Raw genomic sequence first — 1,153,433 nt, forward strand, 5'->3', positions numbered from 1 at the left:
TCTGAAAAATATATATATATATTACCCAGAAATAAAGACTGCACTTACCTTGCTGCTGTGCGACAGCATGATAGTTCTCACAGGGTCCAGAGGTCTTCCCCCTCTCCCAGCCCTGTGGATACAAATAGGGCCTTAGTTGATATCTGCTAAGACCATCATAAAAAGGGCAGCACACAGTATGGGAGGCGCAGTGAGAGTTAAGTCCCACCAGTTCCCATTGCTTTAAAGCCACCCTGTAGCTCTACTCTAGAGGCTGACAAGGAATACGGCTACACCCTTGATAAAATAGCACTCACTGGTACCATTTTAAAATAACAAACTCTTGATTGAAGAATCTAAACTAACACCTCACTTTACCTCTTCCTATCACTAACACAGACAAAGAGAATGACTAGAGTGGGAGGGAAGGGAGGAGCTATATATACAACTCTGCTGTGGTGCTCTTTGCCTCCTCCTGCTGACCAAGAGGCGTAATCCCACAAGGATGAAATCTGTGGACTCATCGTGTCTTTAAAAATATATAATTGTGCAATACAAGTAAATAATAATAATGCACCGCATACAAATCTAGCTCGGCATAATAATTAATAAAAATATCTTACCCGTCAGTAATACGACATCTGTTGCACTCAGAAACAAAGAAGTAGTTGAGAAATTAAAAAAAAAAAAAAAAAAAAAGAGAGGGAAATAGCTCAGTTACTAACTGCAACAGCCATGCTAGGTCATGTGCACAAAAACAAAAAACACACAAAAAAACATAATTTATGAAAGAACTTACCTGATAAATTCATTTCTTTCATATTAGCAAGAGTCCATGAGCTAGTGACGTATGGGATATACATTCCTACCAGGAGGGGCAAAGTTTCCCAAACCTCAAAATGCCTATAAATACACCCCTCACCACACCCACAATTCAGTTTAACGAATAGCTAAGAAGTGGGGTGATAAAAAAGTGCGAAAGCATATAAAATAAGGAATTGGAATAATTGTGCTTTATACAAAAATCATAACCACCAAAAAAAAAAGGGTGGGCCTCATGGACTCTTGATAATATGAAAGAAATGAATTTATCAGGTAAGTTCTTACATAAATTATGTTTTCTTTCATGTAATTAGCAAGAGTCCATGAGCTAGTGACGTATGGGATAATGATTACCCAAGATGTGGATCTTTCCACGCAAGAGTCACTAGAGAGGGAGGGATAAAATAAAGACAGCCAATTCCTGCTGAAAATAATCCACACCCAAAATAAAGTTTAATGAAAAACATAAGCAGAAGATTCAAACTGAAACCGCTGCCTGAAGTACTTTTCTACCAAAAACTGCTTCAGAAGAAGAAAATACATCAAAATGGTAGAATTTAGTAAAAGTATGCAAAAAGGACCAAGTTGCTGCTTTGCAAATCTGATCAATCGAAGCTTCATTCCTAAATGCCCAGGAAGTAGAAACTGACCTAGTAGAATGAGCTGTAATCCTTTGAGGCGGAGTTTTAACCGACTCAACATAGGCAAGATGAATTAAAGATTTCAACCAAGATGCCAAAGAAATGGCAGAAGCTTTCTGGCCTTTTCTAGAACCGGAAAAGATAACAAATAAACTAGAAGTCTTTCGGAAAGACTTAGTAGCTTCAACATAATATTTCAAAGCTCTAACAACATCCAAAGAATGTAACGATTTCTCCTTAGAATTCTTAGGATTAGGACATAATGAAGGAACCACAATTTCTCTACTAATGTTGTTGGAATTCACAACTTTAGGAAAAAATTCAAAAGAAGTTCGCAACACTGCCTTATCCTGATGAAAAATCAGAAAAGGAGACGCACAAGAAAGAGCAGATAATTCAGAAACTCTTCTGGCAGAAGAGATTGCCAAAAGAAACAAAACTTTCCAAGAAAGTAATTTAATGTCCAATGAATGCATAGGTTCAAACGGAGGAGCTTGAAGAGCCCCTAGAACCAAATTCAAACTCCAAGGAGGAGAAATTGACTTAATGACAGGTTTTATACGAACCAAAGCTTGTACAAAACAATGAATATCAGGAAGATTAGCAATCTTTCTGTGAAAAAGAACAGAAAGAGCAGAGATTTGTCCTTTCAAGGAACTTGCGGACAAACCTTTATCTAAACCATCCTGAAGAAACTGTAAAATTCTTGGAATTCTAAAAGAATGCCAAGAAAAATGATGAGAAAGACACCAAGAAATATAAGTCTTCCAGACTCTATAATATATCTCTCTGGATACAGATTTACGAGCCTGTAACATAGTATTAATCACAGAGTCAGAGAAACCTCTGTGACTAAGAATCAAGCGTTCAATCTCCATACCTTTAAATTTAAGGATTTGAGATCCTGATGGAAAAAAGGACCTTGCGACAGAAGGTCTGGTAGTAGCGGAAGAGTCCACGGATGGCAAGAGGCCATCCGGACAAGATCCGCATACCAAAACCTGTGAGGCCATGCCGGAGCTACCAGCAGAACAAACGAGCATTCCTTCAGAATCTTGGAGATTACTCTTGGAAGAAGAACTAGAGGCGGAAAGATATAGGCAGGATGATACTTCCAAGGAAGTGACAATGCATCCACTGCTTCCGCTCGAGGATCCCTGGATCTGGACAGATACCTGGGAAGTTTCTTGTTTAGATGAGAGGCCATCAGATCTATTTCTGGAAGTCCCCACATTTGAACAATCTGAAGAAATACCTCTGGGTGAAGAGACCATTCGCCCGGATGTAACGTTTGGCGACTGAGATAATCCACTTCCCAATTGTCTATACCTGGGATATGAACCGCAGAGATTAGACAGGAGCTGGATTCCGCCCAAACCAGAATTCGAGATACTTCTTTCATAGCCAGAGGACTGTGAGTCCCTCCTTGATGATTGATGTATGCCACAGTTGTGACATTGTCTGTCTGAAAACAAATGAACGATTCTCTCTTCAGAAGAGGCCAAGACTGAAGAGCTCTGAAAATTGCACGGAGTTCCAAAATATTGATCGGTAATCTCACCTCCTGAGATTCCCAAACTCCTTGTGCCGTCAGAGATCCCCACACAGCTCCCCAACCTGTGAGACTTGCATCTGTTGAAATTACAGTCCAGGTTGGAAGCACAAAAGAAGCCCCCTGAATTAAACGATGGTGATCTGTCCACCACGTTAGAGAGTGTCGTACAATCGGTTTTAAAGATATTAATTGAGATATCTTTGTGTAATCCCTGCACCATTGATTCAGCATACAGAGCTGAAGAGGTCGCATGTGAAAACTAGCAAAGGGGATCGCGTCCGATGCAGCAGTCATAAGACCTAGAATTTCCATGCATAAGGCTACCGAAGGGAATGATTGTGACTGAAGGTTTCGACAAGCTGAAATCAATTTTAGACGTCTCTTGTCTGTTAAAGACAGAGTCATGGACACTGAATCTATCTGGAAACCCAGAAAAGTTACCCTTGACTGAGGAATCAATGAACTTTTTGGTAAATTGATCCTCCAACCATGATCTTGAAGAAACAACACAAGTCGATTCGTATGAGATTCTGCTAAATGTAAAGACTGAGCAAGTACCAAGATATCGTCCAAATAAGGAAATACCACAATACCCTGTTCTCTGATTACAGACAGAAGGGCACCGAGAACTTTTGTAAAAATTCTTGGAGCTGTAGCTAGGCCAAACGGCAGAGCCACAAACTGGTAATGCTTGTCCAGAAAAGAGAATCTCAGGAACTGATAATGATCTGGATGAATCGGAATATGCAGATAAGCATCCTGTAAATCTATTGTGGACATATAATGCCCTTGCTGAACAAAAGGCAAGATAGTCCTTACAGTTACCATTTTGAACGTTGGTATCCTTACATAACGATTCAATATTTTTAGATCCAGAACTGGTCTGAAGGAATTCTCCTTCTTTGGTACAATGAAGAGATTTGAATAAAAACCCATCCCCTGTTCCAGAACTGGAACTGGCATAATTACTCCAGCCAACTCTAGATCTGAAACACAATTCAGAAATGCTTGAGCTTTCACTGGATTTACTGGGACACGGGAAAGAAAAAATCTCTTTGCAGGAGGTCTCATCTTGAAACCAATTCTGTACCCTTCTGAAACAATGTTCTGAATCCAAAGATTGTGAACAGAATTGATCCAAATTTCTTTGAAAAAACGTAACCTGCCCCCTACCAGCTGAGCTGGAATGAGGGCCGCACCTTCATATGGACTTAGAAGCAGGCTTTGCCTTTCTAGAAGGCTTGGATTTATTCCAGACTGGAGATGGTTTCCAAACTGAAACTGCTCCTGAGGATGAAGGATCAGGCTTTTGTTCTTTGTTGAAACGAAAGGAACGAAAACGATTATTAGCCCTGTTTTTACCCTTAGATTTTTTATCCTGTGGTAAAAAAGTTCCTTTCCCACCAGTAACAGTTGAGATAATGGAATCCAACTGAGAACCAAATAATTTGTTACCCTGGAAAGAAATGGAAAGTAGAGTTGATTTAGAAGCCATATCAGCATTCCAAGTTTTAAGCCATAAAGCTCTTCTAGCTAAAATAGCTAGAGACATAAACCTGACATCAACTCTGATAATATCAAAAATGGCATCACAGATAAAATTATTAGCATGCTGAAGAAGAATAATAATATTATAAGAATCATGATCTGTTACTTGTTGCGCTAAAGTCTCCAACCAAAAAGTTGAAGCTGCAGCAACATCAGCCAAAGATATAGCAGGTCTAAGAAGATTACCTGAACACAGATAAGCTTTTCTTAGAAAGGATTCAATTTTCCTATCTAAAGGATCTTTAAACGAAGTACCATCTGACGTAGGAATAGTAGTACGTTTATCAAGGGTAGAAATAGCCCCATCAACTTTAGGGATTTTGTCCCAAAATTCTAATCTGTCAGACGGCACAGGATATAATTGCTTAAAACGTTTAGAAGGAGTAAATGAATTACCCAATTTATCCCATTCTCTGGAAATTACTTCAGAAATAGCATTAGGAACAGGAAAAACTTCTGGAATAACCACAGGAGATTTAAACACCTTATCTAAACGTTTAGAATTAGTATCAAGAGGACCAGAATCCTCTATTTCTAAAGCAATTAGTACTTCTTTAAGTAAAGAACGAATAAATTCCATTTTAAATAAATATGAAGATTTATCAGCATCAATCTCTGAGACAGAATCCTCTGAACCAGAAGAGTCATCAGAATGATGATGTTCATTTAAAAATTCATCTGTAGAGAGAGAAGTTTTAAAAGATTTTTTATGTTTACTAGAAGGAGAAATAACAGACATAGCCTTCTTGATGGATTCAGAAACAAAATCTCTTATGTTATCAGGAACATTCTGCACCTTAGATGTTGAGGGAACTGCAACAGGCAATGGTACATTACTAAAGGAAATATTATCTGCTTTAACAAGTTTGTCATGACAATTAATACAAACAACAGCCGGAGGAATAGCTACCAAAAGTTTACAGCAGATACACTTAGCTTTGGTAGTTCCAGCACTAGACAGCGATTTTCCTGAAGTATCTTCTGACTCAGATGCAACGTGAGACATCTTGCAATATGTAAGAGAAAAAACAACATATAAAGCAAAAATGATCAAATTCCTTAAATGACAGTTTCAGGAATGGGAAAAAATGCCAATAAACAAGCTTCTAGTAACCAGAAGCAAAGAAAAAATCAGACTGAAATAATGTGGAGACAAAAGCGACGCCCATATTTTTGGCGCCAAATAATACGCCCACATTGTTTGGCGCCTAAATGCTTTTTGGCGCCAAAAATGACGCCACATCCGGAACGCCCACATTTTTGGCGCAAAAGGACGTCAAAAAATGACGCAACTTCCGGCGACACGTATGACGCCGGAAACAGAAAAGATTTTTTGCGCCAAAAAAGTCCGCGCCAAGAATGACGCAATAAAATGAAGCATTTTCAGCCCCCGCGAGCCTAACAGCCCACAGGGAAAAAAAGTCAAATTTTTAAGGTAAGAAAAAAATGATTGATTCAAACGCATTATCCCAAATATGAAACTGACTGTCTGAAAATAAGGAATGTTGAACATTCTGAGTCAAGGCAAATAAATGTTTGAATACATATATTTAGAACTTTATAAATAAAGTGCACAACCATAGCTTAGAGTGTCACAGAAAATAAGATTTACTTACCCCAGGACACTCATCTACACGTTTGTAGAAAGCCAAACCAGTACTGAAACGAAAATCAGCAGAGGTAATGGTATATAAATAAGAGTATATCGTCGATCTGAAAAGGGAGGTAAGAGATGAATCTCTACGACCGATAACAGAGAACCTATGAAATAGACCCCGTAGAAGGAGATCACTGCATTCAAATAGGCAATACTCTCCTCACATCCCTGTGACATTCACTGCACGCTGAGAGGAAAACCGGGCTCCAACTTGCTGCGGAGCGCATATCAACGTAGAATCTAGCACAAACTTACTTCACCACCTCCATAGGAGGCAAAGTTTGTAAAACTGAATTGTGGGTGTGGTGAGGGGTGTATTTATAGGCATTTTGAGGTTTGGGAAACTTTGCCCCTCCTGGTAGGAATGTATATCCCATACGTCACTAGCTCATGGACTCTTGCTAATTACATGAAAGAAAACTCCCCCTCACATTGCCAAACCGTTAAATCACTTTTACTGTGTATATAACAGAGGGTATAAGGTTGCATTGAGAAGCAACTTCCAAGTGGATTAGCTGAATAGTAAATAGCAGCTATTACCCCATTATAAAGTTTCCATAATTGCTAGACTAAGTATGAAAAGTAGAAGTAATAAAGGTGGAATTGGTCTGTTACTTGGGTTTGTTCCCTGGCTATGATGTACCTCAAAATTGATGAACCTACTAATAGCATGTGTGCTATGTGAGAGCAAGAAATGGCTGCACTTACCTCAGATGCACCCACTCTACTGTATATACTGGCTGCAAAAAGCCCATCAAGTGCTGTGTACATCACAGTAGAGAATCCATGTGTGGAGTATATCAACGAACCAACAGGAAGATGCTAAGAGACGAGTCCCCACGACACCTGTGGCAGGCTTGTGAATAACTCCTTCACTGGGAGTAATTGTGTCACTATCCTATACTCCAATCTCCCCTCTGTCTCTCAGTAGCAGCTCTCTGAGGGGAAAATTGTCCTCAAATCAGTCTGAGGACCCCTCTCAACAAAGAGTTTGGAGCACCTTAATGCTTCACCTTCCTCCTGTGGAGACAAAGAAAAGTCTAGAATACCAGAGAGGTGGGCGGAATTTTGCAAATCTTTGCCTCCTCCTAGTGGCCAGGAGTGGAATCCTAGGAGTAATGGCTTGTGGACTCACACCACCTTTTGAAAGAAAAATAATATACAAGTAGCATATGAAAGTGACCCTTGGTGCAACATTATATATTTCAAGAAGAACTTCTGATGATGAGCAAAACATTTTTGTTGGGTATTATGCTAGTCTTAACAATATCTTTCAGACTGATTTCAATAACATTCCAAAGCTGTAGCTCCTCTGATGCAGACGGTGCAAACATTCTATGATTTCAATAACATTCCAAAGCTGTAGCTCCTCTGATGCAGACGGTGCAAACATACTATGATTTCAATAACATTCCAAAGCTGTAGCTCCTCTGATGCAGACGGTGCAAACATACTATGATTTCAATAACATTCCAAAGCTGTAGCAACTCTGATGCAGACGGTGCAAACATACTAGGTGCACCAGTCATTTCTTTGCACAAATTCATTAAACAAACAACATGTAAGCACGCATTCAGAAATAATTTAAGACAATGAATATTGTAAAAAATATTACATTTGTTTACTCACAGACTTGTTAAAACTTTTAATGTCATATATACATTATTTAATATTGTTAACATCATTAAGCAACAAGTAGTATATATTATGGCCATTTGATATAGCCTATATGCAAGAAAAGTCTTTAAACAGCAAATATGGCATATGTTTTATTCTATTTACAATACATTTGTTATAAATATAATACATCATTTATTGAAAAGTTTATGTTTAAATTGAGGCATTTGACTCAATTGTTAGCATGACATATTAAAGTGAAAAACTCAATTTGAACGATAATGTCAAGGTAGTGAAATAGTGCATTCAGTACTGAGATGAATTAAAACGGTTAACAAAAAGGACTGCCAAATATTCATTAAATTAAGCTTATATACCATACGCAATCTGCGTTTCAAACCTCACAATATAATGGCCAACACTTTCTATTTAGGTTTGAAAGAATTGTGAAAATCAAACTGTAAAATGACATGAACACACCTTACAGAAATTTGGGATACATTATAACATACTTTTTATAAACAAGGGAAACATCTGAACCACTTTGTATATGCCCAAATGAATGCACTCAACAAAGTTTTAATATTTTACCATACAGATGTTATTTTCCTGTGCAAAATTAAAATAGAGCTGTTTATACAGATGCCATAGAAACAAAAATAAAGGTAGGGAGCGTATATCAGCCCTGAATATTTTGCATAAAGAAATCTAAATAGTGAAACAGATTTAACTTCTATTAGATCAGAGAGAAGTGTAGGTTTCCCCCACGTCCTCCATAACATTGTTAATCTAATATTAAAATAGTTATGCTTGATCCATTAATGTTGACAGGAGAGCAGTCAAACACTATTAATGACAATAAGAGCTGGCATGGAGCTCTGCTGGTTTGCTTCATATAGTGTGACTTGGTTCGCCAGCTTTGCAAACACTCGAGGAGTTCCAAGGTTGTAAATTCCTGTATGCACAAAGCAAGCCTTAAGCTGCAGACTAAATATCTCGTGACTTTTTAGCTGGAGTTTGTACTGGGTCTGCCCAAGCCATGTGAAAGAGCCGTGGACATCCAGAGCTTCAGGACTGCACACAGAGAAAAGACAAAATAGAATTACTGATACATGCTTTAGTGATTACAGTAAAGTCATCAGGCTATGCACACTGGGCAAACCCATCAATTGCTTGAAAATTATGAAAACTTCAGCTCCAAGGCAGTTAAATAACATTAGTGTCTGATAAACTGATCGACACTTTAAAATCTTAGCAAAAAGGGGCTTTTGATATTTCTGTTAGAGTACCAAGGTCTAAATGAGAAATGCAATTAACTAATAACAATAGTGTGCCTGGAGTAAAAGCATAACTTGTGTTTAAAGGGACAGTCTACTCCAGATTTTTATGGTTTAAAAAGATAGATAATCCTTTATTACCTATTCCCCAGTTTTGCATAGCCAACACGGTTAGATTAAAGGGACACTCAGGTTAAATTAAATTGTCATGATTTAGATACAGCATGTAATTTTAAACAACTTTCCAATTTACTTCCATTAAAAAAAAATGCGCAGTCTTTTATATTTACACTTTTTGAGTCACCAGTTCCTACTGAGCATGTGCAAGAACTAACAGACTATACGTATATGCATTTGTGATTGGCTGTTTGCTATCACATGGTACAAGGGGAGTGGAAATATACATAACTTTGAAATTTGTTAGAAAAAAATCTACTACTCATTTGAAGTTCAGACTAAGTGCTATTGCATTGTCTTGTTATCTTGCATTTGTTGATTATGTAAATCTAATGTGTTGACTGGTCCTTTAATATACTTTTTACTTCTAAAATTACCTTGTATCCAAGCCTCCGCAGACTCCCACTTATTTCAGTTCTTTTAACAGACTTGCATTTTAGCCAATCAGTACCCTCTCATAAGTAACTCCACGGGCGTGAGCACAATGTAATCTATATGGCACACATGATCTAACGCCCTCTAGCTGTTAAAAACTGTCAAATGAATTCAGATAAGAGGCTGCCTTCTAGGACTTAGACATTACCATATGAGACTACCTAGGTTTAGCTTTCCACTTAGAATACCAAGAGAACAAAGCAAATTTGATGATACAAGTGAATTGGAAAGTGGTTTAAAATTGCATGTCCTATCTGAATCATGAAAGTTTAATTTTTACTAGACTGGCCCTTTAACTCTTTTGAGGTGATTAAATAATGAGTTACAAAGGGACATTTGTGAAATAATAAAAATGTTGTAATAATATAGAGCATTTATTATTGCACAAACACTTTAAAACAACAATTGTGCACATACTATCCCAACAAATATTGACAGGCTTTTATTATCTTAGTAATAATATATTTTATATCATTTTCATTTTAAACTTTAACATTATATCAATAAAAACTCTTCCTTTTCTGACAAGTGTTTACCACAACTAGGAGTACATTGTACTAGCATGCCCAGTTCAATATGCCCACTAATTTAACATTATTGAGTAAAAATTCAACTATTTAGGAAAATTAAATTTTGTAATCGGTCTTACCTTGTTGCCTTATGCCTGAGGTCTACTATAACATCAACAACAGCCTGAGAACTATTAGAGAGCACAAGGGTGACTGGTACCAAGCAAAGGCTATAAAAAACACAAAAATCACAGTTAGATATTACAGAAAACAAAAAAATAGAGTTTACATATAAATCAGGCTACATATTAACCACTATTTAATTGTGAGGATGTATTAATAAGAACCAAGACGCGTACAGCATCATTCTGTCATAAATAACTTGCAATAAAATGTAGGGCAAGCAAAAACAAAATGTATGCTTACCTGATAAATGTATTTCTTTCTTGACACAGTGAGTCCACGGAATCATCAATTATTGTTGGGAATATCACTCCTGGCCAGCAGGAGGCGGCAACGAGCACAGCAAAGCTGTTAAGTATCACTTCCCTTCCCACAAACCCCAGTCATTCGACAGAAGAAAAAGGAGAGAAAGGAAATAAAACAAGGTGCAGAGGTGCCTGAGGTTTATATAAAAAACAGTCTGCAAAAACAGGGAGGGCCGTGGATTCACCGTGTCAAGAAATAAATAAATTTACCAGGTAAGCATAAATTTTGATTTCTTTCATAAGACACGGTGAGTCCACCGAATCATCAATTACAGTTGGGAATCAATACCCAAGCTAGAGGACACAGATGATTAGGGAGGGAAAGACAGGTAACCTAAACAGAAGGCATCGCTGTCTGCAGAACCTTTTTCCCAAAAGAGAACTCAGCCAAAGCAAATGCATCAATTTTAGAGAATAAAAAGTGTGCAAAGAAGGCCAAGTCGCCTGCTTACAATCTGTCCTACAGAGGCCTCATTCTTGAAAGCGCAAGAAGAAGACACCACCCTAGTGGATTGAGCTGTACTTCTCTCAGGAGTCTTCTATCCAGCAGTCTCATAAGTCATACAAATAACACGTCTCAACCAGAGATAAAGATTAGTGGCAGAAGTTTCTGGTCTTTACTTTTTCCAGAAAAGCAAACAAACAAACAATGTAGAAGACTGTAGAAAGTCCTTCGTAGCCTGTAGATAGAATTTAAAAGCCCGCACAACGTATAAGTTGTGCAACAAACGTTCTTTATGAGAAGGATTAGGACAGAGAGAAGGAACAACAATTCCTGATTAATATATTTCTGTCCGAAACAACCTTAGGAAGAAAACCAAACTTGGTACGGAGAAAAACCTTATCTGCCTGAAATATGAGATAAGGAGAGACACACTGCAAAGCTTAGAGATCACAAACTCTCCGAGCAGGAGAAATGAAAACTTCCAAGATAATAAAATAATATCTATGGAATGCATAGGCTCAATCGGAACCTGTGGCAAAACTTAAGAACAAGATAAGAATCCAAGGTGGAACAACAGACTTAAACACAGGCCTGATTTTAACCAGGGCATGACAAAAGAATTTACATCCGGCACATCCGCCAGACGGTTGTGCAACAAAAAAGATAGAGCACAAATCTGACCCTGAAAGTACTGATGGACACCCCCTTCTCCAGGCCTTCCTGGAGAAAGGATAAGATTCTTGGAAACCGGAGTCTACTCCAAGAATATCCTTTATATTCACTCCAATAAAGATATTTATGCCATATCCCTTCGGTGACAGGCATAGGAGCCTGAACCATGGTCTCAATGACCGATTCGGAAATCCACGCTTAAAAAAAATCAAGCGTTCCATCTCTAAGAAGTCAGCTTTCAGAGAAACGAGATTTGGATGAAGAAAGGGCCCCTGAAGTAGAAGGGCCTTCCTCAGAAGAGGTCTCCTGGAGGTAGAGACGACATTTCTACTAGGTCTGCATACCAGATCATGCAAGGTCATGCAGGAGCTATTGGAATCACCAACGCTCTCTCCTGCTTGATCCAAGCAATGACTTGCGGAAGGAGAGCAAACGGAAGAGAGAGATATGCCAACCTGAAGTTCCAAGGAACTGCCAGAGCATGTATCAGAAAAGCCTGATGATCTCTCGACCTCTGACCGTACTTGAGAGCTTGGTGATCTGACGAGACGTCATCAGATACAATGCCGGTAACCCCCATTTCATTGTTAACATGGAGAACACTTCCGGAGGGAGTTACCAATTCCCGGGATGGAAAGTCTTTCTGCTCAGGAAATCCACTTCCCAACTGTCCACCCCTGGGATGTGGGGGGATAGACAGCAATTGTGGACCTCTGCCCACTGAATAATCCTTGCCACCTTCATGGCTAAGGAACTCCCCCTGGTGGTTGATGTATGTGTACTTGGGTTAAATGTGAGTATCCATTTGGCATTGGCTATTTGATTGACTCATCTTTACATACTGATGCACACATGCGGCACCCCTCCATTATCTCTTTTCTCTGTAGCTTCTACCGGACTAGTCTGTAAGGAGAGCAGCCTTCCATCTATGCCCCACTTACAGAAGCGGATTACCTGACCACATTGGATTTACTAAACCATCGAAAATCTGATACCCTAATTGGGACTTTCTGTTGGGACTGTTTTCAACCTGGACCATTGAATCATATGGTTTGACTAATATATCTGATCTATATACTATATTAATATATACCTGTATATGTATGTATTTTTCTAAAAGTGTTTTTTTTTTCTATAAGGTTGATTGTATTTAGTCAATATAGAATTGTTTTAATATATGTGGAGTGATAGAGTGCCCCCTTACCTCTTGCTATATATAATACCAGCACTTTCCCTGACAGATCAAAACCAAACAAGGGTTTACCCTTGAACAGAAGCACCAGAAACTTGGACACAGAGGAAAAATCCACTGTCCCCCATGCCCCTCGGGCTAATACAGCAAAGCTAGATATCATGGCCCCCTGCTGAAAACTTGCATGTTAGCGTCAGAATATAAAGGATTGGCTAGCTTAATAGCCTAAAATCTGTACAGGATCTCCAAATTGGATCAGACAGGGCATCGTGTCAATAGGATGCCGCACTTGACGCAATGGCAATGCAAACTACTATGTAAGCCTCCATTGATCCTGACAAGAACAGTAACCTCTCTAGGAATCTTAGTTCTCTAAGTCAGAGTAGACAAACCCTACTACTTAAGGCACCGTGCACACTGATATTTAATGAAGATAGCGACAAGAAACATCTTTTTAAAGACAGGAAACATCAAAAAGGAAACCTTGACTACTCCTAGTCCTGTAAAAAAAAAAACTCCTAGCACAGTCTGGAACAGGAAAAAACTTCCACAAAGGAAACCTAGTAATTATAAAATGTACTAGATTCTTTAGGATTGACAACAACCAAACGTATTGGAGTAGCACCAAAGTAGCTAAAACCTCTTTTAACATACACAAAGGTATTCAAGCTTAAATTTGAATGATATTACTTCAACATCAGATCAAGGAATTATACTGTCCAGGTCTGAGATTTCACCTTCAGAAACTACCGAGTTCACCTCACCAGGCTTAGGAGAGGGACACCCTGTGTAGCCAAACATTGAGCAGAATCCCTCTATCTGAAACTATAAATGTCCTCTTGCATTTTCCCTGAGGAAAGGAAAAACAGACCAAGCCGCAGATACCGCAGAGGATACCTGAGCTGCAATTCTGTATGCAAATACACTCCTCCTGGAGATTGAGAGGAACCGCAGGGCACTGCATGTGACGCCATTGAGGCTTGGGACATAAAAGGAAAAAACTGTGGCATAGCCAAAAACAGCATCATCCCAAGACATTAGCTCACCTATTACTCATGCAGCATGACTATGACAAACAAAGAGTGCTACAGGGCATAAACAGCCTAGAAATAAACACACATTACCCACATCCTGTTATTTAATACTTATATACCTGAGGAAAGGATATGAGACACACCATGAAAAATATATGCTAATGCATGAAAAAAGTGTCTACAAACATATATTTGAAAGGAAACAAATTAATAAATAAAAGAGTATTACCACCAACATCAGTGGACAAAACTTTGTGTGTGAGCATTATACTAGGTTTGAAGAAATTAAAACTTATAAATAAAAGAGTATTACCACCGACTTTAGTGGAAACTTTCAGCATGAGCACTATACTAGGGAAAAAGAATTAGTGATTGAACGCCATAAGGTATAATGCAAAAATATGTAGTGCCTTCTAAAGGTCACCAGATTATTGAAAACCACCAAGGACCATGTTACCAAGCACACAGCAGCTTTACAATAAAAAAGGCACTGCTCCGTAGCATGACAACTTCCAATTATCAGGCATACAGAGTGAAGAAGAAGGCAGGAACAAACATAGCCCATAGAAAGAGCGTGTAACTAAACTTAACTGCGCGTCTCATACTGCCTAAATAAAACTCAGCAAACACCAGCTGACAGAAGAAAACACCAAAGCGTTTCTTCACTTTACTGTCAGTACCTCTAGGACAAGTAAAAACAAATGTGCAGCTCTCTACAAAAAATATTAAAAAACGCACTCTTACATGTCTGATGCCTATGCTAGGAGCCTGACTGCCATAAAGGAATAATTTCCTTAGCTCACTGTGCTATTTCGGCTATTAAATTATTAGAGGAATAATTTACCTCTGTACTATATCAACTTTCACATATAAATTAATAAATGTTGAGATAAAGAAATCAATTAACCCTAATGATCCAACAAAACTATAACAAGTCAGGGATACTTTCCAAAATGTATTAACCCCTAGTCTCCTTAAGTCACAATAAGTGCCTGTGTCCTGCCTATGATATCCTTCCTCAGGATATATATGTGTACCAGAAAAAATGCAGCATAAACCTTTCAGAAGTGCATGTCCCCCAAACATAGAAAACCAAGCACTTACTTGTATCTAGCCGTCCGGCAGGAGGACAGCTCACCCAGCATGAGAGGATGCAGCTCCTCAGAGTTTGTGGGAAGGGAAGTGATACTTAACAGCTTTGCTGTGGTGCTCATTGCCTCCTCCTGCTGGCCAGAAGAGATATTCCCAACAGTAATTGATGATTCCGTGGACTCACCGTGTCTTAAGAAAGAAATACTGACTTACGTGTGCTTTTTAACGCATTTCTATGATCTCCAAATGGAAATAAGTATGAGCTGATAATATTTTTAATCTGTACTTTAGCAATGATGCATTCTGAGCTTGCAAAGCTGACAATAACACATTTATACTTTTCTTGGTAAACAGTCACTACCAGCAACTCTCTCTCAAACTGCATTCATTTCAACAAATCTAACACTTTTCAACCAAATAAATATTTGCATGTAGCTTTAAACATTAAGGGCCTGATTACATGTGGAGCGCTAAATATTGCTTTAATGAGAGCAATATTTGCGCTCCCCTGTGTAATACCAGTGCATGCTAATGTGCACTGGTATTACAAGTTGTCAGCAATGACAATTGCAAGCTCGCGCTCGCATTGCTGGGAAGCATTCTGCTCACGAGAGCGCTCTTCTATAGGCTCCAATGGGAGCCCCGTTCACATGCCGTCAGAGACTGCATCAGAACCTAAGCGCAGCGAAGGGGGTAAGTAGCGCAGGGATGGCAGCAAATATATACATATATATTACCGTATTAATATATGTATATACACATATTAAAACATTATATATATAAAAGCATATACATATATATTTAATGGGAACATACAGTGTAAAGGTACTTTTTTTTTTTTTTTTTTACACCCCACTCCAGCCAACTTTCCCCCCAAAATACTGCCTAGTGCAGTTATTTTTTAAAAAAAAACAAAGATGCTGCCATTTTTATTTTTTAATAAAATGCACTACACTGTATTTTGGGGGCATTGGGTCAATTTATAAACTTAACCAGAGATCTGATCTCTGGTTAATGTTATAAGCACTTGTAATCGCTGGTAATTACAACACCCACAAAATGGGCAAATTTGCCCATTTGGGGGCGTGCGATAATTTAGAGCTCCACTTGTAATCTAGCCCTAAATATGTCCAAAAATACAGGATCAGATGATAAATCAGTTTTTAAAACCATTTTTTCATTGATATACTATAAATAATACTTATTTTATGATAATGTCTCAAACTCCAATAAAGGAAGAGAAATTATTGAATGAAATGCTGCAAGCTATATAAATTTTCATTTACCAGGTATTATTCAAGTACAAAATCAAACCTTGCGTAATGGCTGGAATTAAAAATATTACAACATTAATGGATAATGGTCTTTGTAAAACTCACATTTATATTGCTGTTTTCCAGTTACAATATATTTTGTTGCACTGTACACTACTAAAAAAATATTGCAGGATGCAGTCACAAGTTCCTTCTTCTTTAAATGTCCCCATAGGTATCACTAATGAACTAACTGTACATTCAGTCTCTTTTTCACCAACTAACATCGTTTGTCACTTGGGAAAAGGTTTTGTTGTCAATGATCCTCCCCAGGCACACGCATGCTAAATCTTATTAACAAATGAAAAGGTAATAGATTCAAATGGCCTTTTCAAGTCTGCACTTCTATCATGGGAGAAATGTTAAATTAAATCCTGTCTTTTCTTGACTGGGTAACAACTTCTGTAACCACTAGAAAAAAATAAACTCACTCTCTATATATTTGTATTTTGTTCAGCTGTATCTGACCCTCATGGATGCATTATATAAAAGTGCTGACTCGAGTAACATTAAAAAGGGCCATTATAGTCTCTAAAAAAAAAAAAAAAAGGTTAAACACAAAGTTAAAGTACTGCAGATAACTGCTAGCCTAGAGCAGAAACAGCCACTGATCGAATCAGCAGCAGTAGTCACAACCCTAATGAATTAGAAAATGTCATTTATAAACCATAATGGCCTTTTATATTAGAATATTAAACAAAAATATAAATAATTATTTCATAGTCTATTACAATGATTCAGACTATATTCCATCCTATTTTATGCAGTATTTGCTCTTTTTTAATTTTAATATCTTTTGTTTGGGAACGTTAATTAAGATTAAGGTTAATTCATCTATGGATGACTATATTCTTTACAGATTAATGAGGCCTTCTACACTTCAGTATGTCTTATACTCTTCAATAAACAGTTTACGAAAAAAAAAAAAAGTCTTAGTGAATATAGACATTCTTTCGGAGGTTGTCTTGCTAGAAGTTTCAAAACTTTGGAAGTCCTACAAAAATTACTTTTTACAAAACCTTATTGAGAAAAAGAGTGAAACTAAAATCTTTACAGACATGAAAACATATAAAGGCACCAAACTTTCAGAAATGGAGCATGAAAATTGAAACGCCTACCTTTTTTGATGGAACGGGTGATTGAAAAATTCTGGGTATTGAAGGCTTGTTTTTATTAGATTGGAGAGCTGCTCTGCTGACGGCCTAGGAGGTGTACCGCTGTTTTCAGATCGGTTAAATTTTAATAGCACTATTTCTGGCTGTTCCTAAACAGGAAATAAATTAGATAAAATATTACACAAGATTATATACAGTGTTGGATAAATAAGTAATGTGTACCAAACAGAACATACAGTGAGGAGAGCTTACTTGCTTTTGAGGAAAAGAGACAGCTTCTGTTCCAATGGTGCTTAGAGACACATGATGCTGACCTTCCAAAATGAGCTGCTTATTATCTTCAATAACATATGCCTGTAACACAAGAAAACAGGCACCTTTTCAGACAGTATGCATTTTTTAAAGTACAAAAAAATAAAATAACGTTCCAATCTACTTCTATTATTAAATTTTCTCTTTAACAAAAACAAAATATGTGCTTAGTTGATAAAATTAATTTTTTTCATGGTGGTTAGAGTCCATAATCCATTACTCCAGGGAATTACTCTTCCATACCACTAAGAGGAAGCAAAGAATCCCAAACCCCAATAGCTCTATATAACCCCTCCCACCTTACTGGAATCTAGTCTGATGTAAAGCCAAGCAAAAAAAAGGTATGAAAGAAAAATAGGAGCAGGAAAAAAGATGTGCAAAAAGAAATACACCATCACCAGAAAAATAACAGGATGGGGTCACATGGACACTCATGAACATGAAAGAAATTAAATTGTGTTTTCTTTCATACAGGTGGTGAGAGTCCATGATCTATTACTCCTAGGAACCAATACCCAAGCTGTGGAGTACACTAGTAATAAGAAATAAAAGGCAGGATATAAAGAACATCTTTTTTTCAAAGAAAAACTAACTCCACAACCCAAACAGAACCCAAAGAAAAAAACACACCAGAGCAATCAGAATTACTGATACCTGCTCTTGCCTGATCTGGCAATCACTATGAGTAGAATAACCATAGGATGAAAAACATTGGCTAGTCGAAATGACCATGGAGCTACCAGTGCATTAAACTCGGCTTGAGTATCCCTGGACCTCTAGTTTGTGGTTGAACCAAGAGGCCATCAGATCTATTTCTGGGAGACCCCAAAGATCCACTAGCTGATTGAAAACATCCAGATGAAGAGACCACTCCCCTTGATGCAAGGACTGAGCACTGAGAAAACCCAGTTGTTTACTCTTGGAATATGAACTTCAGAAATCAGAAAACAATTGGCTTCTGAGCAGAAAAGAATTTAAAGCATTTCCTTCATGGCTAGGGAACTGCAAGTTCCCCCCTGATGACTGATGTAGGCCACTACTGTATCAGCTGTCTGAAAATGGAGCTAAGACTCCCTTTTAAACATAAGCCATCTCTGAAGGGCTCTGAAAATTGCACATAACATTTATTAGCAACACGCCTTCTGAGGAAAACAAACCCCTTGTGCCCTCTGAGACCCCCAACCTGAAAAAGACTTGCATCTGTAGTGATCACAGTCCAAGTAGGACAAGAAAAAAAAGACCCATGCATAATAAGCTAATGACTCGCCCATCAAGAAAGAGTGAAAGAGTGTGATCTAGCCAATTATGTTGAAGAGGCCTCATGTACAAACAAGTAAACGGAATAGCATCCAATGCAGCAATCATGTGACCTAACAACTCCATGCAAAGAGAGACTGAAGGTTTAGACATGCTGACACTATCTTCAACCTTCTTTGATCTGTCAAAGAAAGTTTCATGGAAACTGAAACTATCTAAACCCCCCCCCCCCCAAAAAAAAAAACGCTTGCTTGTGGAACCAGCAAACGCTTTGGAAAATTGCTCTTCCAACCATGTTGTTTAAGAAACAAAAGCAGTCTGCTGGTGTGAGATTTTGCTACAACTAAAGATTGAGCTTAAATCAAAATATCATCCAAGTAAAGAAACACTGCAATACCCTGAGTTCTGATCACAGCCAAATGGTACCCAGAACCGTTGAGAATATTCTGGGAGCTGTAGCCAGTTCAAAAGGTAGAGCAACAAACAAAGACAAAGGTCAAAACCGCCCCGAGAGAACTAAGAGAAGTATTTCTGAGAACAGGGAGATCTGAACGGAACACTGGGAATTGATTTCCCCCACCGGTATTCCATGTAAGACTGTTAAGACAAAATCACCAGCACCATGCCAAAGTCACGGCCTCAGCTGTGTCTATAACTCTCCACCCCGCGTCAACAAAGACCAGGAGGGGGGCTGGAGGGCATAACCCGATGGAAAATTTGCAAGATCTAAGGATTAAAAGAAAGCTGCTACAGCAGGATTCAACGCTAAGCCTTCAGCTTGCTAGGCAGAGTAGATAAAAATCCCTGTCCCTAAGATCAAACAGCATCAAGATCAACCCTTGCGTCGACCCAGCAATTTAGGTCTAGATCCAACTCTGAGGATTGAAAAGACACGAGAAATCCCTAAAAGTCTATTAGCAGGCGAAGGTAAGAAACCCAGAAAAGCAGAGACCCGGAAATTACTGTAAATTCTGGAATCAGGATACTGCCACCTTAAACCCCAGATCCCAAGAAGGATCAGAACGAGGTTTACTGAAACATACGGTTCCCTAAGAACCGAATTTGCACAAAAAGGATAAAACAGGAAATATATCCATATTCCGAACAAAGGAAGGGAGAACCTTACATTCTCCAGTGAAAAGAAGAACTGATAAGCTCTGCTTCAATATCATAGAACCCAATTAGGACGGAAAGAGCCTCCCCCTATTAGGGCATGCACCAACAGTGGGAGAAAATATCCTGCAGTGTGATAGATACCGGGACAATGACTCCAAAGGTCCCTTGACTTCTCTGACAAGACAATTGCCCAGAAAAGAAGTCTAGTTCCGGTCTCTAGGACCCTTAGATCCATATGATCCAGTATCAAGCACCCATCCCACATAATACCTAAACAGGTCCAACCTGTTAACTAGGATAGATGGGCCTAAATAAATGAAAAAACAAAAAGTAAAACAAGACAAGGAATATCACCATCCTCCACTCGTCTTAGTTAAGATCGTTATCTGATTTAGAGTACTGAGATTCAACTTACGGAGCAGTACTGGCAAGCCACATTACTTGCTCGTAAATGGGAGTTTATGGCATTGAATTCTTTCCTTCTCATAGGAGTGTGCGGTGCCAGATCTGCAAAAATGTGGATGGAGTGGTCATGGAATTTGATATTCTTGAGTTTGCGGGAATATTAAAGGATTTCTTTTTTTTGTTCATAGTCTTTGAAACGCATTATAACGTCTTTAAGGTTGGAATTCTCTGGAGTTTTGGGCCTAAGAGCTCTGTGGGTCCTATCTAGTGAGATTGGTGGGTCAAATTTGGATCCTTTTATATATGAAAATAGGTCAGATAACTAAGAGTGTAGCTCTGGAGCTAATATAGATTCAGGGATGCCCCGAATTCTTAAGTTGTTGCGACGTTCTCTATTTTCAATATATTCTAGTTTATCGTGTAGTCCCAAAATGGATGTTTCTTGACCATTTGCTGTAAAATGGTGATTTCGTTTTAATTTGATTCCACCTCCTCCTCTATAAATTCTACTTTTATTGCTGATTTCGGTAATTTCTTTCCTGAGCGGCGAGATTTCTACTTTTATGCAGAGTCTCACTTGGGCGAGTAGTGATGTAAGGTCCTGTTTGGATGGGATAGATTGCAACAGAGATTTGGATGGAGTCATCACCCTTCTCTGTCTCAGACGCAGTGTGGGGGGATTGTGGTCTGTTTGGGATGGATATTGTTTGATCTATTATTGTGAGTTTGGGATAATTAATTTTAAAGAAGGAATTGACTAACGCTGCAGGGCCCCCAGGAGTTTTTGAGAGCTTATCAGATTTTGTCCCTTTTTTGGAGACATGTTGAATCTTCAAGTTGTACTCTTTTTAATAGGATTAAGAGATAAGATATCTTGATTGTATCTTTTGATAGCTCTTTCAGTATTCCCTGCTGAATTAAGTATATATAGTATAAATTAAATGTATAGCAGGGTATCTAAAGCATAGATAATATCTCTCTGAGTGTTGAGGGAGAGATACTAAAGTTCCATCATTATAGATGCATGCATACAGCAATGGGTTATATTTCACATTGTATTATGGAATTAATTAGGATGCTTTATGAGATGCCAAATAAACTGAATATGACCATAGATAGCGCTTACAGTGATCCCTGCTGAATAAAGTATATATAATATAAATGTGGTTTAAGGTGAAACCTTCTTCACATAGAGAATAGGTGATATAGCAGGGTATGTGTATAAGATCTACAGCATGAATCAGATATCCCTGGTTATTGGGGAGATATGCTAAAGTTCCATCGCCATAGGAGCAAGTATACAGCTGTAGTATTTTTCTCACATTACGTGAGAGATTTAGTAGAAAGCCTTATTAGATAACAGACAAAGTTATAAGGATTGAAAACAAAGTGCTTCTTATATATATTGTCTGAAAATTACAATAAAGGCCACTTATCTAAATTTTTCCATGACTTTGAGTCTCCTGGCTGGACTGCCACGTGGCGACCGCAACATGATAAACTGCTGCTTTTAATTTTAGAACTCCTTAATGGCTCTGCTGATACGAGTGTTCTTTCTTAGTGCAGATGAGGCCGTTGATCAGTGATGACCTGTGGGCCTTGTGCCTGTCAGTTCGGATGGTTGGACATTTGATCCGTCATGAGGACTAGTCAGGAAGCAGCAGGTCTTAAATGCAGGTCTGTACTAGCTGTTCGGCTCATGTAGTGTCGGCCGTGGGCAATCGGAGTCCTCGCAGCTGGCTGCTGTGATCCGCTCCACCACAATTGCAGGGTTAATTGTAAGGGTAAAGGCTATTTAGCTGATATTAGAGACCGGGCTTACAGAGCACACTTAAAATGCAACCATCTCCGTCGCCGGCCGGCTCCGCCCCATATGTTAATGGTTTTGCCTTACAAAGTGCCTTATATTATTGTATTGTGTATATATGATGCTGTCTTTGTACTCCCGAAATGATTAAAGACAAAGAGGTGGTTCTAGACTACAGAAATATCAAGGGTAAAGGTTGTGGATCTCCTCTTCTATTTATTTGCCTTTATTTGTATTAATTCCCCTTTTCTAATTGTTTTTATTTTTGTATTTACATTGCTCTATACCCTGCATAACTAACTCTTGAGATTTGGGAATGTAAAAAATGAGTGTTCATTAGGCATGGGAAAAAAAAGTCTTGTTTACTAAACAAATGCCAAATATGGCCGCAGGCCGTGGCATTCCGCTCTGGACTTATTTCTGTAAACAGTGTATTTTTGTCTGTTGCACTGTTACACTATTAAGCACTTTATTTTCAATCCTTATAACTTTGTCTGTTATCTAATAAGGCTTTCTACTAAATCTCTCACGTAATGTGAGAAAAATACTACAGCTGTATACTTGCTCCTATGGCGATGGAACTTTAGCATATCTCCCCAATAACCAGGGATATCTGATTCATGCTGTAGATCTTATACACATACCCTGCTATATCACCTATTCTCTATGTGAAGAAGGTTTCACCTTAAACCACATTTATATTATATATACTTTATTCAGCAGGGATCACTGTAAGCGCTATCTATGGTCATATTCAGTTTATTTGGCATCTCATAAAGCATCCTAATTAATGTCCCATACAATTATTTGCCCATGCCTAGTGTTCACAGCGCCCACAGCACACCCGAGGACTGACATTGAATTAAAAAGTCTCTAAAAATATTGTTATAGTTTAATGAAATATGACATAATGATCACTATAACACATATAAAAGGTAGACAATGTGACATAATTAGAAATTATTTTTTAACTGTAAGAATTATGTTTTTGTGAACCCAGAAATGTGAAACCCCAACGGAATATATGGTTTAAGTAATACTTTTACACACCTTCCATAGTACAATTATATTAAGGTTCACTTCACTGCACTTCTGTATTAATCGGACAGTCCCATCAGGAGCAAATTTCCCCGCTGAATCTGTGTTCAGAGCCTGGGTTTTCTTAAGTTCTGAACATAAGCAGCTTCGGAAAAAAAAGTCTGCACATGGAGTTGTTGAACTAATTATCTACAAACAAAACAGTTTGAGAAAGGAATACATTACTACCATAACAAAACCATTACAAACACTTAGCATTTAATCAGCAACCCAAACATATTAAGGAAACCCATACACTAAATTTGCTATCTCCCTGTCTGCAAATGATGTATTTCTATTCGCTGAAAGGTATATTAATAATGCTTCCTTATGAGTCTTGTTTATATCTAATATTTTGTCCTTCAATATGTAAAATGGTGTAATTTGCTGGAACATGTCATGTGAGCTCAGAGGGATTTATAGATTACAGCATACAGGCGATTTGGCAGTATAAGGGAAAAGACTACGTCTACTCTGTTATAACATTTTACCACCAGATTACATTATGAGGAACAAAAGAATGTACAAACATTTTGCTATTTGTTTGCTTTGTGCTTATGCTCTAGTTGCTATAATTGTGTATAACTGAGTTGTCAATTTATTTTAAACTATAGTTATACCTAAAGGAACATGAAATTCAAATTTAAAGCGTCCATAATTCAGCTAGAGAGTGAAATTTAAAAAAACAGAATTTATGCTTACCTGATAAATTACTTTCTCCAACGGTGTGTCCGGTCCACGGCGTCATCCTTACTTGTGGGATATTCTCCTCCCCAACAGGAAATGGCAAAGAGCCCAGCAAAGCTGGTCACATGATCCCTCCTAGGCTCCGCCTACCCCAGTCATTCGACCTACGTACAGGAGGAAATATGCATAGGAGAAACCATATGATACCGTGGTGACTGTAGTTAGAGAAAATAATTCATCAGACCTGATTAAAAAAACCAGGGCGGGCCGTGGACCGGACACACCGTTGGAGAAAGTAATTTATCAGTTAAGCATAAATTCTGTTTTCTCCAACATAGGTGTGTCCGGTCCACGGCGTCATCCTTACTTGTGGGAACCAATACCAAAGCTTTAGGACACGGATGAAGGGAGGGAGCAAATCAGGTCACCTAAATGGAAGGCACCACGGCTTGCAAAACCTCTCTCCCAAAAATAGCCTCTGAAGAAGCAAAAGTATCAAATTTGTAAAATTTGGCAAAAGTGTGCAGTGAAGACCAAGTCGCTGCCTTACATATCTGGTCAACAGAAGCCTCGTTCTTGAAGGCCCATGTGGAAGCCACAGCCCTAGTGGAGTGAGCTGTGATTCTTTCAGGAGGCTGCCGTCCGGCAGTCTCATAAGCCAAACGGATAATGCTTTTAAGCCAAAAGGAAAGAGAGGTAGAAGTTGCTTTTTGACCTCTCCTTTTACCAGAATAAACAACAAAGAAGAAGTTTGTCTGAAATCTTTAGTGGCCTCTAAATAGAATTTTAGAGCACGGACTACGTCCAGATTGTGTAACAAACGTTCCTTCTTTGAAACTGGATTCGGGCACAAAGAAGGTACAACTATCTCCTGGTTAATATTCTTGTTGGAAACAACTTTCGGAAGAAAACCAGGCTTAGTACGCAAAACCACCTTATCTGCATGGAACACCAGATAGGGCGGAGAACACTGCAGAGCAGATAACTCAGAAACTCTTCTAGCAGAAGAAATTGCAACCAAAAACAAAACTTTCCAAGATAACTTAATATCTACGGAATGTAAGGGTTCAAACGGAACCCCTTGAAGAACTGAAAGAACTAGATTAAGACTCCAGGGAGGAGTCAAATGTCTGTAAACAGGCTTGATTCTAACCAGAGCCTGAACAAACGCTTGAACGTCTGGAACAGCTGCCAGCCTTTTGTGAAGTAAAACAGATAACGCAGAAATCTGTCCCTTCAGAGAACTTGCAGATAATCCCTTCTCCAAACCCTCTTGTAGAAAGGATAAAATCCTAGGAATTTTTATCTTGTTCCATGGGAATCCTTTAGATTCACACCAACAGATATATTTTTTCCATATCTTATGGTAAATTTTTCTAGTCACAGGCTTTCTAGCCTGAATCAGAGTATCAATTACAGAATCTGAAAACCCACGCTTTGATAAAATCAAGCGTTCAATCTCCAAGCAGTCAGTTGGAGAGAAACCAGATTCGGATGTTCGAATGGACCTTGAACAAGAAGGTCCTGTCTCAAAGGTAGCTTCCATGGTGGAGCCGATGACATATTCACCAGGTCTGCATACCAAGTCCTGCGTGGCCACGCAGGAGCTATCAAGATCACCGAAGCCCTCTCCTGGTTGATCCTGGCTACCAGCCTGGGAATGAGAGGAAACGGTGGGAAAACATAAGCTAGGTTGAAGGTCCAAGGTGCTACTAGTGCATCCACTAGAGTCGCCTTGGGATCCCTGGATCTGGACCCGTAACAAGGAACCTTGAAGTTCTGACGAGACGCCATCAGATCCATGTCTGGAATGCCCCATAATTGAGTTATTTGGGCAAAGATTTCCGGGTGGAGTTCCCACTCCTCCGGATGGAATGTCTGACGACTCAGAAAATCCGCTTCCCAATTTTCCACTCCTGGGATGTGGATTGCAGACAAGTGGCAGGAGTGATCCTCCGCCCATTGAATTATCTTGGTCACTTCCTCCATCGCCAGGGAACTCCTTGTTCCCCCCTGATGGTTGATATATGCAACTGTCGTCATGTTGTCTGATTGAAACCTTATGAATTTGGCCTTTGCTAGATGAGGCCAAGCTTTGAGAGCATTGAATATCGCTCTCAGTTCCAGAATGTTTATCGGGAGAAGAGATTCTTCCCGAGACCATAGACCCTGAGCTTTCAGGGGTTCCCAGCCCACCAGACTGGCGTCGGTCGTGACAATGACCCACTCTGGTCTGCGGAAGCTCATTCCCTGTGACAGGTTGTCCAGGATTAGCCACCAACGGAGTGAATCTCTGGTCCTTTGATCTACTTGAATCGTCGGAGACAAGTCTGTATAATCCCCATTCCACTGTCTGAGCATGCACAGTTGTAATGGTCTTAGATGAATTCGTGCAAAAGGAACTATGTCCATTGCTGCAACCATCAATCCTATTACTTCCATGCACTGCGCTATGGAAGGACGAAGAACAGAATGAAGAACTTGACAAGAGCTTAGAAGTTTTGATTTTCTGACCTCTGTCAGAAAAATCCTCATTTCTAAGGAGTCTATTATTGTTCCCAAGAAGGGAACTCTTGTTGACGGGGAAAGAGAACTTTTTTTCTATGTTTACTTTCCATCCGTGAGATCTGAGAAAGGCTAGGACGATGTCCGTATGAGCCTTTGCTTTTGACAGAGACGACGCTTGAATCAGGATGTCGTCCAAGTATCGTACTACTGCAATGCCCCCTGGTCTTAGAACCGCTAGAAGGGACCCTAGTACCTTTGTGAAAATTCTTGGAGCAGTGGCTAATCCGAAAGGAAGTGCCACAAACTGGTAATGCTTGTCCAGAAAAGCGAACCTTAGGAACTGATGATGTTCCTTGTGGATAGGAATATGGAGGTACGCATCCTTTAAATCCACCGTGGTCATAAATTGACCTTCCTGGATGGTAGGAAGGATCGTTCGAATGGTTTCCATTTTGAACGATGGAACCCTGAGAAATTTGTTTAGGATCTTGAGATCTAGAATTGGTCTGAATGTTCCCTCTTTTTTGGGAACTATAAACAGGTTGGAGTATAACCCCATCCCTTGTTCTCTTATTGGAACTGGATGAATTACTCCCATCTTTAACAGGTCTTCTACACAATGTAAGAATGCCTGTCTTTTTATTTGGTTTGAAGATAATTGAGACCTGTGGAACCTTCCCCTTGGGGGTAGTTCCTTGAATTCCAGGAGATAACCTTGAGAAACTATTTCTAGTGCCCAAGGATCCTGAACATCTCTTGCCCAGGCCTGAGCAAAGAGAGAAAGTCTGCCCCCCACCAGATCCGGTCCCGGATCGGGGGCCATCCCTTCATGCTGTTTTGGTAGCAGTGGCAGGCTTCTTGGCCTGCTTACCCTTGTTCCAGCCTTGCATCGGTCTCCAGGCTGGTTTGGGTTGAGAAGTATTACCCTCTTGCTTAGAGGATGTAGAAGTAGAGGCTGGTCCGTTTCTGCGAAAGGGACGAAAATTAGGCTTATTTCTAGCCTTAAAAGACCTATCATGAGGAAGGGCGTGGCCCTTTCCTCCGGTGATGTCTGAAATAATCTCTTTCAAATCAGGACCAAACAGTGTCTTGCCCTTGAAAGGGATGTTAAGCAATTTTGTCTTGGAAGACACATCCGCTGACCAAGACTTTAGCCAGAGCGCTCTGCGCGCCACAATAGCAAACCCTGAATTTTTCGCCGCTAATCTCGCTAATTGCAAAGCGGCATCTAGAATAAAAGAGTTAGCCAATTTAAGTGCATGAACTCTGTCCATAACCTCCTCATACGAAGATTCTTTATTGAGCGACTTTTCTAGTTCTTCGAACCAGAAACACGCTGCTGTAGTGACAGGAACAATGCATGAAATTGGTTGAAGAAGGTAACCTTGCTGAACAAACATTCTTTTAAGCAAACCCTCTAATTTTTTATCCATAGGATCTTTAAAAGCACAACTATCTTCTATGGGAATAGTAGTGCGTTTGTTTAGAGTAGAGACCGCCCCCTCGACCTTAGGGACTGTCTGCCATAAGTCCTTTCTGGGGTCGACTATAGGAAATAATTTCTTAAATATAGGGGGAGGCACAAAAGGTATGCCGGGCCTTTCCCATTCCTTGTTTACTATGTCCGCCACCCGCTTGGGTATAGGAAAAACATCGGGGGGCACCGGAACCTCTAGGAACTTGTCCATCTTACATAATTTCTCTGGAATGACCAAATTGTCACAATCATCCAGAGTAGATAAAACCTCCTTAAGCAGTGCGCGGAGATGTTCTAATTTAAATTTAAATGTTACAACATCAGGTTCAGCTTGTTGAGAAATTTTTCCTGAATCTGAAATTTCTCCCTCAGACAAAACCTCCCTCCTGGCCCCTTCAGATTGGTGTGAGGGTATGTCAGAAGCGTTATCATCAGCGTCCTCTTGCTCTTCAGTGTTTAAAACAGAGCAATCGCGCTTTCTTTGATAAGTAGGCATTTTAGATAAAATATTTGCAATAGAATTATCCATAACAGCCGTTAATTGTTGCATAGTAATAAGTATTGGCGCACTAGATGTACTAGGGGCCTCTTGTGTGGGCAAAACTGGTGTAGACACAGAAGGGGGTGATGCAGTACCATGCTTACTCCCCTCATCTGAAGAATCATCTTGGGCACTATTATTATCTGTGGCATCATTGTCCCTACTTTGTTTGGACACCATGTCACAATTATCACATATATTTAAATGGGGAGACACATTGGCTTTCATACATATAGAACATCGTTTATCTGATGGTTCAGACATGTTAAACAGGCTTAAACTTGTCAACAAAGCACAAAAAACGTTTTAAAATAAAACCGTTATTGTCACTTTAAATTTTAAACAGAACACACTTTATTACTGAATATGAGAAAAAGTATGAAGCAATTGTTCAAAATTCACCAAAATTTCACCACAGTGTCTTAAAGCCTTAAAAGTATTGCACACCAAATTTGAAAGCTTTAACCCTTAAAATAACGGAACCGGAGCCGTTTTTACATTTAACCCCTATAAAGTCCCAGAAATCTGCTTTGCTGAGACCCAACCAAGCCCAGAGGGGAATACGATACCAAATGACGCCTTCTATAAGCTTTTTCAGTGGATCTTAGCTCCTCACACATGCATCTGCATACCTTGCCTTCCAAAAACAACTGCGCATTAGTGGCGCGAAAATGAGGCTCTGCCTATGACTAGAGAAGGCCCCCATCTGAAAAAGGTGTCCATACAGTGCCTGCCGTTTTTTAACAACAATCCCCAAGATTATAATAACTATAAAGAGCTATAATCTGTCAAATATGCTTAGCAAAGTAATCGTTTTAGCCCAGAAAAATGTCTACCAGTTTTTTAAGCCCTTATAAAGCCTTTATTCTTTTACTTAATCTAAGAAAATGGCTTACCGGTCCCCATAGGGAAAATGACAGCCTTCCAGCATTACCAAGTCGTGTTAGAAATGTGGCCAGTCATACCTCAGGCAGAAAAGTCTGCCAACTGCTTCCCCCAACTGAAGTTACTTCATCTCAACAGTCCTGTGTGGAAACAGCAATCGATTTTAGTAACGTTTGCTAAAATCATCTTCCTCTTACAAACAGAAATCTTCTTCTCTTTTCTGTTTCAGAGTAAATAGTACATACCAGCACTATTTTAAAATAACAAACACTTGATTGAAGAATAAAAACTACATTTAAACACCAAAAAACTCTTAGCCATCTCCGTGGAGATGTTGCCTGTGCAACGGCAAAGAGAATGACTGTGGTAGGCGGAGCCTAGGAGGGATCATGTGACCAGCTTTGCTGGGCTCTTTGCCATTTCCTGTTGGGGAGGAGAATATCCCACAAGTAAGGATGACGCCGTGGACCGGACACACCTATGTTGGAGAAATAAACTTTCTAACTGATGTATTTGTATTATCAAATTTACCTCTCTCTCTCTTTGTATCCGTTTTTGAAAATTTGCTCCTGTTCATGATAAGCGTACGGGGCAAGCACAGGAATACATTGTTGCAAACACAGATTGTGCCCAAGAGAGGTGCATGCTACTGAGCTTACCAAGTTATTATGTCATGGAAAGGAACCAATTGTAAATAAAGAATACTAATGGTAAATTTGACAACAGAAGTAATCTTGAAAGTTTTTATAAAATTGCAGACTATCTCATGAAACTTTATTTTGACTTCCATATCCCTTTAATACAAAAAGTATTCTATGTAAAACACATTTACTCCTTAAAGAAATAATAAAAAAAAACAATATTCAGACAAATTTGCACACTGTGAACAATTGATAAAAAGCTGCTTCTTTTTTACTTACTTGTTCATCCCCCAAAACAATGTCACCAAATGTGTATCTTTCTAAAGATGTTATTTCATCTGATTTAAAAAAAAAAAAAAAAAAAAAGAAGAATGTAAATAAAGATACTGGTACATGCGTTGTGGGCTCTTTTAAAGGAAACTATAAATAGCCATTATTGTAGTTAGTTAACATAAAATCCCCAACAAATGATACAAAGTAAAGCAATCTTACCTTGGGAGGATTTGCATCTTACGGCTTTGAAGCACAGTTTAGCCCTTTCCCTGCTGGTTAATTTTGTATCTGTGAACACAGAAGAAACACTGTTTTAGATATATATATATATATATATATATATATATATATATATATATATATATATATATGGAAGAACAAATGATCAGGTAAAGTAACAAACATGTCTGAGAATATATGGCATATATAAATCAAACAATAATGATAATGATGTCCAGTGTCTTGATTTAAGTATAAAACGATTATTAAAGAGATGGTAAACTTTAGCTAATCAAATGCTATATATAATCTTAAAGTCTTAAATGTACCATCACTTTAAGACTGGGAAAGGACATGCATTTTTCTACATAATCAAAAAACACATATTCACTGTTCAGAACTCTTGGCTGATGGCTTTCAATTATATTTGTCTATTCCACGTCTGACACCTAAAATTCACATCAGAGGGGGCGGAGCTATAGATCAGTGTGAGCAGACGTGCCTGAACTAAGCTCCGTAAAATTACTAACTTTAAAAAAATATATCAGCACACTAAAATAACCGCAAAATAACCACAAACTGCCCTAAATAACTGGGACGATAGCCTGGGATTGCAGCTGGGGCCAAAGAGGCACAAATTTGGTGACCAGACAATTATATGGCTGGATAGAGGTGACAATTGATAGAGGCCTGCACGCTCATCCACGACTGGGAGTTCTTCCCTCACCCTATCCGTGTCCTACCATCCCTGTGAGTTGTGGGGGAATCCAAAGGCGGAAAAACACAGAAGGAGCCGACCGGGAACTACCGCAAACGGTGAAGTACCGTAGCATCTACAGACGCCATTACCGGTCCAACAAACATGACAACCCCCCAGGTGTGAGGACAATCCTAACAGACACTGGAGCCTTTGACCAATAAGTGGGGACATAGATCTACCTCGGAGGGATCCGTTGTCCTGTGATCCTCCCGGGAACGAGCCGCCATCTTGCCTCATTTGTAAGTGCGCCAGAGTAAACCACTACACAGACACTCTGCAGCGTTAGCCACATAACCCTTTAACAGGGGCCCAGACCTTGCTGCTACACAGGGGCTATAAAGAAAACACTGCCCCAAGATATAAGAGGGTGTTTTGTCCTATTTACTTAAAAATTAAGCCTCAGAAACACAATAGGAGGTAGAAGAGAGGGCTGGTCTGTTGGGATAACAGGGGAACTTTGTATACAAAACAGGCAGCAGACTGGCGTCTCCTCAGGGAATCATAATCAAAAGGAGATTGCCCACTCACCTTAGCACCCACAGAGTGGTATATACCAAAATTGCTGCAAATCAACACTGAGTGCAGGGCTGGAAGCTAGTTGTAACAGGCAGAGATAAGGAAGATTGAATGAACATTTTACTGGGTCCCTCCTTAGCACAGCAGTGATTTAGTTTCCAGAAGGAAAAGGGAAAGAAAAAAGTCAACATTACAGCTTAACATAACCCAAACAACACAGAAGAGACCACCCTTAATGCCCTCTCCCCTTCCTTTTCCTGCCAGCCTTTAGGGGCGACAGGTCATATCCCCTACACCTTTTCCCGTGATCGTCCTGTGAGGACAATTGCCCTGGGGAGAAGGGTATATTTAAAAAATTGGGCCTCAAAGCCACTGAAAGAGACTTAATTGGGAGTCATACAGTTTACAAAACCTACTAATATGATATTTTATACCCACAATTAAAGACATCTCCAAAACACCACTTCACCCATACCCCTGAACTGTGAGTGGTGGCATGTAGTCTGCACGACAGAGCCACATGGGGAAGCTCGTCTAACAAGCCAATAAGCAGAATAAACTGAACTCCTCCAGCCTATGGAATAATACTACCCTCCCGCATTCCACAAGATGAGACCACAATAGGGGAGATAAGAGATACTGTGATGCCATAATAACCAATGACTACTGTCCCTCCACATTTAACCAGCAGCAAAAGACCACCTGACCACGACACTTACTACGTTTTCTCATAGGTGGGAACCAATCAAGCACCACAAAGGGACAGTACATACTCCTTGACAGTAAAATGGCTACCAAGAGAGTAGTGAAGGCGGATAAGTCAGCTACTAAACCTACTACAGTGTCCTCCTTCTTTAAGTCTTCGCAACCTAACAAAAACATAATTTATGTAAGAACTTACCTGATAAATTCATTTCTTTCAGATTAGCAAGAGTCCATGAGCTAGTGACGTATGGGATATACATTCATACCAGGAGGGGCAAAGTTTCCCAAACCTTAAAATGCCTATAAATACACCCCTCACCACACCCACAAATCAGTTTAACGAATAGCCAAGAAGTGGGGTGATAAGAAAAAAGTGCGAAAGCATAAAAAATAAGGAATTGGAATAATTGTGCTTTATACAAAAAAATCATAACCACCACAAAAAAGGGTGGGCCTCATGGACTCTTGCTAATATGAAAGAAATTAATTTATCAGGTAAGTTCTTACATAAATTATGTTTTCTTTCATGTAATTAGCAAGAGTCCATGAGCTAGTGACGTATGGGATAATGACTACCCAAGATGTGGATCTTTCCACGCAAGAATCACTAGAGAGGGAGGGATAAAATAAAGACAGCCAATTCCTGCTGAAAATAATCCACACCCAAAATAAAGTTTAATGAAAACATAAGCAGAAGATTCAAACTGAAACCACTGCCTGTAGTACTTTTCTACCAAAAACTGCTTCAGAAGAAGAAAACACATCAAAATGGTAGAATTAGTAAAAGTATGCAAAGAGGACCAAGTTGCTGCTTTGCAAATCTGAACAACCGAAGCTTCATTCCTAAACGCCCAGGAAGTAAAAACTGACCTAGTAGAATGAGCTGTAATCCTTTGAGGTGGAGTTTTACCCGACTCGACATAGGCATGATGAAATAAAGATTTCAACCAAGATGCCAAAGAAATGGCAGAAGCTTTCTGGCCCTTTCTAGAACCAGAAAAGATGAAAAATAGACTAGAAGTCTTTCGGAAAGACTTAGTAGCTTCAACATAATATTTCAAAGCTCTAACAACATCCAAAGAATGCAATGATTTCTCCTTAGAATTCTTAGGATTAGGACATAATGAAGGAACCACAATTTCTCTACTAATGTTGTTAGAATACACAACCTTAGGTAAAAATTCAAAAGAAGTTCGCAACACCGCCTTATCCTGATGAAAAATCAGAAAAGGAGACTCACAAGAAAGAGCAGATAATTCAGAGACTCTTCTGGCAGAAGAGATGACCAAAAGAAACAAAACTTTCCAAGAAAGAAGTTTAATGTCCAATGAATGCATGGGTTCAAAAGGAGGAGCTAGAAGAGCCCCCAGAACCAAATTCAAACTCCAAGAAGGAGAAATTGACTTAATGACAGGTTTTATACGAACCAAGTCTTGTACAAAACAATGAATATCAGGAAGATTAGCAATCTTTCTGTGAAAAAGAACAGAAAGGGCAGAGATTTGTCCTGTCAAGGAACTTGCGGACAAACCTTTATCTAAACCATCCTGAAGAAACTGTAAAATTCTCGGAATTCTAAAAGAATGCCAGGAAAAAAGATGAGAAGACACCAAGAAATATAAGTCTTCCAGACTCTATAATATATCTCTCTAGATACAGATTTACGAGCCTGTAACATAGTATTAATCACAGAGTCAGAGAAACCTCTTTGACCAAGAATCAAGCGTTCAATCTCCATACCCTTAAATTTAAAGATTTGAGAACCTGATGGAAAAAAAGGACCTTGCGACAGAAGGTCTGGTCTGAACGGAAGAGCCCACGGTTGGCAAGAGGCCATTCGAACAAGATCCGTCCATGCTGGAGCTACCTGCAGAACAAACAAGCATTCCTTCAGAATCTTGGAGATTACTCTTGGAAGAAGAACTAGAGGTGGAGAGCTATAGGCAGGATGATACTTCCAAGGAAGTGATAATGCATTCACTGCCTCCGCCTGAGGATCCCGGGATCTGAACAGATACCTGGGAAGTTTCTTGTTTAGATGAGAAGCCATCAGATCTATTTCTGGAAGTTCCCACATTTGAACAATCTGAAGAAATACCTCTGGGTGAAGAGACCATTCGCCCGGATGCAACGTTTGGCGACTGAGATAATCCGCTTCCCAATTGTCTATACCTGGGAAATGAACCGCAGAGATTAGACAGGAGCTGGATTTCGCCCAAACCAGAATTCGAGATACTTCTTTCATAGCCAGAGGACTGTGAGTCCCTCCTTGATGATCGATGTATGCCACAGTTGTGACATTGTCTGAAAACAAATGAACGACTCTCTCTTCAGAAGAGGCCAAGACTGAAGAGCTCTGAAAATTGCACGGAGTTCCAAAATATTGATCGGTAATCTCACCCCCTGAGATTCCCAAACCCCTTGTGCCGTCAGAGACCCCCACACAGCTCCCCAACCTGTAAGACTTGCATCTGTGAAATTACAGTCCAGGTCAGAAGAACAAAAGAAGCCCCCTGAACTAAACGATGGTGATCTGTCCACCACGTCAGAGAGTGTCGTAAATCGGTTTTAAAGATATTAATTGAGATATCTTTGTGTAATCCCTGCACCATTGGTTCAGCATACAGAGCTGAAGAGGTCGCATGTGAAAACGAGCAAAGGAGATCGCGTCCGATGCAGCAGTCATAAGACCTAAAATTTCCATGCATAAGGCTACCAAAGGGAATGATTGTGACTGAAGGTTTTGACAAGCTGATATCAATGTTAGACTTCTCTTGTCTGATAAAGACAGAGTCATGGACACTGAATCTATCTGGAAACCTAAAAAGGTTACCCTTGTCTGAGGAATCAATGAACTTTTTGGTAAATTGATCCTCCAACCATGATCTTGAAGAAACAACACAAGTCGATTCGTATGAGATTCTGCTAAATGTGAAGACTGAGCAAGTACCAAGATATCGTCCAAATAAGGAAAAACCAATACCCTGTTCTCTGATTACAAACAGAAGGGCACCGAGAACCTTTGTAAAAATTCTTGGAGCTGATGCTAGGCCAAACGGAAGAGCCACAAACTGGTAATGCTTGTCTAGAAAAGAGAATCTCAGAAACTAAAAGTGATCTGGATGAATCGGAATATGCAGAAATGCATCCTGTAAATCTATTGTAGACATATAATGCCATTGCTGAACAAAAGGCAGGATAGTCCTTACAGTTACCATCTTGAATGTTGGTATCCTTACATAACGATTCAATATTGATAGATCCGGAACTGGTCTGAAGGAATAGACCTTCTTTGGTACAATGAAGAGATAGAATAAAACCCCAGCCCCTGTTCCAGAACTGGAACCGGCATAATTACTCCAGCCAACTCTAGATCTGAAACACATTTCAGAAATGCTTGAGCCTTTGCTGGGTTTACTGGGACACGGGAAAGAAAAAAATCTCTTTGCAGGAGGCCTTAACTTGAAGCCAATTCTGTACCCTTCTGAAACAATGTTCTGAAACCAGAGATTGTGAACGGAATTGATCCAAATTTCTTTGAAAAAAACGTAAACTGCCCCATACCAGCTGAGCTGGAATGAGGGCCGCACCTTCATGGGGACTTAGGAGCTGGCTTTGGGTTTCTATAAGGCTTGGATATATTCCAAACTGAAGATGGTTTCCAAACTGATACCGCTCCTGAGGATGAAGGATCAGGCTTTTGTTCCTTGTTGTGATAAAAGGAACGAAAACAATTATTAGACCTAAATTTACCTTAGATTATTTATCCTGTGGTAAAAAAGTTCCCTTCCTTCCAGTAACAGTTGAGATAAAAGAATCCAACTGAGAACCGAATAATTAATTACCCTGGAAAGAAAGGGATAGCAAAGTTGACTTAGAAGACATATCAGCATTCCAAGTTTTAAGCCATAAAGCTCTTCTAGCTAAAATAGTTAGAGACATATACCTGACATCAACTCTAATGATCAAAGATGGCATCACAAATAAAATAATTAGCATGTTATAGAAGAATAATAATGCTATGAGAATTATGATCTGTTACTTGTTGCGCTAAAACTTCTAACCAAAAAGTTGAAGCTGCAGCAACATCCGCTAAAAATATAGCAGGAGTAGAGACAGCCCCATTAACCTTAGGGATTTTGTCCCAAACTCTAATCTGTCAGATGGCACAGGATATAATTGCTTAAAACGTTTTAAAAGGAGTAAATGAATTACCCAAATTATTCCATTCCCTGGAAATTACTTCAGAAATAGCATCAGGGACAGGAAACACTTTTGGAATAACTACAGGAGATTTAAAAACCTTATTTAAACGTTTAGTTTTAGTATCAAGAGGACCAGAATCCTCTATTTCTAATGCAATTAATACTTCTTTAAATAAAGAACGAATAAATTCCATCTTGAACAAATACAAAGATTTATCAGCATCAACCTCTGAGACAGAAACCTCTGAACCAGAAGAACCATTATCAGTATCAGAATGATGATGTTCATTTTAAAAATTCATCTGAAAAAAGAGAAGTTTTAAAAGACTTTTATGTATACTAGAAGGAGAAATAACAGACATAGCCTTCTTAACGGATTTAGAAACAAAATCTCTTATGTTATCAGGAACACTCTGAGTATTAGATGTTGACGGAACAGCAACAGGTAATGTAACAGTACTAAAGGAAATTTTATCTGCATTAACAAGTTTGTCATGACATTTAATACAAACAACAGCTGAAGGAACAGATACCAAAAGTGATACACTTAGCTTTGGTAGCTCCAGCACCGGGCAGCGATTTTCCTGAAGTATCTTCTGACTCAGTTGCAACGTGGAACATCTATGACAAAAATGACGCCACATCCGGAACGCCGACACTTTTGACGCAAAAGAACGTAAAAAATGACGCAACTTCCGGCAACACATATGACGCCGGAAACAGAAAAAAAAAATTTGCGCCAAAAAAGTCCGCGCCAAGAATGACGCAATAAAATGAAGCATTTTCAGCCCCCGCGAGCCTAACAGCCCACAGGAAAAAAGTCAATTTTTTTAAGGTAAGAAAAAATGATTGATTCAAATGCATTATCCCAAATATGAAACTGACTGTCTGAAAATAAGGAATGTTGAACATCCTGAGTCAAGGCAAATAAATGTTTGAATACATATATTTAGAACTTTATAAAAAAGTGCCCAACCATAGCTTAGAGTGTCACAGAAAATAAGACTTACTTACCCCAGGACACTCATCTACATGTTGTAGAAAGCCAAACCAGTACTGAAACGAAAATCAGCAGAGGTAATGGTATATATATAAGAGTATATCGTCGATCTGAAAAGGGAGGTAAGAGATGAATCTCTACGACCGATAACAGAGAACCTATGAAATAGACCCCGTAGAAGGAGATCATTGCATTCATATAGGGAATACTCTCCTCACATCCCTCTGACATTCACTGCACGCTGAGAGGAAAACCGGGCTCCAACCTGCTGCGGAGCGCATATCAACGTAGAATCTAGCACAAACTTACTTCACCACCTCCATAGGAGGCAAAGTTTGTAAAACTGATTTGTGGGTGTAGTGAGGGGTGTATTTATAGGCATTTTAAGGTTTGGGAAACTTTGCCCCTCCTGGTAGGAATGTATATCCCATACGTCACTAGCTCATGGACTCTTGCTAATTACATGAAAGAAACTAACAAGGATATGGAGGCGGATTCGGATCACGACTCCACATCACAAATAGAAGATAACACCCCATTAACTAAAGCTGACCTGCGGACCATGGTTTCAAAAAAAGACATTGCCGACAACTTTGAGAAACTATGGGAGAAAATTGATTCCATTCATTCATCAGTTACCAGCAGCCTGTCTGAGATAAATCCGATTTGACAGACATGGGGAATAGGATAGATATACTTGAGGACCAGAAAGGTGCCATTGTGGAGAATGTGGATGAAATGTCGCAGGTGGTCTCAACACAACAACAACAACAACTGCTGGAATTCCAGGATAAACTAGATGACCTGGAGAATAGAAGCAGGAGGAATAATCTCAGGTTGAAATGAGTTCCAGAGGAGATAACCACTGCGTAGCTCCCGGCATACCTTGCGCAACTTTTCACCCAGATCACAAGCTCGCCTTCCGATTACACCTTCCACGTTGAGAGAGCTCATAGGGCACTAAAAGCTAAACCAAAGGCGGGCCTCCAACCAAGGGATATAGTTATTAAAATGACTTTCTATCCAGACAAAGAGAAGACCCTCCAGGCTGCTAGAAAACAACCCACTTTCAAATTTCAAGGCAACGTGATCCAATTCTACCAGGACCTGAGCCTCCGGACCCTGCAAAGGCGAAGTGCCCTGCGACCCCTTACCTCTTTGTTGAGGAAACAGCAGATACCATACAGGTGAGGTTTCCCTTTCGCACTAATTATAACAAAAGACACTAAAGTCATAACTATCAAGGAACCAGAAGATATCCCTGAAGTGTGTGAGATGTTGGGTTTGGAGACCCCTCCGCTACCCGAGAGAGAATCAACCTTGGCACATAGGCCGACCTTTACACGTACAGAAGACCAATCAAAGTGGCAAAAATCAAGACAAAAGAAGTTGAAGACAAAAGAACCCAGAGATAAAGAATTCTAACTAAAGATTTCTTCTTACCCCCCTGGAACTCAGGGGAAAGAGACTTTTCCAACTGGGCTCTAATGCCGGGACGATTAAAGTAGAAGAAGACGCTAGGAGGAGTGAGCCAGGCTATGTAGAATTCACAACTGACATTATTGAGACATAGGCAAACTAGTATATAGATAGTTATTCTAAATTCCATAGGCGGTGTTTACGTTTACGTTATTGTTATATGACCAATGGTTTTTTTCAATGCTTTTCTATTAAGATAATGTTGATATAGTTAGACGGGCTTTCCCAGCCCTCCCCTTTATAAAGGGACAAATGAGGAAAATGCAACATTTAATAAGTTATTTTTTTCAAATGTATTATCCCAATGTTAAGGATAAAGTTTTGGTTGTTTTCCCCACTAGGGGGATATGTTTACCATATCCAAATGTTTTTTTTTCTTTTCAGAGATACTTCCGTGGCGCACCCCCGTAAAACCCAAGCTCCGAAGACTAGCAACACAATGAGTAAGACTTCCCATCTTAAAGGGACAGTAAATCTTAAAAATAATGTTATATAATTCTGCACATAGTGCAGAATTATATAACATTATTTAAGTGCTATAGTTATAAATGCCTTTTTTACCTTTTAATATGTTAAAAATATGGCGCTTTTACAGACCCGCTCTCTGCTCAGCGGGTCTGTTATATTTAGTCAGCGCATCGGGCCAGTTGTATAGTCACAGCCCGGCCCGACCGCGCCATAGCACTAAGTGCAGCTCGCTCCTGTGACAAAATTAGGGAGAGATGTAAAGCTTCATCTATCCCCCTCATAGAAACAGAACAGGGGCATTGACGTCTGACCCACAAACCATAGTAGACACATTTGACACTTTTTATAGCAAACTATATGATGGACGAAAGGTCATACATAGTACAGAGACAGACAAATGCACTGAAGAGTTCCTAGCAAATTGCCCATTAAAAAGACTTACTAAAGACCAAACTGATAGCCTTAATGCCCCAGTTACCAACCAGGAGATATTGAGAGCAGTGATGGACCTTAAACCTGGTAAAGCAGCAGGCCCTGACAGCTTTTCGGGAGAATACTATAAATTGTTTTGTGGCACCTTAATCCCACATTTGACCAAATTTTGCAATTATATACTGGAAGGGAACCCTATCCCGAGAGAGTTGCTGTTAGCAAAAATAGTGGTGATCCCCAAACCCGAAAGAGATCATAAAAGATGTAAAAACTACTGACCAATTACATTAATAAACAAGGATTTGAAACTTTTTACGAAGGTATTGGCAAACCGACTTAAGGAAATTCTCCCTGCTTTGATACATCCAGATCAGGTGGGATTTATTAAAGACAGGGAAGCCCCAGATAATATACGTAGAATTACTAACCTTATTCACCATTTAAAGAGACAGGGGACGCCTTCTCTGTTATTGTCGCTTGATGCAGAGAAGGTGTTTGATAGAATTGACTGGAGATACATGACCCTAGTTCTGAAAAAGATGGGCTTTGATGGTTCCTTTATGACAGCTATAAGTGCAATCTACTCACTACCACAGGCTCAGGTGACTGCGGGAGACTATAGGTCGGCCACCTTCCCCATACTCAATGGCACGAGGCAGGGGTGCCCCCTGTCGCCGCTGTTATTTGCGCTCTGTATTGAGCCATTAGCAGCTAGAATAAGAACACACCCAGACATAGAGGGAGTTAAAGTAGGACATTCAGAATACAAACTGGCCCTATTCGCAGATGATATTCTATTGACAATTACAAAACCTCTCATATCCTTACCGAATTTATATGCGGTGTTAGCAGCTTTCTCAAACATCTCAGGCTACAAAATCAATTCGGATAAATGTGAAGTTCTTCCCATTGCCATTCCCCTTCATACTCAGAAACTGTTGGAGCTAAACTTTGATTTTAAGTGGGTCAAACATACACTTAAATATCTGGGGATTAACCTTCCACAACAGATACAACTCCTATACAAATACAATTATCCACCTCTATTCCGAAAAATTAGACAAGACATCACAAAGTGGTGTAAATACAACTTCTCTTGGTTGGGCAGGTTGGCAGCAGTCAAAATGACTATTTTACCCCGATTACTTTACCTATTCAGAGCATTGCCAATAAAGATTGTCAACGCAGATTTAGAAAAACTACAGACAGATCTCTCAGCACCTCTTAAGCTACATTGGTTTATTTACTTGCAGCTGAAGTCTTCTCTTCAGGAATTCCTTAAAAATGCACCTGGTAGAGTCGCTACAGTGTTAGAAATTTCCAGCATCAGTCCACATAGGACCAAACACTCTATATCCAGGCTATATGTGGCACTTCAATCCCCCCCAAATGCGCCTAAAACTCACATAATGTTGGCTTGGGAACGGGACCTAGGTATAGTAAAAGATAGACAGGAATGGGAAACAATATTCCAACTAGGAGATAAGGGCCTATTAAGCGTTGATTTGAAAGAAAATGCACTGAAAACAGCCTTCCGATGGTACTTAACCCCAATTAGGACTTCTCATATGAGTCCTCAGGGAAGCAACTTGTGCTACAGAGGTTGCGGACAGAGAGGCACATACAAACACATGTGGTGGGATTGTGAGATTGTCCAAGAGGTGTGGAGGAGACTCTCTTCATTTATAGGTCAGTTGGTGGATGAGGAGCTTACCCTTACCATACAACAAGCACTACTACACGAACCTATAGAAATTTACCATAGACACCTGAACACCTTCATTAGAATCCTATGTACAGTCACCAGAATATGTATAGCGAGACACAGGAAAGTAGGGGCTCCAACATGGACAGAGATATACAATAAAATACAACTCACATATGCTATGTATGAAGCAGCAGCGGGAATTCTAAACAATAGAGAGACAATGCAAAAGGTCTGGTTCTACTGGATAAGTAGACAGGAACAATCATCTAGGGTCTTAACTTAGTATGAGCTGATGTCGGGTTGGCGGGGGTGCGTCGTGGAACGAGGGACTCTACTCCTCAGGTAAAGTGCTATCTACAAAAAGAGTCACTGTTTTGTGTGAATGGAGAAGGGTTTACCCCCTTCCTTTTTTCCCCCTTTTTAATTTTTTTTTCTTTTCTTTTTCCTGTTGTTCTCTGTTGGTTTGTTAGTTTGTAGTTTTGTTAACAAAGATGGGGGACTGACAAACCTCTGTTCTTCTTAGTTTTTAATTTGTTTTGTTTAACCTGATTGCAACGTATCTCACAATTGTGTTGTTCTTTGGTGTGAGCAGTTTGATAAAAAATAAGCAGAAAATACACTAGGTTGTATCAACTTCACGCTGAAAACAATGGACATCTAAGAAGGTATGCAAGCAGAAGTATTATCTTCTAATATGACTTAAAGACCTGTACTTTAGTTGTAATGAGAATGTAATGATAATTTCACTTTGTATACACATGGTAAAAAATGTTTTCAATAAAAAAGTATTTAAACATAAAATTCACATCAAAGTAGCAAAGTATGCATCAGTTATTGGAAACAAAGTGGAATGAAAATCTATTACGCTTTGCATATCTGTCCTTTGTATCAATACCAAGGATGCAATAACTTGCCCATCTGCCTGAGTGACATACATACTTCAAATCACAACGTACTTTATTAACCCAAGCTGGGTGGATTTGATTTAAATCATTAGTCAGTACTCTATTTTAATCATGGTTTTCTACATTTCATTTTTACAATAATAACTTTTCAGATTACTTTTCCAGTTACATCAGTAAACAAAATTGATGCTTACCTGATAAATTCATTTATTTCATGACGTTGAGAGTCCACAAGCCATTACTCCTGGTGGCCAAGAGTGGAATTCCCAGGAGTAATGGTGGGTGGGGTGGACTCTCACCACATTATGAAAAAAGTTACTGATTTATTTATATACAAATATAAACACATAGATAATTATAAAATTATTGGGAGGTGAAATAGGTTAATCATTCATATTTGATCAGCTTTTCAGCCGTATTTTAGTAAAACGAGAAAAATAATTATTACCTTAAAGGGACAGTCAACACCAGAATTTTTGTTGTTTAAAAAGAAAGATAATCCCTTTATTACCCATTCCCCAGTTTTGCACAACCAATACAGTTATATTAATATACTTTTTACCTCTGTAATTACCTTGTATCTAAGCTTCTGCTGACTGCCCCCTTATTTCAGTTCTTTTGACAGACATGCAGTTTAACCAATCAGTGCTCAGTCCTAGGTCACTTTACGTGCATGAGCTCAATGTTATCTATACGAAACATGTGAACTAATGCCCTCTAGTGGTCAAAATGTATTCAGATTAGAGGCAGTCTTCAAGGTCTAAGAAATTAGCATATTAACCTCCTAGTTTTAGCTTTCAACTAAGAATACCAAGAGAACAAAGCAAAATTGGTGATAAAAGTAAATTGGGAAGTTGTTTAAAATTGCATGCCCTATTTAAATCATGAAAGTTTTTTTTGGACTTGACTGTCCCTTTAATAACAATTAAAATAGTTTTATTTAACTAAAGAAGAATAATCATTACCTTAAAGGGACAGTCTACACCAGAATTTTTATTGTTTTAAAAGATAGATAATCCCTTTATTACCCATTTCCCAGTTTTGCATAACTAACACAATTATAATAATATACTTTTAACCAGATAACTTCTCGTGCACGAGCACAGTGTTATCTATATGAAATACGTGAACTAACACCCTCTAGTGGTGAAAAACTGTTAAAATGCAATCTGAAAGAGGTGGGCTTCTATGACTAAGTACTAAGCGTTAAATTTCCATACCATCAAATTAATAATTTGAGTTCCTGATGGAAAAAAACAAATGTTAAGATATAAGGTCTGGCCTTAAATGGAAGTGACCAAGATTGGCAACTGGACATCCGAACAAGAACCATATACCAAAACCTGTGCGGCCATGCTGGAGCCACCAGCAACACAAAAGATTGCTCCCTGATGATTTTGAAAATCACTCTAAAAAGAAGAACCAGAGGCGAAAAAATATAGGCAGATTGATAACTCCAAGGAAGCCCTCACATCTGAACAATTTGAAAAAACACATCTGGGTAAAGAGACCATTCTCCCGGATGTAAAGCTTGATTGACAGAGATAATCCGCTTCCCAATTGTCTATACCTGGGAAAAGGACCACAGAAATTAGACAGGAGCTGGATTTAGCCCAAGCAAATATCCAAGATACTTCTTTCACAGCCTAAAGACAGAGTCCCACCCTGATGATTGACATACGCCACAGTTGTGACATTGTCTGTCTGAAAAACAATAAACGTCTCTTTCTTCAAAAAGAAGCCAAAACTGAAGAACTCTGAGAAATGCATGGAGTTCCAAAATATCAAATGGTAATCTCGCCTCCTGAGATTTCCAAACCCCTTGTGCTGACAGAGATCCCCAGACAGCCTCCCAACCTAAAAGACTCGCACCGAAGAGACCCGTAGAACTAAATGATGGTGATCTTAACCACCAAATCAAAGATAGTTAAACATTGGGATTCAAAGATATAAAAAGTGATATCCTAGAATCCCTGCACCATTAATTCAGCATAAAAAACTAGAAAGGTTTCCTATGAAAATGAGCAAAGGGAATCAAATCCAATGCTGCAGCCATGAGACCTAAAACTTCCATGCATATATAGCAACTGAAGGAAATAATAGAGACTGAAGGTTCCAACAAACGGAACCCAATAAAATTGTCACTTGTCTGTTAGAGACAAAGACATTGACACAATCTATCTGGAAACCTAAAAAAGGTGACCCTTGTGTGAGGAATCAAGGAGCTTTTGATAAAAAGATCCTCTAACCATGTCTTGAAGAAACAACAAAAGTTGAATCGTATGAGAATCCGCAGAACGAAAAGACTGAGCCAGTACCACGAGACCGTCCAAATAAGGAAACACTGAGAACCTTGAAAAGATTCTTAGAGCTGTCGCTAGACCAGAAGGAAAAGCAACAAATTGTTAATGCTTGTCAAAAAAAGAGAATCTCAGAAAATGAAAATAATCTGAATGAAAACAGAAAATGAAGATATGCATCTATTGTATCTATTGTAAACAAATAATGCCATTACTGACCAAAAAGGCAGAATAGACCATATAAACACCATTCTAAAAAGATGGTATACCTATATGATAATTCAAAAAGATTTTCTATCTTTGGGACAATGAATAGTTTTGAATAAAACCCCCAAAACCTGTTCCTAAAATGGAACTGGTATAAATACCCCAGAAAACTCCAGGTCTGAGCAGCGCCTTGAGCCCCAACGGGTGACCAGCCGCGCTTCACAAGTACCCAATACATACAGGTCTGAAACACACTTCAGGAAAGTGTTAGCCTTACTGGAATAGCTGGAATATGTTAGAGAAAAAAAGACTTCTCTGAATCCTATTCTGTACCCAAATCAAAGAAGTTTGGACCGAATTGAACCAAAATTTTAAAAAAGTCTTAACCTGCCCCTTACCAGCTAAGCTGGAATAAGAACCGCACCTACCTGCAAATTTGGGGAGCTGACTTTGATCTTTTAAATTGCTTAAATTGAATGAAGAAAACTTCCAATTATAAACATGTTACTTGGGGAAGAATTTAGGATTCCGTTCCTTAGTAAGAACAAAAACTAATATAAGCTTAAAATTTAGTCTTAGAACTCAATCTTGAAGCCCAGAGTAACAGTTGAAGAATTGAATCCAATTGTGAACCAAATAATTGACTACCTTGGAAAAAAAGAAATATGGAATTTAGAAATCAAATTAGCATTCCAAGATTAAAAATCACAAAGTTCTTCTAGCTAAAATAGCTAAAGACATAGATTAAACCTCATTTGCGAAAATATAAAAAAAATTACGACACAAATGAAATTATTAGCATGTTGATCAACTTAAGAATGCTAAACAAATCATAAACCGATACTTGTTGCACTTAAAGTATCCAACCAGAAAGTTGAAGCAGTTGCAACATCAGCCAAATAAATTACAGGTCTAAGAAAAGTATCTGAAAATAAATAATTTTCCTTAAATAAGATACAAGTTTCCCATCTGAAGGAAAAAACATAATTTATGTAAGAACTTACCTGATAAATTCATTTCTTTCATATTAGCAAGAGTCCATGAGCTAGTGACGTATGGGATATACATTCCTACCAGGAGGGGCAAAGTTTCCCAAACCTTAAAATGCCTATAAATACACCCCTCACCACACCCACAAATCAGTTTAACGAATAGCCAAGAAGTGGGGTGATAAGAAAAAAGTGCGAAAGCATAAAAAATAAGGAATTGGAATAATTGTGCTTTATACAAAAAAATCATAACCACCACAAAAAAGGGTGGGCCTCATGGACTCTTGCTAATATGAAAGAAATGAATTTATCAGGTAAGTTCTTACATAAATTATGTTTTCTTTCATGTAATTAGCAAGAGTCCATGAGCTAGTGACGTATGGGATAATGACTACCCAAGATGTGGATCTTTCCACGCAAGAGTCACTAGAGAGGGAGGGATAAAATAAAGACAGCCAATTCCTGCTGAAAATAATCCACACCCAAAATAAAGTTTAAAGAAAACATAAGCAGAAGATTCAAACTGAAACCGCTGCCTGAAGTACTTTTCTACCAAAAACTGCTTCAGAAGAAGAAAACACATCAAAATGGTAGAATTAAGTAAAAGTATGCAAAGAGGAACCAAGTTGCTGCTTTGCAAATCTGAACAACCGAAGCTTCATTCCTAAACGCCCAGGAAGTAAAAACTGACCTAGTAGAATGAGCTGTAATCCTTTGAGGCGGAGTTTTACCCGACTCGACATAGGCATGATGAATTAAAGATTTCAACCAAGATGCCAAAGAAATGGCAGAAGCTTTCTGGCGTTTTCTAGAACCAGAAAAGATGAAAAATAGACTAGAAGTCTTTCGGAAAGACTTAGTAGCTTCAACATAATATTTCAAAGCTCTAACAACATCCAAAGAATGCAATGATTTCTCCTTAGAATTCTTAGGATTAGGACATAATGAAGGAACCACAATTTCTCTACTAATGTTGTTAGAATACACAACCTTAGGTAAAAATTCAAAAGAAGTTCGCAACACCGCCTTATCCTGATGAAAAATCAGAAAAGGAGACTCACAAGAAGAGCAGATAATTCAGAGACTCTTCTGGCAGAAGAGATGGCCAAAAGAAACAAAACTTTCCAAGAAAAAAGTTTAATGTCCAATGAATGCATGGGTTCAAAAGGAGGAGCTAGAAGAGCCCCCAGAACCAAATTCAAACTCCAAGGAGGAGAAATTGACTGAATGACAGGTTTTATACGAACCAAGTCTTGTACAAAACAATGAATATCAGGAAGATTAGCAATCTTTCTGTGAAAAAGAACAGAAAGGGCAGAGATTTGTTCTGTCAAGGAACTTGCGGACAAACCTTTATCTAAACCATCCTGAAGAAACTGTAAAAATTCTCGGAATTCTAAAAGAATGCCAGGAAAAATGATGAGAAGACACCAAGAAATAGAAGTCTTCCAGACTCTATAATATATCTCTCTAGATACAGAATAATCACAGAGTCAGAGAAACCTCTTTGACCAAGAATCAAGCGTTCAATCTCCATACCCTTAAATTTAAAGATTTGAGATCCTGATGGAAAAAAAGGACCTTGCGACAGAAGGTCTGGTCTTAACGGAAGAGCCCACGGTTGGCAAGAGGCCATCCGAAAAAGATCCGTCCATGCTGGAGCTACCAGCAGAACAAACGAGCATTCCTTCAGAATCTTGGAGATTACTCTTGGAAGAAGAACTAGAGGCGGAGAGATATAGGCAGGATGATACTTCCAAGGAAGTAATAATGCATTCACTGCCTCCGCCTGAGGATCCCGGGATCTGAACAGATACCTGGGAAGTTTCTTGTTTAGATGAGAAGCCATCAGATCTATTTCTGGAAGTTCCCACATTTGAACAATCTGAAGAAATACCTCTGGGTGAAGAGACCATTCGCCCGGATACAACGTTTGACGACTGAGATAATCCGCTTCCCAATTGTCTATACCTGGGAAATGAACCGCAGAGATTAGACAGGAGCTGGATTCCGCCCAAACCAGAATTCGAGATACTTCTTTCATAGCCAGAGGACTGTGAGTCCCTCCTTGATGATTGATGTATGCCACAGTTGTGACATTGTCTGTCTGAAAACAAATGAACGACTCTCTCTTCAGAAGAGGCCAAGACTGAAGAGCTCTGAAAATTGCACGGAGTTCCAAAATATTGATCGGTAATCTCACCTCCTGAGATTCCCAAACCCCTTGTGCCGTCAGAGACCCCCACACAGCTCCCCAACCTGTAAGACTTGCATCTGTTGAAATTACAGTCCAGGTCGGAAGAACAAAAGAAGCCCCCTGAACTAAACGATGGTGATCTGTCCACCACGTCAGAGAGTGTCGTACAATCGGTTTTAAAGATATTAATTGAGATATCTTTGTGTAATCCCTGCACCATTGGTTCAGCATACAGAGCTGAAGAGGTTGCATGTTAAAATGAGCAAAGGAGATCGCGTCCGATGCAGCAGTCATAAGACATAAAATTTCCATGCATAAGGCTACCAAAGGGAATGATTGTGACTGAAGGTTTTGACAAGCTGATATCAATGTTAGACTTCTCTTGTCTGACAAAGACAGAGTCATAGACACTGAATCTATCTGGAAACCTAAAAAGGTTACCCTTTTCTGAGGAATCAATGAACTTTTTGGTAAATTGATCCTCCAACCATGATCTTGAAGAAACAACACAAGTCGATTCGTATGAGATTCTGCTAAATGTGAAGACTGAGCAAGTACCAAGATATCGTCCAAATAAGGAAATACCAATACCCTGTTCTCTGATTACAGACAGAAGGGCACCGAGAACCTTTGTAAAAATTCTTGGAGCTGATGCTAGGCCAAACGGTAGAGCCACAAAACTGGTAATGCTTGTCTAGAAAAGAGAATCTCAGAAAAAGTGATCTGGATGAATCGGAATATGCATCCTGTAAATCTATTGTAGACATATAATGCCCTTGCTGAACAAAAGGCAGGATAGTCCTTACAGTTACCATCTTGAATGTTGGTATCCTTACATAACGATTCAATATTGATAGATCCGGAACTGGTCTGAAGGAATTGACCTTCTTTGGTACAATGAAGAGATAGAATAAAACCCCAGCCCCTGTTCCAGAACTGGAACTGGCATAATTACTCCAGCCAACTCTAGATCTGAAACACATTTCAGAAATGCTTGAGCCTTTGCTGGGTTTACTGGGACACGGGAAAGAAAAAATCTCTTTGCAGGAGGCCTTAACTTGAAGCCAATTATGTACCCTTCTGAAACAATGTTCTGAAACCAGAGATTGTGAACGGAATTGATCCAAATTTCTTTGAAAAAAACTTAAACTGCCCCATACCAGCTGAGCTGGAATGAGGGCCGCACCTTCATGGGGACTTAGGAGCTGGCTTTGGGGATCTATAAGGCTTGGATATATTCCAAAGTGAAGATGGTTTCCAAACTGATACCGCTCCTGAGGATGAAGGATCAGGCTTTTGTTCCTTGTTGTGATGAAAGGAACGAAAACGATTATTAGACCTAAATTTACCTTAGATTTTTTATCCTGTGGTAAAAAAGTTCACTTCCTTCCAGTAACAGTTGAGATAAAAGAATCCAACTGAGAACCGAATAATTAATTACCCTGGAAAGAAAGGGATAGCAAAGTTGACTTAGAAGACATATCAGCATTCCAAGTTTTAAGCCATAAAGCTCTTCTAGCTAAAATAGTTAGAGACATATACCTGACATCAACTCTAATGATCAAAGATGGCATCACAAATAAAATAATTAGCATGTTATAGAAGAATAATAATGCTATGAGAATTATGATCTGTTACTTGTTGCGCTAAAGCTTCTAACCAAAAAGTTGAAGCTGCAGCAACATCCGCTAAAAATATAGCAGGAGTAGAGACAGCCCCATTAACCTTAGGGATTTTGTCCCAAACTCTAATCTGTCAGATGGCACAGGATATAATTGCTTAAAACGTTTTAAAAGGAGTAAATGAATTACCCAAATTATTCCATTCCCTGGAAATTACTTCAGAAATAGCATTAGGGACAGGAAACACTTCTGGAATAACTACAGGAGATTTAAAAAAACCTTATTTAAACGTTTAGTTTTAGTATCAAGAGGACCAGAATCCTCTATTTCTAATGCAATTAATACTTCTTTAAATAAAGAACGAATAAATTCCATCTTGAACAAATACAAAGATTTATCAGCATCAACCTCTGAGACCGAAACCTCTGAACCAGAAGAACCATTATCAGTATCAGAATGATGATGTTCATTTAAAAATTCATCTGAAAAAAGAGAAGTTTTAAAAGACTTTTATGTATACTAGAAGGAGAAATAACAGACATAGCCTTCTTAATGGATTTAGAAACAAAATCTCTTATGTTATCAGGAACACTCTGAGTATTAGATGTTGACGGAACAGCAACAGGTAATGTAACAGTACTAAAGGAAATTTTATCTGCATTAACAAGTTTGTCATGACATTTAATACAAACAACAGCTGAAGGAACAGATACCAAAAGTGATACACTTAGCTTTGGTAGCTCCAGCACCGGGCAGCGATTTTCCTGAAGTATCTTCTGACTCAGTTGCAACGTGGAACATCTTGCAATATGTAATAGAAAAAACAACATATAAAGCAAAATTGATCAAATTCCTTAAATGACAGTTTAAGGAATGGGAAAAAAATGCCAGTGAACAAGCTTCTAGCAACCAGAAGCAATAAATAATGAGACTTAAATAATGTGGAGACAAAAGTGACGCCCATATTTTTTTAGCGCCAAATAAGACGCCCACATTATTTGGCGCCTAAATGCTTTTGGCGCCAAAAATGACGCCACATCCGGAACGCCGACACTTTTGACGCAAAAGAACGTCAAAAAATGACGCAACTTCCGGCGACACGTATGACGCCGGAAACAGAAAAAAATTTTGCGCCAAAAAAAGTCTGCGCCAAGAATGACGCAATAAAATGAAGCATTTTCAGCCCCCGCGAGCCTAACAGCCCACAGGGAAAAAGCCAAATTTTTTAAGGTAAGAAAAAATGATTGATTCAAATGCATTATCCCAAATATGAAACTGTCTGAAAATAAGGAATGTTGAACATCCTGAGTAAAGGCAAATAAATGTTTGAATACATATATTTAGCACTTTATAAAAAAGTGCCCAACCATAGCTTAGAGTGTCACAGAAAATAAGACTTACTTACCCCAGGACACTCATCTACATGTTGTAGAAAGCCAAACCAGTACTGAAACGAAAATCAGCAGAGGTAATGGTATATATATAAGAGTATATCGTCGATCTGAGAAGGGAGGTAAGAGATGAATCTCTACGACCGATAACAGAGAACCTATGAAATAGACCCCGTAGAAGGAGATCATTGCATTCAAATAGGCAATACTCTCCTCACATCCCTCTGACATTCACTGCACGCTGAGAGGAAAACCGGGCTCCAACCTGCTGCGGAGCGCATATCAACGTAGAATCTAGCACAAACTTACTTCACCACCTCCATAGGAGGCAAAGTTTGTAAAACTGATTTGTGGGTGTGGTGAGGGGTGTATTTATAGGCATTTTAAGGTTTGGGAAACTTTGCCCCTCCTGGTAGGAATGTATATCCCATACGTCACTAGCTCATGGACTTGCTAATTACATGAAAGAAAAATAAATACTATTTGCTATAGGAATAATAGTATGTTTAACAAGAGTAGAGATAGCCCCATTAACTTGGGGAATCTTTCCTCAAAACTTAAAACTAACTGCCGGCAAAGAATACAATTTAAAAACCTTAAAGAAGGAATAAAAGAAATTCCCGGCCTATTCCCTTCCCTAGTATCAGGAACTGGAAAAAAACCTCTGAAGAAGCGACAGAAGGTTAATAAGCAGAATTTAAATGTTAGCTAGTCTTAAAATCAAAAAGAACTAGTTACTTCAATATCCAAAATAATCAACACCTTTTCAACAAAGAACGAATGTACTCTATTTAAAAATAAAAAAGTAGATTTGTTAGTGTCAATATCTGATGAAGAAAATTCTGAATGAGAAAAAACACCATCAGAGAAGGATAATTCAGTATGTTGTTGGTCATTTGAAACTTCATCAACTAAATGAGAAGTTTAAAAAAGAACTAAAAAATTTATTAGAAGGCGGGATGTCAGACAAAGCCTTTAGAATAGAATCAGAAAAATATTCTTATAAATTCCTAAGTATATCTTGTACATTAGATGTAAAAAGAATAGCAATATATAAAGCATAAATACTAATGGACTCTGCATGTAAAAGTTTATCATGATAAAATTATTACAAACCATAGCTAAAGATAAACATTCATAACATTAAAATAAATGAACTTAGCTTTGGTAGGACTGATATCAGTCATCAGGAATCCCTCAGCATTTTCTGATACAGGAACAGTTTTTGAAATATCTTGCAATATATAATAGAAAAAAACAACATATAAAGCAAAATTATCAAATTCCTTAAATGACAGTTTCAGGAATGGGAAAAAAAATGCAAACAGAACAGGCCTCTAGAAACCAGAAGAAACTAAAAAATGAGACTTAAATAATGTTAAAAATCTGGCGCCAAGAATGACGCCCACATATTTTTTGGCGCCAAAAACGTCTGCAACAAACACGAGAGCCAAAAATGACGCAACTACGTGAAAACTTCCGGTGTCAACTACGACGCTGGAAATGACGTCATTGACGTCAGACAAACGTCAATCTCGCGCCAAAAAAGTCTTGCGCCAAAAATGACGTAATAAATTCTAGCATTTTTTGCACCCGCGAGCCTAACAGCCCGCAATTTAAAGGAAAAAAGTCAATTGAAAATTTAGGTAAGAAAAATATTTAATTCATATGCATTTTCCCAAAAAAATGAAACTGACAGTCTGAATGAAGGAATACTGAATATCCTGAATCATGGCAAATATAAGTTTAAACACATATATTTAGAACTTTACATATAAAGTGCCCACCATAGCTTTGAGTGTCATAAATAAAAATAAGACTTACTTACCCTAAGACACTCATCTACATATAGTAGATAGCCAAACCAGTAATGAAACGAGAATCAGTAGAGGTAATGGTATATAAGAGTATATCGTCGATCTGAAAAGGGAGGTAGGAGAAGAAATTTTGTATATGTCTAGGGTGATTACATATGCCTGTGCACCCTTCCCTTGTTCACAGTTTGTTTGGATTTGAAAGCTTGCATTGTGTGGCTGTTTTAGGGTCCCAGGTATTGGAAAGGACCTTGACGAGGTACCTGGGCTTGTCCCATTTGGCCAGATGCGGTAACTAACCTTTCCATTTTTGCTTTTAAATCTTAGCTGAGAGCTTGTAAGTGAGTGCTGGGTTTTCTCTGTGTGTTATATACATTGGTAAGTACTATATATTTTTCATTATTTGGCACTCTATAAGCCTCCTAGTTTATTGTTATATATGTATGACCTTGGGACATTTATATATTTTTTTAAGATAACTCCTTTTTAAAAACTCTAATGTATTTATTATGCATCATAATTTGTCTGCATTCATTTTTTAAATCTTACCTGTGTTTTTTGTTCATTCATTTGTTTAAATGCACACCATGTATTTAATACCATGTATTTTATATGATGCCAAGCTGACGCGCGCTTCTTTTCATACGTACTCAATCTAGGTGCCAGATGTCCTGTGTGCTACTTGCATCTCTGCTTGAATGATTTTTTAATTTGTAAGTTTTTTTTTTAGAGTTTATTTCAAAAAAAAAGGGGGGGGGGTGTAAGAGCTCTTTTAATGGGGATGTTACGATTTATGCTTTTGTATATGTATATATCTCTCTCCCTCTCTGGGTCTGAACAACCCGTGGCACAGCATTTTGCACTGACTGGCCATACGGTAGCAGATTTGAGATATGTGATTATTGATCACATTCCACCCCTAGTTAGGGGTGGGGATAGGAATAGGCTTCTATTACAATGCGAATCCAGGTGGATTTTTAATTTGGGTACTCTTGTGCCAGGTGGACTGAATACCCACTTGGATTGGCATTGTTTTTTATAGTAAGAATTTCCAAAGTAAGAATTGTTCTGGGATAAAGGATTTTAGACTGTATATAATAATGTTTAGATTAATCATGTTGACAGCACCATATTGTGGTTAGTATTATAAATCTACAAAAGCATTATCATGTGGTAGATGAAAATAAGAAAACTAACACATTAGATTAACAGTCTTTGGTGTCTTGATCAATTAGGATCTGTATAACTTAGTATGAAATAGTGATAATTGTTGCTGTGTTACAAGTGAGCGTGATAACTGGTTCATGTATATTTAAAGTATAATGCCTCTGAATGCTAAATGAACACCCATGATTGCATTACTAATGTATATAACAATAACAATTGCAAGATACAGAATCAATGTTTATAGCACGCATTTTTAATAATGTTAAGAGCTAATGACATAAATGCAATGATACACATCCATGCTGTAACTTTTTGTATTCACTTTGGTGTTTTTTAGATAACGCCGCGGCCGGTTGCCATGCCGACGCTCTGTACATGCGCAGTTGTGCGTACAGGACGCCGGGTGACTTCCGGTATTTCAGCGACGATAGTCGGTGGAGGGTTTAAAAGGTGCAAGGTATGTACACTATTGTAAAGTCTGAGGACGGGGTTAAAATCCTTGAAACGTTACTTTGTGAAATAAAAGCTTTGGTTGCTTTGTGATATTAAGCCCTGGTGAGTGCTCTTTATTTTCGGGACTCTAGATTGGCAATTTGTGGCATTGGATGCACCCCAGGCAGTTGTCTATATGGAGTGAGTGCAGAGTTCATTTGGAATTTATATATATATAGTTTCAATTTCAAAGCTTTAAAAATAATGTATTAGGTGTTACTTATGTCAATTTTGAGAGGGGCCCGGAACCCAACTCCCTCTCTTCCCATTGACTTACATTATAAACTGGGTTTCTATTTTCAACCATTCCTTCTGGAACCTAACCCCATCGTAAACTGAGGGCTACCTGTATACATATATATATATAAACGAACCAACAGGAGGAGGCAAAGCACAGGTCCTTGAAACACCAGTGGAAAGGCTTGCGACTAGATTCCAATAGGGGAAAAATATGCCTATACTCCAAATACATCCCTCCAACAATCACTGTACTCAGAGGAAACAGGCTTCAACTTGGTCAAATGAAACCCTCACACTTGGGGTTTAGAAATATTTGCATCCTACTAGTGGCAGGGAGGAGTAATTCCCAAGAGTAATGGATTGTGGACTCTCGCCACCTGTATGAAAGAAATAATAATAATGTCCTAAGTAAAAAGTTGTGGCTGACAGCTGTGGACACTTTACAGTGAACACTGCCCGGTACTACTTTGCCGTCTGTGTCTTAGAAGCATACAAATTATTAGAAAAATAAATAATTGTTCTCCACTGACCCTTTATTTTCATAATACTAGGCTACCGTATTTTTACTTCTGACTGCTATACAAACACTGAACACTTATATGAAATACATACATGCATCAGAATACTGTCACTTTAGAACAGAAATATATTACCTTTATCTTCTGTAGGATTCACAGATTTCTGCAGCTTCCAGTTTTTACTGCTACTTGATACTTGCACTATATGGAATTCTTTTACGCCTGCTTCACTCTAAGAAAAGAAAAAATACTATAAAATGTGTATATTTTAACACACATCCACAGAACACATTCACTTCTAAACATTGAAGATAACACTCTCTTATGGTTTAAACTTTGAACAACTTCTGTAATCATACACATTACTGGCTTTTACACAAAATATGTCATATAGGAGCTGAAAATACACTAAAGTCATATTTGAGCATCATGTTCCTCAGCTACTGTATCACACTAACATTTTTTCAATGTAACAGATTAGACACTATTTTTGCATACATGTTTTTATGTATTCCAAAAGCATCAGCATGTTTAATACTAATCCAAAGGGCCATTATACACTCATTTTTTTCTTTGCATAAATGTTTTGTAGATGATCTATTTATAAAGCCCATAAAGTTTTTTTTTTAAAAAAATTTATAATTTTGCTTATTTTTAAATAACATTGCTCTGATTTCCAGACTCCTAACTAAGCCCCAAAGTTTTATTTGAATACCGTCAGCTACCTTCTACAGCTTGCTCCTGTTTGTGTAAAGGGTCTTTTCATATGCAAAAGAAGGGGGAGGGGGAGGGGGGGAGTGTCTTATTTCCCACTTGCAGTGGGCTTTCCAACTGCCTTTTCAACAGAGCTAAACTGAAAGCTTCTAAGTACGTTTTTAAACCATTTTATACTGGATTTTTATATCAGTATCTGTGCATCTTATTCTTTATAGTAGTGTCTATTACATGCAGTTATATGAAAATGAGTGTATACTGTCCCTTTAAATTTCCTTTTAAACATGGGCTTTAGTTTAACATATAGTTCAGCTGGGAATGTAGCGAAGAGGGATAAAGGGAGGGAGAGAGAAAGATTGACTCACAGTTAAACAGCAAACCTCTTTTTGGCATTCTTAAAAATGGATATGAAAAACAAAATATTTCTTTCATGATTAAAAACAAATTATGCTTACCCGATAATTTTCTTTTCTTCAGATGGAAAGAGTCCACAGCTGCATTCATTACTTTTGGGAAATAAGTACCTGGCCACCAGGAGGAGGCAGACACACCAGCCAAAGGCTTAAATACTACTCCCACTCCCCTCATCCCCCAGTCATTCTGCCGAGGAACAAGGAACAGTAGAAGAAACATCAGGGTGAAAAGGTGCCAGAAGAACAAAAATCACAGCCAACCCCATAAAAACACGGACGGGGAGCTGTGGACTCTTTCCATCTGAACAAAAGAAAATTATCAGGTAAGCATAATTTATGTTTTTCTTCATAAATGGAAAGAGTCCACAGGGTCCCCAAGGTTTCCCGAAACAAGGGAAGGCAACCCCCAGACCCCTACAGCACTGAACCACAAGGTTGGATCGAAAAACAGAACAGAGAAGCAAACTTTTCTGAAAATATCAGAGCAATTGCCCCGAACAACCGACTGAAACCAAAATCCCAAGGTGCCAGGAACTGAGAATATCAAAATATTCTCACCAACATGTGCGATAACCATAGAGAAGAAGCCTCTGAGCACCAAACGCAACAGTCATACCAAGATGACTGAAAAAAAAGGAAACACTTGCAGGCAAGTAAAAGGTAGCCGAAGATAGAGTAACATCCACCAACTAGTGGGTACACTCAGGATATCCAAGGCCATCACACGTAGCCGAGCAACATGGAGCCCAGAACCTCAACCAAAGGCTCTCCAGACCTCCACAAACCGAGGAGACACCGCTCCTCTCAGATCCTAGTCCACACTGGACCAGCCCAAGCAACAGGACTAAAATACAAGGGAACAGAAGGGCCCCAAACACCAGCCCCCATAGAAAGAAAGGGCGGAAAGGATGACCCCAGACACCCCAACAGAGCTTGGAAGCCTTCCAAAAGCACTTACAGATACATCCAAGGAAGATCCCCATAGAGATAGGTAGAAAAGACAGAAGTCTTATGAATCTAGTTTGAACTAAATTACACAAATAAATCTAAACGGCACCTTACACCCCCAATGGCTGGGGCACTCACCATCTCCTAGCACCAGAAACCAGTCAGGAATGCGGATCTGGAGAGGCAAAAACGTGACCATGCCTGGTCACAAGGTAGGCCGTACAGTCGAATAAAAAGTGCGCCCGACCTTAAAGGCTGCGTCACTACCAAGGCCGTTATGTTCCACAAGGCCTCAAGGCAAAGTAACACTACACATAAGCAGGTCGCATCACATAAAAATAATTAAACCCCCCCCCATTCAATAACCCTCCTTAGGAGATATTAAACCTTGATTCCAAGATACAAAAGGAGCCTCACTGAGACCATGATTATAGTTAGTCCCGCAAGGTGGTAGCCTCTCGGGAAAAACATAAGAAATACAATACATTCATGAGAAAGTAAAATGAAACAATCTTACCGGAATCTACGCCTTGGAACACGAACACAGCCCTTCAAGTGTGACAGATAGTAGCGTTGCCTCTGCCATGGACTTGAGAGAAGAAAGCAGGCAGCGAAACTCGTCAACGCTGATTGCTTGTGGAGCTGTTAATATGAGTCAGGATGGTTTCGCAGCAAGACTCTCCCTGCATTTCCGGACTCTAACTTTCATCAATGCTCTCACTGAGAGGCTGATAGGACTACTTAAAACTCCAGTCCCATGCCGAAGAGTACTACCCTCGATAAGAGACTATCGAAAACTTCTGACACTTCTCTGCCAACCTCCTGGAACAAAAGGCAAAGAATGACTGGGGGATGAGGGGAGTGGGAGGAGTATTTAAGCCTTTGGCTGGGGTGTCTTTGCCTCCACCTGGTGGCATGGTTATTATTTACCAGGAGTAATGAATGCAGCTGTGCAGTTATGAAAAAAATAGAGCATACAAATTCAAACAACTTCCCAATATAATTCCATTACCCAATTTACTTCATTCTCTTGGTATCCTTTCTTAAAGGTAGCAACAATAAACTAATAGATGCTAGCTGAACACATCAGGTGAGCCAAAATATAAAAAAGAGAATCCAGACCTAGTCTATGACTCCTAGCCAACTCAAAAAAACGCGATCTCTCTGACATGGTTTATTATAAATAGCTAGAGAACAACAGTAAACAACTGAAAGAGTGGCGCTATTAAAGCTAAGGAGTACAGCTGATATTTAATTATATATATATATATATATATATATATACACAAACATCTATAATCACTACATCAAAATAGACAATGTAATCTTACGCAGAAATAAAATTTAATAAAAATACAATAAAACAATCCAAGGTACTATATATATATATATATATATATATATATATATATATATATATATATATATATATATAAATATATATAATGGTTGTGGCTAGAACCTAAAATATCTAAAAGGCTGATATAAAAGCGTCAGTCTGTCTAACACTGTCCGCTATACATAAATAAAAGGTCTATATAACAACAAAAACATAATTTATGCTTACCTGATAAATTTATTTCTCTTGTAGTGTATCCAGTCCACGGATCATCCATTACTTGTGGGATATTCTCCTTCCCAACAGGAAGTTGCAAGAGGATCACCGACAGCAGAGCTGCTATATTGCTCCTCCCCTAACTGTCATATCCAGTCATTCGACCGAAAACAAACAGAGAAAGGAGAAACCATAGGGTGCAGTGGTGACTGTAGTTTAATTAAAATTTAGACCTGCCTTAAAAGGACAGGGCGGGCCGTGGACTGGATACACTACAAGAGAAATAAATTTATCAGGTAAGCATAAATTATGTTTTCTCTTGTTAAGTGTATCCAGTCCATGGATCATCCATTACTTGTGGGATACCAATACCAAAGCTAAAGTATACGGATGATGGGAGGGACAAGGCAGGATTAAGCGGAAGGAACCACTGCCCGAAGAACCTTTCTCCCAAAAACAGCCTCCGAAGAAGCAAAAGTATCAAATTTGTAAAATTTTGAAAAAGTGTGAAGTGAAGACCAAGTCGCAGCCTTGCAAATCTGTTCAACAGAGGCCTCATTTTTGAAGGCCCAGGTGGAAGCCACAGCTCTAGTAGAATGAGCTGTAATCCTTTCAGGGAGCTGCTGTCCAGCAGTCTCATAGGCTAGGCGTATTACGCTCTGAAGCCAAAAGGACAGAGAGGTTGCCAAAGCTTTTTGACCTCTCCTCTGTCCAGAGTAAACGACAAACAGGGAAGATGTTTGACGAAAATCCTTAGTAGCTTGTAAGTAAAACTTCAAGGCACGGACTACGTCCAGATTATGTAAAAGACGTTCCTTCTTTGAAGAAGGATTAGGACACAATGATGGAACAACAATCTCTTGATTGATATTCTTGTTAGAAACCACCTTAGGTAAAAACCCAGGTTTGGTACGCAGAACTGCCTTATCTGCATGAAAAATCAGATAAGGAGAATCACATTGTAAGGCAGATAGCTCAGAGACTCTCCAAGCCGAGGAAATAGCCATCAAAAACAGAACTTTCCAAGATAAAAGTTTAATATCAATGGAATGAAGGGGTTCAAACGGAACTCCTTGAAGAACTTTAAGAACCAAGTTTAAGCTCCACGGAGGAGCAACAGGTTTAAACACAGGCTTAATTCTAACCAAAGCCTGGCAAAATGCCTGAACGTCTGGAACCTCTGCCAGACGCTTGTGTAAAAGAATAGACAGAGCAGAAATCTGTCCCTTTAAGGAACTAGCTGATAATCCTTTGTCCAAGCCCTCTTGGAGAAAAGACAATATTCTAGGAATCCTAACCTTACTCCATGAGTAATTCTTGGATTCACACCAATAAGGATATTTACTCCATATCTTGTGGTAGATTTTCCTGGTAACAGGCTATCGTGCCTGTATTAAGGTATCAATGACTGACTCGGAGAAGCCACGCTTTGATAGAATCAAGCGTTCAATCTCCATGCAGTCAGTCTCAGAGAAATTAGATTTGGATGATTGAAAGGACCTTGTATCAGAAGGTCCTGTCTTAGAGGCAGAGTCCATGGTGGAAAGGATGACATGTCCACTAGGTCTGCATACCAAGTCCTGCGTGGCCACGCAGGTGCTATCAGAATCACCGATGCTCTCTTCTGTTTGATTTTGGCAGTCGAGGGAGCAGAGGAAACGGTGGAAACACATAAGCCAGGTTGAAGAACCAAGGCGCTGCTAGAGCATCTATCAGCGTCGCTTCTGGGTCCCTGGACCTGGATCCGTAACAAGGGAGCTTGGCGTTCTGGCGAGACGCCATGAGATCCAACTCTGGTTTGCCCCAACGATGAATCAATTGAGCAAACACCTCCGGATGGAGTTCCCACTCCCCCGGATGGAAAGTCTGACGACTTAGAAAATCCGCCTCCCAGTTCTCCACGCCTGGGATATGGATTGCTGACAGGTGGCAAGAGTGGCACTCTGCCCAGCGAATTATTTTTGAGACTTCTAACATCGCTAGGGAACTCCTGGTTCCCCCTTGATGGTTGATGTAAGCCACAGTCGTGATGTTGTCCGACTGAAATCTGATGAACCTCAGTGTTGCTAGCTGAGGCCAAGCCAGAAGAGCATTGAATATCGCTCTTAACTCCAGAATATTTATTGGAAGGAGTTTCTCCTCCTGAGTCCACGATCCCTGTGCCTTCAGGGAGTTCCAGACTGCACCCCAACCTAGAAGGCTGGCATCTGTTGTTACAATTGTCCAATCTGGCCTGCGAAAGGTCATACCCTTGGACAGGTGGACCCGAGACAACCACCAGAGAAGAGAATCTCTGGTCTCTTGATCCAGATTTAGCAGAGGGGACAAATCTGTGTAATCCCCATTCCACTGACTCAGCATGCATAATTGCAGTGGTCTGAGATGTAGGCGCGCAAATGGCACTATGTCCATTGCAGCTACCATTAAGCCAATTACCTCCATACACTGAGCCACTGAAGGGCGCGGAATGGAGTGAAGAACACGGAAAGCATTTAGAAGTTTTGATAACCTGGACTCCGTCAGGTAAATTTTCATTTCTACAGAATCTATAAGAGTCCCTAAGAAGGAGACTCTTGTGAGTGGGGATAGAGAACTCTTTTCCTCGTTCACTTTCCACCCGTGCGACCTCAGAAATGCCAGAACTATCTCTGTATGAGACTTGGCAACTTGAAAGTTTGACGCCTGTATCAGGATGTCGTCTAGATACGGAGCTACCGCTATGCCTCGCGGTCTTAGAACCACCAGAAGTGAGCCCAGAACCTTTGTAAAGATTCTCGGGGCTGTATCCAACCCGAAGGGAAGAGCTACAAATTGGTAATGCCTGTCTAGAAAGGCAAACCTTAGAAACCGATGATGGTCTTTGTGAATCGGTATGTGAAGGTAGGCATCCTTTAGGTCCACTGTGGTCATGTACTGACCCTCTTGGATCATGGGTAGGATGGTCCGAATAGTTTCCATTTTGAAAGATGGAACTCTGAGGAATTTGTTTAAGATCTTTAGATCCAAAATTGGTCTGAAGGTTCCCTCTTTTTTGGGAACCACAAACAGATTTGAATAAAAACCCTGTCCCCCGTCCCCGTCCGCGGAACTGGATGGATCACTCCCATAATTAGGAGGTCTTGCACACAGCGTAGGAATGCCTCTTTCTTTATCTGATTTGCAGATAGCCTTGAAAGATGAAATCTCCCTTGTGGAGGGGAAGCTTTGAAGTCCAGAAGATATCCCTGAGATATGATCTTGAACATCTCTTGCCCATGCCTGGGCGAAGAGAGAAAGTCTGCCCCCTACTAGATCTGTCGCCGGATAGGGGGCCGTTCCTTCATGCTGTCTTAGAGGCAGCAGCAGGCTTTCTGGCCTGCTTGCCTTTGTTCCAGGACTGGTTAGGTTTGCAGGCCTGCTTAGATTGAGCAAAAGTTCCCTCTTGCTTTGAAGCGGAGGAAGTTGATGCTGCACCTGCCTTGAAATTTCGAAAGGCACGAAAATTAGACTGTTTGGCCTTTTGTCCTGACGAAGGGTATGACCCTTACCTCCAGTAATGTCAGCAATAATTTCCTTCAAACCAGGCCCGAATAAGGTCTGCCCCTTGAAAGGAATGTTGAGTAATTTAGACTTCGAAGTCACGTCAGCTGACCAGGATTTAAGCCATAGTGCCCTACGCGCCTGGATGGCGAATCCGGAATTCTTAGCCGTTAGTTTAGTATTACAACAGTGGAAAGTCAGGAAACTGTTACTAGGCAGAATTCAAGCCAGCCATGTGGAAAAAAACTAGGCCCCAATAAGTTTTATCACCAAACATATATAAAAACGATTAAACATGCCAGCAAACGTTTTATATTACATTTTTATAAGAGTATGTATCTCTATTAATAAGCCTGATACCAGTAGCTATCACTGCATTTAAGGCTTTACTTACATTAGTTCAGTATCAGCAGCATTTTCTAGCAAATTCCATCCCTAGAAATATATTAACTGCACATACCTTATTGCAGGAAAACCTGCACGCCATTCCCTCTCTGAAGTTACCTCACTCCTCAGAATATGTGAGAACAGCCATGGATCTTAGTTACTTCTGCTAAGATCATAGAAAACGCAGGCAGATTCTTCTTCTAAATACTGCCTGAGATAAACAGTACACTCCGGTACCATTTAAAAATAACAAACTTTTGATTGAAGAATAAACTAAGTATAAAACACCACACTCCTCTTACGACCTCCATCTTGGTTGAGGCTTGCAAGAGAATGACTGGGTATGACAGTTAGGGGAGGAGCTATATAGCAGCTCTGCTGTGGGTGATCCTCTTGCAACTTCCTGTTGGGAAGGAGAATATCCCACAAGTAATGGATGATCCGTGGACTGGATACACTTAACAAGAGAAAACAGAATTTATGTTTACCTGATAAATTTCTTTCTCCAACGGTGTGTCCGGTCCACGGCGTCATCCTTACTTGTGGGATATTCTCTTCCCCAACAGGAAATGGCAAAGAGCCCAGCAAAGCTGGTCACATGATCCCTCCTAGGCTCCGCCTACCCCAGTCATTCGACCGACGTTAAGGAGGAATATTTGCATAGGAGAAACCATATGGTACCGTGGTGACTGTAGTTAAAGAAAATAAAATATCAGACCTGATTAAAAAAACCAGGGCGGGCCGTGGACCGGACACACCGTTGGAGAAAGAAATTTATCAGGTAAACATAAATTCTGTTTTCTCCAACATAGGTGTGTCCGGTCCACGGCGTCATCCTTACTTGTGGGAACCAATACCAAAGCTTTAGGACACGGATGAAGGGAGGGAGCAAATCAGGTCACCTAAATGGAAGGCACCACGGCTTGCAAAACCTTTCTCCCAAAAATAGCCTCAGAAGAAGCAAAAGTATCAAACTTGTAAAATTTGGTAAAAGTGTGCAGTGAAGACCAAGTCGCTGCCCTACATATCTGATCAACAGAAGCCTCGTTCTTGAAGGCCCATGTGGAAGCCACAGCCCTAGTGGAATGAGCTGTGATTCTTTCGGGAGGCTGCCGTCCGGCAGTCTCGTAAGCCAATCTGATGATGCTTTTAATCCAAAAAGAGAGAGAGGTAGAAGTTGCTTTTTGACCTCTCCTTTTACCTGAATAAACAACAAACAAGGAAGATGTTTGTCTAAAATCCTTTGTAGCATCTAAATAGAATTTTAGAGCGCGAACAACATCCAAATTGTGCAACAAACGTTCCTTCTTTGAAACTGGTTTTGGACACAGAGAAGGTACGATAATCTCCTGGTTAATGTTTTTGTTAGAAACAACTTTTGGAAGAAAACCAGGTTTAGTACGTAAAACCACCTTATCTGCATGGAACACCAGATAAGGAGGAGAACACTGCAGAGCAGATAATTCTGAGACTCTTCTAGCAGAAGAAATCGCAACTAAAAACAAAACTTTCCAAGATAATAACTTAATATCAACGGAATGTAAGGGTTCAAACGGAACCCCCTGAAGAACTGAAAGAACTAAATTGAGACTCCAAGGAGGAGTCAAAGGTTTGTAAACAGGCTTGATTCTAACCAGAGCCTGAACAAAGGCTTGAACATCTGGCACAGCTGCCAGCTTTTTGTGAAGTAATACCGACAAGGCAGAAATCTGTCCCTTCAGGGAACTTGCCGATAATCCTTTTTCCAATCCTTCTTGAAGGAAGGATAGAATCCTAGGAATCTTAACCTTGTCCCAAGGGAATCCTTTAGATTCACACCAACAGATATATTTTTTCCAAATTTTGTGGTAAATCTTTCTAGTCACAGGCTTTCTGGCCTGAACAAGAGTATCGATCACAGAATCTGAGAACCCTCGCTTCGATAAAATCAAGCGTTCAATCTCCACGCAGTCAGCTGGAGTGAAACCAGATTCGGATGTTCGAACGGACCCTGAACAAGAAGGTCTCGTCTCAAAGGTAGCTTCCAAGGTGGAGCCGATGACATATTCACCAGATCTGCATACCAAGTCCTGCGTGGCCACGCAGGAGCTATCAAAATCACCGACGCCCTCTCCTGCTTGATCCTGGCTATCAGCCTGGGGATGAGAGGAAATGGCGGGAACACATAAGCTAGTTTGAAGGTCCAAGGTGCTACTAGTGCATCCACTAGAGCCGCCTTCGGATCCCTGGATCTGGCCCCGTAGCAAGGAACTTTGAAGTTCTGACGAGAGGCCATCAGATCCATGTCTGGAATGCCCCACAGGTGAGTGACTTGGGCAAAGATTTCCGGATGGAGTTCCCACTCCCCCGGATGCAATGTCTGACGACTCAGAAAATCCGCTTCCCAATTTTCCACTCCTGGGATGTGGATAGCAGACAGGTGGCAGGAGTGAGACTCCGCCCAAAGAATAATTTTGGTTACTTCTTCCATCGCTAGGGAACTCCTTGTTCCCCCCTGATGGTTGATGTACGCAACAGTCGTCATGTTGTCTGATTGAAACCGAATGAACCTGGTCCTCGCAAGCTGGGGCCAGGCCTGGAGCGCATTGAATATCGCTCTCAGTTCCAGAATATTTATCGGTAGAAGAGATTCTTCCCGAGACCAAAGACCCTGAGCTTTCAGGGATCCCCAGACCGCGCCCCAGCCTATCAGACTGGCGTCGGTCGTGACAATGACCCACTCTGGTCTGTGGAACATCATCCCTTGAGACAGATTGTCCAGGGACAGCCACCAACGGAGTGAGTCTCTGGTCCTCTGATTTACTTGTATCTTCGGAGACAAGTCTGTATAGTCCCCATTCCACTGACTGAGCATGCACAGTTGTAATGGTCTTAGATGAATGCGCGCAAAATGAACTATGTCCATCGCCGCCACCATCAACCCGATCACTTCCATGCACTGAGCTATGGAAGGAAGAGGAACGGAATGAAGTATCCGACAAGAGTCCAGAAGCTTTGTTTTTCTGGCCTCTGTTAGAAAGATCCTCATTTCTAAGGAGTCTATAATTGTTCCCAAGAAGGGAACCCTTGTTGACGGGGATAGAGAACTCTTTTCCACGTTCACTTTCCAGCCGTGAGATCTGAGAAAGGCCAGGACAATGTCCGTGTGAGCCTTTGCTTGAGGAAGGGACGACGCTTGAATCAGAATGTCGTCCAGGTAAGGTACTACTGCAATGCCCCTTGGTCTTAGCACCGCTAGAAGGGACCCTAGTACCTTTGTGAAAATCCTTGGAGCAGTGGCTAATCCGAAAGGAAGCGCCACGAACTGGTAATGTTTGTCCAGGAATGCAAACCTTAGGAACCGATGATGTTCCTTGTGGATAGGAATATGTAGATACGCATCCTTTAAATCCACCGTGGTCATGAATTGACCTTCCTGGATGGAAGGAAGGATAGTTCGAATGGTTTCCATCTTGAACGATGGGACCTTGAGAAATTTGTTTAAGATCTTGAGATCTAGGATTGGTCTGAACGTTCCCTCTTTTTTGGGAACTATGAACAGATTGGAGTAGAACCCCATCCCTTGTTCTCTTAATGGAACAGGATGAATCACTCCCATTTTTAACAGGTCTTCTACACAATGTAAGAACGCCTGTCTTTTTATGTGGTCTGAAGACAACTGCGACCTGTGGAACCTCCCCCTTGGGGGAAGTCCCTTGAATTCCAGAAGATAACCCTGGGAGACTATTTCTAGCGCCCAAGGATCCAGAACATCTCTTGCCCAAGCCTGAGCGAAGAGAGAGAGTCTGCCCCCCACCAGATCCGGTCCCGGATCGGGGGCCAATATTTCATGCTGTCTTGGTAGCAGTGGCAGGTTTCTTGGCCTGCTTTCCCTTGTTCCAGCCTTGCATTGGTCTCCAAGCTGGCTTGGCCTGAGAAGAATTACCCTCTTGCTTAGAGGACGTAGCACCTTGGGCTGGTCCGTTTTTACGAAAGGGACGAAAATTAGGTCTATTTTTTGCCTTGAAAGGCCGATCCTGAGGAAGGGCGTGGCCCTTACCCCCAGTGATATCAGAGATAATCTCTTTCAAGTCAGGACCAAACAACGTTTTCCCCTTGAAAGGAATGTTTAGTAGCTTGTTCTTGGAAGACGCATCAGCCGACCAAGATTTCAACCAAAGCGCTCTGCGCGCCACAATAGCAAACCCAGAGTTCTTAGCCGCTAACTTAGCCAATTGCAAAGAGGCGTCTAGAGTGAAAGAATTAGCCAATTTGAGAGCATTGATTCTGTCCATAATCTCCTCATAAGGAGGAGAGTCACTATCGAGCACCTTAAGCAGTTCATCAAACCAGAAATATGCGGCAGTAGTGACAGGGACAATGCATGAAATGGGTTGTAGAAGGTAACCCTGCTGAACAAACATCTTTTTAAGCAAACCTTCTAATTTTTTATCCATAGGATCTTTGAAAGCACAACTATCCTCTATGGGAATAGTGGTGCGTTTGTTTAAAGTAGAAACCGCTCCCTCGACCTTGGGGACTGACTGCCATAAGTCCTTTCTAGGGTCGACCATAGGAAACAATTTTTTAAATATGGGGGGAGGGACGAAAGGAATACCGGGCCTTTCCCATTCTTTATTAACAATGTCCGCCACCCGCTTGGGTATAGGAAAAGCTTCTGGGAGCCCCGGCACCTCTAAGAACTTGTCCATTTTACATAGTTTCTCTGGGATGACTAAATTTTCACAATCATCCAGAGTGGATAATACCTCCTTAAGCAAAATGCGGAGATGTTCCAATTTAAATTTAAATGTAATCACATCAGATTCAGCCTGCTGAGAAATGTTCCCTAAATCAGTAATTTCTCCCTCAGACAAAACCTCCCTGGCCCCCTCAGATTGGGTTAGGGGCCCTTCAGAGATATTAATATCAGCGTCGTCATGCTCTTCAGTAACTAAAACAGAGCAGCCACGCTTACGCTGACAAGGGTTCATTTTGGCTAAAATGTTTTTGACAGAATTATCCATTACAGCCGTTAATTGTTGCATAGTAAGGAGTATTGGCGCGCTAGATGTACTAGGGGCCTCCTGAGTGGGCAAGACTCGTGTAGACGAAGGAGGGAATGATGCAGTACCATGCTTACTCCCCTCACTTGAGGAATCATCTTGGGCATCATTGTCATTATCACATAAATCACATTTATTTAAATGAATAGGAATTCTGGCTTCCCCACATTCAGAACACAGTCTATCTGGTAGCTCAGACATGTTAAACAGGCATAAACTTGATCAGAAAGTACAAAAAACGTTTTAAAATAAAACCGTTACTGTCACTTTAAATTTTAAACTGAACACACTTTATTACTGCAATTGCGAAAAAACATGAAGGAATTGTTCAAAATTCACCAAATTTTCACCACAGCGTCTTAAAGCTTTGAAAATATTGCACACCAATTTTGGAAGCTTTAACCCTTAAAATAACGGAACCGGAGCCGTTTTAAGCTTTAACCCCTTTACAGTCCCTGGTATCTGCTTTGCTGAGACCCAACCAAACCCAAAGGGGAATACGATACCAAATGACGCCTTCAGAAGTCCTTTATAAGTATCAGAGCTCCTCTCACATGCGACTGCATGCCATGCCTCTCAAAAACAAGTGCGCAACACCGGCGCGAAAATGAGACTCTGCCTATGCTTTGGGAAAGCCCCTAAAGAATAAGGTGTCTAAAACAGTGCCTGCCGATATTATTATATCAAAATACCCAGATAAAATGATTCCTCAAGGCTAAATATGTGTTAATAATCAATCGATTTAGCCCAGAAAAAGTCTACAGTTTAAATAAGCCCTTGTGAAGCCCTTATTTACAATCGTAATAAACATGGCTTACCGGATCCCATAGGGAAAATGACAGCTTCCAGCATTACATCGTCTTGTTAGAATGTGTCATACCTCAAGCAGTAAGAGACTGCACTCTGTTCCCCCAACTGAAGTTAATTGCTCTCAACAGTCCTGTGTGGAACAGCCATGGATTTTAGTTACGGTTGCTAAAATCATTTTCCTCATACAAACAGAATTCTTCATCTCTTTTCTGTTTCTGAGTAAATAGTACGTACCAGCACTATTTGAAAATAACAAACTCTTGATTGAATAATGAAAAACTACAGTTAAACACTAAAAAACTCTAAGCCATCTCCGTGGAGATGTTGCCTGTACAACGGCAAAGAGAATGACTGGGGTAGGCGGAGCCTAGGAGGGATCATGTGACCAGCTTTGCTGGGCTCTTTGCCATTTCCTGTTGGGGAAGAGAATATCCCACAAGTAAGGATGACGCCGTGGACCGGACACACCTATGTTGGAGAAATTATAACACTTTAAATGTATTGCTATATATGCTAAAAGTAACCAGTCCATGGTTAGTTTAATATAACAGCAAAATGTAACCACTTGGAGCTTTTTTAACCTTAAAATGGAGATAATTAGAATCCTTAGTTCCCAAAAAATATAGTGGGTGCTAATGTTCCAAATGTGAACTTTATTTTTTATAGAATTCCATTACTTCATTTGTAGGGAAAAAAAGTAATGGAATTCTATAAAAAATAAAGTTCACATTTGAAACCAGACAAAAGGTTGTTTTTTTCCCTACATATGAAGTAATGGAATTCTATAAAAAATAAAGTTCACATTTGGAACATTAGCACCCACTATATTTTTTGGGAATTAAGGATTCTAATTATCTCCATTTTAAGGTTAAACAAGCTCCAAGTGGTTACATCAGGTGAGCCAGTTGCAAAAGACATCTATGTGCAGCCACCAATCATCAGCTAGTTCCCAGTAGTGTATTGCTTCTCCTGAGACTACATAGATTTGCTATTCAACAAAAGATACCAATAGATGAAGCAAATTAGATAATAGAAATAAATTGGAAGTTTTTAAAATTGCATGCATTATTGGAACCATGAAAGTTTAATTTTTACCTTACTGTCCCTTTAATAGCCGTAGTAACGAATCTTAGTGACACCTCATCACCAACATATGTAAGTAAGATAAACATGGCACTAAACAAAATGAACAAACAGAAATGGTAAAAAAAAAATACTTACAGTGTTCATATTTTCCACATCCACAAATACTAACATATTGCCACCTTTGCTTTCCTCATCCTCAAGTGCATTGCTTCTGGAGATTGATGCTCGCACATTTAGTGATCTACTGGTGCATATAATGGCAGTGTGTCTCAGGACCCTATGTCTAATGAGAAACACAACAATTGTTGACTATACAGAATATATTTAGTACTTTTGTAACACTGAGCTATATTCCATCCTTTAAGGAAAGATTATTCTATAAAATGGTTAAAAGCCTGAAGGCATTTTTGTAAATAAATCATTCAATGACATTTCTTAAATGATTTAATAGCAAGGTTGCCTTAAGCTTTTTTTTATTTTTTTTTAAAACAGATGTTAATACCACATGCACACACTAGGTATGTTTCATGCACCTACCAATCAGTGCCCCAGTATACTCTGGAGTCACCACCCTAGTCCTATAATATACAGTGAATGCTTATATATAATAAATACATCTTAATATGGACAGGTAGTCCACAACAAATTCCTAGTGGGTTTTTTGGTTTAAGATTTTGAAATGAACAGGAGTTACATTATTATACTCGAAACAAAAACAGAAAATGATAATTTATTCTTACTTGATAAATTCCTTTCTTTCTTGGTGGCGAGAGTCCAAAATTCCTTAAAGGGATGGTAAACTCACTTTATAAACTATTTTAGATAAGCCATTATTTCAAATCAATATACTAGCGCTTCTATTTCTTTCTACCTTACCGTCAACTATTTTATTCTAGGAGTCGAATACCACTGACTGTCAATCTTCTAATACAACCTATTAACGCAATAGTTATTTTTTTCTGTCGGCTTTCTATTATCCAATCAGATATCTGTCCAACTGGCTCACTTTAGTCAATGTGATTTCTTAATGCGCATGCGTGTAGTTGCAAAATATTGGTTGAAAGCAGATCAGTTTCATTCTTCGTACCATTAGAGATGTGCATGCGTACTAGCTCTGACAAATAGAATGAGTGACATAAGTAAACATTGAAATGGATTTCAGGCAAGCAAACGGATTATACTATTCAGGTAATATAACCTTCTATGTTTCAATGATTCAATGTTTACTATTATTATTGCCCATTACAGATTTGAGCATGCGCATTGGTATGCTAATTATAGGGAGAGCGCAATTACGGTGACGTATGTAGTGGGCGGTATGGATATGGACGTCACTTATTGGAAGGGAACAATAACTAAGTGGGTGGAGTGAGAGTAGAAAAACAATCATCAGGTCAGTACTTTCTAATTATATTCTAAACTAATACTTGCAATTAAAACTTTTTTTTGGGCGGTTGGACTTTATAGAATGCTATTATAGTAAATCTATATACGCAATAGGCTATTATTTACCATCACTTTAATGTTGCGATTTCATGACCTGGTCACCAGGAGGGGGCAAAGACACCCTACATCAAAAGCTTTAATATTCTGCCTACTTCCCTGACCCTCCCAGTATTACGTATAGACTAGTACAGTAAGTGGAAGTTAGATGGATAGTAAGGTAATGAGGTGCAAATTAGAACTGCTGCAACTAAGAAACATTGGATGGGTTCGTGGACTCTCACCACTCAGAAAGTAAGGAATTTATCAGGTAAGAATAAATTATGTCTTTTTTTTTGTGGTGCTGAGAGTCCAAGATTCCTAACTGATTCAGATAGAGCATGCAATATTAAGCGACTATTTTTTCCGATTATCAAATTTTCTTCATTCTCTTGCAATCTTTACTTGAAAAAAACAAGAATCTAAGCTTAGGAGCCAGCCCATTTTTGGTTCTGCATTTTGGTCTGCATTTGAGGATAGCTCCTCAACTAACAGTTTCCTATCTGAAAGAGGGAAGAGTCCTTCTCTAAGTCAGCTATATGAACTGGCTTGGTAACCTTAGGTACTGCAAGAACCTCCCCCATAAAAGGGCAATAAGGTAAATAACATAAATTATGCTTACCTGATAATTTCATTTTCATCTGTGGGAGGAGAGTCCACTGCTTCATTCATTACTTGTGGGAACAAATACCCAAGCTCTAGATGACACTGAATGAACAAAAAACGGGAGGGTAAAAAGAGGCGGACCCTATACTGAGGGCACCACATCCTGCAGAACCTTTCTCCCAAAAACAGCTTCAGCTGAAGCAAAAACATAAAATTTGTAAAATTTTGCAAAAGTATGTAAGGAAGACCAAGTAGCCACTTACAAATCTGCTCCACAGAGGCCTCGTTCTCAAAGGCCCAGGTAGAGGCCACAGCCCTAGTTGAGTGAGCCATAATCCTCTGAGGAGGCTTAAGTCCCGCTGTCTCATAGGCCAAACGGATAATGCTCCTCAACCAAAAAGACAGAAGTGGAAGAGGCCCTTTGCCCCCTACGCTTCCCAGACTGCACCATAAATAAGGAAGAAGTCTGTCTGAAATCCTTTTATGGCCTGAAGATAAAACTTCAAGACTCGAACCACATCCAAGTTATGAAGTAATCTTTCCTTAGACGAAGAAGGGTTAGGACACAAGGAAGGAACTATCATCTCCTGATTGATATTACGATCTGACATCACCTTGGGAAGAAATCTCAAACCAATGCGAAGCACAGCCTTATCAGCGTAAAAAACCTGGTAAAGGGGCTTATCTAGCAAGCCTGCTGACTCAGAGACTCTGCGAGCCGACACAATAGCCAGAAGAAACAGAACCTCCCAGGAAAGAATCTTAATGTCAAGTGCATGCATAGGCTCAAACGGAGCCCTCTGCAAAACCTTAAGAACCAAGTTCAAGCTCCAAGGGGGAGCCGAACGAAGGTCTAAAAACCGGTCTGATTCTGGACAGAGCCTGAACAAAGGACTGAATATCAGGAAGCTCCGCTAGCTTCTTGTGTAACAGAACCGATAAGGCCGAAATCTGTCCCTTTACGGAACTAGCGGCAAGGCCCTTATCCAGAATCCTGGATACCCTAATCTTATGCCAGGGATATCCATGTTCCTCACACCAGGATAAATAGGTCTTCCACACCTTATGATAGATGCGACGAGTGACCGGTTTCTTGGCCTGAATGAGAGTATCAATCTCTCTCCAAAAGCCTCTCTTGGTCAAGACTAGGCGTTCAATCTCCACGCAGTCAGCCTCAGAGAATCGAGATTTTGGGGGATAAAAGGACCCTGCACCAGCAGATCCCTGCAACAGGGTAACCTCCATGGAGGAGAAGACAACATACCCACCAGATCCGCAAACCACGTCCTCTGTGGCCACAATGGAGCATTTAGAAATGTTGAAGTCTACTCCTGTTTGATGCGGGCCACCACTTGAGGGAGAAGTGGCAACTGGGGGAAATATTTAAATTAGATTGAACTCCCAAGGGACCGCCAAGGCATTTATCAGTTCCACCTGGGATCTCTGGACCGCGACCCGTATCTGGGCAGCTTGGCGTTGAGTCTGGACACCATAAGGTCTATCTCTGGCGTCCCCTATTTGTTGCAGATCTCCGTGAAAACACTTCGGAATGGAGAGACCATTTCTCCGGATGAAACTATTGGCTGCTGGGAAAATCCGCTTCCCAGTTGTCCACACCTGGAATGTGGATAGCTGAGAGCGAACAGTTGTGGGTCTCTGCCCATTCCAGAATCGGAGATACTTCCCTCATGGCAAAGGAGATTCTCGTTCCCCCCTGATGGTTTATGCAAGCTACCGAGGAAATGTTGTCCGACTGGAATCTGATGAATCGGGACAACCCCGGGGGGGGGGGGGGGGGGGGCAAGCGCTCAGAGCGTTGAAAATCACTTGAAGTTCCAGAATATTTATCAGTAGAGTTGACTCCTCTCGAGTCCACCTGCCCTGTGCCCTTCTGGCACTCCAAATAGCTCCCCATCCTGATAGACTTGCGTCTGTGGTCACAATCTCCCAGGATGGCCTCACAAAGCATGTCCCCTGGGACAGCTGTCCCGGATGGATCCACCAAGAGAGGGATTCCCTCACTCGGTTGTTCAGAAATATCTGTTGGGAGAGATCTGAGTGATCGCCGTTCCATTGTCTCAACACGCATAACTGAATAGGTCTGAGATGGAACCTGCCGAATGGAATGACATCTATGCTGGATACCATGAGCCCAAGCACCTCCATATACCTGGCCACAGATGGCCTTGAGGAGGACTGAAGGGCAAGACAGCTGGACGTGAACTTGGCATGTCTCTGGTCTGTCAAGAATATCTTCATGGATATGGAATCTATTATCGTACCCAGGAACTCCACCCGGTTGCTGGGGACCAGAGAATTCTTTCCCTTGTTTATCTTCCATCCGTTGGATCGAAGGAGAAGAAGAGCCCTCGAGTGGTCCTCCGCAGGACGGAGCTTGGACCAGAATATCATCCAGGTAAGGAGCTACCGCAATACCTCTGGCTCTCGCTACTGCGAGCAGCGCTCCCAGAACCTACGTAAAGACCCGTGGGGCAGTCGCTAGACCAAACGGTAGGGCCACAAACTGTTGGTCCAGAAAAGCAAATCTTAGGAATCTTAGGTGGTCCTTGTGGATTGGCACATGAAGGTATGCATTCTTCAAGTCAATTGTCGTCATAAATTGCCCCTGATCGTCTCCATTTTGAACAATGGTACTGACAGGAACTTGTTGAGGCACTTTAGGTCCAGAATTGGGCGAAACGTGCCCTCCTTCTTTGGAACCACGAAAAGGTTTGAATAGTACCCTAGACCACTTTCTGCTAGAGGTACTGGAATGATTACACCGAGAGATCCCTCACGCACTCTAGAAAGGCGTCTCTCTTTTCTGGTCTTGAGGATAGGTTTGATAGGAGGAATCTGCCCCTGGGCGGATGAGTCTAGAACCCTATCCTGTAACCCTGGGCGACATCCTCCAGAACCCAAGGATCCTGTACATCTCTTATCCAAGCCTCTGTGAAAAGAAAAAGTCTGCCCCCTACGAGATCCAGAGACGGATTGGGGGGCCGTCCTTTCATGCCGACTTTGTCTAGGTGGGCTTCTTGCTCTGCTTAGACTTCCAAGATTGAGCTGGCTCCCAAGATCCCTTGGACTGTTTGGCCTTCACAGCAGGCTGCTGGCGCTGGAAGGGATAGTAATCTCTACTTGGAAGTCATGTCAGCCGACCACAGCTCCCTATGGGCTAGAACAGAGAAACCTGATGTCTTGGCATTCAGGCGAATGACCTGCATATTTGCATCACAGATAAAAGAATTAGCTACCCTCAAGGCCTTAATCTTTTCCTGTATTTCCTCGAGGAGAGTCTCGACAAGAGCGGACAGTGTCTCACACCAGTAGGTAGCCGCTCCCGCCACTACAGCGATTGCAGCTGCAGGTTGGAAAAACCACTCCATAAGTTGAAACATCTTTCTCAACACTGACTTTTTATCCATGGGCTCCTTGAATGATGAACTATCCTTGAGTGGAATAGTCGTATGCTTAGCGAGCTTGGAGATAGCTACATCCACCATAGGAGAGTCCGGGACGTGGAACAACTTCTTAAAAGGAAGGAGAAAAAAAGGATGAGCCAAGTTTCTCCCACTCATTCTTAATAATAGTAGCCATCTGCACAGGAACTGGGAAGGTCTCAGGAACCACCCTGTCCTTGTAAATCCTATCTAGGTTCTTCCGGAAGTTTCGGTTCCGGGACCTCCAACATAGCAAGCACTTCTTTCAGTAAAAAGCGTAAATGCTCCATCTTAAACTTAAAATCTGGCTCCTCCATAGACGGAGGTTTCGAAGACGCCAATTCCGTCCCAGAGAGGGCACCCTCCGACAAGTCAAGGGCGTCGTCCTCATCGGATAATCTCTCAAGCTGAGAGACATCCAACTGACTAAATGACCCCTGGGACGGAAGGCTATGTCTTTCCCTTCGCAGGGCGTAGTAGGGCATAGAAAGCCACAGAAACCGCTTCTTGCAACTGGGCAGCGAAATTTGGCGGCCACGAGGCCCCTCCCACGGGAGGATCAGTAAAGCCTTGGGGAGCTACATGTGTAATCGAAGATGAATGTTGGGAACACACCTCGCGGGACGGAGAACCCTCAGAGGTGGATGGCTCAGTAATACTAAATATTTTATTCTTTTCAGATATTGCAATCCTAGCAAAACATGTGGAACACAGTTGAGCAGGCAGATCACCTGTACCTCTTTACAATAAACACAGGTATTAGATTTAATTAAATCTAACATTTCAGAGTCCTCCATAGTTTACGCCTTTAATACGGACTAGATAGATTTAATGGCACCTTTATACACCAATGGCCAGGGGCACTCACCACCTCCTATGACCCGGACCACAGAGAAACCATTACGTCTTCCGCAATTGCCGATCAGGAAAGAGGAAGTGGAAGAGGCCACACCTGGTCACATGGAGTGCCATGCAGAACCGCTCCTGCACTATAGAAAAAAACACGCCAAAAGAAGGCTGCACCGATCTTACGCCATGACATAGCATCAAACACAAAATGTTATGCATAAATACCCCCATGTTCAATAATCTCCTTTTCTGGGTGTGCGCGCCGAATCTCATTTTTTTTTAGTTCAAACAAATATGTGCTTACAACTACGGTGGGGATTTCAGGGCCATTGTGCAAGGGATCTGGGAGGGAGGATTTTAAATTGGGGCAGCTACACTACAGAAAATATGCTTTTTTTGGAAAAAAAAATTACACATTTTGGGCAAACTGGGTACTGGCAGACAGCTGGCGACAAATAGGTAGAGGGGGAGGTTTAGAGAGCTGTATGGGGGGGGGGCAGGGAGGTTGGGGGCTAAGAGGGGATCCAACACTGCAGAATCAATAGGGGAAAGAAAAAAAAAAGCTTTTTTTTTTTTTTTTTTAGTACTGGCAGACTTTCAGCCAGTACTTAAGATGGTGGTGACAATTGTGAGGTGGGGGAGGGAAGACAGCTGTTTGAGGGGGGTCAAGGAGGGTTCAGGGGGTGGGATGTGTCAAGTGGGAGGCTGATCTCTACACTAAAGCTAAAATTAACCCTACAAGCTACCTAATTAAACCCTTCAATGCTGGGCATAATACAAGTGTGGTGCGCAGCAGCATTTACCGGCCTTCTAATTACCAAAAAGCCACGGCAAAGCCTTATGTCTGCTATTTATGAACAGAGAAGCTTTTACAACCATGTGTGCTATAATTGCACAAGCTGTTTGTAAATAATTTCAGTGAGAAACCTAAAATTGTGAAACATTTTACAATTTTTTTTCTTTGATCACATTTGGCGGTGAAATGGTGGCATGAAATATACCAAAATGGGCATAGATCAATACTTTGGGTTGTCTACTACAATAAAGCTAAAATTAACCCTACAAGCTCCCTAATTAATCCCTTTACTGCTGGGCATAAAACACGTGTGAAGCGCAGCGGCATTTAGCAGACTTCTAATTACCAAAAAGCAAGGCAAAGCCATATAAGTCTGCTACTTCTGAACAAAGGGGATCCCAGAGAAGCATTTACAAACGTTTGTGCCATAATTGCACAAGATGTTTGTAAATAATTTCAGTGAGAAACCTAAAGTTTGTGAAAAAGTTTTTGAAAAAGAACGATTTTTTTATTTGAGCGCATTTGGCGGTGAAATGGTTGCATGAAATATACCAAAATGGGCCTAGATCAATACTTTGGGTTGTCTACTAAAAAAAAAAAAAAAATATAAATGTCAAGGGATATTCAGGGATTCCTGACAGATATCAGTGTTACAATGTAACTATCGCTAATTTTGAGGGGGGAAAAATGGTTTGAAAACCTGATAATTTCATTTCCATCTCTACGAGGAGAGTCCACGGCTTCATTCATTACTTGTGGGAAATACAGAACCTGGCCACCAGGAGGAGGCAAAGACACCCCAGCCAAAGGCTTAAATACCTCCCCCACTCCCCTCATCCCCCAGTCATTCTGCAGAGGGAACAAGGAGCAGTAGGATAAATATAAGGGTATAAATGATGCCAGAATAAAAACAAAGAAATTAAACTCCACCCAACCGAGAACCGGGCAGGAGCCGTGGACTCTCCTCGTACAGATGGAAATGAAATCATCAGGTAAGCATAATTTATGATCCCATCTTATTACGAGGAGAGTCCACGGCTTCAATCATCACTTGTGGGAAACAAACACCCAAGCTCTAGAAGACAGTGAATGAAAACGGGAGGGTAAAAAAGAGGAGGACCCTAGTCTGAGACACCACAGCCTATAAACCTTTCTCCCAAAAGCTGCTTCAGCCGAAGCAAAAACATCAAATTTATAAAACTTTGAAAAAGTATGTAAGGAGGACTAGGTAGCCGCCTTACAAATCTGCTCCATAGAGGCCTCATTCTTGAAGGCCCAAGAAGAAGTCACAGCTCTAGTTGAGTGAGCCGTAATCCTCTGAGGAGGCCTATGACCCGCTGTCTCGTAAGCCAAGCGAATTATACTCCTCAGCCAAAAAGATAGGGAAGTGGAAGAAGCCTTCTGCCCTTTGCGTTTCCCTGAATAGACCACAAACAATGCTGAAGTCTGTCTGAAATCCTTTGTAGCCTGAAGATAAAATTTCAAAGCTCGAACCACATCCAAGTTATGAAGTAATCGCTCCTTAGAAAAAGAAGGTTTAAGACACAAGGAAGGAACTACAATCTCTGATTAATGTTGCGATCAGACACAACCTTAGGGAGAAATTGCAACCCAGTGCAAAGGACAACCTTATCGGCATGAAAAACCACATTGCAAGGCCGCCAACTCAGAGACTCTGCATGCCGAAGCAATAGCCAGTAGAAAAAGAACCTTCCAAGACAGTATCTTAATGTCAAGAGAGTGCATAGGCTCAAACGCAGCCCTCTGCAAAACCCTAAGAACCAGATTCAAACTCCAAGGGTTAGGACAAAAAGAAGGAACAACAATTTCCTGATTAATATTGCGATCTGACACTACCTTAGGGAGAAACCCCAGCTTAGTACGAAGGACCGCCTTATCAGCATAAAAAAATAAGGTAAGTGGAAACATACTGCAGAGACGAAAGTTTGGAAACTCTGCGAGCAAAAGAAATAGCAAGAAACAACAAAACCTTCCAAGAAAGAACAAAAGACTGAATATCTGGAAGAACTGCCAAACGTTTATGCAGAAGAATAGACAGAGCAGAAATCTGACCCTTCAAAGTACTGACTGACAAGCCCATCTCCAGTTCCTCCTGAAGAAAAGCCAAAATTGGAGGAACCCTTACTTTGTTCCAAGAAAAAACATTTGAATCACACCAATGAAGGTATTTACACCATACCCTATGGTAAATTCTGCGAGTAACTGATTTACGAGCCTAAAGCATAGTATCTATGACTCTCTCAGGGAAGCCACGTCCAGTCAAACTTAGACTTTGAATCTTCAAGCAGTCAGCTTCAGAGAAACCAGATTTGGATGAAGAAAGGGACCCTGAATTAGAAGGTCCTTCCTGAAAGGTAATCTCCACAGCAAAAGAGATGAAAGTCACAAGATCCGCGAAGCAGATCCTGCAAGGCCATGCAGGAGCTATTAGAATTACAGAAGCTCTCTCCTGTTTGATGCCTGCAATTACTTTTGGAAGCAACACAAACGGAGGAAACAGGTATGCTAGATTGAAGCTCCAAGGAACCGCTAGATCATCTACCAGAACAGCTTGAGGATCTCTTGACCTTGAACCGTACATTGGAAATTTAGCGTTTTGACGAGATGCCATCAGATCCAACTCCAGAACCCCCCACCTGAGAGTTATCATTGTGAACACCTCTGGGTGGAGAGCCATTCTCCGGGATGAAAAGTCTGCCTACTTAGAAAATCTGCCTCCCAGTTGTCCACCCCTGGTATGTGGATGGCAGTGAGACTCCGCCCACTGGAGAATGCAAGACACTTTCATTGCCAAGGAACTCAGAGTTCCACCCTGGTGATTGATGTAGGCCACCAAGGTGATGTTGTCCAACTGAAATCTGATAAATCGGACCAAAGCTAGTTGGGGCCAAGCTATTAAAGCATAGAAAATTGCTCTCAACTCCAAGATATTTATTGGAAGAGACGACTCTGGAGTCCACAGACCCTGTGTCTTTAAGAAACCCCGAACTGCTCCCCAGCCTAATAGGCTGGCGTCCGTAGTCACAATAACCCAGGAAGGCCTCTGGAAGCATGTGCCGCGAGACAGATGGTCCTGTGAAACCCACCATGAGAGTGAGACTCTTGTTGGGGAATCCAAATTGATCTTCTGCGAGAGATCTGAGTGCAAAGGTCTCCGATGGAACCTAGCAAAAGGAATGATGTCCATGGTGGCAACCATCAGTCCATTCCCCTCCATGCATTGAGCCACAGATGGACGAATAGCCGGCTGGAGATACAGGCAAGAAACATGAAGCTTGGATTTTCTGAAGTCCATCAGAAAGATCTTCATGGACAGGGAATCTATGATTGTTCCCAAGAAACAAACCCTTGTATCTGGAACAAGGGAACTCTTTCCCAGATTCACTTTCAACCTGTGGGAATGTAGAATAGACAACAACATCTCGGGATGAGATCTTGCTAGATGAAAAGATGGGGCTTGAACTAGAATGACGTCTAAATAAGGTGCCACAGCAATACCCTGGGACCTCACCACTGCCTGAAGAGCCCCCAGAACCTTTGTAAAAATTCTGGAAGCTGTAGGAAGGCCAAAAGGAAGGGCAACAAACTGAAAATGTTTGTCCAGGAAGGCAAATCTTAGATACTGGTAATGATTACTGTGAATAGAAACATGAAGATAAGCGTCCTTCAGATCTATGGTCGTCATGAACTGACCCTTTTGGACCAAAGGAAGAATAGAACGGATGGTCTCCATCTTGGAGGACAGAACCCTGAGGAATTGATTGAAACACTTTAAGTCCAGAATGGGATGAAAAGTGCTTTCCTTCTTGGGAACTACAAATAGATTTAAATAGAATCCTAGACCCTGTTCCTCTAGTGCAGTGTTTCCCAACCGTGGTCCTCAAGTACTCCCAACAGGCCTGGTTTTCATTATAGCTGAACCAGTGCACAGGTGAAGTAATCAGATGATCAGTAACCAACCTGCTCTCATCCATCAGCTGATTATTTTCCATGTGCTCTAGTTCAGCTAGAATGAAAACCAGGACTGTTGGGGGTACTTGAGGACCGCGGTTGGGAAACACTGCTCTAGAGGAACTGGAACAATCACTCCCAGGGATGATAGGTCCTTTACGCAGTTTAAGAAGGCCTCTCTCTTTATCTTATTCACAGATAACCTTGACAGGTGGAACCTGCCCCTGGGAGGACAAGATTTGAATCCTATTCTGTAAACTGTGGGATACTATATCTATGGCCCAAGGATCTGGAACACTGCATATCTAAGCCTGCTGAAAAAAAGAAAGCCTGCCCCCCTCTTGATCCATTACAGGATCGGGGGTGATCCCTTCATGTTGATTTAGAATCAACAGAAGGCTTCTTAGCTTGCTTCCCCCTATTCCAAGGCTGACTGAACATCCAAAAAGACTTGGATTGATCCGACTTGGAAGAGGAAGACTTCTGTCCCTTAAAGTTACGAAAGGAACGAAAATTAGAGTTCTGGCGACCCTTAGGTCTATTCTTTTTATCCTCAGGTAGGAAAGAACTCTTTCCACCTGTAGTGTTAGACATAGTTTCTGCCAAACCTGGCCAAAAAAGATTTTACCCTTATAAGGCAGAAATAAAAGCTTCAACTTGGATGTAACATCTGCAGACCAAGATTTTTGTGAGTCAGACAGTAAAACTAGAAATCTTAGCACCCAACCTAAGAAATATCATGTTGGCAACACAAATAAAGGTATTGGCTAACTTGAGAGCCTTGATACTGTCTTGGATCTCCTCTATAGTAGTCTCTTCTAGGATAAGATTAGCTTAATCATTGCACCAATAAGATGCTGCCCCTGCAACTGTAGAAATACTAGCAACAGGATGCAACTGTAATCCCTGATGAATGTACATCTTCTTCAAAAAAGCCTCAAGCTTCTTATCCATGTGAACATTGAAAGAACAACTATCTCCAATAGTAGTAGTTTTTTAAGCCAGAGTAGAGATGGCTCCTTGAGCACCGCGCGCCACGAATAGAGTCAGCAACAGGAAACAACTTTTTAAAAACAGGGGGCGGGGAAAAAGGAATCACTGGTTTATCCCATTCCTGAGGTATAATATCTGTCATACAGTCTAGAACTACTTCTATAGGTGAGGGTACATCATATACCCTATTAAGCTTACTAGACTTCTTTGGATTCTCTGTAACAGATTTGGATTCTTCCAAAGTAGCAAGAACTTCCTTCAAAAGAACTCGGAGGTGTTCTAACTTAAATCTGAAATTAATGTCCTCTGAATCTGCAGAATTTGTCACTACAGTATCAGAAACTGACAATTCCCCTCAGAAGCCACTGAAGAATCATCCTCATCAGATAACTGAGACAAACTCACTAACGCAGCTTTAGCGGAGTCAGCCTTACTAACATCAATATGTTTAGATTTCCTCTTTTGTTTACCAGAAACCTTTGGAAAAGCTGCTAAAGCTGCAGAAACAGCAGAAGTAATCTGCGCAGCGAAATCCCCAGGAGGTAGAGGAACTGCAGGGCACTGCATGTGAAGCTTGAGGGGAAAGCTGAGGCGTAGCTAGGATAACACTATCCTGAGACACAGGAGGCTCAGGGATAGACATCTTATCTTTAAACTTTAATTTAAACATTCCAGGGTAATGGTCTCAGCCCAAAGCTAGTCAAAGACCGAAGACAAGAGTCCCAGAACTCTGGAAGAAAAAAGGATGGATCTACGAGGAGCAAAACCCCAGAGTAGAACTCTTGACCACTACTAAAAACAGCAGTTCAAAGTGGAAAATAGGAGCACCGGCACTGTGTAGAGTTAAAAATTCCAATTTTATTTGTAACACCTTAGTGTCTTTAAAATCTTGTTTCAAGATGGGCACAAACAGATAAATGACATAGGACTGTCTGATGACAACAGCCTTACATGTTTCGGCTTAGAAAGCCGTCCTCATAAGCTGCTGTCCAGTATGCTAAAACTGACACTTTTAAAAGCAACAGACTAATCCAATAGGTTGCAACCTAATTATCAAATATATAACACCACATTGCAGGTATTTTAACCCTTTATTTCCCCTGTCTTATAAACAATTTAGAAGCGCAGAGTTGTATACCTATTTTTTGGGACTTTAGCAACAATAGTAATATATTTAGTAAACATCTTATTCTATATCTAATCACTTCAGATGTACTATATCTACTTATTTCTCCTATCTAATGTCTAATGTCAGAAAAAAATTTTTGTTTAAGTTTTAGTCTAATTTTATTAGACATATACTTAGCGGTTTACCTAGTTTAAGTTGCTTCTGTTAAGAAATATTTCCCTGCTATTCAAAAATTGCATAAGGTAAATTTCTGTATAAATTTCAATTATTAAACAGAACCCTACAAGTACACATAATTTTCCCAATCTATAATAATTCTTTATAAAAACTTTTTCAATGTTATCCTAAGTGTATAAAGAAGAATTATTTTGTTAGACATTGTTGTTGGTATTGTAACTATTTCTATTTAAAGAAAGCCTTACATACATACCTAATCTATCATTGCCAAAAATTCATGAGGTCATAATCTGAGTTGAAACCATTTGGCACCCTGGTCTTTAACTTAAAAATCCAAAATACTTCCTGTCTACCTACAATTGTTTCTCTATCCCCACCATTCTTTTGTGGAAGGATTCTTTCTATGGCGGTCCATGTGAAACTACTGGTATCCTGATTGTGAACTGTAACAAAATGTTGTACTAATGGTGTACTAGCTAACCCAGTTTTTATGGATGAGAGATGTTCCCTTATCCTTGTTCTGACCTCTCTAATTGTGAGCCCTACATACTGTTTTTGACAATCTCTGCAGGTTATAAGGTAAATAATAAACGTGGACCTGCAGTTCATACACATATATTTCTGATACTCTTGTCCTGTGTGTGTGGAGATGAAGCTTGCCCCTGTGTCTACCTTTGCACAGGCCACACAATTAGTATAGTGGCATCTGTACATGCCTCTAGATGTCAACCAGGATGAGTCCTGTGTCAATTCCTTACTGGGTAGTTTCGTTGGTGAAACCATATTTCCTATGCTCATATTTCTTTTGTATGCAAACCTGCAATCTTTAATATTGATATCCGCTAAGCCATCATCCGCTCTTAAAAGAGGGAGATGTTTCCTTATTATATTGCAAATTTTAGAGTATTGACTACTGTATGTTGTTACAAACAATAAGTCATTAGATTGGGCTTTCCTTTCTTTACCCCTTCTCTCTTTTTCTAATAAGTCATTCCTGTTCAATTTTATTACAGATTTTTTCGCTGATTCTATGAGATTTCTCTGATACCCTCTCTGTTTTAACCTCTCTGTTAATAGAGTGGATTGTTCAAGGTAACTGTTATCATCAGAACAATTCCGTTTGAGTCGTGTATACTGTCCTTTTGCTATCCCTCTGAACGTGCTTACTGGATGACAACTTGATGCATGTAGCAAAGTGTTGCCAGCTATGGGCTTTCTATATACTGTTGATTTAACAAGTTTCCCTTTTGTTCCACTGAGTGTAACATCCAGATAGTTAATCTGTTTACAGTCGTGTTCTGAAGTAAATCTTAGACCTACATTATTTATGTTCAAGCCTTCTACAAACATTTTCATTTTTTCTTGGTCTCCTTGCCAAATGAAAAGCAGGTCATCTATGAAGCGTTTGTATATCACTATATTCTCCCTGTAAGGGTTTCCATCTCCAAATATGCTGCACCGCTCCCACCAACCCAAAAATAGGTTGGCATATGAGGGCGCAAACTTTGCGATAGATCCAAACACACACTTTCTGCATTATTTGAGGAAATGGAGTCTAATTTAATACGAGAAAATAAGTTAAAATGGGACATTTGGACATTGGAAAATTATACTAAACTCAATATTATACCTAGAGGTTTACGTTTAAACAAATATCCTACATTTTTGACAGATGATAGAGCTTTTATTAATCAGTGGAATGATGTTTTCTCTGATTGTTCGTTCAGGTTGATGCAACTATTGATACAGTATAAGACAAACCAACTGCTTAGTGTAAAAAATGTGATAACTCTTATACAAGATGAATTGAATATTAGAAGTGAACATGCTAATTATCCTGTATTTGACCAAACCTTGCATGATATTGTGGCTGAAGCCAAAAAGGTATTATTAGATAGGAAACATTCAAAATTCGTTAGAGATCAATTAGATTATACGAATAATATGGTCTATGTCTGGAACAGAAAAGAGAGATTTCAAACCAGACGGGACTTTAACCAAAGGAATAATTTTGGCAACAGAGGCAGGGGTAGAGGTCGTAGACACAGGGGAAGAGGTAGAAGTGGAAGACATATTCAATTCTCAGATAGTGAAACAGAAGGAACAGGAGATAGTTCATTCTCTGGGGGAGAAGAAGACACAAGGCATATTGTGCAGAGCAGCCAAAATGTGAGCAACCATCAGAATAGCCAGATTGTGAGTAACTATCACTATGATCAACAACAGATAGGGAAAGCAGGTTACATTCAACAAACAACCACACCAATAGAAAACATTCAATTACAGGTAGCTACACCTAAAGTGAATACAGAACAACCAGTGTCAATACTAAAAAATACCCAAAAAGGTGCTAAATCTAAGTACAGTACACCAGTACTAGAATCAGTTCCTAGTGGAGGTAATCTGATTAATAATCCAGATAACATTGAGAGAACTGAAATGAATCAGGTTTTTTGCATCACCCAGCCCAAACAAGACGGGGGGGGGGGAGATACCACAGGTTCAACAAGAGGGAGGTACCCTCGCAGGACACAACAGAGACGAACACATTACCAGGAGTAGTTGTTACAACTAGTTCTCCAAGTATCAATGTTATTAATCTATCAGATTATTCACTGAATGATGTGGAATTTAAGCTGCTAGGATTAGGTTTGGGCTTTGTTCCCACCAGCTCATTTAATCTATTTGACACATTATTGGATGTGAATAAGCTGATTAGAAAACTAACCTTAAAAAAGCATTTCTCTATGAATAAACATATTTCCAATGAATCCCAGCCACATGAGAGCATGGTTGTTCAGCCTAGCTCTATAATTGGAAGGGATCAAAGTGAATCAGATTTTCAGCACTTATGTGACTTGAATACATTGGAAACTCTAGCAGAAGAAAGTGTTGAAGATAGGTCTGTCCCTAGTCACTACCCTATTTCCATTCCAACTTTTGATATTGATTCTGATCCTCTCATATGCCCTAATTCCCTTTCCAACTCTTTCTCTAATTCTATGCCTAATTATGAAACACGACTGTGCACTCCTAAATTTAAGAAAAAGTCCACCTTTTACCCGATACAGAGCAGAGGGAATATAATAGAAAAGTTCCAGAATAGGGTGGAACAAGATCTGACGAAGTTATATTACACTCAGACTAACACCAAATATAACTTAACATATAATGAAAAAGAAGTATTAAAAAAATTGGCACAGAACAAAGATTTGGTGATACGTGCCGCAGATAAAGGAGGCACAGTAGTGGTTCAGAATAGGGATGATTTTGTTAAAGAAGCACAAAGACAACTGAATAATCCATTAAATTATAGGACACTAACTAACGATCCTACTAAAATCTTTAATAAAAAGCTGAGAGATTTAGTTGATGATGGTGTTGAAATGGGCTTCATTGACTCAGACACAAGTGCGTACTTACTGGTTACCAATCCAAAAATACCTACATTTAATCACCTGCCAAAAGTACATAAGAGTACAGAGAATGTGGTAGGAAGACCTATAGTAAGTGGAATAGGGTCATTTTCAGAACATCTGTCAGAATGGCTAGATAATATTCTACAACCAATGGTTTTAGATCTTTGGAGCCATGTAAAAGATACAAAACATATATTACAGATAATTTCAGATATAGAGTGGGATGACAAGTTCACTTGGCTTACAGTGGACGTCCAATCACTCTATTCCTCAATACCACATGAGTGTGGATTACAAGCAATAGCCTTTTTTATGAGAAAGTATTATGGTAACAACTCAGACTACTGTGAATTTGTTGTAAGGGTCACAGATTTCCTTTTGAAACACAACTATTTCTCTTTTGAGGGGGTTTTCTATCTTCAAGTATGCGGCACCGCCATGGGGGCAAAGTTTGCGCCCTCATATGCCAACCTATTTTTGGGTTGGTGGGAGCGGTGCAGCATATTTGGAGATGGAAACCCTTACAGGGAGAATATAGTGATATACAAACGCTTCATAGATGACCTGCTTTCATTTGGCAAGGAGACCAAGAAAAAATGAAAATGTTTGTAGAAGGCTTGAACATAAATAATGTAGGTCTAAGATTTACTTCAGAACACGACTGTAAACAGATTAACTATCTGGATGTTACACTCAGTGGAACAAAAGGGAAACTTGTTAAATCAACAGTATATAGAAAGCCCATAGCTGGCAACACTTTGCTACATGCATCAAGTTGTCATCCAGTAAGCACGTTCAGAGGGATAGCAAAAGGACAGTATACACGACTCAAACGGAATTGTTCTGATGATAACAGTTACCTTGAACAATCCACTCTATTAACAGAGAGGTTAAAACAGAGAGGGTATCAGAGAAATCTCATAGAATCAGCGAAAAAATCTGTAATAAAATTGAACAGGAATGACTTATTAGAAAAAGAGAGAAGGGGTAAAGAAAGGAAAGCCCAATCTAATGACTTATTGTTTGTAACAACATACAGTAGTCAATACTCTAAAATTTGCAATATAATAAGGAAACATCTCCCTCTTTTAAGAGCGGATGATGGCTTAGCGGATATCAATATTAAAGATTGCAGGTTTGCATACAAAAGAAATATGAGCATAGGAAATATGGTTTCACCAACGAAACTACCCAGTAAGGAATTGACACAGGACTCATCCTGGTTGACATCTAGAGGCATGTACAGATGCCACTATACTAATTGTGTGGCCTGTGCAAAGGTAGACACAGGGGCAAGCTTCATCTCCACACACACAGGACAAGAGTATCAGAAATATATGTGTATGAACTGCAGGTCCACGTTTATTATTTACCTTATAACCTGCAGAGATTGTCAAAAACAGTATGTAGGGCTCACAATTAGAGAGGTCAGAACAAGGATAAGGGAACATCTCTCATCCATAAAAACTGGGTTAGCTAGTACACCATTAGTACAACATTTTGTTACAGTTCACAATCAGGATATCAGTAGTTTCACATGGACCGCCATAGAAAGAATCCTTCCACAAAAGAATGGTGGGGATAGAGAAACAATTGTAGGTAGACAGGAAGTATTTTGGATTTTTAAGTTAAAGACCAGGGTGCCAAATGGTTTCAACTCAGATTATGACCTCATGAATTTTTGGCAATGATAGATTAGGTATGTATGTAAGGCTTTCTTTAAATAGAAATAGTTACATTACCAACAACAATGTCTAACAAAATAATTCTTCTTTATACACTTAGGATAACATTGAAAAAGTTTTTATAAAGAATTATTATAGATTGGGAAAATTATGTGTACTTGTAGGGTTCTGTTTAATAATTGAAATTTATACAGAAATTTACCTTATGCAATTTTTGAATAGCAGGGAAATATTTCTTAACAGAAGCAACTTAAACTAGGTAAACCGCTAAGTATATGTCTAATAAAATTAGACTAAAACAAAAATTTTTTTCTGACATTAGACATTAGATAGGAGAAATAAGTAGATATAGTACATCTGAAGTGATTAGATATAGAATAAGATGTTTACTAAATATATTACTATTGTTGCTAAAGTCCCAAAAAATAGGTATACAACTCTGCGCTTCTAAATTGTTTATAAGACAGGGGAAATAAAGGGTTAAAATACCTGCAATGTGGAAAAACCAACAGGTGTTATATATTTGATAATTAGGTTGCAACCTATTGGATTAGTCTGTTGCTTTTAAAAGTGTCAGTTTTAGCATACTGGACAGCAGCTTATGAGGACGGCTTTCTAAGCCGAAACATGTAAGGCTGTTGTCATCAGACAGTCCTATGTCATTTATCTGTTTGTGCCCATCTTGAAACAAGATTTTAAAGACACTAAGGTGTTACAAATAAACTTGGAATTTTTAACTCTACACAGTGCCGGTGCTCCTATTTTCCACTTTGAACTGCTATTGAACTTTACCCACAGTGAGCACGGCAGCTTTTGGAGTTTCAGAAGCAGTTACAGGACCATTTTTATCCGGTAAACGATTCCGGAACAAGCAAATGCAGAGGTGAGCAGAACGTCATCAGACGCATCAGAGGCGTAACCGCGCCCCCTATTGCAACGAGCAGCTGAGGAGGGTATGGTAGGCTGAATGGAGGACGCTGAGGAGTACAAGAAGGTACCGGCCAGGATCCGAGAGAGGATTGCTGCAGCGTAGGAACCATAGCCTCTACCCAAGGACCGGCAGGCTGTCACGGGGGGCACGGTAAGGAAAACTTTATCCATTGTATGGAACTCTTGTTACTAATAGGTTACAAACACGCTCATAATTCACCTCACCTTCACCTCTGCTTGGGCTATGAGCCACATTAGGTAACTGAATACACCAGCCACGGTTGTTGTTTTTTGCTGTTAATTTTGGCTGACCATTTGTTTTTTTTTCACTACTAAAAACGGAATGCTACCGTGAGACAGGACAGACTTCGTGCTCGGGTACGAAACCCCATACACTGCTGTCTTCCATAAAGAGGAACACTTTCCAAGAGAAGAGAGTTCTCAGACCCCCAGCATCTAAATATCAGAATCCAACAATTAAGAGGAGCCTTACCAGGATTCAAACCCCAAGCCTCCTGCTGCAGGAATAGTGGAACCAGTCACTACTCTACATCTCCCTTTCCAGTATTCTGAAAACGCAAGAAGGGAAAAAACCCTACAAGGCAAGAAAAACAAGGACCTACAGGTCGTCAGATACTGACGTAACTCAGAATCAGGAGAACACACAAGAACCCATCCCCCACTCTAGGAGAGAAGGGAACTAAAGCAACGGAAACCACCCTACCATAGAGGCGAGACCCCTCGGCCATATCGCCAACCCAGTTGAAAAGACACCTGGAGTCTACAGGAACATCAAATACGCCAGAAGACCAGTAGGGATCCGTCAGAGACCTAGAACCTAAGCCTCCGGTAGATAGGAATCTCCCATGAGAAACAGAACCCTGTCCCCTTCAAAGGGACACACAGGACCACAAAACCTAAGGTGAGACCGAACCATCCACACCCAATCCAGGGAGAGACATGGTCCTAGGCCAGAGTCCTCGAAAAACGGAAACGATCGAAGATCTAACTTCCTGAGGAACACTAAGTTGCCTCCTATGATTAGGAGCGCACCATCTAAAGTTCCGTAGACTTGGCGACCTAGCAACAGCCTCAAACCCAAGAGTCTGAAAAATTTCCTGACCAATTTAAGAATTTGGCAACTAGTGCTCCTGGATCGCAAGAAAAAATCTCAAGCTTAACTACGTGTTACACACGCTGGCAAGGTAAACACCAGCACCCGAAGGTGGATTTGAACCCTGGACCTTCTACTTGCCATTCCAGTGAGCTAGACATAAACCACCCTCCACAAAGCCCCAACAGAGCATTGAGGATAAATGGTCATCTACCTGACCCCAGAAGGGCGACCATCTGTAACAGACCTCGGCTCTACACTGCTAAGCCCCAAGGCTAGATTTGCAACGAGGTTGCAGAAACTACCCGAGCGTCGAAGACCATGGTCAAACCAAGGGTAGATCTTACATGGAAGAGTATTGCAACTCTGAGCAAAGGAAGAAGGACATGCCCACGCTTCCAGACCAGATGACCCACCCAAGGCGTGAAAGAAGTGTGAATGCACAAGGGTGACGTGAACCCACGTAACAGCAGAAAAGCGTCCGACCAGTACCTGGTATAAGGACACTCCAGAACTGTCCAAGGTCCAAGAAAATTCAACCGAAGGTTCGATAAATGAACTAGAAAACATAATTCTGTTATTCAAAAAGTGCACAACTTCCGTGCACACGCGACCACAAAATCACAAGTATCAGTTCCAGAGAAGAACGTTTCCAAAACGGAAATCTATCAGACATGAGCTTAATAAAAACAAATCAAACACATCCATCCAGATCAAAATAAAAGGAAGGCAGCACCCGCGGGTGAATGCCCAAGGTAAATGAGAATGCCAATGGAACCAGCCAATCAGAGGCCCCATTCACCCAAGCTCAGAACTGGAACTGAAACATACAGAAAATAAAATAAAACAGAGACGTTAAGGAGATTAGCTTCATCCCCAAACGTCATATCCAGTTTGCCATCCAGCATCTAAGGCCTCGGATCAATTGGCCCACTAGGACTGGGATCCTCTAACATCGCCAAAACATGTCTTAAAAGAACACAAAGACGTGCCAGCCTATAATGGAAGGCAAAATCATCCCTCGCCGGATGAACAAGACACCCTGGCCCTGAAGTTGGGGCCCTGAAGCCTCAGAGGCCAACGCTTACCCAGGAGGCCGAACTGAATCAGGCGATCCCACGCCCGATGGGCCCTGGTTAACAGAACACGGACAGTATCTTAGAAATATTTCACTTGGGAAATATAAATGAGTCAGTGCCATAGAAATGGCCATGCGGAACCGTGCCGTAATCTCTGGAGGAAACAAGCCACCCTGCGGAGAATGAGTAAAGGCCATAGGGACACCTGCTTGCATTGTCAAGAAAGGTTCTGGGACATGCGCCTCACGGGACATGGAAACCTCAGAGGCGGATGGCTCAATGCACTCTAAGCTCCCTGATTTGGGAGAAGAGAGAGTACTCTAGAACGGCAATCGGAACATAATTGATGGGCATAAATTACCCGGGCCATTTCATATTCTTCACAAGAAGCATTGTCCGTATCAGAGACATCCGTGTCTAAGATATCAGAATCCTCCATAATCTTGGAATTACAAAAATGACAAACACTAACTGGCACCCTTTTTACACCCCTAATGGCTGGGGCACTAACCACCTCCTGTGAACCAGGCAACCCACGAGCTAGACTCTCTCTGTCACCACACAGTCGGCATATGGAAGTGATAAACAACGTAACCGCACCGTCACAAGGTGCAGCTTGCCAGTCACAAAAGTATTAAGATAAGGCCGTTATGTTCCGTAAAAGCCATGAGCCTAAGTATTGCTACACATTAGCAGATAGAACCATATAACGAATATGATTAAATCCCCCCTGTTCAATAACCCCCCTCAGGAGATATTAACCCATGACCCTACCTTGTTTCCTTAACATTACATTCACATATCGAAATAAAATTAAACGAATAAACGATCTTACCGGTATCTACGCCGTGGAACAGGAACACGGTCCTTCAAGTGTGATAGATAGTAGCCTCGCTTCTGACATGGACTTGAGTGAATAAAGGCAGGCAGCAAAACTAGTCAACACTGATTGCAAACGAGCTGTTAATATGAGTCGGGATGATTTCACAAGAAAACTCTCCCTGCATCTCCAGACTCTAACTTTCATCCATGCACTCACTGAGAGGCTGACAGGATTATTTAAAACTCCAGTCCCATTTCGAAGAGTACTACCCTCCATAAGAGACTATTTTGAATCTTCTGACACTTCTCTGCCAATCTCCTGTGACAAAAGGCAAAGAATGACTGGGGGAATGAGGGAAGTTGGGGAGGTATTTAAGCCTTTGGCTGGGGTGTCTTTGCCTCCTCCTGGTGGCCAGGTTCTGTATTTCCCAAAAGCAATGAATGCAGCTGTGGACTCTACCCGTTTAAGAAGAAAATTGAAACGTTGTTTAAGATTGCAAGCTCTTTCTAAATCATGGGGGGATGGATTCCATGTCCCTTTAAATCCCTCCCACTTTCCCATGGCCAAGGATAAAATAAAAAAGTAGGAATGGAAAAAGCAGGGTAAAAGAAGTGCAAACTGGCACTGTTGCCAACTGTTATGAAAAATAAGGGTTGGTCTAGTACACTTTCACCATCATGAAAGAAATTCATTTATTAAGTAAGCATATTTTTTTTCTTTCCTAAGATCGTGATTGTACACAAGCCATCATATGCGAGATCCTATAACCAAGCTGTAAAATCCACAAGACTACCATGAAAAAAGGGCTGAAAAACAGTTAAGCCAGGTAGAGGTACTAAACAGGCACTACAGCCTGCAGAACGTTCCTACTAAAGCAGCATCAGAATACGCAAACGTGTAAAAATTGTAGAATTTGGTAAAGGTATGAAGGAATGAGCATTAATTTGTTCAGGGGAGACTTTCCAGCTATCAGGAATGCTATGCAATTCAAAACCTAAATTTTTTTCTTTCATGATTCAGAAAGAACATGCAATTTTAAGCAACTTTCTAAATTACTCCTATTATACATTTGTATAATAGCTCTCTTGCTATCTTTATTTAAAAATCAGGAATTTAAAACGTAGGAGCAGGCCCATTTTAGGTTCAGCACCATGGATAACACTTGCTTATTGGTGGTTGACATTTAGCCACCAATAAGCAAGCATAACTCAGGTTCTGAACCAAAAATGGGCCGGCTCCTATGCTTTATATTCCTGCTTTTGAAATAAAGAAAAATTGATAATATGAGTACATTAGAAAGTTACTTAAAATTGCATGCTCTGTCTGAATTATTAAAGAAAAAAAGCATAATTTATGTAAGTAACTTACCTGATAAATGAATTTCTTTTATGGTGGCAAGAGTCCATGAGCTAGTGACGTATGGAATATACATTCCTACCAGGAGGGAGCAAAGTTTCTCAAACCTCAAATGCCTATAAATACACCTCCCACCTCACTCATACCTCAGTTTAAGGTATAGCCAAGTTAGTGATGTGTAAAAAGGAGTAAAAGCATAAAAAAAGAGGAACATGATAAAGTGCTTTATATAAAAAAATCATAACCCCCAAAAAATTGGGTGAGTCTCATGGACTCTTTCCACCATGAAAGAAATTAATTTATCAGGTAAGTTCTTACATAAATTATGTTTTCTTTCATATAGGTGGCAAGAGTCCATGAGCTAGTGACGTATGGGATATAATACCCAAGATTTGGAAGTCCACGAGTCACTAGAGAGGGAGGGATAAAAAATAAAAACAGCTATTTCCACTGAGAAATTAAATCCAAAAAAATTAAATCATAGGCACTAGAATCAAACAGAAACAGCTGCCTGAAGAACCTTTCTACCAAAAGCTGCTTCCGAAGAAGCAAAAAACATCAAAATGGTAAAATTTAGTAAATGTATGCAAAGAAGACCAAGTGGCTGCTTTGCAGATTTAATCATCTGAAGTTTCATTCTTGAAAGCCCGAGATGTTGCAACTAATCTTGTAGAATGAGCTGTAATTCTCTGAGGCAGAGACTGCCCCGCCTCCAAATAAGCTTTGTGAATCAGAGGTTTCAAGCAAGATGCCAAAGAAATGGCAGAGGCTTTCTGACCTTTTCTGGAACCAGAAAAAATAACAAATAGACTAGAAGTCTTTCTTAAATCTTTAGTAGCCTCAACATAATATATCAAAGCTCTTACCACATCCAAAGAATGTAAAGACCTTTCAAGAGTATTCTTAGAATTAGGACACAAGGAAGGAACAATAATTTCCCTATTGAGGTCGTTAGAATTCACAACAGGTTTGATACAAGTCAAAGCCTGTAAGAAACAGTGAACATCAGGAAGATTAGGAATCTTTCTGTGAAATAAAACAGAAAGAGCAGAGATTTGTCCTTTCAAAGTATTGGCAGACAAACCTTTATCTAAACCATTCTGAAGAAACCGTAAAATCCTAGGAATTCTAAAAGAATTCCAAGCATAATCATGAGTGGAACACCATGAAAAATAGGTTTTCCAAACCTTGTGATATATTTCCTTGAAACAGGCTTACAAGCCTGTATCATAGTGTTAATCACAGAGTCAGAGAAACCTCTATGACCAAGGACTAAGCGTTCAATTTCCATGCCTTTAAATTTAGAGATTTGAGATCCGGATGGAATAACGGGCCTTGAGACAGAAGGTCTGGTCTAAGAGGAAGTGACCAAGGTTGGCAACTGGACATTTGGACAACGTCCATATACCAGAAACTGTGAGGCCATACTGGTGCTATCAGAAACACATAAGATTGTTCCATTATGATCTTTGAGATCATTTCCAGAGGTGAAAAAAATGTAAGCACGTTGGTAAAACCATGGAACTGCTAGAGCATTCATCAATTGTGCCTGAGGATCCCTGGACAAGGAGAGGTATCTGGAAAGTTTCTTGTTTAGACAAGGTGCCATCAGATCTATGTCTGGAAGACCACACATCTGCACAATCTGATAGAACACATCTGGATGGAGAAACCACTCCCCGGATGTAGAATCTGACTGGTGATATAATGCGCTTCCAAATTGTCTACACCTGGTATATGAATCGCAGTGATTAGACAAGAGTTGGACTCAGCTTAAGAAAGTATTAGACACTCTTCTTTCATGGTTAGGTGACTGAGAGTCCACCCCTTGATGATTGACATATGCCACTGTTGTGACATTGTCTGTTTGAAACCGAATATATGGTTCTCTCTTTAATAGAGACCAAGCCTGAAGAGCTCTGAAAATAGCACAGAGTTCTAATATTGATTGGTAACCTCACCTCTCGAGAATTCCAAACTCCTTGTGCTGTCAGAGAACCCCAGACAGGTCCCCAACCTGTGAGACTTGCATCTGTTGTGATCACAGTCCAGGTAGAACAAACAAAGGAGGCCACTTGAACAATAAGGTGATTGTTTCACCACCAAGTCAGAGAGAGTTAAGTGTTGGGATTTAAGTATATGAGTTATGATATCGGAGTATAATCCCTGCACCATTGGTGCAACATGCAAAGCTTTAGAGATCTCATATGAAAACAGGCAAAAGGGGTCGCGTCCGATGCTGCAAACATGAGACCTAAAACCTCCATGCACATAGCCACTTAAGGAAATGATAAGAGACTGAAGGTTTAGACTGAAAGCAATCTCAAACATCTCTTTTCTTTTAGGGATAGAGTCATGGACACAATCTATCTGGAAACCTAAAAAGGTGACCTTTGTGTGAGGAATCAAGAAACTCTTTAGTAAATTGATCCTCTAAGAATGTCTTTGTAGAAACAACAGAAATTGTTTTGTGTGAGATTCTGCTAAATGATAGATTGAGCTAGTACCAAGATATAGTTCAAATAAGGAAACACAGCAATACCCTGCTCTCTGATTACACATAGGAGGACACCTAGAACTATTGAGAATATTCTTGGTGTTGTTGCAAGGCCAAACGGAAGAGCGATAAATTGGTACTGCTTGTTAGAAAAGAGAAACTCAGAAATCGATAGTGATCTGGATGAATCTGATTGTGAAGTTAAGCATCCTGTAAGTCTATTGTGGACATGAAATGACCTTGCAGAATAGTCCTTATAGTCACCATCTTGAAAGTTGGGACTCTTACAAAGTGATTTGAAGTTTTCAGATCCAAAATTGGTCTGAAAGAATTTTCCTTCTTTGGTACAATAAATAGATTTGAATAAAAACATCAATCCTTGTTCCTACTGTGGAACTGGGATAATTACCCCTGAAAGTTCTAGATCTGAAACATATTTCAGAAAGGCTTGAGCTGTTACTGGGTTTTTTTGTACATAGTTAAGAAAGAATCTTCCCAAGGGAGCTCTTATTCTGAATCCTATTCAATACCCCTGAGAAATTATATTCTGAATCCGCTGATTTTGCACAGAGTCTTTCCAAACTCTTTGAAAAAACTTAAGTCTGCGCCCTACAGAAGAACTGGCTTAAGGGTTGCACCTTCATGTAGGTTTAGGGGCAGGATTTGCTTTTTATAAGGCTTGGATTTATTCCAATTAGGAAATGGTCTCCAATTAGAGCAAGAGGCCTTATTTATGTCAGGGTGCCAGGAATCAGACTGAGACGAGAAGTGCAAAAATAATCACACCTTTATTAATAGCAAAAAATAATAAAAAGTCCACAAGTCAAATAACAAGCCAGGAGTCAAAACCAGAGCTGGTAGTCAGACGAGCCGAGTCAGGAGCCAAAGCGAATAGTCAGACAAGCCGAAAACAGCAGAGTCAGGAACAAGCCAGGGATCAGGAACCAGGAAGGACGTCAGGCAGCCAGGTAATACACAGGAATTCTCACAAACAGGTCTGAGACAACGCAAAGGCAAAGCATACTGAACAGAGGCCCTTTAAATAATAAGTGATGACATCACAATTCTGAGACTGCATCCTGTCTCACATGGATGATGCACACCAGGTCTGGCCATAAAAGGAAGTGCAGGAACTGAGCAGCATCCCCCACAATGCACCATAGTCAGGAAGAGAGGTGAGTGAAATGGCTGCCAGCAGCACATGGCAAACACAACAGGGAGAAAACCCTGACAGTACCCTCCCCTCAACGACCCCTCCCCCGCGGGAGGACAAAAGGCTTATTGGGGAAACGGGCATGGAAGGCACGGAGGAGGGCGGGAGCATGAACTTCAGAGGAGGGAACCCAAGAACGCTCCTCCGGACCGTAGCCCCTCCAGTGAACCAAATACTGTACACGGCCCCTGGACATACGAGAGTCAATAAAGCTGCTGACCTCATACTCCTCATGGTTGTCAACAAAGATAGGACGGGGACGAGGCAACACAGTGGTAAGCCGATTACAAACCAATGGTTTCAAGAAGGAGACATGAAAATCATTGGAGATGCGCATAGCAGGAGGAAGGTCAAGAGCGTAGGCCAAAGGATTAACCCGTCGGAGTATTCGAAAAGGACCAACATAATGGGGAGCCAATTTATTGGAAGGCACACGAAAGTTCAAGTTGCGGGAGAACAGCCAAACTCTCTCAAAAACCTGGTAGGAAGGTGCGGGCAGACGCCTACGATCAGCCTGGAACTTTTGGCGCTGCATAGAACGATGAAGGCAATCCTGAATCTGCACCCACGTGGAACGGAGTTGCCGGAGATGCTCCTCTAAAGCCGTAATACCCTGAGACATGAATGAATCAGGCAACAAGGATGGTTGAAACCCATAATTCGCCATGAACGGGGATAACTTGGAGGAAGCATTAATAGCACTATTACGAGCAAACTTTGCCCAAGGTAACAGTTCAGACCAATTATTGTGGTGATCTGAGACATAGCAACGGAGGAAATGTTCCAGAGCTTGATTAGACCGTTCCGAAGCCCCATTGGATTGAGGGTGATATGCCGAGGAGAAGGAAAGCTGGATCCCCATTTGAGCACAAAAGGAACGCCAAAATCTGGAGACAAACTGACTACCCCAGTCTGACACTATCTCCTTGGGTAACCCATGTAAACGGAAGGCCTCCAGGGCATAAATTGAAGCAAACTCCTGAGCGGTAGGCAGCTTCATCAAGGGAATGCAATGTGACATTTTAGAAAAACGGTCAACCACCATAAGGATAACAGTATTGCCATTGGAAACAGGGAGCTCGACAATGAAGTCCATGGAAACATCTGTCCAAGGACGCTCACCATTAGCAATAGGTTGAAGAAGACCCACAGGAAGACGTCGAGGAGTCTTATTCTGTGCACAAACTGAGCAGGAGGCAACATAGGCAGCAACATCAGAACGAAGACCTGGCCACCAGAATTGTCGAGTGACAGACCAAATAATTTGGTTCTTCCCTGGGTGACTTGCGGCTTTAGGATAGTGGTAAGTGTGCAAAAGTTTAGTTCAAAGATTCTCAGGAACAAAACACTTACCACTAGGTTTCTCAGGAGGTGCATTGGTTTGTGCAGCCAGGATCTCCTCCCCCAAGGGAGAAGTCAAATTAGTACGTATGGTAGCCAAAATATGGTCAGGAGGTATAACAGGAGTAGGTACAGACTCCTCCTTGGACAGAGGCGAAAATTGTCGAGAGACGGCATCAGCCCTAACATTCTTACTACAAGGCAGGTAGGAGACCACATAATTAAACCGAGACAAAAATAGCTCCCATCTGGCCTGTCGGGGTGACAAACGTTTTGCTTCAGAAAGATAAATAAAATTCTTGTGGTCAGTAAGAATGAGCACTGGCACGCTAGTACCCTCGAAACGATGCCTCCATTCCTTAAGTGCCAAAATTATGGACAGTAATTCCCTGTCGCTAATTTCTTAGAGAAGAAACCACACGGATGCAAGGAACCGTCAGGCGTAGGACGTTGAGACAAGAGGGTACCTACTCCAGTCTCAGACGCATCAACCTCAAGAACAAAAGGCAGGACAGGGTTAGGATGAGCCAGAACTGGAGCGGCAGCAAAGGCATTCTTAAGACTATCAAAGGCCTTAATGGCAGTAGATGACCAATGGAGTGGATCGTTCTCTTTACAGGTCATGTATGTGATAGGTTTGACCAAGGAAGAAAAGTTTTTAATAAACTTTCTATAGTAATTGGCAAACCCCAAAAAACGAACAGACCGAAGACCAACTGGGCGAGGCCACTGCAGATAACTTGTCAGGATCCATGGAGAACCCTGCAACAGAGATAACAAACTAGGAAGGTTACTTGAGTCTGATGGAACACACATTTCTCGAGTTTACAAAATAGGCCGTTCTTGCTTAGTCTCTGAAGAACCCGTGTAACATCAGAACGATGAGCGTAAAGGGTGGATGAGTGTATGAGGTTGTCGTCTAAGTACACCACAACACACTGTTGCAACATATCTCGTAGGACATCATTAATAAATTCCTGAAAAACAGCAGGAGCATTACATAGGCCAAAGGGCATTACAAGATACTCATAATGCCCGCTCCTGGTGTTAAATGCTGTTTTCCATTCGTGGGACTCCTTAATCCTAACGAGATTGTACGCTCCTCTCAAATCAAGTTTAGTAAAGAGCGTAGCTCCCTTGAGGCGGTCAAAGAGATCCGTAATAAGCGGAATAGGGTAAGCATTCTTAATGGTAAGACGATTAAGACCCCTATAATCGATACATGGTCTTAACTCGCCACCCTTTTTCTTCACAAAGAAGAAGCCAGCCCCTGCAGGAGAGCAGGATTTACGGATGATCCCCCGCGACAGAGCATCGGCAACATACTCCTCCATAGCACAATTCTCTGCAACAGACAGAGGGTACACCCGGCCCCGAGGAGGAATGGCTCCGGGTTGCAGGTCTATGGCACAATCGTAAGACCGGTGAGGAGGCAACGTACCGGCATGCACCTTGTCAAACACGTCTAGGAACTCTCGGTACTCCTCTGGCAATTGAGATACCGAAGAAGTGCGCAAGACTTTAACTGGTTACCGAAGACAAGTGGAAATACATTGCGGGGAACACGACAAAATTTTGGACCTGCGCCAGTCGAGACTGGGATTGTGCTTTTGGAGCCAGAGATAACCCAGAACAACCGGAAAATGCGGAGAGTTTATCACCTGGAACTGGAGGGTTTCCAAATGGAGAGCCCCAACAGCCATGGACAACGGAGCAGTTTCGTGAGTAATGAGTGCGGGCTGAAGGGGCCTGCCATCAATGGCCTCAATAGAAAGGGGAATGGACCGAGGCAAAACAGGAATGGAGTGCTTCGATACAAAAGCACTGTCAATGAATTAGCCGGCAGCACCGGAGTCAACAAGAGCCTGAGTGACTATGGAGGAGTCCACCCAGGAAAGGACAACCGTGACCAAAGGTTTCTCCTTAAGCGGTTCCGGGGACGAGGATAAACCGCATCAGAGAGCCAATGAAAGAAGGCGGCAACAAGGGCTTCATTGTTCCAACCTACCTCTGTGGCAAGCGTACGGAACTCAATAGTATACTGAGCAACAGATCTTGTACCTTGCTGAATGGACATGAGTCGTTTAGCAGGAGAGGAGGAACGAGCCGGAACATCAAATACCCTTTGAAAGGAGGCCACAAATTCAGGGTAATTTGAAATCACAGGTTTATTAGTCTTCCACAAGGGATTAGCCCAGGCAAGAGCTGTGTCAGAGAGTAACAAGATGAGAAATCCCACCTTAGCTCTGTCAGAGGGAAACGCCTGAGGTAACATCTCAAAGTAAATGCCCACCTGGTTCAAAAACCCTCTGCACTGAATAGGATCGCCTCCAAATCGCTGAGGTAGAGGTGCAGAACCGGACATGCTCCTGGTAGGACTAGGTGCAGCAGCGGAAACAGGAGCAGCCATAACTTTTGGGACACTTTGGTCCAAATGTGCAGTGCGAGTCAGCAGGGTTTGCAGGGCTAGTGCAAATTGATCCAAGCGGTGATCCTGTTCATCCATCCTGGAAATTATGGCAGGTAAAGGTGGATTATTAGCACCATCAGGATTCATGGCCTTTGCGTAATGTCAGGGTGCCAGGAATCAGACTGAGACGAGAAGTGCAAAAATAATCACACCTTTATTAATAGCAAAAAATAATAAAAAGTCCACAAGTCAAATAACAAGCCAGGAGTCAAAACCAGAGCTGGTAGTCAGACGAGCCGAGTCAGGAGCCAAAGCGAATAGTCAGACGAGCTGGAATCAGGAACAAGGAAAACAGCAGAGTCAGGAACAAGCCAGGGATCAGGAACCAGGAAGGACGTCAGGAATAAGGAACTTTCACAAACAGGTCTGAGACAACGCAAAGGCAAAGCATACTGAACATAGGCCCTTTAAATAATAAGTGATGACATCATAATTCTGAGACTGCATCCTGTCTCACATGGATTATGCACACCAGTCTGGCCATAAAAGGAAGTGCAGGAACTGAGCAGCATCCCCCACAATGCACCATAGTCAGGAAGAGAGGTGAGTAAAATGGCTGCCAGCAGCACATGGCAAACACAACAGGGAGAAAACCCTGACACCTTAGGGGAAGGAGTGGTTTTCTGTTCTCTATTCTGACGAAAGGAACGAAAATGATTGGGAGCTTTAAATTTACCCTTAGATTTCCCTTGGGGCAGAAAAACTCTCTTACCCCCAGTATCAGTGGAGATAATAGAATCCAATTGTGAACCAAAACGATTTTTACCTTGAAAAGAGAGAGATAATAATCTAGTTTTAGATACCATGTCAGCATTCCAAGATTTAGGCCACAAAGCTCTTCTAGTTAGAATGGCTAAAGACGTGGATTTGACATTGATCTTCATAACATCAAATATAGCATCACAAATAAAATTATTTGTATGTTGAAGTAAAACAATGTTAGATAATTAAGAATCTGAAGACAACTGCTGTGCTAAACTGTCGAACCAAAAAGTAGAAGCCGCAGCAACATCAGCCATAGATATAACAGGTCTAAGAATATAGCCAGTATGTAAATATGCCCTTGTTAGATACGTTTCAAGCTTCCTATCTAAAGGATCCTTAAAAGAAGTACAGTCTTCCATAGGAATAATAGTACGTTTGGCAAGAGCGGAAATTGCCCCATCAACTTTAGGAACTGTTTCCCAAAGTTCTACATTGGCAACAGGCAAATGATACAATTTCTTAAACCTAGAAGAAGGGTTAAAAGAGGTACCAGGCTTAGACCATTCTTTAGTAATCACATTAGAGATAGCGTCAGCAATAGGAAATACTTCAGGAGTAATAACAGTAGTCTTAAATACAGAATTTAGATGATTATTAGCTTTTCATCAGGAGGAGGTTTAGACTCCTAAATACCAAAAGTAAACAAAACTTCCTTTAGGACAGAACAAATATATTCTATCTTTAAATAAAAAAGAAGATTTGTAAATATATCTGACTGACGTGGCATCCTCTGAATCCCCATCAGTAGAGGAAACATCAGTATGCTGAAGGTCAGAACTTAATTCACTAGGTTTAGGAAAACCCTTTTACGTTTATTTGAAGGCGAAATAGCAGTCATTGCCTTCTCTACAGCTGCAGCAATAAATCTTTAATGTCTGCAGTAATGCTATGTACATTAAACTAAGATGGAATAACAGTGGGTGTATTTGTACGTATAGATATATTATCAGCATTTAACAATTTGTCAAAACAAGAGACACATAATTGAGATGAAGAATTTAGATCAGCTTTATTACAACAAACTTAGCTTTGTTAGATGTGTGTTCAGGCAGCTCAAATCCAATGGTAACATCAGAGGCAGGTTCAGTTTGAGACATATTTGCAAAAAAACAAAATTTAAAAAAAATAAATTAATTCTGCAAATTTATATCCATGCTCCTATATATGATATATAACAAGCTTGAGAGAATGGAAAACAGCAAAAATGTATTAAAAAAAAAGAAAGAAAACTGATTCATAAAATGCTGCATGAAAGCTCTCTAAAGGCTGTGACACACTGCAAGCGGAGCAGTGCGAGGCAGCTGCTTCGCACCGCATCGCTTCTGAAGTTCAATTATTTCATCTCTGAGCGCTCAGCTATGCGACCTGACGCAGCAGAGTGCTCAGAGATAAAAAGGCAGGACACACTGAGCGCGCACAGCTGCATCTACACGCTGCGCACAGCTCCGCTTGCAGTGTGTCACAGCAGTAAGTCTTTTCTGAGAACACTGAATAAGCTGGGGGCGGAGCTTATAACTGCAATTTTGGCAGGAAAATGTATTTTTTTGGCTGGAATTTTTTGGCCATGACATAAATAGCATCATCACATGTGCAACATGCAAAGCTGTAGTGAATTTAAAATACACCTCTCACTCTAAAAAGCAGGTAAGAACTTTGATTGTAAATACAAAAAAACAAAATGTACCTAAATAAAGCCTAACAAATACTTCTATTATAGCAGCATAAAATGTGATTATCAACAGCCCAGCCCATGAGACTAACATAATACTTAGCATCCTAATTTATAAATAAATCACTAGCTCCAAAACAAAAAAACCTGTATGTTTCAGAGACTCTACCAACCTTGACAAATATTTAGCCACAAATAAAGTCATTTAAAAAAGAGCACTAGATTACTGACTCAAGGCATGTATACAAACAATATACAACAACTTAATTAAAAAGTGCCCAATCCATAGCTGTAAGTGTCTTATATAATAAAAGTATATACTTACCGTGTAAGACAACCATCCACATATAGCAGACAGCCAAATCAGTACTGAAGCATATCAGCAGAGGTAATGGTACAAGAGTATATTGTCGATCTATAAAGGGAGGCAGCGGATGAATCCCTGCAACCGATTTACAGAGAGCCTTATGAAAAGCTTTCCCATAGGAGAAAACATGGCGTCATCAGGCAATACTCCCTTCACATCCCTCAGACAAACACTGCACTTAGAGAGGAACTGGGCTTCAATATGTTTAGAAGCACCTTTCACTGAAGAAATCAAGTACATCATGCTTCACCACTTCTTAAGGAGGCAAAGTTTTTAAAACCGATGTATGAGTGAGGTGTATTTATAGGCATTTGAGGTTTGAGAAACTTTGCCCCTTCCTAGGAGGAATGTATATCCCATCAGTAACTAGCTAGTGGACTCTCGCCACCTATACAAAAGAAATCTCTCTCTCTCTCTATAGATATATATATGATTATATATAGGTATATACATAAATATATATATATATATATATATATATATATATAGGAATATCTATTTGCATTACATTGGAATGTTAAATATTTACAGTAAATACACAATATAGCACTTTATTGAGTATAAATATTGAATAACTATAGTTTTACATGTTTTCATCTACTTAACTGCAAAGGACTTCAATGCGCACACACACACATTATATATATATGTGTGTGTGTACATAGTGTAAGTGTATTTTGTAATGTATTTCTGATGTGTTTTGTGCAACTTTTTTGTTTTGCAAAACAGTATAAATAATAGCTTATTTGCATATCCTTACTCCTGCTCCATTGACAGCTGAAGTTTTCTTTGAAAGAATGTGGCACCGTGTGCCCATAGATGGTTGTAACTATAGATCTTGGCAAGCAAAATAATAGAGAAGTGTCCCATACTTATTTCAGCATTTTGTGCATCTCAGCAGCAGCATAAAGTACATTCAGCACTTTAGTGTATCAACTGATACACTATGCCACACATTACTCACTTTGATTGTAACTCCATCTCATTTGGGACTACATATATCTCATGAAGGCCTTCTAAACCTTGTTTTAATAAAATCGGCATAATATAGTTATTAAAGGGACTTTTCTCACAAGACATTTGTTTACATTCTTCGTAGATCTTTAATAAAAACTTGTGCGAAACATGGCTAGCAGTTTGTATTGTAGGACAGCTGGATATAGAGTACAGCAAAAACAACCAGCTAAGACACATATGGAGAAAATCTTTCTTCTGCCCAGCATGTCATTTGACTAACCTTCTCCAGAGAGAGTTCAAATAGCAGCATGAATAAATGTGCTATTATGCCCTGAATGCATGTTTTTTGCTAGGTACCAAGTGTCAGATCCTTGCAAACGTGGCTACAAATTGACTTTCCCAGATCTCCAACAAGGGTGAATGTCAGCACTTGCTCTAGTTCCTCTACAGCTGGGGAGCAGTAGCTTGTTCTCAGTAAGTACATCTTCTTCAGTGACAACCAATGCCGTAACAATGCAGTTACTGAGTAACAAACACAACTAATGTTAACAAGCACATCTCCAGGTCAACCAGGCAAACAAATGAAGTGGAGATAATTCTGCAAGACAAACATTAAGGCGCGACATAGCAAATGCTGTAATGCTGTAATCACCAGTATCAAGCCAGGCCTGCATTTTCCGGTAGTCTACTCACATTTTTGTCTACACCAAACCAATGATGTATGGGCACACTGGAAACTCAGACTCGCCCAGTTAACTCCCTACGGACTAGCAGACATTACAACTTGTATAATACACACATGACTTTATTTATTTAAAAAAGTATAAAACAAACGTACGCTTACCTGATTAATTGCCTTCTTGGCAGTGAGAGTCTACGAAAACATTCATAACCTATGGGAATAACTCGACCTGGCCACCAGGAGGAGACAAAGAAACCCCCAACAAGACTACAAATATCCCTCCAACCTCCACTACCCTCCAGTAGTTCAGCCAAGGATAAGGAAAAGTGACGAGAGATACAACTGCCATCATTACACCAAAGCCGAGAGTCACACCGCACCAGCACTCCTGTCCGCCCTGAACGCACAGGTGGATCAGTGGCTGACTCCGCACCAACTGGAGATTGGCAAGGTTGTTTCTGACAATGGAAGTAATTTGGTGGCGGCATCTGGGTGGGGTTGTGAAGTGATTTTATCAAATAAGCATACATTTTATTTTCTTTCTATTGGCAGCGAGAGTCCATGAAAGCTCAGATACACTGCAAGCAGAGGAAATAACCAAAAGGAAAACTACCTTCCAAGTGAGTAACTTAATATCAACAGAACCTCTTCTCTGCCTACCTCCATAATACGAGACAAAAAACTACTGTAGGGTAGGGGAAGTGGTAGGGATATTTGTAGTCTTGTTTGGGCTATCTTTGCCTCTTCCTGGTGGCCGGGTTGACTAATTACCATAGGTTATTAATGTTTTCGTAGACTCTCACTGCCAATGGAAAGAAACATGGTTTTATGCACAATCCAGTAACAAAATGTTCATTAAAAACTAAAATGCTCAAAATGTTGTGGAGAGCTGGCGAACAAATAGAGTGCTCCAAGGCAGCACATCACAGGGCACCAGGCAAGCTAATGCTGTGGAGACTCAGCAAATAAGAGTTTTATATGATAGAATATAAGTGGGTTCACAAGCAGACTGACATTACATTGACCTGTCAAGCAGAATGTGATAATATTAACATTTGTTGTTTTGTATAGGTTTAAAAAGCCTGTGCTTGTGGTTGAAAATACGCTGCTCATCCCAAAATCTGCAGCCCTAGGCAACAGCATTGTTGGCCTATATAGAGATCTGACCCTGGCAGAGTACAGGTTCAATGTGTTGCAACTAATTAAGCTTCACAGACCGCAAAACATTGCACCCTAGCAGAGGAATGCTTAGCCTTATAATTTGCAGTTTTAGCAGGCATAACAGGAATGTGATTCTTGAGACATTTTCAAAAACAAACAAAAAAACACTCCCAACCAAAAGGTAACATAAAGACTAAGCTTTCCTTAATTGAAGGAACAACAGGGGACAAGGCAGATAGAAAATAAGGGAAGTCCAAGGATATATTGCAGCCATATGCAAGTACACTCTGTTACTAATAAAAAGGCACATAATACTGGGAAAAAATAGCACCAATGGGAAAATCCAAGGTATAATGTGTAGCAGAATGGTCATCTTGATAAGTTTGGGGGAAAGAGAAAACTTACAGTGCACATATACAGCAAGCTGTAGAACCATATGAAGGCTAATGATACATTTGTGAGTGCAATTGGCAAGAGGTGCTTATTGAGAGTCAGCTACAGTCCTTAAAACTGATGGATAAAATGCCTGGGATAATAAGAAACTAAAAACTTATTTAATCAGGAAAGAAAAGGGTATAGGGCTAGCAGATTTTACTTTGCATGATATAAATATATTTGCTAACATTCTTAATTTAGAAAAAAAAAAGAAAAGAAAATCATTGTTGTTCCTTAGGAGAAAAGTGGGATACTCATTTAGAACACGAATAACAAAAAACTGACATATTACCTTTATTACTTAATATAACAAATGCAAATCTCATGAATTTAACATACCTACCTCATTCTAGAATGTTTTTCTGTGCTTTCGTAGTAAAACAAAAAGTTTATCTCATGAACACCTTCTTCATCTGGTCCCCGTAACCAAAGAGGAAGTTGGACTGAAGCACCAGGTGCGAGGACTGAGTCTGTGAGTGGAATATCTACAACATCAGGCTGGTTTCCATTACAATTGCCAAAGTCCGTTGGAGCAGCAGATGATGTAAGAACAGAGCATGCAGAGGTAGAGTCCGTCACTACAGTTTTATAGGCACTGCAGTTAACTGAGGCAGAGGGACTAAGTGGTGTTAATGCTGCTGTATTGCTGCCAAATGTGAAAAACTCTGGCCGTCTGGAAACAACTCTTAGTCCTGTGAGTGAACATTTGCTCACATTTACAAATTCAACATGTGCTTTCCTGATCTCTCCACAGAGCAAGCCAGTGGGAAAGTTTATGAAGAACACCTAAAAAAGATTAAAATAAAATACAATAGTCCAGAACAGGAAAAAAAAAAACAAAGAATTTTTATTAGCTACAAATGAATGTGTACATCATTGTAAAGAGAACTAAATATGTTGAGACTCATACATTTGACATGTAAAATCTTATTTTTTGAACATTGGGTTGGATGGCCACACAAATATCTGGAAATCTGCAAGTGACTGATATATATGAGCATATAAAGAATGTTACAATTATACAATTGGTATTGTTATCTCTCTGTTTTATTTTTATGTACTCTGGCCATGTGATAGAACATCAGAAGCAAACCACTAGGGAGCGCTAACAACCTCAAGGAGTTGTGGAGGGCAGAAGCAGATCATGAAGATAATATTGTTACTTTGTTTCTCTGTATTTAACTAACTCTATTACTCGACTGTTTTTTAAAGTGATGATAAATTCTAGCATTTCAAAAACGCTAGGATTTAGCATCACATCACTAAAAATAAATAGGACTTTCAGTGATTACTTTATAAAAAGTGTGATAAAAAACATACCCTTTCTGAGCTGTGGCCTTCTCACTAAAGTGAGCGGCTCCGGCAGCCTACGGCACATCACTCTGAGGTGACATTTCCACCTCTAAACCAATAGCTGAGTTTGCATACAAAACAGTGTCATATAACTAGCACGGCTATTGGTTTAGAGATGGAAATGTCACATTTAAAAAAAACAAAAAAACATAATTTATGTAAGAACTTACCTGATAAATTCATTTCTTTCATATTGGCAAGAGTCCATGAGCTAGTGACGTATGGGATATGCAATCCTACCAGGAGGGGCAAAGTTTCCCAAACCTCAAAATGCCTATAAATACACCCCTCACCACACCCACAATTCAGTTTAACGAATAGCCAAGTAGTGGGGTGATAAAGAAAGGAGTAAAAAGCATCAACAAAGGAATTTGGAAATAATTGTGCTTTATACAAAAAAATCATAACCACCATAAAAAAGGGGGGTGGGCCTCATGGACTCTTGCCAACATGAAAGAAATTAATTTATCAGGTAAGTTGTTACATAAATTCTGTTTTCTTTCATGTAATTGGCAAGAGTCCATGAGCTAGTGACCTATGGGATAGCAATACCCAAGATGTGGAACTCCACGCAAGAGTCACTAGAGAGGGATGGATAAAATAAAAACAGCCATTTGCTGCTGAAAAAATTAATCCACAACCCAAAATATAAGTTTATTCTCATAAATGAAAGGAAAAAACTTAAATCCAAAGCAGAATAATCAAACAAACAGCTGCCTGAAGAAGTTTCCTACCAAAAACTGCTTCCGAATAAGCAAATACATCAAAATAGTAGAATTTAGTAAATGTATGTAAAGAAGACCAAGTTGCTGCTTTGCAAATCTGATCAACCGAAGCTTCATTCTTAAAAGCCCACGAAGTAGAGACTGATCTAGTAGAATGAGCGGTAATTCTCTGAGGCGGGGCTTGACCCGACTCCAAATAAGCTAGAGGAATCAAAAACTTTAACCACGAAGCCAAGGAAACAGCAGAAGCCTTCTGAACTTTCCTAGAACCAGAAAATATCATTAGTAGCTTCAACATAATATTTCAAAGCTCTTACCACATCCAAAGAATGCAAGAATCTCTCCAAAGAATTCTTAGGATTAGGACACAAGGAAGGGACAACAATTTCTCTATTAATGTTGTTAGAATTCACAACCTTAGGTAAAAATTTAAATGAAGTCCGCAAAACCGCCTTATCCTGATGAAAAATCAGAAAAGGAGATTCACAAGAGAGAGCGGATAATTCAGAAACTCTTCTAGCAGAAGAGATGGCCAAAAGAAAACACTTTCCAAGAAAGTATTTTAATGCATAGGCTCAAACGGAGGAGCCTGTAAAGCCTTCAAAACTAAAGACTCCAAGGAGGAGAGATTGATTTAATAACAGGCTTGATACGAACCAAAGCCTGCACAAAACAATGAATATCAGGAAGTTTAGCGATCTTTCTATGAAATAAAACAGAAATAGCAGAGATTTGTCCTTTCAAGGAACTTGCAGACAAACCTTTATCCAAACCATCCTGAAGAAACTGTAAAATTCTAGGAATTCTAAAAGAATGCCAAGAGAATTTATGAGAACACCATGAAATGTAAGTCTTCCAAACTCGATTATAAATCTTTCTAGAAACAGATTTACGAGCCTGCAACATAGTATTAATCACTGAGTCAGAGAAACCTCTATGACTAAGTGTTAAATCTCCATACCATCAAATTTAATGATTTAACATCCGAACAAGATCTGCATACCAAAACCTGTGAGGCCATGCTGGAGCTACCAGAAGCACAAACGATTGCTCCATGATGATCTTGGAGATCACTCTTGGAAGAACTAGAGGCGGAAAAATATAAGCAGGTTGATAACACCAAGGAAGTGTCAATGCATCCACTGCTTCCGTCTGAGGATCCCGGGACCTGGACAGGTACATGGGAAGTTTTTTGTTTAGATGAGATGCCATCAGATCTATTTCTGAAAGCCTCACATCTGAACAATTTGAGAAAACACATCTAGGTGGAGAGACCATTCTCCCAGTCTCTGACAACTGAGGTAATCCGCTTCCCAATTGTCTATACCTGGGATATGAACCGCAGAAATTAGACAGGAGCTAGATTCCGCCCAAACAAGTATCCGAGATACTTCTTTCATAGCTTGAGGACTGTGAGTCCCACCCTGATGATTGACATATGCCACAGTTGTGACATTGTCTGAAAACAAGTGAACGGTTCTCTCTTCAACAGAGGCCAAAATTGAAGAGCCCTGAGAATCGCACGGAGTTCCAAAATATTGATTCGTAATCTTGCCTTTTGAGATTTCCAAACTCCTTGTGCTATCAGAGATCCCCAAACGGCTCCCCAACCTGAAAGACTCGCATCTGTTGTGATCACAGTCCAGGTTGGACGAGCGAAAGAGGCCCCTAGAATTATACGATGGTGATCTAACCACCAAGTCAGAGAAAGTCGAACATTGGGATTTAAGGATATTAATTGTGAAATCCTTGTATAATCCCTGCACCATTGGTTCAGCATACAAAGCTGGAGAGGTCTCATATGAAAATGAGCAAAGGGGATAGCGTACGATGCTGCAGTCATGAGACCTAAAACTTCCATGCACATAGCTACTGAAGGGAATGACAGACTGAAGGTTCCGACAGGCTGCAACCAATTTCAAACGTCTCTTGTCTGTTAGAGACAAAGTCATGGACACTGAATCTATCTGGAAACCTAAAAAGGTTACCCTTGTCTGAGGAATCAAAGAACTTTTTGGTAAATTGATCCTCCAACCATGTCTTCGAAGAAACAACACAAGTTGATTCGTGTGAGACTGAGCGAGTACCAAGATATAGTCAAAATAAGGAAATACTGCAATACCCCGCTCTCTGATTACAGAGAGTAGGACACCTGGAACCTTTGAAAAGATTCTTGGAGCTGTCGCTAGGCCAAAAGGAAGAGCAACAAATTGGTAATGCTTGTCTAGAAAAGAGAAGCTCAGGAACTGAAAGTGATCTGGATGAATCAAAATATGAAGATATGTGGACATATAATGCCCTTGCTGAACAAAAGGCAGAATAGTCCTTATAGTCACCATTTTGAAAGTTGGTACTCTTACATATCAATTCAAAATATTTAGATACAAAACTGGTCTGAATTAATTTTCTTTCTTTGGAACAATGAATAGATTTGAATAAAACCCCAGACCCTGTTCCTGAAAAGGAACTGGCATGATTACCCCTGACAACTCCAGATCTGAAACACACTTCAGAAAAGCCTGAGCCTTTACTGGGTTTACCGGAATGCGTGAGAGAAAAAAATCTTCTCACAGGCGGTCTTACTCTGAATTCTATTCTGTACCCCTGAGAGACAATACTCTGAATCCAATGATTTTGGACCAAATTAATCCAAACATCTTCGAAAAATTTTAATCTGCCCCCTAACCAGCTGAGCTGGAATGAGGGCCGCACCTTCATACAGACTTGGGGGCTGATTTTGATCTCTAAAATGGCTTGGATTTATTCCAATTTGAAGAAGGCTTCCAATTGGAAGCAGATTCCTTGGGGGAAGGATTAGGTTTCTGTTCCCTATTTTGTCGAAAGGAACGAAAACGGTTAAAAGCATTAGATTTACCCTTAGTTTTTTTTATCCTGAGGCAAAAAAAAACTCCCTTACCCCCAGTAACAGTTGAAATTATTGAATACAAGTGAGAACCAAATAATTTATTACCTTGGAACGAAAGAGATAGCAATCTGGACTTAGAAGTCATATCAGCATTCCAAGATTTGAGCCACAAAGCTCTTCTAGCTAGAATAGCTAAATACATAGATTTAATATCAATTTTAATAATATCAAAAATGGCATCACAAATTAAATTATTAGCATGTTGAATCAACTTAACAATGCTAGACATATCATGATCCGATACTTGTTGCGCTAAAGTATCCAACCAAAAAGTTGAAGCAGCTGTACCATCACCCAAAGAAATTGCAGGCCTAAGAAGATGACCTGAATATAAATAAGCTGTAATTAGATAAGATTCAAGTTTCCTATCTAAAGGATCTTTAAAAGAAGTACTATCTTCCGTAGGAATAGTAGTACGTTTAGCAAGAGTAGAGATAGCCCCATCAACTTTGGGGATCATTTCCCAAAACTCCAATCTAACTTCTGGCAAAGGATACCATTTTTTAAACCTTGAAGAAGGAATAAAAGAAGTACCAGGCTTATTCCATTCCTTAGAAATCATATCAGAAATAGCATCAGGAACTGGAAAAACCTCTGGAATAACCACAGGAGGTTTATAAAAACAGAATTTAAATATCAAGAGGAATAGTTTCCTCCATATCCAATGTAATCAACACTTATTTTAACAAAGAACGAATATACTCCAATTTAAATAAATAAGAAGATTTATCAGTGTCAATATCTGAGGCAGGATCTTCTTAATCAGATAGATCCTCATCAGAGAAGGATAATTCAGTATGTTGCTGGTCATTTGAAATTTCATCAACCTTATGAGAAGTTTTAAAAGACCTTTAACGTTTATTAGAAGGTGGAATGGCAGACAAAGCCTTCTGAATAGAATAGAAATAAATTCTTTAAAATTTGCAGGTATATCTTGTACATTAGCTGTTGAGGGAACAGCAACAGGTAATGAACTACTACTGATGGATACATTTTCTGCATGTAAAAGTTTATCATGACAACTATTACAAACCACAGCTGGAGGTATAATCACCACAAATTTACAACAAATACACTTAGCTTTGGTTGAACTGTTAGCAGGCAGCAGGGATCCAACAGTGAATTCTGAGACATGATCAGATTGAGACATCTTGCAAATGTAGGAGAAAAAAACAACATATAAAGCAAAATTATCAATTTCCTTATATGGCAGTTTCAGGAATGGGAAAAAATGCAAACAGCATAGCCCTCTGACATAGAAAAAGGAAAGAGGCAAATCGGAATGGCGTCTAAAATAATGAAAATATTTGGCGGCAAGTATGACACACAACAAACAGTAAAATATTTTTTGGCGCCAAAAACGTCCGGAAACGACACACTCGCGTCATAGATGACACAACCTTGTGAAAGGACCCGGCGTCAACTAAGACGCCGGAAATGACGAATTTGCGTCAATGAACGTAAATTCGCGCCAAACAATTTCGCGCCAAGAATGACACAATAAACTTTAGCATTTTGCGCACTTGCGAGCCTAATTCTGCCCGCGAATTTGAAAAAAATGACAGTCAACTGAAAAAAGACTACACCCCAGGTAAGAAATACATTTCTAAAAAATGCATTTCCCAGATATATATGAAACTGACAGTCTGCAAAAGGAAATATACTGAAACCTGAATCATGGCAAATATAAGTACAATACATATATTTAGAACTTTATATAAATACATAAAGTGCCAAACATACTTACCTGAAGACACCCATCCACATATAGCAGATAGCCAAACCAGTACTGAAACAGTTATCAGTAGAGGTAATGGAACATGAGAGTATATCGTCTATCTGAAAAGGGAGGTAGGAGATGAATCTCTACGACCGATAACAGAGAACCTATGAAATAGATACCCGTGAGGAAAACCATTGCATTCAATATGTGATACTCCCTTCACATCCCTCTGACATTCACTGTGCTCTGAGAGGAAACGGGCTTCAAAAAAGCTGAGAAGCGCATATCAACGTAGAAATCTTAGCACAAACTTACTTCACCACCTCCATAGGAGGCAAAGTTTGTAAAACTGAATTGTGGGTGTGGTGAGGGGTGTATTTATAGGCATTTTGAGGTTTGGGAAACTTTGCCCCTCCTGGTAGGACTGTATATCCCATACGTCACTAGCTCATGGACTCTTGCCAATTACATGAAATGAAAAAAAAAAAAAAAAGAGGTGTGAAAGGGTAAGTTTAGCACATTTTTTTTTTTTTAAGAAAGTGATGACTGCAAGTCCTATTTATTTTTAGTGATGGTAAATGCTAGGATTTACCATCAATTTAATGTATAAAAAAGGAAATGTATGCTTACCTGATGAATTTATTTATTTTACGATATGACGAGTCCACGGATTTCATCCTTACTTATGGGATATCGCCTCCTGGTCAGCAGGAGGAGGCAAAGAGCTCCACAGCAGAGCTGCATAAATAGCTCCTCCCTTCCCTCCCACTCCAGTCATTCCACCGAAGTTAGGAAGAGAAAGGAAAAGCCAAGGAGAAGAGGTGACTGAAGTTTAACAAAAAAAAAAAGACCTGTCTTACAAAATGACAGGGTGGGCTGTGGACTCGTCATATCGTAAAAGAAATACATTTATCAGGTAAGCATAAATTTCCTTTTCTTTTACAAGATATGACGAGTCCACGGATTTCATCCTTACTTATGGGATACAATACCAAAGCTATAGGACACGGATGAAAAGGGAGGGACAAGGCAGGAACCTAAACGGAAGGCACCACTTCTTGAAGAACCTTTCTCCCAAAACCAGCCTCGGATGAGGCAAAAGTATCACATTTGGAAAATTTGGAAAAAGTGTGAAGAGACGACCAAGTTGCAGCCTTGCAAATCTGTTCAACGGAAGCATCATTCTTAAATGCCCATGAGGAAGCCACAGCCCTAGTAGAATGAGCTGTAATTCGTTCTGGAGGCTGCTGTCCAGCAGTCTCATATGCAACAGGGATGATACTTTTCAGCCAAAAAGAAAGAGAGGTAGCCGTAGCCTTCTGACCCCTACGTTTCCCAGCAAAAACAACAAATAATGAAGATGTTTGATCCTTAGTCGCCTGCAAGTAGAACTTCAAGGCACGGACTACGTCCAAATTATGTAACAGACGCTCCTTCTTAGAGGAGGGGTTAGGACACAAGGAAGGAACAACTATTTCCTGATTAATATTTTTGTTAGAAACAACCTTAGGAAGAAAACCAGGTTTGGTACTTACCACCTTATCAGAATGGAAAATAAGATAAGGAGAATCACATTGTAATGCCGAAAGCTCAGAAACTCTGCGAGCAGAAGAAATAGCAACCAAAAATACAACTTTCCAAGATAATAACTTAATATCTATGGCATGCATGGGTTCAAACGGAACCCCTTGAAGAACATTAAGAACTAAACTCAAACTCCAAGGAGGAGCAATTGGTCTAAACAAGGCCTGACAAAAAGATTGAACATCTGGAACATCTGCCAGACGCTTGTGTAGCAAAATAGACAAAGCAGACATCTGTCCCTTTAAGGAACTTGCTGACAACGCTTTCTCCAATCCCTCTTGGAGAAAAGATAAAATCCTGGGAATCCTAACCCTACTCCATGAGTAGCCCTTGGATTCGCACCAATAAAGATATTTACGCCATATCTTATGGTAAATTTTTCTAGTAACAGGCTTACGTGCCTGAATCAAAGTATCAATGACTGCATCAGAGAACCCCCGCTTAGATAAAATCAAGCGTTCAATCTACAAGCAGTCAGCTGCAGAGAAATTAAATTCGGATGATGAAAGGGTCCCTGAATGAGAAGGTCCTGCCTCAATGGAAGCTTCCACGGCGGCAGAGAGGACATGTCCACCAGATCGGCATACCAAGTCCCGCGAGGCCACGCAGGAGCGATTAGAATCACCGAAGCACTCTCCTGTTTGATCCGTGCAATCACCGGGGAAGGAGAGTAAACGGTGGAAACACATAAGCTAGGCTGAACGACCAAGGCATCTATCAGTTCGACCTGAGGATACCTGGACCTGGATCCGTATCTTGGGAGCTTGGCATTCTGACGAGACGCCATCAGATCCAATTCCGGTCTGCCCCACCTGAGAATCAGGGTGGCAAAGACCTCCGGATGGAGTTCCCATTCCCCCGGATGAAACGTCTGTCTGCTCGAAAAATCCGCCTCCCAGTTGTCCACTCCTGGGATGTAGATTGCTGACAGATAACAAGAGTGAGCCTCCGCCCACCGAATTATCTTGGATACTTCTGTCATTGCTAAGGAACTCCTTGTTCCTCCCTGATGATTGATGTAAGCCACAGTCGTGATGTTGTCTGACTGAAAACAGATTAATTTGGCCGACGCCAACCGAGGCCAAGTCTGAAGCGCATTGAATATTGCTCTCAATTCCAAGATATTGATTGGAAGTAGAGACTCCGACCGAGTCCACACACCCTGAGCCTTCAGGGAATTCCAGACTGCACCCCATCCTAGTAGACTGGCGTCCGTTGTCACTATCACCCATGAAGGTCTGCGGAAACACGTCCCTTGGGACAGATGATCCAGTGACAACCACCAAAGAAGAGAGTCTCTTGTCTCCTGATCCAGATCTATCTGAGGAGACAAATTTGTATAATCTCCATTCCACTGTCTGAGCATGCTCAGCTGTAGAGGTCTGAGATGAAAACGAGCAAACGGAATGATGTTCATTGCCGCCACCATCAATCCAATTACCTCCATGCACTGAGCCACTGACGGCCGAGAATTGCACTGAAGGGCTCGGCATGTATTAAGAATCTTTAACTTTCTGACCTCCGTCAAGAAGATTTTCATGGATACAGAATCTATTAGAGTACCCAGGAAGGGGACCCTTGTCTGTGGAACTAGTGAACTCTTTTCTAGATTCACCTTCCACCCGTGAGTCCTTAGAAAGGACAGAAACATGTCGGTATGAGACTTTGTCAGTTGATAAGACGACGCCTGGATCAGAATATCGTCTAGATAAGGCACCACCGCAATGCCCCGCGGTCTGAGAACCGCCAGCAGAGACCCTAGAACCTTTGTGAAGATCCTGGGTGCCGTGGCCAACCCGAAAGGAAAGGCCACAAAATGAAAATGTTTGTCCAGGAAGGCAAACCTTAGGAACTGGTGATGATCTTTGTGGATAGGGATATGAAAATATGCATACTTTAAGTCCACGGTAGTCATATATTGACCCTCCTGGATCAATGGAAGAATTGTCCGAATAGTCTCCATCGTGAAGGATGGAACTCTGAGAAATTTGTTTAGACTCTTGAGGTCTAAAATGGGTCAGAATGTTCCCTCTTTTTTGGGAACCACAAAAAGATTTGAATAAAACCCCTGCCCCTGTTCCTGTATTGGAACGGGACAAATTACTCCCATAGTGGAAAGGTCTTCTACACAACGTAAGAACGCCTCTCTCTTTATCTGGTCTACAGACAATCGTGAAAGAAGAAATCTCCCTCTTGGGAGAAAATTTTTGAATTCCAGTCGATACCCTTGGGACATGATTTCCAGTGTCCAGGGATCCTGAACGTCTCTTATCCAAGCCTGGACAAAGAGAGAAAGTCTGCCCCCTACTAGATCCGGTCCCGAATTGGGGGCCGCCCCTTCATGCTGTCTTGAGAGCAGCAGCGGGCTTCTTGGGTTGTTTACCCTTGTTCCAAGCCTGGTTGGGTCTCCAGATGGACTTGGCTTGTGCAAAGTTCCCTTCCTGTTTAGCGGAAGAAGAAGAGGGGACTCCCTTAAAAATCCGAAAGGAACGAAAATTATTCAGTTTACCCCTTTGCTTAGTAGCTTTATCCTGAGGTAGGAGATGACCCTTACCTCCCATAATGTCAGAAATTATGTCTTTCAAGTCAGGCCCGAATAGGGTCTTTCCTTTGAAAGGAATAGTCAAAAGCTTTGATTTAGAGGATACATCGGCAGACCAAGATTTTAACCATAAAGCTCTACGCGCTAGAATGGCAAATCCTGCATTCTTAGCTGCCAACTTGGCGATCTGAAAAGCAGCATCTGTAATAAAAGAATTAGCCAGCTTAAGGGCCTTAATTCTGTCTAGAATTTCCTCTAAAGGAGTCTCAGTCTTAAGAGACTCCTCTAAGGCGTCAAACCAAAAAGCAGCCACAGTTGTAACTGGTACAATACAAGACGTCAGTTGTAATAGAAAACCCTGGTGAATAAAAAGCTTCTTTAGTAGACCCTCCAATTTTTTATTCATAGGATCTTTGAAAGCACAACTGTCCTCAATAGGAATAGTTGTACGCTTAGCCAGGGTAGATATAGCTCTCTCCACCTTAGGGACTGTTTGCCAAGAATCCCTAACAGTGTCAGCTTTCCCATTCCCGCAAAATAATTTCCGAAATTCTCTTAGGAACTGGAAACACATCCAAATAAGCAGGGACCTCTAAATATTTGTCCATCTTACACAGTTTCTCTGGTGGTACCACTATAGAGTCACAATCATCCAGAGTCGCTAAAACCTCCCGAAGTAACAGGCGGAGGTGTTCCAGTTTAAATCTAAAGGACATGATGTCCGAGCAGGGACGTGCACTCATAAGAGGCAGGGGAGGCAGTGCCTACCCTGCCATATGTGGCCAAAGCTTAATTAAATTTTAATTAAAACAAAAAAAAAAGTCCCAAAAAAATATTTTCCCCCCATGTAATGCTATGGAGAGGCAGGTACAGGAACGCTTCTCTCCATTGCAATACATGGGTCAAAGGAAAAGCTGTGCTGCAGCGCCACCTGTGTTCTGTCAATATATTAGCAGCAAAAATTGGGACCAATAGGAGGCACCCCTCTTGATGCCTCCTAGCAAGTGAAGTATATATAGAATAATCAGGAGGAGGATGCAGTAAGCAGGGTCATGTGACAAAACTGGAAGCTGAGGTAACCTAAGAACAGATGACACCAAGCAGAAGAGTAAAGTAGTATTCTACATCTCTTGTGATTCCCAAATTGTGTTCAGATACAGCTAAATAACAGGGGGGGACAGTGAGCATAACCCAATACTGACAGAAAGCCAAAGGGTCAATTCAAATTTAAATCCATAATTTAAAACCCAGAGTTTGAAGTTAAGTGTGCAGTGTCCACATTATTTAAATTAAAGTTTTTGACATTGAATATTGCTAAGCCTCCCTTTTTCATGGTTATTTGATTTAATTTGGTACAAACTCCATATATGTTATGTCTGTTCAGTCAGAGGATGCAGTATCTATTTTTATTTTTATCTGTGGCTCCATTTATTTAAAGACTGCTGTTCACTTGTAATTCACAAATCAATTGAAAGCTGTTGCATTGTGTTTTTAATATGTGCTGATTTTATACAAGTTTATATTAATAAAAAGGAGATAATGAGTCATTTAAAAACTATATGTAATTATTGCAGTTAAATGTTTTTAGAAATAATGCCACTGTAAAGTAACTAGTTAAACACATACACCTAGATTTAGAGTTTTGCGGCCAAAGGGGTGCGTTAGTTACGCTTGTTTCCCCCCCCCCCTCCCACCTACCTTTTAAATAACGCTGGTATTTAGAGTTCTCTGAAGGGCTGCGTTAGGCTCCAAAAAGGGAGCGTACAGGCATATTTACCCTCACTTCAACTCTCAATACTAGAGTTGCTTACGGTAGCGGCCAGCTTGAAAAACGTGCTCGTGCATGATTCCCCCATAGGAAACAATGGGGCAGTTTGAGCTGCAAAAAAACCTAACACCTGCAAAAAAGCAGCGTTCATCTCCTAACGCAGCCCCATTGTTTCCTATGGGGAAACACTTCCTAAGTCTGCACCTAACACCCTAACATGAACCCCAAGTCTAAACACCTCTAACCTTACACTTATTAACCCCTAATCTGCCGCCCCCGCTATCGCTGACCCCTGCATATTATTATTAACCCCTAATCTGCCGCTCCGTACACCGCCGCCACCTACATTATACCTATGTACCCCTAATCTGCTGCCCCTAACACCGCCGACCCCTATATTATATTTATTAACCCCTAATCTGCCCCCCCAACGTCGCCGCTACCTTACCTACACTTATTAACCCCTAATCTGCCGACCGGACCTCGCTGCCACTATAATAAATGTATTAACCCCTAAACCGCCTCCCTCCCGCCCCGCAAACCCTATAATAAATAGTATTAACCCCTAATCTGCCGACCGGACCTCGCCGCTACTCTAATAAATGTATTAACCCCTAAAGCGAAGTCTAACCCTAACACCCCCCTAAATTAAATATAATTTTAATTTAACTAAATAAATTATTTCTTATTAAATAAATTAATCCTATTTAAAGCTAAATACTTACCTGTAAAATAAACCCTGATATAGCTACAATATAAATAATAATTATATTGTAGCTATTTTAGAATTTATATTTATTTTACAGGCAACTTTGTATTTATTTTAACTAGGTACAATAGCTATTAAATAGTTATTAACTATTTAATAGCTACCTAGTTAAAATAATTACAAAATTACCTGTAAAATAAATCCTAACCTAAGTTACAATTAAACCTAACACTACACTATCAATAAATAAATTAAATCAATTAACTACAATTAAATCAACTAAAATAAATTACAAAAAAACAAAACACTAAATTACAAAAAAAAAAAAGATTACAAGAATTTTAAACTAATTACACCTACTCTAAGCCCCCTAAAAAAATAACAAAGCCCCCCAAAATAAAAAAATGCCCTACCCTATTCTAAAATAAAAAGTTAACAGCTCTATTACCTTTCCAGCCCTTAAAAGGGCCTTTTGCGGGGCATGCCCCAAAGAAATCAGCTCTTTTGCCTGTAAAAGAAAATATACAATACCCCCCCCAACATTACAACCCACCACCCACATACCCCTAATCTAACCCAAACCCCCCTTAAAAAACCTAACACTAAGCCCCTGAATATCTCCCTACCTTGTCTTCACCCAGCCGGGTATCACCGATCCATCCAGAAGAGGGTCCGAAGTCTTCTTCCTATCCGGCCAGAAGAGGTCCTCCAGAGGGTCCGAAGTCTTCATCCTATCCGGCCAGAAGAGGTCATCCAGAGGGTTGGAAGTCTTCATCCAGGCGGCATCTTCTATCTTCTTCCATCCGGAGCGGAGCGGGTCCATCTTGAAGCAGTCGACGCGGAGCCATCCTTCCTCACCGACTGACTAACGACGAATGAAGGTTCCTTTAAATGACGTTATCCAAGATGGCGTCCCTCGAATTCCGATTGGCTGATAGGATTCTATCAGCCAATCGGAATTAAGGTAGGAAAAATCTGATTGAATCAGCCAATCAGATTCAAGTTCAATCCAATTTGCTGATCCAATCAGCCAATCAGATTGAGCTCGCATTCTATTGGCTGTTCTGATCAGCCAATAGAATGCGAGCTCAATCCGATTGGCTGATTGGATCAGCCAATCCGATTGAACTTGAATCTGATTGGCTGATTCAATCAGCCAATTAGATATTTCCTACCTTAATTCCGATTGGCTGATAGAATCCTATCAGCCAATCAGAATTCGAGGGACGCCATCTTGGATGACATCATTTAAAGGAACCTTCATTCGTCAGTCCGTCGGTGAGGAAGGATGGCTCCGCGTCGGCTGCTTCAAGATGGACCCGCTCCGGATGGAAGAAGATAGAAGATGCCGTCTGGATGAAGACTTCCGAGCCTCTGAAGGACCTCTTCTCGCCGGATAGGATGAAGACTTCGGACCCTCTGGAGGACCTCTTCTGGACGGATCGGTGATACCCGGCTGGGTGAATACAAGGTAGGGAGATCTTCAGGGGCTTAGTGTTAGGTTTTTTAAGGGGGGTTTGGGTTAGATTAGGGGTATGTAGGTGGTGGGTTGTAATGTTGGGGGGGTATTGTATGTTTTTTTTTACAGGCAAAAGAGACGATTTCTTTGGGGCATTCCCCGCAAAAAGCCCTTTTAAGGGCTGGTAAGGTAATAGAGCTGTTAACTTTTTATTTTAGAATAGGGTAGGGCATTTTTTTATTTTGGGGGGCTTTGTTATTTTTTTAGGGGGCTTAGAGTAGGTGTAATTAGTTTAAAATTCTTGTAATCTTTTTTTTATTTTTTGTAATTTAGTGGGGTTTTTTTGTAATTTAGTTTAGTTGATTTAATTGTAGGTAATTGTAGATAGTTTAGTTAATTTATTTATTGATAGTGTAGTGTTAGGTTTAATTGTAACTTGGGTTAGGATTTATTTTACAGGTAATTTTGTTATTATTTTAACTAGGTCGCTATTAAATAGTTAATAACTATTTAATAGCTATTGTACCTAGTTAAAATAAATACAAAGTTGCTTGTAAAATAAATATAAATCCTAAAATAGCTACAATATAATTATTCGTTATATTGTAGCTATATTAGGATTTATTTTACAGGTAAGTATTTAGCTTTCAATCTTATTAAATAAATTATTCCTATTTAATTTATTTCATTAGATAAAAATTATATTTAACTTAGGGGGGTGTTAGTGTTAGGGTTAGACTTAGCTTTAGGGGTTAATACATTTATTAGAGTAGCGGCATGGTCCGGTCGGCAGATTAGGGGTTAATAAATATTATGTAGGTGTCGGCGATGTTAGGGGCAGCAGATTAGGGGTACATAGGGATAATGTATCTGACGGCGGTGTGTGGTCGGCAGATTAGGGGTTAAAAAAAATTATTAGAGTGGCGGCGATGTGGGGGGGCCTCGGTTTAGGGGTACATAGGTAGTTTATGGGTGTTAGTGTACTTTAGAGCACAGTAGTTAAGAGCTTTATAAACCGGCGTTAGCCCAGAAAGCTCTTAACTCCTGACTTTTTTCTGTGGCTGGAGTTTTGTCGTTAGAGTTCTAACGCTCACTTCAGCCAAGACTCTAAATACCGGCGCTAGGAAGATCCCATTGAAAAGATAGGATACGCAATTGGCGTAAGGGGATTTGCGGTATGGAAAAGTCGCGGCTGGAAAGTGAGCGTTAGACACTTTCCTGACTGACTCTAAATACCAGTGGGCGGCCAAAAGCAGCGTTAGGAGCCCTTAACGCTGGTTTTGACGGCTAACGCAGAACTCCAAATCTAGGCGTTAGTCAAAGGGAGACATTTAAAATTAAACTTTCATGATTGAGGTAGAGCATGCAATTTTAATAGACTTTTCTAGTTATTTATATTTTGAGAATTAGCATCAACTGTTACTGGCCCCATGTCAGCAAATCAAATTAGTTTTTGAAAGGAACATGAAAGTCATAATTACATTTCCATCATTCAGATAGAAATAGCACACAAAAAATAAACTTTCTATTTTACTTTTATTATTATGTACTTCATTCTTTTGGTATCCGCTGGTATCCTTTGTTGAAGAGTGTCCTTTGTTGAAGAGCAGGTTTTCATTATAGATGAATCAGTGAAGTAATCAGCTGATCAGTAACTCAGTGGTTACTAACTTGCTCTCACCCATCACCTGATTATGTCACCTGTGCACTGGTTCAGCTCTCATTTAAACCTGCCCTGTTGGGGGTACTTGCGGCCCTCTGTACATGTGTTTCTCCGTTGTATCATATCTAGTGCCTCACCAGTCTCTGACCTCACTGCACGTCACTGCGTCCGAGTCAGGCTGAGGTAATGCACTCCCAGAGTCGGAGTGTTCCCCCTCAGACAGAAGTTCCCTATCCCCCAACTCAGATCCCTGTGAGGGTACATCGGAGATGGCCATCAAGGCGTCAGAAGTTGCAGGAACCACATGGGTCTCAGTCCTGCTACGTTTGCCCTGTAACACTGGCAACTTAGACAAGACTTCTGTGAGGGTGGATGACATAACTGCAACCATATCCTGCAATGTGAACAAAGTAGACGCCGTTGAAGAACATGGCGTCGTTTGCGTGGGCGTTAAAGGCTGTGATGCTTGGGGAGAAATTAGCGGCATACTCATTGGTCGGAGAGCAATCTCCAGGCATATCTGTATTAGAAAATATTTTATCTTTACATTGTAAGGCCCTCTCTATACAAGTGTCACATAGAGTAACAGGGGGTTCCACAATGGCATTTAGACACATAGGACATGTGCTTTGTTCAATGTCCTCCATGATACACAGAAAACAAGCAACTTTGGTCGTTACAAAAACAGAATTTATGTTTACCTGATAAATTACTTTCTCCAACGGTGTGTCCGGTCCACGGCGTCATCCTTACTTGTGGGATATTCTCTTCCCCAACAGGAAATGGCAAAGAGCCCAGCAAAGCTGGTCACATGATCCCTCCTAGGCTCCGCCTACCCCAGTCATTCGACCGACGTTAAGGAGGAATATTTGCATAGGAGAAACCATATGATACCGTGGTGACTGTAGTTAAAGAAAATAAATTATCAGACCTGATTAAAAAACCAGGGCGGGCCGTGGACCGGACACACCGTTGGAGAAAGTAATTTATCAGGTAAACATAAATTCTGTTTTCTCCAACATAGGTGTGTCCGGTCCACGGCGTCATCCTTACTTGTGGGAACCAATACCAAAGCTTTAGGACACGGATGAAGGGAGGGAGCAAATCAGGTCACCTAAATGGAAGGCACCACGGCTTGCAAAACCTTTCTCCCAAAAATAGCCTCAGAAGAAGCAAAAGTATCAAACTTGTAAAATTTGGTAAAAGTGTGCAGTGAAGACCAAGTCGCTGCCCTACATATCTGATCAACAGAAGCCTCGTTCTTGAAGGCCCATGTGGAAGCCACAGCCCTAGTGGAATGAGCTGTGATTCTTTCAGGAGGCTGCCGTCCGGCAGTCACATAAGCCAATCTGATGATGCTTTTAATCCAAAAAGAGAGAGAGGTAGAAGTTGCTTTTTGACCTCTCCTTTTACCAGAATAAACAACAAACAAGGAAGATGTTTGTCTAAAATCCTTTGTAGCATCTAAATAGAATTTTAGAGCGCGAACAACATCCAAATTGTGCAACAAACGTTCCTTCTTCGAAACTGGTTTCGGACACAAAGAAGGTACGACTATCTCCTGGTTAATGTTTTTGTTAGAAACAACTTTTGGAAGAAAACCAGGTTTAGTACGTAAAACCACCTTATCTGCATGGAACACCAGATAAGGAGGAGAACACTGCAGAGCAGATAATTCTGAAACTCTTCTAGCAGAAGAAATTGCAACCAAAAACAAAACTTTCCAAGATAATAACTTAATATCAACGGAATGTAAGGGTTCAAACGGAACCCCCTGAAGAACTGAAAGAACTAAGTTGAGACTCCAAGGAGGAGTCAAAGGTTTGTAAACAGGCTTGATTCTAACCAGAGCCTGAACAAAGGCTTGAACATCTGGCACAGCTGCCAGCTTTATGTGAAGTAACACAGACAAGGCAGAAATCTGTCCCTTCAAGGAACTTGCAGATAATCCTTTCTCCAATCCTTCTTGAAGAAAGGATAGAATCTTAGGAATCTTTACCTTGTCCCAAGGGAATCCTTTAGATTCACACCAACAGATATATTTTTTCCATATTTTGTGGTAAATTTTTCTAGTTACAGGCTTTCTGGCCTGAACAAGAGTATCAATAACAGAATCTGAGAACCCTCGTTTTGATAAGATCAAGCGTTCAATCTCCAAGCAGTCAGCTGGAGTGAGACCAGATTCGGATGTTCGAACGGACCTTGAACAAGAAGGTCTCGTCTCAAAGGTAGCTTCCATGGTGGAGCCGATGACATATTCACCAGATCTGCATACCAAGTCCTGCGTGGCCACGCAGGAGCTATCAAGATCACCGACGCCCTCTCTTGATTGATCCTGGCTACCAGCCTGGGGATGAGAGGAAACGGCGGGAATACATAAGCTAGTTTGAAGGTCCAAGGTGCTACTAGTTGTAGTTAAACACTAAAAAACTCTAAGCCATCTCCGTGGAGATGTTGCCTGTACAACGGCAAAGAGAATGACTGGGGTAGGCGGAGCCTAGGAGGGATCATGTGACCAGCTTTGCTGGGCTCTTTGCCATTTCCTGTTGGGGAAGAGAATATCCCACAAGTAAGGATGACGCCGTGGACCGGACACACCTATGTTGGAGAAAATATCTTATACCAGAGTAGGTACTGTGTCTTTAAAAGAAAAACTGTTTCTGCAAAAAAACGTCCGTATAGGCAGAGGGACGAGAAACAAACTTCCTTAAATAATCTTATGTACTCCCTGTGTCATATAGCTTTAAGGGGAAAAATAACACATTGTTATAAGAAAAAAAACTCAAACTCAGTCACCCCGCCGCAGCTCTACTGCGGCTCCTACCTCCACCTGTATCGAGACCTCTCGCCCTATATTTCAACAAGCACAAGCCGTGAAGAAAATGCTGCTGTCGGAACCCAGTAGTAGAAACAACTGTGTGAAAGCGTGCCAATACCAAGCCCCGCCCATCGTGGGCGTAAACAAGTTGCGGAGAGCCACAAACAGAGCCATGTTTTGGAGCCATAATAAAGCAAAAACTGCATACTCCTCTACTAACCTCAGCCTCAGCCTATGTAACTCTGAATAAACTGGAATAAAGAGTTGCCCAAACATTGCATGTCACCCTGAATCCCCCAGCGCTTCTAGTCCTTAACCTATCTGAGTCGCACTAGAATGTCTGGGAAAACATAAGCAATATGACGGTTCTCAGTCCCTGTACTAGTGAGAATCTGCATAGTACCACAGATAAACAATATGACAGTTCTCAATCTCTTAGCATTAGCGAGAATTTGAATACTGCCCAAATGAAGCCTTTAAGCCTATGTTTCCTGATAGAAACAAGGTCAGAACACAGTCACTTCTGAGATAAGCTGCAGAGCCCCAGAAAGAAAAGACTGCACTTACCTTCATGTTGAGGAACAACATGAGAAATTCACAGTGTCAAGAGGTCCCTTCTCCCTCCTGAGGTCCTGTGAAGACAGATAGGCCTTAGTTAATTCTCTCTAAGACCAATACTGAAGAACAGTATAATGATGGGAGGCACAGTGCAGGGTAAAACCTCACCAGTTCCCATAATCATAACTTCCAGAAACTGCTCTTATAGAAAAATAGTACACATCGGCACCATTTAAAAATAAACTCTTGATTGAAGAATCTAAACTAACACCTCACTTTACCTCTCTCCTATCACTAACACAGGCAAAGAGAATGACTGGAGTGGGAGGGAAGGGAGGAGCTATTTATGCAGCTCTGCTGTGGAGCTCTTTGCCTCCTCCTGCTGACCAGGAGGCGATATCCCATAAGTAAGGATGAAATCTGTGGACTCGTCATATCTTGAAAAAGAAAATCTATTTGAAACCTTTAAAAATAATTATGTACAAAATAGACCTTACAACAATGCTTAGTATTAGTTAAGGTTTTATTTGTATCTTGCCTAAATATGTTAAAGAAACTGTTTTTTTTTTTTTTTTTTTTTACTACATTCTCATATAGACAAAGGCCTCTGTTCACTAAGACATGAATTGCAGGTGAATTGTAGGGGATTTGAAATATGTAATTAACTATGCATTATCAAGGGCCAAACACAGTGAGTATCTCCTGAATCAGAAGAGTAATAATAATATATAATAATAATATATATAATAATGCTGCATACAATTCACCTGCAATTCTCCTATTTTATGTAAATTGTACAAGGCTTTAACTATACAATGTGCAGGGCTAACTCAGCTCTTCTTGTAGGGGATACTCACTGGGTTTGACCCTTCATAATGCAAAGTTAATGGCGGGAATTTAAATGTTTTAATTCACCTCCCATTCACCTCTTAATGAATAGACCCAAAACTCTCAGTACTGTTGTAATTATTTATTTTTCAAATACATATGGCCAAATATCAGTTTGATCATATAAAGAAAAATATGAGGGTAAAATGAATGAAGGATGTGACATAGCAAAAGGTAAAACTTAAAGCATCACCTTTCCAAAGAAGAATGCAATCCTATATAATAAAAGACAAGTGTTTGTCTGAAGCCGTCATGCGCAGTACAGACAAACACTTGGCCTTAGACAGCAGCTGATCGCACGCGCACCCACCCGACCTCGCACGCGCACCCCTGCAGATGAGAGAGAGAGAGAGAGAGAGAGAGAGAGAGACGGCCCGTGTGAACGGGCTTTAGGACTAGTATATAATAAATGACGTAATACACTATTATAGAAAATTAGATATAACTAAAAAAAGGTAACATCCAATAAAAAAAATCTAAAAATAAATATATAAAAACTAATTTGGATATGATATACTCTGACAGTGTAAGCACATCATATTTATACTAAATACCCCTCTTCCTTACAAACGGTTCATCCCTGTGTTCACTATATTAACCTAATGTAAATGTTTCTGATTCTGCATATATATCTTTGGTAACTGACTTGCTAAATAATTCCGCCCATGAAGTATTATATTTTTGCTTGAATTAATAGAATTGTAAAATCTTCAAAACCTTTGCTTGTGTCTTAAAGGGACAGTCTACAATACAAATGTTATTGTTTTAAAAGATAGATATTCCATTTATTACCCATTCCCCAGTTTTGCACAACCAACACAGTTATATTAATATACTTTTTACCTCTGTGATTACCTTGTATCTAAGAACCTTCTTTCAGCCCCCTAATCACATGGGACTGTTTATTATCTATTGACTTGCATTTAGCATTGTGTTACAATAAGATTACAAACCAAAATAATTTATAAAAAAGAAACAACAGAAGAAAATGAAAACATAAAATATACCTCCAGCAAAGGCATTTGGGGTGTAATTATTGGATCTAGACGACGATCAGGTCCGTACTGAATAGATGTTTTTTCTTCCTTTGTAGAATTCAGTCGAGGACCTTGTATTTCTAAATCCTGACGCCCTCTCACTGACATTCCATTAGAAACAAATTTGCCTGAAACAAAAAAATATATAATTTTGGGAATCAAAAACATAATTTATGCTTACCTGATAAATGTATTTCTCTTGTGGTGTATCCAGTCCACGGATCATCCATTACTTGTGGGATATTCTCCTCCCCAACAGGGAGCTGCAAGAGGATCACCCACAGCAGAGCTGTCTATATAGCTCCTCCCCCAACTGCCACTCCCCAGTCATTCGACCGAAGACAAGCAAGAGAAAGGAAAAACTATAGGGTGCAGTGGTGACTGTAGTTTAAAAATAAAAAACACCTGCCTTGAAATGACAGGGCGGGCCGTGGACTGGATACACCACAAGAGAAATAAATTTATCAGGTAAGCATAAATTATGTTTTCTCTTGTAAGGTGTATCAAGTCCACAGATCATCCATTACTTGTGGGATACCAATACCAAAGCTATAGGACACGGATGAAGGGAGGGACAAGGCAGGCGCTTAAACGGAAGGCACCACTGCCAGTAAGACCTTTCTCCCAAAAATAGCCTCCGAGGAAGCAAAAGTATCAAATTTGTAGAATTTAGAAAAAGTATGAAGCGAAGACCAAGTCGCCGCCTTACAAATCTGTTCAACAGAGGCCTCATGTTTAAAAGCCCATGTGGAAGCTACCGCTCTAGTAGAATGAGCTGTAATTCTTTCAGGAGGCTGCTGGCCAGCAGTCTCATAGGCTAAACGAATTATGCTTCTTAGCCAAAAAGAAAGAGAAGTTGCCGAAGCCTTTTGGCCTCTCCTCTTTCCAGAGTAGACAACAAACAATGCAGATGTTTGACGAAAATCAGTAGCTGGCAAATAAAACTTTAAAACATGAACCACGTCAAGATTGTGTAACAGACGTTCCTTCTTTGAAGAAGGATTAGGACACAGTGACGGAACAACCATCTCCTGATTGATATTCTTATTAGATACCACCTTAGGTAGAAAACCAGGTTTGGTACGTAACACTACCTTATCTGCATGGAAAATGAGATAAGAGGAATCACATTGTAAAGCAGATAACTCCGAAACTCTTCGAGCCGAGGAGATAGCTACTAAAAACAGAACTTTCCAAGATAAGAGCTTAATATCTATGGAATGCAAAGGTTCAAACGAAACCCCTTGAAGAACTTTAAGACCTAAATTTAAACTCCATGGTTGAGCAACAGGTTTAAACACAGGCTTGATTCTAACCAGAGCCTGACAAAATGCCTGAACATCTGGAACCTCAGCCAGACGTTTGTGCAAAAGGATAGACAGAGCAGAAATCTGTCCCTTTAAGGAACTAGCTGATAAGCCCTTCTCCAATCCTTCTTGGAGAAAGGATAATATCCTAGGAATCCTGACTTTACTCCATGAGTAACCCTTGGATTCACACCAATGAAGATATTTACACCATAACTTATGATAGATTTTCCTGGTGACAGGCTTTCGCGCCTGTATTAAGGTATCAATGACCGACTCGGAGAAACCACGTTTTGATAAAATCAAGCGTTCAATCTCCAAGCAGTCAGACGCAGAGAAACTAGATTTGGATGTTTGAATGGACCTTGGCAGAGTCCATGGTGGAAAGGATGACATGTCCACCAGATCTGCATACCAAGTCCTGCGTGGCTACGCAGGTGCTATCAAAATCACCAAAGCTCTCTCCTGCTTGATCTTGGCAATCAGACGAGGGAGCAGAGGAAATGGTGGAAACACATAAGCCAGGCTGAAGGACCCGGGGCACTGCTAGAGCATCTATCAGCGTCGCCTGGGGATCCCTCGACCTGGACCCGTAACAAGGAAGCTTGGCGTTCTGACGAGACGCCATCAGATCCAGTTCTGGTTTGCCCCATCATTGAATCAGCTGGGCAAATACCTCCGGATGGAGCGCCCACTCCCCCGGATGAAAAGTCTGCCGACTTAGAAAGTCCGCCTCCCAGTTCTCTACTCCTGGGATATGGATAGCAGATAGATGGCAAGAGTGAACCTCCGCCCATAGAATTATCTTTGAAACTTCCATAATTGCCAGGGGACTCCTTGTTCCCCCCTGATGGTTGATATAGGCTACAGTCGTGATATTGTCCGACTGAAATCTGATGAACTTGACCGCAGCTAGCTGAGGCCAAGCCTGAAGAGCATTGAATATCGCTCTGAGTTCCAGAATGTTTATCGGAAGGAGGGCTTCCTCCTGAGTTCACGAACCCTGAGCCTTCAGGGAGTTCCAGACCGCACCCCAGCCCAGAAGGCTGGCATCTGTCGTCACTATAGTCCACTCTGGCCTGCGGAAACTCATTCTCCTGGACAGGTGAACCCGAGATAAACACCAGAGAAGGTCTTTTGATCCAGATTTAACAGAGGAGACAAATCTGTGTAGTCCCCATTCCACTGATTGAGCATGCAAAGTTGCAGTGGTCTGAGATGTAGGCAGGCAAACGGAACTATGTCCATTGCCGCTACCATTAGGCCGATCATTTCCATACACTGAGCCACTGACGGCCGAGAAGTGGAATGAAGAACACGGCAGGAAGTTAGAAGCTTTGATATCCTGACCTCCGTCAGAAAAATCTTCATTTCTACTGAAACTATCAGAGTTCCAAGGAAGGAAACTCTTGTGAAGGGAGAAAGAGAACTCTTTTCTCTGTTCACTTTCCACCCGTGAGACCTCAGAAAGGCCAGAACAATGTCCGTATGGGACTTGGCGATTTGAAAAGTCGACGCCTGAATCAGAATGGTGCCGTGGCTAACCCGAAGGGAAGAGCCACAAACTGGTAATGCCTGTCTAGGAAGGCGAACCTTAGGGACTGATGATGCTCTCTGTGAATCGGAATGTGTAGATAAGCATCCTTTAAGTCCACGGTAGTCATATATTTTAGGTCTTAAAGTTCTTCAAGGGGTTCCGTGGATCATAGGGAGGATGGTTCGAATTGTCTCCATTTTGAAGGATGGGACCCTGAGAAATTTGTTTAGGATTTTGAGATCCAAGATTGGTCTGAAATTTCCCTCTTTTTTGGGAACTATAAACAGGTTTGAATAGAAACCCTGCCCCTGTTCCTCTCTTGGAACTGGGTGGATCACTCCCATAACCAGTAGGTCTTGAACGCAACATAAGAATGCCTCTCTCTTTATCTGGTTTGCAGATAATTGTGAGAGATGAAATCTCCCCTTTGGAGATTAACCTTTGAATTCCAGAAGATAACCCTGGGAAACAATCTCTAGTGCCCAGGGATCCTAGACGTCTCTTGCCCAAGCCTGGGCGAAGAGAGAAAGTCTGCCCCCTACTAGATCCATTAGTAATAATTTCCGAAAACCTCTTAGGGACTGGAAAAACATCAGTGTAAACAGGCACTGCAAAGTACATGTCCATCTTACACAATTTCTCTGGAACTACAATGGGTTCACAGTCATCCAGAGTCGCTAAAACCTCCCTAAGCAATAAGCGGAGGTGTTCGAGCTTAAATTTAAACGCTGTCATTTCAGAATCAGACTGAAGCAACGCCTTCCGTGAATCTGAAATGTCACCCACAGATAGAAGCTCTCTTGCCTCAGCTTCTGAGTATTGTGAGGGTATATCAGACACAGGTATTAAAGCGTCAGAAAGCTCTGTATTAGTTCTGGCCCCAGAGCTGTCTCGCTTTCCTTGTAACCCTGGCAGTTTGGACAATACCTCTGTAAGGGTATTAGTCATAACTGCCGCCATGTCCTGTAAGGTAAAAGAATTAGACGCGCTAGATGTACTTGGCGTCACTTGAGCGGGAGTTATAGGTTCTGACACATGGGGAGAGCTAGATGGCATAATCTCCCTTTTTTCAGTCAGAGAATCCTCTGGAGATAAATCTTTAAGCACCATAATATGGTCTTTATAGTTTATAGAAATTTCAGTACATTTGGTACACATTCTAAGAGGGGGTTCCACCATGGCTTCCAAACATATTGAACAAGGAGTTTCCTCTATGTCAGACATGTTTAACAGACTAGTAATGAGACAAGCAAGCTTGGAAAACACTTTAATAAAGGTGAAACAGTAATTAAACAAAAACGTTACTGTGCCTTTAAGAGAAATAAAGTAGAACTTAAACTGCAAAACAGTGTAAAAATATAGTAAAGTCTTCAAAATTTTTACAGTGTGTGTAAGGGACTAAAGCAACATTGCACCCACTTGCAAATGGATGATTAACCCCTTAGCCCCCAAACCAGATTCAAAAAGGTCAACCACTGGTAAAAAACAGTTGAGCAACTGCCACAGTTCTGCTGAGGCTCCTACCTGCCCTCAAATACATTTGGTGAAGGAATAAACCCCTTATAATGGTCCTCAGATGCCAAAGGACTCCTCTAGGGAAGCTGGATGTCTCAGTCTGAATTAAAACTGCGCAGCAATAGCGCTAAAGTAGGCCCCTCCCACCATGTACTGGATCTCAGAGGGGCCTTAAGAAAATACTCCTAGGAGTATCTGACTAGCCATGTGGAAAACTAGGCCCCAAATAAAGATTTATCTCCCTCAGAGAAAAAAAATTCTATTTATGAAAACATGTAAACGTTTTGACACTGAATAATATTAACATGAGTATTACCCTGATATGTAAGCATGATCCCAGTCGCTGTTAAATCACTGCATCAGGCTTACCTCAAATACACAAGGCTCTGTCAGCATTTTCTAGAACTTATTTCATCTCTCTAGAAATAAAAATACTGAACATACCTCAAAGCAGGTAATCTGCAGACCGTTCCACCAACTGAAGCTTTCTTCCATACTCTTCAGTTATGTGTGAGAACAGCAATGGACCTTAGTTACAAACCGCTAAGATCATCAACCTCCAGGCAGAATTCTTCATCTAATTTCTGCCTGAGAGTAAAAACAGTACAACGCCGGTACTGTTTAAAAATAAACTTTTGATTGAAGTCACCACTTATCTCTTAATACTTCCCTTGTCGAGAGTTGCAAGAGAATGACTGGAGGTGGCAGTTAGGGGAGGAGCTATATAGACAGCTCTGCTGTGGGTGTCCTCTTGCAACTTCCTGTTGGGAAGGAGAAAATCCCACAAGTAATGGATGAACCCGTGGACTGGATACACCTTACAAGAGAAATAACCTAGTCCACAGGAGTCCTAGTATATATAAAGTTTACTAGAAAGTAGCCAAAAGCTCCCTAAACAATACACAAAGGTGTTCAAGCTTAAATCTGAAGATAACTACTTCAGCATCAGAAGAAGGAATTATACTGTCTGAATCAGAGATTTACGCCCAGAGGCTACCGACGTATTGTCCTCATCAGACTTATGAGGAAACCTTACTTTCTTTCATGTAATTAGCAAGAGTCCATGAGCTAGTGACGTATGGGATATACATTCCTACCAGGAGGGGCAAAGTTTCCCAAACCTCAAAATGCCTATAAATACACCCCTCACCACACCCACAAATCAGTTTTACAAACTTTGCCTCCGATGGAGGTGGTGAAGTAAGTTTGTGCTAGATTCTACGTTGATATGCGCTCCGCAGCAAGTTGGAGCCCGGTTTTCCTCTCAGCGTGCAGTGAATGTCAGAGGGATGTGAGGAGAGTATTGCCTATTTGAATGCAGTGATCTCCTTCTACGGGGTCTATTTCATAGGTTCTCTGTTATCGGTCGTAGAGATTCATCTCTTACCTCCCTTATCAGATCGACGATATACTCTTATATATACCATTACCTCTGCTGATTCTCGTTTCAGTACTGGTTTGGCTTTCTACAAACATGTAGATGAGTGTCCTGGGGTAAGTAAATCTTATTTTCTGTGACACTCTAAGCTATGGTTGGGCACTTTGTTTATAAAGTTCTAAATATATGTATTCAAACATTTATTTGCCTTGACTCAGAATGTTCAACTTTCCTTATTTTTCAGACAGTCCGTTTCATATTTGGGATAATGCATTTGATTTAATCATTTTTTCTTACCTTCAAAAATTTGACTTTTTTCCCTGTGGGCTGTTAGGCTCGCGGGGGCTGAAAATGCTTCATTTTATTGCGTCATTCTTGGCGCGGACTTTTTTGGCGCAAAAATTATTTTCCGTTTCCGGCGTCATACGTGTCGCCGGAAGTTGCGTCATTTTTTGACGTTATTTTGCGCCAAAAATGTCGGCGTTCCGGATGTGGCGTCATTTTTGGCGCCAAAAAGCGTTTAGGCGCCAAATAATGTGGGCGTCTTATTTGGCGCTAAAAAATATGGGCGTCGCTTTTGTCTCCACATTATTTAAGTCTCATTTTTCATTGCTTCTGGTTGCTAGAAGCTTGTTCTTTGGCATTTTTTCCCATACCTGAAACTGTCATTTAAGGAATTTGATCAATTTTGCTTTATATGTTGTTGTTTTTTCTCTTACATATTGCAAGATGTCTCACGTTGCATCTGAGTCAGAAGATACTACAGGAAAATCGCTGTCTAGTGCTGGATCTACCAAAGCTAAGTGTATCTGCTGTAAACTTTTGGTAGCTATTCCTCCAGCTGTTGTTTGTATTGATTGTCATGACAAACTTGTTAAAGCAGATAATATTTCCTTTAGTAAAGTACCATTGCCTGTTGCAGTTCCTTCAACATCTAAGGTGCAGAATGTTCCTGATAACATAAGAGATTTTGTTTCTGAATCCATAAAGAAGGCTATGTCTGTTATTTCTCCTTCTAGTAAACGTAAAAAATCTTTTAAAACTTCTCTCCCTACAGATGAATTTTTAAATGAACATCATCATTCTGATTCTGATGACTCTTCTGGTTCAGAGGATTCTGTCTCAGAGGTTGATGCTGATAAATCTTCATATTTATTTAAAATGGAATTTATTTGTTCTTTACTTAAAGAAGTTCTAATTGCTTTAGAAATAGAGGATTCTGGTCCTCTTGATACTAATTCTAAACGTTTGGATAAGGTATTTAAATCTTCTTAGACCTGCTATATCTTTGGCTGATGTTGCTGCAGCTTCAACTTTTTGGTTGGAAACCTTAGCGCAACAAGTAACACATCATGATTCTCATGATATTATTATTCTTCTTCAGCATGCTAATAATTTTATCTGTGATGCCATCTTTGATATTATCAGAGTTGATGTCAGGTTTATGTCTCTAGCTATTTTAGCTAGAAGAGCTTTATGGCTTAAGACTTGGAATGCTGATATGGCTTCTAAATCAACTCTACTTTCCATTTCTTTCCAGGGTAACAAATTATTTGGTTCTCAGTTGGATTCTATTATTTCAACTGTTACTGGTGGGAAAGGAACCTTTTTACCACAGGATAAAAAATCTAAGGGTAAAAACAGAGCTAATAATCGTTTTCGTTCCTTTCGTTTCAACAAAGAACAAAAACCTGATTCTTCATCCTCAGGAGCAGTTTCAGTTTGGAAACCATCTCCAATCTGGAATAAATCCAAGCCAGCCAGAAAGGCAAAGCCTGCTTCAAAGTCCACATGAAGGTGCGGCCCTCATTCCAGCTCAGCTGGTAGGGGGCAGGTTACGTTTTTTCAAAGAAATTTGGATCAATTCTGTTCACAATCTTTGGATTCAGAACATTGTTTCAGAAGGGTACAGAATTGGTTTCAAGATGAGACCTCCTGCAAAGAGATTTTTTCTTTCCCGTGTCCCAGTAAATCCAGTAAAAGCTCAAGCATTTCTGAATTGTGTTTCAGATCTAGAGTTGACTGGAGTAATTATGCCAGTTCCAGTTCAGGAACAGGGGATGGGGTTTTATTCAAATCTCTTCATTGTACCAAAGAAGGAGAATTCCTTCAGACCAGTTCTGGATCTAAAAATATTGAATCGTTATGTAAGGATACCAACGTTCAAGATGGTAACTGTAAGGACTATCTTGCCTTTTGTTCAGCAAGGGAATTATATGTCCACAATAGATTTACAGGATGCATATCTGCATATTCCGATTCATCCGGATCATTATCGGTTCCTGAGATTCTCTTTTCTGGACAAGCATTACCAGTTTGTGGCTCTGCCGTTTGGCCTTGCTACAGCTCCAAGAATTTTTACAAAGGTTCTCGGTGCCCTTCTGTCTGTAATCAGAGAACAGGGTATTGTGGTATTTCCTTATTTGGACGATATCTTGGTACTTGCTCAGTCTTTACATTTAGCAGAATTTCATACAAATCGACTTGTGTTGTTTCTTCAAGATCATGGTTGGAGGATCAATTTACCAAAAAGTTCATTGATTCCTCAGACAAGGGTAACCTTTCTGGGTTTCCAAATAGATTCAGTGTCCATGACTCTGTCTTTAACAGACAAGAGGCGTCTAAAACTGATGGCAGCTTGTCGAAACCTTCAGTCACAATCATTCCCTTCGGTAGCCTTATGCATGGAAATTCTAGGTCTTATGACTGCTGCATCGGACGCGATCCCCTTTGCTCGTTTTCACATGCGACCTCTTCAGCTTTGTATGCTGAATCAATGGTGCAAGGATTACACGAAGATATCTCAATTAATATCTTTAAAACCGATTGTTCGACACTCTCTAACGTGGTGGACAGATCACCATCGTTTAATTCAGGGGGCTTCTTTTGTGCTTCCGACCTGGACTGTAATTTCAACAGATGCAAGTCTCACAGGTTGGGGAGCTGTGTGGGGATCTCTGACGGCACAAGGAGTTTGGGAATCTCAGGAGGTGAGATTACCGATCAATATTTTGGAACTCCATGCAATTTTCAGAGCTCTTCAGTTTTGGCCTCTTCTGAAGAGAGAATCGTTCATTTGTTTTCAGACAGACAATGTCACAACTGTGGCATACATCAATCATCAAGGAGGAACTCACAGTCCTCTGGCTATGAAAGAAGTATCTCGAATTTTGGTTTGGGCGGAATCCAGCTCCTGTCTAATCTCTGCGGTTCATATCCCAGGTGTAGACAATTGGGAAGCGGATTATCTCAGTCGCCAAACGTTGCATCCGGGCGAATGGTCTCTTCACCCAGAGGTGTTTCTTCAGATCGTTCAAATGTGGGAAATTCCAGAAATAGATTTGATGGCGTCCCATCTAAACAAGAAACTTCCCAGGTATCTGTCCAGATCCCGGGATCCTCAGGCGGAGGCAGTGGATGCATTATCACTTCCTTGGAAGTATCATCCTGCCTATATCTTTCCGCCTCTAGTTCTTCTTCCAAGAGTAATCTCCAAGATTCTGAAGGAATGCTCGTTTGTTCTGCTGGTAGCTCCGGCATGGCCTCACAGGTTTTGGTATGCGGATCTTGTCCGGATGGCCTCTTGCCAACCGTGGACTCTTCCGTTAAGACCAGACCTTCTGTCACAAGGTCCTTTTTTCCATCAGGATCTGAAATCCTTAAATTTAAAGGTATGGAGATTGAACGCTTGATTCTTCGTCAAAGAGGTTTCTCTGACGCTGTGATTAATACTATGTTACAGGCTCGTAAATCTGTAACTAGAGAGATATATTATAGAGTCTGGAAGACTTATATTTCTTGGTGTATTTCTCATCATTTTTCTTGGCATTCTTTTAGAATTCCGAAAATTTTACAGTTTCTTCAGGATGGTTTAGATAAAGGTTTGTCCGCAAGTTCCTTGAAAGGACAAATCTCTGCTCTTTCTGTTCTTTTTCACAGAAAGATTGCTATTCTTCCTGATATTCATTGTTTTGTACAAGCTTTGGTTCGTATAAAACCTGTCATTAAGTCAATTTCTCCTCCTTGGAGTTTGAATTTGGTTCTGGGGGCTCTTCAAGCTCCTCCGTTTGAACCTATGCATTCATTGGACATTAAATTACTTTCTTGGAAAGTTTTGTTCCTTTTGGCCATCTCTTCTGCCAGAAGAGTTTCTGAATTATCTGCTCTTTCTTGTGAGTCTCCTTTTCTGATTTTTCATCAGGATAAGGCGGTGTTGCGAACTTCTTTTGAATTTTTACCTAAAGTTGTGAATTCCAACAACATTAGTAGAGAAATTGTGGTTCCTTCATTATGTCCTAATCCTAAGAATTCTAAGGAGAAATCGTTGCATTCTTTGGATGTTGTTAGAGCTTTGAAATATTATGTTGAAGCTACTAAATCTTTCAGAAAGACTTCTTTTCCGGTTCTAGAAAAGGCCAGAAAGCTTCTGCCATTTCTTTGGCATCTTGGTTGAAATCTTTAATTCATCTTGCCTATGTTGAGTCGGGTAAAACTCCGCCTCAGAGAATTACAGCTCATTCTACTAGGTCAGTTTCTGCTTCCTGGGCATTTAGGAATGAAGCTTCGGTTGATCAGATTTGCAAAGCAGCAACTTGGTCCTCTTTGCATACTTTTACTAAATTCTACCATTTTGATGTATTTTCTTCTTCTGAAGCAGTTTTTGGTAGAAAAGTACTTCAGGCAGCGGTTTCAGTTTGAATCTTCTGCTTATGTTTTTCGTTAAACTTTATTTTGGGTGTGGATTATTTTCAGCAGGAATTGGCTGTCTTTATTTTATCCCTCCCTCTCTAGTGACTCTTGTGTGGAAAGATCCACATCTTGGGTAATCATTATCCCATACGGCACTAGCTCATGGACTCTTGCTAATTACATGAAAGAAAACATAATTTATGTAAGAACTTACCTGATAAATTCATTTCTTTCATATTAGCAAGAGCCCATGAGGCCCGCCTTTTTTTTGTGGTGGTTATGATTTTGTATAAAGCACAATTATTCCAATTCCTTATTTTATATGCTTTCGCACTTTTTTATCACCCCACTTCTTGGCTATTCGTTAAACTGATTTGTGGGTGTGGTGAGGGGTGTATTTATAGGCATTTTGAGGTTTGGGAAACTTTGCCCCTCCTGGTAGGAATGTATATCCCATACGTCACTAGCTCATGGACTCTTGCTAATATGAAAGAAATGAATTTATCAGGTAAGTTCTTACATAAATTATGTTATCTGAATCTCTAAGTTTCCTCATGTGTGTTCACTTTAGCATAGGGAAGGCAGATAATGCTCCAGATACCACTGAAGATACCTGTGTAGCAACTTCTGCAAGCAAATAAACTCCTCCAGGAGATTGAGAAGAACCGCAGGGCACTGCATGTGACGTCATTGAGGTTTGGGACGCATAAGGCGAAAGCTGTATAAATGTTTAAACAGCATCATCCTGAGAGACATAGGGTTTAGGGGCAAAAAACTACCTCTACCAGAGAAAGTTGCAGCTAAGCAAACAGCACATAATTGAAAAAATGAACAATTTGCGCTTCAATACATAACCAACAGAAAAAAACAGAACACAGAATTTTCCATGTCTTAGATAAAAAAAAATAATAAGTCTTGGGGGCGGAGCCTGGCCACGCTAGCTGATGGCCGCAAACTGATCGAGCTCTGAAGCCCCAATACTCTCATAATAGGGTAGAAGTAACTCAGCGTGTTAGAAACTAATTTACAGCAAGCAAAGTAGCGCTGAACAGTTGTGGCATATAATTCTGCCACCCGGACCTCAATTACTGCACATGAACGGCAAACCTTAAAGAAGTGAGGCAGCTGCGCAATTGGGCCTACTACGGAGCACAGCACGTCATGCACTGATAGTGCCGGAGCACACACGGCGTGCGCAGAGCTGTATACCGATCACGGACAGTTCAGACATTAGCTCTGTTCAATCGGTTAGCAGACATATAGCTCCGATAGAGAAGTGGAGGAGACAGCGGGTTAAGCTCCCACAAGCAAGCAGCTGCGCTCCCGATTAGACCATCTTAGGCGCAACTTGATACCGGGGACACTCTCTGGCTGGCTGTACAGCAAATGGATGGGGAACAGAAGCGAGATAGCGTAACTTCCATGGATTGGGTGAGTGTTAACTGCCAGAAAAACACAGCACATATAGGAATGCCTTCACATAAAACTTTGTTGTGAAAAGAGGAAGCACCTTTATTTGGCGGCAGTGGAGAGTCAGGGCTAGCAAGTGTATTAATACAGTATACAGAGAGCACATTGGGCCTACACTGTTGGCAATAGAGGGTCCCTATGTTATAACTGATACCACTACTGTAGAAGGCGGAAAAGTGGAGCACCGCAGTGCTGATTAAGTTAACACGAGCATTTGAGAGGGATATTAAGCATAGAACCTCCTAGTCAACAACGATAATTCCCGTGAGATGTCTAACAGGAGAATGTCTAAACCAGCAAAGAGCTCCCAGTCCACAAACATGGAGAATTATTTAATACCATCTGAGCAAAACACAAGCACTAACAGAGATACCTCTGACTCTAGTGGACATCTAGGCGTTGCTCAGAGCTCAGACCTTGCACATTATGGCTTCCTTACCAAAAATGACATTAAACACCTGTCATCTAAAAATGACATAAAAGAAGCTATGATGGATGTAAAGCTCATGTTTGGTGAACTGAAAAAAGACATTGCTGCGGTGGACCACAGAGTCTCTCAGGTTGAGGAAGTACAGGAAAACTTGCGCTCTGATCTCCAACATCAAACAAGCTGTGTGCAGTCACAGGAAGCAGTAGTACAAAGCCTGACAGATAGAATAGAAGATTTAGAAAACAGGAGCCGGCGGAACAATCTGCGGCTCCGTGGAGTCCCGGAGACAGTAAGTCCGCCTGACATTGGACAGTATGTCCAAGAGCTATTTAAATTTCTTAAAAATGCTCCAAATGCAGCAGAGATTCAAGTAGAAAGAGCTCATCGTGCACTGCGGCCCAGACCACCAGCCAGAGCGCCGCTTAGAGACATTATCATTAAGCTTTTATCTTACAAAGATAAGGAGGAACTTCTCCGGCACTCCAGGAACAAGCATCCACTGATATTTGAGGTGACAGAAATACAGATCTTTACAGATTTATGTCCGGCAACCCTCCAGAAGCGACGGGAATTACGCTACATCACCTCTACGCTTAAGGAGCAGCAAATCCAGTATAGGTGGGGCTTTCCCACTTGTATAATAGCTAACAAAGATGGAACGACAGCTGTCTTTAAAACACCTGCAGATCTCCCTACTTTATACCAAGCCCTAGGCCTACAGATCAGACCACTAAACGCAGCAGTAGTGCCGGCACAAGCTGGCCCAGGGGAGTGCCAAGAGGAAATTAGGCCGAGACCCGTCTAAAAGTGCAGACCATAACTTCAAAGAACCCTTGAAGAGCATGCCGGATGGCATGGTGAACAATGGCTTCTTGAAATGACCCCTACTTGAGACTTCCTACCTGAGCTGTGTCCCTGGACAGATAAGTATAGTTTATTTTCTTCTAATGTTTGCCAAGCGACGTGTTTTGGCACCCACTGTTTGACGTATTTAGCATGAGGTGGCAGATACTGCCCACGCACCTCAATACAGAGCATTTCTGTTGGAACTCAAACTTACAACTTGGTCATCCTAGACTTTGATCGCTGCACAGTGGATTATCTGAAAACAGAGACTAGGTTGTAAATGTGGACTGCTATACACTGAATATAATGTTTATTATATGGTGTTGCGTGGTATACCAAATGCGAATGAGAAAACAGAGTTGAATTGTATTAACTATTATATATTTAAGTATATCTGTTATAGATTCAGGGATACTCAAACATAATCAGATAGAATAGACCCTCTCCTAAGATTACTATAGAGACCGCAGAGGTGCCTTCTGCGTATAATTAATGCTAATAATATAGTAAGGCTCTGTACAGCATGTGCGAGCGAGAAGGCAGTGAGAATAAGTAGAAGGAGCACAAACTAGACACATTAGAGGGTTAAATGCATATTATGAATCCCCCCCAGCCAGCGCAGTGTGTAGGAACTATTATTTAGAGATACTGTGGAAGTGACAGAATTGCCTAGTATAAAACAAAATTTATGCTTACCTGATAAATGTATTTATCTTGTGGTGTATCCAGTCCACGGATCATCCATTACTTGTGGGATATTCTCCTTCCCAACAGGAAGCTGCAAGAGGATCACCCACAGCAGAGCTGTCTATATAGCTCCTCCCCTAACTGCCACTACCAGTCATTCGACCGAAGACAAGCAAGAGAAAGGAGAAACTATAGGGTGCAGTGGTGACTGTAGTTTAAAAATAAAAAACACCTGCCTTAAAATGACAGGGCGGGCCGTGGACTGGATACACCACAAGAGAAATAAATTTATCAGGTAAGTATAAATTTTGTTTTCTCTTGCAAGGTGTATCCAGTCCACGGATCATCCATTACTTGTGGGATACCAATACCAAAGCTATAGGACACGGATGAAGGGAGGGACAAGGCAGGCGCTTAAACGGAAGGCACCACTGCCTGCAAGACCTTTCTCCCAAAAATAGCCTCCGAAGAAGCAAAAGTAACAAATTTATAGAATTTTGAAAAAGTATGAAGCGAAGACCAAGTCGCCGCCTTACAAATCTGTTCAACAGAAGCCTCATTTTTAAAAGCCCATGTGGAAGCTACCGCTCTAGTAGAATGAGCTGTAATCCTTTCAGGAGGCTGCTGGCCAGCAGTCTCATAAGCTAAGCGTATTATACTCCTTAGCCAAAAAGAAAGAAAGGTTGCCTAAGCCTTTTGGCCCCTCCTCTGTCCAGAGTAGACAACAAACAATGCAGATGTTTGACGAAAATCTTAGTAGCTTGTAAATAAAACTTTAAAGCACAAACCACGTCAAGATTGTGTAAAAGACGTTCCTTCTTTGAAGAAGGATTAGGACACAGTGACGGTACAACAATCTCCTGATTGATATTTTTATTAGATACCATCTTAGGTAAAAAAACAGGTTTGGTACGTAACACTACCTTATCTGCATGAAAAATGAGATAAGGGGAATCACATTGTAAAGCAGATAACTCCGAAACTCTTCGAGCCGAGGAAATAGCTACTAAAAACAGAACCTTCCAGGATAAGAGCTTAATATCTATGGAATGCAAAGGTTCAAACGGAACCCCTTGAAGAACCTTAAGAACTAAATTTAAACTCCAAGGCGGAGCAACGGGTTTAAACACAGGCTTGATTCTGACTAAAGCCTGAGAAAACGCCTGCACGTCTGGAACCACAGCCAGACGTTTGTGCAAAAGGATAGACAGAGCTGAAATCTGTCCCTTTAAGGAACTAGCTGACAAACCCTTCTCCAATCCTTCTTGGAGAAAAGATAATATCCTAGGAATCCTGACCTTACTCCATGAGTAACCCTTGGATTCACACCAATGAAGATATTTACACCATATCTTATGATAGATTTTCCTGGTGACAGGCTTTCGCGCCTGTATTAAGGAATCAATGATCGACTCAGAGAAACCACGCTTTGATAAAATCAAGCGTTCAATCTCCAAGCAGTCAGCCGCAGAGAAATTAGATTTGGATGGTTGAAAGGACCCTAAAGTAGAAGGTCCTGCCTCAGAGGCAGAGTCCATGGTGGAAAGGATGACATGTCCACCAGATCTGCATACCAAGTCCTGCGTGGCCACGCAGGTGCTATCAAAATTACAGATGCTCTCTCCTGTTTGATCTTGGCAATCAGACGAGGGAGCAGAGGAAACGGTGGAAACACATAAGCCAGGTTGAAGAACCAAGGCGCTGCTAGAGCATCTATCAGCGCTGCCTTGGGATCCCTGGACCCGGATCCGTAACAAGGAAGCTTGGCACCATGAGATCCAGTTCTGGTTTGCCCCAACGTTGAATCAACTGTGCAAACACCTTGGATGGAGCTCCCACTCCCCCGGATGAAAAGTCTGTCGACTTAGAAAATCTGCCTCCCAGTTCTCTACTCCTGGGATATGGATAGCTAATAGATGGCAAGAGTGAATCTCTGCCCATCGAATTATCTTTGAAACCTCCAACATCGCTAGGGAACTCCTTGTTCCCCCTTGATGGTTGATGTAAGCTACAGTCGCGATGTTGTCCGACTGAAATCTGATGAACCTCACAGCCGCTACCTGAGGCCAAGCCTGAAGAGCATTGAATATCGCTCTTAGTTCCAGAATGTTTATTGGAAGGAGTGCCTCCTCCTGAGTCCACGACCACTGAACCTTCAGAGAGTTCCAGACTGCACCCCAGCCCAGAAGGCTGGCATCTGTTGTTACTATTGTCCAATCTGGCCTGCGGAAGGTCATACCTTTGGACAGATGGACCCAAAATAGCCACCAGAGAAGAGAATCCCTGGTCTCTTGATCCAGATTTAGTAGAGGGGACAAATCTGTGTAATCCCCATTCCACTGACTGAGCATGCAGAGTTGCAGCGGTCTGAGATGTAGGCGGGCAAACGGAACTATGTCCATTGCCGCTACCATTGAGCCAATTACTTCCATACACTGAGCCACCGAAGGGCGAGAAGTATAATAAAGAACACGGCAGGAATTTAGAAGTTTTGACAACCTGTCCTCTGTCAGGTAAATCCTAATTTCTACAGAATCTATCAGAGTTCCCAGGAAGGAAACTCTTGTGAGAGGGGATAGAGAACTCTTCTTTTCGTTCACTTTCCACCAATGAGACCTCAGGAATGCCAGAACAATGTCCGTATGGGACTTGGCAATTTGGAAATTCGACGCCTGTATCAGAAAGTCGTCTAAGTAAGGGGCTACTGCTATGCCCCGCGGCCTTAGGACCGCCAGAAGTGACCCCAGAACCTTTGTAAAGATTATTGGTGCCGTAGCTAACCCAAAGGGAAGAGCCACAAACTGGTAATGCCTGTCTAGGAAGGCGAACCTGAGAAACCGATGATGATCTTTGTGTATCGGAATGTGAAGATAAGCATCCTTTAAGTCCACGGTAGTCATGTATTGACCCTCCTGGATCATAGGTAGGATGGTTCGAACAGTCTCCATCTTGAAAGATGGGACCCTGAGAAATTTGTTTAGATCTTGAGATCTAAGATTGGTCTGAAGGTTCCCTCTTTCTTGGGAACCACAAAGAGATTTGAATAGAAGCCTTGCCCCTGTTCCTCCTTTCGAACTGGGTGGATCACTCCCATAACTAGGAGGTCTTGAACACAATGTAAGAATGCCTCTCTCTTTATCTGGTCTGCCGATAATTGTGAGAGGTGAAATCTTCCTTTTGGGGAAGAAGCTTTGAAGTCCAGAAGATATCCCTGGGACACAATTTCCAATGCCCAGGGATCCTGGACATCTCTTGCCCAAGCCTGGGCGAAGAGAGAAAGTCTGCCCCCTACTAGATCCGTTACCGGATCGGCGGCTGATTTTTACAGTGTGTATAATAGACTAACAGAGCATTGCACCCACTTGCAAATGGATGATTAACCCCTTAGTTTCAAAACCGGATCAAAAAAACGATAAACGTTTTTTAACAGTCACAACAAACTGCCACAGCTCTGCTGTGGCCCTACCTACTCATACAACGACTTTGGAAGGCACAAAAACCCTTTGTAGAGGTCCTAAGTGTTCAGGGGACTCCTTCAGGGAAACTTGATGTCTCAAATTGCAAAATCTAATGCGCATTTCGGCGCGAAAATAGGCCCCTCCCAACCTGTATTCACAGTGAGAGGGCCTAACAAAACTAACCCTAGGCAAAATCTAGCCAGCCATGTGGAAAAACTGGGCCCCAATAAAGTTTTATCACCAATATGTAGAAAAAAAAACATTTAAACACTTCCAGCAAACGTTATCTTATTTTCAGTAATGTGAGAAAGTAATAAGAATATTACCTTTTACAGCAAGCATGATACTAGTCGTTATTAAATCACTGTAATCAGGCTTACCTTAAATAAATCCGGTATTAACAGCATTTTCTAGCATATTCAATTCTCTAGAAAAATTTAAACTGCACATACCTCATAGCAGGAGACCCTGCACGCCATTCCCCCAGCTGAAGTTACCTCATCTCTTCAGTTATGTGTGAGAACAGCAATGGATCTTAGTTACAACCTGTTAAGATCATCAAAAACCACAGGCAGACTCTTTTTCAACTTTCTGCCTGAGGCTAAAACAGTACAACTCCGGTACCATTTGAAAATAACAAACTTTTGATTGAAGATAAACTAAATAAATTCACCACATCTCTCTAGCTACTTCCTATCTTGTCAAGAGCTGCAAGAGAATGACTGGTAGTGGCAGTTAGGGGAGGAGCTATATAGACAGCTCTGCTGTGGGTGATCCTCTTGCAAGCTTCCATTTGGGAAGGAGAATATCCCACAAGTAATGGATGATCCGTGGACTGGATACACCTTACAAGAGAAACTACCATAAATTGCACAGCATTTGTTATAGCTCAGGTGTACTGTTGTGTACCTGGTTAAGCTGACCCTTTCAATAAGACTATCGGAGTATTAAACCAATATTCCGTCCAAATAGTTTTGTTTGGCATTCATATATTGTCTATTCTCTGTTACTCCAAATCACCCATATGCACTACAGAAGTTAGTATAACCTTTTAACACGAACTAAGGGGGGTCTTAGATTTAGATGTAGCCTCAGTTTTTATGTTTGAATCCTGGCGTAGGAATATATATTTTGTCATTTGCTTGGGGGAAATTATAGAGTATTATTTGGTTCTAAAACTTTATTACTGTTCATGTTTAAGTTCTAACAACAGTTTGATTAAAAATGTTACAGAGTTACAATCACCCACAAAGATAACCATTTATGTCAACATACCTATATATGGGAGTGTTGGGGTTACTACCCCCTGTTGTACAACTTTGTTGATCTTATTTTTCAGATTTCCTAACTGTATATTTACCCCCCAGAGTCGACTGTGACATTTGGAGGGTTCCATTCCACCTTCTATTCTGATATACATTCTACCACCTCACCTTCCCTCCCCCCTCCTTTATTAATCAGCTTTTTCGCCCAAATAAACCCAACTGTCCTACTTTGCTGATACTTTCTTCTACTAACCCTATACATCTTCTCACCCCCCCCTTTCTTTCTTTTTTTTTTTTTTTCCCTCCCGCATACCTCCTAGTGCAAATATGGCTCACTCAAGAGAGGAGACACCACATTGAACTTTTAACCATAAATACTAAGGGCCTTAATAGCCCGGAGAAGCGATCACTAATCATTAGAGACCTACATAGAATGGGTGGAGACATTATACTACTCCAGGAGATGCACTTCTCCAGACTCAGGGAACCCAAATGGTTTAATAGACATTTCCCAGTAGCTTAGTTTGCATCAGGGCCTTAAAAAAAAAAAATGGGGTGGGCATTTTATTTCGATCAACAGTACCCTTCCAATTAGAGCACGCAGTCAGAGACCCTAATGGCAGATATCTGATACTGACGGGTACACTATATGGTAGACCCATGACCCTGGCCAACCTTTACTTTCCAAATACAGCACAAGACCTATTCCTTAAAACGGTTATGCACAAAATCTTAGAAGTAGAGAAGGGAATTCTATACCTGGGTGGTGATTTTAATGCATCATTGAGCCCCGCACTGGATACATCTGATGGCCTCTCCAGCACTCCCCACAAGGTGATCAAACATCTCATTAAATCCTTGAGAGATCATGTATTGCATGATATTTGGCGCACTTATCACCCTTCAGGCAGGAATTATACCTTTTACTCGCATCCGCATAGGAAGTACACAAGGATAGACTACTTGTTTACAGACTCTGCGGGTCTTACTATCACCACAGGCAGTAGCATCAACACAATCACCTGGTCTGATCACGCTCCGGTCAGATGCACTATTGATTGGCCAAACACTCCGGTGATTCCCTTTGTTTGGAGAATGGATGAATTCCTCCTGGACAACCAACCCTTAAAACAAGAATTACGCAAAAATCTGGAGGAATACTTTCGGTTGAACACAGTAGAAGCCCTGAGTAATACAACAATCTGGGAAGCGCACAAATGTGTGCTCAGAGGGGTATTGATTAGGCACAACGCAACTCTGCGTAAAAATAGAAGAGACATGTATGGGAGGCTCCTGGCGCAGGTTGCCCAGAAGGAGCTAGCACACAAGGACTCGCCAGCCGATGGAGCAGTACAGGGGGAACTGGAGGTTGCCAGGTCCGCCTTGCTGCGCCATCTCCAGGAGGAACAGCATAGGAAGGCACTGATGCTGCGACAGCATTTCTTTGAACACGGTAATAAGGCGGGAAGACTACTGGCCCGAGCCCTGGCACGTAGGAGATTGAGCTCATACGGGTTTGAGATGACAAACGGCAATGGAGAGATCCATAGAGATGGACAATCCATTGCAAACACATTTGGAAGATTTTATGAATCTCTTTACAACTTACACCCCACGACTGGGGAGCAGGGAGAGGACCACAACAGACAGACTTCTGAACAAGCAATCCTGGACTACTTGGCGAGCGTTGAGCTGCCAAAACTGTCTACAGCAGAAGCGGACCACTTGGATTCTCCCTTTACTGCGGAAGAGATTCTTCGGGCTATAAAAGATCTGCCGAGTGGCAAAAGCCCGGGCCCTGATGGGATTGGCACTCGTTATTATAAATCCTTTGCAGACATTCTAATGCCCCATATGCTACACATGTTCAATAAGCTTTCAGAGGATCCCACATTGCCGAGCTCGATGCTTGAGGCCTTCATATCAGTCATCCACAAACCGGATAAACCGGGGAATCAGCCGAGTAGCTATAGGCCGATCTCACTACTTAACTCTGATGTTAAGATACTGGCTAAGGCCAATCGACTTAAAAAATATCTACCCCAACTGGTCTCGACCGACCAAGCAGGTTTTATCCCGGCAAGGGAGGCGCGGGATAACACGCTCAAGGTGATTCAATTAATATCTTTTGCCCATGCCAACTCCGCTCCGTTGATGCTGGTATCGACGGATGCGGAGAAGGCATTTGACCGGGTCAACTGGTCTTTTATGCGTCACACCCTGATAAAAATGGGATTTGGGCACGCTTTATTAGTTATGTATTCTCATTATACTCCAATCCCAACGCTAAAGTCCGAGTTAATGGCATGTTTTCCAGGGCCTTTCTAATCTCCAATGGAACTAGGCAGGGGTGTCCTCTGTCGCCCCTGCTCTTTGCGCTAGTCATGGAAGTTGTGGCAAGCAAAATACGAGCCAATCCTGTCATTCAGGGTATTGTGGTGGGGGGAATGGAACATAAGCTAGCAATGTATGCGGACGATGTCCTGCTAACACTTGCAGATAGTGCCTCCTCTCTGAAGGCCTCGTTGGAGGAATTTGCTGCCTTTGGACGAGTCTCAGACTTTCTGCTCAATCCTTCTAAGTCTGAGATCTTGAATATTACCATACCCCCAGCCACGTTCGAAAATCAGAGATATCACTGTCCCCTCAAAATAGCCTCGAAGCACTTAAAATATTTAGGCATTATGCTGGCCCCTTCGGTAAAAAAAATAGCAGATCTGTACTACAAATGCATTAGAGATGACATCACAAGAGATCTTGCAACATGGAAAAATAAGACCATCTCATGGATGGGAAGAATTCATGTTGCAAAAATGAATATTCTGCCTAGAGTGCTCTATGTTATGCAAACCATCCCTTTATCAGTAGCTGGACACATAATGCAACGGAGATTGAGTCTTATATTTGGAATGGAATGAGACCCAGAATTAGCAAAAAAACAATGTATCTTCCCAGAGATAGAGGCGGAGCTGGTGTACCGCTTCTGAGGGAATATTGTAAAGCAATAAGCCTTCAACGCATTGTAGAGTGGAGTCAAAACTCTGTGAATAAGGCTTGGATTGGACTTGACAGGGAGATACTCGGTAGGGGAAATGTTGGAGCACTCGCTTGGATGAAGCCTGAATATCGCCCCAACTGTATCTCACGTTACCCTTTGATAGAAGATGTCTTCACATGTTGGGATAGGTTAGTCAAAGTGGAGGGCCATCTTTCTACCTCCGCCTCGCCGGTTACCCCAGTGCGAGAAAATCCTGAAAATACTCACTAGCTGAGGCGGCTATATATAATACCAATAGTCAGGGTACGCTTAAAACGCAAGAAAGTCTGATTGAGTGGAATAGAGATCAGTTCTCCTCTTGGTTTCGAGTGGCGCAGTTAACTCATTATTTCAACAGCTCCCGGGATAGGGATTCTTTTACTAGACAGAGAACGACATTTGAGACGCTTTTTACTGCGACAAACACTCCTCAACATCTAATTTCACTCCTCTATCGATTGCTATTAGAGGGGAGTGGAGCGGCGGTTCCTTCCTATGCGGCTGCTTGGCAGAGAGAGCTCAACCTGGAGATTGATGTAAAGTCCTGGCTGACTATCTTTAGTAAAGCAAAAAAGGCAAGAAATGCATTACAAATTCCTGAGCAGGTGGTATCTGACCCCGCTGAGATTGAAGAAAATATACACGCATATGAATGGGGAGTGCTGGAGGGGCTGTGGAATGGAGGGTACGCTGCTACACATATGGTGGCATTGTCCACTGATACAGCCCTTTTGGGAAGTCATGCTCCGTGAGAGCAGCAGACTTTTGAATACCATATTGCCCCCTAATCCAAGCTATTTTATATATCATGACATGCCTAAAATTGCAATGGAGGCAAAACGCCATCTGTTCCTCCTGATGCTGAATTGTGCGAAAGGTCTTATCCCGAAACATTGGAAATCATTACACATACCAAATCTGGGAGAGTGGAAGGCCGGGGTGTGGGAACTGCTGGGACTTGAGAAATTTCATTACTTGAAAGCTGGGAAGATAGAGACTCATGAGTACATGACGCTAATTTGGGAAGGCAAAAATTTGTAAAGTTAGGTCACCCGCCGGAGAAGTCTAGGCATTATCAACGGTATATCTGAGACATGGAGTTTCCAAAGCTCACCCCCTTCCCCCTCCCTCTTTTTTTTCTCCTTCTTGGTTTCACTCTTCTTTTTCTTCTTTTCTCCCCCTATGTTTTCTTACTGTGATAAACTGTGGTAATAGAGCACTGAAAGAAAGACGCTTATCTGTTCGATACTTGGTGAAATAGATGATTATAAGTCAGAACCACTTATCTTAAGTACAAGCAAATGTTCCTACCTTGAAAATTTTTGATTGAATCAACATATATTTAGACAAGGTGTTAAATATGTAGGATATATCAAACAGTGAACAAACAAATTTTTAATGCAGAACATGTTAAACTGGAATATGTTGTAACATCTTTGACCTGTTATCTCATCACGTAAAGTGGTCATGTACATGCATACTGAATTGATTGTAATGTTCTATATATGTTCACTCAATAAAGCTTTTTTTTTAAATAAAAAAATAAAAACTAATAAGTCTTTATTTTGATATCTTATTAAAAATTGTTTCCTGGTTCTTGCACTTTAAATAGGAACACAAAGTCCTTTGGAAAAAGTTTAACCCTAGACTATTATATAATTGTACAGCTCAGAGATTAATGTGTTAAACATTATGTACACAACTTCAATCTGTGAAACAGAAAAGGAGGAGAGAACTTGCATGTAACTTCGAGGGACACATAGAGCCAACATGGCAGAGCTTCCTGACGATCGTGTGCAGAAATTAGACAAAGGACTCCACTCCGCTATGACAAGATGGAGACTAAGTCGGAAAAGAACGGATCACATGACCCGCCGACTAAGAACTGCGCCGCAACCTAAGTGTGCGCTGCTAAACAAAGCTGTAAGAAAAAACAGCAATGAGGTGTAAGAGAAATTTGGCCACAAAAAAAGGGACCAAATAAATCTTAGATCATAGGCGCTAATGAAAGCTTAAAATAGATAGTGAATGGTGTCAAAAACATAATTTATGCTTACCTGATAAATTTATTTCTCTTGTAGTGTAGTCAGTCCACGGGTCATCCATTACTTATGGGATATATTCTCCTTCCCAACAGGAAGTTGCAAGAGGATCACCCAAGCAGAGCTGCTATATAGCTCCTCCCCTCACATGTCATATCCAGTCATTCGACCGAAACAAGACGAGAAAGGAGAAACTATAGGGTGCAGTGGTGACTGGAGTTTTAATTAAAATTTAGAACTGCCTTAAAAAGACAGGGCGGGCCGTGGACTGACTACACTACAAGAGAAATAAATTTATCAGGTAAGCATAAATTATGTTTTCTCTTGTTAAGTGTAGTCAGTCCACGGGTCATCCATTACTTATGGGATACCAATACCAAAGCTAAAGTACACGGATGATGGGAGGGACAAGGCAGGAACACTTAAACAGAAGGAACCACTGCCTGTAGAACCTTTCTCCCAAAAACAGCCTCCGAAGAAGCAAAAGTGTCAAATTTGTAAAATTTTGAAAAAGTGTGAAGCGAAGACCAAGTTGCAGCCTTGCAAATCTGTTCAACAGAGGCCTCATTCTTAAAGGCCCAGGTGGAAGCCACAGCTCTAGTGGAATGGGCTGTAATTCTTTCAGGGGGCTGCTGTCCAGCAGTCTCATAGGCTAAACGTATTATGCTACGGAGCCAAAAAGAGAGAGAGGTGGCCGAAGCCTTTTGGCCTCTCCTCTGTCCAGAATAAACGACAAACAGAGAAGAAGTTTGCCGAAAATCTTTAGTTGCCTGTAAATAGAACTTCAGGGCACGGACTACGTCCAGATTATGCAAAAGACGTTCCTTCTTTGAAGAAGGATTAGGACATAATGATGGAACAACAATCTCTTGATTGATATTCCTGTTAGAAACTACCTTAGGTAAAAACCCAGGTTTAGTACGCAGAACTACCTTGTCTGAATGAAAAATCAGATAAGGAGAATCACAATGTAAGGCAGATAACTCAGAGACTCTTCGAGCTGAGGAAATAGCCATCAAAAACAGAACTTTCCAAGATAACAGCTTAATATCAATGGAATGAAGGGGTTCAAACGGAACACCTTGAAGAACTTTAAGAACTAAGTTTAAGCTCCACGACGGAGCAACAGTCTTAAACACAGGCTTAATCCTAGCTAAAGCCTGACAAAAAGCCTGAACGTCTGGAACTTCTGCCAGACGTTTGTGTAAAAGAATAGACAGAGCAGAAATCTGTCCCTTTAAGGAACTAGCAGATAAACCCTTTTCTAAACCCTCTTGTAGAAAAGACAATATCCTAGGAATCCTGACCTTACTCCATGAGTAACTCTTGGATTCACACCAATATAAATATTTACGCCATATCTTATGGTAAATTTTTCTGGTAACAGGTTTCCGAGCCTGTATTAATGTATCAATAACCGACTACGAGAAACCACGCTTTGATAGATTCAAGCGTTCAATCTCCATGCAGTCAGCCTCAGAGAAATTAGATTTGGATGGTTGAAAGGACCCTGAATTAGAAGGTCCTGCCTCAGAGGCAGAGACCATGGAGGACAGGACGACATGTCCACTAGGTCTGCATACCAGGTCCTGCGTGGCCACGCAGGCGGTATCAGAATCACAGATGCTCTCTCCTGTTTGATTCTGGCAATCAATCGAGGCAGCAACGGAAACGGAGGAAACACGTTAGCCATCTTGAAAACCCAAGGGGCTGCTAGAGCATCTACCAGCACCGTTCCCGGGTCCCTGGATCTGGATCCGTAACAAGGAAGCTTGGCGTTCTGGCGAGACGCCATGAGATCCATATCTGGTTTGCCCCAACGATGAATCAGTTGAGCAAAGACCTCCGGATGAAGTTCCCACTCCCCCAGATGAAAAGTCTGGCGACTAAGAAAGTCCGCCTCCCAGTTTTCCACGCCTGGGATGTGGATCGCTGACAGGTGGCAAGAGTGAGACTCTGCCCAGCGAATTATCTTGGAGACTTCTAACATCGCTAAGGAACTCCTGGTTCCCCCTTGATGGTTGATGTAAGCCACAGTCGTGATGTTGTCCGACTGAAATCTGATGAACCTCAGTGTTGCTAACTGAGGCCAAGCTAGAAGAGCATTCAATATTGCTCTTAATTCCAGAATATTTATTGGGAGGAGTTTCTCCTCCTGAGTCCACGATCCCTGAGCCTTCAGGGAGTTCCAGACTGCGCCCCAGCCTAGCAGGCTGGCATCTGTTGTTACAATCATCCAATCTGGCCTGCGAAAAGTCATTCCTTTGGACAGATGAACCCGAGACAACCACCAGAGAAGAGAATCTCTGGCCTCCTGGTCCAGAGTCAGTAGAGGGACAGATCTGAATAATCCCCATTCCACTGACTTAGCATGCATAATTGCAGCGGTCTGAGATGCAGGCGCGCAAATGGCACTATGTCCATAGCCGCGACCATTAAGCCGATCACTTCCATGCACTGAGCTACTGATGGCCTTGGAATGGAATGAAGGACACGGCAAGCATTTAGAATCTTTGATAACCTGGACTCCGTCAGGTAAATCTTCATCTCTACAGAATCTATCAGAGTCCCTAGAAAAGGAACCCTTGTGAGTGGTAACAGAGAACTCTTTTCCAAGTTCACTTTCCACCCATGCGACCTCAGAAATGCAAGAACTATCTCTGTATGAGACTTTGCATCTTGAAAACTCGACGCTTGTATCAGAATGTCGTCTAGGTACGGAGCCCAGAACTTTTGTAAAAATTTTCGGGGCCGTAGCTAACCCAAAGGGAAGAGCTACAAACTGGTAATGCCTGTCTAGAAAGGCAAACCTCAGGTACCGATAATGATCCTTGTAAATCGGTATGTGAAGGTAGGCATCCTTTAAGTCCACTGTGGTCATATACTGACCCTCTTGGATCATGGGTAGGATGGTTCGAAAAGTTTCCATTTTGAACGATGGAACTCTTAGGAACTTGTTTAAGATCTTTAAGTCCAAGATTGGTCTGAAGGTCCCCTCTTTTTTGGGAACCACGAACAGATTTGAGTAAAACCCTTGCCCTTGTTCCGTTCGCGGAACTGGGTGGATCACTCCCATTACTAAGAGGTCTTGCACACATTGTAGAAATGCCTCTTTCTTTATTAGGTTCGTTGATAACCTTGACAGATGAAATCTCCCTTGTGGAGGAGAAGCTTTTAAGTCCAGAAGGTATCCCTGAGATATGATCTCCAACGTCCAGGGATCCTGGACATCTCTTGCCCAAGCCTGGGCGAAGAGAGAGAGTCTGCCCCCCACTAGATCCGTTTCCGGATAGGGGGCCCTTCCTTCATGCTGTCTTAGGGGCAGAAGTAGGCTTTCTGGCCTGCTTGCCCTTGTTCCAGGATTGGTTGCTTTTCCAACCCTGTCTGTAACGAGCAGCAGTTCCTTCCTGTTTTGGAGCGGAGGAAGTTGATGCTGCTCCTGCCCTGAAATTACGAAAGGCACGAAAATTAGCCTATTTGGCCTTTGATTTGGCCCTATCCTGAGGAAGGGAGTGACCCTTACCTCCCGTAATGTCAGCAATAATTTCTTTCAAACCGGGCCCGAATAAGGTTTGCCCTTTGAAAGGAATATTAAGCAATTTAGATTTAGAAGTCACATCTGCTGACCAGGATTTAAGCCATAGCGCTCTGCGTGCCTGGATGGCAAAACCGGAGTTCTTAGCCGTTAGTTTGGTTAAGTGCACAACGGCGTCCGAAACAAATGCATTAGCTAGCTTAAGGGCTTTAAGCTTGTTCATGATCTCATCCAATGGTGCTGTGCGAATGGCCTCCTCTAGAGACTCAAACCAGAAAGCTGCCGCAGCAGTGACGGGCGCAATGCATGCAAGGGGCTGTAATATAAAACCTTGTTGAACAAACATTTTCTTAAGGTAACCTTCTAATTTTTTATCCATTGGATCTGAGAAAGCACAACTATCCTCCACCGGGATAGTGGTGCGTTTAGCTAAAGTAGAAACTGCTCCCTCCACCTTAGGGACCGTCTGCCATAAGTCTCGTGTGGTAGCGTCTATTGGGAACATTTTTCTAAATATTGGAGGAGGGGAAAAGGGCACACCGGGTCTATCCCACTCCTTGCTAATAATCTCTGTAAGCCTTTTAGGTATAGGAAAAACCTCAGTACACACCGGCACCGCATAGTATTTATCCAGCCTACATAACTTCTCTGGGATCGCGACCGTGTCACAATCATTCAGAGCCGCTAACACCTCCCCTAGCAATACGCGGAGGTTCTCAAGCTTAAATTTAAAATGTGAAATTTCTGAATCCGGTCTCCCTGGATCAGATCCGTCACCCACAGAATGAAGCTCTCCGTCCTCATGTTCTGCAAATTGTGACGCAGTATCGGACATGGCTCTCGTGTCATCAGCGCGCTCTGTCCTTAACCCAGAGCAATCGCGCTTGCCTCTTAACTCAGGCAAATTAGATAATACTTCTTTCATAACATTAGCCATATCTTGTAAAGTGATTTGTAAGGGCCTTGATGTACTTGGCGCCACAACATCACGCACCTCCTGAGCGGGAGGCGCAGGTACTGACACGTGAGGAGAGTTAGGCGGCATAACTTCCCCCTCGATGTCTGGTGATAATTTCTTTACCGGTAAAGACTGACCTTTATTTAAAGTAATATCAATACAATTGGTACACATATTTCTATTGGGCTCCACATTGGCTTTTAAAAATAATGAACAAGCAGATTCATCTGTATCAGACATGTTTAAACAGACTAGCAATGAGACTAGCAAGCTTGGAAATTACTTTCAGAAAATTTTCCAGCAATGTAAAAAACGCTGCTGCGCTTTTAAAACACAAAAAGACAATTATAGTTGAAATAACAATGAACAAATTCAGTTATAGCAACCAAATTTTACATTAAATGTATGAAATCAGCAGAGGATTGCACCCACTAGTAAAGGATGATTAACCCCTTAATACCCAAAAACGGATAAACAAATTAACAGTTAACGTTTTTATCACAGTCAACACACACTGTCACAGGTCTGCTGTGACTGATTACCTCCCTCAAATATAAGTTTTGAAGACCCCTGAGCTCTCCGGAGACGTCCTGGATCAAGAAGGAAGAAACAGGAAGACTATGATTGAATTTTAACTGCGCAACAAGGCGCCAACAAAAAGCCCCTCCCAGTCATATTACACAGTGGGAGACCAGCTATAACGGTTTCTATGCAGAAATATACGTTAGCCATGTGGAAAAAATCATGCCCAAAGATATTTATCACCAAGTACCTCACAAAACGATTAACATGCCAGTAAACGTTTTTAAAAAACAACATTTCATATGTTGTGTAAAGTTATCACTAAGCCTGCTACCAGTCGCTTCTACTGCAGTTAAGGCTCATACATTATTCAGTCAAATTCTATTCCCTAGAAAATAACTCTACTGTGTATACATTTACCAGCCTGATACCAGTCGCTACTTCTGCATTTTAGGCTGTACTTACATCATATGGGTATCGGCAGTGTTTTCTTAGTCAATTCCATTCCTAGAAAATATTTTACTGCACATACCTCATTTGCTGGGGACCCCGCATGCTATTCCCTTTTCTGAAGTTACCCCACTCCTCAGAATGTGCGAGAACAGCCAGTGGATCTTAGTTACGTCTGCTAAGATCATAGAACACGCAGGCAGATTCTTCTTCCAATACTGCCTGAGAGAAAAAACAGCACACTCCGGTGCCATTTAAAATAACAAACTTTTGATTGAAGAATAACTAAGTAAAAAACTCCTAACTCCTCTCACGACCTCCTTCTTTGTTGAGTGTTGCAAGAGAATGACTGGATATGACATGTGAGGGGAGGAGCTATATAGCAGCTCTGCTTGGGTGATCCTCTTGCAACTTCCTGTTGGGAAGGAGAATATATCCCATAAGTAATGGATGACCCGTGGACTGACTACACTTAAGAAGAGAAATAAAAAGTGAATATAAAAATATATAACTGTATAAGTGTAATGATAATAATAAACCTTACAATGTTAATAGCCAATCTTGACAAAAAAGTGGTCCAAAAAATGTGCAAAATTTGTATAAATTTAATATAAGTGAATAAAAAAATATATAAATTCAGATATACAAAGTATCATATGCATTGATCAGGCGCAATAGATAGTGTAGTATACATATAAAATTGTAACAATGAGGTTTACTTAAAAAATTGCAACAATGAGCTTTACTTAAAAAAACGACAATTATGCTACATAAAGGTTACAATACTTAAATAAAAAATAATAAAAACAAGATTGGAACAAAGGATTCCCAAGCGGTGACTCGATGTTAGCCGGGAAATTCGTGGATCAAAAGACCCATAACGGGTTGAAATGCGTTGCTCCTATTCCTAGAAGTGTTTTGTCCCTCTAAGGCTCCCGTAAGACTTGAGTTGAGCTACTCATAGGCAGTAGAAGCTATTCAAACGAATATCCCGTTCAAACTTCATCGCCATATTGGAACGCTCTGCTGAAGGGGTGTTACTGTTATCGAAGGAGCTGCCACAGAGAGGAGAATACACACGTCTCGACACCGACTACTCGTATACTTTTTTCTGGTATCTCTTCTGCTGTTTGATTCGGTTCTTTATTTATTCCAGCTTCTTCATGTGACATTTGATCCACAAATTTCCCGGCTAACATCATCGAGTCACCGCTTGGAAATCCTTTGTTCCAATCTTGTTTTTATTATTTTTTTATTTAAGTATTGTAACCTTCTTTATGTAGCATCATTGTAGTTTTTTAAGTAAACCTCACTGTTGCAATTTTTTAAGTAAACCTCATTGTTGCAATTTTATATGTACATGTATACTACACTATCTATTGCGCCTAATCAACGCATATGATACTTTGTATATCTGCATTTTATATATTTTTTTATTCACTTGTATTAAATTTATACAAAATTTTTTGGACTACTTTTTTGCCAAGATTGGCTATTAACATTGTAAGGTTTATTATCATCATTACACTTGTATACTTATATATTTTTATATTCACTTTTTATTTTGACACCATTCACTATCTATTTAAAGCTTTCATTAGCGCCTATGATCTAAGATTTATTTGGTCCCTTTTTTTGTGGCCAAATTTCTCTTACACCTCATCACATATTTATTTAGAGGCCGGGGAGTCCTCTTGTTTTCATAGGCTTAATAGCGTTTCACAGCGCAGTAATCAATATCACTTTTTGTACTCAAAGAAAAAACAGCTTCCTTCCTGCCGTACAATAAGAAAGGCGGAAGTTCACAAACACACAAGAATGAGGGCATGGTCCCAGACTAATCTGCCCGAATCTGACTGCAGCAGAGCGGTATCACAGTCACACTATGCACAATCTCCAATGTACAGTCACAAAGAAATGTTTCTAACACAAAACATCTTCAACGCAGTTATCATAAGTACAAATAGCATTTGCCTGGAGTACCCAAAAGCTTGCTTTGCATGACCCATAAACAGAAAAAGGAATATACTTTAATTAATTATAAGTAATAATCCCTGGTCTCGTCACATATAAGTGCCTGCTCTCTGCCTGTAAATATCCTTCTAAAGGATACACATATCCCATAATAATATTGCAACTCCAACTTATTAAGTGCACAGTCTCCCATACCTAAAAGACAATAGGCACTTACCTGCAGTCTGGCCGTCCGGCCGGAAGATGGCTTACGCAGCGTGGCAGGCTGCCACTCCTCACAGAGACCTGTAGCAAAAGAAAGGACAGAGTAAACCTACTCTGGCTTTCTGTAACATGGGCAGCAATTATGTCAGGAAAACGCAGCAAAGCCCATCTTAAAAGATCCTCACTTTTTTAAAGCCACCACTGCCCTACTGAAGAGACTAACCTGGAGTACGGCTAGACCCAATCTTGAGAGGAAAGATCAGAATAAACAGATTATGGCTTTCAAAATAATAAAATCTTGATAGAAGTGAAATAAATCCAATCTTCTCAGACACTAAATCTTCACCTCCTCCTTGCACCAAAGACAAAGAGAATGGACTGGGGTTTGTGGGAAGGGAAGTGATACTTAACAGTTTAACTGTGGTGATCTTTCCTCCTCCTGCTGGCCAGGAGTGATATTCCCAACGGTAATTGATGAAGCTGTGGACTCACCATATCTTAGGAAAGAAATAAAAACATGCCCCCCCCATAAAGTCTATGTGCAATAACGCCAATGAGCTCTTCAAATAAAATAATATGTCCAAAGGCTATATATATAAACATATATAATCTTGCCCATATATAAGGTTAACAGAGTATTTGAAAAAACAAATAGTGTTTCTAGCAGGAGAGTGTTATTGGTAAGTACTAACAGGAAACCAGTCCAGTACTGAAAACATATCAGCAGAGGACATAATATAGGAGTGATCTCTAGACCCAGTAGAAAGGGGAAAAAGACAAGTCCCTGCAAAATCTGTGGGAGGTCAGCAACTAAAATGCTCTCATGGGAAAGAAAAAAATGAGTCACAACCTGTACTCCTCTCACAAACACTGTATTCAGAGGAGAATGGGCCCCACAAATCTGAAAACCCTGATCAACAAAGAAGTCATTTGCACATCTTTACTCCTCAGCTTCCTCCAGCAGAGGCAAAGTTAAGACTAAACATAGTCTTGGTGTTTGGGAATCTTTGCCTCCCCCTAGTGGCAAGGTAATTCCCAGTAGTAATGGATCTGGACTCTTACCACGTATATGGGAGGGGAAAAAAAAGAGCTTGCATTTGTGTATACTGCGGTATTTACACATGTAAGATGTGAGCATAAAACATTTACAAAAAAATAATGACATTTTATTATTTTGTCTGATCGGAATGTTTTCTATAAAATTATTATTATATGTTCTTACTTGCTGGGACGCCACTGACAGGCGCTACGCCATCCAGGTTACTAGTATTCTGAACAGTGCTGAGATTATAGACGATACCAAGGATATGCAATTCTCCTGTTTCATAAGGAAATAACTTTAATCGTGCCTGAGTGGAAAAAAGGACAAATTAAATACAACTATATTAAAAACATTTTTGTAAAGAAGCTAAACATGAAAAAATAAGAAAAGAATACTAGATCGACTTAAAGAGAAAGATAAGTGCCCAAGAAAAAAATATGACCATTGTGGACTTTCAAGTAATGCCACTTAAATATGTTTCTCTCAAATTCCTTAAACAGTGCAATCTCTACTTTGGGTCTGTAACAGAGCATAATGGCATGAAGGTATAGGTGGGAAAAAACATAATTTATGCTTACCTGATAAATTTATTTCTCTTGTAGTGTATTCAGTCCACGGGTCATCCATTACCTATGGGATTATATCTCCTTCCCAACAGGAAGTTGCAAGAGGATCACCCAAGCAGAGCTGCTATATAGCTCCTCCCCTCACATGTCATATCCAGTCATTCGACCGAAACAAGACAAGAAAGGAGAAACCATAGGGTGCAGTGGTGACTGTAGTTTTAATTAAAATTTAGATCTGCCTTAAAAGACAGGGCGGGCCGTGGACTGAATACACTACAAGAGAAATAAATTTATCAGGTAAGCATAAATTATGTTTTCTCTTGTTAAGTGTATTCAGTCCACGGGTCATCCATTACCTATGGGATACCAATACCAAAGCTAAAGTACACGGATGATGGGAGGGACAAGGCAGGAACTTTAAACGGAAGGAACCACTGCCTGTAGAACCTTTCTCCCAAAAACAGCCTCCGAAGAAGCAAAAGTGTCAAATCTGTAAAATTTTGAAAAAGTGTGAAGTGAAGACCAAGTTGCAGCCTTGCAAATCTGTTCAACAGAGGCCTCATTCTTAAAGGCCCAGGTGGAAGCCACAGCTCTAGTGGAATGAGCTGTAATTCTTTCAGGAGGCTGCTGTCCAGCAGTCTCATAGGCTAAACGTATTATGCTACGAAGCCAAAAAGAGAGAGAGGTAGCCAAAGCTTTTTGACCTCTCCTCTGTCCAGAGTAAACGACAAACAGGGAAGAAGTTTGACGAAAATCTTTAGTTGCCTGCAAATAGAACTTCAGGGCACGGACTACGTCCAGATTATGCAAAAGTCGTTCCTTCTTTGAAGAAGGGTTAGGACACAATGATGGAACAACAATCTCTTGATTGATATTCCTGTTAGAAACTACCTTAGGTAAGAACCCAGGTTTAGTACGCAGAACTACCTTGTCTGAATGGAAAATCAGATAAGGAGAATCACAATGTAAGGCAGATAACTCAGAGACTCTTCGAGCCGAGGAAATAGCCATCAAAAACAGAACTTTCCAAGATAACAGTTTAATATCAATGGAATGAAGGGGTTCAAACGGAACACCTTGAAGAACTTTAAGAACCAAGTTTAAGCTCCACGGCGGAGCAACAGTCTTAAACACAGGCTTAATCCTAGCCAAAGCCTGACAAAAAGCCTGAACGTCTGAAACTTCTGCCAGACGTTTGTGTAGAATAGACAGAGCAGAAATATGTCCCTTTAACGAACTAGCAGATAAGCCCTTTTCTAAACCCTCTTGTAGAAAAGACAATATCCTAGGAATCCTAACCTTACTCCATGAGTAACTCTTGGATTCGCACCAATATAAATATTTACGCCATATCTTATGGTAAATTTTTCTGGTAACAGGTTTCCGAGCCTGTATTAAGGTATCAATAACCGACTCCGAGAAGCCACGCTTTGACAGAATCAAGCGTTCAATCTCCATGCAGTCAGCCTCAGAGAAATTAGATTTGGATGGTTGAAAGGACCCTGAATTAGAAGGTCCTGCTTCAGAGGCAGAGACCATGGTGGACAGGACGACATGTCCACTAGGTCTGCATACCAGGTCCTGCGTGGCCACGCAGGCGCTATCAGAATCACCGATACTCTCTCCTGTTTGATCTTGGCAATCAGTCGAGGAAGCATCGGAAATAGTGGAAACACATAAGCCATGTTGAAGACCCAAGGGCTGTCAGAGCATCTATCAGCACCGCTCCCGGGTCCCTGGACCTGGATCCGTAACAAGGAAGCTTGGCGTTCTGGCGAGACGCCATGAGATCCATATCTGGTTTGCCCCAACAATGAATCAGTTGAGCGAAAACCTCCGGATGAAGTTCCCACTCCCCCGGATGAAAAGTCTGACGACTTAGAAAATCCGCCTCCCAGTTCTCCACGCCTGGGATGTAGATCGCTGAAAGGTGGCAAGAGTGAGACTCTGCCCAGCGAATTATCTTTGAGACTTCCAACATTGCTAGGGAACTCCTGGTTCCCCCTTGATGGTTGATGTAAGCCACAGTCGTGATGTTGTCCGACTGAAATCTGATGAACCTCAGTGTTGCTAACTGAGGCCAAGCTAAAAGAGCATTGAGTATTGCTCTCAACTCCAGAATATTTATTAGGAGGAGTTTCTCCTCCTGAGTCCATAATCCCTGAGCCTTCAGGGAGTTCCAGACTGCGCCCCAACCTAGAAGGCTGGCATCTGTTGTTACAATCGTCCAATCTGGCCTGCGAAAGGTCATACCCTTGGACAGATGGACCCGAGAAAGCCACCAGAGAAGAGAATCTCTGGTCTCTTGGTCCAGACTTAGCAGAGGGGACAAATCTGAATAATCCCCATTCCACTGACTTAGCATGCATAATTGCAGCGGTCTGAGATGCAGGCGCGCAAATGGCACTATGTCCATTGCCGCTACCATTAAGCCGATTACTTCCATGCACTGAGCCACTGACGGGCGTGGAATGGAATGAAGGACACGGCAAGCATTTAGAAGCTTTGATAACCTGGACTCAGTCAGGTAAATTTTCATCTCTACAGAATCTATAAGAGTCCCTAGGAAAGAGACTCTTGTGAGTGGTGATAGAGAACTCTTTTCCACGTTCACTCTCCACCCATGCGACCTCAGAAATGCCAGAACTATCTCTGTATGAGACTTGGCCATTTGAAAGCTTTACGCCTGTATCAGGATGTCGTCTAGATACGGAGCCACCGCTATGCCTCGCGGTCTTAGAACCGCCAGAAGTGAGCCCAGAACCTTTGTAAAGATTCTCGGGGCCGTAGCCAACCCGAAGGGAAGAGCTACAAACTGGTAATGCCTGTTTAGAAAGGCAAATCTTAGGTACCGATAATGATCTTTGTGAATCGGTATATGAAGGTAGGCATCCTTTAAGTCTACCGTGGTTATGTATTGACCCTCTTGGATCATGGGTAGGATGGTTCGAATAGTTTCCATTTTGAATGATGGAACTCTGAGGAATTTGTTTAAGATTTTTAAATCCAAGATTGGCCTGAAGGTTCCCTCTTTCTTGGGAACCACAAACAGATTTGAGTAAAACCCTTGCCCTTGTTCCGTCCGCGGAACTGGGTGGATCACCCCCATTAACTAAGAGGTCTTGTACACAGCATAGAAACGCCTCTTTCTTTATTTGGTTTGCTGATAACCTTGAAAGATGAAATCTCCCTTGTGGAGGAGAAGCTTTGAAGTCCAGAAGATATCCCTGAGATATGATCTCCAACTCCCAGGGATCCTGGACATCTCTTGCCCAAGCCTGGGCGAAGAGAGAAAGTCTGCCCCCCACTAGATCCGTTTCCGGATAGGGGGCCCTCCCTTCATGTTGCCTTAGGGGCAGAAGCAGGTTTTCTGGCCTGCTTGCCCTAGTTCCAGGACTGGTTAGCTTTCCAGCCCTGTATGTAACGAGCAACAGTTCCTTCCTGTTTTGGAGTGGAGGAAGTTGATGCTGCTCCTGCCTTGAAGTTACGAAAGGCACGAAAATTAGACTGTTTGGCCTTTGATTTGGCCTTGTCCTGAGGAAGAGTATGACCCTTACCTCCAGTAATGTCAGCGATAATTTCTTTCAAGCCGGGCCCGAATAAGGTCTGCCCTTTGAAAGGAATATTAAACAATTTAGATTTAGAAGTCACGTCAGCTGACCAGGATTTAAGCCATAGCGCTCTGCGCGCTTGGATGGCGAATCCGGAGTTCTTAGCCGTAAGTTTGGTTAAATGTACAACGGCATCAGAAACAAATGCGTTAGCTAGCTTAAGTGCTTTAAGCTTGTCCATAATCTCATCCAATGGAGCTGTGCGAATGGCCTCTTCCAGAGACTCAAACCAGAATGTTGCAGCAGCAGTGACAGGCGCAATGCATGCAAGGGGCTGTAAGATAAAACCTTGTTGAACAAACATTTTCTTAAGGTAACCTTCTAATTTTTTATCCATTGGATCCGAAAAAGCACAACTATCCTCCACCGGGATAGTGGTACGCTTAGCCAAAGTAGAAAACATAATTTATGTAAGAACTTAACTGATAAATTCATTTCTTTCATATTAGCAAGAGTCCATGAGCTAGTGACGTATGGGATATACATTCGTACCAGGAGGGGCAAAGTTTCCCAAACCTCAAATGCCTATAAATACACCCCTCACCACACCCACAAATCAGTTTAACGAATAGCCAAGAAGTGGGGTGATAAGAAAAAAGTGCGAAAGCATAAAAAATAAGGAATTGGAATAATTGTGCTTTATACAAAAAAATCATAACCACCATAAAAAGGGTGGGCCTCATGGACTCTTGCTAATATGAAAGAAATGAATTTATCAGGTAAGTTCTTACATAAATTATGTTTTCTGTCATGTAATTAGCAAGAGTCCATGAGCTAATGACGTATGGGATAATGACTACCCAAGATGTGGATCTTCCACGCAAGAGTCACTAGAGAGGGAGGGATAAAATAAAGACAGCCAATTCCGCTGAAAATAATCCACACCCAAAACAAAGTTTAAATCTTATAATGAAAAAAACTGAAATTATAAGCAGAAGAATCAAACTGAAACAGCTGCCTGAAGTATTTTTCTACCAAAAACTGCTTCAGAAGAAGAAAACACATCAAATAGGTAGAATTTAGTAAAAATATGCAAAGAAGATCAAGTTGCTGCTTTGCAAATCTGATCAACCGAAGCTTCATTCCTAAACGCCCAGGAAGTAAAAACTGACCTAGTAGAATGAGCTGTAATCCTTTGAGGCAGAGTTTACCCGACTCGACATAAGCATGATGAATTAAAGATTTCAACCAAGATGCCAAAGAAATGGCTGAGGCCTTCTGACCTTTCCTAGAACTGGAAAAGATAACAAAAAGACTAGAAGTCTTTCGGAAAATCTTAGTAGCTTCAACATAATATTTCAAAGCTCTAACTACATCCAAAGAATGCAGTGATCTCTCCTTAGAATTCTTAGGATTAGGACAAAATGAAGGAACTACAATTTCTCTACTAATGTTGTTAGAATTCACAACCTTAGGTAAAAATTTAAAAGAAGTTCGCAACACCGCCTTATCCTGATGAAAAATCAGAAAAGGAGACTCACAAGAAAGAGCAGATAATTCAGAAACTCTTCTAGCAGAAGAGATTGCCAAAAGAACAAAACTTTCCAATAAAGTAATTTAATGTCCAGAGAATGCATAGGTTCAAACGGAGGAGCTTGAAGAGCCCCCAGAACCAAATTCAAACTCCAAGGAGGAGAAATTGACTTAATAACAAGTTTTATACGAACCAAAGCTTGTACAAAACAATAAAAATCAGGAAAACATAATTTATGCTTACCTGATAAATTTATTTCTCTTGTAGTGTATCCAGTCCACGGATCATCCATTACTTATGGAATATATTCTCCTTCCCAACAGGAAGCTGCAAGAGTCCACCCACAGCAAAGCTGCTACATAGCTCCTCCCCTAACTGCCATATTCAGTCATTCGACCGAAAACATGCAGAGAAAGGAAAAACCATAGGGTGCAGTGGTGACTGTAGTTCAAATGAAAAAATTACCTGCCTTAAAGTGACAGGGCGGGCCGTGGACTGGATACACTACAAGAGAAATAAATTTATCAGGTAAGCATAAATTATGTTTTCTCTTGTTAAGTGTATCCAGTCCACGGATCATCCATTACTTATGGAATACCAATACCAAAGCTAAAGTACACGGATGATGGGAGGGACAAGGCAGGTACTTAAACGGAAGTTACCACTGCCTGTAAAAAACCCTTTCTCCCAAAAATAGCCTCCGAAGAAGCAAGGTATCAAATTTGTTAAATTTGAAAAGTATGAAGCGCAGACCAAGACTCCGTCTTGTAAATCTGTTCAACAGAAGCCACATTTAAAAAAGGCCCAAGTGAAAACCACAGCTCTAGTAGAATGAGCTGTAATCCCTTCAGGAGGCTGCTGTCCAGCAGTCTCATAAGCTAAATGAATTATGTTTTTTAACCAAAAAGACAGAGAGGCTGCTGAAGTCTTTTGACCTCTCCTCTGTCCAGAATAGACAACAAACAAGGTGAACGTTTGATGAAAACTGTAGTAGCTTGTAAGTAAAACTTTAAAGCACAAACCACGTCCAATATTGTGTAATAGACGTTCCTTCTTTGAGGAAGGATTAGGATACAAGCATGGAACAACTATCTCTTGAGTGATGTACTTGTTAGAAACCACTTTAGGAAAAAACCCAGGTTGGTACGCAGGACTACCTTATCCGTACGAAGGACCAGATAAGGAGAATCACATTGTAACACAGATAACTTGGAGACTCTACGAGTCGAGGAATTAGCTAGCCAAAAGGAACTTTCCAAGATAAAGATTGATATCTATGGAACAAAAAAGGTTCAAATGGAACTTCTTGAAGAACCTTAAGAATCAGGTTTAAGCTCCATGGCGGAGCAACAGTTTTAAACACAGGCTTGGATCTAACCAAAGCCTGACCAAATGCCTGAACGTCTACAATACCTGCCAGACGCTTGTGCAAAAAAAAAAGACAGAGTAAAAATCTGTCCCCTTTTAAGGAATTAGCTGACAACCCTTTTCTCAAAAACATCTTGGAGAAAAGATAATATCCTGGGAATCCAGACTTTACACCATGAGTAACCCTTGGATTCATAACAATCAGATATTTACACCATATCTATGTTCAATTTTCCTAGAGACAGGCTTTCATGTCTGTATTAAGGTATCAATGACTGACTCGGAGAAGCCATGCTTTGATAACATCAAGCGTTCAGTCTCCAGGCAGTCCATCTCAGATTGATTCTATTTAGATGGTTGAAAGGACCCTGAGGTAGAGGGACCTGTCTCAGAAGCAGAGACCGTGATGGAAAGGATGACATGTCCACCAGATCTGCATACCAGGTCCTGCGTGGCTACGCAGGCGCTGTCAAAAACACCAAAGCCCTCTCCTGCTTGGTCTTGACCTCCGGAGGAAATCCCACTCCCCCGGAAGAAAAGTCTGACGACTTAGAAAATCCACCTCCCAGTTCTCAACACCTGGGATATGGATAGCTGATAGACAAGAGTGAGTCTCTGTCCAGTGAATTATTGTAAGACTTCTAACATCGCTAGGGAACTTCTGTTCCCCCTTGATGGCTGATGTAAGCCACAGTCGTGTATATTGTCCGACTGAGTATGATGTACCTCAGAGTTGCTAACTGAGGCCAAGTCTGAAGAGCATGGAATATCACTCCCAGTTCCAGAATATTTATTAGAAGGAGGGTCTCCTCCTAAGTCCACTATCCCTGAGCCTTCAGGGAGTTCCAGACTGCATCCCAACCTAAAAGGCTGGCATCTATTGTAACAATTGTCCCATCTGACCTGCGGAAGGTCATACCCTTGGACAGATGGACCCGACATAGTCACCAGAGAAGAGAATCTCTGGTCTCTTGGTCCAGGTTTAACAGGGGGACAAATCTGTGTAATCCCCGTTCCTCTGACTGAGCATGCATAGTTGCAGCGGTCTGAAATGTAGACGTGCAAACGGTACTATGTCCCTTGCCGCTACCATTAAGCCGATTTCATTCATGTACTGAGCCACCGAAGGGCGCGGATGGGATGAAAAAACACGGCAGAAATTTTGAAACTTTGACAACCTGGACTCCGTCAGGTAAATTTTCATTTCTACAGAATCTATCAGAGTCCCTAGGAGGGAAACCCTTGAGATTGGGGATAGAGAACTCTTTCCTTGTTCACTTTCCACCCATGTGATCTCAGAAATGCCAGTACTACGTCCGTATGAGACTGGGCAATTTGGATGTTTGACGCCTGTATCAGGATGTCGTCTAAATAAGGGGCCACTTCTATGCCCCGCAGTCTAAGGACCGCCAAAGCGACCCCAGAACCTCCATAAAGATTCTTGGGGCTGTAGATATCCCAAAGGAAAGAGCTACAAACTGGTAATGCCTGTCTAGAAAGGCAAACCTGAAAAACGATGGTGATCTTTATGCATCACAATGTGAGGATAAGCATCCTTCAAATCCATTGTAGTCCTCTATTGACTCTCCTGGATCATAGTTAAGATGGTACGAATAGTTTCCATCTTAAATGACGGAATTCTGAGGAATTTGTTTAAGATCTTTAGATCCAAAATAGGTCTGAAGGTTCCCTCTCCTTGGGAACCACAAACAGATTTGAGTAAAAACTCTGTCCCTGTTCCTCTCTTGGAACTGGATGGATCTCGTACACAATGTAAGAATGTCTCCTTCTTTATCTGGTTTGCAGATAATTGTGAAAGGCGAAATCTCCCCTTTTTTGGGGGGGGAATCTTTGAAATCCAGAAGATATCTCTGGGATATAAATTCCAATGCCTAGGGATCCTGGGCATCTCTTGCCCACGCCTGGGCGAAGAATGAAAGTCTGCCCCCTATAGGATCCGTTACCGGATAGGGGTCCGTTCCTTCATGCTGCCTTAGAGGCAGCAGCAGGCTCCTTGGCCTGCTTATCTTTGTTCCAGGTCCGATTGTCTCCAGACCGCCTTGGACTGAGCAAAAATTCCCTCTTGTTTTGCCTTAGAGGAAGAGGATGCCACACCTGCCCTGAAGTTTTTAAAAGGTACGAAAATTAGACTTTTTTTTTTTTTTTTTTTTTTTTTGCCCTTGATTTAGACCTATCCTGAGGAAGGGCATGGCCTTTTCCTCCAGTGATATAAGCAATAATCTCCTTCAAACCAGGCCCGAATAGGGTCTGCCCCTTGAAGGGAAGTTAAGTAGCTTATTTATTAAAGTCACGACAGCTGACCATGATATAAGCCATAGCGCTCTGCACGCCAGTATAGTAAAAAACAGAATTCTTAGCCGTTAGTCTAGTCAAATGAACAAGGCATCAGAAAACAAGGAATTGGCTAGCATAAGCTTGTCAAATATATTCATCCAATGGAGTCGCTTAACTGTAAAGCCTCATCAAGAGACTCAACCCAGAACGCCGCAGCAGCAGTGACAGAAGCAATGTATGCAAGGGGCTGCAGGATAAAACCCTGTTGAATAAACATTTTTTTATCCATTGGATCTAAAAAGCACAACTGTCCTCGTCAGAGGTAGTGGTACGCTTAGCTAGAGTAGAAACTCTTCTCTCCACCTTAGGAACTGTCTGCCAGAAGTCCCGTGTGGTGGTAACTATTAGAAAACATTCTTCTAAAAAATAGGAGGGGAAGAGAACGGCACACCTGGTCTATCCCATTCCTTATTAAAAAATTTTTAGTAAACCTCTTTAGGTATTGGAAAAAACATCAGTACACACCGGCACTGCATATTATTTATCCAGTCTACACAATTTCTCTGGCCCTGCGATTGTACACATTCATTCAGAGCAGCCAAAGCCTCCCTGAGCAACAAGTGGAAGTTCTCAAGCATAAATTTTAAATGTAGAAATATCAGAATCAGGTTAAATCATCTTCCCTGAGTCAAAAAAAAAAATCACCCACAGACTAAGCATATTGTGAGGTAGTATCATACATGGTTCTTAAAGCGTCTGTATGCTCTGTATCTACCCCCAGAGCTAACTGCTTTCCTTTAATTTCAGGTAGTCTGACTAATACTGCTGCCAGAATATTATTCACCACCTTTGCCATGTCTTGTAAAATAAACGCTATGGGCGCCCTTGATGTACTTGGCGCCATTTGAGCGTGAGTCCCTGAAGCGGGAGTCGAAGGGTCTGACACGTGGGGAGAGTTAGTCGGCATAACTTTCCCCTCGACAGAATCCCCTGGTAAAAGAAACGCTATGGGTGCCCTTGATGTACTTGGCGCCATTTGAGCGTGAGTCCCTAAAGCGGGAGTCAAAAGGTCTGACACGTGGGGAGAGTTAGTCGGCATAACTACCCCCACGACAGAATCCTCTGGTGATAATGTTTTTAAAGACAAAAAATGATCTTTATTGTTTAACATGAAATCAGTACATCTGGTACACATTCTAAGATGGGGTTCCACCATGGCTTTAAAACATAATGAACACAGAGCTTCCTCTATGTCAGACATGTTAGAACAGACTAATAATGATTAACCCCTTAATGCAAAAAACAGATAAAAAAAAAACAAAAAAAACGACATAGACGTTTTTAAAAACAGACACAACAAACTGCCACAGCCAACAGTGGGAAGCTTCAGTTAACTGTTTCTATGCAAAATTTAAGCCAGCCATGTGGAAAAAACTTAGGCCCCAATAAGTTTTATCACCAAACATATGTTAAAAAAACGATTAAACATGCCAGCAAACGTTTTAAAACACATTTTTACAAGAGTATGTATCTCTATTAATAAGCCTGATACCAGTCGCTTTTACTGCATTTAAGGCTATACCAACATTACAGTGTTATCACCAATGTACGTTAAAAAACGATTAAACATGCCAGCAAACGTTTTAAAACACATTTTTATAAGAGTATGTATCTCTATTAATAAGCCTGATACCAGTCGCTATCGCTGCATTTAAGGCTTTACTTACATTACTTCGGTATCAGCAGTATTTTCTTAGTCAATTCCATTCCTAGAAAAATATTTTACTGCACATACCTTATCGGCAGGAAAACCTGCACGCCATTCCCCCTCTGAAGTACCTCACTCCTCAGAATGTGTGAGAACAGCAAATGGATCTTAGTTACGTCTGCTAAGATCATAGAAAAACGCAGGCAGATTCTTCTTCCAAATATTCTTCTTCCAAATACTGCCTGAGATAAACAGCACACTCCGGTGCCATTTAAAAATAACAAACTTTTGATTGAAGAATAAACTAAGTAGAAAGCACCACAGACTCTCACAACCTCCTATCTATGTTGAGGCTTGCAAGAGAAAGACTGAATATGGCAGTTAGGGGAGGAGCTATGTAGCAGCTTTGCTGTGGGTGGACTCTTGCAGCTTCCTGTTGGGAAGGAGAATATATTCCATAAGTAATGGATGATCCGTGGACTGGATACACTTAACAAGAGAAAACTAGCAATCTTTCTGTGAAAAAGAACAGAAAGAGCAAAGATTTATCCTTTTAAGGAACTTGCAGACAAAACTTATCCAAACCATCCTGAAGAAACTGTAAAATTCTAGGAATTCTAAAAGAATGCCAAGAAAAATGATGAGAAAAACACCAAAAAATGCAAGTCTTCCAGACTCGATAATATATCATCCTAGATACAGATTTACGAGCCTGCAACATAGTATTAATTACGGAGTCAGAGAAAACCTCTATGACTGAGAATCAAGCGTTCAATCTCCATACTTTCAATTTAAGGATTTGAGATCCTGATGGAAAAAAAGGACCTTGTGATAGAAGGTCTGGTCTTAACGGAAGAGTCCACGGTTGGCAAGAGGCCATCCGGACAAGATCTGCATACCAAAACCTGTGAGGCCATGCTGGAGCCACCAGCAGAATAAACGAACGCTCCTTTAGAATTTTGGAAATCACTCTTGAAAGAAGAACTAGAGGCGGAAAGATATAGCAGGATGATATTTCCAAGGAAGTGACAATGCATCCACTGCTTCCGCCTGAGGGTCCCTGGATCTGGACAGATACCTGGGAAGCTTCTTGTTTAGATGAGAAGCCATCAGATCTATTTCTGGAAGTCCCCATATTTGAACAATCTGAAGAAATACCTCTGGGTGAAGAGACCATTCGCCCGGATGTAGCATTTGGCGACTGAGATAATCCGCTTCCCAATTGTCTATACCTGGGATATGAACCGCAGAAATTAGACAGGGGCTGGATTTCGCCCATACAAGTATTCAAGATACTTCCTTTATAGCCAGAGGACTGTGAGTCCCTCTTGATGATTGACATATGCCACATTTGTGACATTGTCCGTCTGTAAACAAATGAATGACTCTCTCTTTAGAAGAGGCCATGACTGAAGAGCTCTGAAAATTGCACGGAGTTCCAAAATGTTGATTGGAAATCTCACCTCCTGAGATTCCCAAACCCCTTGTGCTGTTAGAAACCCCCATACAGCTACCCAACCTGTCAGACTTGCATCTGTTGAGATCACAGTCCAGGTTGGAAGAACAAAAGAAGCCCCCTGAACTAAATGATGGTGGTCTGTACCACGTCAGAGGGTGTCGAACAATCGGTTTTAAAGACATTAAATGAGATATCTTTGTATAATCCTTGCACCACTGGTTCAGCATACAGAGCTGAAGAGGTTGCATGTGAAAATGAGCAAAGGGGAACACGTCTAATGCAGCAGTCATAAGAACCTAGAATTTCCATGCATAAGGCTACCGAAGGGAATGATTGAGACTGAAGGTTTCGATAAGCTGAAACCAAATTCAGACGTCTCTTGTCCGACAGAGTCATGGACACTGAATCTAACTGGAAACCTAAAAAAAGGTTACTCTTGTCTGAGGAATCAACAAACTGATTGGTTAATTGATCCTCCAACCATGTTCTTGAAGAAACAACACTCAGAAAAAGCTGGAAAGGATCTTTCCATTGAAAATGAGCAAAGGGAATTCAATCCAATGCTGTTAAAACTTCTATGCATATATAGCAACTGAAGGAAAAAATAGAGACTAAGACAGACGGAACCCAATACAAATTGTCCCTTGTCCGATAGAGACAAAGACAGTGACATAAACCATCTGGAAACCTAAAAAAGGTGACCCTTACGTGAGGAATCAAGAAATTTTGAAAAAAAAAAGATCCTCTAACTATGTCCTGAAGAGCAAGTGAATCATATGAGATTCCGCATCATCAGGAAATAATCTGAATGAAAACAGAAAAATGAAAAATATGCATTTATTGTATCTAATGAAAACAAATAATGCTATCAGTGACCATAAAAAGGCAGAATAGTTTGAATTAAACTCCAAAACCCAGTTCCTAAAAAGGGAACTGGAAGAAATACCCCAGAAGATTCCAGGTCTGAGCAGCGCTTGAACCCCATGGGTACCCAGCCATGCTACAACAGTATCCAAAATATATAGGACAGAAACACACTTAAAGAAAGTGTTAGCCTTACTGGAATAAAATCAAAGAAATGTGGACAAAATAGAACCAAATAAATTTCAAAGAAGACTTAACCTGCCCCTTACCAGCCAAGCTGGAATACGGCACGTACATTGCAATATTAGGGAGCTGATTTCGAACCCCAATTATAAACATGTTACTTGGGAAAGAACTCAGGAATTCATTCCTTAATAAGAACAACCAAACTAGTATAAGCTTAAAGTTTTAGTCTTAGAACTCAATCTTGAAGCCCATAGTAACAGTTAAGAATTGAATCCAATTATAAAACAAATAATTGATTTATCTTATTACAAAAGAAATATGGATTTTCTTTTTTTTTTTTTTTTTTTTTTTTTTTTTAAAAAACACAAAATTCTTCTAGCTAAAATAGCTAAAGACATAGATTAACCCTCATTTGCGAATATATTCAATAAAATGAAGACACAAATGAAATCATTAGCATGATAGTCCAGTTTAAAGGACCAGTCAAAACAGAGGACTTGCAAAATGCAAAACAACAAGACAAAATGCAACAGCACCTAGTCTAGTAAATGTTGTCCCTTTAACAATGCTAAAATAAATCATAATCTGATACTTGATCTTAAAGTAAACAGAAAAAAATGAAGCAATTGCAATATCACAGGACCAAGAAAAGTACCTGAAACTAAATAATTTTCCATAAATAAGATACAACTATATAAAGGAAAATAAATATTATTTTGCTATAGAAACAATAGCATAATTAGTAGGAGTAGAGATAGCCCCAATAAATTGGAGAACCCTCCAAATTGAATTTAACTGCTGGCAAAGAATATAGTTTAAAACCTTGAAGAAGGAATAAAAGAGAATTCTCAGCCTATTCCATTCCCTAGTATGGGGAATTGGAAAGAAAACCTCTGAAATCACAGAAGAAAAAAAGGCAGAAATAGTGTCAGCTAGTCTTAAAGAACTAGTTACCTTAATATCCAAAATAATCAACACCTCTTCAACAAAGAACAAATGTACTTTAATAAAAAAAATTATAAAAAAGTAGATTTGTTAGTGTCAATATCTGATGAAGAGAATTTCTGAAGAGAAAAAAAACATCATCAGAGAAGGATAAATCAGTATGTTGTTGGTCATTTGAAACTTCAATAATTAAAAAAGAAGTGAAAAAAGACCTAAAAATTGTATTAGAAGGCACGAAGTCAGACAAAGCCTTAATTAGAAAAAATATTTCTTATAAATCTTCTAAACATTTCTTGTACTTAAGAATGGAAATGTATAAAGCATAAATACTAATGGAATCTGCATGTAAAAGTATATCATAATAACTTATTACAAACCATAGCTAAAGATAAACATTTATAACATTTAAAATAAATTAACTTAGCTTTGGTAGAACTGAAACTCAGTTAAGCATTTTTCCAGAAGTGGCTTCCGACTCAGGGTTACTCGCAGACATCTTGCAATATGTAAAAGAAAAAACAACATATAAAGCAAAATTGATCAAATTCCTTAAATGACAGTTTCAGGAATGGGAAAAAATGCTAGTGAACAAGCTTCTAGCAACCAGAAGTAATAATTAATGAGACTTAAATAATGTGGAGACAATAGTGACGCCCATATTTTATGCATTATCCCAAATATGAAACTGACTGTCTGAAATAAGGAACGTTGAACATCCTGAGTCAAGGCAAATAAATGTTTGAACACATATATTTAGAACTTTATATAAAAGTGCCCAACCATAGCTTAGAGTGTCACAGAAAAACAGAATTTATGTTTACCTGATAAATTACTTTCTCCAACGGTGTGTCCGGTCCACGGCGTCATCCTTACTTGTGGGATATTCTCTTCCCCAACAGGAAATGGCAAAGAGCCCAGCAAAGCTGGTCACATGATCCCTCCTAGGCTCCGCCTACCCCAGTCATTCGACCGACGTTAAGGAGGAATATTTGCATAGGAGAAACCATATGATACCGTGGTGACTGTAGTTAAAGAAAATAAATTATCAGACCTGATTAAAAAACCAGGGGCGGGCCGTGGACCGGACACACCGTTGGAGAAAGTAATTTATCAGGTAAACATAAATTCTGTTTTCTCCAACATAGGTGTGTCCGGTCCACGGCGTCATCCTTACTTGTGGGAACCAATACCAAAGCTTTAGGACACGGATGATGGGAGGGAGCAAATCAGGTCACCTAGATGGAAGGCACCACGGCTTGCAAAACCTTTCTCCCAAAAATAGCCTCAGAAGAAGCAAAAGTATCAAACTTGTAAAATTTGGTAAAAGTGTGCAGTGAAGACCAAGTCGCTGCCCTACATATCTGATCAACAGAAGCCTCGTTCTTGAAGGCCCATGTGGAAGCCACAGCCCTAGTGGAATGAGCTGTGATTCTTTCGGGAGGCTGCCGTCCGGCAGTCTCGTAAGCCAATCTGATGATGCTTTTAATCCAAAAAGAGAGAGAGGTAGAAGTTGCTTTTTGACCTCTCCTTTTACCGGAATAAACAACAAACAAGGAAGATGTTTGTCTAAAATCCTTTGTAGCGTCTAAATAGAATTTTAGAGCGCGAACAACATCCAAATTGTGCAACAAACGTTCCTTCTTTGAAACTGGTTTCGGACACAGAGAAGGTACGATAATCTCCTGGTTAATGTTTTTGTTAGAAACAACCTTTGGAAGAAAACCAGGTTTAGTACGTAAAACCACCTTATCTGCATGGAACACCAGATAAGGAGGAGAACACTGCAGAGCAGATAATTCTGAAACTCTTCTAGCAGAAGAAATTGCAACCAAAAACAAAACTTTCCAAGATAATAACTTAATATCAACGGAATGTAAGGGTTCAAACGGAACCCCCTGAAGAACTGAAAGAACTAAGTTGAGACTCCAAGGAGGAGTCAAAGGTTTGTAAACAGGCTTGATTCTAACCAGAGCCTGAACAAAGGCTTGAACATCTGGCACAGCTGCCAGCTTTTTGTGAAGTAACACAGACAAGGCAGAAATCTGTCCCTTCAGGGAACTTGCAGATAATCCTTTTTCCAATCCTTCTTGAAGGAAGGATAGAATCTTAGGAATCTTAACCTTGTCCCAAGGGAATCCTTTAGATTCACACCAACAGATATATTTTTTCCAAATTTTGTGGTAAATCTTTCTAGTTACAGGCTTTCTGGCCTGAACAAGAGTATCGATAACAGAATCTGAGAACCCTCGCTTCGATAAGATCAAGCGTTCAATCTCCAAGCAGTCAGCTGGAGTGAGACCAGATTCGGATGTTCGAACGGACCTTGAACAAGAAGGTCTCGTCTCAAAGGTAGCTTCCATGGTGGAGCCGATGACATATTCACCAGATCTGCATACCAAGTCCTGCGTGGCCACGCAGGAGCTATCAAGATCACCGACGCCCTCTCCTGATTGATCCTGGCTACCAGCCTGGGGATGAGAGGAAACGGCGGGAATACATAAGCTAGTTTGAAGGTCCAAGGTGCTACTAGTGCATCCACTAGAGCCGCCTTGGGATCCCTGGATCTGGACCCGTAGCAAGGAACTTTGAAGTTCTGACGAGAGGCCATCAGATCCATGTCTGGAATGCCCCACAGTTGAGTGATTTGGGCAAAGATTTCCGGATGGAGTTCCCACTCCCCCGGATGCAATGTCTGACGACTCAGAAAATCCGCTTCCCAATTTTCCACTCCTGGGATGTGGATTGCAGACAGGTGGCAGGAGTGAGACTCCGCCCATTGAATGATTTTGGGCACTTCTTCCATCGCCAGGGAACTCCTTGTTCCCCCCTGATGGTTGATGTACGCAACAGTTGTCATGTTGTCTGATTGAAACCGTATGAACTTGGCCCTCGCTAGCTGAGGCCAAGCCTTGAGAGCATTGAATATCGCTCTCAGTTCCAGAATATTTATCGGTAGAAGAGATTCTTCCCGAGATCAAAGACCCTGAGCTTTCAGGGATCCCCAGACCGCGCCCCAGCCCATCAGACTGGCGTCGGTCGTGACAATGACCCACTCTGGTCTGCGGAAGGTCATCCCTTGTGACAGGTTGTCCAGGGACAGCCACCAACGGAGTGAGTCTCTGGTCCTCTGATTTACTTGTATCCTCGGAGACAAGTCTGTATAGTCCCCATTCCACTGACTGAGCATGCACAGTTGTAATGGTCTTAGATGAATGCGCGCAAAAGGAACTATGTCCATTGCCGCTACCATCAAACCTATCACTTCCATGCACTGCGCTATGGAAGGAAGAGGAACGGAATGAAGTATCCGACAAGAGTCTAGAAGTCTTGTTTTTCTGGCCTCTGTCAGAAAAATCCTCATTTCTAAGGAGTCTATTATTGTTCCCAAGAAGGGAACCCTTGTTGACGGAGATAGAGAACTCTTTTCCACGTTCACTTTCCATCCGTGAGATCTGAGAAAGGCCAGGACGATGTCCGTGTGAGCCCTTGCTTGAGGAAGGGACGACGCTTGAATCAGAATGTCGTCCAAGTAAGGTACTACAGCAATGCCCCTTGGTCTTAGCACAGCTAGAAGGGACCCTAGTACCTTTGTGAAAATCCTTGGAGCAGTGGCTAATCCGAAAGGAAGCGCCACGAACTGGTAATGCTTGTCCAGGAATGCGAACCTTAGGAACCGATGATGTTCCTTGTGGATAGGAATATGTAGATACGCATCCTTTAAATCCACCGTGGTCATGAATTGACCTTCCTGGATGGAAGGAAGAATTGTTCGAATGGTTTCCATCTTGAACGATGGAACCTTGAGAAACTTGTTTAAGATCTTGAGATCTAAGATTGGTCTGAACGTTCCCTCTTTTTTGGGAACTATGAACAGATTGGAGTAGAACCCCATCCCTTGTTCTCCTAATGGAACAGGATGAATCACTCCCATTGTTAACAGGTCTTCTACACAATGTAAGAATGCCTGTCTTTTTATGTGGTCTGAAGACAACTGAGACCTGTGGAACCTCCCCCTTGGGGGAAGCCCCTTGAATTCCAGAAGATAACCTTGGGAGACTATTTCTAGTGTCCAAGGATCCAGAACATCTCTTGCCCAAGCCTGAGCGAAGAGAGAGAGTCTGCCCCCCACCAGATCCGGTCCCGGATCGGGGGCCAACATTTCATGCTGTCTTGGTAGCAGTGGCAGGTTTCTTGGCCTGCTTTCCCTTGTTCCAGCCTTGCATTGGTCTCCAAGCTTGCTTGGCTTGAGAAGTATTACCCTCTTGCTTAGAGGACGTAGCACTTTGGGCTGGTCCGTTTCTACGAAAGGGACGAAAATTAGGTTTATTTTTGGCCTTGAAAGGCCGATCCTGAGGAAGGGCATGGCCCTTACCCCCAGTGATATCAGAGATAATTTCTTTCAAGTCAGGGCCAAACAGCGTTTTCCCCTTGAAAGGAATGTTAAGTAGCTTGTTCTTGGAAGACGCATCAGCTGACCAAGATTTCAACCAAAGCGCTCTGCGCGCCACAATAGCAAACCCAGAATTCTTAGCCGCTAACCTAGCCAATTGCAAAGTGGCGTCTAGGGTGAAAGAATTAGCCAATTTGAGAGCATTGATTCTGTCCATAATCTCCTCATAAGGAGGAGAATCACTATCGACCGCCTTTACCAGCTCATCGAACCAGAAACATGCGGCTGTAGCGACAGGGACAATGCATGAAATTGGTTGTAGAAGGTAACCCTGCTGAACAAACATCTTTTTAAGTAAACCTTCTAATTTTTTATCCATAGGATCTTTGAAAGCACAACTATCTTCTATGGGTATAGTGGTGCGTTTGTTTAAAGTGGAAACCGCTCCCTCGACCTTGGGGACTGTCTGCCATAAGTCCTTTCTGGGGTCGACCATAGGAAACAATTTTTTAAATATGGGGGGAGGGACGAAAGGAATACCGGGCCTTTCCCATTCTTTATTTACAATGTCCGCCACCCGCTTGGGTATAGGAAAAGCTTCTGGGAGCCCCGGGACCTCTAGGAACTTGTCCATTCTACATAGCTTCTCTGGGATGACCAAATTGTCACAATCATCCAGAGTGGATAATACCTCCTTAAGCAGAGCGCAGAGATGTTCCAACTTAAATTTAAACGTAATCACCTCAGGTTCAGCTTGTTGAGAAATGTTCCCTGAATCTGTAATTTCTCCCTCAGACAAAACCTCCCTGGCCCCATCAGACTGGTTTAGGGGCCCTTCAGAACCATTATTATCAGCGTCGTCATGCTCTTCAGTATCTAAAACAGAGCAGTCGCGCTTACGCTGATAAGTGTGCATTTTGGCTAAAATGTTTTTGACAGAATTATCCATTACAGCCGTTAATTGTTGCATAGTAAGGAGTATTGGCGCGCTAGATGTACTAGGGGCCTCCTGAGTGGGCAAGACTCGTGTAGACGAAGGAGGGAATGATGCAGTACCATGCTTACTCCCCTCACTTGAGGAATCATCTTGGGCATCATTGTCATTGTCACATAAATCACATTTATTTAAATGAGAAGGAACTCTGGCTTCCCCACATTCAGAACACAGTCTATCTGGTAGTTCAGACATGTTAAACAGGCATAAACTTGATAACAAAGTACAAAAAACGTTTTAAAATAAAACCGTTACTGTCACTTTAAATTTTAAACTGAACACACTTTATTACTGCAATTGCGAAAAAATATGAAGGAATTGTTCAAAATTCACCAAAATTTCACCACAGTGTCTTAAAGCCTTAAAAGTATTGCACACCAAATTTGGAAGCTTTAACCCTTAAAATAACGGAACCGGAGCCGTTTTTAACTTTAACCCCTTTACAGTCCCTGGTATCTGCTTTGCTGAGACCCAACCAAGCCCAAAGGGGAATACGATACCAAATGACGCCTTCAGAAAGTCTTTTCTATGTATCAGAGCTCCTCACACATGCGACTGCATGTCATGCCTCTCAAAAACAAGTGCGCAACACCGGCGCGAAAATGAGGCTCTGCCTATGATTTGGGAAAGCCCCTAAAGAATAAGGTGTCTAAAATAGTGCCTGCCGATATAATCTTATCAAAATACCCAGATTAAATGATTCCTCAAGGCTAAATATGTGTTAATAATGAATCGATTTAGCCCAGAAAAAGTCTACAGTCTTAATAAGCCCTTGTGAAGCCCTTATTTACGATCTTAATAAACATGGCTTACCGGATCCCATAGGGAAAATGACAGCTTCCAGCATTACATCGTCTTGTTAGAATGTGTCATACCTCAAGCAGCAAGAGACTGCTCACTGTTCCCCCAACTGAAGTTAATTCCTCTCAACAGTCCTGTGTGGAACAGCCATGGATTTTAGTAACGGTTGCTAAAATCATTTTCCTCATACAAACAGAAATCTTCATCTCTTTTCTGTTTCTGAGTAAATAGTACATACCAGCACTATTTTAAAATAACAAACTCTTGATTGAATAATAAAAACTACAGTTAAACACTAAAAAACTCTAAGCCATCTCCGTGGAGATGTTGCCTGTACAACGGCAAAGAGAATGACTGGGGTAGGCGGAGCCTAGGAGGGATCATGTGACCAGCTTTGCTGGGCTCTTTGCCATTTCCTGTTGGGGAAGAGAATATCCCACAAGTAAGGATGACGCCGTGGACCGGACACACCTATGTTGGAGAAATAAGACTTACTTACCCCAGGACACTCATCTACAAGTAGTAGAAAGCCAAACCAGTACTGAAACGAGAATCAGTAGAGGTAATGGTATATATAAGAGTATATCGTCGATCTGAAAAGGGAGGTAAGAGATGAATCTCTACGACCGATAACAGAGAACCTATGAAATAGACCCCGTAGAAGGAGATCATTGAATTCAAACAGGCAATACTCTCCTCACATCCCTCTGACATTCACTGCACGCTGAGAGGAAAACCGGGCTCCAACCTGCTGCGGAGCGCATATCAACGTAGAATCTAGCACAAACTTACTTTACCACCTCCATAGGAGGCAAAGTTTGTAAAACTGATTTGTGGGTGTGGTGAGGGGTGTATTTATAGGCATTTGAGGTTTGGGAAACTTTGCCCCTCCTGGTAGGAATGTATATCCCATACGTCACTAGCTCATGGACTCTTGCTAATTACATGAAAGAAACTGCTCCCTCCACTTTAGGGACCGTCTGCCATAAGTCTCGTGTGGTGGCGTCTATTGGAAACATTTTCCTAAATATAGGAGGAGGGGAAAAGGGCACACTGGGTCTATCCCACTCCTTGCTAATAATCTCTGTAAGCCTTTTAGGTATAGGAAAAACGTCAGTACACACCGGCACCGCATAGTATCTATCCAGCCTACATAATTTCTCTGGAATTGCAACCGTGTTACAATCATTCAGAGCCGCTAATACCTCCCCTAGCAACACACGGAGGTTCTCAAGCTTAAATTTAAAATTAGAAATCTCAGAATCCAGTCTCCCTGGATCAGATCCGTCACCCACAGAATGAAGCTCTCCGTCCTCATGTTATGCAAATTGTGACGCAGTATCGGACATGGCTCTCACCTCATCAGCGCGCTCTGTTCTTAACCCAGAGCAATCGCGCTTGCCTCTTAATTCTGGCAATTTAGATAATACTTCTGTCATAACAGTAGCCATGTCTTGCAAAATGATATGTATGGGCCTCTCTGATGTACTTGGCGCCACAATATCACGCGCCTCCTGAGCGGGAGGCGAAGGTACTGACACGTGAGGAGAGTTAGTCGGCATAACTTCCCCCCTCGTTGTCTGGTGATAATTTCTTTACATGTAAAGACTGACTTTTATTTAAAGTGACATCAATGCATTTAGTACACATATTTCTATGGGGCTCCACATTGGCCTTCAAACATAGTGAACAAACAGATTCATCTGTGTCAGACATGTTTAAACAGACTAGCAATGAGACTTGCAAGCTTGGAAAATACTTTCAAATAAATTTACAAGCAATATAAAAACACGCTACTGCGCCTTTAAGAAGCACAAAAAGCTGTCACAGTTGAAATAACAATGAACCAAATTAGTTATAGCAACCAAATTTTCACAGCAAATGTATTAAGTTAGCAAAGGATTGCACCCACCAGCAAATGGATGATTAACCCCTTAATACCCAAAAACGGATAATCAATTTAACAATTAACGTTTTTATCACAGTCAAACACACTGTCACAGGTCTGCTGTGACTGATTACCTCCCTTAAAATGAATTTTGAAGACCCCTGAGCTCTCTAGAGACATCCTGGATCATGGAGGAAGAAGTAGGAAGACTGTGACTGAATTTTTACTGCGCAAAAAAGCGCTAAAATAGGCCCCTTCCACTCATATTACAACAGTGGGAAACCTCAGTTAACTGTTTCTATGCAGAAATATACGTTAGCCATGTGGAAAAAATCATGCCCCAATAAGTCTTATCACCAAAGTACCTCACAAAAACGATTAACATGCCAGTAAACGTTTTAACATCCATTTTAAAGGTTATGTAGTGTCATTAATAAGCCTGCTATCAGTCGCTTCTACTGCAGTTAAGGCTCATACATTACTTCAGCATTCACAGTATTTTTCTTAGTCAAATTCCATTCATTAGAAAATTACTTCAGTGCACATACACTCATCAGCCTGATACCAGTCGCTACTACTGCATTTAAGGCTGTACTTACATTACATCGGTATCAGCAGTATTTTCTCAGTCAATTCCATTCCTTAGAAAAATAATTTACTGCACATACCTCGTTTGCAGGGGGGACCCGCATGCTATTCCCTTTTCTGAAGTTACCCCACTCCTCAGAATATGCGAGAACAGCCAGTGGATCTTAGTTACTTCTGCTAAGATCATAGAAAACGCAGGCAGATTCTTCTTCCAAATACTGCCTGAGAACAAACAGCACACTCCGGTGCCATTTAAAATAACAAACTTTGGATTGCAGAAATAAACTAAGTATAAAAAACACCACAGACCTCTCACAACGACCAATCTAGTTGAGTTGCAAGAGAATGACTGGATATGACATGTGAGGGGAGGAGCTATATAGCAGCTCTGCTTGGGTGATCCTCTTGCAACTTCCTGTTGGGAAGGAGATATAATCCCATAGGTAATGGATGACCCGTGGACTGAATACACTTAACAAGAGAAAAGGACATCAATATGAAACTTAAAATTTTTCTTTCATGATTTAGATAGAGCATAAGATTTTAAACAACTTTCAAATTTACTTCTACTATTATTGTTTCTTTGCTCTCTTGATATCTTTTGTTGAAAAGCAGGTGTATGCTTAGGTGTCGGGCCATTTCTGAAATGCAATATGGCAGCAGTTTTCCCAAGAATGTTATCCATTTGCAAGAGCACTAGATGGACGCACTATTTCCTGCCATGTAGTAATCCAGATACTTACCTAGGTATCTCTTCAACATGGAATATCATGAGAAAAAAGCCAATTTGATAAAATAAATAAATGAGAAACTTTTGTAAAATGGTATGCTTTGTCTGAATCACAACAGAAAATGTTTAAGCTTCATATCCCTTTAAAGGGGAAGGCAGATAGTAAAGTCCTTTCCAAGCCACTCAACCTGGGACCTATAATGACCCTTTCCAGCACATTTCATCTGGTTCCCTCTCTTCCCCCGATTATATAATTTATTAACCATGGAGATATTTAGCAGTACTTTCTACGCAAAATGCTAAACCAGACTGTTCACATTTAGCACATGGTTGCATGATATTATAATGATTTGTTTAATTGACTGTTATTCATTGGAGTTCCCAACCACTACTCAAATATACAGTCATCAGCTTATTGTACAGATAGTGCATCTCTTTGGAGGGTGACTAAAGTATATCTTTCAGGGTTAGTAATATGTATAGGTAGGTATGAGAAACTTTTGAAGACATACATGAATGCCATGCCTCTGGAAGAAAAAAAATCACATGGCACTCACAGAAAGCTGGGTATACATCATTTACTCAGGAAATTAATCCCAGATAAGCTTGGGTTGAAGGTCCAATAGGTGAAGATTGCATATGAATATATCACACACACAATATGCAGGATGGGCCTCACTCATCCAGGTGTATACAGTTAGGTTAAAAACAAAATGAAGTACTGGTTACAGCATTTGTCTGTACAGTGAAAGGCCAAGGTGTCAGGCCAATGCCTCTAAATACCTGGGGTCCCTAACCTACAGCCATTCATGCTAGCTTCAACCAGTAATTCTGAAATACAAATAAAGGGTATCAAAGCTATTTGTAATCTTTCCTAGATATATACAAAACATGGAGGCGGACTGCACTCACTAAATTGTATTCAAAATAATGGATTATTACATTTGTACAACATACTGTTTTACCAAAAGATGTTTAAAGAAAAAAATGTGTTATTTATGCATTTCATAAAAATAAACCAGATAAAAAGTTACTTACAATTTTAGTTTCTTCATTGCTGATCAAAAATTCACTTATCTCTTCAGTTCCTATAATATCATTACTGCATTTCCCCTATAAGAAGTATAATTTACAAAACTAAATTATATTTGCAATTTTGTGTAGCTTAACTAATTAGGATACAATTTAAATATAGAATAATCATCTGCTTGCTATACAGGCCAATCAAGGCATCATATGCTGTGTCACAAAATGAAAACGTGTGTGCTTTAAATTCTTTTCATTCTAGGTACAAAATCACAATTTAATTATCTGTGGCTTTTATTGCAGAAGGGCTGAAATCAAGTACACAGACTTTACATGATATAACACTTGCTGTAGGCAATGTATAAAAAAAATCCCAAAAGAAAACTTGGTAGTAAAGTGAGAATCTGAGAGTTATGCATCTTGTTAGATAGAACATGGTTTTGAAGAATGACGTCTATTACATTTAACAGGTTATAAAGCTGTGCTTGAGTCCCAGAATGTAAACACAGTAGAAAATATATACATACAGTATGTAATTATAAGTACAACCATTTATAAATAAGAAAAGTATAAAATTGTGTAAAATAACTATTTTAGGTTAACCATATTTGAAATATTTTGCAACATAGGTACACAAATTAAATAGCAATTAGTCTTCCATATTAGAAGAGACCAAAAGTATCAAAACGGTAGATATAGCACATATTTATATCAACGTTAACAAGAGTATGGCTCACCTTTGTGATCAAATCTCTTTCATTGCTGACTGGTTCTTTAACTTCTCCGTTGTGTTTTTCACTAAAGTCTTTTGGGTGGAATTTCCACAGCAAGGACAAATCAGTCAATAAAAGTGGAACTTTTAAAGGGTTCTTGAAAGACACCTCCACTGTTATTGGCTCTGTTAAAATATAAACATAAATAAATATTATTGTAACTTACGTGGAATCTAAATAATACTTAATCACCACACACAAAATTTATATTCATAATTAAAAAAAAATACAAACATAAATAAATTGAAACATCTATATCTAAAGTGAAAAAACTAAACAATTAATTTACCTTTTACCACAGCAAGGGGAAATTTAGAATTATCAGAATTGCTGCTTAAACAATACTGTGTTGGCTGGAAATTTAGAGGCAATGCACCTCTGTTAACAACAGATACAACTTGCTCTTCCAGTTCTTTCCATTGAGCTGAAGAATCACCATCATATTCTTGATCAAGGCTTACATGGGTAGCTGCTTGCTTTTCACCTACAAAATAGTAAAAGATTATTTTATTTCAAGGTCTGCTACTAAGGTTACTTGAACAATGTGTATACATGTAACATTCTGAAGGTTAAAACCCTTTAAACTTTTAGTTAATATACTGTAGTTTAAAATAGTTTAAACCATGAGTGCCCAAACTTTTTATGAGGGGAACAATGTTTTCAAACACAGGACCAGTAAAATTATACTTTATTTATTACAAATTCTAATATATACTACTTCTTAACAAAATAATATATTAATGTTAAACCATGCACAAGCACCCCAGTCTTACATCACAATCATATACAGTAGACCACTTAAAAAAGGAAAAATTATCCATAACCCTTAAACCGGAACAAGCTCTCTTGCACTTTCCAATAGAAGGCATTCTCCCACACCAAAACAAAGTAGTTGCCATTATATGTACTATTACTAGACTGAGTATTGCAAGGTTCTGTAAGTCAGACCCCCCCCCCCCCCATTTAGCTATGTTTTAAACAGGTTAGAGTATCACCATCATAGAAGCATCTTAAAAGCTAGTATGTTAAATCAACAAAACAAATTTGTTGTGGTTTGGGAACCATATATCATGTACTCTGAAGAAATGAGGAGGTTAGATAATAGAAGTAGGACTGTTAGTCTAGTCTAAAGAGGAGATCATAATCTGATAGATTGCTCAGATCATGCTACACCTAGGGTGAGACTTTAAATGCAGAACGGGTTTTGAGAAAAATTATCATAGGCTATAGCGTCTGCGCAGCAGAGCTATTCAAGAATCACTCATCTATGTAGAGGGAGATTTATTTGTCCCTGTTGGAAGTCTGTTCTCTATTCTTGTACCACTCATCAAAGAATGTGTATGTATTATATTGTATAACTGTGCATTATTTTAATAATGAAAAATTCATTCATCAAAAAAAAGGAAAAATTAGCCAATTGCACAAAACATACACTTTGGGAAATGTGGCAATTCTATAAGCATCTGTCGGAAGCTGCAGACTTGTAGCCATTACTCCTGAGATTCAACCCTTGGCCACTAGGAGGAGGCAAAGAGTACCAAAGTTCTAAAAAGTACTTAATCCCTCCCACCCCTCTGGTATTCTAGTCTGACGTATAGCCAAGAAAGGAGAGATAGAAAGGTAGTAAAGGACAAAATCGAGAAAATGAGGAGCAAACTAGACATGCCACCAGAAAAACATAATTTATGTAAGAACTTACCTGATAAATTCATTTTTTCATATTAGCAAGAGTCCATGAGCTAGTGACGTATGGGATATACATTCCTACCAGGAGGGGCAAAGTTTCCCAAACCTCAAAATGCCTACAAATACACCCCTCACCACACCCACAAATCAGTTTAACGAATAGCCAAGAAGTGGGGTGATAAGAAAAAAGTGCGAAAGCATAAAAAATAAGGAATTGGAATAATTGTGCTTTATACAAAAAAATCATAACCACCACAAAAAGGGTGGGCCTCATGGACTCTTGCTAATATGAAAGAAATGAATTTATCAGGTAAGTTCTTACATAAATTATGTTTTCTTTCATTTAATTAGCAAGAGTCCATGAGCTAGTGACGTATGGGATAATGACTACCCAAGATGTGGATCTTTCCACGCAAGAGTCACTAGAGAGGGAGGGATAAAATAAAGACAGCCAATTCCTCTGAAAAATAATGCACACCCAAAATAAAGTTTACATTTTATAATGAAAAAAACTGAAAACATAAGCAGAAGATTCAAACTGAAACAGCTGCCTGAAGTACTTTTCTACCAAAAACAGCTTCAGAAGAAGAAAACACATCAAAATGGTAGAATTTAGTAAAAGTATGCAAAGAAGACCAAATTGCTGCTTTGCAAATCTGATCAACCGAAGCTTCATTCCTAAACGCCCAGGAAGTAGAAACTGACCTAGTAGAATGAGCTGTAATCCTTTGAGGCGGAGTTTTACCCGAATTAAAGATTTCAACCAAGATGCCAAAGAAATGACAGAGGCCTTCTGACCTTTCCTAAAACCGGAAAAGATAATAAATAGACTAGAAGTCTTTCGGAAATTCTTAGTAGCTTCAACATAATATTTCAAAGCTCTAACTACATCCAAAGAATGCAATGATTTCTCCTTAGAATTCTTAGGATTAGGACATAATGAAGGAACCACAATTTCTCTACTAATGTTGTTGGAATTCACAACCTTAGGTAAAAATTCAAAAGAAGTTCGCAACACCGCCTTATCCTGATGAAAAAACATAATTTATGTAAGAACTTACCTGATAAATTAATTTCTTTCATATTAGCAAGAGTCCATGAGCTAGTGACGTATGGGATATACATTCCTACCAGGAGGGGCAAAGTTTCCCAAACCTCAAAATGCCTATAAATACACCCCTCACCACACCCACAATTCAGTTTAACGAATAGCCAAGAAGTGGGGTGATAAGAAAAAAGTGCGAAAGCATATAAAATAAGGAATTGGAATAATTGTGCTTTATACAAAAAAATCATAACCACCACAAAAAAGGGCGGGCCTCATGGACTCTTGCTAATATGAAAGAAATGAATTTATCAGGTAAGTTCTTACATAAATTATGTTTTCTTTCATGTAATTAGCAAGAGTCCATGAGCTAGTGACGTATGGGATAATGATTACCCAAGATGTGGATCTTTCCACGCAAGAGTCACTAGAGAGGGAGGGATAAAATAAAGACAGGCAATTCCTGCTGAAAATAATCCACACCCAAAATAAAGTTTATTGAAAAACATAAGCAGAAGATTCAAACTGAAACCGCTGCCTGAAGTACTTTTCTACCAAAAACTGCTTCAGAAGAAGAAAATACATCAAAATGGTAGAATTTAGTAAAAGTATGCAAAGAGGACCAAGTTGCTGCTTTGCAAATCTGATCAATCGAAGCTTCATTCCTAAACGCCCAGGAAGTAGAAACTGACCTAGTAGAATGAGCTGTAATCCTTTGAGGCGGAGTTTTACCCGACTCGACATAGGCAAGATGAATTAAAGATTTCAACCAAGATGCCAAAGAAATGGCAGAAGCTTTCTGGCCTTTTCTAGAACCGGAAAAGATAACAAATAGACTAGAAGTCTTTCGGAAAGACTTAGTAGCTTCAACATAATATTTCAAAGCTCTAACAACATCCAAAGAATGCAACGATTTCTCCTTAAAATTCTTAGGATTAGGACATAATGAAGGAACCACAATTTCTCTACTAATGTTGTTGGAATTCACAACTTTAGGTAAAAATTCAAAAGAAGTTCGCAACACCGCCTTATCCTGATGAAAAATCAGAAAAGGAGACTCACAAGAAAGAGCAGATAATTCAGAGACTCTTCTAGCAGAAGAGATTGCCAAAAGGAACAAAACTTTCCAAGAAAGTAATTTAATGTCCAATGAATGCATAGGTTCAAACGGAGGAGCTTGAAGAGCCCCCAGAACCAAATTCAAACTCCAAGGAGGAGAAATTGACTTAATGACAGGTTTTATACGAACCAAAGCTTGTACAAAACAATGAATATCAGGAAGATTAGCAATCTTTCTGTGAAAAAGAACAGAAAGAGCAGAGATTTGTCCTTTCAAAGAACTTGCGGATAAACCTTTATCTAAACCATCCTGAAGAAACTGTAAAACTCTCGGAATTCTAAAAGAATGCCAAGAAAAATGATGAGAAAGACACCAAGAAATATAAGTCTTCCAAACTCTATAATATATCTCTCTGGATACAGATTTACGAGCCTGTAACATAGTATTAATCACAGAGTCAGAGAAACCTCTTTGACCAAGAATCAAGTGTTCAATCTCCATACCTTTAAATTTAAGGATTTGAGATCCTGATGGAAAAAAGGACCTTGCGACAGAAGGTCTGGTCGTAGCGGAAGAGTCCACGGATGGCAAGAGGCCATCCGGACAAGATCCGCATACCAAAACCTGTGAGGCCATGCCGGAGCTACCAGCAGAACAAACGAGCATTCCTTCAGAATCTTGGAGATTACTCTTGGAAGAAGAACTAGAGGCGGAAAGATATAGGCAGGATGATACTTCCAAGGAAGTGATAATGCATCCACTGCTTCCGCCTGAGGATCCCGGGATCTGGACAGATACCTGGGAAGTTTCTTGTTTAGATGAGACGCCATCAGATCTATTTCTGGAAGCTCCCACATTTGAACAATCTGAAGAAATACCTCTGGGTGAAGAGACCATTCGCCCGGATGCAACGTTTGGCGACTGAGATAATCCGCTTCGAAATTGTCTATACCTGGGATATGAACCGCAGAGATTAGACAGGAGCTGGATTCCGCCCAAACCAAAATTCGAGATACTTCTTTCATAGCCAGAGGACTGTGAGTCCCTCCTTGATGATTGATGTATGCCACAGTTGTGACATTGTCTGTCTGAAAACAAATAAACGATTCTCTCTTCAGAAGAGGCCAAGACTGAAGAGCTCTGAAAATTGCACGGAGTTCCAAAATATTGATCGGTAATCTCACCTCCTGAGATTCCCAAACTCCTTGTGCCGTCAGAGATCCCCACACAGCTCCCCAACCTGTGAGACTTGCATCTGTTGAAATTACAGTCCAGGTCGGAAGCACAAAAGAAGCCCCCTGAATTAAACGATGGTGATCTGTCCACCACGTTAGAGAGTGTCGTACAATCGGTTTTAAAGATATTAATTGAGATATCTTTGTGTAATCCTTGCACCATTGATTCAGCATACAGAGCTGAAGAGGTCGCATGTGAAAACGAGCAAAGGGGATCGCGTCCGATGCAGCAGTCATAAGACCTAGAATTTCCATGCATAAGGCTACCGAAGGGAATGATTGTGACTGAAGGTTTCGACAAGCTGAAATCAATTTTAGACGTCTCTTGTCTGTTAAAGACAGAGTCATGGGCACTGAATCTCAGAAAGGTTACCCTTGTCTGAGGAATCAATGAACTTTTTGGTGAATTGATCCTCCAACCATGATCTTGAAGAAACAACACAAGTCGATTCGTATGAGATTCTGCTAAATGTAAAGACTGAGCAAGTACCAAGATATCGTCCAAATAAGGAAATACCACAATACGCTGTTCTCTGATTACAGACAGAAGGGCACCGAGAACCTTTGTAAAAATTCTTGGAGCTGTAGCTAGGCCAAACGGCAGAGCCACAAACTGGTAATGCTTGTCCAGAAAAGAGAATCTCAGGAACTGATAATGATCTGGATGAATCGGAATATGCAGATATGCATCCTGTAAATCTATTGTGGACATATAATGCCCTTGCTGAACAAAAGGCAAGATAGTCCTTACAGTTACCATTTTGAACGTTGGTATCCTTACATAACGATTCAATATTTTTAGATCCAGAACTGGTCTGAAGGAATTCTCCTTCTTGGGTACAATGAAGAGATTTGAATAAAACCCCATCCCCTGTTCCAGAACTGGAACTGGCATAATTACTCCAGCTAACTCTAGATCTGAAACACATTTCAGAAATGCTTGAGCCTTCTCTGGATTTACTGGGACACGGGAAAGAAAAAATCTCTTTGCAGGAGGTCTTATCTTGAAACCAATTCTGTACCCTTCTGAAATAATGTTCTGAATCCAAAGATAGGAGCTGGCTTTGATTTTCTAAAAGGCTTGGATTTATTCCAGACTGGAGATGGTTTCCAAACTGAAACCGCTCCTGAGGATGAAGGATCAGGCTTTTGTTCCTTGTTGTGACGAAAGGAACGAAAACGATTATTAGACCTGAATTTACCTTTAGATTTTTTATCCTGTGGTAAAAAAGTTCCTTTCCCTCTAGTAACAGTTGAGATAATAGAGTCCAACTGAGAACCAAATAATTTATTACCCTGGAAAGAAAGGGAAAGCAGAGTAGACTTAGAAGACATATCAGCATTCCAAGTTTTAAGCCATAAAGCTCTTCTAGCTAAAATAGCTAGAGACATATACCTGACATCAACTCTAATGATATCAAAGATGGCATCACAAATACAATTATTAGCATGTTGAAGAAGAATAATAATGCTATGAGAATTATGATCTGTTACTTGTTGCGCTAAAGTTTCCAACCAAAAAGTTGAAGCTGCAGCAACATCAGCCAATGATATAGCAGGTCTAAGAAGATTACCTGAACACAAATAAGCTTTTCTTAGAAAGGATTCAATTTTCCTATCTAAAGGATCCTTAAAGGAAGTACCATCTGCCGTAGGAATAGTAGTACGCTTAGCAAGAGTAGAGACAGCCCCATCAAACTTAGGGATTTTGTCCCAAAACTCTAATCTGTCAGATGGCACAGGATATAATTGCTTAAAACGTTTAGAAGGAGTAAATGAATTACCCAAATTATTCCACTCTCTGGAAATTACTTCAGAAATAGCACCAGGAACAGGAAAAACTTCTGGAATAACTACAGGAGATTTAAAAACCTTATCTAAACGTTTAGATTTAGTATCAAGAGGACCAGAATCCTCAATTTCTAAAGCAATTAGGACTTCTTTAAGTAAAGAACGAATAAATTCCATTTTAAATAAATATGAAGATTTATCAGCATCAACCTCTGAGACAGAATCCTCTGAACCAGAAGAACCATTATCAGAATCAGAATGATGATGTTCATTTAAAATTTCATCTGAACAATGAGAAGTTTTAAAAGACTTTTTATGCATACTAGAAGGAGGAATAACAGACATAGCCTTCTTAATGGATTTAGAAACAAAATCTCTTATGTTATCAGGAACACTCTGAGTATTAGATGTTGAAGGAACAGCAACAGGTAATGGAACTTTACTAAAGGAAATATTATCTGCATTAATAAGTTTGTCATGACATGCAATACAAACAACAGCTGGAGGAACAGCTACCAAAAGTTTACAGCAGATACACTTAGCTTTGGTAGCTCCAGCACCAGGCAGCGATTTTCCAGAAGTATCTTCTGACTCACTTGCAACGTGGGACATCTTGCAATATGTAAAAGAAAAAAACATAATTTATGTAAGAACTTACCTGATAAATTCATTTCTTTCATATTAGCAAGAGTCCATGAGCTAGTGACGTATGGGATATACATTCCTACCAGGAGGGGCAAAGTTTCCCAAACCTTAAAATGCCTATAAATACACCCCTCACCACACCCACAAATCAGTTTAACGAATAGCCAAGAAGTGGGGTGATAAGAAAAAAGTGCGAAAGCATAAAAAATAAGGAATTTGAATAATTGTGCTTTATACAAAAAAATCATAACCACCACAAAAAAGGGTGGGCCTCATGGACTCTTGCTAATATGAAAGAAATTAATTTATCAGGTAAGTTCTTACATAAATTATGTTTTCTTTCATGTAATTAGCAAGAGTCCATGAGCTAGTGACGTATGGGATAATGTCTACCCAAGATGTGGATCTTTCCACGCAAGAGTCACTAGAGAGGGAGGGATAAAATAAAGACAGCCAATTCCTGCTGAAAATAATGCACACCCAAAATAAAGTTTAAAGAAAACATAAGCAGAAGATTCAAACTGAAACCGCTGCCTGAAGTACTTTTCTAACAAAAACTGCTTCAGAAGAAGTAAACACATCAAAATGGTAGAATTTAGTAAAAGTATGCAAAGAGGAACCAAGTTGCTGCTTTGCAAATCTGAACAACCGAAGCTTCATTCCTAAACGCCCAGGAAGTAAAAACTGACCTAGTAGAATGAGCTGTAATCCTTTGAGGCGGAGTTTTACCCAACTCGACATAGGCATGATGAATTAAAGATTTCAACCAAGATGCCAAAGAAATGGCAGAAGCTTTCTGGCCTTTTCTAGAACCAGAAAAGATGAAAAATAGACTAGAAGTCTTTCGGAAAGACTTAGTAGCTTCAACATAATATTTCAAAGCTCTAACAACATCCAAAGAATGCAATGATTTCTCCTTAGAATTCTTAGGATTAGGACATAATGAAGGAACCACAATTTCTCTACTAATGTTGTTAGAATACACAACCTTAGGTAAAAATTCAAAAGAAGTTCGCAACACCGCCTTATCCTGATGAAAAATCAGAAAAGGAGACTCACAAGAAAGAGCAGATAATTCAGAGACTCTTCTGGCAGAAGAGATGGCCAAAAGAAACAAAACTTTCCAAGAAAGAAGTTTAATGTCCAATGAATGCATGGGTTCAAAAGGAGGAGCTAGAAGAGCCCCCAGAACCAAATTCAAACTCCAAGGAGGAGAAATTGACTGAATGACAGGTTTTATACGAACCAAGTCTTGTACAAAACAATGAATATCAGGAAGATTAGCAATCTTTTTGTGAAAAAGAACAGAAGGGGCAGAGATTTGTCCTGTCAAGGAACTTGCGGATAAACCGTTATCTAAACCATCCTGAAGAAACTGTAAAAATTCTCGGAATTCTAAAAGAATGCCAGGAAAAATGATGAGAAGACACCAAGAAATATAAGTCTTCCAGACTCTATAATATATCTCACTAGATACAGATTTACGAGCCTGTAACATAGTATTAATCACAGAGTCAGAGAAACCTCTTTGACTAAGAATCAAGCGTTCAATCTCCATACCTTTAAATTTAAGGATTTGAGATCCTGATGGAAAAAAGGACCTTGCGACAGAAGGTCTGGTCGTAGTGGAAGAGTCCACGGATGGCAAGAGGCCATCCGGACAAGATCCGCATACCAAAACCTGTGAGGCCATGCCGGAGCTACCAGCAGAACAAACGAGCATTCCTTCAGAATCTTGGAGATTACTTTTGGAAGAAGAACTAGAGGCGGAAAGATATAAGCAGGATGATACTTCCAAGGAAGTGATAATGCATCCACTGCTTCCGCCTGAGGATCCCGGGATCTGGACAGATACCTGGGAAGTTTCTTGTTTAGATGAGACGCCATCAGATCTATTTCTGGAAGCTCCCATATTTGAACAATCTGAAGAAATACCTCTGGGTAAAGAGACCATTCGCCCGGATGCAACGTTTGGCGACTGAGATAATCCGCTTCCCAATTGTCTATACCTGGGATATGAACCGCAGAGATTAGACAGGAGCTGGATTCCGCCCAAACCAGAATTCGAGATACTTCTTTCATAGCCAGAGGACTGTGAGTCCCTCCTTGATGATTGATGTATGCCACAGTTGTGACATTGTCTGTCTGAAAACAAATGAACGATTCTCTCTTCAGAAGAGGCCAAGACTGAAGAGCTCTGAAAATTGCACGGAGTTCCAAAATATTGATCGGTAATCTCACCTCCTGAGATTCCCAAACTCCTTGTGCCGTCAGAGATCCCCACACAGCTCCCCAACCTGTGAGACTTGCATCTGTTGAAATTACAGTCCAGGTCGGAAGCACAAAAGAAGCCCCCTGAATTAAACGATGGTGATCTGTCCACCACGTTAGAGAGTGTCGTACAATCGGTTTTAAAGATATTAATTGAGATATCTTTGTGTAATCCCTGCACCATTGATTCAGCATACAGAGCTGAAGAGGTTGCATGTGAAAACGAGCAAAGGGGATCGCGTCCGATGCAGCAGTCATAAGACCTAGAATTTCCATGCATAAGGCTACCGAAGGGAATGATTGTGACTGAAGGTTTCGACAAGCTGAAATCAATTTTAGACGTCTCTTGTCTGTTAAAGACAGAGTCATGGACACTGAATCTATCTGGAAACCCAGAAAAGTTACCCTTGTCTGAGGAATCAATGAACTTTTTGGTAAATTGATCCTCCAACCATGATCTTGAAGAAACAACACAAGTCGATTCGTATGAGATTCTGCTAAATGTAAAGACTGAGCAAGTACCAAGATATCGTCCAAATAAGGAAATACCACAATACCCTGTTCTCTGATTACAGACAGAAGGGCACCTAGAACCTTTGTAAAAATTCTTGGAGCTGTAGCTAGGCCAAACGGCAGAGCCACAAACTGGTAATGCTTGTCCAGAAAAGAGAATCTCAGGAACTGATAATGATCTGGATGAATCGGAATATGCAGATAAGCATCCTGTAAATCTATTGTGGACATATAATGCCCTTGCTGAACAAAAGGCAAGATAGTCCTTACAGTTACCATTTTGAACGTTGGTATCCTTACATAACGATTCAATATTTTTAGATCCAGAACTGGTCTGAAGGCATTCTCCTTCTTTGGTACAATGAAGAGATTTGAATAAAACCCCATCCCCTGTTCCAGAACTGGAACTGGCATAATTACTCCAGCCAACTCTAGATCTGAAACACAATTCAGAAATGCTTGAGCTTTCACTGGATTTACTGGGACACGGGAAAGAAAAAATCTCTTTGCAGGAGGTCTCATCTTGAAACCAATTCTGTACCCTTCTGAAACAATGTTCTGAATCCAAAGATTGTGAACAGAATTGATCCAAATTTCTTTGAAAAAACGTAACCTGCCCCTTACCAGCTGAGCTGGAATGAGGGCCGCACCTTCATGTGGACTTAGAAGCAGGCTTTGCCTTTCTAGAAGGCTTGGATTTATTCCAGACTGGAGATGGTTTCCAAACTGAAACTGCTCCTGAGGATGAAGGATCAGGGTTTTGTTTTTTGTTGAAACGAAAGGAACGAAAACGATTATTAGCCCTGTTTTTACCCTTAGATTTTTTATCCTGTGGTAAAAAAGTTCCTTTCCCACCAGTAACAGTTGAGATAATGGAATCCAACTGAGAACCAAATAATTTGTTACCCTGGAAAGAAATGGAAAGTAGAGTTGATTTAGAAGCCATATCAGCATTCCAAGTTTTAAGCCATAAAGCTCTTCTAGCTAAAATAGCTAGAGACATAAACCTGACATCAACTCTGATAATATAAAAAATGGCATCACAGATAAAATTATTAGCATGTTGAAGAAGAATAATAATATTATGAGAATCATGATCTGTTACTTGTTGTGCTAAAGTCTCCAACCAAAAAGTTGAAGCTGCAGCAACATCAGCCAAAGATATAGCAGGTCTAAGAAGATTACCTGAACACAGATAAGCTTTTCTTAGAAAGGATTCAATTTTCCTATCTAAAGGATCTTTAAACGAAGTACCATCTGACGTAGGAATAGTAGTACGTTTAGCAAGGGTAGAAATAGCCCCATCAACTTTAGGGATTTTGTCCCAAAATTCTAATCTGTCAGACGGCACAGGATATAATTGCTTAAAACGTTTAGAAGGAGTAAATGAATTACCCAATTTATCCCATTCTCTGGAAATTACTTCAGAAATAGCATTAGGAACAGGAAAAACTTCTGGAATAACCACAGGAGATTTAAACACCTTATCTAAACGTTTAGAATTAGTATCAAGAGGACCAGAATCCTCTATTTCTAAAGCAATTAGTACTTCTTTAAGTAAAAAACGAATAAATTCCATTTTAAATAAATATGAAGATTTATCAGCATCAATCTCTGAGACAGAATCCTCTGAACCAGAAGAGTCATCAGAATCAGAATGATGATGTTCATTTAAAAATTCATCTGTAGAGAGAGAAGTTTTAAAAGATTTTTTTATGTTTACTAGAAGGAGAAATAACAGACATAGCCTTCTTGATGGATTCAGAAACAAAATCTCTTATGTTATCAGGAACATTCTGCACCTTAGATGTTGAGGGAACTGCAACAGGCAATGGTACATTACTAAAGGAAATATTATCTGCATTAACAAGTTTGTCATGACAATTAATACAAACAACAGCCGGAGGAATAGCTACCAAAAGTTTACAGCAGATACACTTAGCTTTGGTAGTTCCAGCACTAGACAGCGATTTTCCTGAAGTATCTTCTGACTCAGATGCAACGTGAGACATCTTGCAATATGTAAGAGAAAAAACAACATATAAAGGAAAATTGATCAAATTCCTTAAATGACAGTTTCAGGAATGGGAAAAAATGCCAATAAACAAGCTTTTAGTAACCAGAAGCAAAGAAAAAACAGAATTTATGTTTACCTGATAAATTACTTTCTCCAACGGTGTGTCCGGTCCACGGCGTCATCCTTACTTGTGGGATATTCTCTTCCCCAACAGGAAATGGCAAAGAGCCCAGCAAAGCTGGTCACATGATCCCTCCTAGGCTCCGCCTACCCCAGTCATTCGACCGACGTTAAGGAGGAATATTTGCATAGGAGAAACCATATGGTACCGTGGTGACTGTAGTTAAAGAAAATAAATCATCAGACCTGATTAAAAAAACCAGGGCGGGCCGTGGACCGGACACACCGTTGGAGAAAGTAATTTATCAGGTAAACATAAATTCTGTTTTCTCCAACATAGGTGTGTCCGGTCCACGGCGTCATCCTTACTTGTGGGAACCAATACCAAAGCTTTAGGACACGGATGAAGGGAGGGAGCAAATCAGGTCACCTAAATGGAAGGCACCACGGCTTGCAAAACCTTTCTCCCAAAAATAGCCTCAGAAGAAGCAAAAGTATCAAACTTGTAAAATTTGGTAAAAGTGTGCAGTGAAGACCAAGTCGCTGCCCTACATATCTGATCAACAGAAGCCTCGTTCTTGAAGGCCCATGTGGAAGCCACAGCCCTAGTGGAATGAGCCGTGATTCTTTCGGGAGGCTGCCGTCCGGCAGTCTCGTAAGCCAATCTGATGATGCTTTTAATCCAAAAAGAGAGAGAGGTAGAAGTTGCTTTTTGACCTCTCCTTTTACCGGAATAAACAACAAACAAGGAAGATGTTTGTCTAAAATCCTTTGTAGCATCTAAATAGAATTTTAGAGCGCGAACAACATCCAAATTGTGCAACAAACGTTCCTTCTTTGAAACTGGTTTCGGACACAGAGAAGGTACGATAATCTCCTGGTTAATGTTTTTGTTAGAAACAACTTTTGGAAGAAAACCAGGTTTAGTACGTAAAACCACCTTATCTGCATGGAACACCAGATAAGGAGGAGAACACTGCAGAGCAGATAATTCTGAAACTCTTCTAGCAGAAGAGATTGCAACTAAAAACAAAACTTTCCAAGATAATAACTTAATATCAACGGAATGTAAGGGTTCAAACGGAACCCCCTGAAGAACTGAAAGAACTAAATTGAGACTCCAAGGAGGAGTCAAAGGTTTGTAAACAGGCTTAATTCTAACTAGAGCCTGAACAAAGGCTTGAACATCTGGCACAGCTGCCAGTTTCTTGTGAAGTAACACAGACAAGGCAGAAATCTGTCCCTTCAGGGAACTAGCAGATAATCCTTTTTCCAATCCTTCTTGAAGGAAGGATAGAATCTTAGGAATCTTAACCTTGTCCCAAGGGAATCCTTTAGATTCACACCAACAGATATATTTTTTCCAAATTTTGTGGTAAATCTTTCTAGTTACAGGCTTTCTGGCCTGAACAAGAGTATCGATAACAGAATCTGAGAACCCTCGCTTGGATAAGATCAAGCGTTCAATCTCCAAGCAGTCAGCTGGAGTGAAACCAGATTCGGATGTTCGAACGGACCCTGAACAAGAAGGTCTCGTCTCAAAGGTAGCTTCCAAGGTGGAGCCGATGACATATTCACCAGATCTGCATACCAAGTCCTGCGTGGCCACGCAGGAGCTATCAAGATCACCGACGCCCACTCCTGATTGATCCTGGCTACCAGCCTGGGGATGAGAGGAAACGGCGGGAACACATAAGCTAGTTTGAAGGTCCAAGGTGCTACTAGTGCATCCACTAGAGCCGCCTTGGGATCCCTGGATCTGGACCCGTAGCAAGGAACTTTGAAGTTCTGACGAGAGGCCATCAGATCCATGTCTGGAATGCCCCACAGCTGAGTGACTTGGGCAAAGATTTCCGGATGGAGTTCCCACTCCCCCGGATGCAATGTCTGACGACTCAGAAAATCCGCTTCCCAATTTTCCACTCCTGGGATGTGGATAGCAGACAGGTGGCAGGAGTGAGACTCCGCCCATAGAATGATTTTGGTCACTTCTTCCATCGCTAGGGAACTCCTTGTTCCCCCCTGATGGTTGATGTACGCAACAGTTGTCATGTTGTCTGATTGAAACCGTATGAACTTGGCCCTCGCTAGCTGAGGCCAAGCCTTGAGAGCATTGAATATCGCTCTCAGTTCCAGAATATTTATCGGTAGAAGAGATTCTTCCCGAGACCAAAGACCCTGAGCTTTCAGGGATCCCCAGACCGCGCCCCAGCCCATCAGACTGGCGTCGGTCGTGACGATGACCCACTCCGGTCTGCGGAATGTCATCCCTTGTGACAGGTTGTCCAGGGACAGCCACCAACGGAGTGAGTCTCTGGTCCTCTGATTTACTTGTATCTTCGGAGACAAGTCTGTATAGTCCCCATTCCACTGACTGAGCATGCACAGTTGTAATGGTCTTAGATGAATGCGCGCAAAAGGAACTATGTCCATTGCCGCTACCATCAAACCGATCACTTCCATGCACTGCGCTATGGAAGGAAGAGGAACTGAATGAAGTATCCGACAAGAGTCTAGAAGTTTTGTTTTTCTGGCCTCTGTCAGAAAAATTCTCATTTCTAAGGAGTCTATTATTGTTCCCAAGAAGGGAACCCTTGTTGACGGAGATAGAGAACTCTTTTCCACGTTCACTTTCCATCCGTGAGATCTGAGAAAGGCCAGGACAATGTCCGTGTGAGCCTTTGCTTGAGGAAGGGACGACGCTTGAATCAGAATGTCGTCCAAGTAAGGTACTACAGCAATGCCCCTTGGTCTTAGCACCGCTAGAAGGGACCCTAGTACCTTTGTGAAAATCCTTGGAGCAGTGGCTAATCCGAAAGGAAGCGCCACGAACTGGTAATGCTTGTCCAGGAATGCGAACCTTAGGAACCGATGATGTTCCTTGTGGATAGGAATATGTAGATACGCATCCTTTAAATCCACTGTGGTCATGAATTGACCTTCCTGGATGGAAGGAAGAATAGTTCGAATGGTTTCCATCTTGAACGATGGAACCTTGAGAAACTTGTTTAAGATCTTGAGATCTAAGATTGGTCTGAACGTTCCCTCTTTTTTGGGAACTATGAACAGATTGGAGTAGAACCCCATCCCTTGTTCTCTTAATGGAACAGGATGAATCACTCCCATTTTTAACAGGTCTTCTACACAATGTAAGAATGCCTGTCTTTTTATGTGGTCTGAAGACAACTGAGACCTGTGGAACCTCCCCCTTGGGGGAAGCCCCTTGAATTCCAGAAGATAACCTTGGGAGACTATTTCTAGCGCCCAAGGATCCAGAACATCTCTTGCCCAAGCCTGAGCGAAGAGAGAGAGTCTGCCCCCCACCAGATCCGGTCCCGGATCGGGGGCCAACATTTCATGCTGTCTTGGGAGCAGTGGCAGGTTTCTTGGCCTGCTTTCCCTTGTTCCAGCCTTGCATTGGTCTCCAAGCTGGCTTGGCTTGAGAAGTATTACCCTCTTGCTTAGAGGACGTAGCACTTTGGGCTGGTCCATTTCTACGAAAGGGACGAAAATTAGGTTTATTTTTTGCCTTGAAAGGCCGATCCTGAGGAAGGGCGTGGCCCTTACCCCCAGTGATATCAGAGATAATCTCTTTCAAGTCAGGGCCAAACAGCGTTTTCCCCTTGAAAGGAATGTTAAGTAGCTTGTTCTTGGAAGACGCATCAGCTGACCAAGATTTCAACCAAAGCGCTCTGCGCGCCACAATAGCAAACCCAGAATTCTTAGCCGCTAACCTAGCCAATTGCAAAGTGGCGTCTAGGGTGAAAGAATTAGCCAATTTGAGAGCATTGATTCTGTCCATAATCTCCTCATAAGGAGGAGAATCACTATCGACCGCCTTTATCAGCTCATCGAACCAGAAACATGCGGCTGTAGCTACAGGGACAATGCATGAAATTGGTTGTAGAAGGTAACCCTGCTGAACAAACATCTTTTTAAGTAAACCTTCTAATTTTTTATCCATAGGATCTTTGAAAGCACAACTATCCTCTATGGGAATAGTGGTGCGTTTGTTTAAAGTGGAAACCGCTCCCTCGACCTTGGGGACTGTCTGCCATAAGTCCTTTCTGGGGTCGACCATAGGAAACAATTTTTTAAATATGGGGGGAGGGACGAAAGGAATACCGGGCCTTTCCCATTCCTTATTAACAATGTCCGCCACCCGCTTGGGTATAGGAAAAGCTTCTGGGAGCCCCGGGACTTCTAGGAACTTGTCCATTTTACATAGTTTCTCTGGGATGACCAACTTGTCACAATCATCCAGAGTGGATAATACCTCCTTAAGCAGAATGCGGAGATGTTCCAACTTAAATTTAAACGTAATCACATCAGGTTCAGCTTGTTGAGAAATGTTCCCTGAATCAGTAATTTCTCCCTCAGACAAAACCTCCCTGGCCCCTTCAGACTGGGTTAGGGGCCCTTCAGAACCATTATTATCAGCGTCGTCATGCTCTTCAGTATCTAAAACAGAGCAGTCGCGCTTACGCTGATAAATGTTCATTTTGGCTAAAATGTTTTTGACAGAATTATCCATTACAGCCGTTAATTGTTGCATAGTAAGGAGTATTGGCGCGCTAGATGTACTAGGGGCCTCCTGAGTGGGCAAGACTCGTGTAGACGAAGGAGGGAATGATGCAGTACCATGCTTACTCCCCTCACTTGAGGAATCATCTTGGGCATCATTGTCACATAAATCACATTTATTTAAATGAATGGGAATTCTGGCTTCCCCACATTCAGAACACAGTCTATCTGGTAGTTCAGACATGTTAAACAGGCATAAACTTGATAACAAAGTACAAAAAACGTTTTAAAATAAAACCGTTACTGTCGCTTTAAATTTTAAACTGAACACACTTTATTACTGCAATTGCGAAAAAACATGAAGGAATTGTTCAAAATTCCCCAAATTTTCACCACAGTGTCTTAAAGCCTTAAAAGTATTGCACACCAAATTTGGAAGCTTTAACCCTTAAAATAACGGAACCGGAGCCGTTTTTAACTTTAACCCCTTTACAGTCCCTGGTATCTGCTTTGCTGAGACCCAACCAAGCCCAAAGGGGAATACGATACCAAATGACGCCTTCAGAAGTCTTTTCTAAGTATCAGAGCTCCTCTCACATGCGACTGCATGTCATGCCTCTCAAAAACAAGTGCGCAACACCGGCGCGAAAATGAGGCTCTGCCTATGATTTGGGAAAGCCCCTAAAGAATAAGGTGTCTAAAACAATGCCTGCCGATATTATTATATCAAAATACCCAGAATAAATGATTCCTCAAGGCTAAATATGTGTTAATAATGAATCGATTTAGCCCAGAAAAAGTCTACTGTCTTAATAAGCCCTTGTGAAGCCCTTATTTAAGATCGTAATAAACATGGCTTACCGGATCCCATAGGGAAAATGACAGCTTCCAGCATTACATCGTCTTGTTAGAATGTGTCATACCTCAAGCAGCAAGAGACTGCTCACTGTTCCCCCAACTGAAGTTAATTGCTCTCAACAGTCCTGTGTGGAACAGCCATGGATTTTAGTGACGGTTGCTAAAATCATTTTCCTCATACAAACAGAATTCTTCATCTCTTTTCTGTTTCAGAGTAAATAGTACATACCAGCACTATTTCAAAATAAACTCTTGATTGAATAATAAAAACTACAGTTAAACACTAAAAAACTCTAAGCCATCTCCGTGGAGATGTTGCCTGTACAACGGCAAAGAGAATGACTGGGGTAGGCGGAGCCTAGGAGGGATCATGTGACCAGCTTTGCTGGGCTCTTTGCCATTTCCTGTTGGGGAAGAGAATATCCCACAAGTAAGGATGACGCCGTGGACCGGACACACCTATGTTGGAGAAAATGAGACTGAAATAATGTGGAGACAAAAGCGACGCCCATATTTTTTGGCGCCAAATAATACGCCCACATTATTTGGCGCCTAAATGCTTTTTGGCGCCAAAAATGACGCCACATCCGGAACGCCGACATTTTTGGCGCAAAAGGACGTCAAAAAATGACGCAACTTCCGGCGACACGTATGACGCCGGAAACAGTAAAGATTTTTTGCGCCAAAAAAGTCAGCGCCAAGAATGACGCAATAAAATGAAGCATTTTCAGCCCCCGCGAGCCTAACAGTCCACAGGGAAAAAAAGTCAAATTTTTAAGGTAAGAAAAAATGATTGAATCAAATGCATTATCCCAAATATGAAACTGACTGTCTGAAAATAAGGAATGTTGAACATTCTGAGTCAAGGCAAATAAATGTTTGAATACATATATTTAGAACTTTATATAAAAGTGCCCAACCATAGCTTAGAGTGTCACAGAAAATAAGATTTACTTACCCCAGGACACTCATCTACATGTTTGTAGAAAGCCAAACCAGTACTGAAACGAAAATCAGCAGAGGTAATGGTATATAAATAAGAGTATATCGTCGATCTGAAAAGGGAGGTAAGAGATTAATCTCTACGACCGATAACAGAGAACCTATGAAATAGACCCCGTAGAAGGAGATCACTGCATTCAAATAGGCAATACTCTCCTCACATCCCTCTGACATTCACTGCACGCCGAGAGGAAAACCGGGCTCCAACTTGCTGCGGAGCGCATATCAACGTAGAATCTAGCAAAAACTTACTTCACCACCTCCATAGGAGGCAAAGTTTGTAAAACTGAATTGTGGGTGTGGTGAGGGGTGTATTTATAGGCATTTTGAGGTTTGGGAAACTTTGCCCCTCCTGGTAGGAATGTATATCCCATACGTCACTAGCTCATGGACTCTTGCTAATTACATGAAAGAAAAGAGACTGGTCATACCTGAAGCAGATAAGTCTGCAAACTGTTCCCCCCAACTGAAGTTCACTAGTTTCAACAGTCCTGCGTGGGAACAGCAATGGATTTTAGTTACTGGTGCTAAAATCATACTCCTCTTTTAACAGAAATCTTCATCACTTTCTGATGTAGAGTAAATAGTACAAACCGGCACTATTTTAAAATAACAAACTCTTGATAGAAGAAACTACAACTAACACCACATACTCTTTACCATCCCCGTGGAGATGCTACTTGTTCAGAGCGGCAAAGAGAATGACTGGGGGGCGGAGCCAGAGGGGGGGCTATATGGACAGCTTTTGCTGTGTGCTCTCTTTGCCATTTCCTGTAGGGAATGAGAATATCCCACAAGTAAGGATGAAGCCGTGGACCGGACACACCAATGTAGGAGAAAACAGAATTTATGTTTACCTGATAAATTACTTTCTCCAATGGTGTGTCCGGTCCACGGCGTCATCCTTACTTGTGGGATATTCTCTTCCCCAACAGGAAATGGCAAAGAGCCCAGCAAAGCTGGTCACATGATCCCTCCTAGGCTCCGCCTACCCCAGTCATTCGACCGACGTTAAGGAGGAATATTTGCATAGGAGAAACCATATGATACCGTGGTGACTGTAGTTAAAGAAAATAAAATATCAGACCTGATTAAAAAACCAGGGCGGGCCGTGGACCGGACACACCGTTGGAGAAAGTAATTTATCAGGTAAACATAAATTCTGTTTTCTCCAACATAGGTGTGTCCGGTCCACGGCGTCATCCTTACTTGTGGGAACCAATACCAAAGCTTTAGGACACGGATGAAGGGAGGGAGCAAATCAGGTCACCTAAATGGAAGGCACCACGGCTTGCAAAACCTTTCTCCCAAAAATAGCCTCAGAAGAAGCAAAAATATCAAACTTGTAAAATTTGGTAAAAGAGTGCAGTGAAGACCAAGTCGCTGCCCTACATATCTGATCAACAGAAGCCTCGTTCTTGAAGGCCCATGTGGAAGCCACAGCCCTAGTGGAATGAGCTGTGATTCTTTCAGGAGGCTGCCGTCCGGCAGTCTCGTAAGCCAATCTGATGATGCTTTGAATCCAAAAAGAGAGAGAGGTAGAAGTTGCTTTTTGACCTCTCCTTTTACCAGAATACACAACAAACAAGGAAGATGTTTGTCTAAAATCCTTTGTAGCATCTAAATAGAATTATAGAGCGCGAACAACATCCAAATTGTGCAACAAACGTTCCTTCTTCGAAACTGGTTTCGGACACAGAGAAGGCACGACTATCTCCTGGTTAATGTTTTTGTTAGAAACAACTTTTGGAAGAAAACCAGGTTTAGTACGTAAAACCACCTTATCTGCATGGAACACCAGATAAGGAGGAGAACACTGCAGAGCAGATAATTCTGAAACTCTTCTAGCAGAAGAAATTGCAACGGAATGTAGGGGTTCAAACGGAACCCCCTGAAGAACTGAAAGAACTAAGTTGAGACTCCAAGGAGGAGTCAAATGTTTGTAGACAGGCTTGATTCTAACCAGAGCCTGAACAAAGGCTTGAACATCTGGCACAGCTGCCAGCTTTTTGTGAAGTAACACAGACAAGGCAGAAATCTGTCCCATCAAGGAACTTGCAGATAATCCTTTTTTCAATCCTTCTCGAAGGAAGGATAGAATCTTAGGAATCTTAACCTTGTCCCAAGGGAATCCTTTAGATTCACACCAACAGATATATTTTTTCCAAATTTAGTGGTAAATGTTTCTAGTTACAGGCTTTCTGGCCTGAACAAGAGTATCAATAACAGAATCTGAGAACCCTCGCTTTGATAAGATCAAGCGTTCAATCTCCAAGCAGTCAGCTGGAGTGGGACCAGATTCGGATGTTCGAACGGACCTTGAACAAGAAGGTCTCGTCTCAAAGGTAGCTTCCATGGTGGAGCCGATGACATATTCACCAGATCTGCATACCAAGTCCTGCGTGGCCACGCAGGAGCTATCAAGATCACCGACGCCCTCTCCTGATTGATCCTGGCTACCAGCCTGGGGATGAGAGGAAACGGCGGGAATACATAAGCTAGTTTGAAGGTCCAAGGTGCTACTAGTGCATCTACTAGAGTCGCCTTGGGATCCCTGGATCTGGACCCGTAGCAAGGAACCTTGAAGTTCTGACGAGAGGCCATCAGATCCATGTCTGGAATGCCCCACAGTTGAGTGATTTGGGCAAAGATTTCCGGATGGAGTTCCCACTCCCCCGGATGCAATGTCTGACGACTCAGAAAATCCGCTTCCCAATTTTCCACTCCTGGGATGTGGATTGCAGACAGGTGGCAGGAGCGAGTCTCCGCCCATTGAATGATTTTGGCCACTACTTCCATCGCCAGGGAACTCCTTGTTCCCCCCTGATGGTTAATGTACGCAACAGTCGTCATGTTGTCTGATTGAAACCGTATGAACTTGGCCCTCGCTAGCTGAGGCCAAGCCTTGAGAGCATTGAATATCGCTCTCAGTTCCAGAATATTTATCGGTAGAAGAGATTCTTCCCGAGACCAAAGACCCTGAGCTTTCAGGGATCCCCAGACCGCGCCCCAGCCCATCAGACTGGCGTTGGTCGTGACAATGACCCACTCTGGTCTACGGGAGGTCACCCCTTGTGACATGTTGTCCAGGGACAGCCACCAACGGAGTGAGTCTCTGTATAGTCCCCATTCCACAGACTGAGCATACACAGTTGTAATGGTCTTAGATGAATGCGCGCAAAAGGAACTATGTCCATTGCCGCTACCATCAAACCTATCACTTCCATGCACTGCGCTATGGAAGGAAGAGGAACGGAATGAAGTATCCGACAAGAGTTTAGAAGTTTTGTTTTTCTGGTCTCTGCCAGAAAAATCCTCATTTCTAAGGAGTCTATTATTGTTCCCAAGAAGGGAACTCTTGTCGACGGAGATAGAGAACTCTTTTCCACGTTCACTTTCCTCCGTGAGATCTGAGAAAGGCCAGGACTATGTCCGTGTGAGCCTTTGCTTGAGGAAGGGACGACGCTTGAATCAGAATGTCGTCCAAGTAAGGTACTACAGCAATGCCCCTTGGTCTTAGCACCGCCAGAAGGGACCCTAGTACCTTTGTGAAAATCCTTGGAGCAGTGGCTAATCCGAAAGGAAGCGTCACGAACTGGTAATGCTTGTCCAGGAATGCGAACCTTAGGAACCGATGATGTTCCTTGTGGATAGGAATATGTAGATACGCATCCTTTAAATCCACCGTGGTCAAGAATTGACCTTCCTGGATGGAAGGATTGTTCGAATGGTTTCCATTTTGGACGATGGAACCTTGAGAAACTTGTTTAGGATCTTGAGATCTAAGATTGGTCTGAACGTTCCCTCTTTTTTGGGAACTACGAACAGATTGGGGTAGAACCCCATCCCTTGTTCTTTTAATGGAACAGGATGAATCACCTCCAGAAGATAACCTTGGGAGACTATTTCTAGCGCCCAAGGATCCAGAACATCTCTTGCCCAAGCCTGAGTGAAGAGAGAGAGTCTGCCCCCCACCAAATCCGGTCCCGGATCGGGGGCCCGCATCTCATGCTGTCTTGGGAGCAGTGGCAGGTTTCTTGGCCTGCTTTCCTTTGTTCCAGCCTTGCATTCTCCAGGCTGGATTGGCTTGAGAAGTATTACCCTCCTGCTTAGAGGACGTAGCACTTGGGGCTGGTCCGTTTCTGCGAAAGGGACGAAAATTAGGTTTATTTTTGGCCTTGAAAGACCTATCCTGAGGAAGGGCGTGGCCCTTGCCCCCAGTGATATCAGAGATAATCTCTTTCAAGTCAGGGCCAAACAGTGTTTTCCCCTTGAAAGGAATGCCAAGCAATTTGTTCTTGGAAGACGCATCCGCTGACCAAGATTTTAACCAAAGCGCTCTGCGCGCCACAATAGCAAACCCAGAATTTTTCGCCGCTAACCTAGCCAATTGCAAGGTGGCGTCTAGGGTGAAAGAATTAGCCAATTTAAGAGCACGAATTCTGTCCATAATCTCCTCATAAGAAGAAGAATTACTAATAATCGCCTTTTCTAGCTCATCGAGCCAGAAACACGCGGCTGTAGTGACAGGGACAATGCATGCAATTGGTTGTAGAAGGTAACCTTGCTGAACAAACATCTTTTTTAGCAAACCTTCTAATTTTTTATCCATAGGATCTTGGAAAGTACAACTATCTTCTATGGGTATAGTGGTGCGCTTGTTTAGAGTAGAAACCGCCCCCTCGACCTTGGGGACTGTCTGCCATAAGTCCTTTCTGGGGTCGACTATAGGAAACAATTTTCTTTAAATATGGGGGGAGGTACGAAAGGTATACCGGGCCTGTCCCATTCTTTATTAACAATGTACGCCACCCGCTTGGGTATAGGAAAAGCTTCGGGGGGCCCCGGGGCCTCTAGGAACTTGTCCATTTTACATAGTGTTTCTGGAATGACCAGATAATCACAATCATCCAAATTGGATAACACCTCCTTAAGCAGAGCGCGGAGATGTTCCAACTTAAATTTAAAAGTAATCACATCAGGTTCAGCTTGTTGAGAAATTTTTCCTGAATCTGAAATTTCTCCCTCAGACAAAACCTCCCTGGCTCCCTCAGACTGGTGTAGGGGCCCTTCAGAAACAAAATCATCAGCGTTCTCATGCTCTTCAGTATTTTCTAAAACAGAGCAGTCGCGCTTTCGCTGATAAGTGGGCATATTGGCTAAAATGTTTTTGATAGAATTATCCATTACAGCCGTTAATTGTTGCATAGTAAGGAGTATTGGCGCGCTAGATGTACTAGGGGCCTCCTGTATGGGCAAGACTGGTGTAGACGAAGGAGGGGATGATGCAGTACCATGCTTACTCCCCTCACTTGAGGAATCATCTTGGGCATCATTTTTTCTAAATTTTTTATGACATAAATCACATCTATTTAAATGAGAAGGAACCTTGGCTTCCCCACAGTCAGAACATAATCTATCTGGTAGTTCAGACATGTTAAACAGGCATAAACTTGATAACAAAGCACAAAAAACGTTTTAAAATAAAACCGTTACTGTCACTTTAAATTTTAAACTGAACACACTTTATTACTGCAATTGCGAAAAAGTATGAAGGAATTGTCCAAAATTCACCAAAATTTCACCACAGTGTCTTAAAGCCTTAAAAGTATTGCACACCAAATTTGGAAGCTTTAACCCTTAAAATAACGGAACCGGAGCCGTTTTTATATTTAACCCCTTTACAGTCCCTGGAATCTGCTTTGCTGAGACCCAACCAAGCCCAAAAGGGAATACGATACCAAATAATGCCTTCAGAAAGACTTTTCTATGTATCAGAGCTCCACACACATGCAGCTGCATGTCATGCTGTTCTCAAAAACAAGTGCGCCATACCGGCGCGAAAATGAGGCTCTGACTATGATTAGGGAAAGCCCCTATAGAATAAGGTGTCTAAAACAGTGCCTGCCGATATTATTTTACAAAAAATACCCAGATTAAATGATTCCTCAAGGCTAAATATGTGTAAATATGATCGATTTAGCCCAGAAAATGTCTACAGTCTTAATAAGCCCTTGTGAAGCCCTTATTTACTATCTGAATAAAAATGGCTTACCGGATCCCATAGGGAAAATGACAGCTTCCAGCATTACATCGTCTTGTTAGAATGTGTCATACCTCAAGCAGCAAAAGACTGCTCACTGTTCCCCCAACTGAAGTTAATTCCTCTCAACAGTCCTGTGTGGAACAGCCATGGATTTTAGTAACGGTTGCTAAAATCATTTTCCTCATACAAACAGAAATCTTCATCTCTTTTCTGTTTCAGAGTAAATAGTACATACCAGCACTATTTTAAAATAACAAACTCTTGATTGAATAATAAAAACTACACTTAAACAGTAAAAAACTCTAAGCCATCTCCGTGGAGATGTTGCCTGTACAACGGCAAAGAGAATGACTGGGGTAGGCGGAGCCTAGGAGGGATCATGTGACCAGCTTTGCTGGGCTCTTTGCCATTTCCTGTTGGGGAAGAGAATATCCCACAAGTAAGGATGACGCCGTGGACCGGACACACCTATGTTGGAGAAATTGTGTATACATTTTGTTCAGTACAATTTGTCTCTTTTGCATAATGATTATGGACTTTTGATTTATTCACATAGTCGCTTATGGTTAGATAGTTATATGTTTATTTTACTTTTGCTTAATCTCTTTCACAGATTTTTTCTCTTTAATATTGTTCTAAGTATTATTGTGATAATTTTTATGGACTTTGATTATATTGTCAATTAAGAAGCCATCAACGCATAAGCCATTCTAGGACTACACACCAGTATGTATGATGTGCTTTGAAGGTTTTGGATGTATCCCCTATTTGGTTTTAACCATTGACTACAATAAAGATTGAAGATTTTATCTTACGGATTGAATCATCCATTTTTGCGTCCTATAACTTTATATTTGTTTAGCAACATAAACATCTGAGACATGTGAACTGTATACAAGTGCTAACACCACATTGCTCTGGTGTAAGCATCTGACCCCCTCGTGTACAACAACTGCAATGTGAAAGAGAGCTGTGACACCCTTGCAACACTTCCCAGCAATGGCAAGACCAGAAGAGGACAGACCAACCTTCACTGCAGCCCTAAGTATCTATTCAGCTCAGCACTTGTTGCATCCAGCCATACTCTATCATATGGACTTGTTGCATTCAACTTCACTTTGTTACACAGAGCCGATATACTAAAAGCGCAACTACAGGATCGACACACCCATTACCTGTGACGTGAAACCAACCCTGGGTCGTCTAGGAGGAGCACACGCCCCCATAAGGTAGGAGACTGGAAAGTCGCAACACGGCTCCTAAGACGCCGGGCTTAACACCCGACTTCGGAGACCAGCTGGGAAATTCTGCTACAATGGCTCCTAGAGGTACATCAAAAGGACCCTGCTGTTTACTTATGGGAAACCCTCAATACCTTAAAACTTAGTTGACTTAGCAACAATATCGATACATATGATCTATGCACTGATAATAATAATACAATACTCTGCTGATGTAGCATTGAGCTGCTAATATACTTGAGTGGACACCATTTCACTTTTTACTCCTTTTGTACATTGAACATTAGAAGGACCAAACAAGCATAATAAGTGTTCAACAAAACAATTTTATGTGATTTCCACAGGGCTTTAGTGGTCATCTGCCTATATATTAATACGAGTGGATACTATATATAAATTTTGAACCACAGCTACACTTGTATTGGACTTTAAACAAGGAAGAAATATTTTTCTTCTTTTTTTCGTTATTGGAAAACTAGAAACCCCAGCACCTACTAAGTGCTTTGTTAGAGATGGTAATGGAGCCCAGGGAAGATACTCAACCCCATTCAGATCCACTCCACAGAGTATTATAGTCCTGCCCCAATCTATAACAAAAAGAGAAAAAGGGCAGACCTGAGAGGGAATGCATGCTGGCCCGACAGGAGTAGGCTAAGGTACTACCCTTGCCTACCTTGCAACACCCGTGGCTGACTTGTAACACAACTCCAACAAAGAGAAGTATAAAGTACAATAAAATACCCTTCTAAGTCTTCTCTTTCAGGAAACTGTCCTTTGAAGGAGAAACATTCTCGAGATTCTGCATATTTTTCAACAGCATCTTTTCCATCAACAAACTTTCTTTGTTTAATCAGTAAGAAACTGATATTATAGTACACCTTAACAGCACTCTCATTCCTGGAAGTTCAATATACAGGAGTAAGATAGTTCAAGACTCTTTTAGGTAGGAGCACTAAGCTAACCCAAATTAAAAATTAACCTTCAATAGATAAATTGAAAATACTCACACAATGACACACATTTAAAATATACGCCTGATTCCTATAAGGAAATATGTATATAGATAAAATACTGCAAAATAAGTGGACACGAGTGGATACGGAGATCTAAGGATAAAAATGCCACAATTGTGATTTAAGTATTTTGAAGCAGATTAGGCACAGGTAAGGTATATAAGTTTTTCGTAAAGGTTCTAGTGTCTACTAGGGAAATGGAGGTGGATAATATGTTGGCTAAAGTACCAGATGGTAACAATACTTTAGTATCCAAATCAAAACCTCTATTATAGTGCAATCTATTGACCCTTATTGTAACAGACCACTACCTTGCAATTTACATAAATTACTATTCTTGCTTTTATTTATATATATATATATATATATAGTTATACACACTGCATATTTGTATTACTGTAAATTATATATAGAGAGGTTAGAACATCATTATTTTTAGTTAGAAATATATGTCGTAACTGCTGATAGATTACCGGCCTATACCGTAGGTTCGATAAGATATTTGATCCAATTGGACACTTAGAAATTCTACATTCAATTAATTATTTATATAAACAGAGGTAAGCATAGTATATGCTAGGTTAAGCATCTATATCATAGCTATCAGTAATATACCGCCCTATACTTTCGGTTATATTGAGTGCTGAATCAGTATAGATCCTAAGATTCTCAGTTTCCTTATAGGTTAGTATACATAACAGCAAAAGCAATCAACACTAAATAGAAGATAAATATCATAACACCTAATATAGTACTGGCCTATATACATAACAGCAAAAGCAATCAACACTAAATAGAAGATAAATATCATAACACCTAATATAGTACTGGCCTATACCTTTAAGGTTGAATACGTAATATGAATGCTTTTAAATTGATATTATTATGATAGCTAGTACCTATACCGGCCTATACCTTTAAGGTTGAATACTTCTTATAGATGCATTTAAGCAGATATTGTTGTAATAGTTCGTACCTATACCGGCCTAAACCTTTAAGGTTAAATACTCATACCTACCGCTATCGCTTTTTACTAGAAATTAAAACTGTAAAATTGTGGACACGCTGTAGGATCAGCATGTGTATGAACTCAGCATATGCTAACGAACAACTCATAGTGTTAGTCTATATGAGATTGTGAACTAGTTACAAAATAGACCAACACAATAATATCTACTTCTTTGCATTTATAAAAAGTATCCAACCTTTAAGGTATGTGCCGGTATAAGCACAAGCTGTTATAATAATGTCTGCTTAAATGCATTCATAAAAAGTATCCAACTTTAAAGGTATAGGCCGGTATAGGTACAATCAATTACAACAATATCTGCTTAAATGCATCTATAAGAAATATACAACCTTAAAAGGTATAGGCCGGTATAGGTATAATTTATTATAATAATATCTGCATAAACGCAGTTATAATAAGTATTTAACCTTAAAGTTATAGGTACAAGCTATTATAATAATATCTGCTTAAATGCATTTATAATGAGTATTTAACCTTAAAGGTTTAGGCCGGTATAGGTACAAACTATTACAACAATATCTGCTTAAATGCATCTATAAGAATTATTCAACCTTAAAGGTAAAGGTATAGGCCGGTATAGGTACTAGCTATCATAATAATATCAATTCAAAAGCATTCATATTAAGCATTCAATCTTAAAGGGACAGTCTACACCAGAATTTTTATTGTTTTAAAAGATAGATAATCCCTTTATTACCCATTCCCCAGTTTTGCACAACCAACACAGTTATATTAATATATTTTTAACCTCTGTGATTATCTTGTATCTAAGCCTCTGCAAACTGCCCCTTTATTTCAGTTCTTTTGACAGACTTGCAGTTTAGCCAATCAGTGCCTGCTCCCAGATAACTTCACGTGCACAGTGTTATCTATATGAAACACATGAACTAACACCCTCTAGTGGTGAAAAACTGTTAAAATGCATTCTGAAAAGAGGTGGCCTTCAAGGTCTAAAAAATTAGCATATGAACCTCCTAGGTTAACCTTTCAACTAAGAATACCAAGAGAACAAAGCAAAATTGGTGATAAAACATAATTTATGTAAGAACTTACCTGATAAATTCATTTCTTTCATATTAGCAAGAGTCCATGAGCTAGTGACGTATGGGATATACATTCCTACCAGGAGGGGCAAAGTTTCCCAAACCTCAAAATGCCTATAAATACACCCCTCACCACACCCACAAATCAGTTTAACGAATAGCCAAGAAGTGGGGTGATAAGAAAAAGTGCGAAAGCATAAAAAATAAGGAATTGGAATAATTGTGCTTTATACAAAAAATCATAACCACCACAAAAAGGGCGGCCTCATGGACTCTTGCTAATATGAAAGAAATTAATTTATCAGGTAAGTTCTTACATAAATTATGTTTTCTTTCATGTAATTAGCAAGAGTCCATGAGCTAGTGACGTATGGGATAATGAATACCCAAGATGTGGATCTTTCCACGCAAGAGTCACTAGAGAGGGAGGGATAAAATAAAGACAGCCAATTCCGCTGAAAAAAATAATCCACACCCAAAATAAAGTTTAAATGAAAAAATAAGCAGAAGATTCAAACTGAAACAGCTGCCTGAAATACTTTTCTACCAAAAACAGCTTCAGAAGAAGAAAACACATAAAAATGGTAGAATTTAGTAAAAGTATGCAAAGAAGACCAAGTTGCTGCTTTGCAAATTTGATCAACCGAAGCTTCATTCCGAAACGCCCAGGAAGTAGAAACTGACCTAGTAGAATGAGCTGTAATCCTCTGAGGCGGAGTTTTACCCGACTCAACATAGGCATAATGAATTAAAGATTTCAACCAAGATGCCAAAGAAATGGCAGAAGCTTTCTGGCCTTTTCTAGAACCGGAAAAGATGACAAATAGACTAGAAGTCTTTCGGAAAGTCTTAGTAGCTTCAACATAATATTTCAAAGCTCTAACCACATCCAAAGAATGCAATGATTTCTCCTTAGAATTCTTAGGATTAGGACATAATGAAGGAACCACAATTTCTCTACTAATGTTGTTAGAATTCACAACCTTAGGTAAAAATTTAAAAGAAGTTCGCAACACCGCCTTATCCTGATGAAAAATCAGAAAAGGAGACTCACAAGAAAGAGCAGATAATTCAGAAACTCTTCTGGCAGAAGAGATGGCCAAAAGGAACAAAACTTTCCAAGAAAGTAATTTGATGTCCAATGAATGCATAGGTTCAAACGGAGGAGCTTGAAGAGCCCCCAGAACCAAATTCAAACTCCAAGGAGGAGAAATTGACTTAATAACAGGTTTTATACGAACCAAAGCTTGTACAAAACAATGAATATCAGGAAGATTAGCAATCTTTCTGTGAAAAAGAACAGAAAGAGCAGAGATTTGTCCTTTCAAGGAACTTGTAGACAAACCTTTATCCAAACCATCCTGAAGAAACTGTAAAATTCTAGGAATTCTAAAAGAATGCCAGGAAAAATGATGAGAAAGACACCAAGAAATATAAGTCTTCCAGACTCTATAATATATCTCTCTAGATACAGATTTACGAGCCTGTAACATAGTATTAATCACAGAGTCAGAGAAACCTCTTTGACTAAGAATCAAGCGTTCAATCTCCATACCTTTAAATTTAAGGATTTGAGATCCTGATGGAAAAAAAGGACCTTGCGACAGAAGGTCTGGTCTTAACGGAAGAGTCCACGGTTGGCAAGAGGCCATCCGGACAAGATCCGCATTCCAAGTTTTAAGCCATAAAGCTCTTCTAGCTAAAATAGCTAGAGACATAAACCTGACATCAACTCTAATAATATAAAAAATGGCATCACAGATAAAATTATTAGCATGTTGAAGAAGAATAATAATGCTATGAGAATCATGATCTGTTACTTGTTGCGCTAAAGTTTCCAACCAAAAAGTTGAAGCTGCAGCAACATCCGCCAAAGAAATAGCAGGTCTAAGAAGATTACCTGAACACAAATAAGCTTTTCTTAGAAAGGATTGAATTTTCCTATCTAAAGGATGCTTAAAGGAAGTACCATCTGCCGTAGGAATAGTAGTACGTTTAGAAAGGGTAGAGATAGCCCCATCAACTTTAGGGATTTTGTCCCAAAACTCTAATCTGTCAGACGGCACAGGATATAATTGCTTAAAACGTTTAGAATTAGTATCAAGAGGACTAGAATCCACAATTTCTAATGCAATTAGGACTTCTTTAAGTAAAGAACGGATAAATTCCATTTTAAATAAATATGACGATTTATCAGCATCAACCTCTGAGACAGAATCCTCTGAACCAGAAGAATCATTAGAATCAGAATGATGATGTTCATTTAAAAATTCATCTGGATAAAGAGAAGTTTTAAAAGACTTTTTATGTTTACCAGAAGGAGGAATAACAGACATAGCATTCTTAATGGATTCAGAAACAAAATCTCTTATGTTATCAGGAACACTCTGAACATTAGATGTTGATGGAACTGCAACAGGTAATGGTACTTTACTAAAGGAAATATTTTCTGCATTAACAAGTTTGTCATGACATTTAATACAAACAACAGCTGGAGGAACAACTACCAAAAGTTTACAGCAGATACACTTAGCTTTGGAAGTTCCAGCACTAGGCAGCGATTTTCCAGAAGTATCTTCTGACTCAGATGCAACGTGGGACATCTTGCAATATGTAATAGAAAAAACAACATATAAAGCAAAATTGATCAAATTCCTTAAATGACAGTTTCAGGAATGGGAAAAAATGCCAGTGAACAAGCTTCTAGCAACCAGAAGCAATAAATAACGAGACTTAAATAAAGTGGAGACAAAAATGACGCCCACATTATTTGGCGCCTAAATGCTATTGGCGGCAAAAATGATGCCACATCCGGAACGCCGACATTTTTGGCGCGAAAAACGTCAAAAAAATGACGCAACTTCCGGTGACACGTATGACGCCGGAAAGAGAAAAAAAAAAAAAATTCGCGCCAAGAAAGTCCGCGCCAAGAATGACGCAATAAAATGAAGCATTTTCAGCCCCCGCGAGCCTAACAGCCCACAGGGAAAAGTCAAATTTTAAGGTAAGATAAAAATTGATATATTCAAATGCATTATCCCAAATATGAAACTGACTGTCTGAAATAAGGAAATGTTGAACATCCTGAGTCAAGGCAAATAAATGTTTGAATACATATATTTAGAACTTTAGAAAAAAGTGCCCAACCATAGCTTTAGAGTGTCACAGAAAATAAGACTTACTTACCCCAGGACACTCATCTACATGTTGTAGAAAGCCAAACCAGTACTGAAACGAAAATCAGCAGAGGTAATGGTATATATATATAAGAGTATATCGTCGATCTGAAAAGGGAGGTAAGAGATGAATCTCTACGACCGATAACAGAGAACCTTTGAAATAGACCCCGTAGAAGGAGATCATTGAATTCAAATAGGCAATAATCTCCTCACATCCCTCTGACATTCACTGCACGCTGAGAGGAAAACCGGGCTCCAACTTGCTGCGGAGCGCATATCAACGTAGAATCTAGCACAAACTTACTTCACCACCTCCATAGGAGGCAAAGTTTGTAAAACTGATTTGTGGGTGTGGTGAGGGGTGTATTTATATGCATTTTGAGGTTTGGGAAACTTTGCCCCTCCTGGTAGGAATGTATATCCCATACGTCACTAGCTCATGGACTCTTGCTAATTACATGAAAGAAAATTAAATTGGAAAATTGTTTAAAATTACATGCCCTATCTGAATCATGAAAGTTTATTTTGGCCTAGACTGTCTCTTTAAAAGGTATAGGCCGGTATAGGTATATGCTATTATAATAATATCTGCTTAAATGCATTCATAATAAGTAATCTACCTTAAAAGGTATAGGCCGGTATAAGTACTAGCTATTATAATAATATCTGTTCAAATGCATTTATAAGAAGTATTCAACCTTAAAAGGTATAGGCCGGTACTTTATTAGGTGTTATGATATTTATCTTCTATTTAGTATTGATTGCTTTTGCTGTTATGTATACTAACCTATAAGGAAATGGAGAATCTTAGGATCTATACTGATTCAGCACTCAATATAACCGAAGGTATAGGCCGGTATATTACTGATAGCTATGATATAGATGCTTAACCTAGCATATACTATACTTACCTCTGTTTATATAAATAATTAATTGAACGTAGAATTTCTAAGTGTCCAATTGGATCAAATATCCTATCGAACCTACGGTATAGGCCGGTAATCTATCAGCAGTTACGACATATATTTCTAACTAAAAATAATGATGTTCTAACCTCTCTATATATAATTTACAGTAATACAAATATGCAGTGTGTATAACTATATATATGAGCAAGAATGGTAACTTATGTAAATTGCAAGGTAGTGGGCTGTTACAATAAGGGTCAATAGACTGCAATATAATAGAGGTTTTGATTTGGATACTAAAGTATTGTTACCATCTGGTACTTTAGCCAACATATTATCCACCTCCATTTCCCTAGTAGACACTAGAACCTTTAGGAAAAACTTATATACCTTACCTGTGCCTAATCTGCTTCAAAATACTTAAATCACAATTGTGGCAGTTTGTCCGTAGATCTCTGTATCCACTCGTGTCCACTTATTTTGCAGTATTTTATCTATATACATATTTCCTTATAGGAATCAGACCTATATTTTAAATGTGAGTATTTGTGAGAGTATTTTTAATTTATCTATTAAAGGATAATTTTTAATTTGGTTTAGCTTAGTGCTCCTACCTAAAAGGGTCTTGAACTATCTTACTCCTGTATAATGAACTTCCAGGAATGAGAGTGCTGTTAAGGTGTACTATAATATCAGTTTCTTACTGATTAAACAAAACAGAATTTATGTTTACCTGATAAATTACTTTCTCCAAAGGTGTGTCCGGTCCACGGCGTCATCCTTACTTGTGGGATATTCTCTTCCCCAACAGGAAATGGCAAAGAGCCCAGCAAAGCTGGTCACATGATCCCTCCTAGGCTCCGCCTTCCCCAGTCATTCGACCGACGTAAAGGAGGAATATTTGCATAGGAGAAATCATATGATACCGTGGTGACTGTAGTAAGAGAAAATAAATCATCAGACCTGATTAAAAAACCAGGGCGGGCCGTGGACCGGACACACCGTTGGAGAAAGTAATTTATCAGGTAAACATAAATTCTGTTTTCTCCAACATAGGTGTGTCCGGTCCACGGCGTCATCCTTACTTGTGGGAACCAATACCAAAGCTTTAGGACACGGATGATGGGAGGGAGCAAATCAGGTCACCTAGATGGAAGGCACCACGGCTTGCAAAACCTTTCTCCCAAAAATAGCCTCAGAAGAAGCAAAAGTATCAAATTTCTAAAATTTGGTAAAAGTGTGCAGTGAAGACCAAGTCGCTGCCTTACATATCTGATCAACAGAAGCCTCGTTCTTGAAGGCCCATGTGGAAGCCACGGCCCTAGTGGAATGAGCTGTGATTCTTTCAGGAGGCTGCCGTCCGGCAGTCTCATAAGCCAATCTGATGATGCTTTTAAGCCAAAAAGAGAGAGAGGTAGAAGTTGCTTTTTGACCTCTCCTTTTACCAGAATAAACAACAAACAAGGAAGATGTTTGTCTGAAATCCTTTGTAGCCTCTAAATAGAATTTTAGAGCACGAACTACATCCAAATTGTGCAACAAACGTTCCTTCTTTGAAACTGGATTCGGACACAAAGAAGGCACGACTATCTCCTGGTTAATATTTTTGTTAGAAACAACTTTCGGAAGAAAACCAGGTTTAGTACGCAAAACCACCTTATCTGCATGGAACACCAAATAAGGAGGAGAACACTGCAGAGCAGATAACTCTGAAACTCTTCTAGCAGAAGAAATTGCAACCAAAAACAAAACTTTCCAAGATAATAACTTGATATCAACGGAATGTAGGGGTTCAAACGGAACCCCCTGAAGAACTGAAAGAACTAAATTGAGACTCCAAGGAGGAGTCAAAGGTTTGTAAACAGGCTTGATTCTAACCAGAGCCTGAACAAAAGCTTGAACATCTGGCACAGCCGCCAGCTTTTTGTGAAGTAAAACAGATAAAGCAGAAATCTGTCCCTTCAAAGAACTTGCAGATAATCCTTTCTCCAAACCTTCTTGAAGAAAGGATAGAATCTTAGGAATTTTTATCTTGTTCCATGGGAATCCTTTAGATTCACACCAACAGATATATTTTTTCCATATTTTATGGTAGATTTTTCTAGTTACAGGCTTTCTAGCCTGAACAAGAGTATCAATGACAGAATCTGAGAACCCTCGCTTTGATAAAATCAAGCGTTCAATCTCCAAGCAGTCAGTTGGAGTGAGGCCAGATTCGGATGTTCGAACGGACCTTGAACAAGAAGGTCCTGTCTCAAAGGTAGCTTCCATGGTGGAGCCGATGACATATTCACCAGATCTGCATACCAAGTCCTGCGTGGCCACGCAGGAGCTATCAAGATCACCGATACCCTCTCCTGTTTGATCCTGGCTACCAGCCTGGGAATGAGAGGAAACGGTGGGAACACATAAGCTAGGTTGAAGCTCCAAGGTGCTACTAGTGCATCCACTAGAGTCGCCTTGGGATCCCTGGATCTGGACCCGTAGCAAGGAACCTTGAAGTTCTGACGAGACGCCATCAGATCCATGTCTGGAATGCCCCACAATTGAATTATTTAAACACCAAAAAACTCTGAGCCATCTCCGAGGAGATGTTGCCTGTGCAACGGCAAAGAGAATGACTGGGGAAGGCGGAGCCTAGGAGGGATCATGTGACCAGCTTTGCTGGGCTCTTTGCCATTTCCTGTTGGGGAAGAGAATATCCCACAAGTAAGGATGACGCCGTGGACCGGACACACCTATGTTGGAGAAAGAAAGTTTTTGAAACAATGGCACTATTAAGGCAATCCCCACTGTTGTTCAATATTGAGTGTAATTAATTATTTAATACACTTCTGAGTTAAATAATACTGTGTGTGGGTTGGTGCTTGTGCATAAATTGAAATTTCAACAAAAAGATAGTGGAAGTTATAGAAACTAACCACCAGTTAATATGCACTTCTAGCACTCTCTGCCCAGACTTAGGGATGGTACTAGTACGAGAAGTTAAAATATAACTTTTATTAATAAATGATTAAAATGTGTATACAAAACAAAACACACAGTGAATTAAAATTCTCAAAGCAAACTCTGTCTTATTAGTAATAATTCTATGAAGACACAAATAGTTCAATTGATGCCTGTAAAATTGTTATATTGTGTGTCACATTAATTAAATGGCAAAATATATAATATGGATAGCTGTAATGACAACAGAAACAGAGGCGCCACATGTGTAGATCAATAAGGACCAACAATATCCAAGTAAAACAAGCTACAGGATACTCACAAACGTGAAGGCACTCAATTGTGCCTATAGGAACAGGCTGGTATTCTCACAGCAAACCTCTGCTGTTACCGAATGAAATTACCTATATTCTGTCAGAAATGCTGCGCTGTCATTCCCGAGAGATCACAGAGCTTGTAACCAGTCTAAGTTTAAATAATATTGTGTGAAACACTTAGTATAATATCCAAATTAGAGGTAACGTTACTGTTAGATAAAAATATTCAGTCCCATTTTAATTCCTGCTGGCTGTTCCCGTGGAGGTGTTTTAGTAGTTAAACACATACATAAAGTAAGGCCATCTATACTGCTGTGTGCTTAAGCGGGCTGTATTGTGCCCGGGGTATATAAAAGATGTTATGTGAGCCCAGATATCCGTTAATAATTATCGGTCAGTATAGTATTTGGGTTTAATTGTGGTAACTATACAATTGTTCTCTAATAGATATGCTGATGTTCAGCCGTACAAACTGTTGTGAGTACTAGTATCCCTTAATATTGTTGTATCTATTACGAAGTGTTATCTATATTTTTAAAGTAACGCTGCTCAGGCTAAAGATATATTGTATCTCTTTCATGTTCCCGCTGGTTATAGCTGTAGATGTGTTCTTCGTGAATGAACACGTCAATGGAAAAATGTTATTTTTGATACCATGTACTTAAACGGGCTACGAGAGTCTCGGAGGCACGTTAATGGAGTTCTAAATGCCCGAATGTCCGTTCAATGTTAACGGTCCGTATTTAGATAGATTTAACTAGATTTTACTATGATAGCTGCGTTTGGTTAGACTGCGAAAGCTGTGCCATTAGTTCTCAAACATGCTGCTATTCAGCCAACACACTACTAAGAGTAATTATAACCATTTATGTTGAATATTGATACATAAGGTACCAGTCTATTGCCTGAATATCACCTCATTAGCTAGGTATGAAAGGAGACATTTTATATAAGATCAGAGTTATGCATTAAAACGGCATCTAACACTACTGACGCGTTTCGCCCATGAGGGCATTTTCAAAGGCAGCGAGCCGCCAGTATTGCACAAATTTGTATGTTCCGGTCCCGGAAGTACCATTCCTTCTGTATCCTGATTGGATTAAAGGATATTAGGTTTATTATCAGCTGAGTTTTTAAGGTAGTCTATACCAACTTTATCTGTTATATTGTACAGAGTTGTGGTAGTGTGTGTACATTTTTATTTATTAATATGATCAAGTTTAATATCGTACTTGAATTAATAATATATGTTTTTAAGCTCACATATTCTCTATCAATACTTGTGGTTTTCATCTATTGGTATTTTGTGTTTCTGAGTATATTTGAGTCCCTTAGCATTGGACTAATGCTTACATATCTTGTTAATATTATTATGTTATAAACTGATTCCATTGGATTTTGCTGTACTGGGTGTTAGTGCTTAAGCGACTATTATCAAGAGATGTGTTATCCATCTCTGGGGATTTTACTTATGCTCAAGTGTCACAGAAACTATTGTATTCTGATATCCCCAGGCTGATTGGTATGTGGCTGGTAGATCTTATTTATTTGATAAATAACATTATTAGTTATAATAGTTTATTCGTTATATTGTATCCCATTACTGTTGTTCTATCTTGGATTATTTTTCTATTGGTTAGACCAGCCTAGATGATAATAGTGTGAGTAGTGTCTATTCTACTTGGTAATGTTTTTGTGGCCATACTTTTCTCTTACACAAAACTATTTTTAATCGGTATAAGTTGAACACATATATATATATGTAACCAATCTTAGCAGAAAAAAACAAAATATATGCTTACCTGATAAATTTCTTTCTTTTGCGATGTACGGAGTCCACGGATTCTTCCTAACTTGTGGGATATTGTCCTTCCTGACAGGAAGTAGCAAAGAGAGCACCACAGCAGAGCTGTCTATATAGCTCCCCCCTTAACTCCACCCCCCAGTCATTTGACCGAAGGCCAAGGAAGAAAAGGAGAAACTATAAGGTGCAGAGGTGACTGAAGTTTACATAAAAAATACTATCTGTCTTTAATAGACAGGGCGGGCCACGGACTCGGTACATCGCAAAATAAAGAAATTTATCAGGTAAGCATAAATTTTGTTTTCTTTTGCAAGATGTACCGAGTCCACGGATTCATCCTAACTTGTGGGATACCAATACCAAAGCTTTAGGACACGGATGAAGGGACGGACAAGACAGGAACCTAAACGGAAAGGCACCACTGCCTGCAAAACCTTTCTCCCAAAAATAGCCTCCGAAGAGTCCAGCAGTCTCATAAGCCAAACGGATGATGCTTTTCAGCCAAAAGGAAAGAGAGGTAGCCGTAGCCTTTTGACCTCTACGCTTTCCAGCATAGACAACAAACAAAGAAGAAGATTGTCGAAAATCTTTGGTTGCCTGCAAATAAAACTTCAAGGCACAAACCACGTCCAAGTTGTTCAACAGACGTTCCTTCTTGGAAGAAGGATTAGGACACAGAGAAGGAACAACAATTTCCTGATTGATATTCCTGTTAGAAACAACCTTAGGGAGGAACCCAGGTTTGGTACGCAAAATCACCTTATCAGCATGGAAAACAAGATAAGGCGAGTCGCATTGTAAAGCAGATAGCTCAGAAACTCTTCGAGCTGAAGAGATAGCAACTAGAAACAGAACTTTCCAAGATAGAAGCTTAATATCTATGGAATGCATGGGTTCAAACTGAACCCCCTGAAGAACATTAAGAATTAAATTTAAACTCCATGGCGGAGCAACAGGTTTAAACACAGGCTTGATTCTAACTAAAGCCTGACAGAACGACTGAACGTCTGGAACATCTGCCAGACGCTTGTGCAATAGAATTGATAAAGCAGATATCTGTCCCTTTAGGGAACTAGCTGATAGCCCCTTCTCCAATCCTTCTTGAAAAATGGACAAAATCCGAGGAATCTTGATCTTACTCCATGAGTAGCCCTTGGATTCGCACCAAAAAAGATATTTACGCCATATCTTATGATAGATTTTCCTGGTGACAGGCTTTCGAGCCTGAATCAAGGTATCTATGACCAATCTCCAAGCAGTCAGTTGCAGAGAAATTAGATTTGGATGCTTGAACGGACCTTGAATCAGAAGGTCCTGTCGCAGTGGCAGAGTCCATGGTGGTAGAGATGACATGTCCACCAGATCTGCATACCAAGTCCTGCGTGGCCACGCAGGTGCTATAAAAATCAACAAAGCTCTCTCCTGTTTGATTCTTGCGATCAAACGGGGAAGGAGAGGAAACAGTGGAAACACATAAGCCAGGTTGAACGACCAGTGTATTGCTAGAGCATCTATCAGTACTGCCCGAGGATCTCTGGAACTGGATCCATAACAAGGAAGTTTGGCGTTCTGACGAGACACCATCAGATCCAATTCTGGTGTGCCCCATAGCTGAACCAGTTGAGCAAACACTTCCGGATGAAGCTCCCACTCCCCCGGATGAAAAGTCTGACGACTTAGAAAATCTGCCTCCCAGTTCTCTACCCCTGGGATATAGATCGCTGATAGATGGCAAGAATGAGTCTTTGCCCATCGGATTATCCTGGAAACTTCTATCACCGCCAAGGAACTCCTTGTTCCCCCCCTGATGATTGATATAAGCTACAGTCGTGATGTTGTCCGACTGAAACCTGATGAATCCGGCCGAAGCCAGCTGCCACGCCTGAAGAGCATTGAAAATCGCTCTTAATTCCAGAATATTTATCGGTAGGAGGACCTCCTCCTGAGTCCACAAACCCTGTGCTTTCAGGGAATTCCAGACTGCACCCCAGCCCCGTAGGCTGGCGTCCGTCGTCACTATAACCCACACTAGCCTGCGGAAACACATTCCCCTGGACAGGTGATCCTGTGACAACCACCAAAGAAGAGAGTCTCTGGTCTCTTGATCCAGATTTATCTGAGGAGATAAATCTGCATAATCCCCATTCCACTGTTTGAGCATGCATAGTTGCAGTGGTCTGAGATGCAAGCGAGCGAACGGAACTATGTCCATTGCCACTACCATAAGGCAGATTACCTCCATACACTGAGCCACTGACGGCAGAGGAATGGAATGAAAAGCTCGGCATGTGGTTAAAATATTTGATTTCCTGACCTCCGTCAGAAAATTTTTCATGTCCACCGAATCTATCAGAGTTCCCAGGAATGGAACCCTTGTGAGAGGAATAAGAGAACTCTTTTTCACGTTCACCTTCCACCCATCAGATCTTAGAAAAACCCCTACTAGATCCGGTCCCGGATCGGGGGCTACCCCTTCATGCTGTCTTAGTGGCAGCAGCAGGCTTTTTGGCCTGTTTACCCTTGTTCCAAGCCTGGTTAGGTCTCCAGGTTGACTTGGATTGAGCAAGTTCCCCTCTTGCTTTGCCGCAGGGGAAGAGGAAGCGGGACCACCCTTGAGATTTGAAAGGAACGAAAATTATTTTGTTTGGTCCTTGTCTTATTTGACTTATCTTGGGGAAGGGCATGACCCTTCCCTCCAGTGATGTCTGAAATCTCTTTCAGTACAGGCCCGAATAGGGTCTTACCCTTGAAAGGGATGCTCAAAAGCTCCGATTTAGATGACACATCAGCCGACCAGGACTTAAGCCATAACGCTCTACGAGCTAAAATGGCAAAACCTGAATTCTTTGGTAAAAGAATTAGCTAGCTTAAGAGCCTTAATTCTGTCCAGAATATCATCTAGTGGGGTCTCCACCTGAAGAGCCTCTTCTAGAGCCTCAAACCAAAAGACAGCTGCAGTTGTTACAGGAACAATGCATGCAATAGGTTGAAGAAGAAAACATTGATGAACAAAAATTTTCTTTAGGAGATCCTCTAATTTTTTATCCATAGGATCAACGAAAGCACAGCTGTCTTCAATAGGTATAGTTGTGCGCTTAGCCAGAGTAGAAATAGCTCCCTCCACCTTAGGGACCATCTGCCATGAGTCCCTCATGGTGTCAGATATGGGAAACATTTTCTTAAAAACAGGAGGGGGAGCGTACGGAATATCTGGTCTATCCCACTCCTTAGTAACAATGTCCGAAATCCTCTTAGGGACCGGAAAAACATCAGTGTAAACAGGAACCTCTAAATATTTGTCCATTTTACACAATTTCTCTGGAACTACAATAGGGTCACAATCATCCAGAGTCGCTAAAACCTCCCTGAGCAATAAACGGAGGTGTTCTAGCTTAAATTTAAATGCCGTCATGTCTGAATCTGTCTGAGGGAGTAACCTTCCTGAATCAGAAATCTCTCCCTCAGATAGCAAATCCCTCATCCCTACCTCAGAACATTGAGAGGGAGTATCGGATACAGCAACTAAAGCGTCAGAAGGCTCAGCATGTGTTCTTAACCCAGAGCGACTGCGCTTCCCTTGCAACCCTGACAGTTTAGATAAAACCTCTGTAAGGGTAGTATTCATAACTGAGGCCATATCTTGAAAGGTGAAAGAATTAGACGCACTAGAAGTACTTGGCGTAGCTTGTGCGGGCATTACTGTGACACTTGGGGAGAACTAGATGGCAAAACCTGATTTCCTTCTATCTGAGAATCATCCATTGCCAAACTCAAAATATGCTGTCTGCAAGTTATAGACATATCAATACAAGTGGGACACATTCTAAGAGGGGGTTCCACAATGGCTTCTAAACAAATTGAGCAATGAGTTTCCTCAATGTCAGACATGTTGAACAGGCTAGTAATGAGACAAGCAAGCTTGGAAAACACTTTATTTAATGAAAAAAACACAATTTTCAAAAAACGGTACTGTGCCTTTAAGAGAAAAAAAGGCATACACAAACTGCAAAACAGGTTAAAATAGCTTTTAACAGTGTACCTACTAAGCTTTAGGAGGATTGCACCCCAAGTAAATAAGCAATGCACCCCCAATTAACAAAACCGGATCACAAAATTTCTAAAACCGGTTTAAACCCCTATTAGCACCTTGCCACAGCTCTGCTGTGGCCCTACCTGCCCTTAGGGAACGATAAAATGATGTTAAAGCTTTGATTAGGCCCTCAGGATGAATGTCAGGACCTCAGGAGAAGTTGCTTACCAGTACAACTAAATGCGCAACAGAGGCGCGAAAATAGGCCCCGCCCATCACACTCGATGTGGCCATGTGGGTTATAACAACCCCAATATAAGCCAAATGAACCCTCATGCAAATGTCCCCAATAAAGAACGTTACTCCCAGAACACCCAAACGTTTGTCTTTCCAATCTCTCATACAAACTGAGTGCCCCAAATAAATAAACAAAATAAGCCCTTTATGCAAGCTAGTAAAACCTCTTAACCCTAGGATTACTGCTTACCCTTCCCCTAAAGGGGATACTGTCAGCCTTTCTGAGTTAACACAGTCTCTGCAGAAAAATGACTGAACATACCTCATTGCTGTATAGCAAGAACCGTTCCTCACACTGAAGTTTTCCTGTACTCCTCAGCTTCTATGGGAACAGCAGTGGACCTTAGTTACAAATGCTAAGATCATCATCCTCCAGGCAGAAATCTTCATCTATGTCCTGCCTGAGAGCAAATAGTACAAAACCTGTACCATTTAAAAATAACAAACTCTTGATTGAAGATAAAATAAAAACAGTTTAACACCTCTTCTCTTTACCCTTCCTGCTTAGAGCCAGCAAAAAGAATGACTGGGGGGTGGAGTTAAGGGGGAGCTATATAGACAGCTCTGCTGTGGTGCTCTCTTTGCTACTTCCTGTCAGGAAGGACAATATCCCACAAGTTAGGATGAATCTGTGGACTCGGTACATCTTGCAAAATAAATATATGGTAGTTATTACCGCATGTTAAAAGTATATCTGTTGGGGGGGCGGAGCTAACTAGCTTGCTGAACGGACGTGTCTAATCATAGCTCCTGCCATTAAAGTTAATAAAAGTGCTGAAAACCAATCTCATTGCACATAAAATCACCCCAGATCTCCCCTGAAGCTGAAATATCAGGCAGATTATGAACCGGGAGTATGCAGAGTATGAGATTCATGATGTCTGAAGGACTTTGGTAACACACCAGCATTGGGCCTTTAGGCCGCGATTGCCAGAACGGTCGTGATTTACTACCGCAATTGACCCTTCATTACCGGGAGGTAAGCGACATCAGCCTGGTGACATACGGGCCATAAAGACCTTCAACACCTAAGACACGGTCATATATGCTACCTGAGACTAAATAACCCCTGCACAGCATTGCGCAGCGCTGCCATCTGCGCTGTTTGGACCCGCATGGCCTTTAGGATGGAGGATTTTTACAGTGCAGTAAAAGCTATGTTTGCGGAGCATGAGTCTGAGATGCTGACCAGATTCGACCAGCTCATACTAAAACTGCAGTCTGCTGGTGTCCGGGACCATCCTGCTCCGGCTACAACAGTGGGGGAGATGGGCTCTGCTGAGCAACAAGAGAGTACGCTGTGCTTTGCTGGTCAGAAGTCAAGGGTGAGTGGGGACGTGACACTCTTGGAGACAAGCAGTCTTGACCACTCTCTGTATATTCCCCAGTCAGAAAGCTTAGTGGGCACCGCTTATGTGCTTGAAGAGGCGGAACTTAGGGAGCCCATCGCCAAATGTGGGGATTTGCACCCTGACATATATTTGATACCCAGGCAGATCAGACTTACTTACCCCATGCAAACAAGTATTGAGGAACCGTACCCCTTGGCCCTGGTTGCTGCGCGGACGAATGCTTGTTGGTCGAGTAGCCTTTTCACTAGCTTGCAGGCAAGGAGTGGGTTAAAAAGAGAAACACTGGACCTGGATTTATGCTTGCAGGACATTAAGGCTATGCTATTGTTGATGTCTAGGGACTTAAATCTCACAAAATACTTGTGCTATGATACTGAATGCTATGCAATGTTTTTATGATGCACTTAAGCTGATTCTGTATAGCATCCTCAGTTCTAGACAGCATGTCAAGGAAACACTATTTAATAATTACACTTATGTTTAAAGTCTCACCACACTTTAGTTGAATTTAATGAATCTGTATTTATGATGAATAGTATCTAAATATGCGCAGATTGTGTAACTGCCTCTTCTTTATATGCAATGAGTTGCATCAGTACTCATACAGACTAAATATTGTGCAGTAAAGCCCTATTTTATTATGTGTAGCTGAATTGGGGGCTTAATGTTACTGTTAATAGTTATGAATGTTAAGACTTTTTGGTACTTTTACTGACTTTATATATCACCTGCAATTATTGTATATTTTATCACTTGTTAAGTGGAAGATACGAATAGTGGGTTGAGGATTTAACTGGAGATGCGTATCTAACACTTTGGGAAATTTGTCCCTTACCTAGTTTATGCCACATTTAGCTAGCAACCCAGTCAACTTTCGCTTTGTATAAATATCCATATGCTAGCTTCAATGCCCCTAGAGTCTTTCTTATGTGACACTTTGAGGCTCCTGGCTACACGTGATACAAAAAAAGTGAATGTTCCCTAGCATTATTGCAATCCCCTTCAGAAACTGTGTATTCTCTTGTTTTGTGTGAGAGTGTATTTTTGATATGAGTATATTTAAATGTACAATTTCTTTAATGAAGGGAATGTCATTACCTGATCTCGATCCGCCCCCCCCCCCCGCACATTTGTGTGGTTAAGGATAAACAAGATATCCTTCATACTCCTTTTTAGCAGAGTTAAGCAGTCTCTGCTCTGTCCGTAGAGCCTTACCATAGATTGTACCTATAGTAGGGTAAAGATGGCTCATCGGATCTTATTAAAGATAGTCCATGTACGAATATTCTTATGTGTCTTAAAATACTTACTAGACAGGTCTGGATAACCTACATGAGCATAATATATAGCCCTAGAATTGTCTCTGTGTAGGGAATCACAGCATTTAATGATGGACCTAACTATGGGTTTGCCCCAGGATAGCATTGTCTAAATCCCACTTTAGAGGTGGGAGAGGTCCTGGTCTCTTGTATATATTTCCCTGTCAAAGTGCACTTGAACTTAAGCATGTGTGAGCCCTTATAAGCTATATTATAGATGATTCCTAGCAAATTTTCTGTGGGGTTATCTAATTTTCTATTATTGTATGATCCATCTAACTAAGTCCCATCATAAACTGAATATCTATAAGGGCTTAATATGATTCCAAGTATTGACCTTAGATGCCTACCTAATGTTACCTACTTTCCAGTTATGCCAGACTTGTATAATTGTTTCTGTGTATTCTAAGCGATAGATATCTATAGACCCAAAAGGGGTCTATATCTAACTAATCCCCTCAGTTAGTGTGAGGTGTAATCGAGGGTCCAAAAGCGGCCTGAGCAATTATGGAGGGGCAAAAATAGAGGGTGGTGGAGAGGTTGCTCCACAATCTGCCTACTATACTGTGAGATATTCATGCTAGTTGTTTTATGTGTATATGTTTCATTGAGTAACCTGTATGTTGTTTACTTTATTACCCTCAATAAAAAAATCTGTTGGAACAACCTAGCATGGTTGGTATTTAACCCAATATTTTCACTATATCTTCTTAATATCTGATTTAAATAATATTGTTAAATATACTCTATAAATTTGTATTAGCCAAATTGTCACTGTTCATAGGTGTATTTTAATTTCTTGTGTGTTTTGTGACATTAGTCAAATTTACATTGTGTATGTGTATATTATTGATTTGGGTGTGCCATCTGATAAAATTAAAATAACAAAAAATGAAATTCCATGTCTTGTGTTGACACATAGTATCTGTCCTTGGATATCAAAAGTGTGAAATAAAAAAAGAGTGCGGAGTTTGACTCATATGTACGTGTTATAAAATAAAATATCTATTGCTATCATGAATAGGTACTAAGAAGATTGTTATATCTTCACAGGTAGTTTTTACAATCTTAAATCTAGTGCTCATAACGTGAAGTGAAAATTATTATTTAAATCGTGTTTGAAGATTCTAATATTCCAGTGTTCTCAAAGGTGAGAAATGTGGGGAAAATGTGCGAGGGAAATGAGGAACTAGTAAGTTCAGAACCAGTAAATATATAACTTGATTGGATGTTAACTTTTGGCTCTGATTTAAGAGATGTTTTGGAAATTACTACATAAGCATGTTGACTGTATTAAAAAGATTATTTTTTTGTTTATTTATAAGAATATATAGTAGTTATTTTGCTTGTTCATTCCTTTGGGGTAAACAGTGTTTAACAAATAAATCCATTTGGTTTCAGCTTTGAGGAGTGCCGTTTCCAAATCTCCTCCTCTTATTCCCAAGCTTATTTTTTCTATTCCCCAACAGCATAGATCTTGCTTATTGGAACTATGATGGTTTAAAAAGTGGGTTGCTACACTTGTAAGTGTTTTGCCTTTCTCTTTATCTGACACAGCATTTTTTATGTTCCGGAGATGTTCCATTAATCTTCTATGAAGTTTTCGTGTCGTCATAAGTAGTGTTAGACGCCGTTTTAATGTTTACAAGCATAACTCTGATCTTATATAAAATGTCTCCTTTCATACCTAGCTAATGAGGTGATATTCAGGCAATAGACTGGTACCTTACGTATCAACATTCAACATAGATGGTTATAATTACTCTTAGTAGTGTGTTGGCTAAATAGCAGCATGTTTATTTGAGAACTAATAGCACAGCTTTCGCAGTCTAACCAAACGCAGCTATCATAGTAAAATCTAGTTAAATCTAACTAAATACGGACCGTTAACATTGAACCGACATCCGGGCATTTAGAACTCCATTAACATACCGCCGAGACTCACATAGCCCGCTTAAGTACATGGCATCAGAAATAACATTTTTCCATTGACATGTTCATTCACGAAGAACACATCTACAGCTATAACAAGCGGGAACGTGAAAGAGATACAATATATCTTTAGCCTGAGCAGCGTTACTTTAAAAATATAGATAACACTTTGTAATAGATACAACGATATTAAGGGATACTAGTACTCACAACAGTTTGTACGGCTGAACATCAGCATATCTATTAGAGAACAATTGTATAGTAATTAAACACAAATACTATACTGACCGATAATTATTAACAGATATCTGGGCTCAAATAACATCTTTTATATACCCCTGGCACAATACAGCCCGCTTAAGCACACTGCAATATAGATGGCCTTACTTTATGTATGTGTTTAACTACTAATAACACCTCCACGGGAACAGCCAGCGGGAATTAAAATGGGACTGAATATTTTTATCTAACAGCAACGTTACCTCTAATTTGGATATTATACCAAGTGTTTCACACAATATTATTTAAACTTAGACTGGTTACAAGCTCTGTGATCTCTCGGGAATGACAGCGCAGCATTTCTGACAGAATATAGGTCTTTTTATTCGGTAACAGCAGAGGTTAAATAACAGCACCACATAAATAATACCCGCTGACACACATATATTTGGCTAATGTTAGTGTTATTGTTCCAATCTACCATCAACTTTGAAAGGTATTGAGTTATAATACAAGTGACAATATACACACGCCCTATGAGATATATATGAGCAATTCCTAACAGGAGTCTAAAATTCTATCCCGTAGTTAGAGATATTGTCATAATACAGTATTGAATCATACATGTCCCTTAGGGACACTCCACTGCAATTATATTAACTGTAACTTATAGTAGACTCATTGCTATAGATACTTGAAACGCCAACACAGTCATTACTACTGCAGGGGGAACCTATATATTTACTTATAGGCTTTCTAAGTTATTCAACTTAAATCAATTACTCAGATGCACACTTAATAATATAATAATATATATCAGAGTACATGGTAATAGATTACATAACACGTATATATTACGTAGCGCGTAATTGAATCCATCCAGGTAAATGATGGATTCACTAGCACCTATCCCACAATAGCTGGCATATTTCAAACTAGATACTTTTATATTACACATAATATCTAGCAGCGGGAGACTGGGCAGATATACTTATAGCCTCAGTTTATTCCATATCCTATTAAATGGAGTACAATTGATAATACAGGTGGCACAAGCTAACTTACATGAAAGGAATAAACATACGATAGTAGGTTTTGAAATATTACATCATTTGTTAACATGCTTCCATTATTGGTATAATATACTATTGTTTTGACCTCATACACCAACAGGCAATTTTTATAAATGCCAATATCTATATCTTGCAGAGCATTGAACTATTTGCATATATAACTGAGGTCCACAGTTCTTCACATTAACTATTAAGCATAATATACTGACTTATTCTCCAAGGAGGCACTTAGAGAATATATAAGCACGCAAGTGCATTGTAATTTACCTCAATAGGCAGTACTTGAACAACCACTTTCACAAAGCTCATGTACATCCTACAACTGTAGGCCTTCACAGCCTTAGTTCACAGATTTGAAGGCTCATAAGTGGGGGTAATTTTCTAGACCAACAACATCGTGAAGGTATCTTACCTATAACCCATCTTATTATTATTTGAGGAAACCAGTACTGTCTGTATATTCTGGTCCAAAGACGACATATTATATATTTTGCCATTTAATTAATGTGACGCACAATATAACAATTTTACAGGCATCAATTGAACTATTTGTGTCTTCATAGAATTATTACTAATAAGACAGAGTTTGCTTTGAGAATTTTAATTCACTGTGTGTTTTGTTTTGTATACACATTTTAATCATTTATTAATAAAAACACAATTTATGCTTACCTGATAAATTTATTTCTCTTGTGGTGTATCCAGTCCACGGATCATCCATTACTTGTGGGATATTCTCATTCCCAACAGGAAGTTGCAAGAGGACACCCACAGCAGAGCTGTAATATAGCTCCTCCCCTAACTGTCATAGCCAGTCATTCGACCGAAAACAAGCCGAGAAAGGAGGAACCATAGGGTGCAGTGGTTACTGTAGTTTAAATTTAAAAATTACCTGCCTTAAAATGACAGGGCGGGCCGTGGACTGGATACACCACAAGAGAAATAAATTTATCAGGTAAGCATAAATTGTGTTTTCTCTTGTAAGGTGTATCCAGTCCACGGATCATCCATTACTTGTGGGATACCAATACCAAAGCTAAAGTACACGGATGAAGGGAGGGACAAGGCAGGAACTTAAATGGAAGGAACCACTGCCTGTAAAACCTCTCCCCCAAATATAGCCTCTGAAGAAGCAAAAGTATCAAATTTGTAAAATTTTGAAAAAATATGAAGCGAAGACCAAGTCGTCGCCTTGCAAATCTGATCAAAAGAAGCCTCATTTTTAAAGGCCCAAGTGGAAGCCACAGCTCTAGTGGAATGAGCTGTAATCCTTTCAGGAGGTTGCTATCCAGCAGTCTCATAGGCTAAGCGGATTAAGCTTCTTAGTCAAAAAGAAAAAGAGGTTGCCGAAGCCTTTTGACCTCTCCTCTGTCCAGAGTAGACAACAAACAAAGCAGATGTTTGACGAAAATCTTTAGTAGCTTGTAAGTAAAACTTTAAAAGCACGGACCACGTCCAAATTGAGTAACACAAGGATGGAACAACAATCTCTTGATTGATATTCTTGTTAGATACCACCTTAGGTAAGAACCCAGGTTTGGTACGCAGGACTACCTTATCCGTATGAAAAATCAGATAAGGAGAATCACATTGTAAGGCAGATAGCTCAGAGACTCTACGAGCCGAGGAAATAGCTACCAAAAAAAGAACTTTCCAAGATAAAAGCTTGATATCTATGGAATGAAGAGGTTCAAACGGAACTCCTTGAAGAACCTTAAGAACCAAGTTTAAGCTCCATGGTGGAGCAACAGGTTTAAACACAGGCTTGATTCTAACTAAAGCCTGACAAAATGCCTGAACGTCTGGAACATCTGCCAGACGCTTAACTAGCTGACAATCCTTTTTCCAAACCTTATTGGAGAAAAGATAATATCCTAGCAATCCTGACCTTACTCCATGAGTAACCCTTGGATTCACACCAATAAAGATATCTACGCCATACCTTATGGTAAATTTTCCTGGTGACAGGATTTCGTGCCTGTCTTAAGGTATCAATAACTGACTCGGAGAAGCCACACTTTGATAAAATCAAGCGTTCAATCTCCAGGCAGTCAGCCTCAGAGAAATTAGATTTGGATGGTTGAAAAGACCCTGAAGTAGAAGGTCCTGTTTCAGAGGCAGTGACCATGGTGGAAAGGATGACATGTCCATTAGATCTGCATACCAGGTCCTGCGTGGCCACGCAGGTGCTATCAGAATCACCAATGCTCTCTCCTGCTTGATCTTGGCAATCAGTCGAGGGAGCAGAGGAAACGGTGGAAACACATAAGCCAGGTTGAAAGACCAGGGCGCTGCTAGAGCATCTATCAGTGTCGCCTTGGGATCCCTGGACCTGGATCCGTAACACGGAAGCTTGGCGTTCTGGCGAGATGCCATGAGATCCAGTTCTGGTTTGCCCCAATGATGAATCAGTTGTGCAAATGCCTCCGGATGGAGTTCCCACTCTCCCGGATGAAAAGTCTGACGACTTAGAAAATCCGCCTCCCAGTGCTCTACACCTGGGATATGGATAGCTGATAGGTGGCAAGAGTGAATCTCTGCCCAGCGAATTATTTTTGAAACTTCTAACATCTCTAGGGAACTTCTCGTTCCCCCTTGATGGTTGATGTAAGCTACAGTCGTGATGTTGTCCGACTGAAATCTGATGTACCTCAGAGTTGCTAACTGAGGCCAAGCCTGAAGAGCCTTGAATATCGCTCTTAGTTCCAGAATATTTAATGGAAGGAGAGACTCCTCCTGAGTCCACGATCCCTGAGCCTTCAGGGAGTTCCAGACTGCACCCCAACCTAGAAGGCTGGCATCTGTCGTAACAATTGTCCAATCTGGCCTGCGACATACCTTTGGACAGATGGACCCGAGATAGCCACCAGAGAAGAGAATCCCTGGTCTCTTGGTCCAGATTCAGTTGAGGGGACAAATCTGTGTAATCCCCGCTCCACTGACTGAGCATGCATAGTTGCAGCGGTCTGAGATGTAAGCGTGCAAACGGCACTATGTCCATTGCCGCTACCATTAAGCCGATTACTTCCATACACTGAACCACCGAAGGGCGCGGAATGGAATGAAGAACCAGGCAGGAATTTAGAAGCTTTGATAACCTGGACTCCGTCAGGTGAATTTTCATTTCTACAGAATCTATCAGAGTCCCTAGAAAGGAAACTTGTGAGTGGGGATAGAGAACTCTTTTCCTCGTTCACTTTCCACCCATGCGACCACAGAAATGCCAGTACTACGTCCGTATGAGACTTGGCAATTTGGAAGTTTGACGCCTGTATCAGGATGTCGTCTAAATAAGGGGCTACTGCTATGCCCCGCGGCCTTAGGACTGCCATAAGTGACCCTAGAACCTTTGTAAAGATTCTTGGGGCTGTAGCTAATCCCAAAGGAAGAGCTACAACTGGTAATGCCTGTCTTAAAAGGCAAACCTGAGAAACCGATGATGATCTTTGTGTATCGGAATGTGAAGACAAGCATCCTTTAGATCCACTGTAGTCATATATTGACCCTCCTGGATCAGTGGTAGGATGGTACGAATAGTTTCCATCTTGAACGACGGAACTTTGAGGAATTTGTTTAAGATCTTTAGATCCAAAATTGGTCTGAAGGTTCCCTCTTTTTTGGGAACCACAAACAGATTTGAGTAAAAACCCTGTCCCTGTTCCTCCTCTGGAACTGGATGGATCACTCCCATAACTAGGAGGACTCGTACACAGTGTAAGAATGCCTCTCTCTTTATCTGGTGTGCAGATAATTGTTAAAGGTGAAATCTCCCTTTTGGGGGGGGAAGCTTTGAAGTCCAGAAGATATCCCTGGGATATAATTTCCAACGCCCAGGGATCCTGAACATCTCTTGCCCACGCCTGGGCAAAGAGTGAAAGTCTGCCCCCTACTAGATCCGTTCCCGGATAGGGGGCCGTTCCTTCATGCTGTCTTAGAGGCAGCAGTAGGCTTTTTTACCTGCTTACCTTTTTTCCAGGTCAGGTTTGGTCTCCAGACCGTCTTGGATTGAGCAAAAGTTCCCTCTTGTTTATTATTAGAGGAAGTTGATGCCGCACCTGCCTTGAAGTTTTGAAAGGTACGAAAATTAGACTGTTTGGCCCTAGATTTGGACCTGTCCTGAGGAAGGGCATGACCTTTTCCTCCAGTGATATCAGCAATAATCTCCTTCAACCAGGCCCGAATAGGGTCTGCCCCTTGAAGGGAATGTTAAGTAGGTTAGATTTTGAAGTCACGTCAGCTGACCACGATCTAAGCCATAGCGCTCTGCGCGCCTGTATAGCAAAACCAGAATTCTTAGCCGTTAGTTTAGTCAAATGAACAATGGCATCAGAATAAAAGAATTGGCTAGCTTAAGTGCTCTAAGTTTGCCAAGTATGTCATCCAATGGAGTCGCTACCTGTAAAGCCTCTTCCAGAGACTCAAACCAGTACGCCACAGCAGCAGTGACAGGGGCAATGCATGCAAGGGGCTGTAGGATAAAACCTTGTTGAATAAATATTTTCTTAAGGTAACCTCTAATTTTTTATCCATTGGATCTAAAAAAAAAAAAAAAAAAGCACAACTGTCCTCGACAGGGATAGTAGTACGCTTTACTAGAGTAGAAACTGCTCCCTCCACCTTAGGGACTGTCTGCCATAAGTCCCATGTGGTGGCGTCTATTGGAAACATTTTTCTAAAAATAGGAGGGGAAGAACGGCACACCTGGTCTATCCCATTCCTTATTAATAATTTCTGTAAACCTTTTAGGTATTTGGAAAAACATCAGTACACACCGGCACTGCAAAGTATTTATCCAGTCTACACAATTTCTCTGGCACTGCAATGGTATCACAGTCATTCAGAGCAGCTAAAACCTCCCTAAGCAACACACGGAGGTGTTCAAGCTTAAATTTAAATGTAGAAATATTAGAATCAGGTATCTTTCCTGAGTCATTAACATCACCCACTGACTGAAGCTCTCTTTCCTCAGCTTCTGCATATTGTGAGGCAGTATCAGACATGGTTCTTAAAGCGTCAGTATGCTCTGCATTTTGTCTCACCCCAGAGCTATCTCGCTTACCTCTAAGTTCAGGTAGTCTGGCTAATACCGCTGACAGTGTATTATCCATGACTGCCGCCATGTCTTGTAAAGTAAACGCTATGGGCGCCCTAGATGTACTTGGCGCCATTTGAGCGTGAGTCCCTTAAGCGGGAGTCAAAGGGTCTGACACGTGGGGAAAGTTAGTCGGCATAACTTCCCCCTCGTCAGATTCCTCTGGTGATACATTTTTTAAAGACAGAAAATGATCTTTATTGCATAAAATGAAATCAGTACATTTGGTACACATTCTAAGAGGGGGTTCCACCATGGCTTTTAAACATAATAAACAAGGAGTTTCTTCTATGTCAGACATGTTTATACAGAATAGCAATGAGACTAGCAAGCTTGGAAAACACTTTAAATCAAGTTAACAAGCAAATATAAAAAACGGTACTGTGCCTTTAAGAGAAACAAATTTTGTCAGAATTTGAAAAACAGTGAAAAAATGCAGTAAATCAAACGAAATTTTTACAGTGTGTATAATAGGCTAACAGAGCAGTGCACCCACTTGCAAATGGATGATTAACCCCTTAGTTAAAAAAACGGATTAAAAAAAACAAAACGAAATAGACGTTTTTTTAACAGTCACAACCAACTGCCACAGCAAGCTGTGGCCCTACCTTCCCCAATAAACGACTTTGGAAAGCCTTTGGGCCCTTTAGAGATGTCCTATAGCATTCAGAGGGCCTTTGAGGGAAGCTGGATGTCACAGTTTGTAATTTTAACTGCACCAACTGTAACTTTTATACTACAACAGTGGAAATTGTTTCTAGTCAAAATTTAAGCCAGCCATGTGGAAAAAACTAGGCCCCAATAAAGTTTTATCACCAAAGCATATATAAAAACGATTAAACATGCCAGCAAACATTTTATATTGTAAATATCATAAGGGTATTACCCCTGGGAGTAAGCATGATACCAGTCGTTATTAAATCACTGTATTCAGGCTTAACTTACATTAATCCGGTATCAGCAGCATTTTCTAGTGTTTTCCATCTCTAGAAAAAATTATAACTGCACATACCTGATAGCAGAATAAACTGCACGCCATTCTCTCGCTGAAGTTACCTCATCTGTGTAATCCCCTCAGAAATATGTGAGAATAGCAATGGATCTAAGTTACAACCTGCTAAGATCATAGAAACCTCAGGCAGATTCTTCTTCTATTTACTGCCTGAGATAAAATAGCACAACTCCGGTACTATTTAAAAATAACAAACTTTTGATTGAAGAAAATAAACTAGCTATATTTAACCACTCTCTCCTACAACGTCCTTGCTTGTTGAGAGTTGCAAGAGAATGACTGGCTATGACAGTTAGGGGAGGAGCTACATTACAGCTCTGCTGTGGGTGTCCTCTTGCAACTTCCTGTTGGGAATGAGAATATCCCACAAGTAATGGATGATCCGTGGACTGGATACACCTTACAAGAGAAAACAAAATTTATGCTTACCTGATAAATTTCTTTCTCTTGTGGTGTATCCAGTCCACGGGTTCATCCATTACTTGTGGGATATTCTCCTTCCCAACAGGAAGTTGCAAGAGGACACCCACAGCAGAGCTGTCTATATAGCTCCTCCCCTAACTGCAACTCCCAGTCATTCGACCGAAGACAAGCAAAAAAAAGGAGAAACTATAGGGTGCAGTGGTGACTGTAGTTTAAAAATAAAAAACACCTGCCTTAAAGTGACAGGGCGGGCCGTGGACTGGATACACCACAAGAGAAAGAAATTTATCAGGTAAAGCATAAATTTTGTTTTCTCTTGTAAGGTGTATCCAGTCCACGGGTTCATCCATTACTTGTGGGATACCAATACCAAAGCTTTAGGACACGGCAGGAACTTAAACGGAAGGCACCACTGCCTGCAAGACCTTTCTCCCAAAAATAGCCTCCGAGGAAGCAAAAGTATCAAATTTATAGAATTTAGAAAAAGTATGAAGCGAAGACCAAGTGGCCGCCTTACAAATCTGTTCAACAGAAGCCTCATTTTTAAAAGCCCATGTGGAAGCTACAGCTCTAGTGGAATGAGCTGTAATTCTTTCAGGAGGCTGCTGGCCAGCAGTCTCATAAACTAAACGGATTATGCTTCTCAGCCAAAAAGAAAGAGAAGATGCCGAAGCCTTTTGGCCTCTCCTCTGTCCAGAGTAGACAACAAACAATGCAGATGTTTGACGAAAATCCTTAGTAGCTTGTAAATAAAACTTTAAAGCACGAACCACGTCAAGATTGTGTAATAGACGTTCCTTCTTTGAAGAAAGATTAGGACACAGTGATGGAACAACAATCTCTTGATTGATATTCTTACCACCTTAGGAAGAAACCCAGGTTTGGTACGCAAAACTAACTTATCTGTATGGAAGATCAGATAAGGGGAATCACACTGTAAGGCAGATAACTCTGAAACTCTTCGAGCCGAAGAGATAGCTACCAAAAACAGAACTTTCCAAGATAGAAGTTTGATATCTATGGAATGCAGAGGTTCAAACAGAACCCCTTGAAGAACTTTAAGAACTAAATTTAAACTCCATGGCGGAGCAACAGGTTTAAACACAGGCTTGATTCTAACTAAAGCCTGACAAAACGCCTGAACATCTGGAACATCTGCCAGACACTTGTGCAGAAGAATAGACAGAGCAGAAATCTGTCCCTTTAGAAAACTAGCTGACAATCCCTTCTCCAATCCTTCTTGGAGAAAGGATAATATCCTAGGAATCCTGACTTTACTCCATGAGTAACCCTTGGATTCACACCAATGAAGATATTTACAACATATCTTAAGATAGATTTTCCTGGTGACAGGCTTTCGAGCCTGAATAAAGGTATCAATGACCGACTCGGAGAAACCACGCTTTGATAAAATCAAGCGTTCAATCTCCAAGCAGTCAGCCGCAGAGAAATTAGATTTGGATGTTTGAATGGACCTTGGAGTAGAAGGTCCTGCCTTAGCGGCAGAGTCCATGGTGGAAGGGATGACATGTCCACCAGATCTGCATACCAAGTCCTGCGTGGCCACGCAGGTGCTATCAAAATCACTGAAGCTCTCTCCTGCTTGATCTTGGCAATCAGACGAGGGAGGAGAGGAAATGGAGGGAACACATAAGCCAGGCTGAAGGACCAGGGCACTGCTAGAGCATCTATCAGTGCTGACTGGGGATCCCTTGACCTGGACCCTTAACAGGGAAGCTTGGCGTTCTGATGAGATGCCATCAGATCCACTTCTGGTTTGCCCCATAGTTGAATCAGCTGGGCAAATACCTCCGGATGGAGCTCCCACTCCCCCGGATGAAAAGTCTGCCGACTTAGAAAATTTGCCTCCCAGTTCTCTACTCCTGGGATATGGATAGCTGAGAGATGGCAAGAGTGAACCTCTGCCCATAGAATTATCTTTGAAACCTCCAACATTGCCAGGGGGCTTCTTGTTCCCCCCTGATGGTTGATATAGGCTACAGTCGTGATATTGTCCGACTGGAATCTGACCGCAGCTAATTGAGGCCAAGCCTGAAGAGCATTGAATATCGCTCTCAGTTCCAGAATGTTTATCGGAAGGAGGGCTTCCTCCTGAGTCCACAAACCCTGAGCCTTCAGGGAGTTCCAGACTGCGCCCCAGCCCAGAAGGCTGGCATCTGTCGTGACTATAGTCCACTCTGGCCTGCGGAAACACATTCCCCTGGACAGATGGACCCAAGAGAACCACCAGAGAAGAGAATCCCTGGTCTCTTGATCCAGATTTAGCAGAGGGGACAAATCTGTGTAATCCCCATTCCACTGATTGAGCATGCAAAGTTGCAGTGGTCTGAGATGTAGGCGGGCAAACGGAACTATGTCCATTGCCGCTACCATTAGGCCGATTACTTCCATACACTGAGCCACTGACTGCCGAGAAGTGGAATGAAGAGCACGGCAGGAAGTTAGAAGCTTTGATAACCTGACCTCTGTCAGAAAGATTTTCATTTCTACTGAATCTATCAGTGTTCCTAGGAAGGAAACTCTTGTGAGAGGGGAGAGAGAACTTTTCTTCGTTCACCTTCCACCCGTGAGACCTCAGAAAGGCCACAACAATGTCCGTATGGGACTTGGTGATTTGAAAAGTCGACGCCTGTATCAGAATGTCGTCTAGGTAAGGGGCTACCGCTATGCCCCGTGCCCTTAGAACCGCCAGTAGGGACCCTAGAACCTTCGTAAAGAAGGCGAACCTGAGGAACTGATGATGATCTCTGTGAATCGGAATGTGGAGATAAGCATCCTTTAAGTCCACGGTAGTCATATATTGACCCTCCTGGATCATAGGGAGGATGGTTCGGATAGTCTCCATCTTGAAGGATGGGACCCTGAGAACTTTGTTTAGGATCTTGAGATCCAAGATTGGTCTGAAAGTTCCCTCTTTTTTGGGAACTATAAACAGATTTGAATAGAAGCTCTGCCCCTGTTCCTCCCTTGGAACTGGGTGGATCACTCCCATAACCAGCAGGTCTTGAACACAACGTAAGAATGTCTCTCTCTTTATCTGGTTTACAGATAATTATGAGAGATGAAATCTCCCCTTTGGAGATGAAGCTTTGAAGTCCATAAGATATCCCTGGGAACAATCTCTAATGCCCAGGGATCCTGGACGTCTCTTGCCCAATCCTGGGTGAAGAGAGAGAGTCTGCCCCCCACTAGATCCAGTCCCGTATCGGGGGCTACTCCTTCATGCTGTCTTAGAGGCAGCCGCAGGTTTCTTGGCCTGCTTCCCCTTATTCCAAGCCTGGTTTGGTCTCCAGACTGGTATGGACTGGACGAAATTTCCCTCTTGTTTTGTATTAGAGGAAACTGAAGCTGCGCCACTCTTGAAGTTTCGAAAGGAACGAAAATTATTCTGTTTGGTCCTTAATTTATTGGACCTATCATGAGGAAGGGCGTGACCTTTTCCTCCAGTAATATCAGAAATGATCTCCTTCAGATAGGGCCCGAATAGGGTCTGTCCCTTGAAGGGGATGTTAAGAAGCTTAGACTTTGAAGTAACGTCTGCTGACCAGGACTTAAGCCATAGCGCCCTACGCGCCAAAATGGCAAAACCTGAATTCTTAGCCGTTAGCTTGGCTAAATGAAAAATGGCGTCAGAAATAAAGGAGTTAGCTAACTTAAGAGCTTTAATCCTGTCTAGAATATCGTCTAACGGGGTCTCCACCTGTAGAGCCTCCTCAAGAGACTCAAACCAAAAAGCCGCTGCAGCAGTAACTGGGGCAATGCATGCAAGAGGCTGGAGAATAAAACCTTGATGTATAAAAATTTTCTTAAGGAGACCCTCCAATTTTTTATCCATAGGATCTAGGAAAGCACAACTGTCCTCGACGGGGATAGTTGTACGCTTAGCTAGGGTGGAGACTGCTCCCTCCACCTTAGGAACCGTCTGCCACGAGTCCCGTATGGTGGCATCTATGGGAAACATCTTTTTAAAAGCAGGAGGGGAGAGAACGGCACACCTGGTCTATCCCATTCATTAGTAATAATTTCCGAAAACCTCTTAGGGACTGGAAAAACATTGGTGTAAACAGGTACTGCAAAGTATTTGTCCATTTTACACAATTTCTCTGGAACCACAATGGGATCACAGTAATCCAGAGTCGCTAAAACCTCCCTAAGCAATAAGCGGAGGTGTTCAAGCTTAAATTTAAACGCTGTCATTTCAGAATCAGACTGAAGCAACGCCTTCCCTGAGTCTGAAATGTCACCCACAGATAGAAGCTCACCTGCCTCAGCTTCTGAGCATTGTGAGGGTATATCGGACACAGGCAATACAGCGTCAGAAAACTCTGTATTAATTCTAGCCCCAGAGCTGTCTCACTTTCCTTGTAGCCCTGGCAGTTTGGAGAATACCTCTGTGAGGGTAGCATTCATAACTGCCGCCATGTCCTGTAAGGTAAAAGAATTAGATGCGCTAGATGTACTTGGCGTCACTTGAGCGGGAGTTATAGGTTCTGGCACATGGGGAGAGTTAGATGGCATAATCTCCCTCTTTTTAGTCAGAGAATCCCCTGGAGATAAATCTTTAAGCACCATAATATGGTCTTTATAGTTTATAGAAATGTCAGTACATTTGGTACACATTCTAAGAGGGGGTTCCACAATGACTTCCAAACATATTGAACAAGGAGTTTCCTCTATGTCAGACATGTTTAACAGACTAGTAATGAGACAAGCAAGCTTGGAAAACACTTTAATAAAGGTGAAACAGCAATTAAACAAAAACGTTACTGTGCGTTTAAGAGAAAAAAACTAGCACTTAAACTGCAAAACAGTGAAAAAATACAGTAAAATCTTTGAAATGTTTACAGTGTGAATAAGGGACTAAAGCAGCATTGCACCCACTTGCAAATGGATGATTAACCCCTTAGGCCCCAAGCCAGATTGAAAAATGTTAAAAAAACGTTAAAAATCAATTGAGCACCATGCCACAGCTCTGCTGAGGCTCCTACCTTCCCATAAAAACGATTTAGTGCAGAAATAACCCCTTTGAAGTGGTTCTCAGATGCCAGGGGACTCTTCTAAGGAAGCTGGATGTCTCAGTCTGAATTAAAACTGCACAGTTAAAATAGGCCCCTCCCACCATGTACTGGATGTCAGAGGGGCCTTAAGAAAATACTCCTGGGAGTATCTGACTAGCCATGTGGAAACTAGGCCCCAAATAAAGACTTATCTCCCTCAGAGAAAAAACGTCCTATTTTTGAAATCATGTAAACGTTTTGTCACTAAGCAATATGAATATTAACTTGAGTATTACCCTGTTATGTAAGCATGATCCCAGTCGCTGTTAAATCACTGCATCAGGCTTACCTCAAATACACAAGGCTCTGTCAGCATTTTCTAGAACTTATTCCTCTCTCTAGAAATAAAAATACTGAACATACCTCAAAGCAGGTAATCTGCAGGCCGTCCCCCCAACTGAAGTTTTCCCATATTCATCAGTTATGTGTGAGAACAGCAATGGACCTTAGTTACAAACCGCTAAGATCATCAAATTTCCAGGCAGAAATCTTCTTCTAATTTCTGCCTGAGAGAAAAACAGTACAACGCCGGTACCGTTTAAAAATAAACTCTTGATTGAAGGTAAAACTACACTAAGTCACCACATATCTCTTGATACTTCCTTTCTTGTCGAGAGTTGCAAGAGAATGACTGGGAATGGCAGTTAGGGGAGGAGCTATATAGACAGCTCTGCTGTGGGTGTCCTCTTGCAACTTCCTGTTGGGAAGGAGAATATCCCACAAGTAATGGATGAATCCGTGGACTGGATACACCTTACAAGAGAAAGTTATATTTTAACTTCTCGTACTAGTACCATCCCTAAGTCTGGGCATAGAGTGCTAGAAGTGCATACTAACTGGTGGTTAGTTTCTATAACTTCCCCTACCTTCTTACTGATTAAAGTTTATCAATGTATTGGTACACAGCACTCCCTGTAAAATAAAATATCTTTCAGCTGATACAACAAGCTGATCTATCAATCACTTAAATAATATTCCTGACGTCATTTCTTAGTAGTGCCTTAGTACCCCCTTTCTTCTTTGGTTAGCATCTTTTCCATGCCTACTCCTTGACGAGGCAAAGAAATACTGGGTGGGAAGGGGAAGTAAGAGGGATATTAAAACTTTGGTGTAGGGACATGAAAAAAAAGAAAGCAAGCTAAGTCCCCTGGCTTTACTGTACCTCTGTCAGAGTAGCTACAAGTAGCCTCTGGGCTGTGTGTGTGCTGTGGTAAGTCACCTATCATAAGTAATTAGCACACCTCCACTGGTTTACCAGACATGTAGCTGCAGCAGTATTCATCAGAAAACCAATACAGTGCAAGTATGGGTACTGCAGAGGATATTTTGTAGGAAATACCTCTATCCCACAGTGGGAGGCTAAGGACAAGTCCCCGCGACACCTGAGAAAAATTATGGCTGAAGTCCAATAGGAATACTCTGCTATGCACACATTATTTCCCTATGTCCTTGTATTATTCAGCTGCTGTGAAGTCTCTCTTCTGTCTTCTTTGTGAATGAAAATTCCTAGGGATTATGGGTCTCACAGTCTGAGCTCACAAATTTAAATCCATAAGCAAGTAGCTAGAAACACCTCTATTCTCAACATTATCCTATAAGGCCAAGAACAAAAAAAAGAGAGAGATGGGGGGGGGGGGATTTTAAGCTCTGATATAGTTTCTTGCCCTCCTCCTAGTGGTAGGAAATATATCCCATATATTATGGAGGACTGTGGACTATCATCAATTTACGAAATAAACAAACATCAGTTTTTATCATGGTGGAGATTTTATACTATATTTATGCAACCTGCAAGATGCTTTTTACATTTATTTTGCTACAAATTAAGCGCTGGAATTGGCACACATCAATATTAATTCACTTTGTCTTTGTACAAGATTTTATTGTGCAACTTCCATCTTCAGATGAACTACATAACAAACATCACATTCGGTTTCATTTAGTTTCTTGTACCATTTATGAATAATGAATTATGGTAAATAAAGGATATTTAACTTCTGTGATTTAAATTATTACCCTGTAAATGTTTGCTTGTGTACTATTGCAAGAAACTACTGTTCAGTGCATCTTTCTGTTTTTTTTATGATAACAGGAGTTGTAGCAACCTCATCAGATTTGTGCCTTATATTGTTGCAGACTGATCTCAAAAGAAGAGCATGTTATTTTCCCACAATCATTTCAGTACATTTCCTTAAAGAAAAAAAAATAGTCTGTACAGCTCCAGCATATTAACACAGAGTAGCCACATGAATATTTTATTATTTTTACAGGCTGAGATTCGCCCCATGTTGATGTGCGAGGTGTCACTCTCTGAGAGCTAACAAGGATGTTGATTGGTAAGTATGCCCTGTGCACGAGTATGCCTACTATTCAGTCCTACACTGCACATGTGCAGGCGATGCAGTTATATAAAAAAAAAAAAAGAATATACAGCATTGCCTTAGTATGTTTGGATATTTTAACCTATGTGCTTTTTCTTAATATGCAGCCTACTTGGATATGTTTGTTTGCTTAGGTGAACAGTAAGGAGGTATCTCAAAACCTGTGATAACTCCAACTAGAAAAATGTTTGCAATATGAAAGATATGAGAAAAAGTGTTTAAATTAACACTTTAGGTTAAGTGCATTATTAGTCATGTACACAACAGAGTAAAGGTAGTGGCTTGAGGATTTAGAAAACATAATTTATGTAAGAACTTACCTGATAAATTCATTTCTTTCATATTAGCAAGAGTCCATGAGCTAGTGACGTATGGGATATACATTCCTACCAGGAGGGGCAAAGTTTCCCAAACCTCAAAATGCCTATAAATACACCCCTCACCACACCCACAAATCAGTTTAACGCATAGCCAAGAAGTGGGGTGATAAGACAAAAAGTGTGAAAGCATAAAAAATAAGGAATTGGAATAATTGTGCTTTATACAAAAAAATTATAACCACCACAAAAAGGATGGGCCTCATGGACTCTTGCTAATATGAAAGAAAACAGAATTTATGCTTACCTGATAAATTACTTTCTCCAGCGGTGTGTCCGGTCCACGGCGTCATCCTTACTTGTGGGATATTCTCTTCCCCAACAGGAAATGGCAAAGAGTCCCAGCAAAGCTGGTCACATGATCCCTCCTAGGCTCCGCCCACCCCAGTCATTCGACCGACGGACAGGAGGAAATATATATAGGAGAAACCATATGATACCGTGGTGACTGTAGTTAGAGAAAATGATTCATCAGACCTGATTAAAAAACCAGGGCGGGCCGTGGACCGGACACACCGTTGGAGAAAGTAATTTATCAGGTAAGCATAAATTCTGTTTTCTCCAACATTGGTGTGTCCGGTCCACGGCGTCATCCTTACTTGTGGGAACCAATACCAAAGCTTTAGGACACGGATGAAGGGAGGGAGCAAATCAGGTCACCTAAATGGAAGGCACCACGGCTTGCAAAACCTTTCTCCCAAAAATAGCCTCCGAAGAAGCAAAAGTATCAAATTTGTAAAATTTGGCGAAAGAGTGCAGTGAAGACCAAGTCGCTGCCTTACATATCTGGTCAACAGAAGCCTCGTTCTTGAAGGCCCATGTGGAAGCCACAGCCCTAGTGGAGTGAGCTGTGATTCTTTCAGGAGGCTGCCGTCCGGCAGTCTCATAAGCCAATCGGATAATGCTTTTAAGCCAAAAGGAAAGAGAGGTAGAAGTCGCTTTTTGACCTCTCCTTTTACCAGAATAAACAACAAACAAGGAAGATGTTTACATAAATAAAAAGAGAGAAGCGCTCAACCTGGGAATGAACAATAGCATAATAGCTTGTTCTATGGCAAGTTAAGACCCTAGAAGCAGCCTCTTTTTGCTCAATATGTGCCTTTCACAGAGAAGAACTTTCCTGTAGCATATCCGTCTGATCCTGACTTCACAGTACAGTCCAGCCCCGAAATACCAGGCAATCCCTCTCTGAACAAGAGAAACAGCAAAACCCCAGACGTACGTTTCGGCCTATTGTGGGCCTCGTCAGTGAGGTGCAGCCATATCCCTCTAGGCACACTGAGCAACGGGTCCACGTCTGGATTCCCGCATCACACTTGGGGAGACTTCCCCAAGTGTCATAATTTACATAAATAAAAAGAGAGAAGCGCTCAACCTGGGAACGAACAATAGCATAATAGCTTGTTCTATGGCAAGTTACCACCCTAGAAGCAGCCTCTTTTTGCTCAATATGTGCCTTACACAGAGAAGAACTTTCCTGTAGCATATCAGTCTGATCCTGACTTCACAGTACAGTCCAGCCCCGAAATACCAGGCAATCCCTCTCTGAACAAGAGAAACAGCAAAACCCCAGACGTACGTTTCGGCCTATTGTGGGCCTCGTCAGTGAGGTGCAGCCATATCCCTCTAGGCACACTGAGCAACGGGTCCACGTCTGGATTCCCGCATCACACTTAGGGAGACTTCCCCAAGTGTCATAATTTACATAAATAAAAAGAGAGAAGCGCTCAACCTGGGAACGAACAATAGCATAATAGCTTGTTCTATGGCAAGTTACCACCCTAGAAGCAGCCTCTTTTTGCTCAATATGTGCCTTTCACAGAGAAGAACTTTCCTGTAGCATATCAGTCTGATCCTGACTTCACAGTACAGTCCAGCCCCGAAATACCAGGCAATCCCTCTCTGAACAAGAGAAACAGCAAAACCCCAGACGTACGTTTCGGCCTATTGTGGGCCTCGTCAGTGAGGTGCAGCCATATCCCTCTAGGCACACTGAGCAACGGGTCCACGTCTGGATTCCCGCATCACACTTAGGGAGACTTCCCCAAGTGTCATAATTTACATAAATAAAAAGAGAGAAGCGCTCAACCTGGGAACGAACAATAGCATAATAGCTTGTTCTATGGCAAGTTACCACCCTAGAAGCAGCCTCTTTTTGCTCAATATGTGCCTTTCACAGAGAAGAACTTTCCTGTAGCATATCAGTCTGATCCTGACTTCACAGTACAGTCCAGCCCCGAAATACCAGGCAATCCCTCTCTGAACAAGAGAAACAGCAAAACCCCAGACGTACGTTTCAGCCTATTGTGGGCCTCGTCAGTGAGGTGCAGCCATATCCCTCTAGGCACACTGAGCAACGGGTCCACGTCTGGATTCCCGCATCACACTTAGGGAGACTTCCCCAAGTGTCATAATTTACATAAATAAAAAGAGAGAAGCGCTCAACCTGGGAACGAACAATAGCATAATAGCTTGTTCTATGGCAAGTTACCACCCTAGAAGCAGCCTCTTTTTGCTCAATATGTGCCTTTCACAGAGAAGAACTTTCCTGTAGCATATCAGTCTGATCCTGACTTCACAGTACAGTCCAGCCCCGAAATACCAGGCAATCCCTCTCTGAACAAGAGAAACAGCAAAACCCCAGACGTACGTTTCGGCCTATTGTGGGCCTCGTCAGTGAGGTGCAGCCATATCCCTCTAGGCACACTGAGCAACGGGAAGATGTTTGTCTGAAATCTTTAGTAACCTCTAAATAGAATTTTAGAGCACGGACTACGTCCAAATTGTGTAACAAACGTTCCTTCTTTGAAACTGGATTCGGACACAAAGAAGGTACAACTATCTCCTGGTTAATATTTTTGTTAGAAACAACTTTCGGAAGAAAACCAGGCTTAGTACGCAAAACCACCTTATCTGCATGGAACACCAGATAGGGCGGAGAACACTGCAGAGCAGATAACTCTGAAACTCTTCTAGCAGAAGAAATTGCAACTAAAAACAAAACTTTCCAAGATAGTAACTTAATATCTATGGAATGTAAAGGTTCAAACGGAACCCCTTGAAGAACTGAAAGAACAAGATTTAGACTCCAGGGAGGAGTCAAAGGTCTGTAAACAGGCTTGATCCTAACCAGAGCCTGAACAAATGCTTGAACATCTGGCACGGCTGCCAGTCTTTTGTGAAGTAAAACAGATAAAGCAGAGATCTGTCCCTTTAGAGAACTTGCAGATAATCCTTTCTCCAAACCTTCTTGCAGAAAGGATAGAATCTTAGGAATTTTTATCTTGTTCCATGGGAATCCTTTAGATTCACACCAACAGATATATTTTTTCCATATTTTATGGTAAATTTTTCTAGTTACAGGCTTTCTAGCCTGAATCAGAGTATCTATTACAGAATCTGAAAACCCACGCTTTGATAAAATCAAGCGTTCAATCTCCAAGCCGTCAGTTGGAGGGAAACCAGATTCGGATGTTCCCATGGACCCTGAACAAGAAGGTCCTGTCTCAAAGGTAGCTTCCATGGTGGAGCCGATGACATATTCACCAGGTCTGCATACCAAGTCCTGCGTGGCCACGCAGGAGCTATCAAGATCACAGAGGCCCTCTCCTGATTGATCCTGGCTACCAGCCTGGGAATGAGAGGAAACGGTGGGAATACATAAGCTAGATTGAAGGTCCAAGGTGCTACTAGTGCATCTACTAGAGTCGCCCTGGGATCCCTGGATCTGGACCCGTAGCAAGGAACCTTGAAGTTCTGACGAGACGCCATCAGATCCATGTCTGGAATGCCCCATAATTGAGTTATTTGGGCAAAGATTTCCGGATGGAGTTCCCACTCCCCCGGATGGAATGTCTGACGACTCAGAAAATCCGCTTCCCAATTTTCCACTCCTGGGATGTGGATCGCAGACAAGTGGCAGGAGTGATCCTCCGCCCATTGAATTATCTTGGTCACTTCTTTCATCGCCAGGGAACTCCTTGTTCCCCCCTGATGATTGATATATGCAACGGTCGTCATGTTGTCTGACTGAAACCTTATGAATTTGGCCTTTGCTAGTTGAGGCCAAGCTCTGAGAGCATTGAATATCGCTCTCAGTTCCAGAATGTTTATCGGGAGAAGAGACTCTTCCCGAGACCATAGACCCTGAGCTTTCAGGGATTCCCAGACCGCGCCCCAGCCCACTAGGCCGGCGTCGGTCGTGACAATGACCCACTCTGGTCTGCGGAAGCTCATTCCCTGTGACAGATTGTCCAGGGTCAGCCACCAACGGAGTGAATCTCTGGTCTTTTGATCTACTTGAATCGTCGGAGACAAGTCTGTATAATCCCCATTCCACTGTCTGAGCATGCACAGTTGTAATGGTCTTAGATGAATTCGTGCAAAAGGAACTATGTCCATTGTTGCAACCATCAATTCTATTACTTCCATGCACTGCGCTATGGAAGGACGAGGAACAGAATGAAGTACTTGACAAGAGCTTAGAAGTTTTGATTTTCTGACCTCTGTCAGAAAAAACCTCATTTCTAAGGAATCTATTATTGTTCCCAAGAAGGGAACTCTTGTTGACGGGGACAGAGAACTTTTTTCTTTGTTCACCTTCCATCCGTGAGATCTGAGAAAGGCTAGGATGATGTCCGTATGAGCCTTTGCTTTTGACAGGGACGACGCTTGAATAAGGATGTCGTCCAAGTAAGGTACTACTGCAATGCCCCTTGGTCTTAGAACCGCTAGAAGGGACCCTAGTACCTTTGTGAAAATCCTTGGAGCAGTGGCTAATCCGAATGGAAGTGCCACAAACTGGTAATGCTTGTCCAGAAAAGCGAACCTTAGGAACTGATGATGTTCCTTGTGGATAGGAATATGTAGGTACGCATCCTTTAAATCCACGGTAGTCATAAATTGATTTTCCTGGATAGTAGGTAGGATCGTTCGAATAGTTTCCATTTTGAACGATGGTACCCTGAGAAATTTGTTTAGGATCTTTAGATCCAAAATTGGTCTGAATGTTCCCTCTTTTTTGGGAACTATGAACAGATTGGAATAAAATCCCATTCCTTGTTCTCTTATTGGAACTGGATGTATCACTCCCATCTTTAACAGGTCTTCTACGCAATGTAAGAATGCCTGTCTCTTTATTTGGTTTGAAGATAATTGAGACCTGTGGAACCTTCCCCTTGGGGGTAGTTCCTTGAATTCCAGGAGATAACCTTGAGAAACTATTTCTAGCGCCCAAGGATCCTGAACATCTCTTGCCCAAGCCTGAGCAAAGAGAGAAAGTCTGCCCCCCACTAGATCCGGTCCCGGATCGGGGGCTATCCCTTCATGCTGTTTTGGTAGCAGTGGTAGGCTTCTTGGCCTGCTTACCCTTGTTCCAGTCTTGCATTGGTTTCCAGGCTGGTTTGGATTGTGAAGCATAACCCTCTTGCTTAGAGGATGCAGAATTAGAGGCTGGTCCGTTTCTGCGAAAGGGACGAAAATTAGGCTTATTTTTAGCCTTAAAAGACCTATCCTGTGGGAGGGCGTGGCCCTTTCCCCCAGTGATGTCTGAAATAATCTCTTTCAAATCAGGTCCAAATAATGTTTTACCTTTGAAAGGAATGTTAAGCAATTTTGTCTTGGAAGACACATCCGCTGACCAAGACTTTAGCCAAAGCGCTCTGCGCGCCACGATAGCAAACCCTGAATTTTTCGCCGCTAATCTAGCTAATTGCAAAGCGGCATCTAAAACAAAAGAGTTAGCCAATTTAAGTGCTTGAACTCTGTCCATAACCTCCTCATACGAAGATTCTTTACTGAGCGACTTTTCTAGTTCCTCGAACCAGAAACATGCTGCCGTAGTGACAGGAACAATGCATGAAATTGGTTGTAGAAGGTAACCTTGCTGTACAAAAATCTTTTTAAGCAAACCCTCTAATTTCTTATCCATAGGATCTTTGAAAGCACAACTATCTTCGATAGGAATAGTAGTGCGTTTGTTTAGAGTAGAAACCGCCCCCTCGACCTTGGGGACTGTCTGCCATAAGTCCTTTCTGGGGTCGACTATAGGAAATAATTTCTTAAATATAGGGGGGGGAACAAAAGGTATGCCGGGCCTTTCCCACTCTTTATTTACTATGTCCGCCACCCGCTTGGGTATAGGAAAAGCGTCGGGGGGCACCGGAACCTCTAGGAACTTGTCCATCTTACATAATTTCTCTGGAATGACCAAATTGTCACAATCATCCAGAGTAGATAACACCTCCTTAAGCAGTGCGCGGAGATGTTCTAATTTAAATTTAAATGTCACAACATCAGGTTCAGCTTGATGAGAAATTTTTCCTGAATCTGAGATTTCTCCATCAGACAAAACCTCCCTCATGGCCCCTTGAGATTGGTGTGAGGGTATGTCAGAACAGTTATCATCAGCGTCCTCTTGCTCTTCAGTGTTTAAAACAGAGCAATCGCGCTTTCTCTGATAAGTAGGCATTTTGGATAAAAGATTTGCTATGGAGTTATCCATTACAGCCGTTAATTGTTGCATGGTAATAAGTATTGGCGCACTAGATGTACTAGGGGCCTCCTGTGTGGGCATAACTGGTGTAGACACAGTAGGGGATGATGTAGTATCATGTTTACTCCCCTCATTTGAGGAATCATCTTGGGCAATATCATTTTCTGTGGCATTACTGTCCTTACTTTGTTTGGGCACTATGGCACAATTATCACATAAATTTAAATGGGGAGACACATTGGCTTTCATACATATAGAACATAGCTTATCTGATGGTACAGACATGTTAAACAGGCTTAAACTTGTCAACAAAGCACAAAAAAACGTTTTAAAATAAAACCGTTACTGTCACTTTAAATTTCAAACTGAAAACACTTTATTACTGAATATGTGAAAAAGTATGAAGGAATTGTTCAAAATTCACCAAAATTTCACCACAGTGTCTTAAAGCATTAAAAGTATTGCACACCAAATTTCAGAGCTTTAACCCTTAAATTAACGGAACCGGAGCCGTTTTCAAATTTAACCCCTATACAGTCCCAGCTATATGCTTTGCTGAGACCCAACCAAGCCCAGAGGGGAATACGATACCAAATGACGCCTTCTAGAAGCTTTTTTAGTGATTCTTAGATCCTCACACATGCATCTGCATGCCTCGCTCTCCAAAAACAACTGCGCAGTAATGGCGCGAAAATGAGGCTCAGTCTATATCTAGAAAGGCCCCCAGACTAAAAAAGGTGTCCAACACAGTGCCTGCCGTTTTTTTAAACGTTCCCCAAGATTATAATGCCAATTATTAGCTAGAATCTGCATAATATGCCCAATAAAGCAATCGTTTTAGCCCATAAAAATGTCTACCAGTTTTTAAGCCCTTTTTTAAGCCCTTTATTCTTTTATATTTGACTAAGAAAATGGCTTACCGGTCCCCATGAGGGGAAATGACAGCCTTCCAGCATTACACAGTCTTGTTAGAAATATGGCTAGTCATACCTTAAGCAGAAAAGTCTGCTAACTGTTTCCCCCAACTGAAGTTACTTCATCTCAACAGTCCTGTGTGGAAACCGCAATCGATTTTAGTTACTGTCTGCTAAAATCATCTTCCTCTTACAAACAGAAATCTTCATCCTTTTCTGTTTCAGAGTAAATAGTACATACCAGCACTATTTTAAAATAACAAACACTTGGGGGGGGCGGAGCTAGCCAGCAGCCTAGACAGTCACAATTTATCAGAGCTCTAGTTAGAACCTGTCATTTATTAGCCCTAAAAAGCATGATTTAGGAGCTGATTCCAAGAAAAAAACTTTGGAGCAGTATTTACTCACTACAGGGGACCATTGGCTGAAATTTGGCTGAGTTTGAGACAAATTTCGATCTACCCAGAAAGGAGTTCCAGAGGATTTTCAGGAAAATCCCAGGCTTCGGCCTACCTCGGAAGTCTCTGGCTCATTAAAGAGCCTGAAATCTTCAGGAAAGAATAAGATTAAAGCAGGCAGAACTACCATCCCTGATAAATAACTGCACATCAGGATCTAAGCAGCCTAATGTATCCAGAATTCTCTGATAACCAGCTCAATATGGAAGTTCACTACAGGCAAATTAAAGCCCTACTGGACAAATTAGAGGAGAAAATGGATCACAACTTTTCTGATCTAACGCTCATACTCAGGGATCAGCAGGTTATGGAGAGCAGCCTTACGCCCAAGATGGCGACTACTTTAGACCCTGACGAATGTGGTAAGTCCTCCCTGATTGAAGCAAAAGGGTTATTATCAGAGCTGGATACTCACTATCAGAATCTGACACCGGTAAAACTCAAAGCACTATCCCTGCAACACTTCTTGCCAGATAAGACAGCTGATGAAACTATCCCTACAGAGCGGAAAATGACTGCATCACAGATCTGCATGACATCTCACCCACATGGTGCATCTAGATTTTTGGCGGCGAAGGCTGCAACTCGGCGGATCACTGTTTTCTCATATAAATATTATGCAAAACTGCTTCCCAGGAACATCTTCCAGCTTCTTCCTAAACAGTTACCACAGCTCAGCGATCCGCAACCGCCGGTGGAGAGATGGAACTTGGGCCCAGGTCTAGTGCCACATGATGAAGAGTCGGCTGTTCATGATACCGGAGCGGCGGATCCTGCAAGCTGCTATAAGAAATCTGACCTCCTAATGCTGGCCTACATTTACCATACTCGAATTAATAGCCTGATCCCTGGACGGAAAAACATTTTTATCTGGCTATGCAGTCCCTTTACCGCAGCGCAATCAGCAAGAAATGGAGTCATCATGGCTGCAGGCATTGGGTAAAAGACAGTCTTCACAAGTAACTATGAGTGTCCCTTCATCATAAACTGTTTTTTTTTTTTGGTTGCTCCTGATATATACTTGATGTCTTTGGAACTGGGGCTAATTAGTATTAATATTAATTTTATTATTATTTACAAATATAAGCCTCTATCTACTATTCCCAAGTTTTAGCCTGTATTCTGTGTGACTCTGGCATTACCTTACGTAAGGCAATCCTTCATGAAGGCGGTTGTTATGTGTTTAGATAAGATTGGAATTGCTCATACCCCCTCAAATACCGATGTATGGCTCACCCTGTTATGCTATTTATCAGTTTCTTTATTGCACATACTCTTTAATGTACTAAATACCAGAGTGCTTTCTATTACAATATATTTGCTCACTAATGTGAGCTTTAACTGCATGGTCTAGATAAGGAGTGCCACCTATATTAACTATCTTCCTTCTTAATGTGCTAAAAATGCTATTATATTCAGATATAGGAAGGTATGGTCTTATAGTTAACTATTATCTGATCTTGTTCCAGTTGTGTGTATTAACCCTAGAGTTTTTTTCCTTAGAGCCTCTCATGAAATAAGTTGCTGTAGCTTTGTAATTGTGACATAACAGCTATGGGGTATGTTTATTTAGCTCAGCTACAATGTGAAAGTCGAATGTCTATATATGAATGGCAGCCCCAATGTTTGGTAACATTAACATACTTACATATGTTTATAACTTGCATTTGGATGTTGTTTGTGCTTCTCATGTCAAAGCAGCGATAACTGATTATTTCTCATCTCCTTTCCTCACGTCATAAATACGTTTATCTGTAACCCCTGGTACCCCCTAGGTATATAAGTTAAGATTACTACAAGCTGCTGTACCAGAGTCTTTTGTTTATCCATTTGAATAATATAGCCATGAAACAGATTTCTATAGCCCCTATCATCTTTATAGTATATGTATAGCTCCTCGCCCTCATATGCACTTGCAAAATTATCAAACTGCTAAACCACTAGAATACTCATGGGGCTTTTCATATATTGCTAAACAAGAGCAGACTGTTTTTTCTTATACTGTCACACTACATGAAATGTCTTAATATAATATTATTATTAGTAATCTTAGTTAGTGAATATTATAGGTAAGCACTTCCTCTAATATATATATTTGCAAACACAGGTTTGATGCCCACTTATCCTACAATCTGAGACTGCCAAGTTTCAGCCGGGCACTTATAAGCCCATACATTGCTGCAATATCTTAAAAATAATTTTAATGTATACGCAAAGGTATCAGTGGCCACTACTCTTAAACTTCCTACGTATTGACATGACGTCTAAGCTATCTTTTATGGGTACTGCAACTACTTTAGTACCAGATTCTTTATTGTTTACGCCTCTTAATTTCCTTACTACGAGCTAAGGCTATAATAGCACTATCACACGAGCCCAGACAGGATCTCAGTCTTAACAAATAGGCTTGATATCTATGTTTGACATATAGCAACGCCCAATTGTTCACAGTAGAAGACTAAGCTATACACTTACCTCTACAGCCCTATAAGAAGGCTACATTTGCTCCATGTGAGTACACTTGAAGGGTTATGTGACAGGGTTTCTCTAACAGGTTAAGTTTAGATTTTAAGAAATGGTATTCAACTGATGGTTAAGAAATGGTATTCAACTGATATAGTTTTCATGTCCACGTGTGTGTTAGCTTGCCAAACTCCATATGATTAGTAGTGTTACTTTTTCATACAGGTAAAAAACTGGAGAGTTACCCCCCATGTCCCTTAGTTGACCTATATATGTTTATATGTATATGGCTCCGCCCTCCTCCCTTTCCCTCGTATGCAGAGCGGTGCTTACCCGCTGGATATCCCCCCCCCCCCTCTTACTATATACACATTGTCTCTTTTCTTGCAGCCCCTAAGGAGCTGCTTACTGGACCATCAGTTATTTATTCTACAATTCTGGTCCATTGGGCCTAAAACTATATCTCTAATTGGCCAGTCATCTTTGCTAGTTTATTGAAAAATCGAGGTTTCATTAGCCTACCATTAATGTTTTATATAACTGTTGAAATGTTATACTTAGTTTTGTCTGTATCTTTTTCTCTGATCAAAAAGGCGTATTATGTTTTATGTTTAATATGCAAAACCTCAATAAAAAATATATTTAAAAAAAAAAAAATAACAAACACTTGATAGAAGAATAAAAACTACATTTAAACACCAAAAAACTCTTAACCATCTCCGTGGAGATGTTGCCTGTGCAACGGCAAAGAGAATGACTGGGGTGGGCGGAGCCTAGGAGGGATCATGTGACCAGCTTTGCTGGGACTCTTTGCCATTTCCTGTTGGGGAAGAGAATATCCCACAAGTAAGGATGACGCCGTGGACCGGACACACCAATGTTGGAGAAATTAATTTATCTGGTAAGTTCTTACATAAATTATGTTTTCTTTCATGTAATTAGCAAGAGTCCATGAGCTAGTGACGTATGGGATAATGAATACCCAAGATGTGGATCTTCCACGCAAGAGTCACTAGAGAGGGAGGGATAAAATAAAGACAGCCAATTCCGCTGAAAATAATCCACACCCAAAATAAAGTTTAAATCTTATAAGCAGAAGAATCAAACTGAAACAGCTGCCTGAAGAACTTTTCTACCAAAAACTGCTTCAGAAGAAGAAAACACATCAAAATGGTAGAATTTAGTAAAAGTATGCAAAGAAGACCAAGTTGCTGCTTTGCAAATCTGATTTGTGGGTGTGGTGAGGGGTGTATTTATAGGCATTTTGAGGTTTGGGAAACTTTGCCCCTCCTGGTAGGAATGTATATCCCATACGTCACTAGCTCATGGACTCTTGCTAATTACATGAAAGAAACAAAAGATTACATAGAACACAAGTATTGCTAAGGCCATTATTCAGTTTGCTATTCTTCAGGATTTGGGGGAAATAGCTGAGCAGCCATGAGTGAGATAAAAAAAATGGGTGTGATAACAAAAAATATTCCAAGCAGGCTGGAAACTGGAAGGAAGGTTATGCAATAGTCAAACTTGTGTTTTGCTGGCATCAGTAATTACCAAAGGACAGATCCTTAAAAAGTTTAACAATTTCTACTAACCTTCTGATTGTTGCCTATCGTGTCCAAAGAAGACTCGAGTGCCTGAGCTATTGATGTATGGTAACGGAAGTTGAGGTAATGGGCTTTCAGGAGATTGCTGGCATACATTCTAGAAAAAAGATAAAATTAAAATAATAAAAAATGTTTGAGGATAGCAAAAACATATAAAGACATATTAACGGAAAACAAAATATATATATCCATCCGTCTATCTATATAGATATATAGAACACCATTCAAACAGACAAATAAAATAGAGAAATTGGTGATTAACTGAAGTGCTTGCTTTGTTTGTGTACCCAGTGCTATACAGTGAAATAGTGAGAGGATGTGCTACATTATCGCAATATATTGGTATTTAACATACCCATCTCCAAAAACATCTAAGGGCTAGTTTCCATTGAGCAATAAATGGTTTTGTGGGAGATAGCAAAATTAAAAAATTGCTGTTGAGAGACAATAAGCTTATCAACAGTTTCCACCACTATGGGTCCCATTTACAGCCAGGTTTCCATTAAATGCGCAAACAGATAAAACACTGCAAGCTTTTCTCTTTTTACATTTATTTTTATGTGTAATATTTAGTGATGCCCCAAGTTTAAAATGTGTTCTTAATTATATTTCAATATGTACTTTATATAGGGTTGCATCGATACTGATAATATTATCGGTACCGATACCAAGTATTTGCACGAGTACTTGTACTCGTGCAAAAGCACCAATACTTAAACTGATACCTCCACTTCCTACCCATATACTATCTTGTGGCGTTTTTTCAAACTACATATTCCCATTTAATTTTAAGCTGGAGTGGAGACTAAACTAAAAATTGTTTACTACTGTTCTGCCAATACAAATTGCTGTTATTTGTATTATTGTAGGAGAGATCACTGTACCTCGTTCAGACAAACTCCTGAAGTACTGGGCAGTTAATAAACAGATTTCCAGCTCTGGCTAAAATGCCCCAAAAATATCTTTCTGCCTCATGCAGTAGTGTGGAAAGTGAAAGACTGTTCAACTTAGAGTAAAACCTCCTTACTGAAAAAGTTAAGTTAATTCCAATGAACACTCATCCTGCAATTATAGGACTAGATTTAGATTACATTTAATTGGTAAGCTTTACCAATGATCTGTTCACATTTCCAACTCCATAGACTTTAATAGAGTAGGACATGTAATGAGAGCATTGGTAAAGCTCACCAGTCAAATGTAATCTAGCCCATAGTGTTATTCCCCATGATTAAACAGTGAACTGTTCTATTTTTTACTGGACTGCACTTTTGGTTGGTTGTGATTTTATATTTGTTATTTATTGTTGTTATTATTATTAATATATTTTATTGTAATATTTTTTATTTATAAACATGTTCGGTAAACTTTCATAATGTCTTTTGAGTTACAGTGCTTCATAATTATAAAGAAACAAATGTGTGCATCAGAAAGCACAGTGAGCGGACGAACTACAGATGGTCTATACACAGGGTACTCACAATAGTGCACAGCACACCAGTGTGCTTGTGGAAACAGGCTGGTAATCAGAGCTGACCAGCTGGCTCTCACCGGTGTACAGCTATACTGGATAGATTCGGCGTCTGGTAGTAGGACTGCTTGTAAAAACCAATAATGTATGTCCATATTAGGTCATCAAAATATCGTGATACATACTATCTTATTATATAGATCACAGCACAGATTATAATAATATTGTAGTGCATATGTAAAATCTGCCGTAATATTTTATGTCCAAAAAAGGATTTGTATAAAGTTATTATGATAGAATAGAGCAGTGTGCATATTCTTATATAGTGTATGCTGGGTTTAGCTAAAGAAAATAAGTATAAAGCATAAGTAAACTTTGTAGCGATCAAACCCTTGATGTCATTTAGATATTAGCATCCGCTGTATGTGGGTGTTGCACACTCCTCTAGATTCCCGTATTCTCATCGGTTAATGATCACACACCCTTTTTTAGAGGAGTTGTCTGTAGTCTGGTAGAGGCGGCTATAAAAGCCGGTTTTAAAACTTTGTGAAGTATGCCTGAAGAAACGGCCAGGAGAGCCGAGAAACGCGTTGCAATTGTTAAATGCTGAACTATTTGCTTGTTATGTTTTAATTCTTGCCAAGGCTCAATATGCAGAGCTTGCAATAAAATTTGTTTTTATTACAATTGATGCCTTCGATGTTTATATAACAAGCAGTCCTACTACCAGACGCCGAATCTATCCAGTATAGCTGTACACCGGTGAGAGCCAGCTTGTCAGCTCTGATTACCAGCCTGTTTCCACAAGCACACTGGTGTGCTGTGCACTATTGCGAGTACCCTGTGTATAGACCATCTGTAGTTCGTCCGCTCACTGTGCTTTCTGATACACACATTTGTGCGCCTCTTCTCATCCATGTTTTTAGAAGCGACTTGTTCCTGCTGAGCAAAGTTTGGAGGGTGCCGCCAAATGGAGTGCAATTCTTGAAAGGATCTTTTGGAACTTTGTGCCTTACATCGGAACGTCTTCTGTTTGGAGCCAAACGGACTTTCATTTCTGATGTATCCTAACATCCATCTTTAATGAGGTTCCATTTTCCATTATTATAAATAATACAAAGTGCTGTTGACTAGTATTAATCTGCTGATTTTATATTTGATTTATATATGTACACAATTTTGAGTCTATAATTGCAAGCATCTGTATAATAGCGCCCTCTGGTGACCTTGGTCAATTTGTTTTTTTATAATTATAAAGAAGGAATCTTAAATAATTAGTCTGTATTGTGCTTGGCAAACTGTCAGGTGAAAAAAAATGTATTGGTAATCGGTATCGGTGACTATTTGAAAATAAGTATCGTACTTGTACTCGGTCTTAAAATAAAATGGTATCGGTGCAACGCTATAAAAATATATTCAAGAACATAACTCCAATTATATCTACGCCTAGAGCAGCACTAAATATTACATATAAAAATAAATTTAGGAACAAATTAAAACCAAAAACAAATGGCTGATCTTAATTTAAAATAAATTATTTTAACTATTTGATTATTTATCAGATGACCAAATCACTTTACTTGGCTAAAAAAACACTATACTCCTAACACTGCAACAAACTACCGTGTCTTTTTCTTTGTTAATTAACCAGGTATGGAGTGCAAGAGGCAAGTGTAACTTTTATAATCTAAGGTCAGACTACCATAGCAACAAACTTTTTATGGTACGATTTTCAAGAAAACTGACATCAGATGCAAGCGTTAACACAACATTAACTTACACATACACAAAAAGACCGACTGAACGCACTGCGCTAAATGTTTCAATGGAAACCAGGTACTAAAACTACTTTTAGCTGTTGGCAACTTCGGTAGCTCTATTTTTTTATGACTCAACGGAAAAGAGCCCTGAGTCTGTAAAAATATGTGTCACTGCACCAAAAATGTTGACAGCACTGAACTTACAATTAATACAGGTGTAAGATTAGAATATGAAATAGTGATTGATAACTTATGCTATTTAACCTGCCAAGATTTCTTAAACCTATGATCTAATAATGTTTCATTAAATTAACCCCTTAACGTCCAAAGACATGCCAGGCACGTCGTACAAAAAACGGTTGTTAAAGACCAAGGACGTGCCTGCCACATCCTCTGGGGTTTCAAGTGCTGGAAGCGATCGTGATCTCTTCCAACCACTTTCAGGGTATTGCAGCGATGCCTCGATATTGAGGCATCATGCAATACCCTTTTTTAAGCAACCGATGCAGAGAGTGCATCATCCAGCGATGGTGCCGATCATTGGTGGCATGGGAGAGATACAAGGGAGGCGGGTGGGCTGCCCATCGCTGGAGGAGGACCGGTCATGTCTAATGAGAAGTCCAGAGCACGCGCGAGGGAGCAGGTGGGACTGTTACACTACAGAAAGGCTTTAGTGTAAGGGAAGGAGGGGTGAATAAGTGTTGGGCAAGGGATATGGGAGGGAGAGGGGTTAGGGTATTGAGGGAGGGGCAGCTACAATACAGAAAACATAATTTATGTAAGAACTTACCTGATAAATTAATTTCTTTCATATTGACAAGAGTCCATGAGCTAGTGACGTATGGGATATACAGTCCTACCAGGAGAGGCAAAGTTTCCCAAACCTTAAAATGCCTATAAATACACCCCTCACCACACCCACAATTCAGTTTAACGAATAGTCAAGTAGTGGGGGGAAAGAAAAAAAGAGTAAAAAGCATAAAAAAAGGAACTGGAAATATAATTGTGCTTTATATAAAAAAAAACATAACCACCATAAAAAGGGTGGGTCTCGTGGACTCTTGCCAATATGAAGAAATGAATTTATCAGGTAAGTTCTTACATAAATTATGTTTTCTTTCATGTAATTGGCAAGAGACCATGAGCTAGTGACGTATGGGATAGTAATACCCAATATGTGGTACTCTACAGAAGAGTCACTAGAGAGGGAGAGATAAAAATTAAAACAGCCATTTTCCAATGAAAAAATTAAATCCACATCCAAAAAAATAAGTTTTTCTCATAAGAAGAGGAATCAAACTGAAACAGCTGCCTGAAGAACTTTTCTACCAAAAACTGCTTCCGAAGAGGCAAATATATCAAAGCGGTAGAATTTATTAAATGTATGCAAAGAAGACCAAGTTGCTGCTTTGCAAATCTGATCAACTGAAGCTTCATTCTTAAAAGCCAACAAAGTGGAAACTGATCTAGTAGAATGACCCGACTCCAAATAAAGCTGATGAATCAAAAGCTTTAACCAGGATGCCAAGGAAATGGCAGAAGCTTTCTGACCTTTCCTAGGACCAGAAAAGACAAAAAATAGACTAGAAGTATTCCTGAAATCTTTAGTAGCTTCAACATATTTCAAAGCTCTTACAACATCCAGAGAATGTAAGGATCTCTCCAAAGAATTCTTAGGATTAGGACACAGAGAGGGAGCAACAATTTCCTAAATGTTGTTAGAATTCACAACTTTAGGTAAAAACTTAAATGAAGTCCGCAAAACTACCTTATCCTGATGGAAAATCAGAAAAGAAGACTCACAAGAAAGAGCAAATAACTCAGAAACTCTTCTAGCAGAAGAGATAGCCAAAAGGAACAACACTTTCCAAGAAAGTAGTTTAATATCCAAAGAGTGCATAGGCTCAAAAGGAGGAGCCTGTAAAGCCTTCAAAACCAAATTAAGACTCCAAGGAGGAGAGATTGATTTAATGACAGACTTGATACGGACCAAAGCCTGCACAAAACAGTGAATATTAGGAAGCTTAGCAATCTTTCTGTGAAATAAAACAGAAAGAGCAGAGATTTGTCCCTTCAAGGAACTTGCAGACAAACCTTTATCCAAACCATCCTGAAGAAACTGTAAAATTCAAGGAATTCTAAAAGAATGCCAGGAGAATTTATGAGAAGAACACCATGAAATATAAGTCTTCCAAACTCGATAATAAATCTTCCTAGAAACAGATTTACGAGCCTGTAACATAGTATCAATCACTGAGTCAGAGAAACCTCTATGACTAAGCACTAGGCGTGTAATTACCATACCTTCAAATTTAACGATTTGAGATCCTGATGGAAAAACGGTCCTTGAGACAGAAGGTCTGGTCTTAACGGAAGTTGCCAAGGATGGCAAATGGACATTCGTACAAGATCCGCATACCAAAACCTGTGAGACCATGCTGGTGCTACCAGAAACACAACAGTTGTTCCATGACGATCTTGGAGATCACTCTTGGAAGATGAACTAGAGGCAGACAGATATAAGCAGGTTGGTAAAACCAAGGAACTGTTAACGCATCCACCAACTCTGCTTGAGGATCCCTGGACAGGTACCTGAGAAGATTCTTGTTTAGATGGGAGGCCATCAGATCTATTTCTGGAAGACCCCACATCTGAACAATCTGAAAAAATACATCTGGATGAAGAGACCACTCCCCTGAATGTAAAGTCTGACGGCTGAGATAATCCGCTTCCCAGTTGTCTACACCTGGGATATGTACCGCAGAAATTAGACAAGAGCTGGATTCCACCAAAGAAAGTATCCAAGATACTTCTTTCATAGCTAGGGGACTGTGAGTCTCCCCCTGATGATTGACATATGCCACAGTTGTGATATTGTTTGTCTGAAAACAAATGAATGGTTCTCTCTTCAACAGAGGCCAAACCTGAAGAGCCCTGAAAATAGCACAGAGTTCTAAAATATTGATTAGTAACCTCGCCTCTTGAGATTTCCAAACCCCTTGTGCTGTCAGAGATCCCCAGACAGCTCCCCAACCTGAAAGACTTGCATCTGTTGTGATTACAGTCCAGGTTGGACGAACAAGAGAGGCCCCTTGAACTATACGATGGTGCCAAATGGAAGAGTGACAAATTGGTAATGCTTGTCTAGAAAAGAATCTCAGAAATCGATAGTGGTCTGGATGAATCGGAATAAGAAGATATGCATCCTGTAAGTCTATCGTGGACATATAATGCCCTTGCTGAACAAAAGGCAGAATAGTACTTATAGTCACCATTTTGAAAGTTGGCACTCTTACATAACAATTCAAAATTTCCAGATCCAGAACTGGCCTGAATGAATTTTCTTTCTTTGGGACAATGAATAAATATGAATAAAACCCTAGACCCTGTTCCTGAAACGGAACTGGTATGATTACCCCTAAAAGCTCTAGATCTGAAACACACTTCAGAAAAGCCCGAGCCTTCACTGGATTTGCTGGAAAGTGAGAAAGAAAAAAAATCTTCTCACAGGTCGTCTTATTTTGAATCCTATTCGATACCCTTGAGAGACAATACTATGAATCCACTGATTTTGGACAGAATCTTCCCAAATGACTTGGAAAAATTTTAATCTGCCCCCCACCAGCTGAACTGGAATGAGGGCCGCACCTTCATGCAGACTTCGGGGCTGGCTTTGGATTCTTAAAAGTCTTGGATTTATTCCAACTTAAAGGTTTTCAATTGGAACCAGATTCTTTGGGGGAAGGATTGGCTTTCTGTTCTTTATTCTGTCGAAAATGATAAGAAGCTTTAGATTTTCCCTTAAATCTTTTATCCTGAGGCAAAAAATCTCCCTTCCCCCCAGTGACAGTTGAAATAATAGAATCCAACTGAGAACCAAATAAATTGTTACCTTGGAAAGAAAGATAGTAATCTAGAGACTTAGATACCATATAAAAAAAATAAAAAAAAAGTTAACTTCCGTTACGGAAATTAACTTTTTTATATTTTTTATATGCTTGCTTAAAGGACGACAAGGCGTCCTTTCTCCTTTCATTTCCGTCTGTGAAATTATCTGCAGTTGCAACTGTTGTTCCCAGCAACCTCCGTTTACAGACCAGGCTAAGCTACGATTGGATAAGAAGTACCCCTGAGGATTGGCTCAACCACTACCCACGTGATAGTTCCTAGCTTCGGCATTGGAGGAAACACGCACCAGGAAGTGCATCAGAGGATTACAGCGCTGCAGAGCCTTGTTACACACGGATGTGTGTTTGTTTACAGGCTGCGGTAAGAAAAGTCTCTGGTCCACACTGCCAAGAAGACAAGGTGAGCAGGAGGAGTCCTATTGGCTCCGATCCGCTTCTGTGGATGTTCAACTAAAGAGGATCTTCGGACAAGGGTGAGTGGTTTACATATGTATGAGATTAATCTGTGATAGGACTGTTTCTGATACATTCTGTTGCATTGAGGAGGAAAATAGGGGTAACTAAATACAGGGAGTGCAGAATTATTAGACAAGTTGTATTTTTGAGGATTCATTTTATTATTGAACAACAACCATGTTCTCAATGAACCCAAAAAACTCATTAATATCAAAGCTGAATAGTTTTGGAAGTAGTTTTTAGTTATAGCTATTTTAGGGGGATATCTGTGTGTGCAGGTGACTATTACTGTGCATAATTATTAGGCAACTTAACAAAAAACAAATATATACCCATTTCAATTATTTATTTTTACCAGTGAAACCAATATAACATCTCAACATTCACAAATATACATTTCTGACATTCAAAAACAAAACAAAAACAAATCAGTGACCAATATAGCCACCTTTCTTTGCAAGGACACTCAAAAGCCTGCCATCCATGGATTCTGTCAGTGTTTTGATCTGTTCACCATCAACATTGCGTGCAGCAGCAACCACAGCCTCCCAGACACTGTTCAGAGAGGTGTACTGTTTTCCCTCCTTGTAAATCTCACATTTGATGATGGACCACAGGTTCTCAATGGGGTTCAGATCAGGTGAACAAGGAGGCCATGTCATTAGATTTTCTTCTTTTATACCCTTTCTTGCCAGCCACGCTGTGGAGTACTTGGACGCATGTGATGGAGCATTGTCCTGCATGAAAATCATGTTTTTCTTGAAGGATGGAGACTTCTTCCTGTACCACTGCTTGAAGAAGGTGTCTTCCAGAAACTGGCAGTAGGACTGGGAGTTGAGCTTGACTCCATCCTCAACCCGAAAAGGCCCCACAAGCTCATCTTTGATGATACCAGCCCAAACCAGTACTCCACCTCCACCTTGCTGGCGTCTGAGTCGGACTGGACCTCTCTGCCCTTTACCAATCCAGCCACGGGCCCATCCATCTGGCCCATCAAGACTCACTCTCATTTCATCAGTCCATAAAACCTTAGAAAAATCAGTCTTGAGATATTTCTTGGCCCAGTCTTGACGTTTCAGCTTGTGTGTCTTGTTCAGTGGTGGTCGTCTTTCAGCCTTTCTTACCTTGGCCATGTCTCTGAGTATTGCACACCTTGTGCTTTTGGGCACTCCAGTGATGTTGCAGCTCTGAAATATGGCCAAACTGGTGGCAAGTGGCATCTTGGCAGCTGCACGCTTGACTTTTCTCAGTTCATGGGCAGTTATTTTGCGCCTTGGTTTTTCCACACGCTTCTTGCGACCCTGTTGACTATTTTGAATGAAACGCTTGATTGTTCGATGATCACGCTTCAGAAGCTTTGCAATTTTAAGAGTGCTGCATCCCTCTGCAAGATATCTCACTATTTTTGACTTTTCTGAGCCTGTCAAGTCCTTCTTTTGACCCATTTTTCCAAAGGAAAGGAAGTTGCATAATAATTATGCACACCTGATATAGGGTGTTGATGTCATTAGACCACACCCCTTCTCATTACAGAGATGCACATCACCTAATATGCTTAATTGGTAGTAGGCTTTCGAGCCTATACAGCTTGGAGTAAGACAACATGCATAAAGAGGATGATGTGGTCAAAATACTCATTTGCCTAATAATTCTGCACTCCCTGTACAAGCCCCACATTCTATGCACTTTGCCTGCTGGAGGTTGCTGTTGGTATATATACATATATTTTTTATGGTTGGACCTTTTGTTGATGAACTCTCCTTATACTTAGATACCACCCATGTCAGCATTCCAATATTTAAGCCACAAAGCTCATAGATTTAACATCAATTGTGATATCAAAAATAGCATCACAGATAAAATGATTAGCATGTTGAAGCAAGCAAACAATGCTAGACAAATCAGAATCTGTTTCCTATTGCGCTAAGCTTTCCAACCAAAAAGTTGATGCAGCTGCAACATCAGCCATATATATAGCAGGCCTAAGGTCTAAAGGATCCTTAAAAGAACTACTATCTTCCAAAGGAATAATAGTACGTTTGGCAAAAGTAGAGATAGCCCCATCAACTTTGGGGATTTTTTCCCAAAACTCCAATCAAGCTGCTGGCAAAGGATACAACTTTTTAAACCTAGAAGAAGGAATAAAAAGAAGTACCCGGCCTATCCCATTCCTTTGAAATCATATTAGAAATCGCATCAGGAACTGGAAAAACCTCAGTAACCACAGGAGGTTTATAAACAGAATTTAAACGTTTATTAGTTTTAGTTTCAAGAGGACTAGATTCCTCAATATCCAAAGTAATCAACACCTCTTTTAACAAGGAACGTATATACTCCATCTTAAAGAGATAAGTAGATTTGTCAGTGTCAATATCTGAGGTAGGATCTTTTGAATCAGATAGATCCTCATCAAAGGAGGATAATTCAGTATGTTGTCGGTCATTTGAAATTTCATCAACTTTATGAGAAGTTTTAAAAACAGAAATTATGCTTACCTGATAAATTACTTTCTCCAACGGTGTGTCCGGTCCACGGCGTCATCCATTACTTGTGGGATATGTTCTCCCCCACAGGGAAGGGCAAGGAGAGCACACAGCAAGAGCTGTCCATATAGCTCCCCCTCTGGCTCCGCCCCCCAGTCATTCGACCGACGGTTAGGAGAAAAAGGAGAAACTATAGGGTGCCGTGGTGACTGTAGTGTATAAAGAAAAAATTTTTCAACCTGATTAAAAAAAAACAGGGCGGGCCGTGGACCGGACACACCGTTGGAGAAAGTAATTTATCAGGTAAGCATAAATTCTGTTTTCTCCAACATTGGTGTGTCCGGTCCATGGCGTCATCCATTACTTGTGGGAACCAATACCAAAGCTTTAGGACACGGATGAAGGGAGGGAGCAAATCAGGTTACCTAAACAGAAGGCACCACGGCTTGCAAAACCTTTCTCCCAAAAACAGCCTCCGAAGAAGCAAAAATATCAAATTTGTAGAATTTGGCAAAAGTGTGCAGAGAAGACCAAGTCGCTGCCTTACATATCTGGTCAACAGAAGCCTCGTTCTTATAGGCCCATGTGGAAGCCACAGCCCTAGTAGAGTGAGCTGTGATACGGTCAGGAGGCTGCCGTCCGGCAGTCTCATAAGCCAAGCGGATAATGCTTTTCAGCCAGAAAGAGAGAGAGGTAGCAGTAGCTTTTTGACCTCTCCTCTTACCAGAGTAATCGACAAACAAGGATGAGGTTTGTCTAAAATCTTTTGTTGCTTCTAAATAGAACTTTAAAGCACGAACAACATCTAAATTGTGTAATAAACGTTCCTTCTTTGAAACTGGATTCGGACACAAAGAAGGAACAACTATTTCCTGGTTGATGTTCTCGTTGGAAACAACTTTTGGAAGAAAACCAGGCTTAGTACGCAAAACAACCTTATCTGAATGGAACACCAGATAGGGTGGATCACACTGCAAAGCAGATAATTCAGAAACTCTTCTAGCAGAAGAAATAGCAACCAAAAACAGAACTTTCCAAGATAGTAACTTAATATCTTTGGAATGTAAAGGTTCAAACGGAACCCCTTGAAGAACTGAAAGAACTAAATTTAGACTCCAAGGAGGAGTCATGGGTCTGTAAACAGGCTTGATTCTAACCAAAGCCTGAACAAAAGCTTGTACATCTGGCAAAGCTGCCAGTCGTTTGTGCAACAAGACGGATAATGCAGAAATCTGTCCTTTTAGAGAACTTGCTGACAATCCTTTATCCAAACCTTCTTGGAGAAAGGAGAGAATCTTTGGAATTTTAATCTTACTCCAGGAGAATCCTTTGGATTCACACCAACAGAAATATTTTTTCCATATTTTATGGTAAATCCTTCTAGTCACAGGTTTTCTGGCTTGGACCAGAGTATCAATCACAGAATTTGAAAACCCACGCTTGGATAAAATCAAACGTTCAATTTCCAAGCAGTCAGCTTCAGAGAAACTAGATTGGGATGTTCGAATGGACCTTGTACTAGAAGGTCCTGTCTCAAAGGTAGCTTCCATGGTGGAGCCGATGACATATTCACCAGGTCTGCATACCAAGTCCTGCGTGGCCACGCAGGAGCTATCAGAATCACAGAGGCCTTCTCCTGTTTGATCCTGGCTATGAGCCTGGGGAGGAGAGGAAACGGTGGAAACACATATGCTAGGTTGAACGACCAAGGCGCTACTAATGCATCCACTAGAGTCGCCTTGGGATCCCTGGATCTGGACCCGTAGCAAGGAATCTTGAAGTTCTGACGGGACGCCATTAGATCCATGTCTGGAATGCCCCATAATTGGGTTAACTGAGCAAAGACCTCCGGATGGAGTTCCCACTCCCCCGGATGGAAAGTCTGACGACTCAAATAGTCCGCCTCCCAGTTGTCTACTCCTGGGATGTGAATAGCAGATAGATGGCAGGAGTGATTCTCTGCCCATTGGATTATCTTGGTTACTTCCTTCATCGCTAGGGAACTCTTTGTTCCCCCCTGATGATTGATGTACGCAACAGTCGTTATGTTGTCCGACTGAAATCTTATGAACCTGGCTTCCGCTAGCTGAGGCCAAGCCAGGAGCGCATTGAATATAGCTCTTAGTTCCAAAATGTTTATCGGGAGAAGCGACTCTTCCCGCGACCATAGGCCCTGAGCTTTCAGAGAGTCCCAGACCGCGCCCCACCCCAAGAGGCTGGCGTCGGTCGTGACGATGACCCACTCCGGTCTGCGGAAACTCATTCCCTGAGACAGGTGATCCTGGGTCAACCACCAGAAAAGTGAGTCCCTGGTTACCTGGTCTACTTGAATTTGGGGAGACAAGTCTGTATAGTCCCCATTCCACTGATTGAGCATGCACAGCTGTAATGGTCTTAGATGAATTTGAGCAAAAGGAACCACATCCATTGCTGCGACCATTAGTCCTATTACTTCCATGCATTGAGCTATGGAGGGTTGAGGAATAGAGTGAAGAACTCGACAAGCTTTTAGAAGCTTTGTCTTTCTGACGTCTGTGAGAAAGATCTTCATTTCCACAGAATCTATTATTGTTCCCAGAAAAGGAACCCTTGTGGACGGTGACAGTGAACTTTTTTCTATGTTCACTTTCTACCCATGAGATCTGAGAAAAGCCAACACAATGTCTGTATGAGCCCTCGCTTTGGAAAGAGACGACGCTTGGATTAGGATGTCGTCTAGATAATGTGCTACAGCGATGCCCCTCGGTCTTAGGACCGCTAGAAGGGACCCTAGCACCTTTGTGAAAATTCTGGGAGCGGTGGCTAAACCGAATGGAAGAGCCACAAACTGGTAATGTTTGTCCAGAAAGGCGAACCTCAGGAACTGATGATGAGATTTGTGGATTGGGATATGCAGATACGCATCCTTCAGATCCACGGTAGTCAAAAATTGACCCTGCTGGATTGTTGGTAAGATTGTCCGAATGGTTTCCATCTTGAAGGATGGAACTCTGAGGAACTTGTTTAATATCTTTAAATCCAGAATTGGCCTGAAAGTTCCCTCTTTTTTGGGAACCACAAACAGGTTTGAGTAAAACCCTAGACCTTGTTCCCCGGAGGGGACTGGGTTTATCACTCCCATCTTTGATAGGTCTCTTACACAAAGTAAGAATGCCTGTTTCTTTATCTGGTCTGAAGATAAGCGAGACAGGTGGAACCTTCCCTTTGGAGGAAGTCCCTTGAATTCTAACAGGTATCCCTTGGAAACTCTCTCTAGTGCCCAGGGATCCAGAACATCTCTTGCCCAAGCCTGAGCGAAGAGAGATAGTCTGCCCCCTACCAGATCCGGTCCCGGATCGGGGGCTACCCCTTCATGCTGTCTTGGTAGCAGCAGCAGGTTTCTTGGTTTGTTTACCCTTGTTCCAGCCTTGCATGGGCTTCCAAGCGGATTTAGGCTGGGCCGCGTTAACTCCACTGCCGCTAGACAAGAAGGTATTAGCCGGTCCGTTCCTGAAATTGCGAAAGGAACGAAAATTAGACTTGTTCTTAGCCTTAAAAGGCCTATCCTGTGGGAGGGCATGGCCCTTACCCCCAGTGATGTCTGAAATAATTTCCTTCAATTCCAGCCCAAAAAGGGTCTTACCCTTGAAAGGAATATTCAGTAACTTAGTCTTGGACGACACGTCTGCCGACCAGGATTTTAGCCAAAGCGCCCTCCACGCTACTATAGCAAAACCTGAGGGGTTTTTTTTCGCCGCCAATTTCGCTATTTGAAAGGCGGCATCCAATATAAAGGAATTAGCTAACTTTAATGCGTGAATTCTGTCCATGACTTCTTCATAGGAAGTCTCTTTCTGGAGCGACCTTTCTAGTTCTTCGAACCAAAAGGACGCCGCTGAAGTGACAGTAATAACACACGTAGCTGGTTGAAGGATGAACCCTTGCTGAACAAAAATCTTTTTAAGCAATCCTTCCAATTTTTTTATCCATAGGATCTTTGAAAGCGCAGCTGTCCTCTATAGGAATAGTTGTGCGCTTCGCTAGTGTTGAAACAGCTCCCTCAACCTTCGGGACCGTTTGCCATGCGTCCCTTCTAGGGTCTACTATGGGAAACATTTTCTTAAATATAGGAGGTGGGGCAAAGGGTACACCTGGCTTCTCCCACTCCTTTTCCACTATGTTCGCTACCCTCTTAGGTATTGGAAAAGCGTTGTCGTGCACTGGGACCTCTAAAAATTTGTCCAATTTGCACAACTTCTCTGGTACTACCATGGAATCACAGTCATCCAGAGTAGCTAATAGCTCCTTAAGCAAAGCGCGGAGATGTTCTAGCTTAAACTTAAATGCCACTAGATCAGGTTCTGCCTGTTGAGAAATTTTTCCTGAGTCTGAAATTTCACCCTCAGACAGCCCTTCCCTCACAGCCAATTCCGATTGATGTGAGGGTAAAATAGATAAGGCATCGTCAGCGTCTGATTGTTCATCCTTTTTATCTGTATTTAAAACTGAACAATCACGCTTTCTCTGAAAAACTGGCAGTTTGGATAAAAGATTTGCTATAGAATTATCCACTACTGCTGATAATTGTTGCATAGAAATAAGCACTGGCGCGCTAGGTGTCGCCTGCGCGGGCAAAGCTGGTGTAGACACAGAAGGAGAGGATGTAGAGCTATCCCCACTACCTTCATTAGATAAATCATCTTGGGCAACATTATGAAAAATAACAGAGCTGTCCTGATTTTGTTTGGACGCTATGGCGCAATTATCACAAACACTCGAAGGGGGAACCACATTTGTCTCTATATACACAGAACATAGGTTATCTGATGGAACAGACATGTTAAACAGATTTAGGCAGGCAAACAATGCAATAAAAACGATTTTAAACAAAAACGTTACTGTCTCTTTAAATAATAAAATGACACATTTATTTCTGAATGTTCAAAAAACTATGAAGGCAATATCCGATTTTTCTGAAATTTGGACCCCAGTGTCTTAATGCTTAGAAAGTATTGCACAGCAAATATGGAGACTCTAGCTCTTAAAACAAGCAAACCGGAGCTAATTGTTGGATTTAACCGTTTTTACATACCACAATCCCAGCTACAGCCTTGCTGCAGCTTTTTACCTTCCTTAGGGGTCACCATTCACAGAAAAAAAGCCTTTTGGAGTCACTTTCTGAACCAAAGGACCCTCTCACATGAATCTGCATGCACTGCCTTGAAATTCAACTGCACAGCTGAAGTGCCAAAATGAGGCTTCCTCCCTCAGCACACTAGAGTGAAGGGGCCTTCCTGACTAGATTTAGGTGTCTAAAACAAGCCAGATCAATAAAAAACGTTCCCAAGTGTATGTGAGCTTATAAAATATTTCAAATGGTATAATATTGTAATAAAAACCAATCGATTTAGCCCCTAACAGTGTCTACCAGCATAAAAAACAAAAAGGGGAAGCCTGTTATCTTTTTTGCTGAGGAGAAAGAAAAATGGCTTACCGTTTCCCCTGAGGGGAAAAATGACTGTCATCTAGCATTAGCCTGTGTTGTTAGAAGGAGACTAGTCATACCTGAAGCAGATGAGTCTGCAAGCTGTTACCCCCAACTGAAGTTCTCTTGTTTCAACAGTCCTGCGTGGTAACAGTAATGGATTTTAGTTACTTGTGCTAAAATCATAGCCCTCTTAAACAGAAATCTTCATCACTTTTCTGTTATAGAGTAAATAGTACAAGCCAGCACTATTTTAAAATAACAAACTCTTGATAGAAGAATAAAAAACTACAACTAACACCACAAACTCCTCGCCATCCCCGTGGTAGATGCTACTTGTTCAGAGCGGCAAGGAGAATGACTGGGGGCGGAGCCAGAGGGGGAGCTATATGGACAGCTCTTGCTGTGTGCTCTCCTTGCCTTTCCCTGTGGGGGAGAACATTTCCCACAAGTAATGGATGACGCCGTGGACCGGACACACCAATGTTGGAGAAAGACCTTTTACGTTTCTTAGAAGGCAGAATAGCAGACAAAGTCTTCTGAATCACATCAGCAATAAAATCTTTTATATTCACAGGGATATCATGTACATTAGATGTTGAAGGAACAACAGGCATTGTACTAGCACTGAAGGATACATTCTCTGCATGTAAAAGTGTATCATGACAACTGTTACGTACTACAGCTGGAGATATAATCTCCACTAACTTACAACAGATACACTTAGCTTTGGTAAGAATTGTTATCAGGCAGCAGGATTCCATCAGTTGTTTCTGACACAGGATCAGATTGAGACATCTTGCAAATAAATGTAAGAAAAAACAACAACATATAAAGCAAAATTATCAATTTGCCTATATGGCAGTTTCAGGAATGGGAAAAAAAGCAAACAGCATAGCCCTCTGAGCATAAAAAAAGGCAAGAGGCATATAGGAAGTGGGGTTTAAATCATTAAATTATTTGACGCAAAATGCAAAAAACATAATTTATGCTTACCTGATAAATTTATTTCTCTTGTGGTGTATCCAGTCCACGGATCATCCATTACTTGTGGGATATTCTCATTCCCAACAGGAAGTTGCAAGAGGACACCCACAGCAGAGCTGTCTATATAGCTCCTCCCCTCACTGCCATATCCAGTCATTCGACCGAAAACAAACAGAGAAAGGAGAAACCATAGGGTGCAGTGGTGACTGTAGTTTAAAATTAAAAAATACCTGCCTTAAAATGACAGGGTGGGCCGTGGACTGGATACACCACAATAGAAATAAATTTATCAGGTAAGCATAAATTATGTTTTCTCTTGTAAGGTGTATCCAGTCCATGGATCATCCATTACTTGTGGGATACCAATACCAAAGCTAATGTACACGGATGAAGGGAGGGACAAGGCAGGTACTTAAATGGAAGGTACCACTGCCTGTAAAACCTTTCTCCCAAAAATAGCCTCCGAAGAAGCAAAAGTATCAAATTTGTATAATTTTGAAAAAGTATGAAGCGAAGACCAAGTCGCCGCCTTGCAAATCTGTTCAACAGAAGCCTCATTTTTAAAGGCCCATGTGGAAGCCACAGCTCTAGTAGAATGAGCTGTAATCCTTTCTGGAGGCTGCTGGCTAGCAGTCTCATAGGCTAAGCGGATTATGCTTTTTAGCCAAAAAGAAAGAGAGGTTGGTTGCCGAAGCCTTTTGACCTCTCCTCTGTCCAGAGTAGACAACAAACAAAGCAGATGTTTGACGAAAATCTTTAGTAACTTGTAAGTAAAGCTTTAAAGCACGAACCATGTCCAGATTGTGTAATAGACGTTCCTTCTTTGAAGAAGGATTAGGACACAAAGACGGAACAACAATCTCTTGATTGATATTCTTATTAGATACCACCTTAGGTAGAAACCCAGGTTTGGTACGCAGAACTACCTTATCTGCATGGAAGATCAGATAAGGAGAATCACATTGTAAGGCAGATAACTCGGAAACTCTACAAGCCGAGGAAATAGCTACCAAAAAAAGAACTTTCCAAGATAAAAGTTTGATATCTATGGAATGAAGAGGTTCAAACGGAACCCCCTGAAGAACTTTAAGAACCAAATTTAAACTCCATGGTGGAGCAACAGGTTTAAACACAGGCTTGATTCTAACTAAAGCCTGACAAAATGCCTGAACGTCTGGGACATCCGCCAGACGCTTGTGCAAAAGAATAGATAGCGCAGAAATCTGTCCTTTTAAGGAACTAGCTGACAATCCTTTCTCCAATCCTTCTTGGAGAAAAGATAATATTCTGGGAATCCTGACCTTACTCCATGAGTAGCCCTTGGATTCACACCAATAAAGATATTTACGCCATATCTTATGATAGATTTTCCTGGTGACAGGCTTTCGTGCCTGAATTAAGGTATCAATGACTGACTCGGAGAAACCACGCTTTGATAAAATCAAGCGTTCAATCTCCAGGCAGTCAGCCTCAGAGAAATTAGATTTGGATTTCTGAAAGGACCTTGAAGTAGAAGGTCCTGTCTCAGCGGCAGAGTCTATGGTGGAAAGGATGACATGTCCACCAGATCTGCATACCAAGTCCTGCGTGGCCACGCAGGCACTATCAAGATCACTGATGCTCTCTCCTGCTTGATTTTGGCTATCAGATGAGGGAGCAGAGGAAACGGTGGAAACACATAAGCCAGGTTTAAGGACCAAGGCGCTGCTAGAGCATCTATCAGCGTTGCCTTGGGGTCCCTGGACCTGGATCCATAACAAGGAAGCTTGGCGTTCTGGCGAGACGCCATGAGATCCAGTTCTGGTTTGCCCCAACGATGAACCAATTGTGCAAACACCTCCGGATGGAGTTCCCACTCCCCCGGATGAAAAGTCTGTCGACTTAGAAAATCCGAACAAAGTATATTTTACTTTAAGGGTCATTAGTATTACCTTAATTTTTTTTATATATGTGATCTCCGAAATATATATTAAAATAGTAAATGGAACTTCATTTTTTAATGAAATAAAATAAATGTTAATAAAGGTGTTCTTTAGAAGTGAATTTAAACTTTGTGTCAGTGATATAGAAAAGTAACTAAAATTGTTGCTAACGAGGTGATGTGAAAAGTAACTAAATTTGTTGCTAATAAGACGATGTGAAAAAATGTGTCATTAACAGTGTTTGGAATTTGTTATTCATAAAGGAAATACTAAACACTTAAAATACTGGGCCATAAAGAAAGTACATAAACATTGGAGAGGTGGCAATTTAGAGAAGAAATTGTTGATAAAGGAAGCCGAAATGATCTATAAATACGATACTTTACACCCCAAAGGCCTGAACTCTGAACTAGATCTCTCACCTTTTCTTTTTGAATTATAATAGTATTAACATAAAATATGTCAAAAGAACTCCAATCCAGTACACAAACCTAAACTTATAACAATAGCAATCTGAGAACATGTAATTATACCTTTTGCAAAGCAGATGTAAATATTACAAGCAAAACATGCTTATAAACAGATGTTACGTCCTTATAGGAGGGACAATATTAATTACAACGGATTAAAATCTGTTTTTGTAATGTATAGTGTAAGCAAATATATGATATAGAACATGTAGTAAGAATAATAACCAGTATTTGCTGGCTTGCAAAACATCATTTGATATTTAAAATAATAGGAAACTAAATAAGAAAAATAACTCAAACATCAGAAAAAGAACTCAGAGTTAAAAAAGTTAAAAGGTCTTCTTTGGAGTTTAAATACTTCCACCTTAAGCCTTTGAACATGCACAAGGAATACGATACCCGTATGAAGAAAAAACCTGCAATTCCACCTTTACAAAAAAGTATCTGAAAGGGACCAATCAGAATTATCCACAGCCTACTTAAGAACACCTTTTGCCAGTCACCTGCATCTTGATAAAGCTCCCTGGTGAGTGAAACGCGTCGATCTAAGTGACTGTGCCTACTACAGACAAGGACATCTGAATCTCAAATGAACTTCTAACAAATTTCTGAGGTAACCCGGGTTATTCTGTTACGTCTTGAATCATCAATACCGGAGTCTAAATAATCCCTGCGTGCATTGGCACTAGGTGCAGGGTGTAATTTCAACTGACTCACAAAGAATTTATTTCCCAAATCCTATCTGGATAAAATACACACTCCAGCTGAGAATTTCTTCTTCTTTTTTGACAACCGGAAGACTTACCGGTGACGTCAGACGCCAAGATCCATGCGGCGCACTGACTCGGCTGAGAGATAGCCGGCGGACACAGGCTCCAGCAGCTCTTCCAGGACTTAAAAAGTAAGCTTTAAATTTGTCTTACCCACATCTGAAGGGAGAGTACAATCACCCCTAGAAAATATACCTCTGTGTGCTATCACAATCTATTACGGAACTTGCATAGAGACTTTTAGCATTATCCACATATAATTTGAAGGCGATACTAAAATAACTCAGTCTGGATAAACAAATCTATCACACCAAAAGTTATTACGAGAGTTAACCACACAAGATTCTACTGTGCTTATATGATATAGAGTTTCTGACTATTTGCTGTTCATCATATAGATTGTTTTATAGATTGTTTTATAGTAGTTTTTTTAGATTTTTATGGTTTTAGAGAAACTTTAGGCTGTGCAATTGGGGAGACGTCCCCTATCTAATTGTTATATTGTAATATTTTTAACTGAAAATAAATCTGTAAAATTATTTACATCTGTGTGCATTTACTACTAAGGGCTATCTGTTAGGTCCCTTGGATCCTGCTAATTTCTAGCCTGGACCAATAAATACTTATTCTCAAATATTGCTATTGGTACTACACCTATACTACCTAGTCTTCAAGTACTGTATTATCCTATATATAGGATATTTCCAAACATAACAAATTCCAAACACTGTTAATGACACATTTTTTCACATCATCTTATTAGCAACAAATTTAGTTACTTTTCACATCACCTCGTTAGCAACAATTTTAGTTACTTTTCTATATCACGGACACAAAGTTTAAATTCACTTCTAAAGAACACCTTTATTAACATTTATTTTATTTCATTAAAAAATGAAGTTCCATTTACTATTTTAATATATATTTCGGAGATCACATATATAAAAAAAAAATTAAGGTAATACTAATGACCCTTAAAGTAAAATATACTTTGTTCTGATACCTTTAGCTTTTTTAGCGCACTTACCCCACTCCCCCCTTTTTTCACTTAAAATTACTGAGGAGAACGAAGGATCTTCTCAATCTGTAAGTGTGTGGTATCTCCTTTGTACCAGCGCTCTACTGTCACCCCACAGACTTAGAAAATCCGCCTCCCATGTTTATTGGAAGGAGTGACTCCTCCTGTGTCCACGATCCCTGAGCCTTCAGGGAGTTCCATACTGCACCCCAACCTAGAAGGCTGGCATCTGTCGTTACAATTGTCCAATCTGGCCTGCGAAAGGTCATACCTTTGGAGAGATGGACCCGAGATAGCCACCAGAGAAGAGAATCCCTGGTCTCTTGATCCAGATTTAGTAGAGGGGACAAATCTGTGTAATCCCCATTCCACTGACTGAGCATGCAGAGTTGCAGCGGTCTAAGATGTAGGCGTGCAAACGGCACTATGTCCATTGCCGCTACCATTAAGCCGATTACTTCCATGCACTGAGCCACCGAAGGGCGAGGAATGGAATAAAGAACACGGCAGGAGTTTAGAAGTTTTGATAACCTGGACTCCGTCAGGTAAATTTTCATTTCTACAGAATCTATCAGAGTCCCTAGAAAGGAAACTCTTGTAAGGGGGGATAGAGAACTCTTTTCCTCGTTCACCTTCCACCCATGCGACCTCAGAAATGCCAACACTATGTCCGTATGAGACTTGGCAATTTGGAAGTTTGACGCCTGAATCAGGATGTCGTCTAAATAAGGGGCCACTGCTATGCCCCGCGGCCTTAGGACCGCCAGAAGCGACCCCAGAACCTTCATAAAAATTCTTGGGGCTGTAGCCAACCCGAAGGGAAGAGCTACAAACTGGTAATGCCTGTCTAGGAAGGCAAACCTGAGAAACCGATGATGATCTTTGTGTATCGGAATGTGAAGATAAGCATCCTTTAAATCCACTGTAGTCATGTATTGACCCTCCTGGATCATAGGTAGGATGGTACGAATAGTCTCTATCTTGAATGATGGAACTCTGAGGAATTTGTTTAAGATCTTTAGATCCAAAATTGGTCTGAAGGTTCCCTCTTTTTTGGGAACCACAAACAGATTTGAGTAAAATCCCTGTCCCTGTTCCTCCTTTGGAACTGGATGGATCACTCCCATAACTAGGAGGTCTTGTACACAGTGTAAGAATGCCTCTCTCTTTATCTGGTTTGCAGATAATTGTGAAAGGTGAAATCTCCCTTTTGGGGGGGAAGCCTTGAAGTCCAGAAGATATCCCTGGGATATAATTTCCAACGCCCAGGGATCCTGGATATCTCTTGCCCACGCCTGGGCGAAGAGCGAAAGTCTGCCCCCTACTAGATCCGTTATCGGATAGGGGGCCGTTCCTTCATGCTGTCTTAGAGGCAGCAGCAGGCTTTTTGGCCTGTTTACCCTTCTTCCAGGTCTGGTTAGGTCTCCAGACCGTCTTGGACTGAGCAAAAGTTCCCTCTTGTTTTGCATTAGAGGAAGTTGATGCCGCACTTGCCTTGAAGTTTCGAAAGGCACGAAAATTAGACTGTTTGGCCCTTGATTTGGACCTATCCTGAGGAAGGGCATGACCTTTTCCTCCAGTGATATCAGCAATAATCTCCTTCAAACCAGGCCCGAATAGGGTCTGCCCCTTGAAGGGAATGTTAAGCAGCTTAGACTTTGAAGTAACGTCAGCTGACCATGATTTAAGCCATAGCGCTCTGCGCGCCTGTATAGCAAAACCAGAATTCTTAGCCGTTAGTTTAGTCAAATGAACAATGGCATCAGAAACAAAAGAATTGGCTAGCTTAAGTGCTCTAAGCTTGTCAAGTATGTCATCCAATGGAGTCGCTATCTGTAAAGCCTCTTCCAGAGACTCAAACCAGAACGCTGCAGCAGCAGTGACAGGAGCAATGCATGCAAGGGGCTGTAGGATAAAACCTTGTTGAATAAACATTTTCTTAAGGTAACCCTCTAACTTTTTATCCACTGGATCTAAGAAAGCACAACTGTCCTTGACAGGGATAGTAGTACGCTTTGCTAGAGTAGAAACTGCTCCCTCCACCTTAGGAACTGTCTGCCATAAGTCCCGTGTGGTGGCGTCTATTGGAAACATTTTTCTAAAAATAGGAGGGGGAGAGAACGGCACACCTGGTCTATCCCATTCCTTAGTAATAATTTCTGTAAACCTTTTAGGTATTGGAAAAACATCAGTACACACCGTCACTGCATAGTATTTATCCAGTCTACATAATTTCTCTGGCACTGCAATTGTATCACAGTCATTCAGAGCAGCTAAAACCTCCCTGAGTGAGGTGTTCAAGCTTAAATTTAAATGTAGAAATATCAGAATCAGGTTGCATCATCTTCCCTGAGTCAGAAACATCACCCACAGAAAGAAGCTCTCCTTCAGCTTCTGCATATTGTGAGGCATTATCAGACATAGCTCTTAAAGCGTCAGTATGCTCTGTATTTCGTCTAACTCCAGAGCTATATCGCTTTCCTCTAAATTCAGGTAGTCTGGCTAATACCGCTGACAGTGTATTATCCATGACTGCCGCCATGTCTTGTAAAGTAATCGCTATGGGCGCCCTAGATGTACTTTGCGCCATTTGAGCGTGAGTCCCTTGAGCGGGAGTCAAAGGATCTGACACGTGGGGAGAGTTAGTCGGCATAACTTCCCCCTCGTCAGATTCCTCTGGTGATAAATTTTTTAAAGACAGAATATGATCTTTATTGCTTAAAGTGAAATCAGTACATTTGGTACACATTCTAAGAGGGGGCTCCACAATGGCTTTTAAACATAATGAACAAGGAGTTTCCTCTATGTCAGACATGTTTATACAGACTAGCAATGAGACTAGCAAGCTTGGAAAACACTTTAAATCAAGTTATCAAATATAATAAACGGTACTGTGCCTTTAAGAGAAACAAATTTTGTCAGAATTTGAAAAACAGTGAAAAAAGACAGTAAATCAAACAAAATTTTTACAGTGTGTATAATAAGCTAACAGAGCATTGCACCCACTTGAAAATGGATGATTAACCCCTTAGTTCAAAAACCGGATCAAAAAAACGATATAGACTTTTTTTTAACAGTCACACCAAACTGCCACAGCCTTGCTGTGGGCCTACCTTCCCCAACAAACGATTTTGGAAAGCCTAAGAGCCCTTTAGAGATGTCCTATAGCATTCAGGGGACCCTTGGAGGAAGCTGGATGTGTAAAAGTTACTGCGCAAAAAAACACTAAATTAGGCCCCTCCCACTCATAGTAACACAGTGGAAAGCCTCAGGAAACTGTTTCTAGGCAAATTTAAGCCAGCCATGTGGAAAAAACTAGGCCCCAATAAAGTTTTATCACCAAAGTATATATAAAAACGTTTAAACATGCCAGCAAACATTTTAAATTGTAAATATAAAAGAGTATTACCTCAGAAAGTAAGCATGATACCAGTCGCTATTAAATCACTGTATTCAGGCTTACCTTACATAAATTTGGCATCAGCATAATTTTCTAGCATTCACATCTTCTAGAAAAATCTTAACTGCACATACCTCATAGCAGGATAACATGCACGCCATTCCCCCGCTGAAGTTATCTCTCTCTTCAGTCATGTGTGAGAACAGCAATGGATCTTAGTTACAACCTGCTAAGATCATAGAAATCACAGGCAGATTCTTCTATTTTTCTGCCTGGAACAAAATAGTACAACTCCGGTACCATTTAAAAATAATAAACTTTTGATTGAAGTAAAATAACAGCTAAATTTCACCACTTCTCTCTTACTACCTCCATGTTTGTTGAGAGTTGCAAGAGAATGACTAGATATGGCAGTTAGGGGAGGAGCTATATAGACAGCTCTGCTGTGGGTGTCCTCTTGCAACTTCCTGTTGGGAATGAGAATATCCCACAAGTAATGGATGATCCGTGGACTGGATACACCTTACAAGAGAAAACTGAAATTATAGGCAGAAGAATCAAACAAACAGCTGCCTGAAGTACTTTTCTACCAAAAACTGCTTCAGAAGAAGAAAATACATCAAAATGGTAGAATTTAGTAAAATTATGCAAAGAAGACCAAGTTGCTGCTTTGCAAATCTGATCAACCGAAGCTTCATTCTTAAAAGCTCAGGAAGTAGAAACTGACCTAGTAGAATGAGCCGTAATCCTTTGAGGCAGGGCCACCTCCATGGGAGGCAAAGTTTGTAAAACTGAATTGTGGGTGTGGTGAGGGGTGTATTTATAGGCATTTTGAGGTTTGGGAAACTTTGCCCCTCCTGGTAGGAATGTATATCCCATACGTCACTAGCTCATGGACTCTTGCCAATTACATGAAAGAAAAGGGCCACATGTACTAAGCACTGATGTTAACTTTTGCGTGTAATTTAGCATCAAAAAATTTACATGTACAAAGCTATGATCGAGGATAAAATCCGCTATTTTTAGTTGCGAGCGTAGTTAACCAATATATAAACCATTCATCTTCAGAAAATTTGCTATAATCGAATATTATCAAATTTACAACAAATCCGTTGGCTCTAACTTTCGCATCAAATTTGTGTACTTTGCTTCGCGATTAAGGTAGAGAATACAATAGAAATCAATAGGGGGTATGAGACGGACGCCAGGCCGAGTATTATAAATAAGCAGCTGGACAATTCAACCTCATTCCGTTATTAACAAAATTATTTTTTTCTGCAACAATATGAACACAAACATCAGTTTATTAAAAATAGTTAAAGAGATATAAAACCCACATATTTTCCTTTCATGGTTCAAATGGAGCATGCAATTTTAAGCAACTTTCAAATTGAATTCTATTAATTTTTCTTCATTCGCTCTGTATCTTTTTTTGAAAAGCAGGAGTTTAAGCTTAGGAGCCGGTCCATTTTTGGTTCAGCACCTGGGTAGAGCCTTTTTTTTTTTATATACCTTTCAGGTTACATTTAGTACCAAATTGTCTAATAGGCCATAGACCGCTTTGTACTTTTGTGCCGAGCGAAGCTTCAAAGTTATCAATAATCCGATTGTCTTTGAGACAGAATAGATGCAATATTTTTACCGGGTGATTTTTAGTACATTCATGTAACAAAGTTGATTCTGCTATATGTAAATTTCGGCGGGTAAATTCCATCTGCCTAACACAAAAATTTTGACGCCTTAGTACATGGAGCCCAGACATTTAAATGATCAAGTGTACATTAATCATGTTATTCATATTTTCCCCAACTTTAATCATTAAAATACTTGATTTAAAACATTACCTTATAAACATATAAATATTCTCGAAGAAATGCTGCTTGCTGTGACGCAGGTTGCTTGCTATCATTAATTAAAATATGTCTAAATGCAGACACAGAATTCTCAAGCTGGCGAAGTGTAAATGACTGGCGACCAATAGTAAAGTTTATATGATCCTCAGCAAGAGACCATCCTTTCCCTTTGTAAACCTGCATTGCTTGACAATAGCAACGCAAGGCATGTTTTTTCTAGAAAGAAAACAGAAATAAAGATTATGTTAATGGACAATAAAAGACATTTTTATATACACTGGTTAACGGCCCTTCAAAGCATCTCTTTAGCTTTACAGTTAACATGAATCAGCATGGAGATATCCACTCATTTCTTCCCACTGCCACTTTACATAGATGCTTCTTAAAAAACAGATTATTTTCTCAAGCAGTCTGGTCAGTACAGATAATAATAAAAATGGATACATTTGCTCAGAGACCAGGGGTGGCAAGAGGTAGCTTTTACTAGAAGCATTTTTGTTAGTTGTCAGAAGAAGTTTTTGTTATTATTGTAGTTTTTAATAACTGCTTGTAAAAGAACACTGATATGGATTATGATAGCTAAAGCAATTCACTTAGAAAATATAAAACACAAAAACACTGATAAAATTCATTTAGAATTTTAAAGTCAACAATGATAGCAAAACAAATGCAGCAAAATATACAGCCTGGTCAGATAACAAATTTAATTATATGATGGAGGTTATCAAGCTTTCTTTAACAAACTAAGCATGCATGCAGACAGTTTCCGAAGATGCAAGAGGATATTAATTCCAATTTTATGATCACTGCATGATGTCCTACAAGAGTAACAGCTACTGCATAGTCTCTTGAATTACTGCATGAGAAGTCACCATTCTCTAGGATAAACAACCTAGCAAATACAGACATTTGTTCCACAATTCTGGTGACATTTGATGTGAAGAGATAAACTACAATGTGTTAATCCCCTGAAAAGGGGTTAAACACATAGTAGAAGTAACACTAAAACTGACACGGATTCTTTCAGAAGTGCTAGCTACATGACTGTTGTGTAACTATTGTGAACAGCAGTGCTCTCTGGGTCCCGAGCGGTACTTCTACTATGTGTTTAACCCATTGCAGGGGTTAGATACATAGTAGTGCATGGTCTCTTGTCTTTAAATGACATGCTCAAATGAATTAGAGGATGTAGTTTTTGACTATTATGGCCCTTTAAGTATTCAGAAATATAATTTATTACAGAAGGGCTGCAAACACCAGTGGGTTTTAAAAACAACCAATGCTATGTAGTTGAATCAATTCCATAAGAATGACATAAAAGGAGTCATAATTTTAGGACACTGAAAGAGAAACACTTCAGTTCAGAATGTTTATAGGAAGAGTAGAATGATGTAAGACAAAGAAGAAGAGATGCGAACCTGCGACTCACGTTAAAAGTATACAATTTATTAGTTACTGTCCCTATAGAAGGCAGCTACTCGTAAGACTAAAAAATATATATCGTAGGCATGTACAACAGAATAAAGTCCACTCTGTCAGAATGAGTCTAAATCTACTCCCAGAAGGGTTTTCATGAACTGGATGTATTTTACTCCTATCGGCCATGTCCCAGGAACAGTTCTTTATTACAGCACAGTGCTCCAGCGTCTCCCGTGGTTAGCCGCCAAAGTTAAAAGAACAGCGATGATAGTCCTTTCCTCTATACGCCAGTTTCCAAACACTATGCTGCTACAGAAACCAATTGGGGACACACCTATACGCATTTTGCTCCGTAATGACGGAGCTTTTTCAAGAGGATAATGGTTATACTTTAAACTTGAGTCACAAATGTGCATCTCTTCTTCTTTGTCTTACAACATTCTAAGTTACAGATACTTATCAAGGAGAAGCAGCTCTCCCTCATGTATATATATATTTATGAACAGTCCTGGTGTACTTTATTGACAACTGGATATCTTTCTGAAGATTCTCACAAATCAATAACTATTACACGTGGGTGAATTACTGGATAGTGGTTATTTTAGATAAACTTTTAGAAACATTTTTAGGAATTCACTTTTATATCTAGTTTTTACCTAGTATGATCTGATTCTAAACTAATTGCACTATCTGGGACATCATCAGCACACTTATGTTTTACTATTTACATATGTGCATTTGAAATTGAGTGTGATTATAGACACATTTGTATATTCAATTTGTATGTCATTTTGAAAGTGCAGTGCTACATTGTTTTCTTTGTAAGAGTAGACTGATGATCATACAACAACGTGGTCTGGAGTATCAGTTACGAAAGGAGCAACGTTATGTGCAATGTAGAAAAGGAATCACCATCAAATGTGCTACCATATGAACAATGATAAATATGCTTAATAACATAATTTATGCTTACCTGATAAATTCCTTTCTCCTGTAGTGTAGTCAGTCCATGGGTCATCCATTACTTATGGGATTATGTCTCCTCCCTAACAGGAAGTGCAAGAGGATCACCCAAGCAGAGCTGCTACATAGCTCCTCCCCTCTACGTCATACCCAGTCATTCGACCGAAAACCAAACGAGAAAGGAGAAACTATAGGGTGCAGTGGTGACTGGAGTATAATTTAAAATTTAGACCTGCCATAAAAACAGGGCGGGCCGTGGACTGACTACACTACAGGAGAAAGGAATTTATCAGGTAAGCATAAATTATGTTTTCTCCTGTTAAGTGTAGTCAGTCCACGGGTCATCCATTACTTATGGGATACCAATGCCAAAGCTAAAAGTACACGGATGACGGGAGGGACAGGCAGGCTCTTTACACGGAAGGAACCACTGCCTGAAGAACCTTTCTCCCAAAAACAGCCTCCGAAGAAGCAAAAGTGTCAAATTTGTAAAATTTCGAAAAGGTGTGAAGTGAAGACCAAGTTGCAGCCTTGCAAATCTGTTCAACAGAGGCCTCATTCTTAAAGGCCCAGGTGGAAGCCACAGCTCTAGTAGAATGAGCTGTAATTCTTTCAGGAGGCTGCTGTCCAGCAGTCTCATAGGCTAAGCGTATTATGCTACGAAGCCAGAAAGAGAGAGAGGTAGCCGAAGCTTTTTGACCTCTCCTCTGCCCAGAATAAACGACAAACAGGGAAGAAGTTTGGCGAAAATCTTTAGTTGCCTGCAAATAAAATTTCAGGGCACGGACGACGTCCAGATTGTGCAGAAGTCGTTCCTTCTTTGAAGAAGGGTTAGGGCATAATGATGGAACAACAATCTCTTGATTGATATTCCTGTTAGTGACTACCTTAGGTAAGAACCCAGGTTTAGTACGCAGAACTTCCTTGTCTGAATGAAAAATCAGGTAAGGAGAATCACAATGTAAGGCCGATAACTCAGAGACTCTTCGAGCCGAGGAAATAGCCATCAAAAACAGAACTTTCCAAGATAACAGCTTGATATCAATGGAATGAAGGGGCTCAAACGGAACACCCTGTAAAACGTTAAGAACTAAATTTAAGCTCCACGGTGGAGCAACAGTTTTAAACACAGGCTTAATCCTGGCCAAAGCCTGACAAAAAGCCTGAACGTCTGGAACTTCTGACAGATGTTTGTGTAAAAGAATGGACAGAGCAGAGATCTGTCCCTTTAAAGAACTAGCAGATAAACCCTTTTCTAAACCTTCTTGTAGAAAAGACAGTATCCTAGGAATCCTAACCTTACTCCATGAGTAACTCTTGGATTCGCACCAATGCAAGTATTTACGCCATATTTTATGGTAAATTTTCCTGGTAACAGGTTTCCTAGCCTGTATTAAGGTATCAATCACTGACTCCGAGAATCCACGCTTAGATAGAATCAAGCGTTCAATCTCCATGCAGTCAGTCTCAGAGAAACTAGATTTGGATGTTTGAAAGGACCCTGAATGAGAAGGTCCTGTCTCAGAGGCAGAGACCATGGTGGACAGGACGACATGTCCACTAGATCTGCATACCAGGTCCTGCGTGGCCACGCAGGTGCTATTAGAATCACCGATGCTCTCTCCTGTTTGATTCTGGCAATCAATCGAGGAAGCATCGGGAAGGGTGGAAACGCATAAGCCATGTTGAAGACCCAAGGTGCTGTCAGAGCATCTATCAGCACCGCTCCCGGGTCCCTGGACCTGGATCCGTACCAAGGAAGCTTGGCGTTCTGGCGAGATGCCATGAGATCCAGATTTGGTTTGCCCCAACGCCGAAGCAGTTGGGCAAATACCTCCGGATGAAGTTCCCACTCCCCCGGATGAAAAGTCTGGCGACTTAGAAAATCCGCCTCCCAGTTCTCCACTCCTGGGATGTGGATCGCTGATAGGTGACAAGAGTGAGACTCTGCCCAGCGAATTATCTTTGAGACTTCCATCATCGCTAGGGAACTCCTTGTCCCTCCCTGATGGTTGATGTAAGCCACAGTCGTGATATTGTCCGACTGGAACCTGATGAACCTCAGAGTTGCTAACTGAGGCCAAGCCAGAAGAGCATTGAAAACCGCTCTTAATTCCAGAATGTTTATTGGAAGGAGTTTCTCCTCCTGAGTCCATGATCCCTGAGCCTTCAGGGAATTCCAGACAGCGCCCCAACCTAGCAGGCTGGCGTCTGTTGTTACTATCGTCCAATCTGGTCTGCTGAAAGGCATCCCCCTGGACAGATGTGGCCGAGAAAGCCACCATAGAAGAGAATCTCTGGTCTCTTGATCCAGATTCAGCATAGGGGACAAATCTGAGTAATCCCCATTCCACTGACCTAGCATGCATAATTGCAGTGGTCTGAGATGCAGGCGTGCAAAAGGAACTATGTCCATTGCCGCTACCATTAAGCCGATTACCTCCATGCATTGAGCCACTGACGGGCGTTGAATGGAATGAAGGACACGGCAGGCGTCTTGAAGTTTCGTTAACCTGGTCTCTGTCAGGTAAATTTTCATTTCTACAGAATCTATAAGAGTCCCCAAGAAGGGAACTCTTGTGAGTGGCAATAGAGAACTCTTTTCTACGTTCACCTTCCACCCATGCGACCTTAGAAATGCCAGAACTAACTCTGTATGAGACTTGGCAGTTTGGAAACTTGACGCTTGTATCAGAATGTCGTCTAGGTACGGAGCTACCGATATTCCTCGCGGTCTTAGTACCGCCAGAAGAGAGCCCAGAACCTTTGTAAAGATTCTTGGAGCTGTAGCTAACCCGAAGGGAAGAGCTACAAACTGGTAATGCCTGTTTAGGAAGGCAAACCTTAGGTACCGATAATGATCTTTGTGAATCGGTATGTGAAGGTAGGCGTCTTTTAAATCCACTGTGGTCATGTACTGACCCTTTTGGATCATAGGTAAGATTGTCCGAATAGTTTCCATTTTGAACGATGGAACTCTTAGGAATTTGTTTAGTATTTTTAAATCCAAGATTGGTCTGAAGGTTCCCTCTTTTTTGGGAACCACAAACAGATTTGAGTAAAACCCTTGTCCTTGTTCCGACTGCGGAACCGGATGGATCACTCCCATTATTAAAAGGTCTTGTACACAGCGTAGAAACGCTTCTTTCTTTATCTGGTTTGCTGACAACCTTGAAAGATGAAATCTCCCTTTTGGAGGAGAAGCTTTGAAGTCCAGAAGATATCCCTGAGATATGATCTCTAACGCCCAGGGATCCTGGACATCTCTTGCCCAAGCCTGGGCGAAGAGAGAAAGTCTGCCCCCCACTAGATCCGTTTGCGGATCGGGGGCCCTAACTTCATGCTGTCTTAGGGGCGGCAGCAGGCTTTCTGGCCTGCTTGCCCTTGTTCCAGGACTGGTTAGGTTTCCAGCCCTGTCTGTAGCGAGCAACAGTTCCTTCCTGTTTTGGAGCGGAGGAAGTTGATGCTGCTCCTGCCTTGAAGTTACGAAAGGCACGAAAATTAGACTGTTTAGCCCTTGGTCTGGCTCTGTCTTGAGGCAGGGCATGGCCCTTACCTCCAGTAACGTCAGCGATAATCTCTTTCAAACCGGGCCCGAATAATGTTTGCCCTTTGAAAGGTATGTTAAGCAATTTAGATTTAGAAGTCACATCGGCTGACCAGGATTTAAGCCACAGCGCTCTGCGCGCTTGAATGGCGAATCCGGAGTTCTTAGCCGTAAGCTTAGTCAAGTGTACTACGGCATCAGAAATAAATGAATTAGCTAGCTTAAGGACTCTAAGCTTGTCAATAATCTCATCCAATGGAGCTGAGCCAATGGTCTCTTCCAGAGACTCAAACCAAAATGCCGCCGCAGCCGTGACAGGCGCAATGCATGCAAGGGGTTGTAATATAAAACCTTGTTGAGCAAACATTTTCTTAAGGTAACCCTCTAACTTTTTATCCATTGGATCTGAAAAAGCACAGCTATCCTCCACCGGGATAGTGGTGCGCTTAGCCAGAGTAGAAACTGCTCCCTCCACCTTAGGGACCGTCTGCCATAAGTCCCGTGTGGTGGCGTCTATTGGAAACATTTTTCTAAATATAGGAGGTGGGGAAAAAGGCACACCCGGCCTATCCCACTCCTTGGTAATAATCTCTGTAAGCCTCTTAGGTATAGGAAAAACATCAGTACTCACCGGTACCGCATAGTATCTATCCAGCCTACATAATTTCTCTGGAATTGCAACCGTGTTACAATCATTCAGAGCCGCTAATACCTCCCCTAGTAACACACAGAGGTTCTCAAGCTTAAATTTAAAATTTGAAATGTCTGAATCCAGTTTATTTGGATCAGATCCGTCACCCACAGAATGAAGCTCTCCGTCCTCATGTTCTGCCAATTGTGACGCAGTATCAGACATGGCTCTAATATTATCAGCGCACTCTGTTCTCACCCCAGAGTGGTTGCGTTTACCCCTAAGTTCTGGTAATTTAGATAATACTTCAGTCATAACATTAGCCATGTCTTGCAAAGTGATTTGTAATGGCAGCCCTGATGTACTTGGCGCCACAATATCACGCACCTCCTGAGCGCGAGACGAAGGTACTGACACGTGAGGAGAGTTAGTCGGCATAACTTTCCCCTCGTTGTCTGGTGAAATTTTCTTTACATGTACAGATTGGCTTTTATTCAAAGTAGCATCAATGCAATTAGTACACAAATTTCTATTGGGCTCCACATTGGCCTTTAAACATATTGCACAACGAGATTCCTCTGTGTCAGACATGTTTAAACAAACCCGCAATTAGACTAGCAAGCTTGGAAAATACTTTTGAAATAAGTTTACAAGCAATATAAAAAACGATACTGTGCCTTTAAGAAGCACACAAAAAACATAATTTATGTAAGAACTTACCTGATAAATTCATTTCTTTCATATTAGCAAGAGTCCATGAGCTAGTGACGTATGGGATATACATTCCTACCAGGAGGGGCAAAGTTTCCCAAACCTTAAAATGCCTATAAATACACCCCTCACCACACCCACAATTCAGTTTAACGAATAGCCAAGAAGTGGGGTGATAAGAAAAAAGTGCGAAAGCATATAAAATAAGGAATTGGAATAATTGTGCTTTATACAAAATCATAACCACCACAAAAAAAGGGCGGGCCTCATGGACTCTTGCTAATATGAAAGAAATGAATTTATCAGGTAAGTTCTTACATAAATTATGTTTTCTTTCATGTAATTAGCAAGAGTCCATGAGCTAGTGACGTATGGGATAATGACTACCCAAGAAGTGGATCTTTCCACACAAGAGTCACTAGAGAGGGAGGGATAAAATAAAGACAGCCAATTCCTGCTGAAAATAATCCACACCCAAAATAAAGTTTAATGAAAAACATAAGCAGAAGATTCAAACTGAAACCGCTGCCTGAAGTACTTTTCTACCAAAAACTGCTTCAGAAGAAGAAAATACATCAAAATGGTAGAATTTAGTAAAAGTATGCAAAGAGGACCAAGTCGCTGCTTTGCAGATCTGGTCAACCGAAGCTTCATTCCTAAACGCCCAGGAAGTAGAAACTGACCTAGTAGAATGAGCTGTAATTCTCTGAGGCGGAGTTTTACCCGACTCAACATAGGCAAGATGAATTAAAGATTTCAACCAAGATGCCAAAGAAATGGCAGAAGCTTTCTGGCCTTTTCTAGAACCGGAAAAAATAACAAATAGACTAGAAGTCTTACGAAAAGATTTCGTAGCTTCAACATAATATTTCAAAGCTCTAACAACATCCAAAGAATGCAACGATTTCTCCTTAGAATTCTTAGGATTAGGACATAATGAAGGAACCACAATTTCTCACAACTTTAGGTAAAAATTCAAAAGAAGTTCGCAACACCGCCTTATCCTGATGAAAAATCAGAAAAGGAGACTCACAAGAAAGAGCAGATAATTCAGAAACTCTTCTGGCAGAAGAGATGGCCAAAAGGAACAAAAAACTTTCCAAGAAAGTAATTTAATATCCAATGAATGCATAGGTTCAAATGGAGGAGCTTGAAGAGCCCCCAGAACCAAATTCAAACTCCAAGGAGGAGAAATTGACTTAATGACAGGCTTTATACGAACCAAAGCTTGTACAAAACAATGAATATCAGGAAGAATAGCAATCTTTCTGTGAAAAAGAACAGAAAGAGCAGAGATTTGACCTTTCAAGGAACTTGCGGACAAACCCTTATCTAAACCATCCTGAAGAATACTGTAATATTCTCGGTATTCTAAAAGAATGCCAAGAAAAATGATGAGAAAGACACCAAGAAATATAAGTCTTCCAGACTCTATAATATATCTCTCTGGATACAGATGTACGAGCCTGTAACATAGTATTAATCACAGAGTCAGAGAAACCTCTTTGACCAAGAATCAAGCGTTCAATCGCCATACCTTTAAATTTAAGGATTTCAGATCCTGATGGAAAAAAAGGACCTTGAGACAAAAGGTCTGGTCTTAACGGAAGAGTCCACGGTTGGCAAGAGGCCATCCGGACAAGATCCGCATACCAAAACCTGTAAGGCCATGCCGGAGCTACCAGCAGAACAAACGAGCATTCCTTCAGAATCTTGGAGGTTACTCTTGGAAGAAGAACTAGAGGCGGAAAGATATAGGGAGGATGATACTTCCAAGGAAGTGATAATGCATCCACTGCCTCCGCCTGAGGATCCCGGGATCTGGACAGATACCTGGGAAGTTTCTTGTTTAGATGAGAAGCCATCAGATCTATTTCTGGAAGTTCCTACATTTGAACAATCTGAAGAAATACCTCTGGGTGAAGAGACCATTCGCCCGGATGCAACGTTTGACGACTGAGATAATCCGCTTTCCAATTGTCCATACCTGGGATATGAACCGCAGAGATTAGACAGGAGCTGGATTCCGCCCAAACCAAAATTCGAGATACTTCTTTCATAGCCAGAGGACTGTGAGTCCCTCCTTGATGATTGATGTATGCCACAGTTGTGACATTGTCTATCTGAAAACAAATGAACAACTCTCTCTTCAGAAGAGGCCAAGACTGAAGAGCTCTGAAAATTGCACGGAGTTCCAAAATATTGATCGGAAATCTCACCTCCTGAGATTCCCAAACCCCTTGTGCCGTCAGATACCCCCACACAGCTCCCCAACCTGTAAGACTTGCATCTGTTGAGATTATAGTCCAGGTCGGAAGAACAAAGAAGCCCCCTGAACTAAACGATGGTGATCTGTCCACCATGTCAGAGAGTGTTGTAAAATCGGTTTAAAGATATTAATTGAGATATCTTTGAGTAATCCCTGCACCATTGGTTCAGCATACAGAGCTGAAGAGGTCGCATGTGAAAACGAGCAAAGGGGATCGCGTCCGATGCGGCAGTCCTAAGACCCAACATTTCCATGCATAAGGCTACCAAAGGGAATGATTGTGACTGAAGGTTTTGACAAGCTGATATCAATGTTAAACTTCTCTTGTCTGACAAGGACAGAGTCATAGACACTGAATTTATCTAGAAACCTAAAAAGGTTACCCTTGTCTGAGGAATCAATGAACTGATTGGTAAATTGATCCTCCAACCATGAACTTGAAGAAACAACACAAGTCGATTCGTATGAGATTCTTCGAAAATGAGAAGACTGAGCAAATACCAAGATATCGTCCAAATAAGGAAATACCAAAACCCTATTCTCTGATTACAGAAAGAAGGGCACCGAGAACCTTTGAAAAAAATTCTTGGAACTGAGGCTAAGCCAAACGGTAGAGCCACAAAACTGGTAATGCTTGTCTAAAAAGAGAATCTCAGACACTAAAAGTGATCTGGATGAATCGGAATATGCAGATACACATCCTGTAAATCTATTGTAGACATATAATGCCCTTGCTAAACAAAAGGCAGGATAGTCCTACAGTAACCATCTTGAATGTTGGTATCCTAACATAATGATTCAATAATGATAGATCCGGAACTGGTCTGAAGGAATTGACCTTCTTTGGTACAATGAAGAGATAAAATAAGACCCCAGCCCCTGTTCCAGAACTGGAACTGGCATAAATACTCCAGCCAACTCTAGATCTGAAACACATTTCAGAAATGCTGAGCCTTTGCTGTGTTAACTGGGACACGGGAAAGAAAAGAATCTCTTAGCAGGAGGCCTTAACTTGAAGCCAATTCTGTACCTTTCTGAAACAATGTTTCTGAAACCAGAGATTAAGAACGGAATTGATCCAAATTTCTTTGAAGAAAACGTAATCTGCCCCATACCAGCTGAGCTGGAATAAGGGCCGCACCTTCATAGGTACTTAGGAGCTGGCTATAGGTTTCTATAAGGCTTGGATATATTCCAAACTGGAAATAGTTTCCAAACTGATACCGCTCCTGAGGATGAAGGATCAGGCTTTTGTTCCTTGTGAGGAAAGGAACGAAAATGATTATTTACCCTGGAAAGAAAGGGAAAGCAAAGTTGACTTAGAAGACATGTCAGCATTCCAAGTTTAATCCATAAAGCTATTCTAGCTAAAATAGCTAGAGACATATACCTGACATCAACTCTAATGATATCAAAAGATGGTATCACCAATAAAATTATTAGCATGTTATAGAATAAAAATAATGCTATAAAATTATGATCTGTTACTTGTTGCGCTAAAGCTTCTAACCAAAAAGTTGAAGCTGCAGCAACATCCGCTAAAAATATAGCAGGTCTAAGAAGATTACCTGAACATAAGTAAGCTTTTCTTAGAAAGGAATCAATTTTCCTATCTAAAGGATCCTTAAATGAAGTACTATCTGCCGTAGGAATAGTAGTACATTAGCAGGAGTAGAGACAGCCCCATAACCTTAGGGATTTTTGTCCCAAAAAACTCTAATCTGTCAGATGGCACAGGATATAATTTGCTTAAACGTCTAGAAGGAGTAAATAAATTACCCAAATTATTCCATTCCCTGGAAATTACTTCAGAAATAGCATCAGGGAGATAAAACACTTCTGGAATAACTACAGGAGATTTAAAAACCTTATTTAAACGTTTACATTTAGTATCAAGAGGACCAGAATCCTCTATTTCTAATGCAAATAACACTTCTTTAAGTAAAGAACGAATAAATTCCATCTTGAACAAATACAAAGATTTATCAGCATCAACCTCTGAGACAGAAACCTCAGAACCAGAAGAACCATTATCAGTATCAGAATGATGATGTTCATTTAAAAATTCATCTGAAAAAAAGAGAAGTTTTAAAAGACTTTTATGTATACTAGAAGGAAAAATAACAGACATAGCCTTCTTAATGGATTTAAAAAATAAAATCTCTTATGTTATCAGGAACACTCTGAAAATTAGATGTTGACGGAACAGCAAAAGGTAATGTAACAGTACTAAAGGAAATTTTATCTGCATTAATAAGTTTGACATGACATGCAATACAAATAACAGCTGGAGAAACAGATACCAAAAGTTTATAGCAGATACACTTAGCTTGGTAGCTCCAGCATTGTGCAGTGATTTTCCTGAAGTATCTTCTGACTCAGTTGCAACGTGGAACATCTTGCAATATGTAAAAGAAAAAAACAACATATAAAGCAAAATTGATCAAATTCCTTAAATGACAGTTTCAGGAATGGGAAAAAATGCCAAAGAACAAGCTTCTAGCAACCAGAAGCAATAAAAAATGAGACTTAAATAATGTGGAGACAAAAGTGACGCCCATATTTTTTCGCGCCAAATAAGACGCCCACATTATTTGGCGCCTAAATGCTTTTTGGCGCCAAAAATGACGCCACATCCGGAACGCCGACATTTTTGGCGCAAAATAACGTCAAAGAATGACGCAACTTCCGGCGACACGTATGACGCCGGAAACGGAAATAGAATTTTTGCGCCAAAAAAGTCTGCGCCAAGAATGACGCAATAAAATGAAGCATTTTCAGCCCCCGCGAGCCTAACAGCCCACAGGGAAAAAGTCAAATTTTAAGGTAAAAAATGTTAAATTAAAATGCATTATCCCAAATATGAAACTGACTGTCTGAAAAATAAGGAAAGTTGAACATTCTGAGTCAAGGCAAATAAATGTTTGAATACATATATTTAGAACTTTATAAACAAAGTGCCCAACCATAGCTAGGAGTGTCACAGAAAATAAGACTTACTTACCCCAGGACACTCATCTACATATAGCAGATAGCCAAACCAGTACTGAAACGAGAATCAGCAGAGGTAATGGTATATATAAGAGTATATCGTCGATCTGAAAAGGGAGGTAAGAGATGAATCTCTACGACCGATAACAGAGAACCTATGAAATAGACCCCTTAGAAGGAGATCACTGCATTCAAATAGGCAATACTCTCCTCACATCCCTCTGACATTCACTGCACGCTGAGAGGAAAACCGGGCTCCAACTTGCTGCGGAGCGCATATCAACGTAGAATCTAGCACAAACTTACTTCACCACCTCCATCGGAGGCAAAGTTTGTAAAACTGAATTGAATTGTGGGTGTGGTGAGGGGTGTATTTATAGGCATTTTAAGGTTTGGGAAACTTTGCCCCTCCTGGTAGGAATGTATATCCCATACGTCACTAGCTCATGGACTCTTGCTAATTACATGAAAGAAAAACGTCACAGTTGAAATAACAATGAAGCAATTAGTTATAGCAACCAAATTTTCACAGTAAATGCATAAAATTAGCAAAGGATTGCACCCACCAGCAAATGGATGATTAACCCCTTAGTAACCCAAAAACGGATAACAATTTGAAATAAACGTTTTTATCACAGTCAAAGCACAATCTCACAGGTCTGCTGTGAGTGATTACCTCCCTCAAAACAAGTTTTGGAGACCCCTGGGCTCTGTAGAGACGTCCTGGATCGTTGGAGGAAGAAATAGGAAGACTATGACTGAATTTTTACTGCGCAATAAAGCGCCAAAATAGGCCCCTCCCACTCATAATACAACAGTGGGGTAGCTCAGTAAACTGATTCTATTCAAAATAAACGACAGCCAAGTGGAAAAATAATGCCCATAAAGTTTTATCACCAAGTACCTCAGAGAAAAACGATTAACATGCCAGTAAACGTTTTAATGTAAAATTAATAAATGTTATTAAAAAGCCTGCTGCTAGTCGCTTTCACTGCAGTAGAGGCTTAAATATAAGTTAGATGTATACAGTATTTTCCTAGTGAAGTTCCATTCCCTAGAAATACTTCAGTGTAAACATACATACATATCAGCCTGATACCAGTCGCTATTACTGCATTTAAGGCTGCACTTACATTACATCGGTATCAGCAGTATTTTCTCAGTCAATTCCATTCCTTAGAAAATAATATACTGCAACATACCTCCTTGCAGGTGAACCCTGCCCGCTGTCCCCTGTTCTGAAGTACCTCTCTCCTCAGAATGGCCGAGAAACAGCAAGTGGATCTTAGTTACGACCGCTAAGATCATATATAAACTCAGGTAGATTCTTCTTCTAATACTGCCTGAGAAAAAACAACACACTCGGTGCTGTTTAAAATAACAAACTTTTGATTGAAGAAATAAAAACTAAGTATAACAACCACAGTCCTCTCACACGTCCTATCTATTAGTTAGGTGCAAGAGAATGACTGGGTATGACGTAGAGGGGAGGAGCTATATAGCAGCTCTGCTTGGGTGATCCTCTTGCACTTCCCTTTTAGGGAGGAGACATAATCCCATAAGTAATGGATGACCCGTGGACTGACTACACTTAACAGGAGAAATATTAATATTTATATTTTAAAGGATTTTGAATGGGCTTGACAACAACTGATTATTTTTGACATGTTTGTTTCTGGGATAACCTGCAGTCAAATTGTAGTTGGTTTAATCAATAAGATTTTGGCCAATTACAACTCTGGAGAGACTAGATCACCAGAGTTTTGTCAATCTGTTAGCAGTATTAATATTGCCTTTACAATATTTTCTAATTAAAAGGCATTTAGATCATGGTATGGATATAATTAGATCTTATTATTTAAATTAACTTACCTGCCCTGATTTACTAAAACGATGGCCAGACAGTATCATGTGGAAAGAAAACTTCCTCACCATAGGACTCTTCATATTAATAAAGCAATGAGCTGCCTGTTCTAAGAGGAGTGCGCTTCGAAGATCAGAATCCTGTGGGCCAAAGGGAAGGGAAACCAGTTAGAGCACTGTGCCTAAATATCATAGCTAAGCATCAAAAGTTAAAACGGTCGCAGAATAGAGTGACGTATTACTGATGGGATATTATACTTTAAAATACCTGGACAGTGAGGACAACATTCTTGGCTTTAGTCCTTCCACTGCCCTCATACAAAATGTGTTGGGAAGTGGAAAGGACACAACAAAACACATATGGAGATGTGAATGGTAACTACTGAAGAAAGACATTATTCATTTCGGTTGAGTCCAATGCATTATCACTTTGACCATGAAGATATTTAATCAATAAGTACAAATTGTGCTTTAGATCCTGAGATAATATGGCAGTACACTTTTCATGGTCGGGGTCTAAAACTTATGGTTTATGGTGAACCAAATCATATTAGTCTCTGTAACATGAATTTAAAACGGGTAAATCTAACAATCACACAGGCATGGCCAGGGAGCAGCAGTAGTTACATAAATCAGCAGATTAGCTCACCAGACCATCTGCTCAGAACCAGCAGGTCTCTGAGGCTCTAGACAGATACTTGAAATATGTGTTTAACTAATCTGCAGGGGGGAAATCACAGACTTGCAGGGGCAATTACTCTAGCAAATGAGCATAGATTTTTTGTACTACGTCACTTTAAATGTTTCTATATTGGTTTCAAAACATGGAATTTTCTAGCAACCCTATTTACAATTTAACAAAATACTGCGATTTAAGTAGGTCATACTTGTTAAGGGAAAACAAATCTAGCCGAGTATTAAAAAAAATGATCGCTTTTTTTGTTTGCACAGGAACAATTTATCAAAAAAAAGAATATCACCAAATGTAAAATATACTCACCTCACTTGTGAGACGTATCAAAAGTGCAGCAGCTTCCGAATATTTACCTTGACTTTTCAAAATTTCAGCACTTAGAAGGACACACCTTTCAGCAAGCATCATATTTCTAAATTTAAAAAAAAAAGAAGAGTAAAAAGGCAGTGCTGTTTTATCAAACCATATATGACGTTGCTGGACATTTTAAATCATCAATAGGAAAAAACAGCACTTAAACAAAGTCATTATTTTCTTTGAAAATCATAAGGCAAAACATACTATAACAATTAAAGTTTCTAAATAATAAAAGAAAAAAAACATTTTATTGTAAAATTTTAGAAAGTACAATTCTGTCTTTACAAATGTGAAATAATGAGACATGATAAAAAAATGGTTTCTTACTTGCATATATCTCTGTATGTCTGTATTGCAGTGTCCATATAGTGGGCAGGGTACGGCCTTGGTGCACTAGTTTGAAGAAAAGCCGATACAGCAGCCATTTCCTAAAAAACAAAGACCATTATAAATTGGTGTGGATTATAAGACCGTGCACCTGTGCAGATGCTAAAATGACTGGTAAACGCAAATAAGGCATAATAAAATTAAAGAAGACTAAGGTTTTGTATTTAACTGAACAGAATATAAAATTATTCTTCAAAACAGGGGCACTTTCATTTATAAAATCTTATCAAGACGCTTTATTTATACAATATTTACCATCTAGTGATGGTAAACATTGTGCCGTTCCTCCACCTGCATCTCATGCTTCTTTTAGCTATGTGAGGACAAATCTGGTTTCATCCAATCGTTGCATGCCCCACATTGCGTCCAGCTTGTACATATGTGCCCCAGTCCGCTACAGCTCGCTTTTGGCGGGATGAATTTAGCTGCCGGAATTCAGCATTGCACAAGAACGCTATTTTGCACAACGCCGCCCCCTGTCCGCGCACAGCCAATCACTGCCGGGCAGGAGCGGTCAATCTCCCCAGTCTGACAAGACCAGAGATATTGAAATTCTCCACCTAAGAGGCTTTCGAAGAGGTTAGGGAAGCAGCGGTCTGATGACCGCTGCTTGATAAATATGGACTGCAGGTTCTCTTGTAAGAACCTGCAGTGGTAGGGGGGGGCAAAGCCTTTGATAAATCAACCCCTTTATGTATTAGATCTGGTGCACTTAAGTAAACAAAAGTGTATTATGACAATTAATTAATGAAAGGATATATGCAATTGTAGCCTTCAAAATGGGGTAATAATCCAAAAATGTTACATCTTTTTGCTTATTATGGCACAATAAAATATTTACAATCTTTCTGTGATTGAAAAAACATAATTTATGTAAAACCTTACCTGATAAATTCCTTTCTTTCATATTGGCAAGAGTCCATGAGCTAGTGACTTATGGGATATACAATCCTACCTACCAGGAGGGGCAAAGTTTCCCAAACCTAAAAATTCCTATAAATACAACCCTTACCACACCCACAATTCAGTTTAACGAATAGCCAAGTAGTGGGGTGATAAAATAAGTAGTAAAAAAGCATACAAAAAGAGTTACTGGAAAACAATGTGTGCTTTATATACAAAAATCATAACCACCATAAAAAAGGGTGGGCCTCGTGGACTCTTGCCAATATGAAAGAAATTAATTTATCAGGTAAGTTCTTACATAAATTATGTTGAGTCCATGAGCTAGTGACGTATGGGATAGAAATACCCAAGATGTGGGAGACCACAGAAGAGTCACTAGAAAGGGAGGGATAAAATAAAAAACAGCTATTTCCGCTGAGAAAAATGAATCCACAAAACCATAAGTCTTTCTTAAAAAATTTCACGTAAATTTCAAGAAAAAAAACTTAAAATATAAGCAGAAGAATCAAACTGAAACAGCTGCCTGAAGAACTTTTCTTCCAAAGACTGCTTCAGAAGAAGCAAATACATAAAAATGGTAAAATTTAGTAAATGTATGCAAAGACGACCAAGTTGCTGCTTTACAAATCTGACAAACCAAAGCTTCATTCTTAAAAGTCCAAGAAGTGGCGACTGATCTAGTAGAATGAGCTGTAATTCTCTGAGGTGGAGACTGTCCCGCCTCTACATAAGCCTTGCGAATCAAAAGCTTTAAACAAGATGCCAAAGAAATGGCAGAGGCTTTCTGACCTTTCCTAGGACCAGAAAAAAACAACAAATAGACTAGAAGTCTTCCTGAAATCTTTAGTAGCTTCGACATAATATTTCAAAGTTCTTACAAAATCCAAAGAATGTAGAGATCTTTCAATAGTATTCTTGGGATTAGGACACAAGGAAGGAACAACAATTTCCCTACTAATGTTGTTAGAATTCACAACCTTAGGAAGAAATTTAAAACAAAGTCCGCATAACAGTGTTATCCTGATGAAAAATCAGAAAAGGAGACTCACAAGAGAGAGCAGTCAATTCAGAAACTCTTCTAGCAGAAGAGATTGCCAAAAGGAACAACACTTTCCAAGAAAGTAGTTTAATATCCAGAGAATGCATAGGCTCAAACAGAGTACCCTGCAAAGCTTAAAAAACATAATTTATGTAAGAACTTACCTGATAAATTAATTTCTTTCATATTAGCAAGAGTCCATGAGCTAGTGACGTATGGGATATACATTCCTACCAGGAGGGGCAAAGTTTCCCAAACCTCAAAATGCCTACAAATACACCTCTCACCACACCCACAAATCAGTTTAACGAATAGCCAAGAAGTGGGGTGATAAGAAAAAAGTGCGAAAGCATAAAAAATAAGCAATTGGAATAATTGTGCTTTATACAAAAAAATCATAACCACCACAAAAAGGGTGGGCCTCATGGACTCTTGCTAATATGAAAGAAATTAATTTATCAGGTAAGTTCTTACATAAATTGTGTTTTCTTTCATGTAATTAGCAAGAGTCCATGAGCTAGTGACGAATGGGATAATGACTACCCAAGATGTGGATCTTTCCACGCAAGAGTCACTAGAGAGGGAGGGATAAAAAAAAGACAGCCAATTCCGCTGAAAAATAATCCACACCCAAAATAAAGTTTAAATTTTATAATGAAAAAAACTGAAAACATAAGCAGAAGATTCAAACTGAAACAGCTGCCTGAAGTACTTTTCTACCAAAAACAGCTTCAGAAGAAGAAAACACATCAAAATGGTAGAATTTAGTAAAAGTATGCAAAGAAGACCAAGTTGCTGCTTTGCAAATCTGATCAACCGAAGCTTCATTCCTAAACGCCCAGGAAGTAGAAACTGACCTAGTAGAATGAGCTGTAATCCTTTGAGGCGGAGTTTTACCCGACTCAACATAAGCATGATGAATTAAAGATTTCAACCAAGATGCCAAAGAAATGGCAGAGGCCTTCTGACCTTTCCTAGAACCGGAAAAGATAACAAATAGACTAGAAGTCTTTCGGAAAATCTTAGTAGCTTCAACATAATATTTCAAAGCTCTAACTACATCCAAAGAATGCAATGATTTCTCCTTAGAATTCTTAGGATTAGGACATAATGAAGGAACCACAATTTCTCTACTAATGTTGTTGGAATTCACAACCTTAGGTAAAAATTCAAAAGAAGTTCGCAACACCGCCTTATCCTGATGAAAAATCAGAAAAGGAGACTCACAAGAAAGAGCAGATAATTCAGAAACTCTTCTGGCAGAAGAGATTGCAAAAAGGAACAAAACTTTCCAAGAAAGTAATTTAATGTCCAATGAATGCATAGGTTCAAACGGAGGAGCTTGAAGAGCCCCCAGAACCAAATTCAAACTCCAAGGAGGAGAAATTGACTTAATGACAGGTTTTATACAAACCAAAGCTTGTACAAAACAATGAATATCAGGAAGAATAGCAATCTTTCTGTGAAAAAGAACAGAAAGAGCAGAGATTTGTCCTTTCAAGGAACTTGCGGACAAACCTTTATCTAAACCATCCTGAAGAAACTGTAAAATTCTCGGAATTCTAAAAGAATGCCAAGAAAAATGATGAGAAATACACCAAGAAATATAAGTCTTCCAGACTCTATAATATATCTCTCTAGATACAGATTTACGAGCCTGTAACATAGTATTAATCACAGCGTCAGAGAAACCTCTTTGACGAAGAATCAAGCGTTCAATCTCCATACCTTTAAATTTAAGGATTTCAGATCCTGATGGAAAAAAGGACCTTGTGACAGAAGGTCTGGTCTTAACGGAAGAGTCCACGGTTGGCAAGAGGCCATCCGGACAAGATCCGCATACCAAAATCTGTGAGGCCATGCCGGAGCTACCAGCAGAACAAACGAGCATTCCTTCAGAATCTTGGAGATTACTCTTGGAAGAAGAACTAGAGGCGGAAAGATATAGGCAGGATGATACTTCCAAGGAAGTGATAATGCATCCACTGCCTCCGCCTGAGGATCCCGGGATCTGGACAGATACCTGGGAAGTTTCTTGTTTAGATGGGACGCCATCAAATCTATTTCTGGAAGTTCCCACATTTGAACGATCTGAAGAAATACCTCTGGGTGAAGAGACCATTCGCCCGGATGCAACGTTTGGCGACTGAGATAATCCGCTTCCCAATTGTCTACACCTGGGATACGAACCGCAGAGATTAGACAGGAGCTGGATTCCGCCCAAACCAAAATTCGAGATACTTCTTTCATAGCCAGAGGACTGTGAGTTCCTCCTTGATGATTGATGTATGCCACAGTTGTGACATTGTCTGTCTGAAAACAAATGAACGATTCTCTCTTCAGAAGAGGCCAAAACTGAAGAGCTCTGAAAATTGCACGGAGTTCCAAAATATTGATCGGTAATCTCACCTCCTGAGATTCCCAAACTCTTTGTGCCGTCAGAGATCCCCACACAGCTCCCCAACCTAAGAGACTTGCATCTGTTGAAATTACAGTCCAGGTCGGAAGCACAAAAGAAGCCCCCTGAATTAAACGATGGTGATCTGTCCACCACGTTAGAGAGTGTCGAACAATCGGTTTTAAAGATATTAATTGAGATATCTTTGTGTAATCCTTGCACCATTGATTCAGCATACAAAGCTGAAGAGGTCGCATGTGAAAACGAGCAAAGGGGATCGCGTCCGATGCAGCAGTCATAAGACCTAGAATTTCCATACATAAGGCTACCGAAGGGAATGATTGTGCCTGAAGGTTTCGACAAGCTGCCATCAGTTTTAGACGCCTCTTGTCTGTTAAAGACAGAGTCATGGACACTGAATCTATTTGGAAACCCAGAAAGGTTACCCTTGTCTGAGGAATCAATGAACTTTTTGGTAAATTGATCCTCCAACCATGATCTTGAAGAAACAACACAAGTCAAATCGTATGAAATTCTGCTAAATGTAAAGACTGAGCAAGTACCAAGATATCGTCCAAATAAGGAGATACCACAATACCCTGTTCTCTGATTACAGACAGAAGGGCACCGAGAATCTTTGTAAAAATTCTTGGAGCTGTAGCAAGGCCAAACGGCAGAGCCACAAACTGGTAATGCTTGTCCAGAAAAGAGAATCTCAGGAACCGATAATGATCCGGATGAATCGGAATATGCAGATATGCATCCTGTAAATCTATTGTGGACATATAATTCTCTTGCTGAACAAAAGGCAAGATAGTCCTTACAGTTACCATCTTGAACGTTGGTATCCTTACATAACGATTCAATATTTTTAGATCCAGAACTGGTCTGAAGGAATTCTCCTTCTTTGGTACAATGAAGAGATTTGAATAAAACCCCAGCCCCTGTTCCAGAACTGGAACTGGCATAATTACTCCAGCCAACTCTAGATCTGAAACACATTTCAGAAATGCTTGAGCCTTCGCTGGATTTACTGGGACACGGGAAAGAAAAACATAATTTATGTAAGAACTTACCTGATAAATTCATTTCTTTCATATTAGCAAGAGTCCATGAGCTAGTGACGTATGGGATATACATTCCTACCAGGAGGGGCAAAGTTTCCCAAACCTCAAAATGCCTATAAATACACCCCTCACCACACCCACAATTCAGTTACCATCTTGAACGTTGGTATCCTTACATAACGATTCAATATTTTTAGATCCAGAACTGGTCTGAAGGAATTCTCCTTCTTTGGTACAATGAAGAGATTTGAATAAAACCCCATCCCCTGTTCCTGAACTGGAACTGGCATAATTACTCCAGCCAACTCTAGATCTGAAACACATTTCAGAAATGCTTGAGCTTTTACTGGATTTACTGGGACACGGGAAAGAAAAAATCTCTTTGCAGGAGGTCTCATCTTGAAACCAATTCTGTACCCTTCTGAAACAATGTTCTGAATCCAAAGATTGTGAACAGAATTGATCCAAATTTCTTTGAAAAAAACGTAACCTGCCCCCTACCAGCTGAGCTGGAATGAGGGCCGCACCTTCATGTGGACTTAGAAGCAGGCTTTGCCTTTCTGGCTGGCTTGGATTTATTCCAGATTGGAGATGGTTTCCAAACTGAAACTGCTCCTGAGGATGAAGGATCAGGTTTTTGCTCTTTGTTTAAACGAAAGGAACGAAAACGATTATTAGCTCTATTTTTACCCTTAGATTTTTTATCCTGTGGTAAAAAAGTTCCTTTCCCACCAGTAACAGTTGAAATAATAGAATCCAACTGAGAACCAAATAATTTGTTACCCTGGAAAGAAATGGAAAGTAGAGTTGATTTAGAAGCCATATCAGCATTCCAAGTCTTAAGCCATAAAGCTCTTCTAGCTAAAATAGCTAGAGACATAAACCTGACATCAACCCTGATAATATCAAAGATGGCATCACAGATAAAATTATTAGCATGCTGAAGAAGAATAATAATATCATGAGAATCATGATGTGTTACTTGTTACGCTAAGGTTTCCAACCAAAAAGTTGAAGCTGCAGCAACATCAGCCAAAGATATAGCAGGTCTAAGAAGATTACCTGAACACAGATAAGCTTTTCTTAGAAAGGATTCAATTTTCCTATCTAAAGGATCCTTAAACGAAGTACCATCTGACGTAGGAATAGTAGTACGTTTAGCAAGGGTAGAAATAGCCCCATCAACTTTAGGGATTTTGTCCCAAAGTTCTAATCTGTCAGACGGCACAGGATATAATTGCTTAAAACGTTTAGAAGGAGTAAATGAATTTACCCAATTTATCCCATTCTTTGGAAATTACTGCAGAAATAGCATTAGGAACAGGAAAAACTTCTGGAATAACCACAGGAGATTTAAATACCTTATCCAAATGTTTAGAATTAGTATCAAGAGGACCAGAATCCTCTATTTCTAAAGCAATTAGAACTTCTTTAAGTAAAGAACGAATAAATTCCATTTTAAATAAATATGAAGATTTATCAGCATCAACCTCTGAGACAGAATCCTCTGAACCAGAAGAGTCATCAGAATCAGAATGATGATGTTCATTTAAAAATTCATCTGTAGGGAGAGAAGTTTTAAAAGATTTTTTACGTTTACTAGAAGGAGAAATAACAGACATAGCCTTCTTTATGGATTCAGAAACAAAATCTCTTATGTCATCAGAAACATTCTGCACCTTAGATGTTGAGGGAACTGCAACAGGCAATGGTACTTTACTAAAGGAAATATTATCTGCATTAACAAGTTTGTCATGACAATCAATACAAACAAAAGCTGGAGGAATAGCTACCAAAAGTTTACAGCAGATACACTTAGCTTTGGTAGATCCAGCACTAGACAGCGATTTTCCTGTAGTATCTTCTGACTCAGATGCAACGTGAGACATCTTGCAATATGTAAGAGAAAAAACAACAACATATAAAGCAAAATTGATCAAATTCCTTAAATGACAGTTTCAGGAATGGGAAAAAATGCCAAAGAACAAGCTTCTAGCAACCAGAAGCAATGAAAAATGAGACTTAAATAATGTGGAGACAAAAGCGACGCCCATATTTTTTATCGCCAAATAAGACGCCCACATTATTTGGCGCCTAAATGCTTTTTGGCGCCAAAAATGACGCCACATCCGGAACGCCGTCATTTTTGGATAAATCAAATGCATTATCCCAAATATGAAACTGACTGTCTGAAAAATAAGGAAAGTTGAACATTCTGAGTCAAGGCAAATAAATGTTTGAATACATATATTTAGAACTTTATAAACAAAGTGCCCAACCATAGCTTAGAGTGTCACAGAAAATAAGATTTACTTACCCCAGGACACTCATCTACATGTTTGTAGAAAGCCAAACGAGTACTGAAACGAGAATCAGCAGAGGTAATGGTATATATAAGAGTATATCGTCGATCTGAAAAGGGAGGTAAGAGATGAATCTCTACGACCGATAACAGAGAACCTATGAAATAGACCCCGTAGAAGGAGATCACTGCATTCAAATAGGCAATACTCTCTTCACATCCCTCTGACATTCACTGCACGCTGAGAGGAAAACCGGGCTCCAACTTGCTGCGAAGCGCATATCAACGTAGAATCTAGCACAAACTTACTTCACCACCTCCATCGGAGGCAAAGTTTGTAAAACTGAATTGTGGGTGTGGTGAGGGGTGTATTTATAGGCATTTTGAGGTTTGGGAAACTTTGCCCCTCCTGGTAGGAATGTATATCCCATACGTCACTAGCTCATGGACTCTTGCTAATTACATGAAAGAAAAATCTCTTTGCAGGAGGTCTTATCTTGAAACCAATTCTGTACCCTTCTGAAACAATGTTCTGAATCCAAAGATTGTGAACGGAATTGATCCAAATTTCTTTGAAAAAACGTAATCTGCCCCCTACCAGCTGAGCTGAAATGAGGGCCGCACCTTCATGTGGACTTAGGAGCTGGCTTTGATTTTCTAAAAGGCTTGGATTTATTCCAGACTGGAGATGGTTTCCAAACTGATACCGCTCCTGAGGATGAAGGATCAGGCTTTTGTTCCTTGTTGTGACGAAAGGAACGAAAACGATTATTTGACCTGAATTTACCTTTAGACTTTTTATCCTGAGGTAAAAAAGTTCCTTTCCCTCCAGTAACAGTTGAGATAATAGAATCCAACTGAGAACCAAATAATTTATTACCCTGGAAAGAAAGGGAAAGCAAAGTAGACTTAGAAGACATATCAGCATTCCAAGTTTTAAGCCATAAAGCTCTTCTAGCTAAAATAGCTAGAGACATATACCTGACATCAACTCTAATGATATCAAAGATGGCATCACAAATAAAATTATTAGCATGTTGAAGCAGAATAATAATGCTATGAGAATTATGATCTTTAACTTGTTGCGCTAAAGCTTCCAACCAAAAAGTTGAAGCTGCAGCAACATCCGCTAAAGATATAGCAGGTCTAAGAAGATTACCTGAACACAAATAAGCTTTTCTTAGAAAGGATTCAATTTTCCTATCTAAAGGATCCTTAAAGGAAGTACCATCTGCCGTAGGAATAGTAGTACGCTTAGCAAGAGTAGAGACAGCCCCATCAACCTTAGGGATTTTGTCCCAAAACTCTAATCTGTCAGATGGCACAGGATATAATTGCTTAAAACGTTAAGAAGGAGTAAATGAATTACCCAAATTATTCCATTCCCTGGAAATTACTTCAGAAATAGCACCAGGAACAGGAAAAACTTCTGGAATAACTACAGGAGATTTAAAAACCTTATCTAAACGTTTAGATTTAGTATCAAGAGGACCAGAATCCTCAATTTCTAATGCAATTAGGACTTCTTTAAGTAAAGAACGAATAAATTCCATTTTAAATAAATATGAAGATTTATCAGCATCAACCTCTGAGACAGAATCCTCTGAACCAGAAGAACCACTATCAGAATCAGAATGATGATGTTCATTTAAAAATTCATCTGAACAATGAGAAGTTTTAAAAGACTTTTTATGTTTACTAGAAGGAGGAATAACAGACATAGCCTTCATAATGGATTTAGAAACAAAATCTCTTATGTTATCAGGAACACTCTGAGTATTAGATGTTGACGGAACAGCAACAGGTAATGGAACTTTACTAAAGGAAATATTATCTGCATTAACAAGTTTGTCATGACATTCAATACCAACAACAGCTGGAGGAACAGCTACCAAAAGTTTACAGCACATACACTTAGCTTTGGCAGTTCCAGCACCAGGCAGCGATTTTCCAGAAGTATCTTCTGACTCAGTTGCAACGTGGGACATCTTGCAATATGTAATAGAAAAAACAACATATAAAGCAAAATTAACCAAATTCCTTAAATGACAGTTTCAGGAATGGGAAAAAGTGCCAGTGAACAAGCTTCTAGCAACCAGAAGCAATAAATAATGAGACTTAAATAATGTGGAGACGAAAGTGACGTCCATATTTTTTTAGCGCCAAATAAGACGCCCACATTATTTGGCGCCTAAATGCTTTTGGCGCCAAAAATGACGCCACATCCGGAACGCCGACACTTTTGGCGCAAAAGAAAGTCAAAAAATGACGCAACTTCCGGCGACACGTATGACGGCGGAAACAGAAAAAAAATTTGCGCCAAAAAAGTCAGCGCCAAGAATGACGCAATAAACTTAAGCATTTTCAGCCCCCGCGAGCCTAACAGCCCACAGGGAAAAAGTTAAATTTTAAGGTAAGAAAAAAATGATTTATTCATATGCATTATCCCAAATATGAAACTGACTGTCTGAAAATAAGGAATGTTGAACATCCTGAGTCAAGGCAAATAAATGTTTGAATACATATATTTAGAACTTTATAAAAAAGTGCCCAACCATAGCTTAGAGTGTCACAGAAAATAAGACTTACTTACCCCAGGACACTCATCTACATGTTGTAGAAAGCCAAACCAGTACTGAAACGAAAATCAGTAGAGGTAATGGTATATATATATAAGAGTATATCGTCGATCTGAAAAGGGAGGTAAGAGATGAATCTCTACGACCGATAACAGAGAACCTATGAAATAGACCCCGTAGAAGGAGATCATTGAATTCAAATAGGCAATACTCTCCTCACATCCCTCTGACATTCACTGCACGCTGAGAGGAAAACCGGGCTCCAACCTGCTGCGGAGCGCATATCAACGTAGAATCTAGCACAAACTTACTTCACCACCTCCATAGGAGGCAAAGTTTGTAAAACTGATTTGTGGGTGTGGTGAGGGGTGTATTTGTAGGCATTTTGAGGTTTGGGAAACTTTGCCCCTCCTGGTAGGAATGTATATCCCATATGTCACTAGCTCATGGACTCTTGCTAATTACATGAAAGAAATAAAGAATTGGAATAATTGTGCTTTATACAAAAAAATCATAACCACCACAAAAAAGGGTGGGCCTCATGGACTCTTGCTAATATGAAAGAAATTAATTTATCAGGTAAGTTCTTACATAAATTATGTTTTCTTTCATGTAATTAGCAAGAGTCCATGAGCTAGTGACGTATGGGATAATGAATACCCAAGATGTGGATCATCCACGCAAGAGTCACTAGAGAGGGAGGGATAAAATAAAGACAGCCAATTCCGCTGAAAATAATCCACACCCAAAATAAAGTTTAAATATTATAATGAAAAAAAATGAAATTATAAGCAGAAGAATCAAACTGAAACAGCTGCCTGAAGTACTTTTCTACCAAAAACTGCTTCAGAAGAAGAAAACACATCAAAAAAGGTAGAATTTAGTAAAAGTATGCAAAGACCAAGTTGCTGCTTTGCAAATCTGATCAACCGAAGCTTCATTCCTAAACGCCCAGGAAGTAGAAACTGACCTAGTAGAATGAGCTGTAATCCTTTGAGGCGGAGTTTTACCCGACTCGACATAAGCATGATGAATCAAAGAATCAAAGACTTTAACCAAGACGCCAAAGAAATGGCAGAGGCCTTCTGACCTTTCCTAGAACCGGAAAAGATAACAAATCGACTAGAAGTCTTTCGGAAATTTTTAGTAGCTTCAACATAATATTTCAAAGCTCTAACTACATCCAAAGAATGCAACGATCTTTCCTTAGAATTCTTAGGATTAGGACACAATGAAGGAACCACAATTCTCTACTAATGTTGTTAGAATTCACAACCTTAGGTAAAAATTAAAAGAAGTTCGCAACACCGCCTCATCCTGATGAAAAATCAGAAAAGGAGACTCACAAGAAAGAGCAGATAAATCAGAAACTCTTCAGAAACAAAACTTTCCAAGAAAGTAATTTAATGTCCAGCGAATGCATAGGTTCAAACGGAGGAGCTTGAAGAGCCCCCAGAACCAAATTCAAACTTCAAGGAGGAGAAATTGACTTAATAACAGGTTTTATACGAACCAAAGCTTGTACAAAACAATGAATATCAGGAAGACTAGCAATCTTTCTGTGAAAAAGAACAGAGAGAGCAGAGATTTCTCCTTTCAAGGAACTTGCAGACAAACCTTTATCCAAACCATCCTGAAGAAACTGTAAAATTCTAGGAATTCTAAAAGAATGCCAAGAAAAATGATGAGAAAAACACCAAGAAATGTAAATCTTCCAGACTTGATCAATCTCCATACCTTCAAATTTAAGGATTTGAGATCCTGATGGAAAAAAGGACCTTGTGATAGAAGGTCTGGTCTTAACGGAAGAGTCCACGGTTGGCAAGTGGCCATCCGGACAAGATCCGCATACCAAAACCTGTGAGGCCATGCTGGAGCCACCAGCAGAACAAACGAGCACTCCTTTAGAATCTTGGAAATTACTCTTGGAAGAAGAACTAGAGGCGGAATGATATAGGCAGGATGATACTTCCAAGGAAGTGAAAATGCATCCACTGCCTCCGCCTGAGGATACCTGGATCTGGACAGATACCTGGGAAGCTTCTTGTTTAGATGAGAAGCCATCAGATCTATTTCTGGAAGTCCCCACATTTGAACAATCTAAAGAAATACCTCTGGGTGAAGAGACCATTCGCCCGGATGTAACGTTTGGCGACTGAGATAATCCGCTTCCCAATTGTCTATACCTGGGATATGAACCGCAGAAATTAGACAGGAGCTGGATTCCGCCCATACCAGAATTCGAGATACTTCTTTCATAGCCAGAGGACTGTGAGTCCCTCCTTGATGATTGACATATGCCACAGTTGTGACATTGTCCGTCTGAAAACAAATGAACGACTCTCTCTTTAGAAGAGGCCATGACTGAAGAGCTCTGAAAATTGCACGGAGTTCCAAAATATTGATTGGTAATCTCACCTCCTGAGATTTCCAAACCCCTTGTGCTGTCAGAGACCCCCAAACAGCTCCCCAACCTGTCAGACTTGCATCTGTTGAAATCACAGTCCAGGTTGGAAGAACAAAAAGAAGCCCCCTGAACTAAACGATGGTGGTCTGTCCACCACGTCAGAGAGTGTCGTACAATCGGTTTCAAAGATATTAATTGAGATATCTTTGTATAATCCCTGCACCACTGGTTCAGCATACAGAGCTGAAGTAGTCGCATGTGAAAACGAGCAAAGGGGACTGCGTCCAATGCAGCAGTCATAAGACCTAGAATTTCCATGCATAAGGCTACCGAAAGGAAAGATTGAGACTGAAGGTTTCGACAAGCTGAAACCAATTTCAGACGACTCTTGTCTGTCAGAGACAGAGTCAAGGACACTGAATCTATCAGGAAACCTAAAAAGGTTACCCTTGTCTGAGGAATCAACAAACTTTTTGGTAAATTGATCCTCCAACCATGTTCTAGAAGAAACAACACTCATAAAGAAAGGTTCTTTCTAGTGAAAATGAGCAAAGGGAATTGAATCCAATGCTGTGGCCATAAGACCTAAAACGTCTGTGCATATATAGCAACTGAAGGAAATAATAGAGACTAAAGGTATCGACAGACGGAACCCAATAGAATTATCCCTTGTCTGATAGAGACAAAAACAGTGACACAAACTATCTGGAAATCTAAAAAAGGTGACCCTTGTTTGAGGAATCAAGAGCTTTCGAAAAAAAGATCCTCTAACTATGTCCTGAAGAGCAAGTGAATCATATGAGATTCTGCATTCTCAGAAAATAATCTGAATGAAAACAGAAAAATGAAAATATGCATTTATTGTATCTAAGGAAAACAAATAATGCTATCAATGACCATAAAAAGGCAAAATAGTTTGAATAAAACTCCAAACCCGGTTCCTAAAAAAGGAACTGGAAGAAATACCCCAGAAGATTCCAGGTCTGAGCAGCGCTTGAACCCCATGGGTGCCCAGCCATGCTTCAACAGTATCCAAAATATATAGGACAGAAACACACTTAAAGAAAGTGTTAGCCTTACTGGAATAAAATCAAAGAAATTTGGACAAAATAGAACCAAATAAATTTCAAAGAAGTCTTAACCTGCCCCTTACCAGCCAAGCTGGAATACGGCACGTACATCGCAATATTAGGGAGCTGATTTCGAACCCCAATTAAAAACATGTTACTTGGGAAAGAACTCAGGAATTCGTTCCTTAATAAGAACAACCAAACTAGTATAAGCTTAAAGTTTTAGTCTTAGAACTCAATCTTGAAGCCCAGAGTAACAGTTAAGAATTAAATCCAATTATAAAACAAATAATTGATTATCTTAGAACAAAAGAAATATGGATTTTTTTTTGATTTTTTTTTAAAAATCACAAAATTCTTCTAGCTAAAATAGCTAAAGACATAGATTAACCCTCATTTGCGAAAATATTCAATAAAATGAAGACACAAATGAAATTATTAGCAAGATAGTCCAGTTTAAAGGACCAGTCAATACAGTGGACTTGCATAATCAATAAATGCAAAACAACAAGACAAATGCAACAGCACCTAGTCTAGTAAATGTTGTCCCTTAACAATGCTAAAATAAATCATAATCTGATACTTGATCTTAAAGTAAACAGAAAAAATGAAGCAATTGCAATATCCAAATAAATCACAGGACCAAGAAAAGTACCTGAAACTAAATAATTTTCCATAAATAAGATACAACTATCTAAAGGAAAATAAATAATATTTTGATATAGAAACAATAGCATAATTAGTAGAAGTAGAGATAGCCCCAAAAAATTGGAGAACCCTCCAAATTGAATTTAACTGTTTGCAAAGAATATAGTTTAAAACCTTTGAAGAAGGAATAAAAGAAAATTCTCAGCCTATTCCATTCCCTAGAATGGGGAATTGGAAAGAAAACCTCTGAAAACACAGAAGAAATAAATAGGCAGAAATAGTGTCAGCTAGTCTTAAAGAACTAGTTACCTTAATATCCAAAATAATCAACACCTTTTCAACAAAGAACAAATGTACTTTAATAATAGAAAAATAATAAAAAACAGAATTTATGCTTACCTGATAAATTACTTTCTCCAACGGTGTGTCCGGTCCACGGCGTCATCCTTACTTGTGGGATATTCTCTTCCCCAACAGGAAATGGCAAAGAGTCCCAGCAAAGCTGGTCACATGATCCCTCCTAGGCTCCGCCCACCCCAGTCATTCGACCGACTGACAGGAGGAAATATATATAGGAGAAATCATATGATACCGTGGTGACTGTAGTTAGAGAAAATAATTCATCAGACCTGATTAAAAAACCAGGGCGGGCCGTGGACCGGACACACCGTTGGAGAAAGTAATTTATCAGGTAAGCATAAATTCTGTTTTCTCCAACATTGGTGTGTCCGGTCCACGGCGTCATCCTTACTTGTGGGAACCAATACCAAAGCTTTAGGACACGGATGAAGGGAGGGAGCAAATCAGGTCACCTAAATGGAAGGCACCACGGCTTGCAAAACCTTTCTCCCAAAAATAGCCTCCGAAGAAGCAAAAGTATCAAATTTGTAAAATTTGGCAAAAGTGTGCAGTGAAGACCAAGTCGCTGCCTTACATATCTGGTCAACAGAAGCCTCGTTCTTGAAGGCCCATGTGGAAGCCACAGCCCTAGTGGAGTGAGCTGTGATTCTTTCAGGAGGCTGCCGTCCGGCAGTCTCATAAGCCAATCGGATAATGCTTTTAAGCCAAAAGGAAAGAGAGGTAGAAGTCGCTTTTTGACCTCTCCTTTTACCAGAATAAACAATAAACAAGGAAGATGTTTGTCTGAAATCTTTAGTAGCCTCTAAATAGAATTTTAGAGCACGGACTACGTCCAAATTGTGTAACAAACGTTCCTTCTTTGAAACTGGATTCGGACACAAAGAAGGTACAACTATCTCCTGGTTAATATTTTTGTTGGAAACAACTTTCGGAAGAAAACCAGGCTTAGTACGCAAAACCACCTTATCTGCATGGAACACTAGATAGGGCGGAGAACACTGCAGAGCAGATAACTCTGAAACTCTTCTAGCAGAAGAAACTGCAACCAAAAACAAAACTTTCCAAGATAGTAACTTAATATCTACGGAATGTAAGGGTTCAAACGGAACCCCTTGAAGAACTGAAAGAACTAGATTTAGACTCCAGGGAGGAGTCAAAGGTCTGTAAACAGGCTTGATCCTAACCAGAGCCTGAACAAATGCTTGAACATCTGGCACTGCTGCCAGTCTTTTGTGAAGTAAAACAGATAAAGCAGAGATCTGTCCCTTCAGAGAACTTGCAGATAATCCTTTCTCCAAACCTTCTTGTAGAAAGGATAGCATCTTAGGAATTTTTATCTTGTTCCATGGGAATCCTTTAGATTCACACCAACAGATATATTTTTTCCATATTTTATGGTAAATTTTTCTAGTTACAGGCTTTCTAGCCTGAATCAGAGTATCTATTACAGAATCTGAAAACCCACGCTTTGATAAAATCAAGCGTTCAATCTCCAAGCCGTCAGTTGGAGGGAAACCAGATTCGGATGTTCGAATGGACCCTGAACAAGAAGGTCCTGTCTCAAAGGTAGCTTCCATGGTGGAGCCGATGACATATTCACCAGGTCTGCATACCAAGTCCTGCGTGGCCACGCAGGAGCTATCAAGATCACCGAGGCCCTCTCCTGATTGATCCTGGCTACCAGCCTGGGGATGAGAGGAAACGATGGGAATACATAAGCTAGGTTGAAGGTCCAAGGTGCTACTAGTGCATCTACTAGAGTCGCCTTGGGATCCCTGGATCTGGACCCGTAACAAGGAACCTTGAAGTTCTGACGAGACGCCATCAGATCCATGTCTGGAATGCCCCATAATTGAGTTATTTGGGCAAAGATTTCCGGATGGAGTTCCCACTCCCCCGGATGGAATGTCTGACGACTCAGAAAATCCGCTTCCCAATTTTCCACTCCTGGGATGTGGATCGCAGACAAGTGGCAGGAGTGATCCTCCGCCCATTGAATTATCTTGGTCACTTCTTTCATCGCCAGGGAACTCCTTGTTCCCCCCTGATGATTGATATATGCAACGGTCGTCATGTTGTCTGACTGAAACCTTATGAATTTGGCCTTTGCTAGTTGAGGCCAAGCTCTGAGAGCATTGAATATCGCTCTCAGTTCCAGAATGTTTATCAGGAGAAGAGACTCTTCCCGAGACCATAGACCCTGAGCTTTCAGGGATTCCCAGACCGCGCCCCAGCCCACTAGGCTGGCGTCGGTCGTGACAATGACCCACTCTGGTCTGCGGAAGCTCATTCCCTGTGACAGATTGTCCAGGGTCAGCCACCAACGGAGTGAATCTCTGGTCTTTTGATCTACTTGAATCGTCGGAGACAAGTCTGTATAATCCCCATTCCACTGTCTGAGCATGCACAGTTGTAATGGTCTTAGATGAATTCGTGCAAAAGGAACTATCTCCATAGTTGCAACCATCAAACCTATTACTTCCATGCACTGCGCTATGGAAGGACGAGGAACAGAATGAAGTACTTGACAAGAGCTTAGACCTCTGTCAGAAAAATCCTCATTTCTAAGGAATCTATTATTGTTCCCAAGAAGGGAACTCTTGTTGACGGGGACAGAGAACTTTTTTCTTTGTTCACCTTCCATCCGAGAGATCTGAGAAAGGCTAGGACGATGTCCGTATGAGCCTTTGCTTTTGACAGGGACGACGCTTGAATCAGGATGTCGTCCAAGTAAGGTACTACTGCAATGCCCCTTGGTCTTAGAACCGCTAGAAGGGACCCTAGTACCTTTGTGAAAATCCTTGGAGCAGTGGCTAATCCGAATGGAAGTGCCACAAACTGGTAATGCTTGTCCAGAAAAGCGAACCTTAGGAACTGATGATGTTCCTTGTGGATAGGAATATGTAGGTACGCATCCTTTAAATCCACGGTAGTCATAAATTGATTTTCCTGGATAGTAGGTAGGATCGTTCGAATAGTTTCCATTTTGAACGATGGTACCCTGAGAAATTTGTTTAGGATCTTTAGATCCAAAATTGGTCTGAATGTTCCCTCTTTTTTGGGAACTATGAACAGATTGGAATAAAATCCCATTCCTTGTTCTCTTATTGGAACTGGATGTATCACTCCCATCTTTAACAGGTCTTCTACACAATGTAAGAATGCCTGTCTCTTTATTTGGTTTGAAGATAATTGAGACCTGTGGAACCTTCCCCTTGGGGGTAGTTCCTTGAATTCCAGGAGATAACCTTGAGAAACTATTTCTAGCGCCCAAGGATCCTGAACATCTCTTGCCCAAGCCTGAGCAAAGAGAGAAAGTCTGCCCCCCACTAGATCCGGTCCCGGATCGGGGGCTATCCCTTCATGCTGTTTTGGTAGCAGTGGTAGGCTTCTTGGCCTGCTTACCCTTGTTCCAGCCTTGCATTGGTTTCCAGGCTGGTTTGGGTTGTGAAGTATTACCCTCTTGCTTAGAGGATACAGAATTAGAGGCTGGTCCGTTTCTGCGAAAGGGACGAAAATTAGGCTTATTTTTAGCCTTAAAAGACCTATCCTGTGGGAGGGCGTGGCCCTTTCCCCCAGTGATGTCTGAAATAATCTCTTTCAAATCAGGTCCAAATAATGTTTTACCTTTGAAAGGAATGTTAAGCAATTTTGTCTTGGAAGACACATCCGCTGACCAAGACTTTAGCCAAAGCGCTCTGCGCGCCACGATAGCAAACCCTGAATTTTTCGCCGCTAATCTAGCTAATTGCAAAGCGGCATCTAAAACAAAAGAGATAGCCAATTTGAGTGCTTGAACTCTGTCCATAACCACCTCATACGAAGATTCTTTACTGAGCGACTTTTCTAGTTCTTCGAACCAGAAACACGCTGCCGTAGTGACAGGAACAATGCATGAAATTGGTTGTAGAAGGTAACCTTGCTGTACAAAAATCTTTTTAAGCAAACCCTCTAATTTCTTATCCATAGGATCTTTGAAAGCACAACTATCTTCGATAGGAATAGTAGTGCGTTTGTTTAGAGTAGAAACCGCCCCCTCGACCTTGGGGACTGTCTGCCATAAGTCCTTTCTGGGGTCGACTATAGGAAATAATTTCTTAAATATAGGGGGGGAACAAAAGGTATGCCGGGCCTTTCCCACTCTTTATTTACTATGTCCGCCACCCGCTTGGGTATAGGAAAAGCGTCGGGGGGCACCGGAACCTCTAGGAACTTGTCCATCTTACATAATTTCTCTGGAATGACCAAATTGTCACAATCATCCAGAGTAGATAACACCTCCTTAAGCAGTGCGCAGAGATTTTCTAATTTAAATTTAAATGTCACAACATCAGGTTCAGCTTGATGAGAAATTTTTCCTGAATCTGAGATTTCTCAATCAGACAAAACCTCCCTCATGGTCCCTTGAGATTGGTGTGAGGGTATGTCAGAACAGTTATCATCAGCGTCCTCTTGCTCTTCAGTGTGTAAAACAGAGCAATCGCGCTTTCTCTGATAAGTAGGCATTTTGGATAAAAGATTTGCTATGGAGTTATCAATTACAGCCGTTAATTGTTGCATGGTAATAAGTATTGGCGCACTAGATGTACTAGGGGCCTCCTGTGTGGGCATAACTGGTGTAGACACAGTAGGGGATGATGTAGTATCATGTTTACTCCCCTCATTTGAGGAATCATCTTGGGCAATATCATTATCTGTGGCATTACTGTCCTTACTTTGTTTGGACACTATGGCACAATTATCACATAAATTTAAATGGGGAGACACATTGGCTTTCATACATATAGAACATAGCTTATTTGATGGTACAGACATGTTAAACAGGCTTAAACTTGTCAACAAAGCACAAAAAACGTTTTAAAATAAAACCGTTACTGTCACTTTAAATTTCAAACTGAAAACACTTTAATACTGAATATGTGAAAAAGTATGAAGGAATTGTTCAAAATTCACCAAAATTTCACCACAGTGTCTTAAAGCATTAAAACTATTGCACACCAAATTTCAGAGCTTTAACCCTTAAATTAACGGAACCGGAGCCATTTTTAAATTTAACCCCTATACAGTCCCAGCTATATGCTTTGCTGAGACCCAACCAAGCCCAGAGGGGAATACGATACCAAATGTCGCCTTCTAGAAGCTTTTTTAGTGATTCTTAGATCCTCACACATGCATCTGCATACCTTGCTCTCCAAAAACAACTGCGCAGTAATGGCGCGAAAATGAGGCTGAGTCTATAACTAGAAAGGCCCCCAGACTAAAAAAAGGTGTCCAACACAGTGCCTGCCGTTTTTTAAACGTTCCCCAAGATTATAATGCCAATTATAAGCTACAATCTGCATAATATGCCCCAATAAAGCAATCGTTTTAGCCCATAAAAATGTCTACCAGTTTTTAAGCCCTTTTTTAAGCCCTTTATTCTTTTATATTTGACTAAGAAAATGGCTTACCGGTCCCCATGAGGGGAAATGACAGCCTTCCAGCATTACATGGTCTTGTTAGAAATATGGCTAGTCATACCTTAAGCAGAAAGGTCTGCTAACTGTTTCCCCCAACTGAAGTTACTTCATCTCAACAGTCCTGTGTGGAAACAGCAACCGATTTTAGTTACTGTCTGCTAAAATCATCTTCCTCTTACAAACAGAAATCTTCATCCTTTTCTGTTTCAGAGTAAATAGTACATACCAGCACTATTTTAAAATAACAAACACTTGATAGAAGAATAAAAACTACATTGAAACACCAAAAAAACTCTTAACCATCTACCTGGAGATGTTGCCTGTGCAACGGCAAAGAGAATGACTGGGGTGGGCGGAGCCTAGGAGGGATCATGTGACCAGCTTTGCTGGGACTCTTTGCCATTTCCTGTTGGGGAAGAGAATATCCCACAAGTAAGGATGACGCCGTGGACCGGACACACCAATGTTGGAGAAAAGTAGATTTGTTAGTGTCAATATCTGATGAAGAAAATTTCTGAAAGAGAAAAAACATCATCAGAGAAGGATAAATCAGTATGTTGTTGGTCATTTGAAACTTCAATAATTAAAAAAGAAGTGAAAAAGACCTAAAAATTTTATTAGAAGGCACGAAGTCAGACAAAGCCTTTAAAATAGAATCAGAAAAATATTTCTTATAAATCTTCTAAATATTTCTTGTACATAAGATGTAAGAATGGAAATATATAAAGCATAAACACTAATGGATTCTGCATGTAAAAGTATATCATAATAACTTATTACAAACCATAGCTAAAGATAAACATTTATAACATTTAAAATAAATGAACTTAGCTTTGGTAGAACTGAAACTAAGTTGAGCGTTTTTCCAGAAGTGGCTTCTGATTCAGGGTCAATCTGAGACATCTTGCAATATGTAATAGAAAAAACAACATATAAAGCAAAAAAGATCAAATTCCTTAAATGACAGTTTCAGGAATGGGAAAAAAATGCCAATGAACAAGCTTCTAGCAACCAGAAGCAATAAATAATGAGACTTAAATATTGTGGAGACAACAATGACGCAAAAAATTTTTAGCGCCAAAAAAGCCGCCCACATTATTTGGCGACTAAATGCTTCCGCAACTTCCGGCGACACGTATGACGCCGGAAATGACAAGAAAATGTTTGCGCCAAGAAAGTCTGCGCCAAGAATGACGCAATAAAATGAAGCATTTTCAGCCCCCGCGAGCCTAACAGCCCACAGGAAAAAAGTCAAATTTTAAGGTAAGAAAAAATGATTTATTCATATGCATTATCCCAAATATGAAACGGACTGTCTGAAATAAGGAACGTTGAACATCCTGAATCAAGGCAAATAAATGTTTAAACACATATATTTAGAACTTTATAAAAAAAGTGCTCAACCATAGCTTAGAGTGTCACAGAAAATAAGACTTACTTACCCCAGGACACTCATCTACATGTAGTAGAAAGCCAAACCAGTACTGAAACGAGAATCAGTAGAGGTAATGGTATATATAAGAGTATATCGTCGATCTGAAAAGGGAGGTAAGAGATGAATCCCTACGACCGATAACAGAGAACCTATGAAATAGACCCCGTAGAAGGAGATCATTGAATTCAAATAGGCAATACTCTCTTCACATCCCTCTGACATTCACTGCACGCTGAGAGGAAAACCAGGCTCCAACCTGTTGCAGAGCGCATATCAACGTAGAATCTAGCACAAACTTACTTCACCACCTCCACAGGAGGCAAAGTTTGCAAAAACTGATTTGTGGGTGTGGTGAGGGGTGTATTTATAGGCATTTTGAGGTTTGGGAAACTTTGCCCCTCCTGGTAGGAATGTATATCCCATACGTCACTAGCTCATGGACTCTTGCTAATTACATGAAAGAAAACCAAAATTAAGACTCCAAGGAGGAGAAATTGATTTAAAAACAGGCTTGATACGAACCAAAGCCTGAACAAAACAGTGAATATCAGGAAGCTTAGCAATCTTTCTATGAAATAAAACAGAAAGAGCAGAGATTTTTCCCTTCAAAGTACTTGCAGACAAACCTTTATCCAAACTATCCTGAAGAAACTGTAAAATTCTAGGAATTCTAAAAGAATGCCAAGAGAATTTATAAGAACACCATGAAATATAGGTTTTCCAAAACCAATAATAAATCTTCCTTAAAACAGACTTACGAGCCTGAAGCATAGCATTAATCACTGAGTCAGAGAAACCTCTATGACTAAGCACTAAGCATTCAATTTCCATACCTTCAAATTTAGCGATTTGAGATCCTGATGGAAAAACGCCCCTTGAGACAGAAGGTCTGGCCTTAACAGAAGTTGCCAAGGTTGGCAACTGGACATCCGGACAAGATCTGCATACCAAAACCCGTGAGGCCATGCAGGTGCCATCAGAAACACATGTGATTGTTCCATTATGATCTTGGAGATCACCCTTGGAAGAACTAGAAGCGGAAAAATATAAGCAGGTTGGTAAAACCAAGGAACCATCTCTGCATGAGGATCCCTGGACCTGGAAAATTATCTGGGAAGCTTCTGGTTTAGATGGGATGCCATCAGATCTATTTCGGGAAGACCCCACATCTGAACAATCTGATAAAATACATCTGGATGGCGAAACCACTCCCCTGGATGTAAGAACTGGTGGCTGAGATAATCCCCTTCCAAATTGTCTACACCTGGGATATGTGTCTCTGAAATTAGACAGGAATTGGATTCCGCCCAAGACAGTATCCAAAATACTTCTTTCATCGCTAAAGGACTGCGAGTCCCCCCTTGATGATCGACATATGCCAGAGTTGTAATATTGTCTGTCTGAAAACTAATAAATAACTTTCTCTTTAATAGCGGCCAAGCCTGAAGAGCCCTGAAAATAGCACGGAGTTCTAAAATATTGATGGATAACCTCGCCTCTTGAGGATTCCAAACTCCTTGTGCTGTCAGAGACCCCCAGACAGCTTTGCAACCTGTGAGACTTGCATCTGTTGAAATCACAGTCCAGGCAGGACGAACAAGAAATGCCCCTTGAATAATCCGATGATGGACTAACCACTAGAACAGAGAGAGTTGAATGTTGGGATTTAAGTATATCAACTGTGATATCCGAGTATAATCCCTGCACCATTGATTCAGCATGAAAAGCTGCAGAAGTCTCATATGAAAATGAGCAAAGTGGATGGTGTCCGATGCTGCAGTAATGAGACCTAAAACTTCCATGCACATAGCCACTGAAGGGAATGATCGAGACTGAAGGTTTCGACAGGCAGAAACCAATTTCATTTGTCATGGACACTGAATCTAACTGGAAACCTAAAAAGTGTACCCTTGTCTGAGAAATCAAAGAACTCTTTGGTAAATTGATCCTCCAACCATGTCTTTGAAGAAACAAAACAAGTTGATTCGTATGAGATTCTGCTAAATGTAAAGACTGAGCCAGTACCAAGATATTGTCCAAATAAGGAAACACCGAAATACCCTGCTCTCTGATTACAGATAGAAGGGTACGAGAACCTTCAAAAAGATCCATGGAGCTGTTGCTAGGCCAAATGGAAGAGCAACAAATTGGTAATGCATGTCTAGAAAAGAGAATCTCAGAAACCGATAGTGGTCTGGATGAATAGGAATGTGAAGATATGCATGCTGTAAGTCTATTGTGGACATATAATGACCTTGCTGAACAAAAGGCAGAATAATCCTTATAGTCACCATCTTGAAAGTTGGGACTCTTACAAATCGATTTAAAAACTTTGAGATCCAGAACTGGTCTGAAAGAATTTTCTTTCTTCGGAACAATGAATAGATTTGAATAAAAACCCAAACCCTGTTCCAGAAATGGAACTGCTACAATCACTCCCGAAAGCTCTAGATCCGAAACACACTTCAGAAAAGCCTGAGGTTTCACAGTATTTGTTGTAACGTGAGAGAGAAAAGAAAATCTTTTCACAGGAGGTCTAATTCTGAAACCTATTCGATACCCCTGGGAGACAATATTATGAATCCAATGATTCCGAATGGAACCTGCCCAAACGTCTTGAAATAATTTCAATCTGCCCCCCACCAGCAGAACTGGATTGAGGGCCGCACCTTCATGCAGACTTGGGGGCTGGCTTTGGTTTCTTGTAAGGCTTGGATTTATTCCAACTCGAGGAGGGCTTCCAATTGGAGCCAGAGTCTTTAGAGGAAGGAATGGTTTTCTGTTCTCTATTCTGACGAAAGGAACGAAACCGATTAGAAGCTTTAGATTTGCCTTTAGACTTTTTATCTTGAGGCAAAAAAACTCCCTACCCCCAGTAACAGTGGAAATAATTGAATCCAACTGGGAACCAAACAAATTATTACCCTGGAATGAAAGAGATAGTATCCCAGATTTAGATACCATGTCAGCATTCCATGATTTGAGCCATAAAGCTCTTCTAGCTAAAATAGCCAAATACATAGATTTAACATTAATCTTGATAATATCAAAAATAGCATCACAGATAAAATGTTTGGCATGTTGAAGCAAACGAACAATGCTATGCAAATCAGTCTTTTTCTCGCTGTGCTAAGCTATCCAACCAAAAAGTTGATGCAGCTGCAACATTAGCCATAGAAATGGCAGGTCTAAGAATATAGTCAGAATGCAAATAAGTTTTCCTTAAATAAGATTTAATCTTCTTATCTAAAGGATCCTTAAAAGAAGTACTATCTTCCATAGGAATAGTAGTACGCTTAGCAAGAGTAGAAATAGCCCCATCAACCTTACTTTTCCCAAAACTCTAAATTAACCACTGGCAAAGGATACAACTTTTTAAACCTTGAAGAAGGAACAAAAGAAGTACCAGGCTTAGACCATTCCTTAGCAATCACATCAGAAATAGCATCAGGAACAGGAAAAACCTCAGGAGTAGACACAGGAGGTTTATAAACAGAATTTAAACGTTTACTGGATTTTTTATCAAGAGGACCAGACTCCTCAATATCCAAAGTTATCAAGTCTTCTTTCAACAAAGAACGAATATACTCAATCTTAAAAAGATATGATGATTTATCAGTGTCAATGTCTGAAGTAGGTTCTTCTGAGTCAGAGAGATCCTCATCAGAGGAGGATATATCAGTATGTTGTCGGTCATTTCAAATTTCATCAGTAATATGAGAAGTTTTAAAAGACCTTTTACGTTTATTTGAAGGCGGTATAGCAGCCATAGCCTTCCGTATCGCGTCAGCAATATAATTTTTCATATAAACAGGGATATCATGTACTTTAGATGTTGAAGGAACAACAGATACTGTACTAGCACTAATAGAGACCTTTTCTGCATTCAAAAGCTTATCATGACAACTGTTACATACTACAGTTGGAAATATAATCTCCACTAGCTTACAACAGATACACTTAGCTTTGCTAGAACTGTGTTCAGGCAGCATGGTTCCTACAGCGACTTCTGAGACCGGATCAGATTGAGACATCTTGTAAAATGTAAAAAAGAAAAAATAACATTAAACAAAAATATCTTATTTCCACATATAGCAGTTTCACAAATGGGAAAAAAATGTAGATGCTAAAATTGACAAAAAAGCAAATAGCATAGCACTCTGAGCAGAAGAAGGCAAGGAGCATATAGGAAGTAGGGTAAAATATAAATACATTTTTTGGCACCAAGAATGACGAACAATACAAAAAGAAGTTGAGAAATATTTTGGTGCCAACAAACATCCGGAAATGACGCAACTCACGTCAAAAACGCAATTCCGCGCAAAAAACAAGCTTGCATCAACTAAGACGACGGAAATGACGATCTTGCGTTATGACAGACGCACATTCATGCCCAAAAAATTTATCGCGCCAAGAATGACACAATAAATAACAGCATTTTGCGCCCTCGTGAGCCTAATATGCCTGCAAGTTTTTTTTAAAGAAAACAAGTCAAATTGAAAAAAAGACTATACCCCAGGTAAGAGAAACTTCCTAAACATGATTCCCATAACAAAACTGCTGGACTGCAAACTGAAATACACATAGACCTGACTCATGGCAAATATAAGTAAAATACATATATTTAAAACTTTATATAAATACATAAAGCGCCAAACCATAGCTGAGAGTGTCTTAAAATAATGATACATACTTACTGAAAGACACCCATCCACATATAGCAGATAGCCAAACTAGTACTGAAAGCTATCAACAGAGGTAATAATATAAAAGAGTATATCGTCAATCTGAAAAGGGAGGTAGTACGACCGATAACAGAGAACCCTTGAAAAGATTTCCAGCAAGGAAAACCATAAAATCAAACAGGCGATACTCTCTTTACATTCCTCTGACAAAACTGTACTCAGAGGAATTGGGCTTCAGAATGCTTAGAAGTGCTTATCATAGAAGAAATCATAAAAATCAAGCACAAAACTTACTTCACCACCTCCATAGGAGGCAAAGTTTGTAAAACTGAATTGTGGGTGTGGTGAGGGGTGTATTTATAGGCATTTTGAGGTTTGGAAAACTTTGCCCCTCCTGATAGGTAGAATTGTATATCCCATACGTCACTAGCTCATGGACTCTTGCCAATTACATGAAAGAAATGTGTTTGCTTTTGCCTCTCTCCAAATCTTCCCAAAATTTGCTACCATAATTTAATGATTGGGACACTTATCAAACATACTCACGGACTAACAAAAATTATTTGGATTTATTTATTTGAACACAGACCTGCATCCCTTTAATTTGCAATGGGTACATTTTGACATATCCCATCACTGATGAGCTCTTACCACTGTGACATTGGGAACTCGTCTTGTGTTTAATTCCAACTCTTAAACCATTTTATATTTGTAATAGTAACTATTGATGACATTAATCATTATGTGGAAAGAGTTTGACTGCATAGATCAATAAAGTCCTTGATAAACAGTAACCCTTTATCCATGTTCTTGCTCAGAAAAAAAGCTTTTAGAACAGGGAATGATATTGTATGATAAAGCATTTGGCTCATAATGATTTTGGACTGGTAATAACATTGTCACATTAAAGGGACACTGTAAACAAAAAAATTATTTCGTGATTCAGATTGAGCATGAAATTTTAAGCAACTTTCTAATTTACTCCTAGTATTAAATTTTCTTCATTCTCTTGGTATCTTTATTTGAAATGCAAGAATGTAAGTTTAGATGCCGGCCCATTTTTGGTGAACAACCTGGGTTGTCCTTGCTGATTGGTGGATACATTCATCCACCAATAAAAAAGTGCTGTCCAGAGTACTGAAACAAAAAAAGCTTAGATGCCTTCTTTTTCAAATAATGATAGCAAGAGAATGAAGAAAAATTGATAATAGGAGTAAATTAGAAAGATGCATGTTCTTTCTGAATTACAAAAGAAAAAAATTGCGTTCAGTGTCCCTTTAATCTGTTCCGCTGACATCTTAATTTTGAGGTCTCCAAGTGATCAATCCCTCCTTTGTTTTTTTATACAATATTCAACTAAATTAATATTTGTCCTGCAATAGAATAAGTATTCCCAGAAACTAATTTGCTTAGTGTAAGGCAAATTAAATATCTTACCAATGCCCCTGCAGCATAAAGCATAGCTTGATCACTCAGGAAATCCTTCTTTGCAGTGTGGTAGCAGCTGTAAGCCAAGTCATAATGTTGCACCAGAAAACAAAGATCTGCCATTTTCCGAATTTGAAGTTCTGGAGCCTCTGGTGGATATCTAAAATAATAAATATATTTATTACACTAACACTTAGAATTGTATTTCCATTTCATGTAATTACTAAACCAATAAATTTAACCCTAATTGTATCTATACAAATTCTGAGAAGCACCATAATTAAAAATCTAAGAAAAAGGAAATTTATGCTTACCTGATAAATGTATTTCTTTTACGATATGACGAGTCCACGGATTTCATCCTTACTTATGGGATTACGCCTCCTGGTCAGCAGGAGGAGGCAAAGAGCACCACAGCAGAGCTGTATATATAGCTCCTCCCTTCCCTCCCACCAAAGTTAGGAAGAGAAAAGAAAAGCCAAGGTGCAGAGGTGACTGAAGTTCAACAAAAATAAAAACCTGTCTTAGAAATTGACAGGGCGGGCCGTTTACTCGTCATATCGTAAAAGAAATAAATTTATCAGGTAAGCATAAATTTCCTTTTCTTTTACAAGATATAACAAGTCCACGGATTTCATCCTTACTTATGGGATACAATACCAAAGCTATAGGACAAGGATTAAAGGGAGGGACAAGACAGGAACCTAAACGGAAGGCACCACTGCTTGAAGAACCTTTCTGCCAAAAACAGCCTCGGACGAGGCAAAAGTGTCAAATTTGGAAAATTTGGAAAAAGTGTGAAGAGACGACCAAGTTGCAGCCTTGCAAATCTGTTCAACAGAAGCATCATTTTTAAATGCCCATGAGGAAGCCACAGCCCTAGTAGAATGAGCCATAATTCTTTCAGGAGGCTGCTGTCCAGCAGTCTCATATGCAAAATGGATGATACTCTTCAGCCAAAAAGAAAGAGGTAGTCGTAGCTTTCTGGCCCCTACGTTTTCCAGAAAAAACAACAAATAATGAAGATGATTGACGAAAATCTTTAGTCGTCTGCAAGTAAAACTTCAGGGCACGGACCACGTCCAAGTTATGTAACAGACGCTCTTTCTTAGAAGAAGGATTAGGACACAAGGAAGGAACAACAATTTCCTGATTCATATTCTTATTAGAAACAACCTTAGGAGGGAAACCAGGTTGGTACGTAAGACCACCTTATCAGAATGGAAAATAAGATAAGGAGAATCACATTGTAAAGCTGAAAGCTCAGAAACTCTACGAGCAGAAGAAATAGCAACCAAAAATAAAACTTTCCAAGATAACTTAATATCTATGGAATGCATAGGTTCAAACGAAACCCCTTGAAGAACATTAAGAACTAAATTCAAACTCAAATTCAAAGATTGAACGTCTGGAACATCTGACAGACGTTTGTGTAACAGAATAGACAAAGCAGAAATCTGTCCATTTTAGGAACTTGCTGACAACCCTTTCTCCAATCCTTCTTGTAGAAAAGATAAAATCCTGGGAATCCTAACCCTACTCCATGAGTAGCCCTTGGATTTGCACCAATAAAGATATTTACGCCATATCTTATGGTAAATCTTTCTAGTAACAGGCTTACGTGCCTGAATCAAGGTATCAATGACCGAATCAGAGAACCCTCGCTTAGATAAAATCAAGCGTTCAATCTCCAAGCAGTTAGCTGCAGAGAAACTAGATTCGGGTGATGGAAGAATCGCTGAATGAGAAGGTCCTGCCTCAATGGAAGTTTCCACGGCGGCAGAGAGGACATGTCCACCAGATTGGCATACCAAGTCCTGCGAGGCCACGCAGGAGCGATTAGAATTACCGAAGCCCTCTCCTGTTTGATCAGTGTAATCACCCGGGGAAGGAGGAGAGCAAACGGTGGAAATACATAAGCTAGGTTGAACGACCAAGGCACTGCCAAGGCATCTATCAGTTCGGCCTGAGGATCCCTTGATCTGGATCCTTATCTTGGCATTCTGACGAGACACCATCAGATCCAATTCCGGACTGCCCCACCTGAGAATCAGGGTGGCAAAGACCTCCGGATGGAGTTCCCATTCCCCCGGATGAAACGTCTGTCTGCTCAAAAAGTCAGCTTCCCAGTTGTCCACTCCTGGGATGTAGATTGCTGACAGATAACAAGAGTGAGCCTCCGCCCACCAAATTATCTTGGATACTTCTATCATCGCTAAGGAACTCCTTGTTCCTCCCTGATAATTGATGTAAGCCACAGTCGTGATGTTGTCCGACTGAAACCGGATGAATTTGGCAGAAGCCAACTGAGGCCAAGCCTGAAGCGCATTGAATATCGCTCTCAATTCCAGAATATTGATTGGAAGTAGAGACTCCGACCGAGTCCACACACCCTGAGGAGCCTTCAGGGAATTCCAGACTGCACCCCATCCTAGTAGACTGGCATCTGTTGTCACTATCATCCACGAGGATCTGCGGAAACACGTCCCCTGGGGCAGATGATCCTGCGACAACCACCAAAGAAGAGAGTCTCTTGATCCAGATCTATCTGAGGAGATGAATTTGCATAATCTCCATTCCACTGTATGAGCATGCTCAGTTGTAGAGGTCTGAGATGAAAACGAGCAAACGGAATGATGTCCATTGCCGCCACCATCAATCCAAATACCTCCATGCACTGAGCCACTGAAGGCCGAGGATTGGACTGAAGGGCTCGGCATGTATTCAGAATCTTTAACTTTCTGACTTCCGTCAAGAAGATTTTCATGGATACAGAATCTATTAGAGTTCCCAGGAAAAGAACCCTTGTCTGTGGAATTAGTGAACTCTTTTCTAGATTCACCTTCCACCCGTGAGTCCTTAGAAAGGACAGAACCATGTCGGTATGAGACTTTGTCAGTTGATAAGACAACGCCTGGATCAGAATATCGTCCAGATAAGGCACCACGGCAATGCCCCGCGGTCTGAGAAACGCCAGCAGAGATCCTAGAACCTTCGTGAAGATCCTGGGTGCCGTGGCCAGCCCGAAGGGTAGAGCCACGAACTGAAAATGTTTGTCCAGAAAGGTCAATCTTAGGAACTGGTGATAATCTTTGTGGATAGGAATGTGAAGGTATGCATCCTTTAAATTCACGGTAGTCATATATTGACCCTCCTGGATCAATGGAAGAATTGTCAGAATAGTCTCCATCTTGAAGGATGGGACTCTGAGAAACTTGTTTAGACACTTGAGATCTAAAATGGGTCGGAACCATCCCTCTTTTTTGGGAACCACGAAAAGATTTGAGTAAAACCCCTGCCCCTGTTCCTGTATTGGAACGGGACAAATTACTCCCATAGTGGAGAGGTCTTTTACACAACGTAAGAACGCCTCTCTTTTTTATCTGGTCTACAGATAATCGTGAAAGAAGGAACCTTCCCCTTGGGAAGGAATTTTTGAACTCCAGCTGATACCCTTGATACCCTTGAGACACGATTTCCAGTGTCCAGGGATCCTGAACGTCTCTTATCCAAGCCTGGACAAAGAGAGAAAGTCTGCCCCCTACTAGATCCGGTCCTGGATCGGGGGCCGCCCCTTCATGCTGTCTTGGGAGCAGCGGGCTTCTTGTTTTGTTTACCCTTGTTCCAAGCCTGGTTGGGTCTCCAGACGGACTTGGCTTGTGCAAAATTCCCTTCCTGTTTAGCGGAAGAGGGGACTCCCTTGAAATTTCGAAAGGAACGAAAATTACTCTGTCTGCCCCTCTGCTTAGATGTTTTATCCTGAGGTAGGAGGTGACCCTTACCTCCCGTAATGTCAGAAATTATCTCTTTCAAGTCAGGCCCGAATAGGGTCTTACCCTTGAAAGGAATAGCCAAAAGCTTGGATTTAGAGGACACATCCGCAGACCAAGATTTTAACCATAAGACTCTGCGAGCTAAAATGGCAAATCCTGGATTCTTAGCCGCCAATTTGGCGATCTGGAAAGCGGTATCTGTAACAAAAGAATTCACCAGCTTAAGGGTCTTTATTCTATCTAGTATTTCCTCTAAAGAAGTCTCAGTCTTAAAGGGACAGTATACACTCATTTTCATATAACTGCATTTAATAGACACTACTATAAAGAATAAGATGCACAGATACTGATATAAAAATCCAGTATAAAACTGTTTAAAAACTTACTTAGAAGCTGTCAGTTTGGCTCTGTTGAAAAGGTAGCTGGAAAGCCCACTGCAAGTGGCAAATAAGACACTCCCCCCTTCCCCTTCTTTTGCATATGAAAAGACCCTTTACACAAACAGGAGTAAGCTGGAGAAGGTAGCTGACAGTATTCATATAAAACTTTGGGGCTTGGTTAGGAGTCTGAAAATCAGAGCAATGTTATTTAAAAATAAGCCAAACTATACATTTATTTTTTTTTAAACTTTATGGGCTATATAAATTCATCATCTACAAAACATTTATGCAAAGAAAAAATGAGAGTATAATGTCCCTTTAAGGGACTCTTCTAAGGAATCAAACCAAAAAGCGGCCGCCGTTGTGACTGGTATAATGCAGGCCGTCGGTTGTAATAGAAACCCTTGATGAATAAATAGCTTTTTAGAAGACCCTCCAACTTTTTTGTCCATAGGGTCCTTGAAAACACAACTGCTTGCCAAGAATCCAGAACGGTGTCAGCTATAGGGTACATTTTCTTAAAGGTAGGGGAAGGTGAAAACGGAATACCCGGTCTATCCCATTCCCGTGTAATAATTTCCGAAATTCTCTTAGGAACCGGAAAAACATCAGAATAAGAAGGGACCTCTAGATATTTGTACATCTTACACAATTTCTCTGATGCTACCACAATAGTGTCACAGTCATCTAGAGTCAGTAAAACCTCCCGCAACAAGAGACGGAGGTGTTCAAGCTTAAATCTGAAGGACATTACGTCCGAATCTGTCTGGGGCAAGGTACTTCCTGAATCAGACAATTCCCCTTCAGATAGAGTCTCCCTACCTCCCACTTCAGAGCCCTGTAAGGCCCTCTCAGTACAGGAGGGACAAAATGTAAGAGGGGGTTAAACATTGGCAGCTAAGCACATAGAACAAGTATGTTCCAGTAGGTCAGCCATGATAAAAAGAAAAACAAAGAGCAATATTGGTCGTAAGATATAAAATGAAATAAATATGTACTGTGCCTTTAAAATTTAAAACAATACAAATTTTACTGCATACGTGCAACAAATAGAAATAGGAAGTTGTTATAACAAAACCTATTCAAAAGCGTTAGGTTATAATAGTCCTTTTTGTGTTATGACTAAAATTAACAACCAACAAGAGAGGCCCTCTGTGGACCGCTGCCTAAGTCCGTTTGCGATCTTGAACAACTGAAACCAAGCGGACCTAGGAAACACAGGAGCTTCGAAATACCCCTCCGTGACTGTCGGAAGCCAGAATAGCAAGTGCGCGGCTAAGTGCGTGAACATAAGCCCCACCCTTCGTGGGCGGTATAAGAAAAACCCCAAAGAAAAACACTGCATGGGAAAAATGGGTCACATAAGTATACCAACCCACTGCTATACACATAGATAGTATAAGAGAGGAAACAGCTAGGTAAATAAAACTTCTTGCAAGTTGATTACCCCTTTTGTGTTGCAGCAACTAACGTCCAGTCTGTTCTGAGCTACACTGTCTCCCCAGAAACAAAAAGACTGTACATACCGCAGTGATAATCACCTCATAAACCTGTCCCACACGAAGAAGAGGTCTCATCATCACCTCCTGTAGATCTGTGGGGAAAAATAGGGCCTTATGTAATATCTGATAAGACCATCAGCAGGGCAGCACCAGCATGGGGAGTGAAGAGAGAATGGAGAATCTCCTCAGTTCCCATTGTTGAAACACCTGAAGATCTACCCTGAGAAAAATAGTACTCACTGGTAACATTTAAAAACAATAAACTCTTGATTGAAGAATCTAAACTAACACTTCACTTTACCTCTTCCTACCACTAACACAGGCAAAGAGAATGACTGGAGTGGGAGGGAAGGGAGGAGCCATATATACAGCTCTGCTGTGGTGCTCTTTGCCTCCTCCTGCTGACCAGGAGGCATAATCCCATAAGTAAGTAAATCCGTGGACTTGTCATATCTTGTAAAAGAAAACAACTTTTTCATATTTCTTAAAAGGTCCAGTAAACAGCCTGTAATGACAATATTTTCTGCACTCTTCCAACAAATCACCATACCAGCATAGTCTGAATGTTATCAGAAGTAATTAACACGTTGTTTCCTGCAATGGTTTTTCTGTGGTCAAACTCCAACCACCCCTTTCCTTATTTGGAGGAAGCAATCTGGACTTGAGTTGGGAGTCCTTGCCACTGTCATTGTGTTAAAAAAAAAAATTCTATTGTTTGGCTTCAGCAGAAAATGTAAGATAAATTGCAAATTAGGGGCATATATTTGGAGAGGTTATGCTTCAGAAGCTTGCAATGTATGCATTGAGTTTTCAAACTTCTCTTAAGGGGAAAAAATGGGCAGAACAAAAAATTACATTATACAAAGTTCTTATAATATGCATAATAAAGCATTTTACATTACAACTCCAAAGTTTTTACTGTCCCTTTAAGCCAGGTAATAAAAGGGACAAAGAAATGAATACTGCATCAACGATTACATAACAATGGCAATATTATTTACACATGTACACATAAACCTTAAACCTCTAAATGAGGCAATCTTAAAGGGACACTAAACCCAATTATTTTCTTTCATGATTCAGATAGAGCATGCAATTTTAAACAACTTTCTAATTTACTACTATTATCAAGTTTTCTTCATTCTCTCGCTATCTTTATATAAAAAGCAGGAATGTAATGCATAGGGGCCGGCCATTTTTGGTTGAGAACCTGGTTTATGCTTGCTTATTGATGGCTAAATGTCAGCCACCAATAAGCAAGCATTATCCATGGTGCTGAACCTAAAATGGGCTGGCTGCTAAGATTTACATTACTGCTTTTTAACCCTCTGAGTGCTAATGACGGCTCAGAGCCGTCATGATCACTCTCCCACCTTGAGGGAGATCTGGGGGCTCCAAATTGCTCCTACCCCGGCAATCGTGCCTGTAGAGTGACAGGCATCGCGGGGGCTTTATTTATACTTAACAATGTTAAGTATAGGAGGAGGGGGCATGCTGCTTAGAAGCCTGTATCACAGGCATCTAAGCAGCTACAGACACCCAAGACCCACTGTTGGAAAGGTAATCGCCTAACAGTTTAAGTTTTGGGGGTCTGTAAAAAAAAGTTAAAAAATTTTTTTTCTAAAATAATAAAAATTACAAAAAACATAGAAAATATTAGCACCCAGGTGGGAAAGTGCTTAGCACTCAAAGGGTTAAATAAAGATAGCAAGAGAATGAAGAAAAAATTATAATAGGAGTAAATTAGAAAGTTGCTTAAAATTTCATCCTCTATCTGAAACATGAAAGAAAAAATGTGGGTTTAGTATCCCTTTAAGTAATTTAATGTACCTATATTTCTAATTCTCCTTTATTGTTAATGTGTTAATAACAACATGTTTTATACTTAAAGGGACAGTCTACACCAGAAATGTTATTGTTTAAAAAGATAGATAATCCCTTTATTACCCATTCCCTAGTTCTGCATAACCAGCACAGTTATATAAATACATTTTTTACCTCTGTGATTACCTTGTATCGAAACCTCTGCAAACTGCCCCCTTATTTCAGTTCTATTGACAGACATCCATTTTAGCCAATCAGAGCTGGCTCACTGAAACTCCACGTGTGTGAGCACAGTGTTATCTATATGAAACACATGAACTAACACCCTCTAGTGGTGAAAACTGTCAAAATGCCCTGAGAGAAGAGGCGGCCTTCAAGGGCTTAGAAATTTGAATATGAACCTCCTAGTTTTAGCTTTCAACTAAGAATACCAAGAGAACAAAGCAAAATTGGTGATAAAAGTAAATTTGAAAATTGTTTAAAATTACATGCTCTATATGACTCATGAAAGTTTATTTTGGACTAGACTGTCCCTTTAAGAAAAAACAGTTTCTTCATGTTGAGAATCACAGCATCAGACAACAATTCCTTATTACTACATAAGATCTCCCACATGGAAAAAGTAAAAACATTCTTTAGTCAAATTTGCTCAGGCTCTTCCTCTAAAACTATCTTCCTAAAGGAACATTCTAGTCAATGTTTACTTTGTTGCCTTTAAGAAAGGGCATTTTAAATATATTTCTCTTTTGTTTTCTGAAAAGCTGATGACTCCCCATAATAAACATATCATGATTATTATTATGATTATTATTATATATAATATTCAATCAATGTTACAGTGCACATGTGCTTGTCCTTGAACAAAAATGAATTATGTAAGTTTAAGACAATTTGATCAGAGATCTATTAAAAAAAAAAAAAAAAACACGCACAGGTGGAATTGGTCTACAGAATGTCCGGTTATAATATGAAGAAGTGATGTTCTCCCGCCCCATGTTGTGGGGCTCCAACTTTCCTCCCACCAGATGGTGAGAATTAGAACAGGTCTATCTCCCTGCCTATACCAGTCTGGAGGATCTCCTGTGGATTCTGCAGCACCAATCCCCCTCAGTTATGGGTTCTAATGTCCTGATAAGTGGGTGCCAAGATCTTTGGTTTAGGCTATGGCATAACTCTATGGTGGCTACACATCCATCTCCAACCCATTCCCTTTTGGGGACCTCTTTGTAGTCTCCCAGGGTTCCATATTAAGTTATGGAGCACTGTGACCTTCTCTTCTGTGAGTGATTTCTTCAGTGGCATTTTTCTGATCTTTCATGACAGCATGATTCAGGCTTCCTCCCTTCCTAAAAAACGTCCATCTCAGGGCATTACTACAAGAGTGGGTTTTCCTTGAAGACCGCCCTAGACCCCATAGTGATGTGGAGCTAAGGCTGCAAAAATAGTACTGCCACTTTAAAAGCACTATATGCTCACCTTGAAATGCCCCTCCTTTATTAAAATGAGGTCAGCAAGAGAATGTGAAGCTGACTGGGCTACAGAGTTTTCAGGCCCTACTCTCCATCAAGCGGACAATCCACTGTGTCATGCTTTACGAGTTGTATTACAATCTTCTGACCAGATGATACTTTAAACTACATCAATTGTTCCATGCACATTTTTCTGCCAACTGGAGCTGTTGCAAGGAGATTGACAATGTATGATGGCTAGTTTCTGTTTTCCTTAATAGCTTGCTATGGTCTAACACATTTAAAAGTTATACACTCCTAGGCATTCCAAGTGCTCATGGTCCAGCAGAGGTCCATCTACATACAACTAGGTCATAAAAAAAGGAGATACAGGAGATATATTTTGATTTTTAGCCAGGAATTGCAAGAAAAATCCCCCACTAATACAGATGTGTTACCTTAATTACATACTTCCTTAAAACCATAACTTTATCTCCTATTGGCAGATGTTAAATTCATTTGTATACAATATTAGCACAAATGTATTTGTATACAATATTAGCACAAATATATAATTCACAATCCCATCAATAACAACTCAACACAAATTATATATATATATATATATATATATATATATATATATACACACATATATATATATATATATATATATATATATATATATATATATATATATATATATATACAGGGAGTGCAGAATTATTAGGCAAATGAGTATTTTGACCACATCATCCTCTTTATGCATGTTGTCTTACTCCAAGCTGTATAGGCTCGAAAGCCTACTACCAATTAAGCATATTAGGTGATGTGCATCTCTGTAATGAGAAGGGGTGTGGTCTAATGACATCAACACCCTATATCAGGTGTGCATAATTATTAGGCAACTTCCTTTCCTTTGGCAAAATGGGTCAAAAGAAGGACTTGACAGGCTCAGAAAAGTCAAAAATAGTGAGATATCTTGCAGAGGGATGCAGCACTCTTAAAATTGCAAAGCTTCTGAAGCGTGATCATCGAACAATCAAGCGTTTCATTCAAAATAGTCAACAGGGTCGCAAGAAGCGTGTGGAAAAACCAAGGCGCAAAATAACTGCCCATGAACTGAGAAAAGTCAAGCGTGCAGCTGCCAAGATGCCACTTGCCACCAGTTTGGCCATATTTCAGAGCTGCAACATCACTGGAGTGCCCAAAAGCACAAGGTGTGCAATACTCAGAGACATGGCCAAGGTAAGAAAGGCTGAAAGACGACCACCACTGAACAAGACACACAAGCTGAAACGTCAAGACTGGGCCAAGAAATATCTCAAGACTGATTTTTCTAAGGTTTTATGGACTGATGAAATGAGAGTGAGTCTTGATGGGCCAGATGGACGGGCCCGTGGCTGGATTAGTAAAGGGCAGAGAGCTCCAGTCCGACTCAGACGCCAGCAAGGTGGAGGTGGAGTACTGGTTTGGGCTGGTATCATCAAAGATGAGCTTGTGGGGCCTTTTCGGGTTGAGGATGGAGTCAAGCTCATCTCCCAGTCCTACTGCCAGTTTCTGGAAGACACCTTCTTCAAGCAGTGGTACAGGAAGAAGTCTGCATCCTTCAAGAAAAACATGATTTTCATGCAGGACAATGCTCCATCACACGCGTCCAAGTACTCCACAGCGTGGCTGGCAAGAAAGGGTATAAAAGAAGAAAATCTAATGACATGGCCTCCTTGTTCACCTGATCTGAACCCCATTGAGAACCTGTGGTCCATCATCAAATGTGAGATTTACAAGGAGGGAAAACAGTACACCTCTCTGAACAGTGTCTGGGAGGCTGTGGTTGCTGCTGCACGCAATGTTGATGGTGAACAGATCAAAACACTGACAGAATCCATGGATGGCAGGCTTTTGAGTGTCCTTGCAAAGAAAGGTGGCTATATTGGTCACTGATTTGTTTTTGTTTTGTTTTTGAATGTCAGAAATGTATATTTGTGAATGTTGAGATGTTATATTGGTTTCACTGGTAAAAATAAATAATTGAATTGGGTATATATTTGTTTTTTGTTAAGTTGCCTAATAATTATGCACAGTAATAGTCACCTGCACACACAGATATCCCCCTAAAATAGCTATAACTAAAAACAAACTAAAAACTACTTCCAAAACTATTCAGCTTTGATATAAATGAGTTTTTTGGGTTCATTGAGAACATGGTTGTTGTTCAATAATAAAATTAATCCTCAAAAATACAACTTGCCTAATAATTCTGCACTCCCTGTATATATATATAGGATATAAAAAGTATACACACCCCTGTTAAAATGTCAGGTTTCTGTGATATAAAAAAATGAGACAAAGATAAATCATTTCAGAACTTTTTCCACCTTTAATGTGACCTATAAACTATACAACGCAACTGAAAAACAAACTGAAATCTTTTAGGTAGAGGGAAGAAAAAATATAAAAATAAAATAATATGTTTGCATAAGTGTGCACACCCTTAAACTAATACTTTGATGAAGCACCTTTTGATTTTATTACAACACTCAGTCTTTTTGGGTATGAGTCTATCAGCATGGCACATTTTGACTTGGCAAGATTTGCCCACTCTTCTTTGCAAAAACACTCCAAATCTGTCAGATTGTGAGGGCATCTCCTGTGCACAGCCCTCTTCAGATCACCCCACAGATTTTCAATCGGATTCAGGTCTGGGCTCTGGCTGGGCCATTCCAAAACTTTAATCTTCTTCTGGTGAAGCCATTCCTTTGTTGATTTAGATGTATGCTTTGGGTCATTGTCATGCTGAAAGATGAAGTTCCTCTTCATGTTCAGCTTTCTAGCAGAAGCCTGAAGGTTTTGTGCCAATATTGACTGGTATTTGGAACTGTTCATAATTCCCTCTAGCTTAACTAAGGCCCCAGTTCCAGCTGAAGAAAAACAGCCCCAAAGAATGATGCTGCCACCGCCATGCTTCAGTGTGGGTATGGTGTTCTTTTGGTGATGTGCAGTGTTGTTTTTGCGCCAAACATATCTTTTGGAATTATAGCCAAAAAGTTCAACCTTTGTTTCATCAGACCATAACACCTTTTCCCACATGCTTTTGGGAGACTTCAGATGTGTTATTGCAAAATGTAGCCGGGCTTGGATGTTTTTCTTTGTAAGAAAAGGCTTTTGTCTTGCCACTCTACCCCATAGCCCAAACATATGAAGAATAAGGGAGATTGTTGTCACATGTACCACACAGCCAGTACTTGCCAGATATTCCTGCAGCTCCTTCAATGTTGCTGTAGGCCTCTTGGTAGCCTCCCAGACCAGTTTTCTTCTCGTCTTTTCATCAATTTTGGAGGGACGTCCAGTTCTTGGTAATGTCACTGTTGTGCCATATTTTCTCCACTTGATGATGACTGTCTTCACTGTGTTCCATGGTATATCTAATGCCTTGGAAATTCTTTTGTACCCTTCCCCTGACTGATACCTTTTAACAATGAGATCCCTCTGATGCTTTGGAAGCTCTCTGTGGACCATGGCTTTTGCTGTGGGATGCGACTAAGAAAATTTCAGGAAAGACCAACTAGAGCAACTGAACTTTATTTGGGGTTAATCAGAGGCACTTTAAATGATGGCAGGTGTATGCTGACTCCTATTTAACATAATTTTGAATGTGATGGCTTAATTCTGAACACAGCTACATCCCCAGTTATAAGAGGGTGTACACACTTATGCAACCATATTATTTTTTTTATTATTATTAATTTTTTTGTTTTCTTCCCTCCACCTAAAAGATTTCAGTTTGTTTTTCAATTGAGTTGTACAGTTTATAGGTCACATTAAAGGTGGAAAAAGTTCTGAAATGATTTATCTTTGTCTTATTTTTTTACATCACAGAAACCTGACAATTTAACAGGGGTGGGTAAACTTTTTATAACCACTGTATATGAGAGAGAGTGTGAGAGTGTGAGAGAGTGAGATAGTGAGAGAGAGAGAGAACTTCTTTCTCAATGCCTTAGGCATAGTTTTCTAATTTTGAGTGTTATCTATTGCAACATGTGAATCATTGGTTCTTGAAAATTCAATAAAAATGGAAAAATACTGGCTGCAATAAATGACACTTGAACCTGTGTTGTATTATTCGTACAAACTTTATTTCTCAATAAAATAAACAATTTAAAAAAAGGAAGGAAAAAAAGGATATTTTTGATACCCAGTACATTTTAAATGGTATAATATAGACTACTATCTAATTGTATGCTATTATTTGCATTTTTACAACCAGTTGGATAACCTTTTTTAGAGGATCACAACTTTTAACAAAAAAAAAAACACAAATAAAAACAGTAAATGTTGGATCAACAATTGTTTTTAAAGAAAAAAGATAAAAGTACAATTGTATGTGTATTTTGCCTCATCAAATTCTCTTTCTTTCCAATGGCATGGAGAGTCCACACAATCATTCCAATTACTAGTGGGAATTCAACTCCTGGCCACCAGGAGGAGACAAAGAACACCCCAGCAAAGCTGTTAAGTATCACTCCCACTTCCCATAAACCCCCAGTCATTCTTTGTCTTGTACATCAGGAGGATGTGCGAAGATGGTGTCTGAAGATATTAATCCTTTAAATGGGTTCTTTTCCCTGCAAACAAGTATTGGGGCTATGCTGTGTCCATGTAATCATCTTTAATAAGAGTAATGGTGGCTTTTAGAAGTTGGAAGACAGTGAGGTAGTCCTTGCTTCCCTTCCAATATTTATGCTACCCCTATATAGAAAACCAGTGTTCGTTACTCTGCTTTTCTTTGTCTACAGGTCCCTGTCAGAGGTCAGCTGAGTCTGTGATACCTGAAGCTAGTGAAAAGAATGAAGACTTCTAACTGTGAATCCCTCTATCCCTGTCCCCATGGCTTGTGGTCTAAGGCATAATATGGGTGAAGGATTTTTCTTATTTATTTTGCTGGGTACCCTCCAATGGAGGTGGCCAATAAGGGGATGTGACATAGTAGCCACAGATTATATGACTTCTAGTGGAGTGTTTAACATAGTGTGCTTATGTACTCCCTCTCAAGGGCGGCGGTTTCATCTCTCCTTACTGGAAATAACAGAGACAACCGCACGCTGATATTCAGTAGGCTTGAAATCCTTTTCAGGTAAGGGTTTTTTTATGCGGCCTTCATATTCTTTTTTTTAATCAAATGGAGTCTGTGTATCCCTACATATCCCAGGATTGGGAATTAAGGGCACTTTAATTTCCACAATAATGTGCGGTTGGGGGAATTATAAATTCTGTGATTTTGCATATTCCCTGTATACGCCGATAGACCTCATGAGGGATTTAGCATGGTTTTCTATCCCTTAGATGGAGAGCTTGGAAGCCAATGTTCTCTTAATTAAGGAGGCAAGCTTTAAGGATATGGTCATATTTCTGCATATCAGCAATTTGCATACTTGAATACAGATTTTGGCGCCATTTACATACACTTTTTGTAGCAGTGTTATCCACCTTACATGGGTGTAATCCACCTTACATGGGGGCAAGGAAGTATGTTTATTTGCCTATCATTGATAAAGTATATTAATCTGAGATTTATTTTCAATCCTTATTTGATTACATAGATTTTATGATACTCAGCTTCTCTGATCACCATGGCAACATTTCTGGCTTCCTGCATATCTGGAATCTCCATAATCATGACAAAAATAAAACACAATTTATGCTTACCTGATAAATTTATTTCTCTTGTGGTGTATCCAGTCCACGGATCATCCATTACTTGTGGGATATTCTCATTCCCAACAGGAAGTTGCAAGAGGAAACCCACAGCAGAGCTGCAATATAGCTCCTCCCCTAACTGTCATAGCCAGTCATTCGACCGAAAACAAGCCGAGAAAGGAGGAACCATAAGGTGCAGTGGTTACTGTAGTTTAAATTTAAAAAATTACCTGCCTTAAAATGACAGGGCGGCCGTGGACTGGATACACCACAAGAGAAATAAATTTATCAGGTAAGCATAAATTGTGTTTTCTCTTGTAAGGTGTATCCAGTCCACGGATCATCCATTACTTGTGGGATACCAATAACAAAGCTAAAGTTCCAGGATGAAGGGAGGGACAAGGCAGGAACTTAAATGGAAGGAAACACTGCCTGTAAAACCTTTCTCCCAAATATAGCCTCCGAAGAAGCAAAAGTATCAAATTTGCAAAATTTTGAAAAAGTATGAAGCGAAGACCAAGTCGCCCCCTTGCAAATCTGTTCAAAAGAAGCCTCATTTTTAAAGGCCCAAGTGGAAGCCACAGCTCTAGTGGAATGAGCTGTAATTCTTTCAGGAGGCTGCTGTCCAGCAGTCTCATAGGCTAAGCGGATTAAGCTTCTTAGCCAAAAAGGAGAGGTTGCCGAAGCCTTTTGATCTCTCCTCTGTCCAGAGAAGACAACAAACCAAGCAGATGTTTGACGAAAATCTTTAGTAGCTTGTAAGTAAAAACTTTAAAGCACTGACCACGTCCAGATTGTGAAACACAAGGATGGAACAACAATCTCTTGATTGATATTCTTGTTAGATACCACCTTAGGTAAAAACCCAGATTTGGTACGCAGGACTACCTTATCCGTATGAAAAATCAGATAAGGAGAATCACATTGTAAGGCAGATAACTCGGAGACTCTACGAGCCGAGGAAATAGCTACCAAAAAAAGGACTTTCCAAGATAAAAGTTTGATATCTATGGAATGAAGAGGTTCAAACGGAACTTCTTGAAGAACCTTAAGAACCAAGTTTAAGCTCCATGGTGGAGCAACCGGTTTAAACACAGGCTTGATTCTAACTAAAGCCTGACAAAATGCCTGAACGTCTGGAACATCTGCCAGACCCTTAACTAGCTGACAATCCTTTTTCCAAACCTTCTTGGAGAAAAGATAATATCCAAGGAATCCTGACCTTACTCCATGAGTAACCTTTGGATTCACACCAATAAAGATATCTATGCCATACCTTATGGTAAATTTTCCTGGTGACAGGCTTTCGTGCCCGCATTAAGGTATCAATAACTGACTCGGAAAAGCCACGCTTTGATAAAATCAAGCGTTCAATCTCTAGGCAGTCAGCCGCAGAGAAATTAGATTTGGATGGTTGGAAGGACCCTGAAGAAGAAGGTCCTGTCTCAGAGGCAGAGACCATGGTGGAAAGGATGACATGTCCACTAGATCTGCATACCAGGTCCTGCGTGGCCACGCAGGTGCTATCAGAATCACAGATGCTCTCTCCTGCTTGATCTTGGTAATCAGTCGAGGGAGCAGAAGAAACGGTGGAAACACATAAGCCAGGTTGAAAGACCAGGACGCTGCAAGAGCATCTATCAGTGTCGCCTTGGGATCCCTGGACCTGGATCCGTAACACAGAAGCTTGGCGTTCTGGCGAGACGCCAGTTCTGGTTTGCCCCAACGATGAATCAGTTGTGCAAATACCTCCGGATGGAGTTCCCACTCTCCCGGATGAAAAGTCTGACGACTTAGAAAATCCGCCTCCCAGTGCTCTACACCTGGGATATGGATAGCTGATAGGGGGCAAGAGTGAATCTCTGCCCAGCGAATTATTTTTGAACTTCTAACATCTCTAGGGAACTTCTTGTTCCCCCTTGATGGTTGATGTAAGCTACAGTCGTGATGTTGTCCGACTGAAATCTGATGTACCTCAGAGTTGCTAACTGAGGCCAAGCTTGAAGAGCCTTGAATATCGCTCTTAGTTCCAGAATATTTATTGGAAGGAGAGACTCCTCCTGAGTCCACGATCCCTGAGCCTTCAGGGAGTTCCAGACTGCACCCCGACCTAGAAGGCTGGAATTTGTTGTTACAATTGTCCAATCTGGCCTGCGAAAGGTCATACCTTTGGACAGATGGACCCGAGATAGCTACCAGGGAAAAGAATCCCTGGTCTCTTGGTCCAGATTCAGTTGAGGGGACAAATCTGTGTAATCCCCGCTCCACTGACTGAGCATGCATAGTTGCAGCGGTCTGAGATGTAAGCATGCAAACGGCACTATGTCCATTGCCGCTACCATTAAGCCGATTACTTCCATACACTGAGCCACCGAAGGGCGCGGAATGGAATGAAGAACCCGGCAGGAATTTAGAAGCTTTGATAACCTGGACTCCGTCAGGTGAATTTTCATTTCTATAGAATCTATCAGAGTCCCTAGAAAAGGAACTCTTGTGAGTGGGGATAGAGAACTCTTTTCCTCGTTCACTTTCCACCCATGCGACCTCATAAATGCCAGTACTACGTCCGTATGAGACTTGGCAATTTGGAAGTTTGGCGCCTGTATCAGGATGTCTTCTAAATAAGGGGCTACTGCTATGCCCCGCAGCCTTAGGACCGCCATAAGCGACCCTAGAACCTTTGTAAAGATTCTTGGGGCTGTAGCTAATCCAAAGGGAAGAGCTACAACTGGTAATGCCTGTCTTGACAAGCAAACCTGAGAAACCGATGATGATCTTTCTGTATTGGAATGTGAAGATAAGCATCCTTTAGATCCACTATAGTCATATATTGACCCTCCTGGATCAATGGTAGGATGGTACGAATAGTTTCCATCTTGAACGACGGAACTTTGAGGAATTTGTTTAAGATCTTTAGATCCAAAATTGGTCTGAAGGTTCCCTCTTTTTTGAGAACCACAAACAGATTTGAGTAAAAACCCTGTTCACTCCCATAACTAGGAGGTCTTGTACACAGTGTAAAAATGCCTCTCTCTTTATCTGGTGTGCAGATAATTGTGAAAGGTGAAATCTCCCTTTTGGGGGGGAAGCTTTGAAGTCCAGAAGATATTCCTGGGATATAATTTCCAACGCCCAGGGATCCTGAACATCTCTTGCCCACGCCTGGGCGAAGAGTGAAAGTCTGCCCCCTACTAGATCTGTTACCGGATAGGGGGCCGTTCCTTCATGCTGTCTTAGAGGCAGCAGCAGGCTTTTTTTGACCTGCTTACCTTTTTTCCAGGTCTGGTTTGGTCTCCAGACCGTCTTAGATTGAGCAAAAGTTCCCTCTTGTTTATTATTAGAGGAAGTTGATGCCGCACCTGCCTTGAAGTTTTGAAAGGCACAAAAATTAGACTGTTTGGCCCTAGATTTGGACCTGTCCTGAGGAAGGGCATGACCTTTTCCTCCAGTGATATCAGCAATAATCTCCTTCAAACCAGGCCCGAATAGGGTCTGCCCCTTGAAGGGAGTGTTAAGTAGCTTAGATTTTGAAGTCACGTCAGCTGACCATGATTTAAGCCATAGCGCTCTGCGCGCTTGTATAGCAAAACCAGAATTCTTAGCCGTTAGTTTAGTCAAATGAACAATGGCATCAGAAAAAAAAAATTGGCTAGCTTAAGTGCTCTAAGTTTGCCAAGTATGTCATCCAATGGAGTCGCTACCTGTAAAGCCTCTTCCAGAGACTCAAACCAGTAAGCCGCAGCAGCAGTGACAGGTTCAATGCATGCAAGGGGCTGTAGGATAAAACCTTGTTGAATAAATATTTTCTTAAGGTAACCTATTTTTTTATCCATTGGATCTAAAAAAGCACAACTGTCCTCGACAGGGATAGTAGTACGCTTTGCTAGAGTAGAAACTGTTCCCTCCACCTTAGGGACTGTCTGCCATAAGTCCCGTGTGGTGGCGTCTATTGGAAAACATAATTTATGTAAGAACTTACCTGATAAATTAATTTCTTTCATATTAGCAAGAGTCCATGAGCTAGTGACGTATGGGATATACATTCCTACCAGGAGGGGCAAAGTTTCCCAAACCTCAAAATGCCTACAAATACACCCCTCACCACACCCACAAATCAGTTTAACGAATAGCCAAGAAGTGGGGTGATAAGAAAAAAGTGTGAAAGCATAAAAAATAAGGAATTGGAATAATTGTGCTTTATACAAAAAAATCATAACCACCACAAAAAGGGTGGGCCTCATGGACTCTTGCTAATATGAAAGAAATGAATTTATCAGGTAAGTTCTTACATAAATTATGTTTTCTTTCATGTAATTAGCAAGAGTCCATGAGCTAGTGACGTATGGGATAATGACTACCCAAGATGTGGATCTTTCCACGCAAGAGTCACTAGAGAGGGAGGGATAAAATAAAGACAGCCAATTCCGCTGAAAAATAATCCACACCCAAAATAAAGTTTAAGTTTTATAATGAAAAAAACTGAAAACATAAGCAGAAGATTCAAACTGAAACAGCTGCCTGAAGTACTTTTCTACCAAAAACAGCTTCAGAAGAAGAAAACACATCAAAATGGTAGAATTTAGTAAAAATATGCAAAGAAGACCAAGTTGCTGCTTTGCAAATCTGATCAACCGAAGCTTCATTCCTAAACGCCCAGGAAGTAGAAACTGACCTAGTAGAATGAGCTGTAATCCTTTGAGGCGGAGTTTTACCCGACTCGACATAAGCATGATGAATTAAAGATTTCAACCAAGATGCCAAAGAAATGGCAGAGGCCTTCTGACCTTTTCTAGAACCGGAAAAGATAACAAATAGACTAGAAATCTTTCGGAAATTCTTAGTAGCTTCAACATAATATTTCAAAGCTCTAACTACATCCAAAGAATGCAATGATTTCTCCTTAGAATTCTTAGGATTAGGACATAATGAAGGAACCACAATTTCTCTACTAATGTTGTTGGAATTCACAACCTTAGGTAAAAATTCAAAAGAAGTTCGCAACACCGCCTTATCCTGATGAAAAATCAGAAAAGGAGACTCACAAGAAAGAGCAGATAATTCAGAAACTCTTCTGGCAGAAGAGATGGCAAAAAGGAACAAAACTTTCCAAGAAAGTAATTTAATGTCCAATGAATGCATAGGTTCAAACGCAGGAGCTTGAAGAGCCCCCAGAACCAAATTCAAACTCCAAGGAGGAGAAATTGACTTAATGACAGGTTTTATACGAACCAAAGCTTGTACAAAACAATGAATATCAGGAAGATTAGCAATCTTTCTGTGAAAAAGAACAGAAAGAGCAGAGATTTGTCCTTTCAAGGAACTTGCAGACAAACCTTTCTCCAAACCATCCTGAAGAAACTGTAAAATTCTCGGAATTCTAAAAGAATGCCAGGAAAAATGATGAGAAAGACACCAAGAAATATAAGTCTTCCAGACTCTATAATATATCTCCCTAGATACAGATTTACGAGCCTGTAACATAGCATTAATCACAGAGTCAGAGAAACCTCTTTGACTATGAATCAAGCGTTCAATCTCCATACCTTTAAATTTAAGGATTTGAGATCCTGATGGAAAAAAGGACCTTGCGACAGAAGGTCTGGTCTTAACGGAAGAGTCCACGGTTGGCAAGAGGCCATCCGGACAAGATCCGCATACCAAAACCTGTGAGGCCATGCTGGAGCTACCAGCAGAACAAACGAGCATTCCTTCAGAATCTTGGAGATCACTCTTGGAAGAAGAACTAGAGGCGGAAAGATATAAGCAGGATGATACTTCCAAGGAAGTGACAATGCATCCACTGCTTCCGCTTGAGGATCCCTGGATCTGGTCAGATACCTGGGAAGTTTCTTGTTTAGATGAGAGGCCATCAGATCTATTTCTGGAAGTCCCCACATTTGAACAATCTGAAGAAATACCTCTGGGTGAAGAGACCATTCGCCTGGATGCAACGTTTGGCGACTGAGATAATCCGCTTCCCAATTGTCTATACCTGGGATATGAACCGCAGAAACTAGACAGGAGCTGGATTCCGCCCAAACCAGAATTCGAGATACTTCTTTCATAGCTAGAGGACTGTGAGTCCCTCCTTGATGATTGATGTAAGCCACAGATGTGACATTGTCTGTCTGAAAACAAATGAACGATTCTCTCTTTAGAAGAGGCCAACTCTGAAGAGCTTTGAAAATTGCAAGGAGTTCCAAAATATTGATCGGTAATCTCACCTCCTGAGATTCCCAAACCCCTTGTGCCGTCAGAGACCCCCACACAGCTCCCCAACCTGTAAGACTTGCATCTGTTGAAATTACAGTCCAGGTCGGAAGAACAAAAGAAGCCCCCTGAACTAAACGATGGTGATCTGTCCACCACATCAGAGAGTGTCGTACTATCGGTTTTAAAGATATTAATTGAGATATCTTCGTGTAATCCTTGCACCATTGGTTCAGCATACAGAGCTGAAGAGGTCGCATGTGAAAACGAGCAAAGGGGATCGCGTCCGATGCAGCAGTCATAAGACCTAGAATTTCCATGCATAAGGCTACCGAAGGGAATGATTGTGACTGAAGGTTTCGACAAGCTGATATCAATTTTAGACGTCTCTTGTCTGTCAAAGATAGAGTCATGGACACTGAATCTATCTGGAAACCCAAAAAGGTTACCCTTGTCTGAGGAATCAATGAACTTTTTAGTAAATTGATCCTCCAACCATGATCTTGCAGAAACAACACAAGTCGATTTGTATGAGATTCTGCTAAATGTGAAGACTGAGCAAGTACCAAGATATCGTCCAAATAAGGAAATACCACAATACCCTGTTCTCTGATTACAGACAGAAGGGCACCGAGAACCTTTGTAAAAATTCTTGGAGCTGTTGCTAGGCCAAACGGCAGAGCCACAAACTGGTAATGCTTGTCTAGGAAAGAGAATCTCAGAAACTGATAGTGATCTGGATGAATCGGAATATGCAGATATGCATCCTGTAAATCTATTGTAGACATATAATGCCCTTGCTGAACAAAAGGCAGGATAGTCCTTACAGTTACCATTTTGAATGTTGGTATCCTTACATAACGATTCAATATTTTTAGATCCAGAACTGGTCTGAAGGAATTCTCCTTCTTTGGTACAATGAAGAGATTTGAATAAAACCCCAGCCCCTGTTCCAGAACTGGAACTGGCATAATTACTCCAGCCAACTCTAGATCTGAAACACATTTCAGAAATGCTTGAGCCTTCGCTGGATTTACTAGGACACGGGAAAGAAAAAATCTCTTTGCAGGAGGTCTTATCTTGAAACCAATTCTGTACCCTTCTGAAACAATGTTCTGAATCCAAAGATTGCGAACGGAATTGATCCAAATTTCTTTGAAAAAATGTAATCTGCCCCCTACCAGCTGAGCTGGAATGAGGGCCGCACCTTCATGTGGACGTAGAAGCTGGCTTTGATTTTCTAAAAGGCTTGGATTTATTCCAGACTGGAGATGGTTTCCAAACTGATACTGCTCCTGAGGATGAAGGATCAGGCTTTTGTTCCTTGTTGTGACGAAAGGAACGAAAACGATTATTTGACCTGAATTTACCTTTAGACTTTTTATCCTGAGGTAAAAAAGTTCCTTTCCCTCCAGTAACAGTTGAGATAATAGAATCCAACTGAGAACCAAATAATTTATTGCCCTGGAAAGAAAGGGAAAGCAAAGTAGACTTAGAAGACATATCAGCATTCCAAGTTTTAAGCCATAAAGCTCTTCTAGCTAAAATAGCTAGAGACATATACCTGACATCAACTCTAATGATATCAAAGATGGCATCACAAATAAAATTATTAGCATGTTGAAGCAGAATAATAATGCTATGAGAATTATGATCTGTAACTTGTTGCGCTAAAGCTTCCAACCAAAAAGTTGAAACTGCAGCAACATCCGCTAAAGATATAGCAGGTCTAAGAAGATTACCTGAACACAAATAAGCTTTTCTTAGAAAGGATTCAATTTTCCCATCTAAAGGATCCTTAAAGGAAGTACCATCTGCCGTAGGAATAGTAGTACACTTAGCAAGAGTAGAGACAGCCCCATCAACCTTAGGGATTTTGTCCCAAAACTCTAATCTGTCAGATGGCACAGGATATAATTGCTTAAAACGTTTAGAAGGAGTAAATGAATTACCCAAATTATTCCATTCCCTGGAAATTACTTCAGAAATAGCACCAGGAACAGGAAAAACTTCTGGAATAACTACAGGAGATTTAAAAACCTTATCTAAACGTTTAGAATGAGTATCAAGAGGACCAGAATCCTCTATTTCTAAAGCAATTAGTACTTCTTTAAGTAAAGAACGAATAAATTCCATTTTAAATAAATATGAAGATTTATCAGCATCAACCTCTGAGACAGAATCCTCTGAACCAGAAGAACCACTATCAGAATCAGAATGATGATGTTCATTTAAAAATTCATCTGAACAATGAGAAGTTTTAAAAGACTTTTTATGTTTACTAGAAGGAGACAGACATAGCCTTCATAATGGATTTAGAAACAAAATCTCTTATGTTATCAGGAACACTCTGAGTATTAGATGTTGACGGAACAGCAACAGGTAATGGAACTTTACTAAAGGAAATATTATCTGCATTAACAAGTTTGTCATGACATTCAATACAAACAACAGCTGGAGGAACAGCTACCAAAAGTTTACAGCAGATACACTTAGCTTTGGCAGCTCCAGCACCAGGCAGCGATTTTCCAGAAGTATCTTCTGACTCGGTTGCAACGTGGGACATCTTGCAATATGTAATAGAAAAAACAACATATAAAGCAAAATTAATCAAATTCCTTAAATGACAGTTTCAGGAATGGGAAAAAAATGCCAGTGAACAAGCTTCTAGCAACCAGAAGCAATAAATAATGAGACTAAAATAATGTGGAGACGAAAGTGACGCCCATATTTTTTTAGCGCCAAATAAGACGCCCACATTATTTGGCGCCTAAATGCTTTTGGCGCCAAAAATGACGCCACATCCCGAACGCCGACACTTTTGGCGCAAAAGAACGTCAAAAATGACGCAACTTCCGGCGACACGTATGACACCGGAAACAGAAAAAGATTTTGCGCCAAAAATGTCTGCGCCAAGAATGACGCAATAAAATGAAGCATTTTCAGCCCCCGAGAGCCTAACAGCCCACAGGAAAAAAAGTCAATTTAAAGGTAAGAAAAAATGATAAATTCATATGCATTATCCCAAATATGAAACTGACTGTCTGAAATAAGGAACGTTGAACATCCTGAGTCAAGGCAAATAAATGTTTGAATACATATATTTAGAACTTTATATAAAAGTGCCCAACCATAGCTTAGAGTGTCACAGAAAATAAGACTTACTTACCCCAGGACACTCATCTACACGTAGTAGAAAGCCAAACCAGTACTGAAACAAGAATCAGTAGAGGTAATGGTATATATAAGAGTATATCGTCGATCTGAAAAGGGAGGTAAGAGATGAATCTCTACGACCGATAACAGAGAACCTATGAAATAGACCCCGTAGGAGGAGATCATTGAATTCAAATAGGCAATGCTCTCCTCACATCCCTCTGACATTCACTGCACGCTGAGAGGAAAACCGGGCTCCAACCTGCTGCGGAGCGCATATCAACGTAGAATCTAGCACAAACTTACTTCACCACCTCCATAGGAGGCAAAGTTTGTAAAACTGATTTGTGGGTGTGGTGAGGGGTGTATTTGTAGGCATTTTGAGGTTTGGGAAACTTTGCCCCTCCTGGTAGGAATGTATATCCCATACGTCACTAGCTCATGGACTCTTGCTAATTACATGAAAGAAACATTTTTCTAAAAATAGGAGGGTTAGAGAACGGCACACCTGGTCTATCCCATTCCTTATTAATAATTTTTGTAAACCTTTTAGGTATTGGAAAAACATCAGTACACACCGGCACTGCAAGTATTTATCCAGTCTACACAATTTCTCTGGCACTGCAATGGAATCACAGTCATTCAGAGCAGCTAAAACCTCCCTAAGCAACACGCGGAGGTGTACAAGCTTAAATTTAAATGTAGAAATATTAGAATCAGGTATCTTCCTGAGTCATTAACATCACCCACTGACTGAAGCTCTCTTTCCTCAGCTTCTGCATATTGTGAGGCAGTATCAGACATGGTTCTTAAAGCGTCAATATGCACTGCATTTTGTCTCACCCCAGAGCTATCTCGCTTACCTCTGAGTTCAGGTAGTCTGGCTAATACCGCTGACAGTGTATTATCCATGACTGCCGCCATGTCTTGTAAAGTAAACGCTATGGGCGCCCTAGATGTACTTGGCGCCATTTGAACGTGAGTCCCTTAAGCGGGAGTCAAAGGGTCTGACACGTGGGGAAAGTTAGTCGGCATAACTTCCCCCTCGTCAGATTCTTCTGGTGTTAAAATTTTTTAAAAGACAGAAAATTATCTTTATTGCCTAAAATGAAATCAGTACATTTGGTACACATTCTAAGAGGGGGTTCCACCATGGCTTTTAAACATAATGAACAAGGAGTTTCTTCTATGTCAGACATGTTTATACAGACTAGCAATGAGACTAGCAAGCTTGGAAAACACTTTAAATCAAGTTAACAAGCAAATATAAAAAATGGTACTGTGCCTTTAAGAAAAAAAATTTTTGTCAGAATTTGAAAAACAGTGAGAAACAGTGAAAAAATGCAGTAAATCAAACGAAATTTTTACAGTGTATGTAATAGACTAGCAGAGCATTGCACCCACTTGAAAATGGATGATTAACCCCTTAGTTCAAAAAACGGATCAAAAAAACGAAATAGACGTTTTTTTAACAGTCACAACCAACTGCCACAGCAAGCTGTAGCCCTACCTTCCCCAATAAACGACTTTGGAAAGCCTTTGGACCCTTTAGAGATGTCCTATAGCATTCAGAGGGCCTTTGAGGGAATCTGGATGTCTTAGTTTGTAATTTTAACTGAACAAAAAAAAGTTAAAATAGGCCCCTCCCACTCATAGTAACACAGTGGAAAGCCTCAGGAAACTGTTTCTAGGCAAAATTTAAGCCAGCCATGTGGAAAAAACTAGGCCCCAATAAAGTTTTATCACCAAAGTATATATAAAAACGATTAAACATGCCAGCAAACGTTTTATATTGTAAATATCATAAGGGTATTACCCCTGGGAGTAAGCATGATACCAGTCGTTATTAAATCACTGTATTCAGGCTTAACTTACATTAATCCGGTATCAGCAGCATTTTCTAGTGTTTTCCATCTCTAGAAAAAATTATAACTGCACATACCTGATAGCAGAATAAACTGCACGCCATTCTCTCGCTGAAGTTTTACCTCATCTGTGTAATCCCCTCAGACATATGTGAGAACAGCAATGGATCTTAGTTACAACCTGCTAAGATCATAGAAACCTCAGGCAGATTCTTCTTCTATTTACTGCCTGAGATAAAATAGCACAACTCCGGTACTATTTAAAAATAACAATTTTTTGATTGAAGAAAATAAACTAGCTATATTTAACCACTCTCTCTTACGACCTCCTTGCTTGTTGAGAGTTGCAAGAGAATGACTGGGTATGACAGTTAGGGGAGGAGCTATATTGCAGCTCTGCTGTGGGTTTCCTCTTGCAACTTCCTGTTGGGAATGAGAATATCCCACAAGTAATGGATGATCCGTGGACTGGATACACCTTACAAGAGAAAATATGTAATCTCTTTAAGCCTAATGACGTCTCTAGCAATTTGGATGCCTTTTAGCCCTGGCTACAAATAAAAACATAATTTATGTAAGAACTTACCTGATAAATTCATTTCTTTCATATTAGCAAGAGTCCATGAGCTAGTGACGTATGGGATATACATTCCTACCAGGAGGGGCAAAGTTTCCCAAACCTCAAAATGCCTACAAATACACCCCTCACCACACCCACAATTCAGTTTAACGAATAGCCAAGAAGTGGGGTGATAAGAAAAAAAGTGCGAAAGCATATAAAATAAGGAATTGGAATAATTGTGCTTTATACAAAATCATAACCACCACAAAAAAAGGGCGGGCCTCATGGACTCTTGCTAATATGAAAGAAATGAATTTATCAGGTAAGTTCTTACATAAATTATGTTTTCTTTCATGTAATTAGCAAGAGTCCATGAGCTAGTGACGTATGGGATAATGACTACCCAAGAAGTGGATCTTTCCACACAAGAGTCACTAGAGAGGGAGGGATAAAATAAAGACAGCCAATTCCTGCTGAAAATAATCCACACCCAAAATAAAGTTTAACGAAAAACATAAGCAGAAGATTCAAACTGAAACCGCTGCCTGAAGTACTTTTCTACCAAAAACTGCTTCAGAAGAAGAAAATACATCAAAATGGTAGAATTTAGTAAAAGTATGCAAAGAGGACCAAGTCGCTGCTTTGCAGATCTGGTCAACCGAAGCTTCATTCCTAAACGCCCAGGAAGTAGAAACTGACCTAGTAGAATGAGCTGTAATTCTCTGAGGCGGAGTTTTACCCGACTCAACATAGGCAAGATGAATTAAAGATTTCAACCAAGATGCCAAAGAAATGGCAGAAGCTTTCTGGCCTTTTCTAGAACCGGAAAAGATGACAAATAGACTAGAAGTCTTTCGGAAAGATTTAGTAGCTTCAACATAATATTTCAAAGCTCTAACAACATCCAAAGAATGCAACGATTTCTCCTTAGAATTCTTAGGATTAGGACATAATGAAGGAACCACAATTTCTCTACTAATGTTGTTGGAATTCACAACTTTAGGTAAAAATTCAAAAGAAGTTCGCAACACCGCCTTATCCTGATGAAAAATCAGAAAAGGAGACTCACAAGAAAGAGCAGATAATTCAGAAACTCTTCTGGCAGAAGAGATGGCCAAAAGGAACAAAACTTTCCAAGAAAGTAATTTAATGTCCAATGAATGCATAGGTTCAAACGGAGGAGCTTGAAGAGCTCCCAGAACCAAATTCAAACTCCAAGGAGGAGAAATTGACTTAATGACAGGTTTTATACGAACCAAAGCTTGTACAAAACAATGAATATCAGGAAGAATAGCAATCTTTCTGTGAAAAAGAACAGAAAGAGCAGAGATTTGTCCTTTCAAAGAACTTGCGGACAAACCCTTATCTAAACCATCCTGAAGGAACTGTAAAATTCTCGGTATTCTAAAAGAATGCCAGGAAAAATGATGAGAAAGACACCAAGAAATATAAGTCTTCCAGACTCTATAATATATCTCTCGAGATACAGATTTACGAGCCTGTAACATAGTATTAATCACCGAGTCAGAGAAACCTCTTTGACCAAGAATCAAGCGTTCAATCTCCATACCTTTAAATTTAAGGATTTCAGATCCTGATGGAAAAAAGGACCTTGTGACAGAAGGTCTGGTCTTAACGGAAGAGTCCACGGTTGGCAAGAGGCCATCCGGACAAGATCAGCATACCAAAACCTTTGAGGCCATGCCGGAGCTACCAGCAGAACAAACGAGCATTCCTTCAGAATCTTGGAGATTACTCTTGGAAGAAGAACTAGAGGCGGAAAGATATAGGCAGGATGATACTTCCAAGGAAGTGATAATGCATCCACTGCCTCCGCCTGAGGATCCCGGGATCTGGACAGATACCTGGGAAGTTTCTTGTTTAGATGGGACGCCATCAGATCTATTTCTGGAAGTTCCCACATTTGAACAATCTGAAGAAATACCTCTGGGTGAAGAGACCATTCGCCCGGATGCAACGTTTGGCGACTGAGATAATCCGCTTCCCAATTGTCTACACCTGGAATATGAACCGCAGAGATTAGACAGGAGCTGGATTCCGCCCAAACCAAAATTCGAGATACTTCTTTCATAGCCAGAGGACTGTGAGTCCCTCCTTGATGATTGATGTATGCCACAGTTGTGACATTGTCTGTCTGAAAACAAATGAACGATTCTCTCTTCAGAAGAGGCCAAAACTGAAGAGCTCTGAAAATTGCATGGAGTTCCAAAATATTGATCGGTAATCTCACCTCCTGAGATTCCCAAACTCCTTGTGCCGTCAGAGATCCCCACACAGCTCCCCAACCTGTGAGACTTGCATCTGTTGAAATTACAGTCCAGGTCGGAAGCACAAAAGAAGCCCCCTGAATTAAACGATGGTGATCTGTCCACCATGTTAGAGAGTGTCGAACAATCGGTTTTAAAGATATTAATTGAGATATCTTCGTATAATCCTTGCACCATTGCTTCAGCATACAGAGCTGAAGAGGTCGCATGTGAAAACGAGCAAAGGGGATCGCGTCCGATGCAGCAGTCATAAGACCTAGAATTTCCATGCATAAGGCTACCGAAGGGAATGATTGTGACTGAAGGTTTCGACAAGCTGTAATCAATTTTAAACGTCTCTTGTCTGTTAAAGACAGAGTCATGGACACTGAATCCATCTGGAAACCCAGAAAGGTTACCTTTGTCTGAGGAATCAAAGAACTTTTTGGTAAATTGATCCTCCAACCATGATCTTGAAGAAACAACACAAGTCGATTCGTATGAGATTCTGCTAAATGTAAAGACTGAGCAAGTACCAAGATATCGTCCAAATAAGGAAATACCACAATACCCTGTTCTCTGATTACAGACAGCAGGGCACCGAGAACCTTTGTAAAAATTCTTGGAGCTGTAGCTAGGCCAAACGGCAGAGCCACAAACTGGTAATGCTTGTCTAGGAAAGAGAATCTCAGAAACTGATAGTGATCTGGATGAATCGGAATATGCAGATATGCATCCTGTAAATCTATTGTGGACATATAATTCCCTTGCTGAACAAAAGGTAAGATAGTCCTTACAGTTACCATCTTGAACGTTGGTATCCTTACATAACGATTCAATATTTTTAGATCCAGAACTGGTCTGAAGGAATTCTCCTTCTTTGGTACAATGAAGAGATTTGAATAAAACCCCATCCCCTGTTCCGGAACTGGAACTGGCATAATTACTCCAGTCAACTCTAGATCTGAAACACATTTCAGAAATGCTTGAGCTTTTACTGGATTTGCTGGGACACGGGAAAGAAAAAATCTCTTTGCAGGAGGTCTCAACTTGAAACCAATTCTGTACCCTTCTGAAACAATGCTCTGAATCCAAAGATTGTGAACAGAATTGATCCAAATTTCCTTGAAAAAACGTAACCTGCCCCCTACCAGCTGAGCTGGAATGAGGGCCGCACCTTCATGTGGACTTAGAAGCAGGCTTTGCCTTTCTAGCTGGCTTGGATTTATTCCAGACTGGAGATGGTCTCCAAACTGAAACTGCTCCTGATGATGAAGGATCAGGCTTTTGTTCTTTGTTGAAACGAAAGGAACGAAAACGATTATTAGCCCTGTTTTTACCTTTAGATTTTTTATCCTGTGGTAAAAAAGTTCCTTTCCCACCAGTAACAGTTGAAATAATGGAATCCAACTGAGAACCAAATAATTTGTTACCCTGGAAAGAAATGGAAAGTAAAGTTGATTTAGAAGCCATATCAGCATTCCAAGTTTTAAGCCATAAAGCTCTTCTAGCTAAAATAGCTAGAGACATAAACCTGACATCAACTCTGATAATATCAAAAATGGCATCACAGATAAAATTATTAGCATGCTGAAGAAGAATAATAATATCATGAGAATCACGATGTGTTACTTGTTGCGCTAAAGTTTCCAACCAAAAAGTTGAAGCTGCAGCAACATCAGCCAAAGATATAGCAGGTCTAAGAAGATTACCTGAACACAGATAAGCTTTTCTTAGAAAGGATTCAATTTTCCTATCTAAAGGATCCTTAAACGAAGTACCATCTGACGTAGGAATAGTAGTACGTTTAGCAAGGGTAGAAATAGCCCCATCAACGTTAGGGATCTTGTCCCAAAATTCTAATCTGTCAGGCGGCACAGGATATAATTGCTTAAAACGTTTAGAAGGAGTAAATGAATTACCCAAATTATCCCATTCTTTGGAAATTACTGCAGAAATAGCATCAGGGACAGGAAAAACTTCTGGAATAACTACAGGAGTTTTAAAAACCTTATTTAAACGTTTAGATTTAGTATCAAGAGGACCAGAATCCTCTATTTCTAAAGCAATTAGGACTTCTTTAAGCAAAGAACGAATAAATTCCATTTTAAATAAATATGAAGATTTATCAGCATCAACCTCTGAGACAGAATCCTCTGAACCAGAGGAATCATCAGAATCAGAATGATGATGTTCAGTTAAAAATTCATCTGTAGGGAGAGAAGTTTTAAAAGATTTTTTATGTTTACTAGAAGGAGAAATAACAGACATAGCCTTCTTTATGGATTCAGAAACAAAATCTCTTATATTATCAGGAACATTCTGCACCTTAGATGTTGAAGGAACTGCAACAGGCAATGGTACTTTACTAAAGGAAATATTATCTGCTTTAACAAGTTTGTCATGACAATCAATACAAACAACAGCTGGAGAAATAGCTACCAAAAGTTTACAGCAGATACACTTAGCTTTGGTAGATTCAGCAATTGACAGCGATTTTCCTGTAGTATCTTCTGACTCAGATGCAACGTGAGACATCTTGCAATATGTAAGAGAAAAAACAACATATATATAAAGCAAAATTGATCAAATTCCTTAAATGACAGTTTCAGGAATGGGAAAAAATGCCAAAGAACAAGCTTCTAGCAACCAGAAGCAATAAAAAATGAGACTTAAATAATGTGGAGACAAGAGTGACGCCCATATTTTTTCGCGCCAAATAAGACGCCCACATTATTTGGCGCCTTAATGCTTTTTGGCGCCAAAAATGACGCCACATCCGGAACGCCGACATTTTTGGCGCAAAATAACGTCAAAAAAATGACGCAACTTCCGGCGACACGTATGACGCCGGAAACGGAAATAGAATTTTTGCGCCAAAAAAGTCCGCGCCAAGAATGACGCAATAAAATGAAGCATTTTCAGCCCCCGCGAGCCTAACAGCCCACAGGGAAAAAGTCAAATTTAAGGTAAGAAAAATGTTAAATTAAAATGCATTATCCCAAATATGAAACTGACTGTCTGAAAAATGAGGAAAGTTGAACATTCTGAGTCAAGGCAAATAAATGTTTGAATACATATATTTAGAACTTTATAAACAAAGTGCCCAACCATAGCTAGGAGTGTCACAAAAAATAAGATTTACTTACCCCAGGACACTCATCTACATATAGTAGATAGCCAAACCAGTACTGAAACGAGAATCAGCAGAGGTAATGGTATATATAAGAGTATATCGTCGATCTGAAAAGGGAGGTAAGAGATGAATCTCTACGACCGATAACAGAGAACCTATGAAATAGACCCCTTAGAAGATCACCGCATTCAAATAGGCAATACTCCTCACATCCCTCTGACATTCACTGCACGCTGAGAGGAAAACCGGGCTCCAACTTGCTGCGGAGCGCATATCAACGTAGAATCTAGCACAAACTTACTTCACCACCTCCATCGGAGGCAAAGTTTGTAAAACTGAATTGTGGGTGTGGTGAGGGGTGTATTTGTAGGCATTTTGAGGTTTGGGAAACTTTGCCCCTCCTGGTAGGAATGTATATCCCATACGTCACTAGCTCATGGACTCTTGCTAATTACATGAAAGAAACAATGCTGTAGGGTTTTTAGGGATATTAAAAAACTTTCATGTTTTCCCCTATCTTTCTACGTTAGAAGTATATCTGGAATTGTTACAAGCCTTTTGTCGGCTTCTATTTATGTCTGCTGTACATATGAAATATATGTTTTTAGAGATTACTACCATTTTCATGATTTATCCCAATTTATCTGCAGTAAAAATATATAGCAGAGTTTTGTTATAAGCTTTCTGTCTGCTTATCTTTTGTCTGCTGGGCATTTTAAGTGTATGTGTTTGGGGTTATTAACCTTTACTAGGTTTATCCCTTTCTTTCTACAGCTATATTTATGATAAGATATTGCTATAAGTATTATGTCTCCTTATCTCATCTCTTATCTTGTTGTACATTTTATATGTGGTTTTTGGGATTATTAACATCTTTTCGGTTTATCTATATTTATCTACAGTAGACATATATTCTTGAATGTCATAGGCATTATGTCTTTGTCTGCTGTGCATATATAAAGTATGGGTTTAGGGATTTTTTTTTATCCTTTACTCAAGTTATCCCTATTCTTCTACAGTAGAGGTTTCTACTTGATAATGTTATAAGCATTGTCTGCTTATCTTATCCTTCGTTGCTATACATATTAAATGTATGTTTTAGGGTATTAACGTTTCATGTTTTGTCCCTCTCCTATAGTAGAAGAAGCATTTTAATGAAATTATTATAAGCATTATGTCTGGTATGTATCTAAGGTATGTTTGTAGGGATCGTTAGCATTTCATGTTTTATCCCTTTCCTTTATAGTAGAAGTATATTTTAACATGGTGATATGCAGTTTTTCTGATTATCTCTTTTTGTCTACTGTAGATATTAGTAGGAATTTTTAATATTTTATCCCTCTCAGTCTACAGTACAGGTATGTACGCGATATCATTATAAGCTCTATCCTGCTTATCTTTTTCTTATGTACACTATTGTTTTTTAGGGATGTTAGCATTTTTCTTTTATCCCTATCCTTTTTGCAGAAAAGGATTGTCCTGGATATGGTTATAAGCATTATGTCTGCTTATCATATTTTTTTTCTACTATTCATGCTACATGTGGTTTTTCGGAATTCAAAATGTACATGTGTTATCCCTCCTTTTCTACAGTAGATAATGTAGATATCAGAATCATTATTCCCCCTATGGGGATCTGCTGATTTTTTTTATTGCTGGGCAATATTCTTATTTTTCCCCTATGGGGTTATCTTGTATTTTAGTCAAATCCTTGCTAACAGTAAGTGATCATGGTGATTTCAGGAAGCTGCAGCCAGCTGAAGTAGTCTGATGGTTAGCTAAGCTGTGGAGCAAGTGAAGGGTTTGCAGTTTGAATCCTGTGGCAGCTACTTGCACCTTGATTGCGTGTTCACAAGTTGTTTTTCCTTTATTGGTCTAGTTGCCGAGGTTCCTTCTTTGGATCTACCGGGTAGCCCAGCGGTAATTCTCTGCTACATTATTTATCAGCTCGGGACTCAATTCCTTTTTAAGGTATTATACGAGATTGAGAAATCAGTAATTCTCCATGATTTGTCACAGGGCTATTTTGTGTTTTCCCTGTCTTGTCTCAGAGGATAGTCTTAGACATCCAGACAAGAGAATCTCTGTCCTGGTGGCTCTCTCAGGACAATCTGTCCCAGGGCACATGCTTCCTGAGACCATTTTGGGAGATTGTGACCACGGATGCCAGCCTTTCGGGCTGGGGAGCAGTTTAGGGTTCATTCGAAGCTCAGAGACTTTGGGATCAGGAGGATTCTGCCCTCTCAATATATCCTAGAGTTGAAAATTTTCAATGCTCTGATAGCTTGGCCTCAACTGAGTTTGGTCCGGTTTATCAGATTCCAATCGGACAACATTACTTTGGTGGTGTATATCAACCACCAGGGAAGAACGCGAAGCTCCTTAGCTATGAAGGAGGTGACTCACATACTTCAGTGGGCGGAGTCTCACAATTGTCAACTTTCTGCCATCCTCCTCCCAGGGGTGGACAACTGGAAAGCTGATTATCTGAGCAGGCAGACTTTTCATCCGGAAATATTCTCGATGATAACTCAGGTGGGGAGTTCCGGAGTTGGATCTGCTGGCGTCTCGTCTAAACGCCAGACTTCCAAGATACGGATCTAGATCAAGGCATCTGCAGCAGCTCTGGTACGCTCTGGCGGTTCCTTGGGCTTTCGGTCTAACCTACCCGTTTCCTCCATTTGCCCTCCTTCCTCGGGTGATAGCCTGTATCACTCAGAAGCAGGCTTTGGTGATTCTAATCGCTCCAGCTTGGCCTCCCAGAATTTGGCTTGCGTATCTGGTAAGGATGTCATCCTTTCCCCTGTAGAAATTGCCTCTGAGGAAGGACCTTCTACTTCAGGGTCCTTTCCTACATCCAAATCTAGATTCTCTGAAGCCGACTGCTTGGAGATTGAACGCCTAGTCTTGTCTAGACAAGGTTTTTCCGATAAGGTGATTGATATGAAGATTCTGGCTCGTAAGTAACTTATAAGATTTACCATAAAGTATGGCATACATACTTTTTCTGGTGTGAATCTAGGGATTCCTCTTGGAGTTAGGAAAGGGTTCCTCGCATTCTGTCCTTTCTTTAAGAGGGCCTGGAGAAGGGCTTATCCGTCAGTTCTCTGAAAGGCCAGATTTCTGCCCTTTCGATTCTTTAGCATAAACGTCTGACTGACTTTCCAGATGTTCAATGCTTTGTTCAGGCCTTTGTCAGAATCAGACCTGTGTTTAAGTCTGTTTCTCCATGGAGTCGTAATCTTATTTTTAGAGTTCTGCAACAGGTTCCGTTTGAGCCTATGCACTCTGTTGAAATTAAATTATTATCCAGGAAGGTTTGGTTTCTTCTCGAGCTTTCGGCTCTACCGTGTGACCTTCATTACATTATTTTTCACGTGGATGGCGATCCTTCATACCAAATTGTGATTTCTTCCTAAGGTGGTTTCGGACCACAATATCAATCAAAAAAATTGTTTTTCCTTTGTTCTGTCCCAATCCTCCTAATAAGGAACATCTGTTGCATAACCTAGATGTTGTGCATGCTCTGATGTTCTATCTGCAAGCACCTAGAGATTTATGTCAATCTACTGCCCTTTTTGTGGTATAGTCTGGTAAGTGTAGGGGTCAAAAGGCCACTTCACCTACTCTTTCCTTTGGTTGAGAAGTGTTATTCCGTTGGCTTATGAGATAGCTGGACTACTGCCTCCTGAGAGGATTACGGCTCATTCCACTAGGGCTGTCTTCTTCCTCAGCATTTTAATCTTATGCTTCTGTGGAACGAATGTGCAAGGCAGCCACTTGGTCCTCGTTGCATATTTTTTCTAAATTCTACAAATTCAATGTTTTTGCCTCAGCTGAGGCTTATTTTGGGAGGAAAGTTCTTCAAGCGGTGGTGCCTTCCGTTTAGGTCCGCGCATCTTGTTCTGCATCCCTTTTTCCATTCCGTGTCCTCTAGCTTGGGTATTGGTTCCTACTAGTAATTGGAATGATTTCGAAGACTCCCCATGCCATTGGACAGAAAACAAAATTTATGCTTACCTCATAAAACATAATTTATGTAAGAACTTACATGATAAATTCATTTCTTTCATATTAGCAAGAGTCCATGAGCTAGTGACGTATGGGATATACATTCCTACCAGGAGGGGCAAAGTTTCCCAAACCTCAAAATGCCTATAAATACACCCCTCACCACACCCACAAATCAGTTTAACGAATAGCCAAGAAGTGGGGTGATAAAAAAAAGTGCGAAAGCATATAAAATAAGGAATTTGAATAATTGTGCTTTATACAAAAAAATCATAACCACCACAAAAAGGGTGGGCCTCATGGACTCTTGCTAATATGAAAGAAATGAATTTATCAGGTAAGTTCTTACATAAATTATGTTTCTTTCATGTAATTAGCAAGAGTCCATGAGCTAGTGACGTATGGGATAATGACAACCCAAGATGTGGATCTTTCCACGCAAGAGTCACTAGAGAGGGAGGGATAAAATAAAGACAGCCAATTCCTGCTGAAAATAATCCACACCCAAAATAAAGTTTAATGAAAAACATAAGCAGAAGATTCAAACTGAAACCGCTGCCTGAAGTACTTTTCTACCAAAAACTGCTTCAGAAGAAGAAAACACATCAAAATGGTAGAATTTAGTAAAAGTATGCAAAGAGGACCAAGTTGCTGCTTTGCAAATCTGATCAACCGAAGCCTCATTCCTAAACGCCCAGGAAGTAGAAACTGACCTAGTAGAATGAGCTGTAATCCGTTGAGGCGGAGTTTTACCCGACTCGACATAAGCATGGTGAATTAAGGATTTCAACCAAGATGCCAAAGAAATGGCAGAAGCTTTCTGACCTTTTCTAGAACCAGAAAAGATGACAAATAGACTAGAAGTCTTTCGGAAAGACTTAGTAGCTTCAACATAATATTTCAAAGCTCTAACAACATCCAAAGAATGCAACGATTTCTCCTTAGAATTCTTAGGATTAGGACATAATGAAGGAACCACAATTTTTCTACTAATGTTGTTGGAATTCACAACCTTAGGTAAAAATTCAAAAGAAGTTCGCAACACCGCCTTATCCTGATGAAAAATCAGAAAAGGAGACTCACAAGAAAGAGCAGATAATTCAAAGACTCTTCTAGCAGAAGAGATGGCCAAAAGGAACAAAACTTTCCAAGAAAGTAATTTAATGTCCAATGAATGCATGGGTTCAAAAGGAGGAGCTTGAAGAGCCCCCAGAACCAAATTCAAACTCCAAGGAGGAGAAATAGACTTAATGACAGGTTTTATACGAACCAAAGCTTGTACAAAATGAATATCAGGAAGATTAGCAATCTTTCTGTGAAAAAGAACAGAAAGAGCAGAGATTTGTCCTTTCAAGGAACTTGCGGACAAACCTTTATCTAAACCATCCTGAAGAAACTGTAAAATTCTCGGAATTCTAAAAGAATGCCAGGAAAAATGATGAGAAAGACACCAAGAAATATAAGTCTTCCAGACTCTATAATATATCTCTCTAGATACAGATTTATGAGCCTGTAACATAGTATTAATCACAGAGTCAGAGAAACCTCTTTGACCAAGAATCAAGCGTTCAATCTCCATACCTTTAAATTTAAGGATTTGAGATCCTGATGGAAGAAAGGACCTTGCGACAGAAGGTCTGGTCTTAACGGAAGAGTCCACGGCTGGCAAGAGGCCATCCGGACAAGATCCACATACCAAAACCTGTGAGGCCACACAGCTCCCCAACCTGTAAGACTTGCATCTGTTGAAATTACAGTCCAGGTCGGAAGAACAAAAGAAGCCCCCTGAAATAAACGATGGTGATCTGTCCACCACGTCAGAGAATGTCGTACAATCGGTTTTAAAGATATTAATTGAGATATCTTTGTGTAATCCCTGCACCATTGGTTCAGCATACAGAGCTGAAGAGGTCGCATGTGAAAACGAGCAAAGGGGATCGCGTCCGATGCAGCAGTCATAAGACCTAGAATTTCCATGCATAAGGCTACCGAAGGGAATGATTGTGACTGAAGGTTTCGACAAGCTGAAATCAATTTTAGACGTCTCTTGTCTGTCAAAGACAGAGTCATGGACACTGAATCTATCTGGAAACCCAAAAAAGGTTACCCTTGTCTGAGGAATCAATTAACTTTTTAGTGAATTGATCCTCCAACCATGATCTTGAAGAAACAACACAAGTCGATTCGTATGAGATTCTGCTAAATGTGAAGACTGAGCAAGTACCAAGATATCGTCCAAATAAGGAAATACCACAATACCCTGTTCTCTGATTACAGACAGAAGGGCACCGAGAACCTTTGTAAAAATTCTTGGAGCTGTAGCTAGGCCAAACGGCAGAGCCACAAACTGGTAATGCTTGTCCAGGAAAGAGAATCTCAGGAACTGATAGTGAGCTGGATGAATCGGAATATGCAGATATGCATCCTGTAAATCTATTGTAGACATATAATGCCCTTGCTGAACAAAAGGCAAGATAGTCCTTACAGTTACCATTTTGAATGTTGGTATCCTTATTCGAATAAAACCCCAGCCCCTGTTCCAAAACTGGAACTGGCATAATTACTCCAGCCAACTCTAGATCTGAAACACATTTCAGAAATGCTTGAGCTTTCACTGGGTTTACTGGGACACGGGAAAGAAAAAATCTCTTTGCAGGAGGTCTTATCTTGAAACCAATTCTGTACCCTTCTGAAACAATGTTCTGAATCCAAAGATTGTGAACAGAATTGATCCAAATTTCTTTGAAAAAATGTAATCTGCCCCCTACCAGCTGAGCTGGAATGAGGGCCGCACCTTCATGTGGACGTAGAAGCTGGCTTTGCTTTTCTAGAAGGCTTGGATTTATTCCAGACTGGAGATGGTTTCCAAACTGAAACTGCTCCTGAGGATGAAGGATCAGGCTTTTGTTCTTTGTTGAAACGAAAGGAACGAAAACGATTATTAGCCCTGTTTTTACCTTTAGATTTTTTATCCTGTGGTAAAAAAACAGAATTTATGTTTACCTGATAAATTACTTTCTCCAACGGTGTGTCCGGTCCACGGCGTCATCCTTACTTGTGGGATATTCTCTTCCCCAACAGGAAATGGCAAAGAGCCCAGCAAAGCTGGTCACATGATCCCTCCTAGGCTCCGCCTTCCCCAGTCATTCGACCGACGTAAAGGAGGAATATTTGCATAGGAGAAATCATATGATACCGTGGTGACTGTAGTTAAAGAAAATAAATTATCAGACCTGATTAAAAAAAAACCAGGGCGGGCCGTGGACCGGACACACCGTTGGAGAAAGTAATTTATCAGGTAAACATAAATTCTGTTTTCTCCAACATAGGTGTGTCCGGTCCACGGCGTCATCCTTACTTGTGGGAACCAATACCAAAGCTTTAGGACACGGATGAAGGGAGGGAGCAAATCAGGTCACCTAGATGGAAGGCACCACGGCTTGCAAAACCTTTCTCCCAAAAATAGCCTCAGAAGAAGCAAAAGTATCAAATTTGTAAAATTTTGTAAAAGTGTGCAGTGAAGACCAAGTCGCTGCCTTACATATCTGATCAACAGAAGCCTCGTTCTTGAAGGCCCATGTGGAAGCCACAGCCCTAGTGGAATGAGCTGCGATTCTTTCAGGAGGCTGCCGTCCGGCAGTCTCGTAAGCCAATCTGATGATGCTTTTAAGCCAAAAAGAGAGAGAGGTAGAAGTTGCTTTTTGACCTCTCCTTTTACCAGAATAAACAACAAACAAGGAAGATGTTTGTCTAAAATCCTTTGTAGCATCTAAATAGAATTTTAGAGCACGAACTACATCCAAATTGTGCAACAAACGTTCCTTCTTTGAAACTGGATTCGGACACAAAGAAGGCACGACTATCTCCTGGTTAATGTTTTTGTTAGAAACAACTTTCGGAAGAAAACCAGGTTTAGTACGCAAAACCACCTTATCTGCATGGAAAACCAGATAAGGAGGAGAACACTGCAGAGCAGATAATTCTGAAACTCTTCTAGCAGAAGAAATTGCAACCAAAAACAAAACTTTCCAAGATAATAACTTAATATCAACGGAATGTAAGGGTTCAAACGGAACCCCCTGAAGAACTGAAAGAACTAAATTGAGACTCCAAGGAGGAGTCAAAGGTTTGTAAACAGGCTTGATTCTAACCAGAGCCTGAACAAAGGCTTGAACATCTGGCACAGCTGCCAGCTTTTTGTGAAGTAACACAGACAAGGCAGAAATCTGTCCCTTCAGAGAACTTGCAGATAATCCTTTCTCCAAACCTTCTTGAAGAAAGGATAGAATCTTAGGAATTTTTATCTTGTCCCAAGGGAATCCTTTAGATTCACACCAACAGATATATTTTGTGGTAGATTTTTCTAGTTACAGGCTTTCTAGCCTGAACAAGAGTATCAATGACAGAATCTGAGAACCCTCGCTTTGATAAGATCAAGCGTTCAATCTCCAAGCAGTCAGTTGGAGTGAGACCAGATTCGGATGTTCGAACGGACCTTGAACAAGAAGGTCTCGTCTCAAAGGTAGCTTCCATGGTGGAGCCGATGACATATTCACCAGGTCTGCATACCAAGTCCTGCGTGGCCACGCAGGAGCTATCAAGATCACCGATGCCCTCTCCTGATTGATCCTGGCTACCAGCCTGGGGATGAGAGGAAACGGCGGGAATACATAAGCTAGTTTGAAGGTCCAAGGTGCTACTAGTGCATCTACTAGAGTCGCCTTGGGATCCCTGGATCTGGACCCGTAGCAAGGAACCTTGAAGTTCTGACGAGAGGCCATCAGATCCATGTCTGGAATGCCCCACAATTGAGTAATTTGGGCAAAGATTTCCGGATGGAGTTCCCACTCCCCCGGATGAAATGTCTGACGACTCAGAAAATCCGCTTCCCAATTTTCCACTCCTGGGATGTGGATTGCAGACAAGTGGCAGGAGTGAGCCTCCGCCCATTGAATGATTTTGGTCACTTCTTCCATCGCCAGGGAACTCCTTGTTCCCCCCTGATGGTTGATGTACGCAACAGTCGTCATGTTGTCTGATTGAAACCGTATGAATTTGGCCTTTGCTAGCTGAGGCCAAGCCTTGAGAGCATTGAATATCGCTCTCAGTTCCAGAATATTTATCGGGAGAAGAGATTCTTCCCGAGACCAAAGACCCTGAGCTTTCAGGGGTCCCCAGACCGCGCCCCAGCCCACCAGACTGGCGTCGGTCGTGACAATGACCCACTCTGGTCTGCGGAAGCTCATCCCCTGTGACAGGTTGTCCAGGGACAGCCACCAACGGAGTGAATCTCTGGTCCTCTGATCTACTTGTATCGTCGGAGACAAGTCTGTATAATCCCCATTCCACTGACTGAGCATGCACAGTTGTAATAGTCTTAGATGAATTCGCGCAAAAGGAACTATGTCCATTGCCGCTACCATCAAACCTATTACTTCCATGCACTGCGCTATGGAAGGAAGAGGAACAGAATGAAGTATTTGACAAGAGTTTAGAAGTTTTGATTTTCTGGCCTCTGTCAGAAAGATCCTCATTTCTAAGGAGTCTATTACTGTTCCCAAGAAGGGAACCCTTGTTGATGGAGATAGAGAACTTTTTTCTACGTTCACTTTCCACCCGTGAGATCTGAGAAAGGCCAGGACAATGTCCGTGTGAGCCTTTGCTTGTGGAAGGGACGACGCTTGAATCAGTATGTCGTCCAAGTAAGGTACTACTGCAATGCCCCTTGGTCTTAGCACCGCTAGAAGGGACCCTAGTACCTTTGTGAAAATTCTTGGAGCAGTGGCTAATCCGAACGGAAGTGCCACAAACTGGTAATGCTTGTCCAGAAATGCGAACCTTAGGAACCGATGATGTTCCTTGTGGATAGGAATATGTAGATACGCATCCTTTAAATCCACCGTGGTCATGAATTGACCTTCCTGGATGGAAGGAAGAATTGTTCGAATGGTTTCCATTTTGAACGATGGAACCTTGAGAAACTTGTTTAGGATCTTGAGATCTAAGATTGGTCTGAATGTTCCCTCTTTTTTGGGAACTACGAACAGATTGGAGTAGAACCCCATCCCTTGTTCTCCTAATGGAACAGGATGAATCACTCCCATTTTTAACAGGTCTTCTACACAATGTAAGAATGCCTGTTTTTTTATGTGGTCTGAAGACAATTGAGACCTGTGGAACCTCCCCCTTGGGGGAAGCCCCTTGAATTCCAGAAGATAACCTTGGGAGACTATTTCTAGCGCCCAAGGATCCAGAACATCTCTTGCCCAAGCCTGAGCGAAGAGAGAGAGTCTGCCCCCCACCAGATCCGGTCCCGGATCGGGGGCCAACATCTCATGCTGTCTTGGTAGCAGTGGCAGGTTTCTTGGCCTGCTTACCTTTGTTCCAGCCTTGCATTGGCCTCCAGGCTGGCTTGGCTTGAGAAGTATTACCCTCTTGCTTAGAGGACGTAGCACTTGGGGCTGGTCCGTTTCTGCGAAAGGGACGAAAATTAGGTTTATTTTTGGCCTTGAAAGACCTATCCTGAGGAAGGGCGTGGCCCTTGCCCCCAGTGATATCAGAAATAATCTCTTTCAAGTCAGGGCCAAACAGCGTTTTCCCCTTGAAAGGAATGTTAAGCAATTTGTTCTTGGAAGACGCATCCGCTGACCAAGATTTTAGCCAAAGCGCTCTGCGCGCCACAATAGCAAACCCAGAATTTTTCGCCGCTAATCTAGCCAATTGCAAAGTGGCGTCTAGGGTGAAAGAGTTAGCCAATTTGAGCGCATGAATTCTGTCCAAAATCTCCTCATAAGAAGAATCTTTATTGAGCGCCTTTTCTAGTTCATCGAACCAGAAACACGCCGCTGTAGTGACAGGAACAATGCATGAAATTGGTTGTAGAAGGTAACCTTGCTGAACAAACATCTTTTTAAGCAAACCCTCTAATTTTTTATCCATAGGATCTTTGAAAGCACAACTATCTTCTATGGGTATAGTGGTGCGTTTGTTTAGAGTAGAAACCGCCCCCTCGACCTTGGGGACTGTCTGCCATAAGTCCTTTCTGGGGTCGACCATAGGAAACAATTTCTTAAATATAGGGGGAGGGACGAAAGGTATGCCGGGCCTTTCCCATTCTTTATTTACAATGTCCGCCACCCGCTTGGGTATAGGAAAAGCTTCGGGGGGCCCCGGGACCTCTAGGAACTTGTCCATTTTACATAATTTCTCTGGAATGACCAAATTCTCACAATCATCCAGAGTAGATAACACCTCCTTAAGCAGGGCGCGGAGATGTTCCAATTTAAATTTAAATGTAATCACATCAGGTTCAGCTTGTTGAGAAATTTTCCCTGAATCTGAAATTTCTCCCTCAGACAAAACCTCCCTGGCCCCCTCAGACTGGTGTAGGGGCACTTCAGAACCAATATCATCAGCGTCCTCATGCTCTTCAGTATTTTCTAAAACAGAGCAGTCGCGCTTTCGCTGATAAGTGGGCATTTTGGCTAAAATGTTTTTGATAGAATTATCCATTACAGCCGTTAATTGTTGCATAGTAAGGAGTATTGGCGCACTAGATGTACTAGGGGCCTCCTGTGTGGGCAAGACTGGCGTAGACGAAGGAGGGGATGATGCAGTACCATGCTTACTCCCCTCACTTGAGGAATCATCTTGGGCATCATTTTCTCTAAATTTTGTGTCACATAAATCACATCTATTTAAATGAGAAGGAACCTTGGCTTCCCCACATACAGAACACAGTCTATCTGGTAGTTCAGACATGTTAAACAGGCATAAACTTGATAACAAAGTACAAAAAACGTTTTAAAATAAAACCGTTACTGTCACTTTAAATTTTAAACTGAACACACTTTATTACTGCAAATGTGAAAAAGTATGAAGGAATTGTTCAAAATTCACCAAAATTTCACCACAGTGTCTTAAAGCCTTAAAAGTATTGCACACCAAATTTGAAAGCTTTAACTCTTAAAATAACGGAACCGGAGCCGTTTTTATATTTAACCCCTTTACAGTCCCTGGTATCTGCTTTGCTGAGACCCAACCAAGCCCAAAGGGGAATACGATACCAAATGACGCCTTCAGAAAGTCTTTTCTATGTATCAGAGCTCCTCACACATGCATCTGCATGTCATGCTTCCCAAAAACAAGTGCGCAATAGAGGCGCGAAAATGAGGCTCTGCCTATGATTAGGGAAAGCCCCTAGAGAATAAGGTGTCCAATACAGTGCCTGCCGGTTATTTTACATAATTCCCAAGAATAAAATAATTCCTCAAAGCTATAAAGTATAAAATATGCTTATATCAATCGTTTTAGCCCAGAAAATGTCTACAGTCTTAAAAGCCCTTGTGAAGCCCTTTTTTTCTTATGTAATAAAAATGGCTTACCGGATCCCATAGGGAAAATGACAGCTTCCAGCATTACATCGTCTTGTTAGAAATGTGTCATACCTCAAGCAGCAAAAGTCTGCTCACTGTTTCCCCCAACTGAAGTTAATTCCTCTCAACAGTCCTGTGTGGAAACAGCCATCGATTTTAGTAACGGTTGCTAAAATCATTTTCCTCTTACAAACAGAAATCTTCATCTCTTTTCTGTTTCAGAGTAAATAGTACATACCAGCACTATTTTAAAATAACAAACTCTTGATTGAATAATAAAAACTACAGTTAAACACCAAAAAACTCTAAGCCATCTCCGTGGAGATGTTGCCTGTACAACGGCAAAGAGAATGACTGGGGAAGGCGGAGCCTAGGAGGGATCATGTGACCAGCTTTGCTGGGCTCTTTGCCATTTCCTGTTGGGGAAGAGAATATCCCACAAGTAAGGATGACGCCGTGGACCGGACACACCTATGTTGGAGAAAGATCCTTTCCCACCAGTAACAGTTGAGATAATAGAATCCAACTGAGAACCAAATAATTTATTACCCTGGAAAGAAAGGGAAAGTAGAGTCGATTTAGAAGACATATCAGCATTCCAAGTTTTAAGACATAAAGCTCTTCAAGCTAAAATAGCTAGAGACATAAACCTGACATCAACTCTGATAATATCAAAAATGGCATCACAGATAAAATTATTAGCATGTTGAAGAAGAATAATAATATTTTGAGAATCATGATCTGTTACTTGTTGCGCTAAAGTTTCCAACCAAAAAGTTTAAGCTGCAGCAACATCAGCCAATGATATAGCAGGTCTAAGAAGATTACCTGAACACAAATAAGCTTTTCTTAGAAAGGATTCAATTTTCCTATCTAAAGGATCCTTAAAGGAAGTACCATCTGCCGTAGGAATAGTAGTACGTTTAGCAAGGGTAGAAATAGCCCCATCAACTCTAGGGATTTTGTCCCAAAACTCTAATCTGTCGGACGGCACAGGATATAATTGCTTAAAACGTTTAGAGGGAGTAAATGAATTACCCAAATTATTCCATTCTCTGGAAATTACTTCAGAAATAGCACCAGGAACAGGAAAAACTTCTGGAATAACCACAGGAGATTTAAAGACCTTGTCTAAACGTTTAGATTAAGTATCAAGAGGACCAGAATCCTCAATTTCTAAAGCAATTAAAACTTCTTTAAGTAAAGAACGAATAAATTCCATTTTAAATAAATATGAAGATTTATCAGCATCAACCTCTGAGACAGAATCCTCTGAACCAGAAGAATCATTAGAATCAGAATGATGATGTTCATTTAAAAATTCATCTGGATAACGAGAAGTTTTAAAAGATTTTTTGTGTTTACTAGAAGGAGGAATAACAGACATAGCCTTCTTAATGGATTCAAAAACAAAATCTCTTATGTTATCAGGAACACTCTGAACATTAGATGTTGTTGGAACTGCAACAGGTAATGGTACTTTACTAAAGGAAATATTATCTGCATTAACAAGTTTGTCATGACATTTAATACAAACAACAGCTGGAGGAACAGCTACCAAAAGTTTACAGCAGATACACTTAGCTTTGGTAGTTCCAGCACCAGACAACGATTTTCCTGAAGTATCTTCTGACTCAGATGCAACGTGAGACATCTTGCAATATGTAAGAGAAAAAACAACATATAAAGCAAAATTGATCAAATTCCTTAAATGACAGTTTCAGGAATGGGAAAAAATGCCAAAGAACAAGCTTCTAGCAACCAGAAGCAAAGAAAAATGAGACTTAAATAATGTGGAGACAAAAGCGACGCCCCTATTTTTGCTTTTGGCGCCAAAATGACGCCACATCCGGAACGCCAACATTTTTGGCGCAAAAGAACGTCAAAAAAATGACGCAACTTCCGGCGACACGTATGACGCTGGAAACAGAAAAGATTTTTTGCGCCAAAAAAGTCAGCGCCAAGAATGACGCAATAAAATGAAGCATTTTCAGCCCCCGCGAGCCTAACAGCCCAGAGGGAAAAAGTCAAATTTTTAAGGTAAGAAAAATGATTGATTCAAATGCATTATCCCAAATATGAAACCGACTGTCTGAAAAAAAGGAATGTTGAACATTCTGAGTCAAGGCAAATAAATGTTTGAATACATATATTTAGAACTTTAAAAAAGTGCCCAACCATAGCTTTAGAGTGTCACAGAAAATAAGACTTACTTACCCCAGGACACTCATCTACATGTTGTAGAAAGCCAAACCAGTACTGAAACGAAAATCAGCAGAGGTAATGGTATATATATATATAAGAGTATATCGTCGATCTGAAAAGGGAGGTAAGAGATGAATCTCTACGACCGATAACAGAGAACCTATGAAATAGACCCCGTAGAAGGAGATCATTGAATTCAAACAGGCAATACTCTCTTCACATCCCTCTGACATTCACTGCACGCTGAGAGCAAAACCGGGCTCCAACCTGCTGCGGAGCGCATATCAACGTAGAATCTAGCACAAACTTACTTCACCACCTCCATAGGAGGCAAAGTTTGTAAAACTGAATTGTGGGTGTGGTGAGGGGTGTATTTATAGGCATTTTGAGGTTTGGGAAACTTTGCCCCTCCTGGTAGGAATGTATATCCCATACGTCACTAGCTCATGGACTATTGCTAATTACATGAAAGAAAGCCTTTTCTTTCCTGGCATGGAGAGTCCACAAACCGCCCTTAATTTATTTTTAAGATGGCTTTTGGTGTCATCTTCTAAACCTCAGGCACCTCTTTAACCTTTGTGTCCTCTTCTCTTTCCATATTCCTTCGGCTGAATGAATGGGGGTTTATGGGAAGTGGGAGTGATACTTAACAGGTTTGATGGGGTGTCCTTTGCCTCCTCCTGGTGGCCAGGAGTTGAATTCCCTCTAGTAATTGGAATGATTTCATGGACTCTCCATGCCAGGAAAGAAAATAATTTATCAGGTAAGCATAAATTTTGTTTTTTTAGGACCTTGGTGAAGATCAAAACACACATTACTACAGGAAAGCAGATAATACTAAATGCTTCACAAACATTTAATCGCTGTAAAACTGTGAGAAAATATTGTTTATTACATAGAACAAAAAATAAGGTTTACTTACAACAATCCTGAAGTGTTTTTCAGTTCATTAATGTTTTTCTCTGGGACTTTACTACCACTGAACCATTTTTTTGTGGCTGAAAACAGTGACCGGCTCAGTCCCTTCCTCGATATCAACTGAAAGACAAAAATATATTAAACCAATTTCTACATAATATATAGTATAATATATGGTATCCACCATTTTATGACCACCATTACATCACTATTTTACACATATTTACAGCATATATTCTCATCTATTGAATGGCAGATTTACCAGGTACCCTTTTATCCTTCTGTGCACCAACTTTCTCTTCCTGATGACTACCCTCATTTATATAGTTATATTTAGCTGAAAAACTCCCAACAACAGACTTTTCATACACCACAAATACATTCTGCAATCGTATTACAGGTATAACTCCCCAAATCCAGAATTCCAAAATCCAAAATAATTCAGACAGATTTAATATTTTTTGAAAAACGCATTTATTAAAAATTACCATTTATCCCCACAAGTTACTGACAAGCTTGTTTGTCTGCATATTTGGTTTGATTTTTGTGTTCTAAAATGCAAATGATAGTCTATATTTAAAGCAACAACTTTCTAATTACAGTACTGTACGATCTGATGCTATGTATACAAAAACACTATAAAACTACCTTTAGGTTACATGTCTAAACTGTATTAAGGTATCTAAATATTGCTGAAATTACATAAAATATTGTTGTTTAAGTTTCATCCCATCGCCAAGCTGTTACATTTTACAGATGCAAATATACAAATATTGTGAAATACAAACCTTTTACAGTCCCAGGTATTTTGGATAAAGGGTTTTCTACCTGTACTTTGTCTTAACAAGTATCAAACAAAATCAAAATAGTAATAAAGTATTGAAACACAAAAAGTCACCACGTTTTTTAATTTTGCCAGTGAAACATTTAAAGGACCATGATACCCAAACGTTGAAACATTTAAAGTGAAAGTAAAGTTTACTCTGTTGCTAACCGTAATTTAATTTTAGCTTAAAATCAATAGGACTTTCATTCATGAAATTGTTGTTACTTGGGTTAAAATCAAGTTTTACCAACGATAATGTAATAAAAAAAATAACTAAATCAATAAATTTTATTTAAAAAAAAAAATATAGCGGTTTTGTTATTAGACATATAGACAATGCAGTAGTGTGTTCAAAAGGTACTAAATTTACTTTCACTTTAAGAGTTACGCAGCATAGCTGTAAAAAAGCTGACTAGAAAATATAACCTGAACATCTCTGTGTAAAAAAGAAAGATATTTTACCTCAAAATGTCCTAAGTTTTAACACTCCACTGCAAAGGGCTTTAAGCAGCAAATCAGCATGCCTGTCCCGGGACCTGCAATTGAGCTTGCCTCATGCACACTTGTGTTATTTCCCTATTCAGTTTAAGGAAGTTTACTATGAAATCTCATGAGTTAAAGGGCCAGTAAACGTACCAAATAATGTTATATAATTCTGCACTATGTGCAGAATTATATAATATTATTTGGTACGTTTACTGGCCCTTTAAGTGAGATCACAGTAAGAGTTCATGACCTCAGCATTGTTGATGCTGATGGGCTGCTGTTTTTTTTTTTGTTTTTTTTTTTGTTTTTTTTTAAACTGCAGCTGGACAGCAGCTGACATATAACTTTTTACACAGGACTTACTCTGGTGAGCTGAGGAAATTGTGAAGTAAAATATCTTTCTTTTTTACATAGAGATGCTCAGGTGATATTTTACAGTTATACCGCATCAGTTTCAAGTGATTTAGCATATAAGTATTATGTCCCTTTAATATTTATTAACAGACAGTAAGAAGACTGGTGTTAGTCTGTCTACTTAGTTATTTCCTCCAACATGGTAGGAGCAGCCCATTAAGCACATAAAAAAAAACTAACCGGATGATTAGGGAAACTGTCATAGAGGGACATACCTCTAAAAGCTTGACAAGAAAAACATAAATTATGCTTACCTGATAATTTCATTTCCATCTGTATGAGGAGAGTCCACGGCTTCATTCCTTACTTGTGGGAATACAGAACCTGGCCACCAGGAGGAGGCAAAGACACCCCGGCCAAAGGCTTAAATACCTCCCCCACTACCCTAATCCCCCAGTCATTCTGCCGAGGGAACAAGGAAGAGTAGAAGAAATATCAGGGTATAAATGGTGCCAGAAAAAAAACAAAAATTTTGGTCCGCCCAACGGAGAAAACGAGCAGGGGCCGTGGACTCTCTTCATGGGAGGATAAAAGGAGAGGCGGACCCTATTCTGAGGGCACCACAGCCTGCAAAACCTTTCTCCTAAAAGCTGCTTCAGCCGAAGCAAACACGTCAAATTTGTAAAACTTTGAAAACGTATGTAAGGAGTACCAGGTAGCCGCCCTACAAATCTGCTCCATAGAGGCCTCATTTTGAAGGCCCAAGAAGCCACAGCTCTAGTTGAATGAGTCGTAATACTCTGAGGAGGTTTATGTAAGCAAATAATGCTCCTCAACCAAAAAGAGAGGGAAGTGGCAGAAGCCTTTGGCCCTCTGCGCTTACCAGAATAGACGACAAACAATGCTGAAGACTGTCTGAAATCCTTCGTAGCCTAAAGACAGAATTTCAAAGCTTGAACTACATCCAAATTATTAAGTTATCGTTCCTTCGAAGAAGGATTAGAACACAAGGAAGGAACCACGATCTCCTGATTGATGTTGCGATCAGACACCACCTTATGGAGGAATCCCAACCCAGTGCAAAGAACAGCCTTATTAGCATGAAAAACTAGGTAAGGGGGCTCTCATTGCAAGGCCTCCATCTCAGAGACTATGCGTGCTGAGGCAATAGCCAGTAGAAAAAGAACCTTCCAAGACAGTAATTTAATGTCAACCGAATGCATGGGCTCGAACCCAGCCATCTGCAGAGCCTGAACAAAAGACTGAATATCAGGAAGCTCAGCGAGCCTCTTGTGGAATAAAACAGATAGGCCGAAATCTGTCCCTTTAAGAAACTAGCGGCAAGTCCCTTCTCCAAAGCGTCCTGGAGAAAGGAAAGAATCCTGGATACCTTGACCTTATGCCAGGGGAATCCCCGTTCTTCACACCAGAATAAGTAGGTCCTCCACACCTTATGATAGATGCGACGGGTAACCAGCTTTATAGCTTGAATGAGTATCAATCACTCTCTCAGAAAAACCTCTTGGCTAGGACTAGGCATTTTATCTCCACACAGTCTGCCTCAGAGAATCCAGATTTTGATGAACCAAGAGGCCCTGTACCAGCAGAACCCTGCGACAAGGTAACCTCCATGGAGGAAATGATGACATCCCCACTAGGTCCGCAAACCACATCCTTTGAGGCCAAGATGGAGCAATTAGAATAGTTGAAGTTTTCTCCTGCTTGATGTGGGCCACAACCCAAGGTAGAAGTGGTAACGGTGGAAAAATGTAAACTAGGTAGAACCCCCAGGGCACTGCTAAGGCATCAATCAGTTCTGCCTGAGGATCCCTGGACCTCGACCCGTATCTGGGTAGCTTGGCATAGAGTCTGGACACCATGAGATCCCCCATCTGTTGCAAATCTCCGCAAACACCTCGGGATGGAGACCATTCTCCCGAATGAAAGTATTGTCTGCTGAGAAAATACACTTCCCAGTTGTCCACACCCCGAATGTGGATCATTTCCAGTGAGCAGCTGCGGGCCTCCGCCCATTCCAGAATCCGAGATACTTCCTTCATGGCTAGGGAGCTTCTCGTTCCCCTTGATGGTTGATGTAAGCCACCAAGGTAACGTTGTCTTATTGGAATTTGATAAACTGGGACGAACTAGAAGAGGCCCAGCCATCAGAGCGTTGAAGATCGCTTGAAGTTCCAAAATGTTGATTGGGAGAAGAGATTCCTCTCGAGTCCACTGGCCCTGTGCCTTCCTGGCACCCCAAACGGCTCCCCATCCTGAGAGACTTGCGTCCGTAGTCACAAACTCGCAGGATGGTCTCAAGAAGGATGTTCCCTGGGACAGGCGATCTGGACAGAGCCACCAAGAGAGCGATTCTCTTAACCGGTTGTCCAGAGAAATCTGTTGAGATAGATCCGAGTGACCGCCATTCCATTGCCTCAGCATGCACAACTGAAGAGGTCTGAGATGGAACATGGCAAATGGAATGACATCTATGCTGGATACCATGAGGCCAATTACCTCCGTACACTTGGCCACAGATGGTCTTAAGGAGGTCTGGAAGGCAAGACAATTTTGCAACGTCTCTGGTCTGTAAGGAAAATTTTCATGGATATGGAATCTATTATCGTGCCCAGGAATTCCACTCTGGTACTGGGAACCAGAGAACTCTTTCCTAAGTTTATCTTCCATCCATGAGATTGAAGAAGCAGCAGAGCTCTTGAATGGTCTTCTGCCAGCCGGCAGGACGGAGCCTGGACCAGGATGTCGTCCAAGTATGGAGCTACTGCAATACCCCTGGATCTCGTCACTGCGAGCAGAGCCCCTGGAATCTTTGTAAAGACTCTTGGGGCAGTAGCCAGACCAAATGGGAGAGCCACAAACTGGAAGTGTTGGTCCAGAAAGGCGAATATTAAGAACTTGAAGTGATCCTTGTGTATTGGCACATGAAGGTAAGCATCCTTTAAGTCTATTGTAGTCATGAACTGTCCCTCTTGAACTAAGGGCAGAATCGACCTTATCTCCATCTTGAACAATGGCACCAACAGAAACTTGTTTAAGCACCTAGAATCGGGCGAAACGTACCCTTCTTCTTTGGGACCACAGAAAGGTTTGAGTAGTATCCCAGACCTCTCTCTGCTGGAGGTACTGGCACAATCACTCCTAGGGAGGAGAGATTCCTCATACACCTTAGAAAGGCATCCTGTTATTCTAGTCTTGAAGACAGGTTTGATAAGAGGAATCTGCCCCTGGGTGGATGAGATTTGAAACCTATACTTTAACCCTTAGCAATGACATCAAGAACCCAAGGGTCTTGCACGTCTCCCAGCCAAGCCTCCACAAAGAGAGATATTCTGCCCCCAACACGATCCAACGACGGATCGGGGGCCGCCCCTTCATGAAGATTTAGGCTCTGCAGGCTTCTTGTTCTGCTTGGACTTATTCCAAGATTGAGATGGTTTCCAAGTTCCCTTAGACTGATCCTGCTTCGCGGAGGGCTGCTGGCATTGGGATTTATCTGAACAAAAGGGACGAAAATTAGGACCCTGACCTTTAGGTATGTTCTTCTTATCCTGTGGTAAGAAGGCACTCTTGCCCCCAGTGACCGTGGATATGATAGAGTCCAGTCCTGGACCGAAAAGTACCTTTCCCTTAAATTGGAGGGAAAGCAATCTAGATTTTGAAGTCATGTCAGCAGACCAAGACTTTAGCCACAGAGCCCTAAGGGCCAGAACAGAAAAGCCTGATGTCTTGGCATTCAAGCGAATAATCTGCATGTTTGCATCGAAAAATAAACGAATTAGCTACCCTCAAGGCCTTAATTCTTTCCTGGATCTCATTGAGTGGAGTTTCCACCTCGATCATCTACGATAGAGAATCACACCAATAGGTAGGGGCTCCAGCCACTGCAGCAACTGCCGCTGCAGGTTGAAATAAAACCCCTGTGTGCTAGCTCCTTAAACAATGAACTATCCTCAAGCGGGATAGTCGTGCGCTTAGCAAGAGTGGAGATAGCTCCATCCATCTTAGGGACAGATCCACACAACTCTAATCGAGAGTCAGGAACCGGGAACAATTTCTTAAAAGAAGAAGGGGAAAATGAGGATTCAAGTCTTTCCCATTCATTCTTAATAATATTTGCCATCTTAACGGGAACCGGGAAAGTTTGTGGCACTACCCTGTCCTCATAAACTTTATCAAGCTTAGGAATAGAAGGTTCCTCTGGTAATTTTGGTTCCTGAACCTCTAACGTAGCCAACACTTACTTTACCAGAAAGCTTAAGTACTCTATCCTAAATCTAAAGTCATGTTCCTCCACAGCTGGAGGCTTAGAACCAGACGATTCTGACCCAGAAAAAGCCTCCTCTGAAGTATCAGAGGCGTCTTCATCAGCGGATAATCTATTGTCGGATAAATCCAGCAAGTTGGTATATGACCTCTGGTAAGGATAGCAGTATTTAACCTTTCACTTGGGCTTAGCAGGGCGAGGTAAAGCACTAAAGGCCGCAGACACTGCAGTTTGCAACTGCTCAGAAAAATCTGGTGGTAAAAGGGCCCCTCCCAAAGGAGGATTAGTCATGCAATGGGGGATGCAAGTGTAATCGGAGATGATTGCAGGGAACGCACCTCGCGGAACGGAGGGCTGGACGGCTCAGTTGTACTAAACATCTTAGTCTTTTTAGATATAACTACTTTATTAAGGCATGTGGAACATAGTTGAGCAGACAGGTATACCGTACCCTCCTCACAATAAAAACAGGCATTAGCTCTTGGTAAAGATGGAGTACCCTCTAACGCATCAGAGTCCTCCATAGCTTGCGCTTTTAAAATGAACTATAACAAAAGTAAATGGCACCTTTATACCCCAATGGCTGGGGCACTCACCACCTCCTATGACCCAGGTCCCACAGAGAAACCGCATCTTCTCATGTAAACCACACGGTCAGGAAAGAGGAAGTAAATAAGGCCACACCCGGTCACATGGAGTGCCATGCAGGACCGCTACTGCTGCAGGAAGAAAAGCGTGCCAAACTGACAGGCTGCACAGTTATCCAAACGAAAGTAAAACCTGAATGTTCCCACATCTGCCAGAGCCTCATCTCACACATGTCGCACCATAAAACATAAAAAAGCAAATCCTGTATAAATCCCCCCCCCTGTTCAATAATCCCCTTCCGGAGATATTAACCCTTGATTCCATACACATAAAGGAGACACATTGTGACCCTGTCTTCTTACGTTATCATAAGATAAAAATAAAATGATCTTACTGGAATCATCGCCATGGGACACACAGCCTCTCAAGTTTGACAGTCTTGTATCATCGCACCTGACATGGACTTAATTGATAGAAGCAGGCAGTGAAACGCGTCAACAATGATTGCATAGGAGTTGTTAATACGAGTCTGGATGGTTTCGCAGAAAGACTGTCTCTACATCTCCAGACCCTAACATTTGTCAATGCTCTCAATGAGAGGATGACAAGACTACTTAAAACTCCAGTCCCATAGCGAAGAGTACTACCCTCCATAAGAGATTACTCTAATCTTCCGACACTTCTGTCATCCTCCTGTAACGAAAGGCAAAGAATGACTGGTGGATGAGGGGAGTGGGGGAGGTATTTAAAGGGACAGTCTACCATAGAAGTGTTATTGTTTTAAAAGATAGATAATCCCTTTATTACCCATTCCCCAGTTTTGCATAACCAACACAGTTATATTAATATACTTTTTACCTCTGTGATTTACCTTTTATCTAGGAACCTTCTTCCAGCCCCCTGAACACATGACTGTGACTGTTTATTATCTATTGTCTTAAATTTAGAATTGTTTTGTGCTAGATCTTAAATAACCCCTTGTGCCTGAACACAGTGTTATCTATATGGCCCACGTGTACTTTCTGTCTCTTTGTGTTGAAAAGAGATTTAAAAAGCATGTGATTAGAGGCAGCTCTCAAAGGCTTAGAAATTAGCATATGAGCCTACCTATGTTTAGTTTAAACTAAGAATACCAAGAGAAAAAAGCTAATTTGATGATAAAAGTAAATTGGAAAGTTAATTAAAATTAAAAGTCCTATCTGAATATTGAAAGTTTAGTTTATACTTGACTGTCCCTTTAAGCCTTTGGCTGGGGTGTCTTTGCCTCCTCCTGGTGGCCAGGTTCTGTATTCCCACAAGTAAGAAATGAAGCTGTGGACTCTCCTCATATTAAGATGGAAAAGTAGATTTATTTAGTACAAGAACACACAAAAACACATACTTTAATTCATTTTGAAATAGCCTATTTCAAATGAATAAAGAAAAACGGAATTGACAAAAGCATGAGGAAGATGCAGGAACAATGTGATAAATACAAAAAATAGACATTTAAAAGAAGCAATAATGAGTATTTGATATACATTGATTAAGCCATTAATTAAAATGGTACGGTTTGGATAACAATGGAAGCCCATGTCCCTTTAAGCCAATATTTGGAATCAAACAGGTTTAAAACCAGTGCCCAAAAAGAGCTAATAGTTTTTAAAAACTGTTAAAACTACCTTAACCAATATTGTCTGTCTTTATATATTAATATAACTGATGTACATATATGTACTATAGCCGACACTGAAAATGTATAGAATTGCAAACAAAAAAAATCAGCTCAGCAACAAGTCTATGCACCTAGAGTGACAGCACATTAATCTAATAATTGTATTATCAGTCTCCAACCAACCTGGAGAAGTAGAAACTTGAGACAAAGTCTTTAGTGGCCCCTCCCACTTAAATGACATTGCTTCCCTGGTCTCCAGGTTCAAGCCTATATCCAAAGCTGTAGGAGATTTAAAAGATAAAAGGGAGGGGGAAATTAAAAATTCACCGTCCATGGTACAGAGAACTTAAATACAATCAAAACATGGCTTGAAAATAGTTGAACCCTACTGTCAATATAAACCCAAAAAATAATTATCATTGGAAAAAAGATTTTATGTTCTACAAATGCCAGCAGACAAGAATAGTATCCAAGCTTCAACATACAAATGCTCATTTTCATTCTTTACACAAAAAAATGATTCAAGGATTCAAACACATTATAAACTCATAATATTAGAAACATGCAAAAATGATCAACTGAGCTTTACAACACTCTCCTAATAATACTTAAATGGACAGTAAAGTCAAAATGAAATGTTCATGATTCAGATAGAGCGTGCAATTTTAAACAACTTTCCAATTCACTTCATCAAATTTGCTTTGTTCTTTTGGTATCTTTTATTGAAGAGTAAAACTAGGTAGGCTCATATGAGCTCAGGAGTGTGCACGTGTCTTTAGTACTATGTCACCAGTGTTTGGCAACATTATTTGTAGCTTTGTAACAGTGTTGCAAAACAGGGCTGCCATAGAGTACTAAAGAAATGTGCACACTCCTGAGCTCTTATGAGCCTACCTAGTTTTACTCTTCAATAGAGGATACCAAGAAAACAAAGCAAATTTGATAAGAGAAGTAAATTGTAAAGTTGTTTAAAATTGTATGCTATATCTGAATCATAAAAGTAAAATTTTGACTTTACTGTCCCTTTAAAAACTTACCCATAAGAAAGCAAACTGACCTTTCAAAATACGTCACCCTGGAAATCTAGGTATTGGTTTTTACATACAGCAAAAGGGATAAAATAAATCATCTATTTTTAGTTCCTCAGTCATAGCTAAGGATTGCTTTACAATAATAGCTCAGCCTGTGGCTAAAGAGAATGTAAGAAAAAGTACCAAAATGTGTACCTTCAATATAATCCTTATGTTCAAAACAAAAATACAACTCATTCTATGTAAAGGTTAACTGTAACACATAAATAAGCAAGAAAAACGAATTTTAGTAACCAAATCTCAATAACAAAGCCACGTAATCAATAGTTTAACGTGGTGCCATGGCTTGCATGCAGAACTATTAACCATGCTGCAGAACATGGCTTTCTATAGCCAGGTAGAACGCCATCTGCAATTACATTCAGAAGCACAACATATCTCTGAGCAGGTGAGGTGTCTGACAGCAAATGGCAGCCTTTAGCCTGTTGCTGGCTGTCTTCAATCTATTAAAGCTTCAAGCATTTTTTGGAAACTCACTTGTACAGGGTAACTCAAAAAGGGACAATACATTCAAATTCAAACTTTCATGGTAAAGACAGAGCCTATGCTGTATAAAAAACATCACTTTCCGGGGGGGCGGAGCTAGCGAGCCGAGAGAATGGCCGCATAAGACCGGAGCTCCGCAAACAACTGGCCATAAAACAATGCGGAGAGTCAGCTGAATAAGTAATAAACCACCGGTGGTGGACAAGAACTAAGACTGAGTGACCAGGATCAGTGTGGAAGCCATTTGAAATTGTGGAGCTATCGTTGCTACCAGGAGGAGATCGAAAAGCTGTCCTGTCCGTAAGTGCGCCATTTGCTTTAACTTTGGCCTACAGAAATAACACATAGGGGCAATAACTGCAGCCACCGAACAACTATTCCGCCAGTATTTAGAGAATATTTGGGACACCCGGTTGCCAATATATTAACGGCGGTTGATCAGTAGACAGCCCTAATTCCAAGTGCGTCACAGCTTTTGCCCTGGGCCCACAAACACACATAACGCTGATGCATCGGCCGTTATGGCCACATAATATAATAATCTGGCTACAAGAGACATTTAGAAATACAAAGTTATGTAAATATCTTGTGCACAGAATGGTCTGCACGAAAAGAATGATAAAACATATCGCTGATGAGCTATAATTAATGCACGCATAAAAACTGGAAGTGTGTTGGGGGAAGTTACTTATTTCTTTAACTCAGGTTGCATTTATTTGAAAAAACTCTGGACTGCAGATGATTGGAAACAACATACTATTGGTATGATTGATATTGCTTAATTGAGATCAGGCATACTCATTTGATAAGAAAGGTGATCTGAAAAATCTGACATACAGCACAGCTGTGACACCCTAACTTAATTTTGTACTATACATTCTGCATACATCAGAGGACAAACTTCATAATGGCTGCAAGAAAAGCTGGGAAGTTGGATAAGTCAAGTAAATTGAACACATACTTTAAAGCCATTGAAACAGACAGTTCTGACTCCCTGTTAACTTCACAAGTTGCAAGCTCTAAAAACAGAGAACAAACAGAAGATGACACAATTTCCATAACTAGAGCTGATCTCAAATTGTTGCCTTCTAAAGAGGACTTTTCACAGTTAATACAACAAGTAAGCCAGTTCATTAAAGAGGGTCTTGCAGAAGTAAAATCTGATATTGCACAATTGGGTCACAAAGTGGAGCAACTAGAGGAAACCACTGAAACACTAACCATAGACTCAGAAACCTTCACTGAACAGTTAAAAGCACAGGGTGCCACCATTAATTATTTACAAGACCACATTGAGGACCTCGATAACCGGGGACGCCGGCAAAATTTGAGAATCAGGGGCATTCCGGAGACTGTCCTTCAGATACACCTGGTGCCATTCCTGCAAAGATTTTTTCAACATCTTTTAAACACCCCTGCAGACCAAGAAATTCAACTGGACAGGGCGCATAGGGCCCTTCGTCAATTGCCAAGAGATGGTGCTCCCCCAAGGGACGTGATACTTAGATTACACCAATTTGAGGATAAAGAAAAAGTGTTCTCTGCAGCCAGAAAAATGAAAGAACCACATTTTGAAAACAGCAGCCTACAAGTTTACCCAGATATCTGCCCACAGACATTAATAAAAAGAAGAGAAGCTAGATATCTTACTCTGCACTTGCAGGATCTGGGTATTAAGTATAGATGGGGGTTCCCCTTTTGCCTCAGAGTGGAGAAGGATAATCAAGTCTTCATATATCGGAACCCTGATGACATCGAAGAGTTCTGCACCAAACTGGGCATAGCACAACCATCCCTCCCTTCACTGTCCAGAGAAGAAAAAGATAGCCCATATAACCCCACAGGTCCTAGAGAACAAAGACAACCATGGGTTAGGGTGAATAGAAAACGACAAAGAGGACCTGGGGCCAAGGACCCCTTCACCACTTCCAGCAGATCTGTTACCTGAAGCTTTCGTTAGCAGCTTAATTAGTTCATTGTTATCTGAATAAAGGACCATGACCTGTTATTGATCAGTGACACTTACAGATTTCTGAAGTTTAACTAATGGTAGGCCTACCATTTATACATAGGTCATGAAGGTATACTACTCAGGTTGAATGTTTTTACACTTAAGCTGCCTCTTTCGTATTACATGTTAACTTAATATTATGCCAGTTGTTAGTCATGCTTTGTACATGAACCCTTTACCACAATTGGTTAACCATAGATCCCAAGCTGCTATTTTTAGCATGCAACTAGTGGCTCTTTGCTCTGGTACTCAACTCGAGCGGGGAATCACTAGACAGGATCACACAGTTTGGTGTTACTTATATGTTTTTATTGTTTTGTTTTTTGTATCTAGGTCAGTGCAGAGTCTCTATGTCAGAATTGTTGTCTGCTATTCTACATTTCTTTCATGTAAAACATTGCTAGGTCTCTTTCCTGGGACGGATGGTTCCCATCGGGTAAGTTGTACAATCACATTGTTATATGATATACCCATACACAGCAACCAAAATCATTTGAAAACTAAATGCACCTGTCACCACTCACAAAGCGCTAATGGCAGCTAACAGAATTAAGATATCTCAGAATGTCAAGGGTTTAAACTCCCCAAATAAAAGATCAGTAGCACTTAACTGGTTCAAGACACATAAAGGAGATATAATCTACATGCAAGAACCTCATTTTGACATAAATAAACAACCGAGGTGTAGCTCAAGTTTATATCCTACAGGGTATTTTAGTTCAGCTAAAACAAAATAAAGGGGGGGTGGGAATCCTATTTCATAGAAAAGTTCCATTCCAGCTTCTTCAGAAAGAAACTGACTTGGAGGGTAGATACATCATATTGGTGGGGATTCTCTATAACAGACCCGTGACGTTAGTGAATGTTTACTGCCCAAATAAGAACCAGATCCCCTTCCTAAGAAAAGTCATAAATAGAATAACTGATATAAAAAAAGGCACAATCCTGTTGGGTGGCGATTTTAATATGCTGCTAGACCCGCAGTTAGATAGCTCACATCTTAGGGGGGCACGATCAAAGAAAGACTATCAAATTAGATAAATGCCTTTGGGATTTAACCCTTTTGGATGTATGGCGTACACTAAACCCTGGTAAACGCCAATACACCTTTTCCCACCCAAGACAAGTTTACTCTAAAATAGATTACTTATTCATAGATCAAAACAGCCTAACGATGGTATCAAATGTGGAGATTATCCCAAACGCTTGGTCAGATCACTCCATGGTCTCCATGGAAGTGGACTGGTCTTCTGTACCAGCAGCTCCCTACCTGTGGCGCCTGGATGAATCATTACTTCACAAACCTGACGTAGCCCAAAAAATTAAAACAGTAATAGAAGAATATTTTACGCATAATACAAGTGAACAACATAGCCCCACAATTTTATGGGACGCCCATAAGGCGGTAATAAGAGGGGAACTTATTAAAATACAGGCATCCCTTAAAAGATCATACCAACAGAAATATAACACTCTCTTAAAAGACTTAAAAGATATTGATAGGGCACATCAATTGAACCCTGCCGATATGATCATCTTAAATAAAAGACAGGAAATAAGATTAGCCTTAAGGAACCACTTACAAGAGGAGGCACATAAAAGAGCTATATATCTCAAAAGGGTTTATTTCACAGAAAGTAATAAAGCGGGTGCAAGCTTAGCCAGAACCTTAAAGCAAAAGTCGCTTAATTATCACATAAGAGAAATAGAAATCTCCGAAAATCAACAGTCATCCGATAGCGATCAAATAGCAGATGCCTTTAGAAAATATTATGAGGGGTTATATAACATCCCAACTGATAAGCAGTCAGACGGAGAGTTACTCATGGAACAGTATATTGCCCAGGCTGACCTACCAACACTTGATCCAGATAAGAAAACAGACATGGAAGCCCCTATCACTAATTTAGAAGTAATGGCAGCAATAGATTCCCTACCCATAGGTAAAAGCCCTGGCCCAGATGGGTTTAGCAATAAGTACTATAAAATGTTTAAATCATTCCTGACACCGCACCTCACCTCCCTATTTAACTCCATTGATGATAAGGGGGCTTTTTCTAGAGAATTCTTACTTTCTCATATCACGGTTATCCCCAAGCCAAATAAATCCACAACGTTGACTAGTAACTATAGGCCAATATCCCTATTAAATTCAGATCTAAAAATATATTCCAAAATATTGTCATCTAGAATAAATAAAGTCCTTCCTGAGATCATACACGTAGACCAAGCGGGTTTTGTCCCCAATAGAGAGGCACGGGACAACACGGTTAGGGTCCTCCAATTAATAGACTATGCAAAATTTAAAAATATACAATCTATTTTAATTTCTACAGATGCTGAAAAAGCTTTTGATAGATTAAATTGGAAGTTTTTAGTTAAAGTAATGTCAAATATAGGTTTTGGAGACAAAATGATAAACAGGATTATTAGTTTATATGCAGACCCTTCAGCCATAGTTAAAGTAAATGGGGTCCTGCCCTCCACATTCCCCATTAGAAACGGAACATGCCAGGGTTGCCCCTTATCCCCCACCTTATTTATTATCACAATGGAAGTTCTGGCCGCACACATAAGAAAAAATAATTATATTAAAGGTATAAAAATAGAGCAGAATGAATATAAATTAAATATGTATGCAGATGATGTATTGATATCATTGGCATCTCCCGCTACTTCTTTACCTCACCTATTAAATGAATTTGAAAGATTTGGTGCCCACTCAAATTTCTTAATAAATAATCAAAAATCAGAGATCCTTAACATAAACTTATCTCCACAAGAGCTTAAAGGACTTGGCCAGTTGTGTACATATAAAAGAAAAACAGACGCGATTAGATATCTGGGAATTGAGATCTCAGTGGATAATGCAAAGATATTCGACCTAAATTACACAACTCTGTTGAAAAACATTGACTTAGACTTAATTAGATGGGCAAAAAACAAAACTTCTTGGTGGGGCAGAATACAAACCATCAAAATGAATATACTCCCTAGATTACTTTACATGCTCCAAGCGGCCCCAATATATTTGTCACCAATGTTCCTTAAAAAAGTACAAAATAGTATAAACTCCTTTATATGGGGAACACATAAACCCAGAATAGCAAAATCCACTATCTACCGTTCCTTGGATGAGGGGGGTTTGGGAGTCCCCAATGTAACATCATACTACCAAGCAGTCACACTGCAAAGAGTAATAGAATGGCACACGGGGACAGACTCTAAAGCTTGGGTCTCTTTGGACTCACAAATATTAAGAGCGCCTCAGGTGGGAGCATTATGCTGGATTGATAAAAGACATAGACCACGAATAATACAGAACATATCTCTGTTGAGACAGGTGTTCCAGAACTGGGATAAAATACTAGGGAGTCACGTAGGCTTATCATCCATAAAATCCCCTCTGTCCCCGGTATTTGTAAACGCTGAGTTCAAGAAAGGACTAGAAATAGGAGACTGTGGTAGTGGTGAAATTGGTTACTCCATACCATTTTGTACGTTGACCCACAACAACAAACTGAAGCCACGGGAAGATCTGGGAGACATAGCTGGGGGAATATTCACTAATTGGTTAAAATACTCTCAATTAACACATTTAATACAAACCTCCCCTTTCAAAAGTGACTTCCTTCGTCAGCTAACTGACTTTGAGAAAATCTGTTTTAACGCAAGGCCTTTTAAGGGTACATTATCAATGACTAGGAAGTTACTAAGTAAATTAAAGAATATATCTCTACCCACATATGTAAATAGATGGCAACAGGAATTGGGGGAACAATTCGATGATAGACAGTGGAAACAAATGTTCTACCGCACTAACAAAGTATCTGGGTCGGCTAGCATCTTGGAACTAAACTATAAAATCATAACAAGATGGTACCTGACGCCACAAAGACTGAAGTATATTTACCCAAACTCTCTAGGAGAGTGTTGGCGTGGGTGTGGAAAAGTGGGGAATATGATGCATTTATGGTGGGAATGTGGGAATCTCCATAATCTGTGGATAGAAGTAGAAAAATTGGGGAAATATTTATTTAACACGGAATATACATTAAGAGCAACCCATGTCTTATTTAACCAGAAACCGGGTAAGTTTTGTAAGATCAGGCAAGCAGTTTTCCAAATAGCCCTAAACAGTGCTAAATCCATAATAGCCAGACAGTGGAAGCTAAACACGCAATTCACGAAACAAATGTGGATAAACAGAACAGATGAGTTATTCTTTCTAGAAAAGTATGGTTTCTTTAGAAAACAAAAACTTGAGGTTTTCCACGATATGCAACTTTACTGGGATCAGTTCAAAACACATATTACGCCTTCCACGTAGGTGACAATAGAATATGGGATCCATCCGTCCCCTTCCATATCTTTGAGTAACCAAGTATAAGAGCATAGATTATGGATTCTTGATATAAGTGGCATGAACCAGAGTCTGTATCATTAATAGTAGACTTAGTAAACACTGACCGAAAAGTTTATTGTTAAATGCTACCTTGTTAGTGTAGCATATTGTTTAGTTTTAATTGAAGTTTGAAATGTCATTATCAATGTTGATATATTTGTTTAACTTATTTTTGCCGAAGAATGTATGATGCCTTAACACTGGAATTGTCTTATTGGTTTACATTCTTGTAATATGAAAATCTCAATAAAAACATTAATAAATAAATAAAAAATAAAAAATAAAAAAAAAAACATCACTTTCCAAATTACTTTTTTTAGTAAATGTGCTAATTTTAACTTAGTATCTTTGGCTGAAGAGTAAATCTAGGTAGACTCATATGAGATCAAGAATGTGCATTCTCTGGCAGAAGTGTCTGCAACAATGTGTAAAAATGTTACAAATATTGCTGTCCTGCCACGTGCCAAAGATATATGCATCATCCTTAGAATAACCAAAGTAATTTGGATTATTTTTAAATTTATTTTATGATCTATCTAAACAATGAAAGTTTAATTTTACTGTCTCATTAACACATACTGCATCAACATAAACTCTTCTCACTGTTGGTACAGAGCAGCAAGCTCGAACTATTTTATAAAATCCAATCCCATAATATTAAACTGTATTGAATAAATTATACTCTGTATAGAAAAGTGAATCCTCAAATTTTGTTGCTCAATATTTTTTTCTCTCCTAAAACTAATTTAAAGGGCCATTATAATCATTTTCTATGAAAGGGTTAATCAAATGTTCGATTGAGCCATGAAAAACAAAATTTATGCTTACCTGATAAATGTATTTCTCTTGTGGTGTATCCAGTCCACGGATTCATCCATTACTTGTGGGATATTCTCCTTCCCAACAGGAAGCTGCAAGAGGATCACCCACAGCAGAGCTGTCTATATAGCTCCTCCCCTAACTGCCACTCCCAGTCATTCGACCGAAGACAAGCAAGAGAAAGGAGAAACTATAGGGTGCAGTGGTGACTGTAGTTTAAAAATAAAAAAACACCTGCCTTAAAATGACAGGGCGGGCCGTGGACTGGATACACCACAAGAGAAATAAATTTATCAGGTAGGCATAAATTTTGTTTTCTCTTGTAAGGTGTATCCAGTCCACGGATTCATCCATTACTTGTGGGATACCAATACCAAAGCTATAGGACACGGATGAAGGGAGGGACAAGGCAGGCGCTTAAACGGAAGGCACCACTGCCTGTAAGACCTTTCTCCCAAAAATAGCCTCAGAAGAAGCAAAAGTATCAAATTTGTAGAATTTAGAAAAAGTATGAAGCGAAGACCAAGTCGCCGCCTTACAAATCTGTTCAACAGAAGCCTCATTTTTAAAAGCTCATGTGGAAGCCACCACTCTAGTGGAATGAGCTGTAATTCTTTCAGGAGGTTGCTGGCCAGCAGTCTCATAAGCTAAGCAGATTATACTTCTTAACCAAAAAGAAAGAAGTTGCTGAAGCCTTTTGGCCTCTCCTCTGTTCAGAGTAGACAACAAACAATGCAGATGTTTGACGAAAATCCTTAGTAGCTTGTAAATAAAACTTTAAAGCACGAACCACGTCAAGATTGTGTAATAGACGTTCCTTCTTTGAAGAAGGATTAGGACACAGTGACGGAACAACAATCTCCTGATTGATATTCGTATTAGATACCACCTTAGGAAAAAACCCTGGTTTGGTACGCAAAACTACCTTATCTGCATGGAAGATCAGATAAGGGGAATCACACTGTAAGGCAGATAACTCTGAAACTCTTCGAGCCGAAGAAATAGCTACCAAAAACAGAACTTTCCAAGATAAAAGCTTGATAACTATGGAATGCAGAGGTTCAAACGGAACCCCTTGAAGAACTTTAAGAACTAAATTTAAACTCCATGGCAGAGCAACAGGTTTAAACACAGGCTTGATTCAAACTAAAGCCTGACAAAAAGCCTGAACGTCTGGAAAATCCGCCAGACGCTTGTGCAAAAGAATAGACAGAGCAGAAATCTGTCCCTTTAAGGAACTAGCTGACAATCCCTTCTCCAATCCTTCTTGGAGAAAAGATAATATCCTAGGAATCCTGACTTTACTCCATGAGTAACCCTTGGATTCACATCAATGAAGATATTTACACCATATCTTATGATAGATTTTCCTGGTGACAGGCTTTCGAGCCTGAATTAAGGTATCAATGGCCGACTCTGAGAAACCACGTTTTGATAAAATCAAGCGTTCAATCTCCAAGCAGTCAGACGCAGAGAAATTAGATTTGGATGGTTGAAAGGACCCTGAAGTAGAAGGTCCCGCCTCAGCGGCAGAGTCCATGGTGGAAGGGATGACATGTCCACCAGATCTGCATACCAAGTCCTGCGTGGCCACGCAGGTGCTATCAAAATCACCGAAGCTCTCTCCTGCTTGATCTTGGCAATCAGACGAGGGAGCAGAGGAAACGGTGAAAACACATAAGCCAGGTTGAAGGACCAAGGCGCTGCTAGAGCATCTATCAGCGCTGCCTTGGGATCCCTGGACCTGGATCCGTAACAAGGAAGCTTGGCGTTCTGACAAGACGCCATGAGATCCAGTTCTGGCTTGCCCCAAAGTTGAATCAACTGTGCAAACACCTCTGGATGGAGTTCCCACTCCCCCCGGATGAAAAGTCTGCCGACTTAGAAAAACATAATTTATGCTTACCTGATAAATTTATTTCTCTTGTAGTGTATCCAGTCCACGGATCATCCATTACTTATGGGATATTAACTCCTCCCCAACAGGAAGTGCAAGAGGATTCACCCAGCAGAGCTGCTATATAGCTCCTCCCCTAACTGCCATTACCAGTCATTCGACCGAAAACATGCAGAGAAAGGAAAACCATAGGGTGCAGTGGTGACTGTAGTTTAATGGAAAAAATTACCTGCCTTAAAGTGACAGGGCAGGCCGTGGACTGGATACACTACAAGAGAAATAAATTTATCAGGTAAGCAAAAATTATGTTTTATCTTGTTAAGTGTATCCAGTCCACGGATCATCCATTACTTATGGGATACCAATACCAAAGCTAAAGTACACGGATGACGGGAGGGACAGGCAGGCTCTTTATACGGAAGGAACCACTGCCTGAAGAACCTTTCTGCCAAAAACAGCCTCCGAAGAAGCAAAAGTGTCAAATTTATAAAATTTGGAAAAAGTATGAAGAGAAGACCAAGTTGCAGCCTTGCAAATCTGTTCAACAGAAGCCTCATTCTTAAAGGCCCAAGTGGAAGCCACAGCTCTAGTAGAATGTGCTGTAATTCTTTCAGGAGGCTGCTGTCCAGCAGTCTCATAGGCTAACCGTATTATGCTACGAAGCCAAAAGGAGAGAGAGGTAGCCGAAGCTTTTTGACCTCTCCTCTGACCAGAATAAACGACAAACAGGGAAGACGTTTGTCGAAAATCCTTAGTTGCCTGTAGATAAAATTTCAGGGCACGGACTACATCTAGATTGTGTAGCAGACGTTCCTTTTTCGAAGAAGGATTAGGACACAAAGATGGAACCACAATCTCTTGATTGATATTCCTGTTAGTGACCACCTTAGGTAGGACCCCAGGTTTAGTACGCAGAACTACCTTGTCTGAATGAAAAATCAGATAAGGAGAATCACAATGTAAGGCAGATAACTCAGAGACTCTTCGAGCCGAGGAAATCGCCATTAAAAACAGAACTTTCCAAGATAACAACTTGATATCAATGGAATGAAGGGGTACAAACGGAACCCCCTGTAAAACATTAAGAACTAAGTTCAAACTCCATGGTGGAGCAACAGTTTTAAACACAGGCTTGATCCTAGCTAAAGCCTGACAAAAAGCTTGAACGTCCGGAACTTCTGACAGACGTTTGTGTAAAAGAATGGACAGAGCTGAAATCTGTCCCTTTAAGGAACTAGCGGATAAACCCTTTTCTAAACCTTCTTGTAGAAAAGACAATATCCTCGGAATCCTAACCTTACTCCATGAGTAACTCTTGGATTCGCACCAATATAAGTATTTGCGCCATATCTTATGGTAAATCTTTCTGGTAACAGGCTTCCTAGCCTGTATTAAGGTATCAATAACTGACTCAGAAAAACCACGTTTTGATAAAATCAAGCGTTCAATTTCCAAGCAGTCAGCTTCAGAGAAATTAGATTTTGATGTTTGAAGGGACCCTGGATCAGAAGGTCCTGTTTCAGAGGTAGCGACCAAGGTGGACAGGATGACATGTCCACTAGATCTGCATACCAAGTCCTGCGTGGCCATGCAGGCGCTATTAGAATCAATGATGCTCTCTCCTGTTTGATTCTGGCAATCAATCGAGGAAGCATCGGGAAGGGTGGAAACACATAAGCCATCCCGAAGGTCCAAGGTGCTGTCAAAGCATCTATCAGAACCGCTCCCGGATCCCTGGATCTGGACCCGTAACGAGGAAGCTTGGCGTTCTGTCGAGACGCCATGAGATCTATCTCTGGTTTGCCCCAACGTCGAAGTATTTGGGCAAAGACCTCCGGATGAAGTTCCCACTCCCCCGGATGAAAAGTCTGACGACTTAAGAAATCCGCCTCCCAGTTCTCCACTCCCGGGATGTGGATTGCTGACAGGTGACAAGAGTGAGACTCTGCCCAGCGAATTATCTTTGATACTTCCATCATTGCTAGGGAGCTTCTTGTCCCTCCCTGATGGTTGATGTAAGCTACAGTCGTGATGTTGTCCGACTGAAACCTGATGAACCCCCGAGTTGTTAACTGGGGCCAAGCCAGAAGGGCATTGAGAACTGCTCTCAATTCCAGAATGTTTATTGGTAGGAGACTCTCCTCCTGATTCCATTGTCCCTGAGCCTTCAGAGAATTCCAGACAGCGCCCCAACCTAGTAGGCTGGCGTCTGTTGTTACAATTGTCCAGTCCAGCCTGCTGAATGGCATCCCCCTGGACAGATGTGGCCGAGAAAGCCACCATAGAAGAGAATTTCTGGTCTCTTGATCCAGATTCAGAGTAGGGGACAAGTCTGAGTAATCCCCATTCCACTGACTTAGTATGCACAATTGCAGCGGTCTGAGATGTAGGCGTGCAAAGGGTACTATGTCCATTGCTGCTACCATTAAGCCGATCACCTCCATGCATTGAGCTACTGACGGGTGTTGAATGGAATGAAGGACACGGCATGCATTTTGAAGCTTTGTTAACCTGTCTTCTGTCAGGTAAATCTTCATTTCTACAGAATCTATAAGAGTCCCCAAGAAGGGAAACTCTTGTGAGTGGAAAGAGAGAACTCTTCTTTTCGTTCACCTTCCATCCATGCGACCTTAGAAATGCCGAGTACTAACTCTGTATGAGACTTGGCAGTTTGAAAGCTTGAAGCTTGTATCAGAATGTCGTCTAGGTACGGAGCTACCGCAATTCCTCGCGGTCTTAGTACCGCCAGAAGAGCACCCAGAACCTTTGTGAAGATTCTCGGAGCCGTAGCCAATCCGAATGGAAGAGCTACAAACTGGTAATGCCTGTCTAGAAAGGCAAACCTTAGATACCGGTAAATGATCTTTGTGAATCGGTATGTGAAGGTAAGCATCCTTTAAATCCACTGTGGTCATGTACTGACCCTTTTGGATCATGGGTAAAATTGTCCGAATAGTTTCCATTTTGAACGATGGAACTCTTAGGAATTTGTTTAGGATCTTTAAATCCAAGATTGGCCTGAAAGTTCCCTCTTTTTTGGGAACCACAAACAGATTTGAGTAAAACCCTTGTCCTTGTTCCGACCGCGGAACCGGATGGATCACTCCCATTAATAAAAGATCTTGTACGCAGCGTAGAAACGCCTCTTTCTTTATTTGGTTTGTTGACAACCTTGACAGATGAAATCTCCCTCTTGGGGGAGAGAATTTGAAGTCTAGAAGGTATCCCTGAGATATGATCTCTAACGCCCAGGGATCCTGGACATCTCTTGCCCAAGCCTGGGCGAAGAGACAAAAGTCTGCCCCCCACTAGATCCGTTCCCGGATCGGGGGCCCTCGATTCATGCTGTCTTAGGGGCAGCAGCAGGTTTCCTGGCCTGCTTGCCCTTGCTCCAGGACTGGTTAGGTCTCCAGCCTTGTCTGTAGCGAGCAACAGCTCCTTCCTGTTTTGGTGCAGAGGAAGTTGATGCTGCTCCTGCTTTGAAATTACGAAAGGAACGAAAATTAGACTGTCTAGCCTTAGGTTTGGCTCTGTCTTGAGGCAGGGCATGGCCTTTACCTCCTGTAATGTCAGCGATAATTTCTTTCAACCCGGGCCCGAATAAGGTCTGCCCTTTGAAAGGTATATTAAGCAATTTAGATTTAGAAGTAACGTCAGCTGACCAGGATTTTAGCCACAGTGCTCTGCGTGCCTGAATGGCGAATCCGGAATTCTTAGCCGTAAGTTTAGTTAAATGTACTACGGCATCTGAAATAAATGAGTTAGCTAATTTAAGGGCTTTAAGCTTGTGTGTAATCTCATCTAATGGAGCTGATTCAAGTGTCTCTTCCAGAGACTCAAACCAAAATGCTGCTGCAGCCGTGACAGGCGCAATGCATGCAAGAGGTTGCAATATAAAACCTTGTTGAACAAACATTTTCTTAAGGTAACCCTCTAACTTTTTATCCATTGGATCTGAAAAGGCACAGCTATCCTCCACCGGGATAGTGGTACGCTTAGCTAAAGTAGAAACTGCTCCCTCCACCTTAGGGACCGTTTGCCATAAGTCCCGTGCGGGTTGCGTCTATTGGAAACATCTTTCTAAATATCGGAGGGGGTGAGAACGGCACACCGGGTCTATCCCACTCCTTAGTAACAATTTCAGTAAGTCTCTTAGGTATAGGAAAAACGTCAGTACTCGCCGGTACCGCAAAATATTTATCCAACCTACACATTTTCTCTGGTATTGCAACTGTGTTACAATCATTCAGAGCCGCTAACACCTCCCCTAGTAATACACGGAGGTTTTCCAGCTTAAATTTAAAATTTGAAATATCTGAATCCAGTTTGTTTGGATCAGAACCGTCACCCGCAGAATGAAGCTCTCCGTCCTCATGTTCTGCAAATTGTGACGCAGTATCTGACATGGCCCTAATATTATCAGCGCACTCTGTTCTCACCCCAGAGTGATCACGCTTACCTCTTAGTTCTGGTAATTTAGCCAAAACTTCAGTCATAACAGTAGCCATATCCTGTAATGTGATTTGTAATGGCCGCCCAGATGTACTCGGCGCTACAATATCACGCACCTCCCGAGCGGGAGATGCAGGTACTGACACGTGAGGCGAGTTAGTCGGCATAACTCTCCCCTCGTTGTTTGGTGAAATATGTTCAATTTGTACAGATTGACTTTTATTTAAAGTAGCATCAATACAGTTAGTACATAAATTTCTATTGGGCTCCACTTTGGCTTTAGCACATATAGCACAGATATCTTCCTCTGAATCAGACATGTTTAACACACTAGCAAATAAACTAGCAACTTGGAAATACTTTTCAAGTAATTTACTATAATATGAAAACGTACTGTGCCTATAAGAAGCACAGAAAAAGTTATGACAGTTGAAAATTAATAAACTGAAAAGTTATAGCATCAAACACAATTTTAGCAAAGGATTGCTCCCATTAGCAAAGGATAACTAACCCTGATAGCAGAAAAAAAAAAAAAAAAAACGTTTTTTTTTTTTTTTTTATCACAGTCAAATACAATCTCACAGCTCTGCTGTGAGTGATTACCTCCCTCAAAACAAGTTTTGAAGACCCCTGAGTTCTGTAGAGATGAACCGGATCATGCAGGGAAGACAAACTTCTGACTGAATTTTTTGATGCGTAGCAAAAACGCCAAAAAAGGCCCCCCCCCCTCACACATAACAGTGAGAGAGATCAGTAAACTGTCATAAATTAAATAAAACGACTGCCAAGTGGAAAAAAATAGTGCCCAAAACATTTTTTCACCCAGTACCTCAGAAAATTAAACGATTTTACATGCCAGCAAAAACGTTTAACATTAATAAATTGAGTTTTATTAAAAAGCCTGTTGCTAGTCCCTGCAAATTAGGCTAAAGTTTTATGCATACAGTATAATTCCAGTGAAGTGCCATTCCCCAGAATACTGAAGTGTAAAATATACATACATGACAGCCTGATACCAGTTGCTGCTACTGCATTTAAGGCTGAGTTTACATTATATCGGTATGGCAGAATTTTCTCATCAATTCCATTGTCAGAAAATAATAAGCTGCTACATACCTCTTTGCAGATTAATCTGCCCGCTGTCCCCTGATCTGAAGTTTACCTCTCCTCAGATGGCCGAGAAACAGCAATATGATCTTAACTACTCCGGCTAAAATCATAGAAAAACTCAGGTAGATTCTTCTTCAAATTCTACCAGAGAAGGAATAACACACTCCGGTGCTATTATAAAATAACAAACTTTTGATTGAAGGTATGAAACTAAGTATAATCACCACAGTCCTCTCACACATCCTATCTATTCGTTGGGTGCAAGAGAATGACTGGTAATGGCAGTTAGGGGAGGAGCTATATAGCAGCTCTGCTGGGTGAATCCTCTTGCACTTCCTGTTGGGGAGGAGTTAATATCCCATAAGTAATGGATGATCCGTGGACTGGATACACTTAAAAAGAGAAATCCGCCTCCCAGTTCTCTACTCCTGGGATATGGATAGCTGATAGATGGCAAGAGTGAACCTCTGTCCATAGAATTATTTTTGAAACCTCCAACATTGCTAGGGAACTCCTTGTTCCCCCTTGATGGTTGATGTAGGCTACAGTCGTGATATTGTCCGACTGAAATCTGATGAACCTGACCGCAGCAAGCTGAGGCCAAGCCCGAAGAGCATTGAATATCGCTCTTAGTTCCAGAATGTTTATCTGAAGGAGTGCCTCCTCCTGAGTCCACAAGCCCTGAGCCTTCAGGGAGTTCCAGACTGCACCCCAGCCCAGAAGGCTGGCATCTGTCGTTACTATTGTCCAATCTGGCCTGCGGAAGGTCATACCCTTGGAAAGATGGACCCGAGATAGCCACCAGAGAAGAGAATCCCTGGTCTCTTGATCCAGATTTAGTAGAGGGGACAAATCTGTGTAATCCCCATTCCACTGACTGAGCATGCAGAGTTGCAGCGGTCTGAGATGTAGGCGGGCAAACGGCACTATGTCCATTGCCGCTACCATTAAGCCGATTACTTCCATACACTGAGTCACTGAAGGGCGAGAAGTAGAATAAAGAACACGGCAGGAATTTAGAAGTTTTGACAACCTGGCCTCTGTCAAGTAAATCTTCATTTTTACAGAATCTATCAGAGTTCCTAGGAAGGAAACTCTTGTGAGAGGGGATAGAGAACTCTTTTCTTCGTTCACTTTCCACCCATGAGACTTCAGGAATGCCAGAACAATGTCCGTATGGGACCTGGCGATTTGAAAATTCGACGCCTGTATCAGAATGTCGTCTAGGTAAGGGGCTACTGCTATACCCCGCGGCCTTAGGACCGCTAGGAGTGACCCTAGAACCTTCGTAAAGATTCTTGGTGCCGTAACTAACCCAAAGGGAAGAGCCACAAACTGGTAATGCCTGTCTAGGAAGGCGAACCTGAGAAACCGATGATGATCTCTGTGTATTGGAATGTGAAGATAAGCATCCTTTAAGTCCACGGTAGTCATATATTGACCCTCCTGGATCATAGGTAGGATGGTTCGAATAGTCTCCATCTTGAAGGATGGGACCCTGAGAAATTTGTTTAGGATCTTGAGATCTAAGATTGGTCTGAAAGTTCCCTCTTTCTTGGGAACTACAAACAGATTTGAATAGAAGCCTTGCCCCTGTTCCTCCTTTGGAAATGGGTGGATCACTCCCATAACTAGGAGGTCTTGAACACAATGTAAGAATGCCTCTCTCTTTATCTGGTTTGCAGATAATTGTGAGATGAAATCTCCCTTTTGGGGCAGAAGCTTTGAATTCCAGAAGATATTCCTGGGACACAATTTCTAACGCCCAGGGATCCTGGACATCTCTTGCCCAAGCCTGGGCAAAGAGAGAAAGTCTGCCCCCTACTAGAAACGTTTCCGGATCAGGGGCTGATCCTTCATGCTGTTTTAGAGGCAGCAGCAGGTTTTTTGGCCTGCTTTCCTTTGTTCCAAGCCTGGTTAGGTCTCCAGACCGTCTTGGACTGGGCAAAATTTCCCTCTTGTTATGTTTGTATTAGAGGAAGTTGAAGCTGCGCCACTCTTGAAGTTTCGAAAGGAACGAAAATTAGTCTGTTTGGTCCTTACTTTGTTGGACCTATCCTGAGGAAGGGCGTTACCTTTTCCTCCAGTAATATCAGAAATGATCTCCTTCAGTCCAGGCCCGAATAGGGTCTGCCCCTTGAAGGGAATGTTGAGAAGCTTAGACTTTGAGCCATAGAGCCCTACGCGCCTGAATAGCAAAACCTGAGTTTTTAGCCGTTAGCTTGGTTAAATGAACAACGGCGTCAGAAACAAATGAATTGGCTAGCTTAAGAGCTTTAAGCTTGTCAAGGATATCATCCAATGGGGTTTCTACCTGTAGAGCCTCTTCTAGAGACTCAAACCAGAAGGCCGCAGCAGCAGTGACAGGGGCAATGCATGCAAGGGGCTGGAGAATAAAACCTTGTTGAATAAAAATTTTCTTAAGGTAACCCTCTAATTTTTTGTCCATTGGATCTAGAAAAGCACAACTGTCCTCGACAGGGATAGTTGTACGCTTCGCTAGGGTAGAGACTGCTCCCTCCACCTTAGGGACCGTTTGCCACAAGTCCCGTGTAGCAGCATCTATAGGAAACATCTTTTTAAAAACAGGAGGGGGAGAGAACGGTACACCTGGTCTATCCCATTCCTTAGTAATAATTTCTGAAAACCTCTTAAGTATTGGAAAAACATCAGTGTAAACAGGCACTGCATAGTATTTATCCAATTTACACAATTTCTCTGGGACTACAATGGCGTCACAGTCATCCAGAGTTGCTAAAACCTCCCTGAGCAACATGTGGAGGTGTTCAAGCTTAAATTTAAATGTAGACATATCAGATTCATTTTGAAGTGTCTTCCCTGAGTTAGAAAAATCACCCACAGATAGAAGCTCTCCTGCTTCTGCTTCTGCACATTGTGAGGGTATATCAGACATAGCTACTAAAGCGTCAGAGAGCTCTGTATTTGTTCTAGCCCCAGAGCTGTCTCGCTTTCCTTGTAACCCTGGCAGTTTGGACAATACCTCTGTAAGGGTATGATTCATAACTGCCGCCATGTCTTGTAAAGTATACGCAAAGGGCGCGCTAGATGTACTTGGCGTCCCTTGAGCGGGAGTTATAGGCTCTGACACGTGGGGAGAGTTAGTCTGCATAACTTCCCCCTTGTCAATTTCCTCTGGTAATAAATCTTTTAAAGCCAGAATATGGTCTTTATAACTTATAGTAAGATCAGTGCCTTTGGTACATATTCTAAGAGGGGGTTCCACAATGGCTTCTAAACATAATGAACAAGGAGTTTCCTCTATGTCAGACATGTTTAACAGACTAGTAATGAGACCAGCAAGCTTGAAAAACACTTTAATTAATGTGAAAAAGCAGAATATAAAAAAACGGTACTGTGCCTTTAAGGTAAAAAAACAAACACAAAAACTGCAAAACAGTGAAAAAAAAGCAGTTAACTCTACGACATTTTTACAGTGTGTATAATAGACTAAAATAGCATTGCACCCACGTGCAAATGGATGATTAACCCCTCAGGCTCAAAAACGAAGCAAAAAAATGGTAAAACCGTTATAACAGTCACAAGCAAACTGCCACACCTCTACTGTGGCTCCTACCTTCCCATAAAACTACTTCTGTAGGCACAAAAACCATTTACAGAGGTCCAATATGTCAGGGGACTCCTTCAGGGAAGCTGGATGTCTCAGAATGTAAAAACTACTGCGCAATGAGAGTGCGAAAATAGGCCCCTCCCACCATGCACTCAAAGTGAAAGGGCCATAAATAACTACTCCTAGGAGAAATCTAGTCAGCCATGTGGAAAACTAGGCCCCAAATAAAGATTTATCACCCTCAGTAAAAAACGTTCTTTATATATCATGCAAACGTTTTACATACTAGGTCATAAGAGCAAGTAACATGAATATTACCCTTTACTGCAAGCATGATGCCAGTCGTTTGTTAAATCACTGCAATCAGGCTTACCTTAAATATATCAGGCAATGTCAGCATTTTCTAGACCTTATCTCTCTAGAAAAAAATATTCTGAACATACCTCAGAGCAGTTAATTCTGCAGGCCGTTCCCCCAGCTGAAGTTTTCCCATACTCTTCAGTTGTGTGAGAACAGCAGTGGACCTTAGTTACAACCTGCTAAGATCATCAAAAACCTCAGGCAAAACTCTTCTTCTAATTTCTGCCTGAGGTAAAAACAGTACAACGCCGGTACCGTTTAAAAATAAACTTTTGATTGAAGATAAACTACACTAATTCACCACATCTCTCTTGATACTTCCTTTCTTGTCGAGAGCTGCAAGAGAATGACTGGGAGTGACAGTTAGGGAGGAGCTATATAGACAGCTCTGCTGTGGGTGATCCTCTTGCAGCTTCCTGTTGGGAAGGAGAATATCCCACAAGTAATGGATGAATCCGTGGACTGGATACACCTTACAAGAGAAATTTATCAATATACATCTATGAAATGAAATCTAAAGGATTAAACATATTGTTAAAGTAAACTCGCACTAGAGCTTTAAGGCTAAATTATCAAAAGGAAGATAAACATATCATATAGAGGAAGTGCCTGATAAAAGTATCATGAATACAAATATTCAGAGAAAAAGAATGTGAAGTCTAAACGCATATATAAAAGGCTTCACTAAATCAGAGACAGAAAATTCAGCACTCTTAAATTAAACCATCTACCGTTTTTTTTTTATATGGATATAAATTGGACACAGAATAAATCAATCACAAAGTATTGTTAAACATTTCAAAACACTAAACACATATTGCTAAAAGATTAACTAAATAAGAGACAGGGAATTCAGCACTCTTAAATTAAACCATCTACCATTTTTTTAATATGGATATATATGGTGAAACGAGCAAAGGCAATTTTTCAAATAGTTTGCACCAGACAACTGTTGAGATCTAGTACGTGCTGGCTTGAACAGAGTGAGCTGAATAGGTGACCTCCTTGGTAGCACCAGAGTGGAACGGCCAGGACTGTGCAATGAAAGTACACAACAGCTCTACTTTCATGCATGAAAGAAAAAACAAAATTTATGCTTACCTGATAAATTTATTTCTCTTGTGGTGTATCCAGTCCATGGGTTCATCCATTACTTGTAGAATATTCCCCTTCCCAACAGGAAGCTGCAAGAGGACACCCACAGCAGAGCTAACGCCTGCCTTAAAATGACAGGATGGGCCGTGGACTGGATACACCACAAGAGAAATAAATTTATCAGGTAAGCATAAATTTTGTTTTCTCTTGTAAAGGTGTATCCAGTCCACGGGTTCATCCATTACTTGTGGGATACCAATACCAAAGCTTTAGGACACGGATGAAGGGAGGGACAAGGCAGGAACTTAAACGGAGGGCACCACTGCCTGTAAGACCTTTCTCCCAAAAAATAGCCTCCGAAGAAGCAAAGTATCAAATTTATAGAATTTAGAAAAGGTATGAAGCGAAGACCAAGTCGCCGCCTTACAAATCTGTTCAACAGAGGCCTCATGTTTAAAAGCCCATGTGGAAGCTACTGCTCTAGTAGAATGAGCTGTAATTCTTTCAGGAGGCTGCTGGCCAGCAGTCTCATAAGCTAAGCGTATTATACTTCTTAGCCAAAAAGAAAGTTGACAAAGCCTTTTGGCCTCTCCTCTGTCTAGAGAAGACAACAAACAAATAAAACTTTAAAGCACGAACCACATCAAGATTGTGTAATAGACGTTCCTTCTTTGAAGAAGGATTAGGACATAGTGAAGGAACAATAATCTCCTGATTGATATTCTTATTAGATACCACCTTAGGAAGAAACCCAGGTTTGGTACGTAACACTATCTTATCTGCATGGAAAATCAGATAAGGGGAATCACATTGTAAAGCAGATTACTCCGAAACTCTTCGAGCCGAGGAGATAGCTACTAAAAACAGAACTTTCCAAGATAAAAGCTATTATCTATGGAATGCAAAGGTTCAAACGGAACCCCTTGAAGAACTTTAAGAACTAAATTTAAACTCCATGGCGGAGCAACAGGTTTAAACACAGGCTTGATCCTAACTAAAGCCTGACAAAACGCCTGAACGTCTGGAACCTCAGCCAGACGTTTGTGCAAAAGAATAGACAGAGCAGAAATCTGTCCCTTTAAGGAAATAGCTGACAAACCCTTCTCCAATCCTTCTTGGAGAAAAGTTAATATCCTAGGAATCCTGACTCCATGAGTAACCCTTGGATTCACACCAATGAGGATATTTACACCATATCATATGATACATTTTCCTGGTGACAGGCTTTCGAGTCTGAATTAAGGTATCAATGACCGATTCGGAAAAACCACGCTTTGATAGAATCAAGCGTTCAATCTCCAAGCAGTCAGACGTAGAGAAATTAGATTTGGATGTTTGAAGGGACCTTGAAGTAGAAGGTCCTGCCTTAGAGGCAGAGTCCATGGTGGAAAGGATGACATGTCCACCAGATCTGCATACCAAGTCCTGCGTGGCCACGCAGGGGGTATCAAGATCACCGAAGCTCTCTCCTGCTTGATCTTGGCAATCAGACGAGGGAGCAGAGGAAACGGTGGAAACACATAAGCCAGGCTGAAGGACCAGGGCGCTGCTAGAGCATCTATCAGCGCTGCCTTGGGATCCCTGGACCCGTAACAAAGAAGCTTGGCGTTCTGATGAGACGCCATGAGATCCAGTTCTGGTTTGCCCCAAAGTTGGATCAACTGGGCAAATACCTCCGGATGGAGCTCCCACTCCCCCGGATGAAAAGTCTGCCGACTTAGAAAATCCGCCTCCCAGTTCTCTACTCCTGGGATATGGATAGCTGAGAGATGGCAAGAGTGAACCTTTGCCCATAGAATTATCTTTGAAACCTCCAACATTGCCAGGTGGCTCCTTGTTCCCCCCTGATGGTTGATATAGGCTACAGTCGTGATGTTGTCCGACTGAAATCTGATGAACCTGACCGCAGCTAGCTGAGGCCAAGCCTGAAGAGCATTGAATATCGCTCTTAGTTCCAGAATGTTTATTGGAAGGAGGGCCTCCTCCTGAGTCCACGAACCCTGAGCCTTCAGGGAGTTCCAGACTGCACCCCAGCCCAGAAGGCTGGCATCTGTCCATTCTGGCCTGCAGAAACTCATTCCCTTGGACAGATGGACCCGAGATAGCCACCAGAGAAGAGAATCCCTGGTCTCTTGATCCAGATTTAGTAGAGGGGACAAATCTGTGTAATCCCCATTCCACTGATTGAGCATGCAAAGTTGCAGTGGTCTGAGATGTAGGCAGGCAAACAAAACTATGTCCATTGCCGCCAACATTAATCCGATTACCTCCATACACTGAGCCACTGACGGACGAGAAATGGAATAAAGAGCACGGCAGGGAGTTAGAAGTTTTGACAACCTGACCTCTGTCAGATAAAACTTCATTTCTACTGAATCTACCAGAGTTCCTAGGAAGGAAACTCTTGTGAGAGGTGAGAGAGAACTCTTTCCTTCGTTCACCTTCCACCCGTGAGACCTTAGGAATGCCAGAACAATGTCTGTATGGGACCTGGCGATTTGAAAAGTTGATGCCTGTATCAGGATGTCTAGGTAAGGGGCTACTGCTATACCCCGCGGTCTTAGAACCGCCAGAAGGGACCCTAGAACCTTCGTAAAGATTCTTGGTGCCGTGGCTAACCCGAAGGGAAGAGCCACAAACTGGTAATGCCTGTCTAGGAAGGCGAACCTGAGAAACTGATGATGATCCCTGTGTATCGGAATATGTAGATAAGCATCCTTTAAATCCACGGTAGTCATATATTGACCCTCCTGGATCATAGGTAGGATGGTTCGAATAGTCTCCATCTTGAAGGATGGGAGCCTGAGAAATTTGTTTAGGATCTTGAGATCCAAGATTGGTCTGAAAGTTCCCTCTTTCTTGGGAACTATAAACAGATTTGAATAGAAGCCCTGCCCCTGTTCCTCCTTTGGAACTGGGTGGATCACTCCCATAACTAGAAGGTCTTGAACGCAATGTAAGAATGCCTCTCTCTTTATCTGGTTTGCAGATAATTGTGAGATGAAATCTCCCCTTTGGAGATGAAGCTTTGAAATCCAGAAGATATCCCTGGGAAACAATCTCAAGAGCCCAGGGATCCTGGACGTCTCTTGCCCAAGCCTGGGCGAAGAGAGAAAGTCTGCCCCCCACTAGATCCGCAAAATATTGAAAAAAATTAGTAAACTCTACGAAATTTTTACAGTGTGTATAAGGGACTAAAGCAGCATTGCACCCACTTGCAAATGGATGATTAACCCCTCAGGCCCAAAAACGAATTAGAAAAACATTAAACCTGTTAACAAACAGTCAAACACACTTCCCCAGCTCTGCTGTGGCTCCTACCTGCCCTTAAAAACGATTTTTGCAGGAACAAAACCCTCTATAGAGGTCCTTGAAGCCAGAGGACTCCTTCAGGGAAGATGGATGTCTCAGACTGAAAACGAAAATAGGCCCCTCCCACCATGCACTCAAAGTCAGAGGGCCTTAAAAAAGTACTCCTAGGAGTAATCTAACAAGCCATGTGGAAACTAGGCCCCAAATAAAGATTTATCACCCTCAGAGAAAAAATATAATTTATGCTTACCTGATAAATTCATTTCTCCTGTAGTGTAGTCAGTCCACGGGTCATCCATTACTTATTGGATTATATCTCCTCCCTAACAGGAAGTGCAAGAGGATCACCCAAGCAGAGCTGCTACATAGCTCCTCCCCTCTACGTCATACCCAGTCATTCGACCGAAACCAAACGAGAAAGGAGAAACTATAGGGTGCAGTGGTGACTGGAGTTTAATTAAATTTAGACCTGCCGTAAAAAACAGGGCGGGGCCGTGGACTGACTACACTACAGGAGAAATGAATTTATCAGGTAAGCATAAATTATATTTTCTCCTGTTAAGTGTAGTCAGTCCACGGGTCATCCATTACTTATGGGATACCAATACCAAAGCTAAAAGTACACGGATGACGGGAGGGACAGGCAGGATCTTTACACGGAAGGAACCACTGCCTGTAGAACCTTTCTCCCAAAAACAGCCTCCGAAGAAGCAAGTGTGTCAAATTTGTAAAATTTTGAAAAAGTGAACAAACAGCCTCATCTGTGTCAGACATGTTTAAACAGACTAGCAATAACACTAGCAAGCTTGGAAAAAAACTTTTAAATAAATTTACAAGCTATATTAAAAACGCTACTGCGCCTTTAAGAAACAAAAAAATGTGACACAGTTGAATTAACAATGAACCAAATATGCTAAAACAACCAAATTTTAACAGAAAATGTATAAAGTTAGCAGAGAATTGCACCCACAAGCAAAAGGATGATTAACCCCTTAATACCCAAAACGGATACAGTTGAAATAATAAACGTTTTTTATCACAGTCAAACACACTGTCACAGATCTGCTGTGACTGATTACCTCCCTCAAAACTAGTTTTGGAGACCCCTGGGCTCTGTAGAGACGTCCTGGATCATGGAGGAAGAAATAGGAAGACTGTGACTAAATTTTTACTGCGCAATAAAGCGCTAAAATAGGCCCCTCCCACTCATATTACAACAGTGGGGAAGCTCAGTAAACTGTTTTTATTCAGAAACAAACGACAGCCATGTGGTAAAAATCATGCCCATAAAGTTTTATCACCAAGTACCTCAGAAAAAACGATTAACATGCCAGTAAACGTTTTAAAAATGAAAATTATGAAGTGTTATTAATAAGCCTGCTGCTAGTCGCTTTCACTGCAGTGCAAGCTCAAATATTACTTTAATATAGACAGTATTTTCTTAGTGAAATTCCATTCCCCAGAAATACCTCAGAGTATACATACATACATATCAGCCTGATACCAGTCGCTACTACTGCATTTAAGGCTGCACTTACATTACATCGGTATTAGCAGTATTTTCTCAGTCAATTCCATTCCTTAGAAAATAATTTACTGCACATATCTCCTTGCAGGTGGGCCCTGCATGCTATCCCCTGTTCTGAAGTTACCTCACTCCTCAGAATGGCCGAGAACAGCAAGTGGATCTTAGTTACGACCGCTAAGATCATAGACAAACTCAGGTAGATTCTTCTTCTAATGCTGCCTGAGAAGAAACAACACACTCCGGTGCCGTTTAAAATAACAAACTTTTGATTGAAGAAATAAAAACTAAGTTTAACACACCACAGTCCTCTCACACGTCCTATCTATAGTTAGGTGCAAGAGAATGACTGGGTATGACGTAGAGGGGAGGAGCTATGTAGCAGCTCTGCTTGGGTGATCCTCTTGCACTTCCTGTTAGGGAGGAGATATAATCCCATAAGTAATGGATGACCCGTGGACTGACTACACTTAACAGGAGAAAACGTTTTTATTTATAAATCATGCAAACGTTTTTACACTAAGTAATATAGGTATTAACATGAATATTATCCCTTTTTGCAAGCATGATCCCAGTTGTTGTTAAATCACTGTATCAGGCTTACCTTAAATATACCATGCACTGTCAGCATTTTCTAGACCTTATCATCTCTCTAGAAAAAAATATACTGAACATACCTCAAAGCAGGCAATCGGCAGACCGTCCCCCAAACTGAAGTTTTCTTTCCATACTCTTCAGTTATGTGTGAGAACAGCAATGGACCTTAGTTACAAACCGCTAAGATCATCAAACCTCCAGGCAGAATTCTTCTTCCAATTTCTGCCCGAGAGTAAAAACAGTACAACGCCGGTACCGTTTAAAAATAACAAACTTTTGATTGAAGGTAAAAACTACACTAAGTCACCACATCTCTCTTGATACTTCCTTTCTTGTCGAGAGCTGCAAGAGAATGACTGGGGGTGGCAGTTAGGAGAGGAGCTACATAGACAGCTCTGCTGTGGGTGTCCTCTTGCAGCTTCCTGTTGGGAAGGAGAATATTCCACAAATAATGGATGAACCCGTGGACTGGATACACCTTTACAAGAGAAAACTCTTTCTGTACGCATAGATAAGAGTCTTGGATGCCACACTGACATTGAAGTACAGACAGAAGGGATTCTGCAACGTAAGGCCCGACAGCTGCCAACTGGCTTTTTAGACAACAGACAGAGCGGCGGACGGCACAGTCACTTCATCATATGTTCAACAAACAGCCTAAAGAAGGTACAAGTATCAGAGGAGAGAACTCTGTGGTATATGACTACCAAAAGGTAAAACCTTGTTTCTTTCTTGCAATCACCTGTCTCTGTGTGAATATCATAAGTAATACAGATAAAGTATTAACTCATGCCTCTTTTTTGCGTGTGAGATGTGATTACACATAAGTAGCTACTTTGTTGCATTATGGACTGCTGGTTGTACAACCTGATGAACTAATACTCTTAACACTGTAGTGCTTGATAATATGTTACTAAATACATGAATGTACTTCTAAAATTTGGAGGGTATACTTTCGAAGACAACAGCTTTGCTATTCATATACATATGATCCATTTCCCTTTGACAGAGGATTGGTGTAGCTACTTTTAGCAATATGTGTCTAGTGTTCTGAAACGTTTAACAATACTTTATGTGAGTGTTTTATTCTGTGTGCATTTGATATCCTTATTAAAAAAACAGTAAAGTGTTTAATTTGAGTGCTGAATTCCCTTCTCTTATTTAGCCTTTTGTATATGCTTTTAGACTTCAAACTCTCTTCTCTGGATATTTATATTCATTAAAGATATTGTTCTTACAATTTTTAATCGATTGCTGTGCCGACTTAAATTGCCGTTTCCCAGATCCATTATTGTCTTAGTTGAACGACAGACATAGCGGTAGAAGCAGGCGCATTCCAGCAGCTCCTCTCACTGAATTTTCTTAAGTGCAGGCGGCAGCACTCCCGTGTTTGATCAGCAAGACTATGCTGATTAGACACGGTATAATAAACACCCATTACTAAGGGCGTTTTGGAAAAGATCATTGTCTGACTATTTTACCTACTTTGTGGTAATATTTAGGGTATAAGAAATACTTGTTTTTAAACCAAAACTAGGCAAATGCATTAAAAATAACTAATATAATTTTGTTGTATACACATTAGGGTCGTTTATTATGGACCTTTAAGGTGCAAAACTAAATTTAGTTTGATTCCCAAAACTGCCGTAACATTTTATTAGATTTACAGAATATATAAATTTACATTTAAGAAGATCTGGTAGTGAAAAACCCTTCCGCACAGGCTGGAATTAAACATACTGTACAAGACTAATAACCTTCCAAATATCAGAAAGATTTGTAGAGCAGTTTTAGCTGTAAAACTTCAAATGTCCTATGGAGAACATAAAATTATCAGGCTTTGCGTTGGCTGCTAGTCTTAGGTAAACAGCCAAGTTTCAGCCAATGTTATTTAGTCAATAAAGACTTAAAACTTTTTTGAAAACTAGAATTTAAAAGGGACATTAAGCACTAAATACATTTTATAAGCAAAGCAGTGAGGTTATTCCCCATCTTCCCTCTAGTCATGGTTGTCGCCATGTTCAAATCGCACTACATTCCAGAGCTTATGTATTTGCAGATGTGCAGCAACTGTCCTTCAGATACCTGCAGTGTACCCTAGTTCCATAATGGCAAATGAATAGAGGAAGGTGCATGAAATGTATTTAGTGTCCCTTCAATGCATAATATGGAATAGAAATGAATGGGGTACTAAATACAAATATTTTAATGCATATCACATTTTTATAAAGTGCATGTTTATTTATTTTTTTACAAATCATCCAACATAACCAATTGCTTAATGACCGATAAGGGCTACCTCTACAGTGATAGACCCTAAAACATACAAGCATTGGTTTTCTTCAAGAGCACATGAAAAAACAAACAAACAAAAAAACATTAAAAAGCCTTCTTTTAGTTGCAACATTTTTAAAGTTAATGTGTGAAACAAATGTTTTTCTGGGCTACTAAAGACTGTGTCCAAAATGTACCTCTCCAAGTTGGGTGGCAGATTAATCACCTAATGTTAAAATAATCTTTATGTGATGTATTAATTAAATGTAAGGAAAAAAAATACTCTTTAGACTGCACATGTAATTAGCACAAATAGGTTACTTTAATCTTTCCATTAAAATTTGAGATTAAGCAATAATTATACTTAAAGGGACACTGAACCCAAATCTTTTCTTTCGTGATTCAGATAGAGCATGCAATTTTAAACAACTTTCTAATTTACTCCTATTATCAATTTTTTTTCGTTCTCTTTATTTGAAAAAGAAGGCATCTGGGGTCCAATCCGATATGCAGCGTCGCCCGCAAAAGCCTGGCGACGACAAATTTTGCGCTGGTTTGGTATCCTATATACGGCGTAACATAGAAGTTACGCTCGTATATTTCTGCCTTCGCCCGTAGTTATTCCCCCCATAGACTGATATACAAAACCCGCGCAGTTTGGTATCCAATATACAGCGTAATGACTTACGTGGCAAAAATGAAGAAATCTTACTCCATTTTCACCTCGCCACAAAATGCAGGCATAGCAAGCCTTACACCGAGTATTGGAGCACCGTAACTCCCAAAAATGCCTGCAAAATAAAACCTAACACCTAACGCATGCACAATGTCTATCTACCTGTCAACCTATATTAAATGTATTACCCCCTAATCTGACCCCCCTACACTGCCGCCACCTATATTAAATATATTAACCCCTAATCTAATCCCCCTACACCGCCGCCACCTATATTAAATATATTAACCCCTAATCTGATCCCCCTACACAGCCGCCACCTATATTAAATATATTAACCCCTAAACCTAAGTCTAACCCTAACACCCCCTAACTTATTATTTAAATAAATCTAAATAATATTAATATTATTAACTAAATTATTCCTATTTAAAACTAAATACTTACCTATAAAATAAACCCTAAGATAGCTACAATATAATTAATAATTACATTGTAGCTATTTTAGGGTTTATATTTATTTTACAAGTACTTTGTATTTATTTTAACTAGGTACAATAGCTATTAAATAGTTAATAACTATTTAATAGCTACCTAGTTAAAATAATTACAAAATTACCTGTAAAATAAATCCTAACCAAAGTTACAAATACACCTAACACTACACTATCAATAAATTAATTAAACTACAATTATCTAAACTAAAATACAATTAAATAAACTAAACTACAAAAAAAAACACTAAATTACAAAAAATAAAAAAATATTACAAGAATTTTAAGCTAATTACACCTAATCTACGCCTCCTAAAAAAATAAAAAAGCCCCCCAAAATAATGAAATTTCCCTACCCTAAACTAAATTACGTTCCAGACTGCACCCCAACCTCGCAGGCTGGCATCTGTCGTTACAATGAGCCACTCTGGCCTGCGGAAACACATTCCCTGAGACAGGTGGTCCTGAGACAATCACCAGAGAAGTGAGTCTCTGGTCCCCTGGTCCAGATGCAGTTAAGGAGATAAATCTGCATAATCCCCATTCCACTGTTTGAGCATGCATAGTTGCAGTGGTCTGAGGTGTAGGCAGGCAAAAGGAACTATGTCCATTGCCGCTACCATGAGTCCGATTACCTCCATACACTGAGCCACTGATGGCCGAGGAATGGAATGAAGAGTTCGGCAAGTGGTTAAGAGTTTTAATTTTCTGACCTCCGTCAGAAATATTTTCATTTCTACTGAGTCTATCAGAGTCCCTAGGAAGGAAACTGAGAGGGAAGAGAGAACTCTTTTTTTTATGTTCACCTTCCACCCGTGAGCTCTCAGAAAAGCCAACACGATGTCCGTGTGAGACTTGGCTAGCTGTAAAGTCGACGCTTGAATTAAGATGTCGTCTAGATAAGGCGCCACTGCAATGCCCCGTGGTCGCAGAACCGCCAGAAGGGACCCTAGCACTTTTGTGAAAATTCTGGGAGCCATGGCCAACCCGAAGGGAAGGGCCACAAACTGGTAGTGCCTGTTTAGAAAGGCGAATCAGAGAAATTTATGATGATCTTTGTGAATAGGGATGTGTAAATAAGCATCCTTTAAGTCCACGGTAGTCATATATTGACCCTCCTGGATCAGAGGTAGAATAGTCCGAATAGTCTCCATCTTGAATGATGGAACCTTGAGGAACTTGTTTAGAATTTTGAGATCCAAGATTGGTCTGAAAGTTCCCTCTTTTTTGGGAACCACAAAAAGGTTTGAATAAAACCCTAGCCCCTGTTCCTCTATTGGAACTGGGCGGATCACCCCCATGGTATGTAGGTCTTCTACACAGCGTAAGAACGCCTCTCTCTTTGTCTGGTTTACAGACAATCGAGAAATGTGAAATCTCCCCCTTGGAAGGGAGTCTTTGAATTCCAGAAGATACCCCTGGGACACAATTTCTAAAGCCCAGGAATTGTGAACATCTCTCGCCCAAGCATGAGCGAAGAGAGAGTCTGTCCCCTACTAGATCCGGTCCCGGATCGGGGGCTACCCCTTCATGCTGTCTTAGAGGCAGCTGCAGGCTTCTTGGCCTGTTTACCCTTGTTCCAAGCCTGGTTAGGTCTCCAGACTCACTTGGATTGGGCAAAATTCCCCTCTTGCTTTGCAGTAGAGGAAGCTGAAGCGGGACCACTCTTAAAGTTCCGAAAGGAACGAAAATTATTCTGTTTGGTCCTCATCTTACTTGATCTATCCTGAGGGAGGGCATGACCTTTCCCTCCAGTGATGTCTGAAATAATCTCTTTCAGTTCAGGCCCGAATAGGGTCTTACCTTTGAAAGGAATGTTCAAAAGTTTAGATTTAGATGACACATCAGCAGACCAGGACTTAAGCCATAACGCCCTGTGTTCTAAAATGGCAAAACCTGAATTATTTGCCGACAATTTAGCCAGTTGAAATGCGGCATCTGTAATAAAAGAATTAGCCAATTTAAGGGCCTTAATTCTGTCCATAATCTCCTCTAATGGAGTCTCCATTTGAAGAGCCTCCTCTAGAGCCTCAAACCAGAAAGCAGCTGCAGTCGTTACAGGAACAATGCACGCAATAGGTTGGAGAGAAAAACCTTGATGAACAAAAATTTTCTTCAAGAGACCCTCTAATTTTTTATCCATAGGATCTTTGAAAGCACAACTGTCTTCGATAGGTATAGTTGTACGCTTAGACAGAGTAGAAATAGCTCCCTCCACCTTAGGAACTGTCTGCCATGAGTCCCTTATGGTGTCAGATATGGGAAACATTTTCTTAAAAACAGGAGGGGGAGTGAACGGAATACCTGGTCTATCCCACTCCTTAGCAATAATATTCACAATCCTCTTAGGGACTGGAAAAACATCAGTGTAAACAGGAACCTCTAAGTATCTATCCATTTTACACAATTTCTCTGGGACCACTATAGGGTCACAATCATCTAGAGTTGCTAATACCTCCCTAAGCAATAAGCGGAGGTGTTCAAGCTTAAATTTAAAGGCCGTCATATCAGAATCTGTCTGAGGAAGCGTCTTTCCTGAATCAGAAATTTCTCCCTCTGATAACAAATCCCTCACGCCTTCAGAGCATTGTGAGGGCATATCAGATACGGCTACTAAAGCATGAGACGGCTCAGCATTTTTCCTTAACCCAGAGCTGTCCCGCTTTCCTTGTAAACCAGGCAGTTTGGATAAAAACTCTGTGAGGATTGTATTCATAACTGTGGCCATGTCTTGTAAAGTAAATGAATTTGACGCACTAGAGGTACTTGGCGTCACTTGTGCGGGCGTTACTGGTTGTGACACTTGGGGAGAGCTAGATGGCGAACCCTCATTTACTTCTGACTTAGAATCATCTATTGCTCTATTTTTAAGTGCTAATATATGTTCTTTATAATTTATAGACATATCAGTACAATTGGGACACATTCTAAGAGGGGGTTCCACAATGGCTTCTAAAAATATTGAACAAGGATTTTCCTTGGTGTCAGACATGTTAAACAGGCTAGTAATGTAACAAGCAAGCTTGGAAAACACTGTAATCAAAGTAAATAACACTCAGAAATTAAACGGTACTGTGCCTTTAAGAGAAAAAAAGCTGCACAAGTTCTGCAAAACAGTGTAAAAAAGCAGTAAACTTAAAGGGACACTGTACCCAAAAATTTTCTTTCGTGATTCAGATTGAGCATGACATTTTAAGCAGCTTTCTAATTTACTCCTATTATCAAATTTTCTTCATTCTCTTGGTATCTTTATTTGAAATGGAAGAATGTAAGTTTAGATGCCGGCCCATTTTTGGTGAACAACCTGGGTTGTCCTTGCTGATTGGTGGATAAATTCATCCACCAATAAAAAAGTGCTGTCCAGAGTACTGAAACCAAAAAAAAAGCTTAGATGCCTTCTTTTTCAAATAATGATAGCAAGATAACGAAGAAAATTTGGTAATAGGAGTAAATTAGACAGTTGCTTAAAATTGCATGCTCTTTCTGAATTACAAAAGAAAAAATTTGGGTACAGTGTCCCTTTAACAAAATTTTTACAGTAGTATCTTACAGCCTTAGTAACTTTGCACAGCTATGCAAATAAACAATTAACCCCTTAATTGCAAAACAGGATTGAAAAAACGTCAAACCCGGTAAATAAGACTTTCAGCACCTTGCCACAGCACTGCTGTGGCGCCTACCTGCCCTTCAGAACGATTTGTGGGGAAAAAACCTCCTTTACAGCCCTCAAACACAGCAGGAACCACTGGAGAAGCAGTTGGATGACCAAGGAAAAAAAAATGCGCAACTGAGGCGCAAAAATAGGCCCCTCCCACCTCACTCGATGTTTTGAGGCCTATTAGAAAAGCACCTGAGCCTCTCTTAACCGTGTGGGTTAAAAAAAAAACTAAAAACAGCCACAATGACCCCTTTAGTCCCTTCAAAAAAACGTTATAATTGCATCATTTACTGAACAAACAAAAAACGTTTTTTCCTAACAGTGTCAACAGTAATTTATGAGCCCTTCAAATAAGCTTAAATTCCTATCCAAGTGTCTGAATACAGCTTACCCTTCCCTCATGGGGATATTGCCAGCCTTTTCTAGAATTAACACAGTCTGTCTAGAAAAAATATAGACTGAACATACCTCATATGCAGCTTAGCATGCAAACCGTTCCCCCAACTGAAGTTTTCCTGTACTCTTCAGCCCTTGTGAGAACAGCAGTGGATCTTAGTTACAAAGTGCTAAGATCATAATCCTCCTTGCAGAAATCTTCATCCCTTTTCTGCCAGAGAGTAAATAGTACACACCGGTACCATTTAAAATAACAAACTTTTGCTTGAGAAATAAAAAACTAACATTTTTGTCACCACACTTGCTCTGCCCTTCCTAGTTTCTTAGAGTAGGCAAAGTGAATGACTGGGGGGTGGAGCTAAGGGGGGAGCTATATAGACAGCTCTGCTGTGGGTGCTCTCTTTGCCACTTCCTGTTGGGAAGGAGAATATCCCACAAATAAGGATGAATCCGTGGACTTGCTACATTTTACAAGAGAAATTTACTTACGCTTATTTCTGGACATCGCTAGTTTGTCCGACTTACGGCACTTTAGCAACTGCCGACGGGGTATATTGGATACCCGATGTGCGAGGTGAAACTACGGGCGTAGCGGGTTCCCTCTCTTGCGCCGAAAAGTACGTCGTATATCGGATCGCGCACCTCAGCTATTTTTTTGGTTCAGAACCAAGGAAAGCACTTGTTTATTGGTAGGTGAATTTACCCACCAATCAGCAAGAACAACACAGTGTGTTCACCAAAAATCGTCAGGCATCTAAACTTACATCGCATTTCAAATAAAGATACCAAGAGAATGAAAAGAATTCGATAATAGGAGTAAATTAGAAAGTTGCTTTAAAAATTGCATGTTCTATCTGAATCATGAAAGAAAAAAATTGGGTTCAGTGTCCCTTTAATTATAAAACCACTTTAACACAAATCTAATAATTTATAGTTAAAATTTCTTTATGAAATGTCATAAAAAATTATTTTGGCGTTTCAGTTAATAGAATTTCATACTTAGTTCATATTAACTAAAGAATTTGTTTTAAAATTCATCAAAACTAAACTCAAAATGTTGTTTAAATAGGTTATAGGGACATTAAACATTTACCTTGCATATGAAAATGACATAAAAAAAAAGGTGTTTTTTTTCAATAAAAAGTTTAAAAGGTTAAAATAGCCAAAACTGAAGAAAGCATGAGTGTATTTCAGTTTCGAATGTAAACATATATAATATATAGCAAAAATGCTTCCAGTAAAAAGTGTGTGTTTCAGGGACATACGCTCGTATGCTGAGTATTTCACATGCACCTGTGCACAAAACACTAGGCATTTCAGTTTTGACTACTACAAAATGTTACATCAGATTCAGCCAATATTAAAAAAGGGGAAAAGAACAATGTATAACTCTACTGGAAGACAGTGTTATACATTCATCAGTATGAAAACCAGGGATAGGCACAGACAAAGGCTGTGGTGGACATTTTCCAAAGTACAGACCTTAGTGAAGAACACCAAGGTACATTTGAAATTAAAAACATTATTTTATAGTGGTTGGTGTTATACTGATGCAGATACCACTGATCCTATAACCAGCCCTCCTCCGGCTATACCCATGTGCCAGTGTCACTACTGTGCCATTATATAGTATTGGGTGTTATTATACAGATGCAGATACACATCCAGTATTTCACTCAGGCTTCATTTATTCCATAACTTATCACCCAATATCGCAAGCAGTCTCTTCACAAGCCACTAACTTTATTCACACTACATTTTTTTTTTTTTATTATTATTATTATTAATTCAGAAAGAAAAGATATACAAAGGTTGTGGCGGACACTGCAAGTGCTAGTCACAGACACCAGAATAAATAAAAATACACATTTTTTATGTAACAAAACAGAAAATGCTTGACTTTAAATGTAATTTGTTATGGATCTATCTATTAAATTAACACACCTGCTAATGCTAAGTGTATGCCTCCATGAAACCAGTTAATTCACTTAGCTAAATTTAGCGTCGCCTAAATTATTTTCTCTGATCACCGAAACCCCATAATATTGGTAATATGACATGCTACAGTACTTCAGTGGTTTTCTATCAACACGGTATTAAGTATTATTATAGACAAACTCAAAAACATAATTTATGTAAGAACTTACCTGATAAATTCATTTCTTTCATATTGGCAAGAGTCCATGAGCTAGTGACGTATGGGATATACATTCCTACCAGGAAGGGAAAAGTTTCCCAAACCTCAAAATGCCTATAAATACACCCCCACCACACCCACAATTCAGTTTAACGAATAGCCAAGAAGTGGGGTGATAAGAAAGGAGCGAAAGCATCAACAAGGAATTGGAATAATTGTGCTTTATACAAAAATCATAACCAACACAAAAAAGGGTGGGCCTCATGGACTCTTTCCAATATGAAAGAAATGAATTTATCAGGTAAGTTCTTACATAAATTATGTTTTCTTTCATGTAATTGGCAAGAGTCCATGAGCTAGTGACGTATGGGATTGCAAATACCCAAGATGTGGAACTCCACGCAAGAGTCACTAGAGAGGGAGGGATAAAAATAAACAGCAGACAACTCCGCTGAAAAATTAATCCACAACCCAAATGAAAAGTTTAAATCTTATAAAGAAAAAAACTGAAATTATAAGCAGAAGAATCAAATTGAAACAGCTGCCTGAAGAACTTTTCTACCAAAAACTGCATCTGAAGAAGAGAAAACATCAAAATGGTAGAACTTAGTAAAAGTATGCAAAGAAGACCAAGTTGCTGCAAATCTGATCAACAGAAGCTTCATTCTTAAAAGCCCAGGAAGTAGAAAATGACCTAGTAGAATGAGCCATAATCCTCTGAGGCGGGGATTTAACCGACTCCAAATAAGCATGATGAATCAAAAGCTTTAACCAAGAAGCCAAAGAAATGGCAGAAGCCTTCTGAACTTTCCTAGAACCAGAAAAGATAACAAATAGACTAGAAGTCTTTCTAAAATCTTTAGTAGCTTCAACATAATATTTTAAAGCTCTTACCACATCCAAAGAATGTAAAGATCTTTCCAAAGAATTCTTAGGATTAGGACACAACGAAGGGACAACAATTTCTCTACTAATGTTGTTGGAATTCACAACTTTAGGTAAAAATTTAAATTAAGTCCGCAAAACAGCCTTATCCTGATGAAAAATCAGAAAAGGAGATTCACAAGAAAGAGCAGATAATTCAGAAATTCTTCTAGCTGAAGAGATAGCCAAAAGAAACAATACTTTCCAAGAAAGTAATTTAATGTCCAGAGAATGCATAGGCTCAAACGGAGGAGCCTGTAAAGCTCTCAAAACCAAATTAAGGACTCCAAGGAGGAGAAATTGACTTAATGACAGGCTTGATACAAACCAAAGCCTGTACAAAACAACGAATGTCAGGAAGATTAGCAATTTTTCTGTGAAATAGAACAGAAAGAGCAGAGATTTGTCCTTTCAAGGAACTTGCAGACAAACCCTAATCCAAACCATCCTGAAGAAACTGTAAAATTCTAGAAATTCTAAAAGAATGCCAAGAGAATTTATGAGAAGAACACCATGAAATGTAAGTCTTCCAAACTCAGTAATAAATCTTTCTAGACACAGATTTGCGAGCTTGCAACATAGTATTAATCACAGTCAGAGAAACCTCTATGACTAAGCACTAAGCGTTCAATCTCCATACCTTCAAATTTAATGATTTGAGATCCTGATGGATAAACCGACCTTGAGATAGAAGGTCTGGCCTTAACGGAAGTGGCCAAGGCTGGCAACTGGACATCCGAACAAGATCTGCATACCAAAACCTGTGTGGCCATGCTGGAGCCACCAGCAGTACAAATGAACGTTCCATTATGATTTTGGAAATCACTCTTGGAAGAAGAACTAGAGGCGGAAAGATATAAGCAGGATGATAATTCCAAGGAAGTGACAACGCATCCACTGCTTCCACCTGAGGATCCCTGGACCTGGAGAGATACCTGGGAAGTTTCCTGTTTAGATGAGAAGCCATCAGATCTATTTCTGGAGGCCCCCACATCTGAACAATCTGAAGAAACACAACTGGGAGAAGAGACCATTCTCCCGGATGTAAAGTCTGGCGACTGAGATAATCCGCTTCCCAACACTAGTTGATTCATGTGAGATTTGTGTGAGACTGAGCAAGTACCAAAATATCGTCCAAACACCGCAATACCCCGCTCTCTGATTACAGAGAGTAGGGCACCGAGAACCTTTGAGAAGATCCTTGGAGCTGTTGCTAGGCCAAAAGGAAAAGCAACAAATTGGTAATTCTTGTCTAGAAAAGAGAATCTCAGGAACTGATAGTGATCTGGAATAATTGGAATATGAAGATAAGCATCCTGTAAGTCTATTGTGGACATATAATGCCCTTGCAGAACAAAAGGCAGAATAGTCCTTATAGTCACCATTTTGAATGTTGGTATTCTTACATAACAATTCAAAATTTTTAGATCCAGAACTGGTCTGAAAGAATTCTCTTTCTTTGGTACAATGAACAGATTTGAATAAAATCCCAGACCCCATTCCAGATATGGAACTGGCACAATTACCCCAGATGACTCCAGGTCTGAAATACATTTTAGGAAAGCCAACTGAGAACCAAATAATTTATTACCTTGGAAAGAAAGAGATAGCAACGTTGACTTAGAAGTCATATCTGCATTCCAAGATTTAAGCCATAAAGCTCTTCTAGCTAAAATAGCTAAAGACATATACCTGACATCAATTCTAATGATATCAAAAATGGCATCACAAATTAAATTATTAGCATGTTGAAGAAGCTTAACAATGCTATACACATTATGATCTGGTACTTGTTGCGCTAAAGCCTCCAACCAAAAAGTTGAAGCTGCAGCAACATCAGCCAAAGAGATAGCAGGCCTAAGAAGATTACCTGAACATAAATAAGCCTTCCTTAGAAAAGATTCAGGCTTCCTATCTAAGGGATCTTTAAAAGAAGTACTATCTGCCATAGGAATAGTAGTACGTTTAGCAAGAGTAGAGATAGCCCCATCAACTTTGGGGATTTTTTCCCAAAACTCCAATCTATCAGTCGGCAAAGGGTACAGTTTCTTAAACCTTAAAGAAGGAGTAAATGAAGTACCCAAACTATTCCATTCCCTAGAAATTACATCTGAAATAGCATCAGGAACTGGAAAAACCTCTGGAATAACTACATGAGGCTAAAAAAAACGAATTTAAACATTTACTGGTTTTAATATCAAGAGGACTAGACTCCTCCATATCTAATGCAATCAACACCTCTTTTAGTAAAGAACGAATAAACTCCATCTTAAATAAATATGAAGATTTGTCAGTGACAATATCTGAGGCAGATTCTTCTGAACCAGATAGATCCTCATCAGAGATAGATAAATCAGAATGTTGGCGGTCATTTAAAAATTCATCTAATTTACGAGAAGTTTTAAAAGACCTTTTACGTTTATTAGAAGGTGGTATATAACAGACAGGGCCTTCTGAATCGAATTAGAAACAAATTCTCTTACATTAACAGGAATATCCTGAACATTAGATGTTGAAGGAACAACAACAGGTAATGGACTATTACTAATGGAAATATTGTCTGCTTTTGAAAGTTTATCATGACAACTAACACAAACTACAGCCGGAGGAACAGTTACCACAAGTTTACAACAAATGCACTTAGCTTTCGTAGAACCGACATCAGGCAGCAGCATTCCAGAAGTAAATTCTGATACAGGGTCACATTGCGACATCTTGCAATATGTAATAGAAAAAACAACATATGAAGCAAAATTATCAAATTCCTTAAATGACAGTTTCAGGAATGGGAAAAAATGCAAACAGAATAAGCCTCTGGAAACCAGAAGCAAAAAGAAACAAAGACTTAAATAATGTCAAAAAAAACTGGCGCCAAGTATAACGCCCACAATTGACAAATTTTTTGGCGCCAAAAACGCCTGCAACAAACACGAGCGTCATAGATGACAACTATGGGAAAACTCTCGGAGTCAACTACGACGCCGGAAATGACGTCATTAACGTCAACAAACGTAATTCTCGAGCCAAAAAAAGTCTTGCACCAAAAATGAGGCAATAAATTCTAGCATTTTTTGCACCCGCAATTTAGAAATAAAAGTCAATTTTGAAAAATTTTCAGTTAAGAATTTTTTTTTCACTGCACTCAGAGGAAAACCGGGCTTCAGCATGCTGCGAAGCGCATATCAATGTAGAAATCTAGCACAAACTTACTTCACCACCTCCATAGGAGGCAAAGGTTGTAAAACTGAATTGTGGGTGTGGTGGGGAGTGTATTTATAGGCATTTTGAGGTTTGGGAAACTTTGCCCCTCCTGGTAGGAATGTATATCCCATACGTCACTAGCTCATGGACTCTTGCCAATTACATGAAAGAAATTAAATCTCAACAACATCTTTAATTATAACAGCGGAAACAATTTACCATAATTAGTGTGTTGCAACAGAGAATGTGGGAGGTTAATTCATTAAAATAAAAAAAAATAAAAAGTTACGCAAGGAAGCATCTTACCTGATCATTCAGTTGTCTTATTGTCTTCTCTATATGTGGTAAGAGCCCTCTGAATGTGAACTCCTGTATGAACTGTCTAATTCGATCATGGTCTGTAAGAGTTAAACAGGTGCCGTGCAAGGTACCAGCAACTGACTTTTTCATATCATTGTTGGATGGTTTACAATTGTCAAGACCATCATAACTATTACTGCAGGAGTCCCCAAACTGGTCAAGCTGAAGAGGATGCGTTTTAAAATTATTCGACAGAGTCTCTGCAGAAAGGAAAAGTCCAAATTTTGCTTAATATATTTTAATTGCAAATATGTTATTTCAAAGTAGTATTCTTCATCCCTTGTCAATTAAAAAGACAGTACCCACAAGTGAAGTTGGCTAAAAATTATTTTACAATAACAGAGCAAAACATTCTACCACCATGCCCAACAGCACCAGTATGTCCTTCTTAAAATGACATTAAAAGGGACATTGCAATGCAGCAAAAAAATGTTTTAACATGTTTCAGTCCCACAAACGCGCACTGAATGCTCTTGTTAAATGCTCAAATGTTCAGAAGTCCTTAAAGGGACACTGAGCCCAAAAAACAGAATTTATGTTTACCTGATAAATTTCTTTCTCCAACGGTGTGTCCGGTCCACGGCGTCATCCTTACTTGTGGGATATTCTCTTCCCCAACAGGAAATGGCAAAGAGCCCAGCAAAGCTGGTCACATGATCCCTCCTAGGCTCCGCCTACCCCAGTCATTCGACCGACGTTAAGGAGGAATATTTGCATAGGAGAAACCATATGGTACCGTGGTGACTGTAGTTAAAGAAAATAAAATATCAGACCTGATTAAAAAAACCAGGGCGGGCCGTGGACCGGACACACCGTTGGAGAAAGAAATTTATCAGGTAAACATAAATTCTGTTTTCTCCAACATAGGTGTGTCCGGTCCACGGCGTCATCCTTACTTGTGGGAACCAATACCAAAGCTTTAGGACACGGATGAAGGGAGGGAGCAAATCAGGTCACCTAAATGGAAGGCACCACGGCTTGCAAAACCTTTCTCCCAAAAATAGCCTCAGAAGAAGCAAAAGTATCAAACTTGTAAAATTTGGTAAAAGTGTGCAGTGAAGACCAAGTCGCTGCCCTACATATCTGATCAACAGAAGCCTCGTTCTTGAAGGCCCATGTGGAAGCCACAGCCCTAGTGGAATGAGCTGTGATTCTTTCAGGAGGCTGCCGTCCGGCAGTCTCGTAAGCCAATCTGATGATGCTTTTAATCCAAAAAGAGAGAGAGGTAGAAGTTGCTTTTTGACCTCTCCTTTTACCTGAATAAACAACAAACAAGGAAGATGTTTGTCTAAAATCCTTTGTAGCATCTAAATAGAATTTTAGAGCGCGAACAACATCCAAATTGTGCAACAAACGTTCCTTCTTTGAAACTGGTTTTGGACACAGAGAAGGTACGATAATCTCCTGGTTAATGTTTTTGTTAGAAACAACTTTTGGAAGAAAACCAGGTTTAGTACGTAAAACCACCTTATCTGCATGGAACACCAGATAAGGAGGAGAACACTGCAGAGCAGATAATTCTGAGACTCTTCTAGCAGAAGAAATCGCAACTAAAAACAAAACTTTCCAAGATAATAACTTAATATCAACGGAATGTAAGGGTTCAAACGGAACCCCCTGAAGAACTGAAAGAACTAAATTGAGACTCCAAGGAGGAGTCAAAGGTTTGTAAACAGGCTTGATTCTAACCAGAGCCTGAACAAAGGCTTGAACATCTGGCACAGCTGCCAGCTTTTTGTGAAGTAATACCGACAAGGCAGAAATCTGTCCCTTCAGGGAACTTGCAGATAATCCTTTTTCCAATCCTTCTTGAAGGAAGGATTGAATCCTAGGAATCTTAACCTTGTCCCAAGGGAATCCTTTAGATTCACACCAACAGATATATTTTTTCCAAATTTTGTGGTAAATCTTTCTAGTCACAGGCTTTCTGGCCTGAACAAGAGTATCGATCACAGAATCTGAGAATCCTCGCTTTGATAAAATCAAGCGTTCAATCTCCAAGCAGTCAGCTGGAGTGAAACCAGATTCGGATGTTCGAACGGACCCTGAACAAGAAGGTCTCGTCTCAAAGGTAGCTTCCAAGGTGGAGCCGATGACATATTCACCAGATCTGCATACCAAGTCCTGCGTGGCCACGCAGGAGCTATCAAGATCACCGACGCCCTCTCCTGCTTGATCCTGGCTATCAGCCTGGGGATGAGAGGAAATGGCGGGAACACATAAGCTAGTTTGAAGGTCCAAGGTGCTACTAGTGCATCCACTAGAGCCGCCTTGGGATCCCTGGATCTGGCCCCGTAGCAAGGAACTTTGAAGTTCTGACGAGAGGCCATCAGATCCATGTCTGGAATGCCCCACAGGTGAGTGACTTGGGCAAAGATTTCCGGATGGAGTTCCCACTCCCCCGGATGCAATGTCTGCCGACTCAGAAAATCCGCTTCCCAATTTTCCACTCCTGGGATGTGGATAGCAGACAGGTGGCAGGAGTGAGACTCCGCCCAAAGAATAATTTTGGTTACTTCTTCCATCGCTAGGGAACTCTTTGTTCCCCCCTGATGGTTGATGTACGCAACAGTCGTCATGTTGTCTGATTGAAACCGTATGAACCTGGTCCTCGCAAGCTGGGGCCAGGCCTGGAGCGCATTGAATATCGCTCTCAGTTCCAGAATATTTATCGTTAGAAGAGATTCTTCCCGAGACCAAAGACCCTGAGCTTTCAGGGATCCCCAGACCGCGCCCCAGCCTATCAGACTGGCGTCGGTCGTGACAATGACCCACTCTGGTCTGTGGAACATCATCCCTTGAGACAGATTGTCCAGGGACAGCCACCAACGGAGTGAGTCTCTGGTCCTCTGATTTACTTGTATCTTCGGAGACAAGTCTGTATAGTCCCCATTCCACTGACTGAGCATGCACAGTTGTAATGGTCTTAGATGAATGCGCGCAAAAGGAACTATGTCCATCGCCGCCACCATCAACCCGATCACTTCCATGCACTGAGCTATGGAAGGAAGAGGAACGGAATGAAGTATCCGACAAGAGTCCAGAAGCTTTGTTTTTCTGGCCTCTGTTAGAAAGATCCTCATTTCTAAGGAGTCTATAATTGTTCCCAAGAAGGGAACCCTTGTTGACGGGGATAGAGAACTCTTTTCCACGTTCACTTTCCAGCCGTGAGATCTGAGAAAGGCCAGGACAATGTCCGTGTGAGCCTTTGCTTGAGGAAGGGACGACGCTTGAATCAGAATGTCGTCCAGGTAAGGTACTACTGCAATGCCCCTTGGTCTTAGCACCGCTAGAAGGGACCCTAGTACCTTTGTGAAAATCCTTGGAGCAGTGGCTAATCCGAAAGGAAGCGCCACGAACTGGTAATGTTTGTCCAGGAATGCAAACCTTAGGAACCGATGATGTTCCTTGTGGATAGGAATATGTAGATACGCATCCTTTAAATCCACCGTGGTCATAAATTGACCTTCCTGGATGGAAGGAAGGATAGTTCGAATGGTTTCCATCTTGAACGATGGGACCTTGAGAAATTTGTTTAAGATCTTGAGATCTAGGATTGGTCTGAACGTTCCCTCTTTTTTGGGAACTATGAACAGATTGGAGTAGAACCCCATCCCTTGTTCTCTTAATGGAACAGGATGAATCACTCCCATTTTTAACAGGTCTTCTACACAATGTAAGAACGCCTGTCTTTTTATGTGGTCTGAAGACAACTGCGACTTGTGGAACCTCCCCCTTGGGGGAAGTCCCTTGAATTCCAGAAGATAACCCTGGGAGACTATTTCTAGCGCCCAAGGATCCAGAACATCTCTTGCCCAAGCCTGAGCGAAGAGAGAGAGTCTGCCCCCCACCAGATCCGGTCCCGGATCGGGGGCCAATATTTCATGCTGTCTTGGTAGCAGTGGCAGGTTTCTTGGCCTGCTTTCCCTTGTTCCAGCCTTGCATTGGTCTCCAAGCTGGCTTGGCCTGAGAAGTATTACCCTCTTGCTTAGAGGACGTAGCACCTTGGGCTGGTCCGTTTTTACGAAAGGGACGAAAATTAGGTCTATTTTTTGCCTTGAAGGGCCGATCCTGAGGAAGGGCGTGGCCCTTACCCCCAGTGATATCAGAGATAATCTCTTTCAAGTCAGGACCAAACAGCGTTTTCCCCTTGAAAGGAATGTTTAGTAGCTTGTTCTTGGAAGACGCATCAGCCGACCAAGATTTCAACCAAAGCGCTCTGCGCGCCACAATAGCAAACCCAGAGTTCTTAGCCGCTAACTTAGCCAATTGCAAAGAGGCGTCTAGAGTGAAAGAATTAGCCAATTTGAGAGCATTGATTCTGTCCATAATCTCCTCATAAGGAGGAGAGTCACTATCGAGCACCTTAAGCAGTTCATCAAACCAGAAATATGCGGCTGTAGTGACAGGGACAATGCATGAAATGGGTTGTAGAAGGTAACCCTGCTGAACAAACATCTTTTTAAGCAAACCTTCTAATTTTTTATCCATAGGATCTTTGAAAGCACAACTATCCTCTATGGGAATAGTGGTGCGTTTGTTTAAAGTAGAAACCGCTCCCTCGACCTTGGGGACTGACTGCCATAAGTCCTTTCTGGGGTCGACCATAGGAAACAATTTTTTAAATATGGGGGGAGGGACGAAAGGAATACCGGGCCTTTCCCATTCTTTATTAACAATGTCCGCCACCCGCTTGGGTATAGGAAAAGCTTCTGGGAGCCCCGGCACCTCTAGGAACTTGTCCATTTTACATAGTTTCTCTGGGATGACTAAATTTTCACAATCATCCAGAGTGGATAATACCTCCTTAAGCAAAATGCGGAGATGTTCCAATTTAAATTTAAATGTAATCACATCAGATTCAGCCTGCTGAGAAATGATCCCTAAATCAGTAATTTCTCCCTCAGACAAAACCTCCCTGGCCCCCTCAGATTGGGTTAGGGGCCCTTCAGAGATATTAATATCAGCGTCGTCATGCTCTTCAGTAACTAAAACAGAGCAGCCACGCTTACGCTGACAAGGGTTCATTTTGGCTAAAATGTTTTTGACAGAATTATCCATTACAGCCGTTAATTGTTGCATAGTAAGGAGTATTGGCGCGCTAGATGTACTAGGGGCCTCCTGAGTGGGCAAGACTCGTGTAGACGAAGGAGGGAATGATGCAGTACCATGCTTACTCCCCTCACTTGAGGAATCATCTTGGGCATCATTGTCATTATCACATAAATCACATTTATTTAAATGAATAGGAATTCTGGCTTCCCCACATTCAGAACACAGTCTATCTGGTAGTTCAGACATGTTAAACAGGCATAAACTTGATCAGAAAGTACAAAAAACGTTTTAAAATAAAACCGTTACTGTCACTTTAAATTTTAAACTGAACACACTTTATTACTGCAATTGCGAAAAAACATGAAGGAATTGTTCAAAATTCACCAAATTTTCACCACAGCGTCTTAAAGCCTTGAAAATATTGCACACCAATTTTGGAAGCTTTAACCCTTAAAATAACGGAACCGGAGCCGTTTTAAGCTTTAAACCCCTTTACAGTCCCTGGTATCTGCTTTGCTGAGACCCAACCAAACCCAAAGGGGAATACGATACCAAATGACGCCTTCAGAAGTCTTTTATAAGTATCAGAGCTCCTCTCACATGCGACTGCATGCCATGCCTCTCAAAAACAAGTGCGCAACACCGGCGCGAAAATGAGACTCTGCCTATGCTTTGGGAAAGCCCCTAAAGAATAAGGTGTCTAAAACAGTGCCTGCCGATATTATTAAATCAAAATACCCAGAATAAATGATTCCTCAAGGCTAAATAAGTGTTAATATCAATCGATTTAGCCCAAAAAAAGTCTACAGTTTAAATAAGCCCTTGTGAAGCCCTTATTTACAATCGTAATAAACATGGCTTACCGGATCCCATAGGGAAAATGACAGCTTCCAGCATTACATCGTCTTGTTAGAATGTGTCATACCTCAAGCAGCAAGAGACTGCAAACTGTTCCCCCAACTGAAGTTAATTGCTCTCAACAGTCCTGTGTGGAACAGCCATGGATTTTAGTTACGGTTGCTAAAATCATTTTCCTCATACAAACAGAATTCTTCATCTCTTTTCTGTTTCTGAGTAAATAGTACGTACCAGCACTATTTGAAAACAACAAACTCTTGATTGAATAATGAAAAACTACAGTTAAACACTAAAAAACTCTAAGCCATCTCCGTGGAGATGTTGCCTGTACAACGGCAAAGAGAATGACTAGGGTAGGCGGAGCCTAGGAGGGATCATGTGACCAGCTTTGCTGGGCTCTTTGCCATTTCCTGTTGGGGAAGAGAATATCCCACAAGTAAGGATGACGCCGTGGACCGGACACACCTATGTTGGAGAAAAACATAATTTATGCTTACCTGATACATTTATTTCTCTTGTAGTGTATCCAGTCCACGGATCATCCATTACTTATGGGATATTAACTCCTCCCCAACAGGAAGTGCAAGAGGATTCACCCAGCAGAGCTGCTATATAGCTCCTCCCCTAACTGCCATTACCAGTCATTCGACCGAAAACATGCAGAGAAAGGAAAACCATAGGGTGCAGTGGTGACTGTAGTTTAATGGAAAAATGACCTGCCTTAAAGTGACAGGGCGGGCCGTGGACTGGATACACTACAAGAGAAATAAATTTATCAGGTAAGCATAAATTATGTTTTCTCTTGTTAAGTGTATCCAGTCCACGGATCATCCATTACTTATGGGATACCAATACCAAAGCTAAAGTACACGGATGACGGGAGGGACAGGCAGGCTCTTTATACGGAAGGAACCACTGCCTGAAGAACCTTTCTCCCAAAAACAGCCTCCGAAGAAGCAAAAGTGTCAAATTTGTAAAATTTGGAAAAAGTATGAAGAGAAGACCAAGTTGCAGCCTTGCAAATCTGTTCAACAGAAGCCTCATTCTTAAAGGCCCAAGTGGAAGCCACAGCTCTAGTAGAATGTGCTGTAATTCTTTCAGGAGGCTGCTGTCCAGCAGTCTCATAGGCTAACCGTATTATGCTACGAAGCCAAAAGGAGAGAGAGGTAGCCGAAGCTTTTTGACCTCTCCTCTGACCAGAATAAACGACAAACAGGGAAGACGTTTGTCGAAAATCCTTAGTTGCCTGTAGATAAAATTTCAGGGCACGGACTACATCTAGATTGTGTAGCAGACGTTCCTTTTTCGAAGAAGGATTAGGACACAAAGATGGAACCACAATCTCTTGATTGATATTCCTGTTAGTGACCACCTTAGGTAGGAACCCAGGTTTAGTACGCAGAACTACCTTGTCTGAATGAAAAATCAGATAAGGAGAATCACAATGTAAGGCAGATAACTCAGAGACTCTTCGAGCCGAGGAAATCGCCATTAAAAACAGAACTTTCCAAGATAACAACTTGATATCAATGGAATGAAGGGGTTCAAACGGAACCCCCTGTAAAACATTAAGAACTAAGTTCAAACTCCATGGTGGAGCAACAGTTTTAAACACAGGCTTGATCCTAGCTAAAGCCTGACAAAAAGCTTGAACGTCCGGAACTTCTGACAGACATTTGTGTAAAAGAATGGACAGAGCTGAAATCTGTCCCTTTAAGGAACTAGCGGATAAACCCTTTTCTAAACCTTCTTGTAGAAAAGACAATATCCTCGGAATCCTAACCTTACTCCATGAGTAACTCTTGGATTCGCACCAATATAAGTATTTGCGCCATATCTTATGGTAAATCTTTCTGGTAACAGGCTTCCTAGCCTGTATTAAGGTATCAATAACTGACTCAGAAAAACCACGTTTTGATAAAATCAAGCGTTCAATTTCCAAGCAGTCAGCTTCAGAGAAATTAGATTTTGATGTTTGAAGGGACCCTGGATCAGAAGGTCCTGTTTCAGAGGTAGCGACCAAGGTGGACAGGATGACATGTCCACTAGATCTGCATACCAAGTCCTGCGTGGCCATGCAGGCGCTATTAGAATCAATGATGCTCTCTCCTGTTTGATTCTGGCAATCAATCGAGGAAGCATCGGGAAGGGTGGAAACACATAAGCCATCCCGAAGGTCCAAGGTGCTGTCAAAGCATCTATCAGAACCGCTCCCGGATCCCTGGATCTGGACCCGTAACGAGGAAGCTTGGCGTTCTGTCGAGACGCCATGAGATCTATCTCTGGTTTGCCCCAACGTCGAAGTATTTGGGCAAAGACCTCCGGATGAAGTTCCCACTCCCCCGGATGAAAAGTCTGACGACTTAAGAAATCCGCCTCCCAGTTCTCCACTCCCGGGATGTGGATTGCTGACAGGTGGCAAGAGTGAGACTCTGCCCAGCAAATTATCTTTGATACTTCCATCATTGCTAGGGAGCTTCTTGTCCCTCCCTGATGGTTGATGTAAGCTACAGTCGTGATGTTGTCCGACTGAAACCTGATGAACCCCCGAGTTGTTAACTGGGGCCAAGCCAGAAGGGCATTGAGAACTGCTCTCAATTCCAGAATGTTTATTGGTAGGAGACTCTCCTCCTGATTCCATTGTCCCTGAGCCTTCAGAGAATTCCAGACAGCGCCCCAACCTAGTAGGCTGGCGTCTGTTGTTACAATTGTCCAGTCCGGCCTGCTGAATGGCATCCCCCTGGACAGATGTGGCCGAGAAAGCCACCATAGAAGAGAATTTCTGGTCTCTTGATCCAGATTCAGAGTAGGGGACAAGTCTGAGTAATCCCCATTCCACTGACTTAGCATGCACAATTGCAGCAGTCTGAGATGTAGGCGTGCAAAGGGTACTATGTCCATTGCTGCTACCATTAAGCCGATCACCTCCATGCATTGAGCTACTGACGGGTGTTGAATGGAATGAAGGACACGGCATGCATTTTGAAGCTTTGTTAACCTGTCTTCTGTCAGGTAAATCTTCATTTCTACAGAATCTATAAGAGTCCCCAAGAAGGGAACTCTTGTGAGTGGAAAGAGAGAACTCTTCTTTTCGTTCACCTTCCATCCATGCGACCTTAGAAATGCCAGTACTAACTCTGTATGAGACTTGGCAGTTTGAAAGCTTGAAGCTTGTATCAGAATGTTGTCTAGGTACGGAGCTACCGCAATTCCTCGCGGTCTTAGTACCGCCAGAAGAGCACCCAGAACCTTTGTGAAGATTCTCGGAGCCGTAGCCAATCCGAATGGAAGAGCTACAAACTGGTAATGCCTGTCTAGAAAGGCAAACCTTAGATACCGGTAATGATCTTTGTGAATCGGTATGTGAAGGTAAGCATCCTTTAAATCCACTGTGGTCATGTACTGACCCTTTTGGATCATGGGTAAAATTGTCCGAATAGTTTCCATTTTGAACGATGGAACTCTTAGGAATTTGTTTAGGATCTTTAAATCCAAGATTGGCCTGAAAGTTCCCTCTTTTTTGGGAACCACAAACAGATTTGAGTAAAACCCTTGTCCTTGTTCCGACCGCGGAACCGGATGGATCACTCCCATTAATAAAAGATCTTGTACGCAGCGTAGAAACGCCTCTTTCTTTATTTGGTTTGTTGACAACCTTGACAGATGAAATTTCCCTCTTGGGGGAGAGAATTTGAAGTCTAGAAGGTATCCCTGAGATATGATCTCTAACGCCCAGGGATCCTGGACATCTCTTGCCCAAGCCTGGGCGAAGAGAGAAAGTCTGCCCCCCACTAGATCCGTTCCCGGATCGGGGGCCCTCGATTCATGCTGTCTTAGGGGCAGCAGCAGGTTTCCTGGCCTGCTTGCCCTTGTTCCAGGACTGGTTAGGTCTCCAGCCTTGTCTGTAGCGAGCAACAGCTCCTTCCTGTTTTGGTGCAGAGGAAGTTGATGCTGCTCCTGCTTTGAAATTACGAAAGGAACGAAAATTAGACTGTCTAGCCTTAGGTTTGGCTCTGTCTTGAGGCAGGGCATGGCCTTTACCTCCTGTAATGTCAGCGATAATTTCTTTCAACCCGGGCCCGAATAAGGTCTGCCCTTTGAAAGGTATATTAAGCAATTTAGATTTAGAAGTAACGTCAGCTGACCAGGATTTTAGCCACAGTGCTCTGCGTGCCTGAATGGCGAATCCGGAATTCTTAGCCGTAAGTTTAGTTAAATGTACTACGGCATCTGAAATAAATGAGTTAGCTAACTTAAGGGCTTTAAGCTTGTGTGTAATCTCATCTAATGGAGCTGATTCAAGTGTCTCTTCCAGAGACTCAAACCAAAATGCTGCTGCAGCCGTGACAGGCGCAATGCATGCAAGAGGTTGCAATATAAAACCTTGTTGAACAAACATTTTCTTAAGGTAACCCTCTAACTTTTTATCCATTGGATCTGAAAAGGCACAGCTATCCTCCACCGGGATAGTGGTACGCTTAGCCAAAGTAGAAACTGCTCCCTCCACCTTAGGGACCGTTTGCCATAAGTCCCGTGTGGTGGCGTCTATTGGAAACATCTTTCTAAATATCGGAGGGGGTGAGAACGGCACACCGGGTCTATCCCACTCCTTAGTAACAATTTCAGTAAGTCTCTTAGGTATAGGAAAAACGTCAGTACTCGCCGGTACCGCAAAATATTTATCCAACCTACACATTTTCTCTGGTATTGCAACTGTGTTACAATCATTCAGAGCCACTAACACCTCCCCTAGTAATACACGGAGGTTTTCCAGCTTAAATTTAAAATTTGAAATATCTGAATCCAGTTTGTTTGGATCAGAACCGTCACCCGCAGAATGAAGCTCTCCGTCCTCATGTTCTGCAAATTGTGACGCAGTGTCTGACATGGCCCTAATATTATCAGCGCACTCTGTTCTCACCCCAGAGTGATCACGCTTACCTCTTAGTTCTGGTAATTTAGCCAAAACTTCAGTCATAACAGTAGCCATATCCTGTAATGTGATTTGTAATGGCCGCCCAGATGTACTCGGCGCTACAATATCACGCACCTCCCGAGCGGGAGATGCAGGTACTGACACGTGAGGCGAGTTAGTCGGCATAACTCTCCCCTCGTTGTTTGGTGAAATATGTTCAATTTGTACAGATTGACTTTTATTTAAAGTAGCATCAATACAGTTAGTACATAAATTTCTATTGGGCTCCACTTTGGCTTTAGCACATATAGCACAGATATCTTCCTCTGAATCAGACATGTTTAACACACTAGCAAATAAACTAGCAACTTGGAAATACTTTTCAAGTAATTTACTATAATATGAAAACGTACTGTGCCTATAAGAAGCACAGAAAAAGTTATGACAGTTGAAAATTAATAAACTGAAAAGTTATAGCATCAAATCTTTGTAAAAAAACACAATTTTAGCAAAGGATTGCTCCCATTAGCAAAGGATAACTAACCCTGATAGCAGAAAAAAAAAAAAAAAAAAAAAATACAGAAATAAACTTTCTTTCATGTAATTAGCAAGAGTCCATGAGCTAGTGACGTATGGGATATACATTCCTACCAGGAGGGGCAAACTTTCCCAAACCTCAAAATGCCTATAAATACACCCCTCACCACACCCACAATTCAGTTTTACAAACTTTGCCTCCGATGGAGGTGGTGAAGTAAGTTTGTGCTAGATTCTACGTTGATATGCGCTCCGCAGCAAGTTGGAGCCCGGTTTTCCTCTCAGCGTGCAGTGAATGTCAGAGGGATGTGAGGAGAGTATTGCCTATTTGAATGCAGTGATCTCCTTCTACGGGGTCTATTTCATAGGTTCTCTGTTATCGGTTGTAGAGATTCATCTCTTACCTCCCTTTTCAGATCGACGATATACTCTTATATATACCATTACCTCTGCTGATTCTCGTTTCAGTACTGGTTTGGCTTTCTACAAAACATGTAGATGAGTGTCGTGGGGTAAGTAAATCTTATTTTCTGTGACACTCTAAGCTATGGTTGGGCACTTTGTTTATAAAGTTCTAAATATATGTATTCAAACATTTATTTGCCTTGACTCAGAATGTTCAACTTTCCTTATTTTTCAGACAGTCAGTTTCATATTTGGGATAATGCATTTGATTTAATCATTTTTCTTACCTTCAAAAATTTGACTTTTTTCCCTGTGGGCTGTTAGGCTCGCGGGGGCTGAAAATGCTTCATTTTATTGCGTCATTTTTGGCGCAGACTTTTTTGGCGCAAAAATTCTTTTCCGTTTCCGGCGTCATACGTGTCGCCGGAAGTTGCGTCATTTTTTGACGTTATTTTGCGCCAAAAATGTCGGCGTTCCGGATGTGGCGTCATTTTTGGCGCCAAAAAGCATTTAGGCGCCAAATAATGTGGGCGTCTTATTTGGCGCTAAAAAATATGGGCGTCGCTTTTGTCTCCACATTATTTAAGTTTCATTTTTCATTGCTTCTGGTTGCTAGAAGCTTGTTCTTTGGCATTTTTTCCCATTCCTGAAACTGTCATTTAAGGAATTTGATCAATTTTGCTTTATATGTTGTTGTTTTTTCTCTTACATATTGCAAGATGTCTCACGTTGCATCTGAGTCAGAAGATACTACAGGAAAATCGCTGTCTAGTGCTGGATCTACCAAAGCTAAGTGTATCTGCTGTAAACTTTTGGTAGCTATTCCTCCAGCTGTTGTTTGTATTGATTGTCATGACAAACTTGTTAAAGCAGATAATATTTCCTTTAGTAAAGTACCATTGCCTGTTGCAGTTCCTTCAACATCTAAGGTGCAGAATGTTCCTGATAACATAAGAGATTTTGTTTCTGAATCCATAAAGAAGGCTATGTCTGTTATTTCTCCTTCTAGTAAACGTAAAAAATCTTTTAAAACTTCTCTCCCTACAGATGAATTTTTAAATGAACATCATCATTCTGATTCTGATGACTCTTCTGGTTCAGAGGATTCTGTCTCAGAGGTTGATGCTGATAAATCTTCATATTTATTTAAAATGGAATTTATTCGTTCTTTACTTAAAGAAGTTCTAATTGCTTTAGAAATAGAGGATTCTGGTCCTCTTGATACTAATTCTAAACGTTTGGATAAGGTATTTAAATCTCCTGTGGTTATTCCAGAAGTTTTTCCTGTTCCTAATGCTATTTCTGCAGTAATTTCCAAAGAATGGGATAAATTGGGTAATTCATTTACTCCCTCTAAACGTTTTAAGCAATTATATCCTGTGCCGTCTGACAGATTAGAATTTTGGGACAAAATCCCTAAAGTTGATGGGGCTATTTCTACCCTTGCTAAACGTACTACTATTCCTACGTCAGATGGTACTTCGTTTAAGGATCCTTTAGATAGGAAAATTGAGTCCTTTCTAAGAAAAGCTTATCTGTGTTCAGGTAATCTTCTTAGACCTGCTATATCTTTGGCTGATGTTGCTGCAGCTTCAACTTTTTGGTTGGAAACCTTAGCGCAACAAGTAACACATCATGATTCTCATGATATTATTATTCTTCTTCAGCATGCTAATAATTTTATCTGTGATGCCATCTTTGATATTATCAGAGTTGATGTCAGGTTTATGTCTCTAGCTATTTTAGCTAGAAGAGCTTTATGGCTTAAGACTTGGAATGCTGATATGGCTTCTAAATCAACTCTACTTTCCATTTCTTTCCAGGGTAACAAATTATTTGGTTCTCATTTGGATTCTATTATTTCAACTGTTACTGGTGGGAAAGGAACTTTTTTACCACAGGATAAAAAATCTAAGGGTAAAAACAGAGCTAATAACCGTTTTCGTTCCTTTCGTTTCAACAAAGAACAAAAACCTGATCCTTCATCCTCAGGAGCAGTTTCAGTTTGGAAACCATCTCCAATCTGGAATAAATCCAAGCCAGCCAGAAAGGCAAAGCCTGCTTCTAAGTCCACATGAAGGTGGGGCCCTCATTCCAGCTCAGCTGGTAGGGGGCAGGTTACGTATTTCAAAGAAATTTGGATCAATTCTGTTCACAATCTTTGGATTCAGAACATTGTTTCAGAAGGGTACAGAATTGGTTTCAAGATGAGACCTCCTGCAAAGAGATTTTTTCTTTCCCGTGTCCCAGTAAATCCAGTAAAAGCTCAAGCATTTCTGAATTGTGTTTCAGATCTAGAGTTGACTGGAGTAATTATGCCAGTTCCAGTTCAGGAACAGGGGATGGGGTTTTATTCAAATCTCTTCATTGTACCAAAGAAGGAGAATTCCTTCAGACCAGTTCTGGATCTAAAAATATTGAATCGTTATGTAAGGATACCAACATTCAAGATGGTAACTGTAAGGACTATCTTGCCTTTTGTTCAGCAAGGGAATTATATGTCCACAATAGATTTACAGGATGCATATCTGCATATTCCGATTCATCCGGATTATTATCGGTTCCTGAGATTCTCTTTTCTGGACAAGCATTACCAGTTTGTGGCTCTGCCGTTTGGCCTTGCTACAGCTCCAAGAATTTTTACAAAGGTTCTCGGTGCCCTTCTGTCTGTAATCAGAGAACAGGGTATTGTGGTATTTCCTTATTTGGACGATATCTTGGTACTTGCTCAGTCTTTACATTTAGCAGAATTTCATACGAATCGACTTGTGTTGTTTCTTCAAGATCATGGTTGGAGGATCAATTTACCAAAAAGGTCATTGATTCCTCAGACAAGGGTAACCTTTCTGGGTTTCCAAATAAATTCAGTATCCATGACTCTGTCTTTAACAGACAAGAGGCGTCTAAAACTGATGGCAGCTTGTCGAAACCTTCAGTCACAATCATTCCCTTCGGTAGCCTTATGCATGGAAATTCTAGGTCTTATGACTGCTGCATCGGACGCGATCCCCTTTGCTCGTTTTCACATGCGACCTCTTCAGCTTTGTATGCTGAATCAATGGTGCAAGGATTACACAAAGATATCTCAATTAATATCTTTAAAACCGATTGTTCGACACTCTAACGTGGTGGACAGATCACCATCGTTTAATTCAGGAGGCTTCTTTTGTGCTTCCGACCTGGACTGTAATTTCAACAGATGCAAGTCTCACAGGTTGGGGAGCTGTGTGGGGATCTCTGATGGCACAAGGAGTTTGGGAATCTCAGGAGGTGAGATTTCCGATCAATATTTTGGAACTCCGTGCAATTTTCAGAGCTCTTCAGTTTTGGCCTCTTCTGAAGAGAGAATCATTCATTTGTTTTCAGACAGACAATGTCACAACTGTGGCATACATCAATCATCAAGGAGGAACTCACAGTCCTCTGGCTATGAAAGAAGTATCTCGAATTTTGGTTTGGGCGGAATCCAGCTCCTGTCTAATCTCTGCGGTTCATATCCCAGGTGTAGACAATTGGGAAGCGGATTATCTCAGTCGCCAAACGTTGCATCCGGGCGAATGGTCTCTTCACCCAGAGGTATTTCTTCAGATTGTTCAAATGTGGGAACTTCCAGAAATAGATTTGATGGCGTCCCATCTAAACAAGAAACTTCCCAGGTATCTGTCCAGATCCCGGGATCCTCAGGCGGAGGCAGTGGATGCATTATCACTTCCTTGGAAGTATCATCCTGCCTATATCTTTCCGCCTCTAGTTCTTCTTCCAAGAGTAATCTCCAAGATTCTGAAGGAATGCTCGTTTGTTCTGCTGGTAGCTCCGGCATGGCCTCACAGGTTTTGGTATGCGGTTCTTGTCCGGATGGCCTCTTGCCAACCGTGGACTCTTCCGTTAAGACCAGACCTTCTGTCACAAGGTCCTTTTTTCCATCAGGATCTGAAATCCTTAAATTTAAAGGTATGGAGATTGAACGCTTGATTCTTCGTCAAAGAGGTTTCTCTGACGCTGTGATTAATACTATGTTACAGGCTCGTAAATCTGTATCTAGAGAGATATATTATAGAGTCTGGAAGACTTATATTTCTTGGTGTATTTCTCATCATTTTTCTTGGCATTCTTTCAGAATTCCGAGACTTTTACAGTTTCTTCAGGATTGTTTAGATAAAGGTTTGTCCGCAAGTTCCTTGAAAGGACAAATCTCTGCTCTTTCTGTTCTTTTTCACAGAAAGATTGCTAATCTTCCTGATATTCATTGTTTTGTACAAGCTTTGGTTCGTATAAAACCTGTCATTAAGTCAATTTCTCCTCCTTGGAGTTTGAATTTGGTTCTGGGGGCTCTTCAAGCTCCTCCGTTTGAACCTATGCATTCATTGGACATTAAATTACTTTCTTGGAAAGTTTTGTTCCTTTTGGCCATCTCTTCTGCCAGAAGAGTTTCTGAATTATCTGCTCTTTCTTGTGAGTCTCCTTTTCTGATTTTTCATCAGGATAAGGCGGTGTTGCGAACTTCTTTTGAATTTTTACCTAAAGTTGTGAATTCCAACAACATTAGTAGAGAAATTGTGGTTCCTTCATTATGTCCTAATCCTAAGAATTCTAAGGAGAAATCGTTGCATTCTTTGGATGTTGTTAGAGCTTTGAAATATTATGTTGAAGCTACTAAATCTTTCAGAAAGACTTCTAGTCTATTTGTTATCTTTTCCGGTTCTAGGAAAGGCCAGAAAGCTTCTGCCATTTCTTTGGCATCTTGGTTGAAATCTTTAATTCATCTTGCCTATGTTGAGTCGGGTAAAACTCCGCCTCAGAGAATTACAGCTCATTCTACTAGGTCAGTTTCTACTTCCTGGGCGTTTAGGAATGAAGCTTCGGTTGATCAGATTTGCAAAGCAGCAACTTGGTCCTCTTTGCATACTTTTACTAAATTCTACCATTTTGATGTATTTTCTTCTTCTGAAGCAGTTTTTGGTAGAAAAGTACTTCAGGCAGCGGTTTCAGTTTGAATCTTCTGCTTATGTTTTTCGTTAAACTTTATTTTGGGTGTGGATTATTTTCAGCAGGAATTGGCTGTCTTTATTTTTATCCCTCCCTCTCTAGTGACTCTTGTGTGGAAAGATCCACATCTTGGGTAATCATTATCCCATACGTCACTAGCTCATGGACTCTTGCTAATTACATGAAAGAAAACATAATTTATGTAAGAACTTACCTGATAAATTCATTTATTTCATATTAGCAAGAGTCCATGAGGGCCGCCCTTTTTTTGTGGTGGTTATGATTTTGTATAAAGCACAATTATTCCAATTCCTTATTTTATATGCTTTCGCACTTTTTTATCACCCCACTTCTTGGCTATTCGTTAAACTGAATTGTGGGTGTGGTGAGGGGTGTATTTATAGGCATTTTGAGGTTTGGGAAACTTTGCCCCTCCTGGTAGGAATGTATATCCCATACGTCACTAGCTCATGGACTCTTGCTAATATGAAAGAAATGAATTTATCAGGTAAGTTCTTACATAAATTATGTTTTTTTTATCACAGTCAACTACAATCTCACAGCTCTGCTGTGAGTGATTACCTCCCTCAAAACAAGTTTTGAAGACCCCTGAGTTCTGTAGAGATGAACCGGATCATGCAGGGAAGACAATAAACTTCTGACTGAATTTTTAGATGCGTAGCAAAAGCGCCAAAAAAGGCCCCTCCCCCTCACACATAACAGTGAGAGAGATCAGTAAACTGTCATAAATTAAATAAAACGACTGCCAAGTGGAAAAAAATAGTGCCCAAAACATTTTTTCACCCAGTACCTCAGAAAATTAAACGATTTTACATGCCAGCAAAAAACGTTTAACATTAATAAATTGAGTGTTATTAAAAAGCCTGTTGCTAGTCCCTGCAAATTAGGCTAAAGTTTTATGCATACAGTATAATTCCAGTGAAGTGCCATTCCCCAGAATACTGAAGTGTAAAATATACATACATGACAGCCTGATACCAGTTGCTGCTACTGCATTTAAGGCTGAGTTTACATTATATCGGTATGGCAGAATTTTCTCATCAATTCCATTGTCAGAAAATAATAAGCTGCTACATACCTCTTTGCAGATTAATCTGCCCGCTGTCCCCTGATCTGAAGTTTACCTCTCCTCAGATGGCCGAGAAACAGCAATATGATCTTAACTACTCCGGCTAAAATCATAGAAAGACTCAGGTAGATTCTTCTTCAAATTCTACCAGAGAAGGAATAACACACTCCGGTGCTATTATAAAATAACAAACTTTTGATTGAAGGTATGAAACTAAGTATAATCACCACAGTCCTCTCACACATCCTATCTATTTGTTGGGTGCAAGAGAATGACTGGTAATGGCAGTTAGGGGAGGAGCTATATAGCAGCTCTGCTGGGTGAATCCTCTTGCACTTCCTGTTGGGGAGGAGTTAATATCCCATAAGTAATGGATGATCCGTGGACTGGATACACTTAACAAGAGAAATGTATTTTGTGATTCAGATAGAGCATGAAATGTTAAGCAACTTTCTAATTTACTCCTATTATCAACATTTCTTCCTTCTCTTGGTATATTTATTTTAAATGCAAGAAAGTAATTTAATGTATTGGAAGGAACAACAAAAATTTTATGTGGACAAGTTGCAAAACTCTGAGGACTAAGTAACTGATTATTCCAAATCATATGAACACACATTCCTAAAAAAGATTAAGTTAGTAAAATATTTGGTTTTCCATAAAAAATAAAAAAGTAAATTTATGCTTACCTGATAAATTAATTTCTTCTATGGTACGACGAGTCCACAGATTCATCCTTTACTTGTGGGATATCCTCCTGCTAACAGGAAGTGGCAAAGAGCACCACAGCAGAGCTGTCTATATAGCTCCTCCCTTAGCTCCACCCCCCAGTCATTCGACTGAAGGTACAGGAAGAAAAACATAATTTATGTAAGAACTTACCTGATAAATTCATTTCTTTCATATTAGCAAGAGTCCATGAGCTAGTGACGTATGGGATATACATTCCTACCAGGAGGGGCAAAGTTTCCCAAACCTCAAAATGCCTATAAATACACCCCTCACTACACCCACAATTCAGTTTAACAAATAGTCAAGAAGTGGGGTGATAAGAAAGGAGCGAAAGGATAAAAAAATAAGGAATTGGAATAATTGTGCTTTATACAAAAAAATCATAACCACCACAAAAAGGGTGGGCCTCATGGACTCTTGCTAATATGAAAGAAATGAATTTATCAGGTAAGTTCTAACATAAATTATGTTTTCTTTCATGTAATTAGCAAGAGTCCATGAGCTAGTGACGTATGGGATAGCAAATACCCAAGATGTGGAACTTCCACGCAAGAGTCACTAGAGAGGGAGGGATAAAATAAAGACAGCCAATTCTGCTGAAAAAATAATCCACAACCCAAATCAAAAAGTTTTAATCTTATAATGAAAAAAACCCTGAAATTATAAGTAGAAGAATCAAACTGAAACAGCTGCCTTAAGTACTTTTCTACCAAAAACTGCTTCAGAAGAAGAGAAAACATCAAAATGGAAGAATTTAGTAAAAGTATGCAAAGAAGACCAAGTTGCTGCTTTGCAAATCTGATCAACAGAAGCTTCATTCCTAAAAGCCCAGGAAGTAGAAACTGACCTAGTAGAATGAGCCGTAATCCTTTGAGGCGGGGATTTACCAGACTCCACATAAGCATGATGAATCAAAGACTTTAACCAAGACGCCAAAGAAATGGCAGAAGCCTTCTGACCTTTCCTAGAACCAGAAAAGATAACAAATAGACTAGAAGTCTTTCTGAAATCTTTAGTAGCGTCAACATAATATTTCAAAGCTCTTACTACATCCAAAGAATGTAAAGATCTTTCCAGAGAATTCTTAGGATTAGGACACAATGAAGGGACAATAATTTCTCTACTAATGTTGTTGGAATTCACAACTTTAGGTAAAAAATTAAATGAAGTCCGCAACACCGCCTTATCCTGATGAAAAACAGAAAAGGAGATTCACAAGAAAGAGCAGATAAATCAGAAACTCTTCTAGCAGAAGAGATGGCCAAAAGGAACAAAACTTTCCAGGAAAGTAATTTAATATCCAGAGAATGCATAGGTTCAAACGGAGGAGCCTGTAAAGCCCTCCAAACTAAATTGAGACTCCAAGGAGGAGAGATTGACTTAATGACAGGCTTGATACGAACCAAAGCCTGTACAAAACAATGAATATCAGGATGATTAGCAATCTTTCTGTGAAAAAGAACAGAAAGAGCAGAGATTTGTCCTTTCAAGGAACTTGCAGAGAAACCCTTATCCAAACCATCTTGAAGAAACTGTAAAATTCTAGGAATTCTAAAAGAATGCCAAGAGAATTTATGTGAAGAACACCAAGAAATGTAAGTCTTCCAGACTCGGTAATAGATCTTTCTAGAGACAGATTTACGAGCCTGTAACATAGTATTAATCACTGAGTCAGAGAAACCTCTATGACTAAGTATTAAGCGTTCAATTTCCATACCTTCATATTTAATGATTTGAGATCCTGATGGAAAAATGGGCCTTGAGACAGAAGGTCTGGCCTTAACGGAAGTGTCCATGGTTGGCAACTTGCCATCCGAACGAGATCCGCATACCAAAACCTGTGTGGCCATGCTGGAGCCACCAGCAGTACAAACGAACGCTCTATTAGGATTTTGGAAATCACTTTTGGAAGAAGAACTAGAGGCGGAAAGATATAAGCAGGTTGATAATTCCAAGGAAGTGACAACGTATCCACCGCTTCCACCTGAGGATCCCTGGATCTGGACAGATACCTGGGAAGTTTCTTGTTCAGATGAGAGGTCATCAGATCTATTTCTGGAAGCCCCCAGATTTGAACAATCTGAAGAAATACCTCTGGGTGAAGAGACCATTCGCCCGGATATAACGTCTGGCGACTGAGATAATCCGCTTCCCAATTGTCTATACCTGGGATGTGAACCGCAGAAATTAGACAGGAGCTGGATTCCGCCCATACAAGTATCCGAGATACTTCTTTCATAGCCTGAGGACTGTGAGTCCCCCCTTGATGATTGACATATGCCACTGTTGTGACATTGTCTGTCTGAAAACAAATAAACGATTCTCTCTTCAGAAGAGGCCAGAACTGAAGAGCTCTGAAAATCGCACGGAGTTCCAAAATGTTGATTGGTAATCTCGCCTCCTGAGATTCCGAAACCCCCTACGCTGTCAGAGATCCCCATACAGCTCCCCAGCCTGAAAGACTCGCATCTGTTGAGATCACAGTCCAGGTTGGACGAACAAAAGAGGCCCCTTGAACTAAACGATGGTGATCTAACCACCAAGTAAGAGAAGAACAAACATTGGGATTTAAGGATATTAATTGTGATATCTTTGTATAATCCCTGGACCATTGGTTCAGCATACAAAGCTGAAGAGATCTCATGTGAAAACGAGCAAAAGGGATTGCGTCCGATGCAGCAGTCATGAGACCTAAAATTTCCATGCACAAAGCTACCGAAGATAAAGATTGAGACTGAAGGTTGCGACAAGCTGAAACCAATTTCAGATGTCTCTTTTCTGTTAGAGACAAAGTCATGGACACTGAATCTATTTGGAAACACAAAAAGGTTACCCTTGTCTGAGGAATCAAGGAACTCTTTGGTAAATTGATCCTCCAACCATGTCTTTGAAGAAACAACACAAGTTGATTTGTGTGAGATTCTGCAGAATGTAAAGACTGAGCAAGTAACAAGATATCGTCCAAATAAGGAAATACTGCAATACCCTGCTCCCTGATTACAGAAAGAAGGGAACCGAGAAACTTCGAAAAGATCCCTGGAGCTGTTGCTAGGCCAAAAGGAAGAGCAACAAACTGGTAATGCTTGTCTAGAAAAGAGAATCTCAGGAACTGATAATGATCCGGATGAATTGGAATATGAAGATATGCATCCTGTAAGTCTATTGTGGACATATAATGCCCTTGCTGAACAAAAGGCAGAATAGTCCTTATAGTCACCATCTTGAATGTTGGTATCCTTACATAACGATTCAATATTTTTAGATCCAGAACTGGTCTGAAAGAATTCTCTTTCTTTGGAACAATGAACAGATTTGAATAAAACCCCAGGCCCTGTTCCAGAAATGGAACTGGCACAATTAACCCAGCTGACTCCAGATCTGAAACACATTTCAGAAACGCTTGAGCCTTTACTGGGTTTACTGGAATGCGTGAAAGAAAGAATCTTCTCACAGGCGGTCTTACCTGGAAACCTATTACGTACCCTTGTGAAACAATGTTCTGAATCCAAAGACTTTGAATCGAATTGATCCAAACATCCTTGAAAAATCGTAACCTGCCCCCTACCAGCTGTGCTGGAATGAGGGCCGCACCTTCATGCGGATTTGGGAGCTGGTTTTGATTTTCTAAAAGGCTTGGATTTATTCCAGACTGGAGAAGGTTTCCAAACGGAAACTGTTCCTTTAGAGGAAGGGTCAGGCTTTTGTTCCTTATTCTGACGAAAGGAACGAAAACGATTAGCAGCCCTATATTTACCTTTAGATTTTTTATCCTGAGGTAAAAAGGCTCCCTTCCCCCCAGTAACAGTTGAAATTATTGAGTCTAACTGAGAACCAAATAATTTATTACCTTGGAAAGAAAGAGAAAGCAAAGTTGACTTAGAAGTCATATCTGCATTCCAAGACTTAAGCCATAAAGCTCTTCTGGCTAAAATAGCTAAAGACATATACCTGACATCAATTTTAATGATATCGAAAATGGCATCACAAATAAAGTTATTAGCATGTTGAAGGAGTTTAACAATGCTATAAGCATTATGGTCTGACCAGAAAGTTGAGGCTGCAGCAACATCAGCCAAAGAAATAGCAGACCTAAGAAGATTACCTGAACATAAATAAGCCTTCCTTAGAAAGGATTCAAGCTTCCTATCTAAAGGATCCTTAAACGAAGTACTATCTGCCGTAGGAATAGTAGTACGTTTAGCAAGAGTAGAGATAGCCCCATCAACTTTGGGGATTTTCTCCCAAAACTCTAATCTATCAGATGGCAAAGGGTACAATTTCTTAAACCTCTGATAAGGAGTAAATGAAGTACCCAGACTATTCCATTCCCTAGAAATTACTTCTGAAATAGCATCAGGAACTGGAAAAACTTCTGGAATAACTACATGAGGTTTAAAAACTGAATTTAAACGTTTAGTAGTTTTAATATCAAGAGGACTAGACTCCTCCATATCTAATGCAATTAACACTTCTTTAAGTAAAGAACGAATAAACTCCATCTTAAACAAATATGAAGATTTATCAGTGTCAATATCTGAGGTAGAATCTTCTGAACCAGATAGATCCTCATCAGAAATAGATAAGTCCGAATGATGGCGGTCATTTAAAAATTCATCTGAAATATGTGAAGTTTTAAAAGACCTCTTACATTTACTAGAAGGAGGAATAACAGACAGAGCCTTCCGAATAGAATTAGAAACAAATTCTTTAACATTAACAGGAACATCCGGAACATTAGATGTTGAAGGAACAACAACAGGTAATGGATTATTACTAATGGAAATGCTATCTGCGTTTGATAGCTTATCATGACAACTACCACAAACTACAGCCGGAGGAACAGTTACCAAAAGTTTACAACAAATGCACTTAGCTTTGGTAGAACCGACATCAGGCAGCGCTTTTCCAGAAGTAGATTCTGATCCAGGGTCAGGTAGTGACATCTTGCAATATGTAAGAGAAAAAACAACATATAAAGCAAAATTATCAAATTCCTTAAATGACAGTTTCAGGAATGGGAAAAAATGCAAAATGAAACAAGCCTCTAGAAAACCAGAAGCAACTAAAAAGTGAGACTGAAATAATGTGAAAAAAACTGGCGCCAAGTATAACGCCCATATTTTTTTACGCCAAAAAAACGTCCGCAATACACATACGTCAAAAATGACGCAATTACGTGAAAACTTCGGACGCCCACTATGACGCCGGAAATGACTAAATTTTTTGTGCCAAAAAAGTCTTGCGCCAAGAATGACGCAATAAATAGAAGCATTTTCTGCACCCGCGAGCCTAACAGCCCGCAATTTTTGAAAAAAAGTAAATTGAAAATTTTGAGGTAAGAAAAATAAAATTATATGCATTTCCCAAAAAAAAAGAAACTGACAGTCTGAATGAAGGAATACTGATTATCCTGAATCATGGCAAATATAAGTTTAAACACATATATTTAGAACTTTACATAAAAAGTGCCCAACCATAGCTTTGAGTGTCATAAATAGAAATAAGACTTACTTACCATAAGACACTCATCTACATATAGTAGATAGTCAAACCAGTACTGAAACGAGAAACAGTAGAGGTAATGGTATATAAGAGTATATCATCGATCTGAAAGGGAGGTAGGAGAAGAAATCTCTACGACCGATAACAGAGAACCTATGAAATAGATCCCCTAGAGGAAGACCATGGTATTCAAATAGGCAATACTCTCTTCACATCCCTCCGACATTCACTGCACTCTGAGACGAAAACCGGGCTTCAGCCTGCTGCGAAGCGCATATCAACGTAGAATCTAGCACAAACTTCCCCACCTCCATGGGAGGCAAAGTTTGTAAAACTGAATTGTGGGTGTGGTGAGGGGTGTATTTATAGGCATTTTGAGGTTTGGAAAACTTTGCCCCTCCTCGTAGGAATGTATATCCCATACGTCACTAGCTCATGGACTCTTGCTAATTACATGAAAGAAAAGGAGAAACTAAAAAGGTGCAGAGGTGACTGAAGTTTAAAATCAAAAAATATAATCTGTCTTAAAATGACAGGGCGGGCCGTGGACTCGTCGTACCATAGAAGAAATTAATTTATCAGGTAAGCATAAATTTACTTTTCTTCTATAAGGTACGACGAGTCCATGGATTCATCCTTTACTTATGGGATACAATACCAAAGCTACAGGTCACGGATGAACGGAAGGGACAAGACAGATGGTTAAACAGAAGGCACCACTGCTTGAAGAACTTTTCTCCCAAAAACAGCCTCCGAAGAAGCAAAAGTATAAAATTTGGAAAAGGTATGAAGCAAAGACCAAGTCGCAGCCTTACAAATCTGTTCAACAGAAGCATCATTTTTAAATGCCCATGTGGAAGCCACCGCTCTCGTAGAGTGAGCTGTAATCCTTTCAGGAGGCTGCTGTCCAGAAGTCTCGTATGCCAAACAGATGATGCTTTTCAGCCAAAAAGAGAGGTACCCGTAGCTTTTTGACCTCTACGTTTTCCAGAATAGACAACAAACAAAGAAGATGTTTGACGGAAATCTTTGGTTGCTTGCAAGTAAAACTTCAAAGCACGAACCACGTCCAAGTTGTGCAACAGACGCTCCTTCTTAGAGGAAGGATTAAGACACAGAGAAGGAACAACAATTTCCTGATTGATATTCCTATTAGTAACAACCTTAGGAAGGAATCCAGGTTTGGTACGCAAAACCACCTTATCAGCATGGAAAACAAGATAAGGCGAGTCGCATTGTAATGCAGATAGTTCAGAAACTCTTCGAGGCAAAGAGATAGAAACTAAAAACAGAACTTTCCAAGATAGAAACTCAATATCTATGGAATGCATAGGTTCAAACGGAACCCCTTGAAGAACTTTAAGAACTAAATTCAAACTCCATGGTGGAGCAACAGGTTTAAACACAGGCTTGATTCTAACTAAAGCCTGACAGAACGACTGAACGTCTGGAACATCTGCCAGACGCTTGTGCAGTAGAATTGATAAAGTAGATATCTGTCCTTTTAAGGAACTAGCTGATAGCCCCTTCTCCAATCCTTCTTGGAGAAAGGACAAAATCCTGGGAATCCTGATCTTACACCATGAGTAGCCTTTGGATTCTCCTAGTACTTAGAGTAGGCAAAGAGAATGACTGGGGGGTGGAGCTAAGGGAGGAGCTATATAGAAAGATCTGCTGTGGTGCTCTTTGCCACTTCCTGTTAGCAGGAGGATAATATCCCACAAGTAAAGGATGAATCAGTGGACTCGTCGTACCTTATAGAAGAAAATAATGGATTAAAGTAGATTAAATTGTGGAAAGGTTACCAGAACCTACCACTGATCAGATGCAATAATATAATTCTGAATGCTGAGTAACTCTGAATCAGCACTAACTTCATAACGAGCATTGTTACTAATATACAGAGATTATTATTTTAACTTTTAATATTCTAGTTAATATAACTATGTGTTGTATTAGCCTGTTTCTTTATTACTATGTGACTATATACTTGAGTGTGCCTCTCATATCAAAAAACTTAAAGAATATAAACTAGTTATTCTGTTACTCAAGGACTTTCATTGATCCATAACCATATCAAGAAGGAAAAAAAAAGATCTTTGGGAAGGGATAGTTGAATGTTTGTTCCTACATTTTAAAGAGGTGATCCTCTTCTTTCAAATGAGTGGTCTTTTATTCTTCCAACTGCCAGGTGATGTTATATCAATAGCAAATACATCATAGAATAGGACCTAATCTGCAGGGTTAGCAAACAAAAAAGCCCTTATATGTGATAATACCCCCTCATCTGAATGACAGGGCTTCATGTACAGAAAGGAGTCAAGTGCTTATTATAGTAATAAAAAACACATTGCAGAAACCTCTTTTTGTGTTGTAGTTGGTTTCATGGTACGTAGATAATTTATTCTCTGAGGAAATACAAATTTGGGGGGATCCCAATAAAGGTCGAGTGAAAAAATAGGCAATATTTCATGGAAGATCTATATAGGATTACTATTTATTCATGTAAGATTTTTTTGGGAAGGGGACATGTATAAAGGCATGCATATATTGTCAAAAGTAATTTGATGTAAATTTAAACTGTACCTAATATTTGATTATGTATTTGATAATATATTCCTACGACAGCGAGTCAAGATCAGGCAAAGTGGATAATTTCAATTATTAATTTTAGAAACATAAAGTAAAGGATGCTTGCTTTTGGTGTAATAGCAAGGTAATTTCATGCTACATGTGGGACCATAAACTGACTGCATCATTTAGAAAATAAATGACTTACATGCCGTGGATTGCCATATAAGATATGAAAAAAATTACAAAGAAAATTACTTTTTTTGCTTTCTGTGTGGTAAATATCTCAGCAGTGTAAGTCTTTAAGGTTAATCAACAATCACTGCTATATATAATTGGACAGATAGAACCCTTAACAGCTTTGTTCTTCCTGACAAACATACATGATTTGCAAATATATTATTTATTAAGTTTAACCAATAGAGAGCAATGGATGACACTATACAGAGTGTGGAGGATGAATATTGGCGGTCCACCACTTTGCAGCCAGGAAGAGAGACTGCCATCTCCGTCGTCATTGCCGGAGGCAGTTAAAACTCCCTGTGACACTGATGTGATGTGCATGATGAATTTCTATGTTACTTTATTTAAAAGCCAATGGAATTAAAACTTATGGAGATAAATACAAAATTTTATGAAAATTTATTTTTTAAGCCAATAGTCCCGAAACATTTATTTTTATAGATAAGTTTATTTTAATATCTAAATATTTACAGCAATAAATATTGTTTATATATATTTTATTACCTTTATTGACCTTGTGAATTGATAGATAGTTGGGGTTTTTTTTTGGTTTTTTTTTAATCAGGCCGCAATGTTATTGTAATTTTCATAGGGTTTTTTGAGGGTTAATATCATATAGGTTAGTGGTGCAAATAAGACATCAGCACAGTTTTTTTTCTATTTTTGTTTGTAGACAATAAAAACTAAGTAGAAGAAATCTTAAAATCTAAAATGCAATTTAACATCCTAATAAAAAAATTATGCTTACCTGATAATTTCATTTTCTTCTGAAGGGAAGAGTCCACAGCTGCATTCATTACTTTTGGGAATTCAGAACCTGGCCACCAGGAGGAGGCAAAGACACCCCAGCCAAAAGCTTAAATACCTCCCCCACTTCCCTCATCCCCCAGTCATTCTCTAAAGGGAACAAGGAACAGTAGGATAAATATCAGGGTGAGAAAAGGTGCCAGAAGAACAAAAAATGTACAGCCGCCTCATAGAGATAAAACACGGACAGGAGCTGTGGACTCTTCCCTTCAGAAGAAAATGAAAATTATCAGGTAAGCATAATTTATGTTTTTCTTCTTAAAAGGGAAGAGTCCACAGCTGCATTCATTACTTTTGGGAAAACAATATCCAAGTTAGAGGACACTGAATGCAATAACGTGTGGGTACAAAAGGCGGCCCCTTCGAAAGGCACCGCAGCCTGAATTACCCAACACCCAAAAAAGAAGAAATAAGTACAAATGACACGGAGAAAAACCCAAGCCCAGGTAACTGCAAATCAGTTACACCACCGTAAAAGCCGAACTAGAGACCACTCAGATCTAGAGTCCGTCGGGTCCAAACAACCTTCGAAGCGTCTGCCCCACGGGACACAACACCTAAGAAGGTACCCGGCATAAGATAAGGACCGCATCTCAAGAAAACCAAAGTAACTTATCCCACTCAACACCTAAAAGCAACCCATGGTTGTCTTTACAAAGGCAACTCCCAGGGAGACAAACTCCCTAGAATACAAGGACCCAAAAAGAAGGATCCATACACAGGGAACATGTCCTCAAAAAGGACTTGAGGAAACCCTCATGTCCCCCAATCCCATACCATACCCTAAAGGTACTCCAGGAATGCTCCATGACATATCTAGATCTGGAGGCTAGATAGCCGGAGACAGCAGGAACAGGATAAATATCCCAGCACCTAGAACAGAGCTCAGAGAAACTCAAAACGTCTGAACAGGAACTCTCAAAGACCAGCCTCTAAAAGAAAGGCTGACCCTAACGCTAACTCAAAACTGCCTAAAGGTGCGTCAAACTAGTTAGCATCCAGACGAAAGCAAGTAGCTGTAACTGGATACACCATCACTAAGCAAATCGCTGTGGATGGTTCCAACTGTAAACCACCAAGGGCGTACAGCCCACCGAATAGCAACTGCAAGAAGCGCCCCCTCCCGGCACCAGACGCCGGTAGAAAGGAGGAAGACATCCAAAGTCCTCCCTCAAGGAAAGGGGTCACAGCAGAACTGTCAACACTGCACAGAGTAACCGATGCCTAACTTTACGTCCAGGATAACGGTCCCAGCCCAAAGGCTAGACAAATGACCGAAGAACAAGAGTCCCAGATTACAGGAGAGAAGAGAGGATCAACAAGGAACAAAATCCTCTGTTAAACCGCTGCTACAAGCAGCATGCTACCGTGAGTCAAAGAAACATTGTGCTCGGAGACGAGACCCCCCTACACGCAGTCATGGACCAAAAAAATGGAACACTTCCCAAGGGAAGAAGCCCCCAAAACCCACAGCATCCATATACTGGATACCCGTAGTAGAAGCCCCCACGGGAGCAAAACCCTCAGTCTCCTGCTGCAGGAACGGAGGAACCAGACACTGCATCACAGCTCCCCTCCAAGGAACCTGAAACACAGGAAGGGAAAAAAACCCTGCAAGGCAGGACCAAGGACCCCCAGGACTCCACGATACTAAGGTAAATCCGAACCCGAAGAACCCAAACCCTACTCTAAAAGAGAAGGAAATGAACAACAGAAAAAAAAAACCCTACCATAGAGGCGAGACCCCTGGGCCACATCGCCAACACTGTTGAAAAGAACCTGGAGTCTATAGGAACATTGTGAATGCACCAGAAGACAGGTAGGGGCCCATCAAAAAGGCATAAAGCTTGAGCCACTGTCACAAAGGCATCTCTCACAGAGCCCCAGCCCCAACGAAGAGGGCTCATGGGACTACAACCTCAAGTGAGAACCGAACCGTCCACACCCATCCACGGAGAGACAAGGACCAGGCCAGGGTTCTCGACAATGGACAATGAAAAGATCTAAATTCGGAGAGAACCCCAACTGCCTCCTCCAAGGAGGAGCGCACCTCTAAAGGCCATAGATCTGGCGATCTAGAAAGCCTCAAACTCAAGAGTAACGAAGGACTCCTGAACAGTCTGAGAATCAGCATCCAGAGAAATGGATCGCAAGAAATCTCGTAGGCAAGTGGCAACACGTGATACACACAGACATGGCAACAGCAATATAAATGCAAACGGCACGGCTGGGACGTTGCTGGTGATACCCTTGCTGGGCCCTGCCTGGTATTGAACCAGGAGTCCAGTTTTCTCTGTCTGTGCCACTGGAGGATGTCTTGTCAGATCCTCGAAGGGCTGCCCTCCGTACCCAACCTCAACATCGCTACTGACAAGCCCCAAGGCTAGCGTAACATCGAGGATGCAACACACCCTAACGGCAAAGACCGTAGTCCGACCGAGGGAATTAGCTGAAATAGATGATAGTCATGATAGTCATCTGAAATAGATGATAGTCAAAAAGCTATTATTCAAGGAAACTACCTTGAGCAGGCAAACGTTGGAGATACAACTCCCACAGAAGGCAGGGAACTCCTGCACACCACCTCTCAGAGTAACATGACTCGGAACAGAGGAAAAACATGCCCGCACACCCAACCAGACGATTCCCCCTAAAAGTGGGGAAGGATGAAGCTCCGCCATCAAAAGAAGGAGCGCATTAGGCTAACAAGTCAGCGTCCGGAAGAACCTTGAGCAAAAACCAAACGTTATTCACCCAGCACAACAGACCAAACAGGTCAAACACCTCTCCCAACTTCCATTTAAAGGAAATAACAGTTTAAAGTCTCAGGGACCTGAAGAACCTAGAGTCGTCTGCCAAAGCAGTAGCACAGCCCAGGCGAATAGCCCGAATCGACCACCCTTAGAGTGATACGTACAACCCTCCATCCGGAGAAGTTTCATGAAACCCACAGGCCTCATGCATCAGTAGGACCCGAGCCCGGAGTCCATAGAATAGGCCTAGAGGTATCCTCAGCACCACAAAGGTGACATGAACCCTGGTAACAGCTGAAAAAGCCCCCGACCAGTACCAGCCTGGTTTAAGAGCACTCAGGAACTGTTGAAGGTCCAAGAAATTAGTCCCAAAGGATCGATAAATGAACAAGAAACGAAAATGCTAATATTCAACAAGTGCGCAACTCCCGAGGGAGTGCCCACGCAACCATGAGACGCAAGTATCGGCTCCAAAAAAGAACATTCATAAAACGAAATCTTACAGACCTGAGCTCAAGGAAAAACAAATTAAAACACATAAATCTGAATCAAAAATAAAATGAACGGCAGCACCCATCGGGTGAATGCCCAAGGTGAATGAGAACGACAACAGGACCAGTCGAGTAGAGGTCCCATTCACCCAAGCTCAAAAAAGGAACTGAAAAATATATAAAAAATAAAATGAAGACGATAAGGAGATTGGCTTCATCCCCTAACGTCATATCCATTTTACCATCCAACTTCTAAGGCCTCGGATCCCGCTGCCCACTAGGACTGGGATCCTCTAACATTGCCAAAACATGTCTTAAAAGAACCCTAAGGCAAGCCAACCTATAACGGAAGGCAAAATCATCCGTCCCAGAATCTGCTGGAGACCTCAGCTCCGAGACTGGGGGCCCCTGAAGCCTCAGGGGCCAACGTTTCCCCGAAAGGCCGAACTGAATCGGGCGATCCCACGCTTGATGGGCCTAGGTTAACGGAGCACGAACAGTATCGGTGAAATACTTCACTTGGGAGATATAAATGAGACAATGCCATAGAAATGGCCATGCGGAACCGTGCAGTAACCTCCGGCGGGGAAACAAGCCACTCTCCGGAGGAGTGAAGGCCATAGGGACACCTGCCTGCATAGCCAGGAAAGGGTCTTGGGCATGCGCCTCACGGGTCATAAAAAACCTTGGAGGCGGATGGCTCAACGCACTCTAAGCTCCCAGACTCAGGAGAAGAGAGTACTCTAGAACGGCACCCACAACATAACTGATGGGCATTACCCGGGCCATTTCATATTCATCACAAGACACAGCCTTTACCCAGTATTTGAGGCATCCATGTCCCGCATATCAGAATCCTCCATAATCTTTAGATTACAAAAAGATAAAACTAACTGTCACCCCTTGACACCCCCAATGGCTGGGGCACTCACCACCTTCTGTGAACCAGACAACCCACGAGCTAGACTCTCTCAGTCGCACACCATCAGCATACGGAAGTGAAAAACAATGTAACCGCACCCGACACGAGGTGCACCGTGCCAGTCACAAAAGAGTGCGAATCTGGAAAGATTGAGTCATTAAAAGAAGGCCGTTATCTTCCGTAAAGGCCGTGAGCCTAAGTAAAGCTACACGTTTGCAGATAAAACCATATAACAAACATGATTAAAAGTCCCCCCCCTGTTCAATAACCCCCCTCAGGAGATATCAACCCATGATTCCTTATTAAGATAAAAGGAGTCCCACTGGGCCACTACCTTGTTTCGTTAACATTACATTCACATATTGAAATAATATTAAACGATCTACACCGTGGAACAGGAATACGGCCCTTCAAGTGTGACAGATAGTAGCCTCGCTTCTGACATGGACTTGAGTGAAGAGAGGTAGGCAGTGAAACTCATCAACGCTGATTACCAAAGGAGCTGTTAATGGGTTTGCAGGAAAACTCTCCCTGCATCTCCGGACTCTAACTTTCATCCATGCCCTCACTGAGAGGCTGACAGGACTACTTAAAACTACTATTTCGAACTTCTGACACTTCTCTGCCAACCTCCTATGACGAGAGGCAAAGAATGACTGGGGGATGAGGGAAGTGGGGGAGGTATTTAAGCCTTTGGCTGGGTTGTCTTTGCCTCCTCCTGGTGGCCAGGTTCTGAATTCCCAAAAGTAATGAATGCAAAAGAAAAATATATACTGAATATTTGTGAGATTCCTTTCTCTAAAGTATGTGCATTTTAAGACATTCTGTATAGTGCAACACACAAAAATCTGGATTTGCAGAGATCTTTGTGTGTTCCACTATTAGAGAATAAATCTGTCTCCAAAAAGAGCCATACGCTGCTAGTTACAACCATATTTGCCCCATTTATTTATACAAACGAATGTCAAACATCCAAAAATGCACATACCCAGTAAACACATGGGCATAAATCATGCACCTAGGAAGCTGCTCTGCAACTTCAGATAAGTATACTGCTGGTACAATATCCACAGCAGGAGTTTAAAATATAGAAGAAAATTATTTTTAGTGAATTATAGAAATATAGAAGAAAATTATTTTTAGTGAATTCATCTTTCATAAAGCATTTTTGTTAAATAAATGAATATCCTTTTAATCAAAAGTGAAAGCAAAATTTATTAACAAGTTTAAAGTGATAGTAAATCATAGTGCTTGGGAAACGCTAGGATTTACCAGTGGAACAAATAAAGGAGGCTTTCAGTCATGAAGTATAAAATGCTTCATGATGAAAGTTCCTTTATTTGTCTGAATCTTTCACCACACTGAGCTTCTCAGGCAGTCCACAGCAGAATGCTATTTTGCTTTGAGGTGAGGTTTCCATCTCTTAGCAAATAGCCATGCGGGAAAACTGGCGCCATGCTGGATAGCTATCACGCTATTGGCTTAAGATCACCTCACAGTAAAATAGGGTTCTGCGGTGGGCTGCCTGAGGCGCTCAGCGAAGTGAACGATTCAGACAAATAAAACAACTTTCAGCATGAAGTATTTTATACTTCATGACTGAAAGTCCCCTTTTTTGTTCGACTAGTAAATCCTAGTGTTTCACAAACGCTAGGATTTACTATCACTTTAAATAGATGTGTTTATATTCCATTCTAACCTTTCATAGAATGTTCTAATCCATCCAAAGATATTACATTGTCTGAATTTTTATTGGATACAGCTGTGTAAGACCCATCTTCATAGGAATCCTAAAATAAGAAATAAATAAGTAAGCACACTTTCCAATTATGCATAATTTAGTGTTTGCAATGTTCTAGATCCAAACAGAAATTAAACAAATGACAATACCAACCTAAGTCTGTATTTTTACATACATGAAAATGAGAAATTAAAGGGATAGAAAGGTCAAAAATTAAATGTGCATGGGTACATTTCAATTTGAAATATAATCATTTTGCAAAATACTTTCATCAGCAAAAATGCTTCTAGTAAAAGTTGTTACTGTTTTTCAGCAGCATACGTGCTCCAGTATTTAAACACCACAGCTTTCAGAGAGTCAGCAGTGGCTTGTATGACACAAATTATGTCTTTAGAAGCAATACACACCACCACCAGGTCTCAGAGCATGCATGGTGTTTGAAGACTGGAGCACGGGCCTTCACATAATATGCGAGTATGCAGCTGAAAACCAGTAATAACTTTTACTAGGAGCATTTTTGCTAATGAAAGTATAAAACACAAAAACATTTATATATTTCAAATTGATATGCACACATGCACATTTCAATTTTGACCTTTCTATCCCTTTAATTTGGAACCTAGGAGAAAAGATTGATAGACAAAAAGTAAGAAAAAAAAGTTAAAGCCACAATTAAAATTTTAGGAGCCACATTGCCCTTAGCACCATTTTGAAAGGTGCAGTAAGATAAAGGGATATGAAACTTAAAAATTTTCTTTTTTTAATTTAGAGTATACAATTTAAAAAAAAGTTTCCAATTTACTTCTTCCCATTGTATCCTTTGTTTAAGAGCTACATAGGTAGGCATCTGGAGCACCACATTGCAGAAAACAGTGCTGCCATCTAGTGCTCTTGCAAATGGGTGTCATCTTACAAAACTGCTGCCATACAGTGCTCTAGAAATGCTGTCTCTTAAGCTTACATCCCTGCTTTTCAACAAAAGATACCAAGAGAACGAAGAACATTGATAATAGAAGTAAATTAGAAAGTTGTTTAAAATGTCATACTCTACCTCAGGGTTCTTCAAACACCCGCCTTAATTCTAATGGCTTAGAGCATGCATTCTAATGGCTTAGAGCATGCATTCTAATGGCTTAGAGCATGCATTCTAATGGCTTAGAGCATGCATTCTAATGGATTAGAGCATGCATTCCAATGGATTAGATCATGTCATATTTCGACCATAATGGCCCAACCTCCACCAGGCTTTCAAATGTGTATTCCAGAGCTGGTCTAATTTGCAAAGCCTCTTATTCTGTGCTAGCAAAACAATAGTCTTAATGCTTTTAAAGATTTGGTAAACACAGATTTTGCACATATGATATCTTTAAAGGGAAATTAAACACCTAAACTACCTTGTATGCTCACTGCTATTGCAAATAATTATTTTCCTATCATGATTGTTGATGCAAGGCTGATATTCCACCTTAAAAAAAGCAAATGAGTACAAAATATGTGAGGTAGGAGGTGGGTTAACAAAGCCTCATAGATCAATTAGCTAAAAGTATTAACCCAAGCCCCCCTGGCAGAAAATGGAACAAGTACAATTTTCTGATGTATTTTACAGCAAAATGAAGCAAATAAGTAATACAAACATGTTGCAATGTTTCATTTTCAAACATTTTGTGTGTTGTTGAAATGCTGTGTTTAATAGTCCTTTAATGTCTCTTCCAACAACTTATTCACATAATGAAAGCTGCACAGCATAGTAATCCTCAACTTACTCAAATTAGTTTTAGTTGTAAGGTGAGTGTTCTATATCTCAATCAAATTGATCAAATTGCTTAACCCACCTGGTTTTGGATGCTATTTTTCTGAATATACTGACTCCAAGGATCTGGAATCTGCTCATCCACTCCTTTGCTGGATGTTCGAGAATTAATTTTGAGTAAATAGCAGCCCTGAGTTCCATATCTTTGAATCATATCCTCATATATTGAATCAGCCCTGCACAAGAACATAAATGATAAAAACTAAACAATATATTTGGTATTTAATAAAGAACTTAAAATGCAATGGGATAAATCCAGTCCTGCAAAAACATAATTTATGCTTACCTGATAAATTTATTTCTCTTGTAGTGTATTCAGTCCACGGATCATCCATTACTTATGGGATATATTCCCTTCCCAACAGGAAGTTGCAAGAGGATCACCCAAAGCAGAGCTGCTATATAGCTCCTCCCCTCCACGTCATATCCAGTCATTCGACCGAAACAAGACAAGAAAGGAGAAACCATAGGGAGCAGTGGTGACTGGAGTTTTAATTAAAATTTAGATCTGCCTTAAAAAAGACAGGGTGGGCCGTGGACTGAATACACTACAAGAGAAATAAATTTATCAGGTAAGCATAAATTATGTTTTCTCTAGTTAAGTGTATTCAGTCCACGGATCATCCATTACTTATGGGATACCAATACCAAAGCTAAAGTACACGGATGATGGGAGGGACAAGGCAGGAACCACTGCCTGTAGAACCTTTCTCCCAAAAACAGCCTCCGAAGAAGCAAAAGTGTCAAATTTGTAAAATTTTGAAAAAGTGTGAAGCGAAGACCAAGTTGCAGCCTTGCAAATCTGTTCAACAGAGGCCTCATTCTTAAAGGCCCAGGTGGAAGCCACAGCTCTAGTGGAATGAGCTGTAATTCTTTCAGGGGGCTGTTGTCCAGCAGTCTCATAGGCTAAACGTATTATGCTACGAAGCCAAAAGGAGAGAGAGGTTGCCGAAGCTTTTTGACCTCTCCTCTGTCAAGAGTACACGACAAACAGGGAAGAAGTTTGACGAAAATCTTTAGTTGCCTGTAAATAGAACTTCAGGGCACGGACTACGTCCAGATTATGCAAAAGTCGTTCCTTCTTTGAAGAAGGATTAGGACATAATGATGGAACAACAATCTCCTGATTGATATTCCTGTTAGAAACTACCTTAGGTAAAAACCCAGGTTTAGTACGCAGAACTACCTTGTCTGAATGGAAAATCAGATAAGGAGAATCACAATGTAAGGCAGATAACTCCAAGACTCTTCGAGCCGAGGAAATAGCCATCAAAAACAGAACTTTCCAAGATAAAAGCTTAATATCAATGGAATGAAGGGGTTCAAACGGAACCCCTTGAAGAACTTTAAGAACCAAGTTTAAGCTCAACGGAGGAGCAACAGTCTTAAACACAGGCTTAATCCTAGCCAAAGCCTGACAAAAAGCCTGGACGTCTGGAACTTCTGCCAGACTTTTGTGTAAGAATAGACAGAGCAGAAATCTGTCCCTTTAACGAACTAGCAGATAAGCCCTTTTCTAAACCCTCTTGTAGAAAGGACAATATCCTAGGAATCCTAACCTTACTCCATGAGTAACTCTTGGATTCGCACCAATATAAATATTTACGCCATATCTTATGGTAAATTTTTCTGGTAACAGGCTTCCGTGCCTGTATTAAGGTATCAATAACTGACTCCGAGAAGCCACGCTTTGATAGGATCAAGCATTCAATCTCCATGCAGTCAGCCTCAGAGAAATTAGATTTGGATGGTTGAAAGGACCTTGTATTAGAAGGTCCTGTCTCAGAGGCAGAGACCATGGTGGACAGGACGACATGTCCACTAGGTCTGCATACCAGGTCCTGCGTGGCCACGCAGGCGCTATCAGAATCACAGATGCTCTCTCCTGTTTGATCTTGGCAATCAGTCAAGGTAGCAGCGGAAATAGTGGAAACACATAAGCCATGTTGAAAACCCAAGGGGCTGCCAGAGCATCTATCAGCGCCGCTCCCGGGTCCCTGGACCTGGATCCGTAACAAGGAAGCTTGGCGTTCTGGCGAGACACCATGAGATCCAGTTCTGGTTTGCCCCAACGATGAATCAGTTGAGCGAAGACCTCCGGATGAAGTTCCCACTCCCCCGGATGAAAAGTCTGGCGACTTAGAAAGTCCGCCTCCCAGTTCTCCACGCCTGCGATGTAGATCGCTGACAGGTGGCAAGAGTGAGACTCTGCCCAGCGAATTATCTTTGAGACTTCTAACATCGCTAGGGAACTCCTGGTTCCCCCTTGATGGTTGATGTAAGCCACAGTCGTGATGTTGTCCGACTGAAATCTGATGAACCTCAGTGTTGCCAACTGAGGCCAAGCTAGAAGAGCATTGAATATTGCTCTCAACTCCAGAATATTTATTGGGAGGAGTTTCTCCTCCTGAGTCCATAATCCCTGAGCCTTTAGGGAGTTCCAGACTGCGCCCCAACCTAGAAGGCTGGCATCTGTTGTTACAATCGTCCAATCTGGCCTGTGAAAGGTCATCCCCTTGGACAGATGGACCCGAGAAAGCCACCAGAGAAGAGAATCTCTGGTCTCTTGATCCAGATTTAGTAGAGGGGACAAATCTGAGTAATCCCCATTCCACTGACTTAGCATGCATAATTGCAGTGGTCTGAGATGCAGGCGCGCAAATGGTACTATGTCCATTGCCGCTAACATTAAGCCGATTACTTCCATGCACTGAGCTACTGACGGGCGTGGGATGGAATGAAGGACACGGCAAGCATTCAGAAGCTTTGATAACCTGGACTCCGTCAGGTAAATCTTCATCTCTTTAGAATCTATAAGAGTCCCCAGGAAGGGAACTCTTGTGAGTGGTAATAGAGAACTCTTTTCCACGTTCACCTTCCACTCATGCGACCTCAGAAATGCCAGAACTATCTCTGTATGAGACTTGGCAATTTGAAAACTTGATGCTTGTATCAGAATGTCGTCTAGGTACGGAGCCACCGCTATGCCTCGCGGTCTTAGCACCGCCAGAAGTGAGCCCAGAATCTTTGTAAAAATTCTCGGGGCCGTAGCTAACCCGAAGGGAAGAGCTACAAACTGGTAATGCCTGTCTAGAAAGGCAAATCTTAGGTACCGATAATGATCTTTGTGAATCGGTATGTGAAGGTAGGCATCCTTTAAGTCCACTGTGGTCATGTATTAACCCTCTTGGATCATGGGTAGGATGGTTCGAATAGTTTCCATTTTGAATGATGGAACTCTTAGGAATTTGTTTAAGATTTTTAGGTCCAAGATTGGTCTGAAGGTTCCCTCTTTCTTGGGAACCACAAACAGATTTGAGTAAAAACCTTGCCCTTGTTCCGTCCGCGGAACTGGGTGGATCACCCCCATTACTAAGAGGTCTTGTACACAGCGTAGAAATGCCTCTTTCTTTATTTGGTTTGCTGATAACCTTGAAAGATTAAATCTCCCTTGTGGAGGAGAAGCTTTGAAGTCCAGAAGATATCCCTGAGATATGATCTCTAACGCCCAGGGATCCTGGACAGCTCTTGCCCAAGCCTGGGCGAAGAGAGAAAGTCTGCCCCCCACTAGATCCGTTTCCGGATAGGGGGCCCTCTCTTCATGCTGTCTTAGGGGCAGAAGTTTTCTGGCCTGCTTGCCCTTGTTCCAGGACTGGTTAGCTTTCCAGCCCTGTCTGTAACGAGCAACAGTTCCTTCCTGTTTTGAAGCGGAGGAAGTTGATGCTGCTCCTGCCTTGAAGTTACGAAAGGCACGAAAATTAGACTGTTTGGCCTTTGACTTGGCCCTGTCCTGAGGAAGAGTATGACCCTTACCTCCAGTAATGTCAGCAATAATTTCTTTCAAGCCGGGCCCGAATAAGGTCTGCCCTTTGAAAGGAATATTAAGCAATTTAGATTTAGAAGTCACGTCAGCTGACCAGGATTTAAGCCATAGCGCTCTGCGCGCCTGGATGGCGAATCCGGAGTTCTTAGCCGTTAGTTTGGTTAAATATACAACGGCATCAGAAACAAATGTGTTAGCTAGCTTAAGTGCTTTAAGCTTGTCCATAATCTCATCCAATGGAGCTGTGCGAATGGCCTCTTCCAGAGACTCAAACCAGAATGCCGCAGCAGCAGTGACAGGCGCAATGCATGCAAGGGGCTGTAAGATAAAACCTTGTTGAACAAACATTTTCTTAAGGTAACCTTCTAATTTTTTATCCATTGGATCCGAAAAAGCACAACTATCCTCCACCGGGATAGTGGTACGTTTAGCTAAAGTAGAAACTGCTCCCTCCACCTTAGGGACCGTCTGCCATAAGTCTTGTGTGGTGGCGTCTATTGGAAACATTTTCCTAAATATCGGAGGAGGGGAAAAGGGCACACCGGGTCTTTCCCACTCCTTGCTAATAATCTCTGTAAGCCTTTTAGGTATAGGAAAAACGTCAGTACACACCGGCACCGCATAGTATCTATCCAGCCTACATAATTTCTCTGGAATTGCAACCGTGTTACAATCATTCAGAGCCGCTAATACCTCCCCTAACAATACACGGAGGTTCTCAAGCTTAAATTTAAAATTAGAAATCTCTGAATCCGGTCTCCCTGGATCAGATCCGTCACCCACAGAATGAAGCTCTCCGTCCTCATGTTCTGCAAATTGTGACGCAGTATCGGACATGGCTCTCACATCATCAGCGCGCTCTGTCCTTAACCCAGAGCTATCGCGCTTGCCTCTTAATTCTGGCAATTTAGATAATACCTCTGTCATAACAGCAGCCATGTCTTGCAAAGTGATTTGCATGGGACTCTCTGATGTACTTGGCGCCACAATATCACGCGCCTCCCGAGTGGTAGGCGAAGGTACTGACACGTGAGGAGAGTTAGTCGGCATAACTTCCCCCTCGTTGACTGGTGATAATTTCTTTACAGATAAAGACCGACTTTTATTTAAAGTGACATCAATACATTTAGTACACATATTTCTATGGGGCTCCACATTGGCCTTCAAACATAGTGAACAAACAGATTCATCTGTGTCAGACATGTTTAAACAGACTAGCAATGAGACTAGCAAGCTTGGAAAATCCTTTCAAATAAGTTTACAAGCAATATAAAAGACGCTACTGCGCCTTTAAGAAGCAAAAAAAAAAAAAAAAAACTGTCACAGTTGAAATAACAATGAACCAAATCAGTTATAGCAACCAAATTTTCACAGTAAATGTATTAAGTTAGCAAAGTATTGCACCCACTAGCAAATGGATGATTAACCCCTTAATACCCAAAACGGATAATCAATTTAACAATTAACGTTTTTATCACAGTCAAACACACTGTCACAGGTCTGCTGTGACTGATTACCTCCCTCAAAATGAATTTTGAAGACCCCAGAGCTCTCTAGAGACGTCCTGGATCAAGGAGGAAGAAGCAGGAAGACTGTGACTGAATTTTTACTGCGCAAAAAAGCGCTAAAATAGGCCCCTCCCACTCATATTACAACAGTGGGAAAACTCAGTTAACCTTTTCTATGCAGAAATATACGTCAGCCATGTGGAAAAAATCATGCCCCAAAAGATTTATCACCAAAGTACCTCACAAAAACGAATAACATGCCAGTAAACGTTTTAAACATACATTTTAAAAGTTATGTAGTGTTATCAATAAGCCTGCTACCAGTCGCTTCTACTGCAGTTAAGGCTCATATATTACTTCAGTATTAACAGCATTTTCTTAGTCAAATTCCATTCCTTAGAAAATTACTTTACTGCACATACATTCATCAGCCTGATACCAGTCACTACTACTGCATTTAAGGCTGTACTTACATTACATCGGTATCAGCAGTATTTTCTTAGTCAATTCCATTCCTTAGAAAAATATTTTACTGCACATACCTCATCTGCAGGGAACCCCGCATGCTATTCCCTTTCTGAAGTTACCCCACTCCTCAGAATGTGCGAGAACAGCCAGTGGATCTTAGTTACTTCTGCTAAGATCATAGAAAACGCAGGCAGATTCTTCTTCTAAATACTGCCTGAGAGAAAAACAGCACACTCCGGTGCCATTTAAAATAACAAACTTTTGATTGAAGAAATAATTAAGTATAAAAACTCCACACTCCTCTCACACCTTCCTACTATGTTGAGAGTTGCAAGAGAATGACTGGATATGACGTGGAGGGGAGGAGCTATATAGCAGCTCTGCTTTGGGTGATCCTCTTGCAACTTCCTGTTGGGAAGGGAATATATCCCATAAGTAATGGATGATCCGTGGACTGAATACACTTAACAAGAGAAAAGAGATATTAAATACAGTAGTCAACAAATGATGATTTTGCTAATCACCCTCATGTCAGACTTTTGTACTAAATAGATTGTCTAGCTATACTTGCAAAAAAGACAAGACCATGTGTAGGGGATTGGTGCATAATGTACAAAGCCTATTAGACACTAGAAGTAAATTAGAAAGTTGTTTAAAGTTGTATGCTGTATCTGAATCATGAAAGAACATTTTTGGGTTTCGTGCACTTTAATGTTTGTAAAATGCTCATGCAATAGTCAATAAAACAGTTTTATACAAAAAATGAGCAAAAGGAAAAAGTTCTGTTAAATGGATAGTCTAGTAAAAAATAAAGTTTCATGATTCAGATAGGTCATGTAATTTTATCAAATGTGCTTTGTTCTCTTGGTTTTCTTTGTTTAAAGCTAAATCTAGTTAGGTTCATATGCTAATTTCTAAGCCCTTGCAGGCCTCCTCTCACATCAGTGCATTTTCACAGTTAGATACTGCTAGTTTATGTGTGTCATATTTAGATAGCAATGTGATCACTCCCGTGGAGTTATTTATGAGTCAGGAATGATTGGCTAAATTGCAAGTGTCAAAAGAACTAAAATAAGGGGGCAGTCGGCAGATGGTAAAAAGTACATGGGAATGGGTAATAAAGGGATTATCTATCTTTTTAAACAACAAAGATTTTCAAGTAGACTATCCCTTTAAGTCAGTTCAAGAGTAGCAATGCATTCTGGGAGCTAGCTGGTTATTGGTGGATACACGCATATGCCTCGTCATTAGTTTACATGATGTGTTCAGCTTTATCTCAGAAGAGGACTCCTGCTCTAGAGCTGACTGACTATGCATTTAACCTAGTGCTAGACAAATCAGTTTAAAAATTAGGAGCATGCAAGAATATTTAGGAGCCAGACAGTGGTAGTTGTATATAGATATATGGAGAATAACCCAAAAAGTTAGGAAATTCAAAACTCCACAGCACCAGATATGAATGTAAATCTTCTTTATTTAAATATTAAAAGCATATAAAGAACAGGTATGCCTGTTCTTTATATGCTTTTAATATTTAAATAAAGAAGATTTACATTCATATCTGGTGCTGTGGAGTTTTGAATTTCTTGTATTGTGGGGCTGAAGGTCGCCAGCCAGTCCACTGTGCATCAGAGCCCAGGAGGGCATTACCCGGTGCTGGTCTCAATCTGCAGTGCCAAAAAGTTAGGAGCCAGGGGTAAAATTCTAGGAGCCAGTGGTTCCCTGGCTCCTGGGTTTGTCGAGCCCTGATTTAACCCATTTGCAGGGATTGTGATATTATGCAAGTAATAGCTCAATAATAAAATGCACTAGGATAGTAAACAAACTGTACAACTTCCAAAAATATGAAAGAAGAAAAAAAAAAAAAAAAGGATATACTTGCATATAAACAAACGTGAAAATAAGCAATATATACATTAGTATGAATGGTATTGCCACAAAACTAGCTAAACACACAGATCCAGAAATATACAGTACAGTCAATTCTTCCAATGTGGATATGATCGACAAGGGCTGAGAATCTTTAGCCCAATACTAGTAATAAATTGCAGTAGATATAAGAAGTTAGCGTTCTTCCTACTGAGTTGGTAACAACTTCTTTCCTGGCTAGAATATGTTACGACTGTATTTTCCAGCTCTAGGAACAAGCTATTTGTAGATAGAAGGCCCGAGCTCAGCTTGGGTGATATACCGTAATACACCTCAGTAGTTCAGATATAAACAAGTAATCATAGGCCCCACATAAGCACTGGAGAGCTAAACGTTAGTCAATATCTTAGCTTATACAACCATGCTTTGAACACAATCTATAAATACTGGCCCCTTATAGATTCACAAACAATTATTGTCTTTACTCACCTTTGCTCATCCCCTTCACTAACATCATGAAGCAAGACATAATACTTAAGAGTGTTGGGAGTAAACCATTTAGGATAGGAATAATCATTACTGTGCTGAATCCGATGTTGTTCTTGTGACAACTTAAGAAACTGTTCCACAGGTTCTGGTTCATGTGAGGAAACTACCAGCATGCCTAAAGAAATGTGTTAAGGTTAAGACAGCATGAAAGAAAAAATCTATTTTTTTCAGAAAAAAAATGTAATACATTATTATTAGGGGAAAATACACACTTAAAAATTCAGTTTCTTTCTACTCAGATATATTTGAAAGGGTCAGGTATATAAGACGTGTTCTTTTGGAGTGGGTAGTAATTCCCATAAGTCTTCAGTTCTCTCCATATAACCTCTACCCGTTTTTTTAGTTACATGGTAAGGCAAGTATGCATCTATTTTGGGGGGGGGGGAATCACTAAGTAAGTTATTTATCATTCTTGCAATATCATAGTCAAACTACAGAGTTAATAATAATCCAAATCATATGAAGGCATGCAAGTGGAAAATCTCTTTGCCTAGATCTGCAAAAGCATCATCCGCAAAGCCTTCTAACTGCATTTTGTGCGCAAAGAATACAATGAAAGAACACAATGATTTGTTTTTGTGAAAGCATGCAGTTAAGACTGTCTGCATTGGACACAATGAAGGCATCATTATACATGGCGCATAACACCCACAGCCCTAACAAAATGAGATCCCATTTTAACCAATTCTGTGTGGAGGATGATACATAGTCTCTCTGGTAACAGCCCTTACTCAACTTTCTTAGTAGGTAAATTTATACATGTGGTGGGATTGAACATTAACATGTGACAACATGTTGTGTAGGGATGGAGGAGTATCTTGGCTAATGCACCACAATAAGTGACTGTTCATCTGACCAAAGTAATTAAGTCCTTTCAAATGAGGGGCTAATGCAGCACATCACAGTAAAACCAGTCAGTATCTATAAATCTAGGTACAAGGGAGTTTTAGCTGAAGGAGCTGCCTCTTTTCCTTCACTGTTTGACCTAGAGTGACAAGGTACCCATCATCTGAGGTCAGGTAAGTGGTCAAAAAAAGACATCACCAGCATTCAAAGCATGAGAGAGAATCAGACGAACATGTTAGGTATGCTGTGTACACAAGTTCATAGAACATGTGATAAGTTCCCAAGGCAGAACATGTCATGATCTGAAATGCCATTGCAGAAAATGCAGTATATGTCTGTAGAAAGGATGGTTCAAAGCAAAAAAACAATTTATGCTTACCTGATAAATTTATTTCTCTTGTAGTGTATCCAGTCAACGGATCATCCATTACTTATGGGACATTAACTCCTCCCCAACAGGAAGTGCAAGAGGATTCACCCAGCAGAGCTGCTACATAGCTCCTCCCCTAACTGCCACTACCAGTCATTCGACCGAAAACATGCAGAGAAAGGAAAACCATAGGGTACAGTGGTGACTGTAGTTTAATGGAAAAATTACCTGCCTTAAAGTGACAGGGCGGGCCGTGGACTGGATACACTACAAGAGAAATAAATTTATCAGGTAAGCATAAATTATGTTTTCTCTTGTTAAGTGTATCCAGTCCACGGATCATCCATTACTTATGGGATACCAATACCAAAGCTAAAGTACACGGATGACGGGAGGGACAGGCAGGCTCTTTATACGGAAGGAACCACTGCCTGAAGAACCTTTCTCCCAAAAACAGCCTCCGAAGAAGCAAAAGTGTCAAATTTGTAAAATTTGGAAAAAGTATGAAGAGAAGACCAAGTTGCAGCCTTGCAAATCTGTTCAACAGAAGCCTCATTCTTAAAGGCCCAAGTGGAAGCCACAGCTCTAGTAGAATGTGCTGTAATTCTTTCAGGAGGCTGCTGTCCAGCAGTCTCATAGGCTAACCGTATTATGCTACGAAGCCAAAAGGAGAGAGAGGTAGCCGAAGCTTTTTGACCTCTCCTCTGACCAGAATAAACGACAAACAGGGAAGACGTTTGTCGAAAATCCTTAGTTGCCTGTAGATAAAATTTCAGGGCACGGACTACATCTAGATTGTGTAGCAGACGTTCCTTTTTCGAAGAAGGATTAGGACACAAAGATGGAACCACAATCTCTTGATTGATATTCCTGTTAGTGACCACCTTAGGTAGGAACCCAGGTTTAGTACGCAGAACTACCTTGTCTGAATGAAAAATCAGATAAGGAGAATCACAATGTAAGGCAGATAACTCAGAGACTCTTCGAGCCGAGGAAATCGCCATTAAAAACAGAACTTTCCAAGATAACAACTTGATATCAATGGAATGAAGGGGTTCAAACGGAACCCCCTGTAAAACATTAAGAACTAAGTTCAAACTCCATGGTGGAGCAACAATTTTAAACACAGGCTTGATCCTAGCTAAAGCCAGACAAAAAGCTTGAACGTCCATAACTTCTGACAGACGTTTGTGTAAAAGAATGGACAGAGCTGAAATCTGTCCCTTTAAGGAACTAGCGGATAAACCCTTTTCTAAACCTTCTTGTAGAAAAGACAATATCCTCGGAATCCTAACCTTACTCCATGAGTAACTCTTGGATTCGCACCAATTTAAGTATTTGCGCCATATCTTATGGTAAATCTTTCTGGTAACAGGCTTCCTAGCCTGTATTAAGGTATCAATAACTGACTCAGAAAAACCACGTTTTGATAAAATCAAGCGTTCAATTTCCAAGCAGTCAGCTTCAGAGAAATTAGATTTTGATGTTTGAAGGGACCCTGGATCAGAAGGTCCTGTTTCAGAGGTAGCGACCAAGGTGGACAGGATGACATGTCCACTAGATCTGCATACCAAGTCCTGCGTGCCCATGCAGGCGCTATTAGAATCATTGATGCTCTCTCCTGTTTGATTCTGGCAATCAATCGAGGAAGCATCGGGAAGGGTGGAAACACATAAGCCATCCCGAAGGTCCAAGGTGCTGTCAAAGCATCTATCAGAACCGCTCCCGGATCCCTGGATCTGGACCCGTAACGAGGAAGCTTGGCGTTCTGTCGAGACGCCATGAGATCTATCTCTGGTTTGCCCCAACGTCGAAGTATTTGGGCAAAGACCTCCGGATGAAGTTCCCACTCCCCCGGATGAAAAGTCTGACGACTTAAGAAATCCGCCTCCCAGTTCTCCACTCCCGGGATGTGGATTGCTGACAGGTGGCAAGAGTGAGACTCTGCCCAGCGAATTATCTTTGATACTTCCATCATTGCTAGGGAGCTTCTTGTCCCTCCCTGATGGTTGATGTAAGCTACAGTCGTGATGTTGTCCGACTGAAACCTGATGAACCCCCGAGTTGTTAACTGGGGCCAAGCCAGAAGGGCATTGAGAACTGCTCTCAATTCCAGAATGTTTATTGGTAGGAGACTCTCCTCCTGATTCCATTGTCCCTGAGCCTTCAGAGAATTCCAAACAGCGCCCCAACCTAGTAGGCTGGCGTCTGTTGTTACAATTGTCCAGTCCGGCCTGCTGAATGGCATCCCCCTGGACAGATGTGGCCGAGAAAGCCACCATAGAAGAGAATTTCTGGTCTCTTGATCCAGATTCAGAGTAGGGGACAAGTCTGAGTAATCCCCATTCCACTGACTTAGCATGCACAATTGCAGCGGTCTGAGATGTAGACGTGCAAAGGGTACTATGTCCATTGCTGCTACCATTAAGCCGATCACCTCCATGCATTGAGCTACTGACGGGTGTTGAATGGAATGAAGGACACGGCATGCATTTTGAAGCTTTGTTAACCTGTCTTCTGTCAGGTAAATCTTCATTTCTACAGAATCTATAAGAGTCCCCAAGAAGGGAACTCTTGTGAGTGGAAAGAGAGAACTCTTCTTTTCGTTCACCTTCCATCCATGCGACCTTAGAAATGCCAGTACTAACTCTGTATGAGACTTGGCAGTTTGAAAGCTTGAAGCTTGTATCAGAATGTCGTCTAGGTACGGAGCTACCGCAATTCCTCGCGGTCTTAGTACCGCCAGAAGAGCACCCAGAACCTTTGTGAAGATTCTCGGAGCCGTAGCCAATCCGAATGGAAGAGCTACAAACTGGTAATGCCTGTCTAGAAAGGCAAACCTTAGATACCGGTAAATGATCTTTGTGAATCGGTATGTGAAGGTAAGCATCCTTTAAATCCACTGTGGTCATGTACTGACCCTTTTGGATCATGGGTAAAATTGTCCGAATAGTTTCCATTTTGAACGATGGAACTCTTAGGAATTTGTTTAGGATCTTTAAATCCAAGATTGGCCTGAAAGTTCCCTCTTTTTTGGGAACCACAAACAGATTTGAGTAAAACCCTTGTACGCAGCGTAGAAACGCCTCTTTCTTTATTTGGTTTGTTGACAACCTCGACAGATGAAATCTCCCTCTTGGGGGAGAGAATTTGAAGTCTAGAAGGTATCCCTGAGATATGATCTCTAACGCCCAGGGATCCTGGACATCTCTTGCCCAAGCCTGGGCGAAGAGAGAAAGTCTGCCCCCCACTAGATCCGTTCCCGGATCGGGGGCCCTCGATTCATGCTGTCTTAGGGGCAGCAGCAGGTTTCCTGGCTTGCTTGCCCTTGTTCCAGGACTGGTTAGGTCTCCAGCCTTGTCTGTAGCGAGCAACAGCTCCTTCCTGTTTTGGTGCAGAGGAAGTTGATGCTGCTCCTGCTTTGAAATTACGAAAGGAACGAAAATTAGACTGTCTAGCCTTAGGTTTGGCTCTGTCTTGAGGCAGGGCATGGCCTTTACCTCCTGTAATGTCAGCGATAATTTCTTTCAACCCGGGCCCGAATAAGGTCTGCCCTTTGAAAGGTATATTAAGCAATTTAGATTTAGAAGTAACGTCAGCTGACCAGGATTTTAGCCACAGTGCTCTGCGTGCCTGAATGGCGAATCCGGAATTCTTAGCCGTAAGTTTAGTTAAATGTACTACGGCATCTGAAATAAATGAGTTAGCTAACTTAAGGGCTTTAAGCTTGTGTGTAATCTCATCTAATGGAGCTGATTCAAGTGTCTCTTCCAGAGACTCAAACCAAAATGCTGCTGCAGCCGTGACAGGCGCAATGCATGCAAGAGGTTGCAATATAAAACCTTGTTGAACAAACATTTTCTTAAGGTAACCCTCTAACTTTTTATCCATTGGATCTGAAAAGGCACAGCTATCCTCCACCGGGATAGTGGTACGCTTAGCTAAAGTAGAAACTGCTCCCTCCACCTTAGGGACCGTTTGCCATAAGTCCCGTGTGGTGGCGTCTATTGGAAACATCTTTCTAAATATCGGAGGGGGTGAGAACGGCACACCGGGTCTATCCCACTCCTTAGTAACAATTTCAGTAAGTCTCTTAGGTATAGGAAAAACGTCAGTACTCGCCGGTACCGCAAAATATTTATCCAACCTACACATTTTCTCTGGTATTGCAACTGTGTTACAATCATTCAGAGCCGCTAACACCTCCACTAGTAATACACGGAGGTTTTCCAGCTTAAATTTAAAATTTGAAATATCTGAATCCAGTTTGTTTGGATCAGAACCGTCACCCGCAGAATGAAGCTCTCCATCCTCATGTTCTGCAAATTGTGACGCAGTGTCTGACATGGCCCTAATATTATCAGCGCACTCTGTTCTCACCCCAGAGTGATCACGCTTACCTCTTAGTTCTGGTAATTTAGCCAAAACTTCAGTCATAACAGTAGCCATATCCTGTAATGTGATTTGTAATGGCCGCCCAGATGTACTCGGCGCTACAATATCACGCACTTCCCTAGCGGGAGATGCAGGTACTGACACGTGAGGCGAGTTAGTCGGCATAACTCTCCCCTCGTTGTTTGGTGAAATATGTTCAATTTGTACAGATTGACTTTTATTTAAAGTAGCATCAATACAGTTAGTACATAAATTTCTATTGGGCTCCACTTTGGCTTTAGCACATATAGCACAGATATCTTCCTCTGAATCAGACATGTTTAACACACTAGCAAATAAACTAGCAACTTGGAAATACTTTTCAAGTAATTTACTATAATATCAAAACGTACTGTGCCTATAAGAAGCACAGAAAAAGTTATGACAGTTGAAAATTAATAAACTGAAAAGTTATAGCATCAAATCTTTGTAAAAAACACAATTTTAGCAAAGGATTGCTCCCATTAGCAAAGGATAACTAACCCTGATAGCAGAAAAAAAAAAAAAAAATACAGAAATAAACGTTTTTTTATCACAGTCAACTACAATCTCACAGCTCTGCTGTGAGTGATTACCTCCCTCAAAACAAGTTTTGAAGACCCCTGAGTTCTGTAGAGATGAACCGGATCATGCAGGGAAGACAATAAACTTCTGACTGAATTTTTTGATGCGTAGCAAAAGCACCAAAAAAGGCCCCTCCCCCTCACACATAACAGTGAGAGAGATCAGTAAACTGTCATAAATTAAATAAAACGACTGCCAAGTGGAAAAAAATAGTGCCCAAAACATTTTTTCACCCAGTACCTCAGAAAATTAAACGATTTTACATGCCAGCAAAAAACGTTTAACATTAATAAATTGAGTGTTATTAAAAAGCCTGTTGCTAGTCCCTGCAAATTAGGCTAAAGTTTTATGCATACAGTATAATTCCAGTGAAGTGCCATTCCCCAGAATACTGAAGTGTAAAATATACATACATGACAGCCTGATACCAGTTGCTGCTACTGCATTTAAGGCTGAGTTTACATTATATCGGTATGGCAGAATTTTCTCATCAATTCCATTGTCAGAAAATAATAAGCTGCTACATACCTCTTTGCAGATTAATCTGCCCGCTGTCCCCTGATCTGAAGTTTACCTCTCCTCAGATGGCCGAGAAACAGCAATATGATCTTAACTACTCCGGCTAAAATCATAGAAAAACTCAGGTAGATTCTTCTTCAAATTCTACCAGAGAAGGAATAACACACTCCGGTGCTATTATAAAATAACAAACTTTTGATTGAAGGTATGAAACTAAGTATAATCACCACAGTCCTCTCACAAATCCTATCTATTCGTTGGGTGCAAGAGAATGACTGGTAGTGGCAGTTAGGGGAGGAGCTATGTAGCAGCTCTGCTGGGTGAATCCTCTTGCACTTCCTGTTGGGGAGGAGTTAATGTCCCATAAGTAATGGATGATCCGTGGACTGGATACACTTAACAAGAGAAATGGAAGCACCTCCACGGGATTGGGTTAAAAATGTCAAATCTTTATTCCAAAAATACTATAAAAAAAGAAAAGTGGTCGCAAAATACAGCAAAGGTCAGAGGATATATCGATTGGTAATAATTATTAATTTTGGGTTAAAGACACAGTTGTTTACCCTACCCTTTACCACAGTTTTCTTGCCTTGATATTTCAAATTCAAATTTAATACCCTGATATAACGTTATTGCGTATGAGAAATAGCATAAGCTTTCATAAGGATATTCAAATGTCAATTATGTTATGTTGTATTCTACATTCCATACGTGAGACATCTTGTACTGCATGCACACTAACTGTGTTAGTAGTATTTAACAACTTTATGTATACGGTATTCATAAGTTGGTGTTAAATTAAACAAAACAAAGCAATATCATTGAACACTTGCATTCCACTCTGCTGTTATTGTGGTGAATGAAGCTGTGGAAGTCATGTATATAAAGAATATGGGAAGGATAGGGGTTAAATCCCAGTTTTTGATTGTAGCCAATTAAGGTTAAGTTCTTAATTTAAAAGGAGCTGGATAAGGCCTTTTGACCACACTACGATTACGGCTCATTAGCCGAAACGCGTCAGTGGGTCACTGGGATTTAATCGATATATCCTCTAACCTTTGCTGTATTTTGCAACCACTTTTCTATTTTTATAGTATTTTTGGAATAAAGATTTGACTTTAACCCAATCCCATGGAGGTGCTTCCATTTTTTGCTTTGAATCTGCTTTGGAGGTAGCCGTGAGCACTCAACGAGGTTGGCCCCCCTTCTGCGCCCCCACTGCCAATCACGTGACCTTACCTGCCGCTGACGTCACGACCACGCATGCATTGAACTTTGGGAGGAGAGTGCTCTGGCTGCACCGTGTGCAAGTTTTCCTTAACACAGTGCAGCCAGAATGAAGCGCTGTTTGAAGAGAATAAATACAAAACATTGATTGAGGACTGATTTTGTTCAACCCAGCCCCCTAGCCTTTTCTGGTCTGTGACTCCTGAATGTAAGTTCTTTTGAGCAATGCACCATTTTTATTACTACATTTTTACCTTTATGTTTATGTAATATTAGGCCAAGAGCAAAGGAAACAAATTTATTCAAGAGACATTTTAAAAAACTAAATCTATTTTAAAAACAAAATCTATTTTTCCTCTGTAGTTAATTTGCAATAAAAATTTCAGATCCTGCAATACATTATAAAACTGAAAAAATTGCTTTATTGTCCAGTTAATGAACACATTGCAATTGACTAGAATAGAAAGGATAGAGGGCACCACATAGTGCAAATCAGACTGTAGAACCAGATGGGGATACACAAATGATATCCTACTCACGTGATAGGGAGCACAAGTGTGCGGTGCAGGCAGACCGGAACCAATCAGTCGTCCGGTAGACTCAGGGGCAAATCTGGAACAGACGGTATCCTCGTCCCACCACAGGGAGTCCAGAGATACTCCTGACAGTCACAATGGATGTTAGGCTACAATGAGCTAGAGACAATAGATCAGCAAAAGGTGGCCTGCAATGGCAGAAATAAATCCAGAAAAAAGTGCAGCAGCAAAGTAACAATATGAATTGTTTTATTAAAAGATTAAAACAGCAACGCGTTTCTCAGTGACACAGCACTGTTTCCTCAGCTATTGTCTCTAGCTCATTGTAGCCTAACATCCATTGTGACTGTCAGGAGTATCTCTGGACTCCCTGTGGTGGGACGAGGATACCGTCTGTTCCAGGTTTGCTGCTGTGTCTACCGGACGACTGATTAGTTCCGGTCTGCCTGCTCCGCACACTTGTGCTCCCTATCACGTGAATAGGATATCATTTGTGTATCACCATCTGGTTCTACAGTCTGATTTGCCCTATGTGGCACCCTCTATCCTTTCTATTCTAGACTATTATCTCTTGTGTTGTGGCGTGACACCCCAGAGGAGCTGCCTCAAACTGTGGACTTTGTCTTGATTCCGGATAAGGTCATATGATCAGGATTTCACATTGTATTTCATATATATTTATGGACTTTCTATTATATTTTTGTGCTCTTGATTCTGTGAATACTATATATGTGCTTTTGATTCTGTGAATACTAGAGCCTACTGTGTACTCCAGTCCTACTGACTGATTGAATATTTTATCAAGAGATACTAATCTGTCATTTTGTGAATTAGATATATTTTCTTACTTCACTTTTGTTAATATACTATATTTATCCATTTGGCGCCTCTTACAGGTACCAGTTTGTCATCTATTGCTTTCTGTGTACTGATTATTACATTGCAATTGAGCTGGTGCTTTAGTGTAACTGCCTAATTTAAATTTGTATTTCATTTCAAAATGACCTGAAGAAAATGTTTCTCTAAACTAACGTTCTGCCTCCAAACTTGAAAACAAAAATGTTTACAGCCAATTCAAAAATAAAATCCTGTGAAATTCAAAATTTGACTTATGTCCGTTTAAGTTAAAGGGACACTCAAGTCAAAATTACATTTTCATGACTCACATAGAGCATGCAATTTAAACAACTTTCCAATTTACTTAAATTAAGAAAATGTGCACAGTATTTTTATAATTACACTTTTAGTCACCAGCTCCTACTGAGCATGTACAAATATTCACAGAATATACGTATATGCATTTGTGATCGGCTGATCACTGTCACGTGATACAGGAGGAGTGGAAATTGACATAACTTTGAAATTTGTCAGAAAAAAAAAATCTACTACTCATTTGAAGTTCAGACTAAGTGCTATTGCATTGTCTTTTTATCAAGCATCTGTTGATTATGCAGTTCTAATGTATTTACTCGCCATGTAGTACAGAGATCACAAAAAACATACTTTCCTCAATAAATTCAATCTTACATATAGAGAAAAGCATCTACAGAAGTAGTAATGCCGCCAGAAAAATGCCTCATTACACCATGTATGAGCCAAAATGCTAACACAAGCTACTGCATTTATTTGCACAGCCTGGGAAGCAAGGATAACAACAGAGTCAAGAGACAATTCACAGTGATGGATGAGGTTAAGAATGGAACAACACAGACAAGCAATGAATTACACTTTTGTATGAGGTAATCCAAATGGAGAATCCAGAGATTAAGCCCTAAATACATAAAATATTGGGAGATATGGCAGGGGTATCACTCTATTAGCGGCATGGGAGGCAGCCCTGAATGAGGTCAGGGTGTGGTCAGACTTGTCCAGCAGCATTGATCTGTGTTAAAGGAGGTCATAATCTTTTTGTTTACCTGCATAAGAAAAATCACATACCCCCTTACTCCAAATAGGACAAAACAGCAGTGGGCAGGAAGAGACATAGTGTACCAAAAGCCATCTGGGAGTTTCTTCCTTATTTAAAAGTGAAGGTAAATTCACATAGATGAGATGACTTAATATAAATTTTATTATTACATATATTGATGCCAATAGAATTTTCCAGTTCTCATTATTTCTATTAAAATTTTATTTCTCAATCCTGCACCGTAACTAACCTGCGCTCCAGCCGCCTCACTGTGAAAATTTCACTACTGTCAATTTGACTGACGTATGGTTCAGCCAAATGTATCCGCACGATCCCACTAAGCTGCGTTAGGATCGTAGCTAAGACTGCACTTGCGCATTGGAACTTCTGCCAGATGCAGCTTCTAATTACACACAGGAGCATGAGGATACGATTTTACATAGGGTGTATGGTGCACCCCTATTGGGTTAACCATACGCCAGTCAAATTGACAGTTGTGAAATGTTCACAGTGAGGGGACCAGACCGCAGGTAACAGTGCAGGATCGAGAAATACAATTTTAATAAAAATAATGCAAACTGGACAATTATTTTGGCATCAATATATATGTAATAATAAAATAATGTATATAAAGTTATCTCAGCTATGTGAACTCACCATTACTTTAAGGTAAAAGGATATACACTCACAAATTCTGATTTGACATTCACATGAGTGAGAGAGGAGAAAAAAGCATCTAATTATATAAAACATACTTTTTACTAACATGGCAAAGCTTTAAACATGGAAAATAATCTAAAAAAATAAAATCACCCCTTTTAAAAAAAACATAATAAATGGATGGAAAGCAGGTTAGTTCCAAAAGGATACAAGCTAAATAGTGGTTTAAGAATTCATGATCAGAGGCCGGCATGCACTGGAAAAAGGTCTCTCGGTAAGACTCAAACCATGATGTAGTTGCTGCAAAACAGACAAAAAAATATTAAAACATAAATTATACAGTTAGCTATACTAATTTTAGAAGATTAGTAAATTAAGAAATGAACAAGGGTTAAAAAACACAATTCATATTAATTAGTAAACAAGCACCAGTATGATCATGTTAGGATTGTTTTTTTTCTCTCTTTCGTATAGGTGCCCATCTTTTATACAAGGGGTGTCCAGTGTTTCTTCATGATGGGCCAAGGCTGGAATTTTCAGTTGGAGGATAAAAAGTACTGAATATGTTCTAATTGGTTCAGCATGAAAAAGTAGAGAACCAGATCAAATGCACAAGTGAGTTGCAATATGACCCCTGTATAATCTTTAGGACAAACCTGCTCTATATTTTAATCAGTGGGAAAGTGACTGGTTAAAGGGCCACTAAACTCAAAATCTTTCTTTCATGATTCAGATAGAGAATACAAATTTAAACATTACAATTTACTTCTATTATTTATTTTGCTTCATTTTTTAGATATCCTTAGTTGAAGAAAAAGCAATGCACATGGGTGAGCCAATCACACAAGGCTTCTATGTGCAGCAGCCAATCAGCAGCTACTGAGCATATCTAGATATGCTTTTCAGCAAAGAATATCAAGAGAATAAAACAAATGAGATAATAGAAGTAAATTAGAAAGATGTTTAAAATTGCATTCTCTTTCTAAATCATGAAAGAAAAAATGTGGGGTTCATGTCCCTTTAAGCACACTGTAGAGTCTAACATACATGCCAGTCTTCCTAAATTTAGATTTTTTTTCAGAAATATCTTATCAAAGGGATATTTTTTAAACAATTAGGTAGACAGCATTAGACAGATGTCATTTTTCTTTTTACATAGTTCTTATTTTTATTTATTGCACCAGTTTGTATATTTGTGAGGATTCATCTAAGAAAAAAGAAATGCAGTCCAGGAAGAGTTTATTAAGCTCAACAGGATATAAGGAAGAAAAAATAAATAAACAACCAATACATTTTATTTTCAACTTCTAAGCTAGCAGCTTATGTTTTAAAATTTAAAAAAATTCTAAAATTTCTGCCTGTTTCTAAGCCCCTGCAGGCCGCCTTTATTTAAGTATTAGCATTTTACAGCTAGACAGTGCTGGTTAATGTGTGTCATATAGATAGCACTGTGCTCACTCCTGTGGAGTTACAAACGAGTCAGCACTGATTGGTTAAAATGCAAGTCTGTAAATAGCACTGAGATAAGGCAGATCGCAGAGGCTTAGATACAAGGTAATCACATAGGTAAAAAGCATATAAATATAATTTTGGTTATGAAAAACTGGGAAATGGGTAATAAAAAGGGATTACCTGTATTTTTAAACAATAACAATTCTGGAGTACACTATCCCTTTAAGGATCCAGCAAGAATACATTAGTACCGACAATAATGCAACACGTTAGAAGAAAAAATCTTGTTGCTATTGCTCCTGGGATCTGTCGTCTTGTTGTTGCATGATTAAGGGTGGTGAGCCTGAAACATCACATTTACTACTTGTCTGTATGCTTTAATACATTTTTGCATATACAGTGCTGTGGACTTGAACTTTTTGCTGTTGTCTTGCTGTAAGGCACCTTACTATTGCTATCTAAGATTCTCTTTAGTCCTTGCTACAGATTAAAGGGATATGAAACCCACATTTTAAAGGGATATGAAACCCACATTTTTCCTTTCATGATTTAGATGAAGCATGCCATTTTAAGCAACTTTCTAATTTGCTCCTATCATCAATTTGTCTTCGTCCTCTTGGTATCTTTATTTGAAAAGCAGCAATGTAAGTTAAGGAGCAGGACCATTTTTGGTTCAGCACCTGGGTAGCGCTTGCTGATTGGCGGCTATATCTTGCTCCTCTAGGCGATTTCCCAGACTTTATCCTTGTTAAATGTACATTTTCTATAGAACTTTAAGTTGCATGATTTGCAGCATCTACCTTATATTTGTAAGTGCTGCCAATATGCCTCTCTTTTATTATTATGTTGTGAGGAGCTTAGAAGAAAAATGTACATGTAAGCTGGAGAAGAAAGCACTTCTTAGTATAATTTACATGTGTACAGTCATGTATATGTGTCCTGTCACCTGTTATTAAAAAGTAGTGCTGAAAGTGCAAAGCGTAGGAAACAGAACTAAAAAAAAAACCTGAGTGAGGGAAAAAAAGGGTGTCGCCTAAGTAACTATACAGTCAAAAAGCTTACAACTGACAACTAACTGGTTGAACAATCTTACAGCTCTATATACAAATGCCATTTCCCAGCTTCTTTAAAATAAATTAAAATAATTTAATAAAATAATGCATGCCTGGGCGCTAAAAAACATAATTTATGCTTACCAGATAAATTCCTTTCCTTCCTGGCAGGGAGAGTACACGACTTCATTTCTTACCGTTCGGTAATACAACACCCCGCCACCAGGAGGAGACAGACACCCCAGCCAAAGGCTTAAATATCCCTCCCATTTTTCCTATCCCCCAGTCATTCTGCTGAGGGAACAAGGAAAAGTAGGAGAAACATCAGGGTATAAAGGTGCCAGAAGCATGGTGGTAAGAATTAATTATGTTTTCCTTCCATAAGGCAGGGAGAGTCCACAACTTCATTCCTTACTGTTGGGAAAACTATACCCAAGCTCCAGAGGACACTGAATGAATAACGGGAGGGGGAAAAAAAAGAAAAGCATAATAATTTATGGGTACCTGATAAATTTATTTCTCTTGTGATGTATCGAGTCCACGGATTCATCCTTGCTTGTGGGATATTCTCCTTCCCTACAGGAAGTGGCAGAGAGAGCACCCACAGCAGAGCTGTCTATATAGCTCCCCCCTTAGCTACACCCCCCAGTCATTCGACCGAAGGCTAGGAAGAAAAAGGAGAAACCATAGGGTGCAATGGTGACTGAAAGTTTAAAAATAAAAATATATATGCCTGTCTTAAATAAACAGGGCGGGCCGTGGACTCGATACATCACAAGAGAAATAAATTTATCAGGTAAGCATAAATTATGTTTTCTCTTGTAAGATGTATCGAGTCCACGGATTCATCCTTACTTGTGGGATACCAATACCAAAGCTTTAGGACACGGATGAAGGGAGGGACAAGACAGGGACCTTCCACCCGTGAGATCTCAGAAAAGCCAACACAATGTACGTGTGAGACTTGGCTAGCTGAAAGGTTGACGCCTGGATTAAGATGTCGTCTAGATAAGGCGCCACTGCTATGACCCGAGGTCGTAGAACCGCCAGAAGGGACCCTAGCACCTTTGTGAAAATTCTTGGAGCCGTGGCTAACCCGAAAGGAAGAGCCACAAACTGGTAATGCCTGTCTAGAAAGGCAAATCTGAGAAATTGATGATGATTTCTGTGAATAGGGATGTGTAGATACACATCCTTTAAGTCCACGGTAGTCATAAATTGACCTTCCTGGATCAGAGGCAGAATAGTCCGAATGGTCTCCATCTTGAATGATGGAACTTTGAGGAACTTGTTTAGAATTTTGAGATCCAAGATTGGTCTGAAAGTTCCCTCTTTTTTGGGAACCACAAACAGGTTTGAGCAGAACCCTAGCCCCTGTTCCTCTTTTGGGACTGGGCGGATCACCCCCATGGTAAGAAGATCTTCTACACAGCGTAAGAACGCCTCTCTCTTTGTCTGGTTTACAGACAATCGAGAAATATGAAATCCCCCCCTTGGAAGGGAGTCTGAATTCCAGAAGATATCCGTGGGACACAATTTCTAAAGCCCAGGGATCGTGAACATCTCTTGCCCAAGCCTGAGCGAAGAGAGAGAGTCTGCCCCTTACAAGATCCGGTCCAGGATCGGGGGCTACCCCTTCATGCTGTCTTAGAGGCAGCTGCAGGCTTTTTGGCCTGTTTACCTTGTTCCAAGCCTGGTTAGGTCTCCAGAATGACTTGGATTAGGCAAAATTCCCCTCTTGCTTTGTAGCAGAGGAAGCTGAAACGGAACCACTCTTGAAGTTGCGAAAGGAATGAAAATTATTTTGTTTGATCTTCATCTTATTTGATCTATCCTGAGGAAGGGCATGACCTTTCCCTCCAGTGATGTCTGAAATAATCTCTTTCAGTTCAGGCCCGAAAAGGGTCTATCCTTTGAAAGGGATCTTCAAAAGTTTAGATTTAGGTGACACATCAGCAGACCAGGACTTAAGCCATAACGCCCTGCGTGCTAAAATGGCAAAACCTGAATTCTTTGCCGCTAATTTAGCCAGTTGAAAAGCGGCATCTGTAATAAAAGAATTAGCCAACTTAAGGGCCTTGATTCTGTCCATAATCTCCTCTAATGGAGTATCCATCTGAAGAGCCTCTTCTAGAGCCTCAAACCAGAAAGCAGCTGCAGTAGTTACAGGAACAATGCACGCAATAGGTTGGAGAGAAAAACCCTGATGAACAAAAATTTTCTTCAGGAGACCCTCTAATTTTTTATCCATAGGATCTTTGAAAGCACAACTGTCTTCGATAGGTATAGTTGTACGCTTAGACAGAGTAGAAATAGCTCCCTCCACCTTAGGAACTGTCTGCCACGAGTCCCGCATGGTGTCAGATATGGGAAACATTTTCTTAAAAACAGGAGGGGGAGAGAACGGAATACCTGGTCTATCCCACTCCTTAGTAATAATATTCACAATCCTCTTAGGGACTGGAAAAACATCAGTGTAAACAGGAACCTGTAAGCATTTATCCATTTTACACAATTTCTCTGGAACCACTACAGGGTCACAATCATCTAGAGTCGCTAATACCACCCTGAGCAATAAGTGGAGGTGTTCAAGCTTAAATTTAAAGGCCGTCATATCAGAATCTGTCTGAGGAAGAGTCTTTCCTGAATCAGAAATTTCTCCCTCAGATAACAAATCCCTCACCCCTACTTCAGAGCATTGTAAGGGCATATCAGATACGGCTACTAAAGCGTCAGACGGCTCAGCATTTTTTCTAAACCCAGAGCTGTCCCGCTTTCCTTGTAAACCAGGCAGTTTAGATAAAACCTCTGTGAGGATTGTATTCATAACTGTGGCCATGTCTTGTAAAGTAAAAGAATTTGACGCACTAGAGGTACTTGGCGTCACTTGTGCGGGCGTTACTGGTTGTGACACTTGGGGAGAGCTAGATGGAGAACCCTCATTTACTTCTGACTGAGAATAATCTATTGCTCTATTTTTAAGTGCTAATATATGTTCTTTATAGTTTATAGACATATCAGTACAATTGGGACACATTCTAAGAGGGGTTTCCACAATGGCTTCCAAACATATTAAACAAGGATTTTCCTTGGTGTTAAACAGGCTAGTAATGTAACAAGCAAGCTTGGAAAACACTGTAATCAAAGTAAAAAACACTTAGAAATAAAACGGTACTGTGCCTTTAAGAGAACAAAAGCTGCACCAGTTCTGCAAAACAGTGTAAAAAAGCAGTAAACTTAACGAAATGTTTACAGTAGCATTATAAAGACTTAGTAACTTTGCACAGCTATGCAAATAAACAATTAACCCCTTAATGGCAAAAACGGATTTAAAAAAAAATGTTAAACCCAGAAAAAAAGACTTTCAGGTCTATCTTATGGATTGAAAAGAATGAAGATGGGTGAGATCTAAGCTATTGTATAGTGTAATTTATCAGTTTCCCTTTGTTTTTCTTTTTTGCCTACATGAGCATTTATAATGGACTTTAGATATGTTCGTTTTTTCTGGTTCTCATATTACTGCTCACATGTACATTGTTATGGTTTATTACTACAATGGACACCTACCATAAACTCCCACGTATGTTTTGCCACTGCTTACCTATACAATGGACACTTATTAAAGACTTTAAACATGGCTGTTCTCTTCTTGTATTGTCCACACATATACTGTTATTCATTATATAAGCTATGGGAATTGACTAGGTTTGCCTCTTGTTATTGAATCACATACTTATCTCTGATATTACAGAACCGAATTATACACTTAAAAACATTGAATACCCCTAAACTCACCTACCTGACCATCCCAGATATCCGAACATGACGGAAGTTGAGCTTAGACCAAACCTACCCCTAAATGATATGACCATCTCTCCCGAGAGGATCTATCATTGGCTGACTTTGCCCTACGACCAGATCATGTTTTAACTCTCCCTGTGACACCCTATCCTCTATAGAGACTACTGAGACATTTTATTTCACTCTCCTACGGGCCCAACATGAGAAGGATGCCCCAACCCTACTGAGATCTCTACTGGCAGATCTTGGCTATTGCAGTTCACTGACTTTTAGCTAGCGACTCACAGCCTAGTGAATCACACCATAATCTTAGTCCCGAATGTCCATGCCACCATTAGGGAGAACTTAACTATATGACACAGAGTATATTATTGGACAGGAAAAGTTTAGTTATACCTAGCAGGGGAGTGGTGACTGTGAAGTTTTTAATCACTCGATGTTAGATTATCAAACATAATCCACAGTTCCTCCTGTTGAAATTGAAATTGTAATTAATGTTTTATTAAGAGGTTTACAGAGTTAATTGTTATCTTATATATGACATGCATGTTTCACATATGTATCTTAAGCTTTACTTTCTTTCTTTCATCTTGACTATTTCTCTCTCCTTTTCCTTTCTCCTCTTTACTTCTTCTTACATTTGGCTCCAAACCGGCGGGGCCATGAACCCCTCTCCGCTTAGCTCCCCCCCAATTTATTAGTTGTGCCCCACTGGCATAGACCAGTAGGTGCACTCATTGCGAAAGTGTAAGCTCACCACTTTCAGCCAGTTACTGAGGCTCTTTAATTATTGCATACCACTTCTCTCGTTCCAAAACGTCCCACGGGCCCCTAGGCACCACTACCAACGCCCAGACCTCTATAATTCCTAACTAAGAACACGCTTGTACTCCAATTAACTCAAGGAGTCTCGCCCACACCCCCAAAATGATCCCTATACGCATAGCTACGCTAAACGCGCAAGGCCTTAACTCTCCCACTAAGAGAAAACTATTACAGCAATATGTCCTGATACACAAGGTTCACATTCTGTTCCTACAAGAGACTCATTGGATGGGGGAGCCCAGTGTCTCTGGACTCTCCCAGCACTACCCAGTCTGTGAAACTGCTTCTAACCTAGAAAGTAAAAATAAAGGAGTTGCCATCTTGATTAGTAGAGAACTGTCATTTAACTTGGAGTATATCGAAAGAGACAGTGAGGGCAGATTTTTGATCCTCATCTGTTCACTCAATAACTCAATATTTACGTTGGTATCATTGTACGCACCCAACTCCAAGCAGATCCCATTCCTCCGTAAACTTTTAACACACCTAGATCAGATTAAGAGGGGACACCTAGTAATAGGGGGAGACTTCAACATGGTCTGGAACCCAACCATTGACAAACAGTCCTCTGTCGCAATACATTCTGAGAGAAACACTTCTTCTATCTCCAATGCCTTTCGAAAACTTATATACCAACATAACCTCTATGACGCCTGGAGGTGCTTAGCACCCTCAGTGAAAGACTTCACACATCATTCAAAGGCCCATAACTCATACTCCAGACTGGACTATATATTCTGTGACTCATGGTCCTTGGACCAATTCGTCAACCCCAACATTAGACCATGCACGTGGTCAGACCATGACATGGTCTACCAAGACTTCACTAAGCTGCAAGCTTTCACTAAAAGACCCCCATGGAAACTCTCGGAGCAATGGCTATCGGAGATAGAACTGCCTGCACTCCAAAAGACAGTACAGGAGTTTCTGTCACATAATGACTCAGGACTCACTGATATCACTATGGTATGGGCCGCCCTCAAAGCATATCTGCGGGGACACTTTATAAAAAAAGCGGCCAGATTGCGTAAAGAGGCTGGCCAACCCTTAGCGAAATTATATGGAGACCTCCGAATTCTAGAGCAGGAGAATAAAACAAGCCCAAACGCTCAGATAGCCCTTCAAATAGGACTTATCAGAGACTAAATCTCCAAAAGAGACTTGTCGCGGGTCCAGGAAAACCTACACAAGCTCAAACAGCTATACTACCACAAGGGCAATAGAGCAGATAAACTCCTAGCCAATAAGCTCCGTAAGCGCACGCTCCAGAAACGGATACCCTGCATCTCAACGAGTGAAGGTGTAGTATATTCCCCTAAAGAAATAGGATCAGCTTTCGCTGATTACTACTCCTCCCTATACAACATTGGGGACTCAAAAGCAACTAGCGACCCTACACATGTTAGTATCTCCAGGTTCTTGGAGAGCTTGCCTGTGCCCACCCTATCTGGAGACTCCAGGGCCGAACTCGAACGACAGTTCACCTTAGAGGAAGTCAAAGAAGATATAAAAGACCTAGCTCCCCATAGGGCACCCGGACCAGATGGATTCACGGTCACGTTTTACCGAGAGCTCTGTCCAATCATATCTCCAGTACTACTTCGGCTGTTCCAGAGTGTAGCGACCAGGGGCGCCTTCCCGGCAGAATTTCTAGAAGCGAATATCACCACTATCCACAAAGAGGGTAAGGACCCACTATTGTGCTCCAGTTACAGACCCATATCGCTTATTAATGTGGACGCCAAAATATATGCCAAAATATTGGCAAACCGATTAGGGAAGCACCTGCACACAATTATACACCTCGACCAAGTAGGCTTTGTGCAGGGGAGGCAGGGAACTGACAATACCTGACGCCTTTTAAATATATATTCAGAGGCAATGGACATGGGACTCCCTATACTCACCCTGTCACTTGACGCCGAGAAGGCCTTTGACAGGGTTAGATGGGCCTACCTATTCCAGACACTTTCAGCGTTTGGCGTGCCAGATCCGTTTATCACCGCGACTAAAGCACTGTATTCAACCCCAACTGCAGTTGTTAGGGGAGTGGGATTCTGCTCCCCTAAACTTACAATTAGCAATGGAACCAGACAGGGGTGCCCCCTCTCCCCTTTACTGTTCGTTCTAGCTATCGAACCCCTGGCAATTGCAATTAGAGAATCGACATTGATTCACGGGGTGCAGATGCATGACACCCCCCAAAAGCTTGCACTCTTTGCTGACGACCTTACGGTCTTCCTTTCGGACCCAGTAGATTCTCTCCCTCCCTTGATGGCCCTTTTTAAACAATTTGGAGACATCTCCTATTATAAATTAAATGTGACCAAAACGGAGGCTTACTCCATCAATATTCCGCAGAATGAGAGAGACGAGATCCAGCGCCTCTATTCATTCAAGTGGTCCTGCCAGGGGATCCGCCACTTGGGAGTCTTTCTCTCACATAAAAAGACTGTGGTGATCAAGGAGAACTTTGAAACACTACTAGCAAAGGTCACTTCAGAAATTAATTCACAGAGATATTGCGATGTTTCCTGTATGGGCAGGGTAGCAGCCCTTAAAATGATGATTCTACCAAAGCTCACCTACCTATTTCGTTGTATCCCGATACCAGTCCCGGGGGCGCTATTGAGGTGGTTTCAGACCCTCTTTAACTCGTACACCTGGCATGACAAGAGACCCCGGGTGGCGGCACATATCTTGCAACAGCCAATAGAGAGAGGAGGCCTTGGCCTTCCCAGTATTAAAACATACTACGAGGCGGCTATGCTAACCCATGCTACAGCATGGGCTCAGACCCTCCCTCCAACGAGATGGAGGGAACTGGAACAGGCGTCGCTCCCAGCATACATCCTCTTGGAGGATCTCCTTTGGTTACCCCAACACTGGCAAACCAAGATCCATGTCGCGAACGATATCGTAAGAGGGTGCCGAGATGCTTGGACTAAGCTGAGACACAATAAACTAGTGGCTCCACACCCCTCACCAATACATCCAATAAGAGGTCTTTTGATAGGGCTACTTAATTCAAATCTCAGCTCATGGGCTACTACGGGACTAAGTTCCGTGAGAGACTTTTACAGGAACGGACAGCTACTGACCCACAAAGACATGGTAGACCTGCCCACATTGTCCTCTAGACATCAATTTGACTTACTTAGACTCCGTACTCTAATGAGATCGTGGGGCTTTCTAGATGACACACTAAGAGACCTGACTGTATGGGAGACGCGGTGGACTACTAATACGCAACTACACAAACCACTTTCGGTACACTATCACTGCCTTTTAGAGGAAGGGACTGCCCCAAAAACAGTACACATTAATGCATGGGAAGAGGAGCTACAAGCTACATTCTCGGCAGAAATCTGGGACAAAGCCATTGAACTGACGAAAAAGGCGACCCACTGTATCACTCTTTACGAGTTATATTTTAAAGTGATAACCAGATGGCACCTAGTGCCCACAAAATTAAGGAGACTTTTCCCAGAACATTCACAGCTGTGCTGGAGGGAGTGCGGGGAGCTGGGCTCCCCCATCCATGTCTGGTGGACCTGCCCCAAGCTAGCGACTTATTGGCAGAAAGTAGGTAAGATTTGTACAGAACTGGAATTGACTCAGGCCCTGAACCCAGCCCTAGCCATCCTACACTTAGACATAGACAGGCTCCCTAAAGCTAAACAAAACCTCTTGATCTATATCCTCATGTCTGCTAAACTACTTATAGCCAGAAACTGGAAAAAGAACCAGCCCCCCAGACTACAAAGTGTAATTGAAAACGTGAACTACCTCAAAAATATGGAAAATTATGTTGCTAGGGAGAGAAGGCAACTGAGTAATTATTGCGTTATTTGGGAACCCTGGGACTCTATGCTGTCCCGCGCGACCCATAGCTCTGGAACCTAGACACTGAGGGGAGGGTAGAGAGATGAGAACACACCCTCTCCAAACACCTTCGTCTGTGGCCCATATATTGACTTCCTGCTCCCTCCCGTATCTGAGACCTGTGATAGTAACCCAAAGCTCTACTCACCAGATAGCAAGCGGAGAGGGGTCGGAGAACTCCCTATTACATTTGGAACCTGAGTCATAATATACTGAGTAATACTTTGCTGATTGAATGCCTCTTTTTGACTGGTTTGTTGGTTTTAAGGATTACACCTTTGTAAACAAATGCTATATACCTGTATATCTTTAAAATGCTCATTATATATACATAAGGTGACCTCTGTAAAAACGAGGATTCCTACACAGGAAGACGCCTCTATTCTTGTTCCTTGACAGCAATATCTGAAACCTGTACGTAAGAATATTCCTTTCGTACTTTTGTTAAATGTTGACTTTGTTTATATTCATGCTTGAGAAAGGCTGTATGTTAAAAATATATCCTCAATTTAAAAAAAAAAAAAAAAAACTTTCAGCACCTTGCCACAGCTCTGCTGTGGCTCCTACCTGCCCTTCAGAACAATTTGTGGGTGGAAAAAAACTTCTTTAACAGCACTCAAAACACAGCAGGAACCTCAGGAGAAGCAGTGATATGTCTCAGAGGAAAGGAAATTCCGCAACTGAGGCGTGAAAATAGGCCCCTCCCACCTCACTCGATGTTTTGAGGCCTATCAGAGAAACATTAGAGTGTCTCTTAATTAACCATGTGAGTTACAAAACTCAAAATCAAGCCACAATGACGCCTTTAGTCCATTCAAAAACATTATAAATGCATCAATAAACAAATCGTATTTTCCTAACAGTGTCACCAGCCCTTTAGGCCCTTCAGAAAACGTTATAATTGCATCAATAAACAAAATGTTTTTTCTTAACAGTGTCACCAGTAACTAATGAGCCCTTCATGCAAGCTGAAATTCCTATTAAAATTTCTGAATACAGCTTACCCTTCCCTAATGGGGATATTGTCAACCTTTTCTAGAATTAACACAGTCTGTCTAGAAAAATATAGACTTAACATACCTCATATGCAGCTTAGCCTGCAAACTGTTCTCCCAACTGAAGTTTTCCAGTACTCTTCAGGCCTTGTGAGAACAGCAGTGGATCTTAGTTACAAAGATCATCATCCTCCTTGCAGAAATCTTCATCCCTTTGCTGCCAGAGAGTAAATAGTACACACCGGTACCATTTAAAATAACAAACTTTTGCTTGAGAAATAAAAAAACTAACATTTTAGTCACCACATAGCTCTTTGCCCTTCCTAGCAGTTAAGCAGGCAGAGAGAATGACTGGGGGGTGGAGCTAAGGGGGGAGCTATATAGACAGCTCTGCTGTGGGTGCTCTCTCTGCCACTTCCTGTAGGGAAGGAGAATATCCCAAAAGGATGAATCCGTGGACTCGATACATCTTACAAGAGAAAAGAAGGCAGCGGACACTATTCTGAGGGCACCACAGCCTGCAAAACTTTTCTCCCGAAAGCTGCTTCAAACACAAGTGTGTAAGGAGGACCAAGTAGCCGCCTTACAAATCTGATCCATAGAGGCTTCGTTCTTAAAAGCCCAGGAGGAAGCCACTGCTCTAGTGGAATGAGCAGTTATCCTTTCAGGAGGCTGTTGCCTTGCTGTCTCATAAGCTCAACGGATGACACTGCTCAACCAGAAAGATAGGGAAGTCGTAGTAGCCTTCTGCCCCTTACGCTTCCCTGTATAGATGCCAAAGAGGAAGATTGTCTGAATTCCTTTGTAGCCTGAAGATAGAACTTCAAGGCACGAAGATCATCCAGATTGTGAAGCAGGCGTTCCTTCTCTTAAGAAGGATTAGGACACAAGGAAGGAACAACAATTTCTTGATAAATGTTACAGCCCGACACCACCTTAAGGAGGAACCCTAATTTAGTACGTAAAACCGCCTTATCAGCATGGAAAACAAGATAAGGGGGGTCACATTGTAAAGCAGAAATCTCAGAAACTCTACACGCAGAGGCAATAGCCAACAAAAAAAACCTTCCAAGATAACAATTTAAGGTCAACAGTATGCATAGGCCCAAACGGAGCCTGCTGCAAAACACTAAGAACAAGATTGAGGCTCCAAGGCAGAGCACCAGATCTAAACACAGGTCTGATCCTAGTCAGAGCCTTAACAAAGGACTGCACAACCGGAAGCTCAGCCAATCTCTTGTGCAATAACACTGACTGGGCCGATATTTGTCCCTTAAGGGAACTAGCAGATAGACCCTTCTCCAGTCCATCCTAAAGAAAAGATAAAATTCTGGCAACATTACCCTTATGCCAGCAAAAGCCACGCTCTTCACACCAGTACAAGTCCTCCACACTTTATGGTAGATACGACGAGTAACTGGCTTAAGAGCTTGAACCAGAGTGTCGATAACACTCTCAGAGAACCCTCTCTTGGCCAAGACTAAGCGTTCAATCTCCACACAGTCAGCCACAGAGAATCTAGATTTTGATAAACGAAGGGACCCTGTATCAGCAGATCTCTGCGACAAGGTAACCTCCACTGAGATGAGGACATCCCTACCAGATTTGCAAACCACATCCTTCACGGCCACGATGGAGCAATCAGAATCACTGATGCTCGCTCCTGCTTGATGTGAGCCACAATACGAGGGAGAATCGATAATGGAGGGAAAAGATATAGGAGTCTGAACCTCCATGGTACTGAGAGGGCATCTATCAATTCCACCTAAGGATCCCTCGACCGGTACCTGAGTAGCTTGGTATTGAGGCAGGATGTTATGAGATCTATCTCCGGCGTCCCCCCACTCGCTGCATATCTCTGCAAACACCTTGGGGAGGAGAGACCATTCCCCTGGGTGAAAGAATTGCCTGCTGAGGAAGTCCGCTTCCCAGTTGTCCACACCCGGAATGTGGATCGCTGACAGCGTACATCTGTGAGTCTCCGTCCACTCTAGTATCTGAGATACTTCTCTGATCGCCAAAGCACTTCCCGTTCCCCCTGATGGTTGATGTAGGCAACCAAGGTTATATTGTCTGATTGGAATCTGATAAGCTGGGACAAACCCAGAAGGGGCCAAGCCTTCAAGTCCCTGTGCCTTCTTGGCACACCAAACGGCTCCCTAGCCAGAAAAAGGCTTGCGTCCGTAGTCACAATCTCCCAGAACGGTCTCAAGAAGCATGTGCCTTGGGACAGATGATCTGGACAGAGCCACCAATGGAGAAAGTCTCTCGACAGGTTGTCCAGCACAAACTGTTGAGACAGATCTGAATGGTCGCCATTCCTTTGTCTCAGCATGCATAGTTGTAAGGGTCTGAGATAGAATCTGGCAAAAGGAATGATGTCCATACAGGACACCATGAGACCGATCACCTCCAAACACTGAGCCACTGAGGGTCTCAAGGAGGCCTGGAGGGCAAGACATGCAGTAGTTAGCTTGCAACATCTGATCTGTGAGGAATATTCTCATGGATATGGAGTCTATTATTGTCTCCAGGAAATTCACCCTTGTACTTGGAGTAAGAGATCTTTACCAAATTCATCTTGCATACATGTGTTCAAAAAGAGATTGAGAAGGGACTCCGAATGTTCTTCCGCTAGATGAAAAGATGGTGCCTTTCCAGGTAAGGAACAACTGCAATACATTGTGTTCTGGCAACAGCTAGAAGAGCCCCCAGAACCTTTGTAAATATCTTTGGAGCAGTAGCTAGGCCAAACTGAAGAGCTATGAACTGGAAGTGCAGTTCCAGAAAGGAAAACCTCAGGAACTGAAAATGTTCCCTGTGTATCGGAACGTTAAGGTATGCATCCTTCAGGTCTATAGTGGTCATAAACTGTCCTTCCTGAACCAGAGGAAGGATTGACCGTATTTTCTCCATCTTGAAAGAGGGAACACTCAGAAACTTGTTTAGGCACTTTAGGTCCAGAATTAGATCAAAGTTCCCTCCTTCTTTGGAACCACGAAAAGGTTTGAATAAAACCCCAAACCTCTTTCTGCTGTAGGTACCAGGATAATTACTCCTAGAGAGGAGAGATCCCGTACGCAACCTATGAAGGAAGCCCCTTCATGACGATTTGTTCTCGGCGGGCTTCTTAGTCTGTTTGGACTTATTCCAGGACTGAGACGGCTTCCAAGTACTCTTGGGCTGTTCGGACTTGGATGAGGATTGCTGTCATTGTGATTTGTCAGAACAAAAATTAGACAATTGACGTTCCTCAGGCCTATTTTTCTTATCCTGCGGTAGGAAGGCACCTTTCCCTCTGGTAACGGTAGGAATAATGGAATCCAGGCCTGGACGAATAAAATCTTCCCCTTGAAAGGAAGCGAAAGGAGTCTGGATTTAGAAGTCATATCTACAAGCCAAGATTTCAACAAGAGAGCCCAGCGGGCTAGGACCGCAAAGCTAGAAGCCTTTGCATTTATGCAAATAATCTGCATATTCGCGTCACAGATGGAGTTAGCAATTCTCAAAGCCTTCTCTCCTGAATATCCTCGAGGGGAGTCTCCACCTCAATGAGCTCCAACAGAGTGTCGCACCAGTAGGAAGCTGCTCCAGCAACCGCAGCTACAACTGCCGCCGGTTGAAATAAAAACCCTGTATGCTGAAACATTTCCATTTTTTTATCCATAGGCTCTCTAAAACGGAAATTTATGCTTACCTGATAAATTTATTTCTTTTACAATATGACGAGTCCACGGATTTCATCCTTACTTATGGGATATCGCCTCCTGGTCAGCAGGAGGAGGCAAAGAGCACCACAGCAGAGCTGTATATATAGCTCCTCCCTTCCCTCCCACTCCAGTCATTCGACCGAATTAAGAAGAGAAAGGAAAAGCAAAGGTGCAGAGGTGACTGAAGTTTAAAAACAAAGACCTGTCTTAAAAATTGACAGGGTGGGCCGTGGACTCGTCATATCGTAAAAGAAAACAACATTTATGCTTACCTGATAAATTACTTTCTCCAACGGTGTGTCCGGTCCACGGTTTCATCCTTACTTGTGGGATATTCTCCTCCCCTACAGGGAATGGCAAGGAGAGCACACAGCAAGAGCTGTCCATATAGCCCCCCCTCTGGCTCCGCCCCCCAGTCATTCGACCGACGGTTAGGAGAAAAAGGAGAAACTATAGGGTGCCGTGGTGACTGTAGTGTATAAAGAAATTTTTCAAACCTGATTAAAAAACCAGGGCGGGCCGTGGACAGGACACACCGTTGGAGAAAGAAATTTATCAGGTAAGCATAAATTCTATTTTCTCCAACATTGGTGTGTCCGGTCCACGGTTTCATCCTTACTTGTGGGAACCAATACCAAAGCTTTAGGACACGGATGAAGGGAGGGAGCAAATCAGGTTACCTAAACGGAAGGCACCACGGCTTGCATAACCTTTCTCCCAAAAATAGCCTCCGAAGAAGCATAAGTATCGAATTTGAAGATTTGGCAAAGTATGCAGGGAAGACCAAGTCGCTGCCCTACAGATCTGGTCAACAGAAGCCTCGTTCTTGAAGGCCCATGTGGAAGCCACAGCTCTAGTAGAATGAGCTGTAAATTGTTCAGGAGGCTGCCGTCCAGCAGTCTCATAAGCGAATCGGATGATGCTTTTCAGCCAAAAGTAAAGAGAGGTAACAGTAGCTTTCTGTCCTCTCCTCTTACCAGAATAGACGACAAACAAAGAAGATGTCGGTCTGAAATCCTTCGTTGCTTCTAAATAGAATTTGAAAGCACGAACTACATCTAAATTATGTAACAAACGTTCCTTCTTCGAAACTGGATTCGGACACAGAGAAGGAACCACTATTTCCTGGTTAATATTCCTGTTGGAAACCACTTTTGGAAGAAAACCAGGCTTTGTACGTAAAACTACCTTATCTGTATGGAATACCAGATAGGGTGAACACACTGCAAAGCAGACAATTCAGAAACTCTTCTAGCAGAAGAAAAAGCAACCAAAAACAGAACTTTCCAAGATAGTAACTTAATATCTATGGAATGTAAGGGTTCAAACGGAACCCCTTGAAGAACTGAAAGAACTAAATTTAGACTCCATGGAGGAGTCAAAGGTCTGTAGACAGGCTTGATTCTGACTAAAGCCTGTACAAACACCTGTACATCTGGCACGGCTGCCAGACGTTTGTGCAACAAAACAAACAGAGCAGATATCTGTCCTTTTAGAGAACTAGCTGACAAACCTTTATCCAAACCCTCTTGGAGAAAGGAAAGTATCCTCGGAATTTTAATTTTACTCCAAGAGTATCCCTTGGAGTCGCACCAACAGATATATTTTTTCAATATCTTATGGTAAATTTTCCTAGTCACAGGCTTCCTGGCCTGAATCAGAGTATCTATAACCGAGTCTGAAAACCCACGCTTAGATAGAATCAAGCGTTCAATTTCCAAGCAGTCAGTTGCAGAGAGACTAGATTTGGATGTTCGAATGGACCTTGTACTAGAAGATCCTGTCTCAAAGGTAGCTTCCATGGTGGAGCCGATGACATATTCACCAGGTCTGCATACCAAATCCTGCGTGGCCACGCAGGAGCTATCAGAATCACCGAGGCGTTCTCCTGTTTGATCCTGGCTACAAGCCTGGGAAGGAGAGGAAACGGTGGAAACACATAAGCTAGACTGAACGACCAAGGCGCCACCAATGCATCCACTAGTGTCGCCTTGGGATCCCTGGATCTGGACCCGTAGCGAGGAACCTTGGAGTTCTGACGAGACGCCATCAGATCCATATCTGGAATGCCCCATAGTTGAGTTAACAGGGCAAAGACCTCCGGGTGGAGTGCCCACTCCCCTGGATGGAAAGTCTGACGACTCAAATAATCCGCCTCCCAGTTGTCTACTCCTGGGATGTGAATTGCAGATAGATGGCAGGAGTGATCCTCCACCCATTTGATTATCTTGGATACCTCTCTCATCGCCAAGGAACTCTTTGTTCCCCCCTGATGGTTGATGTAAGCTACAGTAGTCATGTTGTCTGACTGGAATCTTATGAATCCGGCCTTCGCTAGTTGAGGCCAAGCCCGGAGAGCATTGAATATCGCTCTCAGTTCCAGGATGTTTATCGGGAGAAGAGACTCTTCCCGAGACCATAGACCCTGAGCTTTCAGGGAATCCCATACCGCGCCCCAGCCTAATAGACTGGCGTCGGTCGTGACAATGACCCACTCTGGTCTGCGGAAACTCATTCCCTGAGACAGGTGATCCTGAGTCAACCACCAACGGAGTGAGTCTCTGTTCATCTACTTGAATCTGTGGAGACAAGTCTGCATAGTCCCCATTCCACTGATTGAGCATGCACAGTTGTAATGGTCTTAGATGAATTCGAGCAAGAGGAACTATGTCCATTGCTGCAACCATCAATCCTACTACTTCCATGCACTGAGCTATGGAAGGCTGCAGAATAGAGTGAAGAACTTGACAAGCGTTTAGAAGCTTTGTCTTTCTGACTTCTGTCAGGAAGATCTTCATTTCTAAAGAATCTATTATTGTTCCCAAAAAGGGAACTCTTGTTGACGGAGACAGGGAACTCTTTTCTACGTTCACCTTCCACCCGTGAGATCTGAGAAAGGCTAGAACAATGTCTTGTATGGGCCTTTGCTTTGGAAAGAGACGACGCTTAGAGAATGTCGTCTAGATAAGGTGCTATAGCAATGCCCCTCAGTCTTAATACCGCTAGAAGGGACCCTAACACCTTTGTGAAAATTCTGGGAGCAGTGGCTAAACCGAATGGAAGAGCCACGAACTGTCTTTCCAGGAAGGCGAACCTCAGGAACTAATGGAAATCTTTGTGGATAGGAATATGCAGGTACGCATCCTTTAAATCCACGGTAGTCATGAATTGACCCTCCTGGATTGTTGGAAAAATCTTCCTTGTTCCGTTATTGGAACTGGGTGTATCACTCCCATCTTTACTATGTCTCCTACGCAGTGTAAGAATGCCTGTCTCTTCATCTGGTCTGAAGATAAGCGAGACATGTGGAACCTTCCCTTTGGAGGAAGTTCCTTGAATTCTAGAAGATATCCCTGAGAGACTATTCTAGTGTCCAGGAATCCGGAACATCTCTTGCCCAAGCCTGAGCAAAGAGAGAGAGTCTGCCCCCTACTAGATCCGGTCCCGGATCGGGGCTACCCCTTCATGCTGTCTTGGTAGCAGCAGCAGGCTTTTTGGCCTGTTTACCCTAGTTCCAACCTTACAATGGTTTCCATGCTGGTTAAGGTTGGGAAGTGTTGCCTTCTTGTCAAGAGGCCGCAGAGTTAGGAATTGGTCCGTTCCTGAAATTGCGAAAGGAACGAAAATTAGATTTGTTCTTAGCCTTAAAAGGCCTATCTTGTGGGAGGGCATGTCCCTTTCCACCAGTAATGTCTGAAATAATCTCTTTCAATTCCAGCCCGAATAGGGTCTTACCCTTGAAAGGAATATTAGCAATTTGTTCTTGGACGACACATTCGCCGACCAGGATTTTAGCCAAAGCGCTCTGCGCGCCACTATAGCAAACCCTGAATTTTTCGCCGCTAACTTAGCTAATTGAAAATTGGCATCCAAAAGAAATGAATTAACCAACTTAAGTGCGTGAATTCTGTCCATGACTTCATCATATGGAGTCTCCCTTTGAAGCGAATTTTCCAGTTCCTTGAACCAAAATACACTGCGGTAGTGACAGGAATAATGCACGAGATTTTTAGAAGAAGGAAGCCCTGCTGAATAAATTCTTTTTTAACAGTCCTTCTAATCTTTTATCCATAGGATCTTTGAAAACGCAACTGTGCTCAATAGGAATAGTTGTGCGCTTAGCTAACACTGAAACCGCCCCCTCAACCTTAGGAACCGTCTGCCATGTGTCCTTTCTAGGGTCGACAATGGGGAACATTTTCTTGAATATAGGAGGTGGAACAAAAGGTATACCTGGCTTTTCCCACTCCTTAGTCACTATGTCCGCCACCCGCTTGGGTATCGGAAAGGCATCAGCGTGCACTGGAACCTCTAAGAATTTGTCCATCTTGCACAATTTCTCTGAAATTACCAGAGAATCACAATCATCTAGAGTAGTTAGGACCTCCTTAAGCAGGGCGCGGAGGTGTTCTAAATTAAATTTAAAAATCACTATGTCAGTGTCTGCCTGCTGAGAAACTTTTCCTGAATCAGAAACTTCCCTTTCAGACAGGCCCTCCCTCACTGCTATACTCAGATTGATGTGAGGGAACAACTGATAAATTGTCCTCAGCGCTAACCTGCTCATCTTCTGTATTTAAAAACTGAGCAATCACGCTTTCTAGAATAGGATGGCAGTTTGGATAATAGATTTGCTATAGAATTATCTATCACTGCAGTTAATTGCTGCATAGTAATCAGCATTGGCGCGCTACATGTACTAGGTATCGCCTGCGTGGGCAAAACTGGTATTGACACAGAAGGAGAGGATGATAAACTATCCCCACTACCTTCACATGAAGAATCATCCTGGGCAATCTTATTAAATGTGACATTACTGTCCTTACTTTGTTTGGACGCTATGACACAATTTGCACAAAACATTAATAGGGGGAACCACCTTGGCTTTCATACATACAGAGCATAAGCTATCTGAAGGTACAGACATGTTAGACAGAATATGGCAGGCTAATAATGCAATAAAAACGTTTTTAAAGAAAAGCGTTACTGTCTCTTTAAATAATAAACAAGCACACTTTATTTCTGAAAGTTTGAAAAACTATGAAGGCAATGTCTGATTTTTACAAAATTTGCACCCCAGAGTCCTAGTGCCTTGAAAGTATTGCACACCAAGTTTCAAGACTTTAACCCTTAAAATGAGCAAAACTGAGCTATTTGTTCAAATAAACAATTTTATCACACAACAATCACTGCCACAGCCTTGCTGCGGCTTTTTACCTTCCCTTAAAGTGATTCAGCACTGAAATAAACCTTCCTGAGTCCGTTTTCTTTACCCACAGGACCCTCAAATGAAGCTGAATGCACTGCCAAGGAAATAAACTGCGCAATTGAGGCGCGAAAACGGGGCCTCCTCCATCTGCATTACCAGAGTGAAGGGGCCTTTCTGACTAAAGTAGTAGTATAACTAGATACCAGGCGAAAAAAACGTTCCCAAAAGTGCTTTTATAACACAAAAAAACACTATAAATGTCCAATAAATCTGATATAAACCAATTTAGACCACAATAGTGTCAACCAGTATAGAGCCCATTTATAAGCCTTAATCTATTATGAATCTAAGAAAATGGCTTACCGATCCCCTAAGGGAAAAACTGACAGTCTTCTAGCATTAACATGTCTTGTTAGAAATATGACTAATCGTACCTGAAGCAGATAAGTCTGCAAACTGTTCCCCCAACTGAAGTTCTCTGGGCTCAACAGTCCTGCGTGGGAACAGCAATTGATTTTAGTTACTGCTGCTAAAATCATACTCCTCTTAACAGAAATCTTCTTCATTTTCTGTTGTAGAGTAAATAGTACAAACCGGCACTATTTTAAAATAACAAACTCTTGATAGAAGAAATAAAAAACTACAACTAACACCACAAACTCCTCACCATTCCCGTGGAGATGCTACTTGTTCAGAGCGGCAAGGAGAATGACTGGGGGGCGGATCCAGAGGGGGGGCTATATGGACAGCGCTTGCTGTGTGCTCTCCTTGCCATTCCCTGTAGGGGAGGAGAATATCCCACAAGTAAGGATGAAACCGTGGACCGGACACACCAATGTTGGAGAAATAAATTTATCAGGTAAGCATAAATTTCCTTTTCTTTTACAAGATATGACGAGTCCACGGATTTCATCCTTACTTATGGGATACAATACCAAAGCTATAGGACACGGATAAAATGGAGGGACAAGACAGGAACCTAAACGGAAGGCACACTGCTTGAAGAACCTTTCTCCCAAAAACAGCCTCGGAAGAGGCAAAAGTGTAAATTTCGAAAAAAAAGTGTGAAGAGAGGACCAAGTTGCAGCCTTGCAAATCTGTTCAACAGAAGCATCAATGTCCATGAGGAAGCCACAGCCCTAGTAGAATGAGCCGTAATTCTTTCAGGAGACTGCTGTCCAGCAGTCTCATATGCCAAACGGATGATACTCTTCAGCCAGAAAGAGAGGTAGCCGTAGCGTTCTGACCCCTACGTTTCCCAGAAAAGACAACAAATAATGAAGATGATTGACGAAATTCTTTAGTCGTCTGCAAGTAAAACTTCAGAGCACGGACCAGGTCCAAGTTATGTAACAGACGCTCCTTCTTAGCAGAAGGATTAGGACATAATGAAGGAACAATAATTTCCTGATTAATATTTTTGTTGGAAACAACCTTAGGCAGAAAACCAGGTTTGGTACGCAAACTATCTTATCGGAATGAAAAATAAGGTAAGGAGAATCACATTGTAATGCTAAAAGCTCAGAAACTCTGCGAGCAGAAGAAATAGCAACCAAAAACAAAACCTTCCAAGATAATAACTTAATATCTATGGAATGCATAGGTTCAAACGGAAGAACCTTAAGAACTAAATTCAAACTCCAAGGAGGAGCAATAGATCTAAACACAGGCCTGATCCTAGTCAGAGCCTGACAAAAAGATTGAACATCCCGAATATCTGCCAGACATTTGTGTAACAAAATAGATCAAGCCGAAATCTGTCCCTTTAAGGAACTTGCTGATAACCCTTTCTCCAATCCTTCTTGGAGAAAGGACAAAATCCTAGGAATCCTGATCTTACTTCATGAGTAGCCCTTGGATTCGTACCAATAAAGATATTTACGCCATATCTTATGGTAAATCTTTCTAGTAACAGGCTTACGTGCCTGGATCAAGGTATCAATAACCGAATCAGAGAACCCTCGCTTAGATAAAATCAAGCCTTCAATCTCCAAGCAGTCAGCTGCAGAGAAATTAGATTCGGATGATGGAAGGGTCCCTGATTGAGAAGGTCCTGCCTCAACAGAAGCTTCCACGGTGGCAGAGAGAACATGTCCACCAGATCGGCATACCAAGTCCTGCGAGGCCACGCAGAAGCGATTAGAATCGCTGAAGCCCTCTCCTGTTTGATCCGAGCAATCACCCGGGGAAGGAGAGCAAACGGTGGAAAGACAAAAGCTAGGTTGAACGACCAAGGCACTGCCAAGGCATCTATCAGTTTGGCCTGAGGACCCCTGGACATGGATTCGTATCTCGGGAGCTTGGCATTCTGACGAGATGCCATAAGATCCAGCTCCGGCTTGCCCCATCTGAGAATCAGGGTGGCAAAGATCTCCGGATGGAGTTCCCATTCCCCCGAATGAAACGTCTGTCTGCTCAAAAAAATCCGCTTCCCAGTTGTCTACTCCTGGGATGTAAATTGCTGACAGATCACAAGAGTGAGCCTCCGCCCACCGAATTATCTTAGATACTTCTGTCCTCGCTAAGGAACTCTTTCTCCTCCCTGATGATTGATGTAAGCCACAGTCGTGATGTTGTCCGACTGAAATCGGATGAATTTTGCTGAAGCCAACTGAGGCCAAACTTGAAGCGCATTGAATATTGCTCTCAACTCCAGAATATTGATTGGAAGTAGAGACTCCGACTAAGTCCACACACCCTGAGCCTTCAGGGAATTCCAGACTGCACCCCATCCTAGTAGACTGGCGTCTGTTGTCACTATCACCCATGAGGGTCTGCGGAAGCACGTCCCATGGAACAGATGATCCGGTGACAACCACCAAAGAAGAGAATCTCTTGTCTCCTGATCCAGGTCTATCTGAGGAGACAAATTTGCATAATCTCTATTCCACCGCCTGAGCATGCTCAGTTGTAGAGGCCTGAGATGAAAACGAGCAAACGGAATGATATCCATTGCCGCCACCATCAATCCAATTACCTCCATGCACTGAGCCACTGATGGCCGAGGATTGGACTGAAGGGATCGGCATGTATTCAGAATCTTCATGGATATAGAGTCTATTAGAGTTCCCAGGAAAGGAACCCTTGTCTGTGGAACTAGCGAGCTCTTTTCTAGATTCACCTTCCACCCGTGAGTCCTTAGAAAGGATAGAACAATGTCGGTATGAGACTTTGTCTGCTGATAAGAGGACGCCTGGATCAGAATATCGTCCAGATAAGGCGCCACTGCAATGCCCCGCGGTCTGAGAACCGCCAGCAGAGACCCTAGAACCTTCGTGAAGATTCTGGGTGCCGTGGCCAGCCCGAAAGGAAGGGCCACTAACTGAAAGTGTTTGTCCAGAAAGTCAAACCTTAGGAAATGGTGATCTCTGTGGATAGGAATATGAAGATATGCATCCTTTAAATCCACGGTAGTCATATATTGACCCTCCTGGATCAATGGAAGAATTGTCCGAATAGTCTCCATCTTGAAGGATGGAACTCTGAGAAACTTGTTTAGACTCTTGAGATCTAAAATGGGTCGGAACATTCCCTCTTTTTTGGGAACCACAAAAAGATTTGAGTAAAACCCCTGCCCCGGTTCCTGTTTTGGAACGGGACAAATTACTCCCATAGTGGAGAGGTCTTTTACACAACGTAAGAACGCCTCTCTTTATCTGGTCTACAGACAATCATGAAAGAAGAAACCTTCCCCTTGGGAAGGAATTTTTGAACTCCAATTGATACCCTTGAGACACGATTTCTAGTGTCCAGGGATCCTGAACGTCTCACATCCAAAGAAAGTCTGCCCCCTACTAGATCCGGTCCCGGATCGGGGGCCGCCCCTTCATGCAGTTTTGGTAGCAGTAGCGGGTTTCTTGGGTATTTTACCCTTGTTCCAAGCCTGGTTGGATCTCCAGGTGGACTTGGCTTGTGCATAATTCCCTTCCTGTTTAGCAGAAGAGGAAGAGGGTACACCTTTGAAATTCCGAAAGGAGCGAAAATTACTCTGTCGTCCCCTCTGCTTAGATGTCTTATTTGAGGGAGTAGGTGACCCTTAACTCCCGTAATGTCAGAAATGATCTCTTTCAAATCAGGCCCGAATAGGGTCTTTCCCTTGAAAGGGATAGCTAATAGCTTGGACTTTGAGGACACGTCCGTAGACAAAGATTTTAACCATAAAGTTCTTCGAGCCAAGATGGAAAATCCTGAATTCTTAGCCGCCAACTTGGTGATCTGAAAGGCGGCATCCGTAATAAAAGAATTAGCCAGTTTAAGGGCATTAATTCTATCCTGAATCTCCTCCAAAGAGGTCTCAGTCCTGAGAGACTACTCTAGGGTATCAAACCAAAAGGCAGCTGCAGTCGTGACTGTTACAATGCAGGCCGTTGGTTGCAGTAGAAACCCTTGATGAACATATAGCTTTTTGAGAAGACCCTCCAACTTCTTATCCATGGGATCTTTGAAAGCACAACTGTCATCAATAGAGATAGTCGTACGTTTAGCTAAGGTAGAGATAGCTCCCTCCACCTTAGGGACCGTCTGCCAAGAGTCCCGAACGGTGTCAGCTATAGGGTACATCTTTTTAAAAATCGGAAAAGGGGAGAACGGTATACCTGGTCTTTCACATTCTCTGGCAATAATTTCCGAAATTCTCTAAGGAACCAGAAAAACGTCAGAATAAGAAGGGACCTCCAAATATCTGTCCATCTTACTCAATTTCTCTGGCGGGACAACAATAGAATCACAGTCGTCCAGAGTTACCAGGACATCTTGTAATACTACATTCAGTCATGCTAGAGTGTCTGGATAACATAAGCTCTATGTCGGTTCTCATTCCCTTTTCTTACACTAATGAGGACCGGCATACTAGCGACAGGAAGCCTTACCTTAGCTCCTGACATAAAAAGTTAAAGCACAGTCAGTTCTGAGATATGCCACTCTTCCTTCTTTCAGTGCAGAGCTAAACCCCCCCCCCCCCCCCCAGTTCCCATAGCCTTAAGGCTATAAATCCAAAGGCTGTTCTGTAGTAAAATAGTACACTTTGAAGAATCTAAACTAACACCTCACTTTACCTCTTCCTATCACTAACACAGGCAAAGAGAATGACTGGGGTCGGAGGGAAGGGAGGAGCTATATATACAGCTCTGCTATGGTGCTCTTTGCCTCCTCCTGCTGACCAGGAGGCGTAATCCCATAAGGATGAAATCTGTGGACTCGTCATATATTGTAAAAGAAAGAAGAATTATCCTCCAGAGGGATAGTAGTACGCTTAGCCAGCGTAGAAATAGCGCACTCCACCTTAGGGATGGAGCCCAACAAATGTAATTGAGAGTCAGGGACCGGGAATCATTTTTTTAAAAGTAGATGAGGGGGAAAAGAAGTTCCTATTCGTTACTAATAATGTTCGCCATCTTAACTGGCACAGGAAAAGTCAGATGCACCTTCCTGTCTTCATAAACCCTGTCTAATTTAGGGATCTTAGGTTCCTCAGGAAGTGTAGCCTCTGGAACCTCTAGTGTAGACAGAACCTCCTTTAATAAAAAAACACAGATGCTCAATTTTAAATCTAAAAGCAGGGTTCCTCTGCTGAAGGAGGTTTAAAAACTGAAGTCTCTGACTCTGAAAGTTCACCCTCTGAAGCTACAGAGGTTAACTCATCCTCGGATAACTGGGTCATAGTAGCTAAATCCGACAAATATTTAGATGACTCTAGGTCAGGAGAACTATGTTTAACCTTTCTCTTGCATTTGCTAGAACGAGGTAAGGCACTCAGGGCCGCAGACACCGCTGATTGTAACTGCGTGGTAAAGTCTGCCGGAAAGAAGCCCCCTCCAGATGGAGGATTAGTTGGGCTGCGTGGAACTGCATGTGGAGCGGGTAATGTAGAAAGGGTAGTAATCTCTCAGGACCCGGATTCCTGAGAGGTAGACAGCTCAGAGGAGCTAATAGCGCTATGAGTATTAGCAGGCTTGTCTCCCTTCTTAGACTTTATAACAGTGCTTAGGCAAATGGAACAAAATTGAGCAGGCGGGCAAACCACGGTTTCCACACAATATAAACAGGAATTATTCATTAGAACAGAAGGAACAGAACCTTCTAATGTAGTATCAGAGTCCTCCATAGAAAATATATATTCACAGAAGGACAGACAAAAAGTAAACGCCTTTATTAAAAAAAACGGCACCTTTATAATCCCAATGGCTGGGGCACTCACCACCTTCTAGACCCAGACAGCTAACAGTGAGAACGCTCTCCTTAGGAGTAATGTCCATAGCAGGATTGTAGGAAATGAAAAGACTGCACCCAGTCACGTGGAGCGTAGGACAGGACTTCCTCTGCTATGAAAAAGGCACTAAGCTATTATGAGCTGCGCAACACTCAAAAACGAAAGTGAAACCTGTTTGTTCCAAGCCAAAAGCACACAGTATATGAGCCCAAAAAAACTTTCACATTAAAGCAGTTATGAATAACCCCTATCTGTTCAAATAATCTCCCTGAAAGAGATATTAACCCTTTATCCTATCGAGGCATAAAAGTCACACTTTGACCCTGTATAGGAAAAGTGTAAATATAAAGTGTCTTACTTCCAGGATCCATGCTGTGGAACAGGCACAGCCTTTCAAGTGTGACAGTCTTGCAGCAACGCTTCTGACATGGACTTGAGTGTGTAACAGCAAGCAGTGAAACTCGTCAACACGGATTGCTCAGGAGCTGTTAGGTGATAATCTGGATGGGTTCGCAAAAAAAAAAAACTTTCCCTGCATCTCCAGACTCTAACTTTCATCAATACTCTCACTGAGAGGTTGACATGATTACTCCAGTCATTTCTTGAAGGGAACATACCTATTAAAGGACTATCCAAAATCTTCTGACACTTCTCTGCCACCTCCTATAGTGACGACGAAAGGCAAAGAATGACTAGGAGATATGGGAAGTGGGATATTTAAGCCATTGGCTGGGGTGTTTTTGCCTCCTCCTGGTGGCCAGGTGTTGTATTTCCCAACAGTAAGGAATGAAGTTGTGGACCCTCCCTGCCTTATGGAAGGAAATTCATGTATGTTGAATATCCAAGTTTGATATTTGTCAAAAACATCTGTCTACAAAATCTTCCATACATGAATTATAATACTAATAAGCAGTAGAAAGTTCAATTTAAATATCAAAGAATGTTCCAAATATCAGCTCACTTTTTGCAAGAAAAATGTAATAAGTTCTAAACAGAAGAAATGGTCATATTAAATGATTTGGTATAGGGAGATTCTTCATTTGCACACATCCAAAAATGAAATTGATACCAATTTAAAAAATGACCTTAAACATGCAAAGAAAATAATGTTGACTTTTCCTAGTGATATTGCTCTGTGACTGCTTGTATACAGACATGTTCACAGGATGTACTGACCCAAAGATCTTTCACTCCAGGTATGAGAGCTTACCAGAGCTTTCTAAGGCCTGTTTGTTGTGTCCTCAGTATTTTAGCAAGATGCCTAGGGGCTTTACAGTATCTCTCAGCAGAACTTTGAGCAATTAAACATATGACCACTTTAGCAGGTCACAGAACTTTGTTTAAATTTGAAAGCTCTGAGGCCTATCTATCAAGCTCCATATGGAGCTTGACGCCCCATGTTTCCAGAAACAGGAGTTATGAAGCAGCGGTCTAAAGACCGCTGCTCCATAACCCTGTCCACCTGCTCTGAGCAGGTGGACAGACATTGCCACAAATGAAACCGATCGAGTACGATCGGGTTGATTGACAACCCCCTGCTAGCAGCCGATTGGCCGCGAATCTGCAGGGGGCGGCGTTGCACCAGCAGCTCACAAGAGCTGCTAGTGCAATGATGAATACGGAGATCGTATTGCTCTCCGCATTCAGCGATGTCTGTCGGATCAGGTCCGACAGACATTTGATAAATAGGTCTCTCTGTCTGAATCATGAGAATGGAGTTATGACTTTACTGTCACGTTAAATTTTAAGCTAACAGAAGTTAAATGAAAGAAGCCATCTCGACACCATTAACGAGCAGTTATAGTAGCAGCGGAAAGTTATTAGAAGATATAGTAAGGGGGTATCATCCCTGCAGACGGACAGGTCCTCCTGCAATCTCCACTTGCAATGTTTCATTGCATGGTGAAATGTAACATTGCACAAGAGAATTCTTGTGCAATGCCGCCCCCTACTCCAGCGCAAAATGGCCGAACAAGCAAGTGTCAGGGCGATTGATCTCGCCATGTCTGAGGAGGCAGAGAAGAAAAAAGAAGTGGCTTTATCTTCTTAAATATGTGGAGCAGGCTCACTTATAAGCATGTCACAAGAGACAGAACTTGTTGCCAAGACAGACACACAGCATGTATAGCGTTTATGTGTATGGCCTGTATACAGCTGCTGGGTACTGACTTATTTGGCAATTGTTTGTAGGGCTGTTTGTACACCTATGTCACACTCTGTGCTTAGACCCAGAGTGAAATATTCTTATATGTTTTTATATTTAAGCAAATGCTGGAATAAATTTAATCTATGAAGAAGAGTTTCTGAGGTCCACTGTGGTCTTTTATAGAGAGATACAACTGGTAATTTTGTACTTTCGCACAAAAGGTTGCTTAGTTCTTTAACAGTATTACACTATTAATGTTTTCTTTCATTTATTTGAGGAAATCCTCAATTTTACTCCATTTGGACTGAATAAAACAGTGGACTGCTCTAATTTAAATCTCCTTTATTGTATATTCACCTTGATTTTCACACAATTTTTTATATTTAGATTCACTATTTGGTTTGTGCGTTCAATCACTTTTTCCACCTTGTGATATTCATGAATTTTAGTTTAAATGTAATTTATTGGGATGTGCATATGGATCCTTTGTGAGGATCCAAATGCGGAAGTAAGCAGCAGCTCGTGCCCTTCAGATATTTTCATAGTCAGACATTCTTCTAAAAGATGCACAGCTCTTAGTGTGGGTATCTTTTAAAAAAATCAATTCAGCTACAAAAATACCGAGAGGACACAAGCCACTACTTACTTCTGCATTCAAATCCAAATGTTCATCACTAGTGATTCATATATGAAGTTTAAAGGTCATGTTTTGTTGGAGGTGAAGGAATTTCCACTACTTCATTTTTAAAGTCGTAATAATACAGTTTAATTAGCATCATGGCTCTTCAGGTGTAGCAGACTCACCCAAGAGCAGCATTTTAAAACAATGCCCCCCCCCCCCATATTTGACAGCTTTTGAGGATTACTACATTGTTTCTGATGTAAAAAACATAATTTATGCTTACCAGATAAATTTATTTCTCTTGTAGTGTATCAAGTCCACGGATCATCCATTACTTGTGGGATATTCTCCTTCCCAACAGGAAGTTGCAAGAGGATCACCCACAGCAGAGCTGCTATATAGCTCCTCCCCTAACTGCCATATCCAGTCATTCGACCGAAACAAGCCGAGAAAGGAGAAACCATAGGGTGCAGTGGTGACTGAAGTTTAATTAAAATTTAGACCTGCCTTAAAAGGACAGGGCGGGCCGTGGACTGGATACACTACAAGAGAAATAAATTTATCTGGTAAGCATAAATTATGTTTTCTCTTGTTAAGTGTATCCAGTCCACGGATCATCCATTACTTGTGGGATACCAATACCAAAGCTTAAGTACACGGATGATGGGAGGGACAAGGCAGGAACTTAAACGGAAGGAACCACTGCCTATAGAACCTGTCTACCAAAAACAGCCTCCGAAGAAGCAAAAGTATCAAATTTGTAAAATTTTGAAAAGGTATGAAGCGAAGACCAAGTCGCAGCCTTGCAAATCTGTTCAACAGAGGCCTCATTTTTAAAGGCCCAGGTGGAAGCCACACCTCTAGTAGAATGAGCTGTAATTCTTTCAGGGGGCTGCTGTCCAGCAGTCTCATATGCTAAACGGATTATACTCCGAAGCCAAAAAGAAAGAGGTTGCCGAGGCCTTTTGACCTCTCCTCTGTCCATAGTAAATAACAAACAGGTGAGATGTTTGGCGAAAATCTTTAGTAGCCTGCAAGTAAAACTTCAATGCACGGACTACGTCTAGATTATGCAAAAGACGTTCCTTCTTTGAAGAAGGATTAGGGCATAATGATGGAACAACAATCTCTTGATTGAAACCACCTTAGGTAAAAACCCAGGTTTTGTACGCAGAACTACTTTATCTGAATGAAAGATCAGATAAGGAGAATCACAATGTAAGGCAGATAACTCCGAGACTCTTCGAGCCGAGGAAATAGCCATCAGAAAAAGAACTTTCCATGATAGAAGTTTGATATCAATAGAATGAAGGGGTTCAAACGGAACCCCTTGAAGAACTTTAAGAACCAAGTTTAAGCTCCATGGGGGAGCAACAGGTTTAAACACAGGCTTAATTCTAACTAAAGCCTGACAAAAATGCCTGAACGTCTGGAACTTCTGCCAGACGCTTGTGTAAAAGAATAGACAGAGCAGAAATCTGTCCCTTTAAACAACTAGCTGATAGTCCTTTGTCCAAACCCTCTTGGAGGAAGGACAATATCCTAGGAATCCTAACCCTACTCCATGAGTAATTCTTGGATTCACACCAATGAAGATATTTACGCCAAATCTTGTGGTAAATTTTGCTGGTGACAGGCTTTCGTGCCTGTATTAAGGTATCAATTACTGACTCGGAGAAGCCACGCTTTGATAGGATCAAGCGTTCAATCTCCATGCAGTCAGTCTCAGAGAAAGTAGATTCGGATGATTGAAAGGACCTTGTATTAGAAGGTCTTGTCTCAGAGGCAGAGTCCATGGTGGAAATGATGACATGTCCACTAGGTCTGCATACCAGGTCCTGCGTGGCCACGCAGGCGCTATCAATATCACTGATGCTCTCTCCTGTTTGATTTTGGCAATCAGACGAGGGAGCAGAGGAAACGGTGGCCAGGTTGAAGAACCAAGGCGCTTCTAGAGCATCTATCAGTGCCGCTTCTGGGTCCCTGGACCTGGATCCGTAACAAGGAAGCTTGGCGTTCTGGCGAGACGCCATGAGATCCAGTTCTGGTTTGCCCCAACGGAGAACCAATTGAGCAAACACCTCCGGATGGAGTTCCCACTCCCCCGGATGAAAAGTCTGACGACTTACAATATCCGCCTCCCAGTTCTCTACCCCTGGGATATGGATCGCTGATAGGTGGCAAGAGTGAGTCTCTGCCCAGCAAATTATCTTGGAGACTTCTGACATCGCTAGGGAACTCATGGTCCCCCCTTGATGGATGATGTAAGCCACAGTCGTGATGTTGTCCGACTGAAATCTGATGAACCTCAGTGTTGCTAACTGAGGCCAAGCTAGAAGAGCATTGAATATTGCTCTCAACTCCAGAATATTTATTGGGAGGAGTTTCTCCTCCTGAGTCCATGAACCCTGAGCCTTCAGGGAGTTCCAGACTGCACCCCAACCTAGAAGGCTGGCGTCTGTTGTTACAATGGTCCAATCTGGCCTGCAAAAGGTCATACCTTTGGACAGATGGACCCGAGATAACCACCAGAGAAGAGAATCTCTGGTTTCCTGATCCAGATTTAGTAGAGGGGACAAATCTGTGTAATCCCCATTCCACTGACTGAGCATGCATAATTGCAGCGGTCTGAGATACAGGCGCGCAAATGGCACTATGTCCATCGCCGCTACCATTAAGCCGATTACTTCCATGCACTGAGCCACCGTGGGGCGCGGAATGGAGTGAAGAACACGGCAAGCATTTAGAAGTTTTGATAACCTGGACTCAGTCAGGTAAATTTTCATTTCTATAGAATCTATCAGAGTCCCTAGGAAGGAAACCCTTGTGAGAGGAGATAGAGAACTCTTTTCTTCATTCACTTTCCACCCATGCGACCTCAGAAATGCCAGAACTATCTCTGTATGAGACTTGGCAATTTGAAAGCTTGACGCCTGTATCAGGATGTCGTCTAGGCAAGGAGCCACCGCTATGCCTCGCGGTCTTAGAACCGCCAGAAGTGAGCCCAGAACCTTTGTAAAAATTCTTGGGGCTGTAGCCAACCCGAATGGAAGAGCTACAAACTGGTAATGCCTGTCTAGAAAGGCAAACCTCAGGAACCGATGATGATTCTTGTGGATCGGTATGTGAAGGTAGGCATCCTTTAAGTCCACTGTGGTCATGTACTGACCTCTTGGATCATGGGTAAAATGGTTCGAATATTTTCCATCTTGAATGATGGAACTCTGAGGAATTTGTTTAGGATCTTTAGATCCAAAATTGGTCTGAAGGTTCCCTCTTTTTTGGGAACCACAAACAGATTTGAATAAAACCCCTGTCCTTGTTCCGTCCGCGGAACTGGATGGATCACTCCCATTACAAGGAGGTCTTGCACGCAGCTTAGGAATGCCTCTTTCTTTATCTGGTTTGCAGATAATCTTGAAAGGTGAAATCTCCCTTGTGGGGGAGAAGCTTTGAAGTCCAGAAGATATCCCTGAGATATGATCTCCAACGCCCAGGGATCCTGAACATCTCTTGCCCACGCCTGGGCGAAGAGAGAGAGTCTGCCCCCTACTAGATCCGTCGTCGGATAGGGGGCCGCTCCTTCATGCTGTCTTGGAGGCAGCAGCAGGCTTTTGGCCTGCTTGCCCTTGTTCCAGGACTGGGTAGGTTTCCAGGCCTGCTTAGATTGAGGAAAAGTTCCCTCTTGTTTTGAAGTAGAGGGAGCTGATCCTGCACCTGCCTTGAAATTTCGAAAGGCACAAAAACTAGACTGTTTGGCCCTTGATTTGGCCCTGTCCTGAGGAAGGATATGACCCTTACCTCCAGTAATGTCAGCAATAATTTCTTTCAAACCAGGCCCGAATAAGGTCTGCCCCTTGAAAGTAATGTTAAGTAATTTAGACTTTGAAGTCACATCAGCTGACCAGGATTTAAGCCATAGCGTCCTACGCGCCTGGATGGCGAATCCGGAATTCTTAGCCGTTAGTTTAGTCAAATGAACAATGGCATCAGAAACAAATGAGTTAGCTAGCTTATGTGTTCTAAGCTTGTCAATAATTTCAGTCAATGGAGCTGTATGGATGGCCTCTTCCAGGGCCTCAAACCAGAACGCCGCCGCAGCAGTGACAGGCGCAATGCATGCAAGGGGCTGTAAAATAAAAACCTTGTTGAATAAACATTTTCTTAAGGTAACCCTCTAATTTTTTATCCATTGGATATGAAAAATCACAACTGTCCTCAACCGGGATAGTGGTACGCTTTGCTAAAGTAGAAACTGCTCCCTCCACCTTAGGGACTGTCTGCCATAAGTCCCGTGTAGTGGCATCTATTGGAAACATTTTTCTAAATATAGGAGGTGGGGAAAAGGGCACACCGGGTCTATCCCACTCCTTACTAATAATTTCTGTAAGCCTTTTAGGTATTGGAAAAACATCAGTACTCACCGGCACTGCATAGTATTTATCCAGCCTACACAATTTCTCTGGCACTGCATTTGTGTCACAGTCATTCAGAGCAGCTAATACCTCCCCAAGTAACACACGGAGGTTCTCAAGCTTAAATTTAAAATTAGAAATCAATGAATCAGGCCTCCCCAATTCAGAGACGTCACCCACAGACTGAAGCTCTCCGTCCTCAGGTTCTGCATATTGTGACGCAGTATCAGACATGGCTCTTACAGCATCTACGCGCTCTGTATCTCATCTAACCCCAGAGCTATCGCGCTTGCCTCTCAATTCAGGCAATCTGGCTAATACCTGTGACAGGGTATTATTCATGATTGCAGCCATGTCCTGCAAAGTAATCGCTATGGGCATCCCTGATGTACTTGGCGCCATATTAGCGTGCGTCCCTCGAGCGGGAGGCGAAGGGTCCGACACGTGGGGAGAGTTAGTCGGCATAACTTCCCCCTCGACAGACCCCTCTGGTGACAATTCTTTTATAGGTAAAGACTGATCTTTACTGTTTAAGGTGAAATCAATACATTTAGTACACATTCTCCTATGGGGCTCCACCATGGCTTTTAAACATAATGAACAAGTAGTTTCCTCTGTGTCAGACATGTTTGTACAGACTAGCAATTTGACTAGCAAGCTTGGAAAACACTTTAAACAAAGTTAACAAGCAATATAAAAAACGTTACTGTGCCTTTAAGAGAAACAAATTTTGGCAAAATTTGAAATAACAGTGAAAAAAGGCAGTTACACTAACAAAGTTTTTACAGTGTATGTAACAAGTTAGCAGAGCATTGCACCCACTTGCAAATGGATGATTAACCCCTTAATACAAAAAACAGATTAACAAAACGAAAAATATGTTTTTTAAACAGTCATAACAACTGCCACAGCTCCTACTTTTGAAGCCTTTTGAGCCCATCAGAGATGTCCTATAGCATGCAGGGGACTGCTGAGGGAAGCTGAATGTCACAGTTTGTAATTTTAACTGCACCAACTGTAACTTTTATACTATAACAGTGGAAAGCCTCTGTTTCTAGGCAAAAATAAAGCCAGCCATGTGGAAAAAACTAGGCCCCAATAAGTTTTATCACCAAAGCATATATAAAAACGATTAAACATGCCAGCAAACGTTTTATATTACACTTTTATAAGAGTATGTATCTCTGTTAATAAGCATGATACCAGTCGCTATTAAATCACTGCATTTAGGCTTAACTTACATTAATCCGGTATCAGCAGCATTTTTCTAGCAAGTTCCATCCCTAGAAATATGTTTACTGCACATACCTTATTGCAGGAAAACCTGCACGCCATTCCCTCTCTGAAGTTACCTCACTCCTCAGAATATGTGAGAACGGCAATGGATCTTAGTTACTTCTGCTAAGATCATAGAAATCACAGGCAGATTCTTCTTCTAATGCTGCCTTTGATAAAACAGTACACTCCGGTACCATTTAAAAATAACAAACTTTTGATTGAAGTTAAGAAACTAACTATAATACACCACTCTCCTCTTACTACGTCCATCTTTGTTGAGAGTTGCAAGAGAATGACTGGATATGGCAGTTAGGGGAGGAGCTATATAGCAGCTCTGCTGTGGGTGATCCTCTTGCAACTTCCTGTTGGGAAGGAGACTATCCCACAAGTAATGGATGATCTGTGGACTGGATACACTTAACAAGAGAAATATTTATGTATTTTTCCGTTCTCAACCAGACATATGCACTATGCTATCTCTGGTAGTAGGGCTGCACGATTAATCGCATATGCAATTTAAAACCGCAATTAATCCCTGCGATTTAAAAACCATGAGAGTACGAGATTTTAATTTTTTTAATTTCTCTGTTAGTCATGAAAACGGAGGCTGAGAGGTGGACCAGTGTGCGGACCCGAGAATGCACGTGAAACCCTTATTGCAGAGAGTGTGGAAGCAACAGGCCTTCATCTGGGAGTGGTGTGGCGGTGGTCAAGCGGTGGGACATGCGCTCAAAGTTGTGAGCAATGAAATGAGTAGTGTACAAAAACTTTAAAGTGCCTTTTTTTTTTTATTAACTTATGTGACGCATAGCATGAATAACAAATACAGCAGTGTGTGCATTGTACTACCTTTACTGCACTTATAAAGTCAGCACTTTTCAGGTTTCTACATGCTTACACTGCTTCATATGTTAATCGTACCACAGCTAGACTGACTGCCCAAGAAAACATGACAATGTTGTGTCAGAAGACCTAAGAACTAGCTAGTGTCTACTATGTAACCAGAGCACAGGGAGGTAATTTTATTTTAACTATTTTGTGGTTTGTGTTTTTATGCTCCCAAAGTGTATTGGACATTGAGAAACATATACATTAAGATTCTGTAGTGTTAAATACATTTTTATTGAAAAACTAAGGTGTTATAGTAATTTATAAGAAAATCACGATTAAAATTGCAATTTTGTGGGTCCAAAATCACGATTTTCATTTTTGCTTGTATCACCCAGCCCTATCTGGTAGCAATATATTTAAAATCAGTGGACAGTAGCTATTTGGAAGAATTGCTTATCACTTAAATGTGTTCCTTGTCACTCCAAGAAAACCCATAATTCATTATGTTTTACATGTCTTAAGTGATTACTGACTTTGATATTAAGAGAATAATTAAAACCAAATTTTAGGTTTTAAATAAATAAAACTAAAAATGGAGCAGAGACACAGTTTTATCAACTTAAACGTACATTAACTGATGATCAACTTAAATAGAAATCTATTTCTCAAATCTCTTATAAGTTGACAGTAGCAAAATGTCTTGCAATCATGAAAAATAGCAAAGTGACATTACGAACAGAAGAATTTAATTTACATAATTTACGATACTTCTAATTTAAAACAGTAAGGAGTAAAGAAGCTAAATATTTAACTAGATCAGTTAAAAAGTTGCAACGACGATAGGGCTTTTGCCTTTTTTTTTTTCCCGTTCAACAATATATACTCCAGTTAAAAGATTGAAATAAAAGAAAAAAATTCATAGGAAACCAAATATTATTCAATCTACATAAATGAAACCAAGAGATACCCATCACCAGCATCCGTCAGACATTGACAAATATAAATAGGAAAGTTCACATCTAGATTAAGGGTTGATAGACACAATGGAATGGAAAAGAGAACTAGGGACATCGACAAGGATTAAAAGTTAGGGGGCAATTAATCTTTTCAGCCCTACACACAATAATACCTGAATAAAACCTGGACTTGGTGAGCTCCGTCATTGTGCCTTTCCAATTACTGTACCAAGGGACACTAGCTTTAAGAGAACGATCTGACAGAGAAAATACGGTATTATTGAAATAAAAACAATGCTCAGTTCAGAATTTTAAACAGTTTTGTATGAAAGTATTTGTGTTGCAGACCTTACAATAAAATGTATAATTTTATAACAAAGCATTTTTGCACCTGAAAAAAAACTATTTATTTACACTTTTTTTTAAGTTGGTTTTTGTTTTTTAAACTTGATAATCAACAATTAAATTCACCAAATATTGCCCATATTTTCTATCATGCTAATTTTAAAGAATGTGGGTTTATGGATTATAAAAAAGAAATAGTGAGTAATCTAAAGTTTTCAAAAGTTAGTTGCTGTTACTGCTGCAAGCCAAGCCAAGTAAAACATTTCCCAAACTCCCAATGAAAGCTTTGCTGTCAGCTGTTGTGAGACTGTTCCTGGTTGGTTGGAAAAAAAAATGTCAAAACAAGGATTTATAAGATTTAGAATTCCTCTGGATTAAGCAATTTATTATCTAAATCCAGATGATTTTGAATACATCACAGAAAATATGGACTTTGTACATACTCAAAGTGAAGACAAGTGTAGAGTCCAATACATTTTAGCACTTATAAGAGAAAGACAAAATCAGGTAATAAAAAATGGTGAACATTATAATGTAATTAAAATCTGTCAAAAATAGGTTACGGATTCAAAATGTATCAGAAATACTATACAAAGACATTTTTATTATATCAAATAAAAATAAAAGATATATAGAAAGGTTGAGATAGATGACCAGAAAGCAGAAAAAGTACTAATCACAAAAACATGCACAAAATAGGCATGCAAGTGTACATACTTAAGTTTTGAGACAAAACTACAAATATAAAAGCATGGGTAGAACAAAACAACACCTTGGAATTGGCCAGGGTTGTCTTTAAGGCCTTTCTTTCAAAAGTTCCTTATCAGAACAGAAACCCATTTAAATGATAAATCTAGCTTAAGGTATCCAAGGAGGAACAAGTGACTCTTGCAAAATTGTTCTACTGAAGCTTAACTTTATGTACCCAACACAAAGGCATAACTCTAGTAAACTGATCTTTCAAATTAAAGGAGGTGATGACGTTTTGCTGAGGTTTTAAAAGCATAAAGGGACTGGAGAAAAGTCTTCTGCACTATTCTGGAAATAAAAAATACCCACAAAAAATAATAAGTATTTTTGCTATACTCTTTAGGGGCTTCCAAGTAATCACCCTGGCCCTGGGTGAAGAGCATTTGGAGGAATGATTATTATGTTATTTATTCATTTTGGAAGAAACAATAGGAATTCTACAAATTTCCATTTTTAGGAATTTCAAGATGGAAAAACAAATAAAAAGAGGAAAATACCAAATCCAGCTTGGAGAGGTGTTTCATTGTAGACAAGGCAACAATAAAATGATAAATAATACAACTTAGGCAAAGGCCTATATAAGCTATGATCAGAAACTCATAATCTACATGCCCGTGAATCTTTGAAGGTGTAGGTTATTTTTCCTCTCTCTCTAGTAGGTTCACCAACTCTTACTACTGTTAACTAATGAGCAGTGAGATGCTGCTTCCATCAAAAGCTTTTGCCAAAATATTATATGAATATGTCCTTATATTAAACTGAACAGCCTCTACCTTGTTGAAAAATCATTAGGAAAGGAAATGCCACAAACTGTAAAAAAAAAAAAAACTGTTCCATTGCAAACCTGAAAAAATTAAAACGAACTGCATGAAAAGAAATCCAAGAGGGAAATTTTGATTACAGTAGTTATGAATTTATCAAGATCTAGCACAAGAATGACAGAATGTAAATATTCAATTGGGAACACCTATATGTCACGGGAATAGGACTGCAGAAATTGGCATTGGATTACTTTTGGTTGATTTCCCAAAATTTTCTAAGAGATATTACACTGGTTTGCCCGGATTATTCAAGTTACCTTTCCCTCCTGTCCTTGGTTCTGACCAGTTCTTAACCGCTATTCCATGGAATTGTGCGGCAGCTGAGAACTGCAGGATGGCCCACTACCCTTAAACACTGTCGCTATGGAGGCCATCTGCTCTATTAGAGCGCTATTTTGTGGATATGTTGGACCCTTGGTGGGACATGGGCTGGTGTTTGGGTTGCCACCTTAGGCATGTTTTCTTGGACACTTATGAGTTTTGCATGCTGCAGGGTAAGCAGGGTGGATCATGTATTGTGCCGCTGATCATCACATGAATAGTGCTGATGAACAGCCCAATACATGTTCTTCCCTCCACACCCTGCAGCACGTGTAACTGATATGTGTCCAGGAAAACACGGCAGTCGTGGCAACCCTAGCTGGGGTGGTTACTGTGAGCAAGCTTACTTAGAAACTCTGATTGTTCAAGTATCATCCGACCGATGGTTTAATACCCAGCGGCTATGGAACTCACAATTGGTTACATTATGGACTATACCCGGGTACTTCACCTCACTGTCGCTTGACCCCTAACCATGGATAAGAGCACTCTTGTTTATATGGGGACCCTGAGCTATACAACTGTACCCTGGGATGGCCGCCGTTCCCTTGAGATCACCCCAAAAAACAGTGACATTTTGATACGTGTTTATTTCTGGCTATGGTGACCAGGTTGTGGCGCCAGGCTATCTGGGTAGGATATTGTTGGTTAATGGGATTATGCTCCTTATCAGATTTTATCATGTTCTTGTTTTACTCCAACATTGGTCCGCTATAATCACTTTCCTCTAAAGCAGTTTATGCTGTTCCTGGTATGCCGAGTTCCTGATTGTTGTTCTGGGATTAGGAAGCACAGTTTTTGGTGGTAGTTCTGTCACAATATACTTTCAAACTCAAAACCAATTAGTTCCACAGGAAGTGCCCTAAAATCTATTATTTTCACTTAAAGGCATAGGAAACCCAAAATGTTTCTACCATGATTCAGATAAAGCTTTATAATTTAACTTTATAATTTACTTCTATTATACATTTTTATTCATTCTCTTGGTATCTTTTGTTAAAAAGCAGGGATGTATGCTTAGGAGCCAGGAATGTTGTTCATTTGCAAGAGCACTAAATGGTAGCACAATTTCCTGCCATGTAGTGCTGCAGATGCTTATCTAGGTATTTCTTCAACATTTATCATGGGAATTAAGCAAATTTGATAATAGAAGTAAATTGGAAACATTTTTAAAAATAGTATGCTCTGTATAAATCACAAAAGAACATTTTTGGATTTAATATCCTTTTAATCTCAAGAAAATCTCTGAGCAGAAGGTTCAATTAAAGGGACACTGAACCCAAATTTTTTCTTTCGTGATTCAGAAAGAGCATGCAATTTTAAGCAACTTTCTAATTTACTCCTATAATCAATTTGTCTTCGTTCTCTTGCTATCTTTATTTGAAAAAGAAGGCACCTTAGCTTTTATTTTGGTTTAGAACTCTGGATGGCACTTTTTTTATTGGTGGATGAATTTATCCACCAATCAGCAAGAACAACCCAGGTTGTTCACCAAAAATGGGCCGGCATCTAAACTTACATTCTTGCATTTCAAATAAAGATACCAAGAGAATGAAGAACATTTGATAATAGGAGTAAATTAGAAAGTTGCTTAAAATTTTATGCTCTATCTGAATCACAAAAGAAAAAAATTGGGTTCAGTGTCCCAGTGCCCAATATGCATGAAAAACACGAATATGAGAGATATGAAAGCCATTTTTACTGACTCTTAGAGAAAGAGTCAGCAGCAATGGCTAAAAAAGCGGGAAGTATTTAGCTTCGTTTTGGCATCCTTCTTGGAAAACAAACCTGAACTTCTAGAAGAGTTGATCATCATTTAGGATGTTACAGCTTCTTCCTCCTATCTTGGAGGAAATCATACTACCTCCAATTTTGTTAATAATAGACTGCATGTAAGCATAAAAAAAAAAGTTTAAAAAAGGGACATGAAACACAAAATGTTTCTTTTGTGATTCAGACAGAACATACAATTTTAATTGTTTACAATTTACTTCTATTATCAGATTGGTTTGTATTTTGTTTTGGAGAGCCTTAGCTAGGTAGGTAACATGCATGTGTCTGGAGCACTACATGTCAGCAAACACTGCTGCCAACTAGTGCTCTTGCAAATGTCTAAGTATTCTTGTTAACTGTTAGCTCTATCATGAAAGACAAAATAACAGAATTTATGCTTACCTGATAAATTACTTTCTCCAACGGTGTGTCCGGTCCACGGCGTCATCCTTACTTGTGGGATATTCTCTTCCCCAACAGGAAATGGCAAAGAGTCCCAGCAAAGCTGGTCACATGATCCCTCCTAGGCTCCGCCCACCCCAGTCATTCGACCGACGGACAGGAGGAAATATATATAGGAGAAACCATATGATACCGTGGTGACTGTAGTTAGAGAAAATAATTCATCAGACCTGATTAAAAAAACCAGGGCGGGCCGTGGACCGGACACACCGTTGGAGAAAGTAATTTATCAGGTAAGCATAAATTCTGTTTTCTCCAACATTGGTGTGTCCGGTCCACGGCGTCATCCTTACTTGTGGGAACCAATACCAAAGCTTTAGGACACGGATGAAGGGAGGGAGCAAATCAGGTCACCTAATTGGAAGGCACCACGGCTTGCAAAACCTTTCTCCCAAAAATAGCCTCCGAAGAAGCAAAAGTATCAAATTTGTAAAATTTGGCAAAAGTGTGCAGTGAAGACCAAGTCGCTGCCTTACATATCTGGTCAACAGAAGCCTCGTTCTTGAAGGCCCATGTGGAAGCCACAGCCCTAGTGGAGTGAGCTGTGATTCTTTCAGGAGGCTGCCGTCCAGCAGTCTCATAAGCCAATCGGATAATGCTTTTAAGCCAAAAGGAAAGAGAGGTAGAAGTCGCTTTTTGACCTCTCCTTTTACCAGAATAAACAACAAACAAGGAAGATGTTTGTCTGAAATCTTTAGTAGCCTCTAAATAGTATTTTAGAGCACGGACTACGTCCAAATTGTGTAACAAACGTTCCTTCTTTGAAACTGGATTCGGACACAAAGAAGGTACAACTATCTCCTGGTTAATATTTTTGTTGGAAACAACTTTCGGAAGAAAACCAGGCTTAGTACGCAAAACCACCTTATCTGCATGGAACACCAGATAGGGCGGAGAACACTGCAGAGCAGATAACTCTGAAACTCTTCTAGCAGAAGAAATTGCAACCAAAAACAAAACTTTCCAAGATAATAACTTAATATCTACGGAATGTAAGGGTTCAAACGGAACCCCTTGAAGAACTGAAAGAACTAGATTTAGACTCCAGGGAGGAGTCAAAGGTCTGTAAACAGGCTTGATCCTAACCAGAGCCTGAACAAATGCTTGAACATCTGGCACAGCTGCCAGTCTTTTGTGAAGTAAAACAGATAAAGCAGAAATCTGTCCCTTCAAAGAACTTGCAGATAATCCTTTCTCCAAACCTTCTTGAAGAAAGGATAGAATCTTAGGAATTTTTATCTTGTCCCAAGGAAATCCTTTAGATTCACACCAACAGATATATCTTTTCCATATTTTATGGTAGATTTTTCTAGTTACAGGCTTTCTGGCCTGAACAAGAGTATCAATGACAGAATCTGAGAACCCTCGCTTTGATAAAATCAAGCGTTCAATCTCCAAGCAGTCAGTTGGAGTGAGACCAGATTCGGATGTTCGAACGGACCTTGAACAAGAAGGTCCCGTCTCAAAGGTAGCTTCCATGGTGGAGCCGATGACATATTCACCAGGTCTGCATACCAAGTCCTGCGTGGCCACGCAGGAGCTATCAAGATCACCGATGCCCTCTCCTGATAGATCCTGGCTACCAGCCTGGGGATGAGAGGAAACGGTGGGAATACATACGCTAGTTTGAAGGTCCAAGGTGCTACTAGTGCATCTACTAGAGTCGCCTTGGGATCCCTGGATCTGGACCCGTAGCAAGGAACCTTGAAGTTCTGACGAGAGGCCATCAGATCCATGTCTGGAATGCCCCACAACTGAGTAATTTGGGCAAAGATTTCCGGATGGAGTTCCCACTCCCCCGGATGAAATGACTGACGACTCAGAAAATCCGCTTCCCAATTTTCCACTCCTGGAATGTGGATTGCAGACAAGTGGCAGGAGTGAGACTCCTCCCATTGAATGATTTTGGTCACTTCTTCCATCGCCAGGGAACTCCTTGTTCCCCCCTGATGGTTGATGTACGCAACAGTTGTCATGTTGTCCGATTGAAACCGTATGAATTTGGCCTTTGCTAGCTGCGGCCAAGCCTTGAGAGCATTGAATATCGCTCTTAGTTCCAGAATATTTATCGGGAGAAGAGATTCTTCCCGAGACCAAAGACCCTGAGCTTTCAGGAGTCCCCAGACCGTGCCCCAGCCCACCAGACTGGCGGCGGTCGTGACAATGACCCACTCTGGTCTGCGGAAGCTCATCCCCTGTGACAGGTTGTCCAGGGACAGCCACCAACGGAGTGAATCTCTGGTCCTCTGATCTACTTGTATCGTCGGAGACAAGTCTGTATAATCCCCATTCCACTGACTGAGCATGCACAGTTGTAATGGTCTCAGATGAATTCGCGCAAAAGGAACTATGTCCATTGCCGCGACCATCAAACCTATCACTTCCATGCACTGCGCTATGGAAGGAAGAGGAACAGAATGAAGTACTTGACAAGAGTTTAGAAGTTTTGATTTTCTGGCCTCTGTCAGAAAAATCCTCATTTCTAAGGAGTCTATTATTGTTCCCAAGAAGGGAACTTTTGTTGACGGAGATAGAGAACTTTTTTCTACGTTCACTTTCCACCCGTGAGATCTGAGAAAGGCCAGGACGATGTCCGTGTGAGCCTTTGCTTGTGGAAGGGACGACGCTTGAATCAGAATGTCGTCCAAGTAAGGTACTACTGCAATGCCCCTTGGTCTTAGCACCGCTAGAAGGGACCCCAGTACCTTTGTGAAAATTCTTGGAGCAGTGGCTAATCCGAACGGAAGTGCCACAAACTGGTAATGCTTGTCCAGAAAGGCGAACCTTAGGAACCGATGATGTTCCTTGTGGATAGGAATATGCAGATATGCATCCTTTAAATCCACCGTGGTCATGAATTGACCTTCCTGGATGGAAGGAAGAATTGTTCGAATGGTTTCCATTTTGAACGATGGAACCTTGAGAAACTTGTTTAGGATCTTGAGATCTAAGATTGGTCTGAATGTTCCCTCTTTTTTGGGAACTATGAACAGATTGGAGTAGAACCCCATCCCTTGTTCTCCTAATGGAACAGGATGAATCACTCCCATTTTTAACAGGTCTTCTACACAATGTAAGAATGCCTGTTTTTTTATGTGGTCTGAAGACAATTGAGACCTGTGGAACCTCCCCCTTGGGGGAAGCCCCTTGAATTCCAGAAGATAACCTTGGGAGACTATTTCCAGCGCCCAAGGATCCAGAACATCTCTTGCCCAAGCCTGAGCGAAGAGAGAGAGTCTGCCCCCCACCAGATCCGGTCCCGGATCGGGGGCCAACATCTCATGCTGTCTTGGTGGCAGTGGCAGGTTTCTTGGCCTGCTTACCTTTGTTCCAGCCTTGCATTGGCCTCCAGGCAGGCTTGGCTTGAGAAGTATTACCCTCTTGCTTAGAGGATGTAGCACTTGTGGCTGGTCCATTTCTGCGAAAGGGACGAAAATTTGGTTTATTTTTAGCCTTGAAAGACCTATCCTGAGGAAGGGCGTGGCCCTTACCCCCAGTGATATCAGAAATAATCTCTTTCAAGTCAGGGCCAAACAGTGTTTTCCCCTTGAAAGGAATGTTAAGCAATTTATTCTTGGAAGACGCATCCGCTGACCAAGATTTTAGCCAAAGCGCTCTGCGCGCCACAATAGCAAACCCAGAATTTTTCACCGCTAATCTAGCCAATTGCAAAGTGGCGTCTAAGGTGAAAGAGTTAGCCAATTTGAGAGCATGAATTCTGTCCAAAATCTCCTCATAAGAAGAATCTTTATTGAGCGCCTTTTCTAGTTCATCGAACCAGAAACACGCTGCTGTAGTGACAGGAACAATGCATGAAATTGGTTGTAGAAGGTAACCTTGCTGAACAAACATCTTTTTAAGCAAACCCTCTAATTTTTTATCCATAGGATCTTTGAAAGCACAACTATCTTCTATGGGTATAGTGGTGCGTTTGTTTAGAGTAGAAACCGCCCCCTCGACCTTGGGGACTGTCTGCCATAAGTCCTTTCTGGGGTCGACCATAGGAAACAATTTCTTGAATATAGGGGGAGGGACGAAAGGTATGCCGGGCCTTTCCCATTCTTTGTTTACAATATCCGCCACCCGCTTGGGTATAGGAAAAGCTTCGGGGGGCCCCGGGACCTCTAGGAACTTGTCCATCTTACATAATTTCTCTGGAATGACCAAATTCTCACAATCATCCAGAGTAGATAACACCTCCTTAAGCAGAGCGCGGAGATGTTCCAATTTAAATTTGAATGTAATCACATCAGGTTCAGCTTGTTGAGAAATCTTCCCTGAATCTGAAATTTCTCCCTCAGACAAAACCTCCCTGGCCCCCTCAGACTGGTGTAGGGGCACTTCAGAACCAATATCATCAGCGTCCTCATGCTCTTCCGTATTTTCTAAAACAGAGCAGTCGCGCTTTCGCTGATAAGTGGGCATTTTGGCTAAAATGTTTTTGATAGAATTATCCATTACAGCCGTTAATTGTTGCATAGTAAGGATTATTGGCGCACTAGATGTACTAGGGGCCTCCTGTGTGGGCAAGACTGGCGTAGACGAAGGAGGGGATGATGCAGTACCATGCTTACTCCCCTCACTTGAGGAATCATCTTGGGCATCATTTTCTCTAAATTTTGTGTCACATAAATCACATCTATTTAAATGAGAAGGAACCTTGGCTTCCCCACATACAGAACACAGTCTATCTGGTAGTTCAGACATGTTAAACAGGCATAAACTTGATAACAAAGTACAAAAAACGTTTTAAAATAAAACCGTTACTGTCACTTTAAATTTTAAACTGAACACACTTTATTACTGCAAATGTGAAAAAGTATGAAGGAATTGTTCAAAATTCACCAAAATTTCACCACAGTGTCTTAAAGCCTTAAAAGTATTGCACACCAAATTTGAAAGCTTTAACTCTTAAAATAACGGAACCGGAGCCGTTTTTATATTTAACCCCTATACAGTCCCTGGTATCTGCTTTGCTGAGACCCAACCAAGCCCAAAGGGGAATACGATACCAAATGACGCCTTCAGAAAGCCTTTTCTATGTATCAGAGCTCCTCACACATGCATCTGCATGTCATGCTTTCCAAAAACAAGTGCGCAATAGAGGCGCGAAAATGAGGCTCCACATATGATTAGGGAAAGCCCCTAGAGAATAAGGTGTCCAATACAGTGCCTGCCGGTTATTTTACATAATTCCCAAGAATAAAATAATTCCTCAAAGCTATGAAGTATTAAAAATGCTTATATATCAATCGTTTTAGCCCAGAAAATGTCTACCAGTCTTAAAAGCCCTTGTGAAGCCCTTTATTCTTATGTAATAAAAATGGCTTACAGGATCCCATAGGGAAAATGACAGCTTCCAGCATTACATCGTCTTGTTAGAAATGTGTCATACCTCAAGCAGCAAAAGTCTGCTCACTGTTTCCCCCAACTGAAGTTAATTCCTCTCAACAGTCCTGTGTGGAAACAGCCATCGATTTTAGTAACGGTTGCTAAAATCATTTTCCTCTTACAAACAGAAATCTTCATCACTTTTCTGTTTCAGAGTAAATAGTACATACCAGCACTATTTTAAAATAACAAACTCTTGATTGAAGAATAAAAAACAGAATTTATGTTTACCTGATAAATTACTTTCTCCAACGGTGTGTCCGGTCCACGGCGTCATCCTTACTTGTGGGATATTCTCTTCCCCAACAGGAAATGGCAAAGAGCCCAGCAAAGCTGGTCACATGATCCCTCCTAGGCTCCGCCTACCCCAGTCATTCGACCGACGTTAAGGAGGAATATTTGCATAGGAGAAACCATATGGTACCGTGGTGACTGTAGTTAAAGAAAATAAATTATCAGACCTGATTAAAAAAAAAACCAGGGCGGGCCGTGGACCGGACACACCGTTGGAGAAAGTAATTTATCAGGTAAACATAAATTCTGTTTTCTCCAACATAGGTGTGTCCGGTCCACGGCGTCATCCTTACTTGTGGGAACCAATACCAAAGCTTTAGGACACGGATGAAGGGAGGGAGCAAATCAGGTCACCTAAATGGAAGGCACCACGGTTTGCAAAACCTTTCTCCCAAAAATAGCCTCAGAAGAAGCAAAAGTATCAAACTTGTAAAATTTGGTAAAAGTGTGCAGTGAAGACCAAGTCGCTGCCCTACATATCTGATCAACAGAAGCCTCGTTCTTGAAGGCCCATGTGGAAGCCACAGCCCTAGTGGAATGAGCTGTGATTCTTTCGGGAGGCTGCCGTCCGGCAGTCTCGTAAGCCAATCTGATGATGCTTTTAATCCAAAAAGAGAGAGAGGTAGAAGTTGCTTTTTGACCTCTCCTTTTACCGGAATAAACAACAAACAAGGAAGATGTTTGTCTAAAATCCTTTGTAGCATCTAAATAGAATTTTAGAGCGCGAACAACATCCAAATTGTGCAACAAACGTTCCTTCTTTGAAACTGGTTTCGGACACAGAGAAGGTACGATAATCTCCTGGTTAATGTTTTTGTTAGAAACAACTTTTGGAAGAAAACCAGGTTTAGTACGTAAAACCACCTTATCTGCATGGAACACCAGATAAGGAGGAGAACACTGCAGAGCAGATAATTCTGAAACTCTTCTAGCAGAAGAAATTGCAACTAAAAACAAAACTTTCCAAGATAATAACTTAATATCAACGGAATGTAAGGGTTCAAACGGAACCCCCTGAAGAACTGAAAGAACTAAATTGAGACTCCAAGGAGGAGTCAAAGGTTTGTAAACAGGCTTAATTCTAACCAGAGCCTGAACAAAGGCTTGAACATCTGGCACAGCTGCCAGTTTTTTGTGAAGTAACACAGACAAGGCAGAAATCTGTCCCTTCAGGGAACTTGCAGATAATCCTTTTTCCAATCCTTCTTGAAGGAAGGATAGAATCTTAGGAATCTTAACCTTGTCCCAAGGGAATCCTTTAGATTCACACCAACAGATATATTTTTTCCAAATTTTGTGGTAAATCTTTCTAGTTACAGGCTTTCTGGCCTGAACAAGAGTATCGATAACAGAATCTGAGAACCCTCGCTTCGATAAGATCAAGCGTTCAATCTCCAAGCAGTCAGCTGGAGTGAAGCCAGGTTCGGATGTTCGAACGGACCCTGAACAAGAAGGTCTCGTCTCAAAGGTAGCTTCCAAGGTGGAGCCGATGACATATTCACCAGATCTGCATACCAAGTCCTGCGTGGCCACGCAGGAGCTATCAAGATCACCGACGCCCTCTCCTGATTGATCCTGGCTACCAGCCTGGGAATGAGAGGAAACGGCGGGAACACATAAGCTAGTTTGAAGGTCCAAGGTGCTACTAGTGCATCCACTAGAGCCGCCTTGGGATCCCTGGATCTGGACCCGTAGCAAGGAACTTTGAAGTTCTGACGAGAGGCCATCAGATCCATGTCTGGAATGCCCCACAGCTGAGTGACTTGGGCAAAGATTTCCGGATGGAGTTCCCACTCCCCCGGATGCAATGTCTGACGACTCAGAAAATCCGCTTCCCAATTTTCCACTCCTGGGATGTGGATAGCGGACAGGTGGCAGGAGTGAGACTCCGCCCATAGAATGATTTTGGTCACTTCTTCCATCGCTAGGGAACTCCTTGTTCCCCCCTGATGGTTGATGTACGCAACAGTTGTCATGTTGTCTGATTGAAACCGTATGAACTTGGCCCTCGCTAGCTGAGGCCAAGCCTTGAGAGCATTGAATATCGCTCTCAGTTCCAGAATATTTATCGGTAGAAGAGATTCTTCCCGAGACCAAAGACCCTGAGCTTTCAGGGATCCCCAGACCGCGCCCCAGCCCATCAGACTGGCGTCGGTCGTGACAATGACCCACTCTGGTCTGCGGAATGTCATCCCTTGTGACAGGTTGTCCAGGGACAGCCACCAACGGAATGAGTCTCTGGTCCTCTGATTTACTTGTATCTTCGGAGACAAGTCTGTATAATCCCCATTCCACTGACTGAGCATGCACAGTTGTAATGGTCTTAGATGAATGCGCGCAAAAGGAACTATGTCCATTGCCGCTACCATCAACCCGATCACTTCCATGCACTGAGCTATGGAAGGAAGAGGAACGGAATGAAGTATCCGACAAGAGTCTAGAAGCTTTGTTTTTCTGGCCTCTGTCAGAAATATCCTCATTTCTAAGGAGTCTATTATTGTTCCCAAGAAGGGAACCCTTGTTGACGGAGATAGAGAACTCTTTTCCACGTTCACTTTCCATCCGTGAGATCTGAGAAAGGCCAGGACTATGTCCGTGTGGCCTTTGCTTGAGGAAGGGACGACGCTTGAATCAGAATGTCGTCCAAGTAAGGTACTACAGCAATGCCCCTTGGTCTTAGCACAGCTAGAAGGGACCCTAGTACCTTTGTGAAAATCCTTGGAGCAGTGGCTAATCCGAAAGGAAGCGCCACGAACTGGTAATGCTTGTCCAGGAATGCGAACCTTAGGAACCGATGATGTTCCTTGTGGATAGGAATATGTAGATACGCATCCTTTAAATCCACCGTGGTCATGAATTGACCTTCCTGGATGGAAGGAAGAATAGTTCGAATGGTTTCCATCTTGAACGATGGAACCTTGAGAAACTTGTTTAAGATCTTGAGATCTAAGATTGGTCTGAACGTTCCCTCTTTTTTGGGAACTATGAACAGATTGGAGTAGAACCCCATCCCTTGTTCTCTTAATGGAACAGGATGAATCACTCCCATTTTTAACAGGTCTTCTACACAATGTAAGAATGCCTGTCTTTTTATGTGGTCTGAAGACAACTGAGACCTGTGGAACCTCCCCCTTGGGGGAAGCCCCTTGAATTCCAGAAGATAACCTTGGGAGACTATTTCTAGCGCCCAAGGATCCAGAACATCTCTTGCCCAAGCCTGAGCGAAGAGAGAGAGTCTGCCCCCCACCAGATCCGGTCCCGGATCGGGGGCCAACATTTCATGCTGTCTTGGTAGCAGTGGCAGGTTTCTTGGCCTGCTTTCCCTTGTTCCAGCCTTGCATTGGTCTCCAAGCTGGCTTGGCTTGAGAAGTATTACCCTCTTGCTTAGAGGACGTAGCACTTTGGGCTGGTCCGTTTCTACGAAAGGGACGAAAATTAGGTTTATTTTTTGCCTTGAAAGGCCGATCCTGAGGAAGGGCGTGGCCCTTACCCCCAGTGATATCAGAGATAATCTCTTTCAAGTCAGGGCCAAACAGCGTTTTCCCCTTGAAAGGAATGTTAAGTAGCTTGTTCTTGGAAGACGCATCAGCCGACCAAGATTTCAACCAAAGCGCTCTGCGCGCCACAATAGCAAACCCAGAATTCTTAGCCGCTAACCTAGCCAATTGCAAAGTGGCGTCTAGGGTAAAAGAATTAGCCAATTTGAGAGCATTGATTCTGTCCATAATCTCCTCATAAGGAGGAGAATCACTATCGACCGCCTTTATCAGCTCATCGAACCAGAAACATGCGGCTGTAGCGACAGGGACAACGCATGAAATTGGTTGTAGAAGGTAACCCTGCTGAACAAACATCTTTTTAAGCAAACCTTCTAATTTTTTATCCATAGGATCTTTGAAAGCACAACTATCCTCTATGGGTATAGTGGTGCGTTTGTTTAAAGTGGAAACCGCTCCCTCGACCTTGGGGACTGTCTGCCATAAGTCCTTTCTGGGGTCGACCATAGGAAACAATTTTTTAAATATGGGGGGAGGGACGAAAGGAATACCGGGCCTTTCCCATTCTTTATTAACAATGTCCGCCACCCGCTTGGGTATAGGAAAAGCTTCTGGGAGCCCCGGCACCTCTAGGAACTTGTCCATTTTACATAGTTTCTCTGGGATGACCAACTTGTCACAATCATCCAGAGTGGATAATACCTCCTTAAGCAGAATGCGGAGATGTTCCAACTTAAATTTAAATGTAATCACATCAGGTTCAGCTTGTTGAGAAATGTTCCCTGAATCAGTAATTTCTCCCTCAGACAAAACCTCCCTGGCCCCATCAGACTGGGTTAGGGGCCCTTCAGAAACATTATTATCAGCGTCGTCATGCTCTTCGGTATCTAAAACAGAGCAGTCGCGCTTACGCTGATAAGTGTTCATTTTGGCTAAAATGTTTTTGACAGAATTATCCATTACAGCCATTAATTGTTGCATAGTAAGGAGTATTGGCGCGCTAGATGTACTAGGGGCCTCCTGAGTGGGCAAGACTCGTGTAGACGAAGGAGGGAATGATGCAGTACCATGCTTACTCCCCTCACTTGAGGAATCATCTTGGGCATCATTGTCATTGTCACATAAATCACATTTATTTAAATGAATAGGAATTCTGGCTTCCCCACATTCAGAACACAGTCTATCTGGTAGTTCAGACATGTTAAACAGGCATAAACTTGATAACAAAGGACAAAAAACGTTTTAAAATAAAACCGTTACTGTCACTTTAAATTTTAAACTGAACACACTTTATTACTGCAATTGCGAAAAAACATGAAGGAATTGTTCAAAATTCACCAAATTTTCACCACAGTGTCTTAAAGCCTTAAAAGTATTGCACACCAAATTTGGAAGCTTTAACTCTTAAAATAACGGAACCGGAGCCGTTTTGAACTTTAACCCCTTTACAGTCCCTGGTATCTGCTTTGCTGAGACCCAACCAAGCCCAAAGGGGAATACGATACCAAATGACGCCTTCAGAAAGTCTTTTCTAAGTATCAGAGCTCCTCTCACATGCGACTGCATGCCATGCCTCTCAAAAACAAGTGCGCAACACCGGCGCGAAAATGAGGCTCTGCCTATGCTTTGGGAAAGCCCCTAAAGAATAAGGTGTCTAAAACAGTGCCTGCCGATATTATTATATCAAAATACCCAAATAAAATGATTCCTCAAGGCTAAATATGTGTTAATAATGAATCGATTTAGCCCAGAAAAAGTCTACAGTCTTAATAAGCCCTTGTGAAGCCCTTATTTACGATCGTAATAAACATGGCTTACCGGATCCCATAGGGAAAATGACAGCTTCCAGCATTACATCGTCTTGTTAGAATGTGTCATACCTCAAGCAGCAAGAGACTGCTCACTGTTCCCCCAACTGAAGTTAATTGCTCTCAACAGTCCTGTGTGGAACAGCCATGGATTTTAGTGACGGTTGCTAAAATCATTTTCCTCATACAAACAGAAATCTTCATCTCTTTTCTGTTTCTGAGTAAATAGTACATACCAGCACTATTTTAAAATAACAAACTCTTGATTGAATAATAAAAACTACAGTTAAACACTAAAAAACTCTAAGCCATCTCCGTGGAGATGTTGCCTGTACAACGGCAAAGAGAATGACTGGGGTAGGCGGAGCCTAGGAGGGATCATGTGACCAGCTTTGCTGGGCTCTTTGCCATTTCCTGTTGGGGAAGAGAATATCCCACAAGTAAGGATGACGCCGTGGACCGGACACACCTATGTTGGAGAAACTACAGTTAAACACCAAAAAACTCTAAGCCATCTCCGTGGAGATGTTGCCTGTACAACGGCAAAGAGAATGACTGGGGAAGGCGGAGCCTAGGAGGGATCATGTGACCAGCTTTGCTGGGCTCTTTGCCATTTCCTGTTGGGGAAGAGAATATCCCACAAGTAAGGATGACGCCGTGGACCGGACACACCTATGTTGGAGAAATCAGGGTTTGGGTGTCTGTAAAAATACCTTCCTTCAAAATGTAATTCCATTATAAACCAAACAAACAAAGCATGTGTTGGAAGCAGCAGGTATGACACACACATACATAAGTCAGGGCACCTGTTTATGTTTGTTCCCTTTGATATTAATTTCATTTTTTTATTAAAAACAAAACATTTAGTTAATGTTAACTGTTCACCATAAGATACCTTGAATTGTCCTCCTCTTATAATCTTAAAAATGCTTGTATGCATAAAAAGCATGCAAAAATAAATACTGGCAAATCTGTAGAACAATTTTTATATTTAAAATTGTTTATTAATAAATTGCATTAATACATGGGGAAAGAGAATGATGTAAAAAAATCCTTCATTAATAGGGTTTTACTTTTCAGTTTTATTCGTATTATTACATAGGAATTTATCATTTCTCTAGACCCCTCAATATAACTCTATGGTCAGCCCAAACACAGGATATTATAAGCCAAAACGTAACTGTGGAGAAGACTTTAAAACCCTCTACTGACCCATTTTAATACTTCATATTAAAAAATAAAAGATCACAGTGCTTTTATATAACTCAAGCCAATAAAATGGTGCAATAAGTGAGGTACTGTTCTATAATTGTGTAAGAATTTTAGTTCTGATCAAACTGGATAGAAGAAAAAATAGCACTCAGCATACAATAGGTGTTACACACTTTGCAGTTAACACACAAGTAGATAGATAGATGATAGATAGATAGATAGATAGATAGATAGATAGATAGATAGATAGATAGGAGATATAACCTGTGCAAACTTACCATATCCAAAAAGGTATGCAGACAAAATAAAGATTTTACATAACACAAGATTTTAAGATGTTAATTTGGAACCTTTATGACTTAAAATAAAAATCAGACGTTGTGGTTTCAAATAACTCACGTTAGTCATAGATAAATAAATGAAAATGACTTTAAAATGAAAAAACTGCTTTAATAAAAGTTATGGTAAACTACATAAACTAATAGAATAAGCTACATTAATACTGCTTTTATCTCAGTTATTGTACATTACTGAATGCAAATGACAAAATAAAATAAAAAGTTATACATTGTTCAAATTTAGTTAAAGAAATCCTAACATACTAAATCTCATTTCATTGAGCACAAATTTTAAATTAAACAAAAATTCAAGTGAATTTGGTTAATTTGTAAATTCAGTTCTGTTTAAATATTACTGATGATAAAAAGTAAAATGTCCCCATACTGTTTGTAACTTTACATTAATGAATTTGTAATATTCTTTAAAAACAAGCTGCCATTTAAAAGTATAAATCAGCTGAATAATTAAGAGTTTGTTAGAGTAAAATAATAAGTAAATAGTTACTCTTATCTTTCTGTGTCTTATATTCCAGAACTACTAAAAGTTCAGGGTGGCACTGGCTTCATAAAAAAGAACCAACGTCTTTAATTCACTAAGGTCATGGGCTAAAATACAGAAAGAGTACAAGGTGTTTTTTAGAAAAATAAATGTTTTAAATGCATTTAAAAAAGGGATATGAACCCATTGCTTTCATGATTTAGAGGAACATAACATTTTAAACTACTTTCCAAATTAATTTTTATTAGCAAAAAAAACAGAATTTATGCTTACCTGATAAATTACTTTCTCCAACGGTGTGTCCGGTCCACGGCGTCATCCTTACTTGTGGGAATATCTCTTCCCCAACAGGAAATGGCAAAGAGTCCCAGCAAAGCTGGCCATATAGTCCCTCCTAGGCTCCGCCCACCCCAGTCATTCGACCGACGGACAGGAGGAAAAATATAGGAGAAACCATATGGTACCGTGGTGACTGTAGTTAGAGAAAATAATTCATCAGACCTGATTAAAAAACCAGGGCGGGCCGTGGACCGGACACACCGTTGGAGAAAGTAATTTATCAGGTAAGCATAAATTCTGTTTTCTCCAACATTGGTGTGTCCGGTCCACGGCGTCATCCTTACTTGTGGGAACCAATACCAAAGCTTTAGGACACGGATGAAGGGAGGGAGCAAATCAGGTTACCTAAACGGAAGGCACCACGGCTTGCAAAACCTTTCTCCCAAAAATAGCCTCCGAAGAAGCAAAAGTATCAAATTTGTAAAATTTGGCAAAAGTGTGCAGTGAAGACCAAGTCGCTGCTTTACATATCTGGTCAACAGAAGCCTCGTTCTTGAAGGCCCATGTGGAAGCCACAGCCCTTGTGGAGTGAGCTGTGATTCTTTCAGGAGGCTGCCGTCCAGCAGTCTCATAAGCCAATCGGATGATGCTTTTAAGCCAAAAGGAAAGAGAGGTAGAAGTCGCTTTTTGACCTCTCCTTTTACCAGAATAGACAACAAACAAAGAAGATGTTTGTCTGAAATCTTTTGTAGCCTCTAAATAGAATTTTAGAGCACGGACTACGTCCAAATTGTGTAACAAACGTTCCTTCTTTGAAACTGGATTCGGACATAAAGAAGGTACAACTATCTCCTGGTTAATATTCTTGTTAGAAACAACCTTTGGAAGAAAACCAGGCTTAGTACGCAAAACCACCTTATCTGCATGGAACACCAGATAGGGCGGAGAACACTGCAGAGCAGATAACTCTGAAACTCTTCTAGCAGAAGAAATAGCAACCAAAAACAAAACTTTCCAAGATAGTAACTTAATATCTATGGAATGTAAAGGTTCAAACGGAACCCCTTGAAGAACTGAAAGAACTAGATTTAGACTCCAGGGAGGAGTCAAAGGTCTGTAAACAGGCTTGATCCTAACCAGAGCCTGAACAAATGCTTGAACATCTGGCACAGCTGCCAGTCTTTTGTGTAGTAAGACAGATAAAGCAGAGATCTGTCCCTTTAGAGAACTTGCAGATAATCCTTTCTCCAAACCTTCTTGTAGAAAGGAGAGAATCTTAGGAATTTTTCTTATTCCATGGGAATCCTTTGGATTCACACCAACAGATATATCTTTTCCATATTTTATGGTAAATCTTTCTAGTTACCGGTTTTCTGGCCTGAACCAGAGTATCTATCACAGAATCTGAAAACCCACGCTTTGATAGAATCAAGCGTTCAATCTCCAAGCCGTCAGCTGGAGGGAGACCAGATTTGGATGTTCGAATGGACCCTGAACAAGAAGGTCCTGTCTCAAAGGTAGCTTCCATGGTGGAACCGATGACATATTCACCAGGTCTGCATACGCAGGAGCTATCAAGATCACCGAGGCCCTCTCCTGTTTGATCCTGGCTACCAGCCTGGGAATGAGAGGAAACGGTGGAAATACATAAGCTAGGTTGAAGGTCCAAGGTGCTACTAGTGCATCTACTAGAGTCGCCTTGGGATCCCTGGATCTGGACCCGTAGCAAGGAACCTTGAAGTTCTGACGAGACGCCATCAGATCCATGTCCGGAATGCCCAATAATAGAGTTAGTTGGGCAAAGATCTCCGGGTGGAGTTCCCACTCCCCCGGATGGAATGTCTGACGACTCAGATAATCCGCTTCCAGTTTTCCACACCTGGGATGTGGATCGCAGATAGGTGGCAGGAGTGATCCTCCGCCCATTGAATTATTTTGGTCACTTCTTTCATCGCCAGGGAACTCCTTGTTCCCCCCTGATGATTGATATACGCAACGGTCGTTATGTTGTCTGATTGGAATCTTATGAATCTGGCCCTTGCTAGCTGAGGCCAAGCCCTGAGAGCATTGAAGATCGCTCTTAGTTCCAGAATGTTTATCGGGAGAAGAGACTCTTCCCGAGACCATAGTCCCTGAGCTTTCAGGGATTACCAGACCGCGCCCCAGCCCACTAGACTGGCGTCGGTCGTGACAATGACCCACTCTGGTCTGCGGAAGCTCATTCCCTGGGATAGATGGTCCAGGGTCAGCCACCAACGGAGTGAATCTCTGGTCTTCTGATCTACCTGAATCACTGGAGACAAGTCTGTATAGTCCCCATTCCACTGTTTCAGCATGCACAGTTGTAATGGTCTTAGATGAATTTGTGCAAAAGGAACTATGTCCATTGCTGCAACCATCAACCCTACTACTTCCATGCACTGCGCTATGGAAGGACGTGGAACCGAATGAAGAACTTGACAAGTGCTTAGAAGTTTTGACTTTCTGACCTCTGTCAGAAAAATCCTCATTTCTAAGGAATCTATTATTGTTCCCAAGAAGGGAACTCTTGTTGACGGAGACAGAGAACTTTTTTCTATGTTCACCTTCCATCCGTGTGATCTGAGAAAGGCCAGAACGATGTCTGTATGAGCCTTTGCTTTTGACAGGGACGACGCTTGTATTAGAATGTCGTCCAAGTAAGGTACTACTGCAATGCCCCTCGGTCTTAGAACCGCTAGAAGGGACCCTAGTACCTTTGTGAAAATCCTTGGATCAGTGGCTAACCCGAATGGGAGGGCCACAAACTGGTAATGTTTGTCCAGAAAGGCAAACCTTAGGAACTGATGATGTTCTTTGTGGATAGGAATATGTAGGTACGCATCCTTTAGATCCACGGTAGTCATAAATTGACCTTCCTGGATAGTGGGTAGAATCGTTCGAATGGTTTCCATCTTGAACGATGGTACCCTGAGAAATTTGTTTAGGATCTTCAAATCCAAAATTGGTCTGAAAGTTTTTTGGGAACTACGAACAGATTTGAATAAAATCCCATTCCTTGTTCCTTTATTGGAACTGGATGTATCACTCCCATCTTTAACAGGTCTTCTACACAATGTAAGAACGCCTGTCTCTTTATTTGGTTTAAGGATAAGTGAGACATGTGGAACCTTCCCCTTGGGGGTAGTTCCCTGAATTCCAGAAGATAACCCTGAAAAACTATTTCTAGTGCCCAGGGATCCTGAACATCTCTTGCCCAAGCCTGAGCAAAGAGAGAGAGAGTCTGCCCCCTACTAGATCCGGTTCCGGATCGGGGGCTACTCCTTCATGCTGTTTTGTTAGCAGCAGCAGGCTTCTTGGCCTGCTTACCCTTGTTCCAGCCTTGCATCGGTTTCCAGGCTGGTTTGGGTAGTGAGGCATTACCCTCTTGCTTAGAGGATGCAGAATTAGAGGCCGGTCCGTTCCTGAAATTGCGAAAGGAATGAAAATTAGACTTATTCTTGGCCTTGAAAGGCCTATCTTGTGGAAGGGCGTGGCCCTTTCCCCCAGTGATGTCTGAGATAATCTCTTTCAATTCTGGTCCAAATAGAGTTTTACCTTTGAAAGGGATGTTAAGCAATTTTGTCTTGGATGACACATCCGCTGACCAAGACTTTAGCCAAAGCGCTCTGCGCGCCACGATTGCAAACCCTGAATTTTTCGCCGCTAATCTAGCTAATTGCAAAGCGGCATCTAAAATAAAAGAGTTAGCCAACTTAAGTGCGTGAACTCTGTCCATAACCTCCTCATATGGAGTCTCTATACTGAGCGACTTTTCTAGTTCCTCGAACCAGAACCACGCTGCTGTAGTGACAGGAACAATGCACGAAATGGGTTGTAGAAGGTAACCTTGCTGTACAAAAATCTTTTTAAGCAAACCCTCCAATTTTTTATCCATAGGATCTTTGAAAGCACAACTATCCTCGATAGGAATAGTAGTGCGCTTGTTTAGAGTAGAAACTGCCCCCTCGACCTTGGGGACTGTCTGCCATAAGTCCTTTCTGGGGTCGACCATAGGAAATAATTTCTTAAATATAGGGGGGGGAACGAAAGGTATGCCGGGCTTTTCCCACTCCTTATTCACTATGTCCGCCACCCGCTTGGGTATAGGAAAAGCGTCAGGGTGCACCGGAACCTCTAGGAACTTGTCCATCTTACTTAATTTCTCTGGAATGACCAAGTTGTCACAATCATCCAGAATAGATAACACCTCTTTAAGCAGTGCGCGGAGATGTTCTAATTTAAATTTAAATGTCACAACATCAGGTTCAGCTTGTTGAGAAATTTTTCCTGAATCTGAAATTTCCCCATCTGACAAAACCTCCCTCATGGCCACTTCAGATTGGTGTGAGGGTATGACAGAACAATTATCATCAGCGCCCTCCTGCTCTTCAGTGTTTAAAACAGAGCAATCGCGCTTTCTCTGATATGTAGGCATTTTGGATAAAATATTTGCTATGGAGTTATCCATTACAGCCGTCAATTGTTGCATGGTAATAAGCATTGGCGCGCTAGATGTACTAGGGGCCTCCTGCGTGGGCAAAACTGGTGTAGACACAGTAGGGGATGATGTAGTATCATGTTTACTCCCCTCATCTGAGGAATCATCTTGGGCAATTTCATTATCTGTGGCAGTACTGTCCTTACTTTGTTTGGACGCTATGGCACAATTATCACACAAATTTAAATGGGGAGACACATTGGCTTTCATACATATAGAACATAGCTTATCCGAAGGCACAGACATGTTAAAAAGGCTTAAACTTGTCAATAAAGCACAAAAAACGTTTTAAAACAAAACCGTTACTGTCTCTTTAAATTTCAAACAGAAAACACTTTATTACTGAATATGTGAAAAAGTATGAAGGAATAGTTCAAAAATTACCAAAATTTCACCACAGTGTCTTAAAGCATAAAGAGTATTGCACACCAATTTTCAGAGCTTTAACCCTTAAAATAACGGAACCGGAGCCGTTTACATATTTAACCCCTATACAGTCCCAGCTATAGCCTTTGCTGTGACCTAACCAAGCCCAGAGGGGAATACGATACCAAGTGACGCCTTCTAGAAACTTTTCCAGCTACTTTCAGATCCTCACACATGCATCTGCATGTCTTGCTCTCAAAAACAACTGCGCAGTAATGGCGCGAAAATGAGGCTCAGCCTACAACTGGGAAGGCCCTCCCTGACTGGAAAAGGTGTCTAACATAGTGCCTGCCGTTAAAAAACGTTCCCCAAGTTTATAAATGTGAATTATCAGCATAAACATGTATAAAATGCCCAAATAAAGCAATCGATTTAGCCCATCAAAATGTCTACCAGTTTTATAGCCCATATTAAGCCCTTTATTCTGTTTGCTTGACTAAGAAAATGGCTTACCGGTCCCCATGAGGGGAAATGACAGCCTTCCAGCATTACACAGTCTTGTTAGAAATATGGCTAGTCATACCTTAAGCAGAAAAGTCTAACTGTTTCCCCCAACTGAAGTTACTTCATCTCAACAGTCCTATGTGGAAACAGCAATCGATTTTAGTTACTGTCTGCTAAAATCATCCTCCTCTCACAAACAGAAATCTTCATCCTTTTCTGTTTCAGAGTAAATAGTACATACCAGCACTATTTTAAAATAACAAACACTTGATAGAAGAATAAAAAACTACATTTAAACACCAAAAAACTCTTAACCATCTCCGTGGAGATGTTGCCTGTGCAACGGCAAAGAGAATGACTGGGGTGGGCGGAGCCTAGGAGGGACTATATGGCCAGCTTTGCTGGGACTCTTTGCCATTTCCTGTTGGGGAAGAGATATTCCCACAAGTAAGGATGACGCCGTGGACCGGACACACCAATGTTGGAGAAATTGTATTACTCTCTTGGTATCCTTCGTTGAAGGAGCAGCAATGCGCTACTGGGAGCTAACTGAACACTTCAAGTGAGCCAATGACATAAAACATATGTGCAGCCACCAATCAGCAGCTAGCTCCCAGCAGTGCATTGCTGCTCATGAGCCTACCTTTGTATGCTGTTTAAACAAAAGGATACCAAGAGAGAATGAAGCAAAATTAGATAAAAGAAGCAAATTGGAAAATTGTTTAAAATTGTATACTCTATCTGAATAGATTGAGTGTTCATGTCCCTTTAAATGTATATTTTTTTGTGTCACGAACAACAATCAGTGTTTAGTGTTTTTTTTTAAAATAAAAACAAAGGCTAGCATATCAATCTATATAGACACACTACCACAATAAGGATAGCACACTTTGTCAAGATGTGAGACACAAAGAAAATGATTATTATGATAATCATATATAAAGAGAAACTGGTCACTATAATATCCTTAGGGGAAAGTCCTCAATGCAAACAAAAGAGCAATCACTAAAGTTATCTGAAAAATAGCTGAAAACACGTCCCACGGATGCTTGTTTGCACCACCTTTTAAATAGTTCTGGATTTTATAGCTCCATATTCAGATACATTAAGGATTTATTAAGGCACATAATGTTTGAGGTCATTTGGGGTATTGATTACATGACTAATTATGGAAGTATGTGTATATAAAGAATGTACTTTTGGATAGTATTTTATTCAGCTGATTAAAAGGCTGAACAGTTGCTAACACAGGCAGAAAACTGCATTGTGTTTGAGCAGATTTATGGTTTTATACAGTTTGATTTGGCAATATCTACATTGGATACATTTAATAAACTATATTATTGAGGATTGGCTGCAAGTCCGGAGTGAGTTAGCTGGATGATTCAGAGGGTCCAGTATACACAAAGACACCATTTGTTACGTGTATTTTAATAATGAGTGCCCATCATTAAAGGGACATTATACACTCATTTTTCTTTGCATACATGTTTTGTAGATGATCTAGTTATAAAGCCCATAAAGTTTATTTTTTTTAAAAAAAGGTTTAATTTTGCTTATTTTTAAATAACATTGGGGCTTGGTTAGGAGTCTGAAAATTAGAGCAAAGTTTTATGAGAATACCGTCAGCTACCTTCTCCAGCTTGTGTAAATGGTCTTTTCATATGCAAAAGAAGGGGGAGTGTCTTATTTCCCACTTGCAGTGGGCTTTCCATCTACCTTTTCAACAGAGCTAAACTGAGAGCTTTTAAGAAAGTTTTTAAACAGTTTTATACTGGATTTTTATATCCGTATCTGTGCATCTTATTCTTTATAGTATTGTCTATTACATGCAGTTATATGAAAATTAGTGTATACTGTCCCTTTAAGTGGTTTCAGTGTGTGCACAGTTTTCCCCAGGATACACTATGTGGTGACGCCATTTGTGATTTCCAGACATCAGTGTTTGCCAAGCCATAAGTGTATCAGAGTCTTTCGATTCCAAAATAAGCCTCCCGATTTATATTTACTTAGGCTACAGTTGAGCAGAAACGCATGGGAACAGAGTTTCTGCACTATTTTTGCAGGAGGAACTAAGTTTCCCTGGAAAGAGATCAGAAACACTTCAGTAAACACTGCTGCTGTTGGTGGGAGGAGCTGGAGCACAGTCTGCTAAGAGGGATAGTGAAACCCTCTAGTAATGGGCAGTAACACTTCCTACAAAACACTAAGGGCTAGATTTATTAAAGCTGAGGCGTACAGGGGTGCGTATACGCGCCCCTGTACGCCTCAGCTCGCCTGTGGCGGGGCAAAATTACCTGCAGGTATTCACCATTGCACACGAGCGCAATTTTGCGCTGGCGTGCAATCCTGCCCCCTGCCCGCGCACAGCCAATCACGTGCGGGCAGGAGCTGTCAATCTCCTCGGTCTGACTAGACCGAGGAGATTGAATTTCACCACATTAGAGGTGGCAAAGAGGTTAGGGAAGCGGCGGTCTGGTGACCGCTGCTTGATAAATGACGGTGAGCAAGTTCTTGTGAGAACTTGCAGCCATAGGGCTTTAATAAATCTAGCCCTAAATGCAAGCCCATCAGCAGTGCTGCTGTGTGAACACACTGCACTGTGTGGAACACATGGTGCTTACATTTCTGTCTGGCTGGCTCTGGGGTTATTTAGTTCCCCTCAGAAGAAATAGGACTATTGCACCTTAACCCCTTAAGGACCAAGGACGTACGCAGTACGTCCTATAAAAAAAATACACTTAACGACCGAGGACGTACGGTGTACGTCCTTGGTCTTGGAAAGCGGTAGAAGCGATCCTGATCAGTTCCAGACTCTTTCCGGTTATTGCAGTGATGCATCAATATTGAGGAATCCTGCAATAAAAATTGTTACCCCTCCGATGCAGAGAGAGCCACTCTGTGGCCCTCTCTGCACCGGACATCGATGGCCACAATCGTTGGTGGGTGGGAGCCGATGTGGGAGGCGGGTGGACGGCCATCGATGGCTTCTTTCAGTTAGAGGGGGGCGGGGTCGTGCACGGGGAGGGAGCGGGTGGGAACCGCTACACTACAGAAAAAGTTTATGTTAATAAGTGGGAAAAAGGGGGGAGAATGGATAAAAAAAAAGGATCTAAGGGATCTGGGAGAGGGTGGGGAAGCTACACTACAGAAAAAAAAAATCTATTTTATTCTAAACTGGGTACTGGCAGACAGCTGCCAGTACCCAAGATGGCTCCCAGTAAGGTAGATGGGTAGGGTTAGAGAGCTGTTTGTGGGGGGGGGGATCATACACAGCAGCATATATAAATATGATATAAAAAATAAAATAAATAAAAGATACCTTTTTTTTTTTTTAGTACTGGCAGACTTTCTGCCAGTACTTAAGATGGCAGGGACAATTGTGGGGTGGGGGAGGGAAGAGAGCTGTTTGGGAGGGATCAAGGGGTGGGATGTGTCAGGTGGGAGGCTGATCTCTACACTAAAGCTAAAATTAACCCTGCAAGCTACCTAATTAACCCCTTCACTACTAGCAACTACTTCAATCTGATTGGTTCAGCCAATCGGATTGAACTTGAATCTGATTGGCTGATTCAATCAGCCAAACAGATTTTTCTACCTTAATTCCGATTGGCTGATAGAATCCTATCAGCCAATCGGAATTCGATGGACGCCATCTTGGATGACGTAATTTAAAGGTACCTCATTCGTCGTTCAGTCGTCGGCCGGGATGGATGCTCCGTGACGATGAAGAGAAGATTCAAGATGCCGCTTGATGGAAAATGCTGCCCGATGGAAGAAGACTTTGCTGCCGCTTGGAAAAAAGACATCACCGGGATGAAGAATTCTTCTTTGCCGCTTGATTGGACATCGCCCAGATCGGATGAAGAGTTCTGCCCGGCGGGGTGAATACAAGGTAGGGAGATCTTCAGGGGGGTAGTGTTAGGTTTATTTAAGGGGGTTTGGGTTAGATTAGGGGTATGTGGGTGGTGGGTTGTAATGTTGGGGTGTGGTATTGTGTGTTTTTTTCAGGCAAAAGAGCAGTTTTCTTTGGGGCATGCCCCCACAAAAGGCCCTTTTAAGGGCTGTAAGGTAAAAGAGCTTTGAACTATTTTTAATTTAGAATAGGGTAGGGAATTTTTTTTATTTTGGGGCTTTTTTATTTTATTAGGGGGCTTAGAATAGGTGTAATTAGCTTAAAAATCTTGTAATCTTTTTTTTATTTTTTGTAATTTAGTTTAGTTTAATTGTATTTTTAGATAGATATTTGTAGTTTATTTAATTTATTGATAGTGTAGGTGTATTTGTAACTTAGGTTAGGATTTATTTTACAGGTAATTGGGTAATTATTTTAACTAGGTAGCTATTAAATAGGTAATAACTATTTAATAGCTATTATACCTAGTTAAAATAATTAACAATTTACCTGTAAAATAAATATAAACCCTAACATAGCTACAGTGTAATTATTAATTATATTGTAGCTATCTTAGGGTTTATTTTATAGGTAAGTATTTAGATTTAAATAGGAATATTTTAATTAATAATATTAATATTAGATTTATTTTAATAAGAGTTTAGTTAGGATGTTAGTGTTAGATAGGGTTATTATACTTAATATATATATATATATAATATAATAACGATATTAACTATATTAACCCTAATATAATTAGGGTTAATATAGTTAATATAGCTGGCGGCGGTGTAGGGGGATTAGATTAGGGGTTAATACATTTATTATAGGTGGCCGCGGTGTAGGGGGATGTAGATTGTAGGAAAAAGAGCAGTTTACTTTGTGACAAAGCCCCGCCAAAAGCCCTTTTAAGGGCTGGCAAAAAAGCTGAATTCTTTGGGGCATGCCCCGCAAAAAGCCCTTTTAAGGGCTGGCAAAAGAGCTGTTACTTTGGGGCAATGCCACGCAAAAAGCCCTTTTCAGGGCTATTTGTAGGGTTAGACTTAGGTTTAGTGGTAGGGATAGTTTAGTATTTTAGGGGTTAAATAATTTAATATAGATGGCGGCGGGGTAGGAGGATTAGATTAGGGGTTAATAATTTTAAAATAGATAGCGGCGGGGTAGGGGCTCACTTTAGGGGGTAGGTAAGGTAGATGGCGGCGGTGTTAGGGGCTCACTTTAGGGGGTTATAGATTTAATATAGCTGGCGGCGGTTTAGGGGTTAATAACTTTATTAGGTTGCGGCGGGCTCCGGGAGCGGCAGTTTAGGGGTTAATACATATTTTATTGTTAGGCTAGTGAGGGGGGATAGCGGATAGAGGGTTAGACGTGTCGGGCTATGTTAGGGAGGAGTGTTAGACAGTGCGGGTGATTTAGACTTTAGTCAGGTTTTGTAGGCGCCGGCAGTTTCTAACGTGCCATAAGTCACTGGCGACGTCAGAAATTTGTACTTGCGCAGACTTCTGGACATCGCTGGTTTATCCGACTTACGGCACGTTAGCATCTGACGGCGCCGTATATGGGATAGCTCGAGTTGCGAGCTGAAACTGCGGGCGACGCGGGTTCCCTCGCTTGCGCCGCAAACTACGATCTATATCGGATCGCGCCCCAAATTGGGCCTAGATCAATACTTTGGGATGTCTTCTAAAAAAAATATATATGCACATGTCAAGGGATATTCAGGGATTCCTGAAAGATATCAGTGTTCCAATGTAACTAGCACTAATTTTGAAAAAAAACATAATTTATGCTTACCTGATAAATTTATTTCTCTTGTGGTGTATCCAGTCCACGGATCATCCATTACTTGTGGGATATTCTCATTCCCAACAGGAAGTTGCAAGAGGACACCCACAGCAGAGCTGTCTATATAGCTCCTCCCCTAACTGCCATATCCAGTCATTCGACCGAAAACAAACAAAGAAAGGAGAAACCATAGGGTGCAGTGGTGACTGTAGTTTAAAATTAAAAAATACCTGCCTTAAAATGACAGGGCGGGCCGTGGACTGGATACACCACAAGAGAAAGAAATGTATCAGGTAAGCATAAATTATGTTTTCTCTTGTAAGGTGTATCCAGTCCACGGATCATCCATTACTTGTGGGATACCAATACCAAAGCTAAAGTACACGGATGAAGGGAGGGACAAGGCAGGTACCACTGCCTGTAAAACCTTTCTCCCAAAAATAGCCTCCGAAGAAGCAAAAGTATCAAATTTGTAGAATTTTGAAAAAGTATGAAACGAAGACAAAATCGCCGCCTTGCAAATCTGTTCAACAGAAGCCTCATTTTTAAAGGCCCATGTGGAAGCCACAGCTCTAGTAGAATGAGCTGTAATCCTTTCTGGAGGCTGCTGGCCAGCAGTCTCATAGGCTAAGCGGATTATGCTTCTTAGCCAAAAAGAAAGAGGTTGCCGAAGCCTTTTGACCTCTCCTCTGTCCAGAGTAGACAACAAACAAAGCAGATGTTTGACGAAAATCTTTAGTAGCTTGTAAGTAAAACTTTAAAGCACGAACCACGTCCAGATTGTGTAATAGACGTTCCTTCTTTGAAGAAGGATTAAGACACAAAGACGGAACAACAATCTCTTGATTGATATTCTTAATAGATACCACCTTAGGTAAAAACCCCGGTTTGGTACGCAGAACTACCTTATCTGCATGGAAGATCAGATAAGGAGAATCACATTGTAAGGCAGATAACTCGGAAACTCTACGAGCCGAGGAAATAGCTACCAAAAAAAGAACTTTCCAAGATAAAAGTTTGATATCTATGGAATGAAGAGGTTCAAACGGAACCCCCTGAAGAACTTTAAGAACCAAATTTAAACTCCATGGTGGAGCAACAGGTTTAAACACAGGCTTGATTCTAACTAAAGCCTGACAAAATGCCTGAACGTCTGGGACATCCGCCAGACGCTTGTGCAAAAGAATAGATAGCGCAGAAATCTGTCCCTTTAAGGAACTAGCTGACAATCCTTTCTCCAATCCTTCTTGGAGAAAAGATAATATCCTGGGAATCCTGACCTTACTCCATGAGTAGCCCTTTGTATTCACACCAATAAAGATATTTACGCCATATCTTATGATAGATTTTCCAGATGACAGGCTTTCGTGCCTGAATTAAGGTATCAATGACTGACTTGGAGAAACCACGCTTTGATAAAATCAAGCGTTCAATCTCCAGGCAGTCAGCCTCAGAGAAATTAGATTTGGATGGTTGAAAGGACCTTGAAGTAGAAGGTCCTGTCTCAGCTGCAGAGTCCATGGTGGAAAAGATGACATGTCCACTAGATCTGCATACCAAGTCCTGCGTGGCCACGCAGGCGCTATCAAGATCACCGATGCTCTCTCCTGCTTGATCTTGGCAATCAGACAAGGGAGCAGAGGAAACGGTGGAAACACATAAGCCAGGTTGAAGGACCAAGGCGCTGCTAGAGCATCTATCAGCGTTTCCTTGGGGTCCCTGGACCTGGATCCGTAACAAGGAAGCTTGGCGTTCTGGCGAGACGCCATGAGATCCAGTTCTGGTTTGCCCCAACGATGAACCAATTATGCAAACACCTCCGGATGGAGTTCCCACTCCCCCGGATGAAATGTCTGTCGACTTAGAAAATCCGCCTCCCAGTTCTCTACACCTGGGATATGGATAGCTGATAGGTGGCAAGAGTGAATCTCTGCCCAGCGAATTATCTTTGAGACTTCTAACATCGCTAGGGAACTCCTTGTTCCCCCTTGATGGTTGATGTAAGCCAGTGTCGTGATGTTGTCCGACTGAAATCTGATGAACCTCATTGTCGCTAGCTGAGGCCAAGCCTGAAGAGCATTGAATATCGCTCTTAGTTCCAGAATGTTTATTGGAAGGAGCGACTCCTCCTGAGTCCACGATCCCTGAGCCTTCAGGGAGTTCCAAACTGCACCCCAACCTAGAAGGCTGGCATCTGTTGTTACAATTGTCCAATCTGGCCTGCGAAAGGTCATACCTTTGGACAGATGGACCCGAGATAGCCACCAGAGAAGAGAATCCCTGGTCTCTTGATCCAGATTTAGTAGATTTGTGTAATCCCCATTCCACTGACTGAGCATGCAGAGTTGCCGCGGTCTGAGATGTAGGCGTGCAAACGGCACTATGTCCATTGCCGCTACTATTAAGCCGATTACTTCCATGCACTGAGCCACCGAAGGGCGAGGAATGGAATAAAGAACACGGCAGGAATTTAGAAGTTTTGATAACCTGGACTCCGTCAGGTAAATTTTCATTTCTACAGAATCTATCAGAGTCCCTAGGAAGGAAACTCTTGTGAGGGGGGATAGAGAACTCTTTTCCTCGTTCACCTTCCACCCATGCGACCTCAGAAATGCCAACACTATGTCCGTATGAGACTTGGCAATTTGGAAGTTTGACGCCTGAATCAGGATGTCGTCTAAATAAGGGGCCACTGCTATGCCCCGCGGCCTTAGGACCGCCAGAAGCGACCCCAGAACCTTCGTAAAAATTCTTGGGGCTGTAGCTAACCCAAAGGGAAGAGCTACAAACTGGTAATGCCTGTCTAGGAAGGCAAACCTGAGAAACCGATGATGATCTTTGTGTATCGGAATGTGAAGATAAGCATCCTTTAAATCCACTGTAGTCATGTATTGACCCTCCTGGATCATAGGTAGGATGGTACGAATAGTCTCCATCTTGAATGATGGAACTCTGAGGAATTTGTTTAAGATCTTTAGATCCAAAATTGGTCTGAAGGTTCCCTCTTTTTTGGGAACCACAAACAGATTTGAGTAAAATCCCTGTCCCTGTTCCTCCTTTGGAACTGGATGGATCACTCCCATAACTAGGAGGTCTTGTACACAGTGTAAGAATGCCTCTCTCTATCTGGTTTGCAGATAATTGTGAAAGGTGAAATCTCCCTTTTGGGGGGGGAAGCCTTGAAGTCCTGAAGATATCCCTGGGATATAATTTCCAACGCCCAGGGATCCTGAACATCTCTTGCCCATGCCTGGGCGAAGAGCGAAATTCTGCCCCCTACTAGATCCGTTACCGGATAGGGGGCCGTTCCTTCATGCTGTCTTAGAGGCAGCAGCAGGCTTTTTGGCCTGCTTACCCTTGTTCCAGGTCTGGTTAGGTCTCCAGACCGTCTTGGACTGAGCAAAAGTTCCCTCTTGTTTTGCATTAGAGGAAGTTGATGCCGCACTTGCCTTGAAGTTTCGAAAGGCACAAAAATTAGACTGTTTGGCCCTTGATTTGGACCTATCCTGAGGAAGGGCATGACCTTTTCCTCCAGTGATATCAGCAATAATCTCCTTCAAACCAGGCCCAAATAGGGTCTGCCCCTTGAAGGGAGTGTTAAGCAGCTTAGACTTTGAAGTAACGTCAGCTGACCATGATTTAAGCCATAGCGCTCTGCGCGCCTGGATAGCAAAACCAGAATTCTTAGCCGTTAGTTTAGTCAAATGAACAATGGCATCAGAAACAAAAGAATTGGCTAGCTTAAGTGCTCTAAGCTTATTAAGTATGTCATCCAATGGAGTCGCTACCTGTAAAGCCTCTTCCAGAGACTCAAACCAGAACGCCGCAGCAGCAGTGACAGGAGCAATGCATGCAAGGGGCTGTAGGATAAAACCTTGTTGAATAAACATTTTCTTAAGGTAACCCTCTAACTTTTTATCCATTGGATCTAAGAAAGCACAACTGTCCTCGACAGGGATAGTAGTACACTTTGCTAGAGTAGAAACTGCTCCCTCCATCTTAGGAACTGTCTGCCATAAGTCCCGTGTGGTCGCAACTATTGGAAACATTTTTCTAAAAATAGGAGGGGGAGAGAACGGCACACCTGGTCTATCCAATTCCATAGTAATTATTTCTGTAAACCTTTTAGGTATTGGAAAAATATCAGTGCACACCGGCACTGCATAGTATTTATCCAGTCTACACAATTTCTCTGGCACTGCAATTGTATCACAGTCATTCAGAGCAGCTAAAACCTCCCTGAGTAACACGCGGAGGTGTTCAAGCTTAAATTTAAATGTAGAGATATCAGAATCAGGTTGCATCATCTTCCATGAGTCAGAAACATCACCCACAGAAAGAAGCTCTTCTTCTTCTTCTGCATATTGTGAGGCAGTATCAGACATAGCTCTTAAAGCGTCAGTATGCTCTGTATTTCGTCTAACTCCAGAGCTATCTCGCTTTCCTCTAAATTCAGGTAGTCTGGCTAATACCGCTGACAGTGTATTATCCATGACTGCCGCCATGTCTTGTAAAGTAAACGCTATGGGCACCCTAGATGTACTTGGCGCCATTTGAGCGTGAGTCCCTTGAGGGGGAGTCAAAGGATCTGACATGTGGGGAGAGTTAGTCGGCATAACTTCCCCCTCGTCAGATTCCTCTGGTGATAAATTTTTTAAAGACAGAATATGATCTTTATTGCTTAAAGTGAAATCAGTACATTTGGTACACATTCTAAGAGGAAGTTCCACCATGGCTTTTAAACATAATGAACAAGGAGTTTCCTCTATGTCAGATATGTTTGTACAGACTAGCAATGAGACTAGCAAGCTTGGAAAACACTTTAAATCAAGTTAACAAGCAAATATAAAAAACGGTACTGTGCCTTTAAGAGAAACAAATTTTGTCAGAATTTGAAAAACAGTGAAAAAAGGCAGTAAATCAAACTAAATTTTTACAGTGTGTATAATAAGCTAATAGAGCATTGCACCCACTTGCAAATGGATGATTAACCCCTTAGTTAAAAAAACGGATCAAAAAAACGTTTTTTTTAACAGTCACACCAAACTGCCACAGCCTTGCTGTGGGCCTACCTTCCCCAACAAACGATTTTGGAAAGCCTAAGAGCCCTTTAGAGATGTCCTATAGCATTCAGGGGACTCCTGGAGGAAGCTGGATGTCTCAGTCTGTAAAAGTTACTGCGCAAAAAAAGCGCTAAATTAGGCCCCTCCCACTCATAGTAACACAGTGGAAAGCCTCAGGAAACTGTTTCTAGGCAAATTTAAGCCAGCCATGTGGAAAAAAAACTAGGCCCCAATAAAGTTTTATCACCAAAGTATATATAAAAACGTTTAAACATGCCAGCAAACGTTTTATATTGTAAATATAAAAGAGTATTACCTCAGAAAGTAAGCATGATACCAGTCATTATTAAATCACTGTATTGAGGCTTACCTTACATAAATTTGGCATCAGCAGCATTTTCTAACATTCACATCTTCTAGAAAAATATTAACTGCACATATCTCATAGCAGGATAGCCTGCACGCCATTCCCCCGCTGAAGTTACCTCTCTCTTCAGTCATGTGTGAGAACAGCAATGGATCTTAGTTACAACCTGCTAAGATCATAGAAATCACAGGCAAATTCTTCTATTTTTCTGCCTGGGACAAAATAGTACAACTCCGGTAACATTTAAAAATAATAAACTTTTGATTGAAGCAAAATAACAGCTACATTTCACCACTTCTCTCTTACTACCTCCATGTTTGTTGAGAGTTGCAAGAGAATGACTGTATATGGCAGTTAGGGGAGGAGCTATATAGACAGCTCTGCGGTGGGTGTCCTCTTGCAACTTCCTGTTGGGAATGAGAATATCCCACAAGTAATGGATGATCCGTGGACTGGATACACCTTACAAGAGAAAAGTGGTTTGGAAATAGCAAAGTGGGACATATTTATTGCACTATAACTTGTAAAAAAAGCAAAGAACATGATAACATTGATTATTTCTAAACTCAGGACAAAATTTAGAAACTATTTAGCATGGGTGTTTTTTGGTGGTTGTAGATGTGTAACAGATTTTGGGGGTCAAAGTTAGAAAAAGTGTGTTTTCTTCCATTTTTTCCTCATTTTATAATTTTTTTATAGTAAATTATAAGATATGATTAAAATAATGGTATCTTTAGAAAGTCCATTTAATGGCGAGAAAAACGGTATATAATATGTGTGAGTACAGTAAATGAGTAAGAGGAAAATTACAGCTAAACACAAACACCGCAAAAATTTAAAAATAGCCTTGGTCCCAAACGGACAGAAAATGGAAAAGTGCTGTGGTCATTAAGGGGTTAAAGGGGCATGAAACCCAAAAATTTTCTTTCATGATTCAGAAAGAGAATACAATTTTAAACAAATTTCCAATTTACTTCTATTATTTAATTTGCTTCCTTTTCTTGTTATCCTTTGCTGAAAGGTTTATCTAGGCAAGCTTAGGAGCAGCAGAGAACCTAGGTTCTAGCTGTTGATTGGTGGCTGCATATATATATATATATATATATATATATATATATATATATATATATATATATATATATATATATATATATATATATATATATATATATATATATATATATATATATTTTGATTGTCATTGGCTCACCCATGTGTTCAGTTAGAAGCCATTAGTGCATTGCTGCTCCTTTAACAAATGATACCATGACAATGAAGCAAATTAGGTAATAGAAGTAAATTAAAATGTGATTCTCTATCTGAATCATGAAAGAAAATTTTTGCGTTTCATGTCCCTTTAAGTGGGCGAGACTTTGTGACAGAGGAGGATTCTCAGGGGCAAAGGCAACCATTCAAAGTTTCATTGGATTTAATTTATATATACAGTGTGTGTATTTTTTATATATATATATATATATATATATATATATATATATATATATATATATATATATATACACATACATACATACATACATACACACACTTTATATATATATATATATATATATATATATATATATATATATATATATATATATATATTTATTTATTTTTAAAGGGACACTGAACCCAAATTTTTTCTTTTGTGATTCATTCAGAGCATGCAATTTTAACCAACTCTCTAATTTACTCCTATTATGAATTTTTCTTCGTTCTCTTGCTATCTTTATTTGAAAAATAAGGCATTTATGCGAAGGAGCCAGCCAATTGTTGGTTCAGAACCTTGGACAGCACTTGTTTATTGGTGCTTTCCAAACAGCAAGGACAACACAGGTTGTTCACAAAAATGGGCCGGCATCTAAACGTCCATTCTTGCTTTTCAAATAAGGATACCAAAAGAATGAAGACAATTTAAAAGCTTCAAGTGCTCCCTAAAGACTCTACTGTTCAGGGATGCATACAACCTACACTAACCTTTCCAAATACCAGTTCCTCTCCTCCATTGCTATCCCCTGAACCCCCCTAGCATATAAGCCTAAGAGTCCAGCTGTTTGTAGATCACCTTAAGAGCTGACTACAACAGTGCAACTCTTGGCAGGGCCCTCTACCCATTTGATCCCTAATTGTTTTGTTGTACTCCCTGCGGAATCTGTTGGCGCTCTACAAATAACCGATAATAATAATAATAATTTGATAGTAGGAGTAAAATTAGAAAGTTGCTTAAAATTGCATGCTCTATCTGAATCACAAAAGAATTTGGGTTCAGTGTCCCGAATTGTGAGGGGGTGGAAGTCTTGATGAGTTCCCACACTTTTTTTGTAGGACTTGACACCTGCTACAGACATGTGAAGGGATTTCAACAGTAATTACTGGAGCAAACAAATAATGTAAAATTTTTTTATTTAATTTCAATTTAATCTAAAAATATTTGGTCTATCCTGAAACTTACAGAAAAATAAAAAAATAAAATAAAATAGACACCTCTATTAGCACAGTGCATCCAAAACCCGCTCAGATACAATTTTAGGACAGCCATAGATAGGAACGACTAGTGAATTAGTGGTTACTTTGAACCATCTGTTCTTAGGCAGGCATATCCTTCAACGCTGGCCGGTTACAGTTTCAGAAACAATGCCCTTTTGTTAAATGTTAAAGGGACATAATACTCATATGCTAAATCACTTGAAACTGATGCAGTATAACTGTAAAAAGCTGACAGGAAAATATCACCTGAGCATCTCTATGTAAAAAAGGAAGATATTTTACCTCACAATTTCCTCAGCTCAGCAGAGTAAGTTCTACTAAGTTATACTCAGCTGCTCCCAGCTGCAGGTAAAAAAATTTAAAAAAAATGAAGAAATGAACAGCAGCCAATCAGCATCAGCAGTGCTGAGGTCATGAACTCTTTTACTGTGATCTCATGAGATTTGACTTAACTCTCATGAGATTTCATAGTAAGCTTCCTTTACCTGATTGGTGAAATAATATGAGAGTGCACGATGCTAGTCCCTTCAGATGTCCCAGGACAGACAGACTAAAATGCTGCTTAGAAATCCTTTACAATGGGAGGTGGCTACCGAGGAACTTTTGAGGTAAAATATCTTTCTTTTTTACATAGAGATGTTCAGGTGATATTTTCTAATCAGCTTTTTACAGCTATGCTGCATCATTTTCAAGTGTTTAAAGATTTGGGTATTATGGCCCTTTAATTTTAACTAGCTTCATATACTACTAAATGTTTTAAACTATTAATTTAGTGAATACTCTCTATAATTAAATAGAATCCAAAGAAGCTGTTAAATCATGAGGGTAAAGAGCAAAACAAAAAGATGTATTGCAAACAGCACCATATTAAAAGAGAAAGGTTATATACATACCACTGATGTTAAGGTCGTAATCACCTGCTGTAATCACATTGGGAACTAAACCCTCTGCAGGCTGACAAGTTGAAACAACATCATTTAATAGTTTTCTAATTGCTCCTTGTTGTGGTAACTGAGTGACAATATTATTCACTGCTATCTTTATATTTTTGATCACATGAAGCTGGTTGTTCGGATCACGCATATGACCTAAAAATAAACATAAAATGATAAGAACTACATATATATTATTGAACAATCATCTTCAAAGTGATAGTGAAATCAAAATTACATTTTCACTATTCAGAAAGAGCATGCAATTTTAAACAACTTTCCAATTTACTTCTATTAAATTTGCTTCATTCTTTGTTGAAGAGTATACCCTCGGAAGGCTCAGGAGCAGTAATGAGCTCATGGGAGCTAGCTGCTGATTGGTGGCTGCACCTATATACCCAATGTGCTCAACTTACACAAATAGTGCATGGTTTCTCATTCAACAAAAGATACCAGGAGAATGAAGAAAATTGTAACGTTGTTTAAAATTGTATGCTCTACTTGAATGCAAGATTTTCTTTTGAGTTTCATGTCCATTTAAAGAATCCATTATTTTACATTATATAAACTAAATTCTGGCATAGCAGTGCCCTGTCAAAATTATCAAGGCTTAGAAAGCATTTTCCAACAATAAATCATTTTAACTTTCATATTTGCAAGTTATTTTTTTTTTTTTTTTAAATAACTATCTTTATTGAGAAGCATAAGAAACAATACACTGAACATTAATGTAAACCCTATTTGTAGTGTACAAGTGTTTGTTTGTGTGTGTCTGTGTGTGTATGCAAGTGTGTATGTCTGTGTGTGTATGCAAGTGTGTATGTCTGTGTGTGTATGCAAGTGTGTATGTCTGTGTGTGTATGTAAGTGTGTATGTCTGTGTGTGTATGTAAGTGTGTATGTCTGTGTGTGTATGTAAGTGTGTATGTCTGTCTGTGTATGTGTAAGTGTGTGTGTGTAAGTGTGTGTGTGTAAGTGTGTGTGTGTAAGTGTGTGTGTGTAAGTCTGTGTATGTGTAAGTGTGTGTATGTGTAAGTGTGTGTATGTAAGTGTGTGTGTGTAAGTGTGTGTGTGTAAGTGTGTGTGTGTAAGTGTGTGTGTGTAAGTGTGTATATATGTCTAATCAAGAGGAATATATAGGGTCATTCACTTCAACAGTAAAAGTGTCTTGCAGATTTCTGCTATTTCACTATGTATATTAGTACTATGGGAATGGACAACCGAAAAAGAGAAAGTGAAAGGGTAACACACATAGAAACAGGAGGAAATTAACGTTCGAATACTACTCTTCAAGAGTACCTAAAGGAACAGAATTTGAGGAGCCGGCTGGTGTTCATGACCAAAGATGTTATAATTCAGTATAACAGCACAATAAATTAAAGGGAAATGAAACCCTGTGATTTAGACAGAGCATATATTTTGTAAAAGTTTCCAATTTTTTATTATTATCAAATTAACTATGTTCCCATGATATTCCTTGTTGAAGAGATAACTTGGTGGATGTCTGGAGCACTAAATTGCAGGAAATAAGGAAATAGCGCTGCCATCTAGTGCTCTTGCAAATGGATAACATTCTTGCAAAACTGCCATATATTGCTCCAGACACATGCATGTTCCTGAGCTTACCTTCATGTTTTTTAACAAAAGAAAACAAGTGAAAGAAGAAAATGTTATAACAGAACAGAAGTAAGTGAACTATACAGCAGCAGTGTGTTTATTTTTCACAAGCAAACAATAGATGGATCATAAGATAGCAGTAACTTGAGCCACTCTATGGACCACTGTATAGCTATAAGCACTGTTTAAGACTAATAGGTCTGTCTGAACACAAACTGAGTAATCCAAACAAAGTGTATAGTACGTGAATAGTAGGGCTGTGAGTAATTCCTGCAGTCATTCTGCATTGCTTGCTGCAATGTTACAGGAGGGGGAAAAGGATTGTCACAAAATATGACTTTGGTATAAAGGTGTCTGTGGGCTCTAAAAAGGGACATTAAACACTTTGGGACAGTGATATAATATGATAAATCTTATATATAAAAACACATTTGCAATATACTTTCATTATTTATTGTGTCCCCTTTTCCTGTAATTCCATTCTGAAATTGTGAGCATTTAATTTCCTGTTAGAAATATAAATGCAGAACACTGTTATATTCCACACAGCCATTAGCTGCACACTCTAGAGACCTATTTATAACCGTCCCTAATTGGCCACAGCAGAGAAGGTAACCTAAGTTACAAGAGGGCAGCTCCCATTGTTTTATAGACACACTTATTTTGTCACTATTAAAACAATCTAAAAAAAATAATACATCAACATGTTCTTTTCAGACTGATCTTTTCTTTGAATGCATCATTCTTTTATTATTATTATACTTTATTTATGAAGCGCCAATATATTCTGCAGCGCTGTCCATGGGTACAATTCAAGTAAATAAAACAATGATATCAAACTTGTAAGAGACCAGACAAAATTTCCCTATTCCCATGGGAACTTATAATCTAGCCTTTATTTAGTGTTTAACCCCTTAACGACCAAGGACGTACGCCACACGTCCTCAAAAAAAATGCAGTTAATGACCGAGGACGTGTGGCGTACGTCCTTGGTCTGGAAAGCAGCTGGAATCGATCCTGCTCGCTTCCAGCTGCTTTCCGGTTATTGCAGTGATGCCTCGATATGGAGGCATCGTGCAATAACCCCCCTTGGCCATCCGATGCAGAGAGAGCCACTCGGTGGCCCTCTCTGCACCGGACATCGATGGCTGGTATCGTTGGTGGGAGCCCATCGGTGCTCTATGTGGAGTGGAGGGGGGCGGGATCGGGGGTTGGTCTCGGTGGGGGGGGGAAAGCTACACTACAGAAAAGGGAATTTTTTTTAAAAAAAGGCACATTTTGTTACAAAACTGGGTACTGGCAGACAGCTGCCAGTACCCAAGATGGCGCCCATTATTGCAGAGGGGAAGGGTTAGAGAGCAGTTTGGTGGGGGATCAGTGAGGTTGGGGTCTAAGGGGGGATCCTACACATCAGCATATGTAAATATGCTTTTTTTTTTTTTTTTTTTTTTAAAAAGGGCCAAATACCTTTTATTTTAGTACTGGCAGAGTTTTTGCCAGTACTTAAGATGGCGGGGACAATTGTGGGGTGGGGGAGGGAAGAGAGCTGTTTGGGAGGGATCAGGGGGTCTGATGTTTCAGGTGGGAGGCTGAGCTCTACACTAAAGCTAAAATTAACCCTGCAAGCTCCCTACAAGCTACATAATTAACCCCTTCACTGCTAGCCATAATACACGTGTGATGCGCAGCGGCATTTAGAGGCCTTCTAATTACCAAAAAGCAATGCCAAAGCCATATATGTCTGCTATTTCTGAACAAAGGGGATCCCAGAGAAGCATTTACAACCATTTGTGCCATAATTGCAGAAGCTGTTTGTAAATAATTTCAGTGAGAAACCTAAAATTGAGAAAAAATTAACGTTTTTTTTTTATTTGATCGCATTTGGCGGTGAAATGGTGGCATGAAATATACCAAAATTGGCCTAGATCAATACTTGGGGTTGTCTACTACACTACACTAAAGCTAAAACTACCCCAAAAAGCTCCCTACATGCTCCCTAATTAACCCCTTCACTGCTGGGCATAATACACGTGTGGTGCACAGTGGCATTTAGCGGCCTTCTAATTACCAAAAAGCAACACCAAAGTCATATATGTCTGCTATTTCTGAACAAAGGGGATCCCAGAGAAGAATTTACAACCATTTATGCCATAATTGCACAAGCTGTTTGTAAATAATTTAAGTTAGAAACCAAAAGTTTGTGAAAAACAATTGTGAAAAGTGAACGATTTTTTGTATTTGATTGCATTTGGCGGTGAAATGGTGGCATGAAATATACCAAAATGGGCCTAGATCAATACTTTGGGTTGTCTACTAAAAAAAAATATATACATGACAATGGATATTCAGAGATTCCTGAAAGATATCAATGCTCTAATGTAACTATCGCTAATTTTGAAAAGAAATGGTTTGGAAATAGCAAAGTGCTACTTGTATTTATGGCCCTATAGTTTACAAAAAAAGCAAAGAACATGTAAACATTGGGTATTTCTAAACTCAGGACAAAATTTAGAAACTATTTAGCATGGGTGTTTTTTGGTGGTTGTAGATGTGTAGATTTTGGGGGTCAAAGTTAGAAAAAGTGTGTTTTTTCCATTTTTTCCTCATATTTTATAATTTTTTTTATAGTAAATTATAAGATATGATGAAAATAATGGTATCTTTAGAAAGTCCATTTAATGGCGAGAAAAACGGTATATAATATGTGTGGGTACAGTAAATGAGTAAGAGGAAAATTACAGCTAAACACAAACACCGCAAAAATTTAAAAATAGCCTTGGTCCCAAACAGACAGAAAATGGAAAAGTGCTGTGGTCATTAAGGGGTTAATGTCCCTTTAAATATGACTTTTTACTAAAACTATAAGCTAGCTTTTCCCTCATGATGTAAAAAAAATCAGAAAATATGTGTTAGTACTAATGCAAGGTGAAAAAGGTATGTGTGGAAAGTAGGATAATCTTTACGCAGTTCAGCTTTTTTGTGTGTCTGCAAGACCTTCCTAGCATATACTGCTTGTAACTATGTAAACATAATGAAGGTAGAAGCCTTGCATACTTGCTCAGGACATAACTGGTGAAAGGCTAAACCGCTAAAATTTGTCAATTCATCTTAGACTGCAAGACAATATAAGCTCAAAAATAAAAAATGTTCAACTTGGCATTTTCCATGTGGAAATATGATTTCATTCAAGAGCTTTTTTTTTTTTTTTTTTTTTTTTTTTTAATTTGTCCGGAAGATAGATCTTAAAAGGGACACTGGACCCAATTTTTTTATTTTGAGATTCAGATAGCACATGCAATTTAAAGCAACTTTCTAATTTACAATAAATAAATATATAGGGGGCGCCTTTGGGTGGATAAATACTGTATTGTAAACCTTAGTGTGATTGGAAAAGCACTGATATAGCAATATAGTACCAAACTGTGTGTCGTGACACAGTGTGTCAGCGGCAGTGTGTAAGTATATCCCTGCTTCAGCACAAATTTTGTTAAATTTAAAAAAAATTATTTTGGTTTCCGCCTTTCCGCCTGCCTGCTACGCATATCACGTGATTGATATCTAGTGTGTCACAGATTATCTTAACCTATTGGCACAGTTCAGCGGGAACTGAAACTATACCCATTGGCGGCACATTGGCTCCTGACTGCATGTGTAGTCTCCTCAATCGGCTAGTGACTGCATGTGTAGTCAGTGAGTGGGACAGCAGTGTGTTTGCAGCTCAGCTTAAATGCTGAGCTGAAGTCATAAGTTAAAGTGTTGTTTTTTTGCAGCTAGCTCCCAGTAGTGCACTGATGCTCCTGACTCTTGATATATGGATAGGAAGTGGAAGCTTAAAAATGCTTGATGATGAAATGCGAGTATTTTTATCTAATATTTCAACAAATATTCAGAAACTGTTCATCCCATCAACCTCATACATCCCATTAAAAAATTAGTCATTGGTGCTATTAAACTTTTTTTAATTCTTGCACAAAAACTTACATACTGTTACTTGCAAATACATTTCGTTATTATATCATTTATGTATGTGTCCGTATCTCTTAAAACAAGTTAGTTTAACCTCCTGTTTGCTAGTTCAACTGAATTACTGTGTCGCAAATTGATGTAGATCTAAAAAAGTGTGTCACCAACATGAAAAGTTTGGAAAGCTCTGTGCTATATACTATGATACAATCTATCTAAAGCATATATATAAAATAGTAAAATAGTAATACATAATAAAATGTCTAAGTCCCATTTGGCAGAATGTAATGTAAAAATTCCAGGTCCAGGCAGCATCCAAATTCAGCAATCTGTAGAAAAAACAAGAAACGCATTGCTTGTTTTTACCTTTGTTTTAATAAAGTAAGTTTTGCTATACTTACTTCTTGCCTATATACCATCCTTGATACTGCACACCTGACATCTGGTGCTCATTTTGCTGGAGAATTGTATCCTGTGCAATAGGATTCTGAGCCGTACCCTGTGTCACCACATACTGGGATATCAGATCCTGTGTAATTGGAGTTGGAGCCACACCAGAGGCCAGTCTGCTGGGTGACTGTTTGATTCCAGCTTGTTTCACTTGCACCAAGGGGAGCTTCAACAAATGTGAGTAATAAATCTTTGACACTTTTTCACAAGGATATATGCAGTGCTAGGCCATGTGGTGCTTCTGTCTCCTTGTATTTTCTACAACTTTCTAATTTACTCCTATTATCAATTTTTTCGTTCTCTTGCTATCTTTATTTGAAAAAGAAGGCATCTAATTTTTGCTTCAGACCCTGGACAGTACTTGTTTATTGGAGGCTGAATTTATCCACCAATCAGCAAGAACAACCCAGGTTGTTCACCTAAAATGGGCCGGCATCTAAACTTACATTCTTGCTTTTCAAATAAAGATACCAAGAAAATGAAGAAAATTTGATAATAGGAGTAAATTAGAAAGTTGCTTAAAATTGCATGCTCTATCTGAATCACAAAAGAAAAAATTTGGGTTCAGTGTCCCTTTAAAGTGACAGTTTTCATACCTTGGTAAAAATAAACAGCATATCAGAAATATAAAGTGGTTAAAACTATTTACAGAATTTGCACATGCACAGTAGGGTATTCTAAAATGGATCATAACTTAATTCAATTAATGTGTACAAGTAAATTAAAAGTTGTGATAATATAGAATGTAAAAAGAAAATTAATTTTATCATCACAACAATCTTGAGTTAGAGTTAAAGGGACAGTCTACACCAGAATTTTTATTGTTTTAAAAGATAGATAATCCCTTTATTACCCATTCCCCAGTTTTGCATAACCAACACAGTAATATTAATATACTTTTAACCTCTGTGATTATCTTGTATCTAAGCCTCTGCAAACTGCCCCTTTATTTCAGTTCTTTTGACAGACTTGCAGTTTAGCCAACCAGTGCCTGCTCCCAGATTACTTCAAGTGCACGAGCACAGTGTTATCTATATGAAATACGTGAACACCCTCTAGTGGTGAAAAACTGTTAAAATGCATTCTGAAAAGAGGTGGCCTTCCAGGTCTAAGAAATTAGCATATGAACCTCCCAGGTTAAGCTTTCAACTAAGAATACCAAGAGAACAAAGCAAAATTGGTGATAAAAGTAAATGGGAAAATTGTTTAAAATTACATGCTTTATCTGAATCATAAAAGTTTATTTTGGCCTAGACTGTCCCTTTAACACGCAAAATAATTGCAATAACAGATCCTAAAATAATGTTTAAAGCATTTTCTAACAGATAATGCAGTATGTTTTTTGAAAAATAGGAAAAAAATTGTTTGTAAATAAATAATGTTTTGCTATTACAAGCTGACAATAGAAGCTTTCTCTTACTGGAGTCAGTCACATCACACGCTTGCGCCATCTAACACATTTTCATTAATATTCTTTATTTTGATAAATATAGAAAAAAAAAAAAAAAAAAATATATATATATATATATATATATATAAAAATACGTAAAACATTTATAAGAGGAGGGATGGGGGGGGAGAATGGAAGAGAAGAATTTTGATATTTTTTGAGCAATTGCTCATCGGAATTTAAATGGCCTCCCTGTAAATTAAAAGCAAAAATAAAAAACAGATTTGGCAAAATATAAAATCTTAAAGCTAACGTTTTTAAGTTCTTATAGAAACAATAATAAACTCAAGAATTTATAGGCTCACTCAAATATAAGAAACCTAGGCTTTACTGATTATATCATATATGATCAATAAGATCTGATGACATCTTCAGAAATTACGTAGCATTACTGATCACATACAGTAGAGCAAGGTTTGACAAATTTGTTTAAAATTTAGGAGCCAGTAAGAATATTTAGGAGTCAGACACTGGTGTTTGTATATGGATATGTGGAGGATAACCCAAAAATTTAGGAGACGGGTAAAAAAAAACTAGGAGCTAGTGGCTCCTTGGCTCCTGGGTTTGTCAAGCCCTGCAGAAGAGCATTACCAATAGCTTCAGATAAACTGGATGCATTTTGCACATATTTAATTCTGGGACTGGGAAATACACACACACACACAAGCACAACAGTGAATTTATGGGGAGGGTCTCCCTCCCCCCTTTTTTTTAAAAAAAAAAAAACTTTTTTCCTACTGATTGTAACTAAAATCTAGTGATATTTTATAAGAGCAGCTAAAAGGCATCACAGTGGTATTCATACACCAAACAGTAAAATACAGTTGGCCCTCGTTTTACAACGGTTCAATTTACACCGTTTCAGAATAACAACCTTTTTTTTCCAGTCATGTGACTGCTATTGAAAAGCATTGAGAAGCAGTGCATTTATTAAAATAGCCAGTAGGTGGAGCTGTCCGCTTGTGTTGCAGCAAAGCCAATCAAGCTGAAATTAATCAGTTTAACCAAACCTGAGCTATCGAGCAGATTTCAAAGGAACAAGATCTTCCTGTCTATAAATCAGTCCAGATTGGAATGCATAGAAAGAACTGTTTGCAGAAAAATGCAAGTGAAGTCTGTGTTGTGTGATTATTTTATTAGGTTTATAATGCTGTTTAGCAAATGTTTTTGTTCATTTAACTTAGTTTAATTATATATTCTGTGTTGTGTTATTATTTTATTAGGTTTATAATGCTGTTTAGCATTTAAAGTCTTAATTTCAAAGCTTTAAAAATAATGTATTAGGTGTTACTTATGACAATTTTGAGAGGGGCCTGGAACCTAACTCCATCACTTCCTGTTGACTTACATTATAAACTGGGTTTCAATTTACAACTGTTTCGATTTACAACTATTCCTTCTGGAACCTAACCCCGGCGTAAACTGAGGGCTACCTGTATACAAATGGGTGCTAATAATCATCAATTTAATATGTAGGCTGAAATACAATGATTAACTGAAACAGAAGCAGCTATGTGGGATGAATAAAACCGGAAGCGGAACAGCCAAACTCTGTTAACAAGGTAAGGTTAAAGAAGACAGTTTAATGTAAAGTCATACACCATGGCAAGACTGAGCACAGCAAGACAAAAGGTAGTTATACTGCACCAGCAAGGTCTCTCCCAGGCACATATTTTAAGGCAGACAGGAGTTTTCAGATGTGCTGTCAAAGCTTTTCTGAAGAAGTACAAAGAAACAGGTAATATTGAGGTCGGTAGATGCAGTGGTCAACCCATCTAATGTCTGGAGAAACAAGGCCAAGCAACTCAACTATGCATGAAAACACAGGAACTGGTGTACAGAAAAATGGCAGCAGGTGCTCTGCACTGGTGAGTCAACATTTTAAATATATGGCTGTAGCAGAAGGCAGTTTGATCACTGGAAAGTGGTTTAAGAATAAGTGTCTGCAGGCAACAGTCAAGCATGGTGTAGGTTCCTTGCACGTTTCGGGCTGCATTTCTGCAAACTGAGTTGGGGACTGTATCTGAATAAATAATGTCTGAAATGCTGAGAAGCACAGGCAGATACTTATCCATTATGCAATACCATGAGGGAGGCATCATCTTATTGACCCCAAATGTATTCTGCAGCATGACAATGACCCGAAAAATACAGCCAATATCATTAAGAAATATCTATCTACAGTGTAAAGCAGAGCTCAACAAACTCAGGAAGCTCCTGGCTCCTAACTTTTTAGGTTACTCACCATAGATCTATTTACAGGCACCACTGTCTGGCTCCTAAAAGTATGTCTGGCTACTCTTACATTTTAAACAGATTTGTCAACTCCTGGCGCAAAGAACAAGGAATCCTTGTTCTCAACATCATCAAGTATGTCTTGGATTACATGAAGATATAACTGAGACTGCCTAAATCTACACAACTGTAGTTAGTTCTCCAAAATGTTTGGAGCAACCTACCCGCCAAAAAAGTTGTTGCTTCAGGCCATGCGGCAGGTTCCCGGAACTTAAATAGAACACAGCGGGTGGAAATGTGGGGGAATTTGCAGACAGCGCAAATGGGACCCCAAGGACCTCCACAAAACAAGCAGCTTTCATCCCTATACAACGATACATGGAAACCTGTTCAGAGTCTTTCTCCGACAGGATATCGGAGGAATTAGTGGATTTGATGAGCTACTTTCCTATCAAGGTTGCCATCATTGCTGTGTGAGAAGGATCTTCTTAGCTATGTGTTGGGACCTTACCTACTATGGCTGGAGCAGATTGGGATCCCCACAAGATACAAGCCCCCGATATTTCAACCAGCTGGTGCTTTACAATATCTGCAGCTCTAGGTTTGCTGATCTACCCTGATATTTGCTTGCTTAAAATTACCCTTTGTGTTTCTGAGATAGGGAGTTGGGAAAATCCTGCTATGAGGTAATCAAGGACAAATAGGGATGCTGTCATGATAAGAGCTATATGGGTCTGAATTGTTACTAAATGAAAGTAGTGGCACATATGTTTTATTGATGTTAGATGTTAACATTTATATTTCTCTATTGTTTAAATTCTTGTTTTTCTATATTGTACCATTTTAAATCACTATATTGGTGTTTTTAGTAGACACCGCGGGCGGTTGCCATGCCGACAGTCTGAGCATGCGCAGAAGTCCGGTCAGGACGCCGGGTGACTTCCGGTGCAGCGGCGAGGATAGTCGGTGAAGGGTATATTAACGAGTAGGTATGTAAAATGTTGTAAGGTCTGAGGACGGGGTTAAAACCCCAGAAACGTCCCAGGTGAGTGCTCTTTATTTTGGGACTTTGTATTTGCACTAGCATTGGATGCACCCCAGGCAGTTGTCTAAACGAAGTGAGTGCAGAGTTCTTTTGGAACATATATACATACATATATATATATATATATATATATTCTCATAACAGTTTTGAAAATAAAATAGGAGTAAAATTACAAAACAAAAAAATGAAAAAGGACATGAAACCCAAGTCATAATTCAGATAGAGCATGTAATTTTAAACAACTTTCCAGTTTGCTTCTATTATCTAATTTGCTTCGTTCTCTTGGTAACCTTTGCTGAAAGTCATAAATAGGTAGGCTCAGGAGCAGCAATGCACTACTGGGAGCTAGCTGCTGATTGGTAGCTGCAGATGTATGCCTCTTGGCATTAGCTAACCAAATGAGTTCAGCTACTTCCCTGTAGTGCATTGCTGCCCCTTGGCGGTCAGGCATCCTAGCAAGGCGTCACCGACCCCTTGGCGGTCAGGCATCCTAGCAAGGCGTCACCGACCCCTTGGCGGTCAGGCATCCTAGCAAGGCGTCACCGACCCCTTGGCGGTCAGGCATCCTAGCAAGGCGTCACCGACCCCTTGGCGGTCAGGCATCCTAGCAAGGCGTCACCGACCCCTTGGCGGTCAGGCATCCTAGCAAGGCGTCACCGACCCCTTGGCGGTCAGGCATCCTAGCAAGGCGTCACCGACCCCTTGGCGGTCAGGCATCCTAGCAAGGCGTCACCGACCCCTTGGCGGTCAGGCATCCTAGCAAGGCGTCACCGACCCCTTGGCGGTCAGGCATCCTAGCAAGGCGTCACCGACCCCTTGGCGGTCAGGCATCCTAGCAAGGCGTCACCGACCCCTTGGCGGTCAGGCATCCTAGCAAGGCGTCACCGACCCCTTGGCGGTCAGGCATCCTAGCAAGGCGTCACCGACCCCTTGGCGGTCAGGCATCCTAGCAAGGCGTCACCGACCCCTTGGCGGTCAGGCATCCTAGCAAGGCGTCACCGACCCCTTGGCGGTCAGGCATCCTAGCAAGGCGTCACCGACCCCTTGGCGGTCAGGCATCCTAGCAAGGCGTCACCGACCCCTTGGCGGTCAGGCATCCTAGCAAGGCGTCACCGACCCCTTGGCGGTCAGGCATCCTAGCAAGGCGTCACCGACCCCTTGGCGGTCAGGCATCCTAGCAAGGCGTCACCGACTTCTTGGCGGTCAGGCATCCTAGCAAGGCGTCACCGACTTCTTGGCGGTCAGGCATCCTAGCAAGGCGTCACCGACTTCTTGGCGGTCAGGCATCCTAGCAAGGCGTCACCGACTTCTTGGCGGTCAGGCATCCTAGCAAGGCGTCACCGACTTCTTGGCGGTCAGGCATCCTAGCAAGGCGTCACCGACTTCTTGGCGGTCAGGCATCCTAGCAAGGCGTCACCGACTTCTTGGCGGTCAGGCATCCTAGCAAGGCGTCACCGACTTCTTGGCGGTCAGGCATCCTAGCAAGAAGTTACTGACCCCTTTGCGGTCAGGCATAAGAGTAAGGCGTTACCAACCCATTGGTGATCAGATATCCTAGAAATCCTTGAAAGATGTTACCCTTTAAGACATCCAACCAACATTCACAGAACCTTGGATGACACAAAAACTAGCTGGGCATTCCAGTCCCCTTGATAATCAGGCAATGCCTTACTAACACCATTACTGTCAAACATCCTTGAAAGTAGTTACTGATTCGTGGCTGTCAGAGATGGTTGTGAATGTGATGAACAGGTTTAATACATTTCTCCCATTAAAACACTACATTACTGGATCATAATACAAGTTACTTAATAGCAGGACAATAGATAATATTGTATGCCCACTGTTACCAGTCCCCCATCAGCAATGATCATATCCTTGCAGAGCAAGCACACTCACCTTCAGTGCTCAGTCTACAGAAAGGTCTGACGAGCTCGCAGAAGCTGAGCTGGTTCTTCCTGGCCGTTTTCTCCGCCTCATCGCTACACAGAGCGGCCACCTGCGGGATGAAGCAGTCCTGCAGGAACTCATGCACGGAGAGGAGGCATTGCGCCATCCCGGGCCTTCTCTCACCGACTGACTACAAGCACACACGGGGAGCTCGGGATCACCACAACAGCTTCTCCTTACACGTCATTACAAGCAGGTTTATAATAAAAAACAAATCCCTAGTAATCTAGTTCCCCTATAACAGCAACTAACCCCTAACCTATACCCCCCTCCTCTTCCTTCTCTGTAACCGACTCCGCCCGCTACAGTCAGCCGGTTTGGAGAAGATCACGTGATTTCCGTCTGTCAGAAGCAAAAGCATACTGACCACACAAGCTAGCTAGGGTAGTGCGCTTGCGCGAAATGAAAGGAAAGTCGCAAGGAGGACGTCTCGCCTGCGAATGAAATAAAGGAGCGTCATGGGCAACTAAGCAACATTTTTCGACCTGTTTGCTGGTGTGACTGTGAAAGATTTTAGTTATTAAAGGGTGCAAGAGGCAAGCTTTATTACAGACTTTTTTTGATACATTCAAAAATGCACTTGAGTAATGAAAAACGTACACTGTTTCATACTCCGGTTATGTTCTATGTGTTATTTACTTTTCTAAGGGAATTAGTTTTGTTTGCATTTACAAATTACGTTTTTATCTTTCTTTCTTTTTACTCAAATTATAGCAAATTTTTTTCAGGAAAGAATTTTTAGAAAATATTTTGCAGAAATATCCGAGTAAACGCCACCGTATCATTCATTCTATAGCGATCATTTTTATAGCTCATAAGTAAGTGCATGAAATCCCTTATTTGAATCATGAAATATTTTATATGTGGCTTCTTGTCATATATTATTATCGTAAGGGGCTAATAAATGCCTTATAAAAAGCACTAGAACCCCTAAAATAGAACCAAAGTTTAGAGGTATTTGTCATTGTTAGGACAATCAGATGGCATTGTGCAGACACAAGACCTCAATTGAAAAGAGCAGATCCATCTCATTTTCCATTTACCTGCCCATTCTTCTAATTTTTGCAGATCCACTTGTAAAGCAAGTTCATCCTGCTATTACCTAATAACCTTACACAACTTTGTATCATCTGCAAAGATTGAGATGTTGCTATTTAATCCTTGCTCCAAGTCATTAACCCCTCAAGGACGTACAGGGTACATCCTACAAAAGTGTCAGTTTATGACCAAGAACGTACCCTCTACGTCCTCAGGGGTTTCAAGCGGTGGAAGCGATCGTGATCGCTTCCAGCCGCTTTTAGGGTATTGCAGTGATGCCTCGATATTGAGGCATCCTGCATTACTTTTTCTTAAAGCATCTGATGCAGAGAGAGCCACTCTGTGGCCCTCTCGGCATTGGCCAGCAATGGTGACGATCGTTGGTGGGTGGGAGCCATTGCAGGGAGGCGGGTGGGCGGCCCATCGCTGGGAACTTCTGGGCGTTGGTGGATCTCACTCGCGGTAACGCACATGCGACTACTTAAGAAGAAGTGGTGGGAGGAGGGAATAATGTTGGGAATGGATGGGGTATGGTATTGTGGGGGGGGGGCAGCTACTCTACAGAAAAAGTGTAATTTATATAAAAAAGGGGAAAATTTATTGAAAAGTGGGTACTGGCAGACAGCTGCCAGTACCAAAAATGGCAGCAAATAGGGAGAGGGGGGAGGGTTAGAGAGCTGTTTGGGGGGCTCAGGGAGGTTGGGTGGTAAGGGAGGATCCTACACTACCGAAAGTATATAATTTAAAAAAACTATTAAAAAAAAAAACATAACCTTTTATTTTTATACTGGCAGACTTTCTGCCAGTACTAAAGATGGCGGTGACAATAGTGAGGTAGGGGATGGAAGAGAGCTGTCTGAGAGGGACCAGGGGGTGGGATGTGTCAGGTGGGAGGCTGATGTCTACACTAAAGCTAAAATTAAACCCTCAAACTCCCTACAAGCTACCTAATTAACCCCTTCACTGCTGGGCATAATACAAGTGTGGTGTGCAGCAGCATTTAGCAGCCTTCTAATTACCAAAAAGCAATGCCAAAGCCATTTGTTTGCTATTTCTGAACAAAGGGGATCCCAGAGAATCATTTACAACCATTTGTGCCATAATTGCACAAGCTGTTTGTAAATAATTTCAGTGAGAAACCTAAAGTTAGTGAAAAAGTGAACAATTTTTTTTTTATTTGATCGCATTTGGTGGTGAAATGGTGATATGAAATATACCAAAATGGGCCTAGATCATTACTTTGGGTTGTCTACAACACTAAAGCAAAAATTAACCCTACAAGCTACCTAATTAACCACTTCACTGCTGGACATAATTCAAGTGTGGTGCGCAGCATCATTTAGCGGCCTTCTAAATACCAAAAAGTAATGCCAAAGCCATAAATGTCTGCTATTTCTAAACAAAGGGGATCACAGAGAAGCATTTACAACCATGTGTGCCATAATTGCAGAAGCTGTTTCTAAATAATTTCAGTGAGAAACCTAAAGTTTGTGAAAAAGTTAGTAAAAAAAAAAGTGAACAATTTTTTTTATTTGATCGCATTTGGCAGATAAATGATGGCATGAAATATACCAAAATAGGACTAGATCAATACTTTGGGTTGTCTACTAAAAAATATATAGATACATGTAAAGGGTTATTCAGGGATTCCTGACAGATATCAGAGTTAATATAATTTATGGAAATTTTGGGAAATAGCAAAGTGCTACTTGTACTTATTGCCCTATAACTTGCAAAAAAAGCAAAGAACATGTAAACATTGGGTATTTCTAAACTCAGGACAAAATTTAGAAACTATTTAGCATGGGTGTTTTTTGGTGGTTGTAGATGTGTAACAGATTTTGGGTGTCAAAGTTAGAAAAAGTGTGTGTTTTTCAATTTTTTTCATCATATTTTATAATCTTTTATAGTAAATTATAAGATATGATGAAAATAATGGTATCTTTAGAAAGTCCATTTAATGGTGAGAAAAACAGTATATAATATGTGTGGGTACAGTAAATGAGTAAGAGGAAATGTACAGCTAAACACAAACACAGCAGAAATGTAAAAATAGCCCTGGTCCCAAATGGTAAGAAAATTGAAAGTGCTGTGGTCACTAAGTGGTTAAAGTACATTTCAACAACAAATAAAATGTTTCATTATTGCAAGTGAAACATTATTGCAATATACAGTACATTCATTATTTATTTTGCTACCTTTTGCTGTAAAATACATACTTTTTCCCAGGGAGTTTTGGGTTAATCCATTTAGGGCCCGATTACAAGTGGAGCGCTAATGCGCTCCACCGTTTAATACCAGCGCACGCTAGTGTGCTGGCATTAAGTTTACAGCAATGCAAACCCGATTTCGCGTGAGCATTGCTGGGAGGCATTGCGCACATGAGAGAGCGCTTCCATAGGCTCTAATGGGAGCATTGTTCTGATGACTTCACAGACAGTATCAGAACCTCGGGCAGCGATGGGCAGTTTTTTTTAATATATGTATATATATATATTTACAGGGAACACACAGTTCCCATAGGCCGCAATGTAAATGGAGTTTTTTTTTAACACCCCACTCCCACCAACTTTTGACCCCAAAACCTGCCTAGTGCATATGTGCTACTTTTTTTTTAATTAAAAACTATAATGCCCTCTATTTTTATTTTCGGTTCTCTCGTGAATTCTCTGTGCACTAATTGCTACCGCAGGCTTGCAATAGCAATAACCAGCTTCTTGTAATGACTGGTAATTATTGCCCGTTTGCGGGCAGGCGATAATTTAGCACTCCACTTGTAATCTAGCCATTAGTCAATTTATGCAAGCTTTTTTTTTTTTGCTTCATCCGCCCCCCTAAGATTCTCAGCAGTCACATGTTTGTTACTGGGGAGTAGGGTCAAGGCTATAGACTGCTCTAGAAACCGTTAAGGCTGAACGGCCTTCAAATTTTCCTTAATATCTCCTGGCCCTTTTAAAAACACATTTGTGAAGGCCCTTTTTTATATTGGCCTGAGCTTCATCCAAAGCAGTTAAAGCTGAAACATATTTATGGAGTGACAATAAAATTTTCCCCAAAAAATAAACCCCAAGCTGCAGAATCTAGTTTGTTTATTGCTTATTTTCCCAATTTGAGGGCTGCTCTGCATCCTTCCACTAAAAGGGCTTCATTAGTATCACCCACTTTGTAAATTGCATGCTATGCCCACTCGTTAATGGCTCTTTGCACCAAAGGACCATTCACATCCATTAGACATAAACTAGTTCAGTACAGTGTGAGCTTACTTTGGTTAACCTCTAATATTGTGGTTCTACTGTATAAAAAAACCCAAAAGAACACATTTGGTACAGTGCAACTGCGTTATTAAAACTAAACACATTTAATACAGTGTGAACTTGTAGTGACTATACATATGCAATGTTAAAAAATGTGTCTTCTTTTAAAAATGTTTTATATAGTTCAATGTTAAAAAGAATGCACTATTGTAAAACACAAAAGCTGTAGCTATGGTCTATGAGATAACAATATCCCTACACAAAATCTGATTGTGCTCCCTTCCATATGTAGCCAAATAGCCTATAGATACAGACAGAGATACAGACAGTGTCACTGCCTGGGTCAAAGATGCGGTGGAGCCAGTGAGAAGAGTTGGGCGGTTAAGGAAGAAGGCGGGTTGGTGGCTCATCCCTGGAGGTGGGGGGAAGAGAGTTCCCTACACTATGGCAAACGATCATGGGAGGGGAAAGGTGAATTGTGTTCTCAGATGCAGGGGGGGAAGTGGATCATACACTACAGAAACATTATAAATTATATGATTGTTTGCAGGGAAGAGGTGAGAGATTGAGGGGGGTCACTACACTAAAGAAAAAAAAGTTGTAAAATATTCCTGGCATCAAGTCTGCCAGTAAAAAAGATGGCGTTGACCAGGGGGGGAAGGAAGAAGGAATAAAGCTGTTTGGGAGGGATCAGGGAGGTAGAAGGGTGAAGAGGGATCCCTACACTGCAGGAAATAAAACAATAATAATATATGTTTTTTAAAAAGCAAGCCCTAAACTGCATACGGGCTGCCAGTACCTTAGATGGTGGTGACCAGTGGGGGTGGAGGGAAGAGAGCTGTTTAGGAGGGATCCGGTAGGGATTGAGGGGAGAAAGTGTAAGGTGGGAAGGTAATCCCTACACTAGAGCAAATATTAACCTTACAAGCTAAATGTTAAACCTCTTCACTGCCAGGAATTTCAGAATTGTGGTGCGCATCTGCAATTAGTGGCCTAATTGCCAAGAAACAATGTCTTCCTTCTTTTTTATTTCTGAACAAAGGTGATCTCAGAGATTCTTTTACAAACAATTGTATTATGACTGCAGTAGTTGTGTGCAAATAATTTCAGTGAGAAATCCAAAGTTTGTGAAAAAGTTACCTATTTTATTGATATGATAGTACTTGGTGGCCAAATAGTGTCATTAAATATACCACACTGAGCCTATATCAATACCTTGGGTTCTCAACGGCTCAACTTCTGTTAAAACCCCTTAATGACCAACGACGTACACCGTACTTCCTTAAAAAAATACAGTTAATGACCAAGGATGTACGGCGTACGTTGTCGGTCTTGGAAAGCGGTGGAAGCGATCCTGATCGCTTCCAGCCGCTTTCCGGTTATTGCAATGATGCCTCAATATCGAGGCATCCTGCAATAACCTTTCTTACCCCTCCGGTACAGAGAGAGCCACTCTGTGGCCCTCTCTGCACCGGACATTGATGGCCGGTATCGTTGGTGGGTGGGAGGCCATCGATGGTTTCTATTAGTAAGAGGGGGTGGGGGCGGCGGGCGGGTGCGTGCATGGGGTGGGAGCGGGTGGGCACCACTACACTACAGAAAAAAATTGTTATAAGTGCGAGAAAGGGGGGAGGTAATGCTTAAAAAAATAATCTAAGGGATCTGGGAGGGGGTGGGGGGTTGGTCTTTGGGGGGGTCTACACTACAGAGAATTTAAAAAAAAATCTATTTTATTGTAAACTGGGTACTGGCAGACAGCTGCCAGTACCCAAGATGGCTCCCAATAAGGTAGAGGGGGAGGGTTAGAGAGCTGTTTGGGGGGATCAGGGAGGTTGGGGGCTAAGGGGGGATCCTACACAGCAGTATATGTAAATATGCAGAGGAAAAAAAAGGATACCTTTTATTTTAGTACTGGCAGACTTTCTGCCAGTACTTAAGATGGCGGTGACAATTGTGGGGTGGGGGAGGGAAGAGAGCTGTTTGGGAGGGATCAGGGGGTGTGATGTGTCAGGTGGGAGGCTGACCTCTACACTAAAGCTAAAATTAACCATGCAAGCTCCCTACAAGCTACCTAATTAACTCCTTCACTGCTAGCCATAATACACATGTGATGCGCAGCGGCATTTAGCGGCCTTCTAATTACCAAAAAGCAACGCCAAAGCCATATATATCTGCTATTTCTGAACAAAGGGGATCCCAGAGAAGCATTTACAACCATTTTGCCATAATTGCACAAGCTGTTTGTAAATAATTTCAGTGAGAAACCTAAAGTTTGTAAAAAAGGGAATGATTCTTTTTATTTGATCGCATTTGGCAGTGAAATGGTGGCATGAAATATACCAAAATGGGCCTAGATCAATACTTTGGGTTGTCTACTACACTAAAGCTAAAATTAACCCTAGAAGCTCCCTACAAGCTCCCTAATTAACCCCTTCACTAATGGGCATTATACACGTGTGGTGCGCAGCGGCATTTAGCGGCCTTCTAATTACCAAAAAGCAACGCCAAAGCCATATATGTCTTCTATTTCTGAACAAAGGGGATCCCAGACAAGCATTTACAACCATTTGTGCCATAATTGCACAAGCTGTTTGTAAATCATTTCAGTGAGAAACCTAAAATTGTGATAAATTAAACGTTTTTTTTTTTTTATTTGATCGCATTTCGCGGTGAAATGGTGGCATGAAATATACCAAGATGGGCATAGATCAATACTTGGGGTTGTCTGCTATACTAGACTAAAGCTAAAATTAACCCTAGAAGCTCCCTACAAGCTCCCTAATTAACCCCTTCACTGCTGGGCATTATACACGTGTGGTGCGCAGTGGCATTTAGCGGCCTTCTAATTACCAAAAAGCAAAGCCATATATGTCTGCTATTTCTGAACAAAGGGGATCCCAGAGAAGCATTTACAACCATTTATGCCATAATTGCACAAGTTGTTAGTAAATAATTTCAGTGAGAAACCTAAAGTTTGTGAAAGAAATGGTGAAAAAGTGAACTTTTTTTTTTTTATTTCATCGCATTTGGCAGTGAAAGGGTGGCATGAAATATACCAAAATGGGCCTAGATCAATACTTTTGGATGTCTTCTAAAAAAAATATATATACATGTCATGGGATATTTCAGGGATTTCTGAAAGATATCAGTGTTCCAATGTAACTAGCGCTAATTTAAAAAAAAAAGTGGTTTGGAAATAGCAAAGTGTTACTTGTATTTATTGCCCTATAACTTGCAAAAAAAGCAAAGAACATGTAAACATTTGGTATTTCTAAACTCAGGACAAATTTTAGAAACTATTTAGCAAGGGTGTTTTTTGGTGGTTGTAGATGTGTAACTGATTTTGGGGGTCAAAGTTAGAAAAAGTGTTTTTTTTTCAATTTTTTCCTCATATTTTATATTTTTTTATAGTAAATTATATGATATGATGAAAATAATGAGATCTTTTGAAAGTCCATTTAATCGTGAGAAAAACGGTATATAAAATGTGTGGGTACAGTAAATAAGAGGAAAATTACAGCTAAACACAAACACTGCAAAAATGTAAAAATAGCCTTGGTCCCAAACGGACATAAAATGGAAAAGTGCTCTGGTCACTAAGGGGTTAAACAGAGTGATACTGGTACTTTGGGCAAGTTTTTCTATGACATTCCTGGTAGTGAAAGGGTAAATATGCATGCTGCTTGCCGCGGATCTGGCAGGTGAGTCAGTTGTAGTCTATGAACAGATGGAGATCTCTGATGTCACGTGTAAAGAAGCACTCAGCTAGCACTGTGAAAGGCAACAGAAGATAGGAAAGACTGGAAGTACTCAGTTTTGGAGATCATGTAGATTAAGGGCTAAATTTATCAAAGGCAAGTCGAAGTGTCTGATATGTGCGCCTAAAACTGAGCCTCTACTCGCTTCTGTGGCGGCGCAATTCTGCGCTCATATTTATTTATTTATTTTGAACTATGGGGATAGAGGACTAGATTGATGGCTCGGAGGTGGACAGTGTTTTGCAGTGTTTATTCATCATAATTTTCCAATATTGCATTAACACAGTCACAATATTTTGCATTAAATACACAAATACTTACAGGAGAAGTATCTCTCTATTAGCTCTTTTCGGTTAGAAACTCCATTTTGCGTAGAATGTTCTGATAGTACTTCAGGAGATGAATAATCATCTTGTGGGAGATCTAACATTTCTAAGTTATCCGCATCCCCATGTTGGACTGCCATGTTGTGGAGCATACAGCACACAAGTATGATGTCATTTACTTTCTGTGGAGAATACAATAGAACACCACCTGTGCGCCCAATGCACGAAAACGCATTTTCAGGACTCCAAATGTCCTCTCAACTGCACTCCTTGTACTTCTATGTACCTCATTAAAATGCATTTCGGATTGGGGACAGGTGTTAAAAGCCATGGACGACACGGGTAGCCGCTATCGGCTATAAATACAAAGGACAATATTAATATAAACACATTTGTCGAAAAGGACATATATACGTACAGATGTGTGTGGAAAAAGAGAGAGAGAGAGAAAGCGAGAGACAGCGCAAGACAAAAAGATAGAGAACAAGAGAGAGAGAGACCCAGAGAAAGAGAGAAAAATTAGAGAGAGGAAGAGAGAGAAGCAAAGGGAGATATATACTAGGGAGAGAGAGAGAGAGAAATAGAGTGTGAGAGAGATAGAGAGAGAGAAAAAATAGAGAAGGAAATATATATATAGATATGTATAGCGATTTGTGTCGCACCTACCTAATAGCCAACCGTGTGGCATTTCGCCACGTTCAAAAGATGTATATAATTACGATTGCTTGAGTATGTGGTAGTCATGGCATGACCCAGGGAGGCCGGGCCTCACTTCCCAAATCTGAAGCTTGGAATCACACACAGCTTGTACATTGAAGGAGTGAAAACTTTTCCGATTTCTATACTGCTCCTCAACTGATGAAGGTGGTACCAATGCAATGTGAGTGCAGTCTATAGCACCTAGAACATTGGGAATCCTTGCAACATTATAAAATCCAATTTTTATCCTGTGCCACTGTTCTGAATTCTTTGGAACACATATGTATTTGTTTAAATGTTTTAAAATTGCCTTTAAAACAACAACCATATGCCTAGAAAATGAGGGCTGACTCATTCCTACAATTGGACTGGACACTGATTGAAAAGATCCTGTAGCTAAGAAATGTAGCACAGCCAACAATTTCACTATTCCAGGGATTGATCTTGTCCTTCTTGTGCTTGGCTCTAGGTCATGTTTTATAAGTCCATATAAATCTAAAATAGTTGCCCTGTTGAGCCTGAACCGTTTTTTTTATTTCAGAATCGGTTAAAGCATGCAGGCCACAACGGGGCAGAAAAAGTCTTGGTGCCCGTGCGCGCCTTTGTAAGGGCATATGTCTGTCACAATCATCAGCCTCTTCCGAACGCCGAGCAGCAGTCAAATGCGCTAAAATGAGAAAGTATTCCATTTTCAGATAGGTGAAAGTGGGCAATACTGACGATTCGCCTATGTATATATGGCGCAAACGCAAAGACGTAATTCACTGCTAGACTACACTTCACTATTTGCGAGAAGTGATGCTGAATACCAAACAATTCGTATTTCAGTCTCTGCACGTACAATTACGACTTGATCCCTATTGTGTATTAGCGCTCTCGGGAGTGCGCCCGTGCGCCTAGCGAACTTAAGCGAGGTGCAAAAAAGTTTTATTCAGATTAGCGCAATTTTAAGCGCAGTGAGCAATAATAAATATGAGGATCCTTTGATATGCGAGATTTTGGGCGTAATTAAATGAGAAGTCCTTTGATAAATCTAGCCCTTAGTGTAGCAGAGGTATGTCACAAGCCAATGGAGAAGACTGAGGAGGTAAGTCATCTCAAGATCACCATTTTATTGGAAGTGTGCAGATGCTCATTTAAGTGGTTTTCAGGAAACCTTCATTGGTTATTGTTTCGGTGCCACAGATATGTTCTAGGTCATATTACTTGTGTTATTTAAGGTCATGTGCGTAACCTGCATCCAGTGATATACCAGGCTATGCATGAAATAGCATCTATCTAATGTAGCTATCACTGGTCTCTACTGTCTCATCTCTCCTGTTGGTCATAGTTTTTATTATAAAAAGTTTAAATAAAGATTAAAAGATGTTGTAAAAATATGCATAACTAATTTTAAGGAAATTTTAAAAATCGGTTAAAGTTTCCTATAGTAGAAAAAAGAAAAAAAAAACTTTTTTTCCTATCATTTTTCTAAAGTTTTAAAGTTTGCATTGTAATAATTCTCTATCAACAGCGGAGGGTTTCTTTAGTTTTTAGTTAATCCCAAAGTAAAAGCTGAAGGTCTACCAAATAGAACAGGTGAAGACAAAAAAAAAAATGGAAGGGAATGGATAAGAGAAGGAGGCATTTTGGTTAAGATGAAGAAAAATTGGTTGAAAGAACAGAGAAGAGTGGGCCACTTTCATACATTTTATTTCCATGTTGGAAAGTGAACACAGATATTGTGATGAATAACTATTAGACAAAACATGATACTTTGGAATTCCAGGGCTTTTGCAGCTGACAAAAAGTACACTCTCATATTTTTGTATTCCCTGAGGTCAGAGGTTTGCTGTTAACAGGCTGGAAATCTCTCTTTCCCAGGCAGAGGAATTTTTTGCAGATACAACATAAATAGCACTTAGGTTAACTTAGTGTACCTGCTAAAACATAAGATAGAGGACTAAAGGTTTATTCATTAGCTATCTGGTAAAAAGCTATAAAGAGAAATGCATGGAATGTAACAAAGTGTCTAACAATAAAGTATTCTGTATATGCAGCTTTGGAGGCCCTTCACTGCAGGCTGATAGTTAGGAATCAGCGATCACAAAGCTACAGCTGCTGAACTTTTACGCCATGTTTGCCCAAATTTGCGGGCGAGCGATAAATAACCAGCCATCACAAGTGGCTGGTTATTGCTACCACAAACTCGCTAAAATGAATCAGAGATCAGATATCTGGTTAACTTTTTTAAATGTGCCCCAAATGCCCCCAAAATACAATGTTGTGTATTTTATTAAAAAATAAAAATTGTAGCATTTTTATTTTTTTAATAAAATAACTGCACTAGGCAGTGTTTTGGGGGTAAAGTTGGCGGGAGTGGGATGTAAGAAAAAAAACGGCACTACATTGCGGTCTATGGGAACTGTGTGTTTCCAGTAAATATATATGTATATGCTTATATACATATATATTTATATGTTAATATGTGTATATACACATATTAACACACAAATATATAAGTATATAATCATGTATGTTTACAATTTGCTGCCATCACTGTGCGACTTACCTCCTTTGCTGCGTCACGTTCTTATGCCGTGTCTCACTGCATGAGAACGAGGCTCCCATTGGAGCCTATGGAAGTGCGCTCTCGTTAGCACAATGCTTCCATCATGTTCGCATTGCTGTCAACTTGTTATATCTGCGCACATTAGCGTGCCTTGGTATTATTTAGTGGACTGCAAATATAGCTTTCAAGAAAGCGATATTTAGTGCTTCACTTGTAATCTGTCCCTTAGTAGGCTATTTCTTAACATTACAATAGTTAACTGTATAACTGGGCTGTGCCGTGGCGCTCATGTGGACAGTAGTTTATGCTAAGGGAATCCAGGCTTTTCAAATAAGGGGTTACATTGGTAAATTTTTCCAAAAATCTACATATATCAAGATACACAGAAGCATGGGTATAGAAGCTACAAAGAAACTATAATGGGACCAGTTGCAATAAACAAAAACATTCTCTTTGTGTCACTGGGGAGATGCAATGTAATGTTGGATATGCAGGGGACTAATAAAAAAAAAGGACAGATCTTAGGGACAAATGTACACATGAAAGAGTTAGTAGTAACCCTTTTTGAGACTTTATTTAAATTTTTAGTAGATCTCTTTGAAATGGTTTTGAAGGATTTTAACATTTAACACCATTTCAATAAATTGAAAAAAAACACACAGCAGATTTCCGCGGCTTACTAATTGTTTATGATGACACACTGTTAAATATGTTACATTGAGAATCCCTACAAGTAGTATCTCTATCAGAAATCACTTCTGAATCTTCTTGTATAGCTTGTGAATCTTGTGCATGTTCACTTCACATTTTAACAAAGAATTGTTTATTTGCTTACTGAAAAGTTTAAATTAATAATCAAATCAGACTTTAAAATATGAGATGTTTAAAAATAAAATATTATCTATAGATTTGCTTTTGTAATAAAGTTTTAAATAAAGACAAAGAAAAAAAAACACACACACACAAAAACCAATGGGGTAGATTTAACAACAGTCGAGCGGACATGATTCGCTACCTCGCTAAATGCTGACAGCATTTGCTAGCAGGGGCCGTCAATCACCCCGATGATATTGGATTGGGATGACAAGTTAAGGAGCAGCATTCTTAACTTCCGTTTCAGGCGGGCCATGAAACGATAGGGCTTTGAAGCAGCATCCGCTGATTAACAAATGGAGTCCTTTATCTTTTTTTTTACCCAATGTATCACTTCTGAAAACCGAGTATTTGCATGAGTACTTGTACTATCTTAGATCTTACCCATATGCCATTTTGTGGCGTTTTTTCAAACTGCATCATCCCATTTCATTTTAAGATGGAGTGGAGACTTAACTAATAATTGTTCACTTTTGTTCTGCCAATACAAATTGCTGTTATTTGTATTATTGTACAAAAGAAAAAATTCAGATCTCAACTCCCAGTCGATATTTAAAAGGTATTCTTTATTCCAAACGTGTTAAAAGCATGGAGAAGACATCAGCAGACAGAGCATAAGCCTGATCTTTTGTGCATCTAGAAACCCTGGAAACAGAGGTTTCAATCTTTTAAGTTATTTGTATTATTGTACGTCTGAGAGCAGTGCTCCAAAAGCTGCTACTATACAGCTGGAAGCCTACCTGGAAGAGATAACTGTACCTCGTTCAGACAAACCCCTGAAGTACTGGGCAGTTAATAAACTGAGATTTCCAGCTCTGGCTAAAATGGTCCAAAAATATCTTTCTACCCTATGCAGTAGTTTGGAAAGTGAAAGACTGTTCAGCTTAGCATAAAACGTCCTCACTGATAGCAAAAAAAGACTTATAGCTGAACATGCAGAGATGCATCTGTTCCTTAAAAAGAACTTGCCACTAACTTTTGAAAAATTATTCTGATTGCTAGATTGCCTGTTATACTGCTAGTTCTCATCTTGCACAATTATGCTCAAAACATACTGTACTCTAAGGAACATCCTTAGCTTATATAATCACAGGAAGAGTGTTCATATTACAAATTAAGTTAATTCATATGAACACTCATCCTACAATTCTAGGACTAGATTTAGATTACATTTGATTGGTAAGCTTTGTTCACATTTCCAACTCCATAGACTTTAATGGAGTTGGACATGTAAAGAGAGCGTTGGTAAAGTTTACCAGTCAAATGTAATCTAGCCCATAGTGTTGTTCCCCATGATTAAACAGTGCACTGTTATATTTTTTTACTGTATTGTACTTGGTTGTGATTTTGCATTTCTTATGAATTGTTGTTATTATTAATATATTTTATTGTAATATTTTTATTTATAAACATGTTCTGTGGAAATTCTTTGAGTTTTTACAACTTTGTGACAACAAGCAAATAAAACTGTTTTATTATTTCATAATGTCTTTTGAGGTACATTTCTTCATAATTATAAAGAAGCTACCGTAAATCATTAGTCTGTATTGTGCTTAGGAAACTGTCACATGACATAAAAAAGTATCGGTAGTTGGTATCTGTGAGTATTTGAAAAAAAAGTATTGGTACTTGTACTAGGTCTTAAAAAAATGATATTGGTGCAACCCTACTTTAAATCATAAATATCTGAATTAAGGTTCTGTATAAAACACCTTTTTGGTAGGGTCTATGAATATGGCGTACTGTACTGCCGAAACGTGACTGTTTTTCCTATGTTTTATTTTATTCTTTAATAAATCTTTAAAGGGACAGTCAAGGCCAAAAAAAACTTTTATTTTTCAAATAGGGCATGTAATTTTAAACAACTTTCAAATTTACTTTTATCAACAATTTTGCTTTGTTCTCTTGGTATTCTAGTTGAGAGCAAACCTAGGAAGGCTCATATGATAATTTCTAAGCCCTTGATGGCCGCCTCTAATCACATGCTTTTGTATTTGCTTTTCACAACAGGGGAGAGTAGTTCAGGTAAACCATATAGATAGCATTGTGATCACGCCCGTGGGTTGTGGCAGACACTGCACTAATTGGCTAAACTGCAATTCAATAGATAATAACTAAAAGTCATGTGATTAGGGGCGGTCAGAAGATTCTTATATAAAAGATAGTCACAAAAATAAAAAGTGTATTAATATAACAGTGTTGGTTATGCAAAACTTGGGAATGGGTTATAAAGGGATTATCTATCTTTTTAAACTACAAAAATTCTGGTGTTGACTGTCCCTTTAAGGCTTACTATTTTGCTTGGAAGAACTTTGTTTTTTGCTTCAACCTTTGAAAGGTCCCTTGGAAAATGTAATGATAGTATAGATGCAACATAAACCAGTCTTTGGGGTCAATTTATGTAGGTGCGAGCGGACATGATCCGATATAGTGGATCATGTCTGCTAAACATCGATAAATGCCAACAGCATACGCTGTCAGCATTTATCATTGCACCAGCAGTTCTTGTGAACTGCTTGTACAATAACGCCCCCTGCAGATTTGCGGCCAATCAGCCGCTAGCAGTAGGTATCGATCAACCAGATCGGGCTGATTGCTGTCCGCCACCTTAGTGGTGGCGGACGAGTTAAGGAGCAACGGTCTTAGGACCGCTGATTCTTAACTTCCGCTTTAGGCAGACCTGAAGCGGAGTTGGTCGGAAGCAGCATCCACTGCTTCATAAATCGACCCCTATGGGTCAGGGTCAAATTATTTAAAATTAACTTGTTCATATTGATGATAAAAGTAACACATTGTTTTTATTCCTATACATTAAATGGTTATATATTTCCTAGGTTCTCTGGCTGTGATACTCTACGGTTAGTCCTTTATTTTAAAAGGGCAATAATAGTTGAAAAATGACATGCTCTAATTCATTAGAGCATGTCATTTTAAGACTATTGACTATACACTATTGTGCAAAGGGGTTAAACACACAGTAGAAGTGCTGCTCGGTACCCACACGTGCAGTGACGTCAGAGGCTGGTGAGGCAGTGGCTAGGATATGCCTTCATTCTTTAGATATCCTTTATTGAAGAAATAGCAACGCACATGGGGGAGCCAATCACATGAGGTATCTATGTGCAGCCACCAATCAGCAGCTACTGAGCATATTTAGATATTATTTTCAACAAAGGATATCAAAAGAATGAAGAAAATTAGATATTAGATGTAAATTGGAAAGTTATTTAAAATTGCATGCTCTTTCTAAATCATTAAAGAAAACATATGGGTTTCATGTCCCTTTAAATGGTGTCTTGGAAAACTGGTCAACTTAGTAAACATTTGATTTTAGTCAGATAACAAAATGCTTGCTCTAATTATGAGATCTAGAAATCCATGCCCATTAAAATATATGTTTAAAACATACTTTTTACTTTAATGCTGCAAATTATGCTTATAGATTCTTTCATTATTCAGTAAATATAAAAATGTCTTGATCCAGTGGCGGCTGGTGAAATTTAAAGATGGTGGGGCGCTTGACCCCACCCCTTTAAATAAAGCCATACCATCAGATGGCACTAACAATTCATGAATTAAATAAATAAAAGGTAGACAGAAACACAGAAAAGCACTCGGGGGGAGAGGGAGAGAGATACGGGGGAGAGAGACACAGAGGATTAGAGAGAAAGAGAGACACACAATCACACACAGAGGGTTAGAGAGAGAGAGAGAGAGAGAGACATAATCACACACAGAATGTTAGAGAGAGAGAAAGAGAGACAAAATCACATACAGAGGGTTAGAGAAAGAGAGACACAATCACAGACAGAGGGTTAGAGAGAGAGAAAAAGAGAGAGACACAATCATACACAGAGGGTTAGAGAGAGAGAAAGACACAATCACACACAGAGGGTTAGAGAGAGAGAAAGAGAGAGAGAGACACAATCATACACAGAGGGTTAGAGAGAGAGAGAGACACCCAATCACACACAGAGGTTTAGAGAGAGAGAAACAGAGAGAGAGACAATCACACATAGAGGGCTAGAGAAAGAGAGAGACACAATCACACAGAGCGTTAGAGAAAGAGAGAGAGACACAATCACACACAGAGGGTTATAGAGAGAGAGAGACAATCACACACAGAGGGTTAGAGAAAGAGAGAGACACAATGACACACAGAGGGTTAGAGAAAGAGAGAGAGACACAATCACACACATAGGGTTAGAGAAAGAGAGAGAGACACAACCACACACAGAGGGTTAGAGAAAGAGAGAGACACAATCACACACACAGAGGGTTAGAGAGAGAGAGACACAATCATACACAGAGGGTTAGAGAGAGAGAGACACACAATCACACACACAGAGGGTTAGAGAGAGAGAAAGAGAGAGAGAGACACAATCATACACAGAGGGTTAGAGAGACACCCAATCACACACAGAGGGTTAGAGAGAGAGAAACAGAGAGAGAGACAATCACGAAAAACAAAAGTACTAATGGCACTGCTGAGGGTTGAGAATTAGGGTAGCCTATTAATCTCTGAGTTTATAGATACCATATGTGTAGGTTTGTGTCTATAACTCAGGGTTAATTACAACATGGCTGAGGTGCTGTGTACTTGTATACTGAACCACACAGAATCAATCCTTGGATTGAAAATTTGTACACCTGGGTAGCACTCTTCCCCTTAATCACGGATGGCAAAATTGGGCAGAGACTGGATATCTTTGGAGAGAGAGTGCTTGGGGATATTTAAAATATAACCTTTATTTGGTAATTTAAAACAAAAACAAAAACTTACACACAATCCACATATATACAATGTTTAAAAACACAGGATTTGGTCGGATTTATTGTAATCCAATATTCTTTATTTGAATATAGTGGTTGTAGTATACATTAAACGTATATTAATATGTCTTAAGTCAGAGATATCTGTAAGGATCAGTAAAAATCTGATTTTCTTATAGAATACGTGATCTCTCTTCGCTTTGCACCACTGTGATAATAAATCTGTTGTTCCTAAACTTGTGGTCTGAGTCACAAATAAAAGTGTCTTCTTTAATGTTTTGTGAGTGGATACACAATTATACAATTTTGTGGGAACTGATCTAAGGTTGTATGCAGCAGAGTCTGGTTTGTATTCTGTCTTGGTGCATATATTGGGGTTTTAGATTTTGCAAATCTAATATTACTGCTAATTAAAAAGGAATATATATGCAGTGTTGGTATAGAGTAGGTGTTGTTCTTAGCTTATGATAATAAGCTAAATCTACCACTATTGCAATTGCTGTTTAAATGTGCTGAGATAGTCGCCTGATATATTAACAGACTGTTAGATTAAACTATTGTAACTGCTGTCTATATATGCTGAAGATTTAGCCTAATATATTTCCAGACTATTGTGCTGAACTCTCTGGCACTTCAAATAAAGTATGTATATATTTAACACAAAATTTGTTCCATTTTTGCAGTAGGTTGTATGGAGTATACGATACTTATTAGCGTTTCTTTAAATAGTTGTTTGGATCTTATATATTATAAAGATACTTAATGTGCTTTGAAATATGTATGGCTTGATCTTACTAAATAAATATCTCATCCGATTGCTTAAATTCAGCTTAAATTAACTGTTAGTTTTTCATAAAGTATTGTGCCTTTATTATAATTGTACTAGTTGACTTTGCGATATATTTAGGCAAAATTCTTTAAAAGTTACATTATAGTTTGATTCTTTTATACAGGCAATGTTTTATAGCTGATTCGTTCTAGCCTGATTGTAACAAAGTACTGATAGCCACACTTTTATCGTTAAGCACTACTTAGATTTGCTTTACTTATAAATTCCAATGGGTAATGGGTTAGCTGAGACAGATATTCTCAATGTCTTGTTAATATAATATAGACCCAGTATTGCTGCTGAATTAAGTGCTTATTCTATTGGATTCTAATGTTCCATACGATAACTGCTATATATATTTAATATGTGTATACTCAAAAAGTTACTAGATAGTCACTATTTGTGCCACAACTTTGAATTTAATTACAAGTTTAGTCTCTATGAATACTACAAGATACTGCAAGATAGCTACAGCGGTAAGAAGGATTCGTTCTGATACTTATAGCAAATCTAGTATTTTTTGTTGTTTGTTAGTATCTATATACTTTTCTCTACCGGTTATCTCTGAGTTATTTCTAAGTTTGTATAAACACGGCTTGCAGTTTGGCGTTTTTGGTATTTATAACTTATTGGATATTGGGATATTGTATCTAAATCCCCTCTTTCCGTACTGATATACTTATAATACCGCCTTGCCGCAACTGCCGGTTACAAATGTAAAGTACACGGTACTAGATAGAACCTTGTTTAAGAGATTCTTAACTGTAGTCTTAATGTTAACAACCAACACACCCGCTACTATTATTTACATTGAGGACCAAATATCCTGCTAGTTAAAAAATGTTAGGAGGCATTCACAACAAACATTTCCCTAACATGTTTCGCCACTAACGTGGCTTTTTCAAAGGGTCACGTTAGTGGCGAAACATGTTAGGGAAATGTTTGTTGTGAATGCCTCCTAACATTTTTTAACTAGCAGGATATTTGGTCCTCAATGTAAATAATAGTAGCGGGTGTGTTGGTTGTTAACATTAAGACTACAGTTAAGAATCTCTTAAACAAGGTTCTATCTAGTACCGTGTACTTTACATTTGTAACCGGCAGTTGCGGCAAGGCGGTATTATAAGTATATCAGTACGGAAAGAGGGGATTTAGATACAATATCCCAATATCCAATAAGTTATAAATACCAAAAACGCCAAACTGCAAGCCGTGTTTATACAAACTTAGAAATAACTCAGAGATAACCGGTAGAGAAAAGTATATAGATACTAACAAACAACAAAAAATACTAGATTTGCTATAAGTATCAGAACGAATCCTTCTTACCGCTGTAGCTATCTTGCAGTATCTTGTAGTATTCATAGAGACTAAACTTGTAATTAAATTCAAAGTTGTGGCACAAATAGTGACTATCTAGTAACTTTTTGAGTATACACATATTAAATATATATAGCAGTTATCGTATGGAACATTAGAATCCAATAGAATAAGCACTTAATTCAGCAGCAATACTGGGTCTATATTATATTAACAAGACATTGAGAATATCTGTCTCGGCTAACCCATTACCCATTGGAATTTATAAGTAAAGCAAATCTAAGAAGTGCTTAACGATAAAAGTGTGGCTATCAGTACTTTGTTACAATCAGGCTAGAACGAATCAGCTATAAAACATTGCCTGTATAAAAGAATCAAACTATAATGTAACTTTTAAAGAATTTTGCCTAAATATATCGCAAAGTCAACTAGTACAATTATAATAAAGGCACAATACTTTATGAAAAACTAACAGTTAATTTAAGCTGAATTTAAGCAATCGGATGAGATATTTATTTAGTAAGGTCAAGCCATACATATTTCAAAGCACATTAAGTATCTTTATAATATATAAGATCCAAACAACTATTTAAAGAAACGCTAATAAGTATCGTATACTCCATACAACCTACTGCAAAAATGGAACAAATTTTGTGTTAAATATATACATACTTTATTTGAAGTGCCAGAGAGTTCAGCACAATAGTCTGGAAATATATTAGGCTAAATCTTCAGCATATATAGACAGCAGTTACAATAGTTTAATCTAACAGTCTGTTAATATATCAGGCGACTATCTCAGCACATTTAAACAGCAATTGCAATAGTGGTAGATTTAGCTTATTATCATAAGCTAAGAACAACACCTACTCTATACCAACACTGCATATATATTCCTTTTTAATTAGCAGTAATATTAGATTTGCAAAATCTAAAACCCCAATATATGCACCAAGACAGAATACAAACCAGACTCTGCTGCATACAACCTTAGATCAGTTCCCACAAAATTGTATAATTGTGTATCCACTCACAAAACATTAAAGAAGACACTTTTATTTGTGACTCAGACCACAAGTTTAGGAACAACAGATTTATTATCACAGTGGTGCAAAGCGAAGAGAGATCACGTATTCTATAAGAAAATCAGATTTTTACTGATCCTTACAGATATCTCTGACTTAAGACATATTAATATACGTTTAATGTATACTACAACCACTATATTCAAATAAAGAATATTGGATTACAATAAATCCGACCAAATCCTGTGTTTTTAAACATTGTATATATGTGGATTGTGTGTAAGTTTTTGTTTTAAATTACCAAATAAAGGTTATATTTTAAATATCCCCAAGCACTCTCTCTCCAAAGATATCCAGTCTCTGCCCAATTTTGCCATCCGTGATTAAGGGGAAGAGTGCTACCCAGGTGTACAAATTTTCAATCCAAGGATTGATTCTGTGTGAGAGAGACAATCACACATAGAGGGCTAGAGAAAGAGAGAGACACAATCACACAGAGCGTTAGAGAAAGAGAGAGAGACACAATCACACACAGAGGGTTAGAGAGAGAGAGAGAAAGAGAGAGACAATCACACACAGAGGGTTAGAGAAAGAGAGAGAGACACAATCACACACAGAGGGTTAGAGAAAGAGAGATACACAATGACACACAGATGATTAGAGAAAGAGAGAGAGACACAATCACACACAGAGGGTTAGAGAAAGAGACACAATCACACACAGAGGGTTAGAGAAAGAGAGAGAGACACAATCACACACATAGGGTTAGAGAAAGAGAGAGAGACACAACCACACACAGAGGGTTAGAGAAAGAGAGAGACACAATCACACACACAGAGGGTTAGAGAAAGAGAGAGAGACACACAATCACACACAGAGGGTTAGAGAGAGAGAGACACACAATCACACACAGAGGGTTAGAGAGAGAGACACAATCATACACAGAGGGTTACAGAGACACCCAATCACACACAGAGGGTTAGAGAGAGAGAAACAGAGAGAGAGACAATCACACATAGAGGGCTAGAGAAAGAGAGACACACAATCACACAGAGGGTTAGAGAAAGAGAGAGAGACACAATCACACACAGAGGGTTAGAGAAAGAGAGAGACACAATGACACACAGAGGGTTAGAGAAAGAGAGAGACACAATCACACACAGAGGGTTAGAGAAAGAGACACAATCACACACAGAGGGTTAGCGAAAGAGAGAGAGACACAATCACACACATAGGGTTAGAGAAAGAGAGAGAGACACAACCACACACAGAGGGTTAGAGAAAGAGAGAGACACAATCACACACACAGAGGGTTAGAGAGAGAGAGACACACAATCACACACAGATGGTTAGAGAGAGAGACTATAAATTAGTGTGCAGTACAGAGGCAAGCTGCTGGGTGTAAAGTTTGAGTAAACAAAATACAAAAACGATCCTTAAACTGCTGTAAAAGAATAAAAAAACAAATAACACTAAACCACATTCATTAAATTATCATTTTCACTAACAGAATCCCTTTCAGCAAAATCTAAGGTTGCAGAACTTACTACAATAAAATGTGGCTAAAACACTGCAAGTCTGCATCTCTTCCTGCTCTGTAGTCTGTAAGGAAGTGACAGTGGAACATTCTACTGCACTTGGAGGGGAAGAACAGAACTCTCTTTTTTATTGAATAAAAGCTTACAGCTGAACAGGGCAGCAACAAAATAAATGAAAGTATTTTTTTTCCGTTTTTGTTTTGTTTTATATGATTAAACATCCAGCCCCAACACTAAGTTCCACTTACTAATGCCTCTCACTGTATTGGTTCAACCCAAATATGACCGCCTCAAATAAGCAGTTATGGGCCATGCAATGGTCTTAACCACTTTCATCCAGTAGGTGGCGCAGCAAGTTGTGTAATGGTGGGCAGACCTGCTTGTGCCTCTCCATTGCACAACATGTAGCTGTGAAAAAAAAATGCTGAGGGAAAATAATAGCAATTTTTTAATTTATTTTTTTTAAAGCCAATAAAAAATATATATTTTTGCCCATATGAGAGGTGAAGCGCTGCCTCACCTGCCTCTAGTGACTGCACATCACTGCCACAGAGCACTGCTGTTTGCAACCAGAACTCACAGCTGATTTAATTAGCAGAGCAAGTTGCTCAAATGTGCAACTAGCTGTCCTGATTGGATATGTGGTGGTTTAAGGAGGTTAAACACACAGTAGTGTAGGGTTGATGGTCTTAAAATGACATGCTCTAACTAATTAGAGCATGTAATTTGTCAGCTGTTATTGCCCTGAAAGTACATTAAAATTTAGCATTGACTAGACAGGTGTTGGGTAAGGGGTTGCCATGACATGTGATATACAATACCAGGGTGGGTACGAGGCAAGGGGTGAGGAAGCAATGCATCTCAATAGTGTTGCACAATTTGGAACATGTTTAATAGCACTCATTTATATATTGAGGCTTTGTGTAGCCAGGGCTCTGGCTCTTCATTTGTCTAATTTGTTAGAGCATTTCATTTTAAAACTATTAACCCTACACTACTGTGTATCGCAAAAGGGTTAAACACACAGAAGAAGTGCTGCTTAAGAACCTTGGAAAACTGCTGGTCCCAAGCTGAACCCGCTGCTAATCCAATTAGCAACTCTAGTTGCTCCGATGGGCAACTAGCGCTGCTGATTGAATCAGTGGTGGTTTAAGGGGGTTAAACACACAGTAGTGTTGGGTCAATACATGCTTTAACAAATTATAGCAGGTAATTTGTCAACTAATATGGCACTTTAGCATTAAAGTTTAACATTGACTAGCCAGGTGTCAGGTAAGAGAAAGCCATGAGATGTGATATACAATGCCAGGGAGGGTACTGCAAGTAAGAGAACATACAAAACAATCCATTATACTGGGCATTTCTGGGCCTATTAACCTACTGCCCACAATCAAAAATGAATCTGTGCCTCATAAAATACCACCTACTTATTCTTCCTATGCCAATGATGTGCTTGAGAGTAAGGGAAGTGATGAGTAGCTTGATGATTTAGCCTGCTTTAAAGGGCTATAACAGTGTAAAAAGAAAATGCTCTAATATTTTATAGCAAATTTATTATCACACTATGCCTTGCATATAACCATGTGTTTATCCTCTGCAAAAAGATTAAAGGGGTATGAAACCCAATTTTTTTCTTTCATGATTCAGATATAGCATGTCATTTTAAGCAACTTTATAATTTACTCCTATTATCCATTTTTCCTTTTTTCTCTTTGTATCTTTATTTGAAAAAGCAGGAATGTAAGCTTAGGAGACGGACCATTTTTGGGTCAGCACCTGGGTAGCGCTTTCTGATTGGTGTCTAAATGTAGCCACCAATCAGCAAGTGCTACCCAGGCTCTGAACCAAAAACGGTTCAGCTCCTAAGCATACATTAAAATAAAGATACCAAGAGAACGAAGAAAAAATGATAATAGGAGTAAATTAGAAAGTTGATTAAAATTGCATGCTCTATCTGAATCATGAAAGTTTAATTTTGACTAGACTATCCCTTTAAAGTGATGGTAAACTTTCCACTTTTTATAATCATATGCTGAATGTTAGTGATATTTAGGGCAAAATTTATCAAGACCCGAAAAAATGCGCCTAAAAAGTCGCGATTATTTTCGCAATAGTTCGCAATGTGTGAATTAAAAAATGTCGCCAGTATTTATCAAAATTCTAGAGACATTTTTGGGGCAAAACTTTTTTGCGATGTCAAGCGAATGGCTGATCCTAGTTTTCTTGCGAAAATTTCATTTTCACTTTATTTGTCAATCTTAATTTTAGACACCAATAAATGGTTTATTGTTTTAATCAAGTGATTGTTTAAAAGAATGCTATTTCTTATATATTAAAGTTAGTTTTATTTTGCCCCTTCTTTGGCTCTCTTTCATTAAGGAAGGTTGCCCGTTTTTTGGAGCTCATCTTCGTTCTTTTTAATACACTTATTTCAATTGCACTTAAATTATTTTACTTTTTTATAATATATTTATTATTATTCAGGATCTGCGCCTTGTTGTGGGCAATTTCTAACCCTAGATAAAGCAAGTAAAAGACATATTTCCATTTTCCCCCCAGACAAACAACAATATTGCTCTTTATTTTTCACTCCTCGCAACCTACAAATTGGCGAGATTAAAAGCAGTGAATATTACATGCACCACTTTTCATAAATATATGAGAACTGCGAATATATACGGGCATTTTAAAATTCCAATAGAGATTAATACAAGAATTAGGCATTTCCAGACAACTTATTCACATATACTTAAGACTTGCGAATGTTATGAGTCAATTTGTTCGCACATATGAAAAGTTGTGACTTTATTGGCGCATAACCTTTCATAAATATGGTGATATCATTTGTGAGGTTTTTTTTGACGACAAATGTGAGAATTTTCTTATTCTCACTTTGATAAATCTTGCCCATAAGATGGACTTTAATTGATCACTTCTAGTAAAGTTATGCTTAAATGTACTTTTAATCCAGCCCTTCCATTCTAATACTGCACGCTCCAATCGCCCAATGGTTTGAACTGTTTTCCAATCAGCGCTCTAGCTACAACTAAAGTGCCATATGGATAAAGGACATTTTTATCTATCTTCAAAAAATTATTTTACTTCTGTTTTACTACTGTTCAAACCCTGTGAATGGCTTAGGCACGTAGTCAAATTTGAGGATAATTTTGCAATTAATAATCACCTAATAAATCTAGCCAAATATAGTATTTTATTCTAACAGTAAAACATCCCTTTAAATGTATGAAATCCAGATGCAGCAATAATTAACAATTACTAACAGTCAGGTAGATTACGAGTTATGTGCGCTATAGGGAATTTAACTATCGCAACAAAAGTTGAGTTATTTAACCCTTTATAGTGCAGCCATTACAAGTTTTGAAACAGCCGCCTTGTGCGTGTGATATGGTTGTGTTGAGCTCCATACCGCACACAATACAAGCGCTGCTTTGACGTGCTCGTTCACACTTTCCCCATAGACATCAATGGGGAGAGCGGGTCAGAAAAAAACCTAACATCTGCGATCGCGGAATGAAAAGCTCTGTAACGCAGCCCCATTGATGTCTATGGAGAAAAAAAAAGTAATGTTTAAACCTAACACCCTAACATAAACTCCACGTCTAAACACCCCTAATCCACTGCCCCCGACATCGCCGACACCTATTCAAATCAGCCAATAGAATTTCAGTAGCTCTCATCCTATTCGCTGATTTGAACAGCCACAAGGATTTCAGTAGCTCTCATCCTATTGACTGATTTGAATTTCCAATATCAAATCAGCCAATAGGAATGCAAGGGACGCCATTTTGAATCATGTACTTTGCATTGAAGATTCAGTATACGGGGGCGACCGTATGAAGGGGATGCTCCGTGACGGATGTCTTCAGGATGGACCCGCTCCACGCCGCCAGGATGAAGATGGAGCCACCGGTATGAAGATGGAGCCGCCGGGATGAAGATCCTTCAAGTGGGACTTCAGCAACTGTAAGTGGATCTTCGGGGGTTAGTGTTAGGATTTTTTAAACTTTTTTGGGGTGTTTTTTTTTTTTTAGTTTAGGGTTTGGGCTTTTCGTAAAAGAGCTAAATGCCCTTTTCAGGGCAATGCAATAGTTTAATTTAGTATATTTCGTTGTGGGGGGCTTTTTTGTTTAGGGGTTAATAGGTTTATTATAGTGGAGGCTGTGTAGGATTTAATAACTTTATTATAGTGGGGGCGATGTGGGTGGACGGCAGATTAGGGGTTAATAATATTTAAATAGTGTTTGCGATGTGGGAGGATAGCGGTTTAGGGGTTAATAACTTTATTATAGTGGTGACGTTGTCGGGGAGCGGCGGAATAGGGGTAATAAGTTTAATTTAGTGTTTGTGATGCGGGAGGGCCTCGGTTTAGGGGTTAATAGGTAGTTTATGGGTGTTAGTGTACTTTTTAACACTTTAGTTATCAGTTTTATGTAACAGTTTTGTTGCATTAAACTCATAACTACTGCTCTCAGATGGCGGTACAGATCTTGTCATTATAGGGTGTAACGCAAGTTTTTTAGCCTGAACGAAAAACTTGTAATGGTTGCGCTATGGAAGTCCCATGCAAAAACGTTATTTTTACGAGTGCGGGACTGACGTTGCGTTACAGGCTAAAAGGCTTGCGGTACAGCTATACCGACAAGACTTGTAATGGCTGCGTTGCTGTTTTAATGCTGAAATGGCCATTTTTTAAGCGTTAAGACGAACGCACAACTCGTAATCTACCTGAGTATCAATTAATTTTGTAGCTGAGGGATTGAAAGTTTAAATGATTGACCATTTTTACCACAGAAAAATGATTAACAGACACATTTAGCTGTAAGACTGGAATCTGGGCCAATGTGTCACACTATCTTGCTTTGAGTCTTTATATAATCTCTTTAGGTTAAATTCCAAAGCCTAGTAACTAACTGATAAACAAAGAAACAAATCCAAAATATACTCTCAGAATATAAATAATAACATAGATTGTTTAAACAAGAGTAGCACCTAAACATAGTAACTAACTTGATGCAGTGTTCAGAAAAGTCACTCACTAACATTATGTCACAAGGCTTACATTCTTTCTTGTGACTAATTAGTAATATTTTTTTTTTTTTGCGGAAATAATAGATATTCTGTTTTGAAGAACATTTGTTTACTTTGAATTCTGTGAAGTATTTAGAGCTTGAAATCCTCTTGCACGTATTAAAATATTTATTAATGTTAAAGTTCTTAGGTCAGTGAACCTTTTAAAGGACATTATACTCAAAAACTTCTCTATATTAAACAGTCAGTGAGCAAGAGATATTTAGGTATCATATATACTGTATATTATCATATATATATATATATATATATATATATATATTATTTATATTTACATGCTTAAAGGGATAGTCTACTTTAACATTTATATAGTTTAAAAAGAAAGATAATCCCTTTATTACTGATCCCCTTTAGCAACACTGTTATATTAGTACACTTTTTACCTCTGTGATTTACCTTGCATCTAAGCCTCAGCAGACTGCCCCTTATTTTAGTTCTTTTGACAGACTTGAATTTTAGCCAATCAGTGCTGACTCATAAATAACTCCACAGGAGTGAAGAAAATGTTATCTATATGACACACATGAACTAGCACTGTCTAACTGTGAAAAACTGTCAAAATGCACTGAGAAAGAGGCAGCCTTCAAAGGTTTAGAAATCAGTTTTAGCCTACCTATGTTTAGCTGTCACAAAATAATAATACCGAAAACAAAGCAGATTTGATGATAAAAGTTAATTGGAAAGTGAATCATAAAAGTTTAATTTTGACTTGACTGTCCCTTTAACCTCTGCTCTTTCATATACATGATAGAAGTTATAAGTACTTTGATGACCCTTTAATGACATGGACAATAACGTTATTAGCAATGGATGACTATCTGTGTGAGTTATAAGGGGAAAACTGGATGGCATTGCATAAACAGCTTTTTTTTTTTATTATTCAGTAAACATATTTTTTCTTTGTGATGATAGCTGCTGTATTCCAGTCTAGTAAAAACACACACCCTTTAGTGCAAACATTAAAGATTTCCCCCTCTCTCGTCTTTTTGACTTTCCAGTCCTTTCCTCGCCTTCCTCATTTTTTTTTTTCTCCTTTTATCAACTTTCATTACATTTTTTTTTATCTGCAACAATATTTTCTATAATTAAAGGGGTATTGTAGAGGAATTTAAAATGCCCAGTGCATTTAACATAGATTTGAAGCATTTTTGTAATATACTAGTAATATACTATGAATATGCTTTAATTCATTTGCACTTATAGTGCCTGACTGCTTGTGTTCAGACAAATTGGGAATGCATCAGTATGCAATATACAGCTGTAGGTATGCACCTCAAATTCCATTGGAATATCAATTTACTAGAGCTCCCAGCAGTCCCTGTAACTTACCCTGCTACTATATTATTTATACCCCAGTTTACTGAAACATTGAAACAAAAACTGGTGTTAGCTTAGCCCTGCCTATAAATGTCTCAGCCACCAATAGACTGCTCAAACTATGCCCACTTACTGCTCAACTCTGCCCTTCCTTGGACTGCCCTGAGAGAAGGGATGAAGAAATTAAAGGGGCATTTAAATCAAAAGATGAATTCCCCATAAATGATTTAATGAAAATTAAACACCATTACAATATACATAAATTATGTATGTTTCTTGTTTTTATAGTAAAAGTTCCTTTGGTTTAAAAATCGTGCTATCCCTTGCATTATTGGTCCCAATAAGGAGATAGGATAAACATACTCACCAGTAGTTTTTGCAGAGTTTTGCAAATCACATTTGAAGACACTTAAAAACATTTGTGTTCAAATCTTTAGCAATTCAGTATCACTGATATCTATCTATCTATCTATCTATCTATATATCTAATCTATCTATATATATAATAAACAGCTGGCACTCTGGATTTGTTTAATATATACTGTATATATATATATATATATATATATATATATATATCACACAAACATACACACACAAAATACTTTAATGCCTTTTTAAGACAAAGGGCCCCATTTACTAAGGCCTTGCAGACAACTTGAGAAGCTGTCCGCATTGCTTTGCATCGAATGGGCAGTGCACCCTGTTCATCCACTGCCTTGCTGTATCTTTACACACTCACTTGAGTGTGTCATGCAGCCCCTTCTCTCGTGTGACCAAAGGGCCTGTGAATCACCCTGAGCGAGCGTGTTCGTGGGTGATTTCTCTCTGACAACTCAGAGGTGGCAGAGGGTATAAGAAGCAGCAGTCTAGTGGCCGCCGCTTGTTACATTGCAATCGCAATGGATCAAAAGTAACTTATGTTGCTTCATGTATAGAGCCCAAAAGCTTTGATTGCCTAAGTATACAGATGTTTAGTGAGAAGAAATTCTGCAAAAAAATGTTACCTTGTAGATTTCTAAGATTCAAGAGAGTCTGTGCTTAAAATGAATTTATTCAATAGAATTCTAACCTTTTTTCATCAAATCCCCACAATAATTATGATAATAAATAATATTATAATGTTTGTGTCTGAGCTTTTTTGCACACTCATGAACCCACCTTTTATTCTTTAGCATACTCATATTTTACCTTATGATCTAAAGCCCTCCACTCTAAGAGATTGTTTTAAAGGCAATATTTACCTTGTGAACTGGGTATCCTTTATGTTAAGGATAAACACTTATTTTACAATACAATGCGTCTTAAAATAAGCTGATGATGTCACTCCATGCCAGTGAGTTTTGAAGAATCAAGCCCTAAGGGCTCAATTTATTAAAACTAATCCTGTGGTGGGGCAAATTTTCCCTCAGAAAATTACCATTGCACGCAAGCGCTATTTTGCGCTTGCGTGCAATCCCGCCCCCTGCCAGTGCACAGCCAATCACGAACGGGCAGGAGCTGTCAATCTCCTCGGTCAGACTAGACCACGGAGATTGAATTTCGCCACCTTAGAGGTGGCAAAGAGGTTAGGGAAGCAGCGGTCTGGTGACCGCTGCTTGTTAAATACGGCAAGCAGGTTCTTGTGAAAACTTGCAGCCGTAGGGCTTTGATAAATCGAGCCCTATTAGTAACATGCCAATATTATTTTATTATACTTTATTTATAAAGCGCCAACATATTCTGCAGCGCTGTCCATGTATACAATTAAAGGACTAGATCATATACTAGTTGCAAACCTAACACCTGGTAGTAACAATAAACATCTTCATAGATGATAATGGAGATTTTTATTGGAAGTTATATCCTGCATTGTTACATAGAGCAAAGTTACACTACAAACTACAAGCATTAGTGAAACAATAGGCTTAGGGAGTATGAGGAGACCAGTATCATATAGACTTGGTAATTAGGTGATTCATTAATATTTAAATGATACTGCTCACAGTGTTTAATTGTACAATTAATTTAATAAATGCATTTTGCTGTTGATGCATGCTAATTGGAAAATATACATCAGACTGTATAATGAATAAGAGCTGCCAATAAAGAAATGCATCTTTGCTACTGGAGCAAATGTGACAACAAGCTCCGCCTGCTAGTTAGTATCAGTCAGCAACAAGCACTTCTGTGGACAGGAGGAGGAGGTGGGGGACTAGGATCTAGCAGCCTGTTTCTCTTCTTTCCTGTGTCTCATATTACTGTTTAGTTTAGTCCTGGCACTGAGCACATGCTGCTTCTCAACAATAGCTCTCAGTGCTCATTGGTCAGAAAGTGCTGCCGCATGGAGATGTAACAGGAGCTGCAGCCAACAAGCGCTTCACATGCAAACTTATGGTCTGTACTATTTGCCTGAAGCCTGAGACCCTTCAGATGCGACTGAACAATTAAATGGTCTATATTCACAAACGACGATCTTCTGGGTGCCTGTAACTACTTGACGTGTATAATTAGGTGTCATTCTTAAAGAGGATATCCAGACTGCCAGCAGTCCCTTCTACTGTATAGAAAGTGGCTATACCAGCTGCCAGCAACTGAAGTTCGCAAAGAGAGTATCTCAGTTGCCATAACTGTTTCACTTCCTAAATAGGATATCCCAGAGGCTAATATCCATACAACGGCTTAAAGACAAAGAAAATTCTGATGTCAGGAGCCCCTTGATTCAACTAAAGGGTCGGTCTGTGAAACCCCAAACCCACAGAGGATATCCTTGTTGTTACTAACACATTAACTGCACATAGAGGATATTCCAGCTGCCAGAGAACCTGTGACATTTTAACCAGTTACTCCCCAAAGGGATAGATTTGCAACCAATAGCAGCTGTACAAACTGCAGACTAATTGTGCATCATCCTCAGCACAAAGGATTTACTTGAAGCCAGAACTCCACGCGTCTATTCTACCATCTCTATCACCAACAGGAACTCACTACATTTAGAGATGGGTTCTGTTCTAAGCAACGAAAGCAGCAGAGAGTCAAACTCGCAAGCAAAAGATACCAACATAAGTTTTGATTGTGCTGTGTGCTTGGAAGTGCTCAACCGACCCACCAGGACACGCTGCGGACATGTGTAAGTCCAGGTTACACCTGTGTGTTTTGTTTTCTGCGCTGTCAATGACCAATAATGTTAGGGAAGTCCTGAACTGATTTACTTACTGACAACATTTAATGCTGTAGCAGAATTTTGTATTACTTGTTACAGAAAGCACATTAGTGAATCAGACATAATTTAACCACTTAGCTGCCAGATAATGCAATGTAATAATCCACTGCACATTGAAGTGTTTCTGGTTTCCTTTCATTGTTCACTTTATTTGGGAAAATGATTTATCCATTATTCACTCCTATCAGAAGTTATTTTGATTTACTATTAGTGTGCTTGTGTACAACGATCACACTGTTGTTGTTGCTACGATCCTTTGTTAAAGAATGTACAGTAATGTGTCTGGGGACACATTACAGTTTCCAGCATTATCATGTGACCACAAGCTGTCTTTGTTTCTGTAAAGTTGCGCTGTGCTTATCTGGCTCCCTCATAGACAAAGTGTCTTGTGAGCATGCTTGTTACAGCAGGCTTCTTTGTTCCCCGTGTATGATATATTCTCATTGTTTATTTACAGCATATCTAATGGAGGAAAAAAAAGTTCTCGCCCTAAGTTTCAGATATGGCAACAGAACAATACACACTGATCCAGATACATAAAAAAGCTATGCCATTGTTATGTATCCTGTTCTTTGTCTTGTAAATGTATGTCAGTGTTTGTGATTTTTGTGACAGCCATACCTTGTTTTTTTAATTGTCATTCAATGGGTTATTCTAAGTAATATATATATATATATATATATATATATATATATATATATATATAATATACACTAATTGAAATATAGAACTCTTTATTCATTAATATAAATAGCATTTGATGTTTAAACTGTAAAAATATTTAATAGATAAAATTAACTTTTTTTTTAGTATTTCTAGTTTGTAGTAACACTAAAAACATAGCATTTTTAATAATAATAATAATAATAATAATAATAATAATAATAATTATTATTATTATTATAAAATATGTATATAAGTATTGTTAGGGCTGACATTTAGAATATATTTTTGTATAGACATGTGCTTTAAAGGAAGATAATAGTTTATTAATGCCCTAATTTTATTATTGCACACATGCCTACCCTTAACTATGTGTTTAACACATACAAAGGGGTTAAACACATAGTTAATATCTGCTGAGGAGCCACAGTGCATTGATATTCCTGAGCATGATTTGACTGGTGAACCAATAAGCAGTGGCATATGTTGTGCTATATGATAAACACAAAGGCAAGCTTTATTGTCACGATAAAATGCTCTAAATTATTATAGCATTTTATTATCACTCATTTTTATGTTTGTATGAAACACATTGTGCAACATTGTATATATTTGTAGTTCGTTTTATTATGTTTATCATTATTTTAAATGACTTGCGTTTTTTAAGGTGTTAAATGTATATAGAATAAGTAGTCATGTGGTTTAAAATGATGTTCAAAGTTTCATAGAGCAAAAAAAGACTAGTAACTCATACAATAGTTAATGTATAACACCCAGGCTGAGAAACACAGCTGTATTGTAAAGCTACATATATAACTACAGTAGTGAGGTAGATAATGCCCTTATTGTTGTCTATTCTCAGTTCATTTACTTGCATTTGTTCTGTGCATGCTTATTTACTTATACAGTTCTATCCAGATAGTACTTTCCAGTGATAAGAGTATAACAAAGAGAATACATTCTTTATATAACAAAAACTAGACATTTGATAGGATAGCCTGTCATTGGAAGCCCTGTGCTGATTGGTGCTAAGTATATGCCCTAATAATGAATCAGTGTTTAGAAATAAGTATTTACTGGCTCGGAAATATTAGACATAAAAACATAGAGTTTGACTGTAGATAAGAACCAGAAGGCAAATTTATTTTATGTGTATTGTAAAGTCACAGACTATTTCATAAAAAATGATTCTGGAAAAAGTGATTCAAACATTCCAGGAAAGATAAATTTGGACACCATTGAAAACATTTGGGTGGATGCTATTCTGGAGTAAAGGTCATAAAACACATGCTTTTGTTAGTGTCTGTGGTTATCAAGCATACACCTGATATATTCCGCTTGTCTCACCGATGGTCTATGAATACGGCGTGAAATTCAGCCGAAACGCGCCAAACCGCCTCTTTAACTCTGTTTTTCATGTTTTGGTAAATAAATAAACGTACTTTGTTTTTGCTCCTTTGAAGAAGACCTTGTTTTTGTTTCATATTCCCCTTGTATCATTGTTTAGTTCATTTGCCTAACTAAATTACTTTTACATTATATAGACAGATTGCTAAAATATTGAGCCCTATTTATCAAGGGGTCGGAGTGCCGTCTGCTGCAGGTTTGCAAAAGCCAACCTGTACCCGAGATTTAAGAAGCGGGGGTCATCAGACCACTGCTTCTCAAACCACTTTGTCACCTGTTATTTGGCGTATGTCAATTCCCCCTGACTTTTCCGACCAGGGAAATTGATGGCCCTTGCTAGTGCACAATTGACTGCGCACGAGCAGGGGGCGGCATTGCATACTAGCTGTAGTGTACAGTTGTAAATGTGTATAGCTTCACCCCTGTCCGCCTTACTTTCTTAAATCTGGCCCATTATATTTGAAGCATTTTAGCCATCATTAAGGATATAACCATTAAGACCACAACTTTCATCATTTATCAAAGTAGTTTTAAGGGTAGATTTATTAAGATGCATTCGCAGCATTTTGGGCTATGTGACGCGGGTTCACATAAGAGAGCTTGCAGCTACATATTGAAAAAAAACAGAAGTGGCTTCTTTTTATTCTCCACCACTTCAGAGGTGGCAAGATCAATAACCCTGATACTTGCTTGTTCAGAGCGATTGACATGCCCTGCTCTTGTGCAATTGGTTGTGCCAGAGCAGAGGGCAGCATTGTGATTGCAGGTGGACTGGTTAACTACTTGCAAATCTGTCCACCTGCAGGGATGGTGCATTTTGTCAATAGTAAATTACAGGGATATAAGTCAAAAATAAATTATCGCAATTCAGATTATAGGGACAGGCAAAAGTTAAACTTTCATGATTTAGATATACATTTTAATTTTAAACAACTTTCTAATTTACTTAAATGATCATATTTGATTTGTTCTCTTGGTATTCTTTGTTGTTGATTAATTGAAGGTAGGCTCAGGAGCAGCTGTGTAGGAGCTAGTTGATCATATTGGATGAGCCAATGACAAGAGGCATATATTTGGAACCACCAATCACCATCTAGCTCCTAGTAATGCACTGCTTCTCTTAAGTCTGCTTAGGTATTCTTTTCAACAAAGGCTACCAAGAAAACAAAGAAAATTTTACAATATGAGTAAAATAGAAAGTTGTTAAAAATTGAATCTTCTGTCTGATTTATGAAAGTTTATTTTTTACTTTACTGCCCGCTTTATTAAAAAAATTAAAAACAAAAAAAAATTTCAACTTTTTTTGTCAAATATACCTCTTTCTATAGGTATATATATTTTTAAATGTACTGTATCTTCTTTCCACAAGAACACACTGATTTAGGCTCAGGAGTGTGCACATATCTTGAGCACTGTATTGCAGAAGTGTTTGCAACAATGTTGAAGTACCAATGCCATAAAGTGCTCAAGAGACAGGAAGACTTGTGGAAAAGAGCTTCAACAAAGGATAGTTGCATGCTCTGTCTGAAATTTTAAAGGGACACTGAACCCAAATATTTTCTTTCGTGATTCAGATAGAGCAAGCAATTTTAAGCAACTTTCTAATTTACTCCTATTATCAATTTTTCTTCATTATTAGAAGACATCTAAGCTAAGGAGCCTGCCAATTTTTGTTTCAGACCCTGGACAGCACTTGTTTATTGGTGGGTGAATTTATCCACCAATCAGCAAGAACAACCCAGGTTGTTCACCAAAAATGGGGCGGCATCTAAACTTACGTTTTTGCTTTTCAAATAAAGATACCAAGAGAATGACGAAACATTGATAATGGGAGTAAATTAGAAAGTTGATTAAAATTGCATGCTCTACCTGAATCATGAAAGGAAAAAAATTGTGTTCAGTGTCCCTTTAATTATGACTTCTACGTCCCTTTAACATAAAACCATAAAAAGTGGTGACATTATGATGAGTAATTGATGACCAACTACTTATGAGTATTATAGTATGAACAATTTGTTATTAAATAAATGTTGCAAATTGTTCTGTTTTTATAAGCTTTCATGTTCCTTGCTAGTTTGATGTTACACAATATTGTCACAAATTTACAATTGTGATAATCATTATTAAAGGGACACTGAACCCAAATTTTTTCTTTCGTGATTCAGATAGAGCATGCAATTTTAAACAACTTTCTAATTTACTCCTATTATCATTTTTTCTTCGTTCTCTTGCTTTCTTTATTTGAAAAATAAGGCATCTAAGCTATTTTTTGGTTCAGAACCATGGAAAGTAATTGTTTATTGGTAGGTGCATTTACCCACCAATCAGCAAGAACAACACAGTGTGTTCACCAAAAATGGGCCGGCATCTAAAATTACATTCTTGCATTTCAAATAAAGATACCAAGAGAATGAAAAGAATGTGATAATAGGAGTAAATTAGAAAGTTGATTAAAATTGCATGCTCTATCTGAATCACGATAGAAAAAATTTGGGGTCAGTGTCCCTTTAATGTAGAAAATTGTTAATTGTTATCTGAATCACGATAGAAAAAATTTGGGTTCAGTGTCCCTTTAATGTAGAAAATTGTTAAAACTGGAGCCACAATAAAATATCAGTCAATTAAGAAATGGTAGCATCTGCTTATAGTTTTTGCCAAGGTTGCATTGGTAATTAGTTCAAACAATGTTAAATTTATGTGTGCTGCGCCAACATATAACCGTGTTTGAACAGCTGCTGAGTCACCATATGTTTGGGTTTATATTGCTCTTATGTCTGGTGATATATTTCTATCCTTTTATTAATTGACACATTTGTTTCAATTTTTCTATATTCAATAAACTACCATTCTAAATTTACTTTTGAATGTTGTATTGTCTTTTAAGGTCTTGAAAACTTGTCTTTTATGAAGCATGTCATTCTCCTGGGAAAAACACCCAACTAAATTAATGTAAGCCAATTAACTAATTGAGAAGTGCAAGTAAATCATATTCACTAATCTGGATTAAATTAATAATGATTATATATACTTCCCTTGGATTAACATTTCCTTGGTAGTGATTCTGTTTCCAACAAGGAAATGATATAATCAGTAATAACATTGCCTATTTCCTGGCAAAAACAAAAAAGTAACAATGAGAGAGTGGAATTTCAGCACAAAGATGCCAAAAAAGAAATTACAAACCATTTAACCCAAAGCATTGACATAATTTAAATGCAGCATTAAATAAAACACACCGAACACATTCAGTATTTCCCTTGTAAATTTCAGCTATTATAGCTATTCATTACTTTCATAAATGCATATTTTGCATTGGTTAGGAAGTGACAGCCTGGTTATAATGTTTTGTTTCATGTTCTACACAATAGAAGCTTTTTCGTGTTGTACAGATGCCTGCTGCTCACGTCACCTTGTAGACAGGCTGCCTTGTCATGCAAATAATACAAGCAGCTGGCAACAACACGCACAGTACATGATTGGCCAATACTTTTTGTAGTCAATATACATTATGATCCCCTTCCAGTTTGTTCCTATAAAGTTGCTTCAAGAATTACATTATCTAATTTATCTATCATCTATCTATCTATCTATCTATCTATCTATCTATCATCTATCTATCTATCTATTTTAAACTCATGATGAGTCAGATGTCTTTAAGCACAAAGTGGAATATTATTTTAATATTTTGAAGAATACGTAAAGATTACTTTTAGCTCATAAAGTGGATTACAAGTGGAGCGCTAATTTATTGCACAATTTACAGCCAGCTAACGGTAGCAATTAGCACTCCGAAAATTAACCAGAGATCAGATCTCTGTTTAATTTTCTAAATGTGCCCCAATTGCCCCCAAATTTCCGCACTCCAGCTGAAACGGGTAAGTCCGAAGCTTACACAGGTTTTTTTAATCTAATTTTTAAAATACTTAATAAAATGATGTTTTAACCAGCAACAGCAAAATATGTTTTTCTTTTTTCCGTCAAATTTCAGTGTAAGGTTGTTTCTTTTATTAAAAAAATGTATTTTTTTTTTAAAATAAAAAATAACTGCACAAAGCAGTTGTTAAGGGTTAAAGTGAGTGGGTGCGGTGTGTTAGAAAAAAGATTTACATTGCAGTCTATGGGGAACTGTGTGCTTATATACATATATATTTATGTTTTGACATGTGTATATACACATATTAACACATACATTTATATGTATATATTCATATACATATATAGTTACATTTGCTGCCCATCGCTGCGCAACTTACTCTCTCAGTAATCTAGCTCTCTGTCTTTACTTCGCAGTGTGAGATTCCTTCTAGGGTATATGTAAGTGCCTATATACTACCATATGCATATATTTTAAATAATTATGACAGAAACCCCCCCAAAACTAACTGACAGTAGACTTAATAATATGGTAGATATTCTGACAACATCTGGAACATATTTAGTACCAACACATACCTTGAGATCATGAGAGGATGCATAATGTGATAATGCCTCTAATTTCTACATATGTTTCTAATAAACAAAGCAGTGATTGCTAATTGTGCTAAAAGTGTCACTGTAGATATTATTTTTTAACACCTTAACCACCAGAGAGGGCTGCAACACATTCCTGTGCCTTATTCTACATCCCCCTGTAGCAGGCAAAGGGTTAAAAAATAATCTGCAAATCCATCCCACTGCCCAGTTGCATTTCCTGTGGTAAAGAAAAAACATAATAATTTATGTTAGTCCAGTGTTTCTTAGCTCCAGCATTATAGAAAAACCCAATGTCTTGGATTTCACATTGTCAGTGCTTTAGTTTGATTGCAACAAATGAATATTGATTTTGATTCCTAAGATAGCTTTATGCATATCACAAACAATCTTAAATTCCATAGCAGTACTTGCACGTGCCACCTCTATTGAAGGTTAGCACTTGTATTGAGTCACCCATACTCATAGCATAAATTTGAAATCCTGGCCTATTGGGTATTTCTGAGTATTGGAGACAAGAATCACTGTACTAGTCAACATAATCTTATTTTCATTCTTAAATGCTCCACCTAACATGAAAGATTTTCATTCCACCACCAGCAGTTGTTTTTGTTGAAATCATAATTGCAAACTGATAAGGATATGTTCAGCCAATAGTCATTTTCACATTGTCCAGGAGAAAACCAAACATATACAAAGCTCTTATATTTTACCTTTTAGTTTACACAATCTTCCTTTTTTCAACAAAATAGTTTTCTTTTCATCAGAAATGCAAGACAATAAGAATATATCATTTTGCGAGCGGTGAGCTTTCTCTCCAGTGAAATTTCTTGTGTTATTCTGTGTCCCATAGTCACTGTGTATAAGATCTTCCAACTATTTAGTGAATGTGTTGCCTTAGAATATCCTTCCTGAGTTCCTAAATATCTAAACTTATTAAAATTCATCATATCAACTATTACTTTAAGTAAAGTGGCTTTTTATTGTACATGACTGAAATGGAAGGATACATTTTAGTTTTCTCTGTCAACAAAATAAATGTTCCTTTGTTTATTTTTCACTCATGTAAGCAGTTTATTATCCTCACGTAAATTCTTACAACTGTGGTGAACAACATAATTTATAATATATGGAAACAACATTACGCCAAGTACCAACATCTGTAATACTATGGTCCAAAATGTTGTTGTTTTTTGTTTTTTCAAACACATGAGAATTCAGGTGTCAGCAAATACAGGGCTTTGTTTCATACTGTACACATTCTGTAAAACATTTGTTGTTTTCCTAAACCATTTTTTCCCTTTACACCCACTGCCTAAGTGACCTGACTGATCTTGAAACAATCTATTTTCCGTCAGTATATTTCCAGCTGTCAAGTGCTGCTCAATCATCATATAAACTTACAGTGAAAAGTATGGATTTTATTTTCCAGGACATTGCATGGGAAAGCTGCATTATTAGATATAATTGCTAGTAAGATAAAGGCACAATGTACCCAGGCAAGCAGATGCACTCAGGCATGACCCTGCAGGATCACTCTTTCAAGCAGGCTGGGCTCCCACCCACACTGGGAGGTTGATTTCTAGTATTGCCTATTGCTTACATAGCTTTTCTATAGCTATTACTGTAGTATTAAAGTGTAGGTGGTGTTTCAAAAGGCAAAAACAGTTATTTCAAATGACAAAATAAAGAAAAGGAGCTATTTGTAAACAATTTAATGCACTGTGGGTGCAATTGACAATTGTGAACACATTCATGGGGAAAACATTTACAGTACGTCTTTTTAAGCTATTTTTCAGCAAAAGCACACAGTTAAAAAGAAAACTATTCAATTTACTTCTTTTACCAAATACACTTGGTATCCTATGTTAAAACTTAGCTCTTCTCCATGAGAGCATACTGAGATAGGTTTAGTTTAATGCACCTGTCTTGAGAACTATACACATTCCTGAACCTACCTAGGTATTCTTTTATAGAAATGAGTTATTTTAATGACAGCTTTCAAAACATTTATTTAGTACAATGGTATTATGCAATGCTCTAATGCAGGGCTCTTTAAACCACGGGTCGGGGCCCATTACTGGGTTGCAACATCATGTTTACTGAGTCGCGACTTGTGTGTGTGTTATAGGATAGTGTCTGGGGTGTGTGTTATATGAGAGTGTGTGTGTGTGTTGTATGAGATTATGTGTGGTGTGTGTGTTATATGAGAGTGTTTGGGATGTGTGTGTGTTATATAAATGTATCTGTAGTGTGCGTGTGTGTGTGTTGTATGAGAGTGTGTGGTGTCCGTGTGTGCTATATAAATGTATCTGTAGTGTGTGTGTGTGTTGTATGAGAGTGTGTGGTGTGTGTGTTGTATGAGAGTGTGTGTGGTGTGTATGTGTGTGTTGTATTAGAGTGTGTGGTGTCCGTGTTTGCTATATGATAGGATCTGTAGTGTGTGTGTGTGTTGTATGAGAGTGTGTGGTGTCCGTGTTTGCTATATGATAGGATCTGTAGTGTGTGTGTGTGTTGTATGAGTGTGTGTGGTGTCCGTGTGTGCTATATGAATGTATCTGTAGTGTGTGTGTGTGTGTGTGTGTGTGTTGTATGAGAGTGTGTGTGTTATTACCTTTTACAACACCTTTAAGTTTGACTATGATCAGGAATAAATCACACACACATTTTAGTCGTTTTGCCAAAAATTGCAGCTATCTTGTTGTATATTACTTCAGAAATTTTCAGACCAAGCATAAAAAAGGGTAATAAAGGTATGTGCTATCATGGCACTGGGTCTTGGTAAAAAAAAGTTTGAAGAACTAATACATATATTAAAATGTCTTCAATGTTCCTTTAAGTCATTTTATTGAGTACATTTTAAGTTGTATGACCCTTTAACATGCATATTTGACATTTAAAGGGACAGTCTAGGCCAAAATAAACTTTCATGACTCAGATAGAGCATGTAATTTTAAACAATTTTCCAATTTACTTTTATCACCAATTTTGCTTTGTTCTCTTGGTATTCTTAGTTGAAAGCTTAACCTAGGAGGTTCATATGCTAATTTCTTAGACCTTGAAGGCCACCTCTTTTCAGAATGCATTTTAACAGTTTTTCACCACTAGAGGGTGTTAGTTCAGGTATTTCATATAGATAACACTGTGCTTGTGCACGTGAAGTTATCTGGGAGCAGGCACTGATTGGCTAAACTGCAAGTCTGTCAAAAGAACTGAAATAAAGGGGCAGTTTGCAGAGGCTTAGATACAAGATAATCACAGAGGTTAAAAGTATATTAATATAACTGTGTTGGTTATGCAAAACTGGGGAATGGGTAATAAAGGGATTATCTATCTTTTAAAACAATAACAATTCTGGTGTAGACTGTCCCTTTAATTATTTACATACTGAAAGATTATTTAATTTCAGCTTTGAATGTAACTAATTGTATTAGCTACTTTATGATTATTTTGAAAATAATCATAAAGTAGCTAATTAATATTTTGAAATACAGTTGCACATGATTATGAAATATACCCTTTCAATGAAGTCTATTCTGTCTGCCCTTCATTTTTTACATCAATGTTATTCAATACAAAGGGTTTTTCATTGCTGAGTTTTTCTTTCATTTTAATAACTTGTCTAAAACCCTGGCAAACTGATAGTATTTTTGAATGTAAACACTGGTCTGAATCACAAAGAGAATTGGGATTCAAAGGTTGCACTTATCTAGCACTTCAATTCCCCTAAGAGTATCAGACATCCAACTAAGCGAAGAAGAACCAATGGGTAGGGTTCTCTAATTAAAACATAACTTTTATTGTTACAAAAAAATATATAAAATCATTGTGTGAGTGTGTGTAATTTAAAAACACATAGAAACTCGAGTCTGCATTAATATTGCAAGTGAGTAGCGTGGGGTAGCTTCCTGGAGTATATTTCACTTAACAAATATGTTTAAAGGACTATTAAGTTGGTATAATATAATGTACTTTGTGTTGGAATACAGAATCTTCCAGCTTTAAGTAAATACAATGTTTTTATAGTAAGTATTGTATTTACTTAAAGGGACAGTACACTGTAAAATTGTTTTTCCATAAATGTATTTTCAATGACTTGTTATACCAACTGCAGAGTATAAAATATTTGAGAAATTGCATTTTCGGGTTTATTTGTGTATCTGAAGTAGCTGGTTTTGTGCTTTGAAACCACAGCCTATTACAATGGGTTGAGCTTCAGGTAATATCAGATCTCATTATGTTATCACTTTTATGTACACAGACTTGCTTCCTTATCTTATATTTGTCTGGAACACCAAAGCTCAATACATAGAGAGAACAATGGAAAATTATCATTTTATTACTTAACTATCATGCCCCCCGCTGAGGGTGTAATCTCTTCTGCTGGCTGTGTTTACTTAGGCTATTCAATAGCGTATACGCCAGTATCAAAACTTTCAGTATAGGTTGGGAAACCACAAGCTAAATCAGCTATTTCAAATGCTGAAATAGGAGTAAAGGATCCCCTTGCAACCAATTTAATACACTCTAGCAGGTAAAAAGGATAATTGGGAATAATTTAAAGGGGAGAAAGTTTTTGGGTGAACTGTCCCTTTAAAGCTGAATAAACTGTTAAACTGTTTAAGAGGGTCCTATAAACTGTATACAGTATCATGAAACTTTAAAAGGGACAGCACTCTCAGTACTGTTATCTACAGGGATACATTTATGCCCTTTTGGAAAATAAACCATAGAGCTACTTATTTCAATATTGGAAGATTCTGTATTCCAACACAAAGTACATTATATTATACCAACTTAATAGTCCTTTAAACATATTTGTTAAGTGAAATATACTCCAGGAAGCTACGCCCACGCTACTCACTTGCAATATTAATGCAGACTCGAGTTTCTTTTTTTTTTTTTTTTTAACTTTTATTTTATAGTAAAGATAATATATTACAATAATCAATGTGAAAAATACATCACAATGAATAAAATATTCCATATACAGTTTAAACATTAACAGTCCGTGTCAAGGTAAGGGTCAACAAATCCCCTTACAATAGTGATTTACATAATAAAGATAATCCAAAATTTAGACAATCAACCAGAGTTTATCCTATGTGTATCAAAGTCTAAAAAACATACTACACATTGTGCAAATTTGTGATCATTTTTCATCTTTACTTCTTTTAATAATTAATATCACTCCCAGGCATTCACACATCACACATAACAAAAAAAAAAAAAAAAAAAAAAAAAAAAGGGGAAATCCGCAGCTCTCTCGTCTCCCGCCCCACCTAATCCCCTGACCCAGAATCTGACGCCCAATCTCCAGGGAAATGGCCAGCTAAAATGTTTACTATAACATACTCCGAGTCTCTGAGAGGTTTAATTAACTTTTTCTGAAGTGCGAGAGGACAAGATCTCACAAGTGTTTCCCATTTTTTGAAGAATGTAGGAAGATATTTATCTTGTGGATAGGGAATATTGAATTGCTCTGTTGTGAAATGGTTAACCATAGCACTTTTAAATTGTTTCATGGTAGGTGCAGAAGAAGCTTTCCACTGTTTAAAAATAAGATTCCGAGCTGTTAGGATTATCGTATTTATCAAATTGTAATTCTTGGTTATTCCCTGAAATTTCACCAAAAAGAAAACATCCATTGGGGATACTTTATGATCTAATTTCAAAATTACTGTCATCCAGTAGGATATTTTCTTCCAGTATTGATGGATTTTGGGGCAACTCCAGAGACAGTGGAATAGATCTGCACTTAATGAGGAACATCTAGGACAGAGGACTCTTGATTTATACCATTTGGAGAGAACAGCAGGAGTAAGATATCTTTTAAGAGCAATTTTTATCTGCGACTCTCTCCACGAAGTCGGTACCCAGACTCGAGTTTCTATGTGTTTTTAAATTACACACACGCACACAATGATTTTATATAATTTTTGTAACAATAAAAGTTATGTTTTAATTAGAGAACCCTACCCATTGGTTCTTCTTCGCTTAGTTGAATGTCTGATACTCTTAGGGGAATTGAAGTGCTAGATAAGTGCAACCTTTGAATCCCAATTCTCTTTGTGATTCAGTGTGTACAAGTTGTTTCGTTGCACAAGCACTCTAACTCACAAGGTATATCCACAGTCAAACCTGATGGAGCATCCCCACCCAATTTCAGTAGTGCTTATGCTATTTCTCTTTGAATAGTATTTTATAATGGTTTTGTAATGCTACATAAGCATTAACATATTGTATACAGCCCTTTCAAAATTTGGGGCGCAGCTGATTTTTTACATTTTATCTCTACTGGGCCAGTGCATAGAAAATGTATACAACATAATTTAAGTAAGGCGCATTACACAGTAAATTATTGCACAATTTCCATAAACCTAGGTAGACAAAAAAAAAAGACAATATGTTGAATCAAATTCCTCCCTATGTTCATCAGTTGGCAGTATGGTTTACCAGGTGTCCAATATTCAACTGGACAGTCCAATATTTCAGTAAGTTGTCATGTAAATCTATACAAAAACTGGGAACTTAAACGCCCAGTTTTCTATAGTCCCATGAGGGGCAGATAAATTTGAAAGATGCCTTACGTCTATATACATTTGTTACAAATATGGCGCTGTGCATGTACTGTGTTTGTTACTAGCAGTCAAGGAAAACCCCTGCCTTATCTGTTACTGGCAGTCTCAGATAATTATAAAAATAATGCTCTGTGTGTGTTACGTGCAGCCACTATGGTAAAAACACTGCTCTGTGTGTTCTACTGGCAGTCAAATGGGGTTATGTCACTGCTGTGTATGTTACTGGCAGCCAAAGCAGAATTGTTTTTGTTTGTCTGTTACTGGCAGCCAAGGGGATACAATCACTGCTCAGCTGTGAAAAATATGTATGGTGGGCGGTCAATGTTGGGGCACAATGTAGAACTTTGGGGAAGGGCCATTGTGTGACTCCCACCTACTACTAGTGGTTAGTCACCTATTGGTCATCCAGTATTCTTGTGATGGGCAGCTAGCCAGGGGTAGAAATACCTTTAGTGCAGCTGGTGCGGTAGCACCAGGGCCCGAGAGCTGGGGGCCCATAGCAACCAGTCTATATATAGGCATATGCAGAATATGTAAAGCCTAATGCAAGGGGGCCTTTAATTAGAGCAGGTTGCATATCAATCTATCTATCCTCAAAATCATTATACAGACCAGCATGTATATTATTACTATTGCTTACTACTGAGTTAGGTTTGGGGGGCCCAAAAATCATTTTGTACCAAGGCCCTCTGTTGAGTAGGTCCAATACTGGCAGGCTGTATGGATGCTTGGGCTTAGGCAAAATGGCACTTTGTCTGTGCAATTCTGATCTAACAGTTCTAATGACCTGCCTATTTGTGTCCCCTAGGTTTTGTCAAACTTGTATTAAAGCGAGTTTGCGCAATAATGCTTATGCATGTCCGTACTGCCGGTCTCACTTGTCTTCTGAAGGAACTCCAGCATCTGACATAGTCAAGAAAATGAAAACTGTTTTTCAGAACTGTGAAGAATGTGAAGAAAAGGTATGTGGCAACCTTCAACTACATCAACCTAGAGTAGCAATGATTATACAAAATAATTTCCCTACTTTTTAGTTGCATCATTGAAAACACTATACTTAAATGTACTAAATTGTACAGCACTGGCTGTTTAAAACAAAAGTATTCATAAGAAACAACACCATATTGTTCTGACAACATATAACAGTTAGCCAAACCTATAGGGCCATTATAGCTGTGAGAATAAAGTTATTTTCTTATGTAAAAGAGGTGGAATGCTATTTGTTTTAGCCCTATAATTCTTCTAAAGCCTCTGCAATTATTCTGATACATCCCACAATCAGGAGCAATCCTCCCAATAGGCACTACATTATCTGTACTCTCAAAAACTACCACAATACCTGAGCAGGCAGTATATTCTTTATTAAAGGGGCATGAAACACAACATTTTGCTTTCATGATTCAGATAGAGCATACACTTTTAAACAACTTTCTAATTTACTTGTGTTATCACATTTCCTTTATTCTCTTGGTATCTTTTGTTAAAAAGCAGGGATGGAGGTTCAGGAGCATGCACATGTCTAGAGCACTATATGGCAGCACTATTTCCTGCCATGTAGTGCTCCAGACACCTACCTAGGTATCTCTTCAACAAATAATCCCATGTGAACTAGCAAATTTGACAATAGAAATAAATTGGAAACTTTTTAAAAATTGTATGCTCTGTCTGAATCCCAAAATATTTTTTTTGGATTTAATATCCCTTTTAGAATCTATTAAATGATAAAATGACCTACTCTGCAGAAAATCTTTAAGGTTTTCATTGTGAGATTAAAGGGGTGTAAATGTGAATAATATGACACGACTATGGAATTTTAGTAAACTTTGCAATATAAATGCAGGTGAAAGTCTCATTTATCCTTTTTTTCTTAACTTCAAGAGCAGCTTCTGGGCCTGGAATCTAGGGCGCGATCCGATATACGGCGTAGTTTTCAGCGCAAGCGAGGGAACCTGCGCCGCCCGTTATTTCACCTCGCACATCGGGCTATCCAATATACGCCGCGGTCAGATGCTAAAGTAGCGTAAGTAGAACAAACTGGCGTTTTTCCGGAAAGTGCGCAAATACACATTTTAGTCGTCACAAGTACTTACACCAGTCTTTTGTTCGCGTAAAGTCTCAATAAAGTGTAGTTTTATGCAAATTTGGCTAAGACTCGTAAAAATTACCCGATACTCCATATAAAACTGCGCAACGTAATTACGCTATTCAAAAGTCATATATAAACCCATGCAAAGCCTCCATTTTCTTCAGTGTGTTTGGATGGTTCGTTGAGCTACAGCACACTACAGTGAGTTTAGAATTAGTAAGAGTAGTGAGAGAGGCGCAGCATAATAGTAAGTTAAGTCAGATTTTTGTTTGGGTAAGCTTGTACATTTACTTACACTTATTTTCACATATTGCACACATATTGCATACATACATATACAAAATACACAACACTTTTTTTTTCTAACACCTCACACATTTTATTTCAATTTTACAGTGTGATAGGCTGAGTGTTTGGTTGTGATTGTGTGTGATTGAACTGGGAGTGAGTGTGAGTGTTTGAGTGTGTGTAGTTTGAGGATGGCAGGGAGAGGTAGGGCGGAGGGGAGGAGGGGAGCGGAGTTGCAGGGAGAGGAGTTGCAGGGAGAGGAGTATTGTAGCGGACAGGAGGAGCAGCGGGGTCCCCGTCAAGGAGTTAGTGGAGTGGGGAGAGGGAGAGTTAGAAGGGATGATGGGAGGGGAGATGCCCAGAGACCAGGCACACTTAGAAGAGGGACAGAGGGTGCACATGGGGACAGAAGGGGGGAGGAGGGAGAGGATAGGGAGGAACCCACACCAGGGACATCCCAGGGAGGAAGCCAGGTGGCCACAGAGGAGGAGCGCATGAGATGCCCAAACTTCTCATTTGATGAGAATGTTGCGCTAGTCCAGTCCATCATGGACAACCAAGTGCCCTCTTTGGCCAGGAGAAGGGCAGAGGCGTTGCCCGAAGGCGTAAGGAAGCATGGTTGGTGGTAGAGGAGGCTGTAAACAGTGTGGCCCCGCAGAGGAGGACTGTCGAGGGATTTAAAAAAAGGTGAAACGATTGCAAGAGGCAGGTGAAAGAGAAGATGGGCTAGGAAGTCATGCACCAGAGGGGAACAGGCGGTAGTCCACCCTTGGAAGCAGAATACAACGTCTGGCAGGAGATGATACGCAGCTCCCTGAATATCACAGCAGTCCGTGGACTTCCAGGGGCTCATGACTCAGGGGTTGCAACCACAGCACCTCATGCTGGTGAGTAACATCCCACACACCAGTATGATATGTATTTGAGATATAACATCCTTTAATGTCACACATTCATGTACACAATGAGGAGCATGGTATTTGGCCTACTAACAAAAACATCTACAATTATATTTGACAAACACAATGCAATTCATGATATGAGGTGGAATAGTGCAATACTAACATGTCTCAGATTAACACAGGCCACAAGCCACATGTTGAGTTTTTAGTAAATGGACACTATAGCCATCACAATACTTTTAGCTCAGAAAGCAGGTTCTGTGCCTACATCAGGCTAAAGTAAATTGTGTGACCATAGTGTCACTTAGAACACATTTCCTCCATCACTGACATGTACACATAACTATTGTATGAAACACATACCTGGATACTGTGCAGATTAAAATCCCTCATATCACAAATCACATTGTGCACATGCATGTTATACAGTTTGACATGAGAATGAGTATTGTCCCTAGCATGTATCAATGTATATTGTATGCCCACATGGACATATATATGACTGTACTAATCCCTATCATCATTTGACTCCTCCTCAGAACCTCCTGTCACCAGGCTGCAAACTGGCATGCCGCCACCTCCACCACCACCACCAGTCACAGGCATGCAGCCACCTCCACCACCAGTCACAGCCATGCAGCCACCTCCACCACCAGTCTTCAGGCAGCAACATGGACATTATGCTCCCAGGCATCAGCAGGGTTGGATTGCCTCCGTTGAGGACCCAGAAGTGATGCCACCACCATTGGTATACGACCCCTAGCAAGATACCTGGCCTGAGGAATATCCTTTTGGCTTTGAGGGGGAGCAAAGTCACCCACGAAGGGTCGATGTCTTTACCCCCCCCCCCCAACACAATATCAGGCCAGTCATGGCTTTTCCACACAGGGGATGTTGCAGGGTATGCAAACTGGACAGGCTGAGTGGTTACACACTAGTCGTCAATGGGACTACCAATCCAGCCTGAGAGCTCCACCATCCGCTTCCCTTGGGAGAGCTCCACCATCCACTTCCCTTGGGAGAGCTCCACCATCTGCTTCCCTTGGGAGAGCTCCACCATCCGCTTCCCTTGGGAGAGCTCCACCATCCTCAGATGAGCATATAGCTGAGGTTGTCCCTGAAGCACCAGCAGCTGAAGTTATCCATGAAGCAGATGCAGCTGAAGTTGTCCATGAAGCAGATGCAGCTGAAGTTGTCCATGATGCACCAGCAGCTGAAGTTGTCCCTGAAGCACCAGCAGATAGAGCAGAACCTGCACCTAGAATCACTGCTGCTCAAGAGCCTGTAGATCCACTGTATTCCCCCCTGGGCGAGGAATACATTTCACTCCAGAGGAGGCTCATAACAAGCTGCGAGTGCATTCAAAGAGGCCAACAGAGGTTTCATAGGAGCCAAGAGAGGTTACTCAAGCGTAGCTGCAGAGGGACATTGCGGCCTCATTAAATGGAATTGTCCAAAATCAGTCTCAGATGATGAGAATCCAGTCTGATATGCAGATACAGATGGACAATAGATGGCGGGAACAAAACCAACTCTTGGGTGTGTTGGTTGAGCACTTCACACACCAGCAGGACACTGCCTCCAGCCTTTCATCTGTGGCCAGCACTCCAGCAGAATCATCTGAAGCTTCCCAAACCAGGAGAACCAGGAAATCCACTCCAGTCACCTCTACCCCCTCATCCAAGAAGCTGAAAAAAATAAATATTCTTATAGTTCACCATAAATCTTGTCCTCTGTTATTTACCATATAATTGTCATCCACATCCATGTGAGGGGTGTTTTAGTACACTAAAATGGAAATGGCCCAAAAAAGGTAATATTATCCTGTTTCTAACATATTCTTGTACTATAACTCCCATCCACAATAGTTGTTTCTGAAGGGTACATATAGTAATATTCACTTGTAAGATGTAAATCAATGTATCTCACATCCAATATAAATTGACCCATTGGTATATATAGTAGTGGTGTTACTGATAGGGTGGGCATTATCAGGTGTTTTAAGTCTGCAGGTGAGAGGTTGTGGGGTGTGTGATTGGTTTAACACAATTGCAAAGAGGCAGCTTACAGGAAGGTGTTAGAAACTAAGAATACCAAGAGAACAAAGCAAGTGTTCAAATTAAATCTGAAAGTAGTTTGAAATAACATGCCCTATTTAAAAGAAGAAGGTTTTCTTTGGACTTGACTGTCCCTTTATATATTTTGGCATCAGTGCCAAGCTGTGTTAGCATTAGAATAAATTACACTCCAGTGGGTTCTAAAGAGATGAAGGTAATCCAATTGAAAGTAAATAATCAAGTATATGTCTACAATGTGATAAAGTACCTACAAACTCAATCCATTTGACTATTTCAAATACACAAATAAACCTTAAAAAAGCAATATCATAGTATACTCTCCCTTTAACCTTGAGATGCTGCTTAAATGTATGTGTTTGTTATGGCTTCCAGGGAGTTACGTTGGTTTTTTAGTTAGTGCAAGGGCTCCTGCGCCTGCAATTTGTGGCAAGATGAGAATGGAGTAGATTTTCTGAAATCTGTGCGCGTAAGTACTTACGCTGTATATTGGATACCAAACTGCGCGTGTTTTGTATGTCAGTCTATGGGTAAAAATAATACGGGCGAAGGCAGAAATATACGCGCGTAAGTAGTATGCTACGCCGTATATGTGATACCAAACCCGCACAAAATTTGGTGTCGCCGGCTTTTGTGGGCGGCGCTGCATATCGGATCGGGCCCCTAGAGAGCAGATTATTGATTTGTACACACTGTGCCTTTCATTCAATCTCATGTGGTCTGTGCACATGAATCAGCAGTTGTGTATGGTCTGAGATCTGCTCTGGGTGTATGTAATAGGTGCTGAAAGGTGCATGGAAATCAGTAGCATGCAGGGGATATAAAGTCTTAGGATACTTTTGATGGATATGTCCCTATAATATTGATAGATATTTTAAAATGGTATGTTTGATAAATCTTGTGTACAGCTTGAACAAGCCCTCATGAACTTACCACAGCTGGGTAGTTGCTGGTGGCTTCTATATCCTTACGTACCACAATGTGCTAAATTAAACCTGACCATCTGAGAAACATTCATTATCTAGACTGCTACTTTAAAGCATAAGGACCATTACTCAATACCCTCTCCAAACTAATCCTGATCTTCCAATTGTTCTACATACAATTCCACTAAAACCTTCAGTAGTTAAAAAAAACTTTGTAATATACTAATACTATACTATACTAATATACTTGTTAATTATTTAGGTGCATAAATTTGGACACCCTTGTCATTTTGTTGATTTGAATACCTGTAACTACCTAGCACTGATTAATTGGAACACACAATTGTTTTGGTGAGCCCATTAAGCCTTGAACTTCATAGACAGGTGCATCTAATTATGAGAAAAGATTTTTAAGGTGGCCAATTGCAAGTTGTTGTTCTCTTTGACTCTACTCTGAAGAGTGGCAACATAGGGGCCTCAAAACAACTCTCAAATGACCTGAAAACAAAGATTGTTCAACATTATGGTTTAGGGGAAGGCTACAAAAAGCTATCACAGAGATTTAAGCTGTCAGTGTCCACTGTGAGGAACATAGTGAGGAAATGGAAGACCACAGGCACAGTTTTTGTTAAGGCCAGAAGTGGCAGGCCAAGTAAAAAATCAGAGAGGCAAAGGATGGTGAAAACAGTCAAAAACAGCCCACAGACCACCTTCAAAGACCTACAACATCATCTTGCTGCAGATGGTGTCACTGTGCATCATTCAACAATTCAGCGCACTTTGCACAAGAAGAAGCTGAATGGGAGAGTGATGCAGAAGAAGCCTTTTCTGCACACATGCCACAAACAGAGTCGCTTGAGGTATGCAAATGCACATTTGGACAAGCCAGCTTCGTTTTGGAAGAAGGTGCTGTGGACTGATGAAACAAGGATTAAGTTATTTGCTCATAACAAGGGGCGTTATGCATGGCGGCAAAAGAACACAGCGTTCCAAGACAAACACTTGCTAGCCACAGTAAAATTTGGTGGATGTTGCATCATGCTGTGGGGCTGTGTGGCCATTGCCGGTACTGTGAATCTTGTTAAAGTTGAGGGTCGTATGGATTCCACTCAATATCAGCAGATACTTGAGAATAATGTTGAGGAATCAGTCACAAAGTTGAAGTTACGCCAAGGCTGTATATGTTAACAAGACAACGACCCAAAATACTGCTCAAAATCTACTCTGGCATTTATGCAGAGCAACAAGTACTATGTTCTGGAATGGCCATCCCAGTCTCCAGACCTGAATATCATTGAAAATCTGTGGGGTGATTTGAAGCAGGCTGTCCATGCCTGGCAATCATCAAACCTAACTGAACTGGAGATGTTTTGCAAGGAGGAATGGTCCAAAATACCTTCATCCAGAATCTAGACACTCATTACAAGCTATAGGAAGAATCTAGAGGCTGTTATTTCTGCTAAAGGAAGCTCTACTAAATATTGATGCAATATTTCTGTTGGGGTTCCCAAATTTATGCACCTGTCTAATTTCGTTTGGATGCATATTGCACATTTTCTATTAATCCAATAAACCTCATTTCACTAATGAAATATTACTGTGTCCTTCAGTTATTTGATAGATCAAAATGAAATTGGTGATCCAAACACCCAATTATTTATAAATGAAAATCATGGAAATTGTCATGGGTGCTTAAACTTTTGCATACGATTGTTTGTATGTATATATATATATATATATATATATATATATATATATATATATATATATATATATATATATATATATATAGGGACTTCCCTAAAATGAAAACTTTTTGGTGCCAGATATTGAAGTATATTAGTACTTCTGTATGAGATTTTAAACAACTTTTCAATTTACTTGTATGATCTAATTTGCTTTGCTATCCTGGTATCCTTTGTCGAAAAAGCATACCCAGGTAAGCTGAGGGGCAGCAATGCACTACCGGGAGCTAGATGCTGATTGGTGACTGCACATATATGCCTCTTATCATTGACTCATTCAATGTGTTCAGCTAGCTCTCAGAAGGGCATTGATGCTTCTTCAACAATGGAAGAGAATGAGGTATAGGTAAATACAGATATATATATATATATATATATATATATGTATTTACAATAAAAATGACATATTCCTGTATGTGAAGAACATTGGAATATAAAATATCAATAACTCCTGTTGGGTTAGCACGCAAGCGATAAGTGTTTTTTTGTTCTATGCCCTGCATTGAAGTCTATGGGGCCAATGCGCTAGCGTGGTCTGGACATCCGAGTTCCTGAAGTTAGCGCACTTCGGGTTTTGCTTGCGTGCTTAACTTTTACTTTTAACTTGTAATACGCATGCTTGAGTAAACTTTTTATCTAGCCCTATATCACGTGACTAATTCTTAGCTATGGGGCACAGCGTATGTCCTGGCAACTATGAAAACTGATCATGGCATGTTTTTATGACCAAATCAGACAATCTGTAAAATAGTCATACTTTAAATAAAAGAGACTTTAAGAAAGATAAGCTGTCTGAATAACTCACAATGTTGTTGTTCTTTAGGTATGTCTGAGTGAAATGAGGGCGCATTTAAACACATGTGAACCATATCTTACAAAATATGGCCCCCTAGAGGAACTGGGAAGAACACCATGCAGGTAATGTACAACTGGTTTGATTATGTGATAAACTTTTTTTCATACTGTAAACCTAATAATTTAAAACTTCCCATAGCAATTGGTTGGATACATAAAAAAATTGTATTTTTTTTTTAAATTATTTGAATCTAAAGATTATGAGGAAAGAACTGATTATCTTTCTGAGCGAATTCTGGTTATATGGAGCTGTAAGTAAGCGAAAAAGAGTCTGTATATTACTTTAATTTTGTTTTCTTTTCATGAGATGCTTCACATTGAATGAAAAAACAAAATATTTAGGTAAAATAGTGCTTTCCATCTCCAAACACCGGCCCAACACTTAGCAACTAATTCTGTCTTTATGATCTTTTCGATTTTAAAATATGAAATAAAATAGGTGGTTTGCTCGGGGCATGAGAGCTGTAACATCATGTACGCTGCGTGTGGCCATCGTAAAAATAGATGGACAGCCCTGCTTTCATTTCATTTCTCCTGTTAAGTGTAGTCAGTCCACGGGTCATCCATTACTTATGGAATATATCTCTTCCTAACAGGAAACTGCAAGAGAATTACCCAGCAGAGCTGCTATATAGCTCCTCCCCTCACATATCATACTTAGTCATTCTCTTGCAGCCTAACTAAAAAGGAAGCTGTGAGAGATCTGTGGTGTTTTTTAACTTAGTTTATTTCTACAATCAAAAGTTTGTTATTTTTAAATGGCACCGGAGTGTGCTGTTTATTCTCAGGCAGCATTAGAAGAAGAATCTGCCTGGGTTTTTTTCTATGGTCTTAGCAGACGTAACTAAGATCCACTGGCTGTTTCTCATCTGAGGAGTGAGGTAACTTCAGAGAAGGGGAATAGCATGCAGGGCTCCCCTGCAACAAATGAGGTATGTGCAGTAATTTTTTTCTGAGGAATGGAATTGACTGAGAAAATACTGCTGATACCATTGTAAAGTAAGTTCAGCCTTAAATGCAGTGATAGCGACTGGTATCAGGCTGATGTGTGTGTGTGTGTGTACACTGAATGTATTTTTCTAAGGAATGGAATTGACTCTGAAAATACTGTTAATACTGAAATAATGTATGAGCCTTAACTGCAGTAAAAACGACTGGTAGCAGGCTTATTAATAATAATACATAACTTTCAAATGTATGTTTAAAACGTTTACTGGCTTGTTAATCGTTTTTGTGAGGTACTTGGTGATAAAACTTATTAGGGCATGATTTTTACCACATGGCCATTTTCGTTTTCTGCATAGAAACAGTTTCTGAGCTTCCCCACTGTAGTAATATGAGTGGGAGGGGCCTATTTTAGCGCTTTTTTGCGCAGTAAAAATTCAGTCACAATCTGTCTACTTCATCCTCCATGATCCAGATCGTCTCTAGAGAGCTCAGGGGTCTTCAAAATCCATTTTGAGGGAGGTAATCAGGCACAGCAGTCCTGTGACAGTGTATTTGACTGTGAGAAAAACATTAATTATATAATTGTTATCCGTTTTTGGGTACTAAGGGGTTAATCATCCATTTGCTGGTGGGTGCAATACTTTGCTAACTTAATACATTTACTGTGAAAATTTGGTTGCTATAACTATTTTGGTCATTGTTATTTCAACTGTGTCAGTTTTTCTGTGCTTCTTAAAGGCACAGTAACGTTTTTTATATTGCTTGTAAATTAATTTTGAAAAGTATTTCCAAGTTTGCTAGTCTCATTGCTAGTTTGTTTAAACATGTCTGACTCAGATGAATCTCTTTGTTCACTATGTTTAAAGGCCAATGTGGAGCCCAATAGAAATTTGTGTACTAATTGCATTGATGCTACTTTAAATAAAAGTCAATCTTTACATGTAAAGAAATTATCACCAGACGACGAGGGGGAAGTTATGCCGACTAACTCTCCTCACGTGTCAGTACCTTCGCCTCCCGCTCAGGAGGTGCGTGATTTTGTGGCGGCAAGTACATCAGGGAGGCCCTTACAAATCACTTTGCAAGACATGGCTACTGTTATGACAGAAGTATTATCTAAGTTGCCAGAATTAAGAGGCAAGCGTGATAGCTCTGGGTTAAGGATAGAGCGCGCGGATGAGATGAGAGCCATGTCGGATACTGCATCACAGTTTGCAGAACATGAGGATGGAGAGCTTCATTCTGTGGGTGACGGATCTGATCCAGGGAGACTGGATTCAGAGATTTCCAATTTTAAATTTAAGCTAGAGAACCTCCGCACATTGCTAGGGGAGGTATTAGCGGCTCTGAATGATTGTAACACGGTTGCAATTCCAGAGAAATTATGTAGGTTGGATAGATACTATGCGGTACCGGTGTGTACTGACGTATTTCCTATACCAAAAAGGCTTACAGAGATTATTAGCAAGGAGTGGGATAGACCGGGTGTGCCTTTTACCCCTCCTCCCATATTTAGGAAAATGTTTCCTATTGACGCCACCACACGAGACTTATGGCAGACGGTCCCTAAGGTGGAGGGAGCAGTTTCTACTTTAGCTAAGCGTACCACTATCCCGGTGGAGGATAGTTGTGCCTTTTCAGATCCAATGGATAAAAAATTAGAGGGTTACCTTAAGAAAATGTTTGTTCAACAAGGTTTTATTTTACAGCCCCTCGCATGCATTGCGCCTGTCACTGCTGCGGCAGCATTCTGGTTTGAGTCTCTGGAAGAGGCCATTCGCTCAGCTCCATTGGATGAAATAATCAACAAGCTTAAGACACTTAAGCTAGCTAACGCATTTGTTTCTGATGCCGTTGTGCATTTAACCAAACTTACGGCTAAGAACTCCGGATTCGCCATCCAAGCGCGCAGAGCGCTATGGCTTAAATCCTGGTCAGCTGACGTGACTTCTAAATCTAAATTGTTTAATATTCCTTTCAAAGGGCAGACCTTATTCGGGCCCGGCTTGAAAGAAATTATTGCTGACATTACGGGAGGTAAGGGCCATGCTCTACCTCAGGACAGGGCCAAATCAAAGGCCAAACAGTCTAATTTTCGTGCCTTTCGTAACTTCAAGGCAGGAGCAGCATCAACTTCCTCCGCTCCAAAACAGGAAGGAGCTGTTGCTCGTTACAGACAGGGCTGGAAAGTTAACCAGTCCTGGAACAGGGGCAAGCAGGCCAAGAAACCTGCTGCTGCCCCCAAAACAGCATGAAGAGAGGGCCCCCTATCCGGAAACGGATCTAGTGGGGGGCAGACTTTCTCTCTTCGCCCAGGCTTGGGCAAGAGATGTCCAGGATCCCTGGGCGTTGGAGAGCATATCTCAGGGATATCTCCTGGACTTCAAAACTTCTCCTCCACGGGGGAGATTTCATCTTTCAAGGTTATCAGCAAACCAAATAAAGAAAGAGGCGTTTCTACGCTGTGTACAAGACCTCTTACTAATGGGGGTAATCCACCCAGTTCCGCGGACGGAACACGGGCAGGGATTCTATTCAAACCTATTTGTGGTTCCCAAGAAAGAGGGAACCTTCAGGCCAATCTTGGACTTAAAAATCCTAAACAAATTTCTAAGAGTTCCATCATTCAAAATGGAAACTATTCGAACCATCCTTCCCATGATCCAAGAGGGTCAGTACATGACCACAGTGGATCTAAAGGATGCCTACCTTCACATACCGATTCACAAGGACCATTACCGGTATCTGAGATTTGCCTTCCTAGACAGGCATTACCAGTTTGTAGCTCTTCCCTTCGGATTAGCTACGGCTCCAAGAATCTTTACAAAAGTTCTGGGCTCACTTCTGGCGGTACCAAGACCGCGAGGCATAGCGGTGACTCCGTATCTAGACGACATTCTGATACAAGCGTCAAGTTTTCAAACTGCCAAGTCTCATACAGAGATAGTTCTGGCATTTCTGAGGTCGCATGGGTGGAAGGTGAACGTGGAAAAGAGTTCTCTATTACCACTTACAAGAGTTCCCTTTCTAGGGACTCTTATAGATTCTGTAGAGATGAAAATTTACCTGACAGAGGCCAGCTTATTAAAACTTCTAAATGCTTGCCGTGTCCTTCACTCCATTCCACACCCGTCAGTAGCTCAGTGCATGGAAGTAATCGGCTTAATGGTAGCGGCAATGGACATAGTACCATTTGCGCGCCTGCATCTCAGACCGCTGCAATTGTGCATGCTAAGTCAGTGGAACGGGGATTACTCAGATTTGTCCCCCCTACTAAATCTGGATCAAGAGACCAGAGATTCTCTTCTATGGTGGCTTTCTCGGCCACATCTGTCCAAGGGGATGACCTTTCGCAGGCCAGATTGGACGATTGTAACAACAGACGCCAGCCTTCTAGGCTGGGGAGCAGTCTGGAATTCCCTGAAAGCTCAGGGATTATGGACTCAGGAGGAGAAACTCCTCCCAATAAATATTCTGGAGTTAAGAGCAATATTCAATGCTCTCCTAGCTTGGCCTCAGTTAGCAACTCTGAGGTTCATCAGATTTCAGTCGGACAACATCACGACTGTGGCTTACATCAACCATCAAGGGGGAACCAGAAGTTCCCTAGCGATGTTGGAAGTCTCAAAGATAATTCGCTGGGCAGAGTCTCACTCTTGCCACCTGTCAGCGATCTACATCCCAGGCGTGGAGAACTGGGAGGCGGATTTTCTAAGTCGCCAGACTTTTCATCCGGGGGAGTGGGAGCTTCATCCGGAGGTCTTTGCTCAACTGATTCGTTGTTGGGGCAAACCAGATCTGGATCTCATGGCGTCTCGTCAGAACGCCAAGCTTCCTTGTTACGGATCCAGGTCCAGGGACCCGGGAGCGGTGCTGATAGATGCTCTGACAGCCCCTTGGGTCTTCAACATGGCTTATGTGTTTCCACCATTCCCGATGCTTCCTCGTTTGATTGCCAAGATCAAACAGGAGAGAGCTTCGGTGATTCTGATAGCGCCTGCGTGGCCACGCAGGACCTGGTATGCAGACCTAGTGGACATGTCGTCCTGTCCACCATGGTCTCTGCCTCTGAGACAGGACCTTCTAATTCAGGGTCCTTTCAAACATCCAAATCTAATTTCTCTGAGGCTGACTGCATGGAGATTGAACGCTTGATTCAATCAAAGCGTGGCTTCTCGGAGTCGGTTATTGATACCTTAATACAGGCTAGGAAGCCTGTTACCAGAAAAATTTACCATAAGATATGGCGTAAATATTTACATTGGTGCGAATCCAAGAGTTACTCATGGAGTAAGGTTAGGATTCCTAGGATATTGTCCTTTTTACAAGAGGGTTTAGAAAAGGGCTTATCTACTAGTTCGTTAAAGGGACAGATTTCTGCTCTGTCTATTCTTCTACACAAACGTCTGGCTGAAGTTCCAGACGTTCAGGCTTTCTGTCAGGCTTTAACTAGGATTAAGCCTGTGTTAAAGTCTGTTGCTCCGCCGTGGAGCTTATACTTAGTTCTTAATGTTCTTCAAGGCGTTCCATTAGAACCCCTTCATTCCATTGATATCAAGCTGTTATCTTGGAAAGTTCTGTTTTTGATGGCTATTTCCTCGGCTCGAAGAGTCTCTGAGTTATCTGCCTTACATTATGATTCTCCTTATCTGATTTTTCATTCAGACAAGGTAGTCCTGCGTACTAAACCTGGGTTCTTACCTAAGGTAGTTACTAACAGGAATATCAATCAAGAGATTGTTGTTCCATCTCTGTGTCCTAACCCTTCTTCAAAGAAGGAACGACTTTTGCATAATCTGGACGTAGTCCGTGCCCTGAAATTCTATTTGCAGGCAACTAAGGATTTTCGTCAAACTTCTTCCCTGTTTGTCGTTTACTCTGGACAGAGGAGAGGTCAAAAGGCTTCGGCTACCTCTCTCTCTTTTTGGCTTCGTAGCATAATACGCTTAGCCTATGAGACTGCTGGACAGCAGCCTCCTGAAAGGATTACAGCTCATTCTACTAGAGCTGTGGCTTCCACCTGGGCCTTTAAAAATGAGGCCTCTGTTGAACAGATTTGCAAGGCTGCGACTTGGTCTTCGCTTCACACTTTTTCAAAATTTTACAAATTTGACACTTTTGCTTTGTCGGAGGCTATTTTTGGGAGAAAGGTACTTCAGGCAGTGGTTCCTTCTGTTTAATGTTCCTGCCTTGTCCCTCCCTTCATCCGTGTACTTTAGCTTTGGTATTGGTATTCCATAAGTAATGGATGACCCGTGGACTGACTACACTTAACAGGAGAAAACATAATTCATGCTTACCTGATAAATTCCTTTCTCCTGTAGTGTAGTCAGTCCACGGCCCGCCCTGTTTTTACGGCAGGTCTAAATTTTAATTAAACTCCAGTCACCACTGTACCCTATGGTTCCTCCTTTCTCGTCTGCTTTGGTCGAATGACTGAGTATGATATGTGAGGGGAGGAGCTATATAGCAGCTCTGCTGGGTAATTCTCTTGCAGTTTCCTGTTAGGAAGAGATATATTCCATAAGTAATGGATGACCCGTGGACTGACTACACTACAGGAGAAAGGAATTTATCAGGTAAGCATAAATTATGTTTTTTGTAGGATTATTTTATTATCTAAGGATATAATATGTGCACTCTGTTTATGTGGGTACTACATACCAAATCTTCAGTAAAGATAATTAGCATGACTTTCATGGGAAGCGGAGACACTAAGGCCTAATTCCAACTGCTTTTACCACTAGTTTACAACAAATGAGTTACACCATAGTAATAATATAATTCACATAATGCAAAAAATAATAATTATTATTAAACAACTTTCCATACTTTTATTATCATTTTTTTTCATTCTCTTGGTATCCTCTGTTGAAGGAGCAGCAATGCACTACTGGGATGTACAAGTGGCATATACATGCAGCCGTCATTCAGAAGCTTGCTCCTAGTGAACCTACTTAGATATGTTTTTCAACAAAGGATACCAAAAGAACAAATCAACTCAGATTAGGGGTTAATAAGTGTAGGTAGGTTGCTGCGACATTGGGGGCGGCAGATTAGGGGTTAAGAAGTATAATGTAGGTGTCAGTGATGTCCGGAGCGGCAGATTAGGGGTTAATAAATATGATGTCAGGGCGGCAGATTAGGGGTTAATAAGTGTAAGATTAGGGGTGTTTAGACTCGGGGTTCATGTTAGCATGTTAGGTGTAAACATAAAATGTGTTTCCCTATAGGAATCAATGGGGCTGCGTTACTGAGATTTACGCTGCTTTTTGGCAGGTGTTAGACTTTTTCTCAGCCGGCTCTCCCCATTGATGTCTATGGTGAAATCGTGCACGAGCACATACGACCAGCTCACCGCTGATTTAAGCAGCGCTGGTATTGGAGTGCGGTATGGAGCACAATTTTGCTCTACGCTCACTTCTTACCTTTTAACGCTGGGTTTCTAAAAACCCGTAATACCAGCTCTGCAGATAAGTGAGTGGTGAGAAAAACTGCTTGTTAGCACCGCACAGCTCCTAACGCAAAACTGGCCGATTGTTTTTAACTAGACATAGGCATCTGGCAGCTTCATTAGCTACCAAATGCGGATGTAGGTGGCTTCTCATTAATTTCATCTCTTTTCTTAGCCAGATTTATGCTTGTGAAAAATCACCACACTTAGATCTGGATTTGCACATAACTTAATGTGGGGATCTTTCACAAGCATAAATCCGGCTCTGAAAAGTGCCAAAGCCAAGAGGGGCCGTCTACTAACAAAGCTGCCGAAGGCCCTTGTTTTTCTTTTTAATTTCTGCAGTGAATTTTTCAAGGATGTATATGCAGCTGAAATAGCATTGAAATGTTATTTTTTATGCAAAATGTTATTCTAACTTTAAGCCTGAATTTTATTTTTATTTTCTAAGATATGGTGAGTCCACAACATCATCAGTTACTAGTGGGAATATCACTCCTGGCCAGCAGGAGGAGGCAAAGAGCACCACAGCAAAGCTGTTAAATGTCACTCCCCTACCCACAATCCCCAGCCATTCTCTTTGCCTCTGTTAATGGAGGAGGTGAAGTTTTGGTGTCTGAAGAAAATTGGATTTATTTTCGCTACAAGCAAGTTTTTGGGTATAGATGTAGCCCACGTCAATCTCTTCAGTAGAGTAGTGGTGGCTTTAAAGCAGCTAGGAACTTCTAAGGTGGGCCTTGCTGCATTTTCCTAACATTTTGCTGCCCTAGTATAGAAAGCCAGAGTAAGTTTACTCTGTTCTTTCATTTTTTACAGGTCTCTGTGATGAGTATGTGTCCTCTCACACCTGGTATGTCGTCCTCCTGCCAGACTGCAGGTAAGTGCTTTTGTCTTCTAGGTATGGAGACTGCACTTCATGGGTTAACTTTAAAAGACAGGCTCTGTGGCGGATACCTCAGATAAGTTAACTTATTATGCATATTGATATTGGGACAGGTAATCCTTTATGATTTAGGATTTATGAGGGCAGGTGCAGGCATTTGTATATGTATATTTAGAGAAACGTTTTTGGGCTACATTATTCTTTTTAGGCTGTGTGTTTTACAGGCACAGTATTTATCAGGCTGGCTTCTAATGGGATGTTTAGTCTCTGGGGATCGCAGGTGATATTCTTTCTATACGGCTGTGTGTTGCGCCGTTATGAGGGCTTTGCTGAGGATTTCCAGCAACAGAACGTGCGCTTTCTGTTTGATGCACAGTTCCTGGTTACCGGTCATGTGACTCGCCCCTTCAATGCGAAGAGAGAGCGGCGTCTTTTTCTCCTCAGTATTGCCGGGTCGGCTTCGTTTGTGCATCGTGTGAGCTAGTTTTTGGTGTGCAAGATCTGCTTGAGTCACCAATTATTGTGTTTCCTTATGTACGGTAGGGCACCTCAGAAATCTGGGATGTATAGGTTTTTATTTATAACTTTTTTTTTGTTTTTTTTTTGAGACTTGTTTGTTATAAATTTCCTTTGGATTTTTAAAGAAATTTTCTTTTTGTGGGATATATTCAGCTTTGGACATGGATGACCCCTTTGTTTTTTTAACAAATGTTTATTATGCCTAGAGTCCCATATTGTTGCACCTTTGCAATTTTATGCCTCATGTTTAGCCAGAACCTTAGAATGTAAAGATAAATTATTGCCCGCTGAGTCCAATGTTTCTCAGGATGATGCTGTTCAGGCAATGCCACAGTCTTCTCCTCAAACGTCCCAAGCCTCTATGTCATCACATACAGTGCCCTGCAGTTCCTCTCAGTCTCCTGGAGGAGTTTATTTGCCTGCAGATTTTGCTGCTTAGGTATTGTCTGCGGTATCTGCAGCATTATCTGCTTTTCCTATGTTAAAGGGAAAACGCAAGAGGAAAATAAGAGACTCAGAAAGTAAAGTTTCTGTTCCACCTACTGCTACTCAGGCTGCCCTCCCTCATGAGTCTGATGGGGAATATACGTCGGTAGCCTCCGAGAGGGAAATCTAAGATTCGGACAGTATAATTCCTTCATCTGATGCTGAAGTAGTATCCTTCAGATTTGAGCTTGAACACCCTTGTGCACTATTCAAGGAGGTTTTAGCTACTTTGGACAACTCCGACACGACTGTCGTTGTCAATCCTAAGAAATCAAGTAACCTTAATAGATACTTTGATGTCCCTTCCTCTGTGGAAGTCTTCCCTGTCCCTGACCGTGTAATGGAGATTATTGCACAGGAATGGGAGAAGCTTGGGATACCTTTTTCCCCTTCTCATGTTTTTAAAAAAAAGTTTCCTGTTGCGGAATCCATTAAAGATTCGTGGCGCACGGTGCCTAAAATAGAAGGGGCTATTTCTACTCTAGCTAAGAGGAATATGATCCCTATAGAGGATAGTTGCTATAGAGATTATGGGTGCTCTCTTGGCAGTGATAAGGTCTTGGGGAATTGGAGTGGTGCCATACCTGGATGATATATTGCTTCAGGCACCATCTTTTCAACAAGCAAACTCTCATACAGAGACTATGTTGTCTTTTCTACGTTCACTTCCTATGCATGGAAGAAGATTTCCCTTGTTCCAGCTACAAGGGTGGTTTTCTTAGGGACCATAATAGATTCCCTATCTATGAAAATTTTTCTGATGGAAGTCAGAAGATCCAAAATTCTCTCCTCTTGCCTATCTCTGCAGTCTACTGTTTGCCCATCAGTGGCTCAATGTATGGAGGTAATTGGTCTGATGGTCGCTTCCATGGACATCATTCCCTTTGCTCGTTTCATTTGAGAGCTCTGCAGTTATGCATGCTCAGGCAGTGGAACGGGGACCATTCTGATCTTTCTCAAAGAATAGATCTAGATCAGTCGACAAGAGACTCTCTCCTGTGGTGGCTCTCTCAGGACCATGTGTCTCGGGGGACCTGTTTTTGGAGACCTTCCTGGGTGATTGTAACCACGGATGCCAGCCTACTGGGTTGGGGAGCAGTCTGGTATTCGTTAAAGGTGCAGGGGTTATGGACTCAGGAGGAGTCTACTCTCCTCATAAATATATTGGAGTAGAGAGTGATTTACAATGCTCTGATGGCTTAGCCTCAGTTGTCTTTAGCCTGATTTATCAGGTTCCAGTCGGACAATATCACCTCAGTGGCTTACATCAACCACCAGGGAGGAACTCAGAGTTCCTTAGCCATGAAGGAGGTGGTTTGGATTGTTCAGTGGGTGGAAGCTCACAATTGTTGTCTTTCTGCCATCCACATTCCAGGTGTGTACAACTTGGAAGCAGACTTCCTGAGCAGACAGACATTTCATCCAGGGAGTAGGCTCTTCATTCGGAGGTGTTCTTCAGGTTAACCCTCAAATGGGGGATGCCGGAGTTGAATCTCATGGCATCTCGGCAGAACGCAAAGCTTCCAAGGTACGGTTCAAGATCAAGAGATCTGCAGGCCACCATGATAGATGCTCTAGTGGTCCCTGGGGATTTCAGTCTGGCATATCTGTTGCTCTTCTTTCACGAGTCATTGCTTGTATCAAGCAGGAGAGGGTGTCAGTAATTCTAATAGCTCCTGCATGGCCTCACAGGATCTTGTATGCAGATCTAGTGAAGATTTCATCTCTTCCACCTTGGAGGCTTCCTTTGAGGAAGGACCTTCTAACTCAGGGTTCATTCCTCCATCCAAATCTCGTTTCTCTGAAGCTGACTGCTTGGAGATTGAATGCTAAGTTCGGTCATTGAGACCATGATTGAGACGCGCAAGCCTGTTACTAGAAGAATTTACCATAAGGTATGGCGTAAATACCTTTATTGGTGCGAATCCAAGGGCTACTCTTGGGATAGGGTCAGGTTCCTAGGATTTTGTCTTTTCTTCAGGAGGGTCTGGAAAAAGGATTGTCAACCAGTTCTCTGAAGGGTCAGATTTCGGCATTATCTATTTAGTTGCATAGGCGTCTGGTGGATGTGCCAGATGTTCGATCTTTTTGTCAGGATCAAGCCTGTGTTTAAGTCTGTTGCTCCTCCTTGGAGCCTTAACCTTGTTCTTAAAGCTTTGCAGCAGGCTCTGTTTGAGTCTATGCATGTCATAGATATTAAATTATCTTGGAAGGTTTTGTTTCTTATTGATATTTCTTCTGCTCTGAGAGTCTCGGAACACCCGGCATTGTAGTATGATTCGCCTTATCTTATTTTTCATGCTGATAAGGCGGTTCTTCGTATTAAATTGGGTTTTCTTCCTAAAGGGGATTTCAGAAATATTAATCAGAAAATTGTTGTTCCTTCTCTATGTCCTAATCCTTTTTATCATAAGGAGCATTTGCTGCACAAACTGGATGTTCTGCGTGCTCTAAAATTTTATCTTCAGGTGACTAAGGATTTTCGCCAGTCTTCTGCCCTGCTTGTTTGTTTCTCTGGAAAGTGTAAGGGTCAGAAAGCTACTGCTACTTCTCTTTCTCTCTGGTTGAGAAGTATTATTTGTTTTGCTTATGAGACTGCTGGTCAGCAACCTCCTGAGAGGATTACGGCTCATTCCATGAGGGCTGTCTCTTCTTCTTGGGCTTTCAAAAATGAAGCTTCTGTGGATCAGATTTGCAAGGCTGCAACTTGGTCATCTCTGTATACTTTTTCCAAATTTTCCAAATTTGATACTTTTGCCTCGGCTGATGCTTCTTTTGGGAGAAAGGTTCTTCAAGTGGTGGTGCCTTCTGTTTAGGTCTGCCTGTCTTGTTCTCCATCCCTAGTCATCCGTGTCCTCTAGCTTGGGTATTGGTTCCCACTAGCAATTGATGACGTTGTAGACTCACTATATCTTAGGAAAGAAAAGAAAATGTATGCTTACCTAATAAATAAATGTATTTCTTTAACCCCTCCCTTAAATTTTAGACAGTTATTTTTTTGGCTAACCTCAGGCACCTCTACACCTTTGTGTTATTCCTTTTTTCCATTTTCCTTCGGTCAAATGACTGGGGATTGTGGGTAGGGGAGTGACATTTAACAGCTTTGCTGTGGTGCTCTTTGCCTCCTCCTGCTGGCCAGGAGTGATATTACCACTTGTAATTGATGACATCGTGGACTCACCATATCTTTTAAGAAATTTATCAGGTAAGCATACATTTTCTTTTTTCTTTTTTTTAACCCACTAATGTGAGCTAGTATACATGTTTTGGAATGGTATAGTATGGTATAATATGTTATAAATGAAAAAAGTAAAGAGAAGAAAATGATACAAGACCTTAAAGCTCTATTGAGATTTCATATGACAACCTTGTTTCTGTGGAATTGTTTTTAGAGACGATATGTTTGCATGCCCATTTTGCAATGTGGAGCTCGATGAAGATGGTCTTGTGCAACATTGCATCACCTATCATAGCACAGAGAACAGACTGGTGGCAAGTATACTTTTTTTTAAATAAATTGTATATGTGAAATTAAAAATTATCTTTTTGGTAAAGTAAAATAATATATGTAACTGTGGTGATGTGTTCATCAGTCATCACTTTGCTTCTCAGTGCTCTTAAATATAAAGATCTTTATTGTTTAGGCTTTAAATTGTACCCACAACATTATCATGTCTGCTCAGCTGTGATATCTATACTCGTCATGTGCTTAGAGAATTCACACTTCTATATAGAAATCTCAGTGCTTCCTTTGTTGCATGGAGGTATAAATGTTATCGGGTGCTAAGCTATAAATCACTTCACAATCTAGTCCCTTAAAAAAGATCATGCCCTAAAAGTTTAACAATGAGTACGGTGATGAGTTAATATAGTTGGCTGCCAAAAAACTGCCTGATCCTGCATTGTGGTTATGACAACCCAAAATCATATTAATCATCAGTGTGTGTAATAAAGAGTCCCCATTCATTTGTGAAATCCACAAAAGATCAAGTCTAAAAGTTTGGTCTTCATGGAAAAGAGTCACATAGACGTTGCATTTTGTCTAAAGGGAAAATAATACCTTCAGTGTCAATGAAATATACTGAGAGTATTATTTAAAACAAGAGTCAACCACATTGCATATATGAGTATGCATATATTTTCAACTCACATTCTTTAAAAAGAACTCATTTTGGTCACATTTATGTATTCTAAATTAATGTTGAATGTGTGTAGAACATTCACTGTTCATTTTTGCTTAAAAAAAATAATAAAAATTAATTTTCCTTTTTGCAAATATAACATTTGCTTATCCAATGTATCACCCCATTAGCAAATGTGATAAAGGAATATTCCTATTTTAACATTTGAATATTGATTCAAATTGACTTCTTTATAAGTGTACAGTAATTAGCATTTAAATGTAATATTCAAATGTTGCATTCAATATTTAAATACTAATATTTTAGTATTTTAATATTAATATTCATTCTATAAAACCATTTCAATGGCAAGACCAACATTGTTTCAACTCTTCAAATATCAAAAGTGTCAAAATTAATCTATCCCTAATTGACTTTAGTGTTGAACTGGACCGAAACACTAAGCTTAGCAGGCTAGCAGTTTTCAGCATGAATGGTCAGATTAATCACCTTAATTTACAATTAATAGATGCTCATACATTTTCATAAGTGGAAACTTAAAGGGATATTGAACATTAAAGGGATATTCCAGCCAAAATTGAAATCCACATCAATGCATTTCAGTTTTGAATAAAATCATTTTTGTAATATATTTGTATTAGCAAGCAAAATGCTTCTAATAAAAGCTATAGCTGTTCCAAAAGTGTATTTAAGTATGCACCGTGCACCAGCATTTTATACACAGCACTTGCTCAGAGAACCTAAAGTGCTTACACTGTCTGTTAATGACTCAAATTGTTAATTGCTGACATGATACAAGCCCCACTGGTGCTCTGAATTGCTGCAGTATTTAAAATACTGATTAACTGAGACTATCTAGCTATGCTTCACATGCACATGCAGAGAAAAATGTTAACACTAAAAAGTGATAACTTTTACTAGAAACATTTTTGTCGATGTAAATATGTTTCTATTCAAAGATGTAATTAATCTATGTGCATTTAAATTTTGACCGGAATGTGTGTTTTACAATTAAAGTATAAAGGTTTCGTTTCTATAAATCACTTTAGTTTTTATTAAGAAATGGGCGCTGCCATGTTTGAACCTAGGTTTTCCAATTTTATCTATTTTCTATTGAAGATAGCTATAGATTGCTATAAATCAGACAATAAAAGTGAGTATACAATTAAGGGTGTGTGAAATATAGGATTGTTAAAGTAAGTATATAACAGGGTTGCAACACCGCCTTGTTTCACACTCTATTGTATTGCCTGATGTATATCTGTTCCTAACTGCCCTCATTAGGCGAGTGAGATAAGTAGAAAACCTAGGCTCAACTTACTTTATAGAAACTCACTGGAATTTAGAAAAACGAAAATTTTCAGAGTTAAATTACAGGGAAAATAAAATAAACAAAATGCATAATGAAATTATACAGTAGAGTTTTTTACTACACATAATAAAAACATTTTATATTACAATCTCAAATGTTTTAATATCTCTTTAAAGGGACATAAAACCCTAATGTTTCTTTCATGATTTAGACAGAAGATATCATTTTAAACAACTTTTAAATTTACTTAAATATTCTAATTTGCTTTGTTCTTTTGATATCATTTGTTGAAAAGCATATCTAAGTAGGCTAAAGAGTAGCAATGCACTACTGGGAGCTAGTTGCTAATTGTTGGCTGCACTTATATGTGTCTTGTAATAGGCTAACCTGTTATGTTTAGCTAGTTCCCAGTAGTGCTTTGCTGCACCTACAACAAAAAGATACAAAGAAAACAAAACAAATTTCATAGTATAAATCATGAAAGAAAACATTTGGGTTGTATGCCCCTTTAATCTGGAGTGAGTTCATAAAATGGATCACAATGTGAAAATGTAGGTGCACCACAGAAATAATAAAAAAAGATACAGAAAATATAACAGAATACTTTCACCTTAATTCTGACTCTGTCCAGAATGCGGGAACCCTTTGGGAAGCGCACAAGGCAGTAATAAGAGGACACTTAATACAGCAGAGCGCTAAGCTCAAAAGTGCGCACCTACTCGAATACAATCACCTAACCCTAAACCTCAAGGAAGCAGAAAGGCACCATAAACTAAGCCCCCAAAACCCAGAGTTCCTGGCCAAACTCACAGAAGCCAGGACGTCGCTAAATTGCCATCTGAAAAAAGAAGCACATAAAAAAAAACTCTTCCTTAAAAAACCTGTACTCTCAAGTGGGAAACAGAGCAGGCCCTCTCCTTGCAAAAGCTTTACGCAAAAAAATCACCCAAAATCAAATGTATAAAATAGAAGAAAAGCCAGGGACATTATTAACACATGAAAGCGCGAAAAAAGCTAAAGTGTTCAGAACTATTATGATCACATATACAACCTTGCTAACTATCGAATAACTCCTCTTGACTCAGATATCCACACATATTTAAGAAGCATAGACATTCCTGAACTAAAAGAAGATAAAAAAAGACCCTAGACGACCCTATCACTATACAAGAGATTTTGACAGCATTCCTAAAACTACCACCCGGCAAGAGCCCCGGCCCAGACGGATTTACCAACAAATACTACAAAACCTATAGTGAACTTTTAGCACCACATCTATCATTCCTATTTCAGGCATTAGATAACCAAGGACAATTCCCTAACACAATGAAAGAAGCACACATACCGGTTTTGCCTAAACCTGGTAAACAACTAAACTCACCAAGTGACTACGGATCAATATCTCTCCTTAATACAGACCTCAAGATTTACACAAAAATATTAGCCACCTGCATTAATCAAACACCCCCATCCCTAATTCACATGGACCAGGTAGAGAAACCAGGGACAACTCAATTAAATCCCTCCAACTAATGGAATTCGCTAAAGTAAACAAAATTGAAACAATTCTATTATCCATAGACTCCGAGAAGGCCTTTGATCGTCTTCACTGGCCCTTCTTGTTCCATACTCTGCAAAAATTTGGATTTCAGGAAACAATCATCAATAAAATTAAAACCCTTTACCATACACCAACTGCAAAGGTTAGAATAAATGGGCTCTTGTCTAAAAGCTTCCAAATAGGTAATGGTACAAGACAAGGGTGCCCCTTATCCCCACTACTCTTTGTCTTTAGCGTCGAAACCCTAGCAGCATGAATTAGACAAAACACTAAGATCACAGGTATACACCTAGATAATAATAACCTTACAATCTCCTTATACGCAGATGATATCCTCCTGTCACTTACATCCCCACACATTTCCCTCCCAGCAGCAACAGAAGAATTTGGCTTATACAGTGACCTCTCATTTTTCTCCATTAACTACTCTAAATCCGAGATTTTAAATATTATCCTCCCTAAATCTAAATTAAAAGCCCTAACAGAGGCAAACCCATATAGATTTCAAACAAAGGCACTAAAATATTTGGCTATCAACCTAACCCCTAACCACAAACAACTATTCATTCTTAATTACAACTCCTTATTTACGAACATCCACAAAGACTTAACAACTTGGTCCGAGCGTCCCTTTTCATGGTGGGGTAGAATCTAAACACTCGAGAATCTTATATGTTCTTCAAGCAATCCCAATATCCATACCACCCTCATACCTCAAGAAATGGCAAGGGCTTTTGAACAAGTATATATGGGGTGCAATAAAGCCAAGAATAAATAAAAGCACATTATATAGACTCCAAAGATTTGGAGGCACATGTCTCACCTAACTGAGAAACCCATTACAAATTGACCTGTTTACAAAGGGTTCTGAACTGGCATAGGAATGCTCAGACAAAAGCGTGGGTAGTGATAGATTCACACATTCTCAAAACCCCCAATATTGGGGCTCTATGTTGGATTCCAAAATCCAATAGACCAAGCAAAACACTACTCTACCCTTTATACACAAGCATATTCTCTGCATAGGACGGGATCCAAAAGATATCCCCACATATTTCCACTGCTAAGTCCCCCCTATCCCCAAACTTCCCTAATGCGGAATTCCTAGGTGCACTAGAGTATAGCCACAATAGATTGATAACCCAGGAATTAGGGTATACAGTTCCCATTTGCAAACTACTCAATGACCCAGTGCTGAAATCCATAAATTAAATGAGAGACTTCTTTAATGGAGCATTTACCAATTGGCTCAAATACAAACAACTTCAACATCTATTAAACAGATCTGAACACAAACAGGCCTGGACCAGACAACTGACGCCCTTTGAAGCAATATGTCTAGTAGAGGGAAGACTAAGGCACACTCTGACGATAGCAAAAACAACCCTACCTATAGACCAGACCACACAGCTCCCCCCTTTATTCACAAATTGCACTCAGAGCTAGAGACATAACTAAAAACGTGAACATGGAAACGAATATTTGAATTCACACGAAAATCTTTCACATCCACTAAATTTTTAGAACTAAATCATGGCAAGATGGTACCTAACACCGACACGCCTAAAAAGCATATACACAACCTCCTCTGACAGATGCTGGAGGGGCTATAATAATAGAGGTACTGTGCTTTTTACCACCAAAGACCTGCTGTAAACTTTGTCTCCGCCTCTTACAGTTTTGACTTAAAGGGCCAGGAAAGTTAAACAACTTTCTAATTTACTTCTATTATCTAATCTGTTTCATTCTCTTGGTATCATTTGTTGAAGGAGCAGCAATGCACTAATGGTTTCTAACAGAACACATGGGTGAGCCAATGACAATCGGTACATAATATGCAGTCACCAATCAGTAGCTAGAACCTAGGATAACAAGAGAAGGAAGCAAAATAAACAATAAAAGCACATTGGAAAGTTGTTTAAAATTGTATTCTCTATCTGAATCATGAAAGAAAGATTTGGGGTTTCATGTCCCTTTAACTCAGCAAAAATTTTAATTGCAAGAAACTGGAAAAAAACAGCTGCCCCCTCATTGGGAGAGTGGATTACCCATATGAACCATACCCTAACACTTGAGGAATATGGTTATTTCAAAATACAAAACTTGGACACCTTCCTAGACATTAAGTTCTATTGGGAGTCTATACTCCACGAATATCAGCACCACCAGGAGGTCCCCGCCAGCTCTAATGTTAGAGAATCCGAAAATGAAGCCTAAATGTTGACTGCTTGACGTAGTTAGTCATAGCCACACTAATAGACATGGGATGTTAACAACTGTTAATAAAAGATTCATATAACATTACCGGTATATGCAATAATTAATGTCTTTGATTATCGAGATGCTTACTGCAACACATACTGCTATGATGATATCATAATGTCACTTGAGTACTGACAGAAATTGTACCACTGTTATCTTCATTTTGTTTATTTTTTTATTGGAAAATTCAATAAAAACTACTTTAAAAACAAAAAAAAGTTACAGAACCAATCTTGTATTGATAATAAGATAACATGGAAGTTCGTTGTGTTTGATCATTTTCTTTAGTGTAACCTTTACTAAGGAAAGTATTTTTACCCATGTTTCAGGTGTGTCCAATCTGTCGCCTAATGCCTGGAGGAGACTCAAGTTACACAAAGAGCTTTGTAAAGCATCTTCATGCCAGACACTCCATATACTATGAAAATTATATTGTGAGTACCCACAACATTTGTACTTTACGCTACATTTACTTAACAATGTTTTGTTTACAAATGTAAAGGCAGATTCATATGTGTAGTGTTTCTTCGCTTTTGGTTAGATTTGCCAGATGTCCAGTATTTCAGTAGGTTGTCCAGTAAAATCTATACAAACATGGCGGACATTTAATGAATTTCAGCAAAATATGTTCTATGTGTGTTTTATTGGAAATCATGGGGATGTAAAACCATTGCTCTATGTGTGCTACTGGCAGTCAAGGGGGGGGGGGGGTCAAAACACTATTGTATATGTGTTATTGTTAGTCAAAGAGGTAAAATCATTCATTTATGTATTACTGGCATCCAAGGGGATATATATCTGCTCAGTTGTGAAAAATGTATATGGTTGGTCAAGGATGAGAGCCTTGGGTGGTATTATTGTCTGACCCCCCCCCCCCCCCAACCCATGAACAACCCATAATCAGTTACCTGCAGGTCCTACAGTATTTTAATGAAGGGTAACTGGCAATCCTTATTTTTAGTCTTTATTATAAAAAGTGATGCTTTCCCTGTATAATTATTATATTTTAAACGTATTGATACTATTTGATGCATTAAATGTGCATCACACTTAGCAGCAGCCGCTATTGGCACATATTGGGCATTGCAGTAGCACTACTAGAAGCAAAACGCCATACATTCTGGAAAATAGTTTATATCATTAGCTATTGCATCTTAGTTTTTTCTTTTATCTAGAAAAAAAGTCTATTCGTATTTCTCTGGACCATTTTCAAGACTTTTTTTCAAATAATTGTAAAAGTATGTTCAGTGTACTATCCAGCTAAATCTTTATAAAGGCTTTTGTTTTACAAATCCTATTCCATAGAGAAAGTGAGACATTTCAGAGAAAATTAAAAAGGTTGAAAAAAGTCTAATTATAGCAATGTAGACAATTACTCTACTGTTTATACTTATATTTTCAGAAGATATAGTGTCCTTTTAAAATGAATAAGGAACATTCACCTAGATTACAAGTTTTGCGCTTTAGAGGGTGCAAAACGAACGCAACAAAAGTTGCGTTATTTCACCCCCCATAGCGCTGCCATTACAAGTTTTTGAAAGCTGCCTTGTGCGTGCAATATGGTGGCGATGAGCTCCATACTGCACAAAATCCAAGGGTTGAGAATACGTGCTTGTGCACACTTTCCCCATAGACTTCAATGGGGAGAGAGTCTTAGAAAAAAAACTAATACCTGAAGCGCGGAATGAAAAGCTCCGTAATGCAGCCCCATTGATGTCTATGGGGCAAAAAAAGTTACGTTTAAATCTAACACCCTAACATAAATCCCAAGTCGAAACACCCCTAATCCGCTGCCCCTTACATTGCCGACACCTAAATAAAGTTATTAACCCCTAATCTGCCGCTCCTGACATCGCCACCACTAATAAAAGTTAATAACCCCTATTCCGCCACTCCACAACATCGCTGCCACTATAATAAAGTTTTTAACCCCTATTCCCCCGCACCCCAACATTGCCGATACTATAATAAAGCTATTAACCCCTATTCTGCCGCTCCCCGACATTGTCCCCACTAAATAAAGTTATTAACCCCTAAACCTCTGGCCTCCCACAGCACCGCCACTAAATAAACCTATTAACCCCTAAACCACCAGCCCCCCACATTGCATAAAATAAATTAAACTATTAACTCCTAAACCTAACAACCCCCTAACTTTAAATTAAAATTACAATATCCCTATCTTAAAATAAATAAAAACTTACCTGTGAAATTAAAAAATCCTAAATTTAAACTAACAATTTACCTAACATAACTATTATACTAAAATTAAAATAACTTCAAATTAAATAAACTAAATTACACATTAAAAAAACCTAACACTACTAAAAATATTTAAATCTAAAATTACAAAAAATAAAAAATACTAAATTACAAAAAATAACAAACAAAATTATCCAAAATAAAAAACAATTACACCTAATCTAATAGCCCTATAAAACTAAAAAAGCCCCCCAAAATAAAAAAAAACCTAGCCTACAATAAACTACCAATAGCTCTTAAAATTGCCTTTTGTAGGGCATTTCCCTAAAGAAATCAGCTCTTTTCCCTGTAAAAAAATACAAAGACCCCCCCAACAGTAAAACCCACCATTACCCAACCAACCCCCCAAAATAAAAAACCTAACTCTAACAAAAACCTAAGCTACCCATTGCCCTGAAAAGAGCATTTGTATGGGCATTGCCCTTAAAAGGGCATTTAGCTCTTTTGCATTGCCCTTAAAAGGGCATTTAGCTCTTTTAAGAAAGCCCAAACCCTAATCTAAAAAAAAATCCACCCAAAAAAAGTTATAAAAAAAACTTGCCCCTGATGATCAACTTACAGTTTTTGAAGTTCGGACATCCAGGCGGCAAGAAGTCTTCATCCATCCTGGTGGCATCTTCTATCTTCGTTCCGGCGGCGTCTTCTATCTTCATCCCGGCGGCGCGGAGCGTCCTCTTCATACGGTTGCCGCCGTACACTGAATCTTCAATGCAAGGGAGCTTTTTCAAAATCGCGTCCCTTACATTCCTATTGGCTGATTTGATTTTTGAAATTCAAATCAGCCAATAGGATGAGAGCTACTGAAATTCCAATAGGAATGCAAGGGACGCCATTTTGAAAAGGCTCCCTTGCATTGAAGATTCAGTGTACTGCGGCAACCGTATGAAGAGGGCACTCTGCGCCGGATGTCTTGAAGGATGGACCTGCTCCGCTCCCCCGGGATGAAGATAGAAGATGCCTCCTGGATGAAGACAGAAGACGCCGCCTAGATGGATGAAGACCTTGCCACCTGGATGAAGACTTCTCGCCGCCTGGATGTCCGGACTTCAAAAACTGTAAGTGGATCGTCGGGGGTTAGTGTTAGGTTTTTTTTTACTTTTTTTGGGTGTTTTTTTTTTGTTTCTTTCATGTAATTAGCAAGAGTCCATGAGCTAGTGACGTATGGGATATACATTCCTACCAGGAGGGGCAAAGTTTCCCAAACCTTAAAATGCCTATAAATACACCCCTCACCACACCCACAATTCAGTTTTACAAACTTTGCCTCCTATGGAGGTGGTGAAGTAAGTTTGTGCTAGATTCTACGTTGATATGCGCTCCGCAGCAGGTTGGAGCCCGGTTTTCCTCTCAGCGTGCAGTGAATGTCAGAGGGATGTGAGGAGAGTATTGCCTATTTGAATGCAATGATCTCCTTCTACGGGGTCTATTTCATAGGTTCTCTGTTATCGGTCGTAGAGATTCATCTCTTACCTCCCTTTTCAGATCGACGATATACTCTTATATATATATACCATTACCTCTGCTGATTTTCGTTTCAGTACTGGTTTGGCTTTCTACAACATGTAGATGAGTGTCCTGGGGTAAGTAAGCTTATTTTCTGTGACACTCTAAGCTATGGTTAGGCACTTTTTATAAAGTTCTAAATATATGTATTTAAACATTTATTTGCCTTGACTCAGGATGTTCAACATTCCTTATTTTCAGACAGTCAGTTTCATACTTGGGATAAATGCATTTGTTTCAATCATTTTTTCTTACCTTAAAAAATGTGACTTTTTCCCTGTGGGCTGTTAGGCTTGCGGGGGCTGAAAATGCTTCATTTTATTGCGTCATTCTTGGCGCGTACTTTTTTGGCGCAAATTTTTTTTTCTGTTTCCGGCGTCATACGTGTCGCCGGAAGTTGCGTCATTTTTGACGGTTTTTTTTGCGTCAAAAGTGTCGGCGTTCCGGATGTGGCGTCATTTTTGGCGCCAAAAGCATTTAGGCGCCAAATAATGTGGGCGTCTTTTTTGGCGCTAAAAAATATGGGCGTCATTTTTGTCTCCACATTATTTAAGTCTCATTATTTATTGCTTCTGGTTGCTAGAAGCTTGTTCACTGGCATTTTTTTCCCATTCCTGAAACTGTCATTTAAGGAATTTGATCAATTTTGCTTTATATGTGGTTTTTTCTTTTACATATTGCAAGATGTTCCACGTTGCAACTGAGTCAGAAGATACTTCAGGAAAATCGCTGCCCAGTGCTGGAGCTACCAAGCTAAGTGTATCTGCTATAAACTTTTGGTATCTGTTTCTCCAGCTGTTGTTTGTATTGCATGTCATGACAAACTTATTAATGCAGATAAAATTTTCTTTAGTACTGTTACATTACCTGTTGCTGTTCTGTCAACATCTAATTTTCAGAGTGTTCCTGATAACATAAGAGATTTTATTTTTTAAATCCATTAAGAAGGCTATGTCTGTTATTTCTCCTTCTAGTATACATAAAAGTCTTTTAAAACTTCTCTTTTTTCAGATGAATTTTTAAATGAACATCATCATTCTGATACTGATAATGGTTCTTCTGGTTCAGAGGTTTCTGTCTCAGAGGTTGATGCTGATAAATCTTTGTATTTGTTCAAGATGGAATTTATTCGTTCTTTACTTAAAGAAGTATTAATTGCATTAGAAATAGAGGATTCTGGTCCTCTTGATACTAATTCTAAACGTTTAAATAAGGTTTTTAAATCTCCTGTAGTTATTCCAGAAGTATTTTCTCTCCCTGATGCTATTTCTGAAGTAATTTCCAGGGAATGGAATAATTTGGGTAATTCATTTACTCCTCCTAACGTTTAAGCAATTATATCCTGTGCCATCTGACAGATTAGAGTTTTGGGACAAAATCTCTAAGGTTAATGGGGCTGTCTCTACTCCTGCTAAATGTACTACTATTCCTATGGCAGATAGTACTTCATTTAAGGATCCTTTAGATAGGAAAATTGAATCCTTTCTAAGAAAAGCTTACTTATGTTCAGGTAATCTTCTTAGACCTGCTATATTTTTAGCGGATGTTGCTGCAGCTTCAACTTTTTGGTTAGAAGTTTTAGCGCAACAAGTAACAGATCATAATTTTATAGCATTATTATTATTCTATAACATGCTAATAATTTTATTTGTGATACCAACTTTTGATATCATTAGAGTTGATGTCAGGTGTATGTTTCTAGCTATTTTAGCTAGAAAAGCTTTATGGCTTAAAACTTGGAATGCTGATATATCTTCTAAGTCAACTTTGCTTTCCCTTTCTTTCCAGGGTAATAAATTATTCGATTTTCAGTTGGATTCTATTATCTCAACTGTTACTGGAGGGAAGGGAACTTTTTTACCAAAGGATAAAAAATCTAAAGTAAATTTAGGTCTATTAATCATTTTCGTTCCTTTCCTCACAACAAGGAACGAAAGCCTGATCCTTCATCCTCAGGAGCGGTATCAGTTTGGAAACCATTTCCAGTTTGGAATATATCCAAGCCTTATAGAAACCTATAGCCAGCTCCTAAATACCCATGAAGGTGCGGCCCTCATTCCAGCTCAGCTGGTATGGGGCAGTTTACGTTTTCTTCAAGGAAATTTGGATCAATTCCGTTCACAATCTCTGGTTTCAGAACATTGTTTCAGAAAGGTACAGAATTGGCTTCAAGTTAAGGCCTCCTGCAAAGAGATTTTTTTTTTTTCTTTCCCGTGTCCCTGTAAACCCAGCAAAGGCTCAGCATTTCTGAAATGTGTTTCAGATCTAGAGTTGGCTGGAGTAATTATGCCAGTTCCAGTTCTGGAACAGGGGCTGGGGTTTTATTCTATCTCTTCATTGTACCAAAGAAGGTCAATTCCTTCAGACCAGTTCCGGATCTATCTATTGAATCGTTATGTAAGGATACCAACATTCAAGATGGTAACTGTAGGACTATCCTGCCTTTTGTTTAGTAAGGGCGTTATATGTCTACAATAGATTTACAGGATGTATATCTGCATATTTTCCGATTCATCCTGATCACTTTTAGTTTCTGAGATTCTCTTTTTAGACAAGCATTACCAGTTTTGTGGCTCTACCGTTTGGCCTAGCGTCAGCTCCAAGAATTTTTTTCAAAGGTTCTCGGTGCCCTTCTGTCTGTAATCAGAGAACAGGGTTTTGATATTTCCTTATTTGGACGATATCTTGGTACTTGCTCAGTCTTCTCATTTTCGCAGAATCTCATACGAATCGACTTGTGTTGTTTCTTCAAGATCATGGTTGGAGGATCAATTTACCATTCAGTTCATTGTTTCCTCAGACAAGGGTAACCTTTTTAGGTTTCCAGATAGATTCAGTGTCTATGACTCTGTCCTTGTCAGATAAGAGAAGTTTAACATTGTTATCAGCTTGTCAAAACCTTCAGTCACAATCATTCCCTTTGGTAGCCTTATGCATGGAAATTTTTAGGTCTTAGGACTGCCGCATCGGATGCGATCTCCTTTGCTCGTTTTCACATGTGACCTCTTCAGCTCTGTATGCTGAACCAGTGGTGCAGGGATTACACAAAGATATCTCAATTAATATCTTTAGACCAATTATACGACACTCTCTGACATGGTGGACAGTTCACCATCGTTTAGTTCAGGGGGCTTCTTTGTTCTTCCGACCTAGACTATATCTCAACAGATGCAAGTCTTACAGGTTGGGGAGCTGTGTGGGGGTCTCTGACGGCACAAGGGGTTTGGGAATCTCAGGAGGTGAGATTACCGATCAATATTTTGGAACTCTGTGCAATTTTCAGAGCTCTTCAGTCTTGGCCTCTTCTGAAGAGAGAGTTGTTCTTTTGTTTTCAGATAGACAATGTCACAGCTGTGGCATACATCAATCATCAAGGAGGGACTCACAGTCCTCTGGCTATGAAAGAAGTATCTCGAATTTTGGTTTGGGCAGAACCAGCTCCTGTCTAATCTCTGCGGTTCATATCCCAGGTATAGACAATTGGGAAGCGGATTATCTCAGTCGCCAAACGTTGCATCCGGGCGAATGGTCTCTTCGCCCAGAGGTATTTCTTCAGATTGTTCAAATGTGGGAACTCCCAGAAATAGATCTGATGGCTTCTCATCTAAACAAGAAACTTCCCTGGTATCTGTCCAGATCCCGGGATCCTCGGGCGGAAGCATTGGATACATTATCACTTCCTTGGAAGTATCATCCTGCCTATATCTTTCCGCCTCTAGTTCTTCTTCCAAGAGTATTCTCCACCTGCTGGTAGCTCCAGCATGGCCTCACAGGTTTTGGTATGCGGATCTTGTCCGGATGGCCTCTTGCCAGCTGTGGACTCTTCCGTTAAGACCAGACTTTCTGTCGCAAGGTCCTTTTTTCCATCAGGATCTCAAATCCTTAAATTTTAAGGTATGGAGTTTGAACGCTTGATTCTTGGTCAAAGAAGGTTTCTATGACTCTGTGATTAAATACTATGTGATAGGCTCGTAAATCTGTATCTAGAGAGATATATTATAGAGTCTGGAAAGACTTATATTTCTTAGTGTCTTTCTCATCATTTTTTCCTGGCATTCTTTTTGAATACCGAGAATTTTTCAGTTTCTTCAGGATGGTTTAGATAAAGGTTTGTCCGCAAGTTCCTTGAAAGGACAAATCTCTGCTCTTTCTGTTCTTTTTTCACAGAAGGATTGCTAATCTTCCTGATATTTCATTGTTTTGTACAAGCTTTGGTTCGTATAAAACCTGTCATTCAGTCAATTTATCCTCCTTGGAGTTAGAATTTGGTTCTGGGGGCTTTTCAAGTTCCTCCTTTTGAACCCATGCATTCTTTGGTCGTTATATTACTTTCTTGGAAAGTTTTGTTTCTTTGGCCATCTCTTCTGCCAGAAGAGTCTCTGAATTATCTGCTCTTTCTTGTGAGTCTCCTTTTCTGATTTTTCATCAGGATAGGGCGGTGCTGCGACCTTCTTTTGAATTTTTTACCTAAGGTTGTGAATTCTAAAAACCTTAGTAGAGAAATTGTGGTTCCTTCATTATGTCCTAATCCTATGAATTCTAAGGAGAAATCATTGCATTCTTTGGATGCTGTTAGAGCTTTGTATTATTATGTTTAAGCTAAGTCTTTCCGAAAGACTTCTAGTCTATTTGTCATCTTTCCGGTTCTAGAAAAGGACAGAAAGCTTATGCCATTTCTTTGGCATCTTGGTTGAAATCTTTATCATGCCTATGTCGAGTCGGGTAAAATTCCGCCTCGAAGGATTACAGTTCATTCTACTAGGTCAGTTTCTACTTCCTGGGCGTTTAGGAATGAAGCTTCGATTGATCAGATTTGCAAAGCAGCAACTTGGTCCTCTTTGCATACTTTTTCAATTCTACCATTTTGATGTGTTTTCTTCTTCTGAAGCAGTTTTTGGTAGAAAAGTACTTCAGGCAGTGGTTTCAGTTTGAATCTTCTGCTTATGTTTTTCATTAAACTTATTTTGGGTGTGGATTATTTTCAGCAGGAATTGGCTGTCTTTATTTTATCCCTCCCTCTCTAGTGACTCTTGTGTGGAAAGATCCACATCTTGGGTAGTCATTATCCCATACGTCACTAGCTCATGGACTCTTGCTAATTACATGAAAGAAAACATAATTTATGTAAGAACGTACCTGATAAATTCATTTCTTTCATATTAGCAAGAGTCCATGAGGCCCGCCCTTTTTTGTGGTGGTTATGATTTTTTTGTATAAAACACAATTATTCCAATTCCTTATTTTATATGCTTTCGCACTTTTTTCTTATCACCCCACTTCTTGGCTATTCGTTAAACTGAATTGTGGGTGTGGTGAGGGGTGTATTTATAGGCATTTTAAGGTTTGGGAAACTTTGCCCCTCCTGGTAGGAATGTATATCCCATACGTCACTAGCTCATGGACTCTTGCTAATATGAAAGAAATGAATTTATCAGGTAAGTTCTTACATAAATTATGTTTTTTTTTAGATTAGGGTTTGGGCTTTCTTAAAAGAGATAAATGTCATTTTAAGGGCAATGCAAAAAAGCTAAATGCCCTTTTAAGGGCAATGCCCATACAAATGCCCTTTTCAGGGCAATGGGCAGCTTAGGTTTTTGTTAGAGTTCGGTTTTTATTTTTGGGGGTTGATTGGGTGGTGGGTTTTACTGTTGGGGGAGTCTTTGTATTTTTTTACAGGGAAAATAGCTGATTTCTTTAAGGCAATGCCCTACAAAAGGCTCTGGTAGTAGTATTGTTAGTTTTTTGTAGGCTAGGGTTTTTTATTTTGGGGGGACTTTTTTATTTTTTATAGGGCTATTAGATTAGGTGTAATTGTTTGTTATTTTTCCTAATTTAGTGTTTGTAATTTAGTATTTTTTTTAATTTTTTGTAATTTTAGATTTAAATATTTTTAGTAGTGTTAGTTTTTTTTAATGTGTAATTTAGTTTATTTAATTTGTAGTTATTTTAATTTTAGTATAAGAGTTATGTTAGGGTAATTGTTAGTTTAAACTTTTTTAATTTCACAGGTAAGTTTTTATTTATTTTAAGATATGGATATTGTAATTTTAATTTAAAGTTAGGGGGTTGTTAGGTTTAGGGGTTAATAGTTTCATTTATTTTTTTGCGATGTGGGGGGCTGGTGGTTTAGGGGTTAATAGGTTTATTTAGTGGCGGTGATGTGGGAGGCCAGAGGTTTAGGGGTTAATAACTTTATTTAGTGGTGTCGGGGAGTGGCAGAATAGGGGTTAATAGCCTTATTATAGTGTGGGCAATGTTGGGGTGCGGGGGAATACGGGTTAATAACTTTATTATAGTGGTGATGATGTCGGGGAGCGGCGGAATAGGGGTTAATAACTTTTATTAGGTGCGGCGATGTCAGGAGCGGTAGATTAGGGGTTAATAAGTTTAATTTAGTGTTTGCGATGCAGTAGGGCGGCGTAATAGGGGTTAATAGGTAGTTTATGGGTGTTAGTGTACTTTGTAACAGTTTAGTTATGAGTTTTGTGTAACAGTTTTGTTGCGTAAAACTCATAACTACTGGACTCAGATAGCGGAACGAATCGTGTTGGTATAGGCTAGAATGCAAGCATTTTAGCCTCACCGCACAACCTGTAATACCAGCGCTATGGAAATCCCACGCAAAAACATCATTTTTTTTTAGTGCGGGATTGACGTTGCGTTACAGGCTAAAATGCTTGTGGTACAGCTATACCAACAAGACTCATAATGGCTGCGTTACGGTTTTTACGCTGAAATGGCATTAAAACCGTAATGCAAAACTCGTAATCTAGGTGATTGTTGGCAAAAGCCTCTATTTCAGGATTGGCAAACATTTAGAATGTGTTTACCCAAATAGTAATAATGTTAGAAAAAGAATTATCTTACAGGCTGTACGGTGCTAGATGTGGGCTGTATGGCAGTAGCACATGCGTAGAACTGGATACTATGTGCCAAAAAATAATTTTTTGCAAGCCACATTAGGAAAGCATGTCAGTGTTACATCCCTACCATAGTCTCAATAGCAACCGAGCACAGAGATTTGTTGTCATTGTGTGGGAGTGTAGAAGTGTATGAGTATATTACATGTGTATTGAGCCCCAGATCTTTTATCCTAGCAATGCCTCTATGCACAAGGAAGCTTATGATAAACATTATGATACTGTGTTCCGCTTTGAAAGTATAAGGCTCAATTCCAATCAATTTGACATGGATACTGGTGGTGTTCCAAATTTCAAATCCATTCTAAAACTTTAGAAAACTCCAAGATAACCCATTTTCAAATGCATTAGTGGCATGAAAACTCACCCTCACATGTTAGTAAGCCATATCCTTTTGTGCTTATCAAAAAGTTAAAAAAGAAAGTTAAAATCAAATTTTTAAACTTGTACATAAATTAAATACAGGTAGAAAACCCTTTATCCAAACTGCTTGGGACTGGAAATGATTTGTATTTCAGAATAGTGTAGGTTTTGTAATAATTGCACCTGTAAAATGGAACAGTTTGGAGAGGGGATGGACCAAGTGTAAATTACAATATCTTATGTCATTAAGGCAATATTTACATGTTATAATACAGCTTATAAATGCAACCTAAAGGTAGTATTATATGATTTTTAATACTTTTGTATACATAGTACTCTGTCATCAGAAAGGTGGGAATTGTTGTTTTAAATAAATATAGACTACCAAAGACACATGCAGAGAAGATTCTGACTTACAAGCGGAGAATATAGTCATTTTTCTTTTCATTTTATTTAAAAAAAAATATTAATTATAAAGTTTAGATTTCAGAATAAGTTTGGATTTTGCAGTTCTGGATTTGGGGATTTGTACCTGTATAATCTAAATTGTAATTTATTTATATATTTATTAAAAATGTAAAAAAAATATATAAAATTAATCAAATTGTTGTGAAATTATTTATTTTTCATTTATTAATATTGGGCCAGATTACGAGTGGCTATTTAGCGCTTTCGCTTGAGTGCTAATTGTGCTATAAGAGAACTTTTTGAGTGCATCAGGTTGTCCTGGTATTACGAGTTGAAAGTAAAAAGTTATCACTCTCGTGCTAACCCGACACACGCAAAAAGACGAACTTACAACATTGCGCATGTCTGCGATAACCTATTCACCCATAGAAGTCAATGGGGGGAAAAAAGTGGAAAAAAACCTAATACCCAACTTGCGCGATCACATATACGGCGCAGGTTTCGGCGCAAGCGTGGGAACCTGCGCCACCCCGGTAATTTCACCTCGCACATCGGGGTATTACATATACGGCGCCGGCATTTCCTAAGTGGCGTAAGTCGGATAAACTAGCGATGTCCAGAAATGAGCGTAAATACAAATTTCTGGAGTCGTCAGTGACTTACGGCACTTTAGAAACTGTCGGCGCCTAAGTAAATTTAAGAAAATAACAAATCTCCTGTAAAAGTCTAACACTTCTCGCAAAAATAAGCCTGACACGTAAAAACCCCTATATCCGAAATCACCCCTCTCATTACTAATATTAAATGTATTAACCCCTAGACCGACAACCCCCACCGCAATAACTAATAAAGTATATTAACCCATAAACCGCCATCAAACCCACACTGCAAGTAATAACTAAATTATTAACCCCTAAACCGCCATAGCCCACAACGCAATAAACCTATTCAAGTATTAACTCCTAAACCGCCATAGCCCACATAGCCTATTAAATGTATTAACCCCTAATCTGCCCCGCCAACGTCGCCGCCACTATAATAAAGTTATTAACCCCTAAACCTAAGTCTAACCCTAACACCCCCCTAACTTAAATATTATTTAAATAAATCTAAATAAATTTACTATTTTTAACTAAATTATTCCTATTTAAAACTAAATACTTACCTGTAAAATAAACCCTAAGATAGCTACAATATAATTAATAATTACATTATAACTATTTTAGGATTAATATTTATTTTACAGGCAACTTTGTATTTATTTTAACTAGGTACAATAGTTATTAAATAGTAATTAACTATTTAATAACTTCCTAGTTAAAATAAATACAAATTTACCTGTAAAATAAATTCTAACCTAACTTACACTAACACCTTACACTACACTATCACTAAATAAATTTAATTAATTAACCCCTTAAGGACCAGCGACGTACCCTGTATGTCGTTGGCCTTTTTTTGGGACTTGATTGTTTTATAGCGCGGTCTTGCCACCAGCGTTGAGACTGCTCTATTCCACAAAGCCTGCTGGAGGGAGTGCATTAATAGAGTGTTCTTGCTAGACTTGTGCTATTATGTCCTGAAAAAACTCTTAACGACCAGTGACATACAGGGTACATTGTGGTCATTAAGGGGTTAAGTACAATTACCTAAAATTAAATACAATAAAATAAAATAAACTAAAGTACAAAAAAAACAACTAAATTACAGAAAATAAAAAAATTACAAGAAGTTTAAACTAATTACACCTAATCTAAGCCCCCTAATAAAATAAAAAAGCCCACCAAAATAATAAAATTCCCTACCCTATACTAAATTACAAATAGCCCTTAAAAGGGCTTTTTGCGGGGCATTGCCCCAAAGTAATCAGCTCTTTTACCTGTAAAAAACATATACAACCCCCCCCCAACATTAAAACCCACCACCCACACACCCAACCCTACTCTAAAACCCACCCAATCCCCCCTTAAATTGAAGTTTAATCCGATAGGCTGATCCAATCAGCCAATAGGATTGAGCTTGCATTCTATTGGCTGTTCCAATCAGCCAATAGAATGTGAGCTCAATCCTATTGGCTGATTGCATCAGCCAATAGGATTTTTCCTACCTTAATTCCGATTGGCCAATCGGAATTGAAGGGACGCCATCTTGGATGACGTCATTTAAAGGAATCTTCATTCTTCAGTCGCCGTCGGATGGAAGAGGATGCTCCGCGTCAGATGTCTTCAAGATGGACCCGCTCCACTCCGGATGGAAGAAGATAGAAGATGCCGACTGGATGAAGACTTCTGCCGGTCTGGATGTCCTCTTATGGCCAGATCGGATGAAGACTTCTGCCCCTCCGGAGGACCACTTGTGCCCGGCTGGGTGAAGACGGCTCAAGGTAGGGAGATCTTCAAGGGGGTAGTGTTAGGTTTTTTTAAGGGGGGATTGGGTGGGTTTTAGAGTAGGGTTGGGTGTGTGGGTGGTGGGTTTTAATGTTGGGGGGGTTGTATATCTTTTTTTACAGGTAAAAGAGCTGATTACTTTGGGGCAATGCCCCGCAAAAAGCCCTTTTAAGGGCAATTTGTAATTTAGTATAGGGTAGGGAATTTTATTATTTTGGGGGGCTTTTTTATTTTATTAGAGGGCTTAGATTAGGTGTAATTAGTTTAAACTTCTTGTATTTTTTTTATTTTCTGTAATTTAGTGTTTGTTTGTTTTTGTACTTTATTTTATTTCATTGTATTTAATTTTAGGTAATTGTAGGTAATTAATTTAATTTATTTAATGATAGTTTAGTGTTAGGTGGCGGCGGCAGATTAGGGGTTAATACATTTAATAGGCAATGTGGGCTATGGCGGTTTAGGGGTTAATGCTTGAATAGGTTTATTGCGTTGTGGGCTATGGCGGTTTAGGGGTTATTAATTTAGTTATTACTTGAGGTGTGGGTTTGATGGTGGTTTAGGGGTTACTAGACTTTATTAGTTATTGCGGTTGACAGGTATATAGGCATTGCGCATGCATTAGGTGTTAGTTTATTTTTCAAGGCATTTTCGGGAGTTACGGTGCTCCCATACTCAGCGCAAGGCCTGCTACGGCTGGCGAGGTAAAAATGTAGTAAGATTTCTCAATTTTCGCCATTTTAAGGCCTTGCGCTGGATATTGGATACCGATTTACGATGCGGTCCCATATTAGCTTATGGGAGTAAAAATTGTGAGCGACAGGTGAAATATACGCGCGTAACTTGTATGCTACACCTTATATATACCGTAATACCAAAATCGCGTAAAATCTGGCATCGCCGGCTTTTGCGGGTGACACTGCATATGTAATGGAGGCCTGCATATTCTCATATATGCGCTAACCCGACATGAAAATATGAATATTTCACATTCAAATGTTCTGCACTTAGCAAAATTTGTTCTATTTATTCGGAAATACATATTTATATATATATATAATTATATAATATATAATAATTCATTAAAATTATGGGGGGAGATAAAAAACTGAAATTAAAATCCTCCATGTCTCAAAATTAAATCAATGTAAATATTTGCATAGGAAATTAGCACATCTAGGCAAGTATCCCCGCTTGCTTTCCCCCAGAAATTCTTAATATACAATGTTACCAATGCACAAGAGAATTGTGGGTAAGATATGCAAATAAGATATGCAAATTCTCAGTTTTTTTGCTTCAAAATACTGTTTTGACACAGCGATCCTTTTATTATGACAGCAAACCAGAAATCACTCACTAGACAAGCCTGTTTCATTCTTTTTGGAACTCATCAGTAGGAGATAGATTTCTGGTTGCTGCATTGGTAAAGCTATTTTCATGGTTAAACCAAAATTCATTAAAATTATGGGGGGAGATAAAAAACTGAAATTAAAATCCTCCATGTCTCAAAATTAAATCAATGTAAATATTTGCATAGGAAATTAGCACATCTAGGCAAGTATCCCCACTTGCTTTTCCCCAGAAATTCTTAATATACAATGTTACCAATGCACAAGAGAATTGTGGGTAAGATATGCAAATTAGATATGCAAATTCTCAGTTTTTTTACGCTATGCAAATTTCCTATGCAAATATTTCCATTGATTTAATTTTGAGACATGGAGGATTTTAATTTCAGTTTTTTATCTCCCCCCATAATTTTAATGAATTTTGGTTTAACCATGAAAATAGCTTTACCAATGCAGCAACCAGAAATCTATCTCCTACTGATGAGTTCCAAAAAGAACGAAACAGGCTTGTCTAGTGAGTGATTTCTGGTTTGCTGTCATAATCCTGTTAAAAGGATCGCTGTGTCAAAACAGTATTTTGAAGCAAAAAAAAAATGAGAATTTTCATATCTAATTTGCATATCTTACCCACAATTCTCTTGTGCATTGGTAACATTGTATATTAAGAATTTCTGGGGAAAAGCAAGCGGGGATACTTGCCTAGATGTGCTAATTTCCTATGCAAATATTTACATTGATTTAATTTTAAGACATGGAGGATTTTAATTTCAGTTTTTTATCTCCCCCCATAATTTTAATGAATTTTGGTTTAACCATGAAAATAGCTTTACCAATGCAGCAACCAGAAAATCTATCTCCTACTGATGAGTTCCAAAAAGAACGAAACAGGCTGGTCTAGTGAGTGATTTCTGGTTTGCTGTCATAACCCTGTTAAAAGGATCGCTGTGTCAAAACAGTATTTTGAAGCAAAAAAACTACGAATTTGCATATCTTACCCACAATTCTCTTGTGCATTGGTAACATTGTATATTAAGAATTTCTGGGTAAAAGCAAGTGGGGATACTTGCCTAGATGTGCTAATTTCCTATGCAAATATTTACATTGATTTATATATATATATATATATATATATATATATATATATATATATATATATATATACTGTATATATATATATATATATATATATATATATATATATATATATATATATATATATATATATATATATATATAGATATATATATATATAGGTATAGATATATAAAGATATATATATTAATACTTAAAACATATTCCCCTAAGGGCAGAACATAGGAATGTTAAATATTTACTGTAAATACATAGTTAAAATCTTTATTAAATAGGAATATTGCATATATATGCTTTTACATGTTTTCATCTACTTAACGGCAAAGGGCTCCAATGCACTTATAAATATGTCTATATGTGTTTACTTATGTATTTATGTGTTTATAAGTGTATATATGTCTGTAAATGCATACAGTATACACACATATATAAAAACATAAATATATATATATATATATATATATATATATATATATATATATTTACACAAATACATATTTATACATGTATATGTATGTATCTCAATATTAAAGCCATTTGCCTGCCTTTTCTTTCCTAACATCTGAGACCTCATATCTTTGAGCCCTTATAACTTTTGTGTGCAATATTTTTTTAAAATATTTTTTTATTAGATGGTATTATTATGAGTGTAACTGTACTTTGTAATGTATTTTTGATGTGTTTTGTGCCACTTTTTTTGTTTTGCAAAACAGTTCACCACAGCTCTGAGGACACAGTTATCTTTCTAGCGTAAATCGCGATTGCGCTCAAGCGATTGCGTATACTTTCGACTTGTAATACCAGCGCAATTTAACCTGCGTGCAAGCGATCGGGAAAACCCGATATTGCTTGCTCACAAATGTTTGCGCTCCACTCGTAATCTGGCATATTATTGGTTAACTGGAAAACCCTGCATGTTACTTTCTATGGGGTCTATTTATGAAGCAGCGGACGCTGCCTCCGACCCACTCCACTTCAGTTCCAGCTGAAGCGGAAGTTAAGAAGCAGCGGTCCTAAGACCACTGCTCCTTAACTTGTCCGCCACCTCTGAGGTGGCAGACAGCAATCCGCCCGATCGAATACGATCGGGTTGATTGACACCACCTGCTAGCGGCCGATTGGCCGTGAATTTGCAAGGGGTGGTATTGCACTAGCAGTTCACAAGAACTGCTGGTGCAATGATAAATGCCAACAGCGTATGCTGTCGGCATTTATCGATGTGTGGCGGACATGATCCGCTATATCGGATCATGTCCGTCCGCACATTAATAAATGGACCCCTATTACTTTATTTTTGGTTGTGTATCTTTTGCATTCCTGTTTTACCTTCTAGTTAAAAAAATCAATTTGGCTACTTGTGATATTGATTAGGATTGATTGTTTTTCATGTACAAATTCAGATGTTTTGGAATGGTGGTTATTGACCAGTTTTCCTTTAATACATGTTTAATTTTGTTTGTTTTTTTCTTTCTTTTTTTAGGATATAAACATAGTGGATGAAGCCCTTATTGAAAGAGTCTTAGACTTTTCCCTCGTGCAATACATGAGAAATTCAAACAGATCCTAACGCAAACTAAATAGACAAGAAAGATGGTGAATGTATCTGTTGTTTATAAGAGTTGGTGATGTATTTTTTGGCCTACACATCAACATTTTTATACAGACACTGTATCACTAAGTCTTTTTTTATAGTATTAGAGAATTATTTAATGGAAGCTAGTAAATATTATTAAACAGAAAGAAACGTAAGTAATTTACTATAGAAAGCGCACTGGTGCACTAAATGTTGCACAATTGAAATCCTATTTCAAATCAAGGCTTCTTTAAGATGTGTAAGTTCATTGATATCTAATGGATTGCCACTTTTGTGAAATTATTATCATTTATACTGTAACCCAAAGTGACGTTTCATGTAAAAAAAATTATGCTACTGATCTAGTGTTACTATCTTAAAGTTTGGACCAGCCATAATGGATTTAATATAGTTATGATATGATTAGTGCAGCTTTTATAATGCTTGATCTATGTTTTTAAGGGCTAGAAAAACAGAGGTATGTGGATTAAATCTGTTCTCAACAATGCACAGTTTTTGCAGCTAAGTCCAAACCCAACACTGAACTCTGTAATTGACAGTCAACTAATACACACCTTTAGCAAATATAGCATTATTCAATATAAGGAAGGTATGTATGCTTTCCTGCTAACAGACAGATATTATAGTTGGTAAGATTAAAAAACATATAAAATAGATAAATATATTTTGCTACTATATTCGTTTTACCTAAATATTAAAGTTAGTGGCAATTTATATTCAAATTTCCATTTTTAAAATCACTCAAATTATAGGAAAGTTGGTATGTTTGCTGTTTAAATAACATCTTGATTCCTCTAGACCTGAAGCTCTACACTATGTGAATATGATAGATCTCAATTCATTTTCAGAAATTAAATTTAAAGGCAGCTGACCCATCCACCTCAAGAGTGAGCATGACGGCGAGCTTGGAATACCCTATGGAAAAAGCTAAGAATCAGGAAAATGAGAAAAATGTAAATGCAAGTACATATTAGAGACTCTAGCTAGACTGAAATAAACACAAGAAGAATGTAAAGGAGACAATTTAGGAAAGTAATCAGTGCAAGTGAGTTAAATGTTGCAGGTTTAGAAAATGGATTCCATTTTAGCAAAGTTAAGTGTGGTAGTTATATAATAATAACAATATACAACACTCATAATAAAGTTGACTTCGCAATTTTAGTGGAATAAGCCACAAACATTTTCACCAGAAGGTCACATCTCTTATAATGATATTTTAAAAATTTGGAAGGTAATTAATTGTATTTAATACTAGCTTTTAGAGCAATTTCTCTCAGACCAACTTTGCCAAGCTCTATTGAACAGGGTTCTCCAAACCACAGGTTGGGACCCATTACTGGGCCATGACTTGTGTGTGTGTTCTAGGAGAGTGTGTGTGGTGTATGTCTGTGTTTTGTATGAGTGTGTTTGGTGTGTGTTATGAGTGTGTGTTGTATGAGAGTGTGTGTTTTATGAAAGTGTTTGTTGTGTTTGTGTGTTGTATGAGTGTGTGTGTTTTGTATAAGAATCTGTGTGGTGTGTGTTGTATAACAGTGTCTGTGTTGTATGAGAGTGTATGTGGTGTGTGTGTTGCATGAGAGTGTGTGTGTTGTGTGTGTTATTACATTTTACAACACTTTCAAGTTTGACTACAATCAGGAATAAAGTATGCACCCATTTAAGTCACTTTGCCAAAAATTGCAGCTATCTTGATGTATATTACTTTAGAATTTTTCAGACCAAGCATAAAAATAGGGTTGCGAAGGTATGTGGTATCATTGAACTGGGTCTTAGGTAAAAAAAGTTTGAAGAACGCTGCTATAGAAGACATCATGTCCATGTTAGACTGACAGTGACACAAAGGGAAAGGGACAAAAACTGGCAGAATGGTGAGCTACTAAAACACAATCTCACTTATATAGAGTAGAAACATTTATTAAAGTATTATTAGATAAGTAGACAGTTGGGTAATTTGATCATTAATTAATATACAGTTATTAAATGCTTGGTATTGTAATCAGCACTGGGTCATAATCTCAGAATGGCCATGGGCCCCTAGAAACATTAAGGCCTTAACAGTGAAACGCAATCATTGCACAGACTTGTCATACTTACTTTACACAATTCTCTGAAAAAATTAACGCACATGTGTAGTAGCAACATAATATGCCATTTTCATCTCGTGAGACCTATACCTAGTTTATATATATTGCTAGGTATTTTCTTATCTCTGAGAGTGAGTTGAGAGCACTTCAGTAGTTCATAAAATGTCATTGTCGCCCTGCAAATTAATTAATATTATTATAACTAACGATTTGGCACCATTGTCACTGTTTAAGTTTAGAAAACATTAAAAAGTAGGAAATAGAATGTTGCTTCTTATAGGGAACATGTTATGTGAATAGTGAATTAGAAAGAAAGGTAACATACGGCTAGATTATGAGTGGTGCACTAACTGTAGCGCAAGTGCAATATCGTGTTTTTTTAGGCTTCCTAGAGTGTCTTCAGCCTCTCCAGTCTTTATGTTATTAAATATTATTCAATAACATAAGGACTGGGGAGTCTAGAGAGCCTAAAAAATGTACCACTCGTAATCTAGGTGATAGTGTGTTCTACATTTATACTTTTTATATATATAGATACTTACAAGTTTAATAATCAAGATGTCAAAATACATTTTAACGTGAGGAAAGATTGGTGAAGGAAATTATCAGAGGGCATTGATCACGACTGTTTGTATGTACGTAATATATTTATCTTCCATTAGTAGTAAAACATGTTTATGAAGAAGGTTCACAATTGTGTCTTTCTTTGAAGAGTTCTAAATATCATACTCTTCCTATTTAAAAGCCATTTCAGTAATCAGATAGTTACAGTAAGTTGTTATGCAAAGTCCTAATTTGCATAATGGCCTACTTGGATGCCATGGGATTTATTTATAATAAGCTAACAAATGTAAGCTATAGAAGTAAGATATGCATTCATATAAGTGATTTATACAATGCACTGTAAAAATGTAAATAAAAATGTATGTTTAGATAAGACAAATATTTGTTTTGGTCACGAAAACTCCCCTTTTCTATTTTCTTTTTAATCACTGATTTAAATGTTTACCTTTTTTAATGTCTTATGTTTTTTTTGTATTTTTTTTTTTTACATATTTTTGCAATGCAGATTTCATATTTTGAAATTTTGTCTTACAAAAAAATAAATAAAATAAATAAAGGTGCATTTCTGTTTACCTTAAATACGTTGTTTATCTTTTTTAATGTACATTTCAGTTTTGTCTTTCATAAATTTATAATTGTGTGCCGGGGCAACATTGACATAAAAAAATAGTTGTGGCAAAATGTATCAAATATAAATTAAAATTATATTGATTTTCTGACAATGCATATGTCGAAGAAAGTTTTTGCTTTGCCACTACAGATTTAAATTAATATTAATATAGATGAATAACATATTTGAATAGAAACATATTTGCAATATACATGTATTGGCACAAATGCTTCTAGTATAGGTTATCACTGTTATATGAAACAAAATAAGTGTATTGCAAATATCAGGATATGTATGAAAGTCTAACTGGATTGTTAGTAGCAGGAACGTACGTTTTTATTGGATTTTAGGAAGAGAAACGCAAGATAAACCTCAAAATAAATAAGTAAATAATATTGAGGTCAGTTTAATAAACGATAAAGCATTTCAAGTAGATGGTTACTCACACACCAATGAACTATGATGAAGCTCTTAGCTTGTAGGAAATTAGGTATAAAGCCCCACAGCTTCCAAAGATTCAGGAATTCCAATTAGTAGTTTAAAACATAAATGTTTTATTAAAATCAAATTGACTTTATTACAGACGTATCACAAGGTAAATAGAGTACAAATGCACCGCCTGTACTCAGAAACAAGCCGAATAACCAGCAAGTTAACAGAGTAGCAGATGCTAAGCAAAAACCTTTCATTAGTGATACAGAAGTCCGTATTGTCCAGTAAGTATTGAATTATAATAAACTACAAATTGGAGTTCCTAAATACTTGGAAGCTGTGGGGCTTTATACCTTAACAGTATAATACGAATAAAACACACACACATTCACTATATAGCTGAAGTCCTAGTTTTCATACAAATTACTGATGTCACTTGACTATATTTTTAAACTCCTGAGTATATATATAGTATATTTATTTAATAAATGCATACATTTATTAAATAAATTGTTTTTAAAATCCCCGGTGAGTGCCTTCACTTGCATGGATTATATTACTTTTATGAAAGTTTACTCCGGGTAAATAACAATATATATTGGTTATTGTGAGTGCTTTATTACTATTGGAAATTGAATAAAACAATTTATCCTCATTATAGAATATTATTTTACAAAAATCAGAGTTTTGTGAGGGAAATGTATGTGTAAAACAAGGATAATGATAAAACTGTGTTTGACATATGATGTGCTTTAGAATGTTACTGCATCGATTGGTGTCACAATGGATAGAGCTTTAGAACATTGAATGGTTATGTTTATGGTTTCTATGGCAATGAACAATAACATAGAGAAGATATGAATTCTGCAAAAGTGAGCTGGACATTTACCTAACCATATGCAAATCCAACATTCTCTCATTAAGAAGACCAGTCTTAAATTATTGTAAATATGTAGTCATTATAGGTAACAAACTCCTAAGTCATAGTGTCCACTTTTTATAACACCTCAACACCTGACACCTGAGGCATTAAAGCCATTAAAATTATACACCTGATAAACATCCATGGCTGAATCATTATCTACTGTTTATAAAGATGAAGATTTTTACTGTCCTGTCTGCCAGGAAGTGCTTAAAAACCCTGTGGAAACCATCAGCTGTAGGCACACGTGAGTACAAAAAAAAGCAATTTTGTAAGTAAACTATGAGGACTAAAAGGAATATGGTAAATGTTCACCATTTTAATTCCTGTTATGAAAAGTTCTTTCCAAATAAAAAGTTGAATTTACGAACACATTACATTATGTTTTTTGGGTAATGACTCAAGTGTGGCATCATGTGTGATACTAGCACTTTTGTACTTAGTATATTAATGACATGCATACATGTGAAAGCACGTGCCTTACCTAGGTATGCTAGATAAGGTAACTACACAAGAAAAATTATTACAACATGTAGTTCTACAAACAATGATTGGAAAATGTTTCTAGTCATATTTGAAACTTATTACTGAGCATTTCAAATTTAACATTTATGTCCCTAGTTTTAAAATAAAGTATTCTTAACATGTTGTATTTGCTAGATTACAAAGTCCAATTGTATGCACTGAGAACTTACTTTGTATAGAGGCATTTCCATAGCAAGTGAGTACATATTTAGTATGGTCTAACAACTGCTGTTGGAAACTGATTCCATTATTATTTAATCTACTTTACAATATGTTTGGATTAAAAGCAGGATTCCAAAATTCTGGAACCAGCCCTAAAATGTATACAATTTAACCCCTTAATGGCCATTGACATACCCTATACCATGCTGGTCTTTCTATGGGGTGTGTTTTTTAATAGTGAAACCTATGTTAGCAACAGTCCACGACTTAGTCTCTAGTAGCGCGGTCTTGCTGCGAGCAGCAAGACACATGCTATTACAGGATGACAATCCCTTAACGACCAGCAACGTACAGGGTACATATCAGTCATTAAGGTGTTAAGCATACACAGAAGAGCAGAACATTCTCCTAAAAACTATATATGTCCATTTCCCTTTATGGACCAAGTTACATCAATGGTTTATTTCCACTAAGTGTCTGCAAATATCACGTTTCACACTTTAAAACTATAAAATCTTTTTCATTTGTGATTTTTAAAAATATGTGAATTTAGACTAGAAATCTTACATTCATATAAACATATAACATATAATATATTTTTGCAATCTTTAGTTATATATGTTTTATTCAATTATTGTCCTTTACAAAATTAAAGTCATTGCAAAGTTTAATAAATAAGTGCCTGGTATCTAAAAATAATTTTAAAACAGGGGCACTTTCATTCATTAAACTTTACGAAGACGCTTATTTTTAAAAATACTTACCTTTGCGTTATGGTAAAGATATCGCCAATCCTCTGCCCGCATCGCCTGCTTTCTTTAGCAGAACGATGACAAATCCGGCTTCTTACAATCGTTGTGTGCCTCCTTTGGTGTCCAGCTCGTGAGGCACGCAAAAATTTGGGGGAAACCAGATCGTTATCTATATGCTAATGAATGCAAAAGCTGCCGGCAGATGATTGGTGTTATGTTTACCATTACACAAGGTAAGTATTTTAAAAAATAAGCGTTCTTGTAAAGTTTAATGAATGAAAGTGCCCCTGTTTTTAAGATTATTTTTAGAGACTGGGAACTTATTTATTAAATTCTACAATCACTTTAAAAAACCCCCCACATAGGTCTATATAAAATGACCTCTAACTAAAGCAAGCATATCACTTTTAGATTTGAATTTGACAATCATGTTTTCTATTTACCAGATTTTGCAGGAATTGCTTCTTGACAGCAATACAAATGAGTGGATATCATTGTCCTCTTTGCCGTAGTCTACTAAAGAAGAAAGAGCTATATGCTCCTAAAAGAAATAATAACATAGCATGTGAAATGAGAAAACGCTTCGGACATTGTAAATATTGCAGAAAACTGGTCAGTGATAACATATTGATTGCTTGTAAAGTTAAAGTGTAAACTTAGTAAAATATTAATGGTTATCATGGATTGTCAGCAGGAATTATAAATCATAATAATAATGTAGGCAAACTAGTACAATACTTTTTTTTAATTTCAGATTGGTAAATACTGACTTAGACAATGGTAGATATTTGAATATGTTTAACTATTTGTTAGTATAATATAGTGTAACATAAACATTCATGAGAAACATAGATACCTTATACAAACATTTCCTTGAAGGGTTATTACAGTGAAAAACATTACATGCTCTAATTTGTTAGAGCATATTATTTTACAAAGGAAAAAGATGAACCAGCAAAGTGTGTGAGAAAAAGGTATGCAATACTTGTGGCAGATGAAATGTAGTCTTTACATATGTTTAAACATCCAAGTCCGGAATGGGGAACCCTTTCTACGCTTATCCGCACACTGCTATAACCTCCTCCACACTGCTGCACCACGCACACAGATACAGTGTTAGGATATATATAGAAAGCAGCATAAGCAACCTGCAGTTAAAGTACCTCTTTCCAGTTACTTACTACTAACAGGCAAGGATAGTGTTACAAGCAAGTATTTTGAGCCATCCGTCAATAAAGATTATGGGAAGTTACTTCACTCACCCTCATTGTGTGCTGACAGCGTCTGGGGACAACGGTCCCTCAATCTTTGTCCTGTTAGTTCACAGTTTTACTGTTGCAGCGCTCCGAAACCACTCCTTGTTAAGCGCTGTTCATGCCATGTGTGATCTGTGACGAGGAACTGTGACTGAAAGGGGGATCCAATCAAACAAATCCGGAACTGGGTTTCTCTGCCAATGAGAAAAGCGATATCGTAGGGTGGAAGTGCATGAGTTGTTACGGCTGTAGAGAGGAGTTGAGCAGGACTTCTTTAAAAATAGAGCGGATCCCTGTTATTCACAAAAAATAGTAACAAAAAAGAGGAGAAAAAGAAATCCAGTATACACCTCTATATAAAAGTCATTACTTTATTAGAAAAATATTAAAAAACAGCCATGGGGGTAATGAAAAATAGATCCGTGATACGGAGCCAGCAAAGAGTCTGACCGGTTTCGGTCCAATAGACCGTAATCATAGACATAAGTTAAAACAGGTGTTCCAACCTTAAAAAAGGGAAGAAAACACTCTAATTGGTTAAAAGCAAGCTGCACTATGGCTCAGTAATTACACATAGTTAAAGGGGACAATCATGAGTTAACTCCTTATACACTGGATGAAGGGGATAAAAACTAAATATATTACAAAGTAACTTAACAAAAGTAGTAATTTATATCATATCTAAGTAAGGTGATCATAACCTTTTAACAGTATAAACACTCATCTTAAACAGACCTTGTTAGGTGAAACAGGCTTCACTTAATTCAAACTTAAATAAGTAAAAGCATATCTAAATATGCCCATTAACCATCTACAATAAAAGAAGCTTACATAGAATACATAGTTCACTGTATACAGCAGTTAGTAGATTCAAATAAGGGAATACATAAACCTGAATAGGGGGCACATTTAACAGTATTATCTATGAATCTCATAATCCTAAAATAAACTGTTCTAAAACAGCAGCCCAGCTAGTTGTGCAGTATCTGCTGTAGCCTTCTTACCCCATATGGGAACATAGGCAGATACCCAAAACTAGGTTCAGTTAATCTAATCGCATTCCTCTTGGGTGTAAAGTAAAAGCTGTTAGCTTCTCCCAGTCCAACTAAGAGTATAGGGAAGCATATATAGATAAGCCTATGTAGGATACATAACTCACTGTGTACAACACTTAATTAATTCAGATAAAGAAACATATAGATATAAATTAAGGGTGCATTTAATGGTAAGGACCAGAATTCCATAATCCTATGGTTAGCTATTATCCCAGTCCAACTAAGAGTATAGGGAAGCATATAATAATAAGTCAAAGAGAGAGAACAGCACTCCATGAGATAGAACAGAAGCTAGAATAACTTCCATGCATGTTCATTTTTATTGAATTCCTCAGGGTGCCAGTTCTTTTTGCACACTACGCCCCTTCACAGAGAAAAAATATCCTGAAGCATATCAGTCTGACCCTGCCCAATGACTGTCCAGCGCCGAAATACCAGGCAATTCTTCTCTGAACAAGGGAAGCAACAACCCCAGACGATCGTTTCGGCCTCTTATGGGCCTCGTCAGTGAGGTGCAGTTGTATCTCTTTAAGGGCAAGTGTGCATGGAGTCCACGTCTGGTTTCCCCATTACTCTTAGGGTGACCCAAGAATAATTTGCATAAAAAGTCAAAGAGAGAGAACAGCACTCCATGAGATAGAACAGAAGCTGGAATAACTTCCATGCATGTTCATTTTTATTGAATTCCTCAGGGTGCCAGTTCTTTTTGCACACTATGCCCCTTCACAGAGAAAAAATATCCTGAAGCATATCAGTCTGACCCTGCCCAATGACAGTCCAGCGCCGAAATACCAGGCAATTCTTCTCTGAACAAGGGAAGCAACAACCCCAGACGATCGTTTCGGCCTCTTATGGGCCTCGTCAGTGAAGTGCAGTTGTATCTCTCTAAGGGCAAGTGTGCATGGAGTCCACGTCTGGTTTCCCCATTACTCTTAGGGTGACCCAAGAATAATTTGCATAAAAAGTCAAAGAGAGAGAACAGCACTCCATGAGATAGAACAGAAGCTGGAATAACTTCCATGCATGTTCATTTTTATTGAATTCCTCAGGGTGCCAGTTCTTTTTGCACACTACGCCCCTTCACAGAGAAAAAATATCCTGAAGCATATCAGTCTGACCCTGCCCAATGACAGTCCAGCGCCGAAATACCAGGCAATTCTTCTCTGAACAAGGGAAGCAACAACCCCAGACGATCGTTTCGGCCTCTTATGGGCCTCGTCAGTGAGGTGCAGTTGTATCTCTCTAAGGGCAAGTGTGCATGGAGTCCACGTCTGGTTTCCCCATTACTCTTAGGGTGACCCAAGAATAATTTGCATAAAAAGTCAAAGAGAGAGAACAGCACTCCATGAGATAGAACAGAAGCTGGAATAACTTCCATGCATGTTCATTTTTATTGAATTCCTCAGGGTGCCAGTTCTTTTTGCACACTACGCCCCTTCACAGAGAAAAAAATATCCTGAAGCATATCAGTCTGACCCTGCCCAATGACAGTCCAGCGCCGAAATACCAGGCAATTCTTCTCTGAACAAGGGAAGCAACAACCCCAGACGATCGTTTCGGCCTCTTATGGGCCTCGTCAGTGAGGTGCAGTTGTATCTCTCTAAGGGCAAGTGTGCATGGAGTCCACGTCTGGTTTCCCCATTACTCTTAGGGTGACCCAAGAATAATTTGCATAAAAAGTCAAAGAGAGAGAACAGCACTCCATGAGATAGAACAGAAGCTGGAATAACTTCCATGCATGTTCATTTTTATTGAATTCCTCAGGGTGCCAGTTCTTTTTGCACACTATGCCCCTTCACAGAGAAAAAATATCCTGAAGCATATCAGTCTGACCCTGCCCAATGACAGTCCAGCGCCGAAATACCAGGCAATTCTTCTCTGAACAAGGGAAGCAACAACCCCAGACGATCGTTTCGGCCTCTTATGGGCCTCGTCAGTGAAGTGCAGTTGTATCTCTCTAAGGGCAAGTGTGCATGGAGTCCACGTCTGGTTTCCCCATTACTCTTAGGGTGACCCAAGAATAATTTGCATAAAAAGTCAAAGAGAGAGAACAGCACTCCATGAGATAGAACAGAAGCTGGAATAACTTCCATGCATGTTCATTTTTATTGAATTCCTCAGGGTGCCAGTTCTTTTTGCACACTACGCCCCTTCACAGAGAAAAAAATATCCTGAAGCATATCAGTCTGACCCTGCCCAATGACAGTCCAGCGCCGAAATACCAGGCAATTCTTCTCTGAACAAGGGAAGCAACAACCCCAGACGATCGTTTCGGCCTCTTATGGGCCTCGTCAGTGAAGTGCAGTTGTATCTCTCTAAGGGCAAGTGTGCATGGAGTCCACGTCTGGTTTCCCCATTACTCTTAGGGTGACCCAAGAATAATTTGCATAAAAAGTCAAAGAGAGAGAACAGCACTCCATGAGATAGAACAGAAGCTGGAATAACTTCCATGCATGTTCATTTTTATTGAATTCCTCAGGGTGCCAGTTCTTTTTGCACACTACGCCCCTTCACAGAGAAAAAATATCCTGAAGCATATCAGTCTGACCCTGCCCAATGACAGTCCAGCGCCGAAATACCAGGCAATTCTTCTCTGAACAAGGGAAGCAACAACCCCAGACGATCGTTTCGGCCTCTTATGGGCCTCGTCAGTGAGGTGCAGTTGTATCTCTCTAAGGGCAAGTGTGCATGGAGTCCACGTCTGGTTTCCCCATTACTCTTAGGGTGACCCAAGAATAATTTGCATAAAAAGTCAAAGAGAGAGAACAGCACTCCATGAGATGGAACAGAAGCTGGAATAACTTCCATGCATGTTCATTTTTATTGAATTCCTCAGGGTGCCAGTTCTTTTTGCACACTACGCCCCTTCACAGAGAAAAAAATATCCTGAAGCATATCAGTCTGACCCTGCCCAATGACAGTCCAGCGCCGAAATACCAGGCAATTCTTCTCTGAACAAGGGAAGCAACAACCCCAGACGATCGTTTCGGCCTCTTATGGGCCTCGTCAGTGAGGTGCAGTTGTATCTCTCTAAGGGCAAGTGTGCATGGAGTCCACGTCTGGTTTCCCCATTACTCTTAGGGTGACCCAAGAATAATTTGCATAAAAAGTCAAAGAGAGAGAACAGCACTCCATGAGATAGAACAGAAGCTGGAATAACTTCCATGCATGTTCATTTTTATTGAATTCCTCAGGGTGCCAGTTCTTTTTGCACACTACGCCCCTTCACAGAGAAAAAATATCCTGAAGCATATCAGTCTGACCCTGCCCAATGACAGTCCAGCGCCGAAATACCAGGCAATTCTTCTCTGAACAAGGGAAGCAACAACCCCAGACGATCGTTACAACTGCACCTCACTGACGAGGCCCATAGAAGGCCGAAACGATCGTCTGGGGTTGTTGCTTCCCTTGTTCAGAGAAGAATTGCCTGGTATTTCGGCGCTGGACTGTCATTGGGCAGGGTCAGACTGATATGCTTCAGGTTATTTTTTCTCTGTGAAGGGGCGTAGTGTGCAAAAAGAACTGGCACCCTGAGGAATTCAATAAAAATGAACATGCATGGAAATTATTCCAGCTTCTGTTCTATCTCATGGAGTGCTGTTCTCTCTCTTTGACTTTTTATGCAAATTATTCTTGGGTCACCCTAAGAGTAATGGGGAAACCAGACGTGGACTCCATGCACACTTGCCCTTAGAGAGATACAACTGCACCTCACTGACGAGGCCCATAGAAGGCCGAAACGATCGTCTGGGGTTGTTGCTTCCCTTGTTCAGAGAAGAATTGCCTGGTATTTTGGCGCTGGACTGTCATTGGGCAGGGTCAGACTGATATGCTTCAGGTTATTTTTTCTCTGTGAAGGGGCGTAGTGTGCAAAAAGAACTGGCACCCTGAGGAATTCAATAAAAATGAACATGCATGGAAGTTATTCCAGCTTCTGTTCTATCTCATGGAGTGCTGTTCTCTCTCTTTGACTTTTTAAGCATATAATAATAGTCTGTCATTAGCAATATGATACCTACATAGGATACATAACTCACTGTGTACAACACTTAATGAATTCAGATAAAGGAACATATAGAAATAGATTCAGGGCACATTTAGTGGTAAGGGCCTAAATTCCATAATCCTATGGTTAGCTATTATCAACTTGGCATACCAATATGATGTACAATGTCTACAGTAGCCAATATTGGCCCATATATGGTCATAAGCACCTACCACCCTGATATGGTTTAAATAAAACTTATTATATTCCTCATAAGTAATCTACAGTTAAATATGTACAAATTGAACAAAATAGGCTCAATTCTAAACTGATGGGGTAAATTATACTTTAAAACCCAAATAATTTATACTGATAAGTGGGGTGGAGAGAGGGGAAGAAGAGGAGAAGAATAACCTGTGCCAATAGTTTATTATGTCATGCTCCGAATTGAAACCCACTGGCATCAAACAATTAAGTTTAAAAATCCAGTAGGTTTCTTGTCTAGATAGAGCTATCTCCTCCCCTTGTTTTTTGGGGATTTGATCAAAGGCTTGCCATTTGAAACTGGTCACATTTTGATCATGAACATCTAGGAGATGCCTTGATAATGCGGAGCAAGGCATCTCGCCTGATAAATAGGACAGATGTTCTCTACCTTTCTTGTGGTTCTACCCACATAATACTTTGAACACAAGGTACAATCTATCAGGCAGATTACAAAGGTGCTCCTGCAATTAATGCACCGTTTGGTCTCAAAGGTTTCACCAGTACTATGGGACTTCAATGTTCTACAAATCTTGATATGATCACAAGAGGTACAAGTCCATTTACCACATTTATAAGTTCCATTATGATGTAGTCATGAGCTAGATCATGCATCTCTAAGCATACTGGGGGAGAGTATGTTGCCTAAGGATGCAGCTTGTTTCGCAACAAACATACACCCTCCTTCCACCTTGACCCTCAGTTTGGTATACCCCATAAGTATGGGGAAATTGTTCTCAACTATCCTACAAATCTCACTGTATTGATTGAAATAGGAAGTTATAAATTTTGGTTTTAAATTATTCCTCTTACCAGTTAGCAAAGTAAATCTATTCATCTTACTTCTTTGTGTGCTTTTTCCACCATCCCTCCAGGGTAGCCCCTCTCTTTGAGACTGTTTTTAAGGTCACTACTCTCCTCCTAAAAAACAGCCTCCTGAGTATGTTTAACTATCTGTTAGTATAATATAGTGTAACATAAACATTCATGAGAAACATAGATACCTTATACAAACATTTCCTTGAAGGGTTTTTACAGTGAAAAACATTACATGCTCTAATTTATTACACTGCAAGTCTTTGTTATTAGCTTTCGGAAATGGGTTAGACGCATTGTTAAAATACTGCTCTAGGAGCCAGCCACACAGCACTTCTGGTCCCGAGCGGAAAATGCTGATGACCCAATCAGCCTCAGCAGTTGTGCAGCTGGGTTGTATGACTACTGCTGCTAATTGCATATGAGGTTTCCAACTGGGCCCAGCAGTTCTCTGCGGCTCCTGCACAGTACTTTAGCCAAGCACACAGAGTAGAGGTAACATCTTATATGAATTCAGATACTCAAATGGTTTTTATATACTTATTAATAAACAATATTACAAGAGAGTGGTCCTCAGAAATTGGGAGGACCACAAGTTTAAACTTTTACTACAGAAAAAACTCAAACAGGCATGAATTTAAAATAATTTTTTCGGGAGCTTCTCTAAAAACAGAAATAACAGTAAAGGTTAAAAAAGAAAAAAAACTCTCCTGCACATCATGAGCTAAATCAAACAAAATTGGGGAACAGTTTAGGATTTAACTAATTATGAGTTGACTCCCGTTAACTTAAAGAAACGGGTTACCCAACATTTTATTCCCTTTTTGTTCCCAATTCTCAATTTTACCTGCTGGAGTATATTAGGGCTAGATTACGAGTGGAGCACTAACAGTTGTGCTTGAGGTAAAAGAGGCGTATCACGGCTGTTTGAGCGTAATTAAAGTTGGGTAAGCAGGACCTCAGAGCTCTGGGTAACTGTTTCACGAAACAAAAAAGTAAAAAAAAAAACACTTATAATAACACCATCTAATAAACATTATTTAAAACAAAATATTGTACAAAAAAAGTTATAAAGGCTCATACATATGAGGTTTCAGGTGTTAGAAAAAAAGCAAGCAAAGGGCTTTAACATAGAGATACATTCAAATACATGTCAAAAAATGTATATGTATGTATATATATATATATATATATATATGTGAATATGCCACTGGAAAACACTGCAAATAATGTTTTTGAAGTTGATCATATATTATATTAACAGTGAAAATAGCCTCCTCTCAAAATATGTTTGAACCTTACAGGCTCTTGGGAAGCCAAACTTTTTAATAGGGACCCCTCCCCCCTCCAAAAAATAATAATCCTGATCAACATTTTTAACACTCCAAAAGGGCCACATGTTTTCTCGACCTAAACCTTTCGACAATTCATAATTTCTGTCCATGTTTGGATTAATACATTATAAATATATTGTCATGTTTTTATTTATTTACCTCTGAGTTTGTATTGAAAGAACACGGAAGTCAAGTGTTCATGAGTCAGAAAGAGCATACAGGTTTGAAATATTTCCACTTTACTTCTATCAAATTGATTTCTAGCAGATTTTACCTCTTTCTCTTGGTCTGTGCACACGTCAAAGCCTACCTTAGTATGTCCTTGTGGAAACGTTCAAGTTTCAACCATGTATACCAAGAGTAAGAGGTTTATTTTATATTAAAAATAAATTGGAACAACATATTTAGTACATAAGAATGTATGAACAGATATTTGTAGGGGTGTAGATACAGCAAATAACCAAAGCTGTACTTTGTTCTTAAAACAATTCCATATTAAGGCAGCAATATTTCTTTTAGGTTAAGTATAGTGCAATGAGACAACATTACAAAAGCTGTTGGGAATATCAGCAAGAGTATGGCAGTGATAATGATAAGAATGACTATAAAAGCATTCTGTTTGAGGACTCCGCTGGCAATAGGTTTGTATTATTTATTTTCTTTTCCTTTTTCTTTTCCTTTTTTCACTAAATAACGATTTATGAATTTTCGGCTGGTATTGTTTGTGTGTTTTTCTAGCACCACAATTAAAAAATGCATCTGCCGATAATGCCCCACAAGCATTTTTGTGTTACCTCCTGAAAACAACACAGTATTGTTACTTACTTTTACTTTATCAGTCTTGCAATGGCTTAAGTGAAACATAAAATGGACGCAATTAAAGACAAAAAAAGGACTATATTGATTATCATTGACTGAAGTAACTTTATGTTTATTGATCCCTCTAACTAAATTGTCAGCCGTTTAGGAATCAGTCCGGGGTTCAACCCAACTGCTAGCGTGAAAAATAAAACACACGCTAGCACACTGAGAAATAACCAGGACGTGACCCACTCAGGAAACAAATACGATAGGTACAAAAATAATAATTGTTCCTTTAAGAAGGTTTTGCAATATAAAAAGATAATGTTCTCTTTTAGCAGTTTGTAAAAGAAAAATGTCCCTTTAAGTAGGTTTGCAGCAAACAAAAGATTAAGCTTACTTAAGGCAAGGCTGTAGCAGGACAAGACTGAAGCTGACAGGCAAATGCAATATATATCCAGAGATAGATAAAGGTACTAGGCAAAAGCAAGGTCAGGCAGGCAAGAGTCAGTATCCAGGCATCAGTAGTAGGGATAAGGCAAAAACTAGGTCAGGCAGGCAGTAGTCAGTATCCAGGCATCAGTAGTAGGGATAAGACATAAGCTAGGTCAGGCAGGCAGTAGTCAGTATCCAGAATCAGAAGCAAAGTCAGACAGGTTCAACAATAGTACTCACAACGCCAGAGTAATCAAACAAACGGGCCCCGAGTAAGATCTCCCGCCGTGGTTTAAAGGCAGGAGCGGCGACGTCATCAGAGGGAGTGTCAGAGGACGCGTCACATTGCTAAGCAACGTGACGTCATTCACACTGAGAAGATCCGGGAGCAGCGGTGACACAGCGATGAACGGGAGGATCATGACAGCACCCCCCTCCTCAAGGACCCCTCCGGGGGACAGGACCAGGCCTAGCAGGGTGAGACTTGTGGAAGGCCTTTATCAAGGTAGGAGCATTCACTTGATGAGCCGGCTCCCAGGATCGTTCCGTGACTGGATAACCTTTCCAATGAATGAGATAATACAATTTCTTGCCACAGAGTTTGGAATCTAGAAGGTGGCTGACCTCAAACTCAGGGTGTCCATGAACAAAAAGAGATGGAGGCTTGGAAATAGGTTTAGAATACCTGTTAGACAACATAGGTTTCAGAAGAGACACGTGAAATACAGGATGGACTTTGAGAGTCTTGGGTAAAGCCACCCGGTAAACAGTGGAACACACTTGACCCAGTATTCGGAAAGGACCCACATATCGTGGTCCCAGTTTGTTAGAAGGTTGTTTTAGGCGAAGATAACGGGAAGAAATCCAAACTTTGTCACCAGGACGGTACTTGTGAGCCTTCTTCCGTCGAAGATCTGAATAGAACTTGTAACGTTTGGAAGCCACAGAAAGAATATGATGTATTCTCCGCCAATGAAGAGTTAATCTTCGGGCAGAAAGATCAGAAGCAGGATTTTCTGTGGAAGAAGTATGCAAAGGAAATGTTCTGGGTTGGTATCCGTAAGCCGCATGAAAAGGAGAGGTCTGAAGGGAGGAATTATACCGGGCGTTATGAGCTAATTCAGCTAATGGGAGATAAGAGGACCATTTAGAGTGAAAATGATCCACATAATGTCTAAGATATGTTTCAAGACACTGGTTTACCCTTTCAGTCTGGCCGTTAGACTGTGGATGATGTGAAGTAGACAGAGAAATAGTTGTTCCAAAGTGTTTACAAAGTGATCTCCAGAATCGGGAAACAAACTGTACCCCTCTATCTGAAACGATATCCAGAGGAAATCCATGTATTCTCACAATATGCAAAATAAAAAGTTCAGAAAGTCTTTTGGCAGACGGTAAGCCGGGTAAGGGAACAAAATGAGCAGTCTTAGTGAACCTGTCGACCACCACCCAAATAGTGTTGTTTCCAGCTGAAAAAGGAAGGTCGGTGATAAAGTCCATGGATACATGAGTCCAAGGCTGATGAGGTATGGGCAACGGCTGGAGCAAACCAGAAGGAAGTTGACGAGGAGACTTGTTAGTGGCACATTGTGTGCATACTGAGACTTAGGGGCCTAGTTATCAAGCCGTCAACCTCAAATACGCTGCGTATTCCGCAGCGTATTTGTGGCGAGGCTGATACGCCTTAGTTATCAAAGGCTCGAGACCGGCAAAAGTAGAATTTTGTGACGTAAGCTTCGATCCGCCGGACTCAGTCCGACACAGATCGATTCTTACGTCACTCCAGATGTTCCGCACACAAGTGCGGCACATTCTCACTACTTTTGCTAGCTATCAAAAAACTAGCAGGTACGCTCGGCACTTTTACGGCCATTGTACCTGGTTTTAAAATTGCCAGCCTGGAGGCGGCGGATCCCATAGGAATCAATGGGAGTCTGACCATAGCGAAAGTACAAGTTCGCTGCTGACAGACATCCCATTGATTTCTATGGGAGCTGTCTACACCTAACATGTACCCCGAGTCTAAACACCACTAATCTGACCCCCCCTACACCGCCGCAACTAAATAAAGTTATTACCCCCTAAACCGCCGCTCCCGGAGCCCACCGCAAGCTACTCTATACATATTAACCCCTAAACCGCCGCTCCCGGAGCCCACCGCAACTATAATAAATGTATTAACCCCTAAACCGCCGCTCCCTGAACCCGCCGCAACCTATATTAAATGTATTAACCCCTATCCTGCCCCCCCTACACCGTCGCCACCTATAATACATTTATTAACCCCTAATCTGCCCCCCCTACACCGTCGCCACCTATAATAAATTTATTAACCCCTATCCTGCCCCCCACTACGCCGCCGCCACTGTAATAAAATTATTAACCCCTAAACCTAACCCTAACGCCCCCTAACTTAAATATTAATTAAATAAATCTAAATAAATTAACTCTTATTAACTAAATGAATCCTATTTAAAACTAAATACTTACCTTTAAAATAAACCCTAATATAGCTACAATATAAATAATAATTATATTCTAGCTATCTTAGGATTTATTTTTATTTTACAGGTAACTTTCAATTTATTTTAACCATGTACAATAGCTATTAAATAGTTATTAACTATTTAATAGCTTACCTAGCTAAAATAAAGAGAAATGTACCTGTGAAATAAATCCTAACCTAAGTTACAATTACACCTAACACTACACTATACTTTAATAAATTATTCCTATTTAAAAATAAATACTTACCTGTAAAATAAACCCTAAGATAGCTACAATGTAATTAATAATTATATTATAGCTATCTTAGGATTTATATTTATTTTACAGGTAACTTTGTATTTATTTTAGCTAGTTAGAATAGTTATTAAATAGTTATTAACTATTTAATAACTACCTAGCTAAAAGAAATACAAAATTACCTGTAAAATAAATCCTAACTTAAGTTACAATTAAACCTAACACTACACTATCATTAAATTAACTAAATAAACTACCTACAAATAACTACAATGAAATACAATTACATAAACTAACTAAAGTACAAAAAATAAAAAAAGCTAAGTTACAAAAAATAAAAAATTAAGTTACAAACATGTTAAAAATATTACAACAATTTTAAGCTACTTACACCTAATCTAAGCCCCCTAATAAAATAACAAACCCCCCCAAAATAAAAAAAATCCCTACCCTATTCTAAATTACATAAATTTCAAAGCTCTTTTACCTTACCAGCCCTTAAAAGGGCCATTTGTGGGGGCATGCCCCAAAAAGTTCGGCTCTTTTGCCTGTAAAATAAAAATACAACCCCCCCCAACATTAAAACCCACCACCCACATACCCCTAATCTAACCCAAACCCCCCTTACAAAAACCTAACACTAATCCCCTGAAGATCATCCTACCTTGAGTCGTCTTCACTCAGCCGAGCCACCGATGGAACTGAAGAGGACATCCGGAGCGGAAGAAGTTAATCCTCCAAGCGGCGCTGAAGAAATCTTCCATCCGATGAAGTCATCATCCAGGCGGCGCTGAAGAAGTCTTCGATCCGGCCGATGTCATCTTCAAAGAGGCGCTGAAGAGGTCTTCTATCCGGGCGAAGTCATCTTCCAAGCCGGGTCTTGAATCTTCCTTCCGCCGATGCGGAACCACCTTCTTCACCGACGGACTACGACGAATGACGGCTCCTTTAAGGGACGTCATCCAAGATGGCGTCCCCTCAATTCCGATTGGCTGATAGGATTCTATCAGCCAATCGGAATTAAGGTAGGAAAATCTGATTGGCTGATGGAATCAGCCAATCAGATTGAGCTTGCATTCTATTGGCTGTTCCGATCAGCCAATAGAATGCGAGCTCAATCTGATTGGCTGATTGGATCAGCCAATCGGATTGAACTTGAATCTGATTGGCTGATTCCATCAGCCAATCAGATTTTCCTACCTTAATTCCGATTGGCTGATAGAATCCTATCAGCCAATCGGAATTGAGGGGACGCCATCTTGGATGACGTCCCTTAAAGGAGCCGTCATTCGTCGTAGTCCGTCGGTGAAGAAGGTGGTTCCGCGTCGGCGGAAGGAAGATTCAAGACCCGGCTTGGAAGATGACTTCGCCCGGATAGAAGACCTCTTCAGCGCCTCTTTGAAGATGACATCGGCCGGATCGAAGACTTCTTCAGCGCCGCCTGGATGATGACTTCATCGGATGGAAGATTTCTTCAGCGCCGCTTGGAGGATTAACTTCTTCCGCTCCGGATGTCCTCTTCAGTTCCATCGGTGGCTCGGCTGAGTGAAGACGACTCAAGGTAGGATGATCTTCAGGGGATTAGTGTTAGGTTTTTGTAAGGGGGGTTTGGGTTAGATTAGGGGTATGTGGGTGGTGGGTTTTAATGTTGGGGGGGGGGTTGTATTTTTATTTTACAGGCAAAAGAGCTGAACTTTTTGGGGCATGCCCCCACAAATGGCCCTTTTAAGGGCTGGTAAGGTAAAAGAGCTTTGAAATTTATGTAATTTAGAATAGGGTAGGGATTTTTTTTATTTTGGGGGGGTTTGTTATTTTATTAGGGGGCTTAGATTAGGTGTAAGTAGCTTAAAATTGTTGTAATATTTTTAACATGTTTGTAACTTAATTTTTTATTTTTTGCAACTTAGCTTTTTTTATTTTTTGTACTTTAGTTAGTTTATGTAATTGTATTTCATTGTAGTTCTTTGTAGGTAGTTTATTTAGTTAATTTAATGATAGTGTAGTATTAGGTTTAATTGTAACTTAAGTTAGGATTTATTTTACAGGTAATTTTGTATTTCTTTTAGCTAGGTAGTTATTAAATAGTTAATAACTATTTAATAACTATTCTAACTAGCTAAAATAAATACAAAGTTACCTGTAAAATAAATATAAATCCTAAAATAGCTATAATATAATTATTAATTACATTGTAGCTATCTTAGGGTTTATTTTACAGGTAAGTATTTAGTTTTAAATAGGATTCATTTAGTTAATAAGAGTTAATTTATTTAGATTTATTTAATTAATATTTAAGTTAGGGGGGGGTTATGGTTAGGGTTAGACTTAGGTTTAGGGGTTAATCATTTTATTACAGTGGCGGCGGCGTAGTGGGGGGCAGGATAGGGGTTAATAAATTTATTATAGGTTGCGGCGGGTTCATGGAGCGGCGGTTTAGGGGTTAAACTATTTATTTAGTTGCGGAGAGGTGCGGGATCAGCAGGATAGGGGTTAATAATTTTATAATAGAGGGCGACGGTATAGGGGGGGCAGGATAGGGGTTACTAGGTATAATGTAGGTGGCAGCGGTGTCCGGGAGCGGCGGTTTAGGGGTTAATACATTTATAAGAGTTGCGGCGGTGTCTAGGAGCGGCGGTTTAGGGGGTAGTAACTTTATTTAGTTGCGGGAGGTTCCGGGGGCGCCGGTATAGGGGGTAGAACAGTGCAGTTTAGTGTGAGTGCTTAGTGACAGGCTAGCAATAAAGCTGGGAAAAAGCCGAAGGGCAGCGAGATCGGATGAGTGATAACTGTCACAGTCCGCTGCTCATCGCCCCGCGGCTTTTTGACAGCTTTATTTGATAACTTAGGCGTATTTTTTCAGGTCCGCGGCGGCGAAGGTAGGCGAGCTTAGGCGGACGTATTGGGCCGGCGAAGCCAGAAAAGTAGACGGCTTGATAACTAGCCCCCATAATCTTTAACATCTTGAGAGAGAGTGGGCCACCAGACATGTTGTTTGAGATTTCGAGCAGTGTTACTAATGCCAGGGTGTCCAGAGAGGGGACTATCATGAGCCCAAAATAGGATCTTGGAACGAAGGCGTTCAGGAACAAAGAGTAGACCATCAGGAGGCTTACAGGACAAAGGAAGATTCTTTTGAGCAGACTGTAAATCTTGTAACCAGGAAGTTGATAACTGGGCTATGACTTCATGAGGTTGGAGAATGGTACCAGACTCAGGAATTGGGGTATCTTGAAATTGTCTGGAAAGGGCGTCTGCTTTAATGTTTTTAGAACCGGGTATATAGGACAAATTGTAGTGAAACCGGGAGAAGAATAAAGAACAACGTGCTTGCCTGGAATTCAATCGTTTGGCCGTTTGGAGATAAAGAAGGTTTTTATGATCTGTGAGTATGGTAAACGGCAAAGAGGTACCCTCCAGCCAATGCCTCCATTCGCCCAGGGCCATTTTAATGGCAAGCAACTCTTTATTGCCTACGTCATAGTTAAATTCAGAAGGAGTGAACTTTTTAGAGAAGAATCCAACAGGATGAATTTTTCCAGTATCAGGAATTCGTTGGGAAAGAACAGCTCCAGCAGCAACAGAGGAAGCATCAACTTCCAGGATGAACTGAAAATCTGGATTCAGGTGACGGAGAATAGGTGCAGAAGAAAAAGCTTCTTTGAGAGACTCAAAAGCTTCAATAGCCTCAGGAGGCCATTCTTTACAATTTTGCCCCTTTCTAGTGAGACAAGTAAGAGGAGAAGTAATAGTAGCAAAGTCTTTGATGAACTTCCTGTAATAGTTGGCGAAGCCCAGAAAACGTTGTAGAGCCTTCAGAGAATCAGGTCTAGGCCAATCCAAAATGGCAGAGAGTTTAGTAGGATCCATTTCAAATCCAGATGCAGATATTACATAACCCAGAAAGGGTATGGATTTTTGATGGAATGAACATTTCTCTAGCTTAGCAAACAGATGGTAATCTCTTAAACGTTGAAGTACTCTTCTGACGTGGTGCACATGATCTTGGTGGTTTTGAGAAAAAATCAGGATATCGTCAAGGTATATCATGACAAAGATATTCAAAAAATCACGAAAAATCTCGTTCACAAAATGTTGAAAAACCGCAGGAGCATTACATAGCCCAAAAGGCATGACCAGATACTCATAATGCCCAAATCGAGTGTTAAAAGCAGTCTTCCATTCATCTCCCTTGCGTATACGTATAAGATTGTATGCACCACGTAGATCAAGTTTGGTAAATATGGTGGATCCTTGAAGATAAGTAAACAGTTCAGGAATAAGGGGTAGAGGATAACTGTTCTTGATGGTAATTTGATTTAGTCCTCTGTAATCAATACAGGGTCGTAGTCCGCCATCCTTCTTTCCTACAAAAAAGAAACCAGCCCCTACAGGAGAAGAGGAGGGTCGGATAAATCCTCTAGCCAGATTGTCTTTAATATATTCTTCCAAAGCCACGTTTTTAGGTCTAGAAAGTGGATATGTCTTGCCTCGAGGGTAAGTAGCCCCAGGAAGAAGATCAATGGGGCAATCAAAAGGACGGTGCGGAGGAAGACGTTCAGCTTCCTTCTTGGAGAAAACATCCACAAAATCATGATAAGGCATAGGTAGAGAGTCCGGAGATTCGATTGTGAGAGCGATAGTGAGTGTTAACTTAGTGATCTTTTGAAGACATTTAGTCTGGCATGTTGAGCCCCAGGAGGTGAGTTCGCCAAAAGTCCGAGAAAAAATAGGATTATGTACTTGGAGCTAGGGAAGTCCCAAAATGATGGGAAATTGAGGAGTAGAAATGACGTCAAAACAAATCGTCTCAGAATGAAGTATTCCAACAGTAAGAAGTAAAGGTTTAGTAGCAAACTGAATGAATCCGGAACCCAAAGGATCTCCACTAACCATAGAGACAGAAATAGAATACTTTTTCTTTAGTAAGGGTATAGCGTGAGTAGAGACAAATGTGGAGTCCATGAACACACCTCCCGCACCAGAGTCAACAAGAGCTTGGGTATGTATCTTACTATGTCCAACTTGAAGGGTTACTGGAACAAAGAGTTTCTTGTATAGGGAATGACTACTTTTTTGTCTTAACTCAGTTCCCTGGACAAAAGTTAAGCCCTGGCTTTTACTGGCCTGGTAGGACAATCCCTTAATAAATGCCCTTTAAGGCCACAGTACAAACACAGGCCAAGAGAACGTCTTCTCAAGCGTTCAGTCTCTGTTAATTTTATGCTTCCCACTTCCATAGGTTCAGCCTGATCAGGAGTAGGAGAGACAGGAGTGACTGGATTAGAAAAACGAGGAGCCAAACGGAAAGGAGTTCGAGTTGAAGACCTCTGTGTTCTATCCCTTTCTTGTTGGCGTTCACGAAATCTGGCGTCAAGACTGATACAAAGATTTATTAAGGCTTCCAAGGATTCTGGAAGTTCCCGATACACCAATTCATCCTTGAGACGCTCAGAAAGTCCTTTACGAAAAGCGGCTCTAAGTGCTCCCTGATTCCAAGTAGTTTCAGAGGCAAGTGTGCGGAACTCAATAGCGTATTGAGAAACTGGTTGATTTCCTTGACGTAAATCTAAGAGAGTCGCCTCAGCAGCGGAAGATCTTCCTGGTTTATCAAATACATTTGAAAATACAGAGAGAAATGCATCTACATCCAATAGTATAGGATCATTTTTTTCTAGCAAAGGCGATACCCAAGCCAAAGCTTTTCCTTTCATTAAGGAAATAAGGAATGTAATTCTCGAAGAGGGAGTAGCAAAGAGAGTAGGGCTATTTCGGAAATGGAGACGGCACTGATTCAAAAAGCCCCTACAGTCTTCAGGATTCCCATCATACTTATCCGGAAGAGGTATCCTGGGACTCAATTGTACTTGAGACTGATTGTTTGGGATCAAAGGAGGTAATACCTCATTAGGATTAGGATTGGGAGGTGCGGAAGGAACCAAACTTTGTAATAAAGCAGTTATTTGATCCAGCTTCGAATCCAGGGATTGCAGGTGGGTAGCATGAGATCCCAGTAGTTGTCCCTGGTGAGACACGGCCATGGATAATTCAGTGGGGTCCATTTATGGCCCGTTTGTAATGTCAGCCGTTTAGGAATCAGTCCGGGGTTCAACCCAACTGCTAGCGTGAAAAATAAAACACACGCTAGCACACTGAGAAATAACCAGGACGTGACCCACTCAGGAAACAAATACGATAGGTACAAAAATAATAATTGTTCCTTTAAGAAGGTTTTGCAATATAAAAAGATAATGTTCTCTTTAAGCAGCTTGTAAAAGTAAATGTCCCTTTAATCAGGTTTGCAACAAACAAAAAAGGCAAAGTTCTCTTTTGTAGCTTGTAAAAGTAAATGTTCCTTTAAACAGGTCTTCAACAAATAAAAAGACAAAGTCTCTTTTGCAGCTTGTAAAAACAAATGTCCCTTTAAGCAGGTTTGCAACAAACAAAAGAAAAAAGATTCTTTATAGCAATTTGAAAAAGTAAATGTCTTTTAAGCAGATTTGCAACAAACAAAGATAAAGTTCCTTTTAGCAGTTTGTAAAAGAAAAATGTCCCTTTAAGTAGGTTTGCAGCAAACAAAAGATTAAGCTTACTTAAGGCAAGGCTGTAGCAGGACAAGACTGAAGCTGACAGGCAAATGCAATATATATCCAGAGATAGATAAAGGTACTAGGCAAAAGCAAGGTCAGGCAGGCAAGAGTCAGTATCCAGGCATCAGCAGTAGGGATAAGGCAAAAACTAGGTCAGGCAGGCAGTAGTCGGTATCCAGGCATCAGTAGTAGGGATAAGACATAAGCTAGGTCAGGCAGGCAGTAGTCGGTATCCATAATCAGAAGCAAAGTCAGACAGGTTCAACAATAGTACTCACAACGCCAGAGTAATCAAACAAACGGGCCCCGAGTAAGATCTCCCGCCGTGGTTTAAAGGCAGGAGCGGCGACGTCATCAGAGGGAGTGTCAGAGGACGCGTCATGTTGCTAAGCAACGTGACGTCATTCACACTGAGAAGATCCGGGAGCCGCGGCGACACGGCGATGAACGGGAGGATCATGACATAAATGCTGTGTCAGGCATGAAACACATCAAAAATATTAAAAGAGGGCATTTCAAAATGTCAATTTCATTTTTAAGTTTTGTTTCTGAAAAAAATCTTGACACACTGTAAAACATGAATAACTGTAGTGAGACACCAGCTTTGCTTTGTCATTATGACTATTAAAATGCCCTAACAGTCTTTTTACCTTTGTTTTGTAAATGTCCTTTTTATTGAAACAAATAAAAGCAATAGAACAGAAACAGACAATTCAACACAGTCAAGTTCAGCTGATGATTTTGAAGGAAATAGGTAAGTGTTTCCATTATTTTAATTTTATTAATACCATTTCCAATTCTGATACATACCTACCAGATAGATCTCGCTTTATCAAGCCTTCTCCTCCCCTACAACTGCAGGTTCTCACAAGAAAAACTGCAGTCAGTATTTATGAAGTGGCGGTCATCAAACCCCTGCTTCCTACCATCTTCTCCACCTCTTAAGTGGACAATTTCAATCACCCCGCTCTCGTTCGACCGGGGAGATTGACAGCGTGATTGACTGTGCGTGGTCAGCGGCAGTGTTGCATGCAAGTGCAAAATAGCGCTCGCGTGCAATGGTACATTCCGGCAGCGAATTGCTGCCCACGAGAGGAGACGGGTGAATATGGTGGAGAAGAGGGTAGAGAAGCAGCGGTCTGATGACCGCTGCTTTATAAATACTGACTGCAGGTTCTCTTGTGAGAACCTGCAGTCTTAGGTGAGAAGGCTTAATAAATCGATCCCATGGAATGTTAATTGTTTGCAAAGGCCTACATGGATTATCCTACTGACGATACTAGCGAGACCATACATCCCATTTTTAACACACTGTCCCTTTGTACCCAGAACTTTTGAAGGGATGTCCCATTTTTTGTGCATGATTGTTTTCATATTTATTTTTTTAATTATACATGTGCAAGGCTTGTGCTGGTATTATTTTTATGTGCAATACAATATCCCCAGCTGGTAGCAGCTCTGAAGCTGGTCAACTACAGGTCCCTGGATGCTGCAGTGGTCAATATGTGTAAAAGGAGGCAAGAGAAGTCTGCTCTTTTCTGTGTGTGGTGTGTGATTGAGAGATGGGTGGGCAGCTTGTTAGAAAAGAGAGAGTTCATCAGCAGAGACAGAGCTGATCTGTAGAGGGAGCAATAGAACATCAGAGAGAAGTTGAACATTAGAGAGAGTTGAAAAGCAGAGACTGGGTTAAATAGCAGAGAGATTACTCTGTAAATTTATGTTTGATAACTAATCACCAAGATTACAAGTTGTGCGCTAAACCCAGTGCGTAAATAACGCTAAAAAATGAGCGGTATCGCACTTTCCATAGCGCTGCCATTACAAATTACACTAAAACCTTCTTTTGTTGTGCAGTATGGTGCGTTAAGCTCCATACCCCACAAAAGCCAAGGCCTGACTTGATGTGCTCGTGCACATTTTCCCCCATAGACATCAATGGAGAGAAAGTGTTAGAAAAACACTAACACCTGCGATCGCAGAATGGCGATCGCTATAACACAATCCCTATTGATGTCTATGGGGAAAAGAAAGTTATGTAAAAACCTAACACCCTAATATAAACCCCTAGTCTCAATACCCCTAATCCACCATCCCCTGACATCGGCAACACTAAATAAAACTATTAACCCCTAATCTGCCGCCCCCAACATCGCTGACACTAAATAAAACTATTAACCACTAAACCACCGACCCCCCACATCGCTAACACCTAAATAAATCTATTAACCGCTAAACCACCGGCCCCCCACATCGCAACTACTATAATAATCCTATTAACCCCTAATCCGACAGCCCCCATATCGCAACTATTTTAATAAACCTAATAACCCCTAAACCGCCGGCCCCCCACATCACTACTACTATAATAAACCTAGTAGTCCCTAAACCGCCGGTCCCACACATTGCTACTACTATAATAAACCTATTAACCCCTAAACCACTGGGCCCCCACATCACAACACACTAAATTAAACTATTAACCCCTAAACCTAACACCCCCCTAACTTTAATTTAAACTTACAATATAATTACCTTGTTAAATAAAAAAAACTAAGATCAAACTATGAATTAACCTGACATTACTAGTTAAAAAAACCCACTAAATTTAAGAAAAATAAAAAAAAAATTACAAAAAAACACACACTAAAGTTACGAAAAATAGATTACAAAAAATAATAAACGAAATTATCCAAAATAATAAAAATTAAACCTAAACTAATACCCCTATAAAAACAAAAAAGCCTCCCCAAAATAAAAACACCCCCTAAGTTAACAATAAACTAAACTTTAGCCCATTTCCGCACACTGTAATACCATTAAGTAATTACAAAACATTTTTGAGTGAAACATTTACTGGGTACAAATAATAACCAATTACAGAGTTCCTCCTGTTTTCTGGAAGATGTAAAATCATAATATTATAATATAAAACCATTTTCTTCAGTTTAAAATGGTCTTTGAGCTATGCATAAATGTAATAATCTGATAAAAGTCTATTTTTCTGAATTCAGGTGACGGTCAATTCCAACAGCTCTGAATGTAGCTGAACTTTGTTATCAATTTAGTCAGACCCTGAATGGTTGCAATAACTGTAATACGTGCCTAATGTGTATGCATAGGGGAGGTTTTCAGTTTTATATTCTCTCTCACTCTCTAATTACCTCTATATAATTTGACAAATGAAAGTCACAATAATAATACTTTCCTCACAGCAGTAAACAACCCATAAAAACTTGAAAATAATGACATAATAGGTGTATGCTCACAACTGCCAATGTGTAAAGTACTACTTTTTAGTTTCTGCTTTACCCTTATTTATTCTGTTATTAATGAACAAAAAAACTTTAGATACGTGATATATTTTTTGGTCCTGTTGTTTTTTTGCAGCACACCACAAACCTATAATTGCTCCATGTGTTTGGAATCCAGCTTGGATAGAAGACGCTTACTGGATCATTATAACAACCAGCATGGCGTTCAAAGCATTCCTGTGGTAACTACTTAAATATATATATGAGAGATATTTGCATATAAAACAGAAATGCATTATAGGCCACCTGGTCCTATATTTTGTCACACAACAAAGCAATTGCTCTTTAGATCTACTATTGCAACCTGCCTTTGTATTAATTCATTGCAAAGGGCATCTCAGGTGCTTCCTCCGCTTTACATGCCTGGTATGGAGGACTTGATTTGTCCTTTTTTACTGATTGTTGTCTGGAAACAAAAATACAAATAGACTAGAGTTATACTATTATCTAGATACCATTTATAAGAATCTCCCTTTGTTGAAGATCCATAGCAGTGTCATCAAGTAATGACATCACACGCAGTAAGGAAATGCCCAGATGACGTAGAGCCACTTTCTTGTGGCTTGTTGTTCAGGAGGCCCTCATATGGAACTCATATCTCCACACAGATGCATGCAACACTTCATTTGAAAGATTGGAATTTACCTTCTCAAATAATGAGTTGCGTATCCTTCTATGACAAAACTTAAATCTGGGAAGACTTGTAAAACCAGAGAGTTTTGGTTGAGGGGGAGAATTTTAATAGAGAAAAATGGGCCTTATCCCTCTAGGATGCAGGTAATAATAGTGAGAAATGGAGATTACCTCCCACACTGGAAATCTGGGAGAATAGATTATTTTGTAACCCATACTTGTTCATCTGCTTTACTTAGAGTATCCCATTTGAAAGAATGAAATTACCTCTTTCAAATGAGGCATCTTATGGATTTGCATAAATATAAATATAAATGTATATGTTGTTTTATTTTGCTTAATAAAACATTTTGGGCCAGATTACAAGTGGCACATTAACATTTACACGCAAGTGATAAGTGGCTTATCACGGCTGTTTGTGCACGTCGGGTTTTGCACTCGTATTACAAGTTGAAAGTAAATGCAGTCGCTTAAGCACAATCGCAATTTACACTAGAATGATTACAACGTCCTCAGAGCTCTGGTTAACTGTTTTGCGAAACAAAAAACTGGCACAAAACACATCAAAAATACATTACAAAATACACTTACACTTAAAATAACTCTAATAAAAATTATTAAAAACAATATTGCGCAAAAAATTATAAGGGCTCAAAAATATGAGGCCAGTGCTGTTAGAGAGAAAAAAGACATGCAAAGGGCTTTAACATAGAGATACATACATATACATGTCTACAAGATGTATATGTATGTATATATGTTTATATGTGTGTTCATGTCTATTTATATGTGCTGTGGGTGACCAGAGCCACTTAGTTTAGCGAGGAGGCAGTGGCACAGAAAAGGATACGATTAGCACTTTTTTTTTTTACAAAGTCATCACCGAATGTCTTATTTATTTTTATTGCTGGTAAATCCTAGCGTTTTTACAACACTAGGATTTACCATCAGTTTAATGCATTTCAACCACAGCTTGCAGTAGTTTAGAAATGCTTGTTTTCATTTTAAGGTTTGTCCTATTTGTGCAACTATGCCATGGAGTAATCAAAACCGGTTATGGTCAAATATTGTTGAACATCTGAATACAAGACATCAGTTTGACTATGGCGCGTTTGTAGTAAGTATTTGGTAGCAATATTAATAACATCAAGAACTATAACTTTTTAAAGGGACACTAAACCCAAATTTTTTCTTTCATTATTCAGATAGAGCATGCAATTTTAATCAACTTTCTAATTTACTCCTATTGTCAATTTTTCTTTGTTCTCTTGCTATCTTTATTTTAAAAGCAGGAATGCAAATCTTAGCAGCCAGCCCATTTTAGGTTCAGCACCATGGATAGCGCTTGCTTATTGGAAGCTTACATTTACCCACCAATAAGCAAGCATAACCCAGGTTCTCAACGAAAAATGGGCCGGCTCCTATGCATCACATTCCCGCTTTTTAAATAAAGATAGCAAGAGAACGAAGAAAAATTGATAATAGGAATAAATTAGAAAGTTGCTTAAAATTATGCTCTATCTGAATCATGAAAGAAAAAATTTGGGGCTAGTGTCTCTTTAAGCATTCAAGGATATTATATATATATATATATATATATATATATATATATATATATATATATATATATATATATATATATATACTGTGTATATATATATATATATATATATATATATATATATATATATATATAATATACCCACAATTCCCCAGCTCCTGTAGGTGTATTATTGATGTTTCACTATTGTATTATAACATAAGGTATTGAGTTTCTGTTGACACACGTAAATTGTATTGCGACACAATACAGTGTAAAGGGCTCATTTACATTACAACTTCAATGTAGATGGCAATGCTGCTTTTAAAATGTCTCCATTATCAGAAAAGCCACCCAAAGAGATGTAGAGTAAAACACCTCTCAGCGAGATTGCCTTCAAACACTGATTTCAGCCCTTTTTAAAATTTCACAGGCAATCTCAGATCCCTTTTAAATCTACCGCCATTACCACATTATTTTGATCATCAGGACCTATGTAAGCAAGGGATACTCAGCTACAGTACTTGATTATATTTTAATGGACAGAAATAAGCTGTAACTTCATACGGTGTTGGAGATAAAAACAACATGTATTGTGGAGTGGAGAAAAAGAAAAGATGACAAAGGAAATGTTTTTAGATGAACATATAAGATACGATAGCATGCAAAAGCTTACATCTAGTACTGAAATCATGCTATGTCTGACTGAGTTCAGATGATTTTATCAGAGTGATAAAACATTAGTTCTGCAGTACAGAGATCCTGAATCCATGACATGCTGGACTAGAGATGGGCACTACTGCACCTTCTACTAAAACCATTTTTTGTAAAAGCACAGATATTTGCAGCATCCTAGTAACTCACATGTGTCTACCTCTACCAAACTGGGGGCACAACTAAGCAACCTCAAGCTTTTAAAACAGATAGACAGAGAGATATAAAGATAGATACTTAGATACTCAGCCACATATGACTGTCCCTCTGTATTGCTGTATTAAATTACTAAGATATATAATGATATTTTTTAATTTTTTAAAAGAATTTCCACCAGGATGAAGAAACTCAGTACCAAAATGCAGTTGAAGACTCAACTAACGCGACCACCTGAATTGTGCAATCTTCACACACTGGAAAGACAATGATTGCTTAATAAAACAAAAAGTAATAAACTAGTTGTATTTTGATTGATTTATACAAAACCCACAATAAGAATAACAGCTTTACACACTTTTTCCCTAATTTTCTTTTTAAGAATTTAAAATGTTTATAAATATAAAGTAGAAAAATTAATTTATTAGATTTTAATGGGGTTCAGTAGATAAAGTGCAAACTCTCTGGGTCGTAATTGTTGAAATATTTAGGGCCAGATTAGTGAGGCGCAAATGTTTTCACACAAGCGATATCGGATTTTCGTTATTGTTTGCACACGTTAAATTGCACTCATATTACAAGTTGAACGTAAATGAGATCGGGTGAGTGCAATCGCAATTTACGCTAGAATGATTACTGCGTCCTCAGAGCTGTAGTTAACTGTTTTGCAAAACAATAAAAGTGTCACAAAACATATAAAAAATACATTACAAAGTACAGTTACACTCATAATAATGCAATCTAATAAAAAATATTTAAAAAAAATGTGCACACAAAAGTTATAAGATCTCATGTGTTAGAAACAAAAGCAGGCAAAAGGCTTTAACATAGGGATACATACATATAAATGTCTAAAGATGCATATGTATGTGAATATATATATATTTATACAGGAACAAAAGAGGAGGAAATGCTCAATTAAAAGTTCATATACTTTATTGTAATCCAAGTCGGTAAAAACTTCATGGAGGACACACTATGTGCAGTAGAGCGTAGCACCACTGGCTTACGCTTTTCAACTTTACGCCGTAATTATAACCTAAGGTGCTATGCCTAGCTCACAACTTAAAACAGGTACAGAAATACCCTATTGGTTAAAATAATACACACCCTAAGTGCACAGGCCAACGAGCGGCACATAAAGAATACAAGTTGTAACATTTTTAAACAACTGATATTCAAGTCAATATATTTATACACAAAGCGAATACATTATTTCATGCATGTAATGAAAACATAGTAATAACAACAATCAGTTGGATTGTATTTACAGGACATCGGACTCTGTCATGCAAAGTATGGGAAAGACAGGTAATACAAAAAACATATAAATTACCTCTTAGAACGAACACAAAAAATGAAAAATAATAAATGTGAAAAATTAAATAAAAATAAATAAATAAAATGAAATAAATAAATTAATAAATACAACTTAGCATAAGTGCAGGATATACAACACTAACACATAATAGGAAGAAATTTGCGCAAAATAAAATAAAAACATAACCAAAATCAGGGGAAAAAAAACATACAACAGTATAGTGATAGGGTGCGCCAGAACGCTCCTATAAGAGCGTGTTGTATAGCCAGAATAACTAATCTTGGCTCTATAGTAAAGAACAACAATACTAATGAGTAAGTGAAACAGTCACAGAATGTGACAAAACATGACACAAAAGATGTGTAATATGTAACAGTAAGATAACTCAACTGCAAAAAATGCTGTAACGTATAAAGATGATGGCAATTCATATCAATATCAATATCAATAAGAACAAGATGCGATATCTATATAAAAACAGCAATTGATATTTAAAATGCTTATCGTGCAGAAGTCCCAAAAAGTGCTTGAAAACGGTATCTCAAACCGTCAGTGTCTCTGAGGGTTAAATGGAGACTTCTGCACAATGATGATATTGAAGTGCAGCAGCTGGTCTTGGGACTGTGTGATCAAACAGAATATCTAAAAAATGAACAAAAGAAGACAGCGCCTCATAGTGCAAATAAGTTCCAAAAGCTGGGGTCACAATGGGAGATAAACAGTTGTAGATATACTCACAAGAGCACTGGCACTCTTATATAAAGAAGTGCGAATGGGCAGGCTGACGTTTCACAGCAGTCAGTACACTGAAAGCAGATGGTATCCAAACTTCCAAGGTGCAGCTGTGGGCTCTCCTCCACGAGTCGAAAAGGGATCGTCTGGAGCAGCGCTGTATTAGAAGAAGCAGCTTTCACTGCATGCAGCATACACTTAGAGCTGGTGTTCACAAAAGGTCTCTCAGCGGTGGTATTGTGGAAGGAAAAACCTTGTGAAAGCAACAAAGTTTGTAGCAATAAAAAAGCCAAAATAACTAGGCTTGAGTAAAAAGGTATAAGAACAATTTATTTTGAGAGCTTTAAACGAGTTTCTCGGCCGCAAGCTCCTGGCCGTTTCTTCAGGTATAATGAATAATAATGAATTAATTATACCTGAAGAAACGGCCAGGAGCTTGCGGCCGAGAAACGCGTTTAAAGCTGTCAAAATATATTGTTCTTATACCTTTTTACTCAAGCCTAGTTATTTTGGCTTTTTATTGCTACAAACTTTGTTGCTTTCACAAGGTTTTTCCTTCCACAATACTACCGCTGAGAGACCTTTTGTGAACACCAGCTCTAAGTGTATGCTGCATGCAGTGAAAGCTGCTTCTTCTAATACAGCGCTGCTCCAGGCGATCCCTTTTCGACTCGTGGAGGAGAGCCCACAGCTGCACCTTGGAAGTTTGGATACCATCTGCTTTCAGCGTACTGACTGCTGTGAAACGTCAGCCTGCCCATTCGCACTGCTTTATATAAGAGTGCCAGTGCTCTTGTGAGTATATCTACAACTGTTTGTCTCCCATTGTGACCCCAGCTTTTGGAACTTATTTGCACTATGAGGCGCTGCCTTCTTTTGTTCATAACCAAAATCAATTCAACAATGTCCACATAAATATTCAAATCACTCCCAGAAATTTATAAAATCAAATATGGAGTTGAGGCCATGGGGGATCCTAGTACCCATTCGAAATATCCAATACATCTCCCATTTTGCTAAAAGAATATCTAAATCACCACCACGTTTAGGAGTTTTGACCTTTTCAATAACACACCATTTCGAAGTGTTGAGGGAACAGTTGTGTCGTGTAGCAAAGTGTTGGACCAAAGGAATGGAAGACTTCCCAGCTGTTATGATTGAGAAGTGCTCCCTGATGCATGTATTGATATTTCGACTGGTACGCCCAATGTACTGGACCTTACATTGGACACAATTTATCAAATATATCACACCAGTGGAGGTACAATTCAGACAAGATTTTATGTCAAACATTTCACCCTTGGTCTCTGACTTAAAGGTAGAGGTAACATGAACATAATCACAGGGTTTGCATTTCTTATGTACATACCTACTTGTCTAAGCCATGAGGAGGAAGATTGAGTAATAGGTTTTAATTGGGTGGGAGACAAAATGGACCCTGAGGTGCGACACTTTCTGTAAGAACACCTCATGCCCTGTTTGGTTACCATAGAAAGACCTTCATATGCAGCAAGAATAGACAAATGTTTTTTGATAATACTGCATATATCCTGTTATTGAGCACTGTAGTTGGTAAAAAAGTGCATTCCCTCAAAAACTCCTTTTCTCTTATCTGGACATTTCTCCTGTAACAAAAGTTTGTCTAGGCTCCATTTCCACAGACTGCCTAGCTCTTAATATGTCTCTGTGTGGATAATGTCTATCTCTAAGTCTTTTTTCCAAAACATCTGCTGCAACAAGAAAATCTCTGGGTTCAATACAATTCCGCCTTATTCTGGTATACTGCCCCTTAGCCATAGCAAAAGTTACATGCTTAGGATGGCAGCTGGAGGCATGAAGGAGAGTATTCCCAGAGATGGGCTTTCGATACACCCTAGTCATCACCCTACCGTCAGAACCACCTGTAAATGTAAGGTAAAGGAATTTAATCTTTACTGAGTCATGTTCAAAGGTGAACCGAAGGCCCAAGTTATTTTGATTCAGATAGTCCACAAAACAAGGTATCAATTCCTCTGGACCAGACCATATCAGCAACAGGTCATCAATAAAGCATTTGTAAAAGCCTATATGAGACCTGTAGGTATTTCTATCCCCAAAGATGTGCACCAGCTCCCACCAGCCAAGATATAAATTGGCGTAGGAGGGGGCAAATTTTGCCCCATAGTTGTGTCACATCTCTGGAGATAGAAATCCTCCTTAAACTTGAAAAAGTTATGAGTTAGAAGCAATTGCGTGATCCTGACAACATATTCTTGAAATTCAAAGGTGTAATCAGAAAATTTTTGTAGAAAAAATAAGATTGCTTTAATACCCTCAGAATGGGGAATCGAGGAATACAGGGCAACTGCATCTATGGTAAGCCATATAGAGCCCTGTTTCCAATTGACCTTATTTAGTAAATTCAAAACATGTTTGGTGTCTTGTATATAAAAAAACCAGAGAGGTGACTAAGGGTTGTAGAATGGAGTCCAACCATTGGGAGGTGTGTTCCAACAGAGAGTCGATGCCACTGACTATGGGGCGGCCTTTAATGTCAGTTAGGGACTTATGAACTTTAGGGAGATGGTGGAACCACAGAATCTTGGGGAATTTTACATCCATATATTCAGCTGTTTTCTCATCCAAAAAGCCATATTCTACACCGTCATCCAATATATCCCTAAGTTCATTTTGAAACTGAATTGTTGGATCCCTAGGCAAAATCTCATAGTCATGGGCATTGCATAACTGTCACAATACTTCAGCTATGTACTGTGTTCTATCCATTACCACAACCAATCCACCCTTGTCTGCAGGGCACTTTTTTGACACTATAGAGAACTTGTTGTTAAAAGAGATGAAAATTCAATGGGATATTTGGACATTTGATAAATATATCAAAGCAGGCATTATACCAAGAGACCTGCGGGTATACAAATTCCCTACATTTGAAGTGGATCCTATGGACAAAGAGTTTATAGACTCTTGGAACGATATATATTATGCTAATGTTGATTGTATATAAGAAAGCATCTTTTAAATAAGATAAAGGCAGAGAGAGGTTATTTGCAAATTGAGATGAATACTAGAAGTACTGAGCCTGACTTTTTGAGGTTTGATGGCATTTTACAGAATCAGTTGCAAAGGACAAATCATCTATAATGGAGAATAAGCATATTAAATTTATGCGGGATAAATCTGACTACACTTTGAATGCAGTTTACATTTGGAATAGAAGAAAACATAATGAGTTTAGACAAACCCAGCCCTTTATTAGGAGAAATAGAAGAAGGGGCAAGGGACAGGGAAACAATAGGTCTACATCACCTAAAAAAGTTTAATTCTCCGCTAGTGAAACTGATTACACTTCTGATGATGCTAGATCTTTGCCTTATGCCCATGATACCTCTAGGCTTAGTATATTGAAAAACACCAACAAAAATAATGTTACCCTAATTTCTTCTAGTCAGGCAGTTGTTAGGCCTAAAGTGAAGGAGGTACAGGGTCCCTCAAAGTATCAGGGGAATTATCCACATACATCACAATCTAATTATTCATAGACAGTCCAGTAAGAACTGGATAAGGTTTTTCCAGTGGAACAGGATCCAGCAGGAGGGGGTACGAACATATCAAACATGTCAGTCACACAAAACATACAAAATACACAGGACAGATACCAGCTCAGGGGCAATCGCCCAGTGAGCAAATGCAAATAACTAATGTAATTAATTTGTCAAATACTGTGCTATCCCCAGATCAGGAAGATTTACTTAACTTAAGTTTAGGTTTTGCCCTTACCACTGACTTTGATATCTTTCAGACTCTTCTAGATTTAAACCGTTTTTTTAGGAACTTGACTTTGAAAAAGCATTTTGGAAATGAGGTAGCTTCAGTTGAAAGGCCGTCCACTTATCCAGCACAACCCCTACCTGAATTTATCAATTTTTCGGACAACTGTAATTTAATTTCCTTGCACTCTAGCCACCAGAAGAAATCTTTGTTAAAAGACCTTTATTTTCATTAGTTGGGTCCAAAAGTTTACAGGAACAATGCTTCGAACCTACAATAGGCTCTTAGTCATAGTACACTGATTTTTTTTTAGACGCAAAAAATAAAGAAGCGCCTGTTTCCTCTCACTTCCTCTCCAGGGTACATAACATCAGCCAGCTTCAGTTTCAAGTTATCAAACAAGTGGCTGTCCCTAGGAGAGGAGGTGACAGGGAACACCTTCTAAAAATAAGGGAAATGTATTGGATAAATAAATTGGATACTATGATACCTAAGGGTCTTAATAAAGACTTTGATTGGAATATCTTTTTGTAAAATGACATATATCTGTTGTGTTATATTCTGGTTTCTTTTAAAAATAATTTTTTTGTATATAATTGTTTTACTTTATCTATGTTTTTAACTTTTTAGAGTTTGGTACAGTAAGGGTTAATATTGAAGTTGAAAGATGCAATACCAATATGTTACCAGCAGATGTCACTATAATGTTACCTATAACCCTGTATTATCAAGGTGAGGGTATAAAAGGTACAAACTTGTATGCAATCAGTGTACATGACTAAGAGCCTATTGTAGGTTTGAAACGTTGTTCCTGTAAACTTTTGGACCCAACTAATGAAAATAAAGGTCTTTTAACAAAGATTTCTTCTGGTGGCTGGAGTGCTTTGGATGTATGACTATTTGGATTAACAAGATTTTGCAAATCTTACTCCGTGCCCCACAAACAGGTGTGCTGTTCTCTTTTCTTTTTTGATTTTCTATTTAATTTCCTTGCGCCTGTTAGAATCAGGGGGTAGGAATTATGAGGGAAATAGGAATAAAGGTGTGTCCGTTAGAAGCAGCTCTAAATTTTATCCTATTTAGAGCAGGGGGAATATCCTTGAAACTTTCCACAAACGGGTTGAAAATGACCTGGTGGTCCTTAAGGATTCTAACAAATGCTATAGACACAATTTGACTAGATTACAAAAAGAGGCTTTGAAATCCTTAGAGAATAATAACACCTTGGTCAAACACCCTGCAGACAAGGGTGGATCGGTTATGGTAATGGATAGAACCCAGTACATAGCTGAAGCGTTGCAACAGTTATGCAATGCCCATGACTATGAGATTTTGCCTAGGGATCCGACAATTCGGTTTCAAAATGAACTTAGGGATATATTGGATGACGGTGTCGAATATGGCTTTTTGGATGAGAAAACAGCTGAATATATATGTAAAATTCCTCAAGATTCCATGGTTCCACCATCTCCCTAAAGTTCATAAGTCTATAACTGACATTAAAGGCCGTCCCATAGTCAGTGGCATTGACTCGCAATGGTTGGACTCCGTTCTACAACCCTTAGTCACCTCTCTGGTTTCTTATTTATAAGACACCAAACAAGTTTTGAATTTACTAATAAGGTCAAAATTTGCCCCCTACTACGCCAATTTTTATCTTGGCTGGTGGGAGCTGGTGCACATCTTTGGGGATAGAAATCCCTACAGGTCTCATATAGGCTTTTATAAATGCTTTATTGATGACCTGTTGCTGATATGGTCTGGTCCTGAGGAATTGATACATTGTTTTGTGGACTATCTCAATCAAAATATCTTGGGCCTTCGGTTCACCTTTGAACATGACTCAGCAAAGATTAATTTCCTTGACCTTACACTTATAGGTGGTTCTGACAGTAGGGTGACGACTAGGGTGTATCGAAAGCCCATCTCTGGGAATACTCTCCTTCATGCCTCCAGCTGCCATCCTAAGCATGAAACTTTTGCTGTGGCTAAGGGGCAGTATACCAGAATAAGGCGGAATTGTATTGAACCCAGAGATTTTCTTGTTGCAGCAGATGTTTTGGAAAAAAGACTTAGAGATAGACATTATCCACACAGAGACATATTAAGAGCTAGGCAGTCTGTGGAAATGGAGCCTAGACAAACTTTTGTTACAGGAGAAATGTCCAGATAAGAGAAAAGGAGTTTTTGAGGGAATGCACTTTTTTACCAACTACAGTGCTCAATAACAGGATATATGCAGTATTATCAAAAAACATTTGTCTATTCTTGCTGCATATGAAGGTCTTCTATGGTAATCAAACAGGGCATGAGGTGTTCTTACAGAAAGTGTCGCACCTTAGGGTCCATTTTGTCTCCCACCCAATTAAAACCTATTACTCTTATTAGTCTGTGATAATTATTCTTTTGTTCCCATCTATGTCCATTTTGTGGGGTATAATATCCCCTATCTTCATATGATGGGACTCTGGCCTGTTTATTTCTCAAATAACCTGGTGATCTATGTCTAGCTTCTTCATCCCTTGGTAAATATGTCGGTGATCTACCTCTATGTGTTTTATAATAGGACTAACTTCTATGTTGATAATTGGTATTCTGATGGTAGTCACAGTTAGATTGGGAGTGAGGTGGTTGATGGTATGAGTGGTTAATCTGATTCCAGTTATTTGTATTGTGAGATGTATTGTACCTTCTATAGTAACCTCTATTGTATTCCCGTTTATGGTAGGGTTTTCTATGGTACGTTTCTCTAGGCCTTGGGTAATGTTCATTATCGTGATGGTGATTATAGTTATTGTAATTATTATTGATGTTAGTATTAGCCCACTGTTTATGTGAATTCTTTACCCTTCATGGTGCTACTGTTACCCATTTCTCCCCTGTGGGTGGTATGGGGTTTGATTCTGTGTTGGTATCAATATGGGCCTCTTCTCTGTTTTTGGGAATAGTGTTAAGGTCTCTATATATTTTCTATCGGCTAGATTTAGAGTTCTGCGGCCAAAGGGGTGCGTTAGCTATGCTGGCTTTTTTTTCTCCCGCACCTTTTAAATACCGCTGGTATTTAGAGTTCACAGAAGGGCTGCGTTAGGCTCCAAAAAGGGAGCGTAGAGCATATTTACCGCCACTGCAACTCTCAATACCAGCGTTGCTTACGGACGGGGCCAGCTTCAAAAACGTGCTCGTGCATGATTCCCCCATAGGAAACAATGGGGCTGTTCTATTGGCTGTTCCGATCAGCCAATAGAATGCAAGCTCAATCTGATTGGCTGATCGGATCAGCCAATCGGATTGAACTTGATTCTGATTGGCTGATTCCATCAGCCAATCAGAATTTTCCTACCTTAATATCAATTGGCTGATAGAATCCTATCAGCCAATCGGAATTCGAGGGACGCCATCTTGGATGACATCCCTTAAAGGGACCGTCATTCGTCGGGAAGTCGTCGGTGAAGATGGATGTTCCGCGTCGGCGGGATGAACATGGATCCGGAAGAAAGAAGATTGAAGATGCCGCTTGATAGAAGACTTCAGCCGGATCATGGACCTCTTCAGCCCCCCGCTTGGGCTTGGATCAAGACATCGGAGGAGCTCTTCTGGATCGATCGGTGAACCCGGCGTGGTGAAGATAAGGTAGGAAGATCTTCAGGGGCTTAGTGTTAGGTTTATTTAAGAGGGGTTTGGGTTAGATTAGGGGTATGTGGGTGGTGGGTTGTAATGTTGGGGGGGGGGTATTGTATGTGTTTTTTTTACAGGCAAAAGAGCTGAATTCTTTGGGGCATGCCCCGCAAAGGGCCCTTTTCAGGGCTGGTAAGGTAAAAGAGCTTTGAACTTTTTTAATTTAGAATAGGGTAGGGCATTTTTTTATTTTGGGGGTCTTTGTTATTTTATTAGGGGGCTAAGAGTAGGTGTAATTAGTTTAAAATTGTTGTAATATTTTTCTAATGTTTGTAAATATTTTTTTATTTTTTGTAACTTAGTTCTTTTTTATTTTTTGTACTTTAGTTAGTTTATTTAAATGTATTTATTTGTAGGTATTGTATTTAATTAATTTATTGATAGTGTAGTGTTAGGTTTAATTGTAGATAATTGTAGGTAGTTTATTTAATTTATTTATTGATAGTGTAGTGTTAGGTTTAATTGTAACTTAGGTTAGGATTTATTTTACAGGTAATTTGTAATTATTTTAACTAGGTAACTGTTAAATAGTTATTAACTATTTAATAGCTATTGTACCTGGTTAAAATAAATACAAAGTTGCCTGTAAAATAAATATTAATCCTAAAATAGCTACAATATAATTATAATTTATATTGTAGCTATATTAGGGTTTATTTTACAGGTAAGTATTTAGCTTTAAATAGGAATAATTTATTTAATAAGAGTTAATTTATTTCGTTAGATTTAAATTATATTTAACTTAGGGGGGGTGTTAGGGTTAAGGTTAGACTTAGCTTTAGGGGTTAATAAATGTATTATAGTAGCGGTGAGCTCCGGTCGGCAGATTAGGGGTTAATACTATTTATTATAGGGTTATTGAGGCGGGAGTGAGGCGGATTAGGGGTTAATAACTTTATTATAGTAGCGGTGAGCTCCGGTCGGCAGATTAGGGGTTAATAATTGTAGGTAGGTGGCGGCGACGTTGGGGGCGGCATATTAGGGATTAATAAATATAATATTGGGGTCGGCGGTGTTAGGGGCAGCAGATTAGGGGTACATAGGGATAAGGTAGGTTGCGGCGGTGTACGTAGCGGCAGATTAGGGGTTAATAATAATATGCAGGGGTCAGCGATAGCGGGGGCGGCAGATTAGGGGTTAATAAATATAATATAGGGGTCGGCGGTGTTAGGGGCAGCAGATTAGGGGTTCATAGGGATAACGTAGGTGGCAGCGGTGTGCGGTCGTCAGATTAGGGGTTAAAAATTTTTAATAGAGTGGCGGCGATGTGGGGGGACCTCTGTTTAGGGGTACATAGGTAGTTTATGGGTGTTAGTGTACTTTAGAGCACAGTAGTTAAGAGCTTTATGAACCGGCGTTAGCCCAGAAAGCTCTTAACTACTGACTTTTTTCTGCGGCTGGAGTTTTGTCGTTAGATTTCTAACGCTCACTTCAGCCAAGACTCTAAATACCGGCGTTAGGAAGATCCCATTGAAAAGAAATGGCGTAGGGGGATCTGCGGTATGGAAAAGTCGCGGCTGCAAAGTGAGCGTTAGACCCTTTCCTGACTCCAAATACCAGCGGGCGGTAAAAACCAGCGTTAGGAGCCTCTAACGCTGGTTTTGACGGCTACCGCCCAACTCTAAATCTAGGCCTTTGTTTTTTTGGTGATAATTTCATCCTTTATTATTTTTTTCTTTGAACATAACTGCTCTTGCTTAGTTTTGAATACATTTAGGTCTTTGATGTGCTCCATCTTATTTTCTTCCTCTTTTATATTATAATCGAGTTCTACCAATCGTTGCCTCCTATAGTCTATTATTATTTGCATGAGTTTATGTGATGTTTCTTTAATTGTGTTTTCCCATTTTTCAGAGAATTCTTGATGCTCAATGTAAAATGAGCATTTCTCCTGTATTATTAATCCTTTGGGAATACTATTTAATTCAAACATTTAAAAAAAAAAAAAAGATATTTCTGTAGTGTATTTAGTTTCTGATATGAGCCATTTTTCAAGATTTTTAAAAGTGGCCTCTATATCTATAATAGTCCCATCTGTTTAATTGTTATCTTTATTCAAAGCTTGGACTATATCAACAATTACATCAGTCCTTAGACTGCTAATAGTGGATACAGTGGGGATGTTGTCTTCCATTATTAAAATCTGTAGAGAGGACTTCTTGTGACAGAAGTCTAAGGTTAAGATTAGTTGGATAAATATAAAATAGAAATGAATGTGCACTTATCTTAATAGTACCTCTATATCGAAGTGGAAATAGTGATTATGATATAAAAATCAAGGTGGACTTAACTGTATAATAGTACCTCTATATAGTTGTGTAGAAATGATGATTTGTGCGAGACTTGATGGATATATGTGATCGTCTAACATCCAATGCTTAGAAAGTGAGCATAGATGGCGAATTTAAAAGCAATTAATTTAAAAATCTCAATGTACCCCAATGTATCAATATATTTGACAGCTATGTGGAGAATGGTTGAGTGATGAGTATATGATTGTAAAAAGTTGCCTCCACAGCGCTTAAATATATTACGCAAGTTCCTCCTATTTATAAGATCTCTCAACCCGATCTTTGGAATGGAACAAGAATATAGACGTTATGGGGAGCGCTAAAATAGCTAAGAAAGCTAAAGAAGCTTAAGGTAGGATAGAAGGGGGTCTATATAATGTAGTAAAATTTGATTTAAAATAGAAAGTATTTTATTCTATACAGAAAATAAAAACAAAGATAAAAGTGTCATTGAAAATAGTGTTGGCTGGTCTTGATAGAACAGTATATAAAATAATTAATGGTAGGTTTAGATATCCTAGGATTGGACGCTATGTATAAGGTGATACAATAGGTTCATACATATAACACGGTATAGTAATCTAAGTAGTGATTTACCAATATAACCATATAAGTGTTAAGAATGTGTCTCTCTGAGACAATTACAAGTGATCTACTTTAACGAAGAGATAATGATGAAAAAAAATTAACAAAACAATGCATGATATACAAACACAATACAATTCAATCAATAAATAAATCAGTGCCCTGAATCCTTGTCTTTCGTGATAAACAAAAAAAAATAAAAAAATAATAATAATAAAATGTGTGTCCCCAAAAAATGTCCAAAAAAGTGTATCCAAAAGTTATTCTAATATCTCCAAATATGATCAAAATATTCAAAACAGGAGTATGTGGAAAAAAAGGGGAAACCAAAAATAAAACTGAAGTGAAAAAGGCCTCAGACAGAGGTGATGAGCCGTTACAAAATATATAATCCAAGGTATAAAAAGTGTCTAAATAAGTATCCAATTGTAACAGAATATGTAATCCAAGTATATAAAAAGTGTCCAAATGTACTAATTATATCCAATGAGTAGTATATCTTCAGTATAATCTTCAATCCTCACAATTAATGCTGCTGTATGAGTGTCCTAGGTCCTAAAAATATGCAACATAGCGTAATATTGCTAAAATTTAGCCAAATATAAGGTAGTAAACTTACCAGATTGCGAACCTGAGCCGTTATTTAGAATGTTCTACGTGTTTTGGTCTTATAAAAAGACCTCTCAAGACTAATAACAGCTGTGTTTAAAGTATCTCCTTATAAAGGGTAATATGGCTGATCATCAGTCTGTGTTTGAGCGCCAAAATCGCAAAACCGGAAGTCTTTCAACGTCACTTCTGGTTTCGGTACTCTGAGTGATAACGGATATGTTAATGATGTCATTTCCTGTGATCGTTTTATCCGGATTGATGAAAGTATACTAAGAGTTTACTTTCGTTTTGATATTGCTGTAGTATTTCATTTACAATCAGCATTGCTCAGAGTGGGCAAGATGTAAAAGTGTAAATGATAAAAAGACTTGATATTAGAATTATGGCATTTTCAATGTTGGTAAGTGGATTATGTTTAAAGATATGGGCAATATAAGACTTCTAAAGATACCTGCCTTATATTCTAAAATGTATAGATTAATATATATGTGAATCAACAATAAAAATACAAATAAAAATGGAAACATAGAATTAGTGATGAGAAACAAGTTGAACCACTAATGGACTAGAGTGGACTTTAGTTCTCTAATGAGCTCAGGTTTGCATCTGAAGGTTGCTAAAATGTAGTTATTCTGTACAGATATGTCTACAGTAATATATGCTACTATAATGGTTCAAATCCAAAACATAATATGAGTATATATTTATCCGTATACTAATTGTCCTAAAATATTATAGACAAAATAAAAATACATTCTATCAATAACATATCTAAAATCCTATGTACAGCTGTAGGAAATGTACTTTTGTTATGTTTTTAGCTAGGACTATTCTTGTCCAAACAATACAGTATATCTAATGGATTAGTTAACATAATTTGGGTTATCGTTACAAGACTCATATTTCTTAAATGTGTATTCTATGTGTACGTGAAATTGTACGTATTTACACATGTTTTTCACATATGTTCTGTTGTTTTAGATACATGCGTTATTTGGTATACGTATGGTATGGTGTATATGCGTATGTCTCATAGTTTATGGGATGGTGCATATTTTCACATGTGTTCTGTTGTCTTTAATTCGTCATGGGGAGTGTTCTAATTGTGCGAATTGGTCCAGAGAGAATATACTTACTGGAGGGTATATACTTCTATATAAGATAAGGATATATGTATATATCCAATGTTCACATGTCATATGTTGACATTTTTCTATATATTAAGTGGAACATACAGTATTGATACTGAATCTGTTTGTGAAAGGATCCGATATTCCAAGAAAATCCTAATAAATTAAGCATCTCAATGCTGGTGGTAATATTTTCATAGTAGGTGGAAGATCTTGGTATTGCTGTTAAGTCCTTTTGGGAAAGTGCAGTCTAAATTGAAGATCCATTTGGATTCGATTTCCAATAACTGCTTTTCGAAATCTCCTCCTCTCCAGTTCTTTCTTGGTCTGCATATGCCCATGTATTTGAAGCTCTTGTTGCTACTCCCAATCTAACTATGGCTACCATCAGATCACCAATTACCAACGTAGAAATGAGTCATATTATAGAACACATAGAGGTAGATCACTGACATATTTACCAAGGGAGGAAGAAGCTAGAAATGGATCACCAGGTTATTTGAGAAATAAAAAACAGGCCAGAGTCCCATCATATGAAGATAGGGGATATTATACCCGACAACACATGCCCTAGTAACTCCGGTCAAACATGGCTAGGAAATAATACTACCGACAAATCCACATACACAGATTTAAAGCCTATATCTACATTTTTTCCCATCGCACACAAAGGATCACATATAGAGACCTTTGAAAATGTAGTATGTAATAAGATAAAAAAAACTAAGGAGTATAAGTCTAAAGAAACATCACAAAAATCTAACTAAATCACAATTAGACACCATTAACAACCTTGAAAAAAAGAAGGATATTATAACAAAACCGGCCGATAAAGGCGGAGGAATTGTGGTTTTGAATAAACATGACTATATAAAAGAATCTAATCGTATCTTGGGAGATTCCGACACCTATATCATTTTGGACAAAAACCCAACCAATGTTTTTAAGAAAGACCTAGATCATATGCTCTTAAGAGCAAAAAGATAAGGTGTTTTAAACAGTAAGGAATACAGGTATATCTCTATTAAACATCCCAGAATACCTGTATTCTATTACCTTCCAAAAATACATAAGAGACTGACAAATCCAACAGGAAGGCCCATTATATCGGGCATTGGGTCTATAACGTGTAACCTATCAGAATATATAGATAGGAAATTACAAAAGTATGTCAAGAATCTCCCTTCATATTTGAAAGATTCAACCAAAGTTTTGAAAGTACTACAGAATCTAGAATGGAAAGAGAATTACTTTCTAGCTACATGCGATGTAACTGCTCTATATACGAGCATTCCTCACGATTTAGGAATAGAAACAATAAGATATTTTCTGGAGAAAGATACTTATATGTGCACGGAACAGAGAGAGTTTATTCTGGATGGAATTTTATATATTCTAACACACAACTATTTCTATAATGGAGGAAAATTCTAAAATCAAATATGTGGAACAGCTATGGGGACCAGGTTTGCGCCAAGCTATGCGATTTTATATATGGGTCTATGGGAGGAAATATTTTGGGATTCCTGCCCAGCTGGCACAGACCTGGTCCTCTACAAAAGATATATAGATGATATTCTGATAGTTTGGAAAGGATCCATTGAAGACTTACAATATACCATCAATGTGATGAATAAGAACGTAAGTAATCTCAAATTTAAATACGAATTTAGCTATACTAACATTCACTTCCTGGATCTAGCAATTAACATATCCAAAGGTAAAGTCAACACCTCAACCTACTTCAAAGAAGTAGACTGCAGCAATTACATACATCAAACCAGCTGCCACCATCAAAGATGGAAGGATAACATACCTAAAGGACAACTTATGAGGATCCGAAAGAACTGCTCCGAAAATGCAAAATGAAAGAACAGTGAGAAATCCTCAAAGGAAGATTCTTAGAAAGAGGATATGAGGAAGACACCATAAATAAGGCAATACTGGAAGTGGAGGGTATAGATAGAGAATCTCTACTTAGATACAGAGAGAAAAACAACAAAGAAAACCCGAAAATAGAAGTGCCTTTTATAACGGAATACAGCGAAAACAAGTTCCTAATAGAAAAGATTATAAGGAAAAACTGGCACTTCCTTAAAGAAGATAATATAATCGGGAACGACTTAAGTAATGCTCCAAAATTCATTTACAAAAAGACCAAACATTTGAAAAGTATTATTGCTTCAAGTATACCGACGAAACAAAATAACGTACAGAAAAGTGTGTTAGGCACACAACTCATAGGCCTTTTTCCCTGTTATATATGCAAGGCCTGCAAACATGGCAAAAAAACAAACCACATCCAATCATGGATAAATAAGGAATCTTTCTATATGAAAGAACCCATAAGATGCCAAGATATGGGGGTCATCTACATAATTGAATGTGGATGTGGACTTCAATATATAGGACAAACATCAAGAAAACTGAAAGATAGAATACGTGAACATCTGCTCCAAATCAAATGGAAGAAAGAGGACATTCCCCTATATAGACATTTTAAAGAAGTCCTCACTGATAGCAACAAGAGCTTCAAATACATGGGCATATGCAGAACAAGAAAGAACTGGAGAGGAGGAGATTTCGAAAATCAGTTATTGAAAATTGAATCCAAATGGATCTTCAATTTAGACTGCACTTTCCCAAAAGGATTAGCAATACCGAGATCTTCCACCTACTATGAAAATATTACCACCAGCATTGAGATACTTAATTTATTATGATTTTCTCTGAATATCAGATCCTTTCACAAACAGATTCAGTATCAATATGTTCCACTTAATATATAGAAAAATGTCAACATATGACACGTGGACATTGGATATATACATATATCCTTATCTCATATAGAGGTATATACCATCCAGTAAGTATATTCTCTCTGGACCAATTCGCACAATTAGAACACTCCACATGACAAATTAAAGACAACAGAACACATGTGAAAATATGCACAATCCCATAAACTATGAGACATACACATATACACCATACCATATGTATACCAAATAACGTATGTTTCTAAAAAAACAGAACATATGTGAAAAACATGTGTAAATATGTACAATTTCATGTACACATAGAATGCACATTTAAGAAATATGAGTCTTGTAACGATAACCCAAATTATGTTAACTAATCCATTAGATATACTGTATTGTTTGGACAAGAATAGTCCTAGCTAAAAATATGCCAAAAGTACATTTCCTACAGCTGTACATAGGATTTTAGATATGTTATTGATAGAATGTATTTTTATTTTGTCTAGAATATTTTAGGAGCATTAGTATACGGATAAATATATACTGATATTATGTTTTGGATTGGAACCATTATAGTAACATATATTACTGTAGACATATCTGTACAGAATAACTACATTTTAGCAACCTTCAGATGCGAACATGAGCTCATCAGAGAACTAAAGACCACTCTAGTCCATTAGTGGTTCAACTTGTTTCTCATGACTAATTCTATTTTTACATTTTTATTTGTATTTTTATTGGTGATTCACATATAATAATCTATATATTTTAGAATATAAGGCAGGTAACTTATATTGCCCATATATTTAAACATAATCCACTTACCAACATCTAAAAGGCCATAATTCTAATATCAAGTCTTTTTATCATTTACACTTTTACATCTTCCCCACTACAGCAATATCGAAATGAAAGTAAACTCTTAGTATACTTTCGTCAATCCGGATATAACGATCACAGGAAATGACGTCACTACCATATCCGTTATCACTCAGAGTACCGAAGCCGGAAGTGACGTTGAAAGACTTCCGGTTTCGCAATTTTGGTGCTCAAACATAGACTGATGATCAGCCATATTACCCCTTATAAGGAGACACTTTAGACACAGCCGTTATTAGTCTTGAGAAAGGTCTTTTTATAAGACCGAGACGCGTAGAACATTCTGAATAGCGGCTCAGGTTCGCCATCTGGTAAATTTTCTACCGTATATTTGGCTAAATTTTAGCAATATTACGCTATGTTGCATATTTTTTATAGGACATAGGACACTCGTACAACACCATTAATTGTGAGAATTGAAGATTATACTGAATACATACTACTCATTGGATATAATTAGTACATACATTTTTTCAACTTTTGGACACTTTTTATATACTTGGATTATATATTCTGTTACAATTGGATACTTATTTGGACACTTTTTATACATTGTATTACATATTTTGTAACGGCTCATAACCTCTGTCTGAGGTCTTTTTCACTTCAGTTTTATTTTTGGTGTACACCTTTTTTTCCACATAATCCTGTTTTGAATATTTTTGATCATATTTGGAGATATTAGAATAACTTTTGAATACACTTTTTTGGTCATTTTTTGGGGACACACATTTTATTATTATTATTTATTTATTTTTATCACGAAAGACAAGGATTCAGGACACTGATTTATTTATTGATTGCATTGTATTGTGTTTGTATATCACGCATTGTTTTGTTCATTTTTTTCATCATTATCTCTTCGTTAAACTAGATCACTTATAATTGTCTCAGAGAGACACATTCTTAACACTGATATGGTTATATTGGTATATCACAACTTAGATTACTATACCGTGTTATATGTATGAACCTATTGTATCACCTTATACATTGCGTCCAATCCTAGGATATCTAAACCCACCATTCAGTATTTTATATACTGTTCCATCAAGACCAGCCAACACAATTTTCAATGCCACTTTAACTTTGTTTTTATTTTCTGTATAGAATAAAATACTTTCTATTTTAAATCGAATTTTACTACAAACCCTGTGATTATGTTCATGCTACCTCTACCTTTAAGTCAGAGACCAAGGGTAAGGTGTTTGACATAAAATCTTGTCTGAATTGTACCTCCACTGGTGTGATATATTTGATAAATTGTGTCCAATGTAAGGTCCAGTACATTGGGCTCATCAATCGAGATATCAATACACGCATCAGGGAACACTTCTCAAGCATAACAGCTGAGAAGTCTTCCATTCCTTTGGTCCAACACTTTGCTACACGACACAACTGTTCCCTCAACACTTTGAAGTGGTGTGTTATTGAAAAGGTAAAAACCCTTAAACGTGGTGGTGATTTAGATATTCTTTTAGCAAAAAGGGAAATGTATTGGATATTTTGAATGGGTACTAGGATTCCTCATGACCTCAACTCCAGATTTGATCTTAGAATTTCTGGGAGTGATTTGAATATTTATGTGGATATTGTTTAATTTATTTTGGTTATATTTCTTATTTTATTTTGTTTATTTTATTTTGTGCAATTTTCTCCTATTATGTGTTAGTGTTGTATATCCTGCACTTATGCTAAGTTGTATTTATTAATTTATTTATTTCATTCATTCATTCTATTTTTTTTTTTTTTCACATTTATTATTTTTCATTTTTTGTATTCTGCTAAGAGGTAATTTATATGTTTTTTGTATTACCTGTCTTTCTCATACTTTTCATGACAGAGTCCGATGTCCTGTATATACGATCCAACTGATTGTTGTTATTACTTTGTTTCCATTACATGCATGAAATAGTGTATAAATATATTTACTTGAATATCAGTTGTTTAAAAATGTTACAACTTGTATCCTTTATGTGCTGCTTGTTGGCCTGTGCACTTAGGGCGCGTATTATTTTAACCAATAGGGTCTTTCTGTACCTGTTTTAAGTTGTGGGCTAGGCATAGCACCTTAGGCTATGATTACGGCGTAAAGCCGAAATGCGTAAGCCAGTGGTGCTACGCTCTACTGAACATTGATTTTTCTCCATTAAATTTTTACCGACTTGGATTACAATAAAGTACATGAATTTTTAATTGAGCATTTCCTCCTCTTTTGTTCCTGAGTTCTATTTACCATCTGGATTGCTCATGGCACATCGACCGCTGCAAGCCGCACCTGCTCCTATAGCTATTTCTTACTTTCACTGGGAGTCCCAGACCTGTGACATTATTCGACACTGAAACACATGGAATACCTATTTCGAGAGGGTGAGGGCCGCTGACAGGCTCGGTTACGAATCGCATTGATCGTTGGAAGTGAGTCCCTGCACCCTGGTAAGGTGGTGTGTTATTTTCCTGTATGGATATGGATATGTTCAAGGGATTTATATGAAGTGATTTTGACTATATAGGAGTGTTAACAGGTTTAAGTGGCTCCATTGCAGCATTTCCTAGGTGTGGTAACTGTTTATTAGTCTTGATATCTATGGGATTGGTTCCTTCATGTCCTCTTTATATATATTTACAGACATTTATACACATATAAACACATAAATACATATGTATATATATATATATATATATATATATATATATATATATATATATATATATGTGTGTATTGGAGCCCTTTGCAGTTAAGTGGATGGAAGCATGAAAAAGCATATTTATGCATTATTCATATTTTCTAGTCGGGTTTGCACATATTAGAATATGAGAGGTGCTTCTGTTCCCAACAATAATTAGGGGTGAAATGTTGGCCTATATCTATTTGAAAAAGAAAGCTAGAGCTTGTGAGATGCAACTAACAAATTAGTTAGTAGATAATTATAACAAGTACCTGGATAATCCTCACCTTCTAAAGAGCAGATGATTTTCTGATACAAGAAGAAATGATGGCTGAAAGAAAATGGTATCAATTTGGAGATAAGGCTAGGAAATATTTAGCTAGGTTTATGAGGTCAAATAAATCACTTATGTTTCTGCAATAAAGGTGCAGGGTAAATATTATACTAGAACAGAGGAGGAAGTACAACAGTGTATGAAATATTTTGAGAAAATGTACTCGGCTCCAAAACTTGGATTTTAGAAAGAAATAGAAACTTTGGCAAAAGTTGGAACTACCAAAAGTAGATGCAGCTAGAAATAAAATAATTATTAGACCTATCGCTATTGAGGAAGTTTAATTGGCTATTAAGCATTTAGCAATGGATAAGGCACCAAGTCCTGACACGGGGATCTAAATTGTTTTCAATTTTGGGGTATAAAAAAATTAAAAATTAACCATAGAGGTGGCAATATGGAAAAGATGCTTCTCAAAAAAGAAGCAGAGTTAATTTTTAAATTCAAAACAATATATCCACTAGGACTAAACAGTTCATTCGATTTAAATTCGATAATATAAATATGGCAGTAAAAATCTATATCACTATTATATCTTTTACAAAAACGTAATAAACAATTTATGTTTTTCTGACTAATTCCAGTTAATTTTGAATTGTTTAACATTGTGCACTGTTACAATATAACTACCCTTCCCTTTTTATGAAATTGTCCCCTATAATCAAAGATGTTGAATATATGAAAAGCATGTAGTGAAAAATTATACCTAATAGTGTACATCTTCCAGCCATTCAAAATATATATTTAGGTATATCTAATGAGATATAATAATCCTTTATATATTGTGTTTTTTCTCCTATATTTCTTTCATTTTTTATTTTTTATATAATATGTATCTTTATAAATCACAATCTATATAATTGATAAACACTATACAACATATCCACTCATGGATCTATTTACATTTATATTTATGTGCATATACATAAGTTGAATATTTCCTCTATGACCCATTCAACATAGGGTTAATTATTATCACGCCCATATTCTAATTGATACGCCCATAAACTCCCTATATTAGGCTTTTCTCAATCTGTAAGCATCTTGATAAAGGCAGGTAACTCTGCCGAAACGCGTAGATTTGCTTACAGAATCTCATTTACTCTCTCACTCGGCACATTACAGGTTCATTTCGAGCTCTACACTTCTAGTTGAGCAAGATATATGAATAATTCCTGTGTGCAGTGTTCACAATTTTATAGCCATAGAGCTTCATTCTAACTCACCTGTTTCTACGGCGGCACAAACAACAGGTTCATTTCTAGCTCACACACATAACCTGAGCTAGATATATGAATAATCCCTGTGTGCTTGCAAGAGACCTTTGGTTTTAGTTACCACAACATTATCCACCTAAAGGACTGCTGAATAAAGAGCACCTTATCCACCTAAAGGACTGCTGAATAAAGAGCACCTTATAAAGAAATTCTATCTATTTGGAGTTTGGAAAGAAAAAGACGGACACTCATCTTTATTTCACCTATATTGTTGTTCCTTTCAGCTGTATTACTTCCCTCCCACGGGGGAAATTGGAGGATAGCGATCCACTACTTGCAAGTATTCTTTTTATTGTTACGGAAAATAATTGACATTTTTGTTTCTTTTCCTTTTTTTATATACCGGTATATATATTTTTCAAATATAACGCTACACATCAATCATTGGATATCATTGGATAACATTGGATCAGTAATACTAGTCACATGACGTGACGTCACCACCCACGGATCACATGTTCCATAGCTTATAACGGACATATAAATAAGTTGTTTGTTGTTATTCATAACAGAGTCACCTTCTCCTCAAGTGACCATAAGATTGGTTTGCTACAGGTCAGCAGACTTGTTGCTATATCAAGTTTCTGTATACTGTTATTTTTAATATAGCGATCGCTAATTTTATATGTTATGAATTTCCTATTAGTCATTATTGTAATCCCGTGATGCCGGCATCTTAGACATATATGAGTTTCTTTTATCTGATTTTATTATATGTTATATATTTACCTGTTTATATTGGTTATCTTTTATTAAATTGACAACTTTCTGTCACTTTTTGGTATTTTTATTCACATATATATTCAACATCTTGATTAATTTTGTTATTTAATATATTATAATCACTATTTCACTTTAGGTTTGCTCCTTCCGGAGCGCTTATCCCACACCCCCTTTTTTATTTCACTGTTCAAGTCTATTATTGGAGATTATAATAGACCATTTAGGGATTTAAGCTCACACCTCACAAGATAGCACTCACACCACCCCCTCCTTGTTCTATATTACCAAGTCCTGACTGCCTCATGGGGGAATCTTACAAGATTTTAGTGAAAAGAACTGCTCCAACTATTAGCGTTATATGAATCAGTCCAGAATTAGACCCAAAGGCTAGGGTGAAGTAATAATATACACTAGCACATTTTGTAAAACCCAGGACGTGATTCACAGGAACAGCAGCACTAGAGCACAGTCTTTGAAGTAATAGTAAAACAGAAACTCACTGAAGCAAGAGAACAGGAAGCCAAAGGTGTGTACAGAAGGTAAGACATTGTAGGAATAGATCAGGCAGGCACAGATCAGTACATCACAAATGTCAGCAGGCAAAGGTCAGCAATTTACAGGCAGGTTCAATAAAGAGGGTATCCAGGAGAGTGGTCAGACAAGCAGAGGTCACTAACTTTACAGACAAGTCCAAGAGTGGTAAGGCAGGCAGAAGTGAGCAGCTTACAGGCAGGTTCAGTACAGAGGGTATCCATGAGAGTGGTCGGACAAGCAGAGGTTAGTAATTTTACAGGCAGCAGAATGAAGTAGCACACCCAGGGAGACAGAGCTGAATCCAACAACGGCCGCCGAGGATTAGACATGCCAAGACTAAAAGGAGCGGCCTGATATCATCAGGAGCAGCCAGTGCAGAGAGGCACACATCACGTTGCTTGGCAACACAAAGCTTAGCATCTGATGGCTGCACTAAGAGAGGGAGACAGTGCACGGCGGCTAGCTGCATCAGCGCGGCGAAGACAGGCTCCCTGACACCAACTTTACTTTTTGTTTTCAATGGGTATTCAATTAAGGGAATACAACCATCTAAACATTTTGGAGAATCAAAAAACATTATTTTGTTGTAACCGGGTAAACATCCTAGGTCTATGGTTGCATATAGACCTATCTCTCTGAATATAGATTAAAATATGTTCACAAAAACCAGATAGATTGCAACCGGTTATGACAGAATTGATTCCCACAGACCAAAAAGGTTGTATGCAGTAGTAGATACTCTTTGTTAAATCTACAAAAGTTATGTTTGGCCCTAAGCTATTTTAATAATAAAAAAAATGAGAACGAGAAGTCTTTTTAAGATCCAAATATAGAAAGTTTGTCGTTAGATGCACATAAAACATTTGATTCAGTAACGTGGGACTACATGTTTACAGCTCTTGAGGCATTTGGTTTTTTTTTTGGGAACATTTTGGAGGAAATATAATTGTCATATAAAAACCCATCATCATGATGGGTTATCAATAAAGTTCAATCTGCAAAATTCTTATTATATACCTTTCAGGGTTGTGTAATTTCACCTCTCTTATTTAATATTGCGATAGAGCCACTTGCGGTTGCCTTAAGAAACTCAGTCAGATGTATTAAAGTGGGATTATTGTTATTTAAAACATTATTATATGCGGATGACTTATTAATTTTATTAGGGAAGGTGGAAGTTGAATTACCTATAAGAACCAGTATTTTGGATAATTTCTGCGTATTTTCTGGATGTGAAATTAATAAATCCAAGTCAGAAATTTTGTGGACCAATAAAAGTGTTATCTATTTTCAACATATATTCGAGTAGGTGAAGGAATTTATTTCTTATTTTGGAATAAAGAGATGGTATTTACCCTAATTGAAGCATTGAAACAGGATTTAAAAAGTTGGGGCAAGCGGTATCCCTTCCAGGTAGGTCAATCTTATTAAAATGTTGTATAAATATGTGTTTGGTTCTTAGGGTTAGGTCATTTTACGGCCTTAGAGCAGTGAAGATCGATGGTAGCCTCATTTGATATTAAAGCCCTACCTCACATTTATTTTAAAACATTACCAAAAACTGTCAAACAGAATATTTTTGTAGGGATGCAATTATTGCATGGCATAAATCATGTAATCTTTAAAGGGACAGCTTACCAAAACATTTTCTCCCCTTCTATTTTTTCCCAATTATCGATTTTACCTGCTGGAGTGTTACATTTTTTACAATTTGTTTTTTATTGAGGATTTGCACCAAACAAAAAGTAAACGGTTGTACAAGTTACGTACAGGGAGTGCAGAATTATTGGCAAGTTGTATTTTTGAGGATTAATTTTATTATTGAACAACAACCATGTTCTCAATGAACCCAAAAAACTAATTAATATCAAAGCTGAATAGTTTTGGAAGTAGTTTTTAGTTTGTTTTTAGTTATAGCTATTTTAGGGGGATATCTGTGTGTGCAGGTGACTATTACTGTGCATAATTATTAGGCAACTTAACAAAAAACAAATATATACCCATTTCAATTATTTATTTTTACCAGTGAAACCAATATAACATCTCAACATTCACAAATATACATTTCTGACATTCAAAAACAAAACAAAAACAAATCAGTGACCAATATAGCCACCTTTCTTTGCAAGGACACTCAAAAGCCTGCCATCCATGGATTCTGTCAGTGTTTTGATCTGTTCACCATCAACATTGCGTGCAGCAGCAACCACAGCCTCCCAGACACTGTTCAGAGAGGTGTACTGTTTTCCCTCCTTGTAAATCTCACATTTGATGATGGACCACAGGTTCTCAATGGGGTTCAGATCAGGTGAACAAGGAGGCCATGTCATTAGATTTTCTTCTTTTATACCCTTTCTTGCCAGCCATGCTGTGGAGTACTTGGACGCGTGTGATGGAGCATTGTCCTGCATGAAAATCATGTTTTTCTTGAAGGATGCAGACTTCTTCCTGTACCACTGCTTGAAGAAGGTGTCTTCCAGAAACTGGCAGTAGGACTGGGAGTTGAGCTTGACTCCATCCTCAACCCGAAAAGGCCCCACAAGCTCATCTTTGATGATACCAGCCCAAACCAGTACTCCACCTCCACCTTGCTGGCGTCTGAGTCGGACTGGACCTCTCTGCCCTTTACCAATCCAGCCACGGGCCCATCCATCTGGCCCATCAAGACTCACTCTCATTTCATCAGTCCATAAAACCTTAGAAAAATCAGTCTTGAGATATTTCTTGGCCCAGTCTTGACGTTTCAGCTTGTGTGTCTTGTTCAGTAGTGGTCGTCTTTCAGCCTTTCTTACCTTGGCCATGCCTTTGAGTATTGCACACCTTGTGCTTTTGGGCACTCCAGTGATGTTGCAGCTCTGAAATATGGCCAAACTGGTGGCAAGTGGCATCTTGGCAGCTGCACGCTTGACTTTTCTCAGTTCATGGGCAGTTATTTTGCGCCTTGGTTTTTCCACACACTTCTTGCGACCCTGTTGACTATTTTGAATGAAACGCTTGATTGTTCGATGATCACGCTTCAGAAGCTTTGCAATTTTAAGAGTGCTGCATCCCTCTGCAAGATATCTCACTATTTTTGACTTTTCTGAGCCTGTCAAGTCCTTCTTTTGACCCATTTTGCCAAAGGAAAGGAAGTTGCCTAATAATTATGCACACCTGATATAGGGTGTTGATGTCATTAGACCACACCCCTTCTCATTACAGAGATGCACATCACCTAATATGCTTAATTGGTAGTAGGCTTTCGAGCCTTATTTTATTTAAGAAAAATAAAAGAGATATGGGAAAAATAAAACAACATAAAAGCTATATCATACAGTTATTATAAAATATACAGGGTAAAGGCCAAAGCCAAACTTTCTGATATCAATGCAATATATTAGTAAATAGCATTCTGCACAGGTACATTTTGTCTAAGAGAATAAAACTTACTATTGGGAGAGAGAATAAAATGGTATAGTGATTTAGGTATATAATGTAAGGAACATTATACCAGAGGAGTATGCTTCTTATTAAGATTTACTGGGGCTTCCCTGTAACTTCTTTTACAACTTTAACTGCGAGATATCTACACGCAAACATCCAGATAGCAGAGTTTTTTTTTGCTACAAAACCCCTATATATCTCCCTATATCTATATTAATGCCCTAGCCATAACCACTTCACCATAGACACAATTATCTAGGGTGATATCAGACTACATTGGCTAGCTGTTTATCAGTGGGCAGATATTTGATAACAGATATAGAGATTTTTAATGATCATGGGTACTTTATATAACAGCTATATATTTTTAATGGTGATAAGTCCCATATTTGCCAGTATTCTATTATAAACACATTAAGTTGTGATACTCAAAGCAAGATATTTCTCCATAGTGATTATCTGACTACCAATAGTGCATAAACCACATCATTATAATGCATCTTTGAATCTCCATTGTGGTTTTAAATTTCACGTTTTTTTTTTTAAATAAATCTTTTTGAAAACAAAAAGGGATAGCAAAGTCTCAAAGTACAAAGTTAGTGTAGTCGCAGGGAAGCTGTTAATATAGCAACATGCAAAGTTATGTAAAATTAAGTTCAGGGGAGCCTTTTAAAGCATTCTCATCAAGAAAAGGGGAACCTTAGCCAAACATCCAACGTGAACAGAGTACAGACCCTATAGCACACTAGTCCTGATACGGTATGCACGGATTGGTAAGTAACTTAATAACCGGCTCAGTGTAGGAGGAAGTGAGACCGTGCTATACTGTCAGCTGTTAATGTGAAGCTCAATCGGGGTAACAGCCAGTTATGCACCTCCTAAATAGATCTTCAGTGCTAATCTTGGAGATGACTCTGTAAAGACTTTCTGGTGTCCTCCGTGGTTGATTGTAGTGTCCTCCTGTCTGTTCACTGCCCCACTCTGCTGCGCTTCTCACATGGCGCTGCAACACCTCCGCTAATACGATGACATCACAGGCACCTGAAGACCTAGAGAGTCCCGGGCGTGCTAATAGGAATGGAGTCCCCGTACTCCACAGGCAAAAACTGGAAAAAAATAGATCCTAGCACATCCAGGTGGATATAAGTATGAAATCATCCAAGGGAAAAGCGTGGTAAAAAAGTATAAGAGTGCTTTATTAGGTATGGTAACAACTCATACAGACTATTAAAAAGAACTAGTAAAAATACATCTGACCGGTTTCGGCCCAAGCGGCCGTAATCATAGACATAATTAGTGTTAACACCTTTACACATTTTATACACAATAGCGCCTCCCCTTGGGGAGTGCCTTTAAAACCAAACAAAGCTCTACTGAATCCTAATAGATGTGAAACTTAAAGACACAGTTACAATAATGTTCCTTTTTATATAATTACTATTTGACTCACTATTATATAGATAAATGTAGATATATAAATCTCACTATTGCAAACTATTGCTCAGTGTGTTGTATATAAAGTATATGCAAAGTTTAATCGAATAGACTATTGGAACCATTTATATAGGGGGTGTAAGTGTCTCAAAGCGGATACATAGGATACATCTGATCTCTAGGATATAACAGAGATTAATGGGGAAGAGGAAATAGTGTTCTAGGCTACTAAAAATATTCTTTATTATATGGCATAGTTGTGGATTGTATTTATAACTTAGACTACACCACAAAGGGAGGACAAAATTACATTAGATGAAACCCATTATAAAAGGAAAATGATGCGCGTATCACTGACTAATATACACAATATAGAGTGGTCTAAATATAGACCACCAGGAGTAACTATGTTGGACAGCTGAGTGGTTGGTGCCATACAGAGTATAAACTAAAAAGCATATGATGCAAAAAGCCATATCTTAGGCCAAGCATGGATATGGCAATAATGGTACCCATATATTGATCCTTGATTTATCTATGCCAATAATGAATGATGTCGAATTCTGAGTTAAAACCTCCAGGTAACAGATTACTAAGCTTATGTATCCAGTAGATTTCTTGTCTGGACAATATCTGGAGCTTATCCCCCCCCCCCCCCTCATGGGGGTCTATTAATTTGCTCGATAGCCTGCCATCTGAAGGTTCCAACCTTCCCACAATGTATCTCCAAAAAATGTTTAGCGTATGTGGGACACATAAGACAGATGTTCTCTTATGCATTTACCTACTGTACGGGTGGTCCGCCCTACATATTGTTTGCAACAGTGTGTGCTTTCAATTAGGTATATGACATACTTGTTACCACACTTAATACAGCCTTTGATGTCAAATACTTCAGAAGTAGAGGCTGAGGTAAAGGTCTTGGACACATACAAATGATCACATGATTTGCAGGACTTTTTGCCGCATTTGTACGTGCCCTTTACTTGTAGCCAAGAGCTACCACTGCCTTGTTTCTGAAGTAAACTTGGAGACAACAAGTTACCAAGGGATACGTTACGTTTTTAAACAAAATTGCAACCATCCCTGATGGTCTCACGTAGGATCTTATCCCCTCGTAGAATAGGTAAATTTCTTCTAACCACCTGGCAGACCTGATGGTATTGGATAGAATATGCCATTAGCAGGGTAGGTTTAGTATTAGTACCTGGTTGATTCTGCATAGATGTATTCTTTGGTTCAAAAAGTTTTTTTCTATCCATTTGATTTACTTCCGAAAAAGCTTTGTTAACAATTTTTTTGGGTCCTGCCAGGCATTCCATTTGACCGGGAGTGTCTATCTTTCTTCCTCTGTTGATCTGCGGCACAGAAGACAAAAGGGTTTCTGTAGTCTGGGTCCTAGGAGGTCTTGAGTGCCCCGGCCATTGAAGGTATAAAGGTGCCTATTTATAAGTTTAGCTAGTCCGTAATAAAAGCGCAAGAGGGTTCTCCCTCTTTTACAAAGTCTCATTCCTGTGTTTATTGTGAGGAGGTTCAGGTAGATCAGCCTGCTCAACTTTGTTCCACATGCCTTGATAAAGTTACAACATCTAAATGTAAACAGATGTCTAGTACTACTGAGCCATCCACCACCTAGGGTTCCTCGTCCCGTGAGGTGCGTTTCCTGCATTCATCTCCAATTGCACATGCAGCGCCCCGGGGTCCAACCGTTACTCCTTCAGGAGAGATTCGCTGGCCATAAGACTTTGCAGACAAACTGGAATCGTCTGTTTCGAAAGTGATCCATGCCTTACCACGTTCTGCTAAGCGCAAGCGCAGGGTGTATCATGGCGGCCCGGCCCAGGGGTCATCTACGCTGATGGAAATCCCAGAGGCATTATACGATGACAAGGCCCACTCCAACTCTTCAGAGGAGGCCCCTTCTGGGTCGGAGTCCATGTCATCTAAACCTCTGGCTGCGGAGGAGCCTGATTTTAAGTTTAGGATGGAGAATTTGTGCCCCCGTGGAGGTTCCGAAGCCTAAGACTCTGGAGGAACCTGCTATTCCTAAGCTTGATAAGGTGTACAAGGACAGGGTAGTACCTCAGACTTTCCCGGTTCCCGTTAAGATGGCTAATATTATTAAGAATTAATCAGAGCGATTAGGTTCTTCCTTTTCCCCGTCTTCTTCCTTTAAGAAACTGTTCCCCGTTCCGGACTCTCAGCTTGAGCTATGGATTACCATCCCTAAGGTGGATGATGCTATCTCTATGCTTGCGAAGCGGACAACTATTCCCCTCGAGGATAGTTCATAGTTTAAAGAGCCCATGGATAAAAAGCTGGAAAACATGTTAAGAAAGATGTTTCAGCACACAGGGTTTGTTTTTCAGCCAGCCGCGGCCGTCACTGCGATTGCTAGAGCTGCGACATATTGGTCTGAATCCCTGTGTGAGATGGTCGAGGGAGAGGACGAGAATCAGGGTAAGATTAAGGCGCTGAAGGTCGCCAATGCTTTCATCTGTGATGCCAATATGCAAATTATTCACCTGAACGCTAGGGTGTCAGGTTTTTCCTTTTAGCTCGCAGGGCTCTGTGGCTAAAGTCTTGGTCTATGGGCATGACCTTTAAGTCGAGGCTGTTGTCCCTGCCTTTTCAAGGAAAGATTCTGTTCGGTCCAGGATTGGATTCGATCATATCCACGGTTACGGGAGGCAAGGGAGCTTTCCTACCGCAGGATAAGAAGGCTAATCCTAAAGTATCTACTTTTCGTCCCTTTCATGCAGACAAGCACCAGCACCAGCAGCCCGCCACGAAATCAGACCAGTCCAAGGGCTCTTGGAAGCCGGCACAGTCTTGGAACAAGTCTAAGCAGAGCAAGAAGCCCGCCGATGCGAAATCGGCATGAAGGGGCGGCCCCTGCCTGGTCTCCGGACCAAGTAGGGGGCAGATTATCTCTCTTCTCGGAAGCATAGTTGCGGGACGTCAAGGACCCTTGGGTTCTGGAGGTTGTTGCCCAGAGTTACAAGATAGGGTTCAGATCCCATCCGCCCAGAGGCAGATTCCTTCTGTGAAACCTGTCTTCAAGACCAGAGGCCTTTCTAGAATGTGTGAGGGATCTCTCCGCTCTAGATGTTATCGTACCAGTATCCCAACCAAAAAGGGGTTTAGGGTACTATTAAAATCTGTCTGGTTCCAAAGAAGGAGGGCACGTTCCGCCAGATTCTGGACCTGAAATGTTTAAACAAGTTTCTGGCCGTTCCATCATTCAAAATTGAAACAATCAGGTCTATTCTGTCCCTAGTTTAAGAGGGGCAGTTCATGACTACAATAGACTTGAAGGATGCCTACCTTCATGTACCAATTCACAGGGACCACTTCAAGTTCCTACGATTTGCATTTCTGGACCAGCACTTCCAGTTTGTGGCCCTTCCCATTGGGTTGGCGATGGCCCTGAGAGTCTTCACAAAGGTTCTGGGGGCGCTACATGCAGTGGCAAGATCCAGAGTCATTGCGGTGGCACCCTATCTGGACGACATCCTAATCCAGGTGCCGTCGCTCAGTCTTGCAGAGGATCATTCGAGGGCTCTTCTTCTTGATTTCCGATCTCATGTTTGGACGATCAACTCAGGAAAGAGTTCCCTGGTTCCAAGCAACAGGGTGGAGTTCCTGGGCACGATAATAGACTCTATGTCCATGAAAATATTTCTCACAGATCATCGACGCAGGAAGCTTGCGTCCACCTGTCTTGCCCTTCAGTCCTCCTCAAGCCCCTCGGTGGCTCATTGTATGGAGGTGATCAGGCTTATGGTTTCCAGCAAAGATGTCATTCCATTCGCCAGTTTCCATCTCAGACCTCTTCAATTATGCATGTTGAGACAGTGGAAAAGCGATCATTCAGATCTATCACTGCAGATATCCATGGATACTTGGACTCGGAGCTCACTCTTTTGGTGGAACTGTCCAGAGCAACTGTCCATGGGGACATCCTTCTTGAGACCATCCTGGGAGATTGGGACCATGTACGCAAGTCTGGCGGGATGGGGAGCTGTTTGGGGTGCCAGGATGGCACAAGGAAAATGGACCCAGGAAAATGGACTGAGGGCATGGCCTCCTCTGGGGTCATTCAGCTTCATCAGACTCCAGACCAACAACATTACCTCGGTGGCTTACATCAACCACCATGGGGTATGAGGAGCTCCCTAGCGATGAGAAAGGTGTCTCGGATTTTAGAGCTGCTCGTTCTCAGTGATTCAAATCCCAGGTGTGAACAACTGGGAAGCGGACTTTCTCAGCAGGCAATCCTTCCACCCAGGGTAATGGTCTCTTCACCCTGAGGTGTTTGCGGATATTTGTCTCAGATAGGGATCACCGGAGATAGATCTTATTGCGTCCAGATTTAACTGCAAGCTACCCCGATATGGGTCAAGGTCCAGGGATCCCCATGCAGAGCTGATAGATGTCTTAGCGGTACCCTGGGGGTTCAGTCTAGCTTACATTTTTCTCCCGTTACCACATCAACCATTCTGATTGCTCCATCGGGGCTGCAGAGGACTTGGTTTGCGGATCTGGTGGGGATGTCATCATTTCCGCTGTGGAAGTTGCCCTGTCACAGGGATCTGCTGGAACAGGGGCCCTTTCAACATCAAAATCTCGATTCTCTGAGGCTGACTGCGTGGAGATTGAACACCTAGTCTTAGCCAAGAGAGGCTTTTCTGAAAGCATGATTGATCCTCTAGTTAAGGCAAGGAAGCCAGTCACTCGTCGCATCTACCATAAGGTGTGGAGGACTTACTTGTCCTGGTGTGAGAAGCATGGATATCCTTGGCATAAGGTGAAGGTATCCAGGATTCCTTTCTCCAAGAAGGTTTTGAGAAGGGTCTTGCCACCAGTTCCTTAAAGAAACAGATTTTGGCATTATCACTGTTGTTGCATAGGAGACTCGGTGAGCTCCCTGACATCAAATCTTTTGTTCAGGCTCTGTCTAGAATCAGGCCTGTCTTTAGACAGTCTGCTCCCCCATGGAGCTTAAACTTGGTCCTTAAGGTATTGCAGAGGGTTCCTTTTGAGCCTATGCATTCCAGATTCTGTCCTAAGGAGGTTCTCTTCCTGTTGGCCATTGCATCGGCACACAGAGTTTCTGAGCTGGCTGCCTTGCAATGTCAGCATCCTTATCTGGTTTTTCATGCGGATAAGACTGTGCTTCGCACTGGTTTGGGGTTCTTCCCAAATTGGTGTCTAACCGTAACATCAATCAGGAAATAGTTTTTCCTTCTTTGTGTCCTAACCCTTCTTCTTCTAAGGAGAGGTTACTTCGTAACCTGGATGTGGTTCATGCCTTAAAGTTCTATCTTCAGGCTACAAAGGATTTCAGACAGTCTACATCTCTTTTTGTGGTGTATTCTGGGAAGCGCAAGGAGCAGAGGGCCTCTTCTACTTCTTTGTCCTTTTGGCTGAGGAGCTTGATACGCTTGGCCTATGAGGCAGTGGGACATAAGCCTCCTCAGAGGATCACGGCTCATTTAACTAGAACTGTGTCTTCGTCTTGGGCCTTCAAGAATGAGGCCTCTATGGAGCAAAATTGTAAGGCGGCTAACTGGTCCTCCTTACACACTTTTACAAAATTTTACAAATTTGACGTTTTTGCTTCTGTGGAAGCTGTTTTTAGGAGAAAGGTTTTGTAGGCTGTGGTGCCCTCAGATTAGGGTCCACCTTTTTACCCTCCAGGTTTCATTCAGTGTCCTCTAAAGCTTGGGTATATGTTGCCCAAAAGTAATGAATGCAGCCGTAGACTCTCCTCCCCTTTAGATGGAAAACATACATTATGCTTACCTGATAATTTTATTTCCATCGAGGGGAGGAGAGTCCGCGGCTCCGCCCGTTATTCCGGTGGGCGGACATACATTTAATTAATCCTCTGGCACCATTTATAATACTGATATTTCTCCTACTGTTCCTTGTTCCCTCGGCAGAATGACTGAGGGATGAGGGGAGTGGAGGAGGTGTTTGGGCCTTTGGCTGGGGTGTCTTTGCCTCCTCCTGGTGGCCAGGTTCTTATTTCTCAAAAGTAATGTATGAAGACGTGGACTCTCCTCCCCTCAATGAAAATAAAATTATCAGGTAAGCATAATTTATGTTTTTTCAATATTTTAGCCTATTTTAACTAAATCCTGTACAATTATAGTTGTGTATATAACTTGATGTTGCAACGTCTGATTCAACAATTTTATATGTGTCTTTACCAATTCTGATCTACTCATAATGTAATGTAATGCTGAAAAAGATAAATTCCAATTGGGAATCATCATTATATTTGGTAGCCACAGGGAACTCACATTTATATGAAGTTCTGGATGTAATATATAGGTCCTATTTTCCCATTTAAAAGTAGTAAGATTAGATATACATCCAGCAAAAGGTAATTGCATATGAGGTATCACCTCCTCATTAGTAACTATACATAGTGTTTGTGAAACCATTTCAATTAACATTTTCCATTGTATAGGTAGGATTGTCCAATAACAGACGTTAATAGTATTTTGCAATAAACATGGTTCATATAGTCAGGAATGAACAGTACATACCACTCCTTCTATCATCTCTTCACATAAATTTAAATCATGTGTTAAATTATTAGTATCAATATGGGTACCTTTAAACTGAGGCATCCAATATGCACCTCCTAAAATCATAGGTAAAGCTATAAATTTGCACATATCTATGTCGGTAATATTATATAATTGTACATTTCCTTTACATACTGTATCATTACAATTGATTAAAGCACTTTCCAACTTTATCCACATGTTGGAATTTTTTATGTTCAATAATTGTTTCCATAATCCTTAATTATCAGTCATCAATCTAGTTTGAGCAGCATTTTTTTGTTGGATTTGATTTAATGTTTTAATACTACACACTGTCCAATGAATAAAGGAATATAAATTATGAGTTAAATCCTCCCCCCAATAAGTCGTGGCAATAACCAAATCCAATACATCAAAACTAATATCTAATTGTTTTTGTTGTGTCTTAAAAGTATTAGGCATCCATCTAGCTTGATATCTAAAAGCCTTGTTCATGCCTTGTCCCACATTATGTAATCTATTTGCTAAAGTTTATATATCAAATCCATTCAGTGTTCCTGCAAATCTACCCTATGATCCTAACAAAGTATCATACCATGTCCTTCGGGTTCATATTTTACACTCTGTTATTGGTCGGAATTGAACTTCTACATCTACGAAGATCTTTTGTACATTTAATACAACCTTTTTACAAGTTGAAGGTATCCTTTTAATTTTTCCTGGATCAATAATTGTACTATTCTTATTAATTAAAATAATATATTGTGCCTATAAATTTTGATTACTAATTTTGGAAGCATTATAACACACAAATACATTCAAGTTTGACATATTATACTCAAGTATTCCCTTGGTATACGTATAAGGTAGATCTGTGGAACTATTTTGTGCTAATGTTTGTATAGTTTGTATTCTTTCTTGAACAGTTGTCCATATATACCCCAAATCGACTCCAGCACAGCGTATTAAAGTCAGATTTTGGATATGTATAGTTCCGGTATCATCATATAAACAGTAATTCGGTCTATACTTTTGTCTTGATGGGGGTGTCCAAAGATATCCTGGATTAACAGTCACATTGGCTATATTACAAAAGGTGTAGCTATCACATGTGTAATTATCCTGTTTTCGAATTTGTGTTTGATTCACCCATCCCCACCTAACAGTTTGACTTTCTTCCTGTACAATCTCTTCTCCTGGTGTTACGGCTTGGGCCCCAAAAAGCTTTCCAAGGAAGCCAAAAATAAGAATCCATATATTGAATTTCAGCCATATCTGTAAAAGGTAAACCACAATTTTATTCTCGAAGATAACATTTTTCCTGAGGTATATATTCCCATTGTTCTTTACCTGGTCTCATTACTGATAAAGTTTTATCATTGCCTACAGCAATTACTTCAGCCACATCTAGCGGTCCTTGAAGATTTTGAATCCATATTTTACCACCTACATTTTTAATATTTGATAAATCAAAGCCCTTATCCCCTCTTATTGTTAATGTAGTTGGGGGTTTACACTCTTTCATAGTTGCCATGAACAATGGAATTATCAACAACTGAGCTATTCTGTCCCCTTCTTGAATATGTAATATTTGTTTTCCATTGTTCACTAAAATTACTTTAATTTCTCCTTGATAATCAGCATCTATAACTCCTCCTAGTACTGATATACCCTTCATAGCTAAGCTAGATCTTGAGGCTAATTGTCCATAGTGTTCAGGAGGTATCTGGCATCCTATTCCAGTTTTAATTAAGTCTACCTCTCCTGGTTCAAATTTATTGCTGGTGAGAGCGTGAATATCCAATCCTGCTGATTCTGGTGTAGCCCTATACGGCTCCCTAGCTTTTGGATCCATTTTCCAATATTTTAGTTGTGTTTTTGACAAACCCATAATTTGTAAATTAGGAGTTAACATTCTCATTAAGGGAGTGGTAGAATCACTAATAGGGCGATTATTAATAATCTGTAAAGCTTGTGAGAGATTATCTCTCCATCGTCTATATTCTCCCTTATTTAATTTTTTCAAATGCTGTTTTAATAAACCCTTCATTCGCTCTACCAAACCTGCTGCTTGCGGATAATATGGAATGTGATATACCCACACAACATTGTTATCTGCTGCATAAGTTTTTACCTTTTCTCTTGTAAAATGATTACCATTGTGTATCTGAATTTGTAACGGTAACCCGTAATATTGTACCATTAAATCTAAAGTTCTAATAGTACTCCATTAGCAAATTTACAAGGGTGTGCTAACATGTAACCACTAAAGGTGTCTACTGCTTTACATAGGTATCTACAACCTCGACTTTCAGGAAGGGGTCCTATAAAATCCATTTGCCAAATCTGAACTGGAAGTATACCCCGCGCTATATGCCCCATTACTGTATGAGGTACTATTCGCCCTTGTACATGTTGGCAAATTGAATTAGATCTGTTATTTGAAATTGCACCCCAGGCTGCCCTAAATCATGTTAAAAATGGCTGCTGCTTTTTTTTTTTTATTGTAATTTTAATAGCGTCCAGCAGGGGGAGCAGCTGTACACACATAAGGAGCAGTGGAGCAGCCTTTCTCTCTATGGCACTGAAACAGAAAGGCCATGTGCTGAGGGGTAAGGGCTTAGTGCAGGCTTTCCCTAGTAAAACAGAGCGCAGTCTCAATGAATGGAGGGAAAGGCATCAGTATGAGCTGCTAGATCATGTGTGGCCACCTCTACTAAACAGTAAGTACATAAATGTGCTGTCAGCAAGTGTGTGGGTTTTCTTCAGGGGCCGTGCTGCAGTAAGATCCTCATGTAGAATACAGCAAATACTGTGCAGATTTTATTTTAGCTGAAGCATTGGGATAAGCCATTTCAGTTTATGTTGTTTCCTACATGGGGAAATAATAAAACAGTTGTTTACCATTCACAGCAGCAGTATTTGTCTCCTATGCATTGCTTTACTGTGTGATGTTTGTTTAACTGCAGATAAGAGTCCCTTGCTAGGCTGCACATTTATATACAATTCTGCAATGGGAGTTTGTGTACCCCAGGGCCCGTGAGCAGGGCTGCATGTAAATATGGAAGAAAATTATCTTTTAAAAGCATTCTGTGTCAGAATTAAATAAATAACTAAATTAAATACAATTACTGAAATTAAATTAGCTAAAGTACAACCCCCCCCCACTAAATTACAGAAAATAATAAACAAATTAAAGAAATTTAAACTAATTATACCTAATCTAATAGCCCTATTAAAATAAAAAAGCCCCCCCAAAATAAAAAATAAAAACCCTAGCCTAAACTACCAATAGCCCTTAAAAGGACCTTTTGCGGGGCATTGCCCCAAAGAAATCAGCTCTTACCTGTAAAAAAAATACAAACAACCCCCCCAACAATAAAACCCACCACCCACACAACAAAACCCCCCAAATAAAATACTAACTAAAAAAACTAAGCTCCCCATTACCCTGAAAGGGCATTTGGATGGGCATTGCCCTTAAAAGGGCAGTTAGCTCTTTTGCCGCCCAAACCCGAATCCTAAAAAATAAAACCCACCCAATACACCCTTAAAAAAACCTAACACTAACCCCCTGAAGATCGACTTACCTGGCGACGTCTTCATCCAAGCCGGGCGAAGTGGTCCTCCAGACGGGCAGAAGTCTTCATTCAAGCCAGGCAGAAGTGGTCCTCCAGACGGGCAGAAGTTTTCATCCAACCTGGGCAGAAGTGGTCTTCCAGACAGGCAGAAGTCTTCATCCAGACGACATCTTCTATCTTCATCCATCCAGCACGGAGCGGGTCCATCTTCAAGACATCCGACGCGGAGCATCCTCTTCTGGCGATGACTAAAACGGAATGAAGGTACCTTTATGTGACGTCATCCAAGATGACATCCCGTAGATTCCGATTGGCTGATAGAATTCTATCAGCCAATCGGAATTAAGGTAGAAAACATCCTGTTGGCTGATGCAACAATAGTTATATTGTAGCTAGCTTAGGGTTTATTTTATAGGTAAGTATTTAGTTTTAAATAGGAATAATTTAGTTAATGATAGGAATATTTATTTAGATTTATTTAAATTATATTTAAATTAGTGGGTGTTAGGGTTAGGGTTAGACTTAGGTTTAGGGGTTAATAACTTTAATATAGTGGCAGCGACATTGGGGGCGGCAGATTAGGGGTTAATAAATATAATGTAGGTGGCAGCGATGTTGGGGCAGCAGATTAGGGGTTCATAAGTATAATGTAGGTGGCGGCGGTGTCTGGAGCGACAGATTAGGGTTTAATAAATATAATGTAGGTGTCGGCGATGTCAGGGGCGGCAGATTAGGGGTTAATAAGTGTAAGATTAGGGGTGTTTAGACTCGGGGTTCATGTTAGGGTGTTCGGTGTAAACATGACTTTTATTTCCCCATAGGTATTAATGGGGCTGCGTTAAGGAGTTTTCCGCTGCTTTTTTGCAGGTGTTTTTTTTTGCAGGCTTTTGTTCAGCTTGCTCTCCCCGTTGATTCCTATGAGTTAAGCAGCGCTGGTATTGGAGTGCGGTAATGAGCAAAATTTTGCTCAACGCTCACTTCTTGTCTTTTAACAACGGGTTTCTGAAAACTCGTAATACCAGCGCTGCAGGTAAGTGAGTGGTGAGACAAAACTGCTCATTAGCACCACATAGCCTCTAACGCAAAACTCGTAATCTAAGTGTTTGAGAATACAACATTTTAAATAAAGTCCAGTAAAACACCTTTGCAATAAACTTTTATTATTTTGCACCATTTTCTGCAATTAGACTTTGAAAACAAAGTTTTTTTTCTAATTCCAAGAATTGGAAGTGATTATGCACTATCTAATCCCAGTTGGCTTCAGTAAAGGTTATTCCTGGTGGGTCCTGCTGGCTGTGGGTCTGCTGGCAATGGGTCCTGCAGTGGGTCCTGCTGGCTGTGGCCTGCAGTGGTTCCTGCTGGCTGTGGGTACTGTGGCTGTGAGATGATTCATTGGTGCAATGGGCCACTTGACTGGATTTGCCCCCCAGGCCTAAGGCTGACAGTCCTCCCCTGGTTATTTCTGCTTGAGAAAAATCTTCGATCCTAACCCTAGATCTTATTACGGGTGGGCCTGGATCCATTTCCTGTACCCCATCCAGTCCCAGACGTGGTGCTTGCTTAAAAATAGGATTACCCTGCGAGTCTACATGGGGCTGTCTATTTGCATCCAATTCCATGATGTCATCAAACAACGGACCTATTGGTCCTTCTTCTGTTGTTTGTTGCCGTCTAGATATAGGATTAACCAGTTTTAATTTGTTCGGATTTGGAGGGTCTATGACCGGATCTGCACAACGGGGGCCTCCCGAACAATCATCCCAATCATCTGAAGTGTCACTATGCCATACATCTCCATCCCATTTATCAGGATCCCAATTTACTAGACATGTGCATTTCGTTCCGAATCAAAATTCAGACGAATATATCAAATTCAGAGCTTCGGATCGATTTGAATTTCTGAATTACCATAGCACAGAAACTAACGAATAAATCCGAATTAGTTCGGATTTATTCGTTACATTTGGATGGCCAGGGACTAATTACAATTACACTAGTATTGTACAGTATATTAGGTTATATTACTCTGCTATGGGTTACACCTAATATTACAGTACATAATACTATTCTAATACACAGCACATCCCACCTAACACATACTGAATTTACGAATCGAATTTGAAATGAATACATTCAAATTCATCCGAATTTATTCTAATCCGAATGAATCTGAATGAATCCGAAACAAATGCATTCAAATGTATCCGAATTCGAATCTATCTGAAAACGAAATTTGAAAACATCCGAATCGATCCAAAACGAACCAAAACAAATATTTCCGCCGCGCACAAGTCTACAATTTACTCCTGCTGATGCTATATATTTCCTGATTTTAACTTTACTACCTTTCCCTTTTCATTTTTTATATTTATTAGCTGCTACCTTCTTTGCAGCTACTTCAGCTACATGTTGATAAATACTCAATTTATCTGAAAGCAACCTATTATTGCATTGCGCTACCATAATATTACCCTCTAATTCAGCAATGTGTTTTTCTAATTTTAAATTACGCTTATGCCAATCTTCTGCTTTCTTATGTTGTTTCCTATATGCTGTACACATTATCCATACCCTCCGTGCTAAAGCGGGCTGTTCTTTTCCTCTCTCAACAGGCACATCCTCTAATGTCTTAACTACATCAATGGGATTAGCTTCTTTAAGAGTCAAGTCCCATTGTTCACACAACCCCGTTCCTTTAGCTACCTCATGTGCCACATTATTATAAGGTGAATCATCCCACCTTGGAATAGTAACGTCTTTGACAACGTTAACTATCTTTTTAAACATTGTTACCCCTAAATAAAATTTATTTTGTGAATAATGGCTAGATTACGAGTTTTGCGGTAAGAGCTGCTCTGTGCTAATTTACAAGTTATTGCTACCACTCACCTCCCTACAGCGCTGCTATTACAGGTTTGCATAAAGCGTAAAGCTCCGTAACGCAGCCCCATTAATTCCTATGGGGAAACAAAAGTTATGTTTACACCTAACCCCCTAACATAAACCCTGAGTCTAAACACCCCTAATCTGCCGCCCCCGACATCGCCAACAGCTAGATTACATTTATTAACCCCTAATCTGCTGCCCGACACTGCCGACACCTACATTACACTTATTAACCCCTAATCTGCTGCCCCCAATGTCGCCACCACCTACATTACACTTATTGACCCCTAATCTGACGCCCGACACTGCTGCCACCTACCTACACTTATTAACCCCTAATCTGCCACCCCCAATGTTGCTGCCACCTACCTACACTTATTAACCCCTAATCTGCCGCACCCAACGTCGGCGCCACTATACTAAAGTCATTTACCCCTAACCCTAAGTCTAACCCTAACACCCCTAACTTAAATATGATTATTTATCAGCCAATAGAATGCGAGCTCAATAATATTGGCTGATTGGATCAGCCAATAGGATTGAAGCTCAATCCTATTGGCTGATTGCATCAGCCAATATGATTTTTTCACCTTTAATTCCGATTAGCTGATAGAATTATATCAGTCAATCGGAATTCAAGGGACGCCTTCATTTGAGAAGAGCCGTTGGAAGAAGAGGATGCTCCGTGCAGGAAGTCTTGAAGATGGAAGATGCCGTCTGGATGAAGACTTCTGCCAGCTTGGATGAAGACTTTGGCCCGCTTGGATGAAGACTTCTGCCGGCTTCGCTGAGGACTTCTGCTGCTTCATTGAGGATGGATGTCAAAAACTGTAAGTGGATCTTCGGGGGTTAGTGTTAGGTTTTTTTAAGGGTTTATTGGGTGGGTTTTATTTTTAGCTTAGGATTTGGGTTGAAAAAGAGCTAAATGCCCTTTTCAGGGCAATGGGGAGCTTAGGTTTTTTTAGATAGGTTTTTATTTGAGGGGGTTGGTTGTGTGGGTGGTTGGTTTTACTGTTGGGGTTTTTTTTTTTTTTTTTTTTTTTTACAGGTAAAAGAGCTGATTTCTTTGGGGCAATGCCCCGCAAAAGGCCCTTTTAAGGGCTATTGGCAGTTTAGTGTAGGCTAGGGTTTTTTTATTTTGGGGGGGCTATTTTATTTTGATAGGGCTATTAGATTAGGTGTAATTAGTTTAAATATTTGTTAATTTCTTTTTTTATTTTGTGTAATTTAGTGTTTTTTTTTGTAATTTAGTTAATTGTATTTAATAAATGTAATTTATTTAATTGTAGTGTAAGGTTAGGTTTTAGTGTAACTCAGGTTAGGTTTTATTTTACAAGTAAATTTGTATTTATTTTAGCTAGGTAGTTAGTAAATATTTAATAACTATTTACTAACTATTCTACCTAGTTAAAATAAATACAAACTTACCTGTAAAATAAAAATAAAACCTAAGATAGATACAATGTAACTATTAGTTATATTGTAGCTAGCTTAGGGTTTATTTTACAAGTAAGTATTTAGTTTTAAATAGGAATTATTAAGTTAATGATAGTCATTTTTATTTAGATTTATTTTAATTATATTAAAGCTAGTGGGTGTTAGGGTTAGGGTTAGACTTAGGGTTAGGTTTAGGGTTAATAACTTTAGTATAGTGGCGATTTTGGGGGCAGCAGATTAAAGGTTAATAACATTAATGTAGGTTGCGACAATGTTAGGGACAGCATATTAGGGGTTAATAATATTTAACTAGTGTTTGCGATGCGGGAGTACAGCGGTTTAGGGGTTAATATGTTTACCATAGTGGCGGCGATGTCCAGAGCGGCAGATTAGGGGTTAATAATTTTATTTTATTATTTGCGATGTGGGAGGGCCTCGGTTTAGGGGTGAATAGGTAGTTTATGAATGTTAGTATACTTTTTAACACTTTACTTATGAGTTTTATGTTACGGCGTTGTAGCATAAAAACCCATAACTACTGACTTTCAGTTTACTGTACGGATCTTGTAGTTATAGGCTGTACCACTCTCTTTTTGGCCTCCCAGGCAAACTCGTAATACCGGCGCTGTGGAAGTCCCATTGAAAAATGACTTTTTCAAAGCTGAGGTAGTTACGTTGCGTTACGGACAAAAAAGTGTGCAGTGCAGCTAAACCTGCAAGACTCGTAATACCAGCAGTAGTGAAAAAGAGCCTTAACGCTGCTTTTTCACTCATACCGCAAAACTCGTAATCTAGCCATAAGTTTGTTATTTATTTATGATTTGACAGCATAATACCCGCAACCAACACAAGTGTTTCAACAGTCAAACATTTAAATATCCCATCCTTGTTGCCAATTTATGTATTGCCTAATAAAATGTATACCTTAATACATATGTTAAAAGCAATAATTGAACTCTTTGCTATTCTTAATAGGTATAATAGTTTATTCACAAAAGAAAAGAACAAACCTAAACAATAATATATAATAACAACTTGTTTATATAAAAGTAAAATTAATCACTACATCACCAGACAGTGCATCATATATGTTCCATTGTGGCTGGGGATTCCCGCAAACTTCAGCCCGAACGATATAGAGTGTGAGTTTCAGTTTTATATCCAAACGACACGTCTGCCCTTGGATTGAGAAGTCCGGGGAGAGAAAATCTCAGATCCTTTATATACACTTTTAATAATAGTTCTTACATTAGTTTTTGCAAAAGAGGTTATGAAACTGTCTATATATCTCATGTTCCTGTCAAGATGTATCCGGTCCAACAAATGTCTCAACCAAGGATGAGTAATTTGTTCTTTCAGAATACATTTTGTTTTGTTCAGCATTTTTTCAATCAAAACAAGTTATATATAAGCTTCAAGTCTATGCCATGTCACCAACTCTGTCTATATAGATTCATATAGGCCAAGAAGACTGGTTCACATTCATCACACTCTATATGGCCTGCCATAGCACATTTGTATCACATGGCTGTTGAGAATAAGGTGGTTAAATCATTTAACCTTTGTAAAAGAGAAAAAGAACTTACAATTTTTTTTTGCATACTTGCAAATGAGACACTATTGTAATGATCTGATTAATAATTTTGGGGTAATTTGGGGTAGAAGATCCTGATGTTATAGCAGAGTGGAATGATGTTCTTTAAGAGTGTTCAGTTAAACTACTAAAGATTTTGATATGCTGCAAACAACATAAAAGGCTGAGCCTGAAAGAACGGGTGGAAGAAATTGATAAAGAACTCAAGAAATTTGAAAGTCATAAGAAATTTCTTGAACAGAAAACTACCATGAAGGAACATATAGATAAGCTTGATGCCATTTTGGCAGAACGTAAAGGCGAGAAATTTCATAGGGATCATTTGGACTATGGATATACCAGTGACCTTCTTTTCAGACGAAGACCTGGAAGACTCATCAGAATAAAGGGAAAAAATGGGGTGGAAATAAGAAGAAAGATAATAAAGAATTGACACCAAAACCCATATTGAAGAATAAATACCCCAAAAAAGTTGTATTTACATCTACTGAAGCAGAGTCATCAGATCCTGCTTCACCTACATCAGCTGACTCTTCTACCCCTTCTCCCTCTTCCCCTATTTCTTCTATCTCTTCTCTGTCTTCTCATTCTCTACAGGTGGGTTCCACGGATGATAATGAGAGTGAGGGACCAGCAGTATGTTCCAAGGAAACTAAGAAGAGTTTGAAGAAAGATCCTAAGAAGGAGTCAAAGAAGGACTCAAAAAAGGACTAAAAAAAGGAAGCACTAGTCCCTTTAGGCAGGTCAGAATATTAAAAAACAAGAAGAAGGGGAAAAGGGGCATCAAAGAATATGGAATGAGTGATATGAACATTATTAATTTGTCTGTATATACTTTGAGTGAGGACCAGACTAACCTGTTAAGTAAGGGTTTGAGCTTTGCACCCACTAGGGATTTTTCCCCATTTAATACCCTTTTTGATATTAACAGGTTCATCAGGAAACTGACTTTAAAGAGGTTTTATGCTTTGCAAACTGGTTCAGAAATGCAGACTGATGATACTGCATTGGGCCATGCTAATGTTTATAATGAGATATCTTTTCAGGATGTTTGTGATTTAAATAGTTTGGGTGTTTTACAGGAGGGCAATGATGCTATATATGGGCAACACCAGCCATCAGGTCCAAAAAAGGTTGGCTCTGATTTTTACCCCATGCAATACAGGAGTACAGCTATCAACCAATTTCAGAAAAGTGTAGAAAGGGATATTCTTGAGTTGGCCACATGCAAAACATCTGGTAAGTAAAATCTTAAAAAATCTGAAAGACTGGCATTAGAGTCCCTTCAGGCTAATCCTGACATTGTTATAAGGTACTACGATAAGGGAGGGAACATTGTCATACTTAACAAGAGTGATTACTTTGAGGCAGTGATGTGCGGTGACTTCAGAGGCTGGTGAGGCAGTGGCTAGGAATCGGATACGCCTTCATTCTTTAGATATCCTTTGTTGAAGAAATAGCAATGTACATGGGTGAGCCAATCGCATGAGGTATCTATATGCAGCCACCAATCAGTATCTACTGAGCATATTTAGATATAATTTTCAACAAAGGATATCTGATTTTCTTCATTCTTTTGATATCCTTAGTTGAAAATCATATCTAAATATGCTCAGTAGCTACTGAGCATATTTAGATATGATTTTCAACAAAGGATATCAAAAGAATGAAGAAAACCAGATATTAGATGTAAATTGGAAAGTTATTTAAAATTTCATGCTCTTTCTAAATCATGAAAGAAAACATATGGGTTAATAAACTATGAATAATCCTACATGCCAGCTTCGTCTAGAGTGGGTCTATCTACATCTTGTAAGCATCCAGTAAGGATGATCCTCCCAGAACTTTCAAGGAAGTGAGCATGTGGTATCATCGGTATGTGCACAAGTGACCGCAACACTGATGATGCAGATTGGCAGAATCTCAGCATGTGGATGACAGGAAAACAAAAGAGTAACTTTATGATAACTGTTTACAGGACACTAGAACACATTTTAGTCATTTTATTTTTGTTTCAGATCAGTTTAAGCATATGGACATCATATATCTCTAAATGTTTAATGTTGATCAATAAATGATAGATAAGTTATCAGAACTAGCTAACAATTGCACTATTCCCATTAACTGTGCATACCAGAAGATGTAGGGATTTTTTTAAAGGGACAATAAACACTACATAAATGCTAGATAGAATGATGCATTCAAAGAAAAGATTAGTCTGAGAATAACATGTAGATGTTTCATTAGTCGTTTAAATAGTGACAAAATAAGTGTAAAGTTTTAGTGTCTATTAAAACAATGGGAGCTGCCATGTTGTAACTTAGGTTACTTTCTCTGCTGTGGCCAATTATGGACAGACATAAATAGGTCTAGAGTGTGAAGCCAATGGTTATGTGAAATATAACAATGGTCTGCACTTCCATTTCTAACAGGAACTGAAAAGCTCACAATTTCAGAATGGAATTTCAGGAAAAGGGGACAACATAAATAATTAAAGTATATTGCAAATGTGGCTTATATATACAATTTATAATTTTATATTACCATATCAAAGTGTTTAATGTCCCTTTAATGAATTAGTGATATTAAATAAAAATGATGAATTCCTTAGTGCCTCCATGCAGCAAGCTCTTGGTAAGGAAGATTACAGGGATGATCTGGGGCCCAAATGTTAGGAAATGTTTCATGATTGATTGCACTGGAGAAGAGAAGTGGAAAGGATGGCCTAAGCAAACTGTTGCTGACGCATGGCTCTCCCATTGATATTTTAATGAGCATGGCGTGTGCCTCAATTACAGGAGTGGTGGTGGGGGGAGAAGTTCAGCCACGTGCCTCTAAGGATAACACAGCAAAGAAGTTGAACTTGGCACCTTGCACAAAAGGGTGAGGACAGCTGGGTCTGTATAAGGTGACCTCTGCAACCTTCAATGATAATTAACAGCTTGTGTGCTAGAAGGTAATGCAACACTTTATTACATTTAGCATAATAGGACTGTCTTGCACATGCACAGCACACACATTATCACATATACTAGTGAAAGTCAGTAACTATAACATGGATATGAATTGCTAAGGAAATAGTTAATACTAACGACATTAACAGTGAATCAAGCAGCAATTTACTTCTAAACCTTAAAGTGCTTAAGGGGTTGGAGCTGCAAGGGGTTAATTACAACAGTAACACAGTTAAACTTATCTATTTACTTTTACTGTTTTAGTTTATTATAATATCCATTAGCCACATCCTGTGAGCTATTCACCCTTACTAATCATATCTTAATCAACAACTTGTAATACCTAATGGAGTCTTATTGATTGTGCAAAATAACCTGCTGTCCATTAACAATTACACTTCGGTTTTACTGTAGGTTTAACATGCTTTACCATTAGCTGATGGCAAAGAAATGGCTGACAAATGCAAGGTCATTTGATAACATTTAAGGTTTTTTATTTTCAATATAAAGTTAGCTTTTTGTAATTTAGGGGTTTAGGTGTTGGGTGGAATATGTGGGAAAGGAAATCACAAAGGGGATTAGTTGTTACTGGGTGGTATTTGCATCATGCTGTTGAATTTGTTAGATTAAAGGAGATTGTTTATGGTAGGGGAATCTAATTAACAAGGCAGGCCCTGTTAATGTTTTTCTTTCAGTGGGGTGATCATCATAGTTAGGGTGAATCATGGTCTGCATGGCAAGACCAGCTGCTGTTTAGAATTATTAAGGGGGTTAGGGGGGCATTGTCATGGTTTAGAATAGCAGGATAAGGATATCACAATGGTACCTATATGATAGTATATGATCATGATGATATATTTTGAGCAACTGGAGCTGGACTCAGCATTTATGGTCACAATTCATATGGATCATAATTCATATTCATAACGATCATTTATACTGTAAGTTAGAACTTAGCCAACAATCACTACAGTTACACAGTTACACACAGATAAGTGTAATATTAATTTTGTTTTTGTGATGATCACTGTGTCAGATGTCTAAAAAAATACAATCGATTTACACTACCAGTCAAGTGTCAACATTTCATCTGGATCGTTAGCTTGTTTGATCACAATGTGATCAAACAAGATAACGATCCACTGAGTCCAGATGAAATGTTGACTGGTAGTGTAAATCGATTGTATTTATTTTAGACACATCACACACTGCAGATGCAGAATAGATCATTCTTCTATTTAATTTTCGCGCCAGTGTGACAGTCAGATCATGGATGCCTCATGCTCATGCCACATGCCAGTGTGCAGAGTGCTCTGAGTGCTGGGAGTCTGGGACTGTCACTGTGGGATATACAGGGCCAGGGGCAGGGCGGCAGGGTCAAACTCCAGTAGTACCGTAATATAAATATATACATAATACAGGTCAACAAACACAGTTAGTCTCAGAGTCATTCAGTCTCAGTTGTTATGTCACTGTGCGTCACGAGTAGACACTCTCAGTCTCTGACCGACCGTCATCATCAGAGCTCAGTCCAGTGAAGTCCAGTCCACCAGGCACCACCACACCACCTACCTTGTTATTAGAGTAGTTCAGTAGAATCAGGCAGTAGACACTCTGTCGTGACAGTTAGTAACACGACACAGGGTCACCGGCTCACACTAGGACACACAGGACACTGACTAACTTCTTGCAGAAGACAGTGGACACCTCCTGAATGATCCTCATTTACTCCTTATGCCGACGAACAACACTCACTGATGGCGCACATGACAGACAACACCTCCTGACCAGTGCGCTGCGCCTGCCATCCGTTTCGATCTGCCTCAAATTCCCGCCCAGCAACTCAGCCAGCCCAGAGACTGAGAGACTGAGGGGGGATTGGCTGAGGGGCGGGCAGGCAGGGCTGAGGGCTCCCGGAGGCTTGAAGATACAAGCCTCCGGTGGGAGCATTATGGGCCGCAAGAAGAGACTGCTGCATTGGCTCTAATTCTACACTGGGTGGCATTTTCTTGCGGCCCATACAATAGTAATTACAATTATATTCATATTGCGCAATGGAAGTATAGCTAGCCTCTACTTCCTTGCGCAATATGAATGTAATTGTAATTACAATTACTTAACGTTTTTTTAAACAATATAAATAAAATAAATTACAATAAAATAATGAATTTGGTGGAGGGGTGGGGGGGTTGTCACCTTTTATGATGGGGAAAAAAAAAAAAAAGATTATTTTTTTAATTATTATTTTAATATAAAAAAGGCTGTAATACCCACATTGGCCAGGGGAGGCACTGCCTCACCTGCCTCCTATGAGTGCACGTCACTGCTTTGAGGAGGCACTACACCAATTAAATGATAGTTCAACATACAGACCTTTAAATGGTAATCCTACTATCACTATCTTCAAGAGGCAATTTCTATCTCTACTGGATGAAGGTGTATATTTAGTGGTGTTTAAGAATGATGATGTACAGCAACTGCTACCTGAATTTCCTGTAGTACCTATGTTCCATTACCTCCCAAAAGTACACAAGAATCCAGTCCAGCCACCCGGTAGGCCAATTGTATCTGGCATCGGTTCATTGCTTGAGCCACTATTGGAGTGGCTGGACTCGATTCTTCAGCCTTTGTTGAGGAATTTATACAGCTATCTGAGAGATTCTGCACACTTGCTTGATAACTTAAAAAGCTTTGTATGGCAGAGTGACTTCTCTTGGATAGTTGTTGACATTGCATCACTTTATACATCTATTCCCCATGCTCTTGGATTGAGGGCTATCAAAAAATTTTCTTGACAAATTCACAGTGTATGAGATACCAAGACTTATATTTGTTCTATACTGGAATTTCTTTTAACCCATAACTTTCTAATGTTTAATGAGATTTATTATATCCAAATATGCCCCTCATTTGCCAATTTATATGTAGGTTATTGGGAATTGTTGTATATACAGTATATAATAATGAACATTGTGTATTTACTAAGAACATCAAGTTCTACAAGAGATTCATTGATGATCTTGTTTTGATTGTGGATCGGTCTCTTGATGACAGTGGTTTTGAGACATTTATTTAATTCTTGAATAATAATGAAATGTGTCTCAGATTTGTAGGTGGATTTGATCCGAAAAAAATTGACTTCTTGGATGTGACTCTTGAGGGAGAGGTGGAAAGTGGGAGAATTTTATCATGAACTTATAGAAAACCTTCTGCGGGCAACACGATATTGCACGCCAGTTCGTTTCACCCGCCTACCAAGGGGACAGTTTATAAGGCTAAGACGTAATGCTAATGATAACGACATTTATCTAGAACAGGCGAACCAACTAACTGATAGGCTGGCCCTGAGAGGTCATGATAGAGTAAAGTGGATAGAAACTAAAATACAAGTGAGCACTATAACAATTCATACTGTGAAGACAAAAATGTCTGATACCTCATTTAAAGACAGTGTAGTATTTACCACGGAATATACAACTAAATTTCCCCCGAATTGTATTGATTCTGAAAAGAAATCTACCCATTCTTGCTTCTGACAATGTCCTCCATAGTCAAATAAAAAATGCAAATTTGTCTCTAAAAAGCCACAGACATTAGCATCGAGATTGTCCCCAAGTATGGTCCCTAGAGGGACGCTCACAGGGGGTGGTAATTGGCTTAGGAGAAAGGGGAATTTTAAATGTGGAGCTAGAACGTGTCTTACGTGTGACATGATGGTAGTAACAAGACAGTTGATAATAATGAATATGAGATTTCTTTTTACGCCAGTTGCAAGACCCGTTTTGCTATTTACCTCCTTAAATGTAATATCTACCATGTACAGTACATAGGTAAGACAACGAGGGAGGTAAATGTGAAAATTAGGGAACATGTGAATGATGTAAAAAATGTTATGTTACTGAAACCAAAACAGCAGCAAAGAAAACTGAAAGGAAGAAAAAATAACATAGCAACAGTGTATAACCAATCAGGATACAGCATACAGACTCTCTGCACACACTAGCCCGCCAAGCCTCCTTCCACCTCCCACCCTGGTTTTTACCTTAATATATAAACACCTAACAGCAATTAGGTGCAGCTGTCACTAATGATCCAGGATAGAGACACTACTTCACACTCACAGCCTCTGAACTGACACTTTATCATATTCTGTTACACTTTCCCAACTCTCATTTACTCACCACACATTTCACTCACTCTCAGTTTACACTGCCTTATATCAGACATATTTCCCTTCTCCCTCACCTTTTGTGTCCATTCCCTCTCCTTTAGATTGTAAGCTTGAGAGCCTCTTTACCTGTAGGCCACTTTGTATTTAAAGTGAACTACTACTGATTGTGCTCAAGGGCAGGGCACTCTTCTCCTTTTGTATAACTCAATTATTTCATCTACAACTGTAATGTACCCCAATAATGTACTTGTTTGTTTGTGTATGTAATGCATCCCTGTAATGTTCCTTTATTTCTTGTATAGCGCTACGTAATCTGCTGGCGCTTTATAAATACCTGATAATAATAATAATAATAATAATAGTAATAAAGAGTCCAAAACAATCTAAGTCCTTCCTCTTTTCTTTGCTGCTACCAAGACAGCAGGTCACGTATTCTCTTTATATATTGTATTTTAATAGACTTTATGTCATTAATTTTCAACTAGGCAAATAGAAGTATTTATTTATTTATTTAACTAAGCTATTATTTGGCTAGATTTAGAGTTTTGCGGCCAAAGGGGTGCGTTAGCTACGCGTGTTTTTTCCCCCCGCACCTTTTAAATAACGCTGGTATTTAGAGTTCTCTGAAGGGCTGCGTTAGGCTCCAAAAAGAGAGCGTAGAGGCATATTTACCGCCACTTCAACTCTCAATACCAGCGTTGCTTACGGTAGCGGCCAGCTTGAAAAACGTTCTCGTGCACGATTCCCCCATAGGAAACAATGGGGCAGTTTGAGCTGAAAAAAAACGTAACACCTGCAAAAAAGCAGCTTTCAACTCCTAACGCACCTAACACCCTAACATGTACCCCGAGTCTAAACACCCCTAACCTTACACTTATTAACCCCTAATCTGCCGCCCCCACTATCGCTGACCCCTGCATTTTATTATTAACCCCTAATCTTCCGCTCCGGACACCGCCGAAACCTACATTATCCTTATGAACCCCTTATTAACCCTTATTAACCCATAACCCTCTTATTTAATAAGAAATAATTTATTTCGTTAGATTTAAATTATATTTAACTTAGGGGGGTGTTAGGGTTAGGGTTAGACTTAGACTTAATAAAATTTATTATAGGTTTTGCGAGGCGGGAGTGAGGCGGTTTAGGGGTTAATACATTTATTATAGTGGCGGTGAGGTTCAGTCGGCAGATTAGGGGTTAATAAGTGTAGGTAGGTAGCGGCGACGTTGGGGGGGGCAGATTAGGTGTTAATAAATATTATGTAGGTGTCGGCGGTGTTAGGGGCAGCAGATTAGGGGTTCATAGGGATAATGTAGGTGGCGGCGGTGTCTGGTCGGCAGATTAGGGGTTAAAATTTTTTATTAGAGTGGCGGCGATGTGGGGGGACCTCGGTTTAGGGGTACATAGGTAGTTTATGGGTGTTAGTGTACTTTAGAGCACAGTAGTTAAGAGCTTTATGAACCGGCGTTAGCCCAGAAAGCTCTTAACTCCTGACTTTTTTCTGCGGCTGGAGTTTTGTCGTTAGAGTTCTAACGCTCACTTCAGCCAAGACTCTAAATACCGGTGTTAGGATGATCCCATTGAAAAGATAGGATACGCAATTGGCGTAAGGGGATCTGCGGTATGGAAAAGTCGCGGCTGGAAAGTGAGCGTTAGATCCTTTCCTGACTGACTCTAAATACCAGCAGGCGGTAAAAACCAGCGTTAGGAGCCCTTAACGCTGGTTTTGACGGCTAACGCAGAACTCTAAATCTAGGCGATTGTTAGATAAAGAATCATATGTTCTTATCTTACTAACTTTTTTTTATTTTTTTATTTTTTTTTTAAGGCAAATGTTTTATTAGAATATATTACAATCCCCACTTGTCATTTTTTTTCTATGGTATAGACTTAAACATTTTCCCCCTTTTTATGAGTGGCTTCAATTATTGCCACTTTTACCTCACAACGGAGCAGCCGCTTTCAAAAGACTGACTGCTCTGTTTTCTGTCACCGGACCGTATACCGGTCCCTCGTGACTCTCTGCTCACTGCCCCTTTTTCTGAAACAGCTCCGGTGCCACTCAGATCTCGCGGACACACATCTGACTGGTGGCTATTCATAATTATTCTGGTTGGATGTGTGAGCCCTGGCCTGTGTCGGCTCCAGCGCGGGGGTGTGGTGGTAGGATTGTTTCTTAATTAAATAAATTAACATTTATAATTGGGCATTTTACAAAAAATGTACAAAGTGAGGCATATTATTTTATATATTTTGGGAAAGCTCTGTTTGTTATTTTGCTAATTAGCCGTTTTTCCCGCCAAAATTGTTTTTTTAAAAAAAATAATAAAAAAAATAAAGGTTTTATTATAACAAATTTTCCACATAAATATACACAAGCTCTTATAGCATATTGCTTAGCCCTACTACCTTTCATGCCAAAGGTCTCAGGTTTGAATCCAACCCCTGCTTGTATAGTACAATTTTAAAAAACATTTTCTGTCAGTAACGTTTTTTATGTCAAATATCATAAAGCTTTCACAATAGCTTTGTGGACTTTCACTGTATGCTTGTAGATTGTAGGTTCAGGGTTCAAATCCTGCCTCTCTTTTTATTAAAACATACATTTAAAAAAAAAAAAAAAAAAAAAAGGGTATAACTAAAATGTTTCAGAAGGGTTTGATTTTTATTTCAATATTTTATTTTTTCATTTAGATCAAACACACTTTTCTTTTCATCAATTAAAGAGATGGAGTCTGCCCTTAAACATAATGTTCCTTCTCCCCCTCCAAATGACAAAGTTTTACAACAACCCCAATCCCCTCATTTTGAGGAATCCTCATCCTCTGATTCAGACCCTCCAGCGTCATTGGAAGCCTCATTCTCGCACTGCCCCACATAAAGGCAAGGCGCCAAAATCTAAAGCCCTTCCCCCAGGCGTTTCACATAGGGGTGCCAGAACCTCCTCCCCAGAGGCTAAATGGGGTAAACAAACCCTTTCCCCCCTGGGTGTACAAAAGGGGATTCAGAGCTCAGACTCTGAGAATTTTGATATGGAGGACTATATGGAGTCCTTTCCAGTATTAGATTGGGAGGGGGATCCTCAGTCTGACCTAGATCTTGATCCATGTCCAGTTCCTCAGACTGGGGCTTCTCGCTCCTGGTCTTCTCATATTCAACTAGAAGACAAAATGGTTGACCGGGCTGGGAATCCCATCTTTAGCCCTAAACACATTAAACATCCCAGGTCATCGGACTGGGCATTAGCTCCTCATCTCTCTCGTTTTTTGCAGAGATCTCTCAGAAAGCCCCTCGATCATGAAGATCGCAATAAATTATGAACAGAATGCCGTAGACCTTCACTCCCTGGTAGGGAATCCGTAACGCCTGAGTTTGACGCTAAACTCGCTACTTTTCTAACTAGACGGGGAAGGGATCCTAGGAAGGGTCTAGACAAGGCTCTCAGAGGTGTTCAGGATAAACTCCTGGACACTTCGGGTCCTTTGGCCCAGATTTTACATCTTTCAGATGAAGCCCTTTTGTCTGACTCTCCTTTGGATCCTTTGCCATTCGAGAATGGACTTTTTGAGCTTTCTGCTTCCTTGGCAATGCCAACATAGCCATTTCTACTGAACACAGAAGATCTGCCCTCTTGAGAATTAATCCTAGATTGGCTGTTCTCGCTGTCGAGGAAGCAGGCTCTTCAGCCAAGGGTCTTCTTTTTGGAGAACCCTTTTTGGATATTATGAGGCATTATGTTTCCACCTTTACTTCTATTGATAAGATTCAAGCCTCCCTTAGAAGAGTTTTTAATCCCTCTAATCGGGTTTTTGGCAGGGCCGGCAGATTCAGGGGTCGTCTGCCCGGCCGTCAACAGTTCATGGTTCAGCAACGCCAAGCAGTCGCCTTCCAACAGTACCCCTCCTATCCTCAGAGATCATTCTTCCCACCAAAATCACGAGCTGTCAGGACCAGATCAGCCCTTCCCAGGCCCACCTTACCTCCAGGACCTCCCGCTACCCAGAGTGAGTACTCCTCCTTTGTACCTGACTTCTTTCCTCACATCTCCCTTTGCAGGCAGACTGTCCCTTTTTTCCCATATGTGGGATTTAATTTCTCAGGACCCTTGGATTGCTCAGACTGTGAGAGACTTCAAGCTGGAATTCATAAGCCCTCCTTTCCAGAGTGCTCACCCAAGACCCATGAATCTTTCAAAATCAAATATAGACCTTATTGGTTTAGAAGTTCAATCTCTCGGTCTCAAAGGGGCAATAGAGGAGGTTTTGAACCCAGAGGGAGGATTTCTAAGCAACCTCTTCCTAGTAAAGAAGAAGAAGGTGGGTTTCAGCCTGTCATCAACCTTCGGGAATTAAATTACTTTGTGGGATACCGCCATTTCAAGATGGAGGGTATCCACATGCTCAGGGACCTACTCCGTCTTGGAGACTGGTTCGTCCGCCTGGACTTGACGGATGCCTACCTTACGATTAAGATCGACAAGATCAAATTGGAAATTCGAGAGGTGCTGGCATCCCCCATGGTATCTATCCGCCAGCTTTCCAGAATCATTGGACTCCTCGCCTCTTCCATTCAGGCGATCTTTCCTGCCCCTCTGCATTATTGAGCAATGCAGAGGCTGAAGATTCAGTCTTTCAGAGAATGCCGTTCATATCATCAGATGATTTGTTTGAACTAGGAGGTCCAGGCAGAAATGTCCTGGTGGCTCCTACACATGGAGTCTTGGAATGGCAAGGCTATCTTTGGATCCTCACCAGACTTTGTACTCTCTGTAGTCTTCTGGGTTGGGGAGCGTCTTTCGAGACCGCTGCAACGGGAGGATCTTGGTCCCCCCTGGAGCAGTCATTACACATCAATTGTCTAGAGCTTTTGGCGGGCTCTTTTGCCATCTACTCTTTCTCCAAACAATTTACGGACTGCTGCATCCTCCTCCGTATGGACAACATATCTGCGGTCCAATACATCAACCGCTTGGGAGGTACGAAATCCAAGATACTATCAGATCTTGCCTCAGAACTGTTCAGGTTCTGTGCCTCCCGCAACATTTCTCTCCGGGCTCAATATATTCCTGGAGTTTCCAATACTGTCGCGGACTCTCTCATTTTTGGAGAGACTCCAGCGATTGGCGGCTGTTGCGCCCTATTTTTCTGAAGATTCAGAGAATATTTGGTCCCTTTTCGGTGGACCTTTTCACTTCCAGGATCAATTATCAGTTGCCTTGTTATTTCAGCTGGCTTCCAGATCCGGGGAGCGAAGCCTCGGATGCTTTCCTACAGAATTGGCCACAATCTGGAGCTTACGCTTTCCCTCCCTTCTCTCTCATCACAAGAACCCTCTGGACAGTCAGGAGATTCAAATGTTCCCGGACAATAATTACCCCCTTTTGGCCAATGCAGCCTTGGTTCCCACTTCTTCTGGAGATGGCTGTTTCTCCGCCTCTTCTTCTACCCAATCAGCACGACATTCTTTCAGACCCGAAGGGAGAACCTCATCCCCTGATTCTCCAGGATCGCCTTCCCCTGCTGGCTTGGCAGATTTCAGGGGATCCTGGTCTTCCGAAGGCCTTTCTAAAAAGCTCAACTTCTCCTTCGAGAATCTTGGGCCCCTGGCACCAGGAAATGTTACTCTTCTGCCTAGGCATCATGGGTTAGTTGGTGTTCTCACAGGCAAGTTGATCCCTTTTCAGTTCCAGTAGTTTTTATTGTAAATTTTCTTTCTGAACTTTTTTCCCAAGGGAAAGCTTACCGCTCCATTAATGTCGTCCGTTCTGCAATCTCAGCGGGTCATTTTCCGATCAATGGTAATCCGGTTGGAAGGCATCCCCTAATTTGCCGGATTTTAAAAGCCATTCGATTGAAGGTTCCCCCTCCCGCTCGATATTCTCACCTGTGGGATGTTTCCATCATGTTATCCTTTCTTAGGAATTGGCCTCCCAATGCAGAGCTTTCCCTTAAACAATTGTCGGCCAAATTGGCTATGTTGCTCTGCTTGGTTTCCTTCCGCAGGATCTCAGATATCCGTGCGCTGGACGTAGAAGGCATTTCCTTTTCCCCTGAGGGAGTTACCTTTTCTATCTCTAAACGCATAAAATCCATGTCATCTTCCATTTTCTATCCCTATTTCCCTGAGGATCCTCAACTCTGTGTGGCTCTCTGTTTGAAATCTTATCTTTCTAAGACGATTTCTTCCCGCCCTTCTTCTGGGGGTCAATTACTGATCTCCTTTGTTCCCCCCTGTCTCTTCCCCTACTTTAGCTAGATGGGTTCGTTGGCTCATGTCCTCCGCAGGCATTGATCTGTCGTTTGGAGCTCATTCCGTTCGGGGGGTTGCTGCATCCAAAGCTCTTTTAGCAGACAGTAATCTTCACGATATCCTTAAAGCCGCAGACTGGTCTTCTTCAACCACCTTTTCTCGTTTCTATTTCAAACCCATTATTCACGCTTCTGAGTCATTACTTTTATTGCGTTAAAATTGCAAAAATATGAAGCCTCCTGTCTTGACATAAAATTCAGATTATTATAACCTTGGTGACTAAATAATCTTGATTTTATTAAAGACAGGAGGCAAATATTTTCCCACCCTTTTCTTCTTGCCTCTCCCTGTGTAGAATTACAAAATATATATATATATATATATATATATATATATATATATATATATATATATATATATATCAGGGTAGAGATATTAAAATGTTTATATATATATTTTATGGTTATATTTTTTTCTATAGTTCTGTACCTAAGAGAATATTTACTTTTTGTCATTTTATTTCTTCTTCACAGTTTAATTCTCTGGACTGGATTTTTCCTTGCATCTCTTAAGGCTCGGCTAGGATCTTCCACGAAGCTTCGAATTCCTTTCTTCACAGGATGTTATTGATGTTCATTCTTCTGTAGTCTTTCAAGAGTTTCACCAAAGAAAAGAGGAAGGACTTAGATTGTTCTGGACTCTTTATTACTATGCTGTATCCTGATTGGTTATACACTGTTGCTATGTTATTTTTTCTTCCTTTCAGTTTTCTTTGCTGCTGTTTTGGTTTCAGTAAAGAATAATGCAAAAATATTCGCCTCCTGTCTTTAATAAAATCAAGATTATTTAGTCACCAAGGTTATAATAATCTGAATTATAACAAAGACTCCACTGTTGCGAGACATTTCAATCAGATTCATTTTATGAGTATTGGTGATTTTTCTGTGAAAGTTATTGATTTGGCTATAACTCCACCTAGAGGGGGGAACAGGTATAAAATCCTTGATAAAAAAGAACTATACTGGATTTATAAACTTAAATCTAGAATTCCCTTGGGCTTAAATTTAGAATGGGACATTAGCTATTTTGTTTGAAATATGTAACAAAAAAGCTCTACTTGCTTGTTCACTCTTCTATATAGATATCCATTTCTAAAAACAACTGTTAGGATATGTGTTGTGTAGATAAATACGTTTATTACTTATGAGTGTATCAAATCTAGATCTAAATTTAAATGTATTTTAATCTTAATGTTAAGCTTCGGTGTTGGGCATTATATGTATTCTTGCATCTATTGATGAATATTTAAATGCAGGAATCAGTATAGCATAAAATTATTCAAACCAATGTGAAGTTATGTCTAGTAATGATATGCACATATATATATTTACACAACTTAGTTATTTTCATCTTTGAGCTATTATGTTGTAGCTGGATTAGGTTATCCTATGTTGTTTTTTCATCTTATCTCATATTTGTTTTGTAAATGAGACTAGGTGTTATAAATAAGATTAGATATTATTCATTCTCACCTTTCACATCTTATGTATCTTGCATATGTACATATTTAACTTGTACAATTAATTAGAATAATCACATTTCTAGAGGTAGATTCTTGAATTGTATAAATGTATATTTATGGATTGTTATTTTTGTCATCATGCACCATGAATTTTGATTTTTCTTATGTACATATATATTATGTTTAATACATGGTATCCTTTATTCTGTTATATCTGTAAGTTATGCGTATGAACTAGATATTGTTTATGTATGTTATCTTCTTTTAATGTTTTTGCTTTTGCTATTAATTGCATAGGGACATTAAGGGTTAATCTGCTTATGAATGTCTATTACTATATGAGGGTGTCAGCAGTCTATGAGTAAGCGCCACTAGGGGCACGAAACGCGTCAGACTTTCTTATCCTTGTTTTGTACCATATTTTAAACTTTTGTTATAAATTTCTCTTTTTTATCCCACTGCTGTGCTGCCGGACTTTGTCTCTTTCTTACGTTGGATGCAGTTGGTTCTCTGTTTTTGGAACCGGCATTGCACGCTGCCTCTGTGGATCATTGCTCTTACTGTATTTGCCATTGGCGTCTGACGTCATTCGCTAGTGCCCAGAATTTCATGCGGCCTGTGGGTTTGAGCGGCCTCTGTCTACTGTTTAATTTGGGGTTTGGTCTGTTTGATTTGTCTTCAATGTTTCTTTAAAAAGGGTAAATTTGCTATTTCTCATATGTACAGATTGTTTAAAGTCTCAAGGTGAAAATATTAAGAATTGTATTAAACGTGAAGGGAGGTTGCCAGAAGTGGTCAGTGTTGGCAGAACATGTTAGGGAACAACAACTTCAAATGCCTACGTGACCACTGATCTTTTGTTTTTGATGTAATAAAGATAATAATATAGCCAAATGGATAAAATGCAGTTTTCTTATTTCTAATATTCTTGACTTGACTGTATATACAGAGTTGCTGTATATACAGAAATTTTGGGGCAGGGCTGCATTTGGGATTAGTAAATTCTTGAAATTCTCTGTAAAATTCATGTTGAAACACATTTTGTTTTTATGAACAGTAAAAGTCATTGATATTGGTAACCTTTTGCTAAATACAATCATTCTCATTGGAAGTGGTTTCATTTTTAAATATTAAAGAATAAGGTGAGAAACCGTTTATTAGTAGAACAAAATTGATTCATTACATGGTATTGGGAAATATATGGAGAAATGGAGATGATTTATCAAATCTTTACAGTGGATAGATCAAAAAGCAATTATTAATTTTTATCTTAAGATTTTCTTGTAGAAGTATGTTTAAAGGAACAGTCTAGTCAAAATTAAAGGGATAGTCTAGGCAAAACTAAACTTTCATGATTCAGATAGTTCATGCAATTTTAAACAACTTTACAATTTACTTTTATCATCAACTTTGTTTTGTTCTTTTGGTATTCTTTATTAAAGGCTAAATCTAGGTAGGCTTGCATGCTATTCTCTAAGCCCTTAAAGGCTGCCTCTTATCTCACTGCATTTTGACAGTTTTTCACAGATAGACAGCACTAGTTCATGTGTGCCATATAGATAACATTGTGCTCATTCCTGTGGAGTTATTTATGAGTCAGCACTGATTTGCTAAAATGCAAGTCTGTCAAAAGAACTGAAATAAGGGGGTACTCTGCAGAGCCTTAGATACAAGGTAATCACAGAGGTAAAAAAGTATACAGGTGGCCCTCGGTTTGTGCCGGTTCAATTTGCGCCGTTTCAGAATAACGCCCTTTTTTCTCAGTCATGTGACTGCTGTTGAAATGCACTGAGAAGCAGTGTGCATTGATTAAAATAAGGACAGGCCAGTAGGTGGAGCTATCCGCTTGTGTTACAGCAAAGATATGCAAGCTTAAAGGGACATGAAGCCCAAAAAAATTATATCATGATTCAGATAGAGAATACAATTTTAAACAACTTTCTAATTTACTTCTATTATCTAATCTGTTTTATTCTCTTGGTATCATTTGTTGAAGGAGCAGCAATGCACTACTGGTTTCTAACTGAACACATGGGTGAGCCAATGACAATCAGTTTATATATGCAGCCACCAATCAACAGCTAAGACCTAGGTTCTCTGCTGCACATGAACTTGCCTAGATAAACATTTCAGCAAACGATAACAAGAGAAAGAAGCAAATTAAATAATAGAAGTAAATTGGAAAGTTGTTTGAAATTGTATTCTCTATCTGAATCATGAAAGAAAATTTTTGGGTTTCATGTCCTTTTAACCCCTTAATGACCGAGGACGTGCAGGGTACGTCGTCAAAAAAAAGGCAGTTAATGCCTGAGGACGTACCCTGCACGTCCTCGGTGTGGAAAGCAGCTGGAAGCGATCCTGCTCGCTTCCAGCTGCTTTCCGGTTATTGCAGTGATGCCTCGATATGGAGGCATCCTGCAATAACTTTACATGGCCATCCGATGCAGAGAGAGCCACTCTGTGGCCCTCCCTGCACCGGACATCGATGGCCGGTATCGTTGGTGGGTGGGAGCCGACTTGGGAGGCGGGTGGGCGGCCATCGGTGTATGTTCTGCCATCAAGGGGGGCAGGATCGGAGGCGGGGGGGGCGCGCGGGAGCGCGCACGTGCACGGAGGTTGGCGGGTGGGCGCGTGCACGGGGCGGGAGCGGGTGGGAACCGCTACACTACGGAAAATATTGATAGGAAAAAGGGCCCAATCTTGTTTGTGCAAAAGCACAAAAATAGATCGTGGAGGGGTGGGGGGTTGGTTTTGTGTGGGGGGAAGCTACACTACAGAAAATTGTAATAAAAATAAAAAAAACCCATATTTTCTTCTAAACTGGGTACTGGCAGACAGCTGCCAGTACCCAAGATGGCGCATATTAAGTTAGATTGGGAGGGTTATAGAGCTGTTTGGGGGGGATCAGTGAGGTTGGGGGCTAAGGGGGGGATAGTACACAGCAGCATATGTAAATATGCTTTTTAAAAACACAAAAAAACAACAAATATAGCTTTTATTTTAGTACTGGTAGACTTTCTGCCAGTACTTAAGATGGCGGGGACAATTGTGGGGTGGGGGAGGGAAGAGAGCTGTTTGGGAGGGATCAGGGGGTCTGATGTTTCAGGTGGGAGGCTGAGCTCTACACTAAATGTGATATTAACCCTGCAAGCTCCCTACAAGCTACCTAATTAACCCCTTCACTGCTCGCCATAATACACGTGTGATGCGCAGCGGCATTTAGCGGCCTTCTAAATACCAAAAAGCAACGCCAAAGCCATATATGTCTGCTATTTCTGAACAAAGGGGATCCCAGAGAAGCATTTACAACCATTTGTGCCATAATTGCACAAGCTGTTTGTAAATGATTTCAGTGAGAATCCTAAAGTTTGTGAAAAAATTTGTGAAAAAGTGAACAATTTTTTTTATTTGATCGCATTTGGCGGTGAAATGGTGGCATGAAATATACCAAAATTGGCCTAGATCAATACTTTGGGATGTCTACTAAAAAAAAATATATACATGTCAATGGATATTCAGAGATTCCTGAAAGATATTAGTGTTCTAATGTAACTAGCGCTAATTTTGAAAAAAAAATGGTTTGGAAATAGCAAAGTGCTACTTGTATTTATGGCCCTATAACTTGCAAAAAAAGCAAAGAACATGTAAACATTGGGTATTTCTAAACTCAGGACAAAATTTAGAAACTATTTAGCATGGGTGTTTTTTGGTGGTTGTAGATGTGTAACAGATTTTTGGGGTCAAAGTTAGAAAAAGTGTATTTTTTTTCAATTTTTCCTCATATTTTATAAAAAATTTTTATAGTAAATTATAGGATATGATGAAAATAATGGTATCTTTAGAAAGTCCATTTAATGGCGAGAAAAACGGTATATAATATGTGTGGGTACAGTAAATGAGTAAGAGGAGAATTACAGCTAAACACAAACACCGCAAAAATGTAAAAATAGCCTTGGTCCCAAACGGACAGAAAATGGAAAAGTGCTGCGGTCATTAAGGGGTTAACAGGTCTGAAATGAATCAGTGTACACAGACCAGACCAGACCTACCCAGCTGTCAAAGGAATAAGATCTAGCAGTCATGAGGGAAACTTTACATCTTCCTACCCAGCTGCTTGAAGGTCAGGTTGCCTAAAAAATCAGTCCAGCCTGGAATGCATAGAATATCTGCAGACCGGGTATTAGCTAAGTGTATGCTACTGTTTCAATGCAGAGACCTTACTGCTTTGTTAGCAGAAAAATGCAAGTAAAAAAAATGTTTTTGTTCATTAAGCTTAGTTTGATGATGCATTCTGTGTTGTGTGAATATTTGATACTGTTTATAATGTTGTTTTTCATTTAGAGTCTTCATTTCAAAGCTTTAAAAATAATGTATTATAGGTTACTTAGGTTCCAGGCCCCTCTCAAAATTGACATAACTCCCTCACTTCCTATTGACTTACATTATAAACTGGGTTTCAATTTACAACCATTCCTTCTGGAACCTAACCCCGGCGTAAACTGAGGGCTACCTGTATTAATATAACAGTGTTGTTTATACAAAACTGGGGAATGGCTAATAAAGGGATTATCTATCTTTTTAAACAATAAAAAATCTGGAGTAGAACATCCCTTTAAGAGGAGAATGGCTATTGTGAAGAGATTGGGTCTGACCAGGGTTGGTTAGGTAATTATTATTATTATTATTTTTGGAGGGGGTGATAAGTAAAATAATTTTGGATAGCAATGGTTTATATCTGGTTATATATATAATGGATATGTCTGATGTCATTGGAGAACTTTTCTATTTTCATTTAATAAATTAAAAAAAAATGTTTTTATGATGTCTGTATGTGTGTAAATGAGCAAGGGCATAGATTCTATTTACTGCTGCTAATGCTTAGTTATTTGTCTTCATATGCAAAAGATATTGTTAATTTAACCAGTGCTACACAATACATAGATTCCATTGCTGCCTTTTGTAGACATAATTGATAAGTATTGCAACAAAAGGATCTCCTACTTCTGATAGTAAGAATTGTCAGAAAGGAGTTAGCAGGTTTTACAGGATTTTAGAACAGGTTTGTCACATAGACACCAATTACTACAGAGTTCTAGAATATAAAGTGAAAATAGATAATAACTAAAAAAGTAAATAGTGAGTGCATTTAACAAAACATATTTTTGACATATAACATGGTGGTCAGATCTAAACACAGCCTTGGACTAAGAAATACATACTAAAATGGAGGAGGGGAGTGCAAGTGAAGGTGTCCAGCCATGTCACCGATATCACCCTTATTAGATATATTTTCAGCCATATTCTATATTTGCTATCAGTGATATTTAATATTTAAAACATTTCAGAAGAGAATTGAACATACACTGTTTTTCTAATTACTCTAGATGTCTCATAAGTGTTTTAGAGATCATTCTTCCGTGATTTGGATAAAGCATACCATTTAAAACAACTTTCCAATTTACTTATTATCAAATTTGCTTAATTCTCTTGTTATCCTTTGCTGAAGAACAGTATAACATTACAGACAGCTAGCTGAATACATCTAGTTAACCAAACACAAGAGACTAATGTGTGCAGACACCAATCAGCAGTTAGCTTCCACTAGTGTAGGATATGTGCATATTCAACAAAGGATACCAAGAGAACAAAGCACATTTGAAAATAGAAGTGAATTTAAAAGAGTCTTAAAATGACATGCTCTATCAGAATCTTAATCCTGCAAGTTTTATTTTGACTTTGCTATCACTTTAATGGTAAAAGATGTTTTCAAGAAGTTTGATCAGTTAAAAAGGGATAGTAACATAAAAAAACCTTCATGATTCAGACAGAGCATGCAATTGTAAACAAATTGTAATTTTACTTTCTCATTTGCTTCATTCTCTTGGGGTCCTTTGTTGAAAAGTAAAGTAGGCTCAGGAGCAGTAATGTACTACTAGGAGCTAGCTGTAGTAGTATGTTGCTGCTTCTTCAACAAAGGATACCAAGAGAATGAAGCACTTTTGATATTACAAGTCAATTTAAAAGCGGATAAAATTGTAGGATCTATCTGAATCATGAGAAAAAAATGGATTTCATGTCCCTTTAATGAAAATGATAAAAACTGTTTTAACTGGATCTAATTGATGATACAAAAGTATGCATGTTTTCAATACAACACACATTAACATTTTGAAATGCATCCTAAAGATTTTTTAACAATATTTTTTTCACAGACATAAATAATATAAAGAGCTACTCTTCAAATATCCAACATTTCCCCAAAACTGTCCTCTGAGTGAATTTATTAGAATTCATATTTACTCTATATTAGTTGAAATATAGATCCAAAGATCAAAAGGAATAGAGCGCAATCAGTAACACAGTTTTCCAACATAGCTGATTAAATGGAATATTTTGTTAGCTATATTCATCTGTTACAACCTTATTTTTATTCATACAAAATTGCACAAAAATTTTAAAATATGGACACCTAATTCTGTATGCAGCTATCTTATTTTTAATCTGTTGGGAATAAATATTTAGAACATTATATCACAATCTGACTCACAAACAACTAAAGATAAACTTATGCCCCATTAATGTAAAGATATAGAAATTTGCTTCAACTTGCAACAGGCTATACAGGAACATGGCTTTATACCACAGTGCAAACACATTCTGCTCTGCTACTTGAACTAATTAAACATTAATTATTTAATTGTTTTCACAAGATTTAAATCTAAAAGGTGATAATTATACCACTGTTGGTTTAATCCTTCATTGTGATAGAAAGCCCTGTTGTTTTATAACATACTGTTATTTGTACAAACCTCTATACTAGATAAGTTAATTGTGTTCCTGATGGCTTCTACATCTTTAGTTTCTGATCAACATGAAGATTTTTATTGCCCAGTTTGTCAAGAAATCTTCCAAACTCCAGTGAGGACCCAGGCTTGTGAGCATGTGTGAGTAAATGCAATCTAATATTAGAGTATATATATATATATATATATATATATATATATATATATAGATATAGCTGCTTCTTTTTTATTACAGATTTTTAAGTTCTGGTTGATTGTACATTGTGTTTAAAAGAAAATGCTTACTGTGCTTTAATTGCTTGCTTATATACAGACTCAATTCTGAAATAGTTAGAGATAAATATATAATCATTGAGGAGGTTCCTTTGCAGATAAGTTATGTTAAGAAGATGGAACATAGGCACACAGACATTTTTATTTTATAATTATTGACTAATTCCTTTTCTCATGCCCATAAAAAAAACAATATGCAGTCCTTTTTAGATTTCTGTAGCTTTGGGAAAAGTTTTTAGAAAATCAACCTGTGCTCTCTCACACTTGATACTTGGTCTTGGAACTATTCAAATAATTTTGTTAGCTAATGATTACCATCACAGGATTAAAATCTCGCTGTCCTTACACAGATATAGCATGCATGCCATAGTTCTGTAAATGGAAAAGGTTTTCTTCTTGGCTGTCAGTTTAGTCAGCATTGTAATATGTGTGTATTCTGCTTTCATGGCCACTGTGACATTTCTATGCAAAATTGGGATGGAAATGTATGTGTCTTATAAGCCTTCTTAAAAGGACAGGGTATTTGTAAAATGAGTGTACCCTTAACGTATTTCCAATACATTTTTATACCAGCTGCAGAATATATGTATGGGAAACTGCTCCTTTAGGTTTATTTTTGTACATGATATAGCTGTTTCTGATGCCCATATTAGGGCCTCAGTCTTTAAAGGTCTCTGGTGTTGCGAGATTCTATAACATGCCTTGTCAGTATTATTATGAGGCCACTCGGTTTTGATTTAAAGGCAATTTTTAACTTGGGAATCCTTTTATAGTTTACTACGGTTAGTTAAAAAATCTTTATGTGAGGGGGAGACACAATATATTACAATACAGTGCTCAGTAAAATCTGATTTCTCTCCATGCTAGCAAGTTTTTGAGGATCGTTCCCTTTTAAGGGAACAACTGAAAATGAACTTTTGAGCACCTTTGTCCCACATTCTACTAGGAGTGGGATTTCTTCAACACTTTCTTGTTTATAGATTTTCTATAACCTGTAGCAGGATTCAAATAGACATATGAAATCCTGGTTGCATAAACTATATAGTGGTTCCTTTACTTCATTGTAGAATCATAGCTGAAAGAGTTAAAACTGATCCATAGTTTATCCTCCTCGCCCTTACCACTGCTGGCTTCCCCCCCAGTGGTGACTTATTCACTGCTCATCCAATGTTTGTGCAAGTCATATGGCAATAATCTGATTGTACACTTTACACAAACATTGGAATAATATCTCTGTCTAGCTGTGGATACAACAGACAAAAGCAGCTATTTCAAATGACAAAAAGGTAAAGCAGCTATTTGTAAACTATTTTATAAGCCCCAGCAGGTAAAATGGACAATTGGAAATGCATTAAAGGGGAGGGGGGAAAAAACAGTACACTATCCCTTTAAGGGAAACGGATGCATATCTGTCCTGCTTGTATTTTTGTGATTGTAGTCTTAAAGGGACAGGAAACCCCAACATTTTCTTTCATGATTCAGATAGATTTAGAACATACAACTTTTAAACCTATCACTGAAACCTAACTTTTGCTAAAGCTCTTTTTTTTTTTTATATATAGTTCTTTGTTGTATCTAAAAGTTTGTATTTTAAAATCTTTTGTGTTTAAAACAATGTAACTTCCGATCTTAAACTCCTTTGCCTTCAGGCTGACAAAATCATATCCCTACCATCAAAAGCATTATGGATGTCCTTAAAGGGACATGTAACTTTCTTTTGTGATTCAGATAGGGCCTGCCATTTTAAACCACTTTCCAATATACTATTATTAACATTGCTTTGTTCTCTTGGCATCCTTTGTTGAAGAGCATACCTAGGTAGGCTTAGGTGCAGCAGTTTACGACTGGGAGCTAGCTGCTGATTGGTGTCTGCACATAAGCCTCTTGTCATATGCTCAGCTCACCCAATGTGTTTAGGGAGCTCCCAGTAGTGCATAGCGGCTCCTTCAATTTAGAATACCAAGATGATTAAAAAAAATGTGATAATGGAAGTAAAATGGAAACTTCTTTAAAATTTAATGTTCTATCTGAGTCATAAAAGGGGGGGGGGGGAAATGTAGGTTCCACATTTATCAGCCATTGAGCAAACCTATATTTCCTGTTTCCAATTTTGTATCTAAATATTTAGGGTTCGACCAGAATCCTATTAAAAAAAAAAAAAAAAAATTATTTAATGGTTTAATCTACAAAAATCCCCATAGACTTTAATTGTAATTTTGTTGTTGAAAATCATTAGCCCCTTAACGACCAGCGTCTTACCCTGTACAATGCTGGTCGTTATACCCTTAAAGACCAGTCCTGAGTGTCTCTCTGCGTTGATCTCGCTCAAAATTGAGATATTTGGGGCACTGCAGAAATAGATTTGCAGAGTTACCGATGCAGAGAGGGCTACTTTGTAGCCCACTCTGCACCAGACAGTAGTGGTGCCGATCGTTGGTGGGTGTGAGCAATAGCAGGGAGGCGGGTGGGCGACCCATCGCCAGTGTGACATCCAGTTCCTGTCCGTGAATGAATGCGGGGCACGCGCACGGTCATAAAGTTCTTAAAAGTTTCATTGGCCAAAGGATAAAGAGGGGAAAGGGCAGAGGGAGGGGAAAAAATGTTTTGGAACGGAGTAGGGTATTGAGGGGGTGGAAACTACACTTCAGAGATTTTTATTTTTAACTAAAGTGCAAATTTGTTAGTAAACCAAGATGGCGGACAATAAGGTAGAGGGGGAGGGTTAGAGAGCTGTGTGGGGGGGGGGGATCAGGGAAGTTCGGGGGAACCTACACAGCAGTGTGTGTATGTATGTGTATCTATCTATCTTGTGGGGGAGGGAAGAGAGCTGTTTGAAAGGGGTCAGGGAGGGATCAGAGGGTGGGATGTGCCAAGTGGGAGGCTGATCTTTACACTACACTAAAGCAAAAATTAACCCTACAAGCTCCCTAATTGACCCCTTCACTTCTGGGCATAATACAAGTGTGGTGCGCAGCAGCATTTAGAGGCCTTCTAATTGCCAAAAATCAATGTCAAAGCCATATGTCTGCTATTTAAGAACAAAGGGGATCCTAGAGAAGCATTTACAACCAGTTGTGCCATAATTGTGCAAGCTGTTTGTAAATAATTTCAGTGTGAAGCCTAAAGTTTGTGAAAAAGTGAACATTATTTTTTATTTGCTTGCATTTGGCAGTGAAATGGTGGCATGAAATATACCAAAATGGGCCTAGATCAATACTTTGGGTTGTCTACTATGTATGTATGTTCCAATGTAACTCGCTAATTTTGGAAATTGCCCTATACCATGTAAACATTGGGTATTTCTAAACTCAGGACAAAATTTAGAAACTATTTAGCATAGGTGTTTTTTTGGCGGTTTGTAGATGTGTAACAGTTTTTTTTTTTTTTTTTTTTTTTTTTTTTTTTTATAGTAAATTAGAAGATATGATGAAAATAATGGCATCTTTAAAAAGTCAATTTAAAGGGACAGTCAAGTCCAAAAAAAAACAACTTTCCAATGTACTTTTATCAACAATTTTGCTTTGTTCTCTTGGTATTCTAGTTGAAAGCAAACCTAGGGAGGCACATATGATAATTTCTAAGCCCTTGAAGGCCGCCTCTTTTTTATTTACTTTTCACAGCAGGGGAGAGCAAGCTCATGTAGGCCATATAGATAGTGCAGTGTCTGCCACTAGCGTGATCACAATGCTAATTGGCTAAAATGCAAGTTAGTCACAGAAGTAAAAAGTGTATTAATATAACAGTGTTGGATTTGCAAAACTGGGGAATGGGTAATAAAGGGATTATCTATCTTTTTAAACAACAAAAATTCTGGTGTTGACTGTTCCTTTTTAATGGCAAGAAAACCAGGATATAATGTGTGGGTACAGTAAATGAGTAAGAGGAAAATTTACAGCTAAACACTAACACCACAGAAATTTAAAAATAGCCCTGGTCCTTAAGGGAAAGAAATTGAAAAATGGTCTGTTCCTTAAAGGGACAGTTTACTCAAAAATTTTCTCCCCTTTAATTTGTTCCCAATGATCCACTTTACCTGCTGGAGTGTATTAAATTGTTTACAAATAGCTCCTTTACACTTATATTGGCATTTGAAATTGTTGATTTAGCATGTGGTATCCCCACCTATTCTGAAAGTTTGTGGCTGCGCGTACCAGCTATAGATAAGCTTTGTAAACACAGCCAGCAGAAGAAATTACACTTCCAGTGGGATATAGCAGAGATAAGGTAATAAAATGCTGATTTTCCATTGTTCTCTCAAAGTACTGGTGATTGTTTTAGGGACAGATATAAGATAAAGAAGCAGGTATATGTGCACAATGTGATACAGTAATGAGATCTGATTATACCTACAAGCTCAACCCATTTTATTAGGTTGTGGCTTCAAAACACAAAATCAGAGCTTTAATATACACAAATAAGCCTTAAAAGCTAATTTTCATACATTTTTTTTTTTTTTTTACTCTGCAGTTGGTAAAAGAAGCAATTGTAAACACATTAAGGGAAAAACTATTTTACAAAAATTTACAGTATACTGTCCCTTTAAGGGGTTAGGCAAACTTCACTACAGGGTTGTGAGCTGCCCCTTTGTGTGCTTAAATGCCCTATGTCAGGACAAATACAGCATCATGGTGCCTAGAACATTATCCCTAGCATGGCTTTAAGGGAAATGGGGGGGGGGGGGGGACATGCACCTTTTTTACTGATGTAAATCCATGCTGCTTTAAGGGAAAGGTTAGCCACCTTTCTGCCTTAAACTTCACACATGTTGCTGACAGACAATCTGCTTTACATGGCAGTGATTTAAATTAAAGGGACATTCCAGTCAAAACTGGAATTCGCATACATGCATTTCAGTTTTGGACAGAAGCATTTTTGTAATATACATGTATTAGCAAAAATGCTTCTTACAAGTTATAGCTGTTTAAAAAGTGTATTTAAGTATGCACTGGGCAATAGCATTTTAAACAAAGCACTCCCTCAATTTAATTACTGACATGGGGCATGATTAGGGTTGCCCCCTTTTTGCCCAGCCGATTCCTGGACACTTCGAATGTGGGCGTGATGGGGGTGTGACTGGGGGCGTGATGGGGGTGTGGCTTCACACTGCCTTAATAAAATATATTTTACCATTTTTTGCTGCCTCTGTGTGTGAGCTGCCTGTCGGTGAGCGTGTGAAGTGTCAGTGAGCTGTCTGTTAATTCTAACTAGGCTTGCTTCAGGGAGATAATATATTTTACAATATCACAATTAGCTCCTTGAATGACAGAGAGCGCAGCCTGCAACACAATACGAAACAATGTGGTGCAGCATGTCCTGGCAGCCAAGGGGTTATCCCATCTTTTGAGGCCGAGTGTGGTTACCTTAGTCTCCCTGTCAGCTGGCATATCTGAGTCCTCCATGTTGGCAGTAAAACCAACGGGCATCGCTCACGGCTACGGTATTTAGAAAGTGTTGCAGCGGGGAAAAAACTAACTAGCAGAAGTCTCTGGCGAGCAGTAACTGTCACCTAATGCGACTCCATTCTCCAGTAGTTTGGTATCCGCCGCCATTTTTGCTAAGGGCAAACTGTGTGAAGCGCTTGTAGCTGTAACTCTGAGAGTGTGAGTCTAGTTTCTCCCTAGTTTCCCTCATATTGCCCTGCCGGCCCAGCCACCAAAGTGTTTTTTAAAAAAAAAAAAAAAAATCAAGTGTTGTGGTGTGTGAGTGACAGGGATGCTGGGCAGGCCGGGGCATTGGAGCCTAGTTCCGGGACATACAGTGATACCGGGGCAGATGGCAACCCTAGGCATAATACAAGCCCCCCATGGTCGCTAAGAGCTGCTGCAGAATTTAAATGCCTATCAACTCAGAATATTTAGCTATGCTTCACGTGCAGTTAAATTTTTTTAAGACTAAACCAATGATACTTTTACAAGAAGCATTTTTGCCAATACATTTATATTGCAAATACTGTATGTTTCTATTCACAGATATAATAAATCTATGTGCATTTCAATTTTGACCGCAATGTCCCTTTTAATCCTTTGTTTGTCTCTTCTAGAAAATGTTTGCCAATAGCAGCAGTGAATTTTACCATTTGGTTAAATCACTTACTGGCAGCAAGGGGTATTAGTGTGTTACAATGTTTTTATGGCATTGTCTATTTAAAGACTATTAATATTTCTGTGCTTATTAATATCTTCAAACTTAGGGGCAACTCACACCGTTGCCTTAGTGTGTATGAACAAGCCTTAGCCAATGTAAATGAATAATGTATTCCAGCTTTAATGTATTTATATTTTGCTTCTCTTGCCAGTAATGGCCTAGTAATTTCTAAATGACTCTGTTAAAACTGGTGCATTATCAGTTTTTGTAGGAAATGTTTTATAATGGCTATGAAATCAGGTGGCGCTCATTGCCCGCTCTGCCGTGGATCAGTAAACAAGAGAGAAAGATTAACACCAACAAGAGCTTATGACATTGAAACAAAGATGAGTAACGTTTCTGGGAGCTGCAGTTATTGTGAAAAACAGGTAATCCAATATTTTACTTATTTTCAATGAATCGAAGGTGTGACAAATTAACATACATCAATTATTTATTGAATTTTGTGCCAAAATCAAACATTTGCTATAAACCAGTTCTGGCCAAATGCAAGTTTGTACGACTGGGGCTTAGTAAAACTGAGCCAGTGAGTATTTTACATAAAAAGGAAAATTTCAGAACAAGGGGTCATGATCTCAAGCTTAAGGATGGTATATTCAAGTGTCACTTGAGGAAGCACTTCTTTACAGAAAAGGTGATTTGATTCAAGGAATAAACTTCCACAAGAGGTAGTAATGACAAAGACTGTAGGGGGACTTTAAGAATGCCTGGGACAAGCATAACGCTATCTTACGAAATATGGGTAGACTTGCTGGGCTTATGGCTCTTACCTGCTGTCACTGAAGGGAAAAAATAAATATACTGTATATCTATCTCATTACATACATAGTACACAGGGTTACTATTCTCTAACTACTCTCCTCTTTCTAATCTCATCACACTAAGGGGTAGCATCTTCCAAAAGAGCAAAAAGCTTACAGGATCCTAAAACAAGGCAACCCTTAATCTGGGTTTAGCGTCTCATCAAGAGATCCAATTGTAATGTTCCTACAGCTAAATCCAAAATTAGAGGGCAAATCAAACGAGAAAAATCCCTGCAATTGAGATCTAAAATGAGGAGGAGCGCACAGATCCACTGACACCAATAGTGTAGTAGTTACCATTTCAACAGCAATATATAATAAAAAAGACAAATGGCCACTCACGTGAAACTACATCATTGTTGTGTAAAAGCACAAACAGTCCAGCCTGCCTATGGCCTTTCCCGGATAGGCACTCCTCGCATGTGGCGTGGGTTTCCCCTGTGTAGCAGGACCTGGAACCGGGTAAGGGAGCTCTTGATGTAAAAACGTATAAGTGTGATATCAACACAAGCTCATGGCAAATATGCAAAGAATATATCACATTGGTGTGTAAGAGAACGTCAAGCTAGATAGATTAGTAAAGCCAAACAGGTTTATTAGACGTTCACACACTTCATATCTTTTATATACACACCAGGTACACCTTTTCAATTGCTTAGTAACACAAATTGCTAATAAGCCAATCGCATGGGAGCAACTCCATGCATGTATTCCCTTTCCACAATAAAGTCCAAAGATAAAAGTATAAAACCACTCGTAAAATCAGAAAACCAACATTCTCTAAGCGTAACACGAGCTAGTGTGTGTCGGTAATTACGTCCAGGTCCTCCTGATCCCTAGGTGACGTAATTACTGACCCATACTAGCTCATGTTTTACACTTGGAGTATGTCTTATACTTTAATCTTTGGACATATTATTGTGTTCTCCTCAGCAGCTTCTGTAATTGCAACCTGCTAGATTTGCTGCCCCTAGGACATCTTTTAATCCCTTTCACTTTCCCAAGATCTTAGTCAGTTTTTTTGCCTCCAGCAAGGAGTTCAGGAACGGTGAGTACCTATTTGGTGTAGATGTCGTTGTGTGTGGGGTTTTTTTTTTTTTTTTGATTAGGGATTTTGGGCACTGGAAAAGAGCTAAATTCCCATACAAATACACCTTTAGGGGCAATAGGTAGTTTTTTTTTTTTTTTTTTTTTTTTTTTTTTTTATTATTATTAGAGGGGGGACTTAGTATTTTTTTTTTTTTTTTTTTTAAAGTACAAGAGCTGTTTAACTTGGTGCAATGCCCTAAAAAAGGCCCTTTTTAAGGGCTATTGGTAGTTCGGTTTAGATTGGGGTGTTTTTATTTTGGGGTGGCTCTTTATTTTACATAGGGATTAGGTTTAATTTTTTTTTTACTTTTGATAATTTGGTTTATTTTATGTAATGTTAGATTTTTATTTATTTTAATTTTCGATTTAATTTCAACTATTTTTATTTTAAAGTAGTGTTTTTTTTTTTTTTAATTTAGGTAATTGGGGTTAATTTAGGGGGCTTAGTAATTAGGTTAATTGTGCTGTAGGGGTTTGGCAGTTTAGGGGTTAATAGTTGGGTTAATTGCGATGTGGGTGAATGGCGGATTAGGGGTTAATAGTTTAGGCATATTGCGTTGTGGGGGGGGGTTGGCGGTTTAAGGGCTAATACTTTTTATTATTAGTTGCGATGTGGGGGGATTGTGGATATAGGGGTTTTTACATGGCGGGTTTATTTTTGGGAAGCGGGTTAGATATATACGGCAGTTTGTAACGGTCCGTAAGTCACTGGTGACTCCAGAAATTTGTATTTACGCACATTTCTGGACATCGCTAGTTTATCCGACTTACGGCACTTTATGAACTGCCGGCGGGCTTTATGTGATTCCCTGATGTGCAAGGGGAAGTTACGGACGACGCGGGTTTCGGCAGTTACGCTGAAGCCTGCGCCGCATATGTTATCTCGCCCCTGGTATCCAGTGACAGTCTCCCTAATAGTACTGCTGGGTACCCTGCACCTGCTGAGTATCCTTTGTCTGCTATACCAGTGACAGTTTTCCTCAAGCCAGCAGTATCTACTTGTCATCCTGTGACAGTCTCACCCTTGGCACAATTTGGTGTATTGCACAATTCTAGCATCAGTGCCCATTGGGCATTGTTACTGCAACCTATAAGTATTCTGAAACTTCAGTCTCGGGTCTATGTTCAAACTTGCTGTTTCTGTGATCACTTCAAAAATTTAATTGACACCATTAGGAAAGACATCTACACCTCACACTCCTCAAAACCAGCCCTTCTACCTACCCCTTCTATTAACAAAACTCTCTTCTTCTTTCCTCCTGTAACAGAGGAAGAGGTCTCCATACTGCTATCTTCAGCTCATCTCACAACCTGCCCACTTAATCCTATTCCTTCACAACTTCTTCTTCTCTTCTGCTTCACTAACCCCTCTCCTAACTCACCTCTTTAACCAGTCTGTCACTGCTGGCACATTTCCTGAAACATTCAAGCATGCATCAATCACACCAATTCTAAAAAAGTCTTCGCTTCATCACTCCACCCCTTCTAACTATCGACCAGTCTCCTTACTTCCCTTTGCTTCCAAATTATTGGAACAACTGGTCTATAATCACCTAACTAAATTTCTCACAACTAATTTCTTACTTGATCCACTACAATTTGGTTTCTGCCCTAAACACTCAACAGAAACCGCTCTCACTAAAGTAACAAATGACCTATTACTAATTCTTCTTGACCTATCTGCTGCTTTTGACACAGTTGACCATCCTCTCCTCCTAAAAAAAATCCTACATTCATTTGGCATCCGAGACACAGCCCTCTCCTGGTTTACTTCATACCTCTCAAACTGCTTGTTTTCAGTTTGCTTTAACAATACATCTTCTAATCCTTTGCCTCTCTCAGTTGGAGTACCACAAGGCTCTGTCTTGGGTCCCTTGCTTTTCTCTCTTTATACATCCTCCCTTGGAAAACTTATAGCCTCCTTTTGGCTTCTAGTACCGCTTATATGCTGATACCCAAATCCATCTTTCCTCCCCTGATATCTCTCCCCCTCTTTACTCAACCAGATTTCCAACTGCCTCTCTGCAATTTCCTCTTGGATGTCCTCACACTACCTCCAACTAAATCTGTCCAAAACTGAGCTGCTTCTTATTCCCCCCCCCTTCCTGACACTTGACATTCCTCTGATGGTCGGAGACTCTATTCTCAACACCTCACCCCAGTGCCACTGTCTTGGGGTCTCACTTAATGCCAAACTCCCATTCAACCCACATATACAAGCACTTATCAAATCCTGCTGTGCACACCTACGCAACCTTTCAAGAATTCGTCCATTCCTTATTTAAAAAAACTACGAAAATACTCCATTTATTCCCTCATTTTGTCATCCATTGACTATTGCTATCTACTGCTAAATGGCCTTCAAAAACGCTTCCTCTCCTCCCTCCAATCTATTTAAATGCTTCAGCTAGACTCATCCACTTAAGTCGTCAATCTACATCAGCAGCTCTGCTCTGCCAGTCTCTAAATTGTTTTCTGGAGTGTATGGGGAGCCAGTGTAAAGTATTAACCCTAACTTACAAAGCACTCGACAGCCTCCACTCCCAACTATATTTTCTCTCATCTCCAAATATTCTCCAACCCGTCCTCTTCGATCAACCTCTGACCTACGTCTCTCCACTACTATTATCTCTACATCCCACTCCCGCCTCTAAAACTTCTCACGTACTGCTCCTGTCCTCTGGAACTCTCTACCCCACTCCTTAAGACTGTCTCCAACCTTGTATAGCATCAGACCCTCCTTGAAAACACACCTATTCAGAAAGGCTTACCATCTCTCCTCCATCTCTCATCCGATCCAAAATAATTATTGAACTCCATGACTCACTGCTGCAACTACAATCCATGTAACAAGCTACCCCAAACCTTATGTCTCTGCACCCTCAACTTATAGACTGTAAGCTTTTCTGAGCAAAGTCCTCTTCCACCTATACTAGATTTGTTTAGTTTTTGTATTTTATCACAAATCCTTGTCATTAAATACAATTTAAATACAAAGAGGGGTATACAAACTGTTTTTACTTAAAGGGACACTGAACCCAAATTTTTTCTTTTGTAATTCAGAAGAGCATGCAATTTTAAGCAACTTTCTAATTTGCTCCTATTAATTTTTCTTCATTCTCTTGCTATCTTTATTTGAAAAAGAAGGCATCTAAGCTTTTTTTTTTGGTTTCAGTACTCTGGACAGCACTTTTTTTATTGGTGGATGAATTTATCCACCAATCAGCAAGGACAACCCAGGTTGTTCACCAAAAATGGGCCGGCATCTAAACTTACATTTGTGCATTTCAAATAAAGATACTAAGAGAATGAAGAAAATTTGATAATAGGAGTAAATTAGAAAGTTGCTTAAAATTTCATGCTCAATCTGAATCACGAAAGAAAAAATTTGGGTACAGTGTCCCTTTTAAGATTATTTTGAAAGCTTTACTGAATAATGTTGTTCAGTGTATCTGCTCCGGCATTCTGAGTTCTCTAACCTCCCCCCCAGGTGTGCTCCCTCTATTAATAGTTTGCAGCAGTAACAGTCTGCACTTCACTTAAAAATTAAAGAAACAGAAACCTAGATTTTGATGGCAGATAAGAACCATAAGTATAAACTCACCTAGTTCATAGAATAGTATTATGCTTATCCAAGGCATTCTTAAAGCCCCCCACAGTGTTTGGCAATACCACCTCTTGTGGAAGTTTGTTCCATGATGAATCAATCACCCTCCCACAAATGTATTCCTGAAGCTATACATATTTAGGTAATTGAACCTCTCCTGGTAAGGTGTGTGTGTGTTTTTTTTTTTTTTTTTTGTTTTTTTTAAATGTACTATTTTTAGTAGCCCTTCATTGCACATATTCCAGTTTGTTCATATCCTTCTGGTGATATGGCCTCCACTTACCCTGCTTTATTAACTACTTTTAGCCCCTTTTTTTTTTTTTTTTTTTTTTTTTTAAATATATGTTCGGTGTTTTGCCTCCTCCTATTGTTGGACTGGATCTTAGAGACATGAAACACAAAAATGTTCTTTCATGATTCAGATAGAGAATACAATTTTAAACAACTTTCTAATTGGTTTCATTCTTTTGGTATCATTTGTTGAAATAGCAGAAATGCACTACTGGTTACTAACTCAACACATGGGTGAGCCAATGACATTCGGGGTATGTATATGTATTCCCTATTTGAATCAAAGAGATTTTGGGTTTCATGTTCCTTTTTAATCCTAATTGTGATGGCTTGTGGACTCTCGCCATCATGTAAGCAATTAATTTATTCTGTAAGCATATCCCCCTTTTTCTGGTTTCAGACAGAACATGCAGTTTAAATAAAAAAACAAACAAAAAAAAACCCTTTCCAATTTATCTCCATTATCAATTTGTCCTTTTTATATGCACAGTTTGAGGTATCGGCTCTCACTGAGTATGATTTTCTAATTGGCTGATGGATGTCACATGACACAGTGAACAGAGAAATTAAACAGGAAATTTCTCAGAAAAAAAAATGACAATTTTGAAATTCAGAGTTGGTGCTATTGCTTTTTTTTTTTTTTGTGCTTTTGTGGATTATGCTGTTGTATTGTGTTCAATTGTTCCTTTTAAAGTTGAGATGACGAGAGAATTATTTTGATGTATGTTAAAGATTAAATCTTTTAATTCATAGCTCAAACTATCCTACATGAGACTTCATTACAAATCCTGTAAGAAATACCAGGAAGAGTATGGTTTTCTTCCCAAAGATCCCATAGTGCAGACCTATCCACAAATTACAGAACGGTGAGAATTGCTCATCTTTACACTTTTTTTTTATTTTTTTTTTTAAAGTACATGATGTTTTGACTTTAGCATTGTTGCAAGATTAGAGATAATGGCAAACTTTTTATATTTGGTTATAATTTCTGGCGAATAGTAACCTTAGTGATGTAATGGACAAGCAGGCACTGCAGTAAAAAACTGTCATTTAAATTCCTGTTCCTGCAGGAATTTTTACATTTGGGTGGGGGGGGCAAAAAAATTACAATTCCATATTAATGTAAGTAAATACAGCATAGTATTTTCTAACTAATGCAATTATCTAAGTTAAATAATTGCTATTTTCATTATGTCTTGCTTGGATAGTGATTTAAAGAAGAGACTCTACTACTTATCATAAGAATGTATGTATTTGTTTATATATAGTTTAGTGCAGTTTAATTGTTCTATCTAAATTATGTAAGGTCCAGAGGTCATTTAAGCAATCATGTAAAAGTGCAATCCATTCCCATATAGTATGTGGTTTCACATGGTAATATTAATTTGCACCATTTAACTTTTATGTATTTATGATCCATGTTTATAAATATTTTTCCTTGCAATCAATTTCTACTGTTTCAATTCTTTTTTAACCATATTTGATTTGTTGCAGACACAATACTACTTATAAGTGTCCTTTATGTCCACAACAAGATATGAACAGAAGCACCTTGCTGGAGCATTGTAACTCGCTGCATTATTTTCAAGTTGTGGAAATGGTAATAGTCCCTTCCCATTTGTTTTAAGCTGCTGTGCAGTCTATTTATATAGCATACTTTTATTATTCTCTGTAACTTAAAGCAAAAGTAAATCCTAGCGTTTTACAAAAGCTAGAATTTACTTGTGAAACAAATAAAGGGCACCTTCATTCATGAAGTATAAAAGATAATTAATGTAGAAAGCTCCTTTAATTGATTCAATCGATTGCCATTTTTAGCTGCTACAGCAGCCTACAGCTAAAAATGGCGATCAAATCAAATAAAGGAGCCTTCTACATGAAGTATCTTATACTTCATGAATTAAAGTGCCCTTTATTTGTTTCACAAGTAAATTCTAGCTTTTGTAAAACGCTAGGATTTACTTTTGCTTTAAGTTACAGAGAATAATAAAAGTATGCTATATAAATAATCTGCTGTGTAGTCTATTTATATAGCATACTTTTATTATTCTCTGTAACTTAAAGCAAAAGTAAATCCTAGCGTTTTACAAAAGCTAGAATTTACTTGTGAAACAAATAAAGGGCACTTTAATTCATGAAGTATAAGATACTTCATGTAGAAGGCTCCTTTATTTGATTCGATTTGATCGCCATTTTTAGCTGTAGGCTGCTGTAGCAGCTAAAAATGGCAATCGATTGAATCAATTAAAGGAGCTTTCTACATTAAGTATCTTTTATACTTCATGAATGAAAGTGCCCTTTATTTGTTTCACAAGTAAATTCTAGCGTTTGTAAAACACTAGGATTTACTTTCGCTTTAAGTACGTGTGTGTATTTGCTAAGACATACTTTTGTGTTTATATATACACCCCCATCTTTAGACGTGTAAAACACTGAATATATATGCTGTTCTTTAAAAGATATGTGTTAAAACATGGAGTAGCTTAACATAACTTAAATTGCGATTTGTTTGGTTTAAATTGTACACTATGTATTCTTGCTAAAAGTAGATAAGGGCACACGTAACCGGAATAATGCTCTTCCCTGTAAACAAAGTGGTTTAAAACCTAACTAACTACAGTACAATGGTCTCATGAGCAGAACACATCCAGTGAGCCAATGAGAAGTGTCTCATCAGCTTCCTTCACATAAGAGGTACAGTGACATGCTAAAGGGCATATGTCATCTACATTGGGTGACTGCTTACAAGCAGTGACTTCTACCCCTTCATATTTCTGTATTTTACTTTTTGTAGTGGTACTATAACATAATGCACCTTTTTTTTGTTCTAGTGACGTGGAATATGTTGGTGCCATACAAATATGTTTTGCTAAGGAAATTTGCACCCAACCTATTATAAACACTTTCACTTTTCATTTACCAAGATTGATGCCAACAGTAGTAGTAATATATGTGGTGGTAGTAATTTAAACAGTAGGGAATATTAAAATTACTAAGGAGTCTGCATGGTCAAATAAGAACTGAAATAAAACATAATATATTTTATACTGTAATATTAAATACTAAGTGTGGTTTTTTTTTTCTTTTTTCTTTTTTTTTTTTTTTTAATGTTTTGGTCTCTCTCTCTCTCCCAATGTTAGGTCTGCCCTATTTGTTCAACTTTACCTTGGGGCAACCCTAATGAAACAACTGCAAATGTCGTTGACCATCTAAACGCAAGACATCAGTTTGATTATGCAGATTTTATGGCAAGTTAAACATTTCCCCTATTAAGCTTTTAGAACAACTTGAGATTTTATAGCCTATATGTGATTCTCCAATGTAACCGTGTTTTCTTTCATGTAATTAACAAGAGTCCATGAGCTAGTGACGTATGGGATATACATTCCTACCAGGAGGGGCAAAGTTTCCCAAACCTTAAAATGCCTATAAATACACCCCTCACCACACCCACAAATCAGTTTTACAAACTTTGCCTCCAAGGGAGGTGGTGAAGAGTTTCTGAATTATCTGCTCTTTCTTATGAGTCTCCTTTTCTGATTCTTCATCAGGATGAGGCGGTGTTGCGAACTTCTTTTGAATTTTTACCTAAAGTTGTGAATTCCAACAACATTAGTAGAGAAATTGTGGTTCCTTCATTATGTCCTAATCCTAAGAATTCTAAGGAGAAATCGTTGCATTCTTTGGATGTTGTTAGAGCTTTGAAATATTATGTTGAAGCTACGAAATCTTTCTGTAAGACTTCTAGTCTATTTGTTATCTTTTCCGGTTCTAGGAAAGGCCAGAAAGCTTCTGCCATTTCTTTGGCATCTTGGTTGAAATCTTTAATTCATCTTGCCTATGTTGAGTCGGGTAAAATTCCGCCTCAGAGAATTACAGCTCATTCTACTAGGTCAGTATCTACTTCCTGGGCGTTTAGGAATGAAGCTTCGGTTGACCAGATCTGCAAAGCAGCAACTTGGTCCTCTTTGCATACTTTTACTAAATTCTACCATTTTGATGTATTTTCTTCTTCTGAAGCAGTTTTTGGTAGAAAAGTTCTTCAGGCAGCGGTTTCAGTTTGAATCTTCTGCTTATGTTTTTTGTTAAACTTTATTTTGGGTGTGGATTATTTTCAGCAGGAATTGGCTGTCTTTATTTTATCCCTCCCTCTCTAGTGACTCTTGTGTGGAAAGATCCACATCTTGGGTAGTCATTATCCCATACGTCACTAGCTCATGGACTCTTGTTAATTACATGAAAGAAAACATAATTTATGTAAGAACTTACCTGATAAATTCATTTCTTTCATATTAACAAGAGTCCATGAGGCCCACCCTTTTTTGGGGTGGTTATGATTTTTTTGTATAAAGCACAATTATTCCAATTCCTTATTTTATATGCTTCGCACTTTTTTTCTTATCACCCCACTTCTTGGCTATTCGTTAAACTGATTTGTGGGTGTGGTGAGGGGTGTATTTATAGGCATTTTAAGGTTTGGGAAACTTTGCCCCTCCTGGTAGGAATGTATATCCCATACGTCACTAGCTCATGGACTCTTGTTAATATGAAAGAAATGAATTTATCAGGTAAGTTCTTACATAAATTATGTTTTTTTTATTTATATATATATTTATATCTCTATATCTCTATATCTATAGATATATATCTATAGATCTGTATCTGTCATTTGCAATTGACACTAACAGTCTCTAGCTTGTATCTATATCTATATCTGTATCTGTCATTTGCAATTGACACTAACAGTCTCTAGCTTGTATCTATATCTATATCTGTCCTCATTTGCAATTGACACTAACAGTCTCTAGCTTATATCTATATCTGTCCTCATTTGCAATTGACACTAACAGTCTCTAGCTTATATCTATATCTGTCCTCATTTGCAATTGACACTAACAGTCTCTAGCTTATATCTATATCTGTCCTCATTTGCAATTGACACTAACAGTCTCTAGCTTATATCTATATCTGTCCTCATTTGCAATTGACACTAACAGTCTCTAGCTTATATCTATATCTGTCCTCATTTGCAATTGACACTAACAGTCTCTAGCTTATATCTATATCTGTCCTCATTTGCAATTGACACTAACAGTCTCTAGCTTATATCTATATCTGTCCTCATTTGCAATTGACACTAACAGTCTCTAGCTTATATCTATATCTGTCCTCATTTGCAATTGACACTAACAGTCTCTAGCTTATATCTATATCTGTCCTCATTTGCAATTGACACTAACAGTCTCTAGCTTATATCTATATCTGTCCTCATTTGCAATTGACACTAACGGTCTCTAGCTTGTATCTATATCTATATCTCCCCTCATTTGCAATTGACACTAACAGTCTCTAGCTTGTATCTATATCTATATCTCCAAAAAAATGTAATTTCGATAATAAGCGACCTCAACTTAAGCAAGTTTATCAATACAATCGTCTATTAAAAGTAAAAATATTTCTGTTGCAAGTTTTTACCTAAATATTAAGAGAAATTTGATATACTCTTTTGTATGTGCACTTATCTGAATATTTCTTTTTCCTGTCTTAGAATTTTGTCCTTGATGAAGATGCTCAATTTCAAGCTGCCATTGTAAAATCTTTCCAAACCTGTCTCTAAAATGCTGGCATTTTGTTTTAAATATGACTTTAAAAATGACTTGCTTTTTCTTTAAATTATTTAATAAATCGAATGGAACTCGTTTCTTATGTCTTGTTGTTCTGAATACAATTCATTTAAAGTCAATAAACGGCTAATGCTGACAGACTGATTTGCACCACTCCATACTGACACATAAGTGGTGAAAAATAAAAGGTTTTCACGCAACCTGGCCTGAAATTTAACTAACGGTTCCTGAAACACAACACTCTGATAACTTGTCTTTATGTATTCGAAATGTATGATCTTGTAGCAGGCAAAAAAATAAAGAAAAATTAATGCAGAAAAACACAACCTACAAAATAAATGGGCTCATTTTTCTGCCTTAAAGGAACAGTCTAGTCCAAAATAAACTTTCATGATTCAGATAGGGAAAATAATATTGAATTTTTTTTCCAATTTAATTTTGTCACCAATTTTGCTTTGTTCTCTTGGTATTCTTAGTTGAAAGCTTAACCTAGGAGGTTCATATGCTAATTTCTTAGACCTTGAAGGCCACCTTTTTAGAATGCATTTTAAGTTTTTCACCACTAGAGGGTGTTAGTTCATGTGTTTCATATAGATAACTTCACGTGCATGAGCACAGTTATCTGGGAGCAGGCACTGATTGGCTAAACTGCAAGTCTGTCAAAAGAACTGAAATAAAGGGGCAGTTTGCAGAGGCTTAGATACAAGATAATCAGAGGTTAAAAGTATATTAATATAACTGTTGGTTATGCAAAACTGGGGAATGGGTAATAATGGGACTATATCTTTTAAAACAATAAAAATTCTAGTGTAGACTGTCCCTTTAAAGATATTATTGTGGGTTAAAGCTGATACCCATAACATCTAGTTTTAAACCATTTATTTTACTTAAATTTCAACACTAAAGCTAAAAACTCTTCATGTTAACTTCATTATACTCCAGACTTTCAGAAAAAATTAATTTTGATCTTCAACAACATGGAACCTTCATAAACATTTATTGTATTCATTGCTTAACAAACAAATGTTCCTAAACATAAATCAATTGCCACAAAACTCTTCACAAGCTAAGTTTATCACTGACCAAGACTGATATTTCCTGAGTTTTTGGGTTCTCACATTGCATATTGTTTTGTTTATTTTTTGTTAGCTGCTTAATGTACAACAAATGGCCTTTAACCCTTTCGAGTCTGGGCTAAAGTGCCTACATCGAAACAACTGTTCCAATGTAGACAAATTGAAACCACGCGATCGTGCACACAATCGCGAGATTTCAATTATTGGATCGCCTCTGGGTGATGTCCCTAGGAACGCCCCCAAGACCGCGATCAAGTCCTGACAGCACAGAAGGATTCAGGACAGCTGTTAGCTATGACGTTCTATTCCGTCATAACGGCTTTAAAGCCCAGTCTAATTATGACGGAATATAACGGCTTTAAAAGGTTAAAATCCCTAAATTGCCACCAAATTTTCAACAATACAATATTCCAACAATTGCACATCTGCACAGAATTTCAGACCTTTTTTAGGTGAAACATTATACATATTTAACTTTTTTTTCTCCATAAAATGATGGTTTAGTCCTCCATAACATATGGAATATATTTCCCACCACTAGGAGGAGGTTAAGAACCCATGCAAGAGCTTTAAACCGCTCCCATATTTGTTAGTTTTGTTCGTGGCCTCATAGGAGTTGGTTGAGAATGAAGGTTGTTCCAACTACTTGCTTATGGATTAAAAATTGAAAGCTCAGACCTATGTTAGACCCAGAGTCCTTGGGGATTATCATTTACAAAGAAGTCATTCTTCACAGCAGCTGAATGATACAGGGACATACGAATACCCTGTTATGTGCACCGTATTTCCATAATGGGACTTCAGCCATAACTACCCTCAGGAGTTACAGGGACTTGTCCCTAGCCTCCCCCTGAGGGACCCAGGTATTTCCTACTGCAATCCTGTGGTAGTTGATATCTGCACTGGATGCCCTTTCTACTGGATACTGCTGCATTGACTTGAAGTGACATACCTAGTAAGCCAGTGGAAGGGTGCTGCGTAAGGCAAGTGTCTTTACACAGACCAGAGGCTATTTGTAGGTACTCTGACACAGGTACAGCTTAGCTAGGGGATTTAATCTGCTCTACTGATGACACTTTTCTTTCTTTCTCCCTTTTATCATCATTGGGAGCATTATCAGGAAAACCTCAGACCCTTTGCAGCCCTCTGGCAACTCTGGGGTTACTTTTGGGGACACTTTTTTAGGAATTGTCTGGCCCTTTAAGAAAACTGCAATATGGGCCAGATTCAAAACTTATTTTCAGTGCCTACCAGTTGCAGGAATGTGGTTAGTACCCATACAGAAGCTGCCAGGGGGTACATATGGGCTATTTCATATTCAGAGGGACTTTTAAGATTGTATTTTGAGATATTGTAAGTGTCTGAGGGACTGTTAAAATAGTGTAGAGGACTCTACTAGGTTTTCTATGTATTACTACTTTATATAGAGTGTCATTGCATACTTTATTATAAGTAGCACTATGGAACAAAATGACTCTGTTCCTACTGATATTTCTATATGGGAGTCAATATCTGATATCCCTCTAGCTACATATAATTATTTTTCAAATCTGTTCCAGTATACCAGGTCAACCAAATCTGTGAGAATTGTGTATCTCAGTTTTGCATGCAAACTAAATACAACCATCCACTTATCAGAGGAAAGTTTGCTCAAACCTTGTCCCTCAGGTGTACTCTACTGATTTTTTTTTTTTTTTTTTTTCTCCTGAATTTAAAAGCAGCATATTCAAAATTGTGACAGATTGTTTAGCTGTGATCTCCAAACCAAGGAAGTGGAAGTGTAAATCTGGGAATTTTATCTGTTTTTAATGAGGTTAGTGTACAAAATCCCTGCCCTCTTATAGAGCTTTGACTCTGAGGATGTAAATATTTCTAGTTCTGATGGGGAAGTGTCATCCGATGAACAGGAGCCTGATCCTGAATGACAACCTTTTTAGATTTAAGGTGAAGCATATCCGCAACTTATTGCAGGAGATATTAACAACTCTAGAAATTTCTGAGGAAAAGGCTGCTGAAAACAAGCCTGTTAAATATTGTTTTTCAAAGCTCCACCAAAAATTCCACAAGTGTTTCAGGTCCATGATTTAGTCTCTGACTATATTAGAATGGAAAACCCCAGGTGTGTCTTTTGCTCTTTCCACTACATTTAGGAAAATTGACCCCACTCTAGAACAGAATGTTGAATTATGGGAAACAATTCCTAAGGTTGATGGTGCTATTTCCACTCTTTCTAAACTTATGACTATCCCTATGGAGCATAGCACTTTGTTTAAAGATCCAATGGGCCCTCAATTTGGAGAAACAGTTTCCTTAAGAGACTCCAAACAGGTCTTTTTTTATTAAGACCAGCAGTCTCTCTCACCTGTGTGGGGGCAGCAGGAACAGTATAGTGTGATTCCCTAGTCAAAATTGTGGAGAACATAATTGCATTAACTCCCTTTAAAATTGGCTCAAGCATTTATGTGTCATGCTGTGATGGACATTATTAAGATCAATGTTAAAAACATGTCTATGGCCGTGATGGCAAAGAGATCCTTATTGTTAAAATCTTTGTCAGCAGACCTATCTAAGAATAGATTGTCTCTTTCCTTCCAAGGGAAGATTCCATTTGGTTCAGATTTGGACTCTATTATTAAGAAGGTTACTGGTAAGGAGCTTTTCTTCCTCAGGATAAAAAATTCAAAGGAAAGAACAGACGAGGAAATCTGTTTCATTCCTTTCGCTCCACAGGAGATCACAAATTCTCCTTTTCCCAGAAACCTGAACCCTCCAAGTCAGCCTGGAAGCTTGGTTCTCGTGAACAAATAACTAGCAATCCAAAAATGCCAATTCAACCACTAAATCAGCATGAAGGTGCGGCCCCGAACCAGATTCTGTTCTGGTAGGGGGCAGACTGAGTCTTTTTTTTTTTTTTTTTTTCAGGAGGCCTGGATTAGGTCAGTCCAGGACCCCTGGGTTCAAAATATAATTTCACAAGGTTACAGGATAGGCTTCTGATCCAAACCTCCTCCAGGACGATTCCTTCTGTCTCATTTTCCCAGACTTCAGTTAAATGCGGCTGCCATTCTACACTGTGTTCAGGAATTACAGGTACTGGGATAATTACCCACATATTCTCTATCTCAACAGGGTCAATGGTTTTACTCCAATCTGTTTATTTCCCAAAAGAAGGAAGGGATGTACAGACCTGTCTTAGACATGAAAACTCTAAACATGTTAGTCAGTATTCCCACTTTTAAGATGGAAACCATTTGCATTATATTGCCATTGATTCAACAGGGTCAGTTTATGACTAAAATAGACCATAAGGATGCATACCTGCACATTCCCATCCACAGGGATCACTATTAGTGCCTGATGTTTTCATATATGGACAAATCATTGCGTGCATCAAACAAGAGTTGGTACCAGTAATATTAACTGCTCCAGCCTCCTAACTCTAAGGAAAGATTGTTACATTATCTGGACATAGTCAGAGCTTTGAAGTTCTATCTCCAAGCTACTAAAGAGTTTAGAAAACCTCTTTGTGCAATACTCTGGGACTCAAACATGGCAAAAAGCTACTAAGGTAGTATTGGTATCTTGGCTTAAACAGGTGATTCACAAGGCTTACTTGGTGGCGGGTAAGTCTCCTTCTAAATGGTTTACAGCTCACTTGACTAGAGCAGTGGCAACATTGTGGGCCTTTAAGAATGATGCATCTTTGGAGTAGATTTGCAAAGCTGTCACATTCTTTGCATAATTAATCTAAATGTTATAGTTTTGATGTCTTTGCTTTTTCTCAAGCATCTTTTGGCAGGAAAATCCTCCAGGCCATGGTGTCAGCTAAATAGGAACGTCAGAGAAACTATTTTCACACTCTTTCCATTACCTAGACTATAGGCTTGAGTATTAATCCCATAAATGGTTTTTATTTAGGATGAAATAAAATAGCATACAGGATTTCCAGTATAAAATAACAAACGATAAAGGCAACAAGTGCCAAAACAAGGTCTAACATATGATTGACTTAATACAAAAGCGTAAAAATAATGAAGTATCAAATTACAGTTAATCTGAAATATACCTGTAAGAGTATAAAAAGAATAGAGAATATCAACTTTTCATCCACGATTTTCCACCTCCCTAAGAGAGATGAGGCCAATTTTAAGACCTGCAATATGAGTATTATATAGAATAACAGGAGGGTTTTTACATTATAAGATCCCATTGTGGATCCTTTTAAGTTTATCAAGGCATAGTACTCCTCCTCCCAGTATACACATCCAGGACAAAGAGCACATAATATAAACAAACACAAGGGGGGGGATAATATTAAAAGCAAGAAGCTCATCAATGTTAAAACATACAATAATCTGATCAAATGAGAGCATGTGGAAGAATAACAATCTTTGGAAAATAACTTACACTAGGCCAAATTTTCATCATATCTAATGGAGACAATATACAACCTGTGAGGAAATATTAATCTAGATGAAATGCTACAATATTGTCTCAACTCATCCAAACTGCTCGATATAAATATATGCTTCTTATAGATAAAATACTATATTTTGATGTTAAATGGGGAGTTTCTTTGGCAATCTACTATCCTATGTTTATTAGATAAACAATAAAGTTTGGGGGGGGGGGGGGATGATAGTTATATAGATCACAGTTTGAAGTCTGCTAGGGCTAGCCAAGTAAGGTGTGTAGGTAACTCTCACAAGACAAATCAGCTTGAAGGCAGATTAGGTATCAAAGTGAAACTAATTTAGCTCCATACACTTGGAAAAAAAACACTGGCTATGACAGCCGAGCACACTAAATGAACTAGTTGGGCATATATGTTGGACACTGTTATCACTATATAAAAGTGTAGAATAAATAATATAGGCACCTCCATTGGAATAATAAATACAGATATTACTACTTAGAAAGACATAAGTATCATTATAATGTTGTTATTCACCTTAATATAGGTGATCCAGGGACTATAAGGCAGTTTTACATCTAAGATTTCTCTAGATATGGCTATATCAGTACATATATGATGTGTTTGCTAGGCTACCTCGGCTGCAGGCAGCTCAGCAAAATAAAAGACTTCACAATGACTCAAACCTAACCTAGCTATTTAATATACAGTAGCACCAGGACTGATATACTCATACATAAACCAGCTTTTCTTTTCTTTGTTTCTTTTTTCTCTTTCTTCTTCTTAGTATCGACTAATAAGTGCCTAGGGTGCTTATATAAGGAGCTGACTATTATGTGTTAAAGATCTAAGAAAAAAAAGTAGGAGGTGTTAAGTCCTGCATAGCCTGAACCTCAATCTAGTAGAGGGAACCCAAAATGTGCTGGCTTAAAGGTAAACCACAGCATCCAACATATAAATGATATAACTAAAGGCATTTCCTTAGCTATGAAGGACACAGTGTAAATAATAACACTCTGAGCGAAACATATGTGCTGAGCACGCAAAGTGAAACAGATACATTAACCATAGAACTATATTAAAGATGTCAAGCAATTTTATATCTATAAACTAATACTAATAGTGTGTTTTCATTAATCAAAGAGGTCACTACGCAGGGCTTAGTAGTCTAGCTCTCCTCAACTTATCTAACAGCGTGCTGCCCATCTAAGCTATCACTCTTAACAGAACAGATATACAGAGCACGCAGTATAAAATATGTAAATGGCAATAGAACTAAATTGAACACGCCAAACCATCATACAATAATATGGAAAACAATGACAGGTTTATGATGGTATGTTCCATAAGTAAATTAAAATAACAAGCAGAGAAGTTTCACTACATATCCCCTGAGGGTTAATTTAGGCTATTGTCAATAGCCATGAAACCAGTCCTTTAACCTATGCCCATAGTAGATGTTGCCCTAGTCTCTGGTAGCGGCATTTGAATGTAGGGCACATAGAACCGGAAACACAGGCTCTGCATAGCGATTCCGTGGCACAGGCTTGGGGAATGGTAAGCATCTACCCGCCTTTGAAGTGGAGAGCGAAAATCAGCCATATGGGCCTGGGTCAGCGTGAGCATTGTCCCTCCTGTGGAATCGTCCGCATAAGTGCTCAGCTTCAGTCCTCCAACTTCCTCCGAGTCCGGTGCAGCACATCTAAGGACCAGTGTTCTCAGCCTGCCCTGTAATCTTCCACTGCCTAAGCTGCACTGATAGTCGCAATCTCCTGTCAAAATGTCAGCCGCTTCCGGAGGTACAACATTTTCAAGCCTGTATAAAGGTTGCGGACGGATAGTAATTTCCGTTACATCTATATATCGCCACTCTTGGTTTTCCGACTTTTCAGACATTTCTGTAATATAGCTGTTAGTGACTTGACTTTGGAGTCTTCTAAACCCTGCTGAGGGGTCCGGCTTCTCTTTAACGAATCCTGGTTCTTCGCCGCCATCTTGCATATCGTGTGAGGTGTATACAATTTTGAGGAGTTGCGCTAGTAGCAGATTCAGTCCTGTAAAATGATCTTCCAAAGTCTCACAGATCTCATCTTCAAACTTGTTTAGTGCAACCTCCATATCTATTCAGCAGATATTATAGGGATATTAGGGGGAATCGTATCCACGCTATCTCATTAGACGTTACAGGCCCCTGATCGCAATGTTGCTGAAGTAGATCCAAAGTCTGTGGACCATCATTTTATGAAAGAAAAAAATATTCTTACTTGATAAATTATTTTCTTTCGGAATGATGATGGTCTGCAGGTCCTGCCCACTATAGACCTTGCTTTGCCTTACATACCTTTCATTTCCTATTCTCTACTTAACTTGGCTATATGTGAAACTGAGGTGGGAGGGTTTTAAAGCTCTTGTATGAGTTCTTGACCTCCTCCTAGTGGTGGGAAATATAACCCTTATCTTATGGTGGTCTGTGGGCAATCATCATTCCAAAAAGAATTTATCAGGTAAGCATACATTTTTTTTTGCCAACTCTTCAATGTTTACTGTACTCTGATGTTTAGGCATTTTTGGATCATTAAGCAATCAGTTGTCTCAACCCTTTTTACAGGTTAACTTTATCACTGCCTAAACCTAATCTATAAGTTTCATGATTTGAATTTCCACACTGCAAATTAAAGTGAATGTCAATTTTATCTCCATGTAAGCCTGCTAAGCGTTCATCTATGGTATACAATTAAAATCATTATGTTTTTTTTTTTAAATCCGAATTACGATTTTATCATAAATTATAAATAAATAATTCTACCGTTTATTTCAAAGCTCCTCCCAGAGCCGACTTCCTTCTTCTATATGTCTGACGTATACAGCGGTCCCACCCGCTCTATACATATGTGTCAAGCGCACCCCTGAGAGAGAGAGAGTGGTCCTGCGCATGCGCAACAGCAGATCTCAATGCCACTTACTTTCAGCGATCGAAGGAGCAGTCATATATTTTTCATTAGCAGCGGCATTGAGCATGCGCGAATCGTGGACGCGCATCTAGGTTCCATCCGATGAATAGGGATTAGCGCATGCGCACAATACTAACGTGACGTAGGAGGAAAGGGGATGAATCCCACGGGGTATGAAATGTGATTAGACAGAATAATCTGAGAAATCTGTCACTCAAAACTGATCTATAGCGGGCGGAGATGCAACGTGAATAGAGATAGACTTCAAAGTTCAAATTTGTGAGTACTATTCTGTTTTATAAAGGAATGATGAATGAAAGTCTAGTTATTTTTAGATTATGTTTTATGTGGCGTGACCGATTGCAGTTAACTTTACATTCACTTTAAATTACATTAAGAGCATTTTTGTGCTGCTTCAGGTACAAAATTACCTTTTCATATCTCAAAATTGTCACCTATTTTTTCACAATACAATATTCCCACAAATCAGATCTGCACAGAAAAATTCAGACCTTTAGGTGAAAACATTATACACATTTTAACTATTTTTGCCAATTCTAAAATGTTTAATGTAATGTGCTTAATAATTAGCTAAAAAATGCAATAGACCCACCCCCACACTACATGGCCTCCCCCTATCCAGGTACAGGGCACCCACTCCAGGGTCCTACTCAAGCATCAGGGCACCCAGTCTGTCCATTCTTAACTGCTCAGCTACAATTAGTACAGCTGACAGTGCTGTGCCAGCTCCTGATCACTGCTGCCTGCCCCAGCTCTTATCCACTAGCGCAGCTGTAAGTGCTGCACTAGCTCATTTTTGAACTGAGGGGATGGCTGTAGGCACTCAGTGTGTTTGTAGTTCCATACTAAAATTTGCCTGCCTACTGCCACCCGCTCAGTCACAGCTGCTAGAGTAGCTCAGCTTTCACCGCTACAATAGTTTATTTAACTGCTGTCACTGTGAGAGTAAGAAGCACACAAAGGGTTCCTCTGGGGGTCCCCTTTTGAACTCACTGGCAAGTGCTTCTAAGTGTCTGACCCTCGGTCCAGGTCCTAAGCTCTTTTTCACATTAAGCAAATCACATTATGTGTTAGAATGGTAAAAAATAGTTCAACATGCATAATTTTCAACTAAAGTGTGACATTTTCTATGTAGATGTGTGTTCCTGGACAATTGTATTGTGGAGAGTTTGGTGAGAATTGAGTGATATTAAATTTCATTTTTGTACGTTAAGCAACATTAAGCAGCCTAAAAAATGCACTTATCGTGATTTGCAGTGTGGGCATCCAAAATTCATTAGTCTTTTAGAATAAGCTTGGGCAGTGATAAACTTAGCATGTGAAAAGTTTTGAGACAGTTAATGAGACAAAAAAAATAAAATACCAAACATCAAGTGTTTTTTCAAATTAAGCAGATTATGATAAATATTTTAGAATTGGCAAAATTAGTTTAATTTTCAGTGTGTTTCACCTAAAGGTCTGCCATTTTTTGTGTAGATGTGTGTTGTTGCAATATTGTATTGTGGAAAATAGCCATGTGCATTTAGACTATTTGTTAGCAAACAAATGCTGAATATTTACGCCAACAGTAGCGTTCGGCTGCTTTCGGAGCCAGATTTCTACTTGTGCAACACACTAAGATCTGGATAAATAAAAAGAGAGAAGCTCAACCTGGAAACGAACAATAGCATAATAGCTTGTTCTATGGTTAGTTACCACCCAAGAAGAAGCCTCTTTTTGCTCAACATGTGCCTTTCACAGAGAAGAACTTTCCTGAAGCATATCAGTCTGATCCTGACTTCACAGTACAGTCCAGCCCCGAAATACCAGGCAATCCCTCTCTGAACGAGAGAAACAGCAAAACCCCAGACGTACGTTTCGGCCTATTGTGGGCCTCGTCAGTGAGGTGCAGCCATAGCTCTCTAGGCACACTGAGCAACGGGTCCACATCTGGATTCCCGCATCACACTTAGGGAGACTTCCCAAAATGTCATAATTTGCATAAATAAAAAGAGAGAAGAGCTCAACCTGGAAATGAACAATAGCATAATAGCTTGCTCAGTGTGCCTAGAGGGATATGGCTGCACCTCACTGACGAGGCCCACAATAGGCCGAAACGTACGTCTGGGGTTTTGCTGTTTCTCTCGTTCAGAGAGGGATTGCCTGGTATTTCGGGGCTGGACTGTACTGTGAAGTCAGAATCAGACTGATATGCATCAGGAAAGTTCTTCTATGTGAAAGGCACATGTTGAGCAAAATGAGGCTGCTTCTAGGGTGGTAACTAGCCATAGAACAAGCTATTATGCTATTGTTCATTCCCAGGTTGAGCGCTTCTCTCTTTTTATTTACACTAAGATCTGGATTTGCACACATTTTTAGTGTGTTGCACTTTCACAGTAAGAAATCTGCTCCAAAAATAGTTGAATATGGTGGTGGCCATATTCAGCATTTGTTTGCTAGCTAATAGTCCGAATGCACGTGCCTAGTAGAATACTGGGTACAACTGAGTGATATTAAAGGTAATTTTTGTATGTTAAACAGCCCAAAACACTATTTATTTATAGTGTGGGAATCCAAAACTCATGAAACTTCTTGAATAGGCTTGGGCAGTGATAATCCTTGTCTGTATATAGTTTTGTGATGATTGATAGATGTTTAGGCACCTTTTTACACATTAACATTAAAGGGACATTATACACTAGATTTTTCTTTGCATAAATGTTTTGTAGATGATCCATTTATATAGCCTATACAGTTTTTGTTTTTTTTAAGTATAGTTTTGCTTATTTTTAACCTATCCAAGCCCTAAGTTTTAGAAGTATACTATGTATACCTACTACAGATTGTTCCTGTTTGTGTAAAGAGTCTTTTTATATGCAGGGGAGGGGGGAGTGTCTTCTATGTTTAGTATACAACCACTTTCAATGGGTGTTCCAGCTAACCTTTACAACAGAGCTAAACTGGGATCTTCTAAGTAAGCTTTTAAAAGGTTTTATACTGAATTTTTAGATACGTATCGGTGCATATTATTATTTATAGTAGTGTCTATTACATGCAGTAATATGAATATTGGTGTATACTGTCCTTTTAAGCAATTTCTACATTTTAGGAAGTCCCCAACAAAATCATTAATTTCTCCATTTAAAATTTTTTTTTACAATAAAGCAATCCATTACACATGTAATTACTAAATGAAATGTGTCTAAGTTTTAAATGTCCTTATTGTGATCTCATGGTCTGTTTCTTTTCATTTAGCAGTGCCTCCCACCAGGCAAAGGTTTAATTATGCAAACACAAATGAGGAAAGAAAAAGAAAATTGGCATTTTGTTTAGAATGTATAATGATCATATTGTTTCTTTGCATAAACACCTTTTGAGATAAGTCCTTTTTAAATAAAGCAATACCTACTCAAAATGTCCTCGACAGGTCCTGCATATCGTCTTGGGGCTCAGCATGTATCGAAACTAAAGGACCACTGAGACTGACTGTGACTTTATCAACCACCAACAACACCTATTGGTTGTCCCATATATTTTATGATAACTTGACTTCAAGGGCGCGATCCGATATAGATCGTAGTTTGTGACGCAAGCGAGGGAACCCCCGCCGCCCGTAGTTTCAGCTCGCAACTCGAGCTATCCCATATACTGCGCCGTCAGATGCTAAAGTGCCGTAAGTCGGATAAACCAGTGATGTCCAGAAATCTGCGTAAGTACAAATTTCTGGAGTCGCCAGTGACTTACGGCACTTTAGAAACTGCAGGCGCCTACAAAACCTGACTAAGTTATTAAATCTCCCGTACTGTCTAACACGCCTCCCAAACATAGCCCGACACGTCTAACCCTCTATCCGCTATCCCCCCCCTCACTCTCCTAATAATAAAAAATGTATTAACCCCTAAACTGATGCTCCCGGACCCCGCCGCCACCTAATAAAGTTATTAACCCCTAAACTGCCGCTCCCGGACCCTGCCCCCACCTACATTACCTACCCCCTAATGTGACTTCCTACCCCGCCTCACATACATTAACTACCCCCTAATGTGACTTCCTACCCCGCCGCCACCTACATTAACTACCCCCTAATGTGAGCTCCTACCCCGCCGCCAGCTACATTAACTACCCCCTAATGTGAGCCCCTATACCACCGCCAGCTACATTAACTACCCCCTAATGTGAGCCCCTATACCGCCGCCAGCTACATTAACTACCCCCTATTGTGAGCCTCTATACCGCCGCCAGCTACATTAACTACCCCCTAATGTGAGCTCCTACCCCGCCGCCAGCTATATTACCTACCCCCTAATGTGAGCTCCTACCCCGCCGCCAGCTATATTAAAATTATTAACCCCTAATCTAATCCCCCTACCCTGCCGCCAGCTATATTAAATTATTAACCCCTAATTTAATCCCCCTACACCGCCGCCACCTATATTAAATTAATTAACCCCTAATCTAATCCCCCTATACCGCCGCCACCTATATTAAATTAATTAACCCCTAAAATACTAAACTATCCCTACCACTAAACCTAAGTCTAACCCTACAAATAGCCCTGAAAAGGACTTTTTGCGTGGCATTACCCCAAAGTAAACAGCTCTGTTGCCAGCCCTTAAATTAGGGTTAATATAGTTAATATAGTTATTATATTATATATATATTAAGTATAATAACCCTAACTCTAACACCCCTAACTAAATTCTTATTAAAATAAATATAATTAATATTAATATTATTAATTAAAATATTCCTATTTAAATCTAAATACTTACCTATAAAATAAACCCTAAGATAGCTACAATATAATTAATAATTACATTGTAGCTATTTTAGGGTTTATATTTATTTTACAGGTAACTTGGTATTTATTTTAACTAGGTACAATAGCTATTAAATAGTTAATAACTATTTAATAGCTACCTTGTTAAAATAATTACCAATTTACCTGTAAAATAAATCCTAACCTAAGTTAAAAATACACCTACACTATCAATAAGTTAAATAAACTACAAATATCTAAACTAAAATACAATTAAATACACTAAACTAAATTACAAAAAACAAACAAACACTAAATTACAAAAAATAAAAAAAGATTACAAGAATTTTAAGCTAATTACACCTATTCTAAGCCCCCTAATAAAATAAGTAAGGTAAGTATTTAGATTTAAATAGGAATATTTTAATTAATAATATTAATATTAATTAGATTTATTTTAATAAGAATTTAGTTAGGGGTGTTAGAGTTAGATAGGGTTATTATACTTAATATATATATAATATAATAACTATATTACCTCTAATATAATTAGGGTTAATATAGTTAATATATATAATACAATAACTATATTAACTATATTAACCCTAATATAATTAGGGTTAATATAGTTAATATAGGTGGCGGCAGTGTAGGGGGATTAGAATAGGGGTTTATGTATTTAATATAGGTGGCGGCGGTGTAGGGGGATTAGATTAGGGGTTAATGTATTTAGTATAGGTGGCGGCGGTGTAGGGGGATTTAGATTAGATGCAAAAGAGCTGATTACTTTGTGACAAAGCCCCGCAAAAAGCCCTTTTAAGGGCTGGTAAAAGAGCTGATTACTTTAGGGCAATGGCCCGCAAAAAGCCCTTTTAAGGGCGGGCAATAGAGCTGTTTACTTTGGGGTAATGCCAAGCAAAAAGCCCTTTTCAGGGCTATTTGTAGGGTTAGACTTAGGTTTAGTGGTAGGGATAGTTTAGTATTTTAGGGGTTAAATAATTTAATATAGGTGGCGGCGGTATAGGGATAGCAAGAGAACAAAGAAAATTTGGTAATAGGAGTAAATTAGAAAGTTGCTTAAAATTGCATGCTTTATCTGAATCACGAAAGAAAAAAAATTTGGGTTCGGTGTCCATTTAAGGTGCAATAGTCCTATTTCTGATGATGGAAGCTAAAGTAACCAGAGCAAGCCACATAGAAATGTAAGCACCATGTGTTCCATACAGTGCGGGGTGATCACACAGCAGGACCGCTGACAGGCTTGCATTTAGTGTACTGTATTGTAAGAAGTGTTGCTACCCATTACTAGAGGATCTCATTATCCCTCTAACCAGACTGTGCTTCAGCTCCTCCCATTAGCAGAAGCAGCGTACTCTGTCCAGGGGAAACTTAGTTCCACCTGCAAAAATAGTGCAGGAACTCTGTTCCCATGTGTTCCCACTGGACCTGACCCCTGGGAACACTTGAAGTTTTTTAAACTAATACTAATACAAACTTACTTGAGATTGTATTTAGTCTACCATTGTTATGGAAACCATTTGGAACATGCATACAGTTGGAAGTTTAAGGTACAAAAAAAAGTTATGGGTTAATTTGCAAGTAGACAAATACTTATAATGTTGCTGCATTAATCACTATGCAATATATACTACTACAGCTATCTAGGCAGCTACGTTTATAGACTTTATATTGTCCAGCATAATGCTACTGGTGTAAGCAGTTCAAGAGTTTGTCAATGATAAATATATAACTTACACGCATCTTATCTATCAGAACAAAGTTCATAAAACATAATTTGAGTGTGTCAATAAAAGGTGAAAATCATCTGGATACCGTAGTCCAAAGAACTGTGATCGGGAACAGTTCAACAATGGGCTCAGCAACATTTCTTTTAATTTTGCTTGTTCTTAAATGTGTGGTTGGGTTGGTAAGTAACATTTATTATTTTTACTTGTGTTTACTTTAAAATCTTTCATATTGAAACTACAGACATATTACAGGGAAAATGTAAAATCTTTTAATATATGAAAATATGATTCACCTGTTTCTATCTATGTTTACCTTTGTCCTAAGTTATATTAAAATAATATATAGGTAATAGTAAGTATTGTAAAACCTAGAAATGCATGATAAAGGTGTCACCTATGATTTGTATATCTTTGATATTTGAATGCATATTTTTTATGTTTGCAGTTATAGTGAATCCTTTTTATGATCATATAGCTTATGGGAAAAACATAGTGTTAATATTTATTACCTTTACCCCTATACAATGACCCATATACACAACCCTCCTATTACCGCTTAACAAAATCAAACTCCCCAAATACCTCCAAAAATTCAATTAAAGGGACACAAAACTGACACTTTTTCTTTCATGATTCAGACAGAGCATTCATTTTTAATCAACTTTCTAATTTAATCCTATTATACATTTTTCTTCGTTCTCGTGGTATCTTTATTTTTAAAAAGCAGGAATGTAAGCTTAGGAACAACCCATTTTTGGTTCAGACCCTGGGTAGCACCTGCTGATTGGTGGCTACATTTCAATTTTGGGTTTTATATCCCTTAAAAATATATCTGCTGAAATAAACCCAGAGACACATACATACGTTTCTGTTAATAAATTATATTATTACAAGGGGGAATTGCTGCGGAGAAAGGTTTATCTAGAGCAGTGATTTTCAACCTTTTTTTTGCTGTGGCACGCTTTTTTACATTAAAATATCCTGCGGCACACCACCATCCCAAAATTTTACAAAATCACACATTGTAGCCTATTACAGCATATATATATATATATATATATATATATATATATATATATATATAAACTATACATGCCATATTGACATTCATTCACAAACAATCATAATGATTGTCTGTGAATGAATGTCAATATGTCATGGTCGTAAATGATGCCTGATGAGCCTGTCAAATACCTCCCAATGTTTCAAAATTTGAAAGAGGGACACCCCCGCTGGCTGGAATTGTTCTGGAGGAGGAGCAAAGCTGCGCCAACATGCATGGGGGATTGAAGTGTCGCAGCGTGTAGATCCGGCACTAGACGTGTTGTGGTGGGTGGGGGTTCCTTCCAAGTGTGAACACGGGTCGGGGAAGCGAGCTGCCGCTGCGCTGTTACCCTCAGTCATCATCTCACTCAAAAAAAAAAAAAAACGACCCAGAATAAAAAACAAGCAAAATTTAAAAAATGTCACACTGTTGTCAGTCTGCCGCAGCACACCTGAGGATCTCTCACGGCACACTGGTTGAAAAACACTGATCTAGAGGACAATAGTTGCTAAGGCTGGGGAAAAGGTATTATGCTAAAGGTTCTAGTACTAAGGGATTGTGTTCTAGGATGTTGAACAAGTGGTCATGTTGGAGAACTGGATCAAGGTAAAGGTAATTGTGCTGGCACAAGGTTGTGTTTAGTGACAGTGTGTTGTAGTGTTTAGGGACAGTGTGGTGTTGTGTTTAGGGACAGTGTAGTGTTATGTTTAGGGACAGTGTGGTGTTGTGTTGTGTTTAGGGATAGTGTGGTGTGTTTAGGGACAGTGTGGTGTTCTGTTGTGTTTAGGGATAGTGTGGTGGTGTGTTTAGGGACAGTGTGGTGTTCTGTTGTGTTTAGGGATATTGTGGTGTTGTGTTTAGGGACAATATGGTGTTGTTTTTAGGGACAGTGTGGTGTTGTGTTTAGGGACAGTGTAGTGTTGTGTTTAGGGACAATATGGTGTTATTTTTAGGGAGAGTGTGGTGTTGTGTTTAGGGACAGTGTGGTGTTGTGTTGTGTTTAGGGATAGTGTGGTGTGTTTAGGGACAGTGTGGTGTTCTGTTGTGTTTAGGGATAGTGTGGTGGTGTGTTTAGGGACAGTGTGGTGTTCTGTTGTGTTTAGGGATAGTGTGGTGTTGTGTTTAGAGACAATATGGTGTTGTTTTTAGGGACAGTGTGGTGTTGTGTTTAGGGACAGTGTAGTGTTGTGTTTAGGGACAGTGTGGTGTTGTGTTTAGGGACAGTGTAGTGTTGTGTTTAGGGACAGTGTGGTGTTGTGTTTAGGGACAATATGGTGTTATTTTTAGGGAGAGTGTGGTGTTGTGTTTAGGGACAGTGTGGTGTTGTGTTGTGTTTAGGGATAGTGTGGTGTGTTTAGAGACAGTGTGGTGTTCTGTTGTGTTTAGGGATAGTGTGGTGGTGTGTTTAGGGACAGTGTGGTGTTCTGTTGTGTTTAGGGATAGTGTGGTGGTGTGTTTAGGGACAATATGGTGTTGTTTTTAGGGACAGTGTGGTGTTGTGTTTAGGGACAGTGTGGTGTTGTGTTTAGGGACAGTGTGGTGTTCTGTTGTGTTTAGGGATAGTGTGGTGGTGTGTTTAGGGACAGAGGGGTGTTGTGTTTACCGACAGTGGGGTGTTGCGTTTAGGGACAGTAGGGTGTTGTGTTTATGGATAGCGTGGTGTTGTGTTTAGGGATAATGTGGTGTTGTTTTTAGAGACAGTGGGGTGTTGTGTTTAGGGATAGTGTGGTGTTGTGTTTAGGGATAGTGTGGTGTTGTGTTTGGGGACAGTGTGGTGTTGTGTTTGGGGACAGTGGGGTGTTGTGTTTGGGGACAGTGGGGTGTCGTGTTTAGGGACAGTGTGTGGTGTTGTGTTTAGGGACAGTGTGGTTTCGTGTTTAGGTTTAGTGTGGTGTGTTTAGGGATAGTGTGGTTTGGTTTACACTTATATAATGATAACAAATGAGGTTTGTGATAGCATTGTGGCTGCTACACATAAGATCAACTGTTATAGGAAACTATCAGCATTATATTAGTTATTCCAGTAGAATGTAATAAGTGATGATGTTGGCAAAGGGACTGGAAATCTGTTCATATCAGTAGCGGCAATAAAAGAATCTGAGCAATAGCTTAGCTTTTAATAGAGAAGTCTCCCAGTATTTTAACTAGCTTTAATGCCTAAGGATAATCCCATTCATGTGCGGTTGTATCTAAATAACTAAAATATCCATTAATATGTCCCAAGAAGGAAACATTGACATTTATTTTTGGCTCTATAAGTAAAAACAAAAGAAAACAAAAGAAGTGTGTTTGTATATGTGTGTATGTATATATATATATATATATATATGATACATGTATTGCAAAGCGCATTTGTGATATTTATGCTGATGAAAACTTTTTTAAAGGGACATTAAAGGGATAGTTAACCCCAACATTTTCTTTTATGATTCAGATAGAACATACAATTTTAGACAACTTTCCAATTTAATTATATTATCAAATTTTCTTAATTCTTTTGTTATCCATTACTGAAGGGACACCATTGCATTACTGACAGGAAGCTTAAAATATCTATTTAGCCAATCACAAGAGACAAATGTGTGCAGGCACCAATTAGCAGCAGCTCCCACTAGTGTATGATATGTGCGTGTTCAGTTTTTTAAGAAGGGATACTAAGAAAACGAAGCACATTTGAAAATAGAAGTGAATTAAAAGTGTTTTAAAATGACACGCTCTATATGAATCATGCAAGTTTAATTTTGACTTTCCTATCCCTTTAAACACTTTAAGATGGTAAAATAAAATGATAAATCGTATATGTATATATATATATATACAGTATATATATATATATATATATATATATATATATATATATATATATAAAATAAACTCTGCAATATGCTTTCATTCTTTATTTTGTCCCCTTTTCCTGTAATTCCATTCTGAATATGTGAGCTTTTCAGTTTCTGTTATAAAAAGTGCAGAACACTGTTAAATGCCACACAGCCATTGGCTGCACACGCAAGTGACTTATTTATAACTGTTCCTAATTAGCCACAGCAGAATAGGCAACCTAAGTTACAACATGGCAGCTTCCATTGTTTTATAGACATTACAACTTTACACTTATTTTGTCACTATTTAAACAGCTAATGAAGCTAAAAAAATATAGATCTACATGTGATTCTCAGACTAATCTTATCTTTGAATGCATAATTTTATCTAGCATTTATTTAGTGTTTAATGTCCCTTTAACTTGGTATGATTAACTATTCCTCTGAAAAGAATTCTAGTTATCTCAATAACAACAATGTGAGCAGGTGATTGAACTGAGGCTAGAAATGCTTTTTTTAAATGTGGTTTTCTTAGTTGTTGCTTATGGTTTTGTTAGTATGTTAAAGGGAAAGACATTATAGAATTTGAGAAGTCATAGCACAACCTTAAAGGGATAGCATAGTCAGGTATGCAGATGCAGGAAGACTTCTTCAAATGGTCCTAACCTTCCCCCCCCCCCCCCCACACTGAGAGGTTGTTTTCTGTTGTTTCCTCTTGTCTACATAGCTTTTCTGTAGCCTATATTGCAGCATTGACATTTTCGTCATATTTTCCGGACTTGATAGTCAAAATCAGCTAGTTCAAATAAAACAATAAAGGCAAATTAGCTATTTGTAAACAATTTAATTTGTTGCAATAGATGAAATGGATCACTGGGAACACATTGAAGGGGAGAAAATTTTACATCTCAGTTTTGAAAGTGCTAAATAAATTCCTAGCTTGTCAATGCTGCTTATGGTACATAAGTAAACTTTTGTTGTATGTACCTAAATATATCCATTAAAAACTACAGTCATCATTAAAACATGAGATATGGGAAAGATAAACTGCAAAGTCATTTTCAATGTTTATAATCATTGATCATAAATTGATAAGGAATAATAATCTGGTGTCCATTACTGACTACTACTATCAGCAAGTTCAGCCACAAATATAGCAAAGTATATAAAATGTTCAAACTGTTCTCTAGAATTTAACAATGCTATAAACACATCTAATGATTTCTTTTGTACCTTTTCAGCCTGTTCCACAGCACAATGGTAGGTGTATCTTTTATGTTCATTTTTTGCAACACTTTGAAGCTAATTTTCCATTGTGATTATGACTGATACAGTATATACTAATGTACATTACAATCTAATCTGATAAATGTAATATTATTCTTAAAAGCAAAAAACAAAGCACTGTACCTCATATGAAAACGAACGGCTAGATTTAGAGTTCTGCGTTAGCCGTCAAAAGCAGCGTTAAGGGGTCCTAACGCTGGTTTTGGCCGGCCGCTGGTATTTAGAGTCAGGCAGGAAAGGGTCTAATGCTCACTTTCAAGCTGCGACTTTTCCATACCGCAGATCCCCTTACGCCAATTGCATATCCTATCTTTTCAATGGGATCTGCCTAACGCCGGTATTTAGAGTCTTGGCTGAAGTGAGCGGTAGACCCTCTACCGACAAGACTCCAGCCGCAGAAAAAAGTCAGTAGTTAAGAGCTTTCTGGGCTAACGCCGTTTTATAAAGCTCTTAACTACTGTGCTATAAAGTACACTAACACCCATAAACTACCTATGTACCCCTAAACCGAGGTCCCCCCACTATAATAAATATTTTTAACCCCTAATCTGCCGACCGCACACCGCCACCACCTATGAACCCCTAATCTGCTGCCCCTAACATCGCCGACACCTACATAATATTTATTAACCCCTAATATGCCCCCCCAACGTCGCCCCTACCTTACCTACACTTATTAAACCCTAATCTGCCGACCGTACCTCGCCGCTACTCTAATAAATGTATTAACCCCTAAACCACCGCACTCCCGCCTTGCAAACCCTATAATAAATAGTATTAACCCCTAATCTGCCCTCCCTAACATCGCCGCCACCTAACTTCAAGTATTAACCCCTAATCTGCCGACCGGACCTCGCCGCTACTCTAATAAATGTATTAACCCCTAAAGCTAAGTCTAACCCTAACACCCTCCTAAGTTAAATATAATTTTAATCTAACGAAATAAATTAAATCTTATTAACTAAAGTATTCCTATTTAAAGCTAAATACTTACCTGTAAAATAAACTCTAATATAGCTACAATATAACGAATAATTATATTGTAGCTATTTTAGGATTTATATTTATTTTACAGGCAACTTTGTATTTATTTAAACTAAGTACAATATCTATTAAATAGTTATTTACTATTTAATAGCTACCTAGTTAAAATAATTACAAAATTACCTATAAAATAAATCCTAACCTAAGTTACAATTAAACCTAACACTACACTATCAATAAATAAATGAAACTTATTTATGACATAAGTTTTTATGCAAATTGGGGTTCTCAATTTGTAGTCTATCTTTTAACATGCAAACTTTGTAATTGTCAATATGTTGGCCAAACGACCAGAATGCTCAGGACCAGATACAGTGATCACGTAAGAGATGTTAAAAACTATAATAAAGATTCTGCAGTTGCTAATCATTTTAATAATCATCATCTAACTTATATAGCCAGTCTTTCTGTTCAAATTATAGATATGGCTGTAGTGCCAATCAGAGGAGGAAATAGGGCCAAAATCTTAGAGAAGAAGGAACTTTATTGGACCCTTAAATTAAAGACCCTTGCCCCCCAAGGCATGAATAGAGAATGCGATATAGATTATTTTATTGATAATTAATATTAACTAATTTAGTTCTCTATTATTAAAATAGGTATTTGTTCCATTTACTAACTGTAGAATTGTTCACTTTATATTGACATATTGACATATTGACATCACTATTCATGTCTTGATTGAATTGAAAATATATTCTCTTTACTTATTGATATCATACTCTATCTTCATCTACAGGGGTTCATATGTGATTATATATAGTTGAACTTTGTTTTTGTTTTGTTTCTCTTAGTTTTTGCTGTATTTAGTTTCTATATATTTATTATTTATATATTTACTATTGTAGTATCAGCTTGACTTCTATCTAAACATTTAATATAAGGAGTTATATTATCTGGCATAAAAATTATCTTATAATGTCTATTATTAAGTGTATTTGCTCTCTATCTAAAACCTCTATCATATTGTATGAAATGTCTGTACATCTAGTCTTGTGCGCAGCTTGCTCTCATCTATTTAATTATTCATCTTGCCTTTTGGGATTCTACCCGTGTATCTAATTCACATTGCAGTCTTTTTTTAACCTTTTTTTCTCATTTTGACTGTGAGGCAAGGCAATAGTTAAATCTATGACTCTCACTGCATAAATAGATGAGGTTTCTCATAGAGTCCCTCATCTATGAGTAAGCGCCTGTAGGGGACGTGAAACATGTAAGATTACCTGCTCTGTTTTTACTGCCATGTCTGATGTGTACCTTTTTAACGTTGTCTAATAAATTTTCAGTTTTATCATAAGTTCTGGATTGAGAGCCTGCCGATTTTTTCTACTTTCTTACCTATGGCAATCTGATCCCTTGCTCTCCGGCTACGGCTCTCCGTCCATGTAGTTGCTCTGTTTGTTTGGGACTCCTTTCCATACCGCTTTGCTTCGCGGTTTGGTATCTGGACTGACTTCCGGTTTATAGGGTGACCGGCCGGCTGCGTTCACTGTTTGTTTTCCTGTTCTCTTATGATTCTATTCAACCTACTAGCAATATTCTTAGCATATAGTTTGACATCAAGGTTTAATAAAGATAAAGGTCAGAAGTGTGTGCAGACATCAGGAGTTTTCCCCGGTTTGGGGAGAGTAATTATAGAAGCTTGCAAGAATTCTTCAGGAAAATCTCCCTGAAGTCCTGCAAATTTGAATACTCATAACAATAGTGGGGTTAATTGAGTGGAGAACATCTTATAAACAACATCAGTATAACTATCAGGTCCCGGAGACTTACTTGGTTTTAATTTAGATATGGTTGACCTGATTTCTTCAGCGGTGAACGGTGAGTCTAATAACTCAACTTGTTCTTGAGTGAGATGTGGGAGATTAAGTGTAGAGAGGAAGGCGTTTATTCACTCATCTGTTTGGGCTGATTGCTCACAAGAAGAGCGTAAGTTATAGAGTTGCAAATAGTAGTTGGCGAATTTGGTTCCAATGTCTGTCGGGTTTGTTAAGGTAGTGCCTCTAGTATGTAAGTGGGGGATTCAGGCTTGTGCAGTGCACTCTCGTAATTTTCTAGCTAATAGGTAAACCAGATTGTTGTCTTTCGTGTAGAAAAGGCGTTTTGCATCTCTTAACCGATCTTGTACCCTTTGGTTCTCTAAAAGTCTAATTGATTGTTGGATTGAAAAGATATGGGATTTAGAGTTGTCTTGTTCGTGGCCTGAAGTGAGCGGAGGTCTTGATGGATCTTTTACGTGATTGGGCCTGGATTTTTATAAACAGGCCTCTAAGATAGGCTTTCAACGAATCCCATAAGCAAAGATCATTGACATCCCCTTTATCATTGGATAGTAAATAATGGTGGTTCTCAGTCTTAATAGTATCTATTACTCCAGGTACGGAAATTTGGGAATCTAATAAACGCCATGAGGGTCTACCCATGGGTGAGGATAGGTCAGACAATTGGATTGTTACCGGACAGTGATCAGATCAAGTTACATTCCCCAATTCAGAATTCTTTATTTTATCCAACAGCCAAAGATTACAGAAAAGGTAATCAATCCTAGAGTAGGAATCATGTACTTGGGAGTAATATGTAAAGTCCTTAGAAGTGGAGGGGAGGGAGCGCCACATGTCATAGAGGTTTGCTTGGGCTATAAGAGAGTAAAAATGTTTTGACATATCTAAAGTCGACCTATCTAGTTTTCGGTTTTGGGGTGTTCATTTGTGCAGGTGTGGGTCAGGAACCATATTAAAGTTATATAAAAGTGTGGTATACACCACCGTGTACCACACCTTTAGGGGGCGCCTTCTTAAACAATAGACAATCCAAATAGCATTGATAATACAAAAAAATATATAAACAAACAGCGTCTGATCACAATAATCTAGACAATGTCCATATACCCAAAGGTAAGTATAGATCCGAAGATGATGTGGCAGCTCTCTGTCATAGGATGGTCATCCTGAACTGTAAACTGTAGAGAGAGAAAGAAACAGAGGCGCCAACATGGCCTAGTACCGCCAGAGCAATGAAGGATATTAAAAATTGCAAGTATATACTCACAAACGGAGCGCACCCCACGGTGCTATTGGTGCAGACTGGAGTCTCTCAGTGATCCAGCTCACTGTATATCTGCAGCACACAGTCAATAGTGGGTCCTTAGGATAGCCTGTAGTGAAGTTCCTGGATAGACACAAAGCACACAAACATAGCCCAATACCCAGGGCCGCCATCAGGGGGTGACAGGGGTGACTCCTGTCAGGGGCCCAATGGGCCAGGGGGGCCCCATGAGGCAAGAACAAAAAACAACAACATTTTTTTTTACACATTTACAAATATGATTCTTTAAAAAGTGTTCTCTTACTTTCTGCAATTTTTTTTATCATGCATGTCACACACTGTTGATTTAGGAGATGCAAGGTGCATACATGTTTCCTCCTGTGAGTATTTCTGTGGATGTTGTGTTTACGTCTTTGTGCTTTGGTTTGTGTCTGAGTGTGTATGTTTTTTTTTTCTGTGGGTCTCTCTGTGAGGGTGGGTGTGTATGTCTTTGTGCATTTTCTGTGGATGTCTGTAAGGGTGTGTGCATATACCTTTGAGCTTTTTCTATGGGAGTCTCTGTGAGGGTGTGTGTATGTTTGCCTTTGTGTATTTTCTCTGGATGCCTCTGTGAGGGTGGGTATGTATATCTGTTTTCTGTGGATGTCTCTGTAAAGGTGTGTGTGTATGTATGTCTGTGTTTTCTGTGGATGTCTCTGTGACTGTGTGTGGTTTCTGTGGATGTCTCAGTGAGAGTGTGTGTATGTATGTCTTTCTGTGTTTTATGTGTATGTCTTTGTGTGTTTTCTGTGGGTGTCTCTGTGTGAATGTGTGTATGTCTTTTTGTGTTTTCTGAGGCTGTCTCTGTCGGTGTTTCCTTGGGTGTATGTGCAAGTTTGAGTTTGTGTGTGTGTCTATTGTCTGTTCCTTTTTAGGACATTTTGACCTTACTACTGATTATTCACATCTTTCTACAGACTTTGAGACTAATGAGACCTTTACGGAAGTCACCAATCCACCATTTAACCTTTAAATTATTATTTAGGCAGTTCAGGGCCCTTCCTTTCAGCCACTGCATGCTGTTGTCATCATTTAGTTGGCATCTTCCTTTACAAAAAGATAATCAGAACTCCATATTTTGTTTTTTAAATCTCCTTTTTTTTTTACAAAACTGTAGTCTACCTCATTACTTGTTAGGTCAATGTAATCAAGTGCTGAGTGTCTGTTTGGGTGTCTGTGTCTGAGTGTGTTTGTGTGTTTCTTTGCGTGTCTGCTAGAGTGTCTGTATGTGAATCCTTATGTGTGTGTGTTTCAGTGTATGAGTGTGTCTGTGTGTTTGTATGTTACTACCTTTACAACATTTCCAAGTTTAAATAGACACTTAAGAATAAAGTGCATATACGTTTTAGTCACCTGGTCAAAAATTGCACATGTCAAAGGGGGGGGGGGGCCTGATCAATGGTTAAGTCAGGGTCCTCAAAATTTCTAGTGGCGGCCCTGCCAATACCGTTGATAACCATGCAGCAATAAGCTATAAGGTTGCACTTACAAGATCCAAAGCACCTTCAGGTGCATTAACAGCAAGCTGGAACCTCACAGCCGTCCATCAGACTGTATCCTCAAGGCAAAACACAGCAGAAAGTCTCAGGAAAATATGCCAAATGACCAGCAAAGTGTATAAAATAATATACACCAAAAAAATAGCAAATCTATATTAAAAGAACTTTATTAAAAATGCAACGCGTTTCTCAGCTACTCAGAGCTGTTTCATCAGGCTAAAACATAACACATATTAAAAAACACTTGCTATTTAACAGGATTTGAAAAAATAAAACCACAGTCTAATTGGTCAGGTAATTAATGCACCAACAGAACCTATACCGGTATGTAATTAGTTGGTATGGTTACAGGGTTAAACAGATCTTTTAACAAGTGATCAACAGCTTTTATACAGATTTTCACAAATCCCTAAAACATGTCTCCTAAAATTGTTGTATATATATATATATATGTTAACATAACATCACATAAATGATCACATAAATTTAACATCACATAAATGATCGTGTGGACGCAAAAATGCTTATATTAAACATAATATTGTAGCTCAATTTGAACATGATATTGCAAAATGTGATCAAGCGATATGTATAGAGAAAAACATAAATGCATCTGATCACCCTTTTCCCCTGCTAGCCTATTGAGACGTGCTGTTACAGGCATAAAATATGTTAACATTGTATCGCACAAAAAGTTCACACTGGTCCCAATGTATCAAAATAGCAACCCTTGTTTACACAATACAAACCAGCACACTTGACCTATAATACAAAATCGTACTTGTCACCGGGATTAGTATTTGGGTTCAATGGATACGTTATTTTATTTTCGCTCATGTGAAGATTTTGTTTTACTTTGTTAATACCCGGCTAGATTCCTGACGTAATAGTGTCTTGGGGCTTTTTTGCACCTATAATCATCAGTGTTAGAGGGCGCGAGTATAGCAACCAATTCTTTCTGGTATATATAATCAAAGGCATGCACCGGTCCTTATGATACGCTGACAGTCCGTGTAATAGTGTTAATATTAAGCTTACTTGATAATAATCAAGGCCCAATGCGCTTACAAATAGTGATGTTTGTGTATGAAACTGACCAAAAACTAGTCAAGTACACCAGAGCACACGATCGCCACCACAGAACTCCCCAGTACATCTGACATATCGACACAACGCTAGTCCTAGCTCCAATAGTAGCGCATAACATCCGTTCAATAGGAGGGGCCATGAACCGTACATTCCTTCTGCAGTGCCAAACCCACCGTCACTCCCACGGACAAGTGTATCTCCCTTGGCAACCACCACTCAAAGAATGTGCACCTCAACATTACATGTGTCATAACAGAACAGAACCCTCGCCTGCCACGGTCCGACAAGACCCCCTTGACAGCTGATACAATATATATACACATCTATGGTGCATATATAGATGCATAAACATTAAACAAGGTATATATATCAAACTTATGCCCAGATAAATATGATAGGGGTTGTTCTGTTAGGTGAACAACTCATATTGATCTAGATGGTAGCAAACCAATTTCATATGAATCGTACCATAATAGGAATATAAAAGAATATATATATTGAGACAATGCCCTTAAATAACTAGTGTAAAACACCCAAATATATATTAAGACAAAATATGTAAATCATACATATGCCCAGATAAATATGAGAGGGGGTGATCTATTAGATAAACATACTTGTATTGAACTAAATACAAACAAGAGCCTGATTTAATATGATTCATAACCGTAATGGGAGTGTAAGAAATATATAAAAAAATATATATACAGGTAGCCCTCAGTTTACGCCGGGCTTAGGTTCCAGAAGGAATGGTTGTAAATCGAAACCGTTGTAAATTGAAACCCCGTTTATAAAGTAAGTCAATGGGAAGTGAGGGAGATAGGTTCCAGGCCCCTCTCAAAATTGTCATAAGTAACACCTAATACATTATTTTTAAAGCTTTGAAATGAAGACTTTAAATGCTAGACAGCATTATAAACCTAATAAAATAATCACACAACACAGAATATATAATTAAACTAAGTTAAATGAACAAAAACATTTGCTAAACAGCATTATAAACCTAATAAAATAATCACACAACACAGACTTCACTTGCATTTTTCTGCAAACAGTTCTTTCTATGCATTCCAATCTGGACTGATTTATAGACAGAAAGATCTTGTTCCTTTGAAATCTGCTCGATAGCTCAGGTCTGGTTAAAATGATTAATTTCAGCTTGCTTGGCTTTGCTGCAACACAAACAGACAGCTCCATCTACTGGCTATTTTAATAAATGCACTGCTTCTCAATGCTTTTCAAGAGCAGTCACATGACTGGAAAAAAAGGTTGTTATTCTGAAACGGTGTAAATTGAACCGTTGTAAAACGAGGGCCACCTGTATATAAAAAGTGACCCTTGGATGACTAGTATAATGCACCCAAACATGGGTGTGTGTGAAATTAGAGATTAATATTTGTCATTAGAAAAAATGTAAACGTAAAAATTATCTTGTCGGACCGTGGCAGGCGAGGGTTCTGTTCTGTTATGACACATGTAATGTTGAGGTGCACATTCTTTGAGTGGTGGTTGACAAGGGAGATACACTTGTCGTTGGGAGTGATGGTGGGTTTGGCACTGCAGAAGGAATGTACGGTTCATGGCCCCTCCTATTGAACGGATGTTATGCGCTACTATTGGAGCTAGGACTAGCGTTGTGTCGATACGTCAGATGTACTGAGGAGTTCTGTGGTGGCGATCGTGTGCTCTGGTGTACTTGACTAGTTTTTGGTCAGTTTCATACACAAACATCACTATTTGTAAGAGCATTGGGCCTTGATTATTATCAAGTAAGCTTATTATTAACAATATTACACGGACTGTCAGCGTATCATAAGGACCGGTGCATGCCTTTGATTATATATACCAGAAAGGATTGGTTGCTAGACTCCCGCCCTCTAACACACTGATGATTATAGGTGCAAAATAGCCCCAAGACACTATTACGTCAGGAATCTAGCCGGGTATTAACAAAGCAAAACAAAATCTTCACATGAGCGAAAATAAAATAATGTATTAATTGAACCCAAATACTAATCCCGGTGACAAGTAAGATTTTGTATTATAGGTCAAGTGTGCTGGTTTGTATTGTGTGAACAAGGGTTACTATTTTGATACATTGGGACCAGTGTGAACTTTTTGTGCGATACAATGTTAACATATTTTATGCCTGTAACAGCACGTCTCAATAGGCTAGCAGGGGAAAAGGATGATCAGATGCATTTATGTTTTTCTCTATACATATCGCTTGATCACATTTTGCAATATCATGTTCAAATTGAGCTACAATATTATGTTTAATATAAGCATTTTTGCGTCCACACGATCATTTATGTGATGTTAAATTTATGTGATCATTTATGTGATGTTATGTTAACATATATATATATATATATATATATATATATATATATATATACAACAATTTTAGGAGACATGTTTTAGGGATTTGTGAAAATCTGTATAAAAGCTGTTGATCACTTGTTAAAAGATCTGTTTAACCCTGTAACCATACCAACTAATTACACACAGGTGTAGGTTCTGTTGGTGCATTAATTACCTGACCAATTAGACTGTGGTTTTATTTTTTCAAATCCTGTTAAATAGCAAGTGTTTTTTAATATGTGTTATGTTTTAGCCTGATGAAACAGCTCTGAGTAGCTGAGAAACGCGTCACATTTTTAATAAAGTTCTTTTAATATACACTTGCTATTTTTTTGGTGTATATTATTTTATACACTTTGCTGGTCATTCTGCATATTTTCCTGAGACTTTCTGCTGTGTTTTGCCTTGAGGATACAGTCTGCTGGACGGCTGTGAGGTTCCAGCTTGCTGTTAATGCACCTGAAGGTGCTTTGGATCTTGTAAGTGCAACCTTATAGCTTATTGCTGCATGGTTATCAACGGTATTGGGCTATGTTTGTGTGCTTTGTGTCTATCCAGAAACTTCACTACAGGCTATCCTAAGGACCCACGATTGGCTGTGCGCTGCAGATATACAGTGAGCTGGATCACTGAGAGACTCCAGTCTGCACCAATAGCACCGTGGGGTGCGCTCCATTTGTGAGTATATACTTGCATTTTTGAATATCCTTCATTGCTCTGGTGGTACTAGGCCATGTTGGCGCCTCTGTTTCTTTCTTTCTCTCTCTACCATATTAAAGTTGCCTGCTATTAGGAGAAGTCCCTGTTTATGTTTATCTAGACAGCATAAAAACTTTTTCAAATATCTAATTTGTGTTGAGTTGAGACTGTAATATGAGGCTAAAGTATAGATGATTCCATTTATTTTGCAAACTAGTATAATATAGCACCCCAATGGATCAGGATCTATAAATATTTTTTCATAGGCAATATCCCTATGTATAAGGATAGCCGTGCCTCTTGATTTCTTAATGTATGATGCATTCTCCACCACTGGGAATAAATAGGAACGGAATGGGCCCGGTCACCAGCTCGCCAGTGGATCTCCTGCAGAAAAACTATTTTGGCTTGTAAATGTTTTAGAGAACAAAATAAGAGGCTTCGTTTAATAGGGGAATTTAGCCCTCTCACATTATGGGAGACACAAACAATCGCCATGGGTGATAATGGAGATAAAGAGAAAAGATAAGTGGGGAAAAAAAGGGGGGTGGCACCAGTCCTAGAATATAAGCACACCAGTGGTTATATATTTATCTAGTGTTAGTGAAAGGTAAAATAAAACAACATTTGTTTCAAGAGAAAAGGATTTGTCAACTTTATAGACTGGGGTTGGTAATTTTTGCGGCGTTTACAGAGGAAACCGCTATTAAAGTCTCTGGTAAAAGACAGTTACCAGAGTACTATAGTACTATATAATAAAAGAAAATAAGAAGTAGATCCTAAAGGAAAAATGTGAGTTGTGTGGGGGGGGGGGGGGTGAGCCTATTGGGGCTGGCCTAGCCTTTTGGTGTTATATTGGTTGCTATATACTGGGGTCAGACTAACCAAAAGATGTGTGTGTTTAACTGATTTCTAGTGATGAGTTATACAGAAATCCCCAATGGGATAATGAGCCTATGCTCTAGTCGGGCAAACGTGAGAAGTAGAGACACATGGAAGGTTCTGAGGGTAAAGATTACTTTTAGCTAATGGGCACTTATTCATTAAACTTTTCAATCACTTTAAGCTATATTTTTAATTCAATATGCTTTAAGAAAATCCTATAGTAGGACCAAAACTTTGTAGTTTGTTCCAATTAACCCTGCAAAGAGGAAATAAAGGTCATTTTTAATTGAGGCAGGAATCCATTAGTCTATAAGTCATTAGTCTATTTTGCTGTTGGTGAGACTTGGCAGTCTGATTCTGTGCCCATAACTGCAAGTGTGCTGTTTTCCACTGTGTTGGAAATTAGAGTAAATCCAGACTCATCTGGACTTTCTGTTGAGTATAGCATTTGGCTTAGAAGAGAAGTGGGTTGATAAGGTGCCCCTCTGATTATCAATATGTAGAATGTTTAATATTCTTAAATGGTAGTGTTGTGTGTGCCTGGTATCCTCAACAAGAGTTGTTGTTTTCTTATGTAAAGACTGATTAGGAGATAAGGTTTTGAACTCATTGAACCAGGCTCAACTACTTTGTTACTAGGTTAACCACCGTAAATGGAATTGAATTGCTTCTCTGCTAATAAACATAAAGTAAGTATTGTAGTAAATATATTAAAAGATTTACTTTGTATAATAAACAGTGTCAGCTATAAACCTGAGATAAGGACATTCCGAAATGATTAAAATAAGCAATAATATTCAACTACAATTTGCAGCTAGATAGAAAGTTCTCTAATAACAATTTCTAGTCATGGTATGGGTTTTGCAATATATTTGTATATATAAAAAAAAATATTTGGGAGTTCTTAACATTTTTTTATGATTGCAAATCAAGTAAGTGCAGTTCCACTTGATATTTGTGACCTTTGATACTGACACCTTTGCAGTTGTCTCAAATAGAATGAGTGCTGATCTCCCTCTGACTCTGTGAATGTGTGTGTGCATATACAGTATATATATATATATATATTTATATCTATATCTATATCTATATATATATATATATATATATTTCTTTCATGTAATTAGCAAGAGTCCATGAGCTAGTGACGTATGGGATATACATTCCTGCCAGGAGGGGCAAAGTTTCCCAAACCTCAAATGCCTATAAATACACCTCTCACCACACCCACAAATCAGTTTTACAAACTTTGCCTCCTATGGAGGTGGTGAAGTAAGTTTGTGCTAGATTCTACGTTGATATGCGCTCCGCAGCAGGTTGGAGCCCGGTTTTCTTCTCAGCGTGCAGTGAATGTCAGAGGGATGTGAGGAGAGTATTGCCTGTTTGAATTCAATGATCTCCTTCTACGGGGTCTATTTCATAGGTTCTCTGTTATCGGTCGTAGAGATTCATCTCTTACCTCCCTTTTCAGATCGACGATATACTCTTATATATACCATTACCTCTACTGATTCTCGTTTCAGTACTGGTTTGGCTTTCTACTACTTATAGATGAGTGTCCTGGGGTAAGTAAATCTTATTTTCTGTGACACTCTAAGCTATGGTTGGGCACTTTTATATAAAGTTCTAAATATATGTGTTCAAACATTTATTTGCCTTGACTCAGGATGTTCAACGTTCCTTATTTCAGACAGTCAGTTTCATATTTGGGATAATTCATATGAATTAATCATTTTTTTCTTACCTTAAAATTTGACTTTTTCCCTCTGCGGGGGCTGAAAATGCTTCATTTTATTGCGTCATTCTTGGCGCGGACTTTTTTGGCACAAATTTTTTTTTCTGTTTCCGGCGTCATACGTGTCGCCGGAAGTTGCGTCATTTTTTTTACTTTTTTTGCGCCAAAAGTGTCGGCGTTCCGGATGTGGCGTCATTTTTTGCGCCAAAAGCATTTAGGCGCCAAATAATGTGGGTGTCTTTTTTGGCGCTAAAAAATTTGGGCAACACTATTGTCTCCACATTATTTAAGTCTCATTAATTATTGCTTCTGGTTGCTAGAAGCTTGTTCACTAGCATTTTTTCCCATTCCTGAAACTGTCATTTAAGGAATTTGATCAATTTTGCTTTATATGTTGTTTTTTCTATTACATATTGCAAGATGTCTGCGAGTAACCCTGAGTCGGAAGCCACTTCTGGAAAAATGCTTAACTGAGTTTCAGTTCTACCAAAGCTAAGTTCATTTATTTTAAATGTTATAAATGTTTATCTTTAGCTATGGTTTGTAATAAGTTATTATGATATACTTTTACATGCAGATTCCATTAGTATTTATGCTTTATACATTTCCATTCTTAAGTACAAGAAATGTTTAGAAGATTTATAAGAAATATTTTTTCTGATTAAGGCTTTGTCTGACTTCGTGCCTTCTAATACAATTTTTAGGTCTTTTTTCACTTCTTTTTTAATTATTGAAGTTTCAAATGACCAACAACATACTGATTTATCCTTCTCTGATGATGTTTTTTTCTCTTTCAGAGATTCTCTTCATCAGATATTGACACTAACAAATCTACTTTTTTATAATTTTTTTATTAAAGTACATTTGTTCTTTGTTGAAGAGGTGTTGATTATTTTGGATATTAAGGTATCTAGTTCTTTAAGACTAGCTGACACTATTTCTGCCTTTTTTTCTTCTGTGATTTCAGAGGTTTTCTTTCCAATTCCCCATACTAGGGAATGGAATAGGCTGAGAATTCTCTTTTATTCCTTCTTCAAGGTTTTAAACTATATTCTTTGCCAGCAGTTAAATTCAATTTGGAGGGTTCTCCAATTTATTGGGGCTATCTCTACTCCTACTAATTATGCTATTGTTTCTATAGCAAAATAATATTTATTTTCCTTTATATATTTAGTTTCAGGTACTTTTCTTGGTCCTGTGATATTGCAATTGCTTCATTTTTTCTGTTTACTTTAAGATCAAGTATCAGATTATGATTTATTTTAGCATTGTTAAAGGGACAACATTTACTAGACTAGGTGCTGTTGCATTTTGTCTTGTTGTTTTGCATTTTGCAAGTCCTCTGTTTTGACTGGTCCTTTAAACTGGACTATCATGCTAATGATTTCATTTGTGTCTTCATTTTATTGAATATATTCGCAAATGAGGGTTAATCTATGTCTTTAGCTATTTTAGCTAGAAGAATTTTGTGTTTTTTAAAAAAAATTAAAAAAAAAGAAAATCCATATTTCTTTTGTTCTAAGATAAATCAATTATTTGTTTTATAATTGGATTCAATTCTTAACTGTTACTATGGGCTTCAAGATTGAGTTCTAAGACTAAAACTTTAAGCTTATACTAGTTTGGTTGTTCTTATTAAGGAACAAATTCCTGAGTTCTTTCCCAAGTAACATGTTTATAATTGGGGTTCGAAATCAGCTCCCTAATATTGCGATGTACGTGCCGTATTCCAGCTTGGCTGGTAAGGGGCAGGTTAAGACTTCTTTGAAATTTATTTGGTTCTATTTTGTCCAAATTTCTTTGATTTTATTCCAGTAAGGCTAACACTTTCTTTAAGTGTGTTTCTGTCCTATATATTTTGGATACTGTTGTAGCATGGCTGGGTACCCATGGGGTTCAAGCGCTGCTCAGACCTGGAATCTTCTGGGGTATTTCTTCCAGTTCCTTTTTTAGGAACTGGGTTTTGGAGTTTTATTCAAACTATTCTGCCTTTTTATGGTCACTGATAGCATTATTTGTTTTCATTAGATACAATAAATGCATATTTTTCATTTTTCTGTTTTCATTCAGATTATTTCCTGAGGATGCGGAATCTCATATGATTCACTTGCTCTTAAGGACATAGTTAGAGGATCTTTTTTTTTTCTCAAAAGTTCTTGATTCCTCACGTAAGGGTCACCTTTTTTAGGTTTCCAGATGGTTTATGTCACTGTCTTTGTCTCTATCGGACAAGGGACAATTTGTATTGGGTTCCCTCTGTCGGTACCTTTAGTCTCTATTTTTTCCTTCAGTTGCTATATATGCATAGAAGTTTTAACAGCATTGGATTCAATTCCCTTTGCTCATTTTCAATGGAAAGATCCTTTCCAGCTTTTTCTGAGTGTTGTTTCTTCAAGAACATGGTTGGAGGATCAATTAACCAATCAGTTTGTTGATTCCTCAGACAAGAGTAACCTTTTTTTTTTAGGTTTCCAGTTAGATTCAGTGTCCATGACTCTGTCTCTGTCGGACAAGAGACGTCTGAATTTGGTTTCAGCTTATCGAAACCTTCAGTCTCAATCATTCCCTTCGGTAGCCTTATGCATGGAAATTCTAGGTTCTTATGACTGCTGCATTGGACGTGTTCCCCTTTGCTCATTTTCACATGCGACCTCTTCAGCTCTGTATGCTGAACCAGTGGTGCAAGGATTATACAAAGATATCTCATTTAATATCTTTAAAACCGATTGTTCGACACCCTCTGACGTGGTACAGACCACCATCATTTAGTTCAGGGTGCTTCTTTTGTTCTTCCAACCTGGACTGTGATCTGACAGGTTGGGGAGCTGTATGGGGGTTTCTGACAGCACAAGGGGTTTGGGAATCTCAGGAGGTGAGATTTCCAATCAACATTTTGGAACTCCGTGCAATTTTCAGAGCTCTTCAGTCATGGCCTCTTCTAAAGAGAGAGTCGTTCATTTGTTTACAGACGGACAATGTCACAAATGTGGCATATGTCAATCATCAAGAGGGACTCACAGTCCTCTGGCTATAAAGGAAGTATCTCGAATACTTGTATGGGCGAAATCCAGCCCCTGTCTAATTTCTGCGGTTCATATCCCAGGTATAGACAATTGGGAAGCGGATTATCTCAGTCGCCAAATGCTACATCCGGGCGAATGGTCTCTTCACCCAGAGGTATTTCTTCAGATTGTTCAAATATGAGGACTTCCAGAAATAGATCTGATGGCTTCTCATCTAAACAAGAAGCTTCCCAGGTATCTGTCCAGATCCAGGGATCCTCAGGCGGAAGCAGTGGATGCATTGTCACTTCCTTGGAAATATCATCCTGCTATATCTTTCCGCCTCTAGTTCTTCTTTCAAGAGTGATTTCCAAAATTCTAGAGGAGCGTTCGTTTATTCTGCTGGTGGCTCCAGCATGGCCTCACAGGTTTTGGTATGCAGATCTTGTCTGGATGGCTCCTTGCCATCCGTGGACTCTTCCGTTAAGACCAGACCTTCTATCACAAGGTCCTTTTTTTCCATCAGGATCTCAAATCCTTAAATTGAAATTATGGAGATTGAACGCTTGATTCTCAGTCATAGAGGTTTTCTCTGACTCCGTAATTAATACTATGTTGCAGGCTCGTAAATCTGTATCTAGGATGATATATTATCGAGTCTGGAAGACTTGCATTTTTTGGTGTTTTTCTCATCATTTTTCTTGGCATTCTTTTAGAATTCCTAGAATTTTACAGTTTCTTCAGGATGGTTTGGATAAGTTTTGTCTGCAAGTTCCTTAAAAGGACACATCTTTGCTCTTTCTGTTCTTTTTCACAGAAAGATTGCTAGTTTTCCTGATTTTTATTGTTTTGTACAAGCTTTGGTTCATATAAAACTTGTTATTAAGTCAATTTCTCCTCCTTGGAGGTTGAATTTGGTTCTGGGGGCTCTTCAAGCTCCTCCGTTTGAACCTATGCATTCTCTGGACATTAAATCACTTTCCTGGAAAGTTTTGTTCTTTTGGCCATCTCTTCTGCTAGAAGAGTTTCTGAATTATCTGCTCTTTCTTGTGAGTCTCCTTTTCTGATTTTTCATCAGGATAAGGCGGTGTTGCAAACTTCTTTTAAATTTTTACCTAAGGTTGTGAATTCTAACAACATTAGTAAAGAAATTGTAGTTCCTTCATTTTGTCCTAATCCTAAGAATTCTAAGGAGAGATCACTGCATTCTTTGGATGTAGTTAGAGCTTTGAAATATTATGTTGAAGCTACTAAGATTTTCCGAAAGACTTCTAGTCTTTTTGTTATCTTTTCCAGTTCTAGGAAAGGTCAGAAGGCCTCTGCCATTTCTTTGGCATCTTGGTTGAAATCTTTAATTCATCATGCTTATGTCGAGTCGGGTAAACTCAGCCTCAAAGGATTACAGCTCATTCTACTAGGTCAGTTTCTACTTCCTGGGCGTTTAGGAATGAAGCTTCGGTTGATCAGATTTGCAAAGCAGCAACTTGATCTTCTTTGCATATTTTTACTAAATTCTACCATTTTGATGTGTTTTCTTCTTCTGAAGCAGTTTTTGGTAGAAAAATACTTCAGGCAGCTGTTTCAGTTTGATTCTTCTGCTTATAATTTCAGTTTTTTTCATTATAAGATTTAAACTTTGTTTTGGGTGTGGATTATTTTCAGCGGAATTGGCTGTCTTTATTTTATCCCTCCCTCTCTAGTGACTCTTGCGTGGAAGATCCACATCTTGGGTAGTCATTATCCCATACGTCACTAGCTCATAGACTCTTGCTAATTACATGAAAGAAAACATAATTTATGTAAGAACTTACCTGATAAATTCATTTCTTTCATATTAGCAAGAGTCCATGAGGCCCACCCTTTTTATGGTGGTTATGATTTTTTTGTATAAAGCACAATTATTCCAATTCCTTATTTTTTATGCTTTCGCACTTATTTCTTATCACCCCACTTCTTGGCTATTCGTTAAACTGGTGGGTGTGGTGAGGGGTGTATTTATAGGCATTTGAGGTTTGGGAAACTTTGCCCCTCCTGGTAGGAATGTATATCCCATACGTCACTAGCTCATGGACTCTTGCTAATATGAAAGAAATGAATTTATCAGGTAAGTTCTTACATAAATTATGTTATACACATACACAGGGCTTTTTTGCAGGGGTACTCAGTACCACCGCATCTGCCATCTCTCTTACCAAGTAATATTTGTAATCGTCATGTAAGTACTCTAGTTTCAAAAGAGGGGGCTGCTAAACATATTAAGCATTGTAAATAACTTTGTTCCTTTACTTTTCTCAAAGTTACTGACCACAATATGTGTGTGTGTGTGTGTGTATATATATATCCATCTGATGAAGAGGTGAAGATCTTGAAACATCACAGAATAAACCAGTTTTGCTGTGTATTAAATCCATAGATATATGTGTGTATGTGTGTGTGTGTGTGTATATATATATATATATATATATATATATATATGTTCCTTGTTTGAAAGAAGGCACTCACTGGTCTTAAAGAAAACAATTTTTTAATTAATGTCAAAAAGCAAATTCATCCATAACGTTTCGATGTCGTTATGACATCTTTATCAAATGATCCGCCAATATCAGTATGGCACCCTCATATGCTAATTTATACATGGCATGGTACGAGCAACAAGCCATGAAACCTTATGCTCATCCCCACATCAGGTACTACGTACGTTATATTGATGACGTGTTCCTGGTGTGGAGAGGAGATGCAATCGAATTGGAGCAATGGGTGTCATGTTTGAACTCCATGGACTGTCCCATTGATTTAAACTTGAATACAGTGAGACTGAAGTACATTTTTTGGACCTTAACATCATTAAGGTCCAGAATGATGAGCAATATGTCTTTGGTACATCATTATATACCAAAGAAACGGACCGTAATTCTTTGTTGGAAGCTAATAGCTTTCACCCGAGACACCAAAAAACAGGTTTAGTGAAATCACAACTCACTAGGGTCATCCGCAACAACAGTGATGTACCCACTATGTTGAAACAACTCGATGAGATGGAAATGAAGTTGATAAAGAGGGGTTATGACGGTAAAATGGTCCATGGTATAAGAATGGAGTTGTTGGATGGCACTGTCATACATACTAGTAAACCAAAGGATAATACCACAGCAAAACAGAATTTTATTAGCACTTACACTCCAATGAGTGGAGAACTGTCAAGATCTGTACATCAACATTGGTCAATCCTGGAGACCGACATGACGCTTCCTTTCTATGGTACCAAGCCACCACGTATGGTGCATAGGCGGGCTGACAATTTACGTGATTTACTGGTGAAAACTGATCCAGTCAGCTGTTACCAGAAGGAAACATGGCTAAAGCCCTCAAGTAAAGGCTGTTTTACATGTGGTGGTTGCACGACATGCAACGGCATGATAAAAGGGAAAACTTTTCAACATCCCCATACGAACAAGCGCTTTACTATTCGTCATCGACTTACTTGTACCAGCACACATGTTATCTACCTGTTGATTTGCCCGTGTTCCCTGGTATATATCGGAAAAACCGTCACAAGCTTCAGTGATAGGATGGTAAATCATCGGTGTGCCATCCGAGAAGCCTTGAAATCAGGTGATTCAGACCAGCCAGTTGCACATAATTTTGTGCAGCACAGACATAGTGTTTCTAGCATGAAAACTATGGTTATTGATCACATCCCACCACTACCTAGGGGTGGCAAAAGAGCGAACCGACTGCTTCAGAGAGAAACTAAATGGATTCATATGCTGGATACTGTTATACCTAAGGGACTGAACACCTATCTGGACTTTGGACCGTTTTACACTAAATAACCCATAGACTGACCATGGACATATATTTCAATCTACCACTCCAATATGTAAGAATAACTACCAGGATCCTACATGAATTCTCATTCTAGTGGGTACACACTGGTTTCTATCTATTACAAGAGGCATGAAGGAGGGTGGTAATAAATATATGACAACTGTATATAGTAGTAGAGTAAGGTGTACATACCTATGATTTTGAATAAGATAATGAAGTGTTAATAACGTTATATAGGAATGCAAATTGTTGGCATAGGGTGTTCTTGCTAAACAGCTCTGTTGTTTTTATTTACTGTAAATGTTGTCCTTTGGTCTCAGGTGTTACATGCTGGAGTGGTATCGATCAATATCAAAATAATTTGATGGATCTGAATTAGAAGAGCACTGTTGTGCCTCATATAGATCGTGCTTTAGTGTTAAAGCTGAAGTTTTGATCGATACATGCATGCGCTTTTGACCTAGGACTTATACGGCATGTTTGTTTTTGTTTTGTGTGTTTCCATGGCAGCCGGTAGCCAATCAGCCAATACTGATATGCTGAAATCACACGTTTGCGAGATGACATCAGTGGGGGCGGATGTGGAGTACGTACTGTGGATTGTGTATACACGGTTGCCATGGAGATGTATAACCAATCGGATCCGACTGACGCATCTCGCTCACGGTTGAGCGTGATGACGTCAGAGGTGAAGTTGGTGGTTTGCCGAGCGGGAAGATTGGGATATGTTTGTATATAAGGTGGGCATTCGAGGTATAATGTTAGCAATTTTTTCTACTTTGGGGACACGATTGTTCTATGATACTGATATTGGCGCATCATTTGATAAAGATGTCATAACGACATCGAAACGTTATGGATGAATTTGCTTTTTGACATTAATTAAAAAATTGTTTTCTTTAAGACCAGTGAGTGCCTTCTTTCAAACAAGGAACATACATATTTTATTCGAAGTGCACCCTGGCTGCTGTGGTAATGTAAGACTGTGCTTATCTCTCTTTGGAGGACTATATATATATATTTTATACATATGTGTGTATATAGAATGCTGACTGGAATAAAAAATTAAAGCGTTATTAGCACTAATTAGCTAATTTGCGCTGGTATTACAAGTTCACAGCTGGGAATCATTGCGCTCACGAGAGCGCGCTTCTATAGGCTCCAATGGGAGCCTTGTTCTGATGCAGTCACAGACGGCATCAGAACCTTGCGCAGCGAAGGGGGGTAAGTAACAAAGCAATGGGCAGCATTTTGAAATATATATGTATATGACTATATACATACAGTATATATTTATTTGTTAATATGTGTATATACACATATTAACAGATAAATTATATATTCATATATATTTACAAGGAACACACATAGACCACAATGTAAAGGCACTTTTCAGTGTCTTTTTTTTCCTAACACCCCACTCTCACCAACTTTAAAACCCACAAACTGCCTAGTGCAGTTGTTATTAATTTAAAAAAAGCTACATTTAAATATAAAACTATAATTATTTTTCTGAGCACTAATTGCTACTGCTAGCTCGCAGTAGCAATAACCAACCACTTGTAATGGCTGGTTTAGGTTAATTATCACGCGCCCACAAATGGGCAAATTTGCCCGTTTGCGGATGCATAATAATTTATTTCTTCACTTGTAAACTAGCCCTAAATATTTTCAATCCATTTGAAGGCACCTATGAAGCCCTGGGAATGGTATTAAAGATTCTTCTTCAAAACAAATTCAAGTCAGACTTGATCATCTATTAGATTTGACATTGTTCAAGTTATGTTTGCAGTATTTCTATGTTACCTGCAGTTATTTCTTTTATAACATTTGTGAATTAATGTTTTTTAGAAGTGTTAATATCATTGCCCAGTACTCATGGCAACATTTTTCTAAGCCTAAAATATTGCTGACATATTACATGGTGTTGTGTACCTTAGCTTAATATAGATGGTTCAATTATGAAATACTCCAAACCTCCTAGTTACAACACTTCAATTTAAATACTTTACCCCCTAAGGTTACAACACTTTACCTTAAAATATGTTGTGCCCAAGGGTTTATATCTTTATTATATACATCTATAAACATAAAAGCCAGAAGCTTATAGCAAAAACATTTTTGTAAAATTGGTAACATTCCAAACTCTCTCTTCCAAACTTTTTTTTATGACATCATTGGCAACAACAATGACATAATAATAAATGACAACAGTTCTTTCACCACTGACAACACAGATTATGTCATATGACTATAATGAGATCATTGCTGAAATCATAAATTGTAAACTTGTTGCTATTATCGATTTTAAAGTTTTAAACAAATATTAAACTTACATTAAAAGTTTTTAAATTTGAATTAAAAACTAAAGGGGCAGTTTACTAAAAAATGTTCTCCCCTTTCATTTGTTCCAAATGATCCACTTTAAGTATTTCCATTACCCTTCTAATGGCATTTGAAATAGATTATTTGGCCTGTGGTATCCCCACCCATCCTGAAGTTTTTGGCCTCAAGGCCAAGCTGTGTTAACACAGCCAGTAGAAGAAATTACACTCCCAGTGGGTTATAGAAGAGATAAGGTAATAAAATGTTAATTTTTCATTGTTCTCTCCAAGTATTGGTGATTGTTTTATGGACAGATATAAGATAAAGAAGCATGTATATGTACACAATGTGATAAAGTAATGAGCTCTGATTACAAGCTACAAGCTCAACCCATTTTATTAGGTTGTGGCTTAAAAACACAAAATCAGCTAATTCATATACACAAATAAGTCTTAAAAAAGCAAATCTCATACATTTTATACTCTGCAGCTGGTAAAAAAAGTAACTGGAAACATTAAGGGAAAAACAATTTTATAGTATACAGTCCCTTTAAGATTTTAAAAAACAAAAAACACTTTAAAGGGACAGTAGATTCAAAATTAAATCTTCATGATTCTGACAGAGCATGCAATATTTAAACAACATTCCAATTGATTTCTATTATCAAATTTGCTTTGTTCTTTTGGTATCCTTTGTTTAAGAGTAAAACTAGGTAGGATGATTTGCAGTTTAGGAGCGTGCATGTGTCTTTATGATTCTATGGCAGCAGTGTTTTTAACTATGTATAACATTGTTTTAAACATTGTTGCAAATACTGCTGCCAGATGGCTCAAGACGTGAACATTTTGGAAAGTTGATAAAAATTGTTCTTCAATAGTACTAAGTTTGACTTTAATGGTTTGGATAAAGCATGAATTGTACATTTCCCTAGAGCTTCTCTGCAATACTCTCAAATTGCATTTCAATGTAAAAAAAGTCTAGTTCGATGTATCATTGTCTGATGTGTGATATCATTAAAGATTAATGATATGATATGAGCAGTACTGTCACTGACTGTCATGTAATCTGTGTTGTTTTTTATTGTTGTGTAGATAATTTCAAGTGCTATACCAAAGCTCATGACATGTATGATGTTTTGGATACATTCGGCCAGATTACGAGTTTTTTGCGGTAAGAGGGGTGCGTTGCTAACTTGCACGTTATTCTCACCGCTCACTTACCTACAGCGCTAGTATTACAGGTTTTCCTAAACCCAGCGTTATTAGTCAAGAAGTGAGCGTAGAGCAAAATTGTGCTCCATACCACACTCCAATACCAGCGCTGCTTAAGTCAGCGGTGAGCTGGTTGTACGTGCTTGTGCAGGATTTCCCCATAGACATCAATGGGGAGAGCCGGCTGAAAAAAAGTCTAACACCTGCAATAAAGCAGCGTAAAGCTCAGTAACGCAGCCCCATTGATTCCTATGGGGAAACAAAATTTATTTTTACACCTAACACCCTACATTATACTTATTAACCCCTAATCTGCCGCTTCCGGACATCGCCGCCACTATAATAAACATATTAACCGCTAAATCGCTGCACTCCTGCATCGCAAACACTAGTTAAATATTATTAACCCCTAATCTGCCGCCCCTAACATCGCCGCCACCTACCTACATTTAGTAACCCCTATTCTGCCGCCCCCAACGTCGCCGCCACTATACTAAAGTTATTAACCCCTAACCCTAAGTCTAACCCTAACCCCCCTAATTTAAATATAATTCAAATAAATATAAATAAAACTATTAATAACTAAATAATTCCTATTTAAAACTAAATACTTACCTGTAAAATAAACCCTAAGCTAGCTACAATATAATTAATAGTTACATTGTATCTATCTTAGGGTTTATTTTTATTTTACAGGCAAGTTTGTATTTATTTTAACTAGGTAGAATACTTACTAAATAGTTATTAACTATTTACTAACTACCTAGCTAAAATAAATACAAATTTACCTGTAAAATAAAACCTAACCTGCCTTATAATAAAACCTAACCTAACCCTACAATTAAATAAATTCCCTAAATTAAATACAATTAACTAAATTCAATACAATTAGCTAAATAAAAAAATAAAAAACACTAAATTACAGAAAATAAAAAACAAATTACAAGATCTTTAAACTAATTACACCTAATCTAATAGCCCTATCAAAATAAAAAAAGCTCACCCAAAATAAAAAAACCACTAACCTAAACTACCAATAGGCCTTAAAAGGGCCTTTTGCAGGGCATTGCCCCAAAGAAATCAGCTCTTTTACCTGTCAAAAAATACAAACAACCACTCCAACAGTAAAACCCACCACCCACACAACCAACCCCCCCAAATAAAAGCCTAACTTAAAAAAACTAAGCTTCCCATTGCCCTGAAAAGAGCATTTGGATGGGCATTGCCCTTAAAAGGGCATTTAGCTCTATTGCAGCCCAAACCCCTAATCTAAAAATAAAACCCACCCAATACACCCTTAAAAAATCCTAACACTAACCCCTGAAGATCCACTTGCAGTTTTGAAGAGCCGACATTCATCCTCAACGAAGCCAGGAGAAGTCTTCATCCAAGCGGCAAGAAGTCCTCAACGAAGCCGGCAGAAGTGGTCCTCCAGACGGGCAGAAGTCTTCACCCAGACGGCATCTTCTATCTTCATCCTTCTGATGCGGAGCGGCTCCATCTTCAAGACATCCGGCGCAGAGCATCCTCTTCAATCGACGGCTTCTTCTACAATGAAGGTTCCTTTAAATGATGTCATCCAAGATGGCGTCCCTTAGATTCCGATTGGCTGATAGAATTCTATCAGCCAATCGGAATTAAGGTTGAAAAAATCCTATTGGCTGATGCAATCAGCCAATAGGATTGAACTTCAATCATATTGGCTGTTCCAATCAGCCAATAGAATGCAAGCTCAATCCTATTGGCTGATTGGATCACTGATGCTCCGCGCCAGATGTCTTGAAGATGGAGCCGCTCTGCGTCAGAAGGATGAAGATAGAAGATGCCGTCTGGGTGAAGACTTCTGCCCGTCTGGAGGATCACTTCTGCCGGCTTCGTTGAGGACTTCTTGCCGCTTGGATGAAGACTTTACCTGGCTTCATTGAGGATGGATGTCGGCTCTTCAAAAGTGTAAATGGATCTTCGGGGGTTAGTGTTAGGATTTTTTAAGGGTGTATTGGGTGGGTTTTATTTTTAGATTAGGGGTTTGGGCTGCAATAGAGCTAAATGCCCTTTTAAGGGCAAAGCCCATCCAAATGCCCTTTTCAGGGCAATGTGGAGCTTAGGTTTTTTTAGTTAGGCTTTTCTTTGGGGGGTTGGTTGTGTGGGTGGTGGGTGTTACTGCTGGGGTGGCTGTTTTTTTTATTTTTTTTGACAGGTAAAAGAGCTGATTTCTTTGAGGCAATGTCCCGCAAAAGGCCCTTTTAAGAGCTATTGGTAGTTTAGTCTAGTGTTTTTTTTTATTTTAGGTGGGCTTTTTTTATTTTGATAGGGCTATTAGATTAGGTGTAATTAGTTTAAAGATCTTGTAATTTGTTTTTTATTTTCTGTAATTTAGTGTTTGTTTGTTTTTGTAATTTAGCTAATTGTATTGAATTTAGTTAATTGTATTTAATTTAGGGAATTTATTTAATTGTAGGGTTAGGTTAGGTTTTATTGTAAGGCAGGTTAGGTTTTATTTTACAGGTAAATTTGTATTTATTTTAGCTAGGTAGTTATTAAATAGTTAATAACTATTTAGTAACTATTCTACCTAGTTAAAATAAATACAAACTTGCCTGTAAAATAAAAATAAACCCTAAGATAGATACAATGTAACTATTAGTTATATTGTAGCTAGCTTAGGGTTTATTTTACAGGTTAGTATTTAGTTTTAAATAGGAATTATTTCGTTATTAATTGTAGGTTTTATTTAGATTTATTTTAATTATATTTAAGTTAGGGGGTGTTAGGGTTAGGGGTTAATAACTTTAGGGTTAGGTGTAGGGGTTAATAACTTTAGTATAGTGGCGGCAACGTTGGGGGCAGCAGATTAGGGATTAATAAATGTAGATAGGTGGCGGCAATGTTAGGGACAGCAGATTAGGAGTTAATAATATTTAACTAGTGTTTGCGATGCGGGAATGTGCGGCGGTTTAGGGGTTCATATATTTATTATAGTGGCGGCGATGTCGGGAGCGGCAGATTAGGGGTTAATAATTTTGTATTAGTGTTTGCGATGCGGGAGGGCCTCGGTTTAGGAGTTAATAGGTAGTTTATGGGTGTTAGCGTACTTTGTGACAGTTTAGTTATGAATTTTATGCTACAGCTTTGTAGTGTAAAACTCATAACTACTGACTTTAGAATGCATTACGAATCTTGATGGGATAGGGTGTACTGCTCACTTTTGGCCTTCCAGGACAAGCTTGTAACACCGGCGCTATTACAATCCCATTGAAAAAAGACTTTACGCAATTTGTGTAAGTTGTGTAAGTATGATTAAGGCCAAAAAAGTGTGCGGTGCCCCTAAATCTGCAAGACTCGTAATACCAGCGGTAGTGAAAAAGCAGCGTTATAACCTGATAACGCTGCTTTTTCACTATAACACAAAACTCGTAATCTAGACGATTATTAGGGAAGTTGTGAGTGATGCATTCAAAAAAGGACAATAAATTAAACTGCCCCTTAAAAAGGATTAACATCTTAAAAAGGATCAAAATCATTGGTTCATTTATATTTATTTTTACCTGCAAACATCCTCTTATTTTTTTAATTATATTTTTATGCCAACCTCTTGCTCTTTCCCTCAGTAGCAGACTCACAGAGCGGTGTAACAGCTCTCATCCTGTCACATGTGCAGGCAGAACCGCTTGCTGCTTATTTAAATAAGTCCATAAGGCAGCCAATAAAAAAAGATGACTGTTGCAGGTAGAAAAATACATAACAAAGTAAGGTTCTGATCCCTTTTAAAGGGACAGTAAAGTCAAAATTTAAACGTTCATGATTCAGCATGCAATTTTGAACCACCTTCTATTTTTCTTTAGTATCACTTTTGCTTTGTACTCTTGTTATCCTTTGTTGCAGAGTAAACCTAGGTAAGCTTTTAAGCCATTTAAAGAGAAATGTGGTCTAAATATATTATATATTTATATATATATATATATATATATATATATATATATATATATATATATACACATTTCCATACCAAATTTCAAAACTATTTAGACATTTTTTTCATTGTATGTTTTAAAGGGACAGTATACACCAATTTTCAATGGCATGTTACAGGCGCTACTATAAAAAAGAATATGCACAGATACTGATCTAAAAATCCAGTAACCTTTTAAAAACTTTCTTAGAAGCTCCCAGTTTAGCAATGTTGATGAGGTTAGGCTGGGACACCCACTGAAAAGGTCTGGGGAAACACGAAGAGCAAACACTCTGTAAACGAGTGTATACATCTGATACTGTGGGGCATGGTTAGGAGTCTGAAATCTGCACCTTATTAAAAAATAAGCAAACCTATACATTGTTACAAAAACACTCCCAGATGGATCATCTACAAAACATTTATGCAAGCTTCAAAATAAACAGCTTTAACTTAAAGGGACACTGAACCCAATTTTTTTTTTTCTTTCGTGATTCAGAAAGAGCATGCAATTTTAAGCAACTTTATAATTTACTACTATTATCAAATTTCCTTCGTTCTCTTGCTATCTTTATTTGAAAAAGAAGGCATCTAAGCATTTTTTGGTTCAGAACTCTTGACAGCACTTTTTATTGGTGGATGAATTTATCTACCAATCAGCAAGAACAACCCAGGTTGTTCACCAAAAATGGGCCGGCATCTAAACTTATATTCTTGCATTTCAAATAAAGATACCAAGAGAATGAAGAAAATTTGATAATAGGAGTAAATTAGAAAGTTGCTTAAAATGTCATGCTCTATCTGAATCACAAAAGAAAAAATTTGGGTTCCGTGTCCCAGTTTAAAGGGACACTGTACCCAAAATTTTTCTTTCATGATTCACATTGAGCATGACATTTTAAGCAACTTTCTAATTTACTCCTATTATCAAATTTTCTTCAATCTCTTGGTATCTTTATTTAAAATGCAAGAATGTAAGTTTAGATGCCGTGCCATAAGAGTTATGATTATATAATTGAGACTATCCCTAGTGACCTGTTATGTTAATGTTCTGAAATGTTCAAGTTATTTCAAATGTATAATATCAAGCACACATTTTGTTCTATACTCTAGGTATATTGTTGTATTTACCTCTCTGAAGTTGCTGAATTGTTCTCACTCCCACAATGGGTTATGTTATTCACATAGTTTATGCCAATAATTAAGCATGATAATGCTAGGAATTCTGTATATTAGCACTGAAGCTACCCAAATACAATTGTTCAGCATATACCTGACCCTTTTGCAGTGGCTGGCGGCCGAAGCCGTGGAAACGGCACACGGCGATAACTGGTAGTTTTGACACTATACATTCTAACTGACCAGAAGATCCTCTGTGAGGAACACGTTTTTATTTTTGCCATCAGCTAGATAACCTAGTTACAAATATAATTACTAATATAATCTGAACCTAATGGATATCATTCTTGTTTTCTAATACCCAAAAGAACCATCATTTTAAATAAAATGTACCTGTGCAGAGTGCTACTTACTATTGTTTTACACTGATACCAAAAAATGGCTTTGGCCTTAATTCAGTATATTTCATGATAACTGTAAAATATAGCTATAGTGTCGTTCTATTATTCCCATACCTCATTTATTTATCTTACTTAGAACTCAAGAGTGGTCCGAACAATTATTACCTGGGAAAAGAGGAGAAAAAGAGGATAATTGCTTTAAAATGTACAAACATGTTTATACTCTGAATACTGTCTGTATACTCATTGTGAGCATATTCCATGTACAAATGTATACTTTTCATTTATTGTTCTGTTTAAATCCTCAATAAAAAGATTTAAAATAAAAAATAACTGCAACAGCAAATCTACTTCCAAGAACATTGCAAAAGAATAACATCCAGTAAGCAATGAGCTAAAACATGCCCCTGAGTGCATGCTTACATAGAAAAAAACAACTTTTGAAACAAAAGCCTGCAATTAAAAAAGGCACAATGCAGTGGTGCAATACAAGACTTCGAAAAACTTAATTTTCTGTATTTTTAGAAGCAAGTACTAATATTTTTAACTGCTCTTTGTATGGAAATGGTAGTGATGTATCTATATTAAATATAATTACATACATTATTAAAACTTACCTTCACATATATTATTAATAAACACAACATATTTATAAAAAGGGTGTTTGGTGTTTCCTGAAGAGCTATATAAATAAACTAAAACTTGATGTACTGTATATCCTTTATGGTCATTGTTTCATTTAAACCATTAATATCCTTTTTTCATGTTTCAGAAATTGATGTGGATGGAGGAAAAGACTTGGACATTTTTGATATCAATCAAAGTTTGTATATTTTAATTTCTTTCTTTCTTTCTTTCTTTCTTTCCATGTAAAATGTATTTAACTTCAACTTTCTCTTTTTTTTTTCTCCAGATTTGGGTTTAGATCTTTTTGAAGGGGATATTAAAATTGATGAGGTGAGTTTTTGCTTTAATGTACACATTTATGAGTTTAGTTATATTTTGAATATTTGTAAGATCATAAAAAATATGGAATATAATCTATAAATTTGAGTAGTAAATATTTATTAATATTTTGATTAATTAAATCATTATTATGTGTTATGTTAGAATATAAGGAATTCTTTAACAATTTTTGCACTATTGGGGCAAACTGTAGAAAACAACACTTAATGGAAGTAACAAAATTAAAAAGACAAAAATATATAAATATGTTTGTAAAATGTTATTTTTAACATGTTTAAATAAAAAATATCAAACATCAGGATTCTAGCAGTAAAGAAAGTAAATAAGGGAATGGATTGTATCTCCTGTAGTACTATTAAATAGTCCAATAACAAAAAATCTCAGTCAAATAATGATTGTATATGCTGCTTTCATTTTTATTCTATCCTTTTTATTTCCACACACACTTTATACTTCAAAGTTGCAAACTTGACTTTTCCACTATTATTCCATTATTAATTCTAAAAGCTAAGACATTATAATACACAGTTAATTGGAGCCCAAGTTTAATTGAAACTAACAAAAAAGATTATATTGTATTTAATCTATGCTCTTTGCCCATTGTGCTCTTACTTTATTGATTCAAATAAAGACCCCTTGATAAATTTTTACCCATTCTAATACATATCTTAACCAGAGGCATTTTTATATAAACTAAACAAATTGCTACCCTATGTTTCAGTCAGGATCATTCAATCTGATTACCCCTTATCCATCTGTCTACAGACCTTGCAGACTTGAGTTAAACAGATTTAAAAAAAAAAAAAAAAAGTCTATGGTATACTTCTTTAATGAAAGGATGTTGCATAAACTTCCAGCAGAAGTGTGAAAGACTAATAAGAAGAACAAATCTAAAAAAGCTGTAATATGTATATGACATCTAGATTAATCAAAAAGCAATATGGCCTTCTTGGAATTCTGTTCTCTTGGGTCTGCCTAACTGGCCAAATTAATTAGGCACTTTTGCCATTAACTTCAGCCTTTCTTGAATGCAATTTGTTACAAACATGATAGATTTATGATAGATTTATTGTATATTTGTTGGGGTATTCATGTCAATTATTTCTAATTAGAGGCGGTACCATAAAGCAGCAATTAATTACAACTGGAATGCATTTGTAAAGACCGATGCTACCTGAAAACGTTATACATTTAGAAGAAAGCAAACTATATATCAATTAGTAAATGTAATGTATTTATTTTGCAAACAGAAAAAACACACAGAGCGCAACCGCAAATCAAGGTAAAAGTTTTAATGTTGAATATGGCGCTATCAAACTGATTGCACTTACAAGATGTCTGTAAAAATGTTGCCTTTGATATATAATTTCACCGGCTGCACCAAAGTCTTTGTCACCACTTCTGACGTTACTTCAACTCCTTTCTCCTGTATCCCAGCATGTGTGTGAAGGACAGTGGCGCTGATGCAAATCACTCTCGGCGGCAGTCTATTTTAACAGCAATTAGTGCATGTGAAGATAAAAAGTCTGTAATGCTGTCCTTTGTCCTCCGTCTACGCGTTTCATCCGATTGATACGGACTTTCTCAAGACCCTGGACTTGAGAAAGTCCGTATCAATCGGATGAAACGCGTAGACGGAGGACAAAGGACAGCATTACAGACTTTTTATCTTCACATGCACTAATTGCTGTTAAAATAGACTGCCGCCGAGAGTGATTTGCATCAGCGCCACTATCCTTCACACACATGCTGGGATACAGGAGAAAGTAGTTGAAGTAACGTCAGAAGTGGTGACAAAGACTTTGGTGCAGCCGGTGAAATTATATATCAAAGGCAACATTTTTACAGACATCTTGTAAGTGCAATCAGTTTGATAGCGCCATATTCAACATTAAAACTTTTACCTTGAGTTGCGGTTGCGCTCTGTGTGTTTTTTCTGTTTGCAGTATCGATTGGGCCGGGCGCTCTTTAGCGTCCAGTAACTAAGACAGCAGCACCGCACTCAAGAACAGAGAGAGGAGGAAGCCGGACTACATGAGACAGAGCGTTTAACGTGGATACTATTCTACCATACTCCTTGAGTCATTAAGGTAACATGAATTTATGTAACAAATAGATACACATACGGTTACAGTATCAAGTGTATAAGCAAGTGTGTGATACATACCAATATTTATGGTTACAATTGAAATGTTGGTTTCGGTTTGATCTTTAATTAAGTTTTTCTGCCAAGCAGCTCATTCTGATCAGTTTATATGAAAGATTTTTTATAAGTAATTTGTATTTATCAGATGTGCTGGGGGACTCAAGGAAATTAATTACAACTTATCTGAGCCCCAGCAGTTTTTAGTCAGTTAGCGCAGTGGTAGGGAGGGAAGTGTTTAATGTATTTATTTTGTCTTAAACATTTGTGCACATATCTCTACTTCTCTTTTCTTAATTTGCTCTGGATCATGATATAGTTAAAGGGATATGAAATCCAATTTTTCTTTCATGATTTAGGTAGAGCATGCAATTTTAAGCAACTTTATAATTTACTCATATTATCAATTTTTCTTCATTCGCTTGGAAGCCACCAATCAACAAGCGCTATCCAGGGTGCTAACCAAAAATGGGCTGACTCCATTTCTGCTTTTTCAAATAAAGATACCAAGAGAATGAAGAAAATTTGATAATAGGAGTACATAAAAAATTACTTAAAACTGCATGTTCTATCTGAATCCTGAAATAAAACATTTTGGGCTTCATATCCCTTTAATATTCTGGTCTTAAATTATACAGGAATTGTCAAGAGAAAGCATTTTCTCCCAGACACAGAGATCCTGCCCTGGGTGAATGGGGTGATGGAAAAGGGTAGTAGCTGGGTAGTTGTGGCCATGTGATATCTGATATCAGAAAGTTCTGTTGCTTACAGAGTCTGTGGTAATAGCTTCTCTTCTGTAACTTACTTCATCTGCCTAGGAAATGAGGTGTAGAGTACTGTTGTTGAGGTATAAAAATCCTGCATTGTCATGTGATTGTCAGATGTTTCTGTTTTCTTAAAAAGAGCAGGATATCTCCGGATATTCGTGAATAAACTCTGCAGTATTATTCTCGCTTTGGGATTGCTTTTCCTTAATTTGTAATTTTTCACAACAACTATAAAGATATCAATAAATACTATAATCTCTCTTAGTATGCACTGAGATAGCAGTATGTGACCAAATAGAAACACAATGCAAATTGGAGTGTATGTCTCGTGCTACTGCTGCCATTCACAATGACTGCTCAGTCTTGTCTATCTAAGTGATATTTATTTCAGCAGTCTATCCAATGCATGTGTTTAGATCTCCATGCACCTTTCAAGATAATATTTTAAGAAGCTCCCTTAAAACAGCTCGATGGTATTTATGGTTAGTTTTGTATATGGAGACTTTCCTTAAAGGGACAGTCTACTTGTCAATTTTTATTGTTTAAAAAGATAGATAATCCCATTAATACCAATCCCCCTGTTTTTCATAACCAACACTGTTACATTCATATACTTTTCACCTCTATGATTACCTGGTATTTAAGCCTCTGCAGACTGCCCTCTTATTTCTGTACTTTTTACAAATTTGTATTTTAGTCAATTAGTGCTAGCTCATGCAAAAATCTATGGTAGTGAGCTCAGTATTATCTATATGGCACACGTGAACTAGCACTGCCTGACTGTGAAAAGCTAATGAAATAAGAGGCGGCCTGCAGGGGCTTAGAAAAAGGCAGATATTTAGAGGTTTAGCGGTTATAAAGTATATTATTAATATAACAATGTTGGTTATTCAAAGTTGGGGAATGGGTAGTAAAGGCATTCACTATCTTTTTAAACAATAAAAAAATCAAGTAGACTGTCCAATTAATGACAAGGTTTCAAACAATGTTCTAAGTCTGTACATTACCTGTCCTGCAAGATTAGTCTCAAAGGTAATGTTATCCATTTAAAGAGACAGTCTAATCAAAATTAAACTTTTGTGATTCAGATAGAACAATATTAAGCAACTTTCTAATTTACTCCTATTATAATTTTTTCTTCGTTCTTGGTATCTTTATTTGAAAAGCAGGAATGTAAGGTTAGGAGCCGGCCCATTTTTGGTTCAGGACACTGGGTGGCACTTGCCGATTGGTTTCTACCTATCTCTGCTGAAGTCAGGGATGATATAAGGTTAGGCTTGGGGAAGTCTCCACTATACTCTTCAACAGAACTGCAAAACCCACAATTTTTACTTCCTTTTAATTGAAGAACCCCTTTCGTTATTCCTAAAAAACATAATTCCTTAATATTCCTGTTATTGTTCCTTTCAAAAAGTGATAACAAGAAATGCCCTAAAGACCTTTCTTTTATATGTTTTCATTTACACTCATTCTGAGATTGTGTGAGGTTCATACAGTAAACTAAACCAGTATCCCAACAAGCACACTACGTTTTGCAGTTACTGGTAATAAATTGAACTAGGGCTTATTGCTTTATTACATACTAACCTAATATGTAGTTAACCTTTTATTATGTCCTGTAGTTTTACTTCCTTTTCACATTTAAATAACAATTATGACTTTTATTGCTCTTATAAATTAAGTAGATATATTGACTTCTAAAATAAGTTAATGTTTGTATTTATTGTTTTTATAAATGTGTTGATTTGTTAATTAAGATTATTTTATGAGTCAAATTCCTTAAAGGGACATTTCAGACAAAATTTAAATGCACATAGATGAATTACATCTTTGAATAGAAACATATCAGCTATATACATGTAATAGCAAAAATGCTTCAAGTAAAAGTTATCAGTTTTAGCATTAACAATTTATCTGCACGTGCATGTGACGCATAGCTAGATTTTGTCAGTGCACCATGATTTTAAATACTTCAGCTGCTCATAGCACCAGTGGGGCTTGTATTATGTCAGGAATTAACAGATTGAGTCATTACCAGAAGGTACAAGCATCTTAGGCTTCTAAGCAAATGCTGTGTTTAAAATGATGGTGCACAGTGCATGCTTAAAGGGACAGTCAAGTCCAAATAAACCTTTCATGTTTCAAATAGGGCATGTAATCTTAAACAACTTTCCAATTTACTTTTTAGCACCAATTTTGCTTTGTTCTCTTGGTATTCTTAGTCGAAAGCTAAACCTAGGAAGGCTCATATGCTAATTTCTAAGCCCTTGAAGGCCGCCTCTTATCACATGCTTTTTTATTTGCTTTTCACATGGGAGAGCATGGCTTGTGGCAGACACTGCACTAATTGGCTAAAATGAAAGTCAATCTATACTATAATTATAAAATGTCCGTCTCCGTCAGCAGTTGTGCACGCATCCATATGGAATGTTGGCAGCACGAGGCAGCCAACAGAATGTTGGCTGCGCTTGCAGCCAAAATAATTCACCTGGATGCAGTGAAGCTGCAACCAGTTGGATTCCAAAAATGGCAGGGTGTTGAAAGAATCCGATTCTTTTGCCACCCTGGCATTTTCAGAATCCACTGGGATGCAGGGAAGGCAAACGGAACATTACAAAAAAAAAACACGTCCCGCACGAAGTATAACAAAAAAAAACTCCCACACAAAGTATTAACACCTAAATCGCAAACCCACACATCGCAAAATAATAAAGTAATTAACCCCTAATCCGCAAATAACCTAACATATTAATCCCTTAACCGTCAACCGCCCTACCTAATTACCCTATTAACCCCTAAACCACAAAACCCCCACATCGCAATAAACCTAATTACCCTATTAACCCCTTAAACCGCCAAAACCCACAACGCAAATAACTAATTCAATTACAAAGCTCCCTAACCTAACACCCCCTAAATTAAACCCAATTACCTAAATGAAAAATACAAAATTACAATTAAAATAAAAAACCTAACATTACTTTAAAAATAAAAAAAACAACTAAGTTTAAATTAAACTGAAATTACAAAAAATAAAAAAGTCCAACATAACAGAAAATAAACAAATTATCAAAAATAAAAAAATAAACTTAATCCCTATGAAAATAAAAAAGTCCCCCCCAAAATAAAAACACCCCCTAATCTAATGCTAAACTACCAATAGCCCTTAAAAGGGATTTTTGCAGGGCATTACCCTAAGTTAAACAGCTCTTTTACAGTTACAAAAAAATTCTAAGTACCCCCTAACAGTAAAACCCACCACCCACCAAACCCCCCAAAATAAATAAACCTAACACTAAAAAACCTAAACTACCCATTGCCCAGAAAAGGGCATTTGTATGGGCATTGCCCTTAAAAGGGCATTTAGCTCTTTTGCTGCCCTTAAAAGGGCATTTAGCGCTTTTAAGAATTGCCCATCCCTAATCTAAATTAAACAAACCCCCAAATTTTTTTTAAAAAAAAACCTAAGTCTAACCCCCAGGTTGGTACTCACAGTTCCTGAAGTCCGATGGAGAAGGTTCTGTTCCAGGCGGTGAAGTCTTCCAAGCGGCGACCTCTTCTTTCTTCTTCTTTCTTCAAGTCGGCGGGAAGTGGAGGGCGGGGCTGAAGACCGATGACCGCGGAGCTGAAGACCGGCGACCCTGGAACTGAAGACTGGTGACTGCGGAGCCATGGAGCATGGAGGATCCTCTTCATACGGTCTCCGCCGTACACTGAATAGTGAATTCAAGGTACGCGACTAAAGATGGCGTCCCTTGAATTCCTATTGGCTGATTTGATTCTTCAAATTCAAATTAGCCAACAGGATGAGAGCTACTGAAATCCTATTAGATAATTTAAACAGCCAATAGGACTTCAGTAGCTCTCATCCTGTTGGCTGATTTGAATTTGAAGAATCAAATCAGCCAAAAGGAATTCAAGGGACGACATCTTTAATCCCGTACCTTGAATTCACTATTCAGTGTACGGTGGCGATTGGAAGAAGAGGATCCTCCACGTTCCATGGCTCCACGGTCGCAGGTCTTCATTTCCCAAGGTCGTCGGTCTTCAGTTCCACTGTCCTGGATGAAGAAAGAAGAGGTCCCTGCTTGGAAGATGTCGGCCGCTTGGAAGAAGACTTCAACGCCTAGAAGAGGACCTTCTCTGCCGGACTTCAGAAACCGTGAGTACCAACCTGGGGGTTAGACTTCGTTTAAAAAAAAATAAAAAATTTAGATTAGGGATGGGCAGCAAAAGTGCTGAATGCCCTTTACAGTGCAATGCCCATACAAATGCCCTTTTAAGGGCAATGGAAAGTTTAGGTTTTTTAGTGTTAGTTTTTTTATTTTGGGGGGTTGGGTGGGTGGTGGGTTTTACTGTTAGGAGGGACTTTGTTTATTTTTAATGTAAAAGAGCTGTTTAACCTTGGGCAATGCCCTACAAAAAGCCCTTTTAAGGGCTATTTGTAGTTTAGCATTAGATTAGGGGGTGTTTTTATTTTGGGGGGCTTTTTTATTTTCATAGGGATTAGGTTTAATTTTTTTTAAATTTGATAATTTTGTTTTTTATTTTCTGTAATATTAGATTTTTTTATTTTCTGTAATTTTAGCTTAATTTAAACTTCGGTTTAATTTTTAATTTTTGGGTGCCCATACAAATGCCCTTTTCAGGGCAATGGCTAGTTTAGGTTTTTTAGTGTTAGGTTTATTTATTTTGGGGGGTTTGGTGGGGGGTGGTTTTTACTGTTAGGGGGGACTTAGAATTGTTTGTAACTGCAAAAGTGTTTTAAGGGCTATTGGTAGTTTAGCATTAGATTAGGGGGTGTTTTTATTGTGGGGGGCTTTTTTATTTTCATAGGGATTAGATTTAATTTTTTTATTTTTGATAAGGTGTTTATTTTTTCTGTAGTTCTATTTTTTTATTTTTTTTGTATTTACAACACATAGACTGCCCTCTGGGCAGGCTTACCAACTAGTAGATAATAAATAAAATGTCATGTGATCGGGGGGCTGTCAGAAGATGCTTAGATACAAGTTAATCACAGAGGTAAAACGTATATTAATATAACATTGTTGGTTATGCAAAACTGGGGAATGGGTAATAAAAGCATTATCTATCTTTTTAAACAACAACAATTCTGGTATTGACTGTCCCTTTAAATACACTTTTGAAACAGCTATAGATTTTACTAGAAGTATTTTTGCTAATACATGTATATTACAAAAATGCTTCTATTAAAAAAGTTTATGTAACCGTGTGGATTCCATTTTTGGATGAAATGTCCCTTTAATCTTTATACTATCTGTATTTCTCAATGGATAATATTAACAAGACTGGACAAGTACCCTGGATAATTTTTAACATGGTTCTTAACATGAAACTCTCATAATAATCAATTTAAGTACCACAAACATACTACAATAAACACTGTCAGGAGGTATTTTAAGGGAGTTTACTGGGCAGCTGATCATCTTTGAAAACTCATCAGGAGTGACTGGCTACAGAACGCCTAGTCACTGGGAGCAGTGGCGTAGCGTGGGTTGTCAGCGCCCAGGGCAAGGCAAGTATTGAGCCCCCTAACCCATTAGCACTGACTGAGTCTCTTTCACTACTACAGTAGGGATTGACTATAGTACCTCACTGTACCACCTCTGTATTGTATCTCACTATACCACCTCACTATTGTACCCTCTAGCCCCCAATTCAGAATTCCTCAGTGCTCTAATTATGAAATAGTTACAAAAAGTATGTGAGAAAAACAATACACATATAAATAAAAAAGACAAGATGAACCTTGCATGTATAAATATATATTACCCATCTTATAGCTATAAAGTATGGGAGTCTGCACAATATAAAGTATGGGAGTCTGCACAATATAAAGTATGGGAGTCTGCACAATATAGAGTATGGGAGTCTGCACAATATAGAGTATGGGAGTCTGCACAATATAGAGTATGGGAGTCTGGACAATATGGAGTATGGGAGTCTGGACAATATAGAGTATGGGAGTCTGCACAATTTAGAGTATGGGAGTCTGCACAATTTAGAGTATGGGAGTCTGCACAATACAGAGTATGGGATTCTGCACAATATAGAGTTTGGGAGTCTGCACAATATAGAGTTTGGGAGTCTGCACAATATAGAGTTTGGGAGTCTGCACAATATAGAGTTTGGGAGTCTGCACAATATAGAGTATGGGAGTCTGCACAATATAGAGTATGGGAGTCTGCACAATTTAGAGTTTGGGAGTCTGCACAATAGAGAGTTTGGGAGTCTGCACAATAGAGAGTTTGTGAGTCTGCACAATAGAGAGTTTGGGAGTCTGCACAATAGAGAGTTTGGGAGTCTGCACAATAGAGAGTTTGGGAGTCTGCACAATATAAAGTTTGGGAGTCTGCACAATATAGAGTATAGGAGTCTGCACAATATAGAGTTTGGGAGTCTGCACAATAGAGAGTTTGGGGTCTGCACAATAGTGGCATAGCGTGGTTTGTCAGCGCCCAGGGCAAGGCAAGTATTGAGCCCCCTAACTGATTAGCACTGACTGAGTCTCTTTCACCACTACAGTAGGGATTGACTATAGTACCTCACTGTACCACCTCTGTATTGTATCTCACTATACCACCTCACTATTGTACCCTCTAGCCCCCCAATTCAGAATTCCGCAGTGCTCTAATTATGAAATATCTAAAAAAGTATGTGAGAAAAACAATACACATATAAATAAAAAAGACAAGATGAACCTTGCATGTATAAATATATATTACCCATCTTATAGCTATAAAGTATGGGAGTCTGCACAATATAAAGTATGGGAGTCTGCACAATATAGAGTATGGGAGTCTGCACAATATAGAGTATGGCAGTCTGCACAATATAGAGTATGAGAATCTGCACAATATAGAGTATGGGAGTCTGCACAATATGGAGTATGGGAGTCTGTACAATATAGAGTATGGGAGTCTGTACAATATAGAGTATGGGAGTCTGCACAATAGAGAGTTTGGGAGTCTGCACAATAGAGAGTATGGGATTCTGCACAATATAGAGTTTGGGTGTCTGCACAATATAGAGTTTGGGAGTCTGCACAATATAGAGTATGGGAGTCTGCACAATATAGAGTATGGGAGTCTGCACAATTTAGAGTATGGGAGTCTGCACAATTTAGAGTTTGGGAGTCTGCACAATAGAGAGTTTGGGAGTCTGCACAATAGAGAGTTTGTGAGTCTGCACAATAGAGAGTTTGTGAGTCTGCACAATAGAGAGTTTGGGAGTCTGCACAATATAGAGTATAGGAGTCTGCACAATATAGAGTTTGGGAGTCTGCACAATATAGAGTTTGGGAGTCCGCACAATATAGAGTTTAGGAGTCGGCACAATATAGATTTTAGGAGTCTGTACAATATAGAGTTTGGGAGTCTGCACAATATAGAGTTTAGGGGTCTGCACAATATAAAGTATGGGAGTCTGCACAATATAAAGTTTGGGAGTCTGCACAATATAAATTATGGGAGTCTGCACAATATATAGTTTGGGAGTCTGCACAATATAAAGTATGGGAGTCTGCACAATATAAAGTATGGGAGTCTGCACAATATAAAGTTTGGGAGTCTGCACAATATAAAGTACGGAGTCTGCACAACTCACCTATATCATGTCTGCTGCTATGTCTCACACTGCACTAGAGCTCAGGAAGAGGGAGAAAAGTCTAGAGACAAATGCAGTAACTATATACATTTAGCTATAACAGAACAGTGACATCTAGAGGTAGAAATAAAAAGTGCAGGCACAAACCACCAGGATGATCACTTCCTCCCGGCGCTGCATGTGAGACACTCAGTGAAATCGGTGGTGGAGACTGGAGAGCGCACCTCATGATAAGGGGATGGCTCTTTAATTTTTTTTCTACTTTATATATTAATTGAGAATGAAGTATCTTTAATGGGATTTAGTGTCCCAGGTTAGTGCTGTATTAGCCTATATACAAATTACTTTATGATGAAACACGTTAAAGACTGTATATACAAGTAACTGCTGTTTAGTGCATATACATTTTTGAGATCTGTACAGTTATGTTTTGTGAAGCCCTGTGGAGTGAGTGTCTCTTGATTGAATTTCTATTAGAATAAGAATATCTAGCCAGAAATTGGTGGATGAGGCTTTTTTTCTAGTGCCTTTGAGTGTACTAGATATGGAATTACATTGACACACTAGGGAATATCTCCATCCTATACCCTTTAGATGTGATGATTTGGCACAAATTGAAAATATAAGAACTCCATTTGGACTAATATTTCTCTCTTCTCCATACACCAAGGCTCTTGTCAGACTATTGGTGGTGAACAAAGAACTGATTTTATTATCTTTTTTATGGGCCTCTTATATGCTTTCTATCCACTTTATTTTTGGTCTAATTTGAACACAATGGACTTTTTAATCATAGAAATTCTCTTTAATTGTATCCTTTAGGATACTATCTAATTTTTTTGGTGAACACAAAGGGGTTGATTTATCAAGCTGCACCGCAGCTCGCCTCTGGCATGCTGAATTCTGCTGCTGGAATTCAGCATTACACATGAGCACTATTTTGCGCTTGCGTGCAATCCCGCCCCCTGCCCGCGCACAGCCAATCACGCGTGGGCAGGAGCTGTAAATCTCCCCAGTTGGATGAGACCGGGGAGAATGAAATTCGCCACCTCAAAGGTTAGGGATGCAGAGGTCTGATGACCGCTGCTTCTTAAATACGGACTGCAGGTTCTCTTGTGAGAACCTGCAGTCGTAGGCAGGCGAAGCCTGCTAAAGGGGCTGATAAATCAACACCAAAGTAGCCTAAAACACAGGAGATAAATATCCAAACTTACTAATGTCAGTGTTTGCAAAAAACATACAGCACTTATTTTGCCTCTTACCATTCAAATTATATTGTGTGTGCTTTTTTTTATCATACAGATAAAGGAAAGAAACTCAATCATTGGTGACCAATACAGATGGCCAATACCAGTTCCATATTTTTTGGAGGACAGCTTGGGTGAGTTTAAACCCTTTTCTTGCTCTCAGTAGTACGTTGTATAAGATTAACTTGTTAAACTAGTTAGTATAAATAACAGCATTAGTAAAAAAAAGAGACAAGAATTGCTTACATTTCCATATGAATTATTGTTTTGATTGTAGAAGGATCAGTACCACAATCTCTTATTACACTAAGAGCTACTGAAATGGTAACCAATAAAAAAAAAACATTAAGAAACCAGTTGTCATATTGTTACAGTATATAAAGAAAATGATTCCATCTTCATAGCATTTTTGCCCAAGTTAAATTTGTAATTGAAGATTTCACAGAACAGTGGAATGTGTATAATATTTTCTTACAGTGATAACTATGACAAGCAGATATATTAATCTACCAATATGTATTCATTAAAGGGACAAAAATGTGCAAAAGGAAAAGACTCTGATGTGTTAGAGCGTTTTTATTGCTGCTCTAATTCTTGCATTTAGCTATGTGTTTAACCCCTGAGTAGTTAAAGTCAGCTCCATATTAGCAATGCTAACCCTAGCTGAGTACATCTGGGGAGCCCAAGAAAAGAGGCATATGTGTAAAGCCACCAATCGCCAGCAAGTTCTCAGTAGTGCATTGCTTTTCCTGATCCTACCTAGGTAGGATTTCCAACAAAGGATACCAAGAGAACAAAGTAAATTTCCTAACAGAAATAATCAGAAAAGTCTGTTAAAATTGTACGATAATTAAATTAAATTTGGATTTGATGTCCCTTTAAAACCATAAACTTTCTGTTAATACCATTATTATTTATATGCTATACATATTACACATGAATAAAAGGTGAGCAATATGATCAGATCATTAGCTTGGCTTTTGTTTTTCAGAAATTAATGCTAAAGCGCTTGTTCTGGAAGCATTTGAACGTTACCGACTTAAAACATGCATTGATTTCAAGCCTTGGGAAGGAGAACCTAACTACATCTCTGTGTTCAAGGACAGTGGGTATGAGAGATGTTAAATTGATATTTTGAGTCTTAAAACATTCCGAAACTACAGGTTTTTTTGCAGGTTATGTTATTAATTTCTTTTTAAAGCCCTTTAAGTTACTTATTTTGGAACTGGTAGAAGAACAATATTTGAAATAAAAAATATATGTATTACTTCTCTTGCACTTTTTTTCCCAAGAGGGTCTAGAGATCTTGATGCACACGTTTTTGTTTCAACCAATAATCAACAGTGTATAAATAATAAAAAACATGAAATCACACAACATATTTATCTTTTTAAATATAAAACAATAATAAAATGAAACTTTAAGTCTGGGTTTTCAGCTGAGGGGCCATACAGGACTTTTTCACATGCAGGAGTCGGACTGAGAAGAAATGTTAGAAATTGTATTAATCAAAAATATATCAACTTTCATATTAAATGGTTAACTTATAGCAAAGTACGTGGCATTGCTACTGCCTGCAGCAGTTCTACAAACCTACATATGCATACACTCTGAAACACTAAACTGGAATAGGATTGACTAAGCTGTAGAGAAGATCTTGGGTTAGACACAAACAGACTTTTTAGCAAAGTATGGGACCATGCTGTTATGAGAGTGGTTTTTAATCTAAAAAAAGCAAACAATTAAGGCAAGTTATTGCCAACACACTCCTAATCTTTACCTTAAAGGGACATGGAACCCAAAAAATTATTCAGATAGAGCATACCGTTTTAAATAGCTTTCAAATTTACTGCTATTATCTAATTTACTTCATTCTCTTGGTATCCTTTGTTGAAGAAGAAGCAATGCACTACTGGATGCTTGCTGGGAACCAATAACATAAGGTATATATGTGCAGCCATCAATTAACAGCTCCTGAGCTAACCTATGTACCTAGGTATCCTTTTCAACAAAGGATATCAAGAGAACAAAACAAACTAATAGCAATAAATTGGAAAGCTGTTTAAAATCACACGGCCTAGCCGAATCATGAAAGAAAAAAATTGGACTGAGGAAGTCCTCCAACTTATCAGAGTATTTTTTAGTTACTAAAAACTGTTTAATCCCAACAAAATGCTATTTATGAAATAAAAAAAAAATGTTATACAATATTTTATTTAAATTAAGTTCTCCATCAGTTTATGGTGCTTTCATCTTCTTTTTTTAAAGTAACCTTCACGTTATTCTTCTGTATAAAATAAATCTTTTCAGCGTATACAATGCAACTACTCTTTACTGACCTTGTTATAGGAAACTGTGTGTAAAGATATTGTTGTAACACTATCTTTAAAATAAGCTAGTACCATTTGTATCATTAGATGTTACTCATATGTTGGGAACTTACGCAGAGGAAAACAACAGCTATCTTTGGGAACTAACTGCGATAGGATAGCTACTATTCAGCACGAGTTCCTTCATTCACTGGGATTCTGGCATGAGCAGTCACGTTCTGACCGAGATGACTATGTCAGCATTATCTGGGAGAAGATTCAGTCTGGTAATACTGTGTCTCTGCTTCATATAAATCAATCAGCTGACACATCATAATGTTATGAAGTATAAACTAAATTTTAGACTTTATTGCCAAATTACTATTCTTTTCAGCATTTTCTTGTGTAATTCAATCAATATAATGTATTTGAGAAAGTCACAAAAAATTAGGGCTGCTAACCTATAAAAGGGGATATTTAAGCATGGCACTTGCATATACAGGTATTGTACTACATGTAGACTGTATGTGTATCCCTAAATCCCTCATATATTTACATTTATATCACTGTTTTATGAAAAAATATAGTCCTTGGGATGTTAGAATTTAAAAGAAAAATGAATGACACACAAATTACACAAAATAATAATTTCACCACAATTTGTAAACTAAATCATTTTTATCATCCTTACATAAAACATGTGATACACATTCCACACCAAACAGAACAGCAGAGCTGTTATAAACAACAATTGTAAATTAAAGGGCCATGAAACCCAACATTTTTCTTTCATGATTCAGGTAGACCACACAGTTTTAAACAACTTTACAATTTACTTTTATTATCTAATTTGCTTTATTCTCTTGGTATCATTTGTTGAAAAGCATATCTAGGTAGGCTCAGGAGTTTGGAGCTAGCTACTGATTAGTGGCTGAACTTTTATTCCTATTTTCATTTGCTTACCAATGTGTTCCGACAGCTCTCAGGAGTGCATTGCTGCTTGTTCAATAAAAGATACTAAAAGAATAAAGCAAAATTGATAACAGAAGTAAATTGGAAAGTTGTTTAAAAATGTATAATCTATCTGAATCAGAAAATAAAAAATTGGGTTTTATGTCCCTTTAAAGTTGAGACTTATCAAAAAGAAATTGTTCACAATTTATTATACTTGAACAGAAAACCTATTGTCTTACTATGTTTGTATTTCATATAAACCAACTCACACAACTATTGCATCTAATTTTGCTGTAATTGTATTGTATGTTTCGCTCTGCACTATTTGCATCTATCTCTCTTTAGTTACGTATACACAATTTATGATATGCCTCATGAAGAAATACAATTAAAGACAATATTGTAATTTGGTATGTGTGACCTTTATATTAGCAGTACAAGTACATTATAAAATGTGGTATTTTATAGCGGTAATTAACAAGATACATCAATAAATTGAGATAACCTATTTAAATGAGATAAAAGGAAGTACCTAAATGATATTCCTTTTTACAGGGCGTGAGAACAATTTTAATAAATACAATGATACCCGATCCAGCGCCTTAAATGTCCCTTATGACTACACATCTGTTATGCACTATAGCAAGACGGCTTTTCAAAATGGCTCCGATCCAACCATTGTAACGAGGATTGCAGACTTCAGTGATGTCATTGGACAGCGTATGGACTTCAGTGACTATGATCTCCAAAAATTGAATCGCTTATATAACTGCTGTAAGTTTTTGTCTCTTGTTTACCAAAATAACTTTTTATGCTTTGTTTTGTCATATATTTTTTTATTTTAAAGGGACGGACAGTCTACACCAGAATTTATATTGTTTAACAAGATAGATAATCCCTTTATAACCCAATCCCTAGTTTTGCATAACCAACACAGCTATATTAAAACACTTTTTACCTCTGTGATTGCCTTGTAAATAAGCCTCTGCAGACTGCTCCCTTATTTCAGTTCTTTTGACAGACTTGCATTTTAGCCAATCAGTGCTTACGCATAGGTAACTCCACATGCGTGAGCACAATGTTGTCTATATGACACACCTGAACTAACTCGCTCTAGTGGTGAAAAACAGTCAAAATGCATTCAGATAAGAGGCGGCCTTCAAGGTCTATTAAATTAGCATATGAACCTTCTAGGTTTAGCATTTAACTAAGAATACCAAGAGAACAAAGCAAAATTGGTGATAAAAGTAAAATGGAAAGTTGTTGAAAATTACATGCCCTATCTGATTGATGAAAGTTTATTTTGGACTAGACTGTCCCTTTAAATCAGTTTATCCACTCGTTCATATAATAATAGCAGAATGATTGCACATCATTTATATCTTGTCCTCATCTGAAAACCTTACTTCTATACATTTTTACATGAGCATAAACACAATTACTGACATCATTAATCGGCGGCAAGCAAGTTATTTGTTATCAGAGTAAATAATGGCAGTTATTTTATTGTCCTTTTAGCAAGATAAAAAATACGGAAGCAGGAAATAAAATAATTTTTTTATTTGCAGATAACAGCAGATGTAATCTTTGTTTCCCTTTAAATCGTTATTTTCAATACAGTGCAATATGCTGCATAAATGGGGACATACATAGGGGCCTATTTAATAAAGGTCTGTCGGACCTGATCAGACAGTGCGGATCAGGTCTGACAGACCTTGCTGAATATGGAAAGCAATACGCTCTCCGTATTCAGCATTGCAACGCCGCCCCCTGCAGATTTGCAGCCAATCGGCCGCCAGCAGGGGATGTCAGTCAACCGGATTGTACTCAATTGGGTTGAATTGCGGCTATGTCTGTCCGTCTGCTCAGAGCAGGCGGACAGGTTATGGTTCCGGGTGGTAAATCGCCATAGAACAAGCCACTGAGCTGTTGTTCGTTCCTGGTAGAGCGCTTCTCTCTTTGTATGCAAATGATTATGACCCTGGGGAAGTCTCCCTATGGGTGATGGGGGAAACCAGACGTGGACTCCTTGCCCAGTGTGCTTAGAGGAATGTGGCTGCACCTCACTGACGAGGCCCATAGGAGGCCGAAACGATCGTCTGGGGTTGTCATGTTCCTTGTTCAGAGGAGAATTGCCTGGTATTTCGGGGCTGGACTGACCTTACTTGGCGGGATCAGACTGATATACTTCAGGAAAGTTTTCTTCTGTGAAAAGCACACTGGTCTAAAAGAGGCTGCTTCCGGGTGGTAAATCGCCATAGAACAAGCCACTGAGCTGTTGTTCGTTCCTGGTAGAGCGCGTCTCTCTTTGTATGCAAATGATTATTACCCTGGGGAAGTCTCCCTATGGGTGATGGGGGAAACCAGACGTGGACTCCTTGCCCAGTGTGCTTAGAGGAATGTGGCTGCACCTCACTGACGAGGCCCATAGGAGGCCGAAACGATCGTCTGGGGTTGTCATGTTCCTTGTTCAGAGGAGAATTGCCTGGTATTTTGGGGCTGGACTGACCTTACTTGGCGGGATCAGACTGATATACTTCAGGAAAGTTTTCTTCTGTGAAAAGCACACTGGTCTAAAAGAGGCTGCTTCCGGGTGGTAAATCGCCATAGAACAAGCCACTGAGCTGTTGTTCGTTCCTGGTAGAGCACTTCTCTCTTTGTATGCAAATGATTATGACCCTGGGGAAGTCTCCCTATGGATGATGGGGGAAACCAGACGTGGACTCCTTGCCCAGTGTGCTTAGAGGAATGTGGCTGCACCTCACTGACGAGGCCCATAGGAGGCCGAAACGATCGTCTGGGGTTGTCATGTTCCTTGTTCAGAGGAGAATTGCCTGGTATTTCGGGGCTGGACTGACCTTACTTGGCGGGATCAGACTGATATACTTCAGGAAAGTTTTCTTCTGTGAAAAGCACACTGGTCTAAAAGAGGCTGCTTCCGGGTGGTAAATCGCCATAGAACAAGCCACTGAGCTGTTGTTCGTTCCTGGTAGAGCGCTTCTCTCTTTGTATGCAAAAGGTTATGGAGCAGCGCTGCTTCATAACTGGTGTTTCTGGCGATCCTGCAGGCTCGCCAGAAACACCGGCCCTCAAGCCCCATCCGGAGCTTGATAAATAGGCCCCAAAATGTTTTCTCTATCCCACAGACTTGCGCCACCCTCAGCCTGTTTGCATTTATTTCTCTAAATTCACATTTATTGTAGTGCAGCCCTCATATTTACTTTTCATTCCCAGAGTGTATTTAATTGCAAACAATTTAAAGGCACATTCTAGACCCAATACATAATTTTGATTACTTATTGTTACATACTAGAAAAGCATCTTGCAACTGGTGCCACGTCTATAAGTTTGTAAAAAGTACATTTAAATATTCATTGTTCGTTAGAATCCAAAAATGGCCTCCAAGCTCTGCCCACCTATTGCGTGTATATTTTTATATATAAGTTTCTCCAATAACGATTGACTCTTAAAGGGACATAATACTCAAATGCTAAATCACATGAAACTGATGAAGTATAACTGTAAAAAGCTCACAGGAAAATATCACCTGAGCATCTCTATATAAAAAAGGAAGATATTTTACCTCACAATCTCCTCAGCTCAGCAGTAGTAAATTCTGTGTAAAAAGTTATACTCAGCTGCTCCCAGCTGCAGGTAAAAATAAAAATAAAATGAAGAAATGAACAGCAGCCAATCGGCATCAGCAGTGCTGAGGTCATGAACTCTTACTGTGATCTCATGAGATTTGACTTAACTCTCATGAGATTTCATAGTAAGCTTCCTTTACCTGATTGGTGAAATAATATGAGAGTTCACGAGGCTCATCCCCTAAGATGTCCCAGGACAGACACACTAAAATGCTGCTTAGAAGTCCTTTACAATGGGATGTGGCTACTGAGGAACTTTTGAGGTAAAATATCTTTCTTTTTTACATAGAGATGTTCAGGTGATATTTTCTAGTCAGCATTTTACAGCTATGCTGCATCACTTTCAAGTGTTTAAACATTTGGGTATTATGGCTCTTTAAATAAGTTTTCCTACTCACACATGCTTATTTCTGCAATTTGAAATTTTAATCGAAAAAACTACATATTTAAGCTGCTAATGCATGAAATGTTGTTCGAAAATATCACTTGGTGAAGCAGCAGCAATGCACTACTGGAAACATAGTAGTAGATAAGGTTGAAAAAAGACTGAAGTCCATCGAGTTCAACCTATACAAATCTAAAATACTTACAAAAAGCTCCAGTTAAGCTTAAATAACCCCATTAAAATGTGACCCATTTAATACTAGCAATCATATCCATGAATTTTGTTTATATACAGAAATTTATCCAGACTATTTTTAAATGTATCTATGGTATTGGCATTCACTACCTCCTTTGGTAATGAGTTCCACAATTTTATTGCTCTTACAGTGAAAAAACGTTTCCGTTGCAGGAGATTAAATCTCCTTTCCTCCAACCTTAAATTATGACCTCTTGTCAGAACCAATTTTCTTGGAATAAAAAGAGCTTCTGCCATCTCTGTATATGGGCCTTGAATATATTTATATAAAGTAATCATGTCACCTCTCAAGCGCCTTTTTTCTAAAGAGAACAGACCCAGTTTGGCTAGCCTCTCCTCATAGGTTAATTTCTCCAATCCCCTTATTAGCTTTGTGGCCCTTCTCTGAACTTTTTCTAGTTCTGCAATATCTTTTTTAGCAATCGGTCCCCAGAACTGCACTCCAAACTCAAGGTGAGGTCTTACCAGGGCTTTATATAATGACAGAATTATGCTTTCCTCCCTTGAATCAATGCCTCTTTTAATACATGCTAGTATCTTATTAGCCTTTGAAGCCGCTGCCCTGCATTGTGCACTCATCTTTAGCTTGTTATCTATTACTACTCCCAAATCCCTTTCCTCCTGTGTTTGGCTAAGTCTTGTCCCATTTAAAAAATACATAGCCTGCTTATTTTTACTTCCAAAATGTAGAACCTTACATTTTTCCGTATTAAATCTCATTTTCCATTCACTTGCCCATAGTTCTAATTTTAGCAAATCCCTTTGCAAGAGAGTTCATCCTGCTCTGACCTAATGACCTTACTTAACTTAGTATCATCTGCAAAAATAGAGATGTCGCTATTTAATCCTTGCTCCAAGTCATTTATAAAAATATTAAAAAGAACAGGGCCCAGTACTGATCCCTGGGGGACGCCACTGATTACCTTTGTCCAATCTGAGTATGATCCATTTACTGCTACTCGTTGCTCCCTATCTTTTATCCAGTTATTTATCCATGAGCTAACATTTTCAGCTATTCCCAGTCCCTTAATTTTGTGCATTAATCTCTCATGTGGCACTGTATCAAATGCATTTGCAAAATCTAAGTATATCACATCAACTGATTCCCCTTTATCTATATTTTTACTTACTTCCTCGTAGAATCTAATTAGATTAGTTTGACATGATCTATTTCTCCTAAAGCCATGCTGATTAGAACTCATAATCTTGTTTACACGAATATGCTCATCAATATAATCCCTTATAATCCATTCAAATATCTTCCCCACTATTGATGTCAGACTAACTGGTCTATAGCTTCCTGGATCATCCCTGCTTCCCTTTTTGAAGAGTGGCACCACATCAGCTTTACGCCAATCCTGGGGTACCATGCCTGAGGATAATGAGTCTTGAAAAATTAAGAGTAAAGGTTTGTCTATAACAGTGCTAAGTTCACTTAACACCCTTGGGTGTATTCCATCTGGGCCTGGAGTTTTATTTACCTTAATATTTTTTAGTTTTTTCCTGATATCCTCTAAACAAAACCCAGTTAGTGGTATGGACTGGCATGTTCTATTCTGTTCCAAAGTATCATTCAATGGTTCCTCTCTTGTGTATACTGAAGAAAAAAACTGGTTTAGTACCTCAGCCTTCTCCCTGTCATTATTTATCATGCTACCCTCCACACATTTTAATGTACCTATATTATCCTTCTTAGATTTTTTGCTATTTATGTACTTAAAGAACCTTTTAGGGTTAGACTTAGAATCCTTGGCAATTAATTTTTCATTTTCAATTTTGGCTAATTTGATTGCTTTTTTGCATGCTTTGTTACATTCCTTATAAATATTGTATGCTGAGTCTGTACTATTTTCTTTTAATAATTTAAATGCCCTACGTTTTTTCCTAATTTCTTTTAACACATTTTTATTTAGCCATAACGGCTTAGTTTTTTTATTTTTATTTTTATAACCATATGGTATGTATTGATATGTATATTTATTTAACAAATTTTTAAATATTATCCATTTATCCTCTGTATTTTTATTAGAAAATACATTGTCCCAATTTATATTATTTAATGATTTCCTTAAATCGTTGAATTTTGCTTTCTTGAAATTAAAAGTCTTAGTTAAGCCTTTAAAACACTGCATATGAAAAGAGATTTCAAATGTGACCATGTTATGATCACTGTTACCCAAATGTTCTTTAACTTCTATGTTTGATATTATATCTGTATTGTTTGATAGCACTAAATCCAATATAGCTTTACTCCTAGTTGGCTCCTCTATTAATTGTGACAAGAAGTTATCCCTGAGAACATTTAAAAATCTATCCCCCTTAGCTGAATTACTAGTTTCATTGGCCCAGTTTATATCAGGGTAGTTAAAATCTCCCATAATTACAGCACTGTTATTAGCAGCCTTACCTATTTGGATAAGTAGTTGAGTTTCCTCCGGGTCACTAATGTTGGGAGGCTTGTAGCATGTTCCTAGTAATATTTTTTTAGGATTTTCCCCCCCACTCTTTATTTCAACCCACAGGGTCTCTACATTGTCACTTGTATCATAAATACCTTCCCTTATTGTAGGTTTAAGGTCAGGTTTAATATACATGCAGATTCCTCCACCCCTTTTATTATTCCTGTCCCTCCTAAATAATGTATACCCCTCTAAGTTAACTGCCCAGTCATGTGAATCATCCCACCAAGTTTCAGTTATACTGATAACATCATAGTCCTCTTCTGCAACTAAGAGTGTCAGCTCCCCCATTTTACCTGTCATGCTTCTTGCATTTGTTGTCATACATTTAATGTTCATGTGCTTTCTGCTGCTACTTGGTGTACTTTCCACTATACTTTCTAATGTGACATTTCTTAAGTCATCCCTACCTGGTGAATCAATGACAAGAGGCATATATGTGCAGTCCCCAGTCAGCAGCTAGCTCCCAGTAGTTCATTGCTGTTCCTGACCATACCTAGGTATGTTTTTCAATAAATTATGCCTCTTGACATTGGTTCACCCAATTGGCCCCATTTATTAAAAGCTGGGCAGGTAAGATTCACTCTGGGGATCCTGTCCACCTGGCATTACGGTGAGCAAGAATCGATAGATTTCAAGCAATTTTCTAATTCACTTCTATTATTAAAATTGCTTTGTTCTTTTGGTATTGTTTATTAAAGCTTGTGGTTTGTAATTTAACTCATTTGAATATCATCTGTAATGTCTCTCACCCTGCCAAACCACCATCCTTAAGGGATATTAAACCCAATTTTTTTTCTTTCATGATTTAGATAGAACATGGAATATTTATACATTTTCTAATTTACTCCTATTATCAATTTTTCTTTTTTCTCTTTGTATCTTGTATCTTAGAATCCAGCACATTTTTGGTTCAGCACCTGGGTAGCGCTTGCTGATTGGTGGCTATATGTAGCCAGGGTGCTGAACCAAAAAGTTAAAGTTAAGAGTAAATTAGAAAGTTGCTTAAAATTGCATGCTCTATATTAATGATGAAAGAAAAAAAATTGCGTTTAGTATCCCTTTAATTTTTCTCTTTATTAATATTGTTAAGGCTTTTTTAACATTGGGAATAAAAGGCCATATAATATTATAATAATCAGTGTTTACACCTATGTAATAGGGAATCCTCTTTGGCCGATACTACACATGTAAATTATCATACATGCACATGCGTACGGCCTGTCTGGTGAAAAATATTTGTGCACCAAAGCAAATATAAAGCTCTGCTACGTCATACAGCTCATAGATATATGCAAGCCATATGGTTAGATGCTGATTGGATGAGAGGGGAAAATGTCCTCTCAAGAAATAAAAACTGAGTATCAAGAGGGGTGGCATCACAGAAGATTTCAGGATGAAGTGCAAAGAACAAGCTAATTATTAGAAACAAATTATATACACTTGTGAAAAAATTCAAATAATTTAAATTAAATTTGCTCATAGTCATCAGTTACATTAAAAAATACTGAAAATTAAAAATGTTTAAAATAAACAACCTGAAAAAGAACCCCCTTAAAAATACACCCCAAATTCTCTGCTTTTGTTTGTAAGCCCTGCTTTTCTCTAAGTCAGCTATTTTACCGGAGTTTCTATTATTCAGAATGAAGTTGATGCAAATTTGCTTCGCTAAATTTTAGATCACTGAAAATATTTAAAGTGACATTATACTATTACTTTGTTCCATATTTTTCTACGTTTTATGTTAATAAGGTACAGGCATATCAAGGTTTTTTGATTCTAACTAAGAAAAAAAATGTGCACATTTTCATAATTAGATAGTGGTGCTCATATTGTACACACATGTATTTACTATGTTTTAACTGCATTAGCCCCTTTTCACACTAAAACCTGTTTAGTAGCATATTTTAACATATTTGATTTCTCATCTATCATGTGCTTGATATACATTTTCTCTATGCTAGTAGTTACTGACAGTATATATGTCAATAAATTCTAGCGCAATAGAGCTAGACTTGAACTATAACTTAATTAAATTAATGCAGAGAGCAGATCACAGAATTATAACATTTTTTTAGACAGTTATTTTCATTTTAAGTGTCAGTGTGTTCATAAATAAGTTGCTAAATCCAAAAACCTTAAAATCATACATAGGTAGGCTTATAAACAGCAATGATCTACTGGGAGCTAGCTGGTGATTGGTAATCGCACATGTGTGCCTTTTCTCAGTGGCTCACCTGATTTGTTAAGCTAGCTCGTTGTAGCTGCTGCTCCTAAACTTACCTAGGTTTACACTTCAATAAAGGATACCAAGAAAAGGAAGCAAATCTAATAATATAAGTAACTTGCAAAGTTGTTTAAAATGTCATTCTCTAACTGAATCATGAATGTTACATTTTTCTTTACTATCCCTTTAAAGTGTACCCATCTTTAAAAATTCCTGGCATGCAGATCTCTTCACTTCTAGGTGAATAAACTTCAGAGGATAACATAGCATATCCAAAGATCCAGGAAGTACAAAAAATGTATCTGCTCAATCTACAACACTATAAATGATAATATTATGATAAAGAAATGAGCTGAACTGAAAATAATTGAAGATTAGTATGATAGTATAGATTTGTTCCCTTTTTATGCATCTTTAGCTGTTTTTTTATTATTATTTTAGCTATCAGCCCAGTTAGACTTTCTTTTGCATCGAAAACAATACAGTTTTATTCATAGCTTTGCCAACAGGGAATTCCTTTTTAAACTGATCCTCCTGTAATTTGCAAAATTAATGAATCTGCTTTTAAATGGTAATACTGCTATCCATATTATATTTCCCTCCCCCCACTAAAATGCATTATTGACTTCATTGCTTAGTGTTGGACTAGCAATCAGTATTTAATGATATATTTTATCAGCCATTTTAACACATTTCTAACATAGTCTTCAAAGTTTGATTTCCTCGGATAATGAATGTATTTCTTGTTACGCAGCGTCTTCTCTCACTTTCATGGACACATGTGACTTTGAGTACAATAACATCTGTGGAATGATACAAAGTTCAGGAGATAATGCTGACTGGGTGCATGTAATTAACGTTCCTACAGGGCCAAGTGATGATCACACACACCTGGGACAATGCAAAGGTAAGAAGAGTTTTATCTCAGTTTACAACCACTTTGTATGGGATGGGCATCTGTTACACTATAATTAAACAATTAATGGAAAAAGCAATTTAGCATATCCAGTTTCCATGTAACACAACAATTTTCAAGGTCACTGTAGAGCAATGAGCCAAGCAAGGTGTTTAAAGGACCACTGAATGCAGTAGAATGACATAATTAACAAGTACATAATTAAAAGACAATCCAATAACACCTACCCTGAATTTCAAATAAGCTGCAGATTTTTTTTGACAAATGTATTTTAACAATCATTTTCTGGCCCCCTTTATCAGGTGACAGATATCAGCCAATCACAGACTAGTATATGTATACCATGTGAGCTTGTGCACATGCTCAGTAGGATCTTGTTCCCCAGAAAGTGTGCATGCAAAAAGACTGTGCAAATGTAACACCTTGAAAAACAAACTGCTTCATCTACAGCATCTGATAGTTTAACTTGTAACTGGTGCAGCCATTGTGGTAGCCAAAATATTACCATCAACATGTCGGTCAATAATCATTGGCGGTAATTGTAATTTTGGCTGCATAAATTACCATGTAATTCCACCACAGTAATACAGTTCTTCTCCCTGTTGGCTTCATAACTGTGGTGGTGGAATTAAACTCAAAAGAACCAACATAAGTTAACCTATACATATAAAGCCTAACACTGCTAGCACATTACCTAAAATATGCAAAATAAACATTCTTCTATTTGTGCTATTGGCAAAACTATTAACAAACTATTACAGTATGTGAGTAGGATGATTCTACACAGAACGTATTAGCAATGCCATTAATGAGATACCTTATTCTTTGTTGCTGTTAAAAAGGTGGTAGGAGTGGAAATTCCCCCACATGGCTCACAACACATACCCACACAATATGGAGGGGGGGGTGAACTCATGCAACATTTTCTGCCTTCAAGGAAGCTCACTCCCCATCACTGTACAATGCATGCTGGGAATTTGAGTCCAGAGCTGCAGTGGCACAAAACCGATAGGGAAATAGTGAACTATAAATTCCAGAATAGTATGTAACTCCAGAATTACTGTGCTTCTTCCTCTAAAATGGAGCTACATTCAAGGGAATAAAAAAACCCGGACATTTAATTTTTTTCCCTGCAGTTTGTACTCCGGATGGGGAGGAAAATCAAGGGTATGGGGCAGATCTGGGTAAAAATGTCTCCTATTCAGGTTGCCTTGGTTCCATAAAATAAAATCCTAGATACAGAACATTTTGTTAGCTACCATAAATCAGGCAGACTTCACGTTAGGCAAAGGCACAAGGGCATAGTTAGGTTGTGCTGTCCTAGATATTGAGAATTCTGCTGCCCCCAAAATTTCCGACCTCAATCCAATTTCATATTTGCTTTATATATGCTTATTTTAAAAATACACAGCTGTTAAAGGGACAGTAAAATAAAAAATAAGTTGTCATGATTCAGATAGATTTCAAGCAATTTTCTAATTCACTTCTATTATTAAAATTGCTTTGTTCTTTTGGTATTGTTTATTAAAGAGTATCTACATAGGCTCTTGAGCACCAATGTACTACTGGGAGCCGGCTTAACACATTGGGTGAGCCAATGACAAGAGTCATATGTGCAGCAACCATTAACCTGCTAGTTCCTAGTAGTATATTGCTGCTCTTAAAGTAGATATGCTTTTCCACAAATTAAAAATAAGCAAATTGAAAAGTTGTTTAAAAGTGCATGCTCTATCTGAATAATGACAGTTTAAAGGGACACGAAACCCCAGATTTTTCTTTCATGATTCAGATAGAGTTTACAATTTTAAACAACTTTCCATTTTACGTCTATTATAAAATTTGCTTTATTTTCTTAGTATCCTTTGTTGGAGGAGCAACATAGCACTACTGGGACCTAGCTGGACACATCAGGTGAGCCAATGACAAGAGCCACAAATCAGCTAACTCCCAGTGGTGGATGAAAAGTTGCTTAAAAGGGCATGCTCTGTCTCAATCATGAAAGTCTAGTTTTGACTTTACTGTCCCTTTAATTATTTCCTTATTACTGCCAGACATTTATAAAAGCACACAACAGTGATTATCTCCTTTAGGCCAGTTAGAAACTATTTCTATTTCTTTCAAGGCAATACATTAACCAAGTTGTTGCCAAGTCAAAATACGCCCCTCCCTCTGCAATGGCCTATAGCGAGTAAAATGATACAATGTAACAATGCACAGATTAATATTTTACACTCTGTGTTTTGTATACACCCAGTACAGCCAATCACAAACTGTACTAGGGAATTAATAATTTATTTTAATTTACATATGTATGTATCTGGGGGTTGGAAATAGTGAATGGAGTAGTTGTGACAGATGGGCTGAATAGTCATACAGTGCCTAATTCACCAGTATTTAATAAATATGACATTTTAAATCTGATCTTTACCTATCTTAAATGAACAAATCATGCTAATTTGGTGGATATAGGATTTTCTGTATTTACATTTTGATCATTATTTCCTTTAACAGAAAGTGGTTATTATATGCATTTCAGCACTAGCACAGGTACTGCTGGAGATAAAGCAGTATTAGAAAGCAGACTTTTTTATCCAAAGAGAAATTTCCAGTGCTTGGAGTTCTTTTACTACAACAATGGAAATGAAAACGACAAGCTAAACATCTGGATAAGGGAGTATACAGCATCGAATCCCAATGGTACGCTGAGATTTGTCAGCAGTGTAAATGGTGAGTTCTATAATAGATATTAAGCTGTATGATTTTATTTATGAGTTTGGAAAAAGCATAAATGTGTTTTATGGTACTTATGCTGATTGTTGGGTGGAATTTTTATTTTTCAATTTGTAATTTTTAGGGGAGAGGAGTTTGTTGGAATCTACCGCACCCTATAGTATGAATAATGAAACACTTATGTTACTGCTGTTTTATGGAGAAAATAAAAAACAATATTTGTATTACTAATTGTATATGACAGTCTTCATCAAAAACGTAGTTTTGAGTAACTTAAATCCAAATTAATCTGATCAAATTTAAGATTGACCCATTGTCATATTTTCTTCTCATACTACACCCACACATGATGGAAAACATTAACAGCTACTAGTTCTATATTTAATTTATAATTTGTGGGGGGGGGGGGGGTTAATTTAATTCAGCTTTATTATCGTCAGTAACCTTATTATTTTTATTTTTATATAAGATTTACTCTTACAAATAAAGTGTGTAATTGATTAGCTTCTTACACCTTAGATCAATTTACTTATCTTCTTTGAGTTTGATTATTTATTTGATCTATAAATTGTATAAATCTAATGAATTTAGACATGATTTATTATCTCTTTTTAAAACAGCTGAAAATGTGTGATATCCACAATAATGTAGTTAAACCTAGGTTGATTTTAACAATTTGTAGGAGTGTATGTTCGGAGCAAGGTGTGAGATGTTTCAGTATCAACTGAAGATTACCTCAGTTGGCATCAATAATCCAATATATATGTATTTATTACAATGTAAAGAATAGTTAGCTAGGTATTTAGACTGAACTTTCATGAGACTTCAAACTCCACAAAACCCAGAGAATCAAAGTTATTGCCAAACCAAAGGAAATGTAACTTAGGATGTATTGGGAATTAATCAATACATTGCATAACATCTATATACAAATTAATGTCTAAAAACATTTAAAGGTATGTTGTTAGTTACATTTGCAGTTAAAGCCATTTTCTTATATGTTCTGTAATAGAATTAAAATTAGGAAGCAAATGCAGATTTGTATTTTATACACTGGGTTCCTCTAGATCTCACTAATATACAACCTTCTATACTTACTCAGTTAAAACGTTATCCCCTCAAAAAACGTTCAAATCACTAAGACTGGAAAAAGAATTTATAGAGTAGCGCCCCAAACAAACTCAGGGCTGAAGGTTAAATGAAAGCACATATAAATTATATCTGACTATCAATGAATTCTAATATATATTATATTAAATAAAATAAAGTGTATTATATTAAATAAATGACAAAAATGCTAAAACCTCTATATATGCAAAATATTTATTACAATGATCGGTTTATATAACCTAAAATAAGTTAAAACAATTAATCTCAAACAAACAATTTATCTTAGAACAAACAGTTGTGGCCACAACTTAAAAAACAAGGTTAAAACAATACATGATAAAACCGAGTGGTTAATTTTCAGACCCGGTTCCTTTATAAGCAGTAAGAAGGCTCTTATAAATGTCCTGATTAACTCACAGTGTGAAATTACCCTTTAATGAATTAATAAGGATACTTTGTTTTTCAATGTTTGTGTCAATGTTTAAATCCTTTGAGCACTGTTAGCTAGTTTCAGTTATGTGTATATACACCGGGCAGCGTCACTTTGGCCGTTAGGTTTTCCCAGTCAGCTGTGAATCTCAGAACCAATCAGCTGTTAGTATTCTGACAGTTTCCTTATTTGAATTTCAAATGCCAGTTGGGAATTTTTGTAACGCTGTAACAATTTATCTCAATGTTGTGCAAGATAGCAAATATTCTCCTGTATATCCAATACAAAAGTCTCTTTTTCCCATTCACTTTCTAACCACTCTTAACTTGCAGTAGAAAAAGCGCTCTTACCTCGTCTGTGTCTCCTGTCTTTCTTAGGCGGCTTCTTAATTCAAGCCTTACCTGGGCACTTCTGAGCGTTTCTCTGCAGTTACTGGGTATCTTGGAAAGTTGTATTTGTAGGTTTATAGTTCTGACAGCTGCAGGTTGTCTTGGCGGTAAGGCTCCTGTTAGTGGGTGACGTTTACCCTCCTTACAGCATTCAATGTGGTTAAATTTCTTCCGATATTGTTATAGTAGATTTAAAAGATCAGAGGTGTAGTCCTTCCTTCACTTCAGGAAGGAAGTGAAGGAAGGACTACAACTCTGATCTTTAAATCTACTACAAATACAACTTTCCAAGATACCCAGTAACTGCAGAGAAACGCTCAGAAGTGCCCAGGTAAGGCTTGAATTAAGAAGCCGCCTAAGAAAGACAGGAGACACAGACGAGGTAAGAGCGCTTTTTCTACTGCAAGTTAAGAGTGGTTAGAAAGTGAATGGGAAAAAGAGACTTTTGTATTGGATATACAGGAGAATATTTGCTATCTTGCACAACATTGAGATAAATTGTTACAGCGTTACAAAAATTCCCAACTGGCATTTGAAATTCAAATAAGGAAACTGTCAGAATACTAACAGCTGATTGGTTCTGAGATTCACAGCTGACTGGGAAAACCTAACGGCCAAAGTGACGCTGCCCGGTGTGTATACACATAACTGAAACTATCTAACAGTGCTCAAAGGATTTAAACATTGACACAAACATTGAAAAACAAAGTATCCTTATTAATTCATTAAAGGGTAATTTCACACTGTGAGTCAATCAGGACATTTATAAGAGCCTTCTTACTGCTTATAAAGGAACCGGGTCTGAAAATTAACCACTCGGTTTTATCATGTATTGTTTTAACCTTGTTTTTTAAGTTGTGGCCACAACTGTTTGTTCTAAGATAAATTGTTTGTTTGAGATTAATTGTTTTAACTTATTTTAGGTTACATAAACCGATCATTGTAATAAATATTTTGTATATATAGAGGTTTTAGAATTGTTGTCATTTATTTAATATAATACACTTTATTTTATTTAATATAATATATTTTAGAATTCATTGATAGTCAGATATAATTTATATGTGCTTTCATTTAACCTTCAGCCCTGAGTTTGTTTGGGGCGCTACTCTATAAATTCTTTTTCCAGATTTGTATTTTATGAGGCATCCAATGAATTTTGCACACAGGTGCTTCCTTAAAGGGATAGGAAAGTCAAAATTAAAATTTCTATTTCAGATAGATCATGCAATTTTAAGCAACTTTCTAATTTACTCCTATTATCAATATTTATTCGTTCTCTTGGTATCTTTATTTGAAAAAGCAAGAATGTAAACCTAGGAGCCGGCCCATTTTTGGTTCAGCACCTGGGTAGAGCTTGCTGATTGGTGCCTAAATGTAGTCACCAATAAGCAAGCGCTACCAAAATGGGCCGGCTCGTAAGCTTACATTCCTCCTTTTTCAAATAAAGCTACAAAGAGAACAAATAAAAAAATTATAATATGAGTAAATTAGAAAGCTGCCCTAAATTGCATGCTCTATCTGAATCATAAAAGTTTAATTTTGACTAGATTATCCCTTTAAATTATATTCTTAAATTTTCTTTAATGATTCAGATAGAGTATGCAATTTTAAGCAACTTTCTAATTTACACCTACTATCAATTTTTATTTGTTCTCTTGCTATCTTTGTTTAAAAAGCAGGAATGCGATGCATAGGAGACGGCCCATTTTTGGTTGAGAACCTAGGTTATGCTTGCTTATTGGTGGGTAAATGTCAGCCTCCAATAAGCAAGCGCTATCCATGGTGATGAACCTAAAATGGGCTGGCTGCTAAGATTTACATTCATGATTTTCAAATAAAGATAGCAAGAGAACAAAAAAAATTGATAATAGGAGTAAATTAGAAAGTTGCTTAAAATTGCATGCTCTATCTGAATCATGAAAGAAAACACTTGGCTTCAGTGTCCCTTTAATGCACTCCCATACCTTATTTTAGCAGAGACTTTCTTGCACTTTGTACATTTGTATGATATTCTAAAAATCTAATTATTCTGATTTTAAAATTTGCCCCATTAGGGATACATAGTATAAATGTGGTATTACAGCAGATACAGGGGTTCTTTGTAAATATAAAGCTCAACAAAAATCAAATTTAATTGCAGGTAGACCTGCAGACTATTGGCAGCTCCAGCATGTCTCACTAAATGTAACCAACAAATTTCGAGTCGTATTTGAAGGCATTAAAGGTGCAGGAAGTTCCACTGGTGGCTTTTCCCTTGATGACATCAACCTGTCAGAAACACGGTGCCCTCATCATCAGTGGCACATAAGAAATTTTACACATGAGTCACAAAAAGACAATTTTACTCTCTTTAGCCCACCTTTTTATTCTAATGATGGATATGCATTTCAAGTACAAATCAGGAAGAATCAAGATGTCAACCCATCTGATCTTGCAATATATTTCCATCTTATCTCGGGAGCAAACGATGATAGTCTAGTGTGGCCCTGTTCTTTAAGGCAAGCAACCATGGTACTCATGGACCAAAATCCAGACATTCGAAAACGTATGTCAAATCTGAGAAGTATTACTACAGATCCATTCAGGATGACAGGTGAGTTGATTGTTGTAAGTAAAGTATAATCATGTTTGTGTTCTTTAAACATTAAAATACATGTCCAGTAACTATTGTATTAATAATAGTAAGCTTTCAATACATTTATATGTTGCTTTTTATAATAACTATATTTAAATGAAATGCTTTTAAAATTAAAGAAACAACACATTGTAAAAGATCTGCACACAAATTAATTGTCTTAAAGCAATTTAAACTTAAAGCAATTTAAAGTAGTATTTCTAGTTACATGTGGCACTCTAAGAATCACCATTGTATTCTATGCAACATGTCCTGCAGAGTATTCTAATCTATTAACCCACTTTGTGCCACAATTTCAGAATTTTAGGACATTGCCATTGTTCTCTATAAGAAGTTGCTAAAATTACTTTCTCTATGCTCAATACATATACTTTTTTTAATTGTTCATTTATGCTGTAAAAATATAACATAATTTATGTAAGAACTTACCTGATAAATTCATTTCTTTCATATTGGCAAGAGTCCATGAGCTAGTGACGTATGGGATATACAATCCTACCAGGAGGGGCAAAGTTTCCCAAACCTCAAAATGCCTATAAATACACCCCTCACCACACCCACAATTCAGTTTAACGAATAGCTAAGTAGTGGGGTGATAAAGAAAGGAGTAAAAAGCATCAACAAAGGAATTTGGAAATAATTGTGCTTTATACAAAAAAATCATAACCACCATAAAAAGGGTGGGCCTCATGGACTCTTGCCAATATGAAAGAAATGAATTTATCAGGTAAGTTCTTACATAAATTATGTTTTCTTTCATGTAATTGGCAAGAGTCCATGAGCTAGTGATGTATGGGATAGCAATACCCAAGATGTGAAACTCCACACAAGAGTAACTAGAGAGGGAGGGATAAAATAAACAGCCATTTTCCGCTGAAAAAATTAAATCCACAACCAAAAAAATGTCGGCTAGATTACGAGTTTTTGTCGGTAATGGTGTGCGTGGCTAACGCACAGTTTTTCCTTACCGCTTACCTACAGTAACGCTGGTATTACGTTTTTTTCTAAACCCGATGTTAGCCGCAAAAAAGTGAGCGTAGAGCAGAATTTAGCTCCATATCTCACCTCAATACCAGCGCTGCTTACGGTAGCGGTAAGCTGGCAAAACGTGCTCGTGCACAATTTAAGCATAGAAATTAATAGGGCAGAGCTGGCTGAAAAAAAACCTAACACCTGCAAAAAAATCAGCGTTCAGCTCCGAGTCCTAACGCAGCCCCATTGATTCCTATGGGGAAACACATTTATGTCTACACCTAACACCCTAACATGAACCCCGAGTCTAAACACCCCTAATCTTACACTTATTAACCCCTAATCCGCTGCCCCCGACATCGCCGACACCTGCATTATATTATTAACCCCTAATCTGCCGCCCCCAATGTCGCCGCAACCTAACTACACTTATTAACCCCTAATCTGCCGCCCCCAACGTCGCTGCCACTATAATAAAGTTATTAACGCCTAAATCTAAGTCTAACCCTAACCCCCTAACTTAAATATAATTTAAATACATCTAAATAAAATTACTATTATTAACTAAATAATTCCTATTTAAAACTAAATACTTACCTATAAAATAAACCCTAAGATAGCTACAATATAACTAATAGTTACATTGTAGCTAGCTTAGGGTTTATTTTTATTTTACAGGCAACTTTGTATTTATTTTAACTAGTTACAATAGTTATTAAAAAGTTATTAACTATTTAATAACTTCCTAGTTAAAATAAATACAAATATACCTGTAAAATAAATCCTAACCTAAGTTACAATTACACCTAACACTACACTATAATTAAATAAATTAGCTAAATTAACTACAATTAAATTCAATAAACTAAATTACGGAAACCCCCCCCCCACTAAATTACAGAAAATAATAAAATAATTGCAATGTTTTTAAACTAATTACACCTAATCTAATCCCCCTAATAAAATAAAAAAGCCCACCAAAATAATAAAAATCCCTACCCTATACTAAATTACAAATAGCCCTTAAAAGGGCTTTTCGCGGGGCATTGCCCCAAAGTAATCAGCTCTTTTACCTGTAAAAAAACCCCAATACCCTCCCCCAACATTAAAACCCACGACCCACACACCCAATCCTACTCTAAAACCCACCCAATCCCCCCTTAATAAAACCTAACACTACCTCCTTGAAGATAAGTGGTCCTCCAGATGGTCCAAAGTCTTCATCCTATCCGGGCAGAAGAAGTCCTCCAGACGGGCAGAAGTCTTTATCCAGGCGGCATCTTCTATCTTCATCCATCCGGAGCGGAGCGGGTCCATCTTCAAGACATCCGACGCGGAGCATCCTCTTCGTTCAATGGCGACTGGAACAATGACGGGTCCAAGATGGTGTCCATTCAATTCCGATTGGCTGATAGAATTCTATCAGCCAATCGGAATTAAGGTAGAAAAAATCCTATTGGCTGATCCAATCAGCCAATAGGATTGAAGTTCAATCATATTGGCTTATTAGAACAGCTAATAGGATTGAGCTCGCATACTATTGGCTGATTGGAACAGCCAATAGAATGTGAGCTCAATCCTATTGGCTGATTGGATCAGCCAATAGGGTTTTTTCTACCTCAATTCCGATTGGCTGATAAAATTCAGCCAATCGGAATTGAAGGGACGCCATCTTGGATGACGTTATTTAAAGGACCCGTCATTGTTCCAGTCGCCGTCGAACGAAGAGGATGCTCCGCGTCGGATGTCTTGAAGATAGAAGATGCCGCCTGGATGAAGACTTCTGCCCGTCTGGAGGACTTCTTCTGCCCGGATAGGATGAAGACTTCGGACCGTCTGGAGGACCACTTCTGCCCGGTTGGGTGAAAACGTCTCAAGTTAGGGTGATCTTCAAGGGGGTAGTGTTAGTTTTTTTTAAGGGGGGATTGGGTGGGTTTTAGAGTAGGGTTGGGTGTGTGGGTGGTGGGTTGTAATGTTGGGGGGGGTATTGTCTTTTTTTTAAAAGGTAAAAGAGCTGATTACTTTGGGGCAATACCCCGCAAAAAGCCCTTTTAAGGGCTATTTGTAATTTAGTATAGGGTAGGGATTTTTATTATTTTGGGGGGCTTTTTTATTTTATTAGGTGGATTAGATTAGATGTAATTAGTTTTAAAAATATTGTAATTATTTTATTATTTTCGCTAATTTAGTGTTTTTTTTCCCCATAATTTAGTTTATTGAATTTAATTGTAATTAATTGTAGTTAATTTAGGTAATTTATTTAATTATAGTGTAGTGTTAGGTGTAATTGTAACTTAGGTTAGGATTTATTTTACAGGTATATTTTTTTATTTATTTTAACTAGGAAGTTATTAAATAGTTAATAGCTATTTAATAACTATTGTACCTAGTTAAAATAAATACAAAGTTGCCTGTAAAATAAAAATAAACCCTAAGCTAGCTACAATGTAACTATTAGTTATATTGTAGCTATTTTAGGGTTTATTTTATAGGTAAGTATTTAGTTTTAAATAGGAATAATTTATTTAATTGTAGTAAGTTTATTTCGATTTATTTAAATTATATTTAAGTTAGGGGGGTGTTAGGGTTAGGCTTAGATTTTGGGGTTAATAAATGTAATAGTTGCGGCGACGTTGGGGGCGGCAGATTAGGGGTTAATAAATGTAGGTAGGTGTCTGCGATGTTAGGGCAGGCAGATTAGGGGTTAATAAAATGTAACTAATGTTTGCGAGGCGGGAGTGCGGCGGTTTAGGAGTAAATATATTTATTGAAGTGGCAGCGATGTCCGGTCGGTAGATTAGGGGTTAAAAAATGTATTTAAGTGTTTGCGATGTGGGGGGGGGGGGGGGCCTCGGTTTAGGAGTTAATAGGTAGTTTATGGTTGTTAGTGTACTTTTTAGCACTTTAGTTAAGAGTTTTATGTTACAGCGTTAGCCCATAAAACTCTTAACTACTGACTTTTAAATGCGGTAGGAGTCTTGACAGGAGAGGGTGTACAGATCACTTTTTCCAAGACTCGTAATACCGGCGTTAGGCAAATCCCATTAAAAAGATAGGATACGCAATTGACATAAGTGGATTTGCGGTATGCTCGAGTCGCGGAAAAAAAGTGAGCGGTACACCTGTACCTGCCAGACTCGTAATACCAGAGGGCGTTAAAAAGCAGCGTTGGGACCTCTCAACGCTGCTTTTTGAGGCTAACGCAAAACTCGTAATCTAGGCATAAGTTTTTTCTCATAAATGAAAGAAAAAAACTTAAGACATAAGCAGCAGAATCAAACTGAAACAGCTGCCTGAAGAACTTTTCTACCAAAAACGGCTTCCGAAGAAGCAAATACATAAAAACGGTAGAATTAAGTAAATGTATGCAAAGAAGACCAAGTTGCTGCTTTGCAAATCTGATCAACTGAAGCTTCATTCTGAAAAGCCCACGAAGTAGAGACCGATCTAGTAGAATGAGCTGTAACTCTCTGAGGCGGGGCTTGACCCAACTCCAAATAAGCCTGATGAATCAAAAGCTTTAACCAAGATGCCAAGGAAACGGCAGAAGCCTTCTGACCTTTCATAGAACCAGAAAAGATAACAAATAGACTAGAAGTCTTCCTGAAATCTTTAGTAGCTTTGACATAATATTTCAAAGCTCTTACCACATACAAAGAATGTAAGGATATCTCCAAAGAATTCTTAGGATTAGGACACAAAGAAGGGACAACCATTTCTCTATTGGTGTTAGAATTCACAACCTTAGGTAAGAATTTAAAAGAAGTCCGCAAAACCGCTTATCCTGATGAAAAATCAGAAAAGGAGATTCACAAGAAAGAGCAGATAATTCAGAAACTCTTCTAGCAGACGAGATGGCCAAAAGGAACAACACTTTCCAAGAAAGTAGTTTAATGTCCAAAGAATGCATAGGCTCAAACGGAGGAGCCTGTAAGGCCTTCAAAACCAAAGCTTAGCAATCTTTCTGTGAAATAAAACAGAAAGAACAGAGATGTGTCCGTTCAAGGAACTTGCAGACAAACCCTTAACCAAACCATCCTGAAGAAACTGTAAAATTCTAGGAATTCTAAAAGAATGCCAAGAGAATTTATGAGAACACCAAGAAATATAAAGCTTCCAAACTCGATAATAAATCTTCCTAGAAACAGATTTATTAGCCTGTAACATAGTATTAATCACTGGGTCAGAGAAACCTCTATGACTAAGCACTAGGCGTTCAATTTCCATACCTTCAAATTTAATGATTTGAGATCCTGATGGAAAAAACGGACCTTGAGACAGAAGGTCTAGCTTTAATGGAAGTGGCCAAGGTTGGCAACTGGACATTCGAACAAGATCCACATACCAAAACCTGTGAGGCCTTGCTGGAGCTACCAGCAACACAAACGATTGTTCCATGATGATTTTGGAGATCACTCTTGGAAGAAGAACTAGAGGCGGGAAAATATAAGCAGGTTGGTAACACCAAGGATCTGTCAATGCATCCACTGCTTCGCCCTGAGGATACCTGGACCTGGACAGGTACCTGGGAAGTTTCTTGTTTAGATGAGAAGCCATCAGATCTATATCTGGAAGACCCCACATCTGAACAATCTGAGAAAACACATTCGGATGGAGGGACCACTCCCCCGGATGTAAAGTCTGATGGCTGAGATAATCCGCTTCCCAATTGTCTATACCTGGGATATGAACCGCAGAAATTAGACAGGAGCTGGATTCTGCCCAAACAAGTATCCAAGATACTTCCTTCATAGCTTGGGGACTGTGAGTCCCACCCTGATGACTGACATATGCCACAGTTGTGATATTGTCTGTCTGAAAACAAATGAACGGTTCTCTCTTCAACAAAGGCCAAACCTGAAGAGTCCTGAAAATCGCACAGAGTTCCAAAATATTGATTGGTAATCTTGCCTCTTGAGATTTCCAAACCCCTTGTGCTGTCAGAGATCCCCAGACAGCTCCCCAACCTGAAAGACTTGCATCTGCTGTGATTACAGTTCAGGTTGGACGAACAAAAGAGGCCCCTAGAACTATATGATGGTGATCTAACCACCAAGTCAGAGATAGTTGAACATTGGGATTTAAGGATATTAATTGTGATATATTTGTATAATCCCTGCACCACTGGTTCAGCATACAAAGCTGGAGAGGTCTCATGTGAAAACGAGCAAAGGGTATCGTGTCCGATGCTGCAGTCATGAGACCTAAAACTTCCATGCTCATAGCTACTGAAGGGAATGATTGAGACTGAAGGTTCCGACAAGCTGAAGCCAATTTTAATCTTCTCTTGTCTGTTAGAGACAGAGTCATGGACACTGCATCTATATGGAAACCTAAAAAGGTTTCCAAGTTTCCAAGTACCAAGTTATCGTCCAAATAAGGAAACACTGCAATACCCCATTCTCTGATTACAGAGAGTAGGGCACCGAGAACTTTTGAAAAGATTCTTGGAGCTGTCACTAAGCCAAATGGAAGAGCGACAAATTGGTAATGCTTGTCTAGAAAAGAGAATCTCAGAAACTGATAATGATCTGGATGAATCAGAATATGAAGATATGCATCTTGTAAGTCTATTGTGGACAGATAATGCCCTTGCTGAACAAAAGGCAGAATAGTCCTTATAGTCACCATTTTGAAAGTTGGCACTCTTACATAACGATTCAACATTTTCAGATCCAGAACTGGCCTGAAGGAATTTACTTTCTTTGGGACAATGAATGGATTTGAATAAAATCCCAGACCCTGTTCCTGAAATGGAACTGGTATGATTACACCTGAAAGCTCCAGGTCTGAAACACACTTCAGGAAAGTCTGAGCCTTTACTGGATTTGCTGGGATGCATGAGAGAAAAAAAATCTTCTCACAGGAGGTCTTATTTTGAATCCTATTCGGTACCCATGAGAGACAATACTCTGAATCCATTGATTTTGGACAGAATCTGCCCAAATTTTTTGGAAGAATCTTAATCTGCCCCCTACCAGCTGAGCTGGAATGAGGGCCGCACCATCATGCAGACTTGGGGGCTGGCTTTGATTTCTTAAATGGTTTGGATTTACTCCAACTTGAAGAAGGTTTACAAATGGAACCAGATTCTTTGGGGGAAGGATTAGGTTTCTGTTCCTTATTTTGTCGAAAGGAATGAAAACGGTTAGAAGCTTTAGATTTACCCTTAAGTCTTTTATCCTGAGGCAAAAAAACTCCCTTCCCCCCAGTGACAGTTGAAATAATTGAATCCAACTGAGAACCAAATAACTAATTACCTTGGAAAGAAAGAGATAATAATCTAGACTTAGGTACCATGTCAGCATTCCAAGATTTAAGCCACAAAGCTCTCCTAGCTAAAATGGCTAAAGACATAGATTTAACATCAATTTTGATGATATCAAAAATGGCATCACAAATAAAATGATTAGCATGTTGAAGCAAGCGAACAATGCTAGACTAATCAGTATCTGTTTCCTGTTGCGCTAAACTTTCCAACCAAAAAGTTGATGCAGCTGCAACACCAGCCAAAGAAATTGCAGGTCTAAGCAGATGACCAGAATATAAATAGGCTTTCCTTAGATAGGATTCAAGTTTCCTGTATAAAGGATCTTAAAAGGAAGTACTATCTTCCACAGGAATAGTAGTACGTTTAGCAAAAGTAGGAATAGCCCCATCAACTTTGGGGATCTTTTCCAAAAACTCCAATCTAACTGCTGGCAAAGGATACGATTTTTTAAACCTTGAAGAAGGAATAAAAGAAGTACCAGGCCTATTCAATTCCTTAGAAATCATATCAGAAATAGCATCAGGAACTGGAAAAATCTCAGGAGTAACCACAGGAGGTTTATAAACAGAATTTAAGCGTCTACTAGTTTTAACATCAAGAGGACTAGTTTCCTCAATATCCAATGTAATCAACACTTCTTTTAACAAAGAACGAATATACTCCATTTTAAATAAATAAGTAGATTTGTCAGTGTCAATATCTGAGGAAGGATCTTCTGAATCAGATAGATCCTCGTCAGATGAGGATAATTCAGAATGTTGTCGGTCATTAGAAATTTCATCAACCTTATGAGAAGTTTTAAAAGACCTTTTAGGTTTATTAGAAGGCGGGATGGCAGACAAAGCCTTCTGAATTGCATCAGCAATAAATCTTTTAAATTCACAGGTATATCTTGTACATTAGATGTTGGAGGAACAACAGGCAATGTACTATTACTGATAGACACATTCTCTGCATGTTAAAGCTTATCATGACAACTATTACATACCACAGCTGGAGATATAATCTCCACAAATTTACAACAAATGTACTTAGCTTTGGTAGAACTGTTATCAGGCAGCAGGGTTCCAACAGTGGTTTCTGAGACAGGATCAGATTGAGACATCTTGCAAATGTAAGAGAAAAAAAAACATATAAAGCAAAATTATCAATTTCCTTATATGGCAGTTTCAGGAATGGGAAAAAAATGCAAACAGCATAGCCCTCTGATAGAGAAAAAGGCAACAGGCATATAGGAATGGGGTTTTAAATAATGAAAATATTTGGCACCAAGTATGACGCACAATGCAAACAACATTTTTTTGGCGCTAACAACATCTGGAAATGACACACTCTCGTCATTGAAGACGCAACCTTGTGAAAGAAATTTGGCGTCATCGAACGTAACTTCACGCCAAAAAATCTCGTGCCAAGAATGACGCAATATACTTGTGCATTTTGTGCCCTTGCAAGCCTAATTTTGCCCGCGAAATTTAATGAAAAACAGTCAATTTGAAAAAAGACTAAACCCCAGGTACGAAATTTTTTTCCCTAAAAAATGCTTTTCCCAATAATGAAACTGACAGTCTGCAAAAGGAAATATACATAAAGTGCCAAACCATAGCTGAGAGTGTCTTAAGTAATGAAAACATACTTACCAAAAGACACCCATCCACATATAGCAGATAGCCAAACCAGTACTGAAACAGTTATCAGTAGAGGTAATGGAATATGAGAGTATATCGTTGATCTGAATAAGGGAGGTAGGAGATGAATCTCTACGACCGATAACAGAGAACCTATGAAATAGATGTCCCGTGAGGAAAACCATTGCATTCAATAGGTGATACTCCCTTCACATCCCTCTGACATTCACTGTACTCCGAGAGGAGATCAGGCTTCAAAATGCTGAAAAGCGCATATCAACGTAGAAATCTTAGCATAAACTTACTTTACCACCTCCATAGGCGGCAAAGTTTGTAAAACTGAATTGTGGGTGTGGTGAGGGGTGTATTTATAGGCATTTTGAGGTTTGGGAAACTTTGCCCCTCCTGGTAGGATTGTATATCCCATACCTCACTAGCTCATGGACTCTTGCCAATTACACGAAAGAAAGCTAAATTTACTATTTATTAATAAATTATCTATAGCAAATATGTCTTGCTTAAAGGGACATTAAACCGACTTTTTTATCTTTCATGATTCAGATAGAGAATACAATTTTTTAAAAGTGTCCAATTTACTTATTATCAAATGTATTTAATTCCCATGTTATTCTTTGTTGAAGAGATACCTAGGTAGGTAGTGTGCACAAGCCTGAAGCACTACATGACAGGAAATAGTGCTGCCATCTAGTGCTAGTGATTGGTGAATATATATGTACGATTGACCCTGATTAGCTCACAAGTATACCCTTATTTGGAGCAGTATTTCAGCACTGCAGTTGTGCAGCTACTGTACGTGCGTATCCCTTTTGCTAAAATGAACACAAAATAAGAAAAGTTATGTTGTTTAAAAATAAAATTATTTAGGAATAAAATAATAAAATTCACTCTATTTTCTCATTGGATTGTCCCTTGATTGAATATTATAGCCTTGTGTGTTCATCCTTACAATTTTTGTATTTTAAATATTATAATTTACAGCATATTTTAAACATGAAAAGCTCTAGATATAGGTCTATGACTCAGTGTTTTCCAAATAATTTATGAATGCAAATATGTGTGATCAATTGATAATCAGTAATTATGACTACATGTCTGTGCTTAGAGACACAATAATGCACTAGCCTAGAATGCCAAGTAACTGCCATCTGTTTATATAATGTATCTTGTATGCCAAACACTAATGTGGAAAAATCTGATTACTTCCGCCATGCAGATGAACAGGTGTGTTTGTATGACAAATTAATGAAAGTATCATTATTTTTAAATCTATTTATCATTGTATTCATTGAAATGAACTGTTTTGCTTCATTATGGTATAATTAAGAGTAAATCCTGCTTCAACACTGTTTCTAAAAGGATCTTAAATGAACACTGAACACAAATTTTTTTCATGCTTCAGATAGAGCTTGCAATTTTAAGCAAGTTTCTAATTTACTCCTATTATCAATTTTTCTTTGTTCTCTTGCTATCTTTATTTGAAGAAGAAGGCATCTAAGCTATTTTTTTGGTTCAGACCCTGGACAGCAATTGTTTATTAATGGGTGAATGTATCCACCAATCAGCAAGAACAACCCAGTTTGTTCACCAAAAATGAGCCGGAATCTAAACTTACATTCTTGCATTTCAAATAAAGATACCAAGAGAATGAAGAAAATTTCATAATAGAAGTAAATTGGAAAGTTGCTTTAAACTGCATGCTCTATCTGAATCACAAAAGAAAAAATTGGGGTTCAGTGTCCCTTTAATGGTCCCAAGGGCTGCTATTTCCATATATTCCACCACCAATCATAAATTCATTTTAATCAACATTATACAACATAAAATATAAAGCATCAAAAGAAATTCAATTAAATCGGAACAGCATGAAAAGAAAGCATCAAAAGAAATTCAATTAAATCGGAACGAATGTTGTAAGTATAACACATTTAAACATAAATTCATGAAAAACTTTAAAATTGTAAGAGAATTTATAAAAATGCAATAGAATAAATGTACATTATTGTTATTTAAGCACAATTTAATGTAAATAAATTGTATATTTATACACCAAAACCTAAAACAATAATAAAATACCAACAAGTAAATTGTGTATTTTTTTGCTAAAAAAAAACCATGTTGATAAAAGGATAATCTGAATAATTTACACAAATATATAGCGCAAATTCAACATCTTGTTAGATAAATTTAGATTTTCCTTCTCCAAAAATATAACAATTTACCTGTTTTGTCAACACTTTTTTTAAAGGTTAAACTCAAACAACGTCTGATGATGTGTGATGTCAGCAATGATGTCATTGATTGTCATGACATTTAAACTATCTATTTAAAGTCATAGTTGATGCAACGTTATTTCTAAAAAATTCCTTTGAAAGTCTCACTTTGAAGTGGCTGTTTTCGCCCCTAAATTAGCAGTATATAGCAGAGCCAATTAGAAGGGCACCATTGTACCATTAAATTATTATGTCTACTCCATCATCTCTCTGTCTGCCAGGCTTCATCATGGGCATGCGTAGTGTAGTACCCACAGCCCAGAACACCATGAACTCAAAATTGGAAGGCAAATGGGTGGGACTCTTCCTTCTGATAGGCTGTAACAGCTGCAGATAATTTTGAAAAACACTGGCACAGTCAGTGGAGGCTCAAGAGGAGACTTTGAAAGGTATTTTTTTTAAAGGGACAGTCTACACCAGAATATTTATTGTTTTAAAAGACAGATAATCCCTTTATTACCCATTCCCTAGTTTTGCATAACCAACACACTTATATTAATACACTTTTTACCTCTGTGATTATCTTGTATATAAGCCTTTGCAAATTGCCCCCTTATTTCAGTTCTTGTGACAGACTTGCATTTTAGCCAATCAGTGCTGGCTCCTAGGAACTCCACGTGCGTGAGCACAATGTTATCTATAAGAAACACATGAACTGACACCCTCTAGTGGTGAAAAACTGTCAAAATGCCCTGAGATGAGAGGCCGCCTTCAAGGGCTTAGAAATTAACATATGAGTCTACCTAGGTTTAGCTTTCAACTAAGAATACCAAGAGAACAAAGCAAAACTGGTGATAGATGTAAATTTGAAAATGGTTTAAAATGACATGCCCTATCTGAATAATGAAAGTTTGTTTTAGACTAGACTGTCCCTTTAATTAAAAATTCTTGCTGCAACAATGATTTTAAATAAATATATTTATTTCTGTTCTAGACACACATTTTTACTGACCCTTTAATGTGATGTCATTGGTAATGTAGGTGCTATCATGAGTGATGTCAACTATGATGTAAATGATTATGTAATCTGTGATGCCACTGGTGAAATCACAAAATAAATCTTCAAGGTAGCGGGGGTATAAGTACATACTAGTATCTTTGCTTTAAGCTTGAATTGAAGATGTATGTATATGATTAAAATGTGAACCATTTAGGCACAATACATTTGTAATGCAAAGTGTTATAACCAGAATGCTAGGAGTAAAAACAAGGCCCATTAAAGGGATAGTAAACACCACAAATGTTATTGTTTAAAAAGATAGATAATTCCTTTATTTACCATTCCACAGTTTTGCATAACCAACTCTGTTATATTAATACACTTTTTTTTTTTTTTTCAAAAAAGCTTTATTTGAAGACAAGGGTTATACATCAATAAGCAATACAATACAATAGAACTGTGACAGTATTAACATATATTGGTACAAAATGTATGAGTCTCGACCTTTTCTTATAGTTAAATCTTTGAACAATCACTAGAGGCTAAGAAATCATCTTCTGAACACATTCTCTACCTATCTCTCAGACTGTATTGTGTTTTATTAGTCCATCATTTCTGAACTTGTCTCTCCATTCAGTGGTAATGACAGCATGAAAATTCCAGTATTGCAGTCAAGTTATAAATTTACAATATATACATCAAGCATTTATTGATTGGTATAACAGTTTGTACCCAGCGTAAATTTTACACAGAGCTGGGTATATTATAATACCTGATGTTGTCGTCCATACTAGTGTATGGGTGAAAAGGAAGAGGAATAAAGAAAGAAGAAAAAGAGGAGGGGGAAAAGAGAAGAAAAAAAAAAGAAAAAAAAAGGGGGGGGGAGTTATTGGAAGGAGGAGAGGGGGAGAAGGTGGGGAGGGGAGGAGGGGTCGGAAAGGGGGGGGGGGAAGGGGAGGCAGTCAAAGACCGCCAAGGGAGATAAGGCAATGGAAGTCACTCCTACGCTCTGGAGAACTACAGTCCCCTACCCTCCCACGTTAGTAGCATCATTTCATGTGTAGTTAGTTTACCAGTTTTTAGGAAGTGATAGCGTTCAAGTCTTAGCAGGTCCCCCACTTTTGCCCTCCACTCTTGTGTACTAGGTGTCAGCTGACTCTTCCAGTAGGCCGGAATGAGCGCTTTTGCTCCGTTTAGCATCAGAATGAATAGGAGGTATTTGTCTTCCCCCCTTATCTTAGGTAGCTCATGGTAGATCAAATATGATGGTTTTGGGGGGATTATGATATTCAAGATTTTGCTCATTAGTCCCAGCACCTCCTCCCAAAAAGGTCGTATAAGCGGGCATGTCCACCAAACGTGGAGAAGAGATCCCTCTTCTCCACAACCCCTCCAGCACCCCCCTCCTGAAAGAGGGTAAATTTTGCGTAGTCTTAGAGGTGTTAGATACCACCTGCTTAAGAACTTGTAATGCATCTCTTGCATTCGAGCCGATATCGAGGTCTTTTTGGCTCTCATAAATATTTTGGACCACTCCTTAGGTGATATCTCCATTCCCAGTTCCGCTTGCCAAGCAGCTGAGTACGTTGGGAGCGTTAATCCCCCTTTTGTTAATAAGATCTTATATATCTGTGAGATGAGGTGTGCCGGTGTGTGTGGCAGAGTACACAGTACCTCAAAGAGGGTCTTGTTTCTGGACAATGCTCCTCGTTCCCTAAGGGAATCGAGGTAGTGAGTCATTTGTGCGACTCTGAACCATGACGCGAAGATCGCATGATCCCATTCCTCCAGTTCTGCCTGTGGTTTAAGTTTACCTTGTTGTAGGATGTTTGTGATTGCTGCCTCTGCCAGGCTGTAAGTGTCCCCCCGAATATGTGGTTTAATTTCCATTCCCAAGTCTGGGTTTTCCCTTATTGGGATATTTGGTGATACAGGAGTAGATATATATGCGCCGTCTACCATTAATTTGTCCCATGATTTAAAGGTTTCAGTTATCATAGGGTATCTTAAGGCGGCCTCTGGCCGGCTCCCCGCCGAGATCCAGGCCAGTGCCCCCACATTCCCTCGTTTGAGGATCTCATTATCCACCTGTATCCATCTCTTGCTATTTGTATTCCTACTCCACTCCACAATTCTCTGAAGAGAGATAGCTCTTTGATACTCCCTCAGAAGCGGGACTCCCAGACCTCCTCTATCTCTGGGTAAGTATATCGTTTGCTTTTTGATTCTTGGTCTGATCCCGTTCCAAATATATGTCTCCATGGCTGTTTGAATTTGTTGGATGTATTGGGAGGCCGCTGCCGCTGGGACCGTTTGCATGATGTATAGCACCCTTGGTAAAACGTTCATCTTTACCACCCCTATACGGCCCATCCACGATATCGTTTTTTTTTCTCCAATTTAGCAGATCTTTACTGATCTCATCACATATATTTTTATAATTTAGGTCTACTGTCTCTGAGATGTTGGGTGTGAGGGTGATTCCCAAATATTTGATGTTATGTGTAGCAACCTTTATTGGGCAATTGGAGCTAAGGTCCGCAAAAGTCTCCGCTGATTCCGAAATGTTGAGAATCTCTGATTTTAGTGGATTGAGGAGGAAGTTCGAGACCTTCCCATATGCCTCAAACTCTATCAGGGCGGCTCTTAGAGAGTTAGCAGAGTCCGAGATCGTGAGAAGGATGTCATCGGCATACATAGATAGTTTATGCTCTGTGTTGCCTATAGTAACCCCCCTCACCACCGGGTTGGCTCTGATTTTACTTGCCAGTACTTCAATTGTAAGGGCGAACAGGAGTGGCGAGAGAGGGCACCCCTGTCTCGTTCCATTTTTTATTAGAAATGTATCTGAGAGCATGCCATTCACTCTCACCCTTGCATTTGGGGAAGAGTATAGGGACATGGCTCTATTTATAAAGTTAGGCCCGAAGCCGAATTTTTGGAGTGTTACCCGGATGAACGACGAGTTGACCCGGTCGAACGCCTTCTCCGCGTCAGTAGTGACCAGAGAAAGCGGTGTGTTGTGTATTTGGGAATGAGTTATGAGCTGGAGGACTTTGAGGGTGTTGTCTCTTGCCTCCCGGGCTGGAATGAACCCCACTTGTTCAGTGGAGATTAGTTCTGGAAGGTGTATGTTGAGGCGAGTGGCTAAGACCTTTGCAAGTATCTTTACGTCTGAATTAAGCAAAGATATTGGTCTGTAGTTTTCTGGTCTGTCCAAAGGCTTCCCAGGCTTGGGAAGGACTGTGATGTAGGCCTCTAGCATGGATCCGGGGAGGTCCGGGCAGTCCGCCAGAGAGTTAAACATATCAGTTAGTTTCGGGACGAGAATGTCCGCATAGTGTTTGTAGTATTTGATGCCAAAGCCATCGGGCCCCGGGGCTTTGCCCGAAGGGAGGTCTTTGATGGCTTTTTGCACTTCCTTTACTGTAAACGGGGTTTCCAAGGAGTCTGCGTCCTCGATGGAGAGTTTGGGGAGATCTACTCCCTCGAGATATTTGATTATGTCTACGTTTTCCTGTTCCCTGACGGGAGGATCTCCTCCCGGCCGGTCTGAATCACGTAGGTTATAGAGAGATTCGTAGTAGACTCTGAATACTTCTGCTATGGCTTCTCCATCCATTCTTTCCCCTCCGTCCACGTCCCTAATTAGGCGTACATATGTTTTAAATTTTTTCCTCGCAATTGCCCTGGCCAGGAGCTTTCCTGGTTTATCACCCTGTTCAAAAAACATCTGTCTCAGAATGAGGGCTTGTTTTTGATACTCTTCCTGCAGAAACTGCAGTAGATTTTTCCTGGCCAGGGTCAACTGAGCCAGTTCAGTCTCACTTTGTGGATTCATTTTGTGGAGTCGTTCTGTATTTTCGACTTGAGACAGTAACGCATTGTAACGTTCTTTTCTTATTCTTTTGAGCCATGCTCTCCGTTTTATCAGCAGGCCTCTTATAGTGCACTTATGTGCTTCCCAGATGGTGGTATCTTTCATCTGGTCATTAGCATTGATAAGAAAGAATTCAGTCAGGGATTTCCGTATGTCAGAGTTGAACACCGGATCGTCCAATAGCGTATCGTCCAACCTCCACACGAAAGGTGTGAGCGGGACACTAGGCCACTGTATGGTACAACCTACTGGGGCGTGGTCGGACCAGGTGATTGCGGAGATGCTGCTACTTTTAGTGATTATTAGGCCTGTTGAATCAGTGAATAGGTAATCAATCCTAGAATATTTTCTATGAGGATGTGAATAGAAAGTATAATTTTTTTCTAGGGGATGATGCGTGCGCCATATGTCATGCACTGCAATCTCAATTAGTGAGGCTGTCATTCGTTTCAATATTTTTTGAGGGGTGCTAGAGAGGCCGTTGGAGGTGTCGAGGGATGGATCAAGGGAAGCGTTAAAGTCCCCTCCCATGTAAAGGACCCCAATCTGTATCTCAAGAATTTTGCGGGTGACTCTTTGTAGAAAGAGGTGCTGGGACATGTTGGGGCAGTAAACGTTTGCTAGAGTTATTGGCCTTCCGAACAAAGAGCCAGTGAGTATTATAAATCTGCCCTCTGGGTCGTTATGTACCTGAGACATTTGGAAGGGCATTCTCTCACTGAAGAGTATTCCTACCCCGTTTTTTTTTTCGGGGCCAGATGCAAAATATGCTGTTGGGAAGTGGCGGTTAAACCATTTTGGTTCTCGTGTAGCTGAGAAATGAGTCTCTTGTAAGAATATTATGTCTCCACCCATGCATTGCATGTCTTTTAACACTATGGAGCGCTTGTTAGGGCTATTGAGCCCCTTTGCGTTTATGGTGATAAGTTCAACCAGGTGGGACCTATGTTTCAGTCGTTGGGAAGTCATACTAGCCGCAGGGTTTTTGGGATAGTTAAAAGACAGCAAAATCAAGGGATGCTTGTGTGGGGAGTGAAGGGAAGGAGGGTTAGAGGGAGGAGAGGGGATAGGGAGGGGAAAGAAAAAAAAAAAAAAGGGGGGGGGATTAGATAGTGAAAAGAGGAGTCTTGTGAAGAGCAGTAGGAAGGTCAGTTAAATTAAGAATAGGTAGGGAGGGGGGAGGAGGAGAATAGAGGGTGTAAGGAAAAGGGAAAGTGAAAGGGTGTCCTCTTTAGAGAGGATCAAATTTAACTGTTATATACAATGTACACTAAAAGAAAAATACAATAGAAATTCAAACCTGGTGATCTAGGATAACAGTGATAAACAATAAGTTTTGTTTGATTAGGAAACTGTAACAACTACTTAATTAGACAGGGGTAGTTGTCCCTGTGTGTATTGCATTTTGTATTATCTGTAGATAATTTCTTTGTAACTCAGGATAATCAGTGATAACTGAGTGAGGTACTTGAACAATTCCCCACAAACTTTAAAGACTTTGAAAACTTTAAAACTGAGACAGTGGGCCTGTGTGATCTATATGTCCTATTTCTCTGTAATGTACGCATGGCGCTATGAATATAATGGGGCATAGTTTCTTTGCCCTTGCTGTGGTGCTATATGTGTTGACCCTGAGGTAATAGCTATGACCTGGGCAATAAGAGCACAACTACTCTTCTGTCTAAGTGCTATATGCGATTGTCCCGCTTAACTTTGTGTTTTGGAGTTTCTTTTGTGAGAGCATTAGTTTAATTGCCTAGTGGGGTGCAGAGATTGTGGTATGTGTGTCTTTGAGGCGTTAAAGAGATGCATAATGGCCGTCAAATGCACTTCTCTATGCTGGGTCTTATGACTTCAGAAGAAGTCTATATGTGTAGAAAGTAAAGCAATCCGGCCTTTCAACAGTGTTTAGTCCCTTCGCCTTGTGCGCAGTCCCCTTTCTATCTCTGACCCTTATAAATTAATCTCTCTCTGCATTGCATATAGGGAATTTCTTATTGAGTGTGTCTGGTTATTTGCCCAAAAGAGTGTGAGTTTTGAAATGATGAAACCATCAATGCAATGAGGAGTTGACACAAATAATAGCCCATGCCACTCTCCCCTGGGTCATATAACATCTTCATAAGGTGAGTGCAATAAGAGTCAACCACTGAAGGTTGGACAAATAAACAATTGTAAATATATAACAGCAACATAAAAACATTTATACTAATCTATAACATTTATGTGAACATACGACCTGAGAGCTCATCTGAGATGTCCAGTGTTCTGTCCCAGTAACAATTTAAACAAGGCCCAAAAAGGGCTACTGCTTATGTCCCAAAGTGGCGGAGAGTCGGGGAGGTAAGGGCCCTTCTCAAGCGTCCATAAGAGAGACAGTCTCATGATTACTGAATCCCTCCCCGACCTCTGCCCTGAAGAGCCCGCGGAGCTGCTGCTTCATCCTGAAGGAGGTCCAGTTCTATTCCCAGGGCCTGAGTAAAGCCTGGGAGTTCCTCTGGAGATCTGAGAATATGGGTGGTGTTATCTTTTGTGGCTATAAGACATGTGGGGAATCCCCAGCGGTAGGGGATTCTCCTCTCCCTCAATGCCATAGTGATATGTCTTAAGTCTCTTCTCTTTTGTAGCGTTGTGGGACACAGATCAGAGTACACCTGGATCTCTGATCCCTTAAATGTGATGGGATGCTTTGTTCTTGCAGTTTTTAAGACCTCTTCCTTGTCCTTAAACGAAAGGAATTTTAATATGACGTCTCGTGGTGGGGCCCTATTTGGTGGTTTGGGGCGCAGCGCTCTGTGAGCTCTTTCTATCTGCAGATCCTGTGCTGTGTCGCTGTTTTTGAGGTATCTGATGAAATCTTGGATAAACTGTAGGAGGGCAGGGGGGTCAACGGTCTCAGGTATGCCCCTCAGCCGCAGGTTGTTCCTCCTGCTCCGATTTTCAAGATCCTCCACACGTTCCATTAAAGCATGCATAGTGCCCTCCTGATCCTGTAAGATATTAGACTGTTGTTGCACATCTGTAGTCAGGGTTTCTTGTTTTTCTTCCACCTGAGTGACCCTACTATCCACTGCCATGATATTTTTTTTAAGTTCCCCGAACATGTTCTTAAAGTCCTGCATTGCGCTTTTAATGTCCTCTTTAGAGGAGAGATGGGTGATGTCACTTTTTGTGAGATATTTATGTGCATGTGCTTCACAGTTGTGATCCTGCATTTGGGATGTGGCTGGTAACTCCATCTCAGCTTGCACTAACTTGTTGGGGGTTGCAGTCATGTCCGCAGATATCAAATAGTTTTCCATAATTGAAGATTGCGACCCTTTGTGTGGCTTAGGGTTCAGTTTGCTAGTCATAATTAAAGATTAGGAAGCTTCTTAGGCACTTTAAGAGCTTTTGGAGTGCTATTCACTATATAGTTCACTTTATGTCTTTAATGTTTAAGCGATGTGATGGTGTCAGTTTATCGTGGCCCTCTTCAGCAAACTGCCACGCTGTGTAAAGCTCTCCCTCATGCAAAGCCTTAGGCGTGTTATGGGCCTAGCAAGATACTGGTTCGTAAGGGCTGCCTCAGTGTGTGGTCCCTGGTCACTCTTTTTTGGTGTGTTGTGTGGCCCAAGTATAAGGTTTGTCTCCCCTGCTGGGATTTGGGCTTACCGGTCTCTTTTCTTAAAGTGCTCCTCTCCCGGTGTCCTCTGTCTCAACACCACAAGCTCTCAGGGGTCTTAGCGATCGCTGTGGTGTCCCACTCGTTGTTAATGGCTTCCAGACTGTGCTGCAACTTGCAGGGCTTTTACTAGGCCCGACTCCAATGGGCCCCGTATGAATTGACGTGCTCGGCAACTACCTGAAAGGTGTCGCGTTCCGTAGGTTTTGGTTGCTCTGCTCACCCCTGCTGTGCCCGGAATAGGAGAGAGGTCCAGCATTCTCCACTTTACTCCCCGGTCGGATTGCGGCCTTATCGGGACCTGCCGTCTGAGTCTGACGGCAGACCACGTGGGTGCGGCCCGTGCGTTGTTGTCGAGACCGGGGGTATGTATAGATTCGGCCGTTGCTTGTTCTTTCGTGAGGTGTACTCACTGCCTTCTATGACTCAGGTGAGCCTATGTCCAGTGTCTGTTCCGGCTTCCTTGGAGGAATAATTCTTTTGTGACCTTGCGATTGGCGCGCCACAGGCCACGCTGGTATATTGTCTTTTTTACTTTCTATTTTCCTCCAAATAATGTTCCGCAGGCTGCTTGCTGTTATGGGGAGTATTGCCAAGTTCGTTAGGAAGTTAGAATGTTATTTGATCATGCTGAGTTTTTGCAATTTACACAAGGGACTACAGAGCACTAGAAGAAAGCAGCCATCTCAAGTCATGGCTAGGCTCCGCCCCCCATATTAATATACTTTTTACCTCTGTGATTACCTTGTATCTAAGCTTCTGATGACTACCTCCGTATCTCAGATCTTTTGACAGACTTACATTTCAGGCAATTATTGCTGACTAAATAACTTCACGTGCATGAATACAGTGTTTTCTGTATGAAACACATGAACTAACGCACTCTAGCTGTAAATACATTGTCAAATGCATTCAGATTAGAGGCGGACTTCAAGGGCTTAGATATTAGCATATGAGCCTATCTAGGTTTAGCTTTCAACTAAGAATAACAAGAGAACAAAGCAAATTTGACGATAAAAGTAAATAAGAAAGTTGTTTAAAATTGCATGTCTTATCTAAATCATGAAAGTTTAATTTGAACTTTATTATCCCTTTAATGCAAACAGCTGTAACCAGGGTGTTAGTTTTTTTTTAACTATACACTGCTATTCATTTTAGAGCACAGGTACATCCTTATGTTACCTGACCTGAGAACTCTCTATCTTGGCTTAGAGCATTTCTGTATAAGCTCTGTTACATGATTAAATAAAACACAAATATTTGTATGACTACCAAATCTGAATTTATTAATTGTGAATGAGCAAGAAATAATTTGGAAATAATTTGGGTGGCATTACTAATAGGATATTTACAGTCTTTTCCAATCCTTTAGAAGAGCTATGCAAAATACTTTGCACATATTCACTGGGTTACATTTGTGTGTGTGTATATATATATATTCCAGTCCAATAAAAAATGAGCTTCTACATGGCATCCTAACTTTGCTTTACCTTGCAACGCTATTTACTTCTTACATTCCCATTAAAATTTGTCACCAACATTATTACAGTTTATCAGAACCATGTTTTATAATTTAACACCTTTTACAATATAAAACTTTGTTTAATTTAGGATTACTGTCCTCTTTAATTTTTCAATATGCATATTTTATTTTCTTACTGTACACTGATTTTGTCATACTGTAAACATATTTTATTAATGTACACTGATTTTGTCATACTGTACACACATTTTATTACTGTACACTGATTTTGTTTTACTGTACACACATTTTATTACTGTACACTGATTTTGTTTTACTGTACACACATTTTATTACTGTACACTGATTTTGTCATACTGTAAACATATTGTATTACTGTACACTGATTTTGTTTTACTGTACACACATTTTATTACTGTACACTGATTTTGTTTTACTGTACACACATTTTATTACTGTACACTGATTTTGTCATACTGTACACACATTTTATTACTGTACACTGATTTTGTCATACTGTAAACATATTTTATTAATGTACACTGATTTTGTCATACTGTACACACATTTTATCACTATACACTGATTTTGTTTTACTGTACACACATTTTATTACTGTACACTGATTTTGTTTTACTGTACACACATTTTATTACTGTACACTGATTTTGTCATACTGTACACACATTTTATCACTATACACTGATTTTGTTTTACTGTACACACATTTTATTACTGTACACTGATTTTGTTTTACTGTACACACATTTTATTACTGTACACTGATTTTGTCATACTGTACACACATTTTATTACTGTACACTGATTTTGTTTTACTGTACACACATTTTATTACTGTACACTGATTTTGTTTTACTGTACACACATTTTATTACTGTACACTGATTTTGTTTTACTGTACACACATTTTATTACTGTACACTGATTTTGTCTTACTGTACACATTTTCTCACTGTACACTGATTTTGTCATACTGTACACACATTTTATTACTGTACACTGATTTTGTCATACTGTACACACATTTTATCACTATACACTGATTTTGTTTTACTGTACACACATTTTATTACTGTACACCGGTTTTGTTTTACTGTACACACATTTTATTACTGTACACTGATTTTGTCTTACTGTACACATTTTCTCACTGTACACTGATTTTGTCATACTGTACACACATTTTATTACTGTACACTGATTTTGTCATACTGTACACACATTTTATCACTATACACTGATTTTGTTTTACTGTACACACATTTTATTACTGTACACTGGTTTTGTTTTACTGTACACACATTTTATTACTGTACACTGATTTTGTTTTACTGTACACACATTTTATTACTGTACACTGATTTTGTCATACTGTACACACATTTTATTACTGTACACTGATTTTGTCATACTGTACACACATTTTATTACTGTACATGGATTTTTTTCATACTGTACTCACATTTTATTACTGTACACTGATTTTGTCATACTGTACACACATTTTATTACTGTACACTGATTTTGACTTATTGTACAATGATTTTATCTTACTGTACTTTTTTTTTTTTTTTTTTTTTTTTTTTTAGAGAATAAGTTTTATTGGGATAAACCTTCAATGATTGGAGTACAAGCTACATTCCCTAATGGAACCACATATTTCCGTGGACCAGGATTGGGAACATCTGCATATATAACCCATGCCAGGCTTCATAGCAGAGACTTTCTAAAAGCAGAAGATGCTATCTTTCTTTTCTCAGTAGATGGTAAGTTCTATTGTATAAACGAAATCCTACTCTTAAAGAGCATTTTATTTTAATTTGAATATAATTAAATGGAAAGATGGGAGAAATTAGCATGTGCTTAATGTTTTAGTTTAATTTCCAGATAGAAAATAGCTAAATTTTGGAATATTAGAATAGTTCTACAATATATCAAAAACACTAATTTAATTTGAAAACAGCACATGCTCAATATACAATAACAAATATAAATATTTATTTAGACAAGTTATGATTTTCTGTATAATTTTATATGTATCAGTAATATAAAATACACAAATATTTTACATACCTTCAAAATATTCCACTCTGTATTTTGATTGTGTTTTTTTAAATGAGAAAGTACTTATATGTTATCTTGGTGCTCTACCTATGGTTATTTCTCCCATTTATACGCATTAGCCATGAAATCAACTTACCTACAGTGAAAGTACATAAATACATAAATAAAAGGATCCCGTTGTATGAACCAAGTCTTTTATGATTCTGATTATGTTCCTTACTGTTTTTTTCTAAGTGAGCCACACTTTCAAGAGACAGCCAATAGGAGAGCCACATTTACCGCAAATCCCTGTGGCCTACCTGTTTAGCTAATTTCTTGATAGGGAAAACATACAATGTAAACATATAATGCAAACAACATGGGAAAGGTTAACCCTTTAAGGACACAGCTTTCAGTTTGCTCAATTGTTTTATGACGGAAAAATTCCGTCATATGTCCTTAAGAGGTTAAATTAGAACTGTTTATTTTGATTTTGAAAAAGTGCACAGCTGGTCCGTGGGAGAGGGGCATACTGGTTGAAAAGGAACACACCCCTGCTCATTAGATAGTAACACACCCCACAACCACAAGAACAAAAAATATATGTAACAAAGTACACAAATAAAGATTCAGAAAAAACAAACTGTAAATACAAATGAAAACACCCTTTAATATGTCCCTTAAATACTGAGATGAGTGGAAGAATGCATTCATTTTCATGTTGTATTTGTGGCTTGCAATCCTTGTGAGTCAATCAAGATAGGAACTGGTCAGTCTGTTTCCTATTTATAATGTTCATGGTAGAGAATATTGATTAACAAATATACGTTGTCACAAAAAATGTCATTATTTTTTTACAAATGACTTTAAGGTGGGAAAGTCCAATTCAGAAACTACATTCCAGAAGTGGCCCACTCCTGCTCCAAATTCTGCTTTGAGTATGTCCTTTGCCTGCAACTCAACAATTTCACTTTCGAGAGCAGCACTGTTAAAAGGTCAGAGTTGTATAAAAACTGGAGTCAGTGAGGGCACAGGGCCATGAGAGGAGTTGTCATAAAGCTGAAAATCTCAGCATACTCCATAACTAGGGTTGCCACCCGTCCCTTAAAATACAGAACACTTATATGTTACACATGCTGCAGGGTGTGCAGGGAGGAATATGAATAGTGCTGTCCAGAAACACAATACATGTTCCTCCCTGCATACCCTGCAGCATGTGTAACTCATAAGTGTTCAGGAAAACATGGCCGAGGTGGCAACCCTATCCATAACATCTCTGAACCTGGATTCAAATTCTCCCCTCGGATCTTCCAACACTTTGACAACTTCACTGAGGCTAAAGTGTCAGCAGCTCACAATCTTTGTCAGGTGTGTGTGTATATATATATATATATATATATATATATATATATATATACAGGTAGCCCTCGTTTTTCAATGGTTCAATTTACACTGTTTCAGAATAACAACCTTTTTTTCCAGTCATGTGACTGCTATTGAGAAGCAGTGCATTTATTAAAATAGCCAGTAGGTGGAGCTCCCCGCTTGTGTTGCAGCAAAGCCAAGCAAGCTGAAATTAATCAGTTTAACCAGACCTCAGCTATCGAGCAGATTTCAAAGGAACAAGATCTTCCTGTCTATAACTCAGTCCAGATTGGAATGCATAGAAAGAACTGTTTGCAGAAAAATGCAAGTGAAGTCTGTGTTGTGTGATTATTTTATTAGGTTTATAATGCTGTCTAGCAAATGTTTTTGTTCATTTAACTTAGTTTAATTATATATTTTGCGTTGTGTGATTATTTTATTAGGTTTATAATGCTGTCTAGCATTTAAAGACTTCATTTCAAAGCTTTAAAAATAATGTATTAGGTGTTACTTATGACAATTTTGAGAGGGGCCTGGAACCTATCTCCCTCACTTCCCATTGACTTACATTATAAACTGGGTTTCAATTTACAACGGTTTCGATTTACAACTATTCCTTCTGGAACCCCTAACCCCGGCGTAAACTGAGGGCTACCTGTATATATATATATATATATATATATATATATATATATATATATATATATATTCATATTCATTAAAATTATGGTGGAGATAAAAGTCTGAGACTACTAAAATCCCCCATGTCTCAAAAGGAAATCAATAAAAATTGTTGCATAAGAAATTAGCACATCTAGTCAAGTATCCCTGCTTGCGCCACCATAATTTTAATGAATTTTGATTTAACCCTAAAATTAGTTTTACCTAGGCAGCAATCAGAAATCTATCTGCTACTGATAAGTTCTAACAAGAACGTAACAGGCTGTTTAGCGGTGATTTTTGTATTTTTTGCACTCTCCCTATTAGGAAATCGCTGTGTGTTAACACAGTATGAAGCAAAAAATCTGAGATGTTGGATTTCTAATTTCCATATCTTACCCAGAATCCTCTTGTGCATTGGTAACAGTGTAGATGGAGTTTTTCTGGGTAAAAGCAAGCGGGGATACTTGCCTAGATGTGCTAATTTCCTATGCAACAATGTTTATTGATTTATATATATATATATATATATATATATATATATATATATATATATAGTGTGGTTATTTTGTTCTTGAATGCTTTTATTGCATGGTATGTTACCTGGGAGCCTATCTGTTCCTTGGAGCACCACGTTTAGTGTGTTCAGGTGACGAGATATCAGTCAGAAGGGCCAACTATATAATCCATTATGGGTCTTTTAATTTTGACTAATTTTACCCATGCTGTCAAGGAATTCACAAATTTTGGCAATTAGACTCAAAAAGCATTCAAGATAAGAACTCTTCAGCAAGATAACCATCTTACCTCATTATGCATCACCAAATCACCATACTCTCATAGTCCTTAACCCCTTAAGGACCAAGGCCATTTTTCAATTTCTTTCCCTTAAGGACCAGGGCTATTTTTACATTTCTGCGGTGTTTGTGTTTAGCTGTAATTTTCTTCTTACTCATTTATTGTACCCACACATATTATATACCGTTTTTCTCGCCATTAAATGGACTTTCTAAAGATACCATTATTTTCATCATATCTTATAATTTACTATAATTTTTTTTATAAAATATGAGGAAAGAATGGAAAAAAACACACTTTTTCTAACTTTGGCCCCCAAAATCTGTTACACATCTACAACCACCAAAAAACACCCATGGTAAATTTTTTCTAAATTTTGTCCTGAGTTTAGAAATACCCAATGTTTACATGATCTTTGCTTTTTTTGCAAGTTATAGGGCAATAAGTACAAGTAGAACTTGGCTATTTCCAAACCACTTTTTTTCAAAATTAGCGCTAGTTATATTGGAACACTGATATCTTTCAGGAAGTCTTGAATATCCCTTGACGTGTATATATATATTTTTTAGAAGACATCCCAAAGTATTGATCTAGGCCCATTTTGGTATATTTCAAGCCACCATTTCACCGCCAAATGCGATCAAATAAAAAAAATTGTTCACTTTTCACAAATTTTTTCACAAACTTTAGGTTTGTCACTGAAATTATTTACAAACAACTTGTGCAATTATGGCATATATGGTTGTAAATGCTTCTCTGGGATCCCCTTTGTTCAGAAATAACAGACATATATGGCTTTGGCGTTGCTTTTTGGTAATTAGAAGGCCGCTAAATACCACTGCGCACCACACGTGTATTATGCCCAGCAGTGAAGGGGTTAATTAGGGAGCATGTAGGGAACTTCTAGGGTTAATTTTAGCTTTAGTGTAGTAGACAACCTCAAGGATTGATCAAGGCCCATCTTGGTATATTTCATGCCACCATTTCACCGCCAAATGCCATCAAATTAAAAAAATCTTAAAATTTTTCACAATTTTAGGTTTCTCACTGAAATTATTTACTAACAGCTTGTGCAATTATGGCACACATGGTTGTAAATGCTTCTCTGGGATCCCCTTTGTTCAGAAATAGCAGACATATATGGCTTTGGAGTTTCTTTTTGGTAATTACAAGGCGGCAAAATGCCGTTGCGCATCACATGTGTATTTTGTCTAGCAGTGAAGGGGTTAATTAGGTAGCTTGTAGGGAGCTTGCAGGGTTAATTTTAGCTTTAGTGTAGAGATCAGCCTCCCACCTGACACATCCCACCCCCTGATCCCTCCCAAACAGTTCTCTTCCCTCCCTCACCCCAAAATTGTCCCCGCCATCTTAAGTACTGGCAGAAAGTCTGCCAGTACTAAAATAAAAGCTCTCTTTTAAATTTTCCCCCAGCATATTTACATATGCTGCTGTGTAGGAGCCCCCCTCCCTGAGCCCCCACACACAGCTCTCTAATCTCCCCCCTCTCACTATTTGGTGCCATTTTGGGTACTGGCAGCTGTCTGCCAGTACCCACTTTTCAAACTTTAGTGCATTTTTTTTAATATTTTTTTTTCTGTAGTGTAGCTGGCCCCCCCTCAATACCCCCCACCCCCCTCTCCCAGATCCTTTTTATAAATAAAAATTAAACCCCCATCACCCGCTCCCACCAGGGATCACCTCCCGCTCCCACCACAACCGGACCGTTTATGTGCTGCGCGCGGGCGCGCGCACATGCACGCAGCCCCGCCCCCGTGCACACGCCCGCACGCACCGGGACTAATCCGGAACAAGATTCCCAGCGATGGGCCACCCACCCTCCTCCCTGTAACTGCTCCCACCCACCAACGATCGGCACCATCGCTGGCCGATGCAGAGAGGGCCACAGAGTGGCCCTCTCTGCATCGGTGTGCCAGAAAAGGTATTGCCATGATGCCTCAATATCGAGGCATCACGGCAATACCTTGAAAGCGGATGGAAGCGATCAGGATCGCTTCCAGCCGCTTTAAACACCTAGGTCGTACAGGGTACGTCGCTGGTCTTTAAAGACCAGGGTGTGTGCGACGTACCCTGTACGACTTGTGTCGTTAAGGGGTTAAGCAACTGCCAAAACTGTTGATGGTTAAGTGCTTTTGAAACAATAAAATTGACCACATGCTTATCATTTTGCAATTTGTTATTTCTGAGTTTTGAAATTAGTTCCTCTTGGTGTATTATGCAAGGAAAAGTTGCAAAGTTTTGTATCTCTTCTCTTTCCCTTGCATGCTTGGAGCTCTGTCAGTGCATGCACTTACAAGACCAGATCAACTAAGTTTGAATGTCCTCTCCTCCAGTTTGACCAAGGAGTGGCAGTAAACACAGCATTTCTTCTCTAAATGAATCTTCTTTTGGGAACCTAACCCAAACAAACAGTAACATCACTCATGTCCGTGCTTTCATTCACTGCAATGCTGAAACACAAAGCTGAAGACAAATCTGCTATTAACTGGTAACTAATATATTTACCAATGTCTTCTATCAGTCTCATTATTTTTAAATCAGAGAGCTGTGGTCCTTTAGTTTTCTTTATAATTACATATTTATTGGTGAATTCTGCATACAATATTTCTGCTGTAGTCAAGAAACAGTTTTTCACTATCACGGCATCAGAGAAAGGTTTCTTCCCCTAGGTAAAATCCATGCAATCTCAAAAGATGCCAAAGTTTAACATTCCCATTGTGTCTCTTCCCAGACTTGCACCTCTACCCATTGTGTCTGGATGTATGTCTGCTGTTTGAGGAATGCCCCTGAATATAACTATCACTATTCACTCATTATCTTTTTACTCAGCCCAATTCAATCTCTACCAGGCGAGCATACATTTTGAGCTTAGTTTATATGTACAGTAAGTCCACTACTTACGAACGAGTTCCGTTCCGGGAGCACGTTCGTAAGTCCACTTTGTTCGTAAGTCCAACTGTATTGTAATTTGTGTAAAAAGTATTATAAACCTTACTATATAATACTTTTCACACAAATTACAGTACAGTAGTACATAAAAAACAAGCAGTACTGTAAATAAAACATTTTTAATCATACCTTGTATAGTACAACAGCTGGCATACAGGGGCTGGCATGGAGTGAACAGGCAAGTTACTGACTGGAGGAGGGAGAGGTGGGAGATGGTGGAGCTGAAGGATCATCAGCAATAGCAGATAGAGGGCAAGCTGCGATTTCACTCACACCTGATGTTGATGGCACAGGTTCTGGTTCCATGCTGGATTAAATTCTATCTACCTTCTTGAAAAAATGATCCAGTGATGTCTGGGTAGTAGCTATTTTTCTCTCATCATAGATGACACGGTAACACTGGATGGAATTCTAAATGGCTGCTACAACCTTTGTGTACCGTTTTAGGTTCGGGTCTTGTGCCTCAAAAACTAACAGTGCCTCCTCAAATAAAGAAAACCCCCTTGACATTTCCTGTGTCATGAATCTTTTTGGTTCTTCAGTTACTTCTTCTCCCTCTTGGCTCTCTTCGTCCTTTTGCTGGGCCTCCAATTCTATCAGGTCCTCATTAGTAAGCTCCTCATGTTGTACATCAAGGAGTTCAATGAAGTCATCCTCTTGCAGATCCAGCTCCAGCTTCTCGCTAAGGGTGACTAAGTTGCTAAGCATCTCTTTGGACTCCTCACCCTCTTTCTCAAATCCACTAGAATCATTAATCTGTGGGCAAAGGTTCTTCCAAACCCTATTTATGGTGACAGCCGTAACCTCCCGACAACCAAAGTCAATGTTTTTTATGACCTTGTAGATGTTATAGTCCTTCCAAAAGATTATTCCTCTACTGCTTGACAAAAAGTGTGACTCTATAAATTCGTACTATACAGTAAAGTGCACAGCAGCACAACCACATGTGACAATGCCTGGCAGACACAGAACTAACTTTTGTGATTTGAAATGCGAACGCACGTTTAAATCTTTGAAAGTTTGTAAGTAGGGGACTTACTGTATAAGCATGTTTTATTTACCTACCTGTTTTTTTTCCATCAATGTCTAGAATCTATACTGCTTCCTCACCTGCTGCCCTTCCCATGCTAAACTCTGCTCTAAATAAGTAGTGCACAGTAGCGTTCAGGGCCGGACTGGCCTAGCCACGGATGCTAGGAGATTTCTTTATTGGGGGCGTGTCATCCAATTTCCCTGCAGAGCAGAGCTATATTCAAGCACATTTGGGGTTGGGATGATGCCTCCCCCACAAGACAAATAGTCTCAAAATGAGCTGATCAAGTGCCCGACTTGAACAGGAGAGGTGGCATATGGCTATTTGTAACAAATAGCCGTATGCCGCCTATCCTATAGCAAGTTTGACCCTTGATCAGCTCAGCTTGAGACTATTTGTCTTGCTGACTAACTGCCGCACAGTGTTTAGAGGTAATGTTTGCTACTTGCAGTTGGATAGAGTCCTATTAGCCTGCTGCCTATGGTCATGGACCCAGCCCTGGGGGAGGTCAGTGAGAGCCCTTATGTGCACAAAGCTGCTTAATGGTGCCAAAACCAAATGCGCATTTGCGCATCATCAAATCAGGCCAATTAAACTTTAAGGCTTAGGCTGTTTGCTGTGCATATGCACATTTAGTTTTGGCACCACTTAGTTGATGATCAGCTAGCTTGCTTGTCTTATAGCAGTGGGCCAAGGCCACCCACCGTCGCAGCTGTGATCATTTGAAGAGCGTAGGGACCAACACTTACTAGCGCTTCCCATCCAAAGGAAAAAAATGTGATGTAGTGGCTCCTGCTGCATCGGGTGTCTGTCTAGAGCATGTATTTTTTAAATAGGTTCCAATTTACTTGCTTTATCAAATTTACCATTTTATCGTACTTCTCCTTGGTTCAAATTTTTCCCATTTCTATGAGGGCTCAGAAGTGTGTGTGTCTCCTGAATATCTCTATATACCTGCAGCAGTGTGTGCATCAATGTTATACAAGCAACCTGCAGAGAGAGATTTAGAGTGCAGTAGCTTCAGCAACTGTATATGGTAAAACTCTATAGTACACCAAGCTAGTGCTGTTTTTCTAGAAGTTCTGTTTAATAAAGAGGAGACTTTGAAACAGATTGTCTGGTCCTTAATTAATATGACTTACAACAGAAAGAAACTATGGCTTCTAGGTTTGTGTAAAAGTCCTGTTATATTGACTGCACAGGTTTGTGGAAGGAGCTAAAAACTGAGTATTGTATCTCTGTTTGTTAAACTGAATGTAAATTTTGATGCTAAAGTGCCCGGTTTTTAAAAAATTTGATTAAAAACAGAGGCACTTTAATTCATCAAAATTTACATTTCACTCGTTGTGAAAAAAAACTTACCTTTTAAACTTGACAGCCGCTCCAGCTTCCCCCGGTTGTCGCAAAGCCATTTTTGATGTCAGAAATGTTAGATCGGTCATCCTTCAATCACGGCTCCCCCCCCCGGGGGAATCAGTGTCTGATTCGAAGCCGTGATTAGAGGAAGCCGGATTCCTCATTTTAGACCCAGGAAAAGGCTTTGCGACGGGCAGAGGAAGCTGGAGCGGCTGTCAAGATTAAAAGGTAAGTATTTTTTCACAACACAAATGAAATGTAAATTTTGATGAATTAAAGTGCACCTGTTTTTAATCAAATTTTTAAAAACCGGGCACTTTAGCATCAAAATTTATATTCACTTTAAGCAGCTGGTTTTACATCAAACAAAGTAACTTGGAATGCCCTTAACAGTACTGCATTAAATTATATGAGTAAAGGATGTATAGTTATTAATAGCTAAAAATTACCAAGAAGGGTAAGGTTAAGTATGCCAGACGTAGACTAAAAAACAACCGTTATTAGATCTAGGTATTCAATTGATCCTTTTAAAGGGCACAATGTATGCAGTAGTTCAAGGAACCAACTTGAATGTAAGTTATTTTAGATTTCATACTCACAAACAGAGGTATAAAATCAATGATCATTACCCTTTTTTTGTTTATGTACATGTGTGTGAGAACTTAGTCATCAACAGTTAATTATATTTAGCCATCTAAAACCATTACGTATAACCACCCTCCATAAGCTGCACTTCTTATATTCTACTTAAAACTAAATCAGTTGTTAATTAACCAGGTTGCGCTTGGCGTACCTATGATAATTTAGATACTTATGTGCATACACAGTTTAATAAACAAATTAGAAGAAAATTATTTCCCATTAAAGGGACACTGAACCCAAATTTTTTCTTTTGTGATTCAGATAGAGCATGAAATTTTAAGCAACTTTCTAATTTACTCCTATTATCAATTATTCTTCGTTCACTTGCTATCTTTATTTGAAAAAGAAGGCATCTAAGCTTCTTTTTTGTTTCAGTACTCTGGACAGCACTTTTTTTATTGGTGGATGTATTTATCCACCAATCAGCAAGAATAACCCAGGTTATTCACCAAAAATGGGCCGGCATCTAAACTTACATTCTTGCATTTCAAATAAAGATACCAAGAGAAGGAAGAAAATTTGATATTAGGAGTAAATTAGAAAGTTGCTTAAAATTGCATGCTCTATCTAAATCACGAAAGAAAAAATTTGGGTTCAGTGTCCCTTTTAACAAAGAGAGTGAGAGTTTATGTTTGTACAGAGCTACAGGTTTAACATTTGATATGTAGAACATGAATAATGGTTATGAATACAGATAGTCATTTATGCAAAGCAGCTTAGAAAAAGACTAAAGTATTTCAATATTTTTTGCTTTATTTGTAGCTTTCTGTAACAATTAATTTTCTTTTTTTGCATATTAGATGTATCCTATCTAAATACATCTCAACCAACACCCACAGTCAGTGTCATGACAACAAAACCTTCACAGTCAAATACGACTACAACAACACCAGTCATTCCCACAGGCTGTGAAAAATATATCTGTCAAAATGATGGTGTTTGTGTTGTTGAGAATAAGACTCCAGTATGCAGGTAATCCTGATAAATGCAACCAATGTTCTTAAATCCTCAATTTCTTCTTTCTCGCATAACAAATATTTAATTCAATACCATAAATACATTTCTATAAAAATAACAGAAACGGAATTCAACACATTCCCAAAATAATTAAGAAAATTAAGACAAAAAAATGGATTTAAAGTGAGACATTCCTACGAGGAGAGTATTGCATTTAAAGGAACAGTGTAATGTAAATGTTTGTCCCATTATTGTGTCCTCAATTACTTGTTATACCAGTACAGGGTATTAAATGCATTGGAAAGTGCTCCTTTAGAATTATTTTGCAATTGAAGTTTGTTTTGCACACTAAAACCCCACCTAAAATGAAAATGAACATGGCAATACCTAAGTATTGCTTTTCGGTATAGAGACAGTGAAAGAAAGGAAGCAGATCTTCTCTAAACCAAAATGCAATTTTATTCAGACTCCACCCTTTTCCATGGGAATGTCCTTGATAAAATTTTTGGTGGCTTCAATTAGCAAAATCAGCTATTTCAGATATAAAAACAACCTACATAAGTAATTTCCATGACATTTAATACTCTGAATCTGATTTAACAAGTAATTAGGAACCCATTAAGGAAAAAAATATTACAGAACACTGTTCCTTAAACCAACTGGAATAGGATTCATAGCCAGGTAAGGGAAATTAGGTGTCCAAACATATTATCAATGGAAATATAATAAGAAGATTATCAATATCGCCCGTCCGTCACTCAAAATAGTGCACAATCTGGAATTATGAGTGATTGGTAAAACAGAATTACCAGAGTATGCTTCGTGTAGGTTGTTAATTGTACCAAAATACATAAAAGCGTTAAAAAATTAGCTTGATGGGAGACCTGAAGTATAGTGTTAGGGCGAGAATATAAATATATCAAAACTAATGTAAAACATTTTAAAATAAAGTATGTATATACAGTATCTCACAAAAGTGAGTACACCCCTCACATTTTTTGTAAATATTTTATTATATCTTTTCATGTGACAACACTGAGGAAATGACACTTTGCTACAATGTAAAGTAGTGAGTGTTCAGCCTGTATAACAGTGTACATTTGCTGTCCCCTCAAAATAACTCAACACAGCCATTAATGTCTAAACAGTTGGCAACAAATGTGAGTACACCCCTAAGTGGAAATGTCCAAATTGGGCCCAAAGTGTCAATATTTTGTGTGTTAACCATTATTTTCCAGCACTGCCTTAATCCTCTTGGGCATGGAGTTCACCAGAGCTTCAAAGGTTGCCACTGGAGCCCTCTTCCACTCCTCTGTGATGACATCACGCAGCTGGTGGATGTTAGAGACTTTGCACTCCCCCACCTTCCATTTGAGGATGCCCCACAGATGCTCAATAGGGTTTAGGTCTGGAGACATTCTTGGCCAGTCCATCACCTTTTCCCCTCAGCTTCTTTAGCAAGGCAGTGGTCGTCTTGGAGGTGTGTTTGGGGTCGTTATGTTGGAATACTGCCCTGGGGCCGAGTCTCCGAACGGAGGGGATTATGCTCTGCTTCAGTATGTCACAGTACATGTTGGCATTCATGGTTCCCACAATGAATTGTAGCTCCCCAGTGCTGGCAGCACTCATACAGGCCCAGACCATGACACTCCCACCACCATGCTTGACTGTAGGCAAGACACACTTGTCTTTGTACTCCTAACCTGGTTGCCGCCACATACGCTTGACACCTTCTGAACCAAGTAAGTTTATCTTGGTCTCATCGGACCACAGGACATGGTTCCAGTAATCCTTGTCCTTAGTCTGCTTGTCTTCAGCAAACTGCAGGCATTCTTGTGCATCATCTTAAGAAGAGGCTTCCTTCTGGGACGACAGCCACGCAGAGCAATTTGATGCAGTGCGCGGTGTATGGTCTGAGCACTGACAGGTTGACCTCCCCACCCCTTCAACCTCTGCAGCAATGCTGGCAGCACTCATATGTCTATTTCCCAAAGACAACATCTGGATATGACGCTGAGCACGTGCACTCAACTTCTTTGGTTGACCATGGCGATGTCTGTTCTGAGTGGAACCTGTCCTGTGAAACCACTGTATGGTCTTGACCACCATGCTGCAGCTCAGTTTCAGTGTCTTAGCAATCTTCTTATAGCCTAGGCGGTCTTTATGTAGAGCAACAGTTCTTTTTTTCAGATTATCAAATAGTTCTTTGCCATGAGGTGCCATGTTGAACTTCCAGTGACCAATATGAGAGAGTGTGAGAGCGATAACACCAAATTGAACACACCTGCTCCCCATTCACATCTGAGACCTTGTAACACTAACGAGTCACATGACACCGGGGAGGGAAAATGGCTAATTGGGCCCAATTTGGATATTTCCACGTAGGTGAGTACTCACTTTTGTTGCTAACAGTTTAGACATTAATGGCTGTGTGTTGAGTTATTTTGAGGGGACAGCAAATGTACACTGTTATACAGGCTGTACACTCACTACTTTACATTGTAGCAAAGTATCATTTCTTCAGTGTTGTTGAAAAGATATAATAAAATATTTACAAAAATGTGCGTGGTGTACTCACTTTTGTGGGATACTGTACATGTATTTATGTTTGCATGCACACCGATATATATATATATATATATATATATATATATATATATATATATACATACACACTTTAGCATGTTTGAAATTATATATATATATATATATATATATATATATATATATATATATATATCTCAAAGATGCTAACATTGCTTATGCTTATATAAATAATTTATGTATGTATGTTCTGTCACAAAAATGAATTCTCTACATTAGGAAGATGACCCCCCCCCCTTAAAAATTCTTAAGTTGCACATGAACAAACATATGACTTTTGTAAAAAAAAAAATTAAACACTAAAATGCTAGGCAAAATATAATAACATTTTATTAAAGGACAAACTACAGCAATCGCTACAAATATGTTGTGAATGGCCAACAGTATCTGAGGGAACATCTCTGTCACTTTCCCTTTATTATGTCTTTTTCTCTTTTTAGGTGTAAAGTAACTTCAGACTGGTGGTATGTTGGAGACAAATGTGAAAAGAAGGTATCAAGCAAGGACACAGTTATAATTGCAGTTTCTTCCTCAGTCACCATATTTGCTGTCATGTCAATAGTTACCATTGTGAGTGTGGTCTGCTTGAAGAAGAAGCACAAAAAACTAATGAAAAACCAGGGGAAAAGCGTCACAATGGAAAATGTGAGTATGAGCCAAAAGAATCCATAACTGATAAAATCCGTTTTGAATGGACATAATCAAAAGCGGTAATTAACTACTACTTCCTGCTATTAATTAAATGATGCCTTAAGGGACTTGCTATGAATAACTGTTAGATTATGTGAAAGTAAAGCTTGTATTAGGGGAGTTAGAAAAAAAATGATAGACTATACGCACAGTTTGTGGTCAAACACAACTTATGGGTTCTGGCAGGCAAGAAAAAAGTTGGTCAGATATAGGCAATGGGTCAGAGCAGGAAACACAACAGATTGAAGCACAGACTAGATGATAACTGGACACTGACTAATGGCTGATGTTAAGAGAATATAGTTAGCAAATCCCAAAAGAACTGTGTTGATTTATGTACTCACAGCCATCTGTGTGTGCCTGTAAAAGGAAAGAACAGGAGCTGTGCTTATGAGGGCCAGCATGTGAGAAGAATTATGCGGGTGGTAAAGCACATGAGTAAGGAAACCCATAGTTAGTGTCCCCTCAAGCATGACCACTGTACTGACCTGTGGTGATTAGGATGAATCCAATGAAATGCCAACAAATTCACCTGAGAGTGAATGATCAAATCCAACTTGCATAAAACTGTCTGCTATAGGGTCAGTCCATCTTAAATGGTCCAATAATTATAAAGTTGGTTGCTTAACCATTTTTACATTTTCCTAATTTTACCTCAATGTATTGGTATTGCACCAGTTTTTTTATTTGACATGTTTACGGAAACCTCAATATCTCAGCTCAATATGGTCCTAGCTCCAAGGAACAAAAACTGATCTCTAGATTACATTACAAGGTACTGTACATGCAGGGCCGGCTCAAGACATTGTGCTGCTTGGGTCCGATAATAAAATTATGCCCCCCCCCCTCCACTTTATGATTCAGATGTGATTTTAAACAACTTTCCATTATACTTCTATTATCTAATTTGTTTTGTTCTCTTGGCATCCTTTATTCAAAAGGATACCTAGGTAGACAAGTGAGCTGCTTATTGGTACTTGCACATATGTACTTCATGTTAGCTCCCAGTAGTACATTGCGGCTTCTTCAAAGGATACCAAGAAAGTGAAGTCAGCTATACAAAAGAAGTACATTGGAAAGTTGTTTTAAATAGTATACTCTATTTGAATAATGAAAGAAAAAAATTGGGCTTCATATCCCTTTAAAAAACCTGCCTGGTTTCTGCAGGCAACCTGACCCTGAACCAATTCTTATGCAGTGTCTGGTGTGAGAGAGACGCAGGAGAGGACTGTCACCTTTTGACCCAGGTGGCAAGTACAACCACATGGTCATACAAAATAAATAAATATGTTCAATGTATAAGTAAACAGAGGTCCCATCTACCTCACACACATAGCCCCTTCCCCAGTACCTTATATACAGTATTTTATAAAAAGGTGTATATATATATATATAAAAAGCAACAACTGATCAAAATAGAATGCCTCATTTTACACTTTATTTCTGATGATACAATATTGCCCTAACACAAAGCAGCTGAGAGGGGATCACACAGTTAAAAACAAACTCAGAAGAGGTCTGAAAAATTAAGCACATTTAAAAGTGTTTACTTATTGTAAGATTTTAATAGTGTAGATTAAGCACTTTATGTTTGTTAATTGTTAATTTAATAATTTGCATGTTTGAGGTTACATGCATATAATTAATGGTTAAGCCAACCATATAAAATGTCAGATAAAAGTAACATAGTCCTTCTCTAGAACAATGCAATGGGCAACCCTGCAAATGTAAAGCTGACCCTAAGTCTGACCTCCTGTCCTGACACTGTCAAGGTAAAGTCTGTGCTCTCAGTCAGAAACAAAGGATGTCATCTGACACACAGAACAAGAGGCAGGCTAACACTTCTCTCACCTCTATCTACCATTCCGCAGGCAGCAAAGCTAGATCTGCCACATGATCCCACAGGAATGTGTGTGTAGTTGTAGCAGAGAGAGGGGTTTCGTTATTATTATTGTCCAGTAGCAGCAGCTTAGCCCTACATGATATAGCTCTCCTTTAGAATGTCACCCTTACACTAACATTCCCTCCCTCCCCCATCCTCCCCTGCACATAGCTTGACTCACAGGGCTGGAACTCTCAGCCAGGCTCCCTGTGTGAACCGAGAGACCACTGAGCACAGATGAATTACATCTCTCGGTATTATTTCCAGGACTGTTAGCCTCCCTGCACCAGTGACGTGCAGTGACGTCAGAGGCTGGTGAGGCAGTGGATAGGATACGCCTTCATTCTTTAGATATCCTTTGTTGAAGAAATAGCAATGCACATGGGTGAGCCAATCACATGAGGTATCTATGTGCAGCCACCAATCAGCAGCTACTGAGCATATTTAGATATGATTTCCAACGAAGGATATCAAAAGAATGAAGACAATTAGATATTAGATGTAAATTGGAAAGTTATTTAAATTTGCATATGGGTTTTATGTCCCTTTAAATGGTGTCTTGGAAAACTGGTCAACTTAGTAAACATCTGATTTTAGTCTAAAAGGATTGTAACAGAAACTCTTGCCAGATAACACAATGCTTGCTCTGATTATGAGATCTAGAAATCCATGCCCATTAAAATATGTTTAAAACATACTTTTTACTTTAATGCTGCAAGTTATGCTTATAGATTCTTTCATTATTCAGTAAATATAAAAATGTCTTGATCCAGTGGCGGCTGGTGAAATTTAAAGATGGTGGGGCGCTTGACCCCACCCCATTAAATAAAGCCACACCATCAGATGGCACTACCAATTCATTAATTAAATAAATAAAAGGTAGACAGAAACACAGAAAAGCACTAGGGGGGAAAGGGAGAGACGGGGGGGGGGGGTTAGAGAGAAAGAGAGAGACACAATCACACACAGAGGGTGAGAGAGAGAGAGGGAGAGAGAGAAAGAGAGAGACACAATCACACACAGAGGGTGAGAGAGAGAGAGAGGGTGAGAGAGAGAGGGTGAGAGGGAGAGAGAGAAAGAGAGAGACACAATCACACACAGAGGGTGAGAGAGAGAGAGGGTGAGAGAGAGAGGGTGAGAGAGAGAGGGTGAGAGGGTGAGAGAGAGAGAGGGTGAGAGAGAGAGGGTGAGAGGGAGAGAGAGAAAGAGAGAGACAATCACACACAGAGGGTGAGAGAGAGGGTGAGAGAGAGAGGGTGAGAGAGAGAGAGAGAGAGAGAGAGAGGGTGAGAGAGAGAGGGTGAGAGAGAGAGACACAATCACACACAGAGGGTGAGAGAGAGAGAGAGAGAGAGAGAGAGAGAGGGTGAGAGAGAGACACAATCACACACAGAGGGTTAGAGAGAGAGAGAGAGAGAGAGAGAGACACACACACAATCACACACAGAGGGTTAGAAAGAGAGAGAGAGAGAGAGAGAGACACAATCACACACAGAGGGTTAGCGAGAGAGAGAAAGAGAGACACAATCACACACAGAGGGAGAGAGAGAAAGAGAGACACAATCACACACAGAGGGAGAGAGAGAGAAAGAGGGACACAATCACACACAGAGGGAGAGAGAGAAAGAGAGACACAATCACACACAGAGGGAGAGAGAGAAAGAGAGACACAATCACACACACAGAGAGAGAGAAAGAGAGACACAATCACACAGAGAGAGAGAGAGAGGGTGTGAGAGAGAGAGAGAGAGAGACACAATCACACACAGAGAGTTAGAGAGAGAGAGAGAGAGAGAGAGAGAGAGAGAGAGAGAGAGACACAATCACACACAGAGGGTTAGAAAGAGAGAGAGAGAGAGAGAGAGAGAGAGAAAGAGAGACACAATCACACACAGAGGGTTAGAGAGAGAGAGAAAGAGAGACACAATCACACACAGAGGGAGAGAGAGAGAAAGAGAATTGAGTACAAAATATCTAACAGCGCTCAACCTAGTTCCTTACAGCTCCTGGATATAGGGTATCTAGCTTACCCTAATGAGAACACAAAAGAAACAACAAATAATCCAAGAGCACCAACTAAAGGCAAAGGAAAATTCTAACAAATGAATCAATAATTATCAAACATTTATTCAACATATAATAAATAACATGGATCCATGTAACATATATACTAAAATGAGCTAAAAATACATAGTACTAACAAACAAATGATAGTTGCTAAAAACACAATATAAAGGTATGTCACCAATTACGGGGATATGCGAGATAAGAGTCACATAAAATGATCTCTGAAGGAGAAGATGGTCCAATTAGTCAAATGATTTCTTGATATAAAATGATATATGTATATATATATTTAAAAAAAGGTCCAGTGAAAAAATCCAGTGAAGAAATCCAGTGAAAAAATCAAATATAAAAATTAAAATAAACTGATGATAAGAAAACTTTTGAAAAAATTCTTTGAAAAAATTATGTGTGCAAAAAATGTGTGAAAAAATATAAAAATGTAAAAAATATAATGGGGGATCCCCTAAATCAGTTAGTGTCAAAAATAAGTGACGCAAAAAAGGTGTGTGAAGAAAAGTTGCTTTAAAAATCAAAAGATGAAAAAATAATGTATAAATTGAAATGGTGTATATATAACCCAGGTGAAAAAATGTATAAAGTGAAAATAATGTATATATAATATAATCCAGGTGAAAGTCTCAGTTATTAAATGTTAATGAATAATCCTCCTTATGAATAGATCCATATGGATGATGGTAATAAACTCTTTGGGCTAGATGACTTTACTTTTCTTTTCAATATAAATTCTGGTAATCCCTGTAAATTAAAAAAATAAAAAAATAAAAAAATATATATTTTTTTAATTTACAGGGATTACCAGAATTTATATTGAAAAGAAAAGTAAAGTCATCTAGCCCAAAGAGTTTATTACCATCATCCATATGGATCTATTCATAAGGAGGATTATTCATTAACATTTAATAACTGAGACTTTCACCTGGATTATATTATATATACATTATTTTCACTTTATACATTTTTTCACCTGGGTTATATATACACCATTTCAATTTATACATTATTTTTTCATCTTTTGATTTTTAAAGCAACTTTTCTTCACACACCTTTTTTTGTGTCACTTATTTTTGACACTAACTGATTTAGGGGATCCCCCATTATATTTTTTACATTTTTATATTTTTTTCACACATTTTTTGCACACATAATTTTTTTCAAAGAATTTTTTCAAAAGTTTTCTTATCAGTTTATTTTAATTTTTATATTTGATTTTTTCACTGGATTTCTTCACTGGACCTTTTTTTAAATATATATATATATACATATATCATTTTATATCAAGAAATCATTTGACTAATTGGACCATCTTCTCCTTCAGAGATCATTTTATGTGACTCTTATCTCGCATATCCCCGTAATTGGTGACATACCTTTATATTGTGTTTTTAGCAACTATCATTTGTTTTTTAGTACTATGTATTTTTAGCTCATTTTAGTATATATGTTACATGGATCCATGTTATTTATTATATGTTGAATAAATGTTTGATAATTATTGATTCATTTGTTAGAATTTTCCTTTGCCTTCAGTTGGCGCTCTTGGATTATTTGTTGTTTCTAGAGAGAGAAAGAGAGACACAATCACACACAGAGGGAGAGAGAGAAAGAGGGACACAATCACACACAGAGGGAGAGAGAGAAAGAGAGACACAATCACACACAGAGGGAGAGAGAGAAAGAGAGACACAATCACACACAGAGGGAGAGAGAGAAAGAGAGACACAATCACACACAGAGAGAGAGAGAGAGAGACACAATCACACACAGAGGGAGAGAGAGAGAGAGAGAGAGAGAGAGAGAGAGAGAGAGAGAGACACAATCACACACAGAGGGAGAGAGAGAGAGACACAATCACACAGAGAGAGAGAGAGAGAGAGAGACACAATCACACACAGAGGGAGAGAGAGAGAGACACAATCACACACAGAGGGAGGGAGAGAGAGACACAATCACACACAGAGGGAGAGAGAGAGAGAGAGAGAGAGACACAATCACACACAGAGGGAGAGAGAGAGACACAATCACACACAGAGGGAGAGAGACACACACACACAATCACACACAGAGGGTTAGAGAAAGAGAAAGAGAGAGAGAGACAGAATCACACACAGAGGGTTACAGAAAGAGACACAATCACACACAGAGGGTTAGAGAGAGAGAGAGAGAGAGAAAGACACAATCATACACAGAGGGTTAGAGAGAGAGAGAAAGAGAGAGAGACACAATCACACACAGAGGGTTAGAGAGAGAGAAAGAGAGAGAGACACAATCATACACAGAGGGTTAGAGAGAGAGAGAAAGAGAGAGAGAGACACAATCATACACAGAGGGTTAGAGAGAGAGAGAGAGAAAGAGAAAGAGAGAGAGAGACACAATCACACACAGAGGGTTAGAGAGAGACACAGAGAGAGAGACACACACACACAATCACACACAGAGAGTTAGAGAGACACATAAGGGATGAGAGAGTCAGAGGGGGAGGAAGAGAAACAGAGAGAGAAAGAGACCATGGGGGAGAACAACACATAAGAGACTATAATTTAGTGTAAAGTACAGAGGCAAGCTGCTAAGTTAGTGAGTGTAAATTTTGAGTAAACAAAATGCAAAAACGATCCTTTGCTGTAAAAGAGTAAAACACACTAAACCACATTCATTAAATTATCATTTTCACTAACAGAATCCCTTTCAGTAAAATCTTACTTTAATAAGATGTGGTTGAAACATTGCTCTCTCTGCCTCTCTTCCTGCTCTGTAAGGATTCAGGAAGTGACAGTGGCACATTCCACTGCACTTAGAGGGGAAGAACAGAACTCTCTGTTTCACTTTAGCAAAGCTAGCAGGTTCACAGGACAGCAACAAAATATATGAAAGTTGTTTTTTTCCGTTTTTGTTTTATATGATTTAACATCCAGCCCCAACCCTAAGTTCCACTTACTAATGCCTCTCACTGGATTGGTTCAGCCCAAATAGGACTGCCTCAAATAAGCAGTTAATGGGCCATGCAATGATCTTAACCACTTTCATCCAGTAGGTGGCGCAGCATGTTGTGTAATGGTGGGCAGACCTGATTGTGCCTCTCCATTGCACAACATATAGCTGTGAAAAAAAAATGCTGGGGGAAAAAATATATATATATATTTGCCCATATGAGAGGTGAAGCACTGCCTCACCTGCCTCTAGTGACTGCACATCACTGCCCTGCACTATATATGCAGTGCTCTGAATGGCCACTACTACCGGACTCTTGTAAACACTATGCCTCTGCCCAGTCAGCCCCTGTAAAAAAGGGCAGCAGTGCACCACTAAAAGATTACCTGATTTTTTTCTACAAAGATGCAGCCTGATTCTCCATGCCTGCCACCACCATTAGTTATCTATCAAAGCTAGCCCCTTCCTCTTCGCAGAAGGATCCACATGTGGAAAAGAGAGAGGCTAGAGGGGAGGAGGCTGCACATTATTGGTGGTCACTGGTCAGGGGTGAGTAGTGTGTGACATCACACTGTGGGGCAGCATGATTTACTTGCGCTGATAGCATGCATTATTGGCCAATTTTTAAGACAGTGATACTGCTCTGCCAGTAATTAGAAAAAAAATTACATCTTACTGCTGCAACGCAGTCATAGACTTCTCTAAGTTTACGCCCCTGCTGAGGTATCCTTCGCTTACTGGAGCTGCCTGTTAGGGAAAGGGATTGTAAGAAAGGAGTGTGGTGGTGGGATGGGACTGAATCTGACTCTCAGTTACTAAAGTGACGCTCCATTCTCTCTCCCGATGCATTCATATTGATAATACAACCTGTTGCTGCAACTACAAGGGCAGGAGGAGAGACAGAGCTAGCACAGGACAGTAGGAGTGGTATGACCCGATCTGACAGTGACACACTCAGTAACTGAAGTGCCGCCCCCTCTTAAGTGCCGCCTGGGTCCGGTGGACCCACTTGGTCCCATCATTAAGCCGGCCCTGTGTACATGTTCATATATAAATATTTTGCACATTCTTGATCCTTAGACCTAGAGTCCTAATCAGAAAGGGTTTAAATCTTACTCTTTAATTTTTTAGGTGACACCTAGGTTAGTATAGTGTTTATGCAGAATAGTTCAGGTTTGAGGCTTCCCTTTTATGGGGATGAGAAAGTGCATAGTGTGTATATTACGTCTTGTTATTTCTCAAATGAATTAATAAAGTAGGCTGTGTAACCAGTGGAATCTCAAACTGTCAAAAATCAGGTTCCTATCTGATCTCCCACCAGAGAAAATCAACCTGAAATTGAGGGGAAATGTTAAAAAAACAATTGCACTCTCTCACCCCCCTTAAAAAAAAAAAAAAAAAAGAGAAGCCTCACACCTAAATATTCTGCCCGCACTTTATACTTACGTAGGTACCCCCTAAAAAAATTCAAACACTTTTATAACTTGACCCTAAAAATGGAAGTTCCAGCGATTGTCATCATTACATTAGGACTTAAGTTCTAAGTCTAAGGATCAATGTGCAAAATTTTATATATGTACCTTGTAATGTGATCTAGAGATCAGTTTTTTTCCAAGGAGCTAGGTTAAACCAAATAAAATTAAAAACTGCTGGCTCTGTAATACCAACACATACAGGTAATTACCTTAAAAAAAAAATAGGAAAATTAAAAATGGTCAAGCAACCTATGTTGGACCACTTGAGATGGATGAACTCTATAACGTTTAATTTGTCAGTAATGTGCTCTAGCCCCATGCGCTATTTGCACAATTTCCTGTGTAGTTTTTAGCAACAACATGTAGATAAGCTTAAAGTTCTGACCCATCACACACAACTTAAATATATATCTTAAAACCAAAAAAATATTTTGTGATTCAGACTTCTATGATCAAATTTGCTTCATTCCCATGATATTCTGTGTTGAAGAGATATTCTGGAGCACTATATGGCAGGAAATAGCGCTGCCATCTAGAGCGCTTGCAAATGGAAAACATTCTTGCAAAACTGCTGCCATATAGTGCTCCTGAAATGAGCTTGCTCCTAACCATTACATCCCTGCTTTTTAACAAACAAAAAAATAAATTGATAACAGAGGTAAATTAGAAACTTGTTTAAAATGACATCTATCTGAATCATAAAGGGATATGAAACCCAGAATTTTTATTTCAAGTAGATTTGTATTTAAAACCTGTGATAAAATAATTTGTTCCACGGTGCCATTTTTAATTGTAAAAGGTTTTTATTTGCTCAAAAAATGCTATGGCCTACTTTAGATTATTGAGCAGTCAGTAAGGTTTTTTTCTGGCACTGGGCTTGATAAGGCCCCAAAATGATGCACCAGGCGTATCACACAAATCTTACATTAATAAAAAAAATATGCTTACCTAATAAATTGTTTTTTTTATTATGGTGAGTCCAAAAGACACACACCAGAGCTTAAAGGCACATTATACACTAGATTTTTCTTTGCATACATGTTTTGTAGATGATCCATTTATATAGCCTATACAGGTTTCTTTTTTTCTTTTCTTTTTTATAGTTTTGCTCATTTTTAAATAACATTGCGCTGATTTTCAGACTCCTAACCAAGCCCCAAAGTTTTAGCAGTATACTGATGTATACCTACTCCAGCTTGCTCCTATTGTGTAAAGAGTCTTTTCATATGCATAGGAAGGGGGAGGGAGGGAGTGTCTGTTTTTTTGCTATACAACCACTTTCAGTGGGTGTTCCAGCTAACCTTTTCAACAGAGCTAAACTGGGAGCTTCTAAGTAAGTTTCTAAATGGTTTTATACTGGATTTTTAGATCAGTATCTGTGCATATTATTCTTTATAGTAGTGTCTATTACATGCAGTTACAGTATATGAGAATTGGTGTATACTGTCCCGTTAAAATCCCTCCCAATTCCTCTGATCCTCAGCCCTTCATATAGCCAAGTAGATGAGGAAAACAGTAAAGCAGTAAAGATAAAGTGGGGCAAAAAGGATCAAAACAAGTACTGCCCCCACCTGAACAAAAAGAAAGGGTGTCTTGTGCACTTTCACCATCATAAAATAAATTAATTTATCAGGTAAGCATACATTTTAATTTTCTTTTATCAGAAGGTGAGAGTGCACAAGTTCAAGAATAGAAAATGGGTAGCGCTAATGGGTTAAAAGTATGAAATTAGGTTTTCACAGAAAAGATTAAAAACAAATTTATTTGTACCAAATAATATAATAAAATTACACAACCAATAAAATAAATTTAAGACACCGGTGTCTACGGGAATAGCTGTTTAACCATAAAAAATGATCTCTGTTTTAAAATATTTGCTAGTAGATAAACATATGTATGTTTGTATCCTTTATGTATCAATAATCTTTGAAACAAGCTTTGTTGCAGTTGGAATTACAGTACAATCCTGGGTGCATGCGAGATATTTATGCCAAATATCTGAAATGGTCTTACCGTCTAAGTGGACTCGCACACCGTCTGTTTAGTATCGTGTCCTAGATCTCTGTAGCTTATGTACAAACGGTGATCCCTTTAGTCAGTGAAACCCCAACTCCTTGACAGTTCATACAACTTTGCAACTTATCTGGTTGGTAAGATCCGGTTTAAAAATGCTGAGGTCAAGTGAGGAAATCTGTAGTACTTGAACACTGATCCAAATTCTCAAACTCTCCTACAACACAGACAAATGCTGTTTTACCCTCCCATTAAGGGAAGCTTATTTGACATTCACACCTCCAATGTGGGCCCTTTTTTCTGTTTACTGAGAGTCCACAAGTTATCAAGTGTGGGAATCTATACCAAAGCAGTGAAGTCTACAAGATCACATGAAATAGGGTGGGACAAACAGTGAAGGCAGGATGATACTAATTAGGCATTACAACCCACATGACTTCCCTGTCAAAACAGCCTCAGAAGAAGACCAATTAGTTGTCTTGCATAATAGAAGTCCAGGAAGAAGCAACTGTTTTAGTAGAATGCACTATAATGCATACCTCCCAACATTTCAAAATTCAAAAGAGGGACAACCCCCCCCCCCCCCCCCGGGCAAAAAAATTGAAATTTGGTTGGTGGGGCTTAAAAATTCATAAGACCAAAGTAATATAAATAAAATTCTAAATAAAGTCATAGATTTTAATACAGTTAGGCAGCAAATCAAACACAAGCTCAAACCACTGGTATGGCTATGTGAGCTATGTATTTAATTATCCTTTGCAAAGACATTGCTAAATATTTTTCTCTTAATTGGACATTTATTAATAAATTCTTTAAAACTGCTCTCTGCATTCCCCATTAATATTCAAAATTTTGGCCTTTAAAGTCAGCAAAAATGCACAGTAGCACACTACATAGCATACACTTACACATGCTGATACACACACACTACATAGCATACACTTACACATGCAGATACACACACACACACACTACATAGCATACACTTATACATGTAGATACACACACACTACATAGCATACACTTATACATGCTGATACACACACACTACATAGCATACACTTATACATGCAGATACACACACACACTACATAGCATACACTTATACATGCTGATACACACACACTACATAGCATACACTTATACATGCAGATACACACACTACATAGCATACACTTACACATGCTGATACACACACACTACATAGCATACACTTATACATGCAGATACACACACACACACACTACATAGTATACACTTATACATGCAGATACACACACACACTACATAGAATACACTTACACATGCTGATACACACACACTACATAGCATACACTTATACATGCAGATACACACACACACACACACTACATAGTATACACTTATACATGCAGATACACACACACACACTACATAGTATACACTTATACATGCAGATACACACACACACTACATAGCATACACTTATACATGCAGATACACACACACTACATAGCATACACTTATACATTCAGATACACACACACTACATAGCAGACACTTATACAGGCAGATACACACACACATTACATAGCATACACTTATACATGCAGCATACACTTATACATGCAGATACACAGACACTACATAGTATACACTTATACATGCAGACACACACACACTACATAGCATACACTTATACATGCAGATACACACTTATACATACAGATACACATACACTACATAGCTTACATTTATACATGCAGACACACACACACTACATAGCATAAACTTATACATACAGTTATGGATACAGATAGACACACACACTACATCATATATGGGTATCTGTAATTCATTGTATGGGGTCCTGGGATTGGCAAGCACATTAGCTGGCAGTCTGCGGCTGCCACTGTTCGTTACCCTGGTATTAGCACTGCTCATTGTATAAAACTGAATGCATGCTAGTATTATCACCAGGGGTTAGACATCATCACTACCAGAGGTAGGTTAAAGAGGTCACCATTACCCGTGCTCAGAGTGTATAAAGCCTTGTTACTCCTGCTTAACCCACACACCATTCCTTTTCCACAGGGAATCTAACAGGTATCTAACCCGGTGAGAGCAAAGCCAGCTGCTTCTGAGTATGGACCCAACAGAATTAAAAAAAAAAATAATTTTTTAAAAATGCCTGGGGCAAATCGGGACAGATGGCTAGCATCCTGGGACAGGGGGACAGACCCCTAAAATTGGGACAGTTGGGGGGTATGCTATAATGTGCTAAGGGAGAACCTTCACTGCCATCAAATATGCCTTATGAATTAACCCCTTAAAGGACAAGTCAACACAGTAGATTTGCATAATCAACAAATGCAACAAGACAATGCAATAGCACTTAGTCTGAACTTCAAATTAATAGATTTTTTTCTGACAATTTTAAAAGTTATGTCTATTTACACTCCCCCTGTACCATGTGACAGCCATCAGCCAATCACAAATGCATAAACGTACCATGTGACAGCCATCAGCCAATCACAAATGCATACACGTACCATGTGACAGCCATCAGCCAATCACAAATGCATATACGCTTATTTTGTGAATTCTTGCACATGCTCAGTAGGTGACTCAAAAAGTTTAAATATAAAAAGACTGCACTTTTTTTTAGTGGAAGTAAATTGGAAATTTATTTAAAATTGCATGCTCTATCTGAATCATGAAAGTTTAATTTTGCTTGAGTGTCCCTTTCAGGACCAGGCATTTCAGACAAAAACTTCTCCAAAAGACCAGAGCATTTTTGGCATTTTTTGCCATTACTCCATTTAAACATTATTTACCTATCAAAACTATATTTTTTTTTAGTAGACAACTTAAAGTATTGATCTAGGCCCATTTTGGTATATTTCATACCACCATTTCACGGCAAATGTGATCAAATAAAAATAATCGTTAACTTTTTCAAAAGCTTTAGGTTTCTTAATTAAATTATTTACATGGCACAAATGGTTGTAAAAGCTTCTCTGGGATCCCCTTTGTTCAGAAATAGCAGACATATATGGCTTTGCCATTGCTTTTTGGTAATTAGAAGGCCACTAATTGCAGCTGCGCCCCACACTTTCATTATTCCCAGCAGTGAAGGTGTTAATTAGGAAGATTGTAAGGTTAATGTTAGCTTTAGTGTAGAGATTAGCCTCCCCACACTGGTAACCCCCATTTTAAGTACTGGCAGACAGTCTGCCAGTATGCAGTCTTAGACTTTTTATTTTTTTATTATTATTATTATTTTCTTCAGTGTAGGATTACCTTCCCACCTCCCTGATCCCTCCCAAAAAGCTTTCTAACCCTCCCCCCTCTAACTAATTTCCACCATTTTAGGTACTGGCAGTACCCAGTTTTGTATTTAATAATAATAATAATAATAAAAAAAAACACACACACATTTTTTCTGTAGTGTAGCTGCCCCCACCTCTTTTACCCCCACTCACCCTCCCAGAGTTCCCACCCTCTAATCCCACCTCCACTGTATGACCCCCTCTCCCTCCTCCCCCCTCCCTGCCGCTCTCAGAGTTTGTTTTTTCTGTAGCGTAGCGGTCCCACCTGTTCCTGCCCCCATCCAGCGATTGGTCGCCCGCCTGCCTCCCTCCTTACCCTCCCACACCACCAACGATCGGCAGCACCGCTGCCCGATGCAAATCTATTTCAGCACTGCCCCACTACTTTTAGTGAGATCGCGGCAGAGAGAGGCCCAGGACACCAGCATCGTACAGGGTACCTTAAGGGCTTAAAGACCAGTATTGTACAAGGTACAGTGCTGGTCGTTAAGGGGTTAAGGCATTAAGCCAGGCAGTTGAAGTAACAGCCATAGCTTTCTGATCCTTGTGGGCATAATTAAAGGAGCAAAAAGAGAAGAAAGACTGAAATCTTTTGTGTCTTCCAATATTTGAAAGCTCTCAAAACATCCAAATTGTGAGAGTTCTTAGGGCTGGACAAAAAGAAGGAAGCACAATTTCCTTATTAATAGTATCTGATAAACTACTTTAGAAAGAAAGAATAGATAGTATGAAGAACAACCTTATCCTGATGAAAAATCAGAAAAGGGGGATTGGGGGGGGGCTGTCTCTCCTCAGCTCCAAGACTTAGTGAAAAGCTCCAGATTTCTCCTAATATAAGGGATCATACCAGCCTGTCTACTGCCCTAAAAGTAGCTGCTTGCATGGAGGCTAGCTGGAACAGCAGTGTACTCACTGTCATGAGATGCAGGACACAGCATAGAAGGTACAACACTATTTTATTGCAGAGCATGGAAGTATACACCTGGTACAATACATCTCACTTAGCAATTGCAACATAGACAATAATTGACCTAAACCACGCCCCCATCCGGTGACATCACTTCCCACTCTCATCACATCTTCCCCCTTTTCAAAGGACAAAGCATACATTTTTTTTTCATTTTGATACATCAAATAACAAGGTATACAAGAATCATACAACAACAGTTTTGTATAGTATATAACAAATAACAAATGAAAGAGAATATCTGTATAAACAACATGAATTACATCCTGACTTGAACATCGGGGTAGACTACCCTAGTCCACAGTGACCATGGGATTATTCTGCCCATACTTCCAGTCACTGCTCTAACTAGTGCTAATCCCGATATTGAGCCGGAAGTCTCAGCACTGTTCCACTTGATGTAATTCTACATGAACTGTCCTCTGATACAGAAGAAGGTGATTGAGAGTCTGCTGGAGGCAAAGACGTCTCCAAGGCACCCCTCTTAAAACAGGGGATTCCACCGGTGGAGGTACTGAGGCATCCAATTCCAAACTCTCAGGTACAGGCTAAAGATGTTTTCGATTTCGACGTGTGACTGTCCCTCCATCAGTAAGGACTACATAAGACCTTGGTTCTGGAGAGCGTCCAATTACAGTAGCATGCATCTTCCATTTCTTCTCCTCATCCAGTTTAATTCTGACACTTTGCCCCGCATTCTGCTCCTGCAAGGACCTCACAGAGTGTCTCCTGTCGTAGAAGAATCGATAGTCCCTTTTTGCCTCTTCATCCCTCCTAAGGACCTCGTCTCGAGGAATAGAGCTAGTAGACTGGAAGACACCCACAGAGGGTAAGGTGGTGCGAATCTGACGTCCTAGCATCAGCTGTGCCGGGCTAAAACCCGTGGCTTGAATGGGAGTCGCCCTATAGGACAAGAGGGCGAGGTACGGCTCAGATTGCTTCAAAATGAACTTTGTTGTTTGAACTGCCCTTTCAGCCATTCCATTGGCCTGCGGGTAATGTGGACTCGATGTGGAATGGACAAAATCATATTCTATGCTGAAAGAACTGAACTCTGTGGAAGCAAACTGCATTGCGTTATCACTCACCAACTCCATTGGTATACCCCACCGGGCGAAGCTCTTGAGACGAGTGATAACTGCTTGACTTGTGATTTCATTCAAGGGTGCAATCTTCAAATATCTGGAATAATAGTCAATTACAACTAGGTACTTTTTCCCATGCAGTTCACACAAATCAGCAGCTATTTTCTGCCACGGGCCTGCAGGCAGCGGAGTAGAAATCAAGGGCTCCCTTCTCTGAGTAGGCCGGCGTTCCCAGCAAAAAGCACATTTTGACACATGGCTTGCAATGTCGGAGCTGATCCCAGGCCACCATACTGCATAGCTGCCCTTTCTCTGCACTTTGTAATGCCCAAATGGCCATCATGAATCCTGCTTAACATCTCCTTCCGCATGCTAACAGGAATAACGATGCGGTCCTGGAACAGCACCAACCCATCCAGCTCCTTGAGCTACAACCTTTCTGACTGGTAAGAACTTAAAGACATCGAGGCTGCCCGACTCTCGGGCCATCCTTCTTTTATGTACTTAATAACTTCTTGAAGGTCTGTATCTAAATATGTCTCCTTTTTTATTTGTTCTAGCTTACCTGAAGAAATGGATTTGGAGGCCAGAACTGAATCTACATACACCTTCACATCCGATTCCATTGAAGATTCTTCAGCAGTAGCCAGTGGGAGCCTGGAAAGTGTATCTGCCACAACCAGTTTTTTCCCTGGCACATGCACTGCCTGAACATTGAACCTGAGCAGCCTCATTAGAAGTTTCTGGCATCTTAGTGGTGTTTTATCAATATCATAGGAGTTGATTAGAGGGACTAGCGGTTTATGGTCAGTCTCTAGACTAAATTTTTCTAAACCCACTAGGTAACGCGGGAAGAGCTCACAGGTCCAAACTGCAGCCAGACACTCTTTCTCAATTTGGGCGTATTTTGACTCAGCAGCCGTCAGTGTATGGGAACAGTAGGCGATGGGCTGTAATTTTGTTCTCATTCAACTGCAGGAGGGCGGCCCCTAACCCATAACTGCTAGCATCAGCACTAACCACAGTCTTTTTGGAAGGGTCATAGAACCCCAACACTGGGGCAGACCCCAGCAGGGACTTGACCTGCACAAAGGATTCTTCCTGTGAAGGTCCCCAGACCCAGGCAACATCTTTCTTTAGCAACTCTGTGATAGGGTGTAGTATTGTTGATAAATCTGGAAGGAACCTGCCCACATAATTTACAAGGTCCAATATTTGTCTCAGCACATGTACATCAGAAGGACTTTTCATCTGTTCAATAGCACATATTTTATCGTGGTCCGGCTTGATGCCATCCCCATTGATGATATGCCCAAAGTAACATAACTCAGCTTTCCTAAAATGGCATTTCTCCTAATTTAATTTCAGCCCAGACTCTTTAATGGTCTGCGGCACACAGCTCAATCGCTGATCATGTTCTTTCAATGTAGTCCCATACACCAAGATTTCGTCCATGACGACTACCATGCCCTCGTGGTCTCTTAGGAGAGAACTCATTTCTCTTTGAAAGATTTCAGGAGCAGAGGATATCCCGAAGGGGAGTCTGCAGAAGCAAAACTGACCTACTGGTGTAATGAAGGTAGTCAGTTTGCGGAACTTTGGATCTAGGGGTGTCTGCCAGAAGCTGCTGGAAGCATCCAGTGTAGAGAAGAACTTCGCCCCAGCCAATTTCGGAGCTATGTCTTCAAATGTCGGCAGCACATATCATATCATATAAGTGTCTGCAAGTGAAATCTGTGTCTCACTGTTGCTGCAAACATGAGCTAAGAGGGCATCATCACACCTGGCTTCATTTATGGAGTTAGGTAACACTCCACCTCCAAGAAGAGGCTGTCCTTGTGAACAGGAAATTCCTATAAAAGCACTGAGCATGTTCAGTTCAGTGCTCAGTTATTCTGAAGCTTTGGCTAAGGTTACCTGGCATTCTCCTCCTGTTCCAACCAGTACCTTGCCACTGATCCTTCCCTGCTCCCAGCATCATTGTATTTCTCGGCTTCTTGGACTTTGCTATGTTTATCCATTTATAAACATTTGTTCCCTGCCCTAACCTCAGACCATCTTACCATGCTTTTTGCCTGCTTCTCTTATACTCCACTTGGACATTGTTTATTTAATTATTACAGTCCCAAGCCACCACAGACCTCCTAGGATCCTGTACTCACTTCCAGGTTCTCTTAGAGGCTGTGCTTTAAAGGGTGTGCTGTCCTCCTGCTGTTGGGTTCCAGTTCCTGATCAGCCTACCAGGTCAGAGACAATCTGTCACCTACCAGTGACAGGAGCTCTAAGATCACCACCAAAAGTGCAGTGACGTTGGTGGGGCATGCACCTTTTTGTAGAGGTGAGGCTAGTTTTGCTTATACCACTGAGAGGCCACGGGCGTGGAAATCACCATTCTAGAGTGGCCCAGCAGGGAGAACGGGAGCTAGTCCTGAAGTAGCACAGCATGGACCACCTTGACTCTTGCCTTACTCCAGCTGGTGGTTGAGTTGGTGGGAAAAGGATAGAGATAGCTGGGCAGAGGAACTTCATTGAGGCCTCAGATTTACACCTTTCCTGTTGGGCACATTAAGCGCACCATGAGTAACTTTTGATAAATACTATATTAGCTTTTCATTGAGGCTCCTGTTAGGTCTTTATGTTAATAATAATGTCCTTAAGAAAGACCCATAAGTGACATAAGACTCTTGCTTTGTGTGCTACATGATAAGAAGACAACAGCCCCTGAAGTTGGTATCTGTCCCCTGCTTTACTGAGACTTAGCTGCACATGTCTGGTGCCGTTCCACACCCTGTCCAGTTGTTCGCAAGTTTATAGGAGATAATTTAAAATCTAAGATTTAAACTGAATCCAGTTCATATAACACTTGTGTCTCCACTTTATTAGAGGGCTCTGAACCCGTTAACCTCCCCCTGCAAACATCTAATACTCAGGATGGGATTGGAGACACTTATCCAGAGACTCAGTGCTCCACAAGATTCCCTTACTACGGACATTAATGGATCTTTGGCTGATCTGCAGAAAGATAAAGTTGCTATGGTTGAGAAAATGGAAGCACTTGAACATAAACAAAGAACCTGCCTAAATACTCACAAAATCTGGCTGATCATGTGTTGGATTTAGAGCAGAAATTAGCAGATTTGAAGACAGATCTCGCTCAAATAATATCTATTTCAGGGGAGTATCTGAAGGTATTCTGCCTGCTGAAATGGAGACATTTATACAAGATCTATGCAACAATTTAGTGCTACCTTCCTTCCATCAGGAAGCATTAATAGAGTGCATCGTATCCCCAGGGGCAGGAAAGTATCAACTGACAAGCCTTGTAATGTAATAGCAAGGCTGCACTTTTTACTTATGAAGAGAGGATCCTGTGTGAAGTATTCTCCAATCCTATACTATCAAATCCATTCAGAAACATACAAGTGTTCCCAGATTAATCCTAGTGAACTCTAAAATTCCTCTTTTCTTTAGAGATATTACTCAGACCCTCAGGGATGAGGGCAGAAAGTACAGGTGGAGGTTACACCACAAAGTTACATAAAGATCACTCAATCTATGTGGTCGACTCACCAGTGAAAGATATGGAACTGTTGAAGGCTTGCAATGCTAATCAGTCTGACAAGGCTGGAGAGTCCTCTGCATTAAGGACAGAACTCTGACAGTCAAAGAATGTAATCCTCTTTATCTGCTGGTAAGTGGAGTACTTCTTCCAGAGGTTCATACTCTGATGTGCCTCGACTGCATACCTCTGGGAGTGAGTAGATATGGTTATGGGCAACTTTGTTTCTCTTGACCCTGAGTATCTTGTGTTCTTATTTTAAATGTAATGTTATGTCATTTTTTGCACAATTAATCTTTTATGTTTAGATTGCCTAGTAAGTAATTTGTAATACAGTCTGTCTGTATGTCTACTGCTAGTGTTATTTCTGAATACTGTAATTGTTCCTTACATTTTCTTTTAAACAATACCCCCTTCTTATGTTTAATATGTAAACAAAAGAATAGCATATCATCCTCTTGTTACGGAGTTCAGCAGTGATTTCGGTCGCAACAATTTGTATCTTTGTATCTTGTATAGCTAACCTTTCCACTAGGCTAGCACGCAGGGTTTTTGAGTTTTTTTCTCAAGGCAGATATATTATTTGCATATGTAAACTTCATGCCTGCTTGTTTTCTTTGGTTAACATATATGCTCCAAATCATTATCAAGTAAAATTCCAAATTTAAATATTAATAGAATCACAGGGTATTCTTCTCTTTGGAGAGGATTTAAGTTTGGTCTGGGATCCAGCCTGCAATAAAGAATTGAAAGTGCAATTTAATTTGTTTGATTTATGGCTGACCTGTCATCCTGATTAGAAGGATTATACTTTTATTTCTGCTCCCCATCATATGTACTCAAGATTAGATTTCATTTTTACTAATTCATGATCCCTAAATTGTGTCCTGGAGTAATAACCATGAGATCCCAGGTTGGTATAAAGTGGACGCAGCTTCCCTTCCAAGAGGATTGCACATGGAGTACTTCCCCATGATTCCTACTTAGGTACTATAACAGTGTTGCTCCCCACCCTTCCCCAATCCATGGTATTAGAGGCTTGTTTAAGGGCATGAGTAATATGCATGAGGTGGTATGCAATGCTAGGAGTGTGATCAAGGCTGAAGACTTATATACTCAGGGCATGCTATGGACTCCAGAGCAGATTGGAGCGATTGTCTCTGCACACCATTCTTAGTTAAACTTTAAGAGTACTAGATTACTTAGTTTTCTTAATTCTTGGGGGTGTCAGCTAGCTCAACCTAGACAGTTCATATATTTGGAGAAGAGATGGAAGATGGGGGGGATACATTTATGAAGCCTTTGACTCTGCATTATAATGTTCTACTAGAGGACTATAATGAGGGCATAGGAAGGCGAGCTGGGGTTAGTATAGTAATTTCTGGTATGGATTTGTAGAAAGCCATAATTTCAATAACGTCAAAACCACTACACTTCTTTCTTAGAATCCTACTTTAAACTTCTGTAGAAATTGAATTTTTTTTCCACTCAAATTATCTATGATATCCCTGATATGCTTGTCATAGTGTTGGAAACAGGGTGAGGAGATAAGTTCTGATCTGCATATATGGTGGTCTTGCCCCAAAATGTTGCCACTTTGGCAACTCTTTTGGAATTACAAATGCATATACCCATGGGTTTGCCATTCTTTACGTTGGGACTCATAAAGGTTACTGGCAATCTCTATCTATTCAGTTAATAAGATATGTATTGCTAGACAGTGGAAGAGTCCTGATCCGCCTTCAGTGACTTAGTTGAAAAATATGAATAATTATTTAGCTAATATGGAAAGAAGTTTTTTTTTAGTGCCCATGATGGTGGATCCGGTAGATGTTCTTTGGTACAAACTTAGTATGCATTTATAGAACGTTTACTGCCTTCTTTTCCCCCCTGAGTGCAGTCATGATAGATATGTCCTATTTTTACAGTTTGTTTTTATGTTGTTATTGTACATGTTGAATGGTTCCATGCTATTTCCCCTTTACTATGCATAAAAAGATAAGTTATGATTCTGTTTCTCTTTTGTATCAGACCCTTTAGTGTTTGGACATAATATTACTATATAATAGAAAGGTGAATAGAATTCAGGTAACTGTAGGAAATTGCAGTACATAAGGTGTAAGAGCCAATAGTCAGGGCTCAGTTCTCAAACTGTATATGCACAATGTTTATATTTTGCTGAATAATTTCAAAAAAATCTATTAAAAAAATAAAGAAAAATGAGGATTTGCATGACAAAGCCAAAATCTCAAACTCTTCTTGCTGAAAAAATAGCTAGAAGAAAAAGAAACATCTAAGATAAAAACTGTAGGTTTAAACCATGCATGAGCTCAAAGGGAGGAGAAAAAAACATCAAAACCAGATTCATATTTCAAGGAGAAGAAACTGGACTAATAAAGGGAACTCCTAGGACATCTATCAGATTCACCCCAAGAGTTCCTGGCACAGTACTGATGTTATTTGTGATTTTAATCAAGAGGCTATGAGATTGATCTCTGGCAGAACCCAATGATTAACAATCTGGTTGAAAACTACCTGATTCAGAGACCATTCCCCTGGGTGAAGTAACTGGTGACTGAAAAAGTTTGCCTCCCAATTGTTCACACCCGGAATAGGATGGCAGAAATCATGCAATGATGGAGTTCATCCCCAGCTGATTATGCTGGACACTTAACTCATCACTAAGGAACTGCAATTTCCAACCTAATAATTAACATATATCACTATCAATATCTGAGACCCCAAACTAAAAGGCTAGCATCTGTGGAAATTATTACCTACATTGATCGAAGGAGGTCCTGAACCAAGGAATGGTGGGTCTGCCAGTAAGTTAGGGACTTTCTTGTCCTGAGAACTTACATTATCTTCTAAGACAGTTCCGCATGATCCCCATTCTATTGCATAATCTGCAATTAGAGGGCCCAAAGATGAAAACTGGCAAATGAAAATGTATCTGAGCCAGCAACTATGAATTCCACAACTTCCATGCACTGAGCAATGGAAGGGAGGGGGTTCATCTGCAAAATAGCATAGGTCTGATGAAACTTCAGTCTTCGCTGATGTGTCAGGGACAAACGCATAGTCACTGAATCAAATATAAACCCCAGAAAGGGACACAGGTTTGAGAATTTAGGGAACCCTATTGAAATATTTATTTTCCAACCATGAATCTGAAGCAACTGAGGTACCATCTGAGTCAGAGACACAGCCAGATGAGAAGAGCATCTTTAAAGTCTATGGTAAAGATAAATGGACCCTCCTGTATCTCCATCTTGAACATATAAACTTTCTGGAATTTTTCAATATTTTGAGATACAAAACAGGCTGAAAAGTACTCTCCTCTTTGGTACTATAAAGAGATTTGAATAAAATCCTTAGTTTAATTCGGAAACTGGAACTAGAGCAATCACTCCCATTATCTCTTACACAAGCCAAGAAAGTTTGGACCTTTTAAAGAAGCTCAAGGCCCTCGAGACAGATAGAATCTTCACTGAAGTGGCCTTGAATGAGAGCTTATTCAAAACTCCTAGGAAATGACTTGCAATACCCAGAGATATTGAAGAGATCTCTCCCAAGCATCCTGAAAGAAACTCAATCTCCCCTCACCAGAGACTGTTCTTGTATGGAGGGGCCACACCTTCATGTGGTTTTTGATGCTGGATAGGCAAAGTACTTACCTATCAGCACCTTCATCCTTACCTTAGCTGCAGCAACTTGCTTCCAGAAGACTACCCCATTCTAGGCAGTGTGGGCACTGTATCAGCATCTACAACTCAGGGAATAAGTGGACAAATACACATTTCACCTGGGGGAAGGCTATGGAAACAAAAAGAGCACCTCACTGTAGACCAGGGGATTGGCAGACAAGTCCACGTTTCACCTAGGAGGCCTGTGATATTTCTCACTGATAAAACACCTTTTACTGACTGGTTGATAACTATAACCCTCTGAATAACAGGTTACTGTGAGGAGGAACTGGGTTTCAGATAGGTTAGAGGACCCCTCTCAACAATGAGTAGTTCTTTACTTTCACCTCATTCATCAAGGAGGCAAAAGAAAATGACTGAGGATCATGGAAAGTGGGAGGAATTTTAAGTTCTAGTTTGTTGGGGTGTCTTTTGTCTCCTACTAGTGCAGGAGGGGAATTCCCACATGTGATGGCTAGTGAACTCTCACCATCTGATGAAAGAAAAAGAAAATGTAAGAAACCAAAATTTGATTAAATAATAAAAAAAAAAAAAGAAAATTCGAAACAAATGACAATATATGTCCTGATCATGATATACTTTTGAAATCCTCTTAAATTTTAATGATCTGTGTTGCTTATTACAATGTTCAGGTGTGAATAAAATGAAAGAGAAAACCCAAAAAATAATGCTCAACTCCATACTATCTATTAAATGGTCATTATAGTCAAAAAATGTTATACTCTAATTTGTTAGAGCATGTCATTTTAAGACAAACAGCCTTTTAATGATATGCGTTTAACAACCACAAATGGTTTAAAAACATAAAAGTAGTTTTTCAACTATAATTTTTTTTAAAATAATTTTGCAACTATAATGCCCTTTAACCCCTTAATGACCGACGTACCCTGCATGTTCGTGGTCGTTAAAGGTTTTACTAGCAAGCCGACAGCTGTGAAGCTGTGCTAGAAATGCATGTCTCACTTCCAGAGGCATGCAGATATAGAGCGGTCTTGCCAACATTAGCAAGACCTGAGCTATTTTCGGCACATGTATGTGCACATCAGAACAACCACCAACGTACAGGGTACGTCAGTGGTCGTTAAGGTGTTACACTGCTAAAATGTCATAAGATTGGTACATCTGTTTTTTCTGTAGCTCTGTCAAAATAAATAGCCTTACTCTCTCAAACATTTTTTTTTTATTACTAATCCAGTTTGCTTCAGTAAATTGTAGCAATCTACATGACAACTAAACCTAGCAAACTCAGCCAATAACATAAGTGTTTAGAGAATGGGGGGGGTTGTTAATAAAATCACATTCCTTTATTAATTAACACATTTAAAAGCAAATGATTGAAAAGTAAGGTCAGTTAGGCAGTATATGGATAGTTTACTTTCATCACTAGCCCTTTAATTCATTTATACTGCCGATTCTGACAAGACAAGTGGAGATTCGCTTCAGTGTTATTGTGTCTCGCATCAAAAATCAGTCAGATTTCATATCCCACACTGATAGGGAGACAGGGTAAAGGGTTGAGTTTAAATCACCATGCAGACCTAGGTGCTCAAAGGCAGTCTCCTACCTGCAAGTTTCCGGGTATAATACTCTATCAAACGATTTCTGACTAGAATCCCTATTCGTCATAAACATTCATACTGACTGATAGCCAATACACATACACACACTGCAATTATTTCATTATTTCAAGTTTGTTACATTAAATTTGTTAACCTGGTGTAGATGCTTACTAATTGTTGTAATTTAGTTACTATCTGAATTTAAAGTTACAAACTAGAAATAATGAAATAATTGCAGTATGTAATGAATCCCCTTATCAATAGCTGTTCCTTAGAACTGTTGTGAAATGTAGCTCTATTGTATTCAAACCCTGGGAATATCTGATATAGCAGGCATAAGGTACAGTGAGTGAATTTAATAAGCAGTAACTGATGAACGGTATGATTGTTTAAAGTGAAACCCTGTGTCTCCCAGAGTTAAATAATATCTGCAGCTCTAAGAAGGATAAAAGGCAGAAATAGATAGTACATTCAACAGGTACACTTCTTAGGTTGTTTTCATCTGATTTAAACAAAGTTCAGAGTTTGGCATAGTCTTCACACACACACACCCGATATTCACATTCATACAGCGGTTCATACGATTGAGCTGTGAGATGAGCAGTCAATGAATTCAGTCTAAGTAACAGGTAGTATAATCCGCTTAATGCGCATATCGTAACACAGAGGAGGTGGTTGCAATACTTCAGAGCAAGCTAATGGTTATATCAAACAAGATACCGAAAATGCCAAGTAACAGTTGTACCTGATTCACAGTGTAGCGTAACTTGCTTGCCTGTTGCGAGTGTGTGAGTGACTCACTTCCGGTCCTGCAATCAGCTGTGTCCTCTCTGCCGAGGAGATCCAGGCTGCTGACTGTCAGCTCCGTTGAATAAAGTAGGTAGGTTAATTCTGAGAGAACTATTGAGGGATAACCTGGTAGTTACCAAAAAAGAGAAGTTTAAGGTGAATAGCGTAATTGTAAGGTAACTCTCCAAGAGAAGGTACACTGGATAGGATTAATTGACCCAGAAGTGCTTAAACGGATCGGCTGTGTAGCACCGTATCTTCAATATTCAGGCAAGGAAGTAAGGCAACAGGAAGCCTTATAAAGGGTCAGAGGTTAGGGAAGGGATATACCTTAAAGGTATATCACATAGTGTGTATATGTGTACTGACTATTTTTATTCAGGCTAAAGAGATAAAGAAATATATACATCCAATCATCTTGTTACACAATATTAACGTATTCTACTGTATTTTTAAAAATATTAAATAAAAGGAAAACTACATTTCAATGGCCTACGTGGTATGAAAAACCACAAGTCGCTTTTGCATATTTTCACTGTGGTAAAACTTAAATATTAGGCAATGTATTTACTAGTTCAGTGTTTCCCAACCCCAGTTCTCAGGACCCTTATCCCCTTCATGTCTGAAGCAAGGAGCTAACCCTTCCAATGTAAACACTTGCTTGAAAAATGAAACCATGCGATTGTCTATGTGATTTTAAGGACAGGATCTAATCATGAGAGACTGCCTGCGATGTCCAATTACGTATTAAACAAAAGGAGGAGGCTGCAGGTCGGCATGGAAAGTCCTAAGGGCGTAAAGGTGTTAATAGGCCAGATATTTATTATATCTTAACTAAAGCACACGTGAAATAATCAGCTCACCCATCAGCTGATTGTTTTACCTGTGCTCTAGTTAAGATATAATGAATATCTGGCATGTTAAGGGTCCTGAGGACTGGAGTTGGGAAACACTGTACTAGTTGATGGGCATAAAAAGGTCCACATTTTCAAATCAAAGGCTTGTACAGTTTGTATTAAGAGGTCATGTGTAAGCATTTGCACCTCTCCCATGCAACAATTACTCAAAGTTGCAACATTTTATCCAATTAAGATTTGGAGTACTTTCCATTTATTTATGTGGACTGTTCCACTATTTGTGAAACTGAAAAATATCATAGCACTGGTTGCAATGACAAGCTTGTTCTGCAAGATATGTAGCTTTTCTGGTCACACTTTTATGGAAGCTTATATATATATATAAATATATATATATATACACACAGTATATATATATATATATATATATATATATATATATAAATAAATATATATATATATATATATATATATATATACACACACACACAGTATATAATATATATACAGTGCTACTGTACATGTGACATTCCATACTTGCTATTATTTCACACATGACATATGAATACAGTTGTGTTGGTAATAAAACCATCTGTGCATGTAATTGATACAGTATTTTAATGTATCTGTATTTATTTATTTGACCTATAACAAACTATTTTGCATCTCTTCTTTCAGATAAATGCATCCTAAGCTCATTGAGTATTATAATACCAGGAAAGAAAACACTGATCTGCAGTTCTCCATACCAGCTTCTTTTAATCATCTTTGTGAATCATATTGAACAAGAATAAAACAATACCAAGACTGTATAATCATGACCTCTGTAATGTTCACAAAGCTGATAAATTTCAATAAACCTTTTATTTCAATAAACCCTTTTAATAAAATCAATCATAACCTAAAGGGACATTAAATTTTGAGGTTGTAATACAAAGTATTTAATTATGTGTGGTTAAAAACATTTTCGATTCACTTTAAATATTTATTTTGTCCCCTTTTTATAATTTAACACTAAATATTGTGGGCTTTTCAATTCCCCTATAAAGTAATTGGTGACACCATGTTAGAGCCTAGGGTTTCTTATCTAAAATTTGCTGAAAACAATTACACACAGGAGCAACCTCCGTGTGTGACCAATCCGGGCTAATGGAGGCTTGGCTTCAGATTAATCCGTTGTACTGCACTTGAATAGTCAGTGAAGAATCCAAACAAGAGAAAGGCAAAGGAGCACCAATGGTAATAAAAATCTTCAATGCTTTATTTCCAAACACTTTAAAATGATGAAGCCATCACATAGGAAAAGGTAAAAGGTACAAAAAAGGTCAGCAGTGTAATGCACTAACTCAGCTGACGCATTTCGGCATACAGCCGTACTCTTAGATGCAAGCCATTGTTAAAAACAACTTCCTTTTAAAGGTACCTGGATCACTTACATTGGTTGATACAAAATGGATTCTAATTGTTAACCCCAGCATGATCGGGTACAAATGCAGTAAAATAACCATTACCTTATGTACAAAAATAAAGTGTGCCTATTCCCAAAAACAAGTACTATTTCTAACCGTGTGATTTGTTTGGTACGATACAGAGGTAATACAGTGCTGACAAGAAGATTACCCTTATATACATAAATAATTATATTGGTATTGACATTTACGTAGGTATAGCGGTCAGATCACAGGGATAGATATGTATGTATGTATGCTAGCTCCATCCCTGAGCCTATTAGACCAGTGCCTGATAAGGGGTTCTATTTAACTCTTATGATATAATCTTAACCCGCACAACTCATAACATATAGCACCTGAAATATAGAGAATTTTGCCAAGTAACAGTTTCCACAATAGTAAGTTACACAAAATTAATCAATAATAGAGAGATGCCCTTTAAAATGCTGGGTATGATCTCTAGTTATGGTTAAAACCTCTATGTTAATGACTGAAGGGATCTCAAATAGGGACCATTATTTTCCTGTTTACATAAACCTTGCATCCAATTTCTTATATTTTATAGATTAGGCATATATCCATATTCATCCAGATGGTAATCTTAAATTACCTAGTGCCATGTGATTCACAATCTCTGTACTGGGTTTTAGATGACCCTAATACTATCCCACCCTTCTTCCAACTTTCTATATATGTATACCTACACCCCCTCATAGTTTCCCTGGAACCCATTTATTAAATAATAGGGTGTATACCTCGGTATAGGGGGGAGAGGGAAGGGTAGATAAGTTAAGGAGAGGGGACTCGAGGAATCATTAGACATAGTAGTTGAAACTTAAAGGATGGGTAGATATTCCTACCAAAATTTCATCAGATCATAGTCTGAGTTGAACACATCAGGTATTCTGGTCTTCAATTTGAAGATCCAGAATACTTCTTGTTTGGCCAGGATCCTGTCCTTATCCCCTCCTCTCTCGGGTCTAGTGATTTTATCTATAGATGTCCATTTGAAAAATGTAGTGCTATTTTGATGGATTTTAACGAAGTGTTAGACCAGAGGGGGTGCTAGAAGTACTCACTTCAATGCTTGAGAGGTGTTCCCTAATCCTAGACCTTACCTTCCTTGTAGCTAACCCAACATATTGTTTCTTGCAGCGTGTGCATGTAACCAAATATATTACGTAAGTAGACCTGCAATTTCTTTTCAAAATACTGGATTGTAACTGAAGACCGAAAGTTGGTTCCCTGTTCTACCTTTTCGCAGGCTACACAGCTAGTTAGATGACATATGTACATGCCCTTAGATCTTAACCAAGAGGAGTCACTTGACTCAGGCTTTCATAATTTGGTAGGTGAGACTAAGTTGCCTATGGTATGGTATGCCTAACGTCCACAGTGAGCCACGTATATTTATCCTTCCAAACAATGTCTTAGACCATATTAAAAACATGTTTTGTGTCGGTTACGTGGCTCCAGGGTGCAGAAACCATTGACTGAAGTACTACATCCAGCCCTTCAGACAGATGTTCCAATAGTGAGCCGATGCCGCTGACAATGGGCCTACCTACTGTGTTATCTAGGGATTTGTGCACCTTCGGGAGGTGATTAAACACTGGCACAGTGGGGTAATCTACCAGTAAGTAGTCACAGGTTTCTGTATTGAGGAAGCCCATCTCATGTTCATCATCTACAAGGTTTTGTAGCTTTCTCTTAAATACACCTGTGGAGTCCACCGATAGGACTCTGTAGACATGGACATTGTTCAACTGTCTATGGGCCTCTCCTATAAAGAATTCCTTGCTCATAACCACTATGGAGCCCCCTTGTCGGTGGCACGTATCACCAGGTCCATATTCTTACTCAGACTGTCCAGGGCTTCCCTTTCCCTTCTGTTCAAGTTGGGCATTTTGGTATTAAGTTGCTATGAGAGTTTGGTCAAGTCAGTTTCTACTCTTTTTTAAAATTTCTCTATTATTGGTCCCCTGCTTTGGATGAGATAAAAGGTAGAGTTTTTCTTAAATTTAGGGGTTAGTGGCTGTATAATTTCCCTCTGTGACCCATTCTCTTCAGATAAGGATTCCAGTGTTGCAATATCACATAGTTCTTGGAAACTAAGTTTCTCAATACTCTGATCCAGGTACAATCAGATTGAGCTCGCATTCTATTGGCTGATCGGAACAGCCAATAGAATGCAAGCTCAATCTGATTGGCTGATTGGATCAGCCAATCGGATTGAACTTGATTCTGATTGGCTGATTCCATCAGCTAATCAGAATTTTCCTACCTTAATTCCGATTGGCTGATAGAATCCTATCAGCCAATCGGAATTCGAGGGACGCCATCTTGGATGACGTCCCTTAAAGGAACCGTCATTCTTCAGTTGGACGTCGGAGGAACAAGATTGATCCGCGCTGGAGGTCTTCACGATGGAGCCGTTCCTCATCGGATGAAGATAGAAGATGCCGCTTGGATCAAGATGGTTGCCGGTCTGGATCGCCTCTTCTTCCCGGATAGGATGAAGACTTTGGAGCCTCTTCTGGACCTCTTCAGCCGCAGGATTATGGATCGCCAGCCCCCGCTTGGGTTGGATGAAGATTTCGGAGCCAGGACCGATCGGTGATACCCGGCGAGGTGAAGATAAGGTAGGAAGATCTTCAGGGGCTTAGTGTTAGGTTTATTTAAGGGGGGTTTGGGTTAGATTAGGGGTATGTGGGTGGTGGGTTGTAATGTTGGGGGGGGTATTGTATGTTTTTTTTTTACAGGCAAAAGAGCTGAATTCTTTGGGGCATGCCCCACAAAAGGTCCTTTTAATGGCTGGTAAGGTAAAAGAGCTTTGAACTTTTTTAATTTAGAATAGGGTAGGGCATTTTTTTATTTTGGGGGGCTTTGTTATTTTATTAGGGGGCTTAGAGTAGGTGTAATTAGTTTAAAATTGTTGTAATATTTTTCTAATGTTTGTAAATATTTTTTTATTTTTTGTAACTTAGTTCTTTTTTATTTTTTGTACTTTAGTTAGTTTATTTAATTGTAGATAATTGTAGGTATTTTATTTAATTAATTTATTGATAGTGTAGTGTTAGGTTTAATTGTAACTTAGGTTAGGATTTATTTTACAGGTAATTTTGTAATTATTTTAACTATTTTAGCTATTAAATAGTTCTTAACTATTTAATAGCTATTGTACCTGGTTAAAATAAATTCAAAGTTACCTGTAAAATAAATATAAATCCTAAAATAGCTATAATATAATTATAATTTATATTGTAGCTATATTAGGGTTTATTTTACAGGTAAGTATTTATTTTAAATAGGAATAATTTTTTTAATAAGAGTTAATTTATTTAGTTAGATTTAAATTATATTTAACTTAGGGGGGGGTATTAGGGTTAGACTTAGCTTTAGGGGTTAATCCATTTATTACAGTAGCGGCGAGATTCGGTCGGCAGATTAGGGGTTAATAATTGAAGTTAGGTGTCGGCGATGTTAGGGAGGGCAGATTAGGGGTTAATACTATTTATTATAGGGTTATTGAGGCGGGAGTGAGGCGGATTAGGGGTTAATAACTTTATTATAGTAGCGGTGCGGTCCGCTCGGCAGATTAGGGGTTAATAAGTGTAGGCAGGTGGAGGCGACGTTGTGGGGGGCAGATTAGGGGTTAATAAATATAATATAGGGGTCGGCGGTGTTAGGGGCAGCAGATTAGGGGTACATAGGGATAACGTAGTTGGCGGCAGTGTACGGAGCAGAAGATTAGGGGTTAAAAAATTTAAATATAGTGGCGCGATGTGGGGGGACCTCGGTTTAGGGGTACATAGGTAGTTTATGGGTGTTAGTGTACTTTAGAGCACAGTAGTTAAGAGCTTTATGAACCGGCGTTAGCCCAGAAAGCTCTTAACTACTGACTTTTTTCTGCGGCTGGAGTTTTTGTCGTTAGATTTCTAACGCTCACTTCAGCCACGACTCTAAATACCAGCGTTAGAAAGATCCCATTGAAAAGATAGGATACGCAATTGACGTAAGGGGATCTGCGGTATGGAAAAGTCGCGGCTGTAAAGTGAGCGTTAGACCCTTTAATGACTGGCTCCAAATACCAGAAGGCGATAAAAACCAGCGTTAGGAGCCTCTAACGCTGGTTTTGACGGCTACCGCCCAACTCTAAATCTAGGCCTGAGTTATCATAACTAAATCCTCTTTACTTTTGCAAACATGTGAAACCATTTCTGAGCTATTGGATCATTTCAGAGTTAAACTAACAACATGTATATAACATTGCCTCAGCACAAGCAACAGAAGACTTTAGACTTTTTTCCTTGTGCTTAGCCAAATACATGAAACTTGTAAAATATCACACTGTTGTGCAAGACAAATCATGTAGTAGCCCCTCTCATGTGTTTACCTGGACTTTAATTTTATTACAAGACAAGAGCCTCATATTTTGCCTTACTTTTCTTACAGCACAACATGAGAACCGATAAAGTTAATACAGTCAGAGAAAAAAACATTTGCATGGCAACAAACAAAATAAACATTTGCACCAATAACAGAGAAGATGGATAGTCACCAGATGAAAGTGACCAATGAAAAGTCCCATCTGAGATATAAGGGTCACAAACATATTGTTTTCTTCCTCTTTCTTTTGCTGCTCAACTGAAGTTAACCCCTTAGTGACCAGACCATTTTTTAATTTTCTTACCGTTAAGGAACAGGGCCATTTTTACATTTCTGCAGTGTTTGTGTTTAGCTGTAATTTTCCTCTTACTCATTTACTGTACCCAAACATATTATATACCGTTTTTCTCGCCATTAAATGGACTTTCTAAAGATACCATTATTTTAATCATATCATATAATTTTCTATAATTTTTTTTATAAAATATGATCAAAAAATTGCAAAAAACACACTTTTCTAATTTTGACCCCCAAAATCTGTTACACATCTACAACCACCAAAAAACACCCACACTTAATAATTTCTAAATTTTGTTCCGAGTTTCGAAATATCCAATGTTTACATGTTCTTTGCTTTTTTTGCAAGTTATAGGGCAATAATTACAAGTAGCACTTTGCTATTTCCAAACCATTTTGTTTAAAAATTAGCAATAGTTACATTGTAATACTGATATTTGTCAAGAATCCCAGAATATCAATATTCATATACATGTATATATTTTTCTTTAGTAGACAACCCAAAGTATTGATCTAGGCCTATTTTGGTATATTTCATGCCACCATTTCACCGCCAAATGCGATCATATAAAAAAAATCGTTAACTTTTCCACTAACTTTAGGTATCTCAATGAAATTATTTACAAACAGTTTGTGCAATTATGGCACAAATGGTTGTAAATGCTTCTCTGGGATCCCCTTTGTTCAGAAATAGCAGACATGTATGGCTTTGGCATTGCTTTTTGGTAATTAGAAGGTCGCTAAATGCTGATGCCGCTGCGCACTACACTTGTATTATGTCCAGCAGTTAAGGTGCTAACTAGGTAGCTTATAGGGTTAATTTTAGTTTTAGTGTAGAGATCAGCCTTCCACCTGACACATCGCACCCCCTGATCCCTCCCTGACCACCCTCAAACAGCTGTCTTCCCTCCCCCTCCTCACAATTGTCACCGCCATCTTAAGTACTGGCAGAAAGTCTTCCAGTACTAAAATAAAAGGCTTTATATATATATATATATATATATATATATATATATTTATTATGCAGTGTTGGATCCCTCTTAGCCCCCAACCTCCCTGACCCCTCCCCCCCAAACAGCTGCCTGCCAGTACCCAGTTTAGTCAAAATTTGGCTTTTTTTTAGGAAATAAAAAAACATAATTTATGTAAGAACTTACCTGATAAATTCATTTCTTTCATATTAGCAAGAGTCCATGAGCTAGTGACGTATGGGATATACATTCCTACCAGGAGGGGCAAAGTTTCCCAAACCTCAAAATGCCTATAAATACACCCCTCACCACACCCACAAATCAGTTTAACGAATAGCCAAGAAGTGGGGTTGTTACAGAAGCATTAGTTATTTTGTTGTGCAGAGCTTATTTCCCAGCAGCAATGCCTGAACCAGCAAGCCAGCGCCTAAGAAGGGCTCCAAGAAAACCGTAACAAGTATCATTTCATAAAGAGTTAACTCTTTTTTTTTCAGCTTTTAGAAACTATTGTCTAATTACACGTTTGCTGGCCGCAGCTCTAAGTTTAGTGATAACAAATCCCATTGTCTAATCACCTCTGGAGCCAGACTGCTAATTGATAAGATGAACTTGTAAACTTGTTATCTTAAGTACTGTAATCCTATTGTGGCCTGTCAAAGGACAGTGCTCTCTATCTAAATGTGTGATGGGGGATTTTGTGCTTCCCCCCCTCTCCCCCTGGGAGTGCCCTGTGTGCATGTAACCTTAATAAAAAGCAGGCTGGGCATCCCAGTCCTGAGTTCTTGTTTGACCCTCAATCGCAGCGTTGACTCGTTTTTGTGGGCAGAAGGGTATCCTAGCTGTACTGCAGCTAAGGGAGATTATTCTATATTTGCGAGACTCATATAGAATACTATGGAAAGCAGCTTCTCCCCTCTTTAGCAATAGGGATCCAGGCTACTAAGCGGTCCATCTCTCAGCGAGACTAAGGGTAACCGTAACATTTGGCGGCAGCGGCGGGATTTTCCTGGATTTCCTAGGAGAGGTACAGAACGGATGGACACTTACGAAAAATTGAAGCGTACAACCCTAAAGGATTTACTTGAAAGCAGAGGGGGGTACGCCAGCAACCGGCCGAGGAGAGCGCTGATCGCAGAATTGACCGAACTGGATCAGAGCTTCACAATGGCGGAAACACCGACAACGATTAGTGACGAAAAAACCAGGATTGTTCGGGAAAGGCTCTCATTATACGGGCCGAACCCCTCCATGGAATTGGTACAGCAGTTGATGGCGGAGGCGGACGAGGATATACGAGAGACTCGAGCCCACGAACTCAACCTAGGCAGACCCTGTATATGCTGCCTCAGATAACCGCCAGCACCATCGGCAGAGGGTATGGCTCGAGGGGCGATCTACCGAGGGATTGCGAGACACAGGGGCTACTATCACGCTGGTACAGAGTCATTTGGTGCCAGAGCACAAGCGATCCGGACAGACTGTGGCCGTTAGAGTGGCGGGGGGGGATGTGTACAAAATTCCAACAGCTAAAGTGCATCTTGATTGGGGAGCGGGAAAGGGGGCTGTGAACGTGGGCCTAATGGATAATTTACCTGCCGAAGTACTACTGGGCAACGATTTGGGCCCCATGACTTCTGCCTATGCTCCAGTATGCAACAACGAGGCGGACCCAGTGACTACACGGGCCCAAGCCCGGACGGAGCGAGAGCTCTCACCAGTGCGGGAGACACAGGTAAGACCTACCCCGACCTTGCCTGACAGGTTAGGCCCCATACCCTGGGACACCCCAGATGCTTTCGAGGCAGAGTCTAAGACTGACCCGACCTTACAAAAGTACCGGGAACGAGCAGAGACCGGAGGGGGCGGGGCAGATAACGAAACATTCTTATGGGAAAAAGGGAAACTATACCGCTGGACAGAGAAAAGGGGACAGCGTAGGCGACAGCTGGTAGTGCCCCACAAATACCGTCAAGAAATCCTCAAAATAGGCCACGACATCCCCTTAGCAGGCCACCTAGCCGTTACCCGTACCCTACACCGCATTACTCACACGTTCTTTTGGCCAGGGGTGCATGCTGACGTTAGAACTTACTGTAACACCTGCGATGTGTGTCAACGAGTAGGAAGGCGAGGCGATCACCCTAAAGCCCAGCTAGTAAATATGCCCATTGTAGAGGAACCCTTCAGCCGGGTTGCTATTGACCTAGTGGGACCACTGGCTACCCCTAGTCCCTCCGGTAAGCGATACATTCTTACCGTAGTGGACTACGCTACCAGGTACCCAGAGGCTGTCGCCCTATCCAACATACAAGCGGATACGGTAGCGAATGCACTAGTACAGGTGTTCTCCCGGGTAGGATTTCCAAAAGAAATCCTATCCGACCGAGGCACCCAATTTACGGCTGAATTGACCCAACAACTCTGGCAGGTTTGCAAAATTAAGTCCCTCCTGAGCTCCCCATACCACCCCCAGACGAACGGGCTGTGTGAGAGGTTCAATGGGACCCTCAAGCAAATGCTCAAGACGTTCACTCAGGAATACCGAGACTGGGAACGCTTCCTGCCGCACCTCCTATTTGCTTATCGGGAGGTGCCCCAGGAAACGACAGGGTTCTCTCCCTTCGAGTTGCTCTACGGAAGAAAGGTACGGGGACCCCTAAACCTGATCCGGGAGCACTGGGAGGGAGAGATGGAGGCTGACGGTGTCCCCATGGTGCCATACGTGCTGGAACTCAGGGACCGAATGGAGCAATTAGCCAAATCCGTGCGGGCTAATCTCCAGTTGGCCCAGAGAAGACAGAAAGTATGGTACGATCGGGGGGCCCGAAAGAGAATCTTCACCATAGGACAAAAGGTGTTAGTACTTAAGCCGGTGAAGACAGACAAATTGCAGGCGTCCTGGCAGGGTCCCTACCAGATCGTAGAGAAAAGGGGAGACACCACTTATGTGATAGCTAGCTGCCACGACAACAATCTTAGAAAGACATTCCATGTAAACATGCTCAAGGAATATTTTGAGCGACCAGAGAACGTGACGGCCGTATGTTGTTCCCCTCAGGAAGACCCCGACAGTTTACCCATTCCAGACCTATTAGAAAAGAGCCTCCCCACAGGTATAGTGGCGCAGGTTCAGATAGGGGACCGACTTAGCCCCACTGAAAGGGAGCAGCTCAACCAACTCCTCCAGTCCAAACACCTCACCTTCTCCCCGAAGCCAGGGTACACTACTTTAACCACCCACCAGGTAGATACTCCGGGACAAGCTCCCTTGCGCCAGGCTCCGTACCGAATCCCCGAAGCAGTTAGGACAGGAATGAAGAAGGAGATCGATGAGATGCTCCAGCTCAGGGTAATTGAGCCCTCCGATAGTCCCTGGGCCTCCCCAGTTGTCTTGGTGCCCAAGAAAGATGGGACCACCCGGTTCTGCGTAGACTATCGGAGGCTCAATGAAAATACTGTGACGGACGCTTACCCTATGCCCAGGGTAGACGAGCTACTCGATCGTATAGCCAGGGGAAATTACCTGACCACTATTGACCTCTGCAAAGGTTACTGGCAGATTCCCCTGGCCCCGGAGGCTATCCCCAAGTCGGCATTCGTCACCCCATTCGGCTTATATCAGTTTAGGGTAATGCCGTTTGGGATGAAGAATGCCCCAGCTACATTCCAGCGCTTGGTGGATAGGCTCCTGGATGGCTTCCAGAGTTTTGCTTGCGCCTACCTGGACGATATAGCGATCCACAGTGAGTCCTGGGAGGACCACTTAGCTCATGTGGGAATGGTTCTGGATCAGATCCGGGCTGCTGGCCTGACTCTGAAGCCAGAAAAATGCCACTTTGGGATGGCCGAGGTACAGTACCTGGGTCACCGGGTGGGGTGTGGAAAGCAGCGACCAGAGCCGGCCAAAATAGAAGCTGTCGCCAATTGGCCCACCCCCATCACTAAGACTCAGGTCCTAGCCTTCCTGGGCACGGCAGGGTACTATAGACGGTTCGTACCAGACTACAGCACACTTGCCAAACCCCTGACTGACTTGACCAAGAAGAACTTACCTCGACAGGTCCTGTGGTCTCCCCACTGTGAAACGGTTTTCCAGGCTCTCAAAAATGCTCTAATTAACGCTCCTGTCTTGGCGGCCCCAGCCCTTAACAAACGTTTTATCGTCCATACAGATGCTTCCATGTTCGGGCTGGGAGCCGTCCTCAGCCAAGTAGGCGAAGATGGAGGGGAGCATCCAGTTGCCTACATCAGCCGGAAGCTCCTGCCCCGCGAAGTCAGCTATGCAGCGGTCGAAAAGGAGTGTTTGGCTTTGGTGTGGGCATTAAAGAAATTGACTCCCTATTTATATGGTCAGGAGTTCACTCTGGTCACCGACCATAACCCGTTGGTGTGGCTGAACCGGGTCTCTGGAGATAACGGCAGGCTATTACGTTGGAGCTTATCGTTGCAACCCTTCAATTTCACCATTACTTACAGACCTGGGAAACAGAATGGCAACGCCGACGGGTTGTCCAGACAAACCGACCTCAGCCCCCGCATAACCAGCGGTCTGGACAGCCTTAGTCTGCCCCGAAAAGGGGTCAGACCGTGTCTGCCAGAGTGTTCCACAGAAAGGGAGCATTGTTACAGAAGCATTAGTTATTTTGTTGTGCAGAGCTTATTTCCCAGCAGCAATGCCTGAACCAGCAAGCCAGCGCCTAAGAAGGGCTCCAAGAAAACCGTAACAAGTATCATTTCATAAAGAGTTAACTCTTTTTTTTTCAGCTTTTAGAAACTATTGTCTAATTACACGTTTGCTGGCCGCAGCTCTAAGTTTAGTGATAACAAATCCCATTGTCTAATCACCTCTGGAGCCAGACTGCTAATTGATAAGATGAACTTGTAAACTTGTTATCTTAAGTACTGTAATCCTATTGTGGCCTGTCAAAGGACAGTGCTCTCTATCTAAATGTGTGATGGGGGATTTTGTGCTTCCCCCCCTCTCCCCCTGGGAGTGCCCTGTGTGCATGTAACCTTAATAAAAAGCAGGCTGGGCATCCCAGTCCTGAGTTCTTGTTTGACCCTCAATCGCAGCGTTGACTCGTTTTTGTGGGCAGAAGGGTATCCTAGCTGTACTGCAGCTAAGGGAGATTATTCTATATTTGCGAGACTCATATAGAATACTATGGAAAGCAGCTTCTCCCCTCTTTAGCAATAGGGATCCAGGCTACTAAGCGGTCCATCTCTCAGCGAGACTAAGGGTAACCGTAACAGGGGTAATAAGAAAAAAGTGCGAAAGCATAAAAAACAAGGAATTGGAATAATTGTGCTTTATACAAAAAAATCATAACCACCACAAAAAAGGGTGGGCCTCATGGACTCTTGCTAATATGAAAGAAATGAATTTATCAGGTAAGTTCTTACATAAATTATGTTTTCTTTCATGTAATTAGCAAGAGTCCATGAGCTAGTGACGTATGGGATAATGACTACCCAAGATGTGGATCTTCCACGCAAGAGTCACTAGAGAGGGAGGGATAAAATAAAGACAGCCAATTCCGCTGAAAAATAATCCACACCCAAAATAAAGTTTAAATCTTATAAGGAAGAAAACTGAAAATATAAGCAGAAGAATCAAACTGAAACAGCTGCCTGAAGTATTTTTCTACCAAAAACTGCTTCAGAAGAAGAATACACATCAAAATGGTAGAATTTAGTAAAAGTATGCAAAGAAGACCAAGTTGCTGCTTTGCAAATCTGATCAATCGAAGCTTCATTCCTAAACGCCCAGGAAGTAGAAACTGACCTAGTAGAATGAGCTGTAATCCTTTGAGGTGGAGATTTACCCGACTCGACATAAGCATGATGAATTAAAGATTTCAACCAAGATGCCAAAGAAATGGCAGAGGCCTTCTGACCTTTCCTAGAACCGGAACAGATAACAAATAGACTAGAAGTCTTTCGGAAATTCTTAGTAGCTTCAACATAATATTTCAAAGCTCTAACTACATCCAAAGAATGCAATGATCTCTCCTTAAAATTCTTAGGATTAGGACATAATGAAGGAACCACAATTTCTCTACTAATGTTGTTAGAATTCACAACCTTAGGTAAAAATTTAAAAGAAGTTCGCAACACCGCCTTATCCTGATGAAAAATCAGAAAAGGAGACTCACAAGAAAAGAGCAGATAATTCAGAAACTCTTCTAGCAGAAGAGATGGCCAAAAGAAACAAAACTTTCCAAGAAAGTAATTTAATGTCCAGTGAATGCATAGGTTCAAACGGAGGAGCTTGAAGAGCCCCCAGAACCAAATTCAAACTCCAAGGAGGAGAAATAGACTTAATAACAGGTTTTATACGAACCAAAGCTTGTATAAAACAATGAATATCAGGAAGAATAGCAATCCTTCTGTGAAAAAGAACAGAAAGAGCAGAGATTTGTCCTTTCAAGGAACTTGCAGACAAACCTTTATCCAAACCATCCTGAAGAAACTATAAAATTCTCGGAATTCTAAAAGAATGCCAGGAAAAATGATGAGAAAGACACCAAGAAATGTAAGTCTGCCAGACTCGATAATATATCTTCCTAGATACAGATCTACGAACCTGTAACATAGTATTAATCACAGAGTCAGAGAAACCTCTTTGACTAAGAATCAAGCGTTCAATCTCCATACCTTTAAATTTAAGGATTTGAGATCCTGATGGTAAAAAAAGGACCTTGTGACAGAAGGTCTGGTCTTAACGGAAGAGTCCATGGTTGGCAAGAAGCCATGCGGACAAGATCCGCATACCAAAACCTGTGAGGCCATGCTGGAGCCACCAGCAGAAAAAACGAGCATTCCTTCAGAATCTTGGAGATTACTCTTGGAAGAAGAACTAGAGGCGGAAAGATATAGGCATGATGATACTTCCAAGGAAGTGACAATGCATCCACTGCTTCCGCCTGAGGATCCCTGGATCTGGACAGATACCTGGGAAGTTTCTTGTGTAGATGAGAAGCCATCAGATCTATTTCTGGAAGTCCCCACATTTGAACAATCTGAAGAAACACCTCTGGGTGAAGAGACCACTCGCCCGGATGTAACGTTTGGCGACTGAGATAATCCGCTTCCCAATTGTCTATACCTGGGATATGAACCGCAGAGATTAGACAGGAGCTGGATTCCGCCCATACCAGTATTCGAGATACTTCTTTCATAGCCAGAGGACTGTGAGTCCCTCCTTGATGATTGATATATGCCACAGTTGTGACATTGTCTGTCTGAAAACAAATGAACGATTCTCTCTTTAGAAGAGGCCATGACTGAAGAGCTCTGAAAATTGCACGGAGTTCCAAAATATTGATTGGTAATCTCACCTCCTGAGATTTCCCAAACCCCTTGTGCTGTCAGAAACCCCCATACAGTTCCCCAACCTGTCAGACTTGCATCTGTTGAGATCACAGTCCAGGTTGGAAGAAAAAAAGAAGCCCCCTGAACTAAACGATGGTGGTCTGTACCACGTCAGAGGGTGTCAAACAATCGGTTTTAAAGATATTAAATGAGATATCTTTGTATAATCCCGGCACCACTGGTTCAGCATACAGAGCTGAAGAGATCGCATGTGAAAATGAGCAAAGGGGAACACGTCCAATGCAGCAGTCATAAGAACCTAGAATTTCCATGCATAAGGCTACCGAAGGGAATGATTGAGACTGAAGGTTTCGATAAGCTGAAACCAATTTCAGACGTCTCTTGTCCAACAGAGACAGAGTCATGAACACTGAATCTATCCGGAAATCTAAAAAAGGTTACTCTTGTCTGAGGAATCAACAAACGTTTTGGTTAATTGATCCTCCAACCATGTTCTTGAAGAAACAACACTCATAAAAAGCTGGAAAGGATCTTTCCATTGAAAATGAGCAAAGGGAATTGAAACCAATGCTGTTAAAACTTCTATGCATTTATAGCAACTGAAGGAAATAATAGAGACTAAAGGTACCGACAGACAGAACCCAATACAAATTGTCCCTTGTCTGATAGAGACAAAGATAGTGACATAAACCATCTGGAAACCTAAAAAAGGTGACCTTTGCGTGAGGAATCAAGAGCTTTTGAAAAAAAGATCCTCTAACTATGTCCTGAAGAGCAAATGAAACATATGAGATTCCGCATCCTCAGGAAATAATCTGAATGAAAACAGAAAAATGAAGAATATGCATTTATTGTATCTAATGAAAACAAATAATGCTATCAATGACCATAAAAAGGCAGAATAGTTTGAATAAAACTCCAAAACCCAGTTCCTAGAAAAGCAACTGGAAGAAATACCCCAGAAGATTCCAGGTCTGAGCAGCGCTTGAACCCCATGGGTACCCAGCCATGCTTCAACAGTATCCAAAATATATAGGACAGAAACACACTGAAAGAAAGTGTTAGCCTTATTGGAATAAAATCAAAGAAATTTGGACAAAATAGAACCAAATAAATTTCAAAGAAGTCTTAACCTGCCCCTTACCAGCCAAGCTGGAATACGGCACGTACATCGCAATATTAGGGAGCTGATTTCGAACCCCAAATATAAACATGTTACTTGGGAAAGAACTCAGGAATTCGTTCCTTAATAAGAACAACCAAACTTAGTATAAGCTTAAAGTTTTAGTCTTAGAACTCAATCTTGAAGCCCATAGTAACAGTTAAGAATTGAATCCAATTATAATTGATTATCTTAGAACAAAAGAAACATGGATTTTCTTTTTTAAAAAATCACAAAATTCTTTTAGCTAAAATAGCTAAAGACATAGATTAACCCTCATTTGCGAATATATTCAATAAAATGAAGACACAAATGAAATCATTAGCATGATAGTCCAGTTTAAAGGACCAGTCAAAACAGAGGATTTGCAAAATGCAAAACAACAAGACAAATGCAATAGCACCTAGTCTAGTAAATGTTGTCCCTTTAACAATGCTAAAATAAATCATAATCTGATACTTGATCTTAAAGTAAACAGAAAAAATTAAGCAATTGCAATATCACAGGACCAAGAAAAGTACCTGAAACTAAATAATTTTCCATAAATAAAATACAACTATATAAAGGAAAATAAATACTATTTTGCTATAAAAACAATAGCATAATTAGTAGGAGTAGAGATAGCTCCAATAAATTGGAGAACCCTCCAAATTGAATTTAACTGCTGACAAAGAATATAGTTTAAAAATAAAAGAAAATTCCCAGCCTATTCCATTCCCTAGTATGGGGAATTGGAAAGAAAACCTCTGAAATCACAGAAGAATAAAAAGGCAGAAATAGTGTCAGCTAGTTTTAAAGAACTAGTTACCTTAATATCCAAAATAATCAACACCTCTTCAACAAAGAACAAATGTACTTTAATAATAAAAAAATTATATAAAAAAGTAGATTTGTTAGCGTCAATATCTGATGAAGAGAATTTCTGAAAGAGAAAAAAACATCATCAGAGAAGGATAAATCAGTATGTTGTTGGTCATTTGAAACTTCAATAATTAAAAAAGAAGCCAAAAAGACCTAAAAATTGTATTAGAAGGCACGAAGTCAGACAAAGCCTTAATCAGAAAAAATATTTCTTATAAATCTTCTAAACATTTCTTGTACTTAAGAATGGAAATGTATAAAGCATAAATACTAATGGAATCTGCATGTAAAAGTATATCATAATAACTTATTACAAACCATAGCTAAAGATAAACATTTATAACATTTAAAATAAATGAACTTAGCTTTGGTAGAACTGAAACTCAGTTAAGCATTTTTCCAGAAGTGGCTTCTGACTCAGGGTCAATCGGAGACATCTTGCAATATGTAATAGAAAAAACAACATATAAAGCAAAATCGATCAAATTCCTTAAATGACAGTTTCAGGAATGGGAAAAAACGCCAGTGAACAAGCTTCTAGCAACCAGAAGCAATAAATAATGAGACTTAAATAATGTGGAGACAATAGTGACGCCCATATTTTTTAGCGCCAAAAAAGACGCCCACATTATTTGGCGCCTAAATGCTTTTGGCGCCAAAAATGACGGCACATCCGGAACGCCGACACTTTTGGCGCAAAAAAAGTCAAAAAAATGACGCAACTTCGGGCGACACGTATGACGCCGGAAACAGAAAAAAAAATTTGCGCCAAAAAAGTCAGCGCCAAGAATGACGCAATAAAATGAAGCATTTTCAGCCCCCGCGAGCCTAATGGCCCACAGGAAAAAAGTCAAATTTTAAGGTAAGAAAAAAAACATAATTTATGTAAGAACTTACCTGATAAATTCATTTCTTTCATATTAGCAAGAGTCCATGAGCTAGTGACGTATGGGATATACATTCCTACCAGGAGGGGCAAAGTTTCCCAAACCTTAAAATGCCTATAAATACACCCCGCACCACACCCACAATTCAGTTTAACGAATAGCCAAGAAGTGGGGTGATAAGAAAAAAGTGCGAAAGCATATAAAATAAGGAATTGGAATAATTGTGCTTTATACAAAAAAATCATAACCACCACAAAAAAGGGCGGGCCTCATGGACTCTTGCTAATATGAAAGAAATGAATTTATCAGGTAAGTTCTTACATAAATTATGTTTTCTTTCATGTAATTAGCAAGAGTCCATGAGCTAGTGACGTATGGGATAATGACTACCCAAGATGTGGATCTTTCCACACAAGAGTCACTAGAGAGGGAGGGATAAAATAAAGACAGCCAATTCCTGCTGAAAATAATCCACACCCAAAATAAAGTTTAATGAAAAACATAAGCAGAAGATTCAAACTGAAACCACTGCCTGAAGAACTTTTCTACCAAAAACTGCTTCAGAAGAAGAAAACACATCAAAATGGTAGAATTTAGAAAAAGTATGCAAAGAGGACCAAGTTGCTGCTTTGCAAATCTGATCAACCGAAGCTTCATTCCTAAACGCCCAGGAAGTAGAAACTGACCTAGTAGAATGAACTGTAATCCTTCGAGGCGGAATTTTACCCGACTCGACATAGGCATGATGAAAAGATTTCAACCAAGATGCCAAAGAAATGGCAGAAGCTTTCTGGCCTTTTCTAGAACCGGAAAAGATGACAAATAGACTAGAAGTCTTTCGGAAAGACTTAGTAGCTTAAACATAATAATACAAAGCTCTAACAGCATCCAAAGAATGCAATGATTCATAGGATTAGGACATAATGAAGGAACCACAATTTCTCTACTAATGTTGTTAGAATTCACAACCTTAGGTAAAAAATTCAAAAGAAGTTCGCAACACCGCCTTATCCTGATGAAAAATCAGAAAAGGAGACTCACAAGAAAGAGCAGATAATTCAGAGACTCTTCTGGCAGAAGAAATGGCCAAAAGAAACAAAACTTTCCAAGAAAGTAATATAACGACCAAAGAATGCATGGGTTCAAAAGGAGGAGCTTGAAAAGCCCCCAGAACCAAATTCAAACTCCAAGGAGGAGAAATTGACTTAATGACAGGTTTTATACGAACCAAAGCTTGTACAAAACAATGAATATCAGGAAGATTAGCAATCCTTCTGTGAAAAAAGAACAGAAAGAGCAGAGATTTGTCCTTTCAAGGAACTTGCGGACAAACCTTTATCTAAACCATCCTGAAGAAACTGTAAAATTCTCGGTATTCAAAAAGAATGCCAAGAAAAAATGATGAGAAAGACACTAAGAAATATAAGTCTTCCAGACTCTATAATATATCTCTCTAGATACAGATTTACGAGCCTGTCACATAGTATTAATCACAGAGTCAGAGAAACCTTCTTTGACCAAGAATCAAGCGTTCAAACTCCATACCTTAAGATTTAAGGATTTGAGATCCTGATGGAAAAAAGGACCTTGCGACAGAAAGTCTGGTCTTAACGGAAGAGTCCACAGCTGGCAAGAGGCCATCCGGACAATTTCCGCATACCAAAACCTGTTAGGCCATGCTGGAGCTACCAGCAGGACAAACGAGCATTCCTTTAGAATCTTGGAGAATACTCTTGGAAGAAGAACTAGAGGCGGAAAGATATAGGCAGGATGATACTTCCAAGGAAGTGATAATGTATCCACTGCTTCCGCCCGAGGATCCCGGGATCTGGACAGATACCAGGGAAGTTTCTTGTTTAGATGAGAAGCCATCAGATCTATTTCTGGGAGTTCCCAAATTTGAACAATCTGAAGAAATACCTCTGGGTGAAGAGACCATTCGCCCGGATGCAACGTTTGGCGACTGAGATAATCCGCTTCCCAATTGTCTATACCTGGGATATGAACCGCAGAGATTAGACAGGAGCTGGATTCCGCCCAAACCAAAATTCGAGATACTTCTTTCATAGCCAGAGGACTGTGAGTCCCTCCTTGATGATTGATGTATGCCACAGCTGTGACATTGTCTATCTGAAAACAAATGAACAACTCTCTCTTCAGAAGAGGCCAAGACTGAAGAGCTCTGAAAATTGCACGGAGTTCAAAAAATATTGATCGGTAATCTCACCTCCTGAGATTCCCAAACCCCTTGTGCCGTCAGAGACCCCCACACAGCTCCCCAACCTGTAAGACTTGCATCTGTTGAGATTATAGTCCAGGTCGGAAGAACAAAGAAGCCCCCTGAACTAAACGATGGTGAACTGTCCACCATGTCAGAGAGTGTCGTATAATCGGTATAAAGATATTAATTGAGATATCTTTGTGTAATCCCTGCACCACTGGTTCAGCATACAGAGCTGAAGAGGTCACATGTGAAAACGAGCAAAGGAGATCGCATCCGATGCAGCAGTCCTAAGACCTAAAATTTCCATGCATAAGGCTACCAAAGGGAATGATTGTGACTGAAGGTTTTGACAAGCTGATATCAATGTTAAACTTCTCTTATCTGACAAGGACAGAGTCATAGACACTGAATCTATCTGGAAACCTAAAAAGGTTACCCTTGTCTGAGGAAACAATGAACTGATTGGTAAATTGATCCTCCAACCATGATCTTGAAGAAACAACACAAGTCGATTCGTATGAGATTCTGCGAAAATGTGAAGACTGAGCAAGTACCAAGATATCGTCCAAATAAGGAAATACCAAAACCCTGTTCTCTGATTACAGACAGAAGGGCACCGAGAACCTTTGGAAAAAATTCTTGGAGCTGACGCTAGGCCAAACGGTAGAGCCACAAAACTGGTAATGCTTGTCTAAAAAGAGAATCTCAGAAACTAAAAGTGATCTGGATGAATCGGAATATGCAGACATGCATCCTGTAAATCTATTGTAGACATATAATGCCCTTGCTAAACAAAAGGCAGGATAGTCCTACAGTTACCATCTTGAATGTTGGTATCCTTACATAACGATTCAATATTGATAGATCCGGAACTGGTCTGAAGGAATTGACCTTCTTTGGTACAATGAAGAGATAGAATAAAACCCCAGCCCCTGTTCCAGAACTGGAACTGGCATAATTACTCCAGCCAACTCTAGATCTGAAACACATTTCAGAAATGCTGAGCCTTTGCTGTGTTTACTGGGACACGGGAAAGAAAAAAATCTCTTTGCAGGAGGCCTTAACTTGAAGCCAATTCTGTACCTTTCTGAAACAATGTTCTGAAACCAGAGATTGTGAACGGAATTGATCCAAATTTCCTTGAAGAAAACGTAAACTGCCCCATACCAGCTGAGCTGGAATGAGGGCCGCACCTTCATGGGTATTTAGGAGCTGGCTATAGGTTTCTATAAGGCTTGGATATATTCCAAACTGGAAATGGTTTCCAAACTGATACCGCTCCTGAGGATGAAGGATCAGGCTTTTGTTCCTTGTTGTGAGGAAAGGAACGAAAATGATTATTAGACCTAAATTTACCTTAGATTTTTTATCCTTTGGTAAAAAAGTTCCCTTCCCTCCAGTAACAGTTGAGATAATAGAATCCAACTGAGAATCGAATAATTTATTACCCTGGAAAGAAAGGGAAAGCAAAGTTGACTTAGAAGACATATCAGCATTCCAAGTTTTAAGCCATAAAGCTTTTCTAGCTAAAATAGCTAGAGACATATACCTGACATCAACTCCAATGATATCAAAAGATGGTATCACAAATAAAATTATTAGCATGTTATAGAATAATAATAATGCTATAAAATTATGATCTGTTACTTGTTGCGCTAAAGCTTCTAACCAAAAAGTTGAAGCTGCAGCAACATCCACTAAAAATATAGCAGGTCTAAGAAGATTACCTGAACATAAGTAAGCTTTTCTTAGAAAGGATTCAATTTTCCTATCTAAAGGATCCTTAAATGAAGTACTATCTGCCATAGGAATAGTAGTACGTTTAGCAGGAGTAGAGACAGCCCCATTAACCTTAGAGATTTTGTCCCAAAACTCTAATCTGTCAGATGGCACAGGATATAATTGCTTAAACGTTTAGAAGGAGTAAATGAATTACCCAAATTATTCCATTCCCTGGAAATTACTTCAGAAATAGCATCAGGGAGAGAAAACACTTCTGGAATAACTACAGGAGATTTAAAAACCTTATTTAAACGTTTAGATTTAGTATCAAGAGGACCAGAATCCTCTATTTCTAATGCAATTAATACTTCTTTAAGTAAAGAATGAATAAATTCCATCTTGAACAAATACAAAGATTTATCAGCATCAACCTCTGAGACAGAAACCTCTGAACCAGAAGAACCATTATCAGTATCAGAATGATGATGTTCATTTAAAAATTCATCTGAAAAAAGAGAAGTTTTAAAAGACTTTTATGTATACTAGAAGGAGAAATAACAGACATAGCCTTCTTAATGGATTTAAAAAATAAAATCTCTTATGTTATCAGGAACACTCTGAAAATTAGATGTTGACGGAACAGCAACAGGTAATGTAACAGTACTAAAGGAAATTTTATCTGCATTAATAAGTTTGTCATGACATGCAATACAAACAACAGCTGGAGAAACAGATACCAAAAGTTTATAGCAGATACACTTAGCTTGGTAGCTCCAGCACTGGGCAGCGATTTTCCTGAAGTATCTTCTGACTCAGTTGCAACGTGGAACATCTTGCAATATGTAAAAGAAAAAACAACATATAAAGCAAAATTTGATCAAATTCCTTAAATGACAGTTTCAGGAATGGGAAAAAAATGCCAGTGAACAAGCTTCTAGCAACCAGAAGCAATAAATAATGAGACTTAAATAATGTGGAGACAAAAATGACGCCCATATTTTTTAGCGGCAAAAAAGACGCCCACATTATTTGGCGCCTAAATGCTTTTGGCGCCAAAAATGACGCCACATCCGGAACGCCGACACTTTTGACGCAAAAAAACGTCAAAAAATGACGCAACTTCCGGCGACACGTATGACGCCGGAAACAGAAAAAAAATTTTGCGCCAAAAAAATCCGCGCCAAGAATGACGCAATAAAATGAAGTATTTTCAGCCCCCGCGAGCCTAACAGCCCACAGGGAAAAAGTCAAATTTTTTAAGGTAAGAAAAAATGATTGAAACAAATGCATTTATCCCAAGTATGAAACTGACTGTCTGAAAATAAGGAATGTTGAACATCCTGAGTCAAGGCAAATAAATGTTTGAATACATATATTTAGAACTTTATAAAAAAGTGCCTAACCATAGCTTAGAGTGTCACAGAAAATAAGCTTACTTACTTACCCCAGGACACTCATCTACATGTTGTAGAAAGCCAAACCAGTACTGAAACGAAAATCAGCAGAGGTAATGGTATATATATATATAAGAGTATATCGTCGATCTGAAAAGGGAGGTAAGAGATGAATCTCTACGACCGATAACAGAGAACCTATGAAATAGACCCCGTAGAAGGAGATCATTGCATTCAAATAGGCAATACTCTCCTCACATCCCTCTGACATTCACTGCACGCTGAGAGGAAAACCGGGCTCCAACCTGCTGCGGAGCGCATATCAACGTAGAATCTAGCACAAACTTACTTCACCACCTCCATAGGAGGCAAAGTTTGTAAAAACTGAATTGTGGGTGTGGTGAGGGGTGTATTTATAGGCATTTTAAGGTTTGGGAAACTTTGCCCCTCCTGGTAGGAATGTATATCCCATACGTCACTAGCTCATGGACTCTTGCTAATTACATGAAAGAAATTGATTAATTCATATGCATTATCCCAAATATGAAACTGACTGTCTGAAATAAGGAACGTTGAACATCCTGAGTCAAGGCAAATAAATGTTTGAACACATATATTTAGAACTTTATATAAAAGTGCCCAACCATAGCTTAGAGTGTCACAGAAAATAAGACTTACTTACCCCAGGACACTCATCTACAAGTAGTAGAAAGCCAAACCAGTACTGAAACGAGAATCAGTAGAGGTAATGGTATATATAAGAGTATATCGTCGATCTGAAAAGGGAGGTAAGAGATGAATCTCTACGACCGATAACAGAGAACCTATGAAATAGACCCCGTAGAAGGAGATCATTGAATTCAAATAGGCAATACTCTCCTCACATCCCTCTGACATTCACTGCACGCTGAGAGGAAAACCGGGCTCCAACCTGCTGCGGAGCGCATATCAACGTAGAATCTAGCACAAACTTACTTCACCACCTCCATAGGAGGCAAAGTTTGTAAAACTGATTTGTGGGTGTGGTGAGGGGTGTATTTATAGGCATTTTGAGGTTTGGGAAACTTTGCCCCTCCTGGTAGGAATGTATATCCCATACGTCACTAGCTCATGGACTCTTGCTAATTACATGAAAGAAATACCCTATTTTTCTTTAGTGTAGCTGCCCCCCTTCAATACCCTACCCCCTCCCAGATCCCTTTTCCAACATGTATTCCTTATTCCCCCCTCCCTCTCCTTCCTCCTTCTTCCCATATACAGTACAGCACTAACTGCGCTCTTTTGTCTACATTTCCCAGAATCACAAAAAATGTATTACTAAATTCCTTCCCCTCAATCAGTTATATAATTCTAATGATACTTTTGTAACCAAGGTTACTACCTTTGCCCCACACTCTCTCTTTTTACTTTCATCCCTCTCCCCAAAAAGGATTCTTGGTTATAGCCCCTTACTCTATGTCTCAACCAGAAGACGTAGGGAACTGGCCTCTCATGGAGACAAATGGTAAAACAATGGATTCAATAATCCATGTCCGACATGATGTTGCAAATAAAAAGAATGTTTATACCCTAGACAACTAAACCTAAAAAAAACCCCCAAAAAACGTTCTCAAAAAAGAAAATGTGGTTATTTCCAAACCTCCGCATAAAAAGTGCCCTCTAAACCTTCACACCACTAGTAACTGTACAAGCAGGAATTAAAAACTAGAACAGACAGTTGACAAACCTAATTCCGCTAAGTACTTAGACGCATTAACAGTCAGTGTCTCTGATTCCAATTTTTCCTTCTCAACTGATGATGAATATAACAATTCCTAGAATTTTAAGGATTCAGAGTACCCCTGTGTGGACTCTGAATCATCCCCTAAAAATGTAAATTTACCAAACAAAAGAAAGTAAGCCCTATCTTCATCCTAGTGACATCCTCCACCTGAGATCTTCCCAATGATTACCTTCTGAACCTGTGGCAGATTTTGTTAATTTCTGGACTGCTCTCTACCTGGTAAAACAGATTACCCTAGAATTGATAAAAAAAAGTTTAAAGTTTTTAGGCTTCACAGGATTTAACTAAGAGGCACTGACAAATACCCTTAAAATCGTCAAGATAAATTATTAGACAGCAAAATCAAACAAAGAGAACAAGCTGTTATAATGTTGTAATGTAATAAAAATGTACTATTTAAACAATGTATTGAATTTAAAGTTCCGTAGTAAATCACATTTGATTGCAACAGTTGTAAAAAGGGAACTGTCGGTAAATATCAGTGCGGTGGGACACCTCCCAATTTCGTGAGGTGTAGCGACAAAAGTAGAGAGACGGTTACATAAATAGTGTGCCACTATAACTAATGGAAAGTTCCAAAATTCAGTACTTTCTCTGTAATTAGCGTGACATATGAACCAACATAGACAAAAAGTAAAGTTACCTTTGGAATCTCATAACGGACTTGTTGACCCTGTTCACCGCTAGACAGTTCTCAAGTGAAGACATCAAACCGACAGGTGAGAAGCCACTCCCAGAAGCTCCAAGAAAAAAGCAATAAAGCAAAAAATGCAAAAAAGGTTTAACTGTCCGGTTGAAACAATGGACCGCAAGCTTGGTGAAGGTAAAAAGACTTTTATTAGTAATCCATTAAAAGAAATGCAGGGTACAAAAAGGCTTAAGGGAACCCGAAAATACAAACTGTCTGATGCGTTTCCTGCCCCAAGGCACTTCTTCAGGGACTGTAAATTATTAGACACCCTTGGCTGAGCCACAAACAATTTTGAAAAATCAGTGGAAGATATTTATAACAAATCTCTAGTTGATCCCTATGTAATTTGTTAATGGGCCCAATTAATTATTTGTTCCCTCGAAAATGTTAACATCGCCATTGCCACATAGAGATGCAGTGTTCTTCTTTGGAAGAAAATAAACCCACAATTTTCTAACCAGGCCCTGAGGTATCAGGTCCTCTGTCAAATGGTCAACTTTGCAGAGATCATTCCATTAAAAAACTACATCCCTGAGTAAAGCAAAATAAAATATAAGAAACTCTCCACAATAGTTCACATACCCTTTTTGACCAGCATAGGAAACATACGGGGCCTTTTTTCCTTGGCACTCAAACCCAAATAAAAGGTTCTAGTTTTATTTCAACTCTCAATATTCACTGCAAAACCCTTAATTCCAAAATCCTCCTTCCACCTCAAATTTGTTTCCCTCTAGGGGAAGACTGTGGACTCAATGCGGTCAATGCTCCAGATCCCGTTCCAGTTACCCCTGAGGTAAGTTTTCTCCTCTTCTTCCACCCCTTTTCCTATAGCTGGAAGAATATCATTTTTTTTTACCAAACTGGCAAACAATTACCCTTGGGTCCTTCAAATGGTTACAGAAAAACAGATTTATTACAGATTGAAATGGACTAATAACATTAAACACCTGTTTTCAATACCAACACTTCAAATTAGAAAGATTTCATCTTTTTGGAGATTGTTACATAAATCAAGATTGGCCAATGCACCTAGATCTAAAGAATGAGTACTTTACAATACTGATTAACCCTCAGTTCAGAAAATATTTAAGATTTGTATGGAATCACACCATCTAGCCCTTTGGGCTTTCTTTAGACAGTTGGGTTTTCACAAAAATTATGAAGCCAGTCTTTTTTTTAGTGGCGTTAAATAGTAATTTGTTTAATTATTCTCTTAGGCAATATCATCTCAATGTCTCACAGTTACACACCTATAAAGAAAGATCTCCATACAACTTTGACGCTTTTACAGTCTAGGTTTTGTAAATTCAGAGAAATCCATTGTCAGGGTACAGGTCAATGACATATATGTATATATACTAATATATATATAAATGAAAATAATATGAAAAGGATGTGTGTATATATGAGGCCGTCTATTTTATCAGATGTGCTGTAGAATAGCAATTCTGATGTAAAGGATTGATTTAAAACCCATAATCAGTCCTCCCCCACTTTTTCAATTACACAGGACACTCATAAAGATTACTTCAAAAGAGACAGCATTTGCATGTATGGGCTTCCTGCCAGCGAGGGTGCCAATCCGTCTGGAGAGATGTTGAAAATGCAAACATTTTTCCAAAGGGACTGATAATTAGCACAAGCTTGTGGATTGACCCCATGCTATGTGGGTGGGGCAGTGAAGACCTTGGCCAGCAAAGACATGTGCTATGGTGTAACTTTGAAATTTACTGAGAGCAGACAAATTAGCATTTACAATCCCTGTAGCATTAATAAAAATATATTATTCTTAAAAAAAAAAAAAGAGAAATGACTAATGACACTTCTTATTTTTTTTATTTCAGATGGACCATAGACAAAATTCCTGCATGTAGAAATTTGGGAGATTGTCTAATTTTCTAATATTACATGAGTATTTGCTAAGCTTGATAGGTGATTATTTTAGTTGGTCCAAAATATTTAACTGTGTCAGAATAATAACCTCTGTATTTTCTTTTATTTTCAGACATATAATTTCAGATCTACATAGACAAGATTTATGCATTTAGGATTTAATACACAGAAATGGAAACATGCTGTATTTGCATGAATACAATGTCAGGATTTTAAATGTTAAGCTAATAATTAGCAATATAATTATTTTAATATAAAGTAATATTAAAAAGCACATGATGTTTCATATCAAAATGATCAAAGAGGTGATATAATACGGCCCCATCTATAATTAATATTGTGAGTGATTGATGCCATTGATGCAGGAAGTTATGGTCTACTGAATAACCATTTCATAGAAAAACGAATTGTTTAAAAATGTTGGATAGTAAATATATTACTGTGTTTGTCTGTCTGCTGCCCCCGATGGACAAGGTCCGGTGTTGAGATACAGATATTGTAGCCAGGAGACGATTGGTGGTTGCAAGAATGCATCTCCTTGGCAACGTTCATTCACAAGGTGAACCAATAGCAGGGACAAGGTTTCGAAGGGCCGCCCATATTCCACACCTATGATTACATAATATAAGTTGTATGCAGGATAGAGCTGGACGGCTGATTTTGTAACTGACTGAAACTGTTGCGTGGGAGACATTCAAACTATAAAACAAAGTGGGTCATACTTCTTCTTATCCATTGCAATCACACTTATTTTATATGAGGTGGGACCAGTCTTGAAGCTGAATATCATCTGGTAAAGTATGTATATATATATATATATATATATATATGTAAAAGATTATTGGTAAGAACATAGTCAAGTTATAATAAATAGATTTAAAGAGAACAGTCTGTATTTTTGCTTATATTCATAGCCCTGTGTAGGATCAAGTTTATCTTTTGTATGTTAAGAATTCATTTAAAGCAATTGTCCACAGTAAGAATATATGTATTTTTAGTATCCTAATTAGAATTGTATTAGAATAAATTGCAGCTAAATAGCTGAGTACATATATTGATCTTGTTCATATAAGCACTGTTAGAATTATACAAATCTGAATGTTTTAGTGGTTTATACTTTAGTCTCACTGTGTTAATTGAATGAAAGGCTATTGTAAATCAGGCTAGTTTTAAAGGTAAACTGTTATAAGCTTTATAAGAAGTATAACATATCTTAATAGTTGTTTTTGACGTGTATAATATTGTTTCATATCCTGGTATTACAAATATATTCCAATATGTTCATAGATATTAACTAAATAAAAAGAATTCAGATATTAATATTAATTTTATGGTTTTTAGTAGATGCATATTGATTGAGGGTTGATATTTTTAAAGTATAATTATTAAATGTATTGTATTATAGCCCTGCCATAGACTGATATATTATTTGGAGAGCACTACTGAAGAAATTCTTATGAATATACTGACACCATCTTCCCACAAACACATATCTTTTTAGGTTTTGAAATACTATTCAAGCTACATTAAACCTACCTTGAGAAAATAAAATTAATAAAAAAAAAATCTCAGTTTTCCAGAAGAGCAATTTTCACTGTGGAATTTTGCTTGAAGGGCCTCATGCTTCCACACCACCACCCTATCTTCAGAAGCAAGAGAAGAACTCTTGTGATGGCTCATTCACATAGATGCCTGGAACTTTCAAGCAATTTTCGGCAATGCTCCAGTGAACATAAGAGTTAGATTCCTGCACCTTAGGCTGGGGTACTCAATCTTGCAACTTGCAACATAATTACGGGAGGCAAATGGTCTCATCCAGAGAAAAACCTCCACATAAATTGTTTAGAATTAATCGCCAGTTCCTTCGCTGTGAAAAGTTTTATAAAATTGAACTTCCCATTCTCCATTCTGTTACGCATGGACAACATAATTGCTGTTCTTTACATAAATAAACTCAGAGATACCAAATCAAAACCAATCTAACAAAACATTTTATTAATTTCTGCTTAGGGAAAAAAGAATTCTCTCTCTTTAAAATATATTCCAGGTCTTTCACGTACAGCAAAGGAATGGGGCTCCAGACATCTTTCAGATTCCAGCGATTGGATATTACACAAACATTTTTCAGAGGATCTCCCTGAGGTCCTTTTCCATAGATATTTTCACCTCCAGATTAAATTGTCAAATTTCATGTTTTTTACAGCTGGGGACCAGATCCTCTAGCACTAGCAACCAATGACTTTCTTCAATCATGGCTGATCTCAAATTCTTATGCCTTTCCTTCTTTTGCAAAAATTAATTGAGAAAAGATCTCTCTCATTCTCATCACCCAACTCTGGCCCTCCCAGTCATGGTTTCCATCCCTCCTTCAGATGTCTTACAGACATACTCTCTTGATACCCCTTTCTTTTCATCTCATTCTAGACCCCTCAGAAATCCCCACCCATTAGTCCTTCAGCAGTCCCTATGCCTGGCAGCCTGGACCCTTTCTGAGATGGATTTTCACAAACAGCTTCTAACCTTAAAGACTCTTGAGCCCCTGGAACCAAAAAAGCCTGGTTTCCGGATGGACCAGATGTGTTAGCTGGTGCCTACAATGGAGTTTAGATCTTGTTTCAGCAGCTATAACTCAAATAGCTAATTTTTTGTCCTTCCTTTTTAAAATAAATTTAGCTTATTGCTCTATTAACATTACCAGACATGCTATCTCAGCAGGTCATAAATTTGTTTTGAATGCCCCTGTTGGTCAACATCCTCTGGTTAAACACATCTCCCTACTCTTGTTTCTCTCATTTTTGGAATGTTTTTTTTTAGTATTGTTCTTTATATTCAACTGGACAGATAATGAGAATGTGTCCCTGAAATGTCTCTCTCTTAAATTAGCTACTCTACTTGTTTCTTGTAGACACACGGCTGATGTTAAGGCTAAATATTTTTATTTGCCTTATGTATCATTTCTCGAAGAACTAAAACTATGTCTTCTTACTTTCTTTATCCTAGCAGCCCCCTTCAAAGCATTTTTTAAATCTGGTCCCCTACAAGTTATTTTGAAGGCAATAGACTGTCCTTTGACACTACTTTGACCATTTTTTTTCTCTTTATGTTATGTGCTTTACACTTACAAAATAGCAGTCTTTGGTCTTAAATAAAATCTAAATTATACCTTCACCAAGGCTAGGATAATCGAAAATGTTATAATTCACAGAGATGAATATTTTTCCACCCTTCATGATTCATTCCCATCCCTTTCCTATTTCCTATCCTATTATTATTTTCTCCATACATACTCTCTTATTAACCTTGTGTTTATTTTCATTGCAACATCAGTGATCGTCCAAACAAAAAGCTCTCAGCCCTTAGGCCCCCCACCTCCTCTAGACTGCTAGTTTAAAAATATAACCTGCTTGCTGAAAAGCTCTCATATGGAAGGAAACTAGCTTGCTATATAAAGGGTCCTTAAAGGAAGAACTATCTTCCAAAGGAATAGTAGTACGCTTAGCCAAGGTTGAAATGACCCCATCCACTTTGGGAACAGTTTCCCAAAGTTCAATAGTAGAAGCCAGTAAAGGATACATCTTCTTAAACCTTGTAGAAGGATTAAAAGGATTCCCTATCTTAGACCATTCCCTAGAGACTATCTCAGAGACAGTATCTAGAACAGGGAAACCCTTTGGAGATTTAACCATAGGTTTATAACTATCACAATCCTACTAAAAAATAACTTGTTCTACTAGTTACTAGCAAAGATGGTCTTCAATATATAGATAACCTTTAAGTAATAAATGTATGCAGGTAAGGAAATGAGGTTTTATGGTAAGAAAAACTCAGAAACAGACCTACAATTTATATAGACAAGTTTTACTTCCCGGCAAAGGTACAGGTAGATAGAATGGGTTCTCCAGAAAAGCTGCAGAGGAAAAAAGATACAGTTTAAACACAGGCAGTAAGGTTCTCTGAGTAGAGTCACAGGCAAAGCTAGATAGCAGTAATGATATCCAAGCACTTCCTGTATGGAGGAGGTGCTATTTATTAGGAAAACTGCAGCCAGGTAAGGAGAAAGATTTAAAGGAACAGCAGAAATGTGACATGACCCCCTTCTCAAGGATGCCCTCCTGGGCGGGCAGCAGGTTTAGTGGGATGAGCTTGATGGAAAGCTCTAAGCAAGCGTGGAGCATGAAGGTGGGTGTCAGGAATCCAGGAGTCCTCAGAGGAGTCATACCTCTTCCAACTAACAAGGTATTGAAGTTGACGTCTGTGGATCCTGGAATCGAGAATACATCTGACAACATACTGAAATTCACCATCTACCATTACTGGGTCAGGAGGAGGTAAGGTCCGATGCGGGTAAGGATTGGGTACAAACGGTTTGAGTAGAGAAACGTGAAAGGCAGGATGTATCCGGAGAGAAAGAGGTAATTTTAATGTGACTGCATTTTTATTGACTATTCGAGAAACAACATAGGGTCCAATTAACATCTTACTCAGTTTCCTGGAGGGAGTTTGGAGTTTCAAATTCTTAGTGGATAACCACACTTTATCACCAATTTGGTAAGACGGAGGAGTAGACCTGTGATTGTCATAATATAATCTGTCTTTTTTGTGCATAAGCAATGTTAATTTGAATAATCCACATGGTGTCCTGGATCTTTGATAAGGTCTGTCCTACTGCATAGATGAACGGTTGGTGAGAGTGTGGAATACAGGATGAAAACCATAATTAGCAAAGAATGGAGTGTATTTGGTTGTTGAACTGTAGTTATTATTGAAGGCAAATTCTGCCAGAGGTAATAGAGAGTACCAATTGTCCTGAAGATGGGTCGTGAAACATCTTAGGTACTGTTCTAACCACTGATTAGTTCTTTCTGTTAAGCCGTTAGTCTGTGGATGGTATGTACTGCTAAAACTATTTGATATGGATAGAGCTTTGCATAATTCTCTCCAAAATTTAGAAGTGAATTGTACCCCTCTGTCAGATATGATGTTGGGTGGGAAACAGTGTAATTTAACAATATTATGAATGAAAGCTTCAGCAGTCTATGTGCTGAAGGGAGACATGTCATGGGAATGAAGTGGGACATTTTTGTGAGCTAGTCAACCACTACAAAAATTGTGGTGTAGCCTTGTGAAGGTGGAAGGTCAACGATTAAATCCATTGATACTGAGGCCCATATGGTGGAGTTCGACTTGGTTTGGATGTGGAACATAGTTGGCAAGAGGTGATGTATTTCTGAATATCCTCAATCATTTTCGGCCACCAGAAATCACGTTATAGGAGTTCTTGGGTTCTTTGTATACCTGGATGACCAGAAAATGGTGTATCATGAATTTGTTTAAGTACCTCCACTCTCAAGGTTGGTGGAATATATAGTCTCTGATCCTTGTAAAATAGGCCATCACTGGCTTTTAGGAGGTGAGAAGGTAGTAGAGTAAGATCTGTACTAAGGCTCTCTTTAACTTTAGAAGTGAAATCTTTAACAATCCCAATGAACCTATCCTGTGGGATAATAGAAGTGGGAGCTGCAGGTAATGGAGCAGTGTACATTCTTGATAGAGAGTCAGCCTTACCGTTTAATGTACCAGGTCTGTAAGTGATATGAAAATTAAATCATTCAAAGAAGAGACTCCAATGAATCTGTCTTGAGGAGAGTGTCTTGCTGGATTTGAGGAATTCTAAATTCCTGTGGTCAGTGTATATGATAACAGGTTGAATAGTTCCTTCTAGGAGATGTCTCCATATTTCAAAGGCGACTTTTATGGCTAATAATTCTTTTTCACCAATCGGATAATGGGTCTCGTGTCAGATAGAGTTTGCGAATGGTAAGCAACAGGATGAATAACACCGGTATCCGGATGTCTTTGTGACAGAATAGCACCAAGTGCGAAATCAGATGAGTCAACTTCGAGGATGAACTGTAAATCTGGATCTGGCATTCTGAGAATAGGTTTAGAGGTGAATTTTATTTTGTGGTCATCAAATGCACTCTGGGTTTCTTGTGACCAGATAAAAGGGGTGGTGCCAGTTAAACGGGTGAGAGGTTTGACAATACTTGAGAAGTTGCGAATAAAATTTCTATAAAAGTTAGCAAAGCCTAGCAATTTCTGTAGGGCATTCTTGTTCTCAGGTATAGACCAATTTTTAATATCATCAATCTTGTCATCCTCCATGTGAATTCCATGTGGAGAAATTTTATATCCGAGAAAACTGATCTCTTTTGAATGGAATAAAAATTTCTCAAGTTTGGCATATAAGCAATGAGTGCGAAGTGTGGATAGTACCCACCGAACATGTTTGGTGTGTTTAAGTTCTGATTTAGAATATATCAAAATGTCATCTAAGTAGATAGCTACACACACATCTAGTAAATCTCGGAAGATGTCGTTCACAAAGTATTGGAAAGTGGCTGGATCATTGCATAGCCCAAAGGGCACAACAAGATATTCATATAAACCATATCTGGTGCAGAAGGCAGTTTTCCACTCATCACCCTCTTTGATGCGCACCAAATTATAGGCTCCCCTGAGGTCTAATTTTGTGAAAATCTTTGCATCTTGTAGCCTTTTGACTAGTTCAGGTATTAAGGGTAGTGGGTAACGGTTTTTAATGGTGATCTTGTTCATTAAACGATAATCAATAATAGGACGGAGTGAGGAATCCTGTTTTTTTTACAAAAAACATACCAGCCCCAGTAGGGGATGTGGAGGGTCTTATGAAACCCTTGTGGAGGTTTTCTTCAAGTTTAAGACTTTAATTCATTGAGTTCAACCTTTGAGAGAGGGTATACATGACCATAAGGAACAACTGCCCCAGGTATTTGATCAATAGGGCAGTCATACAGTCTATGTGGAGGTAAAGTTTCTGCCTATTTTTTACTGAACACATCTTGGAACTCCAAATATCTCTCAGGTAAAGTTGGTTCTGTAATATGCATGAGAAATCCATGTTGAAGGCATGTTTTTTTACAATAATCAGACTGGAAGTCTAGTTCTGACTAATTCCAGGAAATTGAGGGAGAATGGAGTTGCATCCAGGAGATCCCCAGTATTATGGGGTAGAATGGTGAAGGAATTACGTAAAAAAAGATGGGTTCTGTATGTCCAGTAGTAGTTGTCATCTGTAAAGGTACTGTTTGATGCGTAATAGGTCTGTTAGCAAAGGAAGAACCATCTATAACTTTGATGGTTACAGGAATTGGTTTCTTTGTAATAGGGATATTTTTTCTGAGAAGTTCAGAGTCAATAAAGCTTCTGCAAGCCCCAGAGTCGAGGATGCAATCACGTTGCAGATAGTTTTGATCCCACTGCAAGGATACACAAAGAGTGAAGAAGGTTGGAGAAATGGAATGTATAGACAAGCAGTTATTTTGTACTTGACTCTTACCAGAATGAGTTTTCTTTAAAGTTGGACAATAGTGATGTCGCAAACCTAAAATGTTGGGTTCACGAACGGCGAATGCGAACTTCTAGAACTGTCCGTGAACGGGCGAACCGGGCGAACCGCCATAGACTTCAGTAGGAAGGCGAACTTTAAAACCCACAGGGACTCTTTCTGGCCACAATAGTGATGGAAAAGTTGTTTCAAGGGGACTAACACCTGGACTGTGGCATGCCGGAGGGGGATCCATGGCAAAACTCCCATGGAAAATTACATAGTTGATGCAGAGTCTGGTTTTAATCCATAAAGGGCATAAATCACCTAACATTCCTAAATTGTTTAGAATAACGTGCTTTAAAACATCAGGTATGATGTTGTATCGATCAGGTAGTGTAAGGGTTACGCCCGCTTCACAGTGACAGACCAAACTCCCCGTTTAACGCACTGCAAACAACCGCAAACAGTCCATTTGCACAACCGCAAACTCCCCATTTGCACAAGGTTGGATACCAAGCTAGCCATGTCCCGTTCCTTGTCCTCACTGATGTCATTGAAGGTCTCTTCCTCCCCCCAGCCATGTACAACACTAAGGGTCCCCGAAAGGTGAAAACAAGCCCCCTGGGACGCCTGCTGTGTTTGGTCTTCCACCTCCTCAAAGCCACCTTCCTCCTCTGACTCCTCTTCTTCAGACTCCTCTCTCTGCATTGCCTGTCTCTGAGTTATTATAAGGTGTGTTAAGTAGTACTATTCCTATCAGTTTAATCCCTGTTACATCCCCTATCAGGGGACGTGTATATGGCATCGATTTTAGGAACCGGGAAATGGAAAAAGATGCTTGGTCGGTCCTCCTACTTCAAATTTGGGACACTGCGCGTGCAATCTAATGTGCCACTAGATAGGAGTGGTGTATTAAGTAGTACTATTCTTATCAGTTTAATCCCTGTTACATCCCCTATCAGGGGACGTGTATATGGCATCGATTTTAGGAACCGGGAGATGGAAAAAGATGCTTGGTCGGTCCTCCTACTTCAAATTTGGGGCACTGCGGGTGCAATCTAATGTGCCACCAGATAGGAGTGGTGTGTTAAGTAGTACTATTCTTATCAGTTTAATCCCTGTTACGTCCCCTATCAGGGGACGTGTATATGGCATCGATTTTAGGAACCGGGAGATGGAAAAAGATGCTTGGTGGGTCCTCCTACTTCAAATTTGGGGCACTGAGCGTGCAATCTAATGTGCCACTAGATAGGAGTGGTGTGTTAAGTAGTACTATTCTTATCAGTTTAATCCCTGTTACATCCCCTATCAGTGTTGTTTTTTTTAAATGTACATTACTGTTACACCAGATATGAGTTGCACTGGTGTGACACTGTGCCCTGGCAGGCAGGCACTGAAACGCACACGTGTGAAGGAAACTGACTGCTATTATTTCACAGTCAAAAAAGTGTTGTTTTTTTTAAATGTACACTACTGTTACAACAGATATGAGTGGTGGCACTGGTGTGACACTGTGCCCTGGCAGGCAGGCACTGAAACGCACACGTGTGAAGGAAACTGACTGCTATTATTTCACAGTCAAAAAAGTGTTGTTTTTTTTAAATGTACACTACTGTTACACCAGATATGAGTTGCACTGGTGTGACACTGTGCCCTGGCAGGCAGGCACTGAAACGCATACGTGTGAAGGAAACTGACTGCTATTATTTAACACAGTCAAAAAAGTGTTGTTTTTTTAAATGTACACTACTGTTACACCAGATATGAGTTGCACTGGGGTGACACTGTTCCCTGGCAGGCACTGAAACGCACACGTGTGAAGGAAACTGACTGCTATTATTTAACACAGTCAAAAAAGTGTTGTTTTTTTTTAAATGTACACTACTGTTACACCAGATATGAGTTGCACTGGGGTGACACTGTGCCCTGGCAGGCAGGCACTGAAACGCACACGTGTGAAGGAAACTGACTGCTATTATTTAACACAGTCAAAAACCTGTTGTTTTTTTTAAATGTACAATACTGTTACACCAGATATGAGTGGTGGCACTGGGCAAGTGGGCACAGTATACGCTGTGAGCCTGACACACACGCTGGCAGGCAGGCAACTGCAATTAGATTACACAGGAAAAAAAAAAAAAAAAAAGCAGACGGATGTTCTAGCCCTAAAAAGGGCTTTTTGGGGTGCTGTCCTTACAGCAGAGATCAGATGAGTCCTTCAGGACTGTAGTGGACACTGAATACACTAGCCTAGCTATCGATTTCCCTATTAAATCAGCAGCAGCTACACTGTCCCTCCTTTCACTAAGAATGCAGCTTCCGAATTAATCTAAAATGGATGCTGTCCAGGAGGTAGGAGGGTCTGGGAGGGAGGGTCTGCTGCTGATTGGCTGGAATGTGTCTGCTGACTGTGAGGTACAGGGTCAAAGTTTGACTCAATGATGATGAATAGGGGGCGGATCGAACATCGCATATGTTCGCCCGCCGCGGCGAACGCGAACATGTTATGTTTGCCGGGAACTATTCGCCGGCGAACTATTCGCAACATCACTATTGGACAAGACTTTACATCGTGAATAATTGAAGCACAGTATAAAAGTATAAACAAATTATTTTTCCTTCGAAGCTCTTTTTCTTCAGAGGTAAGCGGCCCTCTAGTGAAAACTATCTCCATAGGATCACTTGGGGAACATCTAAAGGGAGAACGGTAAGCTGGAATGGGTGTGAAACTATGATGTTGGTCAGTCTGATATTTCTCATTTCTCCTTTCACAAATTCTCCTATCAATTGTTGTAGCCAATTTCATCAATTCTTCTAAGGTGGTTGGAAGCTGAACCCTTGAATTTTTGTCTTTAATGACTCAGAGAGGCTTAGCCTGAACTGATTACGGAGACTGATGTCATTCCATTGTGAGTCTCTTGCTAATCTTTTAAATTCAATAATGAAGTCCTCAACTGGTCTCCTACTGTCATAAGACTGCTTTCCCTTTAAATTAGTCAAAGCACCTCCCATTAATTGTCTATAAAGGGAACATGTTTTCCCTATTTGCCCGCTTGATTATTTAGAGCGATAGGGGTAGTTAGTTGTTAGGACGCTATTCTCTGAACTCCTGTTATTTCCTCCTGATATTCTACATTGCGATATAGAAGCTCTCTAATGGACTTTCCAAAACTTATTTTCGTATTGCCTACATCAATCTCCTAAAGTCTCCATTTGTAAGCTGTCTAGAGGTATGGTGAACTTTTCACAAACTCCCTCTCTAGCCTGTCAGCTGTTTCTAAGCTCCGGTTTCAGTATCCTGTGACGTCACCAAGCCGCAGACACTACACTGAATTCCTCTGACAGCTTTGAGCCTCAGCGTCTACGGCAGTCTCTCCCCAGCTTCTACAAACACAGTCTGGCCTCCAGGCTAATCAGTTAGCGTGTTCCCTGGCGGTTATCCTGACTTCAAGCTTGTAGTCGGTGCCTAAATCAGCGGCTCATCATGTCAATCTCTGGTTTCCAGTTTCTAAATCGCAAGTATCTATAAACTGTTTATTTACCATTTGCCTGCTTGCTACTAACTGCGGTTTCCTCCTATGTGGATTAATAACTACTTCAGATAAAACATCGCTGAACTGTGTTATTCCTATCTCTGTTATCTTCCATGAATCTATCTTGCTGGACTATTTATTTTTATGACATTGCTAAGTAATTCATCTGATACTGAGGCTACTTTTAAATCTGACCTGTTCAAGCTTGCTACTAACAGACTGCTTTGTTCATAATAGTACAGTTTGCAAAGGACTTCTAACAACTAATTTGCAACTAACTATAGTATTAGGAGATTAAATTGTGGCAAACCAGATATATAACATTAACTGAAAATATCTGAATGTTATATTCAGATCTGGCGGTCTGGTGCAGAGGTCTCGGGGGGGGGGAGAGAGAATTTTTTTTTTTTTCTTTCTCTTATTATTATTTTAATTTTTGTGTGCCCTTGTTAAGAATGTAGAGTGCTGTATACAGACATCGAGAAGTAATTTTGGTTGGGAGGTTATTTTTAATGAGTACATGGATCAAAAGGATGAAAGGTATATTAAAAAAGAGGGAAAAAAAGGGGAGAATCCATTTTCAGGGATAGGTTGAGCAGGAACATGTCTTGTTGGTTTAAGGAAGGTACAAATTATGTATCAAGGTGTTATTTGTTTTCTATACATAAGAAGGTACTTTGTATATGACATGTTATTTGTTTGCTTTTCTGTTGTTATTTATCCCGTGTTATCTGATCATGAGATTTTCCTTTCTTTGTTGTTATTTGATGGATTCTCAATAAAAATGATTTAAAAAAAAAAAAATATTAATTCAGTCAGAATCCATTATCAGTAAACATTGCTATTTATCTATAAATCTCTCTCTATTGTTATATTGAGTTGAGGTGACCTTAAAGGGACAGTCAAGTATAAATTAAACTTTCATTATTCAGATAGGACTTTTAATTTTAATTGACTTTCCAATTTACTTTTATCATCAAATTTGCTTTTTTCTCTTGGTATTCTTAGTTTAAACTAAACATAGGTAGGCTCATATGCTAATTTATAAGCCTTTGAGGGCTGCCTCTTATCACATGCTTTTTAAATCTCTTTTCAACACAAAGAGACAGAAAGTACACGTGGGCTATATAGATAACACTGTGTTCAGGCACAGAAAGTTATTTAAGATCTAGCACAATACAATGCTAAATTTAAGACAATAGATAATAAACAGTCACAGTCATGTGATCAGGTGGCTAGAAGAAGATTCCTAGATACAAGGTAATCACAGAGGTAAAAGTATATTAATATAACTGTGTTGGTTATGCCAAATTGGGGAATGAGTAATAAAGGGATTATCTATCTTTTAAAACAATAACAATTCTATGGTTGACTGTCCCTTTAAATAGCTACAAACCATTCTCTAAATAAGATTATATCTATTACTAAAAGGTGTATTTATAACACCTACTTTGTTTTAAGGATCTTAAAACAGTTTTTGCAGTAATTTGAATGTCAGAGTCAGAATATAATGAGGACATAGAAGAGAAAAATGAAGCCAAAGAGTTTAGAACAGGATCATTAGTTTCCAGGAAGAAATTGGCCCAGATCCTAGGCTCACCTCTAAGATAAGAGATAACAGTGCATACCTTGATACGGTCAGAGCAGTAAGTCTTAGGCTTGAGCATGAATAACAATGTACATGCATTTTTAAAATCACGATATTGGGACCTCTCTCCATGAAATGTGTCAGGTGGTCTAACAATTGGTTCAGGGGCTTCAATAAGAGTAGTGTGTGTTTTAGTCAGAGTTGCTATGGCAACTTTCATAGTCTGGTGTTCACTCAGTAAGTCCTGGAATGTTTGAGATAATAGGGCTATACGTTGAGTGAGATTCATAGCATGCATAGTAATGTGTGTTTGCTCCATGACACTGAATAAAAAACAATTTATATTTTTATTTTTTAGGGCTTGGATATCTATCACAATCCTACTAAAAAATAACTTGTTCTACTAGTTACTAGCAAAGATGGTCTTGAATATATAGATAACCTTTAAGTAATGAATGTATGCAGGTAAGGAAATGAGGTTTTATGGTAAGAAAAACTCAGAAACAGACCTGCAATTTATATAGACAAGTTTTACTTATGAAAAATAAAGCCCAACAAAGAATAAGAGCTGCAGAAGTAAAACAAGGCAGTTAAAGAGAATGGAACTGAAATAAATACAAAAATAGGAGACAATTTGAATTGAGAGAATAAACTCCCGGCAAAGGTACAGGTATATGAGGGACAAACTGATGGAGAATAAGTCCAGGGTAGCAGCAAAAAAAAAAAAAAAAAATAATGTCCACAAAGCTTACAGTTAGATGAAACAGGAAATTGAACTTTAAACAAGCAGGATATTCAAAATAAGCAGCACGGCAAGGGGTTACCTTAGAGAGAGTGAGGAAGCAAACACTGAAGGCAGATCAATCCGCTGGAGAAGAAAGTAGAGCCGGCCGTTTTGTAATGAAAAGGCAAATAGCAAATAAACTTTAAATGTACTCACTGAGAAAGTAGTTTCCAACAGGACTTTAGGCAGATAGAATTATGGATGCATGGAAATGGAATAAACTGCAATAGAATGGGTTCTCCAGAAAAACTGCAGAGGAAAAAAGATACAGTTTAAACACAGGCAGTAATGTTCTCTGAGTAGAGTCACAGGAAAACTAGGTAGCAGTAATGATATCCAAGCACTTCATGTATGGAGGAGGTTCAATTTATTAGGAAAACTGTAGCCAGGTAAGGAGAAAGATTTAAAGGAACAGCAGAAATGTGACAATAACTTAAATCTAAACAATTTACAGACTTATCCTTGGCTACCTTAGAATCTTTAAACTCTAAAGTAAGCAGAATCATCTTTAAAAGTAAATTAATATGTTAAATGTTAAATAAAGAGGATGATTCTGATACATGATCAGAGCAGGGCCGTCTTTAATATTAATTGGACCCTGGTCAAACATTTTCTTGCCCCCCCCCCGCCATATGCAATTTGCTCCCGGGGAGGTTATATATAACAGTAGGATTTACAAGTGAGTTTATATGTAATAGTAGGAGTTACAGGGGAGGTCATACAGTGTCCTCCACTAATATTGGCGCCCTTGGTAAATATGAGCAAAGAAGGCTGTGGAAGATTGTCTTTATTGTTTAACTTTTTGATGTTTTGTTCAAAAAAATACTCTGCTCTCATGGATATCAAACAATTTCAAACACAGCACAGTTTATTTAAAAAAAAATATTTGTTAAATATATGTGTGGCACAATTATTGGCACCCTATGAATTCATATGAGAAAAACATAATTTATGCTTACCAGATAAATTGTATCCTTTCCTTCCTGGCAGGGAGAGTCCACAACTTCATTCCTTACTGTTGGGAAATACAACACCTGGCCACCAGGAGGAGGCAAACACACCCCAGCCAAAGGCTTAAATATCCCTTCCACTTCCCCTATCCCCCCTTAATTCTGCCGAGGGAACAAGGAAAAGTAGGAGAAACATTAGGGTATAAAGGTGCTAGAAGAAATAATGTAAAGGAATTTATCTGGTAAGCATAAATTATGTTTTCCTTCCATAAGGCAGGGAGAGTCCACAACTTCATTCCTTACTGTTGGGAAAACTATACCCAAGCTCTAGAGGACACTGAAGGAATAACAGGAGGGAACAAAAAAAGAGGAGGACCAGGTAGCCGCCTTACAAATCTGATCCATAGAGGCTTTGTTCTTAAAAGCACAGGAGGCTGTCGTCCCGCTGTCTCATAAGCTAAGCGGATGACACTCCTCAACCATAAATATAGGGAAGTTGTAGTAGCCTTCTGCCCCTTATGCTTCCCTGTATAAATGACAAACAAAGAGGAAGATTGTCTGAATTCTTTAGTAGTCTGAAGATAGAACTTCAAGGCACAACAAGGATTAGGACACAACAAAGGAACAACAATTTCTTGATTAATGTTACGATCCGACACCACCTTAGGGAGGAACCCTAATTTAGTACGTAAAACCGCCTTATCAACATGAAAAACAAGATAAGAGGGTTCACATTGCAAAGCAGAAATCTCAGAAACTCTGCACGCAGAGGCAATAGCCATGAGATCTATGTCCAGCATCACCCACTTGCTGCATATCTCTGCAAACACATCAGGATGGAAAGACCATTCCCCTGGGTGAAAGGTTTGCCTGCTGAGGAAGTCCGCTTCCCAGTTGTCCACACCCAGAATGTGGATCACTGTCAGCATACATCTGTGAGTCTCCGCCCACTCTAGTATCTTAGATACTTCTCTCATCACAAAGGGACTTCTCATTCCCACCTGATGGTTGATGTAGGCAACCAAGATTATATTGTCTGATTGGAATCTGATAAACTGGGACGAACCCAGAAGGGGCCAAGTCTACAAGGCATTGAAGATTGCCTGGAGTTCCAATATATTGATCCGCAGATTGAGTCCACAGCCCTTGTGCCTTCTTGCCACCCCAAACGGCTCCACAGCCGGAAAGGCTTGCATCCGTATCTCCCAGGACGGTCTCAAGAAGCATGTGCCTTGGGACAGATGAGCTGGACAGAGCCACCAAGAGAGCGAGTCTCTCTACAGGTTGTCCAGCACAATCTGTTGAGAAAGATCTGAATGGTCGCCATTCCATTGTCTCAGCATGCATAGTTATAAGGGTCTGAGATTGAATCTGGCAAAGGGAATGATGTCCATACAGGACACCATGAGGCTAATCACCTCCATACACTGGGCCACTGAGGGTCTCAAGGAGGCCTGGAGGGCAAGACATGCAGTAGTTAGCTTGCAATGTCTCTGATCTGTGAAAAATATTCTCATGGATATGGAGTCTATTTTTTGTCCCAAGGAAATTCACCCTTGTACTTGGAGTAAGAGAACTCTTTTCCAAGTTCATCTTCCATCCATGTGATCAAAGAAGACTGAGAAGGGACTCTGATTGTTCTTCCGCTAGACAAAAAGATGGTGCCCATACAAAATATCGTCCAGGTAAGTCGCTACTGCAATACCTTGTGTTCTGGCAATGGCTAGAAGAGCCCCCAGAACCTTCGTAAATATCTTTGGAGCAGTAGCTAGGCCAAACGGAAGAGCTATGAACTGGAAGTGCTGGTCCAGAAAGACAAACCTCAGGAACTGAAAATGCTCCCTGTGTATCGGAACGTGAAGTTATTCATCCTTCAGGTCTATGGTGGTCATAAACTGTCCTTCCTGAACCAGAGAAAGGATTGACCATATTGTCTTCATCTTGAAAGAAGGAACACTCAGAAACTTGTTTAGGTACTTTAAGTCCAGAATTGGATGAAAAGTTCCCTCCTTTTTTGGAAACATGAAAAGTTTTGAATAAAACTCCAATCCTCTTTCTGCTGTAGGTACCAGGACAATTACTCCTAGAGAGGAGAGATCCCGTACGCTACCTAAAAAGGCAGTCCACTTCTCTGGTCTTGTAGACAGTCTGGAGAGTAGGAATCTGCCCCTGGGCGGATGAAATTTGAATCCTATCTGGTATCCCTGAGATACAAACTCTAGGACCCAAGAATCCTTTACATCCTGGAACCAAACGTCTGAAAAAAGAGACAGTCTGCCCCCTACTCGATCCGATCCCGGATCAGGGGCCGCCCCTTTATGCCAATTTGTTCTCGGTGGGCTTCTTAGTCTTTTTAGACTTATTCCAGGACTGAGCCGGCTTCCAAGTACTCTTGGGCTGCTTGGCTTGGATGAGGATTGCTGTTTTGATTTGTCAGAACAAAAGGAATGAAAATTAGACGATTGCCATCCCTTAGGCCTATTCTTATCCTGTTGTAGGAAGGCACCCTTCCCTCCGGTAACCGTAGAAATAATGGAGTCCAGCCCTGGACCGAATAAAATCTTCCCCTTGAAAGGAAGAGAAAGGAGTCTGGATTTAGAAGTCATATATCCACACACCAAGACTTCAACCAGAGAGCCTGGTGAGCTAGGACCTCAAAAGCCAGAAGCCTTTGCATTTAGGCAAATAATCTGCATATTTGCGTCACAAATTAAGGAATTAGCAATTCTCAGAGCTCTAATTCTCTCCTGAATATCCTCGAGGGGAGTTTCCACATTAATGAGCTCAGACAGAGTGTCACACCAGTAGGTAGCTGCTTCAGCAACCGCGGCTACAGCTTCCGCAGATTGAAATAAAAACCCTGTATGTTGAAACATCTTCCTCAGAAAAGTTTCCATTTTCATATCCATAGGCTCTCTAAAAGAAAAACTATCCTCCAGGGGGATAGTAGTACACATAGCCAGCATAGAAATAGCGCCATCCACCTTAGGGATGGAGCCCCACAAATCCAATTGAGAGTCAGGGACTGAGAATAATTTTTTAAAAGTAGACAAGGAGGAAAAAGAGGTTCTATTTCTTTCTCATTCATTACTAATAATGTTCGCTATTTTAACTGGCACAGGAAAAGTCAGAGGGACCTTCCTGTCTTCATAAACCCTGTCTAATTTAGGGATATTAGGTTCCTCAGGTAGTTTAGCTTCTGAAACCTCTACCATAGACAGAACCTCCTTTAATAAAAAATGCAGATGCTCAAATTTAAATCTAAAGGAGGGTTCCTCCGCTGAAGACTGACTCAGAAAGTTCACCCTCTGAAGCTACAGAGGTTAACTCATCCTCGGATAGCTGGGACATAATAGCTAAATCCGACAAATATTTAGATGACTCTAGGTCAGTATAACTATGTTTAACCTTTCTCTTATGTTTGCTAGAGGGAGGTAAGGCACTCAGGGCCGAAGACACCGCCGATTGTAACTGTGCGGTAAAGTCTGAAATTATTAATCAGTACAGAAGAAGCGGAACCTTCTAATGTAGTATCAGAGTCCTCCATAGTTAAGTATATATTCACAGAAGGACAAACAAAAAAAACCTTTTATTAAAAAAATGGTACCTTTATAATCCCAATGGCTGATGCACTCACCACCTCCTAGACCCAGACAGCTAACAGGAAAATGAAAAGACTGCACCCGGTCATGTGGTGCGTAGGACAGGACCTCCACTTGCTATGAAAAAGGCACTAAGCTATTATGAGCTGTGCAACACTCAAAAACGAAAGTGAAACCTTTTTGTTCCAAGCCAAAATCACACAGTCTATGAGCCCCAAAACTCTCACATTAAAGCAGTTATAAATAACCCCTAGCTGTTCAAATAATCTCCCTGAAGGAGATATTAACCCTTGATCCTATCGAGGCATAAATGAGCCACACTGTGACCCTGTATAGCACAAAAGTGTATATAAAAAAACGTCTTAACCTCCAGGATCCATGCTGTGGAACAGGCACAGCCTTTCAAGTGTGACAGTCTTGCAGTGATGCTCTGACATGGACTTGAGTGTGTAACAGCAAGCAGTGAATATCATTAACACTGATTGCTCAGGAGCTGTTAGGTGACAGTCTGGATGGGTTCGCAGAAAAACTTTCCCTGCATCTCCAGACTCTAACTTTCATCAATATTCTCACTGAGAGGTTGACATGATTACTTAAATCTCCAGTCCTTTCTTGAAGGGAACATACCCATTACAGGACTATCCAATCTTCTGACACTTCTCTGCCACCTCCTATAGTGATGAAAGGCAAAAAATGACTGGGGGATAGGGGAAGTGGGAGGGATATTAAAGCCTTTGGCTGGCGTGTCTTTGCCTCCTCCTGGTGGCCAGGTGTTGTATTTCCCAACAGTAAGGAATGAAGTCGTGGACTCTCCCTGCCTTATGGAAGGAAAATGTATTTGAAGTATATTCCCATTGATATATATATATTTTTTTAATTTGTTACATACAGTATATATATATATATATATATATATATATACACCTGCCATCATTTAAAATGCCTCTGATTAACCCCAAATACATTTTAGCTGTTCTAGCAGGTCTTTCCTGACATTTTCTTAGACGCAACCTATAGCAAAAGCCATGGTTCGCAGATAGCTTCCAAAGCATATGAGAGATCTCATTGTTAAAAGGTATCAGTCAGGAGAACGGTACAAAAGAATTTCCAAGGCATTAGATATACCATGGAACACAGTGAAGACAGTCATCAAGTGGAGAAAATATGACGCAACAGTGACATTACCAAGAACTGGACGTCCCTCCAAAATTGAAGAAAAGATGAGAAGAAAACTTGTCTGGGAGGCTGCCAAGAGGCCTACATTAAAGGAGCTGCAGGAATATCTGGCAAATACTGGCTGTGTGGTGCATGTGACAACAATCGCCCGTATTCTTCATATGTCTGGGCTATGGGGTAGAGTGGTAAGACGGAAGCCTTTTTTTACAAAAAAAAAAACATCCAAGCCCAGCTAAATTTTGCAAAAACACCTCTGAAGTCTCCCAAAAGCATGTTGCAAAATGTGTTCTGGTTTGATGAAACCAAGATTAAACTTTTTGGCCATAATTCCAAAAGATATGTTCGGCGCAAAAACAACACTGCATATAACCAAAAGAACACCATACCCACAGTGAAGCATTTTGGTGGCAGCATCATGCTTTGGGTCTGTTTTTCTTCAGCTGGAACTGGGGCTTTAGTCAAGGTAGAGGAAATTATGAACAGTTCCAAATACCAGACAATATTGGCACAAAACCTTCATGCTTCTGCTAGAAAGCTGAACATGAAGAGGAACTTCATCTTTATGCATGACAACGCCCCAAAGCATACATCCAAATCAACAAAGGAATGGCTTCACCAGAAGAAGATTCAAGTTTTGGAATGGCCCAGTCAGAGCCCAGACCTGAATCCAATAGAAAATCTGTGGGGTGATCTTAAGTGGGCTGTGCACAAGAGATGCCCTCACAATCTGACAGATTTGGAGTGTTTTTGCAAAAGAAGAGTGGGCAAATCTTGCCAAGTCAAGATGTGCCATGCTGAAAAACTCATACCCAAAAAGACTTAGTGCTGTAATAAAATTAAAGGGTGCTTCAACAAAGTATTAGTTTAAGGGTGTGCACACTTATGAAACTTTATTATTTTAGTTTTTTATTTCTACTTCCCTCCACCTAAAAGATTTTAGTTTGTTTTGCAATTGAATTGTACAGTTTATAGGTCACATTAAAGGTGGAAAAAGTTCTGAAATGATTTATCTTTGTTTCTTTTTTTACATCACAGAAACATGACATTTTAACAGGGGTGTGTAGACTTTTTATATCCACTGTATATGTGTGGCTAAGTTATATATAACAGTAGGATTTTCAGGGGAGAATATATATAACAGTAAGTGTTACATTGGAGGTTATATGTAATAGGAGGAGTTACAGGAGATGTTATATGTAACAGCTAGAGTTACATGGGAGATTATGTGGCAAAAAAAACAAAAGACAGCGCAAATCCGACTCAAGGTAGTATTTTGGGCACTTCCACATGCTATAATAACAACTCATAAGATGTACAGATGATATCAGCACCAAAACGAATCAGACAATAAATCAAGAAGACGTTGCAGCAGGCTACCGGTGTAGTTCCTTAGACCGAACAGTCAGAGATTCAAATGTTCCCGACTTGTGATCCACTGTATACGTCATCCAGCAAGCTTCTCATTCAACTATGGATCCTCTGATAGACCAAAAAACCTCTACGTGTTTCGCCGGTGGCACCCTGGCTTTCTCAAGAGTATTTGGTCAGTACTGGAAGAGTCTTTATATAGCAAGTCCCCAGACCTAACGTTACCATATGCAGGGCATGACCCGACTCCAAATAAGCCTGATGAATCAAAAGCTTTAACCAAGATGCCAAGGAAATAGCAGGAGCCTTCTGACCTTTCCTAGAACCAGAAAAGATAACAAATAGACTAAAAGTCTTCCTGAAATTTTTAGTAGCTTCAACATAATATTTCAAAGCTCTTACCACATCCAAAGAATCTAAGGATTTCTCCAAAGAATTCCAAAGAATTCTTAGGATTAAGACACAAAGAAGGGACAACAATTTCTCTATTAATGTTGTTAGAATTCACAACTTTAGGTAAGAATTTAAATGAAGTCTGCAAAACTGCCCTATCCTGATGGAAAATCAGAAAAGGAGATTCACAAGAAAGAGCAGATAATTCAGAAACTCTTCTAGCAGAAGAGATGGCCAAAAGGAACAACAGTTTTCAAGAAAGTAGTTTAATGCCCAGAGAATGCATAGGCTCAAAAGGAGGAGCCTGTAAGACCTTCAAAACCAAATTAAGATTGATTGATTTAATCACAGGCTTGATACGGACCAAAGCCTGTATAAAATAGTGAATATCAGGAAGCTTAGCAATCTTTCTATGAAATAAAACAGAAAGAGCAGAGATTTGTCCCTGCAAGGAACTTGCAGACAAACCTTTATCCAAACCATCCTGAAGAAACTGTAAAATTCTAGGAATTCTAAAAGAATGCCAGGAGAATTTATGAGAAGAACACCATGAAATATAAGTCTTCCAAACTCAATAATAAATCTTCCTAGAAACAGATTTATGAGCCTGTAACATAGTATTAATCACTGAGTCAGAGAAACCTCTATGACTAAGCACTAGGCGTTCAATTTCCATACCTTCAAATTTAATGATTTGAGATCCTGATAGAAAAAAACGGACCTTGAGACAGAAGGTCTAGCCTTAATGGAAGTGGCCAAGGATGACAGTTGCTGGACATCCGTACCAGATCCGCATACCAAAACCTGTGAGGCCATGCTGGAGCTACCAGCAACACAAACGATTTTTCCATGATGATTTTGGAAATAACTTTTGGAAGAAGAACTAGAGGCGGGAAGATATAAGCCGGTTGGTAACACCTAGGAACTGCTAACGCATCCACTGCTTCCGCCTGAGGATCCCTGGACCGGTACCTGGGGAATTTCTTGTTTAGATGGGAAGCCATCAGATTTATTTCTGGAAGACCCCACATCTGAATAATCTGAGAAAACACATCTGGATGGAGCGACCACTCCCCCGGATGTAAAGTCTAACGGCTGAGATAATCCACTTCCCAAATGTCTATACCTGGGATATGAACCTCAGAAATTAGACAGGAGCTGGATTCCGCCCAAGCAAGTATCTAAGATACTTCTTTCATAGCTTCGGGACTGCAAATCCCACCCTGATGATTGACATATGCCACAGTTGTGATATTGTCGGTCTGAAAACAAATGAACGGTTCTCTCTTCAACAGAAGCCACACCTTAAGAGCCCTGAAGATAGCACAGAGTTCTAAAATATTGATTGGTAACCTCGCCTCTTGAGGTTTCCAAACCCCTTGTGCTGTCAGAGATCCCCAGACAGCTCCTCAATCTGAAAGACTTGCATCTGTTGTGATCACAGTCCAGGATGGATGAACAAAAGAGGCCCCTTGAATTATACAATGGTGATCTAACCACCAAGTCAGAGAGAGTCGAACCTTGGAATTTAAGGATATTAATTGTAATATCTTTGTATAATCCCTGCACCATTGGTTCAGCATACAAAGCTGGAGAGGTCTCATATGAAAACGAGCAAAGGGGATCGCATCCGATGCTGCAGTCATGAGACCTAAAACTTCCATGCACATAGCCACTGAAGGGAATGAATTGGTTTCAGCTTGTCGGAACCTTCAAACATCTCTTGTCTGTTAGAGACAGAGTCATGGACACTGAATCTATCTGGAAACCTAAAAAGGTGACTCTTGTCTGAGGAATCAAAGGACTTTTTGGTAAATTGATCCTCCAACCATGTCTCTGAAGAAACACTAGTTGATTTGTGTGAGATTCTGCAGAATGTAAAGACTGAGCTAGTACCAAGATATCGTCCAAATAAGGAAATGCCGCAATACCCCGTTCTCTGATTACAAAGAGTTGGGCACCAAGAACCTTCGAAAAGATTCTTGGAGCTGTCGCTAGGCCAAACGGAAGAGCGAGAAATTGGTAATGCTTGTCTAGAAAAGAGAATCTCAGAAACTGATAATAGTCTGGATGAATCAGAATATGAAGATAAGCATCCTGTAAGTCTATTGTGGACATATAATGCCCTTGCAGAACAAAAGGCAGAATAGTCCTTATAGTCACCTTTTTGAAAGTTGGCACTCTTACATAACGATTCAAAATTTTCAGATCCAGAACTGGCCTGAAAGAATTTTCTTTATTTGGGACAATGAATAGATTTGAATAAAACCCCAGACCCTGTTCCTGAAATGGAACTGGTATGATTACCCCTGAAAGCTCCAAGTCTGAAACACACTTCAGAAAAGCTTGAGCCTTTACTGGATTTACTGGGATGTGTGAGAGAAAATACCTACTCACAGGAGGTCTTACTATGAATCCTATTCAGTACCCTTGAGAGACAATACTCTGAATCCAATGATTTTGGACAGAATCTGCCCAAATGTTTTGGAGGAATATCAATCTGCCCCCTACCAGCTGAGCTGGAAAGCGGGCCGCACCTTCATGCAGACTTGGGGGCTGGCTTTGATTTCTTAAATGGTTTGGATTTATTCCCACTTGAAGAAGGTTTCCAATTGGAACCAGATTCTTTGGGGGAAGGATTAGGTTTCTGTTCCTTATTTTCTTGAAAGGAACGAAAGCGGTTAGAAGCTTTAAATTTACCCTTCGATTTATCCTGAGGCAAAATAACTCCCTTCACCCAGTGAGGGTTGAAATCATCGAATCCAACTAAGAACCAAATAACTTATTACCTTGGAAAGAAATAGATAGTAATCTAGACTTAGATACCATGTCAGCATTCCAATATTTAAAGGACCAGTCAATACAATAGATTTGCATACACAACAAAGGCATGATAAGAAGACAATGCAATAGCACTTAGTCTGAACTTCAAATGAGTAGTAGATTTTTTTAAAATAAATTGCAAAGTTATGTCTATTTCCACTCCCCCTGTACCATGTGACAGCCATCAGCCAATCACAAATGCATATACGTATATGCTGTGAATTCTTGCACATGCTCAGTAGGAGCTGGTGACTCAAAAAGTGTAAATATAAAAAGCCTGTGCATATTGTTTTAATAGAAGTAAATTGGAAAGTTGTTTAAACTTACATGCTGTATCTGAATCATGAAGTTTAATTTTGACTTGAGTGTCCCTTTAACGTTATATCTCACAGTGCTCAAACAATGTTCCTACTAGCTCCTGGGTAAAAGGGTACCTAGCTGGCCCTAAATATGAGTAATTGCTATGTTAAAAAGACCTAGGAGCGCCTAACAAAGGCCAAGGAAATAAAGTGAACAAAAGATAGCTCTGTTAAAGCCACATGAGTTGTAAACATATGGTAAATGATACAAATGGAAAGGAACTCTGTGAAGGACACAATAGGTAAAAGAAGCTCTATTTAATTCTCTTAAACAGGGTAAAAATAAATTGTATATATATGACAGATAATGTTAAAAACATGGATCCATGGTACAATAAAATCAGAAACAGTGTAATGGCTAATAGTTCATCTGGTCGGGGAAGTGACAATTCCTGTGAACAATGTGAAGTGTCCAAAAATCAGTGAAAAAATATAGATAAAAAATTAAAATTTTTTAAAAATCCGTAAAAATCAGACTGTAATAACAGTGATCAAAAAACAGTGATCAAAAAAGAAAAAGCAAGTAAAAACGTGAAAAAATGTGAAATATATATCCCAATTGAGAAAAAAACTTGTATCTATAATAATCCTCCTTGTGAATGTGTCCTCAGTTAGTGAATATGAGGTGTTTGTGTGGTATAAGGTGAAAGAATATCCGGTAAAAACCTTGTGCTCAATCCCTTAATAGAACCTGTAAAAGAAATATAACATAGTGCAATAATGCTAACAAATTAACAAGTGTATAAGAAAAGTGCTCACCAATTTCTGCCAACGCGTTTCGGCCCTGCTCTGGGCCTTTTTCAAGACTATAACTTGGTGTATTATGGTGGCTCTATTTAAAACTATTATTGTCCAATCAAAACTATCAGTGTTTTGGCGTTAATTCTTCTATTGTGACCCGGAAGGGATTATAGATTTAGATTGGTTCCCAATCAGAACAGAGCATTCCCTTGTGTAACGGCCTTTCATATCACTCTAAAGTAGTTATTGGTAATCTCACTGTTATCTAACAATCTATAGTAGCCCAACATTGTGCTTTTACCTTTAATCTTATCGATCGAAAAACCGGAAGTGCCTTGGACGTGTTATGCATCAATACTAGTTCCGGTTTCGCTCTTTTGTTTTGCTTCCGTTTCGTCAGTTACTTTCAGGTATCACTTCCGGTTTTGATTGCAATCGGTAAATAGCGCACACATCTACTACTCCCAAGGGTACCAATACGAAGGACTGACTTGGCCAAAAACAATCGATTAAGATAAAAATCAATGGTGTATAATTGGGGCATAGAAGGTTGTAATATATCTAAATGGAATCAAGAAAAACTTTCGCTAAAATTTATTCCAATAAAAAGTGGTCTAAATTAATTATAAAACCATATGGGGAGTATATATAAAGATGCATAGGCAATGGCATAAAAATTTTACATAGGCAATGGCATAAAACATTAGACAGGGGACAATTTCAGATATAAAAATGTACATGATGGTGTGCTTTGCTTAATAAAAACATACACAATTAAAATAAAATAAAAATTAATATAAAAATTATAAGAGATAAAACCAGCAAATTAAATAATACAATATATGTCAAAATTGAGATAAAATGAGAGAAAATAACAGCAAGTAACAACAGATTAAATATTCATAAATACCCTTAGAATAATTTTAACAAAATATTTTATCCATAATATTTTAAGAGCCTAAAAATAAAGGTGGTATAAAATGCCGTACTCTCTAGAAAAAATAGAGATATACACTGGAAAGATCAAACTTAAAAGTGCAACTTGGTAACAATAGATAGCAGATGTTTCCTAAAATACCTGATATAATTACCTATTCCTGCTGGATGTCAAATAGTCCATAAATAAGAGTCCAAAATAACTTGTAAAGCTAGTATGATAATACATGCAATGTGGTTATGTGATCTCTCAAATAGACTAAGTTCCAAAATGGACTTTTTTTTTTTTTTTTTTAATTTTGAAACAAGCTTTATTAAAGAGAAGATGAGAACAACCAGATCACTGTATACAATCTTTGAAACAATATTCAATACATATATAGCGCAAGGTACAATACAACATTGTGAAAGTCTTGAGGTCGTTCGATGTTCATATTTCACATCCTAGGATCATACAGTCTGTTTCTCTTTATTGTTAATGTTATTATTAGGCAAGTCTATAACTTTGAGCTTGTATCTGCCAGCTAATAGGCTCGCAGAGTGATAGAATTTCTATTAACTGGTTAAATCCAACTTTGGAACTTAACGTCAGGGTCTTAACTTACATATCAACAGTTAGTACTCGGCTTTTGGTTACATTCCGCCGAGTATCGCTTTGTTCCTAACGTTATGGCCTTACTCACTATTTCGTAAGGCTGAGATATCTAAGAAGAAAGAGTTAGTAAAGTTCGGAGAGAAGAGCAGAGGAGGAGGAAAGAAGAAAGAAAAAAAAAAAAAGGGGGGGGGGGAGGGTAAAAGGGGAATGGGAGGGGGGAATGAGATGTGTGTTTGGGGGTGGCAGGGTGGCTCCTGAGGTGTTGCTAATGCCTTGCAGGTCTGCAGTGTTGTCAGTTATTTTATCATTTCTCATGTTATAGTCCCCTGTCCTCCCAGGTCAATGTCATCATTTCATGGGTGTCTAGTTTTCCTAGTTTGAGGTAATGATACCGTTCAAGCTTAAGTAACTCACCTACTCTATGTCTCCATTCCTGCAGAGTCGGGGCCTGCGCTTTTTTCCAATGTACAGGTATCAGGCCTTTTGCGCTGTTTAGCATCAGTAGGAGAAGCAGGTACTTGTCCTCTCCTATCATCTTGGGGAGTTCATGATATATTAGGTATGTGGGTTTTGGAGGTATTATGGTCTTTAGTTTCCTGCTCATTTCTCCTAACACCTCCTCCCAAAATGGGCGTATGTGTGGCCATGTCCACCAAATATGCAGAAATGTTCCCTCTTCCCCACAGCCTCTCCAGCAGCCCCCGTCCACATGTGGGTATATTTTGTGCAGTCTGTGAGGTGTCATGTACCATCTGCTCATCAGCTTGTAATGAGTCTCTTGGATTTTCATAGAGACCGAAGCCTTTTTCGCTTTAGCGAAGATTTTAGTCCAATCTTTTGTCTCAATATCTTGTGTAAGATCATTTTGCCATGCGGCAGTATAGGACGGCAGGGTGGCTCCTCCTTTTGTCAGCAGATTTTTGTATAGTTGTGAGATTAGGTGGGTGGGGGTCTGCGTCATTGTGCATAGTGTCTCTTGGTGTGTTGTGATATAGTGTTGCATCTGAGCAACCCTGTACCAAGAGGTAAATATCTCGGGTGCCCATTCTGACAATTCAGTTTGTGTTTTTAATTTTCCTTGATGCATAACATTGACTATGGAGGACTCTGCAAGGGTATGGAATTTGCCTGCCACGTGAGGTCTCAACTCCATGCCCAAGTCTGGGTTTTCTCTAATTGTAATATTTGGCGAATGAAGCGTGGATATGTGTGGCTCTTTAAGAAGCGTCTTGTCCCATACCTCAAACACCTGCGCTATCAGAGGGTATAGTGCAATGTCAGTTGGTCTGCCCTTGGCAGAGATTCATGCCAGTGCACCAATGTTCCCTCGTCCCAGGATGTCGTTATCAATTTGGACCCAGGCTTTATTGCGTATGTTTTGGCTCCACTCCACCAGCCTTTGTAAAGAGATTGCTCTTTGATACTCTGTCAGCAAGGGCACACCCAAGCCTCCCCCATCTCTGGGTAGATATATGGTGTGCTTTCTGATACGTGGCTTGATGCCGTTCCAGATGTAGACTTCTATAGCTTTCTGTAATTGTTGTATGTATTGCGTGGTTGGGGAGATAGGAATTGTTTGCAACACATACAACACTCTCGGCAAGATATTCATCTTAACCACCCCAATACGCCCCATCCATGAGATGGTTTTATTTTTCCAATTAGCTAAGTCATTAACGATCTCATCCCTAATGTTTTTATAGTTAATCTCTATTGTCTCTTTTAAATTGGGGGTGAGCTTGATCCCTAGGTATTTTATGGAGTGATGTGCCAGTTTAATTGGGCAATTTTTTCGGAGTGCGTCAATCAAGTCTGGTCTCTCATTTATGATCAGGATTTCTGATTTTTGCGGGTTGAGTAAGAAGTTTGATACTCTTCCGAACTCCACAAACTCTGACATGGCTTCCCTTAACGAGTCCGGGGCATTCGAGATAGATAGTAGTACGTCGTCAGCGTACATGGAAAGTTTCTGTTCTTTCCCGCCTATCGCAAACCCTTTGATAAGCGGGTTGTTTCTAATTTTACTTGCCAAGACCTCAATAGTGATTGCGAAGAGGAGCGGCGAGAGAGGACAGCCTTTCCTGGTGCCGTTGTTGATGTTAAACGAGTCGGAGAGTGTTCCGTTCACCCTAACTCTAGCGTTAGGGGAGGAGTATAGGGACATGATCATATTTATGATTTTCGCTCCAAATCCAAATTTCTGGAGCGTGCGCATCATGAACGACCATCTCACCCGGTCAAAAGCTTTCTCAGCATCTGTAGTGACCAGGGAGAGAGGCGCTCCGTATAATTGGGCATGTGTGATCATTTGAAGCACTTTCAGGGTGTTGTCCCTCGCCTCACGAGCTGGGACAAACCCCACCTGATCAGTTGATACCAGGCCAGGCAGGAATTTGTTAATTCTGATAGCCAAGACCTTCGCCAGGATCTTAACGTCAGAGTTTAGGAGAGAGATGGGTCTGAAGCTCTGGGGCCTGTCCTGCTGTTTCCCTGGCTTGGGGATTACAGTTATGTAGGCCTCCAACATGGAGCTTGGAAGCTTGGGGACCTGGGGCAAGGCATTGAACATGTTTGCCAAAATAGGAGCCAGTTTGTGCGCGTATGTTTTGTAGTACTTTAGTCCGAAACCATCAGGTCCCGGACTTTTCCCCGATGGGAGATCTTTAATCGCTTTCAAAATTTCCGCAGTTGTAATTGGGGATTCAAGAGTATCCCTCTCCTGCTCTGTCAGGCTGGGGAGTTCAACACCCTCCAGATATTTTAGTATCGCCTCATCGTCTTGCGATGGGCGCGATTGGCTCCCCCCTTCTTGCTCGTTATGTGCTATGTTATATAGAGTTTCATAGAAAACTCTGAAGGTTTCTGCGATCGAGTCTGCGTCTAGTCTCGCCGTCCCTTCATTATCAATTACGTGATGCACATAAGTCTTGAGTTTTTTCCTTGCAATCGCCCTGGCCAATAGTTTTCCGGCCTTGTCCCCGTGCTCGAAGTATAGTTGCCTCAACATCAGTGCCTTTCTTTGATATTCCTCCTGCAGGTACTGCAGGAAGTTATCCCTTGCTGTTGCCAGTGTTTGTGCTTTACTGACATCATTCGGCTGTAATTTATGAATTTGTTCCGCCTGTTCTACCTCCATCATCAGCATTCGGTAGCGCTCCCTCTTGATTTTATTCAGGCCAGATTTCCTCCTGATCCGGAGACCTCTGACGGTGCATTTGTGTGCTTCCCAGACTGTGGTACTCTCTGTGTGTCCGTCATCATTAGTCTGGAAGAAATTTGTTAGTTCTTCTTGGATTGCTGCCCTGAAGACAGGGTCATCCAGTAATGTGTCATCCAGACGCTATACAAATGGTGTGACTGGTGTGTTGGGCCACAATATTGAGCAGCTGACTGGGGCGTGATCTGACCATGTTATTGCGTTGATGTTACTACTTTGAGTGATCGTGAGTCCTGTGGTGTCTGTGTAAAGATAGTCAATCCTTGAGTATTTTCTATGTGGGTGTGAGTAAAATGTGTAATTTTTCCCCCTTGGGTGGTGAACGCGCCATATGTCATGAACTGTCAGTTCCGTCAGCATTGCTGCCATGCGTTTAAGTGTCCTGTGGGGGATGCTGGAGATGCCATCCGATGTGTCTAGGGCTGGATCCAGTGGGGCGTTGAAGTCCCCACCCAGAAACAGCATTCCAATTTTCATTTCTAGAATTTTTCGGATAACCTTCATGAGAAAGGTGTGCTGTGAGTGGTTTGGGCAGTATATGTTGGCCATTGTGATGGGTCTACCATACAAGGAACCAGTTACAATTAGATACCTGCCTTCTGGGTCTTTGTGTATTTGAGTTGGCTGGAAAGGTAGTTTTGTGTGTAAAAGAATTCCTACCCCGTTTCTTTTTTTAGGCCCTGATGCAAAGATTGCAGTTGTGTAATGACGACTATACCATTTAGGTTTGTGTGACGCCGCAAAGTGCATTTCTTGGAGGTATATGATGTCCCCTCCCATTCTCTGGAATTCCCTTTGCGCTATAGATCTCTTGTAGGGGCTGTTTAAACCTTTGACATTTAGTGATATTAACTCTATTGGATGTGTTCTGGTGTGCCCCTGCCTAGGTGCCATGTTTTGTATGTTCCTCTACGAAGGGCTAGAGTTCTGTGGGTGGGCAGGGGGAGGGGAGGACAAGAGAGAGGGAAAAAAAAAAAAAAAAAAGGGGAAAAAAGAAGGGGGGGGGAAGAGGGATTAGTGTGTGAGGAGGGGGGGGGTGATGAGGCTACTAAAAGGGGTGTTAACCCGTAAGGGTGGAGGAGGGGACAGTTGCCCCTAGGGGTGTGAGAGGCGAAGTGGAAAAAGAAAGCAGAGACTGAGCTGCTCTGCTACGCAATTAAGCAGTGTTACAAATCAATTCAAAATAATTAGAACAGTATTGCCTGTTCCAATACAGCAAATTTCAACAAAGATAAAAGAACTACTCTATTGTAGGGGGTAGTTGTCCCCTTTGTCTTCAAATCTGATATAAACGTTTAACATATACATATTAAGTTAACATTTCCCAAAATAATATTATAAACTCAACTTAAACATTTTGCTTGACGTGTGGTGACTAATCTCGGTCGTTGTCCTGTTTTTCTGTCTGTTAGGGTGTTTTTCTGGACCTAGTGTGATGGTCTTAGCATTGAACGGTGTCTGCAGTGACATCAGCTAGTTCAGCGTTGTATTTTGTCATGTTTGCATGTTGTGTATGACTATGTTACAATGAGTCGTTATTCTTTTGTGAGTTTGAGTAGAGCTTTATGTGTCTGTTCGTGTAATCGTCCGCCGATGTAACTGTCAGTCTCAAAGACATCAGTAGGTCCTATAGAATGTAGTGTATATGTTGAGCAATACCTGGGCTAACTTGTCATCTACTTGTTGTTCGCTACAGTCTTAGTCTTATCTCTTGGAAAAGCCTTTATATATCGAGATGTTCTAATCCTCGGTCGTTATTTCAATGCTGATAGTAAACATCTTAGGCGTGCAAATAAATATCTAGAGTAACATTCACATTTACCTTCAATATAATGTACATACCTGACATGAGCATTTACATTCTCGCTAGAGTAAAACTTTTGAATCTAGGCACACCTAACACACCTGTGTCCATGACAAATGTTCAAAGTACCACACATCAGTATAATAATTGAATTTGTGTAAACCTGTCTTGATGTTGTCCCATCAGGCCAAGGGCTGCTGGTTGATTCTTGGATTGGGTCCTGGAGGGCCCCGGCGACCTTCAGCTGCCTCTGGGTGCGGACGTATGTTTAGTCCCAGTGCTTGAGTGAAGTTTGGAAGGTCTTCCGCTGATTTTAAAATGTGCAAGGTGTTGTTTTTTGTGACAATTAAGCTGGTGGGGAATCCCCACCTGTATGGCAGTCCCTTTTCTTTTAAGGCCACAGTGACAAACCTCAGGTCTCTTCGCTTTTGTAGCGTGGTGGGACATAAATCAGAGTACACTTGTATTTCTGAGCCTCGAAATTCCAGGGGATGCTGTGCTCTGGCAAGCCGAAGGATCTCCTCCTTATCCCTAAATGACAACAGCTTCATTATGACATCTCTTGGAGGTGCTCTGCTTGGTGGTTTGGGGCGTAGGGCCCGGTGAGCTCTTTCTATCGGTGTGTCTGGCGCCATATCATTATTTTTAAGGTATTTGATAAAGTCTTGGATGTAATTTAGCAGGGCAGGAGGGTCGACTGCTTCAGTTATTCCTCGCAGCCTAAGATTGTTCCTCCTGCTCCTGTTCTCTAAGTCCTCTATACGGTCCATGAGTGATTGCACCGTACCCTCCTGAGCCTGCATTTGACTGGTTTGATGTTGCAAGTCCGAGCTGAGGGTTTCTTGCCTCTCTTCCACCTGCTTGACACGGCGGTCTACCGCCACAATGTCTCTTTTCAGTTCCCCAAACATAGACTTAAAGTCTTGCATCGCCTCTTTGATGTCTTCTTTTGAAGATAGGTGTCTTATATCCTCTCTTGTTAGGTAGCTTTGTATCTTGCTTTGAGAGCTTGACTCATGGACTTGCGCCAGTGTTGTCTGGGCCGACGCAGAGCGGTCAGTGTCCACTATGGACGTGGTTGGTTCCGCTGGGATCAGGTAGTTCTCCAGAGCTGCTGTTTGTGTAGGTCTGTTTGGTTTAGTGTTTCTTTTGGTAGCCATATCTAGGGACTGATGTAGGCTGCTCCGTTGCACCTTCTTTGTGTTCTGTGCTGCTTTATAGTACTCACGGGTGTACTCTGTGTTGGAGGTAGATCTCTTTGTTTGTTTGCTTGTTTTTATTTTGTTTTTATTTAAGTTGTTAATTTTTAGCCCCCAATAGGCAATGAACCTGTGGTTGGGACTGTGCACGTGGGGTTTTTTGGGATTTGCAGGCCCAAGGTACAGCTCTGTGACGTCTCCTATGCACCCCGGAGGGGATCAGATCAGTGCCTGTGGTTACACGCTGCACAAAGTGTTGCTGGCCCTGCAGGCCCAGCGTGCAGCCTGGGGCCCTGCGCCTGACTAGTTAGATTAGTGTTAGGGTATGTCTGCCGCAGCTCAGGGTGCTATGCTTGCTGTTTTGCTGTTTTGCTGTCTGCAGGAGGCAACTGTGGTGATCACTTTTACTCCCTTACTCCCAGTTTGTGAGGTTTTTTTAAATGTGTGCGCTGCAGCCTCAAGTGTGCCCCTTTTCCTGAAAGCCTGTTGCGGTCCTGTTCTCAAAGTATCTAGGGCCCTGTACTGCCCCCTTTACTACAGCCTGTACTGCGCCTCACTTTAGCGCTTTGTGTCCTGGGGTTTAAGGGGTATATGGTAGCGTGAGAGTGTAGTGCTAATAGCTGGCCTTACGGTCTGCCAGAGGAGGATGTGGTCTGCTCGGTCCTTTTGTGCTGCCTTGTGGATCAGCTTTGACTCCGCTCCTGTTGACCGCAGCACGGCCACGTGGTCGCTGCCTCTGCAAGGCCTGTATATCCCGGCTCTGAATCACAGTGTGACACTCTCGCGGGGCTGCACGGGGAGGCCGTTGGTGAGTCTGGTAATGTTGCGGCGTGTGGGGTGCCCCTTCTGCTACTTATTACATTTAGATGTAGATGTGTTTGGGCCCGCTTACCCCTCTGTCTCCTCTGCCCGGCTCTCTCTCCCCACGATCCCGGCACTTTGAGCAGCGCTGTCTGATAGTAAGGCGTCTCTGCACTGTAGAAAGGTTGCCAGGTCTGCCCCTGGCCACTTCTGCTGGGTATTTATAGGTGTTCTGTGCTGTTTTAAAAGTTATGTGGGAATGTTACATTACTTTGAAGACTCAGGGGACTCCAGAGCTCTGAGTCTAAGCAGCCATCTTAGTCCGTGGCTAGGCTCCGCCCCCCCAAAATGGACTTTTTTATCTATATTTTTACACTGATTTTTGGACACTTCACATTGTTCGCAGGAATTGTCACTTCCCCGACCAGATGAACTATTAGCCATTACACTGTTTCTGATTATATTGTACCATGGATCCATGTTTTTAACATTATCTGTCATATATATACAATTTATTTTTACCCTGTTTAAGAGAATTAAATAGAGCTTCTTTTACCTATTGTGTACTTCAGAGTTACTTTCCATTTGTATCATTTACCATATGTTTACAACTCATGTGGCTTTAACAGAGCTATCTTTTGTTCACTTTATTTCCTTAGCATTCCAATATTTAAGCCACAAAGCTCTTCTAGCTAAAATAGCTAAAGACATAGATTTAACAACAATTTTGATGATATCAAAAATGACATCACAAATAAAATGATTAGCATGTTGAAGCAAGCGAACAATGCTAGACAAATCAGGATCTGCTTTCTGTTGCGCTAAACTTTCCAACCAAAAAGTTGATGCAGCTGCAGCATCAGCCATAGAAATGGCAGGCCTGAGGAGATGACCAGAATATAAATAAGCTTTCTTTCATGTAATTAACAAGAGTCCATGAGCTAGTGACGTATGGGATATACATTCCTACCAGGAGGGGCAAAGTTTCCCAAACCTTAAAATGCCTATAAATACACCCCTCACCACACCCACAAATCAGTTTTACAAACTTTGCCTCCAAGGGAGGTGGTGAAGTAAGTTTGTGCTAGATTCTACGTTGATATGCGCTCCGCAGCAAGTTGGAGCCCGGTTTTCCTCTCAGCGTGCAGTGAATGTCAGAGGGATGTGAAGAGAGTATTGCCTATTGAATGCAGTGATCTCCTTCTACGGGGTCTATTTCATAAGGTTCTCTGTTATCGGTCGTAGAGATTCATCTCTTACCTCCCTTTTCAGATCGACGATATACTCTTATATTTACCATTACCTCTACTGATTCTCGTTTCAGTACTGGTTTGGCTTTCTACAAACATGTAGATGAGTGTCCTGGGGTAAGTAAGTCTTATTTTCTGTGACACTCTAAGCTATGGTTGGGCACTTTATTTATAAAGTTCGAAAAATATGTGTATTCAAACATTTATTTGCCTTGACTCAGAATGTTCAACTTTCCTTATTTTCAATCAGTCAGTTTCATATTTGGGATTATGCATTGATTTATCATATTTTTCTTACCTCAAAAATTTGACTTTTTTCCCTGTGGGCTGTTAGGCTCGCGGGGGCTGAAAATGCTTCATTTTATTGCGTCATTCTTGGCGCGGACTTTTTTGGCGCAAAAATTCTTTTCCGTTTCCGGCGTCATACGTGTCGCCGGAAGTTACGTCATTTTTTGACGTTATTTTGCGCCAAAAATGTCGGCGTTCCGGATGTGGCGTCATTTTTGGCGCCAAAAGCATTTAGGCGCCAAATAATGTGGGCGTCTTATTTGGCGCTAAAAAATATGGGCGTCGCTTTTGTCTCCACATTATTTCAGTCTCATTTTTCATTTGCTTCTGGTTGCTAGAAGCTTGATATTTGGCATTCTTTCCCATTCCTGAAACTGTCTTATAAGGAATTTGATCTATTTTGCTTTATATGTTGTTTTTTCTCTTACATATTGCAAGATGTCTCACGTTGCATCTGAGCCAGAAGATACTACAGGAAAATCACTGCCTGCTGGATCTACCAAAGCTAAGTGTATCTGCTGTAAATTTTTGGTAGCTATTCCTCCAGCTGTTTGTAATAATTGTCATGACAAACTTGTTAAAGCAGATAATATTTCCTTTAGTAATGTACCATTGCCTGTTGCAGTTCCCTCAACATCTAAGGTGCAGAATGTTCCTGATAACATAAGAGATTTTGTTTCTGAATCCATAAAGAAGGCTTTGTCTGTTATTTCTCCTTCTAGTAAACGTAAAAAGTCTTTTAAATCTTCTCTCTCTACAGATGAATTTTTAAATGAACACCATCATTCTGATTCTTTGGACTCTTCTGGTTCAGAGGATTCTATCTCAGAGATTGATGCTGATAAATCTTCATATTTATTTAAGATGGAATTTATTCGCTCTTTACTTAAAGAAGTACTAATTGCTTTAGAAATAGAGGATTCTAGTCCTCTTGATACTAATTCTATACGTTTGGATAAGGTTTTTAAAGCTCCTGTGGTTATTCCAGAAGTTTTTCCTGTTCCTAATGCTATTTCTGCAGTGATTTCCAAAGAATGGGATAAATTGGGTAATTCATTTACTCCTTCTAAACGTTTTAAGCAATTATATCCTGTTCCGCCTGACAGGTTAGAATTTTGGGACAAAATCCCTAAAGTTGATGGGGCTATTTCTACCCTTGCTAAACGTACTACCATTCCTACGTCAGATGGTACCTCGTTTAAGGATCCTTTAGATAGAAAAATTGAATCTTTTCTAAGAAAAGCTTATCTGTGTTCAGGTAATCTTCTTAGACCTGCTATATCATTGGCTGATGTTGCTGCAGCTTCAACTTTTTGGTTGGAAACCCTAGCGCAACAAGTAGCAGATCGTGATTCTCATGATATTATTATTCTTCTCCAGCATGCTAATAATTTTATCTGTGATGCCATTTTTGATATTATTAGAGTTGATGTTAGGTTTATGTCTCTGGCTATCTTAGCCAGAAGAGCTTTATGGCTTAAGACTTGGAATGCTGATATGGCTTCTAAATCAACTCTACTTTCCATTTCTTTCCAGGGAAACAAATTATTTGGTTCTCAGTTGGATTCTATTATTTCAACTGTTACTGGTGGGAAAGGAACTTTTTTACCACAGGATAAAAAATCTAAAGGTAAAAACAGGGCTAACAATCGTTTTCGTTCCTTTCGTTTCAACAAAGAACAAAAGCCTGATCCTTCGTCCTCAGGAGCAGTTTCAGTTTGGAAACCATCTCCAGTCTGGAATAAATCCAAGCCTGCTAGAAAGGCAAAGCCTGCTTCTAAGTTCACATGAAGGTACGGCCCTCATTCCAGTTCAGCTGGTAGGGGGCAGGTTACGTTTTTTCAAAGAAATTTGGATCAATTCTGTTCACAATCTTTGGATTCAGAACATTGTTTCAGAAGGGTACAGAATTGGTTTCAAGATGAGACCTCCTGCAAAGAGATTTTTTCTTTCCCGTGTCCCAGTAAATCCAGTGAAAGCTCAAGCATTTCTGAATTGTGTTTCAGATCTAGAGTTGGCTGGAGTAATTATGCCAGTTCCAGTTCCGGAACAGGGGATGGGGTTTTATTCAAATCTCTTCATTGTACCAAAGAAGGAGAATTCCTTCAGACCAGTTCTGGATCTAAAATTATTGAATCGTTATGTAAGGATACCAACGTTCAAGATGGTAACTGTAAGGACTATATTGCCTTTTGTTCAGCAAGGGAATTTTATGTCCACAATAGATTTACAGGATGCATATCTGCATATTCCGATTCATCCAGATCATTTTCAGTTCCTGAGATTCTCTTTTCTAGACAAGCATTACCAATTTGTGGCTCTACCGTTTGGCCTTGCTACAGCTCCAAGAATTTTCACAAAGATTTTCGGTGCCCTTCTGTCTGTAATCAGAGAACAGGGTATTGTGGTATTTCCTTATTTGGACGATATCTTGGTACTTGCTCAGTCTTTACATTTAGCAGAGTCTCATACGAATCGACTTGTGTTGTTTCTTCAAGATCATGGTTGGAGGATCAATTTACCAAAAAGTTCTTTGATTCCTCAAACAAGGGTAACCTTTCTGGGTTTCCAGATAGATTCAGTGTCCATGACTCTGTCTTTAACAGACAAGAGACGTCTAAAATTGATTACAGCTTGTCGAAACCTTCAGTCTCAATCATTCCCTTCGGTAGCCTTATGCATGGAAATTCTAGGTCTTATGACTGCTGCATCGGACGCGATCCCCTTTGCTCGTTTTCACATGCGACCTCTTCAGCTCTGTATGCTGAACCAATGGTGCAGGGATTACACGAAGATATATCAATTAATATCTTTAAAACCGATTGTTCGACACTCTCTAACGTGGTGGACAGATCACCATCGTTTATTTCAGGGGGCTTCTTTTGTTCTTCCGACCTGGACTGTAATTTCAACAGATGCAAGTCTCACAGGTTGGGGAGCTGTGTGGGGATCTCTGACGGCACAGGGAGTTTGGGAATCTCAGGAGGTGAGATTACCGATCAATATTTTGGAACTCCGTGCAATTTTCAGAGCTCTTCAGTTTTGGCCTCTTCTGAAGAGAGAATCGTTCATTTGTTTTCAGACAGACAATGTCACAACTGTGGCATACATCAATCATCAAGGAGGGACTCACAGTCCTCTGGCTATGAAAGAAGTATCTCGAATTTTGGTTTGGGCGGAATCCAGCTCCTGTCTAATCTCTGCGGTTCATATCCCAGGTGTAGACAATTGGGAAGCGGATTATCTCAGTCGCCAAACGTTGCATCCGGGCGAATGGTCTCTTCACCCAGAGGTATTTCTTCAGATTGTTCAAATGTGGGGGCTTCCAGAGATAGATCTGATGGCCTCTCATCTAAACAAGAAACTTCCCAGGTATCTGTCCAGATCCCGGGATCCTCAGGCGGAGGCAGTAGATGCATTATCACTTCCTTGGAAGTATCATCCTGCCTATATCTTTCCGCCTCTAGTTCTTCTTCCAAGAGTAATCTCCAAGATTCTGAGGGAATGCTCGTTTGTTCTGCTAATAGCTCCGGCATGGCCTCACAGGTTTTGGTATGCGGATCTTGTCCGGATGGCATCTTGCCAACCATGGACTCTTCCGTTAAGACCAGACCTTCTGTCGCAAGGTCCTTTTTTCCATCCGGATCTGAAATCCTTAAATTTAAAGGTATGGAGATTGAACGCTTGATTCTTAGTCAAAGAGGTTTCTCTGACTCTGTGATTGATACTATGTTACAGGCTCGTAAATCTGTATCTAGAGAGATATATTATAGAGTCTGGAAGACTTATATTTCTTGGTGTCTTACTCATCATTTTTCTTGGTATTCTTTTAGAATTCCGAGAATATTACAATTTCTTCAGGATGGTTTAGATAAGGGTTTGTCCGCAAGTTCCTTGAAAGGACAAATCTCTGCTCTTTCTGTTCTTTTTCACAGAAAGATTGCTATTCTTCCTGATATTCATTGTTTTGTACAAGCTTTGGTTCGTATAAAACCTGTCATTAAGTCAATTTCTCCTCCATGGAGTTTGAATTTGGTTCTGGGAGCTCTTCAAGCTCCTCCGTTTGAACCTATGCATTCATTGGACATTAAATTGCTTTCTTGGAAAGTTTTGTTCCTTTTGGCCATCTCTTCTGCCAGAAGAGTTTCTGAATTATCTGCTCTTTCTTGTGAGTCTCCTTTTCTGATTTTTCATCAGGATAAGGCGGTGTTGCGAACTTCTTTTGAATTTTTACCTAAGGTTGTGAATTCCAACAACATTAGTAGAGAAATCGTGGTTCCTTCATTATGTCCTAATCCTAAGAATTCTAAGGAAAAATCGTTACATTCTTTGGATGTTGTTAGAGCTTTGAAATATTATGTTGAAGCTACTAAATCTTTCCGAAAGACTTCTAGTCTATTTGTCATCTTTTCTGGTTCTAGAAAAGGCCAGAAAGCTTCTGCCATTTCTTTGGCATCCTGGTTGAAATCTTTAATTCATCTTGCCTATGTTAAATCAGGTAAGACTCCGCCTCAGAGGATTACAGCTCATTCTACTAGGTCAGTTTCTACTTCCTGGGCGTTTAGGAATGAAGCTTCAGTTGATCAGATTTGCAAAGCAGCGACTTGGTCCTCTTTGCATACTTTTACTAAATTCTACCATTTTGATGTATTCTCTTCTTCTGAAGCAGTTTTTGGTAGAAAGGTACTTCAGGCAGTGGTTTCGGTTTGAATCTTCTGCTTATGTTTTTCATTAAACTTTATTTTGGGTGTGGATTATTTTCAGCAGGAATTGGCTGTCTTTATTTTATCCCTCCCTCTCTAGTGACTCTTGTGTGGAAAGATCCACATCTTGGGTATTCATTATCCCATACGTCACTAGCTCATGGACTCTTGTTAATTACATGAAAGAAAACATAATTTATGTAAGAACTTACCTGATAAATTCATTTCTTTCATATTAACAAGAGTCCATGAGGCCCACCCTTTTTTGTGGTGGTTATGATTTTTTTGTATAAAGCACAATTATTCCAATTCCTTATTTTATATGCTTCGCACTTTTTTTCTTATCACCCCACTTCTTGGCTATTCGTTAAACTGATTTGTGGGTATGGTGAGGGGTGTATTTATAGGCATTTTAAGGTTTGGGAAACTTTGCCCCTCCTGGTAGGAATGTATATCCCATACGTCACTAGCTCATGGACTCTTGTTAATATGAAAGAAATGAATTTATCAGGTAAGTTCTTACATAAATTATGTTTTCCTTAGATAAGATTCAAGTTTCCTATCTAAAGGGTTTTTAAAAGAAGTACTATCTTCCATAGGAATAGTAGTACTTTAGCAAGAGTAAAAATAGCCCCATCAACTTTGGGGATCTTTTCCCAAAACTCCAATCTAACTGCTGGCAAAGGATACAAAGTTTTTAAACCTTGAAGAAGGAATAAAAGTAGTACCAGTACCTATTCCATTCCTTAGAAATCATATCAGAAATAGCATCAGGAACTGGAAAAACCTCTGGAGTAACCACAGGGGGTTTATAAACAGAATTTAAATGTTTACTAGTTTTAATATCAAGAGGACTAGTTTCCTTAGACTGAGGAATTTCTGGCTTCCTATCATTCCCACAGTAGATATTGATAGGATTCAACTAAGTTTCCATAGTCTAGCTAACTGTCAGATTGCCATAAGTGGGAAGGAATCCCAGATGAAAATAATTAATGATTTGTATTTATCCCTGCTCAAAGTTGCTAAATTTTATCCCTTCAAGGCATCAGCTTGTCCTCGCTGTTCTAATAAAAATGTTGATTTGGCGCATATGTTCTGGCTGTGCCCTAAAATTAAGCAGCTTTGGCAAAAAGTACTATTTTGGTTTAATGAAACACATCATTCGTCGTTTACTCTGTCTTTAGAGGAGATTATCTTTTTAGTACTTAGAGTTAGGGCTAACCCCTTGATAACCACACTAAATACAGTAATATTGACAGTTAGATATTTCATTTTAAAAAAAATTGGAAAGTTACTTGTGCACCGAGCCTCTCTCATATTTTGAAGGGGATTCAATCCCAAATTGTGTATGAATCATTTCACTTGTTTTTTGCAACTGAAAACCGAATAGGGTGATTTTTGGAAAGATGGGCTGCAACTATTAAATCCTTTCCAACATTGATACAAAAGAATTTATTATCCCCCTTCTTGTCCTCCATAAGTTTTGCGGAATTAGTTCTTTTGGGTGTGTTTCCTGGGACTTGGATTAGAAACAAAAGAGAAGCAGCTATCCCATTTGATGTAGAATAGCGCTATTTACAGTGGGGAAACAAAGTATTTAGTCAGCCACCAATTGTGCAAGTTCTCCCACTTAAGAAGATGAGAGAGGCCTGTAATTTTCATCATAGGTATACCTCAACTATGAGAGACAAAATGTGGAAACAAATCCAGACAATCACATTCTCTGATTTGGAAAGAATTTATTTGCAAATTATGGTGGAAAATAAGTATTTGGTCACCTACAAACAAGCAAGATTTCTGGCTCTCACAGACCTGTATCTTCTTCTTTAAGAGGCTCCACTGTCCTCCACTCATTACCTGTATTAAATGGCACCTGTTTGAACTTGTTGTCAGTATAAAAGACACCTGTCCACAACCTCAAACAGTCACACTCCAAACTCCACTATGGTGAAGACCAAAGAGCTGTCGAAGGACACCAGAAACAAAATTGTAGACCTGCACCAGGCTGGGAAGACTGAATCTGCAATAGGCAAGCAGCTTGGTGTGAAGAAATCAACTGTGGGAGCAATAATTAGAAAATGGAAGACATACAAGACCACTGATAATCTCCCTCGATCTGGGGCTCCACGCAAGAACTCACCCCGTGGGTTCAAAATGATCACAAGAACGGTGAGCAAACATCCCAGAACCACATGGGGGGACCTAGTGAATGACCTGCATAGAGCTGGGACCAACATAACAAAGGCTACCATCAGTAACAGACTACGCCGCCAGGGACTCAGATCCTGCAGTGCCAAACGTGTCCCCCTGCTTAAGCCAGTACATGTCCGGGCCTGTCTGAAGTATGCTAGATAGCATTTGGATGATCCAGAAGCGGTTTGGGAGAATGTCATATGGTCAGATGAAACCAAAGTAGAACTGTTTGGTAGAAACACAATTTGTCGTGTTTGGAGGAGAGAGAACACCATACGTACTGTGAAGCATGGGGGTGGAAACATCATGCTTTGGGGCTGTTTCTCTGCAAAGGGAACAGGACGACTGATCCGTGTACATGAAAGAATGAATGGGGCCATGTATCGTGAGATTTTGAGTGCAAACCTCCTTCCATCAGCAAGGGCATTGAAGATGAAACATGGCTGGATCTTTCAGCATGACAATGATCCCAAACTCACCGCCCGGGCAACAAAGGAGTGGCTTGGTAAGAAGCATTTCAAGGTCCTGGAGTGGCCTAGCCAGTCTCCAGATCTCAACCCCATAGAAAACCTTTGGAGGGAGTTGAAAGTCTGTGTTGCCCAGCGACAGCCCCAAAACATCACTGCTCTAGAGGAGATCTGCATGCAGGAATGGGCCAACATACCAGCAACAGTGTGTGACAACCTTGTGAAGACTTACAGAAAATGTTTGACCTCTTTCATTGCCAACAAAGGATATATAACAAAGTATTGAGATGAACTTTTGATATTGACCAAATACTTATTTTCCACCATAATTTGCAAATAAATTCTTTCCAAATCAGACAATGTGATTATCTGGATTTGTTTCCACATTTTGTCTCTCATAGTTGAGGTATACCTATGATGACAATTACAGGCCTCTCTCATCTTCTTAAGTGGGAGAACTTGCACAATTGGTGGCTGACTAAATACTTTTTTCCCCACTGTACTTGTCATGTTGACTATAGATCTGCCAATGCGCCCGTTGGAAGGTTGGGGGGGGGGGGTGGAGAGGAGACCATAAGTTTGGTTTCCTTTTTTCTCTTTTTTTTTCTCCTCTGTTCTTTTTGTGGTTTTATTTTTGTTTTTTTAGTGTTTTATTTAATTTAAAACACTCCAACAGTGTAGTTTCAGTCAAGGTACCCAAATATGGAAGTGTGATTTTTTTTTTTTTCTACATGTTATGACTTTGTCTTCAGTCATCATTATTTGTGTCTTCCAAGACACCCTGGGGGGTGATCGAGAAAAAGTAGAATGTAAGTTTTGTTTGCTATCTCCACTGTTGGAATATAAAGATTTTAAAAAAAAAAAGGACTAGTTTCCTCAATATCCAATGTAATCAACACTTCTTTTAACAAGGAACGAATATACTCCATTTTAAATAAATAAGTAGATTTGTCAGTGTCAATATCTGAAGAAGGATCTTCTAAATCAGAGAGATCCTCATCAGAGGAGGATATTTCAGTATGTTGTCAATCATTTGAAATTTCATCAATTTTATGAGAAGTTTTACGTTTATTAGAAGGCGGGATGGCAGACAAAGCCTTCTGAATCGCATCAGCAATAAAATCTTTAAAATTTACAAGTATATCTTGTACATTAGATGTTGAAGGAACAACAGGCATAGTACTATTACTGATGGACACATTCTCTGCATGTAAAAGCTTATCATGACAACTATTACATACCACAGCTGGAGATATAATCTCCACAAATTTACAACAAATGCACTTAGCTTTGGTAGAACTGTTATCAGGCAGCAGGGTTCCAACAGAGGTTTATGAGACAGGATCAGATTGAGACATCTTGCAAATGTAAGAGAAAAAACAACATATAAAGCAAAATGATCAATTTCCTTATATGGCAGTTTCAGGAATGGGAAAAAAAATGCAAACAGCATAGCCCTCTAACATAGAAAAAGGCAAGAGGCACATAGGAATGGGGTTTTAAATAATTAAATTATCTGGCGCCAAGTATGACGCACAACGTAACTGAAAATATTTTGGCGCTAACATCCAGAAATGACACACTCTCGTCATTGACGCAACCTTGAGCAAGGAACTCAGCCTCAACTAAGACATCGGAAAAGACAAATTTGCATCATCAGACCTAACTTTGCGCCAAAAATATTTTCGCGCCAAAAATTATGCAATAAACTTCGGTATTTTACGCCCTTGCGAGCCTAATTTTGCCTGCAAAATTTAATGAGAAAACAGTCAATAGAAAAAAAGACTATACCCCAGGAAAGAAAAAATATTTTCCTAAATATGCTTTTCACATATATAAAACTGACAGTCTGCAAAAGGAAATATATATAAACCTGACTCATAACAAATATAAGTACAACACATATATTTAGAACTTTATAATACATAAAGTGCCATACCATAGCTGAGAGTGTCTTAAGTAATGAAAACATACTTACCAAAAGACACCCATCCACATATAGCAGATAGCCAAAACAGTACTGAAACAGTTATCAGTAGAGATAATGGAATATGAGAGTATATCGTCGATCTGAAAAAGGGAGGTAGGAGATGAATCTCTACGGCCGATAACAGAGAACCTATGAAATAGATCTCCCGTGAGGAAAACCATTGCATTCAATAGGTGATACTCCCTTCACAACCCTCTGACATTTGCTGTAGTCAGAGGAATCGGGCTTCAAAATGCTGAGAAGCGCATATCAACGAAGAATCTAAGCACAAACTTACTTCACCACCTCCATAGGAGGCAAAGTTTGTAAAACTGAATTGTGGGTGTGGTGAGGGGTGTATTTATAGGCATTTTGCGGTTTGGGAAACTTTGCCCCTCCTGGTAGGATTGTATAACCCATACGTCACTAGCTCATGGACTCTTGCCAATTACATGAAAGAAAGGCCTATTAATTATGAGCAGTCCAGTATATATTGCACCCGACATAACGGTCACGTGGTGGAAGAGATGCCAGATGCTGTGGAGATTCATTTCATGAATAACTCTGTACCTGAAATCACTATCTTAGAAATAGATGATCAGACTACTTAAGCAACTTCGATGGTAATATTTTTAAAGTTTCACCTAGAAAGATAGCAAATATTTCCTAGGATGGCGATGTATTAACCATAGACCTCCACAAGGGGGACCCTAAATCCCCTAAAGGTAGAGATCATTCACAATTCCTCGTGGAAATTGTGAAAGTTAAGGATGATCTATTTATCCCTATGCAAGTATGCCAAATTGAACTTAAAACAGGAAGCTAGCTATTTAAGTGAAGGCTTATTAGTGCAGATCGCTGAACCTAAGGTGATTAAATATCTTTCTCCCCAAGACCACTGTGTCCATGGCCTGGATGACAGGTCTGAAAGCTATAACGTCACAGCTAAATGTTTATTATCTTTCTCCATAGGTAATAAATCAGTGAAGCACCTGTTTTTAATTTTAAATACTCCCCATAATCAAATATATATTGGCAATGATCTCTTACATAGATATGCCATACAAATAGATTTGATTAACCTTTGCCTCTGGAGCAGGTTAAAAGGGGACCCTGAAGTATTTCAGGATGAAAATGCAGCCCTGAAATCAAACCAGAAATTGCCATATGCTGTGAATATGCAGGTGTCTAACGATGTAATCCCTGATGGGGCTGATAAATTCCTCTTATCCTTAAAGGTAAAATGAGGTCAGAAATTAAAAACTTCTGAAACACTAATTTGCCTCTCCCATAGAATGCAAAATCTGGGTATAACAATCACCCATACTCCTATGGTAAATATTGGAACTATTCCAATACATGATATTGTGCATAACATGACCCCACAGGATATAACCTTATCCAAGGGAACTACCATAGGATATGCGCTGGAATCAATTATTACACTTTTCGATTCCAGAATAATGTAATTGGGCTAATACCTGAAGGATACTTAACTGAAGAACAATTAATAGAACAATCCTTTGCATCTATTCCAGAGGGACTATTTACAATTCAGTCTATTTATCCCTTCAAGAAGCCTCTCTAGTATTTGATCAGTCGATCAAAGAGCAAGCATACCCCAATACCCAGAGTCATGGGGGCAATGTAAATTATAATCAAGGGGATCTCACCTCTGGGTTGGAAGAAGCCTATGATAGGACAGCCTGAAATCTTTCCAGGATTTCAGCAAATAGTCAAAGAGCAAATCTTCTTAGCTAATGGCCGTTTCAGTGATGATGAACGCTAACAGCTACAAGAACTCCTGATGGAGTACAAGGATATGTTTGCTAGGGATTCTTATGACTGTGGGACTACAAACTTGAACATTGCAAGAATCCAAACAGATCCCAATGCACCACCTGTCTTTGTTAAACAATACAGACTTACTTTAGCCTCATATGATTCTCTTGCAGAAATCATAAGAAACCTGGAAGAAAGAGATATCATCAGACAGGTGCACAGCTCTTATAACAATCCTATTCTAGGTGTTCTTAAGCCCAATGGACAATGGTGTTTGTGTGCCTACTTAAGACAGCTAAACAAACTAGTGTACATGTCTGGCTGGCATGTGCAATACATTGACCAGTGCCTAGCGCAGATGCAGGGATCTAAAATATTCACTGCCATTTATTGTGCACAGGAATATTGGACCATAAAAGGTACATGAGGAGGACCAGTATAAGCTTGCATTCTCGTTCCAAAAGGTCCAGTATGCATTCCAAAGGCTCCCGTTTGGATACATAAATTCAGGACATGAATTTGCAGTATTCGTGCATAAGGCTATGCCTGATGCACTGGAAAGGGGGACCTTATCTTATGTTGATTATGTTTTAATCAAAAGCACAGACTTTGAAAAACATCACAGAACTTAAACACATCCTCAGCCAACTTAAAAGGGCAGGTGTCAAATTATCCCTACAAAAAGCTCAATGGTGCCGCACTCGTGTAAACTTCTTGGGACATGAAGTTACTTCTGAAAGGTTAAATCCTCAGAAGAAAAAGGTGAAAGCTATAATAAATGCTAAGAACCCAACTAACTTAAAAGAATTGAGATCATTCCTGGGTATGACAAATTATTCTTGCAAATTTATTGATAATTATGCAGAATTAGCTAAACCACTGCTACTTCTTCTGAAGAAGGATGTGAAATGGCACTGGAGTGAGACTCAAGAGAGAGCCATCAAGGAGCTGAAGAGAAAACTCACTCAAGCACCTTGCTTAGCATACCCTGAAGGGGGTAAACCTTTCTACTTAGAGACAGGTTACACAGATATAAGCATGAGTGCTGTTATGTACCAAAAGCATGATAATTTAAGTAAAGTCATTGCTTATGCGAGTAAAACCTAATCCCCAGTAGAAATAAAACTTAGCGATTGGGAAAAAGCCCTCTTATCTACTGTACGGATTTACGCAGCTATATATAGGGTGAGAAAATTATTGTAGAAACGACCCACTAGCTTTTGTTATATCTGCAAAGTGAGAGAATAAGAGATGGAAATTTGTCTAATAGCCACATAACAGCTTGGACTCTTTCCTTACAAGGTTGGCCTTTAGAAATTTGCTACAAGCAGAATAAAAAGAATCCAGTCGCACAGGGGCTTGCTGAGCTCCACGACTGCACTGCTAAGGATCATGGGGAAGAGTTATTAGAAGATGATTTCCTGGAGGAAAAATTACTTTCCCCATATAAAATATACAAGATCAGTGTCAAACATTACTTTGGGTATATGTTGATGGTTGTTCTTACCATGCCACTATTGATAATGAGCGCAGATTAGTCGCTAGCATTGGTATAACTTGGGCAAGTGGATTACCAAATATTTCTGTAGGTTTCAACATTGGACCAAGATCCAGTCAAGTTGCAGAAATATCTGCTGCTCTAAAAACCATTGAGATGGCTATTGAACACAATATTCATGAATTTGTGATCATTACCAGCACAAATTATGTGCGTGACAGTTTTGTTGTTAAAGAAATGGCATGCAGAAAACGAACAAACCAGTGAAACATGGCAAGTTCTGCAAGATTGATAATCTAGTGGTGTCCAATGGGTTAACCATACACTGGAAAAAGAGCAAGGGTCATTCCAGGATTATAGGTCCTGATAAGGAAGGCAATGACCTTGCTGATTCATTAACCAAACAAGGAGCCATAACTGGAGAACTCCTTAATATCGACCACTTAATGGGTGCAATTCAGGTAAAAGCCATTACCAGAAACCAGGCTACACAACAAAGTGAGCCTGACCTGGTACAATGAAGTCAGTCAGGATTCTCCCAGTGAGGACCTGATCACTAGTCAAAAAGAAGACCCCATTGTAGGCATCTGCTATAAACACATAGAAGATCCTGAAAGCAACCCCATCTCAAAAGAGGACAGTATTGGCAAGGAAGATCTTAGAATCTTAATGAAATCCAAAATCACAATTCAAGTTACAGGATGGTTTGTTAATTAGAACCTCTAAAACTGGTATCCAGCAATGCGTGATACCTACAAAGTTCAGAGGTCTCATGTTTCAACATGCCCATGATGCTCCCACATCTGGCCATTGTGGTGCCAAATTAAATTATGAAATATTGCATGACTATGCCTTTTGGCCACACATATTGAAGGATGTTCAAACCTACTGTCAAGGTTGTTTAATCTGTCCACAGTTCCAACCAACTGCGCCAATGCATAGAGCGCCATTGCAGAAAAGGGGGATGGTAATGCCATGGTCATATATATACACATTGATTTTATTGGTCCAGTAAACAAAGTCATCAAGAGGTAACAAATGCATGTTTACAGTGACATGCCTGTTCACTAAATGGGTAGAGTGCATCAGTGCACCTAACAATAGTGCTGAAACATGCACAGCATTACTCATCAACCACGTGTTTTCCAGATTTAGTTTGCGCCAAAGAATCGAATCTGATCAGGGAACCCACTTCACTAGCAAAGTGATGACCAAAATGTGGAAAATACTAGGGGTCAAAAGAAAGCTCCATATTGCATATAGAGCTGCCTCAAGTGGTGGTGTAGAGCTTTACAACCAGTTCATTGTGAAAATCCTCAAAAAGTTTGTGAATGAAACGGGTAAAGACTGGGATGTAAAATTACCTCTAGTCCTAATGGCATTAAGAGCAACTCCAAGTAGTGCTACTAAGATGTCACCTTTTGAATTGATGACTGGTAGAATAGTTCTACCTCAGCATCTACTGTACCGTACATCAGACCAGAACTTGATAAATGCTGCAAATACGCATCAATATGTGGAGAACTTAAGAAAGTTCCTGCAATATGCCTTTGCATTTGCTCAAAGGAACTTAGAGAAGGCTGCAACTGCCACTAAAACCTATTATGATCTCAAAATGTCCAAATATGAATATGAAATTGATAAAGTTTATCTTTATAACTTTGGAGAAGAAATTTATTTCATCATGGAAGGGTCCTTTTGTCATTATTGACAAAATTTCTCCAGTTGCCTATACAATTAGGATACCTAAAAATGATTAATATGGACCCATTTATCCATAAGTGTCAGTTGTGAGCGTGCCATCCTAGATCCCAACTACAAGTCATAGAGGGAGAATGAAGTGTCATATACCCAAATGCACTAAAGAAATATTGTAGTTTAACTAGTGAGCATGAGGGCTCAAAAATAACGAAATCTCCTCATAAGAAGATAGTCTCTGGTGGATACTGTCAATACACTCACCAAGTACCACTGACTTTAAGCCAATTCAAATACATGTTTCTTACATCTAATTAAAATTGGAAGGTGGAATTATGTCAGGGTACCTGTGAATAGCATTAAATAAACTACATATGTAACAAATAAATTTTGATATTATATGTCAGCTAAGATCTCCCTTGATATGAGTTGTGTGGGCTATAAACAAAATAGACCAGCCCCCCTTTTTCCTGATTACAGAACAAAGGGACTCACATCTGTAAAAACTCAGGATGACCCAGACCCCCCTTGCTGTGACTGGGTATACATTACAGGCCAGGATATCCAAAATTATCCATTTCAAAGGAAACTTGTATACAGAGTTTTTCCCTATCTGAAAAAGCAGTCGCTTAGTCTGAACAGATATCTGAATATACAAACCTACTCAGAGGATATAGCTGCTCTCATCTAGGTGTAAAGTGTCCCCTACTGAGTATCAAATACACGAAACTCAGAAGTACGTCTAAATGGAAAATAGCAGGAGAAAGCAGAAACACGTCACATTGTAACTTTGAAATTCATTATTAAAGTACAACTTATGTTTAAATTTCAAGTAAGATATACCTCAGTAATGTATAAAAATGTATATAATTGTGAAGAAATGCCTCACAATAACATAAGATAAGTAATTGCTGAACTTAATAAGTAGCTATATAATCAATGTCAATGTTTAAACAACTTGTTTCAAAATGGAAAACATTCTTATATTTTTCAGGCATCTAATAAGTACATATATTACTGGTGCTGTAAATATATGTTTCTAGACACTCAGCAAGAGATACAGATATGCATTATTTATATTAATGGGATAGTAGATGAAATTTAACATAATTATATTGGACCGATTGCTGATCAAGGTATGTATGTGAAATTAAGATGATAACCGAGATATTAATTAGATCCATGCTAAAAGTATTAAAATCCTTTTTAAATACCCATATATTTAAACGTATAAGAATTACTTTGTAATGTGGTACTAGAGATATACTTGTGTTGGATCTCAAATTGTACATTTTCAATTATATTAAACGGGATATATATGTTGACCAGATAAGTTTATTAATACAAGGAATTATAGTATATTGAATAAACATTTTAAGGTGAGATATTAAGCTGTAGCAGTATTGATAGTTAGGTGAGACTGCATTTCTGGTTATCTGCTGCCCCCTCATGGATTAAAACTGGTATGACAGCCAAACGAGTTGACTGTTTAAAACATATGCCAAACCAAATAGCCTATGAGATCCTCAGATCCAAGAGCAAATCAGGGACAAGCTCCGGAGGGCCTATCCAATTCTTGTGGGAATGATTAAAGAAAAGGAGGAGGGGCTATATCTTTGATAAGCACCCAGACACACAGTAGACAAGGCACACAGACTCAAAGAAGCATAAGTTTTGGAGAGGAAAATACACAGGTTTGTGCCAAGTAGATAATCTGCCATTTTGGGACACTTTCTTGAAAAAAGGAATAACAGTTTTGAGGCCTGTACCTTTGCGATATAGTGGATAAATCCTTAGATGACCCACAAGAAATTCTGGAAACTGAATAATCATTTGGTTATGTCGTAACGTATACCAGTGACTATAGTTTAATATTTTAAAGCAAATACATTAATTGTTGCTACAGTTTAATTGAAGTTAATCATTTTAAAAGGGCACTTTGTATTTTTTTACTTATATCCATAGTCCTGTGTAGTCTTAGCTAGTCACATAAATTGGCTGTTTACAAAATATATATATATATATATATATATATATATATATATATATATATATATATATATATATATATATATTTTTTTTTTTTTTTTTTTTTTTTTTTTTTCTGGTGTTTTTAATTGAAATTATATAGAATCATTTGTGAGCTAAGTTACTTAATTATACTTGTCTGAAAGCTTTCTTAAATCTATTGAGACCCAGTAAGATTGTGTGAAGTATCTTGGTATATTGTTTATCTAAAGACTGAAGTTAGCGGTCCATATTCTTGTATTTCATTGTGGTATTTGAATGCAATTCATTGTGAGTAAGGTTAATTTTAAAAAGGTATTTTTTTTATGATCTGCTTTATAGAATATTGTAATAGCATAAATGCGTATGGTTGATTCATAATGTAGTTTCTATAAATATAATTCAATGTGTTTAATAATTATTCCTAAATTCTTTAGATTAGTTAAAATCTATAATTTCAATTGTTTTGTATATACTTTTTAATTGGGGGTTTGTTTTAAAGAAAGGAAATTTATTCTTACCTGATAAATTAGTTTTTTACGATACGATGAGTCCACGGATTTCATCCTTACTTGTGGGATCTCGCCTCCTGGTCAGCAGGAGGAGATATCCCACAAGTAAGGATGAAATCAGTGGACTCATTGTATCTTGTAAAAGAAATAAATTATATTTATAACCCTGGTATATACTGACAAAGCAGCTCTTCCCTGTTGCGCACGTTGCCACTGATATTTTTATTTATTTGCCCCCCCCCCGGAAAAAATTATGCGGATGCCCAACAGAAACCCTTTAGTTTAAGGCTGGAGGACTTGGTTGACGCTGGATTTATGACAATACGGTTGTAGTAATTAAGTTAGCCCAGTGACAAGACAACCTGTTAAGCATCACTTCTATATATATCTATATTTAATAAATAAAATGCTTGCAATATTTTTTGTATGGGAGTAAAATTTGGCCTTCCCACAGCCCATGCCTCTTAGGCTTTTATTAACCTCTTACTAGTTTGTTATTTTAAAATAAACAACAGCAAGTAAAAATGTTTAAACATGACCAGTGGAAACTTGGAATGTCACTAATGCTTTATCATACTTTTCACTGTTACTAATCTTTCCAAATAAAGGAACACTTTACGCAAATATTCTGTCATCCATGTAAAAGTAATAGATAAAAAAAGTTGAATTTTTAAAAAACATTTACTTTAGAAATGCCATAAAAAAAATATATATATATATAAAAAAAAAAAAACCCTTACACCCCAACAATAAAATATAATTGCCAAAAAAAGGCCTTAAACCAGGGGGGTGGGAGGGGACAGCAGAATTTTGAGTGCCTAGGGCAGCACAAAACCTAAATATACGCCACTGGTTTAAACCCAGGGAAATACATAACTAAAACTGCACCAACTCCTCTTTGGGTGCTTTTCATAGCATAGATGACATAACCTATTTTATATAGTATAATTTGCACCAATCTTCCCCTAGTCACCTTTTCATCCCCCCTCTCCCTCACATGCAACCTTCTCTTCCTCTAAAGAAAAATAAAATAAATAAAAAAGGAGTACATTGCATTAGCTCAGTCTTTATTTTATTATTGAGACATTTACAAAATGCATTTCATAAGACTTTTACATTGACTCTACAAAACTATTTAGACTTTGGTTATAAATTTATAAATATTTCACAGATTGAGAATTTGCAAAGAGGAATAACAGTAAAAATTAAATAAGGAAGACTACATCATCAGACACCATGACTTGGTTATCATTCTGCATGTTATCCAGTGCTTGCTTCACTTCATCAGGCTCAAAGGGCAGAGGATTTTCTTTATTGATTAAGTCTAGAAGCTGATCCACTGTAACCGACTGGGAACGAGTACTCTTAAAAGCCTTCAAGAGGGCAGCTTTAAACTCCTTGGTTCTGCAATAAAAAAAGGAATTTTTTTTATATATATATATATATATATATATATATATATATATATATATATATATATATATATATATATATATATATATATATATATATATATATATATATATATATATATATATATATATATATATATATATATATATATACATACATACCATTTCTTTTTATAATTTTCCCTTCTCAAAAAGACTGAATTCACCAACTTAAACTGTATAGTTCTAGTCAAATGTGGATGAACAAAATTATACCTTATTTTCACATAAGCTCACCCTATTCTTCCATCCAGGCCCATGTAAATATTACTTTCTTTTTTGAAATGTTTTTATTACAGGTGTGTAGTTCCTCCTAAGCCAACATAAAATAAATCTTTCCTTCTTAAAACAATTCTGATACACCCAGCTCGTTATAATAAAGTGCCTACTGCTTGCCATAGTCTCACCATTGTAAAAATGTTAACACTATTTGTATCTTGTCCATCTTTTTTCTAAAATTTGAAGATAAATTAGGCAGTAGAATTAAATTTCACACACAAGACATTTCGGAACGGCAAAGTGCCTGGTCAGAAGAGTGGTTTTGTTGAAGTGCTCTCTAATGTTCTACATATCTCCTCCATTATCCCCTTTTTCAACTTACCCTAAAATTGTCTTCCCATACTGTCTGTTCTGCAAAACCCCTTTTCTTCTGTCAGATTTCACACACATTTCTCATAAGTTACCATTGTATGCAAAAGTCTGGGCATCCCTGTAGCCCTCCCCCCCATTCCCACCACTTTCTTTACTTTCTTACTGAAAAGATAACTCTGCAATGCAAAGATTTAGGAGCATTTCTGCAGTAAATTTAAGATGTGCAAGTCTTCATGCCCCTTCCAGTTGATCCACTGGTGATTTCTTTGTAATATCACAGAACTTTGTCTAAATTGACTTGTGGCAGTTCCAGAACTTAATACTTTCTCTCTGCAATTTGTTACACTTGCACTCAACTATGGGCAGCTGACTAAAATCTTGTATTTTCAGTACTGTTAGAAGTGCAACCTCCAGACTTCACTGCTATATAGTCATTGGTTGCACACTTGTGACTCATTAATAGCTGTCCCTTGTCACTTAATCAGTAATTTTATTAGAAGCATTCTTGCTAATTAAAGTATATTGCAAAAAGGTTTCTAGTTTAGTCAGTTGCATGTGCATCTAAGTTTAAAGGGACAGTCAAGTCCTCTCATGATTCAGATAGGGCATGTAATTTTAAACAACTTTCCAATTTACTTTTATCACCAATTTTGCTTTGTTCTCTTTGTATTCTTAGTTGAAAGCTAAACCTAGGAGGTTCATATGCTAATTTTTTAGACCTTGAAGGCCGCCTTTAAGCTTAATTCATTTTGACCACTAGAGGGCATTAGTTCATGTGTTTCATATAGATAACATTGAGCTCTTGCACGTGAATTTACTGAGGAGTGAGCAGTGATCGGCTAAAATGCAAGTTTGTCAAAAGAACTAAAATAAGGGGGCAGTCTGCAAAGGCTTAGATACAAGGTAATTACAGAGGTAAAACGTGTATTATAACTCTGTTGGTTATGCAAAACTGGGGAATGGGTAATTAAGGGATTATCTATCTTTTAAAACAAAAATTCTGGTGTTGACTGTACCTTTAAGTAATTTCCACTTCCCCCCCCCCCCATCCTGTTTAACCTATGTATAAGAAATGGTTTTTCAGAAAACAGAAATAATTATATATTAAGTATGAAAGAAAAAGCTCATGATGTTGCAGAGAAATCCACAAAGAACTTCGTGCAGAAAACTGAACTTAATTCAAACTCATCACCGCCCTCAAGACACATCAAATGCAGATTTAATATTTTTGTTTGAAAACCACACCTGTCGCATTAAAATGTAGCCATTAGAGGTCTGCTTCAGCAGCTTACTAGGATTTTACCTATACTTCATAAAATGTATTGGCTTTTACAGCTGCCCTTAATGTATTGCTGATCCCCCCATACAGCTCTTTACAAAGTTAACCTGAAAATGTAAAAAAGCTGCATCACCTACCTGCTCTGACTCAGTGAACTCTTGGTAGGTGCTTGTCCTTCACGCTCAGGCTTCTTCATAGGCGTTCTCAGACTCTGAGAAAGTGCTGAAGAACATGTTAAGATATGCTTCACCTTTCAGGAGTGGCAAAATGCTTCCACAAACCAGATTTAAAAATGGTGCAGTACATGAAAGGCAAAAACTTAAATTATGCTTACTTGATAATTTTCTTTTCTTCTGACGGGGAGAGTCCATAGCTGCATTCATTACTTTTGGGAATTCAAAACCTGGCCACCAGGAGGCAAAGACACCCAGCCAAAGGCTTAAATACCTCCCCCACTTTCCTCATCCACCAGTCATTTTGCCAAGGGAACAAGGAACAGTAGGAGAAATATCAGGGTGAAAAAGGTGCCAAAAGAATAAAAGAAAATAAACAGCCGCCCAATATAAAAACATTGGCAGGGAAGTTGTGGACTCCGCCCGTCAGAAGAAAATAAAATCAGGTAAGCATAATTTTTCTCTTCTTAAAAATGGGGACAGTCCACAACTGCATTCACTACTTTTGGGAAACAATACCCAAGCTACAGAGGACACTGAATGCAAAAAAGGGCGGGTAGACAAGGCGGGCAATTCGGAGGGCACCACAGCCTGAAATTACCTAAACACCTGACAAAAACAACTGCTTCACCAGAAACATAAGGATAAAACCTTAAAAGGACCAGCTAACTGCCCATCAGTTAAAACCAGCAAGGCCCTAGTTAGAGACCGCTCGAGCACAAAGCTTCCGAGGAGACAAATCCCGCAGGCTCCAAGCCCACACTTAAACTTCCCCCCGACCCAAGGGAAGGGGACCCCTACATACCCCCTGAAGGGAAGAGGAAAAAGAAGAACTCAGATCTAAAGACCAACAAGCTAGGGTAAAAGGAACCCTACCCGAACTCCAAGCACAAAGGTTGCAACAGGACAAAAAAAAAAAAAAAACGCATAGAGGATGAACTCCAATGACCAAACAAAGAAAGGAAAAAAACCCTACCCCTATCTGAACGGAAGTCCAAGGGACCATGTAACGTCCCAACCCTGGAGACCTAGAGAGACAAGGTAGACCCCATCCCTCACACAGCATGCAAACCCCACTATAAAAGAGCGACCGAGGGATAAAAACCACCCCTGGGAACCGCTGAAAAATAGCATCATAAATCTTATGCTCTAGATGAAGCCACAGGCTTCCCTCTGCAACAGAAGTCTAGCAAACTCCAGCCGTTAACACTAGCAAACCAAGCTAGGAACTGCCCCAGAGCTCCCACAGAGGAAAAATTCAGAAGTGCAGAAATCACTCCCTCCAAGGAAAAACAAGGAAGTAGGACAGCATCCAAAACCAGCAGAGAAAGCCCCCTGCTGAGGAAGGAAACACCGCAAAGCCTCCCAGTTAAGGAGGGATCACAAGATCTACATGGTCCAGGCTCAACCAGACAGACCTATGACTCCCTCTCCGAGGCAACGGACTGAGCACCCAAGCGACTGGCAATGTCCGAAAGCAGGGAAATAAACCATTCCCCTGACCATCCAAATCCTTAGTAAGAAGAAAGGAGGGGAACAAACTTTAACGGTACCAATGGGTAGAGCAAACTCACCCATTTGCTAACAAGACTGGCATGCTAACCAACTAAGCTACATAGGACTATTATCAATAACATAGGATGAGCTTGGGTTCCAGGACCCAGAAAGATCCTTATACTACAAGAAGGGACACTCCACTGAACCAACAGTGATGGCACAATACCAGAATCCAACCCTTCATGACATCCCAACTGAACAGAGGAAAACCTCCAGGGCACTAGGTGGATACTGTGGTATATAAGTTGCAAAGGAGAGAAAGAAGAAGTACTATGTGGCACACTTATAATTATATACATATGAGATTTACCAAATAAAGAATGGGGGGGGGGTTAGGAAATAAAATTTGACTTTGTATGTTTAAGAATTTTAATGTCTTTAGTTTTTACTATTAAACATTAAAATACATATGCCTCCCCTCCTATGATTGCACACTAAGCATTAAGTATCTATCAATATATGTACAGGGATAGTCCCAAGAACATGTGCTATCAGATAGCTTACACTATTACATATTTAAAAAAAAACTAAAACTTTTTTTTACAAAGCAGTGGCGAAACGAGCATCAGGCGTTTGCTCTGCCCTCTGTTATATTACATGTTGGTGCTTATGCACAGATCACTTATTTGGTATCCTTACTTTACAACTTTAAATTTTTAACTTGAATTGTGGCAACAGTGTCAGTGTTAAGCTACTTGATAGTGCATGGATTTGGGACTATCCCTGATTATATATTGTAAAGAGTCAATACATAGTACAGATAGTGATTAAGTGCGACAGGGACCCCGATGTTTTAAGCTATAATGTAATAGTGTAAGCTGATCACACATGTACTCGGGACTATCCCTGTACATATATTGATAGATGCTTAACTCTTAGTGTGCAATCATAGGAGTTAGCGTATCGCACTGTAATCAGTTTTGCATTGTCAGTGCAAACAGGGACCCTGATATTTGAAAGCTACACTGACCAAACACGCATATTACTTTGGGGACTCTTTCTAGCCTATAAACGGTAACATTAGCGGTATAGGCAAGTACATTTAGTACACTTATTGAATATATTGTGCAATTGCCCCTTGTTCTTTGCACACCGTTTATTTGTTAACAGATACCTTCATGATATTTTACCTCTTCTTTCAGACTTATTTTCCCAGAGGGCAGGCATATGTATTTGTATGTTTTTTTTTAATGAATTTTAATATGCGTTTTAGTGTTTACTATTAAACATTAAAAGTTCAATTTTATTTCCTAAACCCCCCCTTCCCCCCTCCCCCCCCCCCCATTCTTTATTTGGTCAATCTCATATGTATAGAATTATAAGTGTGCCACATAGTACTTTATTCTCTCCTTTGCAACTTATATACTTAGTTGATACTAGGCAATGCCTTCTGCAGTTACTCGAGTTTTTCTGCCTTGGGAACTTTAGTATTTACCCAACTCTCCCCAATCTGTCTGAACTCACCTTTAGACAACTCTACAACAGATACAGTGGTATGCCTCAATCTCCCTAAGGGGAGGAGAAAACCAAATATAACTGCTCACCCGCCCACAGGTCTGGTGTGTGCGGCAGCAGACAGCAAAGGCCATACCGATTGTAGAGGAACCATCCAACTGCAACAGCCAACCCAATAGAAAAAAAACACAGCCATCGAGCACACTTAAGGTGCAAATAACTGAATCAGATTGCGACTGCAATCTCCCGCTTGCTAGGCAGCTAAACTACCCATTAGGCTATTTCCAAGTCTCCGATAAGAGAAAAACAAAAACCCCTGAAAGGGCAAGTGGAAGTCTCAGAACAGCCCAAGACCCATCTAAGAGATGCGGTCAGATATCCAAGAGAAGAACATGTCCGGAAAGCCGGACATCTGGAAACCAGAGCCAGCTACAAAGGTAGTAACCCCTGAGGAACCATAAGGATACCTCATACGGAGAACCTGTACCCAAGGAGATGCAACCACATCCAAAAGGTTCTTTGACACTGGACGTTCGCTAAGCATCCCACAGACAGAGCATATCTCCTAAAGGCTGGAGGGACAACACCCCAAAGTAGAGCTCAAAACTAGATAATACAGCTTGAGAAGATAAAATAGTCTCCAAACAATCCCATCAGGATAAACCTTCTGGAAACCCCCACAGCTTAAGAAATTAACGATGGACGAGCCTCATAATTCCCGGTGAGCGACAGATAAAACCGAGACATCTTAAGGAAGGGCAGCTCCAGGAAAGCCGGAGACAAATGCATTCTCCAGAACCCCAAAAACACGGGAGCAGACAAGAAACCGTAGGAGGAAAAAAAAAAAAAAAAAAAAAAAGGCTGTTAATGCCCAAAACTTCTCTAACAGATAACCCCCCCAACCAGTCCCAAGAAGGGGAAAATAAGCCTAAGACATCGGGACCCCTTAAGGAAGAGTAACCATCATCAAGGCCTCAAAAAACAAAATTTATGCTTTCCTGATAAATTTCCCTCTTGTGGTGTATCCAGTCCACGGGTTCATTCATTACTTGTGGGATATTCTCCTTCCCAACAGGAAGTTGCAAGAGGACACCCACAGCAGAGCTGTCTATATAGCTCCTCCCCTAACTGCCACCCCCAGTTATTCGACCGAAGACGAGCAAGAATAAAAAGGAGAAACTATAGGGTGCAGTGTTGACTGTAGTTTAAAAATAAAAAACACCTGCCTTAAAGTGACAGGGCAGGCCGTGGACTGGATACACCACAAGAGAAAGAAATTTATCAGGTAAGCATAAATTTTGTTTTCTCTTGTAAGGTGTATCCAGTCCACTGGTTCATCCATTACTTGTGGGATACAAATAGCAAAGCTTTAGGACACGGATAAAGGGAGGGACAAGGCAGGTACTTAAATGGAAGGCACCACTGCCTGTAAGACTTTTCTCCCAAAAATAGCCTCCGAAGAAGCAAAAGTATCAAATTTGTAACATTTGAAAAAAGTATGAAGCGAAGACCAAGTCGCCTCCTTACAAATCTGTTCAACAGAGGCCTTATTTTTAAAAGCCCATGTGGAAGCTACTGCTCTAGTGGAATGAGCTGTAATTCTTTCAGGAGGCTGCTGGCCAGCAGTCTCATAAGCTAAAGGGATTATGCTTCTCAGCCAAAAAGAAAGAAGATGCCGAAGCCTTTTGGCCTCTCCTCTGTCCAGAGTAGACGACAAACAATGCAGATGTTTGACGAAAATCCTTATAAGCTTGTAAATAAAACTTTAAAGCACGAACCACGTCAAGATTGTGTAATAGACGTTCCTTCTTTGAAGGATTAGGACACAGTGAAGGAACAACAATTTCCTGATTGATATTCCTATTAGATACTACCTTAGGAAGAAACCCAGGTTTGGTACGTAAAACTACCTTATCTGCATGGAAGATCAGATAAGGGGAATCACACTGCAAGGCAGATAACTGAAACTCTTCGAGCCAAAGAGATAGCTACTAAAAACAGAACTTTCCAAGATAACAGCTTGATATCTATGGAATTCAAGGGTTCAAACGGAACCCCTTGAAGAACCAAATTTAAACTCCATGGCGGAGCAACAGTTTTAAACACATGCCTGATTCTAACCAAAGCCTGACAAAACGCCTGAACGTCTGGAACATCAGCCAGGCGCTTATGAAAAAGAATAGACAGAGCAGAAATCTGTCCCTTTAAGGAACTAGCTGATAATCCCTTTTCCAATCCATCTTGGAGAAAAGATAGTATCCTAGGAATCCTGACCTTACTCCACGAGTAACCCTTGGATTCACACCGATGAAGATATTTACACCATATCTTATGATAGATTTTCCCGGTGACAGGCTTTCGAGCCTGAATCAAGGTATCAATGACCGACTCTGAGAAACCACGCTTTGATAAAATCAAGCGCTCAATCTCCAAGCAGTCAGACGCAGAGAAACTAGATTTGGATGTTTGAATGGACCTTGGAGTAGAAGGTCCTGCCTCAGTGGCAGAGTCCATGGTGGGAAGGATGACATGTCCACCAGATCTGCATACCAAGTCCTGCGTGGCCACGCAGGTGCTATCAAAATTACAGAAGCTCTCTCCTGCTTGATCTTGGCAATCAGACGAGGGAGGAGAGGAAATGGTGGAAACACATAAGCCAGGCTGAAGGACCAGGGTACTGCTAGAGCATCTATCAGCGTTGCCTGGGGATCCCTTGACCTGGACCCGTAACGAGGAAGCTTGGCGTTCTGACGAGACGCCATCAGATCCAGTTCTGGTTTGCCCCAAAGATGAATCAGCTGGGCAAATACCTCCGGATGGCGCTCCCACTCCCCCGGATGAAAAGTCTGCCGACTTAGAAAATCCGCCTCCCAGTTCTCTATTCCTGGGATATGGATAGCTGAGAGATGGCAAGAGTGAATCTCTGCCCATAGAATTATTTTGGAAACCTCCATCATGGCCAGGGGACTCCTTGTTCCCCCCTGATTGATATATGCTACAGTTGTGATATTGTCCGACTGAAATCTGATGAACTTGGCCGCAGCTAGTTGAGGCCAAGCCTGAAGAGCATTGAATATTGCTCTTAGTTCCAAAATGTTTATCGGAAGGAGGGCTTCCTCCTGAGTCCACGAACCCTGAGCCTTCAGGGAGTTAGACTGCGCCCCAGCCCAGAAGGCTGGCATCTGTCGTCACTATAGTCCACTCTGGCCTGCGGAAACTCATTCCCCTGGACAGATGGACCAGAGATAACCACCAGAGAAGAGAATCCCTGGTCTCTTGATCCAGATCTAACAGAGGAAACAAATCTGTGTAGTCCCCATTCCACTGGTTGAGCATGCAAAGTGGCAGTGGTCTGAGATGTAGGCGGGCAAACTGAACAATGTCCATTGCCGCTACCATTAGGCCGATCATTTCCATACACTGAGCCACTGATGGCCGAGGAGTGGAATGAAGAACACAGCAAGAAGTTAGAAGCTTTGATATCCTGACTAATATCAGAATTTTTTTTCATTTCTACTGAATCTATTAGAGTTCCTAGGAAGGAAACTCTTGTAAGAGGAGAGAGAGAGAGAGAACTCTTTTCTATGTTCACTTTCCACCCATAAGACCTCAGAAAGGCCAAAACAATGTCCGTATGGGACTTGGCGATTTGAAGAGTAGACGCCTGAATCAGAATGTAGTCTAGGTAAGGGGCTACCGCTATGCCCCGCGGCCTTAGAACTGCCAGAAGGGACCCTAGAACCTTTGTAAAGATTCTTGGTACAGTCGCTAACCCAAAGGGAAGAGCCACAAACTGGTAATGCCTGTCTAGGCAGGCGAACCTGAGGAACTGATGATGATCTCTGTGAATCGGAATGTGGAGATAAACATCCTTTAAGTCCCCTGTAGTCATATTGACCCTCCTGGATCATAGGGAGGATGGTTCGGATTGTCTCCATCTTGAAGGATGGGACCCTGAGAATTTTTTTTCGGATATTGAGATCCAAGATAGGTCTGAAAGTTCCCTCTTTTTTGGGAACTATAAACAGGTTTGAATAGAAACCCAGCCCCTGTTCCTCTCTTGGAACTGGGTGGATCACTCCCATAACCAGTAGGTCTTGAACGCAACGTAAGAATGCCTCTCTTTATCTTGTTTACAGATAGTCGTGAGAGATGAAATCTCCCCTTTGGAGATGACCCTTTGAATTCCAGAAGATATTACTGGGAAACAATCTCTAGCGCCCAGGGATCCGGGACGTCTCTTGCCCAAGCCTGGGCGAAGAGAGAAAGTCTGCCCCCCACTAGATCTGGTCTTGGATCGGGGGGCTACTCCTTCATGCTGTCTTAGAGGTAGCCGCAGGTTTCTTGGCCTGCTTCCCCTTGTTCCAAGCCTGGTTAGGTCTCCAGACTGGTTTGGACTGGGCGAAATTTCCCTCTTGTTTTGCATTAGAGGAAGTTGAAGCTGCACCACTCCTGAAGTTTCGAAAAGAACGAAAATTATTCTGTTTGGTCCTTAACTTATTGGACCTATCCTGAGGAAGGGCGTGGCCTTTTCCTCCAGTAATACCAGAAATGATCTCCTTCAGACCAGGCCCGAATAGGGTCTGTCCCTTGAAGGGGATGTTAAGAAGTTTAGACTTTGAATTAATGTCTGCTGACCAGTACTTAAGCCATAGCGCCTTACGCGCCAAAATGGCAAAACCTGAATTCTTAGCCGTTAGTTTGGTTAACTGAAAAACGGCGTCAGAAATAAAGGAATTAGCTAATTTAAGAGTTTTAATCCTGTCTAGAATATCGTCTAACAGGGTCTCTACCTGCAGAGACTCCTCAAGAGACTCGAACCAAAAAGCCGCTGCAGCAGTAACTGGGGCTATGCATGCAAGAGGCTGGAGGATAAAACCTTGATGTATAAAAATTTTCTTAAGGAGGCCCTCCAATTTTTTTTATCCATAGGATCTAGGAAAGCACAACTGTCCTCGACGGGGATAGTTGTACGCTTAGCTAGGGTAGAGACTGCTCCCTCCACCTTAGGGACCGTCTGCCACGAGTCCCGCATAGCGGCATCTATGGGAAACATCTTTTTGAAAGCAGGAGGGGGAGAGAACGGCACACCTGGTCTATCCCATTCCTTAGTAATAATTTCCGAAAACCTCTTAGGGACTGGAAAAACATCAGTGTAAACAGGTACTGCAAAGTATTTGTCCATTTTACACAATTTCTCTGGAACCACAATGGGGTCACAGTCATCCAGAGTCGCTAAAACCTCCCTAAGCAATAAGCGGAGGTGTTCAAGCTTAAATTTAAACGCTGTCATTTCAGAATCAGGCTGAAGTAACGCCTTCCCTGAGTCTGAAATGTCACCCACAGATAGAAGCTCACCTGCCTCGGCTTCTGAGTATTGTGAGGGAATATCAGACACATGCATTAAAGCGTCAGAAAGCTCTGTATTAGTTCTATCCCCAGAGCCGTCTCTTTCCTTGTAACCCTGGCAGTTTGGAAAATACCTCTGTGAGGGTATTATTCATAACTGCCGCCATGTCCTGCAAGGTAAACTAATTAGACGTGCTAGATGTACTTGGCGTCACTTGAGCGGGAGTTATAAGTTCTGACATATGGGGAGAGTTAGATGGCATAATCTCCCTTTTTTTAGTCAGAGAATCCCCTGGAGATAAATCTTTAAGCGCCATAATATGGTCTTTATAGTTTATAGAAATTTCAGTACATTTGGTACACATTCTAAGAGGGGGTTCCACCATGGCTTCTAAACATATTGAACAAGGAGTTTCCTCTATGTCAGACATGTTTAACAGACTAGTAATGAGACAAGCAAGCTTGGAAAACACTTTAATAAAGGTAAAACAGCAATTAAACAAAAACGTTACTGTGCCTTTAAGAGAAAAAAAACCTAACACTTAAACTGCAAAATAGTGAAAAAATATAGCAAAGTCTTTGAAATTTTTACAGTGTGCGTAAGGGACTAAAGCAGCATTGCACCCACTTGCAAATGGATGATTAACCCCTTAGCCCCCAAACCGGATTGAAAAACGTTAAAAAAAAGTTAAGACAGTTGAGCACCCTGCCACAGCTCTGCTGAGGCTCCTAAATGTCCTCAAATATGATTCTGTGCAGAAATAAAACTCTTGTAATGGTCCTCAGGTGTCAGAGGACTAATCTAGGGAAGCTGGATGTCTCAGTCTGAATAAACACTGTGCATTTAGAGCGCTAAAATAGGCCCCTCCCACCATGTACTGAATGCCAGAGGGGCCTTAAGAAAGTACTCTTGGGAGTATCTGATTAGCCATTTGGAAACTAGGCCCCAAATAAAGAGTTCTCCATCAGAGAAAAAACGTCCTATTTTTAAAATCATGTAAACGTTTTGTCCCTAAGTAATATAAGCATTAACATGAGTATTACCCTGTTCTGTAAGCATGATCCCAGTCGCTGTTAAATCACTGCATCAGGCTTACCTCAGTACACAAGGCTCTGTCAGCATTTTCTAGAACTCATATCATCTCTCTAGAAATAAAAAATACTGAACATACCTCAAAGCAGGTAATCTGCAGGCCGTTCCCCCAACTGAAGTTGTCCTATATTCTTCAGTTATGTGTGAGAACAGCAGTGAACCTTAGTTACAAACCGCTAAGATCATCAAATCTCCAGGCAGAACTCTTCTTCCAATTTCTGCCTGAGAGTAAAACAGTACAACGCCGGTACAGTTTAAAAATAAACTCTTGATTGAAGGTAAAACTACACTAAGTCACCACATATCTCTTGATACTTCCTTTGTCGAGAATGACTGGGGGTGGCAAGAGAATGACTGGGGGTGGCAGTTAGGGGAGGAGCTATATAGACAGCTCTGCTGTGGGTGTCCTCTTGCAACTTCCTGTTGGGAAGGAGAAAATCCCACAAGTAATGGATGAACCCGTGGACTGGATACACCTAACAAGAGAAATACATACAATAAGAATACCATAGAGAAGATTTAAAAAAAAAAAAAAAAAAACGCCCCAACCCGGTACCCCAGATGTCCAAGGAGTCATCTAAACCTCCAGTCCCATTGGGAATGGAGAACCCTAGCTACAAGGCCAAAGGACCTCCAGAACCCAGAGTAAACTGTTGGCGGGGTTCCAGAAGCGGATCCTGCTACAATCAGGAACAGGACAATGAGGACCGAGTACAATCATTACGAAACGAAAGGCCTCCTCTACCATGTTTTAGCTCTGCAAGGGGCAGAGCTTCAAAAAAACTTTTGTAAACTCATGGATGATCCTCTCCATGGAAATCTTTAGTAAAGGTGAAAGCTTTATTCGATCTGAAGAGAAACCAGAGTATAACGAACTCGTCATCCGAGTGAGCGAATCACCCAGCCAGGACAGCCAGTTATACCGGCACCACGTGGATGAAATGGACCTTAAGGAACAGAAATTAGCGCCAGGACCAGCTTGCTACACAGGGCACTCAGAACTGACCCAGGCCACAGAAAAATCTAAACCCCAATAGGAATCGACAAAAGGAACTATAGACATAATGTACTAACCCTTAACATTCAACTTCCTCAGCAGTGCCCAAGCGACCACAACATTGCTAGTATCAAATTCCAAAGAAGAAATGTTTCCCAACGGAAAAATTACAACAGACGAGCTTCTCATAAAGAAATAAAAATACATCCTAACCGGAAGAAAAGAGAAAAAAAAAGTGAGGTCAGCCACAACAGGTGAACGCCCAAGAAGAATGGGCACACTAACAGGACCAGACAGAGACCCCATTCTCCCAAAGCTCAGAACTGGAATAAGATACCCCACAAACAAAGTAAATTGGAGACGACAAGGAGATTAACTTAATCCCTCTACATCTAACACAGTTTGCTGTCTGCAACAGAAGACCAAGGATCCCTCAACTCATTAGGATTGGGATCCTCCAGCACCGCCAAAATATGCCATAGTAGGACACAAAGGCACGTTAATTCATAACGAAAAACAAGACTTACCTCCGCCGCGGCAACCGACGACCCCGAAGGGTTGGGCCCCTGAAGCTTCAGAGGAAACCGCTTCCCTAGATGACTGATCTGACCCAGATGATCTCACGCCTGACAAGCCCTGGTTAACAGAACACGGACAGTATCTCATCAACACATCCCTCTCAGGAAGATTTAAATGCGCCAACGCCATAGATATGGCCATGCGGAACCATGCCGTAACCTCTGGAGGAAACCAGCCACCTTCGGGAGAAGGGGTAACAGCATTAGAGACACCTGCTTGCGTAGCTACGGAGGGTTCTAGGGCACGCGCCTCACAGGATGTGGGATCCCCAGGGGCGGATGGCTTGGCGGACTCCAAGTTCCCTGTTGTGGGAGAAAATAGCACTCTAAAGCAGCATTCGGAACATAACTGATGGGCATGGATTACCCAGGCCATCTTATGGGGCACTCACCACCTCTTGTGACCAAGACAACTAGCAAAACTGACTCTCTCCGTCACCACACGGTCAGGAATACGGAAATGGAATGCAGAACGTGACCCCGCCTAGTCACAAGGAACACCATGCAGGCCAGAGAAAAGCGCGCCAAGGACAAAAGAGCTGTGCAGCCTGACAAAAAAAAAAAAAAGGTTGTTATGTTCCGATATAGCCACAAGCCCAAGCGTCACTACACATTAGCAGATAGAATCACATAAACATAATTAAAGTCCCCCCTTTCAATAAACCCCCCCCCTCAGGAGATATTAACCCTTGATTCCATTAAGATAAAGGAGTCCCACTGAGACCCTGACTTCTTAGTTTACATTACATTCAGACATCGAATTAAAATGAAACGATCTTACCGGAATCTACGCTGTGGAACAGGACCACGGCCCTTCAAGTGTGACAGATAGAAGCCTCGCTTCTGACATGGACTTGAGTGAAAAAAGCAGGCAGCGAAACTCATCAACGCTGATTGCCAAGGAGCAGTTAACATGAGTCAGGATGGTTTCGCAGAAACACTCTCCCTGCATCTCTGGGCTAACATTCATCCATGCTCTCACCGAGAAGCCGACAGGACATAGAACTCCAGTCCCATTTTGAAGAGTACTACCCTCCATAAGAGACTATCCTTAATCTTCCGACACTTCTCTGCCAACCTCCTGTGACATAAGGCAAAGTGACTGGGGGATGAGGGAAGTGGGGAAGGTATTTAAGCCTTTGGCTGGTGTGTCTTTGCCTCCTCCTGATGGCCAGGTTCTGAATTCCCAAAAGTAATGAATGCAGCTGTGGACTCTACCCGTTTAAGAAGAAAATTAGAACTTTCATAATTCAGATAAAATTGCATGCTCAGACTTTTCAATTTACTTTTAATCCTTTGTTTAAATGCATAGGTAGGTAGGATGAAGAATAGCAACACATGCCTCTAGTCCTTGGCTCACCAGATGTGACAGCTATATCCCAGTATTGTATTGCTGTTCTGAAGCCGGCTTTTATGTTTAACCTCTTTGCAAGTGGTCAATCATATGTATCCAAGCAGCTGTGCAGTAATAAAAACATCTAACACATTACAGCCTTTACTTTTTTGCACTTAAGCCCTTTTAAAAATGTTAGCAGGAATAGACAAGTCTAAAACTCATCATGTGACCGAGAAAAGTAGCAAACTGATGTAGACATTGTAGCCCGTATTTACATTAAAAAAAAAAAAAAAACACCCCCCCCCCCCAAGCCAGCAGTCAATTACTTATTGCTAAGCAAAGATCTAATAAGTGATCTTCAAATGGTAAAACAAGTTGATCCCTTAGAATGCTTCTATAGATTAAAACCAAATAGAATAAAACATTTTTATACTGAATGATTTTCATAACCAATATTACTTTTGATAAATTAGAGATGCAGGTTATTTTTTCATCATTCATAAAATGAGAACCTAAAAATTCTAAATGAGACTATACTAAAAGTTATATCTAGGCCTCAATTCTATTCATACTACAGTGTCAGCCTATTAACCTCAGCCTTATCCCTTGGGCAAAGTACTTACATTCTTTTTGACTGCTTTCTGTTTCACTGAAAGAGTAAGGATCCATTGAATCATCTTGCGAACTTGCAGTTTTTGCGGAATGTCTAGAACTCTTCCTGCAACAAATTGACATTGCGTTTAACAAAAGAAAGCTTTCAAATATCTTAAAAAAAAAAAAAAAAAAAGTACAAATGTGGTACCTTATTCCTTCCTGGCTGGGCACTTCCTGACTTAATGCCTCCCCATTCATCTCTTTGTCAACCTTTTTCTTTTCCTTTGTCAAAACCTTAAAAAAGTTGTATAGAAAGAGGGAAAAAAAAAATAAAAAAAAAATTTATGCTTAGTCACAAACATGCAGTGACCAAGTGCGCACAAAACTAGTCTGCTGACTAAACCACACTTACAAGTAAAAACCTGAGTCAAGGTGAAGTAAAAACACGGGTAACTACATAAACTTTTTTGAACTTTTATGGAGCACACTATACCTTGGATTTCTAAATTTATCCTTACCTGATAAATTTCCGTCTTTCCGTATATGGTGAGTCCACGGAATCATCGTCAATTACTGTTTGGAATATCACTCCTGGCCAGCAGGAGGCAAAGAACACCACCGCAAAGCTGTTAAATATCACTTCTGTTCCCACAACCCCCAGTCATTCGACCAAAGGTAAATGGAGAAAAATAAGCAACACAAGGTGCAGAGGTGCCTGAGGTGTTCGTAAAAAAATAACTCTTAAAAGAAAGGGTGGGCCGTGGACTCACCATAGTCAGAAAGAAATTAATCGGGTAAGCATAAATTTAGTTCTCTTTCCTAAGATCTAGTGAATCCACAGAATCATCTTTAATTACTGTTGGGAATCAATACCCAAGCTAGAGTACACAGATGATTAGGGAGGGACAAGACAGGAACTTAAACAGAAGGCAGCACCGCTTGAAGAACCTTTCTCCCAAAAGAAGCCTCAGCCGAGACAAAAAACATAATTTATGCTTACCTGATAAATTTATTTCTCTTGTAGTGTAGTCAGTCCACGGGTCATCCATTACTTATGAAATATATCTCTTCCTAACAGGAAGCTGCAAGAGGATCACCCAAGCAGAGCTGCTATATAGCTCCTCCCCTCACATGTCATATTCAGTCATTCGACCAAAGCAGACGAGAAAGGAGAAACCATAGGGTGCAGTGGTGACTGGAGTTTAATTAAAATTTAGATCTGCCTTAAAGACAGGGCGGGCCGTGGACTGACTACACTACAAGAGAAATAAATTTATCAGGTAAGCATAAATTATGTTTTCTCTTGTTAAGTGTAGTCAGTCCACGGGTCATCCATTACTTATGGAATACCAATACCAAAGCTAAAGTACACGGATGAAGGGAGGGACAAGGCAGGAACATTAAACAAAAGGAACCACTGACTGAAGTACCTTTCTCCCAAAAATAGCCTCCGAAGAAGCAAAAGTGTCAAATTTGTAAAATTTTGAAAAGGTGTGAAGCGAAGACCAAGTCGCAGCCTTGCAAATCTGTTCAACAGAGGCCTCATTTTTAAAGGCCCAGGTGGAAGCCACAGCTCTAGTAGAATGAGCTGTAATCCTTTCAGGAGGCTGCTGTCCAACAGTCTCATAGGCTAAACGTATTATGCTACGAAGCCAAAAAGAGAGAGTAAACGACAAACAGGGAAGAAGTTTGACGAAAATCTTTAGTTGCCTGCAAATAGAACTTCAGGGCACGGACTACGTCCAGATTATGCAAAAGTCGTTCCTTCTTTGAAGAAGGGTTAGGACACAGTGATGGAACAACAATCTCTTGATTGATATTCCTGTTAGTAACTACCTTAGGTAAAAACCCAGGTTTAGTACGCAGAACTACCTTGTCTGAATGAAAAATCAGATAAGGAGAATCACAATGTAAGGCAGATAACTCAGAGACTCTTCGAGCCGAGGAAATAGCCATCAAAAACAAAACCTTCCAGGATAACAGCTTGATATCAATGGAATGAAGGGGTTCAAATGGAACGCCTTGAAGAACATTAAGAACTAAGTTTAAGCTCCACGGCGGAGCAACAGTCTTAAACACAGGCTTAATCCTAGTTAAAGCCTGACAAAAAGCCTGAACGTCTGGAACTTCAGCCAGACGTTTGTGTAGAAGAATAGACAGAGCAGAAATCTGTCCCTTTAACGAACTAGCAGATAAGCCCTTTTCTAAACCCTCTTGTAGAAAGGACAATATCCTAGGAATCCTAACCTTACGCCATGAGTAACTCGGATTCGCACCAATATAAATATTTACGCCATATCTTATGGTAAATTTTTCTGGTAACAGGCTTCCTAGCCTGTATTAAGGTATCAATAACCGACTCAGAGAAGCCACGCTTTGATAGAATCAAGCGTTCAATCTCCATGCAGTCAGCCTCAGAGAAATTAGATTTGGATGGTTGAAAGGACCCTGAATTAGAAGGTCCTGTCTCAGAGGCAGAGACCACGGTGGACAGGACGACATGTCCACTAGGTCTGCATACCAGGTCCTGCGTGGCCACGCAGGCGCTATCATAATCACCGAAGCTCTCTCCTGTTTGATCTTGGCAATCAAATGAGGAAGCATCGGGAATGGTGGAAACACATAAGCCATGTTGAAGACCCAAGGGGCTGTCAGAGCATCTATCAGCACCGCTCCCGGGTCCCTGGACCTGGATCCGTAACAAGGAAGCTTGGCGTTCTGACGAGACGCCATGAGATCCAGATCTGGTTTGCCCCAACGATGAATCAGTTGAGCAAAGACCTCCGGATGAAGTTCCCACTCCCCCGGATGAAAAGTCTGGCGACTTAGAAAATCCGCCTCCCAGTTCTCCACGCCTGGGATGTAAATCGCTGACAGGTGGCAAGAGTGAGACTCTGCCCAGCGAATTATCTTTGAGACTTCCAACATCGCTAGGGAACTTCTGGTTCCCCCTTGATGGTTGATGTAAGCCACAGTCGTGATGTTGTCCGACTGAAATCTGATGAACCTCAGAGTTGCTAACTGAGGCCAAGCTAGGAGAGCATTGAATATTGCTCTTAATTCCAGAATATTTATTGGGAGGAGTTTCTCCTCCTGAGTCCATAATCCCTGAGCTTTCAGGGAGTTCCAGACTGCGCCCCAGCCTAGAAGGCTGGCGTCTGTTGTTACAATCGTCCAATCTGGCCTGCGAAAGGTCATCCCCTTGAACAGATGTGGCCGAGAAAGCCACCATAGAAGAGAATCTCTGGTCTCTTGATCCAGATTTAGTAGGGGGGACAAATCTGAGTAATCCCTGTTCCACTGACTTAGCATGCACAATTGCAGCGGTCTGAGATGCAGGCTCGCAAATGGTACTATGTCCATTGCCGCTACCATTAAGCCGATTACTTCCATGCACTGAGCTACTGATGGGTGTGGAATGGAATGAAGGACACGGCAAGCATTTAGAAGTTTTAATAACCTGGCCTCGGTCAGGTAAATTTTCATCTCTACAGAATCTATAAGAGTCCCTAGAAAGGGAACTCTTGTAAGTGGTAATAGAGAACTCTTTTCCACGTTCACCTTCCACCCATGCGACCTCAGAAATGCCAGAACTATCTCTGTATGAGACTTGGCAGTTTGAAAACTTGACGCTTGTATCAGAATGTCGTCTAGGTACGGAGTCACCGCTATGCCTCGCGGTCTTAGTACCACCAGAAGTGAGCCCAGAACTTATGTAAAGATTCTTGGAGCCGTAGCTAATCCGAAGGGAAGAGCTACAAACTGGTAATGCCTGTCTAGGAAAGCAAATCTTAGGTACCGATAATGATCCTTGTGAATCGGTATGTGAAGGTAGGCATCCTTTAAGTCCACTGTGGTCATGTACTGACCCTCTTGGATCATGGGAAGGATGGTTCGAATAGTTTCCATTTTGAATGATGGAACTCTTAGAAATTTGTTTAGGATTTTTAAGTCCAAGATTGGTCTGAAGGTTCCCTCTTTCTTGGGAACCACAAATAGATTCGAATAGAATCCCTGCCAGTGTTCCGTCCGCGAAACTGGGTGGATCACCCCATTAGTGAGAGGTCTTGTACACAGCGTAGAAACGCCTCTTTCTTTATTAGGTTCGTTGATAACCTTGACAGATGAAATCTCCCTTGTGGAGGAGAAGTTTTGAAGTCCAGGAGATATCCCTGAGATATGATCTCCAACGCCCAGGGATCCTGGACATCTCTTGCCCAAGCCTGGGCGAAGAGAGAAAGTCTGCCCCCCACTAGATCCGTTTCCGGATAGGGGGCCCTCTCTTCATGCTGTCTTGGGGGCAGCAGCAGGTTTCTTGGCCTGCTTGCTCTTGTTCCAGGACTGGTTAACTTTCCAGCCCTGCCTGTAACGAGCAACAGCTCCTTCCTGTTTTGGAGCGGAGGAAGTTGATGCTGCTCCTGCCTTGAAGTTACGAAAGGCACAAAAATTAGACTGTTTGGCCTTTGATTTGGCCCTGTCCTGAGGTAGAGCATGGCCCTTACCTCCTGTAATGTCAGCTATAATTTCTTTCAAGCCGGGCCCGAATAAGGTCTGCCCTTTGAAAGGAATATTAAGCAATTTAGATTTAGAAGTCACGTCAGCTGACCAGGATTTAAGCCATAGCGCTCTGCGCGCTTGGATGGCGAATCCGGAGTTCTTAGCCGTAAGTTTGGTTAAATGTACGACGGCATCAGAAACAAATGCGTTAGCTAGCTTAAGTGCTTTAAGCTTTTTCATAATTTCATCCAATGGAGCTGTGCGAATGGCCTCTTCCAGAGACTCAAACCAGAATGCCGCCGCAGCAGTGACAGGCGCAATGCATGCAAGGGGCTGTAAGATAAAACCTTGAACAAACATTTTCTTAAGGTAACCCTCTAATTTCTTATCCATTGGATCTGAAAAGGCACAACTATCCTCCACCGGGATAGTGGTACGCTTAGCTAAAGTAGAAACTGCTCCCTCCACCTTAGGGACCGTCTGCCATAAGTCTCGTGTGGTGGCGTCTATAGGAAACATTTTCCTAAATATGGGAGGAGGGGAAAAAGGCACACCAGGTCTATCCCACTCCTTGCTAATAATCTCTGTAAGCCTTTTAGGTATAGGAAACACGTCAGTACACACCGGTACCGCATAGTATCTATCCAACCTACATAATTTTTCTGGAATTGCAACCGTGTTACAATCATTCAGAGCCGCTAATACCTCCCCTAGCAATATGCGGAGGTTCTCAAGCTTAAATTTAAAATTAGAAATCTCTGAATCCAGTCTCCCTGGATCAGATCCGTCACCCACAGAATGAAGCTCTCCGTCTTCACGTTCTGCAAACTGACGCAGTACCTGACATGGCTCTCACCTCATCCGCGCGCTCTGTCCTTAACCCAGAGCTATCGCGCTTGCCTCTTAATTCTGGCAATTTAGATAATACTTCTGTCATAACAGTAGCCATGTCTTGCAAAGTGATTTGTAAGGGCCTCCCTGATGTACTTGGCGCCACAAAATCACGCACCTCCTGAGCGGGAGGCGAAGGTACTGACACGTGAGGAGAGTTAGTCGGCATAACTTCCCCCTCGTTGTCTGGTGATAATTTCTTTACATGTAAAGATTGACTTATTTAAAGTAGCATCAATGCAATTAGTACAAAAATTTCTATTGGGCTCCACATTGGCCTTTAAACATAGTGAACAAGGAGATTCATCTGTGTCAGACATGTTTAAACAGACTAGCAATGAGACTAGCAAGCTTGGATACTTTTCTAAATAAATTTACAAGCAATATAAAAAACGCTACTGTGCCTTTAAGCACAAAAAGCTGTCACAGTTGAAATAACAATGAACCAAAATAGTTATAGCAACCAATTTTTCACAGTAAATGTATTAAGTTAGCAAAGGATTGCACCCACCAGCAAATGGATGATTAACCCCTTAATACCCAAAAACGGATAACAATTTAATAATTAACGTTTTTCTCACAGTCAAAACACACTGTCACAGGTCTGCTGTGACTGATTACCTCCCTCAAAATGAATTTTGAAGACCCCTGAGCTCTCTAGAGACGATCTGGATCATGGAGGATTAAGTAGACAGATTGTGACTGAATTTTTACTGCGCAAAAAAGCGCTAAAATAGGCCCCTCCCACTCATATTACAACAGTGGGGAAGCTCAGAAAACTGTTTCTATGCAGAAAACAAAGATGGCCATGTGGTAAAAATCATGCCCCAATAAGTTTTATCACCAAGTACCTCACAAAAAACGATTAACATGCCAGTAAACGTTTTAAACATACATTTGAAAAGTTATGAATTGTTAATAAGCCTGCTACCAGTCGCTTTTACTGCAGTTATGTCTCATACATTATTTCAGTATTAACAGTATTTTCAGAGTCAATTCCATTCCTTAGAAAAATACATTCAGTGTACACACACTCATCAGCCTAATACCAGTCGCTATCACTGCATTTAAGGCTGAACTTACTTTACATTGGTATCAGCAGTATTTTCTCAGTCAATTCCATTCCTCAGAAAAATAATTACTGCACATACCTCATTTGCAGGGGGGCCCTGCATGCTATTCCCCTTCTCTGAAGTTACCTCACTCCTCAGATGAGAACAGCCAGTGGATCTTAGTTACGTCTGCTAAGATCATAGAAAACGCAGGCAGATTCTTCTTCTAATGCTGCCTGAGAATAAACAGCACACTCCGGTGCCATTTAAAACAAACTTTTGATTGTAGAAATAAACTAAGTTAAAAAACACCACAGACCTCTCACAGCGACCTATCTTTAGTTAGGCTGCAAGAGAATGACTGAATATGACATGTGAGGGGAGGAGCTATATAGCAGCTCTGCTTGGGTGATCCTCTTGCAGCTTCCTGTTAGGAAGAGATATATTTCATAAGTAATGGATGACCCGTGGACTGACTACACTTAAGAGAAACATAAAATTTGTAAAAATTTGGAAAAATTATGCAGAGAGGATCAACTTGCAGCCTTGCAAATCTGCACCCCAGAAGCTTCATTCTTGAAAACCCAAGAAACCTAATGGAATGAGCTGCAATTCTCTCAGGGGGCTGCTGTCCAGAAGACACAAACCAAACGATTATACTTCTCACCAAAGGGAAAGAAACGTAGCTGAGTTTTCTGAGCTGTACAAGTCCCAGAGAAACAAAATTCTCGGTCAACTAAGTTAGCACAAAAAAAAAATAGATATAAGGCGAATCACACTGCCAAGCTGAGAATCCTGAGACTCTGTGCAGAAGAATTGGCCTTCCAATATAAAATTAATATCTATGGAAGGAAAAGGCTCAAACAGAGCTGCCGCAAACCTTAACAAAATTCGGCTCCAAGGCGGAACAGCCGACTTAAACACAAGCTTCATTCCAACCAGGTCCTGACAAAAAGATTGCACATCTGGCACGTCCGACAGATGCATATGTAGCAAGAATGGACAAGGCAGAAATCTGACCCTTCAGGGTACCGACTGACAAACCCTTCTCCAGATATCCTGGAGACAGGACAAAATTCTAGGAACCCTGACTCCACCTCCTTAAGAGTAGTCTTGTATTCCCACCAATAAGATAATACGTCAATCTATGACAAAACTTCTAGAAACTGGCCAGCAAGCCTAAGTCAGACTCAGTGACCGAAAACCCACGCTTAAACAAAACTAAGCAATCAATCTACAAGCAGACCGCATCAGAGAAACGAGAATTAGAAGAAGGGACCCTGCTCAGAAGGTCCGTTCTCAGGAAGTCTCCAAAGTGGAGATATGACATTACCACCAAGTCTGCATGCCAGGACCTGCGAGGTCACGCAGAGGCTAATAGAAACACTGCCGTTCTCTCCTGTTGAATACAAGCAATGACTTGTGTAAGGAGAACAGAGGAAACAGGTATGTCGGACTGAACCATACCTTGGAAACTTGGCGTTCTGTTGAAAACGCCCTCAGAAGCTAATTCCGGACCCCCCCCCCCCATTTGAGGGTTTACCAAGAAAAAAAAACAAAAAAAAAAACCAGCAATTGTGAGCTTTCGCCCACTGAACAATCCAAATCACCTCCTACATGGCTAAGGAACCCGTAGTTCCTTCCTGGTGGTGGAAATAAACCATTGAGGTGATAATATCCGACTGGAAACAAGCTAAGGATGACTGACACCAAAAGGCCAAGTCATCAGAGCATTGCAAATCACTCTCAACCCCAAGATGTTAAAAAGGAGAGCAGACACTTAGAGTCCAAAACCCTCAAACAAGACCCAGACAGCTTACCAGCCCAGCAGGTTGGCATCCGTGGTCACATCACCCAGGAATATCCCCAGAAGCATGCTTCCTGAGATAGATACTCCTGAAAAAATACTACGGAAGAAAGTCTTGTTGACTGTCCATTTTATGGAAAAAAGCAGAACGAAAGATGTCCATGGGAATACCATCGGACCAATTCCCTCCATGCACAGTCACTGAAAAGTGAAGGAAAATCCACTGCAGCTAGATCCAAACTCCCAACCTCCTGGTTGCAAGATGGCTAAACTATCCACTTCAGAGAGGGGGAAAAGCAATAAATCCTTGATAATCTGACCTCTGTTAGACATCTTCTCCTAGATAGAGAATCTATAAAGGTCCAAGCATACCGCACCTTGTTCCCAGGCGGTTTCCCATCCAAGTACTGACCAAACCCGACCCTGCATAACTTTCGAGATCAGACCGAATCGGGTGCATTCAGGGTATTGAGACGGTAGGCCCAAATAAATCACCCTTGCGGAACGAACAAGGAAACTCTTCTCCAGATTAATTTCCCAACCCTGGAAAAGAAGATTGGATAAGATCTCTTAAAAGTTTGCTTGAAGGATGACACCTGAACCATATATTGTCCAGAAAAATTTGCAGTACCCCAAGACCTAAAAGTCTGTCTAGGGTGACGGAAAATCAAACTTGAAAATATCCCGAAACAAGGGAACGATAATTGTTTCAGATCTATGTTCGTTATGAACAGGCCCTCTTGAACCAAAGCCGAGAGGAAACTACTAGAAGGTCAGAAAATGAGTTACCTGAGGTAAATACCTAGATCCCGTTCCCAAACCGGGACTGGAACTGTCACTCCCTAAGATGAAGATTTTGAACCCAGTTCAAGGAATGCCTCTCATCCTACTTGGATAGCAGATACTCTAGAAAGAGAAATCTGCCCCTGGGAGGAAATCTTAGATTGAACTTGAAAGGACATGAATGACTCTGCAGAACGAGTGGTAAAAGACAAACAAAAAAAAACCCTGAAAAAACAAACACACACAAACTTTTTTTTACCATAAAGTCAGCCAATAATTCTGCAAGACCAAGTTCAACCAAAGTCTCATCCTTAAAAGGAGACATCAGAAGAGAGGATTTGGAGGAAACAAAGTATTGAGCCTGCAACTGCTATAGAACTATAAAAGCCAAGGATGTACCAGTAAACCCCATGTAGACTTCTCAGCAGACCAAGATTTCAGATTTCTCAGATGAAGTAATTATACTGTCCGAATCTGGGATATCATCCTCAGGAACTGCTAGCGACTCCACTGCATCAGGTTTAAAAAGGGATAGCAACATAGTTAGCAGAAATGGAGCAGAAACCTTATCTGCATTATTAAGGGCTCCATTTATCATGCCAATTCTCCTATATTTTCTCCTAAAAGTTCTCATGAGAAATAATGCCCCTATTTATCATTCAAAAATACGTCTAAAATTGGGCAAGTTAAACTGTAAAATTCTCCTACTCTGTTCTAACTCTCCTTGGAGAACATGTTCTCCAAAAAAGGGTTAAACTAGATCTTTAGTCATATTTCATATAGTAATCCTCATAATTCTCCTAGTTATTAATATATCATTTATATTCTCCTGTGGAGGACTGAAAGTTCTCCTGCAAGTTCATGCATTAAAGTGCTCCACAGCTACATTGGAGAATAGCACTAGAAATCTATTCTCTACCAGTTGTAGAAGCAGTTACACCAAAAAAAAAAGGCACACACACACATACACAGTGGGTATAAAAAGTCTACACACCCCTGTTAAAATGTCAGGTTTCTGTGATGTATAAAAATGAGAAAGAAATCATTTGAGAAATTTTTCCACCTTTAATGTGACCTATAAACTGTACAACTCAATTGAAAAAAAAACTGAAATCTTTAGGTAAAGGGAAATAAAAAAAAAAAAATATATAGTTGCATAAGTGTGAACACCCTTTTATAACTGGAGATGTAGCTGTGTTCAGAATTAAGCAATCACATTCAAAATCATGTTAAATAGGAGTCAGTACACACCTGTCATCATTAACCCCAAATAAAGTTCAGCTGTTCTAGTACGTCTTTCCTGACATTATGTTAGTCGCATCCTACAGCAAAAGCCATGGTCCGCAGAGAGCTTCTAAAGCATCAGAGGGATCTCATTGTTAAAAAGGTATCAGTCAGGAGACAGGTACAAAAGAATTAGATATACCATGGAACACAGTGAAGACAGTCATCAAGTGAAGAAAATATGGTGCAACAGTGACATTACCAAGAACTGGATGTCCCTCCAAAATTGATGAAAAGACGAGAAGAAAACTGGTCTGGGAGGCTGCCAAGAGGCCTACAGCAACATTAAAGGAGCTGCAGGAATATCTGGCAAGTACTGGCTGTGTGGTACATGTGACAACAATCGCCCTTATTCTTCATTTGTCTGAGCTATGGGGTAGAGTGGCAAGACGGAAGCTTTTTCTTACAAAAAAAAATAATAATCCAAGCCCGGCTAAATTTTGCAAAAACACATCTGAAGTTTCCCAAAAGCATGTGAGAAAAGGTGTTATGGTCTGATGAAACCAAGGTTGAACTTTTTGGCCATAATTCCAAAAAATAATATGTTTGGCGCAAAAACACTGCATATAACCAAAAGAACATCATACCCACAGTGAAGCATGGTGGCGTCAGCATCATGCTTTGGGGCTGTTTTTCTTCAGCTGGAACTGGGGCCTTAGACAAGGTAGAGGGAATAATGAACAGTTCCAAATATCAGACAATATTGGCACAAAACCTTCAGGCTTCTGCTAGAAAGGTTAACATGAAGAGGAACTTCATGTTTCAGCATGACAACGACCCAAAGCATACATCCAAATCAACAAAGGAATGGCTTCACCAGAAGATTACATTTTTTGGATGGCCCAGCCAGAGCCCAGACCCGAATCCAATTCAAAATCTGTGGGGTGATGGGAAGAGGGCTGTGCACAGGAGATGCCCTTGCATTCTGACAGATTTAGAGTGTTTTTGCAAAGAAAATTGGGCAAGTCTTGCCAAGTCAAGATGTGCCATGCTGAAAAACTCAAACAAAAAGACAGTGCTGTAATAAAATAAAAAAGGTGCTTCAATAAAGTATTCGTTTAAGGGTGTTCACACTTATGGCAGCCATATTTTATTTTTTTATTTCCCTTTACCTAAAAGATTTCAGTTTGTTTTTCAATTGAGTTGTACAGTTTATAGGTCACATTAAAAGGTGGAAAAAGTTCTGAAATGATTTATCTTTGTCTCATTTTTTTTGGATCACAGAAACCTGATATTTTAACAGGGAGCGCAAAAATAATATATAACAGAGCCAAAAATGATATCTATTGGGGCATAAAAATAAGATATAAAAGAGCACTAAAATTGAAGCACAAAAACAATGAAAATGTAGCTCTATTTTCTTATATGAAAGTTTGCTGAAGAGGGCCGTTAAAGCTACTAGGAAGGCTTTATAAATATTTCTATTGGTTTATATATGATTAACATGGAGAATAGTTATGAATAAATATAAATATTTAAACGTGAGTGAAGGTGTCTATAACATCCTAAGGATATCTGTCTTCCTAATTACGCAAGTTAGTGTTGCCTTTATCTAAAAATTATTATGTGCCAAAAAACCTAGAGGGTAGATACTATTTCTCTAAAGTTGTGGGTGCGTTAACCCAAACTATGTGTTAGAAAAGAGCTTAAAATATCTGGAGGGTGGTCCTAGATATAACTGTGAGATTCCTTAACTGATCAAAATGCATCAGTGTAAACAAAGTTAAATAATCTAAAACTAAAAAATGTGGATTCCTATCAGTTTTATCTAGGATATCAGTATTGACGAGTGAAAAAAATACCAAAAACTAATATAGAATCTTATCAAGTGTATAATTGCGATTGTCTCAACCACAACAAAAATATAACTTTATAAATTGGTGCTTAGTGTATGATATAAAGGGAAAACCGATAATAGAACCTAAAACCCACTAAAAATCATTACTCAAATGGTATTAAAAAATAATTTATTTACCAGAATAAAAAATATAAGGTTAAATGAATGTAAAAGGGGACGTCTCCCCAAATATAGCAATCAAAGTAATCTTGTTCTAGCAATATCTATGCATAAAAACAAAATATTTACAAAATATTTAATTTGAAGAAATTGCGTATTATATAGCTTAAAACTAGAGATCAGCGACTCTGTCCTTATGGTAGACTTTGTCCAAAATGCAGTCTAGAATACACGTTTAATCCAGGGAGTCATACAGTTTATGAATGTCTGTGCAGTATACCGTAGATTGTGTATCAAGGACAGGATTTATGCCTGAGTGTTAGGAGTGATTTCAAAACTCCTCTTTATATGACAGTAAATTTACCTTGTTCTCTTGTATGACAATTTTTTTACCTTATCTTAGTATATCATATAAAGCCGTTGTCGGGCACTTGTCTCCGGACTGATTCAGTAAGCCGCAAGTACCTTGGTGTCTGACGTCATCAGTGCGATTTCCAGTTGTCAATACAGACTGCTTAAAACGGATGTTTTATCCAGATATGAAAACAGGATAGGCTTATTTCTTTTGAAACAGACGTGATTCCCTGCACTTTGAGCTCATTGTTCTCCTGCGTGCACTAGCACTAACAGATAAAAGGTCAGATTGCAGATTAACCCGGGTCACCACAGAAGTTAGTAAAAGTTCTTAGGTTTCAAATATCATAATTTGTATGATGTTTAGATATGCACAGTCACTTAGATCGACGCGTTTCACTCACCAGGGATCTTGATAAAGCTCTTCGGGAGATTGAGAGGAACCGCAGGGCACTGCATGTGACCGAAAAAGGAGAAAACTGTGGTATTGCCTAAACAGCATCATCCTGGTAGACATGGGGCTCAGAAGGCAAAAACCTATCTGTACTTTCATTAGATACGTGAAAAACTGTCGCACAGAATTGCATATGCAAACACTCTAAAAATACTTCATGCTTAGAATAATTCTTTAGTAGATTTTATGTTAAAAAAAAAAAATCTGATCCTCACGAACCAGAAGCATTTATTCCTTGGGAACAGAGTTCTAGCAAAATATGCACATATGTCCCTTTAAGTGCTAATGACGGCTCTGAGCCGTCAGAGTTTCTCACTCTGGGGCTAATGACGGCTCAGAGCCGTCATGAGCACTCTCCCACCTTGAGGGACATCTGGGGGCTCCTTAATGCTGCTACCCCGGCGATCGTGCCTGTAGAGTAACGGGCATCGCCGGGGCTTCACGTGATGCACGGTGACATCACGCGCAATTACGTGATGACGTCACCGTGCAACTTTATTTATACTTAATTTCTTTCATGTAATTAGCAAGAGTCCATGAGCTAGTGACGTATGGGATATACATTCCTACCAGGAGGGGCAAAGTTTCCCAAACCTCAAAATGCCTACAAATACACCCCTCACCACACCCACAATTCAGTTTTACAAACTTTGCCTCCGATGGAGGTGGTGAAGTAAGTTTGTGCTAGATTCTACGTTGATATGCGCTCCGCAGCAAGTTGGAGCCCGGTTTTCCTCTCAGCGTGCAGTGAATGTCAGAGGGATGTGAGGAGAGTATTGCCTATTTGAATGCAATGATCTCCTTCTACGGGGTCTATTTCATAGGTTCTCTGTTATCGGTCGTAGAGATTCATCTCTTACCTCCCTTTTCAGATCGACGATATACTCTTATATATACCATTACCTCTGCTGATTCTCGTTTCAGTACTGGTTTGGCTATCTGCTATATGTAGATGAGTGTCCTGGGGTAAGTCTTATTTTCTGTGACACTCCAAGCTATGGTTGGGCACTTTGTTTATAAAGTTCTAAATATATGTATTCAAACATTTATTTGCCTTGACTCAGAATGTTCAACTTTCCTTATTTTCAGACAGTCAGTTTCATATTTGGGATAATGCATTTTAATTTAACATTTTTTCTTACCTTAAAATTTGACTTTTTCCCTGTGGGCTGTTAGGCTCGCGGGGGCTGAAAATGCTTCATTTTATTGCGTCATTCTTGGCGCAGACTTTTTTGGCGCAAAAAATCTATTTCCGTTTCCGGCGTCATACGTGTCGCTGGAAGTTGCGTCATTTTTTGACGTTATTTTGCGCCAAAAATGTCGGCGTTCCGGATGTGGCGTCATTTTTGGCGCCAAAAAGCATTTAGGCGCCAAATAATGTGGGCGTCTTATTTGGCGCGAAAAAATATGGCGTCACTTTTGTCTCCACATTATTTAAGTCTAATTTTTTATTGCTTCTGGTTGCTAGAAGCTTGTCTTTTGGCATTTTTTCCCATTACTGAAACTGTCATTTAAGGAATTTGATCAATTTTGCTTTATATATATGTTGTTTTTTCTCTTACATATTGCAAGATGTCTCACGTTGCATCTGAGTCAGAAGATACTACAGGAAAATCGCTGTCAAGTGCTGAATCTACCAAAGCTAAGTGTATCTGCTGTAAACTTTTGGTAGCTATTCCTCCAGCTGTTTGTATTGATTGTCATGACAAACTTGTTAAAGCAGATAATATTTCCTTTAGTAAAGTACCATTGCCTGTTGCAGTTCCTTCAACATCTAAGGTGCAGAATGTTCCTGATAATATAAGAGATTTTGTTTCTGAATCCATAAAGAAGGCTATGTCTGTTATTTCTCCTTCTAGTAAACGTAAAAAATCTTTTAAAACTTCTCTCCCTACAGATGAATTTTTAACTGAACATCATCATTCTGATGATTCCTCTGGTTCAGAGGATTCTGTCTCAGAGGTTGATGCTGATAAATCTTCATATTTATTTAAAATGGAATTTATTCGTTCTTTACTTAAAGAAGTACTAATTGCTTTAGAAATAGAGGATTCTGGTCCTCTTGATACTAATTCTAAACGTTTAGATAAGGTATTTAAAGCTCCTGTGGTTATTCCAGAAGTTTTTCCTGTTCCTAATGCTATTTCTGCAGTAATTTCCAAAGAATGGGATAATTTGGGTAATTCATTTACTCCTTCTAAACGTTTTAAGCAATTATATCCTGTGCCGTCTAACAGATTAGAATTTTGGGACAAGATCCCTAAAGTTGATGGGGCTATTTCTACCCTTGCTAAACGTACTACTATTCCTACGTCAGATGGTACTTCGTTTAAGGATCCTTTAGATAGGAAAATTGAATCCTTTCTAAGAAAAGCTTATCTGTGTTCAGGTAATCTTCTTAGACTTGCTATATCTTTGGCTGATGTTGCTGCAGCTTCAACTTTTTGGTTGGAAACTTTAGCGCAACAAGTAACACATCGTGATTCTCATGATATTATTATTCTTCTTCAGCATGCTAATAATTTTATCTGTGATGCCATTTTTGATATTATCAGAGTTGATGTCAGGTTTATGTCTCTAGCTATTTTAGCTAGAAGAGCTTTATGGCTTAAAACTTGGAATGCGGATATGGCTTCTAAATCAACTCTACTTTCCATTTCTTTCCAGGGTAACAAATTATTTGGTTCTCAGTTGGATTCCATTATTTCAACTGTTACTGGTGGGAAAGGAACTTTTTTACCACAGGATAAAAAATCTAAAGGTAAAAACAGGGCTAATAATCGTTTTCGTTCCTTTCGTTTCAACAAAGAACAAAAGCCTGATCCTTCATCCTCAGGAGCAGTTTCAGTTTGGAGACCTTCTCCAGTCTGGAATAAATCCAAGCCAGCTAGAAAGGCAAAGCCTGCTTCTAAGTCCACATGAAGGTGCGGCCCTCATTCCAGCTCAGCTGGTAGGGGGCAGGTTACGTTTTTTCAAGGAAATTTGGATCAATTCTGTTCACAATCTTTGGATTCAGAGCATTGTTTCAGAAGGGTACAGAATTGGTTTCAAGTTGAGACCTCCTGCAAAGAGATTTTTTCTTTCCAGTGTCCCAGTAAATCCAGTAAAAGCTCAAGCATTTCTGAAATGTGTTTCAGATCTAGAGTTGACTGGAGTAATTATGCCAGTTCCAGTTCTGGAACAGGGGATGGGGTTTTATTCAAATCTCTTCATTGTACCAAAGAAGGAGAATTCTTTCAGACCAGTTCTGGATCTAAAAATATTGAATCATTATGTAAGGATACCAACATTCAAGATGGTAACTGTAAGGACTATCTTACCTTTTGTTCAGCAAGGGAATTATATGTCCACAATAGATTTACAGGATGCATATCTGCATATTCCGATTCATCCAGATCATTATCAGTTCCTGAGATTCTCGTTTCTGGACAAGCATTACCAGTTTGTGGCTCTGCCGTTTGGCCTAGCTACAGCTCCAAGAATTTTTACAAAGGTTCTCGGTGCCCTGCTGTCTGTAATCCGAGAACAGGGTATTGTGGTATTTCCTTATTTGGACGATATCTTGGTACTTGCTCAGTCTTTACATTTAGCAGAATCTCATACGAATCGACTTGTGTTGTTTCTTCAAGATCATGGTTGGAGGATCAATTTACCAAAAAGTTCTTTGATTCCTCAGACAAGGGTAACCTTTCTGGGTTTCCAGATGGATTCAGTGTCCATGACTCTGTCTTTAACAGACAAGAGACGTCTAAAGTTGATTGCAGCTTGTCGAAACCTTCAGTCACAATCATTCCCTTCGGTAGCCTTATGCATGGAAATTCTAGGTCTTATGACTGCTGCATCGGACGCGATCCCCTTTGCTCGTTTTCACATGCGACCTCTTCAGCTCTGTATGCTGAAGCAATGGTGCAAGGATTACACGAAGATATCTCAATTAATATCTTTAAAACAGATTGTTCGACACTCTCTAACATGGTGGACAGATCACCATCGTTTAATTCAGGGGGCTTCTTTTGTGCTTCCGACTTGGACTGTAATTTCAACAGATGCAAGTCTCACAGGTTGGGGAGCTGTGTGGGGATCTCTGACGGCACAAGGAGTTTGGGAATCTCAGGAGGTGAGATTACCGATCAATATTTTGGAACTCCGTGCAATTTTCAGAGCTCTTCAGTTTTGGCCTCTTCTGAAGAGAGAATCGTTCATTTGTTTTCAGACAGACAATGTCACAACTGTGGCATACATCAATCAAGGAGGGACTCACAGTCCTCTGGCTATGAAAGAAGTATCTCGAATTTTGGTTTGGGCGGAATCCAGCTCCTGTCTAATCTCTGCGGTTCATATCCCAGGTGTAGACAACTGGGAAGCGGATTATCTCAGTCGCCAAACGTTGCATCCGGGCGAATGGTCTCTTCACCCAGAGGTATTTCTTCAGATTGTTCAAATGTGGGAACTTCCAGAAATAGATCTGATGGCGTCCCATCTAAACAAGAAACTTCCCAGGTATCTGTCCAGATCCCGGGATCCTCAGGCGGAGGCAGTGGATGCATTATCGCTTCCTTGGAAGTATCATCCTGCCTATATCTTTCCGCCTCTAGTTCTTCTTCCAAGAGTAATCTCCAAGATTCTGAAGGAATGCTCGTTTGTTCTGCTGGTAGCTCCGGCATGGCCTCACAGGTTTTGGTATGCGGATCTTGTCCGGATGGCCTCTTGCCAACCGTGGACTCTTCCGTTAAGACCAGACCTGTCACAAGGTCCTTTTTTCCATCAGGATCTGAAATCCTTAAATTTAAAGGTATGGAGATTGAACGCTTGATTCTTGGTCAAAGAGGTTTCTCTGACTCTGTGATTAATACTATGTTACAGGCTCGTAAATCTGTATCTCGAGAGATATATTATAGAGTCTGGAAGACTTATATTTCTTGGTGTCTTTCTCATCATTTTTCCTGGCATTCTTTTAGAATACCGAGAATTTTACAGTTTCTTCAGGATGGTTTAGATAAGGGTTTGTCCGCAAGTTCTTTGAAAGGACAAATCTCTGCTCTTTCTGTTCTTTTTCACAGAAAGATTGCTATTCTTCCTGATATTCATTGTTTTATACAAGCTTTGGTTCGTATAAAACCTGTCATTAAGTCAATTTCTCCTCCTTGGAGTTTGAATTTGGTTCTGGGAGCTCTTCAAGCTCCTCCGTTTGAACCTATGCATTCATTGGACATTAAATTACTTTCTTGGAAAGTTTTGTTCCTTTTGGCCATCTCTTCTGCCAGAAGAGTTTCTGAATTATCTGCTCTTTCTTGTGAGTCTCCTTTTCTGATTTTTCATCAGGATAAGGCGGTGTTGCGAACTTCTTTTGAATTTTTACCTAAAGTTGTGAATTCCAACAACATTAGTAGAGAAATTGTGGTTCCTTCATTATGTCCTAATCCTAAGAATTCTAAGGAGAAATCGTTGCATTCTTTGGATGTTGTTAGAGCTTTGAAATATTATGTTGAAGCTACAAAATCTTTTCGTAAGACTTCTAGTCTATTTGTTATCTTTTCCGGTTCTAGAAAAAGCCAGAAAGCTTCTGCCATTTCTTTGGCATCTTGGTTGAAATCTTTAATTCATCTTGCCTATGTTGAGTCGGGTAAAACTCCGCCTCAGAGAATTACAGCTCATTCTACTAGATCAGTTTCTACTTCCTGGGCGTTTAGGAATGAAGCTTCGGTTGACCAGATCTGCAAAGCAGCAACTTGGTCCTCTTTGCATACTTTTACTAAATTCTACCATTTTGATGTATTTTCTTCTTCTGAAGCAGTTTTTGGTAGAAAAGTACTTCTGGCAGTGGTTTCAGTTTGAATCTTCTGCTTATGTTTTTCATTAAACTTTATTTTGGGTGTGGATTATTTTCAGCAGGAATTGGCTGTCTTTATTTTATCCCTCCCTCTCTAGTGACTCTTGTGTGGAAAGATCCACATCTTGGGTAGTCATTATCCCATACGTCACTAGCTCATGGACTCTTGCTAATTACATGAAAGAAAACATAATTTATGTAAGAACTTACCTGATAAATTCATTTCTTTCATATTAGCAAGAGTCCATGAGGCCCGCCCCTTTTTTATGGTGGTTATGATTTTGTATAAAGCACAATTATTCCAATTCCTTATTTTATATGCTTTCGCACTTTTTTATCACCCCACTTCTTGGCTATTCGTTAAACTGAATTGTGGGTGTGGTGAGGTGTGTATTTGTAGGCATTTTGAGGTTTGGGAAACTTTGCCCCTCCTGGTAGGAATGTATATCCCATACGTCACTAGCTCATGGACTCTTGCTAATATGAAAGAAATGAATTTATCAGGTAAGTTCTTACATAAATTATGTTGTTAAGTATTGGAGGAGGGGGCATGCTGCTTAGAAGCCTGTATCTCAGGCATCTAAGCAGCTACAGACCCCCAAGACCCACTGTTGGAAAGGTAATCGCCTAACCTTTCCAACAGTGTAAGTCTTGGCATCTGTAAAAAAAAAAATTTAAGTTATAAAAAAAATTCAAAAATAAAGAATATTAGCACCCAGGTGGGAAATGGCTTAGCAGCCAAAGGGTTAAATTAAGAAAACTTAAAATCTTAAGATACAATGGAACTGTATAACTGAAGTGTAAACCAACGATAAAACCCTAATTTAAGGTCTTATATCTAATATAAGTGCAGCAGAGAAGTGTATTAGACCATTGCACAAAAGTGCAGTCTGCTTATAAAAAAAAAAACTTGGTACTAAGCCAATTCGTTATTTGTGTCCTACTGAACTGATAGCCTAAAACAACGATGGCTGAACGTTCTTAGCTATAATTAGCTTTACAAGTATGTCACTGTAACCACTCTGCCACTGCTCCTTTCTCGGAGCAGAATTAACACCGCTCCGTTCTCTTCTGAGAACAGGGTGGAGATTACACTGGCTCAGAAAAACCCAAAATCGCGCCGCTTCCAGAATGCAAAAACAAGAAGTAGGCGTGAACTTACAAGCGGCAAGAGAATGAAGCGCGCATACATCGCGCTTCATTCTGCCGACAAGCCGGGTCAGAATTAATACGACCATGAAGGGCACACAGAGTCTGCAGATATATGAGATACGAGCAAGGACATCTTAGACTTAACTGCCCCATAGGTGTAACGCCGCTTAAACGAGCGCGCTCTAACAGCATCCAGCCTGAAAATAAAAAGGAACGTTTCCTAAATAATCTTGACCTGCGTGAAACTTGTGGTAGCAGTGCTCTAGACTCAAGACCTTCCTAAACTATAAGGAAATTAAATGAGTTGTCTTCAGACAGAAAAGTGATCAATACACTGCGTTACATTTTATATAACAGAATAAAATCTGAGCCCCAACAAAGAGTAACTTCCTTAAGTCGCCTATGTCACAACCAAAAGTGCCTGCCCACTGCCAGTAAAAAATCCTTCATAAAGGATAGTGTCACATAAAGTGCAGCTCACCAGGTGTGAGAGGATGCCCCTCAGACCTGTGGAGAGAGAAAAAAAAAACAAAAAACAAACAAAAAAAAAAAACCTTACTCAGGCTTTCCATACCAGGGCAGCAACATGCTAGGAAACTAGTAAAATGAAAAGAAACTTATTTGCGCTAGTGTTAACACACAGTAAACACAGCTAAAGCATATAGCCAGCAAATTTAAGTAATGAACAATTAAGACTCCGGATCAGAAATGAAATTCAAAACGTATGCTGCCTACAATATAGGACAATAGAGGTCAAAGCACCAAGTAATATTTAAAATATATATATGTAGCTAGTAAAAGGCTATTAAAATTATATTTTAATACAACAAATTATAAAAAAAAAATGTATCATTTCATAATAAATAAAAATGGGTATCCCAAACTTATCCAGTAAGAGAGGAACCCAGTAAATTGTACTAGCAGTCAAAATAAATATTCCACAATGTGACAATATTGTCTTATATGTGCAGCAAATATGCTCAATGTTCCTTAGCCACAGCGGGGGTTACCCGTAGGAGTAAACATCACTCACCGGTTAATAGTGGATATGCGGGGGTTACTCCGTCTCCAGCAGATCATTCACCCTCTCAAGGCACTGCCATGATCTTAGCCACTTTAAGTATGCTTAGGAACGAGGCGGTGAAACTCCCCACTCACCTCAACTTATTCCTGCTGATATCCTTCAGGCTAAATTACGGTTGGCCCCTCCACACAAGAAACCAGGTGGTACCCCGCCTCTTCAGCGTCACACGCGGCTCACTCGGATACTTGTTTAGAAACTGCACATATGCTCCTTACGGTTATACTTTCAACAGTTGGACAGTCGGTATCTGGACGGAAGTACATTTCAAAAGAGACAAGGCATTCCAACTGTCCCAAACTTATAGCATAAAAACAGATAAGTCAAGAGCAGACCTAACGTGAAAGTGAAAAGAAGAAAAAAAAAAAAAAAAAAAAAAAAAAAAAAAAAAAGTAGAAACCCACTCAGTGCAAACTAAAGGTAATCACATATGAAAATCCAGAAATGGACACATACAAGGCTATACAAAAGACAAAGAAAAAACACACAGCAGCAGATAAAATACAATAAAATATCTCTAAAAGTAAAACAGAACAAAAATACAGCAGATGCACATCAATAATACAATGACAAAGAAACTGCAATGCAAAACAAAAAGTTAAAATAGCGTCTCTTATAAAGGGAACTTGGAGATATGAATGTCAAATTCCTCTATTTCAGGAAAAGATGCTCCAGAATATGCAATGTGCAGTATAAATGCTGTATGCACAGTGTCCTCTAAGAATCAGAGAGAAAACTTCTCAAAATAGTGCTGAAGCATTCAAATAGAAAGTTTATCCGAACTTAGAGTATAGAACTCTGCAATCCGCTCCCACTGCAGTCCGCTCACTGAAGATCACACCGTCTTTGGAATCAGGGTCGGCTCTAAGGGGGGGCATTGGGGGGCAATGCCCCCCCAAATGGAATGCTGTGCCCCCCAGGGCAAAAGAAGTGATTTAAAAAAAAAAAATTTTTTTTTTTTACATTTTAAAAGTGGGTCCCAAATGTCGCATCAACCATTTGCAGCCACTGGACCCTGGAGATCCGCCACTGGAGGGCCCAGCAAATCTTATTACTGTCCTCTATTTACAACCAGATAACAAATAAAGTTGCATTTCCCTGCTGGTGCTCTCACAGTTAACCTATGGCTTGCAATGACCCTGCTCCTGCTAGCCCACTTACTACAGAGCTGAAGTGAGATGATGACATCATCAGACCTCTGCAGGAAGTACTGGGAGAAGCTAACAGTCAGTGAGAGGGAAGGCAAAAGTAATTTTGTGAAAACACAGCCGTATAACCAATGTGTGTGTGAGAGTAGTATCCCTTCCCTATTGTGCTTTATATCCTGGCAGCCAAAGATAAAGAAGCAAATTGGGAATTCCTTGGTTTCCCCACTGCAGATCACACAAAAAAAGTGTGCATTGTGCCTGCTTTATCTGCAGTGATCAGTGTAAAATGTGTGTCAGATTATAGGTGCTCAAATACACACACTTCAAATGTAGCTGTAAGACAATGAGTGAAATAGCCTTATGTTTATTATTTACATGTTTCAAAACATCTCCTATTTGTCCCCAAGGCTGTTTTATTATATATATATATATATATATATATATATATATATATATATATATATATATATATATATATATATATATATATATATATATATATATATATATATATATATATATATATACATATATATATATACATATACATATATATACACACACACGCACACTATGTGTGTGTGTGTATGTATGTATATATATATATATATATATATATATATATATATATAATTTGTGTGTATATACATACTGTATATACTGTGTGTGTGCTGGTAAATATCATTAATAATATCTGTACAAGTAATGTACTGCTTGGCACTCAAACTTATTGTCACGTAAAAGCTTATTTGATCATTAGTAGGGTCATTGGTAGAGCTACACATGCAAACAGTGTCCACTGGCTGTGTCATATGTGGGAGACATTCCTGAGAAATGACAAATGTAACTCCTGCACTGCCATAAATCTGGTAAATGTAACTGCTGCGGCACTGCCAGACATCTTATAAATGTAACCCCTATACTCCTTGAGATATGACACATGTAACCACTGCACTTCAAGAAATATAAACAAATCTAACTCCTGCACAGCCAGAGATCTGATAAATGTAACCCCTGGACTGCCACAGTAGGTCTGCTCTTATTTTGACTCATACATGCTTTTTAAATGCGTGCCCCCTCGTGGAAAAAAAAATGCCCCCCCATTTCATTTGTTCTGTAGCCGACCCTGTTTGGAATCGGACTCGTTCAGCTGTTCAGCTTCCGCTTTTAAGAGCCGGTAATGGAGTCTCGTGTGTCTGAATGTTCAGACTACGGTGGCATGCATCCACCAACAACAGAAGCAACACGTTTCAAATAGTCTTTTTCAAGCTCCTCACAAGTTCCTAACTGCTTTAAAGTCACCACTGCCCTACTGAAGAGACCAACGTGGAGCAAGACTAGACCCCATCTTGAGAGGAAAGATCAAAGCAACCCTACTCTGCTTTCACAATAATAATATCTTGATTGAAGTGAAATAAATTCAGACATCAAAATCTTCTCTTCCTTGTACCGCAGGCAAAAAGAATGACTGGGGGGTTATGGAAAGGGAAGTGACACTTAACAGCTTTGCTGTGGTGCTCTTTGCCTCCTCCTGCTGGCCAGGAGTGATATACCCAACAATAATTGAAGAGGATTCCATGGACTCACCATATCTTAGGAAAGAAAAAAAAGTTGCTTGCTTATTTAATTCAGATTTCTAAGTTAGTCAGAACTGTCGGTACACAGTGCACATTAGTCAATGTACTTTATATATAGGTTTTCACAATATTCTGTGGAGTTGGACTGCCTGGAGTACTAGGAATTGTTACAGGGGGTTGCCTGGGAGGGGTCATGGTCCATCCCTATATGTGGTGGGGAACAGCATAAAGCAGACACATTCCAGTAATGTGCTTGCAGTAGGCTGTGTGTCTTTTCTGGGGCATATAGTCTAAAGCTGGCATATGCCACCAATGCCAGCTTTAAAGTGTAAAGCTGGCATTGGTTTGTGTTACATTGGTTACAAATCAGAACTCTGTTAAAATACAACATTCAATTCCAAGACTATTTTAATCCCCAGTCTGGACCTGCTAGTTATTTGCTTCAAAGAAGCATTTTCTAATTTATAGATATTAGTCTTACATTAATACTTTCAAATGGGAATAAAAAAAAATAAAAAAAAATCACTTAAAACCAAACATTGTTTAACTATGCACTCTACAAATATTCCAGTTTGAAGTCAGTTTAAGTCCCAATACAGAGGCACATACCTTCTTAAAATAAGCAAACTGAACTAACTCAAGTGCTGTTTCAGCATCTTGAATGTCGATAGTTTTGCTCATACGGACTTTAGCGTGAGCTGTTGCCAACCTGATCATGGTCTCCAGAGCTCGAGCAGTAACTGGCATTGTCTATAAAAAGAATTTAAAAATATCAAATATTATAACTTAAAAATGTACAGTCTAATCAAAGTTAAAAACTCATGATTCTGATAGGGCATGCAATTTTATACAACTTTCCAATTATCCAAAGCTATACCTAGGAAGGCTCATATGATTTTAGAAGCCCTTAAATGCACTGAGATAAGGGGCAGCCTTAGACAGTTTTTCACAGCTAGATGAAGTTATTTAAAGGGACAGTCTACACCAGAATTTTTATTTGTTTAAGATAATCCCTTTATTACCCATTCCCTTTTTTTGCATAATCAACAGTTATATTAATACACTTTTTACCTCTTTGATTACCTTGTAACTAAGCCTCTGTAGACTGCCCCCTTATTTTAGTTCTTTTGACAGACTTGCATTTTAGCCAATCAGTGCTGACTTAGGAAACTCCACGGGCGTGAGCACAATGTTATCTATATGGCACACATGAACTAACGCCCTCTAGTTGCAAAAACTGTCAAAATGCATTTAGATAAGAGGCAGCCTTCAAGGTCTAAGAAATTAGCATATGAGCCTAGCTATGTTTAGCTTTCAACTAAGAATACCAAGAGAACAAAGCACAATTGGTGTTAAAAGTAAATTGGAAAGTTGTTTAAAGGGACAGTCAACACTAATATACTTACCTCAATTAAAAGATTTAATCCTGATACATCTGCAACCTGTCAAATATTCTACTGCACATTGCATTGTGTTGCATTCCGTCTTTAAACAGTACATCCAGACTGTTAAAAATGGCCCCCAAACTCAGCCCCTAAGGATATACATTTTTACATTGATTCAATATTCCCCTCTAGTAAGAGACAAGCAAATAAGTTATTCTGTCCGTTCACTGACTGTTGCGCTTGTGTGATCTTATAGAATTTGCGCCTGTGCAACGTCTATGGGAAATGAAGACAGGGAAACGCAAACATCTATCCAACAATGAAGAGAGGGGAACATATTGCGTTGCGCAAGGCCGTGCGAGTAGCATTACTATGTCATGTGCACTGCGTGGTGACATAGTTGAAAGCCTCTATATGATATACTAAATATTGAATGTTGAGAAGGAAGGTAGAGGAAGGAAGGTAGAGGGAGGAGGAGTTTGGGGGCCATTTTGTAGACATCGATTACATTAGGGATATTTATTGCTGCTGTTCACTATTGGGGGTATGTGAATAATGATTGAATAGTTATGGATTTTTACATAAGATAGTGATGTTAGTGGTGTTTACTGTCCCTTTAAATTTGCATACCCTATCTGAATCATAAAAGTTTATTTTGGACTACAGACTGTCCCTTTAATGTGTGCCATGTAGATAACATTGTGCTCACGCCATTGGAGTTACTTATGAGAGGGCACCGATTGGCTAAAATGCAAGTCAGTCAAAAGAACGGAGATAAGGGGGCATTCTGCAGAGGTTTAGATATAAGGTAATCAGAGGTAAAAACGTGTATTAATTTAACAGTGTTGGTTATGCAAAACTGGTGAATGGGTAATAAAAGGAATTCTCTTTATAAATAACAAATTCTGGACTAAACTGTCCCTTTAAGCAAGGAAGACTGAATACACCGTATGAAAAAGCTTTTAAAGCCATTCACAGTAATTTACTTCAATACTTCTTTTTGAAAAATAGACTAGAAAAAAAAAGTATTTTCAAATGACCAAATTTATTTAATAATTTAAACATTTAAGGGTACAGTTCTTAATAGTAATTTCACTTAATTGGCTTCCCAGTAAATACATTTTTGTGAAATTTCTTCCACATAAAACAAAATGTGCTAAAATTAAAAAAATGTAACCACAAACTGAAGCTATTAAAAAAAAAAAATTAAAGGGACAGTCAACACCAGAATTTGTGTTTTAAAAGCTAGATAATCCCTTAATTACCCAATTAATATGTTTTCTATATAAAAATACATGAATGCCCTCTAGTGGTGAAAAACCAGATTAGAGGCGGCCTTCAAGGTCTAAGAAATTAGCAAATGAACCTCCTAGATTTAGCTTTCAACTAATACCACCAAGAGAACAAAGCAAAATTGGTGCTAAAAGAAAATTGGAAAGTCGTTTAAAATTACATGCCCTATCGGAATCGTGAAAGTTTTTTTTGGACTTTATTTTAATCGCACAAACTGTTGAAAAAAAATAAAAATAAAATTAAAATGTATATACTTAAATCAACCTACCCTAGCACTGTCATTCATCTGATCATGGCTCCGAATCTTTGCATACTCCTGTGCTATAAAGTCAGCCGCCTCGAAGGTCAAAACCGGCTTTATCAACTTTGCAACATGAATGTACTTCCGAATAAACTGCATGCTGACAATTTTTGACTTGCTTTTTTAAAAATAAAAAATAAATAAGTTACAATATAGGCAAGCTTTCTAGTTTTAAGCATAAAATTCTGTTTAACTATTTTTACCTACCGGCTCTAATAAAAACATTGCTGTGAAGAATCAGTTTAGCTATACAACGCTAGCTGTTATTTAAACCAAAATTTGCTACACTGTAGAACATGGTACTGAAATAGCCACTTTCTAGTACAGGTTACATATACAAAACTTGTTTTGTAGTTTAAAAAAAAAAAAAAAAAAATTATATTCAGTTTTAGCAGAGGGAATATACAACAGACGTTTTGCGTGGGCCATGGAGGAGATTGTCATGTTTCTCATAAATCTGCAACTCTTGATCAGTCACATCTGTAGCATTTGGATCATCTGTGGCAAAAATCTCAACATTGCATCCAAGGGGCATTGCTGTAAAAAGAAAAAAAACACTTCAGAAATAAATACTTAATCAATGTTCTTCATACACTCCATTAAAAAAACATAATAAAAGATCATTTCTAGATACATTTAGTTATTTTCCATTATATTCAGTAGCTGAACTTATTTGTTTCTTGGTTGGAAAACCATAATATATGGTTTATTTGCAGGACTAGTAAATCTAAAAAGTAAACTATACAAGGAACTGACTTTAGCTTGATATAAAAACCCTACTTAGAGACCATCTACTCCTGAATTTTTTATCATTGTTTTAAAATAAAAAAAAATAAAAAAAATAAAAAAAATGGCTAATCCCTTTATTACACATTCCCCAAGTTTTACATAACCAACACGGTTATATTAATATACTTTTTACCTCTGATTACTTTGCATCTAAGTCTCTGCAGACTGCCCCCTTATTTCAGTTCTTTTGACAGATGCATTTTAGCCAATCGGTGCCCTCTCATAAGTAACTCCACTGGCGTGAGCACAATGTTAACAATATGGCACACATGAACTAACAACCTCTAGCTGTAAACAAACTGTCAAATCCTTTCAGATAAGGTGGCCGTGGCCTTCAAGGGGTTAGAAATTAGTTGCAAGTTAAACCTAGGTAGCTCATATGCTAAGAATACCAAAAGAGCAAAGCAAATGCGATAAAAGTAAATGGGAAAGTTGTTTAAAAATGACATGCCCTTTCTAAAACATGAGTTTAATTTTCACTAGACTGTCCCTTTAAAGGGATAGAACAGTCAAAATAAAAAACTATCATTCAGATAGAACCTGCAATTAAGCAACTTTCTAATTTACTCCTTGTATCACATTTTCTCTATTCTCTTATTTATTTTAAAAAGCTAAAATGTAAGCTTACAAGCCAGCCCATTTTTGGTTCAGCACCTGGGTAGTGCATGCTGATTGGTGTCTAAATGTAGCCATCCAATCAGCAAGAACTACTCAGGTGTTAAACCAAAAAAATGGGCCAGCACCTAAGTTCAACTGTCCTGCTTTTTTAAATAAAGGTACAAAGAGAACGAAGAAAAATTGATAATGGGAGTAAATTAGAAAGTTGCTTAAATTTGCATGCTCTGAATCATGAAAGTTTAATTTTGACTAGACTATCCCTTTAAGCCATAAAATATGAAGAATTGTTTACCATATCCATCTTGTTCTCCAGGAGTCCTATATCTGTGCATTCTCAGAACGTGATCAGATATTTCTCTGTCATGGTCTGCATCCATTTGGTCAAGAACAATAAAAAGTAAATCGAATCTTGAAAGCAGTGAATCTTGCAAGCCAATGTTTTCCATTGGTGTCCTATATTGATCATACTGTTAGGGTAAGAGCATCAGCGTGTTCAGATAAAAAAATATTTACATACAAATCTTATGTCAGGATATCTGTGAGTGTTAAGTGAACATACATAAATAATGCATTTATTTGTGAAACACAACCCCCCTTTCTCATTTGTCAAGGGCGCATTGCAAACATTTATCCCAATCTACAAAGAGTCTGTGTTCAATACCTTGGCTCAGATAAAAAAAAATCTATGACTTAAATAATTGCCCTAAAAAAAGTCCAGATAGATGATGACCCCATGCAGGAAATAGTAGCTCGGTCTAGAGCCAATCCTTTGAAGCACAAGTATATGAAAGTTAATTACCCTATGCTGAGTTGAATACACAACTCCCCCCAGACAAACAGGAAATGCAAATCTTGATTTTAAAAAGGGGAAATTAGCTTTATGTAAAATGAATTGTGTAATTTTCAAATGTTTCCTTGATACTCAGACTGTATATAGATACATATAGATATATCTGGGAAATTTCAAATTTGTAATAGATTAAACTAACAACTGTATAGCCTTATATTAAATATTTTTAATTGTTTCGTATATACATTTTATTGGTTGGCAACTGCTAAGATAATAAATAATTTTGTAACCTGGTATATACCAACACTTACAATGTGCAATAAATGATATATTAACCGGAAAACGACAGTGTTTAGCATTACATATTAATCACTGCACATTGGAAGTTATAAAATAATGTAAAACTAGTTTTGTTCGTAGCATTTGAAGTATTTTGCAGTCTTGGTATATGTATCCATTGTAAAGCCTCTAATGTTTAATCTCCATTGCTTAATCTGTGCAGGAGCCCATAACTACCTAGGTTAATTGTTTCTAGTGTGCATAATTAAAAGCATTACCCCATAAAAATGCTTATTCCTATAAGTTGTACAGCTTGTTTACCCTCACAAATGCAACCTTTTTAGTTGAACCTAGTTCATAAACAGGTTTTTTTTCTTTGACTTCTGATGCAATTTTTGTTTCAAAAAATAAACTCCATTTCTTTTGTAATAGCCATGTGTGAACATAAATTTTTTTTTTTTTTAAAGGGGCAATCTACTCCAAAAACTAAATTTATGCTTACCTGATAAATTACTTTCTTTTACGATATGACGAGTCCACGGATTTCATCCTTACTTGTGGGATATTAACCTCCTGCTAACAGGAAGTGGCAAAGAGCACCACAACAGAGCTGTATATAGAGCCCCTCCCCTTCCCCTCCACCCTGTCATTTGGCCGAAAGTTATAGGAAGAGAAAAGGAAAGGCTAAAAAGGTGCAGAAATGACTGAAGTTTTCAAAAAATAAACCTGTCTTAAAAAAACAGGGAGGGCCGTGGACTCGTCATATCATAAAAGAAAGTAATTTATCAGGTAAGCATAAATTTAGTTCTCTTTTACAAAGATATGACGAGTCCACAGATTTCATCCTTACTTGTGGGAAACCAATACCAAAGCAATAGGACATGGATGAAAGGGAGGGACAAGACAGGAACCTAAACGGAAGGCACCACTGCTTGAAGAACCTTTCTTCGAAAGATAGCCTCAGAAGAAGCAAAATATCAAATTTGTAAAATTTGGAAAAAGTGTGAAGGGACAACCAAGTCGCAGCCTTACAAATCTGTTCCACAGATGCATCGTTTTTAAAAGCCCATGTGGAAGCCACAGCCCTAGTAGAATGAGCCGTAATTCTTTCAGGAGGCTGCTGTCCAGCAGTCTCATGCCAAACGGATGATACTTCTCAGCCAAAAAGAAAGAAAGAGGTAGCCGTAGCTTTCTGACCCCTAAACGTTCCAGAATAAACAATGAATAATGAAGATGATTGACAGAAATCCTTAGTTGCCTGTAAGTAAAGCTTTAAGGCATGGACCACGTCCAAGTTATGTAACAGACGCTCCTTCTTAGAAAAATTAGGACACAAGGAACGAACAACAATTTCCTGATTAATATCATTTGAAACAACCTTAGGAAGGAACCCAGGTTTGGTACGTAAAACCACCTTATCAGAATGAAATATGAGATAAGGTGAATCACACTGTAATGCTGAAAGCTCAGAAACTCTTCGAGCAGAAGAAATAGCAACCAAAAACAGAACTTTCCAAGATAGTTTAATATCTATGGAATGCATAGGTTTAAACGGAACCCCTTGCAGAACTCAAACTAAATTCAAACTCCAGGGAGGAGTAATAGGTCTAAATACAGGCTTAATTCTAGATAGAGCCTGACAAAAAGATTGAACATCTGATACATTTGCCAAACGTTTGTGAAACAGAATTTGTCCCTTTAAGGAACTTGCTGATAACCCTAGGAATCCTAACTTTACTCCATGAGTAACCCTTGGATTCACACCAATAAAGATATTTATGCCATATCTTATGCTAGATCTTTCTAGTGACAGGCTTTCTAGCCTGTATCAAAGTATTGATAACTGAATCAGAATCCTCGCTTCGATAAAATCAAGCGTTCAATCACCACGCAGTCAGTTGTAGAGAAATTAGATTTGGATGTTGGAAAGGACCTTGAAAGAGAAGGTCCTGTCTCGACTGAAGTTTCCATGGTGGCAGAGAGGACATGTCCACTAGATCCACATACCAAGTCCTGCGTGGCCACGCAGGCACAATCAGGATCACTGAAGCTCTCTCCTGTTTGATTCGAGCAATCACGCGTGGGAGTAGAGGAAACGGCGGAAACACATGAGCTAGGCTGAACAACCAAGGTACTGCCAAGGCATCTATAAGTTCGGCCTGAGGATCCCTTGACCGGGATCCGTATCTTGGAAGCTTGGCATTCTGACGAGATGCCATCAAATCCAATTCCGGTCTGCCCCATCTGAGAATCAATGAGGCAAATACCTCCGGGTGAAGTTCCCACTCCTCCGGATGAAAAGTCTGTCGACTTAGAAAATCTGCTTCCCAGTTCTCTACCCCTGGGATGTAGATCGCTGACCGATGACAAGAGCGGGCCTCTGTCCAAATGATTATCTTGGATGCTTCTATCATCACTAAGGAACTCCTTGTTCCCCCCTGATGATTAACATATGCCACAGTGGTTATGTTGTCCGACTGGAATCTGATGAATTTGGCCGAAGCCAACTGAGGCCAGGCCTGAAGCGCATTGAATATTGCTCTCAGTTCTAGAATATTGATTGGAAGTAGAGACTCCACCTGAGTCCAAACACCCTGAGCCTTCAGGGAGTTCCAAACTGCATCCCAGCCTAGAAGGCTGGCATCTGTTGTCACTATCACCCACGAGAGTCTGTGGAAACAAGTCCCCTGGGACAGATGATCTGGCAACAACCACCAAAGAAGAGTTTCTGGTCTCTTGATGCAGATTTATTTTTAGGAGATAAATCCGCATAATCCCCATTCCACTGACTGAGCATGTACAGTTGCAGTGGTCTTAGATGAAAGCGAGCAAACGGAACGATGTCCATTGCTGCTACCATTAATCCGATTACCTCCATACACTGAGCCACTGATGGCCGAGGAATGGACAGAAGTGCTCAGCAAGCATTCAAAATCTTTGATTTTCTGGCCTCCGTCAGAAATACTTTCATGGCTACCAAGTCTCAGAGTTCCCAAGAAAGGAACCCTGGTCTGTGGAACAAGTGAACTCGTCTATGTTCACCTTCCAGCCGTGAGTTCTCAGAAAAGACACTGAGATTGTCAGATGATATGATGATGCCTGAATCAGAATATCGTCCAGATAAGGCGCCACCGCTATCCCTTGCAGTCTGATAACTGCCAAAAGAGACCCTAGAACCTTTGTGAAGATTCTGGGTACCGTGGCCAACCCGAAAGGAAGAGCCACGAACGGATAATGTTTGTTCAAGAAGGCAAACCTTAGAAACCAATGATCTTTGTGGATTGGAATATGAAGGTAAGCATCCTTCAAATCCATGGTAGTCATAATGACCCTCCTGGATCATTGGCAAAATCGTTTGAATTGTCTCCATCTTGAATGATGGAACTCTTAGAAATTTGTTTAGACACTTGAGGTCCAAATGGGTCTGAACGTTCCCTCTTTTTTGGGGACCACAAATAGGTTTGAATAAAACCCCTGTCCCTATTGTGGAACAGGACAGATTACTCAGATAGTAAAAAGGTCTTTTACACAGTGTAAGAACGCCTCTCTTTATCTGGTTTGCAGATCATTTTGAAAGATGAAATCTCCCTCATGGGAGAAAATCCTTGAATTCCAATTGATAACCGTGGGTCACTATTTCTAGTGCCCAGGAATCCTGAACATCTCTTGCCCAAGCAAAGAAAGAAAGTCTGCCCCCTACTAGATCCGGTCCCAGATCGGGGGCCACCCCTTCATGCTGCTTTGTGGAAGAAGAAGCGGGGGGTCCTCCTTTAAAGTTCCGAAAGAAACGAAAATTATTCTGTTTACCCCTCATTTTAACCGACCTATCCTGAGGTAGGGCATGGCCGGCCCTTACCTCCTGTAATATCAGAAATGATCTCCTTCAATTCTGGCCCAAAAAGGGTCTTGCCTTTAAAGGGAATAGCTAAAAGCTTATGTTTTGATGACACATCAGCAGACCAAGATTTGAGCCACAATGCTCTACGTGTTAAAATAGCAAATCCTGCATTTTTTGCCGCTAATTTAGCAATTTGAAAAGCGGCATCAGTAATAAAAGAATTAGCTAGCTTAAGAGCCTTAATTCTATCTAGAATGTCATCTAATGGAGTCTCAACCTTAAGACTCTTCTAGAGCCTAAAAACAAAAAGCTGCTGCAGTAGTTACTGGAACAATGCAAGCCATAGGTTGTAAAAGAAATCCCTGATTAACAAATCATTTCTTTAGTAGACCCTCTAATTTCTTATTCATAGGATCCTTGAAAGCACAACTATCCTCAATGGGTATAGTAGTATGCTTAGCTCGGGAAGATATAACTCCCTCTACCGTAGGGACCGTTTGCCATGAGTCCCGAATGGTATCAGATATAGGAAACATTTTCTTAAAATTAGGAGAGGGAGAAAGCATGAAAGAAATTAATTTATCAGGTAAGTTCTTACATAAATTATATTAGCAAGAGTCCATGAGCTAGTGACAAATGGGATATACATTCCTACCAGGAGGGGCAAAGTTTCCCAAACCTCAAAATGCCTACATATACACCCCTCACCACACCCACAATTCAGTTTAACGAATAGCCAAGAAGTGGGGTGATAAGAAAGGAGCGAAAGCATCAAAAATAAGGAATTGGAATAATTGTGCTTTATACAAAAAAATCATAACCACCACAAAAAGGGTGGATCTCATGCACTCTTGCTAATATGAAAGAAATGAATTTATCAGGTAAGTTCTTACATAAATTATGTTTACTTTCATGTAATTGGCAAGAGTCCATGAGCTAGTGACGTATGGGATAGCAGATACCCAAGATGTGGAACTTCCACGCAAGAGTCACTAGAGGGAGGGATAAAATAAAGACAGCCAATTCCGCTGAAAAAATCCACAACCCAAATCAAATGTTTTAATCTAAATAATGAAAAAAACTGAAACCATAAGCAGAAGAATCAAACTGAAACAGCTGCCTGAAGTACTTTTCTACCAAAAACTGCTTCAGAAGAAGAGAAAACTGGTAGAATTTAGTAAAAGTATGCAAAGAAGACCAAGTTGCTGCTTTGCAAATCTGATCAACGGAAGCTTCATTCTTAAAAGCCCAGGAAGTAGAAACTGACCTAGTAGAATGAGCCATAATCCTTTGAGGCGGGGACTTACCCGACTCCACATAAGCATGATGAATCAAAGACTTTAACCAAGACGCCAAAGAAATGGCAGAAGCTTTCTGACCTTTCCTGGAACCAGAAAAGATAACAAATAGACTAGAAGTCTTTCTAAAATCTTTAGTAGCTTCAACATATTTCAAAGCTCTTACTACATCCAAAGAATATAAAGATCTCTCCTTTGAATTTATAGGATCAGGGCACAATGAAGGAACAACAATTTCTCTACTAATGTTGTTAGAATTCACAACCTTAGGTAAAAATTGAAATGAAGTCCGCAACACCGCCTTATCCTGATGAAAAATCAGAAAAGGAGACTCACAAGAAAGAGCAGATAACTCAAACTCTTCTAGCAGAAGAGATGGCCAAAAGGAACAAAAAAACTTTCCAAGAAAGTAATTTAATATCCAGAGAATGCATAGGTTCAAACGGAGGAGCCTGTAAAGCCCTCAGAACCAAATTAAGACTCCAAGGAGGAGAGACCGACTTAATGACAGGCTTGATACGAACCAAAGCAATGCATATCAGGTAGATTAGCAAAGCAGAGATTTGTCCTTTCAAAGAACTTGCAGATAAACCTTTATCCAAACCATCCTGAAGAAACTGTAAAATTCTAGGAATTCTAAAAGAATGTCAGGAAAATTTATGAGAAGAACACCAAGAAATGTAAGTCTTCCAGACTCTATAATAAATCTTCCTAGACACAGATTTACGAGCCTGTAACATAGTATTAATAACGGAGTCAGAGAAACCCCTATGACTAAGAATCAAGCGTTCAATTTCCATACCTTCAAATTTAATGATTTGAGATCCTGATGGAAAAATGGGCCTTGAGATAGAAGGTCTGGTCTTAACGGAAGTGTCCAAGGTTGGCAACTGGCCATCCGAATGAGATCCGCATACCAAAACCTGTGAGGCCATGCTGGAGCCACCAGCAGAACAAACAAACGTTCCATTAGAATTTTGGAAATCACTCTTGGAAGAAAAACTAGAGGCGGAAAGATATAGGCAGGATGATAATTCCAAGGAAGCGACAACGCGTCCACTGCTTCCGCCTGAGGTTCCCTGGATCTGGACAGATACCTGGGAAGTTTCTTGTTTAGATGAGAGGCCATCAGATCTATTTCTGGAAGTCCCCAGATCTGAACAATCTGAAGAAATACCTCTGGGTGAAGAGACCATTCGCCCGGATGCAACGTCTGGCGACTGAGATAATCCGCTTCAAAATTGTCTACACCTGGGATTTGAACTGCAGAAATTAGACAGGAGCTGGATTCCGCCCATACAAGTATCCGAGATACTTCTTTCATAGCTTGAGGACTGTGAGTCCCACCTTGATGATTGACATACGCCACGGTTGTGACATTGTCCGTCTGAAAACAAATAAACGATTCTCTCTTCAGAAGAGGCCAGAACTGGAGAGCTCTGAAAATCAAAAGGTTAAAACAATATACGATTGCGATTGCCTATTCAGTCGGGCAGAACTATGCTCACCTTAAAAAACTTATCCCAACGGTTTTGTGTATAATTAGATCAACAAAATAGGTGGCGCAAGTTAATGCTGTTCTGACTAATAATGGTGTAAATGTATATCAAGTTCCCTGTGTGTCTGATAATGTTCTCACCATACATAGGCTGTGTTTAAATTAAAAGATAAGTGGTGTCTCTCCAGGACAATAAAGCTTCCAGATTCAAGTTCTATAATACAAATAGATATATATTTATTGGATAAAAGATTCTTGTATGTATGCGAGATCAAAAATGACGATCCATTCACATGTAGTGATCTGTTGACAATTTAAAACATTTGATATGATACAATAGTGCAATAGTAAAAACACCGGTGTTGTTTCATAAACAAAAAACAATAAAAACTCAGATTGAGATAATATAAACAAGCAGGTATACTTAGAAGATAAAACCAAAATAAACAGAGGGGACTCATACCTCTAAGCGTATGACTAGCAAAAAACATATGTAAATGCATAAATGAATATATGAACCATGTGTCTGGTATCCGTTAAATCTATATATATATATATATATATATATATATATATATATATATATATATATATATATATATATATATATATATATATATATATATATATATATATACACACACACACACATATATACACACACACACACATACACACTTCACAGGTATTCAAGGGTTAAGCAAATATTACACAGTTCCTTATTGCTTCATGTTCTGGCAAACATGGGGTGGCTATCCTTCCGTCAAAAAATTTATTGAAGCAAATATATATTGAAACAAATGTGGCAAAACGTGGCTAATATGTAGCTGTAGTGTTAGTTCTTAGATTTCAGCGTTTGTTATTTAACCAGAGGTAGGTTACATACGGTCTCTTGCTGGGTGTGGGGATTCCTTCCTTCAAACAGTGCACTGTTGACGTCTTCCTTCTGCTATACAGAAAAAGCCGGTGGAGTACTAAGTCCCTTAGCCTCCGTTTACCAGCGGTGTTGGTAATTGTCTCCTTGAATTTGCCGCTTGCCCAGTAACGGGCCTTGATGGTAGTTTCGTGAGCTCCGGTCACAACTTGCTTCTGTCTTTGTGAGTATATAACCCAGACTCTGTCTTTATTTTCACCGGTCTCCTCGCTGTTGTCACAGCTGACAAAGTTCTCCTCTGGAGCCGAGTTGTTTTGGCTCACTTCTTAATGCAAGTGATCAGGTTTCTACGCGTTTCGGCGTTCTGCCTTTCTCAAGATACCTGATTAAACCACCTGTTGCCTTTTTATCTGAATCTCCCATGTTCCATCTCTTCAGCTTAACCCTTAGTGTTTGTTTCTTGTGAATTCATTTAGAGTTTTCTGTGATCTTAGTTCTTATGCTGTCCTTTGTGAAACGTTTTCTTAAAACAATTATATTTATTATTCAAATCCTCAGATTTATTTTCGCCATATGAGACATCACATAAACAGTAATAGTTAGTTCATATATTTCGAGTTCATATTTACAGATAATCTACATTCTTTTTTTGTGCTTTGTTCAACTTGATATATGGAAACTTGCTATGGAGATATGTAATTAAAATACATATATTCCGAAAAATCTGTGCAATTAATTTATAAAGTGTGTGCGAATATGTGAATGTTTAGTTAACTAATCTCTGGGATTCTATATCAAATATATATTATATATGGAGTATACTTATACAATTCTGTATTTTCATTATACATGTGTAGTGGGGTATTTTACTATCTCATACATAAGTGTTATTTATCCAGAGTTACAGAAATACTGATAGAAGTGCTTATAATAAACAAATCTTTAATAGTTAGAAATATTTGTATGTTGAAAAAAACATTTATTGGAAATGTATATTGGTTTATTAACATCTGTGGTCACCTATAGTAGATGGCTCTTGTTTTTATATTGTTGCCACATATGGTCACTACATCTACTACTAAATTTGAATAGATTGTTCACCTTGATATTAATATTATGTTTTTGTAACTTGCTTATAGAGGGTTGTATTCGTATAGCATATTCCATTACATACATGTAAACATTGACTATATTGGAAGTCTATATTATAGAATTAAGGTCCAATTCACTATTTAATCCCTTAGGGAATAAGGTCCCCATTCTAAAGATAATTTCAGCTTCTTTATGGAGTAACTTTTTCTCCATGTTCCCTCCTCTATTGTCTTCTCTTACTAATTTAATGCCCCAATATTTTAGTTCCTTTGGATTGCTATTATGATGTTCCTTGAAGTGTACATACAGTCTTGTGTTGTCCTTACCCTGTTCTATGCACCAAATGTGTTCTCTAATTCGCTCTCTGAGACTTCTGCTCGTTTGTCCCAGGTATTGTAATTTGCACGAACATTGTAATATGTATATGACATTGTTGTCCGTACATCTTATGTCATTAATTTTAAAGTTCAAGTTGTTACTTGTTGAGATTACCCGATTACCTGATAGCTCTGAAAAATCACACTGAGTTCCAAAATGTTGATTGGTAATCTCGCCTCCTGAGATTCCCAAACCCCCTGTGCTGTCAGAGATCCCCATACAGCTCCCCAACCTGAAAGACTCGCATCTGTTGAGATCACAGTCCAGGTTGGACGAACAAAAGAGGCCCCTTGAATTAAACGATGGCGATCCAACCACCAAGTCAGAGAAGATCGAAAATTGGGATTTAAGGATATTATTTGTGATATCCTTGTATAATCCCTGCACCACTGGTTCAGCATACACAAAGCTGAAGAGGTCTCATGTGAAAATGAGCAAAGGGGATTGCGTCCGATGCAGCAGTCATGAGACCTAGAATTTCCATGCAAAAAGCTACAGAAGGGAATGATTGAGACTTAAGGGTTCGACAAGCTGAAACCAACTTCAGACGTCTCTTTTCTGTTAAAGACAAAGTCATGGACACTGAATCTATTTGAAAGCCCAAAAAGGTTACCTTTGTCTGAGGAATCAAAGAACTCTTTGGTAAATTGAACCTCCATGTTTTTGAAGAAACAACACAAGTTGATTCATATGAGATTCTGCAGAATGTAAAGACTGAGCAAGTACCAAGATATCGTCCAAATAAGGAAATACCGCAATACCCTGTTCTCTGATTACAGAGAGAAGGGCACCGAGAACCTTTGAAAAGATCCTTGGAGCTGTTGCTAGGCCACACGGAAGGGCAACAAACTGGTAATGCTTGTCTAGAAAAGAGAATCTCAGAAACTGAAAGTGATCTGGATGAATTGGAATATGAAGATATGCATCCTGTAAATCTATTGTGGACATATTATGCCCTTGCTGAACAAAAGGCAGAATAGTCCTTATAGTCACCATTTTGAATGTTGGTATTCTCACATAACGATTCAATATTTTTAGATCCAGAACTGGTCTGAAGGAATTCTCCTTCTTTGGTACAATGAAGAGATTTGAGTAAAACCCCAGCCCCTGTTCCAGAACTGGAACTGGCACAATTACCCCAGCCAACTCTAGATCTGAAACACATTTCAGAAATGCCTGAGCCTTCACTGGGTTTACTGGAATGCGAGAGAGAAAAAATCTTCTCACAGGAGGTCTTATCTTGAAACCTATTCTGTATCCTTGAGAAACAATGTTCTGAATCCAAAGACTGAATCGAATTGATCCAAATATCTTTGAAAAATCATAACCTGCCCCCTACCAGCTGTGCTGGAATGAGGGCTGCACCTTCATGCGGATTTAGGAGCTGGTTTTGACTTTCTAAAAGGCTTGGATTTATTCCAGACTGGAGAAGATTTCCAAACGGAAACCGTTCCTTTAGGGGAAGGGTCAGGCTTCTGTTCTTTATTCGGACGAAAGGAACAAAAACAATTAGCAGCCCTGTATTTACCTTTAGATTTTTTGTCCTGAGGCAAAAAGGTTCCTTTCCCCCCCCCGTAACAGTTGAAATAATAGAATCCAACGGTGAACCAAATAATGTATTATCTTGGAAAGAAAGAGAAAGCAAAGTTGACTTAGAAGTCATATCTGCATTCCAAGATTTAAGCCATAAAGCTCTTCTAGCTAAGATAGCTAAAGACATATATCTGACATCAATTCTAATGATATCAAAAATGGCATCACAAATAAAGTTATTAGCATGTTGAAGTTTAACAATGCTATAAGCATTATGGTTCGACACTTGTTGCGCTAAAGCCTCCAACCAGAAAGTTGAAGCTGCAGCAACATCAGCCAAAGAAATAGCAGGTCTAAGAAGATTACCTGAACATAAATAAGCTCTCCTTAGAAAGGATTCAAGCTTCCTGTCTAAAGGATCCTTAAAGGAAGTACTATCCGCCGTAGGAATAGTAGTACGTTTAGCAAGAGTAGAAATAGCCCCATCAACTTTAGGGATTTTATCCCAAAACTCTAATCTATCAGATCGCACAGGGTACAATTTCTTAAACCTTTGAGAAGGAGTAAATGAAGTACCCAGACTATTCCATTCCCTAGAAATTACTTCTGAAATAGCATCAGGAACTGGAAAAACTTCAGGAATAACTACATGAGGTTTGAAAACTGAATTTAAACGCTTAGTAGATTTATTATCAAGAGGACTAGACTCCTCCATATCTAATGCAATTAGCACTTCTTTAAGTAAAGAACGAATAAACTCCATATTAAATAAATATGAAGATTTATCAGTGTCAATATCTGAGGCAGAATCTTCTGAACCAGATAGATCGTCATCAGAAACATTTAAGTCAGAATGATGACGGTCACTTAAAAATTCATCTGAAATATGAGAAGTTTTAAAAGACCTTTTACGCTTACTGGAAGGAGGAATAACAGACAGAGCCTTCCTAATAGATTTAGAAACAAATTATTTTACATTAACAGGGACATCCTGAACATTAGATGTTGAAGGAACAACAACAGGTAATGGATTATTACCAATGGAAACAATCTGCATTAGAAAGTTTATCATGACAGTTATCACAAACTACAGCCGGAGGAACAGTTACCAAAAGTTTACAACAGATGCACTTAACTTTGGTAGAACCAGCATCAGGCAGCGTCTTTCCAGAAGTAGATTCTGATCCAGGGTCATGTTGAGACATCTTGCAATATGTAATAGAAAAAACAACATATAAAGCAAAAATATCAAATTCCTTAAATGACAGTTTCAGGAATGGGAAAAAATGCCAAATGAACAAGCCTCTAGCAACCAGAAGCAATGAAAAAATGAGACTGAAATAATGTGAAAAAAAGGTGGAGACAAGAATGACGCCCACATTTTTTGGCGCCAAGAATGACGCCCACATTATTGGCGCCAAGTGCAACGCCCATATTTTTTGCCGCCAAGTATGAAGCCACATCCTGTGACGCCGAAAAAAACGATGCCCATAATTTTGGCGCAAAAAGAACGTCTGATCGTCAAAAACGACGCGACCATGCACAAACTTCCGGCGTCAATTAGGGAGCCGGAAATGACAACATTTTTGCGCCAATAAAGTCAGCGCCAAAAATGACTCAATAAATTGAAGAATTTTCAGCCCCCGCGAAAAAAGTCAATTGAAAAAATTCTTTTAAAGGTATGCATTATCCCAAATAATGAAACCGACCGTCTGTAATAAGGAATACTGATTATTCTGAATCATGGCAAATATAAGTTTAAACACATATTTAGAACTTTACATATAAAGTGCCCAACCATAGCTTTAGAGTGTCAAAAAACAAGACATACTTACCCCAAGACACTCATCTACATATAGTAGACAGCCAAACCAGTACTGAAACGAGAATCAGTAGAGGTAATGGAATATAAGAGTATATCGTCTATCTGAAAAGGGAGGTAAGAGATGAATCTCTACGACCGATAACAGAACCTATGAAATAGATCCCCTAGAGGAAGACCATTGAATTCAAATAGGCAATACTCTCTTCACATCCCTCTGACATTCACTGCACTCTGAGAGGAAAACCGGGCTCCAGCCTGCTGCAAAGCGCATATCAACGTAGAATCTAGCACAAACTTACTTCACCACCTCCATGGGAGGCAAAGTTTGTAAAAACTGAATTGTGGGTGTGGTGAGGGGTGTATTTGTAGGCATTTTGAGGTTTGGGAAACTTTGCCCCTCCTGGTAGGAATGTATATCCCATACGTCACTAGCTCATGGACTCTTGCTAATTACATGAAAGGAAACGGTATACCTGGTCTATCCCATTCCTTACTAATAATTTCTGAAATTCTCTTAGGAACCGGAAAGACATCAGTGTAAGTAGGAATTTCCAAATATTTATCCATTTTACACAATTTCTCTGGAGGAACCACAATAGGGTCACAATCATCCAGAGTCGCTAAAACCTCCCTAAGCAACAGGCAGAGGTGTTCCAGCTTAAATTTAAATGACATAGCATCCGAATCTGTCTGAGGCAAAAGATTCCCTGAATCAGAAATTTCACCCTCAGACAGTAATTCCCTGATCCCCAAATCAGAGCACTGTGAGGCAGTGACGTGCAGTGACGTCAGAGGCTGGTGAGGCAGTGGCAGGATACGCCTTCATTCTTTAGATATCCTTTGTTGAAGAAATAGCAATGCACATGGGTGAGCCAATCACATGAGGTATCTATGTGCAGCCACCAATCAGCAGCTACTGAGCATATTTAGATATGATTTTCAACAAAGGACATCAAAAGAATGAAGAAAATTAGATAGATGTAAATTGGAAAGTTATTTAAATTTGCATATGGGTTTCATATGGGTTTCATGTCCCTTTAAATGGTGTCTTGGAAAACTGGTCAACTTAGTAAACATCTGATTTTAGTCTAAAAGGATTGTAACAGAAACTCTTGCCAGATAACACAATGCTTGCTCTGATTATGAGATCTAGAAATCCATGCCCATTAAAATATGTTTAAAACATACTTTTTACTTTAATGCTGCAAGTTATGCTTATAGATTCTTTCATTACATAAGGGATGAGAGTCAGAGGGGGAGGAAGAGAGACAGAGAGAGAGAGAGAGAGAGAGAGAGAGAGAGAGAGAGAGAGAGAAAGAGACCATGGGGGAGAACAACACATAAGGAGAGAGATGGATATATAGAGAAGCTACAGAGAGTTCAGAAAATTAGTCTATAATTTAGTGTGAAGTACAGAGGCAAGCTGCTAAGTTAGTGGGTGTAAAGTTTGAGTAAACAAAATACAAAAACGACCCTGCTGTAAAAGAGTAAACAAACACTAAACCACATTCATTAAATTATAAAAAGAATCCCTTTCAGTAAAATCTTACTTTAATAAGATGTGAAACACTGCTCTCTGTGCCTCTTTTCCTGCTCTGTAAGGATTCAGGAAGTGACAGTGGCACATTCCACTGCACTTAGAGGGGAAGAACAGAACTCTCTTTTTCATTTTAGCAAAGCTAGCAGGTTCACAGGACAGCAACAAAATATATGAAATTTGTTTTTTTCCGTTTTTGTTTTGATTTATATGATTTAACATCCAGCCCCAACCCTATGTTCCACTTACTAATGCCTCTCGCTGGATTGGTTCAGCCCAAATAGGACTGCCTCAAATAAGCAGTTAATGGGCCATGCAATGATCTTAACCACTTTCATCCAGTAGATGGCGCAGCATGTTGTGTAATGGTGGGCAGACCTGCTTGTGCCTCTTCATTGCACAACATATAGCTGTGAGAAAAAAAAATGCTGGGGAAAAAAAATAAAAATTTTTTTTTAAAGCCAATAAAAAAAAAATATATTTTTGCCCATATGAGAGGTGAAGCACTGCTTCACCTGCCTCTAGTGACTGCACATCACTGCTGTGAGGGAACATCGGAAATAGCTAATAAAGCAACAGAGGATTCAGTATTTACATTACTACTTGACCTACTGTGTTTACCCTGCAACACTGGTAATTTAGACAATACCTCTGTAAGGGTAGTTGACATAACTGCAGCCATCTCCTGCAGAGTAAAGGAATTAGACGCACTAGAAGTACTAGGCGTCGCTTGTGTGGGCATAAAAGGTTGTGACACTTGGGGAGAATTGGATGGAATATCAGATTCTCTTCAGACTGAGAATCATCCCTAGGCACACTATTTAAAATATGCTTTTTACATTGTAAAGCCCTTTCAGTACAAATGTTACACAATGTTAGAGGGGGTTGCACAATAGCTTCTAAACACATAGAACAATGAGAAACCTCAATGTCAGACATGTTGAACAGACTAGTAATACCACAAAAGTTGTTTAAACACTTATTTATAGCATAAAATAAACATTAGAAAAAAAATGTGCACTGTACCTTTAAGAGAAGAAAGTGAATTTTTCCAAAATGCACAAAAAACGTTAAATTATTCCCAAATATAACTTAATATCGTTTGTTGATCCAAAAATTACTGCACCCAGAAGCAAGGGCAGAAATAAGGCTTTAGAAGTACTTATATCAACATGTAGTCAACCTACCTGCCCCCAGGGTACTTCGAATCAAGTTTCCAACCCTTCAGACCAGCTATACAGTCCAGGAGCCACTGAGTTACTGTTTGCTGTTGCTAAGCCTGAAAAAATTGTGTCAAGTCAGAGTAGGCCCAAACACTGCATGGAAATGCAGTTTTGCACTAAAGTAAAAATACACACACAATATAACCCTCAAGCATAAAACCAATAAGTTTTAAGTGCCAAAAAATAAAAAAACATAAAAGATTGTTTTTTATATTGTCTCCCATGTCACATAATGCCCAAATATCAACTAGTGATAAATATAAAATAGGGACTCCAGTAACACCCCTCTTATTAAAATAGGTTTTACTGCTTACCCCATTCCCATACAGGGAAATAATGCCAGCCAGTTCTGATACACCAAGTCTCCTCTGCACATACCTTAATGCTGCTTGTAGCATGAAACCGGTCTCCACACTGAAGATGTCTCATGGTTACCTTCAGAAGTCTTGTGGAAACCAGCGTGGATCTTAGTTACAAATGCTAAGATCATCAAACCTCAGGGCAGAAATCTTCTTCCATATCCCCCTGAGGAAAATAGTACGCACCGGTACCATTTAAAATAAAAAAAACTTCTTGATTGAGGAAACTAAAACTAACACCTCACTTTACCATGTCTTCCTAGTATAACACAGGCAAAGAGAATGACTGAGGGTGGAGGGGAAGGGGAGGGGCTATATATATACAGCTCTGCTGTGGTGCTCTTTGCCACTTCCTGTTAGCAGGAGGTTAATATCCCACAAGGATGAAATCCGTGGACTCGTCATATCTTTGTAAAATAAATATCTGTTTAAAAATAGATAATCCCTGTATTCCCCACTTTGGCATAACCAACACGGTTATATTAATATATTTTTTACCTCCGATTACCTTGTAGCTAAGCCTCTGCAGACTCTCTCCTTATTTCAGATCTTTTGACAGACTTGCATTTTAGCCCATGAGTGCTAACTCCAAGAGAGTGAGAGCACAATGTTATCTATATTGTACACATTATCTAACTGTAAAAAACTGTTAAAATACACTGAGATTAGAGGCAGCCTTCAAGGGTTTAAAAATTAGCATATGAAACTACCTAGGTTTAGCTTTCAACAAAATACCAAAATAAAGCAAATTTGATAGAAGTAAATTGGAAAGTTTAAAATTGCATGCCCAATCTGAATCATGAAAGTTTTAGACTAGACTGTCCCTTTAAACATGCTTTTTACTGCAATTTATTTTTAACAGCCAAACTCCATCCATTTACCCTATTTGGAGGAGCCCATCTGGGCTTTAATCCACAGACCATAAGGTTAGCCACTTTCATAACGTTAATATAGAGTGCATTATTTTGCAATTGTTCATCTCATTAAGCTACTTAGCCTTGAGATGTCAGCATTTCACATTCTAACTGTTACATCTCTGTTCCTAAGAATTAGAAAATGCTCAAATTACACTGCTAAGTTACATGAAAAAGGGGCAATATAAAATAATGAAATATATTGCAAAGTTGTTTCAATATGCAAAACACTTTATATACAAAGCTTAAGGTGTTCACTGTCCCTTTAATATGTAACCTTTATTCAAATGCCAAGAATTAATCCCATGCTGGAGTACAGGGATTCTGTACAACCCTCAAGATCAGGATATTAGTAATACAATAGACAGACCACTTCTGGAGAAAATATATAAAAGGGATAGAAAAGTCTAAATTGAAATATGCATGAATGTATTTAAAATTCTTCTAGTAAAAAGTTAAGTTTACAGGAAAGCCTATGTGCTAGAATTTAACATGCCTGCAGGAGCGGTGGAATTTACGTGTCTTGTGTCTGAAGACATAATTCTTCATGTAAGCCATGGCTGAGAAGGTATGTTTGAATGTGTATAGTTCATTAAAGCATACGTGTATATGCCACTGTAAAACAGTTATTACTTACAAGAAGCATATTGCAAAAAAGCTATTTAAAATTGAAATGCAGCCACACACAAATTCTGACCTTTCTATTTCTTGGATAGGTAAAATGTTTTCAGAATCCTTGTGTATATTTTCTGAATTAAGCTCTTTTTTTTTTTAAACCAATACTAGATGTCAGGGTACCATAATAATGGGCCCAGGAGTCTGATAATTCATACATGAGGGAGTGACAGATGTTACTCATCCCATCAGAGCATTTACGGGGCCCAGTTGCATAGTGAATGTGGTAGTCGGACACCCTGCTCTTTACCCATGTCCTTAAACATCTCATGCAGAGAGAAGACAGAGGCAGGAGTAGGTTATCCATGGCCTGCAAGGGTAAGGGGGCAAACATGGGGTTAAATAATTTGTGTATATTGGGCAAATAGTGAATTAAATCAATGAAATGCCACTTATAGCATTTTGGATTCCTATACCAATACTGTTCTAATGTACGCACATGGAAAGTCTAAGCAACTAGATACATTAGATGAAGCTGAATCACTCAGCCCACTTTAGACATACCCTTCCATAAACTGGATTTGCAGCAGCCAGCACACTACATCTAGCATTAAGTCTTGCTTGGATTCCTGCTTTCGATATGGTCACACGGCCCTGCTCCATTACTTCATGAATAGCAGTCCGGTCCATATCAGACATCTTGTCAAATTCATCAATGCAGACAACTCCTCTGTCAGCAAGCACCATGGCACCGGCTTCCAAACGTCTTTCACCTTTATATATATATAATAAAAATAAATAAATATTGTAACACATCCAAGATGTAAACATTAGGAACAAAGCACAGAATACTAGAAAATAAGGCTAATTTAGCAGCACATAAAAGGAAGATAAGCACATTTGGTTTGCCACTTACATGATTTTTTTACATAATAAACTGAACTTTGTCTCCATCGAATAAGAGGACATGTCTTTGAAACACTCAGCTAAAATCCTATTCTAAGATATGGAATAATAATTCACAATTTTATCTACTACTTTAGTTACAGACTGAGCTTTATATTATGCTTGAGCTGCCATCTAATAAAAGCGTTTAAAAAGCTCATCATCAGAAACTATTAGAATATTACTACTACTAAATATTAACAGTACTAATACATACACACCACGCACATTAGAAATGTGGCTTTAATAGTTAATATCTTCACAAATGGGAACGGCTAGAGCTACCAGTGGCATTAAATAAATATTTGGCAATTAGTAATATATTATATATAATTTACTAATTGCCAAATATATAATGGGAAATGGCTAGAGCTACCAGTGGCATTAAATAAATATTTTACATATTACATAAATGATATATACCAACATAAAGATCTTTCTGTAAAAAAAAAAATTAAAAAAAAAAAAAGAATAGTTTCTTGGCTCTGGTGATGCAGGGAGTGCTGGTTATCCTTTACCAGATGTCATAACCACTTCCACATGCAGGCACTTTTTTGCTTCCCTTACTGCCATATTATGCCAGAATGCAATGGAATATATGCAGAGGCAATTTTTAATTGGGGGGGGGGGGATTTAAAAAAAAAAAAACAAAGTTAAAGAGAAACATTCAGCCATTTTGTAGTGTGAGCACAGGATTAATTCAAGGGCTCAGGACATTCAAACTGATCAAGGCTTCATGTTTTGGAAAGCATTCCTAAAAATAGTGCATCATTTGCTGTGTCTCTGGAAAAAAAAAAAAATGTTGATTTATAATCTGCTGTGTATAAATGACATCTGTAGATTTACACAACTCATTTTTAGTTTCCTTTTGATAGGACGTGTCAACTGCCCACATCTTTAATTTCAAAGTAAGATTAAAAAAAACAAACAAAAAAAACATAATTTATGCTTACCTGATAAATTTATTTCTCTTGTGGTGTATCCAGTCCATGAATCATCCATTACTTGTGGGATATTCTCCTTCCCAACAGGAAGTTGCAAGAGGATCACCCACAGCAGAGCTGCTATATAGCTCCTCCCCTAACTGACATATCCAGTCATTCGTCCGAAACAAGCCGAGAAAGGAGAAACCATAGGGTGCAGTGGTGACTGTAGTTTAAATTTAGACCTGCCTTAAAAAGGACAGGGCGGGCCGTAGACTGGATACACCACAAGAGAAATAAATTTATCAGGTAAGCATAAATTATGTTTTCTCTTGTAAGGTGTATCCAGTCCACGGATCATCCATTACTTGTGGGATACCAATACCAAAGCTAAAGTACACGGATGAAGGGAGGGACAAGGCAGGCTTAAATGGAAGGAACCACTGCCTGTAGAACCTGTCTCCCAAAAATAGCCTCTGAAGAAGCAAAAGTATCAAATTTTGAAAAGGTATGAAGCGAAAACCAAGTCGCCGCCTTGCAAATCTGTTCAACAGAAGCCTCATTTTTAAAGGCCCAGGTGGAAGCCACAGCTCTAGTAGAATGATCTGTAATCCTTTCAGGAGGCTGCTGTCCAGCAGTCTCATAAGCTAAGCGTATTACGCTCCGAAGCCAAAAAGAAAGAGGTTGCCGAAGCCTTTTGACCTCTCCTCTGTCCAGAGTAAACAACAAACAGTGTAGATGTTTTGTGAAAATCTTTAGTAGCTTGTAAGTAAAACTTCAAAGCACAGACAACGTCCAGATTATGTAAAAGACGTTCCTTCTTTGAAGGATTAGGACACAATGATGGAACAACAATCTCTTGATTGATATTCTTGTTAGAAACCACCTTAGGTAAAAACCCAGGTTTTGTACGCAGAACTACTTTATCTGAATGGAAAATCAGATAAGGAGAATCACATTGTAAAGCAGATAACTCTGAGACTCTACGAGCCGAGGAAATAGCCATCAAAAACAGAACTTTCCAAGATAAAAGTTTAATATCAATGGAATGAAGGGGTTCAAACGGAACTCCTTGAAGAACCTTAAGAACCAAGTTTAAGCTCCATGGAGGAGCAACAGGTTTAAACACAGGCTTAATTCTAACCAAAGCCTGACAAAAAGCTTGAACGTCTGGAACTTCTGCCAGACGCTTGTGCAAAAGGACAGAGCAGAAATCTGTCCCTTTAAAGAACTAGCTGATAATCCTTTTTCCAAACCCTCTTGGAGAAAGGACAATATCCTAGGAATCCTAACCTTACTCCATTGGTGTGAATCCAAGAATTACTCATGAAGGTATTTACGCCATATCTTATGGTAGATTTTCCTGGTGACAGGCTTTCGTGCCTGTATTAGGGTATCAATGACTGACTCGGAGAAGCCACACTTTGATAAAATCAAGCGTTCAATCTCCATGCAGTCAGTCTCAGAGAAAACAGAATTTATGTTTACCTGATAAATTACTTTCTCCAACGGTGTGTCCGGTCCACGGCGTCATCCTTACTTGTGGGATATTCTCTTCCCCAACAGGAAATGGCAAAGAGCCAGCAAAGCTGGTCACATGATCCCTCCTAGGCTCCGCCTACCCCAGTCATTCGACCGACGTTAAGGAGGAATATTTGCATAGGAGAAACCATATGATACCGTGGTGACTGTAGTTAAAGAAAATAAATCATCAGACCTGATTAAAAAACCAGGGCGGGCCGTGGACCGGACACACCGTTGGAGAAAGTAATTTATCAGGTAAACATAAATTCTGTTTTCTCCAACATAGGTGTGTCCGGTCCACGGCGTCATCCTTACTTGTGGGAACCAATACCAAAGCTTTAGGACACGGATGAAGGGAGGGAGCAAATCAGGTCACCTAAATGGAAGGCACCACGGCTTGCAAAATCTTTCTCCCAAAAATAGCCTCAGAAGAAGCAAAAGTATCAAACTTGTAAAATTTGGTAAAAGTGTGCAGTGAAGACCAAGTCGCTGCCCTACATATCTGATCAACAGAAGCCTCGTTCTTGAAGGCCCATGTGGAAGCCACAGCCCTAGTGGAAGGAGCTGTGATCCTTTCAGGAGGCTGCCGTCCGGCAGTCTCGTAAGCCAATCTGATGATGCTTTTAGTCCAAAAAGAGAGAGAGGTAGAAGTTGCTTTTTGACCTCTCCTTTTACCAGAATAAACAACAAACAAGGAAGATGTTTGTCTAAAATCCTTTGTAGCATCTAAATAGAATTTTAGAGCGCGAACAACATCCAAATTGTGCAACAAACGTTCCTTCTTCGAAACTGGTTTCGGACACAGAGAAGGCACGACTATCTCCTGGTTAATGTTTTTGTTAGAAACAACTTTTGGAAGAAAACCAGGTTAGTACGTAAAACCACCTTATCTGCATGGAACACCAGATAAGGAGGAGAACACTGCAGAGCAGATAATTCTGAAACTCTTCTAGCAGAAGAAATTGCAACCAAAAACAAAACTTTCCAAGATAATAACTTAATATCAACAGAATGTAAGGGTTCAAACGGAACCCCCTGAAGAACTGAAAGAACTAAGTTGAGACTCCAAGGAGGAGTCAAAGGTTTGTAAACAGGCTTGATTCGAACCAGAGCCTGAACAAAGGCTTGAACATCTGGCACAGCTGCCAGCTTTTTGTGAAGTAACACAGACAAGGCAGAAATCTGTCCCATCAAGGAACTTGCAGATAATCCTTTTACCAATCCTTCTCGAAGGAAGGATAGACTCTTAGGAATCTTAACCTTGTCCCAAGGGAATCCTTTAGATTCACACCAACAGATATATTTTTTTCCAAATTTTGTGGTAAATTTTTCTAGTTACAGGCTTTCTGGCCTGAACAAGAGTATCAATAACAGAATCTGAGAACCCTCGCTTTGATAAGATCAAGCGTTCAATCTCCAAGCAGTCAGCTGGAGTGGGACCAGATTCGGATGTTCGAACGGACCTTGAACAAGAAGGTCTCGTCTCAAAGGTAGCTTCCATGGTGGAGCCGATGACATATTCACCAGATCTGAATACCAAGTCCTGCGTGGCCACGCAGGAGCTATCAAGATCACTGACGCCCTCTCCTGATTGATCCTGGCTACCAGCCTGGGGATGAGAGGAAACGGCGGGAATACATAGGCTAGTTTGAAGGTCCAAGGTGCTACTAGTGCATCTACTAGAGTCGCCTTGGGATCCCTGGATCTGGACCCGTAGCAAGGAACCTTGAAGTTCTGACGAGAGGCCATCAGATCCATGTCTGGAATGCCCCACAGTTGAGTGATTTGGGCCAAGATTTCCGGATGGAGTTCCCACTCCCCCGGATGCAATGTCTGACGACTCAGAAAATCCGCTTCCCAATTTTCCACTCCTGGGATGTGGATTGCAGACAGGTGGCAGGAGCGAGTCTCCGCCCATTGAATGATTCTGGTCACTTTTTCCATCGCCAGGGAACTCCTTGTTCCCCCCTGATGGTTGATGTACGCAACAGTCATCATGTTGTCTGATTGAAACCGTATGAACTTGGCCCTCGCTAGCTGAGGCCAAGCCTTGAGAGCATTGAATATCGCTCTCAGTTCCAGAATATTTATCGGTAGAAGAGATTCTTCCCGAGACCAAAGACCCTGAGCTTTCAGGGATCCCCAGACCGCGCCCCAGCCCATCAGACTGGCGTCGGTCGTGACAATGACCCACTCTGGTCTGCAGGAGGTCACCCCTTGTGACAGGTTGTCCAGGGACAGCCACCAACGGAGTGAGTCTCTGGTCCTCTGATTTACTTGTATCTTCGGAGACAAGTCTGTATAGTCCCCATTCCACTGACTGAGCATACACAGTTGTAATGGTCTTAGATGAATGCGCGCAAAAGGAACTATGTCCATTGCCGCTACCATCAAACCTATCACTTCCATGCACTGCGCTATGGAAGGAAGAGGAACGGAATGAAATATCCGACAAGAGTTTAGAAGTTTTGTTTTTCTGGTCTCTGTCAGAAAAATCCTCATTTCTAAGGAGTCTATTATTGTTCCCAAGAAGGGAACTCTTGTCGACGGAGATAGAGAACTCTTTTCCACGTTCACTTTCCATCCGTGAGATCTGAGAAAGGCCAGGACTATGTCCGTGTGAGCCTTTGCTTGAGGAAGGGACGACGCTTGAATCAGAATGTCGTCCAAGCAAGGTACTACAGCAATGCCCCTTGGTCTTAGCACCGCCAGAAGGGACCCTAGTACCTTAGAGAAAATCCTTGGAGCAGTGGCTAATCCGAAAGGAAGCGCCACGAACTGGTAATGCTTGTCCAGGAATGCGAACCTTAGGAACCGATGATGTTCCTTGTGGACAGGAATATGTAGATACGCATCCTTTAAATCCACCGTGGTCAAGAATTGACCTTCCTGGATGGAAGGATTGTTCGAATGGTTTCCATTTTGGACGATGGAACCTTGAGAAACTTGTTTAGGATCTTGAGATCTAAGATTGGTCTGAACGTTCCCTCTTTTTTGGGAACTACGAACAGATTGGAGTAGAACCCCATCCCTCGTTCTCTTAATGGAACAGGATGAATCACTTCCAGAAGATAACCTTGGGAGACTATTTCTAGCGCCCAAGGATCCAGAACATCTCTTGCCCAAGCCTGAGTGAAGAGAGAGAGTCTGCCCCCCACCAAATCCGGTCCCGGATCGGGGGCCCGCATCTCATGCTGTCTTGGGAGCAGTGGCAGGTTTCTTGGCCTGCTTTCCTTTGTTCCAGCCTTGCATAGGTCTCCAGGCTGGATTGGCTAGAGAAGTATTACCCTCCTGCTTAGAGGACGTAGCACTTGGGGCTGGTCCGTTTCTGCGAAAGGGACGAAAATTAGGTTTATTTTTGGCCTTGAAAGACCTATCCTGAGGAAGGGCGTGGCCCTTGCCCCCAGTGATATCAGAGATAATCTCTTTCAAGTCAGGGCCAAACAGTGTTTTCCCCTTGAAAGGAATGTCAAGCAATTTGTTCTTGGAAGACGCATCCGCTGACCAAGATTTTAACCAAAGCGCTCTGCGCGCCACAATAGCAAACCCAGAATTTTTCGCCGCTAACCTAGCCAATTGCAAGGTGGCGTCTAGGGTGAAAGAATTAGCCAATTTAAGAGCACGAATTCTGTCCATAATCTCCTCATAAGAAGAAGAATTACTAATAATCGCCTTTTCTAGCTCATCGAACCAGAAACACGCGGCTGTAGTGACAGGGACAATGCATGCAATTGGTTGTAGAAGGTAACCTTGCTGAACAAACATCTTTTTTAGCAAACCTTCTAATTTTTTATCCATAGGATCTTGGAAAGCACAACTATCTTCTATGGGTATAGTGGCGCGCTTGTTTAGAGTAGAAACCGCCCCCTCGACCTTGGGGACTGTCTGCCATAAGTCCTTTCTGGGGTCGACTATAGGAAACAATTTTTTAAATATGGGGGGAGGTACGAAAGGTATACCGGGCCTGTCCCATTCTTTATTAACAATGTACGCCACCCGCTTGGATATAGGAAAAGCTTCGGGGGGCCCCGGGGCCTCTAGGAACTTGTCCATTTTACATAGTGTTTCTGGAATGACCAGATAATCACAATCATCCAAATTGGATAACACCTCCTTAAGCAGAGCGCGGAGATGTTCCAACTTAAATTTAAAAGTAATCACATCAGGTTCAGCTTGTTGAGAAATTTTTCCTGAATCTGAAATTTCTCCCTCAGACAAAACCTCCCTGGCCCCCTCAGACTGGTGTAGGGGCCCTTCAGAAACAATATCATCAGCGTCCTCATGCTCTTCAGTATTTTCTAAAACAGAGCAGTCGCGCTTTCGCTGATAAGTGGGCATATTGGCTAAAATGTTTTTGATAGAATTATCCATTACAGCCGTTAATTGTTGCATAGTAAGGATTATTGGCGCGCTAGATGTACTAGGGGCCTCCTGTATGGGCAAGACTGGTGTAGACGAAGGAGGGGATGATGCAGTACCATGCTTACTCCCCTCACTTGAGGAATCATCTTGGGCATCATTTTTACTAAATTTTATATGACATAAATCACATCTATTTAAATGAGAAGGAACCTTGGCTTCCCCACAGTCAGAACACAATCTATCTGGTAGTTCAGACATGTTAAACAGGCATAAACTTGATAACAAAGCACAAAAAACGTTTTAAAATAAAACCGTTACTGTCACTTTAAATTTTAAACTGAACACACTTTATTACTGCAATTGCGAAAAAGTATGAAGGAATTGTTCAAAATTCACCAAAATTTCACCACAGTGTCTTAAAGCCTTAAAAGTATTGCACACCAAATTTGGAAGCTTTAACCCTTAAAATAACGGAACCGGAGCCGTTTTTATATTTAACCCCTTTACAGTCCCTGGAATCTGCTTTGCTGAGACCCAACCAAGCCCAAAGGGGAATACGATACCAAATGATGCCTTCAGAAAGACTTTTCTATGTATCAGAGCTCCACACACATGCAGCTGCATGCCATGCTGTTCTCAAAAACAAGTGCGCCATACCGGCGCGAAAATGAGGCTCTGACTATGATTAGGGAAAGCCCCTATAGAATAAAGTGTCTAAAACAGTGCCTGCCGATATTATTTTACAAAAAATACCCAGATTAAATGATTCCTCAAGGCTAAATATGTGTAAATATGATCGATTTAGCCCAGAAAATGTCTACAGTCTTAATAAACCCTTGTGAAGCCCTTATTTACTGTCTGAATAAAAATGGCTTACCGGATCCCATAGGGAAAATGACAGCTTCCAGCATTACATCGTCTTGTTAGAATGTGTCATACCTCAAGCAGCAAAAGACTGCTCACTGTTCCCCCAACTGAAGTTAATTCCTCTCAACAGTCCTGTGTGGAACAGCCATGGATTTTAGTGACGGTTGCTAAAATCATTTTCCTCATACAAACAGAAATCTTCATCTCTTTTCTGTTTCAGAGTAAATAGTACATACCAGCACTATTTTAAAATAAACTCTTGATTGAATAATAAAAACTACAGTTAAACACTAAAAAACTCTAAGCCATCTCCGTGGAGATGTTGCCTGTACAACGGCAAAGAGAATGACTGGGGTAGGCGGAGCCTAGGAGGGATCATGTGACCAGCTTTGCTGGCTCTTTGCCATTTCCTGTTGGGGAAGAGAATATCCCACAAGTAAGGATGACGCCGTGGACCGGACACACCTATGTTGGAGAAATTAGATTCGGATGATTGAAAGGACCTTGTAGTAGAAGGTCTTGTCTCAGAGGCAGGGTCCATGGTGGAAAGGATGACATGTCCACTAGGTCTGCATACCAGGTATTGCGTGGCCACGCAGGCGCTATCAAGATCACCAATGCTCTCTCCTGTTTGATTTTGGCAATCAGTCGAGGGAGCAGAGGAAACGGTGGAAACACATAAGCCAGGTTGAAGAACCAAGGCGCTGCTAGAGCATCTATCAGCGCCGCTTCTGGGTCCCTGGACCTGGATCCGTAACAAGGAAGCTTGGCGTTCTGGTGAGATGCCATGAGATCCAGTTCTGGTTCGCCCCAACGATGAACCAATTGAGAAAACACCTCCGGATGGAGTTCCCATTCCCCCGGATGAAAAAAGTCTGATGACTTAGAAAATCCGCCTCCCAGTTCTCTACACCTGGGAGATTGCTGATAGGTGGCAAGAGTGAGTCTCTGCCCAGCGAATTATCTTGGAGACTTCTAACATCGCTAGGGAACTCCTTGTTCCCCCTTGATGGTTGATGTAAGCCAGTGTCGTGATGTTGTCCGACTGAAATCTGATGAACCTCAGAGTTGCTAACCGAGGCCAAGCTTGCTCTCAATTCCAGAATATTTATTGGAAGGAGTTTCTCCTCCTGAGTCCACGATCCATGAGCCTTCAGGGAGTTCTAGACTGCACCCCAACCTAGAAGGCTGGCATCTGTCGTTACAATTGTCCAATCTGGCCTGCGAAAGGTCATACCTTTGGACAGATGGACCCGGGATAGCCTCCAGAGAAGAGAATCCCTGGTCTCTTGATTCAGATTTAGTAGAGGGGACAAATCTGTGTAATCCCCATTCCACTGACTGAGCATGCATAGTTGCAGCGGTCTGAGATGTAGGCGCGCAAACGGCACTATGTCCATTGCCGCTACCATTAAGCCGATTACTTCCATGCACTGAGCCACCGAAGGGCGTGGAATAGAATGGAGAACACGGCAGGAATTTAGAAGCTTTGATAACCTGGACTCAGTCAGGTAAATTTTCATTTCTACAGAATCTATCAGAGTCCCTAGGAAGCAAACTCTTGTGAGTGGGGATAGAGAACTCATTTCCTCGTTCACTTTCCACCCATGCGACCTCATAAATGCCAGTACTATGTCCGTATGAGACTTGCCAATTTGGAAGTTTGATGCCTGTATCAGGATGTCATCTAGATAAGGGGCCACTGCTATGCCCCGCGGCCTTAGGACCGCCAGTAGCGACCCCAGAACCTTCGTAAACATTCTTGGGGCAGTAGCTAACCCAAAGGGAAGAGCTACAAAACTTGTAATGCTTGTCTAGAAAGGCAAACCTTAGGAACCGATGATGATCTTTGTGTATCGGAATGTGAAGATAAGCATCCTTTAAATCCACTGTAGTCATATATTGACCTTCCTGGATCATAGGTAGGATGGTCTGAATAGTTTCCATTTTGAAAGATGGAACTCTGAGGAATTTGTTTAAGATCTTTAGATCCAAAATTGGTCTGAAGGTTCCCTCTTTTTTGGGAACCACAAACAGATTTGGAACTGGATGGATCACTCCCAAAACTAGGAGGTCTTGCACACAGTGTAAGAATGCCTCTTTCTTTATCTGGTTTTCAGATAATCGTGAAAGGTGAAATCTCCCTTGTGGGGGGGAAGCTTTGAAGTCCAGAAGATATCCCTGAGATATAATTTCCAACGCCCAGGGATCCTGAACATCTCTTGCCCACGCCTGGGTGAAGAGAGAAAGTCTGCCCCTACTAGATCCGTTACCGGATAGGGGGCAGTTCCTTCATGCTGTCTTAGAGGCAGCAGCAGGCTTTTTGGCCTGCTTGCCTTTGTTCCAGGTCTGGTTAGGTTTCCAGGCCGTCTTGGACTGAGCAAAAGTTCCCTCTTGTTTTGTAGTAGAGGAAGTTGATGCTGTACTTGCCTTGAAGTTTCGAAAGGCACGAAAATTAGACTGTTTGGTCCTTGATTTGGACCTGTCCTGAGGAAGGGCATGACCTTTTCCTCCAGTAATGTCAGCAATAATCTCCTTCAAACCAGGCCCGAATAGGGTCTGCCCCTTGAAGGGAATGTTAAGTAGTTTAGACTTTGAAGTCACGTCAGCTGACCATGATTTAAGCCATAGCGCCCTACGCGCCTGGATGGCAAATCCAGAATTCTTAGCCGTTAGTTTAGTCAACTGAACAATGGCATCAGAAACAAAAGAATTGGCTAGCTTAAGTGCTCTAAGCTTGTCAAGTATGTCAACCAATGGAGTCGCTACCTGTAAAGCCTCTTCCAGAGACTCAAACCAGAATGCCGCAGCAGCAGTGACAGGAGCAATGCAGGCAAGGGGTTGCAGGATAAAACCTTGTTGAATAAACATTTTCTTAAGGTAACCCTCTAATTTTTTATCCATTGGATCTGAAAAAGCACAACTGTCCTCGACAGGGATAGTAGTACGCTTTGCTAAAGTAGAAACCGCTCCCTCCACCTTAGGGTCCGTCTGCCATAAGTCCCGTGTGGTGGCGTCTATTGGAAACATTTTTCTAAAAATAGGAGGGGGGGGGAGAAACGGCACACCGGGTCTATCCCATTCCTTATTAATAATTTCTGTAAACCTTTTAGGTATTGGAAAAAACATAATTTATGCTTACCTGATAAGTTCCTTTCTTCTGTAGTGTGATCAGTCCACGGGTCATCATTACTTCTGGGATATTACTCCTCCCCAACAGGAAGTGCAAGAGGATTCACCCAGCAGAGCTGCATATAGCTCCTCCCCTCTACGTCACTCCCAGTCATTCGACCAAGGACCAACGAGAAAGGAAAAGCCAAGGGTGAATTGGTGACTGGAGTATAAATTAAAAAATATTTACCTGCCTTAAAAACAGGGCGGGCCGTGGACTGATCACACTACAGAAGAAAGGAATTTATCAGGTAAGCATAAATTATGTTTTCTTCTGTTAAGTGTGATCAGTCCACGGGTCATCATTACTTCTGGGATACCAATACCAAAGCAAAAGTACACGGATGATGGGAGGGATAGGCAGGCTCTTTATACAGAAGGAACCACTGCCTGAAGAACCTTTCTCCCAAAAATAGCCTCCGATGAAGCAAAAGTGTCAAATTTGTAAAATTTGGAAAAAGTATGAAGCGAAGACCAAGTTGCAGCCTTGCAAATCTGTTCAACAGAGGCCTCATTCTTGAAGGCCCAAGTGGAAGCCACAGCTCTAGTAGAATGAGCTGTAATTCTTTCAGGAGGCTGCTGTCCAGCAGTCTCATAAGCTAAACGAATTATGCTACGAAGCCAAAAAGAAAGAGGTAGCGGAAGCTTTTTGACCTCTCCTCTGCCCAGAGTAAATGACAAACAGAGAAGACGTTTGTCGAAATTCCTTAGTTGCCTGTAAGTAAAATTTTAGAGCACGGACTACATCCAGGTTGTGCAGTAGACGTTCCTTCTTTGAAGAAGGATTTGGGCATAAAGAAGGAACAACAATCTCTTGATTGATATTCCTGTTAGTAACTACCTTAGGTAAGAACCCAGGTTTAGTACGCAGGACTACCTTATCCGAATGAAAAATCAAATAAGGAGAATCACAATGTAAGGCTGATAATTCAGAGACTCTTCGAGCCGAGGAAATAGCCATTAAAAATAGAACTTTCCAAGATAACAACTTTATATCAATGGAATGAAGGGGTTCAAACGGAACGCCCTGTAAAACATTAAGAACAAGGTTTAAACTCCATGGTGGAGCAACAGTTTTAAACACAGGCTTAATCCTGGCCAAAGCCTGACAAAAAGCCTGGACGTCAGGAACTTCTGACAGACGTTTGTGTAACAGAATGGACAGAGCTGAGATCTGTCCCTTTAATGAACTAGCAGATAAACCCTTTTCTAAACCTTCTTGTAGAAAAGACAATATCCTAGGAATCCTAACCTTACTCCAAGAGTAACCTTTGGATTCACACCAATATAGGTATTTACGCCATATCTTATGGTAAATCTTTCTGGTAACAGGTTTCCTAGCCTGTATTAAGGTATCAATAAATGACTCAGAAAACCCACGTCTTGATAAAATCAAGCGTTCAATTTCCAAGCAGTCAGCTTCAGAGAAGTTAGATTTTGATGTTTGAAGGGACCCTGTATCAGAAGGTCCTGTTTCAGAGGTAGAGACCAAGGTGGACAGGATGACATGTCCACCAGGTCTGCATACCAAGTCCTGCGTGGCCACGCAGGTGCTATTAGAATCACTGATGCTCTCTCTTGTTTGATTCTGGCAATCAATCGAGGAAGCAACGGGAAGGGTGGAAACACGTAAGCCATCCTGTAGTCCCAAGGTGCTGTCAGAGCATCTATCAGGACTGCTCCTGGATCCCTGGATCTGGACCCGTAACGAGGAAGCTTGGCGTTCTGTCGAGACGCCATGAGATCTATCTCTGGTTTGCCCCAACGTCGAAGTATTTGGGCAAAGACCTCCGGATGAAGTTCCCACTCCCCCGGATGAAAAGTCTGACGACTTAAGAAATCCGCCTCCCAGTTCTCCACTCCCGGGATGTGGATTGCTGACAGGTGGCAAGAGTGAGACTCTGCCCAGCAAATTATCTTTGATACTTCCATCATAGCTAGGGAGCTTCTTGTCCCTCCCTGATGGTTGATGTAAGCTACAGTCGTGATGTTGTCCGACTGAAACCTGATGAACCCCCGAGTTGTCAACTGGGGCCAAGCCAGGAGGGCATTGAGAACTGCTCTCAATTCCAGAATGTTTATTGGCAGGAGACTCTCCTCCTGACTCCATTGTCCCTGAGCCTTCAGAGAATTCCAGACGGCACCCCAACCTAGAAGGCTGGCGTCTGTTGTTACAATTGTCCAGTCTGGTCTGCTGAATGGCATCCCCCTGGACAGATGTGGCCGAGAAAGCCACCATAGAAGAGAATTTCTGGTCTCTTGATCCAGATTCAGAGAAGGGGATAAGTCTGAGTAATCCCCATTCCACTGACTTAGCATGCACAGTTGCAGTGGTCTGAGGTGTAAGCGTGCAAAGGGTACTATGTCCATTGCCGCTACCATTAAGCCGATTACCTCCATGCATTGAGCCACTGACGGGTGTTGAATGGAATGAAGGGTGCGGCAAGCACTTTGAAGTCTTGTTAGCCTGTCCTCTGTCAGGTAAATCTTCATTTCTACAGAATCTATAAGAGTCCCCAGGAAGGGAACTCTTGTGAGTGGAACGAGTGAACTTTTCTTTTCGTTCACCTTCCATCCATGTGACCTTAGAAATGCCAGCACTAACTCTGTATGAGACTTGGCAGTTTGAAAGCTTGAAGCTTGTATCAGAATGTCGTCTAGGTATGGAGCTACCGAGATTCCCCGCGGTCTTAGTACCGCCAGAAGAGCACCCAGAACCTTTGTGAAGATTCTTGGAGCTGTAGCCAATCCGAATGGAAGAGCCACAAACTGGTAATGCCTGTCTAGGAAGGCAAACCTTAGGTACCGATAATGATCTTTGTGAATCGGTATGTGAAGGTAAGCATCTTTTAAATCTACAGTGGTCATGTATTGACCCTCTTGGATCATAGGTAAAATTGTCCGAATAGTCTCCATCTTGAACGATGGAACTCTTAGGATCTTTAAGTCCAGGATTGGTCTGAAAGTTCCCTCTTTTTTGGGAACCACAAACAGATTTGAGTAAAACCCCTGTCCCTGTTCCGATCGTGGAACTGGATGGATTACTCCCATTAACAAGAGCTCTTGTACGCAGCGTAGAAACGCCTCTTTCTTTGTCTGGATTGTTGACAATCTTGACAGATGAAATCTCTCTCTTGGAGGAGAGTATTTGAAGTCCAGAAGGTATCCCTGAGATATTATCTCTAGCGCCCAGGGATCCTGAACATCTCTTGCCCAAGCCTGGGCGAAGAGAGAAAGTCTGCCCCCCACTAGATCCGATCCCGGATCGGGGGCCCTCAATTCATGCTGTTTTAGGGGCAGCAGCAGGTTTCCTAGTCTGCTTGCCCTTGTTCCAGGACTGGTTAGGTTTCCAGCCTTGTCTGTAGCGAGCAACAGCTCCTTCCTGTTTTGGTGCAGAGGAAGTTGATGCTGCTCCTGCTTTGAAATTACGAAAGGAACGAAAATTAGACTGTCTAGTCTTGGCTTTGGCTTTGTCCTGAGGCAGGGCATGGCCTTTACCTCCTGTAATGTCAGCGATAATCTCTTTCAACCCGGGCCCGAATAAGGTCTGCCCTTTGAAAGGTATATTAAGCAATTTAGACTTAGAAGTAACATCAGCTGACCAGGATTTTAGCCACAGCGCCCTGCGTGCCTGAATGGCGAATCCTGAATTCTTCGCCGTAAGTTTAGTAAGATGTACTACGGCCTCCGAAATGAATGAATTAGCTAGTTTAAGGACTCTAAGCCTGTCCGTAATGTCGTCCAGAGTAGCTGAACCAATGTTCTCTTCCAGAGACTCAATCCAGAATGCCGCTGCAGCCGTGATCGGCGCAATGCATGCAAGGGGTTGCAATATAAAACCTTGTTGAACAAACATTTTCTTAAGGTAACCCTCTAACTTTTTATCCATTGGATCTGAAAAAGCACAGCTATCCTCCACCGGGATAGTGGTACGCTTAGCTAAGGTAGAAACTGCTCCCTCCACCTTAGGGACCGTTTGCCATAAGTCCCTTGTGGTGGCGTCTATTGGAAACATTTTTCTAAATATCGGAGGGGGTGAGAACGGCACACCGGGTCTATCCCACTCCTTAGTAACAATTTCAGTAAGTCTCTTAGGTATAGGAAAAACCTCAGTACTCGTCGGTACCGCAAAATATTTATCCAACCTACACATTTTCTCTGGTATTGCAACTGTGTTACAATCATTCAGAGCCGCTAACACCTCCCCTAGTAATACACGGAGGTTTTCCAGTTTAAATTTAAAATTTGAAATATCTGAATCCAGTCTGTTTGGATCAGAACCGTCACCCACAGAATGAAGTTCTCCGTCCTCATGTTCTGCCACCTGTGACGCAGTGTCTGACATGGCCCTAATATTATCAGCGCACTCTGTTCTCACCCCAGAGTGATCACGCTTACCTCTTAGTTCTGGTAATTTAGCCAAAACCTCAGTCATAACAGTAGCCATATCCTGTAATGTGATTTGTAATGGCCGCCCAGATGTACTCGGCGCTACAATATCACGCACCTCCCTCTGAGCGGGAGATGTAGGTACTGACACGTGAGGCGAGTTAGTCGGCATAACTCTCCCCTCGTTGTTTGGTGAAATTTGTTCAATTTGTACAGATTGACTTTTATTTAAAGTAGCATCAATACAGTTAGTACATAAATTTCTATTGGGCTCCACTTTGGCATTGCAACAAATGACACAGGTATCATCCTCTGAATCAGACATGTTTAACACACTAGCAAATAAACTTGCAACTTGGAAATACAATTCAATTAGAATAATATTAAAATGTACTGTGCCTTTAAGAAGCACAGAAGATCTATGACAGTTGAAAATTAATAAATTGAAACAGTTATAGCCTCAATCCTTGTAAACACAACTTTAGCAAAGGTTTAATCCCATTAGCAAAGATAACAAATTCTGAAAGCAGGAAACAAATTACAGAATAAACGTTTTTTATCTCAGTCAAACTATAATTCTCACAGCTCTGCTGAGAGAAATTACCTCCCTCAAAATAAGTTTTGAAGACCCCTGAGCTCTGTAGAGATGAACCGGATCATGCAGGGAATACAATGAGTTGCTGACTGAAATATTTGATGCATAGAAAAAGCGCCAAAAAACGGCCCCTCCCCCTCACACACAGCAGTGAGGGAGAACAGAAACTGTCAGAAAAACAGATTAAGCAACTGCCAAGTGGAAAAATAGTGCCCAAACATTTATTCACACAGTACCTCAGCAAATGAAAACTATTTTACATTCCAGCAAAAACGTTAAACATAATCTCTAGTTATTAAACAGCTTTATGTATTTCTTACAGTGTAATTCTAGTGAAGTACCATTCCCCAGAATACTGAAGTGTAAAGTATACATACATGACATTATATCGGTATGGCAGGATTTTCTCATCAATTCCATTGTCAGAAAATAAAAACTGCTACATACCTCTATGCAGATTCATCTGCCCGCTGTCCCCTGATCTGAAGTTTACCTCACTCCTCAGATGGCCGAGAACAGCAATATGATCTTAACTACTCCGGCTAAAATCATAGCAAAACTCTGGTAGATTCTTCTTCAAACTCTGCCAGAGAGGTAATAACACACTCCGGTGCTATTTTAAAATAACAAACTTTTGATTGAAGATATAAAACTAAGTATAATCGCCATAGTCCTCTCACACATCCTATCTAGTCGTTGGGTGCAAGAGAATGACTGGGAGTGACGTAGAGGGGAGGAGCTATATGCAGCTCTGCTGGGTGAATCCTCTTGCACTTCCTGTTGGGGAGGAGTAATATCCCAGAAGTAATGATGACCCGTGGACTGATCACACTTAACAGAAGAAACATCATTACACACCGGCACTGCATAGTATTTATCCAGTCTACACAATTTCTCTGGCACTGCAATGGTATCACAGTGAGGTTCTCAAGCTTAAATTTAAAAGTAGAAATATCAGAATCAGGTTGCATCTTCCCTGAGTCAGAAATATCACCCACAGACTGAAGCTCTCCTTCCTTAGCTTCTGCATTTTGTGAGGCAGTATCAGACATGGATCTTAAAGAGTCTGTATGCTCTGTATTACGTCTAACCCCAGAGCCATCTCGCTTTCCTCTAAATTCAGGCAGTCTGGCTAATACCGCTGACAGTGTATTATTCATGACTGCCCCCATGTCTGGTAAAGTAAACGCTATGGGCGCCCTTGATGTACTTGGCGCCATTTGAGCGCGAGTCCCTTGAGCGGGAGTCAAAGGATCTGACACGTGGGGAGAGTTAGTCGGCATAACTTCCCCCTCGTCAGAATCATCTGGTGATAAATTTTTTAAAGACAAAAGCTGATCTTTATTGTTTAAAGTGAAATCAATACATTTAGTACACATTCTTAGATGGGGTTCCACCATGGCTTTTAAACATAATGAAAAAGGAGTTTCCTCTATGTCAGACATGTTTGTACAGACCAGCAATGAGACTAGCAAGCTTGGAAAACACTTTATATCAAGTTAACAAGCAAATATAAAAAACGGTACTGTGCCTTTAAGAGAAACAAATTGTCAATTTGAAAAACAGTGAAAAAAGGCAGTAAATCAAACAAAATTTTTACAGTGTATGTAATAAGCTAACAGAGCATTGCACCCACTTGCAAATGGATGATTAACCCCTTAATACAAAAAACAGATAAAAAAAATGAAAGACGTTTTTTAACTGTCACAACAACTGCCACAGCTCTGCTGTGGCCCTACCTTACTCAATACACGACTTTGGAAGCCTTTAGAGCCCTTCAGAGATGTCCTATAGCATTCAGGGGACTGCTGAGGGAAGCTGAATGTCTCAGTCTGTAATTTTAACTGCGCAAAAAAGCGCTAAAATAGGCCCCTCCTCATACTACAACACTGGAAAGCCTCAGGAAACTGTTTCTAGGCAAAAATCAAGCCAGCCATGTGGAAAAAAACTAGGCCCCCATAAGTTTTAGCACCAAAGAATATATAAAAACGCTTAAACATGCCAGCAAACGTTTTATAATGCAATTTTATAAGAGTATTTATCTCTGATAGTAAGCATGATAGCAGTTGCTATTAAATCACTGTATTCAGGCTTAACTTCTATTAATCCGGTATCAGCAGCATTTTCTAGCAATTCCATCCCTAGAAAAACTTATAACTGCACATACCTCATAGCAGGATAACCTGCACGCCATTCACCCTCTGAAGTTACCTCACTCCTCAGACATATGTGAGAACAGCAGTGGATCTTAGTTACAAGCTGCTAAGATCATAGAAAACGCAGGCAGATTCTTCTTCTAAATACTGCCTGAGATAAAATAGTACAACTCCGGTACCATTTAAAAACAACAAACTTTTGATTGAAGAAAAAACTAACTATATTTTACCACTTTCCTCTTACTACCTCCATGCTTGTTGAGAGTTGCAAGAGAATGACTGGGTATGGCAGTTGGGGGAGGAGCTATATGGCAGCTCTGCTGTGGGTGTCCTCTTGCAACTTCCTGTTGGGAAGGAGAATATCCCACAAGTAATGGATGATCCGTGGACTGGATACACCTTACAAGAGAAATTGGCATTATCAGATTTCCTATGTCATAATATGTAAGGTTTGTTAAATATTAAATGGACATTTACCTCAAATTTACATAAAATCATGTTAAGAGCACTAAACATATTAAAGAGTTTCTTGCATGAAAACAGTTTTATTAGGTTTGTTTAACCTAACATAACTAGTCTGCTTCAAAAAAGGAAAAAAAAAAAATCCAAGTTACTGTACAAATTAAAAAGGGACGAAGTCAAAAAATAAAGCGTGGACGCATCTTTGGCAGCAGTATTTACAACATTATATAACACTGTAATAAACAATGTTCCAAACACTGCTGCAAGATGGCTAGACATGTGCACGCCCCTGAGATCCCCTATGATTTACTCTTTACCAAGAGAATCAAGCAAAATTAATAGAAGTGGATTAAAATTTTATACCCTATCCAGTCAATTTAAGTTTAATTTTGAAATTACTGTCCCTTTAAAGTTTCTCATTTTATAAAGCATTTTAACCCAAGTAATTCATACAACTTAATAAAAGTTATAAAATAATCCATAAACAACTCACCAGTCTCTTGGTCAGTTGTTACAGCAGCAGTTAAACCTACTCCAGAGGATCCCCTACCAGTGGTGGGAATAGCTCGTGGAGCAGTAAACAACACATAACGTAGCAGCTGAGACTTTGCAACAGAAGGATCACCTAGAACATTAAAAATACAAATTATACCGTCATAAATAGTTAAATAAGGGCTTAGAACTATTAAGCACCTTAACACTATACTTGCCTATCAGGAGAACGTTAATGTCTCCTCTTATCCGGGTGCCATTATCAAGAACCTTTTCATTACCCCCAAGCAACATGCATAATATGGCCTTCTTAATGAATTCATGTCCATGAATACTGGGTGCCAATGATTTGCTTAAATGCCCAAATATATCCTAAAGCAAAGAAAGAATTGTATAAACAAACATTACAGAATAAAAAACCAAACACCACCGTTTCAAAAATGTCTTACTTTTGAGTGAGCTTTACAAAATTTTTTGATCTTGCCTACATCGTCAGCTGAAAATGTTGGTGTAATTTCTTTGCTCATCAGTTTGAGGTTAGTAGCCAGCAAAATAGTCCTGAAAATAAAATTTAAAAAGTTACATTTAAATGTAATCTTAAAAAGGGACACTAAACCCAATTTTTTTTTCTTTCAGGATTCAGATAGAGCATGCAATATTAAGCAACTTTCTAATTTTCTTCTATAATAAATTTTTCTTCATTCTTTTGCTATCGTTATTTGAAAAAGAAGGCATCTAAGCTAAGGAGCCAGTGAATATTTGGTTCAGACCATGGACAGCACTTTAATTGGTTCTGTCCAATCAGCAAGGACAACCCAGGTTGTTTACAAAAAATGGGCCGCATCTAAACTTGCATTCTTGCTTTACAAATAAAGATACCAAGAGAATGAAGAAAAATTGATTATGAGTAAATTAGAAAGTTGCTTAAAATTGTATGCTCTATCTTAATCATGAAACATACATTTGGGTTCAGTGTCCCTTTAATTGAGAAAAAAACATTTTTGTACTTAAAGATTACTACATGACAAGTACTTGTTGAAGATTCCTAGTGCCTGACATCTGAATACAGAAACTTAAAGCATTGACTAATTGGAAAGCTGCAAGAGGGTCACGTGATATACACTGAAGTTGAACCTACATGCTGAGGAACTGTACAACGCGAAATCGGAGGGTGATGCGAGTCGTGTTTAACGGTTAGAGTCTTATCCGTATCAGGTGATACTCCCGGTGGTGAGTCTATTTAACGCACGATCCGAAGGTAGTGTGTCACCAACGTCTCTGAAATTTTCCCAGCACTTTATTGCTTTGAAGTGAAATTGTTTTTAACCTATTGTATCCTATAAGGACATATTGAACTTTTACCCAACTCATCTTAAGGTGGTATCAACGGACTTTAGTTGCATGCACTTCTCATATGCCAAAGGGAGACATCCCTGATTTTTATTAAACAGATTTGTATTTTGTATTTTATATGTACAGATTAGTGCTTGAGCCTAGTGCTTATTAAATGTCTTTTTTACAATATATGTCTCACATTTCTAACTTTGATTTATCACATTAGAGGTTTAAAGAGTGTTCTACATAACGTCTTTTCATATTAATTGTAATGATTAGATATATCGCAATTTAGGCGTTTCAGCTTATTAGCAACCTCTCCCACACACCATTCCTAATTGTAATCATCTATCATGGATATAAGACACTGTTGATTACCATACATTTAGAAGGGCTCAAATTTCACTTAAGCAGAGTTATCAGATGTCCACTTTTATTAACACTCAGGTCCTTATAGTTGAGAGTTCAGCCACCTTACCCCATACCGTTACTCATATAGCCAATACAGCAACTATTTTATCTCTTTATAACGTTTCTGGTGTAAGCAAATATATTTCATTTGAGGCCCTAGAGTGATCAAATAATCATATATAAATATAAAATAAGTTATTTACTATTAATATTTCATTAGATAAGCTACTCTCAGATTTTAGCACACGTTATTGCCTCACCATAAAAATGTACTATATATTATAATACAGATTGGCTAATCTTCGCTATTCTACATCAGCTCAAGCGGTGTTTACTTATTATACCATTTACAGTGTTCATATCTCTACTTAGAGTTTATATAGAAGCGGCTCTTGCCCACTGTTATTTATATATAAGGCAACAAGTTGAAGTATTATTCAGTTACTAGTTTTTTACTTTTATATGTACTATGGCCTGAGAGTGGCTCCTTTAAACTTCACAATAAATTGACCACTATGGACAAAATTGGGATCGGTTAAAGGCTATATGCACATATGTTTTGTTGGATAAAAGCTAGTCATCCACGCTAGTCAATGACCACAGTTTACATGTTTGTATATACACATATGGCTACCTATAAGCTATAGGATTTATTGATTAGATGATTAATAGAAGCCTAACCTAATCCTACCATATATAATAGGGGTATAACTATTGAAGTTAAAATTACTTTGCATTTACATGAATATACCCTATAATAGTGGGTCAGCTATTCTTAACTGTTTATTATGATCCCTACTTGCTATAAGAGGAATATGTATGTACAACAAAGTCATAATATATCACTGTTTATCTGTAATATCAGTTGCTAGTTTCTCTTAAATATTTGTACTAACACAATAGCTAACCTACCTCTACTCTTTGTCCCTTAAGTTTAGTTAGGTCCAAGAGTGTCCCCCTGTGTAAAGAGCTATATTTCCTAGAAAAATAAGGTTCAAATTATATAGGTCTATATGTGTCCATGACATACCTGGTTAAAACCCATATACTACTGTGCATGCTTTTGCAGGTAAATACTCATAACAAATGTATTATCACTTTCATCTGTACTTTTTTGTAGCCTGTACAAGATATTTAAACCAGCTTCTAATGTGAAAGGCCATGTATTGTTTGATGTACTTTACTAAAACCTCTCAAAAAAAAAAAAGTAAATTTATGTTTACCTGATAAATTAATTTCTTCTATGATACGACGAGTTCACGGATTCATCCTTTACTTGTGGGATATTATCCTCCTGCTAACAGGAAGTGGCAAAGAGCACCACAGCAGAGCAGTCTATATAGCTTCACCCTTAGCTCCACCCCCCAGTCATTCAACCGAAGGTACAGGAAGAAAAAGGAGAAACTAAAAGGTGCAGAGGTGACTGAAGTTTTAAATCAAAACAATATAATCTGTCTTAAATTGACAGGGCGGGCCGTGGACTCGTCGTATCATAGAAGAAATGAATTTATCAGGTAAGCATAAATTTACTTTTCTTCTATAAGATACGACGAGTCCACGGATTCATCCTTTACTTGTGGGATACAATACCAAAGCTACAGGACACTGATGAACGGGAGGGACAAGACAGATGGCTAAACAGAAGGAACCATTGCTTGAAGAACTTTTCTCCCAAAAATAGCCTCCGAAGAAGCAAAAGTATCAAATTTGGAAAATTTGGAAAAGGTATGAAGCGAAGACCAAGTCGCAGCCTTACAAATCTTTTCAACAGAAGCATCATTTTTAAAAGCCCATGTGAAAGCCACCGCTCTAGTAGAGTGAGCTGTAATCCTTTCAGGAGACTGCTGTCCAGCAGTCTTGTATGCCAAACAGATTATGCTTTTCAGCCAAAAAAGAAAAGGTAGCCGTAGCTTTTTGACCTCTACGTTTTCCAGAATAAACAGACAGAAGATGTTTAAAGTTTTACTTGCAAGCGCCAAAGATTTTCGTCAAAGCACGAACCATGTCCAAGTTGTGTAACAGATGCTCCTTCTTAGAGGAAGGATTAGGACACAGAGAAGGAACAACAATTTCCTGATTAATATTCTTATTAGTAACAACCTTAGGAAGGAATCCAGGTTTGGTACGCAAAACCACCTTATCAGCATGAAAAACAAGATAAGGCGAGTCGCATTGCAATGCAGATAGCTCAGAAACTCTTCGAGCCGAAGAGATTGCAACTAAAAACAGAACTTTCCAAGATAGAAGCTTAATATCTATGGAATGCATAGGTTCAAACGGAACCCTTTGAAGAACTTTAAGAACTAAAATCAAACTCCATGGCGGATCAACAGGTTTAAACACAGGCTTGATTCTAACTAAAGCCTGGCAGAACGACTGAACGTCTGGAACATCTGCCAGACGCTTGTGCAGTAAAATTGATAAAGCAGATATTTGTCCCTTTAGGGAACTAGCTGATAGCCCCTTCTCCAATCCTTCTTGGAGAGAGGACAAAATCCTAGGAATCCTTATCTTACTCCATGAGTAGCCTTTGGATTCACACCAATAAAGATATTTACGCCATAAATGCTTGAGGATCCCTTGATCTGGACCCGTAACAAGGAAGTTTGGCATTCTGACGAGATGCCATCAGATCCAATTCTGGTGTGCCCCATTGATGAATCAATTGTGCAAACACCTCCGGATGGAGTTCCCACTCCCCCGGATGAAAAGTCTGACGACTTAGAAAATCCGCTTCACAGTTCTCCACTCCTGGGATATAGATTGCTGATAGATGGCAAGAGTGAGTCTCTGCCCATCTAATTATTTTGGAAACCTCTATCATCGCTAGAAAACTTTGTTCCCCCCTGATGATTGATATATGCTACAGTCGTGATATTGTCCAACTGGAATCTTATGAATTTGGCCAAAGCCAACTGAGGCCACGCCTGAAGCACATTGAATATCGCTCTCAGTTCTAGAATATTTATCGGGAGGAGAGCCTCCTCCTGAGTCCACACACCCTGTGCTTTCAGGGAATACCAGACTGCACCCAACCCCAATAGGCTGGCGTCCGTCACTATGACCCATGCTGGCCTGCGGAAACACATTCCCTGGGACAGATGATCCTGTGACAACCACCAAAGAAGAGATTCTCTGGTCTCTTGATCCAGATTTATCTGAGGAGATAAATTTGCATAATCCCCATTCCACTGATTGAGCATGCATAGTTGTAGGTCTGAGATGCAAGCGAGCAAAAGGAACTATGTCCATTGCCGCTACCATTAGTCCGATTACCTCCATACACTGAGCCACGGACGGCTGAGGATTGGAATGAAGAGCTTGGCAGGTGGTTAAAATCTTTGAGTTCCTGACCTCCGTCAGAAAAATTTTCATGTCTACCGAATCTCAGAGTTCCCAGGAATGGAACTCTTGTGAGGGGGATAAGTGAACTCTTTTATGTTCACCTTCCACCCAAGGGATTTCAGAAAAGCCAACACTATGTCCGTGTGAGATTTGGCTAGTTGGTAAGTTGACACCTGAATTAAGATATCGTCCAGATAAGGCGCTACTGCTATGCCCCGCGGCCTTAGAACCGCCAGAAGGGACCCTAGCACCTTTGTGAAAATTCTGGGAGCTGTGGCCAACCCGAAGGGAAGAGCCACAAACTGGTAATGCTTGTCCAGAAAGACAAACCTGAGAAACTGGTGATGATCTTTGTGGATAGGGATGTGCAGATACGCATCCTTTAAATCCATGGTGATCATATACTGACCCTCCTGGATCATTGGTAAAATAGTCCGAATGGTCTCCATCTTGAAGGATGGGACTCTGAGGACTTTGTTTAGGATCGTGAGATCTAAAATTGGTCTGAAGGTTCCCTCTTTTTTGGAACCACAAACAGATTGGAGTAAAACCCTTGCCCCTGTTCTGTTTTTGGAACTAGGCAGATTACTCCCATGGTATATAGGTCTTCTACACCGCGTAAGAACACCTCTCTTTTCGAGAAAGATGGAATCTCCCCCTTGGAGAATATTTGAAGTCTAGAAGATACCCCTGGGTCACGATTTCTAAAGCCCAGGAGTCCTGAACGTCTCTTGCCCAAGCCTGAGCAAAGAGAGAAAGTCTGCCCCCTACTAGATCCGGTCCCGGATCGGGGGCTGCCCCTTCATGCTGTCTTGGTGGCAGCAGCGGGCTTCTTGGCCTATTTACCTTTGTTCCAAGTCTGGTTAGGTCTCCAGACTGACTTGGATTGAGCAAAAATCCCCTCTTGCTTTGCAGCAGGGGAGGAGGTAGAGGGACCACCTTTGAAGTTTCAAAAGGAACGAAAATTATTTTGTTTGGTCATCATCTTATTTGACTTATCCTAAGGAAGGGCATGGCCTTTTCCTCCAGTGATGTCTGAAATGATCTCTTTCAGTTCAGGCCCGAATAGGGTCTTACCCTTGAAAGGGATGGCTAAAAGCTTAGATTTTGATGATACATCAGCAGACCAGGACTTAAGCCATAACGCTCTATGCGCTAAAATGGCAAAACCTGAATTCTTTGCCGCTAATTTAGCCAGTTGAAAAACCTCATCTGTAATGAAAGAATTAGCTAGCTTGAGAGCCCTAATTCTATTCAGAATATCATCTAATGGGGTCTCAACCTGAAGAGCCTCGAACCAAAACGCAGCTGCAGTAGTTACAGGAACAATGCACACTATAGGTTGCAGAAGAAAACCCTGATGAATAAATATTTTCTTTAGAAGACCCTCTAATTTTTTTTATCCATAGGATCTTTGAAAGCACAACTGTCCTCAATAGGTAGAGTTGTACACTTAGCCAGGGTAGAAACAGCTCCCTCCACCGTCTACCACAAATCCCGAATGGTGTCATATGGGAAACATTTTCTTAAAAGTAGGAGGGGGAGAAAAGGGAATACCTGGTCTATCCCACTCCTTTGTAACAATGTCCGAAATCCTGTTAGGGACCGGAAAAACATTAATGTAAGTAGGAACCTCTAGATATCTATCCATTTTACACAATTTCTCTGGTGGAATTACAATAGGGTCACAATCATCCAGAGTCGCTAAAACCTCCCTGAGTAACAAGCGGAGGTGTTCTAGCTTAAATTTAAAAGCCGTCATATCCGAGTCTGTCTGAGGGAACATCTTTCCCGAATCAGAAATCTCTCCCTCAGACAGCAATTCCCTCACCCCCAACTCAGAACATTGTGAGGGCACATTGGAGATGGCTAATAAAGCGTCAGAGGGCTCAGCATTTACTCTTACACCGGACCTACTGCGCTTCCCCTGCAACCCAAGCAGCTTAGATAAAACCTCTGAGGGTAGTATTCATAACTGAGGCCATATCTTGCAGGGTGAAAGAATTAGACGCACTAGAAGTACTTGCCGTCGCTTGTGCGGGCGTTAATGGTTGTGACACTTGGGGAGAATTAGATGGCATAACCAGATTCCCTTCTGACTGAGAATCATCCTGCGACATACTTTTATCAGCTAAAATATGTTCTTTGCAATTTATTGCCCTTTCATTGCATGAGGGACACATTTTAAGTGGGGGTGCCACAATGGCTTCCAAACACATTGAACTTTGGCTTTCCTCAATGTCAGACATGTTAAACAGGCTAGTAATGACCACAAACAGGCTTGAAAACACTTTATTTAGTGAAAAAAAATAACTCTTTATAAACGATACTGTGCCTTTAAGAGAAAAAAAAAGCACACGTTCTGCAAAACTGCTTTAACCTCTTAAGGACATATGACGGAATGTTTCCGTCATAAAACAATTGAGCAAACAGAAAGCCGTGTCCTTAAAGGGTTAAAATAATCAAATCTTTGCAATGTTTTGTATAAGTATTCAAATGATGCAGCTAAGTTTGCCCCACAAGGAAAGGAACACTTAACCCTTACTGTAAAAAAAAAAACAACCTGATAATTAATCAAGGTTTAAATCAGGAAAAAACACCCCCTGCACCTCACCACAGCCCTGCTGTGGCACTTACCTGCCCTCAGGGATCTGGAAAACCGGGGTAAAGCTTCAATTTGGCCCAATACTTCCACAAGGGCCCACCGGAGTTGGAGCTTGCCTTGCAAATACAAATGCGCAACTGAGGCTCGAAAATAGGCCCCGCCCATCTCCCTCGATGTCTCTCAGCCCAAATGAACCGCACCAGAGCAGTTCCAAACTAGCCATGTGGGCTCTTAAACCCAAAAAAGAAGCCAAGTGTACCCTCCAATAAAGCATCAAAAACGTTACTGCCAAAAACGTTATCAGCACTCCCAGTTCAAAAAAAGTTTGCCCACAAACATTCAAACTCAGTGTCAACCATTTTCTTAGCCCCTATATGCAAGCTTAGTAATACCCCTCTTCTCTTAGGATTACTGCTTACCATTACCCTCATGGGGATACTGTCAGCCAATTCTGAAATTCCAGAGTCTCTCCAGAAAAAAATGACTGAACATACCTCACTGCTTATAGCATGAAAAACGTTCCTCACACTGAAGTTTAAGTACTCCTCAGCCATTCTGTGGGAATGGCTCTGGATCCTAGTGACAAATGCTAAGATCATCAGCCTCCAGGCAGAAGTCTTTATCCATCTGCTGCCTGAGAGAAAATAGTACACACCGGTACCATATAAAATAAAAAAACTCTTGCTGGAAGAAAATAAAAACTAACATTTTATCACCTCTTTCACTTTACCCTTCCTAGTACTTAGAGTAGGCAAAGAGAATGACTGGGGGGTGAAGCTAAGGGAGGAGCTATATAGACAGCTCTGCTGTGGTGCACTTTGCCACTTCCTGTTAGGAGGATAATATCCCACAAGTAAAGGATGAATCCGTGGACTCGTATCTTATAGAAGAAAAGGAGATCGAGAGATAGATATATTTTTATCTGCTTAAAGCATTAACAGATTAACACAACAAAGAAAGTGGAAAATACATGCCTAGGGTTGCCACCCGCCCCGGTATCACCGGGACAGTCCCAGTCTGGGACTGTATGTCCCATGTCCCGGAACTACCCTCAAATGCCCCCGGGCTAAGAGTTCCCCTGGTAGCAAGCAGCAGTGAACAACACAGATTAAAAAAAAAAAAAACTGGCCAGGGGAGCTCTTAGCCCGGGGGCTGGGTGCCGTGAGCAGGGGTGTGTTAGCTACGCATGCTTTTTTCCCCCCGCACCTTTTAAATACCGCTGGTATTTAGAGTTCACAGAATGGCTGCGTTAGGCTCCAAAAAAGGAGCGTATAGCATATTTACCGCCACTGCAACTCTCGATACCAGCGGTGCTTACGGACGCGGCCAGCTTCAAAACACGTGCTTGTGCACGATTCCCCCATAGGAAACAATGGGGCAGTTTGAGCTGAAAAAAACCCAACACCTGCAAAAAAGCAGCGTTCAGCTCCTAACGCAGCCCCATTGTTTTCTATGGGGAAACACTTCCTAAGTCTGCACCTAACATGTACCCCGAGTCTAAACACCCCTAACCTTACACTTATTAACCCCTAATCTGCCGCCCCCGCTATCGCTGACAACTGCATATTTTTTTAACCCCTAATCTGCCGATCCGTATACCGCCGCATCCTACATTATACCTATGTACCCCTAATCTGCTGCCCCTAACACCGCCGACCCCTATATTATATTTATTAACCCCTAATCTGCCCCCACAATGTCGCCGCCAGCTACCTACAATAATTAACCCCTAATCTGCCGATCGGATCTCGCCGCTAGTCTAATAAATGGATTAACCCCTAAAGCTAAGTCTAACCCTAACACTAACAGCCCCCCTAAATTAAATATAATTTAAATCTAACAAAATAAATTAACTCTTATTATATAAATTATTCCTATTTAAAGCTAAATACTTACCTGTAAAATAAACCCTAATATAGCTACAATATAAATTATAATTATATTGTAGCTATTTTAGGATTAATATTTATTTTACAGGCAACTTTGTAATTATTTTAAACAGGTACAATAGCTATTAAATAGTTGATAACTATTTAATAGTTAAAATAGTTAAAATAATTACAAAATTACCTGTAAAATAAATCCTAACCTAAGTTACAATTAAACCTAACACTACACTATCAATAAATTAATTAAATAAAATACCTACAAATAACTACAATGAAATAAACTAACTAAAGTACAAAAAATAAAAAAACTAAGTTACAAAAAATAATAAAATATTTACAAACATTAGAAAAATATTACAACAATTTTAAACTAATTACACCTACTCTAAGCCCCCTAATAAAATAACAAAGCCCCCCAAAATAAAAAAAAAATGCCCTACCCTATTCTAAATTAAAGAAGTTCAAAGCTCTTACCTTACCAGCCCTGAAAAGGGCCCTTTGCGGGGCATGCCCCAAAGAATTCAGCTCTTTTGCCTGTAAAAAAAAAATAAAAAAAAAATACAATACCCCCCCCAACATTACAACCCACCACCCACATACCCCTAATCTAACCCAAACCCCCCTTAAATAAACCGAACACTAAGCCCCTGAAGATCTCCCTACCTTGTCTTCACCTCACCGGGTTCAGCGATCGGTCCAGAAGAGGGTCCGAAGTCTTGATCCAAGCGGCGGCTGAAGAACTCCATCATCGGGCTGAAGTCTATCAAGCCGCATCTTCAATCTTCTTTCTTCCGGAGCGGAGCCATCTTCTTCCCAGCCGACGCGGATCCAACCTCTTCAAGCGACGCCTACTCGCCGAATGGCGGTTCCTTTAAATGACGTCATCCAAGATGGCGTACCTCGAATTCCGATTGGCTGATAGGATTCTATCAGCCAATCGGAATTAAGGTAGGAATATTCTGATTGGCTGATGGAATCAGCCAGTCAGATTCAAGTTCAATCCGATTGGCTGATCCAATCAGATTGAGCTCGCATTCTATTAGCTGATCGGAACAGCCAATAGAATGCAAGCTCAATCTGATTGGCTGATTGGATCAGCCAATCGGATTGAACTTGAATCTGACTGGCTGATTCCATCAGCCAATCAGAATATTCCTACCTTAATTCCGATTGGCTGATAGAATCCTATCAGCCAATCGGAATTCGAGGGACGCCATCTTGGATGACGTCATTTAAAGGAACCGTCATTCGGCGAGTAGGGGTCGCTTGAAGAGGTTGGATCCGCGTCGGCTGGGAAGAAGATGGCTCCGCAAGAAAGAAAATTGAAGATGTGGCTTGATAGAAGACTTCATCCCGATGATGGACTTCCGACTTCAGCCCGATGGAGTTCTTCAGCCGCCGCTTGGATCAAGACTTCGGACCCTCTTCTGGACCGATCGCTGAACCCAGTGAGGTGAAGACAAGGTAGGGAGATCTTCAGGGGCTTAGTGTTAGGTTTATTTAAGGGGAGTTTGGGTTAGATTAGGGGTATGTGGGTGGTGGGTTGTAATGTTGGGGGGGGGGTACTGTATGGTTTTTTTTTTACAGGCAAAAGAGCTGAATTCTTTGGGGCATGCCCCGCAAAGGGACCTTTTCAGGGCTGGTAAGGTAAAAGAGCTTTGAACTTTTGTAATTTAGAATAGGGTAGGGCATTTTTTTATTTTGGGGGGCTTTGTTATTTTATTAGGGGGCTAAGAGTAGGTGGAATTAGTTTAACATTGTTGTAATATTTTTCTAATGTTTGTAAATATTTTTTTAATTTTTGTACTTTAGTTAGTTTATTTCATTGTATTTATTTGTAGGTATTTTATTTAATTAATTTATTGATAGTGTAGTGTTAGGTTAGGATTTATTTTACAGGTAATTTTGTAATTATTTTAACTAGGTAACTATTAAATAGTTCTTAACTATTTAATAGCTATTGTACCTGGTTAAAATAATTACAAAGTTACCTGTAAAATAAATATAAGTCCTAAAATAGCTACAATATAATTATAATTTATATTGTAGCTATATTAGGGTTTATTTTACAGGTAAGTATTTAGCTTTAAATAGGAATACTTTATTTAATAAGAGTTAATTTATTTCGTTAGATTTAAATTATATTTAAGTTAGGGTTAGACTTAGCTTTAGGGGTTAAAAAATGTATTATAGTAGCGGTGAGCTCCAGTCGGCAGATTAGGGGTTAATGCTTGAAGTTAGGTGTCGGCGATGTTAGGGAGGGCAGATTAGGGGTTAATACTATTTATTATAGGGTTATTGAGGCGGGAGTGAGGCGGATTAGGGGTTAATAAGTGTAGGCAGGTGGAGGCGACGTTGAGGGGGGCAGATTAGGGTTTAATAAATATAATATAGGGGTTGGCGGTGTTAGAGGCAGCAGATTAGGGGTTGATAGGGATAACGTAGGTGGCAGTGGCGTGTGGTCGGCAGATTAGGGGTTAAAAAATGTTAATCGAGTGGCGGCGATGTGGGGGGGCCTCTGTTTAGGGGTACATAGGTAGTTTATGGGTGTTAGTGTACTTTAGAGCACAGTAGTTAAGAGCTTTCTGGGCTAACGCCGGTTTATACAGCTCTTAACTCCTGACTTTTTTCTGCGGCTGGAGTTTTGTTGTTAGATTTCTAACGCTCACTTCAGCCACGACTCTAAATACCGGGGTTAGAAAGATCCCATTGAAAAGATAGGATACACAAATGGCGTAGGGGGATCTGCGGTATGGAAAAGTCGCGGCTGCAAAGTGAGCATTAGACCATTTCCTGACTGACTCCAAATACCAGAGGGCGGTAAAAACCAGCGTTAGGAGCCTCTAACACTGGTTTTGACGGCTACCGCCCAACTCTAAATCTAGCCGTAAGGATTTAACAGTTTATCAAGAAAATGGGTGTGTATAGTACGATATGTGAAATTTATACAATTTGTAGCTAGTATTGTTTAACCCCTTATGCAACTTACTTTCTAATAGTATTAATATCATGAATCTGTGTCCAAATTAGTATGTGTAGTTAAATGTGTTTTTTTTAGGATAAAAATAACAGAATAAATATAAATAACAAAAGTATTTTAACAGTATGTTTAAATATTTGAGGTTTGTTCTCATGAGTGACAGTCTTGCAATGCAAGGTTTATCACCTCAGGGGCATAAGGGCAAGTAAGAGGGGTTGTTGAATTGGGTAACTGTACGGGACAGTTCAAAAGGTATGACTTTTTTATGCACTTCTGCCACTGTAAACATGGGTACTGAGTTTATATTGTGTATATATTATATATATATAATATATATAATATATAATATATATAATATATATATATAATATATATATATATATATAATATATATATATATAATATATATAATATATATAATATATATAATATATATAATATATATAATATATATAATATATATATATATATATATATATATATATATATATATATATATATATATTTATTTATAAGAAGTGGATAGCTTATGGAGCAGACAGGTGGAAGACACAATCAGTGTGCAGGGTTAGATCTGACGCGTTTCCTGCATGCGCTTCATCAGAGTTTTATATATCTCTATATCTATCTATATCTATCTCTACATCTACACACATGTAGATATATAAATTTGATTTCATATTGAATTTGAGGCAGTGAGAAGCCATGCCCCCAAGACACGCCCTGCGATACACCCTCTCCACCCCCATTTAAAAAGTGTCCAGGAATCTTTTGGGCAAAAGGTGGCAACCTTATGCCTGCCTCATGTCTGAAAACATAAGAAGGTTAGGAAGTTAGTCAAGAAATGTGACCATCAAAAAAAGGGACCCTGAACACCCAGTGGGGCAAGAATGGAATCTCAAGACTAGAATTTAAAAAAAAAAAAAAAAAACAAACACCCCACAGCCACTAAGGTTCTCAAGGTAAAAAAAAACCTTATCTAAATTGATCACTTAAAGTGAATGTCAAGTTACTAATAGTGCTCCACAGCATTTGATACTTATAAAAGATTTTATGAATTAAAACCTTGTTAATTTTTATGTATATATTTTGCAGAATGTTTACCTATTTACTGTTGCGACAATAAGTGCAGCTCTCCCACCCACCATATTGTCAAATTGACGGGCCATGACGTTTACACAAAGGGGCTGAACGCCCTGATGGGAACAAGGATTAGTTATTTTACAAATCATCATCCGTCAATTAATTTGACAATATGGTGGGCGGGAGAGCTGCACTTATGGTCGCTGCGGTAAATAGGTAAAAATTATGCAAAATTTAAAAATTAACAAGGGTTTAATTCATGAAATCTTTTATATGTATATATTTGCATAATTTTTACCTATTTACCGCTGCGACTATAAGTGCAGCTCTCCCACCCACCATATTGTCAAATAAATTGACAGATGATTTGTAAAATAACTAATACTTGTTCCCATCAGGGCAATCAGCCCCTTTGCGTAAACGTCACAGCCCGGGGTGGGGGAACAAGGATTAGTTATTTTACAAATCGTCACCTGTCAGTCAATTTGACTATATGGTGGGTGGGAGAGCTGCACTTATTGTCGCCGCAGTAAATAGGTAAAAATTCAGGAAAATATATACATATAAAAGATTTTATGAATCCTTGTTAATTTTTAAAAGTCTATCCGATGCCGTGGGGCACTATTAGTAACTTGACATTTACTTTAAATACAAAAGCCCTGAACCTGGGGGGTATAGATGCATAAAATACACACACCAGAACAAAAAAAAAAAAAAAGCTGGGATTCGACCAATAATGCTCAAACTGCAAATACTCTCTTGCATATTAAAGTATCAATGATTGTCTGCATAGATAAGAGTGGTAGATGAAGGAACAAAGAAGAAAGTTCATAAGAGAATTAACATTTAGACTTTAAAAGAAAATTCAATTATTTCCTTTGTGTAGAAAGACCACAAAACAAATTCTTTAAACCTGCAAATGCTAGAAATCAGGTAAATGGTTTAGGTCAGTGTTTTTCAACCAGTGTGCCGTGAGAGATCCTCAGGTGTGCCACGGCAGACTGACAACAGTGTGACATATTTTTTAAACTTTGCTTGTTTTTTTACTCCCAGTGCAGGGGTAGTTTGTAGGAGGCATGGCATAACAGCACAATACATACAGTATGTGTGTGTGTGTGTGTGTGTGTGTGTGTATGTGTATATATATATATGCTGTATTAGGCTACAATGTGTGATTTTTTTTTTAAATTTTGGGATGGTTTAGGTAATTTGCAGCATTTTGAAAACCCAGGTTACATAGACTTTTAAGCCTCTCTAGGGAGTGGGGAACAAGCAAGATTTATTTAAAATCCATTTAAAGAGGTTTTGCGCACTATGTCTTAACGAAATCTGTGGTAACCATAGGAAAGCTTTGTCTTCCGACCCTTGGTCTGGAACACTATTAATGATGAGAAGCTTCTGAACCTCCGATTGCTCTAGGATTAGGATGGCTTTAAAAAGGGACATTAAAATAGCACTTGCCTGAAAATCTCCTTCTGTAACTACTGTGTGAGTAGAAGCTACACAAACACCTTGGAAAAGCAACTGGATAGAAACATGAAGTAAAAGGAAAAGTTAGTAAACAGAGTTGCGTAGCCCAAAACATACATAAAATGTGCTAAGACAGATTCCTTTGAGCTTAATGAAAATAGCAGGGGTAAGAGCCAAGTTTATAGGCCATACACATTTCATTCTTCAAAACTGCATATTTTTATAAAGAGGCTGAAATCTGGCTTTTTTTTTTTTTTAAAGTTACATTTGTGTATAAAAACCTGAGTTACAGCCAAACTGCTAAAAACAAAAGCCCTTTACCAGAAATAAAATTTAAAAAAAAACAAAGTAAAAAAAAAAACACAACTATTCACTCTGCTGGCATATACGAGACCTTAGACATTACTGAACAGAGGTATCTAGCTAACTTTCATGCCACTACCAAATACATAACTGCCCAGCGTTCATTAAATTAAGACAGGAGAGTGAAGAGCAATTAGTGCAAATAAAGATTGGTTCCTAGCCATATCATACACTAGATCAGCTATTCATTGTGCAACATTGTACAAACAAAAAAACAAACAAAAAAATAAAAAAAACTCCTTATGAGATGTTGCGTGGTCCCTGAAACTTCACATAATTTTTCCAAACCACACTACGTTGAAGAGGATGTGGCAAAATTGGTTCCTATTTACACATTTAGTGGAGTTGTCTAATATTTCAAAAATGACTTGTTTTCTGTGACACGGGTACTTTGAACTGAGTCCGCTCCATACTTTATCAGCCCTGGCAAAATTAGCAGGCAAATTTTCTATAGCTTGCAGATAGTTGAGGGGGGGGAGGGGAAGAGCCTAGTTGTACTCTTGCTTTGAACATTGTCTAATATCAGAGCGATGGAAGAATTATCAGAGCTCTGAGGGTCGGGTGGCACTCCATGGCACAATGTGGGTTTTATATTACATAACAATTTATGCTTAAAAATAAATTACATTTATTTCCTGGTGGAGAGTCCCCGAGCCATTACTCATGAGAATCACTTCACCACTAGGAGGCAGAGAATCACTTCACCACTAGGAGGCGGCAAAGACTCCCAAACCCCAAGAGCTCTACAAAACCCTTCCCACATACCTCAGTCGAACATAGCCAAGTAAATGAGGTAAGAAAAAAAAAAAAAGGAATAAGAGCCATAAAAGGAAGCAGGGAAAAAGATGTGCCAGAAATAAATTTAACCTAACCATAGAAAACATAGGGTGGGGTCTTGTGGACTCACCTGATAAATTCGTTTTTTTTCATAATGGTAAGCATAAGTTGTGTTTTCTTTCATACAGGTGTTGAGAGCCCACAAGTAATAAAGGGAGGAATATATATTATACATATATATGTGTGTGTATATATGTATGTATGTATGTATATGAGAAAATAAATCCACAACCCTTTAAATGCACTTTAAACAGGCAAAGCAATCAGACAACTGCCTGAAGAACCTTTCTACCAAAGGCAGCTTTAGAAGAAGCAAAAACATAAAAATTGGTAGAATTTAGTAAAAGTATGCAAAGACCACCAAGTAGATGCATTGTAAATTTTTTCAACTGAAGCCTCATTCCTAAAAGCCCAGGAAGTGGCAACAGACCTCATAGAATGAGCAGTAATCAACTGCGATGCAGAGGCAGATGTGCCTCCACATAAGCTTTGTGAATCAAAAAGTTTTAACCAAGAGGCTAAAGAACAAGCTTCTCAACTTTCATAGAGCCAGAAAAAAAAAATAAAAAAAAAAAATAGAAGTGTGTCTAAAAATCAACATACTTCAAAGCCCTAACAGAGAATGCAAAAATCTTTCAGAGACATTTTTAGGATTAGGACACAAAGGAGGAACACATTTTCTGCCAATGCTCTCTGAAGAAACAACCTTAGGCGAAATAGTATAGTAAACATCCGTAAACCAGCCTTATCCTGATTTTTAAAAAAATAATAATAAATACCACCCCCCCCCCCCAAAAAAAACAAACCAGGAGGCTCACATGAAAAAGGAGACAATTCAGAAACTTCTAGGAGAGGATATAGCCAGAACAGTTTCCAAGAAAAAGTTTAATGTCCAATTTATGAATAGGAACAAGAGGAGCCTGCAAAACCCTTAATAGGTTAAGACTCCATGGAGAAGAAAGACTAAAAGATAGATATTCCCTTTATTACCCATTCCCCAGTTTTGCATAACCAACAGTTATAATAATATACTTTTAATCTCTGATTATCTTGTATCTAAGCCTGCAAACTGCCCCTTTATTTCAGTTCTTTTGACAGACTTGCAGTTTAGCCAATCAGTGCCTGCTCCCAGATAACTTCACATGCACGAGCACAGTGTTATCTATATGAAATACGTGAACTAACACCCTCTAGTGGTGAAAAACTGTTAAAATGCATTCTGAAAAGAGGTGGCCTTCAAGGTCTAAGAAATTAGCATATGAACATCCTAGGTTAAGCTTTCAACTAAGAATACCAAGAGAACAAAGCAAAATTGGTGATAAAAGTAAATTTGGAAAATTGTTTAAAAGTACATGCTACATCTGAATCATGAAAGTTTTTTGGCCTAGACTGTCCCTTTAATAAAAATTTAAGCATGAACAAAACAATGAACATAAGGAAGATTAGCAATCTTTCTGTGGAACAAAAGTGAAAGCTGAAATCTGACCTTTCAGAGAACTGGCAGATAGACCTTTATCTAGACCTTCCAGCAAAAAAAAAAAATCATGATCTATACACCAAGAAATAAAAGGCCTTCCAGTCCTTTTGATCAGTCTTACCAACAGGTTTAGGAGCTGGAATAAGAGTTTCAATCACAGAATCAGAAACCCCTATGTCTCAGAACTAAGCGTTCAATATCCATGCCATCAAGTTTAGAGATTTGAAATCTAAATGGAAAAAGGAGGACCTTGGGACAGAAGGTCTGACCGCAAATGAAGAAACCAAAGAGGGCAACTGGACATCAGAAATGGATCTGCATACCAAATCCTGCGAGGCCAAGCTGGGGCAATCAGGATTACTAACTGCTTCTCTAGTTATATCTTGGAAAATCACTCTGGGAAGAACCAGGAGGTGGAAACAGATAAGAAGGCTGAAATGACAAAATAACTAAGAGCATCCACTAACTCTGCTTGTGGATCCCTGGACCTCACAAAGTACCTGGGAAGTTTGTTGTTCAATCAAGAGGCTATCAGATCTATTTCTGGGAGACCCCAAAGAGCCACAATCTGAATGAACACATCCTGGTGAAGAGACCCCTCTGGGTGTAGAGATGACAGAAAGTCTCACTCAATTATTCACTCCTGGGATGTGAATTGCAGAAACTATATAAGAATTGGCTTCTGCCCAGAAGAGAATCCGAAACACATCCATAGTTTCCAGGGAACGCAGAGTTCCTTCTGATTTTTTTTATATAAACCACTGCTGTGACATTGTCTAAAAACAGATGAGACACCCTTTTCAACAGAGGCCAAACTTGAAGGGCCCTGAAAATTGCAGAGTTCTAGAACATTGATTGGTAACCTTGCGTCCCAAGGATCCCAAACCACCTGTGCTGTCAAGACCCCCAGGCAGCTCTCCAACCTGAAAAACTTGCATCTGTAGTGATTACAGAAAAGGTAGGATGAACAAAAGAAGCCACCTGAATATTACACTGATTATCCTGCCACCAAGTTAGAGACTGACTTTTACTGAGATCTCAAAATATATTTTGTGACAGCCAGGTATAATCCCTGCACTGTTGACGGGGCATATAAAAGCTGAAGAGGCCTTATGTGAAACCAATCAAATGCAAAAGACTGAAGGATTAGACAAGCTGACACCAATCTTAACTGCCTCTGCTCTGTTACAGAAAGACTCAAGGATACTGAGTCTATTTGTAAACCCAAGAAAGTAACCTTTGTCTAAGGAACCAAAGAACCCTTAGAAAACTTGATCCTCCAACCATGCTTTTGAAGTGAAAAAAGAGAGTTTGTTAGTGTGAGATTCTGCTAAAGGATAAGACTGAGCTTAAATCAAAATATTGTCCAGGTAAGTAAACCCTGCAATACCCAGAGTTCTGATCACAGACAAAAGAGTACCCAGAAAGTTTGTAAATATTCTTGGAGCTGTAGCCAGACCAAATGGTAGAGCAACAAACTGAAGATGCTTGTCTAGTAAAGCAAACCTCAGAAACTCAAAAATGTTAATAGGAGCATGGTTAGCATCCTTCAAATCTATTGTGGACATAAACTGACCTAGCTGATAGTTTCCATTTTCAAAGATCGAATCCTTACAAATTTGTTTAGTCGTTAGATTCAGAACTGGTATGAAAATGCTTTCCCTCTTTGGAACAATGTATAGATTTGAATAAAGTCCCACCTCTGGTCCTGCAATGGAAACCAAACAATCAATCCCTTATCTATCAGATCTGAAACAGAGTGAAGAAAAGCTTGAGCTTTTACAGGATTCTTTGGAACATTGGACAGAAAAAAAAAAACTTCCTCTGAGAGGCCTTATGAATCCTATTCAATATCCCTGAGAAACACTATTCCGGACCCAGGGTTCTGGAACAGATTGAAACCAAGCCTCCTGAAAGAGGCTTAATCTGCCCCCTACCAGAACTTCTGGGTTGGGGGCCGCACCTTAATGCTGTTTTAGAAGTAGGGATAGATCTCTGACCCCGCGTTGACTTGTTCCAGTTAGTATTAGGTCTCCAGACTAAACCAGATAAATCTTTCTTTTGAGCAGAGGAGTCAGCTTTCTGTTTCTTATTCTGATGAAAAGGAACAAAAACATTTAGATGCTTTGGATTTCCCTTTAGACTGTCTTGAGGAAGAAAACCCCTTTACCTCCAGTACTAGTTTAATGGAGTTTAAATCAGTACCAAATAACTTATTTCCATGAAAGGAAGAGACCATCTAGATTTAGACACCATATCAGCTGACCAGGATTTAAGCCAAAAGGCCCTCCTGGCAAAAAATGCTAATGACATGTATCTTCATGTCAAACACAACAACACAAATAAAATACTTTGAAGCAAACCCAATAGATGTGCACTAACAGGGTCATCAGGAAATTGCTCTGAAAGGATTGACAACCAGTAAGTAGAAGCAGATACAATCGGCAATATAAATAGCTGGCCTGATAATATAACCAGCATGTAAAAAGGCCCTTCTATGAAAAGATTCTAATATTCTGTCTAAAAGGGTCCTTCAAAGCAGTTCGGACTTCCAAAGGAATAGAACATTTAGCCAGAGTGGAAATGGTCCCATTCACCTTGGAACAGTTTCCCATAAATCTAAATTAGCAGCAGGTAAAGAATACAACTTTTTAAACCTTGTAGGAGGAGTAAGAGACATACCTGGTTTAGACCAGTCTCTAGAAATCATGTCCGAGACAGCATCCTTTTTTTTTTTTTTTTTTAAATACCTATTCTAGGTTTTGAGGCATTATCCACCCAAGCACAAGTGGGCAAAAGGTTACCATTTCATAAATAAGAACTTTCCTGTAATACATCAGTCTGATATCCATATCCAGAAAGGCAGTCCAACACCAAAATTGGAGGGCATTCTCCTTTCAACAAAGGATTTGTACAGTTTATCCCAGATGTTCAACAAAAGTGCAGCTTTATGGCAAAGTGGGCAAAGGGTGTACATATAATTGTCTGCATCAACTTTATGGAGGCAAGCTCATTAGGGTTAACCATTTGTTCCAGAAATTGTTTTAACTTTATGCTCTTGATAAAGGCTTCTTTTAGCTCAAATCACGTTGAGCTGTATTTTAAATAAAACCTGAAGCTGCACCTGAAGACACCTTTGTGATGATTTAAATAAAGTCTTATTTTAACAGCAATCTTCTGAGTATAACCAGTTTGTGCGCCTACCACATTGTCTGAAATCTGCTACACTATTGTGAGCTCTTATTTTGGAGGTGAAAGCAACAAGGTTGACTCAGGACGTGGGCAGCTTGGTTCCCTGGAGGTGAAACAGCGCCGCCATTTTCAACACTTTCAAAATAATTAGGGTTTGTTAGCCAATAATTTATTTATGGAGATGCTGGGTCCCAATCAATAAACGGTACAAGACTGATACAAGAAAGTTTTTCTTGTTAAGAAAAAAAACAAAACAAAAAAAACACAAAAGAAGCATTTTCCCCCCTTTCATGATTCAGATAGAGCAAACAATTAACAGAACAAAAACAAAAAAAACCCCACAAGATTAAGGCTTACCTGATAAGTTTCTTCAGGATATGGCGAGTCCACAGCTTCATCAATTACTGTTGGGAATACCACTCCTGGCCAGCAGGAGGAGGCAAAGAGCACCACAGCAAAGCTGTTAGGTATCACTCCCCTTCCCACAAAGGGTAATGGAGGAAAAAAAAAAAAAAAAAAAAAAGAGTGTAGCACAAAAAAGGTGTAGAGGTTCAGTAAAAAGAAAACTGTCTAAAAATAAAGGGCGGGGCCGTGGACTCACCATATCCGGAAAGAAAGATTTATCAGGTAAGAATAAATCTAGTTTTCTTTCCTAAGATATGGCGAGTCCACGGCTTCATCAATTACTGTTGGGGAAAAAAAGCCTCAGCTGAGACAAAAAGATCAAAATTTGGAAAAAGTATGCAGAGAAGACGAAGTCGTAGCCTTTGTTCTACAGAAGCTTCATTTTTGAAAACCTAAGAAGCGGAAACAGCTCTAGTGAAATGAGCTGTAATTCTCTCAAAAGGCTGCTGACCAGCAGTCTCATAAGCAAAAACTAATTAAACTTCTCAACCAGAGGGAGAGAGAAGTAACAGAAGCTTTCTGAACAAACAGGGCAGAAGACTGGCGAAAATTTACCGCCTGTAAATAAAATTTTAAAGCACGCACAACATCCAAGTTGTGCAACAAACATTCCTTATGACAAGGACTAGGACAGAGAAGGAACAACAATTTCCTGATTAATATTTCTGTCCAAAATCACTTCTAGGAAGGAAACCTAACTTTGTACGAAGAACCACCTTATCGACATGAAAGATAAGGCAAATCACACTGCAAGCTAAGAGTTCCGACACTTTGAGCAGAAGAGATAGCAATGAGAAACAAAACCTGCCAAGATAACTTAATATCTAAAGAAGGCAATGGCTCAAACGGAGCCTGCTGCAAAAACTTTAAGAACAGGGTTAAGGCTTCAAGGAGGAGCAACAGACTTAAACACAGGCCAGATTCTGACCAGAGCCTGACAAAAAGATTTGCACATCTGCCAGGCACTGATGTAGCAAAATAGATAATGCAGAAATCTGACCCTTCTGAAGAAGGATTTATCAGTCAGTACCCTGATCCTGGAGAAAAGACAAAATTCTAGGAATCCTGACCCTAATCCAAGTGTAACCCTTGGATTCACACCAATAAAGATATTTATCCCATATCTTATGGTAAATCTTTCTAGTAACTGGCTTGCGAGCCTGAATCATGGTCTCAATTACCAACTCAAAAATAAAAAAAAACACGCTTAGACAAAACTAAGCGTTCAATCTCCAAACAGCTTCAGAAAAATGAGATTTGAATGAAGGAAGGAACTCTGCATCAGAAGGTCCTTCCTCAGAGGCAGTCTCCAAGATGGGAGAGACTACATTTCCACTAGGTCTGCAAATCGGATCCTGCAAGGCCACGCAGGGGCTATTAGAATCACTGATGCTCTCTCCTGCTTGGCACGAGCAATGACTCGTGGAAGGAGAGCAAACGGAGGAAATAGGTATCCAAGATTGAAAACCTAGGCTGTACCACTAAGCCACAGGTAGGCTTCTCAGCTGACCACAATGCCCGACAGGCAAGTCTATTAAGACAAGACCGGGGCGTGCATTGCTTACAGAGCAGTGTAATTAATAGCATATGTTCACATTTTCAAAGTGAACATTTTATAAGTGAGGCACTAATTTTTAAGAATTATACAAGAATTACACTCGATACTCTCCACAATGCTAGTTACTAACTAACAAACTGCCTACTGACATCTGCTAAGGAATGCTGACTTAACCTATTGTCTCTTCTGCTTTCAGGTATGTGAATTAAGGCCCTGCATTGAAATCCTGCTATTCCCTGCTTTTCTGTCATTTTACGCCAAGTCTCTGTGTATATGTATATTGAGCACATGAATTTAGGCTGTTAAAATTAAGTCCTGCATTTATTGTAATGGTTTTTCCCAATGTCTCAATTCTAATGTCTAGTTAATTGCCATGTGATGCTCAATCCTTATACTTGCTATAACTCTAAAATGTATAGTTGTCTTATGTCACAGTTTTAACCCCCTCCAAATGTTATTGTCTGTTTACTTAACTCATCTCACCCTAACCAGAATCTAACATTCCAATTGGCCTTACCAACTGTCTGAGTCGCAATCAACTAAATTTAGTGGACTCAGCTGACCACCCTGCCTGTATATATTCCACACTAATCTGGGATGTGCATTGCACAGGGGCTTGCATTGCTTACAGGGCAGTGTAATTATTAATAGCATATGTTCACATTTTCAAAGTGAATATTTTATAAGTGAGGCACTAATTTTTAAGAATTATACAAGAATTCAACAAGGATTGGGCAAGGGGCAAGACACAAGGCAAGTACTCTTGTAATACTATGTTTTATGTATCTCATTGTATCCTTTTGCAAGTGCTGCTGTAACACTGTCTTATGTGTTTACTTGGTTCCCACTTTCATAATAATGCTTAATATCTTCATATTCCTTTTGCTACCTCTTGTCTCTATAACAAACTACATTACTCAATTACTCCTTCTCCCTCTCCACCTGCACTGTTCATTAGCCCATCTCTCTTATACTCACCTTACTTTTGTACTCATGAACTTTACCTATTCCTAAACACTCTCCCCCCTGCACTTCAGCCAAAAAACAAACAGTCTCATTACTGCAAATCTGCTTCTCATCTCATGTCACTCTCCCTCTTGCTCATACTAGCTTCTGGTGGCATCTCCCCTAATCCTGGTCCCTCACAACCTCCTAGCCTTTCACATCCTTGTGTGCCTTTCAATAGGCTTCATAAACTAAACTCTGGTAACCTTAATCGCATTCCTCTTACATCTAAAACCACCTGACCCCTTCACTTGTGCACTCTGAAACTCTCGCTCTGTTTGCAACAAGCTCACTTCTATCCATGATCTCTTCATCTCCCACTCTCTTAACCTTCTGGCTCTTACATAAACCTGATTCTGCTTCAGACACAGCATCCACTGCTGCACTGTCACATGGGGGTCTCCATTTCAGCTACACTCCTAGGTAGCTAAAACCTCTATTAACAATACACAAGGTGTTAAAGCATACATCTTAAGGAAACCACTTCAGTATCAGATGAAGGAATTATACTGTCTGAATCTGAGATTTCACCCTCAGAAGCTACTGGTGAATCCTCAGACCTATAAGAACAACTAGCGTAGCATAAAGTGGAGCAGAAACCTTACTATCTGAATTCTTTAAAAATGTCCTCTAGCGTTTTTCCTGTAGGAAAGGAAAAGCAGATAAAGCTACAGGTACCACAGAGGATACCCGAGCTGTAAAACTCTGCAGGCAAATACACTCCTCTAGGAGATTGAGAGGAACCTCAGGGCACTGTATGTGACGCCATAGAGGCTTGGGATGTTTAAGTAGAAAGCTGTGGCATTGCCTGAACAGCATCATCCTGAGGGACCTATGGCTCAGTGGGCAACATTCTATCTTAATATATGAAAAAAGGAACTAATGATGCAGCACAGAATTGCATATGTGAAACTAATTGTGCAACAGGGCATAGCAGGCCTATAAGAAAAGACCGATACACCCAAATTAAAATTTTTAAATACAAAATTATTTGGAACCAATACATTATTTACCATATGTAAATATCTAGTATTGTCACTAAACAATGGAACATAGCTGCTGCAGGATCCCTTAGAATAGCATAGCTGTACATACAGCTTAAAGGCTTAGCCAGGGAAAAGACAGACATAAGAGCCGAACTAGGACAGTGCAGTGTATGTTCTGCAGCAGAAACCTGATAAATTGAAAGGATCAATTTAGCTATACAAATCAAGCTGACAAAAAAACAAATGGCATAGAGCTTCCATGCCGACCAGCCTGTTTTTCTATCAAAAAAAAAAAAAAAAAGAAGATTTCAGCAGATACCGTAAAGTGCGTATCATTCACATTCAATACATTGTTATAAACTCAGACCAACTCTAGTTTTTAGCATGTCAGCAGTGTTCCTGCACAAAAGGCTTCAAACTAAACACAGCCTCCATAGTAGCAATGTTACGGTGTAATCATACTGAGAGCAACACAGCATTATTCTGCTAGCTGCTGTTAGAGCTCTGTGACAAAATTAACTACTTATATGGCTCTTTAAGCAATTAAGAGCAAATTAAGCTATCAAGCTTACAACATCACTCAAAATTAAAAGAATGAATACTTTACCAATAAAAAGTAGACCCCCCCGAAGTCCCCTGTCACAATAAATAGTGCCTGCTCCCTGCCTGTACATATCCTTACAAACTCTACCTTATTATTAAGTGCACAGTCTCCATACCTAGAAGACAAAAGCACTTACCTGCAGTCTAGCCATCCGGCAGGACAGCCTACACAGCGTAAGAGGATGCCACTCCTCAGAGACCTGTAGAAAAAAAGAAAGATCAGAGTAAACCTACTCCGGTTTTCTATACAGGGGCAGCAAAATGTTAAGAAAACGCAGTGAGGCCCACCTCACAAGTTCCTAACTGCTTGAAAGCCACCACTGACCTACTGAAGAGACTAAGAGTACAGCTAAACCCAATCTTGAGAAGAAAGATCAGAGTAAACCTACTCTGGCTTTCAAAATAATAAAATCTTGATTGAAGTGAAATAAATCCAATCTATTTCAGACACTAAAACATCACCTCCTCCTTGCACTTAAGGCAAAGACAGTGACTGGGGTTTGTGGGAAGGGAAGGGATACTTAACAGTTTGACTGTGGTGCTCTTTGCCTCCTCCTTCTGGCCAGGAGTGGTATTCCCAACAGTAATTTATGAAGAAGTGGACTTACCATATCTTAGGAACAAAAATATCCAATTTACTTTGGTAATCAAATTCAATTCTTTCTCTTGGTGTCCTTGAAGGTGTAGCAATGCACTACTGGGAGCTAGCTGAACACATGCTGAACCTGGTTTGCTGCAACGAATTTTAGTAGTCATACTCCACCAGCTACATGCCTTGTTATTGGGATACTTAAGAATATTTACTCAATTTGTTCGCAAGATCTTAATTGTTCTGCAGTTTAGTATCAGTTAAAGCTCTGCAGATGCCAATAAGGGACAGACATGTAGCAGGGTTAGGCTTGTGAAGCCAGCCATGTGAATCTCTAAATCTCACAATTTGGAGACATCCAATTACAGGAAAAGGGGCAAAATAATAAAAAAGGTATACTACAACCTTGTTTGAAATTATAAATAAAAATATTTATATTTAGTTAAACGGTCCTTTAACAGCCAAAAGAAACTCCCTCTTAAAAATAGTGTACAAAAGGCCCTTTTATCCACCTTAAAATGGTTACTTACAATGTACCTGAATTATTTGAACTGTGGTATTTTGTCTGCTCAGAGGAAGTTGTGCTCATTACATGCACAACTTGAAACAGCACTTCAATACCATGCCATAGTATTTTATTCTTTCCAATAGCATTTATTAACCCTTTTCTGCCAGTGTTAAAAGTGTCTACATTGGAACAACTGTTCCGATGTAAACAATTTGAAATCTCGAGATCATGCACGTGATCATGAGATTTCAATGATGGGATCGTGTCAGGGGGGCATCCCTATGATGCTACGCACGCCCTCCAGACAGCGATCCCATCAGGGAAGCGCCAGTTGCTTCAGGAAAGCCACCCGGTTAGGATGTTGTATTCAGTCCATCGGCATTAGAGCCCAGAAAAATTTGGATGAAATACGTTGTAATGGCGTTATAAGGTTAATTCACTTGTAATGGGTATACAAACAGTTCAACAATTCCTTTTTGCTCCTTTGATTAATGCTCTAGAAGTTGGTAAAGTTCTCTAATGGGTCAACAAGATATCTAGAATGCAGCAGTCCACCCCCCACACCACTTCAACCTCTGAAAACCACACATCTGAAGGAAGAATTTAAGATCATTTTTTTTTTTAAAACACCCTCATGCAAACAAATATTGATTTCTTCATGGGAAAAGAACTGAAATAATGGGGCAGTCTGCAGAGGCTTAGATACAAGGTAACTAATCAGAGGTAAAAAGTGTATAAATTTAACAGTGTTGGTTATGCAAAATTGGGGAATGAGTAATAACGGGATGATCTATTTTTTTAAACTAACAATTGTGGGAGCTGATGTACCTTTCAATAGGATTTTTTTTATTATTTTTTTTAAATAAAATATGCTTTTTGAGGGGGGGGAAATCTTATCTAAATATAGTTTCTATTTAAGATAAATTCTATTCTAAAGGTTATTCATCCTGAAATATAGATTTGTTTTTAATTATATAGCAAGATGCAGTATATTCATGGCTGCACGGGTCAATTTTTTATGTTGTCATGTAAAAGGTGAGATATCATTGGAAGCTATGTGCACAAATATATTTGATTAATCCATTCATATAGGAAGCTTTATTGCTGCATGAATTGACTGCATTGTGAACAAACGCTGGAATGGGCGATAACCCCCCTTTGTTCTGAAACACAGATTTGTAGAACAAAGAAATAGACACTTGTAAACTCAGGATGTCTCAATTATCCACTTCAAAGGAAGCCTGTATAAGTTTTCCTTTTTTTTTCTTTTTAAATATTTGTTTATTTACCAATTCACAATACAAGTCAGCAATGACATATGATCATAGATAATACATAGCAAGACGAAGGTCACACATTGATAATATCAGCACAATGTTTCTCATAAGGAAAGCTCCATTTCTCAAAGAAGCCTAAACATAATTTTTACCAGTCAGAGCTTTCCAGGTTACCCTTACAGCAAAATGTAAGCTTTTTGTATATGAATTGGCTCTTAACTTCTTGTTTACCATAACTTAAACATTGAGATAGTACAAGACAAAACAGACAAAAAAAACCCTCTTCCTCTCTCTCCTCGTCTCATCTATATATCCGGTAATTCATTATCAGCTGTGGATAAGTCAAGATACATGGTACCCCTGAAATGCGCGATAAGTTGTTTTTGTATCTCTTTGGGATAATTTAAGATAAGCGTTTTTTTAAAATGGAAGAGCGTTAACTTGGGTTTCTGAGTATTAAAGTTTCCATTTGCTCCATAATTATCTGTTTTTTAAGTTTCTGCTGGAATTCTGTCAGGTTGGGGGCTTTGTTGGATTTCCAGCATTTCAAAATCAATAATCAAACTACCATAATTATGGCATTAAATTGACAAATGTTTTGAAACATTATATTTATGACAATACGAACCCGACTTATCCCAGCGGGCTTTAATTTTTGGAGTAATATAAATTCTATTTACCAGTTTGGTATGAGATTCTCTTCATGAAGGTGAGAGAATTGCAGAGTCTACTAACTTGAAACTTTTCTGTACCACCTCTGTTGCAACTTGCCAAGCCTGTGCAATCTTTTGCACTTTTAGTTGGCCAAGAAAACTCAAGATTGTTTTGTATAGTAATGAGTGTATTTGCCTGCTCTGAAAAGGTTTAATACTGGATTGAGTATGCCCCATGTGTCCTCTTCAGGGCCATCTAAAGCAAGTGTTTGAACATAATGTTGGGCCTGTAAGAAAGCATAAAATGCTATATCAACCCAAATTCTTGTTTCAGGTCCGGAAATGCCTTACTTCTCCCTGTACTTTGTCCGCCAAGTTGCCATATATATTTTAGACCCTTTAAAGCCCATTCTCTAAATATTTTGGAGTTTAACGCCAGGGTAAAATTAGGGTTGCCCAAGATAGTCAGATATTTGGAGAAGCTAGGATTAATGTGTAACATTTTCAGTATTTTTTGCCAGGCAACTATCATGTTTTGAATAACCGGCATTTGTTTGATTTTAAGTGGCCGTTTTTCAGTGGTACAATGGAGGAGGGCCACTAAGGAGTATGGATGGACCAGGTTCTCTTCCATAGCTTGTACTGCATAATAATCAGCTCCGGTTAGCCAGTCTAACGCTATCCTCGAAATAGCCACTAAATTATATACTTCAATATCTGGTAAAGCCAAACCGCCTTCAGTCCTATATAATGACAGTGTTTTAAAAAGCAATAGCTCTCCACTTTTCCCCCCCACAAGAATTGAAGGCACCCCTGTTTGAATACATTTAAGTCTTCCCAATTTATCATAATGGGGATGTTTTGCATTAGGTAAAAAAGTTTAGGAAATACTACCATCTTTATCAAATTCACTTTGCCTGTTAGAGTTAATTTAAATTTAGCCCAGTTTTTTAAATCACTTCTTATTTTAGCAAGAATTGGGGGGTAGTTGAGCCTGTACCAGTCATTACTATCTTTAGAAAGTTTGATACCTAAATACGTAAACGCCTCTTTGGCTTCTTTAAACTTTAAATTTCTGTTTTAGCTGTATTAACTTTATACCCCGAAAAAGGCACTAAACTCCTGCAATATTTGTGTTAATAAAGGGATATTTCTTCCTGTATTTAACATTAATACTAATAAATCATTGGCACATAGCAACGTTGTAACCTTTCTTGTACCGACTTTAATTCCTTCAATCTCTTTCCTTAGACAAATAGCTAAGGGTTCAAGAGCAATGTTGAATAGATAGGGGAATAAAGGACAGCCTTGTCTTGATCCTCTATGTAACTGGAAGCTAGCTGAAGGCCTATCAATAATAGCAGCATTAAATTGTTTATAGATTGTATGAATAAAACTAGAAGGGACCCTCGACTCCAAACCTAGAAAGCACTGAGAACAAGTGATCCCAGGTAATGGAGTCGAAGGCCGCCTTCCGCATCTATTGCTGCATCAGGCCCCTTGGACAGATTTCTTTGCTGCTCAGATGTTTGAAAGCTAATCGATATCAGTTGATTTTTCCTTAAATTGCGCGAAGAATTTCTACCAGGCATAAAGCCGACTTGGTCCTTATAGATAAGGGGTCCAATGACCAATTTAAGTCTGGCTGCTATAATACTTGTAAGAATTTTATAGTCTATTCAAAAGCGAGATTGGCCTGTACAAACTGATTTCTTCTTTATCTTAACCTTTTTTAAGTTTAGTGCTATTAAAGATGCCGTAAAATAACTAGGAGCACGGCATACCATCCACATAGTAATTATTAAATAATTTAACCAATGTCGGTGTAATGTCTTCTATGAGACATTTATAAAGTTCTGCTGGAATCTGGTCGCTAAAAAAAAAACAAAAAAAAAAACTCCACACACAACGAACAACTGGTCCCGAGTTAGTCTTGTGCCATTTTTTGTGATATGAATACTTCTTTCCCTTTTTTTCCCCTGGTAAATGTCCCACATTTTTTTGACCAGGTCACGAATATAGGCATTATAAGCATTTCTTAATTGATTCGCCAGTTGCATCTCTCTAGTTGCTATTTTGCATTTTTGTATAACTAAAAATATGCCTTAATTTCCCCTCTTATTACGGCTTTAAATGTTTCCCACAAAGTTTTGGTTCGTATCTCTGGGTTATAATTATATTGGTAGAATTCCTTCCATTTTAAACTGAACATTAGAAACAAGGTACTTAGGGAAAAAGAACCTATAACCTGATAACTCCGGACTTTAATATTTAAAGTAATGATGGCATAATCTAAGATTATAATTTCCTTAATGTCAGTTAGGATTTTTTTTTATATACATATACACACACACACACACACACACACACACACACAGTGGACCCCTGTTAAAATGTCAGGTTTCTGTGAGACAAAGATAAAATCATTTCAGAACTTTTTCCACCTTTAATGTGACCTATAAACTGTACAACTCAATTGAAAAACAAACTGAAATCTTTTAGGTAAAGGGAAATAAAAAACAAAAACAAAAATATGGTTGTATTAAACTAATACTTTATTGAAGCACCTTTTGATTTTATTACAGCACTCAGTCTTTTTGGGTATGAGTTTTTCAGCATGGAACATCTTGACTTGGCAAGATTTGCCCACTCTTTGCACAAACACTCTAAATCTGTCAGAATGAAAGGGCATCTCCTGTGCACAGCCCTGCTTTGGGTCGTAGTCATGCTGAAAGATGAAGTTCCTCTTCATGTTCAGCTTTCTAGCAGAAGCCTGAAGGTTTTGTGCCAATATTGTCTGGTATTTGGAACTGTTCATTATTCCCTCTACCTTGACTAAGGCCCAAATTCCAGCTGAAGAAAAACGGCCCCAAAGCATGATGCTGCCACCACCATGCTTCACTGTGGGTATGGTGTTCTTTTGGTGATATGCAGTGTTTTTGCGCCAAACCTATCTTTTGGAATTATGGACAAAAAGTTCAACTTTGGTTTCATCAGACCAGAACACCTTTTGCAACATGCTTTTGGGGAACTTCAGATGTGTTTTTGCAAAATTTAGCCGGGCTTGGATGTTTTTTTTTGTAAGAAAAGGCTTCCGTCTTGCCACTCTACCCCAGACATATGAATACGGGCGATTGTTGTCACATGTACCACACACCCAGTACTTGCCAGATATTCCTGCAGCTCCTTTGCTGTAGGCCTCTTGGCAGCCTCCCAGACCAGTTTTCTTTTTGTCTTTTCATCAATTTTGGAGGGACATCCAGTTCTTGGTAATGTCACTGTTGCACCATATTTTTTTCACTTGATGACCGTCTTTACTGTGTTCCATGGTATATCCAATGCCTTGGAAATTCTTTTGTACCCTTCTGCATACTGATACCTTTTAACAATGAGATCCCTCTGATGCTTTAGACACTCTCTGCGGACCATGGCTTTTGCTGTAGGATGTGACTAACAAAATGTCAGGAAAGACCTACTAGAACAGCTGAACTTTATTTGGGGTTAATCAGAGGCACTTTAAATGATGACAGGCATGTACTGACTCCTATTTAACATGATTTTGAATGATTGCTTAATTCTGAACACAGCTACATCCCCAGTTATAAAAGGGTGTTCACACTTATGCAACCATATCATTTTAGTTTTTTATTTTCATCTCCCTTTGCCTAAAATATTTCAGTTTGTTTTTCAATTGAGTTGTACAGTTTATAGGTCACATTAAAAGGTGGAAAAAGTTCTGAAATGATTTATCTTTGTCTCATTTTTTTACATCACAGAAACCTGACATTTTAACAGGGGTGTGTAGAATATGAATATATACATATATACATATATACACACACACATACACACACTCTGGGTCCAGTTCAGTCCCCAAGATTTTATATTGAAGCCTTTTATTAAAAAGAAGTGCCACCCCTTTCTTCCTACTTACACAGGGAGTTCCAACTACCTCCCCCACCCACCCTGTTAATTTGGCCAGTTCTACCTCTTTTAAGTGTGTCTCTTGTAAAGACTATATCAGGGGTACTTTTTTTAAGTTGTGCTAAAATCTTTTTCCGTTTTTGTGGGGATGTGACTAGAGGACCCAGTATCTATACCGTTATTTTACTTTGTTCACTTCTTTTACAATTTCCACTTAGTCTATGCACAGTATACATACATCAGTATTTACACATTTTATCATTTAAACAGATACCTTATGTAATAACTAACATGGCCCATTCAGAGTAGTCGTAGAACAAGGAAAGAATCCTTAACTATATCCTTACTCTATTCCAGTTACTTCTTGTGGGATTAGAAGAAAAAAGGCGGGGCCCTTAACTATACAATTTTTATACCTAATTTACTTCTTATACAATTCTCCCTGCACAGATTTATTAGCAAGTCAATTTATATTCCACGTGTGTTGACTAGGAGTAATGACATTTACCACATAGTTTCCACTTATATGGTCATTCCACCTTATATGTACATTTTATTTAAAAAAATGTTTTAGTCCAGCCAATCTCCCAGCAAGGCCCTTCCCAAACTCAAGCAAGGAGGTACTATGGACAGACAAAACCTTGTATACAGACCCCTGCGTTCCAAATAATTTCACCTTGCAAAGAGGGGGCCTGAATTGTGGAGCACTGTTATTAATAGCCAGAGAGATTTTCCTTTTCTTTTTGACTAGCTTTGTGCAATCCACCGTATGTCCAACGGCAGTCTCCTTATACAGTGAGGTATTAAGTTGAAGGCCTAATAGCCCTTGCTGATATAAGTCTAAGTAATATACTACTTTTGTTGGTGCACCAATTCAATCTCCCATCTCAGGGTACACGAGGACAAAAAAAAAAACAAAGTGTTAAAAAGTACCTTATTACCAGATGATGTATCCTCCTGGTGTCTTGTGTATTTCTTTGGGCTCTTTATACTCCGCTGTCAGATACCGTAGGCCTATGCTGAATCATCAAGCACTTGCATGCTCTTGCATTCGTAAACAGTAGTCTGAGCCTTCTTTCAGACTCAGAAGTCGGGCAGCATACAGCCAAATCCGGATCTTCACCCCCACTGTATACCAATGGAGCGTGGGTTGTGCCCTTGACTGCAGGGAAAGCCACCACCGGCCGCAAGCCGGATAACTAATACGGATTCTTACGATCTTCACTGCTAGTATCTTTAGCTGATGACCAGACTTAGCAGATCACTTCATGTGCCTGTGATGCTATAACTGCACCCTTGTGTCGGGAAGTCGGCTCACTGATACTTGTCTGCACTTCCTCCCAGGATTCCCACCACCTAAACCAGCCCAACTTTTGAACACACCTAGCCACTATCTTTCAGCTGTCACTTTTTTCCTATCTGAAGGAGCAGTCGCTCAGTCTGAAGTGATCTTTAAAGCTAGCTGAATCTCAGAAGATGTAACTCTTATCATCTAGGTGTTAAAATGTCCCATACTGAGTTCAAATACAGGAAGTTAAGAGGTCACGTCTCCATAGAATAGCAAATAAATCTACTTTGAAACATATGTATGGTTAAAAGCATAAGAATTTTGAAGATTTAAAATTAAGACAATTTATCTATATATTTTTTAAATAGTCAATATGTGCCTCAGACTGTCCAAATAACATGTATAAATAAATGGATATGAGATTGCTTTTGGCAAATATATTATAGTGACAAGTATCTATGGTGAATTTGGAATGTTCTAAATTATTTCAAAATACATACATTTTACAGAAATCTAATAAGCCTTACAGGGAGGAACCTGATGTGAAGATGCGGTTTCTAAATAAGATACTATAAGTTAACATAAATGCATCATATTTTTAGCCCTTGTCTTAAACACTGTTGAGACATGTATTAATAAATAAGTATAATGCTCATCTATATATGATATAAGATGGTGACTAGGAAATGAAATATGTACCAGTATATCAAATGAACAGATATACAAAATAAGTCAGATAAACATATATTATTGATTCATACTACTAGTCCACTTATAAAAATGTGATTTTTAAAAGGCATCTTCTAAAATTGAAGTATTTTATCATGTTTAGTATCAAAATACTTAGGTTAAATAGTACTAAATAATCCCATACATACTGGACATATTGTTTGATACTGTAAATTATAAATGTATTTAATGAACACTTTAAATCAAATACTAAACTGTAGCAGTATTTGATAGTGAAACTGTTTGACAATGTCTGCTGCCCCCCGAAGGAATAAAAATGGTATTGCAACCAAAAGGTATTTGGCTGCTCAGGGAAGCATTTGCCAAATAACCTATGAGGGACAAGCTTCGGACAGAGCGTATCCAATATTCTGTGGGAATGATTAAAGAAAAGGAGTGGTCTATCATTGGATAAATTTTGCCACACACTAGGCAGACAGACTCAAAGAGAGAGAATCACTTTGACAGAGAGATCACACAGACTTGTGCGAAGTCTATTCTGCAATTTTGCAAATAAATTAGTATAGCAGCACCACCAATTAATGTAAAAATATTACTTTATTGTGCCAACATAAAACAGACAACGTTTTGGACTTATGTCCTTAATCATGACATGATTAAGCATGTAAGTCCGTAGTGCCGGTCTGTTAGCTTGCACACCTGCAAACTCCAAGGCAAAATATGCTGTGATCTGAGACTTTGCAGTGCTGCCCACATTAGACTATTCTCTGCAAACAGAGTTTTGCCCTGGTTGCACTGTGTGAGTTTTCCTTTTCTCAGTGCAGCCAGAGAAAAGTGCTGTTTGAAGAGAACAGTCAAATACAGAACAGCATTGCAAAGCAGCAGTGTATGGATTATGGGAATTTTTTTGTTACTAAATTTTACAGTATAAATATGTGATGTCTAGTTAATCAACACAGTGCTTTAGTGTAACTGCCTAATTTGCAATTGAATTTTATTTCAAAATGACTTGCAGAAAAATTTTCACTAAAAAATCTCATTGCAGAAGGTGAAGAAAAGTTCTGCCTCTGGGCCTGCAAACAATTTTGCAACCCCAGGAGTGGGGGTTACCTTGGTGCTTGTGCATATTGGACTTACCTGTATTCTCTGCAATTTTGGGACACTTTCTTAGAATAATTTGAGGCCTGTATATTTGCAATAGTGGACTAAATCCTTATATGACCCACAAGAAACTCTGGAAGCTGAACACTCATCTTATTATTTGGTAGAGGATACGCGATTGTTAAGTATATATAATATTTAAATCAAAGCTATTATATATCTATAGTCTAATTGAAGCTGGTGATTCAAAGGGATATTTGGTATTTTTATTTTATATTCATAGTCCGGTGCAGTTTAGAACTAATCATTAATGCTAAATAATTTTATTTGCTAGAAAAGAATTCACACTTTTATATTTATAAGTCATATCTTACTTATTGTGAAATCTTAGAACTTGCATATAAAATTGGTTGTGTTAATATACAATTTCTCTGATAGTTATAAGTTCAGCATTAGAGTTATTGGCTAATTATAGACTATTCTGGTATCATTTGGGGTATTTTAATGCGATTCATTCTGAGTAAGGTTCATTTTAGAGATCTATTTTGGTTTGCTTTGTAAAGAATATTGTAACAGCAAAGACATAATTGGTTCATAATCTAATTTCTACATAAATATAATTCAAGGTGTCTATATAAAAAGGAAACTAATCTAGAATTAAGGAATAAATATTGATTTTAATAAATCTGTTACAATATATATATATATATATATATATATATATATATATATATATATATATATATATATATATATATATATATATATATATATATATATAATTGGTTGGCAACTGCTGAGATTATATACACAACATTTTATTGGACGTTACTGCTAAAATAAATAATTTTGTAACCTAGTCATACTAACAATGTAAATGTATTACAGAAACCTGACATTGTGAATGGATTAATGTAAGAAATGTTTTCCCAAAATAATCTCTTGACTAAATCACATTTGTTTTGCAGCTCTTAAAAACTGAATTTTGTGTCTGCACATTTAACGTTCTCCTTCCCAGCTACAAATGTTGTAAAATAAACATAGTGTTGATAAATAGACCTTAAAAAAGGGACATGAAACCCACATTTTGTTCTTACGGTTTAGAAAGAGCATGCAATTATAAACAACTTTCTAATGTACTTTTATTATCTAATTTGCTTCCTTCTCTTGTTATCCTTTGCTGAAAGGTTTATCTAGGTAAGCTCAGGGGTAGCAAATAACCTAGGTTCTAGCTGTTGATTGATGGCTGCATATCTATACCATTTGTCATTGGCTCACTTGTGCATTGCTGCTCCTTCAACAAATTGATTGAAGTGGATGAAGCAAATCTCAGAGGTAAACTGGAAAGTTGTTTAAAATTGTATTTTCTACCTAAAGCGTGAATTACTTTTAGGGTTTCATGTCCCTTTATGGAAAATAATCATGAAAGAAAAAAAAAAAAAAAAAAAAAAAGGGGCTTCAGATAGAAGTAAATATTTGAAAATTGTATACCCTTATGAAATTTGCTTTTCTCTCTTGGTATCCTTTGTTTGAGAACAATGCTCTACTGCGGCCTAGCTGAACACATTGGGTGAGACAGTAACAAACAGCTAGCTCACTGTAGTGCATTGCTACTGTGCCTACCTATGTATGATTTTCAACAATGGATACCGAGAGAATAAAGAAAATACATAAGTGAAAAATGTTAGGTTTTCTGAATTATGAAAGTTTAATTTTGACTTTACTGTCCCCTTTAATGCCATTTCTACCCTGCAAATCTACGTACACAGAATTAGCCCATACTACGTTTCAAGAAGCTAACTGAATATACTTTTTTTGTGGGGAGCGCCCCAAAAAAGGCTATCCGTTTTAGCTAATTCATTCAAGTCTATCTAGTTTGCCAAACATCTATTATTCCAATCATACATGGATCTCATTCAATTAATAATAAACCACTTGGAGTAAAAGGATTCATACAATTTTATTCTCTATTTAAAAAAAAAGCACATAAAAATTATTATTTGCTCCAAATACATTCAATTATATACAAGACACTGGTGTCCTATCCTAAACTGTTAAATGCAATAACATAATATAAGCTCATAAATAAGAGCTCAATACATAAAAATTCATCAATATTAAAATTTAATAAACTGATCGAGTATATGTGGATAAACGTAAACTTGAAAACAGTGTTGCTATAGAAGTTTAAATATAATAATGACTAGATAAGATTGCTACACTTTGTTGCAACATTCGGCACAAGTTTGTTCAATGAACTAGTTAGCAATTTAGTATCGTCTGTAAAGTTACAGTTAAACACTTTGTTGGTATGCAAAGATGGTGTCTGTAATATGGTGTTAATGTTCAGTTTTATATTTGTTTACCTTTAAGATTACAGGGATAAGGTACCTTATTTCTTCTCATAGGCAGCTCAAATGATTTCACCAGCGTCTGTGCTGCCCACAGTCAAGTAACGGGTCACAGAAAAATGCTGAGGATACCGCTTGTCAGCGGTTGTTGAAATCTCCGGTTTGCTTTACCTTTGAAGTCCAGTTTCGCCAATAGGATGGTGCGCGCACTTATTCAAATTTTTTCAACTCCTATCGCCCCAGCAGTTACGTCAGACGGACCTGAATTCTCCGGTTTCCCACTCTGACACTGATGTTGCAGTTATGGGAGTCAGATTATGTTTTCTTTTCACTGGGTCTTCACCTGCTATATTCACAGACTGGACTTACGACCAAAACCAGTGTTTAAGCTTTCTCTCTCTCATGGAGCTGTGGATTGAATCAACGCGTGTCGGCTCTTCCCTGAGCCTTTGTCAAGATACTAGTCTCCTCAGCTCCTCCTCTCTTTAAAGGCTGCAGAACTATTAAGGGCATTCAGGTGATTACAAACAATACAAGATTTAACCCTTTGTCATACACTTCATATCTCGTTATAAGATATCCTTGGTGAAAAAAAAAATCAATAGATTCTTATTCATTTAACATTTATATATTCTGAACTGCACTTAATTATTAAATTAATTATTAAATTAATTATATATATATATATATATATATATATATATATATATATATATATATATATATATATATATATATATATATATATATATATATATATATATACACACCATTTTTCAGTAAATTTGTGTGGTAATTTGAATACATGTCTAGATATAAAAAAGATAATGTCCTTTAACATTATATTCCTATATATGAAGTTCACCTAATTTTTTAGATCTAATGTTATTTATTTTCTAATTTTTTATAAATAGTATCTAGTATTGCCAACATTTTTATTTCATGTTATACTTGGGATTGCCTTTTAATAATTAAGTGCAGTTCAGAATATATAAATGTTAAATGAATAAGAATCTATTGATTTTTTTTTTCACCAAGGATATCGTATAACGAGATATGAAGTGTATGACAAAGGGTTAAGTTTTGCATTGTCTGTAATCACCTGAATGCCCTTAATAGTTCTGCAGCCTTTAAAGAGAGGAGGAGCTGAGGAGACTAGTATCTTGACAAAGGCTCAGGGAAGAGCCGACACGAGTTGATCCAATCCACAGCTCCATGAGAGAGAGAGAAAGCTTAAACACTGGTTTTGTTCGTAAGTCCTGTCTGTGAATATAGCAGGTGAAGACCCAGTGAAAAGAAAACATAATCTGACTCCCATAGCCGCAACATCAGTGTCAGAGTGGGAAACTGGAGAATTCAGGTCCGTCTGACTTAACTGCTGGGGCGATAGGAGTTGAAAAATACATTGAATAAGTGCGCGCACCATCCTATTGGCGAAACTGGACTCCAAAGGTAAAGCAAACCGGAGATTTCAACAACCGCTGACAAGCGGTATACTCAGCATTTTTCTGTGACCCGTTACTTGACTGTGGGCAGCACAGACGCTGGTGAAATCATTTGAGCTGCCTATGAGAAGAAATAAGGTACCTTTATCCCTGTAATCTTAAAGGTAAACAAATATAAAACTGAACATTAACACCATATTACAGACACCATCTTTGCATACCAACAAAGTGTTTAACTGGAACTTTACAGACAATACTAAATTGCTAACTAGTTCATTGAACAAACTTGTGCCGAATGTTTCAACAAAGTGTAGCAATCTTATCTAGTCATTATTATATTTAAACTGCTATAGCAACACTGTTTTCAAGTTTACGTTTATCCACATATACTCGATCAGTTTATTAAATTTTAATATTGATGAATTTTTATGTATTGAGCTCTTATTTATGAGCTTATATTATGTTATTGCATTTAACAGTTTAGGATAGGACACCAGTGTCTTGTATATAATTGAATGTATTTGGAGCAAATCATTTTTATGTGCTTTTTTTAAATAGAGAATAAAATTGTATGAATCCTTTTACTCTAAGTGGTTTATTATTAATTGAATGAGATCCATGTATGATTGGAATAATAGATGTTTGGCAAACTAGATAGAATTGAATTAATTAATTAGCTGAAACGGATAGCCTTTTTTGGGGTGCTCCCCACAATCTTTGTCTTTTTGGCGTTACTTGTTGTTACACCTTTGGAGGGAGGTGCAACTAGTGGGTGAGCTCAAATCCGCTATATAACTAGGCTCCTGGATAATCCTTGTGATTTTTTGCAATTGAATATACTTTTTTGCTGTGGAATAGATCTGCACAAGGACCTAAGTGGGAGTAGGGTGGGATAAGCATTAAGAATAAATCTGAATAATTAACCTATTAAACTGGAGATAGTTCACCTCCCAATAGTGTCATTCATTTCACTGATCCATCTATGCATATCTAATGATAAATAACCACATCAATAATTGCCTGATATAACTGGAAAATTTACCTGAAAAGTTATTCTAAAAATAAGCCACAATTTAAAGCAAATCCACCCTGCATGAAACCCAAAACATTTCACTTGTGATTCAAATACCGACAAAAAAAAAAAAAAAAAAAAAAAAAAAAAGTTTTCAATTAACTTTATCAAATTTGCTTTATTCTTTATTGAACAGATACCTAGGTAGGCAGCGTGCATGTCTGGAGCACTACATGACAGGAAATAGTGCCGCTATCTAGTACTCTTGCTAATATACAACATTGTTGCAAAACTGTTGCCATATAGTGCTGCAGACACATGCACACTCCTGAGCTTACCTTCTTGCTTTCTAACAAAGGATAGCAAGAAAACCAAGAAAATCTTGAAATCTTGATAAAAAGGAGTAGATTGGAAAGCGGTTTTAAATTGTATGCTCTATCTGAATCATGAAAGAAAAATGTGGGGTTTTATGTCCGTTTAAGCTTCTGTCCACGCAGAAAATAGAGGAATGGATTTTTGTAATCAAATTCAAAACAATCCCATGGTCAGGTATAGAATGATTTGTGCACACGTAATGCTTACTGTATTGAACATAAATATACTGTTCTAAGCAAACAAGATTTAAGTTAAGAGAATTCAGTGGAAATTCTCCACAAATGACAACGATACACAAATCACTTAAAATTGGAAGTGTAAAAAAAAAACAAAAAAAAAATAAACCCCGTTATAATTGCTTCTGGGAAACTTTCAGAATTTATGGGTCATACCTGAATGTGCCAGATGTGAAACCCCCTTGCTTGGATGGAAGACAGCGATATATTCCTATAATTTGTACTCTATCTCCAGGTTTACATTTGTCCACCAAGTCATCATCTGCTATAATATCTACAGAGCGGGGGAGCTGTCCAGCAGGGGCTTTCTCTGGCATTTCTTGAATGCTTACAGTTTGATGATCTTTGTATGTGCTTAATCCATATTCTGTTTCCAGTGGATTGTTTTCTTCATCCTGAAGTAAATAAAAACCTTTAAGGATTTTTTAAATTCAATTTAGGGTGAAGAAAAACAGACAAAGTTCCTTACCTTTGTAGGGTATATTGAGCTTGATGGAAAAGCTTCTAGAGTTGTAAGATCTGTATATTTTCTTTCTATAGTTTTCTTTGTTGCTGGACAGTAATGGACACTGCGCATTACTTTTGGTCTTACCAACGAACCTAGCAACAAGGATGCAGGTCTTAATTTTGACACTTTTAAACATGTTCTACTAAAAAAAAAAAAAGCCACAGCATAAATTAGCAAGTGTGAAGGAAACAATGAAGTGCACAAGTTTTAGAACCTTAGAATGTGGCTTTAAAAAATTATTTAAAAATTGCTAACAAGTACAGGCTAATATACACAGAATGGTTAGATTATGCACGTTAAAGAGGTGCTAAATCCTAGCTTTCAAAGACGCTAGGATTTACCATCACTAAAAATAAATAGGACTTTCATTCAACACTTTATATATAAAAAATAAAATAAAGTGCTAAACTTACCCTATGCTGTAGCTTTCTCGCTAAACTCTGCAGCTCCAGCCACCCACGGCACAGCGCTCTTTTTGCAATGAGGTGACATTTCCACCTCTAAACCAACAGCCGTGATAGTCATATGGCACTGTTCTGTATGCCAGCACGGTTTAGAAGTTTAGTGAGGGGCAGCGGCACAAAAAAGGGTAAGTTTAGTGAGTCAGTCTCTCTCGCGATTGTAAATCCTGAAATGCTAGGATTTACCATCACTTTAAAAGAAAGAAATACTAAATTGAAATTTAGTCTCACTCTACATAGACATCTGATGCAAACACTATTGGGTGCTCAGTGAGACACTAGACTACAAATGCAAGGAGGTTTAAACATTTTCAAATGTACTGTAATTTCAAAGTGACATAACGTTCAAGGTTTAAATATGCGCCGTAACTGTATTTCAACATTGTACAGAAGCATTTTTTGCATCATACTTTTATTAACAAAATTTGCTTCTAGAAAAAGTCGTCTTTCAGTGCCTACGCATACATGCAGTGCATGCCTGTGGATCTCATTCAAATACAGACGTCAGAGTAAGCGGTAGCATGCATCATGTCAGGTGGCTTCCTTTGCATCATTTTAAGCCATTGTTGATGGTCTGAGCAGGCGTGGCGTTTGCTAGTGCACAGGGAATGCACAGTATATGAGCTAATGTCATGGAAACACTACTAGTTTTTACTAGAAGCCTTTTAACGCATAGCACAAATGCTTCTACTCAAATCTGAAATGTGTTCATGCCTATTTCAATTTTGACCATTATGCCCCTATTTTAGCTCAGCTGCAGCATCATTGACTTTAACCTCCTGTGTTCCCCTGTAACTTTTCCACTTGACAAACAAATGGGGTAGGCACAAAATGATGTTATCCGTTATAAACCCAGGGATGGTATTTTTCTGCAATGAACTAGTCAAACTACCTGTAGCTTCAAAAACATGTTGCTATACCACTGAAAACATTTAGCCACCTTTAATATAAATTTTTACCTCAACTGCCATTTGTGACTGTAAATGGATGAAACCTTGGGATTGCCCATTCACTTTAAATAGCTGCCAAACAAATGATACGGGGGGGGGGGGAGAAAAAAAACAACAAAAACTACTCACATTTTGTTACTATTCCTTCAACACAAACCAAAGTGCCCAAGTAATGGGCAGTCAGTGTACGGGGGGTAACATGCTTTGCTCCAAAGCTGCCTTCAAATCCAATGTTGAACTCGTCAAATTGTTTGGCGTATGTTGCATCAATAGATGCTACCAACTCCTTCAAAGCCCTTTGAAAAGCAATAAGCTCCCCAAAAGCATTATTTAGCATCCTGAAACAAGATAGTTACTGAATGAGGACATTTTGTTCATAATTCACAGTTGCAACAACCAATTTTCTGAAGAGACATTTGTTGGCCTAAACACACAGTACAGTCGTAGATCTGTTTTAGGTTATTCAAAATTAGTAGAGGTACAAAACCCTTTAGCCAAACTGATAGGGACAGGAAAAAGGTTTGTAAAATGTGACAGCTTGGATAGGGGATGTGACCAAGTGTAAGCAAGACCTTCTGTCCATAAGGCAATATTTACATGTCATAATACATCTCATATATTTAAACCAAATACACAGGAAGAGAAGATTGTGGATTTATAGTTTTGGGGACTTGTACCTGTATACTTAATCAAAATAATACAAGTTTAATTGTTTTGTTTAAAGCAAAAAATTGGGACCATAGTAATTCCTGATCTTCAAAATAAAAAAAAAAAGGTGGTGTTTAGATACGCATAGTTAAAGGGATTGAAAGGTCAAAATTAAGACTTGCATGGGTGCATTTCAAATTTTAACCCTTTGAGTGCTAAGCACTTTCTCACCTGGGTGCCAAGCTGTTTTAAGGGTTTTTTTATTTTTACTTTTTTTTTTCAGATCCCCAAGACTGTTGGAAAGGTTAGGCGATTACCTTTCCAAAGGTTGGGGGTCTGTAACTGCTTAGATGCCTGAGATACAGGCTTCTAAGCAGCATCCCCCCTGCTCCTATACTTAACATTGTTCATTTTGAACAAAGTTGTGTAGTGACGTCATGTCATTGAGCGTGATGTCACTGCACATAACGTGAAGCCCCGGCAATGCCTGTCACTATGCAGGCCCGATCACCGGGGTAGGAGCTGGTGTGAGCCCCAGATCTCCCTCAAGGTGGGAGAGTGCTAGTGACGGCTCTAAATCGTTGTTAGCACCAGAGTGGGAAACTCTGCGACGGCTCAGAACCGTATTTAGCACTCAAGGGGTTAAAAAGCATATTTGTAATATATATCCATTAGCAAAAGAGCTCCTAGTAAAAGTTATTGTTTTTCAGTGGCACACACATATGCTGTGAGGGACTGTGTACCAGCACTCAAACACCATGTGCTCAGAGAGCTGCTGCTGGCGTTTATTCAATCTGAAGACAGTCATACACCCCACTAGTGATTCTCTAAAGGTGTGGTGTTAGAATACTGTTTTTCAGAGGGATACTCACATATCTGGTAAGGGAGTGTGAACCAGTATTCAACCTAAATTGAAAAATACCTTTCAAATTTGGCCTTCCTATCCCTTTAAAGGGCTACTTCATCTTGACTAAAACTAATCAGATCAAGTAGGCTAATTATATAAAAAGGTAGAAATGTCTTACTGAGTTAGTGTTATAACTGAAAAATATTTTTTTAAAATACATATTTCAAAACTATAGCTTAACAGCTAGCTGGCTATTTGGAGTATTCCAAATACTGTAACTCACCAACATAAGATTATGTGGTAATTTGTATACGCATAATAGTTTATTTATGCCAACTTAGGCTATCGCTAATCATCCACATGTGTACGAGCAACAATGAACTAAAAATAAAAAGGACAAAGGATTAAAAATGGAAATACATATTTCTTGATCAAACTAAAGCATTCTGCAAGAGGTACTATAAATAGACCTTGCACCTGTGTTCATCTCTAAGCATTTCTCAGAATAATCTGAGCAGTGCCCAGACAAAAAAAAAAAAGTTTCCTGCAGGGGCCACAGCCAGGTTCTGCAAGCACCTCACAATGATAACATTTTAGCTGCTTTCACACTGTCATGTTCAGAGCTATATGCTCATTAATTGAAAATAAACTGTGGCCCAACACAATTAAAACACACATTACTACAGATCTAGGACCATAATGCCCAAACCATTATCCATTACAGTTGTTGGGTTGCTGTAGCATAAAAAGCTATAATCATGTTAGCTTGCATAATTATTCTATATTAAAAGTAACATAAAAGTACAAAAGGGAATTGCACTTATAGTTTAGAATATTTTATTATTGCTTTATTATATGCCGCAAAACCTGGCGCCAAGCTGTATTTCCCGCACGGCTATTGGCTAAGAGGTGGAAACGTCACCTCTCAGCCAAATAGCGTTCTGCCCGTGGGCTGCATTTAGCAGCTCAGCGCAGCAAACGCTGCTAACAAATAAAGAAGCTTTCAGAATGAAGTATTTCACACTTCATGAATGAAAGTCCCCTTTATTTGTTACGATTGTAAAACCTAGCGTTTCCCAAACGCTAGGATTTACCATCACTTTAAGTACAGATAAAGTCAGCTCCAGCAGCAATGCACTAGCTGAACACATTTAGTGAGCCAATGACGAGAGGCATATGTGCAAAACCAGTAATCGCATGCTAGCTCCCAGTAGTGCATTGCTGCTACTGGGGATATGTACATGTGTTTTGATAAAAATTTACTTTGTTCTTTTGTTAAGTGTCCTAAAATGACATGTTCTTTCTGGATCATGGAAGTTTAATTTTGACTTTAATTTGTGGCATGCTGAGCATCAGGTCCAAAATGATATCCTAAAGCAGTGTTACTCAACCGCAGTCCTAAAGTTCCCCCAACAGGCCAGGTTTACATTATAGCTGAACCAATCAGTTGATCAGTAACCTGCTCTCACCCATCAGCTGATTTCCCTGGAGCTCTGGCTCAGCTATATTGAAAACCTGGCCTGTTGAGGGTACGCGAGGACCACTGTTCACAAACACTGTCCTAAAGCCCATTTGACACTGAGTAAGAATACTTCATTTTAAAGAAACATTTTATTTAAGAAACAAATATACTAAACATTTAATTCCATGATACCACAGTTAAAGTGAAAGTAAATCCTAGCGTTTTACAAACGCTAGGATTGACTTTTGAAACAAATAAAGAGGACTCTCATTCATGAAGTATAAGATACGGCTAAAAAAAAATTTGCCAAAAGGTGACGTTTTCACCTCTTAGCCAATAGCCGTGCGGTAAATCCGGCACCCATGGGCGACAAGACGGATTTACTGCACAGCTATTATCTAAGAGGTGAAAAAGTCACCTTTCAGCAAGAGATTTTTTTTTATTTAAACATTAAAGGGAGAAGGGGGGGGGCTTTCATGGAATAGTCCAAGTTAAATCAATGTTATACAATAGGATGTAACACAGAATACTTACAACCTGAAGTGAATATGTAACCCAAATATATGAGAATATATCTACAACTACATAACCTCTTAATAGATTATAGCTTTTAGCAGTTAGTGTTTAACCTAAAAGTTAAAAATTAGTGGCCTTAAAAAACGATGTTACAGATTTAAAAAAAAAAAAAAAAAAAAACAGACATGAGTACACCATGACCCACCCATACCATACCCTGCTTTTTTCTACAAAAACCTGCAAGTTGTCCCCATAAAAGTACCAATTTTAGAAAACCTGTTAAATACTTCATGTTAAAAGTGCTCAAATTTTCATTTTTTAGGTTATTTTGCAACTAGTCTTTGATAGGATATTTAAATACTGCTTGCAGAACGAGCAAACTTTACCTTCACTTTAAAGGGACACTGAACCCAAATTTTTTCTATCGTGATTCAGAGAGCATGCAATTTTAAGCAACTTTCTAATTTACTCCTATTATCAAATTCTTTTCATTCTCTTGGTATCTTTATTTGAAATGCAAGAATTTAAATTTAGATGCTAGCCCATTTTTGTTGAACACACTGTTCTTGCTGATTGGTGGGTAAATTCACCTACCAATAAACAAGTGCTTTCCATGGTTCTGAACCAAAAATTTTTTAGCTTAAATGCCTTATTTTTCAAATAAAGAAAGCAAAAAAACAAAGAAAAATAGGAGTAAATTAGAAAGTTGTTTAAAATTGCATGTTCTATTTGAATCACAACAGAAAAAAAAATGGGTTCAGTGTCCCTTTAAGTACTCTGGCAGCAGTGTTTTGCAACATTTGTAGCTTTGTTATACAATGTTGCAAAACTGCTACCATAGAGTACTTAAAAGGTACATGAAACCCAATTTTTTCTTTCATGATTCAGATCGAGAATGCAACGTTAAACAACTAATTTACTTCTATTATCTCATTTGTTTCCTTCTCTTGGTATCATTTATTGAAGAAGCAGCAATACACTACTGGTTTCTAACTGAACACATGGGTGAGACAATCACATTCTATATCTATGCAGCCACCAATCAACAGCTAGAACCTAGGTTCTCTGCTGCTCATAACAAGAGAAGGAAGCAAATTAAATAGAAGTAAATTGGAAAGTTGTTTAAAATTGTATTCTCTATCTGAATCATGAAATAAAAATGTTGGGTTTCATGTCCCTTTAACACACATGCACACTTCTGAGCGCTTAAGAGTCTACCTAGTTTTACTCTTCAATAAAAGATACCAAGAGAAGCAAATTTAATAACAGATGTAAATTGAGAAGTCGTTTACAATTGCATTATCTGAATCACAAAAGTTTAATTTTGACTTTGCCCCTTTAATAGTAGAAATTATTTTTAGAAGATTATAAAATGTATACCAGTACACAGTGGTCAATTGTATTACCGAATTGATAAGATATATAGAGTGTGTATGTATATATATATCTCATTCTTATGATCCAAGAAACATCAAAGATAAGTTATGAAAAGAAAATTACAAAATACAAAGACAGTTTTTACACTTTAAAAAAAGCTACCAAATTAAAGAGCTAACAAGGAAGGACAGGACACATTTTGTGAATTAAAAACAGAACTTCCCAAATACACTCGTTTGCCCCCAAAATCCCATAATAAAGTATGTCCGTTGTAAGACAACTCACTGTCCAAGGCGAGTTTTATTGTAAGGAAGCCCTCTGTTTTCACTGACAAAATGATAGCCCCAATATCAAGTAAAAAGCCTCATTTTCATAAGTGATATCTAAGGTCTAGATTAGAAAAACAACAATGCAATTGCCTGACTACCTCTTGTTTGTGACATTAGCCACTATCGCCCAGCCCCTCACTCACGTGGTAGCCCTCCTCTCATTCTTCCTCCTCAGGTCATTGACATTAACGATCAAGCGGTGCTCATTTGCACTAATCATGTCCCTCACTTTCCCATGGTAGACGCCTTGATCTTGCTGCAAACAGAAGCGCTCGTAAGACTCCCACAATGCATCAGATTAGCAAACTTTCATGGGTTAAAATAATATGATACTAAAAAAAACAGCAAACTTCCCATCTACAGTAGCACCTCGGTTTTATTAAAAGCCACAATATAAAACATTACATTTTATTACTGTAAGAATTGCAAGACTATAATTTATATACACAATACGTGAGGTAAGCATAAAACCCACGTCATCATCCAAAAAATCAAGGTATTCCCTCTGTGCCTCGCGAAGCTCCTGATCCTCAAACCCTGCCTGGATGTCCATCCTCTGTTCTAAACTGTGCACAAAGCTAAGCTATAGCCACAAGAAGCTTTGCTACAAGCTTTATATAAATGCACGTGACCGCGAGGGCCCCACCCGCAGCTGAATTGCTTATGAATGTTTTGCAGCTCATATAGATATACTATGGCCTTGTTTACTTATAAGGTCATTCTTGTTGTGTGGTGAGAAATGCACAAACGAGTGTATTTTGATATTTTAAAAAAAGTCAGATTTTTTTTTTCTGTTCAATAAAGCTACTTGCTTATAGTTGTTATAGGTAATGCACCTCAGAATGGTTCCTATTGCAATAGTATTGCAGGAATCAATCAACTAGCACGCATTTCCTATCACTTTACATTAATATATTACTGATCTTAATAATAGCAAGGAATGAATATTTGTGCAAAACTCATAGTTAAATCTCAGAATATCAGACTAGCTGAATGTACAAAGCAGATATTTTGGGAGCCTGAAAACTAAAAAGTAGCTGTATTAACAAGACATTCTAAGAAGAGGAACATTTAAAATTCTATTTGACACATTTAATGCAAGTAATTCGCATATGGAAAAATGTTAGTAAAACTTACTACTGGTGTTGTGTACTGTGCAAGCAGCAACCTGTAGAATATAAAGCAATAAGTCAAATGCATTTGTGTTTAAACTTTAATCATTCATAGGCAACAGCAGGGGCATAACAGCATATGTCACAGTAGTCACTCTACACGGGCTCCTGTAAGCATAGGCAGCTCTAGAATTAGTGAGACCTTAGGCAAAATTCATATATGAGGCTATGCTCATCATGCTTAAAGTGAAGGTTAATTTTCATGTGAAAGTGCCCGTTTTTTAAAAAAACGAATAAAAACAAGGGCACTTTCATCCATGAAAATTGACATTTCAGCAGATTTTTAAAAATATACTTACCTTCTCTTCTTGAAGCCGCTCCAGTGCTTCACCAGCCCGTCGCAAACCTCTTCATACGCCAGCAATGACGATTCTGCTATCCTCCAATCATGGCTTCCCCCCGGGGTAACCATTGCCTGAGGCAACGCCGTGATTGCTGGGTAAGTAAACCAGGAAGAAGCAGACGGGGCATCGTTTCAGAACGGCGATCAAGCGTTTCAGAAGAACAAGGTAAGTATTTTTAAAATACGGTGCTATGTCAATTTTCATGACTGAAAGTGCCCCTGTTTTTAATAGTTTTTTTAAAAACCGGGCACTTTCACATGAAAGTTGACCTTCACTTTAAAGGGACGTGAGCCCCAAATATATTCTTTCATGATTCAAACAGATCATACAATTTTAAAACACTTTCCAATTATCTTCTATTATCAAATTTGCTCAGTTATCTTGGTATTCTTCGTTGAATGAGCAGACATGCACTACTGGGAGCTAGCTGAACACTCAAGCTTAGCCAATAACAAGAGGCATACATAAGCAGCCACTAATCAGCAGCTAGCTCCCAGTATTGCTTTTCTGCTCCTGAGCCTGCTTGGGCATGCTTTTCAACAAAGGATGTCAAGAGAAAAAACAAAGAAGACATTAAAAGTGATTGGGGAGGTTGTTTAAAATTGCATGCTCTATCTTAATCAGAACAGCATTTTGGGTTTCATGTCTCTTTAATTTGGATTTCCCAATATACATGTCCCTATACTGAATACCTGGTTGCGTACAAGATTGTTCACTCTTTTTTCTTTATTTAGATCATTTGTTCTGAAGTTCAATTGCACTAAATCTCTTAATAATAGTAATATTGCATGAGTAGAGAGAAAGGATAGTGAGACAGGAGAAAGAGGAGGGAGAGAAAGGGAGGTTGAGGGAGAGTAGCAGAAAGAAAAAGTACAAAGGGAAAGAGAGAGAAGAAGAGATAAGGGAGGGTAAAGGAATAGAGTGGATATTAAATACAGAGTGGCTAGAGAAGGAGAGATAGAAAAGGCAGGGTGGGTAAAGATGGGAGTTAGAGGGAGAGTAAAAGAGACAAAGAGTTGGGATATCAGAGGAAGAGAGTGAAAAGAAAAATAGGGAGGGGAGAGAGGACAGCAAGAGAAGATAGCTGAGTTGAGAGGAGATAATGAAGAGCGCAGGGAGAAAAAAGACAGTGAAAAGAGAGAAAAATAAAGTAGGCATAGAGATAATTGAGAGAGGAAGAAATTGAAGTGTGACTAGCAGCTTATCACCTCAGGTTGCAAATGAGTTAAAAAATAATAGCCAGACTAAGTTGTCAGGGTGCCAGGAATCAGACTGAGACGAGAAGTGCAAAAATAATCACACCTTTATTAATAGCAAACAATAATAAAAAGTTCACAAGTCAAATAACAAGCCAGGAATCAAAACCAGATCTGGTAGTCAGACGAGCCGAGTCAGGAGCCAAAGCGAGTAGTCAGAGGAGCCAGAATCAGGAACAAGGAGAACAGCAGAGTCAGGAACAAGCCAGGGATCAGGAGCCAGGAGGGACGTCAGACAGCCAGGTATTACACAGGAGCTCTCACAAACAGGTCTGAGACAACGCAAGGGCAAAGCATACTGAACAGAGGCCCTTTAAATAATAAGTGATGACATCACAATTCTGAGACTGCATCCTGTCTCACACGGATGATGTACACCAGTCTGGCCATAAAAGGAAGTGCAGGAAATGAGCAGCATCACACAGTATGCACCAGAGTTGGCAAGAGGGGTAAGTAAAATGGCTGCCAGCAGCACATGGCAAACACAACAGGGAAAAACCCCTGACAGTACCCTCCCCTCAACGACCCCTCCCCCGCGGGAGGACAAAAGGCTTATTGGGGAAACGGGCATGGAAGGCACGGAGGAGGGCGGGAGCATGAACATCAGAGGAGGGAACCCATGAACGCTCCTCCAGACCGTAGCCCCTCCAGTGAACCAAATACTGTATGCGGCCCCTGGACATACAAGAGTCAATAATGCTGCTAACCTCATACTTCTCATGGTTGTCAACAAAGATAGGACGGGGACGAGGCAACACAGTAGTAAACCGATTACAAACCAATGGTTTCAAGAGGGAGACGTGAAAAACATTGGAGATGCGTATTGCAGGAGGAAGGTCAAGAGCGTAGGCCACAAGATTGACCCGTCGGAGTATTTGAAAAGGACCAACATAACGGGGAGCCAGTTTATTGGAAGGCATACGAAGATTTAAGTTGCAGGAGGACAGCCAAACTATCTCACCAACCTGGTAGGAAGGCGCGGGCAGACGCCTACGATCAGCCTGGCGCTGCATAGAATAATGAAGGCATGATGAAGGCAATCCTGAATCTGCACCCACGTGGAACAGAGTTGCCGGAGATGCTCCTCCAAAGCCGGAATACACTGAGACATGAATGAATCGGGTAACAAGGATGGTTGAAAGCCATAATTCGCCATGAACGGGGATAACTTGGAGGAAGCATTAATAGCACTATTAGGAGCAAACTCTGCCCAAGGTAACAGTTCAGACCAATTATTGTGGTGATCTGAGACGTAGCAATGGAGGAATTGTTCCAGAGCTTGATTAGACCGTTCCGCAGCCCCATTGGATTGAGGGTGATATGTCGAGGAGAAGGAAAGCTGGATCCCCATTTGAGCAGAAAAGGAATGCCAAAATCTGGAGATAAACTGGCTACCCCGGTCCAACTCTATCTCCTTGGGTAACCCATGTAAACGGAAGACCTCCCGGGCAAAAATTGAAGCTAGCTCCTGAGCGGTAGGCAACTTCTTCAAGGGAATGCAATGTGACATTTTAGAAAAGCTGTCAACCACCATAAGGATAACAGTATTGCCATTGGAAACAGGGAGCTCGACAATGAAGTCCATGGAAAGATATGTCCATGGACACTCACCATTAGCAATAGGTTGAAGAATGCCCACAGGAAGATGTAGAGGAGTCTTATTCTGTGCACAAACTGAGCAGGAGGTAACATACGCAGCAACATCAGAAGGAAGACCTGGCCACCAGAATTGTTAAGTGACAGACCAAATCATTTGGTTCCTGCCTGGGTGACCTGCGGCTTTAGGATAGTGGTAAGTGTGCAAAAGTTTAGTTCGAAGATTCTCAGGAACAAAACACTTACCACTAGGTTTCTCAGGAGGTGCATTGGTTTGTGCAGCCAGGATCTCCTCCCCCAAGGGAGAAGTCAAATTAGTACGTATTGTAGCCAAAATATGGTCAGGAGGTATAACTGGAGTAGGTACAGACTCCTACTTGGACTGAGGGGAAAATTGTCGAGAGAGGGCATCAGCCCTAACATTCTTACTACCAGGCAGGTAGGAGACCACATAATTAAACTGAGACAAAAATAGCGCCCATCTGGCCTGTCGGTGGGGACAAACGTTTTGCTTCAGATAGATAAGTTAAATTCTTGTGGTCAGTAAGAATGAGCACTGGCATGCTAGTACCCTCGAGAAAATGCCTCCATTCCTTGAGTGCCAAAATTATGGCCAGTAATTCCCTGTTGCCAATTTCATAATTGCACTCTGCTGGAGACAATTTCTTAGAGAAGAAACCACACGAATGCAAGGAACCGTCAGACGTAGGACGTTGGGACAAGAGGGCACCTACTCCAGTCTCAGATGCATCGACCTCAAGAACGAAAGGCAGAACAGGGTTAGGATGAGCCAGAACTGGAGCGGCAGCAAAGGCAGTCTTAAGACGATCAAAGGCCTTAATGGCAGTAGGTGACCAATGGAGTGGATCATTCTCTTTACGGGTCATGTCTGTGATAGGTTTGACCAAGGAAGAAAAGTTTTTAATAAACTTTCTATAGTAATTGGCGAACCCCAAAAAATGTTGAATAGACCGAAGACCAACTGGGCGAGGCCACTGCAGATAACTTGTCAGGATCCATGGAGAACCCTTCAACGGAGATAACATAACCTAGGAAGGTTACTTGAGGCTGATGGAACTCACATTTCTCAAGTTTACAAAACAGGCCGTTCTCACGTAGTCTCTGAAGAACCTGTGTAATATCAGAACGATGAGCCTCAAGTGTGGGTGAGTGTATGTGGATGTCGTCCAAGTACACCACAACACACTGTTGCAACATATCAATAAATTCCTGGAAAACAGCAGGAGCATTACATAGGCCAAAGGGCATTACAAGATACTCATAATGCCCGCTCCTGGTGTTAAATGCTGTTTTCCATTTGTGGCCCTCCTTAATCCTAACAAGATTGTACGCTCATCTCAAATCAAGTTTAGTAAAGACCGTAGCTCCCTTGAGGCGGTCAATGAGCGGAATAGGGTAAGCATTCTTAATGGTAAGATGATTAAGACCCCTATAATCGATGCATGGTCTTAACTCACCACCCTTTTTCTTCACAAAGAAGAAGCCAGCCCCTACAGGAGAGCAGGATTTGCGGATGATCCCCCACAACAGAGCATCAGCAACATACTACTCCATAGCACAATTCTCTGCAACAGACAGAGGGTAAACCCGGCCCGAGGAGGAATGGCTCCAGGTTGCAGGTCTATGGCACAATCGTAAGACCGGTGAGGAGGCAACATACCGGCACGCACCTTGTCAAAAACGTCTAGGAACTCTCGGTACTCCTCTGGCAATTGAGATACCGAAGAAGTGCACAAGACTTTAACTGGTTTCCGAAGACAAGTGGAAATACATTGCGGAGACCACGACAACATTTCGGACCTGCACCAGTCGAGACTGGGATTGTGCTTTTGGAGTCAGGGATAACCCAGAACAACCGGAAAATGTGGAGAGTTTATCACCTGGAACTGGAGGGTTTCAAAATGGAGAGCCCCAACAGCCATGGATAACGGAGCAGTTTTGTGAGTAACAAGTACGGGCTGAAGGGGCCTGCCATTAGTGGCATCAATAGCAAGCAGAATGGACCGAGGCAAAACAGGAATGGAGTGCTTTGATACAAAAGCACTGTCAATGAAATAGCCCGAAGCACCGGAGTCAACAAGAGCCTGGGTGACTATAGTCCACCCAGGAAAGGACAACCGTGACCAAAGGTTTCTCCTTTAGTGGTTCCAGGGACAAGGATAAATCACCCAAGGTCTGCCCCTGACAGGATCTTAGGTGTGAGCGTTTCCTGGCCGTGTAGGACAAGACTTCAAAAGGTGGCCCTTTAACCCACAATAGAGGCAGAGCCCCTCCCTCCTCCTAAAGGCACTCTCCGACGCTGAGAGATGGGTGAATCCCAACTGCATCGGCTCATCAGTACCTGGTGACTTTGGACCAGGAGGCATGGGAGGAGAGGGAGGCATGGGTGAGAACGAACACGTAGGAGACAACAGAACAGGAGGATTCCGCAAGCGCTCCTTGAAAGAGGGCCTCTCACTTAGTCTGATGTCAATTAGGATCAAAAAAGACACCAATGCCTCGAGATCTTCTGGTAAATCTCTGGCAGCAACTTCGTCTTTAATTGCATCAGAGAGCCCATGAAAGAAGGAGGCAACAAGGGCTTCATTGTTCCAACCTACCTTTGCGGCAAGCGTACGGAACTCAATGGCATACCGAGCAACAGATCTTGTACCTTGCTGAATGGACATGAGTCGTTTAGCAGCAGAGGAGGAGCGAGCCATCAAATACCCTTCGAAAAGAGGCCACAAATTCAGGGTAATTTGAAATCACAGGTTTATTAGTCTCCCACAAGGGATTAGCCCGGGCAAGAGCTGTGTCAGAGAGTAACGAGATGAGAAATCCCACCTTAGCTCTGTCAGAGGGAAACACCTGAGGTAACATCTCAAAGTAAATGCCCACCTGGTTCAAAAACCCTCTGCACTGATTAGGATCGCCTACATAACGCTGAGGTAGAGTTGCAGAACCGGACATGCTCCTGGTAGGACTAGGTGCAGCAGCGGAAACAGGAGCAGCCATAACTTGCGGGGCACTTTGGTCCAAATGTGCATTGTGAGTCAGCAGGGTTTGCAGGGCTAGTGCAAATTGATCCAAGCGGTGATCCTGTTCATCCATCCTGGAAATTATGGCAGATAAAGGTGGATTATTAGCACCATCAGGATTCATGGCCCTTGTGTAATGTGAGGGTGCCAGGAATCAGACTGAGACGAGAAGTGCAAAAATAATCACACCTTTATAAATAGCAAAAAATAATAAAAAGTCCACAAGTCAAATAACAAGCCAGGAATCAAAACAAGATCTGGTAGTCAGACGAGCCGAGTCAGGAGCCAAAGCGAGTAGTCAGATGAGCTGGAATCAGGAACAAGGAGAACAGCAGAGTCAGGAAGAAGGCAGGGATCAGGAGTCGGGAGGGCGTCAGACAGCCAGGTATTACACAGGAGCTCTCACAAACAGGTCTGAGACAACGCAAGGGCAAAGCATACTGAACAGAGGCCCTTTAAATAATAAGTGATGACATCACAATTCTGAGACTGCATCCTGTCTCACACGGATGATGTACACCAGTCTGGCCATAAAAGGAAGTGCAGGAAATGAGCAGCATCACACAGTATACACCAGAGTCAGCAAGAGAGGTGAGTAAAATGGCTGCCAGCAGCACATGGCAAACAAAACAGGGAAAAAACCCTGACATAAGTGTAGGCTCACTGCCCCCTTAACATATTTATTAATGTCTGTGTCCTCCTGCTTTCTGATTACACTGAAGCTGACAACATCGCTGTAGGCGGTAGAGGAAAGGGAGGAACCTGCACTTGACAGCCAGAGAACTTGCGTTTATGTCTTTGATGGTTAGAATATCTGGCTAATACTAGAGGCAGCTGGTGGTGGCGGGGGCCAAAATACTACCAAAACAAACTATCTCCAGCACAAAACAAAAAAAGTAGTAATTGTTTTTCCTATGTCCCTGGCTGAGACCCCATCATAAGTGAGGCCTTAGACAGTCGCCTATTTCGCTTAACACTAGAGCTGTCTATTCCTGTAAGGCGTTTATAGTCTGAGGGGTATCAGTAGAGTGCTTGTACAAAGAGGATACCACACAACTTACAAAATGAAAAGATCCTTCATTCTTTTCAGGATAGTTTTAGTGTTAGGAGGGTTGTAGTAAGTGCGCTAAAAAAGCTAAAGATATCAAATAAAATTTAGCTCCTTCTTAGTTGTCGCTTAATATAAAATATAAAAAGAGATTTTTTATATAAAATTTGTAACAGACGTCCTAAAATTTGCTTATACTTTGTTTCATTAACCAGAGAAAAAGAGTGTAATATTTGTGGTTATATGTGATAAAATTACTGGTAATTAATTGTTTAAAATTAAAAAGAAACCTTTCTGAGTGATAAGTGAAAGTGTCACTGTAGAAAAAAAGAACTAATGTGAAAAAATAATTTGTTACTAGTGTTAAACAATTATTGCGTGTGAAAACTATTCACATTGAGTGATGCAAATTATTAATAAAAGCTAAGTAGCTAAAAAACTATATGACAAATGTGAATGTGTGATATCAGTGGCGGTGTCTAATAATATATATTAACCAGTTCAGAGTTGCATAAAAATAAACATAATATAGTAACAATTTCCAATACTCCCTTAAAAAAATCCCTTAAAAAGATATATAAACAGGTGTGCAAATCTCATCTATTTATTTTTAAGATAAAAAGTTTAAAATATCACAAGGGGACGTCTCCCCAGATTACAACAGCATAAAAAATATTAAATGAAACGATCTCTGTAGTGATCAACAAGTTGCCAGGGACTGTATATCACAGAGACACAGTATATTACTATAGTATAAACTCTGGTGGTAGCTTTTTTTAAATAGATCTGTTATCCGGAATGAAGTCTTTAACAAAAAAACAATCCAGGTAGATGATACAAAGTTGCTATGCAAGTGCCGTAATTGGTTATGTTTACGAACAGAGTTATGCCTTATAGGAGTGATTATAAACTTCCTTTTGGGATTGTATAGTCAATTTATATTGCTTACTTGTATATTCTGATTCCTCTCCGCTTTCAATTCTTAGAAGATCTTCTGGAGCCTGGTGAGTGAAACGCGTTGATCTAAGTGACTGTGCTGCTCCTACAGATGATGACATCTGAACTCTAAACAATTTTAAACCAATTTCTGAGGTAACCCGGGTTATTTTTGCTATTTTTTGGGCCTTTTATATTTGAGCTCAATCTATCCCTGCGTGCATTAGTACTAGGTGCAGGGTGTTACATCAATTGTCTAATAACGGACTTATCTCCTAAACCACTTCTGGATATAACATATGCCCCAGCTGCAAGTTTTTTTCTGACAGCCGAAAATACACCAATGACGTCAGACGCCAAGACACATGCGGCGTACTGACTCAGCTTGGAGATAACCGTCGGACACAGGCTCCAGAAGATCTTCTAAGAATTGAAAGCGGAGAGGAATCAGAATATACAAGTAAGCAATATAAATTGACTATACAATCCCAAAAGGAAGTTTATAATCACTCCTATAAGGCATAACTCTGTTCGTAAACATAACCAATTACGGCACTTGCATAGCAACTTTGTATCATCTACCTGGATTGTTTTTGTGTTAAAGACTTCATTCCGGATAACAGATCTATTTAAAAAAAGCTACCACCAGAGTTTATACTATAGTAATATACTGTGTTTCTGTGATATACAGTCCCTGGCAACTTGTTGATCACTACAGAGATCGTTTCATTTAATATTTTTTATGCTGTGGTAATCTGGGGAGACGTCCCCTTGTGATATTTTAAACTTTTTATCTTAAAAATAAATAGATGAGATTTGCACACCTGTTTATATATCTTTTTTTTTTTTATTATTTTAAATATTTTTATTGAGAAGCAAAAGTGCATACAATCAATCAACCATAGTGAAAAATCATTTTCCACTAAGACATCACAGTGCTTACATAGGTTTGACATATGGTATCCAGATACAATACTTAAGTGGTAAACGTCCAATAACATTTTAAACAATATACAGGGAATGCAGAATTATTAGGCAAATGAGTATTTTGACCACATCATCCTCTTTATGCATGTTGTCTTACTCCAAGCTGTATAGGCTCGAAAGCCTACTACCAATTAAGCATATTAGGTGATGTGCATCTCTGTAATGAGAAGGGGTGTGGTCTAATGACATTAACACCCTATATCAGGTGTGCATAATTATTAGGCAACTTCCTTTCCTTTGGCAAAATGGGTCAAAAGAAGGACTCAGAAAAGTAAAAAATAGTGAGATATCTTGCAGAGGGATGCAGCACAAAATTGCAAAGCTTCTGAAGCGTGATCATCGAACAATCAAGCGTTTCATTCAAAATAATCAACAGGGTCGCAAGAAGCGTATGGAAAAACCAAGGCGCAAAATAACTGCCCATGAACTGAGAAAAGTCAAGCATGCAGCTGCCAAGATGCCACTTGCCACCAGTTTGGCCATATTTCAGAGCTGCAACATCACTGGAGTGCCCAAAAGCACAAGGTGTGCAATACTCAGAGACATGGCCAAGGTAAGAAAGGCTGAAAGACGACCACCACTGAACAAGACACACAAGCTGAAACGTCAAGACTGGGCCAAGAAATATCTCAAGACTGATTTTTCTAAGGTTTTATGGACTGATGAAATGAGAGTGAGTCTTGATGGGCCAGATGGATGGGCCCGTGGCTGGATTGGTAAAGGGCAGAGAGCTCCAGTCCGACTCAGACACCAGCAAGGTGGAGGTGGAGTACTGGTTTGGGCTGGTATCATCAAAGATGAGCTTTTGGGGCCTTTTCGGGTTGAGGATGGAGTCAAGCTCAACTCCCAGTCCTACTGCCAGTTTCTGGAAGACACCTTCTTCAAGCAGTGGTACAGGAAGAAGTCTGCATCCTTCAAGATAAACATGATTTTCATGCAGGACAATGCTCCATCACACGCGTCCAAGTACTCCACAGCGTGGCTGGCAAGAAAGGGTGTAAAAGAAGAAAATCTAATGACATGGCCTCCTTGTTCACCTGATCTGAACCCCATTGAGAACCTGTGGTCCATCATCAAATGTGAGATTTACAAGGAGGGAAAACAGTACACCTCTCTGAACAGTGTCTGGGAGGCTGTGGTTGCTGCTGCATGCAATGTTGATGGTGAACAGATCAAAACACTGACAGAATCCATGGATGGCAGGCTTTTGAGTGTCCTTGCAAAGAAAGGTGGCTATATTGGTCACTGATTTGTTTTGTTTTTGAATGTCAGAAATGTATATTTGTGAATGTTGAGATGTTATATTGGTTTCACTGGTAAAAATAAATAATTGAAATGGGTATATATTTGTTTTTTGTTAAGTTGCCTAATAATTATGCACAGTAATAGTCACCTACACACACAGATATCCCCCTAAAATAGCTATAACTAAAAACAAACTGAAAACTACTTCCAAAACTATTCAGCTTTGATATTAATGAGTTTTTTGGGTTCATTGAGAACATGGTTGTTGTTCAATAATAAAATTAATCCTCAAAAATACAACTTGCCTAATAATTCTGCACTCCCTGTATATATGTCCTAGCATTTGTTAAGAAGCATCTTCAGGTTTAGTAGTGGTTCAAACAACGGGGTATAAATCTAGTGAAAAATGTTAGGTGACAAATATTACTACCCTTCTCAGATGGCAAAAAAATGTCTAGGTCGTCACTAACTATTCAAAGGTGCTGTGTAGGAAGGAAAGGCCATAGGGAAGAGGGTGGGGGGGTCATCACATGAGGGGTGTCAGGAAAGTCCAGGAAAAGGGGGACAGGTAGGGAAGGAGGGAGCAGGGGAAAGAGAGTAGTGTTAGCGATGGAGTTGTGGGGGAAAGAGGAAAAAAAAAGGGGGGGGGGAAACAAACACAAGATTATTTGGGGGGGGTTGATCATATCAACCCACACGCAACGTCTCCCGGTTCAGTTGCCTGGAGAAAAGAAGCAATAGCGTATAGAAGTGTCTAGGATTATTGGATCTGAATCCAGTCTTCCCATATTGCCCAGTAGTCCTCCATCCGCTCCAGCGACCTATATGCGAATTTCTCCATGTTGGCCAGATATTGAATTACCTCGCAAACCTCCGAGATTGTTGGTGGAGCAATCTGTTTCCATGCTCTGGCAATACAGAGCTTGGTAGCCGCCAGAACATATATCACCAATTGCCTGCTACATTTAGGCAAGGTCTTATCAAGGATGTGAAAAAGGGCCAGGCCTGGCATCAGTATCAGAGTCAAGTTCATAGAGTGTAGAAGCGTTTTGACATCCCTCCAGAGATCCCGGATCTTCGGGCACGCCCACCAAACATGGGAATTAGAGCCCCCCCCCACACACACATTCTCCAGCACTCTGGGGATGCGCCGGTGAACATCTTTGACAGCTTGGTAGGTACTCTGTACCATCACAGTATGAGTTTCATATAGCTTTCAAAAATCGTTATACAATGGATCGTTTTCTTTGTCAGCTGAATTGCGTCGCTCAGCTCTATGTCTGAAATATTCAAGGTTAGCTCCCTACACCACAATTTGATTTGGCTCGGGAGCCCACCGAGTGGTCCTGTAGGATTGCCTTGTAGTGGAATGTAAGAGGTTTCACCGTCCCCATCTCCTGTAGCCACCTCTCTTCCCACTTAGAGTGAGGTCTTAAGGGTTGAGCTCCGAATCTCCAAGAATGCAGCAAGCTGAGTATCCTACAGCATTCAAAGTACAGCCATATAGGAGAGCCCCGTAGCAAATCAAGTATTTGGTGGACCGTCATAAGTCTACCGTCGGAAGATAAATGCTCCACCACCTGGATATTGTGCTGTGCCCAAAATTCTACATGGATATTTGGGAGGTCCCACAAGAGACCCCTCATCTGGTGGATCGGCGAGGGGTGTGGGGCGATCTCTGTGTGGTGTCTGAGCTTGTGCCACATTTTAATATTGTGCTGTACTATAGGGTTAGCGACCTTGTCGACTAGCTGTTTGTGTCTGTGAACCCACAGAGCGCTTCGGAGGTCTAAGCCTTCAGGTATGTGCAGTTCCTCAAGTCTATACCATTTCGGCTTCTCTCTAGCAGGGCCCCAGGCCGTGATTTGGGACAATCTAGTAGCTTCGTAATAGAGGAATATATTCGGAAAAGACACCCCCCCTCTAGAGAATTCCCTCTGCATGATTTTATAGCTAATCCAGGGTGTTTTCTCCATCCAAACATATTTGGAAAAGAGTTGGTGGATTTGCTGTAGGGTGTTGTGCGGAATATTCAACGGGATGCATCGGAACAGGTATAATACTTTAGGGAGTAGCGACATTTTCACCGTAGCTATACGTCCCATTCAAGAGATCTCTCTGAAGTCCCATCTGCGTATCAAAGAATGTAGCTCCGCAATTAGTACATCAAAATTTAATGATAGGATACTATCAGGGTCCGCGCTTAGGTGAATTCCCAAGTGCTTAATAGACGTTGTGGACCAGTGGAAATCGTACTTTTCCTGTAGGATTAGGAGTTGCTCGCTAGGCAAATTGATACTATATGCCTCTGTTTTTGACAGGTTTATCTTGTAGTAGCTCAAGGTGCTAAACCGTTCCAAGATGGAAAAAACTGCAGGAACCGAGTTCGCAGGGTTTGTAAGAAAAAGAGTGACATCATTTGCGTACAACGCAATTTTTTCTTGGCAAGAGCCCATCCTCATTCCCTCAATAGCAGATGACGTGCGTATCGTTTCTGCTAAAGGTTCCATGACTAGCGCAAATAACAGGGGGGACAATGGGCAACCCTGCCTGGTTCCGTTAGAGATGTTTAGAGATGGGGAACAGAAGCCCATCCCTCTCACCTTGGCACTTGGACTAGAATATAGGACTCTGATCATGGTTATAGCTTCATGCGGTAGGCCAAATGTCTCCAAGACTCTCCACATATATTCCCATCTGACCCTGTCAAACGCCTTTTCAGCATCTAACGACAGGGCAAGAAGGGGAGTGTCCTGTCTTTTTGCTTCGGAAAAGATAGATATCAGACGTCTGGTATTGTCTGGTCCTTTTCGACCATATACAAAGCCAACTTGGTCTGTATCAATTAGGGAGGGCAACAGGGGGGCTAATCTATCCGCGAGAACTTTAGAGTACAATTTTATATCCACGTTAATCAGCGAAATAGGGCGAAAATTGCTACAATGGGATGGATCTTTGCCAGGTTTAGGTATCACAACTTATATATCTTTTTAAGGGATTTTTTTAAGGGAGTATTGGAAATTGTTACTATATTATGTTTATTTTTATGCAACTCTGAACTGGTTAATATATATTAGACACCGCCACTGATATCACACATTCACCTTTGTCATATAGTTTTTTAGCTACTTAGCTTTTATTAATAATTTGCATCACTCAATGTGAATAGTTTTCACACGCAATAATTGTTTAACACTAGTAACAAATTATTTTTTCACATTAGTTCTTTTTTTCTACAGTGACACTTTCACTTATCACTCAGAAAGGTTTCTTTTTAATTTTAAACAATTAGGCCTAGATTTAGAGTTCAGCGTTAGCCGTGAAAACCAGCGTTAGAGGCCCCTAACGCGGGTTTCTTACGGACTCCGGTATTTAGAGTTTATTTACCGACACTCAAAAATCACCTAACGCTCAAATTTCTACCGCCACCTCTGACCCAGTAGTTAACATATACCGACAAAATAAACATCCACGAATCACAAAACAAATATTACACAAACTACACTTACACTCATACAAACACTACACTATTTTTATTTTTATGATTTAATAATTTTTCATCAAAATACAAAGGATCAAAGTTGCGAGATCTCGGGTGTTAGAAAAAAATATACACAAATCCATTTTCCCATTGACTTACATTGACACACGGGAAAAGACCCTCATATACCTACATCTAACTAATAACATTATCACAAACATACACTCATCGATGCATACAAACAATATACACCACATGACATACAAAAAAAAATGATTTATTACATAAAGAACACGATTTAGTTACTTTTTCCCAAAAGCTCATGACGTCACTCACTTTACGAGGAAAACCAGTCTTAGAAAAAAAAAAAAAAAATTTTTTAGAGCCTCCATTGACTTCTATTGGGAAGACGTGCTTGTGCACGTGAAACCCACATTTCCCTAACGCACGCAAATAGCGTAGACAGAAAAACTCCAAATACCAGCGCTAGAAAATACATGATTTTATGCGTTAGACACAGCTAGGATAAATAGATCAACAAATGACTATTTCCCTATGGTGGATTTATGGATTTTACAGTTTGAATATTCACAACACTATTAAATTGTTTCACACTTTTAGATTACATCAACTACAAATCAACATCAATAGTAACACATTATTATTTAAATAAAATTACATTTAAACGTAAAAAAAAATTCATTAAACTTTTCTGGATTCACAAACAGTACACAATGGGAAACACCTCTCATTTACCTTTATTATTGCATTTCAGTTATTCAACTCATATGCTTGCAGCAACTGCATATCTACATAGGCTTAACACATGATCAGTCATGTATGCACATACATTACTTTTAACATTCACTCATACATGTGCATTCAAATGATGGGGGACAAACACATTACATTCTCGATAGGAATCACAAAACAGAACATATGGATTTTACTGTACTTTTAACATCATGATTCCATCACCAGAAACCATTAGGAATTACGTACAACAAGAACATCATTACACAAGATTACAGATGTCACTTTATGGGAAGGAACAACAATGCCAGACCGCTATATAGAAGTCAGCATATGTGGGACACAATCACAATATATACGTACATGTACATAACACGCATCACCCATCACGCAACCACAAAGCACACATTTAGATTTTATTCAGCACACAATAACAATGTAGCACAATACAACAACACAATGAGGATTTCTGAACTACATAGGCAGGTTAATAATATCATGACGTCATTAGAAGATTCAACCATACACATCACAGATTCACCACTGTACCGGCCCTTTAGGAACTTTAACACTCAATACTACAATACAACATATACGTAAACAACACTTTTGAACAGCATTATTAGGGAAATTTCAATGGGACAATTAAGAAATATTGTCAGATCGCAAATCACTTTATATACAATACTACAGATGGCATCCGGAAATTATTCAGTATTAGTGCGATTTGAATGGGACGCATACAATATTGACATCTCGGCAATCACTTATATACACAATACTACAGATGACAGCCGGAAGTTATTCAGTATTATTGAGATTTGAATGGGACGCATACAATATTGACAGCTCGGCAATCACTTATATATACAATACTACAGATGGCAGACGGGAAGTTCTGAATTATTATTGCGATTTTAAAGGGACACATACAATATTGACATCTCGGCAATCACTTATATATACAATACTACAGATGGCAGACTGGAAGTTCTGAATTATTCTTGCGATTTTAAAGGGACGCATACAATATTGACATCTCGGCAATCACTTATATATACAATACTACAGATGGCAGATGTTACTTTATCGTTTACAAACAATATTGCAGCAACATTGATCGATCACATTCGATGCACATTATACACAACTATGCACTTTCATTCATGTTAGCCTGGACGTGTGCTTGTTACTATAAGATTGCGTTTAATAAATATTGATTACGCATATGAACAAACATTACAAACATGCACTGTATGTGTGATATTTGACACTTTCACATTGAGATTCATTGGGGGAAAACAACATTTCAGCAAAAAACAAAAAAACGCCCACTGTGAAAGCATTCGCGCCGTTCACATACAAACAAGTGAATACAATTAGCAATCATTACAAACTCACTACCATTGGACTAATTGTACTATAAATCCCCCAAACAACATGGCCAAAGCATCACTTGTGATCCACATCAGATCAAGTGCTTACCTTGTTACGCTGTTTTGAAAGATGGATGACGATGACATGGTAGACGCTGCTGGTGCTGCTATTGGCGAACTAGCTGTTGCTCGAATCAGGCAGCCTCGGCGGCTCAGACTGAGACGAAGGGGTCGCCTGGTTCGCGGTCCTCGTGTCTACAGGGTGAGACCCACCTTGGAAAACATGAGCGACTTTGAGGTTTTTGATAAGTATCGGCTCGATCGCGAACAGCTCATTGGCCTTTACGAGCTTCTTAAACCTCATTTGGAGCCACGTATACAAATAAGGACTGCTGTTCCCCCCATGAGTAAGATGCTAAGCTGTCTATACGTCCTGGCCTCCGGGAGTTTTCAATCCGGAGAACTGTACATGCATGGCCTGGCTCAAGGTACATTCTCTGGGGTGTTTGATAACTTTCTGGACGTTATGGTACGTATCAGTAAGCAATACATAGGATTCCCACAGAATGATGGTGATTGGAGGCGCCTGAAGCAGGAATTCTTTGATATTGCTCAATTGCCCAATGTCTTGGGAGCCATTGATTGTACCCACATTGCGCTGCGTGCTCCAATTGATGACTTGCCCTTCAGAAATCGCAAACATTTTCATAGCCTCAACGTGCAGTATGTTTGTGACGCACGGATGAGGATTATGCATGTGTATGCAAATTTTGGAGGTGCTTGTCATGATGCCCGCATCCTCTTTCAGTCGTCCCTGTGGAGACAGTTTGAGGAAAGACAAATGCCCCCTGGTTATCTCGTTGGTGAGTATTTGTGCACAACATGGTTAATTAGTTTGACAATTGCCACTGTAGTTTTAAAATGTTAGCGTCTTGTTCAGCTATAGGATGCAATTTAACCATTTGTTATTTTCCAACACTAATGTCTACTTTTAGTTTAATGCAGATATGTAGCATGTCATACCTTAAATGCTCAGAGAATGCAATGTAACCATGTATTTAGCATTTTACACAAGGTTTGTTTTCGGAGAAATACGCATATGTAGCATGTCTTAGCTGAAATGGGAAGATATTAGCTCATGCAATTTAACCATGTCATTGTCTCTTTCCGCTAATGTCTACTTTTAGTTCAATGCAGATATGTAGCATGTCTTACCTGAAATGCTCAGATAGAGAATGCAATGTAACCATGTATTTAGCATTTTACACAAGGTTTGGTTTAGGAGAAATACGCATATGTAGCATGTCTTAGCTGAAATGGGAAGATATTAGCTCATGCAATTTAACCATGTCATTGTCTCTTTCCGCTAATGTCTACTTTAAGTTCAATGCAGATATGTAGCATGTCTTACCTTAAATGCTCAGATAGAGAATGCAATGTAACCATGTATTTAGCATTTTACACAAGGTTTGGTTTAGGAGAAATACGCATATGTAGCATGTCTTAGCTGAAATGGGAAGATATTAGCTCATGCAATTTAACCATGTCATTGTCTCTTTCCGCTAATGTCTACTTTTAGTTCAATGCAGATATGTAGCATGTCTTACCTTAAATGCTCAGATAGAGAATGCAATGTAACCATGTATTTAGCATTTTACACAAGGTTTGGTTTAGGAGAAATATGCATATGTAGCATGTGTTAGATGAAATGGGAAGATACAGAATAATATAGAACTTGATTTTTGGATTTGTAAGAAAATTTTTTTTAATGGATTATCGTGTACAAATTTTTTTTTTTATCATAATACTATTTTAAGGATTCTGTTTGAATTATGTTCTGTTCATAATTTATAGGTGATTCTGGGTACATGAGCCGGCCTTGGCTCATTACCCCCTTGCGTAGCCCGACTGATGTGTCTGAGGAGCGCTACAATAGGGTTCATAAGAGAACCAGGGCGGTGGTTGAAAGGATGTTTGGGCTCCTGAAGATGAGATTCAGGTGCCTGGACCGTTCTGGAGGAGCACTCCAGTACAACCCAAAGAAGGTGGCTAAGATCGTTGTAGCCTGTAGCGTCCTGCATAATATTGCACAGCGGGCTGGGATGCTGCAGGCCGTCCCGGTGGACAGAGACCTCCTCAGAGATGAGGAGGATGATCCTGTTCTAGAGGGGGAATTCCAGGACGAGGGCCTCGATGTCAGAGCAGACGTCATCAACCGCCACTTTAGACGGTAAAGAATAGAAATTAGACTGTAGTATTTTCCATAGATGTGAACTCTAGGGAAATGACAAGTAGATAATATCATGACGTCATTAGAAGATTCAACCATACACATCACAGATTCACCACTGTACCGGCCCTTTAGGAACTTTAACACTCAATACTACAATACAACATATACGTAAACAACACTTTTGAACAGCATTATTAGGGAAATTTCAATGGGACAATTAAGAAATATTGTCAGATCGCAAATCACTTTATATACAATACTACAGATGGCATCCGGAAATTATTCAGTATTAGTGCGATTTGAATGGGACGCATACAATATTGACATCTCGGCAATCACTTATATACACAATACTACAGATGACAGCCGGAAGTTATTCAGTATTATTGAGATTTGAATGGGACGCATACAATATTGACAGCTCGGCAATCACTTATATATACAATACTACAGATGGCAGACGGGAAGTTCTGAATTATTATTGCGATTTTAAAGGGACACATACAATATTGACATCTCGGCAATCACTTATATATACAATACTACAGATGGCAGACTGGAAGTTCTGAATTATTCTTGCGATTTTAAAGGGACGCATACAATATTGACATCTCGGCAATCACTTATATATACAATACTACAGATGGCAGATGTTACTTTATCGTTTACAAACAATATTGCAGCAACATTGATCGATCACATTCGATGCACATTATACACAACTATGCACTTTCATTCATGTTAGCCTGGACGTGTGCTTGTTACTATAAGATTGCGTTTAATAAATATTGATTACGCATATGAACAAACATTACAAACATGCACTGTATGTGTGATATTTGACACTTTCACATTGAGATTCATTGGGGGAAAACAACATTTCAGCAAAAAACAAAAAAACGCCCACTGTGAAAGCATTCGCGCCGTTCACATACAAACAAGTGAATACAATTAGCAATCATTACAAACTCACTACCATTGGACTAATTGTACTATAAATCCCCCAAACAACATGGCCAAAGCATCACTTGTGATCCACATCAGATCAAGTGCTTACCTTGTTACGCTGTTTTGAAAGATGGATGACGATGACATGGTAGACGCTGCTGGTGCTGCTATTGGCGAACTAGCTGTTGCTCGAATCAGGCAGCCTCGGCGGCTCAGACTGAGACGAAGGGGTCGCCTGGTTCGCGGTCCTCGTGTCTACAGGGTGAGACCCACCTTGGAAAACATGAGCGACTTTGAGGTTTTTGATAAGTATCGGCTCGATCGCGAACAGCTCATTGGCCTTTACGAGCTTCTTAAACCTCATTTGGAGCCACGTATACAAATAAGGACTGCTGTTCCCCCCATGAGTAAGATGCTAAGCTGTCTATACGTCCTGGCCTCCGGGAGTTTTCAATCCGGAGAACTGTACATGCATGGCCTGGCTCAAGGTACATTCTCTGGGGTGTTTGATAACTTTCTGGACGTTATGGTACGTATCAGTAAGCAATACATAGGATTCCCACAGAATGATGGTGATTGGAGGCGCCTGAAGCAGGAATTCTTTGATATTGCTCAATTGCCCAATGTCTTGGGAGCCATTGATTGTACCCACATTGCGCTGCGTGCTCCAATTGATGACTTGCCCTTCAGAAATCGCAAACATTTTCATAGCCTCAACGTGCAGTATGTTTGTGACGCACGGATGAGGATTATGCATGTGTATGCAAATTTTGGAGGTGCTTGTCATGATGCCCGCATCCTCTTTCAGTCGTCCCTGTGGAGACAGTTTGAGGAAAGACAAATGCCCCCTGGTTATCTCGTTGGTGAGTATTTGTGCACAACATGGTTAATTAGTTTGACAATTGCCACTGTAGTTTTAAAATGTTAGCGTCTTGTTCAGCTATAGGATGCAATTTAACCATTTGTTATTTTCCAACACTAATGTCTACTTTTAGTTTAATGCAGATATGTAGCATGTCATACCTTAAATGCTCAGAGAATGCAATGTAACCATGTATTTAGCATTTTACACAAGGTTTGTTTTCGGAGAAATACGCATATGTAGCATGTCTTAGCTGAAATGGGAAGATATTAGCTCATGCAATTTAACCATGTCATTGTCTCTTTCCGCTAATGTCTACTTTTAGTTCAATGCAGATATGTAGCATGTCTTACCTGAAATGCTCAGATAGAGAATGCAATGTAACCATGTATTTAGCATTTTACACAAGGTTTGGTTTAGGAGAAATACGCATATGTAGCATGTCTTAGCTGAAATGGGAAGATATTAGCTCATGCAATTTAACCATGTCATTGTCTCTTTCCGCTAATGTCTACTTTAAGTTCAATGCAGATATGTAGCATGTCTTACCTTAAATGCTCAGATAGAGAATGCAATGTAACCATGTATTTAGCATTTTACACAAGGTTTGGTTTAGGAGAAATACGCATATGTAGCATGTCTTAGCTGAAATGGGAAGATATTAGCTCATGCAATTTAACCATGTCATTGTCTCTTTCCGCTAATGTCTACTTTTAGTTCAATGCAGATATGTAGCATGTCTTACCTTAAATGCTCAGATAGAGAATGCAATGTAACCATGTATTTAGCATTTTACACAAGGTTTGGTTTAGGAGAAATATGCATATGTAGCATGTGTTAGATGAAATGGGAAGATACAGAATAATATAGAACTTGATTTTTGGATTTGTAAGAAAAATTTTTTTAATGGATTATCGTGTACAAATTTTTTTTTTTATCATAATACTATTTTAAGGATTCTGTTTGAATTATGTTCTGTTCATAATTTATAGGTGATTCTGGGTACATGAGCCGGCCTTGGCTCATTACCCCCTTGCGTAGCCCGACTGATGTGTCTGAGGAGCGCTACAATAGGGTTCATAAGAGAACCAGGGCGGTGGTTGAAAGGATGTTTGGGCTCCTGAAGATGAGATTCAGGTGCCTGGACCGTTCTGGAGGAGCACTCCAGTACAACCCAAAGAAGGTGGCTAAGATCGTTGTAGCCTGTAGCGTCCTGCATAATATTGCACAGCGGGCTGGGATGCTGCAGGCCGTCCCGGTGGACAGAGACCTCCTCAGAGATGAGGAGGATGATCCTGTTCTAGAGGGGGAATTCCAGGACGAGGGCCTCGATGTCAGAGCAGACGTCATCAACCGCCACTTTAGACGGTAAAGAATAGAAATTAGACTGTAGTATTTTCCATAGATGTGAACTCTAGGGAAATGACAAGTAGAGAATTGTGCAAACATGTTAGGATTGTTCATCAAATGATAAAAATGTGTTTCATTTATTAATATAGGTGATGCTCTGGCCATTGGGTCCTGTAGCGAGTCTTTGCCACCTGGTTTTTAAAGAGGACATCAGATGGTAAGTATAAATGTATGGACTGTTGCTGGCATGAATTGTACACAAATACATCATATGGCATACATTTTCAAAAATAGTATTTAGTTTACACATTAATTAAAATGTCAATACTCAGAAAGGGATCCTTGACTATGGTTCAATGTCACACATTAGAGGTTTGTTCTGCTCAATATGACTCATCTTCACACTTTATAGAAAATAACACAAGTTGCTACACACGCTTAGTAAGCTATTGACAGAAATGTATTATGAAATGGGGGGTGGGAGAGGGGTACAGAACTGATTCACACACTTGTAGTAATTTTAATTAAAATTTTTCTTCCATTAGGGAGCTGACTTAATCTAAAGACTGAAAGGGAAGAATTAGAAGCCTGACAGTGAAGATTGCCCAGACTGACAGTGGGAAAAAGCCAAGATTGAAATTGAAGTATACCAATGGGATCATGTCTGGCATTATCTTTCCAATCTGCTGACCTTGAAAACCATACAAAGACATGTTCACATGGTAAGTGCCAACTATTTGCTAGAATAAGGCTGTGGAGACATCCTATTGGAGACACTTAGATGATTTTCAAATTTTTAGATGGTATTTCCCAGTCCTCTATTTAATGAACTGATGAATAAGACACCTATTGAAGATAAACTGTTTACCCCTGAATTGACTTTTAAAGACCATGCATTATCCAGGTTGGTGCATGCTAGTTAAGAATCACAGGAAGAATGTCGATTATTGTTAGCTTACATACATTAGTCATACTTATTTCATCATTAGATATTTAGGGATCACAATCAGAAAAAGGAATACATATTATAGTTGATATAGAGGTATTTGAATGGACATGAAATATTACATTTATGTTCAGCATACATAT

General features: G+C 39.6%; 5 protein-coding genes, 1 long non-coding RNA gene and 1 other non-coding gene across 8 annotated transcripts; 4 read left to right on the top strand and 3 right to left on the bottom strand.

Moving 5' to 3' along the window:
• Positions 1-7,799: 7,799 nt before the first annotated feature.
• On the bottom strand, positions 7,800-571,073 carry TRAPPC8 (trafficking protein particle complex subunit 8). Of its 2 annotated transcripts, XM_053715000.1 has the most exons (30): positions 570,771-571,073; positions 558,074-558,268; positions 520,578-520,661; positions 483,230-483,319; positions 471,895-472,069; positions 463,760-463,913; positions 461,886-461,976; positions 428,266-428,519; positions 379,262-379,377; positions 331,938-332,088; positions 304,086-304,186; positions 303,708-303,813; positions 302,717-302,848; positions 288,305-288,529; positions 262,343-262,451; positions 187,830-188,024; positions 187,505-187,665; positions 186,780-186,854; positions 162,055-162,181; positions 129,499-129,656; positions 108,119-108,561; positions 70,501-70,648; positions 56,024-56,120; positions 30,774-30,842; positions 30,561-30,619; positions 23,516-23,692; positions 17,821-17,922; positions 17,572-17,717; positions 10,358-10,447; positions 7,800-8,893 (listed from the first exon to the last, which is right to left on the bottom strand). In XM_053715000.1, exons 1-30 carry the CDS (start codon positions 570,925-570,927, stop codon positions 8,659-8,661), a joined length of 4,422 nt encoding a protein of 1,473 aa, XP_053570975.1. In that variant the 5' UTR covers positions 570,928-571,073; the 3' UTR covers positions 7,800-8,658. The 2 variants fall into 2 exon arrangements, with proteins under 2 accessions (XP_053570975.1, XP_053570976.1); XM_053715001.1 differs by lacking the exon at positions 520,578-520,661 and having other exon boundaries at positions 570,771-571,072.
• Positions 571,074-601,479: 30,406 nt separating this feature from the next.
• RNF125 (ring finger protein 125) lies at positions 601,480-664,100 on the top strand. Its single transcript, XM_053715002.1, has 6 exons — positions 601,480-602,340; positions 616,363-616,516; positions 624,400-624,494; positions 637,114-637,213; positions 643,328-643,432; positions 660,760-664,100. The coding sequence occupies exons 1-6, from the start codon at positions 602,210-602,212 to the stop codon at positions 660,844-660,846; spliced, it is 672 nt and encodes a 223-aa protein (XP_053570977.1). The 5' UTR covers positions 601,480-602,209; the 3' UTR covers positions 660,847-664,100.
• A 27,075-nt stretch (positions 664,101-691,175) lies between these two features.
• Positions 691,176-692,855, top strand: LOC128659538 (uncharacterized). Its single transcript, XR_008402422.1, has 2 exons — positions 691,176-691,263; positions 692,726-692,855. It is a non-coding gene; the product is annotated as an uncharacterized LOC128659538 (long non-coding RNA).
• A 65,653-nt stretch (positions 692,856-758,508) lies between these two features.
• On the top strand, positions 758,509-776,378 carry RNF138 (ring finger protein 138). The gene is made up of 6 exons (XM_053715875.1): positions 758,509-758,612; positions 765,091-765,256; positions 771,432-771,544; positions 772,173-772,278; positions 773,819-773,926; positions 776,227-776,378. Exons 1-6 carry the CDS (start codon positions 758,509-758,511, stop codon positions 776,293-776,295), a joined length of 666 nt encoding a protein of 221 aa, XP_053571850.1. The 3' UTR covers positions 776,296-776,378.
• A 14,977-nt stretch (positions 776,379-791,355) lies between these two features.
• On the top strand, positions 791,356-921,216 carry MEP1B (meprin A subunit beta). The gene is made up of 15 exons (XM_053713136.1): positions 791,356-791,429; positions 796,356-796,374; positions 825,408-825,458; positions 825,549-825,592; positions 837,443-837,521; positions 838,379-838,496; positions 839,805-839,983; positions 841,206-841,424; positions 850,378-850,530; positions 853,051-853,266; positions 857,342-857,794; positions 880,573-880,749; positions 890,648-890,819; positions 893,849-894,053; positions 920,994-921,216. The coding sequence occupies exons 1-15, from the start codon at positions 791,373-791,375 to the stop codon at positions 921,006-921,008; spliced, it is 2,157 nt and encodes a 718-aa protein (XP_053569111.1). The 5' UTR covers positions 791,356-791,372; the 3' UTR covers positions 921,009-921,216.
• A 78,942-nt stretch (positions 921,217-1,000,158) lies between these two features.
• LOC128660911 (maternal DNA replication licensing factor mcm3) lies at positions 1,000,159-1,130,327 on the bottom strand. Its single transcript, XM_053715003.1, has 17 exons — positions 1,130,192-1,130,327; positions 1,129,860-1,129,972; positions 1,124,667-1,124,875; positions 1,123,088-1,123,218; positions 1,122,775-1,123,013; positions 1,082,075-1,082,183; positions 1,081,844-1,081,997; positions 1,081,627-1,081,758; positions 1,062,304-1,062,512; positions 1,043,979-1,044,153; positions 1,042,693-1,042,816; positions 1,042,247-1,042,397; positions 1,039,910-1,040,050; positions 1,015,642-1,015,727; positions 1,015,463-1,015,557; positions 1,002,439-1,002,523; positions 1,000,159-1,000,384 (listed from the first exon to the last, which is right to left on the bottom strand). The coding sequence occupies exons 1-17, from the start codon at positions 1,130,267-1,130,269 to the stop codon at positions 1,000,186-1,000,188; spliced, it is 2,430 nt and encodes an 809-aa protein (XP_053570978.1). The 5' UTR covers positions 1,130,270-1,130,327; the 3' UTR covers positions 1,000,159-1,000,185.
• Positions 1,012,682-1,012,797, bottom strand: LOC128661863 (U5 spliceosomal RNA). The gene has a single exon (XR_008402643.1). It is a non-coding gene; the product is annotated as a U5 spliceosomal RNA (small nuclear RNA).
• Positions 1,130,328-1,153,433: the final 23,106 nt, after the last annotated feature.

Source organism: Bombina bombina, chromosome 5 (assembly GCF_027579735.1).
Source record: "Bombina bombina isolate aBomBom1 chromosome 5, aBomBom1.pri, whole genome shotgun sequence".
NCBI classification, from domain to species: Eukaryota; Metazoa; Chordata; class Amphibia; order Anura; family Bombinatoridae; genus Bombina; species Bombina bombina.

Excerpts from the sequence above, each read along its gene's own strand:
- TRAPPC8 (XM_053715000.1), bottom strand. The coding sequence starts at position 570,927 with ATGGCGCAATGCCTCCTCTCCGTGCATGAGTTCCTGCAGGACTGCTTC. Across the intron at positions 379,378-428,265 it reads TAAGACAACTGAATGATCAG|TTGATATCGAGGAAGGGACT; the intron begins GTAAGATGCTTC and ends TTTGTCTTTCAG. Across the intron at positions 303,814-304,085 it reads ACATACAGAGATATATGCAA|AAATATGATGCTTGCTGAAA; the intron begins GTAAGAAACCAT and ends TTTTAAATTTAG.
- RNF125 (XM_053715002.1), top strand. The coding sequence starts at position 602,210 with ATGGGTTCTGTTCTAAGCAACGAAAGCAGCAGAGAGTCAAACTCGCAA. Across the intron at positions 616,517-624,399 it reads GTGAAGAATGTGAAGAAAAG|GTATGTCTGAGTGAAATGAG; the intron begins GTATGTGGCAAC and ends GTTGTTCTTTAG. Across the intron at positions 637,214-643,327 it reads GCACAGAGAACAGACTGGTG|GTGTGTCCAATCTGTCGCCT; the intron begins GCAAGTATACTT and ends CCCATGTTTCAG.
- RNF138 (XM_053715875.1), top strand. The coding sequence starts at position 758,509 with ATGGCTTCTACATCTTTAGTTTCTGATCAACATGAAGATTTTTATTGC. Across the intron at positions 758,613-765,090 it reads ACCCAGGCTTGTGAGCATGT|TTTTTGTAGGAAATGTTTTA; the intron begins GTGAGTAAATGC and ends GTGCATTATCAG. Across the intron at positions 773,927-776,226 it reads TTGATTATGCAGATTTTATG|AATTTTGTCCTTGATGAAGA; the intron begins GCAAGTTAAACA and ends TTCCTGTCTTAG.
- MEP1B (XM_053713136.1), top strand. The coding sequence starts at position 791,373 with ATGGGCTCAGCAACATTTCTTTTAATTTTGCTTGTTCTTAAATGTGTG. Across the intron at positions 837,522-838,378 it reads TTTTTTGGAGGACAGCTTGG|AAATTAATGCTAAAGCGCTT; the intron begins GTGAGTTTAAAC and ends TTTGTTTTTCAG. Across the intron at positions 841,425-850,377 it reads GAATCGCTTATATAACTGCT|CGTCTTCTCTCACTTTCATG; the intron begins GTAAGTTTTTGT and ends CTTGTTACGCAG.
- LOC128660911 (XM_053715003.1), bottom strand. The coding sequence starts at position 1,130,269 with ATGGACATCCAGGCAGGGTTTGAGGATCAGGAGCTTCGCGAGGCACAG. Across the intron at positions 1,124,876-1,129,859 it reads AATGAGAGGAGGGCTACCAC|GATGCTAAATAATGCTTTTG; the intron begins GTGAGTGAGGGG and ends ATCTTGTTTCAG. Across the intron at positions 1,081,759-1,081,843 it reads CATTAACGTTCTCCTGATAG|GTGATCCTTCTGTTGCAAAG; the intron begins GCAAGTATAGTG and ends TTAATGTTCTAG.